Here is an 878,455-nt window from a genome sequence, read left to right on the forward strand (position 1 = left end):
CTTCAGATATGGAAACGATTACGCAGCTAATCACAGATGAATATTCGGTTCATGGGATTTTTTGAGTTAACACGTATTGGGACCAAACATCGACCTTCTCTTTGTATCAATTTATATACAAATACTTCCAAACAGTTTCATGTGCTATATTTAGATTCTTGGTAATCGAATTAGTGCTCATATGACACTCGGACTCGCTGATTATGATTCCATTATTTTATCGATGACGAAACCAAAATTGCTCGATATTGGCGGGTACAGTATCACTATTGTTATTGGCAGGCTTTTGAGATTTCACAGTGAAGATGAAGTTGTCTTGAACAGAAATCTGTGCTGAATTTCGTGAAGATACTTTCACAAATAAAAAACCAAAGACTTCACTTTGATCGAACACTTTGTACCGCAGTTAAATAGGATCGATAATAGACAGAGGAAAACAGCTAATTAGCTTAGCTCATCCCGTTGATAATTTTCATTTGTATATTCACTCCAGGGTCAACGACGTTTCCATCTGTGTGTTACAGACACTATGGTGAATAGAAACGAAATTAATTAATATTTACATTCAACATTTAAGCTGTTGATTAAATACGTAACATATTGAATCTCCTTTCGTTGTGAGACCAATTTTAATCGTCGGACCATCGAATTTACTAAATTTTCAAGAACGCTTATGTCGATAGCGATTTCTCAAAAATGGCTTCTTTTAATTCTTTTAAGCTATCAAATTGTCACCACCTTCGTAAACTTTTATGGAAATAATACCGCAAAGACCTTCAATTGGATTCAGGTTCGGACTTATAGCTAGCCGCTTCCAATAACGGGATACTTTTCGACTCGAGAAATGACTATGAATATATTATCTTGTTGAAATATCCAGTCTTCGCCATTAGTCATTTCCGCAAATGATATAATTTCGCTTTCAAGGAGATTATAAATCAATCCGACCAGGTACAAAGCAAATCGGAGACTTTCACAGTGAGCTAAAAGCCGCCCTTACCATGAGATAGCCAGCACAATGGTAAGCGAGTCTGCTGGGGATGCCTTGGATCACGAAAATATTTCTGATTTCCATCTGGACCATCCAAATGAAACTTTTTCTTATCACTAAAGATCACCGTTTTAAACACATTTTCCCAAAACTTACACTTTTCGAAAAATGCAGGCCGAACCTTCTTATGCTAAGGTAAAAGTTTGGAAACCGAACTTGTTATCATATTTCAAGTGCAACTCCTTTTGGCAATACTGTTCATCCTTTGCCTAATTATTGGCAATTGCAATTGTGACTTTATCTGGCCGCAACTCAAAGTTTTGGCCTTGACTTTGACGCTTAGAGACCGCATCAACTTTTGGAACCGCTTTCTTCCGATTATTTTGGTCGCACTTAGAATGACAGCACTCAAATCAACCAAATATAAATTAAACTACTAAATTGGATTTCTTTAATTTTCGGTATTCAACAATAATTAAGTTTCAAACTTCAAACAAGAGAAGAATAACAAAACTTTAATGCAACAACAGCTAAACAGACTGCAGCAGACAAGAAAATCAATTTATTCTTTTAAATATTAACTCTTTCTTCTGCAGATAATTACAAGCTATCAACTATCCTTGAACTTGTCTCGTCGTTTATTGTGGTTGCGCTAACAATATGCTGTCACGAAATAAATAATCATTTAGCAGTGTATAAATATGCATATGTGTGTGTTAGATAAAACACAAACAAATAATAAAATGTTGAAATAAAACCGCAAAGCAACAACTAGTTCGCAATATCTGGTAGTTTTGTGCTGATCCTTCGGTCATACTTGTTCATGCACATGCTTGCTCTGCTGGAACTGCAGTGACAAAATGTCACCTCAAGCGCACACATATGCACATACATGTGCACGTACTTATATAACAATTTATATTCATTTGCAAAGAGACAAAGTATAAATTTGCTTTGCTGAAGGATTTCGCGTGTCTTTTGGAATTAAATCCGACCGTATGCTCATATCGCAATACAGGCAAATGCTGGTAATAAACAATAAAATGACACGTAACACATTGACTGGTCTGTATGTGAATCCACACATACACACGCACACACATATGTAAAGCAGATGAATTTGCTCATAAAAATGTGCATGTCGGCGGTTGAGTGCACTTTGACTAATGACATTTTAATGCAGCGCGCTCAGTCTGTCTCTTTCGTGCAATATTGTGGAATGAATTCAATTATGAATTGTGTGCAAGACAGGAAAATCTCGTTATTTATTTAATTTAGTACGGCTATAACGGCAGCAGCAAACCAGCATATGGTTAAAAAGTAGTTTATGAACTGTCGTAAATTATTGTGTTGTGGTGCAGTGCGCTGCGGTGATAGAGAGAGAGAGAGAGAGAGAGAGAGAGAGAGAAAGAGAGTAGTCTTGAAGTTTTATACAACTACTAAATTTACTTTCTTGCAAAACTGAAACTCAAAGCAAACAATTTTGAAGGCATTAATCATAATCCATATTCTGCTGCAGTTTAGAATTTGTTCACTCTGCTCGATAAAGCACTTTTACAGTTTTAATTTTGCACTACTTCATTATACTCGGCAAGATTTTATTTGAAAAACAGAGAGTGTCCTCAACTATAGTAGTCCTCCAAATATATTATAAAAAAAAAAAAAAATTAAACACATCGACTATAAATATAACCACCTTGAATTTTTATATATTTCTTTCATATACGTATAATAATATATTACAATCATATAACGACCCCCCGAACCTGAAAAATATCCATCTTTCCACGTCACATGGCAGCAATATAGTAAAAGAATACTGTTACTTAAATTTATTGAAATATTTTATTTATAACGTGCACCATTACATTTCCTCGCCCAGGCAGGCATCTGGACACTATGGCGTATACGCAACATCGAAATTTGCATTTATATTAGAACAATAAGTAAACAATTTAATATTCTGGCGTTGAAAAATTTCCTTCCAAATCGCTTGCACACACATATGCGTACGGAATGCGTAAATAAACGATATATTGCATATTATAATAACAAATACAATGTAAAGCGAAAGGTGCGCATATGCTCCACACACATCACTCATAACTTATTTGTGCGCTTTGTTTGTTTCACATGTTATCTTAATGTGCCGAAAGCTTAAAGCATAGTGGATACAATTTTTTAGCCGCTCTGAAGTGCTGAAGGGAATGTAATAAATGAATTTAGTTTTCATATGCATAAGTGGGCATAAATTTATGTTTGGCGATTTAGAGATAACAAATTGTGCACAGTTAGTTTATCTCAACATAAAAAAACACCTCTGTTATTTGTGCTCGAGAAAAATTGGATGCCGCGAGTTGGCATCGGAACTAACAATGACGCTGGTTCCTTTTCATGACGCTTCAGCAAAGGTTTTCGTCTACAATTATAGAGGTGGTTCCACCTTATCTTCGTGCGGCATGTACGCGAAGATTAACCAGAAATCTCCGGTGTCACACTCCAGCTTAGCCGTCACCATATCAGCGTTGTTGAAATTAGGTAAAAGAAATACCGTTAGTTTATTTCGGACCATCATACAGGTTCTACCCGTATCGTTGGACTTAACAGCTATTCAGCGACTATTCTTCCTCAGTCCAGAGATGCCGTTACTCGTCAGCCAAGGTTCCTGGATTGGGACGATATCGGCTTCGTCTAGTTTTAGAGGAAACAGGAAGTTGGCGATGACTGCTTTCCCATGTTAGAGGTTGACCTGAAAGAATCTCATCCTTCAAACTCTCCTCCAGAAGCACTAGTTCAGCGCTCTCGTCGTGGTCGACCCGAACTTCCTCAAACAGCTGTTCGAGACTGACGACGGAATCGCCAATTGACGAACCACCCCCGGAATTCTCTCTGTTAGAGAGACTCCGCTCGTTCTCCATCGTCATTTGACCATCTCTACCTTTCATATCCACGGCATCATCACATTTAGCAGAATTAGCGCTTGCCGATATGGTTGCTCGGATCTCTTCAGCCTTATTACCCTTCAGTCATGCGCGGGTACGGGTATCGAAGGGTACCGAAGAATTTCCTCAATCTAACTCGGAGAGGAAGGTTCAGCTGGGAGCCAGGCGCGAGCGTACGGTCCGCCTTGCCCACAGTCTCCAACCTGCCTCTCTTCCAAAGCATCCATCCGTCACTCCCACAAGGGGTGGCCCAGGGTTTCCTCTAATTACCGCCGCCACTCTCTTCCATTCCTCGCAGGCGATGGCATCATCCTCTCTGCTGCGGTCGAACACTCCTATTGGCCCAGAGTTTTTAGCGTATTCGCTAAATGCGCTTCATGCGACTTTTAACTCAGACACTTGAGCAGCAAGCTTATCACAGTAGCGTTGCATAATTTTGGCCGCCAAGCTGAACACTGCCTTCAGCTTTCTAGCTAACGAATACCTATAAGTGATTAATTTTTTCTAGCTAATACCGTCTAGTTAAACTATTTAAAAATCTCGTTAAACTAGTTTAAAAATTTGATGTCATTAGAAATTTGCTTGCTTCAGATTTCTAGCAAAAAAAAAAAAAATAGAATCCAATCTATCAAGTTTTTGTTCTACTACACCCACTTTACAAATTGTTTTCCGCCGTTAGCACACTATGACATTTGAAATTCTTTTTACTACAAATTCAGTTGGTCCACCTGAGGCGCATGCGCAGCTTGATGGCTTGTGGCAGTAAGATTTATTCGAGCAAAGTTTTCACTTTTTTTGTTTCCTACGCTACAACTTCCATGGAAGACGAGTTCCTGCAAAAGTTTGCCAACAACAACAAGAACACCTTTAAAAGCAAACGAGCACTTGTATTGGAAATCGCGCGATTGAAAGTTGCGTGCGAGTTTGAAACAAAAAACGAAAACGAAAATGAAAATAGTGAAAGAAATAAGAAAAATAAATGTAATTTCAAAATTACTATCTTCTCAGCGCTTAGTGATATGCATAAAATGACAGGTTATAATGAAAAAAGTTTAACAAAGTAGATGGAAAACTATAATTTCTGCTTATATCAGTGACAGAACATGATTAAAAAAGAATTTACCGCGTGTGCTTTGTCAAGGGTTTTTTGCAATATTGCTTCCTAGGAAAATCGTTCAAAGCGAATTTAGTTTGAAGTTGAAGAATTGGCGAATTTTACCCATGACCCCTGTGCTTTGTATACGTATTTTCCTTGATTTTCAGTTCGGAATCTTTGGAAAAAAGCCAAGTGTTGAAGCTGTAAGAGTTTGAATTAAGGTTAAGCAAATTTTTATACTCTCGCAACAAAGTTGCTAAAGAGAGTATTATAGTTTTGTTCACATAACGGTTGTTTGTAAGTCCTAAAACTAAAAGAGTCAGATATAGAGTTATATATACCAAAGTGATCAGGGTGACGAGTAGAGTTGAAATCCGGATGTCTGTCTGTCCGTCCGTCTGTCCGTCCGTCCGTGCAAGCTGTAACTTGAGTAAAAATTGAGATATCATTATGAAACTTGGTACAGGTATTTCTTGGCTCCATAAGAAGGTTAAGTTCGAAGATGGGCAAAATCGGCCCACTGCCACGCCCACAAAATGGCGGAAACCGAAAACCTATAAAGTGTCATAACTAAGCCATAAATAAAGATATTAAAGTGAAATTTGGCACAAAGGATCGCATAAGGGAGGGGCATATTTGGACGTAATTTTTTTGGAAAAGTGGGCGTGGCCCCGCCCCCTACTAAGTTTTTTGTACATATCTCGGAAACTACTATAGCTATGTCAACCAAACTCTATAGAGTCGTTTCCTTCAGGCATTTCCATATACAGTTCAAAAAGGGAAGAGATCGGATAATAACCACGCCCACCTCCCATAGAAAGGTTATGTTGAAAATCACTAAAAGTGCGTTAACCGACTAACAAAAAAACGTCAGAAACACTACATTTTACGGAAGAAATGGCAGAAGGAAGCTGCACCCAGACTTTTTTTAAAAATTGAAAATGGGCGTGGCGTTGCCCACTTATGGACCAAAAACCATATCTCAGGAACTACTCGACCAATTTCAATGAAATTCGGTATATAATATTTTCTTAACACCCTGATGACATGTACGAAATATGGGTGAAATCGGTTCACAACCACGCCTTCTTCCAATATAACGCTATTTTGAATTCCATCTGATGCCTTCTCTGTATAATATATACATTAGGAACCAATGATGATAGCGGAATAAAACTTTACACAAATACGGTATTTGAGCTGAGGTATCCCTTGTGGAAAAATTGTCGTGATCGGACTATAACTTTTCAAGGTCCCTGATATCGAACACGAAGAACTCAGTGCCTAACCTAACCTAAACTAATTTTTCACCGAAAATGTCGGTAAATCTCTCAGAATTTAATTCTAATTAATTTTGCAACAAAATAAAAAAATGTGTAAATAACGGATAATGAAATCTCGATTATCACTTTATCATGCGAGAGTATAAAATGTTCGGTGCCACGCGAACGTAGCCCTTCCTTACTTGTTTCTTTTACAATATTGACTTAGTATTACTACATTCCACGCTGTCGATAATAAGGTGTTTCTCGGCGGTATTTTCATATTTTTAGGTCTCTATCTATCATGTTACATAGCTATTCTATCCAGCAGGGACTTTAGTACTTCAGTTCCAAACATCAAAATCTGGTAAACTTACCATCCTTCCGCCTTTTTGTCGTTTGAATTTCGCTACTATGTATGCTATCTGGCAATACTATACATCTTTGAAATGTCTTGGCATAACCTACAAAACGACGCTATGCATGATTGGTTTGGATATTGCGTTCAACAGTTCTAGACGTGTAAACATGGTGCTCACTAACGCCGAAATTCGCGCTATTTTAAAGTTTTCCTTCGTTAAAGGCAAATCCGCTAGAGAAACTTTCAGTGAGATTAATGGCGTTTTGGGAAATGGTACTCTATCAACGAACGGGTGAAAACGACACCATGGATAAGCCACCCGGCGGAAGAGCTGTAACGACGAACACCGACCAAATCATGGAAAACATCGAGTTAGACCGGCATGTGGCATCTCGTGACATTGCCCAGAAGATTGAAGCTGGTCACCAAACCATTTTAAACCATTTTCAGAAGGCTGAATACACCAAAAAGCTTGATGTTTGGGTGCCGCATAATTTGACGCAAAAAAAACTTTCTGGACCGAATCAGCGCCTGCGATATGGTGCTGAAACGGAACGAACTCGACACATTTTTGAAGCAGTTGGTGACTGGCGACGAAAAATGGAGCACATACGACAATATTAATCGTCGTCGTCATCGAAGGCCGGTGAATCGTTGCAAACAGTGGCCAAGCCGGGATTGATGGCCAGGAAGGTTTTGCTGTGTGTTTGGTGGGATTGGAACGGAATCATCCACAATGAGCTGCTCCCATATGGCCAGGCGCTTAATTCTACCATCTACTGTGAACAACTGGACCACTTGAAGCGGGCGATCGACCAGAAGCGTCCAGAATTGTCCAACAGGAAGAGTGTAGTGTTCCACCAGGACAACGCCAGATGAAACACTTCGTTGATGACTCGTCAGAAGCTAAGAGAGCTCGGATAGGAGATTTTATCGCATCCACCATATAGCCCGGCCATAGCGCCAAGTGATTACTACCTCTTCCTGTCCATGGCGAACGCCCTTGTTGGTGTATAGTTGAACTCTCAAAAGAGACTTGTGAAAAGTGGCTGTCCGAGTTCTTCGCAAATAAGAAGGGGGCTTCTACGAGGGACTGTTATGAAGTTGCCATCTAAGTAAGTTAAGTTATTTCTCAAATCGGGCACCCTTGAGCGAAGTGGAGAGAGTTAAAGTGTGATAGATTAAATTCAATAATTTTAAATATTTACCATAATTAAATTAAAAACCTGTTTCTATACGAAAGTGTTTTTCACAGAGATCGCCTGGAAGTTGAAGTGCGGTGAGATGATCGAGTGGAGAAGTTGTTGCGCCAGTTAAAAGTTTCTCAGTATATGTAAGACAATCTATTACCATTTTTTATTATTGGACTTTGACCAGCAAAAGGGAATCTGGAAAAGTCTCTACCTAGTATGAGCTCAATTGTTATCTAGTACAAGAATCAGACAGTTGGAAACAATAGAACAATTGTGCGTCTTGCTGAGAGCCTAAAATCAGAACTTAAAAACAACAAGTAAGGAAGGCTAAGTTCGGGTGTCACCGAACATTTTATACTCTCGCATGATAAAGTGATAATCGAGATTTCATTATCCGTCATTTACATATTTTTTTATTTTGCTGTAAAATTAATTAGAATTAAATTATGAGAGATTTACCGATATTTTCGGTGAAAAATTAGGTTAGGTTAGGTTGGGCACTGTGTTCTTCGTGTTCGATATCAGGGACCTTGAAAAGTTATAGTCCGATCAGAACAATTTTTCCACAAAGGATACCTCAGCTCACATACCGTATTTGAGTAAAGTTTTATTCCGCTATGATCATTGGTTTCTAATGTATATATTATACAGAGAAGGCATCAGATGGAATTCAAAATAGCGTTATATTGGAAGAAGGCGTGGTTGAGAACCGATTTCGCCCATATTTAGTATATGTCATCAGGGTGTTAAAAAAATATTATATACCGAATTTCATTGAAATCGGTCGAGTAGTTCCTGAGTTATGGTTTTTGGTCCATAAGTGGGCGACGCCACGCCCATTTTTAATTTTTAAAAAAAGCCTGGGTGCAGCTTCCTTCTGCCATTCTTTCCGTAAAATTTTGTGTTTCTGACGATTTTTGTTAGTCGGTTAACGCACTTTTAATGATTTTCAACATAACCTTTGTATGGGAGGTGGGCGTGGTTATTATCCGATTTTTTTCCGTTTTTGAACTGTATATGGAAATGCCTGAAGGAAACGGCTCTATAGAGTTTGGTTGACATAGCTATAGTAGTTTCCGAGATATGTACAAAAAACTTAGTAGGGGGCGGGGCCACGCCCACTTTTCCAAAAAAATTACGTCCAAATATGCTCCTCCCTAATGCGATCCTTTGTGCCAAATTTCACTTTAATATCTTCATTTATGGCTTAGTTATGACACTTTATAGGTTTTCGGTTTCCGCCATTTTGTGGGCGTGGCAGTGGACCGATTTTACCCATCTTCGAACTTGACCTTCTTATGGAGCCAAGAAATACGTGTACCAAGTTTCATCATGATATCTCAATTTTTACTCAAGTTACAGCTTGCACGGACGGACGGACAGACGGACGGACGGACAGACGGACGGACGGACAGACAGACATCCGGATTTCAACTCTACTCGTCACCCTGATCACTTTGGTATATATAACCCTATATCTGGCTCTTTTAGTTTTAGGACTTACAAACAACCGTTATGTGAACAAAACTATAATACTCTCTTTAGCAACTTTGTTGCGAGAGTATAAAAAAATTAAATCCTATAAGTAAGGATATGCTGAAATTTATGCAACAGATGAGAAAGAGTTTACCCGGGGAACAGATTGAATCCGTTTTTTTCGAATTAAACATATAGATTCTGATTTAAAGAAAAAATAAGCTTGGGTTTTCCAGGAAAGTGTTTTAGGACCCGTTCAATACATACTCGTACTATTTACATGCGATCTGCCACATAATGACAATTGTATTACAAAAACATTTGCAGACGATACTGCACTTTTGTAGGCCGGCAAAACACGAACTGCATCAATTGTTAGACAGACGGGAAATATCGTATCACAACACTGCGAAATACCTAGGCATGGCCTTGGACACAACACTTAGATGGAGTGCACATGCCAAAAAAGAAAAAAAGACGAATTAGAAATAAAATTCAGAGACATGTATTGGCTACTAGGTAGAAACTCTGCCCTATCCATTATAACAAAATTCTAGTTTACAAGAAGGTGTTCAGACTAGTTTGGATTTATAGGAGACAAATTTGCGATGCGATTTGGTTGCTGACAGTCACGATCTTGAACGCGATCTCGGAATTGACTCAGTTGCCGCGTCAATCAACAAATATACAAAGTCTCGTAAGGAAAGACTTTCTGACCATGTGAATACTGAAGCCAGAGCTCTTGTCGCTCAACGTAAATGGTAAGAAAGACTTAAGCGGAAAACAACGGCACCTTATCCAGCAGCCAGACTCTCTGCAAGTTATACGCAAAACACCATTAACTATTTTATATTATACAAAGCAAAACAAATTGTTCGTTAGTTTATTTTATGTTAATTAGTTACAATGACAATGAAATAAAAAAAATCCCTCTGCTTGGAAGAACCTTTTCAAATAATTATTTATGAATCGTTGTTTTAAAAAGAACAATCAGAAACTTTTTTCTGCCTTACTTTAATGGAAATGTCCACAACAACACGTATAGTAGAAAATAATTGCTGGCACCAACAGCCTTTTTATATAATATAAAGTTTGCCTTGGCCTTCAAACTGAAATTTAAATGTTTACATAAGCCAACGCAGCTGGTCGCAAACTGTTCGGCACCCTTATTTGAACGCATCTAATTTACAGCCGAAACTACAAAAGCGGCCCCCATTTTGGCGCCCTCATTTAATTGCTTATTTTAAGTTTCCACTCAAACACGCATCTCATTTGTTCGCTGCGTAAACAGTGGGTTTGTTGTTTTTGTTTTACTTTTCAGCGAATTTATGCTTACGCACTTGCACACACGCCAACGCCTTGAACAAACACAACTTAAGTATACCCAAATGTAATAACCAAAACCCTTTCATCAAATTCAGAAGAAATTATTAACAAGCATGTGCGTGTGTGTGTGTAAGCATGTAGAGCTGCTTGAGAATGGGTAAAAGTATTATTTCGTCGGAGTATTCAATTTACAAATTGATAATGCATAAGCAATTAAAAACAAGTGGTTTAATATTATGCCAAGGCTTTTTAAAATTATAATTATGTTTTATAAATAGTATTTAAACATTAATTATTATTAAAATTTTTTCTGGCTGTGATGTAAGTGGTGCCTATTCTGAAAGTATAATATTATATTTTATATGTACTATATACAAGTTGCTTCTCTTATCATATTATTCGACTCTCAAAGTCGGAAATGAAATGTTTACTCTTAGTAACCATAAAATCCAGTTACCTTATTCATTCGACTTATTTTCAAAACCTGCAGACAACTATATGGAATTAGTCTCTTTTCATGTCTATTTAACGGCCTCTAATATAAAATAGGAACCTAAATATGTGAGTTGAAAGCGTAGGCTATTAGAGAGAGCGGGTTGATATATTCTCAGCTATGTTCAAAATAGGCTGTTTCTCCCATATGTGAATAATCAAAATGCTGTGCTACTGCTCTCTGCCAAATAGATAGTCTACTAAATGTATATTAATAAAAAAATATTTTATGAAACTCAAATGGGTTAATCAAACATAAGAATGAAATCCAAATTATATTGAACTCGGAAAATGTTGATGTGTGTATGATATCGGAGCACAATTTACATCACAAACATATTTACTTCTGTGTCGGAAGTGCAATAATAATTAAAAACACGATTAAACAGTTTGAGGAAGAAAAACTTGCAACTGATAAGTTACAAGCTGCAACAGTAACTATTTACAGTTAAAAGTCCACGTTTACTGACTTCTGCGTATAATCCTCCAAGGCATCAAATCCAATTTGAAGAGTACCAACACTTAGTAAACAGACAGAGAAGCAGGTATAGATTCATAATGAATGGAGACTTCAATGCAAAGAACACGCACTGGGGTTCATAGAACAAAAAAAACCATAATTGCAGTGCATCAGTTTGGGTTACGAGCTAACCATTCTACGATTGATTAAATCCGCAGAATTACACACAATATTGAAAAAGCCTTCAAGGAAAAACATTTCTTTTCTACCGTGTTTGGGATGTTGCAAAAGTGCTCGATAAAATTTATCTCAGAGGACTGCTTTCGAAATTGGAACTGGTTCTACCAAAACAGCATTGTGATATTATAAAATCATATTTATCAGGCCGCTACTTCTGTCTTAAACAAGGAGACGAGTATTCTATTCTTAGGGAAATAAAAGCAGGAAATCCACAAGGTAATGTTTTGAACAAAAATATTTATCAAATAGTTTTGTGAGCATTGGCACGCATAAAATGAGAATACAACTTTCGCAGAGGTCAGCAATATTGCCATTCCTTCAACTACTCCCCAACAAAGAAATTTACAGTATGTCATACACGTACTGCAAAAACTTTTCATACCTCATTACATGCCGAACTTCAAAACTTTACTTCAACATAAATCAAAATGAAAGTGGTAAGAATGTCACTAGCAATTCATAGATACTTATGTATGTATTTTCAACTACAACAAGCATTGTTTCGCAATGTTTTGTTAAAGTCAATTAATAATGAATTCTGGAAATTAGTTACTATTTCTGCTTATTGTCTTATTAAAAACTAATAAATTATTTAGAGCTAACAACGCAATAATAATAATAATAATAACTGCATGCGCTTAATTGTGCTGCATAGCAAGAAATGTCAATATATGTGTACAATATGCGACACAATTAATTATTGAAGTTGAATTTCGTATGACATGGCGTATACGTAATTACATTTTTATTCGGAGCCCACGCTAATTTGATTATTGTAAGGTATGCATATGAGCGTGCACAATGCATTATACATTTATTGTTAAACATGTACACTCATAAACGCACATAGCGAAATGTGAATTGCATATATCTATTAATGTCTTCATTCAGTTATTTCAATATAGTTAATTAAATTTATTTCCATTACATTTTCAACGGTAGTGGATGAGCGGCTACCACAAAGATACGCCCGTTTCCTGCTTCTTAACTACCTACCATAAATCTTTTGTTGATTGCTAAATGATTCCAATCGGAATTATTATTCACATAACTGCATGGCATTGACCTTCGAAAGAACAAGGAAAAATTTAAGCCTACACCATTGAAAAGACATGAGAATTGACTCGGAAATCGCTTTTTGCCACGAGTTGATTAGAGTGTCATACTTAACAGATTTTTAGAGATATTAAGCAACACTATTGCCAAAGCTTTATTTTATTATTAAAAAATAGTTGCCATTTGTGATAAAATGTTTTAGTATTTTTCTGTTTATATATTTATGGGAAATACAGTTACGTATTATATTGCAGCAAGATTTCTCATTTAATTTGCTTCAAAATATTCCTAGCTTTTAAGTGTTAACTGTTGGCAAATTTTTCTAAGGCAATATACGCTAAGGTCTGCGGACGAAAAAAGTTAGTAAAATGTTCTGTTTCCTCAAATAACTGCCTTACTGCCGGAAAGGTCTCTATGCAGCAATACAAGGGAAACAATATTTCCATCGGTTGAGTGCTAGAGACCAGGCAAGGCAGATAACGTCTCAAATTTTCTGGTAAGCATTAGCAATTCTCGCTGAGGCAAACAGCTCATTTACAATATTTTTAATGAAAAGATGATTTATGGAAGTTTCACTGAAATAAGGCACCAGGTAACTAGCCTAGTCTATTTTATACACGTTTTTTCGTAAATTATTGATCACAAGTTAAAAGCTGAAGCGATATTTTCGTCGATAATTTCGGAATATGCTTGATTTGGAGTGTATACGAATTGGAAGGACTTTTACCCAATGCCAAAATTTTTTTTGCATTTATGCAAGGGCTCATAATCAAATCAACTTATGTTCCATATACTCATATAAATAATGTCTTGAGGAATTATTGAACGATTAGTCTTTTTGTGAATATATTCTGACCTAGTTTAGAATGCGCCAGGTTATAACCAACTTTTTGTGTGGAAAATAAAAATCGAGGCAAAGAAAATTCACAATTGGTGAAGAAAAGGTTTTGCTAATTGAGATACCAACAACAAAAAACTGCTTTATAACATAAATTGTATGTAAGGCTTGCAAGAGCGACATAGATTCCATCTGTCACGTGAAGGCCCCTATACCATATATTAACTAGATTTCCAATTAGCCGAAATTCATCAAATTGTATACAAAAATTTGGATGAATCATTTCGCACAGAGTAAGCATGAGATGAAGCTTAGCAAATCTCTTTATTATTATTGTATTCATACAGATATATAATTCTACAGCAAACAAACATTAGCTGATCAAAATATTTAGAAACTTAAAATTTTCGAATATTCTATAACTAATCTTCGCTTAAAATACAATAACGATCGATTTTATATATAATTTTATACCATCAGTTGCCATATTAAATATTTGTTTAAATCTATACGAAAATTCGAGTTCATTCCGGTATATAAATTTCACTTCGCTACAACTTGTCTTTGCACATCGCTGCATAAAATACAAAATAAATGCAGAGCTCGTTAAACTATTGGAAGTATTGACCCTTTGAGCAGAAGCAGACAATCAGCAAACGGAAAACGAAAAACGAACAAGCAAACCGATTATTGGCTGAGCATGTACAGGCATATAACTGTACATATAATATATACGTTAGCTTATGCAAAATCAGAGCAAAAATCAATAACCCGAGAAAACTGTGTGAAATAAAGAGGTCATGTGGCAAGTACATTGGTGTAACCCGCTTTTTGCCACGCCATTTAGAGGTTACAATGGCAGACAACTATATAAAATGTGAAAGTGACACAATTTCAACAAAATTCCTTTGCAATGTATTTGCAAGGCAAAGCGTTACAGAAGAAGCAATGAGGAGCTCAAATAATTTCCAGTAAATTGCGTGTTAAGTATACGCCATGTGGGCCTCACATCGCAATTTGCTTATGGCGGTTGGGTTTCATGTGTTGCTGCTGTTGACACTTGCAGCGATTGTAGCCGCCATTGTCTGGCAGATTATTAAATCGCAAGTTTAGTAGGTACTTTTTGGGGCACAATCGCGTCAAAGATTTTACGCTTGCGCTGGGAGAGAAGCAGACAGGGGTGCGATTTGTAGTTGAAAATTGTTGCCGCTATGTATGTAAGTGTGTAGGTGTTTGGGAATTGGTTTACGATTTTTATCGGCTAGTCATTTACAACACTATTATATTGGGAATGAATATCTAACTCTAGTTTAGTTTGTTAAAGGAAAATAAGGAAGGTTATCGAATGCTTACAAAGTATAAGCTGTTGGATTGCGAATGGGAAACCGAATTTCAGGAAAAAATGTATGCGAATTTCTACGAATATTAATATGGACATGGAGTGTTAACAGGATCAAGCGAATGATTATGACTAGGAATATGAGTACGAGTGGGAATATAAGTATGAGTATATTATACATATGAGTGTGCGTAGGAATATGAGTATGGATCTGAATATGAGTATGAGTTGATACTTTTATAAGTACGAGTATGAGTATGAATCTGAATCAGAATTAAAGTAGGAGTAGAAATATAAGTATGAGTTTACATATGAGTATATGTAGGAATATTAGTATAAGTATGACTCCGAATCTGAATATGAGTATGAGTAGATATATGAGTATACATATGGGTATGAGTATGAATATTAGTAAGGATCTGAATATGAGTGTGAGTATAAGTATACAAATATGAGTGTACATTTGAGTAGATATATAAGTGTGAGTATACATATGAGTATAAGTATGAATCTGAATCTGAATAAGCATACATATGACTATGCGTAGAAATATAAGTATGCACATGAGTCTAAATATTTATTAACATGCGTATCACCAATAATATACCTATGAGTATATCTACACATAACACAAATAAGACATTTTATAAATATAGCATGAGTAAGAGTGCATTAGTATAAATAAAGGGTGATTTTTTAAGAGCTTGATAACTTTTTTAAAAAAAAAAACGCATAAAATTTGCAAAATCTCATCGGTTCTTTATTTGAAACGTTAGATTGGTTCATGACATTTACTTTTTGAAGATAATTTCATTTAAATGTTGACCGCGGCTGCGTCTTAGGTGGTCCATTCGGAAAGTCCAATTTTGGGCAACTTTTTCGAGCATTTCGGCCGGAATAGCCCGAATTTCTTCGGAAATGTTGTCTTCCAAAGCTGGAATAGTTGCTGGCTTATTTCTGTAGACTTTAGACTTGACGTAGCCCCACAAAAAATAGTCTAAAGGCGTTAAATCGCATGATCTTGGTGGCCAACTTACGGGTCCATTTCTTGAGATGAATTGTTGTCCGAAGTTTTCCCTCAAAATGGCCATAGAATCGCGAGCTGTGTGACATGTAGCGCCATCTTGTTGAAACCACATGTCAACCAAGTTCAGTTCTTCCATTTTTGGCAACAAAAAGTTTGTTAGCATCGAACGATAGCGATCGCCATTCACCGTAACGTTGCGTCCAACAGCATCTTTGAAAAAATACGGTCCAATGATTCCACCAGCGTACAAACCACACCAAAACAGTGCATTTTTCGGGATGCATGGGCAGTTCTTGAACGGCTTCTGGTTGCTCTTCACCCCAAATGCGGCAATTTTGCTTATTTACGTAGCCATTCAACCAGAAATGAGCCTCATCGCTGAACAAAATTTGTCGATAAAAACGAAACGAAACACATTTCGAACCGAACACTGATTTTGGTAATAAAATTCAATGATTTGCAAGCGTTGCTCGTTAGTAAGTCTATTCATGATGAAATGTCAAAGCATACTGAGCATCTTTCTCTTTGACACCATGTCTGAAATCCCACGTGATCTGTCAAATACTAATGCATGAAAATCCTAACCTCAAAAAAATCACCCGTTATTTGGTACGAGCAAGATAAAAAGGTATCTGTCTAAATATGTATGTATATCAAAACCAATGCGGATATGGATATGAACAGGAATATCACATGATATTTAATGAACATTAATTTGAATAATAGTACTTAATTATATTCGTATGGCTAAGAATATGTATATATATGGGTACAAATATGAAAAATACCAATATTGATACAATAATCAATTTCCTTCTTTCTTCTTGTCATTTCATGCAAATCACCAATTAATTTCGACTAAAAAATGCTGAAAACGCCACCAACTCACCGCACATGGGCTCACCAAATCCATGATAAATTCAATTTGTCGCAATCGGATGTCGTATTTTCCAACGTAATACCAATTAATTGCAACGCCAACAACAACTGCAATTATAATTGACTGGTCACCTCAACGATGAATGTCGACAATGTTAAATGTCACACGTGTCACCCCCTGATGGCTGGCTACAACTCGCCTGACCATTGACTCGACCAAACCGCTGCTAATCAACTGCCATAATATTTATACACTTGGTCATTCGTAAATTACGCCAACCCACCGACATAAATCTATGCTCATATTTTGCTATTGTGCGACTCGTTCATGCACGGGTTGATTGCTTGTGGTGCTGTGGTGCGGTTGCCTGGTGTAGATGCCTGTCATCCATATGAGCCGTTCAAGTGTCCGGGTGATGGTAATTGCATTTCGATTCAATATTTATGCGATGGTGCGCCCGATTGCTCCGATGGCTACGACGAGGACATGCGACTCTGTACGGCAGGTAAGTGAAAACACATTCGTGTGTATAATGGCGCTGGTGAAAATTAAAGTGGAGCTAGGTGGCAATGCCAGGATATTGAGAGTCGCAAAATATTATTAAGCGTAATTGACAATCACATTGGCTACATGAGCATTTGATTTTGTAATTCCAGAGAGCACTAAAAACTTGATTTGCGACATGAGATAGACATAATTGCACAAACATGAGAGAGTCTGGCGATATTTAAATACAGAATTTACGATTATCATATATACAGTTAGAGACGACGTAATTTATAGCTAGAATATTTACATTAGAAAAAAAATTTCAAAGAGATTTGAAACTTTCTGATATGGAGTGATCGGTCAAAAAAGTTATTTTAAATACCATAAATTACTTGTAATGTTCATTTGTTTATCTGAAATCCACCTAATGACTTAAAAATATATGAATAAGACTCTTACTACTTTTGAATTGGTTTTTAAACTCGTATCCACTCCCCTCAATGAAGAACAGCGCAGGCAACTGCTCCTCATATACTCGTATTCACAATTTGATTCAGTAAAAATGCATTTGCCTTGATTGCTGAGAGTTTTCCATAACACCAAAAGAAACAACTGTGACGAGTGGATCGTATGAAACAATCGCACTTGCAGCACCTACGCGCTACGAAGCACTGGCTGTCAAATTTGACGAATGTGCTCAGCTCGGTGTCAGTTGCTCGAAAGGCATTGGTCAGGAGATAAATTGCTTTTTAAGCCTCCAAAGCTCGTAGGCGAGAACGGTGACAGTCGTGAGGGGCTAGCACATATATGCATACATATATGTAGAACATATGTACGTAATATACGAACGTGAAATATGAATATACGTATGTGTCAGTAGGTAGTAGTACATATAGCAGTAGATAGGAATGTACGCATGTGCTACACACATGCTGACAGCTAACGAGATTAATGACATATGACAGTTGAAATGCAATATGTGTAAACGAGACTTCCCAGTTTTTATTAATTTTTGCATTTTTATAGCAGTCTTCCCTGTCCAACGCAATGAACCACCTACCCATGAACCCTAGGATGATCAGTTATCTTCCCCTTTTTCACATCAATCAATGTTAATTAAACAGGATAATATGATACAACTAACGGAATGACAGGGTTGTATACGCACATCTGCGTAGAAATATGTATTTTTGTTTTTTTTACTAAATAACACAAAAAGTTTTCAAATAAAGAAAAAAGGTTAATTTCGGTTGCACTGAAGCTTCTTGGTGAGAAAAGGACGTGTGAAAAGTTATATGATCGATAGCTGAAAAATTGAGCGACTAGTTTCATTATATATACAGACAGATGGATGATCGGACATACATACGGGCAAGGAAGGCATACGGAAATATAATAATAGTAAGAGGTTATACAAAGGTCTCGATTAATTTTATAAATTATCGACACAAAACCTTATTTGCGTCAAGAAAACATGTCAGCTTAACTTCATTGAAAGACCATACAATTACTAGCCGATAAACGAAAATTATTGTATTAAGGTAGTAGATCACACTTGCAAAGAAACTCGAGAGCGTTCAACGGACGGCGCTCATCAGAATGTGTAGTACACTAAGGTCGCCAAACTGAACTCAGACGGCTCCTTCTCTGCCCATATACCGACGCGGGAGCTAAAGGTGGGAAGAAGCCGTTGGAGGAGCTGGCAATGAGCTTATTTACGGATGGGTCAAAGCTTGGAGGGTAGGATGTTTGAGGTTTACTGTTAGGAGCTCTCCATCAAATCCAACTTCAATTTTCCTGACCATTGTAGTGTTTTCCAAGAGGAAATTGTATCATTAAGGTAGCAGTAGATCTGCTGCTCCGGTGTGCAGCCTTCTTCAGAGAAATGACCGTTCACTCAGATAGCAGAGCGGTGATACTAGCATTGAATTCATTAATAGTGGGCTTAGGGTTGGTCGAGGAGTGCCTAACCTCGCTATCTCTAGTAAGCTATCCGTTCATTTCTATTAATGACGATAAATTGGAAGTCGTTCTGTTGTCAAAAAAGAGATAGCATTCTATCTGAACATTTCCCATGAAATAACTCAACATATTCGGTTAACGTTTTGGGTATGCAGCGAATCAAAGCTAGAATCGTTTCAAAGCGACCTCAATTATAGATCACAAAAGAGACTCTTAACAAAATTCATGAGGACCTTATATTCATCAAAAGCATCATTATTAGTAACAATGTGAGTTTATGAATATAATGTAAAAACAAGTGTTTCAAAAGAAAACCGAAAAAAATCGCTAAAAACACGGAAGGCCTTCCTAATCGACACTTTACACAAGTTTATAATAAATTGGATTAAACGTTTGCATACGAGTACTTGCTTTGCCTCATAGTCCTAGTTTGGAGACGGCTATTGAGATTTGTATTAAAATACTTGAAAAAGTGATTTTGTTGTCCCTTCTACCTAAAAATGTTGTGCAATCACAGATGGCCCTCACTAATATTGTAAATATACTAAACCAGAACTAAAAGCTCGTATTTATTCTATTATTGGATTGGATTTAAGTAATATTGATGTACCATAGATTTACTAAAGACTACATATTTGATTTCCCAGAATTTAGAAAATCACTGAATCCTACAATATATAATATATATTAGAAGACCATTCAATTTCATTAATTAAAAGTTATGCAAACATTGATCCAACTTAATATCCAACCACAAAAATGAAAAAAAAAAACAACAAACTCCACAGCATGTTTGCATTCACCTCAATTATTTTAAGGCCAATTGTTGCACGGAACCGGGTAATATTCACTGCGCTCTCATGTGGGAAATTTATTAGAATTTTCTAGTTATGACCTCAGATATTTGTAAATTTATTTACGTTTTTTTTTCAGTTTTGTAGAACAACATGTTTGTGCACTCGTTGTTTAGTTTATTCGCTCGGTCCTTAAATGCAATATGAATTTTATTTGCACCTTCGGGGAAATCAGAAAAATGCCAACAGAACTGCAATATTTTCACGACGCAAAAGCATAAAAACAAAACAAACACTGTTGTTGTTGCTGTGAATAAACTAAATAAATAACTTATATACGTATACTGGTAAAGCGGCGTGAAACGAGGAATGGAGAAGGAATATATTATAAGTGCTCATAGTCGTAGTTATTGAAATAGCTTGGGGCATGCTTGGTCTTTTAGTGAGCACGAAAAGAATGTAGATAAGCATATATGTATAGGTAAATAACGGGTGATTTTTTTGAGGTTAGGATTTTCATGCATTAGTATTTGACAGATCACGTGGGATTTCAGACATGGTGTCAAAGAGAAAGATGCTCAGTATGCTTTGACATTTCATCATGAATAGACTTACTAACGAGCAACGCTTGCAAATCATTGAATTTTATTACCAAAATCAGTGTTCGGTTCGAAATGTGTTTATCGACAAATTTTGTTCAGCGATGAGGCTCATTTCTGGTTGAATGGCTACGTAAATAAGCAAAATTGCCGCATTTGGGGTGAAGAGCAACCAGAAGCCGTTCAAGAACTGCCCATGCATCCCGAAAAATGCACTGTTTGGTGTGGTTTGTACGCTGGTGGAATCATTGGACCGTATTTTTTCAAAGATGCTGTTGGACGCAACGTTACGGTGAATGGCGATCGCTATCGTTCGATGCTAACAAACTTTTTGTTGCCAAAAATGGAAGAACTGAACTTGGTTGACATGTGGTTTCAACAAGATGGCGCTACATGCCACACAGCTCGCGATTCTATGGCCATTTTGAGGGAAAACTTCGGACAACAATTCATCTCAAGAAATGGACCCGTAAGTTGGCCACCAAGATCATGCGATTTAACGCCTTTAGACTATTTTTTGTGGAGCTACGTCAAGTCTAAAGTCTACAGAAATAAGCCAGCAACTATTCCAGCTTTGGAAGACAACATTTCCGAAGAAATTCGGGCTATTCCGGCCGAAATGCTCGAAAAAGTTGCCCAAAATTGGACTTTCCGAATGGACCACCTAAGACGCAGCCGCGGTCAACATTTAAATGAAATTATCTTCAAAAAGTAAATGTCATGAACCAATCTAACGTTTCAAATAAAGAACCGATGAGATTTTGCAAATTTTATGCGTTTTTTTTTTTAAAAAGTTATCAAGCTTTTAAAAAATCACCCTATATATAAATGAATTGCTTGTGTGAATAGTTTCATGGGCATATTGATTGCGCTAAGCACTTGGGGTTTATACCCAACACAACAGGAAATAGTAAGGAAAGGGAAGCGCCGAGTTTGGACTAATCTGAACATTAAGATCTCATCTAGAATGGGTATAATGGTATTAACCTGAATATATTTTCATTGTCGAAATAAATAACACCGTATCGAGTAGGAAACCATGTTTGTGCATTTATCATATACATATACTTGTACATAAGTAGAAAAAGATATAAAAAATTCAGTTTGGTTTGAGTACTAAATATATCAGCATTTTCTAAGTGTAACAGTCTAAATTTCCATGACGTAAAACCATGTATGCCACAAAAAATACAAAAATAACTGAAGTATTGAGAAAAAATTATTATGAAATAGAAGGTCAGATTAAGTCCCAAGTTAATTAAGTGATTAATTTACAGAGTTATAAAACTCAAGCAGAAGTAAGCGTGAACAAAAAAGTCCAAAACCAACTCTTACCTTTTCAATTTATGTAACGGTTTTGTATGTTACCCCAAATATGGAAATATTTGCCATAAAAACCTGTTGGATGGCGCTGTGTGGCAATACATAAAGACTGGTACCACAAAAACACCGATCCACATAAACTTATTAAGTCCTAGTAAGATTTTTGTTTTCCACTAAAACTTGAGTCACCAAAAGCACATGGAATTGAGAGCTTACTAATATTAGGAATGTTTTAATCTAGCCTTCGTCAATTCTTAGTACTTCCTTCTTACTGTCCTTTATGTGGTCACTGTAGTAAATGCACAAGGCCCTACTTTTCTCATCTCTCCTTGTCCCGTCTATCGCACTTCTTGGAGGACGGTGATATCAGCCTTATTAACCAGCTAGGCGGCAGCACCTTCCCAATTAAGGCCACGGACAATTCAGATGCATGCTCTTGAATCGTAGTACAACGTTTACAGTTGTCTTCATCAAAAGGAATGTCTCTCATCCAAAGCTATTATGATCTTTTCATTGGATCGGTTTTTACGGGGCAGGCCAAGAACCCAGGGCACAACCCTGGGGAGGAATGTTCATTCTCACATTAGCTCGTATTCAAACGCATGTTCTTTGACTACTCAGATTACGCTTGGTCTAAGACCGCAAGTCGTTAGCCGCTTGAGCTATATGTAAAAGAGTCGTTTTTGGTCACTCCTAAGTGAATGGCGCTCAGAGAATTTTCCTCACTTGCGTAAACTTCTACAGATGGCTCCATTTTCCAGTTGGTGATAGACTGCTTCAATAATTTGTTTGTCTATTTTATATCGTTAGTTAACTTTTAAGAATATTTCCCAATAAGCAAAGTTCTATTTAAAATGCAAATCGATCGATTAACACCACATATTAAGGCATAAATAATTCCTCTTCATCTGCAACAGGGAGCACGGTTCCGATGTCTTGCAGGCTGAAGAAGGTTTTTAAATGGCCTTTGAAAAAGATTCAGGCCTCTAATTAGGAATAATCGGCGTGCCGAAAGTTCTTTGTTGGCTAACAGAAGTTTCAGGGTTCTAAGAGTGTATTGAATTCGAAATTTATGATAATGATACAACGAAATCGAAACGGCATTTCTTGGAAAATGATATAGGTAACTGTAATGGTTATCACAAGTGGATGAAGAAATTTATAAAGTTTTCATTGTTATTCAAACTTCATGCCTTACATTAGAGAAGCTTAGAAAATCAGACTGATATTCGTAAAATCATAAATGATCCCACTTGAACAGTAAGAAACACATAAAAAGCGTCGCCTTGAGCCTTTTATTAAGACGACTCATTAAAATCCAGTTAACTTTCCTGGTTTATAAAAGGTGCATACATACATATATCAACCGATATGCCTCAACTTTATTTATTATGATGGATTAAATGCCAAAAGTATAGTGTTCAGTTGAAACTACTATCATTGCGTTAAGATGAACCTCGCATGCTCTTAAGTAATACAAGAGACTTCTTGGGCTTATTTTTGAACCAGAAAGACTTCGCTGTCGCACAGGTAAATGTTGTTAACCAATGGTTACTGTACTCAAATAAGGTCCACAGATTCAGTGCTAGAATGGAATAGGCTTGTGGAGCACCGATCCAGTCAAATAATATTAAGGTAAGGGTGCCCATTCTCAGCTCAGCAGTTATTCAGTGTATATCGCTATTTTACCTAAATATGTTAATTCCATTTTCTGAAGACGGCATATCATTTCGATAATACATCAAAATTGATAGATTTCTGGAAAATGTACTATCGATTTTAAAACTAAGTTGAAATGTAGAACAAAGCGGAATATATAATATTAAATTTTACTTTCCGTGATTTATTGGTTAGATAGTTAACTAATATTCAGCACTGTTTGAACAATACGGTTTTATGGCGCGAGTCCCTTGATTTAGTTCTACCAATCAAATTTAAGAAAATCAATTAACCTCTTCTTTACCGAAAACTAAAAGCCATCTTTAAAAACTAAAAGATTGTATGAATTCATGTGACCTCAGTTTTATTCACCACCGTTTCCTATTATTATAAAATATGTATTCTTTATTGCACCATCAATAAGAAGTCCTCTCGTTTTAATAGCCAATAAAGTGCTTCCTTGGTTCACCTAAAATTACAAGCAGTAAAACTTGCAACCAATTCGTTGACAAACTCTGATGACATGAAGCTTTTCAATTTTTGAAGCACACATTTCCCTCGGTTTAATGAGCGTGTCGTGTCGTATACGTTGAAAATACTTCTCCAGGCTGCCATAAAATTTTTGATTATTTGCTGGCGAACTTAAAGATTTCGTCTCAAATACTTCTGTGATAAACTTAGTGTTTCTTATTTTATCATTTCATGGAACAAAAGCGCCATGGATACACTTATTACGTTCTAGTATTACGTTTGTTCCGTTAACCATCTTCTTTAATGCATTTCCTGTAAAATCATTTCTTGCTAACTTTTCAATGTCAACGATTTTGTTTGTTAATGTTCACATTCAACCAAAAGTGAGCTTCGTCACTGAACGAAGTTTCCTTGCGTCATCTCTTGATTGGTCATTTGATTTCAAGTCTTGGAGGAGTTAGATAACGTAATTTCGCAGGCCAAGATATTTTCGGATGACATGACCTAGCCAGCGTAGCTGCTGTCTTTCTATTTGCTGAACTATGTCAATGTCGGACAGCTCATGATTCCATCGAATGCGATACTCGCCGTTGCCAATGCAAAAAGGACCAAAAATCTTCCGCAGAACCTTTCTTTCGAAAACTCGTAACGTGGACTTATCAGATGTTGTCATCGCCCATGCCTCTGCTCATATAGCAGGACGGGGATGATGAGTGACTTGAAGAGTTTGATATTTCTTCGTTGAGAGAGGATTTAACTTCTCAATTGCTTACTCAGTCGGAAGTAGCACTTGTAAACAAGAATTGTTCTGCGTTGTATTTCGGCTGACATTATTGTTGCTGTTAATGCTAGTTCCAAGATAGACGAAATTGTCCACGACTTCGAAGTTATGATTGTCAACAGTGACGGGTGAGCCACGAGTGCGGCGACTATTTATTTGATGACAGGAGATATTTCGTCTTGCTCTCGTGCACTACCAGACACATTTGCTTCGCTTCTTTGCTCAACCTGGAAAAAGCAGATTTAACGTCGCGGATGTTCAGGGTTTTGTAGGTACTCTTACCGTGCGTTTTTGTAATGTGAGACAGTCTCAAGTCTCTAAATTTGAGATTTTAAGTTAGAGACAATTTTTGAGACTTGAGACGATTTTGCTATTCTGTAAGTGACAGTCACTAAAAATTTGCGAGTCTCTCAAATGAAAACGAACAGGCTTGACCATCTGTCACATTTCATTATTTAGAGATGTATCTAAAACCTGAATGAAAAAAGACTGCCGATAACAAATATTAAATTATCTTTAGCGCAGTAAAAGAGATTAATTACCAATTAAAATAAAAATAAAATGTTGTATTTGAAATACTATAGAGCTAAAATTTATGTGAAATTGATTTTTTTTTACTTTTACCTGATTGAGTTTTGTATAAAACATAAACACCAACAATCGATTATTATCTGTGATGATCTCTATAAGTGAATTGTCAATACATTCAAAATGGAAAACAAAGGTAAGTAAACGTTAAATTAAAGATTTGCTATTATATTCTTTTACTTGTATATAATTAACTGTTACATTTCCAGAATCCTTGCGCACAACAAAAGAGCAAATTGAATGCTACTTAGCATTTCTAGAGCTTCACCCTGAAATGAAGCTCCACAAAAACGATCCCACGCGACCCAAAAGGTTAGAAGAGCTGTGGATCGAGCTTTCTCAGCAGCTAAACGCCTTGAAAGGTCCATCACGTTCGCCTATCAAATGGAAGGAAGTAAATTTTTACATATACACTTATATATATATATTTCAATTGTAATAAATATCTTGTTTATTTTACAGTGTTTAAACCACTGGAAAAACCAGATTAGCTCAAGGGCAAGAAAGGCAAAAGTAAATAGGGTATTGACTGGTGGAGTACCAATGCAGGAAATTCAATCTTCCGAGTTGGAAGAGTGGGCGATGGAAACACTAGGGAGGACCGTGGTTGATGGACTGCCTGATGTCCCAACAATTGGAGTAGGGGTATGATTAAATAAAATCTTTGGGTATAATATGTTTATAAACATATTAGTAAATAAAATGGAATGATATTTTCTTTTTTCGTTTAGAACGACATTATAATCAATATAGATCCGCAGAGTCCGTCAGTAAGTGAGATGCCATCAACTTCACGTTCTCGAAGGCAGACTTCACAGGAAATGTTTGCTGACATGATGGCTACGATGAAGAGGAGGAGCGAAGAAGAGGCAAAATTTAGAGAGACATCGCAACAATGCTTCCAAAATGTTGCAGAGTCTTTGAACAATATAGCAAGTGCTATTTTAAAGCTATCGGAAGCTGTTAAAAAAAATTAAAAAAATATGTATCTTTAAGTTGTTCCTATTAATGTTTGTAATGTACATACACACAAAAGAAGACTGAATAAATGAATTTATTAATTTTTTATGAAAATATAAATGAAGGATTGATTTGTAAAGATATTTATTTGCAATTACGTCGTGCATTTATTCCGGCAGTGTAATACTGATTTGTTTGAGCTGGAGAATTATAATGAAAGGAAGAGTCCTCAAAATTTTCAATGTCGATTTCATCGAAGTCACAAATACCATGTTTTTGCAAAATGTTATTGAGCAAGTATAAACTTAAAACGAGGCGTTTGAGGGTGTATACCTCAGTACTCGCTCTTCAGATAAGCAACGGAAACGAGACTTTAAAACACCAAAGGCTCTTTCAATTATGTTTTTGGCCTTTATATGGACTCTGTTTTTATTTTTATGTTTTATTATACTTGTTTTAATTTAACTCATATATATATATATCTTTACCCCATTTTAATTGTGTTGTAGTGCTCTGTTGTATTTGGGAAGCTTATTTCCACATTTTTGTGTTCTAACACAAGTTTGCATATATGCCTTATATATATATACTTCGGGATATGCTAGGTTGACTCATGGCCGATAAATGGCTATTTCCAATGCAGTATTGGTATGAGAGCCAATTGAAAAAAATATAGCACTGAAACGAACTAGAAACAGTACACCTGCATAAGGTCCCAACACAACAATTTCGGAAAACGAAAATATTTTCTAAATATTCCCTCCTCCAAAAAAATAGATCCTCACTATTTATTAAGTGCGCCAAATTCCTCCTGTTTGCATTTCCAATTGAAAGAAATTAATAATATTTTTATATTCATTGCCATTAATTTTCATAAGATTGTAAAATTAACAGAAAAGCTGCGACTTCTTTTTTTTTCTCTTTTCTTTAATACGTTTATGACCTGCTTATTACCAGTTGACAAAATTTGAGTCAAAGTTTTGAGACTAGATACTAGAGACTGTATTGTGAATAGTAACTAGTCTCAAATTGAGACTTTACCTCAAAATGTCTCGAATAGAGACTGGAGACTGCTTACAGAATCCCGCTATTAATGTTATCTAACGCATACTCATGTTATGAGCAGTAACTCTGAACTGAAATGCTCTTCGGAGCATAATGCTCGTAGAGTACCGGAGTGTAAGTCTGTTAAAGTGCCTTTTATACTATGTGTGAGATTGTAATATTTGAGCCAATGGATGTCTATCTAGGAATATGATTTTCTGACTTTGAGGTGGGTATAGTATATAGAAATGAGTTTAGATTACAGCATTTTAGGGTATAAACGAGCGGTTCTCATTATTCTATCTATTTACTAATTATATACGATTACATATTTATTAGTGCCGTCTTAAAAAATGTGAATTAAATATTTTTTAAATCTTTTCAATAGACTTCTTATATTTAAAATTTTTAGTAAGGACCTGATACCTTTTCCCTACTTTCATTGACTTCTGCTTTATGAGAAAAACAAGTTTGTATTTATTTTCAAGTACAACCCTAATGAACAAACATATTTAACGGCTGAACACTTTTTGCCAACTTGAACAAAATCTGTGTTTACATCTTCGCATCAGCTTTAACTTTGGCCTTCCGAATTTTAAAGTGAGTTTTTGTTTGGTTCACCTTATTCAATTAGCGACTAACGGCTGAAACGCAATTCCGGACTTAAAATAAAACAACAATATTGACTTTTATGCATGAAAATTGCTTTTAAAAACAGAATATAATAAAAGCGAAAAATAATATTTGAAAATGAGATAAAACAAACAAGCCAGCGGCAGGCGGCAGCCACAGACACATTTTATTAAAAGCAATTTCATGTAGGTGCCAAACAAACAAACAAACAACAAAAAAGCAAAAAGTGTTAGTCAAAAAGGTGGCCGCATTAAACTTAGCATATTTTGCGGCGCAACGCAATTAAAAATGACGCAAATGCGTAAATTGTTTTCGACGCTGCTTTTGTTTTACTGCCATACCTTTTTATAACTGAGTATGCATATGTGTGGTTTCTGTTGTTTTCTTTTTATTTGCTTTAAAGCATCACAATAGCGCGGAGTCCGTGTAGTTGTAATGAACGCCTGAATGTATACTTTCATTTTTGGGGGTCCCTTTTGGTGTGAGGCAAATTAAAATACAATTAAATGCTAAAAAATGCAAACAAAATGTCAAAACGCTAATTGAAAAGCAAATATTTATTTGAATTTTATTGCTTTTTAATTAAATATGAACGAAAGTATGAATCTAATTAGCTTATGTCAAACAAAGACTGTATTTTTGTACATACAAGAAGACACTACTTATTTTTGAATTAAACAAATATTGACTATAATCCTAAAACGTCGGAAGCTCTATAATGGATGTATACATTGTGATAAAAAAGTACCCGGAAATTGTAACCAAAAAGCAAAATTGTTAATTATTTAACAATATTTATTTTGTCGCCTTCGAAATAATTTCCAGGAGATGTAATACACTTATGCCAACGAATTTTCTAGTCCTCTAAACACTTTTTGGTATGGTTTCCAGCTCCTTCAGCGAATTTTGTTTTATTTCTTTGCTCGACTGAAAAAGGATTCCGTTTGGGGAATAATAAAAAAGATCACACGGAGCCAAATCTGATGAATATGGTGGGCTCGTTTTTCCCTCCATGTCAAACTGATAAACCCATATCTCATCGGCAGTTATAATGCTCTCCATAAATGTGGCATCAATATTCGCATAAAGTGTGTCCATAGAAACTTGTTTACGGTACTTTTTGTCGACCAAGAACGCGTTTCATATCCAAAATGTCGACCAAATTCATGCGAAGCACTCGCCTGACGATTTTCAAGCACCATATTCTTGACTTGTTTAGTATTTTAATCAGTTGAAGACGTCGAAGGTCGTTCAGACCTAGGTATGTCATCAACGATCTCTCGACCGTCTTTGAAGGCTTTGTACTATTCGTAGGCTTGTGTTTTTAATAAAACTAAATTTCTGTAATCACTTTTTTCAACATTCGCAATGATTTCGCACGAAATTTGAAACAAATGCTTTATTTCATATTTGTATCCATTGTAAAAATCGCCACGCATTATTGTGGTGTAGTTGCTGTAAACAATTGGTTGGCAGATTGCGTCTACCAACTTAGCTAAATATAAATTTAGCTCAGGTGGTCTTTCCGGCAAACATTTATTCACCCATTCATAAGAACATGTGAATGAGTACATTCAGAAACTCACTCTACTGCCAGAAGGACACAGGTCGAATACTGCACTATCAAATTCTACTATACTCTCTTGCATTGTACTGTAACTGTCACAGAGTTCCTTAATATTGGGTTTAATGTAGTATACCTTAATAGCTGAAAATGACATGAAGCAAATACTGACAGTCATGACCGCTCATAAAGTTGATTTGCGGTTAATCATACGGCTCAGTGACTTTTGAAACTGGCAAGTTTTATTGTGGTTGAACAATTTCTGCATTAATTATTGTTTTCTCTGCATGTATGATGTGAGTGAAGAGAAAAGGATGTGCTTGTTGACAAAAACATACAAATTTCTGTTAAAGTATATTTTATGGTCTAAAATAGAAGATACGCTTGGACGACTTTTAGTTTCCATTATCGTAATACCATTGTTAGTCGTCTCGCCGAAGACTATAAACTGCTCTGGAATTGGAAATGTCCTTGCTTTGTGATGCAAACAATCGTTTTTGAATCCGATCTGTTCTAGAAACAAAGCCAGACTTGGTAATAAAGATTTCAGAAAAAAGTCCGAGGTTGTCATTTTTAATTCAGATTTCGAAATTGTGCGCCATAGATGCACCTTACTAGGATATATAGGTGATATTATGTATTATAACTGACTGAGGTGATCCAATGGATTAAAGCAGTAAGACCGTTCTCTAGCAGATTTGTGAACCGTCTTGAAAACATATAAAACGAATGGTTTGTTTTAGATTCGGATCAGATGAATTGACGGAATAACTTTGATTCAATACTCTCTTATGTAATAAATGTGAGATTTGTGCGTTTATATTAGTTCCAACGTATTTTCAAGCCAGATCGTTTATGTTATATGGTTGGCTCTTGAATCCCTGTTTTAAGCCAAGTCGAGTTTCTCAACGAATTTACTGTCAGAGCCTTAATGTCTGTATATATTATGGGTTCGTTTGAAACAAGTTTGTCTATCCCCGTCTATAAGAATGCCCCACAATATGAGCATTTCTAAACCATTTCAAGTATAAAAATTTTTGTTATATTTTATTTTTTAATTTTTTCAAGGTTTTAATTTAATGCTCATCTACTCGTAATATCGCCAGCTTAAAGTGTTACATATATCGTTGTTCTCTCTTGCAGTCTCTCTTGTAGTCTCTCGAGTTTAAGATAGTTTCTCTTTGTTCGTTTGTAAACGTCGCTCCGTTGCAAAACAACTGTACTGCCATCTGAGAAGTTTCCGTGTTTACCGCTTTCTCTCATGTACCAACTTAAATTTTAAAGAAGAGTGAATTTATCGCAATGACGTTATACACCATTTAAAGTTGACCCATCTGGCAACGCTGTAACTTTTAACAGCGCTGACAAATCGGCTAATGTCATACCGCGTTAGAAGCGTCATTCGAAGACAATTTATACCATGGAACAGTACACTCCAAAAGAACGCGCTGAAATTGTTCAGCTTTATATATTCAAAATAACTTTCAATTGTGTTAACTCAACGTGCGTTTCGCAAAAAAAATAAAGTGAAAAGTGCTCCAGTTAAGAACACAATTAAGTCTTTATACGCAAAATTTGTGAACACCGGTAATCTCAGTAATGCCAGTCATGCATCCAGACAACGCACTGATGAAAATATCGAAGCTGTACGAGCCAGTATTGAGGAGACTCCATCGACATCGAGTTATCGCCGCTCTCAGGAATTAGACATCTCTCGCACCACTCTCCGACGCATAATTCATAAAGATTTGAAGATGTTTCCATATAAAATTCAAATGGCACAAAAACTAAACCCAGCTGATTATCCGCGACGCCTTAATTTTGGCAAATGGCCATCCATTTTCCCGGGCGATTGATATCGAAAAATGGTGATGTACTGGCCACCGAGATCACCAGATTTGACGCCACCAGACTTTTATTTGTGGGGTTATTTGAAATCCAAGTATACGCTAATAAGCCAGACCTTAGCTCAACTGAAAGCCAACATTCGACGTGAAACAGCCGCCATATCATCCGAAACATTGGCCAAAGTCATGGAAAATGTCGAAAAAAGAGTGCATTTAGCTGTCCAAAGCTAGGTGCCCATTTACGCGATCTAATTTTTAAATATTAGCTGAAACAAATCCGACCAAAATAAATTATTTTTGAAATGAACAAAAAACATTGTTTTCTTTTGTTCTTTTTTTTAGAAACTTTAAATGGCCTACCCTGTATCATATATTATACCAAGTCCTTGACGCACTTTAAGGGCGCACTGGTCGAACGCTTTGGTAGAATTATATTTAAAGTAGGAAGAGAAACCTCAGCTCGGTACTTAATATGAGTGCCAGTTCTTGATGATTTAAACGATTTTCCTCTGCTTCTGTCATAATTGAACACCCTGTAATTTTAGTTCGTAAACTTTCACATATTTGCTAATTTATTACGTCTTTTTTTCAATTACGCATCCAGCTGAACTATAACTTGAAGCTTGAGGCAGTAGTGAGTTCGGTGCGCAGCACTCGAATGCCGCGGATAAAAGCCTTGCATCGGGCATAAACAATTTTTATTAGCACTTAAAATAATAATATTTACTGATTTGGATTTTGTTGCGCCAAACAGTTACTGGCCTACATGTATATATCTGCGTATATTTTGCTTCTCTTTAGTCATGACTTTCTTTCCTTGCAGCTAAACGCCCACCTGTTGAGGAGACCGCCTCCTTCCTGCAAAGTCTAATCGCCTCGCATGGTCCCAATTACTTGGAGAAGCTGTTCGGCAGTAAGGCTCGCGACGCACTCGCTCCGTTGGGTGGCGTGGAGAAGGTTGCCATAGCCCTGAGCGAATCACAGACGATTGAAGATTTTGGCGCCGCATTGCATTTGATGAGGTGAGTAATTGAGCGAAAGTAAAGACGAAGGACGAATAAAATTCAGTGAAACAGTGGCGTATAAGCATATATATAGTATATGCGACGTATATATATAAGTATATATATATATATATATGAACAGAAACGTGTTGTGGCAACCAAAATTCTGCAAATACATTTGGCGAGAATATTCAATTATGCAGTGCTTTCGTAATCACTTTTATGTCCACCCACAACCACACCGATTTCAAGTACCACATATATTTGTATGACTAATTCTATCGACGTTTCACTTTTGCTGCATTATAAATTCACTTTGATCTAATATTGCCTTTAATAAAAATTTTAATATTTTGATAATTAATGTTGGTGCAGTAGTCTCAATCGTACATACGGACAAAGTATCTGCAAATAAAGAAGTATCAGAAATTCTCAAAAAACTCGACTTGTGTTACAAGTTAAATTAATTGATTAAAAATGAATTTCTATTTCAAGGCATACCTTTCAAAGATGAAGAAGTATAAAACATATTAAAAGTTTAATATTACTCTCTGTAGTTGTTAGCTCTATCAGTACTTGCTAAATGGTCGATTATATAAAACGCTTTTATTTGCTGTGCCTGTATGTACATATGTTTGTAGTTTTTCCAGTGCCACTAAAAGCAGCGTATGTTTGAATGACACTGTAACAAAACGATTGATAGAGAAGAAAAAGTCCCTAAAAGTTTGCAATTTGTAATTAAAAGCACTAACGATCTTCCCGTCACTAAATCTATCCGTCTTCAACCATCTTCCAAGCGAAAGTACCAGATAACGGTGAAGCGGGATGGCAAGATTTTATGCGTCAACTTATCATAGTTTATTAAAATTTGAGCTAATTGAGCTCAGACGAGTCATTAGTATGAACTAGCAACGAATGTAGTATGTACTCGTATGTGAATGAAGAAGTTCGAATAGCAATTCCCTCCATTTCGTTGGAAGGACCAAGTGGAGAAGGACCTGGCTTCGCTTGGAATATCAAATTAGCGCCACGTAGCGAAAAGAAGAAACGACTGGCGCGCTATTGTTAACTCAGCTTTAATCGCGTAAGCGGTGACTTCGCCAGTAAAGAAGAAGAAACGCTTTATATGTCTCGATTTACCCCTGTAAAGAGTAGAAGGAACCTGGCGCAGATGAAGTAATTGACATGACAGCTATTAAGGCGTGTCATCGATCAAGTTGGGCGAGTTTGGTTGGCTTCCGAATGGCTTCAAATGGTTTATTTCTAAATAACAGTATTTAAGAATAGGCATTTATGAATAATTACATTATTGATAATTACTTACCGCAATATGCCCTTCCACTTTCCTGGCTGATCGATGAATAAGCTCAAACACGATATGCAGTGGCATATATGCACAAAGGCACTTGCATTTACCGTGCAGATCAGCACAGCTAGGATAGAGGGAAAACATACTGCAGCTTACAAACAAGTATATAAGCCCAGATAACTATTTAGAGAAATTCTTGAGAATGTTACACTCTATGCCAAAAGCATAGTCCCCATCACATCTACGGTGAAACTCCCTAAAATATTTTTGATCATAATAATGTCGCGTTTTTCTACATCGCTATCTAAGGTGTCAACTGTTCAGCCATCGGCGCCACGGTGAGAAACATGAACTTCGTTTGACCAGCGGTAAATGTGAGCGTGAGCTTGTTGCGTATTATGCGCGTTTTTCTAGCTTTCAAATACAAATAAATTACCAGTGGGGGGATACCGATACCATACTGACCTTACATAAAAAGAATTAAAAGTGCAATATTGTGAAACGCAAAAATAATATTCTTCCATATTTACGTTTGCTATGGGTTTTGGGGATATTGGGGATATCTTTCTTTTACAAAGCAATGGAATATGATACATGTATTTATAACTTTTCTATTTTGATGAAAATCAATCTTTTCCAATGCCATAAATGATATATTGATTTGCCAAACATATTGATATTTAACATTAAATTATGCAGCCAGAACAGCACAAATAAATTTCTCTCAGCAAGTATTAACTCAAAAGGTCAGCATATTTTTATATAAATATATAAATATTGTATATATTTACGAATGACCGCACCCAATGCCTATCAAAATAGCACACGTTTTCATTACCATCCAATGTAATAAGTAAATCTCGATATAACAAAATAAATTGCGATATTATCTGAAAAAGGTCATTCGACTCCGGTTTATTAAAATTTATTGACCAGCGAAGCTAATTTGGCAGCCCGCAGGCTCGGCGACGCGACAAGGCACAATTTTTTTTTTTGTTATTTTGTCTGATACGTAGACAGAAAATCCTGCATTAAAGCCAGAGGAGAGAAATGTCAAATTATTATCTTTTGACTTTCTAATAAGGTAAAGGTAAACGAAAAATATCTTGCGGTTATTTGCTGCTTGTTATTAAATATGACCCTGGTATACGTGAAATTTATAAATTGGAATACAAGAATTCCTAAACTAACACATCCGAACACATTGTTATGCAACTGTACTCGGGCGGTGTAGTAATTTTTTATTACTGAAAGGTAATCCATTTCGAGGTTCCATAAATTTTTAAGAAAAAAAAAACAGAAACTTCAAATTTAATGGAACACGTTTACTATCATACGAAAGAACATTCTCTATCAATTATTGTTTGAAAATTATCTCTTTCAAATCTTGGCCGCGGCTACGTGTCAGATGGTCCATCCGTTGAGTTCAATTTTCGATGACTTCGAAGCGGAATTTTCCGCATAGACTTTAAACTTTACATATCCACACAGGAAAAGGTCTAACGATGTAATATCGTATGATCTGGGTATCCTATACGTCAAATTATCAGCTCCGTTCGTTGAATGATGCAATACGTGTTAAGTGGCCTCGTCGTGTTGAAACCAAATGTCGCGAGCTTCAATAGTTGGTTATCACTGGTATCATTTTTGAAGAAATATGGACCGATGACTCACCCGATCCACAAACTACACCAACCTTTGTGTTTTCTGCTTATCGTTCAGATCATAAGTAATAAAATTATAAATAAAATAAATAACTCTATTTTAGAGTTTAAAGAGTCTAAAACAGTCTAGACATTAGTTTGCAAAAGTATGAAAGTACCTCTACTGTTTATCATACTATCTAGGAACTTGAAATACTTTTTCTAATATCTTAACGTGAAGAGTTTCGGACTGGGAATGAAACGAGATAATCAACTATTTTCCTTAAAATATATTTGGGGAACGAAACAAAACTTAACGATTTCAAGTTAAGTGGTTAGGAGTAGTCAGAAGCACGAAAAAATTAGAATTTTTTCGCTATTAAATGGTGTTATTTTACAAAAGTAGTAATATGGCATTATTATAAAGTGTATTGACTTGAAGTCACGAAAATTTAAAAAAAAAAATTATTTCCAAAGTTATAGTTGTTTGTGTAGACCCAGTTCCAAAAAAAGGTACTTGCGGTGGCAATCATAAGGCCTTGAAGATTCATCTAAAATCAATCGGACAAAAAAAAAATAGTTTTATAAAGAGATAATCCTGGGGCTGATCGAAGGAGTTTTTTTTTTCAAAAATTAACAAAATGGCGGCCTCAGGAAATTTTTGTTTAAATTTTTGAGGAAAAATCAAGAGTTAATCGGTCTTAAAAGTCGAAATTTTTGGAAAAAAATATCCTTCGATCAGGCCCGAGTTTATTATATATTCTAAAAGCTGTATAAATTTCATTAAAATCGACTGAGGGGTTTTCGAGTTACAGTTGTCACCAGTTCCAAAATAATAGTTTTGAGAAAAACGCGCTTAAAGTGACAAAGCGCTTTGAAGTGTCCGAGCTCTTTTCGCTATTTGTCGAATAACTCAAGTACTAATTATCGGATCAACGTGGAATTTTCAGAGAATATTTTTAAGATATTACACTTAACGAAAATGCAAGAAAAAATATATATTTTTTGAAAATTCTGACTACCCCTAACCCCTTAAATACACTTTTTACCGTAAAGTTATTAGCGAATCTAACGTTCCTAAATCTGTCTTGTTAGACCTGGGCTATATCTGTTTCTTTATCCTGCAATTGGTTATATAAATATAAAGCTCTCTTTTAATCATTCTTAGCGGGCATGGTATTAGCTCGGCCTCGAATTCGTCTAACAAGTTTTCTAGATCGACCAACTCTTCCGCTTTTCTTTTGTCGGAAACTTTCTTATGACCGTCATCTTTCCACAGTTATTCAATAGAGTTTGGTGGGCGGGCAGACTGATAGCAAATCCTGCGAAATTCGCTTATCCTCTCGTCCTTATTTTTAATATAAAAAAGTGTATTTTTTAAACATGTGGTTTTCAACTAGAAATAAGTTTATTATACATATGTATATAATATAATTTTATTTTATTTTATAGAATAAAGCTTTATTATAAAGATAGAAGTTTTTCCGCCGCGGCTGGCTCGAATAAATTGCAGCCAACTTTTACTATGTCAGAAATTATGTACGTAAGTCAGAAATAACGTTTCTCGGACTTACAAGACTTTCTTCAGACTTCACACAAAATAGTCTACCGGTGTTAAATCTCACGATCATGGAGGCCATGCTGGTGAGCTTGCAAAGCGAGAGGCTGCGCTCATTAAAAGTTTCCTTCAATAAATTGATTGTGTCGTTGGCTGCATGGCATGCACCTAACTCTATTATTATTAAATATTGTTTCGATATTTATTTCGTTGTCAAAGTGATATGAAAACTCTGTTTTTAATATCTTAACAAATTAATTGCCAAAGCTCCTTAATGAGTGATATCGCCTCCACGGAATGCATTGTTTATGACACAACCGCAGTGGTTTCACTCTCTGCCTTGTATATTCTGCCCACACTTAATTTTCAGTCCACTTTGCTCTTCCGCTTTGTCAATTTCATAATTATTTTGCAATCCGATTTACTCGTTGGCATTTATTGTTAAATTCTGGCATTATTTAGGGCACCGAGAGCAAAAAAAAAATTGTGTAATTTGTCAGGATAATATTTACGAAAATATTTTTCTAGCATTATTTAATAATTGCTTTATTATTTTAAGCTATTTTGGTTGATAAATTAATCAATAATTTTGTAGCTAAAAGAATTATAAGTGTTTTTAATATGATTTACATCTAAACCGAGGATTAAAAAATATACTCCAATTACAAAAGCATAATAAATGTGCGTTTAATATTTATATTCGGTTATTGAATAAATATATTAAAGCACAATATCGCCAGTCATTTATTACACGACTATGGCGTACTTAATTGTAATGTGTAATAAAATTTTAATTAACCACAGTATACAACCATGCGCTGCACATAATGAATGGATGAGATATGAGCCAGTTTCGGGACCGCTGGGAGAAAAAATAACACCTGCTGTGAATAATTGTACCTTGCATGGTCAACGGCGTTTGCTTTACCGAGAATTATTTATATATTTGAGAAGGCGCACATACTCGTGTATATATAATAACGGGTGATTTTTTTGAGGTTAGGATTTTCATGCATTAGTATTTGACAGATCACGCGGGATTTCAGACATGGTGTCAAAGAGAAAGATGCTCAGTATGCTTTGACATTTCATCATGAATAGACTTACTAACGAGCAACGCTTGCAAATCATTGAATTTTATTACCAAAATCAGTGTTCGGTTCGAAATGTGTTTATCGACAAATTTTGTTCAGCGATGAGGCTCATTTCTGGTTGAATGGCTACGTAAATAAGCAAAATTGCCGCATTTGGGGTGAAGAGCAACCAGAAGCCGTTCAAGAACTGCCCATGCATCCCGAAAAATGCACTGTTTGGTGTGGTTTGTACGCTGGTGGAATCATTGGACCGTATTTTTTCAAAGATGCTGTTGGACGCAACGTTACGGTGAATGGCGATCGCTATCGTTCGATGCTAACAAACTTTTTGTTGCCAAAAATGGAAGAACTGAACTTGGTTGACATGTGGTTTCAACAAGATGGCGCTACATGTCACACAGCTCGCGATTCTATGGCCATTTTGAGGGAAAACTTCGGACAACAATTCATCTCAAGAAATGGACCCGTAAGTTGGCCACCAAGATCATGCGATTTAACGCCTTTAGACTATTTTTTGTGGGGCTACGTCAAGTCTAAAGTCTACAGAAATAAGCCAGCAACTATTCCAGCTTTGGAAGACAACATTTCCGAAGAAATTCGGGCTATTCCGGCCGAAATGCTCGAAAAAGTTGCCCAAAATTGGACTTTCCGAATGGACCACCTAAGACGCAGCCGCGGTCAACATTTAAATGAAATTATCTTCAAAAAGTAAATGTCATGAACCAATCTAACGTTTCAAATAAAGAACCGATGAGATTTTGCAAATTTTATGCGTTTTTTTTTTTTAAAAAAGTTATCAAGCTCTTAAAAAATCACCCTATATAATATATAGACATTTGCTTTATAAAACACATGCGCATTTAATTCCATAGTACATGTATGAGTATATATATAATATATATTACCACATCCGTTTTCATTATCTCACAATGTAATCTGGTTATATGAATTAAGTAATTAAGATGTATGTGAAATTAACGATTCAATTTGATTTACGCATGACGAGTTTGTTCCTTGGACATTTTTCTCATAGAGACACAATTCACTGCCCAAAAGGCAATGAGACATAAAAAATACGAATAAGCAAAGAATAAGGAATCGCTGTGGCAATTACTCTTATCAAGATTCTCACAAGTATCTAGCGCTCGGCCTTGAATACGACAATGAAATTACCAATTAAATTAATGAACCCATAATTGATGCCAAATTCTACTGGCAAGTTACGTTGAAAAGCGTACTAAATAAAACAGAAATTGTAGGTTCTTAAAAGCAAAAGCATGACGGCTTTCATAAATTGTGCCTAATTGTGTTGTGTGGCTTAAGGCTGGGTTTAAAAGAAATCACAAATCTTCGTTGCTGCCAACTCAAAGACTTTTTCTTTCTTTGTTTCTTTCTTTTTTACTCAAGTTGCCCTCCACCAATCAATCGGTTTCGCTCAACAAGCCATCCGCTAAAAGATAACCTAATTTTACGAAAAGTCGAACCATAACAAAGCATATGATATCTTTAAACTACTCGCAGATGACCCAAAATTTGCAAGACCATCAGATCGCATTACGTTTACACATATTCATCATTTATTAAGATGACTTATTTCGGTAATCGTTTGGAAATATAGAAAATTGCAAAATGAGTGCTCTTCAACATTCCTAAAGAATATATATACTTAGTATATTCCATATACAAAACAACCTAGGAGTTTTGAATATTGATGACAATGAAAAAAGTCTGAATGCCCTGCATTTAGGTTAAAAGGTCTTGGATTTCACGAAACATTGGAAATGGAAATCGCACATTTGCGCAGTTTTGCGATGTATTCAAGACAAATTGTCTATACATGGTCCAACTTCAGCTCGGTCTCCTCGTGCACTTAACCTAAAAATTGTCTTGAGTATCTCCGTTAGTTACAGTATAAGAAACAATTTGAACCTTGGCAATACTAATAAAAAACAGAATTTTCTGAACACTCATTTAACTAGATATTGATTATCTACATTGTCCGGGAGCTAACCTTACAGTTAATACAGGGTTTGTGTGGAAAGTAGTTAAACAAATTTATTGAACCAATCGTTACAGTTCTAAATTGGCTCTTTCTGCGTCGAGGCTGGGCTGCTAGCATGATTTCCAAGCATTGAAAAAGACCATGAGCATCGTATGTCACTCGGAAGATTGTTTCTTTTGTCACACCACTTCTTGCTAAAGCAACATCTGTGTAAACCTGTTCGATCATATCAAACGCTTCTGTCGTCGATTTACCGAGTTTCATACAGAACTTAATCACGTACGTCTGCTCTAACGAACGCTGCATTTTCGGCTTGCACCACTCACAGAAACACGTCACGTGAAAATGTTTGTCTTGACTCTCCAGGTGCTCGGAGACAACTAACCAACCGCTGTTTAGCGGGAAATACTTTTTTGTATTCTTCACCGCAGAAGACTTAACTGTGTCTCAAATGTGCATTTCACATTTTCAGCAAGCGGATGCCTTTTGAGCTCCAGTAATTTATAATCTGACGCTGAAGGCTTACTAGTTACAATATGAATCCGATTGTATGGATTAATGGACTCTCTACTCTTGCAACGGTTGTACATATCACCTAAAACTAGGCGAGATAGATATGGGGTTATATATATATATTTATATAGTACCAAAAATCAGAATAACACGATGAGTTGAAATCCGGATAACTGTCTGTTTGTACTTGATTCTTGCAAGCTGCAAGTGTATAAAATGTTCGGTTATACCCAAACTTCGCTTTTCCTTACTTGTTTTCTGTTAGACCTAAGCCAGCAAATTTTGATGTCTAATACGCCAGTTGTAGTCCTAACTAAACTTCCTAAACGTATGGTAAGATCAGAAAGAGATGCGCACGAAAAGAGATAAATGTAAATAAAATAAAATGACAAACCCAGGTCCCATTGAGTCAATTGGCTAAGCCAGTCCAAAAGTAAAAATAAATGTCTGTGAAAGTTATGATCGCAAAGTGCACAAAATTACGTAATAAAATTAAGCGGAGGGAAAATTTTGCGAAAATATGCGAGACGAGTTTGATGAGCTGCAAATTGGGGCCATAAAAGCATGAAAGCCCTCAAGGCGCACAAGTGTCTTTTCGGATGTGTGGCTATGACTATGTATGTGGTGGTAAGAAAACACACGAAGAAGTGAAATGCATTGAGGAGCATATGTACAGTTATATATAAATTGAGTATATAAAGAGTAAGGCATGTGTGCATTTGCGCCAGTTTTACCAGACATAACAATCTCACATATACATTAGTTAGTGAGTACAACCCGCGGCGAGTGACAGCACTGACCTTAACAACAACGATTGCAAAGAAAAACAGGACACCAGAGCAACATTGTGCCCGAAGTGGGGCAGCGCAAGAATTAGTGCAAAGTAAAATGAGGTTAGTGCGTGTGTGAGTGTAAAAACTAAGGCGAATAACAATAAATGAGTACGCAATATCAGCTAAGTAAGAAAATGGAGTAAATGTGCGCACACACACATACATATACAAAATATAAGTATATGAATTAGCACAAACGCACTGCTTGTTTTGGCGCCTTCGCATATGCTAAGCCCATTTACGGGTCTGAACTGTGTGATTGTTGTTCTTGTGCTTGCTTGCATGTTGATCTCTGCGAAAGCTTGAGGCGACCTAGCAAATGCGCCCGCTGGGATTAATTAAGAGCAAAACAACATTGCAAATGCAGGCGAACCCAAATGCCAAGTAAGAAGGTTTTTGTAGCATATTCGAAGATATGCGTGGCACATATGTACCACATAAAGCAGAGCAATATAAATATGTTGTAAATATGTTTATAAACGGATATACTCAAAAATATCTGAATAACAGGCAATAAAATACAAATCATTATAATTAGGTCATTGTTTTCTTAGTTTTAAGAACACTTTTGGATTGAAAATCGAATTTTTCCTTATTCTCTAACAAGCCGACCCTGTAACAATGTTTACAGGACCTAAAAAAAAATACCAAATGGTTTTTTCGGCAAAATCAAATTATTTTATTCAAAATGGTCTCCTTCTGCTTCATTACACCTTTTTGCATGGTCCAAAAGCATGTCGAACGAGTATCTTCGCTCGTTGGCCGGTATGGCCGCCAGTATGCCGGTGCAAGCCTTTTGAATGGCCTCTACGTCTGCATAACGCTTTCCTTTCATGAGGAAATACATTTTTCCGAATAGAAAGAAGTCGCACGGTGCCATATCAGTGAATACGGGGAGTGGTAATTGGTTAAAATGAAATTTTTGGTCAAATAAACGGTCACAAGGGTGATCGATGACACGGATTCTGAGCAATTTTTGGTCGTCAGTCGATTTGTGCGGAACAAACCATGCACACACCTTTCGTAAGCCTAAATGTTCGGTCAAAATGCGATAAATCGATGTTTTGGAGATTCAATTCCATTTCCATGAATTTCAATAATAATTTTGGCTGATTTTTGATGAATTCACGCACAGTTTCGATGAAATTTCCGGTGATAAAGAATTTTGATTGGCCCACATATCATTTATGTCCTCTCGACCACTTTGAAAACGTTGAAACCACACTTGCACTCTGCTACGGGATAGGCAATCATCATCATAAACTTGTTTCATCAATTGAAACGTTTCGGTTAAAGTTTTACCAATTTTGAAACAAAATTTAATGTTGACTTTTTGTTCGAAGCTCATTTTCGCATCGATAACACAAACATACTGAAATTACTTTGGAACGGATATTTTGTATATAAATCTAAGGCAGTAAGGCAATCCGCGAAGAAATTGTTTAGATCGGACCACTATAACATATAGGTACCATGCAAACTGAGCGATTGAAATGAAGAGCTTACAAAGCAATCTTTTTGATTAGACGAGATATGGGATATTGTTCAAGGCAACGATGCAGTCTCCGAAGAAATTATTCATATCGAGTGCTTATAACTGGCATACAGATCGATTAAAGTTCTTGTAAAGAACCTTTGTTATTTGTGAAGAGTGTTATAGCTTCGGTTCGGTCATATCCGAGTAAGCGGTATCTACGTAAATAAAGAAGAAGAAGATTACAGTTTCAGTACAGATTTTTCCTGTTCCTTTTCATATGTATAAGAAACGGGGTTTTATAGGGCTTTAAGGCAGAGGTGAATCCAGAATAGAATTTAAGGGAGGAAACTATATAATTTTGTACTTGGTTTGAAAAATGTCTAACTGTAGACTATAAATTTATTTTTAATACATATTTCAAAATTTATTTTACGGCATAAACTCAATACGTTGCTTGCTCTTTTTACTAAATATTTTTATTACTTCTTCTGGTTCCACATGTTGAGGAGTGCTAAGACATTCAATCTTTTTTGGAGCATCGTTGTTCTGAGCTATGTAGGTCTTGATTCGGCGCGAAAAAGAAAAGGATCGTTCAACGCTAGCATTTGTGTCGGATATATGTATATCCTTATCGCAAGTACTGACGGTTTCTAAGAAAGAAATCACTTGCGTACTCGTACTCATTTGCATCTTCCACTGTTGCTGCTAAAGCGCTGCTTCTTCTTTGAGTTTCGATTTTTGCAGTTCTTTGTTTCTTGGCAAGATTTTCCAAACTGTCTAACTAGGCATTCAATGAGTAGAATTATATCTTTTTTTCTTCTAAGTTTAGGTTAAATTTTGTTAGCAGCTGTGGACGAATGCATTTTACAAACAAGTCGCTAATAGGCAAGAGCAGCACATCTGTTTATTTCTGAAATCCAATTGAGAAAAATATATGATAGAGTTCAGTGTTTGACACATCGATTCTGAAAAAAATTGATGCAGATATCCACGAATTTAAGTGAAAATTTAAAATTTCATCTTGCAATTTTTAATTTTATTGTTGTGAGGCGAGTTCCCCGGTAGACATTTTAAAAATGTTCGCAGTCGAACCTGCACCCTCATTGTTTTATGTTTTCTGGCGCAGCGCTGTAATTTCAACGTGATGAGAGAGTAGACAGATCTCTACCACTATCTCTTTTCTTGAGAACGCACACCTGCGGAAATCCATTCTTTTTTAATTGAACCCTCATAGGGTAAATAAAATATATTAAAAAATTAAAGGCCTTTTCTTCGCAGAGTTTCATTTATGATGGGAAAGCGGTAACTTATACGAGTATAATATATTATATTCGGTAATATTATTATCGACCCTTTTGGGGCTGAGGATTCTATACCCATTTGAATGATTTGTTAGTCGGCTCATCAACATCCTTTGTGAATATACACACGTTTTTCCAGATACTTTCTTGCTTTTATGTTCTAAGCATTTGCTGTAAGTTAAAGTGCACATAATAAGAAAAACTTGATATACTTCGAATTTTAACTCTATAATATCATTAATCTAAATGAAAAATAATAATTGTAGCTTAAATTTCATGACTGGTATGATGTTCAGTACTGTTATTGTTATTAAAAAAGATAAACTTGGTCATATTCCATATTATAGTTCATAAATAATATTTAGTGTCAGTATTCCGCCATTAGCCCAAGCCAATATTCTTATCCATACTTAAAGGAGAATTTACAAAATTTCCAGTTTTACATTTTCTATGATTGTCTCCTCAATATATGTTTTTTTATGCTTTATTATTATTAATATTTTCTTGAATTTCCCATGACGCCCGGCTGTTGTTTGCTTCATGTTTCGCGAACTTTGTGAAAATATTTTGTGACAATTTGAGGAGGTACCTAACATTTCTCAGCAACTTCCATTATGAAATTTTTTCTTATCAGAAGTTGGTACACATTTTTTGTCGCTTAAAAACTTCTTTGTGAATTTTTCATATTTTCTAAACTTTTTTCTTCTTTGAGCTCTCACTTCTCCATTTCTCGAATAATGTTTTCAGTGTTTTTGCTTTTCGTTTCTGTTTTCCTAATCTTTAATCAACTCAATATATTTCTTTATTTTGCTTTTAAATAACGCGAAACAATAAGAGATTGTTAAGATACAACTGTTGCGCGGAGAGACATAAAAATAAAATTTTTCGAAAGGTTTTTAACAAATTTTTAAACACATAACTTTTCCGTGCTTTAGGGGCAGCGGAAGTCTAATTTAACCAATAACAAATAAATGATTTTTTTCCAAATTCAGTTAAAAAATATGCGTATACTCTCTAACCAATACTGTAAGGACGCCAATAAATCATGAGTCGAAAAGTGCTTTATATTTTTGTAGTAACATGTTAAAAAAAACTTAAGTTGACTGACGTTTTCGGAAAGTATTTGGATTCCTAGTGAAAACCTTAGCAAATTTTGAGCACATTTCATTGCAAAATACCAAAAAACTTCAACATCGGTTACATCGAAGCTACCATATAAAGGGTCATCCGTTTCGAGGTTCCCTACTTTTTAAAGAATTACTTACATTTTGAAGACTATCTATTTCAAATGATGGCTGCGGCTTTGTCTCAGATGGTTTATCATTTGAGTCCAATTTTCGATGACTCGTTCGAGCATTTTATCTGGTAACTGGCGAATGACACGAGTGATGTTTTGTTCCTTTGCTTAAGACATCATGTAGCCCCACAGGAAAGAGTCGAACTGTATGATATCACACGAACTTGGTGGCGAATTGAACGGCACAAAACGTGTAATTAATGAATATATTTATTGATGCGATGTGTGGGAAGTGACCCCGTCTTGTTGAAATCTGACGTCGCCGATATCACGTGTTTCAATTTCAGGTATCAAATAGTTGGTTATCATGGCGCGGTATCCTGTTTTTTTCTGGATGAAATGCGGCAATTTTACTTGTTTAACAAAAAAAGAATTTTGACGAAATACTTATATCGGGGGGTATGCATCTGGCTCCCCACTTAATGAACTGCTGATTTTCAAATTCAGTGATTTTTCGAAATTTCCCTGGATCAATTGACGTGGTTTGCCCATACCCATTTGGCAAGAAATGAGCCGCATCTTTGAACAAAACTTGGTCCGAGAACGTCGAATCTTGTTGGAACTTTTCAAGATCCCATATCCCAGCGGCTTCAGTTCATGCACAAGCTCATTAACTAAAAAGATTTTTATACAATGGCATTCCGTTTCAAATTAACATTAATATGGCTTTCCTAATATTTCCCGAAGTCACCATTTATAGAAATCATCTGAAGCTGGACGAGAGCTTCTCGTGTTCTACAAAATTCGCGTTCCCTAATTGTAACTTTTCTAATCGGCCACTATCGACTCAGAATTCCTAAAATGGTGTTAAAAAGCTTTCTTTAAAACCTTTAAAAATTTTGATGCTTAGATTCCTGCGTAGGTCTTTCAGCAGTATACTTCTAAAAAAATAGGGATTTCTTCGCAAGCTTGTAGCCCAAGAGTATATCCCGTTTTGAAGATATAAAAAAGTAATGTTTGAAGAGCAGTTTGTCTACTTTTTAAATTCCTGTCAGGAGACATAGATTAAATTTATGTGAATTTATGTTCGCATTTTTGTGTGTATGTTGGCAATTTTTTATCCAATGGTTTCTTATCACTCAGAGATATTTCAATCTGATATTATAGATAACAGTATGTATAAATTTGTTGTTTTTCTTAAATTCCTGGCCGGAGTCTAACATAAAGGCAAAGCCCGAAATCTGTCTGTTTCGTACGCCAGCGCATCGGTATTTTTGTTTATCGTGGTTTAGTTTCAGTTTAAATAAGCTGATCTATAATTGAGCTGGTAGAAGGTGTTAAGCATTTATCTTTTTGATGTCCGCGCATAATCACATTGCTGTTCAGATTTAGCATGTTATTTCTGTATAGACCTAATCCTCTTCTAACGGGTGATTTTTTTGAGGTTAGGATTTTCATGCATTAGTATTTGACAGATCACGTGGGATTTCAGACATGGTGTCAAAGAGAAAGATGCTCAGTATGCTTTGACATTTCATCATGAATAGACTTACTAACGAGCAACGCTTGCAAATCATTGAATTTTATTACCAAAATCAGTGTTCGGTTCGAAATGTGTTTCGCGCTTTACGTCCGACAAATTTTGTTCAGCGATGAGGCTCATTTCTGGTTGAATGGCTACGTAAATAAGCAAAATTGCCGCATTTGGGGTGAAGAGCAACCAGAAGCCGTTCAAGAACTGCCCATGCATCCCGAAAAATGCACTGTTTGGTGTGGTTTGTACGCTGGTGGAATCATTGGACCGTATTTTTTCAAAGATGCTGTTGGACGCAACGTTACGGTGAATGGCGATCGCTATCGTTCGATGCTAACAAACTTTTTGTTGCCAAAAATGGAAGAACTGAACTTGGTTGACATGTGGTTTCAACAAGATGGCGCTACATGCCACACAGCTCGCGATTCTATGACCATTTTGAAAAACTTCGGACAACAATTCATCTCAAGTTATCAAGCTCTTAAAAAATCACCCTATACAATAAATAATTTTATCCCAAAACTACATTTTTTGACAGAGTGGTATAACTAAACTCTAATACTGTTTTCACACATATTACTAATGTTTCACTTATTTACTTGCAGATCCGACTTGGAGCACTTACGATCCGTTTTCATGGCTGTTGAAAATGGCGATCTCGGCATGTTGAAGTCGCTCGGCATTAAAGACTCCGAACTGGGCGATGTGAAGTTCTTTTTGGAGAAATTAGTCAACACCGGCTTCTTAGACTGAGTGGCGCCAGATCCCGCTTCTGGATTTTATTATGCACACGCACAACCCATCAACCCCAATTTTTACTCGTATTTGGGCACACCCTATGACAACTACAACTACTAAATACGAACACGTATTTTGTAGGCGACGTAGGTGCAATAGGGAGACGCCTTATTTACGAATAAAAAGCACACACACACCCACACACAAGAGCAGACATACACACCAACAACAACAACAAATAGAAACGCAGATACATTGAAGCAGTGGTATAACAAAAATAGCAAAAAACACATGAAAAAGTAGTTGGAACATAATTCTTTCTCAAATCTTAAAGTGAAGGAACAAATTACAGTGAAATCTTCAAGTTTCTTTCCATTTTCTACACACATTATTTTTGTTGGACTTTCATTTGTTTACTCAGGTTTCGTTTTGACGTGTGTTTGCCGAATTTTTATAGAAAAAAGTCAAAGTAAAAATCACAAAAAAATTGCAAAAAATTATATGAGACCAAAAAAATCGATTGTGTTTAAAAAAACTATATAACTGAAAATAGGCTTAGGCAGGCGAAAGCGTGGGGCAGGTGTAAAAACGCGACGAAGTAGAAATAAAATGCGACAATTGCATAGTTCCAAGCAACCAATAGAAGCTATGTGGTGTGAGTAGTTGATGCAGCTATGCGGGCAGTGCGTACTTCCGGGGATTCCATGAGCGAATGCTGATTACAACAAACATAATATTATAACTGGTTTTAGTGCTACCAACTACGCTTTGTTTGTATGCTTTCTTTGCGCACTTTTTGCTTTACTCACTAGCTAAACGTTGCTTTCTATTCGACTCCGAGTCAAGGCGCTATTTTGATTGAAAACTGAAATTTTTGAGAAAAGAATAGTGTACATTAAAAATATAACAACAACAAACAAAAGTATGAAATAGTCAATGGTTTTCAGTGGTATCTCAATGTGTACATTCCAATTCAATCATATTAATAATAAAATGTGGAAGCAGGATCGATATGAACAATGAAAAAACAAAGCAAATGAAGAAACTAAAAGAAAAAATGCGAAAAAATTGAAATATTACTAAGAAAATTAAACAAAATGGCGCAAACAAAATGCAATGTGTATGTTGGAGGATAGAAGAGTGCAAAACACAGGCATTGCAACAAAAAAAATTAAAATAAAATAAATGAAATAGTAGAAGTTTCTGAAAGTTTTGGAAAACTAAAACAAAAAACGAAACAAACAAATAGTGCAACTAAAATTACAGAAAAAAATACTGTTGTACCCGAAAAAAATATAAAAAATACAAAATTATAAAAAAATTAAAAAAAAATCTTTAAAAATCTCTTCATCCACTTATGAGCATGACTAATGCCGTAGTACAATTAGTATGTATGTATCTCACAATGGCTATCAGTATATACCTTCCAGCTAAAAACAAAAAAACAAACACTTAAAACTACAAAAATATATTTGAACTCTTTTTTTATTAGAAAACAAATAGCTGTAAATTTTTGAAATTTTTTTTGTGACAAAAAATCCGCTCTAAAGTGTGTAGCTTAAAAAAGGCATAACTGCGCCAAAAAAAAATATATATTTTAATTAAGTAACTGTATTTTCAAATCATTTACATAACAAAGTGTGCAACTTTTTCTCTTATAATTAACATTAGGGTGGCGCAAAAGTGTAGGCAAATATTTGACTTGACACTATAAGCCAGTAAAGTAGGTATACTAACTGAATTTATGATAAACTAAAACATATCTGCATGTATTCAAAATTAGAAAAAGTAGTTTTAGCGACAAAAAAAAAAAATACGAAAAAACCACAAGACCCTAGCAAGCCCTGCAGCTATTTGAAAAACCCGGTTTTCGAAATGAAAAAATATTAAAATAAAGCAAATAAGTTTATAAAAACATATTTCTTGTTAAAATACACACATACATATCAAATTTAGCATAGAAATCATACTTTCCAAAGCATAATGGCATTTTAACATGCTTTCGAGAGCGATTAGTGCGCGTATCTATGAGAACTCAGCAGAAAATAATTGAAAAAAAATATTGAAAATAAATCTAGGAAATAGTGCTATATGTATGTATGCATACTTGAAAACTTAAGTCCCACAAACGACGCAGAAAATTACGAAATATAGCAAAAACTTATAAAAAAAAGCAACCCTGACTTGACGCGTGAAAAAGTTCACGAAAATATTATAAAATTTCAAAATTATGTATTTTAGTATGCGTTCGCATAAGCACGCTTGAAATACTTGAAAGAAATGCAGAAGCAAACGTAATTTGTGCGAAAGAGCGGCAAAAGGCGAACAAGTTGACACTTGAGTGACAGTACGGCGCTTACGCACGCCGACTGCACCGCTTCGAGCTTTTACATAGTTACATATTATATAGCATGTATATACTGCATATTTGCATATGTATATAAGCATACATGCATACATATGTGCACTTGTTCGCGAAACTATTTCATATCGTAGTTAACGGTTCATGGTTCGTTATAAAATGGCAAATTTAGAGGTGTAAAGGAATTATTAAGCAAAATAAGCAAGTTTTTCAGCGCTAATTTTTATTTCTTAGTAAGTAATGGCTGTTCTTTAACGATTTACCGTTTTGTTTTATAACTGCGTTCTTTTTTCTTTAAAAATATAATATTTCGCATAAAAAAAATAATAACAATTAAAAATAATTACCTGCCTTTCGCTGAAGGAGTGCTCGATGCCGTTAACAAATATCTGACCCAAACCAAACTCCCGTTGATTTTTATGGAAACTCGACAGTTTGAAATCTTTAAAAATGAAAAAACATAAACTATTTTTAACTTTATTTTTAAACGTTATTAATTTATCAAATCAAATTTTTTACAAGATATAATTATTTCTTATTTTTTTGAGTCAAAATTATTTTGAAAATACTTTTTATTTAGGTTATTTTGTTATTACATACTGGAGTTACATCACATATTTTATAATTTTTATTAAAAATATTTTCAAGGTATTACTTTTTGCATAAATTTACTTGGACTTAGCTGGGTTAGGTTAAACAGGTCTGCAGTCACGCCATACATAGACCTACTTGTCCTCAGTAATGTCTGATGTAGGTTGCTTTTAACACTTTTAACAAGTTCAAGAGGAACTTGGTAACGAATTTTGATACTTCCTTCAGTCACTTGAACTGCGAAGCTCTTACGTAGCTAAGACGAGTTCTGGATAAGTTTGGATAGAAGTAGAGAAGGTATACCAGCGTCCCGTCAAGTCTACTTACACTACCGGCACGTGTCATCTTTATTAATGCGCAAATGTGATAACAGTTGTGATCCATAGGCGAGCAACCGTCCTGGAGTCCTTTCGAGGCCATGTGAGTAAAACGAATGACTGTTTTTCTTCGAGGTCCTTGCACATGATTTTGGCGCGCCTACACGTCCTTTAGGCATATCATTTCATCTTGATCTCACTGTCAGCCCTTACGGAAATTGCATGGTGTAGTTTAAAAACCATAAAAACATGGTTTCCGTATTTCCTGTGTGTACTTCATATAAACTTTTGGTAATTTCATGAGCTATGCCGTTAGACAGAACTCATTTCTGGAACACAGTATATATACAGATGCTTTCCGGCTATATCTAATGCAAACTTGCTTCAAAGAACACTCCCTGACGTAATGCGAAGTGAGATTTTTGCCTGGCCTGGCTATCGTCGTATACATTAACCTTCGTTAACCTTCATACGATTTTCTGATCGTAATGACTTCCGCTTAGAAAATACTGCAATACGTATGTCGGCTGCTTGAAGATCCAACTGAGTTCCCGCTCCGAGCAATAGATTTCGACGCCGACTCCATTAGACCCCTCCGTGAAAATGTGTAAGTTCCGCACGCCAGTCGCATGTTCTTACGCTATAAACTTCCCTTTTTGCTTATGGCGCTATGGGCTGGATTATCTTTCTACTTTTGTCTTTACAGTGTACTCTTTGTTATTTTGATCTCGTGCTTAATTTTCAAACCGTGCTTTTTTGTAATATGATGGTATGCAAAACCATAGAATTATTTGTATAATCTCGCGATTGCCATAAACTTTGTTTCAATAAACTTTGAAGATGATAGCGTTTTAATAGTAGGATAGCCCAAGAATAAATTAAATATAACGACCCCCACTTTAATCCAAAACAACTTCAAGTACCAAAGAAAGATTTTTTTAAAGTAAATGGTATTATTTATTATTTTTCTTACTTTGTTATTGCTGAATTTGGATCGTTCTGTAAAATTGTTGATTTATTGTCTTTTTACTATTTTCTGAAAAAGGCAACGTTATATAATCATATTATATATGTATTTCCCTTTAGTAAAAATTATTCTTCTTGTAATTTCTTTCATTATCTCATTTCATGATAAAAAAAATTAAGAAACAAAGTTGGCTTACTAAACGCGATAGAAGCTTTAGAGATCTACCAGAGATCGTTCCTTACGCAGCCTTCCGACGGAGAAGCTCTTGTAGAGAGTAAGCGGAATTTACACTGAAAGCGTCTACCACTAAACATTGATCATATTCTTTAAAGCTTGCATGAATTATTTTTAAACGTCCTATTTGGAGTAACTCTTTCTTTCGGACGAATTTTTGAACTCTGACAGTTCAGCAAAGTCTGGCCAAAAAGATTTAGGTATTGAATCGCTTCATTCACCGTGTTTCACTTTTTATTTTCTTTTTTTTTGTAAAATTTCCGTCGGATAAGTGGGTTTTACTCAATCCATCACGGTTGATGGTGGTTTCTTTTGGAAAAAGTCGATGCAGTACGCAACTAAAAATACAGATGCCATCATTTAACGGTCGACTGTTCCGTCTTTCCTTCGCTTTAGATTCCATTCGTCGTCTGCTGTCCACTCAGCCGACAGTCTTTTACAACTTAACTAAAAGCAGCTGCTTCAAGGTGTAGCCAAGTTGAAAACCATAATATAGATTTTGCAACTAAAAGTCTTATGGTATTGTAATAAAAACACCATTTCAAGCTGCTAACATTACTTAATGATTTTGACAGACGGTAGCTTCTAAGGCCGTGTTTTGGAAAATATTTTTTTTTAGTTTCAAATGACAAATTTCAAATTTAAATCTTCTAATTTGTGGGGTTACTAGAAAATAGTTAATTTAAATCTAAATCTCATTTAACATTTTCATATGAATTAGTTATTTTCAAAGTTAAATTTAAATTATTTCGATATATTTCTCTATATTGTTTTGAAAGGAACTAACTGTTGTTTCCATGAAAATCATCATAACACTATCGATCACTCCGAGGTGAAATTATTTAACTAATATTACTAACGAAACATATCAACAGTCACGAACAGGTAAACTTCGTAGTATTAGACAATTTACATCTAAGAAATATTAGAAACAAGAGAAAAACGAACACAGAGTGCAAAATACAACCCTGTGGACAACAAAAGCTTTGAAATTGTAACATAGCTACAGTGAACAATAGATATAACGAATTGGTCAAACAAAAATGAAAGCAAATGAAAATATTTAAAGTAGTTGAGAAGCTTAAGTGAGAGAACGTGTTAGACGAAATGCATAATAAGCTGAAAACTGTATATTTTTATAAAAAAAATAATGATAACTGAAATAAAGATAAAATACTGAACATGTAGAGCTCAAGAGAATATGACAAATTGCTTTAGAATTTCTAAGTAACACAAGCAAGCAGGAAAAAGAGAGTAATTTCAACCCAAAATTTTCACAAAAAAAATATATATATATTCTTGAACTCAAAAATAGAGCTAAAACATATCAGTATAACGCGTACAAAGCCATACATCACTACAAATCACGAAGAACTCACCGCAAACTACATACCATGGAACCACTCAAGAGACCACTTTGAATAAATGGAGTTATAAGTACCTTAAATTAGAGAGTAGTGAGAAAACAAAAATTACCAACAAACAAAGGAAATAAAAATGAAGAAATTACCGAAGAAAATGTTGAATAATATAACCACTAATCTACTATTAAACTATCTTTAGAAGAAACGCAATGTATATTGAATAACGACTACACTGTGAAAAATAATGTTGTACTCAATGCTATTTAGTAGCTCTTAGAAAACAGCGTAGACGCAGTTACTTCAGCAAAACAATGTTAGTAATAAATAAAACTACACGTTTGCTTAGTAAGCTAGAAAGTACACTGAGAAAAACTTATTTCTGGAATAATAGAAGAATCTAACGTCTTAATAAACCAAAAAGTACACTGAAAAAAATTTATTTTACAAATAATGAAAAATTCTTACAATGCATGGCTACCACAAAGATAACTGAATTGTATGTGTATAAAAGTGTGTATATAAAATATATAAGTAAGTAAAAAAAACTATAAAAGTTACATATGTATGTATACAAGTTGGAATTTATTATTAAAAAAAAGGTGTTATATAGAAAGAGGAAGTGAAAATGAAGGCAGCTCAACAAAAGAAACGAAAATGAGACAAACTACTTATTCCTATACAAAAACAAAAAAATATGTAAAGTAATAAAGATGTATTTATTATTTCACGCACGCAAAATGTAGTAGAATAATTAAAAGATAACGAATACACTGCAAGATTTAATATAAAAAAATAAAATTGTAGATAAGAAATAAACAGAAATAATATTTTATTGAAACTAAAAATTAAAAAAAAATATAAATACAAATGCCTAATAAATATTGATTATTGAAATATAAAAGATGCTATTAAAAATTAAATATTAAAATATACCAAAAAAATATTATGAAACAAATATTATTAAAAAAATACTATAAAAATATCAGAAAAGAATATGATAGGAAAAAATATATATAAAAAATATTAATTAAATATATAAAAAAATTACACTCGCACTAAACCCTAAAAATTTCGCATCAAACTCAAATTTTTTCTTTGTAAACATTTAAATTTGCATAAATAATTTTCAATACAAAAATTTCAATTTGTTATTACTCTGAAATTTTAATTGTTAACTGTCGAAAAATCTTATAAAAAAATATAAAAATATTTTTAAAATTTTGCTGTTTCAAAGTATAGATATTTTTTAAATTTTTTCAAACGAAATCATGCTTGAACATCAATGTATTTGGCAACACTGTAGAAATCAGTAATTTGTTGCAAGCAAGTCACACTGAAAAAAGTAAAAATCCCTTACCAAAAATAACTGTATACTATAACTGTATACTGAAAGCTATATATGTATATGTTGACTGTTGAAACTACACTGTAAATGTAAGCTAATAAATAACGCACGTCACTTACTCCGCAAACAAGTAGTTGAATATAAAAACAACTTAAAATAGGTTCACAAGACAAATTAACCGAAATATTATCTAAAAGTGTAGTGAAAAAGTCAAAAGGTAGCAAAAATACAAAGCTCCCCTGTGTGTGCTTTATTTTTCCAAATCTTATCAGCTAACTATTTCAAAGAGTTAAAAGAATATTCAAAATATGTTTAAGTAAAAAAAGCAAGTTTCAAACTTTTATTGTAGAATGTAAGATATTAAGCGTGTATATGAAAACTTTCAAAGGAAATTAAATATATATATATATATACATATATTAATACATATACCATATACAAATTTAATCGCTATACATATCAAGCCAACACAACGCAATTGTTGAGTTAGAAAAGTTTTTCTTATACAGTAGATGCGAAAAATATCTGTGAACATCAGCAAACATATCAGTTTACTTGACACAAATTATTATAAAATTATATAAATATAAATAAATTTACATACATAACGTATTACCAACGATTAATGGATATATAGTGATTAAAGCAAATACAATAGAAATTAATTAAAAACAACAAAATATGTAGAAAATAACAACAAGTTGAAAGCCGCTAATATTTTTTTCAGTGTATAGTTGTTACATTACTGTGTAGCGGTAAATTTGCGAAATGCAAACAAATCAGCAACACACGGAGGGGAGCGATTCAGTGATTTATATTGAATAAAAATAAAATGAACAAATTGAATTCTTTCTTATTGGGAAATTAAAAAAAAAGTTTTATGAAGAAATTAAATTATTTTTTACAATATTTTTTTTAAGAAATTAAGTACATTTTAAAAATAAATTTTAAAAAATTATTTTAACTAAGAAATTCAATAATTTTTACAAAAATTATTTTTTAAAAATTGGTTATTTTTTTTAACTTTTAGAAATTGTTTAATTATTTTATAAATACTTTTTATTAAAAACTTCAGTACTTTTTACAAATAATAATTTTTTTTATATTTATAAACAAATTAAATAATTTTTCAAAAAATATTTTTATAAAAAAAATTAAATAATTTTTATAAAAAAATTTTATTCTCATAAATAATCATATACACGATACATTCAAAATAGGATAAAAAAATGTTTCTCAGCGCTGCGGATTTCTCTATATTATTCAGGATAACGTTTCAAAGTATATGTTTCTTTCTCAGTCTGTTCCTTGGCGCGTCAACGTTGCAAAATCGAAAAAAATGTTGTTTTCAAACTACCAAGTATCTATTTAAGATATGATGTGTTGAGTGCTTCCATTTTTGAAGTGTTTCAATTCCACTTCGTTCCAAATGAGGAACAAAAATTTCAAGATTTTATTTGATTTGATTTTCCAACCACATATAATCACTTTATTATCTTTTGTTAAAATGTTTGTGTTCCAATTCCACTTCGTTCCAAATATGGAACAAACATTTTAGGATTTTTTGAGACTTGATTTCCCAACCTCAAATTATTATTTTATTTTCTTTTGTTAAAATATTTAAGTACCAATTCCACTTCGTGCTAAGTGTAGAATAAAAATGTCAAACTTTTTTAACATTTTATTTCTCAGGTACAAATAATTATTTTATTATTCTTTTTTAAAATATCTATGTTCCAATTCCAAACTGTTGTATTAACTTAAAAAATTTAAATTTTAGTTTTCTTTTGTTATGGGAACATTATATAAAAATCCAAAGCTGTATAAGTACATACATACATACATATGTTTGTACTCCACAGTGTTTCAATTCCATTATTTTAAATTTCTGTCTTAAGAGACTTTTTAGCTAATAATTCGTGTATTTATTATTAAATTTTAAAAATCGTTCCACCCAATTGTGAAAGAATCGAAAATAACGTGAGATTGTCTTTCATTTCCACATTGTTCCCATTTTTAAACTGCATTTGCCGTTTTCTGCACTAAGGAATTCAAAATGCCAATTTTGTTTACATATGACGTTTCAATTCCATGTGTTCCATTTTCTCACTAACTGTGTTTTTTTTTTTACTACAGTAAACAATTAACTTAATCAAGCTCAATTAGAACTCATTTCAAACACAATTTTTGTGCCTTATCTCAAGTTTGAAGCCAAAAAATCTGACCCAACCCATTTTCTGGAAGATTTATAACGAAATTGAACAACATCCCACAATTTATTGTAGATTCTCCGAAAAATCGCGCAAACTTGAGCTGACTGCACAAAAAAAGGCTTAAAAAAAAAGTAGAATCGTAAGAATAGCGCTGATTTCTTGTAATTCACAAAAATACCGCTACAACGGATATTTACTAAACCGAAAATGTTGAACCTGAGAATAGTTAAATCAAACGAACACACTTATACAGTACACAACAAACCTATAGCAACAATGCAACCAACCAAAACTAAAAAATAGAGCAAATATGAAGAAGCTTCAAGTATCAAGGCATGCAAATATTGATCGAGAGCTAGCTATGATATTGTTTACGAGATATTATTGTATTATTATACTAAATATGTATTATTACGGTTAAAACGCAGTGTACAACAACAAACCAAATGTATGAACAATATTAATTAAATAAATTTTTAACATTCCAATGGATCATATTTTCGATGTGCTGTTTAAGGTTTTAAAAAAACAACAACAATCGATGTTTTATTTGAAGTGGGAACGGCGCGTGTTTTGGGGGTAATAAGATAAACTTTTATGATATATACGAATATATATATATTAGATAATTAAATAACGTTCTACAAACTTCCTTCAAATCCCTACAACTGTGACATTGGATTATATTAAACCGAGAAGCGCGTTCGCACCTGACATCTGACAGATCTAAAGGTCTTCAAATGTTGTTTTTATAACTACAGACCACCAAGTATTATTTTCAATTGTCTACGGATGATTTTTTCCAGTGCTATTTGCTTTCTATTTATGCTAGTTTCATAACAAAAGTAAACAGGACTTTTTGAATCTAGCGCCCTCTAATAGGGCAATCTGTATGTCGACTAATGCTATCTTTATCGATTGGTCAGTGAAAATTTCATGACATTTCATTGATTGGAAGTGAAGTTATTGCGTTTTAAGTGCCAGTATGTTTTTGCTATCGGTGCGAAAATGAGCTTCGAACAAAGAGTCAACATTAAATTTTGTTTTGAAATTGGTAAAACGTTTACCGAAACGTTTCAATTGATGAAACAAGTTTATGGCGATGATTGTCTATCCCGTAGCAGAGTGAGGACATAAATGACGATGTGGGCCAATCAAAATCCGTGATCACCAAAAATTTCATCGAAACTTTGCGTGAATTCATCAAAAATTGATTTATCGCATTTTGACCGAACATTTGGGCTTACGAAAGGTGTGTGCACGGTTTGTTCAGCACAAATTGACTGACGACCAAAAATTGCTCAGATTTCAACACTCGAATCGACGCTTGTTACCGATTATTTGATCAAAAATCACATTTTAACCATTAACCACTCCCCGTTTTTACCTGATATGGCACCGTGCGACTTCTTCCTCTTCGGAAAAATGCATTTCTCCATAAAAGGAAAGCGTTATGCAGACGTAGAGGCCATTCAAAGCGCTTGCACCGACATACTGGCGGCCATATCGGCCAAACACTCGTTTGACATGCTTTTGGACCGTGCAAAAAGCTGTATTGAAGCAGAAGGAGACTATTTTGAATAAAATAAATAGATTTTGCTGAAAAAAAAACATTTGTTCTGTTTTTTTTTTAAGACCTGTTAACTTTGGAAACGTCCTTACTTAAGACCTTAACAAAAAGAAATAATTTGTTTGAACTCTGTCCATCGATAAATATTTATTATGAGGTATATCCAAATTAGCCCTCTAATTCTAGAAGCTTACACTTCACTGTACTCGAAGTCAAATCCTATAGTATATTGTCATAAAAAAAGAAAGATCAATAACTTGACTGTTTGATATGGTGAAATGTTAACATAAAAACGAATTGGCTGACAATCTGCCGAAAACCTATTAATTTATTTGATAAATAGAATCAATATATGTAGACCAATAAAACACAACAAACATAAACCATACGTTAAACTAGAAGCATTGCAATAATTTTGTGGATATGACTAGATAAGATATTTTGTTTAAAAAGGGTTTCCCAACAAGTATAATAATAATATAATAAGTAAAATAATAGTTTAGATATAATATTCTATTATAGTAAACTAATAATTTAAAGGGTGACCTAATTCGGGGTTCCCTACTTTTTTAAAGAAAAAACACAGAAACTTCACATTTAATGGGGAATAATTATTATCATTAGAAAAAGCATTATTTGGCATTTATTTTTTGAAGATTATCTCTTTCAAATGATGGGCACGGCTACGTGTCAGATGGTCCAATTTTTGAGTCCAATTTTCGATGACTCGTTCGAGCATCTTCAAATAGGCAGGCTTCAAATAGTCGGTTATCATAATGTGATAACGGTCGCTGATTTCGTCGGCCTACAAACCACACCAAACCGTTGTTTTTTCTGGATGAAATGACAAATGTGGCAATTTTGCTTGTTTACATAAGAAAATGTCGGATCTACTTGGATCTTTTCAAGAGCCCATGGAGCGAAACGATGTCGCTTGGGAAGGTCGAGAGATTTCAGTTCTTGCACAAGTCGGATCATTTGCCAGTCCCAGTTACTACAAACGGCGCCGAATCCACTCTCCACGATCTTCGAGTACATTGAGCTACGTCTGCTATAGTTTTTTCACTGCATACTGGACTTGGTCTTTTCGTTCGAATATTGTCCAATAATGAATGCACCCAGCATTCAAGATGGGTTATGGTGTTGCGAATAGTTCGCTCAGTAGACCGATTATGTTGACCAAAAGTTGAGCGATGCGTGCAAAACACATATTTTACAGAACGTGAATTTTCGTAATAAAGTTGAACGATTTGTAAACGTTATTCAAGTGAAAATCTTTCCATGATGGAATGCCTAACAATACTGAACATAAATAAACTGACAGCTTGACACCACTCACGCGTGATCTATCTAAAAAAAGCTATTGAAAAAACTACCTCTACTTGGATCACTCATTAGTTGTTATATTCTATTATTGTAAACTAACAATTTTTTTCAGTGAGAAAATGAACGAGAGAAGAAAACGATCGGTGCAAATTCCAGCTAGTCAAGGAGTTTTCAAGGCTGTTCGGTGCTCTGTAACAATTTTAAGCAAATTTTTCTCCAAACTACAGTGGTCTTCTTTATATAGAATAAGCGACAATAATATGAGCATAAGCTACTTTTCTTAACCCAGCTCAAGGGATAGTTGTAATATGCCTTCTAAAAGAATTATTATATATATATATTAAATATAATATCAAAAAGAAAAGAATCAACACAAGAACTATTTCTCGCCTTTGAGACTTTCTATTCTTGAATTTGGATTAAGGAAAACCTCGGGGTCTAAGGCTTTCAAAGAATATATCGCTATGGTACCGTCAAAGTGGATAAAACTCTACCTAGTCACTACCAGTAGTCAAATTCTCCAAATTGTAGTACTTCCGTCTATATAAATTGCTTAGGAAAATACTTGTACAAAACCCATTTCTCAAGAACTGTGAATCTATTTTAAATAGAAATTAAAATGACCTTAAAGAATATAATATCCAGCGCCCACAATTTTATCTGACTTATCAAATACCTTCAACTGTACAAAATGAATTAAATTTATTACAACGTTTTATGGAACTATCACGAAAGCAAAATTTGAGAAAAAAGTAAATTAAAGCGTCAGAAATAAATAAATACATACAAGTACATACATACTATATGTATGTACATATAAAGCTATAAAGAGTTAATAAAATCTAGTAATATTTTACTTGGCAACTTATGCATTTAAATAATAATGTAAATTTGCAGAATTTGACCTACTTTAATAATTGGCGATTTGTATTGAGAATTTTTTGCAGGAGGGCCTTCGAAAAAGAAGGTGCCTCGTGACGACGAAATTTCTCTGCTTAAAATCAATTCAAATCCAAAAATAAAATTCGAGTGCAAAAAATAAGTAAATAAATTTGTTTTAAATTACACTAGCACCACACCACAGCTCCTCATTGTCGACGGCAAAATTAGAAATGGCTTAAATTTGGGGAAATCGTCAACTGCAAACCTGCTGCCGTGAAGTCGTACTGTTGACTAAATAACTGTGCTCATAAGTTCGTGTGTATTTTAATATTAGGCAGATGCTACCTGTCGCCTGTCGTTGTCTACCATTGTGATCAAATTGAAAGGTGAATTTCACGTCGGTTCATATTTCCTCAAAAATGATGCCGTTGAGGACGTCAACGTCAATAGAGACCGTTATCGCGCCCTGATAACTGACTATTTGATACTTGAAATTAAAGCTCGTGATCTCTGCGACATTTGGTGTCAAGAAAACGATGCCGGAGATAACACGTCGATAAGCACAAAATTTTACGTTTTTGGCACCGTCGTTTTGCCACCAAGATCGTTTGAAAACACACCGTTAGATATTAAAGGTCTAAAGTCCATGCGGACAACCCCACTTCGATTTAGAGCATCGAGCAAGACATTCGCCAGTTACCCGTCGAAATGCGGTCAAAGCCGTCGTCTATTAGCATCAGAGAGACAAGAATTTCTCATAGGAACTAAAATTATTCAATCACTAGTACTTTCTTCTCGCGCTTTTTGTAGAGACATAATAAGATGGACGGAAGATAGCGATTCCCATCATATGTTCCGTCAGGCTTTTCTCTTTATCGCTACAGCTTTTAAATATAATATGTTTACTTTCCAACATCTGATGAAAGAAAGGATCAATCAAGCTCAGAAAAAAATATTTAGCAAAAAAATATAATAGCAAATAATTATTCATTTTAAAATTTAATTAAACATACTCGCCTTTGAACACCCTTTTTGCGAAATTTTCATTAAAAATCTACGTAGCACAAAAATTACTCAAAAATTTAGCGATAAGATAGTCAAGTCAGAGCGATTAGCGAAGCGTCATTTTTGTTGTTTTGCGTGCCTAACATTTCTGTTCATTTAAGAGATTATAGTATAAATAGCGAAATTCTGCAGACCTTACAAAAACAAAAAAAAACACCAAACGAACAATTAAAATAATGAAAATGTCATAATTTGTGACTCCAAGTGACTTAGAAGTGTCGGAGCATTGCTGGAAGTAGTGCTCAAAAGACGGGCGGCGAACGAGGAGACGAAACTGCTTGTGGCACAAATCAAGGAGGCTGCAACAGCTAAAGGGCTTTTCAAGTAAATACTACAACTGAAATGGATCGGTACTTCAGCACCACGAAGTGTCGAGTGCCAGAAAATGTGGGAATGCGAATAAATTGTCAACTGCCACTTGGCGCTTAAATAGACACGAGTATTGGCATAATTAGGCGCTCAAGTGTTGGAGTCGTTGTCATCTTGAGTTGTTGAAACTATCGCTGCGGGAGCGCCTCTAGTGCTGGAGATAAGGAAAGCTTGCAAAATGCAAATAAAGAGAGAAAGACGAAGCAACAACAAGTTAAATGAAAAAATGAATGAAAAAATAATAATAATAAGCTGGATTTCGCTTTTTTACAAAGCGATGGCGTAATAGTTAGTGCTCGGCTAGTTGGAGCATCTCTAATCAGTTGAGAGGCGTGCATTGCAAGCGAGAGAAGTGGCAGCGCGACGCGTTTTATTCGAGTTTTTTCGGTTTTTTGTTTAACTTGTTTTTTGTGAAAATAGATTTTAAATGAGAAGTTAAGTTTGAGATCTAGATGCAAGGAAATATTTAACGAAAATATATACTTGTTCCACATAAATCACAAAATCAAAAAAAACTTTTTTTGCAAAAAAGAAAAAAATAATAATAATTTAAAAAGAGAAATAAATAAAACAAATCAATAAAAAATAAATTTGAAAAAAAAATTGTAAGTGAATAGTTAAAAGTTATTTTACATAATACGAAATTCAGTGATTTGAAATATTTTTATTAATTTGCAGTGTATTGAATAAATTATTACATTTTACAAGTAACAAGTTCAAAACTTCCCTAAATTATTCCAAAAATTTCGTTAAAGTGCATGTGAGATACATTTCGTGTTTCAGCAATAAGTTCAACTAACTTAAAAGTAGATATCTTTACAACACTCCGTCTTAAGCTAGAAAAGCAGTGGTCGATGTGACACGGCAACACTCGACGTTCATAAAACAAATTGATTCCGAAATTAGCTAAAAATATTAAACCCATAGTATTGCTCTGTTAAGCTATATAATCTCGCATTTGTCTAAGTAAATCCGAACTAAGCTATACATCATGCCGAAATTAATATCGAAAACGTATTATTATGATTAACTGGGGCTAAACTCACGCCCAAATTCTTTGTTGTTTGATTTATTATCTTAATCCTTTAACAGAAACTACCAAAATAGTTATGTTCACTAAATTTAATTTTCCTTCCTGCCAATTCTCGCCTTCTTAAGCCTGGAGCCACTCCATAGGTCTTAGCCCAAAAGTAACTATAGCTCAACTTAGACAGTAAAACCGAAAACCAATTCTCACATTCTCACAACGCAATACGAATATATGTATATATTTATAACATAGAAGGTAAAAACGTTGAATCCTAAAGGTATGCTACAATTAGTGCCATGTCATGGTTATAATTTAGTAAAATATGTGAAAAATGCAGAAAAATAATTGAAAAAGAGCGAATTAATGAAAAATAATTAAATTGCAGATAAAAAAATAAAACTCAACTTCACAAAGCAGTTACTTATTTACGGTACTCATACTTTACTTTTACCTCGGTAATGAATTTAAAACCTTTGTTGAGCACTTAAGTTTAATTCAAGTAATTATTTCTATTTGTGTTGATATTCGTGTAGGATTATGTGTAATTAAGTTATAATCGCCAAAGCTCAAAAGCTTTGTATGTGTACTGAAAGGAATAAATACAAAAATAAGTACATTGTCTACTTTTAGGCGCTGCATGCAATTTTTAATCAAAAAGTGAATCAATGTAGAGTTTATTATTCCATGGAAATAGGGTGCACAAATAAAAACGTAAAAGAAAATTATTAAATAAAATTGATAATAATATATAAAAAAAATCTCCTAAGTGATTTAAAGAAAAACACCAATAAAATAAAAAATGGATTGGCATGACCCATACGACTACGAAATTATTTGTGAACCGGCATATGACGAGCAGCCCGTGCAACTACTGGGTTATGATGAATTTCGCATCAGATTTATGGGTGAGTAATAAAATATCTAAATCCCTATTGTAATGCATATTAAGATAGCGAGTAATAAGCTGCTGAGTAGTGTGTTTAAATAGCACATAGTGGATACTGAATGGATAGTGTACCTTATATGTGTAGTGGCCATGTAGAAAAATTTTTAAAACAAAACAAAAAAAAACCAAAGTGGGATGAAATCCATTAGAAAAGAAATGTAATATAACAAAAATGAAAGAAAATATAAATAAAATATGCGAAAACTTGTTTATTTGAAATTTTCACATACATATATTTTGAGGTTATGTGAAAGAAGTGTTTGCAAAAAGTTGTATATCCTTTCAAACCTTTAACACTCAACTGTTTCCATTTTTATTTTATTGCGTGGTCATGTAGTTTGCCGGAAATCGTGGTTAACCAATTAAAGCCATTAACAGTTCAACCACGCCCCCCCTTTTCCCTTCCCGACCTCAGTTCGTCCTTAAATGAATTTTTATATAATGTATGTTATTTTTATTTCTTCCAATGGGTTTAAATCCCCTATTTTCTTTTCTTTGTTGAAACTGTAGTCTGGTTAGTCAAATAAATTAATCGGGTGTTATAGCCTTTTCGCATAGCGGCTAATTGATCAATAAATCGACCTTTGCTTAATTAAAGCTCTAATTTAGATCGATTAACTACACAAATTTACTATATTAATTCTTAATCGAACTGAAGTCGAGTGTAAACTGGAATATCATTTAATCATCAGAAAAAATACTAAATGAAGAACACAGGCCAGTATAATAGCTGATCGTTAATAGAACCTATCGTTAATCGATTAGTCGGCTGTGCGAAAGATAAAAACTGGATTCTCAATTTTAATTTTAATGTACTAAAAGTGTAATTAAGTTTGGATTCTGACACGAATATCTACCTCGGATTTGTAAATGATCAATAAAATACGCTCTCACATTTTAATTTATCTGATCCAACTCATTTCCTCTGCATTTCAATTATATATGTCAAACAATGACCGATATTTTCTGTCAAAAGTCAACTATAGGTCCGCATATTCGGTACCTATTAGCTTGAGTAGTTTTGATTCGAGTTGGACAATTTTTGCTATACTTCAAAGACACTTTACGTTCAAAGTTTTATCTCGTTATATTAATTACTTCTTCATTTGTATACAAGAAGTGAAAGAATCAAGAGGAACTTTAAAATTGTGTCTTCAAAGAAGTAGGCGTAGTTGTGGTCCGATTTCGCCCAGTTTTACACTGTGACATAAGAATCTCAATAGAATATCATGCACCGAATTTGGTTGAAATTGGTCGAGCAGGTTCCGAGATATGGGATTTAACCTCAAAGAGTGCGGTGCCACGCTTATTGTACAATTTTAAGCCCGACCTTTATGAAACTGTTTAACACTATGTCGGTCGTTAAATTAATGTGCTTTAGCAGTTTTTAACAGTACCGTTATATGGGGATTGAGCGGTATTATGATCCAATTTCATTTATTTTCACACTGTCCGTAGAGATGCTTATAGGATTTTTAAAAATTCAAAATACTTCGAAATAATTGCTTATTTAATTTTTTTTCCTGTCTTCTTTTATTAATTCTTGGTAAATATAATGTTCGATAAGCAATTTTTTTTAGTTTTGAAACTTAAGTAATGATAAAAACCATCTAATAAATCATTGAGAAACTCTCACTTTTTTCAACAGTAACCTCCGCTTCTGCCTACTGGGTTAAGCGTGGCATGCATTTTTTACGCCCATTTCGTATGTTAATGAGAGCATGTGTAGTACTGCCTGTTTAATTTTATATTATCTCTTGTTTATTTTTGTACTTGCGGTAACTTCACTTGTGAGTAAACAAATTAACACATGTACATGTGGAAACACACACACACACACACACAGATGCAGACATGTCAACAGATTTTAGGTGGCGCTCTTTATTTACAGATGGAAATTGGTTGTCATGATAAAAAAACCCGAGATTTTTTTTCGTTTTCGCTAAGTTAAATATAAAATGCTTAATTTCGTTGAAAAAAAAAACATTTTTTTTGGAATTTTTTATTTTTTTTTTTACTGAGTAGAAGCTTTGTGGAATTTATTGTTATCTTTGAACTATGCAGGTCCATGGCTTCCATACAGACTTTATATACTATAATATATATATATGTATATGTATGAAGATTTGCAAAATTTATCATTTTAAGATTATGGCACAGAAAGTTTTTAATGTAACTTTTTATATAAATATATACTAGATAAATTTAAAAAGGCAACGCGAACCTTTTAAAATCATTAATTGTGCAGAAGCCGATCTCAACAAAAAAAAAAAAATAAATAAAACAGTTTAAAGTATTACATTATTATATAATGTTACCAATATTCAAAACAACTAGCTATAAACTACTTCGCAACATGTATGGATCACCAACCCATCCATTTGATTAGATAGCATATGTATGTATATTTTACATTGAATTTTATAAAGCAGACAGAGGTATTTTGTACTTGCTAGTATTCTAGGGGTTGTTATCCTCTTCCTCGTTGTAGAATAAACATTATATAATTGGTATATCTCTAATGCTCTTTTATCTAGTTCGATTTCAGATTTATGTATAATTTCTGCCAAGACTGATGATTCACTACCAGGATATTTCAGAGACACCACCGCATATGCCATACTATGCTATACTTGTATTACATTTATATATTACATATTATATACAAGTATGTAAGAATATATTATAAAATAAGTACATGCAATACACTTATGCATGAAAATTTGTGTACGCACGTGATAAGAAAAATCACTTTCACTCTCAATATTCTGTTATCTCATACTTCGTACTCCAGTTCGCTTGTTGTAATTGCACAAGCCACGATATTTATCTTTATTTAATACCAAATTGGTTCAGTTAGTTAGTCCAGAGCATTAATTACTAACGAAAAGACTGAAAACTTTGTATCATTTAAAATAAAAATCATTTTTTGCAGTAAAGAATTTATTATTCAACATATTATTCCACATATGTATGGTAGTTGTCATATAAAATAACAGCTATTTGCGACGCGCCAAGCGTTGGAGAGAAGCGAATCGAACAAACTATTTGAGATATTTGAAGAAACGGGCATTACTTGTGGTGCGCTCACATGCCTTCTGACACATGCTCCTTTTAAACTGGCGAATCGACACCTAACGTTATAGACTAGTAACCTTCTTGGTAGTTCTTATGATATAAACGGATTTCAACTAACCTCTTACGAATGCTTACGTTGCCTCTAGTTTACAGAGTCCGCTAGTTTACAGTGTTTGGTTATCAACGGTATAACCTATTGATTGCCAAACCTTAGGTTAATCTCAATACGAAAAATCATTAACAAATCATTACTATAATTTACATTCATATTCTTTTCATTACAACGTTCGAGATGCTTACGCTCATTTGGAAGATGACTTAAAACTTTATCGACTAGATCGGCATTTAACTAATTATTTAAATATATTTTTATGGCAAAGTAACTAAATTTTTTTGCCTGTTTTGGGTCGACATTGAAAACGCATAGGAGAAATAAAAAATTGATTCCTTAGTTTAATTACGAACTAATTTGACGAATTTTAAAATATTCGCAATTTTAGGGAAAAGTAGCTTAAGGCGGGCATACTTTTATATTATATAAACACTATTGGTTCCAGCCGATGTCATTCATATGCAGCTGCAAGTTAAGGAAACACTTAATTTAAATAAATTTCGCACATAATGATAAATAAACTGTTTAAACTTTAAAGTCAAATGGAAAATCAGTGAGACTAACCAGTTTCGATACAAGGGTACATTATTATCAGGAAAATATTATCTCTGAATTTAATCAATATGTCTCATACATATGTAAGCACTCAGGTCCGCATATTCGGTATGGAGGCTAGAGAGTTTATGGGCCGTTATCGAATCTTTTTATTTGAGAAGTGGCATATCTTGAACGCACTATTTGTGCAAAGTTTTATTCCGATGTCTTCATGGTTATTGATATATAACCTGTAAACTAAAAGAGTCATATGAAATTTAAAGCACGAAGTATGGTAAGTTGATATTCTTTTAGGCCAATACAGGTCATTATCACAACATAAAATTAGAACGGTATAACATTATACACCAAATTTTATTGCTATTGGTCGAGTAGTTTCTGAGATATGAAATTCCGTTTAAAAGTGGGTGCTGTACGGGTTTCCTATGAGTCCTATGCAACAATTTCATTCCATGTTGGATTTGACATTTAAAGTTTCTGACCTATTGTCTTATTGAAATAGCGGCCTATTTATAAGATTCAGCACAACCGTTATATGGGAGGTGGGTTTAGTTATCATCGGATTTCGCCATTAGATTGGCCAAAGCTTCTAAGTGTTAGCAAAAGCTAAAAACGCTTGTCCACAGCAAGTTTGGTGGTAATTGCTTAAGTGATTTGAGTGATATTTACTTGAGACCTACTAGTCTACGGGCTATGCCCATTTTGTAAAAATATTCCATACACATTCCATTTCATACTTCGGTGGCTGGTACTAAACCAAATTATAGTTTTTAATATAATATTCGGCCTTATAATGACATTTTCTAGATTCCCGGTTGACGGAATTTTGTAGGCGTGGCAATTTCTGATACCGCCTATATGCAATACAACTGCCGTGGATGCCAAGGAAAATGTATACCACATTTTATCAAGATATCTCAATGTTTTCTCAAGTTATCGGTTGTTCGAACAGACGGACGGATGTACAGTTCCTCGGATTTCGATTTCACTGTCATCCTGCTCTTTCATATACATAAATGTATGCTAGTTTTTATTTGGTAGGAGAAGGGCTAAATTTGGCTTTAACTGCGTAAGCGTTGTCTATGCCAATAAAGAAAAATAAGAAAAAGATATTTGTTTAAGGTGTTACAAATACCCGTTAGATGGACAAAACTATTATAAATTAACTCTCATATTATTCTATGTTAGTTTAGGTCGAGTTATACTGGTAGGCCAATAAGCCACGAATATACCAGTTTTGATCCTTTGCGATACCAGATTGATTTCAAGAGAAGTAGTCATCCTTCAGGATGCCTGCGCTTAACGCGAATTTTAACAGACTCTTCGTCCTCACTAGCAATACCTTTTCTAGTGTACCATACCGTGGGAATCCCAGATGCTTACAACGCCTTGAGGGACTATTGTACAAGGAATGTCGTCCACTATTCGATGCCTTTGTGGTCTGGCACCCGTAGAAATGAAGTTAGTTGCTTCTGGCAACACTTTCCATTGCTGCCCTGCTTTTCCAGACACTTCTGGCCGATATGCGATTCAAGGTTACTGTCTTGATTGCTGCTTGGCTGCATTAGAGACCGGTTCCGCGGCTTTCCCAGTAGCAAAGACCTCAGATTGAAATATACTGCAGTGTCCGGCAACTTAAAAGGTTGCCTTGTGCTCTGGACAGTATACTCCCGCATAAGCTCCATCGTCCATTTTCGAGCCATCCGTATAAATGTTTAGAGTGTTGCGCTAACATACCTTTACGCCCGCCATCTTTTTCTAAGTTTACTTTGAACCTTCTTTCCTAGTTGAAAAGTGGGGCATGTAGCCGGATTTTGCCCAACCGCTATTACCCACCGAGTTATGCCAGAAGGTTCTAAATGTAAATTCTCCTGCAAGCAGTTGACGTCCCGCCGATTTCGCGCAGTTTTCAGTCAAGAGGTCTATAGGTGGCAGGTCTTATTCTTTTAATGTAATAAATTTATCTCACTAACCGTTACTGTAACAACTGTAAATTAGCTTTGCCAGAAAAGGGGAAGGTCAAAACACATAATGAATTTGAGAGATGCTAAATTAACGAAAAACTTATTAAAATGTGGATGAAATTTTGCGTCTTTATGAAAAATTTTTAAAATGGCACTCTGATCATTCAAGTAAAATATCAATTTCTCCACAATTAGACATAGTTTTATGATTATATCACCCTAATGGGAATTTTTCTGCATTTACAAATAATGGCAACACTGTTGTTGAATAAATTTCAAACCCCTTCTCAATTACTTAATTATCATTCCTTTAATTATCAACACATTGGAACAACTGAAACGATGTGGAAACGAAACATAAACGAAAAGTGCCGGTTGCTTTTAAGCGCCGCACGCACGCTCGCTCGTCACAACACTCTCACACATACATAGCCAGCTTTCAACTCTCTCTCAGCAAAGCGTTGGAGCCAAAGTGCTTGTTGGTTAACTCTGAGCAGCGACAGCGGCGCTCAACAAGTGGGGAGTCGCATACTTTTTTTGTTGTTTACGCTGACTGTTTTGTTGAGTAGAAGTTATTGGCGCTGCCGCTGTTGTTGGTAACTTTTTTCAAGTTCCAGCACTAGGAAAGCATTTGAGCAGTCGCCGAGCGATTAGTTGGTACCGAGTGAGCGAGCGATACGAAAGTGTTTTAAACCCGCGCGAATAAACGAAGTGCATGAATAAAAAATATACATACTTTTTATTTTAGTTTTTCTCTTATTTTATTTCAATTGTGTTTATTGGAAATTAGTTCAGGAGCGCAAAGGAAAGTGAAAATATTCAAGTGTTTTTAGCTAAAGTGCTACATTTAACCTCCAATCAAAGTAGTTTGGTGTGGAGAAACGGAAGGTGTGTCATAAAAGTTGGCAGTGAAAAATTTGCCGAGTGGCTTTTCAGCAAAAGTAAAGCAAAATGTGCAGTTAGAGTAAAAGAAGAGATGAAAATTATATTTTGTAATGGAAAATATCAATTTTAAGTGCGAAAAATGGAAAGTTTTTAAGTTTTCTAGAAGAAAATTCCCCTAACAAATTCTGGCCGGGCCACTTCTATGTATACAGATGTGTATATGTGCTTCGGCATTTGTGTTGTGTATACCACCGCAGCTTTGGCTGAGCGACCGTTGGCAGACTCGTCGGTAGAGCCCGTTTCGACCACATCGTTCGGAGGCGCCAACGTCGGCGCTGACGTGCGCGTCGCTGCCCTTACGCCGATTCGCGTTGTTTCGTGCGTTCGTGTGTGGTTGTTGTTGCCGGTGATCACCTGTTGATTGTTGTTAGTAGCTGTCAAAAAAAGTCTAAACAAAAATTGTATAATGAAATGTCATTATTAAGCGCGATATGCGAAGAGTGTGATGAGTCAAAGGCAAAAGTGTGCATTTGCGGCGCGAAATGATGATAAATGTGAAAAAAATATTAATAATATGGATTATTGAATCAAAGTGCTGTGTAAATTAACCTTGGCACATGAATTAGCATAAAGAAGAAAATAAATAACAAAATGAATGCCAGCTGTCAGCGCAGCAAATTCAAGCGAATATGTGTGAGCGTGAAATGCAAAATAGCAAAAGCAGTAAGAAAAAATAAATAAATGAAATAAAGCAAAGGTGTAAATAACAGAAATGTGTCATGTGTGAGGTGCAAAAAATGGCAAACGCTGTAAAACGTCAAAAAATGCAGTTAACTCGGCTATGTCATTGCAGCAACAACACAAACATACCGCTTTTAAAGGTTTCCTAGTGGAACGAGTTTTCAAATCGGTGACTACACAGCCAAAGCATAAAGAGAAGCGGAAAATCAAAAACAAAAAAAAAAATAAGAAAAAACGTAACAATCTCGTCAAATAACAGCGTTAAACCGGTTAGATGGCTGCCTATATTGAAATAAAACAAAGCCGAAATATGCAAAATGACATTGGCAGATTTGAATATCAATTGAAATGCTTCAGTTATTCGAGGAATTTGATTTTTTTTTTTTTTTAACCTGCAAACCCCATATTTCAAACTTTTGCGGAATTTTCTGAAGTTACTTGTTGAATTATTTCAAGTTATAAAACGAATAAATCTTATTATGAGAATATTAAGATTACTATAGAATAAAAATTCGGTTATACTTCGATTAAATCACCGCTGTGCTCTACAATTTATACAGAGGATCCTCTCATTTTTTCATTTTATTTAAGTAGGTATATTTTGCTGGAAATTTTTTTCCAAAAAAAAAAACACATTTCAGTGTAGAATCGGAGGGCTATTTTTCAGCAAAATGAAAAATAAAGTATTTTTAAATATTTCTATGTTTCTCAGAAACTAATTTCTATACGCACGATCCAACTAGCCAATAGTTAGAAAAATATATGTATGTATATTAATTCTGGGCCTGTTTGGTTGCTTCAAATTATTATTCCGGTTGATGTAGACAATTTTGTGGTAGTGTAATTTTTTGATATTCAAATGACCCCTGCGCATAAAGACTTGATGGTTTCGATGGCATTTAGTACCTTTTTCACTCCATGTTGAACAGTCTGTAGGAAAATATGTTTTCAATATAAGAAATTGTCTTCAATTGAGCTATTTCAGCACATTTGTAAAACTCATTTAATAGATAAAACTTGACTGATCTGTGTTAAAAACTTTGAGGTTATGAGAATCCGACAAAAACACGCATTCCTAACTTACATACTTTTCCCCTGATTACTCAAACAAAAGCCCGTTATACTCACTGAAAGTCCAAATTTGGGAAACATTTATTTATTATTATTCCATATTTAATCATTTCAATATCCTTCGAAGAAATTTGTATGGAACTTCAATGGCTTTGTCAATATCCTTCTCTATTGAACCGTTCGAATTCGGATCGTACATCGAACTATTTCTTAATATGATTGATTTGATGATATGTAAAAATATTAATAATATGGAAAGAAACTACTTTTAACCTAAAACTTTAAACCAATTTATACGGTTTCTTTAGATCTGTGTATGTTATCTACAATAGGCACCCTCCAACTACCCGATGGCTGGTTTCTGAAATCTCTTTGTCAAAAAGGCATTCAGCCCCCTGGTATGAATTTACCGTTTTAACAGCTGATTTCCTAAAGTTAGGAGAAGAAAGATAGAAGAGATTCTTCTTTACTAGCATAGACACCACTTAGGCGGGTTATAACCGAGTTAACCGCGCGCGAGTTTCTTCTTTTCGCAATGTGGCGCCAACTGAAGATTCCAAGCGAAGCCAGGTTCTTCTCCATCTGGTCTTTCCAACAAAGTGGAGGTATTCCTCTTCCCACCCACCGAGTACTGCGTCGAATACTTTCAGAGTTGGAGTATTTTCGACTCATCAGATGTTGTCATCTTCCATGCCTATGCACCATATAGAATGACGGGAATAGTGAGTGACTTATAGAGTTTTGTTTTTGTTGGTCGAGAGAGAACTTTACTTCATCTACTTAGTCCGAAGTAGAACCTATTGGATTTCGAGGCTAACATTGTTGTTGCTGTTATTACTGGTTCCAAGATAGACGAAATTACAAAAGCAGAAGTAACGACGCGGTTGTTGAGACTAATGATATCAATATCATCGACATACGCCAGCAGTCTTCTATAAGACTGTTTCGCCTTGTCTGAAACCTCGTTTTGTATCGAACGTCTCGGTGAGGTACGTCCCGATCCTGACGGAGGTTTTGGTATTGCTTAACGTCAGTTAACACATACGTATTAGTTTTGCTGGGATCTCAAATTCAGACACAGCGGAATAAAAGCAGCTTTAAAATAGACGAAGAGGTAGTGTGATCCTCTTCGGACGGGTACTTTCAAAGATTTGGCGGATGGTGAATATCTGGTCAGTTTTTGGTTTTCCATGCCTAAAGCCGTACTGATAAAGTCCCATTGGTATGTTGACGGAGGGTTTTAATTTTTCACACAATACACACGCTCTATAGAACCTTATATACATATATGCGATGTTGAGGAGGCTTATGCCACGGTAGTTGGCGCAGATTGTGGGTTCTCCATTTTTGTGGATTGGGCAGAGCACACTTAAATTCCAAACGTCGTATATCATTTCTGGTTATTATTTCAATTTGTTTAGAGTCTTATATGAACCCACGATTCACCGCAAGCCAGTCACATACATACATACTTAACTCGCAAGATTACACCAATGCTGTTATAGTTGGCAAAGACAAACCACGAAACAATTACGAAAAAATTAACCAAAACAACAAAAGAACACTTCCTTCGTATCCAAAGTAACAAACAAATATTGAAGCGAAGTGAGCAAACAATTAAACAAAACAATAAAAGTCTCGTTTAAATGTGCACGCGATTACAGACGGAAAAATCTGAACAAAAACAAAAAACCACATTGCACGCAGAGTACTTAAAAACAAACGTAAGAACCAGCACTAGAACCAACTAAGAAGCACTGAATGTGAATGCAATCGGTCCATGTAAAACTACACACATACACACGCAGAAACAACAAATTTCGACTGACAGACGCATCAGTTTGTTTCACTTTCGCTCCGTTCTCGTGCACATGTGTTGACCTGACCGGCTTGGCAGACCAACATCAAGCGACTTCCTCGATTGGAAAGCATTTGGCAATAAATTGAAATAATTGCTTCTAATTACAAGAGTAAAAGAGAAATGAAAAAGAAGAAGGGAAAATAAAATATAAAACTGTAAATTAATGAAAGCAACAGCGACTGCTCACACTAGTGCAGTCCAACCACCAGCATGCTCTTTCCTGAGCGCCTCTCAGACCAACCGATCACTGCTATCTCTTGCCTTCTCGCAACCTCTCTCCACACTTCATAATTGGTATCATAAACGAACTTTATATTCTTCGTTTTTTGTATTGCCCACTTCGTCTGTGTTTGTTTTTATTATTACTTCTTTTTATTTTTTGGCTGCTTTGTTTTTGTTTACTCCACCGGCTGTGAACAACTGGCACTTGGAACACATTGCGGCACAGTCGCTTGGTTATCGGTGCACACACACACGCTTAACCACATTCTCCTCTATCAAAGTACACAATCGGCTCTCGCAGTTGACAGCATTCCCTAATTGTTTGTTTGTTATTAATCATTCAATTGAAGCCGGTGCCTAAGGTGAAGTTCAACGCTCGAAAAAGCATTGGTGAACTGCGGCGCACTACTTTGGACCCCCATGTCAAGTTCGGAAAGTAAAAAGTGCTTCTATAGGAAATCAAAAAGTGAGGGTAGATTTAGTTTGTTACTCAGATCAAAACTTTTTCTTCTTCGACCTATTCTTCCAAATACTTTATCAAAATATTTTTTGACCCGAACTAGTTCCTATTTCAGTGTGTTTCCTTATCTATCTTCATGTATTATTGGTTCAAGAAAGACTTGTATAAATATATCGTAAAATTCTTGTGTATGTATTCATTTGAAAAACTTCATTTTTCTCCACGTTCCCTAAACTTTAACTATATGTGAAATCAGATTTCGCAAGACGCCACAGACTAATAGCAAAATAAAAAAATGGCAAGAAGAGCATATTATATATACAAATTGACTCTTATTCTGTCTGCGCAATGTTGTTAAGAAAGATAAGAGCAAAAAGAAAAGTTACAATCCTAATCGACTAACTTCTCGTTCACACTTTGTGTTTCACTAATGGAATTTTAATGGTATGATCACGCTGATCTCGTCCAATACAACTTTCTTGGCTGAAAGTAGTTCTCTTTTGTTCCAGTAAATGTAATTAAGTAGTAGTTGTTTGTCGAGTTTCCTAGACTTTTAGGACACCCATTGTGAAACCACCGGGTCTAAAATCCCCTCACTCAATTATGTGCTGACCACCCTGTGCTCTTGATGATATTTATCAATACAAATAGTTGTTACGAAATATTGTCAAGAAATCCTTACAGACGACTAATAGGGGCGATTCTCTCAATCTAATAGCTGACTTCGCTACCAGTTGCTTAGAGAATAAGTATTCGGGTAATAATTGTTAAATAACGTTTAGTGCCTTACTTGGTGTTGTTCTAAGGACTTCACTTTTAGATGTGTAAAGTGCTGTGGCTGCTTTCTAAACCCTAGCGTCTAAGTTGGGTTTCAATTAAAACTTCCTGCCTAAAATTAGTCCCAAGCAACTTGCTTTCTTTTCTTTTACAACATATTGGGTTGTCAAACAAGTCTTGTGGCATTTTTATTGAATCAATTCGTGTGGCACCAATACAGGGAGCTTCTTAGTGACTCCAAGCTTCTTCAAATGGTTTATAACGGTTTAATGACTACTACGCCGGTCTCTTTCGACCAATTCAGCGATTTTATTGCAATTTTCGACGACAGGCCTTTCGCAGCGTGGCGCATCTTCGACCACCTCTACACCAGAACGAAAGCGTTGAAACCATCGTTGTGCGGTGGAAATGGAAACTGTATCGGGTCCATAAACTGCACAAATTTTATTGGCGGCTTGAGATGCATTTTTGCCTTTATCGTAGTAGTACTGTAAAATATGCCGTATTTTCTCTTTATTTTGCTCCATGTTTGCGACGCTATAACTCACGAACGACTTGAAAGAGACGACAATCAATCAAATACGTGTTAGCGCGTGAAATGAGGTTTCCAAAAAGGTAAAAATAAAACTAGAACTACGAGCTTTCAGCGCCAACTAGCGAAAATACCGTAAGACTTTTCCCACTCTTTTCTAGATCTACATACCTTCCAGCGTTGAAAATATTGACGTGTCTATTAGCAAAGAGAGACTCGGAGAATGCCAGATCTTTTGGCGCGCTCAGTATGGCCTTAGGCTGAATGATATTGAAAGCGCTTTCTAACTTAAGAAAGAAAGTCGTTTACCTCCAGAGATTCTGTAGATTTTCCTTTAAAATATGCATGTTGCGAAACTTCCAGATTTTCTATGATTGCATTCAGCGATTTTTATGATAAGTGAAATTATTCAACAAAGAAATTCCTTTAAATTTTGTTTGCAGAATCAATTTTCTGGTGCCGAAGCTTACAGAATGTCGGAAAAGCCTTCGGTGATAATTGTTTGTCACGAGCAAGCATTTTTAGTTGGTACAAATTATACAAAAAGTGTCGAGGAACTGTGAAACAATGCTTTTCGACCACCAGGATGTGATGAAACGAATTATTATTGGCGATGAGCCTTGAGTCCATGCGCACAGTTCGGAAATTGACGAGCAGTCGGCTGAATATCGTGACAAAAGTGAGCTGAAGATGAAAAATCAAAGCAGATCACAAATCTAGGTTGTGTTGACGATTTACTTCGATTATCGTGGTGTGGTGCCCTCCGAATTCTTTCCGACCGATCAAACTGTCAACATGTTATGTGTTATTTGCGTGAAGCTAAAGTAAAAAGAGATCGAAATTATGGACAACTCTTGGTTTTTGCATGACGATAATGCACCGTCGCAAAGTAAATTGATTCTTTTTCGTTTTTCGTCAAATTTTCAACCAATATCTTGCCACAACCACCGTTTTCGATTGATTTAGCTTCGTGTGACTTCTGGCTCTTCAGTAAACTCAAGCGACCACTCCGGGGAAACCGTTTTGAGTCAATTGATGACATTAAACGTGAATCGCTAAGCGCATTCAAGGCTATTTCGGAATTTGATTTTAACAACTGTTTCAAGGATTGCTGGAAAATGCTGGCACAGGTGTATTGGGGTTTACTTTGAGGAGGATGACATAGGTTTTTAAGAAAAAAGTTAAGAATTTTAAAACTATGGACAAAGTTGTACTATTTTTTGCTCATAGTTGTTTATTACTTTGACTTTCCTCCATAACGGGGTAATATAGTTAAATTGTAACGATCTCTGTGACTGGTTCGTAACTAGGCTGTTATGCAGCTCTAGGACAGCTGCAATTAAGCCGAGAATATACCATCAGGTCCCAAGTGTCGGACACTGCAAATTATCAAAATAATATTCGTTTGAAATACTTCCTGGCGAACAAAACCTCTCTGTTGCGCGGTCCTCCCAGTTTATCAATTTAAACTTGGTCAATCTCGATTGTATTTTTTACATTCTCATTCTTGAAATATTTATAAAAATTATGCGATTCCGCAGAAAATGTTCAGTGAAAGGCAACCAAGACGGTTAATAAGGACTATTAACGACCATCTTGGGCATCGTAGTATATAAGCGTTCTTCTTCTGCGAAAAGCTACTTTTTAGAATTACCTTGAATATATTTGTATACATACACTTATGCATAATTGCATAATCCATGATGAAAATATATTGCTATACCGGCACGAAAATGTGTTTATACCTACCGATGATTAATGTGAAAACAATCCCCTATGTCCACATCGTGAAGACAAAGCAGAGAGCACTTTAGCAATTTTGTCTTGATAAAAAAAGTAATCACAAATAAATAAGTGTTTCATTGCCAAACCATTCCACTGCAAGCCACATGCCAGAAAATCAACAAGTTAAAGCAACAGCGTGAGATTGCTGAGCGAGCGATAGTGAGAGGATATATTGATAGAGAGCATCCGAAACCAACAGGCATAAATTGAGTGCAAGCAAGAATGTGTGAGAGTGCGCGGCTTAATTAAATGTCAAATAAGAGTGCAATAAAATTCCAATCAGCTGAAGTTAAAATCGAACATTTTTAGTGAAATTTATGATGGTGACAACAGATATATTTTGCTTAAGCAGAAAATATTGAAGAGATGAGTTTGGAAAGCAAATAAATGAAAAATAAATTAGTGAATATTGAAGGAGCAAATAGAGCAAAAAATATAGTCACAGTTTTGCTCGTGACGTGCGAAATAAATACGAAAGTGTAAGGTAGAAAATAAGGTGGGTTTACTTATAAAAATACACATACTACATATACATATGTATGTGAATTTGCTTATCTTTTTTGCCGGCTGCGACAGTTGGAGCAGGTTTTATTTATTAATGAATGAGTTCGCCCATCGAAACGTGTGTAAACAAATAAGCGAATAACAGTGTGTAGAAAAAAATGTGAATGTGAAGTTTTGTGATAAAAAAATATATAAATAAAAAAATAATAAAATAAAGATTAATTCTTATATTAAAAAATATCAATACCAGATTTTATTGATGGTTAAAGTTTCAATTTATTTTATAGCTCGCTACAGATCACAGTGTGATATTCTTGTAGGCAAAGTTATTGTCGATTTATTACCTCTAGAACTTATTTGCCTGCCTCGTTCGCGCCCACAAAAAAATGCGGATTTCAGCTTCGTATTTACATTGCGAATTTAGACAGCTGTGTGTCAGCTGATTTATATTTACCTTTTGTCGCTCAATTTCCAATTAGAGAGCAATGTTTTGAACCCTTGTTTTTTACAGCTACAAGTGCAAGTTGAGAAAAATAAGAATAAATAATTAAACGAAATAACATACTTACAAACTAATTAAGAAAAAAAGTATTATTCAACAAGTTTTAACCTAACCTAAAAAAATAAAAAGAAAACAATTTCGTAACCCACATAACAGTATGTATATTAGTGTTTCACGAATTTAAGCGAATTTTATGTGTTGAACGAATAACGAATCACCTATATTTGGAATAACGAAAACGATATGGATCCGGCGATTTTAATTGGTGAGTTTTATAGAAAATAAAATGCCAGCTAACGAATATTAGAAATCTATTTTATCAACCTCTTTGTGTTTACGGTATTTCTATACACAACTAAGTATGTTCTTACGTATAAGCTTTTGGAGCAGTACTATCTTTTTATAAAGTAAAGCAAATACTTCTTATTAATGGGCTCTGTTAAGGGGTTTGAAAATTTAAAAAAATTGATTTTTTTTGTTTGCCTTAATGAATTCCACAATACCTCTAGAATATTGTCCTAAATTTCTAAGTTGATCCGTGTAATAGTTTTGGAGATACCTTGAGCCTTGAGCACTTGTGCGCTCGAGGCTAGCTGCGCTAAGTGTCCCGTCTTTAAACGTGTTTTTCTCGAAACTGTGTATCAGAAATATAGTATATTACTAGCGTTAGCATACTTACATATGTGAAGAATTTGGAACAAAGACGGTAACTGCAAGGTAATAACAAAGATTCAATTCATATTTGGATGCTGAGGAGTAACTTAATAAAAAAGGGGCGTAACATCATATATAGTAACATAGTTTTACAAATTTTGACTGGAAGTAATAAGATAAATATAGGTTAGATCAAAATAGCGACCCTAACAGGGCATATCACTTAGAAAGCTTTGAACGCTAGTTCATTTTGGTACTTAAACGTCCTATATAATTAATCATAGACCTTCAGAAACCGGCATAGCCCTTTGTCAATCATTTTTTAAGGCAGCTAACGAAAGTTTTGGCTTTGTTTCCCGGATTGCCGCAGGTAAAACTGCAAAGTGCTCAAATATCTTCAGTCTTGCAAAGGTTGAGAGATGGAGGAGAAGGTGCCAGGATGTTTCCAAATCACCGTTTTCCATGCAACTTTGATAACTGGCGTCCGACAATAAGCTAGCCTTATCGCAAGAATGCTTTCTGATCACAACCTACTAAGAACTTTTACGATTGCGACAAGATGATAAAGTAGTTTGATGATATTTCTAGTGACAACCGACACAAGGAGGGCATAGTCGAGGAGCTTAGCGCAAGTATTGCCGCTGTACCGTCAATAAAATATGAGCACTTCATAGCAGTGCATCTACTGCTCCCTTAATAACAGCCACTTTTGCCGGAAAACCTTACAGTGGTCCTGTATCATAAAGTTAAGGCTTCAACTTTCCTCATAGCCACGACCCGTTCGTGAACAAGCTCACTGCGTCTTTTTTGCAGCGATTTCTCCCACGTACCATAAGATGTGTTCCTCGTCGGTCATTGAGCAGATAAAAAGCCACCTCGAACAGTGGTCCAGGTTTTCAGGGATGCAGTTAAGGAAAATAGAAGTTCGGCGTGTTTGTATTCTGAATCCTTCATATATCCAGCTTCCCTGAGCCTTTGAGCGCACTTTGCAACAAAGTACCTTCCGTTAATACGCAAGGGTACTATGTGTAGAATGGCATTAAGTGCTATTATTGGTTTGGTCCTCAATGCACCGCAAATGCCGATGAAACCCGCTCTTTGGACACGTACAAGGTTCTTAGCGAGTGTAGTCTTTTTGAGCGCTTTTCACCAGACGAATACATCTTGAAACATTACTGATTAGACTACGGTTTCATACCCCCAACTCTTTCCTATTTATCCTATTCTTTCCTCAATATTGGGATTCATGAAAGCTTTCTATCAATAATACCAAAGTATTTCAGCCTAAAGGTGCGAATATCCAAATGAGATTTTATGCCTCCCGGTAAATTAAAACATTTCAGTTTTATTTGCGTTGACAACTAAACCGCTGATATTCGCATAGATGGATACTAGCTTTCGGTTAACTCATGTACTGTAGTTAAAAATGTTTCTTCTAACCTAAGAGTGACGTCGTTAGCGTGAGCTATAATACCAATGACAGCACCGTTCTTCGAGCTCTTTCAGTAGATCATTTACCAAAAGGATTCAGAGCACTGGGGAAAGTCTGTTAACCTTCCGAGAGGCCTCTTATTACCGCTTAAGTAGGACCATTCTGTTGCAAAGAAGACTATGAATAAAGTTCTGTTGTTTAAAGTTTTCGAAGGCTTTAATCACCACCTTCGGCCGCAGATTCTTTATAGATGAGAGCTCTCTCCAGCCGTGATAGTGGCATGAAGAGATTTTAGGCCATGCGCGAGAATACTTTGATAAAATCTACCAAGTAGTTAAATGGTGTTTAGTTGGTACTAGCTTCGGTGAACAATGAGCCTAATGATGACTCTCCTCTCCTCTCGCATTAAACAGAAAATTGATCAAAACAATATAGTTAAGTTATCTCACCTCAGAATGGAGCTTGAATACATATAAACATATAGTATAAATATGTATAAGTTTATTGTTGCTTTTGTTAACTTTTTGAAAGGTGCTGCATCAGTGGCAGCACCACTTCTCACTTCTTGTTCTCGCTAGCTTTATTCCGCCTTCATATTTGACTTCCACTGTATAGACGCTCTTTAAAGGCTTTAGGTTGGACTCAGTAAAAAATATGCACTTGAAAGATATTATTTAAGAAGAGTATGCAGATTCATTGCATTCACTACACACACATATGCACAGGGACAAATCGCCATTTAAATGTGTGCACACATAAACAACTTTGCATTTACCGCTGAAATGCTGATACACATCCGACCTGAGGCTTCCATAAACAACGCACCGAGCAAGCGCAGCCAGTTGAAAGGTCAGGCCATGCGAAGCAAGTGGCGTGAAGGGAGATGGCAAGGATATGTGGGCGCTGTGTTAACAAGTCACTGCGAAAAACGCACAGCTTGTGCAACTGAGTTAACAATAAGTTTGCATGCAACGTTCTTGTTGTTGTTGTTTTTCTTGTTGTTTATATTTTTGAAAGCCCTTTGCCACAGGCATGAGTAACAGCACTTTCCGAAAAAATATCTCTCGGTCCTCGCATAGTTGTATTGTATGCACAGACACTTATGTATATTCACACACTTACATAAGTACATTCCATATACATAGTTATGTATATGCATATATAACCACATGCATTGCTGGATGCTGCCCAAATGGACAGCTCGGTCTGGCGATTTTTATGTGGATTCAGAGTTCTGGTCAACACAGCATTTTCACGCAGAGCTCTCAGACTGTTCTTGCTCATAAATAAAAATGGGTTTCTGCTGCACACACATACTCGTACATACAAGCTGGTCATTGTGCATACCGTCCGAAAAAATATATTTTTGTGCTCTTTACTTTTGCCAGCTACATTTTAATTACGATAAATGGCAAGCAAATTTCTTCTTTTGGCTTTGGAGTTTAAAGAAGGCGGCTTTAATTTTAGTGAACACAAATGTAACTTTTTCCAAGTGCTTATGGAAAAAAATCGCACATTTTATAAAAATCAAAGTACATGTCATTAATAATATTTAAGAATATGGACTATTTTCGTAACCAGTTTCGTTTGACCCAAAGAAGTTTCGATTTAAGAGTTCATACCAAATTAAATTTGATTCCATTAAAGTCATTTATTTGAATTTATAGATTTAGTTTGGTCATATTTACGATATTTTCAACATTTTAGTTATACCTTAGACTCAATATCAAGTTACTTTTTTCAAGACTATTATATTCATGATTTTCCTAAATTATCTTTGGAGCAATTAATATTAGACAAATATCTCTTTCGATCTTTCCATTCATTTTTTTTTTGATAATATGGCTTTTGTAAGAGGAAATCTGCTCCTTAAAATTGGTTTCCACATCGATTTTAAGTATACCACCATTTCCTGTATATCTGACTAGAGCATAGCGCCTCAATAAAGCATTGCCATCTGCCCCTGTCTTTTTCCGCCAACTTTAATCCGTTTTACGACTTTTCGTATTCATCGATTTCATTGTGAGAACATTAGGCTGACACACCGTCAGTATGCGCGATAGACATCTGTTAATAAAGCTTCGAATCTTACAAGTAATGTAGTCGGTTACATGCCGGGTTTCACATTTGTAAAGCGACAACGTTGAATTTTCGTTAAGGAGTATACTTGTAAATGGGAATCTATTTCGAGGTTCCCTACTTTTTAAAGAAAAAACACAGAAACTTCAAATTTAATGGGGAATTCGAAAGAACATTCTTTGGAATTTATTTTGTGAAGATTATCTCTTTCAAATATTGACCGCGGCTACGTCTCAGATGATCCATTTCTTGAGTCCAATTTTCGATGATGATGATTCGTTTCGAACATTGACACGCGTGATAATTTGCTCCAAGGCCTGGATCGCATAGACTTTATACCCCACAGGAAAAAGTATAACGGTGTGATATCACACGATCTCAATATGTCGCCGAAATCACGAGCTTCAATTTCAGACATCAAATAGTCGGTTATCATGGCGCGATAATGGACGCCATTGACGATTACGCTCTCGCCGGCATCATTTTTGGGGAAATATGAACCATTGAATAATTTTCGACATTGGTGAGTCCAAAATTGCAATTTGCTTCTGGGTAAGGCATCTGACTTATCAATTATAAATACTCTAATAAATATCAAATTTTTCAAAAAAAGCTTTTTCTCTTCTCTCCTTTCTTCTCTACTGGGAGTTCTAAGTAAAATTTTTCTCCGTGAATTAACACGTTTAAACTAAAAAACCCATTTCTTCTCCTCAGACATAACGAAAGTTAACTTTCCATATTTGAGCTGAAAGGCAATTTGGGCCACGAATTTAAAATCATATAACTTTACGAACCTCATCCAAAAATTGTACTCATTTCTTAGCTATATTAAAGTAACAACAAGTAACGTAAAAAAGTTATTCTTTCGTAAACACAATGCTAGATTGCAGCAATTCAGGGATTTTTTCTGTGGTTGAACAATTTTAAATTTCGACCTGGATGTCTATGCTCAAATAGAGTTTTCCTTCTGAACAATACTTCTATAAACTTGAGCTTTCGCAGCTTCCATGCTAAGGATAAAGCTTTCACCTACACTTAGAGTTGGATGGAATATGCGTACGAAAAAGTTCTGAAGCAATGATCTTCGTAGAAAGCAGAGACTTAAAAATAAATGAAGCACGTAGGTATGTATAAAAGATGTTTGGGATGTTCTTAAGCAGAAGCTAGGTTTAAGATTGTTAATTCGGTAAGAGTCCCAAATCAAGTCCTGTTTCTGTGTAAAGTTGATCAGTATCAATACTAATAAATATGCCTCTTACCATGTCCGAATCTCAACGAGAGGCAGAGATCTCTAATGGATATGTCGATTGATCTAAAACTAACTGAATTCAGAGGAAAACTGCGAAAGAAAGACATCTTGCCGTTAAAAGCGCCGAAACACCGTGTAAATATCTGCAGCTGTTTAGAATGCCACGGCAGCTTAATTGGTTGAAATACGACGGCTTGGGATCTGGAGTCTCTCACACAGCTAAGAAGAAATGGGTCTACTACGTTACCTACGGAAAACATACGCACACAAATATTTACGAAAATTTTCGCTATTCAACTCGAACGAATATTGGCACCTAATACAAGTAACTACAAGGAATGTGTGGCCATAAAAAATAGAGTTACGTTGCATAAATAACTGGAAAGACTACTACGGCTTTGACACAACTATTTTTACTAATACATAGTAAACATACTATAAGTATTCATTATTGTGTACTACAGGGCATAAATGTTGAAACAAAACTCATTTTTGCATGCGGACGTTCCACATTCATGGGCGACAATGCGTCAATGAGTCGGTTTTCTCTACCGGAAAAAAATGGCACAAAACATGTCGACCCACACAAGCTCGTAAATATTTTAAACGAGTGCTTTTTATTAGCTTTTGAATTGGTTAGCCACAGCTTTGAAGTGGAAGACACTGCTTGTGGTCAAGAAAATAAATAAAACGGTGGCGTTCTTTAAATGTGAGAGTTTGATAGGAGCGTGTGCGCGCATGTGGGTGATATTGAAGTACGCAAAATATGATATTTGAGTGCATTCTCTTCCGGCTTAAATTAAAATAGCATAAAATTTTTACAATTCTATTTACCTCTTATAAAGAACTAAATCTCCTAAACGGTGTTAAACGATATTATAACAGAGGATCACTGAGTAGATCAGTAGAAATCAAATTAAAGTCTTGTCTCGATCTAAAGGCACGATTCTCAAGTTCCATTTGTATGAAGACTCTTCATTTAAACAATTACGGAGATAACTCGCTTTCCTAAAAACACAGAGGCTACCAGTTGTGTCAAATATAACTCAAAATGTGTAGAAATATGTAATATGGCCGCGTTAAAGCGCATCTGGGACGTAATCAGAATAAATAATTCTACACGCTTTAGTGCCTTCTTAAAGTCTATTGGTATCATTGGTCAGTAGAAGAACATTTCAGGTCTTAAAGCACTACCAGCTGAAGTGGCACTACTATACTTATATGAAATGCTGTACATAGAAGTAAAAATACCATGGTAGGACACAACCTATTTTGGTTAGGAAAACCAGTAAATGGAAAGCCTATCCCGAGGGTTTACCAATTTTTTGGAGGACATTTCCAAGTCAAAATAAAGGTTGACCCCAAGGGGGTTTTCATCCATTCAGACGACATAACCTAAGCAGCGTAACCACTGAACTTCTACACATGACTCCATCCTCCTTTGCGGAAACTCGTAATGTCGACTCATAAAATGTCCATGCTTCTGCACTATACATACAAGACGGGAATTATGAGTGACTTGTAGAGTTTGGTCTTCGTTCGTCGAGAGAGGACTTTATTGCCTACTCAGTCCGAAGTATCACCCGTTGATAAGAGTTATTCTGTGCTGGATTTCGAGGCTGTCATTGTTGGTTCCAAGATAGCCGAAATTATCAACGACTTCGAAGTTATGACTGTCGACAGTGACGTGAGAGCCAAGTCTCGAGTGCGACGACTGTTTGTTTGATGACATTAGATAATTCGTCTTGCCCTCGTTCACTATCAGACCCGTTTGCTTCGCTTTCTTATCCATTCTAGAGAAAGCAGAACTAATGGCGCGGATGTTCAGGCCAATGATATCAATATCATCGGTGTACGCCAGCAGCTGACTTCTCGATTCAGCTCTGCAGTTCGAATTATTTACTCCAGCAGCAGATAAAAGAAGTCGAAAGAGAGAGGAGTCACCTTTTCTGAAACCTCGTTTTCAGATTATCCAACTTAATTTCGCCAAAAATGCGAATGCGGGTTTCCAGCTGGTCATTCCTAGTTACTGGGAGCAATTTGCTCCTAATAGATTGTCATCAATGTAGGAATCCAAAAGATTGTGCAAGTAAATTGGAGGTACCATTCACAATTGATGACTCTACCGCCAGACAGAAACATTTTCTGAATGTTAAAGAGCCTAGAGAGTCTCTTTAGAATAGTGCGGATGCAAAATATAAACATTTCGATTAACCAGATGAGGGCAGCTTTATTTCAGAGGAGGTCCGTACCGCTATAAAAACCTTATATAGCCTTCGATATAACAAGTCTTATCAAGCGGTGACTACTTTTATGAAAAACTTTCCGAAAATCGATTTTGCAGCAGTGCAATTCGAACAAAGGATCCGTCGCTAACAATTTTACATAAATATATAACAGTAATTATACATAAAACAATTAAAATTCTTTTATCCATTTGTTCACATATTCTATTGCCACATTTTCTGCTTGAACAAAAAAATATAAATTTCAAAGTTCAACTGCCACACAAAGCAAGCTACAAAGCAAGCTAAACACATAACACGCAGTTCGATGAACATTAGCCTGCACTGAATAAATCGCCTTTGTCAATATATGTATATACGAGTACACATACTTACATGCGTTAGAACTGTGCACGCAATAGTTGGCAATACAAAGGCGCGCATAGAACAGCACCCGCACCGCCCCAAACAAAAATCATACCAAACTAGACTCCGTCACAACAACAATGCACTGGCACACACAACCTTAGCCCAGTTGATCGGCTTCACCTTGTTTACCTCCACTCTGGGCTGGTCGTGCGAAAAGAGCTGTCTCCATCCGACTGACCGTTGCGAACCAACTCGCGCCGCTACTAGGTGGGCCTTAGGTGGAAAATGGATACTATTTGTGTGCATCTAATATTTACTTTCAATGAGTGTTTGTTGTTATTGCCCCCTAATACCTCATCTGTGTGTTTGTAGTTCTCGCCACGCTCATTAATTACGTACAACTTGAAAGTGAGTTTGATTTTTTTCAGCGCCGAGTCGCTGCGCACGTTCTAGCGGCTATGAAATATCAGCTTTATTCACTTCACACGCACATTTATGCATACATGTGCATTAAGTTTCATAGTGAAGCACAAAATTGTTCAAAATAATGGCCGGGTAAAATGTTTTTTTTAGGATCTGTGTTACATTCGATTCTTTAGCATAGTTAGAATTACCCGATTTAGGTCAAACATACATCTTTTTATTTGATAACTTGTTGCCATTTCGAAGATAATTTCATAACGTCACTCTCATAGAAATCTTCGTTCCTCGCCGTCGAACAATTGGGACAGTCGAGTTTTACAAGATTCTTTCAGTAAAATCCTCTCCAAGCTGTTCCTGCTAGGGTGCTTTCACAGAAACCCTCCCTGCAGCCACATGCTTAACCAGATTTCGGACGCAAATAACTTCCAACAAGCATTGACCGCCATTCACTGTGAAACCATAAATACCTTATCCGACTCCCTCTCAGTGAATGGCATACTTGGAGTCAAACCACCACCCATCGCAGACGAAGAGTTCGAGCTGCCGCGAGAAACGAGAGTGACACTTGCGCAGCTTCGTTCTGTTTACTGTAGCAGGTTAAATTCCTATTTACCCAAAATAGACCCCGAAATATCTAATAAGTTTCAGCGTGTAATGAGCTCTGCATGACACTGGCAACTCTTTGCTTGCGCTGCTAATCCTACTCATCTAACACCCTTCGGTCTTTGGTCCGACACCGTCGAAGCAGCACGTTGAATGACATTGATGACAACTTATCTAATCCTTACCAACCTGACGGAGATTAGGTACCCGTTACAACAATAGATAGAAATCACTTGATACCAGTTCGGAGCTATAAGATGAATACTTAAGGGCCTTCCAATCAAGCTCGCGGAGTTTCTGGTCACCCTCGACGTATGTGGCCTAAAGTTGTCTTGATCTTTTGTGGGCGATTGCTTCTTACTAACACCATTTGGTTGACTTCAGAGCTTGGCCATAGAGACGCAATTTAGAGTATATAATTCCCTGCCAATCTCACCAAGTATTGAGCAAATACTTCCTGACCGTTAATCCTGGCTTGATCTCCATATGCACCGGCTCATTGTGGGTGGTACATTTTTGACATCTAAATTAATAGAACCAAATTAATGAAATAAAATGTTTTTTAGTAGTCTTGCGGCTTTCGTTTTCGCCTTCATCGCAGAAAAACTGTAATCAGTACTGAGTCAAGCAATCTCAAAACAGTCCGAGACGTTTTTTAGTACGAAATCTTAACTTTCTAACGTCATTTCTGAGATCCGATAGAAATGTTACGCGGAACTTCTCCACGCCTTCCATAATATTCCATGCACTTGGATATTTATAACGAGAATTTTAAGTGAGCGGCTGGTTCCAATGGAAATACCCAATAAAACTTTGCTTGTATATTGTATAACCATAATAATTAGTAATCCCGACATTAGTTGGAACACACTGGACACTTTTCAGACTCACTGTAGGTCCAACTGAGCTGTGCTTTTAATTTTTTACTGTTAATCTGCATTCATGCAACATGTGCCTAAACGAGTTTGTTGCATGCTAACTGCGCGACGCCACAATTCGGTGACGCGTCGACGCGCTGCAGCACAAATGAGGCGCAACCGTTTGCTGCAGCCGCTGCCGTTAAGCTCCGCTCGCGCTCGGGCACCCAGCAAAACCGGGCCTTCGGGAGTTGTTGTAATACATACTAATGATTGTTCGGCGTTTCGGAAATTTTTTCGTACTTTTGATTTGCGCTTTGGTTTAGTGGTTTGTTCGATTTTTTCTCAGCGCTTGTTTGGCGTGGTTTTCAGTGTTGGATTTCTGGTTTTTCGCTTTTGGATTTTGATGTTGATTGCTTTGGCGTTGTTCGACATTTTTGGAATGTCTTCGATGGGAGAATGCCAGTGGTCTGCCTTTTTATGAGCAGCAGAAAGGAAAACAAGATTGAACACATGTTGGCACAGATTATTGCTGTTGTTATTGGCAATCGCTTCGTTTGGTTTTACTGATTTGTTAATGACAACCATGAGAGCACTTGAACATTTGCGGTGAATAGATTTTAAATTTTGACATTTTATAGCCATAATATATGTACATACATATATACGTGTACTTAAATCGCTTACCTAGATATTTTTCGATTTTGGGCTTATTATCTAATCTATGGGAAATACTCGTAACGACTTTTCACATATTACACCCGGAAAATAGTTGGAGAGTTTGCAAAGTGGATTGTAACTTGACTGCCGAAGGACCTGTTCACTTTTAATTCTTAAAGATTAGTTCAGTGTCAACACTTCACTATATGAAACAACGTGAAGTTTGTCTTCTAAGATAGTATTTTTGGGGGTGGTTGGATTATGAATTCGTCATTTGTTTACTCGATAAAGTGAGGGAAAACTTTGGAAGGAAAGCACAACATTAGAAAGAAGGTCAATAAAATTGTTCTTTGACCAATAAAATCTATCGATAAGACACTCCGATGTTTTTGTTGGTGTTAATGCTGGTTGGAAGATAAGCGAAATTACCTACGACTTCGAAGTTTCATCTGGGATTGAAAAACTAAAAAAACTAATTTTATTTTCGGATATTAATTCGTTATATTTGTATATAAAACTCCTTTTTAATGTAGTAAAAATTGGAGACGATTGAGATACTGGCAAAACACGTTTTTTTGTTCAACAAAGTTTCTTTCAAGTGTGATACACTGATTATGGCGACACATGAACTTTTCGACACGACGAAATGATGAAGCCATTTGTCAATCATTGTCACATATCGAGGTAAAAGCTCGGGTTTGTTAAGCATGAACAGCTCCAAACACTGCTCCGAATCATCAACTCGAAGTTGGTTTCGGTCAAAAGCGGCTCCCACTTTGCACAGAGGTTTCTCATATCCAAATGTTCGTGAATGATATCTAAAATTATTTTGTGAACCTTTTTGATGTTTTCGTTAGTAACTGTCTCTTTTGGGCGTCCACTGCGTTCACCGTCTTCGGTGTTCATTTCACCACATCTAAACTTAGCATACCAATTCCGGTTGATTTTCCTGGGGAAGTATCCGGAAACTCGTCATCAAGCCAAATTTTTGTTTCGACTGTATTTTTTCCTCTCAAAAAGCTTTTTTCAGTATAACAAAAGTTGCTTCACTCAAAATGATATAAATCACAAACTGAAACTGCCTTTTGAAGCTTAGAGCTAACTAAAAATCGCAAGGATTTAATTTTAATAATAGGTCAGGAACTTTTCAATTTATCTGTTACAATGTTCGTAATGGACTCTTCGTGAAAGTTAATTTTAGTAATTCATAAGAAAAGTAACAAATCCTGCTAAAAATCGGTATGTGTCTAAATAAATAAACTCTTTTTGCACTTATTTAAATTTCTAATTAATTTTCAATTTATGCACACATATTTTTTACATTTTTATACGTTGCAGCACCTACGTCAAGCAAACTGTCAACAAAATTGATTTTTTCCACATATGAAATATATATAGTTTTTCCCACATTTATTATAATGCTGTGCGGAATATATGCAGATGGAATGTTATGCTATTGAAATTGGCTGAAAGTGTGCGTTATGGAACATATTTAGAAGGCTTTTTATAGTATACTGTCAAGAGAAGAGGCCATGTCCGTATCTATGAAGGGTATTATGGCGTCGGTGCAACCGATGTTAACGCTTCTTCTTGTTATTGTCTGTAATCATAGTCGACAGTTTTGTACAAACTTGAAACAGTTTGGGAGACTTGGTAATTTGGTTTTGGCACTTTCTTTTTCGATACTAAAGCTTGGCTCTTATTTTTTAAGCAACTTGTTAGCTGTCAATGAAATTATGCACCTTTACAGATTTTGCTTGGTCAGAATTGCCGACGATAGACTTAACCCTGTATCTATAATAATTGACTAAGTAAAATAATAATTAAGTAAGACCGAATTCTTACCAAAAAAAAAATTAAGATGCTCAAAGCTTGTACGAGACACAATTGCAACGACCTTAAAATTTGAAGATTCTAAGACATGAAGTAGTACATAAATATTACAGGGTAAAGAAGCAGAATTTTTGCAAAGACTGTATGCAATTTTAAGGAAGGAGTAGTGTTAATTCGTGTACATTAAGACATATTTTTATGATTTTTTTTGACAACAGCGTTTTTTTTTACAAATCCTAGAAATAGTGTTCATAATCAAAAAGATCGATGGATTAGTTTTGAAGCTATAAGCGGGACCGACTTTGAAAACGGGATTTGGGAGAAAACGTTTATCCGTTTCGACATCTGTTGTAAAACGTTCATAGGACAGATATACAATTATTTGTAACTTCATCAATTCTTGAAATGTTTTGGATTGATATAAGACAAAAAAAATGCATTACCATTTTTGTAGTACAATTTGCCCTTTACCTCAAAATAGGCCTCAATTTTGATGATCACCTTTTCATTCGACGAAGATTTCTTCCTAAGCGCATTTTTTTGAGATCCGAGAAATAGTCTCTATGGGCCAGATCCGGAAGATACTCTTAAGACCAAATTGGCAAATCTACCGTATAAAGGGACTAGTAATTCAGACACAATGCTCTGGAGATGCTATGTACTCAATTAATACAAAACAATTTCCTCCAAAAGTAAATTAGATGCAGTGATATTTTTTTGAAAATTTAATCAATTAGTTGTTTTTTTTCAAAGTTGCATATGTTTTTCACAATACTGTATGCATATATAAACGTAAAAATTCCGATGTGTGCATAAATTCGCTCATACGCAAACAACGGTAAACAAACCACACACGCTTGCCGCAAAAGCCCACAATTTCATTCACAAGCGCCCGGCTGAAAATTGTTTGCGATTCATTCAATTCGCAAAACCGAAAATTGCGTTGGCGGAAACTTGTAAATATACATACATATATAAAAACACATAAATATAACAAATAAAGATAAAAAATATGAAAAATATTTCTTATGGCAAAAACAAAATTGGGAAAAACCTGTTTGCAGTTGCAGAAAAATGGGCATAGCAACTAAAGAGAACCATGAATAGGGAAATAAAATTGAAGTATAAAACCAAATACACGCAAAACTATAGAATATTAATTCTTTTAACTGAAAAATCGTATATCAATAATAACGAATGCTCAAAAATGTCATAAATACATTTTTGATGTAAAAGCGTCATAATAGCCATAGTCATCTGATGAAGTAGATGTACTCCAGCCAGGAATGCTACAAAAGCTACATACAATAACTGTAGCAGCCGAACTTCGGCTTCAAGTTTTCATTCATTTAACATCTGAATTGATTCGATAGTCTCTTCATTTGTAACAGGAACATTAACGTTTTCACTTGCCATATCTTGCTGCTCTTGAGTGATACTATTTGTTTTGCCTTCACCAACTTGCATTGCTTTTGGCAGTTTTCACGCCGCTACTTGTCACCGCTTTTGCCCCTTACCACGACCAACTTCACCACACAATCAGCCGTCAAGCCGCGATTCCTCCAGCACAACTGTCCTTTGCAGTAGAAACTTTTTACATGTGGGTTGACTACAACCTTTAACAACTGCGCTCTCATAATCTGAAGCGAATGGGGAGGTTAATATAGCAACTCGTAAGTTTTATAGCACTTTCTGCTTGAAATCGTCAAGAGGTAACTAATAAAGATTTATCAGCACAATCACTTCAAATTTGTATAGTCGGGAGTGTGGATGCCTGACGTTGCATCAAGGCTATTGTGAAAGCACCGTCATTAAAATCCTCTCACTATTTTATGTAATCTCTGAATCACCTTGTGCTTTTCATGAGCTGCATCAATTCAGCAAGGTTTTTATATGCAACTCCCAGGACATCGTCACGAAACCGACTTTGCCTTGCATACGCACAAATGTTGTTCCATAGTCTCTTCTTCTTGTAGCTTCTACTATGATGGTGGATTCACTTAGCTTCTAACGGGTGATTTTTTTGAGGTTAGGATTTTCATGCATTAGTATTTGACAGATCACGTGGGATTTCAGACATGGTGTCAAAGAGAAAGATGCTCAGTATGCTTTGACATTTCATCATGAATAGACTTACTAACGAGCAACGCTTGCAAATCATTGAATTTTACTACCAAAATCAGTGTTCGGTTCGAAATGTGTTTCGCGCTTTACGTCCGATTTATGGTCTACATAATCGACCAAGTGAGCAAACAATTAATGCGATTGTGACCAAGTTTCGCACTCAGTTTACTTTATTGGACATTAAACCAACCACACGAATGCGTACAGTGCGTACAGAAGAGAATATTGCGTCTGTTTCTGAGAGTGTGGCTGAAGACCGTGAAATGTCGATTCGTCGCCGTTCGCAGCAATTGGGGTTGTGTTATTCGACCACATGGAAGATTTTACGCAAAGATCTTGGTGTAAAACCGTATAAAATACAGCTCGTGCAAGAACTGAAGCCGAACGATCTGCCACAACGTCGAATTTTCAGTGAATGGGCCCTAGAAAAGTTGGCAGAAAATCCGCTTTTTTATCGGCAAATTTTGTTCAGCGATGAGGCTCATTTCTGGTTGAATGGCTACGTAAATAAGCAAAATTGCCGCATTTGGGGTGAAGAGCAACCAGAAGCCGTTCAAGAACTGCCCATGCATCCCGAAAAATGCACTGTTTGGTGTGGTTTGTACGCTGGTGGAATCATTGGACCGTATTTTTTCAAAGATGCTGTTGGACGCAACGTTACGGTGAATGGCGATCGCTATCGTTCGATGCTAACAAACTTTTTGTTGCCAAAAAATGGAAGAACTGAACTTGGTTGACATGTGGTTTCAACAAGATGGCGCTACATGCCACACAGCTCGCGATTCTATGGCCATTTTGAGGGAAAACTTCGGACAACAATTCATCTCAAGAAATGGACCCGTAAGTTGGCCACCAAGATCATGCGATTTAACGCCTTTAGACTATATTTGTGGGGCTACGTCAAGTCTAAAGTCTACAGAAATAAGCCAGCAACTATTCCAGCTTTGGAAGACAACATTTCCGAAGAAATTCGGGCTATTCCGGCCGAAATGCTCGAAAAAGTTGCCCAAAATTGGACTTTCCGAATGGACCACCTAAGACGCAGCCGCGGTCAACATTTAAATGAAATTATCTTCAAAAAGTAAATGTCATGAACCAATCTAACGTTTCAAATAAAGAACCGATGAGATTTTGCAAATTTTATGCGTTTTTTAAAAAAAAGTTATCAAGCTCTTAAAAAATCACCCTTTACTATGATCTTTGTATGATATTCCCGGTCCGCTCGTCTCAGCAGCTGTAATAGAGATATTACGTCATTTCTTTTGCATTTCAATAGTCGGCATTTGCGGCCCATATTCCATTCATGCCAAATTTCTCTTCTTATTGGACAAGTGAGGAATTTTTATACCATTTCTCAGAAGCATTTTGGGATGCATATATAAACCACAATGAAAGAAGAATCTGACTTAATCTAGACTCTAAAGCTGACGTGTCAAATCAGACCCAATGATGATTTTCTATCTTACAATGAAAAATAGCAGGTAATCACGTACATTATGACGCGACATCTGACTTCTTATGAGAAAACCAGCCTTAGACGCTACATTCAATTTTTTTATTAAATTCGTTGTTTACTGACTTTTGTTTTCATGAATTTCTTTTTGTTGTTGTTGTAAATAACTATTGAAACAGCAAACTATTTTTAGTTTTCACGTCAACACTGGTTTGCTGTAAATTTTATAGTCTGCTCGTAAAAGCCTCCAGCCGGCGCTCAAGCAATGCAAATCACCCACACACTCGCAAGCGACAGCTGCTCAATGCTGGTCACAGAGCAAGTGTCAATTAACAATGCATAAATCACATGAAATACATGCATTGTAATATATTCCGAGTAAATGTACATAAGTGCTCGCACATACACATTAGGGTGGGACTTAAACGATGTTAGATAATTTCTGAAACAGATTTTCTAAAATCATGGCTGGATGTTTCGCAAATCAATTTTCATATATGAAAACGTATTAGGGTAATACTTAAATGTATTTAATACCTAAAGTCCAGTATATGACATAAGTAAAGTATTTCTTCATCGGCTGTAAAGTATTTGGCTTTAAGACCTTCAAAATATGCCTTTGACGTCTTCATTTAAGTTAAATCCTCTTCCAGACAGCCATTTTTTGAGTATGGGGCAAGCGTTTGGCCAAACCTGGTGTATTTCGTTGATGGGGACTAATAATTGTAAAAAAAAAAGTTCAAAGATTTTCGTTTCTTCATTACGAATTTGCCTACTTTTTTAAAGAAAGAACATAGAAACTTCAAATTTAATGGTAAATATTTATTATCATTCGGAAGGACATTCTTTAGCATTTATTTTTTGAAGAACGGATCTTAGATGGTCCATCCGTTGAGTCCTATTTTCTATGATTCGTTCGAGCATTTCGACTGGTAACTAGCGAATGACACGGCCTGAATAGAAGCGGGATTAGAGGGATAGACTTTAGACTTTACATATCCTTGGTGGCCAATCGACCGGCACAAAGCGTGAAGTCATCTGCTCATCGAAGTATTCTCTCATAAATCCATTGATTGATGCGATGTGTGGGAAGTGGCTCCGTCTTGTTGAAACCAAATGTCGCCGAGATAACGAACTTCAATTTTAGACATGAAATAGTCGATTATCACTACACAATCGCCAATGACGTTAATGTTGTCACCAGCATCATCATGTTGTCACCAGCATCATCACCATTTTGAAACGATATGGACCGATGATTCAACCGATTCACAAACAACGCCAGATTGTTGTGGATGAAATGGCAGCTCTTGAATTTCTTCAGCTTGCTCTTCGGTCCAAATGCGGCACTTTTGTTTGTTTACATACCCATTGGTCCAGAACAAAATTTGGTTCGAAAATGTCGGATTTTCTTGGAACTTTTCAAGAGCTCATAGAGCGAAGCGATGTTGCTTGGGAAGGTCAAGCGGTTTTAATTCTGTAAAGCTGTATTTTGTACGCTTTTAATTTAAGATCTGGACGTAAAATACATCAATCTGTACCATCAGTTATGTGATTAGTTAGATTAGTGTAAGAAGTCACTCTTTAACATTTCCTGCAGTTCCTCCGTTTTTGATACATGCTGCAGGCGTATGCCGATCGGTATCGTGGTCGGATGACACCCGTACACCACTTTTGGTAATCTCGTCTACTATCTCATTGCATCATAGAAGTGAGGTCGCTTGTTCCTAGTGTCACTCTGCACTGCTGCTCTTCTGTCCAAGACATTTCCGAACGATATGCTAAGCGAATTTATTGGCTTGAATGGTAATTAAAGGTTAAGAGTCTGAACAAATGCGTTTGTTTGTCATTTGAGCGATCACCCTATTGTTTTTATTTACGTCAGTTATTCTCACAAAATAACATTCAGAAATTTTCAATTTTCCATTTGCTGTCGATTTCTTAACGCTTCTCTGCATTTTTTAATTGTTTTGTTAATATTTCACATTTTAAGAGATTTTTGCGGACAGCTGACCAATAAAATTTAAAATAATAATTTTAAATGTGTTTCAAAATGTTTGCGCAATTCGGATTAATTTATTTCAACTCAAGTGTCATAAACTTCATATACATATGTACATATATTTATATGCAAATTTATGCTCTCCATTTAATAATTTATCACAAACGATACTGTCATGTCTTCATAAATAGTTGTGACAGCCCTCAAGCTCAAGCTTCATGCCTCAATATCGTAAAGAAATAAAGAGAGTTTATTACTTTCAATTGAAATGTTTACCCATTGAATTTTTACATTAAAGTAAATCAGTCAATGAAGCAGGAGACTTATAGGTTATTGTTGCTATGTGTATTTTGCATTGTTGTAGTTTTTTTTTACATACATGGCATGATTAAGAACTCGCAGATACATGGTACATATCTGCAGAATTTACTTAAATGAATACAACACGCACTTCAGTCAGAGTTGATTATCAGCTGAGCACTTCTTCATATTTTAATGGGGAGACTCCTAGTGGAAACTTTACCACACAATAGTAAACGAATAATAAGAGAAAGAGCAATAAAATATATACAGAGTTTATTTAAGTAGTTTTTAAGTTTTCAATCATGTTTTTTGATCCGAAGGTAATGCAATAATCGGTGATTAGTTCCTCGTCATCTCTGAGCATCCCTTTAACTTACATATTAAGATTAAGATAAGAGGGATTTTTTGGCTAAATAACTGTTGTGTATAAATCGGAGAAGCAAATGTTGCATTTTGGAATGAGAAAGAGTCGAAAAGAATGAAAGTCAAATAAGCTCGTCGGAGCGCGTAGAAGATTGCAGTCAAGCTCAGTCGCGTGAGGGTATCTGTTCCACAATCAGTTCGTAGGAGTGTTGATTGTTGGTTGAAAAGAGAGTGGCAGGAGCGCCAGACCGTAAGCTGCTGCACTAAAGCCGTCATTAAGCTCATTGTGCTCCCAAGTGGTAGCCTTTGGAACTTTGAGAGCCCTGGAAGATAATGAGATATCTTCAACTGGCTGAAAGCTTTACATTCGCATAGATATATAAATAATATTTCTGCCTCTCATCGTCCTCCGCGCATGCTTTGTATTCAGCTGACTCCTTTTTAACAAATTTCTGAAGGTGAGATTTTAGAACCCTGTGGTGACCACTACGAAGTTACTTACCTAAAAGAACCATCGTTTTGGTCTGTCCAACAACACTAGCCTAGAGTATTTTGTAGTTTTGCTTGTGTAAAAGGATCTGAAGTGTCCCGGAGTCTATTGGTTTAAGTAACCCTTAAAAACCGGAAAACCGGATTTTTCATTTCCTTCTATTATTAAATGACTTTGTACCGAAATGGTTTTTAGCGAATTCTGCACAAAAAGTCTAGTTATTGCCTCTTACATTGGATTGCCCTAATGCGGTGAGAATCCATAAATATATTCCGCAGTTGAAATAGTCGATTACAGAAACATTGGTCTATTCCTCATTACTGTCGAAAAAGGCTTTGTGTTTACTTCAGGATGGATCTCTTTCTCTGATGTTGTTGTAGCGGTGGAAAATATCTCGGCAGTAATTTAAAGGAATGCTGCGGAGTTGACAGTTCTTGGATAAAATTTCGGGTTCATTACGGTTACGTAGATCTCCTCACTCTCAGCCTGCCGCATTGGCCTAAAACTGTGAGCCGATTGACCGTAAATTTTGCATTATTCTTAACTTGGAAATATATTAGCCAAATTTCGAAAGTGATCTCCAAAGCTTTTGCTGATGTAGCTTAGTGAGGCAGTTAGTAGCGCCCGTAATCACATATCACTCATTTGCTGCAAGACCGGCATAAATCAAGAAACGTGATTTTTGAGTTAATGCTGCAGAATTGTTCGTTATATCATACTTCATGTTGAGTCAAAAATTCATATGAATGCCTCTTATATGCTCCGCTTGAGAAGAGAATATATTTCCTGTTTTCCGTGTAAGTTGGAGTAAGTTGAAGACTTTAAACGCGTTTTCTGGCGAATCGATTTTTTTGACTTATGCCGGTCTTGCAGCAAATGAGCGATATATAGAGCCAATAGACCAGGTGGTTATTTCGAAAACATATACTCATTCAAATTTAATATATCTACATATGTGACTGTTGGTATATTTTATTTTAAGGACTGTAGGATTACACGTTGGATGACCCTAACTTCAATCATTTAACAATACTAACCCCCTCAAAAAAAAACGCTCCAGGGTCAAGCAAATTCAAAAATAACAAACATGAATAATCGAAATGTAAGCAAAACAATCCAATAGAACCTCGAGCTAATAAATTAATATGAAAAGGCTAGCACATGCGAATAGATAAGCCCACAAATATGTTGGTCGAGCGCTGTTAGACCCATAAATAGATAAAATGCCAAACGCACACAACTGTCAGCTCACACATTAGACCACACACACGCACATACACATATATATGTCAGCGCAGCCAGACAGCGCACACTTCAACGCTGTTTGACAGTTGAAATTGTTAATTACACAGTGCTCCGCCACGCCGCCCTGTCAATGGGTTGCCCTTCGCCAGAGCGCCTGTTGAGCGTCCGCCCCTTCTCATCAGAGCCGCGCGACTCAACGAGGCGCGGCGAATTTTCGCTGCCAACGGTATGAATTTCACCCATTTCTGGCATATGGTGGCTGTTGTTGCTCTTGTTGGTGGCGGCACTGGCAATATTCGTAATTTTCACTGTTTAAACACCAGTCAAGTGTTTGATTTGAAGGCGATAGTTGAATGCCAGTTAATTTGCAGTGAATAAATAAATTCGCTTAGATACACACAATTTGCGCGCACTTGTCAAATAAGAATTGACATTTGTTTTCGTTTTTGTTTTTATTACCATATTTTTGTTTGTTTATTTTATCTCTTTCTATTTTGTGGGTGTGCCGGCTGCTCTTATGTGCGTTTGGTATGGCGTACTTATGTAAGCTTGTTTGAATGTGTATTTTGGTTGGTTCAGACTCTCATACACACATATCAACTAACGGGAATTAATGACAGCAATGACAGTTTACCTAAAGTCATAATTGATATACATATTTTTTATCTTGACTATTTGTCGAATACTTTCAGGTTAGAGTTAGTCTGTGTAATTCGCCCGGCCCAGCACTGTGCCCCGGAAAATGTTTATGCATCTAGCTAAATTTTGGAAGCAGTGGATCGTTACCTTCTTGTGTAATAGTCCGCGGCTTTTTCCCATAATCTTTCCGTCCTACAAAAAGAACAAAAGCAAAAACTTTTTTTGAAGCAGAACCCACATTCCTTCTTGAATTGTAGCAGATACAGTAAATCTGTATCCATCGTTTTAGAAACTATCTCTGCTTCGACATTACATAAAAAACGAGCCGCTTTTTTAATTATTGATTTTCTAAGAGTCTTATTTTTTTAACATTGCCCTGGGTTGCTTCCAAGGCAGAAAAAAACTTTAATAAGCTGAAACCCAGAAACCATGTTTAAAGGAGTTCCAATGGTCGTTATTTCGGTTCGAAATTATGAATTCGAGTTCTAAAATTTTTTATGCTGAAATTTTGCTAAAGATGGCATCACTAGTAACAAAAAGTTGGGCCAACTAAAAATCACCATTGGGAACCTACTATTTGATCCTTCTACTATTTACATTTGCATGCATTTCCAAATGTGATCTTTCGAAGTTCAGTTACGACGACAATTGGCTTTTGCTGGCATTAAGAGTTCCGGATTAGCACATTGATTTTGCTAGCGAAATATATCCTCTACAAAGTCCTAGAACGCGCTACGTATCTCAACATGTTTTTAGGTTAACCTGGCAGATATACGACCATCTAATATACGACCATCTAATCGCAGTGATAAGGAAAATACGTATTTTAAATTATTTTAATACAAATCTTCAAACTGGGCTATTGAGCCAATGGAAGCATGGCACTTTTCCATATACTAGCTATATGACCCGACTGGGATGGCATTCAATACTTTCAGAGATTTTGGTTCGTTTTTGTCTCATTTTTTGACCGCCATTTGCTAGATTGGTGGACAGCTTCGCCGTCATATTTCCCAATAATTATGTGTTTGATGAACATAAAGTCCTCAGCTATGTTGTCTAGCATCTCTCTTGCGACCTCCAATAGACGTTGTTGCACGTTTTGGTTGACTTTAACCATTCAAATAACTTCCTAAAACATTTCTGTAACTTTTCCAAAGAATCTGTAGATCCCATTGGAAACACAAAATTTTATAAGAACTCTTTCTTCAATTTCTTCATGGTGAAAATCGCCGGAAAAACTGTTCGTTTCATAGAAAACAGGTGTGTGACATATGGAGATCAGGCTTCACACCATAGTATATAGGGCACTTCAAAGCAGTGTTATGATTTGTCACATATGCAGCGTCTGTGAGGCTTATGCAGTGTCACTGAAACTCTCTCTCTTGTCTATAGTATAAACTTGATGAGCGTGAGTGCTATGCTGAACCTTGGAACCAGTCGAGTTTTAAAGTTTTTGTGAGACAAATAATTAAACGCCATTGGCACGCGGCAACTATCTTTATTTAATCAGTACTTATTTTTACGCTTGATTACTTCGTAGATATGTTTTAGACACGGTCGAGTGATTTCTTTTGTATGGGTGACAGACTGGTGAGTTATGGCATGACGTACAGGTGGTGCCGACAGAAAATGATAGACGCTTTTCATGAAGAGCAGTTAGTTAAGAGGGAGGCCGTATCTTAATTATTTAATCGGAAAATTTTATTCTCATTGACTTTTTGGTTTATTGATATGATGTTAATATTACTTGTGATATTACCAAACATTGAAAATACTATATGAAGTAGAACTCGGAGTTAAAGGAGAAAATTTTGGTTTAAGTTGCCACCAAATTAAGGTGGCGGGCCCTATGAGGATCCTTCCTATTTATAAATTTACATGCAACAACAAATTGAAGTATAAATCGTCCATTTAGTATCACAAGTATCATTTAAAAGTGAAGAAGCCACTCCGACATAGCGAAGCTATGTAACGAATGTAAAACAAAAGCAAAACAAATCTAAAAAGAAACACAAAAGAAACACTTCTTCGCTTTAGTAGTGGCCAGTGTTGGGGTTAAGGAACTTTAGCCCGGCACCCGGTCGTTGTATCTGCCGGTTTGTTTGGCTACGCACAGCAACCGCAGCCGATGCGAGTTGAGTCGTCTGCTGCATAATTTTACACAGACGCCTAACACAGTCGTAATTGAGCTGCTTGCTGCCTTCACCGCGCCGTCGCACGCGCTGCGCTAAGTATGACGGGACCATTCAAGCGTTTACGGGCTTATCAGCCAGCACCGACTCTGCTTATCGCCAGTCACTCGTGCGCCTCTTCACCGAAAAATGTCTTCGACAAGAACATTTTAGGCCTCAATGAATTTAATATGTTTACTACTTTGGTTCAATGGGTTGGCCTGGAATGCGCTCACTTTTGGCTTTATTGCCCTTTTTTACACGAGTGAATGTGGGTTTGTGCTCGGCAGCCAGTTTATTCATGCGATGTTGTGTTATTATTATATATGTTTTTGGAATTTATTCACACTCTTTACACAATCAAGCCAATGATAAGATGGAAGTAAATTCCAATTTGTTTTATGGAATGCTTTGAAAATTTGAAAATGAGTGCTGAGAGAGTTGTGCAAGTTTTTCGTAGAATTATGTAATATACGAAAGATATTGCCACCAATTCTATTGACTACTATTTCTGAGTCTTAATTATTGACTATAGACTATACGCCTTGATTAATCTACTCTCTATTTATAACTACTTTCACTGGCTCTTAATTACTAATCACAAAGGTTTGCAGACTATAGGTTTATAATTTACGAAGGGTGTTTTTTTATAATTTATTATTATGACCTGGAATTTAGAGGGATTATAAGGATACGCGTATGCCACTATGTTTTTAAAATGATTTCAAGCAAGTAACTAACGCGGCTAGCTTGAATAAATACCAGCCAAGGTCCAATTTTCGACTACTTTTTGCGGTACTTGAGACTGTATGTAAAATATTAACTCTCAAGGGGTCAATCGTCTCTGGCTTATCTGCGTAAATAAACCATTTTACATGACCCTACAAAAAGTAGTCCAGTTTGGTTAAGCCGCAAGTTCCAGGAGACTATGTCTCAGGCCCAAGGTGCGAAATAATGAGCTCACCAAACTTCAATAAATTGATTATTAGATAGTCATTATCAATGAGTCACTCTGTCCATAAAGCACTGAAAACAGTGACTTTTTGAGGATGTTATGGCCTCTCACCAAGGGCTTGTTGATTATAATCACTCTCATTGCAACAATGTCGTACATTAACGAGTGGACGAGTGGGCTCCATCGCTGGTGTAAATTTTCTTGTGAAATCCGGGATCGGTGGCCATCTCGTTTTGGGCCCCTTACATCGTTCGGCATCCATTCTTGCATTAATTGGATTTCGTAAGCTCGCAAGACAAGAACTTTTGCAAAATCTTCCATAAAATGGATGGGCTGTTGCACGCTATGACTGATGGACTCATTCGTGTCTGCTTTGATACTCAGCTCCACAGCAACAATAGTGTCTTCGATTCACACTGTACGGTTATCGACTGGAGTAAATGATTGCTCGAATTACCGTCCTTGCTGCGCATTTATGTCCACCGAACATCGGACACAATCCGAACCATTATTTTGGTAATAAATTTGTACGATTTGTAAAAGTTATTCTAGGGTAAGACTAGAGTTTATTATAAAATGCCAAAACAAATTGTGTTTATATCAAGTAACAGCTGTCTAAAGAGAGGCTTCGAAAAAATAATTGGTATCAAACAGATAAATACTTCTGGTATCAAAACCAAAATAGCAAAGCTGAAGTATGGCAAGCACATGGGTATTTTATTTTTCCTTTAAAGTAATTACACCAAGAACCTCAATAATTTATATGTAATTAACCTAATTTGTAAAGTTTAGACCATACTATTTCGCACCTTAGGTGTCAATACCCGCCTACTTTTATTAAATTTATGAATTTCAAGCAAAACTAAAAATGGCAAACATTTTACACCGGAAACACACTTTGCATACAAATTAGACTTGATTTCAATAAGAAGTCCAAACCAGAATTCCACACACCCGGCCGCTTTTAGTACAAATAACCACTTAACTCCCACTTACAAGCACAAATTTAGCCGCAACTATTTTATAGACTTTGATGTCGTGCATTTTAAGTTGTCGTTCATTTCAAATTGCGAAGTTATTCGCATGACGCACACGTACAGATATGCCGCTAACTCAACACATGATAAATTAAAAAAAAAGACAAAAACGAGAAACTGCAGAAAACCCCAAAAGACCATTAAGCGTAATTTTAGTGATTTTTAATTTCGCTTTTTGAGCAAAAAAGGCACAAATGTGCAGCAATTATAAGTAAAAACAAGAAAATGAAACAAAATGAAATAAATTATTATATAATAATTGTTACCCTTATTAAATTCATTGCAAAACTATTGCCGGCTGCGAGTCAGTTTCAAGAGTCGTGCCCTTTAATATTTGGTTTACATCGACGTCTGTAAAAATTAATATTTGTTTATATCTTCTCCTTTCTCTCTTTATTAATTTCTCATAGTGCCTTCCATTTCTTCTTATTCCATGCCACATGGCGCACTATTGTCTCCGCTGTGCGCGTATTTATTCTAAGAGAACAAAGTAATGTAACTAAATATAGGATTCCTATTAACTCAAGCACATAAAAATATGAATTCGGTTAAATTGAAGCCGAACCCAATTGATTCGGAAGACTCTAAATTATGAAGTAACTGCAAAAAAGTAGACATTAGATAGAAACGCTGCCTACCTTTAGGAAACTTTTAGCCAAGACACATACCTTATGTAGAGATTATCTCAGTTAACAGTATGAAATTTAAATTGTTATATTGTTATTTAATTTGTATAATTTTTTATAATTTTTTCAAAATTTGGTTGCCGACATTTAGTTTAATTTTACAAAACTTTATTACTCTATACAGCAATACTAACCACCATACACCTAAATTCGTTAAATTCACTGATACCGTATTCTGTATGAAATCAATCAAGCGAATGGGCTCCACTAAGTTCACATTAAGTGCAGTAATACCAAGACTGTTCTGCATTCCAGACTTTTAACTGAAATGGGAAATAATTGTTGAGGTACTTTGTGCACCAGCATTTGGAATAGTTAAGATTATCGCAAAATAGAATAACGTAAACCATTTAAAATCATAAAAGTAAATCTAACGATGAGAGACAAGCTAAATAAAGAGCCACTTGAAATCTCTCAAAATAGTAAGATAGTTTGGCATTCAAATTATTTCAATAATCTAATCAAAGACCTAAAACTATTCACCATATAACAATGACATAAACCCAGAAATATGGATGTAAATATTCGACAAATAAGATTAACTTAATTTTTTCGGTGAAAGGGACATACATTGATAAAGACCGGTTTGAAATTACAAGACAATATATTGGGTTGTCAAAAAAGTCTTTCGGTATTTTTATTGAATAAATTCGTGTGGCACCCATACATCGAGCTTCTTAGTGACTCCAAGCTTCTTCAAATGGTTTATATCGGTTTGATGACTACTATGCCGGTCTCTTTCGACCAATTCAGCGATTTTATAAACTGCACAAATTTTATTGACGGCTTGAGATGCATTTTTGCCTTTATCGTAGTAGTACTGTAAAATATGCCGTATTTTCTCTTTATTTTGCTCCACGTTTGCGACGCTATAACTCACGAACGACTAAAACAAACGGCAATCAATCAAACACGTGTTAGCGCGTGAAATGAGCTTTCCAAAAAGGTATAGCATGACTCGATGCGACCAATAAAACTAGAACTACACGCTTCCAGCGAAAATGCCGCAAGACTTTTTTGACAAACCAATATATGTAAATAAAGTCGGGTATCTCATTGATTTCAGTAATACAATTCAGCTAAGTTTTAGTTAGTAGTTAAGTCGTTATTACTCTTGCAGAAAAAATCAATTTAAATCACAGATCTAATAAAATTCGTTTATAAACAGAAAATAGACTCTAAATGCGCGTAGCTATTCGCGTTGACTCAGAACCGTTTCCCCAGAGCGGTTGTTAGAGTTTGTTGAATAGCCATCAAGCGAATACGGAGGTTGCGGCACAATATTGGTTGAAAATTTGGCGAAAAACTCAAGAAGAATCAATGCAGTATGCGACGGTATATTATCATCGTGTAAAAACCAATGGTTGTTAGCCCATAATTCCGTCCACTTTTTACGATCAGCTTCGTGCTAACGACGCATAACACTCAAATAACGGGTGATTTTTTTGAGGTTAGGATTTTCATGCATTAGTATTTGACAGATCACGTGGGATTTCAGACATGGTGTCAAAGAGAAAGATGCTCAGTATGCTTTGACATTTCATCATGAATAGACTTACTAACGAGCAACGCTTGCAAATCATTGAATTTTATTACCAAAATCAGTGTTCGGTTCGAAATGTGTTTCGCGCGCGTGTTTTGTTCAGCGATGAGGCTCATTTCTGGTTGAATGGCTACGTAAATAAGCAAAATTGCCGCATTTGGGGTGAAGAGCAACCAGAAGCCGTTCAAGAACTGCCCATGCATCCCGAAAAATGCACTGTTTGGTGTGGTTTGTACGCTGGTGGAATCATTGGACCGTATTTTTTCAAAGATGCTGTTGGACGCAACGTTACGGTGAATGGCGATCGCTATCGTTCGATGCTAACAAACTTTTTGTTGCCAAAAATGGAAGAACTGAACTTGGTTGACATGTGGTTTCAACAAGATGGCGCTACATGCCACACAGCTCGCGATTCTATGGCCATTTTGAGGGAAAACTTCGGACAACAATTCATCTCAAGAAATGGACCCGTAAGTTGGCCACCAAGATCATGCGGTTTAACGCCTTTAGACTATTTTTTGTGGGGCTACGTCAAGTCTAAAGTCTACAGAAATAAGCCAGCAACTATTCCAGCTTTGGAAGACAACATTTCCGAAGAAATTCGGGCTATTCCGGCCGAAATGCTCGAAAAAGTTGCCCAAAATTGGACTTTCCGAATGGACCACCTAAGACGCAGCCGCGGTCAACATTTAAATGAAATTATCTTAAAAAAGTAAATGTCATGAACCAATCTAACGTTTCAAATAAAGAACCGATGAGATTTTGCAAATTTTATGCGTTTTTTTTTTAAAAAAGTTATGAAGCTCTTAAAAAATCACCCTATAGTATTCCTTGTTGACAGTTCGGTTGCTTGGAAGGAATTTGGATTGCACCAAACCTCGATAATCGTAGAAAACTATCAATATAACTTTGATCTGATTTGACGTGATTTTTTCGGCTTCGGCTGACCTTTGGCGCGATTTTCGGTCGATATTGATCGTTTGAAATCGGGGTCGTAATCGTAGATCCAAGAATCGTCGCCAGTAATAATACGTTTCATGTTCCGATATGCACTTATGTACTTCAGAAAGACAAGCATATATGTACATACGTATACTAAGCTGTAATGATTATTTTGATGTCAGATGTCACCGACAGTCATACCGACCTAGATATTTTGACGAATAGGCAGCTTAAAATATCGGTCCGTTGTGTTGTCTAAATATCTTAAGATCATTACAAATCGACAAAGCGTTTTGAGCGTATCAATTCTTTGAGACGGCTAAGGCAGTTTCGGCTATGTTTTCAGGTTCACCAAAAGTAAGACTATCGAGATGTTTCAGCCTTAGTCTGGCAAACGCTGCATAATGGAGGAGAATGTGGTGAAACAATCCTGTCACATACAACTTTGTCCGGCAAGTTTTTAGACACTGTGTGCTTTTGATAAGTGCTTTCTACTCTATGCCGAAAAAATCTTGCAGTCGGACAGGAGCGGGTATTTGTCTAGCGCCTGCTAGAGCACGCGAGGTCTATATGTCTAGTGGAGATCAAACTCGTGCCCATTTCAATTTCTGCGGGCAAGGGTGCACCCTGTGGCTAGCTTTCAGCGCACAGTTATCGAGCTCATCACTAGTATTGCCGCTCTGCTGTATGAGTGAAAGATAACCTACCTGAAATAGGCTTTAATACGTCTACCGCCACCCTTGTAGCAGCCTACATTGGTCCTTTATCCTAAATTTAAGATAGAGAGTAAGCGTTTTATACAAAAATTTTACCCCCACATCCCCAACCTTGTAAAAGCTCACTGAACCTCTTCGCCAGCGACTTCTCTTGATCCATATATTCATCGTGTGAGCAGAGAAAAAACCGGCCAGGAGTAGTCGCTCCGACGTATGATCCAAATTTTAGTTAAAAAAGGAGAGAATTTCGTCGTGTCCTTGTTCGGACGCCTTCATATGCCCAGCTTGCCTAAATCTTAGAGCGCACTTCACAGCAATACACCTGCGGAAGCTCTGAATAAGAATGAGTTTTAGCATGTCAAGTTTCAAAAAAAAACGTTTTTCAATCAAAGGTCCATCGAAAAGTTCTATCAAGTGGGTTTCGTACCTTCGTAAACTTCTTTGTAGGTTTTTCTTGAATACGTTTTCTGCGAACTTGCAATAACATTACATTTTTGGACTGCAGTGTCGGTAGCATCCTTCTCCGCAGTATTTTCTAGCTTATTGTGGCTCATACTCTTTCGAAACTGCCAAACCCACTTGGGGTTAAAGTGAGGTTAAACAGCATTATGTGGTCTTCATTCGAACGCTTGCACTCCGAAACTATTCCGCACAAAGCCATTTTCTCACATTACCATTTCTGCTGATTACGTCGTTTTTTCTAGTTTTTAAACTTATTTAAAGGCAAAACAAAAACAAAAGAAAAGAATCATCAATTTAAATAATCGCCAGCCATTGACTCAGGCAACGTTGGTGGCGCCACAAAGTCAATGCAATTAGAGAAATTGTTTATGTCTTCGCCAAATGGCAAATGGCAAGTGCAGTGGCAACAACAACAAAAAACTAGTCGTAGCAACAGTAATATTGCAGCAGCGTTCGAGTAAACAATAACGGCAGCTCTGGCACAGTAACGACAACGGCAATCCATTTATGCCACAATAGAAGCAGCGAAAGCTCCCACTGCAACTACATCAGCTGCTGCTGTTGTTGTTGTCGCATTGACTCACTTACGCTGGCGTTGCGCTTTTCATAGTTTCTATTGTTTTTCTGCTCCTTTTTGCACAACCAACCATTACAGCAATTGCTGCGCCATTACCGCCTTTCTGGAAATGTTTTCACTTCGCGCCTTTTGCAGCAGTTGCAACACACCCACACTCTCACACATGCCGCTTTACTGCTGTGTTGCAGTCAGCATTTCTTGTAATTGGATGAATGAGCAAATTTTATTTGCAGTTGGAGGAAAAAAGTCTGCAAATAAATGCGACACTCGACACTTTTGTTGTTGCTGTTGTTGTAATTACTGTATGCGGCAGATGTTGAGTTTCGTTATTTTTGGTTTTATTGTTGCAATAGTATTTATTATTTCATTTTCACTTTGATAATTATTTATTTACGCCTAATGGCGCTCATAATTACAGTTCCGGGTGCACAATTAACATCCAGACATTTGTTGCCAAGTGGAATATGCAAAAAAATGCTTTAAAGGAAACTTCATTTTCAATTAATGTGCTCGCTTGCATTTGACGGCAGCGCAGAATACTTTTTAAAATAAAATTTATATTTTTATGAAGGGGTCAGAAGGGTATTCTGGCTTGGTTTTTGTCATTTTTTTTTCATAGAAATCATTGTTATACAATAAAACTTGTTTCACATACCAAGAGGTATAATGGTGGAGTATATAAACAAATTTTTTCGGAATTTTTGATGACATCTGTCCGAGAAATGGCAGGGTGAATGAGATGCGTCTTTTCCCTGGCGGACAATTTATACTCAAGGGGAATTTTATTTAAAAAAAAACCAAAAATATTTTTATTATCCATATTTTTATGGTGGTTTTATTGATATCTTAAGAATTCAGAAAAAAATTTACAAAAAAATATTAATGTTTTTTTTTAAGTTTTCCTCATGCTTTTTTTTACATAAATTTTGTAACGAATTATAAAAAATATAGGGACGATAGCCAGGCGTTTTGTGAACATTTAAAAAAATTAAGCAAATCGGTTGAGTAGTTCGACCGGAATCATGTCCGCCAGTTTAAAAAAGTGTGTGTTTGAGAAAAACGCGTTTAAAGTTTGAGGTGTGCACTCCGAGCGCTCCGAACGTCGAGCGGTATTATTATTTTTGGGCCTTTTTCGAAACCTTCCAATGGTAAAGTGGGTTTCTACATTAATTCTAAGGGTATAAGGGAACAGAAAATGCAAAAAAAAAAAATTTTTTTTTTAAAGATTACTCTACTAACCCCTGAAGTGAAAATAATTGGGTTTCAGCACCAGGCGGTATTAAATAGTTAAATGAATAGCTTTTTTAGAAATTTTTCATTGAAATGTGTTAGACTTTCAGCCTGAACTGAAGATTTAAGTATAGTCTTTTAATATAAATCACCTAAATTGGTGCAACACATTAAGACATTTATATACAATTTGCAGTCTTGCCTACATTTCGGCGTACTTTAGCAAAGTCACATACCTTTTTGAAGGGAATTTAGAAATATCTATATTTAAAACAAATTATAACTTTTGGTAAATTTTTGTTTCATTTTGAATTATCGATATTTAATAGCTTAAAAAGCTAGTACAAAAGAGTTTTTGTTTTCCAATTATGTATACTCTTCCAACGTTGACAAACTCATAAAAGCTCTCTGAAGCGCCTCCATTCATCTTAAATAAAGAAGTCAGATGGTGGGCTCAGAAGAGTCAAGCTATTTATTAGGTTATTTTTTTTTTGTTGCTGATGTTTTACGAGTTTTAAAGATCAGTTAGACTGCAGTAGCAACGTGAGTGCCGAAGGTCGCAAAGACACAAACTCTCGAGCTCACTCTCTTCCGTGCTTTAATTTTTCAAATCTCAAACTAAATGCATTAGTATTTTCTTTTTTTGAAATAAAATTCATACAAATCTTTCCTTCTTCAATTTGAATCAAATACAAAAAAACCTGTCCCTGTAGCATTCTTTATAACCTAAAAAAAATTGTATAAAACAAAGAAAAAATGCAGTGAAGCTATAATCTTCTTCTTCTTTACTGGCGTAGAAACCGCTTACGGGTTATAACCGAGTTAACAACAGAGCGCCAATCGTTTCTTCTTTTCGCTAGGTGGCGCCAATTGGAGATTGCAAGAGAAGCCAGGTCCTTCTCCACCTGGTCCTTCCAACGGAGTGAAGGTCTTCCTCTTCCTCTGTTTCCTCCCGCGGGTACTGCGTCGAATACTTTCAGAGCCTGAGTATTTTCGTCCATTCGGACGACATATCATGTCATCGGCAATATCATCCGCAATCATCGGCATACGTCAGCAGCTGTACACTCTTTTAAAAGATTGAACCTGATCGAATAAGTTCTGCAGCTCGGATTATTTTCTTTAGCCGCAGATTGAAAAGGTCGCACGATAGGCATTCGCCTTGTCTGAAATCTCGTTTGGTATCGAACGGCTCGGGGAGGTCCTTCCCGATCCCGACGGAACTTTTGATGTTGCTCAACGTCAGTTTACACAGCCATACTAGTTTTTCGGGGATACCAAATTCAGACATCGCGATATAAAGGTTGCTTATTTTAGAACACTGAAGACGTGTTTTTCGTCTGTTGCAATATGATCGATCTGGTTGGTGGCTTTTCGATCCGAAGACAGCTAGGTAGCTTGATGTATTTGTGCTGGAATCTAGTACTACAGATAACCATATTTTGGGCCCCGGTGAAGTCGATCAACTTCAACCCATTTGGGAATGTTTTCTCGTGGAAGCTAAATTTGCTGACTGTTGCGCCAAAGACACCTTCTTTGCCCACCCTGGCGTTAAAGTCGCCAAGCACGATTTTGACATCTTGGCGGGAGCAGTTCTCATAGGTGCGCTCCAAGTGCTCATTGAAGGCATCTTTGGTCACATCGTCCTTCTCTTCCATGGGGCGTGGGCACAAATCAGCGATATGTTGAATAAACTCGCTTTGTTGCGGATTGTGGCTAGACATTCATTCACATGAGTGAATGATAGTACTCGGTGACGGAGTCTCTCTTCCACCACGAATCCCACACCAAACTTACGCTTCTTTATATTTCCACTGTAGTAACTGCCACAAGAACCTACTCGTCTCAGTCCTTGTTCCGTCCATCGGATTTCGTGGACGGCGGGGATGTCAGCCTTTATTTTCACGAGGACATCCTCCAGTTGGGCAGCGGCACCTTAATTAAGGGACCGGACATTCCAGGTGCATGCCCTCAATTCGAAGTCCTTATTTCGTTTGCCATGGTCGTCATCAAAAGAGGGATCTTTCATCCAAGGCTGGTTGTTAGTTTTCATTGGGGGTGTTTTTATACCTGACGGGTCCCAAACCCAGCGTACAACCCTATGTAGGGGATGTTTCGCCTTCTTACTTTAGCTCGCTTTCAAACGGATGTTCTTAGGCTACCCGAGGATATTTGGTCAAAGACCCGAAGTCGTGAGCTGCTTGAGCCATATGTAAAAGGATCGTTTCTGGCCACTCCCAAGTGAATGGCGATCAGGGAACTTTCCCCGCTTGCGTGAACTTCTACACTTGAGTCCATCCTCCAATCCTGATCCTGTTGTTCTACGAATTTAAAAGTTCAGTTAAGCTGCAGTAGCAACGTGAATGCCCAAAGTTGCAAAGACATAAACCTTGCCATCTCTCTCCGTGGTTTAATTTTTAAATGAAATATGTTCAAATTTTACCTTCTTCAAATCAAATATAAGAAAAAATGTTAACTTCCGTTACACTGAAGCTATAATACCATTGACAATTAAAAAAAGTTTCTTTACAAGAACTTTCATAGGTTACTTTGCATGGCACTGTGGACAAACGACTTCACATAACCCCAGAAAAATAGTTCAGCGCTGTTAAATCGCACGATCATGGCAGCCACGCCACAGGATCAGGATGGGAGATAAAGCGCTCAGAAAAAGTTTCCTAATCTAGGGCTCATCCTGGATTAGAAGCTTTCATGGAAGCCGAAAGTCGAAGAGAGAGCAAAAAATGCAACGATTGCCTTATATTACTGCAGAGGAGCCATTGACAAAAGCTGAGGTCGCTCACCGAAAGTGCTTCTTTGGTTCCACCATAGTCAAATCCATTATGCTCTTTGGAGTCTTTATACCGGTTCACTTAGAGCATGGAGTCGCCAAACAGAACTCAGGCGGTTCCTTATCTGCCCATATACCGTTGAGAGAGCTAGTGACTTTTTCACGGATGGGTCAAAGCTTGGGGGAAACTCTCCATCAACTTTCCCCCAAGATTTTTTTTACTGTCGGGAGCTCTCTATCAACTCCAGTTTCAGACTTCCTGACTATGGCAGTGTCTTCCAAGCCGCGGTTACAGCCATTCACACAGATAGCAGAGCGACGATACTAGGATTTAACTCATTAACAGTGCGTTCAGGGTTCGTTGAGGAGTACCTAACCTCACTATCAATAGCATCGAGTGTCTTTGTGACAAGGTTAGTATGAGTCGGACCATAGCGAAATCGCAGAAAATTGCGAATGGGTCCGGGTCGGTATTTCCTTTTCCTCTTGTATTCTACTATAAGATAACCAGCGCTGAGCCAAAAGGTAAACCCCTACGTTCTTCGAACGACCATCTAACCTAACCTAACGTAAGATATGTAGCACCGTCTTATTGGAACCAATTCACATCAGCATCCTTCAATTCAGATACAGAAAACTCGTTTATTATGTGTCTATAACTTCATTATAGCCAGATTCACTTTTGAAAGAACATGAACCAATTTTTTCCTCTTTACGTAGAGCACAACAAACGTTGATTTTTTGAGGATGTATAAGTCAAAATTTTCCTGTGAAAATCAGATCGGTGGCCATCTCGTTTTTGGGCCCATTCATCAAATGTGGGACGCGTTTGCTGCTTGTTCGGCTTCGTAAATCATAACAATAAACCCACCCACTCTTTCTCCAATCTAGTGATATAATTACGCCAGTAAATGTAGCAGATTTCGTGGAACCTTCAACTCAGTCCAACCTATCAACATTAGTTCTTAAAATAATACTTCAGATGCCTTCATAAAAGCTCCGATACATCAATTTGCAGTCAATTAGCCGGATAGTCGTAACCACTCAACGCAAGCCAGCTACTTTACATACATACAAACAGACACTCATACATGAACATATTCGTAATTAGATATTCAAGCACGGAATTGATTTGTGTGAAGATGCAGCGTACGTAGGTGAACCCGCTAATGGACTGCACACGTCTCCGCCGGCTAATGAATTCAGTGGCAAGAAGAGTGTGACACGAATGGACTCGTTGTTTTTGGTATGCACGAGTATGTCTCTGCAGTGGCATGTTGTGGCGCGTAAGACCGGAAAATTGAATTATTAAATAACTTAATTAGCTAATTAAAATTCGATAGCTCTTGGCGTGGGAGCATACACTCTCGACTGTGTATGTACGTATGTATGTGTTGGCACGTGATGTACTTGACTTCAGGCAACAGGCGACTTTGGGCAGGCAAATGACTTTGGGCTCTGAATCTGGACTCACGAAAGTTGTGCCATCAAAATTAAATGCCTTTTGGCCTTCGGTTGTCAGTAGTGAGTAATTTATAATAGAGTTTGCGTGCTTGAAGGCTTATTAAGTGCAATGGTCTTGCTTTTGGGTTCTCAATGTAATATATACATCTTAATGTCAGGGTATTCTTACTTAGTTCTACTAACGTGTCTTCGACGCTGATTAAATAGGATCCTGTCTACCTGTATGGTCCGTATACTCAAATATGATATAGATCTACCTTATTTCAAATACTAATTATTCTTCTTCTTTACTGGCGTAGACACCGCTTACGCGGTTAAAGCCGAATTGACAACAGCGTGCCAGTCGTTCTTCCTTTTCGCTGCTTGGCACCAATTGGAGATTCCAAGCAAAGATAGGTTATTCTCCACCTGATCTTTCTAACGGAGTGGAGGTCGTCCTTTCCACGCCGGGAATCGCCCAATCGGACGACACGATCTAGCCCCGCAGCCGGCATGCTCCGGTCTTGAAACCGTTTGTTAGTCGCCGCATCTTTTCGTAGCACTTATGAGCATAACCCTTGTCTGCCACCTTGTCAGGCTCTTCGTACTCACGCATTTTGGTTTCTCTATTTTTGTCTGCGAATGTGTCTCGCTTCCGTCTTCAACTATCTGTATTTTTCCTATCCCGCACTTGTTGTGGTTGATCGTAACGATGCGAGGTATGCAGTATGTTGTCTTTCTACTGCGACACGGCACTCCTCATCGTACGAGCTGTTTTTTTGCATTTACCGATTGTTCGCCGGATTTATCTAAGTCACCTTTAATGATTTCTGTAAAAAGAGAGAATATTCAAGACCTCAAGATTCGTGTCATGGCTCAAAGTTTTCTAATCTATTCGAGCATGTCATGTTATCCTAAAGAGTTTGACTATAGTTAGTAAGCTTGGATGTCGATTGATCAGTTGCAAACATATCCCATATTCGATAAAAATCTTCTATTTTAGATGTCCTACAGATGTTGTGAAGAGTTTTGAATAGCCTGTTCTGCGTATGGCACTTATCGTTTAATATTAACCCTCAAAGATGAAACGATTACCGCCTTTCAGTATCCGCTTGTTGTTGAATCTTGGTTAATAATATAGCCAAGGTATCCGCAGCTGGAGCCACAGGAGGTCTTATAAGCTGTTAGCCGCAGCAACAGGATTGCGGCTTTCGGTAACTTGGTTGGTAAAGAAATAAGCATAATCAGTGCTGCTAATCCAAATCCCAAGTCTGGTCCAATAGGGTTAGGATTCTAGTTTGGAAGACGGATGTGAGCCATGGTCACATTTGAAGGGTGTTCGTGGTATATTCTATCGTTCCTGTAGGAAAATAATCATTTTCGACCGTCTCTATCACAGCACCTGGCCTTCATTGTACACTCCGTGTTTATTCGATGCTCGCTTTAATCAAACCGAGCCCATCTTACAGATTTCTACTGCATTTTATCAAGCAAAAACACTCTAAATAATCTGAGGTTCTGTGCATGGGAATGTCAGAAAGCTCATAACAAAAGTGGAGGCCCGACCACGCGCTGTATCGCACTTCCTCACCCGTTCCAGGTGTATTGTCGTTCAAGCTTCTTCCACATTTCAAGTCATTCCTGTGGCATAAATTTGTTGCCACTTATGGCAGACAACGGCCTCGCACACGAATTCCCACTGCGGATGTCCGACAAAGTGCAACACGCAAGCATAACGCACACACCAATAACAACAAAGGCACTTCTACTATTTGCTGAAGCTGCTCTTCAAGCTTGCACCGCAATCCCCCGCCACAGTGCCTGCCACTAGCGTTGCATGATGGAGTGGTGTCACCTCTGCAGTTGCACTTGACGACATTCGATGTGCACTTAAGTGTAATAACGCTGTGTGTATTTCGCAATTTGTGGTTGTAGTTGTTGCCTGACAGAGTACACAAAACTTTGCGTGACCGGCGCTGGTCGGTGGCACGTGCAATGTACAACGGGTGTCCCACCGAACTGCTGAGATGTTGAAATAGAGTCGAGTGCTTGCTTGAGTGTCTATACGTGTGGGTATAAGTATACATATGTATGTATGTATGTGTGCAACGCCAATGGAATAGTCAAATATTCACTTCATTCCCTCACTGATTAATCATAAACTGAGTGAGTCAGCGAGTCAGTCAGTCAAACAGACATTTAGTCAGTGAGCCAAGCAACCAACGACCCGAGCTGTCTGTCATGCGCTCCTCGCTGGTTTTGGTGAACCTCAAAGCCCTCGCAATCGGATTCACACATACGCCAACGTTTGCACTCCCAGCTAGTTAGACGAGTGCACACGCAAATAGACAGACGGATTGGTTTTGTAGTTCATATCTGAAACAAATTGATTGCTGTCAGTTGTTGCATGTCATGGTGGGTTAAAATGCTCTTGCAACAAGTGTTATACTGCGAACAATGCAAGTGCCACCTCCTTATTATGCCACTGGTGCAAGTACATTATGATTGTTCTAGTAGATACCCACAAAATGCGGAGTACAAGCATTCACTTTGTTGCGGCTTAGATAACTAAGTGTGTGATTGTAGATGTATACAGTTTTTGTAAGCATTTAAAAGCATGACCACTGAACTTCTACCGAAAGTAAAGGAAGAAAAGTGAAAGAAGAAAAGAAAAACTGATGCTCTGAGATTTCCACGTGGCCAAGCTTAAGGCACTGGTAGACAAGATAAATTTAAATTAATTCTAAAAAATTCTCTAAAGGTTTTAAAGTGACTAAAAATTACTGTAAGACAGAAGACAGGCCTTTCCATGCCCACTCCATTGAGCTTCGCTTGGTCGGCAGTCATAAATATGTACTTGATAAAGCTTTAACTCACAGGAACAAATATTATAGAATACGACCTTTGAAACATATATACGCTCTGTCTCAAAAGACCCATGAAACTCTTTGAGAGATCCAAGAAGAATTTTGATCTCCAATGAATCAGACTTTTTGAGAATAAAATAAATATGTATACAACTAATGTAGAAGTAGATATAAACATAACGCAGTCCAATCAAATTTCTGAGAGGTATCAACCTCTTCTGAGTACAGCTATACATTGTGACAAAGGAGTACCAAGAAATTGTAATTTAAATGTCTCGGGTAAACGATAATTCAAAAAAGTGTATTTTGCTAAGTTGGCAGGACTATCTTTAATTAATAAAAAACATATGCCTACGTGGCATATGCTTCGTTCTGGACGACTTTCGACCACTTCAACTCATGAAAATATTAAAAAAGTGAAGCATATTGTACTTGAAAATCGCCAGACATTTGTTAGAGAGATGGCAAGAGACGAAAAAGCTCGTAAATAAGTCTCTTTGGACATGCTTCATCGAGCGAATGCTGATCCCTGACTTGAAAAATCATTGGCAGAAGTTCATTTCATCTTGTGAAAATTACTTTGAAGCCCACAAAATAAATGTTGATGAACAATTAAACATTTTACGTTTTATTTACAATTTCTGGGTACTTTTTTGATCCACTATTGTCATGCTGAGGCAATTAACCTAACTGCTTATTAGCCATAAAATTAACAGCAACAACATCCAGCCTCATTGGCGCCATGACTAATGTAGCCAACTCACTCAGTCGAAAGATTTGAAGGCCTTTTGCAGATGCCACAATTCCGGAGAACGTTATAATAGTATCGCATGACATGGCTATCATTAGCATTGTTGACCGTGGTAGATATCATGAATGTCATAACACTTGATATTCATGCAAATACCGTTATTTGTTGTGGGCCATGCATTACCGCTAATTTAATTCGGAGCCGTTACACTCCTACTACGGCGAAATTGTAATAACACGTCTGATTACGATAAAGCTGAAAGGTGTGCTAATTGTAGATTTCTCGGGAATAGCGAGGTGTGAATGTTACTCACTAATACTTTATTGCTGTGGTTGTTGTTAAGTGCCATTTTATGAATGGGTGTGTGTTACTATGAGCAAGTTGTTGCTTTTAAACAATGCTAAAAGTGAAATATTCCACCGTTAAACAATTTATAGGAATCGATAAACTTTCTGTGACTTTTCAAATCGTTAAGAAGTTTTGAACACCTTCCATCCCTTTTTCTTTGAAACCATCTCAAAAGTTGATCTCTGAATAGATCAGAATAGGAAACAAGGCACTAAGCAACTTTTTAAGAGTTGCCACAAGGCATTCACCCTAAGATCCCACCTTCAGTACTTTGTAAAGTAAAATCGGCAGCATACAGAGCACTCGCTAGGTTGAGGATAGGCTAGTACACTAGATATTGTCTAACAAGGGTAAAAAAAATAATCAAATTAAGTTAGTTACTAAATGGGATTTGTTTGTTCATCATCTGGGAGCACAATGGCGCTTTCCTTTTCCGACATGTGAACCTTTAAAATTATTCCACTCAAATTTTTTTTGTTCGAAAAAAGATGGGACTAACTAATATTTTTTGGAACACGTCCAACATATTTGGTTATCTTACTGGTTTCAATAAAGTACTTGGCATATTAAGATGGTTCCGTCATCGGACTAATATAAAATATGTAAATCGAATTGGAAACCTTTATTTACATTATTAGTATATTTTTACTATATTTTATCCATTATTTATTTTAGAAATGTATTGGTATTTATAAATTAATTACTTTTCACACTTCCATTTAATCAAATCATATTCATTCTATCTTCCTTTTTGCAGATGAACGCCAGGACATACAAAAGAAGACCTTCACCAAATGGATTAACTCACATCTGCTGAAGACCCAGTGTACACCAGTGAACGACTTGTTTGAGGATCTGCGCGATGGCCATCGATTGCTGGCGTTGCTCAGTGTACTCACTCAATCACAGTTGGTAGGTGAAAGGATTTCAATTTGATCTTATCAAATAATACTTCTTTGTATGAAAAATAGTAGAAAAGGAAGTGAAATTAAACTGAAAAGAAAACAAAAATTATAGAGTTGACAAAGTAGAATGGAAAACTAGTAATTTTGTTATTTCTTTTTTTTTTGTAATTGAATGGATTTCCTTCTGTTGAGTTTGAACTATGTATTTGACGCTGTTCTAAAAGATTCCAGAGTTGGATAAAGAAACGCATATTTTGTTTCTAAGTTTTACGCCGATTTTGCTCCGACAGTCGTATTTCATCCATTCAAGAAATGCGAATTCTTCAGTATTCTTTAAAGTCATCTGGTTCTGTATTTCTTTACAAGAACAGATAGGATACGTCGGTTAGATCGAGGAGTTGATACAAAATCGATGGATCTCACTTGGACAGGCATTTGTCCTTTATATTAACCAGAAACTGCTTGAAATGGATCCCCGACTCTCATCTATGAAGCGTTTTGAGCTCCCAAATTTATTAAGGCGGTTTACAACAATCCTAGCCATTTTGCTAAAAGCGTGTCTACCGAGATATTTCAATCTCAGTCTGGCAAAAGGCGGTCAATAAAAAAGAAGGAGACAAAATGCTTCCTAACCACCTTCCTCTATAAGGCTTTTGTATATAATACAAAGTGTAAAGCTTTAACAAAGAGAGCCCTATAAAATATTTAGCCGCACCGTGTGGGAACCTAAGGGACAGGTACTTGTTCTATTGTGCTCGTACTTTCAAAGTAGATCCATGAGAGCTTTCTTAACGCAATATAAGCTATGTTAGTTCCGAAATGTAATAATTCATTGTAGACTATGTCCCTAGATAATTTTAGAACATAATATGAGTTCAAATACCCAGCGCTAATAAAGCTGGCATCTTCCTTTCTCTCTCATCCCAAAATCGTAGTGACTTCCCATCGTAACTGAAGAACTAATGTCACGTCTGTCAGGTTGCTTGGCAAATCTATATAAATTCCCTCCCAATCTCCTAAGATGTCTAATATGAGTTTAGTGTTTATACAATTTAACTTCTAAATATTAAGGCATGTAAGAAAATGAGAAGAAGCACAATTTCGGATGACGTGTCAAATGAAATTATTACCGTTAGAGTCCCTCGACTAGTCGCAGGTAACAAAAATTCTATAAGTTTTCTTGAAATTGCAAAATGCAAGGAGAAAATGAGAAAATAAATTTAATTTCGCATATCTCGAGCAGCTTACGTAGCAGAGAAGGATACTTAGAATTAACAAAATGTAAGTGAGGAAGAAGAAGAAGTGTGTTAAGGTCTCCAAATGCTTTCATGACCTCAAATACATATATGTATGTATGTATGTATGACATGCATATCACTTTTCCAGTCGAGTATGGGGAAACGGAAATGTAAATCGAATAAGAGAATTTGGGAGAGAAGATAGGAAGGGGCGAGGAGCTGCCATAACGAATTGCAAAGTCAAGGACTTGCATGTGTGCAAATTACAGATAAATAATGAGTGACAGGTGGAAAAGTGTTTGATATGTTAGTGCAAGGAGACGTATGACCGAAGGAGGGGAGAACAAATTGAATAGCGTAGAAAACTTTGAGAAGCTTCGAGATGCCAGCTATGCAATTCTGAGTGCAGAAAATATATATTTGCAAAGTTGTTGTTGTTGATTAATTTTGTATATTTCCTTGCTTTTTATTTTTATTCACCTTTCACACCACTATGCAAACCCATTTAAGTAGTTTCACTTCACTTCCTCGAATGAAATGAATTTTAATGCATGTCCCTTCTAATTTTCTCCTCCCCTCGCTACAGAAACCGGAACGCGGTCGCATGCGCGTACATCACATCAATAATATTAACAAAGTAATCCAAGTGATACAAGAGCATGGCGTCAAGTTGGTGAACATATCCAGTGATGATATAGTCGCTGGCAATCCGAAATTGACGCTCGGCTTGATTTGGCTGATAGCGCTTGAGTTTAACGGCCAAAACCTGGTGAAGAGTCAGTCGAGTAATGGCGTGGAGAAATCACTGCTGGCATGGGCGCGTCAATTCACCGAACCATATGGGCTGCAGCTACATGACTTCTCCAGCAGTTGGGCCGACGGTAGGGCGTTTCTCATTGTGCTCAACGCGCATCTCGAGGATATCGATTTGAGCGCTGCGCTCACAAAGCATCCGCTGGCACGTTTACGTACCGCGTTCGATTTGGCACACAAATACTTTAAGATAGAGAAATTACTCGATCCCGAGGACGTGCACACACACAAACCGGACAACAAATCGATTCAAATGTATGTGATGTGTCTGTATCATGCCATGGAATCGCGTCGCAGCCGTGAACGCAGTGATAGCGCTGGCGAGGCAGTGTTGTTCGACGAGAAGGCGCAGGAGGCGCTGCCACCGACGCGCAGCAACACCAACACAAATATCACCGATCTCGACGAAGTGCCGTTGGACAGCGCCGACGAGGTGTTCTCTGACTTGAGCAGTACGCCGGTCAGCAGTTCGGATCCAGTGAAGTCGACGAAGTACAGCAGCGATACTATGCACAGCATTATGGATATCGGCATGGATGAGAGCAAACCGTTAGATTATCTTCGCATGGCGAATGACAAATCGCGTCCCATGAGCACAGCCACGAACGCATCCATCGAGATAACGAGCTATCAAGCAGCTTTGGAAGCGGTGCTTACGCTGCTGTTAGAGGATGAGCAGATACTCTCACGTGAGCTGCCCGAATCGATTGACTTTCAAAGTGCTAAAATACAGTTTCACGAGAACGAGCATTTCATGCTGAAGCTCACCGAACATCAGCAGTATGTGGGCGAAGCGCTCGAAGAGGGTTCGAATTTGATCAATGAATCGCAAAAGACTTCCGGTCTTACCACCGAAGACCAGAACGAAATACGTCAGCAGATGGTATTGCTCAATGAACGCTGGGAGACTTTGCGTCTGCAAGCGCTCGATGTGCAGTCGAAGATATTGGCACGCCTCGCCGAATTTCAATCGCAACAGATCGAAAAGTTGCGTCTTTTCCTCACCAATATTGAAGATCGCATCTCGCATATGACCAATATTGGACCGAGTTTGCCGGCGGTGCAAGAACAAATTGCCGAAGGGCGCCAGTTGAAAGACGATCTGTGCAATCAGCAAGCGCTGGTTGATAGCCTTAGTAATATGGTGGTGATTGTAAATGATGAGTCGGGAAATTTCAATGACCTTGAAGATAAGTTGTCAGCGCTAGGCGAACGCTGGTCGCATGTGTCCAAGTGGAGCGACTTGCGGATGGAGAAGTTGCAGCAATACAAATGTATCTATCGCTGGCTAGATACACGCGAACAAGACTTGAAGACAATGGAGAGCAAAGATGTAACCGATCTCGGTGGCATTACGAAGCGTATGAACGACTTAAACTATTGCGCCAAAGATTTGTTGGAACTGGAGCGTTACCTCATCGATTTAAGACAGATGGTGGCGGCTTCACTGCAAGAGGGCGACGATCAAGGTGAGCGTGTGCTCATGCAATTAGAGAGCTTCGAGGATCGACTGGATGCGCTTAAACAGATTGTTGAAGTACAAACCGACCGCATCGAGGCGAAAGGCTTCAAGTTCGGGCGTGATCGTGCGTCATACGATGACAGTCGTGTGGTGCGACCGGATGGCTGGGTGGATTTCCAAATGCTAATCAAATTTGGTGAAGAAAATGAAGATGTGAATGAAGGAGCAGAAGATATAAATGTGGTGCAGCCGTCACCAGACTCCGTCTATCAAGTAGTGGAATCACCCGAGGGCAATAAGAAACGTAAGTTGCGTAGCTCAGATAATTTTTATCTGCTGACCGGTCGCATAATGGAAGCATGCAACTTCCTAGAAGATTGTGAGGACCGCCTGCAGAGTGTGCATCGTCAAAGTTTGCGTAATCAAAGCGAAATGCTAATTTCACTCGAGAAGGAGGTCGCCAAACGCACGGCGCTAAGCAGCGAGCTGAAGCAACTGTACGAAGTGTGTGAGCAGGAGGAAGTCAAACGTAATTTAATAATGGAAGCCACGCAAATCAAACAAATTGATGAGCGCTTTGAAACACTCAAAAAGCATATCATTGAGCAGAAATCGGAGACAGCGCAAATCATAGCCAAGGAAAAGTTCTACAACAGCTTGACTGGCTTCAAGTTGGTGCTAGCCGATTCGCGTGATTGGTATAAGCAGCACTCGCAATCGGCGAGCAAGGCCGACTTAGAGCAGCGTTTAAGTCACATGGAATCACTGTCTGGCGAAATTGCCGACGCTAAAGAGATCACAGCAACTCTGAGCGAAGACTTGCAAGAATGGCGTCAGGATTTCAGTATTTTCTACGAGAGTTGGAACGACATGAAACGCGCAATTATTACACTGATACAAGAGAAGGGTGGAGTAGATGAAGTCAATGAGCGGTTGCTGCGCTTAGAAGATTTCATGTCGAAAATGTCTGGTGTTAAAGTGATAGTCACCGAACTGCCACCAATGCAAGCGCAGCAGAAACAACTGAATGAACTCGTCGATGAGCTAGAACAATTGAAGGCGGACTACGAATATGTCTGCGAAAGACGGCCAGACGCAGTGAACACCGAGTTTGCGGAAAACTGGGCTAAAATACCGGAAAAGCTCAACGAGCGCGTGATCAAACAAACGACGGCAATTGAGAATCTTAATCACTTCAACGCAGAGTATAATGCTATATTGAATGTGTTGCGTAAGTTGGAGTCTAAGTTCAAGCCGGACGACATCGAAAGCCCAGAGCAGCACGCACAACCCGCGGTGGGAGACAGTAATCAACTGAATATGGAACTTCGTAAGATTGAGATTGATGTGATAAGCGCCCGCAATTTCAGCGAGATACTTATAAAGGATGCGGAGCCAGCGCATCGCGAACATTTGCTATCGCAAATCAAGGAGCTTAACGAGTTCTTTACAAAAGTGCAAGATTTGCATAAGGGGCAGGCCTTGAAACGCACGCAAGTGCTGGACAAAGCAGAAGAAGTACTCGAACGTTTAGCCAAGACCGAAGTTTGGCTGAATGAGCTCGAACAAAGTACGCCGAAGACGAAAATCTCGGAGATCAACAACTCCAATGAGCTGTTTCAAATTAAGAGCAAGTTTCAGACACTCAAAGAGGCCTGCGAGCGAGAGTCTGTGGGCTTTCGCGAGTTGAACGACTTAGGCGGCGAGCTGTTGCTGCAAATGGATGAACTAAAGACCACAGGTGAGGAAGTGGACGGCAAATACACACAGTTGCCGAAGAAATTTACACGTCTGAGCGCACGTTGGACCGAGGTAACGGCACTGGTATATGCAAAAACCGCTTTACTGGAGCACATATCTACACAGTTGGGCGAGTTCAAAAAATTCATGGTTTCCGAGTCTGGTTATTTGGATCGGTTGGAGAATAAGATAGGCAGCACGCCAGAGAATGCGGACGCAGAGGAGATCATTGAGGAACTTGATGTAACTATATTTTGCGAACGAATTATAAGTGTTTTAACTATGTTGCTAACTTTTTAGGATCTCGAAAACGTGCTGCGTGCACACTCTGACGAATGGTTGGAGAAAATTCAAGAAATTGGCAATGAGCTAATTGAACATGAGTTTATGGCGAGTTCGATACGTGCCGAAATCGATGGTATTGTGGAGCGTTGGACACAGCTGCAATTACGCGCCAAGCAACGCACCGAAATACTGGAGAAAGAAGTGAGTGAGGCCGAGCAGTCCGAGAAGTGTATTGTACAGTTTGAGGCTTGGCTAACACGTGTCGACGAGATACTGACCGAACATCTGGAGAACGATGTTACCATTGAGGATCTGCCAGACGATTTTCAGGTAGTAGCTGAGCTTGCCTCAGCGTATTAAAACAATTTAAACGTTATATTTTTATTACAGCGTTTGGTTAAAGAGTTCGATACGAAAAAGCATTGTTTCAAGGAAATCGAGGACCTCATAGCGGAGCACACACGTAATGGCAAGATTGAAGCCGCCAACCGACTGCAAGAGAAGCTTAACCTAACCGAACTGCGCTTTAAGTCTTGTCAGCTAAAGCTAAATAAGTGCACTGCACCGCAACCTGCGTACGAATCCCGTTTAAATCGCGCTGTGGCGGAGCTGCGTGCAGTCGAACATTCCACGCTGGTGTTGGACGTAGCGTCGGCAGGGCCCAGCACTGTTCAAGCGCAGTACCAGAAATGTGTGGTGAGTATTTGTTGAAAAGACGGGTTACCGTCTACGAGAACGATGGAAGGAAGTCTTAGAGGGAGAAGGAGAAAAGTAAAATATTATCGTTTTTCGGCACCAGGCAGCTCTTGGGTTTCTTCAAATTATCTTCATGCATTTTGCACGGTTGAAGAAACAATTTTTACTCAGCTTGGTTAGAAGAAAGTTTATCTATTAAAATGACCTGTATTTCTATATGGTAACTTGCTTATATCAAAGGAGTAGTCTTGTGCCCTCAGATATATGTTACTTCAAAGCTTATATGTTACTTCAAAGCTTATTGTTCAAATTCGATGAAGACTATTACGTCGTATAACCTTAGTATTTTTATTGTCAATCTTCTAAAATACTACTTTTTTTAGTGAAGTACATTTCTTAAAAATATTTTCTAGGGATCCAGCATTAGCCGTTCTAATTGGGGATAATACTATTAAATTTCACTACCTTTTACCAAATTGTAATCAAGTTTATGTTTTCCATTACCACTCACTAGCAAATCTACCGCACGCTCTCCGAAATCAAGCCAGAGATCGAGAGCACAATCAAGACCGGACGCAAGGTGTGCGAGGACAAATTCACACGTTCGCCCAAACAGTTGAGTCAACGCATCGACGCGTTAAAACATCTCTACAACGCACTCGGCGAGAACGTCACGCAATCGAAAGCCTTCCTCGAAACCTTGCTGAAGTTGGCGCACGAACTGGATGAATGTTTCGAACATGCCGATCAGCTGATAAGACGTTTCGAATCACCGCAAGAGATGCAAGATCGCAATTCGGGTTTCCTGGAATTCGAGGATCTGCTACAGCGCTGTGAAGAACTGTACGAAGAGTACAACAAGTCATGCGATCAAACTTGTATGGAAGACACACGCCAGAAGATCGACGAGCTAAAGACGATCTACATGAAGCTGACCAGCGCGGATGTAATTAAGCGCCTGACCGAGATGAAGTCGACTCTGCAGAACTTGGACAATATATCGCCGGAGACATTAAAGTAAATTTATTGTTGCCGCGTTTTACGCTCTCTTTCTCTCTTCTACGTTCTTATTGTACAATTTATTACTTTTGTCCATACAGAGCCATGGAGCACGAGTTGAAGCAAATAAACACACCCTCGAATCCGGATATAGAAAAGTTGCAACAACAAGTAATCGCAATTGTCGTGGTAAGTAATTAATTATACGTAATTACAACTGCACAGCCACAGAATGAAAATTTACGCACTTCTCTTTATTTACACGCACTATTTGAACACTTTGCTATTGTTTGTACATTTGTAGCTGCGTTCTCCTTCTGCTCATCCTTTGACAAATCCTGCTAATATTTTATTTGTGTAAAAACATATGTGGTCCCGCTACTTGCACTGCTTGTGGTGCGTGCTTTTGTCTTTACTCGCTGTTCCATTTCATCTCATCTTTTACTTATTCATTAAATCTCAACTCATTCCTTCATCCACTCTTATCCGCTGGCTCATCTTATGGGCTTAACTGTTAATCCTAGCTGTATTATAGTACCACTGTTATTGGGTATGCATGTCCTTGGCACGGTTTAGCTTTAGCATTACAAAATCCTACATATATTTACTATATCTTCGCTTAATTGTGCTTCTCAAATGTTATTCTATTGTATTCTGCTTTCATTTCTCATTATAAGTCTTCTTAACTCCTGTCCACCCACAAATGATTATAATTATTGAATTTCATTTCAATTTCATTAACTGATTGAGCTACTTTTTGTTGTATTTCCGTAGATTTGCTTATAAGTATTTTTTGTTTTGTTATTTTTTGTCTGGCATATAAAAATCTTTTTGTTGCTACTTTAACCCAATTTTCATAAATTTGTAGTTATATGTGGTTTTATTGAAATAAAGACCTCCTAACTATTTCTATATTAAAAATAAATCTTAAAGCAGTGGCTTGTAGTCGATATTTGTTCCACAAGTCGAGCGCAACCTGAAAAGTGATTTTGAAAGCCAGAGATATAAAATATGATGTGATTTGATGTCTTTTTAAGATTTGAAGTGGAATGAGTACACTCTCGCCCCGATTATATGGAGTTGAGAATGATGCGAGGTTCCATTGTAGTCATACATTCTAATACCATACAAGTGGTCTTCGCGCAACTCGGGTAGCGTTAGTTAACAACCAACACTATCGTGGCATTGAAATTCTGTTGAACGAGAGCAGATCGTTGGAGTTCCATGCTCAGCAAAGTTCATCTTGCCGAAGTTAGGGAGTTTGACACGATGCGGTTCGAAAACATATACAATATAACATATTGCTGTTGTTGTACCAGCAGAAAACATTCCTCAACTAATTTTGAAAATGCTGCCGAATTGACAATCCTCCATCGGATCCATGCTGGTTACCTAGAACCGATTTTCATGGGAACGGTTAATGACATCTCGGCTACTATAACTGACAAATTTTTATTCATAACTTTGTTTAACCGTAAAAAAATGGCTGGAATCGAAATTAGGCGCAACAACAGATTTGTGTTGAGCTTAAGGTGTTACAGGGGTTTCCTCGCGCAAAAGCGGTATTTTCTTAGAATTTTTTATTGTTACACACATACACTATTGACAAAGAAATTATGAAATTTTTGGAAAATATTAAATATATTTTAAGCTCGGCCATTGCGACGCCACCGGTGACTCCTCGGAAAAAGATGCGCCTGCGTTGACAGGATAACTCCTTACAGGATCACCAAAAGTGAAAAAATACATGTTTTAGTTAAAATCTTAACTTAGAACTTAGAGAAAAAAAAATGGAAAATTGTATTTTTGGCAGACATTTTACCAAAAAAAGGAAATATCAGTGAATTTTTTTCAACTAGTTGTAATCGAAAAAAAATTCTTCATTCAAGTCTTTAAGAATTGTATTTAAAATGCCTTTGTAAAATTTCATAAAGATCGGTTGAGTAGTTCCCGATCTTACCAGCCCACTTCAGAAACACTGTTTCGAGAAAAACGCCTTTAAAGCCGTCGCACTTGGCCTAGCTAGCCTCGGCCGCACAAGTTCTTAAAACTGTATCTCCGGAACTAATACTCCGATCAACTTGAAAATTTAGAAAAATATTCTAAAGGTGTTACAGAATTTAATATGACAATAAAAACCAATTTTTGAAACCCGTAAACCCGTGTAACCCCTTAAAGGCTTCGTCGAGTCTTTGGCACCAAACGCTACGTTAAAACTCTAAGTGGGTATACCGTAGTTTCCATCTGTGTCATGGAACCGCACCGAAACCTAACTTAAGTTCGCTCAGGTGATAGCTTAATCTTGTCGAAAGCTCGGCAGCGTCTGTCATATTTGGAGTAAATTATTCTTCGTATGTCAGGTGTATATACCTACGTTTTTTTCTCTATATAAGAGATATTAGATTGGCATGCTAGGTCAAATGTAAATCACAACTCCGCCAATGCAGTTGAAATAACCTTCACCAAGTACTGACTATGGGTGGATATCACGGGAATTACAATTGGTAAATAGCACATCGGTACTTTGCAATACAAAAATCCACAAACCATGGTGCGCTTATATCTAATATCGATTTCTGCTTGCTTGTTTGACTGATTGCCTGTAGATATGAGTTCCAAGATCTCATAATTTTGGTCTTGCGAAAGCTAGACAGTTCAAAATAAAATATCGGAACATTTCTATATGGCTAACTGAATCTTTCTCAGTTCCTGTAGTACAAAAAACAGTTTACGAATGGCTGTATCATTATATTATATATTGAAGAAGTCTATATTTTCCACTAGCAATGTCAAGCTTTTATTTAAATGATTGGCAATCAATTGCACAGACCTCATTTCAATAATCAAATTCGTAAGAAGCTGCAGGTATGAAGAAGACCATTTCCAACAAGATATTATTTTATGCAGAAGAAAAGTTTGTTCTTTTGTTATAGCCGAAAAAACACTCAAATTTTATTTTGCAAATTAATGTTGCGTTGAAATGTATGATAGTCTTTCATCTAACCTCTAACATTTTCTATGTAGCAATTTGGGACCTAATAATTTGAATACAACTTTAAAGGACTTTCAAAATACATAAATTCTTTTATGCACATAATGGTATATTTATATATACATATATACTATATGTATATATATATATGTATAAATATATATATGTATGTATATGGTATTCATATTAGGGTGGGTCAAAAAATCGAATGTTTTCGTACTTACAATTAAAAGCTCATACTTGAAGAACCTTTCTTAAAGTTGTCTTTCAACCAGTTTCTCAGAGTACCAAACGAAACAAAAACATTCGTTTATTTGACACACCCTAATACATATATTTACTTACAAATACACAATTCACTAGCACTGAGATATTAAGGCGGCCATTAAAAATTAAGAAATATATCTATTATATACTCTTTGTCATTATTTTAATAATAAATTACTTAATTAACCATATACATATAATATACATATCTTTAATATATTGAATTCAAAAGCTATCATTTATTTAAAACTTTTACTATACATATGTATATACATAGTACCTGTACACATACATATACATATACCTACATATTCACTCATATACAAACATTTTAAACTCCCCAGTAACCAAGCACCAAAAATCATTTACAATAACAAATTAAAGCCATAACTCATCAGTTTATCCCATTGCAAATTAACTCTTGGAAGAAAGTCTAATACCATGTGTAAAAAATAAAAAATATTAAAAACCACCTTCATCCTCAAAGCCAATCACCGTATCACCAATTAGCTGCTGTGGAAACATTTGTTGGTGTCATTTCAATGTATAATAGAACTTTTAACTGTATATTCACTTAAAATATGGAAATAATGTTAATTATGTAGACTTTAACGTGTAATGGGTGCAAATTTTGGGTTGTAACTGTACACAGCTTTCGGCCGTGGGATTATTAACGACACCTTAGAACGTATTGTAAATGTCCTACGCAAAAATTGTTGCCTATAAAATATATTTATGAAATCAATCCAATAAATTGTATTAACAATAAATTATAAAGAAAACAACAGTTGAGTTGTAAAGAGTTTAGATAAAGTCTTCGCCAAAACGATCAAAACGTGAATAAAATAATAACATTCATTAAAACTTTCGCTACAATGTATTAGAATATGAAAATGAAGCATTACAAAAAGTCTCCAATAACAGTGGAGACTTTCAGTTTAAAGTCTTTTGCACTTGTTTTGATCAACCATATATATACGCGTTATGTCTTTAAGATTTAAAAGTCTCCAATAGCAGTGGAGAGTTGTAAGTTTCCAGTTCTTTGCAATAATGTTGAACAATCCATAAATAACCTCTCTATGAAATTTGAGTTTAAATGTAAAAATTTTAAATTAAAAAGTCTCCAACTTTGAAAAAAAAATAATATTCACTTTTCATTATGTATAAAAGCTCTAAAACAGAAACAGAACAAATAAAAGTTCAGTTAACAAACAAAAGTCTCTACTTCCAATTTTTTTGGAGAGTTATAATTTTTAGTTTTTCTTATACCAAAACATTATTATTCGCCATAGGACGCTTTAAAAACGCGTTTTAATGTAAATTCCGAGCTGGCAGCACTCTTACCAACACCACCAACAACTGCACAAAGCACCAGTGCACTTGAAAATACCGACTCCGATGTTGAAATTGTTGTATTAAGCAATACGGTACGTCAGCGCCGCGCACGTACACCTGGCATAAATGACTCACAAAACGCTGGCGACTCACCGACCAAACATGAGCGGTCTCAACCGATGCAGACGACAGTCGAAATGCCGCCAGCAAAGGATGTCTCCGCAGAGCAGGCGATGGTTACACAAGTCTTACCCGATGTCTTGCCACCACAAACATTCCGTTTAGCAGAATCTAGTACGCTGTTCTCTCACATCTCGACAGCCACGCCAATCGAAACGTCAGACAACGCGCCCGCTAAGCCACCAAAACGTAAGAGCCGTAAAGGTGAACAACACGCCAAAGTCGTGGAGGTGCGCGAACGAAATTTGCCACACGACAAAATGTCAGTACAGAATATTGAATTCGAGCCACAGGTCGGTGAGATCGTAGACACCGTAAATATTTTAGAGAGTGTGGAGCCTTTTGTACCCGAATATGTGGAGATGGTACAAATTGTCGATCTCTCTGAAGATTCCGATTCATCGATGCGTGTTGACGCGGACGGCAAAGAAATACAACGCAGCAAAAGCAAACGTTCGCTTTGTGAGTCACCGAAACCACCACTCTCACCGCTATTGGATGACGTAGAATTGCGCGGTGCGCTGCCACTCAACACGAGCACACCATTCCTGCGTGTGGAGAAGCAACGCATCTCGTTCGATGAGAAGCGCAAACGCATAGAGAAAGAGCGCGATATATTACGTGACTCGGAAGAGGACGAGGACGAACGACCGTCTAAGGAGCAAGAGTCGTCGAATAATTCTCCACCGAAACAACCGAAGCGTTGGCGTCAGCTTACGCTCGCCTTGGATGAAGAGCAATCGCCCAAGAAAGCGAAGCCTCAGGATATATCAGAGGGCGCACTGGATTCACCTGCGCGCAACAGCTTTTATAGTGCTGACAAAGAGGCAGGTTATGATTTGGAACCTCTGGTTTTCTCCGATGATGAGGATATACCGAGATTCTCACTAGAAATGACACCAACATTTGATTCCGATAGTGATACGGTAAACATTTACATCACTTTCTACACTAGCAACTAAACGGCTTGTTAAGATTGGCTTTCAGGAATAATTTATTTAAGCATTTATTTGAATTCTACATAACATTTTAAATTGACTTAAATATGTTTCCTTTGAATTTATTCACTCAGAGTCGCATTGAGACACCCGGTGCTAAGAAACCCAATTTCTTTGAAAGCAAAATTCTGCCCACCTCTCCGTCTTTGGACGATTCGAATATCACTTTGAAAAGCCCTTACTCCGACAGCCCGCTGAGTTTTCGCGACAACGCGCCCCTGGATCAACGTGTGCAAACGTTCGATAAAATGGCTAAGTATATGATACGCAAAATGGAGGCGACCAAGGACAAGATCGAAAAGTGTAACGAGGGAGAGGTGTAAGTTTTTTCAACTTAACTGTTAATTGTTTTTGTAATTCTAACAGCACAGTAAATTATTAAAAAAATTTATTAATTTGAACTACTGTATTTCTCCGCACAGCGCCATCGAGGACTTGAAACTTTTAATTGCGCCCGATGCCGCCACTTTGATATCACAAGGTGATTCCTTGGTCCTGGAAACTCACGGCAAACAGGGTAATCTTTCACGCTTAGTTATGAAAACGCAGATCATTCTACGTGAAAAGTTCCGTGAAGTGCAGCAAGCCAAGTGAGTTTAACATTCGTTGAAAATACTGATTATATTTGAATTTATGCCATTCAGAGCATTCGTGCTATAGATTTTATATGTATTTATGCAAAAAAAAATTTCTCCACTTTTTGGAGACTTTTTATAAAATGCTTTAAATATAGGTTTTGTTCAGAAAATGAATTCAGAAGCAGTTCGCATGCATAACTTATTCAAAGTTTGAATGAAAATAATGTTTCTTACCAATTTACTTCTTGATATAATGAACCAATAATATGCCTAATAAAATTGATAATTTAAGTTAACAAAATCACTATCTGGTATATCTTTTAAATCTTTTATATACATGTCTTCACTTTTGGAGACTTTTAGAAAAAGAAATTTGACTCTTACTACTTTCTAATATGAATTAATATTGTGAGCAGATACAAATTTTGCTGTTTTTTTTATAAACACCATATTGCATTTTAACACTTAAAAACCAAAATTTACAAAGTACCATATTGTCTTAAAATTTATCATCGTAAGCATACAATCTTTAGATGTTTAATGAAAGTTAACAAATGTTAAAACTTATTTCCGCCGCATTTCTCATTTAAAAATGATGCAAAAAATATCTCCACTTTTTGGAGACTTTTTGGTAAAGTGTGAAAAAATGTTATTCTATCGGCTAATGTGATCTGCTTTTGTAAAATTAAAGTTTTTTTTTATTTAAACAGTATACATATGTATGTTTGTATGTACATTCCCTCGTATTACTGTTATTAAGAATTATTAAAACTATTATTTTTTATAAATATGATTCATCTATTTTTGACTATCTCTAGAAAATTTGATCGTTTTAATTTCTTGATTAAAAATTGTGAAAATTTGAAAATTAATTTTTATAATTAACTCTACTAACTAATAAATCACACGAAACCTACAATTTTCAGATCCAAGGTACCCGGTGTGCCACAACCGATCGACGGCAGCAATACGCCCAGTCCGCGCTCCACACTCGAAAAGCTGAACATCGACTTGGAGGAACTCGTCACTAAAGGTCTCAAACGGATAAATGATCTGATTGAAAAGCCGTACGATAAAGCATCCATTGAGGCGCTACAGCGCCGCCTAGAGGAGATTAGCGTAAGTACACAATTGCATGCACACGGTAGCTTTCAAACTGTTAGCATAATAATTTAAATTTTTTGAAATGGAGAGTATCGTAAATTTGAATAGTGGATACTTGCATGCGTTTCAAAGTGCAGCGCGCAAACACACACACACAAAAGCATATATAAATATATTTTATGAGTATGCTTTTTTGTGTGGCGCGTGCCACATGCAGAGCAACGCTTGCGGTTCCGCATTCCAACTGCATTTTACGGATAGCTCTTTAATTTGAGTATCTACTCTAAAAGAGGTGTCAAATAGGCAGACTTTGTGGAGAAGGCGTCGAGTGAGAGAACTAAATGCGACTTTCTCGGTTACACGCCACTTGTTGTTTTATGATATGACTGCACGAGTATGTCTATGGAACATTTGTGACCAAATTGTTTACTACTTCTCATTAAACTTCATGTGGACTTTTTCAGTATCAAATTGCATGCTGAAAAAAATTATAAATGGAGATTTTTATCGCGCGCTTCGCAGAAATATTTGCTTTATGGTGCTGAAGGTGTGTGAAGTAAAGATTTCGTCCATTTAGAAGGGCAATCACTTGAACCGAAGATTTCTTAGATTTGACCCGGTCTCTCTTCAGTAAAACATAAGTCTTCGACAATAAAAATACCTGGACATTTCAGTTGCCTGCAAAGTATGATTTTTTCAGCAGTTTTGATCTCACCATTACCTGGGATCGAGCTTCAAACAAATAATCTGTTAAATTTAAGACATTCAGTCCTTTGAGGGAGGTTTGCCACCGCTGCTGTCATGTTGTTAAGCTTTTCACTCTCTTTTCTATTTTGGATAATATAGACGGCTCTGATAACTTATATATAATATATTATATATTCGTTACCCGATGTCAACGGGCATCATTTAGCTTTTACTTTTACTTCAGTAGCGTTACTTGATATCGTTCGGAAAGTACTGATAAGTATTCCTGCCGACAGCCTGTATACTAGGCTTATTTGTCTGGAATATGCTTTAATGCCTAACGCCTGGATCCAAATTGGAGCCGGATATAACACAAGCGATCTCATTTCCTTTGCGAGTAAGAATCGCCAGCTGGAACGCACGCAGGTTTTATTTGCCATCATTCTTGATAAAGCGTTTAGGATTTTATTTGCTTTATCTGCAACGTATTCCAGGTGATCCTTAAATTTGAGCTTTGAGTCTCTCATTACTATCAGATACTTTAGTTGTCGTTGGGAATGAATCTCACACTCCCCTACCGTGAGAGATATACTTTCCTCCGCTTTTCTAGTTCTTATGAGCAAGACTTCTTTCTTCAGCCAGTTCTAAACTTATTGAGGTGATCTAAGTGTTTAGCCAAGCAATAATGCTTTTCGTTGGTGTTTTCTTAACATTAGGTTCCATAGAAGGCGACTTAGAACCGTGTCTTGCTGTACTCCACTCGAAATGGAGTAGCTCTTGGTGCTTTCATTAGTATCGAATAATGATCGCCTGACTTTTATGATTTGGGAAGTAGAACCAATCCCTAGACTTTCCATGGGTCCGGAAATAACTCTTTATACATTTTTGCGAATAATTTTGCTTTCAAAGTCATGGCTTCCTTTAAGGCTCTGTTTGATATGCCAAGACTGTAATACTCTATGTGCAGATTTCTAACCAAAAAATTCCCAAAGAAATCACATCTTGCTTGCAAACAGGCTTGTTATACTTTCGCCTTTTGAGAGTGATTGTTGTAAGGTTCAGGTTGGTTGGTCATCAGTAAGCTCGAGAAACATTCCGTTTCCGACGGGGTTGGACCATGGGGAAAAAGATGTTAGATGAGCGGAGTTCGATACGACAACATCCCAGCAGAAACAGCTTGGATAGGAATTGTGTTCCCTTATTGGCAACTGGCGATCTCACTATGTGAGGGTTCGATTGAAGACATCCTGTAATTGTACACAGTGCAATAGTTTGACCCGTCTGAAGCTTCTTTGTCTGCGATTCCCATATCGGTAGTGAATGACTGGCTGGCCGATTGTCTTATATGTATGTTGCCAACAACGCTTCCTTATCCTGTCCCCAGGAGCTGCCGGCTAGTGAGTGAAAGATTTTGTTGAAACTGCACTTTCGTAAAATTCGCGGTCGTCTGAGGAGGTTGTCAAATCTAACACGTAATATCTTAGGTTTGTTAACAGTCGTAAATTTAAAGTTATCGCCTGTGATATTAAGATCCACTTAGTGAATATGGTCGGTTCAGATTTAGAAAGAAAAAGGGTGAGGGTCATTCAAGCGAAGAAGCGAAAATGTCTGTGAGAGTGCTGTTTACTTTCGAACACAAGCCATAGATCACATTGCCTGACGACAATATTGTAAAACCATTTGTGCATGAGGAAATTGAAGAAGTTTCGAAATATAGAAATTAAGGACTAGCGGGGAGAGGTCACCATCTGTGGAACCTCCTGTTAAATTCTTCTGAACTTTGAATTTTGTACTCGAAACAATGCGGATGATTCATCAGATAGTTCAAGGTCAACCGCTTCACCTTTCGATGTCTTCTAGTAGAGTTGTAATATTAACTGTGTCAAAAACTTTTGACAAATCTAACTCTACCAGGATTGTCCTTTTAGAGGGTGGTTTTTGATTTAGGAAACGAACCATCTGGGCGTTTATGACACTAAGTGGAAGCATGTTCTGATTTTCGACTTTCTTAGAAGTCTTCTTATCATTAGATATCAATTGAAAATTCGGTTATCGACATAATTTGCAAGTAGTTTACCCAATTCAAAAGATCAGACTTGCATTCGAAAGTAAATTTTAGACGCTTACGAATTTACACTTTTGCTAAAATTTCTCCTCGCTTATCCTCTTCTCTAAATATTTTTCAACTTTCCCATTACTGAGAATCGAACTCGCTACCCAAAGAGTTGCAGTCACACACTCAGCACTTCTTGCTGCAGCAGTTGCCAACCGAGCTGTCACTTTTTTATTTTTATGTATTTCTGCTTTTTTTTGGCGACTCTCTACAAAGAAAATATTTCATTAGAAGCGCTGATTTAGTGCCAAAATGCGTGCCTTCCGATTTGGGCGTAAAGTCAGCTATTTAAGCGTGACGACGATGGTGATTTCGTAGCATGAATGAAAAGCGCCACCACTTAGCTTACGGTACTTTTTTGTTTTGATTAATTGCCGAACATTAATCAGATGATTGCTGGTAGGTGCGAAATCAGAGGTTATTTTGGCTGGATTAAGAATGTAATTTTAGCAATAAGTGGATTAGCTTAGAATGTGACTAATAAAAGCAAATATATTAACAAGGCATTATCAACCCAGTATTATCAAAATGTGTAACCTATGGAATCTTTAATGATCTTTTTTAATCGGAGAATTCAACGACATTTATCAGTATTATCTCGACTCTTTCGAATAACTCTTTCATCAACCTGCTTCTCTGTCGGGGGGTGGGTCTCATCAAACAGGTGAGTACTCGTTGACTGTGTTGTCTGCGATATTATCTGCTATGAGAAGATCAAATAATTTCCCAAATGTAAGTATGCAATGGCAAGAAAAGCTTCCCTTAAGTCTATATCTGTCAATAAAGAGAAAACTGAGCTTTCGGCGACTATTATAGATGATTTTTTGAACGAAACACTTCAGTAGGTGCCACAGCCCCGATTATTGTACAAGTTACTATTCACTTGATATGAAAGTCCGAATCTTTTCGATTTTTGTTTAAAATAATGGTTTAAAAAGGCTTCGTATGGTAATCCAAAATATTTGTGTAAATAAAGCTCTGCAAACGACGAAATCGTCGACATTGATTTTACTAAGGGTCGACTTGGAACGTCTTTGTCACCTTACTCTGCCCATTTCTCTAAAATTCACTCAATGTGACCCAGAACTTGGATTTAGTCCATCTCTTTAGAAATTTAGTTAGATAAACTAGAATCACCATTCTATTAGTAAAGATTAGACTTTTGTAATGGTTTCGGGGTACATTTATACGAACCTCTACGGGACACACAGCTTGATTCAAGCATTGGAATTGACTTTAGTGAGCTTATCTAAATAATGTGTGAGGTAAGGGCTGAATATCAGCTATCTTCGCTTTAATCAGTGATTATTATATGGAGGAGAGAAGGTTCTCAATTTTGGTCGCACTGAAGCAAACTCATAATTTAAGTATTAATCAATAACCTTGGTGGTTCCCAAATGTTCGGCATTTAAGGGTTGCCGGCATGATAGGAATCATCAATTGAATTATTCACCAGAAATTCACCAGAAAATCTTGTTAGTCTGTTCTGGATTAATCCTCCGTTCTTGCGTTCTTATACAGCAGACAAAATCCATATAAAAGTTTTCCATAAAATACGAGGTACTTCGATCTTAAAGCGCTGTTAATATTTACATAAACTTATTTTTGCTCCACAGAGATATTTTCTAGAATCGCTGAGCTAAATATAAAGCCGGTATAGAGACTGCAGAACAGTTTTTTTTCATATGTTATGATAATTTTACTTCTTTAAACAACTAACTAACTCGTTATAATATACTTTGACCTCGTCTGTAACAGTTGAATTTACTATGGGGTATGGCTGAGTATGAACGTTTGTGTGCATTCCTCAAGCATTTCTAATGTATTCTAATACATTTTTGGCATATTAAATATTATGGCGATTTTATCTCGCACTACTTACGGACGGACTCTTTGAATGTCAAATGCTGCCAAATTTTTCACTAAGTCACCCAAAGCGGGCGGTCGTGCGCCAGTCGACGGCGAGCGAGCCAAGTGGCTGCGGTGGGTGCGCCAAAAATAGCCCCCAAAGTGGCGGTGGTGTGCCGCGACGAACGAAATGCGGCTAATTATATACTAAACAACAACAAAACGTAAAAAAATAATTTGGAGCGCATAGTGCGGCAACACGCTGTTTCATTTGCTGTTGTTGTCGCTGTTACAACTCTTGATTATTTATTTATTTTCGGTTTGTTTATCGATTTTCTTAGTGGCCATCTCAGTTTTGGTTGCTTTATTACCTTTTGATCCACAAATTTGAGAGTGGCAAAGTGAAAATGAAAATGTTTATAAAGTCAAACGGACGCAAGTCTTGGCGCTCCCAAGCGGTTTCCTGTACGTGCCGCGGACTCTCCTCATTTGATCGATGGTGAGCGGCGTGAGGACCGCTTTTTAGCCGACTGCACTCAGTGCGGCGCGATATTTTCACTAGAAAACATCGATTTCGTTGAAAAAGTCTGATTGCCACGGAGACAGTGAGGCGTGCTGTTGCAACAAACTGTTGCATCATCGTGCTACTTGTGCCGGAGTGTAAACAAAAGACGTTTTGTGGTGCAAACCGCTTATTTTACCGCGCGAAGAACTCGCAGAAAGTGCAACAGTGTTGTGGCAGTAATATAAATTTTATGTTGCGTGTTTGTGTGTGTGATTAAAGAGCTCATGAGGCCGAACAATTTTAAAATACTCAGATATTTATAATTGATTTATTATTTTTGAAGCCTATTTTAAAATTCTGAAATAAAAAAGTCAATGCGAATTTAAAGCGAAAATTCACAATAACAAAAATAAAAGCTGCATCAAATATTTTTTATTACAAACGGTTTTAAAAAACGTTGTATTTATAAAAACAAAAACATAAATGCTAAAAAAGTGGAAATATAAATTACAAATATAATAAAAATAAATAATAAAAATAACAAAAATAAAAACATGAACAAATATTTAGTTGTTTTTGCAAGACGCTTCAATATTAATGTTGCAAATAATAGCTTCGCTGTTAAAACAAAAAAAAAAAATCCAAATTTTTGTTCTCTTTGAAAGAGAACCACAAAAAAAAAAAACAAATAATACACATATATTTATAATTAAAATTTTTTTATAATGAAAAAAATATTGGTTGAATAGTATATAGCAAGAAGTGATGAAAATCGTAGAAGAAAAAATTTGAAAATTGTAAAATATTCAGATAAATCTTTATAAAAAAGACACAATGTGCAGTTTATACAAAAAAAAAATATCCCTAAATTAAATGTGTAGTTAAAAATAATAAAAGAATTAAATAACAAAAAAATAAAAAATAAAGAATAATTAGGGATGAAATTAATTCGGAAGACTTGGTGAACGTACAGTGAATCCAAGTTTTTCGTATAAGTATAATTTCTTTTGGTTTTCCTAAAAACTTTTAAATATTTGCTGCATACATACTGGCATATACAAAAGTACCTGATTATTGTAAATAAAACTCAAAATATTTAATTATTCACCAATAATTATTTTGTCAAATTGGGGAACAAGAAAAATCCCACGAAGCCTTATCTGGTGAATATGATGATTGATCGCTAGTATTCATTGTGTTTTTTTGTTTTTGGCTTTAGATTCGGTAATAATTGTAGCTCAATGCGATAGTACATTACACGCAAACGCCTCAATACGGCCAAACAGAACTCCTAATTGACCGTTTGTCCTTCCGGAACAAATTCATGATGCACCAAATCACGAATATCGGAAAATGCAATGAGCATTACCTTCATTTTTGGCGGTCTTACTGTGGTTTTTCTTTTTTCACGGGTCTTTTCCATCTGATCAGTTGTTGATGATCCAGACCTAAAGCCACACTGATAAGATCCAATCAGTTTGTTGACGGGTCCTCTAATCTTTCACACAGTACTCTCGATAGAACCTTATCGGCGATGTTGAGGAGGCTTATCTCACGGTAGTTGGCGCAGATTACCAATATCAAAAATTTTGACTTAAAGCAATAAACATGCTTGACGATTGACCTGAAATGCAGTGAAGTAGTTTTTTGACGGTAGGGTATGGAACCTAACAAAAAATGAACACAAAGACACCGAGAAGATCTTGGAATCACTCACATGATCTGTGTTTTAAAGTTCAACCAATTAAGTGTATATTTTTGTACAAATAAGATGTTTCCTGTGTCTTTAAGTACTCGCTTACTAAAAGTGGAATGAATTTCTCTTTAGAAATAGTGATTTGCGTTCTTTCATAAATCTATATATAAAACTCTTTTTAGTACCAATGAAACTTACATATGTAGTTGAAATGTTATTACCGTCTTTTCATCAATATCGTTTTTCTTTCTTTTTGAGGGTGTGCATCAAATATACATGGAAGTTTTTAAACTAGGGGATTCCTGTAAGAATCTCTAATTTTTTATAATTTTTTACTCTCATACCGCAACTTGCTGAATAGCTCAGAACTGCCATATTTAATTTTGTCTTATATTCTCTGTTGGAGGGTTCTGCATAACAACCTAACTTATTTCTGCTCTTAGTCACTTTATGATTGTTTATCAAAAGTGTTCCTAAAAAAGCTGTGTTTCAATAGCGAAGGGTTTGCCAACTTTTTGAGTTAATTCCTTATTCTCTGAGTTCAAGTTTTTTCTTAATTTATTTTTACACGACAAAAGAACTTAGGCATAGGGAGCAAAAATAAAAATAAAAATAAAAAAGGTAATTAAATTTGTTTTTTTTTTTCTAGAAGTGAAGTGAAATTGTATGGTAAAATATGAAAGCCGTAATAATGTCTTAAAAATACAGTAAGAAATAAGACCAAAATGGAATATAAAATTTCGCGGCCGTCACTTAAAAAAAGAGATGGAGTTGGTGAAATCAATTTTTAAAATAAATTAATTCACAAAAAAATTACAAGCTTAAAATAAATAATAATAAAAATATAAAGAAATATATAAAAAGCAACAATTCGCTCAGCACAAAAATGCAGTTCTGCTGGTTGACGCAAATTGTCAGTTCCGACTCAAGCCAAGAACAACCAACACATACACAGACAATTTCATTGCATATATTAAACAGGAGCTTGAAATTTAAACACAAGGGAAAGCAAAAAAATTAATCAGAATATTTGATTGGTTGGAGCTTTCTTCCGGCTTACACATATTCCTGTTGTTATCCTTGTATTTCAAAAAAAAAATAGTTTCGCTGAGTTGAAGTTTCAATTAATTTGCAAAACACGTATATTCATAGAAACATATATGAACACATAGTAGAGCGGATCGATTTGCAGGGAGACAAAAAACCGAGATATCACGTGACTTAAAAAAAGGATCTAAAACCGGTTTCTAGCTAGCGATTTTTAATTCGAGTGTTTTTATGGATCATAAAAATTTGTTCGTCAGTTTTTGAGATATTTCAATGACATTTATTATATAAGCGCACTTTGATATTGTATTGATCATTTGTCGGAATGGGCAAGATTGAAGTACTATATCTTATATCTGCCATATAACCAATTATTCAGATTTTTTTAAACTTCGAATTAAAAAAGTCTGCTCGAAACCGGGTTTATAGTCTTTTTGGCAAAGTTAATCAGAAAGATCCGTAGAACATTTTCGGCATGCGCGATTTGATAGTAAAAAAATTGACCCGCTCTAATACACATACATATAAATTCATTTGCTCAAATAAGAATTTCTCATAATCAATCTCTATCTCTAAATCACTTTAGGATCGTCGCGACGACTTGAAATTGATCGTGAACAAAATTGGCAAAAGTGAGGAGCGTCCTAAGGTGACTGCTACTATGATGGCTGATATTGAAAAGGTGAGATTTATTTATGTAACAACATATACAAACATATGTATTAAAATATTTTTTCGCTTCCGAATTCAAAATATTTAATAACACTCAAATCAATTATAATAGAAATTATGGAAAATATTCATGTGATAGGAATTTGGAAAAATTATATATTTTTAATTTTTATGGAGATGGCAACCCCATATTTAACCGCATTTTAAAGCAACAATGCATAATTACATTGCTTAGGCTAATCAATTTTGTATAAGGGTGGCAACTCTCTAAAAATATTTCCGAAAAAATATTAAATTTTGCATACCGACAGTGTTACAAAATCTTCACTTTTATTAAAATCTAGATTTTTAATTAAAATGAGATGGCAACTCTCTCCAAAAATATTTCTGAAAAAAGTTGAAATTCTGCACAAGGATAGTGTAATAAAATTAAAATTTAATTTTATTTTAATCTAAATTTTTACCTAAAATTAGGTGGCAACTCTCTCAAAAAAGATTTCCAAAAAAATTTGAAATTTTGTGTTATAAAATTTTCACTTTTATTTTAATCTAAAATTTCACTTAATATTAGGTGGCAACTCACTCTAAAAAATATATCTGAAAAAATTTGAAATTTTGTACACAGATACTTTTATAAAGTTTTCACTTTTATTTTATAATATTACAAATTTTTACTTAGAGATTATTAATATATGTACATACATTTTTTCTTAAAATAAAGTGGCAACTCTCTTAAAAAATATTTCTGAATAAGTTGAACTTTTGTACACGGACAGTGTAATAAAATTTCAATTTCATTTTATTTTAATCTAAATTTTAACTTAAAATTAAGTGGCAACTCTCAACTGCTCAAAAAATATTTCTGAAAAAAGTTTGCTAAAGTAGATTTTATCAAAGGCATTTATTCTAAGGTTTTAAAAATAGTTTTTGTTATAAATGGAGTGGGAACCCTTATTCTCACTTCAAACACCTTTTTTCCGTTTACATAATGCTTTTAAAACAACTTAGAAATAATTTTATCCAAACAGTAGCAAATGTATAACAGAAATTAATAGTTTGATGCATCTTTGGCAATACAGAGATGTCTAGCTATATAAGGGTGACACTTAAATATGAAATGTAATATTAATAGCATATCTCTTAAACCTGAACCCTCATTTCGATATAGTCATACATAGTAATATTTATAAATTTTGCTTTCATTAATTATTTAATATTATATATTAGGTTAAAAAATTGCATATTTTTGGATAATTGTTTTTGTTAAATGGTATAGGTCCCTAATGCTTGTTTTGTTATATATCGGTTATGTATCCAGTTGCTAAAAAACAAATATTTGGCATATGATATTTAAGGAATAACCTAATGTTCTTAAATTTTATTTTTAAATTTTGATAGTTCTTTAAATCTTTTATTGCAATTCGATAATAATTTTAAATTCCATTTTTTTTTATTATTTAAATTATTTGTTTTACCCTCAATCCCCTTACAGTCCAAGAACAACCTACAACTACACGCCGATGCTGTGGAGCTTTCGCTGACCGAATTGAAACAGATCAATAAATTGTCAGCACGCAACGGCGATGATAAAGGTAAGTCGCTATTATTTTTTTGTTTTTGTTTTAATATCCCACATTCTAAACTTATTTCCTACATAAAGCCAGTTAAAAACGAATTTAAGCTTTGTTCTGACAGATGTCAATATTGTTTCATATTTTCTGTCAAACTAAAATAGTTTTCAAAATAAATTAATAAATTTGACATCAAAACACACTGCCAAAAATGTTCATATGTGTGTATGTAAGTGTGTATATATGTATGCGTACAGCATATTTGTTTGTTTATATGTGTGCAACTCAACTTCAGCGGACAACAAAGCAAAGCACGCAAAAGTTTGACATTTTTATCCGCTCAACTGCTGCATTTTCAGTTTGCCTTCGGCGAAATAAAATTGGTATTTTAAAACAAACACATATATGTACATATCTGCCTACATATATCTGGCATGCGCCAGATAGTTTTTCAGTAAAAACAACATGAAATATTATAAACAAATCATCACTCGGTGGCGGCTTCTTGCAGCCAACCATTGATGGGTCACAGCTGTTGAAAAATATTAAATGCATGTATAGTAGGGTAGTCCTTAGATCTACCGAATTTTGGTATGAAGACAGCATTTTAAAAAGTTTAGTTTAGTTTAAAAAACTAATATCGTTTTGAGAATATTTTAAATACAAAAATATATTTGAGTATATTTTATAAAATATTTGAAGAACTCCTTTGAAGAACAACGTAAGGAGTAAGTCACAATATCACACTTCGCAATTTCCATCTGAAATAAAACGACGTCGGAATTTACAAAGTTACAGATACAAAGAAAATTTAATTTTTTACAGGGTGGAAGAAACCACCTTTCCAACTTTCTTGGCATAAACAAATATTTGTAAATAATGACAGTATTCAGATTTTTAGCTCTATCTTCTTCTTTATTGGCGTAGACACCACTTATGCGGTTATTGCCGAGCTTACAACAGCGCGCCAGTCGTTCTTCATTTTCACTCTTTGACACCAATTGAAGATTGGAATTGTGACCATGTCCTTCGCCACCCGGTCTTTCCAAAGGAGTGGAGGCGGGAGAGCTGCATCAAATACTTTCAGAACTGGAGTGTTTTCGTCCATTCGGACGACATGATCTAGTCAGCGTAGTGGATATGTCAATATTGTAGTATATCTCGTAGAGACCAATGTGCAAATGACCATAAGTCTTTCACAGAACTTTTCTTTCAAAAACTCGTAACATTAAATATTATCATCGTCCATGCCTCTGCATCATATACCAAAACTGAGATGATGAGGGAATTGTAAAGATTGGTCTTTGTTTGTCCAGAGAGGGCTTTACTTCGCAATTAACTTCTGATTCCGAAACAGCATCTGTTGCCAAGAGTTATTCTGCCTAAGATGTTGTTCTTGGTTGTGAAGCTGCTTCCAAGATAGACGAAAATATCTACGACTTCGAAGTTATGACTGTCAACAGTGACGTGGGATCCAAGTCGAAAATACGACGACTGTTTGCTTGATTACAGGAAAAAGCAGAACTAACGGGGCGGTATTGTGGCCATTGATATAAATATCATCGGCATACACCAGCATCTCTCGCTGTTTAGATCTGGAGCTCGCATTATTCTCTCCATCAGCAGATTGAAGAAGTTGCACTATAGGAGTCGCCTTGTCTGAAAGCACGTTTTGTATCGAACGGCTCAGAGAGATCCTTCCCGATACCTTTACGAGGACACCCAGTTCACACATGGCGGCACAGAAGTAGTTCCTTTTCGGGATGTCGAAGGCGGTCTTAAAAATTTACGAAGACGTGGGGTTTGAGAATCTTTATTTCAGGGATATTTTTCAAGATTTGGCGTGTAGAGAATATCTGGCCGATTGTAAATTGTCCAGGTCTAAAGTCGCACAGATAAGATTCAATTAGTTTGTTGACGGTGGGCTTTAATCTTTCACACAATACGCTCGATAGAAACTTGTACGCGATGGCGTATTGTGGGATCTCCTTTTTGTAGATTGGGCAGAGCACATTTAAAGTCTAATCGGTGGGCATGGTTTCGTCGACCATATTCTACAAACAAGCTGATGAATGCTCTTTATCAGTTGTTCTCCGTCATATTTGAACAGCTCAAACCGCAATCAATCAGCCCCCGCTGTTTTGTTGTTCTTCATGTGGGTAATTGCTATTCTAACTTCTTCATGGTCGGGCAATCGAACGTCTGTTTTTCGTCATAGATTGGGAAATCGGGTTCACCATCTCCTGATGTTATGCTTTCACTGCCCTTTAGCAGATTTTAGAAGTGTTCACTCCATAATTTTAGTATGCTCTAGAAATCAGTCACTAGACCGCAGATCTGGGGTTCTACAGGAGTCCAGTCCGGTCTCGAGACCTTATGTTAGTCGACGCATCTTTTCGTAGAATTGTCGAGCATTACCCCTGTCGGGCAGCTGGCCAAACTCTTTGTACTCACGCATTTCGGGCTATCTCTTTTTCTGCCTTCAAATGCGTCTCGTTTCCGTCGTCAATTCTTGGCATATATCCCATCCTGCATGTGTTGTGGTCGGTTGGAACGTTGCGGAGTAGGCCGTCTGTTTTCTCTCCACTGCGATGCGGCATTCCATATCATACCAGCTGTTCACCTGGATTTCGAGTTGTCTCGTCATTTTGATCATTTATATACACCTAACCCTATATCTATTTCGCTTAGTTTTATATGATACAAACAACGTTTAGGTAAACAAAACTATTTACACTCTTTAGCAACATGTTGCAGGGGTATAATTAAATTGAATAAATGTACTTACATAAGGTAAATTATCGTGAAATTGGTTTGGGTCTCTGCTAAAAATCCTTTCCCAGTAAATACTTCATTAAGCAATAAAAGCTCTCTGGTTGCAGTATCCTTAGAGCTTTTGTAGTCGCGTTGCGTAACGAAAGTGTGAACTTTTCTCGGAGGGTGGATGACTAAGCTAACTTCAAAGCTCACCGTCCAAACATTCCGTTAACATATGGTAAATGTTAAATGTTGGCGCAACAGTACTCTCTTAAGTACTTGTACACTTACACATGTATGCAAATATGTCTGTCTGCACATTCCCGCCCTTCGTATTGATAAATGCTTTTGATAATATCCTGTTTACCTGTATGTGACGCCACAGGAGCGTGCCACACAGCTGTTTGCCATTTTAGCCATTTGCATACACTTAGCTGTATTGGTGTATTTGTGCTCGTACTTACATGCTTATGTGTGTGTGTGTGTGCATTCTTTGCATTTGCCATTTTAGCTTTGAAGGCGCGCTTTTCGTGCGCCGTGGCCGCATTCAAACTTAAAACGTGCAGCCGAACGGAAACGAAAAGATTAACGGCGCGCCTGAACGCATCACAGTCGTCGGACACTCGCTGCGCTGCTGGCTGTTGCCAATGCTACTTGGAAAGTGTTTCGGTGTTTCGTGCATGCGTGTGTGTGTTTTGGTTTGTTAAAGGCTTGTTTATCATTTACCGGTTGCGCGATTGAGAATTCCCAATTTTGCATTTTGCTCGCGTGGAAATTCGCTGTGATTTTGGGGGAAATTAAAAAGATTAGAAAAGTGTGCTGAAAATAATGGAGAATTACTTGCTTATTTGAAAATGAAGTGTAATAACGGTGGAAAAAATTTCAAAATGAATGTGTATTGATTAAAAAAAAAATAAATAAACAAATAAAAATAAAATAATATAAAATAAAATAAAATAATTTAAAATTAAATTAAATTAATCAAAATAAAGTAAAATAAAAATTTCTTATGAAAAAATTAAATTAGTTAATAATAAAAAAATTGAAATCATATTAAATTAATTTAAATTTCTTCAAATTAAAAAAAATTAGGAAAAATTAAGAAAATTAAATTAAATTAAATATTTTTTATGAATTTCAAATTAAAAAATGCCAGAAATTAATAAATAATTCCAAATTTAAATTGAAATTTTTATTTTTGTAAAATTGTTTACTCAAAAAATTAATGGAAAATTATAAAAATAAATTGTTTTTTAACAATATATTAAATAGAAAAGATAGTTTTAAATAAAAAATCATTTATAATTAAAAATAAAAATCAATTCCTTGCAAAAGAGAAATATTAAAAATTAATAAAATATTAATTTAATTTACGTTAAAACTTACATTAAAATTATACATTCTTAATAATTCTTAATAATTTAAATTAAGTTGAAATAAATAAAAAAAAAACATTTTAATTATGAAATTAGAAGAAAAATAAATTTAATTTATTTTTGAAATTAAAAAAAAATTAAGTAAAATTATTAAAAAAATTAATTAATTATTAAATTAAAATATTAAGGTTTGTGTACTCTGATAAATCAGTGGTAAATTAAGCCAAATGCCTTAAAAGTATACAAGCACGTGTAAAAATCAAATAAACCACAGTTAATTAACATAAATTAGTTGTATTTTGTTGAAAAATATAAACTAAATTGAAAAAGTAAAATTTAAACCAAACAGAAACAATAAAAAAATCAAAAAAAGGTTTTAAAACAACACTCTTGCGATTTATAAAGTCAAAACTAAATTAAAAAAATTAAAATAATAACAATTTTATTAATTAAGTCGAAATTAAATTACATAGTGTGCTTAAAAATAAGCAAATTTATAAAAATTTGTTTAAAACAGAAAAGTACCTATAATAAAAAGGAGTAATAAAAAATAATATGAAGGCATTTAGAGTAAATTCTTTGCTTCAAAAATAAAAAAAATCGAACAAAAAGTTTAAGGAAGGGAAGCATTCAACACAAACAAGCAAAGTGAATTTATCAACAAAAAGAAATTTTGAAATTTTATGCGCCAGAAAGTAATTAAATTAAATACATTTATAAAGGCAACGCCAAAGGTAGAAAGCCTTATCAGCTCAAAGAGAAAAACACACCAGTTTTGCCATTAACCTGCTATAGGCAGCCTGTCAAGCCCAAGGGTGTGACACGTACAAGTTGCGCTTGTGGCATGCCACAATGTATAAACATCATTGTCGAGCGGAACACTAATTCACTTGGACGGCGCTAAAAGCTGCTGCTACTAAACGGTGGAAATAAGAGAAAAACGGTAAAAAAAATACAGAATTATTCCTAAGGGCACACCCAGGCGCACAGAAGAATATCCAAAAAAATATAACGGAAACATATAAATCAGCAAACTAAACGCTTGCCATCACATTAGATAGCAGTTGACAGATAAGGCTATTTGCTTTGACAATAAGTGCGTGAGTTGGCGCTGACGGCGACGTGTGAGTAGTGGGCACATGGCGTATACGTAACCTAAGCACACAATTTTGCCGCATTTTCTAAGCGCATTTGGATATATAAACAGAAACGAAAGCGTTAAAATTAAAAAAGAAAGGAAAGTAAGTAACGAATTGAAAAAAATCACAAAAACAATTTTTTTCTTATAAATTTTGATAACCGAAATCTATGCCTCAAATGCCCAGTCATTCAACTTGGCTGCCACACAACAACTGCAACAATAACGTTAAGCAATGAAATAATTTCACTACCCAAACAAAAACACCGGCTCACAAGTGTAGAAAAAACAACAAACAATAACAACAAATATGTATATGCTTTGGTCTGCCTATTAGACGTTAATGTCCGACCAGCGTCGCCGTTGACTAGCTGTTTTCAAGTTAAACACCTGCTTCAAGCTGATGAGTGCTGTGCTGGCTGCTGGCAGCGCATTCTTTCTGTTGTCTTGCTGCCTGCTTGTCTTGTCGCTTCAAAGTCAACGTCCTCGCGCGCTTTCTGATGCGCTCTCAAGTGCTGCTCACATAACACTTTGTGCGATGCCTTTAGTGTTGTTAATGTTGTTGTGCATGCACTTGTTGTTGCTGTAACGTGTTTTTATGCGCCGTTACTTTTTTCCAGTATACACCTGTGTATGTGTGTATGTGGGGGTTTCTGCCATGTTAACTGTCATTTTAATTTCAATCTTTGTTTGCTTGTGTTATTATTGTTGTTGTTGATATGTTTTTCGCTGTTCTGCTTGCTGAGTGTTTGTACACAATTTTGTTGTTGCTGTTGCCATTTTCACTTTACTTTATTTTATTCCTTTACCGGCATACGTGAGCATCTCGGCAGACACTTTGGCACGACCGCGAACTGTGGGTCGCAAGCAAAGAAATATCAGACGCGGTTAGAATATTCCTGGCGGCAAGGGTTGTTGGTAGTTTGGAGCATTTTCAAATTTGATGTAAAATCATTCACTGAAAGAAGCTTCTCTTGTTAGCTTGACTAGTTTCACGTAGATCTTTCCGAGATAAGTATCTAAGGAACCAAAATCGATAATTTTGGTCCTTCACAGCAGCAGAAATTTTAGTTTAAGGTTTGGATTTGGATCTGACCAACACCTAAACAAGCTTTTTTTTTTAAGCTTTCGTCCCCTATTAACGATTCGCAACTTTGAAGGCTCGCTCTACCCTGGAAACATTCCTCATAAGCGTCCAACAGCTGTTTTTTTTATTATAGTTCTATTATATTATATATATTTTAAAACTAATCGGTTTCAAAAACTTTAGACTTAAGTTAAGTTGGGTTAGATGGCTGGTCACAGATCACACATGCACTGGTATATGTGGTCTTTTATGAACCCATAAAAAAGAAGAGCTCTTGTGTTCCTACTAATATACTATCAAAGCGCTTAGCAGTCAATACAAATTTGCACAGGCGTTTAATTTCCTCTTCCGCCAGTTCGGTAGGATGTCTGAAGTGCTAAGGCCTCGCTCCCAAGTTCTTAAGTCTTGATCTCTCAAATGTTTTCATTATCCCATTGTTGTTCTCAGCTTCTTTCTTACAGCTTCTGTAAATAGCATCTGGTAAGATTCCCAACATTACAGCATGGACGCCAATAGGTCAAAGGCCTGTTAAAAGCCGCACAAGTAGGGACAGGCAAGCCTTACTGAGGGCAAACATGTTTTTATGATCACTAAATCTCTTGCGATCGATCTTGGTCCAAAGTGCTTTTGCGGCAGCGCATAATAGATGGTGACCCAACGCTAGCCTAATTTTCGCGAAGCCAAGCTTTCTAGTAGCAGAACACAAGAGAATATGGAGCCTTTTCCGTTATGGCCTGGTCTTATCACAAAGACACTCGATGCTATTGATAGCAAGTTCAGGCATTCCTCGACCAACCCTGAACGCAATGTAAATGAGTTCAAGGTAGTATCGCCGTTCTATCTGAGTCACTTCTTTGAAGGAGCAGCAGATCTACTGCTACTTCAATGAATAAAGACACCTACTCTGGAGTCACTATTGAGACTCCGTTACATCCTCAAATTGCTTGGTGTGCCTACGAGAAGAGAGAATCATTGGTCCAGTAAATGGGGTACGCTATGAAGAAAGCTTTTGGTGAGCTCATCGTTGAGATCTTCATAGGCTTATGGCCTGGTCTCCAAGATCGCGCTTATGTCACCGCTGGACTGCTTTTGTGAAGTTATGTGAAATCACTTGTCTACGCACATTGTCGCTTTGGAAAAGATTATTTGGCACGTTTTGGCTGATAACTGGCCCAAATTACTTCAAAAGGCGGTGAAAAATTGGGCTTATTGGTCTAATGTGATCGGAAAACGCATGTTCAAAGACATCCTTACTTGACTGGAAAGAACTGAGAACATTTTCTGCTCCCACGATGGTCGGGTCTAAGTAACCGGAATGCCCCTAAATTTTTATCCAGCCAAGAATTATCAACTCGGCACCGTTCCCCGAAATTAATTCAGGAATATTTTCCGCCGTACCACAGCAACAACAACTGCAAATATTTTTCAGCACTTCAAGTAGCTTTCCATGAATGTTGTCACTACAATAGGAAGATGACTGGACGCTGAGCAGGAACCGATCATATCGGACAGCCATAACTCAGCAGCGAACATAAGCAACAGGAAAATAGTTGTTGTTAATGCAGCGGTATAAAACGATTTTGAGGAATGTTGGCGGGTGCAGTTCCTGGTCATATTTAAACGATTGTCGTTTACGTTTACGTAGATCAGACTGACATGGGAACGGACCGAAATCATAATCAATATGAGTTGAATTTTCTCATATGTTGATCCAATCAAACAAAATGAGTAAAATGTATGCAAACGCTAAGTTTTCACTAGGTCTTTTGCTGGTGTTAATCCGTTGAGGAATGTTATCAAACTAACTCCGGTTCCCAGCAATCAGTGTTGTGATCGGCGGATAATATACAGTTGTATTAAGTATTTTTCGAAAATGTATGCCAAAATCTTTGTTCATTGCAAGTACTCTGAATTTCTAAGTAAGTCTTTAAGTTTAATTACAAATATTCAGGTTATAATACATATATTTGTATGTAAGTAGATGAATTTATGAAGCAGGGCCTAAGCCTTTCGGAATCACACCCCTTTCGAATTTGTATGCCTTCTACTCACCCTTGTTTACACATTCAGGCTTTGAACATATTTTTTGCATTTATGGCATATATTTTATTCCACATTTTTGCCGTTGTTTTTGCATTCATGCAATTGACAAGAACCCCACCGAGTTAAAACAGCGAGTAGATGGTATCTCAAAGCCAACATTGTTTTAATTCTTCGTATTTCTCTACCTTTTGTTGCTTTTTCATATTTCCCTCTAACTGCAACTGTTATTATAATTTTGCTCCCCTTCATTTTTCGTTGCGAATACTTTTTAACATTTTTGTTTCCACATTGCGCCGAGGTACACTGGGCTGCCCCATTTTGTTGGTGCTATTGTTGTTGTTGTAGCGAGGCATAATTTTGACGCTGGCTTTTTTGCATGTTGCCATTGTTATTGTGCGGTCATTTGTTGTTTTTGTTGTAGTATTGTTGTAATTTTTGTTGTTGTTGTTATTTTTGTTGTTTTCATTTTATGACGCAGTTGCATTTCTTAATTTTGTTGCATTTTCTATTGTTGTTGCTATTATTATTTGTTGTTATTCCTGTTGTTGCTGGAATTGTTGTTGCTTAGAGTGTACTGCACATATCTTCCCCCAACATTCGTTGACTCATTCAGTCATTCATTCATGCTCTGCTTACTCCATTCATGAAGGGGACGCACATGCACACGCACACACACACACATATATATAGTATATGCATTCATTTATTTACATTTCACATCACACGCATGCCAGATTTTGGCGCTCTTACAGCTAAAAATAACGGGGCATGCCACGCAGTGCTTTCAACGTTAAAAGCTTCCCAGCAAGCGCTTTTAAAAAAGCAATTTCCAGCTCCTCTCACTGGCCCCCCCTCCGCTGACAAGCCTAATCCTGCCAGGGCTATTTTAGCCATCGAACTGTAATATCCGTTCCCGCAATTTTTCTCACATATTTCTGTTTGGACAGTGTTAATATAACGCGTCACTCATGGCGTCAAAAGAGGAAAAGCAAGCAATGGAAGCTTGAAAAAATAAAAAAATTTAAAGAAAATAGCCGAATTGCAGCATGGCCGCGCGTAGTCTGCGGAGCTGGCTTGAGGCACACGCGCCTACTTTCGCCCTACAGTCCATGGTACTTGTGTCGATTTCAGGCTATTTGTTTGGTTTCGCAACTTCTTAATCCTTTGGTTATGCCACTCTGGCCGGCACAAATCTCTAAGCTGCCATGCTTACAGGCGCCCCCTCAGCACATTCCGCACACCCTGACATCTCACATTTCCACTCAGTGTCCGCTTTGTGCAATATTCCTCGCCTTTCTTCATCAAGCGATTTCACGTTTTTTCCACTCTTTCGCTTTTCTTCAACTGTGTCGTCTTACACTCTCGACAACACCTACGAAATCCCTTTAGTGCCCGGCTTATCCTTGTCGCTGCCTTGGCTTTACAAATCTTTCATTGTGTCTGCGTGTTTTCTGTTTGTTTGTTGTTAGTGTTTGAAGGATTTTTGCTGCGTGCTTTCTTGGTGGAAAAGTTTTCGTTTGATTTCTGTTCTTCGAAGTGCGCTTTTAGGCGTTTTGCATGCCGCTTTATTTTTGTTTCGGCTATTCACAACACTGTGGTGCAAAGTTGTCTTGAAAGAAGTGTTACTTTTTTTACTTTCTTTACGAGTATTTTGCAACTCGCGGAAGTTTGGAGGAATCTGCCAGCTTGAAACAGATTTGCTGTTCTTAAGGGCAGTGAATTAGGAGTTGCTTTAGTGATTTTGTAGAGAAAAAGTGAGGAAGGGAAATCACTTTATTAAGTTTAAGCGTTATTCTCTTGGCAGAATTCTATTTTGAGCTAAATTTTTTGTTTAAACTCAGCTTTTAGCCAATACTTGTATGTAATGAGGGTAAGCAGATTTTTAGAGTAGGCGTAGGCCGTCAACAAATATTTCGAGGGTCGCCAAGTTTTCTGTCGTAGTTTCTGAAAGCCGTTCAGAAAGCTTTTCAAATTTTGCATCTTCGGTGTATTAGAACGCAATAATTTCCTTGAAACATTTTTATTCCATGGATATGTCGAGCAATTGATGGGTACAACCTGAAGACCCAAGATTTGTTGCTTTTAACGTATCAATAAGATTAAAAATGCAGGAGGAAGAGTTTAGTTTTCGATCTTGATAACAAAGATTTATTTTGGTCGCACGATCTTACGTTGGAACTCTTTGCCGTTTTATCACAGAAGGAAGTGTACTGCTCACCATGAGATTCCGTAACCCCAGTGGTTTCGGAGACTTAGAATTGAACGCTGTAGTTGTTGCTTTTACTGTCTTGAGGTAAAATCCCTCAGTTTGTTAATTTTACCTAGATCTTGTTTCAGATTTAGTTAATTTTCGTACAATTAACTACTTTGGAATGCCGAAAGTACTTCGTCAATAGATCAACAGATCAAAGCGTGGTATTTATACCGAAATACGATTTTTCTCGATCTGTGGATTTATAAAATAATATTTTTGAGCGGCTTTTTAAGTGTGCCGTCATCTTAACAGCCGGTCTTTGTCGACCGAATTGAATATATAATTCAACGAAATAAAGAAAAAAAATCATTATGTTCGACCTTCATGCACCATTTGACACTTATCTTGCAAACAACTACAAAAAAAAAACACAAATATTTATTATTACTTAACGCCCGGCAAACATGCTGGGGAAGCATACAAAGAAATAGCATAAAGATTTGATCTAAATGCACATACATACATACATACATACATGTAGGCTTATAAAGCTCACATATGTCTCGCTATGATTTGACCACATAAATATGACCAACAACTGCACCAACACGTTTTCCAATGCAGACGAAATTGAATTTTTCTCCGCCTCAAACATATGTTCGCACACCTAAAAGTATGCAATGATATAGCATAAATACTGCCAGTCATTCTCGCACTGCTGTTGCGAAATTTCATTTATTTGCTTAAACTGCTGTCACTTGTGGGTCCATATTTCTTTTTCTACATGCAGCATTTCTGGCTGTCAACATTTTTCTATTATCTTTTGTTGCTGCCTGATTAGGTTTCGCAAACTATCCCGAAGTTGACGGTGTGAGGTTCACCTTCTTTTGGTATTCCTTCTATTTTTGTTTATTACAAATATATGTATGTATGTACATATATGCATGATATTCTTTTACATGTATGTGTTTGGCTTACTATTTGTGGTATTTATTTGCTGCTTACAAAGTGGAACTGTGGTCAGCTCGTGGCGGTTTGCCTTCTGCTTGCATGCGGACTTCGTGGAAGCGCTGGTCAAGCAGTTTTTTCGGCATTTGGTGTTGAGCTTCTGAGGAGGGAAATCATACATGTTGTATTAGTTGTTGTTGTTTGGTATTTGTGTATTTGTACACTTGCATATTTGTGCTTGTCGCACTGTCACGGAGGCAGCGCCGTATGGCCAGCTTGGCATATTATTCGCCGTGACAGGAATAGTTCCATTTTGACAGATACAATTTGCAGTGAAATGATGTAAGCGCAGAACAGTGTGTCCAAAGTGATATTTTTGTATGTGCTATTTATGGAAAGAAAAAGGGAAATTTTCTAAAAATAATAATGAAAGAATTTTGTATAAAAAACAAAGAAACAAAAAACTTTTAATTTTAATTTTTTTTTTTCATATTTCGACACATAAAAGTTTGAACAAAACAAAAAAAAAACTAGATAAATTCATATTTAATATTTTTAAGCATTTTGTACTGAAATATTAAATTCTACTAAATTTGTGTCTACTTTTTCTGCTAATATTTTCTGACTTTAATTTCTTGGGCAATTTCTTGATACTATATACTGTAGACAAAAAATAGTAAGACTTTGTGCATAATTTTAAAATTCTTAATTTGTTCGTCAAAAACCAATGCCGTCGATTCACGTTTAATTCTTCTATTGACTGAAAAAGGTATCCCCGTAGTGCTCGTTTGAGCTTGTGAAACAGGCAGAAGTCACACGGAGCTAGATCGGACGAATACGGTGGTTGTGGCACGACATTGTTTGAAAATTTGTAGAAAAACTCACGAAAAATCGATGCAGTAAGCGACTGTGCATTATCGTGGTGCTAAAACCAAGAGTTGTCGGCTTATAATTCCGTCCTCTTCTTACAAATGTCTTTGTGCAAACAACGCATAACATTCAAAAAGTATTCCTTTATTACAGCTTGGTCAAGGAATTCAGAGTGCGCCACACCACCATAATTGAAGAAACTGTCAAGATAACTTTGATTTTTGACCTGCTTTGACGCAGTTTTTTCGGCTTCGACTCACCCTTCTCACGTTATTCGGCCGATTGATCTTCTGTTTTCGTGTCGTAAGCATAGATCCAAGACTCATCGAAAATGATCTTTAAAAAAGGTTGTCAGTGATCCTTACGATATTCCAACGATGCCAGAAAGATCTCTAACTGTTAATCGTCGATTCTCAAGTACCACTTTGAAGTTAGAAAATAGCGTTGGGGAGTCTTTAGTGAGCAGCAGGTCCTCAAATATAGCATCAGGACAGTAGAGCATTTTTAGTAAGAACCGGCTGCAATTAAAGAAGAATACATATTTGGATGTCTGGTAGCGAAGTCGTTTGGAACTGTAAAGCCGATAAGATAATCAGAGAAGGCACTCGTGCACTACTCTTTTCGGAATGATACCGAGTTAAATGTCCATTGTCAAATTGCATTCTATCACTTCAACATTCAACCTTGCGTGCGTCTAGTAGCCGCTGGTTGACGACTCACGCCTGAGTGACTGCAACATCATTTTAGTCTAATGCAGAACCTCGAAAAGCTGTTGAACTGCTTGACGTTGGCAAAGTTCACCTTGGCGCAATCGTAGGAATTCTTACTGAACATTGTTCAAGAGCCAGTCATGCTGTAAGACCAAAAATGTAATCGAACGCACTTATTTTGAAATTTAGTACTTTTGAAACACTACTAAAATTTCAATGTACTAAAATTAAATTTTTCGAAATATTTTTAGTAGTAGTTTACAAGTTTGCTAGAAAAGACCTTTTTTTCTAAATTTTTAGTACTAAAATTCCTATGTACTAAAATTTTATTTTACAAAATATCTTTAACAGAAGCTTATAAATTTGAAAGCAAAGACTTTTTTTACGTAAACTTCGATAATTTTTTTTTAATTTTTTAGTACTAAATTTTTACGAGCATATATTTTTGAACCGTGTGGACATTGTCTTCTACTTAGCAAATCTAACCTTTACCTTAATAGTTTAAGGTATTTAAAGCCAAAACTTTTAGTACCTAAGTTTTTAGTACTAACTTTTAGCACTGAAAACTAAATATTTATTTTATTAATGGTAGTTCTTAATGTTAATTTACAAATCAAAGTATTTAAATACAAACCTTTTAGTACTCAACTTTTTAGTACTAACATTTAGCACTAAGTACTAAATATATACTTTAAATACCAAACCTTTTAGTACTCAACTTTTTAGTACTAACTTTTAGCACTGAAAACTAAATATCTATTTTATTAATGGAAGTTATAAGTGTCTAACTGTTCTTATATTATTTTGTGACGAGAGAGCTTTAAACCTATTTTATTGCAAAAATAGTTTGTGAAACTCTAAAAAATTTTAACTGGAAAACAAAAACTTGTAATGAATCCATTACAACATCTGTTAATGCAACATCTACTAAAAGAATCTGAAATTAAAACACTGTTACAGTCCCACAAAAAATAATATTTATGACTGATTTAATTCCATTTCAAAATGAGATCACGTTACTTTAAAATCACAGCGCAAATCAAATAACTTCACAGTCTTGATTCTGTTGTTGTAAAATGTTTTTCCTGTAACACTTTGCCAACCAGCCACACTTCCCATGCGCTCTGTTGCATTCCTCAATTTCTTACACATTCCAGCTGCCGTTGGCCGATTTTAAAATTACAATATTGAATCCTTTCGGCCGGACTCTTCAGCCAGCACCAACAGCGCAGTGATAACACAGCAAATTCCAGAGAAAAACAACGATCATTCATTTCAGTTGCAAGTTTGACATGCAAACGCTGTGGCAACACAGGCAACTAGCCACAATAAAAATCTCAATGCAGCAAGCCGACTCACTCACACATGCATACACACTCGCAACCATCTTCATGCAAATATGTGTGTGTATACACAGTCAATCGTTGCGGAGCGCGCCAGCCAACCAGCTAAGCGGAGTCTATGGAATTCCAATAAAAGTGGCACATAGCTGGCAGCAATAATTGCTGTTGCAACAGTTTTGCAGTTCTCATTGCTGGCGAGTAATGTGTGCAGCAATTGAATTGACAACAATTGTGGCAGGGAGCAATGTAATGTGACGACAACTGCCACAAAGCAAACTAAATAAAAAAAATGAAAATGGAACAGAAAAAACTTTAAAATAAAGAGTGCAAGAAAATGTTGGTCCTGTCGAGCGCACGTCCAACTTTCGTCCTGGAATACTTGCAATTTATCGGCGCATTTTCTACTTCTTTTTCCATTTTGTTCTTTCATTGTTTCTTTTGGCTCTTGTTTTCTCATTAAATAGCCGCAGCAGTAGTTGTGGAGCAGAGTACTGTTGTTTTTTTTCTCTTTATTTATGTGTCATGTTTTGTTTTTGTAATACTCATCTCTTCTAATTCGTTGCAAGAAAATATGTCAAGTATCTTTCGATGGTGTAGTTAAATGAGAAAAACTTTAATCATACCGTTATTAATCCGTGAAGTGCTGTGTGAAGTGGCTTAAGTTTGGCCGTAGCGTTTATCATTATGATCTCTCAGTTACAACTCAATATTATTGAAAGAAATTTTACTATTTTTTTTTAATGTAATACATATATCAGCAATCATTTATATTTCGTCGAGTACTTTTTACCGCACATTAAAACTGCTATAAAGTACAGTCGATCTGCGCCTTTCTATATATACTTTGAAATATTCCTCCTTCTCCTCCCTAATGCGGCTAAAGTTTGTAACACTAAATCTAAAATATATTCATATAAATTATCCACTCGATGAGCTGCGTCGATTTAGTGATTTCCGTGAGTGCGTATATACTCTAGCTAGTCCCTAGATTTCTGAGATGTGTTTTATTTTTTCACACAATACGTTCGCTAGAACCTTATTCGCGATGTTTAGGAGGGTTATCCCGTGATAGTTGGCACATATTGTGGGATCTCCTTTTCGTGGATTGAACAAAGTGCATTTAAATGCTTTCGTCCGACTATATTCTGCAAAGAAGCTGATGCATGCTTCTTACCAGTTCTTTGCCGCCGTATTTGAATAACTCGGTCGACAATCTATCGACCCACGCTGCTTTTTTGTTCTTCAGACGGGTTATTGCTATTTGGACTTCTTTAATGTCATTCAATGAAACATTGTCATCGATTGGGAAATCGAGTTCACAATCTTCTGTTGATGTGCTTTCACACAGCAGGCTAGAGAAGTGTTCAGTAAGACGGCGCCACCTCCCACATATCGCGTTAATCAATTGATCTATTGAGAGAACACTTCGGTGAGCAGACAATTTCCGCTTTGGGTCGGTTGATGGCCGACAAGATCATGTGATATGACACCATTAGATTTTTTCGTCGAACAATCTCGCTTCGAATCAGACCTTGGAGCACACGATCGCGCATGCCATTCGCCAGTTACCAGTCGAAACGCTTGAACGAGTCATAGGAAATTGGACTCAATCGATGAATCATCTGAAATTATATTTGAAAAGATAATCTTCAAAAAATAACTGCAAGAGAATATTCTCCATTAAATTTGAAGAGTCTATGATTTTTCTTAAATAAAAAGTAGGAAACCTCGAAATGGATCACCTTTTAAAAATATTGTGGCTTCGGTGCTGTCTAATTGAACAATTGTTTTTTATTTGAATAATTTTTGAAAGATGGCAAGCCTAGATTTTTCAAATATAGTATAATTTGAATTTTTTATTGCTTTTAACTTATGCCATTCCTTTGAAATATGTGGCAACTCTTTCACATATGTGAGAGATAATTTTTTAAAAGTGCCGCTTGCTTGCCATTAACATCTAAATTCATGATATTCTTTAATTGATTTTAATTGTTTTATTTTGTTTTTATAAAGGTGGCAACCTTAATTTATTTGAAAGTTTTTAATTTTTAATTTACCAAATTTAAAACAATTTTATTCAAGCTCATCGCTCAACTTATTTTTTACTTGCTTAAAGAAACTTAATGTGATTTAGAAAGCTGGCAACACTGATTTTACTAAATTTGTTAATATTAAGATAAAAATTTAATATATATATTTCAAATGAATTTGCTACATTTTCGATAACCTAACTCTAACTTTTTTAAATAGGTGGCAACTCTACCATACATTAACTCAAAATTTTTCTGTTTTTAATGTGTTTTTATTTAAAAATATTTGTATATCATTTAAATAGCGCGCAAACTAATTTCAAACCACCACAACAAAAAAGTTAAATAAAAAGTCAATACAAAGAATAACAAAAACAACACGCAGAAGTCCAACGACAAGCTAAGCGCCTAATAATCACGCACCCTGCATGTGGCCAACCCTCTCCGCTACATACAGTTACATTTACGTGTACTACTTAAATTTCCGGTAACAGCGGGAGATCCCACCGAAAGCCGTTATGCGCTTTTGGTTACCGTTAATGACCATTAAAAAGGGATTAATTAGTGTAAACTTGCCAGCGCCAAGAAAACAACAAGAACAAAATTCAATAGGAAAGCAAACATAAATTTAGGTCTAAGCTGGTTAAGCGTATGCGAATATTCATAAAATTGTAATGAAAGAGAAATAAAGTTAAAAGGTCCAAAAGAAACATGGCAAGTACTTCAGCTCACCCGGTAGCTGTGATTTCCTGCTGCACGAACATTTTACGGGTTACGTCGATGATTGACAGCTTTCGTACATATGTATGTACAAGTATGTGCCGCCTTTCAAGTATGTGTGTGTGTGTGTCCGATTACCTTGTGAGCTAATTGACAAGTGCAGCCTCTTCACCTAATTTTAATTAGCTCAGTTTTTTGCTTCGCTTAAGTCAACTTCCCTGAAATACATACATATTTTTGGGGTTTTTTGTGCTCTGGTAACTGTGACTAATTACTCAGGGGGTAAACATGATTCCGCTCGTTCGTTTCTGATGATTCTGCCGTTTTCAAAATCATCTCAGCAATTTAATTTACGTCTACTTTTTAACACTCTTCGCTTCATTATTGCCTTCTACTTCTTTGCCATCGCGTCAACTCAAGTTTCAGTTTCTGGCTTGTCACCTATTTCTTTTTGCTAAGTGCTCAACTATTTTCCCTTAACCGGTGTACTTAATGTCATCTCTCTATTGGCTTGACCTGGTTGACCTAATTGTGTGAATCAATCGAAAAGCTAATGCTTTTGTTTAAATCACCGTCGGGTAATTGGAGTGCGAACAGAGTGATGTAATGACTCCCAAATTACATAAAAAATCGTTTTAATTAGTGATACTTAGCGGCTAGCGGTAATATTGGGTCAATTGGTTGAATTCGCGCGAAAGCAATAAACCAAAAGAAAGTCAGTGAAGGGATGAGTGGCGAAATGAATGTTTATATACAAAACTGCTATATATATGGATCAAACCAATCTGATTCTATTGAATGTAAGCACTAACACTTTGTACCTTGTCATTTTTCTTCTCACGCAATCTTACTTGAATGCAGGTAATACACACCAGCTGTGAGAGACATCAATTGACATCCTCACGAAAAAACTTAAAGAATCGGGCAATTATCAATTCACGAATTTTTCGTAACTTCGGAAACACCGTTTAACCGAATATTATATAACGATAAACTACTTTCCTGTATTCTGATTTGACATAACGAATTCAGAATAATTTCCCTTCAACATCAAACTCGCAGGAACTGAAATATTCCTCAGAGCCTCTGGTTCCAAGTTCATGGGGCTAAGATCATAAGCTCTTCTCTTTTTTTTACTCCTACAACATGTTGTTACAAGACACCCCAAATATTGATTTCCTTATATACATTTGTATTCACAGTAAACCGTTCAGGTTGGTCAAAATGTGGTATTTAAATGAATGGTTTAGCGCTGAATTAGATTGAGATTCCTCTATACATTGGCTTAAACCTCAATGATGGAATCTCTGTTTTACGCTTTGACTCGGATACATACAAGGTCTGTCGCAAAAGAAACAGAACTTTTTAAATATAACTGTTTTTGGTGGCGCCACCTATTGGTGGGTATATGAAATAAAAAGTTTGATCTCTTGTTGACATTTCGTAAACATTTTAAGACAATTGGATAACTACAATCGATGTTATCGATCAAAAAGTGACTGCAGCTTTTGGTCATCGGTCGTAAAATGCATTTTGAACAAAGAGCAAATATTATATTTTGTTTTAAACTTGGGAAAACGTTTACCGAAACATTTCAAATGATGAAAAAAGTTTATGGTGATCAGTGCCTATCCCGTAGCAATGTGCATGAGTTGTTTAAGCGATTCCAAGAAGGTCGTGAGGACGAGAGCCATCACCGAAAAAAAGTCGTCTTCAGAAGTCAAAAATAAAGACAATGCTGATTTATTTTTACAATTCCGAGGGTATTGTACTTCGAGAGTTCGTCCCACCTGGCCAAACGATTAATGCTGTGTTTTACCTTGGTGTTATGAAGCGTCTTCTGTCACTCATTTGTCGTGCTCGACCACAATACCGTGAGGCAGGGTTCTGGCGCCTGTTGATTGATAATGTCGGTTCGCGCTTGTCACTGATTTTTTGACAAAAAACTCCATATTAACCATTAATCACTCACCCTACTTACCTGATCTGGCACCCTGTGATTTTTACCTATTTGGAAAACTTCATTTGCCCATGAAAGGACACTGGTTTCAGGACATTTCAGCTATCCAAAAGGCGACGGCCGATATTCTCAAGAGCATTCCGAAAAATGACCTTAAACACCGAACTAAATTCTAACCGAATATTATATAATGTTAAATTCCTTTATTCAGATTTGACAAAACACATTCAGAATAATTTCTCTTCAACATTAAAATTGCAGGAACTGAAAAATTCCTCAGAGTCTCTGGTTTCAAGTTCATGGGAATAAGACCATATAATTTCCATCGGATTTTAATTTTCTTTACCATGCTTTCGCCATAGCAAAGACCTCAGCTTGAAATATACTGCAGTGGTCCGGCAACTTAAAAGGTTGCCTTGTCCTAACTCTGGACAGTATATGTATTTCCACACCAACTCCATCATTCATTTTCGAACCTCCGTATAAATGTTTATACTGTTGCTTGTAGCTAATACACCTTGCCATATAATTTACCAGCCATATTTTTCTATGTTTATTTTGAGCCTTCTTTCCTAGAGTATAAGTGGGGTCATGTAGTCAGTGTTTGCACAACTGACATTACCCACCGAGCCATACTCGAAGGATCGAAGAATTTACATATTCTCCTGCAGCCAGTAGTCGTCCCACCGATTTTGCTGCACAGTTTACAGTCTACTCTTTGGTCAGTTTAGCGGTGTTTCATTCTGTTCTTATCCATATAGAGGTCAAAAGCCGCTGATAAAACGTTGTATAGCAGGATCAACACCTATTGAGTGGATGCTATTCAGAATAGATTCCGTGAACAACATGTTCTTATTTTAGGGAGTATGATAGCATGTGGTCTTTATCGTCCTAAATTTGTATATTTTCGAGAAAAAGAGTCATCGTTCAGACGATCTTTGATCAAAAGCTCTCTTTGTGGTATTTGCCACTAGATATCAATTTATTTTAAAACTTTACGACTTTTTAAACACATATTTTTTTATACCTCACATATTTTAAGACCTCTCTATACCTACATGCAAAGGTTATGAAACACAAACTAAAACCTTAAACTTCGGTTATATCTAAACTTCTAAACTCTACCCCGTTCAGGGTATAAAACTGTAAAGTGGCACATGTTCTGCACATTCCAAATCCCACTCCGAATAATTTTATAATCCAACTGGTCTTCAAATATACTTTTATGACACAATTTCTTGCTGAAGCAAGGCGAGGTTTTGTAAGAAGCCTCCTGGAAATATCCAATAGTAGTTGACTAGGTTGAGTACTTGGCTACGTTTCTTAGGGTTGTAGTCCTGGCCAATGTTATCAAAAACACCCCCGGCGTGGAGTAATCTTTGAACTCTATTTTTAATATGGCTCTGGTTATAAGAGTATAATTTCAAGTGCCTTTCTGAGATATATTTATATTGAATTGAAAAGGAAAACCCTTTGAAATGTGAAAGATAAATAAAACCGAACCTCTTTAAATTTTAAATTATTACCGACCTGTTTTGCTTCGCCTTACTTTGCACTACATTTCATGACTGAGCTGAGCTCTCCAATTTGCAAATAAATGCACGAAGTATAATAATAAATTGATTTTCTCTTTTATCCAGATTATAACGACGAGGCGAGTGGCACCGGTGTATTGGCTGGCAGTTTCGATAAATCCGTATTGCAAATATCGGATTGGCTGACGTGGGAGCAAAACATGATAAAAATACAAAGTGTTGCCGTGGACGATGTGGACGCGGTGCGGTTGGCCATCGAGAAGCAGGAGGTGAGTGCTATATGCATGTGAATGCGAGGAATTCACACATTTGCATGTGTGTCTCTGTGTGTGTGTGAGTATATGTCAGAGATAGTGAGCATCACTGCAAATCGAAATCGGCCACTGCTCGAGCACTTTCTCATATCCGGACACTTATGTCGGCAATGTACACGGCATGCTGCGCTACATTTTTGTTGTTTCCTTCTACAACAACAGCAGAGACAATAAATTGTTGCACGTGTGCGCTGCCAGCGTGCTGATATTGCGCCTTTTGACTGCCCGTCATTGGTTACCCAGTTTCAGTGAAGTTTTATTTCATGAGCCATTTATTGTATGAAAATAATACAAAACCTCACACACACACAAAAATACTCGCAATACCGTTAAATGATTTATGCACTGTATGGAATTTCATTTTAATCGCTTTGCGCATTTTTCTCGCTTTTGCAGAAAGTTTTACGCGAATTGAAAATGAAAAAGCCGCAACTCAATGAACTGGTTCACACGGCTGAAGTGCTGAAGGGCGACGTTAAGCGGCAACAGTTGCAGGAAAAAGGTGAGTACACACTCGAAAATAAAAACTAGCAGCGCCAAACACTTTTAAAACGCGCTTAAAAATACAAAAGTGCAATTTTATTATAGCTAGGCAACACTTGAGCGGCTATTGGGCGCGTTTGCCGGCTATTGATAGCCGATAGTCGAGTGTTGCTTTATAAAATTCACTTTCCTCTACTTTTTTTAAATTTATTTTCGTAAAGAGAGTTCGAGGCGCATAAATATGTTTTACGCTTGTAAAATGTAAACAGTTTTTTTGAGCATTTTTAATTAAGATTTTATCAGTATCAACTTTCACTCCTCGTAAATATTTGGCCAATGCTGAAGCCTTTGAAAATAATAAAATGTGAAGGAGAAATCATAGTAAGTTGAATACCAATAGAAAAGAAAGATAAAATAATAAATGTGAAAGCAAAAATAAAATATGAATAACTCATGCAACTGAGGTTGGACAAAGTCAGTGGATATTCGAGTTTTTTAGTGCTAAAAACGGCTTATCTCGATTTCATGGAAAACCAAAACACCTATGGAGAAGAGTTAACTGGCAAAGTTGCTGGTAATAAACTATACTTTGTAACACCACCTCAAAATATACGTGAAAAATTCCAATTAAAATTCAAAGCTGCTTTTTCTATTTCATTTACCTGTCATTTCGTTGCAGCAAAAAAAGCAAGTTGAAACCGTTTAGGAGGGTTCTTTTTAGCATCAGAGATATTTTCTGAGAAAACTTACCATAATAAAATTTATTGCTTACGATTTACTACATCGTATGTGGTAGCATTAAATTTTCAGCGTTTCAGCAAGACGCTATTTATGAAGTATTCGCTAATAAGGTGTATGTGGTGTGTTGAATATTTGTTCAAAAATAAAATTGAAAGTATGTCAAAAAGTTCGTTATTTGACTCAATAGAAACCTATGTATGTGATTTTTTGGAGGTCCTTGATTCCTTACTTCGTTGTTCTACCGAGTTGAGCTCTGTTCTACTCTACCCTATATACGTAAACCATTTCGGGGATGCCTAATTTTTTAAAGAAAAAACACAAAAACTTCAAATTTAATAGGGAATGTTTATTATCATTCGAAAGAACATTATCTGGCATCAATTTTTGAAGATTATCTCTTTCAATTGTTGGCCGCGGCTACGTCACAGATGGTCCATCCGTTGAGACCAATTTTTTATGACTCGTTCGAGCATTTCGACTAGTAACTGGCAAATGACACGCGTTATGTTTTGCTCCAATGCCTGAATCGGAGTGGAATTGTCCCAATAGCCTTTAGACTTTACATATCCCCGGAAAAAAATCGAATGGTGTGATATCACTCCATCTTGGTGGCCAATCGACCGGCCCAAAACGAAAAAATTATCTGCTCGCCGAAGTGTTGTCTCAATAATCCCATTGACTGATGCGATGTGTGAGAAGTGGCGCAGTATTGTAGAAACCAAATGTCGCCGAGTTCAGGAGCTTCAATTTCAGACATCAAATAGTCGGTTATAATGGCGCGGTTCGGCCGCCAGTGACGGATACGTTTTCATTGGTATCATTTTTGAAGAAGTATGGACCGATGATTCCACCGGCCTACAAACCACACCAAACCGTTGTTTTTTATGGATGAAATTGCAGCTCTTCAATCTCTTAATGTTGCTCTTTGTCCTAAATGTGGCAATTTTACCTGTTTACATACCCATGGAACCAGAAATGAGCTAAACAAAATTTGGCTCGAAATTGCGCTTTCAGCTATGGCTGCTATTACAACTCACGCGAGATCTGTCGAAAAATGTAATTAGAAAAGTACCTCTACTTGGGTCCCTCGTTACATTTTATTATGTAAAAGATAATGTAATAGTTTAATCAGTTGATCGCACTTCAAGGCGACCTCATTAAAATGGCATAATCGCTCGCTTTTCTATCTGTATTTCTTTACACAAGTGAAATGTTTTTAGGCAGCTGCGTTCGATTTGCCACTCGTAAAAGAAGTAGACCACTTTTTATACCAGTTGCTACAGAGAATTATAGTTTTGTTCACATAACGGTTGTACGTGATATCTACAACTAAACGATATGGATATAGGGTTATATACATATATATGAATGATGAGGATGAGCAGAAAAGTTGAAATCCGGTTGCCTGTCTGTCTAAACTTCCGTCAGTCCGTGCAAGCTGTTACTTGAGTAAAAATTGAGATATCTTGATGAAACTTGGTATGCAGGCTTCTTAGTACAAAAAAAATCGAGTTCGTAGATGGGCTTAATCAGATCATTGCCACGCCCACAAATTACCATTAACCGAAACTTATAAAGTGCCAAAACTAAGCACTAAATTAAAAAAAAACTGCAATTTGGTACAAGGGATCGTAGTTGGTAGGGGCATATGCGGACAAACATTTTTGAAAAAGTGGGCGTGGCCCGCCATCTAATAAGTTTAATGTATATATCTCCTATCCTACCTATTACGTGATGGCATGTCTTCTATGTGTGGCTTATTAATCCTGGGCATAATTCGATAGCTCGAGAACTCAAACTGCGTTGTCGATAAAAGTTGTACGAGATTAGGGTTTCAAAAATAAGCGTAAATTTCAGTATTTTGAATATTTTTACCGTCAAAGTTCCCAATTTGTGTCGCAGTTAATATAATTTAAGTTAATACTTTAGTTGCCAAACTTTGTTTTGTTTGAAATAAATCGACTCGAGCTTTCCTTCGTGTTTAATCTAAATTTCAAACTCTTTAAAGACAATGGTCGTGAGGAATACAATATCGATCAGAACGGGGCTTGACATCTCATGGAGCTCAATCAAATTTGTATGCTCTGATCCTTCCTACTTCTTTTTTTATAAGACGAGAGACTGTTTAATCCTCCGCATTTTGCCAAAAAATCTTCTTAAAAATTTATTTAGCTCATAAAAATAACAAAACAATGAAGATTTGAGATCTTGTTTATACCAAACAGAACACTTTTTAATGACATTGGCGATAATTTTTTTATAAGTAGGTGTGCGAGTATAACAGTACTACCTCCGCAAACCCTAAAAATATGCAACAAAACAAGTAGTAACCTCATCGTCATCATTTACTTAATTGCACACACTATAAACATCTGTATACGAGAAAATGCCATCGGCCTTTTCAAGCATGGAAAATTATGGCAGCTTTAAAATAATTACCCCAGAGGCTAACATTGAGCATAATTAGAGAGTTGCTTGGAAGGGCGCCATTAGAGGGGAGCCGACAAGCCAAACATATGCAAATATCAACTAACAGAACTTGCCACACACAGCAAAGCCGAACACCCATGCAGTTAAACGGCAAGGGAAGGGGCACAATGTTCACCTTTGACTTTGTTTGCGGTTCGCAAAACAGCTGCAACAACAACAATAAGCGTAAAAAGCAACAGCAAAAGCAAAAGCAACATAATTATACTAAAAGGAAGGATAATAGAAAGGAATAACAACAGGCAGCATGAAGTATGGCATAATGTGGCATGAACTTTTGGAATATCAGCAAAACATGCACACAACCTCACATACACACATACACATGCATGGAGGCACATAAAGTTATTATGGCGAACGACATTGCCGTAGACAGCAAAGTAGGAGCACATATTGTCTGGAGCAACAAAGCCAACGCAGATGATATGTTAGACAACAATAAGTGTAACAACAACACAAATAAGTTCGAATGCATTATAGAAGCAGAAGCGACCAAAGTTCAAAAACACAAGTTTGACACTTGAAAACGAACATAGGAATAAACTCAGCCACCAGGATACGTCGACTAGAGTCCTGACAGCAAGGAGAAGGTGGTGGCTATACTCGTTTACGCATAGCGGCGGAGAGCGGTGAGCGAGAGGTGTGGACGCACGTAGTAAGATAAACAAAATAGAATCATTATACATTGATGAGTGAGTGAGAATATTGAAAAGAAAATAAGTAGTAAAAGCAAAAATAGTAAACGGCGAAGGAGAAAAGGCAAAGTAAAAGAAAGAAAAAATGTAAAGGTGAGACATGTGGGAAACTCACCTTTGAGAACGAGAGTATTAAGAAAGAGGGGTTGCTTTTGTGAGAGAAAAAGGCAGCAAAGAGATGGTCTAAACCAGAAGAGAGCGCGAAGAAATGTCATAATTGTAAACGAGTGCAGAGAGCAAAGTTTTGCTAACAGAGCAATACATAGAGAGTTTTTACTCAACAGCTGCTCTAGAAGCAACGCATGCGCTGAGTGAGCAAAAAATGAGCAATCAAATCAATTAATTAACGCATGCAAGGTGAAAATTGCCAAAAAATAAAAAAGAAGAAATGAAAGAAAGCCGGTGATAAAGAGTTCAGAAGGTAGAATATGCATATACATACATATGTATACATACTTCTAGTGGATAATGTTAAGGCATATGTTATGTAGAGAGGTATTGTAATGATTATGTGTCTAAGCAAAAATCTTAAAGAGACTCATACCCTTCCTTTATAGAAAATAGCTCGAAAGTTCCTTTATTAAAGGAGTTGCTGGGATCGCCGTTTTAAGTGATTTTATCCAAAAAAGAAAGCAGAAATAAAAAAGTGAGTGTTAAGGTAACAAAAAAGAAAATACAAAAGCGTCAAAAAAGGGAGTAGTACGCGAATAAAGACATAAAGGAATGTTACACACCTTACAGGGTGAACTCTTATCCTGCCAATGTCTTCAGCAGTATAAGCAAGGCAAAAAGTTTCCCACCCTTTTCAGCTTTTTAGCACTTGCCTATGTATTTGCCTATCCGTTAATAAGTCTAAAAACTATTGGATTTTTTGAAGCGTGCTAATAAGACATTTATCTGAACAAATGAGCGTTAATTGACAGCCACTCAGCAGCACTCAAGGGACTGTAAACAAATAAATTAGCATTTACTCGCACTGATTTTTTCAGTGGAAACTTGTGTGTGTTGTTATAAATAGACTCCAATCAACTTTTGAAAATATTTATACAATAAACAGGGTGTACTAAGTTTTCCACCAAATTTATGATACCTAGAAGAGATTTATATTGAAAAATGATCAATGTGACGAGCTGATCCGAGTTAGCTATGTATAATACATCAGTTTTTTTTTTAAGATATTAACCTGAGATTGTGCATACGAGTATACAGTGGTTCATAACTTATGTCTATGTTGTAGCGAAATCCAGTTGCGCCTGTTGTCTACTAGACATTTCTAGTTCTTAAAGCTGACATACATTAATAGTTTGAAGCCAGTTTTAGTGAATTTTTGAGTGTCGAGACGTGACGAGCATTTAATTATGCGTATAATGAAAAAAACCTGCGGCTATCAGTTCCAAAGTCAACTACAGAGATTCAGGAGGAGCTAGGGAAATCATTTTGTGCTGAAACTGTGCGTCGTGTACTACGTGCTCATGACTAAGCCGAGTTACCTTTGCCAGGGAGCTGGATACCAGGGATTTTAGCTTGTGGAACCTTGTAATTTTTGCTGAAGAGACTGAAGAGGCGAAAATCAACCTATTCGGCTCAGATGGAATGGCGTACGTGTGGCGGAAAGCCAATACTGAGCTTCAGAGATGTAACATTAGGCGAACTGTTAAAAATGATGGTGGAAGTGTTGTTATGGTATGGGCATGTAGGTCTGCAGTCGGCTTTGGAAATTTGGTCTTTGTTAAGAGTGTTATGGAGAAAACATTGTACTTTAATACATTAAAAGAAAATTTAATCGAAAGAGCCGAGAAACCTGTCAATATCGTTAATAGTGCAAACCTGACTAATATGGAATTGTCCACGTCTAATAAATCGACCGCCCCATTCACTCGACATGAACCCGATGGAGAATTTATAGTCTTATTGGAAAATAACATCCGTAAACACCGAATAAGTAATAAGGAAGATCTAAAAAGTGCTATTTCGGAAGAGGGAAACAAAATTGGAAAATCAAGTACAATAAAATTAGTTGAGTCCATGCCAGCTAGACTAAGAGCTGCGTTAAAAGCTAACGGATATCACACTAAGTATTTAACAAGTTTTAAATATTCATTTGTCATTTTGTTGTCAATATATGGCATTTCAAATTGTATAATTCCACATGCATGAATTAAGCTGTGAGCCACTGTATGTGCTTTTCTCGCCAAGATGCTGCTAATTTGTTGGAACCACCGATATCGGACCACTATAGCATATAGCTGCCATATGAACCGAATGATCTAAATCAAATAATTTTTTATTTGTGTGGGGTATCGAAATTTCGGTGCCGAAATTCGCCCGGAATTTTCGACTATGTAGGAGGCAATGGTACAATAATCGAACTCATTATGCAAGGCCGAATTAAAACTATTTGATACCAGCGATTTCAAAATTTCGCCTCATACACCTATAGAAGACGGCGCAGTTCTTTTTTGATGAAATCCACATAATTGCCAGAAAGATGGAAAAATGTTTTAGCTTCATATCTGCAATTCTTTACTGGCGTAGACACCGCTTACGCGATTATAGCCGAGTTAACAACAGCGCGCCAGTCGTGTCTCTCATCCAAGACTGGTTGCTAATTTTCATTGGGTGTGTTTTTTTTACGTGCCGGGTCCCAAACCCAGCCACAACCCTATGTCAGAGATCAAACGGATGTTCTTAGGCTACCCAGAGGATACTTGGTCAAAGATCTGAAGTCGTGAGCTGCTTGAGTCATATGTAAAAGAATCCTTTCTGACCACTCCAATGTGAATGGCGATGCGATGCCCGGATTAGTTTCTTACCTCTTTTTTGGTCATTTAACATTCATAAGAATGTGACTCTGTGGAAACAATACTTCATTATTCTTCAAAACTAAAACGGTATCACGGCATCTCTGAAAAGCTGTCGTGATATTTCTATATTATTTGAAATTATTGCTAATAAGTACCAAGGAAAGTTTAAACTTTCCATTTCCTTATAATACTTTTGACTGCCTGGCAAGGAATCGCAAGTGAATTTCTGTGAATCTGGCTCTCATTGACTTTAGTTTGTCTTTAGAGCACAAGAGAATGCCCACTGAAAAGAAATTTAGCTGCAATGAAGACGTCTTCCCCGAAGCCGACACTTATTTAAAGCTAAAGCCCCTTCGTACTACAAATATTATTTGGAAACGCTAGATGATCACTGAATAATGAAATCGAATTTTGTTAGACACAAATTTCTAATTTCAAAGTATAACTTAATTAAATAAATTTTCTCATATTTTGCATAAAATAATTTACCACTGAAAACCACACTGCATACCTTCAATAATAAGCGGCAGGAGAGACCTTAATGCGAACTCTCGGAATTCCATTCATGCTTTCCCCTCAAATCCTGGCACGCTTGTTGCACTCGTAGCTTGACCACTAATAAACATAACTTTGTATGGCGAAAGCGTCTACCACACCGCCTCTTCAATACGACTTATCCATTCCCTATGCTGCATATATTTATACATATATGTATGTATATAGCATATTATGTATCGGAGTCCTCACTGCAAGCATATAAATAATGTCAGTATGTTCTCCTTTGCTCGCTGTGCAGGAAGCATTGTTGCGCTTTTGTTGGCTGTCTTCGCAGTTGACGGGTTCTTCAAGTGAAATGCAATGAAGTTTTTGCTTTTGTTGCCTTTCGCCTTTTATCTTCACTTCAACAATGATTCTGTGCAAGTTATCCTATTGTTGAAATATTGCCCTCATTAGTGTCTTGGGCCAAGCTTAAGGAGTATGTTTGCTGCCTTTTTGTTGTTTTAAATGTAGAGTCAATTAAGCGCGTAATTCTATCAATTTTTAATAACTACTATATAGGCATTCATATAGCAACATTTGCAGAATTCTCTGTGTTTTGGACTCCTTTTGTCTATTTTTCTTATCTCATTATTTATTTTATTCTCTTTTACGATATTCAGCAATCGAGAAGCCAATTTGTGCTAACGTCAGTAAGAACAGAAATTGGTATCTCTAAGTATACACACTCGCAGCTGTATATAAATAAATACAGGGTGGGGTTGTATTAATGAAAAATTGAAGGGTACTAAAGATAAAGTTCAGATAACGCTAAAAGTTTATACTCGATCGCCAATTCCTATCAATAACCTCAGTTCGATATATGTATGAGTACGTACCTACATTTTTAAGATTTTGAATGCTAAATACAAGTATTATATAAAAAAAAAAACAAAAATTAATATACTTAGTAAGGATCTGATGAAATATTCTTTGTCAAATCGCTTCTGCTGCCTTTATGAAGCACAATTTGAATCATGTTTTGAGATCTGTAAATTATCAAGTTCGCAAGATCACAAGCTCTCCATTATCCATATCTTTTATTCGAGATTATCTGATGAAAGATTTTTCGGTGATTTTAAGCAATTCTCTAACATGCAATGAGTTCTTCTTCAACTGATTCAGAGTTCATTCAGCTGATTGTAAGGTTTCGGTTTCGCTTAGCAAAATTATTCGATTCTATCGCAAAATAAGTTGCAACATATTCATGAATGGCATATTTTCTTAAGACCATTCAAGCCACATTAACTTCTTGTAGTCAATCCAGCTTGTCTTTATTGCCAACATGGTTCTATTGTTTTTGCTTAGTATGTTTTTCATACTGAATTATAGCTGTTTCCTTTGCTTTTCTCTGCTTCGCTTTTATTTTTTCACGCTGTAGACATGCCTGACAAGGCGGCAGCGAGGTCGTTCTGAAGCTATGTTATGATAAACTGTTATGTCAGCTATACATATTCACGTATATACGCATAAATCTGTTTATGTTTACCAGGTTCATTAGCAGGCATATTACAAGCCATTAGTTGAGCGTACATGTAAGATGATATTAATAAAAGGTTGAAGGCTAGAAATCCTGGGAGAAATTTCGAGCAGATTCTACTGTTTTTTTTGTAGGGTAGGCTTCTATGAGTAGTGCTCCAGTAAGTTTTAAGATCCGCTGGAGAATCAAATGGACTCATAGATTCTGAAATGTATTTCAGTTGTTAATCAAGCTTTTTGGATCGCTGGAAATCAAAGGACGCTTTAAAGTAGATGGATGGATGGGGCTTTAAAAGAGTTTGCACACTATGTGTCCACCTGTCTTGGTTCTCAATGATATTTGGTAGTAATTGTCGAAGAAACTTGGTAGAAGACTAAATGTCCTTAAGATGAGTATCCAGGTAATCAATAAATTTCAGCAACATCTTCATTTATAAAATTTCTCGAGCTTCAGAATGGATGATTGGATCGCTAATGGTTCAAGTTTTTGTACCAAAAAAGGGTAGAATCGATTTCGTATGAGCCTAAAATTGAAATAGTAATTTTACATTTTGATGGGAGAAGAAATAACCTTAGAGACATAATCGAAATCTCCGTCAATTAAGGGATTCTTCGAGTATTTGTAGAAAGAAGAATTTAATATACGAGTTTAGTAATGTAGTCTGTTCCGATTATTTGCCACCGCCGTCTGCGGGCATTGCATGTTCTCTATATACCTGCCACCATTCAATAGCTAATTAAACTCGTCTATAACTCTTTTCTTTTAATTACATGCCGCACAACAAAACCAAGTGCAAGAAATTATTTACAGAAGAAGAGTAAGAAAATAAAAATATAAAGTCTCGACAACAACACCAAGGAAGAAATCACGCCAATTGAAAGCCAACAATGGCGTAAACAAATGTAGGAGGAAGCATATTGAGGATAGTCGTATTTCTCTAACTTCACAATGGATAGTCTTGACTGCCGCAAATGGCAAAGCCTTGTTTTACTCTTGTTTCTCGGCGCTGATATTTCTGCAGACCACTTGCTGATCCTCCGCGCGTACAAAATGTGTGTTTGTATGTATGAGTGAATGCGCGACAAGTCTTACAACGCAGCTCGCTGCCGCTGACGTGGTTATCCTTTTAACTGCGCCCAGTTGCTTCTTACGCGCCGCTGCACCCGCAAATACACAATACACTCAAACGCTAACCCGCTCTCTTCTTCTCTGCCGCTTCTTCTGGGCTTTCCTCGGCACCGGCACACTTCATTGCGAGCAATTCGTTCCAGCGCTTTCTTTCGTTGCGCCTTTTTAATATCAACTCATACATATGCAAACACGTCACTGACAGGGTATCCGTGTATTTGTATGTATGTGTGGATTGTTTTGAAAATACAAAGTTGTCGCAAGTATCGCAATAAATGGAGGCAACCAGCGTGAAAACTTGCTATCTCGGCTTCATCCCGCCTCATTATGCGCGTAAATATGCGTATCATATAAAATTAAATTAAATTAAATATTTTAAAGCGTCTTTTTTGAGTAGCGTATAGCGGCTCATCATGCTCGCCAGGCACATTGTTGTTTTCTTAGAGAATCCTGTGTAGAATCTATGCTTTTCGCTGAATGCACAGAGAGAATAGTTTGAAAGAGGATAGACAGGAATATTAACACTTTGTTATTTCTTATATACTTGAGGGTATCCAAGCCTAGTGTCACAAAAAAATTTTTACATAAATATGTATGTAGGTTATAACGAACTGCTCCATAATCCTGTGCTCTTTGTTGCTTTTTTAGTTCCTTCTTAAAGTCTAAGACCTATTCCATATACTCTTAATTGAATTAAGGAAAACTAATAGAAAAATATATTTGGTTTCTACTAAGTAATCTAAGCCTTTTGAACTGCAGTTACTCAGGTCTGTGAGTTTCGTTTATCGTAAAGGTAGTTTCTGTTGGCCAAAGTTTGGCCTTTTGGAAAATTAAGAATTTTTGGAGTAAGTTATATTTTCAAGCCATTTTAGCCTCCAGATACCATAGATTTGTCCACAGTGCCTATAATTTACTCTTTACCGAAATAATCAATCAATTTGTGAAAAAAACATTTAAATTTTACCGGAAACCTTTTATGATAACTGAATATCCTTACTTAAAAAATGTATGAGAGCATATTTTCTCACATATCACATGCAGAATCAACCGGGAGTGCAAATACCTTTTTATTAGGCCTTCGGTGGTAATTTTTTGTGGCGAGCAAGGGTTTTTGATTGGTAAAAAGGTTTCAAAGAGGGTGTCGAGAACGTTTTGAAGAAGAACCACGTCCAGGACGGCCGTCAACATCAATCTATGATGAACACGTCAATAAAATAATGGAATGGTGCTTGAGAGTCGACGATTTACCGTCAGAGATCTTACTACAAGCATATCATACAACGCATTATTGGCAAAGAGTCTTGTATCCATGCTTACGATCCTCAAACAGACGATCAATCCGTCGAATATCGTAGCAAAAGCGAGCCGTAGCCGAAAAAACCACGTCAAAGCAGGTGAAAAATCAAGGTTATTTTGCCAGCTATTTTCGATTATCGAGGTTTGAGGCACTCTAAATTCCCTCCGACCGGCAAAACTGTCAACAAGGAAGCTATTCGTGAATAGAGGCCGAAATTATGGGCCAACGACTCTTGATTTTTACAACACATTGATGCACCGTCACATACTTCATTGCTTCTTCGTGAGGTTTTCGCCAAATTTTCCACCAATATCATGCCGAAACCACGGTATTCGCCTTATTTAGCTCCGTGTAACTTCTGGCTATCTAGTATACCCAAACGACCACTCGGAGGAAACCGTTTTGAGTCAATTGAAGACATTAAACGTGAATCGTTACACGAATTGGAGGCTATTCAGGGAATTGACCTTAACAAATCTTTCGAGGCTCGGAGGAAATGTTGCCACAAGTGTATTGTGGATACGGATAGAATTTGAAGATGAATGTTTACCTAATACCTGTATATGACCTGTAAAGTTCCTCTTGACTTTCTTACTGTTTAATGGGTAAGATAAAAACAAAGGAATATTTAGTATTGTATGTACTGTAATTTAACACCGAAATGTGTAAAAATGGTTCACACATTACCCCTGATCTCATATACTATATTGTTGTCCAGTAATCCATCAGAATTTTTGCGTTATAAAAATGGATGGAAATATATTCCCGAATAAATTTTAGTTAATACAATCACTAAATATCTTCCTCTGGTTGACGTTTTTCTATTATTTTTAATTATTAATATATAAATTTTGCCTCTTTGATTGAGTTTCTATCACATATATCTCATTTGATTTAATGAGGTTGATTTAAATAAAAAAAATATTGGGCCAGAAAGAATAAATATTTATGAATCTTAGTGAACCTACGACCTACGAGTATTATGCGCGTTAAAGAGTTACTAAATATGATTGCAATCCATTCACGGATTGCTCTAATTATACATTATGTAGAAATTCGAAACTATATACCTATATCATGTTTGTGTTGGTTCAAGTTCTCGAAAATTGAAGAAAGTTACTTTTAAAAACTTTACTTTCTTTATAAATCTTTTCCGATTGCTACTTTCTTCTGATAGTGGTGGATATTGGAAAACCCACTTGTAATATTATGATAGCTCACAGGTCGCCAATAAAATTATTGCAGTTTATGGACCCGATACAGTTTCCATTTCCACCGCACAACGATGGTTTCAACGTTTTCGTTCTGGTGTAGAGGTGGTCGGAGATGCGCCACGCTCCGGAAGGCCTGTCGTCGAAAATTGCGATAAATTGGTCGAAAGAGACCGGCATAGTAGCAGCCGTAGCATCGGTCAAGAGCTGGGCATGAGTCATCAAAAATTCGTTTCAATTTCAATAAAAAAAGACAAGACTTTTTTGACAACCCATTATTATTTTTCATGAAATTTCGCTGTTCGTTTTTAGTTTGCTGAGTGTTCGACTTTGGTAATACCAAGTATGAAGTTGGTTAAACTGATTGCAATCGACCTCACCTAAGATCGAGATAGGTATTTTTTACTATTGGGTGTTCTGTTTTATGAGCATGTTTTTGAGAAGATACGTGTATGATTTTAAGAATATTTTTATAATTTGGTTTTTGAATTGTTCATTCATTTGACTTTATGGTAAAAACTCGTACATAAAAAAATAGGAAAATATTGAAATTCAGTTTTTTCTTTATTTAACATCGTTTTTCAAGTTTTTAATTTTTTTTACTGTATTTTATTCTTTCAAATTTTTAAGGCATCTACTTTACTCCCCCGCGCCAACTCATTACTTCACAGCTCCTTCTCTCATTTGACTTTTTCTTAATTTACCCGCATCTCGAAACACACACACTCACGCTTCCGGCATTGCCTGAATCACACTCGACTTAGCCAACTCAGCCGCACACTTAGCACAATCCAACAATCCAAGCCGCTGAGCTCAACTCGACTCCATTCCAAGTCACTTGACTCGAATCGTCAAGTTGTCAACAGTGTCGACAGCCTCGTCTCATCCGACATGTCAATTGTCAAATAGTTTCATTGAGGAATTTCGTTAGAGCGAAAGCTTAAGAAATACACTGCGCTTATTTGGAAGCGAGCGAGCGCCGAGCAGTTGAAGAAAAAATTAATTAGTAGCAGCAAGGAAGGCTAACTTTAGAAGGATAACGGCAAATTGCTCCGCAGACATTTGGCACATTTGTTGCGATGCTTGAGAAAATGTAGTAGATAAATGGGCATATATAAACCTATGTATGTCTCTATGTACATACATATGTATGCAAACTTTAGATGAGCGCCTGTGTGGGTAAAATTGTATGCGTGTCTCGGTGTATATGTTAAGAGAAAACAAGCAAAATCGTCGCTTGCTATGGGCCTTTTCCGACTTGCTGCCTCACTAAGCACTGCAAATGTTGCAACTGCGAGTCTCATGCAACAAAATCATAAATGCATGCAACAATAACGGCGTACTTAATGTGTACGCACAATTATTCCACTTCACACCCACTCGAGTTTGCTGCGCTGCAGAATGGATGGACTTATGTTAGATGCGGTTCAGCGCTGCTGGTGCAACCACCATGTGGCAAGTTGCATCATTGCTGGCTGCTGACTGACGTTGCTGTTGTTGTAGATGCGGTGGGGGTGTTGAAAGCGTCACCTGCGACAGTGGGAGTTAGCATAACTGTTGTCCTCTTGGCCTCAAGTCAGATTTTTTCTATTTTTTACGTTTCCATGCTTGTACTCTTACAACTTGCTACAAGTTTAATGGTGTCGTAAAAAGCTGACAAATGGTGGGGTGAATTTCTCATTTGCCCAGTAATGAGTAAAACGGAATATTTAGTGTTGTTTCTTTGTTGAAAAATTTTTAGAAATATTTTTGAATTAATTTTTTTTTGATGATAATGATAATGATAATGATAATGATAATGATAATGATAATGATAATGATAATGATAATGATAATGATAATGATAATGATAATGATAATGATAATGATAATGATAATGATAATGATAATGATAATGATAATAATAATGATAATGATAATGATAATGATAATGATAATGATAATGATAATGATAATGATAATGATAATGATAATGATAATGATAATGATAATGATAATGATAATGATAATGATAATGATAATGATAATGATAATGATAATGATAATGATAATGATAATGATAATGATAATGATAATGATAATGATAATGATAATGATAATGATAATGATAATGATAATGATAATGATAATGATAATGATAATGATAATGATAATGATAATGATAATGATAATGATAATGATAATGATAATGATAATGATAATGATAATGATAATGATAATAATAATGATAATGATAATGATAATGATAATGATAATGATAATGATAATGATAATGATAATGATAATGATAATGATAATGATAATGATAATGATAATGATAATGATAATGATAATGATAATGATAATGATAATGATAATGATAATGATAATGATAATGATAATGATAATGATAATGATAATGATAATGATAATGATAATGATAATGATAATGATAATGATAATGATAATGATAATGATAATGATAATGATAATGATAATGATAATGATAATGATAATGATAATGATAATGATAATGATAATGATAATGATAATGATAATGATAATGATAATGATAATGATAATGATAATGATAATGATAATGATAATGATAATGATAATGATAATGATAATGATAATGATAATGATAATGATAATGATAATGATAATGATAATGATAATGATAATGATAATGATAATTATAATGATAATGATATTATTCTTTGTACACATCTCTGTCAACCTTTAAATCTTTACTACTGTCATTTAATACTCAAAACTACTATACTACTGTGCCCAAAAAATAAGGTGACATTTGAATTTAAACTGCGCGCGACGAAGGATTTGGAGAATTATTATTTTTTAGGTTGGTAGTACTGTCAGTCACATTTATGTCAAATTTCATGTCAAAATATTCATTAGTGTTTGAGATACGTGTTGTTTTGTGAGCTGCTAAAAGTGAGTTTTTCGTTTTTTGCGATGTCGAAATTTGTTGAGCAAAGAATTTGCATTAAATTTTGTTTACGGAATCAATTTTCTGCTGCGGATACGTTGAGGATGGTGCAGAAAGCCTTTGGTGATGAGGCTATGTCTAAAAAAAATGTTTACAAGTGGTATAGTGAGTTCCAAGCTGGCCGTGAACGTGTTGAAAAACCGTCGATTAACAATTAGAGACCTTGCTGATGAAGTTGGCATATCGAAAGGCTCAGCCAATACCATTTTGAAGGATGTTTTGGGCCTCAAGCGCGTCAAATCTCGACTGGTACCGAAAACATTGAATTTTTTGGAAAAAAGGCGTCGCGTTGAAGTGTGTGAAACGATGCTTTCCGACTACCAGGGTGTCATGAATTGCATTATAACTGGCGATGAGACTTGGATCTATGCTTACGACCCCGAAACAACCGATCAATCGAGCGAATATCGTGCTAAAAGAGAGCCAAAACAAAAAAAATCTCGCCAAAGTCGCTCAAAAATCAAGGTCATGTTGACTGTTTTCTTCGATTATCGTGGTGTTGTGCATTATGAATTCCTTCCAACCGGTCAAACTGTCAACAAGGAATATTATTTGAACGTTATGCGTCGTTTGCGTAACGCTATCCGCCTAAAAAGATCGGAATTGTGGAAAGACAATTCTTGGTTTTTACACCACGATAATGCACCATCCCATACTGCCCTCGTAATTCGTGATCATTTCGCCAAAAACTCAACCCATATCGTTCCGCAACCACCGTATTCACCTGATCTGGCGCCGAACGACTTCTGGCTGTTCACCAAGCTCAAAAGACCGCTCCGGGGACACCGTTTTTATACGATTGGGGAGATTAAAGCCGCAGCGAAGACGGAACTGAAGGCCATGCCGGAAAATGACTGCAACCAGTGTTTCGAAGATTGGAAAATCCGTTGGCATAAGTGCATTGCATCTGGAGGGATTACTATGAAGGAGATGAAATTAATTTGGAAGAATAAATAAAGAATTTTCAAAATAAATACAATGTCACCTTATTTTATTAGACGCCATATATGTACATATCTCAACAAAAAAAAAAACGAAATAATCGCTCATTGTTCACATAAAAAATATATGTATATACATATATCCAGCTACTTCACAATTAAAAAAGCAACACTAATCGCTTCTCTTTTCGCTAAATTTGCTTATCAGTAAACCGCAACATGCGGCTGCATGCCTTCACCTTCCTTTTCTCCACTCTTTATCCATGGCTGGTGGATTTTGCTGGTGCTTTTTTATTTGGTTTACCTTTTAGCGTAGTTTTTGTTTTGTTTACACTTCGTTTGCCGGCAGCGTGGGAGCGTAATGAGCAACAACCCCTGGTGTATTTTTACACCGCTCTGCTTGTTTGTTGAACAAACCAACCAAAGGGGGTGTCAATAGACACTCTGGAAATTGATGAGTTGTATTAAAATGAGAGCGCAGACAATCTCCACACTCAGAGAGGTGTCTGAGAGAGCAAGTGATAAGAATTTTGATGAAGGTAAAAATAAATATAGAAATTCGTTGTAAAAAGCCAGATAATGGTGGAAGTGCTTTCAAAATGCAAGTGTGGTGAATTTCTATGATATCTGGGCCGATAAGGTACTATGTTAGATAAAAAGATAACGAATTAATTAACACACAGAAAGAAAGTTGGATGTCCTATATGAAATATATATAAATGATCAATGAATGAACGTTTGTCTTCACCAAGTAGCTCCTCAGTCTTTGAGATATGGATCTCAAATTTTGCACACGCCTTTGTCTCCAAATTAGTTGAAATCGCCGCTAGCGAACCGGTCTAGAATATGTTGATTTGCAAACTACAAGTAAAAGATTAAACTCAAGTATAAGTTACTCTTTTCCAATTTGAAATACCACTAATATCATAATCATTATTGTTGAAATTATCATTACCATTACATACAATCTTTGTTATCATTATTAGCATTACCAATAATTTATTTCATATCGTTGATATTAGCTTAAAAATTTTTGTAATGAAAAGTACCATTACTGTTACCATAATAATTACCAAAATATGACATTTGAGAGTGATGTTATTTTCATACTTTCGAAAATTTAAGTCATTTATTTTAATATAGTTGAAAGTAACATTATAACTATGATTACCATTCCGATTATCATTACCATTACCATTATGATTACCAAATAATTTCAAGAAAATAGCTATTTTTATGGCACTAATTTCCTCATTATAAATATTTTTGCCATTAACATTACCATTATTATTACCATAATGATTACCAACACTAGATTATCATTATAATTATTACCTTTGTCATGACTATTAATTTTACAATTACTATTACTATTACCATACCATTACCATTTAATATGCTATACACCAATTGGTGGTAAAAGTTCCCTGCTAGTTGCGTTATTACATAAACCTGAATTTGATTACCATTCCAATTATCATTACCATTACCAATATAAATACCCATACCAAAATCGCATTCCAACAAAATAGGGAAGTTCTATATTTTTGACACTTATTTTTGTCATTATAATTACATTTGCCATTACTATTACCATTACTATTACCATTGCCATTACCACTACCATTACCATTACCATTACCATTACCATTACCATTATAATATGCTATGCTCCAATTGCCCGTTGAAGTTGCCTTAAAGTTGCTTTATCATTTGAACCTGAATTTGAAATCGCAGCATTATTCACCACAGTTGACAGCTGTCTGCTTTGCACTGGAGCCACCCCAAAATGGCGCTCTTAAAACGCCACGCTTTCGGAGCGCCGCTCAGTGAACCACACACGAGTGGGTGGTCGAACTGCCAATGTTAAAGGGCAGGTGGGCTCTGCAGAGCACATCGCTACATATGATAATCAGTTTTAAGGAAAATTTCATGTTGAATTCGGCTGCAGACGGTCATTCGTGATTTTTAACTGCGTACAAACGGTTGTGATTTTAATAGGCATCCTCCGCGAGCGATATACATGCACTTTACTGCTTTAGCGTTAGTAAAGCAAGAATATCAATTCCCATTCAATAAAGTAAATATTGTGCTATTAAAGAAAAAAATAAAAATAATTCAGTGAAAACTTTAAGAAGTTCCCGAAAGTTTTCCAAATTTGGCAGCCAAGCGAATTTCTGTGAAAACCCTAGCAAAAAGTAAATGTAAAGGAAAATCATTTGTGAAGCATACGCGCACAAACACACCGACCAAAAAGTAGAGAAAAACTACGCGGTGAAAGAAAAAGAATACGAAGAAAGCGAGAAAAAGTGAGAAACAACTTGAGCAGGCAACAAAAACCAGAGGCGATTGTGAGTGAGCAAAGCCAAAGCCTACGCCTGGCGGTGTCCTAGAGTTGTTTATACTCACTTGTGTCTGTGGTGGCGGACGCGCTGCAGCGCATGTGTGCGTGTGTGTGTGAGTGTTTGTCTTGAATATGCCTACAATGGTGTAGCGTTAATCAATACCAGCAGGGTGGTGCGCTCGGGAAAGCCGCTGCAAGCGATATCGTGCCTCGCAAGCCACCACCACAGCACGCATGTTGCACACACTCGCATAGCGAAACATGAAAGCCGGCTACATTGTGCCAGCAGGCAAGCAGTCTGCCAATAAGCCAGTGTAGCAAGCAGCGCGTGGTGTGTGTGTGTGTGTTCGCTGTGGAAAAGCGCTTAAGAAGCAATTAAATTTAGGTGGCATTAGAAAAGTGCATGCATTAATTGAAGTGATTGAGCACAGTGTAACAAAGCGGCTGTTTCGAAAAGTGTGTCAGAAAATATGTGAAAAAACAAAGTGCAGCCTACTTTAAGGCGCATGGGTTTAAGTTCATTGTATACACATGTAAGAGTCCGTTAAGCTGTCATGCGTGCTTGTGTGCGGTAAAGGTGGTAAACGACCATGAAAATTCGCTGAATTTAAGTGAAGAATAAACAACGCGAGTGCCGCTTTCATTAACTGCGAGAACGGAAAGACTGCGTTGTGATAAAAATAGAACCAAAAATATTTAAAAAATCAAAAAAAAAAAAATAACAAAACCAACAATAACAGTAGCAAAAATGAAAGCTACTACAATAAATGAGCAACAACAATAACTGAAAGCAGCAGTAGACAGTTGAATGGCAACGAGTGTAGTTGACGACCTTCGTGCGGTTTATATCGGTGTTTGTGTGCCTGCACTCATTTGCCTACATCCCTAGTCACTATCTCGGTGCACCACAAGCAACAGCGTCTAACAAAAACTTACAAAAAAAACTGGCAGTGCTGCATACTTTTGGGCGTCACAACCTTGCAAAATATGTAGATAAAACGCCATCACTTTGGCTGTTTGCCTGCGCCACTCACTCATTTACGGAATTATTTGCACAAATTGAAAGCATTTGCATTTTCTTTGTGTTACGATATGCCCACGCGCGTGTGTGTGTGTGTGTGTGTTTGTTGCACTTGTCATGCCTGCCGCAATCCAATAGGTTTGGATTGTTTATTTGAGTTGTGGCAATGAAAATACAAATAAATTTTCAATTAAATTCGAGTGCATAAATATGAGTAACTCTTAATGGAAAATGGTGGATTCAAGTAGAGTAAATAAGTATACGAATATGAAGCTTTGAATAAGGAGTCGTAGACTATGGGTTTGTCTCTCAGCGAACTTATTTGCTACAATTTTTCTAGAAAAAAATGTTTTCTGTTCCCAAAAAATTCAAAAATTGGTTCAATTGACCATCAGTACCGAACCACTGTAGAAAAACAAAATACTGTAAGCAAATATTATTTAGAAGTCTTTGAGATAATAAATTGTACGTAAGGTATAGTAAATGGGTATGACTCTGGTACTTATTTTTCGCTTTAAGGAGAATTGTTGAACTAAACTTAATTTTATAGAACCAGTACGCCGTTGTAATATATGCCCGAAGATTGTCAGCTGAGGTTTACTTACATGAAATAAATTTGATTAAGCAGAGTTTTAACTTACTTTGCTGGAAAATGTCACGCTCTTGACTCTACAGTTGCTTTTTTTACAATTCCTAAGCTAAACACGAGTAAAAAATTTGAAGACCTCGAAGAGATAGTTTCGAAATGCTATAATTGGGCATCAAAATATTCCAATGATGTTGAAAATGTTAGAGTGTAATTTCAACTCTCTCTTTTCTTCTGGAAAACCTGCCTCTTTGTTATCTCCTTATAGCTCTCTCTTCCTCTTGCTCAGCTTAATTCTTGGCATATTGATATAAAAAGGCACAGCATAGTCACATTAATTCGGCCAAATACTCTAACATAACACGCGTTCTTGACTGAATCCTTCTTCTGTGTGTCTAACTTGATTTCCAAATTTTTCCAAGACATGTATGAGACTGCAGACAAGATCTTCAGTTTCTTAAAATATATACAATTGCTAAGCAGTGAATGCGATATGTCATATATTTCGTTATGTCTAAGTCGAAGTTAGTCTTCTTCGAGCCTTTCTCAGCTTTTATTTACTAGTTCCTCTTGCATACTTGCCAGTTGCAGAGATTATAGTTGCTTAAGATACAAAAACACTAATGGGAGCAATTGGTATAATATTATAATGCATAAATCGCATAAACTGGTCTAATTAAAATGAAATATCTCTTTGCAAAAATCTGATAAAATCAATGCATGTGAAATACAGCACTATATATACTGAATTTCAGTAAAATATGTTACATATTTTACTAACAAGAAAGTTCTTAAGTTAGTTGTAAATGAGAAGTCACTGTATCAAGTATATTAGAGCTAGGGTAACGTCTGCACCGATTGCATTACTTTTTGGTATTACTCAGTTAAGCTTGAGAACATGCTTCAATGCAATTTTAAGAAGAAAACTCACACACTGATGCATGTATTACATTAGGCATAAAGTATGCGAAACTAAACAACATCAATATAAGAGATAACCATAGTAAAATAAATTCTTTTCGAAAAATTCGTTTTTTTGTTATGAAAATTGTACCTTTCGACAGTGATGCATTGAATTATAACGACCCTTAAACTTCTCGATACCGTCTTTCTAGTACGATTTGTTTTTTATTCAAAAAATATGCATCGTTTTTAGCGATCCCCTCTTCATTCGACATAAATATCTTCCCAGCGTGCTTCTTTTGAGATCTGAGATCTAAAAACAGTCGTTAAGGGCCAGATCTGGAGAATACGATGAATGCGGTAGCAATTCAAAGCCCAAAATCATATATTTTTGCCATCGTTAAAGTCAATTTCTAGATTAGCGGAGCGATTCACGTTTAATGTATTCAACTGACTCCAAAGGTATTGTCCGAAGCGGTCACATGGAGCTAAATTGGGCGCGTACGGTGGTTGCGGCACGAAATCTCACGAAGAATCAATGCAGTATGCGAAGGTGCATTATCTGTGTGCAAAAACCAAGAGTTGTCAGCCTTCATTTCCGATCTCATTTTACAAATAGTTTCGCGCAAACGAGGCATAATGCTCAAATAGCATTCCTTGTTGACAGTTGAGCCAGTCGGAAGGAATTCAGACTGCGCCACACCTCGACATTCGAAGAAAACTGTCAACATAACCTTGATTTTTGATCTACTTTGACCTAGTTTTTTTCGGTTTTGGCTCACATTTGCCATGATATCCACTGAATTCAAGACTCATCACCAGTAGTAATACGTTTCATGATATCCTGGCAGCCGAAAAGCATTGTTCCACAGACATTAACGCGACGTTGTTTTCCAAAAAAATGGTGATTTTGAAACCAATCGTGTTTTCACTATTCTTAGACCCAAATGATCTTTCAAAATAGGTTTCACTGCTCCTTCCGATATTCCCACGACTCCAGTAAGATCTCAGATTGTTTATCGTCGACTCTCAATCATCAATTCCTTTATTGTATTGTCGTGTTGATCATCAGTTGATGTTGATGGCCGTTCTGGACGTGGTCACCGTCAATGCGTTTTCGACCCTCTTTGAATAATTTGTACCAATTCGAAACACTTGCTCACGACAATTATCACCGAAGGCCTCTACAAATATGCTGAATGTTTAGGCACCAGAAATTTGATTCCGCAAACAAAATTTAATGTAATGCAGTATGCGAAGGTGCATTCTTCTTTGTTGAATAATTTCACAGTTTGGTAGCAGGAAAGCATTCTCTCGCACATTTCAGTAATATTACGTTATATAGCATACCCTAAAGGCAGTATTATTGTAAAAATTATCTTCGACACCTTTATAGATTCTTTATTTAAATAGTGAAAAAACCATATGGAATTTGAATTTGCCATATATGAGAAGTGGGCGTAGTTTTAGTCGTCCATTTTTGCTTTTAAAACATAGGATTTCAGCTAAAAGTGGGTGTAGCTACGCCATTTATCCAATTTAATAATCGGATTCTATAAAGTTCTTTCGTATCATCTCGGGTGAGAAATTTTATGTCTGGTATGCCTTTATAGTGTGTTATTGCACTTTTAAATGGTGCGAATATGCTATTGAATGGGAGTGGACGAGATTTTCATCTGATTTAATCCATTTTAACTGCCATCACCACTACTATCTTAATCCACCACCACTAATCTTGGGTAGCATAATGAATTAAAAATTTTTTTTTTTGATCCAAAAAGTACTAGGTGTACTACTTATGAGCCAAGAAAAGAGCACGTTTTTCAAAATAGTAGCTACGATGTAGGAATTCAAGTAGGCTTCTCGTATTTCCGCCCGACTTCTTCAAATTTGAAAATAAAAAGAAGTCACACGGAGCGACATCGTGGTTTCACGTAGACCTCACTGCTACTGTAAATCTCATAATGATGGCGAACTTTGGGGTATCACTTAATATAAAATCTTGTTATGCACTTGTCAGAAGCCATTATATTCAAATATTTCCCCCCTTAAACCTTATAGAACATGCCCAAAAACCTGATACATATTTGCAAAGCGAAGCTGTAACAGCATTTCCGCCTTTAGAGATTGCAAATACTATGTACCATTTTGCGAGAGATTTGCCAGACTAAGCTGTTGAAATCTCACTGTTTACTCGCCAGAAATCTAACCAATTCATATACTTTCAAGTTTAAATGGCCTGAAAGAAGGCTTAAGAAAATTGTTTGCTATTTATTTGAACAAAAAAATAAAAGAATTTCCGCCATAAAGCAAAATTATCGCTCCTCAACGCACAAGTTTAGTTAATGCAATAACCGCGTGCAAACTTCAAGAAACTTTTCATATTTCGCACGAAAAGTACGCTTTTGTTGAACTTCCCCTCGAGATTGGTCAATACATACTTCACATTGGCCTTGCCCGCTATAAAATACCCATTAAAGCCCCCCAGCAGGCGCAGGCACACAAATATCCACACACCCTGCACACACACACACACACATGCTAGGGGAAGGCTTACAAAAGCTAGCTGGAAAATAAATATGCTTGTGTGTGTGCTTTAGAACTTTATTTTTGTATTTTTTGTAATAAAAAACAAGCCTACTTTGCGGCGCCGTGGCATTATTTGCTTAAGCTACCGCATAAAGTGGTAAACATAAAGCAACAATGCGACCGGCATTTAATTGCAACGCAAGCGGCGAGTGAGTGAAGAGAAGGTGCAACAGCGAGTGCATACAAAACTATTGGGTGGTGGTATGAAAGTTGCATAACAACAACAATAATAGCGGTTGCTGGCTATTGCGCGCAGGTAGAGTGTTTACAACAACACGCAGTGCTGCAACGAAGTCCATTGAGTATAAAATACTAAAATACTACAAAACTGCTTGCTCACGCTATTGTTGTTGTTGTGCCTGTAAACAAGCCCCGTTACTTTACGCACAAACACACAGCTCCAGCGACGCAGCGCTTGCATGTGGGTATGTATACAGAAAGAGTAAAGGGTTGAGCATGCTTTTGGGCGCAGCGGTGTGTGTGTGTGCACCAAAGGCCGGTTGTGAAGTTTGTATGTGTAAATGCTGATGAATCGCTAGATAAAGGTTGCTTTTGTATACGAAGTAGGTGTGGTTGCTGGGTGTTGGGTCCTGTAGGTGCCGGTGTGTGGACGCAGGACATCAGCTGCGAGCCCCACCGGCCTCCTCCTGGCCATTTTGATATTGTAGTTTGTAAATATACAGGAGCATGGCATTTTTTGCTTGTGGCAAGGCTGCAACATGCAGTTTTTGTGTTGAAACTGAAGCGCCCAGGGGGAAGAGCGCAGGATAGCGCCGTTTGTTGGGAGAGAATTCAAGCGCAATGTGCCGGAATTGGTGTAGCATAGCTAAAGGTGTACATGTAGAGGATGAGAATGTGGTGCATGAAGAAATTTGAATACATTTTCACATATAGGCATGAAGAGAGAGATAAATGAGCGGGACGTGTGGTGCAAAGTGCTTAACAAAATAACTGTAATTTAAAGTTTGTCTAAGAAAAAATTTGAGGCAGTCTGAATTGCGTATACACTACGCTGCCAGCCAAAAAGTATGCTATAAAAAATTGTAATGAAGCCGGCTGAGAGCGTTAGCGTGTGTTGAGTGTGGTGAGAAATTAAAGTTGGCATGGTGAAGAGTAATAAGTGAGAGTAGTAAAGAGAGATTACTCGATTTGAGCGCAAAGAGAGAAGAGCGCGGTTGTGAGTGAGAGTGACTAGGAGAGGCACCGAGTGAGTGAGAGGCAAACGAAACTCGCAATTGGGCCAACCACTGAGCGCAGTGCGTGGCACGCGACATTTCATTGTTGGCTTTTGCAATTAACTTGTTATTGTTGTTGCTTTTGTCACCGGTTTTACGCCAATGTTTGTTTATTTTCACTTTATTGTCGTTTTTGTTTGACATAAACGGTTGTAATATTTGCGCAAAGCAGGAGAAATACAAATTGAAAGAAAATAAACAAATAATAAAAACAACAAATAAAAATAAATGAAAACACAAAAAACGTGAAGCAAGGTGTCAGTTTACCGTGAGATAATATTGTTGAACGAGCGATGTGTGCGAGCTCCTAATGTATGCTTAGAAAGCGCCACACATAAAATTAAAGTAAACGAAATAACAACAACTCCGGTTAAAGTAAAACTGAAAGCGTTTTCTAAACACAATAAAACAAACACTTTAAATGAGAAGCATCAGCACCGAAGCGCACAAAGTTAAGTTTAGTTAAGTGAGCAACAAGGATAAACAAGCGGCAAAAACCGTGCAACAAATTTGACTATCAGCTAACGGAAACGCACAACGCCACAATCAACATTTAAAGCACAACACCAACGATATGAGTGCTAAGCCGCCACCCGCCGCTAATGCGGACACTGAGAGTCCTAAAATGGCGCCTGAGATACCGCGCCTCACTTCGGAGCTCGCCGCACAGGCCGCCATACGCGCACAGCAAATACTACGCAAGCAAGCCTCACAGGAGGAGCAGAGCAACTGCAACGCACCCACCATGCACTTGCCACCGAAGCCGTTAGGCGCCGTGCCACCACCACTGCCACCGCAGCACAACAAGCCGGTACCAGCTATACCGGCACGCGCTGCCGACCGTGCGCCACCGCCGGAGATACCGCCAAAACGGCATAGTCTTAAGAGCTTACCAGACGGCTTTCCGCTGCCGCCGCCCGGCCGCCAACCGCCGCCACTGCCCAGGAAACCTGCCTCCGCGCAGAGCTCCGCACAAAATAGCGCACAAAACTCGCCACTCACCGGTTTAAAGTTCAAAGATCGTCCACCATTGCCACCAGAGAAGCCAATTGATGTGCTGAAGCGCAGCTCAAACCCTTTCGATCCGCCATTGCTGTTGTCGGGCAGCAATGAAGCGCTGCCAAAATCGGCAGTGCCATCACCGGCACCCACACGCGCCAGCGAGGCAAAGAAAGCGGCCGCTGCCGCCGCTGCCGCCGCCGCCGCAGCTGCTGCAACAAATTCCTCCGCCTCCAGCACGCGTCTATCACCTACGGAAGACTTCGGTTCGGAGGATGCATTGCGGGGCATAGAGAGCGGACTACGTAATATGGAACGCGCCATGCAAGAACAAATGAATCTGCGTTCAATGGAGGCAGCAGCAGCCGCTGCTGCAGTGGCAGCACAGCAAAATAATTTCGATTTGAGTTTTAAGGCCGGTTTAGGTGGCAACACTGGCATACGCCATCCACTAAATAATCTCAATTTGCGCGGCCCAGCCGGCGGCTTGCCACCATATGAACGCAATCTGTCGCTGGACGAGACTAGCGCACGCGATTTGGGTCTACTGCAGCAAAATCCGGCTGTGGCTGCTGTGGCCGCTGCCGCACGACAATCATTCGAGGAGTTGAAGCAGCTGCGCTCACAGCAGTTGCAGGGCTCTGCGACTGCGCTCAATCAAAGCGCCGAACACAATGCTATGCGCTCTACGATTGAACACCACATGCGCTCCTTGGACCGCAATCTACCGTTGGAGCTGCAATACAGTCGTCATCGCGTGCAAGCATCGCAGGACTTTAGCAAGTCGAATATGATTGGTGTAGGTGGCGGTGCAGGGTCTGCCGGTACTGGTAGTGGCTCCGGCAATTTAGGTGGTGGAAGTGGTGGTGGTGGCGCTTCAGTTGGAAATGGTGGCGTTGGTGGTGGTGGTCCACCGATGCCCTTGACCAGTGAATTTCGTGAGCAAATACGTCAGCAGCTGCTTGGTAATGTGCCGGGCAATGTGATGCATAACACTGGTTTAACGCCGGGCTCGGCAGCGGCCGCTGCTTTGCTGCAACATCAAGCGCAGTCGCGAGCTGCAGCTGCTGCCGCTGCAGCAGCGGCCGCCGCTCAAGCAGCCGGTGGCTTGACTCGCGAGGAGATACGTATGCGGCGACGTTCGTCTCACGATGAGACTCAGATCGTGCAAAATGCCAGCGGCGGGATTGCGGGTAGGAGATTATTTCGTAGATAAATTTTAAAGTAAAAATAAAACAAAAGCGTCTTATTTGTGCTTTATTTTTCCTATTGGTATTACTTTTATGCTACATATATATGTTTTTTAAATGCTTTAGTTTACGAAATTGATTTTATTTCCTATTATTTGATTGTTAGTCTCATCCCTTTGATTTTTCAAATTCTTTCTCAATTGTAGCCAATATCGATTATAGCTTTAATATATACATACATGTATAATATTCTCTCTTAAGAAGCTTCTGCTGGCTATGTAAACTCACGAATCCAAAAAAACAAATTCTACGCCAATATTAATCCAACCGGTCTAAAAGCAAACGAAATCAGCAGATTGAAGGCATTTCGGCTCATAATAACTACGTCAAAATTTTTACAATTGCTTCAAAATCTGTAGAAAATGAAGTAATGATTCAGAAACCAATTTGCAGGGACAGCTTTAGTTCCGATCGACTCTCATTTTATTGATCTAACGTTTTAAGTCTAAGTTTTCGGTGAAACCTTCATCTCAGTTCTTACTTACTTTTATGGGGACAGAAACTTTATTCTACACTTTCCTTGGTTCACATTAGGAGGCTATAGTTCTAAGCAATTATTTCCAGGAAGAAACTACTAGTAGTTCAGGGAAATATTTCCAACGCGGGATCAGTTTGCAATTTCTTGAGAGTTTAATATCCAATTGGTGATGCGAACAATGAGTCCATGCCACATGAGGCGGCTCAGCTTTTGTTGAAAATAGAGATTGTCCGGGTCGATTTAATCAAATTCCGCGAAATAAAAACCCCACCAATCGGTCAATTTTTGGGTTTACTTAACCCCACGAGTATTTGACTCACCGCTTATTCGAGAAGGTGATTTTACGGAGAACATGAATTCGCATAATAATATTGTAAAATTTCCAACCATATACGCATTACTTCAGGGTGGCGATCCATTTTCCAATTAAGAGATTTACATCTGCTCACTTGCGTCCACGTTCCGCTTTTTGCTCGTTGCAGAATTACTGCGAGTTTCTGGAAAATTTCCCAGTTTGCTTCGCGATCCCGCATGACGCTGTTTAAATTGTCTGCGGTTTTTCGACCAACCAGGTCTCCTGCAGCGGAGCGCTCTTGTGCATTCAAAGAATGTGTATTCACCATCGTCTTCTGTGGCGTTGTTGTTTAGGCATGACGGCTCTTCGACCTTTCACATTCTGTGAAGGCTTGTCCATAAGATTAGGTCTTTTATTGGGCTGATCGCCTATCTGCCGCGACATTCGTTCTCCCATCTTCGTTGTCATGTTGTTATTATATCGTTCTTTATTTGTTCATTTGCGCTCTTGTTATTTTCGGATATTTTGTTTAGCTCCCACAGCTTTTTGCTATCGTATGCCATAAGGTCAATTGGGGCATTGCCTGGGGCCCATATGTTGGTCATTAATGTGCTAATTTGAGAGGTGATTTTCGCTGTCTTTCTTGCAACAACCTTGATTTATACGCCGAAGGTTAGTCTGGGGTCCAGTATCTTTTTAAACAATGCTTTTTGTATCCTTAGAATATCCGTAGTAGGGGGTTTTAAAGTTTTTTCAACAGCATCGATCATATCCAGCCATCTAGCGCTGTTGAAGCAGTTTCGGACATCCTAGAGTTGATTTACCGGGTCTAAAGCCGTGTTATCTACGTAGAGTCCTCCAGCTTCGTTGATAGACGCTTTGAGTCTGGGTTTAAGTAGTCTTTCATAAAGCTTTCCTCCTGTGTCAAGCATGCATAGTGGACGGTATGTTGATGGCAAGTTGGTAAACGAAGAATTAAGTAAGGTTAATTATCTAATACAATCAATTAATTTGCTAAATTAATGAGTATTTAATGAGTAAAGTGCTTGAAGTGAACATTATCGAAATTTTAAACTTTTTAATTGGTTTATGTAGAGATATTTGGTAACTTTGTTTGAAGAACTGGACACAAATTTCAAAACAGTTAGTAATGGTGAATTGGCAATTAAATAAAATTGACTAATTGTCAATTAGCTATAGAGTTAAGGTATTCCTAATTGAGAATACGATAATTGTCTCTTACTAGGCTTAATTACCATAAGAACTAAGTTTGCAGTTATCGCTGTCCGTTTGAACATTTTTTTCAGATTCAAAATTAAAAATAATTTTTTATTCTTTATCCCTTACATAGAATTAAAGCAATTTTCGCTTGCGCCTCATTGCGCAGCTGATTTGGATTATATGCGTTGTTGTTTGAAAGGTAAAGCTAATGGGCAATCAAATTATAAAATCAATTTAACCGAATCAAGTTCTGAAAGGACAACAAAATTTAACAAAACAATATAAATGTCGTTGATTAATACCAAGCCAGCTAACCTAAGCAAATGCAATAACTAAAATAGCTAACACAGCACAAACTAAATTCAATAAATAAATTTAAACAAATAAAATATATTTAAAAAATAATACTTAAAAATCGATACTCTGCTGAATTTGTACACTAAACACAAAACTCATTAATTGCAAGAACCTCGTGGTGTTTCCTTACTTTCCAAGCCCTGGCCATAAAAATATATTTATCTAAACAGGTTTCAAGAATATGTCTATAACTATTATTGTTAAGTAAATTTGCATGATTGTTCGGTGAAATCATTTACCCTGGGAAGCACACTTGGCAAGGTTCTTAAAAATAAATAATGAATGTGCATATCTGCAATACTTTAGTGGGAAGCACTTTATAGGGTGAAATCTTTGAGGAACTAATAACTAAATCTTCATTATGCTAGTATAATAAAGTAAGTGAAAGCTCTCAGGTTTTTGATAATATAAATAAAATATTGTTTTAATAGTCTAATAAATAGTAAAAGCAACAAAAGCAATAATACATTATAGAAACAATAACAACAAGTTTTCACCTGCTCCTTTGTGAAAGAAAGCTTTGAAAACAAGCGCAGCTTAATTTGTCTAAAACTAAGGTTTCACTTACGTAACTTCACTGAAATGAGCTTTAATGCCGAAAGTTGGTGAAAGCTTCACACCATATATATTTATTTTATTTTTTATGTACTCACCTGTGTTGTAATTTGTAATAATTTTTTAAATAATCACAATAACATATAAACCAGTTATTTGGTTAAGCAACTTAATTTGCATCAAAAGCTTTTCTAATCTTCAATTTTTTTTCTGTTTACGCTATTAATCTATAGTTACACGCTTACGCGAACACTGGGATGACACGTCACAGTGTGTGATGCAGCGCGCCGCCCAACTGAAGAACATGCTCGGCGATTCACAGCGGTGAGTGAGGCGATGAAATGTGCTTGAACTAATTTTAATTAATACAAAAACTTTCAGCTATGAAACCAAGCGCTTGGAGCTGGAAAAGTGGCTGGCACGTATGGAGGCACGCGCCGAACGTATGGGCAGTGTCGCGACCACCGCCGATGTTTTGGAAGCGCAACAAAAGGAGCAAAAGGTGAGTGCCGGGCAGTGAGTTTATGCAATTTAAAAGTATTTTTATTTATTTTTCTTTTTTTTACTCTTCGATAAAGTCCTTCCACGCCGAGTTGCATCAGAATAAGCAACAATTTGAGCTCTTCAACGCTTTGACGCAAAAATTGATTGCTGTTTATCCATCAGATGACACTACGCGCATCAAGAAGATGACGGAAGCTATTAATCAAAGGTGAGTTTGATTCGCAAAAAATGTTGGCTCAGAGATAATTAAGCGTGAAGTTATGTGAAGATACTCAAGTTCTTTGACTCACACTCAAGTCATGCTTAGAAGCTAATTTTTCATGTTCGTCAGAATAGAGGATATATGGCAGAGGGGAAAACGAACTGTTATAAAGTTTACTCTTCTGCACATTTTACTGTCTTTGGCACCTCGTACTGGTAGAGTGCCTATTACTACTGAACATCTCTTAGTATTGCGGATCATTAACAATGGCATTTGTGATCTTGATAGACTTCTAGACAGTACTTGAGGTTCTTATTGAGCAACACTAAGTGGAGCTGTAGACTTCTAACCAAATTACTGCAATATGTCTTATGACTTTGATAACAAAAATGTCTCTCAATATATGACAGTTTTCAAAATAATTAACTTTATGTATGCGTCGCTTTCTTCTCTTTATTATTATGTGCTATTTTTTACAAAAAGGTTATAAAAATGTAACTGATTGAAAGACAAGTTGCACTTCACTTAAGCCTTCGTTTCTGTAAAGATTACGCTTTGCTCAATCGCACCACAATTCGAGATACCCTATTATAATATTTTATACAATATATATGATAAGTAACATATCAAACACTTTCTTTATTCAGATATTCTAACCTAAACAATGGCGTCATCAATCGTGGCAAGCAACTACACGCCGCTGTGCACAGTCTTCAGTCGTTCGATCGCGCCATGGATCAAGTATGTGCCTTGTAAAACCTCTGCTTTTATATTTTTAATATTGACTTATACTTTCTTTCTAATTTCCCAAGTTCCTCGCTTTTCTCTCCGAGTCTGAATCACTCTGCGAGAGCGCCGAAGCTGAAATTGATCGAAATCCTCTAATGTTTAAGGTAAGTGGAGACATTTTAATTTCTTTATAAAATAAGTGTGCTTGCTGCCTTCATATAATCTATATACATATGTATGTGTACAAACATTTGACGATAACCTCAACTGTCACGGTATATAATTAATTTTGTTTGGAAATTGATTTATATATGTAAATCTTATGCAATGGTGACTTATAGAGTACGTGGGGATTGCTGTATGACCAATAACGCATGTTTTGCTTATTGACGAAGCCATTCAAGTGGTTGCTCAGCCCAATTCACGAACGTACGACGTTTTGGTGGTCAAGCGGTTTCAGTTCTTCCGTCAATTTAATCCTGTAAGGATGTAGACCAAGATGTTTTCGCAACGCAACGCGACGTCACAGAGATGCCCAACACTTGACAACCACGTGTCGGAGACTGATTTGGGTCTACCTCAATTGATGCGCTGGCGGCAGCAATATTCTCGCCACTACGGGCACCTCTTTGTCTCACTGGCATGAGAAAATTTTGTACTATGCCTATGGATTAAAATTTTTCCACCAGACGCTTAATTTTTCATGTGATAAGACGATTATGATGACCATAAATTTGATGTAGCGCTCTTAAAGTTCAAGCCACTGACTCTGAATGTTGCTAATAAATTTTAATAATTTCGACTCGTCGTTGATTCGATTCGATTTCCGACACCATTCAATACATACATATCCGTTTGTATAGTCTAAACTAAAATATTAGTTAGAAGCATAAGGTTAATTAATTAAGCGTTAATTGTGTCAATTATATATAAATATCCAGAAATTTGTGTCAATATAAGCGCTGAGGACTTTATTTAATGAAATATTCTCATTTGTAGCAGGGGTTTGAAAGAGTGCTCATTACTTCTGGCAATGAACTAATTGTCTTTGGTTAGAGAATCAACTACTTTATTAAATTAGTGAACTGTTTGAAACGCTAATGACATATTTTGTATTTATTTCAATAAATTTTCAATTTTTTTATGTGGATTTGAACACAAATTTGCTCATTTACTTAATTTAGAAGTCGTTTGAAATATTTAATTTCATTATTTTTTTAGCACGTGAGTTGTATCTCATTACGAGAACCAAATGTTGATTGCTTATAAATCGATTTCTTTACGATAGTCGAATACCTAGGATTCACATGGTCGTTTCGAAAATCTGATAATCTAAACTTTAACCATTTTAAACGATAACACTTTAATTTTTGCTGTGCTAATTGGGCTCAATTATGCAACTTTATTAAACTCAATATTTTCTCATTAAAGATACCTGAATGAAATTTATTATATTTTTGTATTCTTATTTGCATACTAACCTCGTCAATTACCATTAAATTTATTTGACTCACACATTTTAAACATCACAAGCGAAGTGCCTGACATTGAGCTAATTATTAACACTATTTATTTACCAACAAATTTTCCAAAATAAACAAAAAACCCAATTTGTTTACGAAAACATTTCGAGCAGACAAATTCAGCATTTGTTTATTTATTTTGTGGTCTCCCGCCAACAGACGAGTTCATTGCGCCCATCAGCGACCGCATTACACTTGTCTGTTTCCGAAAGCGTTGTCGTACAAGGCATAATGATCAATTAAAATTTTTGTTATCAAATTGCACTTGAAAATCCATAAAACTTAGCGCGAGCGGCAAGCAGACCGACGTGGGCATATGTTTTTCTTCAACGACAACAACAACAGCAATGAACTTTACGTTTTCCTCGCTATTGTTGTGAGTGCCAGTCGTTACAATAAAGCGATTTTGGCATGTGACGTTCCAGCAGCGCGATTATCGAAGGCATTACTTTTGATGCTTAAGTATCTACGGTACATTTATACCTCTGGATACAGTCCTTAGTCATACATAGCTGCCGGCACTCACTCTTCTTTATATTTTCGTGCTCTCCGCTCTACGCGGTCTTTATCAATCGCTTGAGTGTGACTATAATTGCATTTGCTTTGATTTCGTGCATTTTTCTTTTGCTCTGCGCTCTTATTTTACTTTTTGTTGCTGTGCTCCGTTTGCACTGAATCAATTAAAATGGAAATGAGCGGGTGAAAAAGTTTGTGATAATAAAAGTTTTGCATCAGCGCATAGACTGGGCATTGGAGCGGCGTGTGTAGAGCGCGTCAGTCTGTTGGCTACTGCGCGCCCACTTGCTTGCTACACTGTTGCATGCAGCTAGCAGCGCCAGTGGGCACTTGAGGCGTCTGGCGCACGCCACAGATGCCACACCGACTGGCGCGCGTACACACAAATACACCAACAGCCTTTGAGGGGTGCGCTGGCGAGGCATTGGCATCCACTTCAAATTAATTACATGATTCCGATTCCTCTGCTTATGCTTTGCTTTCTTTGTTTTGCTTTTGTGCCTGTTTTTCTATTTTTTCCTTAAGCAGAGATTTGAATTTGAATTTCTAAACACTTTGTGCGTAGATGCACGCATTCTCAATTAAATCTGCTTAATTTGAATTGGCGTATCGGTGCCTTTGCTTGAAGCCTCCCAATGCATATTCATGCGAGGAATATTGAACAGTGAAAATACACTGAAGATTCGAATGCATGTGAGCTATATTGAGTTGCAATTTATAGACGGATGGATGTGTGTAGAACTTGTTAGTATTTTTGAGTTGATTAATGCGTCGAAAGGAGCGATCGAAAAGATACCGAACCGGAACGGCTTTACTGGAGCGGTCATGTATTAATTGGTTTCAATACAAAAAAGTTGAATTTGGGAATAAAATGTATATCGCTCTTGATCTACATTTCGTTTAAGGTTTTGAGAAAATTTATTATTGATGATAGAATTTTGGTTACAATGTATTCCTTATTCTGAAAGTAACTTTTACCTTTACTATGACATGGTTTTATGCATTTTAATGCCTTTTAAATGCTTAGAACTGATTTTAGACGCACATATGTACATATGTTTTAAATTAACTTGTTTTTAAATTTGCTCAAAAACTCGGATGTCTTGCTCTTCATCTTGAGAAATGTTTAATCTCCGCACTAATTGAAATTATTTCCATACACACGGGTATAAATAAACAACTTCATTCAATTTCTTATTTTGATCTTGAAAGTTTTTTTCTCAGTTGGAGGTTGTTTATTTGTTGGAATCGCCAACATAGGACCACTGCTGCCATGCAAACTGAACTGAATCACTGAGCGGAATCAAGTCAGTGTATGGAAAACTTTTTAATTTGACAAGATATCTTTAGGAAATTTGGTATAGCCTATTTTCTAAGGCATTGATACACTCTCCCAAGTGATTGTTCAGATTGATAAAACTGCACCTGTGGAGGGTATCAAGTAAGAGCGTAGTCGTGTTAATTTATAATAAAAATGATTTTGTGAAGCTTTCATATTTATATATACATTGTACACAATACATACAAACAATGATGCAATTTGGTCAATAATATGTCCATCACCACAGGCGTCGATAATTGCCTAGCATCTCCGAGGCATGCTTTCTACCAATTTTACAGCGTATTCTAGTGGCAAGGATCTCCAGATCCGACGAATTTCGTAAGACAACTGCTTCTGTTTAATAACGGGTGATTTTTTTGAGGTTAGGATTTTCATGCATTAGTATTTGACAGATCACGTGGGATTTCAGACATGGTGTCAAAGAGAAAGATGCTCAGTATGCTTTGACATTTCATCATGAATAGACTTACTAACGAGCAACGCTTGCAAATCATTGAATTTTATTACCAAAATCAGTGTTCGGTTCGAAATGTGTTTCGCGCGCGTGTTTTGTTCAGCGATGAGGCTCATTTCTGGTTGAATGGCTACGTAAATAAGCAAAATTGCCGCATTTGGGGTGGAGAGCAACCAGAAGCCGTTGCACTGTTTGGTGTGGTTTGTACGCTGGTGGAATCATTGGACCGTATTTTTTCAAAGATGCTGTTGGACGCAACGTTACGGTGAATGGCGATCGCTATCGTTCGATGCTAACAAACTTTTTGTTGCCAAAAATGGAAGAACTGAACTTGGTTGACGAGCAACGCTTGCAAATCATTGAATTTATTACCAAAATCAGTGTTCGGTTCGAAATGTGTTTATCGACAAATTTTGTTCAGCGATGAGGCTCATTTCTGGTTTGAATGGCTACGTAAATAAGCAAAATTGCCGCATTTGGGGTGAAGAGCAACCAGAAGCCGTTCAAGAACTGCCCATGCATCCCGAAAAATGCACTGTTTTGGTGTGGTTTGTACGCTGGTGGAATCATTGGACCGTATTTTTTCAAAGATGCTGTTGGACGCAACGTTACGGTGAATGGCGATCGCTATCGTTCGATGCTAACAAACTTTTTGTTGCCAAAAATGGAAGAACTGAACTTGGTTGACATGTGGTTTCAACAAGATGGCGCTACATGCCACACAGCTCGCGATTCTATGGCCATTTTGAGGGAAAACTTCGGACAACAATTCATCTCAAGAATGGACCCGTAAGTTGGCCACCCAAGATCATGCGATTTAACGCCTTTAGACTATTTTTTGTGGGGCTACGTCAAGTCTAAAGCCAGCAACTATTCCAGCTTTGGAAGACAACATTTCCGAAGAAATTCGGGCTATTCCGGCCGAAATGCTCGAAAAAGTTGCCCAAAATTGGACTTTCCGAATGGACCACCTAAGACGCAGCCGCGGTCAACATTTAATGAAATTATCTTCAAAAAGTAAATGTCATGAACCAATCTAACGTTTCAAATAAAGAACCGATGAGATTTTGCAAATTTTATGCGTTTTTTTTTTAAAAAAGTTATCAAGCTCTTAAAAAATCACCCTTTATATATGCTCACACATTTTCAATAGGATTTGCATCGGGCGACTGTCCAACCCCAATGTAACGATGCCAGATTGAGTTTTCCATTGAGTACAGAGGATCGTTGTTCTCCTGCAGAATCCAATCTTCATTGATCTCTGATGAACCGTCGTTTGGCAGATGGCAGTAAAGCCTCTTTGTAGGTTTTTATAATTTTCTCGGCATTTAGGTTGTCAGTAAAGGGGTACAAAGTGCCGAATCCCTGCTTTAAGAAGCAGCCCCAAAGATGCACCTTTATTCCATGTTTTACGGTCCGCTGAACAAGCCTACTGGTAGAAGTTGACTAGGCTCGCGTGAGAACAGAATGTGCCCAGTAAAAATTACATTTTCAAAATCTCTATCAATATTTCATGAGCCCAAGCGAGTCGTTTTATCACAAGTTGTTCAGTCAACAGTGGCTTCTTCATTGTGTTGCGCCATTTCAGCTCGTGAGTATGAAGAAGGGTTCGGATAGTTTCATAGGATATATCTAAACCTTTTGCCATTAATTTTGCTTGTTCTTGCCGCACTCATGGCGTTTAAGAGATTCTCTTTCAAAAGATCAACGACAACTGAACCTTTGTTGACAATATTTCCACTTGCAACGGGCGAAAGAAATCCTTGCTGTTTTGCTCCAAAACCTGAATCGAAGTGGGATTGTCCGAAAGGACTTTAGAATTTACACATCCCCACAGGGAGAAATCTAACTGTGTGATATCACACGATCTTGGTGGCCAATCTGAAATTATCTGCTCGCCGAAGTGTTGTCTCAATAAATCCATTGATTGATGCGGTGTGTATGAAGTGGCGCAGTCTTGTTGAAACAGGTGTACCCGAGTTCAGGAGCTTCAATTGCAGACATCAAATAGACAGGGCCTCATCGCCGAAAAAAATTGGCTAGAAAACATCGGATTTTATTGGAATTTAGCCCATAGAGTGTAGCGATTTCGCTTTCGAAAGACGAGCGACTTCAGTTCTTGCACAAATTGTATATTGAACAATTTCGATTTAAGATCTCGACACCGAATGCACCAAGTCGTTCCATACGTCAGTCCGAGTAGCTGCGAACGGCGCCGAATCGACCCACTACGGCCTTCGTGTACACTCTCAACTACGACTACTACATTTTCTTCTCAGCGTGCTGAATGCGGTCTATTTGATCGAATATTATCCAATGATAAATGCTTGATCTCAAGATGGGTGATGGTGTTGCGAATACTACATTCAGTAGGCAGATTACTTTAACAATAAATTGAGCGAAGCGCGCGAAACACATTCTTTACAGAACGAGAAATTTCGTAATAGAGTTGAACGAGTTGTGAACTTTCTTCAGACTTAAGTCTTTCCATGATGAAATTCCAAAAAATACTGTACAAAAATCGCATGACAGCTTGTCACAACTCACGCATGATGAGTCCAAAAAATCTATTGAAAAAAGTACCTCTATTTAGATCACTCGTTATATATGTATATATATGTAATTACTTGAATTCCGATTTAACTTTCTTTTTGCATCTTCAGCTATTTCCCTGCCTTTGATTCTTGCAAGTTGCAAGAGTGTTCGGGTGCACCCGAACTTAGCCCTGCCTTACTTGTTTTATGATTTAACCGAAATTTGGTTTCTAATTATTATTGAAATTGAAATTAGCTTCAACTACAATTTTTTATATTTTTTTCTAATATTTAATATGTTCTGCCATTAAATAAATTTGATTGCTTATTATAATTCGGTTATAAGGAGTTTACTGCACTCCTCATTGACAAATACTAATATTTATGTTATATAATTCAGTGGTTTGGTTGACACAGATTTCATAAATCAATACGCAGCATTTCATAATATTTAATGAGTGCAACGTGCTCGTATTTACTATTATATGTATATATGTACATAAATATGTTTATGAATTATACGCACTCTATGGAATCAACAAGCTCAGATGTGCAACTGCATATACACATACGTCTATATGTGTATGTAGATACGTAAGTTTGTGTTTGTAAATCTGTGTGACCTCATAGTTGAACTAAATAATTGGAAGCATGCGTTCGATTAATACCCCGCTGATTAAGTGGTGTTGACTTCAAGTGAAGCTCATTCATTCCCATTTCTAGTTTATTCTTTTTCTGCTTTTTATGTTTTCATTTACTCTTTATTACTTTCGTTTTTGTTACTTGATTAGAATGCGTGTCATAAAATCTCTTTTTCATTTGACAATCAATTGATTGTTGCAACACTTTACATGCACTTCTGATGACTTTTGAATGGGCTTAGAATTAAAATGGGGCAACCGCAATTATCGAAATTTGTTGTTCTTGTTTTTGTGAACGGCAAAAGTCTGATATATGCATTTGAGGGTTTTGTAGTTCTTCTTATTTGTAGACTTAATAATTAGGGTTTATTGAAAAGCTTTTAAAAGTGTTATTATTGCAGTTATTTGTTGTTATTGTGAAATTTATTTAAAATTAATTGTACTTTAGTGAGTGTTTAGTTGATATAATTTTGATATGCAGTTTCTACTATCGAAATTATTCTATAATTTCTTAGCAAAACCATAGAACTGCCAGAACTTTCTCAGACATTTAGCATTCTTGTCTTACTTTTTGAAATGCATACTAATGGTGTCAAGTTAATCTGAGTGTAAAGACCGTCCTCAGCTCGAAAAGAAGGAAGTTCAATTGTACTGCTAGCTCAAATAAAAGTTCCACTTACATGTTTCGTGGAAAGCACGAAGTATAGTCGTTTTAGAACTCCAAAATTACAATCTATATGTACTGCTGGATACTAGTGTAAAGAAAGTCTTAGCCATGTAGATATATTGGTCTATATGACAGTGCAATGACTCATCAGGCTTAGGCAAGCACAAAGTTGGGTTTAACACACGAGTATATTATCGTATCCAAAGCGATTGGTATTTTATATAATCTAGACATCGTTTGGTCAAAGTTTTGCTGAAATATTTGATCTTACTCATAGAGCTTTCATATCATCAAAATGAAAGAGCCCACTATTTCTAAATTGCTTTTTATACTCTTGCAACTTGTTGCTTTAAATTGCATATAATAGTTTTGTTCAACTAATGGTTATAATCACCTAAAACTAAGCGAGTTAGATTTATAAATGATCAGGGTGATGAATTGGACGATGGGCGTACCACCGCCCACGTTTCGGTGAACTTACATATCTCGGGACCCGCCATATGGATTTCAACCAAGTTTGGTATCTGAGACCTCTCTGACATTCTTATGTTGCAGTGTGAAAATGGGCGCCTCGTCTACTTCCCATATACATAACACAATTTTAACTCCATTACAAACTTCTAGAATGAATTAATATATTAGAATAAATCTTTGCACGAAGCCCGTAAGTACTCATGTAGACCTAGTGCTTATAGTTGACTTTTGATCGAAAATATCTGTAAATGCCTGAGATATATAATTGAAATTCAGGGATAATCCTTCTCTGAAAATGGTATGTAAAAAATGGGTTGAATCGAGGCAACACTTCCATTGGCCTAATTTAAAGATTTTCGAACCTAAAATAAAGATTTTCGAACTTATGTATACCCCTATCCCCTTATAACTAATATGTATTACGCTTTTCGAACAACAGGCTGTCTTTATTCTATATGATTGCTGATTGTATGTGAAGTACCCTAATGAAACATATAGTTTTAGTATGTGGCATGGTAATAATTAATAGCTAAAATCGGGTCGATTTTATGTCGAATATGTCGGTCAGTATATGAGTTATATATGTATAATATAGTATTAGTATATATAAAATAAAATTGACTGGTTGACGTTTTTAACCTTAAGGTATTTCCCTCGCTTTGATTCTTTCAAGTTGCAAGAGTGTATATCCATTGCATCAGAACATAGCCCTTCCTTACTTCTTGAATATGTTTATAATCACAATTGTAAAACCTTTGAATTTTTTCCATTGACCAATATGGTTACAAGCATTACAATTTTATTATAGACTTTCACTTCAGCGCTCCCTCAGACAGGGAACTATCTATTTTACGACGAATTAATGAATACTGCTAATTTGTTCATTTAATCATAAAATTTTCTACTAGAGATATTTTGTTATAATAACAGCATGAGCCATAAAAGACTACCAGGAGCATGTTCAAGCCAATCTGAATTCCAAAAAGTGTTCACACAACTTTAGTCCACTTGATTCAGAATTAACTGCCACAATGCCGTTGAAAGCTCAAATAAAAGCTTAGGCATGAAAAGCCTGCCAGAAAGTTACAGATTTTGAATTAAAGCCACTTTGCCACATAAAATACAATATAAAAAAGCTTTCCTTGTCTAAACAGAAACTTTTGTGTACGCGGTGATATCCTGATAGCTTTTTTCAAGCACGTGAAAGCTTGCTAAAACAGATTTTGCTATTGAGAGCTTTCTTACATCACTTAGCAGTTAACCAAACCATTACGACACAGCTGTTAACTAAGCTCTACAACAGCTGTTTCGAACCTACCGGTATGCTACACCCACGTGATTATCACTTTTGTTTTGTTTCCAGTATTCGCGTGCAGCAGGCAAACGGCAAGTTGACGAAATGTGACAACAACAATGCAATGCTCGCGAAGCTGCACAGCATCACTTGCAAAGCTATTTGCTCGACTGATAGCGTTGCCGAGTGAATCTGTGCACGGGCAGTTACCACAATTCGGCTCCTGTGTGCGCTCAGAGCGCGCCGGAGAGCAAACTCTACACAGCTAAGCTCTTCACGGCACAGCTACCATACATACATATGTACGTTATCAGGTCACAGCAGCCACCGGCCCACCACTAACCGCTAAAAATATATTCCCACCGCCGTGACTACGATTCTAAGCCAAACAAATCGCTTGCTTACAGCTTGCAGTTGCCGCTTTGCCAACTTTTTTGGCATTTTTGGCGCGCTTAGTGCCTTTCGAGGCATCTCTTGCCGGCTTCCGTCCACTCAGCCAGCTGCCAGCTGCTTAGGCAGGCACACGAGCAACTGGCATTGTGTTGTGCCGGTGCGCTGGCGACGACGTGTGTCGGCTGAGTTGCAAGGGTGACACTCGCCTCGTCTTATCGCTGGCAGTAAACACTTACGCCGTTCCCCCAAACACACTGAGAAGTCTCCAAAGAAAGTGTTGTCTATAGTATGTATGTGTGTAACGGTATGCAATGAAGATGAGAAGATGCTGGAGACTCAAGTGGCGCTTCGTATGTGTGTCAGTGTGTGAGCGGAGGTGGAAGTTGCGTACACTTATGGGTTATTATTTGTGTGGGTGTATGTGTGTGTGCATTGCGCTTACACGTCGCCGCCAATTCAACTCGGAAATCAGTTCGTGTTTTGAATTTCTCCGGATCGCATGGCAGCAGCGGAAGATTGCAGCGTGTTGAGCGTACGCGAATGAAAATTCAGAAGAAAATATTTAATTATTCAAAAAAAAAAAAATAGTGAAGCTTGTGTGAAATTAAATTTGAAAAAAGTGAAAGGAAAAAAATTTTATCATAAAAGTTTCAAAAAATAAATCGTATTTTAATTAAAGTGTTAGTATGTGTCTGCCTCTAATATACTTATTTTGTAAAGGGTAATGAAGCATTTATTGGTAAAGCTAGTTCTGATAGACATAAAAGCGGGCAATTCTAGCTGATATGCGTGTTGGAAAGCTAACGATAGTCAGGAAAAATATATATAATATAGTGTAATAGTGACAAAATAATAATATTACGAGTAATGTGCTCCTAATTAAAAAGAGTGTTGCCGCGTGATTCAACAAAAAATATTTTGTCTTTCAATCAAACACATTGAAGGTGCTTAAAAAATAATATTCTAAAAATTACAAAATTTGTACATACATACATACATTACATAAAAAATACATTTATAAAAAATGGCTGAAAAGTGACGCCTGAAGGCTATAAGGTTTACCATAAGAGATTGTTTATGCTTTAAAACAATCTTGAAAAACGAATCGAAACAAATCTTAGTAATTTTAATTATAATATATATACAAAAGAATTATAAAACATTTAAACATCAATAAAATATATTTTTAAAATATTAACAACAAATTAAAACTAGAATACATGTTTTTAATCATAGAACTGTATATGTATATTTGAATATAATTATTATGAAATTTTCAATAATTTTTTAAAATAATAAGAAAAATATTTAATTAAAAGTGAATAATAAGAAAAATTAAAAAGAATAGAGCTCGATTTTTTTTCAAAAATTAATTATTTTTTCTTAATTATTAAAACTGTAAATAAAAAATTAATAAAAATGCCAAAAATAAATTTTAAATTAATAATAAATTTAATAATTAAAATATTTTAATATTTTGTTAAACAAATTTTATATAAAAAATTAATAAATATGTTAAAAACTTAATAAAAAAAATAATAATATTTTAGTAAAAAAATTTTGTATAAAAAAATTATTAGTGTTGAGCACAATAGTTTTAAAAGCAAGAGATTAAACACACATATGCTAAATAAAAAAAAAATTTTAAAAATAAAATTTAATAAAAAATTTCACTCTTGGCAGAAGTAAATAAAAGAAAATTAAATTTTTCATTATTTTTTCTCAAGAGAATATTCTAGTCTAGAAATACAATAAATTTTTATTACATTTTCGAACTCTCACCATGCAGGATTTATTCCACAAGAGCATATTTCAAAATCCGAGATATTGGCATTTCGCTGAGACAGCATTTCACCATTACTATTTTTTGAAAATATTTTTTTCAAAATTTTCGTTGTACTACACAGTGCGATATTATTCTACATTTATAACGTTTTTGGGGTTTCCTATCGCTACGAAGCTTGAAATCGTCAATGTGGTCACGAGCCAATTCTTTCAGACCCTCCTCCCCCTTTTGGATTTAACTAATAATAATGGATGATCAAATTATCAAAAATCATAAAACACAGTCCTGATGCGCTTTCGTTAAATTTAATTGAAATTAAAATTTTCTATGAGGTTTCCATAATAATTTCCACAAAGAAGACATACATATTAATTAAAGATTTAATGATTAAGCTTCAGTTTGTCACGTCTTCTACAATGTGGTTTCACTTTATTGCTAATAAACCCAAACTCTACAAAATCCAGTTCAAACAGTGGCATCTTTCGGCATCGTGTCATCGTGCTTTTAACAAATAACTGTATCTCGAAAAATCAGTGAACCACTATTTATAAAGAATTTATATATTTATAAACCGCTTGAGAATTATAACCTCACTTAGTTATAAGCATAAGAAATAAATGCTTTAAAGCTATTTACAAGTGCCAAGCATCACATGATTTGACTGAAATATATTTGTTTATATAATATTGAACCCCATTTTGCTGCTCCGATTTCATGCCAGCCGAATCAAAACAGAAGAATAAATAAATAAAATCGACATAATTGAAAAATACCTGCTTGCGCCTTTTTGTAGGCTACACAAAAATTTACATACCCGCCGAACCGTTATCGCCGCGCGGCTGCTGCTGAGTCTACACTATCGTTGTTTAATTTCCGCTTTTTACAAATTTCCTTTCCGGTCGCTGTGATTTCCGTTTGTGCACGAAAAATTTGCGCAAACTTTTTTCCACAATTTTTTGGCGGCAAAAATTTCGTCAATGCTCGCAATTCAACGTGTTTTTCTTTGAAGGCAACGCGATTTGTATTGTGATAAGCGAAACCACATAGTTGGGCGTGCTATTAAATGCATAGTGTGCTTTTAGGCGCAGCTGCCTGCATTCACAAGTGTTTGCGGGTAGAAAAATATAAACACAGCGCTTTTTGTTGAACTCGTGCCTGTGTGTGTGTGGGTGTGTGCAAAATCACACAGTTATTACTCGTGTACTCACATAAATAACGGTGTTTGTGAGTGTGTAGGTGTGTGCATGTGCGTTATGTGTTTACATTGGCTAGCTCGCACATAAATTTCAATTAATTTATGCCATTCGTTGCAACAATTAAATGCAAATCTGTTGTATGCGCTCTCACACTAGCAACTGCGTTGGTGTGTATATGTGTGTGCTAGCGCTTTTATGGATAAAAGGCCCACGCAGGCATTTTCAATCCGTTATAATAGAAATTCACATGCATATATTTGGATATATATATGTATGTGTGTGTTGGTTGTTGTAAATATATGTAAGCCTAGACAAAATACAGTTTTCATGAGCCAACGTGTTCGCTCATTGTTTGTTCTCTCAGTCATTTGTGGTAACTCCTGCAGTCAAATGTACACATTGGAATGTTAACTGAACGTTCTTCCTACTCACATACACACATGCATGCATACCATACCTACTTGTACATATGGTACTACAATCCGAAAGTATTTGGTTTATGCGGAGTTTCAGCACATAGTTTTGAATCTCAACTCTTAAACAAAGTATGAAATAACTGAATAGCTATAGGAAAATAAACAAAGTTAAAAAAATACTGCCTCCCTCCATAAATGACATTTTAAACCAAATTTTGATTGCTTTTAAAATTTCCGGAAATTTTAAAAAATAAATCTTTATATGTTTAACAATTATTAATGTCATTGTAATAAATTTTAGAATACTGGCATTCATTTGTTAGTTGTCAATTGATATGGAATATGTTTCTCTTTATAAATAATTTAAAAAAATAAAAATTTATCAAACATTATTTAAATATATATATAAATATTTTTTTCTGATATTTGAGAAAAGTTACATTACCATATACATCAAAAAAATAAACAAAAAAAAAATAAAAAAAAAATAAATAAATAAATAAGTACTAAATTTGAACTGGAACTAAATAAAGTAAAACATGTACATTGTAACAAAAAGTACCCGGAAATTGTTAATATAATGTAAAATATTTAATTATTCATCATACATCATCACGATACACCAAATCACGAATATCGAAAATAAAACAATGAGCGTCTCCTTGATATTTGAGCGGATTTGGCGTGTTTTTGGTTTCGGATCGTTTATTTTCCTCCATTCCGATGATTGTTGACTTGTCAAACTCATGAACCCATGTCTCAGAGGCTGTCTTAATGCTCTTAATGAATGTGGGATTGGAATTCGCACGACTAAGCATGTCCAAAGACACTTGTTTACGGTAATCTTTTTGAAAAAAATTCAGCTTTATACGGCCGGATGGAGCAAGAATGCGTTTCCGCCAAAATTATTTGAGAATCTTCGAGCTCTTGCCATCTCTTTAAGGCTTACCTGATGATTTTTTTTTTTAATAATTTTATCAATTGAAGATATCGAATGTCGTCCAGAACGAAGCATGTCTTCAACGGTCTCTTCCGTCTTTGAATGCCCCCTAAAATTTGGTTAGTAATACAAAATGTGTGACAAATTCTTCTTTTGATATATAGTGATGCGATATAAAAAAATTTCTTCGGACATTGCGCTGATACCTTAGACAACAATCCATCGCAAATTTCTTGAAATGTCTTCTCAAACAAAAAAGTTTTTCTCAGAAGAACTTGATTCTGACCGTTCAGGTTTTTTGCAATTATGTGCTATAGCAATCCAATATCGGCGGTTCCGACAAATGAGCGACTGCTTTGAGAAGGAAAAACGTCTTCGAAATTTCGGTGCGATATCTCGAAACTGGAGAAGTGCATATACAGACGCAAGGATGAACAGACGGAGAGAAATAACTAAATCCATTCAGCTAGTCATGCTGATGATTTATGTATTTATATTATATATATATCGTGTCAAATTTGTTCTGGGTATAACAAAATATGTATTGCTATAAAATGGAATAAATACAAATTAATGTATCGACAAAATAAAAGAAAACAAAACATAAATTTAAAAAACTAAAATAAAATTAAAAATGAAAATCAAGCATGGCCTTTATATCAAACGATATAAATCGCGCAAATACTAACTAAAATCATTAAAGCAGAAATTTCAACGAAATGATAAATTCTAATAAATAATTAATGAAACACCAAAAACTTCCATTAAAATTTGCATATATTCACAAACCTAAAAAACAAAATAAAAGAAAAATTTAAATAAATACGCTTGAAATACACATAAATTACGCATCAAAAGATAAAAAATATAGTTTTTCAAATTAAAATTGTGTGAAATCGTATTTCATTACCAAAGCCTACAAATATAGTATGTATGTACATACATGCATACATATAATAAAACTCAATAGAGAAGAAATTTCTAGGGCTCGAATTACCACAAGTGATGTGTTTAGTCTAAATCGATTTCATTTTCCAGCCAGAGTGACTCGTCGAAATTCAACTCGCCGCATCAAAACAATTATTATGTTTGTAAAAAGAAAAAAAACAAGTGAATTTTCATTGAATATCTTTCAGAGTGTTGAGTGGAAAACTAAATGCAATATTAATTGGGAATGAATTACCAATTAAAATAAATAAATATTGAAATAAAAAAATGTGTGAAATTTGTGTGTAAAAAACGCTTCGAAATCATTTGAAGCTGAACATTTTTTTGTTTGAAGTTTCGTGTTGATATTTTTAGTAAGAATTTTGACGAAAGCTTTTCCGAATATCGCTCCGCAAGTTGATTTCAATATTTTTGAGCTTTTTGGCAAAATGTTTTAAGCACTCATTCTAATATTTATATAACCATTTATACATATATGTATATGTGTTATTTACCAAAATATTATTATATTTTGAGTGTGGCTACACTGTAAAAAATCGAGAATTGATATGGGAAAGTGTGTGAAACAATGTATTTGAGGGGAATAATTATATATTTTATATGCAGTTAGAAAATTTATCAGCATTATAATATTTTTGCGAGTGGAAATTTTTTACACTTCGAAACGAACTGTCGAAATTAAGTGTGAATTCTGTTTGCATAAGTTTTTAACTATTTGGTGCGGATTTCACTTTTACCTATTGGTTATATCTTAGCTGTTATTATAGTACATATGTATAATGGGAAGGCTTGACAAATTGATAGTACTTAGAGAGCAAGGTTTTAGACCAAATATCTATCATTCTTTTCATATTCTTATCTGCTTACGAATGCTATATCTTCTGAAAAGTAAAATGTAGAATATGACTTCGTTATCATTTGAAGATCCAAGTGCGTCATCTTGAAAGAAGTTATTCGACAATCAATATATTTTAAAACTAAGAATATGTTTCCAAATTATTCTAGGGAAAAGAAGATATTTCTTTAACCATCTTTACTATTTCATTGTCACCTTGCTACCTCACTATGCGTTAATGAAGTCTGAAAACATCCATAATTTGAGTACTACAGTACAGAATAGGTATAGCTCTCCAAAAATGTAAGGCTACTTTCCACTTGAACCCAGAAATATTTCCAATTATATATTGAGCTATAATTGTCTTTATTTGAAGAGCTCTTTTCGAAAATCGTATTATATTAAAAACAGTATCCGAATATTCGACAAAAAATACAAGTATCTTTATATCTATCTCTTAGCAAACTAACAGCGCGGAACTTGTTTGATCATATTGTAGTATCTTGATTTACTAAATAAAATTTTAGTATCGCCGTAGTCATTGAGAGAACCGGCGTTGACAAGTGAAGTTAGACTTTCGCAAAATGCATGAAAAGTTAAGCTGTCGTAACACAGTTCGGCACCTAATTTCCTCATTATGAGACCTAGGCTTTTATTGCATGCTAGTTCTGATCCAAAGGTTGCTACAAGAATTTAAATTGATGTTCAAGTAGAATTTTTTGGACTCGCAGCACTGTAAAAAAAATTCTTCGGTTAATAGTGAAGAGTGGAATATCCAAACTTCCTCAGTGCTGACAAAACTACTTTTGATGATAATCTAATCTAACCAAAATAATAAATCCTCACCTAAATATAGTTCCACATGATATGAAAAATCAACTTAAATCTTTATGTATAGTATAGTAAAAAGTTGAGTTTAAAGTTAAGTGATAAATCATAGCCGCAAACTGCAAAGCTAGACAAGTCGATATTTTTTTCCAATATTTAGTGATCTTTTGTTAATAACGTAAAACTTTTAAAAATATTTTGAAGATGAAAGTTTATGGCTATAAAAGTTAATCAACTTTTCATAGCGATTTAGAACTTTCTGAAATTAATTCATGTCGATTTATCTTAAGGATTTACAGAGCAGACTTCGCAGGCTATCAGAGAAAAGCTATTAATTCATGCCATTAATTCGGTATGAAAAAAATATTCCAACAAATTGAAACTGTTTCACCTTGAAGTACAGTTTCATTATTTCTTTGTTAAATTTAATTAATAAAGAGTCAAAATGCTCTCTCTCTCTCTTCTAAAGCGCGCCGATAAACTTTCATTCATGTTAGCGTATATGCACATATCTCCGTTGAAGTAAAAATCTCCATACTAAGTCCACTTGAGCTAAGCTTTGTTTTTGAATGAGCAAACATGCCAAGCAAAACAACAAAACTCTATCTAAATAAATGCATATTTATGAGTGCTGAGTTGAGTTTTGATCTCATCAGTTTAGTCGCGTGGGCACAAATTTTCGTGAAACCCGTGTCAGCGCATTTTTCTGTCTTTGTCATTTTGGCTGACTGACTTTTAACACGTTTCTTCTGAATAACTAAAGCAGTGGTTTAACCAAATATAAAATAAATAAGTTTTAATTGCATTGCTGCGGCAGGTGCGCAGTTGAAATGAATGAAGTGCCGAGTTTGAAGATTGGGCTTGCAATTTGTGCGTGGGAAGAAGCTGACAGCATTTTAGATAATCAGTTATTTACAAGCACTGTTTAATACAGTGATGATCGCTTAATTCGTGGCGCTTAACTGTAAATATATTTTTGTAACCAAACTTTTCCAAAATATCCAGAATTATCGATATCGGCCCACTAAAGCTTATAGCTGCCATACAAATAGAACGATAGGAATCAAGTTCTCTTGAGCAAAACTTTATTATATGAGAATATATCTTCATGAAATTTGGCTTTATTATTTTCCAAAGCAACGTTATAATATCCAATGAAATTGTTAAGACCGGATCTCCATTGCATATAGCTGACATATAATATAATATCTGAACGATCAAAATCAAGTGCTTGCATGAAAAATTTGTTTCACTTGACAAGATATCTTCGCAAAATTTGGCATGGATTACTGTTCAATCTCTGAAAAAATTGTGCAGGTTGTACCACTGTAGCTTAGCTTTAGGGTTTCTCTTGTTTAATATATATTTTCATTCTGAATTCATATAATTTACTTAAATGTTCATTAAATTTAAACTATGACCAGCATTTGTACAAATTAAATTTGGCGCATTGAATTTTCACAACTTTCCATTGTTTAAAAAAACCAGCGGAGAAATTAAATTTTTATCTACTTTCTCCGTCCTAATACAAATATTTTCTTTTACAATTGATTTTCCAATGTAAAATTGCGCCTCATCATTTATTCAAAATCAATTTGCTTCAGCAAGCGCCCACCGTGCAGCGTGGAACAGGATTGCTGGTGGGCGGAGAGCACTAGCGGTAACCATTGGCAACTGTAGGCGTTTGTTCGACCAACCGCTCTTACTCTACTCTTAGCCGATGCATCGGTTGGCCGCGCTTAGCCAAAGGCGATTAAAATATACTTTCGCTGTATTTGAGATAAGCAATTGAAAAGCTGTGGTTGGATTGAGGGCTTTCAAGTGCAGAAGTGCGGTTTCTTCTTCCGGATAAAAAAGTTTGATTTTTCTGCAATATACGAGTACTTTGAAAGTAATGACATTTGTGAAATTGAGCTATTAGAGAGTTTATAAATTTATTACTTTAACTCTGTCAATTAATCGCCTGCGAACTCGAAAGGAGCGTTTAAAGGATTTTTACTTTATATATAGTAACTTAATCATAGAACATTGACAATACATAGAAGTCTAATTTAGCACAGAGGATCGCTGTGGCAAGCGGCATCTGTGGGCTAAAACATTTTAAAAAGTGGGCGTGCCCCCGCCCTGTAAAAGGTTTAATTTATTTATATCCTAGACAACTAAAGAAAAAACAGCGAAATTCACTTAGGCTAGAACCATTAGTTTCCCTACCGATACTGTAAACATTGTTGAAATCGGCAGAGAATCTCGCCTACTCCACATATAGCGGTACCATTAAAAACTATTAAAAGTGGGACAACTCAATAAATAAATGCAAAAGATACATTAAATTTCACCTCCAAATGAGAAAGAGTATGAGAGGTTTTATGGGCGCCTCGGTAAAAATTTGACGATGGGCGTGGCACCGTTCACTTTTAGGTGAAATTACTTATATTGGGATATTACCGACCGATTTTGACTAAATTTGGTGCGTGACATTATTCTCACATGTCACAGTGTCAAATCGGACTCCAACCGCGCCTACTTCTCATATAAAAAATCTTAAATTTCACTTTCCAGTACACAAATCAATAGCAATTGATATAATTGGATAAAACTATACACTAATAAGTCTTTTAAAGCATGCCACCTTGTGATCCGAAATCGTCCAAATCCAAACATTAACTGTTCAAAACCCTAGGTAACGACTATGTGGACCCCAGTATCTATAGTTGACTTTTGACCGAAAATATCGGTCATTGTGTACGATATACAATTGAAGTTCTGATAATAGTATTTCAGTGTATCAAGAATGGGTTGAACCTGGTCAATGCTTCCCTGAGCCCCATATATCTAATGTAAAGATTTTCGAACTTCCGAGTGACCTTATTCGGCACATATCGGCCAATATGTGGGTATGAAAATAAAAGGGCGTATTTTGCTCATAAGTGTTTATCTTCTTGCCTATAATGGGTAAAATTGGGCTAAAACTTGGCCTACCCCCATGTAATTAATAACTGGATTTTCAATCATCCGGCTGACTTTACTTCATGTGATAGTATGTGAGGTACCACAATGAAACTCAGGGAAGCATTTCTTAGTATGTGGCAAATATAAAGAAAATCGGGTCAATGCTATCCGCCTACTCGCACGTTTTCTTTGAGTCTTGCAAGTTGATATTCGAGGCCCCCTTTTTAGGACCCATATCAAATTTCATAAGGAACGGCTAGCTTACTTCTTTACTTTCCCTTCACTAACCTAAAGTCTACAATGACCTCAGGCATTTCCAAATTTTCCGGAAAACTCCAACACATATCTGTCATATCTGAGCTCCAACACTAATGCAGAGAAAACCGTTACGATGTATTCATCTCTGTCAAATGTGTTGCTTGCTTTCCTGTCACAATCTAAATTGCAGTCACTACATCAACGAAATTTCACACTAAACTGCAATGAGTTTTGAGCTCAATCGTTGTTGTTGTTGCGTACTTTTCATTTTCGTTTATTTTTGATGTTTTTTTATTATAAGGAATGTTTATTTGTAGCCGAAATTTGTTTGTTGCGTTGTTGTTGCCAATAGACGAACACCCAACGCCGAGTGGCGAGTGTCAGTGTATACGTTTAAGTACGTATGTGTGTGCGTGCGAGGAAAAGCGAAAAGTGTTAAGTGAAAAGTGAATGGCAAAGCAAAAGCAAAAGCTTTGTGAATAAATTTGTATGTGTGTGTCTGTGTGTTGTTGAGCGCGCGCGAATGTCTGCATGTATGTATGTGTGCGTGCGTGCAACTTTCAGTGTCACTTTTTGGCCGACTACAACGAATGTGTTCAACAACTTCCGCAGCGGACAATGTTGACAACATTTGCTGGTTGCTGGTCGCCATTTGTCGGTTGCACTGCGCGGTGCTGTTGTTGTTGCTTCAAAATACACCAATACAAGAACGCAAACAAAGTGAAGCAAGTGCAACATAATGCCAGAAATGCGTGTGTTCGCGCTGGGCGCATACATTCATTTCACAGTTTAGGTCTACAGGGTGGTGCGAACAAAAAACATCAACTTCGCGAATAATTTTGTGAACTTATCTTGTCAAATGAAAAAGTTTCTCATTCACGACTTGAGTTCGAACATTTAGTTTGTATGGCCACTATATGCTATAGTAGTCCGATCTGAATAATTTCTTCGGAGATTATGCAATTCTCTTAGGTGATTATCTGCGCCGAATTTGGAGAAAAGTCATGGTCAAATGAGAAAGTTTTCCATACAAGAACTTGACAGGTATCGGCCAGTTTATATGGCAGATATATGCTTTAGTGGTCCGATCCGAGCAATTTATTCCGAGATTATACAGTTTTTTGAGGCAGTAATCCATGCCGAATATCGGAAAAATATATTGTCAAATAAAAAAGTTTTCCATGCAGGAACTTGTTTTGGCTTGAATGCTAGCTGTATGCTATAGCGTTGTAATATCGATAGCTCCGACAAGTGAGCAGCTTCTTTCTGCGTTGAAAGGTTATGGCCTGATTTCTGCAACATCCATTGTGCAAGCTTTTATTTCAATATTTTCATTGGAGTTTGATTCTTCTATTTCAGTATGCAAGAATTTGTTGAAAATCGCTCCAAATATATGTTTATTCATTGTACATCGATCCAAACGAAAATTATTTTTATTTTTTGCTCAGGTTATAGCTTTCACAGCCTAACTAATGAACAGACAGTCACTTGAAGTTCAACTTGTCTTGCCATCTTGTCAAACATGGAGGCAAGCCGTGGCCATATGAAGCCAATTTCATGGCTTTGAACCAACCTGTTTACTTTCTTATAAAAGTATGTGTGTATGCTGCCGTTATATCAGGCAAATCTATAACTCTTCCGAACACACACACACACACCCAGGCAAATAAAGTTACTGAGTGATTTGTTTGACCTCTAACAGCGTTGCCTGGCGAAATTCTCACTTACTGAATTAAGCGAAGTTTCTGTCACGTGGGATGCAAGCTGCTGCTCCCATATGAGTACACTTTTTCCAAATTTTTTTTCTCGTCTCCCAACGTTTTTGCTAAACTTTTTGGTTTTTACAATTTCGGTTGACAACATAGCTTTTTGTCCATTTTCTGACTTGCGTCAGTAACGCCACAGCCACACACACACATACACATGGACAGGGGCGCTTGCATAATTTATAAACACCACACAACTGCAAACAGCAGATCCTTCCAACTGGCGTGTGTGTGAGCAAACACAGCTGCATAGTTTCACTTCACTTGCTTATGAAGGTATATATGTATGTATGTATGTGCATATCTATATGTGTGTGTGTGCGTGAAAGTATTCACTAGTTCAATCTACTATATTTGCCCACTTGCTTTGTCGGTCGCCTCTCGCCACTGCGGTGAACTAGCACTTACATAACTCAACTACTTGCTTTCTACCGTTATGTGTTGCGTGTGCGTGTTTGCGCAAACCACTCGCCGTCATGTTGTCCGTTTGTGTTGCTCTGCGTTGCGTTCTGCGGTGTTAGAAGTCGCACGCACGAGTGCACAAACACAAGTAGGCATGTAGACACTCGCATACACACACACACACCAACATGTAGGCGAACATGTATTTACACATGCCATTATGCCGGCGGGCATGTGTGCCAAACAATAACAATAACTGTTTTTCAGACACGAGATGTAACAGTATTTTTTATGTCGACTAAATTTTTAGCTCTATGCGGCTACTTATGTGAAAAAAGTGTATTAATATACAAGATTTTTCAAGAGTGGACATTGCTTTGGTGAGCAGTATTTGCTGGTGCCCTTGGCGTATACGCAACTTTTGCAGTAAAGTTCAAAAACCCGGGGCTGGAAATCATATATTTATTTTTCATAATTTTTTTAAGGTATTTTTAAACTCGTTATTAAAAACAACAACAGCAAAGAGGTATAAAATTCAAAAAAAAAAATATATATAAAATTAAAATTAAAACATTTCAATCATTAAAAACTCTAATACAATAAAAAAAAATAATTGCAAAAATAAAAGCGTCATTAAAACAAAAAGCAATACAAAAACATTGTTGAAAGAACCAATAATTTGAAATTTTTTTCTTATTTTGTATAATTATTTGTTAGGTAGACAGGTAGAGTGGTCGTCTAATGATGCGCATAGGTATTATGGAAGCGCATTGTGAAACCAGCGGGACAAAATTCCCTCACTCGCCAAGAACATTCGATCGATGGTTGTGATACTTTCCCTTTACAAAACTTTATATTCGCATAAAATATGTTATATAGCCGCTTCTGATTCTACCTATTGGCAGCTTCTACAATAGTATGGAACCTCAGTCTGCTGGCATGTCTGCCAAGGAAACAGCCTCTTAGCATTCCTGCTAGAGTTCTTATGTCATTGCTTTTGAATTTAATATTCGCCATGTCTATCCTTATGCCATTCATGTCATGTTTCCTAGCTTCTTGAGCAATTCAGAGATTCACACCATCGAGACTCTGCAACGTTTACAGCTCTTTTGTCGATTAAATATCTACAAGTAACCAGAGGCGTATAAATTCTCAAATTTCTGGCCTACCTCAGCTGCTTCATGGATACCAGGGATATCACAATGTCACAACTAATTGTAGGTTTATTGTCGAATTGGTTGTTAGATCGACTAGAGGTCACGGCTTTCCTTGACCAAAACTTAAGAGAGTGATATCTGTATATATAAATACATTATTTGTCGTGAGCATACTTCTTGTCAGAACAATAAGCCTTTTTTAACTGCTGAGATCTCCGTTTGAAAGACACTGCAGTGCTTTAACAGATGGAGGGCAATTTTTGTACTTAATTTTTCTGAAACGCGGTATATTCCACTGGATTACCTAGCTAGAACTCGTCTCGTATATCACTGCGACCCTATTTATCTCGCCCCTTTCTTATTCTTCTCTGGAAGGGGCGCCAATATAGGACACCGAATTTTAGTTCACTTAAGTTCAAAAGAATGTATAAAATTCGATGTATTGCGAAGAAACTTGATTTTACTAATTATCCTCAAACACCACTTAGACATGTGTGCAGTCTCCGTTTTAGGACCACGAAAATATTTTCCTCAGTTTTTTGAGATATTCGAATGAAATTTAATTAGTAGACGCACTTTCATATTCTATTAATAATTTGTTGGAATCGACCATCGGACAAATATACCACATATCTCCCTTTCATCCGATTATTGAGATTTTATAAACCTCGCCTTAAAAAAGGCTGACTCGAAACCGGTTTTAAACCCATATTTCTTATCAAAATAGACAAGAAATATATTGAAAAGATAAATAGTGGAATGGAATAAACTCTACAATTTTTCTAACTGCACTCATATTCTTGAAGCCTACCAAAATTTGGCTGTTTGGCCAGACGGTCGGCGGCCAGACAAAGCGCTCGACTTCAAAAATAAATCACCATCAAATGTGTATTTGCTTTTTATGTGTCTGCGTTTGAAAGTAAAAGGGTAAAATACAATTAAAACAACAACACAATTAAAACATAAAATTGTTTGCTCCCTAGTCAAAGACAAGTGCTCTAGTTTTAATTGTTTTTGCTACTACTTTTCCACCACTGCATCGCCTCCACTGGTGTAGTTACAATTGCAATTCCTTTGTTGCACAAAACACAGCCATGATGCGCACAAACACCAGCACACACTCACACACACCCTAGTGCCATTTGTCCACGCTGCGTCCGACTGTCCAACACCGGCTCGTTGTCCACTGCGAAGCATTTGTTGTTGCAGTCTAGTTTGTTTCTACTACTGCTTCGTTGAAGTGGCTGCAGTCATCGTCCTGCACTTCATTCATTTCGGTTTTTGTAGCAATTTGTTGTTGTTGCTTTTATTAGGATACGATTGTTTTAAGTACTGCACTCAATGTTCTGCTGTAAGCACTGTATACAGGGCGGTTCAAAGACGAAAAATAAAATCTTTCGAAATTCAGGTGAAATCATTATGGTATTATACTACTGTGCCCAAAAAATAAGGTTACATAGTATTTATTTTGAAAATTCTTTATTTATTCTTCCAAATCGATTTCCTTGTTTATAGAACCTTTAGAAAAGATTATGTCTATTATTTCCATGCCCACTCTAACTGTCGTCCATTAAGAAGAAAAAAGAAAAGTCCAAGGATGATTATACCTCACCAAAAAGCGATCTATCTTCTAGGAACTTCAGAATCTGGAGGCATCCTATCATAAACCAGAGATCGTTCTCCACTCCGAAAAATATGGAGCATCTCTCCGTCCAACTGTTAAGGCCGTTGAGTTTTCCTCCTCAAAGTTACAAAATAGCCTCAGGCTTAAGCTTTTGTTGTAAGCTCTCACACATTTTTCATACCAATTAAAATTTTGTTTGGGAAATAGAGAGAGTTTAGAGAAAAATTTAGTAGGAAAATAAAATTGAAGACAACCAAGGTTTCCTTCTTTCAGGCCATTTATTAATGTTCTAACCGTCAAACAAAGACATATGCTCATTGCTCGCTTACATTTCTTTCGCATGTCAAATTAAGAAACAATAAATTATAAAATCAATGAGAAATATAAAAAATCCGCTTAAAAGATCATTTTTATTCCATCGTTTTCTACTAACTCATTGGGACCAAAACTTCATTGATTCTTTATTCTATTGATACACCCTGTATGCACGTAGAGTTTGTAATTTGTGCCAAGTAATAATTTTTGGCATTTTCCAACACTGCTCGCTCTATCTTCGCCATTCGTCTGCTGTTTCAGGGACACTTCCGCCAATGTCCTCCATTAACTGCCGCAATTGAGTGAGTATGTGAATAAATTTTCGGTAAATTTATGGGTGTTTTGCTTTTTATGACAATATTCCGCCCTGCAAACGATATTTTGAAATGCAGCAATAATGCTGACTCTGTTTTAGTGCTATTCTCCCTCCTTTGCCATTAATTTATAAAATTTCAAGAGTTCAACTTTAGTTTCAGCTTCGATAACGAAGGTCTGAGTTGTCAGTTGTCTCCTTGGGTTCTTAAATGTTTGACGCTACACCGTCTCTGTTGCCAAGACTCTTAACTCTGCCGGTAATCTGCCGCTAGGTGGCGCTGCAGTATATTAACAGTTTCTTCTTCAGTTCAAAGAATTTCTTAAAACCCAATTATTATATATTTTGCTTTTTACCAAATAACTCAAAAATATCAAAATAAAAAAACTAACCTTGTCTTTTTCTCTAGTTGGAGTCTCCGAAATTGTCGTCTGTGAGTAAACAGAGAATATCACTAATTTATATTTTTCCTTTATCATTGTTTATTTTTGTTTATCATTGCCGCATTTTTGCTTTATTTTCAACCAGCACATAAGCTCCCTAATTCTCTAAACTCTCGACAGTGTGCTTTGCATTTGCATTTGTATTTTTTCTATTGCTCTCTTTTTGTTGTTGCACGACTCTCTCTGCGCCGTAGTTAAAAATTAATTGAATGCCTTGCATACTTCGTCTTTATTACCACTGGTATTTCTATATCTTCCCAGTGCACCTCAGTTATGCTCATGGAGTCCAAAATCTGTATGTTTTGGCTGTTGCTTTGCGTTTTTATTCTCAGTCCTCCCGCTGGTCGTTTACGAAAAATCTCCATTGTTGTGCTGTTGTCGGTGGCAGTGCGCTGGGAGTTCACTCATTTTCTCTCCATTTTCAGTGTTGTTTATTTCGATTCTATTTACGAATTTTGTGTTGAGCTTTGAGATAATGTAATTGCTGCTTAGAATATTCAAATATGAAGCAGTGGAATCTTAATTCGACTTAAAACTCCTTAAAATATTAAAATTCTAAAAATAGAACTATTTAAGATAAATGAGGATTGAAACTATAGTTACCACATAAGGTCATACATTTCTCAATAGCAAGCAGATGAAGCGTAAATACAAAAAGCTTTTGGTTAAAATACTAAGACACCAAAATCCTTTATTTGCAGTATATGAAATGGCTGATAGTGATGTTTCTAGCAGGTGGCAACACTAAAAATTTCAGGTTATTCCTTAAACATGTTTCCAAACTTTCAACAGGAGTTTCGACTTTATGTTCCTTTCCATTTTAAACGATTTTCAATTATAAATTAACTCAAAGAAGATCTCAGTATATCTTCTAGTCAAGTTAAAATATGTGAAAGGTCTAATTGCAGTTTCAGTATTCTGTGCGAACCACAATTTTCCCAGTTGATCATAATTATGCCAAAATAATCAAAAAACTGTAATCAAGATTTTTTACTCAATGAGTTATCACGCACTACTTTAATTATAGCAAATTATTAAATATTTATTGAATCTAATCACGAAAGCTATGTTCATTATCAGGAACTGTACAAAGCATATTTCATAACTCCATAATTGAGATTGATAGTTTTCCCATAATTAAAGGAAATAGTAATGAAAGAAATGCACAACTAATTCAAAATCTTAAATACAGGCTTCCTATCAATAATCCTATATTTATAGCAAAAGTAAAAAAGGAGGATATATATTTTGCAGAAACAGTTGTAATAAAACTTTTGCCTGCTGACTGAGCATTATGAAGTTGTTATAATTGTGAAAAATTAATATAACAAACTTTCCATAATCATAGCAAACAAAAAAATGTCAGCGAAATTGATATTACATAAAGATTTAAGCCAGACGTTGGATTAGTTGATCAAAAGATATTTTAGAGTTGTTGTAATTATAGCAGGTTATTATAGGAAAAGTTTATAGTAACAGTAAATAACGAATATTCATAGAGTTTGTATAACTGTAGCAAAAATTAATTTAGACATTAAAGTTTATACATATCTATTGGTCGTCTCAAAATTTCTTTAAAAGCTCTTATACTATATTTAAAGGAAAAATACCCTATAATTATAGCACAAGTAGTTGCGAAAATATATATATTACACAGAAACATTTGTAATAAAAGTTTAACCAGTTGACTGAACTTTATTATGAAACTGTTATAATTATGAAAAATATAGCAGAAGATTATGATATCAAATAGAAATAGCGTTTCCATAATTATAGCAAAAAAATATGTCGGTATAAATTGATATTACATAAAGATTTAAACAGAAGTTGGATTAGTTAAATAAAAATTATATTATAGTTGCTATAATTATGGAAGGTTATTATAGGAAAAGTTTATAGTAACAATAAATAACAACTATTTGTGAACTTGTTTAATAATAGCAAAAATTAATTTATATATTGAAGTTTATACCTATTGGTCATGTCATAATCTCTTTTAAAGCTCTTATACCATATTTATAGGAAAAATTATTATATCAGAAGCTTACTACCGAAAATGTAACACAATTACTGGAAGAAACTATAACTACTTTTAGCTCTGTTATAAATAAAGCTGAAAATGGGCTAGCTGTTTATAAAATTTTAAATTTCGAAGATAGGGCGTAAAAGATTGAGTGTAGAGTTTGCTGTATGGCACGTAGCGCCGTTCTGCTGGAACCAAATGTTGTCCAAGTCTTCCTCTTCAATTTTTTTGAAAAAAAAATTCCGTTAAGATCGCGCGATATCACTCACCATTGATGGTTAAGGTTTCTTCTTCATTTTCGAAGAAAAATGAGCCGATGATTCTACCAGACCAAAATCCGCACCATAGAGTGATTCATGCTGGGCTTCTCGACGATTACGTGCGGATTTTCTGTGCCCCAAATGCGACAATTGTGCTTATTAACGTAACCATCGAGGTGGAAATAAACCTCGTCCGAAAAGATGATGTTTCGGTAAAATTGACCATCCTCGATCAAACGATCTTCTGCCCAATCTGCGAACTGTAGAATAGTGAATAGCGACCCATTTCGTAAATTTCAGACTTTTTACTGAATAGCTGTCACTTTTCGTATGGTATTTGACGTTTCGAATGTCGAAATATAGATAATTCAAATTTAAAACGATAGATGGCCCACTCGTTAGAAAAATAATTGATAATGGTTGAGCATGAAAACTTAACGGAAAATCGAAAATAAACTTTTGAAATGAAAATATTTTATTTCGAACTCAGTGCATACTCAAAGAGTGTTTAATGCCTCCCGAACATTTTGCTGAATTTCTGTACTAGAAATATATACCGATCGACATACACTACGTATTATATGATATGTATATTTATGTATGTAAATACTAATTTAAATATTATACTACATGTCCCTGCGATCTATACTAAATACTTCAAGTTGCTTCCTGACCTCCAGCATTCCGAAATATGTAACTTATCTGCTAACGATAAACTTCCCCTTTGCATTGTTCGCTTATCATTTATCTTTAGTTTGATTATTATTATTTTTTTTGGTTTCGTCATTATTTCATTCTTCTTTTCTTACCCTCTCAAAATAGTTACTTAGCTTGAAGCCTCTTTAAATAATTTCATATTTTTGTGTTTGCTCCATTCATTTATCTCGTTTTTTTTGCTCTTATAATTCCACTGTTATTTAATTAGCCTCAATTTCAGCACTTTAAACTTACACTTTAAAATGAAATCATAAAAGATAATAGTGGAATGCGAAACGAAAGTACAAAAATAGTTATATTATATGTACATTCATAAAAAAACTAAGCATTAAACTTCTGCAAACAAAAGTAAGCAAACACTTTTTGTTCACATCAAAAAAGAGCCTCAGAATTTTTAGACCAGTGTAAACAGGTTAGCATAGAGTAGAGTAAGTTTCCTACATTTTGATACAAATTGAAGCACTTTAGGCTTTATCTTTTGAATACTTAATGTTTGGAGCTGATAGTTGATTGTATAAGACATTGAGCTTACATGACGAATTACATGTAGCGAAAGTGGTTAAACTCCAACAGTTTGTATATAAAAGCGATTTTGATCGATTTTGATAAAAACAGTTACAGCACAAAAGTATGCTTATATATCTGTATTATAAATAGCTTAAATAGAACCTTATTTTTAGCTAGAATCTTTTGGATATATTTAAACTTATTTAAACGGTTTGCGTGTTATTACTGCTTCAACCACATAAAATAGTATACATTTAGGCGTTTGCTACAAATTTTAATTAAATAAATTAAATTATACATATCTTCATAGGAGAACCGGGTTAGTAAAGTTAAAGCACCTTAATAAGTAAAGTTTTTTGAGTATTTTTTAGCTTTAGCTAATTGCTAATTACTTCATTAAGTATAATTTTACTTCTTTTTGCTATTATAGCTAATTGTCATTTCCCTCCACGTTTCCTAGAATATTCTTATTGCATTACAGTTATAAATAAAGTAAGCGTGGTTTATCCAATTTTATTTAACTAAGTTTAGTTATGTCAAGAAACAGATTAATATTATTTTCAAACTAGGCAATTAGGTTAGTCAATTAAGTTGTTAATTGACTCAGCGAACTTGGTGTTCATACAAACTCAATTTGATATACAAATCCGAGCATTAAGATTTGCATTGATTTTGTTTATGAAAAAAATTGGTCTAAGAAAGAAAAATAAGGAGAACTTAGCAGTCTAATATAATAGTATATTATATAAAATTGTAGTTAGTTTGGAAAAAAACCTATTCACAGGTTAATAAAAATGGTTTTAGACGAAGAAAGAGATTTTTCTTCTTAAACTTTTAAAAGTCAGTCGAAAGTTAGACATATTTAAAGGTGAATGGCGGGTAAATTGAATAAAGTTCAAGAAATTGTAGAAAAAGATCTCTGCGTTTACAGACAAATTCCCATTGGTCAGTTAATTTGTCGAAATAATTTTATCTTTATTATTAATTTGATTCGATTAAAACTTTTGATTACTCATAGGCGTATCAGACTGCCTCTAATCTAATTTAGTCAATTAATTTATGGTAATAGCTTGATCTTAATTATTAATTGAATAAACTAACAACTTTTGGTTACTTAATTTAGTCAATGAATAATATGGAAATAATTTAATATTAAATACTAACTGAATAAATTTACAACTTTTGATTTTTTATATGTGTTTCAGATGGCATCTTAATTTAGTCAATTAATTTTTCAAAATAATTTAATCTCTAATAATAATAGACTCAATTAAAAAATTTGGTTATTCATGGTAATTCAAAGACGCTTAGAATTTAGTTAATTAACTTATGGAAATACTTTGATTTCAATTAAAAAAATTAACAACTTTTGGCTTCTTAATTGAGTCAATTCATGATATGCAAATAGTTTGATCTTAATTATTTATTAAATAAATTAACATCTTTTGGCTTCCTGTAGGCTATTTTTTAGATAGCCTCTTAATTAAGTCAATTAATATATCGAAATAATTTATTCTTAATTATAAATTGAATTAGTTAACAACTTTTGGTTTCTTATGCACATGTTTTTCAGATAGCATCGTAATTTAGTCAATTAGCATATATTAAATGATAAAGCAACCTAGTGACATATGTAAAGAAAATCAAAATTACTTAGCTAATTTATACTTTTAAAGTTCCGTTCCAGTGAGTTATGAGCTTATTCATTTGAAAAATCAAATTATTACAGTCATGAGAAAACAATGATCCTACCGCATAACTTCAAAATGTAAAAACTTTTTTCAATTTTGCTGGAGAGCCTACATTTCCTGCCGTTATTCGTAGTGTGGTAAAGTCCTAGTATATCAATTGTATCATCTGCTTCACATTAAAGCGCCTTCTACTTTATTTTTGCTTCTAGAGCGACCACAGCCACCACCCGCCATAGCGATATCTTATTAGTTTGTTTAGTAGTACGAGTATTGTAAATAGAGCTCGGCGTAGTTTATTCTATTTCCTTGTGCAAATCACGTTGCCAGACACTTAAGAGTTAAACTGTCCGGGTCGTTGCGCGCTTATCTACAACCGGCGTTTATCTACACTCGGCTCTGTTTATCGCATAGAAATTACCGTTATTTTTTATTATTTTCTTTTTTTATGACGACGACTGCGTCTACCGCAGGTGGGAGATAAGAGTTTATTGTTTCTATTTATTGAAACAGTAGAAAAGATGGGGGTTTTGAAGACGATCGTGTGTAGAGAAAATGCTAGGAAATCTATTTCACAGATTAAATATGAAATTAAATAAACTGTTTTGTGTGGCGAGTTGCCATTCAACTGTAAATGAATGCAGTTAGTTGACATATGTATATTATTTTCTTATGAAATTTTGAGTTTTTGTTTTGATTACTTCTTTGTAGAGGTTCTAATACTAGTATATTTTGTTTAAAGAATATTTCTTCATTCTAATAACAGATTGTTGGTTGGGTCACGAAAAATTCGACTTACTCATAACATTATATTGTTTCTTTATAGCTTTTACTCTCCCCCGCTCATCGCCTTCTTACTGTCGCTTGACATTTCCATTATTTCTTCAATTTTCGTGTTGACTTTATTTCCATTTATTTGCTTTTGACCTCAGCTGGCCAGCTGACATATTTTACAACAAACACTCACATTGCAGATATTTGTAGATTGTCATTGTTGTTTTTGTTCTATAGCCTTTGACATTGATTGACAAGCGGTTGCTGTCGCATAGTTTTCCAAAAAAGTTTTAGTTGATCAAGCTGCGGGTAAGTTATCTATGTCACCCGCATATCTCTCATGTCTCCACCTCCCCTCCTGACATATATTGTTTCGTGTTTTTTGGATTCATGTGGAATGAAGTAAGATATATTGGCTCAATTCTTGTTTACAGGTTTTTGGTCTGGCAGTAATATTTTTTGTTATGCCTAGTTTTGTTTTTCTTGTTGATCTATTACAGCCCGTTTTTGTGCATCCGATTTGGAAAATGTTGTAATCCCCCTCTTCAGCCGTAAAGAATGGATGTTAATTATGTTAGTGGATTTTCCATTTTTAGTAAACAAATATCTTTAGTTTTTAAATGGGCAGGCATATGTTTTGGAAGGATTTTATATACATTCATAATACATATGTGTCCTTGGAAAAAAAAACAGAAAAGAGTAAATTAAATTTGTGGGAGTAAGATCTGTTTAATGTGTTTTCAAGTTTAGCCCTTTTTAATCCAATTAGAGATTGAAGAATTTGTTATTATTCGTTTTTGCCAATGTGTCAAAATATAGGCTTCTTTTCTCGTCTTGTTCTGAATATGTTTAAGAATCACATCACGATATCTAAATGTAGGTATTTTAGTCAACTACATTGGAATTTTTGCAAAAATTAAGTTCTCCTCCTCACCCAAAATAATCTATCCATAAGTCGTACTAGAGGTGGTATAATCAATACTTATTGACTCTCAAAGACTTGCTCCTCGGCAGCGAACCTCAAAACATATTGGAAGAGTTTCCGTGAGCTTATATCGAAAACAAAGGTAGTTAAAACAAGCGAAATCATTGTTTATTCGATAAGACATAAACTTTCTGAAAGAAGGTAGGGTGTTTAAGTTTTCAGAGAATTTTGGTATAGCAGTTGGGTTGTCTTAAAGTTCTTTTTTACATAAAGATCTGGCTTTATGTAACCAGTAAAGTAATACTGTATTAGCTAGAGATATTCGGTTATGGGATTAACTGCGTTTTCCAACCTTTAATCAATCAGTTCTACAAGAAACCCGAGAGAGACCTTCGAGTGACTTGTCAGATCAAATCAACGCCCATGCCACAGAAACGAGCATGAACTGAAAACCTTGAAAACCAGTCCATAATGATTCAGAGTAGCTAAAAGGAAAACAGCGGAGAAAAAGTTTAAATTTTTATGGAGAAAGTAGCCATCAGCATCATTTGTAGAAGTGCTCTATTGAAAATATTTTTACCAAAACCAAAAAAAAACTAACTTTGAGATCGATTGCTTCAAGATCATTTCCAATTATTGCTCTAAGAGAATTTACAAACTTTAAGACGTGGACTAAAAGTAACCGCTTTTAAATGTCACGGAAATCTCTTAAGTATTTAAGAAAATAGAGGTTGCTTCAAGGAAAAAACAAGTTCGATAGTCGCTGGGTGAGTTATGATCATCTAGGTTATCTATCTTCACTTTTAGTTAAGTTTATTATGGATACAAGTATGAAAAGGGTCCAACTTTTGAAGTCGGTAGAAGGATATATTCATTCGTTTACTTCGACTTACATTTAGGTTTCTCTGTATTTTCATAAGTTTAAGGCTTGTTACCTTTGAGATTTTCAAAGGATCAGTGAAAATTACACATTTTTAAGGCTGCTAACTGAAACAGAAAATGCGAGTGGCGAGAGTAGCTTTAACATGAAAAAAGATGTGAATCGTTGTGGCCATTCTATGACCCATATTTACCACACATGATTCATGCATTCCGTTAAGAACTCCTATGCCATTTCGTTATTGCCATTCGCAATTTATTTGCACCTTTTGCTAGACACCCACACACACGTCACAAACGCACACTCAAATTGCGCTTGTCTAACAGCAAAGCAATCAACATCAGCCGCCGTCAACTGCCGAAGCAAAATGTTGGATAAACGAAACAGACGTTTGGCAAGTGCAGCTATAACCAATTATTGCATCATTAATCAGTCGTCAAATGGCAGGCCCGATAACATCGAAGGCGATAGACAGGCAGACAGAGCAACACACATAGGAGAGTATACTGAAAAAGCAATTGATTGCTAGTTTTCCCCTCAACCCTGCGTTCACACCGAAAAAATTACATGCTTGTTGGCCGATTTTGATGCTGATTTGGCTGAAGATGCTCATAGTTTTCATGCACATCTTAGCATATCACACATCCCCCTCCAACCATTCGCGTACACTCTATCTACCTCCGTTGACCAGCTGACGAGAGATCCCTTACACTGACGGCGCTTTTATTCAGTTCCTCCAGCTGCAGCTCTCTTACCTCCGCAAGGTTGCCTTTTGCTTTGTTGTTGTTGTGCTGGCGAAACACGTAAGCGTGTGTGAGACTACTCAAGATATGTAATATTTGCCTTAAGGCAGAGGGGGTATAAAACGAAGATAAAAATGGGGGAAAATGTATAAAGCAAGAAATATTGCCGCTGCCAATGGCTTCATACCTCTTCATCTGTAATTGTATGTTATTTAATATTTACACATATATATGTAATGCATTTTCACCATTATACATCCGTGCTGTATGTAACGTGTTGGTACATGTGTGTGTGTGTGTGTTTGTGCTTTTTGTGGAACATGAGCCTGCATATATTGAGAGTGAAATCCTGTCCAGTTGGCTGCCAAGTAAGATTGATGCATTGTATCAGGGCCCCTCGGCAAATGCGAATATTCACCGTTATTTAGTGATATATGCGTATGTATGTATGTGTATGCTGACCCTATAGGGAATAGCGTTAGTATGGAACTAGTTTTGATCTAGTGTAGTAAGTACTGTTCCGGGTGTAGTTTGCATTCATTCTTTTTTCCTTTGAAGGAACTTAGTAATTTCTCAACCAATCACCCTGATTTTCTACTCTAAAAGTCTCAGGCCTGTCCTAAGCAGTGCTCATTGCAGGATATTGGAAATGATGTTAGTTTAGCATGTGCCTCTCTGGGCGAGTTTTGTTTAGTTACAACTAAAAAGCTTCTATAAGAGTGTTCAATCTTCTGACGTACGCCGATGACATCGACATCATTGTCCAAACAACCGCGCTGTTAGTTTTGCTTTCTCTAGACTGGATAAGGTAGGGAAGCAAATGGCTCTAGCAGTGAATGAGGGCATGACGAAATATCTCCTGTCATCAAACAAACAGTCGACGCATTCTCGACTACACTCTCACGTCACTGTTGACAGTCATAATTTTGAAGTTGTAGATAATTTCGTCTATCTTGGAACCAGCATTAACACACAATGTCAGAAATCCAACGCAGGACATAACTTGCCAAGAAGTGCTTCCGCGGACTCAGTAGAAAATTGGGAAGTAAAGTCCTCTCTCGACGAACAAAGACCAAGCTCTGTAAATTACTCATCATCCCCGTCTTGCTATATGGTATAGAGGCATGGACGATGACAATATCTGATGAGTTGACGTTAAGAGTTTTCGACAGAAAGGTTCTGTGGAAGATTTATGGCCCTTTGCGCACTGGCAATGGCGAAACCGCAGTCGATGGAATGATGAGCTGTACGAGGTATACGGCAACAGTGACAAAGTTCAGCGAATTAAGAGACAGTGGTTACGCTGGACGATAACACCACAGCTCTGAGAGTATTTGATGTAGTATCCACCTGGGGAAGCAGTGGAAGAGGAAGACCTCTACTCCGTTGGCAAGACCAGTTGGAGAAGGATCTGAATGCACTTGGACTCTCCGATTGGCGCCAGACGGCGACAAGAACGATTGGCGAGCTGTTGTAAATTCGGTTATATCGACTTAAGCGGTGTCTACGCCAATAAAAAAAAGTAGGAATTAGTGAACGAGTTCATTCTGTTTTTAGGTAAATAATATGCATGTTTCTATTTTACCTATTTTATAAAAAGCAAAAATTCTCCAAAAATTTTCAGAAATTCTTTAAATTTTTTATGACTCTTTGTGCACTCTCCACGCTATTGTTTCTGATTTTTGGCTATTAGTTTCGCTATCATGAATTTTTCTCATATTTGCCACAAAAGCCGCACACAATGTTTATTAATACGGTAATTGCCTGCTATAAATATGGCATCATACCGCTGAATTTCCGTAATGGAAACGCCCACTTGCCAGCGACAATATTTGATTAATTTGGGAAACGTAGTAAAACAATATAACGGTAAAAGCGGAGAAGCAGCGAAAAAACAGAATTTCCATTAAAATTGTTTGAATGCTGAAAGGCGTCACCCCCTGCCACCCACACCACTCATGCGCCGCCATTGCTGCTGTTGCACAATTTTGCGTTGCACAAATATTGCTGTGTATAATATTATATATGTGTGGGTATGTATGCATGTATCCGAAGCAAGTAACAGTACTGGGCTCGCACGCAATGCCATGTCCTCCCAAGCGAAGAGTAACCGGCGTATGGCTACGAATGCGAATGCATGTATTTTTGTATTGTTTTATTTACATTTTATGCGCGAATTTCTCTGTATGTGTGTGTACGAGTGTGTATTTTTACATGTATGTAGTCATACATATGCGTGTATATGTATGTGTATGTACCATATGGAAATTAAAAATACACAACTTAGCCCACTTACCTGACTGTGAAGTGCAGCTACGATGCCGGTAACCGTGTGAGCACCCAGAAACTGTGTATGTATACATATGTATGTATGTATTAGTACGTAGTATGGTGGGGTGCTTGGGGAGAAATTGAAAAACTAGCGTGACACCACCGGCGCTGGCATTGCTATGCGCATTGTATACATATACATATATAAAGGGTGATCTTTTTCGAGGTTCCCTAATTTCTTAAAGAAAAAAAACCACAGAAACTTCAAATTTAATGGGAAATTCTTTGGTATTTATTTTGTCAAGATTATCTCTTTCATATGTTGGCCGCGGTTACGACTCAGATGGTCCATCTGTTAAGTCCAATTTTCGATGACTCGTTAGAGCATTTTGCTGATAACAGGAGAATGACATGCATGATGTGTTTCTCCAAGGCCTGAATCGAAGCAGGATTGTCCACATAGAATTTACAATTTACACATCCTTACAGGAAAAAGTCTAACGGTGTGATATCACACGGTTTTGGTGGACAATCGATCGGCCCAAAACGTGAAATCCATTGATTGATGCGATGTGTTGGAAGTGGTTGACGGTTACATTCTCACCAGCATCATTTTTGATGAAATATGGCCCGATGATTCCACCGACCCACAAATCACACCAAATCTTTTATTTTTTTCTTGATTAAATGGCAGCTCTTGAAGCTCTTCAGCTTGCTCTTAGCCCCAAATGCGGCTTGTTTGTTTGGTTACATTCCCATCGAGCCAGAAATGAGCATCATCACTGAACAAGATGTGACTCGAAAATGTCGGATATTCTCCGCACTTTTCAAGAGCCCATAGAGCGTAGCGATGATGTCTGGGAAGGTCGAGCGGATTCAGTTCTTGCACAAGATATATCTTGTACGCTTTCAATTTAAGATCTCGACGTAAAATATGCCAAATCGTTTCATAGGTCAGTCCCAGCTGCTGCCAACGGCACTGAATCGACTCTCCACGGTCTTCGTGTACACTCGCTCTCATCTCTTATATATTCGTTCGAATATTAGCCAATAATGAATGCTGTTTCTCAAGATGGGTATTGGTTTTAAAAAGTACCTCTAACGGTTTCACCCGTTATTTATGCATATGCGGACATACCTATATGTATTTACCGTTATGTATGTATGCGTATCGCCGTTGCAGTACAAACGTCAGTACATTCCTGCCTTAATCAGCCAATTTCGTTTAAACTTAAAAGTGAAGCTGTTGTCCCTTTCAACCGGCATACACATACATGCAGACAGTAAACAAACAAGCAACTTATGCACATATAAACACATACATATGTAGAATATTTACATATAAACGCACTTACTCATACATATGTAGGTCAAAGCGGCGCTATTGTAATTTCCCGACTCGAGCCGAGGCAGATGAAGCGCTATGCCGGCGTTAACACACACACACAACACCACACATACACATTGAAAAGCAAGAAAAAAGTGAAAATAGCAAATAAATCTGTGCTGCTGCCACTTTTACTTCCACTGCGACACCCACCTCCGCGCTCGCCGCGCTGCCGTTGCTGTTAAGCCGGAAATGCGCCATTTATCTTGGCCCAACGTGGCGTATGTGTGACTTTTGATTTGTTCGCCTTTGCTGCGCGCCACCGGCTTTCGCTTGACTGTAGTAGTGGAACAAAACTACAACAATTCCAACAACTGCAGCAAATAACAACAGCCTCCAGCTGCGTAGTGTGGCCACCTTTTCCTCTATTGTTGGCGTTGTACGCAGTTTCCGTTTCCTGTTTGACTTTTTACCACCGCATTCCCGCTAACTCGGCTCCGCCACGCCGTACGCCAGCCTTTCCACTTGACGTTAACGTCTGCCACCACAATTGCCTATAAGTACCCGTCGCCATCACTTAGAGTTAATAGGTTGAACTTTTTCGCCGTTTTTCTTTCTCGGTTTCGCTGCTTCATTTCTCACTTTGTTCGCTTGTGCTTTTTGAGTTCTGCATTGTTTTGCATGCGTGGCTGTGATGTGTCGTCGCTGGTATTGGTGTCGGTGTCGGTGGATGCTTGTTGTATGGTTAATTGCCTCTAGTTTTCATTTGTGCCGACCGATGTTCGTCGCCATTTGCCGTTTTACTGCACTAATTTTCCAAGAAATATACGTGAAGTTCGGAAGTAGTGAAAGTTATGACCATTTAAACCAAACAATTGAGACGAAGGTGGCGAAGATTCATGTCAGAAGGAGGAACAAGCGTAGCTTTGAGCTGAGATTTGTTGACTACAGAGTCAACTTGGTAATTTTTTGTTGCGAGACCGAAGTACTCCGACAAGAAGAAAATTGATTGTCCAGAGATAGTCTTTGACGGAAGATACCGATGTACTCGGGCAACACGATTTTATCATCAAGAATCAGCTTTGCATGTATAAGTCATTTGGGTTTGTTCGGAAAGTAATAGGATTGAGTTGATTAAAAAAAAATTATTTAAACGAAATTTTTAAAATAGGGTCCTTCTGCGTCGATGCAGCGCTGCCAGCGTGATTTCCAAGCATTAAAGGCCTTACGGCAGGCCTCTTCGTCTCAGGATCATACTCAAATATCTATGACTCGTTGCGACCTTGCGCATATCATGAACCACAGATTTTGATAAATTGAACATCTGGGAAATTGAGCGAATACTTGGTCGTAGATCTGAGTTCAAAACCTTACGCACACGAGTCACATTGTCGATGTTTGTCGAAGTCGCAGGTCTCCCACCACGGTCTTCAAGCGTTCATTCCAAAATGAATCCAACAGCCGCATAACTCGTTCGTTTATAGCTCTGTATCTGGTACTTAAAGCTTCTAAAAATTTATATAGATTTTATTAAACTTTTTATTGCGTTTTTTCTCCGTTGTAGTCAAGTTTCTGGCCCTTGGCACCCACCTCTCTGCGAGCGAGAGCGTGCTACAGTTACTGAATTCCTTGTCAATGTTTGCTTTTGCTGATTATTGCCTACGAGCTTTTTCACTGCATTCTTCAATCAGCTGCTTTTAATTAAACTATTCGTCTTTTTGCGCTCTCACGCTCTCATTGATTGAAATTGTCTGCTGATTTGATTTAATTTCCATGGCGCCATTCAACTTATTGCCAGGTTTTACTTGTGCCATTGACTATTTGATTTAATTCCAGTTACACTTTAGCATGCTTTGCTTCGCAAACTTTTGTTAAATTAGCAAAAAATTAATTCGCGAGCATTACAATGTCAATTCTTTGCGTAAGCTTCAAGAAGAGAAGCGAAAAAAGTTTACCAATTCCTCGTCTCCTTTGCCGTGGCTATGCAGCTGTTCCCCTTACGACGCCTTCTCGTTTATCTCACATGAGGAGACGACGTAAGGAGGGATCGGCGAACTTTTTCGTGAAAAAGTTGGTCTTTCACCCAAGCTAGTGGCCACACCAAACGAATGAGCGCCGAACTCCAATGCGAACAATTAAAAATTTTAGTTCTCTTTTTGCCTTTATTCGTGTTTTTTCTCTTTTTTATTTGTTTTCCAACATTTTCGCAGTCGATTTGTTCAATTAAATTAACAATTTCATTTATATAACAAAGTACCGTTGTAAGCTGGCATGTAAATACAGGTCGCTGCGCTTGTGTATGTGTGTGCGTCTGTGTTTGTTGGAAAAACTTTCCCAAATTGAGTTTGGACGAGTTTTTTGTTTTTGTTGTTGTTATTGTTATTGCTTTTGGCGCTGCATACTCGATGTTAGTGTTGCTCACTTTTCGTATTCACCGTTACCCTGCTCCCCTTCACTGTGGGTGCGCGGCTGCAGTGGGTGCGGCAGACTGTAAAAGTTCCTTTGTTTTCCCTTCGCAGTTTCGCGATTGCGATTGTTGCTTTTATTATTGTTTTTGTGTTTGGGCTCTTTTGTTCTAATTTAGCACAATTGAATTGAATTCGTGAGTTTATTCGCAATTGCACTTTAATAAACTGAAATATGGCAGTTGAGGGCAATAATTCAATAACAATTTCTTCTATTTTAATGCGCTTCAATTCAGTAAGGAAAGTTAATTATGGAATTAATTTTAGGTTAATGTTAAAACGGCTTTTTTGAACCAGAACCGATCAGCCTTGGATGCAAGTTAGTAATGAGTTTCATGGACACAGACAGATTTATTTGTGGAAGACGTGGCTTACAACTTGAGCTCACGGTCCTTATTTTTATCTAACTTAGCCTTGGGGAAAAAGGAAATAAACCTTCGAACCGATTATAAAAAATATTCAATATTTTCTAAATCGCTTTCACTTGTAAAGAATTTTGCTGGTTTAGTCTTATTCTATACCATGAACTTCTTTAAACTTTTCAAAGTGATTAGAATAGACTCGTTTATTTAAATGAAATAACACTCGTGATTCGCGATACCAAGCGACAGTCTCAGACAAGGCGACTTCCTATCTTGCGACTTCTTTAATCTACCGCTAGAGAAAACAATTCCAATCGAGCAGGTACAATCTTCTATAACAGCGTACAGCTACTGGCGTACACCGATGATATTGATATCATTGACCTCAACAACTGCGCCTTTAGCTCCAGACTGGAAAAGGAGGCAGGGCGTATGGCTCTGGTTGTAAGCCAGGACAAGACGATATATCTCCTGTCATTAAACAACAGTCTTCAAAATCGTGGATAATTTCATCTATCTTGAAACCAGCTTTTCCATCAACATCGATTCAAGGCAGAACAATTCTTGCCAGCAGGTGCTAGTTCGGACTAACTAAGCAATTGAGAAGTAAAGTCTTCTTCCGACGAACAAAGACCAAACTCTACAAGTCACTCATCACCCCCGCAGACACATGGAGGATGAAAAAATCTGATAATTCGACGTTACGAGTTTTCGGGAGAAAGGTTCTGCGGAAGATTTATGGTTCTTTGCGCATTGGCAACGGCGAATACCGCATTCTATGGAACGATTAGCTGTACGAGATATACGACGCCATTGACAATTCAGCGAATTAAGAGACAGCGGAAAAGAATTAAAAGGAGGAACGACTGACACGCTGTTGTAAACTCGGCTATAAACGCTAAAGCGGTGTCTTCGCTAATAAAGAAGAAGAGAAAATTTCTCATTAGTCTACGATTAATCCCACTTGGACAGCGAGCGGCGCCTGTCCTTTGTGATGCCCAGAACTGCTAGGTATGGATCAAAGAGACCGTCACATATCGACAAAATGCCTAGAGTGAACCATAAATATACATATTAAGGTGGCTAATATCCATTCTAGCCAAATTGCCGGGTTTGTAGAAAGTATGACAATCAAGATGCTTGAACTTTGTTTCAGCGAAAGCTGGCTAACACCTCATCTTCCTCATGACAATGTAGACCACAATATCTTTAGCCTCACCGCGTTAGTGTCGATAGGCTAATGCCCAGTTATCATTGTGGCAATCAGAACCTTGCTACAAGATAGCAGTTCGATGGGCATTTTACCACTCCACTTTGGCCCAAAAGGCTTTCGCAATCCCACAAGTGATGGTTTCTGACCAACGCTTGCTGAGCCGGCGCGAGTCCTATAAATCCACCGCTATAATACACTGCTCGTTCCCATTCTGACAGGATTTGCGTAAGGGTGCCATTTCTTTCAAATTCATCGTAATTACAATTTCCGACGATTCTGCTGTGGTCAGGCACCCACACAAGTTTAATATGGAAGTAGCTTAATCTTACTGTTAAAGTAGCCATGCACTGCATGACTGGCTTTGAGCTTACTCCCAGCGTGCTTATGTGCAGTATAACAGCGCTGATATCAGAGAGAATGCATATCTCCTTAAAAGAAGCCTCAGTTCGGAGAAGTAGTCTGCTGTGGCACCACTTCTGCTTGAGGTAGTTTGAAACTAGAGTCGATTTTGAGCGCCCAACAGAGAACAACTAGAATTCCAATTATTCTTCGGTACAATTTTCTTCCAGATATTCTCAAGTCAAGGTAAAAATTCAAATTTTATTCTGCTTGGTGCTTGTACTTAAGCTATAAAGTCCTTCGATGGAATTCTCAGTATTGAGCAATAAAAATAATTCGTATGATTTTCCTCCAATACAAATGTTAAGCCATGTGGACTGTGGTGGTGTGGTGAAGTTATATTGATGGTTTTTTTAGGGAAGTGATGCCATAAATTCTAACAATATTTCAGCGAAGGTCTACTTTACTTCACAGACATGTAAGAAGTTATTAAATATAGAAACTGTAGATGTATTATATTTCCCGAAAAAAAAAGAATTCCTAAACTGACTATGAGTCAAATAAAGGTTTATCCTTAACTACAGGCTATTGATTTTACGAAAACAATATGTTGTTGTTTTTGATAGTAATATAGAAGACAGTTCGTGGACCTGGACAAAATCTGAGGAAAACAGTATCGCTACAGACAAAATGGTTCTTCTCTATTTAAAAATAATTCTGCTTAAATATTAGCATTACGATTGTCATAGAGCATGAAATATATTTATCCTTTTAAAACTCTTCAAGTTTTTCGTATACTCTGCAACTAGCTGTTATATAACATTACTCAATTTGTACACTTGTGGCTACAAATGACCCATCGAATATTACTTAAAATTCAATACAATGAATATCGATTCAAATGCTGCTCAGTTGCCGAATGACCGAGCAAAAACTTTGCTAAGAACACGTATTTAATCCCCCAAAGTATCACATCCCTTTGGCTTAACCAACTTTTCGTTACGAATTCGAATAAAAGCAGAATAACGATAATGTCAAATAAAAGAGCATGAAAACCGCAAAAGTGGAAAATCGAGACCGAGAATCATTGAAAAGTGTAGCGAATAATTGAGCGCATGCAGGAACAGGGAATGGCATACCACGAATATCCGCCGTTAAATGTTAGTTTAGGAGCGGAATGGGTGAAAGGGGTGAAGCAGAAACCAAACCGCGCTGTTAACAATGAAAGAAGTGTGGACGACCTAAACTACCGAAGGACCGAAGAATTTGACTGTTGCGCTGATCAACAGCGCAAAGCGTTAGGTGCCGCAGTTAGAGAAGAGAGCAAGGGCTTGATGCAAGCTATTGTTATTCTTTTTTGTGTTTTTTTGAAATATTCTAGTACATTAGAGAAACGTTGAGGAAATTAAACAAAAGCAGAAGAAACTAAGCGCGCTCAGAAAATGTTGTAACTTCATTGAACTAATACTGATAATCGACAACTGTGGGAGAGAAATATGTAGTGGTGTAAGGCTAAAGACACAGTAGAACTGCACAGTAATGCAAATCAAGAGCAATCCAAAGTAGATGCAAGCTGAGTTCGCTTCTTAAATTCTTGCACTAGCCCCTTGGCTTTCAACGTCACTTCGCACGGGGCTCTACTATGAACATAGTGGTCTAAAACGGCACCCTGCTGATATGCATTAAAATACAGTAAAACCACAGCGAAATAGTTGGTGTCGTTGAGGCAAGCAGTAAGCGGTAATAAAATGCCGGAGTGAAACCACAAAATACTAAGCGTTCGTATTTGTAACGAAGGAACCGCAAGAACGAATGGGGAAAACAATAAAGCGAACCCAGAATGTCCACGCAAATGGAACATAAATTCATTGGGCAGCTTTTTCCATTAGTTTTATGCTTCTTTTCGCAACCGTCATCCCCTCGATGCTGCTGATGTCAGCTGCGATAGCGCACGACAAGCGCCGAACACGACAAATACAGGAATGACAGAACGCCAGGCAACATAGATTGGCACATTCTAAGGTAACATACCTACACTATGCGACCGACTACCTGGCGAGGTAAGGTAAATGAATTAAGGTTTGAGTGCACAAAGCCGGCAGAGCAATATCAGCGCTTGGGCCACGCAGGCAAGCGGCGTCCTATACGGATAGCTTTCGAGATAAGAGCAGCGCCCGAACGTCCAGCCGGCAGAGTGGAATGTGGAAATGCGAAACAAGTGCCAAAAGCTTAGCAGCAGACTTAAGCAAGCGACTTGTTACTACATGTAGGCGACAAAACCGGCTCTCTGCATGTGGTTGCCGTTGAGCCGAAGTGTGGGTAGAGCTTAACTAAACAGCAGAAGCAAGCAGGGAAAGCAAGAAAAGGAGTTTTCCTGTTTAATGGATCACCGTTGCGGTTATAAACTCACAGTGCTTATAGTGGGAAGGAGTCTGAAGGTAAAAGGTGCGAAAAAGGATACTACAGACTCTGTGTAGTTGTAAGTGTGGTTTGCGGTATCATCGGTTTGTCTGCTCCCTGTGTATGGAAAATAAAGATGAGTTAGTTAAAATTGCGATAAACACGTTTGCGGCTTCCTTAGAGTTATCTACATCGGCGCTACTAATATACAGCTTATTTTATTTTGTTTCGTCCTTTTTCAGCATGCCGCCTGCTCCTTTTTATCTGCTTGCCGCTATCTTTCTTTCTTTGCTTATCTGCTTTCCGAGCTTGGCGTGCGGTGGACCGAAGAAAGCAGAATCCCTTTCCGCCGGGGTCCATTACGGAGCGTTGTGTCCACTAATTGAAAAAGCAAAATCATCCCAAATAGACGGCGATACACACACACACAAATGTAAATGCGCCATGGAAGAAGGACACGTAGCGTAACGACACTTAAGTTGGCCAATTAGTGCAGGCTTGCAAAGGCAAAAACATGCAATGGGCGTGTCACCGGTCAGCAGTTTACGAGCGAGTGTGTGTGTGTGCGTGACTTAGTGTGCGCACTGATTAAGCCAGGCAAATTGAAAGGATCCCCAAAAGCGAGCCAACCGATTTCCCGCATGTCAAGTTAGCAGACCCAAAGTTGTGGTGAAGCGTCGTGTTATAGTAATATTTGTGAGCATTGGTAAACGGTGGCGTAAAATCGAATGTTCCGCTGGCGTAGTTCGTTGGGGTTGGAGTTCCTTTACTGTTAGATAATATTTGTTTGCGGCTGCTGGTTTGCCATGGTGCGCGTAGAAACTTTTATGGCAGTTAGTTAAACGCCGAAATTAGCGGCGATGTAGTTGTTGCTGCTCATAGCGGGAACTTTGTGAATTGGACTGGCTGTACAATATGTCAGTGGGGTAGGCACATTGTTCCAAAATATGGTATACTGTATGTTAATTGTAACTTGTTAAGCGTGCGCCTAAAGTGCTGAAAGCTTGCTGGGTGGCATCACTTGTCTGTAGTCTGATGGAAGCTTATCTTAGTTGATCGCTATTATTAGCCGTTAATAGAAAGAAGAATAACTAAAAGCGGCTTTAGGTTGATAGAAATATGTAGAAAATAAATCTGCAAACTACTACATGTTTTCACAACGCTTTTTCAATAAATATCACAATGTCAAAACCTTTATTATAAATAAAATTTCATCGCAGTTTCTTTTTCTAATATTTGAGGTCCTCAGTCCTCAATTCATATCAAAAGTGGTTGTTAGTGAAAATTTGAGGTCCGCAAATGGCTCTAAGGTTTAAAGAGAAGCTTTTCGTATTTAAAGCTTGAAGCTTTTAGGAAGAATCCATAATTTATTGTAATATTGTGTTAAAAAATTAATTTAATTAACATTTAAAATATAGTCAAAAGTCCGAAATTTTTAATAATATCAGCTTCAAATACCGGATTAAAATTGTAAAAACAAATTTAATCTCAAATACCGGATTGAAACATTAATGGGTTACATGGGTTTCCTGAAGTAAAAAAACAGCCGTTTTTCAACTATTTTTTTCTCAAATAAAAAAAATATTTTATTAGGATTATTTATTGTTACAAACATACATACACTATTGGCAAAGAAATTCTGAAATTTTTTGAAAATAATATTTTAAACTCGGCCATTGTGATGCCATTTTCGGTTACCCCTCGAGAAAAAGATGCGCCCGCGTTGACAGGATAACTCCTTACAGGAACAGCTAATGTTAATGTCGTGTTTTCGTTAAAACCTCGAATTAGACCTTGGACGAAGGAAAAAACTGAAGATGTATTTTTGGGATTCCTTCGTCCAAGTCTTTAAAAATTATATCTCGAAGACCTGTTTAAAATTTCACGAAAATCGGTAGTTCTCGAGAAATCTTGCCATCTGGCTTCAAAAACACAGTATCGAGAAAATATTATTATCAAGTTTATAGTAAAATAAAAGAGATTTTTTAACTTACATTTTTTTTTTGCGCTCAAACAGGAGCCCATACAGAACCCTTATATTCAATTCCCTAGACCAGTTGTCGGTAGTAGCATGTCATAAGTTCTGATCTTGACTAAAGATCCTTCATTTTATGCTTATCTCTGAGAAATTCAACATAATTCGCCCACTGGTAACGAGTGATATTCTTTCTCACAATGTAATGAGTGTTGCGGAAACGATATTACTGTTTTAAGGTCCTACAACAACTACTAATTACAAAAATATGTTTCTAAGGTTCCAGAAAGTCTCGAATCCCTCTAATGGAGAGTTTGTTAATATTATAGTTTCACATAGTCCAACGCTTTGAAATGGAAGCAGGAGAACTCTCGCCTAACTTGTCTTGAAATCAGAGCTCCTTAGACATATCAGCGAAGGAATTATAGCTATAGTTTTAGTTATACATAGTTATAGTTTTAGCTACAGTTATAGTTATAGTTATAGTTATAGTTATAGTTATAGTTTTAGCTATAGTTACAGTTATAATTATCGTTATAGTTTTTAGTACGACTCCGCTGCTGTTAGTTTCGTCACACAAAAATTCATTATTTGAAAACTTGGATCCAAACAATTTTGTGCATGGAAGAGAGATTTGTTCCGTTGAAATCAATACAATTTCCTACCATTAAGGTCTGCTGCTATTCTCTCTTTACTTTATTTGTGACAGTTCTTTGTTCGATTCACCATCTTATTCAAGCTTTATGGCACCAATTCTTCAATGATAATTAATTTTCAATGTGTCTTTCTTTTCTTTAAAGAGAGTTTATTTTGCTTTCGTAATTTCTAAAATTACAAATAATTCCTCATAAATACCATATACTATATACCTTTACAACTCAATCTATTTGGCTTAAATTTCCTACACACCCCTCCGGTTAACAGCAAATCGACCAACTCTAATATGGCAGAATCTTTATACACAACTGCCAACATTTCTGCGACACTTGCCGTTTGGAGATTAGCAATTAATGTTGACTGTGACACGTGTCCCCACATATGTAAGCACAGACACTCACTCACTCGCACACAGACCAACACAGACACGCATAAATTGCGAAACGAGTGAGTAACGTAGTAAAATTGCCATTGACGCCAGCAAAGGCATACTTTCGACAGCGTGAATGCTTGCGGTTACAAAGTGATTATGCGAATGATGTCTTCAGCAGTAAATTTAGATGCAAACAAATAAAATAGGTGCACACAAACACGCACACATATGCGTGCCAACACATGCAGACTCATAGAAAAGTCGAGTTAAATAGTTTTGGTGGCCCGCTGAGGCATTGAGTTGTGACAGCGAGGACACATGCGGGTTTGTAAACACATACATATACTTTTGCGGATTTATTAGTTAATGTATGTGTGCGCATTCACACTTTCGTTGACCTTCACACCATTTTCCGTTTTACTTACTCATCGGTGTGGAAGCAGTCGCTCTTTGCTTTATTGGCTCTTTGTTGTTTTTGTTGTTATTTTTTTTTTTATTAATTCTTGCTGTTTGTATTCATTAAAGGCATATCCTTTATGTGATCATAAAAGCTGCTAAGCACGTAGAAAATTAATATGTGTTTACGTGGCGAGAGCACACAGAGAGCGTATATATGTGTACATTAGGGTGTACGTTATTTCCCAATTTGAGAGCTGAAGTTATAGGTTTTGTCCTAAACAAGGAAGGTCTGCTTAACTTTGTCTATAAAAGCATTATTTTAAAAGTGTACTGAGGGTTCATATATTCTTGGTTGTTCATACGCCACGGTGTATCATATTAATATAGTAAAATATATGGGAAACGTAAAATGATATAGGTACGATGTAAATCGAAAATAAAAAGCTTTTTTAGGGCAGAATCTGAAATTTCCAGGGGCGTTTGTAAAAAAATTGTCTTGGTAAATAATGAACACCCTAATAAACCTAATATATATATTTATGTTTATGGAAGTATATATGGACATTCCTACAATTTACATAGTTGGATGGGCTTGTATGTATTTACGAGGTTGTGAGATTCAGCGACACTATCTTGCTAATTACTCACATCAAGAATCTTGTGCTTTGCAACTCGTTTAAGGAAGGTTAATGTGGAACTTTAGCAAATTAGTGTTGGAGTAATTTTTCAAATTAGCCAACAAAGCGCAGAGGTTCATCAAAATAACATGATGTTGTTGTAGTTGAAATATTTGGTTATTCAGTGACGTAATTTATGTGAAGGTTACCGCATACCGGTCGCTAGATAAGATTGCTGGGTAGCTCTTGCCATGATTTATGCACATAACTAAATTTATTTGCCTTTGTTTTTTGGCATTTTTTTAGGTTTGAATAGAACTAGAGTTAAGTACCTAAAAAAATATTTAAAAATATTTAAAAAAGTAAAAAAAAAGCAAAAAGAAAGGAAAAAGAAAATGAATAATTAGTAAAACTCTGCAATAAATTGGCTTTTGGTTGATTTTTACATAGCGAGTGTTCGTTTTCAACCCGCTTATAAGAGGGCAGTACTGTATTTATATTTATACCTTTATTAGTTATTTATTATTTATTTTTGTGTTTTTTTTTTGTTTTTTTTGAACACATTCTTTCCAATTGTTCAATTCTTAGAAGCGTCATTGACATTTAAATCTATATCAAATCATGCCTAAATCACTTACTTTGTGGAAGCTCAGTTGACTGCCACTACTAAAATTCCCAACTGACGAAGGACAGCACAAGTGATTTCCAAAATCAGAAACAAAAAGAGAAAGAAGTAAACTTAAGTCACTCAAATTTCCTGTTCAGCTGTCTCTTGATAACTTTAAACAAACTGTTTTTAGAGAGGATAAATAAATGTGACGTATACATACACAGACTAAAACACATACGTAGATGAGTGTCACTAAAAATAAACCAGCGAGGCTAGCGCCGCGCCCAAGACAGCCCATAAAGCTGTGGTTTGACAAGGGATTTGCGGGAGCATTTGCATATGTTGTCCTAAAAGGATTTGTTTAAATGTTGGCGGTATGAAAATTAGGAACCAATCTTGTAAACTTTATTATGCAAAAACTTAAGTTAATGAAAGAATAATATTTTAAAAATGGTGACTGAGGTTATACAGGAATTAATTGAAGAAAAAGTAGCAATGCCAGTTTTTATTATCAAGTAATTAAAATGAAAAGCTAAAGCTTTGGCAGACATTTACTGAACTTTTTTACTTAAAACAGGAAAGCCTCTGCAAATTTTGGAATTGATATTTATCTACTTCTCTTTTTTCCTAAACCAAGCTTTCACTGTTGATTCCTCTAGTTCCGCTGAATAATCCATATATCCAAAATAAGTTCCTAAGTAATAATTCTGTGACTACAAGTGTGTACAGTCAGGGCGCATCTATGTAACTCGATTTTATTGATTCTTTTCGACTCTTTCGAATTTTAAAATTTGAAGTTTTTTTTGCCTTGCCTTGGACAATAATCGATGCCAAATTTCTTGAGGATGATTTTTCAAATAAAAAAATTTTTCATAAAAGAACTTTATTTGGATCGGTCAGTATAATAGCTATATGCTGCAGTAATCCAATTTGAACAATTTGTTCGGAAATTGTAGTGTTTTCTTAGATAGTAATTTAGGCCGAATTTCAAGAAGGTAACTTTTCAAATAAAATCGAACCCTACGGCAGCCGTATGTTATGGTGATCCGATATCTGCGGTTCCCATCAACGGGCAGCTTCTCTAAGGAAAAGAACGCATGGAGAATTTCATACTGATATCTTAGAAGCGAAGGGACTAGTTCGCGTATATACAGACAGACAGACGAACCACAGATGAAGATGGCTAAATCGACTCTGCTCTGCTCACGCTGCACATTTATGTATCTATACTTTATAAAGTACACGACATTTCCCTCCTGGTCTTACAAACTAGCTAGCTTAAAATGGGGTACATTCCTGGTATAAAGAAAAAATGGAACAAAAGATATATTTTGCAACGAAACCTCTAAAACTGGAAAAATTCTACTATTATATGCACTTTTACCTTTCTTGAGCACTCTTACCAACTACAATCAGACATTTGAAGCTACTCAACATGGAGACAACAATATTGAGTTATGTCCATTAGCAAAATACCAACAGAGAAGGCACAAGCTTGGTTGATATTCCAAAAGGAAATTGCGCCAGGCATGTGAGTGAAGGAGCGTAACTGAGCGCCGTACCGTTAGCCACCTAGTGACAAACTTAACTCGAAGGTATTTTGTTGGAATTCACAGTGACGTTAGACAGCACATTTACAAAATGACTCAAATGAAGATGTCGACTGACAGCAGTATTGATATCCACAATTGTGTATGAATTGTATGGTATGGTATGGAAGGAAGGGTCGAAATTGTAATTTCTCTATAAACTGTAGGCAAGCTTACATTGAAATAAATTGCATATGCAATAGTATATTATTTTGTATTTGATTAAGAAGTGGCATGTATATTGACCCTTCGGGTAATGAAAATATAAAAGAATTCATTTGAGAAGAGGTGATGCGATGCAATGTCATTTGATGTCAGAGTGGAAAGAGCAAATATTTTTGTTTAAGTTCGAAGAAATGTAAAGCACTTCGAGAATTGAAAGCATTTGGGCTAACTTGTTGCTATTTAAAGTGTTCTGATTTATATGATGTGTGGGAGCTTCATGTATGTATGTGTGTACGAGTACCATATATGTGCTACTAAAGGGTGATTTTTTAAGAGCTTGATAACTTTTTAAAAAAAAAAAACGCATAAAATTTGCAAAATCTCATCGGTTCTTTATTTGAAACGTTAGATTGGTTCATGACATTTACTTTTTGAAGATAATTTCATTTAAATGTTGACCGCGGCTGCGTCTTAGGTGGTCCATTCGGAAAGTCCAATTTTGGGCAACTTTTTCGAGCATTTCGGCCGGAATAGCCCGAATTTCTTCGGAAATGTTGTCTTCCAAAGCTGGAATAGTTGCTGGCTTATTTCTGTAGACTTTAGACTTGACGTAGCCCCACAAAAAATAGTCTAAAGGCGTTAAATCGCATGATCTTGGTGGCCAACTTACGGGTCCATTTCTTGAGATGAATTGTTGTCCGAAGTTTTCCCTCAAAATGGCCATAGAATCGCGAGCTGTGTGGCATGTAGCGCCATCTTGTTGAGACCACATGTCAACCAAGTTCAGTTCTTCCATTTTTGGCAACAAAAAGATTGTTAGCATCGAACGATAGCGATCGCCATTCACCGTAACGTTGCGTCCAACAGCATCTTTGAAAAAATACGGTCCAATGATTCCACCAGCGTACAAACCACACCAAACAGTGCATTTTTCGGGATGCATGGGCAGTTCTTGAACGGCTTCTGGTTGCTCTTCACCCCAAATGTGGCAATTTTGCTTATTTACGTAGCCATTCAACCAGAAATGAGCCTCATCGCTGAACAAAATTAAAGCGCGAAACACATTTCGAACCGAACACTGATTTTGGTAATAAAATTCAATGATTTGCAAGCGTTGCTCGTTAGTAAGTCTATTCATGATGAAATGTCAAAGCATACTGAGCATCTTTCTCTTTGACACCATGTCTGAAATCCCACGTGATCTGTCAAATACTAATGCATGAAAATCCTAACCTCAAAAAAATCACCCGTTACTTTGTTAATGAAGTTTAGATTTTGACAGTTGATGACGTTGCTTTTAACTATCAACATAACTATCATGAATGCATTGAAATTATTCACGAAAACTAAAAACTAAATAAATAAAATTTCTAGACATGATGTGATTTCTCCTTCTTTTTAAAGAAAACGTGTGAGATAGACCACAACTTTTGACATTAGATCGTAATTTAGTTTAGTATTTGGAATGGCGTATATAAATGTAATCTGAAAATACGATAACAAGATGCGTTGTGGTGTAATGAGATGTTATAAGGTACTGTGGTTTAATGCGAGCTAATATTGTAGGATGCGATATTATGACAACATGATGCGATGAAATGATATGATGACATAGTGTGGGATGTGATATTATGAACACATGATATGATGAAAGTATTGTGGTGATGTGAGGAGTTGTTGTATTGTGATTTAATATTGAAGAATCTGATATTATAAGAACATGATTCGATGAAGTGATATGATGACATGATGCAGGGCTGTATCATGTGGTGTTAACGTTGTTGTTTGAAATTCCAGTATCATATCGTGATTCCGAAAAATGTCATGTGGTATTATAGGAACGAACCGATGCTATGACAATATAAAGAGGTGATGTGATATCTTAGGGCATGCATTATGAAATCAGAGAAAGGGGAGAGTATGATAAAGTGTTTGATACGATATGATGTGATTATATTGTATGTTAAGTAATGATGGTATGATGTGATATCGCGTGATTCATACACATTTTTTGCATAAATTTCGCACGAAACCGGTAAAACACAACCTTCATATCTTTATCGATATTTCCTTCTAATTCCATGTAACTAGTTCTATTACAATTGAACTTGAACAAAAAAAAACGTTTCAAAGGAAACCGGTATGATTTTGATCTGTTTTAAGAAGAAAGCCCCATTTTGATATTAAAAACGCGAAGTAAAAAAAATTGTCCATGCAAAGTGTTGATTTTGATTACTCTGCTTTGAATATGTATTACTATATGGTATAGTGAACCGATATCGGCGATTTCTACATATGAGCAGCTTTTTGGCAGAAAATGGTGGGTAGATTTCGATCACTATCTGATAAACGGCATTCAAAATTAAAATAACCTTACTGCGATATCTTCAGATTTAAAATTTTCTCAAAAGTGTTGCTCACACAATTTTTTATAAGATGTCGTACTAAACAAAGATTTTCCAAAATAAATTCATTTAATTTGAAAGTCCAAAGCTTTTGACAACTATTTCCGCAATTCTCTGCAACTTTCGTTTAGCGGAATTCTAGTTTTCAGAAAGGTAAAAATGTATGCGCTTCTTATGCATATTCACACCGCATGCAGATCAATGTCTGCCAGACATTCCAAGCATATTTATGCAATATGAAAATATAATTTATGCGCATTTTTTATTAAATATTTACAAAAGCTTTGCGCATCAAAACAAACGAGTGAGCAGGCATCCGCAAAGCTGTCAAACAACCGGCTCTCCACTACTCAACAGCACTGCTTCCATTTGTTCGCCTCGTGACATATCAACTGCTCGGCTATCGTGTGGCAAGTTTGTAAGCTCATTGTGCAAAATTTATGCGCCAAATGGATTATCCAAAGCGAGCATATGGTAAAGCTGCCTTGTCACAGTCACTTTGAGTTTCACCTTTGTGTGTCGGACGGGCGGTCGATGGTACGTTTTCGGTGTACTTTAGTCCGCTTCACTGAGTATGCTTCTGGCGCCGTGTGTGCGAGAGAAACCGCTAAACCACCTTTGCGCTTTGATGGATCTGCCGGTTGAAAGTAAGGTGAATGCGTTGCATATGAAAGGTGTCAACGTGTTGAAAAATGTGCGTAAAATGTATTAGAGAAGGGACCAAGACAACGCGCACACTCATGCATACGAACTTTGAGCAATTGCTGAATATAGTCATGAGCTGTAACACCACTATATAAATAGGTGTCATAAATTTCGATGTGTTTTTGTTGTATTTCACTTAGAAATTCATTTACACATTTAGCGATTTACTTAAAATGTATTCGACCAAAGAAATTTATAAAGCATATGCACTTTATCAGAGGAGAGACAAAGCACGGTACGGACGATAGTAATTATCCAACCGCTCTCCGAAATGAAAATTTTCGAAGTATACTTCTTTTGTTTTTGTTCGTCGAGAGAGGACTTTACTTCTCAATTCCCTACTCAGTCCGAAGTTGCACCTGTTGGCAGGAATTATTCTGCGTTGGATTTCGAGGCTGATGTTGCTGTTGGTATTGATGCTGGTTCCAAGATAGACGAAATTATCTACGACTTCAAAGTTATGACTGTCACAGTGACGTGGGTGCATAGATGCGGTTTGCCAATGATATAAATATTATCGGTGTAAGCCAGCAGCTGTGCACTCTTACAAAATATTCTACCTTCTCTGTTTAGTTCTGCAGCTCGAATTATTTTCTCTACTGTACTGGCTTGGCCACCGTTTGCCCCGGTTCGATCCAGCAGATATTCGCTGATCGAAATTCGGTCCATGAAATATGAATTTTGCACATTTGTCGGAACTAGCAATATTGGACCTTTATGTAACAAACCTGCCGAACATACTGAATGATCAAATATGGCTTGTATTTGTATTTGTGAAGGGTATTATAGCCTCGGTGCAACTGTAGTTAACATTTTGTCTTATTATACTCAAAATTTACTCAGTTCTATACTCGTATTTTTCATGTCAGCTGGACGCTCTGACTCATCTAAGAGAAAAATATTACTTTTCTTCAGTCTACATTATTAAAATCTTAAACTACTTGTTCTATGGCTCGGTGTCAAAAATCTGTTTTCTAAGAGGTTGCCACCTATTTTGAATATTTTCTATGCCTAATCGAAAGCACAAAATAAACTTTACAATAACAAAAAAGTTTTTCAAATACTTATAGTTCAAAATTTTGTGTCAGTGTTGCCACCTTTCCGAAATTTTTAAATGAACTGAAAATTATATAATAAATATCACAAAATGTGTGTCAAAATATGTTTGTGGGTGTTGCCACATATTAAGAAAAAATAATATAATTTAAATAAAATGATATGGTTTTGAGAAAAGCTTCGCTCAACAATTATTTGTGAAACATAAATTTAAAATTCTTGCCAAAAAGCAATTTCGAACCATAATAAATGTTGCACATTCGAAATGCACGCTTGTATATACATATGTACATATGTATGTATGTATGTGTGCTTGTTTCGGCTTGCGTGAATGGCTTTCGTCAAAAATTCCATTAAAAATGTCATCAACCATAGTTACCGTTATACTGTAGTCGTTACGTGTGCGGTGGTGCATGCAGCAAGGAAGCCAGAATGAAAACCGCAATAAAAATAGTTGCCACAGAACAGTAACGGTGACGAAAATAATTGCAATGGAGCGCATTGTTGAAATTGCACAAAAGAAAGTGAAATAAATCAAGAAATAAAATGCAATAACAACAAGTAATAATATAAGTGACTGTAAGTGCAACGAACAAATACAAAAAATACAAAAAAGAAAAAATTAAAGAAAAAAAATAGTTTTGTAACCAAGCGAGTTGCTGGACTTGCCATTAACCAATGTGCAACACCAAGATGCAACAAAAACCAAAAAGTGAAGAACAAATTAAACGGAAAATAAAGCAAAACTCGACTTGAGTGCGGTAAATAAGGGCGTCGTGCGGCGGATACTTAATGCAACTGTCACTGCCGTTAGGTTAACGTAATCCAGTTGCAAGCATTTACTAGCTGCCTTCGTGTTGCAAGTAGCATGTCAGCAAATTAACGAAAGAATAAATCGACTACTCGAGAGCAACCCACAGCGTGGCAACCACAGCTGGACGACAACACCACCACCGAAGGAGTGGCCGTCCGCCGATGACAATGTTGCAAGTTGCACTTCTGCAGGGCTGGTGGCAATTGCGCCAACACAATGGCCGGCGAATCATGCAGAAGAATGTAATTAACGTGCAGTAGAGCAAAAGCGGCAACAACAACAAAACAGCAACTAAAAAAAAACAGTAGGAAATTACACAACACAAGTTGTTGCAACAATTTGATGAACAAAACTGTCGATGAAAGCGCATTACAATTGAGCAAGCGGAAATTTGTGGGCACAACAACAACAACAATAGCAAAAAATTAAACAACAAAGCAATAAGCGCCAACAACAAAACAAAAAAAAAACAGCAATTGCGTGGCAATGGCAAATTTATGCAACAACAACAACAATTTCAACCACTTACAACAGCAATTAAAAACATTGATGAAACAACGTGTTAATTGCATGCGTTTGCCACACTCCGTGGTAACAGTAACGTGTGAATCAAAACAACAACAACAACTTCTACACAATTTTAAACCATATCCACAGCAATTGCTGTAAGAGTATCGGCAACACGCTGTTTACAACAAAGTGCTGTTGAAAACGATTAAACTACAAATACAACAACAAAAAATTTTAAACGCCGCAAATTCGATCGCCACTGGGAATCGTGATTTAAACAGGCCGCCTCGTACACGAAGTTGGCTTGCAACACTGTATCATTAAGACAGCAAATGGTACTTGCAACAACCTATAGTTGCCACAAAATACAAAAATCACAACAATAATAGTTAGCACACAAACTGTAACAACATTTATGCCCGAACAGCTGATACAGCAACTTCCACAAGCCTAACAACAACGTGCAACGCACGAGAGCGGACCACAACCGAAGCAACAACAACAGCATCAAGACCAATGAATGGTGGTTTTCGTATAACCGGCTATCCAGCAGCTGCTGGCGCTGCCACAGCGACAAACGCACTGAGCAGCAGCACCGACACAATACTGTCTACCTGCAACACGCTGGCGAACGGTGCAACAATGCATAATACCAACAGCACAAACACAAATAAAATTAACAACGAAATCGGCAGTCATCCGGGCAACGGTGCCAGCAATAATGCCTTTTTGAAGCATTATAATCCGTTGCGTGGCAATGTTCCAAGTCAACAGCCATCGCCACAGCCGCACTTGCAACTCAAGCAATTGCAATTGCAGCGCGAACAACGCGAGCGTGCGCTGGACCTGCACATTAGCGAGTATCAACCGCCAACACCGACACAATTCACCACCGTGGCGCCACCGCTTTGTGGCAGCACGGCCGCGCCGATTGCGCTGAAGGGCAATAATCCGTTTCTGAACAGTCCCTCACCCACGGACACAACGGCGGCGCCAGTAATGGCCTTTAGCTATGCCACAACAACAACGTCAGCGACATCAGCCGCGCTAAGCGCTAGCACAAATAGCCTTGCTGGCGCTTCAAACAGCAGCAACTATGAGATGCCCGAGTATGCCGAGCCGCAACGCTTTCGCGCGCACAAACAAACGCGACCGCATAGCATCGCCGTAGCGTCTATGAGCGCCAGCATGTCGGCGAATTGTGCCACAGTGGCGTCGACCACACCCACTTCAGGCGCAACCAGCTACAGCAGCAGCACCAACGACTTAGCCTACACGCTCCGCCGCACGCCCAAAGCGCTGCCCAACAGTTTCGTCGACTACGCCTCCAGACATCAGCTGCAGCAGGAGGAACAGCTACGACAGCAACACGCCAATTTGCAGCAACAACAACAGCGCTTGCTACAACTCACGCGCCAGCAGCAGCAATTACGCAGCGCCGGCATTGGCAGCAACTCGGGCACACCCACTTCCGGCGTCAGCGCAACAGCATCGGCAGGCACGCCCACTCCAGCGACCAGCGTGGACAAAGAGGCTTTGTATGCCGCGCTTTTTCAACAATACCGAAACAGCCCCACACGCGCACCACACGCCACGCTGCCGCACAAGTTGAGCGGCAATGCAGCGCTCACACCAACTGCCACGAACAACGCGGTGACGAGCTCTGCAGGGCCCACTAGCAATTATTGTCCACCAGTGCCATTGCATCGCAATCAAAATATGTCCAGCGCTGGCGCACAATTACACCAACAACAGACAGCAAGCAACGTGCTGCTGCAGCAACCGATTGTGCCACGGCGCTCGCACAGCACGCCGCGTCCGCTCAAAGCTTTCACGGAACAACAGCAGCCGCAGTCGCCACAGCAACCGCTTTCTCCAGCAGTGAGTGGAGCGCAGCTGAATGGTGGCACAGCGCCACGGCCACGCAGTTTGGATCGTTTCAATAGTGACTCCAAACCGATTGGACTGTATCAGCCACCACCAATACCCATACGACGCTTTCCGCCAGGCGTTTCGAACTCACGCCAGTCACAGGGCAGTCCACAGCCAGATGGCGGCAGCGCTACCCCTAAATTTAGCGGTAAGAAGAGCACTAGTATCGATAACATACGCAACGGCTTATCGGCCACGAGCGCTACCGATGTAAGCGTGCTGGCTAATAACTCAGGCGCCGGCGGTATGCGCCATTCGATCACCTTCCACGGTCGAAGCCAATCGGGTCAAATCAATGCGGAACACAACTTTAATGGTGACCCAACTGCAGTGAATACTACGCCCACTACGCTTGGCACGACTAATGCTACAAACGCTGGTACTTGGCACAAGACTGATCGCCCGCTGTCTTATGCTTATGGCGCGAGCGCTCCGGATCAAGCTTATCTAGAGAACCAGCTACGCGCTTACTCTGAACAATTACGCACCATAACGGAGAGCGTACGCAAGTACTCGGAGCAGGCGAAATTGCTTTCCGAACTCAAACGACAGCAACAGCTCGCCAAGGGGCAGCAATTGCAACCGACTAGCGTTAACAATAACTCGCCCACTGTGGGTGCTAATGCGGCAGCACAAAGTCTGCAGGTGCCAAGTTCTCAGAGCAGCAGTAATTTCTCCTCGAATATGATCTCCCCAGAGATTGTAAGTAAATCGCTCGCTTCGCTCTGCTCGTCGACCGAGGCACAGACGCCTTCGCATCAATTACGTCTTTTTTTGGACAACATACGTAGCACCATGCGCACTGAGTATCATCAGAATATACCGGAAGAGATGCTCAAGCCCATAACTGAACCAAAATCGCCAACAAACTTTCAGCAACAAGCAACGTCACATCAACAGCAGTTGCCACAAACGCAACCCCCAGCAGCGCAACCGCAATCTTTGATGGCATATAAACGTCCGAATCTCGACGATACCCTACGCAGTTCACCAGTGCAGTCGGCAACTAGCACAAATGCGGCTAATAAAGCACGCGACAACGAACTACCCACACCATCCGATCAACTGCGTCTCTTTCTAGACGCAATACGTTCGAATAAGATACCCGAAACCGATGAGAAACCGAAGCTCGTCAACTCACAAACACTCGACTCGTTCATTTCAAAACCACTGCAGATGCCGGACGTCACCTCCGGCACGCCTGGCGCACAACTGACTGGCATGCCACCCACACGTCGACGTCCTAAAAGCGCAATTGCCACCACTAAATTAGAAAATGAACAAGGCGAACATTCCATGATCACTTCGGAGAGTTTCCACCAAATCTCCGACAACTTGCGTTTGATGAGTGAAGATCTGAAAGCGCTCAGCCCCAGCAAAGTGGTGATGAGCACCTCTGCAAGTAGTGGCAATTTAAAAATAAGTGCCGCTACCGTCTCGTCGCTATCACCGTCGCTAACCACCGAGCTACGTGTCATCACCAGCCACTCACCGCTCAGTACGTCGCCCACAAATCACCCTGCAACACACTATGCGCCGTTGAGTCGTGCGAATGTCAACTCATTTGGCGCCAACTCTGCTTCGTATGGCGCGCAAACGAGCACTAACTCACCTTCGCCTTCACAATCGACACATTCACAATCGACGAGTGCGACGACCACACCCTCGACGGCTCCACTCATGACGGACTTTAATGCGATACTTGATAGCTTTCAAGAGATGGCTGACAAGTACAAATCCAAAGGTTCCTATGATTATCTGCGCAAATGTTCGGATGCTTTGCGTCAGCACTCGCAACAGTTGAAATTGCGCGAACAACAGCAACAGCAGCAGCAAATGGCAAACGGTGGTGGCGGTGGTGGTTACATGGGCAGTGATGATAGTAGTTCGTGCAGCACAACACCGGGTAGTATACGTGAGGCGGTGCAAAATCTATTGATGCAACCGCGAAACGGTTTTCAGATACTCGACGATCGCATGCGGCTGTTCATCGATATTATTGACAGTCAAGATCGACTAAGTCAGGTAAGTCGATTGGATTAAAATGATTTGTAATTCAGGTTAAAAATCTTTAAGAAGGTACTAGGAGATATATATAGCTTAGAAAAAGATTTTCATGTGTATAGAGATCTAAAAAAAGACGTCAAGTTCTACTAAACCATTATTTCTGTAGTTTTTACTGCATATAACTCTTATTTTAAAGATTTTTTGAATCCTCTAATATATTCACACTTTTGAGAACATCTGCTCTTTTAAAAACTTTTCCACCTGCCAAAAGCCCATGAACCCTGTTCTCCGTCTTTTAATTAGTGAAGCAGTTCATTTCACTAATCGGGTGGCGTTGTCATTACAGTTACTAGTGGCGCTGCCATACATTCCACATCATCGTACCTTCGTCACGCTTACATAATTAATCCGTTATGCCACTTAATCTAATGAGATTTTGTTGTTTCCTAACCTTCGCATCTTACCATCACTTCTGCGGCTATCAAAGGTAGCGGGGCAAGTACATGCGGTTTTAGTTGGCGCACATACATATGTATGTAGAGCTTACCCCCAAATACAACATATGTTGTCACATTGTCGGTAGTTGCACATAAAATGTTCGTCCCAAATCCCATTACAATTATGTCACTTCCATCTCATTCGCCAACAGGCAATACTTCATTTGCACACCAAACTGCCTTTGGCTGATTAAAACCATTGACGCGTTGCAGTGTTACCAGATGTGTTGGGCTGAGGTTTCAAAATTTAAATATTTATTTAAGAGAGCTATTAATTATTTTTAATTTAATTAATGTTATTTAATATGTTATTACTTATATTCAATTAAATTACGGTAATTGAGTTGAATAAAAAAATAAATCGCAAAAAAATAAAATTTAATTAACTATTGTTAATAAAGGAAATTAAAAAATTATGTATTATAATTAAGTTTTTAATTTTATTATATTAATTTCTCTTTGGAAAAATTAATGTAATTTATTAATTGACTTATTTGCAACGTAATTAAATAACAACAATAAGTTTATTACTGAAATAATTAAATTAAATTAAAAGAATTAATAAGATTGTTTATTTAATCGCATTGCAAGTAAATAGTAAAATGCAATTAATTATTGTTACTTAACGAAATTAAAAAAAAAAATAAGTAATATAATTAATTAATTTACATTAATTACTAATTTAAAAAATTAATGTAATTTATTAATTTACTTTACTTGCAATGAAATTAAATATTAATGTTATTTATTATTTTTAACTATCGTTAAATTTCTTTAATCATGTGAATATTTATTAAAAAATGGTATTAATTATTTTTTAATTAAATTAATTTGTTCAGTTAAATAAAAAAAGTAAAGCACATTAATTACTAATTTAAAAAATTAACGTAATTTATTAATTGACTTTATTGCAATGTAATTAAATATAAATGTTATTAATTACCTTTAATTAAATTAGTTAATTTATTTAAATAAGAAAAGTAAATAAAGCGGCTAAATAATAAAATGTAATTAATTATTACGAAAATTACAAAAAAATTTGAATATAATTAATTAATTTACATTAATTACTAATTTAAAAAATTAATGTAATTTATTAATTACTTTACTTGCAATGGAATTAAATATAAATGTTATTAATTATTTTTAATTTAATGTAATTAATTATTGTTAATTAACGAAATTAAAAAAAAAAACTTAAGTAATATAATTAATTAATTTACATTAATTGCTCATTACAAAAAATTAATGTAATTAATTGACTTTACTTGCAATGTAATTAAATAGTTTAGATTAATTACTAATTACATTATTTTCTGAGTTAAGTCCTTTTTGTTATTAAAACTAAATTTAAGGCAGCAAGCAAAAAATTCTATGCCAATTATATCTTTTTGAGCCCATAAAATATTAACAAGATTTTTTAATCTTTCTATTTGCAGGTATGTACTTTCCTCTTTTCTTTTGTTTTATAATATTGAGAGCTGGACAAAAGGTAATTCATTTTATTTACTTGAAAATTAGCGTATAATATTGAATTCCTAACTTATCCGAATTTTTTTTTATTGTCAGGCAATCTCAATGCAATAATTCCTTCTAGTTTTCTTACTCGATTACCATTGGCCGTTTTAAATATAACATAATACTATTTCTATCTAGGTTCAGTTTCGATCGTTACTATCCGCCTGCCTTTATCATAAATGCAATACAGATCAATACGAGTGGAACTTAAATGAGAGCTAGAAGTGTCGTTTCAAAAGGTCTGCCTTTCACTAGTAGAATTCGCAGTTTGCTCTCATCACTTCCTACGCTCTTTTGCTAGTTTTTTAATTAAAAATCTATAAGAAGAGTCACCCGAAATTATTTCTGCTTCATACGTCCATCTCCCCATGATAGGGAATAAACCTAATAAAAAGTAGTGGAGAACTCCAAACCACTCTCATGTTTAATGAGAGATTGATTGAGATATACGAGTATAACGTCCATATAAAATATGTATATCCATCGATAATAAAATTTAATTTTCAGTACCCAAAATAGAATTATCGCAAATATTTTAGTACACGGCGTATTTGGCATTAATTGGCAACGCTGCTGTCGCTCGCCGTTGTGGTTACTGAAGGCTGTTCTGCATATTTGAGTGAAAATTTCTACTTGATTAGCATCAATCATTTAAATAACTTTGTCACCACGACGAACAGGCACACACACACACACATGTGTAGAGTTAAGCAATTACACCTACACAAAAGTGAAACCAAAACAACATTGGCCAAAAACCGCTGAAAATTTTGGCGTAGCACGAGTTTCGCTTCCCCTTCATATGCCAAATGTACATATGATACATACTATATATACATACATACCCTCATGTACAGTTGAGAGAACACCTGCCTAACTCGTTTCGCTTATTGGCGACATGTTGCTCTGGCTTTAGGAAGTGAATATTGACTTACAAATTCGAGCATATATTGAACTCACAAACATACATACGTACATCCTTAATATCGACGGTTCGTAGCTATTGACAGCGTGTAATGAAAATGTTGGCGTATCATTGAAATCCTTTCGGCCCAAAGACCCTCCTTTGCTTGAATTAATTCCTTGCTTCCTTCATCGCACTAACTAAAGCTCCCTCTTGCCAACCAAATACTCCTCAGTCGCCCACACTGCAGGTGTAAAGGGTTGTAGGCAAATTGAACAACAGGCAGTTGGCATTTTGACGTTGTACTATTATTATGTAAGCATCGACGTTATATAATTTTATACAAATATACGGTAATATGTTGCTGAAGTGTCTGCCGGTTAAGGAAGTTACAATGGAGAGGTGGGGAACCCACATACTCTCACTTGTGGTTATGCGCCAATTACTTTGTGGCTATGTATGTGTGTGGATGTGCGTGCAAGTGAAAGTCATTTGCCGATAAGCTTTATGCTCGCCACCTAAGTAGCTATAAGCTTGCACCTCAAGCAAGTAATTTTTGAAAATTCCGAAATTGAATACTGTAAGTCAACCGGATTTTGGATAGAGCGTGGAACTGTGTGGCGTTAGTCAGCAATTATTCAACTTTGCAACATAGTGGTAGGTTTTTGATTAGCTGAGGAGTTGTATGTGCTTTTGACAGTTATGTGGTGCTAATGTGGTGAGTTCTCATACCCAGATCGGCATGGAAATGAGATGAAGACACAAATGGCGTGCTTGTCATGTTGTTAATGATACTCTACATTTTTCGCAGGGAAGAACTGAATGCGGATTGTGGGTATCCCCAATATCTAAAGTAATCTTATATTCACCGGTAAATAGCATTCAGAATGAGTAGATAAATATGTGCGGTGATATCAGTTATAAAGCTGAAGAAACATTGATAGTCTCATGATCATTAGAAAATAGGTTAGGAGAAGTGTACATATATTAGCGAAAGGTGGATTGTGCCATTCATGTAATGAGTTACAAGTGTACTAGGAAAACCACCAAGTGGTGATATAATGATTATGGATCTAAGAACGAATTTTTTCTGAGTTCCCCCTTATCATAAACTGTAAGGTTTTTCAATAAGAACGCTACACATTTTTTTTTTAAATAAAACAAAAATGGTTTGGGATGTCAATGAAATTCTTTATTCCTGTGAGAGTATGTACATTCGATGCCATTATGCATGGCCACCACGGGCACGCTTGCAGAAGTCCAGACGATGAACCCAATTTTCAGCGGTTTTCAATCGGCTGATACTGCTGCAATTTCATGTTCGATATTCGTTTTGTTGGCATGGACCACCGACTTGATTTGGTTCCACAAAAAATAGTCTAACGTCGTCAAATCGCATGACCGAGGCGGCCAATTAACTGTGCCATTTTGTGAGATAAAACGTTTACCAAACTTGGTTTTCAATAAATCGGTTGTGACATGCTCTGTGTGTTTTATGGCGCCGTCCTGTTGGAACCACATATTTTCCAAGTCCATATCATTCAATTCGGGCCAAAAATATTCGGTTATCATTAAGCGGTAGCGATTCTCGTTCATAGTTTTGATCATCACCGTAATTCTTTCGGATTGCAATGGTGATTCATGAAGTATGTGTGGATTGCTGCCCGACCAATAACGCATATTTTGCTTATTGATGAAGCCATTCAGCCAGAAATGAGCCTCATCGCTGAAACTCCAATCTTATGTCTCTCCCACTACAGCACAAAGTATTATTATACATCATGAGATAGATGAAGAAATTTTAAATTTTCAACAGTGAGACTACCTGCAAGTGTGATTTTCAGCTTTTCCCTTATACTTGAATACCGAGGCCAATGATAGAGTACGTGCTCAGAGTCTTCTATGCACTCCATATACGTCAAAACATATGGACTAAAATCATAATTATATTTGTATAGATAGCTTCAAAAACACCGATGGCCACTGAGTATTTGGATCAGGTGGAAAACTAGGTCCTCATGTTGTCTATCTATCCACGAATGTATGTCCGGAATCAGTTGGTCCACCGACCTTTGTATGAAGTTTGCCATCGTCACATTGTGTTGCTTTTGATTCGCTCCTCTCTCTAACGCGAATTCGTCTTCCTAAAAATCAATCAGCGCCATACTGGCGAATTCCTTAGCAACGTCGTTTGATATGGTTCGGAAAGTCTTTATCGTATTGCAGAAAGTCTATGCACTGCGTTAATTGGTCCAGCATACGATTTTATATCTAGCACCTGTATCCATATTGGAATCGCATGGAACGGCGGGAACGCACATAGCCTCTATTTTCCGTAAATCTAGATAAAACATATCGATTTTATTTTCAAGTGCTCCTTGAATTTAAGTCTTGAGTTCAGTATTACACCACGGTACTTCAATTATGATTGTGAGGTAATCTCACATTCTCCTATGGTGAGCGATATCTTTTCTTCAATTTTCCTGGAGCTTATGAGCCAGACTTCTGTTTTCTGCTTAGCCAACAACCATTTATGCAGTCATTGCATTTGCGTTTGTAGTAAACCTGTGACCTTGAAATTCCCTTTCTCTTTTTCCGGCATCCCTCCCCTCTCCATTGATATAAGTATGTACCATCGCTCTAGCTTGTTTAGTTCGCCTACTGCGACAAATTGAGTAGACGTGGGTTTGTAGTGCTCGTCACAAAAATGGAAAAACGAAATCAAGAGCAACGCGTCGCGATAAAATTTTGCGCCAGATTGCGCGAAACAGCTTCGGAAACGTACGCTAAAAGTCTAAGAGTGTTTGGTGATAGTGCTCTTAGTCGTGCCCAAGCTCACAATGGTTGTCTCCGCCCGAAAGCAGCATGAGCAAGTCGATGGTGAAACGATGATTATTGCCTTCTTTGATAGCCATGGAATCGTCCACAAGGAATTCGTTCCACCGGGGAAAACTGTGAATCAAGTCTACTATTGCCAAGTACTCGAAAGATTGCGAAAACGAGTCAACAGGGTGCGCCCAGACATCGCTCGTAACTGTATCCTTCATCACGACAACGCGCCGTGCCACACCGCTCTCAGAGTGTCTCAGTAAGTGGAGATGGTGTAACACTGAGTGCCCTCAACCGTCTCGAATAACAATCTCCTATTTTGAAAATAGCTTATTATAATATTTATCAGTTAATGAGGTCCGTGAATTTCATGTAGAGCTTTGATTATATTTTCTCACTTTGCAGAGTAGACCGCATTCTTCACATCCAGAATAAATACTGCGCAATATTTTTCTGTACAACTTATCCACCATTTCCCACTAGGTGCACATTTCGAAGTATCAACTACTTCTCCTAGAGCGTCAATAGTGCACATCTTTTTTATAAAGCCGTATTGTCTTCCTGTTAATCCGTGAGGTCTGGATTACTAACTCAAAGCAATTTCTTACTCTGCTTTCGATCACATTACCAATCTTGTCGAGCATGCCTAGATTGACTATCTACGCTGAGCTGCAGAACTCAAATGATTCGAGTTTACGAGAAAAGTAACAATAATTCGTCAGAGCGCTGTATTTAGAACTGAATTGTTGTTTTTTAATCTTTCTGCTCAAAATGTATATGTTTACTTGTGTAAATTTATTTATATCCACTAAAAAAAATAATTTTTTATATCATATCGAAATAATAGCGCTTGAAGGAGAATATGCGTCTAAAAGTAGACATCTCATTTACTACCATACTCGTGCGCGTATTCTCCTTCTACTTTGGCATTTTTAAATGCTTCCTAAATGACTTTGTGGTTTCTAATTATCGCTAAACCGCAAATTTAATTCGATTATGAAAAGCTGGGGAAATTATGCAGTCAAGGGATTAGCGTAGGTACCAGATAATAAGAAGCTTGTGGGAGTGATAAGTGGATAAGCGGGGATAATTTACATACTTACATATGTACATATACATTCCATGTACCGATTCGAAATAATTGCACAATATTTGCGGTTAACAAAAGCACATGGACTACTCTTGTCTTATAAAATACTAGTTGAGGTTCCCAGCATATCAATATACACACATTGTATATCTAAGTATACATATATGTAAATCATCAGCAGCTTTATATTTGTACAAGTGGCTTATATATGACTAGAAGGTAGCTAATGCTCAAGCTTTCGGATTTCTTGCTTTAGCATAAAATTTATATTGCTGATATGTATGTATGTAAGCGGCTTGCAATAATTGCTCAAGAGTAACGTTGTTGTAAATTTTCGATAATAACAGTGCTTTAAAGCGTTATGAAATAACAGGCATACTGATGATTTCATTCTGCTAAGCTAAAGTTCGAAATTGACAGTTCGGCATGCAATTATCGAGCTTATAATTATGTAGCGTACATTTAGGATATGGTATTTTACTCTTCAATTACGTAGCATACGTTTAGGAGCAAGTGCTTTACACTTCGCACTGCATTGAGAAGCCAGTGGGTTGAACTACCCTCTGCTGCAATTAATATAGAAATATGAAAAATGCCAGCGTGTATAAAATTTGAAATCCGACCACATATTGAAAAAGTAGATTGCAAAATATCAATATGATTATTTGAGTTGTAATTTTTTTTTTTTGAAAATTTTGTTAAAATTTCCTAGAATTTTACAGGTCAAATGAATGTTGGTTAGAGATTTTGTGCATTTATTTTCGTCAAAATAACAATGAAATTTTTACTGACGACCGCAAAAGCAAATAAAAACATGTAAGGAAAGGATTCGGTGTTACCGAACACTTTATATTCGCAGCAAAGGGCATAACACATACATTCAGGGGTTGGCAGAACTTTATATCTAAAATTTTGCGAAAGAATTTATTTTTGTTCGACAAAAGAGTGATGAATTGACAATAATTTTCGGTATCTCGTTACTAATATAACTGGTCGAAGAATTAAAAAAAGTGGCTAAATTCAGTATTTTAGGTATTTGATGCTGAACGGTAATCATTACATTACAGATAAGGAGGTTAGACGACGGTATAGATCGATTTAATTCATAACAAATTCTGTTTATGAAAACATAGAAATGTCACGTTTATTGAAAAACATAAACCGTTTAAAGTCAGCTAAAAACCGGAAATCACTATAAGTATGGTATGGTATGGTATGGTATATAAGGTTCGTATGGGTTAGGGGAAGTATCAACTCGATTTTATTAATTTTTTGCCATTACGATAATTCATTTCCCGAAAACGATGCTTTCTGATTTTCATTAAGGTACCTCACAAATTGACCAATAAATGTATACACACTAAGTTGCACATAATTGGCATCTGGAAAAGCTATCGTCCGGTTTCGGCTACTTTCGCATGCCAAGTTTTATTTCGAACAATCCACCGGTTATCGATGAGTATACTCGTATTAGTTATTACTTGCATGAACGGGCGGATAGACAGACAGACAGCCACCTGGTTTTAACTTGTCTATTTATCCTGATCATTTATATATGTTATATAACGGGTGATCTAAGTGGATGTGCGAAGACCGTGTTGAGTCGATTCGGCGCTGTTCGCAGCAACTCGGACTAACGTATGGAACGACTTGGCGCATTTTATTCCGAGATCTGAAATTGAAAGCTCGACCTTTCCATAGCTTTGCTTTATGGTTTCTTGAAAAGTTCGAAGAAGTTCCAACGTTTTCGAAATTTTGTCCGGCGTTGAGGTCCATTTCTGGCTCAATGAAGCAACCAGAAGAGATAAAGAAAACACGATAATTCCACCGGCCCATAACACTTGGGTGAGCAGATAATTTCACGTTTAGGACCGATCGATTGGCCACCAAGATGATGTGATATAATACCGTTAGACTGTTTCCTTTACGGATATATAAAAACTAAAGTCAACGCGAACCATCCCGCTTCGATTTAGGCCTTGGAGCAAAAGAGGACACGCGTCAATCTCCTGTTATCTGCCTAAATGCTTGAAAGAATCATCGAAATTTGAACTCAACGTATGGAGCATCCAAGAAGTAGCCGCCAACATTTGAAAGAGATACCTTACGAAAATTAAGTGCCACAGAATTTCCCATTAAATTAAAAGTTTCTGTGGTTTTTCTTTAAAAAAAAGTAGTGAACCTCGAAATGGATCTACATTTTTAAATATTCCTTTATCTATCAAGTATTATTATTAGTTTCAAGCGATAGAAACAACCGTTAGTTAAGCAAAACTATACTACTCTATAGCAACGTGTTGCGAGAATATAATGATTCGAAATAATTTTCGAATATAAATCGAATTAAGTGAAATCAAAATGACTGCACAAAAATCACTAGAAAATTTCACAGTCCAAATGTTTATTGAAACGCCGTGACAGCCGTATTAATGACTCACTAGACCTGCAGGTACATTTCGATAAAAATCCGCTTTATTAATTTCGAATTTTCGAATAATTTTAATGGAACTAACTGCAAATTTTATAACTTCGTAATTCACTGTGTGGCGGCAAATTGCGGCTACACGCGCTGCATGCGCTCGGGCATTCATTTCTGGCTTATTGAAAATGAAATCAGCTCGTGCGTACAAAAGTATGCAACAAATTTTGCACATGTACATTTGGTTGCGCTTAAATTAATGTTCGAAGCAAAATAATTATTAAATTAAAGCTCGACATGCATATGCTTATGCGCCTGCAGTTATGCAATGCTAAATAGTGCATGGCAAAATACATGCAATTACAGTTATTTACGCACATGTTTGGGTGGGCGCGTGTGTTTGTTGCGCTTAGTTTGCGCTGACATGAAATGCGCAACAGTTTTGCGTAATTAAAATTATTTCAACATATTTTCCGGCTGATTGGCTTTGCTCATAAATGCAATGCCATTTTTTTGTGCGCCACACTCGCCCCCATGGCAATGCGGTTTCACAGTTACTCACATACGCGTATGTGTGTGTGTGTGATGAATGCATATGAGTGTGTGTTTATGTGCTTGTAATATATGCAAATTTTAATTGCGCAAACGTGTTAACCGCAAAATTGCTTTAAAGCGAAACAATGTGCGGCATTGTTCGTCGCTCACTACTACACGCACGACAACTGTTGTAATATTAGTAAGCGTGTTGTTGAGCCTTGAGCTGGGCGCATGCAACAGGAATGCTTCTGAGAAAAAAAGCGAAAAAGCACAAAAAGCGGTTCGCAAAATCGACCGTAATTCAATTAATTTAGTAGCAACGCCATTCATTGGCTTGTAAAAGGAATTAATAGGTATTTCAATTTGAGCGCTGAGAAGTAGTAAATAAATTAGTTATGCATGTAATTGTTGTTGCTGTTGGTTTAAAATCAAAAATGCGTAAATCATTTGCGATTTCTTTAATTTAATCAATCGCTTAGTTTGTGTCCATTACATAAAAGAGTTTATTTATACATATATGTATGTATGTTTTTTCGAGTGCTGAGCTGGCCAAATGCCTGCTGGAAACTGAAAAGTGAATTTATTACCTGTAAAGCGATTTCTGTACCTCGAGCAGCATATATTAAGTTTGTAACGAAATTTGTACACCCAGTAAGAAAAAAGTCGGAGACCTTATAAAAAAAAGTATATATACATACATATATGCATTGAAATAAGAAGTATCCGGAAATTTTAATTAAATTCCCCTGATAATTGATATTTAAAAAAACTGTATGTTGCTAAGTAGGTCGGACTGTCCTTAATTACTGTGCCAAATATGAGCGTGATCTGGCAACCAGTTTGTTTACAGTAGCTGCTTAAATCGGTACACCTCATTAGTGCGTTGCGACTTTATAAAGCCCGTGACGGCTTCATACCGGTATTAAATAATCATTTCAAAAGTTATAATTTTGTATACACTCTGTCACATATAAATATAAAGGAATTCGAACATGAAATTATATTTTTATAAATGATCAGTATGTTGAGCTGAGTCAATTTAGCCATGTCTGTCTGTCTGTCTGTCTGTCTGTATATATACGAACTAGTCCTAGTCGAACTTTGACATTTGACAATGTATCTTCGCCAAATTTGGTATAGATTATTTTCTATGGCAACAATGAATTTCCGAAGAAATTGTTCAGATCGGATTACTATAGCTGCCATACAAACTTAACAGATAGTTACTAACAGAAATATACCTGTGAAGGGTATTTAGCTTCGGTGCAACCGAAGTTAACGTTTCTTCTTGTTTTTAATTATTATTATTTCTGCTAATTTTTGTAAAAAGGCCTTTACTATATATTTTACTTTCTCTGCTGCTGAAAAATAATTTATTGAATCAGAGCTTTCCTGTAAACGATACTTGATGCTAACTTATTTTGTGGCAGCAATAAAAATTGATTTTCAGGACCTTTGCGATAGATCAACATACAGTTTGCAAAACATTTTTTTCCCTACTTATTCGAAAGTTTGGCCTTTGGACTTCTTTGTATGGCAGTCCAGAAGGGTTTAATGAATTTAAAAACATGTCTATCGATTTGTATTGTTTTATTTTTCCGGGAACTTTTTGAATAATTAGATCGTTTATTTCATTGACGCTATCATTCCTGAGTGACACTATTGCCCTAGAACACTACCACTGAAATTTCTGCAACTATAGACTATGCGGCCTAGGGAGTCATCCTGAATAATAATACATTTACTGCTTAAATTTGGAGTGGGAAAAATTCATTCCTCAAGTGTAAGCAGCTGCTGTGGAAAATCACCATCAGTGATTCCATGAAGATGAGCTCTCATGTTCGTCCGTAATTTTATATTCACAATCGAAGTTCATAAGGGCGACGATATTAAGCATGCTTTGATGATATTTGCTCGCGTACCTCTGTTAATGACAGGAAGAATCTGTCGGAAATCTCCAGCAAATACAAAAGTTATCTCGCCCATGAGAGCAAAGGAGTTTCTAAGGTCTTTTAATGTTCTGTTCATGGCCTCTATATGTGCTTCATGGCTCATGGTGGATTCATACCACATAATCCATGTGGCGTCTTGCAATAGTTAACCAAGAGGCCCAAAAAAATGTTGTTTTTGTTATTATTCACGCTATAACTCGCCCTTATCCGTGTGTGGCAGCTTAGCGAAATGTTAAATAACATTCTTTGTCTAAATTTAACATTCTCCATTACTTATTTTTTTTTTAATTTTCGCTCGTAAGTCGGTTAAAAATGAACATTTTGTGATTTTTTTTTTACAAACCATCCTCATTGGATTGGACAAAAAACCCATCTTATTTTTGTATATAAGAAGATAAAGATATGGAATGTTGGAAAGGGCTTACGGTGATTAAATTTTATCAAAAACACAAGCCTACGAGTAACACAAAGACTTTAACGATGGTCTAGAGATTATTGAAGACATGGCTCATTATGGATGACATGCGACCTTTTGAACTGATGAAGATATTAAAACAATGAAGCATGTGGGGCTTGAAAATCGGCAAGCAAGTGTTAGAGAGTTTGAAAAAGAGCTCGATATCTCTCGCAAACCCGTTCGAATGATGGATATTCTGGTTACTAAACACGTTATTTTTCAAAAAGAGTACCGTAAACAGATCTTGTGACATGAAATGGAATGAGTTTGGCTTGCAAACAAGTCAACAATTAGCGGAATTAAAGGAAAAAACCAAATCACGCCAAAGACACGCGAAAATAAAGGCGATAAAAACCTAGTTTTTTGATTTTCGTGGTTTGGTGCAAACTGCAACTGAATTTGTTGCGGAGGGACAGACGGTCAGTAAGGAGTTCTGTTAGGCCGTATTGAGACGTTAGCGTGAGAACTTTCGTTGAAAGTTTTAGTTTTTCTCTTTGATCTTTACGGTTTATTTTGCTTTTAGTTTTTTTTACACTTTAGGTAAACTTAGTTGAATTTAATTTAATTTTAAATCACTTAGATTTATTAAATTAATAGAGTTTTATTGAATTGATTTTTTTTTTGTGTTATTTTATTGCGTTCATTTCTTAATTTTAATTTGTTTCACATTTCATTCCTATTTTTTGTAAATATCTTTTCTCACGATCACTATTCAATTTTAAAGAAAACTAAAAATTTTAACCAAACATAACATAACTTTAAAAATTTATAAAATGTTCCTTTAATTATTTTACTCACTTTTCGTTTGTTCTTTAAATGTATTTATAACTTTGGTTCTGTTTCAATACATCTTTTTCCTTTCTTTCCTACTTTCATTTCCATGTTACTCACTCGACCGACATTAAATTGCCAATTATCATTTCCAAAGGCATCTCAAGCCATCTAATCACTCTCTTCAATCACCCTCCTCCAACGGTAAGCTTAAACTGTCCGCTCACTAATCTCGCGTCTCCTCTCCCACTCCTCACAGCTGTGGTGATGTTCAATTGTTCTGCTGCGCTCCGATTTATTGTTGTTGCTATAATTACCGGCGATTAATCATGATTAGTGTGTGTGCTGCCGCAGGTAGCCGAAATAATAAACACAGTTAGCAAATTTAGACAACTGCAACGTGACGGGTCGGAGTGGAGTGGAATGGAGTGGAGCGCAAAGTGACCAAGAACTACACGCACGAAGTTTTCGAGAGATACATACAAATCTGTGTACGTGTATGTGTGTTTGTAGTGTGGAAGTAAGAGAAATCCATATAGACGTCAAATGTCTGTTAAATTAAACACGCCTGACAGTTCCCCGCAAATGCCTTGCTTTGTATGTACCTGCTCACGGCTGGTGCTCTCTTCCTTTCTTGCTGCTTGATTAATTGCGAAAATCTGTTTTTGGTTGGCGAGTGAATGAGCATAACGGTATACACAACTTGTACAGCTTTTTCTATCTTCAAGAGCTTTTGTAGCTGAAGCGGGGATTTGCTTCTAGTATAGCTTTGTGAACGCTCTTTGCTTTGTTGAAACTAAATATTATTTATTTTTTTAACGTTATTCTTCTGATTATTTTGTGATAGATTTAATAAAATCTTTAACGTTCCTAATACCAGGGACTGCTGCGGCCAGTTTGAAAAAATTGTTAACAGTTTCAGATCGAGTAACATTTTTTGGCCGATAGCTGATTGTGAACGATGAAAGTGGGAGATTATATTATGAAACCTTTGGTAAGAGCGGAGCTCATCACGTCCTTCAGCACTTCGCAAATATGGAGGCTCTTTCATTTTACTGATGACGTAAGGTCTTCTACTTAAATATGGTAAGAAGCTCAGCCTAACATAATAGTGGATATGTAAGTGTCATTTATTTGAGACTTTATTTGAGAAAGTGAGGCTAAGTTCCAGCGTAGCACGAAAAAGTCCCTGATACATTTTTTAACCCTGTTGTAGAAGTTTTTTCACGCTGGGCGCGCCCTAACCTTTGTCCAACTAAGTCCTTATTGGGAATTAAGTTTTTGTGTTTTGTGTTCAGAGTTCCATGTTCTCTCTATACTATATTTATGGAAGTATGGCAAGTTTATCTAAGAATTTTCTTTATTTCAGGACAACTTAACCGTTAGGAAGCTCTAAGAGACTTCTGGAACATAGGTATGCCAAGTAGTGTGTTCCAAAGTATTTTATGTCTCTTTAGCTTAACTTGAACAACTGTTGATTGATCCGAAATGTAAAAATACTAGAAGAGCGTTAATTTTTTAAGTCAATATCAGACTATAAGTTCATTCGATTTATGTAAAATGAAGCTCGAATAACGGTATATATGGCTTAGTTCACAATAACAGGTTAACATATGGTCGCAGGTGCTCCAAAGCTCAACCAGATCGTTTAATCAGACCCCTTTCCATTTCTATACATTTCTATGCAATATGATCTTAATTTTTTCCTATTTCCTTAGTCTTTCATTATGTTAACATAATTATCACGTTACCAGATTCTAACTATAAAAGCTTTGTGGTATATTTCGAGTCTAAGGTTAAGTAACTCATCAGTTTTATTGTGCTGCCATAAATAAATTTAAATTCAATAAGTATCTCTCTAAGCGCATAAAAATCTCAGTTTTAAACACTGCGATTTCCTCTTTCAAAATACGTGTTCGGTTTATGTTGGGTTTGCATATACATGTATAGCCAATATTATACCATTATGAATTATTTACGAAATCTATTTTCAGTTCGTTCCCACAGCAGTCTGGTCTAAGTAATCCGAACGGGCATGGATTTTTATCCCGCCAAGAACTGTGAACCCGGCACCATGCCTCGAAATTACTTCAGAAAGGTATTTTGCCGCTACAACAACATATTTTCAGTTAGAAGTTATGAATATTATTTGAAGAAAATTTTTCTTGGAATCCAAGAAAGTTAATGAAGTAGAGTTACTACTCAACTTCACATCGGATTAATTAATTCCATGAATTCCAAGTAATTATATTAGGCAATAATTGCTGATTTCTAGAACATGCTATAAGTATTAGTATCTTAAATGATTTCTAATCAGTTGCTATAAAGGCTTCCATTCTTGGAAATATATCAATATAGGTAACAAGTTAGCACATAATTTAGTGTACTTTTGCAAATATATTGACGAATGTTGCACAATGCCGCTCATTAACGCTTCTAGTTATGCACGCACACATGCATATTAATCTATACATCAAACTATGCGCAGCCAGCGCTAATGCGCCTAGAAGTATGTAACCGAGTTGATTGAATACCAACATGCGTGGCTTCAGCGCAACCTCACATGCATTGTTGCAAGTATGCAGGCGTGTGCGTGTTCATTTGCGCATAGAAATACATAATTATGCAACGTGCAAGCAATTTGATGAACCTAATGAAGCGAGCTCAGACGCGCGAATGCGGCACAAATGCGAATAGCGAGCGAAAAGCTTCCCTTACTGCGAAAGCAGAAATTATTGAAGCCTTTACTGTGTAATAATTGTGATGATAATGAAGTTGCACCTTGCTGGCATATTAGATGCCTTAGTTCGGAATATTTGAATATGCATCAAATGGAAACAGAAATATTGTAGCTCGTAGTGCGGAGTATTGAACTCAGTTACAATATTTTTCGAAATTTCGTTGTCGAATGCAGCATGACAAAAACCAGTGTAGAGAGCCTATTTCAATTACTAATTTTGCAAGGTTACATTCTGTGTTTCTGATTGTTGCATACGCTTTTTAAGAGCTTTTCTAAAGTTTCCAATAATGCAAGTACTACAATTCAACAAGGTCCATTGAAGACGCTGATTTTAGATGATTCGAATTTATTATACCAGCAACAGGATATATTAAGTTTGAAGAAGCCACTCAACCTTCACAAGCGGCATCGCTTCGCTCTATGGGCTCTTGAAAAGTTCCAAGAAGATCCGACGTTTTCGATCCAAGTTTTGTTCAGAGATGAGGAAAAATTTTGACTCAATGGGTATATAAACAAGCAAAATAAACACATTTGGTATGAAGAGCAACCTGAAGGGATTTAAGAGCTGGCCTGAAAAATTTTCGTTTTTGTGTGGTTTGATGTAACCTGCAATGGCGACCGTAACCGCACGTTCATAACCGACTATTTGATGTCTGAAATTGAAGCTCGTGATCTTGGCGACATTTGACTTCGACAAGACGGCGCCACTTTTCACACATCGCATCAATTAACGGATTTGTTAGGGGAACATATTGGTGAGCAGATACTTTCACATTTTTGGTCGGTCGATTGGCCACTAAGATCATGTGATATCACACCGTCCTGGATCGGTATCTAAGGTCTAAAATCTATGCGGACAAGATCGGTTCGTTTCAAGCCTTGGAGCAAAACATCACGCGTATTATTTATTACCAGTCGAAACGCTCGAACGAGTCATCGAAAATTTGATGAACCACCTGAAACGAAGCCGGGTCCAACATTTGGAAGAGATAACTTTCAAATAAATGCCAAAAAATATCCTTTCGATAATAAGCACTCCCCATTAAATTTGAAAGTTCTGTGTTTTTTCTTTAAAAAAGTAGGGAACCTCCATATTAATCACCCTTTTTTGTTGGAATTTTGAAAGTATTACTGTACAAGGCAACGTGACAATGTTCGAAGACATTATTCATTAACCAAAGCTTTCGATGCGTCTCCGTTATACTTGGAAACGATGACAGTTCTGATATATTTTCAACAGTCACCTCAAATGTTCACCCCTTGGGCTGCTTTTTGTATAAAAAAACTTCAGCTTAAGCTTTTAAGCTACTAAGTGCCTAAGAATGTTCAATAAAAACTAAATTCCAGACCACAAATGCAATAATCGCCTCATTGAATCGTGAAATCGGTTGAAAAATAAAAAATAAAAACGATTCCAGCAGCAGATGTGCCGCTAAACTAGTAACGTAAATTAAGTTAAGCTCTTTGGAAACAAAAAAACAATTTCGGAAAGCTTTCAAATAAAAGGGTTTTGAAGATTTATGTTTTCGAATAGATTAATTTTTAGATTTCCAATGTGGAATAAGGAAGATTTTATTCAAGTTTTCTTACTCATATTTGCAAGAAGAAATTATAAGCAGTGAGTAAGTTTAACATACAAATATACTTTTATTTTATTATGTGAAACTATCACTATACTCTTTCAAAATAGTACGCATCATCGAAATGTACCCCCTGCTGGGGGAAAGTTTTTGCGATTTGCAGTAAAATATTAAATTTAAACAACCTCAATTCAATTTCAATTTTAGCTGCATAAGCCAGTACCTTCCTTGTTGCCCCTCGCGCTTCTGAAATTCTCTCGTTTGCGCCTGCAATTTGCCGAGTGCATTGACTGCTGCGACGCTGGCGAAACAAAGGCTGCTTTCTTGCGTGCTGCCTTCCGTCACGCTGCGCTCCCCGCGCTGGTGCAGGTGTAGCGTTATGTGTAGACTGCATTCGAACGCGGTCGATTCATAAACTGTTGCTTTCAGCTACAAACGCACACACACAATCGTTATATACTTACATATATTCACACAATCACGCTGGCAAATACAATCAACTACAAGTATGTATGTGTGTCCATGTATGGGTGTGTTGGTGGCAAGGCGCGTTCCTGCATTTCCTACCACACACTAAGGTAGGTGTATGAATGGTTTTGCAGTGTTCTTGTTGTTTTTGTAGTTGGTATTTTTTCTTTTGGTTACTGTAGTTTTTGTTCTCGACAGCGCTTCGGTTTGTTATGCGCGCAAATTGCAGTGGCAGTGCAACGTCTGGCAGCATTCAATTTGCAACAACGACGCTGCGCAGAGTTGCCATATATCGCCAATGACGCCACAATGTAGATGTGTTTAAAGTATGGATTAATGTGTGTGTATGTACATGTGAGGGAGTATGTAAGTATTTGTAAATCGGTGGCGGATTGTGCCGAACGCTTCAATAGTTTTCGTTGCATGGAATTTTGTTGCATGCCACACACACTTTAGTTGCATTAGCATGTGCGTTTTTGTATGTATGTATGTGAATGTGTTTTTGTGAAATTTTCCACACTTTGCGCTTGAATGAGCAGCTTCATTAATCAACAATTTTGCGTTAAGTTATTTTCCGATGACACTCATTACGAGTTGACGAGGCGCTGGCGACTCATCAGATATTGCCATCGTCATGCCTCTGCACCATATAGCAGGACGGGAATAATGAGTGACTTATAGAGTTTGGTATTTGTTCGTCGACAAAACAACTTTACTTCTCAATTGCCTACTCAGTTCGAAGTAGTACCTGTTGGCAAGAGTTATTCTGCGTTGGATTTCGATGCTCAAATTATTGTTGCTGTTAATGATGGTTCCAAGGTAGGCCAAAAGATCTACGACTTCAAAGTTATGAGTGTCAAAAATGTTATGGGAGCCAAGTAGCGAGTGCGACTAATGCAGCTGCCTTTTCGATTCAGCTCTGCTGCTCTAAATATTTTCTCCAGAAATGTATTGAGGAAGTCGCACGAAAGGGACAGTGCTTATAGTTGACTTTTTATCGACAATTTCTTAAAGGGAGGTATACATATAATTGAAATTCAAGGAGAATACTTCTTGATAGTATATAGTTTGTTTGTGTGTTAAGTGTACGTGGGTTAAATCAGGTCAATACTCGCCCTAGACCCCATATAACTAACTAGCCTTATTCTTAGTTTTAATGTTAGTTTTGCGTTAATTTCTTTGTTGTACTTTTTAATGTGTTAAATAAAGCAAGTTACACCACGAGCTTTACACTTTTCGGGCGGAAAAAATTTAAATAACACTTTTTTTCATATATTTATTATGTTTTCATTTTTTGTAATGCTTGATTTGCATGGTAAATTTAAAATGCAACTTTACTGCACTCAAAAAAACGTTGCTATTTTTCACAAACAAAGTGCGCTACCCGAAACTAAATCAAATTCGTGAAAAAGTTCAGCTGCTGTCCAACAAAATGTTAATATTTGCATAGCCATTAATTATAATCATCATAATAAAATGAGAAAACAAGTTCATTGGTGCATAATTAATATAATTATTATTTTTTATATCGCAGTTTTATATTTTTTTCATCCAAAACGGTGGTTTGTTGCAAAGGGTTTAAGTAAACATGAAATTAAGCGAATCATCATGGCTTAATTTACTATGTGACGTTAAATTAAGTTTGAATAAGTGACAAAAAATTAGTGAAAAAACTTTGAAACTCTGTTTTGTGCGATTCTAATGAACATGCCAGCATATCGTCGTGCAAAAAAGATTGAAACGTGTGATGATAGTTTGCTTTACACTGGAAAATACAAAGAAGAATTATTTTATTTAAATTTGTAAATCTCTATATGTGCAGATCATGGACATAAGAAGCGTCAAGAATGATAACAATTTTAGAATTTAAGTGTAAAACACATATCCCTTTGCAGGTTTACTTATATCATTTCTCCTTTCATTACTTTGAATTTTTACCATTTCCAAAAGCTTCTGAACTGGAATAGTCATTCTGAAAATTATTGAACCCGTTTACTCAACCACATAACCACTCCTCATAAGTGCTCCCTCGCAATAGAAAATTACTTTTCACTCAATTGTTTGACTAAACCATACTTTTATCATAAATTAGGTAGTTTTACATTCTTACCCTCAGCTTACGTTTATATTCTAGAACTGCTTAAGAAGCTATGTACTCTTAGCACTTTCTGGTAATCTTTTTCCTTCAAATTAGGGTATTTCATAGACCTTGAATTCAAATTCGTTTCAGCTTATATGTAGTATAAATAACTGATACTGCTTCGCTAGATGACACTCACATCGAACTTAATTATTTTTGCTCCGAAGTCATCACTAAAGTATAGTGAAAAGTTCTCCTCCGGTTAGGTGAGGAATTAGATGGCACATCTATTATGAAGTCAAAAAAAAACGATTTTTTCATATTTCGGTACTTATAAAAATATACTGATGATACTAAAATTTCAAGTCGATATCTCAAAAAGTTTTTGAATTACAGCTTATGACCGATAGACTTTCAAAATCAAAATTTTTCGAATTTGCTGCAGTGATTACTCGAAAACACACGATTCGATTAACACAAAGATAGTTTCTGCCTATTCTACATATAATAACTAAATTGTTTTATTCTTATTGGATCAAAAATCATATTAAACAAGTAAGGAAGGGCTAAGTTCGGGTGTCACCGAACATTTTATACTCTCGCATGATAAAGTGATAATCGAGATTTCATTATCCGTCATTTACATATTTGTTTATTTTGGTTCATAATGTATATATTGTATTACACAGAGAAGGAATCAGATGAAATTCAAAATAGCGTTATATCGGAAGAAGGCGTGGTTGTGAACCGATTTCGCCCATATTTCGTACATATTATCAGGGTGTTAAGAAAATATTAAACACCAAATTTCATTGAAATCGGTCGAGTACTTCCTGAGATATGGTTTTTGGTCCATAAGTGGGCGACGCCACGCCCATTTTCAATTTTTAAAAAAAGCTTGCGTGCAGCTTCCTTCTACCATTTCTTCCGTAAAATTTAGTGTTTCTGACGTTTTTTGTTAGTCGGTTAACGCACTTTTAGTGATTTTCAACATAACCTTTGTATGGGAGGTGGGCGTGGATTTTATGCGATTTCTTCCATTTTTGAACTGTATATGGAAATACCTGAAGGAAACGACTCTGTAGAGTTTGGTTGACATAGCTATAGTAGTTTCTGAGATATGTACAAAAAACTTAGTAGGGGGCGGGGCCACGCCCACTTTTCCAAAAAAATTACGTCCGAATATGCCCCTCCCTAATGCGATCCTTTGTGCCAAATTTCACTTTAATATCTTTATTTATGGCTTAGTTATGATACTTTATAAGATTTCGGTTTCCGCCATTTTGTGGGCGTGGCAGTGGGCCGATTTTGCCCATCTTCGAACTTAACCTTCTTATGGAGCCAAGAAATACGTGTACCAAATTTCATCATGATATCTCAATTTTTACTCAAGTTACAGCTTGCACGGACGGACGGACGGACAGACGGACGGACAGACGGACGGACGGACGGACAGACAGACATCCGGATTTCAACTCTACTCGTCACCCTGATCACTTTGGTATATATAACCCTATATCTGACTCTTTTAGTTTTAGGACTTACAAACAACCGTTATGTGAACAAAACTATAATACTCTCTTTAGCAACTTTGTTGCGAGAGTATAAAAAAACAATGAGCATTTCGACTCACACTCTCTCGACACAAAAATTTCGTTCGCTTTAGAAACTACTTTCGATAATCACAGGATTATTTTGATTTCTTTTTGTGGCTATTGCTAGAGCCTCTGCTTAGAAAATTCCTATGAAGTTTAGCTCACCTTACTTGGCTGCTCATACACACAATTCGATAATAACCCTGCCACTCCTAGAGCAATGCTGCACTTCAGTTAACTGTAAAAAAACTGCAATTTACGTGAGGAAGCATCCAAAGCGCAGCAATGCGCGGCAAATAGCTTCAGTACATCAAAAAATATGCGCCACAGTACATATTTACAGCAATTTAGCACTAACCATCAGGACTGAGCGCCAGAAGGTATGCAATGCGGTGCAAAAGTTGTGAAAAAATACGCAAATTCACTTAGTTGTTGTTGCTTTGCCTACACTTGCTTACAGTCAATGCAGCAGTTGGCTCTATATGACGTATGCGTGCCACAAACTGCATAGCTTAGCTGCCACTTGCCATTTGCAACTCATGTGCGTTCGTGCATGTGTGTGTGTGTGTGTGTGGCAAATGTGCGGTTACTTACTTGCTTTCTATCATTTGCTCATCTGCATACCACTTGACACTTTCACACGCCACCAACTGACGACCCAATTGCCGGCAGCGCTGCACGACACTGTGGCTGTGTGTGTGTGTGTGTGTGCGTTAGTGGCATTCGAATTGCATAAATAATCTTAGCAAAAGTGCTAAGCAGTCGGCGGCTGAGAGCGGCCTGGCATGCAGATTTGTTGCATGTAAGCTGCCACAATAAAGTAGTTGGAATTTGCTAGCACACACCCACACAAACAAAAATATAAACGCAAACACAAGCGGGGTTGAGGTATGTGTGCGTGTGTTCGTTTCGCCACATGAGTGACTGCTATTTATGCTATTTATTATCGCGTAGTGAGTGCCGTAATATGTGCGCCCGCGAGAGCTCCTAAAAGTATGCATTGAAAATGTTTTGCAAACTTCGGCGCACATTCGTTCCCAGCTGTCTGCCGCGCCTCGAAGTATGCTTCACTTAGCTTGTGAATTATAGAATCTCCGTTGGTTTTCCCCTCTTTTTTGCTGGTAATAACTTTACTGTGGAATTTTTCGCAAGTTCGCATTAGTTTCGATCAACATAGATGCATGCATGTGTGTGTGAATGTATGTTTACTTGCAAATAATTTGATTTATTAGTGCAGTATGCAAATAGTATTTGATTTGCTGCTGCATTCCTCTTGCTCCAGCGCTGAGCTAAGCTGATTGGCATGCCATGCAGCTCTGCGTTAGTTAAATGCGTAGAACTTTGTTATGGCCGTGTTGTTGTTGTTGTGTAAAATAGTTAGTAAAATAGTTCTGTTTAACTTTGTATTTTAGCTATTATTTAGCTAAAAGCTAAAGCAGTTTTATTTGCTATTTTTATGTTGTTTGTTGGGTATTTTGCAAATCTCATGAAAGCAAAATAAATAAATAAACAAATGACGATAAAATTAAATGGTTAAAAGTTGGTGTTATTATTAAATATTTGTTGTATCTCAAAGCTAGTGCTAAACCTATTGCTATTTATTTATTAGTGCAAATATGAAAAAATAAGTTGAAGTTTGATTAGAAATACGAAAAGACTTTTTCGACTACCGAATATATACCTCTTTGGTTAATATACTGAAAAATAAAACTGTCATCGTTTTTCTATAAACAAGATAACTTGAAAATTACAGTTAAAATTATTATTCAATAAAATCATTCATTGATCTGATCAAAATTGACTAGGACTGACAACAACAAAAACATTGTTTTTACGTATTTTTATACAAATGTTTTTTGTCGCAAGCGAATTTTTCAGAAATAGAAAGAAGGCACGTGGTGCCAAGTCTGGTTAACACTGTGTCTGTACGATGACTCTCGATTCGTGTTTCGCCAAAAGGTCGTGGTTCTTTCAGGTCAAAATATTTACCCATATGTGTGGAGTTTATCTACAAGAACTGTTGAGATCCTCTGCTATTTCGCTGTTGCAAACAGGATGACTCTCCAGCACTGTTTCTTTGACTTTTTCGATGTTATTTTTTCATGACGATTAACATATGTGGCTGGACTCACATAAGGCAAGCTTTTGTTGATTTAAAGATCTTCACTGAATGCTTTTCCATTTAAGTAATTGTTTTGGTGCTTGGTACAGTACGAAGTCCAAAAAAAGTGAATTTTCCAGAATTTTTTCTAAAAAAAACTGTTAAATTTAATGATCCAAAAATGTCTATACATATTATCTTATCTTGTGTCTATATTTTAAGACTAAATGTTATTAAAATTATTCATTTTAAAAAGAGCCACAGCTGATCTCCGGTAGCTCTTCTCAAAAAAGACATTTTGCGGTGATCACTACATCTCCGAAGTGGATCCTATGAAAATAAAAACTTAAAATAAATTTTTTTAACAAAAAAAAAACATTTTGACCAAAATTTCGGCCTTAAATTTTTTATTCAATAATATTAATCGGTAAGAAAAAATCTTCGATTATTTACTAAAAACTATATTTTAAAAGATCGTATTCAAATTAAGACTAATCGGCTTAGCCGTTTTCGAGTAATGTTGGCCCCGACTTTGAAAACACCATTTTGAGAAAAAGAAATTGTCTTAAGAGACTTTTCAAAGATTCCATTATAAACACAAAACTTTCGCACTCATGAAAGTTCCTCAGACACACCTTTGCATTCTAAACAAGTAGCGGCATTAATTTACATATTGAAATCTAACTGCACATGAACAAAAAAAAATTGCGCACTCAGCTTTGACGCTGATTTTCGTATACAGTTTTTCTTACCTTTTTGAGATTCGTTAGATCACTGAAATCATAACCTAAGTTTTTGAAGCTTCACATCCTTCACTCTGAAGCTTATAGTAAGTATGAAAGCAGATTTCACCAAGATAGTCGTGTTGCTTAATCTTTTAATGCTACCCTTGAGTTAGCATCATTTTACGGTATGCTCCTAGATCTTATACATATACCCGAACTTAAAAACTTTCTGTGTGAGGCTTCTCAAGTCATTTACGATCACAACCCTTACTATTTCTTTTTGCTTCTAAGCATATGTTTATCTTCACTTAAACATCTCTAAGCTTTCAAATTCGAAATTATGAAAAAAGGTGTATAAAACAATGAATGGTTTTTTACTACTGTGGTACTAAGGTGACATTTGAATTTAAACTGCGCGCGTCGAAGGATTTGGAGAATTTTTTTTTTTAGGTTGGTAGTACTGTCAGTCACATTTTGTGAGCTGCTAAAAGTGAGTTTTTCGTTTTTTGCGATGTCGAAATTTGTTGAGCAGAGAATTTGCATTAAATTTTGTTTACAGAATTAATTTTCTGCTGCGGATACGTTGAGGATGGTGCAGAAAGCCTTTGGTGATGAGGCTATGTCTAAAAAAATGTTTACAAGTGGTATAGTGAGTTCCAAGTTGGCATATCGAAAGGCTCAGCCAATACCATTTTGAAGGATGTTTTGGGCCTCAAGCGCGTTAAATCTCGACTGGTACCGAAAACATTAAATTTTTTGGAAAAAAGGCGTCGCGTTGAAGTGTGTGAAACCATGCTTTCCGACTGCCAGGGTGTCATGAAATGCATTATAACTGGCGATGAGACTTGGGTCTATGCTTACGACCCCGAAACAACCGATCAATCCAGTGAATATCGTGCCAAAAGAGAGCCGAGACCAAAAAATAGCGCCAAAGTCGCTCAAAACTCATGATCATGTTGACTGTTTTCTTCGATTATCGTGGTGTTGTGCATTATGAATTCCTTCCAACCGGTCAAACAGTCAACAAGGAGTATTATTTGAACGTTATGCGTCGTTTGCGTAACACTATCCGCCTAAAAAGGCCGGAATTGTGGAAAGACATTTCTTGGTTTTTACATCACGATAATGCACCATCCCATACTGCCCTCGTAATTCGTGATCATTTCGCCAAAAACTCAACCCATATCGTTCCTGATCTGGCGCCGTGCGACTTCTGGCTGTTCACCAAGCTCAAAAGACCGCTCCGACACAGTGATTTTATCCGATAGAGGAGATTCAAGCCGCAGCGAAGACGGAACTGAAGGCCATCCCGAAAAGTGACTACAACCAGTGTTTCGAAGATTGGAAAATACGTTGGCATAAGTACATTGCGTCGGGAGGGGATTACTTTGAAGGGCATGAAGTTGATTTGGAAGAATAAATAAAGAATTTTCAAAATAAATACAATGTCACCCTATTTTTGGGCACAGTAGTATGTAATTCTTAAACTGCAATTTTGTTGAAAATCGTTTTATAATACGTGTAGCTATTATATAATATTATTATATACTTACGTAAAGATAATTTCAGATAACACTATACTTATAGACAATCCTTAGCGATTTTTATGTGAAATTAATTTTTCCAACAACCAAACATTAGCAGTTTTGAGCAGTTTTTGTGAATGTCGGTTCGGAACTTGGATTAGTGAGAAAGCAAGCAAAGACGCATACCCCACTTTATAGACACTTTCGTACTATTCTCATGCTAATTATTATGGATCATGTCTTCTGGCCTAAGCGAGTAATTGCTTTTGCGTGGGATTTCCTTGACATTTTATAGCTTCAGATTTTGCAAATGAAAAATGTGTTGAAAGTATATTGAAAATGTTTTCTAATCTAAAGTTAAAAAAACTATTGAGATATGCATTTAAAAATAGCTGATCTTTTTTATTAATAACTTAAATACATTAGTAAATCTAAAAATTAGCACACCCTAATGTTCACCCGCTATACGAGCCCTTGTTTCATACCGACTTACAGTTGTCCCCTAGCCGCCTGCTTTCCAGAACTTTTTCAAAACAAACTCCCTTTCATTTGCATTATCTGCCTATCCTTTTCTCTCTCCTTACGCCACGCACTAGCATTTCGCACTAACCTCAATCCACTTAAACTTTGTTTGTTGACTCTTTTGTTGTGCACCCTTTCTTTGTGCTTGTGCGGTTGTTGTTGTTGTTTCGCTTTTGTTTCACTGTTGCTGCCCGGGCTTCATGCTGTGCAACTTCCATAACTATGCTAATTTTTAGCGCGTTGGCGCATTTTCCTGTTTTGTTTACGACTTTCATTCACTCCACTCATTCCGAGAAGGCAAACCGCCTAGATGCAGTTTGTTTGCTTTGGGCCTCCATATGAAGCAGGGAGATAACACATTCATTCGCTGCGCAGCATTTGTGCTTGTTTGGATTTGACACATGCTTACTATACATATGTGCAGCCGCGAGGCACTCCAGGATTGGAAAAAATTTAAACAATAATAGGAAACCCGTTTTTTATTTTTGATAAAATATTTTTCGAAAGTAAATCCTGATATATAGATGAGAATCACTACAAGTATTCTCTTATTCCTGAAATGGTATTGAGAATTACTGTTTTTGAGTCCAAATGTAGTCGAAAGTCAGGCACCGCTGATGAAGAGTATTTTGATTTCTTCATTTATTTTGCTAGTTGGTTTTAAAGGAAAATGTTTGAGGCAACGGTTGTTTAAAATTTCTTTTGAAGGATAAATTTGGTTTTTCCTTCTCATGAGCACTTCAAAAAACCAAATCTAAATCAGTAATCAACTTCGATAAGATCTTGCAGCTTCTCATGCTCTAGAACTATCATCAAATGCTCTGGTGCGAATTGGATTACTAGACTCAAAGCTTCCGTTCTTAAATCTCTGTTAAAGCTGGCGTTACTCAGATACGATATTCTAGCTTTTCACATACATACATATATCTGAGCAATGTATTGTACGTGTGCATGCAAAAACGCGGCTCACATATGACATTCTCCGTCTGCAGTTGCTGCTGTTGACATTATTGAGTCTCCGTTTTTGTTTGCTTATGCGGGCGCGCGTATTCCCAAGCGTCAACAGAGGGTATTCATGTGTTTATACACTCACAGTGCTCTCGGGAGAATATAGTACATATATACTTAAGAACTGTACGCTGCAACAAAGTATGCATGTATTTGCAGTTTAAATTTGTTTTCTCATCGCTGCTTTCTACCTCGAACTGAGCGCTTAGCCAAGAGTTATGGGGCGTTGTAAGAGATTGCACCATTTTAGAAAATTATTAAAAAAAAAATACAAGAACTTAATTTTTTTGCTTTTGATTTTGTCATTCAAAGTAGTTTTGAAAAAAAAATCACTTTTATTCAGAGTAATTACCAAATAATTTAATTATAGCTTTATAAAAATTTTTGATGTTATACTAAAAAGTTTTAAGGCAACAAAGCTGCCATCTGTTTCAAAATTTTGAATTGAAAAAATTAAAAAAAAATTCATAATTTCACACTAATGGATTTAAGCCAAAGTAAAATGGATGTCCGTTGCTATTGAGCATTAAAACATAGAGAGCATTATTTTTACGAGGGTTGCCAATTATTTAAAAATTAAAAATAAATTAAAGAGAACTTGCAAACATTAAATATTAGAACATGCATATTTACTGCAGAACTTTAAAAATACTTACAGCTGAAAATTTTTTTAAAAGGTGTTGCCATATTTTTAAAATTTTTGTATAAAAAGTATTATATATTAAAATATTGGTGCCAAATTCTACATGCTTAACAAAAGTTAATGTTATAGTATATTTCAGAGTGTTGCCACCTTTAAAAAAAAAACCTTTAAATTCAAACAAAATATTAAACAAACGTGTATGTTTACAACTTATTGAGTGGTAATGTTCAAAATTTAAATCCAAAATACCAAAATACCGCTTAGGCTGTGCATTATTTCCCAAGTTTTATGGAAATTATCAATAAAGGGTTTTTTGGTGAACAAAAAATTTTGTATTAGAAAATCAGTTTTCAAGGTTGTAGGTTTACGTACTTAATACAAAATATCAAAAAATCTCATGTTAAAGGGAAAGTATACATATATGATTTAGGCACGCTTTAAATAGAAAATAAGACCCTTGCTTACGTTAGATCCCTGTTTTTGGGTCACAAATTAAAGCTTAAGGAGCATTTGCAAAGAAAAAATATTACTTACAAATAACGCACACCCTAATGTACATATATGTATATACACATGTCTATGTATGTGAGCATGTTAATGTGCTAATATTTCTCTATAGGCAGAGCTCGAGCTTAGCTTTGTGTACACAATACAACTTTACAGGCTTGCCAGTGAAATTCGCAAACGCTTTTTTGCATATATTCATATGAGCGTGTGTATCTTTATGCGCTTAGGAAGACAAGTACAGCTGACAAAACAAAACTCATTAATATTCACAAATATGGCAAAATCTCAGCTCGGCTGTCAGAGCAAGTATGCATACCACAGATATACATACACATATATAGACACATGCAAAATTTGTCAATTCAATTGTTAAGTTACTCCCACACATACGCACAAACAAGGGCAGTCGAAGAAGTAATAATATTTGAATGCTGAAAGGCTTAAACTCTCAGCAGTTGGGCGAACGAATATCCGCTTGCAAGTTTCTAATATTAATAGTCTAAATATATTTATGTATATGTGAATGTGTGTATTTGTGTCATTGCCGACATTATTAGAATTCCTTGGGCTTTAAGGCAATGCCCCAGACTAAGGAAAACTTTCGAAATTACTTTGTTTTGATTTTCATTTCCGTAGACATTGTTTAACTGGAATTTTATTGCGCTACGTCTGTTTGTGTGTGTGTGTGTGTGTGTGCTTATGTTTCTTACAAGTGTGCATGTTTGTGGCATATTTATGGCTCACATATAAAAGAAAATTAACTTGGAAAGCAGCTCAGAGGAAATTCATTAAGAACCGGTACACATATACACACACACATATACATATATCAAATGCGCACACATATTTGTAATATCTTATGGGAATGTGTGGATTATTTTGACTCGAAATATTATAAGAACTCAAAATATTTTCAAATTACATACTCGAAGTATTTCCTCATTAAATAGTGTCCTGGCAACCCTTTCTATGTGTGGTAGGTGGCCGAAATGTGGAGGATATAAAGCAGCTCGACTGCTTCTTTTTGATAGGAATACGGTAACGTTTTCAAAAAGTATCAAAAAGCAACAAAAAACTTTAACTTTTGTTACATTGAAGCTATAATAATCGTCACACATACAAAAGATTCCTTAAAAAGCTTAGTTTTGATCTGCCGGTTTGTAAGCTACAGCGATCCGATCTGAACCATTTCTTCTGAGAAATTTCATGAAGATATCTCGGTAAATGAAAAAGCTTTTTATACAACCAATATATTTGATCGTTTAGTTTGTATGGCAACTATCTGCTGTAGCGGTCCGATATCTATGGTTCCAACGAACGAGCAGATCCTGGGGGAGCAAAAGACTTGTGCAAAACTTCTGATCGATAGTTCGTATATATGTATACAGACGGATGGACGAAATCCAAGACGAATGTATAGTTGACTCAGCTCGTCTTTAATATATATACTTTATAGGGACTCCGATAGTTATTTCTAGCGTTAGAAACCTTTTAGAAAACTTAATATACTCTGTTCAGGATATGGTTAAATTAAAAATTAATAACTAAAATTTACCAAAACATTTAAGATATAAAGCAAAAAAAATAAGGAATAATAAGTTCGGGTGCAACAGAACATTTTATACTCTTGAAACTTACATCAAGCAGAGAATCGGAAAGCAAGAAATTATATATACAATTGGGCTTCCCAACTCGAATCACTATAATCCACAAAACATCTTCGAGTTAAAAAGATTTCGAGTTATGGAAGGAAATTTGACTTCTTTTGTCAATTCGAGAGTCCGAGTTATTTACATCTGCGAGTTATAGAATTAAAAATATCGAAAAAAAATGTGTCTCAAATTTTGTATTTCTAACCGAATTTCGTGTGCGAAATCGTTGCGAATGTTTGAAAAGGCTTACGGTGATTCAGTGTTATTAAAACACAAGCCTATGATTGATATAAAGTCTTCAATGATGGTCGAGAGATCGTTGAAGACATACCTCGTTCTGGACGACCTTCGACCTCCTCAACTGATGAAAATATTAAAAAAGTAAAGGATATGGTGGTTGAAAATCATCAGGCAAGAGTTGGATAGTTGGCAAAAGAGCTCGAAATCTCTCACGAGGCCCGTTCGAATGATAATGGTGGATATTTTGGGTACAAAATGCTTTCTTGCTCGACTCGGCACGATAAATTTGAATTTTTTTTGTCTTTCTGAACACGCTTCCACATTCATGGAGACCATTATAACTACCATACATACATATGTATACCGATGAGGCATGGATTTCTGAGTTTGTCATGCAAATAAGTCAACAATCGTCGGAAAGAAGGGCAAAAAACGAGCCGAAAGCAAAAAATCCACGCCAAACCCACTCAAAAATCAAGGTGATGCTCATTGTTTCGATATTCGTGGTTTGGTGCATCACGAATTTGTTCCGAATTGGCAAACGGATAATAAAGAGTTCTATTTGGTCGTGTTATTGCGTTTGCATAAGAACATCCATCGCATCGAGCCACGATAGTGACCGAATTTGAAGGTTAACGCAATGAATACCATCGATGAACCACCATATTTACCAGATTTGGCTCCGTGTGATTTTTTCTTGTTTCATAAACTTAAATTGCCGCTCTGAGGAACCCGTTTTCAGTCGATCGTAGAGATAAAACAAAATTCGCTGAAGAAGCTGAAGCCCATCCCAAAAAGTGCTTTATAATAGTGTTTCGAGGATTGAAAAAATCGTTTGCATAGTAAGTGTATTACTTCTTGTGGGGATTACTCTAAAGGCGACAAAATAAATTTTTTTTGTTTTATTTATGATTTTCTGGTACTTTTCTTTTGCCACTGTGTTTAAAAGCGTCACAAAATAAATTAATTTTAAAGCTATGTAAGACAAGAAAAAATGCCGATGCAAAAAATAATATTTAAATAAATTCTAAAGCTTAGAAAAATACATATATGTCAACCCGTTTGTGCTTAGATATTTCTATAAAGAGGTTTCTAGTCGGCTTGCGTCCGCACATGTGTGTGGCAAATGCATTTTTGCAACAATATTTGCATAATTCCAATACAAACTCAATAACAAAATGCACTGCTCTCATTTCGCTTGCTTTTCCATGCTTTTCATACCTGAATGGCAGGTGAAGCTTCCTGTGAGCTGTGCCAAATGGCTGTCTATTTATATGTCAAGTATTTGCTAAGCACAATAACAACAACTACGCATACTATATTAATATATTTGTATATTTTTAAAGAAAATATGCCGTTGTTCACCACATTCTATTTACATACACTCATACATGTGTATGTGTGTTTTATTTTAGAAAGCAAGAAAATGGAAAATGGAATAGGCTCCAGAAATTAGAACGCATCTGCATACATATGTACACATACTTTTACTAATGAAAGTAAACTATTATTTTGCATAGACACACACATGCACACATCGGTGAACAGTGGACTTTGTTTTTGCTCTTTTGCTAATTTCATGGCATACTTACAGGCGCCAGCAAATATGTCAACTAAATTTGTGTCAACCACAATTCGATGTTTGCTTTGGCTGCAAAGAAAGTTAAGAGGAAATAACTGTTTATGCACTGGCAATCAATGTGTGCGCGTGTGTCTGTTTGAAAAGGCGTTCAGTAGAATATTAGGTGAAGGTACGAGCGCTCTACCTTTTAAACAAAAACTGTGCCAAATAAATGAGTTCGCTGTAGAGTTGTTTGCGGTTGTTACGGATATTGAAAGAGTTTTCAAATCGAAAGAACTTTTTCGTTTGAAAGTGAAATAATATGGCACGCTTTGCCGTTGGGGATGAGCAAGGTATGATGTGCGTGCTTTTGCGGGACCAAATGTCATTGAAACCTATTTCGTTTTGTTAATTAAAATTATTAGTAAAAATGGGAAATTGTCAAGAGTTTTTGCTAGTAAGGTAGGAGTCAATAAATGATACGATCATGTAAAATCCACTTTTTTAATATTTATAACATTAATACTAGATTCAAAATACAAAATAAAAAAATATAGTATACTTTTAGGATTATTGACTGAATGCTAGTACGTAACAAAGTCACAAACCAAATCTGAAAGATATAAATATTTTCATATTTTAATGCCTCGTTTTTGAGATATTGAACTAATCGATCAAAAGCATGTTGGTGTGTGGGAAAAGTTGTTTATTTGATAGGATATTTTTACGAAACTTTGCACGGATTATTCTTAAAGGCAACCATACATTCTCCGAACAAATTATACGAATCGGATCGCTATAGCTGCCATATATGCTGACCGATCAAAAACAGTGCCTGAATGGAAACTGCATTCATGTGGAAGCCATATAACTTCGGTACAAGTTAAGGATTCTCAATATTAGTTTTTGAATATTTAACAATCAACATTTCACTATGTGATCTCATGACCCGGTGCCATAGGCGTCTAAATTACTTTCAGTCCCTGCTTACGCATACTTCAGTTTAATATTTTAATACACTCAGCGGCATTATTTAAACAAAGTAAAGTGAGTGCGTCATAATGAGTGGAAAATAAGTGAAATTTTCAGCAGAAACAGTTACAACTTAAAATAAGTGAAATCGAAGCAAGCCGCAAGCGGGCGCAGCGATCATTCCTCACCAATTTTCGCTACAAAGTATCCGTCCGCGTCGAAAGTGTAAACAAAGGAAAGTGCTGACCCGCATAAACTGCATGCAGCGAGCATGCCGCTGCCTCCGCCACACGTGCATGTCCCCCTCGCAGAGGTGTGTTTGTGTGAGTGTGTGCAACAGCTTTCACTTTCACTGAAACGGGCAAAGTTAGCGCTTCGCTTTCAGCTGCAATTTCCTTTTCATCATACACATTCACACTCACACACAGGCAGACGTGCGCCTGTGATTGGTGAGTGCGGCGCTGCTGTTGGTGGATGCCGCCGCCATGCTTGGATGCCTCAACGTCGCTCGGTCTGCACACACACATACATACTTATTTATTTAGCCCATTTTTAGTGCTTGCAACTTTGTTGAAAATCCGCATACTTTTGCAGCTGACAGCAAAGCAACAACAAAAACACAAAAAAATTTTGGCAACAACAAAAATGTCAGCTTCACGAGCAACAAAAGCAAGCAAGTTTGCCGCAGCGTTAGTTGCCTGCCGGTCTTGCTGTTGTTGTTGTTGCTTCGTTGGTGACAACACAGCGTCGGGCCCGCATTGCTGCAGCTCATTCATGCGCATTCTTAGCCGCCGCAAAAGACGCGCCAGCGGCAAAGTGTTGGCGCATTTTCAGCTTTTTAACTTTTGCCCCACACAACTTTCGCTCCGACTTCAAAAATACATCTCTCAGAGAGCAATGTGTGTGCGTGCGTGTGCATGTATGCGCATATATTTGTTTTCGGTTATTTTCGCAACTGCTGACCCAAAATTCTTGTTCTCAATTTGTTTGCTTGTTTCTGCATTTCTTTATTTTGATTTATTTTTGTTGTTGTCGTTGTTGTTATTTTTAAATATTTGTTGCAAAGGTGCTTTTGTGTGCCTCACGGTTTGTTTTGCGGTTGGCTATTTTGCTTGTTGGCGCAGATTTCTCTTACCAGGCACTTGCTGGAATTCACTTGTTTGCCTGGCTGGGCCTTACTCATACTGAGCCTTAGTCATGCCAGTCTGTCGTGTCGCAATGTATCCGCAATAGTAGCTTTTGCTTTTGTTGTGCGCCGCAGCTTCTACAAAAGTCATATTTGGGTTCTATTCATCAGTTCGTTGCTGTTTGTGGTTAGCTAATGGTTATAACGGTTTCGGCCGTTAACGGTGCCATACTGGATCCACAAGCAACGTCCCTTACACTCTGTAACACTCAGCGGCTTCTTTTCACTCACACTCACACTTTCATTTATCATTTTCTACTTTTGCTTGCCTTTCGCTCTTTTATTTTTATGTTGCAATAACAACAACCTTGCCTGCCGTCTTTTGCTGTGTTGTCTGTAAGTTGCTTTTGTTGTGTTTTGCGCAGTTTTTGGCGCAACCTTTGAAGCATCTAAGCCACGAGGCTTCTTTTAAAGAAATTGTCTAAAAATGACACTGGATGTCCTGTTTCCGTCACTTCCGCTTCGCGGCGTCACTTTCTATTTTTGCACTTATTTTCTTTTGTCAGTCATACTTAAGCCATTTGGGAAATATTCGAGCTATTTTTGTAGGCTTTCGCATTCTTTATTTCGTTGCGTCATATTCTGCTCTGTCAGCGTACGTAGAAAATGACAGTGATTTCTATTGTCATCGGCCGGAATTCATGGACGGGGAAGAAGGTGCCAAATTTCACTTGAAATTGGCGTGGTGTTCCACTGAATCGTTCTGAAAAATGTTTTTTTTTTGTTGCTTTTCCATGACGTAACGGAAACGTACGCGCAAAGTTGGGTGCAGACGGAAATAACCGAATTGTGAAAAAAATAAAAAAAATCGAAAACAATGTTACTTGTAAAACAAAAGTTGCTTTAAAAAACAAACAAGTTTAGTACTTTTTCTTAATAACAAAAAAAGTATCAAACGCCTAAAAGTATGATGTACTTTTTTTCTTAATAAAAATGGCTCAAGCACCTGAAATAATGCTGTTCTCAGTTATTTAAACGTTTTATAGTTGCATTCCAGGACATTATCTGTTTCAAACCCGTCTTAGCAAATTTGGCATTTTAGCACTTAAAAAATTTGCTTGCATTCTTTTCGGCGCCTTAGATTTTATTCGCTTTCTTTCCTGAGCTCTTACCAATTTCCGTCAGAGCATGGCAGTTAGGTGCACTGTCATTCACACGTTTCGATTTTTTGAGCTAGACGCAGCTAAACTGTCAAGCACTTTTATTTTTGTGGCATACATTTAGGCGCAAGCTGAATGTGCGATATTCAATGCGGAAATTAAAGGAAATGAGCATGCTATTGTGCAAATACAGGCTCTTTTATTTTTTTTTACTTTACTTTTCTCTTTAACTTTTTTTTTAAATTTATTTGTAAGCAACAAATATTTTCGGTTACCCCATTGGCCTCTTGACCCAAAATTTTTGTACATTTTTGAGTTTTTATTGTTTTTTTAATTTAGAACAAAAATGTCTGCTTGGACCTTACAGCCTTTCTTGTAATTACTATTGACAGTTCCGGCTCATATAGTCCTTTAAAAAGATATTTTTATTTATTTATGAAAAGTAGGCTATGTTTGTTTTTTGAAAAATTTCAATTATTGTATAAAAGTTTCTATCAGCTTCACGGAGGCATTTAGTTAATCATTATTAAGCATTATTTCACCAATTTAATTTATTTTATTAAAAGCGACTGTACAATAAAATATTCAGCTCCGTTGTCAGATATAACCAATTTATAACCAATGTATAACCATTTCAAAACCAATACTCAAATTTGTTTCAATATAGGTGGTTTCTATTATTTCGTTTTTCCTTCACCTGTAAAGTTATGAAAAGTGATTTTACGTTATTTTGTATTTTAAGTGACGATATGTGCCTATCTGAACATATATATGTACATTCACACATGTATCAAAAATTGTAATGCTAATATAACTAACAAAAATTTCTTAATCCTCTCTTTACAGGTATGTACTTATAATTGATGTTCACTTGTGTCTATTAAGGAAATATGTGAGTAATCATTTTGGATTTGTACGAGTATATGCGCCTATATAAATAAAGCAAATCAAATGCTTTGTTATAATAACTTTTCAAAATACCAAAGTAGTCATTTCTAACTGCTAAAGCCTATTATTCGAACATAGCTATGCCACAAAAATCACACTTATGGCTGATTCACAAAGGACTATGGCAACGCTTTGCTTCAGGAATCGGCCAGCAAAGCTAATCTGAATAGGTCTTATGCTACAAAATGGGAGGCAAAGTTCGGTCATCTGTTAGAAAGAGAGAGAAATACAGTTAATATATATAACCAATAAAACATAATGGTAGTTTGAAGTGGAAATACATTTCGAAGTTTTGATGACATGATAACTGAAGGGCTCAAAAAGAGTGATCAAGCATTTCAGCGGTGGACTAAGGCTGAATTTATTTCGAACTTAACCTGTACTATATTTTGTAAATACTGCAGTCCTAATTTCCAAATCACTTAAGCATTACTTGACGACTTCTAAAAACTTTATCAAAAAATGTCACAGCATACCAGCTGGATTACCTTAGACACAACAACATCTGTATTTTAATTTTGAAGAATTTCAATCTAAATTTTTCTAATTTGAAGGCCTATACTTCCCTCTTATAATAAAACATTTATTAGAGTGAACTGGTCGTCACAGAAGAGCTCCTACAGCCAGAAAGATCTCGCATTCACAACGAGACTGGTTATCGCCCAAAGCCTGCTAAGCGCACGGGAAGCCCTTAGGATCAGTGCTACAACGTAGGATGAGAACGGAGATAAAACTCGTTCCTGTTCCAATGTGAGTAGGGAAAGAGTGACCCTTTTTACTATCTCATCACATATAGAGCTTGTGATTAGGCTATATTCAGACACCCAAACGAGTCTGATAACAAAGAAGCTGGAAGCTAACACAAGTTAGACTATTTAGATTTTTTCATTTGCAAATCATTTTGGTACCTACTAATGCTTCTGAACTTTTGGATAACTAACCTGGTTGATGTGACTTTGAAGAGCGAAGTATAAAAATACTTTTTTTTACTCGTATGTATATAATTGAGTATGCTGAGACTTTTGGACTTTGAGTGTAAACAAGATGAGTTATTACTTCTTAGAGAGAAGCCCATGATATCACAGCTTTCATAAGTAAATCGCCTTGGTATCTATCATATCTTGTACGAATTCTTCTTTTGATCTTATACAAGCCTTGTCATGTCGTGGAAAATCGAAACTAAAGTTGTTCGGCTATCAACTGAGCTCTCTTGCGCAACCAAATGGCGTGGTCGGCGCGTTGAATATAGATAACAGAATTAAGCGCTAGCCAAGTGTTGCATATACACTCACCTTAAGCACTCTTTACTACATCAAAACATCAGCGACAGCGCTGCTTGCCACCTCGCAATCGCTGTGCGACACCAAAGAACTCTGTCGGCCACACAACAAAAGTTTAAACTGAAAAATCATTAAAAATGCAAAGTCTACCAACAACAAGAATATCCAACTAAAAGTCTCATATGGACTATAAGAGCAAAAGAGAAGTCACAGCATAAAGAAATCACAGCACAACTACTGTTGTTGTTGCACGAAAACTGTTACTTTTGTATTGCTTGCCACAGCGCGTCCTTTTGGCCGCCAGCCACGCGGGCACTTTCCGAGTATCGCCAACTTGCTTTGTGTGCGCTAATGCAATTTCAGTTCATTTAAATTCATCCCTGCAGTCCTTTTAGCGCTACATTTTCTTTTCACACTTCGGCGCAACAGTCGCCAGTCGCTGCCTGCTCCCCTCCGCACGTTCGACCGCTAAGTTTCATTGGCTTAAGTTAATCAGAAATTTATGCAAAAGGTGCAGGCGCTCAACTCATTTGGCTCATAAATAAATTTTTTCCGCCATGAGTTGTAATCTAGCGTAGCATATTTTGCGGCTGATACGCCCATTTACATGAACATAAAACTCCTGCTAAGCTTGCTTTTCGCATTGCAAATAGAAAAAATGCAAATTATGCGCAAAAGTTTGTGATTTAATTTTTTTCTCAAAAGTGAATAGGCATTAGAGGCTCTCCCAAGAGCTTCTGCTTTTGCACTTTTTAAATTTCTTTCAAATTTTTCCCTCCGCATTTCCATCTAATGTCATGTCTAGCACATTAACGCAACATTTTGAAGTTAATAAGAAAGCAATTACACGCATTAAAAAAACATAAGTCCCTCTTGCGTAAGCCTGTCTTGTGCCTGCTGTCCCAAATTCGAGCTAAGAAGTACGTATAAAACGCCAAAAAATAAAAAAAAATTTCGTTGTGTGCTTTCGGGCGTTATAGCCCACTGCTTACAATGTGAAACTATCCCAATGGATGTTTTTTCCGGTTTGATGATTAAAATATCGTAAAGTTGGCCAGAAGAAGAAGTGCGTGCGCTAATTGCCGTTGCTGATGTCTTCCGGGTCCATTTCAATTAGTGACTTTCAGGAATTTTACAAAAGTTATTAACATAAATTTGTTTGTGTCGACCACTTAATTTACATGGTGGCAATAAATTTGAAAAAGTTTTGTCTCTTATTGTTGATCCTCTGGGGACTTGGTTCTTCAAATAAAAGTAAGCAAATATTTGTTTTATTATATAAGAATAAGGCAATCGTTGACTATACGGTGCTCATTATCTTGTCGAAAAGGTACGAAAAAAGATGAAACAATCACTTCAGCAGCACCGAAGTTCTAACATCCTTCAAAGCTGGATTTCGTTCAGTTTTGTATGACAGCTATAAGCAATGGTGGTACGAAATCAGCAGTTCCGACAAACGAGCAGTTTCTTGAGGAGCAATAGACGTATGCAAAATTTCAGATTGATACTTCAAAAACTGACGAACATTTAAGCACAAATTTTATAGAGTTAATGGTACTACCACTTTATTTAAATCATTTCTTTAGAGCAATTTCATTTATTCATGTATAGAATTGCAGATAACAACGAAGTAGAATTTCATGAAAGTCCATAATTTATACCAATTTGCTTAAGGAATACTACCAAGAAAAGGAAATAGCTATCCACCTGTCTAGGAAAGGCAGCAATCAGTGCAACGGCTCTATACACACCTCTTAATTATGGAAGAGTTTCGGAAGAAATAAAAAGTGATCGGTACTTTTTACAAATGTCTCGACTTTCAAGTCTACCATTTTGAAAGGATATAACCCAAAGTGTCTAAATCTATGTAGGCTTCCTCAAATATCCAATTAAAAGAAGAAGAGACAAATACATCGGAACGGGTAAAGACGTTACGTCTATTGTATTAAACAACAATAAAATGTAGTAAATTTTAAGGCCCTTATAGACTCAAGAAAAACTCAGGGTCGGCCTTCTAAAAAGCTTCGATATCCAGTGAGTAGGTTCTTACAGAAAACTGTACATTGTAATGGTATGCGCGTATTTACCGAACTAATGAGATTTAGTATTCGAAAAATAAGACCCCTAACCCTTCCAGAGATACAACAAAACATGAATCGAAAGACCGATTTCTTACCAGGATGTACATATACTTGTATATTTGTCATCTTCTACGGCGTTCTCGTCAGTGTCCAGCAAATTGAGAAACTGTTCTCATAATCAAACAGACATCCTTAGACGTGCTTCTACAGTACTCCTTACTGGAATAATGTAGCACGTTTCAAGAAAATGTAATAAAATTCAAAGTAAGCATTGGGCTTTTTAGATTTTTTCTATTGATTTCGGTTTCTATTGTGATCCGAACTTCATAACCTCACTTCTAACCGAATGGCATTTCTGTTAGTTGTAAGATCAACTCATTATATTTTTGTTGTTTTTGCCTATTTGTAAAATTTCTGGAAGTCTAAAGCCCCATTAAAAACTTCACAGCGACTATTAGTAGAGCTGTACCGAAGAGAAGACAAATCCCTTGCATTTATCCAACCTTTTGTGTCAGCTGGCACATTTTATATGCAAAACCAATACTGAAGGTGCCAGGTGCAATATATGTATACAAGTATGTTTGTGTGTTTCTCTGTAGATGAAAAGATTTGGTAAAAGCGTTGAAGTGGAAAAACCATTTCTGTGAAACTGCAAACTAATTGAGTATAGCTTTAGTTGCTAGTAGGCAGTCGCACTAAATTACGGGTTTATCGGATTAAAACAGGGAAAGCATAACAGAGTTAAGAGGTAGCAAAATGAAGCAAATAGAGAAGCAAAAAATTTTTGTACGATATTCTGAGTAGTAATGTATTAATGTATGTATGTTGTGTTTACAAGGCCATTTTAAATCCCCAAATGCAACTCAACTCATATCGAGCGAGTCTTTTCCTTTAGCTTTATGTATAGTACAAATGACGGTGAGTTAAGAAACCCGAACAGCGCACATACGATTTTTTCATTCATTTACAAAGTATCTCTTACTATTGTGCGATTCTACGTTCAATTTAACCTATGATGCTATTGAAGAAGTTCTGCTATGCTCCATAACCGTAAAGTTGTGCTTCAGTAGCTATGTCGAAGTCGGAACTCCGTGTGATCTGATTAAAATTTTTTCTTTGATCTGTTTGCACAAATACGATATTTGGCAGACTGATGCTTGAAAGTTCGCATAATTTATGCTAATGCTCTCCTGCAAAAAAAATCACACTGTAAATTTAGCTATATCCTGCATTAAGATCTATACATTTAGGAATGTGTTTGAACAAATTGTCGAAGAACTTTTGCTACACTTATTGAGATGTCTCCAACATATTCGTTCTAAATGCATCAGCCGAAGTTGACTGATGAAAAATTATTCGTCTTCCGAGTTGGTTTTCCTGATTTTGAAATATTTGTATTACACTTAAAATGGTCTGCGTTTTTCTAGTAGTACTTGAACATGTCGCTTCAGTTTTTCTAAAAAATAGTCAACTATTTTCTTTGGAACTGCTTCGAACGTGGACGACTTTTGTTGGACTCGGCTTATCTGAAAACACCCACACTATTGACTGCTGTTTACTCAAGAGCTCATATGCATGAAACCACAATTCATCACTTATCACGATGTCATTGACGTGTTTTGAAGCACCGCTATCGTTTTTTGTTAACATTTCTCTTGACCAATTGACACGAGGTTTTTCTGATCGGTCGACAAATTGTGTGAGATTGACACAACGAGTCAGCTCTGCGAGTACCTCAAACCCTTCCCACATACAATTTCAATCACTATCGTTTCCGAATATTTCTTTCAGGGGTTTATATAGATGAAAGCAGTTTGAAGTAGTGATTGTACAGGAATCTCTTCTCTTCTTTCGATGTATGGAAGACGCTATTCCTCATTATATCTCTTAGGTCTTCGCACTCACTGAAATTCAGTTTACTCTTCTTCGGCGGCAGGAAGTGCTAGAATAGATCACATATATAATAACGAAAAAGTTCTGGAAGGGAAATAAGTAAAATATTGACTTTCTGCTTTTACTTTTGCAATTTTTTATTTGTCAATTCTGGTTCGAAATCATATGGTGTATGCTTAGTATTGCCATAAGTTCTGTTCAGGCCGTTGAAACTAAAATACAATTTCTAATAAAGTTCTTCTTCTTAATTGGCGTAGACACCGCTTACGCGATTATAGCCGAGTTAACAACCGCGCGCCAGTCGTTTCTTCTTTTCGCTACGTGGCGCCAATTGGATATTCCAAGCGAAGCCAGGTCCTTCTCCACTTGGTCCTTCCAACGGAGTGGAGGTCTTCCTCTTCCTCTGCTTCCCCCGGCGGGTACTGCGTCGAATACTTTCAGAGCTGGAGTGTTTTCATCCATCCGGACAACATGACCTAGCCAGCGTAGCCGCTGTCTTTTAATTCGCTGAACTATGTCAATGTCGTCGTATATCTCGTACAGCTCATCGTTCCATCGAATGCGATATTCGCCGTGGCCAACGCGCAAAGGACCATAAATCTTTCGCAGAATTTTTCTCTCGAAAACTCGCAACGTCGACTCATCCGCTGTTGACATCGTCCAAGCCTCTGCACCATATAGCAGGACGGGGATTATGAGAGACTTATAGAGTTTGGTTTTTGTCTGTCGAGAGAGGACTTTGCTTCTCAATTGCCTACTCAGTCCGAAGTAGCACCTGTTGGCAAGAGTTATCCTGCGTTGGATTTCTAGGCTGACATTGTTGGTGGTGTTTACGCTGGTTCCAAGATAGACGAAATTATCTACAACTTCAAAGTTATGACTGTCAACAGTGACGTGAGTGCCAAGTCGCGAGTGCGACGACTGTTTGTTTGATGACAGGAGATATTTCGTCTTGCCCTCGTTCACTGCCAGACCCATTCGTTTTGCTTCCTTGTCCAGTCTGGAGAAAGCAGAACTAACGGCGCGGGTGTTGAGGCCGATGATATCAATATCATCGGCATACGCCAGCAGCTGTACACTCTTATAGAAGATTGTACCCGCTCGATTAAGTTCTGCAGCTCGAACTATTTTCTCCAGCAGCAGATTGAAAAAGTCGCACGATAGGGAGTCGCCTTGTCTGAAACCTCGTTTGGTATCGAACGGCTCGGAGAGGTTCATCCCAATCCTGACGGAGCTTCTGGTGCCGCTCAACGTCAGTTTACACAGCCGTATCAGTTTTGCGGGGATACCAAATTCAGACATCGCGGCATAAAGGCAGCCCCTTTTCGTGCTGTCGAAAGCAGCTTTGAAATCGACGAAGAGGTGGTGTGTGTCGATTCTCCTTTCACGGGTCTTTTCCAAGATTTGGCGCATGGTGAATATCTGGTCAGTTGTTGATTTGCCAGGTCTAAAGCCACACTGATAAGGTCCAATCAGTTCGTTGACGGTGGGCTTTAATCTTTCACACAATACGCTCGATAGAACCTTATATGCGATGTTGAGGAGGCTAATCCCACGGTAGTTGGCGCAGATTGTGGGGTCTCCTTTTTTATGGATTGGGCATAGCACACTTAAATTCCAGTCGTTGGGCATGCTTTCGTCCGACCATATTTTACAAAGAAGCTGATGCATGCTCCTTATCAGTTCTTCGCCGCCGTGTTTGAATAGCTCGGCCTAATAAAGTTACTTTTATTAAATAATCTGTATTACATGAGTGATGGCACCATATTTTACTCGAAATAGTAACATTTTGCTTTCACACTAATCTTCAAGCGATTCGACCATCGGTCAGTAGCAAGTAATAATCGGCATTTAAGACGCTGTTCGAACCAAAGATTTTTTAGAACTCTCTAGCTTTGTGTTGAGAATGCGTCAGGTTATATGCTACAATTCTGATCACAAATGTTAGTCCATTGGATGCAATTCTAAACCTTCTCCTTCTTCCGGAATGCCCAATCATCTGCAGCCGTGAAACCGGGAATATTGCTTTTAAGCCACTACTGAGTGGTTTGTATCCTGTGTGCTGGAACAGAATATTGCTTCAAGATCCAATGCCTCCATACAATACAAGATTGCGTAACGTTGAAGTTTTTTGTTGGGCTCACGTAGTAAATTTCATTGGCGTCTTTTTCCACACTCAAGTAAAGCAATCACCGCAATGTGATTTCTTTAACTTGTCACTATATCATTAATAAGGAAAGCAGACGCCTAATTCTTTGTTATATTAAAAAGGCAATACATACAAATTATATGAACAAATAACGGTACTTTTTTGAGAATTAGTTTGCGATGTAAGCATTGTAATTTTTGTAACAGAATTTATGGAAATTTAAAATATAGCGAACAGCTAAAAGGCAGACATATACCCTAAAGTTTAGATTTTTTCATGAGCAGTAAAATACTAGAGCTTTTAAGTGCTCGGTCACAGATGCAGAGGCATGAAGAAGCATTTACAACTAACTTGTTCTCGTTGATATACTTGGTATATGTGAACATTTGGCTAACACAAATAATTCCGTTATTAACAAAATTTTCTGTACACTGATGAACCTTACAAATTTGCTTGTGGAAAGGTGTGTGAGTTCGCCTTTCGCAGAAACTTCTATCTTCAATGGGAAAACGAGAGACATTCTCGGTCCATTTAATAGCATGTGAACAAAGTTTTAACTAATTTATATACATGTGTTTGTTGTATATCTATGGACAACAGCAAATGTTGCAACATGAGTTGGCAAGTGTGTGCGAAGTGTTGAATAAATTAACTAAAACTGCAAACCGAATATGTGTTTAAATAATTTACGAGCCGACAAGCGCTTGAACGAGCGACATGCGAAAGCCAGAGAGGAGAAAGAGAAAGAAAAACAAAGTGCGAGAAACATATTAAAATATAAATTAAAGTAATGCTGTGTACATTTACTTGCAACAAGCAGCTGCAGCTGCCTAACTGTGTCTGCATGCCAAGCCGACGAGGCGGCTGATAGGCACGACAGCCGAGTGCAGTCAAAATGCCAATGGCATAAAAACTTAAACTTTCTCCATTACCGGGTTAACAGCATGTCAAAGTGTCTGGCGGGCAGGCGGTCGGGCTGCAGAGCGCTCGGGCTGGCGGACTCTCCGCTTGTTGTCTGCTTGAGTGTTTAAAAGCCCTGCTTCTCTTCCGTCTCGGTTGCAAGCTGGTTGGATATCATAGGCGCTCGCTTGTCTGCTCGTTTCCGCCTCCTTTATTGCCAGCATATTGGATATCCTGCCAGGCTTGGCTTATGCCAGCCGACGTGCGGGCAAATTGGTGTGGCTTTTCATTTGCAAAAACTTATGTAACAATTTTGCTTATTAAAGTGCAACCGCACAACTACTTTAGCCCCTTAATACGTTGGCATAAACTTTTTGCCATTTGCTGGCAAAGACAATTTTAAACAATTTAAAAGGAGCACATATGAGCAAAGTTGCAGCCACAATTAGAGATACATGCACACACAAACAAACATTGGCACACACACACACACAGAGCCTTTTACTCTACAAAGTTCACTGCTCACATTTTCATTAGGCCTAAACCCAGCGCTTAACCCTTAGCTGGCGACTGTGGTTTTTTATGCCTCCGCCTCACTTAATTCCCTCGTTGGCAGAGCCAGTTCTTCTTTAGAGAATATGGGCTGCACTCGTTGCACTTTCCAAAGCGCTTGTAAATATTTATAGCTTGCAAATGCAGTTGCCGCAATAAAATGTTATTACATAACACAACAACAACAAGTCACATCACTCCTGGGAAATTTCTTAAACTTTTAACGAAGAACGCTCACACTAGACAACCTGATACTTGCAAACTTTCTAGCTTTACTTTCGTACCTGTCTTTGCCATCAAACTCTTTGGCTTTTCTTTGCCTTCCTTACTCTCCGCTTTGTGAGTTATCGTGTATTTTATGTTATTAAAATATTTTATCAGTGCAATTACGAACGAGTTCCCTTTGGTAACTGCAATTTTTCAATTAAAAAATTACATAATATAATTAAAGTTTGGCTTCAAAATTAATTACTTAGAACTTATGTACTTATTTAGAGCAAGTCAGTTCAAATGATGGAATTGTGGGCATGGCATAGCATACTTCGAAGTTTCAACTTATTTATTATAAAAAGATCAGTTCTTTGCAAATTTGTTAGAAATTATTTCTTGACGCTTTGCTTACCTAACTTGGATTACATAAGATCGTATCATAATTAATTCCACCAGAAACTATTTTTAGTCTCAGTATAATACTAGAAACATGTAATTTAAAACCCTTGCATTTCTTTCTTTCTTTAGTCCCATGATCATTAAAGAAGCTGTTATAGATTCAATGTCAATCAATAAAATAAATTCAGTTGTCAGCCAACTTGTATAGCACTTTATCTATATACTCTTTAAGCAAATTTCACAACCTGCTGATAGGTAAAAAATGTAACGCTATTTAAAATTGCCACAGCAACTGTTTGCTCGTTATTGTATGTCAAATCGACAACTTAACAATAAGGCTATGCCTGTTTAAAAAATTCCGTGAGCAATAATTGAAAATTAAATTTAGAGTACGTTATCATAGAAATTGAACTTGTCAAATAATTTTAGACATATTAAAAACCTTGCAGTCTAAGTTAATATAAAGAAGGGTAATACATTTCGATGTTCTTTACTTAAAAAAAACAGAATCTTGAAATTTAATGGGAAATGTCTGTTATCATTCGAAAGAATATTCTTTGGCATTTATTTTTTCCAGATTATCTCTTTCAAATGTTGGCCGTGAAAACATCTCAGATGGTCCATCCATTGAATACAATTTTCGATGACTCGTTCGAACATTTGGACTTGTAGTTGGGGAAAGACACATGTGATGTTTTGCTCCAAGTCCTGAATCGAGACGGGATTGTCCATATAAGTATATACTTTAGTCTTCACATATCCCTACAGAAAGAAGTTTAACGGTATAATATCATTTGATCTTGGTGGCCGATCGACCGACCTAAAATGTGAAAGTATTTGCTCACCGAAGTGTTCTTTCAATAAATCCATTGATCGATGTGTGGGAAGTGGCGCTGTCTTGTTGAAACCAAATGTTGTCGAGATCACTACCTTCAATTTCGATGGTGTTGCGAAAAGAACAGTCAGTAGGCCTATTATTTTGACCATAAGTTGAGGAAAGCGCGAAACACATTCTTTACAGAATGTGAAATTTCGTAATAAAGTTGAACGATTTGTAAACGCTGTTCCATGATGAAATGTCAAACAATACTGAAGAAGAATAACATGGCAGCTTGACACGACTCCCGCATGATCTGTCAAGAGTTATTGCGTAATTGAATTACCTTTACTTGAATAACCAGTTAGATATTCGAAATTTGAGCCAGGTGTGAAATTGATTTTAAAATATTACCAGCATCATTTACCGGATAATTTTAACATACAATCCAACCAATCTTCAAGTAATTGATGTGGCATTGAAGTATGAACCACTTTAGATGCTTAGTTGAGATCTCCATCTAAAATGTTACATACGTGATTTCCATCATCAAGGAGCTACTCATGGTTTGGGACGGTCAATCAAAATCAAGTTCTTGTATGGAATATTTTATTTTTCTTGTCACTAAGCCACATATTGCGTGGATTTTTGATGCAATCATTCTGTTTTAGGCAATTAATGTGTGTTAAAATATTAATTTCAGACAAACAGTGTTGTGAATATTTTTGTAGCTTTGAGAAAAACGCATTTAAAGGTAAGCTAATAGCATTGATCAAACTCAAATACTCTACTTTAGAGGGCTGTTATCCAGGAACTATTTGAGGGGTCAAATTTAAAATTTTAGTATAGTATTTTTAAAGATATAAACTCTTTAAATATCTATGCATATAATCGACTCTACGAAACTTCATTCGATTTCTTTAACTTGCTTTCTTAATAAAACTTACAACGCTTTTAAGATTAATTGCGAATTCCATGGTGTTTCCTTTGCTTCACACTTGAATGCTCCACCATTTCCTTTAAATGCTTTGCGAAAACAGAAAATTGCTAAAATTCAGTAATAATATTCACTCAGCTACCAGTTTGTAAACTGTTTTTACTCGCTTGCTTTGCAAGAGAATTTATAAATTGAATTATTTCAAGTTTGCATATAAATTTTCTTGGGGTCCAGCGATGCGTATACGCAATTTTTAATTTACTTCGCTGAGGCCAACAAATTTTTAGCAAAAATATATTGATTCCGGTAAATGGGCTGTGCAAGTTTGCGTTTATGATTATTTGTTGCAAAGTAAAAGTAATATTTAAAATTTTTTTAACTTAAATTTAGCTGGTTTTAGAATTTTTTATTTTAATTTAGATATTTATATAGATATCAAGATAGATTATGAGTCATTAATTTAAAAAAGTTATTTCCACTGTTTGCCATAAAAAATTATGAAGCTCTTTTTCAAGACTGATTTTCATTTTGTCCGGTGCTAAAATCATTTAACCTTTTTCATGAATTATTTTTCTAATCCTATGCCTTACATTTTTTATCTTCAAAACAAGCAAACGCTTATCTTTGAAAGCGGGTTATTCTACAACCAAATTTGACGCTTTTCAAAAAAATGTCTGAAATGGTTTGCCATAGAAATATTACATTAAAAAGTATATGGATTTAAATTTATGCGGCAATTGTGCTGTCTTCATACAGTACACCATGTCGTATGCGCAACATTGCTTGTATAAATGCTCAGGATATTTGATATTTACTTTGAATTGCGTATAACTTCTAAAATAATTTTTTTAAAGAAAAAGTTCTTAACACCTTTTTTGCACAAAAAAATATTTCGTATTAGAAAATCATCTTTCAGAGTTGTAGACTTATTTGCTTAACGGGTTACATGGGTTTCTTCGGGTAAAAAACAGCTTTTTCTCAACAATATTTGCCTCATATAAAAAATTAAATATTTTATTATAATTTTTTATTGTTACAAACATGCACTCTTTACAAAGAAATTCTAAAATTTTTGGGAAAAAAATATTTTTAACTATCAAATAACCCCGTTTTTTATGCATGGGAGTAAGGAAATTATTTACTTTGAATAATGTTTTATGAAGCTTCTGAGATCATTTAGAAAAAAACTTCAACTTGGTAAAAAATGGCCACCCTAATGCACATGCATATTAACCATAATTTAGTTACATAGTTTTAAATCAACTCTTTTACTCACTAGTAGCAACCATTTTTGCAATATAAACACGATTTGTGTACAAACAATAGGCAAAAAATATACATTCCACTGGTAACCATGCTCCCTGTACGCCGTAAAGTATGCTATGTGTGCTTAAGTTATTTGCTTGCCGGTATGTTGCAATATAACATGAATTATGTGGCGTGTGAGAGAGCAAACGGAAAGTTTTTCATTAGTTCGCAAGCAAATAAAAATAACTGTAAATGCGCAAAACGAAAATGCAGCAAACAGGAAAATGAAAATAAAAACAAAACGTGCCTATAAATAAATAAATAATAGAAAACTGAAACAACCTATGGCTAGGAGAGCATTTTCGTCGCTCTTCTCCAACAATTGTGGAAAATAATTTAAAAATTAATAAAAGCATAAATACATAAATAAGTTTGCACGTGCCGCCTTATGCATTTCAAATGCAATCGATGCACACGAGTGTGTGTGTGCGTGTGAGTCATGCACCATACAAACCGTAAACAAGTCATTTGTGTGCGAAAGTAGGTGCTGAAGCATAAAAATAATAAAAATAAAGCAATCGTTGCGTGCTCCAAGCGAGGGAAGAGTGAGAGTGCAAAAAGTGTTGAGCGGAATGTGAGTTGTGGGGAAAGCAGCAAAGTCATTGCGAATGACTCGTTATATACAAACATAGTGGCATGCATACTTATACATCTACAGCAATGAAAAATGAGAAAGCAGCGAAGAAAGCAACCAGCAAAACAAGCTCGACACCGTGAAGCCAAGGAGTGGTAGGAATTCCACTGCGGTTTTGTCGCAAGAGAAGTTTGTGCGAGAAAAGCTGCATTTCAGTGACATAATAAATTGATTTAGTGGCATAGAAACGCATGCTTATATAATCGTGCTTATATGCCAACGCAGAAATAGTATATTATGGCACATCTCTATGCATACTTTGAGATAAAACAAACAAAGTGAGACCCCTCTTTGATACTCGTAGTTTGCATTTTAAGTTTAATACCACAACTAAAACTAAAAAATATTGAAAATTCAGATACCATTCTTGATACCAACGTGGTTTCAATCCAGTTATCATCGAAGTCAGCTTACGAGAGACCCAGAAAACGTACGGCTTTGTACGGTGTTGGACCACAAGGAGCTGGTTTCATAAGGTACACATGGAGGGGGTAGAATATATGTTGTGTGCAGGGGATTTGCGATTTCTTCGTCTGGAGGCTTTCTCCATTTCAAGCAGATGACAGAGGGATGATTTCGTTTTATTTGTGTTATTTCATAGTATACTATATCTGAACAAGAGCACAAACTATTCTGCAGGCAAGTGACGTCACCCGACTATAAACAATAATATTTTGGCAACCGGTAGAAGTGAAATCGCTTGTTCCTGGCGACTCTCTTCACTGATGTTTTCCTTCCCATGACAATTTGGCCGGTATGCAAAGTGATGTTATTGTCTTCATATCTTCTTGGCTGTCTAAGTGGACGTTAACTCTGGACTTGCCTGCTGATGCATTGGGTAATAGCTCAGCGACTTTTCCACAGATAGCACTTTTTGAAATATATTGCAGGGACAAGGCTGCCTTGTGCCTAACTCTGCACAGCATAACTCCGCAGCAGTAAGGTTCTTCATTTTCGAGCCACCTATACAGAAATGTGTTACATGGTCACATGGTCGGTGTCTGCCAAGCTGCCATTATCCGTTGAGCTATGCCCGAAGGTTCTTTATGTAAATTCTCCCTCCGCCCGTGGTTGTTCCATCGATTTTGCAGCACAGGTTCTAGCGAATAGATTCATAGGTGGCATAGGTTTAGCACTAGCTCAAAACCATTGCACAAATTTTAGTAAGATTGCCAAATACTTTGAGAAATTGTAACATCCGAGCATATTTATGAAGGATTTTCAAAGTGAGACTTAATAAAAATATGATTATTCTCGGGTTATCCAAGCAGCTTATGTATTACATAAAACAATGAAAAATTCTTTATTAATAATATAAGTGGCAACTATGAGACTAAGTATATTCTCCAAAAGCCCTATCTCATGTTTTTCTTCGATTAGTCGGGCACTACGCACTGCATAACGATTTATTTTATTAAAGAAAGTACATATATATGTAAGCACTTGGCTAAGATCCACAAAGTGCTCACTCCAGCTGAGCTTCGATTGTAGTTTTGCTTTCTCTTATTTTCCCTTCGTAACATCTTCATCTTCTTTTTCACCTCTTTCACTGACATTTGCGCAAAAGCTTTAATTAGTTATGCAAAATGAGACTACTAAATGGCATTGCTGGCATATCTTTCAGACACACAAACATAACTTTATATATATAAATATATATGTGTGTGTGTATATGTTTATGTTTAGATCCCTGTGCAGAGCTTGAGTATGCATGTTGCTGATTTCTTTGTTGGTGTTGATATGCAATGGTTCCTTCGTTGAGCATACATATATACATAAGTATAATGACCCATTTACCGTAATATATTGTTGTTGGTAAATTGCTGCTGCTTCTTGCTCGTCTACATTTATTAGCAAAATATCTTTGTTGCCGCCGCAAGCGAAATTCGTTGAGCTGGACAATTTACAAGCACATGATGCCGGCACGTTTTAACGCAATTTTACATAGCTGCTCGCATAAAGACTTTCCTCAACATACATTTACCGTTATAAACGTACTCTCGTCGCTGTTTGCGCTATTTTCGCATTTAAAATTAGCATTTTCGCAGTTGTTGTAAAATTTAAATTTGCTGCGCATTTACTAAGGAGAATTTAACGGCTCTTTGGAGTTAATAGTTTTTTGGTGTTGTTGTCAGATATTACTCTAAGTAAAGAAGAAGACATTTTTGCGGTGTTAATTTTTTAGACGGAAAAAATAATTTTTTTTTTCACCTCAAAATTGTTTGAAATTTAAAAAATATATAAATAATAAGTATTTTGAAAAAAAGTACACATTTTCCGTAGTCTCTTCTCTCCATACTCATTCAAAACCAATATAGTCGATCGTGACATAAATGATCATTATTTGACTCCATTTCTTAGCTCTCTGTTAAAGATAGTAAAGTATTTAATTAAAAATTCGTCTATACTCGTATTGGAATCAAATGGAGTAAGTTGATAAATTTTCATTCGAACTTCTTCAAAGTCGATTCTGTATACTGATCTTACAGTTAAACTAATTACGACTGTTCAGAAGCCGTCCATCCATGGGTTCATTTGGTATTAGATCTCTCAAAACTAAAGGAAGTTCGGTAATTACATTTTTGTAATTTAACTAATATCAGAACATTAAAAATGTTTTCCGAAGATATCATTTTAGTAGTGAGTACAAAGTTTTCTTAGATGCTTAAAAAATCGTAGAACAAATCTATATTTCCCATAGGAGAGTAAATATCATTAGTCATATACACACCCTGACAAGAAATTATAGGAAATTTTTCATTTCTCCTTCTCATCTCCCGCTTATATGAAAGACAGATAATGTTTTGTTTCCTAGGTTGGTACAACTGTCCTTAATTATGATGCCAAAAGTTAGTGCGATTTGTTAACCAGTGTGTTTACAGCAGCTTCAGGTCAGTCGACCTCAGTAGTGTTTGTCAAATTTTACATTGACCGAAAATATTGAGCAACTTATTTGTGTTAAATTTTGTGTTGTGAATGAATTGAGAAAGCCTTCTTTCCTATACTTCACACTGAAATATCCACTTCGGGGAACACACTTCGACTCAATTGAAGACATCAAAACAAATGCGACGCGAAAGCTGTAGGCCATCCCGGATAGTACCTATAAAAAATATTTTGACGATTGAAGAAGCATTGTGCATCGCTTCAAATGGAAGTTACTTTGAAGACGATAAAATAAATTTGGATGATGATTGAAAAACTTTAGTTTTATGTATAAATTCCCGATACTTTCTCGACAGGGGATACACTACGCATATTTAAGCATAATGCACTATGATAAGCTGTCAGGTAATATATTTCAAGCTGAGATTTTTGCTATGGGAAAAGCCACGGAGATAGTCTCTAAGACAGCAGTTACCAGACCACAGTTGACATCTACTTAGACAGAGGAGAATACCGACAGTAATAAGCAGCTTTCCTTATACTGAGTGCCAGGTGACAAATGCATTGATGATGATCAGATAATGGATCATATTGTCAACATCCAATACACATGCTTATTGTACCATATACTACAATCTGGAAAAGAGCACGACAAGGAAGATCAAAACTGGAAAATCATAATTAAAGGTGGTTCAGAAATAGTAAAAGATCTCACTGGCACTCCATAGAAGGGACTGCATGAACATACATAAATGAAATACCTACTGGTCACAGTTTGGTGGTGACACACGTCTGCACCATGGGGATTAAAAGCAAGGTACCAGAGCAACAAAGCAGCATCTTTGCTGCACTTATCCCGAATTGGCAAGGCAACAGTTTAAGCATTTCGTAGCCTCAATATATGAGACAGTGGAAGAAGTAACGTTAGTGAGGACACAAACCCTTTTGAAACTTGGCTCAACGCCACGAATTTCCATCTGCTCTCATTAAAAACGAAAACTGGTCTATACTTAACTCTCTAGCCGACCAGACTAACCTTTACTAACCTAAAACTAAAATTCCATATGAATGACACCAAAGTTTATTACAACATAACTCGAAACAGGTCAAAAAAATATAAATCAGGAGAAACTTAAGTTGAAGACATACATTCAATTTTCAAATTTATTTATCTTCCAAAAGATTCCTTTTTTTTAGATATCATACAACCATAAATAATATGACTAAGGTAAGAAGAGATTTAATTTTGAATCCACAGAAGGATAGTTCTTGAACGGGGTAGTGAGTAGTGTACTTCGAGAAGGTGGACGGTAAAAACAAAGGCAGCTAATCACTATTTAGAGTTTTTATTGCGCAATATATACTCAAGCCCGCACTTGCCTTATATTTCATATTTCTATATATCTTGGGAATAACTTCTAATTAAGTTGCACAGCTTGTGAAATATGACTGTAGATATATTAATATTATATGCAGATACACTTATATGTCTGTGGGTGTGTGAAACAGATTGTACTTGCCGTTTTGCCGGCAGACATTCGTTAAAATGAAAGGAGCAAAACACAAAATTAATTGTAAAATTTAATTAACTGCGCCAATGTGAATGAAACATGTACCGCTATACATGCACAAACATACATGAACAATAAATGAAAATGAAAACCCAAACACAACCAAAGTCGAAGTCGAAGGAAACAAAAATAGTGGCATATGGCAAGTGGCAAGTGGCAAGTAGTTTTGGTGCTGACTTCATATAGAACTAAGAAAAGTAAGGCAGACGAGGAAAAGTGACAGCCAGTAAGTAACTGAAAATAGAGAAGATGTTGTGTGACAACAAGGACAACAACAATGGGCGACATGGATTTTACTTTCAGCAGCGCTCGCAATGGAAGTCACGTAAAAGTCACAAAACAATTGAAAGCAACTGGTACGAGCGTCCAATTTAAACATCCCCACACACGTACGTACACACATACACACATACATGCTTTGGCTGTGTTTATAAAAATGTGAGATAAATGCCACACTTGCCACACATTCGGTGTATGTGTGTGTGTTGGTGTCACAGAAAGAGTTGATTTAGACACACACAAACATACGCAATCGCGCAGCAGCGACACGCACCAATACACACGCCAGCCGGTGTTGCAACGCCATTGTTGCACATTGTGCGCTCAGATGCCACAAAAATGATAACAAAAATTACTGTAATGTTGCAAATGCAATGCAATGGTATGTACCAAAAGCGCAACAACAACAACGGCATGACTTTTACATGCGAAATAATAGTCGAATGTATGTTTAGCGGTGGAGTGGTGGCAGGCAACAGTGGCGGTGGCAAGTAGCATTGTGGCGTTGCCATTGTGAAACAATATGTTTACAATGTGCCGCGCATACCAGTGCTCCCCACTATCTGCCGACTGCTAAACTTGGCTACGTGCGCGCCTTTGTGTGCGTTGTTTGTGTGTGGCTGTGTGGCAGCAAGAAGTTGCACGTGCAACTGCCAAGTGACTTCATTTCATTTGCGCTAAGTTGAAAACATTATTTGTCTATTTATTTGTATAGTGGCTGTACTCCCCCTCATGCCTGACAACAAGTGGCTCTCTTTGGGTCTCACTCACTCAGACACACACATACACATACAGAGACACGTGGAATTGCTTAGTGGCAACGAGGTTAAGCATTCTTGTGGCTGACTTCAGGTGACTTGCGTTGAGTATTCACTTTCCACTTTCGTTTACATTTTCACCCCTTTCTTGGTGGCTGCCAGAGATAGCGCTTGATTTATTTGCGTTTTTTACTCTTCATTAATTTCGCATTTGGGGTTAAAGAGATGATTTCTGCGATTTAAATTTAAAATTGCAAATAAATCTCATTTTACTGGAGAGTTCAGTTGGTGCAAAAAATAGTGATTTGGGATTGTGTCAATGTAGACAAAGCAAAAAGCTCCATTTTAACCATTGCAATGAATATACTCTATGTGAAAATAGCAAAAAATAGTAAGACTTTGTTCATAATTTTAAAATTCTTAATTTACTCTTAAAAGTCTATATCGTCCCCTTAGGCAACAATCCACTTGTACCAATGTTTTTTTCCAATCCTCTAAACAGTTGTTAAATTTAATTTTCGGAAAAGCCTTCAATGCGCGTTCCTGCTTTGACGTGGTTTTTTCAGCTTCGGCTCACCTTTCCCCACGATATTCGGCACATTGATCGTCAGTTTATGCGTCTTTACCAAAGATCTAAGACTCATCATCAGTAATAATACGTTTCATGATATTCTGGTAGTCGGAAAGCATTGGTTCACAGACGTTAACGTGACTTTGTTTTTCGAAATAATTGATTGATTTTGGAACCAACCGTGCTTTCACTTTTCTAAGGCCTAAATGATCTTTCAAAGTGGTGTTCACTGATCCTTCCGATATACCAAAGTTGTCGGTGTGATCTCTGACTCATAATCGTTTATTCTTAAACATCATTTTCTTTATTTTAAAGAACTGTTGATCATCAGCTGATGTTCATAGTCGTCCTGGTCGTGATTCGGCGTCAAAGCTTTCTCGACCCTCTTTGAATCGAAAATACTTGCTTGCGACAAACAATTATCACCGAAGACCTTTTCCAACATTCTGAACGTTCCGGCACCAGAAATTTGATTCCACACACAAAATTTAATGGAACTTCTTTGTTGAATAATTTCACTCATCGTGAAAATCGCCGAATGAACTTTATGTACTTCAGAAAGACAAGTGTGCACTAAACACTAGTGATTATTTTCATGTGACTTTATGCAGAGATATCACCCAGAAATAAAAAAATTTCGCCCATTTTCGAATAAATACATATAAATAAATAAATGTTTTTTTTTTGCCCACAGTATTTACATGTATCAAGTGAAATTTTTAATGCAATAATAAAAAATAAACTTAAAAAGGGTTATCATCTGTTTCCACAATATTCTAGCACACACCTAGATTTTTGTCCGATCAAAGTTGGGAAAGTCTTTGTCGGTGTTGTCACCAATTCTAGTCATGGCTTATCCTCCAAAATTTTATTATTTTGAGCAAAAGTAAAGTTTAGCAGATTGAAACATTTTTTACACAAAAATCTTTGAATCATTGCAAGCGGTTCATACAAAAACACCAAACAATTTGGTTTTTATGGCAACTCTTGATTTTAAAAACGGTCGTTGAAAAGTAAAAATTAAATTCAGTGGCACATAAATAGGTATTTTTCTGACTAAAGCTCGTGTTATTATATTATGTATTTTTGATATACAAATGTGTATATATTAAGAAATCTGATAAACTAAATTAATATATATAATATTGTTATTGTGTAACATTTTTATATTTTAAATACAATCTAGTTAGTCCGGGACAATACTCCAGCGTTTGCCAAATGTTTGTATTTAGAATGCATAATCCATTTTTATGGCTAACTTATAATGATGAATGTAAAACCAAGCTTTTTGAAAATATGCCTAAAAAATATATACATATGTGTTTCTATAATTGTCCCCAACAAAGGGATATAATCATCTGGTGATCCCTTTTTGAGTGGAAATACACACAATAAGTCAACGCCTTCCTTTTCATTACTTTCGCCATACTGGCACGTTGGTTGGGCACTAATTCATTGTGTAATGAAATCTGGATTGCATGTGTTCTAAAATACATCACATTAGTCCCGTCCATCCCTATTTCAATATTCGCAGCTAAGCATATGAAACCCTGCATAGTTGTCATTTTAATTACAACAAGGATACAGGATACATGCTCGGCAGCCTGGCAAGCACAACTACGCTGTCATCATTTGAAACGTCACGTGTGCAAAATACATGGCCATTAGCAGAACTCTGCTCCCTCATCGCTAAATGAGAGCGTATGTCTGCGATACGTGACTGCGGTCGGCACCGGAAACACAGAGCAGCAAAGGAATATAGGGTAACATGCTCCCTTACATATCTACATTTGAAAGTGTTCGTAATGTACACTTGGCAGTAGTAGGTGGTACTTAATTTATTTCGAGTGCAAATTAAATGTGGAGATATTTATTTATGTGCAGAATATGTAGCTGATGAGTTGATTTTTGGTAATTGTATATATATTGCTTAACATCGAACTGATTGTGGACTACTGGATGTTATGATCTCCTCAGGTTCCAGTTCATATCTTTAGCAAATAATCATTTGAACTATTTTTTTTTTTATTTTATAAAAACTGTATGACTTCTTTATCAACAATTTTGGTAGTCTATCATCTCTAATGTCGAAGAAGGATGAAAGGATGTTGATCTTATTATAATGTAAAGGCGTAGAATAGACTATTTTAGTATCTATAGCAGAAAATTTAAGAAGCCCACATGTATAGTATTTGACGTCAATATAGTAATCATATTATTAAAACAAAATCAATCCAACCTCTTAATCACTTTTTTTTAGATTATCTTAATTAAATTGTAACCTAATTTTGTATTGTTTTTTGGTAACTATCGGATGTTGGTAGCCGGTTGCCAAACTTAATGAAAATGTCGTGTACTGGCAATCATAGCGAACAGTCTCCCAGAAGAAGAATAGAGCCAAGAATCCATGAACCAAGGATTTCTCGATCATTATTGTTTGCACTAAAGCTCTCTTGGTGTCGCTATGGATAGATTATTATGTTGTAAATCTACTCAGTGCGTATATGCACTGCGACATGTACAGCTCAAAAACTACACTTTGAAATACAATTACACGAATTACTGCTAAAACGTGAGCAAAATTGAGAATGAAGCCGAAGTATATAAAAAGATCAACACTCTCTAGAAATTTTCGCTAGACCATTTCAGAGCCGAATTATTTTTGGGTCTGCACTTTAGCTAATCCCAAATTTTCAGTGAAATCGTTGTACATAGACCGGAGCTAGGAATAATCTGAAGCGGCAAGATCAGGGCTATAAGACGGGTGAGACACTTCCCAGCCGCTGTTTTCCTAATGTATTTTAACTGGTCTTGGAACAAGAAGCCTAGTATCGTCATGAAGACAAATTATTGCGTCTTCTTGGAATCTCTGTACGTTTTCCGACAGCCCCGATCTCAGTAATTACACAGCCTTACATTGGTGTCATGAGTATTCGGCTTTATCGTTGAATAGGCTGATTGACCAGGGTTACATATGTTTTTTGGGATTTAATGTTAACGTTTCATTTCATCAATATTCAATGTGACGGCTTCCACTTTATTCCTGCTAGAAATGAGCACTTTTTCTGTTTTTGCACTGCCAGTTGAAGCTTCGCTGTTGTCAACCATCTCTTAATTTTTAGAGCAACAGTGCGGCAAAAGTAATCAATTTTGTGCAGTTCTCTTGCCACTATTGTTACCGTAATATTATCAACATGCCCTACCATTTCCACTTCCTTCGATTTTGGAAGGCGCTTCCGTAATAGGTATATGAAATGGAAGTGGATTCAGCACCTATACTTGTGGTACTTCACCAGTAACTTCATACCACCATACCCCTTCATTCGTGTCAAAAAGAAGTATTCTATTCGACAGGTAGCTATTTATGATACGCAGGAGGTACACTGGCGTTTTAAGAGCCCTAAAGCATTACAATAGAGCCCTGTAGCTGTACATCCACCTGGTGCCTCCAATGACTTTGACTGCTTTTTCGGTAACTCTTTTAACTGCGTCAATGCCCGAGCGTCACCTGCCAAAACCGTATTGCTTGGCAGATAAGCCCTCTACTTCTTTAAGATGTTTTTCTAGCCGATCACATATTATCCGAAATTGGGTCTCTTGGCTGCGTGTTTGATTTTGATATCAGAATCAAGCTCTATCTTTTCCATTTATTTGGAAAAATTCCATCCCTCAGGCACTTATTGAATACATCAATGAAATATTTAGGTTTAAATGTGATATCAGTAGGTGCTTTTGCATTACCGAAACTAACTTTGTGTAATATGTATACATGTATGTATATATACACGGTGATGTAAAATATACATATATATGTGTATATTTTTAATAATGATTTTTTACATTAAGTTTTTGGCTAAACGCCGAGTATATATTTCTGCCTTAACTTAAAAAAAAGAATCAAGCTCATGTGGATCCCAGGTCATGTCGATACAACAAGAAATGAGCTAGCAGATAAAGCAGCCAAAGCGGCTTCAACATCTCCCCTTCAGTTATTTATACCATTTCCGAAAAACGAATCAAAAGTGAGATATTACAAGACCTTCACCAAAAATTTCAATACGAATGGAGCATAGAATTTGGTCATTACAAAAGCTTAAATCCAGACAAACACGCAATAAGACTTTCAACCAATACCACAGCTGTAATGAACAAATGTTTTATAAGACTACGCCTTGTGCACACCCGTCTTACACATCTTCACTTAATGAAGAAGGAGCCGCAGACAAGGAATGCCAGTCCTTAAACCTCCACCGATCCACCGCATTTCATCAAGATCTCATATCCATACTAAACACCCCAAACGAAGACAGTGTCAAAAATATTTTAAATTATTTAAAACTTTTAAATATTCATAAATTAATATAAGTTATATATTATTTAACCAAAAGTAACCGATAGCCCTAGTTGCTAGAGTTTTTTTCACATTTATTGTAATTTCAATTATAATAAATAATAATAATTTCTGCCAAATTAACACATTTGTTATCCCTTTCAAAGCAAATACGTAATTTTGAGAGCATTTTACGGGCTAAAAAATATAATCCGACATACTTTACACTTAATACTCAAATATGAGAGGGAATTATTTAAAACTTCTTGACACACAAATACAGATTTGATATTTACAATATTTTTTTTAATTACACCTGCATGCATCATGATTACTTTTTGTATGAGGAATTGCGTGTTCAAGTGGCTGGCGCATTGTGAGTTCACTCTGTGCTTGTATGTGTGTGCGTCAGTGTGTATGCACACATGTTTTCGCTTGTTCGTCACTGTCATTGTCGCCATTTAATGGCCATTAACGGTATGAATAACGGTGAGTGAGACTCTAAACATATATGCGAGTGTGCTTTGGGCCTACAGGGCGTATGAGTAATTTTAAGCATTAAACACCGCTGAAGGTCTAAAACGCAATTATGCTGTTGCACAGGCTTTGTTTACTCAACATTTGTTGTTGTTTTTGTATTCATTAATATTTATTATAAAATAAATGTATTCATATTAAATGAAACAATGCTTGGTTGAATGCTAAAGCAAATTTGCGTGCGCTCGTTGCTATTTTAGTTTCATATTAAACGCGTGTGAGTGTTAAGCCTATCGGTCTATGTCTAAATACGCTATGTGCTAGTATTATATGTACATCGCAAAGTACTTTACTGCTTAATGCTAGGCAAATTGTGTAATATTTTTGTATAGTCTCTAATTTTCGCTAACATAAAGTGCGTGTGAGTGTATTTGTTTGTGTGTGGCGCACTTTAGTCACAAAAGTTAATTTAGACGGTTTTATTGCAGAGCATATTTACATTGCGGCCACCTATTGTTGTCATTAACAATGTTTAAAATTCGTTTTTATATTGCCTTCATTAAGTAAATATAATTCTGGCTATTTAGACTATGATATTATTACAAAATAACTAATTTCCGATATATTTAATTTATAATATTTTTACACGAAATATACCGAATTAATTTTATAATATATTTAAATATTTTTCCAATAATACACTTGTCTTCTTTTAGGAAATATTTGGCAAATTTTGTCTTTGGAGCGCTCGAGCTCCAACTTACTCGTATTTACTAATACTTCAAACTGTGAAACAAAGAGTAATATAATATAGTAGCATTTTCAAAATATAATTATTCGCTGCTTGTAATCATGCGAAAGCTGTGATTCTGCCTTTAAATTCAAATTTCTTTGAGTCATTTTTTGTCTGCTAAGGAAACCTTTAAGACTATTGAATTTTAGTGCCGATTTTTTTGTAGTGAACTTAAGTACAATGTTGTCTAAGGGGTATTAACATTTTTGAATTTAATAAAAATATATTTTTTGACTTATCCATTAAAAAAAATGTATTTGAGTATATTATCTGCAAATTACAAGCTGATCCGACAAATAGTTGCTGATATACTCGTAGGAGTATATTTCTAAGAATTTTTAAAATAATGCAAACGGTTCGGAAACTTTTTCTGGAATCGCTGTTTTCAGCGTCGGTGATAAAACGAATCTCCGAGTGGGCTAGGTAGACTTGGGAAACTTTACACTTTTATAAGGTAAGAAAAAAAGACTAAGATTTTTGATAATAGTTCCGGTATTTGAAGGCACTCCGAAATGTAATTCTTTTCACAAGAAATTACATTTTTTTGGGGAACCCACCATTTTGAGTAGTTATTGGATCATTACCTGTCTCCAACTTTTGCTATATTGTGATTTGTTACTTGTCTCTCTCTAACTTTAGTTATATATAAGATTGTGATTTGTTTATTTTGTTTGAGATTATTTTAAGCCTTATCGCCAAGCTCTTTTTTCGTAGGTCTTCTTGGAAATCGGCGCTATAAGTTCAGGATTTGGAATCCAATTTATAAAAATTAATCGTTGATTATTGAAACACATTACATTTCGTAAATTTGCAAAATATTTTTCACATTCAAACAATAAAGAAAATATTATAAAACTCACCATTTACACAACGTGTTTTGTATCGCTTTCACCCATCGGACAGTATATGAAATATGAAACTCTTTGCATAAAAATTACTTTCACTAAAAAATAAACTCATACTTTTTCTACAGTTGTTCGTTAAGAGATCTAAAAGTCACTCACAAATTTCTAAGATTAATCTATGGAGGTAAAATCTATGCTTCAAAAATTTTGTTGCATTATTGGACCTATTTTTGGTCTAAAAAAAACCCAAACCTTTCATTACTTTAAAACAACTTCTAAATCTGCTGCGGAAGAGAAGAAGAAATCTGGGCGCTTATTCTCGCAATTTTACAATACTTAAATTTGAAATTAAATTGTTCATACCTATGACAATCAATTTACAAGATTTGTTTTGTTTATTATAAATTCCCAAACTTTCTATTTAATATCAACCACCAACAACAGTGAATTCTGAATAATTAATTTCATTTACTGAGTTGAACAAAGAACAACAATATGGAATTCGCAGTAAAAACCAAAGCCAGTTCAAAGTGAACCAACTTTTCTGAGCAATCACAACTGTTAACCGCCAAAATGTGGTTGAGTGCCTGACATTCATTATTCAATATTGTGATAATTTATTTAAAACTAAACCTTCAAAGCTCGACAGTTGGAGATCTTAAAGTTATTTTATGTGGCTCGTAGGAAATTGCAACGTTAATTAAATTGAAGAGGTTTTGTGTTGTACGAGCACTAGAAAGATGTGTATTCCCTGTTGGTCAAAGAAATAAAATAGATTACTTGGAATTCAAATTTACTGTAATTATGAAAGCTGATAAAAAAGCAGTTACAATGAAGGTCAAGTAAAGAATTATTATTAATAAAGTTAACTGTTTGAAGGTCTATTATCTAATATCTTCTACATCATGGACCCGTAAAAGATAAGATATTTAGTATGTGCCACTTTCAGGTCACTAAAATATTCTACCCCGGGGATCCGTAGCTCACGCTGGGAACACCTTCGCATTTATTCAGGATATCATTTCATATTTTTCGTCATAAGACTTACTCTTTTAAATTTTTGATTAGCCTATTTCCTCTATTTGGTAGTAAAATTTATTCTTTGTCAACTTCTTCTTTGCTTCCGCTTATAACCATCAACCGCTTATAACCATAACCGATACTAGCCTCAGTACAATTGTGCGACAGACGTTTTCTAAAGCTCTAGGTCGGTTACACACATATTTCCTCCATAAATCTGCCCATAACTCTCAGCCAGCTAAGTTAGAGAGTGGTCTGAGAATTTTAGATGACTCTTCTGCATCGTGGTGTAGCTCTACCAAGTAAGTAAGTCTGAAATATAATATTTTGGACCCAAGTAATTTCTTGGGTTTTGACGTGATTTTAAAGTGTGGTGGTCTTCATAGGTCTTACAGCAAGTTTCTGACTTTCAAGTAACTTTTCAGCTTCGCCCTGAGATATGTAGGTATTTCACAAGATCTTTATAGTGCATCAATCGTGTTATCTCATTGAACGCAGATATTCTGCATGTCCAGGCTAGTGAGTGAAACAATTTCCCCCAGTGTTGATCTAGCCCGTCTGATACCGTATGACTTGGGTGTTAAGCTCTCTAACTTCTTCTATCGGTGCTTCTTGCCGTCAGTATGCTGATAGACTCTTTGAATTTCCCTTTCCTTTAGACAAGTGCTTAAGCTTTCTATCAACACGTTTAAGATTTTTTTAGCTATTACTTTTAGTATCTCTGCTGACATGCCTTTCAGGTGACTTGTTTGTTTTAAGTTTCCTTGCAGTCAGCTGCAGCTCAACCGACAGCTCTTGTTTCCTCAAATGATTTTTCTTATGTGGGAAATAAGGCATTAACATACTTTATTATTTCATTACGACTTTATACCTTAATTCATGTTTAAATTTAAGTGATCGCACGATCTTCTTAGCTGCATAGTGTCCCCAATGTCCTTTGTCAACTGGCTAAAACTTGTGGCAAAATCATCAGCGCACTTTCTCCTTGAATATCAAACACGCGAAAGGCTATAACTGAAGCGTCTTGACGCACATACCTTCTGTCATTAAAGCCTTCTAAGTATGATAGGGTCAGGCCGTTTAGTCAATATATAAAGGGTGATCGTTAGAAGATTTCGATATCACAAAAGACTTTTTCCCTTTCTAGCCTCAAAACCTTCTCTGGAAAAACATTTTCCATTTTCTTCCAAACAAAGACTCGCATTTATCTTAGAAACTACCATTTGAAGGCTAAAATGATCTACAGAAATATTTCTAGCATAACACAAGGAGAATAATTTTTTAACGTTTCATTTTATAAGAGATCTTTAATATGCCTTTAAATGTGGACTTCCTCTAAAAAGTGAAAAAGCGAATAAAAACGTATTAATGCTCCTATCACTACATTATTACTGATTTTTTATAATTTTATTTGAAATTCGCTCCCTTCTCTTTCAAGGTAATATTAGAGAATGTCTTACATAGTGTACTAAATAAGATGTTCTCATTAATATCATGACACAATATAATATTGAATGTTTTCGTTGCGACATTCCCTTCCATGAGTCGAAGATGTGACGAAGCAGCACTGATTTTACAAGATTACACATCTTCAACTATAATTACATCAATATTTATTATAACATTTACATTTAACCGGAGGCTTGAAATAACACTGTTTATCTGCGTGTGTTTATATGTGGATCTGTCCAACGCTTTGTGGTTTCACAAGCAATTTGCAATGAATATTTGACAGTTGATGCCAGCAAACAGCAGCAAGAGCAGCAAAATCAAACGAACTTGACCGCACGACGGACTTGCAACTGTGCCACAACGCTAGAACACTTACACCAAATTTCACTTAAGAAACAACAGTTAGTCAGCAGAGGAAGCTGTTATCTTAGCAGCAGGCATTATTATTTGTATTTGTATAGCTTGGCATAGAGCCTTTCCCTATCTGTGCAATCGTATCTACCACGTTGGTCACATAAAGCTGGTGCTAACCAACAGGCCACACACTCATTGCCACCACTTTGCGCTGCGAATACGCATCCCCCACGAGATAGCTACCCTTTCGGCCATTTATCTGTCTGGATGTCGGTCATGCTTGTCTGCAGTTGTATTGAATATTTCAGTTGCCAACGTGCGCTTGTCACACCGCAACAACTTTCGCAGCCTCAAACACACACACATATATATAGCGATGTTTGCGTGTGTGCGTTAGTAGTTTCTTTGGCCGCATGGAACATGATAATCTGCTTGTACGCACGCTCAAATATATTCAAATAAGCCCAAAACCGTTACAACTTAAACGCAGCGCCGCAACAACAGTTAGACAGCCAGCCGGCAGTTTGGCTTGTCAGAAGCATTTACGGCCTATCGACTTTGCCGCAGACGCAACTTTCCTTGCAAAAAAAGGCAGATAATAACACAAGCAGACACACACACACGGCAATACGCACACACGCTCAGCAATCGCTCGTTAATATGCGTTGCAGCGAATCGACTCTGTTGTGGCAGTACATTTACGTTAACTACATGCAGCACGCAGTTCGAAAATCGCAACACGTATACGCCATGCAGCACCGTTTATGGGTGGCCACGCTGGCTGTTGTTTGCGTCAAGTCGCTTAAATTATTAATATCTTGATTAAGTTTAATGTGCGATTTGAGGCGTAAAACCTTTAATGGGGCATAATGTTGCGAGACCGAATTGGTTTCGGGTGGCAGAAATAACAAAAACAACAACAAAAAGCACAAAAGACAAAAGCAAATAAAATACAGGCGTTGCTGGAGGGGTGCATGGCGGAGTGCAGTCCTGCTAAATGTGATTATATATAATTTGGTTGTATTAGTGAATTTTGGAAAATTTAATCAAGCTTGGTTGGACTTCAGTGCATATCAATAAGCTGTGCTGTTGTTAAATTGCAGTAGTCCTGACGTCCATTGAAGTATAGACTAAACAATGTAGAGTAATCTAGAGCATGTGCGCCACTATTTTCAGTAAAGTTCTTTCAGTATTACTCTAGAAGGCCAAATACTCTGTTTTATAATAGTATACTCGTACGACGTGTTAGGCATGTTTTTTCTATTCATAATTTTTTTTTTCTTCTGATATAACCATGTATGTAAGTAGAGGTCTGGCTTCATTACCAGAGCCATTGAATACATAAACTGAAAAACCCGAAACCATTTCATTGCATGCCTAGTTTTTTGATGTCTTCTGCCTTACATCTCGCAAGTCTAATTGACTCTGTTGAGAATGCAGATATTTTCTTTTTCCAATATACGCATTTAGCTGTTGAGCATAAATTTGTCTAATATGTATGCTGTAGCCACTCCACAGTACACAAAGAGACTTTTTTGTATTAGAAAAAGCTTCGATAGCTGCCTTTAATTTTCTATTTCTCGTTTTTTTTTAATACTAATTTTGTGTTGTCTGCTTTTATCTGGTATTTAGTAATTATATTAAAGCCATTCATTTCCTTATTTGTTGAATTATTCAAAGCAGTTTGAAAAACTTCAATATCGTTTCGTTTAAATTTCAAACGCTTGAAAGAAAAAGCTTAAATTTCAAACGCCTCAAAGTATTCAGCAAAAAGGTTTAATAAACCGGTTGGACAATTGTCCACGAAATCTTACAAATGACCAAAAATCCTACAATACACGTAGGCAACGCATAAAACACACTCCGCCACCTAAATGTATGCTTCAAAATCTTAAAATGCGCATCGAGTAGCATGAGCCAACTTCAATCGTTACACAGTTCCGAATCTCCATTTAACTTGCTTTGGAGCAATTTTCTTACATTTATTTCTTTAATGCATTAAGTTTTACGCACGATTTGGGAAGTTTGCAGATTTGATTGACCGTTAGCTGCTACTCCACATCTCCAAAATATTTCGTACACTTTTCACGCTTTCAAAATTCATGCCGTTTCCTTTTCGTGCCTTCTCCAAACTGTATCGTTATCCCAATCCCCAACCACCAGCCTAAATTTCAGCTATTATTACTACACGCTGCCTACAAGTATGCAGTGAGCGCTGATTGATCTAAGCAACCTTGCGTTGAGTCACATTTTTTTATTTTCTACCCAAACACACTTCTTTCTGCCTGCTTCTCTTGCACATAGCTCGTACTTACTTATTTTAATAATCCCACCTACATTTTTCTCAGCGGTAATTGTATTTTAAGTCGCTTTGCTGCGTATTTTTCGCTTATCGCTCTTTGTAGCATACTTTTTGGCTTACCTTGGCGCACTGGTTTTCAACCGTCGTTTCTTTGCTGCGTATACGAAGAGTCTTTGAATTGTTATATCATCAATTTCAATTTCGCAATCTCACCCCACACAGCAAGTCTGCTCGGTTCTTCGCACGGCTGTTGGCTCTTTTTTACCGGAGTTCCGAGTAAACTCACTTGAGTTGCTGTACGCTTCGGGTAATGAGATGCCAAATTAAATTAAGTTGTCAATGTAATAATTTTTTTGAGATGTTCTTTTTTTAGCTCTTTAACATTTTTTGCGAACAGTTCTGATTTTATGCATAAAAATTTTCGCTGTCTCTTTTATCCCGCTTACTCTCACAAGCATACAAATTGCAGCCGAATGCTGAATATTTAGGATTGTATTCGCACATAAATTTTGTAATGAAGAACTGGATGACAAAATCGAATTATAATGCAGGAATTTCATTCAAAAGTATGAAAATCATTACATTAATGTTGCGTTTTGTAGTGATCACCTAACATTATAATAATTTTATTTTTATAAAAAAATTTATTTTAATGAATTTTATAAATATTAACGGTGAATTCATCTTACACTTGTGTATTTTGGAAGAAATTTAAGGGGTACTGATATTTAGTAAATAAATATAATCGATACCATTATTAAATGTAATTAAATTATTTGTTCCATTACTTATGCTATATGTTAATGGGAGTGATAACCAATTCCTCGGTTATAATGGAATAGTTTTAAAAAGAAAGATAATGGTTAATAGCTGTTAAAGAGTCCAAAAGAAATTATAATTATATTCAATTAAAATTAAAGTAATTAAATACATTGTTTATCATTGTTTATTCCACAAAAATTTAGTTTAAGTAAGTTATAATGAAAAAGTAATTAATTTGTAATGTAAACAATTAAATTACTTGGAATAATCAACAAGTATTTAATTAAATTGCTAATTCCACACAAAATTCAACTTAAGTAATCCAGAATAATTATAAAATAATGAAAAACATTGCAAATTACCATAAATTCAATTAAATTGTTATTAATTAAATTGTGTTTTCACAAAAATTCAACAAATTTATTGTAAATTACATTAAATTCAATTAAATTATTCGGAATAGTCAACAAGTAAATAATTAATTAATTTTCGAAGTCCAAAAAATTCAACTTAAGTAATTCAGAATAATCAAAAAGATAATCAAAACGTAATTAAATATAACATTGAAAATTCATAATTCCGAATAATCAAAAAGTAATTAATTACTTTGCTAATTCCACTAAACTTAACTTAACTTAAATAACTCAAGATAATTTAATTTAATTTTTTAGTTATCTCATTAAATAATTAATTTGAATTTAATTATCGGGTATTGTGTTGTAATGATGATCATGAACAAAATAGTTCAGTTTAATTATAAGTAATCGAAACTTATTGTTAAAAATCTTCAAATTTATTTCAAATATCTCATTTACTTCAATTAATTAAGACCTAATTAAATAACAATAAAAATTTATTGTTAATTCCTCCGCCTAAATAAACAAAAGTAACAAAAAGAAGGTAATTATATAGCTTATAGATTATTTTAATTTTTTTTTACTAATAACAAATATTCTTTACTATTTTTTCCGTTGTAAATACATTGTAATGTGACTAAGTTTTTATTATAAAAAAAAGTATTCTACCGAATATGTACTTTAAATAACTGAAAAATAATCAAATAAATATTAATATTATTGAATATTAAATAAAGTATTAAAAAGTAATCGTAAAGTTTTTTTGATATTCCTCTGATTATTTCAATGAAGCTACGAAAGTAATGAGATGTAATGTAATGCGTAATTAAAATTAATCGAAAAGCAATTAGATATGGTTTTTAATTATTTTCGATAATACTGCTATTTATTCGATTATTTGAAAAGAATCATGCTATCAATTTCATTATTTCTAATTATAATTAACTACTTTTTGCTCAATTGTAAAAAAAAGTCATTAGTTTAGCATTTTTAAGCATTGAGCATTATAATTACCAATTTCTTCTTATAATAATGATACAAGCATCGGTTAATAAAATAATTTCATTTAATTTTCAGAAATTATTTTGCTTCATTTTAAATAATTTTATAACAGAATTATGAAAACTATAACTAGAAAATATTTAAATTTTTCCACTTCAAAATAATCTGTTTTTTATAAGTTTTAAACAATCCTGAAGATTTAAAAATTCCATCTCTTCTTCATGTTCTTGCAATAATTCACACTTTAGTTACACCGTATGCAACACATACCAACACATACATTCGTAAGAAGAGTAATTTAAATTTTAATAAGCAAACCAAAGCCCAGCTAAAGCGCCACTAAAGCCACTCACATGTTGTGTAAACACACACCGCGGCAAACGCACACCCACACACACACACGCAGTGAGGAAGCGCAAAGAAATGAAAATCCAGCGAAGAAAAAAACACATTAATTTCTCCGTCGCCATTAAAATTCCGCGGAAGCCGTAGAAAGCAGTCGTAGCAGAAGCATTTTGCAATTACATTGCGAATGGCGAATGACAAGCGCACAAACACACGCACACTTTTGCAAGTATATGTGAATGCGGAGATGGAAGATGCAGAAGAGGCATGCCGCGGCGCTCAAATCTGTCAGCGACAATCTAACGAGTGCTTTGGTTTGCTCGTAGATTTTCTTACACTTCCCCTACCACCACTTGCCATGGTTGCATGTGTATGTGAGTATTGTTACGCGTTCTTGCTTCTTTTGCCACTATTTCCTGCTTCCGGACTTCGTGTGAGCCTTTGGCCTGGTTGCTCATTTTTGATTAATCCCCCGACGTACATTTACACTGACACGCACAGTGACATGGAATGGCGCTGTAAACATATTAACAAACATGCACGTACATATACATACTTACATATAAGAGCACATTCATACATTTCAAATAACGTGTAAATGTGAGTATATACTATATGTATATATATGTGTGTGTGTGTGAATATTAATGTTCACAATAGCAGATAATTTTAAGTTACCCACACATACATACATACAGTCGCTCATACATACATATTATATATTATAAATCGTGATTTAGCGCGCCTCTTGCTCAACTCGCTGGCAGCCAAGTATAATTTGCTGTTTAGATTTATGGCAGTTTGCACAAAACGCACACATACACATGTCTAAATAACACACATATACATACGTATGTATACAAGCAGCCATATGCAAGCCTTTTGCAAATACGTTCATAGCTGTCGGGGCAAAGTGAATTAGTTGGCATCATTGTTCTTATCACGTGTCTCAGATTCACACACACATACACATTGTTAGATATGTGTGGTTGTGCTTGTGTGCCACATATCGTATGCTTGTCCTAGTTGAGTTAGATTTAAAATATGAGCTTACACAATTAATGCCATTTTACATACAAACAAGCGTGCAATTATAAAACGACTTTCAAAACCATGCCAAGCGGATTTGACAAAAATCTTCTCTAGGCTCTGGTTTTTTGTTATAAAGGGGCTAAAAATAGTATATATTTATATCTGAGCCATAACCGATTTTTTTTTTTTTGCAAAGACCCTGAGGTTTTTGTTTTTGCACTAAAAAATCTCCTTTAATTGAACTCCTCATTACATTTCATATACTTTTTGTGATCTCTTGAATTACATCTTCTATCTTCACAGAAACAAAACCTATAACTTTGAAAGAAAGAAATTATAATATCAAATTTAACATTTAACGATAAAAATATTGCTTCCATAGTTATATTCAGTTAAAGTTATGCATTTCATTTACTGTATTGGTATAGTATACCATGGCGTATGAGCAACATCACTCGTAGGAATGTTCAGGTCATTTGCTGTATAACTTTAACTACATGTACATAGCTCGCAAAGCAGTAATTCGGAGAAACAAAAAAACCAAACCTTTCGCTAGTGTGAAAAATATTGTATTAGAACGTCACTTTGCCAAAGTAATAGATTACTATGAAATATTAAAATTCCCATGTTATTAACAATACAGGGGTTAAATTCGACATAAAGGTCCTGTTTGGCTTGAATAATGTTCTTAGAACAGGTACTTCATGGAGCGTTTGCAGAGAAACAATATATTTAGCAAATAATGAACACGCCAACGAGGAATATGAAAACTTCTTTAAAAAGTATTTTAAATTAAGTGAATTTAGATCCCTAAAACAGTTATAAACCCTTTTTGATTAGCACGTCCTCAGCATGATACTACCGGATAGTGATAACTGAAATTAAACAACTATTATCGATTTCATACCATAACCATAAAATATTTTTAATAAAATATTTATAACCGTTTATTCTTCTTCTCATATTTCAGGTAAGTCGACTGCTCCTTCAACCTTCGTACACTAAAATGGCAATTTTGGTAAGCTGCAACCTTAAAAATTGAGTATAAATAAAGACTGGCAAAGAAATTCCACCAATCTACCACAAGCGATATTCAAAACATTTGTGCTTTTCCCCCAACAACAACATCAGTTTCTGCTGCATGCGTGTAGATTTCAATTAGAGATATGAAACTGATAAATACAGTGTCATTCAGACAATAGAACTCACAACCAAAATAGAAAATGGCCAACTAAAATGAAGAGCGACAGCCATGAGAAATCTTCGAAAGACAAAATCAAATTTAATTTTTTTATTTAAAACTCAGGAGATGACAACATTAAATCGCTCATTTTACCACAAAAAGCTTGCGCGGGTGCGAGAGTGTATTTATAGCGCGCGTGGAGGCATTATACATTTTAAGCACTTGTTTGTGTGTGAGTGTGTTTGAATGCGCGTCTTCGCTGTGTGACAGCTACACCGCCAGTGTATGTGTGCGCGTGTGTGCGTGGAGGCAGGCATAGCGAATGATTGATGAGCATTTATTATTAAATACTGTGTTAAAAGGAAGTGCCACGAAGCGCCGCAAGAGCCGGGAGCAGCCAAGAGAAGGCGGATCTAAGCCACATTGCGCGCCGGCAAAGTGACGAAAAATGCTTAAACAATTGACTGTTGTTTGCCACAAGAGCACACGAATGCTAAGTAGGGCAACGTCGCAAAACGTTTCGCTGCTTGTGCCTGTATGTGTATGTATGGGGAATTTAATTCAAGTAAATCTACTCAAAATCAGTCGCTGCTTTTCCATTTTACTTTAGGCACAAACACACATTTAAATTCAAATTAGTTTTCAATTTGTTTGAGCGTCTGTTAAAGCAGTTAGAGCTGACAGACGCTGCTTGAATGGCAGATGGAAATCTAAAACAAAATAAACTAAATAAATGACAATGATATGGCGTATGAAATGAATATTAAAGTTTTTTAAAGACAAGGGTTTATGTAATTTTTCGAAGATATGAAAATATAGTGGAATAATTGCAGAGAAAAAGCTCTGTCTAAATCTTCAAAATTGAGTATAAGTTAAGGAAAACTACAAGAAGAGAATATTACATAATTATTTTATTCTTCGATACCCTCAGAGACGCATTAGATCTTGAAAATATATCGTGGAAATAAAATGGAATGGAACTATTTTTGAAAATTTCATATAGATTCTATTAGACTATTGCTCCTACCATCTTCAGAATTCTAGGGATGTGTCTAAGAACTTATTTTTCAGAATGCAAAGTGAAAAAAATAATTTTTTTTTACCCTATCCTGGTATATGTATATGTATGTAGGAAATAAAAGACTTGGTGTTTTATTATATGTACAATAAATAGATGCGTCTTTATTAACGTTCCAAATGCAACTGTCCCGTTTGTCTGTTGTCGGGTACGCGTCTAGTATGTTCGTCAAGTTGGTATTGACTATTGCTACTATAGCATGGTTGCATTCTTTCGTATTATGTAGTTTAAGTTAGAATGTAAGTAATAGTTGTTTGGTTAGAAAAATGTAGGTAAGTAATAATATATATAATGATATATTAATATTAATATGTCTGTTCGCTTCGAGTCGTCCGTCTGTGTACGTCTCCTACATTCGGCCGTCCTGAACTGTCGTTCGACCCGAACGAAGGAGTCCATGATTTCATAAATTCAGCTATCGTTGTGGTTTTATGAGGACCTTCGTGGTCGCCTACTTTTTCAACGTCATATCTTCCGTGCCCTAGTTTTTTCTTAACGGAATATGGACCGAGAAATTTTGCTTTAATCTTTAGACCTGGTCCAAACTGCGTCCGCTTAATTGCTACTAAATCGCCTATTTTGTATTCTGTTTCCTGTTTACGTTTCGAGTTAAAAGTTCGCCTATTTTCTTCCTGAATCTTTGATATATTTTCTTTAGCTTTATTCCTCACACTTTCGCGTTCGGCTTCTAATTCTTTTAACAATTCTTCATCTAATAGTCTTCTAAATCCTATGTCTTCAGGTATGCGCATGTCTAAGCCTGTTATTATTTTGAATGGAGCTACACCTGTACTTCTCGGGGGTGTATTATTTATTAAACGCTGGACTCTATCTACGTGCTTGTACCAATTTTCAGAATTATTGTGACATAATTTAGTCAAAAGTGATATAATGATGCGATTTATTCTTTCTACTTGGCCATTTCCCCATGGAACACCTGTTGCAATTAGAAGATGCTGAATACCTTCCTTGCTACAATATTCTTCAAAACTTTTGGCTGTGAAAGCCGTGCCTCTGTCGGTTATTATTCGTTGGGGATTCCCAAATATCGCTGCTTGTTTTTCTAAACGTTCTATTACGGATGTTGCGTCTGTGCTCTTGGTAGGGTAAAGCCATACAAACTTGCTAAATGCGTCCACTACTACAAACAAATGATTATATTGTTTATGTGTCGTTTCCATTGGGCCTAAGTGGTCCAAATGATATGTCATTAACGGTTTATCATCTTTATCTATGGGAGAAAGTAAACCTTCTCTTTTCCCCGATTTTGCTTCCCCTATAATGCATTCGATACAACTTTTTATAACTTTCGCAACTTTAGGTCCTATTTGTGGGATATAGAATGATTTTTCAACATAATCCTGCGTCTTTCTTGTTGACCAATGCCCTTGACAATGTGCAGTTCGAATAATTTCTTCTTCCATTGCTTGCGGAACTACTACTAACTCTTTATTAGGATCTTTGTGTACTATACCATTTTTTATGTAAAAGTCTTCATAAGGATTGTTGTCTAAAATTGTTGATATTGCCCTTAACCAGTCATCACTTTGTTGAGCTTCTTTTAACCGAAATCTTAAAGAATCTTCAAGTAGCATTGCCGTCATTCGGCTTAGAGCATCAACATGTTTCATTTTCGTCGCCGGCCTATGCTCGATTATATAGTTGAAATCTTGGAGATACATAGCCCATCTACTAACTCTGAGTGGTACATCTTTCTTCTTCATTGTTAATGCGAACGCATTGCAATCACTTACAATTTTAAACTTTTTGTCGATTACGTAAATCCGCCACTTTTTTAATGCTTCTATAATCGCGAGAACTTCCAACTCATATGAGTGATACTTTTCCTCTTCGGGTCTAGTTTTACGGCTCATAAATTGTATGGGGTGGAATTGTTGGTCATCTGGATCTTTCTGAAGTAAAACACCTCCGTATCCATGCTTACTGGCGTCAGTATGGATCTCCGTTTCAGCCTTCGGATTATATAATTTTAAAATCGGTGCTTTGGTCAGTGCTGTCTTTAGTTGTTGGAATGCTAGCTGTTGTTCTTGATCGAATCGAAATGCTTCGTCTTTTCTAAGAAGATTGCTTAATGGTCTTGCGAATACAGCGTAACCTTCTATAAACCGTCTAAAGTACGACGTGAGGCCTAAGAATCTTTGAAGAGACTTCTTATCCCGAGGTACTGGAAATATTTTTACAGCTTTTACTTTCTCTTCGGACGGCTTAATACCTCCTCCTTCTATTACATACCCAAGAAATGTAATCTTTTTCATTAAAAATTGACATTTTTGCCACCTAACTTTGAGTCCATAATTTTCTGCTCTAGATAAAACTATTTTTAGTTTATCTATTCCTTCCTTTTCATCTTGTGCTGGTATAATTATATCGTCCATATAGACTACAATAATTCCCTTTTGAACCAGATCTCTAAAAATTGCTGAAATGTATCGACAAAACACGGCAGGAGAATTTGAAATACCAAAAGGTACGAAATTAAATTCATACTGCCCACTATATGTAACAAATGATGTATACTTTTTGGAATTTGACTCCACCGGAACATGAAAGAAACCGTTCATCAAATCCAATGTTGTGAAAACTGCTGAACCCTGCAGTCTTTCCAAAACGTCGTCGATAAGTGGCATAGGGAAATTATCACGTGTAATTTTTTCATTAAGTTTTCTAAAATCACAACACAAACGCTTCGTGCCATCTTTCTTTGAGACAAGAACTACTGGCGATGCATATTCAGAATTACTCTGACGAATTATACCATCTTTCAACCAACTGGAAATCTGTTCATCTATAACACGTTGGTCAGCATATGAAACTCTACGAGGGGATTGATATACGGGGATATCATCTGACAAAATAATTTTCATTTCTACCGGAGATTGGAAGTTTTTAACTGGAGAATATTGGTTGACCATTGCGGTTACAATCGCATTTTTCTCCACAGATAAATGAGACAAATTTAAATCAATGTCAGACTTTTCAACAGTTAAGACATTTTGAAGACAAAGTGAAGTAAATTCCTTAAATAGAATACTATCCTCTTTATTTAAAACTTCCTCTTTCATTGTATTTTGCTCATCATTAGTTTTTTGCTTTTTCTTAAACGTAGCCGAACCGTCTGAAACCTCTAAGTCTACTACTTTCAAAATATCATTTCCTAAAACGGCTTGGTAACGCAAGTCATTACTCCTGACTATGTGGAACGTTGCTTCTATTTTGAGACTATCAATCTTTATTTCTCTAGTTATGCTACCTAATGTAGTTAATTCAGTATCTTTGATTCCTATTAATCTTTTTTTCACTCCACTCAATTGTGGATAATTTAACTTTGCAAACGTATCGTATCTTAGTAAACTCAAATCAGCTCCCGTGTCAACCATAGCGTTAACACTGATGTCGCCTATCAAAATTTGTTTATAAATTAAACCACTATCTATGTACCATGGTACATCGGACATGCTGTTGAAAGAGTTATTCTCTACCTTTATGTGTTTCCCAGCACCTTCTTTACACTCAAAACTCCTGTGACCTATTTTCCCGCATTTGAAACACTTAAACTGTTTGTCAGTATTACCACAATCTTTTGCGAGATGTGTGGTAGCTGAGCATTTGTGACATTTTTTTACGTTGTTGTTGTTTTGAAAACTTGAATTCTGTGCATAGTTTGGCTTGTTTAAAGACTGCCGTGAACCATGCACCTTTTCATAAATTTTAAGGTTTTCTTTCAAATCTTTAATAGTTTTTGCCTGATACAAGATTGTTTTGTTAGCTTTCGAGTCAGGAATTCCCTCTATAAAATATCCTATTAAACTAGCATCATCTAGATTAATGGGTTTGGCGATCTCCATCACAGTATATAAGTACTCTTTAAACGATTCATTATACTTTTTACGTCGATTCTGTAACATTTTGTGGATGTCTAACGAAGATAATTTGATACCGAATTCATCTGTAATAGCTGATTTTAAAGAATTCCAATCTTTAATACCTGACTGACTGCGTACGAAAAGTTTTGCGGCTCCTTTTAGCAATTGTTTAGCATATATATACTTTTGTAGCTCATTCCACCCTAATGTAATGGCATTATCTTCAAACTCTTGAACCCAATCATTGAAATTTAACGCGTCTGTACCGGTAAACGAAGGTAAACTGTCTTGAATGTCTCTAAGCGTGAAGTTGCTACTGTTTGCAACAGCTCGTTGTGTAACTGCTTCCTCATACGCGGATTCTACCTCACTATCTTCTTCATCGCTCTGTACGAGATTATGATGTCTTAGAAGTCTCTCTCTAAGTACAATTTTCCGTCCTTGAATGCTTAATCCAACCCTTCTTAGATGTTCCTTCAACGTCTCTACTGTCATACCTAAAATCGTTTGTACGTCCATGGTCTTACAATATTTTACAAATATGAATATTATCAATATTAAAAATTAGGTATAATGTAATTAAATGTATATATAGTATATTAATATAATTTATACGTGATACAAAAAGTAAGTATTTAAAAATTAATTAATATTTAATACAAAAGAAAGAAGTAAATGTAGGTGTTCTTCAATTTTACAATGTATATAGTATTATGTAAAATTTTTGTTAACAATTGAAGTATCTGTTACAAAAATGCTTTAATTGATTTGCGGCTTAAACGTTACTTATAATAATAAATAGTTGCAATTTTATTATGCATTACTTATTTGCATTTCCGTTTACATTTATAAATCAGTTTTCAATTCTTTAATTTACTATTATAATTTTTAGTTTTGTTTTGCCTTCTGTATTATATGTTTAATGTAGTTACTTTACTTCTTCAAATTCATTTACTTATATTTTTTCTCACTTAGTTAGTTATAAAATTTTCTTATGAAATTGTATTTTTATGTGGTGTAAGCTACTATTGCTGCTCTTTTTCTATATTATTTACCTTATTATTACCGAATTGTGATGTCAATAACTACTCTTCTCCAACGATGGTTGTTGCCTCTCTTTCTTGCTTCTTCTATGTAGACTTGTATTTGACTGTTGATTGTAGTGTTTGGTTCTTTTACTTAACATCTGATGTTATGATGACTTATTGTTGGCACACACTTTTTGTTGTTCGCTGATTTATCTTCTCTGTTTGTACTGCTTCACCGTGTATGTCATTACACTTCACTTCTGTTGCAGAATACAGCTTGATGGCTTTTGCTGCTCTTCACTCGCGTTTCTAGTTCTAGTTTCTAGCACTTCTTGTTCATCAATAGCGTAACTCTTCGAGCTTCGTTCTACCGACTGTGTATTATTTCTTCTACACTTTACCGACAATGCAGCTTCTCTGCTTGTCCTGCTTTACTTTATATTTCGTTACACTTCGCACTTATTTTAACCTTCTGTTGCAGAATACAGCTTGATGGCTTTTACTGCTCTCGATCACGCGACTCTTTGCGCTTCGTTCTACCGACTGTATCTTACTTCTTCTACACTTTACCGACAATGCAGCTTCTCTGCTTGTCCTGCTTTACCTTATACGAGTATTTCTTGACACTTTACTTCTGTTGCAGAATATGGCTTAATGGCTTTTACTGCTCTTCACTCGCGCTACCGATTGCTTTTCGGGTTTTCAAATTCTAAATGTAACGTACAGTTCAAAAAATTCCCATGTTCGTGGAAATGCTTTGAAGCCTCTGGTTTTCATAACCAATCTTTCGCTTGATTCACACAATAATATGAACAATCGCATAACAGTTTTAACCCTTTTTTGATCCAAATATTCACCGAGAAATGTTTGTAAATGTTTTAAACGCATTCGGGTTGGCGCATAACAAGTAATTTAAGTTTTTCTACTACACGTATAAATGTATTCACCAGTCACACTCAACACACTCCAAGTTGCTGTTTGTTTATTTTCACGAAATTTGCTTAAACGCAGCACAAACATATACAAATATCTTTGCTTTTAAATACACTCGACTTATTGGCTCAAATGTTCATCCGCGGTTGAGTCCCCAAAATTTGTAGGAAATAAAAGACTTGGTGTTTTATTATATGTACAATAAATAGATGCGTCTTTATTAACGTTCCAAATGCAACTGTCCCGTTTGTCTGTTGTCGGGTACGCGTCTAGTATGTTCGTCAAGTTGGTATTGACTATTGCTACTATAGCATGGTTGCATTCTTTCGTATTATGTAGTTTAAGTTAGAATGTAAGTAATAGTTGTTTGGTTAGAAAAATGTAGGTAAGTAATAATATATATAATGATATATTAATATTAATATGTCTGTTCGCTTCGAGTCGTCCGTCTGTGTACGTCTCCTACATGTATATATCAACTTATCTATTATCCAACATGTTGGTAGACTCTACAATATAAAACATCTCACATTTATTCAAGGTTCATATTTCCACAGCTATTAATAAAAAATGTTGCAGTTCTTGAATAGAACTCTATAAAAACTGACTAATTACCGCGACTATAATATTTTTATTCTTTTTTCTTTAACTTTGTAGCTAAATCAACAATTCCCACTCTAGAAACTTGGAGCACATTACTTTACCTCGTTAGTCATTTCTTCAGCGCCACTTCAAGTCTGTTTACTCTGTTTTCTTATCCTTCACTCTTAAATTAAACAATAAGTGTAATCAATTATATTCATCAAATATGGAAAAAAGTTGCAAAATCTGCGCTGCTACTAAGCAGCCACTTAGTCCGCACTCGAGCCAAGCGCCCAACAATTTTTCAACAAGCGGCTCTACACAGCCTTTTGTTTATCTTCGCCGCAGCCGAGTTGACGGCTGCAACCGCCAACAAAGAAAACAAGCAGAGAGAAAAAGCGAAAGCGCAACGCAAAGAAAGAGAGGAGGTGGGAAAAAAGCAAACGCCGCAGAAAATGTTTATTTGCTTTACAAACTGTGCTTTTTTCAACTTCTGGTTGATGTTTTGGTGTGTTGCCAACTTTTAGGCGGCATGCCAGGCAATGCATAACCGTTATATGGCTATCAGATGTATGTTCGTTTGCTCATATGCTTTTATTGCCGTGTTTATTTTATCGCCTGCAAACGCGTTTATGTATGGCGTGCTTTAGAGAGCCTCTTCATCTCCTTTTCTTAGTTCTCATGTGACTTACATGTAAGTAATTGATTTTTTCTGTTTCACAGAAATTGAGTCACTTTTTTGCTGGCGCAGAAACTTTCGATTTTTCTTCGCATTCAGAAAAGTATTTCTTATTTTCTACATTTGTCTTTTCCAGCAAGAGTTAGATTCTCCCACTAAGTTCTCGATTAAATCTTTGTAGCGTCTCGACTCCTCAGTAAACCATCTGCGTACATTTCTTTCTGTTTCGATAATTCAACTACAAGCTTCCTATTGAATTGAAGCTAGACTGGAGAACTGTCAGTACTTCCAACTCTCCAGCATACATAGATCTTACCCGTCTCCCATCGTGGTCAAGAGACACTCGATTTACAGTGGGTAGTAAATATATATTGCCCAATTTGGCTCTGAGAATGCAAAGAACCAGTGTGAATCTTCTCATATCTTCCCTTTATTTAGTGAAGGCAATTTGTAGCCAGCTGTGACCTTTCCTCACTGCTTATTTCTTCTCCTGAAAGCTTTTAAACTGGTCTTTTCAACCTGATAACTGCAAGCTTTCTAAACACCAGGTCAGCAACCTTATTTAACTCAATACCTTTACGTCCTAGGATCCGTCCTACATACTATTGCCCGCTACCGTACCGCTAAGTTTCCCCTGCAGTCCAATTAAAATGAATTTGTCTAAAGTGCTGCATGAATTTGAATAGCAATATTCGATTCGCTCTAATATTATATCTATACACCTCTTAAGTCATTGACTTCAACTTAAAATATAATCTGGCACTTTATGCCACTATCCCAGAAAATATTCTTACTTCCATTTTAGAGCCACTGTAGAGTGATTCCTCTTAAAAGACCTCTCTTACAATACTTTAAGCCTCCCGGAAGCGTCATACAACTTTTAATATCCTCAAACTCTCAAGTATCATAAAGACGATTGATAGCATACAATGAGGTGCAATGGCTTGAGAGCTTGCTTTTCGAGCCGCGGGATTAAAAGACTTGAACGTACTCTCTACATTCTAAAAGAAATAGCGCCAGTTCTTAGCGCTGCAGTTCCGAGATCGTTAGATCCCAACGTTGTACTATAATTTTTCAAACATCAGGACATAGACATTCTGGTGAAAGTTAGATCACGTTCCAATTTAAGTTTACATTAAGATGTCTCTATTGCAAGTCTTGAACCTTACTAATATTTGGTCAAAGTTTGGCGGGTTCTCATGGTGTTCCTCAACTGACTATCCATACTATTTTCATTTCTCTAGTAATAAACCAGCCACCCAATAACAGAACAAGCAAGTTCTACACCAAATCCGTCTACAAAAACATATTTGTTGAAATTAGCCTCCACTTCTCAATTTCTGGTACTCACTAATTCAGGCCACAGATAGCTTGCAACATAAAAGGCTCTACTCTCAATCTTCACATTGCCGGCGAAGTTTAAAAGTGGCCGGATGAAGTTAAGTTGTTCGCTTCTGGTTGCTGCTCACTCCGCACTTCAATTTGCTTCAGCACAGCAGCAGACAACGTAATGTGGCAGAGACACGCGCTGAGGAGCTGAGACGCCAAGCAAGATTTCTGGGCAACTTGCCACGAAGTCGAGCCAAATTTAGTTAAATCATTATTATTATTTTCTTTTACTTGTTTGTGGTTGCCGCACCACTTGTGTTTGCCACAAATATTGTTGTTAATGACGCTGTTGAAATTTGCGCGACATGTTGACTCTGCAAAGCTGCTCATAAAATTGATTAGCCGCCTCCCTTCTGCTGAGCACCGCCGCACTCTCACTCTTTGCGAAGTTGTGCATCCATTACAGTTTGGCTCTGTTGTTGCGTTGCTAATTTCTATGCCCACTTGTGGCAACACTTGACGTTGTTGTTATAGAAGACAGTATAAGCACATTGACAGAGTAAATACTTTGAACGCTTCACTTCGCGACTGCGCCGACTGTTCAAAAGCAAATTTCGGCAAAGTGGCCATTAAGCGGCACTTCTTCATCACAACGCTGCCTAATGATTTTGCGCCGCCACACTTGTCGATTGCTCGGTGTGATTATGAGAGAGAGAGAGTCCCTTAATTGGCTCATCATGGGAATTGCTCGTTTGGGCTGACTGCACAAGCCGGTCGAGTGCGTCGGCTTTGCGTCTGGTTTTAAGTACGACAGGTATGAATTAATGCACGAATACTACAGGGTGTGCCATCTATTTTCTTGGTTTTAAAAATTCATCTGGATTAGATTCTTATATACGGTAACTCAAATGTCTCAAAAATATTTATAAAAAAAATTATATAACTAAATAAGTATTTCTCTTATTTTCGTCACTGCTCCCAACTCACCTCTCTTGGCAACTGACTAGCGTCATCGATATTTTCCGTGTTGTCATCATCTTATTTTCCACGGTGACAAGATGATCTTCATTATAACCAGTATGAATTTAAAGGCTTTGTTGGGTTTCTCCTTCATAATCAGCTGTCAGTCTTCTTTACCCGGTATAGACTTATTTTGCCTCTTGATGCATCTCAGGAGCTCTTCACCTGGCTTCTCTAGAGAGAGAGCGCAAGGTATCCTTATGAGGATTATGCCAGAGTGAATAAATCAGTTGATATTTTCATTCTTTGTTAATGTTTTTTTTTGTTTTTGTCGAAACATTTTTCAATAGTTGGGTTGTGTATGGACTTTTTTTAATATCAGTGACAGTTATAAACTTCTATATGAAACCAACCAGGCGTCACTTATCTTAGCGACGATATCCGTCAAAAAATCCAAAAAGGCCTGCTCCGTGTATTTGATAACGCTTTATCCCCTAAGGGTTTCTAGGGAGTTAAGCTCGGGACTGGGACCTTATTCTGCGTTCCTTTAGCAGTCAGCACGCGTAACTCGACACCTAGGCATAAGATGATGTAGGTGCGGATGCCTCCACATTTCCACAGGAGGAGATGGGATGGGATAAAACCAAAGATTTATTCATCCGTGTGTCATCCGCGCCAGATTGGGCGAAACAGCTTCGGAAACGTACGCTAAAATTGTAAGAGTGGTGATAGTGCTGTTAGTCGTGCCCAAGCTCACAATGAAAACGAGTCAACAGGGTGCGCCCAGACATCGTTCGTAACTGGATTCTTCATCACGACAACGCGCCGTGCCACACCGCCCTCAGCGTGTCCCAGTATTTGGCCTCTAAAGGGATCGCCGTGTTGCAACAGCCACCTTATTCGCTCGACATGCCACCCTGTGACTTTTTTTGTTTCCTAAAACAAAATAGGGGATCAAGGGAACCCATTTTGAGTCGATTACGGATAACCAGGCGTAAGGTATTGAGGTTTCTCTTGATCATACCTAGCCAGCACGAAATCATCTTTCCATGGGATACATCTAGAGAGATACATTTACTTTTTCTTTGCCGAAGATGTTCCTGCAGTCGGGAACCCAAATTATGGAGAAGCAAAGTTCACCCTGTGAGCTTAAAGCCTTCCTACGCATATTGCCTACGCTTGAATTAATCTTTAGCGCCGACAGAGCTGCCAATACCACTTGGCTATCTGCGTGTATATTAGCTACTAGTTTAAGAAGTTCACTCTACCATATCAATGTTCCCTCTTTCCTGCATTTTATTTATAATTTGAAGTCTATGTCTTATCAGATACTTATATGGATTACTAGAGTGCCCATCCCGATGACAATTCTTCAACAAAATAAGGAGTCATTATCATTGGGATATTATCGCACGTCAGTATATAGTAGCCACATATATATTGATAAATCGCCTCCCTTCATTGCCTTTTTGGTATAAACAATTCACTCCTTCGATTGTTGCGAATTAATTTTGAGAATTATACTTGGTTAACAATGTAAAAACTACTCGGAGAGACCACACCTAAATATATTTTCAACATCAATGTTTTAATCATCATCAAGGATCAGAACAAAACATTAAATGAAGTCTTGACTGTTTCCTTTGACCAAGTCGGTCACAGAATATATGATATTTATAAGTATGGTATTTTTTTTTCAAAATTCTCTCAGGTTTGATACAAATCTCACGAATTTGGGATTTGCCATGGCGTACTCTCAATACACTGTCGTAAATTTCAGTTTTTATCAGTAACGAATGGCTCTAATGACATCTCAGTACAATTGCCACTCTCTGCGTCAAATTATCTAACTTATAGATCAGTTGATATATAATTATATATGCGAATGCATCTCTATTAGCGTCTTCTTCTCAGATACGCGAACTTCTAGCCACAGGCATATGTCAGTTAAGCTCACTGACACTTTCTGAACTGAACTTAAATGTAAGCTTGTAATTTTTCCAAAAGTGAGTGCTGGCAATACGTGTTACATAAAGCATGTATATCTATATACTTGCATCCACATACATATACATACATATGTAAGTTAATATGTCAGTTGCACACTTTTGCAACTCGTTTCCTTTCATCTTGCCGCCCACAGCTCTCCGCTCTGTGTTCGTCTTCCATTCTTCATTATTCTCACACTATCTTTCTAGTTTAACTTTGAATGGTTAAATAATGACGGCTTTCTTTCGCTTCGTTCTTGGAAAACTTTTGCTCCACTCGCTCGCAGTTTGCGTCGCCATTTTCGTGCGCATATGCTCGCGTGGACACACTCACACACAAGCACTCATGCATACATGGGACATGGCAACCCTATGAATGCATACTTGCGTCGACTGCCGTTAAGTGTGTTTGCGTGACAAAGATTTTTAAATGTGAAATTAATCACTGTCTTGTGGCGTGGTTGAACTCGCAGAATTTGATTGGAAGTGATATGGATTCAAGTTGAAAATTAAATTTATTATTCCACCTTGGAGTAAACTATTTTAGGGGAAATGGATTTATTTCGCACAGTTTTTAGATGTCTTTTCACTGAGGTTGAGGAGCTTGAAGCTTACACTTTTTTTTTGCCACGCAGAAAGGTATGCAGCTCTTTCAAACAATATGGAGGCAAGTATTTTATAAGTTAAATATTCTCTTAAAAATTTGTTTTGTTGAAACAGAAAAGTATTCTTCAAAATAATTGGAGTAATCTTTCTAATTTCTACGGCAATAAGTATAAATGTAAAAGTATTTGTTCAGGCAGTCTGGTATTCTTCAAATAGCGACGGAACCGTTTTTTTATACAATCAAAGACGATGATATCGGCAGCATTCTACAAAATTCAATGAAGTTACTTGGGTCATAATGGTCACTGGTTAACTGATACAAAAACAATCAACAATAAATACTCCCATATTGACTTTTTGAAATCGTATGTATTGACTAACAGTTATCACCTGGCCTCCATTGCCAGACACTGTCTTGAAATTAGTACCCATATTCAGCTCTTAAGGATCATTACAGCGTCTAAAACTAATACGTAAATTTTTTGTCTCTTATGTCGTCCGACCAAGAACATATACTTACACTTATTATTATTAATTTTTTTATTTAGTGCTCTTTTCTACCCTCAGTAAATAACCTTGTGATTCGGTTTATAGCATTTCTCAGTTTAACAGATTCTCAGCCACTGTTCTTCCCAGCAACCTCTAGACCTGAAAAGTGCTTCCATTGGTTTCATCTGCTTCATGTTGCCGGATTCATATCTGAAACAGTGATGCTGACAAACGTAGGATTAAAATTTATAATAACGGGTGATTTTTTTGAGGTTAGGATTTTCATGCATTAGTATTTGACAGATCACGTGGGATTTCAGACATGGTGTCAAAGAGAAAGATGCTCAGTATGCTTTGACATTTCATCATGAATAGACTTACTAACGAGCAACGCTTGCAAATCATTGAATTTTATTACCAAAATCAGTGTTCGGTTCGAAATGTGTTTTATCGACAAATTTTGTTCAGCGATGAGGCTCATTTCTGGTTGAATGGCTACGTAAATAAGCAAAATTGCCGCATTTGGGGTGAAGAGCAACCAGAAGCCGTTCAAGAACTGCCCATGCATCCCGAAAAATGCACTGTTTGGTGTGGTTTGTACGCTGGTGGAATCATTGGACCGTATTTTTTCAAAGATGCTGTTGGACGCAACGTTACGGTGAATGGCGATCGCTATCGTTCGATGCTAACAAACTTTTTGTTGCCAAAAATGGAAGAACTGAACTTGGTTGACATGTGGTTTCAACAAGATGGCGCTACGTGCCACACAGCTCGCGATTCTATGGCCATTTTGAGGGAAAACTTCGGACAACAATTCATCTCAAGAAATGGACCCGTAAGTTGGCCACCAAGATCATGCGATTTAACGCCTTTAGACTATTTTTTGTGGGGCTACGTCAAGTCTAAAGTCTACAGAAATAAGCCAGCAACTATTCCAGCTTTGGAAGACAACATTTCCGAAGAAATTCGGGCTATTCCGGCCGAAATGCTCGAAAAAGTTGCCCAAAATTGGACTTTCCGAATGGACCACCTAAGACGCAGCCGCGGTCAACATTTAAATGAAATTATCTTCAAAAAGTAAATGTCATGAACCAATCTAACGTTTCAAATAAAGAACCGATGAGATTTTGCAAATTTTATGCATTTTTTTTTTAAAAAAAGTTATCAAGCTCTTAAAAAATCACCCTTTAAAAGCTTACATAATTATACTAAAGTATAAGAAATGTTTCGCTTGGTTACAGTATGTTATAAAAATGAGGGACAAAAAATCAAAAGATCACACCCTCAGACATAAAAAACAGCTATATGTATTTACCCACAGTCAAGGTGTGGTCTGAATACAGAGCTCTTCTAAAGATTATGGCTTCTAAAGCTGTGTTTCGAAATACGATGCATGCTGTCTATAATAAAACCATCCGATTTCTATAATAACTTTTTCAGTGCCAGTTGATTTTTAATATTTTTTTAACGCTTGTGATCGAAGTTAAGAGGGAGAAAAGTTGAGTGGTTGCCATCAAGCTACTAGGTGTACTGCTCCAAAGCGCAGCTTCCTATTTAAAGGTGTGCATTCACTTTGATAGCCAAGCGGCTATACTGGCTTAAGTTCGCTGACTGTCGGTTTTCTGATGGGTTCTTGCGTTCTGCGGTTTGACCCATAGACCTGCAGTGTTCTCAATAAGCGCTGGTCAACAACCAGAACTTATGTGACTGCGAAATCCTTCTAACGCAGAGGCCTTCCGTATTACTGACTCTTAGGAAAGCCGATATCGCCGCAATTCTGGATGTTATGACTGAACGCTGTCCAATAGGATCAATGCGGTGCAGCTAAATGTTCTGTCGAACGCTCTTTTTCAAAGCTGTGGAACCGTCTGGTCACTGCCTTGTCTATTTCCCGCCGTCTACCAGACTGAGATTGAACTATCTCGGTAAACACACCTCTTGGGGAACTAAGCAAAGTCACATTAGCAAAATTTATAGAAAGCTAAATATGCTTAAACGAGGATGAGTTGATCCGTTTTTGAGAGTTTACGACTAACACACGTATATTATATTATTTGTCCAAATGAGCTTCATCGACGACCCGACCTAACTTTTCAAAAGAAATATCTATATAAACCAGCACCACTAAATCAAAAACTCGTTTTTATTCGACCTTCTTTCCTTAATTTTTTTTTTGTAGAAAACTCTGTGTCTTTCAACCATAATCCCCTTAGTGTTGTTAGTAAATCCAAGCTGAGCAAAAGTTTCGAAGCCTTTTTCCCGCACATAATGTTTGAAAAACTTTGACTCACATAAGTCACAAGTACAGTAAATTTAACACCAACACACACACGCGCACACATCTTTCTCTATCATAACTTTCATGTGCGAAATTTTGCGTTATCCTTTGGACATTGCACCTCACATCGTGCGGAAACCACCAAAGCATTGTCAAAACTTACACGCAAGCCCATTAAATTGAGCATATTACCGCATGAATAATTTGCAGTGATCATAACAAAAGACACACACATATGTACAAGCTATCCAGAAGAGACCGGAGTGGTGGGAAAAGGCCACCGGGGCAAGGGATAAAGAGAGAGGAAGACAAACGAAATAAAAATGCTGAATGGAATAGCTGACAAGAAAAACTCACACGAATGACAAATGACACCATTAGGCGGCAGCGAGCTATGATATATGTTTGTTGTAATCCTAGTGTTTGCCACTGCTGTTGTTGTTGTGCTGGTTGAAGGTGGCGATGGTGTTAAATGAATGAAGTGCGAAGAAAGCAGTCACGCAATTTGCACGCACACGCACACGCTGCAAATTTATCAAACACCAACACACACATACACACCCAATCAAAAAAGCGCTTGTGCGTGCGTGTGTCCCCAAATATGCGCGTGCGAATATGCTTGCCAGAAGACAGCTGAGCAGTGGCGCCGGTAGCGAGCAGCGGTAATCATGTGACGTGACACGTGGAAACGTGCTGCTGCTCCTCGAATGCCAACAATAACAACAACGAGTCAGCTGTTGTAAGACAGTGCGCCGGCCTGCCAGTTTCGGTGGCACGTTCGTGTTAACATGACACTAACAAGAAGTGGCAGATTGTCCTTTGTGTGTTTGTTGCCAGAAGTGTCGCAGCCAACTCACCAACACACACACGAACATACATATACACACACATGACTGAAAGGCAGTCTACTTCGTTCGCCGTAAATATTCGTTAGTTTGACACAAAAATAGCTTTCTAAGTGTTACAGTTGCTTGACACTCCATTGTTCTATTGAATTCATGCTTCGGTCTCGAGTTCTGTCTTTCCCTCTTTTTCTACATTCTCTTCCAATTTTATTTCTATTTTTCCCAGAATATCACTCTAACAATGCCAATAAAGTGTGAGTTACACACGTGATACATACATACATACATATATAGCATATGTATCAGCTCTTAGATAAGGATATCCTCCGGTTAGAGCTCATTCATAACTCATATTGGTGTGACATTGTCCCGCTCCGTAAGGGATGTCGTAAGTAATGCTCGTTACAGTAATACATAATTTAGCAGACCAATTAAATCGCACACGAGGCGGTGTCTTTGTCTCTTTGGCTCTGAGTTAGTTGAGCGATTCTATCTGCCTCCTAATACTCATTTCAATACTATAAGAGCTCGCAGATTTCTAATGCCTTTCTAACTTCACAAAGTGCGCTAAACAAAGGTTTCCCACTGCTGCAGCAATCCCACCCTTCTCCATAAATGAATCCTTAAAGTAATTTTCGACTAGTACATATTAAGCATATGGCCGAAAAAAATCGAAAATTGACGAAATGGCGTCGCTTTTTGAAAAAGTTAAGCCTTTAACAAAATTTTGATCGTTCTTGGTCCACCAAATTCGATTTTTGATCAGCTCAGAAACCCAAGTCATTACATGGAGACCTGTATACAGACTTTGCAGTAAAAATTTGATGGTGCTTGGATTGCTTGTCGCGGAGTAATTGCTGAAGCCAACATGAAAACTGTAGTTTAGAAAAAACGCCTTTAAATATGACTGGTGGAGTTGACTGAACTGAGCGGCTACATTTTAACTAACTTAAAAAGTTTATTTTGAAAGTTCGTAAAAATTAAAAACTTAAGGCCAAATATGCTGCAGATATCTTAAAATCTGAGGCACTTTGTTCTGAGGCATTTTGATTCACTGCTAAACTTATATATATGTATGGCTCGGCACTTGAAGCTTGATAGCAATTTGTTTGCAAAGTCTTAAGCTGAAACTTGAGAATATAACGTACCTGTTGCTCTTGCGCAGAAAACATTCCTAAAATAATTTTGAGGACTACAACCGAGTTTATATGTCTCTAAAGTGAAGTGCTTGTCATTTAAGGAGTATTGTCATATTTTGGATGCCATCTATAAATCTTGTCTCGTACAATGTATTTTAGGAAATATTTCATATATGTAAGCCAAATGCTACACAAGGGCCTGCTTATAGCATAATTTTATAGTGAAAGTATTCCTGTTCCAGTAGAACTCAGAACCGATGTATAGTAATTATTTCATGAGATCGTTACAAATATATTTATCTTTATATATATAAATCTTCCGACCGTGTGTTTGCCTAGGAACTGCTCCTAAACGGATGGGCCGATTTTGATGAAATTTTGTGTGTACGTTCAAGGAGATTCGGGAAAGGTTTATATTTACAATTTGGTCCACTGGAAAATGTTTTTTAAATTATTTTTTCATTTTTAATCAATTTTTAATTTTGGAATGTTTGATCGATAGATGGCGCTACCATCGCAGTATCCAATATTCAAACCTTAAATTGGCGTAAACGTGTATGAAACAAAACGATGCCAAAGTAAAAGGCGATATCTGTGGATATATATCGTTATGAGGAAAAGTCGGAAAATAGGACAATTTCAAAAATAAATTTTTTTCCATACAAATTTTTTTCAATTTTTGTTTTTCAATATTTTGATTTTTTGAATCTTTCAATTTCGGTCGCTTGCTTTTTTATTCCGGCTATCCAAAGGAAAAATTATTGAAAATTATTCAGTGAAAACTTTATACGTGTTTCACACAAAGAGATCTATTGCAGATTGAAATTTGTTACGAAGCCATGAAGAGGTCGCCCTAATATCGGTCGGTGTTCTTTTTGCCAACAAAGTATGGCAGGCCAAGGCAAGGCAAGGCAAGAAGTACTCCCAGGATGCGGAGACATACGTTCGGAATTATAATTCGCGGTCACTCAGCAAGTGATCGTCACGATGTTACAGCACGACTTTTCCTACAACAGTTACGATGTTTGATTGTCTTTATCTTGAAGCAACGTATATGTGGTGCTGTTGGATGAGATGTACTTTGTTGAGTGGCAAAAATCTCTATTTTGCATGCACACATTCTTCTTTGGATGATGGTTACTCCAGATCAAATTGATGAAAAAATTTCTGCGGAAATTCCTGATGTAGAGAAAGATCCAGTATTATAGGAAGTAGTGGAAACCAATATGATTCATGGACCTTGCGGACATTACAATCCCACTTCGGTTTGTATGTCTGACAATAAATGCACGAAACACTATCCACGTGCTTCTCTTTCGGAAGCACAAACTAGAAATGGTAGATATCAACTCTATCGGCGTCGCCCACCAGATAACAGAACGTTCAGCATTCAACTTAGAAGAGTGAATATCGAAGTTGACAACACATGGATCGTACTGTATTCACCATTATTGTCTAATTCACATTCAAAACTCATATCAGTGTTTAGTATTGCAGTTTGGTGAAATCGATAAAATACGTTTGGAAGTACGTGACCAAAGAAAGCACAACATTCGTCAGTGATCCATTTGCAAGGACATTCGGAAATACTTTGATATTATACATGGAATGCATCGTCGAAGAAATAGTTACGCAGAAAGCAAGGCCAACCAGTAGATTGACATCCAGGTGTCTTATTAACTAATGCATTAGGACGAATTTACACAATCCACCCGAAAAACGACGATTGTTTCTACCTTCGGTTGCTACTGATTAATGCACGCGGTTCAACTTTATTTGAATCATTGCTCACTGTGAATGGTTCGGTGTGTGCAAGTTTTGGAGAAGTACGCCAGCAATAACAATTGCTGGAACATATTAATCACTGGAATGAAAATGAAGTTCGCACACTTTTCGATATAAACATCGACATTGCTGAAGACGTTTTACATCGTCTTCGCTACAAATTAGAAATGGGTCAATTCTGGTTGATACTTCCGATGGTTTGATATCAATTCCATTCGCCGCTTATCAATTCACGAAAGATGAACTCATCACGAATGTTCGGACATTGGCCAAATTACCTTAACTACGATTCCTTAAGTGCACGCGCAATGTTAGCTGCCAAAAATACCGATGTTGATGACTTAAACTGGAAGATTCAAAGTCAAATTCCGGGAGACTTGCGTTCATACAAATCGATCGATCATCTTGACAATGACGACGACGCCGTCAATTATCCAGTGAAATTTCTAAATTCTTTGAAGAGGCTTGGTATGCCACCGCATCCTGTGCGTCTCAAAGTTGGACCTGTCATTATTATGTTTCGCAATCTTCATGCACCGAAACTGTGTAATGAAACCCGACTGATTGTGAAGCACCCATCGAAAACAAGGGCGCAGAATGCTTGATTGTACGAATTCCTTTGAGTTCTAACGATTTGCCATTTCAGCTCAAATGTATTCCGTTTCCAGTGAAAATTGAATTTGAGATGACGATCAACAGGATAGTCGCATAGTGGGTGGCATAAATTTGGAAATGCTATGTTTTTCACACGGCCAGATATAAGTGGCGTGCACACGAGTTGGAAAACCATCTTCTCTGTACATTAACGCAACGGGACAGAAACCAAAAAATGTTGTTTATCAAGCTTCGTTACATTGAAAAAAATGTAGAAAAATCTCAATTAAATGATTATCAACACAATATGAATTTTCATTTCAAATTTCTTTTCACTTCAAAGCACATAATTTCACGCAGGACAACGGCTGCGGGGTCAGCTAGTAATATATATAATCTTAGAGAATTTTCGTTAATAATTTTAAAAATATTCTTTAGTCAACAACACTGCACACTTTGAAATTATATATAATTGTTGCAAGAAATATTATACTTTTCTTGAACTTACTAGCATTTTATGTGCAGCACCAAAGTGGAAAAAGTGGCATTGCCCCAACTATCATGAAGATTCTCAATCGCATAATCATCAGCTCATATTGAAATATAAATTTATCTATTTTAGAAAAAGTTGCACAAGTCTGCTGAAATTAGAAATTGAATTAAGAGGCCTTAAAAATCCTTGAATGCTGCTTATTGAACTCCCTAGAAAGTCCATGTACTCTTCATTCACGTTACACTTTCAAGGAAATTTGGCGGCTGTAAGTTCTACCTCACACAAATGAGCTCTCTTAATGCTTATGAAAAAAATGAGTGCCTTTCAGTTCCAATCTACAAACTGTTACACTTTGGCGCCCGAAATATCTAAAGAGGATAAACGATAAGAGCAGCACAGCAGCAGATCAATGTTAAATCGACACCCTTTTAGAGGCTACGCGATTGAAAGTCGTAGTAATGTCGGTTTTATAGACTCGTTTGTGCCTTATTGGTTTGAAACTGTTATAATATATTGAATCTGGAAATGCTATACCACCACAAACAACCTTTATTATTCATTATCAAATTGTTGGATAAAAGGTTTATATGAAGAACACAGGAACACAAAGTACAGGCTTCCAGCTCAGAGGTTTGACGAGATTTTTCTTATTCTTTAGTTCCCAAATAAACTTCTTCAAACCGGTTTGAGAAATTATGTAGAAGAAAAATATTAATTTATCCAAATTATTTCTTCGCTTCTCATTAACATACCATAAGTATGTCAGTATGTGTTTCAGTCCTTGCTATACTTAAAAAAAGTAAAAAAAGGGAAATAAACAAACTTTGGTAACTGCACGATATATAAATACGAGCATATAGACATGCACAATGTTCTGTGTGTGTATTTGTGGCCTGTTTATGTCCTAACGAAATAGCTGAACTCTCGAATTTATGCCAAAACTATGTATGTTGGTATATAGAGAAATACAAATATATGTACTATATATATGTATGTATGTATGTGTCTGACATACAAAAACAACAAATACAACAACAACATGTTAGAAAAATATTATATTATAGTTACTAGATAACGTATTGTTGCTTGGCTTAGCTTGGCTTGTCTTCGCTCAGCACACGACTGTGCAAAGTGGCTTGATATGGACGGACTATAAAACGCGAGACATACTTGTGCTTATCTTTGCTCTCGTGACTTGTGGCCAAAGTAACTATTTGGTCAAGAAGTGGGAAGGAACGGAAAATTCTTGAGTACCGAAATGTAAAATTGTTGCCAAGGACTCCAAACAAAACGTGGTATGAAACATTTAATGTGGGCGGAATGGTTTGTCGAGATCGGTACGTTTAGCAAATGAAGGCAATTCGTCAGTCTCAAACATATTTTCTATATTTTTTGACAAGAGGAATCATGTGTATGCAGCGACCGAACTTCGGTAGCGTTTGTTATGTCAGTTAACGCATGCATTGTCTGTACGACGATTTGAACAGAAGTATGGTAAAGAAAATTAAAACCTGAGCTGATGAAACGAGCTACCTAGGTGCAAAACTGCAAAAGTCATGTGCAAAATGGTAGATTGGAAGTACATAAAATTTCTATTGACACTCGAAAGAAGAGACTGTAGGAACATAATGGGAATATTAACTGGTCACTGTCTAATAGCGACTCATGCCCGCAGGATGGGGCTGAGTGATCAAGAAGACTACAGAAAATGTCTAGAGCAGGGCACTAAGTAAACAATGAAACATCTTTTGTGCCCTTATCTCGCAAGACTACGCTGTGAACATCTGGGGTCTCCACGGTATGATACACTGGAAGAGGTATCGATAGTGAGGCCGCAGAGTCTGTCAAAATTCGGGTCAAGCGCAGGTATCCTAAAGCCTACCAGATTAACCTAACCTATACCAGTTAACCTACGAGGCGCAAGCTAACACAGCATCTTAATTGTCCTTCGTTTGTGGCTCTAGGCCGGCATGTCCTGCAATTTGCTGAAATCTTGGACAACCGTTGAACTTCTAACAAAAAACAACAGTTCACGTAGCATGTCTAATTCAAACCTAAGACTGCCAGGTCGACTATTTTACATAAGGTTATATGTCATGTTCAATTTAAAAGCTTTCACAAAAACTTTTGGTTGTAAAAGAACTTTCGAACCTTTTTAAGAGCTTTTGCAGCGACTTTCATAATTTTGCTATTTGCTATTAGTCTCTTTTGTATTATTAAGGTTTCAATACGCTTCTGCCTTTAAGCATTGTACAGTTATGTTCGTGACCGAATCTAATGAACCCCTTTCAAGTTGAGTTTGATTTTAAAATCGTTAATTTTATTCGTTATTTTCAAAGGACCTAAAAGCTTTCCAATTTTTTGGAATTCCTTAAAGCACAAGAAAAATAAAAGGAGGCGACTTTCTAAGGTAAGAGACTAACAACTAAGAGACTATAAAACATAAAAATAAATAACAGTTAAAATACTACAAAAGAGCTAAAAATTAAAGCAGATGAAATAAAAGGACATTGTGGTAAGATGGAATCGCGGTAAGAAAATTTCTGTAATCTAAAAGAAAAGCAGTAAGAAGCGAAGACCAAATATGAAGACGCCTGCAAGAAAAGAGTAAATTTACCCAAACCACATGTACTCTCCAAAGGAAGTAAGTGCTGTGGCAAACAAAACTGTCATACCTTTCCTTTTCTTTAGATGCTACAACACATACAGAGACAAACACAGACACACACCATCTCAATGCGTTGCGCCTTTATGGGCGCCTTAAAGTCAGGGATCAGCAGGAAGAAGCATAAAAGACAAAAGCCATATGTGCAATGGCGTGTATTGTATATATAAGCTTGTATGCATACGTGTGTGAATGTGGCCACAGCAGCATGTGGTTAAAAGCTTTACTACGGCAATAATAACAACAAAAAGCAGCGAGTAAATAAAAAAGTAATGATGAAAAAATGAGCGAAAAAGTAAAACGGTAAACTTGGCGAATGTAAACTTGTCGCTAACATGCTTAACGGTGTCGTAAATGTTAAGTCAAAATCCAGGCAAGCAAACACACACACACACTAAGTGTAGACGTGGTCTGGCTAAAGAATACTCGGTGAAAATATAGAAGAAGTAGGTGTGCTATATAAAAATACATATACACATATATGTAAGTATGTAGATACATGTCTGAGTTGCGTATAAATAACGCTAAGACACAGCGAATGACACAAATGAGGCAGAGTGCTTTGGTGCAAGGTGCGACCATAGGCATAAATAAAAATGTTGAAGAAAGCCTTTTCGGCATACATACGTACACATGCACTTTATTACACAGGTGGAAGGACAGCAAGCTTGTTTCTATATCCTAGGGTGGTTCTGAAACGAAGAGGGAAATTATTATCATTTGATTATTTGAAATAAATAAATTTCATTCAATAAAAACAATTTTGAAAATTATTTTGTGCTCTTTGATGGAACTTTAAGTCCGTAGCGCCACACTCTAATAATATAAAAATATTATGTGATATTTTTGAATGTGTTTTGACTGTTTTACTATGTGAGACTACAAAAATATATCCGTTTGTATTCTTAAGAACCACCCTAATGTAATGTTTACAAGTCTATATACACACCAACACATATTGCCATGCCATCACAGATAATAATGTGGTTAAAATCAACGTGTGGCAAGCACACGGTCGGCTCAACTAAAGCTATGCTCACCAGCAAGGCAACAATCTGCTCGTGGTGTTAGTGCCACAAAATGAGTTAGTGGCAAGGAGAGCAATGCGTACACAGCTAGTAGTTGCTAAAGCTAAACGCTCCACAGCGACTTCACTTGTTGGCTGTTGCTGTCTGTGGCTCCAACTACCGGCTACGTTGCACTCGTTGTTTGCCTTGCCACAAGGCTAAGTGTGTGAGCATGAGTGGTGCATACACACACACACAGCCATCGATGGCAGCAGGATAATCAGGTGACATGCGGATAATATTAAACAGCATGCCAACATACTAATTCGAACTTGTGTACATACATTATAGCGCCACACACGAGCTCACACCACCAGCACTCGCATAACTGTATCTTATGGCAATCGAAGAGGAAAGTGGATTATTTATGTTCCTACTTCTTACTTTTATCGCTTTCTGTTGCGGTGTGTTAGTGGTGACATGTAGCTTTATTCAATCTGGATGCAGTTGAAATTGTTGAAACGATAGTGGGTGTTTTTTTATGCAAGCTGGGACTTGCCAAAGCCTCCAGAAACTAAATTTACTTTATAATAAGTTAATAATTGTTAAATATAATATAATGAAAACATAACAGTTGGGCTTGGAGTAGTTTGTCTAAAACTTGTACTAGTTGTGACATATTTGTTATGCCCTGAGCAGCATATAACGGGTGATTTTTTTGAGGTTAGGATTTTCATGCATTAGTATTTGACAGATCACGTAGGATTTCAGACATGGTGTCAAAGAGAAAGATGCTCAGTATGCTTTGACATTTCATCATGAATAGACTTACTAACGAGCAACGCTTGCAAATCATTGAATTTTATTACCAAAATCAGTGTTCGGTTCGAAATGTGTTTATCGACAAATTTTGTTCAGCGATGAGGCTCATTTCTGGTTGAATGGCTACGTAAATAAGCAAAATTGCCGCATTTGGGGTGAAGAGCAACCAGAAGCCGTTCAAGAACTGCCCATGCATCCCGAAAAATGCACTGTTTGGTGTGGTTTGTACGCTGGTGGAATCATTGGACCGTATTTTTTCAAAGATGCTGTTGGACGCAACGTTACGGTGAATGGCGATCGCTATCGTTCGATGCTAACAAACTTTTTGTTGCCAAAAATGGAAGAACTGAACTTGGTTGACATGTGGTTTCAACAAGATGGCGCTACATGCCACACAGCTCGCGATTCTATGGCCATTTTGAGGGAAAACTTCGGACAACAATTCATCTCAAGAAATGGACCCGTAAGTTGGCCACCAAGATCATGCGATTTAACGCCTTTAGACTATTTTTTGTGGGGCTACGTCAAGTCTAAAGTCTACAGAAATAAGCCAGCAACTATTCCAGCTTTGGAAGACAACATTTCCGAAGAAATTCGGGCTATTCCGGCCGAAATGCTCGAAAAAGTTGCCCAAAATTGGACTTTCCGAATGGACCACCTAAGACGCAGCCGCGGTCAACATTTAAATGAAATTATCTTCAAAAAGTAAATGTCATGAACCAATCTAACGTTTCAAATAAAGAACCGATGAGATTTTGCAAATTTTATGCGTTTTTTTTTAAAAAAAAGTTATCAAGCTCTTAAAAAATCACCCTTTACATATTAAGTGCCACGATGTTTGTAACACACAAAAATGTCAGAGATCACATAAAGTATATGTACATAAATGTTTAATGTGACGAGCTGAGTCATTTTAGCCATGTGCATTAGTTCATTCCTTCGCCTGATTTTATATATACGAACCAACCCCTCACTTTTTGAGATAACGATCTGAAATTTTGCACACCTAGCTTCCACGCCAAAAAGCTGCTCATTCATTACACACAAACTGAACGATCGGAATCAAGTGCTTGCATGGAAAAATTTCTCATTTGACGAGATATCATCATCAAATTTGGCATAGATTATTATCCATTGTTATTATTCTTAAGACAATGGTGTAATCTCCGAAAAAACATTTTTAAATCGACTCACTATACCTTATAAAATCTCAACGACTTTATCGAATGTATTTTCTTATATACCTATTTTATTAAAGCTTTTTTATTTATTTTGCCACTACTTTTCAATAAATTGTTTTGAGATAAAAACCTCACCCAACAAACCTAATATTTTTTCGATATTTCGACAAATTCAAAGACACAGTGATTGAGTATCGTCGTGTTGACATCCGATTCTTAGCAGAGGGTTCACTGAACACATTTTGGTTAGACACGTGCAAAAATATTTGAATCTTTTGCACAAACTATGCCGAGTAGAAGTCGCCAAAGAAATACTACTGACGAAATGTGGGTTTACATGAATTTGACATTGACACTGTTCATCAATCTAGCGAATATTGCTACAAAAATAAGTCGAAACTGAAAACACTCAAACTCGCTGAAAACACTAAGGGCCAACTCAGCTGAGGCTTATATAAATGAGTTGAAAATGGGATTAAAAAAGGAAGCCCATTATTATTTCAGTGTAATTCAAAAAGTACGAAAGATATTGGTTCTTCGAATCCTTTTGTGTAATAACTCTACTCTTACTAGTTAAAATAGGTTTGAGTCTTACCATGTTTAAATTTGAAATCACCCTAAATGTATTCTACGTTTCTTTAATTTTTTGTTAATAGAGAACTGCATTACATATCAGACATATGCAAGAATGATACAAAAGAGATTACGCATTGCGCAGGTCCGTTTTACTAAACATACAATTGCTTACGTCACATGGCGCAGTAAAAAATTTGGCAGCTATAAACTCTACTACTCTAACATTCTTGTTAACAAGCAATATTTACTTGCTACTCAAGCTATTTCACGAAATTTATGAGCCGTGTGACGTAGATGCGCAGAACGAAAAAAGTTTTGTCTCTCATCTGCGCAATCTTGTACTCTATCCTTCTTGAGACATATGTATATCCACAGATGGAAGAATATTTAGCCACGTTTTGCTGAAACCAGATGTTCTCAAGATCAACTTCTTTAAATTGCGGCCATAAAAAACTGATTATCAACGCTCTATATCGCTCTCCATTGAGAGTAACGGTGTGACCGACTTTATTTCGAAGGTAGTACGGACCGATTATTTCACTAGACGAAAAATCACACCAAACTGACAAGTTGTTCATGAATAATTTGTGGATTTTTTCGCAACAGATGAAAGTGAGTATCATCGGCAAAATCAGCAAATTCACGACCTTTAAGGTGGTGAAATGGCTTCAATTCTTGAGTGGGAACAATTTTATACGGAGGCAGGCCTAATTCCTTTCTCAAAATCGACCAGGTTGTGGTTTGCGATAGTCCCAGTTATTGAAAACGTCTTGGAACCGACAAGTTGCGGCAACACATGCTTAAACGGCAGCAGGTGGATGATTATTGCGACCCGAAATTGGCAAAAACGCATGAAAAGTTATAATTTGGTGAACGATTGCTTTAATAATAAAATTTAATAATTCGCAAAAGTTGTTATTACGTATATCGTACCATGATGAAACTGTAAACATTTTTGAATACAATGAAAAAAATACAGAACATGACATATTAAAAAGGCCGAAACGACACTTAGCAATCTTATCATCCCCATTGGAAACCCCAGTATATTTTTCTCCTAAACTAATATCTATGTAAATTCGAAATCTGCAGGAACATGTTACATAGTCGAAGGCTAAAAGCATGATGGTGTCTAATATAATATTAACGTTTTTTTCAGTAGTTCTCTTCTGCTCGCACGATTTTCTGATCCACGAAATGTTAAAGAACTCGCATTTATATTTCCTTAAAAACTGGCTCAATATCATATACAAAGAAGCAAAAAGGAGCCCAGAAATTCCTGCATTTGGCAACCTCTACATACATATGTTTTTATACCCGAGGTCAAGTTCTTAAAAAGAATATCTTGTATTTGCAAAGGGTATTATTGCTTCGGTGCAAACGAAGTCCACGCTTTTTTTTATTTTTTCTTAATTTATTTGCAAGCGTTTGACTGTCGACAATTATCAACGAGAGTTCACAATTAATTGGCAGCACAGTTTTTTTTTATTTTCCTTTAAGCCATCGTTCGTTCGTTCGTTGGCGCTACGGGTGTTTACCAATAAACCGTATACACACACCAACAAACAGCGAGCGTTAATCTGCCTTAACGATTTTTCCGTTTTTAATTGGCATAAGCGCTGTCGGTTTGTTTTGAAAAGTGAATATTTCAGCTTTATAGCCTACTTACAGGCGCTTAATGTCTGCCGTTGGCGTGTTAATGCACATTAATTTGGGCATTTCAATGCGAAACCAGGCCAAATGCTGGGCAAATAACAGCACTTAATGCCCGCCTCCGTTGCCAAGCCTTTCGCAGATATTAAAGGCAAAGCAATAACAACATAACAACAAACATGCAGAATAAATAAATAAATTAAGCGCCAAATTAAAGAACTAATTGATACTGGAAAATTCTGCGAATCTGTGCACATGTGTGTGTGTGAAATATTGCTTATGTAAACGTATGTGTCTATGCGATAATTGCGTATGTATGTGTGCGTGTGTTTGTTTGTGGGCCACGCAGTGTGTGCTCATTAATTTCTCATGCGCGTAAAGCTATAAATAACAAGCATTACAGCCGGCAAAGGTTCACCGGTTACTAACACACACTTTTATCCTTTTTCTCTTTACCGTTATTTGTATTTTTCGTACTTTTATTAGAGAAAAGTGTGATATATGTATGCTCACATGTGCCAAGCTGTGCTACTACGCTCTCCTCATACAAACACATACACACTCGTCTCTATACATGTTTATGTGGACGAGTGTTGTTGCAAATCATTTGGATTTTATTGAGAAATAAACAGTTTCTAATTAATTGAATTAGCGAGCGTGAAGAAAATTAATTAACAAGCTTAAGTGTGGGATCTCACACACTCACACACACACACGCACACACAAAAATAATAACAGGCATATATGTATGTTCAGGCGGAAGTAGACTAATGATGCCTACATGTGTGTGCGCGGTTCTAACTGGCATCCCACACGGCTTATATCGATGCGGGAGTATTTCGAGCATTAATTGGCACAGCGAAGCAACTGTTAGAGCCAAAATGACTTCTTTATTGCAATTAAGGGCTTAATTGGTTAAAAATTGTTACCGTTAATATTGGAGCAATTAAATTATTTTAAAAGTAATTTGCTCACAACATGGAAATTAGGAGTCCAAGTTACTAATTAAAAAGCCGAAAGAATTGCTTAATTTAAATGTTAATTAAAATTAATTACAATAAAAGAATAAAAAAAGTAAAAAAAAATGCATTTATTATTTATAAAAGAACTTGTCTTTAAGTTGTTTTGTCTGTAACTTTTGATTAGACATGCCCGCCCTCCTATAATATCAGCGTACAACATTCTATGAGGTTTTGTCTTCTCCATTTCAAACAAGAGATTTATTACATGCTCATAAAAGTGTTGATCTTTTTGACGTCCTGTTTTGAGGTAAAGGTTCATACGTCCAAAATACAATCTTTCAGAGATCGAAACAAGTAATAGTTCAAAAGTGCCAAGTTTGGAAATTATGGTGGGTGAGGTATCACATCCCATTAAAGCTACAAAAGCTTCTGGCGAGTCATCAAACTTGCATCAGGTCTCGCATTATCCTGATGGAACCTATTCTATTGATGGCCTCTTCGCTTTGAGTCACACTTCACTTCAATACACTTCAGAACTAATCGTGGTATAGTCGGACAGAAGCTAAAAAAATAGTCCCCTTGAAAGCTCACCAAACAGACAAAAATATTTTTTTTTCGTGACTATCATCTTAGAAGTTATTTGAGATGGCTCGTCGAGAACATGATCTCTTGCACTTTACATTCTTGTAAAAAACCCACTTTTCGCCGCCAGCAACAATGCGCGTCAAAACATACATCCCATAATTGAATTGTATTTTTACCCTTTTAATGGCAAAACAGTAAAATATGACGAATACTATGATGTTTTCGATCTTCCGTTTGGGGTGCCAAACAAAAACTGTTCCAAAAACAAGCTATTCACTTGTCGATACTGCTACTGAACTAATCGAAATTTCAGTTCCTATATGGAATATGTTATATTTGTGAACAGAAGGATAGTTTTTCTTGTGTACCTGGCTTCGAAGAACTTTACAATTTTTATACATTTTTCCGTATTATTATATAATATTATTGGGCTTTCGACGTATTAGAAGGTCTGTTGCAAAGGTATATGCCATCTAAATGATATTAATATTCTGAAATATTCTAAATTTTCCGATGAAGTTTCCTTCCCTTGGCTAAGGGAGAGTTCATCATTTCATGCAATCATTCTAAGTGTTGACTGCGAAGCCATATATTATATACAAATTCATAAGGTTTTTAAACAGTTTTTACTACTTTCCCATATGTTTATATATATCTCAGAGAGTTGTAATGCACTTGCGGCAGATTAACATAATGTTTGAAGAGATTGATAAAAGAGTAATTTTGAAAATACACAATTCATTGGATGTATTGTATAGTATATGAAACTGTTCATTTGCTGAATAACTTGAAGGCAAACCATATATATAAATGATCAGCTCCGCCGAACCTGAAATAAACACTTACTGTCTTGCTTGCAAAAGAAACAAAACTTACGCTTTTTTCAGAAGGTTTACCAGGTGTACTACTATGAAGTAAGCATTGATATATGAATTTGGAAATGGAAAGGTAAAAAAAAAATATTCAAAGTATTGACGCCTTTCTTGCAATTTGTGGATAAAATGTCAATAGAAATGTACGTCTTTTAAAGCAGACCAATAAGTCACCCATCTTTTCGACTCCTGCTTTGAAATTGACGTGCTGCTCTGCCAAAGCGTTTACCATTGAAATGGTAAAAGGAATGGAATGGGCCGTGTCTTTTACCCATTTTAGTCGTATTTCGATCAATCATTTGTTGTCTATAGCTCTTAAGAGTTTCACTAGCTTTTAAAAACTCATGATATATCACACTCTTCTGATCTCACCAAACAAACCATTGCCTTCTTACCCATTTCGATAAAAATTCGAAATACTAGTAAGGTAGGGTGAGTTCTGGGTGTCTGATCGGAGTAGCGCTTAATTAAGACAATTCATAAGATTTTGTGGAACAAGTTGTTAAAAGCTACAGAAAAATGTTCTGTGTTTAAATAAAAGTTCATAATGAAAAGGTGTCAGACTTTTCCCAACAAGTTAAGTGGGAGAGCGCTTTAGGGAGTTTTACAAAATACTTATTTTAGTTCTTTAACTATTTTATACACAATAAGTATGGATAGGATACGGATATGTCACATAACCAAGGCACTCATAATTCAAGATCATCTTTAATTAATTCTAGAATTTCCTTCAAATATTTATACAAACACGATGCTGCAATCGCCATCTTAAATCATGCTCAAATGAAGTGGAGTTGTGTCACGTGCAGCTTTCTAAGAAATGCAGAATCCTGCATGTAGATCTGGTATTATCCTAGTGTATGAAATCATCACATATTGCAACATGGCAGACTTGCGCTTCACTTGGCACACAATGCACTCGCATCAGATAGGCCGCCGACAGCGTCGTAGATAACCGAGAACATGACGGCGTGAGTATGGCAGTCACTCAATCAAATAAAGCGCTTCGGCAAATGCCTACACTTCCGCTTGTCATTTGGGAATTTCCGCTTGTACAAATTTGATATGGTGGCAACTACATGCACATTGCCTTTCTAGGCATCGCACACTAACGGCTGTGGGCTGCGGTGTGGGCTTGACAGATTATTTGCACAGCTTTGGTGGATGATGATGCTTGATGGCTGATGGCTGATGGCTCTGTGCCAACGCGCGCTCTGAAGTAACGGCTCGGCGTTTGCAGCCGCTGGCACATTTTCGTATAAAAATGTGCGCTTTAAATATTTTTTGCTGCCTCTTCGCTTGTTCCGACAATCGTTTGATGTGTTTATTATTCGCCTCTAATAAATTTATGATTATTTCGTTTACCATATGATTCGCATTTTTTACAGTTATTCGCTTTTGGCTATTTATTTGCGAGAAGCCGGCAGCGACTCGCTTAAATGGCGGCTGCAAGATATTTTCGGCAATGTCAGTGCTGGCGTAAAGGAAGTGTAAATATCCGCCTATAAGTGTGCTTGCTTATTTGCAATTTGTATGTGTATGTGTAATGTAAACACACACACATAAAGATACTCCGCAGTTTTATTGCACGCCATAAAATCAACATTATGAATAAGCAATCACACATTATTAAACGTGCGCGCTCAAATACTCTGGGCAGTACAGCATACACTCGCACGCACACATGCCCACAGACGCATTGTTTGCGCTAACGCCTAACATATGTAAACACACACATAAATCTACTTAAAAGCGTGCAAATATTTACATACAACGCACAAATATTTGAAGTTGTAAAGCCTTTGACTCCCACATACATATTCTGCTTGCGTTTACGCCTCTAGCTATGCTACGATTTTTTATAGCTGTCAGTTTTTTATTCTGGCAGCGTGTAGCTGAATTCATAAGCATTTTATTTCACACAATATTTGTTTGATTTTTTTTTCTGTATGATTTTTTGCTTCTTTTCTAAATATATGTGGATATGTGAGCGTGTGTGTGTGCTTTGTCTGGGGTTCGTGTAAATTGTTTCATATTTATTATGGCATTTGTAAGCTGTTTCTTTTAGAGGTGCAACATTTACATAAGCAGACTTTGCTGAAGTCAAATTTCGGGCATGATTTGACATAAGTGCTTCAAGTGCCAAAAATTTACTTTAAAAATGAGAGCGTAATAAAGGTTCATGCAGCGGAGAGTTAGAAAAAGCGGCATACTTGAACTTGTGTTACAGATGGAAACTAAATAGTATTTAAATATAATAATAATAGAATTATTTTTTTTTGCTACTTAGTAAGCATGTTATACGATCGATAAATAGTGAAAAATCGATCTACCGATTCTAACAATTTTTTTAAGTTTTACGCAACACCAGAAAATAACACAATATTATTTCAAGGTGGATTCAAACCTTTAGAAATCCAGCAGGCTTAAAAATTAAATACCCCAATTTGTTCTGAAGTGTTGTCTCATCAGGCTCACAGCCTATAAATTACAGTCGCTGTGTCATTATTTTTATTGGTATAGACTACAAACAAGCTCAAAATCAAAAATAAAAAACGGTGCCAAAAAAGCAACCAACCGACGACTGAGTGTCTCGTTTTTTTCAATCGAGAAAATTAATTTATCACCGATCAGTTGTATACTTCTTTCGTGTATTAAATGGCACTTTTGTTGCCTGATAGCTTCACAGATTTTTACTGAATTTCCAATCGTCTTTCAATACATTTTAGAAGAACAATTTGACTTCTTTTTAAAACTCTCTCCCCACATAGATCGGCCTAATGTTTATTGTTGTTAATGATCTCTGAGTAAAGTATATATTGGTATATATTGGATAGTCGAAAAAGTTATTTCGTATTTCTAATCAAACTTATTTTTTTTTTATTCATAATGAACATTAATGAACCAAATATATACCATTTTGGTCGACCACTTTTTGCAATTTTTCCTTTGGAGATATTATTTAATCAGTGTAAAGCTTTTCTGGCTTCTCGGCAAAAAACTGCGACAGGAAATTTTCACAGGCTTCTCTTAAAGGCAACTTTACTCCACTGAGAGTGTTCTCCATTGACCGAAACAAATAGTAGTCAGATGGTGCAAGATCAGGGCTATATGGTGGATGCAAAACTTCCCAGCCGTGCTTTCCTAGTTTTTGGCGAGTCATCAAAGTTGTGTGTGGTCTAACGTTGTCCTGATGGAAGACGAAGCCCTTTCTGTTGATCAGTTCTGGCCATTTTTTATCGATTGCTTGCTTCAATCTCATCAGTTGTTGACAGTAAAATGTAGAATCAATCGTTCGACCAGGCTGGATCAGCTCACAGTGGATAATTCCTTTTCCATTCCACCAAACACTCAGCATAACCTTTCGAGATGTCAGTCCTGGCTTTGCGACCGTTTGTTGAGCTTCACCACTCTTGGATGGTCCATCTTTTTCTTTTTCACACATTATTGTCGCATTTGAACCACTGTTCGTCTCTTGTTACCATTTTTTCAGAAATGGTTCGATTTCAATTCGTTTCAGCAAAGAATCGCAGATATTAATTCGGTCCATTAAATTTTTCACACACAATTCATGTGGTACCCAAACATCGAGCTTCTTTTTGTAGCCAGCCTTTTTTAAATGGTTCAAAACCGTTTGATGATTATTGTTAAGTTCCTTAGCGATGTCATGGTTACTTATGTGACGGTCGTGTTCAAACTTTTCCATAACTTCCTCAACTTTTTCAACGATATGTCGACCAGAGTGAGGTGCATCTTTCGCATAGAAATTTCCTGAACAGAAACGAGCGAAACATTGTTGTGCATCGTCTCCGCAAACATCACAAATTTCATTAGTGGCTTGCGTGGCATTCTTAACTTTTTTATACAAAAATTTCAAAATATAGCGAATTTATTCATTATTTTCACTCATTTTTGAACAGCTGTAACTTTTTTTCAACTTCCCCGAATTTAATTTTTTTTTGGTTTGCTTAAATAAAGCTTAAAATCTCACCTTTCCAACACTATAAGGTATGACACAATGTGATTGATAGCACTGAAGATATACGACTGCATCGACTTCTATTGACAAAACACTAAAAATAATATTTAATTTAAATAAAAATTGCATCATTTACAAATGACTTCGGTTTATTTAGTCATATTTCCCCGGGAAACTTTATGTTCACTTTCGACTATATTTATTTAGCAAAAAGCAATCGATTTTTTTTTTTTATTTCAAGCTAATTTGTTAGAGAATGTTTAAGGATGATTGAATATAAAGTCAATTAAATATAAATTGCCAACATAATGAAGCTTTACTAACTCAGCACTCAATTGACTCAATTAAAATCGGCGTATGAAAATAATTTGACACAATGCTTAAAAAAAAATATTTAAAATACAAATTCATATTTACTTCACTCTTAAAATTCATATGAAACTCCCTCATTGCTTAGTCTACTTTTTAGTTTATTCCCACCTGTACACATATAAAACTCCATACTCACATCATTCCACTTTTTATTTAATTTTTTTTTTCTGAAAATACGTACCAGAAACCCAACGCTGTAAATTCCCTCAGGCGCAATTTATATTCATGCGAATCATTGCCAGCATCCACACCGCCGCTTATTTGCTCTGGTGGAAACAAAAATATATATTTTTTCAAACCACTTTTTGCACTGAGCTTAATTGATATTCCAAAATCACTGAAAAAATATATGTAAGAGCAACACTCTCGCAAAATATGGAGGAGAAAGGGAGGAGAGCACGCAGGCAGGTAGCAGAAAATATATGCAAACGCACCAAGTTCCCTTCAGCAAAAAGTTGTGGTGTACTAAACAATACAGATTTTACAGATTTGCGAAAGTTAGCACGAACAAAACTATATAACTATATAACTGTGTAATATTCCATATAATATGCACATCAATACATGTGTGTTCTTTTCGAGTATTTTATAACTACAATTATTTTTAACGAAATAACTTTCATACATAACGAATATTTTTATAAATTAGGCCAATATGTGAAAAGCAAATTTATTATCAAGTTCAGAATAATTTATATGCTCATAAATATTTAAGGGATTTATTTGCAGAATAGTGAGTAAATTTAATTTATTGCATAATAACTTTTTTTAAACCGTTATTAGCTTTCTGCGTAACAAAGAAATAATTTTATAAGCTAATGAAATTCCGTAGCTCCTTTTTCAGCAAAAGCGATTTTCGCTAGTGTTACTCAAAGTTTTTAAGTTCCAACTCACAGTAGAACTTTTAAACATACTAAAGAGTGATCCATTTCGAGGTTTCCTACTTTGTTAAAGAAAAAACACAGAAACTTCAATTTTAAAAGGGAATGCTTATTATCATTCGAAGGAACATTCTTTGAGGGCTATCCCTTTAAAATGTTGGTCGCGATTACGTCTCAGATGGTTCATCCATTGAGTCGAAGTTTCGATGATTCTTTCGAGCATTTCCACTGGTAACAGGAAAATCACACGCGTGAGCTTTTGCTTCAAAGCCTGAATCGAAGCGGTATTGTCAACATAGACTTTACATATCCTCACAGAAAAGAGTCTAATGATAGATCACACGTTATATATAAATATTACTACACAGATAGTATAATCCTGTAAATCTTTCCAACCGCCCATACAGACTTCATATCCAGTTTTAGATTCAATGAGTATCCATCATATAAATCTCAGACTTTTGCTTTTAGTACACTGTTTTTGTTACGAAATGTGAGCACGTTTCTTAAAAACCGATAAGCTTAGAATTGAAGATGCCAAAACGTTTGATCTCTTGAAGGTTATTGACTTATGACACATTTTACGAATACATTCAGTTTGTCTTCTTCATTTATTGGAGGTCATTTATTGATGCTTCTTTTTCTCGTAGAGTTATTGAAATATTTTTATTGGAGACCTCTGATTTATGCTTTTTTTTCTTCTTCTCGTAGAATAGTTGCAATAATTTAGTGGATTTCTAAAGCACATGAACACTTGGAATACCAATACAAACACCCTCGACATTAAACGCAACATCATCCTTCTTTAATACCTTCCATTACTCCTTCATGAAGCAAAACTCGGTGGAAAATCGTGCTTATTTGAAGCCTAATATTTGAATATTTACTTTATGGGAACGTCTTACAAGTTTGTTGAAGTAAAACTGAATTTGAGACTTCTGTCTCTTTGAAAGCTTCTCACCGATACCTCTTCGAACTTTGTCGGAATTTTTTCTACAATTTTAAAAAATTTATTTTTTATTCATTTTATTTAACAATTTTTAAAAAAATATTCCATATCCCGTTCCCGGCTTTTCGGTTTTTGCCCCTGAAAAGCAATTGACAAGAGTTAACAGGGTTTATTGGATTATTTTAAATTGCTGTGTAACTGCATTTTTATTAAAGCACCTTGCTGCCGATTTTGAATACTTAAGTAAGTTAAACAAGAGAAGATCGCAAAAACAATTTATAATCTTGTTTTTCCATTTTTGCTGAGGTAGACAGTTTGAGGTAGCACAATTTCGTTCTGGATCTCTCAAGTCCAGCTCCTACTTATGCAGAATTGACGCCAACACATCAAACCAAAAGGTGTCATGCTACTTTGGCATTCATTTTGTGTTTGAGACTCAGACCCTCTGAATGTGCTCCTATTACATGATTGTGGTGTAGGTAAATTCGAAGAAGGTATTCAGAAAGTTGTGGGTAAATGATCTGATTCGTATAGATATTTGCTTGAAGAGCTTTTTGGTATGAACCAAAAATATTGTAACACTCTTCCTAAGAAGGAAACCCATTTCGCTTAAAGAAATTCTCGAAGTAGTTCAAAAATCTCTCAAATATATATTAAACACCGTTAAAATTAAATATTTCGAGAACTAATAAAGCAAGGTCAAAGAGGCCCATAATTCTCATTCTATAATTTCTTTTCAATCAGTTTTGTGAAATTTCACAGATTTTTTTTTGCATTGGCCTCGTAAAGTAACCAGTTTTCTCAGTTTAAAATTTGTATCCTACATTTTTTGCAAGTCTTTATTTATTTTGTTCCATATTCATTTATTTTTTCAAGCTTTCGGTTCGTTAAAATACCGTTTACAACAAATTCTTCAACTCCTCTGCGCTGCCGCCATTCGCTTTCGTTCGGCGTTATTGTCTTTTATTTCGCTTAAGCTCTGCTGAAGCATTTTTTAATTCAAAACTTTTCGCTCGCTACCCGTGTTGTTGCAATTGCTACCAGCTTTGATTCAGCTGCTCCCGAGTTGCTTGTATCGTTAGTAATATACATATGTTGGCATATGCTTCCCAACTAAATACCACAACCACACGCTCAACAACCGTTCCGCAGGTGCATGCTTCCTTGGATCCTTCGTGGTTTTTGCCTTTTTTATTCTTTCACTTTTGGTTTTTATCATGTTTTCCATAAAGTTTATAATACCTTGCATATTTTATCTGCTTTGTTGGCATTTATCTCACCTAATTGACGGTGTTGTTTTCTTTCCCGTTCGCCACCTTTTTTCCTGTAGCCCTTCCTACTCAATCAATGTGCGCTGCTGTGTTTGCTTTTCATTAGTTTAAACAATTTTATGATTTTTTCCGATTAGTTCTCCATTTTGTATTAGAAATTTAGAGTACAATTTAAATATAGCAAACAAGAGATGATTATTTTTATTATATTATTTTAAAATAAACATGAAGGAACTTTCAAAGCTACCTCTAGATATGCTTGATTTTGTAGTAACTCCAACCCTAATCAAGATTTGGGATGAAGTCAAAAAGACAAGGTCGGAAAGTTCGTCTTAATAATTTCTTATGCAATAGTCGTCATTAAGGAAGAAAACCACTTGAAATGCTCTCCAAGATGGAGTTCACTGGAAACTCTTCGTTTACATATACGAACTTGAGGTTAAAAAATTTTTCTGGAAATTAAATTAACACAAGATCGAACATATCAATGTACAAACAATATTCAACTTACACTCGCCCAGTCGCAGCCCTTCTACAAGAGAAAACTTAGTTAAAAGAACATTTATTGGAGGTAAACCAGTGCACATCACTTTGAATATCGAGGAAGCCGAGAGAAGTTACAACATAACATAACATAACAGCATAAATTATTTTCCTACTCATGTTGGATTGATTATGTAGTGCTTGAAATTGCTAAAGTTAGGCGCAGGAATCATCCAAAATAGTTATTGTTGTTATAGTAACGGGTACCTAATCCGCGTTAAGATGGTAAGGATGAGATGAGTTGTCACCGACGTCATCTAACGATGAGGTCGAACCAAAGGGAGAAGAGTATCATGCAAAGAGATTGCTAGAGTCATGGGACTAATTGCACGCAGGACACATGTAGATATCAAACAAGGATCAATTCTGAATAAATAGGAGTTTAACCTGCTATAGTATCCAGAACGAAGCTGCGCAAGGGTCCCTCTCGTTTCTCGCGGGCAACACGAGCTTTCGTCTGCATTTGGTGATGTTTTGACTGCAAGTACGCCATTCACTTAACCAATCCAGTGAAAGTGCCTTAATAAGTACTTATCTAAAGTTTGTTTTGTCCGAATTCTGGTCAGCGTATTATTTTATGTCATAGACGTAGTTAAGGAATGACCTCTTGATGCTCCTACGATGCAATTCCGCTCCAAGCAGGTGTCTGCAGATATGATTTCTGCGAAAGCATCTCAGCAAAAACTGCTATCCAAATTAGTCTCACCATCCAAAACAGTCTTCAGCTATGCTAAACAATGAGAGAGACTTTTCGCACTTTCATAACCGCCCATGGATTATTTAAAATGGCTCAAAGTTGCAAAGAGTTTTGGAAAGAAGAGAATGACGGTGGAAAGAAGGTCAAAGGTCTCCCAACCCCTTTCTTGTCTGGCCTTCATCGGATCACGAATTCTACAAATCTATACAGAGTTCCATAATCGGTTTAACAGATGTGGACATCCGCTACCTCCGCTCATCGCATCTCCTATTCTTTGGCGCTTTATGTCTGATATTCTTATAGAAACTATAGGCAATTACTGAGTACTCAGTTTGGTTAGTAATTTATTCCTGGGGCTTCCAGCTCATATGTAAACGGCGCTGTTGTTCTCAGTTCCGTACTTTAAGATTAAGAGACTTATGACCTGTTCCGATAATCTGGAACAATTGAACAACTTTTAACGTCCACGAACCTCTCTATAAAATAAGATTAACTTGTTATCATATCAATGGAAGTACCAAAACTACTAAGATCTATTCTCTGTAAAGTTGTTGACACTTCTTAACCAAAAGATCTAAAAACTGTCTCTTGCACATGCAACATACAAATGGGCTGCCAAATAAAAATGGAATAAAAAGCAAAATTGCATAGACTCACTGCGACAAGTGACCAAAACTAGGCAAAGAACCAAACAATGAACTTGCCAGCAATAGCAAGAAAATCAAAAACAAATGCGTCGCTTTGAATTTGCAGAGCTGTGAGCAGCGACAGCGATAACAAGCGCGGCGCCACGCATGCCGAGTTGCCCCAAGCGCTTATCATTGCTTCCACCAGGCTGCGTTCGCTGTGCGTTGCTTTTTCCAAAGTTTTCACACTTTTTCCAGTTTCACTCGAAATTTTCACACTTTCTTTTTCGCACTTTCAAAGCGTGTGTGCTTGCCACTACGCTGCACTGTCAGCTTGTTGCAGCTGTTGCAACACTTCGTGTTACCCCTTTATGCGCTACGCCACATTTGTTGCCCATTTTTCCGCATTCACACTTTGAATTTTTTCCTTTGCGCCGCTCTTTGAGATTTTTCGTTCGTTCGGCATGAAACACGGTGGCACAGACTCTTTAAAGGAAGTGTGGACAAAGTGCTGACATAGGCTACAATGTGGCAAGCTGACAGTTTTTCATTTGGGCACGAAAATGTTGCAAAGCATTAGTGTGGGCCACGCTTTTGAAAACGCTTGCATAGGTCTTTGCATCAGCCAGAGTGTATAAGATACACTTTTTTGGAAAATCCTTAAGTTTTCGTATGTCTGTATGTCTCACAACATCATTACATATGTAGCATAAAATTTTCAGCTTCCTCTAGCAGATATAACCACTATGTAACCAATAAATAACGATTTTATAACCAAAACTCAAATTTTTTTCCAATATGAGTGGTTTCTACTATATCGTTTTTCCTTTCCAGCCTAATGAAATGCAGCCGTCTCAATAAGAAAATTCCATTTGGTATTTAAATAGACGAGCTCGATTAAATTATGAAACAACGGATTTACATTTTTAAGGCTCTCCGAGTTCAACAAGCCTAATGTTTATAGTGAACTGCGGCCAGAACATATCTAAGTAAATATGTCGCTCATGACCGAATATATACTCACATATTTACACATATCCAGTTAGCCATCTCAACTCACACCCTCTCCTTGCACCAAAGCTTTCGTTGCTCACAGCACTGCTGCCCCAGCGTTTTCACTTAAGGACACCGTTGTCCCTTTTCTCCAAATCCCAGCGGCTAAGGCCGTGCCAACTTTTTTTTGCTGTCGTCGACAATGTCCAACGCTCCTTCGTGCTTTGCTTTGTTTGCCAGTTCCTTTTTCACTTGCTCGCATAGATTTCAGCCAACCACTTCCACACACACACACACAGACATGTATTTAGATTTGTCGTAGCATAGGAGCATAACTGTGCCAGTGTGTGCCTGCTTTTTGTGCTGATTTTGCCACTCAACACCTGCTGAGCGCGCATGCATAAGTAAACACACCTTAGCACACATGGGCAATCTCACACATACACACACTTATGGTTGCATACATGTTGCTTGCACCAGCTTTTTCTAGCCCACCTTTGATTGTTATAAAGTGTTTTGTTTGCTCAGCGGTGCACAAGCTATTATGCTTTCGCTCGCCTCTCCTCTATATCCTATTATGATGAGCTTTAATGCGGTTTTAGCTGAAGCTGCTATAATTTAAACTGAAACACGTCTGTTTATAAGTTGCCTGGCAGATGCGTTATTTAAGAAAAGCTAACCTATCCACTTTTCGTTTAAAGAAAAAGCTCTTTTGATGATCGTTGACCCTTTTAATATGGGTGTTTCTTCCACAGTTGTTCGCCTAATAATGGAAAAATTCCTAGAAGGTGATGAAAATTTCTCAAGACATCTGACATTAGTCAAATTTAAAGCGGACAAAGCCATTATCTATTACTGCAAGTTTGGCCAAAAAACATAGATCCATATGTGTAACTGTCTCTTGAACGAAACTTTATCTCTTGTGCTCAATTCTATAAATATCCTTAATCTAGGCCTCCTTTACTAAGCCTTGTAAATGAATAGAAATTTGATTGCGGTCTTTCTGTCACGGCGGTGAACTACCAGTAGTAATTTGTCGAAGAACAAACTGACTATTTAAAACTTTTTGGTAAAATCAGAGATCTCAAAGTATTCAGTGATATCAAAATAGGTCTGAAGGTGTGATTTCTTTCCTTCTGGGTACTTCCATTGTTATTTCCTTTTGTTCGTCAATTTAATTTTGCCATTTCTGCTGGTAATTCCTTAACTTTTTTCACTCCTCCAGCGCAACATCTTTACGAGTGCATTTTTGCTCTTACTTTAAACTACATTTGTTCGCTATTTTATTGTGCCCAAGCATCTCCTTAGCTCTGTCACTAGCAAAAGCAAAGGTTTTCGCCGTCTTGCTACTAAAATGTTTTGTTTTCGTGCGCCATGTGGCACTTCACTTTGTAAGCTGCATCCAGCTTATTCTATTACTGTTGTTGTGTATCGCCTTTTCGACGACTTGTTTTTAGGTAAGTGTGTTGGCTTTTACTGCTCTGTGACTTTTACTATTTCTTCTAGCTCCTTTCAGCTTGTCTCCTTCGCTCGACATTAAAAGCCATAATTGTTACTCATACGCCATGTAGGCCCCGCAATTGCCACTGTAGTTGTATATGTGCATTTAGGCTTTTTAACACCTTCCAACAATTTTCATTTTTTCCTCTGATTCTCCATTTCTCTGTCCTCATTGCCGTTGTCTCTGTTTTTGATAAAGTGCCACACTTGACCGAAAGTTCAATGCATTTTGGAAAGCAGTTGACTCATCAAACATTATTGTTTTGCTCATTTCTTCTGGCTTTTCTGCACGTTTTGAATGTAGTTTTAAGATTTCTTTAGCAGCGTGGGTATTTTCCAATGTTGATAACCTATTGAATTACTTGAATTACTTCAAAATTAAATAATATAATTGGGAAATTATGAAAAATTATCAGTTATCTGAATCGAAGCAAGATTGTCCGAATAGAGTTTAGACTTTACATATCCCTACAGAAAAGTACAACGATGTGTTATCATATGTTTTTCGTGGCCAATCGATCAGCCCAAATCATTAAACTATCTGCTAACCGAAGTGTTCTCTCAATAAATCCATTTATTGTTGCAATGTGTGGGAGGTGGAGCAGTCCTGTTCAAACCAAATTTCGTCGAGATCACGAGCTCCAATTTCAGGCATCAATCCCTTCTTCCAAACCAGTGCTTTTGAGTGACAAAGAATGCTGCTATTTCACGGTTAAGTTCTAAGGAGAACGAATTTGTTTCCAACTACAAAGTTATAATTGCACTGGTCTACATAGGTTTTGTTGCCGTAGATATGAAATCAGTTTTGGATAAATTTGTGCTGGAAATTCAAGACAATATCAAGGATTTCGTAAGATTCGCTTATTTCATTTATCATTACAAATATCAGAAATTATTAATCAAAATATTACATACATATATTTACAATATCATTTTAATTTCGAAAAATTAGGATGAATCGAAGTTAACTGAGAGTCAAAGGTTGAAAATATATGTTATTTATATATTCATATTTTAAGTGTCTTTTATGAGCTATTATTTTATAATTTTCCTGTTAGCAGTGTCTTTTCAAGAACAAGAAGTAATCTGCAATCATTTGGCGATCCAATCAACCTTGACCCTTTTTTTCCTCCACTTTCAGATCCTAGAGGAACAGCTCTCTCCGTTTCTCACTGTTTTTCTAAATTATCCGCAATTGTATCCATATTTGCGTTTAAAATCTTAAAGCTTGTCTGCATATGAATAATTTCTTCATTGGTTGGTGCTATTTGGTTGTCCAGGAAAATTCCGACTATCAACACTAAACTTTTCCAAGCTACACTTTTCGGAACAGTCATAACACACAGAACAGTGATAAAATCTGTATCCTCCATAAATTGCTTGAGAACCATCAGAGGACCTTCTATTACAAAATAAAACTAAAATCGTTTCGCTTTGACTTAAATATATTTCATGAGACTTATATACATAAACCATATTCAATGGAAAATTACTCGTTAAAGCTCGGCTCCTCCCAATAAGTTCTACAAAAATCCTGCTTTTGATGTTTCAAATTTATGTCGCGTGCTTATGATGTTGTTGCATTTTTGTCGCTTGTTACTGTTTCTATTCCCTTTTCGATTTTCAAATCTCATAAAGTCAGCAACAACAACAAGCTGCTGTCAGGCAGTCGAGCAAAAGCGACTCAACTTAAAGAAGCGACCGAAAATGTTAAATGGGAAAATCCACAAAAATCCCCCGTTTGAAGTGTGCACACCTGCGTTGCGACACAGCGACATGTGCTCCTAAGCATTATTGATGGTGTGCCACAGCGCTGCCGTTATTTGCTGTTGCCTGTTGTTGCTTGATGAAAGTGCCGGCGCAGCTGCTTTGCGCCAAATTGAGGACAAAGTTTGCAATTTTAATGCCAATTCGAATGGAATTTCTCCTCAAATATGAGTGGAAATAAAAATGCTAGGCGGCTGCGGAGCAGGGGCAAGCAAGGTGCGGTATTTCAAAGCATACTTTTACGCGCAACCGAATTTCGACTGCGGTTAATATTTTAAGCAACGCAAAATGACTGCACGGGGGTGTGAGGGGGCAGCCGCAGTGCAATGCTAAGTAGGTCGAACGCCAGCAGGCACTGCGGCGCACAGGTAAGTGACAACAACACCGCAAGCGCGCGGCAGCTAGCGTGTGGAAGAAGCTATTTTGGACAGTTTTCGTGTTGCGAATGTTCAGATGCTTCATTGCCCGCGTGTCGTGACACTTTTCCACTTTTTATACCCTTTTTATGCGCTCATTTCGGTCTCACACACACGCACATGGTCACGCATGTACAGGTGGCTTTCAGCTTTAGTTGGCTTGACGTTGTCAGAGTTTTCGGTGTCAGCTCACAGGCGGACAGTTTGTGCTGGCGAAAGCAATATATGTATGTATATGTGTGTGTTTCAGTTGCCGTCGATTACACTGAGTGCCTGAAATTGCAATGAATGACTGCGAAATATACGGGAGCGTTTCGAACACACAGGCACATTGAGTTATCTGTCTCCTTTTCTGGTTGTCACCGTTAAAATTGCGGGACATTTATTGATTTTTGCCGTTAATATTTTAACGTGCACTTACAAGAGCATGAGCTGCAGGACATCGCACACGCTTGTCAATTTCAACGCAAACACGCCCCATATGTGTGTGTATATGTCTGCCTGAGTGTGTGTGGATGCGCTTTATGTGGCACTGAGTGGCTGAAAATGCTTTGTGACCATCGAACAATTTCAATGCGCACGAATTTATGCATGTATGCCACAAAAAATGTGCGAGTGAGTATGTGTAAAAACAAACTTTTATGAATTTAGTGAAATAATTTGGCATATTCTGAAATATTTTTAAAGAAAATGTTTGTTTATTTTAAACCTTCCACCCGACCGGTTTTTTACCAGCAGTTTTAATCCCCTTCGCTGAGACACTTTCAAGTTGAGAATATTGTCAACAACTCCTGAAAAATTATAAAATATTTCGTAATCAACAAAATATTGGTTATCTTCAGAAGTGAGTATCGTATTCAAGGTGCTCAACGCCTTTTTATTTCGAAGTTATGCCATTTAACAAATAAAATCTGTAGTTCATTTGTTAAGGTTAAGATCGGTCAATAGATTCCGAAAAGGTTTTTGCAGCAACCCCTGACGCAGGCATTTGAATGAAATATTTAAACGGAATGTCTAATTTGTTCTATTTCTTACGTGATTTTTTGTAGATTTACAATAGATTCGAATATATATGTCAAAGTTTGTTTTAAAGATCTAAAGGTTGTTTCTTTAGACATGTGGTTTTCATGAAGAAATAAAATGCATACAATTTAATGTTATGGCAAAGAAATGAGCACTATTATAATATGACGGTTTGTCAGTATGTTTTAAAATACATTTAAAGTTAACGACTACAGCGGCTGGCTCGAAAAAATTTCAGCCGAGAGACCCTATATTCGTTCTCTTTTTCCAGCAATTGGGGCAGCAATAACCCGCCGAATTTTTTTTTTTCGAAGACATCTCTGACTTATATCAGTAGACCAGCAATTTTACATGACTCCAGAAAAAATAATCCAGCGTTTTTAAATCGCATGATCTTGGAGGCCACAGGTCCATGAAGCGAAGTAATGCGCTCACCAAAAGTTTCCTTCAATAAATTGATTGTTTCGTTGGCTATAGCTAAAGGTCGTCCACAATGGCATCCTCCAACACAGGCATAAGAGAGTCATTAATCGTGGCTCCATAGCGTTCCCCATTGACTGTAACATAATGAGCGGCTTCATTTATGAAGAAGTATGGATCAATGCCATCCCATAGCGCACATCAAACAATGACTTTTTGAGGATGTAGCGCCATCTCAATAATGTCTTGTGAATTATTATCACTCCAAATTCGATAATTTTACTTATAACCTTACTCATTCAACCAAAAATGTGAGGCATCGCTGAACAATTTTTTCTTATAAAAATCTGGATTGGTGGTTATCTCGTTTTTGGTTCATTCAATTTTTAAACGAGTTCGATTTTGTAAGCCCGCACACCAGGTTCCTTCCGCAAAATCTTTCATAAAATGAATAACCACATTCTGTGTGCACTATAAGGCGTCTCTGAGGTTGTGCATTATGCCATGGGGTAAACGTGATGTGAGACCAATCTCTGGTTTTTTGAATTACCGACTCTGCTAAGACATTATGTCAACCACATATCGTACGTAGTGCGCGTAAATCAAACTCAATATAAATCAGGTAACAGCTGTCAAAAAGGCCAAGCCAAAAAAGCAACACCCGTTACAAGTCTTATCAAAATACTTACTTACTTCATCCACGTGTGTTTTCTGGGTTCTACATCAACCGAACCAATCATTTGATATAGATTTCACATAGCTTACGGCTAAAATAGGCAGTTAAGAACGAAAATATCAAAAACGTACGAATAAAACTAAGTTGATTAAACTACTGTAATTCTAAACAAACCAAATGCAGGTTTTTGACATTTTGTTCTTATATATTTTTGATGAAATCTGTGTAAAGAAGAGCCCGAACGATATATCGACAGGTCAACTCAGCGGCTACATCGGAGCTCCAGCGACTTTCTACAGTTCCACGACCTCAGGCACCTTGCTGGAAAGTAATTTAGCGATGATCGATATCGGTGAGGCAATCGCTGAGCCTGGAGACTCATCAAACGATCATAAATTGAAAAAGTTGGGAGATCAATATTTTCGGTGTATCATCGTCGATGGATGCTACGCTGAGTAGCAAAAATCGTTTTTTTTTTTGAGAGTTTGCTGCCATTTCAATCGGCCAAAGAGAAGAAATTACAAACAATTACATCAGCGAGGTGTCTGCAAAATATTTTGCCAAGCTTGTTAAAAATATTATTAAATTCATTATTTTATTTTGTTGCATAAATTTAGCCTAAATTTCATATCATTAACCACATAAACTTGCTTTTAAATCCAATATGCAAATATTTTAGTAAAGAAGACACTTAAAGTAAACATATGTTACTGATTTACCTTGTGTTCGAGCAGCTTTTATTTTTATGTAATACAAGCAGATTGCCACAATTTGCATATTTTGCCACACTTCAATCAATTCATGCGAAATTTGTTTAGTTGTGGCAACACCGCCTGCCGTTCAGTTCACCGTGTCGTGTTGTGCTCTTTGCCGCACTTAAGCTAGCAGCATGCTCCATCACCTCTGCGCCTTGCGACCTTTCAAGCGTGCTCCGTTAAGTATATGAATTGAATTTCTTGCAACATTTCCATATTTTTAGTTTTCCAATTCCTCAACACGCCGTTGCAAGGTAAGCAACTCAAGCCGTCGCGCGCAACACAATACAACGCTGTTGAAACGCAGCAACAAATCCAACAAAAAAGCAATAAAAAACTGTTATGGAATTTGTTGTCACAATTTGTTGCAGTTGTTGTTGCACAACGCTGCCGTTTCACAAAGAACACCCTTCCAACCTCCGCCAGCGCCGCAAATATGAATAACAATAATAGCATTGTGGCTGCGCGCTGTTGCGCCTAAATTTATGCAATATTTTCTGTATTTGTATGCCATTTTATTGTATTGTAGCTGTTGTATTTTTACATCCCACGCTTTTTATGCCACACTTTACTAACTTTGCAAATGTTTTTCTCTTTCTTCCTTTGCTCGCCTCACACACACACACGCTCGTCTCTGCCAGGACTTACAATCGGAGATTGAAACTCATCGTGTCGTTTATGATCGTCTCGATGGCACCGGCCGCAAATTGCTGGGTTCACTCACCTCACAAGAAGATGCCGTTATGTTGCAGCGTCGGCTGGATGAAATGAATCAGCGTTGGAATAATCTGAAGTCGAAGAGCATCGCCATCAGGTAAGCCCTCCCCCCCCTTCACACCTAAGTGACGAATGCTTTGTAGTGTGAGCGTTGGTAAAAGAACGAAGGCCTAAGTGTCGGCAACGACAATTCTTCATTTGAACTGTGCGACTTTATGTTGTTGTTGTAGTATTAGTGGTAGCGGAAACATAAAGAAATTATGCAAACAAAAAAGGAATTGAATTAAAAGTCGAGTGCGCTGCCACGCCCCATTGTCGACCTATTGCGGTAGGGTCACAGAACGCGTCGCCTCATTACAATAGACACATCGCTTATGCTTCGTTATGCGCTCGCATATACTCGTGGTGTGAATTGCATTGTCAGCAAGGGAGAAAATATTTTCTGCGCCGCTGACAACTATTTGCTGAGTGCAGTGAACCCTTTCTGAGTTAAAGTTTCAGTTTGAGCGGTAATGAGTAAAGAGATGAGTTGAACAGCCGAAAGGAAAAATAGTAATTCAATAAAGTGCGGAATTTACCACATTATTATTCTCATAATCCGACTGCGGTACAGGTAAATATCTGCATTTCAACTACTTCCAGCATTTTAGTGCACTATAATGTGGTGCTAAATATTGTATCTCTACTAATGGTTGTGTTATCTAATGTAATAGCTTAGAGAGCTGGTAGAATTCACATTAACGCCTAGAGGAAGAAGTACCAAGGACAATGAACTGTGGCAGTCTCTGCTTTAATATACAGATCTATCTATTTTTACTAGAAAAATTAGTCAAAGTTGAGCGATATCATTTTTAGTTCTTTGCAAGATCTGTTGCTTTTCGAAGTCTAGCACATATTCGCCTTCAAACACGTTGCTCTCATTTCATTCGAAGATGTATTCTATGCCATTTTTACTCCTACGCAACAACTATAAATTAATGGTGTGCAAGATGACCTTGGTCGTGGAACTACTTTTAGCAATTTCCGACAGCAACACATCGACTTAAGCTTAATTTGTTCGCCCACTAATGACCAGTATATTGCTCATTTCGCTGCCAGTGACAGCCACATCACTGTGACGTCGGTAGTTTTCACCAAAAAGCTGGGTTATCGCACCGTGACGAACACGCTGTCAAACTTACGCCACCGACCGCACCCACTCGTACGGCCAAATCACTCAACCAGCAGCGAACAATCAGCAATCAGCGGCGGACATCAGCTGCACCCGCCTCAGCACACATCACGATTGCTGTGCTTGTGGCTGGCCAACATTAGCACTTAATGAATACAAATGGCAATTATATGGCTGTCCTTGCCGAGCTGGCAATGCCCTCATGCAAAGCCACTCATACAAAATACATACATACACATCTGCTTAGTTGTCTATGTGTGTATGTGTAGGTGTGTTTGCTTCGTGTGTTGCAAGTATTTGCTTTTCCAATTCGCCCACTTCAAAGCGCTCATAAAATTATTTCTATTCGTTAGTCCTGCTACAACTGTTGTTGTTATTGTGCTCATAACGTGGCTAACATGATTTTTAGTGTCGCTGCTTATCATAAAGTTGGTCATGAAAATTAATGTTGCACTGTCCGTTTTGTGTCAACGTCAAGATCTGCCATAAGTTGTGGGCACTCAAAACGTGTTGGCAACTAAAATATGCGCATAAATACCAGGCAACTTATTTATGAGGTAGTTTTTTGTCCAATCATTAAATTTAGTACATAAGATAGTGTGACTAGCAAAATACATAACATTTTAGGGAAATATAAATTTTGCTTTCAATAAATTTATTTCACCTCAATAAACATAAAAGGGAAATTTGAACTAAATTTAGTATCAAAAATAGGTGAAACAGCCTTTTCTAACATGCACTACATTAAAAACAAGCACTTTCATTTTACATAAGTTGTACCAAAAAAATTTACTAAAAAGTGTACTAAGAAATGTACTAAAAAATATTGTAACTGTAAAAAGTTTACGTCTCATATATATAACAGTACCACTCCAAAAGTGTTCTTGAGAACTAAGTTTTTAGTAAGTTCTAAAAATAACTCAAGCTAGTACTAAAAACGAGTATTCTTTAAGTATTAGAAAGTTTATAAAGAACAACCATTTAACAGCTCCGAAAGTAACATACACGCTCCTCCACTTTAATAATCTAGAAAAAAATACATTAGGAAATCGGACTACAATGGCAATATGCCAATGATTTTTCCAGTCCTCGAAACACTTCATAAGCACTTTTTGGAATGGCCTTCATCTCCTTAAGCGAATTTTGTTTTATCTCGTCGATCGACTGAAAACGGTTTCCATTCCGATGATCGTTGACTTGTTTACGTGTCAACTTCATAAACCCAAGTCTCATCGGCTCATCATGAATGCTCTCCGGAACTCGCACGTTCAAGCATATCCAAACAGACTTATTTACTGTATTCTTTTTGAAAGAAATCAGCTTTATCAGAACGAGTCGATCAAAAATGCGTTTCATACCCAAAATGTTCACCAAAATCACACTAACGTACTCGCGAGAGATGTCGAGCTCTCTTGTCATCTCTCTAGCACGACAATTTTTAAGCACCATATCCATCACTTTTTTATTATTATCATCAGTTTAAGAGGTCAAAGCTTGTCCAGAACAAGGCATATCTTCAACCATCTCTCCACCATCTTTGTAGGCTTTGCACTTGCTGTATTACTGCTTAGCATTTTAAAAATATTTTCATTACATCACTCTCATAGAAACACTCGTTCCTATTGACGAAAAATTCGGACGGTCGATTTTCTCAATCTTCACTTCAAGTCAATTTTTTAGTTGCGAAGTTATTCGCTGTAGACAAATACACGTAGTAATAATGTAATAACTTTGTGTCAAGTACAAACTATAAATTAGGTGCATAAGATTATCCTCGCCAAGGTCCCTAAACTCGCAACGAACCACTGTCGAACTAGACTGTGTGGTCTAGAATAATTCTGATGGAGCATATTCCGCACTTATTGGCCAAAGCTGGTCACTTCTGGCAAAATTCAAACATAGAGCCTTTTATATTTTTACCCAGTCTGGAACCTTTGAACGGGTTTTTACGCCATATTAGCGCCTGAGCAATCGAAACAGCGCTTTTGATCCTCAATGGGACTTGGTTTTGAAATATTGCAAAGAAACTTTGCAGACAGCCTTTTCTCTCAAAAAAGCTGCTCACATCTCGGAACAGCTGATATTGGACCACTATAGCATATAGCTGCCGTACAAACTGTCCGATTAAACTCAAGTCCTTGTATGAACAAGATATTAAACTAATGCGCAGTTAAAATAACAGTAGTTCCAAAAATGACGCCAAGCTACATTAAAAACTATTTCTTTTGTTTTCATTTCTGTATTTGCATTTATAACCGTATTGCCGGAATATACAGCTATTTATCTACCACATTTATTATCTTTGTTATTGTCTCATTACACACATACATATCTATGATTATATACATATTGTATTTTTATCCTTCTTGAAATTTATCAATTTTCCTCTACATTCCTCAACAGCATACCTTCACTCTTCACCCTTCTGTCTACGCACACACTGCCATAATGGTAAACCATTTATTTTTGACTAGCGCTCCCTCGCCAACCGCCCACGCCACCCGCACTTCGATGTGCGAGTGCACTCTGCGGATGTCTTAACTCATCTCCCGTTGTTAGTCCATCAGCTGTGTCCACCGGGGCAGAGTCCATCATTCAAATGCCATTGACAAATGACACCAACGCTCCGGTGGCTGGTGAGTGTCTGTATTTACAGTTGTTTGCCCATAACCAATAAAAAGCTGCCGGACATGCTGGCAGTGCTTGTCTCCAGCGCTTGTAGTTATTGTTGTTGCTGCGGTTGCTGTTGATGTCTGTCGTTGAGACACATCGCGTAAGCCACTCCGCTGCCGAGCCAATTCCATTCAATTCGATCTGCTGCGTACAACCAATTTTCATCAGCAGCCCGCTTTGAGCTCTCAATGCTATGTGCGTGTGAGTGCGTGCGTGTATTCCGTTAGTTCACTGGCAGATAAGCCATTATTTCCGTCTTCCCCTTAACGTATATTTGCTTGCTCTTTGTTTACTTTTCGCCAGCTTGGCATTTTTCTCTGTTTTTGTTTGCCTTTTGCCACCGATTTATTGTGTTTACAAATTTCCTTGTTTGTTATTTCCCTCACACACCCACCCACACATGCATATACCGCCGCTGCACCGGCAGCTGAACCCTAATGCTGAGTTATATTCCCTTTGCTGCCAGTGGTTGCCAGCTGAAGATTATTTAGTCTTGCTGCGCCTTTGTTTTTCTTTTATTCCCCGCTTATTTAGTGTGTGTGTGTGTATTTTGACATTTTCTTCTTGACGCTTTTACCTTAACCACTGCTTCTAACACTGCTTTTATCGCACTTTTTCTCAATTTTATTTAACGTTAGTTAGTCTTTGCCGTTTTTGTTTGAGTTTCTTATTTTTTCTCATTTTATTTTCTTTTATTTTTTCGTATTTGCACCCAAATTCGTTGTGATTACAATCGTTTTTTTTTTTGTTTTGAGGAATATACGTTTGTCGATGTATGTGCTTGTGTTGCCTTTATTTGTACTCATAAGGTATTTACCGAATAAAAGCAATCCGAAGTGAAATTAATTTTCCAAGAAAATTTAGCAGAAAATTTGTCTGTTTATTTGCGTGAAGCCTCTTATTTCTTCCGCTGCTGCAGGTGTAGCGTGTTTTTGTGGCACATCTAAATCGTTCTTAGAGATTTTCGCTGGTTTACTTTAGGCGCTTAAAAAATGAGAAATATTCTTGGAAATCATTACAGTTCGGGGATCACTCGTGAAGAAGAAGAGTATATAGAATTTAAATAATACAAATATTTTGACGGAACTCCGCTACATCCAAAACTCAGCAATACTTAAAGCAATCCATAAAAGAATGCAACTTGTACCGCTCAATACCGAAATAGTCTGGAAATAAATTTTGAACTGTATAACAATTATACTCAAGAGAGACCATGAATAGCTGTATATCTTCTAACACTACTACTACTATGAACTGCTACAACTCCCTCACAAAACGAGAGACTTAGTCTTAAGGAAGTTAAGCTTCTGCTCCGCTAGAATCGACCCTGACATACTTTCGATATGAAGCGTTCTTTCGTGATATTGGCACTATTTTTACATATTCTATAAAACCCGTTTATGTGGCGGTGCTTTCCTATTGTTGCATTCTCCATGAAATGTTTTGATTTTAGAATCTGTGCTTCCTCGCTTTACACATCACATATCACTCCCCCATTTGTAAAAGCTATACGAAAATTAAAAGTGCAATATTCGTAAAACGTTGGCGTGGACTCCGCTTACGCGCTTATAGCCGAGTTAACCACGGCACACCAATCGTTTATTCTTTTCACATTTTAGTGTCAGTTCAAGGTAACAAGTGCACCTATGTCCTTGCTATCTCCAACGGAGTAGTGGTCTACCTCTTCATCTGCTTCCTCCGGGCGTATTGCGTCGAAAACTTTCAGAAATGTGTTTTCATTCATACTTATGACATGACCTAGTCAGCGTAGATGTTGTCTCTTAATTTGCAGAATTATGTCAATTTCGTCGTATATCTCGTACAGCTCATCGTTCCATCGAATGCGATATTCGCCGTGGCCAACGCGCAAAGGACAATAAATCTTTCGCAGAACTTTTCTCTCGAAAACTCGCAACGTCGACTCATCGGTTGTTGTTATCGTCCAAGCTTCTACACCATATAGCAGGACGGGAATTATGAGAGACTTATAGAGTTTAGCTTTTGTTCGTCGAGAGAGGAGTTTACTTTTCAATTGCCTACTCAGTCCGAAGTAGCACCTATTGGCAAGAGCAATCCTGCGTTGGATTTCCAGGCTGACATTGTGGGTGGTGCTAATACTGGTTCCTAAATAGACGAAATTATCTACAACTTCAAAGATATGACCGTGAACAGTGACGTGAGAGCCAAAACGCGAGTGCGACGACTGTTTGTTTGACGACAGAAGATATTTCGTCTTGCCCTCGTTCACTGCCAAACCCATTTGCGTTGCTTCCTTGTTCAGTCTGGAGAAAACAGAACTAACGGCGCGGGTGTGGAGGCCGATGATATCAATATCATCGGCATACGCCAGCAGCGACACACTCTTATAAAAGATTGTACCTGCTCGATTCAGTTCTGCAGCTCGAATTATTTTCTAAAGAAGTATATTGAAGAAGTCTCACGATAGAAAGTCGCCTTCTCTGAAACCTCGTTTGATATCGAACGGCTCGGAGAGATCCTTTCCGATCCTGACGAAGCTGTTGGTATTATTCAACTTCAGTTTACACGGCCGTATTAGTTTTGCGAGGATACAAAAATCGGACATCGCGACATAAAGACAGCTCCCTTCCGTGCTATCAAAAAAGGTTTTAAAATCGACGAAGAGATAATGCATGTAGATTTTCTTTCCACGGGTATTTTCCAAGATTTGGCGCATGGTCAAGATCTGGTTGCTTGTTGATTTTTCACGCCTAAAGCCACACTGATGCTCGATAAAACTTTTTATGTGATACTTAGAAGACTTATCCCATGGTAGTTGGCTTATAGGGTCTCCCTTTTTGCGGATTGGACAGAGCAGACTTAAATTCCAATCGTTGGGCATGCTTTCGTCCGACCATGTTTTGCAAAGAAGCTGATGCATGCACCTAATCAGCTCTTCGCATCCGCGTTTGAATAGCTCGGCCGGCAATCCATCGGCCCCTGGCGCTTTGTTGCTCTTCAGACAGGTAATTGCTATTCGAACTTCTTCATGGTCGGGCAATGGAACTTCTGCTCCATCGTCATAGATGTTGATATCGGGTTCGCCTTCTCCTGGCGTTGTACTTTCACTGCCATTCAGCAGGCTGGAGAAGTGTTCCCTCCATAATTTTACTATGCTTTGGGCATCGATAACTAGATCACCTCTGGGGGTTCTACAAGATCATGCTGCATTCTTCTTCTTCATACTCACGTATTTCATCCCCTCTAATTTTTTTCCTGCACGTGAATTTTTTATGTTGGAATCTTGTGCTTCAGATAACCGTATTTCTGACCCCAGTGAAGTCGATATGCCTCAACCCAGTAACACAAGTTGCCATATCACATTTTAAATGAAATCGATCAAGTAGAAACTCCGATGTAAACTCCTCTCGTCATCCTGAGCATTTATATATTGGATAGTCGAAAAAGTTTTTTCGTATTTTGTCAATAGACAATCAATAGACAATACCAATCACATTGTGTCATATCATATAGTGTTGAAACGTGAGACTCAGGCTTCACGTAACCAAAAAAATTAAATTCGGGGAAGTTGAAAAAAAGTTGCAGCTGTTCAAAAGGGAGTGAAAATAATGAAGAAATTCGCTATATTTTGAATTTTTTGTATAAAAAAGGGAAGAATGCCACACAAGCCACCAATGAAATTTGTAAAGTTTACGGAGACGCTGCTATATCAGTTCCTGCAGCACAACAATGGGCGCTCCCGTTCTGAAAATTTGAAATTTCGATTTACATTCCACTGAAATTTACGAAACGATTTTTAAGCTCCAGTGGTCACCAATTCGAAATACTTAGTTTTGATAAGAAGCCAGTTGACTTCAATCAGTGACGCTTTAATGGCATTCCATTCGCCGATTAAAAAGAAAAACAAAACTGAAAATAGTTGACACGGTGTTAATTGCGTTGTTGTCGTTCGCGTTGTATTTGCAACAATCCGACAGTTGTCGTTTTCCAAATAATCAGCAACAACAACAGCAACGCTTTTAATTACAAAACAGACAAGATATAATGGCATCAGTGGCAACAACAACAATGAAACACGCACAACCGGAGAAAATAAGCTGAAAAAAATAACTACAACAATTCAATGGGACAAGAAAAAGCGCTGCGAAAGACGACGAAAATGTCGAATATTAAAAGCAGGAAAGCATTGCCAGCCGGCGCATTAATATATTTTTCGCTATGGAGATGGATAAACAAAAACGTGCAGACACAATGAGCGTTTTCAAAAAATGTTCATGGCTGGGTGAGAGTGTGTATGTAAATTTTTGCGATTGTGTGCCTATGACTGTTTAAGTGTGTATGTGTGCACACAAAAGCGGTTTCCGTCACATTTCTTGGCATTTCATGACAAAACAAAGCGAAAACGAGACACGCAAAGTTCAAGCGCCTCAGTGTAGGCTAAAGATTTCAGGCAAATGGCAAGTGTGTGAGTGTTGTTGACATTCTCACTTATATATGCCATAATTCCATATTCGACAGAGTGGCTTTCACTCATTTTTCCATTGCTATTTTCATTACTCATCTCTTTTATTTTGTGGGAGATGAAATTTTTTTGTCCGCAAAAAGTGCCAAGGCACGATTTGATTCCTTGAAGAAAAGTTCTTAGAAGAAGTGTTTAAGACGAAAGTCAAACGTGGCATACGCAAGAAGATTCCAGTGCAGAAATGTTATAATTTGATTAGCAATAAGAGTGTTATTTGTTTAGAGGAAATGATTAATTGCATTTTGGCAGAGACAAATTACATTTGACGTGTATTTGTCTGCTGTCAATATGGAAATGATGAGCTCAGGGCACGCAGGGTGACAACATCAAGGGAAGAGTTGGACGTAGGACTTTAAATTTATCATTTTGTTGCGTGTAAATAAGTTGAAGTTACTTACGTTTCAAGTTGCCTAAATAAAGGTTTCATAAAAAATATATAAATCAATACAAAATGTTGAGCTCATCTTACCTATTCACCCTTTACAAAGTTGTTAATAATCTATAATGTAAAAATGAATCGCAAAATGTGTTGCTAAGCACATAGCTCAACAACGCCTGGACCAATTTGGCCAATCCTTTTTTTTAATGTTCGTTGAAGTTAAAAGATGGTTTTTATGGCGAGAAAAATTCGAATAATTGCCGGAAAACCCATAAAAACAGCCCTTCAGCTTGAAGCAACGTGTGTACGTATATATGGTGCAGTTAGATGCTGGATGTAGTCTGTTGAGGAGCAAAAAAGAGATTTGCCGTACGCTCAAATTCTTCTTTGGATGGTGGTTATATATATATATAATTGCTCAAATCATTTCTACGGAAATTCATGATCCAGAGTTAGATCCAGAATTATAAGAAATGGTGAAGACCAATATGGTTCATGGACTTTGCGGACACCACAATCCCACTTCAGTCTGTATGTCCGAAAATAAATGAACGAAACACTATCCATGTGTTTTTCTTTGGGAAATGAAGGATATCCATTAGATCCGCGTCGCTTACCAGACGACAATGGCAGAACATTCAGCATTCGCCACTATTTTCTAATTCACATTCAAAACTCATATCAATGTAGAGTATTGGAGTTTGGTAAGATCGATCAAATACGTTTGCAAGTACGTCACCAAAGAAAGCAATATGGCGGTTATTGGCATTGAACGGGATGAGATCAGCAAGTATCGAGTGGGTCGATACGTGAACTGCAATGAAGCGTTTTGTAGGATAATTACTTTTGCAATTCATTAACGTTTTGCGACTGTTGTGCATCTCGCATTCTATTCGGAAATACCGTGATATTATAAATGGAATGCATCGCCGAAGAAATAGTTACGCAGAAAGCAAGGCTAACCAGTATATGAACATCAAGGTGTGTTCTCAACTAATGCATTAGAACGAATTTACACCATCCACCCGAAGAGCGACGATTGCTTCTACCTTTGGTACTATGAATGGTACGGTGTTTGAAGCTTTTTGAGAAGCATGTATGCAAACGATGGACGATGCGATAGCTACTAGCATGCCACTGAAGTTCGTACACTTTTCGCGACGATCATTTCGACACCTATCAGCCTTCAAATCCGCGTCAAATATGGAATACGAACAAAAATGACATCGGCGAAAACATCTTACATCGTTGCATCGTTTTAGCTGCTAAAAATACCGATGTCAATGTTTTAAACTGGAAGATCGATCGATTGTTTCCAATACTAGAGGCCAGAATGCTTGATTCTACGAATTACTTGGAGTTCCAACTTATTTAGTTTCCAGGAAAATTGCATTTCCGATGACAATCAACGGGACATAAGGATAGTCGCTAGAAGTGTGCGGCATAAATCTGGAAATGCCATGTTTTTCACATCACCAGCTATACGTGGCGTGCTCATATGTTGGAAAACCATCATCCCTGAATATTTACAAACCGGGACAGAAACCAAAAAATGCTGCTACATTGAAATAACAGTAGAAAAATCTAAAATAAAGATTTTCAACATAATATACATAAATTTGCTTTTGAAGCTTTCAATTGCTAGATTCTGAACAATAAAAACATGTTCTAATCACTTAATTCACATCACTCAGCAAGGAGTATCCAGATAGCTCTCTGTGGCAGTTAAAAAATTGGAAATGAAGGAAAAATATCAAGTCTTCGAAAATGTCTTAAAATGGTGTGAGTATGCAAACAAGTATGCAAACAAAATGTTGAACGTAATCATGAACCCACAAAATGGCATTCATTCTTATGCGAGTCACTAGAATTGTATAAAATTTCTCATTCAGATCTTTTGAAACATTCTCAAACAATTTTAACTTTTACTTACTTAGGGGAATATTAATAAAAGTATCTCGCAGTGACGCAGAAGCTGGTCGTCGACCAATGCCTGTTAAGCGCTATCCATGTATATGCACTGTTAGTACACAAGATGACAACGAAGATCCAACTCGTTTCTACTCCGATATGAGCAGTGCAAGGATGCGTTCTCTTGCTTGCTCATCGACTAAACAGCTTTCAGGGAGTCCGCATTGACTACGCACTCAGAAAAGTCAGAGTCACAGTTATCAAGCTCAACGCTAGTATTGCCGCTCTGCTATCTCAGTGAACCTTCTTGAAAGAGGTTTCACTTCTAAGCAGTATGGCAGTATATACTCTTCTGACTGGACACCAATAAAGAGGTCTAGTAGTCTAAAGCTAAGCTTAATTGGGAATCCTTTACAGAAAACTTCCAGCTCACTGCGCCTCTTCTCCCGCTATTAAGAGCTTCTACGACGCATTGGTCTAGATTATTGTGGAGTCGGTTGAAGGAGCATTGGCTAAAGTCAAATTTTTGTACAAAATGTCATTGATATGTCTTCATACTGGGTTGGGTTAGGTTAATCTGGTAGGCCAGTGAGCCACGCATAGACCAATTTGGTTCTTTGCGATACCAGATGAAGTTCAGTTGCCAAGTCCAAGAGGAGTAGGTGGTATGAGTTTAGGATGCTTGCGCTTAAAGTGAATTTTAGCAGCCTCCCTATCGATACCTCCTGTAGTGTATCATACCTTGGGGACCCTAGATGCTTACAACGTGGTCTTGGCAGTGCAGGGCAAGTGCACGAGAGATGCTCCTTGGTTTCCCTAGTGCCTTTTTAAAATATTTTATTAATTTTTTTTTTTTTTGTAATTGATTTGAGAAAGTAATATTTTAACTTAAATAGTTAATAAATTGCGATTTTTAGAAATTGCTTACAATGAATTACCTTCTTCGTATATATAATCTCCTAAAAACACCGTATCTAAACTGCATAATTTATCACCTCCCACATTTACAGTAAGTTTTGAGGACCACCAATTTACAACACCTTGAATAAGTGCGTGAAAAGTGGGAGAAATAAAATTTAACAACTCTATTGTTGTGGAATTTAAAAGGACACCAGCGACAAATTGCTCAATTTATATTTTCGCTTTCAGCCATTTTCGTACATTTGACACCCATTTTATTGAAGCAAATTAAATTTCATCGCAACGCTACAATTTGCATAATTTCGACGATTTTTCTTTTTACTTTCAAGTCCAACCCCGAGTGGAATATGCCGCAGCACTCACTCGAGCAGAACGCATCATTTTACCCAAATTATATTATTATTAGCATTTTTTTATTGCCAGCGCTAACAAGCGCCTTTTCTTTTCATTACTTGACGCTCTCATATTTACGCATACACTTCGTGTCCGCTCTTTTTCATTCGCAGAAACCGTTTGGAGTCGAATTCGGAGCATTGGAATGCGTTGCTGTTGTCGCTGCGCGAACTCACCGAATGGGTTATACGCAAGGATACCGAGCAGTCGTCGCTGAGCGTTGGTCCGTTGATGGGCGACGCAGCGAGTCTACAAAAACAATTGGTAAGTGTGTTGTTGCCGAAATCAGCGTAGTAATGTTGCATGCAAGCAGGGTCAATTTATAGCGGTAAAATTAAATTGTGTTGTTATTTTATGTTTTCCTTTCAAGTGTCTTTGCAATAATTTGATTATTATTTTGATAATGGCAGATATTATATAATGTTTTAGAAAAACCCCAGGGAGAACACTTATTTTTATTGACCAGTGCGTGATCTAGTCTTGAAAGTGAACAGCAGGAAAAAACTCACCCTACATTCTCTTTCGCCATATTTATTTTTCCAGGGATAGCGACCTCACGATCCTAACCTGCGATTCCATCACATCTATTCATCCTCATAATTTCTCCTCACCGACTACTTCTATACTAAATAAACATTTCTGGACCGTATAAAAGGGTTACCGTGGCACAAAACCAAGCGGATATTTGCGAGATGCTCATAGAAATTGAAAAATAAACCAACTTCTTTCGAATCTCAAAAACTCGTCCGATAAGTTGTAAGGAGTATCATATGTGTCTTCTAATTGGAATAACAGAAGTATAAAAATGCGGTTAGAAAACCAGTCATTCGATTTATTGAGAACAGAGAGAAAGATAGACTTAGACGTTTATTACGTACACTCAAGATAGAGTAGAAGACAATATAAGCAGAAAGAGAAGAAGAAGTAGAGAGAAATACAATATATTATCAATAAATGTGAACACTACTCACCATCAGGTTGCGTTCCTCAAACTTTTATTCACGTAGTTTTTTGAAAGAATCAAATTTTTTCAAAACAGGCGGATTATTAGATTATAGAGGCATTCTTTATGCGACACTGCAAATAAATAATCTAGTCTCTCAGGTCTTAGAACACCACCAATACACCACAAGATTACTTTGTTATAGTATGAACAGTGGATACTTTAAAACACGTTCACCTTCAGAAGTGAGAGTATTAAGAGACCTATTAGGGATTATCTTAGGACACTTTCTCCTGCTAACTGTTCGACTGACGTAACTTAAAGTTTGCAACAATTTTTCAACTAAGCCGCGATGTTGCAAAGCAAAATCATAGTTCGACGTTTGGTTTATTAAAGGAGCAGTTGAGTATCGCCTGAGACCTTAAAATAACTATGATCTTTACAATTTGTGCATCTTCAGACAAACCTCCGACTATGCAAGCTTTTATGTGACACTACATCCAGGAATATTGCCAGCGCTTTTTTTCAAAATTTGGCATTTTGTGAGAACTTTTTTGTGGTTCCGATGAAGAATCTTCTACTATTTTTGCGCTGACAATTTTCTGAAATAAATGCCATATATGCCGCTAATTACACACACCTAAACATATGTCGATAACCAGTTAAGCTACATAGTGGCACTTTGAGTGTTTTCGCAAGTAATTGCATGGAACGAACTGAAATATAATTTATGGCTATTTTTGCCGTGGCAGCGGAATAAAACGCATGACGTTTCCTGCCAACGCCACAACAACCCATGCAAGCGGAACCATCTAACCGCCGCAGTTGCCAAACCTAGGCCAACAACTGACACACACACTCTCTTGAGCCACTCGCCAATCTTTTCAGCGTGGCCATCATCACTACTCACCGCCGGAATTCCACCTACCGGCTGCCAGCACCAAGTTGCCCCGATCCGCTCGACTGACTGCCTCACACATTATATACCGTTACGCTTGTCCTCTACTCTCACCCCTTTGGCGCAGCATTGTTATCCTTCCCATTTACTCTCTAAGCTCGCCTATTTATGTTGTGAGCTCTACCTTGTCGGTTCGGCTTAATGCGTTGAGGTCGCATGCGACTTGAGATTTAATGGCGTATGAAGTGGGTTCATTTTTGAGGTTAAGACAATTTTGAGATTTTGACAGCAAGCCAAGTGGCGTACTTGTGTGACTACTACGAGCGGGCGAACGAGGCGGGTTGCCAGATGCGACAGTTCATCTAAGCACATATTTTCTGTGTTATATACATTCATAATTTATCTGGCCGTATATTTGTTGGTACTCATATATGGCAAATGAAAGGGTTACGCTCCGGCGTTCATCTCAGTGCCTTTGCCTGTGTGCCGAAGTGCGTCGCTGTCATTTACTAATGTGTGACCTCCTTTCAAGTGGTTACGCTGCCACTCTATGCTCGCGCACTTTCCAAGTTGTTGGACGCCTGTGCATGGTAGTACTGAAAGTCATATTTCGTTCGCAAGGAAGTTGTGTGTTTATGTTCTTCCTTCACTTTCTCGAAGTGACCTTTTTCTGTTTTAAATGACATTTTTTATAATTGTGGAGCTCATTCAAAGGTATTAAGCATTTTATGGCATCTATTATTCAGTGAAACGAAGTTTTTAGTAGAAGTTAGAACAATTTAAAAATTAAGGGCGGAATAATTATCTTATGGAAACTATTTAATTGATGTTACACTGGAGTTGAGTTCAAACTGAAAATCCGAAATGGAGAGAAAATAGAATTCTTGCATATAATTCCATGACATTTTCCCTCTAGGAAAGAAGACTTAGGATATAAAGACTACTTGGACTCGGCAGCTTCACTTCAAACAATAAATGAAGTTCTCACTCGATTTATATATTTTTTGCACTCAGTCTAAGCTTCTCCAGAAATTCAGAACAATATGCTGACATTTCTTAAAAAAAGAAAGCGTTTTAAGATAATTTCCATAGCGCGGGTGTTTAATTAAAATTTCTACTAACCGCTTGCTCAATAGAAGGTTGTACAAGGAAAGTTTCACAGAGTTCGCAAGTAATTTAGTGATCAATCACCTAAAAAATCTTTGTCTCGAAACCGATTTTGGACCCATAGTCTTAATCTTTGCAAATTTCCAGCCTTCAAACGGCTAAAACGGAACATCTTACAGGGCTTTCGATGTTTAATAGAGACTTGATATCTAAATCTGATTCTTCATCCAAACCAATTCATTTCCCAAAGTGCCCTTGTGGCTTGGAACCCAATATATATGCAGCCACTACATCTACGGCATCTCTGCTTCTAAGGACATTCTCTGATGCAAAACGTTGTGAGATTATTGCTGTAATAGCATATATGTATATTGATGTTATTTATTTCATGCGTTGTTAGCTACATAAGTGTCTTCTCTGGCTGCGAAGATTCTTTCCTGAAAGACCTAAAAGATATTGTAGTTTTCTAGCGGTTTGAAGAGTCACCTGAGATCTAGTTCCGAGCAAAATATCCCGCCGCACATTACATCAGCCATTTTTGATCCTCCGTTATATGTAGAAATAACAAAAAATGTCTTTAGGAAAAAGCACCAAAGTCACCTTGCTCTATTTTGGCATAACAGTCGGTATTGAAAATCGCAAATTCACTGAAATCTTCTGAATAAGGCACATCCTTCTTAAAAATCTGAAGTTTAGTTCACCATGGGCATACTCCGTTGGTTTTGTAAGACGGCAATTTTTAATTCTGTACTTGGGGAAGTTAAAATTTATTATGGAACCTTAAACTAAAGAGTCAGATATAGGGTTAGTAGAGTTGAAATCCGGATGTCTGTCTGTCCGTCCGTCTCCCTGTCCGTCCGTGCAAGCTGTAACTTGAGTAAGAATTGAGATATCATGATGAAACTTGGTACACGTATTTCTTGGCTCCATAAGAAGGTTAAGTTCGAAGATGGGCAAAATCGGCCCACTGCCACGCCCACAAAATGGCGGAAACCGAAACCCTATAAAGTGTCACAACTAAGCCATAAATAAAGATATTAAAGTGAAATTTGGCACAAAGGATCGCATTAGAGAGGGGCATATTTAGTCGTAATTTTTTTGGAAAAGTGGGCGTGGCCCCGCCCCCTATTAAGTTTTTTGTACATATCTCGGAAACTACTATAGCTACGTCAACCAAACTGTATAGAGTCGTTTCCTTCCGGCATTTCCATATACAGTTCAAAAATGGAAGAAATCGGATAATAACCACGCCCACCTCCCATACAAAGGTTATGTTGAAAATCACTAAAAGTGCGTTAACCGACTAACAAAAAACGTCAGAAACACTAAATTTTACGGAAGGAATGGCAGAAGGAAGCTGTACCCAGTCTTTTTTTAAAAATTGAAAATGGGCGTGGCGTCGCCCACTTATGGACCAAAAACCATATCTCAGGAGCTACTCGACCGATTTCAGTGAAATTCGGTTTATAATATTTTTTTAACACCCTGATGACATGTACGAAATATGGGCGAAATCGGTTCACAACCACGCCTTCTTCCAATATAACGCTATTTTGAAATCCATCTGATGCCTTCTCTGTATAATACGAGTATGTATATACATTAGGAACCAAAATAAAAAAAAATATGTAAATGACGGATAATGAAATCTCGATTATCACCTTATCATGCGAGAGTATAAAATGTTCGGTGACACCCGAACTTAGCCCTTCCTTACTTGTTAATTCTGTACTTGGGGAAGTAAAAATTTATTATGGAACCTTAAACTACCATTCCACAACTCCAAAAATAGCTTTTTTGACTAACGTTTCCCTAACCCATCATTGGATCTAAACATATATTTTTTTAAATAAGATCGAAAAGTTGATGAAATTTTGATTTCATAATGTATGAAAGGTTATATCTGGCCACAAATTCGTGAAAAGGGTATTGGGAATTGATGGGTGCAATTCAGTTTTGCGTCGAAAATTCTCCAAAACGTCCAATATCAAAAATAAGTTGCATTAACCGACCGCAAAAATCTCCAATTTTGACTTCTTCTGACATGCTTGTGCGGTGTTGTTTGAAAACCAGAGAGTTTTCTCGCAAACTTCAGACCTTTAACGAGTCCATGTGTGATGAAAGTGCTATATCGATAGAAAATCATTTCCTATCGTCAATAAAGGCGTCCATTTTATGGCTGGTGAGTTTAAAAAAAATTGCCAAAATAAATTATAAAACTTGGAATAAAAATCACAAATGCAAATTCTACTCCATTTTTCCACACGAGTAGAGAGAAAAAACTCATTCAGGCGAAAGTAGTTGGTCACTGAAGCAGCAGTATTGACACCTGGTCAAATTGGCTGTGAAAATAAATGAAAGGGCACAAAAAATTCGACAAACTACTTTTCGCATGAACTCGAACAAAATCCAATAGCTAAATAAACTTTTATTTTGTGCTGAAATATTATTTTTGCAGGAACATGTATGCATACTGCTCCAATTGAATGCAAGCATTATTAGCTGCACCTATGCTCTGCGCAGACACCGCCACCGGCAATTCACGATTACATGAGCAGAGTCCCAAAATCCTTATGTGACTAGCTATAGTTAGAGCAGTTTTGACTTCGCCGCTTCTTTGAGCCGAACCGAGTCCAAATGACTCCGAATAAGTTTTGCTTGTGTGAACTGTGGCAGTTAGCCGGTTTTCTGTCTTTGGAAAGCAAATTTCACTTCGCCAAAATGCGAGTGTCCACCAGAGTGTCCGACAATGCTTTTAGTTTTATTTGCGTTGCTTTCTAACGCACAGTCTCCCCAAAATACCACAACACACCACGAATAGTTGTGTAAACAATCACGCCAAACCCTTAAGTGATTCTCTCTCCGAATGGACGCTCTTCTTGTGTGCCCACAAACAGACGTTTGCATTTGTGGCTTTGTGTGTGAAAGTTGGACAAGGGTCATTAAACAATTACTTACGAAAATACAATGTAATGGAGTTGATTACAGTCGTAGACACATTCAAGTGTTCTGCTTGGCCTAACTTCCAAAAAAAATTGGTGCGAGGTATACTTTTTGGCATGCATGGAAATTGTAGAGGAAGTTTGCGGAGATAGTTGTAAATTGAAAAAGTCGAGCGAGTTGGTGAAATTTGCATAGATTGCATTCTTTCTGAGTAAAGTGATTTTATTGTAGTGAAACTGATAACACTATGCAACAAATTTAAGAGTCATTGTCTGTGCGGGGAAGCAAAACAATTTTTAATGATGGTAAATGTGCACTGCTGAGCCACGTCGGAGAATTTTTGCAATGTTTAGCAATTCCAAATTTATTTGGTTAGATATCTAGTTGAATGAACAGAATACATTAAACTATTATTGAGATGCATCTTTTCGTATTTGTGTCAAAGCATTTCCTGCCGTTATATTCAGTGATTAACGCCCGAATGCCTTGAAAGATTAATGCCTAAAATGTACAGTGGATTTCTAGCCTCGAACCTTTCTAAAAATTACGTACAACAGTTTTCATGTCTTAAAAAAAATGTTACATATATTTGTCTGAGATTGCCAAGACGTATTTCCTCAAAGTAAAATCAAAAATATTTGCTTTGATAATCTCAAAGTATCAGGTCATAAACACTTGGGATTGGGTTCCACGAAATTCCTTTGGAAACAAAATCCGAACTTTTTCCAAATTTTTCAAGCCTGATTGCAGTATATAGTGCAAACTTCCTAAAGTATGTTTAGCACTAAATATGTGTTGTGAAAGGAAGAATAGAATTAGTTTAATTATTGACTTATAATTATTGATCGAAGTTCCAAACCTATATTCAAACGTAAAGTAGAGTCTCTTATCAGTTCACTTAATTCATTTATTGGAACTTGCCAATATTTTAAATAGTCATTTCAGAAAGGGAGCATTTTTACTACGCCGTATAAATATATTCCCGATCTAAACACATGAACTATGAAACAAATTCAACTTATTGGTGCTTTAGAGTTATATAATTAATTATTTGGCAAATTTTAATCATCAACTCATAAAAGATACCAGTTGGTTAAAGAAGAGTAGTCTGCTGACTTGTTGGGTAGTTAGTAAAACGAACAAGCAACTGATAAAATGAGATAGACTGGTATAAACACAAATCTTCAATGGTTAGCACCAGAGAAAACACTTTATATGCTTTTCAGAAAGGCCAGGACCAATGAGGTTTTTATCTTAGAATTGGATTTATAAGGCTTTGTCTATCATCATTTTTTTAAACAGAAAAAAGGTCGAGTTCACGCCTAAAGCGCAGGGAAGAATCGAATGGAATTTGCTCTTATGCTTCTCTTCCTTAGAACTTTATCTCTACCTCTCTTGGCAACATTATTCAATGTTTAATTCAAAATTGTATATAAACTCCTAAATCTATACCAACCAAAGAACAAATCAACACCATGCATTTTTTATAAATAATTTTACATCATCACCAAAACAAGTAAATTATTAATTTGCATGCAAAACAGAAATGGCAGACCTTAAAATTTGCTTTAGCACAATCGAAAAATATATTTACCAACACAATTTCTACTTGCAGGACGATCATAAGGCTTTCCGACGTCAACTGGAGGACAAACGTCCCATTGTCGAAAGCAATTTATTGAGTGGACGACAATATATTTCGAGTGAGCCACCTGTGTCGGACAACAGCGATACGGAAGGTGAGTAAAATCGGCATGACAATGCACAATGTTGTTACAAACACAATGCCAGGCGCTACCAATACACCCACACGCGCACTGGTATTGGCATGAAGACGCAAATAAACAGGGATATTTATATGCACCTATGTATATGTGTTTGATGTATCAATAAATAATCAATGAAGCGCACACACATAAAAACAAAACATTTTACATATATATGTATGTGTATGTGTGTGTACACATGAAGAGCAAGTCCTTGTCTGGCGTTAATAGCATTAAACAGTCGGGATCATCATGCGACACTCAATTGCTTTTCCAAAAAAGGCCTACGTTGGGCAATAGCCATGCACATATACATATCTGTCGATATACAAGTGTATGCGTTGTTGGCAGAAACCAAATCAATTGTATATACGTATGTATGTGTGTGAGTTAAATGGTATATGTTTGTGCAGCTACAAAAACAAAAGCAAACAATTACCCATCAGAATTGTGTCAATTCAAACACATTGCAACACCATCAACTGCTCAGTAGGCCATTTTCAGCCGACGATAAGTGGTGGAATGTTGCTGACAAGCAATTGCTGTTGCTGTTGCTATTATTGTTGTGGTAGAAGACAGTAACGTCAATTGATATTTGCTTCTAATTGGAGTGTATTGTTAGCTATCCAACTAAAATCGAAGATGTGGTTGTTATGTTTAAGTACAACCCACCTAAAATGTAATATAGTATATATGTATATCAGCATTAGAGTCTCTGTTACTGCCCAATTTGATATTTGTTGGCAAACGCTTCCAGTAGTTACAGTTTTGGCCTTAAAATAAGTAGCTCTTTGCTGTCAACTTAAACCGTGTTTCTCCCATTCTGCTCTCATAAAATATAACATGGGATTTTTTGATGTTTTGCATTAATGATGTTCTAAAGCACAATTTTTCGGTCTACAAAGAAGATCTACAAGGTTTGTGCCATTAATGACCTTCCCTAAAAATTAAGCATTTATACAAGTGCCTTTTGCATTCTGTGTTGCTTATACGACATGGTGTCCCCTATAAAATAATCGTTTTAGAAGTTTGCAATGATGATAATGGTGAACAAAAACGTAAAAAGAGATGAATATATTAACAATTATGTACCGGATACTCTTGAAACCCGATTACCTGCTATTGCTTGCTTACTTAAATATATATGGAACATGAAAGCAAAAATAGGAAGTAGTAAAAAGCCAATATTCCATAAACTTTATACCGGGTACTCTTGAAAACCGATTACTACTACATGTTTCCCAAAAAAAGCAACGTGCAAAAAAAATAGAAAATAGCGAAAACAAAATATTTCATAAATTTTATACCGGGTACTCTAGAAAACCGATTACTTTCTTTTGTCTGCTTCATAAAAAATGCAATATGTACATATATCACAATTACCGCAAAAATTGGTTTAAACCCCAATTATTTCTAAAAAAAACATTTTTTGTCTGAAAATTTGCTTTATTTCCCGACATAACCTAATTTAAATCGATATATTCATATCATCATCTAATGTTTTATTTCACGAAATAGAAGCTCACTTCAGAAGAAATACAACAACAGATTGCCACATTCGAGTTACGGGGCGAGAAGTATGTAACATCAGCAGTTCAAGTCTTTCTGATGGCTTTCAAGACAATATTGAGTAGAACAAAGAGTTCAGAGTAGTATTTACTCACTCTCCACAAAGTTATGCATTAAAATAATGCAAGTAATAAGCGATGAACATGCTGAAAAACTTTCACCTTAACTTCATAGAATCCTCAGACAACCACTAATCATATTAAAATATGTTATGCACCGGTCCGTTCCGCATTAGCGCGTTGCGTTAGGCAATTTTCAGACTAATACCACTCGGACTAAAATTTCTTTCGGATACCCTAAATAACTGTGTATCAACTCTATCCTCATACATAAAAAATAAAAAAAAAATCACTTAAAATATTGCTTGCAATCGAATACTGAATTTTATTTGAAATGGCAAACAACTTCAACCATTAGTTTTTACTGTCAGTGGGGGAGAGTGGAGAGATATTTATGCTCATACCCACACAGCTCACTCACGTCTACGCACATATGAAGCGCAAAAAGTATCACATATCCTGCCGGTAAACGGTACTGCCACTCATAGCTATTTCATAGATAGTTTATTTTAGATAAATGCCAGTCTACAGTCGTTCTTGATTATGCTGTCGAAAATGATATTTAATTAGCCTATTGTATGGCTTTTAGTAGCTTTTTATTACTATAGAAAGTTATGCCGACCGGAAACTTTTAATAGTTCAACATGTACCCCTAGCATTAGCTTGATTCCAGAACTCCACAAAAGTTTCCACATTTCATCATAATTAGTAAGGTGCTTCCATTTCTCTAGTAGATAGGGCGCACATATGAAACCCCATTCTTTTCCCAGAAACCAAAAATGTGGCACATATAACTCTTTTAAATTTGTCTTACTTATTTACTAAAACAAAAGTGGATCTTAATGAAGAAGTGGTTGGCAAGTATATTTCATACATGTACATTTTTCAGTCATACTGTCAGACATTAATTGGATCGTCAAGCCAACCAATCTTACCCAAAAAATGATACCTTGTACTCTCCTCCTCTCCAATTAATATCGAAATAGTTTTTCAAACGGACAGAGCTAGTTTGTCTGTTAAACAGGGAATGGTGGTTGGTTATTTTGTTGTTGGGAAAGAAAATAGTTCCAAGGTATTTTTGAAAAGTATCGCTAAAAGTCCCCTTTAGCTCTTTCTTCTTGACTTTTTAACTATATCTCACACCACGGGCATGCTTGCAGAAGTTCAGATGCTGAACCCAATTTTCAGTGGCTTTCAAGCATAAATTGGACGATACTGTTGCAACTTCACTTTCGATATTCGTACGAAGTTCTTCAATTATCGCTGGATTATTGGCATACTCTTGACGTAGTCTCACAGGAAATACTCCAACGGCGTCGAATCACACGGCCGAGGGGCCATTTCGTGCGATAACACGTTCAACAAACTTGATTTTCAATAAATCGATTGCGACAATCGCTATATGGCTTGTGGCGCCGTCCTGTTGGAACCACATATTTTCGTAGTCCATATCATTCAATTCGGGTCAAAAGTATTCGGTTATAATTGAGCAATAGCGATTCCCATTCACAGTAACGTTCCGGGCTTGATAATTTTTTCGGGTTGCAATGGTGACCCATGATAGATAGCTTTCAGATAGCTTTGTAACTGCTTGTTTCATTATTACTCCGAGTTTTTTGTCATTAAGGACAAGGGTTTCTAAGAGAATAGCGCAATGTTACCTTCAAAATGACAACAAGTTATTGAACAAAAGGATTCGGATAATCTTAAATATGCTATGCTATAAAATTTCAATTAAAATCAGAAATAATGAATTGATTTTTACTGGAGCTAATATAATAGATTTATTTTAACTTTCCACGGTTTACAAATAGAATCTCCTGACAGAAATCGAACGTGCCATAAAATCATTAGACTTATATACATTTTTAGAAAAGTTTGCTCGGTAGGAGAACATGTTTTCATCGGCGTATATTTTTCAATTAAAATGCGAAAGAGTGGGGAAAAAACCTTATTGGCTCGGCTTCTAAATGATTAATTGAGGCGTATTTATTTACATCTGACTATGTTCTGTGCGCTAAACTTTGGAGAATAATGAATCGAACAAGCAATTGGTATAAATCTGAAAGCATTAAATATTGAGATAGAATTGGAAAAAATTTGGTCATCTCTGATGTGGTAGAAAGTTACTGTGGCAGGTTAGGTAGGGTAAGCCTAATCTATCGGATATAGATCGTTAAAACAAGGAACAACTCGCTTTTATTATAACAATATTGATTGCAATCCCTTAGTTGCTTAAAAGAGAGTGGTAACAGCTCAAAGTAGTACTGGTGCTAAATGAACCAGTACGAAATAAATGTATTTCCCTACGGGATTATTAACTCCGCTGTGGAGTTCAGCTCCTTTTTTGTGGCCACATCCGACCATAAACACATTAAACCAATTTACTTTAGCCTTTAAGCGCTCGCTGCATGTCCAAACACACAAACACATCTGCACACATATATGGCTACACGAGAGATATGTGTATGTGTGAGTGGAATTTTCGATAATGTTAATATTGAGCGCAACAACAAGTTGCCACATGTTCACACTTTCATGCATGCGGACTCGCTGCGACCGTTTGCATGCCGATTGGCGAAAGCCAGACAAAAGCACTTATCAACACGCTGGTGAAAAACAGAGTTGGAAAGTGCGAAAAGTTCAAAAGAGGAAAGCGAAACGAAAAGTACACAGAAATGCTGCTTTTAATGTGATTTTGACTTTACTGCAAAGTGAGCATGCATGCGTGTATGTGTGTGTATGTGGTTTTGGCAATTTCACTATCGCACACATATTAAATGCGCAAACGGCTGGTCAGTGCAACCATTAAGTGTGCATAGTGTTGCCACCTCGCTCTGCCACACACTCACCCTTTGCATGTGCCGTTATGCGAGCGCTTAGCCAGACTGGGCGGCGTCAATGGCCTAATCGTAGGTAATTGTTAATAATGTTAACGCATAATTACTGCCGTTAGTTGCGTGCAATTGGGTGGCTTAAATGGCGTTGCCAGAGTTGTTTAATAAAATAAAATGTGACTAAAAGCGTCGTAAAAGCGAACATTGCCGTTAAGAATATGGTGGTGCAAATTGAATTTGTTGTTGACATTGCTTTTGTTGTTGTTATGCTTAAAACTGCTAACTGAAGCGTGCGCTAAATGGCCGACGATAAGGTTATACAAGGTCAGCGGCGCAACGTTGGTTGATAGAGAGTAGATATTGCTTAAGGTCTTTATTTCAAACTGCCCTGGGATACCAAAACTTAAAATATATAATTTTCATCGACCTTAAAACGGTGTAATAAGTATAATCAGGTAATTGTTGGAGTTGTAATGGAATCTTTCGCTAGAAAAAAGTACATTTGAGGTACAACAGAGAGAAGTCGAAGTCAGAAGAAGAAGACGATATGTTCATTGTACTGCTCGACCACGAGGTTTATAAAAAAAATAATGGGAACAATTTTTGGAAAAAATATTAATTCATACTTACTAACACATTAATGTTGTCACCTTCACAATAGTCCCTACTCGATATTATATGTAGCAGTTATACCACACCAGAGCACACTTCTCAAAGACAAAAGAAAACAAGAAAAACCTTAGCTCTTTCAGGCCACTAACTTGAATTTTCTAAAAATGTCTGATTTATTTAAAATTAACTTTCTAATTTGCAAATTCTATAGATTTCTGGTTGTACAGCCGGATTGTTCTGAAATTAAAGTAAATGGTCTATAAATCAACTGCAAAATAATAATTGAAACTCGCCGAATAATAATTGAAAATATGTACATAAACACTTAGATGAAAAACATGCCGGGGAAACGTTATCACAATATTCACAGCGGTGGTATTTCCATAACTACTATTCTAAAGATAGTAGGGTTAAGGGTTTTGTGGTGAAACCTTTCCCAAGTACTAGAAATTGGATTTCAGTCATTGGTCAATTATTATTTTGTTTTTTTTTTTCGATCCAGAGTTATGAAGAGAAGCATACCCAAGTCGCTGATCATAGTAGTGAGTCTCTGTTTGATTTGCCATTCGTAAGTGAAGCCTTCTCGTATTTTCTTTTTGGCAGGAGCAATTGAGTTTAGTAAAATACTAATACTTTTATTTTTATGGGAAACTGAATCTAATTTTAAAAGTACAATATTAAAGTAGTTAAAAAGCATTATACGATTATATAAAACAACAGTAGCAGCGAGTGCGATGGCATAGTCTTTGAATATTTTCCTGTTCACCACTATACCCAGCCGCTTTGTCCAAACAAAACACTTCGAAATAAGGAATAATATTAGAGCTACTTTTTGTGTGATCAGATAAAATATCATAATAGCAATAAGGTTGGTTCTTATTATTTTAAAGGCACCATGTTATTACTAGCTAGTTATGTTCACCTAATGGTTAACTCTCTGTCCGTCCACTCGTCCGTCCATCCGTGCAAGCTGTAACTTGAGTAAAAATTTAAATACTTCAATAAAACTTGATATGCGCGTTCCATGGCAAAAAAGTTACGAGTTCGTAGATGGTCTTAATCGGACCACTGCCACTCCCATAAAACGCCAATAACCGAAAACCTATAAAGTGTCATAACTAAGTACAAAAGACATAAAACTCAAATATGGCACAGGGGATCGCAGTAGCAAACGGCACATGTGAACACAAAATTTTGAAAAAGCCCATCCCTCTAATAAATTTAATGTACCTATCTCCTAAGCCACCAAAGCTACAAATTTTCCCAGGGCAAATATTATCACAAGGCAAACCCACTCTCACCATATAACGGTACAATTAAAAACTACTAAAAGTGCGATAAATCAATAACTAAACCCACAAGAGACATTTAATTTTATCTTCGAGATGATGTGACGGAGCTTTAATGGAGCCGGGGTCAAAATTGGACGATGGGCGTTGCATCGTCCACGTTTAGAGGAAAACACATATCTCGAGACTCGACCGGCCGATTTGAAACAAATTTGGCATGTGACATTTTGCTGATATTCTTATGTTACAGTATGTGAATGGGACTACAGCCGCGCTTACTTCGCATACAACATAATTTTAAATTCCATTTGATTCTTTCCTTTCGAGGATGTAAATCAACAAGTAATTAATATAGTAGGATGAGACTTCGCACGAATAATCCCATTAGAATTTGCCACCTTTTGGCTAAAAATTGTCCAAAACCAACGAAAGCTATTCAAGCCACTAGGTATCGAATATGTGGACCACAAAGTCTTTAGTTGACTTTTTACCGAAAATATTGGTCAATGTGTCAGATTTATAATTGAAATTCACAGAGAATCCTTTCCTGACAGTGCTACGAATGGGCTGAATTCGGTCAATACTTCCCTGAACCCTCATATACCTAATAAAAAGATTTTTGAACCAGGTGACTTTATATCGCATATATCGGCCAATATATGAGTTATCTTAATGAAAATGAGAGAGCGTATGATTGGCGATTGTATGTGAGGAACCTTAATGAAACGGGGGGAAACTTTTTGTTAGTATGTTGCAAGTTAATAGTATGTGGTATTGGAAAACAAGATGAAATCATGTCGATAGTAATGCGCTCAACAAAATTCAATCAAATTATTGTTTGGTTGGATGTATGGCGTGTAGCGCCGTCTTGTTGGAATCACATTTCGTCCACATCAACATCCTCCAATTCAGGCACCAGCAAGTAATTAATCACGACTCTATAGCGTTCCCCATTGACTTTGACATTATAGTTGGCTTAATTTTTGAGTTATTATGAACCAATGATTCACGCTACCCATACCCGTACACCAAGCAGTTACATTTTGATCATCACTGCAAAGGCGACAATTTTATTCATTAACATACCAAAATGACAACCAAAAATGAGCTTTTTTATCCAACAATAAAATTTTCTTGTGAATATCGGGATCGGCGATCATCTTTTTCATCGTTTTGGTCACACTCACCGCACGTGCAATTTGTTCGATGGTCGTTCAGCTTTAAATCTTGCCAAATTTGCAAATAGCTTTCCGAAGTAAGTCATTATATTATGAAATGGCAAAGCAAACGGAATATATGTAAATTAAATAAGAGCTGTCAAAAAGCTGCCGCATTGAAAAAAAACCATATATATCCTAGACAAATCTGAAGGTAGATTTTCGGATCTGTAGCCGATCTAAAATTTGTGGGGTTTTTGAATTTGAATTCAAAAATTTTCAATCGCATCCGTTTAGTTAATGGTGGTGGTTTGATCCCTGCACATTTTGACTACAACACAAAAAATTAATTTAAAATAGCAAACCTTGTCTTAAATTTGAATAAGCAAACTTGTTAGCAGTGGAGAAAACATTAAATAATAGTTATGCCAGCTTAATGAAGAATACGTACATTCTCTTTTACCGAATTCGACTCGCCAACTTCCTTAATCAAATTTCTTCCTTATAAAGACAGCGAAACTTGCAAACCAAGTATGAAAATAGTACCAGATAAGCTCTTTGCCCCTTAAGAAATCACCCAATTTTCAAACTATGTATTTACTTTTTCCGTCAATTCCGTACAAACCTTTCTTAAACGTCTAATATTATTATGTGTGTGTCACAACGACATCTCCTCTGTGCAAGAAAATGGAATTATAACTTTTCCCCAGAAACCGAATATCCCAAAACACAGTTTATTGATCGTTTCCGCTGCAATTGCTAAACCATCCAGCAGAAATGTGGAAATGTGTGTACCTGAAAGCATACACGCACACATTCACAGCTGCGCTGATATGCATAATGCTGCAGGCGCTCAACCTTCGCTCCGTCGAGTACTAGTTTTTCGCAAATTTCATCGCTTTTCGATGCGAAATTGATGCAAAACAAACCAAACAATAACAAAAATAGTATAGGAGCCGCACAGAAGAAAGGCAACAATAATAAAAAGCTTAAACAAAATTGAATTCATCGAATTGTATTCACTGATTGTGAATGGGATAAAAGTGAAATGATATGCAAATCAAGTGGCGCTGCAGCAGCGCTCAGAGCATAGCACCGAAAATCGTATGAAATATGCTCGACACACTTTCCAAGCAGGATATGTCGAACCGGCGCTCTTCTGTGTGAGTGACGAGGTGTGAGTGTGTTTGTGTGCCGCATGTGCGCCCAGAGCTGACCTGTTTCGTTTATGCACGTAGCATTGTTCGTCTGCCGTGCAGCTTCATCGATTTATTGCATTGCAGCAGTTTGTCAGTGGCCCGCAGGCCAACTGAATATTCATGCCAGCATCCGCAATCCCCCGCTGTCTCCCTTCTTTCTTGGTCTGCTTTTACTTTTCGTCGAACGTTTACCATCAACCATTATGCTTATCACTTAATTTGATATTTGGTATTTCAATTCTGCCACGAGCAAATTCTTTGTACCACCCTGTCCACAGCTTTTCTTGCTTGTCACTGTCACTCTCTTTGCCATTTCTTCGTTTATTCCTTGCCGTCTTTCCTATGATGCAGTTACAATTTGAATTTTTCCTCAGATGTTTCTCTTCCAATCCACATTGTGTGCGCACATACCCTTGTTTTGTTGCACAATTTTGGGCGTGTTATGCTTTCTCTGGTTATTTTGCATACTTTTGGGCGTTTGTACTTCTTCTTAGGTTGTTGCATACTTTTAGTCGTTTGGGCTTGTAGCAATATATGTAACTTAAATTTTTTTTTCGTTTTTTTTTTCTCTATGTAAATTCAGTAGTAAATTTAAAAAATTTAGTGGGTTAAAGAATTCCAAGTTTTTTCTTGTGGAGTGTTTTTTTAGTCAAAAATTGGAAGAAGAAGAAATTGCAGCGCAATTGGCGTATTTTGTATTGACAATCGACTATATGCGATTTGGTGAGTTCGATGAAATGGAATTTGTTTTGGATTTGTTTTCGTTGTTTAGTTGAAAAATTTTGTGTGATTGCGCACAATCTTGTTACTTTATATCACTGAGAATCATGTTTTCGTGCACTTGCCTCACATTCTCTATACCATTTTGTTAGAAAACAAGAACGAAATTTTAAAAAATAGTTTCAAGAAAAAAACTTGTTTTTCGGGCAATATTCGGATTTGGTTAATTCACATAGATTCTATAGATGGATATTTGCCGATTATAGCATCTCTCAAATTATGTTTAACAGCTTTCTACTTAGTACGATTTACGTTTACTTGAAAACGGTCTTCAGTCTCGCGGTTTAACTCTTCACTGCGACCAAATATTTTTCAAGCGTGCAACCTCGTAATCTGAAGATAGGAACAAAAAGTTTGACCTTACATGCAGTATTTTATATTTTTAATGATATATATACATGCTTTTGAAATATTCCTACCAAATCAGAGCATAAATACGATTTGTAGTAATAATTCGTATACAGCGCCACCTCTCAATGTTTTTTACATCTCAAGCTTTTACTACGGGGTTGAATGACATTGTGACAAGTTTGTAATGGGTGCTATTCTTATGTGATACCGTAAATATCTTTTAATGCAATATTCAAAGGTAATTTCTGTTCAACTTAAATAATAATTTTTGACTTCAAATAAATTTTTTTATTTTTTTTTCATTTAACGATTTTTAAACCCTAAACAGTGTATATTAAGTTGCCACGAGTTGTACAACAACCAAAAAGAACTGTTCGAGACTCTATAAAGTATCAGCGAGTCGGGAGGGAGTACACGAACTAGTCCCTCAGTGTTTTAGATATCGATCTGCAACACGTTCTTCCACAAGAAGAACCGATATCGGACAACTGTAAGATATAAGCAACCATAGATACCGCAAAAGCTCAAGCCCTTGTATTCAAAAATTGTTTATTCGCTAGCTAAGATTCTGAAATTGGCATGGATTATCGTTTGAGGCAACGGTGCAATCTTCGAACATACTGTTAAGATCAGAGCACTATAGCCCTTGAACTGAGCGATTAAATCAAGCTAATAAGCAAGCAATATATTGTTAGGCTATAAAAAATGCAGCTGTGAAGGGTATTATGGCTTTGATGTAACTAAAATTAACTTTTTTGTTTTTGTTTTTTTTTTTTTTGGATTTTCATTTGTTATCGATTCCAAGTTGCAATATTAGAACCACCTTGGCGTATAAGTAACATTTTACTAAGAGCTTCAAAACTTCAAGATTTGCTTTGGATTTTTAAATTTACCCGAAACTTTGAATATTATGAAGGTTTTGTCTTCCAAATACAACAATTTAGTATTTCTAAATTGAAAATAAAACTGCAAATTTCAAAAATTTAACTATGAACATAACACTGTTCGAAAAGAATACATATTATTCCCATAACTGCTGCTGAGCACATCTTTGAGTGAGTAAAATCAAACCAAAGCCACAGCCAGTTACTCCATAGGATCATTTTATATCACAGCAGCTTTGTTTAAAGCAGAAGAAATAATGCATATGTTACCCGACGGAATAATGAAAGGGAGATGGAGACCGAGGTTAACATATTTAGTGTGATGACATGTGAAACATATAGAAATTGTTGTGAGTTCTACACATCTGCTCGCCTTTATAAGGATTAAAAATATTAGCAATGCAGCTGCGGAGTTGACTCGCTATAGTTTAGAATGCAAATTAGGATTACAGCTAACTATTTAATTTGCTTTTAGAAAAACGCTCTACAAACAGCTACCATTAAAACAAAAATGTAGAGTAATATGTCAAATATCGAATGCTTAACTCAAAACAAACCTCTTCACATCCACACAAAACAACAACAAATTCGAGATAAATTTGTTTATCAATATTCCTTGTCTTAGTTATCAATTCAAATACCCGCTGTCGGATAAAGCTGCATAACAAAGCACGTCACGCACAAATGCCCAACAAAAACAACAAATTGAATTGAAGCAAATCCTTTAAAAATTAAATTTGTATGTAAATTTACCTGTCAGAGCGGGGACCTGTTGTGCATAATGAATGCATGAAAATGTTTGCGGTGAAACTTTTAGGTAGGGATTGGGTAGCACAGGTGGTTGGGAAATAAAAAAATATAAGTTATATGAAAATAAAAGAGAGGTAAACAGCAACAACAATATTTGCATAAAAGTGAGAAAATAAATTTATATATACATATGTATTTATATACACACATAAACACATATACAACTCTGCACACACTAAGGTAATTGCCATTATTTATTGAGATAAATAAATAATTGTGAGTGACATTATTATATACATATTTACAGGCGCATCTGCTAATGAACCGTTATATTGCAATTATTTGCTAGTGTTGGTAATGTTGTTTTTGTCGTAATCATATAAATTATAAATGTATATTTTGGCAACTTGCTCATTTATGGATCTCTTACAAGTGAAATTACATATATACGGCAACTTAAGGTATTTTAGCCCACAGCCGCAAATGAGTTACCTTAAAAATTTAATCACTTCCAATCAGTCTAATCAAAGATATCAGCGTTAATGTGCGCCACAACGTGGGCGACGCCACCACTTCTCCGAAAATGTGAGCTCCACGCGCCTATACACACACACACACATGTGACTCTGAGTTGTTGTTATTTTTGCTCTAAACAACCCAGTCACGTTTCAACTTCATTACTTATGCATAAAGTTGTCAATTTTTTTCACACAAACAATTATTTCTTTTTTTTCTCTTTCTTCCCTTCGCCGCTACTTGAATGCACAGCAGCACACGACAGCGATTCGCGTTACTTGAGCGCCGAGGAGCAGAGCCGCGAGCTGACGCGCAGCATACGCCGTGAGGTTGGCAAACTTTCGGAGCAATGGAACAACCTAATCGATCGCTCTGACAACTGGAAGCATCGCCTGGACGAGTACATGACGGTGAGTCTTCAAAATTATATTCAATCGCAACTGTCTGCTTTCTTAAACCAAAACTACAACAAAAACATTGTTTTCAAATGCGCATTTACTTCACTTAATATTTTTGCCACTTGCCTACCTTTGCGGCAGCGGCCGCTGGGGATTGCGGCTGTCACTCATTCATATTGAAAATTACTCCGCGCTGACGTGCGACTGACTTTTAAAAAAAGTACAACAACAACAAGTTGCATCACAAGCAAAGTCGGCGGCGTAATCGGCGCTTTGACGTTGTCATTATTGTTGCGCGGCGCTTTTTATACTTTCTTTGCTTTTCCTTACTTTGTTGAATGGCATAAAGGCTGGTGCGCCGTGGCGTATACGTAACTAACGCTGGTGCCGGTGATTTCGTTTGACTGTCGCGCGTCATTTTAAAAATTAACACATAACAACTTCTGTTGACGGCATGTGCAGCGCTGAGAGGTGGCGAATGAAATTTATAGCACCTTCTCCGCTTCCTTCAAACCCCGCCGTTATTGTTTTTCGCTGCCGCGGCTGTGTTGCCATTAATGTTGACTGGAAATCACGCAGCTGAATGAGCAGCCTGAATTATTAATTTTTTATTATTATGCCGCTTTCAGACGCAAGCGTGTACAGCGTCATGCATATATATAGTGCCTTGTTTTCCAGCGTTCTCATGAATTGTTACAGCTAATGTAACGGTCTGCTTTAGTACTCGGAATTTGATTTATTATTTACAAATTATTATTACTTCGCAAAGTTGTAAATTGCTCAGGGTAATTGACTCTAAGCGCAAATACACTTTAAAGTTGAGTAACTGTGAATATTAAAGGAAGTTTGTAAACGTTGTTTACTTCATAGAATTTTGTTTAGACAAGCTAGGGGTGTTATTTGAAACTAATTATAGTAAAAGTTTTGTTTTTGAAATTCACTAAGCTTTGGATGGCTTTATAATTCGCCGAAGTACAACAAAATCCGTAAAGGGTAGATCTGCATCCGGTATTATGTACGTAGTAGAGTCATGAGAGACCATAACATCTTCGCTGACACCGAAAGGCAATCTAAGGTTTGTTTTAAAAAAAGTTAGGTTAGTTATCACCGAGCCAGAAGAGACCAAAGACCTGAACTATACCCCAAGACTACAGTAATTTTCTACCAAACAGATCATATTTTTTACAAATTTTGAACTCAAAGTATTCTTAAAGAGCAATAAAAAAGTTTATAAAAATCAATGAATTGTTTAATATTTTTTTACAATATTTTTCATAAGAGAAGAAGATTATGCGGAGAATCTAAAGCACTATCTTCCGAAAAATTCGAAGAACTTTTGTTGCGTTTCACTCGGTTAACTTCTGTGTTTACAGCCTAACCTTATAGTGAAATGGATATCTGCTCCACCTTTGTTGGTTTCGAGACTCATCCAACTTTTTCAAAATTACGTCTCTGCTTGGACTTCGAACCCAAAACTACTTCCAGTTGAATCTCCGTTCAGATCAAAACTAGTGACATTTGTAGGTTGAACTGTTTGTACGGATACAGATAGAACAATATAATTTCATTCAAGCTGAAGTATTAGACATATCACACAGTTGGATCACTGAACCGTTACTAAAACTAATAGCATACAGTCTGAGATTTTGAGACTTTAAAAGTAGTTCATAACTGTGAAAGTAGTGATGGCGGGGAGGCAACGTCATCACAATGGGACTTCTTAACATTTTTCGCTTCAATATAAAATTGGCGTTTCAATATAAACTGCAGAAAAAGCACGGCCTAAGCCTTGTACAGCTGGACCTATCTCTTGTCATCACATGCTATCAATTTTAACTGGCAATGGCACCAGAGCCATGACTGTCAACGCAGCTTGAGCTCAGCTTGGCTGCTGCTGCTGATGTGGACGGCTGCAGTTGCAACCTTCTAAGCAGAGAAACAGCACGATGCTTCTCCACATACCTTGCCCTCGCTGGGTTCATCACCTCCCTACCTTGTAACCATTCTTTTGTTTCAGGGTTTGGTTTCGGCTGGTAAAAAGGCAAAAACGCCTTCCTGGAGCTATGCGTAGCTCCAGCTCTCGTGACAGTGCTAGCCAAGCTTCTCGCCTGTCTTTGTGCTGGATTTTTTCCATCTCCTTACGAACACTGCTCTCTTTTCGGAATCACTAGTTTTCTCCGGCTTTCTTTCAGAAGATCCGGTCGGTTTTTTTCACTTTTGTTGTTTTTGTTGATTTGGTTCATATTTTGGGCGAACGAGAGTAGGGAAAGTTTGACTGCTCGCGCATAGCCACGCTGCGCAAGTAAGGCTATATTTTCACAGAGGGCGCCAAGTTTCCGAAAACTAAAGACTGGGCTATTTAAGAGCCATTATGACTCGGATTTTAATTAATCCTCCTTTATGTCCTCCAATCATAGAAAGACTCCTCATCTGAACACCCATATAAAAAGTCAGACGTTAGCGGAATGCCTCCGAGCTGCAACATGAGCGAACAATTATCAGCCCATCGCTGCCTTCGACGTGACACTGCTGGTATCTATTATCAGTCGTCATCCGCGGGGTATTTTTGCTATTCCATTGGTAAACATTTACCTCGAAGTCGGCTGTATTAACCGGTTAACGATCTTAATAAAGGCTAGAAAAGTAAAGAACAGAAAGTTTTCAGTGAGCACAATCTAAACTACTGAATCTACCTCGGACACTGTGAGTGTCATGAGCAAGTAACGCAAGAGAATATGAGAGAGCGGGTAAAACAGAGTTATGAAAAAAAGCGAAGATATATATATATATATACATATATATGTAAATAGATATACTGTTGGACAATAAATGCATTTTTAAAGTAATTTATTTTTCTGTTATTTTATATGGTAAACTTACCGAAAATTGGTTATCAATAAAAGTGGCGTATTCAGAAATAAAAAGCAAACAATTTTAAAAAATAGTTTTAACAACTTATTTTTTATTGAATATATAGCTTTCAATCTTCACTTCATCAGTCAAATCACGCATTTCTTCCATTTTTTTTTTTCTCTTTATTTATTTGGCTTGAAAATTCGCTTGTCTAAAATATTTAAAATAATCAGGACTGTCATGTTTGAAACTCCCTTTTAAGTAAACTTTTTCGAACATATTTTTACATGTTCTGATAACAATAATTGAAAACTCAGAAAATCTGTAAATTAAATTTTCAATTTGCCAACGATTGGGCACTCAACATATAATCTAAGCACCCGAGGGCACCGCTAGTTGCTAAACATGGCGATCATAAAAATTGTCCCACATAAAATCTAACTAAGAGTGGAAAGAGAGGTCGGGTTTGGCTCATCGATGCAAACTTTTTAATGGAATTTATGTTCGGTGCGGATGTATTTCTTTTTTTTCAATACATTTAATATACCTTAAGCATAGCGCAAAAAAGTTGTGCGGTCGAGTACCAAACTTTGCCAACAAATATACCCGGAATCTGCCAGACACGAGAGAGCGGGCGAGTAGAAACCAAGCGGCCATGCACAACGCCAAATTTTATTAGCTATGAAATGCAAATACTTCAACTCGAACTTTTGCAAACACACAACACGTTTCGAAACACCTGAACCTGTTGGTCGTCTGGCACACACACGCATATGCCTGTGTGTGTCTATTTTAAATTAGCTCGAGTGGCTTTGGTGGAGTTGGACATGCGCTCAGCTGCTGTCTGAACATTATATGCCGCATATATATGCCGTTATTTATTATCCGCGCTTTATTCTTGTTGTGTTTGAATCAAAAAAATGGTCATTTAATAAATTTGTTTGAGGCTGAAGCTCGAAGAACTTCTGCAGCTTGCTTATTTTTCCACAGACTTCATTGAGTTAAAATCACAAACTTCTGACTTTTATGGAATTTTCTTAAAAGGCGTTAAAGGAGTGTAGATTACAATATTATTTCAGTGATGAAGTTAGTTTTTAAATCGATAAAATACAATCTTATCAGCCAAAAATTAAAAACTGATTTTGTTGTTTTTTCTCACAGTCAAAATCGTTGCTATTCAGAGGAAGAACTCTACTACAAAGTCGTTTAGACTTTGCACTATCATATGTCTCATCGCTGATTTTTAATACATTCGAAGAAATTTTGCGTCTAACTATTAAAATTACAGAAAAGCTTTCAGTGTCTCTTATAACACATTTTTTAGATGTGCAATATTTAAAATAAATATCTTCAGAATATTGAAGTTTTTTTTTGTTTTACTTGGGTTTAGTAGGAGCCTTAAATATATTATCAATGCAACTAAATAATTTTTTTAAACCTCTCATTAGATATTCCTTGACATTTCGCGAGTTTTTCTACGAGTGTTCCTTCTTTAGAGTTTGCAATCGTCTTCTCGTTAGGAAAATTTATTATCTTACAGCACTTAGACTGTTCAGTTCACTTCTTATACATTATCAGCTTAAGCCGTGTTTTTGTTGGAAATCCTTTCTCGTTTCTAAAGCAAAACAGAGTCATTCACTGCCGTCTTTCTTATACGCGTGCTCATATAGGAAGCATATGCGCTAAATTCTAATGTGAATGCCAGATTTTGGTTCCGAGCAAAAATTAGCAAAGACACATACCATTCATACAAGTAAATGCTCTGGAAAAGCTTACCTAGCACAATATCTGCACACTGAAATAGATATCTACACAATTTGTATACTCTTGCAACCACTTTCTACAGAGTATTATAGTTTTGTTCACCTAACGCTTGTACGTATCAGCTAAAACTAATCGAGATATATATAGGGTTACATACATACAAATAATCACGATGACGAGAAAAGTTGAAATCTGGTTGACTGCCTGTCTGTCCGTCCGTCCGTCCGTACAAGCTGTAACTTGAGTAAAAATAAAGATTTCTTGACGAAACGTGGTATACAGGTTCGAGTTCGTAGATAGGCGTAATCGGACCACTGCCGCGCCCAGAAATCGCCCTCGAACGTTGCAAAACAACCGATAAGGTTTTGCTAATTAACGAATAGCTCGCAAAGTATTTGTGGAATTTACTTCAAATTTTTTTTATCAGAGATTTTTTCCAGAATATTTAACTTTAAGAAAATGAAAAAAAATGTAAATGAAAATTCTGACTACTCCTAATCTATCAATTTAACTTTCGAAGAATCCCAAATCTACTAAACCCCACCAATTCGAACTTTTCCCAATTAAATATGAAAAGAAAGATCAGACTTTTCGCATTCAACTCTTAGATGTTCGACTAAAATCTGCTTTAATTCTACAGCACTTCAAGAATTGCTGAAGAACATACCTAAAGTACGCTGGCATTGAAATCAGCGATTACTATTCATTACGAATTAACGGTAACATTAGCACCAACACAACGCCAAAACAATAAAGGGAAACAAAATGCACAAAACAAAATAAAAACACACTGCAAATAGCTGAAAACGCAGAAGGGAAACACGAGCGTTAGTAAAACCATCCGAGTGCAAGCTAGATAGAGATCTTAGCCAAAAACCTTAAATGGAGACACTACAAAGGCAAGAGTTCTAAAACACTTTGGAGAACAATTACAGCACCAAAGCGTTGTCCTTCGCAGAACAGATTCGGCGTCGGCGGAGCAGGTATAATGCACAAAATGGTTGTGATAATTGAAAACTAAAAACTATGCGGCAATGAAATTTGTTGGCTAAAGGGCAACACACACACTGATTGCGCTCGGAAAGGACGAAAGTGTGTACTGCCAAAGAGATAATTATGTTATAAACGACGTAGATAAGCGACGTTCTGCATGAGAAAAGTGAAAATTTTACAACTACAAAATCAGCAAATAAACAGCTGGTAGTGTTGCAGTTTGGAGCGCACGAAAGTATGCAAAAGTTTTTAATAACATTAAATGCAGCGTGGCGTGAAATACACAATCGAGGAAGCAAAACGTTTTGAATATTTAATTTGTCAACAGGACACATTGTTGGTTGATTGTTTTGCGGTGAAAAGTTGTGACACAGCAAATATTAATGCGAGCAATTAGTGAAGAGAATAGAGACGATATATATGTAGGTAATTAGGTGCTTATTGCTCGGGGGTAAGTTTGGATAGATATTAACAGCTTCCTATAATATATCTTGACAAATATTATAATAGAAAAAAACCTCTGTTCACTTTTAGAGCTTTCAGATGAAGCTTTTACATATCAGAACTATTCGCGGAAGTATAATTGAATTCTTGTGCAGTATTTTATTGTTTTCTTTGAGGATTTGAATTGTGATCAAGACTTACACAAACCCTGCCTATCTTGCACATAAACTACTATAAAGCCTTGACCGTGTCGAAAATCCTGCAAACATTTCTAAAAAGTTCTTTTCCTATTTTCAGAAGCTTAAATAGCACAACATCAATTATCACAGGGTTGAATAATCATATCTGAACACACTAGCGTTCTTTTTTGTCTCTAAAAGTTTAAAAGCTTCACACTTCCAAACAAATTTTCTAATCCTTCTTCCACCATAAATACCTTAAAGTCACTACATTTAACATTGAACTTTTAGTGACGTTTTTGAAAGCAAATTTCTCCAGAAATTAACAAATATTTCAGTCATTTGTGAACAACCACAACGACATGACAAGTTGGAGTTGCCAACACAAACAATTTTTATTGCTGCAACTATGTACACGATGCACACACACACACATATGCACTGGAAATGGGCAATAAAATGCCACAAAAGCAATAAAAAACAACAACACTCTTAGCATTCCACAAAGTAGACAAAAAGAGCGATTTGAATAAAAGGAAAAGTTACTGAAAAGACCGAACTGGATGTGAAGTGGAGTCGGCGAGTGCGCCCGGCAGCGCATTAGATGTTGCTGCATGGGGGAAATAGGCTCTGCAGCTAACGAAGACAGAGTGCGCTTGTAATGGAGTTGTAAAACTACAAAGTCGGCCAGTTAACTAATGAATGGCGGACTGAAGCATAGGAGATAGCAATGCTAGCTTCCTCTGTTCTATCCGCAGTCGTCAGCTTTTAAGTGTCGGTCAGTGTTGCTGGGTTGGCTGACTGGCAATTGAAGCGCCCTGTCAGCGCTGAGTACTGTTAGACACATTGTGTCTCAGTTACAGGACAGTTACTTTGAACAAAGCTTGCGGTGGAATGGCTTCGAATTGCAAGGTTTGCGGTGGAGAGCTTTGCTCGGAATGATGTTAACTAACAAGCATCAGCTTTAGTAGTGGATGACAATAATTGCAATCAGTGTGGCACGAGTACTAAGTTTTTAAGATTCTGTTTTATATTCATTGCGAAAAAATACACTATCCAAGTATTTGTCTAGAATGCAGTTAACTTAACAATCCGTGGCTCCATTAAAATCCGATTTCAGTGCTGTTACATAGACCTGACTAATCATAGAGAAATATGTCCACTTTTTTCTAGTCCAATGAATTCGACGTTCTAAAAGTCCCCGGCCTACCATAGTAATTCACTTTTTTTCGAAATTCATTCTTTTTTCACTCAACATAGTTCCCTTCAAGGGTGATACACTGAATATAGTGACCCTCCAACTTTTGGATACCATTATCATGGCTCATCGTTTTCTCTGGCTCATGACACGGTACATTGTTTAAGTGAAACCGCACTTTCTTTTTCTCCAAATGCTGCCGTTTTTCAGTGATTTCGTCGTTCAAATAATGTAATAGTTGTTTGTGACGATCCTTTTTTTTTCAAGGTTATCAGTAAGCATTAGATGCCATACGGCGCCTGGAAACGCCTGTTGCGATTTTTGCGCTTTGGAGCAGGCTCGTATGACTTCAGAGTGAAATAATGGTCCCATGTTTCATCCATTGGCACATGTCGACGCAAAAACTCGGATTTATTACGATTGAACATCTCCAAACACCACTCCGGATCATCAACGCCTCGTTGTTTTTCATCAAAATTGAGCTCGCATGGCACTCACTTTCTACAGAGCTTTCTCATACCTAATATTCGTGAATGATAAGATGTAAGCATTAAGTTGGTATCTGTAAAGTGCCTGCTATTTGCGGTCATCCAAAGGTATTTAAAAACTTTTTTCGTCGGTAACAACCTCTTTTGGTGCTTATTTCACCAAGTCTCATCTTAGCATACCAGTTCTTGATAGTTGATTTTCCTAATGCTGTGTTCGGACTTGTTATATTGTTATTTTATCAACACGCGAAATTCCTGTTTATCCATTTTTTGACAATAATAAAAGTGAAAGTACATACCATGGGATGTTAGTTCTTCGGAATTTTTGTCCTTACAGGCAACAAAGCAGTGTACTTTCTTCATATTTCCAACTATAAAAAAATTTACAATAATTGCCAAAAACAAACTTTGAAAAAAATAAATAAGACCCGATGATGCTGCAACAACAGCGGCAATTTGGTTCGTAGATGAAGTCATTAAGCCAAAAATGGGACTCATCTGAAAAGATGATTTTTTTCGCGAAGATATCTTAAAGTATCCACCGGAGAACGTGAATTTACGTAATAATCTAGGACAATTTCCAAGAGTACCAAAAGAGTATTTCGATTCATTGATAGTATTATTCATATAAGTGATTATGTAAATATATTATCATCCTCCAGCACTCATATCTCTCAAGTCTTTACATATTTGGACTCGAACGTGGTCAAATCTTATTTTCATGCAGTACAATGACTCGAAGCATACCGCAATATAAAAAAAAATGTTTTAATGCAATCTTATTAAACCCGATTTTTTTTTTTCAAAACAAGAAGCTCCCAAGACTATCTAGAAATTATGTATTGATATAAACTTTCTAGCATGACAAGATATCTATCCAAAATTTTAAGAAAATCTTGTTTAAAGTAATGACAAACACGATCAAGACAGTAAAAAAGGCTCGTGGAGGCATACAAAAATTGAAAAAAAACATTAGGAAAAAAAACAACCCGAAATTTTAATAAAGTCTCCTGGAAAAATAAAAATCAGTGAACAAAAATGATAGCACTTTGGGTTCCAAACATTCATTGATTTGAAATAAAACATTTTAACTCTATGAATTTAAGTTTTCTAGTATTTTTACATTCCTTTTAGTCTTTGTAGTCTTTGTACATATTCCTAATATGAGAGTAAAAAAAAAGATATTCTCGTTTATTGAGTATTTTTCAGTTTTCCGAACTGTTTAGCATATTTCATAGATTTCAATTGTTGTTTTTGTACATGCCGTAAACTTTGGACCCCTATGAGCCCACGCTATCACAAGACAAAATCATTTAACCGCTAATTCGGTTTTATTAAATGTTTTACATGCGCTTAAAAATATATTTACAAGACAAAAGAATGCTAGCCAAAACAAAAACAATCCTAATGTGGCAAGATGTGGCAAGTATGCGATGCGTGGCGAGATAAAAAGCTTTTTACATGCAACATTTGTTACAGTTGCAAAGGCAAACAACGCCAAGAGGGAAAACAATAACACACATAAATGTGATGGTACTAAAAAACACAATAATAACAACAAAAATAACAACGAGAATGCGGCAACAACATTGTTAGGTGTATTGTTAAACGAAAGGCAGCAGCAAAAAACAGCAACAACGAAGTGATAACAAACACTGGCAACAGGCGAATTGGAAAAGGGAAACCCGTTATGCATATGTGTGTGTGTTTACAGTTAAATACGGCTTACATGTAAAAGGAGTGAAAACAGTGGCAACAACACCAATTTCGTGTTACAATGTGCTATCAACAGTAATAGCAACAACACAATAAAGCCTTATGTATGTGTGTATTTGTGTTTGTATATATGTACATTGAACATAACTGTGACAGTGGCAAGAACTTTGTGTGCATTTATGCATAGTTTATGAGTTCAGCTCCCTCCTCCTCCCTTGGCAAGTTTCATGAAAAACATCACTCGAAATGAAGTCACAGACTACTTGTGGCCTTTTACTGTACCTAGACTCTAAAGAGAAAAAACATGAAAATAGAACAACAATACAACTTTGAAACGTTTTATGACATGAACGGAAGGATGTGAGTACACAGCCTCCTCCCCAGCAGCATTTGTCTTCCACCACCAATGCATCGACGCTTTTATTGTGGCAGAAATACAAAAGTGAATTCTTGAAAGCTATAAAACGCACTGCCCCAAACACACACAAACAGACACTTACATGCAATCACACACACGCACACATTCATGCACTTCTGAAAATCGAGTACTCGCACGACTCAAGCTCGATTCGTGCTCACTTGCAGCAGTAACATTCAAAGTTGGGACAAAAAATGTCTTTGGCACAAAGTAACTGTAAAGGAGGAAATGCCAACAAAGCCAGCTAAAGCAATGAAATGGCGAGAGAATTGAAGAAACTTCATATTTGCCTTCATAAAAATGTTGCAAATCGTCGAAATGCCGTTGTCGTGCGCATTTCCTTGAGTGTTCTCGCCCACTTCACCTTAAGCCACTGCCATCACATGCGCGCCTTGGCAGTGGAGTGCCAAGTGAAGTGGTTCGCAAATGCTGTAACCCTCTCGTATTTGTAGAGAATTCGAAGACTCGAAGCATAAACTATAAAAGACCCGTTGAAAAAGCGTTTGAAGTGAGCGAAACTATCAGAAATTGAAAGTAGCAGCGTGGCAAAATGACTGAGGAGTAACGGCATACATAAAATGCACTTGAAGAGATTAGAGCAATGCAAATATCAGCAAATGTGACAATGTCGTACCGCGTAGTAAAATATTTTGATCACTAATGAGGCTTTCATAACGAAGATCATTTCAAAATCGTGGAAAATTAAATATTTGTAGAAAAGTGCTGAGTTAACTGGAACCTGTACTTCAGCAACATACTTTGCACCCTTCTGAACCCCTTACATCCGACCATATTCAACAAAGAAGCTGAAGCATGCCCATTATCAGTTCATCGCCGCTTTGTTGTTGTTCAGACGGATAATTGCGGCTTCATCGTTCATACGAGGATCAGGTTTTCCTAAATCGAAATTCAAAACTTACACTAGTTTACAGTCAATTTGCGACTGTGAGGGAAGAGGCCGTTTCTTGTTGGTTTTGGGTTGCTAAAATCGAAAATAATAGTCAGGGATGCCCAAAAATAGCTTTACGTGATGGAAAATTCTTGAACTCAAATTCGTAATGAGGACATCTCAAATACCACAGAGCTCTTAGCACATCAGTTGCAACTATTTCCTGCAGATTTATTGATTAGTGTTATGGTAGTGGTAAAGTCGTTACTCAGCAGTGAAATTTTGTAACGCCATCGAAGTTTGAAAATGTTAATTAAAAAAAATTATAAGTCAAGGAAACTGTGTAAACTCCATAGATAAGATTACAGTTAAAAAATTTTTTAATAAAGGTTACCACCTGTTTAACCATATTAGTTCAAGTTAGTAAGTCATAAATTATATAAGTATCAAAATAAAAGTGTAACAGTAACAGTGGGAAATATTATTCAAGAGTTGCCACCTTTTTACAATTTTAAACGAATTAATTTTAAAAAATATAAATGATGCAAAATTTTTAAATAAGCTTTACTAATTAAGGTTGCCACCTGCTTAAAAATTTAATTAAAATTAATAAGTCATAAATTACATATGTATGTAAGTATCTAAATAAAAGTGTAACTGTAACAGTGACAAATATTTTTCGAAAGAGTTGCAACCTTTTTACAATTAAAAAAAATTATTTCAATAAAAAATATAAATTTTGAAAAATAGACAAAAAAGTTAAGCGACTTAAGAATGAATTATGAAAACAGATCTTAGCAAGGCTGCCACTTATTTAAAATTGCATTAAGGAATAAATAATATAAAAAATCAGTACAATGCAAATATCACTCTGAAAGGTTTCAAAAGTCATATAATTTTTTGAGGTGAGCTGCCACTTATTTGAAAAGCTATCTTTTAATGGCAATGGGGTGAAATAACAAAAAAGTTTCTATGTCAAAAACATGTTGTTTCGATATATTTTCCATTTTTCCGATTCTATTTTCCTTATTATTAGTATCTTAGTGAACTCAGTTTTCTCTGAGAAAACTTTACTTCCATTTACGCTCACGCTTTTATTCGTTTAATAAATTTTAGTCTTCATAACAGAATTTGTGGCAACACTTGTTCGCTTTAATGCTTACATAAACACTTATGTACATATATGGGATGTATATGAAAGTAGCATTTTTATATTTCTGATGTGAAAAATATAATGTTATGCTATTTATGCTTATATTTTCCACCAGCAGAAGGCAAAAAAAATACTTCCCCCCCTCCATCATAGAAATAGCGAAAACTGGCGGAAAAACCCACTCGCACTTACCGACATATTAACTGTCTGCTCTGAGCGCCGGCATAAATCCAACACGATTTATTATGGCCAACCAAAAGCAATCGGCTAAGCCCGCCGTTGAATAGGCGATTGGCAGACGGTTAACTGTAACTGGACAGCCATTTCGATGGCTGCGAGCAGCAGACATGCCACTCACACACATATAAATACCTTATATAAAAGTGTTTACAAGTGTGTATGCAATAAAGGAATACTATGAACCGGCCTCGCCCGCTCCACGCCCCACTTCACCCTGGTTTAGTTGTTATTGAATGTCTCCTGCTTAAGCACTTGCCAAAAATGTATTTATGGCAAAATTGCTGCACTTCGACTGCCCGAGGGCCGAAACACACACACACGTATTCATACATATACATATATTTACAGTTATTTTTGCGCACAACAACAACGTTTGCTATTTATTTGTAACGAACGCGCGTTGCCACAAAGTAGCAATTTCCTTTCATGCAACACACAAACAAGCGCCCCTAACGCACACAGACACACACCAATACAAACAGAGGTCGATGAAATATATGTACATTGGATTTGCAGCAATCTCGGGGCTTCAGTGAACATTTTCGCCACTCAAAGCATGCCTAAGTGGATATGCCACGTCCCCTACCCCCTTTTATGCCCCTTCCTCCTCGGGGCCCGACACATTTACGTTGAGCTTTTCGGTTTCGGTCATTTCGATTGTATATTGATGTTTGAAGGGCGAAGCTGGCCGTTAAGGTCAAGAATTATGAGCTCAAAAAGGCCAATGAAAAGTGTTTCTTGCCAAAGAAAATAGTGAAATAGACTGAAAATGTACTTAGTAACGGTAAATGCTGAGCGTGTGCATGTAGTGGTGCAATACTTTGACTGTGCAGCTGTAATGGCGTTAAATGTGGACCCGAAGGCTTTACATAATTTATATTTATGTGTGTGTTTGTTTGTTGGTGCATATATATTTCAGAGGAAGAGAGGCGAAGGAAGAGCGTAAATTAAATTAAAAGTTTCACAAAGAAATTTTATTTATGCCGCTTAGACTGCATTAAATGTACACTTATTTTTAGTGTTGTGTAAAATGGCAACATAATGCAGCAATAACGGTGTTTAAAGAGAAGTTCTTGATTTATTTTGTATACAATACTTTATTTAATATTCGTGCCGAATACGTTTTTGCTCAGAATTTTCAGTAGAAATTAAGCTATTAAAATACGGTACACTTGCATGTTCAAGAACTATTTTCTGTAGTGAACTCTGTTTCAGCTAATAAAATTTACAAAAATGTTAACTAATTTTCTTATTTCAATAACACGCACACAATATGGTATTTTGTACACAAAACTGAAATTTCCAATCAAAATGTTGTCTACATTTCAGTGCCCAACAAAAGTGTCTAGAACAGACGATATTCTTATTGTACTCGTAAATCTCATAGCTTAAAGATATGCATTCTTTTTTGAAGTAAATAATTTTGTTTGTTTTAAAAGCCAAATAAATATTTTGCACAGAGTGATGTTCTTTTTTGTACGTAAATAAACCGGTCCATTCTGATTATTTGTACCCGAAACTTACAAAAAGCAGAATAAGATTATCTTAAAAATATTTCTTTGGAAGCCCTTTAAATGAAATATAGCCTCAAGTTCTTCTTCTTCTTTACTGGCGTAGACACCGCTTACGCGATTATAGCCGAGTTAACAACAGTGCGCCAGTCGTTTCTTCTCTTCGTTACGTGGCGCCAATTGGTTATTCCAAGCGAAGTCAGGTCCTTCTTGAAGTGGTCCTTCCAACGGAGTGGAGGTCTTCCTCTTCCTCTGCTTCCCGCGGCGGGTACTGCGTCAAATACTTTCGTAGCCGCTGTCTTTTAATTCGCTGAACTATGTCAATGTCGTCGTACATCTCGTACAGCCCATCGTTCCATCGAATGCGATAAAGGACCATAAATTTTTCGCAGAACTTTTCTCTCGAAAACTCGCAACGTCGACTCATCCGTTGTTGACATCGTCCAAGCCTCTGCACCATATAGCAGGACGGGAATTATGAGAGACTTATAGAGTTTGGTTTTTGTTCGTTGAGAGAGGACTTCGCTTTTCAATTGCCTTCTCAGTTTGAAGTAGCACCTGTTGGCAAGAGTAATCCTGCGTTGGATTTCCAGGCTGACATTGTTGGAGGTGTTGATGCTGGTTCCTAAATAGACGAAATCATCTATAACTTCGAAGTTATGACTGTCAACAGTGACGTGGGAGCCAAGTCGCGAATGCGACGATTGTTTGCTTAATAACAGGAGATATTTCGTCTTGCCCTCGTTCACTCCCAGACCCATTTGCTTTGCTTCCTTGTCCAGTTTGCAGAAAGCACAACTAACGGCGCGGGTGTTGAGGCCGATGATATCAATATCATACCTCAACTAAGCCTGACTAATAGAAGCTGGATAATAAAGTAAAATTTAAAGAGGTAAAAAATTTTATTCGAAATGGTTACCTTTTCCTTTCACACAACCCCTGAAATCATTCTGATATTGATCAATAACAGCACCCTCAGTGCTATTAATAGCGGCGACGAAACAAAAAAATTTTTAAGACTCCAAATTTATGTGGGGTATTCAACATTCTGAACGCAAACTGTAATCGAGTCAAATCTGAACTTTCAGACGTCTAATCATCTGCAGCTAAAAAGAAATATTGTCTTTAAGCCAAAGTTGGGTAGTTTCAGCCCTGTATGCTGGAGCAGAATATTGTTTGCAAGATCCAATATTTTCATTCAAAAAGAGTATTGCTTAAGTGTGTTAAGACACCTTCAAAAAAATCCAGCTGGTACACTTTTGTTCAATTGTTAACCACTTTGTCATAGAAATGTAGAGGTGTAACTCCCCACCAAACCATTATATCAGCTGGATTATTGTGTCTTGTCTTGGAAGTTTTGGCGTAGATTTTGTCGTTTTGCTTATAAAAAAACTTTTTGAACAGTGAAATTTGTTTCACTTGTAAAAAGATTACATTCATGGCCGTTGACCTCATGCCACTGAAAAATCCGCTTGCATATGTTGAGCTTAATTTGCTTCGACCGCTTTAGGTGTTAATGTGAACATGATCTCAAATAAGGCATTGACATCGAACCTGTCCATACATCTACTTCCTTTGACATACTTTGTGATTTTTATTACATTTCTACTAATATTGGGTTGTCAAAAAAGTCTTGCGGTATTTTCGCTAGTTGGCGCTGAAAGCGTGTAGTTCTAGTTTTATTCGTCGCATCGGGTCATGCTATTCCTCTTTGGAAAGCTCATTTCACGCTAAAACGTGTTTGATTGATTGTTGTTTCTTTTAAGTCGTTCGTGAGTTATATCGTCGCAAACATGGAGCAAAATAAAGAGAAAATACGGCATATTTTACAGTACTACATCTCAAGCCGCCAATAAAATTTGTGCAGTTTATGGATCCGATACAGTTTCTATTTTCACCGCACGACGATGGTTTCAACGTTTTCGTTCTGGTGTAGAGGTGGTCGAAGATACGCCACGCTTCAGAAGGCCTGTCGTCGAAAATTGCGATAAAATCGCTGAATTGGTCGAAAGAGACCGGCATAGTAGCAGCCGTAGCATCGGTCAAGAGTTGGGCATGAGTCATCAAAAATTCATTTCAATTTCAATAAAAAAAATTCAATAAAAATACCACAAGACTGTTTTGACAACCCAATACATTCGCGAGTTTTATTGGCCAAAAGGCGATTTGCTGTATAAGTCAAATTACAGAAGTTCTACAAGTATTTGTATGGCATCACAACAGACTGCATATAGTCGTCTCTGGATCAGCCATCAAACCTAACCTAACATAATTTAATCTATCGGCACTAGTCGGGAACTGCGGACAGAGAATTTGACGATGACTCGTTGGTATGTTACACTCCGAATTTATTCTGAGCAGCCAAACTGTCAGCAGGAAATACTATTTGAGTGTTATGCACGAAGTTATTCGTAAAAAGAGGCCGGAATTATGGGCCGACAATTCTGCACCACGATAATGCACAGTCGCACTACATTGATTGTTCGTAATTGTTTCGCCAAATTTTCAACCAATATCGCAACCACCATATTCGTCCGATTTAGCTCTGTATGACTTCTGGCTATTCATACTCAAACGACCGCTCCGTGGAAACCGTTTTGTGTCAGTTGAAGACATTAAACGTGAATCATTACCCCCAAAAAGATTATTCCGGAAATTGACTTTAACAGTATTGATGATTGGAAAAAACGTTTGCGTAAGTGTACTGAGACCAAGGGGAATTACTTTGACGGGGACGACATTGATTTTGAATAATAAAATAAGAATTTTAAAATTACGAACAAAGTCTTACTATTTTTTTCTTATTTTAATAATATTTGCTATTTAAATGCGGTGAACTATTAATAATTATTAGTCAAAGCATCGACAATGGAGCATTTCTTGCCACTAAAACTACTATTAACTCATGCATTGGTGTTTCGCAGAAGAAAGTGCTAGATGAGTCCATTGTCATATGATAAGATGCTTAAGAATTATTTTATATAATATTTGGCTGTGTACTCTAAATTTAATTCTGAATATTTCTTCTTCTTCTTTTTAGGTAAGTGTCATTTTGTATTCAATTACCACTACAACAAAAAGGACTAAAGTGAGTTGCATTTACATAACTTTCGTAAAAGCTATTTACTTAATAAATTTTGAAGAAATTGAAGTAATTTGGCTAAAATATTTATATAATTTTACCGCATTGTATTTCTTAATCTTCAAAAGCATTTGTTTACTACTTAAATTCTAAACTGATGATTTAAAGCTTTTATTGACACAAAGACGGAGAAAGAGAGAGTTGAAGGGCAGCAAAGCAATTATTTATGTAAATTTTATTGGAATTTATTGCTTAAATGCATATTTTTATGCATGTGTGTGTATACATGATTTAATATAATTGTGAAGAAAATAATCTACATAACTAGAACTCAATATATATTTATATTAAATTTAGCTGCCCTGAGCGGCTATGTAAGTATTTCTAAGGCAAGTCAAGGCTTTAGAATACACTTATCGGTTTCTTAAAATATCAAAAACTATTACATAAATCCTACTTATAAATCAAAGAAGAAGCTATAAATGCTGTCAACAGTTTTGAAGCCCGTCTTGCTTTCTTTAAATTGTCTCTTAAAATACCAAATCTTCGTACTATCTAGACCAAAAATATTATACAAATAATTAAATAAATATTTTTACTACACACCATGACCTAAAAAAAAACAAAACCTGGTACTAACGCAGCTATATTTTCTCTACAAAACTAACTATAATTCTTAGCGTCAAGTTTTTGCAATAACAGTAAATTTTGTGCGACCTTCCCCCCAAGAAAAAATAATTTCGGCACAAAAACAAATACAAAATATCAATGCGCATTTCAAATGTGTGGCAACAATGCCGATTTGCTTTATGCGCCGCAAAGTATGCTTGCTGCAAACGCATAAAAGCCGAAACGGCCACCGCAACGGCGATATATAGCGCTGTTAGCCACTTAACCTCTGACCTGCATTGCGAATCTAGCCAACTTAATGCACAAGTAAAGCACATTTGTTGTTTGTGGGTTGCACGAAAGACCACACAAAGGCGTTTTATTGGCAGGCAATCGCGCATTAAGTGAGCAACATTTTGTTGCCGCTCGTTGCGCGGCAAGATGAATAGGCCTTTTGTGGATTATAGGAAATAAAATAAAATGGAAAAGCGGAAAATAGCAAGCACTTATCAGTGCGCACAATGCTATTAAACGTTATGCTCTGTGATTTTTTTGTACTTTACTTTCTTTTTCTGTTTTTTTTTATTTTAATTTTTATTTTTTTTACCTGCAAAAATACAGCGAAGATTCATTCTGCATTCTGTGTGCGCCCAGCTTCGCACGCGCTTGGTTTTCTTTGCCACTTTTTTCCGGTTTATTTTATTCCTTTTTTTCTCCATTTTATATGTTGTATTTATATTTCCTTTCTTGTGTGCGCCATTTTGCCTAAAGGCAATGCATTTGCTATTTTATATTTCAAATCTATTTGCCTTGCACTTCCTTTGTGGCATTTACCTGCATTTTTTATGTTGCTCTCGAGACGTTCATTGTTGCAACCGTGTTAGTGCATTCTTTGTGTTGGCGTGGTTGACTGCACGGCGGCATAACTTTCCACAATAACGCGCATTTTAAGCTTTGCTACATAAATACCGTTAGTTGTATGACTATTAGTTTGCCGGAGTAAATGACTGCCATTGTCAACAGCCAATTTCTGAGACTTCTTACTTACTACTTTAGCCTGGTGAGCATGCCATACACTTTGAATGCCTCCATTTTGATTAACTCTTTTAATAATTCTCTTTCAATCTCTTACAAACGGCTTTATATAAATCGCACGAAGTTAGTCTTGTATGATTTAATTAGCTTTTCTTGTACAAATGTAAGTATAACCGGTTAACTATCCGGTATTTTTTCGAAAGCGTTATTTTTTGTATAAGTGAGTGATAAAAGAATACCCAATCCTATCCTAAAGCTATATTTGGTATTGAAAATGTGGAATTTTTCTGAAGTCGAGATTATTCTAGAAAAAAACCATCAGCGCTAACGAATTGTCATTTTCGGTAATACATCAAGACTAGATAAATATGCACTTCAGGCAATATCTTAGATGATTAAGCATAAAATTTTGGGACGCATAGGAATGCTTAACAGTATTTCCACCGAACATTATTTCTTACTAGCATTAATATCTGGACCTTACCGGAAATAAGCTAGCCGATCTTCGGTCAAAAAAGCTGCTTCAAGCAGTCCGATAGAACCGAAAACGTTCTTCGTTCTATGTCCACACTCTCTACGAGAGCAGGTACAGAAAGAGAAATGTGCCAGTAGAAAACGCAACTAGCAGCAAGTGCCTGAGCTGCAGTTCCTAGGAGAGTTAGATACAAAACGGTTCACGAAACCAATCGCTCTATCCCGGGAAAATATTAGAGTGCTGCTAAATAGATCTTTACCACTTCCGTGAGCTAAATGGCGACACACCAGAACATATACTTCTTAATTTTCCTGTAATGGTAATCGAAGCAGTTAGGCCACCCGGCGAATAAATGCGATGAAAGAACACTTAAACGAAGTGTTAAACGAAGTATTATCATAACAGGAGCATGCATTACTCTTAGAATTATCTGCGACATCAGAAACGAAAGAGTTTTTGTAAAATACCACAGATTTCTCAAAGCGTGCTTAATTATGCCAGGCTTGTTAAAAAACGAAAACTAAATCAAAACTATCGAGCTTCAGTTACGAGACCGTTAACATTCTGGTTGGAATGGTGAGAAAGCTGACCTCACCTTTATTTATTGAATCTGCTTTTTCAAAGTCTCACAATAAACAATCAAATCGTAAATCTAATAAAAACTAGGCAAACTCGAGCCTGTTTAGGGACACTTTTCTCTTCAGAAGCCTAGTAGATATTTCCTTTTGAAGCGGGTTTGATTACAGGATTGTAGTAAAGCATTTGGACAGCATTTTGGAAAGATATGGAATATGGAGTTTAATGTCGTACTAATTTCTGGTGTTATATACATAGTTCCTGTTTTACCATGGGAATCCCAGGATCTCCCACTTTCTCTACTGGACGAGAATAAATGGTTTCATAGGAACACGATAGACCACAGTTGGAAAACCTCGTTGTCAATTCTAATCTAAATTCACATGCAATACTGGCGCGCTGCTCGAAACAAGTGGGATAGGTGCTCAGCAGAGTTTCACCCAAGACCACCATGAAATTCACTTTCAATCCACTTTTTCTCCCGAAGAAACCCGTATTTCAGTTAGCGTACGTAATTTTCTCATTAGAAAATGTATTAGAGTCAGACTAAATGCAAATAGAATAGCGGTACGTTGTTGTAGAAAGCTTTTTTATGTGTATTCTGATAATATGTGCTATAAGAAGAGTTCTATTTTGAGCTAGTATATTTTTCAAACAACCAACGAACTAGCCTTACATGTATTCTTACCTCTTGTTGCCGTTAATTATTGTTGTTGTTGCAGAGGCAGAATATATTGCACAAATTACTTGGTCCGTTTCGGTTACGTCCAACAGCCATAGAAGCAAAAATTTGTTTAAAAATGATTTCTCTCTAACTCGAATTTATATAACTTTGCCTTCTACCTTCCTCTTGGAAAACGGTACACAGTATGAGCGAAATGAGATTAAGAAACGAGGCGTTGGAGCAAACGTCTTGTGATTTTAATTAAATGTCGCGTTGCCAACGCCAACAAATGAATTACGAAATCTGAGAGGTACACAGAAATCGTACAAAAAACCAACAACAACAATTGTCAAGTAAGCAAACCGCATATCGCCAACAATAAATATTCGCAGCACCAGCAATCGGTCTGAGCAATGAAAATCCTCAAAATAATGCTTTGTTGCAACAGTGCAAACCGAACGCTGCTCCTCTGCACGGCATTGTGGCATGTTGCAACATCAGAGCTCTTGTGTTGGTTGTTTGTACGCTTTTGGCAACGTTGCATTCAACACTCGTGCATTGCGCAATAGTTGCTGCCAATATGTGGCAACATATTTGCTGATATCATTGTTGCCACACGCAAATATTTGTTTACAATTTGCGAAAAGAACAATAAAACGCAGGCAAACAACAAATAAAAGCGTAAAATTTTGCCAGAAACGCAGTGAAGAAATTTTTATTGTTGCGTCTGTAACTCCTTGCAACAGCCCGCGCAGCTGCCACTGATCTTCGCAAATGTTTGCTGTGAGTTGCACAAATTGCGGTGACATCTGTGGTTGCGTTTAAATGGTCAACGAAAACAATGGCTGCTGTGTTGACAACTCGGCGCCACGCATGCAACAACAACAACGGTGGCAATTGTTTTATATGAAGTTACAACAAAGACACAGCAACATTAGCCATTTTGCAGGCAGCCACACAAACGACAGCGATGAATGGGCGCACAGCTGCTGCGGCCACTGCTGTTGCACGAACGCTTGCTTGCCACTGCCATTAATAGCCACGACAACATTTTTGTTTTATAATTTTATTTCAAGCGAAGGCGTAAAGTGTTTTACTGCCTTTCAGCAGCACACAACTCGTCCTTGCCACAACAATTTGCAGCCAGTTAGCCTCTTCTGTCTGCCGCTGCCGCCAGCGCAGTCGGCTAGCCGCCGTTCTCGCCGCATTATTGGTCAGTGGATGCAGTTTATTTGTTGCTTTATCACCGTATTTGCTTTCAACTGCAAATATATGTGTGTGCGTGCGTATGTATTTGTGCTGATGGCAATCATCTGATTTCCCAAGCGACAAATACAAATTATTTCTGTGCAGCATTCAATACAATTGTATTGTTTTTGTTGTTGTTGTTTTTGTATTCACTCTTTCACATGCATTCACACACCTATACACTAATGCTGACATATGCCTTTACTCTCGTACAGCCGCATGCCCAGCCATGTCGAATACAATGTACGCCCTGGCGTATACGCAACCTTTGTTATTTGCCTGCCGTAGGTGCACTTTCAGCTTTTGCAACTGCTGTTGACAAAGTGACCAATAATAAAAGTTCATAAATCATATTTGTTATTGATTTACAGTATTTGCTGTTGGTCGTTTTTAACCAAACTTATTTGTCCATTTAATAATTGCCGGAATGCGTTGCCATTAAAGTTGACAAAGCCGTTGCTGACCAGCCAAAGTGGACTGGGTGCATAATTGAGCTCACGAGCGTTGTTTGGGTATTTATGGGGCACAAATAGGAATCATTTGGTTGAGCTTTGCTCTTTTTGCTTTAATATATTCTTAATTGCTCTATGATGCTCTCACTTATAAAAAATACCGACTCACAGGCCAAATTTGAGGGTGACATTTTTCTGAGAATATCTTATCATCAGCATCTGCTTTGTTGTTCAATTTTATGCAAGCTGCTATTCTTTGCTACTCTTAATTTGTATCACGTGCACATCGGAACTGCATTTCTTGACCTTTTTCATCTATCATTCCTTGCAAGTGTTGCTTGCCTGTAAAATTCTATGTATAATGCAAAGTGTGTATAGGTATCTGGTACAATAATATTATAATATAAAACTTTGAATACTACCACAAATATACTGCTATTTTGATAGAAAATTCGCGGCGATAATTTCAGAAACTCGTTCTATCCGAAACAAGGTAAAGCCGCGATCTTAATTCAGACAAGTCTTTATATTATAGTAAAAAAATTTGAAACTGACTTATCCAAACGGTGCGATTTTGCAACGAATCGGAAAGGGCAAACTACATTTTTTTAATATTCAGCACGTTTCCTGTGGATCATCGGCGATATTGAAAAAACACTGTATGTTGCGATATCGATTATTCGCCGATACTTTCAATGTTGATGACTTGATTTTAAGACGGTTCAGCAGAACGCTTTTTGTAGCGTTTTGCAGCCCGAATATGTAACAGACTCTCTAATCGCGTTAAAGCACTCGGTGGCAGTTCCCCAGGCATATAAGCCAATAATTCGTTTATACTATTGAGCAAAGGCGACAGAAAGAATAAAAAATAATGAAAAAAAGTAATTAAAATAAACTCAGTAGTACTTCTGGTAATACTTAATCTCTTTAGTTGAGCTTGAACGCTTGTTGTCAGTACGGCAAGCTCTTCAACTCTCTTTTCCACGTTAGTTATATTAAGGTGATACAATTTGCGTTAATTTTGATTGATCAATCTTTGATAGTTTTACTTTTCGAAATATGATTTTAAAAACGCTTTCTCGTTAAATATATAAGATTATATAATTATTATTTCGTTAGAGTTTATAAACAAAAAGTATGTTTGGAGATGCGGGGCATCGATCCCCGTACCTCTCACATGCTAAGCGAGCGCTCTACCATCTGAGCTACATCCCCGTTATAATTTAAGCAAACTAGCTTTAACGGTATTTTCGTAAACAAATGAACCAAATCGTCAAAACTACCGAAAATACCAAGCCATATACCGTTACTTATGTGCATTGTTATTGCGCGCTTAATTAAAATGCAAGCAATGCAATCGGCAAGTTTTCGCGTGCCAATTAAGCGGTTAACATGAACCAGCTTACAAACATATACATATGAACATTTTAAACTTTATTATAAGTTTATTATTTCTTTTCTTTTCAACCATCCCATTTACTCGTATATTTTTGCTATATTTACCAATGTTTTTATGTTGCCTTGACTCACTGTGTCTAAATTGTTGATAGAAATGTTGCTCAACATGTGCCGCCGACTCTTTTTTATTATATGCGACGAGTAGAAGAGTTAGCAAACACTGCTATTGGGTTTGTGTCTTGGGCTGATAATAGTCTGGAGCGAAACCTATCAGTGACTGCAGCAATTTTGATTCTTTGAGGTGAGATTAGTTGTGATTGTGGTGAAAACTATTAGAAAGCAGACAAGCAAGTAAAGGGTGATTTTTTAAGAGCTTGATAACTTTTTTTAAAAAAAAAACGCATAAAATTTGCAAAATCTCATCGGTTCTTTATTTGAAACGTTAGATTGGTTCATGACATTTACTTTTTGAAGATAATTTCATTTAAATGTTGACCGCGGCTGCGTCTTAGGTGGTCCATTCGGAAAGTCCAATTTTGGGCAACTTTTTCGAGCATTTCGGCCGGAATAGCCCGAATTTCTTCGGAAATGTTGTCTTCCAAAGCTGGAATAGTTGCTGGCTTATTTCTGTAGACTTTAGACTTGACGTAGCCCCACAAAAAATAGTCTAAAGGCGTTAAATCGCATGATCTTGGTGGCCAACTTACGGGTCCATTTCTTGAGATGAATTGTTGTCCGAAGTTTTCCCTCAAAATGGCCATAGAGTCGCGAGCTGTGTGGCATGTAGCGCCATCTTGTTGAAACCACATGTCAACCAAGTTCAGTTCTTCCATTTTTGGCAACAAAAAGTTTGTTAGCATCGAACGATAGCGATCGCCATTCACCGTAACGTTGCGTCCAACAGCATCTTTGAAAAAATACGGTCCAATGATTCCACCAGCGTACAAACCACACCAAACAGTGCATTTTTCGGGATGCATGGGCAGTTCTTGAACGGCTTCTGGTTGCTCTTCACCCCAAATGCGGCAGTTTTGCTTATTTACGTAGCCATTCAACCAGAAATGAGCCTCATCGCTGAACAAAACACGCGCGCGAAACACATTTCGAACCGAACACTGATTTTGGTAATAAAATTCAATGATTTGCAAGCGTTGCTCGTTAGTAAGTCTATTCATGATGAAATGTCAAAGCATACTGAGCATCTTTCTCTTTGACACCATGTCTGAAATCCCACGTGATCTGTCAAATACTAATGCATGAAAATCCTAACCTCAAAAAAATCACCCGTTACTTTTTATGGTAGATAGTTCTTTAATATCTAAAGTAGCTGTCATATTTGTATATGCATATGTGTATGAGTAGTATGCACAGTGCTTGTTCATAAAATAATTTTTGGTCGAAATATGAACTTTTGAAACAGTTCAAAATAAAATAATTAAAACGTAAAAGAATCCTCAAATTATGGGGTCTTTCTTGTAAATAAAACACCATGACATAATAGTATTTAAATTCACTAACTGTCAGTGCGGCCTTCAATTCATAATTTCCAAAAAAAAATTCGTAAAATTTTGTTTCAAATCGAACAGAACCTCAAAAAGAGTTACAGCTGAAATGTAGATATGTATGATAATAAACTATATACTCTAAGGTGTCTCGATAGAAGTGTCGGAATTTTTGTAGAGTTCGTTATATTCATAACTCTTAGGTCTACAACTTTGCTTCCGCCGTAAGTAATATTTTAAAAAAATTTCGAACAAAAAATGTTATCAAATATATTTTTTAGTGAAGCAATAAGAAGAAATACCTATAGTATTCTCATAAAATTCTTTAATATTTTCTTTTTCCAAACTTGCATTCTTGCTACTTGAAATCACTTAACAAGTTGACCCGGTTAATAGCAACATATGATAATATCTGCTAATAGACGCCTGCCCCCTTACTTAAATCCACACATATACACATACACATGTACATGTGGCAAATAGCAGCAATGAGGGCTCTAAGCAATTTACGGCAATCCAACCCCACAGTTATTCGCAGGCACATAAATCACTTTGAACCGCAACAACAACGATGCCCTCGCTGATATCACAGGCTAATAACATTGGCACGAGCTCAGCGAGGCGACAAAAAAAACGAAATTTGGCTGTAAACACAATTTCCACACCGAAAAGTTGCATTGCTGTAAATAAATGCAGAAAATAAAATAATAAAAAAGCATTTACTTTGTTTTTGGCCGAAAAAGTGCGGCGCTGAACCGCTGCCAAAAAGCATTGGACACATAATCGGTTAGCCGCTTCAGCGAAAAGCGAAAACCACAAACACAATGTGGACTTTGGCTGTCAAAGCTGGCGACTCGGCCAACTGATGCATGTGCCCGCTGGCCGCTCGTGTGTGCGCGTGGGCGTGTAACGAGCATAAGTACAGTAGTGAGTTGTAAAAATGCAATGAGATTAAATTTGGACTATTTTTATTAGACATACATACATAAATATATTTCATTTTGTAAAAATAAATTTTAATGATTTTCGTTATCGACAAAATTAAATGATGGAAAAAAATAAATTTTTATAAATGGCCATTAGAAATAAAACCAATCTTTAGTTGGTATAACATTGACTGTAAATCATAACTGAAACCTCGTTTCATTCAAAATATTAAGGAATTCTTACGTTTTAGACTCAAGGTAAAAATATTTGCTCTTTCAGCTTACGATGAATAAAAGGTTTTATTCTACCAATTGAATAATATTTTTGGGACACCAAAGTATAATTTAACCAAATGCATTACATTTTACCTTATCTTAAGAGCCTCTGCATTTTTACTTCTTCTCGTTGTACCTACTTTCGTATATTTGAGCTTATGTGCGATGTTTTCTATCGGTTCGTGTGCTGGCTGCCCATGTTGCACATACTTCGCGGCGGCGTTAACATAATTCACCGCCAAGTGGCCCACACTGTTGCAGCAAACTAAAAATAGCCACAGCAACTCACTGAGAATACTAAAATAAATTGTGGGATATGACATTTTCACTTGTTGAACCGCGGTAAATTTAATAAATATGTGTAAGAAAGTATACAAGAAATATATGCACAGGTGAAAGCATATAAATGCATATATCAGACACGTTTTTTAGAACATTCAGTAAAACAAATTGATTAATTATAGCCAGAACAGGATATATTAAGTTGACCACGAAGTTTATTATCCAATCCAACGGGGGCGCTCATCAGCATGTGTGGTGCACTAAGGTCCACTCCAACCATTTCACTTACTGTCATCTTGCACATAGTGCCCGTAAACATCGTCAGAAGGTGTGTGGCTGCGACAGTTGCCATCAGACTCAGAGAATCTGTGTTCTTAAAAGAACACTTATCTAAACACTCGGATATCATCATACACTTTGACTTCATACCGCATCACTTGGATCAAACCGAACTCTGGCGGCTTCTTCTCTACCCATACACGGACGAACGAACTATGGGCGGGAAGAACTCGTTGGAGAAGAGGGACAGTGGGCTTCTTTACGGATGGGTCAAAGCTTGGAGGAAGATTGTTGGAAGGGTCTACTGTTAGGAGCTTTTTATCAATTCCACCTTCCGACTTCCTAACTATTGCAGTGCCTTCGAAGCCGAGGTTGCAGCCATTAAAGTGACAACAGATCTACTGCTCAGGAGTGCAGCCTGCTTCACAGACGTGACCATTCACTAAGCTAGCAGAGTGGCGATACTAGCCTTGAACTCATTAACGGTGCGTTTAGGGTTGCATCGAGTATTTTTGTGATAAGACTGGTAAGGGTGTCAGGCCATAACGGAATCGCGGCAAATGGTAAAGCTGATGAGCTAGCAAGGAAAGGTACCCTAGAACCGCTATCGGTAGAATGGGAGCCGGTCGGTGCTCCCGTATCCTCTTGTGTTTTACCACTAGATACATTCGCTTCGCGAAAAATTTGTGTTGGCTATTTTTGTGAATTTATAAGTTCGAACACAGGAGTTCTTCTTTTCTATGGCTTCACAAAGGACTACATATAGCAGTACACGTGCGATCTTTGATCAGCCATCTTAAACTAACCTAACCTAACATATAAATGAAGAAAAATCTAAAATCATTTGGATACTCGAAACAAGCTTCTGCCTTCCTAATTCCGTCTATAGAGCAAACTTTATGTGCCGCTTAAGGCAGTTTTCGTTCGTTGCTCAACAACAGACAAAATTGGCACAACAATAACTTATTTGAAGTGCTTCGAATCCAGCAGCCACGCTTGCACCTACATCATTTTTTTTAGTAAAAAAAAGCGAAATTCCCGGAGGATTTTATAGAGTTTAATAAAAGTTCGGTTGCTATTTAAAATGTTCATATATAATATTTATATTATTTTCATACAAACATTTCCTGCTTGTAGAGAATTCCTTAACTCTCCCCAATCCCTCCCTTTTCTTTCGATTAGTTTCACTTCCCATCAGTCTTGGTGTAATGTTCACAACCATTTGCCAACAGCCACACACATTTACTTCGCTTCCTCTACCTTAGATAAGCTATCCTTATCCGTTTGGTATCTGGCGCGAGTTGCGCTGCTCGCTCAATGGGTGGCGTTCTGGCAACGCCTTCACTCCGGTTGCGCGCACTTAAAGTATCCCAAATATTACACTACTTGCAACACTATCGATGTCTGTCTAGCTCTCAGTCTATTCGCTACCAATACACTTAGAGCACTTTGTTGTAGCTTTAGTTGTTATTGTCTTCATCTTCATGGCAGTTTTATGCGCATGTTAAATATGCTGAAAATTTATGGTTCGAGTGTTGGCTGCAGCGAGAGTAGGTGTTGCTTACCATAAATGTTGCAACATTGCTGTTGGCATGCAAATATTGCAAATAGCAACCAATACAAATAGCAGTGAATGTTGCAGATACTAATTTCTCTATTTTTTATTGTAGTTCTGCTTTCTTGCTTTTTTATTAGCATAAAATTCAAATTAGACAGGGTTGCGTTGAAGCGTCTAAACATTCTTTAGTTGTTACTGTTGTTGTTGATGTTGTTGCATATTTAATGGCTATAGTGGCACAGAATGTGAATAATGCAGGAAGCAGAAGTATTTATGGACTCTAATAATATTTACATATTTTATTAATCTCTTCAAACAAGAATTGCAACAATATTAAGGTTAGGTTGAATTGTGAAACATACATAATTAGGATTTTGAAAGTCTGTGATATAATAAGTTACTTGAAGATCTTCCCTTCAGCTTCAGACAATATACTATTTGGAGTACGCTTGAAGACTTAATGGCTTTCAAAGTAGCCGCTTTTAAAGCTCGCATAACAGTACTTATAAAAATTACAATACGTGGCAATTCTTAAAGGTTAGAGACTCCATAAATAGACAAAATGTGGTTCATGGGCTTTGTGTTGGCGAAAATACCTAACCGTTATTATGTGGACACATTATTGCTTAATTAGATTCTGAACGTTTTCGAAGCTTCAACTCGTAAATCTAGCAGTGAGGGTAAGATACCAGAACTCTAGTAAAACTATTAACCAATTTCTAATGTTAATTTGCTTCAAAATTTGATCAATAACCACGCCTTCTTCACATATAAAAAATTTTTAATTGGAGCCTCATTTAATTTCTATAGTAGTGTAAATTTGATTAGACTAATGATAGCTGTAAAAAAACGCTAAAAGAACGCTCATAAATGCGCTCACTGGCTCGCTGCACCTCTTGGCAAAAGTTATTTTGCATTGGATTTTCACACTCACATAGTAGATGGTGTTGATACTGGTTCCAAGATAGAGGAAATTATCTACGACTTCAAAGTTATGACTGCCAACAGTGACGTGAGAGCCTAGTTGCGAGTGCGAAGACTGTTTGCTTGATGATTTGCTTTTCTTCCTTGTTCAGTCTGGAGAAAGCAGAACTAACGGCGCGGGTGTTGAGGCCAATGATATCAATATCATCGGCTAGGAGAGACTTATCCCGCGGCAGTTGAGGCAAATATTTGGGTATCCCTTTTTGTGAAATGGAACAAAGTACACTTAAATTCCAATTTTTGGGCATGCTTTCGTCCGACCATATTTTACAAAGAAGCTGATGCATGCTCCTTATCAGTTCTTCGCCGCCGTTTTTGAATAGCTCGGCCGGCAATCCATCGGCCCCGCCGCTTTGTTGTTCTTCAGACGGGTAAGTGCTATTCGAACTTCTTCATGGTCGGGCAGTAAAACGTCTGCTCCATCGTCATCGATTGTGGAATCGGGTTCGCCTTCCCCTGGCGTTATACTACCATTCAGTAGGCTGCAGAAGTGTTCCCTCCATAATTTTAGTATGTTGTGGGCATCGGTTACTAGATCACCTCCTTGGGTTGTACAGGAGTATGCTCGGGTCTTGAAACCTTCTGTTAGTCCCCTCTTCTTTTCCAAGAATTTTTGAATAACACATCTGTCGGCCAGCTTGTCGTGGTCCTTGTACTCACGCATTTCGGTATCCCTCTTTTTCTGTCTCCAAATGCGTCTCGCTTCCCTCTTCAGCTCTCGGTATCTATCCCATCCCGCACGTGTTGTGGTCGATTGTAACGTTGCGAGGTAAGCAGTCTGTTTTCTCTCCGCCAAAATAATTACTGACAGCTTTAAGCTCACTACGAGACTATGCTATCATCCAGAATATTATGGAATAGAAAATAATTAAGGATAAATTAGCAAAGCAAAATCAGATTTGAAAAGCCTGATCCATTTTTGTGGACTCCATTGTTCACCTTGACGATCCGTGCTCGTTACATTGGTAACAGCAGATTGTAGTAGAAACTAAGCAGCAGTAGGCAGTCTCAAATTGTGAAAGAAACAAATAAATATTTCTATGAGAAGACATCTTCAATATGATGAACTTCATGGTCCAATAAACGGTAACTTCGCTTGTTGTTGTAGTGACATAAACCATTCCCAAATTATACCGATATATTAACCTAAAATTTTGCATGTGTCCAATTCTTCCTAAGAAGATGGTCATTCGTCGGAACTGCCAATATCTGACATCTATAACATATAGCTGCCATACAAACTGAACGATCCAAATCGAGTCTTTGTACGGAAAACTTTTATGTTTGTGAAGGTTATTATTCCATGCAATCGAAGTTAACGTTTTTTCTTGTCAAACAGTTATTTATAGAATAAATGCAATTGCATACAACATACATATTAACAGATATACATATGTACAAATGCAGCCCCAATAATAATCCCCAAACAAATTTATTGCATCAATCAAGCCTCAAATTGTAGACAAAGAAATACATGAAATCTCAAGGGTGAAAGGTCAAGCGGCGACTCAATTAAAATTGTATATGACAATCATAAAAATATTTTTGCTTAATTGAAAAGCCTGATAAATTCGTATGAGCGCCAAATGCATTGCCAGTGATCAGCAATTGTACACACACATACAAGAGTGCATATGTACATGTACTCATACGAGAACATGCACTTATGTATGTGTATTACACATGTAAATATCGTTGGCTTAAGTAGGAAGCTCGCGCTGCCAGCAGCGGAAGGGTCGTAAGTCAAAGCTGGTGAGTTGATGCTGAGTGCTGCCTGCTGATCGCTATGCGACACAACAACAACAACGGCAACAAACAGCAAGCAAGCGGTTCTGGCACTCAACGCGCAACGCGACACGCCACTCCAAGAGCCACTCAGCTCCACTACACTCGGCTACTGCACTCATGTCGACAAGAACAGCAACAAAAACAACAAAACAAGGCTACTTACAAGTCAAAATACATTTACACGTGTGTATGTGTGTGTATGGCTGGCGCACAAAGGCAAGGCACAAGCGCGCATTTGTTGTGAGTAAAGCCGAAAGAATTCAATAAAAAGGCAAACGAGTCAATAAAAAAGAACCTGAAAAACGAAAACGAAACCGAAAGACAAAGCAAAACATGAAGGGGCAAAAAACATAAACAAACCAAAAGTCAAACAAACAGACACACACACACACACATGAATGTGAACGGTGAGTGTGGCTGGCTGATCAGCGAAGCGCGGCAACAAGTAGCTGCACTCGCAGCAGCGCTGCCACAGTCCACTGCGCAGCTAACGTCGTACAGCGACCGCGTGTGTTGTCAAACACCGACTGGAGCTGCTTGCGGAGTACGAAAGAACCGGCACAAAGGAAATACTGGAAACGCCAGTAACAACAACAAGCAGCAGCAACGTGACTCAACGTCGCTTCGACTGAGAACTGTAGCAACATGCGCAAGTATGTTGAGTTTATTTATGGCGGCACAAATACTCACACACGCACACTCACGTTCTTCTTGTAATGTGTATGCATGCGTCGCTGCAAGCGTGCCCCAGCCGAGGCGCTGCCGCTTGGCCGATACGCGTACGTTACCGTTGAGTTCAGTCAGTCAAACAGTCGGACAGTTTTCATTCGCTTTCAGTGGCGTTCGGTTCGCTTCAGTCGCAATTACTCCGAGGCCTAGACCGTCGGTCGCATTGTGCTTTTTTTTTGTTATCGTTGTTGTAGACGCGTGTGGCGTCAATTGTATTGCCGGTAATATAAGATATTTCCTCCGTATGTGCATATTTGTGCGTGTGTGTGTAAATGTTGCCCATTTTTTGTTTTTTTTTTTTTAATAAAACAAAAAGAAAGTGCTCTAATAAGATGCAACAAACACAGATGAGCGCAAAATACGAACCCAGTGTCGCGAGATCCGCAGCAAAATGTGCATACACACACACATAAATACAAATGCGCATACACGCAAATAAATATACATATAAACAAACAAACGCTCGCCATCAAAGCAAAAATGTCGTGCAGTCGCCTCATTCCGCTACGCAACGCTCAAATTGGTGCATATTTGTGTGGCAAACAAAAACAAGTAACACAACAACAACAAAAAAGCAAAGCAAAAATGCATGCAGTACGCAAATGTCGTGCGGCTAATATTAATATAGCGAAAAGCAAGCGCGTGCGTTGCGTGTCACGCACTGCAGGCGACAGGAAGTTGCTGCTTAGCTAAAGCGACTTAAAATTGTTTTGCGCACGTATGTACATTTGCATGCACTTATGCAAGGCGCTTTGATTCGGGCATGTGGAATTGGCAGAAATTGTGTCGCGATCATAAAAAGCCCGTAAAACGCGAGGCGAAGTGCGGAATTTCAAATAATATCTTGGAGATGCGAAAGTATCGCTTGGTGTAAAAATGTATCTCATATGCCCTAGAAACTTGATGGGTGATTGGTTATGAATGCCAGCGTCAGTGGTTGATTATAAAATACAAATTGCTTAGCAATATTAAAAGCTTCCAAGTGCTAAAGTGATTGTTTTTTTTGCTTTTTAGAAAATGAAAGTGTAGAGCTAACGGTTGTTAGAAAATATTTACGAATTTTAATTTAAATTTTTTTATTTGAATTTTTTATCAAAGGAACTGCATATGTGTATTTCACAAATACACACATGTGTGGCACAGATAAAAATTCAATCACAAAAAGCTTTATCAATAACCATTTTAACATGTTCTTAGCAAACTGCAGCTTTGAGATACGAAAAAAATACGAATATTTTAAAATTTTTTATCAGCAAAAAATACTGCTATTAAAAAATATTGCTTACTTTCAGTTAGTATTTTGTTGCTTAACCCTTTTACTTTAATACTGCTTCACATCCACTGCGAATTGACGTTATAAGACTCTGACAGCACACCACTAGTGTTGCTTGCCATGCCGTCCTAATTTCATCAAAAAGGACATCCATATTTGTGATATTTTTGATACCTACAACTTTTTTGACATCAACCCAGATGTGTTCTCTTCAGGCCACTCCAAAACATTCATGGAATTTTCAACAAAAAACTTTTGTATTGACTTTGCCGTGTGCTTTGGATTGTTATTTTGTTGTAATTCCAATATAACAGGCAAATTGTCATTAGTCCATGGCAGAATGATATTTTTTAGGATGTCGACGTATTTCTCCTTATTTAAAATTCCATCAATCATATGGAGCGAACCTACACCACCCCAGGAAAAGAATTCCTACACCATGATTGATCCTGTACCATGTCTCACTACACGTTATACATAGCGAGGATCAAATTCTTGATAGATTGGTCGGCAAACATACCTTCGACCATCAGGCTCTATGCGATTTATTTTGGTATAAATCTGGTATAAATCAAATAGGCTGGTATTAGCGAATATGAGCTGTCTTCAACTCGCAAAGCGTTACTCTCCAGCGAATCGAACAAACTATACCAAATACTGGAACAAATGAGCAGCACGTGTGTTGCAGCTCTGCGCTAACTTTGCTTCTGACGCATGCGCAATGGTATTATAATTCTTTTTTAGTGCAGACATTATTTTACTCGCGTTATAAAACGTTGTTGTAACCATTTATTTTTATTTTCTATACATTATTATAATTGATGCTAAGTCTTAAGTTTTTAAAAATACAAGAAAAAAAATATTTTTCAATTTCAAATGTCATTTGAACCATTCACAATGCCAAAAGTGAGCTAAAATATGCAAAGCAAAAGTAGGCAGAATTGAAGACAGAAGCTATGCCAGTTTAATGAGTTAACCAAATATCCTTTTGCTTCACTTCAACTCGATAACTTTGTTGTTGTTTTCTCATAAAAACTTTTTGTTCCCCTAGTAGAAAATTGGCCAATCGAAAACTGCTATTTTATACTCAGAGTGTAAAAATAGATACTTCACTCACTTTTTAGTCGAAATATATCCATCTCACTGTGAAAACTTAATATTTATTGTTTGAGCGAGCCATAACTCATTTAATTTAAAATTTTTACATTTTCTAATTCTTTTTTCCTTATTTTTTTTAAATATTAAAAATAATTTCTTTGGTTTAATTGTTTTTTATAAACAGAAAATAGAAAGTATTTTTTTTTAAATAAACAAATTTAAAACTAAAAAAAAAATTTATATACAAAGAAATGAAATTTATTTTCCTATATTTTTTTTTAATATTTTTTTTTTAATATTAATTTTTCAAATATTTTTTATTTATTTTATTTTATAATAAAAAAAATGTTTAGAAAATAAGAAAAGGCTAGATTTTTTTGTATCTAAATATTTTTAATTTTCTATAATATTTTTTTAATATTTGTTTTTTTATTTAAAAAATATTTCATAAATAAATACAAACAATTTTTGGATTTACATTTTTACTTGCTTATGATTCACAGAATTATTTTAAAAATAATTCTTAAATTCTTTAAATTATTTTTCTAATATTTTTGAGGAAACTTTAACTACTTCTCTCATCTTTAAAATTAAGGAAATTATAAAATTTAATTTAGACCGAAATAATATTACATTTTGTAAATTATATATATGTGTAAATTATGTGTATTGATTAGTTTTCTATAAAATAAATAATAAAATATTATATAAATCGATTTGCAATATAGAAAGTAGTCAAAAAGATACTATAGGCCTCGAAATATTTAAATTTATTAATAATACATTTTTGTACCGAAATCTTGTGCATTTTTAATATTTTTCACTGCAGCCAAATTCTGCAAAAATAATTCATTTAGTATTTGTGTGGCATTTGCATTTCGCTCCACTCAAAATAAATAAAAATAAAAAATCGCCATGAATTGCAACGAAAAAAATATTTAAAAATAAAAAAAAAAAAATTTTTTCCATTAAAATAACAAAATTATTTTCAAATCAATTTGTTTTTGCAGTATAACTAAAAACTCTCACACTTTCAAGCATGAAAATCACTGAAGCGCGGCATTCAATCAAACCGTCACTACTGACACATATAGGCATGATAAAAACTTATATACAGGGCATATATGCCACAAAATGCAAAAATAGTGCAGCAACAACAATTTGTGCAAAAATACCAAGTACAAAAAAGTGCTAAAAGCTTACAACGAATTGTAACAATTTCCACATGTGAAGTGCCGATTGCATTGCTGCATGAGTGTGTAAGTGTGAGTGCAAAGTAGTGTTTGAAAATGTTTTAAGCAATTTGTTGTTGTTTGTTTTTAAGGCTCAGTCGACTTTGACGCGCGGCCATTAGCGACGCACACGACCACACAAACGACCAATCGATGATGGCGGTTTTTAATCAAAAATATGCAAATTTCCACGACTTAAGTACTAAAGTAAACACATACACACAAATGTGCTCGTGTGCATGCGCCTAAGTATGTGTATGTACTCACGAAGTGTGAAGGTACTTACAGCAACTAATTTTCGAGTACATTGGAGAAGTGTTAAAAAGCAACAAACGCAGGAAATAATCAAAAGCAGCAAACAAATGCCTTCGCTGCTTTTCCACACGCTCAGTGCTCAGTGCCAAGTTCAATGCTCAGTGTGGCACAAAAAAAAATTGGTGAGCTAAAGTGTTTTTCGACGAATTAAAGTAGAAATGGCAAATACAAATATTTGTACGAGTATATCACATTACAAAAACAAGGTCAGCGAATTGCTGCGCATTTAATTTAGCCAAGAATTGACTTCTGCGAGTGTGTGAGTGATTTTTTTGTTTTTTTTTTTTCTTTTTGGTATTTGTGGCAAACTTGAGCAGCTGTGAAAATTCAGCGCGTCGCCTAACTTTGCCGGCGTTTATTGGCCTGCGCTCGAATTACACCTCATGAAGGTGGAACTATAAAAACAAAAAAAAATGCAAAAATAAAGACACTGGAATTATAAATAAATAAAACTAAAAAAAAATAATAATATAATTAAAAAAAATTTAAAAAAAATAAAAATAAAATAAAAAATTTAAATTAAATAAAAAAATATTATATAATATAAAATAATATAATATTAGAAACATAATTAATACTAAAAATATACTTAATAATAAAAACATACATAAAAAATAACAAAACTTAAAGACACTGTTAAGCAAATAAACGAAACGTAAAGACAAAACAACTTAAAACAAATTTTAGGTTATGGAAACAATAACAAAACAACAAATCAAAACATCGTTGCTTTAATAAGCAATTAAATTCAAAACAAAGAAAAAAATTTATAAAAAAAAATGTTAAAATTTTTTTTACTTTTATTAAAGAGTAATTGGTGTATCTGTGTACATTTATATTTTTATTTATTTATATAAAAATACTATATGACTTTTCATACAATTTTTTTCAGTACTGAATTGATAATATTTACTTACATAAACAGAAATATATTTTTCTTGACAAGTGTAAAACTTAAAACATTATTTTAAGCACCTTTTACATTTAAAAAGGAAACAAATATTTTTCTACATGAAACACCTAAACGATACAACCTTAAAAATTAACCAATTCGTTTTCCAATATGGTTTTTGAAGCACCCTTTATTTATGAAGAATAGAGATCTACTTTTTTTCTTTGAAATAAAATAAAAAATACTTCAAAAATTTCACCCAATTCCTCTTCAATATTTTTTTAATAATTGGAAACACCCTGTATATGAGAAGAAACAATATCTAGTTACGACTTATAACACCGATCCTTCGTGACATCTTAAAAAATTATTACCAAGAACTTGAAATTTATAGAGCCAGCATTTTATACTAGTATGCCACTCTGCACTGACTTCGCTCCTAAATATAATGAACCAACAACTTTTTATTAACACTACTTCCAGAAACTCCATATTCTCCAGAAATTTTACATAAAAAACCATAGTTACTTCCTCTGTCTTCTTTCGAATCTCAATACAGCAATTAAATTTTTTTATATGAGAAACCTCATAGAACATATTATTATGAAAACGAAACTTTAAAGCTATCTTCACTCAAAAACGAAACGGATTTTGCCTGCCGGGCCTTCTAAGACTAAGTGACTTGCATTTTGATGACAAATAGCGAAGATTTGAGATTAATTATACAAACCATTGTTAGGTTTTCATAAAAGCAGATAAATAAAGAACTGTGTAAAAAGAAAAAAGTTTTCATAGAAATGGGATTAACTTTGTATTTCACTCCATAATTTTAGCAAGCACTGACTGTGAAAATGATCCACATTTGAATCCCTTAAAGCCTCATCGGCATATTTATTTACTGTTTGGTAAGATTTATGCCAAATGCACTATATGATCCAGAATCATGACTCAAGAACTCAAGTTTTACTACCTTGAGAAAATCATTTCAGAGAGTTTCTGCGAGGACTTAAGCATTTATAAAATATCTACTTTCATCTTCTTTTTTTTATGCATCGTTCCCGATGAATCTCACTTTAGCGATGTACTGAAAGCTGTGCGTCATGAATCGTTTGAATTTTTCTTCGATTAACTTTGGAATATATTTCGATGTTATTTGAGAACTTTAACTCGTGCACCTTATATATATACAGCTAAGTAATATTTTACATACATATATAATCGAGAATATTCTTCGTCGATTTCGGGAATTACTCAAAACTTACGGAGTTTAAAAAATTCAACAATAACAGCCGCCTCTCGACAAACTGCATGTATATTGTCAACGGACATAACAAAACGATAGTGAGAGACCTCTAAGCGTATATTATTTAGTCGGTTGAGTTCGACACCATAGTTTAGGAGGGATAATTTACAAAATTTTGTGATTACGAATGCCACTTAGTCTTTAGATTTTCAACCAAACTCTAACAGTAACGTGAATCACTTAACACTGAAGACGTTCTTATAAACTAAACATGTATTAGTATGCCTCCAGACGTCGATAATTAATCACGCACACTCCTCGCATGTGTGCGCCTTAAATGTATTGCTTCAGTATTTACATACAAACAAACTGGCCGTCGACTGAACTTTATGACCACAAAAAATGTGGTCTTCCTGCTTGCAGCAAAGGCGCTGCACCGTTGACTCTTGCAGCATTGAGATTGTTTAGCAATTTTTCCTTTTGCATGTTTACCTTTGTTTCCGGTTTGACGAGTTCTTTGTCCAGCCACAGCGGCTAAGAGCGGCCGTAATGCTTACCTCATCGCTGTCGCTGTTGAAGGTCGTTCATCGTGCGGCAAGCAACAGCAGCTGAACGACCGGCAACAGTTTCTAACTAAACTTAGCAATAACAACAGCAACGACGGCGTGCTTGACAGAGGTCCCAAATTGATGGCAACAAGCAGGACTGGTGTTACATGTTGCTCGTTGCAACTGCCGTGGCAGCAATTGTTGTCTGTAGCTGAAAGTTGGCTATATTTGGACCTAATAGCTGTTTGTCTAGCTGAAAGTGGCGATATGTCGTAAATAGTTGCTGATCACATGTATGAGAATTATGTGTGTAACTTCTTAGCTACTTAAAGAGAATTCTAAGTTTAGTATAAACATATATACAAACATATTACGCAAAGTTATCTATAAGATATAATAGTATCTACAAGATACACAAATATCTTTGAGTTGCAAAATCATCTTTAAGCAACAATTGTAGCTTTTTAACACCAAAATATTCTTTTTGGTACACAATTATGTAATATTACAAAGTTGCAATATGCAGACTTTAACTTTTTTATCTAAAAAAAGACGCCGCATTTAGTTCATATTTCCTAATGCATAAATGATGTACGTATATGTGTATGTGTACTTGTAAATGATGTTACTGATAATAGTTGCCTCTTCTGTACCAATATCAATTTCAACTGTATGTACATATATATTGTACATATATGTAATTGCATTCAATATCTTTTTAACAGTATTTATTGCTTCCAAGGCGCTCCAGCAGCACATGTGGCAAAAACAAAGTTCAGTTATTCTAAATAATGTATTTCACTGACGCTGATGGTAGATATAAACTTGTGCTGGCAATGTTGACAAGGCTGTCGACCATTTGCCTCGAAATAGAGTTAGAAATTATTTTGTTTACGCTCTTGATAGCAAGCAAAGAGCTTGAAAGAGGAAATTTTCGCTTTTAATTGAAAATATTTTGGTATGATGAGGCCAAATCATGCAAATTGTGGCTATTTTATAAAGTGCATACATTTATGTGAGAGATTTGCTACTTATATTTATAAATTTGAACTGCTTTGAAGCACAGCAGCCTCCATTTGGCACACGTTGGCCAAAGTTCGATATCCAATTTCCAATTTACTAAAATATTTCGGAGAATAAATAAATGATGGACAGAATGCTAAATCAAATAGAAGGCCTTAAAGTGCTGGCAGTTAATTTGAATTGCCCAATGTTTGTATGTATGCATGCGACAACCGATTTTAGTGACTTCAATGAGTTAAAATTTGAGTCTACGAAATCAATCAATGCAATGGCAACACTGACTCCACTGCTCCAATTGCGTAAATTCGATTCATCATTCAACACTCATGTGTCTACATCTAACTATGATGGTATATAACGGGTGATTTTTTTGAGGTTAGGATTTTCATGCATTAGTATTTGACAGATCACGTGGGATTTCAGACATGGTGTCAAAGAGAAAGATGCTCAGTATGCTTTGACATTTCATCATGAATAGACTTACTAACGAGCAACGCTTGCAAATCATTGAATTTTATTACCAAAATCAGTGTTCGGTTCGAAATGTGTTTCGCGCGCGTGTTTTGTTCAGCGATGAGGCTCATTTCTGGTTGAATGGCTACGTAAATAAGCAAAATTGCCGCATTTGGGGTGAAGAGCAACCAGAAGCCGTTCAAGAACTGCTCATGCATCCCGAAAAATGCACTGTTTGGTGTGGTTTGTACGCTGGTGGAATCATTGGACCGTATTTTTTCAAAGATGCTGTTGGACGCAACGTTACGGTGAATGGCGATCGCTATCGTTCGATGCTAACAAACTTTTTGTTGCCAAAAATGGAAGAACTGAACTTGGTTGACATGTGGTTTCAACAAGATGGCGCTACATGCCACACAGCTCGCGATTCTATGGCCATTTTGAGGGAAAACTTCGGACAACAATTCATCTCAAGAAATGGACCCGTAAGTTGGCCACCAAGATCATGCGATTTAACGCCTTTAGACTATTTTTTGTGGGGCTACGTCAAGTCTAAAGTCTACAGAAATAAGCCAGCAACTATTCCAGCTTTGGAAGACAACATTTCCGAAGAAATTCGGGCTATTCCGGCCGAAATGCTCGAAAAAGTTGCCCAAAATTGGACTTTCCGAATGGACCACCTAAGACGCAGCCGCGGTCAACATTTAAATGAAATTATCTTCAAAAAGTAAATGTCATGAACCAATCTAACGTTTCAAATAAAGAACCGATGAGATTTTGCAAATTTTATGCGTTTTTTTTTAAAAAAAAGTTATCAAGCTCTTAAAAAATCACCCTTTATGTACCTATGAATGTATATATGTATCTATGAATGTATATATGTGTCTATATGTCTGTATATGTATCTATGTGCGTGTCTACTTTCGAAATAAATCGCATCTATGCTCAGAGCACTGAGTGTGAACTCTTCGTAAACTTTAACCCACATTGTGCCGTCTGCGTTGAGCAGCCAGGCGTGGCAAGGCAAACAGTCGGTGGTAATAATTCTTTGTAATTGGGCAATTCTTTGGAAGGCATGTGTGACTTGTGTGACATAGTTTTGAAAGCTCGGTAAATGAAAACAAAGCCAAAGACTTGTCAACAACAAACGACAATTAAACAAAGAAATTTATTAAATCGTTGACAAACATTTCATTTACTTGCGGCCACATACAAATGTACTCCAACAATACGCTCAATGCACGGAATTTCGGGCTTCAAAGCAGATATTCACTTCATTTAGTATTATTTAAGCCAGACACATGCATATATGTGTTTGTGTGTGTGTGTGCCTGCACTTATGATAACAAGTATTTACATTCAACAGTTGCAGCTGGAGATACAAATATTTAAAATGGAAATTTATGCTCCAATTAAGTTAATTTTAATTGCTTGTAGATGATGGTTGACTGTGTAAATATTGACACACACGGATATTAAAGCGTAGATGTTTAGATAAGTACTGTAATTGTTACAAAATTCACGCATTACATATCAGGAGTAATAATTCATTAATCCCCTCAACATTCTTATCAACAATAAACGCTATAATAGCTATGAGATGCAAATTAATAAATAAAAGTAAAATATATATGCCATTGCATTAGTATCTATAACTTCAAAAAACGTAAAATAATCACATTTTGTATGTAGTAAAATGTGAAATTAACAGGATATTTTGTAAACTTGATAAAATTGTATATGAAATACTTCACAATTATTCTTGGAAACGCCACAAATATGCAACACAAAATTTGCAATTAACAGTAATGTATCTATAAGATACAAATGTATCTGTAGGTTAAAACCAACAATTTGTTTGAAAAAACACTTCAGTGGTACAGATATTTTGAAATTTGTCTGCCAAATAAAATACACACAGTTTGAAAGCTCTAAAAATGTTATCCTGAGTAACTTTTTACAAACTTAAAATAAAATAATTATAATCTGAAAAATCTTCTAAATCGGATTCGTAGCGAATATTGTTAAGCCTTTTCCAATGATTCAGTTTTATCAAAAAACACAAGCCTACCGGTGGTACGATGCCTTCAAAGGCTGAGATATCGTTGAAGACATTCCTCGTTCTGAACGACCTTCGACCTCTTCAACAGATGAAAATCTTAAAAAAGTGAAAGGTATGGTGCTTAAAAATCGTCAAACAAGTGCTAGCGAGATGACAAGAGAGTTCGACAAATTCTCGCGAATCCATTCGAATGATTTTGGTGGATATTTAGGGTATAAAACGCGTTCTTGCACGACTTGAAAAAGCTGAATTTTTTTTCAAAAAGAGTACCGCGATCAGGTCTCTTTGGACACGCTTGATCGTGCGAACTCACATATTGGCCGATATATGGGGTAAAAAGTCACCCCGAAATTCGAAAATCTTTATATTAAGTACATGGGGGCTTAGGAAAGTATTGGTCCGATTCATCCCAGTTTTGGCCCAGTGTAGTCTGATTTCGCCCATTTTCACAATGTCGGTAAAAATTCTTATAATATTTGCGCTAGGTGAATTCGGTTGCCATAGCATAAGTATCTGAAGAAGTTGCGTAATCATAGGAGTTTTAGTTAATTTCATGACTTTAAATTATTTTTATTTAATTTAGCAGAAATCTGCGCATTTATTTGAGTGACTAAAATTAATTGAAATTATTATTTTCAAATGAAGCTAACTTAAGTTATTAAGCAATAATAGCAATATTAAGACGCTTCAGTGCGCTTAACAACCGATTAATGAGTAGCAACGTGTAATTATGCTGCGATTGCATTTCCTTATGTGCAACAACTATTTACAAACACAAAGACACAAGTCTACAAGCACACAAACACATACACATCGAAATGTTGGCATAGACAAATATTCCGCCGTGAACGTGTCAAAATTTCAACAAATTTACTGCCATGCCCACCTCATTGCAATATTTCCACTACCCCAGCTCCATGTGTGCGCTCATAATTAAGTTTGCGCTACAAATATTTGACATTAGCAAACAATGAGCGGCTCAAACTGAGCGAACGAATGAGCTGTGACGCACATAGAGCATAATTCAAGGCGCTTAGCATGCGAGCACATAAAGTACAACACACAGCTGCGTGGCGAGTCAATAGATAAATGGCTGAGTGAATATAGTCAATCAATAAATGCCTCTGTGTGGGTGTGTGTGTGGTTGTGTGGGGCTAATGCCGAAAATCCACTTTGTTCACACATTCATTATTTTAAGTGCTGCTCTCATTGCTGAAATGTTGACGTTGTTGTTGTTTTTGTGATGCTTATGTTTTGTTTGCACGCTGTCAATAGGAGGATACAAGGAGAGAACACACAATTAAATTCTAATTAAATTTTTCACACTTCTGAGGCAGAATTTGTGGAGTTTTTTCTTCACTTCATATCCCAGACATATATATAAACTCGTGTATGCATATAAATATGTACAGTATATGCACATATTTATGTTGAGTTTTTTGTAAATAATACATTTGGGTTCCTATGACGCTTAGCGGCCACATGCATAGTGTTTGTCGAATTAAAGAATAAACACAGTTCCCATTTCCGTTTCGTAATTTTTCCACATATTTCAGAATTTTTTTTTATATTTTATTTTATTTTTATTTTTGGTTTTTTTTTTTTTGAATATCCTTAGTTGGATACATTTTGGCTACATAAGTGCCCTTTAAATGTTTTTTGTTTTTGTTTTTGCATTAACTTATCCAAAGTTCGTACACAAAAGTTTATTTTGCTCAAAATCAATTGAGTGTTGGCCTTGATCGCCCTGCTTCCTTGGCGCTAACAATGGACAGCTGTGCAAATATATAGCTGAACTGCCAAAGCAAAAAAACTGTATGTCGCATATGTACAAACTTACATAACTACCCAAAAATATATAACCAAGTATAACATACATAGATAGTATATGGTTCCAACAGGCATATTAATTTTTATCAATTGTTATGCTTTTGATACCAAAAAATGCCACAGTCGTTTTATGGAATATAATAAAAAAAAAATTAAAAATATATTTAAAAAGTATCTGTCAGATAAAGTATCTTTTGCGCACAAACTGCATTTGAACAGAAATTAAAAGTTTTATAGTTTCCGTTATTTGAATATTCAAAAGTATGTATGAGATACAAAAGTATCTGTGAGATAAAAAAGTATCTATGGTTTATAAATATAGAAATTATATTTTGGTTGAACGCAGTTGTCGCTTGACATATTGAAATTTACGAAATTACTAATTTTTATAGTGAAATTCAAAAGTATCTGCGAGATACAAATGTATATATGAGTTAAAAAAACATATATTATTCATAAAAGAATAATTTTGTAATAAACTCAAATCTTATTGCATATACAAGTAGTTATTGAATTTATCTATGAGATACAAATTTAACTACGGGATAAAAAAGTATCTCAGATTTAGAAAAATATAAATTATACTATTATGGTAGATCACAATCTTCGCTTGACATTTTAAAATTACCGGAATTACTAATTTTTCCGTTAAATACAAAATATCTATCAGATACAAATGTTTCTGTGAGATAAAAAAAGTATATATTGTTTATAAAAAAAAAATAATTTAGTAATAAACTCAAATTTCATTGCATATAAAAAAAGTTTTTAAATTTATCTATAAGATATAAAAGTATCTGTGAGTCAAAAGATATTATTTTTCAATATTTAGTGCTTGAATCTACAAGATAAAAAAGTATCTGTGAGTCAAAAGATATTATTTTCGAATATTTAGCGAATTTATCTGCAAGATACCAAAGTATCTATGTGTCAAAAGTTATTACTTCGAGAAAAGCAATTCCAAAGAAGCATGACCTTACATGAAATATTAAAAATATTCTTGCTCAGCAACGTTATTGAATTTATCTGCCAGATGCGAGACAATGCAATACAATTTCTTAACCAAAACAAGAAGAAACAAGATTCTTATTAAGTATTGCATATTTTTCGTAAACATATTTGACACTTTTGACACCTTCACGGCGAGCTCAGCACAAGAAAGCACGATGTCTACTCCAATTTCAACGTTTCTCAACTCCGCGCAAAGCGTTTTGTTGTTGTTTATGCATAAATATATAAGTACATATGTACTCGTACTATGTACATGGTATGTATCAATGTACTTGTGTACACGTTTATATTTGTCTCTGTCAGTGCGCTGCGCAAACAGCTCGCATTGCAAACAATGACATTGAAGAAGGCAGCGTGAAACCGAAGAACAAAGCATTTCGTGCTGGAGACGGCATTCTGAACTCTTTTGCATTCACAAAAAATACAAAAAACTCGGGATTTTTTTGTGAGGGATTGAAAAACTGCGTGCATTTACTACTTTAGAAATGCTATAATAAGCGACGTTTTTGCTGCTAGGAACACACTTGGAGCCTGCATACGAACTGAAAAACAATTGCTAATGTGCCGTAAGGAAATTGGTACTGTTATTGCAAGAATTAATTAATTGCCAATTTAATATTAAACTAATAAAAACAAAATTTTTTTGATTTTTTTGCGCGACGTCACTTTGCAGCAATTTGTTAATTAACTAAAATCGTTTAAATTGGTGCTGCGCAAGCGCAATATTCATAGAATAACCTTTCACACACACTCACGCACATAAATTCGTCATGGAAGAAATTGTTAAAGTGCCTCACTCGGCGCTACAAACGAATTTCCAACGATTAATTGGCCCACATAAAAGACGCAATTGAATTTCGAAGGAACCGCAGCCAACTTAACTAGAGACACTACTTTCTCACACACACACACACAAACATAGAAACTGATTACCACTAGCAATGCCGCTAAAATTACGCAATGTATTTTATGGGAGCAACGAAATTTCAATAAAGAAGAAGACAAAAACAGATTTCTTCAATTGAATTTGTGCGTCGCGAGCCAAGAGGTCCGCTGAAGACGCTCCAAAAGCAGCGCCGCGAGCAAACGCCATAAAGTGGCGCATAAAAAGTTGTCGATTTCATTTGCTAAATTTAAACTTCGGCTCTTTGGAATTATTTCGTTTGGCAGTGCTTAGAAAGAAAAGAAAAGAACACACACACATGCACAGATACTTTTTATAACAGTTTGCATTAAATAAGTTTCAGTCTGCAGCGTGATTTAATAGTGTTGTTGTTGTAATTGCTTTAGCACATCTGCAATTTGTTTGATTTCTTTTATTGCTTTTTGCTAGGAGCTTTTGTTCTTGTTTAATTGCTCTTAGAAATGCTGTGAATTTAGATACATTAGATACATTCACACGCACACAGACACAGTCATGCAAATCGCAGCAAGTTGGCGCTGATTGAGTGAAACTTAATTAATATGGCAGACGCAGCGTGAGCGATATTCTTTTCATTGATGCCCGCAGAATTGTGCTTACGAAATTCCACGCCGAAACACATATGGCTGCGTGTGTCTGTATGTGTGCGTATTAGTGGACAATGACTTTTGGCGAGTGATCTTATCGCTCACTTGAAGCATTTTTCGGCGTTTGTTAGCCTTTTTTCGGTACGTGAATTGTTGTCTACCCTTCATTACACAAGAGTTATATAAATCGGCCTAAAAAGAGAACAAGAGTGTTGTTGTCATTAACGAAGTGTCAAAAAAGCTCTTGTGCTTTTGACTTTTTTTATTTTACATTTTCAAAGACATTGTTAAGAGTTCAAGATTATGATATTAAAAGGACAGTTCTTGCAAGTTTTGATAGCTTTAAAGACTGCTTCAAGTGGTCTTTATAGGTTTTTATCAAAGAATTTCTCTATTCGAAGCAAGTTACATGCGAAAGCTTTCACACATTGCAAAGAAAGCTTTCGTAAATTTTCTGTGCAATGAAAGCCATATTTTCTGGACTTCTCTATTTTGATATAAAAGGTGTTTCTTTAGATATAAAAGTGATTTCGAGGTCCCCCACTTTTTAAGAAAGTGATGTTTTGCTCCAAGGCCTGAATCGAAGAGGGATTGTCCGCATAGACCTTAGGCTTTACATATCCCCACTGAAAAGTGTCAAACGGTGTGATATCACGCGATTTTGTGGCCAATCGAGTGGCCCAAAACGTGAAATTACCTGCTTATTGAAGTGTTCTCTCAATAAATCCACTGATTGATGCAATATGTGGGAAGTGTCGCCGTCTTGTTGAAACCAAATATTGCCAAGATCACGAACTTCAATTTCAGGCAGCAAATAGTTGGTTATCATGGCGCGATAACGGTCGCCACTTATGGTTACATTCTCACCGGCATCGTAGGTAGGTAAGTAAAGCGGCTTCAGTTCTTGCAGAAATTGTATAGATACGCTTTTAATTTAAGACCTCGACGTAAAATGCGCCAAGTCGTTCCATTCCTCAGTCCAAGTCGCTGCGAACGGCGCCGAACGGCTCCCGATCTTCGTGTACACTCTCAGCTCCAACTGCTATATTTTCGTAACTGCGTCCTGGACGTGGTCTCTTCGGCCGAATATTATGCAATAATAAATTTGGGGTCTCAAGATGTCTGACGGTATTGCGAATAGTACGCTCAGTAGTCCATGAGTTGAGCGAAACGCGCGAAACACTTTCTTTACAGAACGTGAATTTTCTTAATAAATTTAAACGATTTGCAAACTTTATTCAGGCGTAAGTCTTTCCGTGACGAAATCCCAAACAATACAGAACAAAAATAAAAGACAGCTTGACACGACTCACGTGTGATCTGTCGAAAAACGGCTATTGAAAAAAGTACCTCTACTTGGATCACCCGTTATATGGTTTTCAATAACAATTTAACCATTTAATTTACTGTTATGGCCAAGAATTCAGCTTTATCATAAATGCAAGTGCTTGTTATTATGTTTTAAAGCTTAATATTGATATAGCCTCGAAATCCTACCTTTGGACTTCCTTACTCCAGGCAAGTTTTTTTTTTTAATTTATAATCTCACTAATAGTCATTTCACATATTCAATCTGAATTACATGCAAAAATATTTATGATAAAGTGATAATAAACTTGTGCACCGTAAGCACGATTGCTCACTGCAACCAGATAATGAACATATCGGTGAATTAATCAAGCAATGCGAGTGTCTGTTTACCTGCCCACAATTAAACGGCGGCGACCTCTGCGCCACAACACACCCTTTGCTTAAAGGTGGGGGCGAGTGAAAAAAGCTCACAATGTGGCATTGTGCAACTGTGAATTGCATTCCACGCAAACGGATACTCTATTTCACGGTTTCAAGCACAAATGCAATGAGTGACAACAGCAAAAGTGAGCAACAATACAGAAATATGCAATAAATGGCAGTGGGAAAACGGCAAGGCAAAAGAAGGCAAGAGGAAAGCGAAGGAAGAATGGCAGGGAGTGGAAAGGAGAAGCGCAGGAAAAAATAAATATTTACTATCGAAGAATGCTCGCAAACAAATTTAAGTAAAATATAAAAAATGTCGGAAAAGTCAGAGAACATGACAAAGGCAGCGGAGATAACGAGAGTGTAAGTGAGCGATATGGAAGTGTAGGGCGGACACGGGAAATACAGAAATTTACATTATTGTTCAAATGAATGAGGTAAATGCACAGCACGCGATAAACAAGGTGATAAGTATGTAAATGTTCCATACCTACCCTGTAGGAAAAACGTAATACATGATATTTTTCTAGCCAATGTTTCTCAAATTGGAACATTGAGAGCCCTGCAATATATGCCGTCTCAAATGACTAAAGGCTACGCATTCGCAAAGATCAACCTACGAGCTTACTCTGATTTTAACGAGTAGTAGAAGCTTTTTAGTCTGTCACCGTCAAGAATACCCCGCAGTAACTGCCTGCTATGCCCGTTGTTGTTAGTGTTCCAGAACTGAGATGTTATTTTAGGATAGTGAGAATAGCGCTGCAAATGTCCACTAGTCTGTTCACTAGAAGGTTTATGTATTTGATTTTTAAAGCAGAAGTCCAATTGGCACCATCTATTATGCCCACAATTTCGGCTTGAAAGATTGAAATGTAGTCATCTAGCCACATTAGCATAAAACTACTATTTTCTTATGGATTACTAAAGGGTGTTCCTCTTTTACCCTCGATCCGTCATTGGAACTGTCCATCACAGGATCATTTATTCATTATTTTCTACTGGGGAAGGAACAAGTGGAGTTGAATTCCTCATGGATCTCCTTTTCTTGTTCGCATTGCCAGTTTAGTCTAGGAGTGAGGGAGCTCGACATCTCCCGCGGGTCCGTTCGAACGATTTTTGTGTTTTTTTTGGGTATAAAACTTGTTCTTGCTCGACTCTTCTCGATATAAGATTACTTAAATCTTACCAAAGTAACATACCTTTACTATGCCCAGATCTTCGATGCTTCTTATCCTAAAGATTATTGTCTCGACCTTGGTACCATGCGGTATCACTTATATAAGAGCCACAAAGTCCTACTGGAGTAATACTTCAGAGCACCTGCGAAGATGATAATCTCTAGTTCTAGTAGGTATAATATTTAAGCTAGTCAGTTAACATAGTTGAAACGGTTATAAAATTAAAGATGCGTTATAAAGGATATCAAAGTGCTTGAAGCAGTAACTGTGTACTGTGTTCTGAAAACACCTTTAAGAACCGTTAAGAAATTACAAGCTGCCCGCATTACCACGTCTAATCAATCGACTAACCATTGGTGCCCTCTAGAACTGTCTAGTCGCCTACGCAATTGATTCGTTACTATTTTCCGATCAAACCTTTTTACCGCTCCATTTCGCAGTTCTCCTTTGCTCACATTTTTTCAAACGTCATTTTCCGCAGAAATTTGTTTTCACTATAAACTAAAAATATTGAAAAAAGAAACTAAAATCGTAATGTGGGGCAAAATAAAAACTGCGGACGCATAAAATATGGAAAAAAGACGAGACACGCTGCACAGTGGAATTTCGGCGGAAAAAATAGGATTTTTCCACTTTCCAATTTCAAAACTTTAATGTTTTTGGTTTGTAAAGAAATATTTGGATAAGAAAAATTCAACAAGGTTTTTTATAAAAAGTGAAATTTTATAGTTAAAAAAACTAACAGAAGTCGACGGAAAGTTATTCAATAAAATCAGATTAAAATTATTGTCCAAATAAAGAATTTTTTTTTGTGTGTAAGTTTATAGCTATGACTTTTCTTTTATTTTTTAGTGAAAATATAGCACCTACTTGTTTATAAAAAAAAAGATTTATTGAAATTGGCAAAGGAAGCTAATTTTTATAATTTTTCAAAAATTATACTAAAAAATATCAACTTTTCATTTTTTGATGGAAAAAAACTTTATGTGCTTTGCCTTGCTTAGCCCTCTTACTATAAAGAAATGAAAGTTCCAAGTCTGTACTTTCAATTAAAAAAAAAAAAAACAACCGCCAATTACCGTCCCTTTTAGTAACATCGGTTTTAATTTCAAAAGTCGCTTCCAATATTTCATACAAATGGTCAAAAAGCCAGAAAAATGTAGTATACTTTCAGGCGCTCATGTAAAGGGCAAGGAAATTAATGTATTACACAAGCTCCTTTTTACAATGCTGGATGGTAAAACCGCTCAGATAGTGACACATACTACTGCAGCAGCAGTATGCTACATTTGTATAGCGAAACCTACTGAAATGAACAACTTAGAGTTAGTTTCCATGAAAACAATTAAACCTGATGCATGTGAATTGGGAATTTCATCCTTACATGCTAGAATCAAGTTTATGGAATGCATTCTCCTTCTTATAATTTACCATTTCAGAAATGGGCTGCAACCTTCCAAAACAAAGAAATTAAAAATACAAGCGGCCTTTAAAGATAAAATGCGGTTGCGAGTTGATTTTGTTCAACAAGGTACAGGAACTTCTAACGACGGGAACACTTCAAGGTTTTTTTTTTTTAAAACCACAAATGGTTGCGGATATTACTGGCGTCAATGAAGGATAATTCTTCAAATAATTACATGTGGCGAAAAAATTGATAGTGACAAATTTAAATTATATACGTCGGAAACTGCGAAACTGTTCGTACAAAATTATAGTTGGTTTTATATGCCTGTTACTGTGCACGAAGTACTAATGCATGGTAAGGATATAATGGATGCTGCCGTATTACCAATAGGAATGCTTTCAGAGGAAGCCGAGGAAGCCAGAAACAAAGACTACAGGAAGTATCGATTGATGTTTTCGAGAAAGTGTGATCGAATTTCCACAAATACTAATGTCTTCAACAGACTTCTCATAACTTCGGATCCTTACATAAGTAGCTTAAGGCGTCATTCGAACAAAATTTCCTTAGAACTAGATCCCATTGTTAAAGATATGGTGCTTGCATAATATTACAAATAAAAACTAACACAATTTTTCCCCTGTTACATATTCAATTAAAACATTGCATATTATATTGGATTTTTATCAAGGTAAAGGTATAAATAACGTCACTTTGCGTTTAAGTTTCATCAGGAGAACTCTATTAAGAAGTGTCCCGAATTTCAAGTCCCTAGGTCCAAAAATAAAAATTTTGGCAATTGCAGTTATATGGGAGGTGGGTGTGGCAGTGGGCGGTTTTCCAAGATTTTTTCAAAATTTCTTAATTTAGTCCAGAGAAGTGTTTCTGCAAAGTTTCATTGTTGTACGACCACTCCTTCTATTTTTTTCCAAGAAATGTATGGAGCGGTGCCACTGTGCGCCGGCGCAATTGCAGCGCGCTCAAGCGTAATTTAAAATGTCCGCCGCTTTGTCGTCCGACGGTTTATTTATGTCAGCGTTTTGGGTTTTATCTCGAATGCGCCGCCAATGGAGCAAAAACTAGTGTATGCAAACGTGTACGGACAAATAACAACAACAACACCAGCAGTAATGTGATGAAAAAGGAGGTTGCTGCTGGGCAATCAACCGTAGCTTCCGCGAGGGAGCTGTGAGCGGCGGTCCTTTTGTGCTTCTTTTGCAGTCAACTGGCGGGTTAATTGCGGCAACAGCACATGACACCGCCAACAACTATGCAATGACAGTTAGACGCCAATTGAGTTGCGCCAATGTGTTGGAAAGTAATTGAATGGTCGCATAGCCAGCCCAGCGGACGGACAAATGCAGTAATGAAATAGTAAAATATTTTGATATTATTTGAAATCGCGAAATAAACAGTGACAGCAACAACAAAATGAGAAAATAAATTAAATAGACGTCCAAAAGCATGCAACAGTGGCATGAGCAGCTGCAGCGGTATAGTTGGAGCGGATTGTAGAACCGAAAATTAAAAAAAAAAATATTAAAAATTATTTACATACATACATATTTAGCCAGTACTTACTCTTCTACAAATTATTCCGATTTATTACATTAGCAATATGTTGCAGGCAACATTTGAACTGCACTATATTACAGTCATCGAGTTTAAAGGCTATTAAGAATTAATTGTAGGCATATTTTCAAACATGTAATTATAAATGAATGTTGGCCAACATGTTGCAACATGAAATGTGCAACAAAGTTAAAAATTAAAGGAAATAATAGTAAGCAGTAAATATGCTTATCGACAGAACCTAAAGTTTTGAAAATTCTTCTAGAAATTTATCGGCAACATGTTGCAGAAAAATGTGTAAATAAAATCATATTGCTGCAACACTATGATAATATATAAATAATATTGCTTTTATGACTTTAAAAAATCTTTAGATAAACGTAACGGAATTTTTACTGCAATTTTTCGAATTTAACGTTTAGCTACATGTTGCTGCAACATTATTTAAAGATGTAAATACATACTATCGTTTTTATAATATTTAAGTTTTTCGAAATATTTTCTTTTAATTGTATTGCAAAATCACGTTTTAAACGTGTAGCAACATGTTGCAGCAACATCATCCAAAACTAACGCCAGGCACTCACACCCTTCAATCACATCACTATAAGTATTTTTAGTATGCAAAACGCATAACTGATATATGTTTGTTATTTCTGTATGAACAACGATAACTACAACTTGTAGCAACAACAACAGCAGCAAGCACCAGTCACAATCGCATGAAAATTGCAGTGCTGCGATCCGCGAAATTGCGTGCATAAAATGTGCAATTACAGCACGCCAACAATTCTTTTTAGCTTTTATTATTCTATTGCGCTTGTTGTTCTGCTGTTGTTGTTGTATGCATATTTACATGCATTGCATGCAATTGTCGCGTAGCATGTCGCCGCATTGTCGTTGCAGCGCTTGCCTCCGCGTGCCACAGGCACACATGATTTCCATAATAAACATTCTAAAACACAGCAAAGCAAAACGGCGAGTCGCAAAAAAAGAGGCGCGTTCGCGACTTGGAACTTGCGACTTACGACTTGTGAAAATAAAAGCACTTGATCGGCAAACAAATCTGAAGCGAAATCATTTTCACACAAATCGCACGCCTAGAAAAGGTGACAAATATGCCACCAACAACAACAACAAAATTGCAGTTGCATTCACATGTCACACACACACACACACATATGTGACATTACTGACGACAAAATGTCGCCTTCCCAGGAATTTCGCAACATTTTCCCAAAGTCCGCTCAACTTCGGTGACGTGCCGTTGCCTGAGCCCCTTTACATTGCCTGGCATTTCGAAGAATTATTTGCATTTTGTATTGCAGTTGTTGTTGTTGCTTGCAATTTATGTGCGCCACTCTAGAGCTGTCTTGGCTTTCGATGTGCCACGGAGGATTTACAATTGCCGTCGATGCTGCTTATTCGCCCCGCCGGCTTTGTGGCCTTACGCACTTTTGCGCAGCCATGTTTGTTGTTGCACTGTTGCAATTAATAGGCTGACGTCTCCATATGCTCCCATTTATGCGCATATGTACGCACTTAACTGCGACATTGCTGACATTTGGTCGCGTCTGATTGCTTCATTTAGTGGCCAAACGATATGCAAATTAAGTCGAAAATCATGGACAAATGGAGGAATTAATGCGATTACATGGAAGGGCAGGGATGGAGTGGATTTTGCTATTTATGGTGAATGTAGGCTGCCATATTTGTAAAACTATGCATGATCAGTTCAAAGTGAGGTTAAATCAGAGTGTTAGTGGCAGCCTAGTGAAGTCAACTTCTGAACCAGAATGCATAATGCTTGCACGGAATAATATTTTCAACACTCTATATCGATAAAGACAACTATACCACCAATAACATCTGCTCGAAAACAGTCGGTAAGGCAAACAAGTCGGTGATATTTTATTCCGAGATAGTTTCTTAAAAATGTTTAATGGCCATAGCAGAATTGGTGCAGTCACTGTACCACTGACACACAGTTTTTGTTTATGAAGCAACCCTTTGCAACCGAGGAAAAAAAGAACACTCCAACTAAGTCACGGATTTCATTACGAAAACAATACAAAAAGTACTTTTCATCACAGGCAATTATTGTTGGGCTCCGGCTAGTCCGCCTCGCACTTCCGCACTAACTTTGCTTTCTACCGGCAAATACCTACCGATATCCAGTAACTTACTGCACCTTGAGACGGTACGCAATGCTATCCCCGATTTGTACTAACCCTTTTTTTAGGACGTTTTCGTATCCCGCCAGAGGACCGTCCAATTTCGCCGAGTCCTTACTTGAGGTTTTGTTTTTATTCACGTTTTTAAGAGTCCGCACTAAGAGCTGTTATCCACCACATTCAAAAACGACCAGCAAAGAGAAGTAGTCACCCTAAATTACACCTATCACACCTTTCGCAATTTGGCGCCAGTTCGAGATACCAAGAGTAGCCAGGCCTTCTTCACCTGATCTCTCCAGGTCTTCCTTTTCCTCTGCTTCCGGCGAATACTCTCAAAGCTGAAGTATTTTCATCCATACACACGACATGACCTGCCAGCGTAGCCGCTGTGTTTGAATACGCTGAGCTTTGCCAATGTCGTCGTAAATCTCGTACAGATCATCGCTCCATCGAATGCGATATTCGCCGTGACCAATGCGCAAAGCATCATAAATCTTTCGCAGAACCTTTCTCTCGAAAACTCGTAATGCTGAATCATTAGATGTGGTCATCGTTCATGCCCCTGAACCATATAGCAGGACGGAAATAATGAGTGGCTTATAAAGTTTGGTTTTTATTCGTCGAGAGAGGACTTCACTTCTCAATTGCCTACTCAGTCCGAAGCAGTACCTGTAGGCAAGAGTTATTCTGCTTTGGATTTCCAGGCTTACGGACTGTCAACAGTGATGTGGCAGCAAAATAGCGAGCCGAAGATTATCAAGTACTAAAAACAGAGTTCGGTGCCTATACTTTGCAAAAAGAGCTTTTAATTAAGCTTTTGACCTACTGATTGTTGTTAGCTTATAAGTTGAGGCGTTTAAAGACTGCTTTCTTAAGAAAAATATTCTTATGGAGCTCTCTTTTTAAGTCAGAAGTGCATCAATAAAGAGAACGACCTTTTTTGGAGAAAACCAAATATTAATTTTTGGTGATGGTGATGGCAATAAGGCTTTATTTTACTATTTTATGAATAGCAGCCTTGTTTCTATTTTTACTTTTTTTCCTCGACACTCCATACAAAATATAAAACAAAAACAAAGTGTTCGCTCGTTTTGGTTTTTTTTTTCTACAACAAAACCTCCAGTATTATATTATTTGCTACCTTGAAATTGAACTTGTTGTACAAATTTCAACTTTTGTTGTTGTTTTCTTGTTTATTTTGGCTGACCTGTTGGTGTCAAATTTCATGTTCAAAAATTGCTGGCAATTAATTTTCGAAACTGACACTCGCATGCACAATTAAGCGACGCAAAAACGGTTGAGCTACACATTTCTACAAATAATTTCATTCAATTTCCAATTTTTATAAAATAGAAAAAATGCAACAACTCACTTTACCTGTTGGTAACTTGAGCGCCCGTGTTGCAAGTGGCAGAGAACGGGGCTGCACTGTTGCACAGCGTGGCGAATAATTAATGATGGCAGTAATGGTGCAGCAAGTGTTGGGATTAGCATGTTAACATGTTTTAAGCCACATGCATTGTAACGGTGAAGTATTAAATTTTTATATAGTAAAAGTTAGTTGTCTAAAAAATATGTTTTTCTCGGCATTTTCACTACAATTTCTCTTGAATTTCAGGCAATTTTATGCTTTCAAAATAATTAATTCATTGAGCAGTTAATCGCCAACCGGAAATGTGGCATATTTTTTGGTGAGTGTGCTGTCGAAACGGCGGATCTATCAATCCATCAATCGTGTCACACATCTGTGATCGTATGGCAATTTCTGCCGCAGAGTTTTGTATTAAATTGCTCATTAAAATATGTTTATATGAGAAAAAATAAGAATTGTTCCCAACCACACAGACAAATTATGAGCGCTTGCATATATGCATATAATTATAGTAACTTATTAGACTTTGTAATACATTGCTCGCCAATTGTGCTGCTGCTCACTCCATGCCTCGTCTTCTTCCGCCTCTTAGAATAACAACCGATTTTCACTGCAAATATGCCAATAATGATTTTACTGTCGATGCCCAAAAAATGCAACCAATCAAGCGTGTATAATTGCCCCATAAAGAAGACCGCATGGTGAAATCCACCCACACATATGCTTCTGCCAGCCGAAGTATAATATATTATCCTGCCATAAAAGTGCACATCTCCGAAGTTTCGCAGCACTGGCCCACTTTGTGTCGATACCGGTCCGTTTTGCAGCAAAGCAACCGGTGTTCTACAAAACAAGCGAGAGACTTAGAGACCTGGCTCTCTTCACTCAAGGTTTCATATTATTTAAAGATACTAGATAATTTATGGGTGTAAGTAATTATGAAAAGAGAGAACTTTATTTCTCAAAATGTGCCTCTTCTTAATATGAGACCAGCTGATGCCTTTCTGTGTATCTAATCATTAATTCTTTACTATCTTCTTTCGAAAGATCATCTCCGAAACATCATAAACTTTTGTAGTCCAAAATAAAATGGTTACCAGAATTAAAAAGACAGACGGAGGTGGTTAGAAAGCTCAGGTTGTATACCAGAATTGAAAAATTAAGCTCCACAGCACAACTAGGAACTCAGCGGAAATTGAAATCTCAACACAAGAAATATTGGAATCGCGCTAGAAGCAGCTACCACATGTTGCATATACATACATATGTACACCATACTTTTTAGTCACACTCTATGAGTGAGCGGAATTTTTACTGCCGGGTGCATATTCAATGCAAATATGTTGCAAAAAATTTCCATTTGATGGCGAGCGGCTTTGTCGCAATTATTTCCAGCTTGTCTGTCCATCAAATGCAGCACACACACGCACGCTTACATAAGTATGTACTTGCATTCACATTTTATTATTGCTAAAATGGCAATCAGCGTGCCACAGTTAAGACTGTTGTTGCTGCCACATGAACGCTTGTCAAGCAATTGCAATTGAGTTGCTGCAACAAAAGCAAAAGACTTTGCAGCGACGTAATTTGTTGTAAGTTAAATATGCCTTTTCTCCTTTTTTTTGTTGTATTACAACTCTTCAGCTGATTTAAAATTTTCGCATTTGCATCCGCCTTTTTTGCTACCATCATGTTGCATGTCCATTCAAATGGATAACTTAATTGCCACATTTCCTTAAATTGCATTGCCGTCATTTGCCGCACGATTCGTGGCTTTGGCATAAATGCACAGTATAAAATGTCAAAATCGTTTATGCATTTAAAGTCAAACGTCGATGTGTGGCACAAACCGCTTTTGCCACCGCCCGTACGTCCCCTCCCACACCACGCCACTGCCGGCAATCACTACGCCTTCTTTATGAATTGTTGACCACATGTCATTATTGTGATTGTTGTTGTTATTGTTATTCGCTTTTGATTTAATTGTATAGTTGTAAAGAGCAAATTGCCAGTTAAATTCAACTTTGTGTTGCAACAGCATTTTATGCCACAAGCCAAGAGTTAATAATAGCCGAAGGCGCGGCGGAATCATAGACATGCAAAATTCTTGCAAAGGGGACAATAGTTCAAGCAAGTTTTGTGGAGTACCTTGTGAGCTATAGATGTTTGGAGCGGCTTATTAGGGTTCTCTAAGTTAAGAATTGAGTTCAATTCTCTGGCACTAGGAAAATATTTATTTATCCACAAATACACTTACTTGATTTCCTCTTCGGTAGCCATCTTTATTATCAGACCCTACACACACATTCTTCGTTCGACAATTAGGGAACACACATAAGACTGCTATGTTGCGATCTCATTTCGCTTTCAATTGAATTCGTCAATCTAGTAGGACATTAAGCTACTCGTAAATCAGTTTTGATTCTTGGCGATACCAGATAGAGTTCAGTTACTACGTCCAGGTAGGTTCAGTTACTAGGCATCCTTTAGGATACCTGCGCTTGACGCGCATTTAAACCGACTCTGTGGCCTCACTATCGATACCTCCTGTGACCAGTTAGTATTTCAATCATGTTACTACAGTCTCTATTATCAAGTGGCAATAGGAATTTTGGAACAGATCAGAAAAGAGTTTAGAAACAATCTGCAATATTCTTAAACAAGGGACATATCACCCTAAAAACAACAAGTTACGCTTTCTGGTAACTATATAGTAATGAAGTTTCTTTGACCAGCTCTTTACATTGCTTTGTCTTCTTGGTTTATATTTTTTAAATTTTTTGTTTATAACAATGCTCTTCCCAAAATTAATTGGTATTCAGCAAGTAATCCGAAAAAGGTCTAAACAGTAGCCGCCTACCAAAGGTAAATACACAATTTTACCAGCAAATATTTTTGAAATTCCCATAAGTCAGCACTCAAGCCCTCGAGCTCTGAAACGCTTCATCAATCAAAGCGACAGAATATCGGCGTTTCATCGCACATACTCGTATTAGAGCCAAGACGAGAAAGGAAAAAGTCGACACAAGCTTAGTAAAGTAGCAGATACAAACATACATATGCCATCGACAGGCGTAGGTATGAATAAATCCATGAATGTGTGTACATAGGTAAGTGTGTGCGTAGTAAAAGCATGAAAATTCTCGGCCTATTTCCACGCCGCGCATAATTCATTTATCATACTTACCACAAGTGTAAGCAGTCATTCATTTGTGTTTGCGTGCGCATGTGTGTGTGCAATTTTTACTTTTTCCCGAGCGGCACTAAAAAACGTTAACCGTTACGCTTACGGCGCATTTGAAAGTCACACTGGACATGTGTGTGCTTTCTACAAAGCTTTGGCATTACTTTTTTGCCCCGTTGTCGCGCCAACACACATTGTTGCAGCGTGGCATGCATCGTCTTTTGTAGTTGCAACTGTCACTTCAATGACACTTAGCTTAATTATAATGACATTTTGATTGTTAAGCGGCTCTTTTATGGCATTGATATTAGCGTGTTAGCCACGATTTCAATTTTTCAAACTGCTGCGCCGCCATTGTGTTGCTGCTGTGCTGCGGTGCTGCTGTGATTGTTGTGTAGTGGTGGCACAGTGGTAGCGGCATTTCATTATTACTTTTAAGCTTTTATTTACATTTAGCCGCCGTAGGTAGACGCCAGTTTTGAACTTTTATTGAAGATTCGCTCTTTATGGCCTCACACACACATACATGTATATGCGTGTGACTTCCACTAAGCCCCGCTGAGGTTACTCAACTGCTTTGGCAACAATGCTCATAATGCTGTTTAATGGCTATTCGCCGTCGTTCTTGTGCTTTATTGCTATAAAGATCGTAAAAAGTGGAAAAAGAATTGATTTATGGCCGTTTTGCCAAATCATCGCCGCTAATTGCTACTGTTTGTCGTTTCTCACTGACCGTGCCACATTTTTGAGTTATTTACTTTATGACTTTTTTTGGTATTATTAATTTTGTTAGTGCTTAGACATTCTTTTAGATCGCGGCATCACCATTTTAACCCGAAAAAGTCAAAAAATTAATTCGATTAGAGCTTTCTAAGCTCTCGATATGCTCACTTAAGCTTGGAATATAATAAATAAAGTATAAACAAAAATAAATTTGAATAAATAAAGCTACCGATTTCTCTCTGTATGTTTTAAGACGGCTAAACTGTTAGTTTGGATTTGTGCAACTTCTTAGGACAAGCGTATAACAAATTATGTGTATCTGGTACTTAAAATTAAATTAATTCTACCGATATGCTTATTCCCTACGCGTCCACCAATCAATCCAATTCTGGACTATAACCTCGCGAATGACATTCCTCATCAAATCTTTTCTTCAACTTAATAATAAAAAAATAATAATTACTATACTAATTATTACAGTTATTTTTAAGCCAGATAAGATAAGTGATAAAAAATCACAAATTTTCGAGAACATCCTTCCAAAGGCATTGGCTTTGCTCGCTTTAACTAATATTGCAAGAAATTTTGTGGGGTTATGAGGCAATACTGGCGTCTACCTCGGTACAGCTGTCCGAACACTGTTTCGATCAACAGCAAAATGTTGATCTCGTAGTGCACATCTTCCGACGTGCAGAAGAATGTATGAATCTCCGACGGTTACTTTTCAAATTTTGTATTACAGGATCCAAACAAGAAATTTCACATGCGAAGAGCGCAAACGAGTTTATACTATGCACACAATTTCTACTCCGTCAGAACCAAATTTGACCGGAGAGTAGCTCCACACGCGGCGTCTCTCATACAGTTAAGAGTATTACCAATATTGTATTTCAGTCAGGAGACTATTAATATGATTTTAATACTTTTCAACTATAACTTGTAGTGTTCTGTGGAACGAAAAATTATATTTAACACTCCAAATATATGTGAATATGGTTATCGAGAATAAAAGTTAAATCCAAGGAAGTTTATCGAGGAGAAGTATCGCTTCCATTCAAAAAGTGCGTCGTAAAAACTATACGTTACAAAGTTGCTTTCACGTTCTGAGCATTTTCCGTTTTATTTTTTTTTTAGAACATTCGACCAATATACAAATCGACTAAAAAAGTTTTACTCCAAGGCCTGAATCGAAGCGGAATTGTCCGCATAGAGTTTAGGCTTTACACATTCCCACAAAAAATTGTCAAACGGTGTGATATCACACGATCTTGGTTGCCAAACGACCGGCCCAAAACGTGAAATTATCTGCTCACCGAAGTCTTCTCTCAATAAATCCACTGATTGATGCTATGTGTGGGAAGTGGCGCCGTCTTGTTGAAATCAAATATCGCCGAAATGACGAACTTTAATTTTAGGCATCAAATAGTCGGTTATCACGGCACGATAACGGTCGCCATTGACGATAACGTTCCCACCGGCATCATTTCTGAAGAAATATGGACCAATGATTCCACCGTCCTATAAATCAAACTCTTGTTTTTTTCTTGAATTTCTTCAGGTTGCTTTTCGTACTAAATGCGCCAGAATTTCGCTTGTTTACATACTCATTGAGCCAGAAATGAGCCTCATCGCCGAACAAAATTTGACTCAAAAACGTCAGATCTTCTTGGAACTTTTCAAGAGCCCATAGAGCGAAGCTATGTCGCTTGGGAAGATCAAGCGGCTATATTTGGTACGTTTTTAATTTAACTTCTCGACGTAGAAAGCGCCAAGTCTTTCCATACGTCAGTCCGAGTTGCTGCGAAACGTTTGTGTACATTCTCAGCTACGGTTTTCTATATTTTCTACACTGCGTGCTGGACATTGTCTATTATTATCCAATAATGAATGCTGGGTCTCAAGATGGGTGAAAAGTACCTATACTTAGATCACTCATTATATATATATGTATGTACAGATTTGAGCAAGTGACCGCCTAAAAGATATTTTGTTCGCTGCTAGTTTTTGAGCGCAATTATTTTGCTTTGCTTGCCGTTATGGTGCTGGAATTTTCAGCGTTTTTTGCCCTTGATAAGAAACCAGTGGCAACTGCTGGCTCATTATCATACGCATTAACGTACGCACCTGGTACGCAGCATACATATGTACATATGTTAGTATGTAGGTTTACATACATTTATATATATATTACTGTATGTTAATTAAGAAACAACAATAAAAATAATAACAATGTAGACATTTTTTCACAAAAGATTATAATTCAGCATTTTACTCAAACAGGTGCGTGCAGGTGTGTGTGTGTGGCATCATTAAAATTTGTACCGCGTGTAATAAAAAATGTCTATGCGTGATGTTTCATTGTTTCCAGCATTTTTAATCACTTTTCACTTTTTCTATTTGCATTTTTTTAATTCGATTTTTTTGGTTTTGTTGTAGTTTTTCAGTTTTTAGTTTTAATTACAAGCTTTTCGCCTGTTATTGTTGTTGTTTTTTTTTCGCTTCGCTGGCGTTGCGCTTTGCTTATTGTTCTTTCGCTACTTTTTTGTTGCTTTTGTTCTTGGCGTTTTTTAATTACGCACGTTTTATTTACAAACAAAAGCGGGAAAATTAAACAGTAACAAATACAACAACAAAAAAACGAAACTAACCGCAAACGAGTTGAATACGAAACTTTAACACCATACACACCTACGCACACACATTTTTAGTGCGTTTTAACGGCGCAGCAGCGAGCGCAAAGAAAACGTGTTGCTTTGTCAAGGTTGGTGTGGCGGTAAAATTTGTAATCAAAACGCAGGCAAATAAACAAAAGCGAAAAATGCGCGTTTTTTAATTATTTTTTTATTTAGTTTCATGAAAGTTTTCTGGCTTTTGAACGCACTTTAACAGCTCTCTTTCACGTTGAACATCAACCGTTTTTAATGAGTCTACTGAAGAAAAATGAAAGGCTAGTTAATATCAACAATAATGGCGGAAAATGGCACATGTATTAGTATCCCATTTGTCGCTTACTTTTTCTCGTCTAACTGTGCCCCCAATTGCCCCTTCATTGGCGACTATCATTTAACTATTTACCCGATGTCATTGTCATAATGGCGCGAGGTAAATTTGAGAACACTCTCTGCGATATGGTTCAAAGGGGCTTGAGTTTAGCAAAGGGATGGTGCAATACGATAGGGCTAAATATCAAACCATCAAAAACAACCGTTGTCCCTTTTAGAAAGCGAATATGTCTTGCGGACTTCAGGCTCTTAACACTTGAAACTCCTTGACCTCACATTAGACTCAACCTTACGGTGGAGCAGGCATGTTAATTTAACACTACCCAAAGCCACCAAGGCACTCATGATATGCAGACGCCTAGCCGGCAGATCCTGAGGCTGCAGTCCAGGTATCATAAGAGGACTGTATACCATGATTGTCATATTGGAGTAATTGCTTAGGGATCTACGACATCGCAGGTTTCGGTAGGACTTCAACTATCGGTGCCGCTTCGGAAGCAATGCGCACTTGACCAACCGCAGTACTTGAAGTCATGCTGCAGCTCACACCGCCGCATCTACTGATCAAACAGGTAGCGAAACATACCGTGCAGCTCATGACAGCAATATATTTCGACAAAGGAAAGATAATGTCTTCTCAACAAATGAATGAATGAATGAAGGTGCTAGGGGAAGACACACAACTGACCTTTTTTCCTAGGGACGGCGTTACGAAGAGGGTTAACATTACAAAAAAGTTCAGAGTTACTCTTGAGAGTAAGGCGGAGTGGAATGATTCCACACTCGACGTACTACTAAGAAGCAGCATTGGCAGCAGGAATGCGCAATGTCAAGCTACTTCTGGGAGGGTACAACCTTCCAAGGTTTAAGAAAATGATCAACCTAGGCTGATACAAATTCCGCCTCCTTGTTGCGCTCTATGCCGGGCACTGCAGGCTCAGGAAGCACATGGGTATAGTCTCTTGCGCAAACTGCTGGAACAGGAAGCTCCAGAACACCTGATTATGGATTGCCCAGCAATTTGCAGAAGCAGATTTAAGGCCCTAGGTTCCATCTACGTGGACAGAGATCGTATCACCTCAGTCACGCCCAGCAGGCTATTGGAATTGCTGAAACTTTGTGTTATAGGGAAGGGCACAATATATTATGGGTCGCAGTGCAAAGCCTCAATTTTCCTATCTATCTACCTCTCTCGCAACTACTAACCCACCAGCTGCTTCATTTTAAGAAAAAGTAGCCGTCTGATCATTTTGTATAATTATATAGTCTACGACGTTTCCTTCGCACTCAATATCCTATTCTGGGTATAAAAAGGGAGTTGAATTCCATACTAGAGAGAGAGAGAGAGAGGACAAAACGGTATAAAAAGAGTTTTCAAGCTCTTCGAAGCTTTTTAATACTTAACCACAAACTAGTTTTACACTAGAAATTTAGCAATTAAGAGTTCTTCTTCGATCTCGACTTCTTTTAAACTTAAATAAAAAATTTCAGTCCTTATTTTGCTAATTAAATTGTACTTCCACAAAAACGAATACAATTTGACTCAAAACACACGCACTAAAGCTCTAATTGCGACAAAACTCACAAATAATCACTTTTACTTTGGAATAGAGTCTCTGTTGTGCAACAAATATAAATAAAAAAATAAATTAAATCTGCTTCGCAACGGCAGCTTCATTATCGTTGCTTTTCAGCACGACATTTGTCTTAAGCAGTCAACCGCAAAGTGATGCTTCGTGCTTGATTTCTGCGCCCCAGCTACGAGGCTGCCCATCATTCGGCCACCAAGCCCAAGCAAAGACACTGCTTCATGTTCCGCTGGCTGCACTTGGCTGTACTAGAGCGCTTCAAATTTAAGCGCCAGAATATTTCATGCATACCAGCTCAGCGACAAAAACAATTTTCCTGATTGCCATCAACAAAATGCAACAATAACAACTTCTGCTCCATTAAAGCTCCACTATGAGCCACTCAACCGCCCGCAGCACCCGCCAGTCGCCCGCCACTGCGTTATCACATCGCATACAACCCTGTGCAGCTAAGCGATTTTCCAGCTCACCAAATCGCATTTTCTGGTTGCTCTCATTATTGTAATTCCACATACATATTTACATATTTTGTGCTGTGATTGTAATCGCAGATACCCGAACTACTTGCAAAGCCATCGAGTGTTGTAATAAACGGTTCATTCCCATCTATATTCGCTTCCTCTTCTGGCAGGCAATTGCTTATTGTTTATTGGCATTGCTTTTGTTATTGTTGTAATTATTAATTTTCGCTTTGTTTTCCCATCGCATTACAATTTCCTCCACTTTTCGTTATTAGCTCTATATTTTTGTTATTGGCTCTTGCTTTTGCCCTTGTACCACATCTGTTGTATATCAAAAATCGATTGTGATTTACATTCATTAACTAAAGTGATTATTCATTTAGTACTCTTCTCTGTTCAAATAATTTTTTTGTTTTATTTTGCTTCACTCATCAAATTGTAGAATCAGTGTTTATTTAGCTTTTAAGGGAAGGGAAATAATATTGAAAATTCCAAATATTTTTGTAATTTTTATTTCCTCTTTGTTTTGGTGGTTATTCTCGGTAGTTTGTTATAGAAACATATGCGTATTTTTTATAAAACTCTTTAATTTTAGGGCTATTTTTTATAACGCTGAGAATGGTTGAAATCATTATATTATTAAACTAAAAAATAAATCCGAAAGACATTAAAGATATCAATACTACTACCTGAAGAGCTCAAGAAAAATATAATTTTTGGATCAATCTAAAGTTACAGGTTTCTAAAGCTCCACTTTTGAGCTATGCGCATAAGTATGTAAAGGTGATCCATTTTGAGGTTCCCTACGTTCTTAAACAAGAAACTTCAAATTTCATTGGGAATATGTATTATTAGTCGAAAGAACATTCTTTGGCATTTATTTTTTGAAGACTATTTCTTTCAAATGTTGGCCAAGGCTATATTTCATATGGTCCATCCATGAAGTACAATTTTCGATGACTCGTTTGAGTATTTCGACTGGTAACTGACGAATAACACGCATTAGGTTTTGCTCCAAAGCTTGAATCGAAGCGCGATTGTCCGTATAGACTTTAAACTTTACATATCCACGCAAGGAGACATCAGATCTTCGTGGATATTTTCAAGAGCCCATAGGAGGAGCCTTGGGAAGGTCGAACGGCTTCAGTTCTTGCACAAGCTGTATTTTGTACGCTTTCAATTTAAGACCTTGATGTAAATTGCGCCAAGTCGTTCCATACGTCAATCCGAGTAGCTCGCTCTGAACGGCGCAACATCGACTCTCCATGACAGATTGACAGAACTCAGTCGTGATCTGACAAAAAATATTATTGAAAAAGTACCTCTACTGGTCTCAAGGCTACTACACAAAAAAATTCATGTTACCGGTCAGCGTACTCAAAGCATAGTTGGAGCCATTTAGTTCAAGCCAAAGCTTTAAAAGCCCCTTAGGCAATAATCTCAACTTCACTAGTTTACCCTTCACCGTTATACAACAAGTTCCCCGAGAACATTATAAATTACACACCATTGAAACAAAGTTTTCCGGTTTGAAATTTATTTTCCAATAATAACATGACCCAATACATTTGGTTGTTGCTGTTGTTGTGACCCTTTTACGCCACGTCTATTGAGTTTATTCACATAATTTCATTTAAAATGAGTTAATTATTTAATTTATTATACAATAGCAGCGCAGTCGTGTAGGTGTGCGCTTCTAACGGGCACTTAAGCGTGAGGTGCTTCCCGTGCTCTCGATCGCGACGATGTTGCAACGCCGATGACGGAAGTGCTTGATGTGGTCGGACAGCTGAATGCCGTTGATTGGTGGTGTACATTTCATAGAAATATCATTGGCTTTGCCGTTGGGTGTTTTTGCTCTCTATTGTTACGCCTGCGTATGTATGGGTTAGCGTGTGTGTTTTGGTATTTATTGTGTGTTGTATTTAGCCGATGCATCCGCTGTGTTTGGCTACGCGTTGAGGCCGCAACGAGCGTGTTGCGGCTGTTAGCGGTTATGGTTGATTGATTTCAAAGTCAGCACGGGAACAAAAATAAAAAAAATTATACACGTGACTTTGTTATATTGTATTATTTTCTTTTTTTTAATTTTTATTTTATTTTATTAATTTTTTCTGCTGCAATTGCAGCCGCTAACGGAAAGTTTATTAGTATGAACAATTATGTCGCATATGTTAAAAAAAATTGTGTTCATTAGGGTGAACTATCGAAAATAAATAACGGCATTTGCAGCAAAATTTTATAATTATTTTCTAGTTCAATAAAATGATTTTTGTTGGGAAAATCTCTGTACAAACTGATTTGCATTATCATTTTATTTAAAAAAATTATGAGTTTAATGACACACCCTAATGAACATAATAGTTTCGTTCTAATTATTTCTATTATGCATCAGCATACTTGTTTTTTTTTTTTAGTTAATTAAAGGTTTTCTACCCCTAAAATGACCAACATTTCATATATTTTTCCTTTATATAATTTTTTTTTTTATTAAAAAAATAAAGAATAAATTTTCAATGCTCTAAGATTTAACAAGAAACGAAGCGTTACTTCATAAACAGTGTGCAGTTATGTCATTTGCGTTTTCCCGCTATCATAACACGTTCGGGGTGTTTGGAGAATTTATTTCTCCATGAACAGTTTCGCGTTGCTTGTTTCTTAGCCTTTTTGCGGTCTCTCAAATGACTACCGTAAGGCGACCACAAGCGCTGAGGTTGACGCTGCAGTGCCTGCCGACAAAAGTTACCACATTTTCTAGTGTTTCACTTTCAACTAAAGTCACATTAAGCGAATGACAAAGCGTGGCAGGGCGTTGGCGGTGCGCGCGGGTGGCGACGGACGCTGACCATGCAACTAATTTGCAGTGAAGCAAACCTAAAGCTAAGAAAAGCAAAAAAACTAAAACTACCCACAACTACAAACAACAATAAAAAGTAGACTTTCCTCAGAAGCCGAGCGCGGCTACAACCCAACCCAAGCTGGCAGCAAAATGCCAGTAATTTATTACTACTCCGACGGCGTGCAGCCATAAAAAATGGCGAAATTTATATCAATACCAACAACAACAACACAAACAACCAGCCTTATACACTTAATGGGGGCGCAACGCCTACGCAGCATGCGGCAAGTCCTAACGAAGACAGGCTACAGCGCGCCTCACGTCGGCACTGCGCTTAGTAATCATATAAAAATCAATATTTAACCAAAAAAAACAACAAATTGCTAATAAAAATTATTAAGTGACTAACAGGCCAACAGGCAGCTAACCGATCTGCCAGCCAATCAAGCATAGAGACAGCCAACACCGAAGTCACAGCCGTCCAACCGCCAGAACCGTCGCGAGATGGAGCAAAATTTTGCGGTTGGTCAGAAGTGGGGCAAACGCCTCGAATGTCAGCCGCGAGCGCACTCACACACCCACTCGGCTATGAGTATTTAAAAATGTGTGCTAACAGAGTGGTCAGATGGCGGTAGACGCGCCCCGGTTTGACTTATCTGTGGCGCTATAAATTAATTGAAACCAAATACTTTAAGTAAAGCAAAAAAAAATGTTTGGAAATTGAATAAATGGCTGAAATTATGAGGAGGATGGAACAAAATCGATAGAAAGCAAATATGGAGTGAGGATAAAATGTGGTCACATTGCAGCACAGCGTACATTTTTTCCGTTAGCTGCGGGTTGCAAGCTGAGCTTAATTACGAGTATGAGCCAATTAAGATCGTCCTCATTTCTAGAAGACTAAAAGTTCTGGGAAAGTAATTGTGAAAATTGTATCCGTATACTTGAAAGTGGCTTTAAAATGTTTTTTTCTTTACTTGACTCTTTGAGCCTGATATAACCTAACTCAGAGTACCAAAGTCCATAAATTCTCTTGCGAAAGTTTGATTCGAAGCCTTAATTCAAGTTCCATAGTTTGCAACTCCAACTTCGTGAATTAGATAACACATTTTTTCGAAATTTGGATCTCCTACAAACGAACTCAGTTGTATAAATTTGTCTGGTACATTGTTGTGGCTGAAAAGCCCCTTTTATGTAGTTCTAATCAAATTATATACAAGAGTTCACAGTTCAAATCCAGTAAAATATGTTTTATTCCCCTAGAAACTTGCTAAATGGTCCCCTGGGATCATGCCAATTTAAGTCCGACCAAAATTTTAAAACCTGGTTATAAGCTGAAATTAATACGTTGAGCTTTATACACTCCTTGTCGCATTTTTAGGCTTCTTTGGACGCTTTACGAACTGCCTTGATCTGGGGCCTGAAAATTGTTAAGCCCTTTGGAGTTGATATTGAATGTTCTCCAAAATAATTTTTACGGACAGTTGAGATTATAGAAATTAGTGAATCTTTCAACTCAAAAAGTCGACGTGATTTCCTTAAACCTTCCACTATTAAAGCTTTTTACAAAAACTTCGTACAAATTATAACGGCGTTTAAGACATGCTCTCCAGAAGCCAAAATTTGCTCATACAGAAATTTAAAAATAAATCACCTACTGATTTTATCATTCCGCGCTTATAAATCATTATTTGAGTTCACGACGCCGAACCACGTGACTGCGGCTTCCTGTGGCCGGCTGACTCAGCCTACTAAATTGGCTGCATATTACCGGCATTTATCAAAATTAAAATAAATGCGCCATATGGCGTGCGATAGGCAAACCAAATCGTTGAGTCGATGGTAGGTCAATGAAAGCTTTAGCAATTATAAGTGTGTGTGCATGAAGCGAACTATAGAATGTTCCAGTAGATTTGTATTTACTTTGGGACTTAAATTAGTCATATCTACCCTATTATATCAACACCAAAAGTTTCGACTCCTTAACACAACTCCCCCACACTGCTCCCCACATAAACTTTGTAGCTTACCACAACAGCACTAACAACAAATCGTTTACTTAGTACTTTGTGTAGAACTTTGCAATCAAATCGGTCGTCTGACTGTCTGCCTGCCTGCCTACCTTCAGTTGCACACGAAGACATACAGCGATCCATTCAAATGTAATTCTAAATTAAACTTTTCTTGAGTGCCTCTTTATCGGCTTGTCTGCTGCTCATTTGTTCGCCTCAATCTCTTCGCATTCCAATCGGTTTCGTCTCTGCCTGAGCGCACATGAAATGCCAGGGTTGTCTGTCTGTCGGCCGTACACAGAGACCAGACAGACAGTCGGTGCGCCTGCTGCACGGGGCTTGTTCGGCCTGATACCCTGCCAGTCAAATGGCAAGTCCGCCATTTGTTCTTAATCAGATGATGTCAATGTGTCAGTGGGTTAATGCTGCGCTGTTGGCAGCACTTTTAAATGCACATACACACATATAAAGTTGTGTTGTTGTAAACCACTCGCATTTGTATTCATTTGCAAAGCAAATGCTTTAATTTTTCGGAAGTGTATTGATTTTATTTCGACCGGAGGAGCATAAAGAGTGATTTTGAGTGATGAATTGTTTGTTTTCACTTCACAAAGTAGTGTGCGGAGTGAATTTGTTTTTGTTTTTTTATAAAGGTTTTAAAAAAACTGCAGGTTGTTAAATGAACTAAGTTATGAAAAAATATTGGGTCGAAATAGTATTTTCGTACTTCTAATCAAACTTATTTTTTTTTTGTATTTGTAATGAACTTTAGAACCAAATATATACCATTTTGTTCAACCACATTTTTGTAATTTTTCCCGTAAAGACATTATTCCATCAGTGTAAAACTTTTTTGGGCGAAAAACTGTGACGAGTAATTTTCACAGGCTTCTTTTGAAGTCAATTTTACTCCATTAAGGAAGTTCTGCCTTGACCGAAACAAATGGTAGTCCGATGATGAAATATCAGGGCTATATGGTGGATGCATCAAAATATCCCAGTCAAGCTCTCACATTTTTTGCCGAGTCATCAAAGAAGTGTGTGGTCTAGCGTTGTCCTGATGGAACATGAAGCCCTTTGTGTTGATCAGTTCCGGCCGTTTTTTTCGATTGCTTGCTTCAATCTCATCACTTGTTGACATTAAAATGTAGAATTAATCATTCGACCAGGCTGGAACAACCCATAATGGATGATTCCTTTTCAATCCCACCAAACACTCAGCATAACCTTTCGAGGCGTGAATCCTGGATTACGCTTATACCATGATCTGTTTCGCATCCACTTTTTGTCTCCTGTTACGGTTCACGGATTTAATTTCGTTTCAGCAAAGAATCGCGATTGTTAATTCGGTCCATTAAATTTTTCACAAACAATTCCTGTCGTACCCAAACATCGAGCTTCTTTCTGTAGCCAGCTTATTTTAAATGGTTCAAAATCATTTGATGATGAATGTAAGTTCCTTAGCGATGTCATGGCTGCTTTTGTGACGGTCAATCTTCTCCATAATTTCATCGACTTTTTCAACCTGTCGTTGAGCGAGCGAAGTTCATCTTTCACACGAACTGATACAGCATCGTCTCCGTAAACCTCACAAAATTCATTGGAGGTTGCGTAGCGTTCTTCTCTTTTTTATACAAAATTTTCAAAATATAGAGAATTTCTTATTATTTTCACTCATTTTTGACCAGCTATAACTTTGTTTCCACTTTCCCGAATTAAATTTTTTTGTTTGGTTAAATGAAACTTAAAATCTCACCTTTCCAACACACTACATGGTATGACGCATTGTGATTGGTAGCACTGGAGGTTTACGACTGCAACGACATCTATTGACAAAATGCGAAAAAACTTTTTAGACTACCCAAAATTGTCATGACTAATATAGAGAAATGTTCGCTGGGTTTCATTAAGGTACTATATATTTTTTATTTTTGAAATGTTTTCAATTTCCCTTTTGATGCAATATTTAATAAAATAACTGTAATTCATAATAAAAATCAGCACAAATAACTGAGTAAATATACTTCTTTAGTTACTCAAAACCATTTATTTTTGCTTCCACTTGAAATTACCTAGAAAGTTTTATTACAAAATTTTCTCATTTGACTGAGTAACCGTTGCGACCATAAAACCCCCAAAACCCGTATTCTCGTTAAGCAAAAGTTTGCCACTCAGAATTACAACAACAAGTCGATTTGTAAAATGGCTTTCACGTTCTGCAGACACGGCCACTTACTTACCTAGAACTAAAAATAACTTTTATGTGGACAAAACGCTCCAAAATTTGCGCAACAAACATAAATAAGCGGCTAGCAGCGAGTCGAGGAAAAGTCAACAGCAAATTCGGTCATTAATTTATTTATATAATTTTATGAGTGAGCAGTCTGGAGGAAATTTGTCAAACTCTTGAAGTACAACAGCAATAAACACTTAGAGTTTTGTTTGCCTTTTGCTTGGGCAACACTTGTCTGTATGTGCTTAGTGTGCTGTGTAACTGTACTTAAATATACAAATTTACCGTTAGCATGCAAAGTGTTGGCATAATCTTTAACATGCCGAGCTATTAAGAAAAATGTAATGACTTAAAAGTGCTTAACATTTCGCCTAAGCATTTGAGAGGGTACATGTGAGCTGTGTGCGTGTGTATGTGTGTTGGGAGGCCAAAAGCCTCACCGTGCAACACAAAGGTTGCTTGAGCTTATCATTTAAGCACCTGCCGAACACCGACAATCAAGTAGAGCACAGGCGTTGCTGGAAATTTTGCGGTCTTTGCCGCTTAATTCCTTTGACGCTTGAGCTTACACACATACACGCACACATAGCGTGCCCAGCTGTATGTATTTGCGTGTAAGGCCAGGCCTTGTGGGGTATTTCCGGCTTATTGAGCAAATTGGCGTAGGTGTTTGCTGTGGTGGCAGCAGCAGCAGCAACTACAAAGACAGCAGCTGAAGCTCCATTGGGACCAAGCCATGCGATCTGCCTCACCGCAGTACTGAACAAATTTACACTGCAAACACACACACACACATGCAAGTCTACAGCCAACACCGAACTCTGCTTTGTCTTAGCCTCCGATTCCGTTTTCCTTCTCGCCTGCTGCGGAGCGTGGCGCTTGGTAACGCCGAAATTGGCAACAACGTAATGGCACCACTTCTGTTGCCATTCAAAATGTGTTTGCATTATAGGCGGATAATGATTTTAATTTTGGAATAGTGTTATATGTACTTCTACATACTCACACACAAGCTTACTTACATACTTACGTGTTAATTTCCCCACAATTCCGCTCTCATTATGCTACTGTTTAATTAAATTATGAAAATGGGTTTGCCACTTTTTTGCTGTTGATTTAAAAAAACGCATACAAATAAATTAATTCATAATATTTTATATTTGAGATGAGCCATTAAAAGCTTTTGACAGCGATTTTTTTCGGCACCGATTTATTCATTTTATAAAAAAATTAAATATTAACCTTAATGGAAGCAAAATTAAAATGTTATACATAACACTTTGTTGGAGATTAAGCAGTAACTACTAACTACGTAAGCCCGGCCTACCATAGCAAAACAAATTTTTTGCCAAAACTAATTTTTTTAATGCAGGTTCTTTCAAGAGTGATGCACTGATTAAAGCAGCCATTCAACTTTTCATCACCATTTTTGTAGTACGATTTGTCTTTGCTTCAAAATAGACCTCAGTTTCGACGATCACCTCTTCATGCGACGAAGATTTCTCTCCAAGGAGCATTCTTTTTTATATCTGAGAGCAGAAAATAGTCGCTGAGAGCTAGATCTGGAGAATACGGTAAATGCAGAATCAATTCTAAGCCCAATTGATAGATTTTGACATGGTTTTCTGAGTTGTGTCGCGATGCATTGGCTTGGTGAAGCAACAGTTTCTTTTTCCTCAAATGCGGCCGTTTTTCGGTGATTTCGTCCTTCAAACGGCTCAACAACATTCAAAATCAAGTTATTGTATGGAAACTTTTGCATTTGTGAAGGGTATTTATTATATGGTAGCTTCAGTGTACTCTAAGTTAGCGTGCTCTCTTGTGTCTTTATAAAGACATAATTATTTCACAAAAATTAAAATATAATTTATTTAAACTAAAATTTATATGAAAAGATAAATGAAAATTAAAATTTTTAGAAAATTTAAATATTTTCATTTTTTATTATAAAAAAAAATTACACAAGTTTTAACTAAAACTTTCAACAGCATTTCTTTACAACAAAAACACTATTCTAACATATTCTTGGCAACACAACCAAGCGATAGCTGGCAGTTATATTCCCTCAAACAGCTTACTTCATTTGTTTTTTTTTGTTTTTGTTTTTGGAAAACTCCCCTATCTCTCACTGCTCACTGCACTCGCTTTACAATAAAAGCAGCAAGCATTCATTTTTTCGGAAGTGCAACGATGCATGCAACAATGAGCATTGAATACATTTACTAAATAATTATGGCCGAACTATCAAAGCGGTGGTTAAAAATTGTTAGCATTTGTTGTTGTTGTAGGTGAGTTGAGTCAGGGCAGCACCTGCTGTCAACGACATGGTGCGCGGCATGAAGATGGAGAGCGATGTGGCAACATGTTGCTGCTGTATATGTATGTGTCAGTGTGTGTGTGTGTGCTTTTGGACTAAAGGGCTGTTGGCCAAAAATATAGTTATTTGCTACGAATAAGCGGAAATTAACGATAAGTGACAGGAAATAAGCACAATGAGCTTCTGTTGCTGTTGCACAGCACAGATATCGTCTGTTTTAAACTCATTCCATTTGTTTTTTGGTTGTTTTTCCACATAAAGTATGTATTTATTCGAACCGTATGGGAAAGAAAAGGAGAGAATTTTGTGAACAAAGTCAAAAAGCAACATACGCTTTAAAACCAGTATATACAGTTATATAAGCGGCTTAAATACATATTGAGCAACAGTTTATAAAATATGTGGATGTGTTCATGATTTCCACCATTTCGTTGTTCTATATGTTTAGAGAGTGGTTTAAAATAAAAAATTAATTTTTATTTCGTTCAAATTAAAAAAAAAATTTTTTGAGTAATCGCTTAGACCTCTGAAATCAGCAATGGATATGATGTTTTTAATAATCAACTGATGACCCAAATAGTCAAATCAATTACTCCCAGAGACTTAACAATCTCCTAAAAGTTGACGTTCATCTAACAGCTTTCATTCCAAGCTAATTTCCATTTCAAACTGCCAACTCAATTTTATTTACCGTTTTTTTACATTTTACGCTTTTTTACGTTAAATGAGAGTGAGTAAACTACAAGTAACTTGGATTTAACAAAGTTAAAAAGTGCCAAAAAAGTGAAAGCTATATATGTCTAGATTCTAGCATACATACATATGATTTATAGCACTGGTTTTCCTTCCTCAGACTCATTTCCAATCACATTTACAGTTATTCAGAAATTCAAAACCAAAACTTAATAAGCTTTATTTAAAGCACAGCTTTTTCGCCTTATAGCGCTCATTAGCAGTCATGATTATCTTTTTTTTTTTGTTTTTTTTTAACTCGTTGAAACTAAAATGCAATAGATTCTACCAAGAAAAGAGAATTTGGAAAACCGGCATAAAGGATTTGTTAATAAACCAGTAACATGAGCTTGCACAAACCGCAAACATGCGAAAGCGCCAGCAGCGCTACCATTAAGTAGCAGCTGCAACATTTCCGCTTACCACTGACCAACGGCGCGCACTACCTTAGCCGCATGTAATCCTCCATTGCGCTACACTTTGCAACACATCATTTCCCCCCTGGCATGTAAAGATGTGCTGTGTGGGTGTTTTCTACCAAATATTTAGTTAACTGCCAAACAAAGCATGCTTCCAGCTTTAAGCTGCATTAGCCCGGTTTCTATAGATGCAAACGCTTCTGTATATTTACATTCAGCTATTTGCAACAACAATAACGATAGGTTTAGCACTAAATGATCCTTACGGTTTAGATAACAATGCATATGTTAGTTGAAAATCCTTTGATTTGCTTTCCACGCTGTTCACCCTTGCCCTAGACAGCACTTTTGCTGCCGCCTTCTTCCACCTACTGACCACTAAGTCATGCTCTGCACAATGAATACTATTATCTTCTGGTCTTCAGCTCGGTTGCCGATGACTTGTAATCCTATTGTTCTGGCAAAGAATGAACCGAAGCAGCGGATAATCAAGTTAATCAATAACTTTTGGCAAAATACAACAATAAACTTAGTTTGAAATAAACTACGGAATTTCAAATGGTTGAAATATGAAGATGAATAATTTATTTTTAAATAAACTTAAAGACGAAAACTCTATTTCTTGATTTCTATTATAAACGCTTAAGTTACAAACTGACATAAATGTTCAGGCACAAAGAGAAACACTTATATACACTTATATTACTGAAGAGGCTCCCACAAACCACGACTTGCATCCATTCAAAAATCAAAGTTCCAATTAATCCAAAGTTTTATAGAGTTTTAGAAGCTGCCTTGAACTTCACCCATTGAAGCTTTGCCGATAGCACTTTATTACTTCAGATGTCGATAAAATGAAAACCGGTAAAACGTAATCCACATATAGAGCCTCTTACAAAGCCAATTGAACAGCTATGGTACTTAACAACGTAGGTATGCGCTTACCCGGCTCATCGGCCCAAACTAACTAGAAGCTAGGTATTTACTGCTGACTCAACTTAGCGATGCTAAGGATTTCATTTTTCAGATAAAAAGGTCGTCTAATATTCGACAGACAAATTCTCCTAAAATTAAAATTAGTAAATGTTATCAAGAAATATCTTTGAAATAATATAAATCAAACAATTTTTTAGTCTCAAATGGAGAGAGAAAAGGTTATGTTATACTGGCTGGCTGTCACGCCGCACAAAGACCTACAGGCTTTTTGTGCAGCCAGATTATGTTCATTATTAATACGAGCTGAAGTTTACGTCAAACAGTACGTCAACGCTTTGCGCGAAGTTCTATAGAAACTTGTTATCTAGTTCTGATACTTCAACCAGTCTATTTATCTAAGCCAAGTTCCAGATAAGGCCGGTCATAAGCACCACTTTTCTATATTTGATTATGACCAACAACCATCCTGCAGTCTTTTCGAGACCGTGTGAGTAGAAAACTTGCGTGTTTTCCTGACGCTTCCTTGTACATATCTTGGCGATCCTGCATGCCTCTAAGGCATTTCATCTCACCCATCTCATCAGTTAGAGAGAAAGATAAGAAGTAATACATTTTTCATGTGTATGAACTCTCTTAATACCATCACACATCAAGTGATGCACCTTTCAGAAATCTACACATAGTCACTGGTATCGCAGTTATTACATATATTTTTATTGAATGCGTGAGATCCTTTATAGCCTTATACGAGTATTTTTTCGGACTTAAGTTGGGCCTGATCAAATCAATCAAATCAAATTTTCACTCACAATTTGTTTTCCGCTAGTTCTATTTGGAATTTTATCTTACTCTCTTTTTCTCTTACTCATTCTCTACACATATCTCTTTCTCCCTCTCTCTCTTTCACGCACTTATTCTCTACCGCTCTCTTTCTCCCTCTATAGTCTGATAGGAAGGATCTCCCATCCTCCATACATAGTATATTAACCATTTGCTGCGAATATTTAACACTCTTAGCGCTAATAAAGTTTTTTATATGAAAATATTTCTGTTTGTATGTATGTATTTATGCATTCGCTCTCGGGCTTTTGGTATTTCGCTATGAAACGCATATTTCCAATTTTTTATGCGTTCATTAATGTTTTCCACATTTACAGCGTGGAATGCACTCCCATCACTGCCACTACACGCCAGCCATTTTCGCAAATATTTGCCGGTGAGTGGTGGGTAGGGCGGTGCACAAAGAATTCGGTGATTGCGTTATGCTTCTACCAGTGAACAATTTTGATGTGCATATTTATCTGCAGTTTAAGTGCATGCTTAACCCGGATTTATGTTGAAAACATTCACTACATCCATATAAATATAATATGCACATACACATACATATGTATACACACTTTTATAGGATATATATGTACTTGTAGAGTATGTACTCTGCTCTCAAAATGTTTGGAGGTTCCATAGAACCAAAAATATGCTCTTCACATTGAGCTTTCACACGTTCATGCAACATTTCAGCGAATCAGTTGCATTTTTCATGTGTGTTGCATGTTACATGTGCATACTTGAAACTTATTGAATTTCATAATAATTTTATATGCGAAAATTCGTTTACCACAAATTGTCTGAAAAACACGCTCATCGTTCGAAATAAATTTTTGAGTGGCAGCAATACGTCAGCCAAGCTGGTCGTTAAGGCAGATTATCTAGCAACTTATCTTGTTTTATATGCCCATTGCACTACTAATGTGCTGTAATTTCATTACTTTTTACATAACTGAATTTACCGTTAATAAGTGGAAACAATAAACACGAAGTCGAAAGATGGTCACATTTTAGTGGAGAATTACTGTAATGTGAATGTTGAGCCGGAATATTATTAATTTTCAATTAAATTTTATAAAAGCAGATACTTTATTTTATTTAGAAAACGAATTTTTTCATTTAAAATGTGACTTTATCTATCTCTAAGTAATTATATGGAGTATTAAATTTTGTGCCTCTAAGCCCTAAGTGGCCTTAACAGTGTTAATAAGAAAATATTCATGTAACTAACTTTCTCACTAAGAAAGAACTTAGGAATAGCTAAGTTTCGAATTTGTAAGAATCAGAGTGACAATAATATAGCAAATAATATAGTTCGTGGACCAATTTTACTCACTTTCTGCAACAACCTCGGAAAGCTCAAGTTTACATGTTTATTTAATTTTGATAAGAAATTTTACATATTGTCCGATACATAAATGTAAAATATAAATCAAATTTTGCATCATGTTAAAAAAGGGATGAGAAAGATGGATATAATTAGTGCTGCCAACGTGTGTGGTTTTTTTTAATACTAAAGGCTTTTAACAAAAAAAAAAACAGAGAAGATCCAAATTTAATGGGGAATGTTTATTATAATTCGAAAGAATATTATTTAGCATTTACTTTTTGAAGATTATATTTTTCCAATTTTTTTTCGTCTCAGATGGGCTACCCGTTGAGTGCAATTTTCGATGACTCTTTCGAGCATTTCGACTGGTAATTGTCGAATGACCGCGTGATGTGTTGCTCCAAGGCCAGAATCGAAGATGGATTGTCCGCATAAACTTTAAACTTTACATATCCCCACAGAAAAAAATTGAACGGTGTTATATCTCACGATCTTGGTGGCCAATCGACCGGCCCGAAACGTGAAATTATCTACTCATCGAAGTGTTCGCTCAATAAATTCATTGATTGATGCGATGTGTGGGAAGTGGCACCGTCTTGTTGAAACCAAATGTCGCCGAGATCACGAACTTCAAATTTAGGTAACAAATAGTTGGCATGGAACGAAAACGGTCGCCATTGACAATTGCGTTGAGATCTGCCTCATTTTTTAAGCAATATGAACCGATTATTCCATCGGCCAGCAAACTACTTCAAATCTTTGTTTTTTTTCTGGATGAAATAGCAACTCTTGGATCTCTTCAGATTGTTTTCCGTCCCAAATGCGACAAAGTTGCTTATTAAAATACCAGTTGAGTCAGAAATAGGACTCATCGCTGAACAAAATTTGGATCGAAAACGTCGGATCTTCTTAGACCTTTTCAAGAGCTTATAAGGCGAAGCAATGTCGCCTGGGAAGGCTTCAGTTCGTGCACAAACTGTATTTTGTACGTTTTGAATTTAAGATATCGGCGTTAAATGCATAAAATCGCTCCACACGTCCGTCCGAGTTCACATCGAACTCAAAACTTTCTTTCCTACTTCCCGGCTTTCCTCTTTAATAGCTCTTACTGTGAGAAATAACATCTAAGCGTGGTTCGTTGTAAAGTCATTAGTCATTTGACACTTGCTTCAAAAAGGTTAGCTAAGTAGATATATATATTTAGAATAAATAACTAGTATATATACATACATATGTATGTAAAGCAAAATTATTGAAAACCACATTTTCCATTTCCTTTTTGATTTGCCTTCTTCATCAACATCAGCCTTCCCAACCAAATATCCGTGTTTGTGCAGCCAGTTTTCCTTTAATAAATTGTGTTTCCTTCTACTTCAAATCATTGGCAGCTCGTCATAAGTCATTGCGCTCCATTTCACAAGCAAAGAGGCAGGAAGTGTAAGCGCAAAAGATGAATGCCGCCACCTGTGTTGCACAGCACAGCACAAATGGAGCGGCAAGCAGCGAGCATATAACGCTCGCAGACAAAAATACACGCTTCAATAGCAAAAAACAACAACAACAGCGTAACATAAATCAATATTTCAAACGTATAACAGCAGAAGTGTCTTCGTCCCGTTCCGGCTGCTCAAATTGAAAGTTTGGAAAATATGACGATCCTTTAGGTGCCATCAAGTGCGCTCAGCCACAAGTTGCACTCATTTACGTCAGTCGTCTAACCGGACTATGGCGTGCAACTTGCTGTTGCTGCTTCCGTTGCTTGCTCAGCTCTTCACGCTTCCTTTATTTTCTTCTTCTTCTTCTGCAGCTTCATCTTTTTTCAGCTGCTTTCGAGTTGAAATTTCTTTTGTAAGTTTCTTGCAGCTGCTCCATTCAGATGTCCATCAAATTGGCGAGCGTAACTAGCGCACAAGCAAACTTACATAGAACGCATAGCAGGAATAGTTCTTGTCAGCTGTTATTTCTGCCGTTACTTCACCCGCATATTTTTGCTTTTTCGAGCGTGCCTGAATTCCTGCTTCCCTTGTATTTTGCAGAAATTCACAATTTCTCTTTTGTTGCGATTTTTTAATTTTAATATTTTTTCATTTTATTTCTATTTCCTTTTCCATCCCATACATTTTATTATTTCCTTATACTTTTATTTCGCACTGGACCATGCACTTTTCACTACTTTGAATTCGTTTTTTGCTTTCTTGCAACTTCCTTTGTATGTATTTGTTCATACTTACATACAGTCAAGACTCTTCAATGATTCGCTTTCGAACTTTCCAAAGCTTTTCCGTTATTTCTCCTTCAGCTTATTTGTCCGGAACATCGTAAAGTTCTTAGAGACGTCGTAGAAAGTTCACACGCACCATACACACTTACATACATACATATGTACATATATATATTATCACACATTACCATTATTAACATCATCCGTATCAGCATCGCCTTTGCCTTTATAACCAACAGCTGCGCCATTACATTGATTAATATTTTTGCTTCATTTAAAGGTTATGTAGCTTACACAGAGAATCTTTAGAAATTTTTCATGATATTTCGTAGAAATGAAAGACTAGAAATGAGATAACTGGCAAGAGAGCATGTACTTTTTAATGAACTGCAAAAATCCATTTCGCCTTCCTCATCTTCTCTATCGGTCCTCTGTCTTAGGGTGCCACAGAGTGGACATTTAAAGCGGAACCGAACCGAGCGTAAATGTGCGTGTTGAGTAGATAAGAAAATGGCACTCTACGTGCATCCTTATGGAGTATGCGTCCAATCAAGTTCAAAGTCAAGTCCTTAACCACTTAATATTTCCAATGGCTCTTTTTATAACTATGTACGCAAACAGGTACTACTTCGAAAGGCAACGAAGCACAAACCTTCTACAGAACCTTTCTCTCGAAGACTAGTAACGTCGACTTATCAGATGTTGTCATCGTCCATGCCTCCGGACCATATAGCAGGACGGGGATGATGAGTGACTTGTAGATTTTTCAACTCTGTCTATTTCTCAATGATAATTGTGATATCATTAAATAATTTTTTTTCTTAATCGTTTGTAAATTTTGTTTTATATCTTGAAATCATTTTTCTAGAATAAAATTTATGAGATACCAGTGAGGTAAAAAAAAAATTGTAGAATATGTTCTCTTTCGTTAGAAATTACTTTAAAATATAATAATAATAGGAAATGTTGACCATTTGCCTGAAATAAATTAGAGGTCAGCAATCGACAAGAATATTCTGGTCTGAAATAAGTCGTAAGAGAACTGGTGATCTCTGCGCCATCAGCAAGTTTAACCATACCATAGCTACAGAGATTTTAACCGGTCATTGCACAGCGGTGTCCATATGGTAAGATTAAAACATACTCGCAGATGTCTATTGCAAAAGATACATTGTGTAAGATGAAATAAAATCTGAACACTTCCTTCGCGATTTTCTAGTTTCACGCCTTCAAACGTTCGTTGAGATCCAACCATAGGCAAACTTCTTCATCAGTTATAGGCTCGCGTACAGCTCTAGGTGTTGATCTATACTCGTAATCTTACATATAGGGTATACTAAGTTTGCCACGATGTTTGTAACACCCAAAAGAAAGCGTCGAAAACCCTAAATATATGTGAACTTGTCTCTCAGCTTTTGAGATGTGGATCTCAAATTTTGCACACGTTCTTTTCTCCTCAAGAAGCTACTACTACCGATATTGAACGACATATAGCTATCGTACAAACTGAACGATCGAAATCATTTGCTTTTATGGAAAGGCTTTATATTTAGGTAATTTGTCATGAGTTATCGTCTAAGGTCATGGTGGAATCTCGGAACAAATTGTTAAGATTGGATAACTACAGCATCCAGCTGCATACAAACTGAACGATCGAAGTACAGTTCTTGTCAGGAATGTTGTGTATTTGCGCTAACTTCTATGCAACCGTAGTTAACCTGTCTTCTTGTTTTTGTGTTCCACTGATTTTCAATTTCTCAGTGTTTCAAATTCACGCGGCTCATATTAGTGGCAACACTATGCTTTACATTCCCTTTGAATCATCACAGTTTGCAAACAAAAACACCAAATGAAATTTAATAAATATCTTCTATTGCACCAAAGAGTCCATGTAAATGCACATATTATATTTACTGGAGTGAGTACACGCAACGTGAAAAACATGACTGCGGGGCAACCAAAAAAAGTGAAAACAACTGTTGCAACTAGATAAATACGCCTAAAAGGAATGCAATAACCTCACGACTCCTGCAACTCTGAGGCGTATCTTACCATATGTGCTTGCATCTACAAACGGGCAAGCTTTTACGAAGCCATCAAACAAAGAATCGACAATCGATCTCGGGAATGCATAGCGTTGCCGGCAAGTTGCAATTTACAACGCCTCGCCGCGCCGCGCCGCACACACAAAGCACCAAGTGATAAATATGATTTGGATGTAATACAAGCAGGGACTCCTTTGAGACAAAGGGGCGAGCCTGCAAGTATGAAATGCACACATACATATACGTACATATATGTATGTATGTGTGAGAGTATGCGGAAGATGCTAACGAACAGTGCGATTGCAATCTAAGTTGGTAGTTTAGACGTTGCCTCAGGTGTGGCATATGATTGTTGCATCCTGCAATTTGATTGTGTTTACATATGCACGTTCATATATGTATACTCACATACATACATACATATAAATTTACATATGTATGTTAGTAAATGTGTCCACAAATTCTTACGTTGCAAGCATTCCTTTGAGTGCGCAGTATTCGCAGCGTCGCATTCGTGCTTTCCTTTGATAAAATATTTTCCAATCGCATACACAGATATAGCCGCTGTCGCTAACTGTAACTTAGACTCTATAGCGAATTTGTGGCATTCAAAGCCGTTCGTCTATATAACTGTTTAGATTCAGGCCATGCAAAGAGCGAAGACATCGATCGCTTTGTCTTTTTCGAAATGTGCGAAAATTTTACCAACAAAATCAAGCGGTGACTAAATCAAAAAGGTCTTCGCTGCAACTTCGATTTATTCCTATATATGTCGTAATCTACTTAACGCCTGCCCTTCTTCCGCTTCCCTCAGTGGGTACTGCGTCGAATACTTTCAGAGCTGGAGTGTTTTCATCCAATCGGACGACATAATCTAACCCTATAAACTGTCACTTAATTCGCTGAACTATAGCAATCTCTTCGTATCAGTCATACATTTCATAGTTCCATCGAAAGAGACTTTCGCCGTTGTCAATGCACATAGAACAATAAATCATCGGCTCGTAATGTCGACACATCAGTTGTTGTCATCATCCATGCTTCTGAACCTTATAGCAGGACGGGAATATTGAGTGACTTGTAGAGTTTAGACTTTGTTTGTGGAGAGAGGACTTTTCTTCTCAATTACCTACTCAGTCCGAAATAGCGCCTGTTGGCAAGAGTTAATCTGCGCTGGATTTCAATGCTGGTTCCAAAATGGTTCCAAAATGGATGTAATTAACTTTGCCGTCACATTTATAGAATTTTATTCCACCTCCTTCATATGGTGGACTTCTCACAGCTGATGCAATAGATAGCTGTTTATTTAAAAATATCTGTTATAGCAAGCAGATCTAGGATTAAAGCCTGCGCTTGTTAATGCCCCGGAAGCAGTTTGGTAGCATTAATGAGTTGAAATCCGTTTCTCTTCGATATTATCGAAGTATTTTATGCTTAGCAAATTACTCTCAAGTCGAATCTAATTAGCACTAATAATTTCATTTTATTTTAAAAGAAATACATTTCCAAATAAGCCTCTATCACGTTTATCTGAACCTTTCAAAGACGTTTAGGGCCAATGTATTTACATTATTTCCTACTTAGTATAAGAATTTTTAAATCTGTTGAGCAGTTCCTGTCTCATTTTGTGCCGAAGCTTTGTTTAAGCCAAATTGCAGTCACGGATGCAAACTCGTCGGCTCCTACTAATTTTGCGTTTGTTTTCTCTTGAGCAGAACATTAGGTACCCTTGACTTCTCCGGGACTCGGAATATGCTTATCTGTAGTACTAGATTCCAGCATTCTTCAAGCCACCTAGCTGTTACCGGATCAAAAAGCCACCAACCACATCTATCAGGTTGTGATACACGGAAGGCAAGTGTTTTAGACGTGTGTACGCTCCAAGGTCCTAACATTGACTCGGATCACTATCTTGTTGCACGCACATCAACAAAATCAAGTAAGGTTCGACTTCGAGAAGCTGCAATCATAACAGACACTTGAATGATTTTCCACGCGACTTGCACTTCTGCTCTCTGAGAGCACTCATCAGCAAATCGATATAAGGGTGCTGTGTGGGACGGCATTTCATGCTCCTTACGTACAGCTGCAAATGAAACCACTGGTTTTCGGAAAATACAAAACAACAACTGGTACGATGAGGAGTGCCGTGTCACAGCGGAGAGAAAACAGGCTGCCTATCTCTGACCGTTACAATCGACAATTATTTACTTGCTCTCGGTGGTGTAAAGAGAGAGAAATTTCAGTGAGGGATCAGAAATGAGCAATAGTGAGTCGCTATATTTATTTAAGTACCTGGAAATTATTGACGGCGAAGCTTCTTTTCCTTGTTTCGTTAGATTCGATAGATAAATAGATTGATTTAGTTTCAGATAGATAGATCTATGAAGGTCCCTTAGTTAGGAACATAAGCAGACTTTATCAAATAAACTAGTTATTCCTTACTTTATGTGCACACTTTAAATTAAGAAAGCATGTTTGTTCTTATGAAACCCGGTACGAGAGAAAACTTTACCACGGAGAATGACATTGAATTCAACAATTTTCTAAAAATATTTTAACTGTCAATTTGCCAGCATAAGATACGGCGCTGTGGCAGTACCCGAGTACCGGAGTACCTGAGTTGCAACAACTCTCGTAACTGTAATAAATGACAGCAGCGGCTTTGGCAGTGAAGATGCAACAGTGGCGAAATGGCCCTCAGCAAAGTAAAGCAAAGTAGCCACTGCACACACACATACACACATTAGACTGTATGTGCTTTTTCAGCAGCCGCAATGGCAGAAAAATCATTGGTTGCATCAACAGTTGCGCAACTGCTACCTGCCACACGTACAGCAATGCAAATTGCCACGTAAATTTTACAATGCTGCCACTGCAACTGCGTGCCATGCAACACAAACACGCACACACTAACCAAATGTCCGTCCGTATTTTGTCCAGCACGCCAAGCCGGCGTGCCACAGTGAAGTGGAAAATTTTATGCAACCCGCAAACATTTGCTCGCTTGTTGTGGCTGCTGGTTGCTGTTGGCTGCCTGTTTAGGCAGGACCGCACATACACACACACACGCAGGCCAGGCATGGAGGAAGTGTATGGAAGTAGCAAGTTGTAGTGGTTGACAAGTGAAGCTCACTGCATTGCCAATCAGTTAGGCCAAAAAGCCAGCATGCAGGTCAGGCTATTTTTAGCTTGTTGCAACAACCTGTGAGTGTGCCACAGCACGCTTGCGCCTGTGTATGGGTGTTTGCAAGGTAAAAGCGAAGATGCTGCCACCAACTTGCCATGTTTTCAGCTGTTGCAACGTGTAAAAATTGTAACAAATTGTGCAGTTAGTGCAGTTAGTGCGACTGCCAATGCGAATGCGAGCTTTGTTGCACGCAAATAAAAAGTCAAATTGTGCAACGACAAAGGACTAATTTGTATGTGCGTGTGTGCAGCAAATTTAGCGCGAAAGTACGTGTAAGCTGGAAGCAGTGGAGACCCTTAAGTGCTTAAAGACACAATAGTCTCACTTACATGCCCCTCCATATATGCCAGGGAGAATGTTGAATTTTATTTCGTTGCATGCAAAACGTTGCGGCAGGCACTGCGCTTCAACAAATAAGTGGAAAGTAAGTTAGTCACTGCAAATTTATGGACTTTATAGACGACAAAGTACCCCGTTTAGTTCTTGGGAGGCTTTGTGTGCAACACTAAGTGCCACACAGTGTTGCCGCTTTGCTTGTCTCGAGCGAAATGCAACATGTAGAGCGCATTGTTGCGACATTAATTGGAAATTATGCTCTGATTGTGTAAATATGACTGAGAGGACGAAACTTGTGCGTCGCTTTTATTGGATGTTTAATGAATATTTGTTGGAGCTTTTACCTTTTCTAGGTAGGCGAGCTTTTGTTTTCTTTACTGGTGTGTTTTTTTGTGTCTTTAAGCTTCTTACACATATAATTGAATGATAAATTGGGAGTATCTTTTGAGCATTTTTGATGAGAAGCTCAATAAAAGGCTTTGAGGTTGGGTGTTGGAGGCCGAATGCATTCAGAGAAGACATCAATTTGTTATTCTTCTTGGTATATGAGCTCACACTAGTACCGTGTTTATTTCTCTCATGATTGGCTTGAGAAAAATGTTATTATCTTCATTGGAAGGACGTCTTTTAATTTTCAGAATTTCTTTTAATGAGCAAATGTATATATTTTCTGTTTATTCCTCGTATTTTGAGAGCAGTAAAAAGTTAAAAGGACGCCAAAGATAACACAGTACTGAGTTTTCCTTTCAGATTGCCTTATATATATTTTAGAATTTGGGAACCATAATATTGCAATTTGACATATTTGATTTTATCCTTACTCAGAAGGGTTTGACATACGCTGATAACAGCTGTTATTTGCAGTAATTTAAAATATTCATCTCGTCCAAAAATTGAAATTAAATCGCGAACATTTTCACGCGGTTATTTTTTAAAACTTTTGATGTGGATTATCTCAGCAACAGTGCATCGGTGATGTTAACTCAACTTTTGGCGAAGAAGCTTCATGAAGAATCAAATCGAGGTAGTAGATATCACTCCAAGACGACTTGCGTTGAGGTTGTCCAAAATCAGTCATTGTTCCTGAAACTATCGATGTTATGCGCAAACTGATATAACAAGATCTTCATTGCGATCGATCAAAGCGATTTAAAAAATTAAACGTACAAATTTCAAATGTAATGGGAAATGCTCATTATCATTCAAAAGAGCATTCTTGTTATTGTTCATTTATGTTTTGAAGATTATCGTTTTCAAATGTTGGCTGCGGCTGCGTCTCATTTGGCCTATCGTTGAGTCCAATTTTCGATTACTCGTTTGTGCATATCGACCGGTAACTGGCGAATGACGTGTGATGTTTTGCTCCAAGGCATGAATCGAAGCGGAACTGTCGGCCTAGACTTTAGACTTTACATATATCCACAGGAAAACGTCTAACGGTATGGTATCACACGAACTTGGGCCAATCGACCGACCCCAAATGTGAAATTATCTGCTCACCGAAGTATTATTTCAATAAATTCATTGATTGATGCGATGTGTGGGAAGTGACACCGTCTTGTTGAAACCATATGTCGCCGAGATTCCGAGCTTCAATTTCAGGCATCAAATAATCAGTTATCATGACGCGATAACCGTCGCCATTGAGTGTTACGTCTTCATAAATGTCATTTTGGAAGAAATATAGACCGGTGATTCCAACTGACCAAACTGTTATTTTTTCTAGATGAAATGGCAGCTCTTGAATGTCTTAGTACACATTCAGCCAGAAATGGGCCTCATCGCTGAACAAAATTTGACTTCTTGGAACTTTCCGAAGAGCCAATAGAGGGAAATGATGTCACCTGAAAAGGTCGAACGGCTTCAGTTCTTGCGCAAGCTGAATTTTGTATGCTTTCAATGCTGAGTCTCAAGATGGATGATGGTGTTGCAAATAGTACGCTCAATAGGCCGATTATGTGGACCATAAGTTGGGCGAAGCGTGTGAAACACATTCTTTACAAAACGTAGATTATGATGATAAAGTTCAACGATTTGATATCTCTTCAAATTACAGCTAGGACATCGTCAAATGTTTATGTTAGAAATTTATTTCATTGGTGGATTTTTCCTCTCTTACAAAACCTGAGTTACATTAGTTCATGGATTCTCACATGAAAAAGCTTAAAAGCCAGCACATTTGGACAAATAGATTTCGCTGTAACTCATTTTTGTATTAAATATGAAATATTTTCTTGGTTTTGCGAAGTTTCTTCTTTATTCACGAAGTGCGCTTACATATTTTTCATTAATAACCCGAAAGAAAAACGTAAAGAATTCCACAATCCACTGATAAATTGCCATTCATTATGGCTGCCATGTTCTGCTCTGTGGTAGTATCTGTATTATGGTTTCACATTTTTGTTGTTTTCTACAAAGCTTTTTATTTTTGCTTGACTCGCTATTATGAATTACATCCTTGGTTTACTCGTATAACTGGCATTGACCGAACAACGCGCAGGCGACATAAATACGCTGACACTCCCGCAAGCGGTGCACACCCTTTTGCAGTATCGTCGAAACCTGGTCCTCATTATGTAGTTATTATTTCGTATATTCCAGTGTATTTTTGTTGTTAGTAATCTTGTTAGTAATCTTGTGCAACGCACTCTTTGTTTTTCAGTGTATTATTCGCTTGTTAAGTAAATTAGTTCATTATGAAAAATTATTTATTTACCTGCGAGGCGTATAAGACTTGGGAGCTCACCGTTGCATCAGCGATAAATCATAAGAATAAGCAGCGAAAGCTTCAAATAATGGGATGTATTACATTATTCATGAACATTATTTTGCTTGCATACACAGATAGACGATTGTGGCAACTTCTTAAATTATTTTTGATGCTTTTTAAATTGTTTGGGAAAATACTCGAGTGATTTTTCGATAGTAATCTGCTACCTCCTTCCAAGTTCTAAGAACAAAGATTTAAATTTACACGATGTTTGACAAAATTCAAACATAAAATTTTTTTGAGTAGACTTGCCACCTGTTTTGTATATTTTGCGACAACATAAACGAAATTTCACAATTATGAGTATTAAATATAAGAATTAAAAAAAATTTAAAAACTTGCATTTCTTGTGGTAAAGTTGCCACCTGATTAGAAATTTTAAATTAATTTAATCGTTCTATAACTATTCTATTGAGGGTTTCAAGGTGAATTATTTTACCACAGCTTTTAGCGGAAATATGTTTTCAGCGGAGTTGCCACCTAAGTCAAAGTTGTAATTCAAAAAAATTGGCAAGATTAATCTCTTTCCCTGTAAAATTAATATAAATATTTTCTTCATAAGTGCCAGCAAGAAATATAGTCCAATGGAGTTGCCACCTATTGAAACATTTTAAAGCATAGCTCGCATTATTATTATTTTATCAATATGTACGAACTCTTAAAACTGAAAATATAGGCTGGAAAATTAAAAAAAAAACTTGTAACTTCAATTTTTTTGTGTTAAAGTTGCCACCTTTTTAGAAGTTTTAAGTCAATTTAATCGTTGTATAACTATTCTTTCCACCTGTTTAGAAGCTTAATTCAATAAAAGTAGTCAAAATAAGCTAATTGTTGCCACAACGAACTAAATGAGCTTAAGAGAGGAATATTTTTTGAGGAAAGTTGCCACCTTTTTATAAAATATTATTTTGAAAACATAATAAGCTAACGAAATATTAGATATATCAAACTAAAGAATTTAATAAGTCAAAAGTAGTCATACATTTTAAGATAGTTGCCACCTGGTTGAATTTTTAAATCAATAAAATTGATTTGATAAACGAATTGATAACATAGAAGAAGTAAACATTTTCAATTGAAAGTCTGCAAAAATAATTTAAGTTTAGTTTAAACAGGTGGCAACTATCTTAAAATATGGAAAAAATTTTATTTTTTCTATGATATCAAACTAAAGACATTTAAAAAACCATATGTTTTAAAAATAGTTGTTACCACCTGTTTAAATTTTAGTCAATCCATTAATAAGGGAAAGACATCGGTCGAAAACGATTTGCAAGATTTCTGGTTGTTTGAAAAATTAAATTCATTCAAAGTCAAATTCAAAAAAAAAAAAGATTTTTCAGAAATATTAGAACATTGTAGCTCGGAATATCAAGCAGAGCCAATCTCGGTGAGGTTTAATAATTTATATAATAATAAGTGGCATCATCCCAAAAAAATAGCACTTCAGGGTAAAAGGTTACTCTTCCAAACGAGACTAATTTAAACATAAAATTCATGTTTTTTTGTTTTTGCATTTTATGTGACATTATAAACTTCAAAATTGCCCAAAAACAACGAATTTTCTCACCCAAATGGCTTCCCTGACATTAAACACATCAAAATGTTTGCAAACATGATTTGCATATTTGTTAAAGTCATCACTGAAAAAGTTCTCCTTTAAGTGTTTTCCTTTTTCATTAAGTGCCGACGCTAAATATAGTAGGAATTTTGCATACAAATAACAAAAACCACTCTTAACAAGCCAATTAAAATGCTCGTTTCGGCAAAAAAGCAAGCAGCTGAACGCGAGTGATACACTACCGTGAAATACAATATATATGCATATGTATGTTGGTATGTGTGTGCGAAAATAACAGCAAATATCAAAAATTGTACAAAAATGGTTAAAGTGCTTTTTTAAATACGACAAAGTGTGACTATCAGTTGAAAACAGTTAAAAATACGTTAGCCGAGTTCATAAATAGCTTGAGGTGAGCAAAACAGTTTGCGAGGCGCTTTAACTACATACATACAAATATATTTTTTTGTATGTGCCTTTGTGGGTGTAGGCTTGTGATTTTCCATCAATTCATATACCAACAATTATGCCGCAATTACGCCGTTTGAATTTCTATTTTATCATGAACCTTTTATCAGTCGCCTATTTTTAGCTTTTATTGAGCTTTTTTTTTGTAGGCAAGTAGCATGTGGAGAATCGAAAAGGCATTTATAGAATTCTCACCGCTCATACTGCGACGATTATTTATTCAATTTTATTTTGATATGCTCAATATCAATTTGAATTTTTTTTTCTTGTTTTCTTTTTTTTTTTGCTTGAAATTCTCTGTTTAAAATAAATTATCGCTTTATGGCAAGCGTGACCGAAATGTCTCAATGTAAATATACATACATGTTTATATACAGAGGCAATGAAATTGAATTGATACGGATCTTTAAGCGCGACCGTAAGCCGCTAACGCGCGGTGCGCAGCATGCAGTCGCTTTGCTTTTTTGAGCCGCCGAACGCTGGGTGTTCCTGCGTTCGCTGCAGTTGAGGTTGGTGGCGCATGCGCAATCTACATATCACTGCAAATTGAACTCGATTTATGTATGTGTGCTTCGTTGACTCACTCAGAGCTTTTATTTTTTTATTCACTGAAATTTTAATTGAACAAAAAATCAACCATAATTTGAGTAAAAAATGTGCTTAAAGTTGTTGCTGCTTGAAATTCATATTTAAATTCGTTCAATTCTGAGATACTATGTTACAAAGAAAAAATAATCAAATATAAAAGTGTTTTCGGGAAAGTGACTGCTGCGGTTGTCAAGAATGTCCACTTTGGTCACTGTTTGCAGCGATTTTGTCGTATGTCAACAAAAACGTGCCGAATATTCTCTTCCAGGGTCGTATGGCTCGCATATCTGCCTAGACAAGAGTCTTCATATCTTCATATAACCCCATAATAATAGTCCAACTGACTATTGACGGACTCTGCTGAGCGATTTTGATGACGAAATATTAAACGCAGCGCCATCAAACTGTGTATGCATCACAGAAACAGACGATCAATCGGCCGAATATCGTGCCAGAGATGAGCCGAAGTTTTAAAAAACTACATCAAAGGAGGTCAAAAAAAAATTATCGAGGTGTTGTGCACTCCGAATTCCTTCCGAGAGTTCAAATGGTAACCTCAAATAGTAGGTTATGCTCCATTTGCACGAAGCTGTTTGTAAAAAGAGGCCGGAATTATGGACCGACAATTTTTGGTTCCGCCCGATTTGGCTCTGTGTAACTTTTGGATGTTCAACAAACTCATTCGACCGCTCCGGGGAAACCGTTTCGAGTTAATTAAAGACATTAAAGTGTATTAAAGCCAAGGGAGACGACATAGCTTTCAAAGAATGAATTAAGAATTTAAAAATTATGAACCAAGTCTTATTATTTTTTACTCATAGTTGTATGTCCAACTTTGTCCGACGCACTGCGGAAACGAATCTGGGCAACATAGCTCACGCAGGCAATGCATGTGACAACAGTCACAAAATCACACAAACGCATTCGCGACGCTCGTAAAAACGATCCGCTTTCTACCGAAATTGAAGAGGTCACTGTATGTTGAAAAATAGAGTTGTCGCACGACACGATCAAATGTGCAAGCTCACTCGTGGCTGTGGCTTTGCCGTTTCTGCTTTTTATGTGAATTTCTCTCTTTGTTGTTGCTTTTTTCATAGAAAATTACAAATCTCCCGCGAGTGATAAGCCCATTCAGCGTAAAAATTACTTTTTAAGCATCTGATGGGGCATTTTTCAGCGCTTGATCGTATCAGTTGAGCGAAACGCGTAAAAGCATGACATATTGCGCACACATACAATGACACTGTGAAACTGATAACTTGTCCAAACTTTCGGTGTTTGGTGGTACAGACAAACAATTTACTTTAATTTATGAGTTTTTATTTTATGGCTAAGTTTCTATATACATAAATATGTATAGTATGAAAGAAAATAATAGTAATTATAATATAACACACACTCCAACTCATGAAGAGTAAATTCATTGAATTTAAGTGCCATTTCCTAAACTTATACTAACTTAGAGTAATGCCACCACGTCGGCCGCCACTTCACAGTTTCGTCACCTCCACTTCGTCCTTCTTCTTTCGTCCTATGCACGGGAAGTAATACCATTTCTCATCGCTGCAGAAATGCTCGCCGTCCAACAGCGTCTCCGGCAGTTTTCTGCAAGAAAAAAGGAGACAAAACAATTTAGAACTCTCCAACATAACCTCAAAAGCTTGTCAACTCACTGATTCAGCGTCTCTGGCAACATCAGACACAACGCTGCGCCGCACAACATCAACACTGCCAAGACGATCGACGGCAGCGGTTTGAAGATGTTGCTCAAATAGATTACATACGCGCTGAGGAAACTGAAGGCATAGCCGACGACATGAATATTCGCCATGCCACGGCCGCGTACGCTTGTCGGCACAATTTCGGCGGCGTATTGTGCCTCCGCTTCGTACGAAACGATCGCAATATAACGGCCTAGACCAACCATACAGGCCAAAAATGCCGCATTTTCCTTCAGGTCCAGTATAGCGAGCAGTACACCCGTTATGGCGGTGAGTATGGCGCCGACAAAGAGCGAGCCACATGCCAGACCTTTGCGTCCAATACGATTCTGCAGCAGTATGATCGTGAAGCCAGCCGGTATGTAGACGATCGATGTGAGTGAGAAAAGCAGGAATGGTGAGGAGCCGAAACCCTCCATGTTGCGACTGATAATGTCGTAGGAGATCGTTGTGATCATGCTGCAGTGAGAAATATACTTAGAATATAAACAATTTATTACGAAGTCAATAATTTCTACTCACGATTTGATAAAGAGCACAATGGTGAATTTGCGCAAACGCGGCGTTCTAAAGAGACCCATGAATGTGTCTTTCTCTTCCTTCTCCTTCTGCTCACTCGCCATTTTTTCCTCATAATGTGATATGAACTGATCGAAGTGCTCCTCCTCGACTTCCCGCTTATTGAACTTCGCTACACGTTTGAGGCAACGCACGGCGCCTTTGTAATCACCTTTAGTTGCCAACCACTGCGCGCTCTCGACTATGAAGAGCGGATATATGAGCACCACGAGTGCTGGCAGTGAGGCGATCAGTAGATATTTACGCCAACTGCCCACCCATATGGCATACCAGGGTGACATAACCAGACCGAAGAAATAGAAGAACGCCATCATTATATTGAGGCCGAAGGTGCGCTTTTTTGGATCCAAATACTCGAAAACTAGCAGCAAGAGCATTCAATAAGAGACTATAGTTAAAGCAGAGTAACAGCTCAATGTAAAACTTACCCATAATATAACTCATATAGAATAGAGTGTCGATGCTCAGGCCTGAGATGAAGCGACTGGCCGCAAAGGCATGTGGTGTGGTCACAAAAGAGGTTATAAAATCGCCCGCTGCACCTGTAATTGTGGTCAACATCATCGTTGGTAGGCGACCGATTTTATCTGCCAGAAAACCAAACAATATGGTGCCCAAAACTGAGCCCAGATATAGGAAGGATTGTCCAATGGCGCCCTTGACCGCATCATCACAAACCCATTTAAGCTATAAGAGAATTCAAATTAAGATATTTTAATATATCAGCAGATGTTTGGGTTACAGTTATGACCACGAATCACAATTAAGCTGTAAATGACTTTCTGACAGCCGCTTAATTTAGTCAATTAACAAATTGCCCAAAACTGCTTTCGAAAACGCACACATCTCAATTTGTAATACATTAGAGTTTTATCGCAGTAAAAGTATAAAAAAAAAACAAAAACAACTTACGTCGGTGGTCACACTCTCATAGCCATTTTCGTATTTGAATATCCAATCTTCGCATTCGCCAAAATCCGACGCCACAGCCGTGCCATTTACAATGTCATCCAACAGTGTACACGAGGGATTCTCGATTTGCGAGTAAATCTCGCGTATTTCCGTGTATGTGAGATTCTCGAGCAGCTCGTGATTACACCTGGTTGTGTTGAGTAGAGAAAATATTATGTAATAAAATGCCTGATCTGATTAAAATATGCAAACATCTTTTTTAATATTATCTTGTTTCCTAAATTCGCAAGCCGAATTGCAGAAAAAACAACAATATTCCCGCTTTCGGTAAAATCGCGCGCTTTGTAGGTTATGCAAATAGAAATGTCTCGATTATTTGCATAAAATTCGAATTGACACGATTCAAAATTTTGAATAAACAATTAGCTTTCGTGTGTTGAACTAAATAAGCAAAGCGATTACTTTAGTGATTTAAATGAAATTGGCGATTAAGAGTTTGGACATTGTGCCATAAAAGTGCGTATGCAAAGCGTCTGGAACAAAGCGTTGTTTGCTTAACCGCCACCAGGTTTCTATTTTCAATTTATAAAGTTTTTGTTGGTTTCAATTATTTAGCTATTTTTTCTTTCCTTTTTAATTTTGTTTTCATTTATTTTTTATTTCTTATGTTTCAAGTATTCGCACAAATTTTATATTAGAAAATATAAAGCTCGCTTCATTCAAGTCAAAAATAGAGTTTTATGAGTTTGTTTTTAATTTTTAAAAGCCCCGCCAAAATGAAAATTTCCAAAGGGAAACTGTTCATAAATTTAAGTTCTTAAGTTATTAGTATTTAACACTTTTTTAACATTTTTTGGATTTGTTTTGGTGCTAGTCGCAATAGTTTAAAAACCTTTTGATATTTTTTTTATTAGATAACGAGTTTTGATTATGCTTTGTACAACAGTTTTCAAGATGACTTTCCGAAGTTTCGCCGTACTTGACTCCAGTAACGTCATCACTAGCGGTTTTTTAATGAGGCGAAGTTGTTCTGGAACTTCATAATATAAATTGATTTGTATTTATAGGGGGGAGTATGGGTATGGGGTTTGGTGTTAAGGTTTCCATGGTAAAAAAATTACTTTCTTTTCCGAATTTATTCGTATTTGTATGGATTGAGTAATTTTATTCGGACCTTTTGTACATTATTGAGCACACTTTTTCCATGCAGAAATATTGAAACATAAGCCTGTAGCAGAACTGCTCCCAGAACCTTTATATCTATGACTTCGGTTTCTCTATCTAACAATTCCTCAGTATTTATTGGCTTCTGTATTAACAATTTCGTCAATTAACAAAAAGTCGTCGGACGATGAACGTTCCTGATTTTTTTTTTTAAACATTATCAAAGCCGATAACGTCGTTATGTAAATAAAGCGGTCCTTCGTGACGCTATGCCCTTAATAAAATTAAGAACGTCCACAATGTCAAATATGTTTTAAAGTTTGATCATTGAAATGTCTTCCCCTCTTGTCAAAATATGTTTGATAATAGTGTGACATGTGACATTCTGTATTATGTCTTGATCAAGGGGTGACAAACCAAGGTTGTATTAGCAGATAAAAGATCAAATTAACATTATTGAGTTTAATATCTGCTTTTGGAAAGATATCCGCGTCCGGTTATGAGAGTGTCCGGTTGTTAGAATGGAATTTGTTCTGAAAACAAGGTAGAACTGCGTGCCTGAATTTTTGTCCGGTTAAAAGAAGATTCCGCTTATTACAAATGTCAGCTTATTTGAGGGGTCCGCATATTGGAGGGGTCCGTTAAAATATAATATCACAACTTAATTTAACATTTTTCTTAAAGTAAATTCAATTTTGTCTCACTTTAATTCTGTACTTTTTCTTAGTTAATATTGATAATTCATAACTTTGTTCGAAAAAAGTAAGATCGAGTTTCTTTCGGCACGACACTGTATATCACACTATAAAAATATACAATTCGCTCGTTATTTATTCACAAAAGGCGGTATCATTATTTTTTTAGTTTTAATTATTTTGCTTTGTTTATTATTCCATTATTCTGTTAGTTTTATTATTTTAAAATATTTTAAACATATATTGGAGATGTTCTTATTTACTTTTATTTTTTATTATGGTTTAAAATTTTCCAAAAATTTTTGGTAACTACTTTTATTTAAATTAGGTTTATTTATATTTCAAATCTATATTTATTTTATTTTTTTTTCTTTTCATAATTTTTTTTCAAATTAAGTACACTTCATTGCACACAATTCCATATAAACTAAATGCTTATATATGTACTTATATCCCGTTACAAATAAGTACATATATAAATCTTCGTTTAACAACGCACGAACTCTCCACTCACCAATGCTCCGGTGTAAAGCTAATGATCGTTTGAGCGAAATAATGCATCGAGGACATTATATTCGTATAGCCATAGACGAGCAACAACACAAATTGATAGCGACCGTAGTTGCCACATTTCTCCAGCAACGCATCGAAATCCATTTTATACCACCCGTAAATACTATCCTGTATTTAGGAACAAGTGCACCGCTTTATTCTAAACACACACTTCGAAACACACCGCCGAAGTAAGTAGGAAATAATAGTTGATCCGTATTGGCAAGGGCAATATGCCTAATCAGCGGTCGAAAGCAGACTAGCAGCGGCAAATAATTCGTTTTGGTTATGATCAAATCCAAGGCGGACTTAACTTTGGCCAAATATTTGCAAATGACCATAAAACAGCGCACACACCTAGCTCAGCTTCGCTCAGTTCGCCGCCACAGCGCTTAGCTTGGATGTCTTCTCAACGCAAGCAGCTAGCTCTAGTCTGTTAGCCATTAAATTCAACAAAGTCCGCTATAACTAGTAAGCAACTCACGCGCATAAATAAAGCATTGATTTTATTCGGTTTGTTTGTGCACCGAAATAGATCGATCGACGGTTAGGCTGGCATCTCAGCTGAGCGCTTGGCGTTATTGGTTTTAAAAGCTTAGCCATTTGAGAGGTACGTGTTATTAGGGGGCACGTGTTATCGTCTTTCGTGCTATTTTGAATAATAAAACCTCACTTTGGAAATTAGTATTTAAAAGGCATCATAGCCTAGCACGTGAATCCATGTTCCAAAGTATTTTTCCCTCAAATTGGCGATGATTAACACGATCCGTTCGTGAACTACTTCCTTGAGTTCTAATTGTTTGGGAATAGCGTAGAGCAGTTAGCATTGTTACTGTAAATCTATACTATACACATAATCGCATCATCCTTTAATTGTATGTGGAATTTAGTAAACTATCCCCAGACCTCTTACTTGACGTACGGAAGTTTTGGCTTAACAACCCTTTAAATATTCTCTTGTAATTTTTACGGATTTTTCAATTCTTTCGTTACTCGCTCCGTCGTGATCAACATATATGTATGTATGTAATCCAATTTGTTACCAGCTCTCCCTCCGAAAAGAGGAAATTAGATGTATTATTATCATTGCTCCTCGATGGTAAAATATTTTCAACCGCACTCCTACCAGACAAAATCAATATATCGTGAAAATCGGGCGAAAATACACAAAATATGCAAGTACGAGTATACGCAAAGAGCGTCATAAGTAAATGTTTGTGATTCCAGATCTATCCACCGTATGCTACGTTCACACTATCAGAACTTCTTCTACAATTTCTAGGGCTATGACAAATCCAAGATTTACGCTTGTAAGTATTGCACTCGAAAATGTGTGTAATGTGGTTAGATAATTGTCGTAATATTCCTTGCAGTATTCCATTCATGACGTTTAGGTAATCCATATACGTACTTGTAGTAAGTATGTACATATATATACTTATAGTAAATATAAGTAATCTATACTTATAGGCTTGTTGGTCGATTCGATTCGGATTGTATAGAACTGTGCAAAATGTTCTATTCAAATCCGAAATATATGTTATCACAGATTCATTTAACTCGACATAGTGAACAGTTCGAACTATGTATAAGCATATCCAATAAGTTTTTATGCGTTTCAGCAACCTTGTTTGGTGTCTAGTTCTGCAGCGCTTTTGTCTTCCAACGAATTCCGCAATAAAATAGACTTTGAATTTGATTTTGAATATCGATTGAACTATAAATAAATTGGTTTGAACTTATTTTTGAAATGTTAAAAATGTTTAATAATATTAAAACTCTTTGGTTTAATATTATAATATATCAATATACATACATATTTTTAATCTTATAGCACTTTCTCACGGGAGTTAATTGTTCAATTAATTGAACTTTGCTCGCATAAAGCGACAATTTAGATCGATTTATCATCCGTACCCGTCACAGATAGGTCTACTTAACCAGAACGTACCGGAACGGATTATTGTCCGACGAAAGAATGTCAAATCGGTAGTATTTTCTCAAATTAATTCATTAATGTTTTCTGCCGCTACAAAAACAACAACTTCGAGTAACCATAGAAAATAAAAATCTTATTTTAGTACATTAATCGTTTATCGAACTGACATCGAGTTGAAACTAACATGCAACTATGTGGGTTGTTGTCCATGCTGTAAATATGGTTGTGTGCATTGATAAAATAGCAATTAGCTAACGATTTTTTATCATAAAAAAATACAAAGTGAAGGATACAAGCAAGTATGACAGCTGATCGTTCATCGAGTCTATCATTAATCGAGTAACCGAAAGGCAAAAACTGGGTTCTCAATTATAATCTTAATCTTAACTAAATTAATTTGGCTTTGCGAATAGGAAATTACCATTTTGATGAAGTTATGGTTTTAAATCGGTGGCTCTCTGCTCAAAAATGCTTTCAGATCTAAGCTTTCTTAAATCACTTGAGCTACCAGCTCTTAGACTTATTTTAATTAAATTTTAAAATTATAATTTTCAAACATCTGGCAACTTTCTTTTCCTTTTGTAATACCCATGTGGGTATGTTGTGCTCGGGTGTAAAAGCTAATGCGAACGTTTCCCTTTAACTAAATAAAATTTCAAATCAAAATAGGTGTATTATATATAATATTATATAATATTGAATTATTTACATATATAGGCATATATGTATGTATATAACGTACATATGTATGTACATATGTATTTGGACATATGGGTATTGATTTACTATTATTTATTTACTGATTGATTTCCAGAAGTATGATAAATATAGTAAATTTTATGAAACATAATTACTTATATAAACATAGGTATGTAGAAACATAAATGCACATGTTCAATCGCAGATGAATTACGTCAATAAATGAAACGAATTAATTCAAGTGTATTTCTGGCGAAAAGAGCTTCACTATGCTCAACTTCTGCTGATTGCTGTACAAAAAATGCGACTCCTTCAAATATATTGACGCACATACGCACTTATGTGATGCTTATAAAATCAATTGTTTGTAAATAAAATTAGCACAATCATTTATAGCCAGGCGTAGCGGAGAAATCTGTATGGGAAATGATGAATTTATCACCCAATACGCACACACACACACATACACACAGGCGAAAGCCAGTCAGTCATTAGGTTCGAATTAGATAAACAAATTGTTTTTAATGAACAAGTTAAGTTTTCAAAGCCGCTGCTGACAGCATTTGGCACTCGATAATTGTTTGCTCAAAACTTCGGCGATTTATGCGCCAAAACCATGGACTCCTTGCGATTGCGACGGCTGTGGCCACTTTGCTATTTATATTTACAATATTCGAGTGTTTCACCTGAATTACGGTGGCCTCTATATCTCTGATTAACACTTTGGCGAATGCAAATTGGTGGCTGATGTGACTGGTGGTGTAAACATTTTTTGCGCTTTAAAAATAGATCGGTCAAGTCGGGTCTTCGGCAGGCGGGCTTTCGAAACACATAGGAGTGTATTTATAAACCTTTATTTGAGAATGGTGCGCAAGAAATTCGCAATATTGTTGCTTGTAATATTATTATGACAGGTAAAATTTAAAATTTGAAATTAAATGAATGAAAGTACGTCTTAAAATTTGCATTTCTTAGCACCCGCGCTACAAGCTAAGGAAACTTGAAGACCTTTTGCCTTTTGCCTGCCGTTACCGTTATAGTGTGTTAGAACTAAATTTGTACATTCAGTATCCTTTCTTGTTATCTGTCAATCTACCATAAATACATACATATATGCCCAGTAACCAGTTCCGCAAATTGAGTCAACCGGTCATTGGCTTATGCCTAGCTTTATCACGAATAATCTGTGCCTGTTTTCCACAAGTATTATTGTTAACTGCTTAAAGTGTTTATAAATTTGCATTTCGCTTCGAAAACCTCACGTGAGCTTAGTTTCTTGTTTAAATTTGCTTGACAGTTTCGAAACCGAAGCGTGTCTAACAAGATTTCTTTGCCAAAATCGGTTCGTCAGTAAGCTGTTGCTTAGCAGAATTCGTTTAATAAATGTATGCAAATTCAAAATTAATTATATGCAAATTGCCTATATTTCAGATTTGAGATATTTTTTTTTATAATTTTATTAATTTAATTCTTTGCTTACAAGAAAAAACTCATTGCAATCAGGGTTGCAAATAATGCACTAAAAAAATAAATGAATTAAAATTTGACTTAAAATCTTTTTTGTTATGAAATTACAAATACCGGCTTAAAAAAAATCTTAAGTTTATAATTAAGAATTAATAAAAGAAATTGTTTTAGAACTAGCATTTTGTAGGGTTTGCGTATTTCGTGTTCTACCATTTTAAACTGGAATTAGAAATTAAATTTTAACTTTTTAATCGATGAACGAGGAACGGGGCGAACGACGTTCTTGTTATGGTTAAAGGAAATGCAGTCTACGAGCTAACCGAAACGTACCTCAACGTAGTATCCAGTTAAGCCAATAAAAACGGCTTAGCATCAACTCAAGTAAAACTGAAATGGTTTTACATATTTACTATAAGGTATAAGATCCCTAACAGGCCTCTTCCCTACTTCGGAGATCCACGTTTTCAACCAATTGATAAGGTGGAATACCTAGAGTATATGCTTGATAGAAAGCTCTCGTGGAGGCCAAATATTGAGGAGAGAGTAAGAATAATTGAAGAGGAGATATGGTTAAAAGGTGACGCTTCTTTGAAACCATAGTCAAGCCAATAAAGCTCAATGGTGTATTTGTTTCGTGGAGGGCGCTCAAAATAGCAATTTTAGCGCTGAGCTCCCTTACTGTGCGCTGAAAACTAGTCAAGGTCAGTTCTCACTAGAAATAGCGTCAAGCTACTTCTTTATCAGATTCGTTTGTGTGCCTGGTTTTAGCGGAATCGCTGGCAACTAGCATTGAAGCAATGGATCTCGCGTGCGCGTAACAGGCGCGGGTCGCCAACAGAACTACTTGCGAAGTTTTTTAGGTACCACAACACACGAGCATTCGAAGGTGTTCAAATGAGATCCCTAATAGAATCGACCTAACGTAATCCCAAATATTACAAATTGTTATGGTAAACCTACCTGATTCAGTCAACTGTCAAAGTCGGGCAGGTAATCTACGGTCTCAATTTCAAGTGACAAGAGATTTGGGAGTAGACCATATTTTTATATCTGCCACTTGTTTGTTCGATTCGCCACTCTTTCAATTTTAGGAAATTAACAGAATTCGAGTTAATATTTCATTTCTATAACCTTAAGCAAATTAATTATAATATGTGCTATATAAATGCATTTATTACTGTTAATAACGGAAATTTTTATAGCCAAAACATATGCTTTCCCACTTCAGTGTCAACAAGCGCTTCTTCTTCACAAAAAAAGCACCCACCGTTTGCTTTAATAATTGTTTTTATACGATTATCGACAGATTTCTTGTTTAATTAGCATAAATAGCAAAACCACCGCTATTAATTAGAGCTGGCGTTTAATAACAGAAGCGAACTGATAAAAAATCATAATAAATGCTAACTACTTGTTTATATAAATGAGTGAATAGAAAGAAGTGGCAAAAATAAAGAATAAAGTAGAAGGCAGGCGAGCAAGTGGTTGGCGTCTGGTGGTACCATCAACACTCGGCACATCAGCTGAGCTTATTGAGAATCATTGAATAGTGACACATAACAACACTCGTGACTTTCGGGGGAAAACAAAATATTTTGATTTTTATTCATTTTTTTTTTAATTTTTTATTTCTTTATTTAATATTGATCTTTGTTTATCGATTTTATGATATTTTCGTTATAAAAAAATCACATTTCATTTGGTATTTGCATTTAAAATCAATCATATGTGGTATAATTTAAAGCCATTAGTGATGCACATAAAAATATATAAATATATGATTTAATTAATTAAATATGAAAAAAATGAATACAATAGTTCACTTTTTGTCAAAGTGGGGTGTTTTATGAGAATCGGAGCGCCACAACAACCGAGCTCTGAAATGCAGCGCCATACAGGAGAGTATTTCAGTACAGCAGGCAATTGTTAGTAATTCTCTATGAGCTTTGTTATCTCTGAAAACTACTACAAACAAGGACTGTTTCCAACGAGAATCAGCTACATATGTATACCTACAACATGTTTGGCGTTTTTATATCTACAAAGAACCAAAGTCATATATATTCCGTCTTTATCTAATTCTAATTTTCAAGTGGTGCCTGATCTGGCATATTCATCTGTTTCACAGTTGCCTGTAATATCACCATATTCTACAACTCAATGTAGGTCAATTCTGATAAAGTATGTTATTTCGACCAATAGATCGAGACATTCTTTCATTATCTTCGATTAAACAATGAGAAAACCGAAAGACTATGGCTATCTGTAAACATTAATATATTTCTTCTTGTAAGCACCCTATTTGTCCGAACAAAAACACATTTATTAATTGCAGTGATCTTCGCTTCGAAGACACTGAAGTAATCGGCTTGTTTTCTCTCCATATTCCTAAGGAACTAGAGCAGTTGAGGTTTTTCAAAAAATCAACAAAATAAATGTCGCTGTCCAAATCCACTGTTGTATCAAGGAGTGTGTGTTAAGTAATATATTAAGTTTGCCACAAAGTTTGTAACACCCGGAAGGAAACATCGAAGACCCTATACGATATAATTATATATTATATGTAAGCATGATATGCCGAATAGATTTAGACGTGCCCGTCTGTCTATATATATTTGAAGTCGTCTCTCAATTTTTGAGATACCGATGTGAAATTTTGCCCATTTATGTCTTTATCTCACTAAAAAGCTGCTCATTTGTCTGAACCGCCGAAAACGGACCACTGTATGATACTAACTGATCGATCAAGCTAAAGTCCTTGCATGGAAAGCTTTTTTTATTTGTCAAGCTTTGTGAGACTGAGTAATAAACTTCGAACAAATCCTTTGGATCGGACAACTATAGCATATATTTAGCTACCATACAAACTGATCGTTCAAACTCATACAACTTCTTATATGAAAAAAATTTGGCATGGATTATTGTCCCAAGCAGTGCCACTATTTTAAAAAACAATGTTCAGATCGAAATACCATAGCCTATAATTGGTTCTACTCAAACTGATCATCAAATTCCAGTTAAAGATTTTGGTATATCCTTTTATGCTGTGAAGTTATTGTTGCCTTGGTATTTCTCGAGTTAATGATTTTCATTGTTTTCAGTTAAAATGTACGTGCTACTTAATAGCAAGTCTTATCTAGATTAAGGACACGATGTTTATTGATTTTATTTCAGCTAGTTGAGCTAGTTTACTAACTGTTTATTAGGCTCTATGCAAGGCTATGGTAAAGTCAATTTGATTTCGACCGTTTCGCTTGTTCGTTTTGACACTCTCTTAGCTCTGTCGCTTCGCATATAATTCTTATATCATTTAAGGTTTCAAAGCTTTCAACTCCATAGTGCTCGACGCTGGTATTTTCCTCGCCTTTGTGCGTGTAAAAATTCCAATTGCATTATTACATAACTGTAATGTATTACGTTTTGACACTCCCTTTTACATAAGTATTTATTTATAAAAACACTTTTTTTAATTTTTTCGCTTCCACTGTGACTTTTAGCCTGTCGCGGCATTCCCTTCTTCACTGTTCGCTGCCTTTTGCGCTCTGTTTGCGTTCTAAAACCTTCACACATGATTTCCAAATTGTAATTGTTTACTCAGTGTCATTCGCCTGCTGTTGCATAAGTCACATTTAAATGTCATCACAAATTTGAAGGCCAAAATTATTTTATGCAAATTAACTTACATAATTCCATTGTATTTACAATATCATCAAATATTATTGTTATTATCGTATAATCAAGAAAGAATGCGCTTTTATGTAAGCGTCACCCTCAATTAAGTATGCATAACGCATTACCGTTGTCTGACTGTCCGACTATGCAATTGTCAAAACTGCTTACACGCTCAAAGAACTGGCGCGGGAGCAACGAATTTGTAAAGAATTGCCGATTACACATATATTTACGAATGCATTTGAGTGTGTGTCGTGTGCAATGGAATGCATTCGCACGTATTACTATAATTATGCATGAATTACGGTATTTGACGCCATTATACATTATATGCATATGAATGCCGAAGTTTATGTAAATGACGATTATTTTAATGAGCGAGTATTTTTGGTGCCTACAACAACACTAAACAGACAAATGATATTTGAAATTAAGAGGTGAATAGAATAGTGGCGTCCAAAATAATTATATTTACAATATAGTCGTAGAAGATATTTGGGCGACTAATTTGACATTTTCGTTGTTAGCTTTTTTAGATAACCATATTCTAACCTTAACAAAATTACAAAAAAAAGATATTGAAATTGGTTATGTTACACAAACTTACTTTGGCACTTGGTTTTATAATATGTGTGGCCAGATCTTTTAACCGTAAAATTGTTCACTATACTACTTATTTTTGAGTAATTTATGAAAGAATAAAAATTTATCGACAAAGTTTAAATTTCAAGTCATTTAAATCAAATTTTCCAATTTTGCAGTTTTTCAAGTCTCTGAAGTATTTTTTTGCTTCCAAATTTTTCTTCTTTATTGGAGTAGACATCGCTTACGCTGCTTTAACCGAGCTTACATCAGCGCGCCAGTCGTTCTTCCTTTTCACAAACACTGATTGGAGATTCCAATTGTATCCAGATCCTTCTCCAACTGGTGGAGGTCTTGCTCTGTCTCTTTTCCTGAAGAATACAGCGTCGAATACTTTCATATAACAAGATGGGGATGATGAGTGACTTGTATAATTTGTTCTTTGTCCGTCAAGAGAGGACTTTACTTCTCAATTGCTTACTCAATTTTCTTTTAGCAAGAGTTATTCTGTGTTGGATTTCGAGACTGACATTTTTCTTTATCACTTCGAAGTTATGACCGTTAACAGTGACGGGGGAGCCAACTCGCGAGTGCGACGACCGTTTATTTGATGACAGGAGATATTTCGTTGTCCCCTCGTTCACTACCAGATCCATTTTCTGCGCTCCCTTATCCAGTCTGGAGAAAGCAGAACTAACGACGTGGTTGTTGGTGTCAATGATATGAACATCATCGGCGTACGCCAGCAGCTGTACACTCTTATAGAAAATTGTACCTGCTCGACTAAGCTGTGCAGCTCGAATTATTTTCTCCAGCAGTAGATTAAAGAAGCGCACGATAGGGAGTCAACTTGTCTGAAATTTTGTTTGGTATCGAACGGTTCGAAGAGTTCCTTTCCGATCCTGATGGAGCTTTTTGTATAGCGCAACCGTAGTAGTTTTGCATTTGTCGATTTAGGCTTTTATCTTTCACATAATACACTCGATAGAACCTTATGTTGATGAGGCTTTTGCCACGGTAGTTGGCACAAATTTTGGGGTTAAAAACTATAGTTTTCCAGGCTGGAGCTCGAAGCTCCAAAACTTACTACAAAGTAAGCAGGTTCACACTAAGCCGCCTAAGGTGTCAGAAGCTATTCAGCGCCGTACTCTCCAACCTTAACAAATATTTGGCAGCTTGTTGTTGTCAGTAACTTTAACAACCGCTACTCTTATTAGTGACTTTGACAGCTTCTATGAGCAAAAAAAATAACATCTGGTCACCTTTCAAGAATCGCATACCGCATCTTGTTGATTTGCACAATTTTTAATGCATATTTCTCTGCCGTCGCTTTCCTTATCAGTTCGTTGAGTTCAACAGCTTCAACATAGTTCATTTCCACTGACTGAGCACACTGTGCTCATGCATTGTTGTATTATTTAAACAGGGATTAAGAAATGGGTATAGCAGGTTTGCTTTTTATCCAGTGCACATCACTGAAGTGTAGCGAGCACCGCCGTACATTAATTAAAAACTACTAAGTAGTTGCCTAGGGCCATATACCATAAACCTACAAAAAGTCACAGATAGTTATTTTGCCATCAAATTGTCTCTTCCGCTCTGCTGATTGTTGATTGCCACTGTCGTACTTTACTGTTTGACATTTGTTGCATGACGACGGCGACAAACAAAGGCACAAAGTTGACATTAAATATATACGTGGCGAACAAAAGAGCGCTGAGATGTCAAATCTCAAACAGTATTGTTGTAGAAAATGTGCCAGTTGTTTTAGTTAGGAGAAAATCGCTCGGAGTGATAAGTGCGAAATTGAGTTGCATACTTAAAACAATTGTATCTGACAGCTGTCAACTGACAAGCTGTCAAAAAGAACACATGAAGCGAATTAGTATCATATTTATGTATCTGATTTAGAATATTATTCACAAATTCGAAATCAATCCGTTAATTTATTTGGCAGATTTTATTATATTCGTATTAGCTTAATTGCACATTGAATAATTAAGTTATTAGTCAAATTCCATAGCGCCTTCCTGGTAGGTAGGAAGACTGTCAAGGCTATCAACAGCAAGCCAATAAATTTAGTTATCATATTTATTTACTGTTTTCTACAATTATTGCGTATACAATTTTTATCAAGCTTTTTTACCTCTTCAAGCTTTTAAATTTGAGTATGCGCATTTCCCCTCTGCAGAAATGTTCGTGAAAGCTCATGGACTCTTCTTGAACATCAAAGTGTAACCCTCACTATACCGTTGAACTATAGCGAAAACAAAAGAGAGAATCTGTATAAATAATTTAATAAAATATCAAGATTTTTTTTTGATGAAGCGATTTTACTCAACATTTTGTGAAAGCTCCAGTTTTTTAAACTATAGCGTTTATCTAAGCTTTCCGGGTGGAAAAATGGCAACTTCTCCCAAAAATGTGAAAGTATCTACATACATAAAATTTATACTCGTACAATATTTTAATGCAAACTATTTTCAGTGAAAGCTTCAAGCTTTTTCATTTTGTTAGCTGAAAAGATATATTAAACCTTTAGAGCTTCAAAAATCGTAAATCACTACACATTAAAGCATATATGTATGTAACGGTGAAAGCTTATATGATTTCATTTAACAAATAAAAGAATTCAGCTTCCCGATCAACTACATTATATAATAATTTATATATTTATATTATGTATATATGTTGATTTAGTAAGGTTTTGTGTTTAAGTTGTATGAAAACACATGACTTCTAAAAGAAAGCTCCAACGATTTCGTCGTTTTTGCGTGGGAAAACGATTATGTCTCTGAATATATTAGTAATGGATAGAATTTCGAGCTTTCTTGAAAGCTCAAAAATTAAAAAGAATTTCAATTTGAGATTTTTTAGTAAAAGCTGCCAGGCTTATTTGTTATTGTGATAGAAATATGCTTGTATTCGTTAATTATAAATATATATATAAATATGATATATAAATTTTATAATTTACGCACAGTATTCTACGAAAGCTCTAAGTTTAAATATTTTAGTGAAAGCTCTCAAAATGTTTTTTACATCATTATGATAAAATATGTGTTAAGGTATATATGAATATGATATACAAATTTTAAAATTTATGAAAGCTCCATTTTTTTAATAAAAGCTTTACTCGGACATTTTAATCTCACACTTTTCAATTTGTAGTCCGCAAATTTATTTTACATTGCTTCACCTTTTAAGAAACAGGCTAAAGCAGGAATATCACAATTGCACAAATATGTTCGTGTTTATAAATAAAAGCTTTTTATCACCTCTGAAGGCTAAAAATATTTACATTTTTCTTTCTCATGAGAATGCATAAAAAATTCCCAATCAAAATTTTTGCGAAAATCAATATACAATTTAAGATTTGACGTTGTCACATTCGCTCATGTGTGGTACCACTGAGTGTTCGCTGGAGGGGTGAGCGCGAAGTGGCGGCAACTTTCACAAAATTTATTACCGTAAAACAGTGGAAATAACCAATACGGAATATTAATTTCTGCAGCTGGCAGTGATATACAGTTGTCTTAATTTATGCGAAAATGGCACGCACACATACACTCAGATTTCGATTAACATACACATATATATGTATATATGTATATGAAACACATGCACATGCACAAAGAGTATGTTATGCAAATTTGTATGTATGTATGTATGTGCATGGGTGTGTAATATCTAACAGCGGACGCTTTTGTCAACCGGCCAAGCACACGAGTAAAGCGAGCACACACACACACCACTTAATATGTATGTGGAGTACGCGCTTGAAAGGCAATTATTTAGTTTTCAAAACTCTGCTTGGTTTTTGCTGCTGCAAGCGAACGCTTGTTAATTTTTAGCTTTGTGTTTTCAAATCCACTGTCACCGAGATCCCAGCTGCGGCGGGGTGAAGCCTGCAATTGCATTTCGCACGTGCCGAAAATTTAAAGAACACCAGCAAACGGGCGCTCGGGTACACGAGTGAATGCTCAACGCTGTGCTGAGTTTTTTTTTAAATAATTTTGAACTCAAAAACAATGCCAACGAGAGCGCAGAGACCCACAAATGCAGAAAATTAGAGGCAATGAACAATGTTTGTGGCGGCTGCTCAGCTTTTGAGTGGTGTCGGTCTAAAGTGTCACGCTAGTTTTCACTTTCATCGACAGGCAGTTGAGCCGATTACGTTCAGGGAAGAAGAAGCAGTGCATATTCGACATGTTGACAACTATATTTAATTTTTGTTGTTGTTATGAAGGTTTGACAGAATTTTTCGTATTTTTTTGATATTTGGACTTTAAGAAGCGCTCCCCAAAACTGCTTTATTATGTATGTCAGTGCTAACAAGGCTGAGTGAGGTGGTGCGTGACTTTCATGAATTTAGGCAAGGTTTGGTAAATATTTACTGCATTTTCTTAAACTTTTTTGCAATGTTTCAAACATATTTTCCAAATGCAATGAATTGATTGTGAGCTATTTTTTGGAAACTTACTGTTTTATATACAATCCAAATGATGGGTGACCGCCGTATCTTAATAAGAAGGCATGCGCACTGCATTTCTCAGTGTCAAGGTTCGTATCCAGTTTTCGACCAACTTCAGAAAAATCTCAGTGACAAAATTCAAAGGTCGTGTGTAGTTGTTCTTTGAATCCTGCGAGGTATTTTTTCCCACAAAATTCATCAGCCGTTTAGGTGTCCGATTCGGTTCTCTCCATCGTTTGGTGAATGGAGGACTGCTATTATCATATAAATTCAATGAAATCTTCTTTAAGTTTGGTTCACTTCTTCGACATATTATAAATTAAAAACACAAAATCGAGAGGGAGTCGGTGAAGGTGTTTATAGCTCTACTGTGAATGGCTGTCAGTGCATGTCTAAAGTTAGTTGCGCCCGAAGTCAAGTTGGCGTATTGTCTTATGTCGTCGACGTAGTTGAGGAAGGAAGGCGATTTAACTTCAAGCAGGTTGCTGCAAGTATGCTATCTCCGAAAACAGTCCAGTAGCAACTGCTTGGAGAGAAGTTCATTATGCTTCTTCACTAGGAGCATTTCGACATCACTGTGTAGATGGTCGACTCCGGAGTGCAGTGTTCTGACATGTCTGAAGCTTCCTCGTCCACATTTTACTACATCCAAGTGACCATATTGATGCAGCGTAGTTAGGGACCATATGCTTCCGTCTAGCGACTTGAGGAATTTGTTGCAACTCTGTACTTTTGTTATTGACAGCCGGAATTTTAACCCCATCGACTGCAATGTCAAGGTCAAGTACTCGTTCGTCCAGTTTGTGAATATGGTCGCTGTGGATTTAGTGGGGGAGACTGTTAGGTACCGTGCAACCAGAAAGGTAGGAGAGATAGCCGTTTAATTTTGTGAACATGCCGTCGATTCCATTTCCCGACGTCACTATCGGACACCACCCTGCGGAACCCCCAGTTTAATTCTTTTCACTTTAGTGTTTTTACCTCGAAATAGTACGAATGGTTGGCGACCGCTCAGAACGTTCATGGTCCACCTCTTCAACCCTAGAGGGAACGTAACATTTTTGATATCCTCAAGTAGCGTTGTGTGATTGACTGCGTCAAAAGCATTTGACAAGTCCAACACTAGAAGGATCATCCCCTCGCAAGGTAGTTGAGGCCATGAATTCAGTAATGTGGTTATATTGATATTTTTCTCAGTATTTTCTCATTAGGCTTTACTTTAAATCTCAAACGGTGTGTTTAATGTATGGTTCAACGATTTTTACTGATTAATTATCTTATTTTATTTTTTTATTTTTGTCGACATTGACATTACACAGATACACCAAATATAATATAAAAATAAATTCAAATTAAAAATTAGAATTAAAAATTTATTTTTTTAAAACATTTTACTGTAACTAGTGCAATAAATAACGAACTTGAAAATATGTACGTATGTCATAAGCTGACTCCAGCGTGATAATATAAGGACTGCGAGCAAAAGTATTTCATTAAAACCAGTAGCCTCAGAACATATAATTAAATTGTGCCACAAATTATAGAGAAAAAATTCAGCGCGCGAAAATAGAACTGCAAGGGAAGTTAAAACTCAAACAAGTGCAAAATTCTATTAAAACAAAACAACAACAAAAGACTTGAAGTGGAACAGTGCAAAGCAAAGCCGAGCAAAAAGTGCGGAGCGACATAATCGCCTGCACCACAGAGTGTGCGCACAGCACAATAATTAGAGAGCGGGCACAGCCTGCGGCTCCTGTGAGCTCATTAAAAATTAAACAAAGCCGCGGCACGAGAAAAATAAAAACCGTTGAGTGAAAAATAGCAAATAGCAAAGCGTTCGGCGTAAAAAATAAATAAAATTGAAGTGCGACAGCAGTTTAGGCCAAAGGCAAGCAACAACACACACACACACAACAATACTATGCGCCTGTTAAGAGTGCCACAAACGGCAGACAATACGGCTGGGGCCGAAGCGCAGCTGGCGCGTGACATCATTATGGCGGGTCCAGCGGAACAGCAAGAGCCGCAGACACAACAGCACCCGTACCACAACATCAGCGCCATGCATATCGTGGATGTGCAACAACTGAAAATGGCCAAAAGCATTGCGGCCAACAACAAAAGCGGCACAACAACAACAACGGCGAGCAACAGCAGTCGTCGACGCAAACAGAATAAAACAAAACACGCGCAACATTTGCAAAACGCCACTGCCATTGTTGGGCAGGACAACAATTACAACCACAACACTAATGAGCAGCATGAAGACAACAACACTACCACCGGCTTGTTTGCAAAATCAAGGTCGCTCGAACGTTATACCAAGCCGCCGCATGCCACATTGCTCGCGCTGGAACAAAATGCAGCGCTCACACCAAATCTGAATGTTTCACCACGCCGCCGTTTTCTCTCACCATTCAAATCGCTGAAGCGTCGCAGTCGTAGTAGCAGCAGTAGCGGTGGCGGCAGCAGCCGTTGCGACTCGCGCGACGTCGCGGTAGCCGCTATGCTGGCGCTACAGCGCGAGCCAACGCAAGAGGTGCGCGTCGAGCAATTCACCACAGCGCAGAGCATGTTGCAGCAACATGTGTCTAAGCGCGCGCAACACTTGCACTCGGCGAGTTCGCAGAGTGGCGACAGCGGCACGGGCGGCACGGAACTCGAAATGGAGTTGCAAGACTGCAGTCGCGCCTCTGCGGCGGCGAGCAGTCAGCTGAGTCTAAGCTTCTCGCAACTAAGCAGCGGCGCTGACGGTGACGGCGAAGTGGACGATGACAGCAGCAGCGATGCGCCGGCCGTTGAGGTTGGTGTGCAACGCGCTGTGTCAACGCCGTTGCAATCGGCCGCTGGTAGTCGATGGGACGCGTCTGCCGGCGAAAGCATAAATATTGTTGAGACGAAAGCGCTTTGCGTTGACGCTGCGGCGTCTCAAGTATTGGCGGAGAAACAAGTAGTCGGCGATGATGTTGACGTTGATGAGGCGCACAATTTCGCCGTGACTGTGGACGATTTGGATGCTTCGTTTGCCGAGGAGTCGCTCTATACGATCGGCAATATAACGCTCGTCGATGACACATACTCAAATTATGATCCGAAGAATGACGCGGAGCGTATGTTCCTGCAGGTGGTTGGCATATTGCGCGATGAGAACGAGGTGCGTTATGTAATGTATGAATTTGTAATTTAAATGCAAATGAAAACAAAAACATTGAAAATAATATATAGTATATACAACTGTCCTTTTATTTCGATTAAACAATATTTTCTCGAATTATTATTTAATTAGTAATTTCCCATTGACAATTTTTTAATTATTTAATTTTATTTAATACACTCTCTCACAACGTGTGGGAACTGTAGTACCATATAAAAAGCGAATTTTCACAAAAACATCTGATTATGCGCTCGAAACACTGTGTTCTTAATTAAATAATAAATTTACAATGCGCAAATAAAGCCTCGGCGCGGCAGAGAGCAATTGAGCGCCATTATGTGCGACGATTATATTTAAGTACCGTACGTTTGCCATTATTTCGCCGTTATTTTTGGAATGCATATTAAAATGTTATTTAACTACAAATAAGAAGTAATTAATTAATTAAAAATTAATATTTCCATATAAAAAAAAGAAAAATTATTTAAATAATATTTCTGGTTTCGTATAATGTGAAATGAAACAAATAAAGGTTGGCCCAAAATAAGGTTTGCAAGAAGAACTTTAAAAGTTCAAAAACCTTAATAACAAATTTATGATCAAACGATTATATAAAGAATCACCTGAATAATTTTTAGACTAAGTTTGAAACTAGTATATCTCGTAATTTCAAAAAAGCTCAAAAACCTTCAAAGAAAATAAGGTATTTAAAAAATCACTGTTTGATGAATTGAATCTTTAACAATCGCATTACTTGTTACTTTTATGAGACTTTGAAAATTCAAACGGCTTCAGCATGAATCCATGGCGTTTTCTTCTTTGAAAATTTCTTTATTTCTGCCAGTAATTACTTAAAAAAAGCTTCAACAGCTCTGAGGATTGAATGATAAGAAGTTTAACTTTTGACGATTATATAACTTGTATAAAACTTAAACTTATTATAAAACTTTAAAAGCTCAAAAAGCTTCTTTATTCATGCCTTAGATAATAATTTTTCTTTATTAAAACCTTTTTTATTTTAAACAATTTTAATTTTAGTTTTTATGACCGGAGATGTACATATACACATGTACATAATATATGCATATTATGCTAGTCTCGTAATTCTATAAAAGCTCAAAAGCTCCAAAGAAGTAATCAATTAAGAATAGTTAATTTTCTTCGAGAAATTAATCATTTATTATTTATTTTACATAATACTTTTATCAAGCTTCAAAAGTTCAGAAAGCTTCATTATGATCCATTGGTTATATGATGTATCACTTAAGTTTGTTTTTTATGATTTCTTTATTTTTAGCGCATATAATTGTTCCCTAGTAAAAATAAAGAGCTTTTCAAAAAGAAATGCAGCATTACAAAAGAAAACTTACAAAAAGCCCCGTCATCGTACTCCTACCACCACCTAATAAATCGGTTCAGCCGTTTTCGAATAATGTTGGTCACCGACTTTGAAAACACCATTTTGAGAAAAACCCGTTTAAAGTTTGAAATGCACTTCCAAGCCCTCTGAAATGCCTTTTCAAATTTAAATTAGTAAATTTTTTAAAATTCTAACTGTAAATTTCCTCCTAGGACACCCGTAAGTTCGAAAATCTTTATATTAGGTAAATGGGGGCTCAGGGAAGTATTGACCCCGATTCAATCTATTCTCGATACACATACTTAGTTACTATTGTCAGGAAAGGATAAGTACTGGGGCCCCCATATTCGGTACCTATTGGCTTGAAGAGTTTTTGTTGGATTTAGACAATATTTTGTCTTAAGATGGCATATTTTAAAGGCATTTTTCGTACAAAGTTTTGTTCCGTTATATTAATTTCTTCTTGACTTGTGTAAAGGAAAGTGAAAAAATAAAGTGGAATTTAAAATTGTGCGATATGGAAAGTAGGCGTGGTTGTTGTCCGATTTCGCCCATTTTCACACTGTGGTATAGGAATATGAGAAGAATGTCACGCACTAAATTTAGTTGAAATCAGTAAAGCGGCTCTCAAGATATTCGACTTCACCAAAGCCTTCTCAATTCAACTCGGAGGTAAAATTTAATGTCTCTGTAATATTAACAGTTACCGTTATATGGGAAGTATCTTCCAATTTTTTTCTTTTTTTCTTTTTTTACACTGTCTTAGTTCATAGTTTTTACACTATAGCAGTTCTTATAATATTTGCGTTAGGAGAATCTGGTTGTTATAGCTTTAGTGGCTTAGGAGATACACTTATACATTAAACTTATAATAGAGAGGAGAACGCCCATATCTTCAAAAGTTTGTGCCCACAGGTGTTCAGTGCTAATGCGATCTTTTGCGCCATGTTACAGCTTTATATTTTAATTTAGTGCTTTGATATGGCATTTATATGTTTTCGGTCAATGACGTTTTGTGGGCGTAGCAATAGTCTGATTATACTCATCTACGAACTCGATCTTTTCTTGTCAAGAAAAACGCATTTGAAGAGTAATTTTTACTCTATCTACAGCTTTCACGGACAGACGGGTGGACAGTCAGACAGAAAGTCACCTGAATTTCAACTCGTCTAGTCAAACTGGAAATTTTATATATTTACAACCCTATATCTATCTACATGAGTTTTAAGTGATACGTAGAACTGTTTGGTGAACAAACTATTGTACTCTGTAGCAACATGTTGCAAAATACATTCGTACAATGGAAGCGTCTTCAAAGTCGTCATTTACTCCCGCCATTATTACTACTAAATGAATGAATCATGACATTTTATGACATCATTAATATGTCAGTCCTTGCCTTTGGGTGCACACCCACACGGTAGTTAATAAAGTTCATAATTTGGAGCCTCGGAGCTGTCATATACACCAAATGAGAAGGATATATATACATATGTACATACGTATGCACTTATTTGGCTGAGGCACGCTTCTCAAATAATTAAAAAAGAGAGAAAAAACTTTTTTATGCATTGCATTAAATTCTCCTAAAAAAGCACGTTCAAAGCAAGATGGCAACGGTAATATATTTTAAGTCCCCGCTGCCGTTTCACCGTCAAGCCCGACACTATTTGCTACTCGTTGCAACTTGCCGCTCGCTGCATTTGTCACATCGCCTCCGCCAGCCCGTTTCATTGCCTGAACGTCATTACTTTCCATTCTTTGCGAGTTTGGAATTTTTCGCCATTTTCAATTTAAGTTAATTATGAAAAATGATTGTAAAGTTTTGCGCTGCCAAGAAGCTTTCAGCTGCAACTATGAACTATGCGCGTACGAAAGCATGAAGTCTCTTGCAGCGCAGTGCTGCATACTTTTTACAGGGCAATGCCTCGCTATAGTTGATGCACATAAGGTACCGTTTATATATATGTATATACAGTTATTATGTGACCTCCTGGTGCAACATTATTTAGTATATTACACTTACAAGCACGCTTGCATTTTCCGCTTCGAAAACTAATCGTGTTATGACTTTCTATGATGTTCACCCTTTTTTGTGTAATTTCGAACATTGGCACTCGCTGAGTATGTCCAGCGCCAGTGTCCTTAGTAACCGAGCAATCACCCTTGTGTTCAGGCGGCATACACAGCCGTGTATGGATATCAATGTATGGGTCTATGAATTTTCCACTCTTCTCTTTCACACAATTTTTAAGTCAATTTGATATCCATTAACTGGCGCATTTCTTAATTAATTGAATCTGATAAATTGTGTGCAGTTAGTGGTTAGACCATTAGTTGGCTAACAAGTCACATTGAGTCTAGTATGAATATATGAAATTTAATTTTGAAATTCTTAAACATTTCACAGCGGAGATTTTGTTTTTGTAAATCCAGAATTCTTTATAAAAAATTATTGAAAACCGCAAAAAATATCCATATATGAGTAATTCTCAGTATAAAACTCCAAATGCAACTGTGTTACTGTTAATTGTCAGCTGCTAACAAACAACTGTCAAATACTGTACTGTAAAAATTTAATCTTTATTGCTTGTATTACGTAGGACGACTTGAGAGTTATTGAGCCCAAATTGTCCAAAAAATCGACGAAAAGTGGGCAAATGAAATTTAATTTATTTGGTTGTCTTTTAGCATGAAGAATCAGAACGAAAATCTATAAAAGGCTTCTTTGAGGATCTTCAATGAAGCAATAAACCTCTGAAGGTGTAAGCCTTCCATTTACATATGTACATTGATTTCAGACTCTCTTATATACATTGTGGCAAGAGAGTTCCCAGAAACTATAATACAAATTCCCCGAGAAAACAATATGCTAAAAGAATATATTTTGCTGAATTGGGAGGGCTACCCTCAATTACCGTGCCAAATATGAGAGCGATCTGTCAACCTGCCTAAGTCGGTACACCTCAGTAGTTCCTTGCGATTTTTACAATGAATAAAAATATCGAACAAAGAATTTATCTCAAATTTTAAATTTCTAATAAAATTTCGTGTGCGGAATCGTTGCGAATGACGGAAAGGGCTTACGGTGATTCAGTTTCGACATTTTGACCTTTTCCACTGATAAAAAAGGTGAAAAGGTCAAAGTTGTAGTGCTTGAAAATCATCAGGCAAGTGTTAATAAGATGGCAAAAGAGCTCGATATCTTTCGCGAGTCCGTTCGAAAGATTTTTTGGGTATGAAACGTGTTATTTTCGCAAAGAGTACTGTAAACAGGTCACTTTAAACACGCTTGATCGTGCGAATTCCAATCCCACATGCATGAAGAGTGTTATAAATGTCGTTGAGACGTGTGTTTATGTGTCTAACACGCAAACCAGTCAACAATCATCGGAATGAAGAAGAAAAAACCCGCCGAAACCAAAGAAACCGACAGTCTATAAGGAGGTCTACTTGGCCACATTGAGGTGATGGCGTAAGAACATCCGTCGAAAACGACCAGCATTAAGGAAGAACAACTCATTGATTTTAAGCCAGAAACGCAATGAATACCATTGATCAGCAAATTTGGCTAAATGTGATTTTTTCTTGTTCCCCAACTTGAAATTGCCGCTCCGTGGATCCCGTTTTTAGTCGATCGAAGACACAAACCAAAATTCGCTGAAAGAACCGAAGGCTATCACAAAAGAAATCATTGACATAATTGTACTACGTCTGATGGGGATTACTTTGAAAGGGCAAAATAAATTCTGTTCTATTGAACTACCAAACTTCACGTAATATTGTCGAACCAAAAGATGAAATTGAGAATTTTAGATTCTGATGCAAAAATACAATTTTTTCACAGTAAAAAGTTTCTATAAATGTAATTAAAAATTACATTGGTATTTTTCATACAAGTTTCTATGTAAAAAGCATAATAATTTTTTTTTCTCTCGCCAGTTGTTCTACTTCTCTTCAATAATTCTAGAATTAACCTAAATGATCTTACTATTTGCTGCTAGAATGGTTCTTTGTACAAACTTTAGGTGCGTGTCTTGGCTATTCCATCTATTAGTAAGCTATGCTTTCGCCCTCTCTTTTTTCTTCTCTATCAATGTAACTCTTTCTCCTAAATAAAGTTAATCTCACTTTTTCTGTGGCATAAAATAAAATTTTGTTTGGAAACGAAATAAATACAAAAGCAATCTGTGTAGGCCCGGAATTTTTCTTGGATTTTTTTTTTGGTTTTTATGTGCTCACAACTGTTCATCACACATACACACATATGTATGTACATATATGATATTATTTCTGTTGACATTTATCGTGACAACTGTCGCATGTAAAAATTATTTACTCATATAAATTCCGAGCATTAATATGAGCACAACAACAACAACGAAGCCAAACAAGCAAATGACAAGCTCGCAAGTGCTGACAAGCTTATTTAATAACGAAATTTATGAAAATCCCGCAACGCAGCCGTCAGAACAAGTAGTTACACACATTCTCACAAACAAGCTGACATATGCAAAGCACTAAGTATATATATACAAATATATATATAGAGACATATATGCATGTGCATGTGTGCCCTGCTCGGGCTCAAAAGTCAATGAAATGTTTGCGTGTGTGTCTGTCTGTCAACCATTTGTACACAAATATGCAACAACGCAACTGACAACTGTCAAGCGGTGGCTGTCATTGCCACTGTCAGTGTTCATTGTCACCGGCGCCAGTGTGGCAAGTTCTCAGTGCGCGATCAACTAGCAATTCAAGCCGCCGTAACCTTTGCCCCACAACGGGTAATTATGTAAATTGCAATTGTTGCCCAGAGCGCACGTGTTTGTATGTGTGCGTTAGGCGTGTGTTTGTAATTCCCTTCACGCAAATTCATTCGCCAAAGCGCACTGTTGCACGCACAATTTGCAAACAGTTAATGGCACAACTTTATTAAAATTGCAAACAAATGCACGAATTCCCTGCCAGCTGCAATCACAACGCACACACACACACACATGCACGTTCGCTCATGTGTGAGCAAACCAATTGGGGAGCATATTTTAAATTGCTGCGCTCGATGTTGCAACAACTGTTTTAACTAATTTCTGCAAATTTGAGTAAGAGCAGCGATAATAGCATCCGGCTCTGTGATTAGTTGACACTGAAAGATGAAAGCACACAACTTTGTTTATTGTTTATACCATACATACATATGTATATATATATATAAATGTGTTAGGGTATCCAATATTTTCCAAATTGATTGTTTTTTTTTGTAAATGCGTCCTAAATTTTCAGTTTATGTTCAGAAAATAAGGATCAAATCAAATGACCTAAGCATTCATGTAAGAGTTTATATACAATACTTTGCGTTGCTCATACGACATTGTGCACTATATGAATACTCTTACAGCATATTGCATGTACTACAACTTTTAATGAAAGGCCGTTATAAAAAGAGTTTTGCAGGCCTTTTTTATAGCGAACCATTTTTTTTTATCATTTTTTTAAATTTGTAAATTTATTTGCTTTGGAGACAAACAAATTTAGATACAAAATATTAAAAAATTCCACGTTAAATACCTGGGAAAAATTATTAAGTTTACGTATGTGTCCTTATTTTTAGCGTAAAAACTGAAATTTCTGTGAGTGTTTGCAAAAAAAAAACAAGTCAATTTGGTAAATAACTAACACCCTAATATATGGTACTTATTATATAAACACATGTGTTCCAAGAATTAGCACGGCTTTTGATATTTTTTATTTGTAACTGCTCTTTCTGCCTTGCTAAATTATTCACGTGACATACTCAACACAGCATATTTAGCTGTAACTTCTCTCTTGCGCTCCAGTCTTCCGCTGCTGCAGCGTGAATGTCCTCTTCGCCGCTGTGTCACATTAATTAGTAACGAATGTTTCATTTGCCGTTGACCAAATGGGATATTACTGTAGTAATAAGCTTTAACACCGGACATCATCCTTATGTACACATGTACTTAACATACATACAAACCAACCTGCATACATATATATGTATATGACTGCTAATCAGGTTGGAAAATAAAGATCCTTGTACCTATTCTAATGAGAATGAGAATAAGCGAGTGAAAGCAGACTGTAAATAGTTCCCAGTAGGACAATTTGATAACCTCATTACATCATCAACAAATTCAGAAAATGAGTCAAACCTTAAATAAGTATGGTTCTGGATTTGTGAAGATTGTTATTTTTTAATTTTTCCTGACTTTTCCTTTTTCTTGAATTCTCCATTTTTCCTTACGCCTATTGCGCTCAAAGCTCTGTATGGCTTCGTTGAAATGGATTCAAATAAACTTCTAGCAATACAAAGCTGGGTGTTGACAAATCCAAAGTGGGATTAAATTTATATCCTTTCTTTTAATGATTGTATGGAGAAAGAAGTTTCAGTAGCATTCTTCGCTACATCTTAAATTAAATTAAGAATAAATAAAATTTATTTTAAATTACAATACAAAACAAAATTCCTTCAGACCACTCACTACTTAACTTTTACTTTTATGACAAAGAAAACTTACCTCTTGACAAAACTTAAAATCTCTGCAACCTGGCAATACTGGAATCAGCCCCCTGAGTTTCAAAATCTTCAGGAACTAAGCAAAATAATATCCAAATGGTGCCTTCCTTGGGTGCGATGTGCAAACTGCACTAGACTAAAGCTATACCATTTATAATTTTTCTAATCTGAACTAATATAGCATAATATCGACGTATAATGCTTAAATAGTATGCTTTGTTGATAATTTGGCCGTTCGGAAGGCATTCGCAGTACACCACACCTCAATAATCGAAAAATCTGTCAACATAATCTTGTTTTTTGACCGGCTTTGACGTGGTTCTGATACCTCCGATAGTCTAACGATGCCTGTAGAAGTCTGACAGTTAATCGTCGATTCTCAAGCGCCGATTCCTTAATTTTATTGACGTGTTGATCATCAGTTGATGTTGATGACCGTCCTGAACATGGTTCGTTGTCAACGCGTTTGAATAATTTGCACCAAAAAAACACTTCCTTGCGACAAACAATTATTACTGAAGGCGTTTGGGCAACAGTAATTTGATTCCACATACAAAAATTAATGGAATTATGATGTGACATTTGGCACAGATTTCACTGACAGTCATACCAACATGGAAAAAAAATATTTCGACGAATAGGTTTTCGCGCGAAATTTAAGTTAAAAAGTCTTACAATTATTTTCCCACAGTAGTGTCTACGTATAAAATAACACATTCGACTATGACGAGGTCTACACACCCTAGACGCTTTGAGATGCGGAAGTAACTTATTTTACCTCAGCAAGTTCGCTCCTTCTTCCAGCGTTAGGTATTAGACTACCGAAAAGGTTCTGTTATGCCCTCAGTATTTCTTATTCATTCTCACGCATTTTAAGTCAAGTTTTATATACTACAAAGAAAAATGAGTATACGTTCAATATATGATAGACCAATGATGCTTTTCCAAACTGTCCTTAATTGAGTCAATTAGTAATTCTTTCTACACTAATTATTAATTGATCGCAATCAAAGCATTGCCAAAATAAAGTTTAGAAATTATTTAGCAACGAACTTTAAATGCAGAAGGCCTTCCAGAAAAGTTCACAAAATTTTTTTGCAAACATTACGTTGTCTAAGTGCCTCCCTGTCAATATGTTCCTTTAACATCACCACAATTTTGCATTTTCAGTTTGACATGCACACTATAAATGATTTTCACTGGTGCTTACATACCACTCTTGCCACTTTTATTAGCATTTGTGCAACATTTTCATTAAGCAAAAGTTTTGCAGCCACCCTTGTTGCCGAACAGTGCTTTTGTGGCCGATCTACATTCACTCATTTGATTTAACCTACATTTTCGCATCAATCCAGCAAAAACAAAAAACCCCAAAAAAGCCAAAAAGCACAAAAAAACCCAAAAAAACAACAAAAATAAAGCAAATGATGCACTGGCTGCCCTCCACGTTGCACGAAAAGTGTTACCTATGCGTTCGTTGGCAGGTCAGTGCTGACCGGGTGCTGGGGCGTATACGTGTTAAATTTAACATTTAAAATGCAGCTGCAAATTAGGGCGACTTTGTTGTACAAAACCGTAGAAAGCGCGCCAAAGCATTTAAGCACCGTTATATAGAATTAATTTCCAAAGCGAAAATGAAATAAATTTTAGTGCGCCTTTTTGCTTTTGTGGTCCGTAATAAAGTTTGCCCTTGCATTAAATACTCGGTGTTAATTTTTATTTTGTTTTTGCTTTCATATTTGCACTTTTAATATTTTGAATTTTTCTTTTGCCTTAAATTTAACGCTTTGAATGCGTTTACGGTGTTTTATATTTCGCTTTTTATTCGTCTTTTCCCGTTGTTTGCAGCTTTGTTCTGGAACGAAAATTTGCCGCTTCATGCGCCTCTTTGCTTTTTAAAGCCATAAGGCAGCCGCTCGTGTTCGACCTTGTCTTTAACGCACAGGGCTTCCGCTGCCGAAGCCTTAGAAGTGTTTACGCCTGAGCTTATGCTTTACAAAAAATATTTACCGCTTCTTTATGCCTCACAGATTAACGCTTTAGCCTTTTTCAACAATATCGATAATCCGCACAACAACAAGAAATACCAACTCGTGCTATCCAATTACTATGCTTTTAGCATGCTTTACTCACACTTTGCCTTCACCGTTTTTTAAGCTTTCACTAAAGTTCTATGCCTCAAAGTGCTCATTTTTCCTAAATTCATGCTTGAAGTTACAACTAGATAAGTACATATGTATCTATGTATGTATGCGTGTGCGTATGTTTATGCAAAATCCTTGTAGATGCAAAAAATATCAGAGCACACTGTTTAATACCTTCCATTCTTATTCTCTGCTTGCAAGGTTTTACAATTACACGAGGATATTAAATTGCACAATGTTGCAGTTTCTACTTTTCCAATTTTTACATTCACTAGTTTTGCACTTTTTCTCAACCCAGGACACGCATGCACTCTTTCCACTCAAATGTCGGACACAAAGAAAAAAATAATAATAACTGAACATGCAGACAACATTTTTATTTCTCACTCAGTTGTTTACTTGCTTGGTCCCTCTCTTCTTACTCGCAATACTCCTGCTGAATGCCGCTCATTTCATGTAACGGTTTATTGCTATTCACTATGATTAAAGTTCTCTAACCAGATATTATGATGCGAGAGCTAAGTTAGCAAGTAGGTATACACATATGTACATAGATATATATGTATTTTTATATTTATATGTTTATGTGTATATATATATATATATGTATATATAAAAAGATATGTAGATATACTTGACTACTGGAAGCATATGTACAGTTCGGAAGAACATAGAAAACGATACTGGAGACCATAATTGAATTGCACAAAAGGTCTAACAAAGACGAGACTGTCAAAAAGGCGGTGCTACGCCTAGACTAGAATTTGATTAATATTGAGATTGGAGAAGATTAGATCAGTATAAATTCCAGTCGAGAATCCTAGTTTTTAACCACCTTTTGCAGCATTTGGAGCCCTACAACAACAATAACGCGTCGAATATTCTCTTTCAAGGCATTAACTTTCTCGGGCTTATTTCTGTAAACAAGTAACTTTACATAACCCCACAAAAAATAGTCCTTTATTTGTTTCTTTAATGGCGTAGACACCGCTTACGCAGTTATAGCCGAGTTTACAACAGCGCTGAAGCGTTTTCATCCAGTCGGACGACATGACCATATCGTCGTATATCTCATACAGCTCATCGTTCTATCGAATGCTATATTCGCAGGACCTTTCTCTTGAAAACTCGTACCGTCGACTCATCGGATGTGGTCGTCGTCCGTGCTCTGCACCATATAGCAAGAAGGGGATGATAAGCATTTTGGCATTTGTTCTTCGAGAGAGGACTTTACTTCTCAATTGCCTATTCATTTCGAAGTAGCACCTATTGACAGAAGTTATTCTGCTTTGAATTTGGACGCTGACGTTGTTGTAGGTGTTAATTCTTGTTCCAAGATAGACGAAATTATCTACGATTTTGTAATTATGACCGTCAACAGACAGATGATAGAAGATATTTCGTCCAGCGGTATTAAATCTCACTATCTTGGAGACTACGCCACAGGCAGACGGCGCGAGATAACGCGCTCACCAAAAGCTTAATTCAATAAATTGATTGTTTCGTTAGCGTCGTCTTGTTGGAACCAAAGGTTGTCCGCATAAACATCTTCCATTCCCTGTATCATTATTGAAGGAATGTGCAGCAATGATTTCCTCTGCCCATAGAGCACAACAAACAGTGAATTTTTGAGTAAGTAACAAAGTCTTGTGGATTATCATCACTACAAATACGATTCTATCAAAAGTGAGCTTCATCACTGAACAACATTTTCTTGTGAAAATCGGGATCGATGGCCACCTTCATTTGGGCGTTTAATGGTGTTTTCTTGTACGAGTTGCATTAGGTAGAACCGAAAACCAAGATTCTTCCGCAAAATATTCCACAACTCCAGTTATTGCGTGCGATGGCTAATGGAATCATGCCGGTCTCTTCGGTATTCTGCTCCATAGCTGCAATAGCGTCTTTGGCTCATAAGATCATAATTGATATTTGCGGTCTCTCCGTTTTGATTTCATTGTATTTGTTCTAAACTTCTTCTAGCTCTAATACTTCATATTTAAACCCGTTATTACAGTTCTTCAAATATTATCTTTGGATGTCGTTCTTATATGTCTTTATTATGATGCTAAATTTCTGCTAGGTCAGTAGGTCCTCAAAGGTATACTTTTGGTTACCCAGCATAGACATATCCAGATTTCTTTTTCGTAATCTTGATTATATCTTCAAACGTTAAGCTAGATTTTTACTAACCGAAAGCTGTTCTTTAATGCGCTTGATGAACTTATGAGGGTAAATATGCCAAAAATTAAACAAAATTCGTTCATCCTCCTTATAATACCGAAAACTGTGCCATGCCACAAAAGAAGCCGCAAACGATCCGCAATGCAAATAATTACTCGAATTTGCAAAAGACAAAAGCGGAAAGCCAGACACTGGCTGTGGTTAGAACTTCGCCAATTTTGCTGGCAACGACGCACTAATATTCATTTGCTTAACGAAACGCCGACTGCTCTTTACGCCATCAACTTCCTGCCGTTGAGCTCATTGCATTTGCATTTAAGTTTCGCCGCGAAATTGTGTCGCTTTTGACGACACTTTGCAGCTTTTCGACTTCCTTGGCTGCACATTATTCGCCGCCATCGCCTCTCTACTTGCCAACTCTGGCTTTGTTTCCTGCCATAATGCTCCATATTTGCCATATCCTGCGCGGCTTTGACAGACCTTTGTTGCGACACCGTTATTCGGTGGCATTATGCTAATGACAGTTTCTTTGCGTCGCTTTCTTTGCGCTTTTGCAGCGCCTGCAGTGCGCCCGGAAAGAATATCACAATAAAGGAATTACTTAATTACGTCCAACACATACACACGTACATTCAGCTGCCGCGCCACCATATCACTATTTAATTACATATGTACACAGATAAATGGCCCGTTAATGTGTGTGCGGTGCAAAGTGGCTGGAGGAGGGAGAAACACAAATTGAAGTAAGCAAATGTCTGCAGCGGCAGCCATAATTACACATTTCCTTAGCCATGCTTGTATTGGCTCAACATGCAGGCATTGCATTGTTGCCACACAAAGGCACACCAACAACAATAGTGGAAATCATGGTCTTTGCAGCAACAGCACTGCCTCCCCTCCGCCTTACACCGACTGCCATTTTGTTTGCTTTGCACCAGCATATGCCACATGCCAGTGCTGATATACATTAGGGTGGTATTTAAATCTAGGAAGACGATTTTTCTCCACTGCTCCTAAGCCTCAAAATGGATGCAGATTGTTGTATACATGGTCAAAGGCACATATCTCATATAAAATTTGGTTTAAAGAGGATGCAATGAATCTACATTCAGATGGGCACTCTTTGCCTGGCCCTAATAACTACATAATTACATACCTAAAGACAGTAAAATTATACATGTTCAGAGTCTTCTATATATGTACTCTGTACATGTCAGACAGTTCGGCCTAATGTCAATGTGGAATCTGTAGAGGGAGCTTTTAAAGCATCCATGTCCACTAAGCATTTGCGTCAGATGGAAATACAGGTCCCCATGTCGTCTGTCTATCCACGAGTGGATGTCCGGAAAAAGTCTGTGAATTCAGCTAGCTTTGGCTGAGGATTGCCACCGTTGCTGCCACATCTTGATGCTCTTGTTCCTCTTCTCTGTCTTTGCCGATACTTTTTTAAGCGCCGATAGCTGATATGATCGCTCGATTTCATCTCCCTGGATGCCAATGGGTGGCATACTGGCTAAAACTTCAACAGCGTCGGTTGATCGTATGGCATAACTATTTAAAATGGCTGCCTGAGTGACTTCTAAAGATTCTGCCAGCTAATATAAATTTCAAAAGCACCTTGAAGCCACACAACTGCCGTTATAGTAACTAAAATAAGCAAAGTAAGTGTAATGCGCAGACCTTTTGTAGGAATCATTGGGATTTCTTATGATTTTGTAGCAATTTGAAATTCTCAGAATTGGCAACATTTTTATTACGTCTCAACTGTTTATAATTTGCAACCATTTTCCTCTTTTTATAAACAAAACTCAATTATAAGAAAAGATCACTCGCGAATGTAAAGAAAATTTGCCGAAAATTCTTGCGCCCAATATAATTATTTAACTTGCTTATACAAGGTCCGTTTCAAAGTAAACAGGAAACTTTTTGAATCTAGCGCCCACTGGTGGCGCCATCTATATGTCGACTGGTGCGTTAGAATCCTTATCTATTGTCCAGTGAAAATTTCATGACATTTCATTGATTGGAACTGTCAGTGTGTTTGTGTTTTCGGTGCGAAAATGAGCTTCGAACAAAGAGCCAACATTAAATTTTGTTTTAAAATTGGTAAAACTTTTTTCGAAACATTTCAAGTTTATGGCGACAATTGCCTATCCCGTAGCAGACTGCACGAGTGGTTTCAACGTTTCAAAGTGGACGTGAAGACTTAAATAACAATCAACATTTGGGCCAAACGAAATCCGTCATCATCGGAAATTCCATCGAAACTGTGCGTGAATTCATCAAAAATCAGCCGCAATCATCATTGAAATTCAGGGAAATGGAATTTAACATCTCCAAAACATCGATTTATCGCATTTTGACCGAACATTTGGGCTTACGAAAGGTGTGTTCACGGTTTGTTCCCCACAAACTGACTGACGACCAAAAATTACTCAGAATCTAACATTCGAAGGACATTATTAAGGAGGTCAAAAAGGACAAAAAACTTCCTTTACAATATTGTGACTGGTGACGAAACGTGGTGTTTCCAATATGATCCTGAAACGAAGCGAAAGGGTGCTGAATGAAAGGCACCGGACGAGCCGAAACCCAAAAAGAAAGGCTTGCACCGGCATACTGGCGGCCATACCGGCCAACGCGGTAAAACACTCGACAAAAACTATTTGTGTTCTGTTTTTTTTAAGTTCTGTTTACTTTGGAACACACCTTGTATGGAGAGGCCTGGCCTGCATGGGAACACTTTGTATAAGTGCCAAGCCATAGTGGAATCCCAGGTATTAGCAAAGCTGACTAATTGGTCATCAAATCTCTTCTCTCTTCATGCGTTGTATTACTGGATAACTGGGCTTCGCGCGAGCTTGACTAGGGCTGAGTAAACATTAGTTCTTGCGCTCTCAGTAAGACTAGCCTTGTCCTAGTTATAGGTGTTATAACCGATTACTGAGGATTGATAAATTGAGAATATTACCGGATTTCAGTTGAAGATACCAACGTCACATCAGCAATACTTTAACGCGGGAATCCCCTTTATTACTTTACAAACTAACCGGTAAATTCCCCACATTTTTAAATTGAATGACCGCGTTGCCACTGGTGCACTTTCCATGACCGCCAGTGTATATAAAAAAAACATCTCGGAAGAATTAATTTATCAGGAATGTATGTAAAAATACATATTACAATACAACTCTGATCTAACAGAACTCCAATTCTCGCTATGAAACTTACTTTTAGTAATTATTTATAACTTAAATAAATATTAAATTAATAATAAATAATTTTAGTAAACGAGAGTCCTTTAAAAAAATCAGGAGAAAAAAGTAGAGCTCTGAAGCGTTAACCGTTAATTAAATAGCGCCATATTAACTGTTTTTCAATCGCATTTTTCATTATTTGTTGCTCCAAGCATCGACGGGATAGCAAACGAATGTAAATTCACAGGCGTATGATTAAAGTGAGTGTTTATACATATGTACAACAACAATACAAGAAACCTGCAATTGGATTGATGTGAGTGGAATGCAATAAACGGCTATAAGTAAATAATTAAGTATGTGTGAATACAGTCACGAGAGCAATGCACAAAGTAGATGCAAAAGACAGTTTCACTTGGGTAATTAAAATGTTAAAAAGGAAAAAAATAAAAAGAAAAATTAACTACTTAAATTAATAAAAACTCGCTCGTTTCAATTCTTCTTTATATCGAATTTCTCGCCTTTATATCCCTACAGTAAAAACTTCGAATATTTCACGCACATTCCAATTCTGGCAACTTACAGCTATAAACGAAGTAGATGCTAAGAGGGAATACGAAATGTAACGGCATTAAAATGTCAACTCCTTCATTAAATTAAAATGTGTCAATTAAAATGAACAAAAGCAGAGAAGAAGCAAACGATATACTACATACTTAAATATGTATGAGCGCAAAGACGATTTTTTTATTTAAAAAAAAATATGACAAATTAATAATGATGCAACTCACTTAAATATTTTACACTCTTATCAATTTAGTTTTTTATTAAAACACCTAATAAATTTGTATGCATTTCCCTCTCATTACAGAAAATGCGTCAATTCCAAAAGACGCTCGAGGATTTGAGTTCGCGCGTCGCCTCGGCCGAAGCCACGAAAGCATCATGGTTGCCACCCGTCTCCGCACAGGAGGCTACCGAGCAAATGCAACATTTGCAACGTTTGCGCGACAAAATGACCACCGCCGGTGCGCTGTTGGACGATTGCAATGAGCAGCAGGCATTCTTCACCGCCAATCAGGTGTTGGTGCCCGCCATGTGCCTATCACGGCTGGAAGATTTGAACACAAGGTAAGAGCTACAGAAACAACGCCCAATTAATATAAAAATTAATGATCATAATTCAAATATTTCTAAGAGAATGATGATATTTTTTGCAACTTTGATGATTATTTTTTCTTTTTAATATCAAATCGTATTTCTGAATCTGGATCTCTCTGGTGAGAACACCAGATTAACAAAAATAAAATTTTAGGAAAGCTTTACAGCAATTATTCACTGTAAAACAATAATTTTGTCAAGAGAATGATTATCAAACGTCGTCTTGTATAAATTATTTCTATTTATTATTGACAATCGGAATCTTAACGTCATCGACTGCAATATTAAGGTCAAGTCTGTACTCTTTCGTCCAGTTTGTAAAAATGGTCGCTGTGGATTTAGTGGGGGATAGTGTTAGGTTACGTGCACCGAGGAAATGAGAAAGGTCGGAAAAATAGTTGTTTACATTTAAACACACGCCGTCAATTCCATTGCACGATATCAATATCGTGCAATTATCAGCGTACGAGATGATAGAAGCTCCTTCTGGTGGTTGTGGGAGTTTCGAGGTGTAGAAATTTAACAATAGCGAGGACATCACACTCCGGAACCTCTTGTTTAATTTTTTTCAGTTTTGAGTTTATACCTCGAAATAGTACGGATGACTGACGACCTCTCAGATAGTTCTTGGTCCACCTCTTCAGTCCTTGAGGGAGCGTAGTTTTTTCGATGTACTCAAGTAGCGTTGGCATCAAAAAGTAGTTTTTTCTTGGCATGATGATATTACCGATCCACGAACCACACCAAACCGTTGTTTTTCCTGAATGAAATGCCAGCTCTTTAAGCTCTTCAGGTTGCTCTTCGAAAACGTCGGGTCTTCTCGAAAATTTTCAAGAGCCTATCGAGCGAAGCGATGTCGATTGGAATGCTTGAGTGGTTTCAGTTCTTGCATAAACTATGTTTTGTACGCTTTCAATTTAAGATCTCGACATAAAATGTGCCAAGTCGTTCTATATATCAGTCCGAGTTACTGCGAACGGCGTCGAATCGACCCCCCGCGCTTTTTATGTACACGCTCGGCTATGGCTGCTATATTTTCTTCACTGCTTGCTGGACGGGGTCTACTCGGTCGAATATTATCCAATAATGCATGCTGGGTTTTAAGATGGGTGATGGTGTTGCGAATAGCTCTCATGCTCAGTAGGCCGATGATGTTGACCATAAGTTAAGCAAAGTGTGCGAAACACTTTCTTTATAGAACGTGAAGCTTCTTAATAAAATTTAATGATTTATAAACGTTTTCGTAAGTCTTCCCATGATGAAATGCCAAATAATGCTAAACAAAAGTAAAAGTATCTGTACTTGGATCACCCGGTACAACGCCGAGGGAGAGTTATGATAGTAATACGGAAGTGTATGAATTCCCGACGGACTTGTAGTTGGCATTCCAAGTGTAATCACTTCGGAATCTAACACTACACGTTGCTTATAAATCAGGTGATTCCCAGACCTGTGGAAGATTTGAAATTCGGACGTATTCTTTTTGCGGAGTTTAATTTTAGTTAAGGTTGAACTTTTTTTCAGATTTGTTAATGTTGTACAGACGACAGCAAAAAATATTTTGAAAAGTAGTCTCTAAGCAAGTTTCTCATTATTATTTTTCCAGAATGAAACTTCTACAAATTGCAATGGATGAACGGCAAAAGATACTTTGCAATGCTGGTGCTAATCAAGCTTTGGAGAATGGCGAAGATGGACGTACAACATCGAATAGTGGCACAATCGGGCCATTACCTAACCTGGGTCAAAGCGTAAAACCACCCTGGGAACGAGCAACGACAGCAGCCAATGTGCCTTACTACATTGAGTGAGTATTAAATCCTCGAAGAAGAAAACTTCCGTAGCTATACCAGATGATAAGCAATTCTTTAGAAGAAGAATATTTGAAAACTTACACATTTAGAATATTTTGGAACATATATTGCCATGAATGTGTTTTCTTCTTTGTTACTCTTATATGAATAACAATTCAGATCACATGAAAATGGTTCAGTTTTGTCCATATCCAGTGAAGGAAAGAAGGGGGCAAACGGACATAGTTCCTCCCGGATCTGAAGTTGTCAGAAAGCACGGTGCTCTGCAATAATGTTTGGCAGATTTTTTCCCCGCACCTCGGTTATAGTTTTAGCGTCAATTGATTCGTTAAAATGTCTCATCTAAATGTGGCAAGCGTTTTTGAACATAAATCAATTCGTTTAGATCCTCTTGCTTCTTAATTTTTTCGACCTGTGAAGATCTAAAGACCATAAAGTATTCGTAATGGTAAGGTTAGACATGAAATATCACAAAATACCAAAAACAAAACTTGGGGATTGCCGCACTTATAAACTTCAGAATGATAAGACAGGAATTTTTGAAACTTGATTTGTTTTCACAACCTTTCTTGTTTATTTTCCTTTTGCAACAGTCACGAGCGCGAAACCACTCACTGGGATCATCCAGAAATGATTGAATTGATGAAAAGTTTGGCTGATCTTAATGAAATCCGTTTCTCCGCCTATCGCACAGCAATGAAGTTACGTGCCGTGCAAAAGCGTTTGGGTGAGTAGCCAACAAAAATAACTAAAACTAGCAAAAACCAGTACACGGTGTAAGTTTAATTAATCGATACAAAACACGTGACCACCAGCGAAGAGGCCGCACACATTTCACGCAATAATTTTAATAATTTTACAACTTTGTTTACCCAAAATATAGCGCTGGATCGCATACCCATGTCCACTGCCATCGAATCGTTCGATCGTCATGCGTTGCGCGCACAAAACGACAAACTCATCGATATACCCGACATGACGACCGTCTTGCATTCGCTCTATGTGACAATCGATAAAATTGACTTGACTTTAATGTTGGATTTGGCCATAAACTGGATACTAAATGTTTACGACTCGCAGCGCACCGGACAGATACGTGTGCTAAGCTTTAAGGTGAGAGCGCTGCTTAACGGTACATATTTCATTCATTTTATGCGTTAATGTGTTTTTTTTTTGTTTTGTTTTTGCCTTCGTACGTCCGCAGGTTGGCTTGATTTTGCTCTGCAAGGGTCATCTCGAGGAGAAATATCGCTACTTATTCCGTTTGATTGCCGACCCAGAGCGCAAAGTCGACCAAAGAAAATTGGGCTTGCTGCTGCACGACTGCATACAGGTGCGTTGTTGTTGGTAGATCGGCGGGATAGCTTTATTTGACACACATTTACTTAAATGCACATATTTCTGCTTCGTAGGTTCCACGCCAGCTGGGCGAAGTTGCCGCTTTCGGCGGCTCCAATATCGAGCCTTCGGTGCGCTCATGCCTCGAACGCGCTGGCATCTCGCAGGAAGGTAAGAGCCTTCAACGAAGAATTCAATTACTTAAATGTCCTTAATGAAACCTATTAAACTATCACTTGCAACGTTTTTCAACGCCACGAAAGTCCATCATAAAAATACATATTTGCCATTTAAGCGTTAATTAATTACATTGTAAATGAATTTTCCGCAATTTTCAAGCCACTCAATTTCACCTCCTATTAACCATAAACTTTTTATACACCTCTTTTCAATCTCTTCTGCGCCGCCATCACAGCCATTGACGCCAATCAGGAAATTGCCATTGAACAATCACACTTCCTCGGCTGGTTGCAACACGAGCCGCAGAGTTTAGTATGGATGCCGGTGCTACATCGTCTAGCGGCTGCCGAAACGGCCAAACATCAGGTAAGTGCGTTTTTGAAAGTGTGTAGTTCCTACTAACAGCAGATGCTCGCCTGTAATTGAGGACGCGGCACTGCAGGGCGCTTTTAACGCCACTCCTCTTACCGCAACCTACATCAACTCATCCTGCAAACACCCGCATCCTCCTCATCCTTGTGTAATCGTTAAGCCAGCAGGCGCAGCAGTGTTCACACACTTATCGGCAATTATTTCACAATTCACCACAGCTTCCGCGAATTCTGCCAGCGCTACTTCGGCAAACACCTTCGTCATTTACCTTTTTCGCTCCTGGCATTTTCCCATCGAATCCTGGAGCCCAGCCAGTATCTTACACCTTAAATGCTTACACACATACAAATTGTACCCCAACATATACCTTTACCCAATCACCTACACGTACATATGTATATCTATGGCTTTGCCACAAGTAGTTACTAAATCCAATATTTGCATTTCTCGGTACACCACTCGTCGCTTTGTCGTGGCCAACACCTTCGCTCACCGTAATCGTAACCACTACCTACGCATCGTTTCCATACAAATATTAAAATGGCCACAACGCAATCGGAAAATTGGGGACAACAGGCAAAATGTAACATTTGTAAGGAGTATCCGATAATTGGATTCCGTTATCGCTGCCTCAAGTGCTTCAATTTCGATATGTGCCAAAAGTGTTTCTTCTTCGGACGCAACGCCAAAAATCACAAATTGAGTCATCCAATGCACGAGTATTGCACAACGGTAAGTACTCGACGAAGAGCGAAGTAGATGAGAGTCAGGAGATAATACAAGTATAAAGTGACCAAATAATAGATGAAGATAACAGTAAATGAGTTAAATGACGGTGAGATAAACGATATGATCGTTAATAAAGATAAAGGTGAATAAGACCTAGATAAAGAGCTGTGAATAAAATGTAGATAAAGATATTGACTAGTGTCACTAATAGTATTCACGGGTTTAGAGAAAGCCTATTAAAAATAAAAATATTAAAATTAATAATATCTAGATAAAGATAAAGATAAAGATAAAGATAAAGATAAAGATAAAGATAAAGATAAAGATAAAGATAAAGATAAAGATAAAGATAAAGATAAAGATAAAGATAAAGATAAAGATAAAGATAAAGATAAAGATAAAGATAAAGATAAAGATAAAGATAAAGATAAAGATAAAGATAAAGATAAAGATAAAGATAAAGATAAAGATAAAGATAAAGATAAAGATAAATAAAGATAAAGATAAAGATAAAGATAAAGATAAAGATAAAGATAAAGATAAAGATAAAGATAAAGATAAAGATAAAGATAAAGATAAAGATAAAGATAAAGATAAAGATAAAGATAAAGATAAAGATAAAGATAAAGATAAAGATAAAGATAAAGATAAAGATAAAGATAAAGATAATAATATAGATAAAGATACACAGTTCTTAAAACGAAAATTAATAATGTATACTATAGAAAAAGGCAACTTTGAATAAGATAAACATCTGACAGAATAATTTCTTCGGGGATTGCAGCGAACCTTTGTACAATAATCAATGCTACATTTCGTGAAGATACCTCGTCAAATGCAAAGGTTTCCAGTACAAGCATTTGATTCGATCGTTCACTTTGTATGGCAGATATATACTATAGTGGTCCGTTATCGACGGTTCCGACAAATGAGCAACTTCTTGAGAAAAAAAGCGGTTCTCAAAATTACAAAACGATATCTCAAAACTGAGGGATTAGGACGCGTTTATACAGACAGGCGGACACGGCTAAATCGACTCAGCTCGTCATGCTGATCATTTATGTAGTATATATTTTACAGAGCCTCCGACATTTCCTTCTGGTTGTTACAAACTTCGTGGCAAACTTACCGTGTTCTGGGTAAAAAGGGAGATAAATCCATAAATCAAGACAGATAAAGAGATTGAGACAATTATAGAGATAGAGATAAATAAAGAAATAAAGATAGAGTTAGAGACAGAGACATAGGCAAAGATAGAGATAGATAAAAAGAAAGAGATATATGTATAACCTCACACTCAAGTTTTGCGCACTAAGAAGCTTGAACTTCTACTCACTATTATATTATACATATTTAGTCTCCATGTAAAACTTCATATTTATCTTATCAAATTATAGACAACCTCAACAGAAGACGTTCGCGATTTCACACGCGCTTTGAAGAACAAATTCAAGAGTCGCAAATACTTCAAAAAGCACCCACGTGTCGGTTATTTGCCGGTACAAAGCGTGCTCGAGGGTAAGCTTAACGGATTTCGAAACATATATAAATAAATACTCAAACATACATACTTCTACCAAATAGGTGATGCATTAGAGAGTCCCGCACCGAGCCCACAACACACCACACACACGCTGCAAAACGATATGCATTCACGACTCGAAATGTACGCTTCCCGTTTGGCGCAAGTTGAATATTGTACCGGTTCAAATTCAACGCCCGACAGCGATGACGAACATCAACTGATCGCACAATACTGTCAGGCATTACCGACAAATAACGGTAGCGGCCCCAAATCGCCAGTTCAAGTAATGGCAGCCATGGATGCAGAGCAACGTGAAGAGCTGGAAGCGATTATACGCGACCTGGAAGAGGAAAATGCCAATTTACAAGCAGAATATCAGCAGTTGTGCAGCAAACAGAACAGCACCACACCCGACGCGGATGGTGGCATGCAGCACTCAACGTCCGCCATGGGTGGGCTAGCTGCTGGAGCTAATGCTGGAGGTCAAGGTGAACATGGACAGGTAAGGGAGAGGGAGAGAGAGAGAGAGACAGCCATTGAGAGTACCGTCATTGTTTCAAATCTGCTTTACAATTAGGATATGATTGCCGAGGCGAAGCTGCTACGCCAACACAAGGGTCGCCTTGAGGCGCGCATGCAAATACTGGAAGATCACAATCGCCAACTGGAAGCACAATTGCAACGACTGCGCCAATTGTTAGACGAGCCGAATAGTGGCGCGGTGAGTGCCGCCGGCTCTGCGTTGAATTCCAAGCCGAACACGTTGCAAACACGCTCCGTGACCGCATCTCAGCTGAATACCGACTCGCCGGCGAAAATGAATCAACAGAATGGCCATTATGAGCAAAACACAAGTGAGTAGGCGAATGCTTTGGGAAAGGAGGGGAACTTCAATAAATAAAAGTTTCCTGAAAGCTAATTAACGGTTAAATTTATTATTTTTTTTTTTGTTATAAGGCATCTAACTCAACCTTTTCTTGCAGTAATAATCGCACTTGAATTCAACACATTCGATTAAATTGAAACACAAATTTTGATTATAATTCCCCAATTCACTTAAATATATGTAAACATTTGTGTATTTATATGTATACATACATATATACAGACTAAAAATTTGTTTCCTTGAAAGAGAATACATTTGTGTTATAGTATATTGGTGGACTTTATACCCAAAACAATAACCAAATCGATTTATAAGTAGTATTGAAATCCTCTGCTGTCGCTCTAATGCGAACACAACGATTTTTAAGCACTTTTTCGATGTCATCGTCATTAACAGAGATGGCAATGACTTCACGACTTTCAAAGTATGTTTTGTGCCATGCAAATACTTATGTTCGTGATGAAATACACACTCGAAAACACTTTAGCAACATTTTCAACGATTTCGTAGTAGTGACGTCATGTCATAACCAAACAGCTGCCAAGCACTCAAATCAAACTTCAAATGAACATAAAGAAGATTGAACCAATCTAGGAAAGTCGATTAAATTTGCGTCCAGTCCGGGTCAAATCTGATCATATGCTAATTCAACATATTTATGTATATAATTAATATACCTCAACTATTTTAATTTTGCAAGTAAAGTGATTTCCATTTAATTTTGAAAACGATAAAAATAGTAGGAAAAATATACTTATACTATGATTATATATAAACTAATACCGTACGATCATTGATATACATATACCTATACGTATGTACACTGCAAGTCATCAGAATAGCACACTTCAGGATTAAATACTTTTTAATTAATTTCGGTTTTAATAGCCGAAGAAGCTATAATTCAAAAATTATAATTATTAGCAAATAATTTTTCTAGAAACAGAGGAAAGAGTATTCTGGATGGACTCCCAATGTTGTCTACTTATTCATGGATAATGGATGTCAGGTATAAGTCTGTGGGTCCACCGTCCTTTAGTTGAGGTTTGCCACCGTTGCTGCATATAGTTATGCTCTTCTTGCTCTCCTCTCTTTTTTTGATTTCTGTAATTGGCGCTAATAGCTCATATAATCTCGAGAACTCGTCACCCTGGATGTCTATGGGCGGTATACTAGCTAGCACTTAAGCTGCTTCGTTGGAAATAGTTTGGAAAACACTTGTTACTCTTATTGCTGTGAGTCGATACACCGTATTTATTGATCCGGCATAGGCCTTTGGCTAGTGCCTGTATCTGTTCTGGAGCAGCATATAGTATTATTTAGCTCTTCACTTTTCTTATTCAGAGTCAACGGCTGGAGCGCACACAGCCTCTATTTGCCATTATTCTCGATAAGGAATTGTGATTTGCTTTATTTGATGTGTACGCTAAGTGCTCATTGAATTTAATTATAGAGTCCAATATCACCCTTAAATACTTCAACTGTGGGTGCGAAGTAATCGCACACTCTCCTACAGTGAGAGTTATTTTTTCATAAATTTTCCTGATCTTATGGGCAATACTTCTGTTTTGTGCTCAGCCAGTTCCAAACTCATGGATAAAAACCATTGGCGCAGACCATTTTTGCATAAATTTTGGAAGTCACCAAGTTGTTTAGCCGCTGCCACCGCTATAAGGTCGTCCGCGTATGCGATTAGCTTAACATTTTTGGTAGCTGCATTCTTAGCGCCCTATCATACACGAGATTTCATAAAAGAGGGCCTAATACTGAACCTTGTGGTACTCCACTTGAAATAGGGTAGCCCTTGGAGCTTTCTTTGGTGTCGCAAAACAGCCTTCTATTTTCAAAATAACATACAACAATATTTATGAAGTACTGAGGCCGCGTATTTCATATAGGATTTCGAACATGTTTATCCATTTAGCAGAGTTGAATCCATTCTACACATCCAGGGTCATCAGCGCATAATATTTTTTTTTGTACCACCTTTCCACCAGGGGCAGGACTTTCCAGGGATACATGAATTGTATATTTTAGCGAAAAGAATGGGCTTTGAAATTATGGCTACCTTTAGAGCTCTGTTTAGTATGCCATCAATTCCAGGCGCTTTGTTGTTTTTGATTTTTGTTTTTCTTCTGTAACCAGCGGAGGTGATTCTGCAGCTTCGTTTCGTCGCTCAGCGCTAGAAATCGTGGCGTGAGTCGGAAATAATGGCTCGACGACTTTCTTCATGAACGGAGCGCATTTGGATTGCTAGCACACGTTTTGGAATTTTGACATAAAGATTTTATAAACAGTTCCCCAGGGGTTGATGGAAGTGAGTAAGGCGTCCACTCCATTAACTCGTCGTTTCGTCCTTCAATCCAAAACTTAGGCACTCGTGTAGTATGAAACAGTACTTTATCATATCGTATAAAGTTCCAAACAAAATTTTAAAATGGAGAAAAGCACTTTCCAGTACTTTTTTATTCGTGTTTGATATTCACATTTGAAGATGGCTCCTCACACTGCTCACACGATTAAGTAGTCATGCCGTAGATCATTGCAATAATAATTGTATCCATGGGACCTTCCAAATTAATCTTTCTTTAGTTCGAAAAGACAACATAGCGCCAATCAGACTTTAAGTGTTCCCCTTCAAAATGTAATCGTGTTCTTTTCGAGAAACTTTAGTGAGTTTTTCTTTAGTTTTAATAGTTTAAAAAATCGCCATTGCTTAACGCCCTTTGAACAATAGATAAGCTTACTCTTGGCGACGGCACTTTTCTTAAAATTGTTCTTCGGTAAAAAAAATAGCCAAACAAATGGTATCGCATTTTTTCTTTACCAGTGATTGTTTAATAAAGATGAGAAAATCAGAAAACAATAAAGTACGCGCAGATTAATAACAAAAAATCAGAAGCAATTATATTAGGCTGATTAAGGTGTGCTAACCAACTGATGACGAGCAGTGTATTTAAACGTCAAATATACTTATATAATCCCCCAATACCGCCCTTTGTTAACACTTTATACTCTTTGTATTTCTCCCTTCCTTTAACTGCACACTGTGTTTCTTATAACGGAAATGTTTATCCTCTCCTCACGCCGTCCACCGCTGTGTTTGTATATGTTTACGTTTTGATAAAACGAAAACTGCCAACTTTATGTCGCTAATCAAATGAACGCCAATGAATGTTGCCAACAACCTTCAATGTAACTGCAACCTGCAACCTGCAACAACAACAAACACACCCTTATGCTACAACGCGTCCCTCTACACACGCACACATGCATATGTTTGTAAATATGACATCAATGTAAAACGGAAATATAAACAACAACAACAACGACAACGTCAACCGGAATATTTGCCACAATTTCGATTATTATCGCCTGCTCACTAACACCAACGCAACGACATGGTGATTACGCCGCTTTTCCGCACCCCAACACGCGCTTCAACTAACTCAATTGCCACACAACGACGTCATCAAAACCACAACAACAGAGGGTATGATGCTACCCGGCATGGGCATGGTCAATGTGGGCAACGCCACTACGGCTGGTGCTGGTGGCGCTGGTGAGCATATGGGCGTTGGCAAGCATCCGCTCGGCCCTGGGCTTGTGGCGCTGCAGCAACGCGCTGCTATGAATGCTGCTGCCGGCGGTGGCGGTGGCATGGGCATGGTTGGCGGTATGGGTCACCTGGGTGGCATTGCTGGCGCAACAGGCAACGGAGGCATCGATATGGCTGGCGTTTGTCATGCGCCCGGTCAAGGCTACATGCTGGACGACGGACGCCCACCGCCGCCACCGCACTCGAGTCTACTACACACTATGCCTGGTAAATAGTGAAATGCACTGGCAGCATGACGTGGCAAGCTGACAATATTGAATTATGCACTACAACAACAATGTGCTAGCAATTTGCATGGCTCTTTCTTTGGTTTTGCAATTTGCATATGTTATTTTTGTTGTTGTTTTACTCGTTGATTTTTCTGATTTTGTTGTTATTTGAGTGTTGATTTGTTGTTGTGCTTTTTTCATGTTGATTTTCGAAAATTTCGCCATTTCTTATTTGCATTGCGTTTGCTTGCGGCACTTTTTGTGCGTTGCCAATTAATTATTTTGTTGGTTTTTCTTTTTTGCTTGTTGATTGTCGACCACTTTTTTTGGTTAATTTGTGGTCATCCATTCGACGTTTGCTCTTCAGCCGCTAAGTGCTCTTAATTGATTCAATGTCAAAATGTTCGTGGATATTCGATATTATTTTTTAGGTTATTTTTTTGTGGTTTAATATTTTCTATTCTACAGTTATAAATGTGGAATTTTCAATAAATTTTGTAGTATATAGTTTTTTTATTTTTACTCTACAATTATCATTATCAAGCTATAAGGCAAAACAATGTATGTTAGTAAATCAGATTTTTTCATTATTCGGGTGTCAGGTATCAGGTTATTCTAATTTCAAACTTGTTTCCAGAAAGCAAAAAAAAACCGTTAACTTATCCACCTTACAAATGCTCTTGGATCTTACATTAAGATCTTGGTAATATTTCTGTAGTGGGTTAAATTATTAACTCAGATCATTACTGCCCAAGGATTACACAGATGAAATTTGTATTTTAGGAAAGCACTTGTTACTGATTACGAGTATAAATGAAGTGTGATCCAAGTAGAGGTTCTTTTTTCAATAGCCTTCTTCTGACAGATCACACGTGAGTCGTGTCAAGCTAGAATGATATTTTGGTTCATTATTGTTTGGCATTTCATCATGGAAATACTTTCGCCTGAACAACGTTTACAAATCGTTCAACTTTATTATGAAAATCACGTCCTGTAAAGAATATTTTTCGCGCGTTTCATCCATCTTATGGTCAACATAATAGGCCTGCTGAGCGTACTATTCGCGAACATACTGAGACACAGCTAATATTCAACCAAATAGACCATGTCCAGTACGCAGCAACGATATGTACAGGAAGACCAATGAGAGTCCGTTCGGCGTAATCGCACCAACTCAGACTGACCGAATGGAACGACTCGACGCATTTCACTTAAATTGAAAGCGTACAAAATATAGCTTGTGAACTGAAGCCAGTCGACCTTCCCTAACGGCATAGCTATTCTCTATGGGCTCTTGAAAAGTTCCAAGAACACCCGACATATTCGACCCAAATTTTGTTCAGAAGAGAGGCCCATTTTTGCCTCAAATGGCAAGCAAAATTGCCGCATTTGGTACGAAAAACAACCTGCAGAGATTCAAGAGCTGCCATTTCATTAAAAAAAAAAACAAAGGTTTGGTGTGGTTTGTGGGGCGGTAGAATCATCAGCCCATATTTCTTCAAAAAAAAAAAAATTATGCCGGTAGCAACGTAACCGCCAATAATAACAGTTATCGTGTCATGATAACCGATCGTTTGATGCCTGAAATTTAAGCTCATGACCTCGGCGACATTTGGTTTCGACAAAACGACGGCACTTCCCACACATGGCATCAATCAATGGATTTATTGAGAGAACACTTGAACGGTGAGCAGATAATTTCACCTTTTAAACCGGTTGATTGATCACCAAAATCATGTAATGTCACACCGTTAGACTTTTTCCTGTAAGGATATGTGAAGTCTAAAGTCTATGCGGACAATCTCGCTTCGATTCAGGCCTTGGAGCAATACACTACGCGTGTCATTCGCCAGTTACCTTTCGAAATTCACACACGAGTCATCGAAAATTTTATCCAACGGATGGACCATCTGAGTCGTAGCCCGGCCAACATTTGAAAGAGATAATCTTCAAAAAATAAATGCCAAAGAATATCCTTCCGAATGATAATAAACATTCCCCATTCATTTAGAAGTTCCTGTGTTTTTTCTTTAAAAAAAAGTATTGAACCTCGAAATGGTTCACTCTTTATTTCTCAACATGTGCTTCTCTATCTTCTTTATCTATGATAAATAAAAATCAGATATACTATATTTTTTTACATTTTCGCAATTGTTCAAAAAAGGGATTTTGATGCTTAAATTTGTATTCCTTAATTCGAATCGATAATATTTTGGTGTACGAAAGTTATCGAAAGATAAAGAAAATTTAATTAATCTCGTATCTAGCAAGAGTAGCAAAATAACTTATAAAATAGCGGAAATATTTACTTCAAAAAAATTGTTCAGAATATCTCCACATATAGAAAATATTCCACTGCCAATGTAAACAAAAATAGAGGAAAGCGAATAATTGTCAAATCGATTGACATCAAGCATTTCTTCGTTGATCAGTTTGCGAGTAAACCGTAAGGCAACTATGAATAAAGTGAAGGTTTTTTGGTTTGAGAACACAATATTAGTTAATCATTTGAGTTTGATTTTTTTTAATACTTTGTTGAGTTTTTTAATTCAAACTTTTAAAATTTTTAACTGATTTATTAAAAATACCGTTTTGTAATTATTTTCCTTCTTAATACCATATATTATACCTCCATTTCTATCCATGAAATTAACCTTTAAATCTTATTTATTTGAATGAAGTATTGAACCGTTTCTTTATGGTTAAATTATCGCTTAAATCTTACCTTAGACAGCGAATATTAGTTCTTCATTATTGGTTTTTTAATTTCATATTTTGTATGTACATATACTCAAAAATACATAATGTAATAAATAATAAAATCAATAATAAGCACTGTAAAATTAATATAATTATTAATTATAGTTAAAATTTATTACAGCTCTATGAAAACAAAAAATATTTAAATGCATTTTTACTAACATTTCTCTCTTTTTTATCGATTTCTTGCTTACATTGTATATGCCACGCCATTGTCGATAAACTGTGATCGATAAAAAAATGTAAACATGTAAAGATCACGCGTAAATATCTCATATTTAAAGTCAAGGAAATTTTAGAACAAATTGCTGATTTAAACGGTAATTTTGAAATGTTTTTAAAATCATTATCAACTTAATTCGTCATTGTATACCTTTTTGCACTCGGAGAATATCGGAGCACGTAACAACATGGATGTAAATTAACAGCTCAAGGGCTTAATATCGAAGTAACGAAATAATAGTTGGAAACCATTTAATGTGGCTACTAAATTAAATTTTTAATTATTATAACACTGTGAAAAAGACTTAAGGGGTTCAACAATTTTTTTCTCATATAAAAAATAAAATATTTTATTAGAATTTTTTATTGTTACAATCCTACACTATTAACAAAGAAATTCTGAAATTTTTGAAAAAAAATTTCAAACTCGGCCAATGAATGTTAGTTTTTGGCAGACATTTTTCCAAAAAAAAAATGAAAATTTAATTAAAAATTTTGCAAAAATTTGTTTCAAATAGTTGTAATCGAACAAAAAATCTCTTTTCCAAGTCTTTAAGAACTGTATTTCAAAGACCTGTGCAAAATTTCATGAAGATCGATTGAGTAGTTTTCGAGCGCGCTTAAAGACGACGCACTTACCCTTCCTAGCCTCGAGCTCAAAGCAGTTTCTATCACTCTCTATTTCTATTATCTTCCAAGTATTTTCCCAATAATGTCCGCTTACAAAACCAATCAATTTCAACTTTTTTCAGAAGTTTTCAACAAATTAGTTTCGAAGAAATTTTCGCAGTACGATCTGCTTACGAAACCAATGAAATCTAACATTTTCCAAGTTTAGTGACACGTTCATTCTAAATCCTCAAACTGGGAATGTGTTTGAGCTCCGCTGTCATTATGCAGTATTATCCTAATTTTAGGGGTTCTATACCGCCATTACCTAACGTGTATTAATGAGGTAATGCCAAATATTATGCCAGATGACAATATTCGAAGTTGTCTGGCAGCAGAGGAGAAAGAACTATCAGAACTGACTAACTTTAATAGGTAAAAATGAAAAAATAGATTCAGCAACCTTAGAAATCTAGCTGGAAGCAAAATTAGTTGCCTCAACAGATTCGCTTTGATATATGAGGTCTAAATACCTCTAGGAGTGTTTCTAAACCGAAGGGATAGGATAGGTCTACGACTTTCCAAAGCTAATATTCACAGCGGGTGTTAATATTACTACCTAATCTAACTTTATATGAAACCAATAATAAGTAGGTCAAATTATCTAGTCTAGTAAATGCTAAAAAATATAAAAATATATAAACATTATCAGCAAATACTATCTCCCAATTAGTCTTATCAATTATAAGTCCACAATTATTTGTTCATTTATTTTTTAACAAAACTATCGTCTTTTCAGCCGCTGAAATAGGACGCGCCGTAGAAGAGCTGGTTACAGTCATAACCGAGGAGATGATCGAACAAACGCAGAGTCAAGATAACGATCGTGACACCTTGGACGATGAGGATGAGGACAGTGAAAGTGTGGCCACAGCGATAACTGCTAAAACAATCATAAAACCATTAACGGCAACAACGAAAACCAAAACCAACGTAACAACCACCAATAGCACAACTGCAACGATACTAAACTAGAGCTAGAGCTAACGGAAAACTAAAATGTAAAGCGATAAAAAGAGGAACTCTAAATGATGTATGTTTAACCGTTAACGTGAAAATAAATTAGATAAAAGTGAATGAAGAAATTCTATGAAGCGTGAAGGAGAGAATGGCAGCCGTAAAAACTGAAGCAGCATAAAGGGGAAGAGTCAGTCAAAAAATGCTGGATGGCACTCACAGTAGTTGGGAGAAACGGAGACCCCGCTCTGTTCATATCTAAATATACATCTGCGTAATATTTATATATCATTGCAATGAAGCTAACTTCTTGCTTAGTGTAAACAAAAAAAATGAGAAAAACGCAATTGTTTAAATAAATATAATTAAATTTCGATACAAATACATACATATATATACTTAATATGATATACATACATCTAAATATAGCGAAAAAATGGAGAATCAGTTATCTAATACATACATACATACAAATTAAAAGCTATGAATTCGAAGAAATGCCCGAAAAAAAGCAAATTTGCGACAAATTTTAATTGCGTTTAAGTTAGCTCGTTAATTAACCCAATCGAATTGCGCTGCTGATTAATTAATAACAATGATTGGTTGATTAATTTGCAATAGAAGCTAACAAAAAGCTCAACACAAAAAGGCGATTGTTCGCTATAGAACTTGTTGCAGCGAAAAAGCGTTGAAGCAGAGCATAAAGCGAAGCATGTAAAAGAAAATTAAAGGAAAATGAAACAAATTTAACGGAAAGTTAAGCAAGTTGAAAGAAAAAATATGCAAATTTTCCAAAAAAGCTTTCACAAATATTGTAGTTTCCATGAAATAGAAATTATGTATATTTTAATGTTAGTTTTTTTAATTTAAAACGAAATGTTGTAAATGTAAAATAATTTCTGCCAATAAACAAATAAAAGTTTACTGCAATAGTTGGTAGCTTGTAAAACATATCACGATACAAACGAACTTAACTCTACTCAAATAGTTTCAGTAATATTAGCCACTCAAATGAATGTTTTCTAATAAACTAAAATTAAAAAAAAGCACACACACACATAAAATATGCAAAAACACTAAAATTGAAAAAGGCATATAAAAATAAAAAATAAAAATGAAAAAATTAACTTATATAATTATTAAGTAAGCGCTCTTTGTAATGCTTTGTAATTTTATATACATATGTATAAATATAGATTTTTATAGCGAGCAACTTGTAAATTTCAATTGAAAGCTTTCCAATGCAGAAGTCGCGGCGAAATGCAAGAATTGTAGCTTTCATCTGCATATCTTTAACGTTGATCACATTTGTTGCTTTGAATTAAGTCAAAACTTTTGTAAGCAAAAGCACTGAGCGTTGCTGCAAATTCATTGTAAATTTTATTTTTCCAAGTTTCCGTTAACTTCGAAATTCACAACGTTAAAAGTTTTAAAGATTTGCTTAAATTTCTTGCATTTTTTATTTCTTGTAATTTTGTTATTTATAATAGTTTTTTATTTAATTTCGTATGCAAAGCAATTTATGTATAATTTACAAATAACGGTTTAGTTAGCAGTTAAGTTTTAATTATTCTTTGCTCTTAATTAATTTCAAATAAATATTGAGTATTTTCATTAAATGATCTTACGAAATAAAAAGTGTTTTCTTTTAATATTATTTTTTCTTAATTTAAGGATTTACAGTTCATTTTCTTCAAGTGTCTTTTCTTAACATTTTCTTCAACATGTCTCATACGTGTTCCCAGGCAAGTTTGGAATGTCTGCTGTTTCACCTTGTGAGAAAAACCGGAAATTATAAATAAAACACAAAATGTTTCATAATTCCTCAACATTTGTCGGCTTCGTCGCCTTCAAAGTAATCTCGTCCAGATGTAATGCACTTAAGCCACCAACTGGATGTCCAGCCTCCAGTCCTTAAAATACTTTTTGCCTACAGCTCTTTCGGCGAATTTCGTTTTATTTCTTCGTACGACTGAAAACGGGTTCCACAGAACGGCAATTTCAGTTTGAGGAACAAGAAGAAATCACACGGAGCCAAATCTGGTGAATACGGTGGTTGATAGATGGTATTCATTGCGTTTTTGGCTTTAAATTCGAAATCATAAATTATAGCTCGATGCAATGGTGCATTATCTTCGTGCAAAATCCCTGACATGTTCTATCACAATTTCGGCCGTTTTCGACAGATGTTCCCACGCATACACCTCAATACGGCCAAATAGAACTTTTTATTGAACGTCTGTCTCCCCAGAACAAAAACATGATGCAGCAAACAACTAATATCGAAAACACAATGAGCATCACCTTGATTTTTGAGCGGCTTTGGCTCGTTTTTTTCTTCTCCATTCCGATGATTGTTGACCGGTTTGCATGTTAGACTCATAAACATACGTCTCAACGACAGTTATAACACTTTTCATGTATGTGGGATCGGAATTCGCACGATCAAGCATGTTCAAAGAGACCTATTTACTCTTTTTCAAAACAATTTTTCAACGTTTCATACCCAAAATATTGGCCAAAACTCGAACAGACTCGCGTTAATTGGTTGAACTCTCTTGCCATTTTTGGAACACTTGTCTGATGATTTTCAAGCACCATATCTTTTGATTTTTTCACATTTTCAATAGTTGAAGAGGTCGAAGGTCGTCCAGTACGAGGCATAGCTTCAATGATCTCATAAGCTTGTGTTTTCATCACCGTAAGCCTTTTCTAACATTCGCAATGACTCCGCACACGAAATTTGATTTGAAATACAAAATTTGAAAAAAATTCTTTATTCAATATTTTTATCCATTGTAAAAATCGCAACGCACTACTGAGTTCTACAGACTTAAGCAGCTGCTGTTAAAAAAAACTGGTTGATAGATCTCGCTCATATTTGGCATAGTATTGTTTTTTAGGCATATGGTTTTCAAGAAGAAATAAAACGCATATAATTTAATGTTTTGGCTAAGGATTTAGCTTCATTAACATATAAATATAAGTGTTGGAAAAAAACTCGCATCTAATCCTCTTTTTGCAGCAATTGGGGCTGTATGTCAACAATCACAGAACGAATAAGCAATCCCACAAAAAATAGTCCAGCACCCGTTATGTGTGTATTTTTTTAACAATTTGGCAATCTGTAGCAGGATAATTTTATGACCTTTAACTTCTATCACTATATACAGCGATTCAGAACATTTGGCAAGGCGTTTAGCGTTTAAAATAGCAATTGTGTTGTATTTTAAAGGATGTCAGACAAAGCTCTCTTCGAAGATTTCAAATAGGAGATCAAACTAGTGAATAAACTATACGGAAATCTTAATATTTATAGTAAAATATGCACAAAAAATATTTTAGAAAAAAAATTAAAAACTTTCTTTTCTTAAATACTTTACTTTTCTTAAATAAAATAAAAAAAGTTTGAGAATTTTGTAATATTGCGGACTTTTTTAGACAAAAAAATCAATTATTTTTGAACAGTGGCGTATTAGTCAAAATTTTTTTAAATATTATTGCATTTTCAGTGACGTTTTCTACTTTGTGAAACTGCGACAGTGTGCAACAAGCCTGTCGTCGAGTTGGTGGTGAGAGTTCAACAGCGTCAAAAGACACTCCAACTTTTATGAGTATTTACAAATTTATTACGATTTAATTTGTAGCTTTATTTATTTAAAAAAATATAACAGTTTTCATAACAAATATATCGCTAAATAACCCAATTAATCCAGCAAAAATAAATAAATAAATAAACTAAAGCAAAACGCAGTGCTACATCAAATTGACAAGAACGATCATAAATGTACCACCTTTTCTACTCATACGTGTAGTTTGATAAGCAAAATACCTAGGAACACACTACAGTTATAATCCAATTTTAAAAATTCTTGAAAAATATTAAACGTGTATAATCGGTCAATACACATACATACATATACAAAATATAGTATTGTTGTCAGAAATATTTTACCAACCAAACTAAACGAAGTCTAATAATTCATAAAATTTACGTCCACAATCCGAACCTAACCAGTAAACCCTATCGAACTTCTTAGATTATTTTCGAAATATGTGAATCACTATACAACCTAAATCTATTAAGCCTAGACATATGAAACTAACTTCAATCTCAGTAAGAAACGAACCTCCAAACTGCTTTAAGAATACCAATTCCAAGTCTATATATTTTGAAAAACAAAAATATTTTTAGAATAACAAATCATATTAAACGAAAAAGTCTTCTTAAAATAAAAGAGCGGCAAAATATTAAACGAAAAGCTCTTCTTATAATCAAAGATAGACAAAATAAAACAAAATGTTTTAAAATTGTAATAAAAAATGATTCGAACACAATTGTACTGATTTGAAACTATATTAGACCAACCATAACCAACTCTAATAAGTGAAAGCTTACACAGTACTACGAAAACCAATGTGCAACAAAAAATGTTTTAAATTCATATTTATAGATACAAACAGAAAGCTCTCTTGTACATATATAGCGAAAGTTGCATGCCAAAAAAGCGCAACTTAAGATTAAATGTGCGAAGTTCACGAAGAAACAATTGGCTATAGATATACTACGGACTTTTGGCGCTTCGTAAGCTCGTCCCTACATACTTTTTAAGTAAAATTATAACATTCTATAAACTTAAGAGCTTGTGTGTGATAACTTACGACTTGTAAACACACACGTTTTATTTAAAATCGGAATTTACTGCCAATTTCATGAGGGCTTTAACATTTTTATCTGTTTACAGCACAACTATGCTTTCATTTAATATTTTATTAATACAACAATTTACGACTAAATGGACTTGTGAGTTATAAATATAACAGAATTAAATTTTCTTGGCTTTTATAAGCTGTTATAAATAAGTCCCAAAGTTTCAGTAGAACTGTAAGTAATGTTTTATTACACACACTGCCAATATAAATACCCAAAAGTCACTTTTTACTTTATAAATCAAACTCTGCTTTGCATAGGTGAAAGCTTGCGCAACTGACTTCCGCCCGGTTGTTAATTATACACATACGCAATTCTCATGTGGCAGCATAAAATAATATGAAATACTAGTTTGCAAATATTTCGTTTCATTTGCTGGCATTTGGAGTAAAACACTTTTTTCATTTACTCAAATGAAAGTTCTTCCAAAGCTTGCGATCATTTTTACGTAATAAACTTCGCAAGTTTCTCTAAACTTGTTTCAAACAAGCTTTCATAACTATGAAAGCTCAACTAAACTTCGCGTAAGCTTGCATTGAAAAAACCGATCGACTGAATTAACGAAATTAATGTGTGTTTGGAATATACATAAATGTTTGAAATCTATAAAAAATTATAAAATAATCATATGCAAAATATTCTACATAACAACGTTGCAAATATACAGTTTGATTATTTAAATATGAATAAGAGTACACCAAACATTTGTACTACACCGCAACAACAAGAGAAAATTCATTGTAAGATCAAATGAAATATATTCATGAAATAGTCGTTTTTCTTAATTTTGTAACGAATTTAGGCAACATATCCATTATCTTACTAGTACATTTCCTATAGTTCATATACTTATACATATACATATAAAATATTCATATCATATGATAAATCTATTAAATAGTTGAACGCTAATTAAAGACATAAATACATACATACACATATATTATATACAAGTATATATAAAGTAAAATAAATAATTGATCGCATAAAACGAAATTAGGAAAATTATCTAAAACCGAAAAGCATACAGTTAATAATTCGACAACTTACATACATACATATGGTATATTCGATTAAACGATTTAGAATTCACATATCCTGAAATATAAACAGTGCTGCAAGCCAGAATTAGAAATAAAAAATCTCAATTAATTGAATGTATAGCATGTAAGATGCGCGGCGCCGAATATTCATGTCTTTACAAGTTCTTTTCCGGTCACACTAATTTGAAGCTTGTTAAATGGCGAATCGAACTAACAATTGGCAGCCATGAAATACTAATTAAACATGCGCAGAAACAAAAGCCCGTAAGGAAGTGACTAACGGAAGATAAATTTTATTCAACATGGTAAAGTCTATATGGATTCTTGTCGAATTCTTTACTTTACATCTTTTTCGTAAAGTGAATGAGAAAAGCTAGGGATTCATATGGAATAACTTTTGCCACTAAAAGTACTCTTCCAAAGTAATTTTTTTTTCAATTTCGATAGGAGTTATTTCATTTGACATAGCAGTTTTTCGCTGATTTATTAAAGATGGTCCATTTCAAGGTTCCCTACCTTTTTAAGAGAAGAAACTGCAAATTTAATGGCAAATGTTTATTATCATTCTAAAGAACATAATTTGGCATTTATATTTTTCAAGTGGTCCATGAAAATTTTGAAAAATCACCGATTTTGAAAATGAGCAGTTCATTTGGAAGAGGACCAGACGCATACCCCGTGATATAAATATTTCCTCAAAATTCAAAAGAAAAGTATGTGACACAACACGGGAAATATTCACCTTTAATAATCTGCAAACAAATTTTTGTTCATTCATACCATTCCAAAGATATTGAAATTTTTGTTCTCCTACCGCTCTTAAAACGTATGGGACATCCATCGTTGCGCATCAAATTAAAATTTAATTACATAAATACAGTAGTTACAAATATATAGCATACTGAACTCAAAATGTACTGCCCAACTAATCGATATTAAAAATATCTCTGACTAAAGAAAAAACCAAATAGAATTCTAAAGGTTTAATAGATATCGCAAAGAAATCAACCACAATTATAATACATACGAATATTTGGTATTTCAATTAAAAAACAAAGTAAAATGCATGAAACATAAATCATAAATCTATCTATGTAGAATTAAACAAAGTAAACACAGCTAAAACGTGTTATTGGGATGTGAATGTGAAAGCTTACTGAGTAGTACCTAAGCTACAAGCTACCAAAGCTCTCGTATCTTACAAAAAAATGAAAAAGTTGGAACTTTATGGTAAATTCTGAGAAAGCTCTATTAAATAAATTTTAATTTTTGAGCTTTTTCGATCACATAAAAATTTAATGTTAGTAAGCTCACCAAGAAATATCTATATGCGTTAAATAAGCATAGTTTAATTTCGATTTTTCGTCTTTTTACTGTCATAATTAGCGTACTTCGCTTTCACATTAACGCACTATAAGCTTTTATATTGAAATGTTAGACTATATTTTAATGGCGTACGACTATTTGGCAAATGAAAGCTCCTTCCATCGTTTTCTTTGATATAAAGACACACAATATTTTCATTTAAACGAATTACTTTAAAACGTACATGCAAAAATGAAAGCTTAGTCAAGCTTGCTCTTAAAAGCTTTTCTCGTTGCAAAAAAAGCGACTGTTCATCTAATGTCTCTTAGACCCAAGTATTCTGACAATTTTTATATCAAATCTGATTATGTACACATATACATACGTAGCTACTTATATACAAACATAAATACTATATAATAAATATATATAAAATATAAAAAAATGTCTGACAATATAGCAGTATTACCAGATGTTTGCATGTATACAAAAATGTAGAACAAATAAATACAAAAACTTATATTTAATATTGCAAAAAGAAAGGAAAATTCATTGTAAGATCAAAACAAATATATTCATGGAACATTATTTGTTTTCATTTTGTATCCAATATCCTTAAAGTACATTTCCTATGGTACATATACATATACATACACATACATATTTATAAAGTAACCATATCATTAAAATCTACTAAATAATAGCTAATGCTAATTATATGTATAACTGGCAAATAAACAAATTGAATTAATAAAATAAACGAATTTAGGAAAATTATGAAAAGTTTTTAAATGAAAATGCTCAAACGGAAAACTAAAGTATAAATATGTTTGAATGAAATCTTTCGAATGATTGGCAAATGACTAAGGAAGTCTGTAGTGGTACTCCAAAACGTTGAATACTATATATGGACATTCGTGGTGAATAAACTGCTAAGAAACTTGAAAGGCTGAAGCCATTGGAAAGGGTTCAATGGCTGGCTGTACTGTGCATAACGTGAGCTTTAAGAGCAACTCTAACGCCGACTCTTCAACTGATACTAAACCTGCCATCTAGGCAGTAACCTCGGCCAGAAGTGTCTTGGGAACCAGGACAGCAGTGGAAAGTGTTGCCAGAGTGGTGTACGGCTGAAACGAAAACGTGATCAACGTTGTCTTTACGGCGATCAAGACAGGAGCATGGTAAAAGGAATCAAAACCCGATGGAACGAGCTACCTAGGTGCAAAATTGCAAAAGTCATGTGCTAAACGGTAGATCGGAAGTACACAAAATTCCTATAGGCACTTCATAGAAGAGACTGTAGAAAAACGATCGGAATACTAACTGATCACTGCCTGGTGGCGGAGCTGGCAGACCAAGAAGACTGCAGGAAATGTTTAGAACAGAGCATCAATGGAACAATCGAGCATCTCTTGTATACTTGTCTCGCATTAGCAAAACTGCACTGCAGGAAGCATTAATAACGAGGTCGCAGAATATGTTAAAATTCGCGTCAAGTGCAAGCATCCTAAAGGATGACTACTCCTCTTGGACCTAACAACTGAACTTCATCTGGTATCGCAAAGGACCAAAACTGATCTATCCGTGGCTTATTGGCCTACTTAACCTTAAAAACAGCTTGTACAACTATTTTCCGGAGATCTTCGGCACACATACATATATCTTAACCACTTTAGCTTGATAAAAATGTTGTAACAAACTTGTTTCTTATTAATTTTGATCATCCTTCCAAAAAATATTTTCAACTGTTTGCCTTCAATTTAATAAAAGGCAAGAATACCTTGCAAATCACTTAAAATTCAATACAATTCCACGACAGGGGTGGTCAATACCATATTTTTCCTCATCGCAATGATGCCACCATCTCAAGAGAGCGAACCGTATGGCCAATTTGAAAACAAGACGGTAGGTTCTACTTTAATTTTAACCGGCAAAGACATGATATTTCGGCGATCGAGCCCAGTTGGGATCGGTAAATTTTGGTTTAACCAATCTGAAAAAGTTCCTACAACGTGGGCTTTGTGTCCTGCCACTCTTTTTGGCAACGCATACGCTATTGCCACCTATACGTCCCTCAGAAGCAGAGAGGCACCATAACCATGTTGCGTGTGAGCTTCTCGGCTTGCTCAAGAGTAATTCGTTGTTTTTCTACAGTAAATAGTAATGAGAAATGGTATGAGAGCACCAGCTCCTTAAGATTATTCACGAGCACGAACACGAGTTTGCAAAAACCAGAAGTTTCCGTGTCGACTTTTTATTAAGGAATATAAGAGTACTGTTTTCACTCTGGAACTAAAAATTAGTAGTTTAATGCTGACTGAGATAGATTTAGATAGAAGATATCTTTGGCACGACGGTCGGTAAATTCAGCCTCCACGTGGAAACACCAAACCACCAACCAGTTCGACCATGTTGTGATAGACGGAACACGCCTCCAGTGTTTTAGATGTGCGTGCGCTCCGAGGTCCTAACATCGACTCGGACCACTATTTTTTTGCAGCCAAGATTCGCACCCGCCTCTGTGCAGCAAAAAACGCACGCCAACAAACACAAGGAAGGTTCGACTTCGAGAAGCTGCAATCACAACAGACAGCCGAACGATTTTCTACTCGACTTGCACTCCTACTCTCTGAGAGCACTCGTCAACAACTCGGTATAAGGGAACTGTGGGACGGCATTTCAAGCCCTTACGTACAGCTGCAACCGAAACCATTGGTTTTCGGAAAATGCAAAAGAACAGCTGATACGACGAGGAGTGTCGTGTTGCAACGGAGAGAAAACGCAACCACAACACGTGTGGAAAGGGATAGATACCGAGAGTTAAAGAGGGAAGCGAGACGCATTTGCAGACAGAAAAAGAAAGAGGCCGAAATGCGTGAGTATGAAGAGCTTGATAAGCTGGCCGACAGGGCAATGTTCGAAAATTCTACGAAAAGATGCCGCGGCTAACTGAATGTTTCAAGACCGGAGCATACTCTTGCAGAACCCTCCAAGGTAATGTAGTCACTGATGCCCAGAGCATACTTAAATTATGGAGGGAACACTTCCCCAGCCTGCTGAATGGCAATGAACGCACAACGCCAGGAGCAGGCGAACCCGATTCCCCAATCGATGACAATGAAGCAGACTTCCCATTGCCCGACCATTAAGAAGTTCGAATCTCCACAAAAAGGGAGACCCCACAATCTGCGCCAACTACCGTGGGATAAGCCTAATCAACATCGCGTATAAAATTCTATCGAGCGTATTGTGTGAAAGATTAAAACCCACCGCCAACAAACTGATTGGACCTTATCAATGTGGCTTTAGACCTGGAAAATCAACAACCGACCAGATATTCACCATGCGCCAAATCTTGGAAAAGACCCGTGAAAGAAGAATCAACACACACCACCTGCACAGCACGAAAAGGAGCTGTCTCTATGCCGCGATGTCTGAATTTGGTATCCCCGCAAAACTAATACGGCTGTGTAAACTGACGTTGGGCAACACCAAAAGCCGTCAGGATCGGGAAGGACCTCTCCGAGCCGTTCGATACCAAGCGAGGTTTCAGACAAGGCGACTCCCTATCATGCGACGTCTTCAACCTGCTGCTGGAGCTGCAGAACGTAATTGAGCAGGTACAATCTTTTATAAGAGTGTACAGCTGCTAGCGTATGCCGATGATATCATCGGCCTCAATACCCGCGCCGTTAGTTCTGCTTTCTCCAGACTGGACAAGGAAGCAAAGCAGACGAAATATCTCCTGTCATCAATGAAACAGTCGTCGCACTCGCGACTTGGCACTCACGTCACTGTTGACAGTCATAACTTTGAAGTTATAGATAGTTTCGTAGATTTGGGAACCAGGTTAACACCACCAACAATGTCAGTCTGGAAATCCAACGCAGTATAACTGCCAACAGGTGCTACTTCGGACTGAGTAGGCAATTGAGAAGTAAAGTCCTCTCTCGACGAACAAAAACCAAAGTCTATAAGTCACTCATAATTCCCGTCCTGATATATGGTGCAGAAGTTTGGACGATGACAACAACTGATGAGTTGACGTTGCGAGTTTTCGCGCATTGGCCACGGCGAATATCGCATTCGATGGAACGATGAGCTGTATGAGATATATGACGGCATTGACATAGTTCAGCGAATTAATAGACAGCGGCTACGCTGGCTGGCGCGCTGTTGTTAACTCGGCTATAATCGCGTAAGCGGTGTCTATGCCAATTAAGAAGAAGATATGCATATGTATTTTCTAAAATCAATCTCGCCAGTACACTCATCAGGTTTATATAGATTCGTTTGCAAGTCCGATTTTTTAACTGCAAGGAGCATCCGAGCAAGCCAGTTCTTCGAGACGTTCCTGAAAGTTTTCCCATTAACGCCTTGTTCAGTACATCCTCCAAAATATCAAGAGCGATGCTGAAGTCTAAAAAACAGGTTTGGATATTTGCTTGTCACTCGTTGATTTGCTCCAGTATAACACGGAGTGTGACTATATGAACCGAACACCATCTCTTTATGCTTAAGCCTGCTTGTTGCTTCCTCAGCGAATCTTCAATGTGTGTATCGAGCTTGAATCTATGAAACTACAACATCAATTTTTGCAGTTTACCGGTATCAACACTTCAGTATCCAATTTGAATAATTTTCTAAAAATTGTTTTTCTTCTTTACTTTTTTATTGGTTTCAGTAACCCAGAATCGTCAAAAAAATTGGTGATGAGACCATATACACTCTAAGACACACCCGCTGTAGCCGTCACTATCATTTAAGCAGACACTACGACCTCTTTCGCAGAAAGATTATGTTATATAGATTGTTTAAGCGTTACTCCCCTTCCACCTTACCCACTTAGAAGGCCCTCCTGATCGTGGTAATACGTATAAGTATAACAATTCACCTCACAGGCACAACTTATGCGAGGTTTATTGCATTATACCTAAATTTATTTATTTTATTTTAAAACAAGAAAAAACGTTAACTTTGGTTGCAGTGAAGCTAATATACCCTGCACAGGTGCATTTCTTTTAGTAACTATGTGTTCAGTTTATATGGAAGCTATATGCTAAAGTAATCCGATCTGAACAATTTTTTCGGAGATTATATTATTATCTTAGAAAATAAGCTGAACAAACTTTTGTGAAGATACATTGTCAAATGTGAACGTTTTCCATACAAGAACTTGATTCCGACCGTTCAGTTTGTATGGCAGCTATATGTTATAGTAGTCCGATATCGGCAGTTTTGACAAATGAGCAACTTCTTGAAGCGAAAATGACATTTGCAAAATTTTAAAACGATATCTTAAAAACTGAGGGACTAGTTCGTATATATACAGACGGACAGATAGACAGACGAAGCTGGCTAAATCGACTCAGCTCAACATACTGATTACAAGCCTCGTGTACCCTATTCAAGGTATGAAAATAAGCATATGTGCGTTCCCAGAGTGAGGAGCAGAGGTTATCAGTTGTCTTCAAAAATTTCTCAGAATCCAATTTCGTTCAGTAAGAAAGCTGCCGAGCCACCAGACAGTTATGTAATAAGCAACATTCATAAAAATAAGTATATGTGCGTTCCCAGAGTGAGGAGCAGAGGTTATCAGTTGTCTTCAAAAATTTCTCAGCATCCAATTTCGTTCAGTAAAAAAGCTGCAGAGCCACCAGACAGTTTTTAAGCAACATTCATAATGAAAGGACTATTGAAATATTTGCCACACATCATCCTACTAATATTCACATTATCGAGAACTGTGCAAAACAAAACACGGAAAGCTGGTAAAGTAACAGAAGCCAAAAAAGAAGACACATTTCATAAGTTTTGCTCAAATTCTTAACATTTAAGAGAGGGTGAGCCGTGCGAATGTCAGTTTCAACGATGCATTTGTAAATACCTTAGTGATTGCAAAGTGCTGTACGATCGGAAAGATATAGATTACTGTAATAGAAAACATGGCCTTGTTTGTTGTCCCCAAGAGCCTAAAACTCCCAACATTACGCCGGCAGAATTGGCCTCAGAGTTTGGTGAGACGTTACATTTTATGTCGGTATTTTTATGGATAGCATTTATTTATTTTCAGCTTGTCAAAAATACACGGAAATGATATCTAATGATTGTGCACGAGAATTCATAACCGGTGGAGAATTGGCTAGGGCAAAAGAATTTCCCCCAGCTGCCTTGGTAGGTCGCTTCATTATGGAGACTAAAAAACACGATTGGTTCTGTGGCGGTACACTGATTAGTGAACGTTTCGTTTTGACTGCAAGTCATTGCACGAAAGCAGGGTAAGTAATTTGGTCTCGAAACACCACGAGGTCTGTTCTGACCTAAAAGCCTCCATGTTGCAACTTAAGCAATATTTGAGTACTGATTAATGGTCTATTGATATCGAATACTGACATACTGAAGATATGTGATATCAATTCTCAACGCACGACGTGACAAGTCGATAAAATCATACGAACTATGTTCGAAATCGCCTATGTTAAGCTTAAGCTAACTAACCGTGCATCCAAGCTGGCTAAGGTATGCCCAACTTCATTATCCATGGCATCGAGTCGCTTTATGATAAAACTACTTAATATGAGTGTCACATCACAGCATTTCCCAGGTCACTGTACAGCTGATGAGCTGGTAGTAAAAGGCACGCTACCCCGCTAACAGTAGAATTGGAACGGATCGATGCTTCACCTCTACTCGTGTTTTCTACTACTGGATAGCTGGGATTGACCAGCACTGTATTACCACCGACCCATGCGCTGTCGCAATATCTTTTTGGCCCAATACCATTCATAATAGAACCCGCGAGCTTTTTATCCTCAGTATTGCTAGCCTCCCCCTAGTTGTGGGAGTTCATACAAGCTATTACTCTATCGGCGTCAACGATGTCAGGATAAGGGTTTTACCGGTTGTCCGCTGCAGAAGCTGTAAGAAAGAAGACGAGGTGGAAATGTATTAACACTTTCTTCTTTATTGTCCCGCCTTTGCGAATTCAAGGTTTAAACACTTGAAAAAGCTAGTGAGAATAGATATTAAATGCTTAAGGAAATTTATGACTTATAAGATCGGATACATGAGTTCTCTTTCGTATGTTCAGAAAAGACTGTATAGAGTAGACCAAGCACGTTCCTCGGATCAGCCATCGAGCCTATGTTTGATTAGCTTCTAAACGATTTTCAATGTTGTAATCGCATAATTCGTAGCTTTTTGGGATTTACCGCATATTTTCAGTTTTTATAAATCCTTGAAAACTAAGACTTCTTGATGATAAAAATAATATCACTCAACGTTTAAACAGCATAAGAATAATAATTTAAACTAAAAAATTAACCAATTAATTATTGTAAATTTACAGTGTTATAAATAGGGTACGACTTGGCGATTTGGACTTCAGTTCTAACAAGGATGATGAGGGTGTTCAGGAGTTTTCAGTAAGTCAGGTAATTTCGCACTCTCAATACGACAGATACGACAGCTACAACGATATAATGTTATTGGAATTGAATGGTACAGTTACTTTCACCGATTATGTTCAACCCGCTTGCCTGCTCACGCCAAGTCGAACGGTATACAATAATAGCGTATTTTGGGCCGTTGGCTGGGGTGCCGTTGACCATTCAACTAATATGTCTCCACAATTGCGTCGGGTCCAATTAAGGAAACTCGAAAATTGTGGACCAGTTGCAACCGAAGCGTATAATTTGTTACGCGGCCTGAGAGAACGCACACAATTCTGTGCACACGGAGAAACTAATGACACTTGCAGAGGGGACTCCGGTGGACCCTTACTCATAACGTTTCCCTCCAAGGAGGAGAAATACAAATGTTTATATATGGTCGCCGGTATCATTTCGAAAGGTCAAATCGAATGTGGTAGCCAAGATATACCAAGCTTAAACACAAATGTTACTGCTTTTGTGAGGTTCATCGAATATCATGTGTGGCCAACAAAAAATAATAAATCTTGAATGTGACAAACTTTTATAAAATGTTTTTATTTATATTATAATTAGTTTTGTCTAAAATAACTTCTATTAATTGTAATAGTAAGTAAAGCGTTGTTCTTCTATCGCTTTTGATATCACGAACTAATCTATTTTCCAGTCAAACACGCTCATAGGCGAGATTTCGTAATCTCAATTTTTATTATTTTTAAAATGATTGGATACTTGAGTATCTCCTAACCTCATCTCACCTGTTATATAGAATTCATGTCTAGTGCCATTGTTGGTGTGCTATTCCATAATGAACAGACTTCTTTCGAAGAACAGCACTCTAGTGGATAATGCGTCGTACAGTGCGCACCGAAGACGCTATTGCTGCTGTGGAGCAGAGTATCGAAGAAAACTCAATGAATACATCCTCCATCGCCTACAACAATTAGAAATGTGCGCATCCACTTGAACTTGATTTGTAGACTTACAAAATACGATCAAAGTAAATAGGCAGGGCGGGGTAGACAGGTTATTAATCGTCTTGAAGATTTCTTAGGATAGTAGAAACAATGGTACAGCTTTCTTAGTGAATGAGAAAACTATCCCGAACTGTCAGATAGTTCCTAAGACACATTCAAAATGCCAACTTTGTCAAGAACCAGCGCTAAATCCAGTCTATATTGCTTAGACCATTCAGGTCTTCATAAACAATCCACTAGTTTATAACGGATATATCAATAAGATGGTAAACAAGTAAGAAAAGGATAAGTTCAGCTGCAACCGAACATTTTATACTCTTGCAACTTGCAAAGCCAAGGAAATACCTTATGGTGGAAAACGTCTAACAGAAAACCGGACTCCGGTAGAGTTCCAACTGTCGAAGCTGCAACGAATTGCACACATCTGCATTCCAAGTTTCCAAGCTTTCGATCATTTTACTTAATAAACTTCGCAACCTTTTCTAAACTTGTTTCAAAAAGCTTTCATAACTATGAAAGCTCAACTAAACTTCGCATAATGGTCTTGGCTTCTTAATCCTGCCTTTGACCAGTACTTCTCCACACATCATTTGATTGCGTTGTATACTTTTTTACAAGAAATTTCCATTAATTTAGCAATTTCGGCAACCTTTTACCCTTTTTTATACATGTTCCAAATTATTCCCCCTTCTTCTATTGTAGTATGCTTTTCGGATCCAATTTTATATTATTTCTTTCACTAAAATACTTCTAATTATTTATTTTTCAACGACACAAAAAATTACATTCTTAATTTATTATCTGCGCGAGTACTCGTACTACTTCTGCGAAATAATCTGTGCCATTTCTGTGTCCACTCAAAATCAGCATTGACCACGCATAATTGATAATAGTAAACAAAAACCAAAACATAACGGAATATTTATTTGGTTACTACAGTACAACTCTAGTACAGCAGCACCAAATTTAATGAAAAATGTTTCATTTTAAACAACTTTACAAAATGAAACTTTGTGCCAATATATATCACTCATTTGCTGCAAGACCGGCATAAGTCAAAAAAATCGATTTTCCAGAAAACGCGTTTAAAGTTTTCAACTGACTACAACCTTACACGGTGACTCCAACCTTACACCTCTTCTCAAGCGGAGCATATAAGAGGTATTCATATGAATTTTTCACTCAACATGAAGTATGATATAACGAACAATTCTGCAGCATTAACTCAAAAATCACGTTTTTTGATTTATGCCGGTCTTGCAGCAAATGAGCGATATATATATATATATATAATATATAAAATAAGCATATGCAAAATATTCTATATAACAACGTTGCAAATACACAGTTTGTTTATTTGAGTACACCAAACATTTGTACTACACAGCAACAACAAAAGAAAGTTCATTGTAAGATCAAGTGAAATACTATATTCATGAAATAGTCGTTTTTCTTAATTTTGTAACGAATTTAGGCAACATATCCATTATCTTACTAGTACATTTCCTATAGTTCATATACTTATACATATAAAATATTCATATCATATGATAAATCTATTAATGTTCTATTTTATAGACCCGGGTTTTAACCGGCCAAGACCTGATATTTCCGCGATCGAACCCCTTGTGGATCGGTAAATTTTGGGTTAACCAATCTGAAAAAGTTACTGCGGCGTTTCGGAACTCCCGTCGATACATCCATTTGTGTACCACATATGGTATACCAAAACTCCAGGCGTAGAGGAGCCGCAACTCAAGAAGCTGATCAATACAAATTAGCAAAAAAGGAGCTGAAGCAAGCCATCGACGATAGTAAAAAGAAAAAATGGGAGGAACTACGCGAGGATATAAACAGAAACCCCTGGGGACTCGGGTACAAAATAGTGATGAAGAAACTCGGCGCTCGAGCAAAGCCACCTGACCTAACCGCTGTGAAAATGGATAACATTGTGAACGCACTATTCCCCACACACGAAACAAGGGCTAGTGACCCAGAATACATTCTACGATCGACGCAAATCCCCCAGTTTACCCTCGAAGAGCTGCAACTAGCCACTGCCAAGCTCAAGGCCAACAAAGCACCCGGACCGGACGGGATCCCATCCGAAATTCTTAAAATAATCGCTGCAGAGCGCCCGGCAGTACTACTGAACATGTACAACGCCTGCCTTGAAGCCGGAATATTCCCTGAACCATGGAAAAAGCAACTGCTGGTGCTAATCAGCAAGGGAAAAGGAGACCCCAATTCGCCATCAGCATACCGCCCATTATGTATGCTTGATACATCGGGAAAGCTATATCAAACCCTGCTTAAACCCAGACTTGAAGCGGCCATCAACGAAGCAGGAGGACTGTCCCCTAGGCAATATGGCTTCAGACCCGGCAGATCAACCATAGGAGCAATAAAATGCGTCATTGAAAGCGTAGAAGCCGCACAGCGTAGATGGCATAAATACAAGAGAATAGTGTTGATGGCGACTCTAGATGTCCGAAACGCCTTCAACAGCGCTAGATGGGTAGATATGATCGACGCTGTCGAGAAAAGCTTTAAAGTACCCGACTACCTCAGGGCCGTGGTGCGGAGCTACCTTAGCAACAGGAAACTGCTGTACGAAACTAAAGAAGGGTCACGACAGATAGCGGTTACGTCAGGAGCAGCACAAGGATCCATCCTCGGACCAGACTTGTGGAACATCAGCTATGACGCTATATTAAAACTATAAATGCCAGATGACTCATATTTAATAGGCTACGCGGACGACATCGCAGCAGTAATCACAGCAAGGGACACGGAAGAAGCGCGAGGAAAGCTGAACCAGGTCATGATACGGACGCAAGCATGGCTCGACTCACACAGCCTCCAGCTCGCTACGGAGAAAACAGAGCTACTGCTGCTAACAAACAAGCACATACCTCTCGAGATAAGCATGCACACGACTACGGATACTCTTAGGACAAAAAAAGCAGTTAACTACCTGGGCGTAAGACTGGACCCCAGACTAACCTTCTGGGTACAAATCCAGCACGCCGCAGGAAAGGCAGCGAAGATCACTTCTCAACTGAGCCGACTAATGGCCAACATAGGAGGCCCTAGCCAAGAAAAAAGAAAACTCCTAATGTCGACAACAATCAGCGTTTTATTATACGGAGCTGAGATATGGGCAGATACGCTCAAAAAGGAAAACCAGCGTAAGGTAGCGGCCAGAGTGCACCGCACTGCAGCCCTCAGAGTTGCATCAGCCTACCGAACAGTGTCCGGCAAGGTAATTTTAGTTATGCCCCAATTGACCTTCTAGCATACGAAAGGAAAAAGCTGTGGGAGCTGAAGCAGTCATCCGATAACAACAAGAGAGCAATAGAACAAATAAAGAAAGAAACAATAATAACATGGCAACAGAGATGGGACACCGAAAGTCGCGGCAGATGGACAGCCAGGCTTATAAAAGATCTAGACTCATGGACAGGGCGAAAAAAAAATCTTCTATTTTATTTTTGGAAACTAAAAATAGTAATAAATTCATTTACTGCGCAAAATTTAGAGAAATAACTCGCAACATACAAAATTGTTCCACACAACTAACTGGAAAAATATAAAAAGTAACCTTTTACAAGTCACGGTACTTCTGATCGTTGTGGAATTTCACTAGAACAAACACTGAATAATCTTTTCTGCCTATTAGTAGTTACCGGTAAGTCTGTGAGTAAGCAACACGACAATATGACGCCGCCGCGTACTCATATTTACTTGTACCGAAGTTCGGAAGTTAATTATTCAGTTACGGGAAGAAGGAAAAACCATTAAAGATACTTCGGAGATTGTGAAAAGGAGTACTTCAACTGTCTTCGATATTATAAAAAAGTTTGAGAAGGAAAATAGAATAAATAATATTAGTAGAGCTGGTCAAGGGTTCTCTAAATTTTACGCAGTGAATAAATGTATTACTACTTTTAAGTTAAATAAAATAGAAGATTTTTCCTTTAATTTGATGTATCATATGTATCATTCTTAAGATTTTTACTTTATGATTGGATGATGCCATCATTGGCAATGCACGCATCCGGTTAGACGTGTGAGTCACTGTATATTAACGATTATTTTAGTTGCTTATTCCTAATCGTAAGGCTTACTGTACTAGCATTCTTTGCTAGCTTGTTTGCTTATAATTTATACTGCTCTGTAAACATGCTGATCGCTTGTAGGGGAGCCTTCGATCTTATCAAATTGATCTTTGATCTTTTCCAAGGAAGTGAAACCAATTGACCTAAAGAATTTCGCCAGTGAATAGTTTTTCCTTCCTACTTTGTGTATGAAGATCACCTTTGCAGTTGCCATCATTTCGGTACATACGCCAACGCTAGACTATCTCTCATCAGCCGAACAAGGTGGGGCTTGCTCCCCCCGTTTTAGTAATGCTGGAAAGATCCCATATGCCTCTGGAGACTTATATTTCGCGAATGAAGCCATAGCCCACTTGATTGTGTATGCAGTAAACAGATATCCTGCGACTATCCCATCCGAGGCTTTAGGTTAGACTTGTCCTCCCGAATAGTCTCTGTCGAAAATCGCAAGCAGAAGTGGTGTAGCCCTTTCTTCTCCCCTATTGCATAGGTCCCGTCAGATCTTTTGATAACTGATATTGTGAAAGTTTTGCTTCTGGCCAGAACCTTGTGCAGCTTTGATGCCTCTGATGGTGAGAAAATGTTTTCGCAAGTATTTCTAAAACTTTTCAGTTTTGTATATCTCCTCGCTTTGTTATTAATAGTTAGGATGCATTTATATTCCTTCCAGTTCCCCGTACCTTTAGCCTTGTTAAAGAGCTTTCGTAAGTTTTTCATAAATTCTGAGACTCTACTTGTCCACAATGTTCACAGTTGCGTCCTTGATGATCGTCTTTAGGGGACAGCCGAAGTGATATGTATCTATGGTTAAGAGCCAATCTGCTTTTCAGCTCTGAAGCCGTAGCACTTGTATCTAGCAACAATTCCCCACTAACATTAATCCCTAGCTTATCACGTTACGTAATACGTTTGGGAGGGAGCTGCTTGAACTCTGCCTTAAGCACGAATCTTATGATTTTGTGATCTGACGAGGAGGGCTCTAATGACATCTTCTATTGTGAGATCCAGTCATGCTGGCCGCACTTGAGTTTTGGGTGTTCGGAAGCGCTGCTTTACGCTACCTCGCCTAACGGTCGGGGTTACGGTAACCGGACATCGGCTTCGCGTCCCGCTACTCTTTTTGGCAACGAATGCGGTATTGCCAGCTTTACGTCCCTCAGAAACAGGGAGGCACCGCTGCCTCTTACCATGTTGCGTGTAAGCTTTTCGGCTTGCTCAGGAGTTCTTCCCTCCTGGAAATGCCTCAGGTAGCACTTTAGACTGACACCGCTCATATCCCCTGGTACAAGCCCTTTGTGTCTCACCCGAATCCGAGCAGCTGAGCCTACGGAGGGGAGTTTGGTAGGGTTCGCTTCAACGGCAATTGCCGCAGTAGATTTCGCCTGCTGAGAGCCGCTCCATGTGGGCGTGTCATCGTCATCATCTCTTGCATGATCCCCGAACATCCGGTGTACCGGTATAAAGAGAACGTTAAGAAACAAATACACGTATTGGTAGGAAACATTTGCTGCAAACGAGCCTAACACATATTTAATAACAAACAACACCTTTGTAAGTAAATAAATAAAATTGTGTATATATATAAATATATTTAAGAGCTTTTTAAACAAATTTATGTTTTAATGAAACTTTCAATAACTCGAAGTTTGTTTTTTGGATTATGATGATGCGAGTAAGGGAAGTTCAACTCGCTCATTTCATACTAGTAACTGTTCTAGGTAATTCGTTGGTTTTTTACAGTAGATCTTGATGAGAAATGATATGAGACCGCCAGCTCCATAAGATTATGCACGAGCGCGAACCCGAGTTTGCAAAAAACAGAAGTTTCCGTGTCGACTTTTTATTAAAGACTGGGATTCGCAACCTTATAAGAGTACTGCTTTTCTCTGGAACTAAAAATTCGTAGTTTAATGCTGACTGAGATAGATTTAGACGACCAGATGATATTTAATTGTGCATACGCACCACGCGCTTTGTTTATGCAGTTTGGAACCTCCAGTGAATATAATTTTGCTCCCAAGATAGCAGAATTCTGTATTACAACATATCTCTCTCTTCCTAAAATCAACCTCGCCAGTACACCCGTCAGGCCTATTTAGATTCGTTTACAAGTCCGATTTTTTAACTACAAGGAGTGCAATATCATCCGAGTAAGCCAGTTCTTCAAGACATTCCTGAAAGTTTCAAGATAGTCCGTGTTTTCCCATTAACGCCTTGTTCAGTACATCCTCCAAAATATCAAGAGCGATGCTGAAGTCTAAAAAACAGCTTTGGATATTTGCTTGTCACTCGTTGATTTGCTCCAGTATAACACGGAGTGTGACTATGTGTCAAATTATATATGCTGTCAAATTCGAAATTCGCTAATACCCAGTGTATCGAGCTTGAATCCATGAAACTACAACATCAATTTTTGCAGTTTACCGGTATCAACACTCCAGTATCCAATTTGAATAATTTTCTAAAAATTGTTTTTCTTCTTTACTTTTTTATTGGTTTCAGTTATCCAGTATCATCAAAAAAATTGATGATAAGAACATATACACTCTAAGACACACCCGCTGTAGCCGTCACTATCATTTAAGCAGACACTACGACCTCTTTCGCAGAAAGATTATGTTATATAGATTGTTTAAGCGTTACTCCCCTTCCACCTTACCCACTTAGAAGGCCCTCCTGATCGTGATAATACGTATAAGTATAACAATTCACCTCGCAGGCACAACTTATGTGAGGTTTATTGCATTATACCTTAAATTTATTTATTTTAATTTAAAACAACAGACGGACAGACAGACAGACGGACATGGCTAAATCGACTCAGCTGAACATGCTGATTACAAGCCTCGTGTACCCTATTCAAGGTATAAAACTATGTATGTATATGTGCATTCCCAGAGTGAGCAGCACAGGTTATCAGATGTCTTCAAAAATTTCTCAGAATCCAATTTCGTTCAGTAAGAAAGCTGCCGATCCACCAGACAGTTAATAAGCAACATACATAAAAATAAGTATATGTGCGTTCCCAGAGTGAGGAGCACAGGTTATCAGTTGTCTTCAAAAATTTCTCAGCATCCAATTTAGTTCAGTAAGAAAGCTGCCGAGCCACCAGACAGTTTTTAAGAAACATTCATAATGAAAGGACTATTGAAATATTTGCCATACATCATCCTACTAATATTCACGTTATCGAGAACTGTTGAAAATAAAACACGGAAAGCTGGTAAAGTAACAGAAGCCAAAAAAGAAGACACATTTCATAAGTTTTGCTCAAATTCTTAAAATTTAACAGTGGGTGAGCCGTGCGATTGTGAGTCTCAACGATGCATTTGTAAATACTTTAGTGATTGCCAAATGCAGTACGATCGGGATGATATAAATTACTGTAATAGAAAACAGGGCATTGTTTGTTGTAAAGAGCCCAAAATTATATTTGATCCGCCGGCACAATTGGCCTCAGAGTTTGGTGAGACGTTACATTTTGTGTCGGTTTTTTTTTGTGGATAGCATTTCTTTATTTTCAGCTTGCCAAAAATACACGGAAATGATTTCTAATGATTGTGCACGAGAATTCATAACCGGTGGAGAATTGGCTAGGGCAAAAGAATTTCCCCCAGCTGCCTTGGTAGGTCGCTTCAATATGGAGACTAAAAAACACGATTGGATCTGCGGCGGTACACTGATTAGTGAACGTTTCGTTTTGACTGCAAGTCATTGCGCGAAAACAGGGTAAGTAATTTGGTCTCGAAACACCATGAGGTCTGTTCTGACCTAAAAGCCTCCGTGTTGCAACTTAAGCAATATTTGAGTACTGCTTAATGGTCTATTGATATCGAATACTGACATACTGAAGATATGTGATATCAATTCTCAACGCACGACGTGACAAGTCGATAAAATCATACGAACTATATTCGAAATCGCCTATGTTAGGCTTGAGCTAACTAACCGTGCATTCAAGCTGGCTAAGGAATGCCTAACCTCATTATCCATGGCATCGAGTCGCTTTATGATAAAACTAATATGAGTGCCAGGCCACAGCATTTCCAAAGTAAGCAAGGAAAGACACCCTACCCCGCTAACAATAGAATGGAAACGGATCGGTGCCTCACCCCTACTCGAGTTTTCTACTACGAGTACTGGATAGCTGTTATTGATCAGCACTGTATTTCCACCGACCCATGCACTGCCGCAATATATTTCAGTAAGGTTAGCCTCCCCCTAGTTGTGGGAGTTCTAACAGGTTATTACTCTGTCTGCGTTAACGCTGTCAGCATAAGAATTTTACCTATTGTCCGCTGTAGAAGCTGTAAGGAAGAAGACGAGGTGGTAATATATTCACACTTTCTTCTTCATTGTCCCGCCTTTGCGAATTCAAGGTTTAAAACAAGCTGTGCTAATATAAATTAAACACGTAAGGTAATTTACATTGACCACAAAGCCACTTCTAAAATCGGATAAATGAGTTCTCTTTCGTGGGTTCAGAAAAGGCTGTATATAGTAGACCAAGTACGTTCCCGGGATCAGCCATCGAACTTATGTTTGATAAGCTTCTAAACTAAGACTTGTTGATGATAAAAATAATAACACTCATCATTTAAACAGCATAAGAATAATAATTTATATATGTATATTTAATAAATAATTAACCAATTAATTATTGTAAATTTACAGTGTTATAAATAGGGTACGACTTGGCGATTTGGACTTCAGTTCTAACAAGGATGATGAGGGTGTTCAGGAGTTTTCAGTAAGTCGGCTAATTTCGCACCCTCAATACGACAGTTCAAACTACAACGATATAATGTTGTTGGAATTGAATGGCACAGTTACTTTCACCGATTATGTTCAACCCGCTTGCCTGCTCACACCAAGTTGGACGGTATACAACACTGGCGTATTTTGGGCCGTTGGTTGGGGTGCCGTTGACCATTCAACTAATATGTCTCCACAATTGCGTCGGGTCCAATTAAGGAAACTCGAAAATTGTGGACCGATTGCAAACGAAGCGTATAATTTGTTACACGGCCTGAGTGAACGCACTCAATTCTGTACGCACGGAAAAACTAACGACACTTGCAAAGGGGACTCCGGTGGACCCTTACTCATAACGTTTCCCTCCAAGGAGGAAAAATACAAATGTTTGTATATGGTCGCCGGTATCATATCGAAAGGTCAAATCGAATGTAGTGGCCAAGATGTACCAAGCTTACATACAAATGTTACTGCTTTTGTGAGGTTCATCGAATATCATGTGTGGCCAACAAAAAATAATAAATCTTGAATGTGACAAACTTTTATAAAATGTTTTTATTTATATTAAAATCAGTTTTGTCTGGAATAACTTCTATTAATCCGGGAAGCTTTAATTTTCATTGTAAGTAAAGCCTTGTTCTTCTTTCGCTTTTGACATCACGAACTATTCTATTTTCGTGTCAAGCGCACTGATATGCGAGATTGCCGTAATCTCAATTTTCATTATCCTTAAAATAATGAGATACGTGAGTATCTCTTAGCCGCAACTCCCCTCACCTCATGGATTTCCTCTAAACTGCCTATGAGCTGTTATATCAGTACGTTATATAGAATTCATGTCTAATGCCATGACGAACAGACTTCTTTCGAAGAACAGCACTCTAGTTTTACATTAAGTAAAAATGAGTCAAAAGAATATATTTTGAGCTGCACCAAAATGTGTACTCTTTATTTATACTCTTAAGACTAACTTATTACATGGTTCTTACTTCTATTTATACTAACTATTTCACTCACTTATTACTAGTTGATAGTTTGTTTAGATACAGATTATGGGCCCTATTATGAGTTGCATTCGATCTTCGACAACGATCATAAATGCTGGTCGAACGAATTTGCATTTGGTATTACGACGCTCATTCGATGAAGATTAGCGTTTTTGTGAATTGCAATCATTTTGAATGTTCACGATAGTATACATCTGTCAGATAAAACTAACAAATATTTTATAAATAAAGAAAATATAAATATAAGTTAAAATAAAATATGACTAGGACTGAGTTGTGGTTTGGCGATTCTTCAGAGGAGGATGAAAGCTTACTGGAATTGGCTAGAAATAGAAAGAAGCTAAGGGACGCTTCCAACCCTTTGGAATTGGATTTCGCTACGTAACTATAATGCTATTTGTTAGAGGTTTCTACATGTTCAACATTTAGGAAATTTTATTTGTAGATTTATAAAAAACTTCCGTTTGTCGAAAGAGGCGTTTGTTGATTTGCTGTCCGCTACAGAGGAGATGCTGCAGCGATGCACACGAGCGAAATCTATTCCCAATATACTAAAATTGGCAACAGCTTTACGATTTTGTGCTCAGGGATCGTATCAACTTAGTATAGGGAATGAAAATATGCTTGGACTTGCACAGCCCACGGTGTCTGTGGTACTATCTGAGGTACTCGATGCCCTGGAGAATTTCATTTGCCAAAGATGGATAAAATTCAATTATACCGAGGCTGAAATGCAACAAGCAAAATTACATTTTTATAGTAAAACCAAATTTCCTGGGGACTTTCGGCCTGCATAAAATTAACAAAAATAGTATAAATTAATTATTTGTTACCATAAAGCAATAAATAAACGCAAAAAACCTACATTTTCACAAATTTCCATTCACTACGCTACGCTGTCGATAGGTAAATTCTGTTCGACAGCCATTTCGATGCTCAACGAAAATTTCGACAGGGTTGCATAGCTCATAATACGAATTTGACATTCGATTTTCGATAGCCAGCGAATAGCGAAGATCGAATGCAACTCATAATAGGGCCTATATTATTTGTTCAGGTTTGTTTACATATTTATTGCTTGTATCTAACCATTTGCTTTGTTTTAAGATAAGGTTGTTGTGGTATTCATATTTGCATTCTGTTTACTGAAACAAAAGGTTGTTTTAATGTTTGTTACTATTATAAGGAATACGTTCCTTAACTTGCGTTAGAATAAGATAAAAATAAATGGTCTTAAAACATATATAGTATATTACTCTCTAACCATATTATAAAAACATAGCTACGTTCCGGACTATAATTTCACATTCCTAATTCCACACTCCAAAACATCCCACATTCCATATATTATGCTAATTTTCCCAAGCACTCACTTTCCATAATCCCTGGCCAACAATATCCAAATAACTGTTGATTTAAGTTAGCAACTGACTGCGATCTGTTAATTCTGTACAGTCTTAAGTTTGAATAATGTGGTTTGATTTAAAAAAGTAAAAAAAAACCTAAGTTGATACCTGTGTTCTTTAGTTCACTTGTTCGCTGTTCATTTATTTGTTACATCAAATTTTACAGCTGGAATCGGAATATTTACTGTAAGTATTATTTTTCATATATAAAAGTATTTGATGCTTGTAGCTCAGCTTATAACTGTAATTAGTACTTATTACTTGTCTTGATTGTGGAAATATGTCTCAAGTTAAAACAAGACAAACGACGAGGTGTCCTGTCTTTGGTTTGCCAGAGCAGTTATCTGCTTCTCACTTACCTACGTATGTAGGTGATGAAATATTATCTGTTCATAAAACACGAATTGAAGCCCGACAAAACAGCAAAGGAGCCAACAGTTCTTGAAATATCCGAAAGATTAGCGTGTGAAGTTCTAAAAATATGGTAAAAATCTTCACTGCCAAATGTAAGTGTAAAAAGAATTTTACAATTGATTCGTTCCTACCTCGACAAATACAGGAGCATGAAAAAACCATATCAAGGCCGTCAAAGTAACATAAAATACCAAGAAAAGATTAGAACATTTATATCAGAGTTCCATAGATTATTTGATATCTGCAGCTGCAAGTGCAAAGATACCAGGAATTGTTGCTGTTTTAAAGGGTGTCGTGTTAATAAGGAGGAATTAAGTTTCTTACTCGATCAAAGATTAACCAGAAAAATGATGATAGGAAGTGTCGATATAGTTTCAACTGTAGAATAAGAAAAAACAAGAAAGCAAAGAAAAAAGTTTATCACGTAACACTGTTTTTTCAAACCGTGTTGTTCTCGTTCTTTGGCTGATGAGTTTTCAATTGAAAGCAGCAGCTCAGTTGATAGCTGTTTTCTACAATCTAATCCTAACCAAAAAGATCTACAATAGGGCAAGGGAAGAATATAACCACCTCTGAAAAAAAAGAGATTAAAGGAAGGAAGGAAGGAAGGAGGAATTCAACAGGCCATTACAGTAGTTTATCTGTCACTTGCTTTCAAATGAGTTACCACTAGGTCATATTTTATTACATTCAGACGGAAAAACTATAGGACCTAAATGCTCTTCATGCACCATCGGATCTCAATTACAAACTGGTTAAACAATACCGATAGTCGAATTTACCGTTATACCTAAAATATTACCTGAAATAACTACGGAAGAGCTTAGTACCGACCAAAAGTATTTATACGACATAATGACCGCTATCAGTACTAATATATTTTGTTCTGATTTAGCTAATATGGAAGCTGGAGCCCTTAACCATTCTAGATGGCTAACAACAGCTAATCGCTTTCTAAGATTGTATGCCACTTAAACTGACCCAGCAGAAAAGCTAGTTGTATTAGCCACGTGAGTTATGAAAGTTTGTGAACGAATGTGGTTTACAATAAAATGTAATTCTTCTTACAACCTTATGTCTGATGCAATCTTGAAAGATAATGTCAAAAACGTTCTTGGTATATGTCAGAATATTAGAGATTTTCTATGTCACACTCAAGCTGTGGAGCGCTGCATCAAGTTGGTAACAGAAAATAAACGAGATGATTTTATTAGGACAACAATGCTATCACGTCAACGAATACCTCATTTCAATACAAGAAAACAGTTTGATGTTTAAATAGTATTTTAGGTAATGTAAGAGAATATTTTTCGTAACAAATGCTTAGAATGCAATTTTTTTGTTTTATTTAAATGTTTGACTGCACCCACAAACCCCAGGTTATTAATGGTCTTGCTGATTTCTCAGCATAGTAGAAACAGCTTTACAGCTCTGGTAGTGAATGAGAAAACTATGCCGAGCTGTCAGACAGTTCCTAAGCAACATCCACAATGCCAACATTGTCAAGAACCAGCGCTAAATCCAGACTATATTGCTTACACCATTCAGGTTTTTAAAAACAAGCCACTAGTAAACAAGTAAGGAAGGACTAAGCTCGGGTGCAACAGAACATTTTAAAGTCTTACAACTTGCAAGAATCAAAGCCAAGGAAATACCTTATGGTGTAAAACGTCTAAGAGAAAACCGGACTCCGGTAGAGCTCCAACTATCGAAGCTGCAATGAATTGCATTCCAAACTTGTTTCAAAAAAGCTTCCATAAGCTTAACTAAACCTCGCGTAAGCTTGCATTGAGAATATCTATCGACTGAATTAACAAAATTAATGTGTGTTTGGAATATACATAAATGTTTGAAATATATATAAAATAATAATATGCAAAATATTCTACTTAACAACGTTACAAATACACAATTTGTTTATTTGAATTTGAATAAGAGTACACCAAACATTTGTACTACACAGCAACAAAAGAAAATTCATTGTAAGATCAAGTGAAATATATTCACGAAATAGTCGTTTTCCTTAATTTTGTAAAAAATTTGGCTCGAAAACGTCGGATCATTTTGAAACTTTTCAAGAGCTCATAGTGCGAAGCGATGTCGCTTGGTAAGGTCGAGGGGCTTCAGTTCTTGCACTTGCTGCATTGTGTACGCTTTCAATTTAAGATTTCTACATAAAATGCACCAAGTCGTTCCATTCGTCACTTCGAATTACTGCCAACGGAGCTGTATTAACTCTCCACGGTCTCCGTGTACACTCTCTACGGCTGCTATATTTTCTTCACTGCGTCCTGGGCGCGATTTATTCGGTCGAATATTATCGAATGAACGCTGGGTCTCAAGATGTGTGATGGTGTTATTAATAGTACGCTCAATAGGCCGATTCTGTTGACCGTAAATTAAAAGAAGCACCCGAAATACATACTTTTCAGAACGTGGATTTTCAGAATAAAATTGTCCGATTTATACTTAAACGTTGTTCTGGTGTAAGGCTTGCCATGATGAAATGCCAAACAATACTGAACGAAAATAAGATGACAGCTTGACACGACTCACACTTGATCTCTCAAAAAAGGCGATTGAAAAAAGTACCTCTAGTTGGATCACCCGTTATTTTTTTAGAGTCTTGAACACGGAGTTATTTAAAAATGTACATTCTCCTGAGAGCATTGTAGAAAAATCAGACAACATCTGCTAGCAGACCCTGCTAAAATGAGCAACTCTCGGCAAAGGCCTTTCCAATAAAACTTTGCTATATTTCTAAGTAAACTGTTTTATTTCATATTACTTACCAAATTTAGTCTAAATTAAAAAAAAAAAAACAAATACTTATTTCTCTCACTCTGCCGGAATACATAATTTTTTGAAATCTAACGTTATTTGATTAAAAAAACTGTAATTAAATATGACTTATGAAGGGCACAATAGACCCTAGGTCGCGGTGCAGAACCTCAATTAATATTCTAATTCTAATTCTAATCACTTATGAATGGTTTTATTGTGTTTGGCATCACTTGTTGTTTCGACATGTTACTCATCCATATAAAAAGACAGTTATGCGGAAGAGTTCTTTCGACATTAAAAACTAAATGCAAATTTAATTAAATACAGTAATTACAAATACATACTAAACTCAAAACGTACTGCCCAACCAATCGACATTAAAATATCTTTGACTAAAGAAAAAATCCAAAAAGAATTCTAAAGTTGTAATAGAAATCGATAACAAAGCGACCACAATTATAATACATACGAATATTTGGTATTCCAACTGCCGTTAAAAGAAAGTAAAATGTATTAAACAAAAATCATAAATCTATCTATGTAGAATTAAACAAAGTAAACACAGCTAAAACGTGTTATTGGGATGTGAATGTGAAAGCTTACTGAGTAGTACCTAAGCTACAAGCTACCAAAGCTTTCGTATCTTACAAAAACATGAAAAAGTTGGAACTTTATGGTAAATTCTGAGAAAGCTCTATTAAATAAATTTTAATTTTTGAGCTTTTTCGATCACATAAATATTACGATAAAAATTAGTTTCGATTTTTTGTCTTTTTACTGCCATATTTAGCATACTTCGCTTTACATTTGAAACACATAAACGCACTATAAGCTTTGATATGGAAATGTTAGACTATATTTTAAAGGCGTACGACTATTTGGCCAATGAAAGCTCTTTCCATCGTTTTCTTTCATATGAAGTCACACAATATTTTCACGAATTATTTTAAAACTTTTATGCACAAAAGAAAGCTTAGTCAAGCTTGCTCTTAAAAGCTTTTCTCGTTGCAAAGAAAGTGACTGTCCATCTAATGTCTCTTAGACCCAAGTATTCTGACAATTTTTATATCATATCTGATTATGTACACATATACATACTTAGCTGCTTATATCTATATATATATAAATCTTCTGACCGTGTGTTTGAAATTGAACTGCTCCTAAACGGCAAGACCGATTTTGATGAAATCTTTTGTGTGTGTTTAAGGAGATGTGAGTATGGTTTAGATTCACAATTTGGTCCACTCGAAAATGTTTTTTAAATTAATTTTTCATTTGTTATTAATTACTAATTTTGGAATGTTTTACATTGGATCCGATAGATTGCGCTACCATCGCAGTATCCAATATTCAAACTTTAAATTGGCGTAAACATGCAAAAAACAGAACGACGCCAAAGTAAAAGGCGACATCTGTAGACAAGTTTTCATAATGTGGACAGAGTTGTTCGTTCTTCAGTAATAAATTGGGCGATTCAATACATCTATGGGTAGCTATAACATTTTTTTCATACCTGATAACTATTGGAGGGGGTATCTTGACAGGCAATTTAAAATTGCAAAAGGTCTGCCATAAAAAAATAGCGGCATAACTGAAGTGTTGATAAAAAGGTCTATTAAAATTTGAGATATACAGAAATCTTTTCGAAGCAATGCACATAGCAATGCAATATTTAAACGGGAACGATGAATTACATACATATGTATATGCGTATAATTTCAAACTGAACAATCAAATACACAGTGCAATGAATTAAAACTGGCTCATTTATAATTCGGTGAATAATATACCACGGGCATCCCAAAAGACTGATGCCATAACCTTGCCAGCCGATTTTTTTGTTTTTCCACGCTTGAGAATCGTTTCTTAATATGCAGTCCACCAGGCTGACAATCGATTGGACTCGATTGATTTCACTGATGCACAGCCCAAATTCATTAGTATTTTTACCCCAAAAACAAATTCTTTCTTAACGCACGAAATGCTTTTTGATTCATTTTTTTATAAACTAACACAAATTGCTTCATCAAAAATGCGATTATTCCTTAACTAATACTTTTAATCTAACAAAGAGAAATCATATAGATGGTATTAGTAGTACTACCTTTGTATCAGCCACAGTAAAACGTAGGCGGGTCCTCTAGTATACAAATATAAATATTATATATTAAATATATATATAAAAAATGTCTGACAATACACCAGTTGTTCAAATATCATTGGACATGCATACTTATCAGCAAAGCCGAAATACAATTAAAAATAAATACATATCTATTTTCAAACATACATACATACATACATATGTATGTACATAAACAACCACATGCAATTAAATGCAATGTGCATCTAATAATAATAAAAATGCATGGGACACGAATCATAAATTTACAGAAGAGATAACATTGAACATAAACACACATGTATTAAATTGTACATTTAAAAATAACCCCATGTCAAGCAGCAATAAACAATATGCTGCAATACATACAAACATACACACACATATGTATATATATTTAGTTATTTAAGATGGTTTAAAAATTTGTATATAAGCAAGAAAAATGCGAAATAAAATCATGTTATTAAATAGTAGTTGCAAGTGTTGTGATATCAGTTGTAATATGTAAGAAGTAAAGCCCGCTTGCGGGTTTGTAATCAGTATTGTGAAATCCTACATATGTGTAGACCATTCCAGAAGGCCATGTATGTACAAATCATGTACACATCCTTAAGCTCTAACCTAATCAAAAGCAATTCGAGCTTCGCTATTTAGCGTCAGATTCTTTTGAGGGCCACTATTGCTCTCAATTGAATCTTCTGAATTCTTCCGCAAAATATAATACAGGTTAATAACCATATGGTTGGTAACCGTTGTAGGGGGGGTTTTAGTCGGTAGGCGCAATCAAGCGAATCCGACACTACCCGCCAGGGTGTCTTTCGGAAGATTTCCCCCCCCACATCTCAAAAAAATAAATAAATAAAATAAAATCAGAATGAATACATTCTGCCTCAATGTAAGACTTTTCATTTCCCCCACCAGTGGTAAGGAATGACAAGTACTTTTTTGAGGTCAATGTTTGATAATACATACAAATCAACCAACTTTGGTCCTTCGAGCCGGATAAATAGCCCGGCCAAATAAAAAATTCCTGTATTTACAAAAAAGCCCTGTTCAAAATACAGGCAAATTAAAACAAAAATAATTGGAAGACGGGTGTATATTCCCGCATATTAGCAACATAAAATAACTTTTACTTACCACCAGTATTAGCAGATGTTAGCTCGTATACAAAACCGTAGAACAAATAAATACAAAAACTTATATTTAATATGGCAAAAAGAAAGGAAAATTCATTATAATATATACAGCACTGGCAAATAAAAAATTTAATTAATAAAATAAACGAATTTGGGAAAATTATGAAAAGTGTTTAATTGAAAATACTCAAACGGAAAACAGAAGTATAAATTTCTTTGAATTAAACCTTTCAAATGGTTGGCAACCCTTTTAAAAAAATATTTCCAACTACAAATCTATCTAGACCTCTTTAAAGAGATACCCATGGTGTGATAAATCGTTTACACACTTAATTCAATTTAAACTTTTGCACAAATGGCAACTTTCCTTTAATTTTACTTTCGAAAGACCTCCTATTATCAACCTATGCAGCTTAACGCTAAGCACTACAATAGATTTATTTGTCCAATTAAATATTTTCATCAAACTGAAACAAACAGTGTGGGACAATTTCCAGATAGATCTTCGACACACATAACGATTTTTCAATAGGGACGCTACAAAAGTAGACCGATAGGGAAAGCAAACGCCGCCATAGGAAACATAGGAAACATAGGAAAGATATACAATCAAACAACGAGTCGAAATTATTAAAATTTACTACCAAAAGTCAGTGACTTTAACTTTAGAGCGCTACGTCCAATTTATGGTCGTCATAATCCAGTCTCTCACACGTTGTTCTCAATCGTTGGACATCTCTATTACGTTGTTTTGGCGAATTTTGCAAAAAGATCTTGGTCTTCATCCTTACAAGATGAAATTGACGCAAGAACTGAAGAAGCTTGACCACCAAAATCGTCGTATGTTCGTGAATTAGTCTGAGCAACAATTTGAAAATGATCCGGATTTTCATCGGGTCAGGCAGCAATCCACACGTACTCCGTGAGTCACTATTGCATCCCGAAAAAATTACGGTTTGGTGCGGTTTATGGGCCGGCGGCATTTGCCCAAAAACCGCTTTGCAGTGCAAACGTGTCACCCTGTGGCGGTCTTGAGTACCTAACGGGTAACTTGAATCAAAATGCCTATCTTAATCAAATTTTTATAGAAAAACCAGTTAGTTAGAGGAAAAAATCACTTAGATAGTCCTACCAGTGGCGTGGCAATCCCCAAAAACTGTCACTCCGAACCATAATGATCAATTTGAAAAACAGACGGCAATATCTACTTTATCGGAATTGACCCAGATTTTAACCGCTTTAACCAAGACCTGATATTATGGCGATGGAGCCCCGTGTGGATCGGAACCCCCGACGATACATCCTTTTGTGCACCACATATGGTAGACCAAGGCAAAATAGAAGTAGTGGATGTCACCCAGCGAGCTTGCTCCTAGGACGGTGAGGACTGTTTTCTCGACCGAAAAGACGATGGCTACAAGGTGTAAATATAATAGGGGTATTCAGACCAGCCTTGTTAATTCGTTAGTCGTTAGTTCGGTAGTTTTTACATGTATTTTGTTTTTGTAAAATTAACAGACTATCGTTTTACCGAGTAACGAACTATCCAGCTGGCAAACTTGATAATTGTTTCGTTACTCGGTAATATCACATCAGCTGTTTGTTTGTTGTTCGTTGCTTTATACATTTTTAACGGAAAAATAAGTCCGGTGTTTGTTGCTTATACATTTTTAAACGGCGAAGATAAATTTGGTGCTCACTTCGTGAATTAGGAAAAATTTTGCAAAAGTAAGTATATCTTCAACAAATAGTTGCTTTTTATTTCATTAAATACTTATTTTCAGTGGAACCTCAAAAGAAATTACACAGGATGGCAAAGCCTAAAAAAATATGGATTGAGGAGGAAAACCAGTTGGTTGGTACTAAAAAATGTGAAAATTGAGGTAGTTCTTTATACAATTAGCTTTAAATAAACACTTTAATACATATTTTTATAGAAACTAAACGCCCAATTGTACTACCAAAAATTAATTGAAACAACAAATATCGATGCGACTACGGACATGTTGCGATGCAAGGTCCGGTACTGGAAGCATATGTATATTAAAGCTGTGGAGTGGCGCAAATCGATGGGTGCTGGAATAGACGAGGCGATGATGTTTCCTCAATAAAAGGTAAATGCGGCTTTAATGTTAAGTGAAACTTTTTTGGTTTTTTAATAATTCTCCGTTCTTTCAGCAAAACTTTCAAAAATGTGTCCAAATTATGAACGGTTTTCGGTTTTATTTGGGAGTAAATCCGAAGCCAATTGTGTTGTAGAGACGTACAACCCTGAAGTGTCACAATACTGCAGCGATATTGCAGACCTTGTAGAGGTAGTGGAAATTGCAGCCGAATCATCACAATCATCTGCGGAACCATCGGGTTCACTTAACGACAAAGCAGAACAGACAACAGTAGGAGCAGAGGTAGCAACAGATGCTCCTACCACTCCGTCGTTCCTCAAAAAAGTGAAATAATGCACTCCAAAGAATATTCTTAGTGAATTTAAAGGTATACAAAAGAAGAGAACAGTTTTTTTTTAACAACGAATAGAAATTGAAAAAGAAAAGTTAAAGCTAGAATTGGACAGAGAAAAGTTAAATAAAGATTTTGATTGATTGGAGTTAGACCAAAAAGAAAGACTAGCAATGATTGAACTAAAGTGCAAATATAATATATAACATTTTTTTATGTTTTGTATAATAATTTTTAAGAATGTTTATGTAATAAGAATGAATTTTTTGGTTCTATTATGCCAAATTATTGACTGTTTTACAAAAATTCAGAAAAGCTTTTTTTCGGATGGCTTAAAGAAGTTCCAGCATCATTGCGTGAAGTGTATCGAGCAAAGAGGAGACTACAACTGTGTGGGGAAATAAATCTTCATTTTTTTAATTTTAATTTTCTTCAGTAAGCTAGGTAAATATTATATGTATTTATCGAAGCAAGGTTCTATATGCCTTTTGTATGAGTACAAAAATAGTGCAAATCGTACCAGAAATCCGCCAACCTTTTTTTAATTCTTTAAAGCATTACTTAGGCTTATTTAATCTTGAAACAAAGAAACATGGATTCAAGAGCCTTAATCCTGCGTCTGCAGAATGCTGTGCAGTCAAACAGCAGGTGTTCGAAGGTTTCCGGCTCCATGTCGCAGAAACATCAGTTGGCACAAGGTTCACGTTATACAATTGCTTCTTGACAATGGCTTCTTACAATGGCCAGTAGCCGGAATTTGTTTCTCGGCAGAATTTATTACGTTTTTAAGCCTACTGAGGTTGTAACCTCCCATTAGCCACCGGCCTGGTAGCACTTTAGATTAGCACCGCTCATATTCTTCCTTCGAGGATCAGCATATCCACTTTCCTTCTTTCACTTCCTTTTTTTGCTGCGGCCGCCCTCGGTACAAGCCCTTTGTGTCTCATCCGAATCCCAGCATCTGAGCCTGCTGAGAGGAGTTTTGACGAGGTTCGTTTCAACGGCAATTGCCTCAGTAGATGTCGCCTGCTGAGAGCGGCTCCATGTCATCGTATTCATTTCTAGCATGATCCTCAAGCATCCGCTGTACCGATATGAAATAAGCGTAAAAATATAAACATATTGGTAGGAAATATTTGTTGTGAACGAGCCTTAATTTTTCCCTTGGTTGGCATGCAATCTGTCAAACATATTCAATAGCCTTACAGTCATTAAACTAACAACACCATTGTACGTAGGTTAAAAAAAAATTATGTTTTAGTAAAACCTTCTGTAACTCGAAGCCTTTCTAACTCGAAGTTTTTTGTGGATTATGGTGATTCGAGCAAGGGAAGTTCAACTCTATATATACAAGTATAATAACTTTTTTCCTTCCCAATCAAAATTAATATTTTATTTTCACAAAACAACACTACTGGTAACTGTTCTAGGTAATTCTTTGGTTTTTTACAGTAGATCTTGATGAGAAATGATATAAGACCACCAGCTCCTTAAGATTATTCACGAGCACGAACACGAGTTTGCAAAAAACAGAAGTTTCCGTGTCGACTTTTTATTAAAGACTGGGATTCGCAACCTTATAAGAGTACTGCTTTCTCTCTGATACTAAAAATTCGTAGTTTAATGTTGACTGAGATAGATTTAGAGGACCGGATGATATTTAATTCTGCAAACGCACCACGCGCTTTGTTTATGCCGTTTGGTATGTCTAGAACCTCCGGTGAAGGTAATTTTTCTCTCATAATTTTGCTTTGCAGAATTCTATTTAACGACATATCTCTTTTTTGAATCGTACAGATTGCTAGAGATAATTTTGGTTTTACTTATGTATATATGTATGTATTTCCTAAAATCAACCTCGCCAGTATACCCGTCAGGTTTATATAGATTCGTTTGCAAGTCCGATTTTTTAACTGCAAGGAGCATCCGAGCAAGCCAGTTCTTCGAGACGTTCCTGAAAGTTTCAAGGTAGACCGTGTTTTCCCATTAACGCCTTGTTCATTACATCCTCCAAAATATCAAGAGCGATGCTGAAGTCTAAAAAACAGGTTTGAATATTTGCTTGTCACTCGTTGATTTGCTCCAGTATAACACGGAGTGTGACTATATGATCCGAACACCATCTCTTTATGCTAAATCCTACTTCTTGCTTCCTCAGCGAATCTTCAATGTGGGTCTCTATTAGGTTTAGAAGAAGTCTGATGAGAATTTATAATGAGATATATCTTCTTCTTCTTCTTCTTAATAGGCGTAGACACCGCTTACGCGATTATAGCCGAGTTAACAATCGCGCGCCAGTCGTTTCTTCTTTTCGCTACGTGGCGCCAATTGGATATTCCAAGCGAAGCCAGGTCCTTCTCTACTTGGTCCTTCCAAAGGAGTGGAGCTCTTCCTCTTCCTCTGCTTCTCGCGACGGGTACTGCGTCGAATACTTTCAGAGCTGGAGTGTTTTCGTCCATCCGGACAACATGACCTAGCCAGCGTAGCCGCTGTCTTTTAATTCGCTGAACTATGTCAATGTCGTCGTATATCTCGTACAGCTCATCGTTCTATCGAATGCGATATTCGCCGTGGCCAACGCGCAAAGGACCATACATCTTTCGCAGAACTTTTCTCTCGAAAACTCGCAACGGCGACTCATCCGTTGTTGGCATCGTCCAAGCCTCTGCACCATTTAGCAGGATGGGGATCTTGAGTGACTTGTATAATTTGGTCTTTGTTCGTCGAGAGAAGACTTTCTTTCTCGATTGCCTACTCAGTCCGAAGTAGCACCTGTTGGCAAGAATTATTATGCGTTGGATTTCCATGCTGATATTGTTGGTGATGTTATTACTGGTTACAAGAAAGATGAAATTGTCTACAACTTCGAAGTTATGATTGTCAACAGTGATGTGGGAGATAAGTAACGAGTTCGACAACTGTTTATTTAATGACAGGAAATATTTCGTCTTGCCCTGTTTGACTGCCAGACCCAATTATTTTGCTTCCTTGTTCAGTCTGGAGAAAGCAGAACTAACGGCGCGGGTGTTGACGCCAGCAGCTGTACACTCTTATAAAAGATTGTACCTGCTCGATTAAGTTCTGCAGCTCGAACTATTTTCTCCAGAAGCAGGTTGAAAAAGTCGCACGATAGGGAATCGCATTGTCTGAAACCTCGTTTGGTATCGAACGGCTCGGAGAGGTCCTTCCCGATTCTGACGGATATATGGAATGAGAAAACTGAACTGCAAAATTTGAAATTCGCTGACACCTAGTACTAAGAGCTTGAATTTATGGAATTAGAAGATCAATTTTTGCAGTTTACCGGTATCAACCCTCCAGTATCCAATTTGGGTAACCTGTTTCTAAATATTGTCGATTGTAAGTTTTTCTTCTTTACTTTTTTATTGGTTTCAGTAATCCAGTATCATCAAAATGGATGATGAGACCATGTACCCCCCAAGACACGCTCGCTGTAGCCGTCACTGTTATTTGAACTGACACTACGACCTCTTTGGTAGAAAGATTATGTTATATAGATTGTTTTAGCGGTACTCCCCTTCCACCTTACCCACTTAAGGGGCCCTGGCAGTAACTTAGCGCTCACATCATCATTGCACTTACTGAGCCTTCTGATCGAGATAATACTCGTAAATATAACAATCCACCTCGCAGTCACTATTTAAGCAATGTTTATTGCATAATACTTTCATCGGCGAATGATTTTTACTATGTATTCATTGATTTTTAGGAATTCCCATTTTTGATGATAAGGCAAACGTATAAAAATAAATATTTTAAATCGTCATAACATACATACATATGTTGTGCAAATATAAAATACAAGCTTTCATATGTTACGAATATGCTAAGTAAATGTGTATTCCTAGAGCGAGGTGCACAGGTTATCAGTTGCCTACAAAAATTTCTCAGCATCCAATTTCGTTCAGTAAGAAAGCTGCCGAGCCACCAGACAGTTCTTAAGCAACATTCATAATGAAAGGACTATTGAAATATTTGCCACACATCATCCTACTAATATTCACGTTATCGAGAACTGTTGAAAATAAAACACGGAAAGCTGGTAAAGTAACAGAAGCCAAAAAAGAAGACACATTTCGTAAGTTTTGCTCAAATTCTTAAAATTTAACAGAAGGTGAGCCGTGCGAATGTGAGTTTCAACGATGCATTTGTAAATACTTTAGTGATTGCAAAGTGCTGTACGATCGGAAAGATATAGATTACTGTAATAGAAAACAGGGCATTGTTTGTTGTCCCCAAGAGCCTGAAATTCCCAACATTACGCCGGCAGAATTGGCCTCAGAGTTTGGTGAGACATAACATTTTACGACGGTATTTTTATGGATAACATTTATTTTTTTCAGCCTGTCAAAAGTACACGGAAATGATATCTAATGATTGTGCACGAGAATTCATAACCGGTGGAGAATTGGCTAGGGCAAAAGAATTTCCACCAGCTGCCTTGGTAGGTCGCTTCGATTTGGAGACTAAAAAACACGATTGGTTCTGCGGCGGTACACTGATTAGTGAACGTTTCGTTTTGACTGCAAGTCATTGCGCGAAAGCAGGGTAAGTAATTTGGTCTCGAAACACCACGAGGTCTGTTCTGACCTAAAAGCCTAAATGTTGCAACTTAAGCAATATTTGAGTACTGATTAATGGTCTATTGATATCGAATACTGACATACTGTAGATATGTGATAACAATTCTCAACGCACGACGTGACAAGTCGATAAAATCATACGAACTATATTCGAAATCGCCTATGTTAGGCTCGAGCTAACTAACCGTGCATCCAAGCTGGCTAAGGAATGCCTACCCTCATTATCCATGGCATCGAGTCGCTTTATGATAAAACTAATATGAGTGCCAGGCCACAGCATTTCCAAGGTAAGCAAGGAAAGACACCCTACCCCGCTAACAATAGAATGGAAACGGATCGGTGCTTCACCTCTACTCGTGTTTTCTACTACTGGATAGCTGTGATTGATCAGCACTGTATTACCACCGACCCATGCACTGCCGCAATATCTTTTTGGCCCAATACCGATTATAAGAGATCCCATGAGCTCTTTGCCTTCAGTAAGGTTAGCCTCCCCCTAGTTGTTTAAGCCACTTATAAGATCAGATACATGAGTTCTCTTTCCGTGGTTTGAGAAGAGACTACATATAATACACCAAGTACGTTCCCCGGATCAGCCATCGAACTTATTTGATAAGCTTCTAAACGATTTTCAATGTTGTAATCGCATAATTCATAGCTTTTTGGGATTTACCGCATATTTTCAGTTTTTATAAATCCTTGAAAACTAAGACTTCTTGATGATAAAAATAATATCACTTAACGTTTAAACAGCATAAGAATAATAATTTAAACTAAATAAATAACCAATTAATTATTGTCAATTTACAGTGTTATAAATAGGGTACGACTTGGCGATTTGGACTTCAGTTCTAACAAGGATGATGAGGGTGTTCAGGAGTTTTCAGTAAGTCGGGCGATTTCGCACCCTCAATACGACAGTTCAAACTACAACGATATAATGTTATTGGAATTGAATGGTACAGTTACTTTCACCGAATATGTTCAACCCGCTTGCCTGCTCACGCCAAGTTGGACGGTATACAACACTGGCGTATTTTGGGCCGTTGGTTGGGGTGCCGTTGACCATTCGACTAATATGTCTCCTCAATTGCGTCGGGTCCAATTGAAGCAACTCAACGATTGTGGACCGATTGCAAACGAAGCCCATAATTTGTTACGCGGCCTGAGAGAACGCACACAATTCTGTGCACACGGAAAAACTAACGACACTTGCAAAGGGGACTCTGGTGGACCCTTACTCATAACGTTTCCCTCCAAGGAGGAGAAATACAAATGTTTATATATGGTCGCCGGTATCATATCGAAAGGTCAAATCGAATGTGGTAGCCAAGATTCACCAAGCTTAAATACAAATGTAACGGCTTTTGTGAGGTTCATCGAATTTCATGTGTGGCCAAACAAAAAATAATAAATTATGAATGTGACAAACTTTTATAAAATGTTTTTATTTATATTATAATCAGTTTTGTCTGGAATAACTTACAAGTATATTAATCCGGGAAGCTTTAATTTTCATTGTAAGTAAAGCCTTCTTTTTCTTTCGCTTTTGACATCACGAACTAATCTATTTTCGAGTTAAACGCACTGACATGCGAGATTGGTGTAATCTCATATTATATTATTCTTAAAATGTCGAATACTAGAGCATCTCCTAGCCTCAGCTCACCTCACCTCATGGATTTCGTCTAAACTGCCTATCAGCTGTTACATCATTATGTTATATACGAGTAGAATGCATGTCTGGTGCCATTGTAACGGGTGCATTTTCAGACGTGTGGTCTTTTTGACAACTGTTACTAGTTTTGCCAATCTATAATGAACAGACTTTCTTCGAAGAAAAAAACTCTAGTGGATAGTGTACATCCTTAAAGGCTGCTGTGGAGCAGAGTATCGAAAAAGACCTAATGAATCCATCCTCCATCGCGTGCAACCATTAGAACTGTGCGCAGTCCCTTATTGCAAGATTTTGTGGAACAACTTACAAAATCCGGGCCCGGCTGGATACAACTAACCACTCTAGGCAAATGCAAAGTTTTCAGCTCCTTCTAAGCTGATTTAATACAAAATTTATAACTTTTGAAAAATATCAAATAAAATCTCAAACTCCAAAATTTGATATTATAATTATTATTACAATAAAAACGTTAGTCATTTATCTATTTTCGTGTCTTTGTAATGAAAAAATTAGACACTACTACTGTCCAATTATAAAATATATACATGCATACATATATTATTCGAAGTGAATGAGCAGGGCGGGTGGACATGTTATTAATGATCTGGAAGATTTTTCGCATGGTAGAAACAGTAGTACAGCTTTCTTAGTGAATGAAAAAACTATGCGGGGCTGTCAGACAGTTCCTAAGCAACATTCACAATGTCAACATTGTCAAGAACCACCGCTAGATCCAGCCACTAATGTATAACGGATATATAAAAAATATGGTAAGCAAGTAAGGAAGTGCTAAGTTCGGTTGCAACCGAACATTTTATACTCTTGCAACTTGCAAGAATCAAAGCCAGGGAAATACCTTAAGGTGTAATTGTCTAACAGAGGACCGGACTCCGGTAGAGCTCCAACTATCGAAGCTGCAACGAATTGCATACATCTACATGTCGGATGCCATGCTTGAACTCAGACTACTTCACCTAGTAATCGGACAGGTAGCCAAACACACACTGCAGAAGGGTTTGGCAGAGGTAAGGTAATGTAATTTCAGTGGATAAAACACTCAAGTGGTAGAATACCATTGACTTTTCTCCCAAGCATTAACAAAAGAATAAACTTCACCAAAAAGTTCAAGGTTTCGCTTAGTAGTAAGACTGAATGGAATGATTCCAACCTCGAGCTACTGCTTAGGGATAGAACAATTAAGTGGGACACCGACGTCTCGAAAATGTCGGAGGGAATTGTTGCAGCAGTCGCAGGACTACGCACCAAACTCTCCATACCCATGGGAAGTTTTCCGATCATTTATCGATCAGAAGTCAGCGCGTAGAGATAAACCTCCAACGTCGAGCGGCACTTAAAGCAATCACTTCGTACGAGATCAAATCGCTACTGGCGCAGGAGTGTAACGACTGAATAGTCTATCAGAACATAACCAAGTCCACCTTATCTGGGTGCCCGGTCACAAAAGTATAGCCGAGAATGAACTGGCTGATGAGCTCGCCCGCTTCGCTGCACCAATTACCGTACAGGTCTTAGTACCCTACATCGCGGTGGGTCTTCATACCATAAAAGAGCTGCTCCGCAAGAAAGAATAATAGGCAGAGAGGTATTGGCAACTACTCCAAGGCATTTACCAAGCCAAATTGCTAATGGAGGGTTACAACCTCAGCAGGTATAAAAATTTAGTAATCAATCTCCCTAGAAACAAATCCCGACTATTTGTCATATTCTTCACTGGCCATTGTAAGCTCAAGAAGCACTTTTATAACATGGGCCTGGCTTCACGTGGCCTCAATTACGCCTAGCATTATATTCGAATGTATCAAAATATCGGGGCTAGGTGGATCGTTGTGATTTAGGAGAATATTGATTTTCTTTCCAATCAACAAAATTATCTCCGTCATTTTTTTTTATGAAATAACGTTTTCTTCAACACTTTCTGGAACTTATCCTGAACGAATTCTCGATCGTTCAGTGTCAATTCAGTTCATCCATAATAATCCAATATTCTATCCAATGTATATTTCAATTTTGCAGCCATATGCATTTAAGGGTTAAGTGCTCGAACTATTGCAGTGGTCACACTGAAAATAAAATGAAATTCAAAGCAACACTGAAACAGCTGATAATTTCTTATAATCGCGAAATATCAAGTACAATAAGAAATCAACTCTCAAGGCTAAAATTTCACAAAATTTCATAAAATAATTCATTATATATTTAAGTCAAATTTAAATTAAGCGTTATTAAAGTAATGAAGGAGCTCCCACGCTTTTCATCTGCATTGCGTGCAAATACAGACTTAGAAGCCAAACTTCCACTAACCGGTGCCGCTTCAGCCGACCTGCGAAAACTGCAACAAGAGTAAGTGTCCACAGCTGTGAATTACAATTTACATTTTGCATACGTCAGAACAATACAATAACAAAAACAAAAAACATTCATAATTTCCCATATTTTTTTGCATTTGTAGTGAAATAGCTGAGAGACAAACCGTGTCAAAAGTGCTGGAACAGTTTCCAGCCGATAAACAAGCACAAGCGAAGGTAAATCTTGTAAAATTGCGGAATATTGTGCAAGAATGCATGGGCTACGAAGAACAACCGCAAGTTGTAGATCATGCGACACTATTTCTATTTTGGCTTCTGCTGGAGCAGCGCGTTGTGACCATAGCCTCCAAAATGCGTGTGCGCAGTATGTTTGGCAGTGTTTTCGAAAATAAATTTACGAAAATGCAAGAATGTGTTGGTGTTTTGCGAGAACTGCTTGAAGATTATCAAATCGAAGCGCTAAAGCAGTGGAATCGCAAAACCAATCGAGATGCACTGGACAAGAAAAGTTGGGGCACAAATATACGCATACGCTTGAAAGGACCACCATTGGGTGATTTACATCAATTGCAGGATCTCGCTCCTACCGCACAATTGCTCAAAAACGCGTCAGTCAACTTTTCGATGCAGTGGAATCAAGAAGCCGAACAACAACGCAGTGGCCATGATGAAAGCGAATTAACGCAACTATTGGAGATATCAATAGCTGCTGGTGATCCGAAACTGGTTGCGAAAGTGAACGAGCAACTTAGTTCCAAACGTAGTAACAACGAGCTGCAAAATGAACTCATCGAACTGTTGGGCTTTGAACGTTTTGATTTGGTACAACAGCTGCTAGAGCAACGCAACACAATTGCTGCACAATTGGTGGAATATGAAAAGCGTGAACAGCGTTTGCAACTCAGTAAATTAGCGCAACAACAAAGAACGGCAGGTAACGCTGAATTGCGTCCGACCGTTGCGAAAACCGTCGTAGTGCAATCTGCACTGGAAAAAGAATTGAACAAACAAAATCGACGCGAGGAGAAAAAATTGCAGCGCATGTTGCATAGCATCAATCGAAATAACGACAACGATGATGAGAACGTCGCTCGTGCACTGAATCCAACTCAATTGCGTCTACAACAACAACGTAAATTACTTGAAAATGTACAGCAGCAACCGGTGCTGAAAACAACGCAACGCTTGCAAGAAATACGCGCAGCAGCCAATTACAACAGCAACGCCATACAGTATCCATATGTGTTCGACAGCCAGTTGAACGCCAAACAACACGCCGGCTTCATAGGTGGCAATCGTATAAGCCTGCCAGACCATGCAGAGCGCATAGACAATAAACAATATGAAGAAGTCAAGATTGCCGCCAACGAACCACCGCCACTCAGTATCGGAAACAATCGCATACAAATTTCCGATCTCGACGATATTGGCAAAATGGCCTTCGAAAATTGTACACAACTCAATCGCATACAGTCTGTGGTCTATCCGGTGGCGTATCACACCAACGAAAATATGTTGGTGTGCGCTCCCACTGGTGCTGGTAAAACTAATGTCGCTATGCTGACTATGGTACATACAATACGTGCTCATCTTGAAAACGGCGTCATCAATCGCGATCAGTTTAAAATTGTTTACATAGCGCCTATGAAAGCTTTAGCTTCTGAAATGGTGGATAATTTTGGCAAACGTTTAAAATCTCTAAATATAGTAGTAAGAGAATTGACGGGCGATATGCAGCTGACGAAAACGGAAATGACGCAGACGCAAGTACTGGTGACAACACCGGAAAAGTGGGATGTGGTAACTAGGAAAGGTGAGTTGACGTATGAACATATTTTTTTAATACTTGGGAGTATATGTATTTAGTTCCCGTTTCCAAGACATTCGGGTCTATACAACCGGATCAGACCAGGAATTTTATTCCTTCAGGACAGAGGTGTTTATGACGGTAGAAAACATCTTTCAAATATTTTAGAAAATACTGCTCAGTGTAACAGTCCTTGTTTGAATAAAAATCAGTGTTCATTCCGGTTACGTACATCCGCCTAAAGTGTCATCAGTAAAGCCATTTTTTCTTTTCATAATCTATAACAGGCGCTGGCGATGTGGCCCTAATAAGCTTAGTGAAACTCCTTATAATTGACGAAGTCCATTTGCTGCATGGTGAGCGTGGTCCCGTTGTGGAGGCGCTTGTTGCACGCACACTGCGTCTCGTGGAGTCCTCGCAGAGTATGATACGAATAGTGGGTCTCTCGGCTACTTTGCCCAATTATATTGATGTTGCTCACTTTCTGCGAGTCAATCCAATGAAAGGACTCTTCTATTTCGATTCACGTTTCCGACCTGTGCCTTTGGATACGAATTTTATTGGCGTGAAATCGGTAAAACCGCTCCAACAACTCACGGACATGGATCAGATTTGTTATCAAAAATGCTTGGAGATGGTGAAAGAAGGTCATCAGGTTATGGTGTTCGTACACGCCAGAAATGCAACAGTACGAACCGCCACGACATTGCGCGAATTAGCACAGCAAAATAACACTAGCGCGTTCTTTCTGCCTAACGAAGCAACAAATAGCTACAGCTTGGCGCAACGAGCCATACAAAAGAGTCGGAATAAACAATTGGTGGAGTTATACGCCTGCGGCTTGGGTATACACCATGCAGGTATGCTGCGTTCTGATCGTCAGATGGTCGAGAAATATTTTGGCGAGGGCCACATTAAAGTGCTGGTATGCACGTCTACATTGGCATGGGGTGTTAACCTGCCTGCGCACGCAGTTATAATAAAAGGTAGGTGATTTTTTGAACATTTTTGAAAATTTTTGGTTAGATGCATAATAACTATTTGATTTTGCATCCAAGGTACTGATATCTACGACTCCAAACATGGTTCATTCATTGACCTTGGCATTTTGGATGTGTTGCAGATTTTCGGTCGCGCTGGCCGTCCCCAATTCGATAAAAAAGGCGTTGGTACCATCATCACCACCTACGACAAGTTGAATCACTACTTGTCGTTGCTGACTAATCAATTCCCCATCGAATCGAATTTCGTGCAATGCCTTGCCGATAATTTGAATGCCGAAATAACACTTGGTACCATTTCAAATGTTGAAGAGGCCATTGAATGGCTGAGTTATACATATTTGTTTGTGCGTATGCGCATTAATCCACATGTTTACGGCATCGAATATACTGAGCTGCACAAGGATCCCACGCTCGAGGCCAAAAGACGTGGCCTCATTATGTCCGCTGCTCTGAGTTTAGACAAGGCGCGCATGATACGGTTCAACCAACGTACAATGGATTTCAATATTACCGACTTGGGACGAACAGCATCGCATTTCTATATTAAGTATGATACAGTGGAGATCTTCAACGAATTATTAAAGCCTTTTATGAATGAAGCCGAGATCTTTGCAATGATTTCACAAGCGCAAGAGTTTCAACAACTTAAAGTACGTGATGACGAATTAGAAGAATTGGATGAGCTGCGCACATACTACTGTAAGGTCAAAGCGGCCGGCGGCAGTGAGAATGTCAGCGGTAAGGTGAGTGTGTTATATTTATTACCTGCATAAATAGAAGAAAAAAGCTCCAAACTTGCGAAACCCCCACTTTTTAAAGTTTTATAAATGTATTCCCAAAACTTTCGTATATCTGTAACCAGAACGAACCCTCATTTTTATGCGGTCAAAGTCTCGACAGCATTCCTCTAATTTGACACACGTTTTCCGCTACTGCTCCAACAATACTATTGAATAAATTGGACAGCAAAAAATGCATTGCCTCAAACCGAACAATATCGCGTAACAATACCGAATAAAATCCGGGTTAATTCAGGTAATGTAGAGCCTGCTGTTATGGTCGCATGGATGCAGTGAAACGCAGACGAGGAAACTGCAAACATGTCAGAACACTGCAAGCCTCTCCCATCGAACACCTACATAGTGAAGCACGTATGCTCACAGTTAAGGAGCTTAATGAACTTCTATATAAGCAATTTCTGCATGGCTTCTGTCACCTTCTTGGAGCGGAACCGCCTCTTAGAAGACCAGACTTCGGACGAAACTAACTTCAGACAGGCACTGACCGCCATTCCCAGTAGAGCTATTAACACTTTCACCGACTTCCTCTCAGTGAATGGCGTACTTGTAGTCAAACCACCACCCATTGCAGACGAAGAGTAAACACCTACTTATCCAGAATAGACCCTGACTTATCAAACATAGGTCCAGCGTGGAATTAATCCCCGTATGACACTAGTCACCTCTTTGCATGCCCTGCTAACTCTACACATCTGACACCCTTTCCCCTTTGGTCCAACCCCGTCGAAATAGCCCGTATCCTAGACCTACCGTTGGATAACGTCGATGACAACTTATCTAATCCTTACACTTACGCAGAACAAAGTACTCACATATATTTTACAGGTCAACATTCTGATGCAAACCTATCTCTCACACGGCTATGTGAAGTCATTCTCACTCATCTCCGACATGGCCTACATTGTGCAGAATATAGTGCGCATAACACGCGCGCTCTTCTCGATTGTGCTGCGCAACAACAACGCTATACTGGCTACACGTCTCCTGCAGATCTGTAAAATGTTTGAACGCCAGCAATGGGATTTCGAAACACCGTTGCGACAATTTTCTTCGATAAATGCTGAAACTATCGACAAATTGGAACATCGCGGCATTAGCCTTTATACCCTGCGTGAAATGGAGCAAAATGAACTGAAGGAGATATTGCGCAATCCACGTCATGCCGAGTTGGTGTTACGTTCGGCACGCGAAGTGCCCATGCTCGATATTGAAGCAACCCTACAGCCTATAACGCGCACAGTCTTACGAATAAAGATCGATATTTGGGCCGATTTCAATTGGAATGATCGGGTCCATGGCAAAGTGAGCGAAATTTTTTGGCTCTGGATTGAGGATCCCGAATCAAATTTCATCTATCACTCCGAGCAATTTCAGGTGCGTTCTTCTTTCAATTTAAACTACTCTCCAGCGCAAATGTAAATGTTTCTTTTACCTCTAACAGGCCACGCGCAAATTCGTTTATAGTGGCAAGCCGCAACAGTTGGTTATGACCATTCCACTAAAGGAACCACTGCCACCGCAATATTATGTGCGCATTGCAAGCGACACTTGGTTGGGTAGCGCCACTTGGACGGCGCTCTCCTTCAAACACCTCGTTTTACCCGAACACCATCCGCCACTGACCGAGTTACTGCCGTTGCATCCATTGCCGGTCTCATGCCTAAAGAACCCGAAATTCGAATCACTATACAATTTCACACACTTCAATCCGATTCAAACACAGATATTCCATTGTCTCTACCATACCGATAACAACGTGCTGTTGGGTGCACCTACTGGCTCCGGCAAGACCATTGTGGCTGAAATCGCTATTTTCCGTGCTTTCAATAAGCAGCCACGATCCAAAATAGTCTATATTGCACCTCTAAAAGCGCTGGTTAAGGAACGTATAAATGATTGGAAGCGACGATTCGAGCAGCCGCCACTAAATTGGAAGGTGGTGGAGCTGACCGGTGATACAGCGCCCGATATACAGGCCATACGCGAGAGTCAAATCATCGTGACCACACCGGAAAAATGGGACGGTATAAGTCGGTCGTGGCAAACTCGAGAGTACGTACAAGACGTGGTATTGATTGTAATCGACGAGATACATTTACTGGGCGAAGATCGTGGCCCGGTTATTGAGGTAATTGTGTCGCGTACTAATTTCATAACGTCGCACACAGGGCGCAGCATTCGCATTGTCGGCTTGTCAACGGCATTGGCCAATGCGCAAGATTTGGCCAATTGGCTGGGCATCAAGAAAATGGGACTGTACAACTTTAAGCCATCGGTGCGTCCCGTGCCGCTACAAGTGCACATCAATGGATTTTCGGGTGCGTATTATGTTATTACATAATTTACAAGCAGCTACTGCAAATTAATATTTTTTCACTAATATCTCAATTCTTTTTACAATGATGGCATAACCTCAACTATTTTTTCAACTTTTAGGCAAGCATTATTGCCCGCGCATGGCCACCATGAATCGTCCGACATTCCAGGCCATTCGTACATATTCACCCTGCGAACCGGCCATCGTTTTCGTTTCATCACGTCGTCAGACCCGTTTGACCGCTTTGGATTTGATCACTTTTGTTGCTGGCGATGATAATCCCAAGCAATTCCTGCATCTACCAGAGCATGAAATGCATCAAATACTACAGCAAATCAAGGATTCCAATTTAAAATTCTGCCTTGCATTTGGCATTGGTCTGCATCATGCCGGTCTGCAAGAGCAAGACCGCAAGACAGTCGAAGAGCTCTTTCTCAATCGCAAAATTCAAGTGCTCATCGCCACTGCCACTCTAGCTTGGGGCGTCAATTTGCCGGCACATTTAGTTGTCATCAAGGGTACTGAGTATTTCGATGGTAAAGTGAAGAAATATGTAGACATGCCCATTACCGATGTGTTGCAAATGATGGGTCGAGCCGGTCGTCCGCAATTCGATAACGAAGGTGTTGCCGTTGTGTTGGTACACGATGAAAAGAAGAATTTCTATAAAAAATTCCTGTACGATCCATTTCCCGTTGAATCGAGCCTGTTGGGTGTTTTGTCGGAGCATATAAATGCGGAAATCGTTTCCGGCACTGTGCAAACCAAACAGGCTGCACTGGACTATCTCACGTGGACGTACTTCTTCAGACGCCTGTTGCGCAATCCAACGTATTACAATTTGGAGGGTTTAGAACCGGAGCAGGTTAATGGATTCCTTTCGTCGTTGATTGAACGCGTCATATTTGAACTGGAATCAGCTGCCTGTGTACTGCAACGCGAAAACATGCTTATACCGACGTTCCTTGGACGCATTGCGTCTTTTTATTATTTATCACATCGCACAATGAAACATTTCCTAGACGATTTAACTGAAGGCATGAGTACGAGTGAGGTACTAGTGGCTATCGCGGACTCGTACGAATTCGATCAGCAGCCCGTGCGACACAACGAGGATAAATACAATGAGTGTGTATTGAAAACTGCTTCAAATTTTAATTTGTATCACAAAAAAAACGAAACTTTTATTATTTTATCTCTTCAATAGGGAATTGGCCGAATCGTGTCGTTACCGTCCACCCGCTCCTACCTGGGATTCACCATACACAAAAACATTTTTGCTGTTGCAAGCGCATTTCTCACGTCTTTCACTGCCGAATTCAGATTTCTTAACGGATACCAAGTCCGCCCTAGACAATGCCACGCGTGTCATGCAAGCCATGGTCGACTACACAGCAGAGCGTGGCTGGCTCAGCACCACGTTGCGCTTGCAACAACTTATGCAGTGTGTCATACAAGCACGTTGGTTTGACGAATCGGAATTTTTAACATTGCCACATGTCACTGCCGCGAATGTGTCGGTATTTTATAATATAGAACATAACTATAGCTATCTCACTTTGCCGGCGTTGAAAGAGCTATGCAGGAAGGATTACGAGCGTCTAGCCGGCCCGCTAAGAGATGTATTCGAAGAGCAAGAGATTGAACAAATCTATAGGGTATGTACTAACTGTAAAAGTATTGTATCAATTTAATAACATATGCATTTTCCGTTTAATAAGGTGTTGCAAGCTGTGCCAGAGTTAAGCGTACAGATCTCCATACAGGGTAGGCATTTTGATGATATGGAAGCTATGCGAGTTATATCTAGTGCACCGTCGACCGAAAACTGGACGAAAATACATCCGAATGAAGTAAGTTATCATATAATTACTAATTTTTATACTCTTGCAACATGTTGCTGCAGAGTAATAATTTTGTTCACCTAACGGCTGCATGTGTTATCTAAAACTAATCGAGATAGATAGGGATATATGTTGATGATGAAGATGACAAGAAAAGTTGAAATCCGGGTGACTGTATGTCTGTCCGTCCGTCTGTCCGTGCAATCTGTAACTAAAAGTAATAATTGAGATATTTTCCTGAAACTTGGTATACGCATTGCTTAACAAAAAAGTAAGGAAGACTTCGTAGACGCGCCTACCACTGCCACGCCCACATAACGACATTAACCAAAAACGTTTGAAGTAACATTACTTAGTACTAAATTATTATCTCAAAAGCACTTGTCGGCAAAAAGTAAATATCTCCTAAACCATTGAAGCTGCAACAACCAAATTCGCCTAGCGCAAATACTATAAAAACTTCTACCGACAGTGTGAAAATGTGTGAAATATAATGGTTAGAATGAAGTAAATAGTTCTCTTAGCCCCTATATATCTAATATCAAAATTTTCAAACTTTCTGGTGACTTTATACCACAATGTGTATCAATACAAACATTTTCGAACTTCCGGATGACTTTATACCCCATAAATCGGCATAAAAGTGCGTTATCTTAATAAAATTGAGAGAGCCTGTTTTTCTTCATGTTTAGAATTAAAAAAAAACAGTGAAAACTTGACCTAGACCCCATATTTTGTAACTAACAAGCCTTTTGTACCTGGTGGTACTACCGCGGTTTTAATCCAAGTTGCAAGAGTATGAAATGTTCGGTTATACCCGAACTTTGCCCTTCCTTACTTGTTTATAAATTAAATTTTTAACACTTACATTTATTCTTCCACAGGACTATGTGCTCTCTATAGAAATGAAACGTATGAACTGGAATGTACGTGAATTGCGTTCACAACATGGAAATCCCATTGCTATACACTGTCCAAAATATCCCAAGGGCAAGAGTGAAGCTTGGTTCTTGACGCTCGGCTCTCAAGCCAATAGCGAGTTGCTCGCCATGAAGCGCGTTAGTATGCGTGGTCATCGTGCCACCAATCGCATTTGCTTCCAATCGACGCCACGTCGTGGACGCGTGGTTCTCACGCTGTACCTTATCTCAGACTGTCTTATTGGTGTGGATCAACAATTCGAGCTACAATTCGAAGTCGTTGATGCGAAAGCGTGAGCTATTTAAAAATAACATAATCGAAAGTTTAAGTTCAAATTGAAGATACATACATATGTGCCAACTGTTTATTGAAACAAAAAGAACTTTTGCTTTGGGTAACTTTTTTTTATTTCATTGTTTGAAATTCTTAACAAGTCTTTGTCGTTACTCTAAGTGTACGCGAACTTTTTTGCCCCATTGCACATTATATGTATGTATGTATATTTAAGTACGCAAAAAGTAATATGTAAGTACGTACGCTTTTTTATTAATTATCAATATATAGTATATTCCTATACCCATTCGTATTTTTGTAATTTAACTGAATTTAATTCGTCTAAATTAAAATTCAAGAATATGAAGCAAAGAATAATAAACTATAACTTAAAAAATACATATTTATGTATATAAATGTTTCATTATACATATACATACATATTTGGACTTGAAGTTGCGCGAGATTTACTCTAGATTGTGGAGACAAATCTAACTCTTCTTCTGCTATGGGTGATTTTTTTCCAAAGACGCCATTAACCGCGAGGAATCAGTGAAGGTATTAATAGCTCCAACTGTGAATAGCTTTCAGTGAAGTTTGATATCCGTAGCAAAAAGCCGGTGCTATTTTACGAAAGTTGGCCGAGATTATATCCAACCACTTGGTGTAATTTCGGCTATCTTAACTCTTTTGGATAAGTAAGAGATTTAAATTATAAACATACATAGATGGAATAAGAAGTACTGTCTAAGACATAGCCTTTTGCATTATCAATAATATATTTTCAAACGAAAAGCTTTTAATCTACTTATATGAGACTGAATTAGAAGTAACGTCTAAGAAGTAGCTTTTTGTAATATTAATTATCCCTCATTAGTATGGCAACACCTTTTTCGGTTTCGGGATTAACAATACAAAAACAAAAAGTGATAGCAATTGAGAAATTGACAATTGGAAACGTCAATGCTGCGTAGAAAACGAAGACAGCGTCAACGTCAGCGATAGTTTACGTCAAATATTGTTGAGTAGCAGCGGTCGCAGCCACATCAGCAACTGAGTAGCGTTTTGGTAAATCCATCAAAATATTTTGTACGGTGCAACGATAAGCAATTAATAAGTGGTTTCATCATGGCGATAAAACCTGGCATGGGACGTAAGACCAGCAGCAAAAATCCACCAATTTTAAGTCATGAATTCGTTATACAAAATCACGCGGATATTATTTCCTGCGTGGCAATGGTATTCGTTGTAGCATTGATGGACGAAACTACATCACCTTTTGCCAGCGCGTTTATTTCACTGCATCACAATGTGACTGGTGAGGAGCCTAGTCGGGAAAATCCTCAGGGTAAGCCATTTAGCTACGTGGCGGGCATTAAGGATTACTGTGCTATCTTCTTTTATACATTAACATGCATCATTATGCATGCCATCATTCAGGAGTATGTATTAGACAAAATATCGAAGCGGCTACATCTTTCCAAATTCAAATTGACGCGCTTCAATGAATCTGGCCAACTAATTGTCTTCTATGTGTTCTCGTTTCTGATGGGTGCAAATATTATATCGCGTGAGGGATATATGAACAGGTTTGCGCTGCTATGGAACCAATATCCCGATCATCCAATGACGTTTCTGCATAAACTGTTCTTTATTATTCAAATGGCTTACTATCTGCACATGCTGCCCGAACTTTATTTCCAGAAGGTTAAAAAAGAGGATCAGCAAGCAATAATAATTCATTCCATATCGGGTTTCTCGGCCATCTGCTTGGCGTACACATTTAGCTTCCACCGCATTGCTTTGGTTTTGTTGACATTGCATTATCTTGGCGAAATTGTGTCGCATATAATCCAACTAATTGGTGTTTTCGATCGGGAGGAGAAATTCGTTAGCGTCCGCTTCTTTAACAATTCGTCGTTTGTTTTCGTACGCTTTACCACAATGGTTATTGCCGTGCTAGTATTGTATTACGGTATTCCCATGGAGTATACGAAGCGCGCAAATGTAGCACTTATTGGCTTAATGGTGTTGCAGGGTTATTTAATATATTCCTTTACCACTGAAGAGCTACGTGCTACACGCGAAGCACAACGTGAGGCTAAACTAATACAGCAACAGCAACATTCGAAGAAACCAAAAGCAGTAAAGGAGAAGGCGAAAAAGAAGAAAGAAAGTGATTTGCCTGAGGCTGATCAGAGCCCTAGTCCTGTTAAGTCAAAGGTAAAATAAACATTCCATAGCGAATGCCAAATCAACGACGTCCACCAATAACATAAACAATAAAAATTTAAATTAGAAACTTTTCGAAACTTACATGCTCATTAAAATATGCGCATAAAATGTCGAAATTTTCTTACTGAAGAGCCCCTAGTAATGTTGGCGAGTATGCTTCCTGCACAGTTAAACACACACACTCACACATACATGTCCAATGGGTAAAAACATATGTAAGATGTTGCATTTTAAAATATGTAAAATCAAATTAGTAATGGATTGGCAGTGGAAAAAGGAAAGCAAAGATTGCATTTACTTACTAAATACAAAAGTTTCGTTCCAACTCTAAGCAAGAAATCAAAAACTTGAAGCCACGCTGCCACCACCGATGCTGCTGTTGCTACCGCTAAATTTAAGGCATATTTTTTTTTATATAAAATTAGTTATTTTTGTTTTATTTTTTATACCTACTGTTTAAATGCATTTTACAAAATAATTTCTACCGTAAATTAAATTACAAAAAATAATAATAATAAAAATATTAAACGATACTAGTACAATGAGTGAACTTTTGCTCCTATCTGAATAGCTGTTTGAATTTTTGAATTCAATATTTGCCTAAATTCACGCTAACGTTTCAATGAACAAATATTTAAACAAAAAAAATTAAAAAAAGTAATGTGTGAGGAAAATAAAAAAATTATATACTTATACACTCCAATAACAGCTAGACGTTTGAGACTGAATAAAGCTCAACTTCCATTATGATTGTGGTGCAAGCACTGAACCATGACATTTCTAATATTATTATTATAATTACAATTGCAATAAAATTTAGTTTTTAGTTGAATTTTTCTCAAACAATAACAAATTCACAAACATAAACAAAGCAAATATCTGAATACTTTGATACTGAATGATGAATTCAATGAAAAAATGCAAATGTAACTAAGTAGTTCTTAAGAGATTGTAAGCTTGCTTGAATATTTTTGTATGAATTATGCACAAATCTAAGCAACAATAAAATGTAAGAAAGCAAAATAAATACTAAGGTAGAAATTGCTTTAAAATTTTCTTTTGGTTTTTCCTTAAATATTTAATATACTACTAGAATATATTCATCTGCCTGTTAAATGCATATTGCAGCTAATTAAATCTTACTTATGTACTTTCTTATAGAAGTTTCAAACGCATTAAAAAATAATTTTAAAAAGAAAAGATTGATTTTTCAATAAACAAACTGGAAATAGTGTTCAAGTGTGAATTATTTCTTTTATTTGATTAATAAAAATTGGCATACAATTTATATAATTATATACATACACACATATATATATGTATGTATATTTATTATATACTTTGCTTTAGATTTAAACTAAAAATGTTAAATCCGCAGAATTGCTTAATTAATTAAGTATTATATACCATATCAGCCCTTTGAAATTTATTATTATTATTATTATTATTATTATTATTATTACAAGTTACTTTAATTATTATGTACTGATTTTTTTTTTTAATTTTGTGATGAAACTGTCTTTCTTTCAGCCTAATAATCGTGTTTTTGTTCATAGCTTGTAATAATAAATTAATCATAATGCAATAATTTTGTAAATTTTGCGATCCGATTCCATGTTATTCCGCATCACTACTGCCAACGTACGATATAATTTACAAATCATTAATCTGGCAGCACTACTCACGCGTTTTAGAGCGCAGATAAAAGTTAATATTTTTCATGTTGGAAAATCTAAAAAAATGTAGTTTTCTTATTCGAATTGCTGTAAAACTTAAAATTTAGTTTTGTTATTTGCCAAAGCGCAACAAGTGCAAAGAGAAGTAATTGATTGTGCAAAAACAATTTTGCTATAATAAAATTAAAGTGCAAATCCATAATAGCAAAGTACTAGTGACGTCTAGGAAGTGCTATTTGACACAAGAAAATGTTTAATTATCGTTTTTTCGTATCGAAGCATTTATTGTCATCATCACCGACATTCGCAGTTTCGTAAACAGCGTATTTCATAGGACAATATTGTGGCTATAAGAAATATTTGTGTATTGGAACTTTAAAAATACTCTCAAGGGAAGGGGGTGTTTTAGTAAAAGTTTAGTGGTCGAGTTATTGCTGCAGCCGCAGTACACCTTTCGCAAAGGTGTACCTGTGTGTGTGCACATTGCTGTGTTTGTGCGGAATCGGGTAGCGCACAGAGGTGGAGGTCGGTCGACTCTGTCTTATCAGTTCCGAACTGAGTGTTAGCGCCTGTGAGCAAACTTCTGCGCCCTCAGTAGTATTGTCAACGTACGACGCAGTCATTTATGATTTGTACCGGCCATCGAAGGTCGAACGATGATATTTATTTGTTATTGTAATTTTAGTTAAACAGAATTATATTTCACGCATTTTTATCGACTTAAGTTAAAACGGCGACGTTATTTTATTTGTCGCGAAAGCTGTATATCGTGGCAGCAGCAAACGCGCCAATCTGCGAAACAACACACAGCTAAATTTTTGTGGACATGACCGACAAGAATGCTGGTCATAATGGAACGCAGTGGACGAAAGCAACGGTTACAGCTGCAGCTGCTATTGCTGCACAACAACAAAAAACACTTAATACTAATGTATTACCTGGATCCCAACTCCTACATCAACAACAACGATTATATGATCCAGCAGCGCTAATGCCAGCTCATAGCAGTATTTTCGGTGCAAGTGTTGCTGCTTCGCTGGGACATCTATCACATCCAGATGGCATAGCACCATACACCAGTGCACGCTTTCAGCCACCACCATTACCAATCCAACAGTCTACAATAGATGCAACAAATTTATCACATAGTCTCGCGCACCAGCATACCCAACACCCATCGCAACTTGTGCAACATCAACCTTCGCCAACGCATACACCAAATACAGTTCTAACTGCGCCAGCTGCTGCTTCTCCCAGTGTACCGGTACAAAGTGGCTTTGTGCCACCACCATTACTGTCAGGTGCGGTGACATCTGTGTTGACGCAAAATCCATTTGCAGTAACACAACAATTGGAACATTTAACACCGCATTTAAATTTGCAACAACAATTGGAGTTGAATAAAATTATGACTGCAATGAATAGTCAGTCTAACGCCGTTCATTCACCCGGTGCAATAGGCAGTGGAGGAAGCAACGCAGGTAGTTTAACAAGTCAACAGCAAACAACACGACACCTTGTAACCGACGTCCCAATGTCTAGTACTGGTAGTAATAGCAACAGCGGTGGTGGTACAGGTGGCCCTGCAACAGTGGCAGGAGCCATTAGCAGCACTATAACAGAGAATGTTTTAAACGCTTTAAGCGCAGCTCCAAATAGTAGCGTCAGCGCCAGCGTGCCGGCAGTGCATGGACGTTTGACTGGCATTGGAGTGAGGATGCCGGATGATGACCGCTTACGGCGCGTTCAGGAAATGGTAGAGTCGGGCGTAAGGTGAGTTTCAATGCACCGATTTATAAACCAAATAAATATTTCCTTTCATTTTACAGTGAATTAGCAAAACAACAAATACAACAAATCGTTGATCGTGTTTCAACTTTGAAGCCGGTAGAAAAACTACTGCTTTATTTGCGTTTACCAGGAGAAGCGCCAGAATCAGGTATTATATATAATAATGAATTATCTTCTTATAATAACGTTCTGATTTTCAGATCCCCTGCGGCATCCCCAAAATCCATTAGGTTCACGGTCTGAGATAAATCACACAATTAACTGGGTGCGCTCGCACCTAGAACATGATCCCAAAGTGTCCATACCAAAGCAAGATGTATATAATGATTACATGTGAGTAGGTGACTTATTATGTAATCACCAGCTATAAGTTTTTCTTTCGCAGAGCTTATTGCGAACGTCTAGACATTAAGCCGCTTTCGACAGCAGATTTTGGTAAGGTAATGAAACAAGTGTTTCCCGGCATACGGCCACGCCGTTTAGGTACTCGTGGTCATTCTCGCTACTGCTATGCAGCTATGCGTAAAACCACCAAATTGGAGGCACCTCAACTCCCACTACTTGATACCACTACGGCCAATGAGTCGTCCGTGATTGGTGATGGCAGCAACACCTTACTTGGAGATGCCACTGCGTCTATTAGTGATACGGAAACATGGCAAATCATACGCAGTTGGGCAGAGGGCATGTTAAATATGAAAGTGGATAGCGCACGGGAGCTAGCATCCCATATAAAAACTGTAACCGCCGGAAACGAACTGTCCACATCAAATGTACGCTCTGGAAGCAGTACTACACATAAAAAATACACACCACGTGAGCCGAAAGAAAAACGATTAATGGTGGTAAGTTCAAATATAATGGATTTTGTTAATTTTTGTTCTATATTTCTGTGCTTAATAATATACAATTAAATTTTAGGATATGGGGCCTCTGAAGAAAAGAAGAAAGAAAAAACGCAAAGGATCCTCATCGTCAGAATCCAGTTGCAGCCAGACTACTGCGCAGGCGCAGCCACAAACGACTTTGTCTGCCGCGGATACACCAGCAATTGATGTTAAGCCGCCTGTAATGAGCGAATTCATACAAATAAAACAGGAAGTACTGGAGTCGCCGACAATGCAACGAGTGCAGCACATGCCAGCTTCCGCGACACAAATGCCGCAAATGGCAACAGTTACAGATAGCTTTTTGCAACAGCAACAACAACAGCAAATGTTACCTATGGATTTGGCAACTGAGCAGCGTACAGTGTTGGCACGTGCACCACCAGCCACTAGTGCCTTTGGAGTAGCTCACACACAGCCTCAAACACCACAACAACGTCAACCACTACGCACTGCCTTGGCAGGTGTACCACCTAACACAACAGCCGTAAAGAATCTAACACCAAAAATCATTGAACTTGGTGCGGCAGAACCTTCTGCAATGTCACCAGGTGGAGCACAAGAGCCGAACACAGTCATTAAAGAGGAAGAATTCTTTGATGAGTATAATACGAATATATTTTGCAAAAAAGTACGAAAAGCACAACAAACCAAAGGATTTTGGGCTAATTCACCTACTTCTGCAACAAGTAATAATACTGTGCCCATCATTACAACAACTCCAGCTCCTAAGGAGGTGGGATCCTCGTCAACAGGCTTATCAGCTGTTGCCACCTCAGTTATTGCCACGTCTGGCGTATCGTCGACTCAACCCTTAACAGGAAATCACGACGCAGGCTCCACATCCAGCGATTTGATGGGACCACCAGCACAAATTGGCAGCAACATCTCCGTCAGTCTGTCGAGCTCGCTATTAGGTGCAGACAGCAGTGGCAATATTTCCCAACCGCCCACCGCAGCTTCACCAAAGGTTTTGTCGCGCAACATGCTACAAATGCGCGCTAAGCGCCAACAAATTATGGCCGCTTTGGCAGCTGAAGCCACGGCAAATGCTGCCAATAATTTGGCCGATCCGGATGCAGGTGATCTGTCGGCTAACTTGGGCTTGCCACGCGAACGTGTCATTAGTATATGTAACATGGACAAACACGAATTAGACGATTACTTTGTAGCAGGCGAGGTGGAGGAAGAGCCCGAGGACCAAGATACCGAATTGCTTCAATATTTTCAGACGAGAGACGCTGAGGAAAAACTGAATTCCTTAGATGCTGTAAAATCAAATAGGCATCCAACAGTCACGACACAGGCAGCAGCAACAACAATCCCAACAACGAAAACGTCAACCCCAACGACGTCAAGAGCGCGTGCAAAGCCAATGGCAACGAAAAATTCGCCACAAACTATCAGCAGACAACTGAGCGTACAATTAAATGCCATGGATAATTGTAGTTATCCATCACAAGTGTCAAATAGCGGCTTTACAGCCGCTGCTGGTACCAAAAAGCAAACAGCAACCGGCGCTGTGCTGTCCAAAGCAAGTCCCACAACAACAATGGCTGTTGGATCGGCCTCAGCGTCTCTCACTTTCATGTCACAGAAGCATCAGCAACAACAACAACAACTTCATACGCAAGTTCGACAAGAAAATACGCAACTAATGCTTGCAACAAACAACGCTAACAATAATCCTAACTTGAACAAACGTAAAATCAGCTTGACTGGCACCGCGCTAAATGCGGCCGAAGTTATTGCGACGCGCAAAAATTGCATATTCTTTCCAATATCGCCCAATACCAACACCAATACGGGAAACCGGAACAATAAAAACCCTGTCAATAACATTAACAATACAAAATTGAATGGCAGCAGCATATCGCTGAATGCAGGGAACGGCCTTAACTCGGCCGGCGACAATGGTGGTGGCTCATATTTCGTCAGCCCCGGTCAGAGCGCCCATCGTGTACGTCCTAAAGCAGCATTTGCATTAGGAAAACAGTTGTCATTGGAGCACGATTCCAGTGATCCGATGATTGGTGCAAGTCGTCGACGTCGGAGCTATGCCAATCTCGGCGCAACCAGTGGTAATAACTCACTCTTACCGATCACCTCAGCATCGGCGCCACCAAGTCCATCTGTTTTGCAACAGCAACAACAACAGCAGCAACAATTATATGGCACACCATTTTTCGGCGGTGACATGAGCCAACAACCGAGCAATCATGCTGCAAGCGGTGTGGTGTATAATCAGATAAACAATAACACGGGCGTAAGTGCAGCCGATCTATTGGGCGCCGATCAAAACTCATTGGATTTGGATATGTTTAGCGCGTCAGTGGACAGAAGCATGGTTTACGATGAGTTAACCCTGAATGACCTTGCGACTGCACCCAATGAGATGCAGCGTTCACAATCAGTACCACTATCACAATTACAACGCATACATTCGCCGGCCTTCAATCGGAGTTTTCAAGCGGCGTTTTCGGCGTGTACATCAGTTGCTCAAACACCGGTGCCACAGGAATTCGCTGACTCAACGTCGTTCTTCTCCGAGAATAGCTGTAGTCAAAATAGTGGTGGCGGCTTAAACGGGAAGCATGGGACGCAAACATTGTCCGCCAAAATACTGGACGACGAAACTGCCTTATTGGCTAACGATCCGGACGCGATGTTGGATAACCTCGATGAAATGTTCAATACCAATTTTTTGCGCATGAAATGCCCGAACAATTTTCAAGGTAACGCCACAACAACGACTTGTTCTTCGGCAGGCTCTTCATCGGGTTATAGCAGCAGCGCTTGTACGGCATTCGGTAGCGCTGCGCTAATATCGGGTGTGGGTGGAGGTGGAAACGGCAATAACTTATTGGGTTGTACAGGCAATACAATGTCGCGTTCGGTACCATCCACGCCACTGCCACAACAGAGCCCATTCGCAACACACTTCTATGGCGGACGACGGCGGTTTGAGGATGAAGTGAATCTCTCACCTTCGCTCACAACTTCTAGTAGTATCATGGGTGGCACTTTCACTACAACTGTATTCAAGTATGGCAACAATGGTGGCGGCTCATTTGGAAATAGTGGCGGTGGTGGTGGTTGCAACAGCAATTACGACATGTCACGTTCCATGCCAACAACACCAACGGCGACACCACGCTTTCGTTACAGCCCAATAGAGTTTACGCGCGAATTTCTCAGCAACGGCAACACTATCGATAGTCTGATCAGTGGTGGCGCAAACACCGGCAGCCTCACCGATGCTGGTGCACCCAGCGAAGGACTCAGCGCTGCGCTAACTGGCCTCACTGGCAATAATGATGCGCTCATTGATGAGAGTTGTGGACTATCCGCCGATGTCTTCGTTAATCACACCGTCACCGATGCTGAATCAATAATTGCTGAGGCGAATGAGTTATTGGGGAATTTGTAGAATTCGCATGAAGAGGAAGTGGAGTTGGCTACTAGCAATGATATTAATAGCAAAACAAAAAACAACAACCCTAACAATAAACAAATTTTAGAATCCTCCAGTGCAGTGCCATCGGCATCCAGTCCGCGTTCGTTTGCTGACGAAGCCCATCCACCAGAGAATGTGATTCCAAGCAGTGTTGTTGTTGGACTGTTATTGGAGCAAGTTGGTAAGCTATAGAGTTGTATCAACGTAATTCATGTATGTTGTTGTTGCATATTTGCCAGTAAAAAGACTTGTGAGCTTAGATACCAATATGTGTTTTTATGGTGTGTAGTTTATTAAGATTTGAAAGAAATGTGTCCGTGTTGTGAAAATACTTTAGAACACATACTTAGAAACAACACAGCACATACCACAGCTAAAAAACGTGCCTAGTTCTAAACGTTGTAATCTCCTTCTGTTACATCAGCTGTTTTTTTGTTTACGTCCGAAAGCAAAATTATAAAAGTACAAAATAAACAAATAGTCCGGAAATTTTGAAAATGCCGATAACAACAACTATCAATAAATTAGAAAACTCATATCAAATGTATTCGAATCTGTGCAATTGCAACAACATCAATACACCTTTTCGAAAAATACATGCACATAGAACTCCATAGCCAATGAAGCTTTCTCTTCAATCGCCCTAAGTGCCGCAAGAGTGAAATTTGCCACGATTTTCACTCACCTAAATTGTCAATATTACACACTTCTACAAAAAGTTTATAATTTTCGATAAAACAGTGCTGTTAACGATAAACTTAATCACTATATTTTTGTTATTTCTATTATTTTGTTCGTGGTATGAACAATTCAATTGTTTGTTAAATGTTGTAATGTATATTTGTATATATGTATATGCATAATGTAATTGTCGTATTAAGTATGTTACTATTTTATGTAAAGTTATACATACATACATATGTAAAGGGAATACATTCGTAAGTGTAAGGGCAGCAAAAATACAACATTTTAAAATGCTAAAGTACAAAATGAAAATTTTCAAAATATTTACTGCTTTTAATTATGTTGGCATAAAATTCATTTACAATTCAATACTAATTCTTTAACGTACTAAAGACAACCGTTGCACTTCAAATGAAATTTTAGTAAAAAGCGAAGAAAATTGAGCGTTTCGTGGTCTTCCGAAAGAAGAGCCTACTTTAGTTTTTAATTAGCTCAAAGCGCGAGGAATAGCTAACTGTAAAAAATTATTGCATTAACGGTTTCATTGAAACGATTGCCTTAACATACCGTAACATAACGGCGGAAAGTCTGTCATGACTGATTCACAGATAAGTTTTGACATGTTTTGCTTTAGGCTTTGGATTTGACAGATAAGTTGTGATACATTTTGCTGCAAAGCAAAGCAAAATATTGGGAAACTCTCATATTTTGATGTTTTCCAAGCAGCAGGCGTCACTTTCATTACTTAATCTTCAATTGGATTGAAATACATTTTTGAAATACATATGTAAAACAAAGCACCCATTTCATGCTATATTTGCTTCGCTTCGATATTAAAGTATTAACTTTCCACCAAAACGAGAAAAATCTTATGTAAATCAGCCATTAAAGTCAAAATAATAAAAAGCTCTTGCCCAAAGCGCCACATGAAATTTTCTTTTATTATTTCTTTTGTTTTAATTTCTCTCTTACATACATGCATACAGTTACGGATATTAAAATAGCACCAACTATAGTAAATTAATATGATTTGAATTCAACTATTTAATATACATATATTTTTATTATTTACTTCATGTCAAGTATTTTTGGTAGCAGTAAAAATATTAGAAAAAAATAACAATTCATAAATTTTGGAAAAACAAAGGTAAAATACAACTTTCAAAAATTCTGAGGTCAAAAAAATACAATCTTAATATCTAACTAAAAACCATAATAATATTTTTAAATGAAAAATTTTTAGCACTTTGTAGCGGACCCTTTATTGTCTAATACAGATGCATATCTTGTGTTATAGACTGAACTAGACTACGGCAAGTGCTCTTCGAAACAGAATACCCGACCTTTGGAACTTTCTTAGAGTTCCGCCTTTTTACGGGTCAATTTTTCTTATAACGTTTTTCCATACATTTTCAATTGTACTACCGATTTAAACGGGTTCAGATCTCCGAAAAAACAGCACATGGCCGGATAAAATCCGTCATCATCATATTCTGAAAATCATTTTTTGTAAGACCCACAGCATGTTTCGGGTCATTGTCTTCTTGGATTTGCCAAATTAGCAAATAAAGCAAATTCCATTCAACATATGGGAGTATGACTTCATCTAAAGTTTTAACGTACATGTGGCGGTCCATTTTTTCTTTTATCCAAAAAATAGGTCCGACACAACATCATGAGAAACAGCCTCAAACCATTGTCTTACCGACAAGGGGGTTGTAAGGATTTAGTCGTGTAGCGTACATTTTCTATTATATAATATTTATTTTGCATTCATCAGACCATAGGATGTCGCGCCATTTTTTTTAACTTCAGCTCCATCCCAATTAATGTGTCGTTTTGCAAACTGTGTACCTAATTCTTGTTGCATGGCTGGAGCGGACTTAAACAGATCGCGCATCGACAATCTTGCGATATTTTGATCGACTTCCGCAGTCGTTTTTCGTTCGGTCGGCCTCTTTTTTTTTTCTTACATATTTCCGAATATTTTAAGGCATTAAACACAAATTTTTGTTGGAAAAAATATGTTTGCAATTTCCTTTTGCATGTGACCATTGCTTGTGAATTTTTGATGCATACTCTTTCCTTTGAACAATGTTTGGCTCGACCCATTTTTTTACGCAAATAAATAATTAATACAAATATTCATTCCACAGATCTAATTAAGTTAATATAACTACTTAATACGCTTTTTAAATTAAAATTTTTCGGTTTGTGAAACTATTTCCCGTTTGATTCTATTATTTTGTCACTAAGCACGTGGCATGCTATTTACACTTTTCAAATTACAGTTAACTGACAATGTTGTTAGTTCCTCTTTTTTAGAAGTACGCATGGTTGTATTTGTTATTATGCAAAAAACTTGCAACATATATGAAAAATTAAAACAAAAAATTAATAAATAAACTAACGTTTGAAAACGAACCTTTGATTATATTTTATTATCCGTAACTGTATGTATGTTAATTAAAAGTTTGTATGAATTATTTTTCCAACATATTTTTCAAAAATGTCTACACCCAAAATACCAGTTCAATTTATTGAATTTATATTAAATTTAGATATAAATCAGAGTGTGAAACTATTTTATAAGCTTTAAGCTGAAAAATTATTTTAATAAACCAAAAATGTGAAAATGAAATTTTTAATGAAAATTAGCAAACATATGTATACATAAAAAAAATTTTTACAATTCTAATGTTTATATATGTAAATGTATGTATACTGGCAGCGACATTTGGACCGTCTCTTATGATCAAAATTTATATATATTATATGTATACCTGTAACGAGGCATAGAAAATGTGAAATTTTATTGTAAAATTGAAAACGGACTTTTTCGCGCTTTTAAGAGAAATTTTTTAAAATACATACATACAAATAATTTAGCAACTATGTGCATATAAGCGCATTTTAAACGCAAACGAAAGTGTCTAAAAACAAATAGGAATAATACGAAAGCGCCTTGCGTGTGACATAACGAAATTTGTGTAGATATGTTTCACAAAAATTTTTATAACTTTTCCCTCACTAAATAGCTAAAAATTAGCACCGCTATAGTATATGTGAAAAATACTATAGAATACATGTTTACACTTATTTTTTTCAAACTTGTAAGTTTTTTCAATCTTTTGGAAACTTAAGTAGACTTAGAAAACAAAAAAGAAAGAAAATGAATTTAATACATACATAGATTTGTATATTGTGGTGGCGCTTGCAGAAACATTTTTCAAAACGATTTTTGTACCGAAAGTAACAAAATTGATCCACATAAACTCTACAACTCAAGCCGCTAATGTAAAGGAAAATTTTACTAATTACTGACGACTTTCAAATAAATATTAAACCACTTTAAGCTTCTCATGCTTGTGAAAGCTCTTTCACATATGTATATATCGTCACCTGAAATGCAAAATAACGTATCATCAAAAAATTCGAAATTGAGTGTCTTATTGATTACGCTTCACTACTTCAAATTATATACATAATATTAAATATGTTTAACATTTTCTGGTTCTGCGGTCATATATAAACCAGTTTTAACCAATATTAATATTTTGTCTCGCTCATGTTCCATTTTATTCCGTGTTTCATTCATGCCACTGTGAATTTCTGAAAATGTTGTTACGTTAATTTGCATTTCCGGTGACGATATATTTCAAACTTATGCCATGCGAAAGCTTGAGAGAAAGTTTTTTTGTATAATTGTAAAATTTTTAAAATAACAAAGCTTTTCGTGCGAAACTTAAAATGAAAACTCTAAAAGTGCTAACTTGTGGAAATAAAAAATTTAAAAATAAATAAATACATATAGAGGCTAATTATGTAGCTACATTACACTAGTGGTTACGTAAGAAATAAAAACATTTAATTAACTTTTTTACATTGCCATAACAGAAAAAACAATTCATTCAAACTGCTGTATAATCTTCTTTCCATAATTAATTATAATAATATTTCTGTTCGAACTAAAACTTTGCTGATCAGTTGATTGAAAAAGTTCTTGAAGTTTTAAATAATTTTGAAAGTTTAGAAAAAGCTTTTAATTAAAAATATCCCATTAATTTTGTATTCACTTAAAAGGCTTTCGTTGCATGGAGCGAGAATGTGAGAGCGAAAAAGTAACTGTATTGAAGTAGTCAAAAATCAAGACTTAAACAGCACTTTAGCAGCTTTAAAGCTTTTATAATGAAGTTAGCAAATTTTGTAAATAAATTTTGAAACTCACTAAATCGAACTTTGAAGCCTTTTGAAGTAAGTTTAGAAGCTCAATAAAATACAGCTTTTAAGCTTACCAAAGCAAAATTTGAAGCATTTAAAATAAAGTTTAAAATATTGCAAGGCACCAAGACTCATTTTAGTCAATTACCCTGGCATGTACAATGTTATTTATTCATAAATATTAGAAAGAAATAAACTAAATAATTTCATTTCTATTGTCAATTCCGCAAGCGCCACCCTGTATGTAAAGATTTCGGTTGTAATTTTATAACAATATTTTCAGTATCTCTGGTATGTATTAGCAATTAATTAATTTTTTTGTTTAATTCTTAATGGAATTTTTTAATGTTTTATTTATTGTTATTTTTATAAATTCTTTTTTTTTTTAATTTTTTCATCTTAATATTAATATTTTTTATTTTAAATTATTCCCAAAATTTTTTATTTTATTTTTTTAATTTTTAATGTATTATTCTCTTCTTTCAATGCTCTATTTATTATTATTTTTTCACTTCAATGTTTTATATATATTCTTTTTTTTAATTTTTTTAAGGTCTATTTTTTACTATTATTAATATTATTTTAATTTTTGTTTTTTATTTTTATGTTAACCCTGCTTGATACATTTTTATTTTTTAATGTTTAATTAATTGATTTTTTTTTTAATTTTTTTATTTGTTTTTATTATTTTTTTTATTTATTTTATTTTTTTTTTTATTTTTTTTATATTTTTTTAAATTTTTTTATTTATTTTTTATTTATTTTTTATTTTTTTTTTTTTTAATTTTTTTATTTTTTTTTAATTTTTTTTTATTTTTTTCTCAAATTTTTTCTCAAATTTTTTGTTTTATTTTTTAATTATTTTTAATTTTTGTTTTCTTACAATTTTTATGTTAACTTTGCTTTCTTATAATTATATTATATGTATGTACATTGTATATTTTTTGTGTTTTCTATGCAATAAGTGCATTATTGTCTTAACTTCTTTAAGGTGTGTATAATATTAAGTGATTTTGTTTGGTTATTTGTTGCTTTATTTTCTCCCTCTTCTTATTATGTAAGTCACCAATGAATACAAACTACTTTAAAAAGCTGTCGTAATTAAAAAATATTATGAATGTAAGTAAGCATTAGTTTTGTAGTAAAAGATTTATTATTGTATGAAAAAAACATGAAATTATTTTGTTGTTTAATTTGTGACAAAAATATTTTTTTCTTCTAAGAAATTGACACTTTGAATGAATTACGCTTTCGAAGATTTGTTGTTATTTGTATATGTGGGCAAAATTTATTGTTATAAAATGTGTTTAAATGTATAAAATGCATACGAGCACATGCCGAAATAAGTACTTTAACCGCTAAGATGTTGTAAAACAAAAATAAAATAAAAAATAAATAATATAACCTAAAACCATTTTTGTCAGAAATATTTCCTTAAAACGATTTGTAATTTATTTATAAAAAATATAATTCGCAGCAGCAGCACTAAACTTAAGTAAAACACATTTTTCTTTGCTTATTACAATAAAAACAACAACAAGAACAGTTTTTAAAGCAGTCTTAATGTGGGAGTGTGCTTAGTATAAATAAGAAAACAAAATTATGTGGAAGAAAATTATGTGTTTGTGCCTCAGGCTTATTTGTAAATGACCAATAAGAGATATACACAAAAAAAAAAACAAAAATAAAATAAGAATTGCTGAAAATTATGTTATATTGTACTATTCTTATATCCATATACATGCAACTACCGTTAGATAAAACTAGGTATACATTGCTAATACATCAAACAAATTATATATACATACATATATATTTACTATATATACATATATACAAGTGCGGATGTGCAGATGAAACAAATCGAAATTAAACTTGCCAAATTGTCAAAAAGAAATGTCGCAAGAAAATACAAAAAAAGTAACACATTGTCATGAAATGGATTTTTAAATAAATCAAAGCACCCAGTAGGACCAATACGCATACAACAACAGAGTCATAGTCAAGCCAAATAAAGAATTCCCAAAATATTCGCAACAAAACAGTAAGCAGCAACTTAAGTCTAAATGGAAATCGTAAATCAATCAGTGTAAAACTCGAACAGCTAAACACCAATCAATAATGAATACAAATATACACACATACAGCAATGGACTGTAACTCAAGTTGCACACATGCATATGTACGTACACACGGTAACCGCAAAATCCATAAATCAATTAACAATCGCTTAGTAACTAAACGAATTAGCACAGAACTTACAATAAGCCTACAAAAATGCATAAATAGAGTTAATATTAAAGTAAATAGAATATTGGCTGCTTATTTTTTAATTCAAAACCAAACTTATCATTACGATTACATATGCTATGAACATACATACAAACAAACATTTAGCGCAAGTAATGTTAAATAAAACAATAGCAAACCTACTATGTTACAGATCTTAATTATTCGAGCATTAAGTTACACTTACATATAAACCGTGAATAGTCTATGTGAAACGCCTCCAGCGCTTGAAATAAACAATTGTAATTATTAATCTAATGTAATGTAAAGTAATGCAATATAATGCGTATGAATTTCAAGAGAATGCAGGCAAATTATACACAAAATAAAATACCGTTACAGTGGTAACGAAGAGCAGCATTACAATGAGACGATTCCACACACACATTATACATACAATATCTGCATACATACATACATAAATGTACAACCATAGTCCGTAACGTTATATAACTACTATATACAGACATAAATAGAACTCTTTTTTGATAAAAATGCGTAAATGAAATAAGATTCGTAAGCCCGAAAATGATGAAAAAAATAATAAAAACGAAAAAAAAAACAACTTTGGAATTTTTAATCAGAATTTTCGAACATGGCAACAATGTAAGACCGAGCATTTGTGGCTTCAAGATATTTTGAAAACTACCATTTTCCGAAAGTGCTGAAAAAAATATTAAAAAAAATATATTTGGATATTTTAAACAGAATTTGAGTGTAGTGTTCCTAAGAGGAAGGGGCATTTGTCGTTTCGAACAGAGGACAACCAAAAGAAAACGTCGGTTAGGCTATAAAATATACACTACGAGTATATAATTGATCAGAGTGCATATTGTATGTAGCATACATTGGTCAGAAAAGCACCCGGAAATTGTAATTAAATTCCCGTGTAAATCATATTTCAAAAAAATGTATTTTGCTAAGTTAGTGGGACTGTCTTTAATTACTATGCCAAAAAAGAGCGCGATCTGTCAACTATTTTTTTTACAGCAGCTACTTAATTCGGTACACCTCAGTGCGTTGCGATTTTTTCATTGAATAAAAATGTCGTACAAATAATTAGTTTCAAATATTGTATTTTGAACCAAAATTCGTCTGCAGAATCGTTGCGAATGTTGGAAAAAAGTTTTCGGGCGATTTTCGACCTCTTCCGCTGATAAAAATATTAAGGGGTTTCATGAGTTTCCTCGAGTAAAACCACCTTTTTTTGTCATATAAAAAAATTAAATATTTTATTTTTTATTGTTGCAAACATACACTATTAATAAAGAAATTCTGAAATTTTTGGAAACAAATTTTAAACTCGGCTATTTGGTACCCCTCGGAAAAAGGATCTTACAGGATCATCTAAAGTGAAAAAACTTGTTTTAGTTGCCACCTTAAATTACATCTTGGACGAAGGGAAAAAAGTGAAAATTGGATTTTTGACAAACATTTTTACAAAAAAATTTAAATTTCAGTGAAAATTTCGCGAAATTTTATTCAAATAGTTGTAATCGAAAAAATCCTTCGTCCAAGTCTTTAAGAATTATGTCTCAAAGACCTGTGTAAAATTTCATTAAGATCGGTTGAGTAGTTCTCGAGAAATCTTGCCAACCGACCTTAAAAACACAGTTTCGAGAAAACCGTTTAAGGGCAGCGCACTTAGCCTAGTTAGTCTCGAGCGCAAGGCTGTATCTCCGAAACTATTACTCGGATCAACTTGAAAATTTAAGACAATATTTTAAAGGTGTTATAGAATTAAAACGACAATAAAAAAATTGATTTTTGAAACCCATAAACCCCTTAAAAAATTAAAGAATATGGTGCTTGAAAATCGTCAGGCAAGTGTTAGAGAAATGGCAAGAGAGCTCTACATCTCTCACGAGTCCGTTCGAATAATTTTAGTAGATATTTTGGGTATGAAACGAGTTCTTGATCGACTCGTCTCGATAAAGCTGATTTTGTTCAAAAAGACTACCGTAAAAAGATCTGTTTGTACATGCTTGATTGTGCGAATTCCGATCTCACATTCATGGAGAGCATTATAACTGCCGATGAGACATGGGTTTATGAGTTTGACCGGCGAATAAGTCAACAATCATCGGAATGGAACCCCTTTTCAGTCGATCAAAGAGATAAAAGAATTCGCTGACATCCCTCAAAATGCTTATGAAAAGGGTTTTACGGACCGTATAAGTCGTTGGCATATGTGTATTACATTTGGTGGGGATTACTTTGAAGGCAACAATACAAATAGTGATGAGTAATTAAATTTGCGTTTTTTTTACAATTCCCGTCGTTTTTTTCACAATGCATAGCTGTTATTGGACGATAGAGTCCTATGTAAAAGTTCACGCAAGTGAGGGAAGTTCTCTGGCTTAAACAGCTCACGATTTCTGGTCTTAGATCAACTATCTTCTGCGTAGCCTAAGAGAAGGCGAGCTAAAGTGAGAAAGCGAACCATCCCGCCCCAGGGTTGTGCGCTGGATTTGGAACCCGCCACTTAAAAAACGTTCCAATGAAAAGGAAACAGCAGCCCCGAACGAGAGACCCAGGTGGAGATGCCTGGCGCCAAACAGTGAAATAATAGAACGACTGGCGCGCTGTTGTAAACTCGGCCGCGTAAGCATTGCCTGCGCCAATAAAGAAGAAGAAGTATAGCTGCTACACAAACTGGACGATCAAAATCAAGTTGTTATATGGAACAATTTTCTGTTTAACAAAATATTTTCTTAGCATGATCGATCAAAATCAAGCTTTTGTTTATAAATATATATACAATTTAGCCAACGTGCTACCGTTTCAAATAGTTTAGTTGACTGAACCAACTAAATTTCTATTTGACTAGTGTGGAATAGTTCCGACGAAAATCTGCCGAAAAGTTTAATCTCACGAAGGTCCGTTCGATACCGTAACCAACCCTTGTTCAACTTTTTGTGATCAGAGAGTACTTACTTCAATAATACCCGAACTATTTAATCTATGCAGCGGAAGACAGCGATAAAAGATCTCCCCAAAAATTTCCGATTATTTTACACTTTAATACAACAACTGAAGTATTTATTACAAAACGATAAAGTCCGAAAGATTGCCAGCAAAAAATTAGTGACCTTGAATTTGATATTTTTTAATGTCTGGCTCTTATTTGCGTCTGATTAGAATATTTAAGATAATATTTCACGATGGAGTGTGCGTCATGATAATGAAAAGAATGGAAATGATAAATATGTATGTATAAGACTCTAATCAATTTTGGCATACGCATAACGAAGTTTGCTTTAACTTTTCTGTCGAAGATTTGAATTGGCGGGCAACAAAATGTATTTCAATATGATGTTATCGGAGAGTAGGTATTCCAAATGCGACTATATCATCAATGGCAGTTACTGAGAAGTTTCTGGGAAAAATTTGAATTACGGTGCCTCTTATTACTCGGTTCTGAATCATCCAAAATCAATAAGTAGAGTTATATTATTACTATATACAAGTATCCCAGGTAACGCTAGACGGTTTCCGAAAGTTAAATTTTTCACTTTTTGAGAACACAGCGCAGCCACAGCTCATCGTTCCATCAAATGCGATATTCGCCGTGGCCAACGCGTAAAGAACCATAAATCTTTCGCAGCACATTTCTCTCGAAAACTCGTAACGCCGACTCATCAGATGTTGTCTTCGTCCATGCGTCTGCACCATATAGCAGGACGGGGATGATGAGTGACTTGTAGAGTCTGGTCTGTGTTCCTCGAGAGAAGACTTTACTTCTCAATTGGTTACTCAGCCGAAAAAACACCTGTTGGCGGGAGTTATTTTGCGTTTAAAACAAGTAAGGAAGGGCTAAGTTCGGGTGTCACCGAACATTTTATACTCTCGCATGATAAAGTGATACTCGAGATTTCATTATCCGTCATTTACATTTTTTTTTTATTTTGCTGTAAAATTAATTAGAATTAAATTCTGAGAGATTTACCGATATTTTCGGTGAAAAATTAGGTTAGGTTAGGTTAGGCACTGAGTTCTTCGTGTTCGATATCAGAGACCTCGAAAAGTTATAGTCCGATCACCACAATTTTTCCACAAGGGATACCTCAGCTCAAATACCGTATTTGTGTAAAGTTTTATTCCGCTATCATCATTGGTTCCTAATGTATATATTATACAGAGAAGGCATCAGATGGAATTCAAAATAGCGTTATATTGGAAGAAGGCGTGGTTGTCAACCGATTTCACACATATTTCGTACATATCATCAAGGTGTTAAGAAAATATTATATACCGAATTTCATTGAAATCGGTCTAGTAGTTCCTGAGATATGGTTTTTGGTCCATAAGTGGGCGACGCCACGCCCATTTTCAATTTTGAAAAAAAGCCTGGGTGCAGATTCTTTCTGTAATTTCCTCCGTAAAATTTGGTGTTTCTGACGTTTTTTGTTAGTCGGTTAACGCACTTTTAGTGATTTTCAATATAACCTTGTATGGGAGGTGGGCGTGGTTATTATCCGATTTCTTCCATTTTTGAACTGTATATGGAAAGAGTTTGGTTGATATACCTATAGTAGTTTCCGATGTACAAAAAACTTAGTAGGAGGCGGGGCCACGGCCACTTTTCCAAAAAAAATTACGTCCAAATATGCCTCTTCTTAATGCGATCCTTTGTGCCAAATTTCACTTTAATATCTTTATTTATGGCTTAGTTATGACACTTTATAGGTTTTCGGTTTCCGCCATTTTGTGGGCGTGGCAGTGGGCCGATTTTGCCCATCTTCGAACTTAACCTTCTTATGGAGCCAAGAAATACGTGTATCAAGTTTCATCATGATATCTCAATTTTTACTCAAGTTACAGCTTGCACGGACGGACGGACGGACAGACAGACATCCGGATTTCAACTCTACTCGTCACTCTGATCACTTTGGTATATATAACCCTATATCTGACTCTTTTAGTTTTAGGACTTACAAACAACCGTTATGTGAACAAAACTATAATACTCTCCTTAGCAACTTTGTTGCGAGAGTATAAATATTGCTTTTAATAATTACATAAGGTCAACCCAGGCCATGTTTAGTAGTAGTCCAAGTTTCTAACCAGTACCGTTCGCGGTTAAAAACTCTAAATGTCAAATATTTCATATTTTGTTCGAACATAAAAAGATCACCAAATAGAAGAATTGCTCATTGCATTTAATAGAATATCGAAACATTTTCGCAAATCTCTTCAACCGAAGTTTCAGCCGAGTCTTCGCTTAATCAACCCTTAATCGGCTATTTATCGGGTTCACATGTATCCCAGCATTCTTAGTTGGAAGCAACGGTAAACTCTCAGAAACTAATTGTGATCTAAGAAAACACAAAAACAACACAATTATAATGGTATTCACTTACTTTAGATGGAACAAAAAATATATTAAAGTAAAAGCATTATTATTATATTTTAACAGTGCCAGTTATCTGATCTAAAATTATATTTTCTCTCCAAAATGGATCAATCAATTGCTATGAAATCATTTCTGGATTTAAAGTGCAAATAACCCCGAAGGGACTATCCAGTCTACATAGCCTCCATAAAATTTTATCAAAATCAAACAAAAAAATCATCAATGGATACAAATGACTCCCGTCTTTTTGGTTCCCCAAATCAAGTTTAATCGTCAGAGTACTAGGTGGTTCTCAATGGACGGCGTGTAAATCCATACATCGCCGGAAACACATTATTAAACCAATATTCGGGCGGCTGTTTAAATAAGGCCGAATATGTTGTAAAAAGTGTCGCAAAATTTGACTGGCAGGTTGAACTGCACTAGTGGCAGTCGCTGTGGCCATCTGCTGAAATTAAATTGTTCAACAACTAACATCTAGAAAATAAAAGAACTAAACAAAATATTTGGCAATTCTTTGAGGTTTTTAGGTCAACGAAAAGCACGTTCTATTAATTTGAATGATTTGTTGGTTGAATATTTGTAAACTACTTTCTTTACTCTCAGCTAGTAACACATTTCCAGGGTCATGCAGAGAAAAGCAGGGCCTGGGAATCATTGTAGTGAATTGATAGTGGAAAAAGTCGGCGAAACATTGTTACAGTGCACCATACTCACCTGTAAACTCCGGGTCCAGAAAGAATTAACACAATAACAACAACGAATGCGTATGTATACTGAAAATCTTTTACGATTTCCCTTTACAAGAAATTTTATTGCATATTTTCAAAACAGTTTACTGTTACATCTGAGAAATATGTATGTATATATTTATTTAGTATATATATATGTATATATATGTATATTACAAGTCCGTATATGTGTTAATTATTTTATTTATAATAATGCTGCCTTTAATTGTTTTGTTCATTTTACTATACCCCGCACTACTTTTCGCTAAACTGTATATTTACTTTTTATAATATCTCTTGTAATGTTATTTAACTATGTTGCATCGATAGAATTAATTTTTCTGTGGTTTTTGGCTTCTCTGAATTATGTTTTTCATTTCGTTTTATTTTTAATTTTTGAAATTTGTTTTTTAACTTTACCGTAAGGTTAGAAAAAGTTATCATACAAAAAGCGTTAAAATAAATTGAAAAAAAATGAGTTTAGAAAAAATGTATTTTATTTTATGAATATTTCATTTACTTTTTGTTTGTTCAGTTTTTGGTTTCAAATATTTATTTCGCTGAGGTGGAAAAATTCTTTAAATTTCCTATATAAGTATATTACTGTATTTAATATGCTTAAATGTTTGCCGTTAGAATTTTATTTTTTACCTCATTGGAATTTGGTGTTCTTGTTTGCATTCTATTCATTTATACTTTACCTATACATATTTTAACGGTTTATTTGTTTTTGTTTTTGCATTTGTATTATGCAAAAGTAATCGCTTTGGGTAGGCGTGCTGAGTTCTGGGAGTCTTTCACGTAAAATGGTTCTTGTTTTTGTTATTATTTACACACATACATACATATGTACATATATATAGACATGCATGCTTACATACGTGTGTGAAAAAATTGTATTTCTAATTTCGTGGAAAAAAGGTTCATCGGTTTGTGAGTTGACACTTGAAACATTTCGTTTATTTTCTTATTTTATTTTTGTTTTTGTTTTTGTATTTTCCATATTCTTATATTTTTCATTTTGTATAATTCGCGTAGTATATATATTTATTTATTTTATGTCTGTGTGTGTGTGTGTATGTTATTCACCCTGAGTAGGAATGCCAATACTTTAAAAGTTTTCCAATGAAAAATTAATAACAAAAGTCCCGTTGTGACTCAAACTCTTTTTTTTTTAATATCTTCATAGACTGAATACCCTAGCAAGCAATTGGGAGTTTGAAATCAACATACAAATTTACATATTTTGTTGATTTTATTTTCATTTGCGAAAAGATTATTTCATTTAATTGTCATTGACTCCCCTGCGGCAGCGCACTCAATTGTAAATTTAAATGAACTCTTTTGCATATTTTTTATTCCAGAGATGCCAGCTTTCTTTAGTATAAGCCGCGCTGCTTTCACTTTTATTCTTATGCTCGAGAAACATTTTTTTTTTTTTTAATTTTTAAAAACTTTGGAATTTTCAATTTTTTTCGCATGTTCAAGATGAACGCGGAATTTATACTTAGCTTTCAAATACTCTGAAGCTCTGGGATTCGTCTGCGAGCTAAATAGCAGTAAAAAGCCGAAGTGTTGAAAATCACAAAATAAAATAATTTAGAAGGTTACCAAGTATGTACATATGTATGAATCGAAGATAAATAAAAATAAAAAGAAAAATGTTTTCGAAAGTAGTGACTCCTTCAGTCCAGCTGGTTTTTTTTTAACTAGTCCAAACTTAAGCTGCTGTTACTAATGTTATTGTAGGCAGCGGTAGCGACAGCTCTAGTATTCGTCATTATTAAGGTGAAACGGGTCAAAGCAACAAACCTGAACAAAATATTCCGGTTGCTATAAGTAAATCACCGTTTATACCTGTTTTAAATCTAATTGAAGATGGTCTTGCTTCACCCATTTTTCCGCGAAGTATCGTAAAGCGATGAAGAGGCAGCGAAGATTTTTTATTACATACCATCTATGAAAATTCTATAAAGCCTTACTTAAAAAGCCGAATATCTCGAGAAGTATTAATGATAGTGATTTTGACCTCGGACCTTATTTTTAGCAAATAAAATTTATTACAAGTTTGTCATGCACATTTTTTCTACAGCTCTTGTCATTTACGAAATATATACAAAAAACGCGAGTTTCGTGAAAAAATCAGGCTTAGAGCCCCTTACTACCTCGCCGGTGTGAGTTTCGACTTTGGCGCTATGGGCACTTTTGTAGAGTGTTCAATTCTGAGGAATATGTGTCTAAATTCAAAGCGATGCCATAAAATGCCTCTGAACTATAGAAATTTAAAGATAAAAAATCACGGTTGTCGTGTATTTTCAATGGACAATGTTTACATGCCCCGGTCCTCAAATTTTCAGAGAATTTTTTTAGGGCATTTCCAAGAGAATTTCATGATGGGATTGAAAAAATTAATAGTTCATAAAAAAACACCCTAATATATACGCATCATCGTATATCCAAACTATCCCAATTTTATCCACGTGCGCTTTCAAACCGTATTGAAATTCAGATATTCAAATGCACTTGAGTCCGAATATGCGGGTAAGTTCGCAAACTATATTTGTTCAGATAACCACCCTAACCGGACTTTACCCATGTGAGACGAAAGTCCATATGTGCATACATACGTATGAATACGAATATATTTGAATCTTCGTGTATAACGATATCTGTATAACTGTACAAACGAATATTATATGACTAAGGAGATTTATTTGAATATACTGAGGTGCAATTTACTTGCAAGCGTGGAGAATACAGCTACCGTCTGTGTTTTGGTTCCAACAAGACAACTATCCAAAACATAAAGTGATGATAATCAAAAAACTGTTGCTTCATAACGCTCCAAAAGAGCTTAAGACTCCACCACAATCCTATGTTATGAACCCCATAGAGCACTCACTTATGGGAGATATGAAATCTGAGCTGAAAAAATCCAGTCCCCGTACCAAAGAAGAACTAAAAAAGGAGATTATCAAGATATGGGGCGAAATATCACCTAATTTTACAAAAAAAAAAATAAAAAACTAGTGGAATCGATGCCTAGGCGGATGTCAGGTGGACCCACCGCCTATAAAATTAAAGAAAAAAGTTAAGTGAATTGTTATTTTCCATTGAGTGTATACTCAATTTTGTGACCTGAATTTATCAATAATTACAGTTTTTTGTTTTATTTTTGGCTTAGTGTTAAATAAATGAATTAATTTATGTTCAAATGTAGTCAATAAGATTTCCATCTTCAAATGTGCGTAAAAAATGCAAATATTGGATAGTCGAAAAAGTCTTTTCGTATTTTGTCAATAGATGTCGTTTCAGCTGCATATCTCCACTGCTACCAATATCACATTATGTCATACCATAGAGTGTTGCAAAGGTGAGATTTTAAGCTCCATTTAACCAAAAGAAAATCGGGGAAGTTGAAAAAAATTTACAACTGTTCAGAAATGAGTGAAAATAATGAAGAAATTCGCTATACTTTGAAATTTTTGTATAAAAAAGGAAGAATGCCACGCAAGCTACCAATGAAATTTGTGAAGTTTACGCAGACGATGCTGTATCAGTTCGTATAGCACAACAATGGTTCGCTCGCTTCCGTTCTGGAAATTTCAAAATTTCGGTTTACACTGATGGAATAATTTCTCTAGCGGAAAAATGCCAAAAATGGTCGACCAAAATGGTAGATACTTCTTTATTAATTTTTTAGTATTAATTAAAAAAAAAATAAGTTGAAATTTGATTAGAAATACGAAAGGACTTTTTCGACTATCCAATATATCCACTAAATTTTCCATAGTTAGTGTATTTATTTTACGAACTCCAGTGTATACTAATTTTTGTGACTAATTGTAGATGTTTGGGTCCAGTTAAACTAATAGTTTGACTAACTTCAATAAAAATAATAAATAATAGTGATAAGTGAAATAAGTTGCACCAATATCCAAAATCTATGATGGAAGGGATATAAAATATTAGAAAAATGGGGCAATTAAGAAAACAAAAATCAATTTCAACATATTCAATATATATATGTATATTTTTATATAAATATTAATTTACGGTTTACAATCCATGCGAAATTCTCAGAAAGAAAGTTCTTGAAAAGCTTTCTTACAGCCCCGCTTGAGTTTTAATTGCACGCTTAGAATCACCAAATCAAGTGCACTGCCGCCCAAGTTTATGCGCTCTCTATTGATTGCAATACCTTTTTAACAGTCTGCCCTTTCAAAGCGGATATTCATTTACTCTTATTGACTTTTTATTAAAAAAAAAAAACAAAAAAGCAAACTCGTAAGCACCATTTTTGTATTAAAATCGTTTGCCCGTTGCCTGTAAAACTGAAGTGTTGTGCCCCAGTCTGGCATAAAGCACACTTTAAAGAGAGAAAGAGAGCGAAAGCTCGAATCGCCGCTCCTAACGAAGTGTGGCTTAAATTATTCGTGCGTTGATTGGATTTGCACGCATTTAACGAGAAATTAAATTAAATTTGTTTTACCTTCGCACTACTTCACCTATTTCTACACTAGTATGTTCTTTTTATTTACGTATATTTATTATATTCCATTTAATTTTATTTCAGCTTTGACTGCTTTGTTAAAAATTCAATTATTCAATTCGTAAATACTCTTCGTTTTGGGTTTGTTTACGTTGCTAACTTGTATTTTGTAAATTAATTAAATGCCATCATTATTTGTTGTTGTTACTGTATTTGTTTATTCATTTGCATTTGCATTCGTTCGAAACAACTGTACCACGAGTGTAATAATATTTAAATTTAAATTAAATTTTCTTTATTTTAATATTGTAACTGCTATTTGCTGTTTATAAATTGTCATTTTTAATACATTGTAATTGTTGTTGTAATTAAAGAACTATTAATTTTTCATTTCCTGAACGTGAATTGTTTGCCGGTTGCACTTAACCTAAAATTCATGTTTTTCGCATTAAATTTACGCTCTTCTTTGTTTTAAGTTTGTTTCGGTTTTAATGTTGCATAAATACTAGTATTATATAATAATTATGTGTTAAATTAATGTTGCTGCATTAAATGTTTATTTACTTTTCCGCTAGTATTTAATTATTATTATTTTTAATTACCATATTTTATTTTTAAATATTATTTAACTAAATTGCATAATTCCTTCCCTACATTTTATTTACCGTTACTGCTCATTATTATTATTATTTAGTATTACAAGTGTTGCTGCATTTTACAGTACATTTACTTTTTCTATATTTATATTACATTACATGGTTACTATATACAAATGTATATATCTGTGTGTATATATATTTATTATTATTACAATTTGCTTAAACTGTTTACGCGTACATTTGTCATTAAATAACTTTTTACCGTTGCATTGCCTGCGTTGCGCTTAACTCATTTTTTAATTTTAACATTTTTTATTTTGTTTTTATCATTTAATATACAATATATGTTTTAGCTTCCCTTGCAAACATTTTTTCATGCTAAAATTGTTTTCATTTATTTCGGTTTTTAAATCTAAAATTACTTATATACATACATAACGTTATGCCTTTGCGCATGTGCATAAAATCTGTCGTCGCTTAACAATTCATAAAAAAAAAAGAGCAAAAAACAAAAAAATTATTGCAAAAAAGTATGCTTTACATATTTTTTATTAAAATTTTTTATCAGCAACTCAGCGCAAAAGCTTCGTTTTCAATGCGTTCGTTACAGTTGCTGAAATTGTTCTTTCCAAAAATATTTTTTTTTTATCCTCAGACTTATTTAACAACAAATTTTCACTAATTTTAATAATTTCTTTTATTAAAATGTTAAATTTAAAGTAAATTAGCATTGTCATTTAAATTTCGTTTCATTAAATATTTCTTTAATTGTTCACAAATAAAAATGTGGCAAATGCTGTTAAGCTATGCAACACAATTAAAAAAAAAAAACAAATTTAATATATTAATAATTAAGTTTTATTAAAATAACGAATAATTTCAAATATAAATTTTAAACTGTGCAAAGCAAACTGTGTGAAAAAACATTTCATATCAACAAATATAAAACCAGCAGAAAAAATAAACAAAGTGTTCAAAAAATATAATACAATTTAAGCTTGACAAATTATTTTTTAAGTGAACGCAGTTAAAAGTAATTGTCACAATCCGCCCCGCGGTGAAAATTAAAAATAAAATCACAAAAAAAAAACCTTTTATTATAATATAAAAGTTATTAATTAAAAAAAATATAATAATAATAAAAAAATAAAAAAATAAAAAAAAATATTATAATTCAATTATAAAATAAAATAAGTATAATAATTGCATTAAAAAAAATAATTTAAATAAAACTAAAAAAAAGTACATTAATAAAATTCAATTTAATTAAAAAAAATACTTTAAAAAACAATAATTTTTGTCAAAAACTTATGTTAATGAAAAACATCGTTCAGTTACCTTACCATTCACGAAGTGGTTGGCGCGTGTTGTTGGTGTAATTTTCATATTCCAAACGTTAAATTGGAAATTAAAAACTTTTTCTACACATACACAGACATTAAGGAAAAAACTTATACTTTTTCTTATGCAGAAAACTTTAGCGAGCTATAGCGCATAGTAAGTTATCAAATGAACAACGATATTAGATGATATTAGAAAATTCAAATACAATTTCAAAAAATACAAAAATTAAAATATTAATTAAAACTATTTTTCAATAAAAATAATAATAAAAAAAAAAAACAATTATTGCAAATATTTCAATAGAAGTTTAGTTTCAAATTCGAAATTTTATAAATTTAAAGCAAAATATGAAAATATTTTATGCCTTCTCCTTTATTGGCGTAGACAACTCGTAAGCGGTTATAGCCGGGAGGATAAAGTCGTATGTAGAAGCTCATGCAAGTGAGAAAAGTTCTCAAAGCGCCATTCACTTGGGACTGGTCAGAAACGATTATTTTACATATGACTGAAGCAGCTCACGACTAAGTATTCTCAGGGTAGCCAAAGAACATCAGTTTGAAGGCGAGCTAAAGGGAGAAGGCGAACCATCCCTCACCAGGGTTGTAAGCTGGGTTTAGGACCCGCCAAACTGTGTGATAAGACCCCAATGGAAAGGAAACTTTTTGTATGTCAGTGAGTTAAAAAGACAACAACAGCAATATATGTAAACTTTTAACAAACATTTTCACATATAAATTTTCAGCTTCTTTCAATACTTGAAAAACTCTTCGAAGCTTCGAAAATACAGCTGTAGGCGAGAACATTTGCTAAACTTGTGCTAAAACAAGTGGTTTTGTCAGATGTTAAAAAAATGTTTTTTTTTTTTTATTTTTAACATCGAACCCAGTTTTTTAGGCGTGTTAGGGCGTTTCTCTAAACTAAGCTCTTCACACTTTTCAAATATTTCATAATTTGCAATTAAATTTTAAAATTTTAAGCAAAACATTTTGAAAAAAAGACTAACAAACACTGTAGCTTGAATACACTCAGCCAAGTATCCAAAAATTATTAAAAAAAAAATGTTTTAAATTAACGAGTAAGTTTACGTTTAAATAACTGTACAAATTGTAGATTATTTTTCACTTGGGACAAAAAGTTTGACTTAATTGAAATAAGCAGCGTTTTAACTGTAATAAATTTATAACTTAACAGTAAAATTAATAGCGATCAACGAGAACGAAATTTATGATACAATTTAAACATTTTGTGTCTTAATTAAATTACAAAATAAATATATAAATTAACATTAGTTGCTATTGTTTTGCCGATTGCTGTCAACAGACGACCGATTGTGTAGAGGCTACAAGTGTCATGTGCTCAGAACAAGTTCATAAATATTCAAACAAAAAAATAACGAAAAATTATGCAACATTTTCAACTTAACTAACATTGGTTGTTGTGGGCGCGGCTATGGACACCGCTGCTGCGGCGCCTACGTCCGCTTTGCACTTGTTGCCGCTGCTGTTACCGCCAGTGACGCCGCTATTGCTGCTGCTATTGATGTTCACATTGCTGCTGCTGTTGCTGCTATCCATGGACCAGTCCCAATCCTTGCCTTTCGGTCGAAATTTCGACGATTTATGATGATGGTGGTGCTGCGAAAGATTTTGCATTGTCGCCGTCGTCGCCGATGTAGTCGATGACAGATTGTTGTTGCTGTTGTGATTATGATTGAGTGTTTCGGCGGATTTAGTGTTGTTCACCTCGGAAGAATTCTGTTGGTGTTGTTGTTGCTGACGCTTTGGCGATTTTTCAGGACTCGTTTGATGGGATTTCTTCGTCTCGCCGCCATTCGTTTTAGCAAATGTTGTGGGACCATTTTTCATTACGCCAGCCATTCCTTTGCCAACCGCATCGTTCGCTGTTGATCCCTCAATCACCGTGCTGTTGGTGGCATCATTACTGTTATTATTCGCATATGGCATCAACAGATCATCACAATCGTATTCCCAATTGCGTTCGCAGAATTTCTTCTTATAATGCTTCTCCGATGACGACTTCGATTTGCGTTGATATTTTAAGGGTATCTTGAGTGTATTATTGCCATAGGGATCAGCGGCGTTGGCCGGTGGTGTTGGTGTCGGCGTAGGTGTGACACTATGCGCTGCCGCCATAGCTGCGGCCAAGGGTGGTGTCGGCACGGCCGCATTCGGACTGGGTGTGCGCGGCAAGCCGATATCAGAGAGCGGCGGACTATCAATGGCGCTCGCGTCAACCGGTGATGTCGAGTTCGCCTTCAGCAGCGTTATCGGCGGCATAGAAGCGACATCGGAATGCGTTGATTTCATGCTGCTATCGCTAAGGTGATCTGATGATGAAGCGTGACTGCTAGCGGTGCCCCCACCGCCACCGCCATTGCCATGCGCATGCAACAACAACGAATGATGATGATGATGATGGTGTAGGTGTCCATGCATGTAGCTATTGACACCGCTGCCGCCGGAGCTGGCGCTAGCGCCACTCACACTACAACCGCTTGAACTGCTGGTGCTGCCAGCGCTGCTGCCGCCGCTACTCATAGGCATGTCCAGTTGCGAGGACGTCGACGAGGTGGAGAGAAATGTGCGCGCCGTATCTGAATTGCTGCTGCTGCTGTGGGTAATACCCGAATCGGGCGAAGTGTTGCAGCTGATCGACGACGGCACTATGTCCGTGTCAATAGAACGCCGCGTCTTATCCAGCTCGGTGGAGGCGAAGGCGACTAGGCGATCGAAGCCGGAGCTCACCCGATGTTGCCAGTGTGTTTCATCGTCGGCGATGACATCATCTATGTGGAAGATAAGGAAAAATGTATCAGACTTGTTTCGAAACTTTCATACTTATAAACTAAATGGTTAGATTTTGAACTGTAATTGGGTAAGTGTGGTGTTGTGATGTTTTAATGTGTGTGTTTAGCATGGAATGTGTTATAAATTATCCTCATAAGTAGTTAACAAGTTAAGAGAGCTTTAGTCGGTAAACGTACGCAAACCTAACCTATAAATGTTAAAATAAACGGTTTACTTATCAATTAATATTTGTTGCCATAGTTATTTAGCATTCATACACTATTTTATTGAAAAATATTAAAAATGTAGGTTGGATTGAGTTAAACGCCGTTTCCGACGCTTAGAAACAGTTTGTAATTTTTTAAAAGAGATTAGTGAAAAACGTTAATTTTGATTAACCGAAGCTAGCTATAATCTTCATAAATAGAAAAGTTTCCAAACAAGAGTATATATGCTGTAATCAATTTGGACATAAATCTGTTTAAAATTTCGTCACGATATATTGTCAAATACAAAAAGTGTTCCATATAAGGTCTGGATTTTAATCGATCAGTGTAGTGTTTTCATCTGAACATTTTCTTCGAATATTGTACCACTACCTTGGAATAATTATTGCCAAATTACATGCAGACATTTTCTAAAAAAAAAACTGGTCCCGTACAAAAACTTGGTTTTGATTGATCAGTTTGTTGGCTCAGCTCATTACGTCTCCGACGTTTCCTTCGGGGTGTTGAAACTTCGTGACAAACTTAATACACACTCTTCCGTGTATAAAAACCGTATGTATGTGCCGTCTTTAAGGTTTTTTGTGTAATTTTTTAGGAGTAAACACGTGCTACATTTTTTGGATACGAATATTAGTAATGACTTAGTATTATGTACAATAAATTCTCGACTTTAGATAAACGACTTGTTAATTAACTAAAAAACTAAAAATCACAACAACAATAACACAAACAAAAAGCTAAAAAGCAATCAATAACTATATCGCAGACACTTACCAATTGTTATATAATTTTTATATTCAAATTTTGGTTTTATATATCTCGCATATATACATAAGTATATATATGCATGTACGTATATATATGAATCACAATGGGGTGTGGAAAATATTTGTAAGCCCCTTTCGTCAGCTAAATTTTGAGCTTTTTATAGCCATAGCTACTGTATGGAGCAGAAATGGTATGGGAGGAATTGTTGGAAACTGGAATGTAATGTGTAGGAAAATATAAATGAGGAGATCAAATACACAGCTAATACAAAGTGCAAAAGAAGTTATTCAATATAGCAGGCAAAGAGGCATGAGCGGTTAAGTCTTAAGAAAATCATGAGAGTGCAAAGGTAGCGAGAAGGCAGTGTGCGATTATGGAATTGGAAAATTAAATAGATGGAATATAGAACTTATAACTTTATGCCACTATATGAAATCTCTATATATGCATGTCTTTTGAAATGTTACAAAACTGTTAAAATATCGATGCTAGAACTATTTAGCTAATAAAGTACACAGTAAACTCAAAAATAGAGCCCATTTTTCTAGAAATTTAACGTTAATTGTTTTAAAAAAGGATTGTCCTTTATATTCTGAAACTATTTTTTGAGACGTCAAAGTATATATTACATGTTTTTAAGAAAATTAATTATAATACTAAAATTATTTTTAACAACAAGAAAATGAGAATTAGAGCAGTTTATTTGTGCAATCTAAAAACAATCACGTTACAAAAAAAAAACAAAAAATATTAAAAAATATAATTGATTAACATTTAAATTATTATTATTTTTATTGAATTAACATTTAAATTATTTTGTTTTTTAGTTTAACATCGAAAACATTGTATTAAAAATAATTTTTAATTATTTAATTTATAATCCCAAACGCCAGAATCAAAAAAGTTTTAATCGCAAATACGGCATTGAAAAATTAAATGTTAATCTCACGTTACATTTCGTACTGAGTGTTCTACCATTTCAACCTAGAGCTCGCACAGAGGTATGAAATTTAATACTCTAGAGCAAATGATTTATATTTTACCAATTTAAAGTTCTGTTTTTTTGTATTAAAAAATAAGTTACATTTATACATTTTTGAAATCAATAATTGAAAATCTAATCAGAATTAAAAGTTGGAAAACTAAATTTTAATCCAAATTGTGCAGTTTAAAAATTGAAAACCTAAATCCTTAACTCCGTATTTTTTTTTTTTTTTAATTCAGAACCCTAGTAGGATACGACTGGCTTAAAACAAACAAATTGACGAGAAAATTTTGAGGTTATGTAAATAATTTTTACACAGTAGTGTTCTAGGATTGTTTATGTTTTTTTTTTACTATGGGCTGGTAAAAGCCAATGCAAGCAGCGTGAAGTTTATATATAATTTCATAGAATATCACTTGCTCGAAGATTAAAGTACCAATATCAATCGATTGCACATTTCTAATACTTTGAAAATCCTGCAAGAAATCTTCTCAGATATGCTAAAATAAGACATTATTGAAACTGAAGTAAGATTATTTTATTTTTTTGTTTTGCCGTTTAACCTATCACTGTCACGTTTGTCGCGAAAACTTGCTAAAAATTAATGCCGTTCCAACTATCTTAGCGCTTACGAAATACAACAACAATACCTAAAGTAACAGCAAAAACATTCAATTGCAACAAAATAGTTTCGAAAATGGAGTAAAAGAAAACCCAACACCCAGACAGTGGAGCCCCGAAACCAAAACACCAAGGAAATTAGGCGGAGGAGAAAAAATAAAAAAGCGTTTATGTATGTTGACAAAAAAATAAATTGATTAAATTTTAATTGCGTTAAAAAATCTCGAAATTTTTTACAAACATACATATAAACCAAATATGTAGGAAAGCGTAAAAATTAGGAAAAATCATGTGTTATAAACAAGAATAATATTTCTTTTTTTGCGAAAAACTTATGAACTAAATAAAGGCGTCTTTTTTTGTGTGTTCAAAGAGTGCGACGTAAAAATTATTTATAAAAATAACAGTAAACTTATTAGTAAAAAAAATGATTCTAAGCAAATATTTCTTTGCCATTCGAAAAGTGCGCTAACAAAATATACTAAAATAAGCTAGTTAATATGTGGCAATTACAAACACAATTGTACAAATTCAGCTTAAATGCCTAAATCGTTTATGCTACACACTAAAAGGCCATGCATGAACCTAACAACAACAATATAACAGTTATACGCAGAAACGCAGACCGAACGGCGAAGCGAAACGCAATTTGCGACACTTTCAAGTAGCGGTATTTAATACGATGGACAATGCAGTTAGTAACGGAATTTTAAAGCACACAGTATGCAGTTAGTTTGCTGTTTTTATTATTAATATAATTATTGTTTTTCTTTCGGCATTGTAGTTGTACACATGATTATGATTTGTAGTTTGCGTCGAATATTTGGTGTATTTTGTGCTGATGATGAGGTAGTAACTTATAAAATGATGCAGCACTTCGCTACATCTTTCATTACTATATATGTAAGTATATAAATGTGTGTGTGTATGATGTATGCATGTATTCACTATTAATGCTAACTTGATTTCGTCTTATTTCAGGTACATTTATTTTGAGTTCTTTCAATGCTAGCTCGCGTATGTACTATTCTCAATGCTGCTAAGTGTTAAACTAAACTATGCCTGAGCCAAATGCATACAGTGCTTGATAAGATGGTCTTTGTCTTTTGCCGTGCTGGTGACTAACTTTAGGTGGTACGTGGCGGTTGGTGCGTTTTTGGTAATAATTGTGTTGCAAACAGTCAATCAATTCTTACCATCATCACCGGCGCGTCCACCCACGATTGGTGTTGTACTATGCGGCGTGGTCGCTGTGCGTGATTGCTGTTCGTGTTGTAGCTGCTGCTGCTGTTGGCGCGACATTTTCGCTGCCGTTGCTGACAACTGCAAGGGGCGCTCATCGCCGCCAGCAGCAGCTCCACCGCTCATTATCGAGTTGATTTCCGGACTCATTAGCAGCGGTTCGAGTGGCAATTTCGCATTGCGTCGACAAGAAGGCGACAGTGAGGACTGCGGTTGTGTATGTGCACCTGTCGCCGATGATGAGATGGCGCCACTGTTGCTGCTACTGCTAACGCCATTCATATTGGCGTATGGATTACTGTTGGTTAGATGGTGTTGTTGATGTTGGTGTAGTTGCTGGTTGTGCGCAACCGCATTGTCGTTGTAGTGGGCCATCTTAGCGGGTCGTGGCTGTTGATTATTTGCCATGGGCGAAGTGCGTTTCACGCCGACTAAGTATATATGGGTGAGCAAAAACAAAAATAGATTAGATTTCCAATTAATAGCTGAGTAGGGTTAGTCTAAAACGGCAAGTACTCACTTTCCACCTTATTGGGCGTGGCGTTGTTGTTGTGACCATGTGTCGCCTGTGCTTGATAGTGGTGTTGTTGGCTATGCGCATATTGCTGTTGCTGTTGTTGCTGCTGATGAGAGTGTTGTTGGTGATGGTGTTGATTATGCATGTCGCTGTTGTTGTTGGACACTGCGGCAGCCCGCCGCTGACGCTCTTCATGTTCTTCCTTGTATTTGCGCGAGGCCATAACGTGATCCTGCAGTGAAGCTGCCAGACCTACGATATGAATGTGATATTTTTTTATATGTTGGAAAATAATTAAGTCGGAGAATGTTATAGTTAAACATTTATGTATGTATGTATATAGTATCCCGAAAATGTGAATTAAAAGTATTTTTTGGAGTTTTTTTCTCAAATAAGGACTGAAAAAATTTAATAAATAGATTTAATCCCAAAAATTAAAAATAAATTTGTAATCCCAAAAACCCAATTTAAAAATAAAAATGTTATATCGCAAGTTTATTATTCATAAAACAACAAATTGTTTTTTAATTTCTTATTTCAGCAAAATTTTGTGAGTAAAAATTAGATTTTAAATTTTTAATTTCGATTTATATAATTTGACTGTGATTACTAGAGAAAATGAAGACTTTTCGGAATAAAAAAAAACACTATTTCAACAGCTGAGAATTAAATTTGGAAGATGCATTTTTATCGTATAAAATTCCTTCTGTTCAATAATATAACTAATACAAAGTTCAAAAACCTCTCAAGTGTCTAATAATTCCTTTTCTAATAATTCCCACTCACCCTCCAATGGTGGATTGCTGCCGTTCAAACGATTCCCGCGTCCATTGTTGCGCTCTTTGCTGCCTGCCTTGTGCGAGTGTGTTTGATGATTGTGATGCTGCTGTTGCTGCTGGTGTTGTTGGTGCTGCTGCTGATGATGTTGCTCATCATTGAAATACGCCTCGATGCAACCCTTCATTTCGGCGCGTGGTAAGCTAACCGGCTGGTAGTCGCGACTGCGCGAGCCGCTTACTGCACCGCCAACATTACCGGTAGCAGCAAGACGGGCATTCGTCGCTTCCCTACCATTGCTATTGCCGCCACCCATCGCCATTTGCTGATAGAGTGAGGGGTTATAGCCACCGCTGCTGTTATTGACGCGACCACTATTAGGAGGCGCTGCCGTTGCTGTGCCACCAGTCGCAGTCTTGTGATTATATGCGACATGTGCCAGCGAAGACATATTGTGTGAGGACTGCGTTGGCGTTGTCGGCGGTGACTTTCGCCCACTGCCAGCACCAATAGTGCGTGGCGACACGTCGACAGCGTTGCCTTGCACATGTGTGGGCGGCGTTTGCTCATCGAACACACGCACGTGCACGCGCTCGGGACGTTGCGCATTCGGATTAATTAGCAAACGATCGTGCGCCGCGCGGTCCACGTAATTGTTGGCACCGACGTTAGTGGCGCCGGTAATTGGCGGTGGGGCACCAACTGTGCTCATATTCACCGCCGCATTTATAATGCTCTGATGCGATATTTCAAGCGTGCGCTCGATTTCACCATTCACCAGATCGCCAATGGTCTTTGTGGATAGCGGCAAGCCGGACATGGCGCCAGCAGGCGGCATTTGTTGATTAAGTTTTTCTTGTGAGAGATGGCGGCGAAGCGCCATCTTTGCCGGTGAGACTTGTGTATAATCTGGCTGTGATGAGTTTGAGCTTGGTCGGCTGGGTTGCGGCAACATTTGTTGCCCGCTACTGCCGCCGCTGCCACTGTTCGTATGATGTGGCGGCAACGGTTGCGAGACCGCAGATTCGCGGCTATTACTGCGCTCTAGCGACATTAGGCGATCGCGTGTCGGTGGGTAGTACATAATGGCCGAATCGGAGTTGGCCGAACTGGAACGTGGTGCGACCACCATTTCCTCGACGAGTTGTTCGCGACTGTTGGAACGCTGCGACGCATTCAATATGAGATTTTCTGCTGTAACGGTGGGCGCTTTGAATTCGAGCGGTGGCATTAGATGTTGGTGATTGGCGCTGGCGAGGTGTTGTGATGACGCGCTGCTCGCTGCAGCTGCTGCGGCAGCCATCATCATTGCTTGCTGATGTTGTTGTTGCTGCTGCTGTGCAGCGTAATGTTCGAAACTGGCCGCGCTTACAGAGCTGCGACGGCGATGATGGAAGGCCAGATCGGCTGGTGAAGTGCCAGCACCCACGGCCGAACCGAAGTGTGCGTGTTGTTGCTGCTGTTGCTGGTGTTGTTGTTGTAAGTGTGTCATGTGTTGTTGTTGTTGTTGCTGCTGTAAGTGCGCATTATTCTGTTGTTGCTGGTACTTGGCAGCGCTACCTTTATGGCTGCCAGACGCAGCGGAAGACTGTTGCTTGCCGCCGCCATATTTTCCGGCGCCCACACCGCTGCTGCCATATTGGCTGTTGCCAATGGACGGCGGTGGTGTTATTGGTGATATGGTGGTGGTAGCATTCAAATGTGTTGGACCCTGAGTGGCAACGGTAATGAGGTTGTTCAGATTGTTTGGCGGCATGGCCTGTGGTGGTAGCGGCGGCAAATGATTATGATGTGGGTGTTGTTGGTGATGCATTTGCATTTGCTGGTGTGGGTGTGCTTGCTGATTTAAGTTGTTCATAGAAGACGCTGACGCAGTGTGCTTACTGCGTTTTGGTGCTGGCGATGATTGAAGCGAACCCGGTTGTTGCGATACTAACGACTGTGTTGATGAGTGAAGGCTCAAGTCGTGGCCGGCTGATGAGCCGGGCATATGATGCGCGGCAGCTTTGCGATGTTCTTGATCCTCATTCAACGCAGAGGTGATGATACTCTTAAGGCGATCTTCAAAGTTAGCCACTTTAGGTGATTCCTGTATGCCACCGGAAGCAGCGGCGGACATTGACGACTTGCGCGCACCAGGCAACTCGCATTTTGGCAGTAAGCCGGCAACACCACGCAATCCATTACCATTTACGGGAGAGGGTTGCTGTTGCGGCTGCTGCTTATTGGATGCTGTAGGCGCCGGCATCAGGTTACTGTCGGCCACATAAATAGACACCGACGGTAGGTGTTCGTTGCTCGAACTGCGCGCATGCTGTTTCTTCTTTGACGGTGTCGTCAGAGCCTCGTCATGATATTGGGCTATATTGTTATTGGTGAGATGCTGGTGATGCGCAGTTGTCGACAAGGCAAGTTGCTTGCCACTGGAAACGCCAATACCGGCCATAGCGTTGGTGTATGCATTTCCTGTGCCAGTCGCGGCTGAAAATTTACCCGCTTCGATCTGACGCCCTGTCTCCAGTATCTTTTGTGCTAGCACTTCTGGATTACTTTCCTCTATTTTGCCTACGTCCGGTACATCAGGCCACTCCTGCGAACGCGTACGATGATCGCGACTACGACGCGGTGTTTTTGATGTCGCGTTTGTCGCGGATTTACTTGGCGTTGTGGGTGCACTATTCGATACTGCATTACCGCCTGCCGACGCGCCACTCGTCGTCGTCAACTGCAGCGGTTGCGTGACGCCGCTTGCACCTGCCGATATCAGCGTGGCGGGCATCATTGTTGGCGCACTATTTGATACTGCTGTTGTGTTAGCTAATGTCATATTGGTGCCCTGTGCAAGTAGCGCTGCTGCTGTGCGCCGCTCTTCGGCTGCTTTCTCCAAGAGCGCCGCCTCTTTCTCAATACTTGACACTTGCGCGTATAACTTTTTACGTTGCGCCAATGTATTGGCGATCTCCTTCAGCACCAATTCGTGCGCAGCAGTTTCGCTCAGGTCGATTGGGTTGCCGCCATTCGGCAGCTCAACCTTGGTACGTCCATTATTGCCACAAGTCTTCTGATATTCTGGTAAATGCTGTAGGTGCTTCTTCAACAAACGTTTCTGCTCCAATTCACAGGTCGTCACTTGCGATTGTATTTTCTTTGCTATACCTTGCAACTCCTTATGTCGACCGACAATCTCTTTAGCCTTTGTGATTAGATCATTGGGAGAGGTGACATTGATACCCAACTCATTCATGCGCGCCTTCAGCAACATTACGCTGTCATCGATCAGCACCTTGATCTGCTTGTCCAGCTGACTGGCGCGATTCTTAATGCGTTGTTTGCGTTCCTGTTCTAATTGTATTTGACGCTTAATGTTTGGCACAAACGATTTCGCCTTCATCTGCTCGATCATGGCCATGTATTGCGTACGGAAGACATCCAATAAAATTTGTAGCGCGTAAGGTGTATCCTGGGGCGCTTCCGGAATTTCCAGCTCCGTATGTGTCATATTGCGAGTGAGCAGTGACGTCAGCTGTTGATCCACACAGCCCGGCGCCGCTGGCAATTTTTTGCTCAACACCTCGTGCGACGTGCTCAACAGCGTCTGCTTGTGCAGCACATCCAAACCAGCGATCTTTAACGATTTGCGTCCGCGTGCACCCTTCTTCATGCGGCCTTTGCGACCGCGTGCCCCGCCACCACCACTACCAGCGCCACCATCCTCCTTAGACGAGGAGTCCTTGCTATTCGCCGCAGCGGCTGCCATTGCGGCCTCTTGCGCTGCCGCCTCACGTGCAGCAGCTGCCGCTTCTCGTTGCGCTGCCGCTGCAGCTGCACTCTTGCTGGCAATTGCCGCTTTGCGCGTAAGCTTTTTGCGCTTTTTCTGTGGAACGGTGCGTGCATTACGCGCCGTCGCCGTGACCGTATTTCTAAAGTTATTATTATTCTCCTCATCGTCGGATTGCGACGACTTGCCCTTCGAGCTGCTGCACCAGTCGGACCAGATTTTGCGTGTGGTCGGTCCGTTGGCGGTGCCACCGGTTGCGCTGCCATTTGCCACGTCGCCTTCAGCTTCGCTCTCTGTCGATGTGTCCATGTCCAAGTTGTTGCGTTGTGCTTGCTGCTGTTCACGTTGTTGTTGTTGCTGTTGTTGATTTCTCGTAGTCTTGGACGTTGCAGCCGACGACGTCGTCGTTGTTGCTGATGCGTTCGACTGTTGCGCGTGACTGCTGTTGTTGCTGACATGCGCCGCCGGCGAATTAGTGCGTTGCGTGTTGTTGCTGCTGCTGCTGTTGTGGGTTGTGTTCGTGGACGACGAATTGGCAGCGGAGGAGTTTGAGTGCGTATTACTGTTGCTGTTGTTGTTGTTATTATGATGATGATGGTTGTGGTTGTGGTGATTATTGAGCGCGTGATTATGCGCCTCACGTTTGGCACGATCGCGTGTGGTGCGTGTGGAGCCTTTAAAAAAAGAGCAAAGAGAAACGGAATTGCAATTAGTAAAGGATTTCAGCATGGCGTCGATGGCAGGCGAAAGCGGACATAAATATCAATACGAAAAATGTACACGACATCGAAAAAAGTTACGTTTGAAGGCGCGCAAGAAGGAGTCAAAAAAATACAACAGAAAATAGAATCAAAATAAAAAAACATTACCAAAATGCCTTAAGAAAAATAGCAAAAATGAGTGGATGGATTTTTCATGAATTTCGAATGCAAAGAATTAGTTTGGTCTCGTGAGTGTTGCGTGAATTTTCTGAGTGTCCCGTGTGCATACTCGCAGATATGCTTGTGTATTTTCCTTTTTCTGCACAATTGATTGGTGTGTGGTGTACTTTTGATATTAAACGTATTTTTCGTTTTTGTTTTTATAAACATTTTCGTAAAATTATTTCTCTCTACGCTTTTATTTTATTATTATTTTAGACGTTTTCCAACTAAATCTTTTCGTTTTTAGTTAATTTATATTTTATTTTGGTTAATTCGATTTCGTTTACTCCCTTATCGCTTGCTCGTACTTGTTCCGACAGTAGTATTAACCATTGAGGCAACCACTCTGTTGGATTTTTCATAATTATGGCGTTATTTTTACTTACCGACATGATCGTTTTCAGCACCTTTTTGAGTTTTCAAGCGTTGAAAATAACGCTCCAATATCGTACGATCGATCGTATGCAAATAGTACGATACTGGTTTACAGGTCCACGAAACCGAACCCTTTAGTGGTGGTATTTCGCTCACATGCATTATGGTGCCGATGTCGCTGAGGTTTCTGTGAATATAAAGAACAAAGAAAAATTAACAATTAGAGTTGTATTGAGTCGCATTGATAAAATAACATTATTTTCAAGAACCCGACGCACTTGAATGCTCTTCTACAACATTTTGCTCTAATTGATGTACAACAGATCAATGACCTCTAAGAACTAGTGCCAAAGCTTAAAAATTATTGCTACTTCTTGTGCTTTAACCTCTCACTTTCAAACAGCCAGAAGTTTTTACTTAAAATACTAAGAAACGAGTTTTAACACTTACCTATCGGTAATGCGGAAATTCAGCGGACAAAACGATTTCGAAGACACAATGCGTGCACCGTCACGTAAATCGGCGAAACGTTCCTTCAACTGATGATCCACATTCGGACCAAATGCGAAGTTATTTACGAACACCAACGACGAAGAGGTAATTTTCTCACGATGTTCATCTACCAAAAAATCACCTTTTATCAACTTGTAATCGCAATAGCGTTTGCCGAACCACGCCATAAATTGACGAAAAAACATATCCATACGTTCGGCATAACGTGCGGGCGTATCGGCTTTTTCAATGCCCACGCATGCTTTGAGCGGAAATGAGCCTGCCATTTGTAATACCACCTGGCCCACACCGGAGCCGAGATCAATGAATGTGTCATCGTTTGTCACATTCACATGCTTGATCATCTGTTGGACGAGTTCGTATGAGGTTTCGCCATAGACTTCGGGCGAGAATGGTTCGTAATTGTTGAGTTTATCCGGATCGAGTACGGCAGCATTATAAACTAATTGCAGTATATGTCTGAGTAAGCTGGGATGAGCGAATTTGTTAAGACGCTCAGCGGGCAGTGAAGTTCCTTTTTCCTGTGTAGCAGAAAGAGAGAAAGAGATAGATTAAGTATTAGTTTTAGTTTCACAGTAAGTATTAAACTGCTATAAACAACTGGACCTTACTTTTTTTTATTGAACTGAGCAATTATATTATATTTTACAACCATTGGTTTCTAAGTAACGGGAAAATGTTACTGTGGTAATTTTAGAACTATCTAAAAACTACAAAACAATCGGATTTAACCTAACTTTTTAAATATAAACTATGTAAATGTAATTTACTATCAAATATTTGTAGCAAACATAAAAAATTATTAGAAATAGTTCTTGGTACCCTATTTATCTTAGAGAGTAAACGACTTTTTATATCGAGTTTGGGAGTGATTACATTTTATATTATAAAGTATTTAGATTGTTAAGCAAAAAAAATATTCAGGAAAAATTCGGACCTAACCAATTTTATTTTCAAAAACCTCCCAATGAAGTGAAAATAGTTCTATTTGAGCTTTTCTCGGTATAAGGCTAATCGTAAAAGTTATAAAATACAAATATGACACCGAAGTCTCAAGCTAAGGTAGCTGTAATAGTTATTCCGGGTGGAAGTACTTAACCTAACATTTTACGACTTCTGACTTACTAACTGTAAGTACTATATCTTTTGTAGTTATTCTCCTCGTTATTCGATTCCAATGAACAAACTCAAACATTATATACCAATAGGAAGTTATATATAGTAGATATAAGGAGTTTTCAGATCTAAACTAAGTTTTGACGAGAAGCGCGTTGTAATTAAATATATGTTGTAAAGTCTCTACAAACCATAAATACGTATGTAAATGTTTGCACTACTCACCAATGCAACAATACTGTCAACAGCCTTGTTGAATCGATCGACAAGATTTGTCATAGTCTTGTAGCAGGCAGTGTCAATTTGATTGAGATTAATCTCTTCGAATGCGGATGAGATGCTCGGCAATTCTTCGCACACGAATTTGATAGTGTCGATAATATCGATGCCATTGTCGTGCTTGTCCTGGCCGCTGCCAACTTGTAGGGGCCAAACGAAGGTGATGACTTCGGAGGAGCCAGCAGGAGAACGCAACACCAAATCCTTTACTTGCGGTGTTGCCATATTGCGTTACTTTCGAGCGCTGCAATGTTGTAGTCGTTGGCGGCCGTCGCACAGCCAACCAATCAGCTAGGCAGCCAATGGGCAGTAATTGTTATGGTTGTTATTATGATGATTTTGATGCTTTTTACGGTTAATTTTGTTTTCTATTTTATATTATATTGATTACGTTACAATGCGTTTTAGATGAGAGTGTGTGTGTGTGAGTTGTACGAGCGGGCTGTTGGACTATTGGGCGTGCGGGCGTACGGGTGCGTTGGTACAGCGATGGGCGCGTGTCAGTCTACGGTGCCTGTCCTCAATTAACCACTCACGTTGTGAACTGCCTGCCAACTTGCCAATACCTGCACCGTCTACGACAATCAACACCAACGACAATACCGACGGCACACCGCCACCAACACCACCAAGAAGACAATAATGTTGTCGGCGAGCACACAGCGTGGCGACAAAAAGCAAAGCGCTCCAGTTATTATTGTTGTTGTTGTTGTAAAGCGGCACACAGCGCTAGGATGCACCTGACGAGGAATAGGATAACACGGTGTCTCGGCTGCTGGTTAATTTTTGCGCAGAGGATCCAGTTGATAGTGTGCGCACAGATGTGCTCGGAAAGTGCTCAGGGCCAGACGAAGTTGTGGTGTTTTTTGGTGGGTGGTGGTGTTGCAGAGTTTGCCCATAGACGCTCGCGTTGGACTGGTGGAAATGACGCTCACACGCTTTCTTTTGCTCTCACAAGGCTGTATTGTTGAACCACAGCTCGGATGTTTTCGTTGCTGATCATATGATCACCGATCGCTGACGAACGCTTGTGGCACGCTCTACGGTGTAATGTGCTGATTTCTTATATTGTTGTTGTTTTGATGATCTTATCGTTGTAATTTGTACTTTTTTCTAACTTTTTACTTATTACACTTTTAAAACTAATTTTTTTTGTTTCACTTCATTTCATTTTCCTTACGATATAATTGTTTTTGTATGTACGTGTATTATTTCCTCAATTTTTTTGATGTGTGAACTCAATTATGCGTATATGTGGGTATGTGTGTGTGTGCGCAGGTGTTATATTTTTGCTATTATATGGAATCGAGTGATTGGTGGTGGTGATATTGAGGATCTGCTTCGCTGGCTAATGCTAATGAGAGTAGAAAGTAAAACACACATTTAGAGGTTATATGCTTACAACAACAAAAAATTAAAATTAAAATAAAAAAGATAGAACATTGTTAATGAAATTTTCTGTTGCAGCGTAATAACAACAACAACAGCAGTCATTAAGCTATGTAAGCTGTTTCGAGTTAGATGAAAGAGTAGCAATCGTGTGTCGCATGATTCCCAGCGCTTAGGCGAGTATAAAAACTATTTTTTTAATAAGTCTAAATACTAATTTAGCAGTCACAAGTATGAAAAGCGCACACAGCTTTAATTTCGATGTTTTTTTTTGTAACTAGTTTTGGAAAGTGGCATATCTCTCGCTGAAAAGTTCAAAAATAACGTTTTTAATTTATTTGTTGTTGGAAATCTTCGTATTTGAATATGCTAAAAGACAAAGAAAGTGTATTCTTCAAGTTGTAATGGGTCTGAGCGAGAACTAGTACTGTCCTTATTTTCAGATAAAAGTTAAGCTGTGATGATCAGTAATATTTGAGCTACATACAAGCTTTTGAATATCCCAAAATCGACCGCTATTTGTATATTTTGAAAAAGAAAAAGTTTTCGAGATATCTTTATTAGCTGTAGATCATTATTTGCGTTCTCTGTTTGTTTGCCGTTTAACAGTACAAGGTCAAGGCTGTTATTCGCTCGCTTTTCTCAAGCTAACACGCGCTCACTCTTTCCATCCTTCTCTTCAACTAAATTTTGGTGATTATCAGTAAGTGTGTATTAATCTCGGTCGTTCGTTCGGAGGATATTGATGAGCTTGACTGCTGATGATGACGATTTGACTTTGCCGGCAAATGAAGCAACAACGCTGCTTTAATAAACAAGTCCTGTTTGTTACTTTAAACACGAAAATTTCTACTTTTTTCAATTAATTTATTTTTATTAATTTGAACGCAATTAACAATTCTTTCTGTCGATGTTTGGCATGCGTGTGTATGTGTATGTGAATTTGCAACAATTTTTCCTGCACATTCAAATTTATTTAGCACAATATGATCGAGTTATGCGGAATTGATTTCAACTGTTTTTCATCTTCATTTCATTCATTTGGAATATTTTTAAAGCGTTTTTACGAGAAGTACGAGTAATTGCAAAGTAGTCTGTAAAAGAAAGAAACAGAAAGGGTGAACATAAATAAATAAGGTATAAAATAACTTTTAGGAAATATATGCATGTTTTCATGGATGTGATTTATGAAAGGTAGTAATACGAATAAAATATTTTATATGAATAAATATTAAGATATGAAGACAGATTAACAAGCGCAGAGAAGCAAATGCGAGTATGATGAAAGGACATATGCAAGTGTGAGGGAAGAAAAATGTGGTAAAATTTATATTTACAATGAAAAAAGAATATATTATTGCACAAAATTATTTAATACAACGAAAAAATATATACATATATACAGACGTGTATGTATTATTTATATCAAAAACGAAATTATCAATATAAAAAAAAACTAAATAAATTATAAAAAGAATAGAAATATAAAAGAGAACAATATTAAAAAAATATAAAAAATATTTTGCTTGAAAAAGTTATATTGCATAAAATTTAACTTCGACACAAAAAAAGAAATATATGTAGCAAAGCACTAATATTATACTTACTATTTATATTTCCATATATCTACATGTATGTATATGTATATATTCATATAAAATTTTAAATTCATAAAAATTCAAAAACTATATATTAAGATAATTTCATCACCAACAATTAAAGTTAAAAAAAATTTCAGAATTGCATGTCTTATATAGCAACAAAAAGGCACCCGCAAATTGGGGAAATTAAATTCTCCGGGTAAATGATATTTCAAAAAAATCCTCAGTTGGTAGGACTGTCCTTAATTAATATGCCAAATATAATCGCGATCTGTTAACCAGTTTGTTTATAGCCTTGACAGACTGCAGCGTTAATCCGGATTAACTGCGCACTTAATCAGATCCAAATTTAAAGGTGACACAGGACAGCTACATATGTGAGTTTGAAATTCTCGTAAACAGCTGATTGTAATTTTTTTAATATTTTCAATGAAAATGGATAGAAGATTGCGGTTGTTAGCGGACCAATTTTTACAAAAACATATGAACACGTTATTTTTAAAACTGCATCGTAACACAACATCATAAGAAAACTTCTTGTTTTATTATTGAAAATTTGAAAAACAGCTGTCAGTATTGCTTGATTTTCATTCACAATAGATTAACATTGGCTATTTTTAACAATGTTGCCAACGAAAATGCAGTTAACTCTCTAAAATTTTGAGAATCAAATAGGAATTAGCAACGGAGTTATATTCACTTCTTAAGTCAATACATTTCAATAGCGCGTTGCCATTTCTACAATGGATAAAAAAACGTACAAAGAATTTGTCTCAAATTTTGAATTTCTAACCAAATTTCGTCTGCATAATCGTTGCAAATGATGGAAAAGGATTACGCTGATTAAGTTTTATCAAAAACACAAACCTACGAGTGGTACAAAGCCTTCAAAAACGATCGAGAGATCGTTGAATACATGTATTTCCTTCGAGCTTTTCAACTGATTAAAATATTAAAAATGTGAAGGATGTGATGCTTGAAAATTGTCAGGCAAGTGTTGGAAAGATGGCAAGAGAGCTCGACATCGCTTGCTAGTCCGTTCAAATAATTTTGGTGGACATCTTGATTATGAAATGCGTTCTTGATCGACTCGATAAAAAGCTGGATTTTTTTCACTCAGCGCACAATGAAGAGAGAATACAACTCGCTAATAGGTTATAAACTGTTAGAATCAAAACTCAATAGGCTATGTAAACTGTCCCTATACAAAGCCATTATTCGACCAATTTATACTAAACGAAGCCTTTGGACCAGTAAAAGATAATTACGATAGCACATAAGGTAGAATCATGGGCTAGACCAATTTATAAAGGCTAAAAATGTTATACGCTTTATCAAAGCGCAGCAACTAAAATGACTGTCACTAATGAGTATGGCAAAGAGAGAGCACAGAGGAAACTAGTAGATGCCACAGCATGCACCACTAAAGTAAGGAGAAGACCACGATTTGACGAACTATGGGAAGATATAAAGAAGTTTGACATAAAAAAAAAATGGAAAGAAGCCACAAACCGAAAAGTCTGAAGGATACATGTGCAGAAGGCCAAAGCTCACAAGGCTGTATAATAGGATGAAACAAATTAACCATTTATATATGTATGTAAATTGTATAGATTTTAATGAATATTTATTTTATTCAAAGCAATTAAAAAATTAATACGAAAATGTGAAGCATGAAAACGATGATTATAAAAAACAGTTCAGTGGTCTCTGAAAATGTAGCAAATATTCGGCTATTTTATATTTATTTAAATTGTTTTAATTATTTGTTTATTACTTTTATATTATTTTCATAATTCTGGCCTGGGGAATTCGTAATAGGGAAAAATACAAAATAAAAAACATTAGTAAAACTAAATTAATAATAAAAAAATACAAAAACAAATTTTAATATTTAAAAAATATAATAAATTAATGGAAAATAATAAAAATAATAATACTAAAAAACTTGAAAATATAATAAAGAAATAACAAGTAATAAAGGCATATGAAGCCTATAGAAACGTTTATTTTGAGAGTTGCAGTTAAGAAGCGAAATATTCTATTATTAAATAAATTTAAAATATTGAGCAACGAAAGCAACACATAAGAATTCTTCGAAATTTAACTACTATCGGCAAAATTAAATTTCATTAAACTCGCTCGAAACATTTAATTTGCTCAATTTGGAATAATTACGCATTATTCGAGGACCTCAAACACACAACATTCAAATGTATTTATATTTATGCGTGTGGGCCGCCAGACATGAGACAAATAAATTAGCAATAAACGAATGGAAATAAATGAGCGACCAAGCACAAATGTCAAGCAAAATCCTCTGAATTACTGCTGCGAGACCAGACCAGACCAGACCAGGACAACGCACGCACGCACTCACTCATATAAGCTTACATAAGCCATCTCGAACGCGCACAAATGATTGTTGTGGTGGAAAATTTTTGGAAATGAAAATGGAAAATATGCGAAGCAACATTGAGAGCTTACATGCATACATATGTATGTATGTACATTAACTGTATATATGTATATATTAAGGTACATAATTTGGCCCATAGAGAGCAATTGATTGGGAGCAATGCGCCAACGCTTAGAAATTCACAAAATTATATACATACATACATAAGCATAACAAAAATACTGTTGCAAATGAAAATGTAGCAAATACATGAGCGCATGCATACTTATACATATGCACATATGTGTGTATTTGTTATGCGCTTATAAATATTTATGGCATTTCTATTGATTGATGCAGCATCATTAGTTATAAATACATACACACACACATGCATAGCAAAGTACATAGATTGTGATAAATTTGCATAACTGCGTTTCGGTATGTTAATTTGTATGACACAAACATATGTTCCATATGCATCCTAACTGCATGAGTACATACATAAGTATGTATTTGGAAGTTTGATTACATCAGTATACACGAAATGCATAGCAAACAGACCGAACTATCAAATACCTGGGTTGCAAAGCCAATGGAAAACATCATAATTTTGGTTCTTCATTTGTGATACATAAGTACATATGTATTTACGTGAGTATATTAATATAACAAATCTAATTTGAATGGCATTATTGGGATGCCTTTGCTGCCGAATTCCGAAGCGTTTAAATTTGATAATAATTTTAATTGCATAGCTGGGGCAAAGTACGTTTTGCATTGTTTATTATCACTGAAAATACTTTAAAGAACTTATAAAAATTCTATTTATTTATTCTAAATAAATTCGAAGAACTTACAAAAATGCTTTAAAAAGGCAAATATGTATATTAGAAACATTTTTCAACACTAGCGCTTAATTACTTCATAAAATTGTTTCGAAGTCTTCAAATTCCATTTTTTTATCTTTAAATACAGTTAGCAGGCATTACTGTTAGATTTTAAAACTTAATTAAAGCTTTAAATAATTAATTAATTCCTTTCCTGCTTTTGTTTTAAACATATTTATATATATTATATAATATAAACATTAATTATTCAAGCACTTAAAAATTTAATTAAAAATTGAGCATAAATAAAAAAAAGTATAGCTGGCTAAAATGAATGTCATATACCTTTAAAAATCTAATATTTTTCGTTATGCATTAATTTTTAAATTAAAAATACAGAGGGGTATGCAACTTCGCTAATATATTATTATTCAACAAAACGCCTAATTATAGGCTATAATTAATTTTCTTATTGATGTGGAAAGTATAATGTTTGAAAGTAAAATATTATGAAAAGCAAAAGTGAAAGCCATTCATTCCACTACAAGCAGAAAAAGTAAACAAATAATAAAGAATAGTGAACGTGTAAGGAAGAGTTAAGCTCGGGTGTAACAATTTGTACTCTCGCAATTTTCAGAGATCAAAGCCGGAAAATCGTTTCCGAATTTCAGAAGTATATCTGAACGATAGACCCATATTTTTGGTAAGGAGTTCGCAATAGGTACTGAAATTCACATAACCGGTATCTGGGAGTTTGAATAGATTTGACGCGACTTGGGAAATTTTTTCTCATAAGCGGACACACCTCAAAGGCACTATTGGTGCGAAGTTTTATCCGGCGCTTGATTTGTATACTAGAAAGTGAAGGAAATAAATGGAATTTAAATTTTTGTTGTACGGGAAGTAAATGTGGTTATAGTCCAATTACGCCCATTTTTACACTGTAATATAAAAATGTCGGGATAATATTATCTTTCAGATTTGGTCGAAATCGATCGAGTAGATCCTGAGATACGTCCTACGTCTTATTTTGATATCGGCTGTTATAAAGCCCTGTAAAATGATGTGGGAAACGGGCGATTTCAAAAAGTAATATTTTTAAAGTTGCCGGAGTAAAAACCGACAAAGAAAAACACACAATTTTTACTTATAACTTAGGCACATACTAGAAAAGTTTTCATATTACCATAATATTTGTGCGACTTAAAATAAAAGCTAGTTATTATTATTAAGCAAAGCGCCTAATTTTAGGCAACGTTTTAAGGTTTATTTCATATGACTACTTAACGATCGGTTGTTATAATGTTCCTCACAAAAAAATAAGCACATAACACTACATATACTGTGTAACATAATTCAAAGGACATAAATATAATTAAAAGCAATTCAATTTCGACATATTCAATTTCAATTTTTTATCTTAAAACCTAACGTAGATCCAGCATTTAATGATCTAGGTTGTCTTCTACAAATTTCCTAGCATTTTATCTTATGAATTATTACTGCATTAATACGTTCTATATACAGCTTCGATTTAAGATTCCACTAAAATAGTCTGTTATAAATAAGATATTGAATTCAGCCAAAACCAGAGTAAACTTCCTTTTAAATTTCCAACATCATGAAACGCCGCAAAGCGAGCATGTCCAGCATAGTGATGAGACAGAGAATTAGAGAAACAGCGTGCATTAAATGACAGCACGCACGAGCGAATCTTACTAATTTATTAAAAAAATGAAACAAAAAACAACAAAAAAAAACATTTTATATATGTTATAGTTATGTTATATTTTTTTGATAAACTTTTTTCCAACAGAAATATTTATGCACAGCTTGAATACAAGTTTATAGAAATATTCGTTGTTAATTTAACCCTTGTGGATCTTTAATATACGATTATATGCACATACAGATATGTATATGCCATATATAGTATTTATATGTGGGTTGACAGTGAAGATGCCATTACATGACATTGCCAGACCAGCGAAAGCTTCAAGGGGTTGTTATTGATTTTCTAAACGCTCTAAGACTGAAAAAAAATCACACGCGCTCGTATTATCACGCAATCTGATAGCATTGAAACACATTTATTCGTACTCGTATATAGGTGTGTCTGTGTATGTGTAGCATGCTTTTCGTAGTCTACGGGAGACTTGGCTTGTGCCCTATAAAAATCGTATTAAATATCTGCGCATTTTAACGGAAAAATATGTAAGTATGTAAACAAATTCTAACATAGGTTTGTGATTAAGTAAGCTTCCACCTATGTATGTATATGTATATGTACAAACAGAAGTAAATATATAAAACAGACATTAAAAACACAAGAAGAAGTGAAGTCACAAAATACAACCGTTCAAGGCACAAAAGACGGAAAATAATTAATTATTGCTACAACAATAGAAACTTTAGAAAACCTTTGTTCTTAGACATAAAAGGGAAAGTCCAAAAAATATTTGTTCGCAGATAAGTCTCGGATGGACGAACTATCCCAGATTGCTTTTAGCAAATACTTTCTTCCACGCTTAAATTTCAATTTTTGAAAGGCTTTGGAATAGTTTCACCTTATCTCGAGCTAACTGCTTGATTTTTTTAAAATAATTTTATAAGTTGGTTCTTCACGAACCATTGCTGCTCTTAACTTTCAATTAAGACTAGGAGCTCATGTTCCTTTATTCTCCAATCAGTTATTGAAGGCATTACCAACAACTTTCTATGCTTATGCAAGCTAAAAAATTGGGACCTTTTCAATTTTCTTGTAGCAACAGAGAACTTTTCCCAAATTATATAGAGGATTACTGCAGATTTGAAATAATATCGAAAAATATTGTAAAATAACTCTTCAACTCAATAATAGAGACTTAGATTGCTCCTTAGTCGCGAAGTTTTGAAATATTGATTATATAGAATATCTCATATTTACATCCAACCTAAATCCGGATTCTAATAAAGAAATCTTTAAAATTCATCGTTCTAACAATATACAGTTGAACTTTCCTAACTCGAAACACCATCTACATATATCATCTGCTGAAAATCTGACTGAGCAAATCTTATTGTCCACTTCAATGTAATCTATAATAGTAACATTTGAAAGGATAAATAAGCGCGGGCACTTCTACGTGAGCAGCTGTTTACAAAGTGGGATTTCTCCGAAAAATACGAGGATCACGTGCCTATTTAAAAGTTCGAATTATGGAAGGAAATTTGTATGAAATTTAACTTTTATTGCCAATTCACGACTTTGGGTTATGGAGAACTTTGAGTTAAGGAAGTTCTAGTTATGGAAGGTAATTTGTATGAAATTTAATTTCTAAGTGCTATTCAAGAGTTCGGGCTATGGAGAACGTCGGGTTACGAAATTTCTTATTACCATTATGAGCTTCGAACAAAGAGACAACATTAAATTTTGTTTTAGAATTGGTAAAACTATTATCGAAACGTTTCAATTGATGAAACAAGTTTATGGCGATGATTGCCTATCCCGTAGCAGAGTCCACGAGTGGTTTCAACGTTTTCAAAGTGGTAACGAACAAAATAACGATCTACATGTGGGCTAATCAAAATCCTTGATCACCGGAAATTCCATCGAAACTGTGCGTGAATTCATCAAAAATCAGCCGAAATCATCATTGAAATTCATGGAAATGAAATTGAACATCTCCAAAACATCGATTTATCGCATTTTGACCGAACATTTGGGCTTACGAAAGGTGTGTGCACGGTTTGTTCCGCACAAATTGACTGACGCCCAAAAATTGCTCAGAATCTAACACTCGAAGGACACGCTAGCAGACGTAGGAGCCATTCAAAACGTTTGCACCGGCATACTAGCGGTCATACCGGCCAACGAGCTAAAACACTCGTTCGACATGCTTTTGGACCGTGCAAAAAGCTGTATTGAAGCAGAAGGAGACTATTTTAGATTTCGGCAAATAGATTTTGCCGAAATCCGTTTGCTCTGTTTTTTTTTTTTAAGTCCTATTTACTTTGGAACGCACCTTGTACTACTGCAAATGTGATTATAGCGAATAGAAGTCAGTTGTAATAATTTCGAAGAAAGCTTTGTGGTTCTTACTATCTGAAAAAAGCAGGAAAACCCATACATTTGTCATAACTAAGATGGGCTACTCTCTACGCAAATAGAAAGTTAAGGACATATTTCATTGACTATGGAAAATATTATAATTAACTCATTTCCAACTCATTATTTTTCCTCGAAAAACAGGTATAATAAGATCTTCGTTGGAGAACAAATTCAATACAATCATTAATACAACACCTTTGGAACGCTGACTCATACGTCCGGGACATAAAAATATTTCATTGACTACGGAACTATTACAACAAACAAATATGACAATTAATAGAAATGAATGTCACATTAAAACTATAGTTAAAGCTCATCATTATTCGCCGAAAAAATACCTAGTTTTTCCCGTTATGTGATGTTCGTTACACATCATGTAAGGAGTGTCAATGTAAACATTATTACAACACCTCTGGCAACACTGAGTCATACGAAAATCCCAACACGTGGAGCGCATTCATATTCTCAGCAATGATCTGACATTGAACTTGACAGCGAAAACAACAAAACAACTGCGAAAAAAACAACCTTGGAAAAGAGCTGAGCGAGAAAATAAAAAATAAAAATATGCAATGCATGCGGGTTTGTATATTAATAAAATTATAATAAGCAAGTCAGTCAGTCAACACGACGTCGAGAGCAATATAAAATGTGTAAATATGTGTGGATCAGCATTTATGACTTACAGACGCGCCTAAATAAGCGCACAATGGATACCAATATACACAATACATATGTACAAATACTATGTAAATATTGCTTTATGATTTGCATATGCTCATGTGAAATATGCAAACTATTTTCTGAACGCTTTGCGGTTAATTACTTCGCTAATAAGCAGAGTTCAAGTCGCACGAGTGCAGACGTGCCCCTTTTTGTTCCTTCGACAACATAACCTCAAAGCTGCTACTAGACGGTAAGACGGTCCTACGGGTATAATTGGTGTGTAATATGAGCCCAGTAAGCAATAAAAATGAGAGAAGCATATTAAGCAATAATAATAATATAGTGAATACAAAAACTCCAACAACTAAAACAAAAGCAAACGACTAAAGCACGTTTCGCAATCGTTAAGCACAGAAATTATGACATCACAGACGTGTTCGCTTGTGTGGTCAAAGTGTAGTTGTAGCTGTAGTCGCTGGCTAGCTCACCTCCGGGAGAGGGGTGTATAACAAAGCTATTAACTAGAAAATGAGAAAAACAAACAACGACAAAGCGTTTAATTCAGGAGGCTGACCTTCAGTGGCGTTGCTTATGGTTAGCAAAATGAGAATTTAAAAATCATAACCTGCAAATATACATACATATGTGAAGTGTGAATGTAAATGAACTTGCGTCCAATGGGCATACGTTGAAAATATTTATTTGTAAAAATCGATATTTATAAAATAAAAAAATGTTTCACCTGGAGATCAGTATGTTGGTTATTTCTGAGAAACGAAAATTAGTTGGTGAAATTTTAGTTTTAATGAAAAAACGAAAATTCTTACGTTAAATGTGTGAGAACCTACAAAAATAATAGCGACCCCTAAGAGTTAAGCTACAGCGCCTGGCTTGTGGGAGGATTTTTTATTCGTCAATCACTAACATTTGAGGGGGTAAGAGTTGAAAAAAAAAATTTTGAAGCACCCTATTGTACAAACACTAGAGTCTGCATTTTCTCATTTTTCCAATATTTTTGGACCCATTCTTTGGACATAACAATAGAATAACGCTCTAATCGCAAGGATAATAAAATCTTGGATTACAGCTCAAAATCTGAATTTGTGGCCACCTTATAGTATTCTCCTGACTTTAATACAATGAAACTGGGTGCCCCTCAAGTTTTATGAGTCAGACCGTCAATTCGATGGGAGTCCCTTATAGTAACGATAAAAATTGTATGGAGTGAGATATCCTTGGATACTGAAATATATTCGTCTTTAAAAGCAAGCTTCCGCTATGTCTAAATGAAGAGATATACAGTGGCGGACAAAAGTCTACATACACCCCCTATTTCCATTGATATGAGAGTACAAAAAGTTTTTAGAAAAATGTATTTATACAGTTTTATTCTAATATTTATTATAATAACAATTAACTAAAAAAATTCATTATTTAACATAAAACAACAAATTTATGGAAGAAAAACTCAAAAATTGCTTTGACAAAAGTCTACATACAGTTCAAATCTCCTACTTTTTACATTGTAATATTAACAGTAAGGTAACGTTAGACTTTTTCTTTCATTTCAATATGATTATTGTTTGATATTTATTGAATTTAGTTGTGGTTTAAACATTTCAATAGCTATAATGGCTCCGCGAAATGAAATATCAATTGATGTAAGAAATTTGGTGATAAAAGAAAGAAAAGAAAAAAAATCATATGGTGAAATTTCTAAAATTTTAAACTTGAGTCGAGCAACAGTACAGACAATTCTAAAAAACTTTAAAAATAATGGTTCCAACGAAAATAAACCGCGCAGTGGACGCCCAAAAAAACAATCTCGTAGAGACGTCAGCCTGATTCTCAACGAAGTAGACCAAAATCCAAAAGTAAATGCTCCAAATATAGCCGAACGCATAGTAAGTACGTCACAAATGAGTATTCAACCAAGAACAATAAAAAAAGCTCTAAACGATAACGGATTCCACAGTAGAACACCACAGAAGAAACCTTTTATTTCTGAAAAAACCGGAAACTTCGTTTAAAGTTCGCCAAAAAACACAAAGAAAAGGAAATAGATTTTTGGAAAAAAGTTTCATTTACAGATGATTCTAAATTCATCCTTTTTGGTAGTGATGAAAGGACTAAAATTTGAAGGAAAACTAACGCCACGCTTGAACCGAAGAACATAAAGGGTGATTTTTTAAGAGCTTGATAACTTTTTAAAAAAAAAAAACGCATAAAATTTGCAAAATCTCATCGGTTCTTTATTTGAAACGTTAGATTGGTTCATGACATTTACTTTTTGAAGATAATTTCATTTAAATGTTGACCGCGGCTGCGTCTTAGGTGGTCCATTCGGAAAGTCCAATTTTGGGCAACTTTTTCGAGCATTTCGGCCGGAATAGCCCGAATTTCTTCGGAAATGTTGTCTTCCAAAGCTGGAATAGTTGCTGGCTTATTTCTGTAGACTTTAGACTTGACGTAGCCCCACAAAAAATAGTCTAAAGGCGTTAAATCGCATGATCTTGGTGGCCAACTACGGGTCCATTTCTTGAGATGAATTGTTGTCCGAAGTTTTCCCTCAAAATGGCCATAGAATCGCGAGCTGTTTGGCATGTAGCGCCATCTTGTTGAAACCACATGTCAACCAAGTTCAGTTCTTCCATTTTTGGCAACAAAAAGTTTGTTAGCATCGAACGATAGCGATCGCCATTCACCGTAACGTTGCGTCCAACAGCATCTTTGAAAAAATACGGTCCAATGATTCCACCAGCGTACAAACCACACCAAACAGTGCATTTTTCGGGATGCATGGGCAGTTCTTGAACGGCTTCTGGTTGCTCTTCACCCCAAATGCGGCAATTTTGCTTATTTACGTAGCCATTCAACCAGAAATGAGCCTCATCGCTGAACAAAATTTGTCGATAAAAAAGCGGATTTTCTGCCAACTTTTCTAGGGCCCATTCACTGAAAATTCGACGTTGTGGCAGATCGTTCGGCTTCAGTTCTTGCACGAGCTGTATTTTATACGGTTTTACACCAAGATCTTTGCGTAAAATCTTCCATGTGGTCGAATAACACAAACCCAATTGCTGCGAACGGCGACGAATCGACATTTCACGGTCTTCAGCCACACTCTCAGAAACAGACGCAATATTCTCTTCTGTACGCACTGTACGCATTCGTGTGGTTGGTTTAATGTCCAATAAAGTAAACTGAGTGCGAAACTTGGTCACAATCGCATTAATTGTTTGCTCACTTGGTCGATTATGTAGACCATAAATCGGACGTAAAGCGCGAAACACATTTCGAACCGAACACTGATTTTGGTAATAAAATTCAATGATTTGCAAGCGTTGCTCGTTAGTAAGTCTATTCATGATGAAATGTCAAAGCATACTGAGCATCTTTCTCTTTGACACCATGTCTGAAATCCCACGTGATCTGTCAAATACTAATGCATGAAAATCCTAACCTCAAAAAAATCACCCGTTAGTATCAATTGTGAAGCTCGGTGGCGGCAGCGTAATGGTTTGGGGAGCTGTTGCGGCCTCTGGAGTTAGAAATTCGGACTTTATTGAAGTTGAAATGGACGGTTATAAGAATAAGTCTCTGTTGGAACATAATTTGAAGCCTTTGGTGGATAGTTTAGGGCTCGGTTCCAGTTGGATATTTCAACAAGATAACGATCCGATGTATACGGCGCAAATTGTTAAGGACTGGTTGCTTTATTATACTCCAAGGCAATTAAATACACCACCTCAAAGTCCAAATATGAATACTATTGAACATGTCTGGGAGATTTTGGAGCGTAGAATTAGAAAGCACGAAGTTTCTACCTCTGCTATACTCTAAGAGCGCATATTGGGACCTTGGAACAGCATTACATCTGCAGCGTTGACAAATTTAGCAGAATCAATGCCACGGCATCTTCAAGCAGTTATAGATACCAATGGGGACCCAACTAAATACTAAAACGTCTTAATAACTAGCATTTTGTAAAGTTTTTCGCACTGAACTAAGATATTTTTGTACTGTATGTAGACTTTTGTCAACACAATATTTGAGTTTTTATTCCATAAATTTGTAGTTTTATATTAATTAATGGATTTTTTAAGTTTGTTGTTATTAGAAAGAAGATTAGAATAAAACTGTATCAACACATTCTTCTAAAAAGTTTTTGTACTCTCACATCGAAGAAAACAGGGGGTGTATGTAGACTTTTGTCCGCCACTGTACATAAGTAGATATGCTTGTCTCTTACAAACAAAATATGAACGTATTCAAGTATTCATAGGGTTGTATGTTGTGTGAATATACCAACGAAAGCATCCAAACGCACAAAGAATACAAATTCCAAAGATTCTATTGCCAATATTCGAAATAAATAAGGTCTGGACTGTTCGTAACGCTATATCGCTAAATGAATATAAAAATATTTATGTTGCTATGGCTCAACAAGTAGAAGTGCATTACTATTGTTGTTGTCGTTGTTGATTGCAATCAGCGTTAGCTTTTAAAGTGGTTGACGCTGCGCTATTGTTATTGTTGTTTCAATAGCGCTTGCTATTATTAAATCGACAAGTACTACAACAAAAATAAAAACAAAACACACAAACGTAAATAGCAAATAAGCGTAAAAACACAACAACAAAGCAGCATTTGCGATAATTATTTAGCCACGAGAATGCCATTGTTGCCGTCGTTGTTGTTGCAGCTAATATTGAAGTCACATATTTATTTATTTTTAGTTGTGCTGCATGCAAGCGCATATTTTACATGTGTGTGTGTGTGTGCATTCTAATTGCTGATACTTCTAGTTTCTGCGGACTTTGTTGCTATACAAAGTTGTGTTTTGCATTTGTTGTAATGCTTGTTTTTCTTTGTTTCTCAATTATCGACCTTGACATAGAAACGCTTTGAAACGTTGAAAATGAGAATCAACAAGCAAATATAACAACAAACACACACCCGCAATGACAATGGTATAATTGATGGCAATTGCAACATAAGCAAATAAAAAACAACAACAAGCAATCTTATGAATTAAACATTTTCGCATGAACAAATGGAAGGAAAATCGCAACAAAACTTAAGTAATTGCTTTGATCGGCGCAAACAAAAGAGGCAATAAGTGAAATTTTAAGAGGAAGGAAATTGGATAATAAATTAACAACAAAGTTGAAAATCAATTTGCATGACAGCTACATACATACATATGTATATGCTATAGTTAACGGAGATCTGAAAAATTTCTTTGGAGATTGTTGCGATGCCTTAGATAAGGACCTGTGTCAAATTTTGTGATCAAGCAAGAAAGTTGTTTATACAAAGGCTTGTGTTTGATTGGTCAGTTTGTAGAGCAGTTATATACTACAGATGTGAAAAGTGTAAAACTTCATATCGATATCTCATAAATGAAAGGATTAGTTCGCGTATATACTGGGTTCCACAAACAAAAAAAAAACATAAAAATAATAATAATGTAAAAAAGAAAGCATTGAAAGAAATAAAAATTTCTAACAAAAATTTACATTAAACTATGAATAGACAATTTATAGTGTAGTACATACTATGTACATATAAATAGAAACGGTAAATGTATGTATGTATTTTCTGATTTTCCATTCTAATATTCAAAACAAACGTTTTACTTTTTTGCTTTTGTAATTAAGTGCGTAACTTTGAAAGCGTGCCAAACGACACGCAACAAAAACAAAGCCAAAAAGTAACGGCAAACACGTCATCGTTAAAGACAGCAATGCGTCAGCTGACTGACACGCGAGTTGTCATTGCGTTGCTGTGATTTTCACACCCACATCTTCCACTTTCCACTATCTCCCACCGACCATTAACCTACTGAACAACGATTTGCTGGCTTCCCTATCACGGCAATGACCGAGACGTCATGAATTTATTAAGCGACTTTTAGAGTGAGCCGTCAGGCATGACGATTTTGTTGCTTTGCTTTTATGACTTCCAACACGCTGGCCTAATTTTCTAAATAAAAAATAAGTACAAACGTTTCACCAACTCAGACGCCAAAAAATAATTACTTATTATTGAAGTACTTATTTACCCATTATAGACGGATCTCCAGGTAATACAAAAGTAAAAGACTTTGGCAAGGAAAACTTGTTTCTTCGAGATGAAAACTTGAACGTGGTGTACTCGTATGTTTAAATCCGATTAAGCTTCTTTCAACTGTATACATTTCAAATTTGTATGGTTGATTTTTTAAAAACTGATTTAAACTCTGACAAATATATTTGTTTCAAAGTTTCAAAGATGTTTTCGTGTGATCCATTTTCCAGGCATTCAACAGAATTAAAATCGATAAATAAGCGTTATTTCTAAAATCTACACCAGCGCTTTGTGACAATCATATTGAAAACTGTAGGGTAGGGAACTATCTGCTGCAAAAGGTTACTAAAAATAAAATTTTAATTTAAGAAGAATTAGAAATAGAATATAATAGAATATAATATACAAGTCAATACGAATGAAACATTTGTGCCGAGCGTTTAACATGCTCAGAAAATCACTTACGGATAATGACTGGAAAACTATTAGTGACTTAATTTGATCATTAATTCGGAAAATATACTTTTGTCGAATGAATTTAATTGAAATTGTCAAAACAATATGTTTAAACATTACAAATGTAAAAAAAATCGTATTAAAATTTTTCTGTAATGCTCTGCTTTCCATGTTCACATACAAAATGTGTTCAGGTTACCATGGATTTGAGTTTCCAAAAAACATTAGACATTGGAAAACTATTTTCTCATAATCATTCGATTTTTTACTTCGTTGGAATATCGGAAGGATCAGTGAAAACCATTTTGAAAGATCAGTTGGGCCTAAGAAAAGTGAAAGCATGATTGGTTCCAAAATCATGCCTGTAAAACAATGCTTTCCGACTACCAGAATGTCATGAAACGTGTTATTGCTGACGATGAGGCTTGGATCTAAGCATACGACCCAGAAACAGACGATCAATAGGCCGAAAAAACCATGTCAAAGGTCAAAAATTAAAGTTATGTTGACAGTTTTCTTCGAATATCGAGGTGTGGTGCACTCTGAATTCGTTCCGACCGGCCAAACTGTCAACAATGAATACTATTTGAGAGTTATGTGGCTTTTGCGCGAAGCTTTCATAAAATAGAACGGAATTATGGGCCGACAACTCTTGATTTTTGTACCACGATAATGCACCGTAGCATACTGCAATGATTATTCGTGAGTTTTTTTTTTCAAACTTTCAAATTTTCCAAATTTTCCAAATTTTCAACCAATATCTTGCGAAAATCACCGTATTCGCCTGATTTGGCTCCGTGTGACTTCTGGCTATTCAGCAAATTGAAACGACCGCTCCGGGGAAACCATTTTGAGTCAATTGAAGACATTAAACGTAAAACGCTACGCACATTAAAGTCTACTCCATTTGAAAACACAATGGCACAGGTGTATTGGGACCAAGGGCGATTACTTTTAGGGGAACGATATAGATTTTGTACAATAAATTACGATTTTTAAAATTATGAACAAAGTCTTACTACCTTTTGTCCATATTAGTATACACAGCATAAAAAGAAACTAAACACAATTTTTCCTTTAAACCATATCTATGGTAAACATATTCCATAAAATGTGAAATTAAATTGATTCGATCTTGTCAAAATATTTCACGTCACATACATACATATGTAGGAATGTATGTATTTTATGTAAATATATAGGATAGTATATAAATGGCTTATTGGAAATTGTGCAAATTCCTGCGAAAACTTTTGGTATTTATCTTCAATCATGAACATCTGGCACATATTTCTTACACAAGGTTGCCATCCGCCGTGGAACTCTGTTTTCTTTTACTATTTTGTTTTTGTTTTGATTGCAGCCAGTCGTGCTTTCAGCGAAAATAGAAAAACACGTACTTGCCTGCAGTCATAGTCATAAATGATATTTTGGTATGCGCTTTAGGTCGGGGGTCTGTGTAACCACCCTCTCTCTCTACGAATATTTTTCCACCTAGATTTTGAAATTATATGTTGTGTTACTTTTATAATGACCGCGCAGTTATAAATGCTCAGTTGTTGTTTCCCTTTACTTGTTGTTGTTGTAAATAATGTTGCATCATCACTATAATGTGATTATGAGGCGTGCTGCAATGCAAGGTGTTAAAAATGCCATATATGTATGTACATATGTATGTTTATACTCCTAGTTATTGATTTTGCAATAATTTTCTATCACGTACTGCGACATGAGGAATGTGCCGGTGTAGGTGTCACGTACATTTGAAAAAAAAATAAAATCCAATATTTCCATGAACTTTTGGGCCTTTCTGTTTTTGTCAGGAGGACTATATTGATTTTATTGTAATATTTGTGTTTCCAACGAGTTTCTAGAAGTCTGAGATAGTTCAAACACGTATCGGAAAAGAATGCACCACGAATAGCAGAGGGATTGAAAAATCTGTCATGTTTTTACGAATTCCTGAAGTTTTATGTAAAGTGAGGAATCAAGACCGGCGATTATTCATGGAACAGCACGTTGGGTTCCTTTTTCTTTCAAGATATTTTAAGAAAAACAGCAGACATACTTTACACCGCCGTTCTTAATGAGTGAGGCTAGTCTGGAGACCACAAAAAAGGTCTAAATCAGATTTTCCAAGGGTCTGAGTGACTCCAAATACAAACATATTTTTTGATTGCATATTTCGCAATAAAGCTTTTGACATTGAGTGCATGGTAGAAACGGTTTCATATTACAATTCTTACTTCTTTTTGATCTAGTTATACTATGTAGCTGAGTAGAAAAGGACAACCATACATTAATTTTTTTTGTACATTATAAATATCTTGATGATTTTCAAATTCCTCTCTATACACTGCCAAGCATTTGTTACTATTTACAAACGAACTATAGAGAATGAAGTGACAAGTTTAGGTCTATGAAGCGGTGTAGGTAATATAAGTATACATATGTGCTAGGTATGGTTGGTATATGCTGTATATATGTACATACATACTGTGTAGGTACAGTATCTTTCCAGAAACCTTTTGTTATCTTTTTTATTCACCCCCACACATGACTTTCACACGCTGCTCAAAGCGCACACTCTGTTTTGCTTTTATTCCATTAACTTTTTATCAGCGCGATAATTGGGTCACTGCGATGATTAGAAGTAATTCCCACACACTTGTATACGTATGTATATATTTATGTACATATATCCATATAAAATGTATACAGTAAGTGGCAGAACTGTTCACGAATACATGTAATTTAAGTTTGCGTTGCACCAGTTTCCAGATAGTGACTTTTTTGCTAAGTAACGATATTCTTCTCTCTTCGAATCGAAGACACAAAACGCTTAATTATTATAGGAGCAACAAAGACTGCTGTGGAAACTAAACTGGTAAAGTTATTAGAGAGGTCCATGTAGTCAATGTCAGTGACAAGACCGTACGAAGATGCCTGAAAAAAATGGGCTCAAGGCTAGAGCGATTGTAGAAACCCTAAAAAATCTAAAGTTAAGGCTTGATTATAGTTCGCCAAAATATAAGAGCAAGTTACTTGGTCCGATAAAATCAAAATTAATCCAATCGGACTCGCACGGACATCGATTGTCAGACAGATCGTTGTACAACAGGATCACACATCCACATACGCCAAACTATGAAATTTGAAGGATGGTTGCTAAATGTTTTCGCGAAAATTAGTTGGGTATACTTCGGCGGATCAATGGTTTAATGCGTTATATTAATGTTCTGGGAGACTCATGTTCCAAATCTGGATATAATCGGACTCGCACGTGGACAAAGAGATATTTTCATGCAGGGATATTGGGATCAAACAGTTCGATTTGCCCCCCATTGAGTACATTTGGGCCACTTTAAAAAGGAAAATTTTTGCTATAATATGGGGTACTTCGGCGGATCAATGGTTTAATGCGTTATATTAATGCTCTGGGGGACTCATATCTTCCAAGTCTGGATATAATCGAACGTGGACAAAGAGATTTTTTCACGCAGGGATATTATGATCAAACAGTTCGATTTGTCCCCCATTGAGTACATTTGGGTCACTTTAAAAAGGAAAATTTTTGCTGAAGCCTAGTATGATAAAATATAAGTTCAAATATTATAGAGAGTTTCTTTGAATCAAATTATTGGTTTCGAAAGCAAATTTAAAACCCTTTTGAATGTATTTATTGTGTATAATAAAATTTCTGAGCGATAAGAGAAATATTGCTATTTTCGTGAACAGTTTTGTAATTTACTGCATATGTATGCAAACTTATCAGCTCATTTTGAAACGTGTACCGCTCTGCTTTAAGCTTTTCACATCCGCAGAAAAAAATTTCACCCATAATAGAAATTATTTTTACACTCCTGCCAGTCTTATCTCTCCACGTGCTTTTGTTTAATTAGCATTTGTTTATTTTCGTGGTGCTTTCGACACCTACCTCCTACCTCTTTCTTTCACTAATAAGTGTGCGCGTGTTTTTATTTATTTCCCCTTCTATAATTATAATAAACATGTCGCTATTTTCGTAATCATTCACAAGTGTTTACATTTCCGTAGAGCTTTGTGTGAGCTTTCATGTGTGGTTGGTATTTGAGTGCCCCTAATGTGCGGTTTCTTTAGCAGTGAAGTGCGATAAGATTTTTTTATAGTGTGAGAGTTTTTTTATTTGCATGTGAGTACAAAGGAGTTTTGTTTATCAACTTGCAATGATTAAATGTAATCCATTACGTAATCATATTGGTATTTAGAGTGGTTTTGGAATGTTACGTATTTGTTGAGCACAATTATTATAATTATATGTCACTTTATATCCTTTCTGGACATTCAACAGTTTTTATTCAATTTGTTGATGTTATTATTCTAAATATTGACGGATACCTTTTTACTGAGTATCTTTTAATAATTTGTTGTTTTGATAACATTTTTTTAATTCTGGGCAATCAGGTGTTCTGGAGTTTTCTATTCCATGAAGCAGAACAGGCAGTTTGCGCCAGAGACTATGCCCATGTTGGACAAGTGCTTGCTGAGCCTGTAGTGTCCTTAAATAGATCATAGAAAATAGCAAAAATGCACTTATTGCAGTAAAAATCAACACTGCGAATAAGGGTTGAAGATACAGTTATTTTAATCAGACTGTGAACAATCGACGGTCGGCGGATGAGTGTCATTATGGTCAGCTGATGGATTGCATAAATCAATCAATTTTGAAGTATATACGAGTGTGGTCAGGCAGTTATGTTTCATTAAATACAATATTATGGCCATCGTCAATATACAGCTGCAAGTAATATAAGCAAATATTCGAAACATTTAATGGGTGAAAGAAATTCTTAAGTAATGTGAAGTGCTAAAATTCACCGATAACTTAGGGCAGTTATGTATTTGTGCCGAATGCCAAAACAAAATGGAGTGGCAAGTGCATACCTCAATTGCATTCCCCTGTGCATGTTCGGTTTGTGGCATGTGGCATGCATTTAAAAAGCAAACAGCAAGTGCTTGCAAAACAGCAATTGATTGTCAGTCAAACACCTGCTGAGCAGCAGGCGAGACATCAATGCAAGATAAATACAACACTGAGGAGCAAGGAAAGTGCAGTGGAGCCTAAATAGCACGAGACAAATGGCACCCCTCTCAACGAAACGGATTGGTATATCGAACCACTGATCGCAATCGATGAGTACTAAATAATATACACAAACGTATATATAACGGGTGATTTTTTTGAGGTTAGGATTTTCATGCATTAGTATTTGACAGATCACGTGGGATTTCAGACATGGTGTCAAAGAGAAAGATGCTCAGTATGCTTTGACATTTCATCATGAATAGACTTACTAACGAGCAACGCTTGCAAATCATTGAATTTTATTACCAAAATCAGTGTTCGGTTCGAAATGTGTTTTATCGACAAATTTTGTTCAGCGATGAGGCTCATTTCTGGTTGAATGGCTACGTAAATAGGCAAAATTGCCGCATTTGGGGTGAAGAGCAACCAGAAGCCGTTCAAGAACTGCCCATGCATCCCGAAAAATGCACTGTTTGGTGTGGTTTGTACGCTGGTGGAATCATTGGACCGTATTTTTTCAAAGATGCTGTTGGACGCAACGTTACGGTGAATGGCGATCGCTATCGTTTCGATGCTAACAAACTTTTTGTTGCCAAAAATGGAAGAACTGAACTTGGTTGACATGTGGTTTCAACAAGATGGCGCTACATGCCACACAGCTCGCGATTCTATGGCCATTTTGAGGGAAAACTTCGGACAACAATTCATCTCAAGAAATGGACCTGTAAGTTGGCCACCAAGATCATGCGATTTAACGCCTTTAGACTATTTTTTGTGGGGCTACGTCAAGTCTAAAGTCTACAGAAATAAGCCAGCAACTATTCCAGCTTTGGAAGACAACATTTCCGAAGAAATTCGGGCTATTCCGGCCGAAATGCTCGAAAAAGTTGCCCAAAATTGGACTTTCCGAATGGACAACCAAAGACGCAGCCGCGGTCAACATTTAAATGAAATTATCTTCAAAAAGTAAATGTCATGAACCAATCTAACGTTTCAAATAAAGAACCGATGAGATTTTGCAAATTTTATGCGTTTTTTTTTTTAAAAAAAGTTATCAAGCTCTTAAAAAATCACCCTTTACATTTGTATACATATGCGAGTTGAGCCGTCTGCGGCAACAGCTGAGTAAAGACTAGGGCGCAGAATTCAACAAGTTGCTTAAGGCTGATCGTCAAGCAAACAACAGAAGTCGCCGACTACCGAAGGAAAGTAAAGTGGAAAAAAATAAGTTGCCATTTTTCCCGCTCGGTATGTTTACAATTCACCCCACGACAACAAAGTTCAATGTCTGCTATCTCCACCAACGACACTCAAAAACTGCAGACGACGATCTGCGGCTTCGATGAACGCAAATTTGCAATTCGCCATTGTCTGCTTTGCTCGCCTTTTCATTGTTGCTCGGATCGCGCAAACAGCTGCTATCTGCTTGCGGTTTTTAAATTATACAATATACCAATCTCAAAACCTGCTTCCACTGATCCACTTTATTATTTATTACTTACATACATACATATGTACATATGTATATAGTAAGTCCGAAGCAAAAAGTGTGTAGCATGTGCTCAATTGACAGTGTAATGACAGCTTGAGTGCGATTTCATGTGGTGAAAACACACATTTAAATACGATAATCAATATGCATCAGAAATGATCTATAAGTTATAGTCACAACAACAATGTAGCAGCTGACTTGTTGAGTAAAATATTGAGGCTGGTCAAAAAATTCGACTGAAATAATGAAAAGAGCTTAGAGCTTACAACAGGATGATTAAAGCTGTCTTTATCATCATTCTTAAATAATGCACTTTGGTAGAAATGGTGGGTGGAGCAGCTTTGACATACCCACCATATATGTTTGTGAAAGCTTCCAGCAACTTTAAGCCAATCTATCAATCAAAGAGAGATTTCGGTTTTATTATCATTTATAATTGATTAGTTTTTTGCGTAATAAAAGTTTTAAAACCTTAATAAATTTACACCATTAATTATATATTAATCAAATTAATAATATTTCTCATAACTTTGAAAGCTTTTGTAAATAATATACTATGAAAAAAAATATTAACTATAAAGTGAAAGTTTTTATATTTGAATATTCATTTGAAGCTTTAGCTTTATATGAAAGCTCTTGAAAAACTTGATAAGCAACATTATTGCTTCAAGCTGAAAATTCTATGCCTATAAGCCCTTTAAAATAGCCTTTAAATTACTATTCAAGTGTAGATAAGTGAAAGCTTTGCTTTTTTATGAAAGCTCTAATTTTTAACATTGTTGTATATAATGACTTGTTTCTGTTACTACTAACATTTGAGCTTTAGCTTCATATGTAAGTTTTTGAAAAAATGATTACGAAAATGAAATCTTCAAGTTACAAATGCAATAACTTTTTGGTCCTTTGTTAAAAAAAAAACAACTGTTAATTGATATTGAGGATGTTAAATATTGAATTCCTAATGAAAGCTTTTATTATTTAACCATCATGTTTATAATGACAGTTTATCTGGTTTTAAATTTAATCTCTACTTTTTACAAAATATTAAATGATTGGTAAACATAATCTCCTAGAGATTCCTGATGCACAACAAAACCTGAAAAAATATTACTAATTTCGATGTGTGTAATACCCTACCATTGTAGAAAGCCTCCATTTTAGTTAATTAATAATTTAGAATCTTATTTGCCTACCGAGCACCTTAGCGCCGAAAATTCCAGTCATGTTCGTCATTCACATAAAATTTAATGCTTTAATCTTTGGCTGACGTTTGGCACAAAACTTAAAGCTCACCACACAAGAATTTCGAACACAAACTACAAACAAAAAAGTATATGTATGTATATATGTACATATTTCTAGGACACGTGTTCGCCATTAGGGCTTACATATTTATATCTATGTACATATTATATTGACAGAACGCCCGGAGAGATTGGTATTGGGTGGCAACCCAACAGCACGGCGCTTAATATAACTGATGGCGTTTCGTCCTTTATCAACGCCATGCCATTACAGCAGGAACTTTGTGCGCTTTTGTTGTCTACATTTTTCATCATTTTGTTTGAATATACATTTTCGTCATTGTCACAAGAGCTCAGGCCAACGCCCGTACCCACCAAGTGCGGTGGTACTGTGGTGATGGCTGTGCCATGCCAGCACTAAACTCCAAAAGCAAAAAAGAAAAAGTTAGGAAGAGCTAAGTTCGGGTATAACCGAATATTTCATACTCTTTTACTTTGGAATTTAAACTTGTATTTGTGTCGCACTCTAACAAAGAACTTCACATGCCACATTTGGTTCAAATCGGACCGGCGGGTCTCGAGATATGTGATTTTACATAAAGAAGAATCCGTCGTTCAATTTAGACCCGGGCTCCTTTAAAGCCCTCTCATACCATATCAGGAGTAAAATTTATTTATTTAGTTATTGATTAATCGCGCATTTAGTAGTTACTGTTAGTAGCAGTACCGTTATATGGGGTAAGAACAGGATTATCCTCCGATATCACCCACATTAAGAGATCTTATATAATTTGCGTTAGGCGATTTCGGTTGTTGTAGCTTTAGTGGTTTAGAAGATATCTAGATTAAACTTATTAAAGGGCGGGGCCCATCAATTTTTTCAAAATTTTTAGCCCACAGGCGCCCTACTACTGTGCTTAGTTATGGTACTTTATACGTTTTCGGCTAATGGTCCGATTACGCCCATTATGAACTCGTTCTAACAGTTTTGCTAAGAAACGTACATACCAAGCTTCATCAAGATATCTCAATTTTTACTCAAGCTACAGCTTGCATGGACAGACGGACGGACATACAGACAATCACCCGGATTTCAACTTTTCTCTTCATCCTGATCATTTATATTTATACATAGCCCTATATCTACATACATATATCGATTAGTTTTAGGTCGTACATACAACCGTTAGGTGAACAAAACTATTATACCCTGTAGCAACATGTTGCAAGAGTATAAAAACGTTGGAAGCCTTCGGTGTGCTTTTAATAACTCAGACTTACATGGGTTTACAACATACACAAATACATAAGTATACGAGCGAGCGGTGTTGCCACCTACACACAACATATACATACTAACAGATTAATATCGCAAGATAGAGGCAATTGAATGCGATTTTTTGTCAGCTCTCAGCAATCTAAAAGTTATTTCAGTTGTTGGAAAAAAGGTTCATGTGTGTTTGTTGTATTTTTTGTTATTTACAACTTGAACTTCTTGAGCAAAAACTTTCTTACCGCCACAGCATTCCCGACAATCCTTACCCTCTGCGGGTGGCTTGGTATTTTAAGTGCAATGCTGTCAGCAACAGCCGAAAACGGTGCACCCCTACCACATCACCGGCGCGCCGGGTCACCGATCAGGCAAGCGAAGCTTCTTTGGGTTTGAGGAGGTGTACGTAAGCAATGAAGCTTTATACACGCTTTAGTAGTAACATTGTAGGAGGTGGTGGTGGTTAGAATTGATGTGGTCTCTACAGTTTCGGCAAGCTTCAATAACAACAAAATCTTCTAAGCCATTAATAAACATTTATGCTGCCAAGCGCCATACTTTTATGTTGAGGCTTACGTTTTCTTACACAGACACTCAGCGCGAACAAATATTTGATTATTGCTTTTATTTTTCTTGAGAATTTATTCTATGGGTCTTGATACGGTTTAATAAGTTTATGTTTCAAAATTGCAGGATAGAGAGAGATGTGTTAGAAGCTTTATTTTGGATTTTCAGACTATGCGAATGGTCTCCAGTCGGGAATATCTACATTTAAGAAACATCAGCAGCTTGTACATTAACCAGAACTGATGTTGTGGAAATAAAAACAGATCCAGTTATCTAAGCAAAAGGTTTCCAAATTGGGTTCGAAAAAGTGTCAAAGTGGGTCAAAAAAAGTGTAGTGGCTAAAAATGGGCCAATCCGTCTAAAATAACGTTCCGATATATCCTAGTACGATATAAAGCGTAAGATTTTATTTGAGATAACCGCTCGTTAGAACTTTCTGACAGCTAGAAAAAGTACAATGAACCACCTTTAATGGAAAGTCTTGGCTTAATCGACTAAAATTACTTTCTTGATTTATCCGTATGTTGACCTGAGCAAAATTTCGAAATTCGTCGGCTTGCTCTACATTAAGAGTTCTTTCTAAAAACTATAAAGGGTTTGAAAAAATTTAAAAACAATAGCTCGAAACATTTCCAAGAACGATGCATATTTTTTTAAAGACATATATAATTTTAAAACTGAATTGAGAGAACAACTCTCGACTCTCTTTCAATGAAGCATAACTTTCTACTAATTGTCTAGTTAGACTAATGAACGCAGATTTTTGCTTCTTTTGCCAAAATTTTGCTCAATTCAATATTTTCCATGAGTAGATTTTCGTCTGGTTAATGCATCCCTACTACTAAATTATTTACTGCTACTTAAGGTTCCTTGCCAGTAATCTGCTGGCAAGCCTGTCCCTCTTATTTAAATTACCCATTTATTATACTTGTCTGGGGTTATTTACACTTGTGCCCATCATATTGCACTGACGTCCTCTACAATTTGATAAAATCGACGTTGATTTCCAGCATTTCTTGGCGCTTTTTCATTAGTGTATCCTACTCGTGCACCACCTTCTACCATTCTCTATTCCATTGTTAACGTCAACGTTCACTGTCGTCGTCTTCGTTGAGCTGGCATCTCTCCTAAAGAGCCCTCACAACTGCCATTTCCACACAACTTTAATGACATTTCCTTTGCAGCGGCTCTAACCATCAACTACTCAAAGTATTCAACAACCAAAGCTGCCGCACGCACAGTACAGGGTGACAGCTGTGCTCTGCATAAATTCTGTTAGGCGCTGGGTACCGCAGCAGCATTGTTCTAATGTTTTGAGATGTTTTCTTTTTACTTTATTTAGCGCATGTTTAAGGTATTCAAGAAAAAAGCTAGCCTATTGTAAAAGGGGGCAGCGAAACGGAGTGGGAGTGCGCACAAAGCTTCACCAACAAACTACCCAAACATAGACGGATTGCGTTGCTAAAACTAGACTCTTAGGGAACGACGTCAACTATTTCAGCCAGCACAATCAGTATCGCATAGGAGTGGGGGTGGCATACCATTAGGGCACCTCCGCAGAAGACACCCTAAATTTCCCATACACACATTTTCGCTGTCAAGAGCTGCTGCTTCAGCCAGCGTCGCTGCTGTCAGCCAACATCATTCTCAACTAATAATGGTAACATGCGTTGAGTTGCCTTCGCCTTACGCTTCGCCTCGCTCGCTTGATGCGTCGGCTCAGCAACTTTTCTGTTATGCCGTTATTACATTTGGCCCATCGCTCGGGAGTAGTGGGTGGCCGGGTCGGTAGTCTTGCATATATTGAACTACATAAACTTGCATACCGAGCGCAAAAGTTGTGAATGGAGTGCGAGAGGAAGAAAACAACAAACAGTTAGATTCATATATATGAGAGTGTGTGCTTGCAGTTGGAAACTTTTATGCGCGCCGACATGAAAGCGTTTAATGACTTTAAAGTACATACTGCATATTGTAAGTATGTATATACATATGTATGTATGTCTGTATCTGACACACAACTTCACACACATATTTGCGCAAAAGTAATTCAAACTATGTGTATGGCTGTATACTAAATGTTATGTGCAGATGAAAATAACTACTTTTATGTCGGTATATATGTATATACATGTTTGTGTGTACCGTAATAAATAAAGTTTTTGTTGCTAAATTTCGCATGAACTTTGCAAGTTTCGCCTCTGCTCCAACAGACACTTCTAGTCTAGAATTGCAGCATAAAACTTTATGTGCACCGTTAGTCTCGTCTCTCGCTTTCCTCTGCTCTGGTCTTCCTGCGTGGCTATTTAGAGTTTGCTGTTTTTATTTTCTTTCGAGTTTTTCCTTCAGCTGTCTTTTATGCTAATGTGAAATCGATTTAAGCTGCTTTCAGGCTCTTCTACGCAAATTGTGTTTAAAAATTGAAAATATAGAGACATGAATATTATATACTATTTTTATGTAGTATGTATATTTGCCCGTCTGCTTTGGACGTATTTCAATGACTTTGGCTTTGACTGTAATAATTTATTATCAAGCCTGTCGAGAAGGACGTGGACTTTTGTCCAAAGTTAACGCTTAAAATTAAAACTTTACCCAAAAATGATACTGAAATTATGGAGGGAACACTTCGCTACCTGGCTTCACATCGTGAAAGCATAATCATTTGGTATCCCCGCAAAACTAATACGGCAGTGTAAACTGATGTTGAACGATACCAAAAGCTCCATAGGATCGGGAAGAACCTCTCCGAGCCGTTCGATACCAAACGAGGTTTCAGACAAGGCGACTCCTTATCGTGCGACTTCTTCAATCTATTCCTGGAGAAAATAATTCGAGCTGGAGAATTACTTCGGACTGAGTAGGTTGAAAAGTAAAGACCTCTCTCGACGAACAAAACCCAAACTCAAAAAGTCACTCATTATTCCCGTCCTGATATATAGTGCAGAGACCTGGACTATGACAACATCTGATGATTCGACGTCACGAGTTTTCGAGAGAAAGTTTCTGCGGAAGATTCATGGTCTTTTGCGCATTGGCCACGAATAACGCAATTGATGGAAGTATGAGGTGTATGAGATATATGACGACGTTGACATAGTTCAGAGAAGTAAAAGACAGCGGCTACGCTGTTAGGAGATGTCGTCAGAACGGACGAAAACACTCCAGCTCTGAAAGTATTCGATGCAGTACCCGCCGGGAGAAGCAGAGGAAGAGGAAGACCTTAACTTCGTTTGAAAAAACCAGTTGAAGAAAGACCTGGCTTATAATCTCCAATTGGCGCTAAGCAGCGGAAATGTAAAACGACTATTGAAAATTTTATTATAACCGCGTAAAAAAGAAGAAGAAATTCGAACACTTTTGTTCAATTGTAGTTTATTAAGTGGACCTAATAAATAGATTAAGAAATAACTCTTGTAGATGAATATGAGGAATTCAATATCCAGAAATTATAAAGGCTGCAGGACATAGGGTAAACCAAAGTAGTGTAAAATTTAGAAAACAAATCCATTGACCCGTACTATTGGTCTTAACGAACTGGTGCTAAGCGCTAACAACAACATTGAAGGAAAATTTTTAATCTAAAGAAGCTACACATTCCTATAAATTAATAAGCAAATATTTATAAAACAGATGGATTTTAAAAAATAATTTCCTCAGGCAGCACCAAAATTATTATGCAGTTCAGAAATGAAAAGTTGGAAAAAACCGCGGCACTTCAAAAGGACGTTTCTAATAATATGGCTACCGTTGTTCGTAACTACATCACTGTGGATGTATATTTTCATTCATACATAAGTATGTACAATGCAAGGGTATATGTATGTTTTTCCACCTTTGCAACCACGCACGTGTGTGTGTGCGTTGTTTTCATTATGCTCAGCTGGGTTTACATGCCTGTATTTCGCTGGCATTTGTGTGTGTGTGTGTGTGTGTCTGCGTAGCTGACCTCAATTTTTGCACTTTGCTGCTTGTTCTACTTTTGCTGTTTTTTTTTTTCATTGCTATTTTTCTTGTTTCTTATTTGTCTATTTGTTTTGCTTTACTTTTAGGCTTAACGGAGACTTATTTGAGGGCAGTGTTTTTGTACTAAAATACACACACGCAAGTGTAATTTTATGTATGGATGTATTGAAGTATATACATTATACTCAATACGTCTATCTAAGCAGCCTGTGTTACAAATGTTAGCATTCATTACTTCCATTCCTTACTTATTTGTTGGCAAACCATTACAATGTCTCTCTATTTGTTTTTGTATTTGCTTTTAATTTGCCGCACTACGCACTATAAGCGCAAAAAAACTAAAGAAAAAGAACAAAAGACACCTAGATATACGCGAGCAAATTGTTTTGGTTCTTAGCCAGTTTGACTGTTAAAAAATTACCTATTTAGAATCCCTACTACACCAATATTCTAGAAATACCGGAAAATATACACAAAAACTGGAATTTTATAGTGAAGAAGTAGAGAAGTAGAACCCCAGCCTCGTCAGCATGGCTATTTTCTAGAATTAGGCTACATGCACATAAAGAGATCCATGGTTCCACAGGAATATTTAGAACTGTTGTTCTTAGGAGGAATGAGTGTTTCCATCTAGATGATAATTCGTCTAGTAAAAACTTTTGAAATATTTTCTATATCTGTAGCATTATAATATGTATGTATATAGATTCGAAAATCTGTTATTTTCGAAATTAGGATCTATCTCTCTTATAATTATGAGAAAGTCGAAAGATGTACCATCCTGTGCCACCAGTAAACACTAACATTTATGGTTTTTGCTTTATACAAAATCCAATGAAAATAGAACTGAAAACGCGAAAATTAAGATATCGAATACAAAAAATTCGAATTCAAGTAAATTATTATTCGAAACCAGTTAAGGAATGGGGCCTCTGATCTCCTGCTGAATTCGTGTTAGCATAACGGAAGAATCTCTTTTCTTTTAACTTTTATACTTTGTAAAACGAAGAGGTTGAGGAAAATATAATACCGAGCAAAATGGTAACAATGTCGGTTAATTAACTTATTAACAGGATTTTACTCCCACTGAACTTAGCATTTTCCGAAAATAAAATAATTGTTCAACAAGCTATAAGTCGACTGAAAACATAAAATGACTTCTGCTAAAACTGAAAATATTTTATAACCACCAAAGAATTTTTAAAGAGAGAAAACAGGGGAGATTTTTCTAAGATTGAGGTAGATTTCGATAGAAGACACTGTAGCAACATGATGGGAATACTGTTCCCTGTCTGGTGGCGACTCACGCCGGCAGGATGGGGCTGACAGGTTGAGAAGACTGAAGGAAATGTCTAAGGAAGGGCACCAGTGAATCAATGGAGTATCTCTTGTGCACTTGGCAAGCATTGCCAAGACTACGCTGAAAGCATCTGTGGTCCCCACGGTATGATACCATGGAGGAGGTATCGACAGTGAAGCCGCCGAGTCTCTTAAAATTCCCGTCAAGCGTAGGCATCCTAAAGGATGACTACTTCTTTTGAACCTAAAAACTGAACTACATCTGCTCTATGCGTGACTTATTGCCCAAACAGATTAACCTAACTTAACCTAACCTAAATATAATTACTATTCTAAAGTTATAGTCAAATAAATGTTGACTTTCTCATCTTTGTAGTGCTTTAAGTCGAACTTATGCTCCACATCATTGGACAACCCTAGAGCAATCGCTTTGTAAACAATTAAGTATGGAAGAATAATCCACACTTCAAGTAGATGACACAAATGTTGCAACAGCACTGTCACCATACATCCAAAGCAAAGCAAAACAAAACTAAAAGCACTAATCTAGGAAAAGAGAAAAAAGTAAAGAAAAATTGCACTGGCACAATATGGAACGAACAAGAGTAGGAGAAAGCGCAATATATGTATGTGCTCATATGGAGACAAGGATGAGATGTGCTCTGCGCAGCTGAGATTTTCATCACTTTTAACGATTTTCATTTCATATTGCAAATTCAACATATCATTTCAGCTATTCTGCATACACACAAACACATACGGACATGAAAGCATACTTTTTATTTGCATTGCTTGTTTCATCTGATGCACTGAGTTTCGTCCTTGTGCTAAAAAAGGCATAAAAGCCTCTTCGTATGAAATGCTGAAAAGTGCTTGCTTGCCACAACAAAAGCAACAACAGCCAGTGAAACAGAATGCAAGCAGAAGCAACATTTCAAAATAACTAGCGAAAAGTGGGCACCAATCTTGAAAGCTAAAAAATCGATAAAGCAATTAATGCGAGAGCAGCGCCAGCGCTAGCGTCGACGCTGACTTCGCAGCCAACACTGACAGCAACTCACACTGGTGGCTTACAGCATTTCACCCAGAACAAAATTACCCGTTAGCGGACCACCCCAAAGCAGCATGCAGCAACAAGAACCCACCACAGCACTACGCTGGGTGGTGACATAAAAACGGCTGTACGCAGCAGCAACGACCCACTCATACATGTGGTGAACCTTTATCCAACCCACAACGCTGCCCGAGCACATTTAGTTAGTCAGCCAGGCAGTCAGTCAGCGTGAACCATTCTGCCAGGGAGTCAGTCGAAGCCTAGAGCAACCCACTTCGTCTCTAACCGCAGTTGTGTCACTTGCCTTCAGTGTATCTTCGCTCGCCTTCTCTTCACCAAACCATCGTCATTCTCTCACCAACATTTGAGGGTTGAGTGAGGGCGGCGGCGGCGGCGGCGACCAATACATACTCGTAAAAGCTCACAATTTATTACTTTGGAAATTATGTTGTCATGCAGCTGAGTACAGTTTTTGCTCAAACAAGAGCTGCTGGCTGCGAGAGAGCGTTATTACTTGCAGGAAACAGTAAAATTTAAGTTATCAATGAGTTTGCTTTAATTTTTGAATCGCAGAATTTAGGGCAAGTTACGGCGAATCAGGACAACTCTTTAACATACCTTGCCATGAATGTGTTTTAATTGTATTTTTCGTAAAATCAGTATGCGCTTGTAAAAGAGAGTAATTGGTATTTTCGAGTTTCTGCGGACTTCTCTAACCCTAATTTGAAATCAATCATAATAGTGTGCAAGCTCACAGATCCAGGGAATTATTACATAACATATGTGTATAGTACATAAGTAGGTATTACTATATATCTCTTTCTTTTCACTATCCATATTTGCAGACATAGAAGAATTAGATCAGCTTACCATTGGTATTAAGCCTGAGGAAAGCGGGAAGTCTTTGCTATCTGTGGCGGCTTTCATAAGAAGTAACTTTCCATAGAAACTCAACAGACCTCGCCAGTACCGGGGACGCATAAAATGATAATGAAAAGCGCGAGAATGTTTAAATCTAATTTTCAAAATAGTCTTCTGGAAGTTCTTACTATATATAGGAGCCGCCAATAGCATAATAGATATGGCAATAGATTTTAATGGCAACTACAATTTGTTTGCGTATTATATTATCAGTAATAGTTCTCCTATAGGACTGATTGGTAGGTAAGGTAGAAGATTCCGTAAGGAAATTTGTAAAAATGGATTTTCTCTCTATTGAGAAAACTTGTTCTAGTGTCAACTGATCCAAACTATCGCCACAATGAAGAATTAACTATTAGTTAAGTATGAAGAGCTGAATACCGAGTACAAAACCAAGATTAAATATGAGATAAATTTTGTTAACCAAAGAATCATTAGAACACTCATTTTGGAGAGTATTTATGTTTAGATGAATATATAGTAAGACTCTCAGGAATAATTCATTAGATCACCTTTAAATATTCATGAACACCCGTAAATAAACTTTGATTTACAAAGAGATCGGCACAAACTGCTTCCAAATTTGTATAAATTACATAACACGAAATGTACCGTTTAGTTTCTGACGTTTTAAAACCTTTTTGGTAAATTTAAGTCAATCTTAAGCTGTGAGTACATTTTCTGTCAGAAATTTAAATTTACAGACAAAATATTATTTCTTTTACATGTCACACACAGAAAACCAACTGTAAATTAAAATTACAACAACGAGAATGCAAAATCAGCAGCTGTAAATCAAAGCAACCCAAATTCCTAACTCTTTTTCGAACGATTCAAAGCCATTAACGCCAAATCGGAAACAAATATGTAATAGAAAACAGAAGAAACCCCCAAAAATGAGTTAAATGGAAGTTTCTGTGTATAAATTTAAAGCCATTAATCATTTTACGAATTTTTGCAGACAAGCTACTTAAAAAGATTTCAGAGTAAAGAAAAGAAACAAAAACAGAACCGAAAATTGCATACAAGATTCAGCAAATGGCACATAACGTAGATTCGTTTGTATAAAGAGTAATATTTGAAGTTTCGTTGAAAAGGAAAAAATGAAAATGAAAACCGGAAAATCGCTCGTGTACAACATCACGTACAACTGAACCCAGAGCAATAGAATAGCAAAGAGACGGTGCAAGTAAGTGAGAGAAAAAGAGCGTGGTAGCAAAAAGCAGAAGTTATGAGCGAATAGACAACTTTAAACCAAAGCACTACTCTTACCAGTATATGTATACTATAGATAGATATATATTTCCAATAATTGTATACTTATGTGCACAAAAACAACACAGAAAACTTTAAGTAGTGAAAAAATCGTTCACAGCTGCAGTGGATACTAGGCACAGTGGAGTTGAAACTCATGGAATAAATTGCATTCTTTTTTCGAGCTATTTTTTAAATATCTATATTACAATATCAGAGCCTTATTTCAAATATTGTGTAAACCAGCATTTAGAAACATTTTATTGTTCAGCACTGTTTAGATAGTGTCGGGTTTATAGAGCTTTATGCCAAGTCAGCATAAGTCAAGAACGAAGTTCTGAAAGAATGAATAATATCAAAACACACACCATAGTGTACTAATTAAAAATGTAGGATCAATTTGAATTTAGCCGCTTCGAAGAAGCAAACCGAACAAAGAAATAATGTCATGAGTAAAACACGCTCTCTTATTTTCATTGAGATAACTCACATATTGGCCGATATAAAGATCGGGTTTAAGTCAACCGAAAGTTTGAAAATCTTTATATTAGGTATATGGAGGTCAATACTTCCCGATTCAAACCACTTTTGATAAACAGGCATACAGACATACTATTATAAGAAAAAGATTATCTCTGAATGGCAATTGTATATCTTATAAAAATATTTTCGGTCAAGAGTCAACAATAGAAGGTATTAGAAGGTATTTGGTACCTAAAGGCTTGAAGCGGTTTGAGTGGATTTGGATAATTTTTGGTCATAAGGTGGCATACATAAATTATTAAAATTGTGCTATGGTATATGAAAGGAGACGTGGTTGTAGTCGGGCGGGTTCCGAGACGTAGGATTTCACCTAAAAATGGGCGGTGTCCTGGTCATCGTCCAATTTTTACCCCGGCTCCCATAAAGCATTCTTATACTGTCTCGGAGGTAAAATTTAATGTTTGGCATCAATTGGTGATTTCAATTGTAGCCAGGTCCTTCTGCCCCTGGCCTTTCCAACGGAAGACCTCCACTTCTTCCTTTTCCTCCGTTTTCTCAGGCGGGCGTTTGTGCTTCTGAATAATGTAAGCGATAGGTCCAAAATAGATCCAAACTCATTCGTGAAGGATGGATTTAGCTAGACAAATAGCTGAGCGTAGTAACACTTGGAAACTGGAGACTGAAAGCTTTATATTAAATATTCCGAAGGCTTTAATAAAAATACTTTTTAGGAAAGATTGTCAGACAATTTGTAAATAATGTTAACCGAATACTATACATTCGCTACCCACGGTGCACTATTGAGCCGCTATTATTTCTAAAACAGCAATGGCCGCAATAATGTACATATGAACACCTACACGCATATGTACGTATTTACATACATATACATATATAAAAAGTATAGCAATGATGGCAACACCAACAAAAACAATGCTCGGTAATCTTGCAGTCAACAACATTGCATGCCTGGAAAAAGAAGTGCAGACAGCTCGCCAAGCAAGTCAAGTCAGTCGAATAGATCGACACACTACGGCTTATAGGCAAGAGTATTACAACAACAATACAGCGAACAAATAGCTACGTTAGTGTTGCACGATTATGGCGGCAGCGATAGCGACAGTCGACTGCCGAGGGTAGTTGGTGTGGTGCGAGGCAGACGAAAAGCATAGAGGCACAGAAAGGCATAGATACATACAAATACACAAAGCCACACACATGCACGCACGCTTGTGATTGTGAATTCCACTCGCCACCGTTATAGTGCGCTTTTACACTACAGACACACCCACCGTAACGAGACGCGTGCGGGAAATCAACGAAAAAAATTAAAACGTTTACAGAAAAAACGTGCAACATTTGGCTGCATGCCGCGAAATGTGGCAACAGCGCCGGCTAACTCAAGCAAGGTTGCCATATCGCAGTTGCAAGCATATATACCTATGTATACGTATTTGTTTATATGGATGTATGTACATATGTAAAAATGTACCGAGAAATAGAGTCGATAACCAACTGCAACAACAAAGCGCGGCTAATACCAACACAATAAATTGCTATTTGGAGAAGTAATCGGAATTTGTGGGCGTTATGTGGCAGCAGTGGCAAAGAGTGAAGCGCGAAGATAGACGCAGTGCAATGAATAAAAAAGAAATCTTCTTCCTGGTATGCAGGTATGTCGGGCGAAGGACAGACGGACTGTTCTAGGAAAATGGAGAACAAGAAAAACAAACATACAAGTGTATGGTGCTTGTGTAATGGCGCAGAGCAGCAACAACAATGTATGGCAAGCTCCAGCATTTATCCCTAGATAAAGCGCAAATCTCACTGCGAACGTGGAATGACGGCCAACCGACTGACTGACTGAAATGGCGCGCCGATTGCCGCCGACTCCTGGCTGGCTGATTGTCTGGCGTTCAGGCAAATTCAAGTAGTTAAGTGCTTTGGCTGAAAGTGTGGAAAACTTTTGTGGAGCCGTGGAGCCATGGAGTAGGTAATTTACTATATGGCAGAAACAAAAGAACAATGCGAGCAATGCCGAAGGTAACGAAGTAAATAACAATGAAAGAGAATCCAGTAATAGGATATGAGCGCGCATATACCCACAAACACACATACAAATGAATATTTGTATTAATATAGATATATGTATGTATTTATATGGAAGCGGTGCTGGAGGAAGAACCGGTATAATAGTTTCAAAAACCGAACTCATATCTAGCTTGAGGCTGAAGTGTATGGGTCGGTGTCTGTGACTGAAGGTAAATAAATAAAGTATGAAGGATATTACGTACTGTAGCTAGGAATTCACGCAGACATTTGCAGCAGAAAGAAATATACGGAAGTTGAGTGAAAAACTTCTGTACTCGGGCCATGGAATGCTGCAGGCGACTTGGAGCAGCCACGAACATACAAACCATAACAGGGCAAGAATTTCCTTAAGGCGTTTTAGAAGCGAAATTCTCAACATTAACGGAACACAGTGAAGGAGTGAAGAAGTTTGGGTGTAGCTGCAGCTAAAGATTACGACCGAGGAAAATTTATTTCCGCAAAAAAGGAAAATAAGATAAAGTTTATAGACTACATGGTTTGCACACGCTAATACAAAAATAAAAATGGTGAAATATAGAGCAGGCAGGCATGTTAGGGTAGCAGTAGTGGCGATATTGCAGACGTAAGAATTTGCTGGGAGTCCGTCAGTCAGCCAGTCCGTACCTTACGACCAAGCTCACTCAGCCATTCACTTTTATGATTGAGATTGCAAGAAATTGTCTGGAAATGAGAAATTGAAAAATGGCGAAATTACATTAGAGCCATACATTATTTACGAATGTTTATGGTGTAGATAAAAGAAAAGCTAATAACAAGTGAATGAGAAACGCACGGTATTATTAGTTTGTACCATAAAAAACGTTAAGACTTGGATAAATGTGCATCCGAAAGTACGGTGGAAGATGAAGCGGACAGGCAGTTGACTACAAAAGTGAAAGCACTTGAAATGTACGAAAACTTTAAGAAGGCCTTTAAGACATTTTGCAAAAGTTTAAGTGTCCGAGCTGTTGAGAAACCGTTGGCTGGACGTAACTGATAGGTAAAACAATAATTTACATTACAATATCAAAGAAAAGAATGTATAGAACAGTAGTTCGTTCACATAGATGTTTGTAAGATTCAAGTTGGTCAAGAATTGATCTCACAGCGGCCGCGCCCTCTTAATCTTACCGCGTAGATAACCACCGCATCTCTTACGTTTTCTCTCGAGCCATACATAAGGGTCTTGCGACTGTAGTTGACCAGCGCTCGCCTATCACGTTAGTCCCAGCCAAATGTTATTAAAACGTAAAATAGTACCGATTGGTTCTCACTCGACTGATAATGATAGTCACTCATACTGGTCTCGACGACAATGATAGTGAGTTAACTGCAGTTCCAACTCAAATTATTTGAGTCTTAAAACTTCTGAAGGCTTTTTTGAAAGAAAGAAACTAATTATCATGAGAAATATCATCGTATGTAATAGAAGATGTGCATTTGAGCTCGAGGCAGTTGGGCAAAAACCGACGAAATTACCACACTTTTCAACTGGGAAATAAGGTTCCAAGTAAATATAGAAATAGACGGGTACGGGAATATATTGTCGAGAGTTAGGCATAAGGCCACCTTTTAAGTTGCCGGACCACTGCAGTATATTTCAAGGTTAGGTCTGTGCTATTGCGATAGCCGCGGGGCGGGCCTCTAATGTACCTGCAGGCAATTCCAGAGTCAACATTCACGTAGACAGCCAAACAGGAATCAAGACAGTAACCTTGTAGGGTTTATCGGGCAGAAGTGTCTGGGAAGAAGGGCCGCAGTGGAAAGTGTTGTCAGAAATAAGCAGCTTCGGTGCACAAAGGCATCGAGGGCAATGAAATAGTCGACGAGATTGTAAAGAATGGTCGACAGAAGCATGGTAAAGAAAATCAAAACCAGATGGAAGGAGCTCCCTGGGAGAAAAACTGCAAAAGTCATATGCAAAACGGTAGATCGGAAGTACACAAAATTCCTGTTCAGATCGAAAAGACTGCAGGAAATGTCTACAGTGGGCAGCACGGAAACAATGGAGCGTCTCTTGCATTTGTGCCGCATTGAGCAAGACTACGCTGTAAGCATCTGGCGTCCGCACAGTATGACACACTGGAGAAGGTATCGATAGTGAGGCTGCAGAGTCGCTTAAATTCGCGTCAACCACAGGCATCCAACGGTATTTTCCAAGAGATCAAGTGTAATATTTCAGAAATGTCCAGACTACGAGAACTTGGTGGGTTAACGACGATCCCCCATAAATTACTATTTTCTTACTTGTTATTACCATTACGTTGTCGGCTTCAGAGACTATGTTTCATGTTTGATAATTGAAAGCGATGCTGAAATATATTCCGTTCCGTACATCAAATATTTGGAGAATCTAATTCAGAAAAAAGTGATTGAAGACACCTTTCGAATTTCGTAATCCATTTTAAGGGCGGTTACTCCCAAGCTGCTTTGCAACATTAAAATTCAAAACACGCTTCTCTGTCGCATTTCTAACGTGGGAAGTGAAACGACTTTTAGAACGCCTACGTCAACAGCTTAGATTCGAACACGATCAGTACCGAAAACGATTAATGACGAAAAAACAGTCGCAAATCAACTGCTCACGCCCAAACATATGGCTAATGAGGTTTTAAGACGCGGAACAGTGAAGTTTATTAAAAATAACCCCAAAAAATGGGAGTGAGGGTTAGAAACCCGAAACAAGGGTGCTCAGCGGCACCCAGCAAAGCAAGAAACGCGTGTCGGGAACGTGCCATTAGCGGATTGAGTGGACCTTAACTGAGTTTCAAAAGTGGCAAACGCAAGCGAACACCCAGAGCATTGTTCTGTAATGAATTATTCACTTGTATAATGTAACGAATGTGGAATCCAACGAAAAAAACTCCCAGTAAAAACGCACAAGGACATTCGGGATTTCTCTGTGTGACATAAATACATACATACAGATTATACGTATATATGTATGTGTTCGTATGCAAAGAATGAAGTGATGTCTGCTGAAGGGGGGTTGGACACCGCTGTATGGCATTTTTTGATTTAACCTTTAAAGTGGACGTGTATTCTTATTTTTTGTCGTTGTTTTTGTTATGTGTTCTTTATACACGTACATATATATAATCAAACGAATATATGCGCTTCCTCTTAATTTTTCTTTTTCTCCATTTCATTGCAAGAGCCGGACGAAAACGCCCTTCATTACATCGACTTGCCGCATTGTCAAAGGATTATGGCGCACATACACACACTCGCAGACACTAGTATATATGTCAGAGAATGTTATCCTTTTTCGCATTCACCAGAGCGTTATTCAATAAAGCGAAAAACAACCCTCACACCGTTGCACACTTTTTCCATCCGATTATTCCACATCCTATTTATGAACACCAACAACAACACTAGCACTACAAGTAGTATTTATTGTTGTTTATTGTCCTTGTTTGATTGGCATCCCAACGGGTCGCATGATTATTCAATTGAGGGTTAGGGTTAAGGTTTCAATGACGAAGCAGCAGGTTGTTTGGTGGCTTGCACGCTTGCACGTTTCCCGAGCATACAGAATGCGAAACAAAAAACATTATTACAAAAAAAAAAAAACAATAAATAAAAGAAATATTGAGAATAAAGCAGAAATGTGTTGCGCAAGTCGCTCCATTTGAAATATAAGGACTCACTGCTGCGCTGAAGGCATTGTATCACGCATGGCGATAATGAGAAATGCTCACAAATTGGTTAAATTTAATAAACGCTGATTTTAGATGTTAGGACAAGTGTGGGTCTATTGGAGTGTTTAGTATAAAATCTTTTGATTCAGGTGCTTATGAGTCATCCATAGTACATGATATCACGCTGTTGAAGGATAAGTAGATGACAAAATCATCGTCAAAAGTTTGACTATTTCACATTTCACATTCACCATTTTATACGTATATACAACAAAAAGTGACCGCTTCTTAAACACCATCGAAGAGTATCTCAATGTTGCATTCAACTGGGCGAGCAGAAGCGACTTAGCCGTTACTCGAAGTAAAATTTAAATGGTTTATTTTTCAGGAGGTATAATATGTCCCATGTTTCGAAGGCTCACATCTTCTACCTGTTTAATGTGAATTACTAACCCCTGGCCTCAATGATAGAAAGCTGTCACGGTGACCAAATATTAAGGCGAGAATAGGGGATGCATAGGATGCCTTCTATTGCTATAGGAAAAACGTGACGTGTCTCATCAAAGGTGGCGTTTTGACTCTACGAAACCGTAGTCAAGCCAATAATAATCTAATTAATATATTTGTCTCAAAATCTTGGATCTTGTTTATTTGGATTTTCAAAGAATATAAGGTTTAGCAATCTAACATTTTATAAACGAGTAATGAGTTTTTTCATATATATACATACATATGTATTTGTTTTTAAATTGAACTCAAATAATTATTTAAAAAGAAGTTCTAACCCGGAAAAGTGCTGCCATTAACCACATTTGTTCTTATGCTTCAGCTTTTCAAAAACTAATTAACTGAATATGCTTAAAAAAGGAAATTGAGAGAGAAAAAATTAAGATAAGAAGAAATTAGGAAAAAGCGCTGATTTTATTCACATATGATATGAAGAAGAGGAGTCAAATCATTGATTACTCTTTCAAAGTTCTATGACCGAGACGATTGCATCCAAAAAATGTTATTTTAACTAAAGGAACTGTGCAATTGGACCACCTTATATTCGCAAAATAAAATAATATAAAATAAGCTTAAAAACGCTTAAAAATCATTTGGATTTAAATAGATTTTCTTTTATATTTATTACGAGTATTACCAATAAATCTGTACAATCTTTGAAAGGTAATTTCACATGAAATACTAAAAATACTCTTTATGAATAATTGTAGTTATTAAGGGAGGCAAATATGCCACAATTGTTTAATTATTATTATTGTTTTTAATTTTTCGATTTCTTCAACTCAGGCAAAATGATTTTCGTAGTTTAGAAAACAAACCGGTGAAATTAAAATCTTCAAATAAAATTGCGATTTCTGCGCAACTGAATGACCAAATTAAAAATATAATTAAATGGTGCGAGGTAACTAACCGGAAAGATTATGTTTGTTAAATTGGTTAGAGAGTGAGAGCGGCGCAAAATAAAATAAGCAAGGGCATAATAAAATTCTCAAAAAATTCGGAAAAAATTGCGTGTAAAAAAGCGCCACAAATTAACATTAAAGGTCAGTGAACACCACCGCGCACACAACCAGTTTCTGACAGGCACATACACACTTATACAAACACATTAACATATCTACAACATTTTTACATACATATATGCCGACACACGAGCATCATCATCAAAAACTCAGTCAACAGTGTATACACACACACACGCATAGCGACCATACGCCCATACCATATGACACGTGTAAATGGAAGCGAAACAAAAAACGAAAATCAAGATAAAAATAAAATTAAAGATCATAAAGCTCTGAACGAGTTTTGTTTAACACATTAATAAAAAAAAAATTATGTAAATGCCTATATGTTCATAGGTATGTATGTAAGTACTTATACATATGTACATAGGTACATATATTAAGCGTATGTGATGCTTATATGATGTCGCTCAAAGAGTGTCCACAAAGCTGAATGTAGAGAAGAAATGAAGCAATGCATGAGGAAAACAAAACAAAAAGCGGAATTAAAAAGAAAAAATCAAATAGGATCTAGATAAAGAAAAATCGTAAAATTCACGCTGGTTTTATAGATAATTATAAATTTTTATTGTATAGGCACGTTCAGCATGTTGTGCATGTGGTACATACCTAAAAATAGATTTGAAAACTGCAGCATGATCAATTAAGCGTATTTTCACAAGTGAGTAAAGCGCAACGGCACAACATAACGAATAATGAAATACGCGAGCCGAACAGACGGTTAACGCACGAGACACAAACAACGCACGAAACACCTGAAAAGAGAGAGCGGAACATTGAGATTTAGTCACATTATTCACGGAGATTTCTTAATTTGTGAATGAAAATATTTTTAAGTGTTTTAAATATTAAAATATATTGTAAGGGTCGTAAAATAAAGTCTATATTATAGAAAAAAAATATATAACAAAATAGAGCGTATTATTTTTGAAATTAGGTTTTGTAATACAGTGATTGTTCCAAAAATAATAGAGTAAATTGAACGAAATTTACAAATAGATGCACTGTGCTGCCACTTAAATCCACGAGCAACTCATAAGATATATGGCGAGATTGGTTTCTACTATAGCAATATTTCGTTCAGATTCGTGGGCTTTTTAGTATTTATAGACTCATTTATGATTAGAGTCTAGTCTGAAGAGAGTCTTAAGTACATAATTAAATGTCATACTTTTTTGATAAAGAAAAAATATTTTCGCAAATCATTTTAACAGCAAACCCTTTCTCTCTTTTAATAAAATAGATTTAATCCATCCTATTAATTCTACATAATCGGCACCACTCATTAAGTACTTCAATTATCTTCCCATTGTTGGGTAGCTCTATCCTATCCGCTATCGGGTCTGGTCTGCAAGCTTATAAACTACGACGACTCTTTTGCGTTATTTAGCAAATATTAGTTTGTAGCTAGGATGAATCCCGCATTTTAATACTAAATTTTGGGCGGTTCAGGATAAGCTGGCGACAACATATTGGATACATACATACATAACCTCTAAGATTTTTATAATGTGGAACATTTAAAACAAATCTGCCTTTCAAGTCAAATAGTGATCGATGAAATTGTAATCGATCTTCAGTAGTCGTAGTCGATTAAGAATCGATTCTTGACATTCGAAAAATCGATTATTTTACGCGAAAACTCGATTCTCGAGTAGAATCGGGATCGAGTTTACCATCCCCACTGGCAGCCATCGCGTGCAACATACAGCCATGGACACATAAATAGCACACTTAGTCATCAAATAAGAACACATTTATTTATTCCTTAGGTTCATCACTTACGGATTTAAAGAGGAATGCGTTTTATTTTAAAAATTATTCACTTTAATATAACTATAACACTGAAACAATAAATATTTTATTATCGCCAAAAAAAGACGAAAACATCAATATCCTATATGACAGCTTGGACACATAAATAGCACAATCTGAAAAGGGGTTTAAAAAAAGGACAAAAATGTATAAAAATTATTAAAAAATTGCAAAAGATTGTTCATTTCGTTAGTCGTTTGTACTATCCATCATTTTTAAGCATCCGCTCACATCTTTCCTGCATGCTGTCCACCAGTTCTTGATATCGTTCCTTTGGGATTGAATACCAAGGCTCCTCAATTCCAGCCCATAAATTATCAAAATTTTTGAATTTTTTGCTTGCTATTTTGAACTTTATATCAATTCATAAATTTTCCATTGGTTTCAGGTTTGAGTTTTGCGCAGGCCACTCATAAATTTTAAATTTTTTATTGCCGAGACCATACTTTACTACCTTTGCGGTGTGTTTCGGATCATTGTCTTGCATAAATGTCCAGTTTATGGGCATGGATTGAAATACATTTTATTTTTCAGTATATCCAAATACTAAAACTGGTCCATTTTACCATTTATTCGAACAATTGGCACGATGCCATGAAAACAACGCCCCAAACCATGATACTTCCACCGCCGTGCTTAATGGTTTTTTTGGTATACCTAGGTTTAAGGGATTGACCTTGTGGACGACGTAAAAATGATTTTTCAACTGGAACCTTCCTATTTATCTTGGTTTTGTCGTTCAAAAACACGTTCTTCCAAAATTGTGCTGGTTTGTCTCCGTGGGCCTTTCCAAATGCCAGTCGAATTTTTGATGTGGCGTTTTGACAGGAGTGGTTTCTCTTGCTGGTAATTTGTACAAAAGTTGAAATAAGTTGAGTCGTCTTCCTACAAGATTTCTGGACACGTCCACACCATATTCGTCATTAATTTCGATCATAATTTCTCTGGTTGACTTAAAAGGATCCGCTTTTGCTCTTCCGTACTATGTATTTGTCAACACTAATATCGGATTTACGTGGTCCTGTGTTTTCTTGGTATCTTTTTATTGACACAAGGTGGGTCTGCTTTTGTTGCATAAAGAGCATTTTATAACATTTTTGGAGAGCAATATATTATTTTAGTAATTTTGACAGGATCTTTTCCTTTTTTTTTGCTCATATTGGATATAAGGACTCCCTTTTCCGGCGTGGAATGTTTTTTTCCTTCTCATTTTAACGAAATATCGATGAAATAATTATATATTCGCAGAAATTAATTAAAAATATACGAGAACCTCACACAAAATTATAAAAAAAACTACGAACTTAAAAATGTGCTATTTATGTGTCCACCTCAGATCAACACTATACGCAATAAAATTGTCGCGTACAAAATTTAATAGAAAATAAACAGTATTTTTATGCAGGGAAATGAGACTCATAACAGTGACAAGTAGATACATACCAAATTTTTATTGTTCAGCTACTTTAGGATAAAAAAAAATTAGAATTAATATGGGATTCAGATGTGTGCTATTTATGTGTCCATGGCTGTATAATAACCTCCGCACAATAACCACCACAAAAAAAAATGATTTTTTTTTTCATGTTATTTATATGGAAAACAAAAAATTTGAATTAGGCACCTCTTAATATTAATATTAAGAGCTCATCTTTTGAGTGACGTTGCTTTTCACATTTTCGAAAGTTTTGAGCTTGTTTTTCAGTTGAAAAAAAAGGTTGCCTCAGAATGACACACCCTAATGTACATAGTTCCTTTCTGTACTCTCTCATATTTATTGCATTTAGCACCACAAGCCTTGTCTATACCTAGAAGTTGCGCTTGGAAAATGATGGCTGAGTTTGGTAACCGGATTAAAAGAATTGCTCGAAGAAATGAGTCTACCAACACCATCCACACAGGTCGTAACACACTTCGGTATAGTGGGCATAGTGAACAGGTCAAAATATTTAAGAGAAAAAATGTTCTATAAATTAGAAATCGACCTTACTCGCCGAAAAGCTTTTAACAAGTTCTAGTAAGTGGATAAAGCAATAAAAATTACTACGGCGAATGGTTCTTCAAGATGAAAGAGGTATTTATAAAGTAGAAATGGGTTCAAATAACGGCCCTCACTGTATTTAAGATCGAGCAAATAAACATTTACTCCTGTTACTTACCTTTCAACTTACAAGCAAATATTAACTGCACCAAAATTTTTTAGCATGACAGGTGGTGTATAGGACCAACAGAGACCTGTCCTCCAGTTTACAAATATATCCACATATGCACTTGCATATTTATATGTATATCTAGGAGTTCAAACGACATACAGCAGCAATAGAAAATATGCAAAAAGAAGTTCACTAATAATGGTCCGAAGCGGTGGTCAAACACGCTAAACTGCCTTTGGTAGAAGACAAGACACAAATTTGTAAAAAAAAGAAGAGAATTGAAAAAATATACTAAAAATAAAAACTTGTTTCCACGAATTTTCCAACTCAAATCGAAAACAAGTGTGCATTTAAAAGCGTAGCAAGCGGCTAAATTCCCTAAGCAACGCTGCGGCAAACAAAGACAAGCGGCTTTGGAGAAGAAACTTAGGAGCAAAACAAAATAAACAAGTAAGAAAGAATTAAGTTCGGGTGCAACCGAACATTTTATACTCTTGCAACTTGTAAGAATCCAAGCTTATACACTGACCAATATATTCGACATAAGGTTTGTTAGAAAAACGAAAATCATTATATGTAGTACATGGGAGTTGGGGTCGTATCGAACCGACTTTGTCTATGTTTATTAATACTACATACTCAAAAAATTTTCCCTGGAGTCAAAACCGCAAAGATTCACTTTTTTGAGTAAAACAAGATATCCCAGTTTCATTGAGATAACTCAATATTGGACGATATATGTATGTATGTATGTGGTATAAAGTCACCTAGAAGTTCGAAAATCTTTTGATTAGGTATATTGGGGGCTCAGAGAAGTATTGAAACCATTCAACCCGTTTGTAGCACAAGGGCTTATAACTGTCAGGAAAGCATTCTCTCTGAACTTCAATTATAAATCTGACACATTGGCCAATATTTCCAGTAAAAAGTCAACCATAGGTACTGGGGTTCAAATACTCAGTACCTAGGGCTTGACCAGATTTTTTGGAATTTGAAAATTTTTGGCAATACTCTATAGGCATTATTTGTGCAAAGTTCTATCCCGTTATATTAATTGGCGCTTTGTGGGCCTGGCAGTGATCCGATTACGCCCATCTTAGAATTCGTAATTTTTGTTATTGCCAAGAAACTTGGTAATCAAGATATTTTAAGTTTTGCTAAAGTTACAGCTTGCACGAACAGAGAGTACCGACTATTAAACTATTATACTCTGTAGTAACATGTGGCAAGGGTATAAAAATACGAAATAATGCATGCTATCAAAGTGTGCAACGATGAAAATTTTATATCTGGATGTTGCACATTTTATGCCACAACACAGTCGACAATGCCTAAGCAAGCAGCCGCCAGCAGCTAAAGATGCGCGTACAATATTGTAGCTTGAGAAACCTGTTTACTGCCGTCTCTGTTGCAGCGCAGCCTTGCGAATTGTACAGAGACAGAGGACAATATAAAGTCAGAGTAAACGCCATTAGATGCTGTAAGCAATGCGTAAGCTAGCTGTAGGTATATTCTGTGCGCAACCATTTAGCCCAGGTTTTGGGAACTGTGATGATCCAAGTGCGCTTAAAGTGAGTCTTTCTTTATTTAAACTTATATAGAGAAGCAGAAAGCGATACAGGCACTAACAACCTAAAGGCACGTAAATGTAGATGTGTTAGAAAATAGTAACTTACAATTGTAATGGAATCGTTGAGTTTTATACTCGACAGGCGAAAAAGTTCGTAACTTCCCTATGAAGGACGCCACTAGTATCGACAATATGATGTGTTACCAAAGAATTAAGCATAGGGCAAAAATTTGCTTGACAAGGGTTTAGGGCTCTGTGTCAATCTAAGCAACCATTAGTAGGTGTCAAATATACAGTTATGAATGAAAATGATTTTGAATGAGCTAAAATTAAGTTGACATTCTCTAAATATCAAAAGAACGTATGGGCCTAAAGTTCGTAAATATTTGGATAGTCGAAAGCTCTGAGCTAAATATAAGCTGTGAGAGCTTACAACCGACCGAAAACTACAACGAATTTATCAGTTTTTTTGGTTTTCTGCTTCTTCCCCCATATTTAAATTTAACGGCAATGCAAAGGTAATCGCTCAAACAGAGGCCTATTTTGAAAATTTAGAAATCTTATATAATGGCTTTATTGCCTCGATTGAAGATACGTTGAACACTAAAGTACAAAAAAGTAATTTCGTAGGAATAAATTGTAACCCCCCAAAATCTCATTGAAAAACTTTGCAATCAACTTGGAAAACATTCTTGACACAAAAGTAACGGAACGGAATTATGTAACGATACACTTAAAAATTATAGCAATAAGGATTAATACCGGTTACTTTAAACGCAAGTATTTTGGCATATATATTGGTTCATGCCCTCCTGAAGGAAAGTTGAGGAAGACTTGGTTCACAGTTTTTATGACAATATGTCACATCATTTATGACGTAGGGTGTCGAAAATTTGCCATTATCATACCTTACCCCACTAAAGTAAGATGAAAGTTGACTAGAATTGGGATGGATAGTTCAATTTCGAGGGGTGTATATTAAAGTATAGGCAATCAGCGCTGCCATATTGCCTTCAATATCGGTACGGTACATTAGAAATTTTGAACTTTTTACCACATAAAACTATTTGCATTGCACCATTACAAATTTAACACACTGTACTCACACACATTATTACGTTTGTATGCGAGATTAGGTAACAAAAAGTTACAAAAACTACATATGTATGTACATATAAGCTGAGAGTAATAAAAACGAAAAATAAAATAAAAAAGAGACACACGCGTAACAGTAGTTAAAACATGAGCTGAAATGAGAAAATATGCGGCAGCTAAGCACAGATAGAAAATAATGAGCGTAACGTATGCGTCAAGGCTGCTAACGAAATGATAATAGAACACAGGTGTCGCTTAAGCCCAAAGGGAGCTGTCATCGGCAGGGGGCTCGTCAACTTAATGAAAGCGCGACAGAGCTAGTACACAGCATAGGCTCATTGCATAAGCGGACAGCATTGACAGCGGAACCGCGACAAATGCACAGGAAAGCACACAGAGCGAGTAGACGAGGCTGAGCGAGTCAACATTTTTGCACTATACATACATATGTATGTGTATATCTATATGCTCAAGAACGTGGGATATCTGGTTCTACGTTAGAAAAAATCGTTACATTACATTGCAAAATAATATTATATACAGTGGTGGCGAATAAAATGTAGTAAGCAGTTTTGCTAAAAAAAGAAGTGTAATTTTTGGGTTCTCAAAGAAAAAATTTTCGAATTTTCGCTCTTTTTAAACATTCCTAGTCATTTGTTTTTGTAATGAATAAGTCTTCGAACGATTACAGTGAACCACCCTAACGTCCACGTATTAAACTATACTACTTAATCGCGATTTAAGCTTGTCGTTGGCAATCAGCACTCTATTGTTGTTGTTTTTTCTTTGCTTTCTTCTCGCTTTTTTGCTTGTTCGTGTGATTAGCCGTAATATCGTAATAAATTTGAACTTGAAATAAAACTACAAACTTATCGCAGCTTTTATGCAACTTGACAACCATAGGCGCAAGTTTAAATATTATGAATTTTAATTTGAATAAATATATGCATTTGATATCTAATAAAAATTCATTATATAAGCTTTCGCTACTTGCGGTTTTGTGGCTAATTTGCTTACTCAGGCCGAAATACATATTTCCACACCAGAGAGTTCTACGCAAGTAATTCGAAGTAATTATGATTTGCAATCAGTGCTAATTGCTTAATTATTTACTGTAAAAGTAATTAACCATATAAACAAAACACTTGATATATTTAATCGACAAAATCAAGCTTTCAATAAAAACTGCCGGTATTTACGAAATTAAGGTTAATTAACAATTGATTTGTAACTCCATTACTTCCACTACTGGTGTAATTATTTGTACATTTTGTAATTATGGAAACTTGGGTTGACAAAAAATTGTAAAATTATGTGTTTGACTATAACCTAAAAAATATTGAGACAAGATAAAACGTTAATTTCATCTACACCGAAGCTATAATACCCTTCATAGGTGCACGTTTTATGGCATTAAAGGGTATAAAGAAACTGTATCTTGATTTTGATCGGTCAGTTCGAATAGTAGCTACATACATACATACTTACATATTTGCGATAGTGGTTCGAGCTGAACAATTTCATCAGACGTTGTATCGATGCATTAAATAATAAACTATGTCAAATGAAAAAGCTTAGTAGTTCTCGGTAGCTTACAATCATTCTTGGGTAATATTCGACCGAATAGAACACGTCCAATACACATTGAAGAAAATATAGCAGCCGTAGCTGAGAGTGTACACGAAAACCGTGGATAGTCGATTCGCAGCAAATCGAACTGACGTATGGAACTACTTGGCGCATTTTACGTCGAGATCTTAAATTGAAGACATACAAAATACAGCTTGTAAAAGAAGAGAAGCCCCTCGACCTTACCAAGTGACATCGCCTCACTCTATGGAAAGTCAAAAAAAAATCCCATGCTATTTGACGGTCAAAATTTTGTTCAGCGATGAGGCCCATTTCTGGCTTAATGGGTATACAAACAAATAAAATTGCCGCATTTGGGACGAATAACAAGCTGAAAAGATTCAAGGCCAGCCATTTTATTCGGAATAAACAACAGTTTGTTGTGGTGGGATCACCGATCCATATTTATTTATACATGATGCCGATGAGAACTTAAATGTCAATGGCGACCGTTAATGCGCCACGATGACAAACTATTTCATGCCAGATGGCGCCACGTCGATAGGCCTCATAATCCTCAAAAAAATAACTGACAAATAATATTCTTTCGAATGATAATAAACATTACCGATTAAATTTGAAGTTTCTGTGTTTTTCTTTAAAAAAAAGTAAGGAACCTCATTTATTAGTTTCATTCTGTTTACCTTAAGCGCTTTTTAACAAGGAAGCCGCCTTGAATTATCTGGAAAATTTCACAAGCTATCAATTATTTGCATATTCATAAATTATATGTAATTGCATTATAATTGTGTCACACAATTCGCTTTAAAATGTGCATTATTCAAACTATGCAAAAGTGTGTTAAAACTCTCAAAGATTTCACAAAATTACACAACAATGCCGAGCCGGTAATAATTCACTCAAATAAATAATGTTCTAATAAGCACGTAACGACAAACGCAGCGAACTATAAATACACAACAAATTATATTAAATTATACCTTGTAATTTTCAAATTACTGCAATCAAAAAATATGAATTACTTAAATACACACACACATATGTACTAATATACCAGTGTATATTTTATATGATATTCGAAAAGACGGAAGAGTATTTGCAACCCTCTTTTTACTTGCGAGTGAGTTTGTACTACAAGTATATGTAGAACTTGTCTTCAAGTCTAACCAAAACGTAGAGAAATGTGAGCACATACACACACGGAGAAATTAAGCAAAGTAGCCACCTGTTTATTTCCATACACAATCCTGCAAGGTGAAATGCCAGACTACGGCTGTCTTTTGCGGGGTTGACGTTTTTTCGCCAGCGTAAATTGATTTTAGTGGATTGTTCGTCGTGTGATGAGTGGAGGGCGTCTGTCACGCCCACAATCGGTTTGTAAATAATTTAAGAACAATTAAGCGGTCTCATAAGGAATGCAAATTGTACGTTTGCAAGGCGTATGAATTCCCATAGATAAACATACGGACAAAATCGCTTGGCGGATATTTTTCCAGAATATTTGAAAGTGTGTGTGTAAATGCAAGCGTTATCTGTAGAGAAAACTGACCTTGCGAAACAAATTTTTGCGTTAGCACAACAGTTATGAACTAATCAAGTTGGTGGGTACTAGTTTTAGAAAAAATATACGTCAAAAAGTTAAATTACAAAAAAAAAATACGTAAATAAAAAAAATAAAACAAAAAAAAAAATTAAACAAAAAAAAAATAAAACAAATAATAAAAAAATAAATTAAAAAGTACAGTAAAAACAAAATAAAATAAATTAAAACAATAAAAAAATTGAAAATAAAAATAAAATTAAAAAACACAAATAAATAAAAAACAAAAACACTATAAAAAATATAATATTTGGTTTAAACACCAACAGACAATTTAAATTATAATTAGAAAAAATATAAAAAAATAAAATTTAAATCGTAATTATTTCTAAAACTTTTGGTTTTGAACAAAAGGTCGGAAAATACAAAAAACAGTAAAAGATACTACATTTTTTTTATTTTAATTATTTTTATATTTCTTTTTATTGAACAACTTCGAGTCGGTTCAAACAAAATTGGCGAAGAGATTGCAGATATTTATCGCAATTTGTTATTTTAAATCAAATAATTTTTTCTAATTTCACCTTCGCCGGGTTTCCTACAGGGTTTCATTTCATTGATATTCATACCGTTAGAGCGTTGACCTGACATTATTGCATTAAAATTACACATGTGTTGCAGGGGGCACAGATGATTTATTTTGTGATTGAACCATGAAATTATTTTGCAATAAGTTTTTCCTGTCATGGCGCAAAGGTGTGTTAAAAAATATGTGTCCCTAGCAAATCGCAGCCAATGAAAACGGTAGTAAAGCGTATAATTTTTAAAGAAATCGTTCTTTGATTCACTAAAGGGAAACAGCTTAAAGCGCTTTCCAAAGTTTAGGATCTTAAGGTTTGGTAATAATAGGACTCAAGGGTGCGTTACCTCGGTAAGGATTTTTAATTTTATTTCATTTAATATAGCGAAATTTTTCAAAGTGCATAAAACGTTATTTTATTAATAGCTTTTTATATTAAAGTTAAATATTCAGTGGTATATATTTTTATAGTTTTTTCAATAATATATATTTCTTTAAAGAATGGGCAATCCTTTAAATTTAGTAAAAATTCAAGTCCAGCGTAAAATAATTTTTCATGTTGCACATGCAACTCTGCAACAACTTCCCATTGTCAACCTGTATGTACAGGTTTGTGTATGCATAAATTTATGGGCACTTTTGCTGTTAACTGTCTGTCTGTTTACCAATCTGACCGTCTGTACAAGTATACCTGCCTAACAAGAAATGAGTTAAATTGTCTGGCTGATGACACCAACTCCACCTCAACTCACCGATTGATTCACTCATTGAACTACACGTTATTCTAGTTGTTGTTGTTGCTACGGTTAATACTGCTGTGTGCTGATGACGGCTGGTTCCACCTAAAGTACCGTTAGGCTGTTTGGTTGGGTTGAAAAATCGCATTTACCACAAACATCAACAAGTTTTATGCATTTACTCGACGCAGCCGACAACAAATGCAGACATAAGCACATACAGACAAACTCATTTCACATGTGTTTGTACATATACACACATACATACATACTTATATACATTCATTTGACAACACCTGTAGTCAAGGTTTTACATAAGCACATCAATTCATACTTATGTACAAATGCGCTTGTATGGGACCACTACATACATATACATATACAAATATATGTGTGTGTTTGAGCATTTGTATTCCCCGGGCATGTGTGACAGTGACAGTGACTAAAGCGAAAAACAATATAAAATGACAGCAACACATAAGTACAGTGAAAAGGTCATAAAACTCGAAAAGCAACGCTGCAATCCGTTCTACACACATTCTTACATATGTACATTCCCATATATATGCGAGTATGTGCAACTAACCGGAAAAAAGCACTGGCAACAATGCGCCGACACTTCTTCAAATAACAACTCCACACTCGAAACTCACCAAAGCAATGGCGCTTGACACCGCAGTGACTGTAGTGGCAGCAGACATGTCAGGATGGCAATGGATAAACAATGAAAGAAGAAGAAGCATCTGCTGGCATTTGCGTTGCAGAGTCGCATTTCTGTTGCAATATTGGAGTTTCATTGCGGTGAACGGCGGAAAAGCAGCACGACTGAGAGAGTAAGGCAATGAGATAGAAGCACACAGTGACGATCATAAAAAATGTAGTATTTCCAACGGAAATCGAATTAGACTCATTTGCGGTCAAACCCTATCACCACAACAAAAACTTTATAAAGAATGTTTACAGTCGTTATTTGTTTTTGCAGACTTTAATTGTAAGAGATTTTGGACACTTTTTGAAACAATTTTCACATAAATTTTGAGGTTATGTGAGAAAGGTGCTAATAGAAAAGTTTAGGTCTTGCCTTTACTTGCAACTTTGCCATAAAACGCGTTTTCCATAAACCAGGGTTAAGGGTTAAACCCTTTAAAACTCAACCGCTCTCCTTCCCTTCCTTTTCCCGACCACAGATCGCCTCTAAATTATTTTTCCAATCATATTTGCTATTTTATGTTCCTTTGGTTCATTATTTTACTTTATTTAATGCTGCAATTTTCAAGCTTAGAGCAAGAAATCACCATTAGAACCTTGATTTTGAAGACGATGAAATAATTATACCAGGAAGAAACACGCTCAAGGTAGTGTGGCTTTTATGCCAGAAATCACCATACTTAAAGACTTCCATATAAAATCCAAGGCTAATTTCGATAAAACAGAAAAGTTTATAAGCCATTTGGTACTATTTTTTATCAAAAATGGGAATCATTCGACTAAGGTCAACATTGTTCCAATGTCTTGGTCTAAACCTGGCTTCAGTAGTAAATTATAATTACTTATTAAAATAATGTATACACCACTTTTAATAAATCATAAGAACTAACACTACACCGTTGCATTATTATCGCTCGCCACAGTAGAAACGACAATGCACGTACAGAGTTTAAAATTTCGCTGTGGTAAAAACAAGTCTTGGACCGGAAATCGCGCTATATGTATGATTTTTATTGCTCTTTGCGATAATTTAGCAACTTTGCTGTTGTAATATTATATATGCCGTACATTAGTATGAATAAATATAAATTTGTGTGAATTAAACTGTGGTGGTTAACTTTCGAAACAACATATGTATATATGTATGTTACAAACGACTCCGTTGACTTTAGCCTCAACCATGACCTATGTCTATAGCACATGATAGTAACGGTTTACTCAAAAGCCTTACATTAAGAACCCACAGGAAATAAGGTAGATTAGATGACATTTTATGCAAAGAACTTTCTCAAGAAATGTAGAAATTAAAATGTATTGTATATACATATATTCCATTATTCGAATCAGTCTCTATATATGTATGTACTCGTACATAGGGTCTTTTTATAAGGACGCTACAAAAGTAGACCGATAGGGACAGCAAACGACGCTAGTATTTTGACATTTCTCTTCACTTAGGTTTGTCATTTCATCACGGAAAGATATACGTTACAACAACGAGTCTAAATTTTGAAATCTACTACCGAAATTCGGAGTCAGTGGCCTTAACTTTAGAACGATATCAGATTAACAATTGAGTCTACTGAAAAAATTTTAATCCACAAGCACAGTACAAAATGTTCCCGTGCCAGTGCGACAAATAAGTGCCCTTACTGTCGAGAATAAGTTCAAATAGTTTTGAAAAGTTTGCTAAAAATATTAGAAATTGTTTTTTATTTTTCTCAAAAAAGTTCGGAGCAGATAACAGAATAGTATTTCTGATTACTGCTATATTTAACACTAAAGTCTTCCAATTACATGCACAAAACTGTATATATCAAAATTTTTGACTTTATTTATCTCCTGCTTCCTTCCTTAGTATTATTTATTTATTTTGCTTTTAAATATTAATTGACTATTGCATAAATGCTTCATTCGAAAATGCAATTAACGATTTCCAGTCATTTGGAAATTCATCACGCCACGCCTTTCCCTTCTGTGACCTGTGTTCGTGTGCACGGTTGTTTCCGTTAATTGACAGTTTTATTATATGATTATGCTATGACAAATTTCTGTGATAAATTGCAAAATGGAAAATACGAAAATAACAACAACAAATGGGCATGCCATAATGTCAGGTGTGCCAAGCAATAACAGGCAGGGCAAAGTAAAAGCTATTTACAGCTACGTGAGCACGCTTCGTCAGTCGAGCTAACAATATAATCCATCATCGGCTATTAGGGCAAAATACTGTACATACATACACACACATACAAACATATATATGTACAAATATTAAAAGTACACATCTTTCCAAACTTCTGCAGTGAAAAGGGCCAAGGAAGCAGGGAAAGGCATTGACGGCCTTAACAGTAAAACTAATGAAATTTAAGCGTTGCGTTAAAGCATAAGTTGCAATGAAAATGGCCAAACAAAAGAAATTAGTCAAGGAAAAATTAAGGAAAATGCTTAAAATAGCAAATAAAAAACATTTTTGTATTGTTTTTGTACATTATTTTTGGCTGACTATCTCGAACAATCACACTGGTCTTGCAATGGCTAACTGCTGCAATTGCCAACTGCCAGTCCAGCTGTCTATTTGTCTGCTTGGCTCAAGTTTCGTCGTCTTGCCGGGCTGACTGTATGTATATGGCCTGGACTTGACTGGACGTCTTGCCTCGCTCATTTTCGCGTGTCAAAGTATCATAAATTTATGGATGCGCAAAACCAACATAAGAACAAAAATAGCAAAAATGCATCCAACACGTTGAAGAAAAATAACGTAAGCAGTTTGATAAGTCGGCGGCTTAAAGCAAATCGAACCAGTCGTCAACGAAGCTTGTTTTTGGAAAGCAGAGAAATTACGAAAGAATATGAGTTTTTTAATCTTAATTTACTCTGATTCTCAAAGGAGAACGTAACATCAAAAATCAGGATAAGGAAGCGAAAGAAAGGGGTCTGGTGGGGCAAGACGAAATATCTCCTGTCATCAAAGAAACAAAAACTATAACCGAGTAAGCGGTGTCTAAGCCAGTAAAGAAGAAGATGCATGGGGTCTCTTTCTTAATATACTCTGTTCAGGTAATAAATGGTACCTATCGAGCTATTTTAGTACCATAACTGAACAATCAGTAAACAAACCATCAAGGTGTTAATATTGACACTTCAGTCATTTTATTGAGCAACTGAGAACACGCCTACCACGCCCACAGAATTAAGCTGTTAAAAGTGGTGTAGTTGTTTGTTATTTTTAATAAATTTTGCAGCATTTCGTTCTTGTTTCGTTGGTTAACATACTACACAAATAACACGATAGCTTGGGGCGTAATCAATAACAGTAAAAACAGTGAAAAAATATGACACAAATAAAAAAAATAAAATAAAACAAAAATAATGAATAATACGATAAAAAGGGTACAACTTGGCCAACGAATTCAATAAGCAGGCGAGACGATGTGTGTGCGAATCAATGAGCGCACAAATCAAAGTGCAAGCAGCACGCGTCTGTTGTTGTTGCTTGTTATTGCCGTTGCTGTAAATTTATTTTTGGAATTTATTGCCAACTTGCAGCTTTAAGTTACGCCCTCTCGCGCTCACTCACTCGCTCAATAAACAACGTGCTGAGACAGGCGGACTGGCGGGCAGACGGCCAAGAAGTCAGTAACCCGCCGCAAAGACCGGCTAAGTGTCAGTTCAACAACAACAATGAAAAAAGAAAACAACAATAAATAAATAAGAAAAATTCCTTCATTTGTGATATTACCTACTCGTCATGTAATATTGTTAACGTTTTGCATTTTTGTTTTCGTTATTGTTGCGGCGTGTACGCGACACGTCACGAAGCACCGTTACTCAGCTGGCACTCAGCCTGCTGCTGCAACTTGTTTCTGTTCTCTTTTATTTTTTATAATTTTATTAAACTGCTGCCGCTGCTGCTCCCTCTGGTTGCTTTTGTTGTTGTGATGGTGTCAAGTGCACGATATCAAGTTGAAATGGTGTTAATGGCAAGGCGAACAACAACATGTAATGACTATTTCCGCAGAAAATAAGAGGAAATAGCACAATCGGTGAAATAAAAAGGGGTCGGAGGGGCAGCAAACCAAAAATAATAATAATAGTGATAGTATGCTTCGGATCATGAACCCATACTGTAAATCAAATATGTATTTGTCATTGCAAAGGTAGTCTGTCATACAAAAAAATTAGGTATGACAAAAACATTAATACAACAATATACATATGTATCTGCCTTTGATTTTGCGAAAAGAAAATCTGACCATTCTGGAAAATAGTGTTAGTTCTAGAGGAAATCGTGTGATAGAACGTATCAGCTTAAAGTGGAGATATTTGAAGATGTCGGTATGGAAGTTAGCGCAAAATCTGTTCGTCGAAAGCTTCAAGGAGTTGATTTGAACACTCGTCGGGTTGCTAAATAACCACTTTTAACCTCAAAAATGCCTCAAAACCGTTTACGCTGAGCAAAAGAACATCAAAGTCAAAAAAACATGCTGTTTTATATTGATGGATCTCAACGATTTATGGCGAAAAGGAATCTTTTGTAATCTTCTCCCGATGCTTTGAAATTTAAACTTTTTCGCATGAAAACGAACTTAAAGATTTATTTCCTAATGTGAGAAGGAATTGCAAGCGGTTCAAGGACTCAATTATGTGTTCGCAATACTGTCTAAGCAGGGAGGCAGCCGAATGGTCTGGGGTTGCTTTTCCTACTATGGCTTTGGGCCTAATAGAAGGAACCGTCAATGGATCTAAGTATCTGGAGATACTTGAGACAAATTTAAAATATTAAATGGAAAACCAATTTTCACGAGTGGATGTCCTTATTTTTCGGGATGTCCCTGCGCCCTGCCATCGTGCCAAAATATAATAGTAAGTATCAATTTTTTTGTACAACTAGAGTTTATTGCTTTACTTTTAATTACAAATTTTATACTAGTCCTTTTTTCTTTCTTTAAGGTGGAGAATTATTTATCAAAAATCCGGGTCTCGACTTTGGATCGGCCAGATAACAGTCCGGATCTCAATCTCATTGAGAAACTTTGGTTTATAAATGAAGGCCCAGATAGCACAAAAGAGACCAAAGAATTTAGCAGAGTTGGACTAAGTACGCAATCGAGAAGTAAAGTCCTCTCTCGACGAACAAAAACAGAACTCTACAAGTCACTTATTATTACCGTCCTGGTATATGGTGCAGAGGCATAGATGATGACAACTTCTGATGAGTCGACGTTACGAGTTTTCGAGAAAAAGGTTCTGCGAAAGGTTTATGATCCTTTACGCGTTGGCCACGGCGAATATCGCATTCCATGGAACGATGAGCCGTATGAGATATACGACGACACTGACATAGTTCAATGCATGAAAAGACAGCGGCTGAAGGAAGAAGACCTCCACTCCGTTGGGAAGACCAGGTGGAGTAGGACCTGGCTTCGCTTGGAATCTCCAACTAGTGCCACGTTGCGAAAAGAAGAAACGACTGGCGCGCTGTTGTTAACTCGGCTATAATCGCGTAAGCAGGGTCTACGCCAGTAAAGATGAAGAAGAATGCACGTATTATTAAGTCTTTATAAAATTGAAAAAAAAAAAACATAGGTATTGACAAAAAAAACTCCAATACTACTGAGGTTAAACTAAAAAATAACATTTACGGATTTTAAAGCGATTTCCGAAACAGAAACTCAACACGTTTCAGGGATATGTAGAAAGCAAAGACATAAAAAACACATGAAATGTACACATGTACGAGAAGAAACTGCCTCAACAACAGCCATTGAACAAGACATCGTAAATTTTAGCCAAAATATTACGGCGAATGTCAGTCGCAGTATTCATGTCACAGCAATAAACATAAAAGTAACAGTAAAATAGCATTAAAGTCAACTGACACTGAGTGCTGCCGGCTGACTAAGCGAACAGGAATTCATAAAATTTGGAAGGTGTTTGTAGTGAATATGGAAAGAAAATATAAACTTTAAAACAAATGTGCGGTTAGAAGAGTAAATAAAATTAATAAAAACAAACAAAACCTAAAAACGAAAAGCAACAAAAAAATTACAAACAAACATTTAAAGAAAAAGAATACGAAAAGCATAATAACACGCCGTATGGAAAATAAAATAAAAAAGAAGGTAATGTTAAAAGAAAATCAGACAGCACCAAGCTATAATACCCTTCACAGGTGCATTTTTAATATATAAAAGGGTACACAAGATGCTTATGTTGATTTGTATCGGTCAGTTTGTATGACAGTTGTACAATATGCTACATTGTTCCGATCTAAACAATTTGTTCGGAGATTGTAGCGTTGTCTTGCAGAATAATCATGTGAGATTTCGTGAAGGTATATTTTCAAATAAAAATGTTTTCCTTACAAGAACTTTATTTGGAACGTTTAGTTTGTATGGCAGCTTGGGCAAAAACGGACGTGTTCAACATTTCAGATCGATATCTCCAAAACTTAATGACTAGATCGCGCTAGACAGCTGATCAAGGCTAAATGGAATCGGCTCCTCACGGTGTTCATTTCTATACATATAGATATATTTAAAAGTGTCTCTAACGCTTCCTTCTGAATGTTACAAAATTTTTGGCTAACTTAATATTCGCTTCTCAGGGTATAAATAACTAAAATTAGCTTAACCGAAAATGTTAAAGTCTAGGTAGAAACACAAAACTGTAAACAAAAAGGTGACATAAAAATGACACAGCGGTAGAACACAGCGGCCGAAATACAGCACGAAAATTGTTGCAACAATGTTAATATTTAATGAAGCTATAATTAAAGTGCTCGCGGAGTATTTTTTCTCGTTTTCATATCTGAGATCAAACTATATGCGCGTTTAAAAAACTTATTTTTCCCCGAAGCAAGTCTAAAGCTCTCCAACTGAAGCTATGAACATGCGCAAAAATTTAACATGTGGCAAAAAAAAAAAAACAATAAAACAAACGAAATAAAAATATTAAAAAACAGAAACAGTAAAATAAAAAGAATCAGCGTCTGTTCCCGGGTTTAATGCCGCATTGCGTGTCTGCGTCGCATGACTTTGTGGTTTATCGGCCTCCACATACCCAGCTTGGCTCGACGCGATTCAGTCTGTGGCTATGGTATGTATATACGATTTGTATGTATGTACAATATCCTGCACGCTAAGTTCGCCTACCTACTGAATTCTTATTTTGGTTTTGCCACTTTGTTGCACGCATGTTTTTTGCGCCTTTTTCTGACTATGCAGACACAGTCCAACTTCTAAGCTCTACGTTCAACGGCATTTGACGGTTTGGTCGCATCTTATATTAAATCTTAAAAAAGAGATCCTAAAATTTATTTACTTTTGCTAAGAATAGCTGACGATAGAGATAAATGGGCTAAGGAGCATGAAAAACACATATTCTACTAAAAACACCAATCAGAAAAGGAGCTTCATTATCTATTGTGAATCACAAGGTTTCTCATTATTATCTTTTACTTATTCCAGTATAATTTTTATTGACTGTCAGAGAAATAAGATTTTAAAACTCAAATAAATCAGTCCAGTCCTGCCGGATCAAAATTATCCAACTGCCTTTCAGTGCAATATTTTAGCTTTTTGGGATCTTTAGAGGGAATCTAAACTATACAATTCAACCATCAATTCTATTATATCGCCTTTGAGTAGAAACACAACGGAAGTTTCATTTGAACCCATTTAGGATCCATAATCCATGAAGCGCAACTTAGAAGTTCAATAATTAAAAGGTGCTGAAGTTAGTAACTGATTTGTTTTTATCTCTAAATATCGGCAATATTAGGGAGACTAGCGACAATATTATCTACAAATATTATATTTTTCCACAATATACTTGTACTTAACTTTACCACCAACTAAAGCTTTCAAACTTCATTAAAGCGACCAGTTGGTTGAAGACAACCTTGAAATGTAGAAATCTTACTTGTACTTCTAACTGATTTTATCAAGTCCGTCTTTTATACGTTTTCATGTTTTATTACTCCGCTGTGTCTACAATTATTGTGCTGGTATTTTCAGCTTCGACTGCTGTTATTCCCAGCTTTCGACGTCTGTCATTAGTGGCCAACGACCTTTTTTATGGCTTTTTGCAATTAAACAAAAAACGAACAACCTACTATATACATACATATATGTATGCAAGCAGCGATGGAGAGAGGCAGAGAATGTCTGACATAAGTCAGCCGTCGTCAGTTGTTTGACGAATGGCAGAGGCAGCACAGACAGAGACATAGAAGCAGTCAGGCAAATGCAGACAAAGCGGCTGGCTGCAGAAACACTGAAAAGTTAGAAAGGTAGAATGGGGCCTCATACGAGTGAGTCAATTGGAGTAACAGAACATACACCAGCGTGATTGTAAAGATATGCACATAAAGGGTTATGTATGCATATGAGCTCGTATATTATATATGATTGGGTTGTGTGTTAGTGCTGTTAGACACATCAGCGAGTGAATGAAGGACCGACTCGCCGTCGACTGAATGTAAACAAAATAACTTGGGTCGCCATAACAAATTTATGAAAAAGAACTTGCGGGCGCAGAAATTTTTGTATCTGACTGACCATAACGTGTAAAATATTCGATTTTATGTTGATCACATCATTTACGCACGGAAAACCGCCACAATTAAATTACACTGGTGGAGGAAAAAATCAAGTGAAATTCGATGAACTCACAGGCAATATTTTTTTATTTTTACTTGTTTTTTATTTCACCTCAGGCCGCCTTATCCAGCTGATGGGCTAACTGATTATTTTTGTAATTTTAGCTTCACCGCATTTCAGACACACATATATTTTGTCGCTTCCCTGCTGCTGTCTGTAGAAAGACAGTAATTACAATTGCAATCACATGCCTGTTCCCGTTATACACTATACCGCAAAATAACTATATGTGAGGAAATACGAACCGAAACCACATCGAATAAAATAAAAAAAAAAAGAAATTTTCATAACATCGAATATGTGCTTTAACCCTCATGAACAGTTAACACTGTCTCTTCACGTTGAGTAAATAGTTTGTCACAAGAAAAGCAACAGCCTGGGTCGTAAGAAAAATCAATATTTGTTATAAATACGTTTGATTTTAATAATTTGGTCAATTGGATTCCGTCCTTACCATATTCTAATTAATTTGGAAAGCAGCACCACAGTATAAGTTGCCGATATTGAGCAACAAAAGTTAAAAGTTGGACTAAGTTACTTCCGACCAACACTGAAGAAGCAATACTTAATTATTGCGTAAAGTTTGTGGAGAGCAAAAAAAACTTTTCTCTAGGTGGTTAGAAATTATAATTGCCTCTAAAATGAAAAAAGGACGGGGTTCGCCGATGATATTGATATCTTTGGTCTCAACAACCGCGTCGTTAGTTCTGTTTTCTCTAGACTGGATAAGGAAGCGAAGCAAATGGGTTTGGTAGTGAAAGATGGCAAAACGAAATATCTGTCATCAAACAAATAGTCGTCGAACTTGCGACTTGGCTCCCACGAACGGATGCAAACACTACAGCTCTAAAAGTATTCGACGCATTACCCGCCTGGGGAAAACCAGAGAAAGAGGGAGACTCCGTGGGAAAACCAGATGGGGAAGAACCTGGCTACACTTGGAATTTGCGCCAAACAGCGAAAAGGAAGAAAGACTGTGGCGCGCTGTTGTAAACTCGGCTGTAATCGCGTAAGCGGTGTCTTCGCCATTAAAGAAGAAGAAAAAAATTAAAGGAAATGTAAGCGCAGGAAGCTTTCTTTGGCTAACGAAGGAACATTGTTGACCTTACCATTCGAAGCTCTAGAGAAATAAGGCGAACATCAAGTTATAGGCCCGATCAAGATCTCCGGAATATGGTAAAAGCAGTCGAGCTTCGATTCAGCATATGATAGTAATGCCAATCTACAAAAGTCCAACGGAGCATGATCAATTGTCATTAAAGTGTCCTGAAAACAAAATTTTGCCACATAAAAAAGATTTTATAGCTTTAAGAAAATTCCTTTAAAATTAATATTGCACACATTCGTGCTCCGGAAAAAAATAAAAGTGTGAGTAAATTTATTCATGTGAGCGGCGGTCTGGAAGGTAATTTCCTCGGTTTTTAGGTCAATCGCTTAAATGCGTGCCTCACATATGCTGTACTTTTAAATCCAAGGGTTACCGCCACGTCCGCTACAATATGTGTATGAATGTGTATATGTGTCAGTGTATTGCTGAGCGATCATAATCACTGCCTCGAACACGCAATTCCGACATTTATCAGACGGCGTTGCAAAGCGTGTGCGGCTAAACTTGAGCTCTAGAGTCTAGTACAATCTATTGGAGTGTCTGGCGTGCTGGTTTCTCCAGACTTGGTCGCTGAAAATGTGCCAAAATCACAACATGAGTCACATGTCACATGCACGCCAACTAGCGGCTGACCACACGCTTGGACAGTTAGTGAGAGGAAAACGCATTCGCACGCTGAAGGGTCAAAATGTGCATGTGCCATGGACTGGCGGCCTAGACTAAGTTGCAAATTAAACCATAACCGATTTTCGACGAAAAATTCTATTCAATGTGTCAACAATAACAACAATGGATAGCGGCCTTTGAAACTGGGTGGCACCCAGTAGTGTCCGCTGATTTGGCAGCTCTAGTTTAATGGGTCAACGGAGCAAAACACACTCACATACTATATACATTGCAGCTAATGCAACTCTGTAACAAACAATTCCTAATATGTTCACTCGCCAGAACGAAAGTAGGTTAATGCTTTTTGAAAGGCAAACACCAGCTGAACAGACAATATTACAACTGTGTGTGGGCGAAGTGGGGTAAGAAGTTTCATTAGCGTGGGGGTGGCAAAGTTCGAATTCTATTAATTTAGCTATGTGGTGCTTTATGACAACAACAGTATATCAGATTTAGAAATACATACATACATACGTATGTGCGTTCAATAAACTTAGTATTTACAGTTAATATAAAAATACGCACAGATGTACCTACAAATGTATGTACGCACATGCGTTACTTGCTTCAACTTTTCCTAATTAGCAGCGGAAAATGCAATGGCGTACTATTTTGATTTCCGGCATCAAAGCTCTAATAAAAAGTAGTTGATATGCAAGTGTGTGTATGTATGCATAATTAATTAAATGTAAATACCTTTTAGAAACTTCTATCCCCAAGGAAGTCGAGGAAGGAAGTATAAATAATGCGCATACAAACTTGTTTAAGCGTTAATTATGCTCTCACTTATGCCAAACAGCTCTGATTACTTCTGAACATACCTGCAAGAAAAGAGAAAATAATTGAGTTTAGTAAATTTGCAGACGAAAAAAATATCAATAAAGAACATGATTATTAAAACTAGTTATTCATTTTTTATTAAAAATAAATAAAAGAAAAACAAGAAGACAAGTTTACTTCGGCTGCACCGAAGCTATAATATCCTTAAAAAATACAAATGGTTCCTTACAATCGCTTGATCTCTGATTCATTCTGATGGCACATTCCTGTCAAGCTGTCATATTATTGTTTCGCTTTTTTGTCATGGAAAGACTTACAACGCCTGAACGTTTATAAATCGTTCAACTTCATTATGAAAATTGATGTTCTATAAAGAATATGTTTCGCTCAATTCGGTCAACACAATCGGTCCTCTGAGCGTAGTATTCACAAGGCCATCACTTATCTTGAGACCCAGCATTCATTATTCGATAATATTCGGCCGAATAGACCACGTTCAGGACTCATTGAAGAAAATATAGCAGCCGATGTTGAGAGTGTACACGAAGACAGTGGAAAGCCAATTCGGCGCTGTTCGCAGCAACTTGGACTGACATATGAAACGACTTAGCGCATTTTACGTCGAGATCTTACATTGAAATCGTACAAACTACGGCTTGTGCATGAACTGAAGCCACTCGACCTACCCAAGCGAAATCACTTCGCTCTATTGGCTATTGAAAAGTTCCAAGAAGCCAAATTTCGTTCAGCGATGAGGCCCATTTCTGGCTCAATGGGTATGTTACCCAGCAAAATTGTCGCATTTGGGGCGAATAGTAACCAGAAGAGATTCAAGAGCTGCCATTTCATTCAAAAAAACCAACAGTTTGATGTGGTTTGTGGAATCATCGATACATATTTCTTCAAAAATGATGCCGGTGAGAACGCCACTGCCAATAGGGACCGTTATCGTCTCATGATAACCGACTATTTGAGACCAGAAATTGAAATTTGTGATCTCGGAGACATTGGGCTCAACAGGACGTCTCCACTTCCCACACATCGCATCAATCAAAGGATTTATTGAGAGAACACTCCGTCGAACAGATAATTTCACGTTTTGAGCCGGTCGATTGGCTACTAAGATCGTGTGACTTTTTGCTGTGGGAATATCTAAAATCTAAAGTCTATGCGAACAATCCCGCTTCGATTCAGGTCTTGGAGCGAAACATCACACATGTCCTTCGCCAGTTACCAGTCGAAATGATCGGACGAGTAATCGAAAACTGGACTCAATGGGTAGACCATCTGAGATGTAGCAGCGGCCAACATTTGAATGAGATAATCTTCAAAAAATAAATGTCGATGCTCTTTCGAATGATAATAAACATTCCCCATTAAATTTGATTTAATTTTACAATATGTGAATTCCAGTTACCATTACGAACTTTTAATCGAAAATATCGATCAATCTGAGAGATATACATATATATCAGAAGAGAAACATTTTCTGATAAAAGGATGCTTGTATCACAAAAATTATTTGATTTGGATAAATAACTCTCTTAGCCCCCATATACCCAATAAAAATGCTTTCACCAAATATGTGAATTATCTTAATAAAAATGACACAGCTTTTTCCTTCTAACGGTGCATGTTTGTGCAAAAATAGCTTCGGTTGCACATGAACATAGCTTTTTCTTACTTGTCTCCATTACTTTTACTTTATTTACGAAATTGTTGCTTATCGCGTGCAAAAAATACGTAAACTATCGGAATTTAGGCTTATCGCTGTCATAATTTAGCTAGTTTATGTTACTATTTTTGTAACTATGTCTATGTATGTACATATGTCGATATATCTGTACTGAACCAAAGCTATTACTTTCGTCTCTATGAATAAATAGGTATTTATTTATAGCAAACCTTGTATTCTTATCATATTATTGATAATGGAATAAAATTAATGATATTCAAAAAATAATACAACGGTACTTTAAATCTACTTACAATAGTGTGTAAATTTGGAATTCAAAATGTGAAATTAAAGTTTTTATTTGTCTTTTTAAATTATTCCTTAAAAAATTTAAAGCGAAGCAAATAGTTTCAAACCTGTTTAAAAGTACAGAAAATCATTTACTATTAAAAGCTTTGAAATTGCACAAAAACATTTAATTTTCGGTAAATAAATATTTGTGCACGTGTAACAGTTTCAACGTCTATTTACACACAAACTTTGAAAGAAATCAACAAACGAAAAGTTTTCGAACTTGTTTGCTTGTTTTAGCCACTTTTCTGTTCGAAAAAACTTGCTAACATTGTAAAGAAAATAAATTTGAGAAACTTGAAAATAAGTTTGAAATGAGGCGAAATTAGTGCAAGCTAGCGTAAGTAAAGCTACATATTAGTAAATATATTTGTATATAGGTGGGGATATATGAAAGTACAAAAATGTGGTAAATTTAATATAAAAGTCGAGCAAATGGGAAAACAGTCCGGAATAACAAAGCCCACCGAATGTTATTTTTTAAAATCATAACAAATATTAGTAAAGGTTGATCCATTTCGAGGTTCCCTACTTTTTTAAAGAAAAAAACACAACAACTTCAAATTGAATGGGGAAGGTTTATTATCTTTCGAAAGAACATTCTTTGGTATTTATTTTTTAAGATTATCTCTTTCAAATGTTGGCCGCGGCTACGTCTCAGATGGTCTATCCGTTGAGTCCAATTATTAATGACTCGTTCGAGCATTTCGACTGGTAACTGGCGAAATGACACGCGTAATGTGTTGCTCCAAGGCCTGATTCGAAGTGAGATTGTCGGTATAGACTTCAGACTTTACATATCCCCACAGGAAAAACTCTAACGATGTCATATCGACCAGCCCAAAACGTGGAATTGTCTGTTCACAGAAGTTCTCTCAATAAACAAATAAATTTATAGGATTTTTTATCGGAGTTGTACATATTTTCCGACTTTATTCTGACTCTTTTTTCCTGAAGATATTGGTTTAAAATTCTTATTATTCTATAGCTTAAAAATGAGATTTTTAAACCAAAATTTTTTCTACAGTGAAATAATTTTTTATTTTTTTTTTTCAAACAAAGACCATTAATACCCAGATATATTAAATTAGACAAACATCCACCCCAATTGAAAGGGCAAACCTTAGAAATTAATATTTTGGTCAGTCAAGGACAAATAGAAGGACACTGAATGTCTCAAGCAATATACAAGTGAAAAAATACAGTAAGGATACCAAATTTCTATAGTCTTTTGAATAATTTATTTTAGAAACCATAATTTCGAAGGCTTTCAATGTTTCAACTAGATCCAAAAAAAAATTCAAAACCTGCTTTTAATAAAAATATATTGTTTATATTCAAAACTAAGATATAGTAAACAAACTTTACAAAAAAAATTACAAAATTCAAAAATTTCATTGAAACTCTACGCGCTTAAAGACTAAACGAAAATTTAAACGAATGAAATTGAAATTTACAGCATTTCGCTTAAACCGAAAATAACTTAAAGCCATTAACGACAACGACGGCGGCAATGGCTGCAACAATAAAAACCAAGCCACCCAAAAACGCCCCACAAAGTAAGCGGCAACAGCCGAAACACCCTCAACAATGAGCGAGCGAAGTCGAGTCGAGAGTCAAAGCGACTTCGAGTATACAGAAATGGCCACTATGCGTACTGCTGCCGAGCAACTACATATGGTACTATGTAATACATACTTAGATGGTATATGGCGAACAGACACATTTGCTTATTTACCCACAAATCACTAATGCTTAGGGCGTCGAATTTCAGGAATGCGCGTGACTGTGCGACGCCTAAACTTTGTGCTGTTGGGGTTTGACGATTTTCCCCAAGCGCTCGGGACACATAGAAACAGTGTATATACACAAATTGGTACATAAAACATTAGCCATGTATATATGTATATATATATTATATATACATACACATGTAGAAGTAATAAATAAAACCTTATATACTAAGTTTCAAATACATATGTATATTCATTAGAATACATAGTATATGGAAAGGAATTTTGATACAAAGACCGGCCGGTAGTCGGCTCGGGTCGGTTCGGGCCGAGTTGCGTGGTTTTTCAGGAGATCCTTTTCCCGACACCACTACGCTGGCGGCAAGCTTGTTGTCAGTCAGTGCCTGTAACTGATGGACGAAACAAAAAGCGTCGCGGAGCAGACGTGGGGCGTTGGAAGTGATTTGCGGAGCCCGCACATAGCGTCATATTGCTTTTGATGGCGAAAACTGCAAACAAGTGTCGAAACAGACGAGGGAATGCTGACACGAGTGTGGCGCATGAGAGAGTGAGTTTGCCTAGCTGTGTTTATGGCGAGTGCTTGTGTATGTAAGTAAGTGTGTCTTGCTAAGAGGAAAGGGTGCAACCGGCCGCAGCGGAAGCAAAGTTACGTATTTCGAGAGAGGAAAATCAATAAAATCAAGGGCAGACAATGAATGCAAAGCAAAGGCAACAAAACCAGCAAACGACTCAACAACAAAAGCTATAACACCAACAACAATAACAACTATACATATATAGTACGTAGAATGTTTGCTGTAATAATTACAGGCATTGTAGCCACCCAAAAGGGGTTTGGGTTTCTTCGTAGCTGGCAGCTGAAATAGTGCATGTCTCGGTGGTAATAGAGAAAATTATCTTGGGAACTTGGCCGCATAGGAATTGCGTGTATATGTAAATAGTCGGTGCCTGCTGGACATTGGGGCTTGTGTTTTGTTGCTCTTAGCGGAAAAAGGTGCGATAAGTAGACGCTGCTCAACTTTCCTCGCAAAACTCTAAATTAGAAAGCCTCTGGCTAAGGAGATTTCTAGATTCCTCAGTATATCCAGTTGCCTAAGTAAATTGAGACTACTGTCAGATGATCGAAAGATTTGTGCTGAATTTAGTAGTTTACTTGTTTATAAGTATTATAACTGAAGATATAACAATCAGCTAATTGATTAGGTGTCGACGATTGGTGAATGGTGTTGGTAAATGCAAAAAGAAAATGCAGGTTAAGCACAAGAATTGTATTGAATAAGTCAAAGTAAAGACTACAAAAATAAAAAAACAGGCGATCTTACTACCTTAAAAGAGTGTATGTCGAAATAGCATGTCTTCAGAGAATGTTGTTTGAAGTGCTCGAGGACAGTTAATATGAACTTCGTACTCCGATTTTAATAAACAGGTGCCATAAAAACTGGAAATTATGGTTAAAGAGAGGAACTAAGTATCAGAACCAACCCTACCCTTCAATATATCAATATTTTAGAATTTTGAAAAGAACTGTGAAAATAGAAAATATCGGTTATTGCCGAGAGTCTGTTTGAAATGTATTTCATTAAGAAGACCCCGATTAGGCACAGACAACATTTGGATCTAATGTTATTGCAACGGTAAAAACTTTCTTTCAACAGTTTTCGAAAATAATTCTGACGTTAATCTGTATTTGATTGGAATATTGAATGTTGGCCTTTAGACTTTTAGAATCCTTAGATACTTGGCCTAACTAAACTATTAATCTCTTGCCGGGAAGTACAATAGTTATGTCCCAAAGCTAGCATGTTGATTCCGTGGGCCTTTCAACTAAGTGCATACTATATATCTCTGGGTATAACCTCTTTAAGTTTCAAGCTAACTAATAATTGAGCTGAAGGATATAGGACTCATAAATGTTTCAATTTCAATGCTGTCTACCTGGGAAGGGAAATGATGGCGACAGTCTTAGATAACAACTTATATCCTCTTGTCTTTACTGTACTTAATTTCAGTGGAAATATAAGTATTTTACTTTCTCGGTGTGTGCTTATGACTAGCGCACCAAAAAAGAACGGAGCCGAGCTGAGGGAAGGACTGAAATCGAGCCGCTGTTAAAGCCATTCAATTATATAGCGGCCTTGCGGCTGGCAGGGTTTGGCGTATAATTTTTATTTTAATGAAATGAAAGTATTTTTGGTGCGCTTTTCATTATTTACATTATAAAAAACTCGCTTTCATCTTTTACAGGGTGTGTGTTTGTGAGATTGGGTAGCTCACATTTCATATAATAAAATGCCAAAGGAAAAGGGATAGAAATGAAAATGAACCATGAGGGCAAAATCAAAACGAAATGAAATTAAAAAAATTAAATTATATCAAAAATAACGGCATCAGTACATAATGCATAGCAGTCAAATGCATCGTTGACTTCGTCGAACCGCGTCCGTTGCTGGGACAAAATGTGTTTATTTAGCGAGTGATATAAATATGTGTGTAAATATTTGCAAAGCATTTTTATGAGGAAGTGACGTTTGCTCCAATGACAGGCAAACATATACATATGTATGTACACGCACAGAAAGACGCGGCGAGCGATTAGCGCCAGGGTGTGCCACGCAGTCTGGTAGCCTCGCTGCTTAACCGGCGCATTTGCGCTCGTTATTGTTGTTGCTGTTTGCACACTTTGCTGCTTAAAACAATAGTCCGAACCGAACTCGAGTGGGCGCACACTGATGAGTGGTTCGGGTAGTGGGTGGTGGTGTTTATTTTGCTGTTTTATTTTTTTTCTCTCGCTTTTAATTCTAGTTATTCTTTTGCTTGTTAGCTGACTTTTTCCGAACTTTTTTCATACTTTTTATTTTTGGACGCTCCTTCGTTATTGCATTGCACTGTAGCATTTTAATTAATTTGAAATGTCAAACAATGAATTCTTTTTTCTCCAGTTTTTGTTTGCAGGCTCTGCGAGAGTTCTTTCAAAGTACTTTACGTCGGCCACAGGCGCAGCGCACAACAACAGCAACAACTTAATTAAGTTTACAGCGTACATTTTGTTGGGCTAGGACGTGAGTGGTGCTATTTAGAGAACTTTAAAGCGTTGGCTATGTTTAAATTAGGTAGTTCGACCTTCACATTTTGTAAGAATTTTTCGATTTTTATGGGAAACTTTACATTTCACTGCGCTTGCCTATAATTTCAGAAACTGTTTTGGCAAGGATTCGACATTCAACTACAGGACAATTTATGCAGTACTACTGATGAAAAAAGTTTATTGATTGAGAGTATTTTCCTGGAAACAAAAATTAATGACCTGGATCATAATTACATAGTATTCGGGCTACTTTAGCGGTCACAATACACAATGTTAACGAAATAAATTTCTAGATACGACAGCTGTTGTCAGGCGATCGGAGGTACATATTCTAAGGGGTGATCCTTTCCATTTACAGAAAATTTCATATCGTACCGGTGAATATTTTCGAAGTTACACGCAATTTGAAAGGGCGTTTCAGAGTGCCTGGAAGTGCATTCCAAACTTAAAACGCGTTTTCTCAAAATGGTGTTTTCAAAGTCGTTGACAGGAGCTTCTTTAATATATTTTTCTAGTAATTGCTTAATATATATTTTTTTTAATCAATAAATCTATTTTCTTGTTTTTATAACCAATTTATGTAAGCCCGAAATTTTGGTCAAAAATCGATTTTGTCAAACAATTTTATTTTCTTATTCCTCCAATTAATTGCTAGATTTAACATTACAACACTTCGGTTGAAAATTTGTTCATCTATTTTTCTTCAGTTTCCTATTTTTGGTATCCCTGCAAGCCTTAAACGGCTGAGTAAACTGACGTTGAGCAATACCGCTCTGCTCCGTAAGGATCGGGAAGGACCTCTCCGAGCCGTTCGATATCAAACGAGGTTTTAGCCAGCCACGAAATTTAACGCAGAATAACTCTTGCCAAAAGCTGCTACTTCGGATTGGGTAGGCAATTGAGAAATAAAATGTTCTCTCGACGAACAAAGACCAAACTCTATAAGTCACTTATTACTCCCGTCCTGCTATATGGTGCAGAGTCATGGACGATGGCAATATCTCAAGTGTCGACGCTAGGAGTTTTCAAGAGAAAAGTTCTGGGGACCATTTATGGTCCTTGGTGCATTAGTCACGGCGAATGTCGCATTCGATGGAACGATGAGCAATATGACATATACGACGACATTGACATAGTTCAGCGAATTAAAAGACAGCGGCCACGCTGGCTAGGTCTTGTCGTCCGAGTAGACGAAAACACTCCAGCTCTGAAAGTATTCGAAGCAGTACCGGCTGGGGGCTCTGCTTCCTCCTCTTCAACTCCGTTGGAAAAACCAGCTGGACAAGACCCTGACTTTGCTAGGGATCTCCAATTGATGCCAAGCAGCGAAAAGGAAAAACGACTGACGCGCTGTTGTAAATTCGGCTATAACTGCGTAAGCGGTGTCTACGCCAATAAAGAAGAAAATTATTCTTCAGTATGATTTCAATTCAACTCACTTACGCAACGGTACATGTTTGGTAATAAAAAAAAAACACAGGATATGTTATTGAAACAACCTTTGGCACAGGAAAATTTATGGAATATACGATTCCGTTCAGAAAACCCATGGAGCTGTTTGAGCAGAACCATACATACCATTTTATCGTGGTAAAAAGTTCATAAGGATAATTTTGTGTATAGCAACGCGTGGCCGTGGACTTATACACTCAGAGAAAAAAACCCACGCAAACGAAAGTTTTCTAATATTCAATTTTTAAACTGTGACTATTCTCTTAAAATACACTTTAAATTGTTTGATTATTTTTGCTGTGTAACTAGATTAGTTTGCCGTTATTTCTGAAACTAATCGCTTTCGACATGCTGGAACAATGTATTCACTATTTTACAAAACTACTGGATTAAAAATAACTACACGTTCTAAGCCAAATGTCCTGAATATTCTTGGATTACGAGCGCGACGTCCAGCCAAAAAGGCACTTATCATTACCCAAATGAAGAAACGGTGGCTGGGGTAGGCAAAATCACATTAAATTTGGAGAAGAATTTGTTTGGACCCGAAGGAAATGTCACAGTGAGTCGTAGGAAAGGGGAGCGTGTTTTGAAAGCTGTGTTTTACCCACCATAAAGCTTTCGCCCTATTTAATGGTGAGGGGGGCTATAACCAAGCTTGATCTTGGCCGGCTTTTTCTACTTAAAGGATCTGTGAGTGCCGAAAATTACATTGGAATCTAAGAAAAGGACGTTTTGCCAATTATTCAACAGTTGTTCGAAAACATCTTTTTTTCCAATATGAGAATGCATTGCACCTCTTTTCACTAACATTTCAAAATACTTCATCAAAAAGGTTATAGACAAACCACAGTCTGTTTATCTATATAGAGATCCCAACCAAGGACCTAAGAACATGAAAACATTTCGTTAGGGATGGGAAATCTAACAAAACAAAGAAATAAATTCATACAACTTTCAATAAAATTCACTGTTTCATACAAAATTAGTCAAAAAACTAATTCACTAACTCAATCCAACTAACGTATCGAAAGAGAGGGAGAGAGAAAGGGATAAAAACAAGGACCAGTGTATTTAGAATCAGGATACTTTATTTTCCTTGTTAGTAATAAAGTATTATTTTTATGTCTGGTCGGAATCTGAGACAAAGCCAGACCTTACAAAGAACCTTAAAAAATAGAACAAAATCAAATATTGTTCAGTCTTTTATAATATCTTATACGAACACCTATGGGTCCATTTCAGTATCCCAGTTCGGTTCTGTTTTAGGCTTTTGGTTTTGTTTGAGATACATTCGTTAAAACGAATCAATTTCAATTCCGAAATATTTCGATAAATTGAAAAGTGTGGTAACAGCGTAGAAACAAGGGGAAGTATATGCCAAAATTGAACCGAATATGAAGCCAACTGACTTTATTAATGACAATAACGAGTGATAAACTCATGTTTAGAATAACCTTCTTGGTCCTGAAAACAAACATTAAATGCGATGTTGAACCAAAAACTTTAGTTGATGAAAAATATGTCGGTTAAACTGAGCGTTTGCTCACTCTCTTTGGATTTAAGCAAAAAAGCTCAACTTTAAAAGTCCCTTTTGGTCTTGATGAAATATGTTTTTAAATCATGTTAAGATACTTGACATAAGATTATGTTGATATAACGATGTAACTTTAATAAATTCCCTTCGAAAATTCTGTTTTTCGACACTTCAGTTTCTATTTGGTCGAGAAAAATCTCAGCGCTCATTCAAAGGCAAGCACAAAATTGGAACTTCAAAAACAGATCCCAAAAATAAACATGCACAAAAATTAAATGGAATAAATTTAAATTGTATGAGACCATAAATAACGTCGAACCAAAATGGAGATGATGCAAATAACACCAGAAGCTGGTGAAATGAACTGGAGAAAATGAGTAGAGACAGGTCGAATAACGGTGTATAGCGGAATGTAGCTGATGGGGGTTAAGGCAGCTATCTAATGCTTCCAGCTGCTGTGGCAGATATACATTTTTGTACAACAACAGCAACAAGCAGTAACCACTGAAATTTCAATGAATGAATTATCGAGCTTTAAGGTATGCAGGGTTTATGAATACATATTTGACAGGACTCTGAAAACGCTCCAATCAAAATATAAACAGACATGCATAAATGGAATATATAAATCTATATGTATATACATATGTACACATTTGAGTTGAGTTGAGTAAAAAGTTATGTACCTGTCTGCTTTAAACTTAAGACCAGATGATGTAGAGCGCTGCAAAACCAAAAATGCACTCACATACAAGGAGTAACAGCAGCAGCAGCAGGTTGGTTGCCGACAGATGATAACAGTAATCACAACAACAGCAAATTGAAGCCAACTACAACCAAGCGAGACAGGCATTATAATCAAATCGAAACTGCGCCGCTACGACGCCAACAGCAACAAGCAGCCAGCAGACGTCAGCCACCCCACCCTAAAGAACACAACCCAAATGTTCAAAACCAATTTCACTTGGAAACCAACTAACCGAAAATTTGCTTCTACTCGACGCAGCGCAGCAGTGGAGTCAACGGCTGTCGGAGCGCTGGAATGTCATTTTCAGTTTTCGGCATTCGAGCCACGTTCTTTCAAATTTATTGAAGACGCACACCTCACACACAAACACATCTATATATATTTTTTATATATATACACAGCCAGTCACGCTCTCAAATCTATGTGTGCACTCTTGGGAACTGTGATATAGAGCGGCTTTGGTGTACATCCTCCTTGGCAGAGAATAATGTCTTTTCGGCAGCAAAGTAATGAGCGGCTGTCTTAAAGGCGACTACACCCATAATGCTTGTCTCCATACGACGCTATGCCAGTACGTGTGTACATATATGTATGTAAATAAATTTGAGTTAATTTTACATGCTCAAATTAAATTATACAGAATGAAAATAAAGCCAGTTAAACTTTGGTATATCAAATGGATTTCGTAGTAAGCCAGTCAAAACGACAGGCACTAGAGAAATTCGCATTTGAAAAAAATAAACAAGTTTGCCATATTAATACAGCGTGTTTTTAGAAGTATAAAGTTTGAAAGAGGTACCTCTTCTTCCACACAACATTTTTAGCTTAAAATATTTATTTATAATTATCTATCTGTTTATTGATCGTAGAAAAAAATCCTAAAAAACACATGTGACCCCTTAACCAATCATATATGCTATATCAAACCCGAGCAGAAACTGAAATCAAGTGACAACTGAATTGACGTTAACCAGGTCTAAAGATCGAACAGCTTTCTTTGTGTAGAAGGATTCTCCCAGGAGAACACCGCAGTTCTGACTAGCAAATGTTGAAACTAATTCTCCGAAACCTAAATCTTTAAGTTCATCAAAACTAAGTGGTCAAGGCACCCTGCAATCCTAAAATAGAAGCAGCAAACGATTTGGATATTTAAATCGAAGTTACTAATAAAGGTTGATCCAAGTATAGGTATTTTTTTCAATATCCCTTTTTTTTGCCAGAACACGCGTGTGTCCTGTCAAGCTGTCATGCTATTTTTGTTTCGTATTGTTTGGAATTTCATCATGGAAAGACTTACGCCTGAACAACGTTTACCAATCGTTCAACTTTATTGCGAAAATTCACGTTCTGTAAAGAATGTATGACGCCTGCTTTGCTGGTCAACATAATCTCCCTACTGAGCGAGTTATTCGCAACACCATCACCGATCTTGAAACCCAGCATTCATTATTGGATAATATTCGACTGAATAGATCACGTCCAGCACGCAGTGAAGGAAATATAGCAGCCGTAGCTGAGAATGTACACGAAGATTGTGGAGAGTCGATTCGCAGCAACCGGACTGACGTATGGAACGACATGGCGCATTTTACGTCGAGATTTAAATTGTAAGCTTACAAAATACAATGTGGGAAAAACTGAAGCCGCTCGATCCTCCCACAAGCAGAATTGAGCCATTTAGGACGAAGTACAACCTGCAGAGATTCAAGAGTTGCTATTTCATTCAGAAAAAAAAACATCGGGCCATATTTCTTCAAAAATGATGCCGGTGAGAACGTAACCGTCAATAGTGACCGTTGTCGCGCCATTGTAACCGACTGAAATATCTGAAATTGAAGCACGTGATCTCGGCGACATTTGGTTTCAACAAGACGGCGCCACTTCTCACAAATCGCATCAATCAATGCATTTATTGAGAGAACACTTCGGCGAGCAGATAATTTTACGTTTTGGGCCGGTCGATTGGCTACAAAAATCGTGTGATATAACACCGTTCGACTTTTTCCTGGGGGAATATGTAATGTCTAAAGTTTATGCAGACAATCCCGCTTCGGAATGCTCAAACGAGTCATCGACAATTGGACTCAACGGAAGGACCATCTGAGACGTAGCCGCGGTCAGCATTTGAAAGAGATAATCTTCAAAAAAAAAAAAATGCGAAAGAATGTTCTTTCGAATGATAATAAGCATTGCCCAATAAATTTAAAGTTTCTATGTTTTTACTTTAAAAAAGAAGGGAACCTCGAAATGGATTACCCTTTACTTCTAATGGACTCTTAAAGGAACATTTCTTCTAAACCACAAGAAAAGAGCACGTATCAGACGTTTTCCTGAGGCTTTAAAACATATTACCAGGAAAAACTATTCAAACAAGTTTCCGTATTTCTTAAAAAGGGTGTAAATCTAGCAATTGGGTAAAGAACTTTAACCAGAAAACTTGACATATAATATATATATTGGGGAAATTCGCATTTCTACTGATAAAGTACTGGATTTTATTTGATGGGTATCGAAACAAAAGTCGTTTGTTTTCCGAAAATACACACATGACAAAGAAATGGATAAATAAGGTTCGCCATAAAAAATCTATGAGTTGTGCGGAGGCATTAAATTGCATGCTATAAATTTAATGGAATTCACGACACAAATATTAAATTTCATTTTCGCCCAAATTTGCTGCGTTCAAAAAACACAACTGGGTTGCCGCAAAAAAAAAATACAACAAAATCATATATAATAAGGGACGAAAATTATTGTGCGTCAAATTTAAGGCAACGTGAAAAATGGGATAGTGGCCATATTACTTTGGCGCACAGCAGCCGAAATGGAACGTAACGCAATGCGATGCGATGTGATGCGGTGTGAAATGAATGCCAGCGAAAATGGAAAATGGAACCTTCCTACTGAAACGCAGCACAAGGGACGCCAACCACAACAACAGTGCGACAAAAATTTGGTGCAAAGTAATAATGGCACAAATGGGGTTGGGTATAATGGTTAGTTGGGAGTTGGGTTGAAAAGGGATTTACTTGCAGCTAACTACTGCTGATTTTTATGCACACCCAGCAGACCCGCTGCCTGCAACCCGAGCACCATCGACCCGATTAACGTATACATGCGTCCAACTTAAACATAAAATATGTATGGCGGCAGGGAAGACGCTGCATGGACAAGGGGGCAACAAGCCTAGCACAGAATGAAAGCAGAAAACGCAAAAGCTCTGCGCTCGGAGGCGAACAGAAAAACAGGCACCACAACATTGTGCTTATGTATGTAAGCACGTACGTTAGTTATAAATATAATAGAAACGCAGTAGGCAACAGCGCGCAGTAAGGGGAGAAACAAGTGAAGGCAGACGGCATTAAAACAACCAGTTACCGCCCCACCCGCAACGACCCGTCATCGGCATTAACAGCATCAAGCGAAGCGTAGTCGCAATGCAACCCAACCACCCACTGACCTGACGCAGCAGCGGCAACACAATGCCGTGGCACTGACAGCGCCGCAACAACGCGGACAATTTACAGAGCGCGCTGGAACCGTGGAGGCAAAATAGAAATACTTTTCACACACACACATATACATAAGCGACGGTGGGTGAGGAGACCTGCCAGTATATTCAACGCTCTCCAAAACGCAACCACTACCACAACAGCGAACAAAACAGTGACGTCGCTGACATCGGCGCCGCGCTGCTTTGCTGCTGAATGGGGTCGTCGGGCAAATGGTGGTGCCGGTGAAACTAAACAAGCAAAATATGTATGTGGAATGTTGGCTCTTGGCTATTGACTACTGACTGTGATGGCGGAATGGCAACAACAAAAAAAGAATAATAATAATGGCTAACGCACCAGTGACGAGTAGCACAGCATACACTGAGAAGATACATAAAAATATTTGCACAGCTGTAACGAGTAGTGGTGTTAAATAGCTACAGAGTTGCCGCATTGATGATTTGGCATGAAATGTGATATATTAAGAATAAATATGTTTTTTTTTAATAATTAATTGCAATGGTACAATGGTGTCATTGGGGCAAAAAAAAAAGTTTAGGTACCACACTTTATTGTATTATATAGTTATAAATATTACGAAAAAAGCTCCGTTTTAAATACGGCAATATCGTTTAAATATATAGCGAAAACAACAAATTATACAGAAAGAAGGTAAAATTACATCACAAAAACTTAAGGGGACTTAAACATGGGTTTACGGGTTTCACATTTCAAATGACATCTTTTGGTGCTACAGAAATTATTATAATCTTGCAACCTGTTGCTGTTGGCAGTGACAATTTTGTTGCCAAATTTGATTGGAGCCACAATGTTAACTGCTAAATCAAAAGGAGAAGTTTTTAGATACCGATAATATAAAATATTTTTTGTTGGAGTAGATGATTTTGATGTTAAAATAAAATTCTTTTATTATTTCACCATGTCCGAATAACTATAGCATATAGCTGCCATACAAACTACAAGATTCAAATCAAGTTCATGTATGGAAATTTTTATATTTTTTGAGGGTATTATAGACTCGGTTATTGGATATTTTATTCTTAAAATTAAATAAATTAAAATATTGTATTCTTGAATAATCAAAACCAGAAACTTTTTCAAAGGCAGGCAACCTGAATTATTCACTTTCGCCCAAATTTTGTCAGGTTCATAAAATAAATATAAACTTTTAGCAACTTCAATTTACAGAGTGGCAACCCTGGCAGAAAAACCATCAATACCGGCGAGTCGGTGGGTGGCTAAACAACGAATGTCATATACGGGTATACATACATTTATGCAAGCTGATAGTATGTATACAAATAATAATAATGGAGTGTCGGCCAGACGGTTGGCGGGGAATCATACAAAAATGAAAGCATATACATACATACGTCAAGCTAATGGTTTTATCGCAGGTATCTATATACATTGTGCCAACATATACCTAAACGCACAAGTATTTGTCTACACACATACATATGTACTAAATGAATGTATTTTATATAGATATGTTGTATATAGACAAATAAATTATGTATATACAAATACAAGCTGTACATAAAATAATGCACACACAACCGAGCGTAGCGCGTGTATGTAAAAGTCAGCATAGCTGTAAATATCGATTTTCTGATTTTCCTTGAGGTTGAAGAGACGTCGGACGAGGAGGAGGGGGAGCAACATCAGTGAGATGATACATACAATGCATAGCACACAGCGAGTAGTTCGAGCGGGCGAGTGGAGACGCAAGGAGCGCGGATTGATGGTGCTTCGGTTGCGTTTATTGTTGTTTACTCATTTTTTTACTTTTCATTGCTCGCAAATGTTGCTGATGCTGCTATTAGTATTGCTTCTGCTATTTTTGTTGTCGTCTGTCGTTGAGTTTCTGTTGAGTATATTTCTGTTTGCTGTTGCCTTCAATGCTGACAGCAGCATTTTGCGTTGTTAGATGGATGGCAAAAAGGAGGCAAAAAGAAGGAAAATGTGTTGCCAGAAGAAGCAAGAGTTAACATTTTCATATTCAAAAGCACAACTGGTATTATATATATTTATGGTTATACTATATACATTTATATGGCTTACTAAACAGTATTCAGGCGTTAGATTGTAGTAACTTTTTGCAAAAAGTTTTATGGAAAATTAATTTAAAGTAAAAAAAATCTTAATTAATTAATATAAATTAATTTAAAGTAAAAAAAAAAATAAAATAAACTCAAATTAAAGAGAAAGTGGCGGCAGTTTAATAAACAGATCAGGCCTATATTTTATCGAGTTTTAGAAACATTCAAATTCGCAGCAAATGTTATTTTTTTGACATAAAGAAAATTGCATATGAAAACTTATATTGTAATAACAATACTTATAAAAAATCAGTTATCATATCAGAAGCTGTATTTTTTCCAAATTACTGAGGGGTGCAAAAATGAAAAGTGGATTATTTTGCAAAAATTCTAGGTAAAACGAAATGTTTAATGAAATTTTTGTAGGCAAGCTAAATACATACATATGTATATCAGCTAAACACCTTAAAAAAGCTGATATATGCTAACTTAAGAAAACTTCGAAACATAAAGAGGGACAAGGTGTCAATCTTTTAACAAGCAGCATTTCAGCATTTAATAAATATATAGTATTCAATAAATAAGAAATTTTTCGGCTATGGTACTTTAAAAACGCTGTCCAGAACTCCAAAAAAAAAAACATAATTTTTTTGGAAGCAAGGTTTAAATAAACAATTTTTAATGAAATAATTTTTCATATTTTTTTATAAAATTTGATAACTGTTCTTCTTGCTCATACATTTTTTAGAGCTATCAAGGCAAAAAAATAATTGAGAACCAAAAGAAATCGAAAAATCCTGATTTCCACCAAATAAAAAATCATTTGTTTCGTTTCTGTAACGCAGCCTGCAGCTCATGCGATGCAACTCTGAAAACACTACATCATAATATTTTGTTTTATAGCACAGTTAATAACTGTATTTTGTGTGGGTAGTTCTAATTTTTTGGCGACCTGCTGTTTTTGTGTAGCTTCAAGCAGTGCATACATAGTTATCTGCCAACTTTTAATCATAATCATGAGATATATTCTTAATCACACACACACACTGCTACACACTGCCAATTGAATAGCTTATCTGACATGTATTTATGCAGCTGTTACACAGTACTTTGGTATGAATTATATTTCGCACACGCATGTACATAACTATACCACACATACATAACTAAGGAATGCGTTTCTGCAAGTGTACGTGCACATACCAGCACAGACCGAGCAAAATAGAAGAATAACAAGCGAAACAGTTAAGCCAGGAATGAAATGGGTAGAAGGAAAAACAACAAGAACAACAGTGGAAGAAAGCAAGCAAAAGCTGGCGGCGAGAGCGTTGAATTGGGCACCGAAAGGCGGTTGGCGGTTAGCGGTGGTGGTGGTGGGATGGGTTGATGTTGGGTAAAACATTACAGGAAACGGAAGACAGTGCAAATACTGGTAACGACGTCGTCGATGTCGTTGTCGCCGTCATGTGTCAGCGTTGCCTTTTAACAACATGCAGATATCCATACAAAATAAGCGCTTGTCCCCGCTGCACGCCACACACCACACGCCATTCAGGAAGAAAGAACTCTTATCTGGCGGCCTCTGCCCCACATCCAGCTGAAGCAGTTGCTTGTCGGAAGGCAGCATCAACGGCAGCAACGCTGCTGCTTCCTCAGCACATTCTTCTGCATGTCCTGTCTGTATGGGTGTGTGTTTTTGTACATAGCAATCTACATTTATTCAAGCATTTGCTATCCTGTGTAGATCCTTGTTATATGTATGTGTGTGCTTATATATATAATACATAAATAAGCATGTATTTAAGGTATATAAGAACCGCAGCTCTGGATACTTACATTACTAAGTCTGTACGTATTTAGTGTGTGCCGTTATGCTGCCGTAGCGAAAAGTAATTTTGTGCCCATTTTTATATCAAACACAAGCTCCATTTTTTCATTACTTTCTTTCCCACATCGCAATTTATTTATACATGTATTTTATTTATATTCCCTTAGTTTTTGCCCATTCATTTTATTTTTCGATTCTTGTTGGCTCGTTGCTGCAAAACTTTTTATATCTTATGACATTATATACTATGTACTATATACATACATACATGTATATGTATGTAATACACGGGTTTCTAAGTATCTGCTGGTTGGGTGTGCCTGCTGCTTGACTGCACAACAACAGCATTTGCTGCAAATTAAATTGAAGCCAAATGAAAATTATGCTTTAATGCTGGGGCATTGAAGTCGGGTCTACTCGTGGTTGTTGCTGTCGCTGTTGTTATCTTTGTGTTATTTTTGTTTGTGCTGCGACTTTTCATAAATTAGTTAAATTTGCGGCTTAATTTAGATAATTTCATTTAAATGTTGTGCACAGAGAGGGAATTTAATAAATTACCCACAATGTTTGGCCTAATGGGAGCACACGGAATGAGGCTGTAAAGTGATTAGCGGAAATTGGTGCAGAATCTCATTTAAAATTATTGTACAACTTTAAAAGTACTGTTTGCAAGCGAGTTGGTACTTGATTTTCAGAACACGAGTATGATGAAAACGATTCCAATTGGATCAATACAATTGATTTAAGGAGACGAAGATGAAACGAAACCATAACTATGAACTATATGTCAACGTATATTATATTATCCGTAAGCGGCTCAATTGTCCGAACCGTCGTGTGCGATACAAACTGAAACTTAATCTAAAACTTACCAATTCAAACGAATTCCGTATAAAATCCGGGTCAATTTACGTCGGTAACGTAGAACCGACTGTTGTGGGAATTGTAAATCTTGTGAAAACTTCGTTCTGGATACTGTAGCAAGTTGAACTCCTACTTATCTAGAATCGACCCTGACATATTAAATATACATATGTCCAGCGTGCAACGAGTTCCCGCCTAAACCTTATCATCGTAACAACAACATATAAACTGAAAATCAAATGAAGTGATTGTATGGCGAACTTTGGTGAAACCAAAATTAACTTTCTTTATTTCGTTATAAGAAATTTTCATAGTCTCTAAGCGAAAATATTTTCTTAAAAGGGGTCTGCAGACAATAGCTGCTTCAATTCGTCAAGCATTGGAGAGAACTGTTTACGGTGCAAGCCTGCGTTAATACGACTTCTGACATGTCCGCAATCGGTCTATAGATTTCTTTTTTTAGTGGAGAGAATATTTTTTCCACAAAAACGTTTTTGTAACCCCTTAGCTTTGTTTTCAATGAACTATTATAATTAATTTTAAGCTTAGGTTTTTAAAATAAACGAAAGGACTTATTTGTAAGTTTATTCAAGAAAAGAGCTGTCCCAATCAAGTCAGACCTTAAAGTAAGAGAGTACAGGAAAAGAGCTGTCTCGATGAAGACAAACCTTAAGGGAAGCGGTGTTAGGTGGATTGAATTCTAAGACACTTCCGACAGTCCGTTCTACGGTATCGGGATCGACGCGAATTTTATCCGCCCAAGAGCTGCCATTACGGTGATCTAACCCTGTTTAGAGTACCAAGTACCACATTTAACCGTTATTCTATATTATCTGATAGAATTTATGTTTATTATCAATACTTACAAACAAAATTTTATTCAGTTAATCAATATAAGCAAATGCATACCTGAAAAGAGAGAAAATAATGAATTAAATGAGGAAAATATTGAATAGTCAGAATAACTTTTAATAAGTAAAATCTTCGATCAACACCACCAAAACTTAAAAATTGAGCTGATTATACACGATTTGGGAACCTCAATTCAGATCAATTGCAAATCCATTGAATGACCAAAATCTAATAGCTTAGACAGGCATTTGCGCCAAAACCTTTATTATGGAAGATTTTTTTCTCACATAATGAAACAGAGTTTGAATTCGATATCGATGGGATGGGATTATGTCTACGCACAAAATCGTAAAAAAAAGCTTCGACAGTTATTGGTTTCAACAAGACGAAGGACATGACAACACGATCTAAGTCTAATGTGAAAGAGGTGATATTTGCTGGCCCCCAAATACCAAGATATAACTTTGCTAGATTTGTGGTACTATTCGAAACGCAGCGGATACATCAAATGACCGAAATTTTAAATCTAAGTAATTAAAAAGTAATCCATAGGCCGCTTGCTGGTATCGCAGAATCCGAATTAAAAAAACTGTATCGAACATATGTATGTACCAGGGTTTTCAATAAGGATGATAAGATTTCTTAATGTCGTTGCGGTAATTTTATTCATTGACTACAATTTGTCGAGTCCAAGAACTTCTCAAGATTGTGACTATCTCAAATCACAATCAAGCGAATTTTGCATCCGTATAAAATTGTTCTCCCTCAAGCACTAAAGCCAGTGGATTACCGTAAACGTTGTGAATTTGCTGATTTTGGCTTGGAACAATTTGAAAACGATAACCATTTTTTTTAAGAAAATCATCTTTTCCACTGAGGCTTATATTCATCTGAGTGATTCTTTATTTACTGTCGATTCTGGTGCGAAGAGTTATTCCTGAACAAACATTACAATCTTACTATTACTTTCGAAATGAAGCGGTAACACCGTTACTGTAAATTGAGAGCAATATTAACCAACTTTTTATGCATGCAATTGGAAGAAGTTGATCTAAACAACATCTGGTTCCAACAAGATGGGACTAGGTGCCAAACAGCACGTGCAACAACCGAATTATTGTGAAAAGAGTTTGGAGATTCGATTATTTCAAGAAATTGTCACATTAAATGGCCTCCAAAGAGTTGTGATTTAACAACATTGGACTACTTCTTAAGAGGCTATTTGAAGTCATTGGTCTTTAGCAATAAATCAAACTGTTTTCAAGTTTAGAAGTCAATATTGAACGTAATATTTATGACATACGACTTGAATATATTGGTTGATTTTATAACATTAACGTTACACATAAAGTGTGGCAGCCGTAAATATCGCACAAAAAATATACCAAGCCATATACAAACTAACAGAGCTTATTGACAAACCCTGATACGCCCATTCATAAATAAATGTATGACGACAGGAATAAAAGTAAAAATTCTTTAGTTAAGTAAAAACCATTTCGAAGAACTTGTTTCTCTTTTTGGTGATTTTTTTTGTGCCCCGGCTGATTTAAAGCGCACCCTTAAAAACTACGAAATACTTGATAGCGCAGGAGGTTTCTTATTATTCACATTTTTATGTCCTTTATTTTTGCCAGCACACCTAACTACCCAGTGACGCCTTCAAAAATCGGCGCGGCAACGAGTAAACGCCTGAAAAGGGAAACCGAAATGCAGTGGAGCGTCTAAAGGCAAACAAACCAACAGTCAACTGATAGTTTTTACAGAGCCGAGTGATGAAACTACAATGATAAGAATAAGAGGGCGAGAGAGAAGAGAGTGAGAGAGACAGCAACTTATGGAAAAGCTACTGAATTTAGCTTCACAGCTCAACTGGCGCAATTGGGTGGTGGATTGCGGTGGTACCCCACCAAACCGACTCACCCAGCATAAGAGACCCCACATACTTTTTATTGTAACGCAGTAATCAACGACTGTAACGGTGCAATGTAGATTTAGAGCAGCGAAAAAGGAAAAAATACACAACTTACACTATAAATAAATGTAACTCAGCCTTTTGAGTGTGCACGTGTGTAGGAGCGCCTGTGACAGTATGCGACAGAAGACTCAGCTGCATGATTTTTGCGCCTAACACCCCCTTCCTACTCAACGACATGCCCTGGCGCCATACATAGGAACTTAACGGTATCAAAACCAAATGGGTGGCGGGGAGGTAAACGCAATGAAAAGTACGGTGGTAAGAAGGTGAGTGCTTGGTTTGCAAATCCCCGGACACTGGTAAATATTTCTTCAGTTTTTTGTTAGCTTAGGCTAAGTGTATAGTATATTTTAGGAGACCCGAAAAGGCATTCGAAAATTGAATTATAATTTCCAGAGTTGTATTTAACACCAATGTTTTAATTAAGAAATTATCAATAATAAGGATTCCCACATTGCTTCAAAATGACTGAAAAAGCAATAATAACCTTCTAACCCCAGGATTTTCATCTCGTAAGTACAGAGAGTAGCCATACTGAGCAAAACTCTTAACCTTAATAATGCCTTAATTCGTTAGATTGAGAGCGACTATAACTAAAACAAAACACTAGTTATATACCCATATTTCTCTTCAGTTTTGCACTGCGCTCCACTATCTGCTCAGCCTAAGCCACAACATTACCACGGTTGCTGCTGCTGCGTTGCTTTGCTATGATCTTGACAAACCTCTGCAGCGGGTCTCTGCGGCTGTGGCAAACTAAATTGCACATTAATGTTTTGCAAGTCCCGCATGACACCCCCTCCTCACCTGCATCACAGAGGCCCAACCAAATGTGTTGGCTCCACTCCGTTTGCGGCCCGGACTGTCATTTTCCCACTTTTTTGTTTCATTGTGGCTTTTTATTCGCTCATTACTTTGCATCTTGCATCTCTCTTCTTTCGCACTTTTGTTTTGGTTGGTTTTTCTGCAACTATTTGTCACTCATACATCTACACACATGCTCATATAGTATATACTATATCGTAATAGTTGATATTTTCCTCGGTTTTGCATTTCGCTCAGTCATTCTTCGAGCAGTACATTTGCACATTCGCATTCATATTCACATTGTATTGCGAATTGAAATGAGGACACACGGCTTTTTTCGTTCCATTTTTTTGTGTTTTGTTTTTGCTGATTAAAGTGAATATCTCTCAGTTTTTCCATTTTTTATCTCATCTGTTTGCTTTTAGTTAGAAAACTATGTGCGCAAACATTAACTTATACATATGTATGTATAGTAAATATGTAGGTATGCATATGCTAACATGAACTTAACGTTGCATTTTCCGCTGCGGTGAGAAACAACACACACCCATACATACATACACGCATACGTATTTACTTGAGTGGTCGTGGCATATTTGTGGGAAGCCATCGCATGAATGAGTATAAAAGTGAGTAAAGGGAAACTATGCTGAAAATATGCGAGCATACAGTCGTGTAAAATAATATCTATGCATTGTAAATATAATACAATTTCATAGTGTGTTGTACTCAAAATTAAAAGGAACAGGGTGACAATGGCAATAATAAGATTTCAAGACAGGTACTTGATTTTGATCAGTCAGTTTGTATGGCAGCTAAGTGCTGTCGTGGTCCGATATCGACAAATTTGCAGCTTTTTCCAAATCCATGCGATTAATTTCAGTTCCTTTAAATACGGATCATAAACGTGGATCCTAGACAACTAGCGTATATTTCTTCAGTTTATTTTAACCCCATTTTTACAAATACGCCTTCACGAATTCAAAACAACTAGCTATAAATTGAACGACTGCTTCGAAGAAGAACTAATAGGCATGAAAGTTAGAAGACATAGTGGAGTTTCAATATTCAATATTCAAATAACATCTCCGAAAATTTAAATTGTGTTGCTTGAAATTTTGTGTTTCTGATGGAATCTTTGAAAATGTTGCAATTTTTTTGCTCATCTTATGTTATTGCAAACTCAAGTATTATACATATAAAGTATATAGGGAGTATTGTATGGATTGCTGTTACTTTTAGCACGACTGTATTTGCGTATATAGTATATGTTGTGATTGGCATAATGCATTAATGAAACTAAGAATAAAAATCTTAAAATGACTTTCAGAAGTTTTTTCTGCTCAAGCAGCGTAACATGATTTTCCAATAGCAAATTAATTATGGTTTTTTTAAAAACTTTTCTGATACTATATGATTGAAATAATTAACATTTCACTTTTTTTACATTTAACGATATTTCTGTATATTCGGTTTCTGAATAAGTGGAGATTTGCAATTTACCATTTGATATATTTGTTTATTTAAAATAATTCTTCTTTTCTCTTGCCACATTAAATTTTTCACTAATAATTTTTTGTCAATAAAAACTTTTCGTATTAAATCTTTAATTAACTTGAAAATAAACATGATAACCCTGATTCACATGTTTCTTTGGTTACAACTCTGCATCAAACAAACAATAAAAAAACAAAGAATGCATAAATATTATCTCTGTTTTGAACTTTTTTCGTTACAATAGTTGCCGTGGCATTTGGACCGTGTTTAAAGAGAAATATATTTGTAAGCATTTAATTTGAAATTAATAAAGATCTGAATAACCAACTTCATATCTCCAGCCTTCCCAGTTGCTCGTATGAGTGAGAGCGCTTTTATGATCAAGCATAACAAAAAATTTCTTTGCTATGCTGAACATGAATGGAAAGTTAATATACATATGTAATTTATTTATTACTTTCGCTATTACCTTATCTTATTTTCAGATAGATTTTTTTCTTGTAAAAACGGTTATTTATGAATTTTAATATACAACAATAATATGTACAGTATACTGGATATATGTTTGGAACGATATGCACTACGTACAGTAAAATAATTAAATTGCCAAAAGTGATTGGATTATAGTTGCCGGTGTGCGTTCCGTAACAGTTGGAGTCTTTTATGCAAAAGTGAGTAAATCGGTCGTGCATATAACTAGCAACGCGTGTTTAGTTTTCAAAAAAGGATCCCCACAAGACGAAAAATCAGATTCGAGTTGCGGTTTTTGTAGAAAATCCAAATGCACATCTGTAGATTTCGCAATAAGACGATTACGCGAGGCAGGACTCTTTGGAAGAGTTTCAAAGAAGAAGCCAATAGTCTCTGAACGCAATCGATGGATCCGCTTAGAGTTTTTAAAAAAATACCGCCATTGGACAGCAAAGGAGTGGAAAAGAGTATTATTAGAGTAGTAGAGTGGAATCATATTCCAAAGGACATCTGCAAAAATTTAGTGGAGTCAACGTCTCGTAGATGTCAAGCTGTGATTTTTGAACTTTAAGTCGTAAAATGCCTTTAGCACTAACTAAGTACATATATTTGCACCATCAATATCAACCAACTTTTCCTATCAGCGTTGTTAATTAGTTGCACGCATCTGTATACATACATATGTATGTATGTACATGGGAAACTTTTGAACTCAAATTCGTTATCAGGTTCACAGACCTCTTAGCATATCAGTCAGCAAGAGAGTAAAGAACGAAATGAAATAAGAGATGTAAGAAGATAAGTAGCAAGGATGAAAATAAAAGTGTGCGTTGTTATTAGTGATTTATGTCTATGTTCGTTATATGATTTAATAAATTGAGCCCAGTACCATTTATTTGACAATATTATATTTATATTATTATTGATACTTAAAAAGTACAGAGTCACTTACAATCGTGTGAGCTTCTGTAGCATTTCTTTTACAGTCTTATCTGTTTAATCTTTTGTTTACACCATCATTAAAAGAAGCGTGAATAACAAAAGAATTGTAGAAGAAATTATTACATTGATGAACTCGTGCACCCGCATTTGCAGAGAAAATTATTTTTTGAATAACATTCATGTTTTGGACCCGAAAGCGATACAATATTTAATAGTCATGCATTTATCCTGTTTGGGAAAATTTGAGGCCCCCTGCTTATGCAACGAAGTTGTTAACTAACTTCATAAAAAACATATAATCTGAATTTTTATTTTAGGCAAAAAAAATCAAAATCACAAATATTTTTTTTTTGTTAAAAAATAATCATTATTTATGAATTATTATAAAATTAATCAAAATTAAACATTATCGGTGAAAAAATCGTAAAATTTAATGTATAATCATTAAAACGTGATTTTAAAAATAAAACTTATAATGAATGTGATAAGTAAAATTCTTTTCTCAAACTTTTCGAATTCCATTTTAGTTATTAATATTCGCCGAAGAGACCTAGTTATTGCATTGTGAATGTAACAAATTCATTGGCATGCAAAAAAAAGTTTAGCCACATTGTTGCCAGTATTACTTGCAACATGGACGAACAAAAAATTTGGTTGTTGGTTATACTAAATATTGACACGTGTGCCCCCTCCACACACATGGCTTCACGTATTCACGCGCTCCTTTATTATGAACTATTTTTAATATTTTGTGTACACAAGTAATAATTTCTGCTTATTTCAGTTGCCAACGCATACAACAGAGAGCCAAGAAGAATTTAAAAAGTAAATAAATTTTACGAGTTAAGAAACTGCTAACTCGTCCGGTAGCCTGACTCGTGTATCTAAGCACACGACGATTTGGTTACTCGTCGTTCTTTGTGCGTGTGTGTTTGTTGGGAGAATATGCTTCAAAAGGGGAATGAGTTCATTCAACTGCCAAAAAGATAGAATTAAACTGAAAGCAATAACAAAAAACTACACAGAATGCGGCAAAACAGATTTTAAAGATGCCTTGGTGTGTAGAGGTCGTCGCAAGAATGGCGGCAAAGTCGAATGCGCACACACAGGCAAGACGACGCGAAGGCAAGAAGTCGAAATAAAATAGCATTTGAAACTATGGCAATGGCAAGTCATAGGCACCAGCAAATTGCAGCAAAACGCAAATGGGCTGAGGTAAAATTTGAGTAGCGCCAAACAGAATAGCAGTGGCTACGGCACCAAAGCAAAACAACCGATGCATTTTCGTTTCGTGCGTTTAGACTGCGGCTGCAGTTGACTTGATTTTTGGCGCTTTGGTTGCTCTGTTTGCCTCCTATAATTTTTAAATGTGGCTTTTGACTAAGATTTTTTGGTTATTTTTATATTTGTTTCTGTGTTCTTGTAGTTGATGCAATCTTCACAATGCATTAAATACATTTGTGGAAATATAAATATGTCTATAACGTACAGTTGTGGCCAAAGCAATCGGATCACTTAGTAATTTATAAATACATATTTTTAAATTTTATTCTTCGTTGGGGAACCAAATAATACATATTAGAGCAAGTTTGGCTATTGAAATTACTGAACATTGGAAGACATGTGGAAAAAAGACTTAGCTGGATAAAATCAAAAATATCATCAATGAAACTTAATGTTTAAATAATAATAAACAAGATTCCAAAAATTCCAGAATTCCAAGTGCTAAACTGTGGGAAAAGAATAAAACCCGACGACGTATTTACATATGTAGTTACATATTTCAAAGAAATTATAACCTACAAGTAAAGTGCTACGAGCTTTATAAAATATAAAATATGAGTGATCATATTTAATCGTTCTAGTCTGCATGAAAGTTTCATGCGTTTAATCTTTTGGTTTTACATTATTTATTTATTGAGACAATCGCCTTCGCATCTTGTTTATTCAAATGCCAAACCGAAGACCAAACAGCAATAAACAGCGTGAAATTATAGAAACAGGAAACACGGCGACTACAGAGCTGTAAAACATGCGTACATACATACATTCATATGAATAGTTCGTAAGTGTAGTTCTGCTGATGTTGCCAAAAATAGTTGTGAATGCTTACAAATTGTTTTTATTTTTACATTTTGCTGTCAATGTTCTCGGAAATGCATTACAAGATGAGGTAGAAATACAGCATTCTCTCTATTATAATTACTAAAGAATACAAAAAGATATATCCTTGTAGTTTTTTACAAAGATCCTTATCTTGATCAGTCGCTTTTAATGGCAGCTATAGCGGTCCGATCTGAACAATTTGTTCGGAGTTTTTCCCATTGCCTTGGACAAGAACTTATGACAAATTTCCTTAAGTTATATCGTCAAAAAAGAAGATTTTCATACAAGGACCCTATTTTGATCCATCCAATCTAAACCTTTATTCGGAGATTGTAACGTTACCATTGAAAATAATTCATCCCAAATTTGATGGTATCTTATCAAATAAACGTGTGCAAATTTTCAAGTCCATATTGCAAGACCAACTAGTTTACATATATACAGATTAGCTTTACAGAATTTGACGCTGATCAGTTATATATAAGTAAATCCTTTATAGGGTCTTCGAGTTTCCCCACAGAAGGGTTACAAATCTAGTGGCATAATAACTATAAGTACACTGTTCAGAGAACAAAATATAGAATGCGTATTCAACGATCTTTCATATATTGGTGTAAACGCTCCCACTGTATCTAAGCAAATAAGTCCACAAATGAACCAATTGTAACAATTACAAGTAGAAATGAGTCGGTACAGACTCGTGTCACCAGCAACTTTATTTATAAATACCGTGTGTAAGTGTGGATAAGTTCAGCGAAATGTTTCAAAGGCGTTGATACGCAACATTTTGCCCGTTTGTCGCTTAAACACTATTCATCATCACCACTATATCTGTGATATATTTAGCAAAAGTGGCATTTTACTGTTATGTTTCCTGATGTTCACATTTATTTTGTGTTCAGCATTTTTTTACTTTTTTTATGTTTCATGGCAAATGACTCAATGCGCCGATGGCGCGCACGCGACGAACGCAAGACGACTCATTTGAAAAATGTTCTTGGCAAGTCTGCAGTTGAAAATGAAATTAATAATTGCCCCGCACAGAGAAAAATGAAATTCATTTAAAACCACATTTTCATTCGTCTCCTTCATTTGTTTCATTTCTTTTTCAGCAGACACTTGCACTCACTTGACCTCCAAGTAAAAGCAAAAAAATTTTATTATTTTTATAATTCACTGATGAGGTATATTTATGTTTCTATAAAAATTCATTTATAATTTGATTTTTTTTATGTATGTGCATATACATATGTATGTGCAGTGCTGTGAAAAACTTGTGCAAAAATAAAAAAATATTTTATTTTATTTATTATATTTAAAATAATACTACAATTATTATTAGGCAGAATAAAAGGAGCACTACCTTCAGAGGCTTTCAGCTCAAATAAAAAGTATGTTTTTATTCCTTGCTAAGTAAAAAGTTCTTAACTTTATGTACCGATTTTTATTTTTAAAGAATTTTTGTGATCGGGCTATACTTAAATATAAATAGGCGCAGGTGTATATATAAATACAAAGAATATATTTATATTTATTTATATAGTTTGATAAGTTAACATTACAGACAAAAGTAACAATAAGTACAAAATCTAAAATATAAATCAGGATATATTAAATTATATACATACATATAAACTGCTGTCAAGTTGTCATTTTAACCTTAAGGGGCTATACCAGTGTGACACTTTCAAAAAAATTTTTTTTTTTTGCTTTTTCGATAGTTTATATTATATATTCAAAAATATCCTGTGAAATCGGCAAGGTCGCATCTTGAATAATTTTTGAACGGCAGCGCTCTAAACAGCGACCGCTCAGAGGTACAAACATATACTATATACATAAGTGAAACTCTAAACGCGTTTTTCTCGAAACGACATTTTTCAAAATTGCTGACATCATAACTCAACGTGAAATTGACCGATCGACTTCAAATTAAAACTGGGTATAGTTGAATATATTTGCTATACAATCGTCTACGATTTTTTTGATTGGTTGAAAATAGTCAATTTGGCATTAAAAAAACACGCCCATTTTTTTCGTAAAAAAAACGATTTTTTTTTTCAAAATTACGCCATTTTCTTAATTTTTGATATTTTTCAAAGATCGTAGTTCACTGTATAGGAAATATTTTTAAGTTTAATAAACTTCTCAATTTTATTTGTTTGAGCTACTCATTCGGCCGGAATCATGCCAGCAGTTGGGGCACTTTTTTTGGCACTTCCGAAGAGAGCCCATAACTCCGTTATTTAAAAACATTTTTGTAAAAAAAAAATCTTAAATTATAGCTGAAAATATACTTTATTACGTTCAAGAAGTTTGAAATATTCAATCGCGTACTTTCTCTTAAAAAGATTCACGAAAATCGCTTAATTTTTCATGCGTCACACTGGTATAGCCCCTTAAAACACAATCAATGAACAAATTTGGCACAAATTCAGTTGTAGCACATTCGGTAGTTTTGAAATAACACATGTACTGTTTGTTATTAATATTGATGATTAAAGGAAAATATGCACATTCAGTTTAGTTTGGTTTTACATTTTAATATCAGATTCTAATTATGTTTGAAATCGATATTAATCTAAAAGTAAATATGTTCTAACAGGACTTTTGGGTAATTAGAAATTACTTTTTCCAACCTTAAAGCTCAAGTCTTTAATTTTTATAAAAATTCCGAAAAGCTAAACAATCCCTAAAATTCCCATATTTTAAAAGGAAAAAATACAGTTTTTCAACTTTCCAACATAATGTCATTTATACTCAATAAAATTATAGCTTTATTGTATTTTTCAAAAAAAAAATCAGTTTTCAGCTTTCCAGCATAATGTTATTTGTACTCAATGAGATTGACGCTTTAAAAATTACCAAACGAATGACACGCCCTTTTCCCATGGTGAAACTTTGTGAATTTTTATTTTTAAAATCTACTTTTGTAAACTCTAATATTAAAAAATAAAGATGTACGCAGGTATGAATAACTGATAAAAAATAATATAGTAAAACAAAATTATTTTTTACCCAGTGTTGGAATTTAAAATTAGATTTTTATTAAATGTAATGCACTTTATGTACAATTGGGTATTTTATACAACTGTATGCACAATTCGATTTTTACAGTAATAGTTTATCTACAATTTGCATTTAAATCACACCAATTTCTGAAACAAAAACACTTCGAGTTCAAATGCTAATACAAAATGCATTCCACAATACATAACCTATCAATGTTAACAAAAATAGAAACGATGGCAACGATAGATGTGGGGTAATGCATGAAACTTTGTATGAGTTCCCTAAACAACAACAATCAAGAAATCGAACGAACTACCATTTTATATTTGGCTCGTGTGCTCAATTGGACCAACACATCAACAATCACTGACGATGGAGGAAAAGAAGAACGAATAATGCCCGTAACGAAATATGGAGGCACAGCTGAAGTTAGACGAATATAAATAACAACGGCAACAGCTAAGTGTAATAGAAGAAATGCGGCAACTGCAGACGGAGCCAATAGCAGTAATATATAAAACAGACAACAAAAACAATTTTTGTTGCAATGGCCAGCTGCAGCCAGGCAGAAGACAAAACTTAATAATAAAAACCATTGCAGCGATAAACAACGCAGCAGCAGCATAACTCCAACAGCAGCAGCAAACAGTGAAAAAGCTAAAATGGAGCTGATGATGATGTGCAGGCGGGCGCAAAGGCAGGTGTACGTAAGTGTTCCGAGCGATCGATAGAGGTGTGGGGATGAGGAGGGCGGCAGCTGCGACACGAAACTGGTTTCAAATGGAAACAGCAACACACAAACGCATTGTACGAAAAGGAAACTTAAATTAACAGCAAGCAGATAGATAGACAAAACAAAAAATATATATGTATGTTTGTATGTACCTACGTTTATATGTAAGCAAGTAGGTATGTAAGAATGGGTGGCCAAACTCAAAAGATAGTGAGGCCATACATAGTAGAAGCGGCAATTGAAATTGAAGTGAAGTGCGAGCATAAAACCAAAGAGCTGATGTCGACAATGAAGAAGAAACGTAAAATAAATGGAAAAAACAGATTAAATTGTATTCAGCCGAAGCATATAACACGAACGAAACGAGATAAGCAGAGCAGACACACATGTATGCGTGTAGAATGTAGCGCTTGTCGTAGAGGACTTGCGACGGCCAACAAGCTTTTTAAAAATATCATGGAAGCGAAAAAGACCAGGCAGCCAGAATCGAGACAGTAATGCATCACACATTAATTTGTACACACTTGTGCATTGCTTTGAAATAAAATTCACTACTAAAAATCTGCTGCATTACTTTACTTGTTTAGAAGCTACTGGCGCAGAACTGGCGTAGAGTCGGAAGAACGGAAAGCTAAACAAACAATCAGTTAGCATGTGCCTTGTGGCCGCCATTGGTGCTGCAGCTGCCCACTATTGTCGGCTCTGTGCAACGAGTTGCTGCGCGCGCCCAACTAACTTCGCAGAATGTAGTAGATACACAGAAACCGCTTGCATTATTTTGGTGTATTATTTTTCGTTGCTTTGGATATATCAACAAATGCTTATATTTAACTTGGTTTAACTTTGGCTGAAGCATTTTGTTAGTTAGGTCGTTACTCGTTTTAATAGCCTTAGAAAGGCTTTTATAAATCAGGGATACTAATACATATTTAAGTTTTAAATATTTTTTATTATTCATTATTATCTAACATGTATTAGGTTGTCAAAAAAGTCTTGCGGTATTTTCGCTAGTTGGCGCTGAAAGCGCGTAGTTCTAGTTTTATTCGTCGCATCGGGTCAAGCTATACCTTTTTGCAAAGCTCATTTCACGCGCTAACGCGTGTTTGATTGATTGTCGTTTCTTTTAAGTCGTTCGTGAGTTATAGCGTCGCAAACATGGAGCTAAATAAAATGAAAATACGGCATATTTTACAGTATTACTACGATAAAGGCAAAAATGCATCTCAAGCCGCCAATAAAATTTGTGCAGTTTATGGACCCGATACAGTTTCCATTTCCACCGCACAACGATGGTTTCAACGTTTTCGTTCTGGTGTAAAGGTGATCGAAGATGTGCCACGCTCCGGAAGGCCTGTCGTCGAAAATTACGATAAAATCGCTGAATTGGTCGAAAGAGACCGGCATAGTAGCAGCCGTAGCATCGGTCAAGAGCTGGGCACGAGTCATCAAAAATTCATTTCAATTTCCATAAAAAAAAATTCAATAAAAATACCGCAAGACTTTTTTGACAACCTAATATTATACGTTTAAAAACTACAGTAAATAATTTTCCGTTTCTAGTTAAAATAGCTAGCTCATTAATCTTCCGTTGAGATTAAGACTTTTCATTAGCATAAACATATAATGTTTTGTATGTAAATATCTTAATATTACTACCCAACAAATCAAATTCTTCAAAGTATTATTTTGTTGTAATGCAAATTAGTTATTTAGTCTTTCATAAAAAAATTATTTCACCTCAACAAATATACTGTATAGTACAATATACTAAGATGATCACATTTGCAATCACTCTTCATTTCGTTCACAAATAAATGTGTTTGGCAAAATCAATGTTATATTATTGTTTTCATTTTAAATTCGGCAAATATTTGTAGGCATATTATAAACCGGAATGGTTTAAACCGCCCATTGATTTGTAATCGTAAATACATATCAAACGTAAATTGAAGCTAAAATTTAAAAAAGGACAATTATACACACCTTATTCGATTGATTTAAATCTCTATGTTGACGACGGCGACCACTTTTCTTCCACTATACTCGGTAGAGTTTTTATGCTTTAAAACCGGCGAACGTAAACTTTCTCACGTTTTCACGAGTATAATATTGGTATTTTGTAATAAAAATTTTTTCTTATTTCAATGCTAATTACATATGTCTAAACTGTAAACAATCTGTCTCGGTTATAATACGAGTGTTAGCACTTACGATATTTTTGCGGGGAAGACATTTCTCTATTCAATTCATGAAACCGTAAATTTAAATTATTATTATTATATTAATTGTCTACAGTTGAGTCTTTTATGACATTTGTTGTTGTTTCGTCAAATTAATTTTCTAATTTTTATCTGCTAAATAATTTTAATTGCTTTAGTTAGTAAAACAGCAACATATCATATATAATGGTTTTATATTAACTTTGTCAAAATTTCTCTTTATTATTTTCGCGCACGTATTCCAAATTTTATATTTAAGGACATTATAATGCCTTGAATCCGCGATACAAACACATTTAACAAGTTTGTCATAAGCAGGTAAAATTTTCACCTCTGTTTTTTTCGCCTATTTAACAACTGATTTCAATTTACGCAATAATTACATATATTCATTAATTTAATGTCTTTATTGCTATACGTAAAAGAAAACGTTCAAACTATGTTACAAAAATTTATTAAAATAAAGTTGTTCACAAACAAATGCTTATTGCAACTTATCGTATCTTTATTGTATAACAGTTGTTCCGACTCCACTCTGCTTTGCTTTCGACGAATTTTCGTAGATATGTACATATTTTATATACTTATAAAACCACCCGTTTTTACGTTTTTATACCTTATTTAAACTTTTTTTGGCTGTTTTGTTTTGTCCCTCACTAGTATACACACACACGTACGCATGTAAATTAAAATTAATGAAAAAAATAAATAAAATTAACTGCTCGCTTTCATTTGCCTCGTCGGTGTGTCCACTTATTTAATACATTTCCATCCCTCTATCGCTTCCTCTAACTTCTGATTTCTACATTCTATTTTTCGTCACCATCAGCTATTTTTGTATGTATTGAAAGACTGCTATCAACTTTACAAAGTCTTGACGTCTTCAGTCGCACCGTCTAGCTCAATATATGCTGCAGTCAGCGTCAACGTCGGCGTCAGTGTAGTCGGTTGTCTTAATCGCGGTAGTTGTTGTTGCAGTTGCTATTTCTGCTGTTTTATTTCATTGATTCGGTTTTTTTACTTTTTGCTTTTTGTTTGCTGCTTCGAGTTGTTTTTATTATTGTTGTTTCTTCAGGCTTTTAATTTTTTCAACGTTTGCATTCTTCTCACATACGTTTTGCACTTTTCGCCTTCTCTTCTCTTCCATTGCATACCCTTCTTCGGTTCAATACGTTGAAATAATTTTTGGTTCACACTTTACACACTTAACTTTTCAATTATGTATTTTTCATTTTTATACTTTAATAATTTTTATTCCACTTTTACTTTAACACTTTTTATAAACTCATAATCGTCACTTTACTAATTTTCTTCGCTCAACACATTCGGTTTTTCATTCATACTTCTTTCTTCATCTATGTATTTCAATCGATGCTCATTTCGGCTCTACACAATATTCCTTTTTCACTTTACTCTTGTTTATAAATTACACCCTTTTAACAGAGCACCTTCAAATCAATCTGATTTTTTCTAAAATTAATTATTTTCACTGCTCTGTTCAAATTTGTAGCATAATTTCAATCCTCCACACGTTCTATTAACAGTTTGCGCCATTTCCCCCCTTTTCAATTTAATCGTCTGGCTCACTGGCAATTGAAGAAGGAACTGAAATAAATCAACTTTTCACGTTCTCAGCCACCCGACTGTTCCACAGTACTGAATGTTCCTATAGCTTCGCACCTTGCGCTGAATGCGTCATGGCGACGCTGAATTGGGTGTCGGCCATTTTGAAATAGCTGTCAAATATTCTATCAACTTAACGAACGTTCAATTGAGGCATTTATTGGCGGATTTTCTCGTCATGGGCGTTGGCAATGAATTGAGGAATTTCGTAGGATTTTTGCTGTGATTGTAACAAATTTCAGTCCTTACAATAATAAAGTATTTCACCAAGAGCTTTGAGTAGAGAATATTAATGAACAACATATGCGCTTACTCTATTTATTCTTATAATCTGGTCGTATGATAAATCAAATCTTTTTGAATACTAAATTGTAGTTTTCTGTTTAGCGGACTCGAGTCAAACAGAAGTAGCTCACTACTTGCCGTAAGATGGCACTGTAATTCCTTAAAAGCTGTGGCATCCCAGAGTTAAACAGTGTTGTGGTTATAAATTGAAAAATTGAATTTATTTAATTTTAATTCTAAATTTATAAACATTAATATTAAAATAGTTATTATTAATAAATTATTAAAAAGCGTAATGTTATTTGTGAAATGTGTTTTAAAGAAAGAAAACATTTTCCTTCCAAATCTCATTGGTAACGCCCTTTATGGCGAAGACAACTAAACATGACAACATTGTTAATTGTTGCAGTTTGATTTTGTTGTGGATTTTACGAACAGAGTCGCCGTAGATTCAGTCCGATTTGGAAGTGCAGAAATTTTGTAGTGTCTGATCAGTAGAGAATTTTTTAAACAAAATAAAAGAGAAAAGTGTTATTTAAATAAAAGTAAATTATACATTCACAGTTGCAAAAACGTGCAGAGTGTAATTGGTTTAAGATAAAATTGTTATCGTGTGTTTATAGGCAGATGTGTTCGTTTAATTTTCCTGTATCGTGTATTTGATTCAAAAACTTTTATTCGGCGTTTTATTTACAATGTTGGGTTTGTTTAAGGTTAACGATTAGCTTGAAGAAGTTAATTTTGTGATTGATTTGTGTAATTTTCAATGCCAAGATTAAAAATATAAATCAATTTTGTGGCGTGTAAGCTACAAAAAAAAGTAAAATAAAACAACCGCAGACTAAGCGGAAAAGAAGAAAAGAAAATGAGAGAAAATTGAGCACACAGTTTATTTTGTATCTCTCGTCGAAGTGTAAAAGAGTCAGAAAAACTGAGTTAGATACATTAATTTCAATATATTTCTAATAAAATATTATCTTATAAGTAGACAACTTGGTTTTGTCTAAACAAATAACAAAGAAGTGAATTACCTGGTAAAAAAAGGAGTGTCGGTTGTTGCAAGGGAAAACTGCTAAAGAAATCAAAACAAAACGGAATGCGAGAAAAATAAATGGAAGACAAACAAAAATAAAGGGGTAAGGAAGCTGGAAAAATATTGCATAAACTATTATTAAGAAACTCAAAAATATAGAATGTATGAAAATAATCTAATGTAATTAGAGGAAATTATGAACTGTAATTGTAATGTACGCCAACATCAAAATCTCATCTGCTTTAGCACAGGACGAAAATATAAAGAACTTTGTTGGTTGATTTTTACTTCTCGTACTTACATTTGAAACAATAATATTTAATGAATTATCTACCTGGAAATAATTATGAATGCCTTTATCAGGTGCATCAATAAAGTAGTAAGCGTTTAATTTGGTGACATCTAAGCATACGCTGTATATACGCTGCATACTGTGTGTGCAGTGGGCTTCAGAAAAAATTGATAATGAAGGGTGTGCCAATAGCGTAAATTTGGTAATGCATTAATTATATTAATATATAATTTTAACGGATAAATTATATTTGCGAAATAACTTGTCCGCTGTGGAAAAATATAAGGCTGGGATTTAGAATAGCATCCCCGGATTTCGGGAATAAAATGGGTATCAATGGAAAGGTGACGTTCTCCAGATCACGAAAATATATATATATAGTTGCCGCTGACTTATAGTTTTCGAGATATTCGCATTTAAAGTTGAAAAATTGACAACTTTTACATTGATAATTTGTGTATTGTGAGTAGCTTTTTCTCTTATATTATGCACTTTTCACTTACTAACACTTCACTATAACGTTTCTGCATATTCATTTTTTTAATATTTGTTGTAAATAAAGCTTTATTTTAATTATTTTATTTTAGTTACAATTCTCTGCATTTGCACAATGAGAAAAGTGCTGCCATGGTTATTTTTTTTGAAGCGCGGCGCGGAAAATTTGGTGACTAAATTTTACCCAAATATAATCCTTACTAAATATGCACATAATACTAGAAATAACAGTAAATTCAATTAGACTCAATTAAATATTAAGAAGAAAGTTGCGACAAAGAAAGTTTACATGCATTCCAAATCAATTAAAGACAATCTACAGGCCACTGGTGGCTAACACATTTCAACATACATGTGTATGTACGTAAATATGCCTACTGTAGAAATCGTCTGATTGAAATGGAAAATACTTTTGCCTACATAACCAACTTACAATTGGTTGGACGTCAAGCCGGTAAACTCCAGCACACAAATCACAATATATCTCAAGTAAACATTTATAGGATTGTAAGCTGTAAAAGACAGGGGTATACATACCACAGTGTCAACAATGGCGCGCTGTTCATGCTACAACAATAGTCAACCAATTGAATTAAATCTATTTTAATCTGCGAAGCTAAACAAAATTAAATGAAAAAGCAACAAATCATTCATAAAAATTACTATATTTTAAGCTCTTGGGGGCAATACAAATATTTTTACAAGCTTGCTGGATGTGTCAGATATCTTTTACTTTTGAGCGACAACTCATAGCGATGTTTCGGTTACGTTTACGATTACGATTTATATATATGTTAATAACAGAATCGCGTTATGAACAGAAGGGCAAGTGTACTGACAGTGATGTTGCCATCACCATGCGCCACTAATTTTACCTTCTGATCCTCCAATGTGATCCTTATATGCCTGACAACTTCTATGCCAGCTAGCTGACTGGTGGTTAAAGTCTACAGATGAAGACAAAAAACAGCATTCAAATGGCAAATCAAATGAATACACCAAACCAAATATATGTATTGCTCAGCGAAACATGCAGAAACGTGCTTACATATTTTTCAATTATATATAATTTGTTGCATTTTGACATATAATGCTCACACTTATTTTTGATTGCGTCGAATTTGTTGTTACTTTTATTTTATTTGATTCTATGCTTGTTTTGCCATTACTGTTGCTAATGCTCTTATGTTCGTACATTTGTTTGAATTGTATTTACTGGGTCTGCTAGCGGAAACGTTCACACTTGAGCTATTTGCTCACAAAGCGATATGTCACCTACGGCCAATCCGCCTGTTTTTTCTATCATATGTACGTTCCATCGCAAAATGAAGCACGTATGTACATCCATACATACATATTCATATACTTTTGGGTTTATTTACTTTCTTTGCTTTCTCGTTGGTTTTCATTGATGGTGCTGCCACCTGTGACGTCGACAACTTAAATTCGTGCTCTTATGTTCGCTATATTGTTAATACACATACATATGTACATACATACATACATATGTATTTTGAAGGTTTAGCCGATTTGACTGGGGCACAGTGCCGGTGTCTGGATTGGCGTGTGTGTTTGCAAGTTTTTTATTTTAATAGCTTTTTGGTAAAGTTAAATTTGTCAGTTCTCTGTGATATTATATTATTTAAGATGGAAAATTTTAAAGAATTTGAAAATATATTTTTTTCTCTTTAATATTTGGAGATAAAATTAAAACAATACGCATCGAACTCTTGAATTCGCAATAGAATTTGCTTTAATAGGACTTTTAAATTTGCCGGTCATTCTCTAAGTCGTATTTTTCGGTGTAATCCCACTTTGTAAACAGGTGCTCGCGTAGGAGTCGCGACAAAAAAAATTAGCGAAGTAAATAAATAAAACTGTTTATAAATCATCATTTTGCGTTTTGAAAATTTTTATTTTTTGATCAAAATTTCTATTACTCGAAGTTTTTTTTTTTTTGGATTATGATGATTCGAGTTAAAGAAGTTCAACTGTATTTTAAATATTTATTGTTGGCACTGACTCTGGCAGTTACAACAATTGTGTATGCACTTGTAAAACAGCCTAAAGTACCTTAAGGGGTTACATGGGTTTCCTCGGGCAAAAAAAGGCCTTTTTTCAATAATTTTTTTTACATATAAAAAATTAAATATTTTAATGAAATAACATGAAACATGATGAAATAAAAATTTTGTAAAATTAAAAAAAAAAAAAAAATACCCAAATGGCAGTCATTACGACGCCATTTCCGTCAGTCCCTCGGAAAAAATGTGCTTCCGCGTTGTCAGCAGAACTTCTTTCAGGATCATCTGAAATAAAAATAAAGAATACGTGTTTTAGTAAAGACAATAAACTAGGTATTGAACGAAGGAAAAAAAATGAAAGTTTCTCGACATTTTTTTTTAAATAGTTGTAATTAAAAAAAAAAATCCTTCGTTCAAGACCTTGTAAATGATATCTCGAAGACCTGTGTAAAATTTCATCAAGATCGTTTGAGTAGTTCGCGAGAAATCTTGACAACCGACTTTGAAAACATAGTTTTGAGAAAAACGCGGCCGAAAATGGGTTAAAGGCGGCGCAGTTAGCCTAGCTAGCTGCAAGTGCACAAGTTCTCAAAGGCCGAAACTATTGGTCGGATCAACCTGAAAATTTAGGAAAATATTCTAGAGATGTTATAGTATTAAATGAAAAAAAATCGATTTTTTTAAACTGTGAAACACATGTAACCCCTTAAATTCCATAAATCTTTACAACCGTTTATACAAAAACTTGCACGGCATTTGGCATTTTTCTCCCAGGCAATTCTAAACGTTCAAAATTTTTAAGTTTACGAAATGTAGTATTTGCACCACACATACATATTTATGCTTGTTGGCACTTGTGTAAGTTAATAAGAAGCTTGCCAGCAGATTTTGACCAGTTGGACAAGCACTTGTGTGCATGATATGTAATCAAGTGTGTATGCTTTTTATGTTTTGACTCAGCTGTTTCACTTTAAAGGTCGTACTCGTGTTCTGTCGTGAACAAAAAGGAAAATTAATGCGAAAAACCACAGTCTGCTGATATTATTGCTTCAATTTTTTCAACGACACCATCAACATCAACACATCTGATGGAAATGCTTTTTAGACTTTGCTTTATAAAAATAAACGCATACACAAATTTAATTATTCTTTAAAACATTGCACTTCTTAAGTTTCCATGTTTACTTATTTGCATATTTTCTTATACAATAATTTATATGGAACATTGTTCTTTGCCCTATTAATAATTTCCGCGTAAATTTTTTTAGTGACTTCCTGAAGATCTTTAAATCTGCTCTAAAAACTTTAAACTAATTGTTGATATTGACTGACCAGCATGTTTCTACCAACTATAAAATTTTCAGATCGATGCACCTGACATAGTTTGCTCCCTCTGGACTTTCTCTTAGGCATCCATCGCCTATTATAAACGACGGAAACCCAAAAAAACTATGTGTTCAACGGCTCTCATATCAGGATTCCTAATCTTGTCAACTATGTTCACCCTGTATTAGACTCCTATGGTGGTACATACATTTCAGGCATTCATCAAAAATTCTATTCAGGATAGTTTCGTACCGTTCACTACTGTTTAATGGTTTCAGTAAATAGATAATTTAATTTTCGTTCTCATTTTTACTTCTTACATATGATGTATACTCGTATAGCCGATTATATTTTCCTTTGCTACTGAATAAACCGATATTCTTTTAACAGTGATTGAGTAAACCAGAGACAGTTTCTAATTATGTATGTGATCTAGTGTATCAAAATATGTAGATATTTCACAATTTTGTACTTTTCCTATAAGAACAATAAAAGCTACCATGCTTTAAATATAAAATTGTTTAAAGAGTCATATAATTTTATTTATATATAAATGAATTTGCCGTCTTTTTAGAAGCGTCTATATATCTAATCATCTCAGATATAAATTCACATGTTTTTGTACATTTTACACGCAGTCCATAGAAGCACAGATAAGAGTAGACGAAAAAGGATTTTCATTGATTTATGACTTGGATCAGTGTTGGCACTTATAATCACAGAAATGTGTAAATTCGGATTCGTTATGAATAATTTCATGTGCACATGTGCATAACGGTTTAAATTACCCTTTTAGTTTTTTTGGTTGAACTTTGGTTGTACTTGTACATATGTATGTATGTATATATGTATGTACATATATGTACTTGTATTGGCCATTCCTAAGATCAACACTTAAAAATATTTCTTTAAAAAAGCGTAATTTTTTATTCATGTAAAGTTTTGTAATTATTAACGAAAAATAGTTCCACACACCTACAGGGTAGGGGTCCAAAGAAGCTTGCCATTTGAAATAAGCATTTTTAGTTATTATTACATATGTATTTAATTCCACGTTTGTCATTAGTTATGTTGCAACACTGTTTATTTACTTAACAACGCAAATTGCAATTGTGCGCCATAATATATTTAAATTCCTTGCCAATCACCTCGTTGCCCAAGCATCATACGCGCACCTATTGTATATTTATTTTTTTCGCAATTTTCCGCGCCTCGTGTCACTGCGTGACAGTCTATTTTCAAGTATGCATAAGCAGCTGTATAAGAAACTGGTTACATACACATGAACACACGACGTTAAGCTGAGTTATTAATTGACATTTCTTTTCATTCACATATTCTTTTGACGAGTACACGAGTCCACATGCCTCAATTAGTTGTATTCATTGCCTAATTTTTGTTAAATCGCGGAAACTCGTGAGAGATAATCGTTGAATTCGCGTGCTTGGCATTGTAATTGACAATTTGCTGGTCAATCTGCTTGTCTGTCTATGTCATCTATGTCAATTTTTTGTTTTGTTTTGTTAAGTAATTTTACTTAATTAAATTATTTGTTCGTTGCATGCAAGACAGTGAATCACAATAACAAAAAAATGCATTATTTTGCTGACACTGGGTCGCGTCACTGAAACTATTCAAAGCATTTGCTTATGTTCTGTAAGTTTTCTGTGGCTTACGTGTCGGTCTTTACATATGGACTGGAGAGTCACGCACCTTCATCAGTCTGTTTGTCATTTATGCGTGTGCCAGCCAATCGTTAAATGCTTTGCTTAGACGGCATTATCATTTCATGACGTCAACTGTGGATGGCAAAATGTTTCTAACTTTTACCTTCATTGCTAATTACTTTCTCACGTCCCTTTTGCATAGAAGAGTAGGGTTTACAGAAAACAAAATGTAAAATGTAAATATGTATGTATGTATGTTCTACATACTGCTATTAATGCCACCTATCGTCAGTTAAAATGTAAAATAACGTAACATCTTTTTTCATAAGTGAAGGAAAAACGATATAATAGAACCACTCATATTGAAAGAAAATTTTGGTTTTGGCTAAAAAATTGTTATATTTTGGTTATGTCTGAGACCGGAAGCTTGAACATACATATATAATATAATGTAATGAATCGTAAGCAAAAAAACTAAATTTAAATTTTTTTATGATACGCTGTTTTGCATTTCAGTAGATGATATACTAAACATTGTTTGTGATGTTTTGTATATGAATTCTTAAACACGAATATTAATGTATTTAACTCATGAAATTTTACTTCAAATATAAAGAATTGTGTATTTCCATTAATTCAAGTATTTTATCTTAAATAAGTGAAACTTGTACAAATATTTTCTCAAGTTAAACCTTTTTATGTTCTGTCCAATGTCTATGATATTTTAATATATGTAGAATATTGCTTGTTGCCAACTTCCTCTATTATCTTTCAACAATTTAATTTTATACGTGTTACATAACCTATTTTTTACTTGACTGTTTCATGTTGCCTTCGTTAATCCCTCGTTAATCACTTGTTAGTTATCAGTATTTTTCTGTTTATGTTCTACAGAAACAATGCTTGCGAAATTTCATTTTCAACTGATAACCAATAACCCCACCATTTTTTTTATTATTTTCATTTTGCTTTATTGATTAATCACACTTTGGTTATCGCGTATGTTTTATGAGGTCTTCAAGCCAAACACAAACTCCAAACTAATTACATATAACATATTTATTGCGCATACTTATAATTGTACATAAGTATATACTTAATCGTTTCGCCCTAATTGTATTTAAACAAACATGAGTACTCGTATCTTCATGGCGGGCTCCACATCACGCATTAATAGATTAAAAGCTGTCATTGACCATTGACTCTTGTTCTAGAGTATAAATAAATAAACAGTACATAGTATGTATACGTTTTCTGGCATTAAATACACATATTTGGCTCGAATATGAAATTTTGAACCCTGAAATCTATCTGAAATTTCATGATACCCTTAAATAAGATTTTCGCTATTGCGAAGTGAAGAATAAATGGCGATGAGTGGACTGATGCTGAAAGGTGAAATAAACAAATGTTAGTCGTTGCTGAAACTAGTCGAAACTATCGAGTTTTACTGTTGTAGAGCATAATAAAATACCATATGTAGCATTTTTTGATAACTTCGTTAGTTAGATTAGTTTGTAAAAATATGACATAAAATGTTGATGATATTATGAAGGCAATAATTTAACTGAGGCCTTTATTTATGGTTGGAAAGTGCTTTTTGGTGCTAAAATTGCAGCCAAGTGCAGCAATTGTTTCTAAGCTGAATCAAATATAATCAGTTAAATTGCATTTATTTCAATAAGTAATATAATACAGATAGGTTAGATTTCGTATATTCATGCATACATACATATGCACACGAGGTTTTTAAATTCTCGCTTGGCTGACTTGCTGAGTCAACCGAGAGTTTGTACGCGACTTTGGCAAACGCAAATAACTAGTTGCAAACTTGACCACTCGGCTATGTACTTTTATGGTTATATTCACCATGATTTTAATGATATTGCCTTTTTTATACTCACACATATAATTACACAGCTTTACTTCCCACCAGAATATATTTTTTTAAGAATCACGCTCATTCATACAATTTACTTTATTAAAAAAATTCACAACCGAAGTACTTTACGTGGGTTGAATTGTTGTACGAATATCATTTCAGTGTGCTAGTGCAACAAAGTCTGCTGAAATACGGCCGCAGTTTTAAGCACCATTGATCATAATGGACAAATTTATTTTTAAAACCCTTTCCCTCGTCAATTTCCATTATCAATTATCCATTGCTATGCTGTTCTGTATAATATAGCCACATCACTAAACTCGCATTTCAATTTTTTATGTGTGCACCATCATCTGCGCACCACCTAATACATAAGTATACATAATGCTGTATCAATTGTAAAATATATCTCCCTTGTCATGTTGACATTTGAATTCAACACACCACGAAAAGTGTGTGGAACACAATTTATTTTCTATTAGTAGTTTTTTTATTTGCCGGAAATGTGAAAAATAACTACTGGCGAACATAATTCTTTGATTCACAACTTTAAAATGGGAAAAAATTTCAAAACTAAATTATAACCACTCAGCACTAATTATCACTCACCAATGTCTCACTCACCTCATGTCTTGTATGACGTTATGAACAATCCATCTATCGTAAATGTAAATAAACATTTCGGCAAATAGAGTTTAATTTGAAAGCAGAGTGTGTAAGTAAGCTTCAACTTTGTGATCAAAGTGAGGCATTGTGCCGCTGGTTTGTCAAGATAATAAATTGTTAAATGCAATTTGTCCACTACAATGAACCAACCTAAAAAAATTACCAAAAAACCGCAAATACCGCAACACTCATTTAGAATCGTTTGCAAAAAAAATGGCTAAAGTGAGTCGTTTGGCGAAATAACCACATTTCCTTGTGGAAAAAAATTATAAAACCACAGAGGTATATACATATGTATATGTTCATTAAATACATTTTTTTTAATTTTTCATTCTTAATTCATATTTTACTAACTATAACTTACTATATTCTCAAAATTTGAAAGTTTATTTCAGAAAAGCTTGTACAATAGCATTATTCGAAGTATTGCCCATATGCAGCTATAACATTTTCCCATATTTCTGGCAATTTGTGTATTCCATCCCAAAAGCACTACGCCAGCTTGGCGGCCAGGAATGAATTCAACCTATTTTTAATAACTCGTTCTAATGTGAACCGTTGGGTTATAAAGTGGGCAAATCTTCAAAAACCTGCTGGTTAACTGGTCTTGTAACATGAGGCCAATCACTGTCATGATAGAAAATTATTGGCTTGTGTAGTCGCGAATTGCGGATTTTTTTCGCAAATATACCAGGATGACGAGACGGGTTGAATTCCGAATAATTGTCCGTCTGTCCACATGTCCGTCAGTCATATCACAGTACTGTTAAATCAATAACTGAATATTTTTAGGATCCGGTGTAACTATCGCATATATAGCATAAATTTGTTTGAAGATTATCTCTTCCAAATGTTGGACGCGACTACGTTGTAGATAGTCCATCCGTTGATTCAAATTTTCGATGACTCGTTCCCACAATTCGACTGATAACTGGCGAATGACATACGTGTTTTGATTCAAAGCTTGAATCGAAGTGGGATTGTCTGCATAGACTTTAGTCTTTAAAAACGTGAAATTATCTACTCACCGAAATGTTCTTTCAATAAATCCATTGATTTATGCGATCTCACCGGTATAATTTTTAAAGAAATGTGGATCTATGATTCCACCGGCCCACAAACCACACCTAACTGTTGTTTTTTCTGGATGAAATGGCAGCTCTTGAATCCCTGGGTTGCCCTTTGTCCCTAATGCGACAATTTCGCATGCTTACATACCCATTGAGTTAGAAATGAGCCTAATCGCTGAAAAAAATTTGGTTCGAAAACGTCGATTCTTCGTAGAACTTTCCAAGAGGCCATAGAAAGAAACGATGTCGCTTGGGAAGGGCGAACGGCCTGAGTTCTTGCACAAGCATTATTTTGTATGCTTTCAATTTAAGATTTCAACATAAAATGCGCCAAAACGTCCCATGCGTCAATTCGAGTTACTGCGAACGCCGAATCGACTCTCCACGGTCGTCGTGCACACTCTCAGCTACGATTGCGTGCTGGACGTGGTCTATTCGGTCGAATATTATGAATTTTCGTAATAAAATTGAATGAAATGTAAAGGTTGTTTAGGCGTAAGTTTTTCCATGATGAAATGTCAAATAATGCTGAAGCACGACACGACTCACGCGTGATCAAAAAAAGACGATTGAAAAAAGTACCTTTATTTGGATATATTGGATATACAAGTAGGTAAATATGATATTTTTACATCAGTAGCGGATTCACATAGCGATGAGGAGTGTTTGTTCTTCAAGATTTTCACTTTGAAAAAATTCAATGCCAGTTCGTCCGTCAATTATGCAACCGTTAAGGCGAACCCAAAAATATACGCATGAACACAGCAATTAACAGCAACATTAATGGAAAGTGTTTTAAATCAGTCTTAAACTTAGCATGCTAAGCAACCAATGTTATAAATAATTACTAGGAGCATATGAATTCTGATAAAAATTAATTTTAAAATTATCAGAACGCAAAGGTTGAAATTTTTTTTTTATTTAATTGTTTGTATAAATGTTTATTTCCTGCATTTTTTTTTCAATTACTTTTTGCTTTTGTTTTGTATTTTTTATGTTATCACATATGAGGTGTGCACATTGAAATCCACATTGAAGCTTACTCAACCCGATGACTAACTCTAAGACGCTGCCCTGCCATTTGCACTGATATAATATTCAGCACGGCTCGTGTGTTTGGCGTACTTGCTTGACTGACTACCGGCTAGCGCTTGACGCCCAAGCAAACAAAAATATGTGCGCAGTTACTGGCGAATAACTATAAACTACTATAGGAGTTGACTATTCATGGAAAACTGTTACGCAGCTCCATCAAAGCCAAGTCCAACGAAAACAAAACTTAATTAAGTAGTATTTGCTTTCCGGTTTTCTATTTTTGCTTCTCACATTTAACTGTGCATGTATGTATATTTGCTTTGCCAATGCTGTAAAACAAAACTTTTCTGAGTTACATTTTGACTTTTAGTTTTTGTTTTGCTCGTATTCCGCCGTCCGCATGCACGATATGAACGACGATCTGTTCTCATATTACCTTTTTCGTGGCTTGCTGTGTTTTGTTTTGGTTGTAATCTTCTATGCGCCAATATTTTGCGTAAATATTATGCCATGTTCTTTGTGTGTAAATGTTTTCAGCAATATTGATTGTATAATAAATCGCGCTGGCCAAGGTTGCGTAAAAAAATCTGTAATAACATTTGCAAGCTTATACGTTCGAACAAATGTTCTCCAACTTCGACGCGCCCAGAGCTCTATGAATTACAGAAAACTACAATGTAATAAAAAACGGGATTTATGATGATATACCGTCGGATATAAATTTAACTCTGTAGTGAAAATGTTATCTTTATTCCGATCAGATATGTTTTCCATTTATCAACACCGTGCCTTAATATCGAACAGCGTTTAAAATTATTCAATTCAGACAAAGAACCACTCGAAATAATGAAAATATTGCTGCTATTCAGGCCAGTATTGCTGAAGATCGCAATTTGTCGATTCCCAGACGCCCCTAAGAATTGGGACCACCTCAAACCACAACCTGGCGGATTTTAAGAAAGGATTTGGTCTTGAATTCATATAAAATTGTTCTCCCTTAAGAACTGAAGCCATTGGACCAGAGCAAACGTCGTGAATTTGCTGGTTTTGCCTTGGAAAAATTTAAAAACGCATAAGATTTAAAAAAATCATCTTCGGCTCATTTCCATCTGAGTGGTGCGGTAAATAAACAAAGCTGTTAATTCTGGTGCGAAGAAAATCCACAAATTATTCTTGAACAATCTATACATTTACCTAAATTGACAGTTTGGTGTTGTTTTTGGTCTGGTGGTATAATCGGTCCGTACTTCTTTTGAAATGAAGCAGCCGACACCGTTGCTGTCAATGGATTGCGTTATAGATCGATGATAACCAACTTTTTACGGCCGCAATTGGAAGAAGTTGATCTAGACAACATCTGGTTCCAACAAGACGGGCCTACGCTAGAGTTTGGATATTTGATTATTTCAAGAAATTGTCACATTAAATGGCCTCCAAGAAGTTGTGATTTAACACCATTCGACTACTTTTGGGTTTACTTGAAGTCATTGGTCTTTAGAAATAAACCAAACTCTATTTAAGCTTTAGAAGTCAATACTGAACGTGTTATTCATGACATGCGACTTGATTTAGTGGAAAAAGTACTCGAAAATTAGGTTAATCGAATCCTTCTTTGTTCCTGCAAAGGAACAATTAGTGTTTTTTTTAAAGAAATCATATCACTCTTATTGGTAAACCTTGTATATTCGGATAGTCTCTCCAAATAACCTTTAACAGTATCAAGAAAGGATTGGAACATGGGTTTTATTGCTTCTCCTCTATTTAAAAGGGACGTTAGGTGCCATAGTGCTAAGGGTATGAAGTTCAATTTCTTAAGATAATAACTAGTTTAACTGCCTGGTGGTAGAAAAAACAGATTTTGTATTCATTTTATTACAGTAGTTTTGCTCTTTTTGTAAGCTTTCAATTCAAAATTAATCCCATTATAAAACACAATCTGGAAAAAGTTAATCGGAATAACACATATTTAAATAAAAAAAAACTTAAGTCGTGTTTAGCTGTTTTAAAATATGGTTCACATTAATGTAGATTTTTCTCTCCATAATATCTGCGACTTTGACATTGAATGCTGAGTCGTGTATTTCGTACGTTAAACTTTGTACTGAAAATGTGGTTTTATCGCAGAAAAAATTCAAAACACGTTTTACATTAAAACGAAAGATATATTAATTAATCTTAGTCATCACAGCTACTTAAAGCATTTCTCCAGAAGTTTTGTGTGTTACTAATTTATCGTGTGTTTTGTTTACTTCACCATTTAGCGTATTCTAATTCGTTATTCATGAATAAAATGCTTGTGATCATTTAACGCTGACTGCAATGCGAACGCCTAGCACCTACAAATTTGGTTTACTCGCGTGAATCATAATTTATGCCGCTACTCAAGGTACTGAGTGTAAAATGCTCTCATTTCACACATTCTTATGTTATTTTTTGTGTTGTTTCATATTTCCTACTGTTCTTTTCAGTTGTGAGGGGATTTGTGGTATTTAAGTGCATGTGCACTCTAAAGGGGAAGTTGCTACTTATTCAGGTAGGAAAACAATTATCTTCCCAATATGTTCAAACAATTCGATGCTGCAAATACGTATAATCGGCTGTGGTGAGATTTGAAATTGCTTTTCTATCGTTTATTGAATTTTTAGTTTGGCTTTTTGTCTCCTTTCCTTTGAACTGTTTATTTTCTCTACCTTTTTGCAGTCTACGAATGAGTGTCTGGCAAGACATTCATCAATTGTCAAGTTGTCAGTTTGTTCGTATGACTTGTGTGAAATGCTCTACCCCTATACCAGCTGTCATAGCCACATCACCGAATCTTGTTATCTCTTACCATCACGAATGGATTATTATGCTGGTAAACACGATTTCACTTTTCGCTGTCAGTTTGTAATTACTATTGTTCTTTGCTTTTTCCCATTAATTATAATTGTTTTTATTATTATTTTATAACAGACGGTTGATTTATTTAACGGGTGATTTTTTTGAGGTTAGGATTTTCATGCATTAGTATTTGACAGATCACGTGGGATTTCAGACATGGTGTCAAAGAGAAAGATGCTCAGTATGCTTTGACATTTCATCATGAATAGACTTACTAACGAGCAACGCTTGCAAATCATTGAATTTTATTACCAAAATCAGTGTTCGGTTCGAAAATTTTTTATCGACAAATTTTGTTCAGCGATGAGGCTCATTTCTGGTTGAATGGCTACGTAAGAAGCCGTTCAAGAACTGCCCATGCATCCCGAAAAATGCACTGTTTGGTGTGGTTTGTACGCTGGTGGAATCATTGGACCGTATTTTTTCAAAGATGCTGTTGGACGCAACGTTACGGTGAATGGCGATCGCTATCGTTCGATGCTAACAAACTTTTTGTTGCCAAAAATGGAAGAACTGAACTTGGTTGACATGTGGTTTCAACAAGATGGCGCTACATGCCACACAGCTCGCGATTCTATGGCCATTTTGAGGGAAAACTTCGGACAACAATTCATCTCAAGAAATGGACCCGTAAGTTGGCCACCAAGATCATGCGATTTAACGCCTTTAGACTATTTTTTGTGGGGCTACGTCAAGTCTAAAGTCTACAGAAATAAGCCAGCAACTATTCCAGCTTTGGAAGACAACATTTCCGAAGAAATTCGGGCTATTCCGGCCGAAATGCTCGAAAAAGTTGCCCAAAATTGGACTTTCCGAATGGACCACCTAAGACGCAGCCGCGGTCAACATTTAAATGAAATTATCTTCAAAAAGTAAATGTCATGAACCAATCTAACGTTTCAAATAAAGAACCGATGAGATTTTGCAAATTTTATGCGTTTTTTTTTTAAAAAAAGTTATCAAGCTCTTAAAAAATCACCCTTTATATTGTCCCTTTTATTTTCGGCCATTTTGCTTCGCTTCTATGGCTTTTTTAGGTTCTGCAAGCTTTTGTACTTGTGTTATTTGGTTACCTATGATTATTTCTCTAATCTTTTTTACTCTGAAATAAATTTGCTGTATAATTGCTGTTCATCAAGCACCATGCTTCTATGCTTTGTGTTAAAAGATGACATTTTTATTTTTCTGCACCTAATTGCGATGAATGACACAACTGTAAATATCTTTTAGATTGTTTTTAAGGTGTACTCATATTATTTGTGTTTATTTAATCTTCGACTGAGGTTAATTTAATAGAAATAATATCAGCCCACAATTTTATAGTAAAGTTTGGCATTTTGATGGTATGCATACTCAGAACATTTTGATATGCTATAATATATTTTATGAATTTCGGTATGCAAGTTTTTTAGTAAAAGAGGTAGGCGTAATTGGACCACTGCCACGCCCGAAAATCGGCATTAATCGAAAATCTATAAAGTGCCATAACTAAGCACTAAATTAAGATATAAACAGGAGATCACAGTAACAAGGGACACCTTTAATAAGTTTAATGTACATAACTCCCAAACTATTAAAGCTACAACAATCAAATTTGTCCAGCGCAAATATTCTGACAACTTCTACCGACAGTATGAAAATGGATGAATTGGAAGATAGCCACGCTCACTCTCCTTATAACGGAATTGTTAAAAACTACAATACTAAAACCGCAATAATCAATAACTAAATAACTAAATAAATTTTATACCCGAAATTGTATGAGAGGGCTTTATGGGAGCCGGTATGTAAATTTAACCATTGGCGTGGAACCGCTCTCTTTTTGATAATATCACATATCTCGGTACCCGGCCGACTGATTTAGACTAAATTTAATACGCGACATTCTTCTCATATTCCCATGTCACAGTGGGAAAATGAAGGAAATCGAACAACAACCACGCCTACTTCCCATACAAATCAAGAAGTAATTAATAAAACGGAATAAAATTTTGTACTAAAAATGATGTGTTAAAGTATGCCATCTTTTGACTAAAAATTGTCCAAATCCAACCAAAACTGTTCAAGACCCTAGGTACCGAATATGTGGACCCCAGTATTTATAGTTGACATTTGACCGAAAATATCATTCAGTATATGAGATATACAATTGTAATTCGGACATAATCCTTTTCTAACAGTAGACATTCTGTGTGTACTCGTATCAAAAATAGGTTGAATCGGGTCGATACTACCCCAACTTCCATATACTACAAATCGTCACCTGAAATGCAAAATAACGTAACAACATTTTCGGAAATTTTGTTGGACCTATGCAATATTATGTACGTAATTTGAAGTAGTGAAGCGTAATCAATAAGACACTCAATTTCGAATTTTTTGATGATACGTTATTTTGCATTTCAGGTGACGATATGTATATTTGAAATTAAGAATTAAGAATTTGTCTCAAGTTTTGTTTATCTTGTGCGGAATCGGTGCGAATGTTGGAAAATGCTTACGGTAATTCAGTTTTATCAAAAACACAGAGCCTTCAAAGACGGTCAAGAGATCATTGAAGACATGCTTCCCTCTGGGCGACATTCTCGACATCTCTTGCGAGTTCGTTCGAATGATTTTGGTGAATATTCTTATTCGACTCCTCCCAATGAAGCTGTATTCTTTTCAAAACGAGTTCCATAAACAGGTATCTTTGGTCCAAAAACGGAATGAATCCCACGATCAGCCACCGTATTCACCAGATTTGGTTCCGTGTACCGCACCATGGAACCCGTTTTCAGTCGATCGAAGAGGTAAAACAAAATTCGCCAAAGGAGCTGAAGGCCATCACAAAAAGTGCTTTTGAAATATATGTATGTATATTTTTTATTATTTTGTGTGAATGGGTATTTCTTGTCAATTGATATAAATATCCAATGTGAGAGTAGTTTTTTCGAGAAAACTATTTTGGATCACTCAACTGTGATTCCCTACCGGCAAACAGAAAAAACTGTTACCATTTTATGTTATTTAAATTAACTTTCTTGTTGGTATTACTATTTTTGACTTAACGTTATATAGTAGTTGTTCGTTTGCCATATTATTTTTGTTAATTTAAATAATTTTTCTCTCGAGTCGCTCTTAATTAACGCTTTTATTAAAACACTCGTTGGTGTTAACCAAAAAGTTACATAAACCGTTATCTTGATTGTACATATAAATCAAAGTAACAGCAGCCTCTCCTCCAAAACAAAGCAATAAAAAACCTGAAATTTGCATCCACACACGCGCACAATTTATTTATAGGGGCTCTCTGACTTTGCAGCGCTTGCCTAAAGTTGTTTTATTAATGAAGTTTTTCATACGCATTAGTATTGTTGCTTTGTACAGCAAATGACCGTCAGCGTTGCATGCATGAAAGGCCTGACATGCCAACATGCATATTTGAAATAATAATAAATTACATAATGAAACTGTATTGTTGTAACGCGCATTGTGTGTTGTAATAGAAATTTAACAATATGCCGCTGGGTAAGCAATAAAAAAATTTAATTATAAATAATGTATGTAATTTTGATGGCCAATTGTGGCGCTTTTCCACTTTCGAAATTATAAAGCGTGAGTTTAGGTTAAAAAAATTAAGATTTTTCACCGCACTGTAAACATTTTCTATATATTTATTTACATGTACATATTTGTAGAAATATAGTATATGTAAATGCTTTTTATTTGTTTTCTGCATTTCCCATCTATGCGCTAATTTATGACGCGTGATACAGGTCAATAACTCGCTGCTGATTGTTGGTGCCGGTTCGTAGTCGCGTCAGCGTTTTTCATTGTTTTTGTTTTTTATTTTCCAGCGACGCCAATAAATGTCTGCATTTGAAAGGCATTTTTATAAGCATTCTCTTGCGAACGTACATATAAACTAGCATAACATACATTCCGACATACTTTTATGACATTCATCACTTCCATAGTTATGCGAGCAGCAGCAGTTGCTTTTGTACGCCAGTGTCAGCTGCAACTATGCACACACACATATGTAGTTTTACGGAGGTTTTTAATTTTGGTATTTTGGCTTCAGAAATAAAATCAAACAATTTCCGAAATGACTCACCACCATTTTAATTCAATTAAGCTTGTTTCATCACCAAAAAGAAAGCGAGTACCAACACCAAATAACTGTATATTATTCATGAAATTCTTTCGCAACACTGTTATGAGGACTTTGACATTTCTCGCGTAATTTTCGATGTGACAAAATTCCACAAAAGGCATTCCAAAAATATCTAAAAATAAGAAAAAAACACGAAAACCTAAAACAAATCGCGTGTCGTCGCTCCCAATAATTTGATATTTCCATTACCCAAACTTCGCGTTCCGCGGCAAAAGTGATAGCAGAAGCAACCTAAATTATATTAAAGCTCAATTTCATGAACTCTGGCACTCACTCGCTTAGTCGTGTAGACATAAAGGGTGTCCCAAAATTAATGTAAGATTTAAATTTGCCGCCATTTACAATGTGACAGAAAAGTACCCGAAAATAAATCATCAATATTTCTTTATCGCCTTCAAAGTAATCCCCACCAGATGTACTACACTTATGCCAACGATTTTTTCAGTCCTCGAAACACTTTTTAAGCACATTTTGGGACGGTATTCAGCTGCTTCAGTGAATTTGGTTTTAACTCTTCGATCTACTGGAAACGGACAAAACGAACAAGCGAATCACACGAAGCCAAATCTGGTGAATACGGTGGTCGATCGATCCGTACTCATTGCGTTTTTGGCTTTAAATTCGGTCACATTGTACTCTTTTTGAAAAAAAACATCAGCTTTATCGGGACGAGTTGAGCAAGAACGCGTTTCATACCCAAAATATTATATCAACCAAAATCATTCGAATGGTCTCGCGAGAGATGTCGAGCATTCTTGCCTTCTCTCTAAATCCTACCTGACGATTTTCAAGCGCGATGTCCTTTACTTTTTATAAACAATTCGTTCAAATGACAATATCGAAGCAGTGCGTGAGAGTGTCGGTGACAATCCATGGACCTAAATTCACCGTCATGGATAAGAATTGAAAATTTCAAGAAGCTCTATACTATTTTTAAAGGGTTATTTATGCAGAATAGTCATCGAAAATTTGCCCGATGCGTTATTCCATAAACAGCCCAGTCCTAAGTACTTTATGATTCAATAAGAAAATTACAATCGAAAGTCTAAAAACTTAGTTTACTATCTTATACCAATTTTGTGTGTTTGGAACACCCTTTACATACACCATACATGTGAATGTTGCATGTGTCATGCTATTGAGCAGCTATTTACCTACTTTTCTCCTGTTTTCTTACTTGCACCGCAACATGTTGATGGGGCGATAGAGACTTTTGTTAACTATTTCTGACACTTTCCTTATTACTTGTAGCATGACTTACGACTTTTTCAAATTTTTCCCGCAAACCGGTTAAGTCTAACGCCTAGTTAGGGTAGTTTTATTAGCTCACAAACCAATAGGACCTTTAACTTGACTCCTTTTGACTAATATAGTATATGTATACGTTGTTAATAGCTGTCTTCGATTCGCCATTACTTTACTTGCTACCTTAACGCGCTGCTCTCTTGTCAAAAAAATTATTCGTAAAAGCAACAACAAAAACACGTGTTGTTATCTACGTTATCTAACTCAAATTTCAGGGAATGGTCTATTTCTACAGTGTTGAGTCGTACGGAAAACTATGTAAGAAGATTCGATTTGGAGCGTGTGCAAAAAAACACACGGATTCTGTGCAAAAGATACAGCTGTTGAAAAAAAATTACGAAATTCCGATTTGTTATTCAACTTAGTTGTCATCGAGGACAATAGACTGAATATAACGATCTATAAACCTTTAGACAACGTTTTTCTAGTACAATTGGATTTTCGTATCCAAATAAGCCTTAGTATTGGTGATTACCTCTATAATATCACTAGATTACTTTAAAACGAATAGATTTTGAGTTCTTATAGCAGGAAAAAGTCTTGAGAGCCAGTTGCGGAGAATACGTTTGATGTGGAAAAAATTCGAAACCCGGTCCATGCAATTTAGTCATCGTTTCTTTGGTTTGTGAAAACAGCACGTTTTGTCGCGTTTGCTGGGGACAAGTCTCTACATAAGTAAGTTCGTTATGGGATATGGTTTACATATATGTCAGTAACTCTGTCCATAATGTATGTTAAGATTTGCTCCAAAACTTAAAATTTCTGAAACATACTTTTTTAATTTTGAAAATTTTCGATTGACAGCATTAAATTTTCCATCTTGTATGTTTACCGGATAATAAACCGGTTTGAGCCAACTTTTTTTTTTATTGGTTTCTGTCCTGTTGTTGTACAATTAAACATACAATTATTAACTACCTCCGAACAGCACCCGAACATTAGAGAGATTTTTTCCGGCAGAAATGTGAGAAAAGGTGAGGTGGCGCGTTTGCTGAGTAAAATTATGTAGGTATGTATGAGAATACTATTAGGGAGATCTCTGTTGATGAAAATTTAGCATAAAATGAATTTGATTTAAATTATAAAAGAAAGAAGGAATTTCTCTCATGGCAGAGAGATGGTAGGGGAAAGCTGAATAATTATGCGATAAAGAATATATTTTTAATTCTACTTAAGTTTTCTGAAGCTTTCTTCAGAAGTTTTGAAGAGGTGAAAGATACCAGTTTTTTATGTCCCAGCCTTTCAAGGATTTCATAGAGCGATAATGCATTTTCTCACATACTTTTAACCAAATGCGTGCATTAGTTTCTGCTTATTCATTTGCCACTTTTTATTCCACTTGAGGCTTGGCGTTTGCTTTTTTTCTTTTCAACTGCGCTTACATACACTTCACTCCCTGTCCGCATTGCTATTTGCACACCCGCTTTGGTAGCTTTTCCGCTTTTCGCTACATTTCCCTGCTAAACCTTTTGTTCCACTTGTGCAAGTGTGTGTTTGTTTGTAAGGTTAGATGTGTGTAGACAATATAAAAATAGAAAGTTCAAATATGTATGTACGAGTATGCCACGCTTTCAACAGAAAGCCAGAGGCAAGCATGCGAATGAATAAAGCACAGCCAGGCAAACGCTTAAGTACCGCCGACAACACACGCCTCGTGAGCAGCGAGTAATTTTCAGGCTTTTTCAGGGTTAGTGCACTTGGCTGCATTCTTTGTTTTTGTGTGATTTTTGTTTTGTTTTTATTTTTGCTTCTATCAGCGCTGGCTTTGCGCTGCTCTTTTGTGTGCGATTTTGCAGGAGATTTTGTGCAACTTATTTGAAATTGTAAGATTTACTAGTTTTATTGCTTTTATTTTCATTCTTTGTGTGTGTTTTGGATTCATGTATTCTTCTGCTTTGTTTTTACTTGTTTTTTACTTTACGTATTTTGAGATTTTTCCAGCTTTTCTTTGTTTTTTTATTCTTTTGCATCCACTTCTTTATTTAGTTCCAGTTAAGAGTATGTATTAACCTGATTTTTTGACTTTTTTTTTATTTATTTACATATTTCTTATTCCATTGTAATCTTAAATACAACAGGTTTTTGTTGTTACAGCTTTTGTTCTATCATTATTCAGCTTAAATGTTATTCACTTACTCGTAAATATTTTCTTATCTTTTGAAAGCGGGAGGCAACACAATGGGATTACCTTGTTTTTTGTATCAATAATTTTACAAAGAGCCAAAAAACACAGCAGAGAGCAATAAAAATGCAAGGCTCCCCTTGTAATGAGGTTTTAAAAACAATCCGAGCCGAAAAAATTACTAAGTTTGTCACGCAGTTTGTAACTCTTAGAAGTAAACGTCGGAGACTCTAAAAACTATATATTCTTCTCCTAAGAAACTGATATCAAACCACTACAGCATAGAGCTGTCATACAAACTGAACGATTAAGTTCTTGTATTGACAAGTTTTCGTAATTTTACATGGATTATTGTCTGACGTATCTCCGAAGAATTTCTTCAGAACGGAACTAGGCTATTAAAATCAGGCTCTTAATTGTAAACTTTTTTATGTATGGAGTAACCAGTGCCACCGAAGTTAACGTGTTTCTCTTTTTTTTCATATATTAGGGATTAGAAAGCACAAATCTTTAAACCTTTTTTTAGACTGACAATATAAAAAAAAATTTAAAGTTAATTTACAGCTTTGCTAATAAGTAACTAATACAGATAGACATATTTTCGGAGTTGAACGAATCAAAGTTGACGATTATAAACGGTCAGCATCAATGGTTTATGCATGGTTTTGACAGTGACATGCATCACTCAGTTAGCCAAATGAAATCGAATGTCAAACAAATAGGTTTATTTTGAATACGAATGTGTCAGCTATTCCTCTAAGAAATTAAATAACTATTAAATGACGCTTTATCGTCTCTTTTGCTTATAACACATGTCTTATAGAATTTCTGAAATTTTTATTTATTTTGTTAAGGCAATGAATGTTACAAAATTCTATATAAATATTATGGTTTTCTATATCTTTATTTTGTTTAGTTTCCTGTTTCCCTGCCAATTTATTACCTATTACTTCGAATATATGTATATTACACATTTACAATATTGCTATATTCATCGCTTTTTATTGCATGCCATATTTTAAATTTGCCAATCAGTCGTTAATCGCAAAAAAATCATTAACAAAAACATAAAAATCCACTCATAACATTTTCCACTCCGAAGTCCCAAAGTTCATTCTTCTTTGTTAATCATATTGCGATTAAGGCTTTATCTACTCGATTAACAGCTGACAATGGCACCAGCATAAGGTTTGCATGAAACTAGCGAATGGATTGAGGTTTAATTCAGTGGAAATTCACGCAATTGAAAGGAACGCTTCAAATGCTGACTGCTTGAGATTTAAGAGTCGCTTTCTAACTAAACGGCTTGTACACCCACACATTTTCAATGATCAACCATTTGCTTGTGCGCCTGTGATGTCTTCAGATAAGCAAAACTTGATCATGCATATGATGTATCAAACATTTAAAAATCTATATATATATATTAATATGCAAATACTTAATATCGAAAACGCACAGAAATGTTGAACTTTGCACACCATGGCGTATGAGCAATGCTCACAATATCATAAATGGGTATGAGTGGTAGGAAACAATTTCCCTCACGATGTTATTTTTTGTGCCACGCATTCCAGTTTCTGGGCAGTTTGAGTTTCGTTCGCGCACAATTTGCCGCTAACAATCGATATTTCCTGTCTGCTTGGCCGCGTTGCCAGCGGGCCAGTTTGCAGCCAACTGTGTTTGCCATCTTTTGCCAAAATGACAACCATATTTTACGCCCATTTGGCTACGGTTTGCCATAGCCACTTCCACTTTATTTCTCCTTCGTTAGTTTCTTCTCGGTGCAGCTATGTGTGCGAGAGCCAATGAGCGGAAAGGGCGTTCGTCCCACTCAAAGCCAGTGAACAGGTGTTTGCGATGACATTGCTTCTCAGGTATCAAGTGTAACTAGTCATCTTTCATAGCGGTACTCAAAAAGTAGTGGAAATAGCTTTAATTTTCGTCTGACTTTTTTATATCCATTGTAGCATATTTCCTCACTAAAATATTGGATGTTATGGTTAATGTTATTTATTGACCACTCGGGGTAAATTGAAAGTTTTTAACTATTTTAATCATCATAATCCACAAAAAACTTCGAGTTATGGGATGAAATTTGTATGACATTTCACTTCTATTGCCAATTTAAGATTTCGAAATATGGAGAACTTCGATTTATAGAAGTTCGAATGATGGAAGTTCAACTATATTATATTTCCACGATAATAATATTGCTATCTAAAAATTAGTTTATACTTCCTTTTAACTAATATTATTATTTCTTTTTTCTTCTGCAGGAAAAAATAAACAATTGAGAGTATTGATGTATTATTGGTTTTCGGTAAGTTATTTTTCAAATTAAACAGCTGATAGTTTGACATTTGAAATTGAAATTTGAATAGTTAAAAAGTCATGGTTTTTCTTACTTTTTCGGCCAAGTGTCTTAGATTTTGACGTTTAAAATTGATTGTGCTTATTATACATTTCTCTATACATTTAAATGAAAGAAACAAAATTTTGTTTTCTTAAGTATTAAAATGTATTTTTTGCTATTTTTGTATATTTTGGTGTTTTAGTAGTGAATAATAAATCTTTACATAACTTTAATGCTAATTATTTTACAAAAGTAATTTTTAATCATCAGTGAATATTAAACACTACAAAAATGTAAAAACTAATATTTTTTTTAGCCTCCTTTGCTTTCCATAACGTCCTTAACGTGCTGCGGCATTGAATTTGTCAAATTCTGGAATTTTGTGCTGCGATTTTTTTGCGGATCGTCTAGCATTGAAACCAGCATTCCGGAGTCTGTTTCGTATAGTTCTAGCAGTGGTTTCGGTTGCAAGTTCTTCTATGATCTCCACCCTGATGTCTTCAGCGATTTTGAATCGGCTAATGCGTTCTATTTGTCGATCCTCCCTAGAAGATGTTTTCCTTGCTGCTCCTGAGCCTGGTTTACTACTCAGAGACCCCCTGCTTTGAAAGTTTTTCAAAAAATCCTTAAGGGCAGACTTCTTGAATCCAACTCTTTCACTGATCTTCCATATGCTAAGATTTTTTTTCGCAAAGTTAAAATCTTGCTCTTATCCACAGTAGTCATTTTTTTTTAGATTTGGCATGTTTTATATATATTTTTTTTTCACTTTCTAAACTGTAAGCCCCAAAAATAAATAAATAATTAATGAAACAGCACATATTTCTTATATTTATATTGCACAAGAAACGTATTCAAATAAACAGAAACAAAAAATAAATCGGTTGGTGTTTTGTTTTCAAAGTAAGAACTGCAGATAATATGAAAATTGAAGAGAGAATGAGATGAGAAACAAACGTTAAAAATAAACTGATTAACCAATTGAACGGCTACACTTTAGAGGGCTTTAAATAAAAAAATATTTGAAATATCCTATAAAAATTTTAGTTATTATTAAGGTCGAAATAAGGTACTTCAGTAGCTTTGCTTTTATTTATTTGTATGGCATCCTACATTTAGAAAACAGAGCAATTAAAGATCGCTGGGGCCAAATCACTTTAATAAACATAGTCTTTCATCATAATGTCATCTGGAAATATAAATAAACTAATCAACGATATTTTATGAATGTCAAAATTCTGGGTATTTAATAATTATTTTTTTTTTTTTTACTAAAAGAACACATGCACGTATTTTAATTGTTTATTTTTTTTAATATCTATGATCTTGAGATTATTATAAACACTGCAACATTGCGATCTCATCTGTCAATTGAGTTGTCTTTCTAAATTTGTTTTTATCTGGAAACAAACAGTATTTGGCGCCTTTGAAAGCAAAACATAAAGAAAAGAAGAAGACCAATCGTCAACTGAAATGATTTATCATCCAAATTATTTTATTAGGCACTTGCTTAAATTTTAGTCACCGATCGCGTTATTGTTTTTCAAAGTAGGATTACTCATCAAGTCGATGTTTTGAGTACTCAAAAATGCAGTTGTTTCAATTGATGTGTGATAGCTTTGGTACCATGGTGAAGAGCAATCCGTTTTCGGCGGTTGGTTTTCCTGACTTCTTGAAAGACAATTTTCAAAAAAATTCACTATTCTGCATTGTTCCAGTAGTATGGTTACGATATGTCCAGTTTTTCCAAAAAAAATTGCTCGGAAGTGCATCGTGGGCGAACAACTTGTTTTGGATTCGACTCGTCTGAAAACACCCATACAGTCGATTGCTGTTTACTTTCGTAGTAGTTGTGTAGGGTTAAACCCTACAAAAAATCGTGCAAAAAATATTCGGGATTTAATTCTATTTTTTGGTCGAGAAGAATATTTTAAGTTACTGTAAACCACAGAAATAGCGCTTATCTCGTATATTAAAATGTTCTGAGAAGGCATACCATCAAAAATGTCAAACTTTACGATAAAATTGTGAGCTTCCAGATTGAAACACTAGTGTTGCCTAATCTCGAAATATAAAAGGCAACATACATACATACGTATATATTCACCATGTATAAATGTAGATAGTGAAAGTATGTGAAGTGGGCTAACTAAATAAATTCGTGGTAATGGAATCATACTTATTTACACCTACATACTAGTTAGAAGTATGTAGTAATATAAAAATATAAAAAGCACAGATTGCAGTTACAATTTCCGGTAGGGATCAGAATTTGTGATTTCCTTGATCCAAAATTAAACTCTGAAACCGAAAACAGAATTTGTTTGACCACTCTCTACTAACAAATACATATATATGTATATATATGAACTAAACGTGAGAAATGGTTTGTTTTTATGGTTTCAACATACAGTCTGTCAAGTAAGAACGTGGTCGATTTTACCGACAGTTAATAAAAGATTTCGCTCTAATTCCTTCGCGAACCGATAGAGGGAAGCTTTGTCCTTGATGCATTGCCAACAACGGTTCAGTTGTCGTTGATCTTTTGAAAGAGAATTACGTTAAACGCCATGAGTGCTAAGTCCGCGTCGCGCTACGAAGCTGTGTTTCTGCTAAATATATGAGAAAGTCTAAGGCATTTGTACAGAAGACACAGCGATACATAGTGGCTAAAAATGTTAATGATTTACCAGAACGTGGTTCGATAGGAAAAGTGAACAAAAAAGATGAAAAAAGAATAGTAATTCTGTTTTCGCGGAATACTGCTTTAACACTGCTGCAATGACAAGCAAAATTAATGGCAAAATGATTAAATATATCCTACGAAACTATCCGAACCCTTCTTCATACTCATGATCTGAAATGGCGCAACACATTGAAGAAGCCTCTGTTGACTGAAAAACTTGTGACAAAGCGACTCGCTTGGGCGCATGAGAATACTGATAGAGATTTTGAAAATGTCATTTTTACTGATGAATGTTCTATATGGGCACGTTCTGTCCTCACGCGAACCTGGTCAACTTCCACCAATAGGCTTGTTCAGCGGACCGTAAAACATGGAATAAAGGCGCATCTTTGGGGCTGTTTCACAAAGCAGGGATTCGGCACTTTGTACCTCTTTTCTGACAACCTAAATGCCGAGAAAATGATAAAAATCTACAAAAAGGCTTTACTGCTATCTGCCAAACGATGGTTCATAAGAAAAATTAAGATTGGATTCTGCAGGAGGACAACGATTGGCCGTCGCATTCGCCCGATGCAAGCCCTATTGAAAATGTGTGGGCATATACTCGTATTAAACAAAAGTTTCGTGGAAGACGTATACACTTTAAAGCAGTTGTCTTACGAAAATGGTCGGATCTGGAGATAATTGCCACTAGAATACGCCGTCAAATTAGTAGAAAGCATGCCTCGGAGATGCCAGGCAATTATCGACGCCGGTGGTGTCTGGACATAATGTGTACAATGTATATATAAATATGAAAGTTTCATAAAATATTTTTTTTTTTATAAATTAACACCACCACGCTCTAATTTGTCAGACTGTAAGAGATTGTATCGAAATTGACATTCATATTCTTATTTTGTCTGCTATTAACCTCGGGCTGTGGTATTAGCTTCGTAACATTAACAACCATTAATTTAGTCATCTAAATTTAATTACCCGGCAATTAGTGTGAAATACCTATTTATTATTTGCATCTGTATTAATATCTACATAGGTGGTATTATATGTATATACTACGCTAAGTACTTAAAATGACTGATACTTATTGGCATATGTATGTGTGTAATGAACGAAATGGGGGAGTTGTCATATAATTAGTAATTTCATTGTCGGTCAAGTGGCTTTTAGAAAAAGCGTTGCACGACATGTGCTTCCATATAACACACTATAGTATATCGCATGAACGATAACAATAACAGGCAGAACGAGTCGGAGTAAATTGTTGTATATGTCCACAAGATTGACAGCCAAGTTAAATAATTATTTTTACGTGGCACATAAACATTAATGAAACATTTTTGTAAGTACCTCAAGTACTTAGAATTCGTAAAATATCAGATGTTTACTTAGAAATACGTGATACTTACAAGTCACAGAGTCTTGTCCAGTAAAACTGATTCTACTTAGAATTTATTTCTCTATTTTGCATACGGATTATGCGTCTATAGCTTTTTTTGTATATACATATATATATATATACATATATGTACATACATACATATATCTAAAAACGTCAAAGTCCTGCTTGGAAAAGTATATATGTATATATATATATATATGTATATACACCGCATATAACTAACAAGCTTGATGGTACTTCCCTGGTTTTAGTCCTTGCAAGTTGCAAGTATAAAATGTTCGGTTATACCCTAACTTAGCTCCTCCTTACTTGTTTTTACATAAAATTCAAAACAAATTCTATACTACAATATAATGTTTTTTTGAGTTAAGAAATAGAAGAAAGGTAACCTTTGTCTCTGCGAGATAAAAATAAAAAGTTATTGGCTAAATATTTTCACTACGCCCATAATTTGACCTTAACTCAGCCCACTACTCAACCAGCGTTGATTTTTAGCCCAATTTCCATTAATAAAATTAATATGCCACTGTTATTCATGGCCATCATCACCAAAGCACGAGCGTCATCAGCCAAGTATATTCAAATTACTTATTAAATATTTAAATTTCATTTCCAATTACACCCTTCATGGCGCTCGGCACGGCTGTTCACACACTTCGCCATATGTGGCTGTCACCTCTCTTCACGTCTAATTCGATCAACACTTTCCTAAAGCGATGAGTCAGTGAAGAAAATTCCTTGGTCAATATTTGCATAAATATTTAATTAAATCAGCCATAAGAGGATACTCAGAAATACAACCACTATTATTTATATTTGTATGTGTGTAGTTATGAATATTTTTATACTCTTGCAACATGTTGCTACAGAGTATTATTATTTTGTTCACCTAACGGTTGTAACTAATCGAGTTAGATATGGGGTTATGTATATATAAATGGTCAGAATGACGGGGCGAGTTAAAATCCGGGTGACGGTCCGTGCAAGCTATAACTTGAATAAAAATTGAGATCTCTTGTTGAAACTTCGTGTCTGCATTCCTAAGTAAAAACAGGTACAAGTTCGTGAATGGGCGTTATCCGAACACTGCCACGCCCACAAAACACCAATAATCTTTAAAGTGGCATAAGATATAAAAATGTGGCACAGTGGTGGGCGTGGCCCGTCTTCTAATATTTTTAAATGTACATATCTCCTAAACCAATAAAGCTACAAAAACTAAATTCGCCCAGCACAAATATTATAAGAACTCTTACGGACAGATAGATAACCCCGCTCACTTCGCGGACTACAACCACGCCTAGTTAAATAGTCTACTTACCAATATCGCACAATTTTAATTCCATTATGAATAACGGTGGCATAATTCCATTTGATTTTTTCACATTCCAGTACACAAATAAAGAATTTATTAATATAACGTGATAATCTGTTCAAGGCCCTAGAAACCGAATATGTAGACCCCAGAATCGATAGTTGACTTTTGACCGGATATTTCGATCAATGATTGGATTCAAATTCAGAGAGAATTTGTTCCTGATAATAGTATGTATGTGTGCTACAAATGGATTGAATGGAGTCAATACTTCCCTGAGCCCCCATATACCTAATATAAAGATGTTCTAACTTCCGGGTTACTTTATATCGTATATATCGGCCAATATTTCAGTTTTCTTAATGAAAATTAAAACGTGCCCCCAACTCCCATATACTACATATAGTTATTTTCGGTTTTCTAAGGAATCTTTTGCCGCATGCTTGGATTCCGATCCTGTGGTTGTGGAAAGTTGCTAGAGTATAAAATGTTTGGTTGCACGCGAACTTAGCCCATCCTTTCTTGTTAGTTTAATATGTGTACAAGGGAATACAGTTCAAATAATTTACATATGTACATATATACATACCTACATAGGTTTTCGTGCATATGTACATCAGCGATTAAATTTTATATTATACGAGTATGTACCTCGAATCATAGGCTCTGCCACTCATTCAACAGTTTGCGTTTGTATTATATTCATGGGCGTTGGAGTATGCACTTTAAGCTTTAATTTCAGCACTTTCGTGTTTCGTTAGTTATGAACAAATCGTAACAGTAAACTCAAATGAAGGGTATAGTTTAGATTCTAATTGTAAATAATTGGATATTTGGAGTAAAACTGTTCTGCAAATATTTCTTTCAAAAAATGTATTTATATTTTTATAAACATATAAGAGGTTTTTACCAGTGACCCCAAGTAATGATTATTTTTGAGATTTTTAAATGACAAAATCAATAACTTGGAATGCGGCAATCTAAGCATTTCCATTATGATTTTTGAATAACGGATTTCTATAATTTTATTCACGGATAATAATTAAATGTGATTCATTTTATAATATAATAAATCATAGGCATATTATAATTATTTTTGAGCAAAAACATTATTTTTGATTTTAACTAAATTTTAATTAATTACGAAACAAAAAAAAAATTATAAAAATTTTGATCTAAAAGTTAGTTTTATTTTGAACAAAAAATGAAAAATAAAAATCATAAATAATGATTACAGTCTCTGGTTTTTTTCTTGTAATAAAATCAAGGTTTTTTAAAGCATTTCTGGTTCTTTCAAATCAAATTTCGGCACGATTTTCTATTCATGCAGCATTTTTAATAAAGAATTTTGTACGAAATAAATCTATATGAGCTACTACAAAAGTAACATCTATAGCAAAAACAAAAATATTAAAGTCTGCAAAAAAAAAAATTGAAATTGACCTTAGACTTTCATATATTAAAAATCATAGACTACCTTGAGTCGCGTACTACTTCATAAAATTTACATAACTACGTCCGCTATATATAGATTTAACTAAAATTGTCTAGAAATTGTCTTCTGTCCTTGCTTCGACTAGAGACAAAGCAGGCTTTACGTATTTTATTTCCTTTTCGGTTTAATTTGATTTTTTCGTTTACAAGATTTCTATAAATCATCAGTTCCTTCCTAGATACATATAAAGGGTGATTTTTTAAGAGCTTGATAACTTTTTTAAAAAAAAAAACGCATAAAATTTGCAAAATCTCATCGGTTCTTTATTTGAAACGTTAGATTGGTTCATGACATTTACTTTTTGAAGATAATTTCATTTAAATGTTGACCGCGGCTGCGTCTTAGGTGGTCCATTCGGAAAGTCCAATTTTGGGCAACTTTTTCGAGCATTTCGGCCGGAATAGCCCGAATTTCTTCGGAAATGTTGTCTTCCAAAGCTGGAATAGTTGCTGGCTTATTTCTGTAGACTTTAGACTTGACGTAGCCCCACAAAAAATAGTCTAAAGGCGTTAAATCGCATGATCTTGGTGGCCAACTTACGGGTCCATTTCTTGAGATGAATTGTTGTCCGAAGTTTTCCCTCAAAATGGCCATAGAATCGCGAGCTGTGTGGCATGTAGCGCCATCTTGTTGAAACCACATGTCAACCAAGTTCAGTTCTTCCATTTTTGGCAACAAAAAGTTTGTTAGCATCGAACGATAGCGATCGCCATTCACCGTAACGTTGCGTCCAACAGCATCTTTGAAAAAATACGGTCCAATGATTCCACCAGCGTACAAACCACACCAAACAGTGCATTTTTCGGGATGCATGGGCAGTTCTTGAACGGCTTCTGGTTGCTCTTCACCCCAAATGCGGCAATTTTGCTTATTTACGTAGCCATTCAACCAGAAATGAGCCTCATCGCTGAACAAAATTTGTCGATAAAAAAGCGGATTTTCACATTTCGAACCGAACACTGATTTTGGTAATAAAATTCAATGATTTGCAAGCGTTGCTCGTTAGTAAGTCTATTCATGATGAAATGTCAAAGCATACTGAGCATCTTTCTCTTTGACACCATGTCTGAAATCCCACGTGATCTGTCAAATACTAATGCATGAAAATCCTAACCTCAAAAAAATCACCCGTTACATACTTTTAAATGCAAACTACTTTTGTGAAAATTAACATATGTTGCTTAAATTGCCTATAACTGTCCTGTCCATAGGTTATGTACATAATATGTATATTATACTTCCATGCATCAGTAGCCTTATTAAGGTTGTTAAGCTCTTTAGCCGCCATGATTAACAGGTGTTGTAGGCAATTTGCAATTAATTTTTTACATTTGGTAACCTTGAATAATTAAATCATTTATGACCTGGCGTAACGTTTGTTGTACATGTTGATTTAATTTTTTTTCATTTTATTATATTTTTATGCTTTCCTATTCGTATTTGTTATTTCAGTATTGCCGTCAATAAATGTTTGTGATTGATTTTTACTGTGGTTCAACACGTCGTATGAGTGACATTTAGCACTTAAGTACTTTAGAAATTTGTTCGACAAATCAAACATTTGCCTTGGTTTTAACCGTACTAAAGCTAAAAAATCTTGATATCTGTGTGAGATATTGCTGTAAAAGTATAAGACATTTCATAAACAATTTAGCCCATATAAAGGGTGTGTTTAGATTAAGTAAGTTTTATTCGGTAAGAAAACGTATTTTCTTTTTTTCGCGGCCATATTTTCATACATTTTTTTCAATGCCCATGTTTTAGTCTGATAGCTTTTTTACTTGGATACTCGATCGTTTTTATTATGAAAGTAAGGGCACAATAGATGAAAACCTCAATTAATTTCTATTCTGTTATTAACATAAGTATTTGTAAAAAAAAACTACAAATAAGAGTGAAAATGGAAACAATATTACTCATAATACTAGTGTGATAAGTAATAGTCGAATAATATTTAATAATGATAATATTTCCTTAGAAACTACAAAGTGCTTAAATTACAAATTTCACAGTAAAATTACTCTTATGACGCCGGAATTGTAGTATTATTTCAATTTCTATGCAATTTCGAGAAAAGCTTGTTGACAATGTATCACTTGATATAAATAAATATTTATGTATATATACTATATACATATATATGTGTGAATGTTAAATAAATATCGGCATATATCTACATAATTACACTTGTGTATGTACATATGTATGTATATAAGAATACTTTACACTCTAACGTGCCAGTTGGACAAGTTTCACCAAAAGCATACCAGTTTATTGTAATAATAAAATATATTCCGCATTTAACGGAAACTCTCTTCACTCAGGCATATCTCGTGTCATGTTCGGCACAATAATCTTTTAAGTATCGAGTAACCGCTCAAATCTACCGACTAATGATTGCTGCTTTATCTTTGGGAGAAATCCATAGTGTTGCTCTCTGACGCTTATTGACATTTGTGCTATAGAGAACATAAACCATAATGGTATTAAGTGTACCTGTACTGAAACAGTAAGCCATTGGTGCATTTGCCTGTAGGAAATGGAATGTTTATTAATAACTTTGTACAAATATGCGCACATACTCAATTGCGGTTATGCACACTTACATATCTGTGGCGGCCTACATATATACATATACATATGTATGTACCATTATAAACATGACATTTCCCTTTTTATGGATCGGATCTCATAAACAATTTCTGTGTGGAAAAAAGCTTTATTTCTCTACGTGTGAATGTAAATATTTACCTATTCAATTAAATCCGATATTTGTTATCACTTAAATGAGTCAAGTGAAACGATAACAAAATATTGAAAATTGTTGCTTCGTAGCTTCACGTGAAATTGATTACAAATTGCCTAACCATGCCTTTTTATACTCTTGCAACATGTTGCTACAGAGTATTATAGTTTTGTTCACGTAACGGTTGTATGTATCACCTAAAACTAAGCGAAATAGATAAAGAGTAATATAATCAGGATGATGAGACGAGTTGAAATCCGAGTGACCGTCTGCCTGTCCATCTGATCCGTCCGTCCGTGTAGTTCTAACTTGAGTAAAAATTTAGATATCGTATTGAAACTTGGTACGTATGTTCTCTGGCAAAAGGTAAGGCGGGCCACTACCACGCCCACAAAACGCCATTCAAGGACATATAAAGTGACATAACTACGCACTTAATCAAGATATAGAACTATAATTTAGTGCAGGGGTTCGCAGAAGCCAGTGGCCATATGATTGGTATGTGAGATACCTTAATGAATCTCAGGGAACACTTTTTTAGTCGAAATTGAGTTTTTTATTGCTTACGATTCACTACATCATATTACATAGTACATGTAGCAAAACATTTTCAGCTTCCGCTGTCAGATATAACCAATATACATATACTAGAATTGCACCCGAACTTAGCCCTTCCTTACTTGTTCTTATATTATTTTTTGGTTGTTCGTTTGGTTATAATGATTGTCTTTATTTCCATCTACTTACTCATCACCATTACTACAAAAATGCACAATAACTGTTTACCTTGTTACAAATTATAACCCACTTCTGACAATATAAAATAGATAAGAAAGCAAACACAACACTTATTATTATCTTTTTTTTTTAAGTCGGTTATTTCATAATGATAGCTATATATATTTGATTTCTTTATTTTCCGGCAGATATATGTATTCGTTTAGAACCTTTCCAACTCACGTGTTGGAGTCTTCTTGACTTCAAACAAAAGCATATAACAACTTAATACAAGTATCTTATACTTATATATCAGTATACGGTATTCAAATATATATATTCACTATTTACTGGTTTAATTCACACATAAATATTTATTTTTTTTTTAATTAGACATTCTAAATAATTTTAAATCCACTTGCACCATTATATTAAGTTGAAATTATTTGTATTTGTGTTTCAATTCCTCCATTTTTAGTCTTTCTTTCATTTGTAATTCCATTATTTTTAATTTTTCTTTACTTTGCAACTCTTTCAGTTTCATTTCCATTTCTTTGTCTTTTAGTACTAATTTTTGCTTCGCTCTTAACTCCATTCCTTTTTCCATAATCACCAATTCCCTTTCTCTTAATTCCAACTCCTTCTCCTTAAAACTCTTTTCTTGCTCAATTTTCTGTTTTTTCAGCTGGATAATTTCAGACAGAAATTGTAGAATCTCTGATTCCGCTGTTCTGGAATATTTTCTTTTACGGATCGTCTTATTTCCGCATTCGCTTTCGTTTACAGCCGCAAAAGAGGGTAACTCGTTAAGGTCTAATTCTGAATAGTTTGAGTTATCGTTGCTCTCCAAACTCTCGTTGATCACTGCTGACTCAAGCAGTCTACCGCCGAAAATTTCATCCATTTCATAAAAAAACGTACACATTTTAAGTAAAGTGGCTGAAATAAAAATGTCTAGTTATTCTAAGTAAGAGCAGAAAAATGAATGACATTTAAATAAAAATTCTCGAATTTTCATGCGATTTGCTAGTTATTCCACGCCATTTTATGGACTTTTATGACAAAGAAATTGTTGTTACGAAACAAAATTTTACATTTTATAGTTTCGCCTTCCATACTTCGTGCACCAATCGAGCTCTCCCATGCTTTTGCTTTGTTATATGTTATACGCATATACCGAACCTTCGAGCGTGCCACCTTCCAGTCCACCGCAATGTTGTTCTCTTTTGCAAAACGTCTATAATAAATTTGAGACGTTGGCTTCTGTAATTATATTATATCAAATTATAATAGATTATTTCGAAGTTGTTATTTAATAGATATACCTCAAATTCCCTGTTATGTGTCAAAAATTCCACCAATGATTTCTCTTCTTTCAACAGCCACTTTTTTGTTGGGTTGGAACGCACCCGCTTTGCTTTTGTCTAAAAACACATTTAATTAGTAAAATTGTATTTATTATTCATTTTCATATTACCTGTATAACATTAAACGGCTCCATTAATCCAAAAACCCTCGAAAATAGCAAGCTGAGAAAAATTCAAACAAATCTAACCACAACACAAAAGCAAACTGAAGTAAACAGAAATCAACTGATCAGTTGCAACGACCCGAATACATAGCGTTCAGAGTTGTATTTGCGTAAACTTATTTGGGGTACTCACAACGTGTCATAAAGCATCGTAAAATCATAAATTTTTATACTTGTTTAAAAAATTTGTTGTTGGATTGCATACTAAAATAAGTTTACGCAAATACAACTTTGAACGCTATGTGTTCGGATCGTTATAACTTATAACTTTATGAGACTATGTGAAACTTCTGATACCCTGAACAGAGTATATTAAGTTTGCCACGAAGTGTGCAACACCCAGAAGGAAGCGTCGGAGACCTAATATATATACTTTATATAAAAATGATCAGTATGTTGAGCTGAGTCGATTTAGCCATGTCCGTCTGTCTGTCTGTAGTAGTCTGTTGTCTGTCTGTCTGTATATATACGAACTCAATTCAGTTTTTAAGACATCGTTTTGAAATTTTACAAACGTCATTTTCTCTTCAAGAAGCTGCTCATTTGTCGGAACTGCTTATATCAGACCACTATAACATATAGTTGCGATACAAACTGAACGATCGGAATCAAGTTCTTGTATGGAAAACTTTCACATTTGACAATGTATCTTCACAAAAATTGGCACAGGTTATTCTCTAAGGCAACAATGTAATCTCCTAAGAAATTGTTCAGATCGGTTAACTATAGCATATAGCTGTCATGTAAACTGAATGATCGGAATCAAATGCTTGTATGGAAAACTTTCTCATTTGACGTGGTATCTTCATGAAATTTGACATGGATTACTGCTTAAGTTCAGATTCAGATCGACTCTCTATAGCATATAGTTTCCATACAAACTGAACACATAGTCACTAAAAGAAATGCCCCTGTGAAGGGTATATTAGCTTCGGTGCAGCCGAAGTTAACGTTTTTTTCTTGTGTTTGTTTGCAATCTAATAACAACTGTTATAAACTAATGTACAAATTTGTGATTTTATGATTTTACGATGAGTTATGACAACTTGTGAGTTCTCTAGATATGTTTTTTAATTTTGTACTTTATATTTCTATCACGCTTTCAATATGGAAGGCAGCTTTACATGCAAAATAACGTAACATAAGTTTTCATAAGTTACAGGCGAAGAAAAAATTGTGTAATAGAAGCCACTTATGTATGTATATTGAAACAAAATTTGAGTTTTGGTTATAAGATGGTTATATACTGGTTATTATATTTGGCAGTGATTTCGTATTTTTTGATGATACGTTGTTTTGATTTTAGGTGACGATATATGTACATACATATACTTTGCAAAAATATTGAATACATACCCAGCCAACCACGGCTACCCGCTTTTGACAAATATTTCAATACAACTACATATTTTTTCTCTATGCACTAACACCAACGCACATTTTCGGGTTATTTCTTGTTGTATGATCACATGTATACGTACGTGAGTGGGTTAAATATTCGCTCGGCCTAAGACAAACTCCACATGTTTACCCCCACGTTTACCCTCATTTTACCCCACCCCATTTTTTTACCCGCTGATGGTTGGCAGGGTATATTCTCTTATATAGACACGAAAATAGTAGTGACAACGCTGTACTCTTATCACACATTTCCGCTATATAATCTCAACAACAAAACATACATACACGTGCATATGTATGTAAGTATATAGATATGGCTTAATATATTTAGACGATAACTAGTCGTTCAATTTCTCTAATCTGGCGGCCTATGCTACAAGTGATCATTCAGATATATGTATGTACATATGTTTATGTGTATATTTGTACGTATATATAGCAGTTTCTGTTCATCCACTCGGCTGCCCGCTTCTTATCGCCTTGCGCACGCGCCACACGAACGCCACTTCCTTTGTTTGTGCTGTTTGAATTATTTTTTTGTTTTTTTCTTTCAGAAGCAGAGTAATCAAATTGTTTGTTAGTCGGATGTTGGGTGATTCAACTTTGGAATTTACACTGAACAAATTGCTCTAGTTGTTGTTTCTATGTTTTCAGCTGGATGCCGATTTATTTTTTTATTGCTTTTGCTGTTTTTATACTCTTACAACTTGTTGCTACAGAGTATGTATAATAGTTTTGTTCACCTAGCGGTTCTACGTATCACCTAAAACTAATCGAGATTGATATACGGTTATATGTAAATGATTATATTACTTAGCCCCCATATAACTAATATTAGGATTTCCGAACATTTCTCTGACTTTACTTCCTATGATTGGTGATTTGTGATATTGGCAAAAATATATGGATAAAATAAATGACCGGTTGCACCTGAACTTAGCATTTCCTTACTTGTTATATTCATAAATAACATTAAATAGTTCGGAAACACACATTCATATCTACCATGATCCACTGATATTTTAACACTGCTCTGCTTTAAATTGTTTGCGAATTATTTATTATATAATGGAATTAGTTATCTTCATTTATAAGTTAGGTTTGCCTTTACATTATAGTTACTAGGCATTAGTGAAATTAATAGATATTTAGGACGAAAACTTTCCAGCTCGAGAAGTTGCCGTTAGGTTCTTCGTTCTGAGAGCAGTCGGACATCTGGATACATATGTATATGTTATAACAGAAAGCTTCAAAAGAATTGTTTAAATTGATTTTATTTATAAAAAAAATTATCGAAAATACGCAATATTTACAAACGCATACGAGATAGACGATATGGAACTAAATGTGTAAGAATTCTCAAACAGTTTGCAGGACTACTTAGAAATACTATATCTCAAAGCCGTTATAGTTTTAACTGTAAGTATTTCCAAATCTCTTGAGCTTAATATCCTTATTGTAATAATCTTTTAATTTTTTGCTTAAACTTTTCAAGTATGTAGGTGTAAAACTAAACCTCTTTAGTGAGTTACCAATAATGTAACTTTTTTTCGTTCAAATTTTCAAACGGTTTAGTTATTTTCTAATTATTTTTACTGTTTCCAACTTTTACATCGCGCAAAAAAAATCTAAAACACTTAATGTATATAATTTTTATCTTCGTGACGATATTTATATTAAACACATCCCTGCGTTGTGACTACACTCCCACATTTATTTATTTATTTATTTTTTTTTTTATAAATTGTACACAAATACATACATACATTTATACACATGAGCGAATTCCACTTTCGATTTTTTAATTAGTTTGTTTCAGTGCAAATATTTTATGTTATTTTAAATAATGTGTGACTTTGGGGAATTTATTTATTTTTAAAAATTCTTGGGTACTAATATTATCATATACACAGTTTTTCGTGCAATAAAAAATAAGTAAAGACTATATATATGTATTATTATATTTTATATTATTTAATTAATTATTCGATGAATAATTGCATATTGATATACGTATGTGTAAGGGAACCTTACATAAATTAATTATTTTTGTACTGATGGGAGTTTACAAAAAATAAAAAAAAAAAAAAAAAAAAAAAACAATAGAAAAATAAAATAAAAAAAAATAAAAAAAAAAAAAAGAAAAATAAAATACGCTTGTAAGAGTGTCAGTTTAAAACGTTTTGAGAACATTCTTGTGGTTTCGATGTAATTAAGGGAAGCCTTTCTATAGTTAGACGCATTGTAATTTTTGTGAAATGACAAAGCAATCATGCCAACATAGCATACATTTATATTAGATATCCAGTTATTTCTTGTTTATTTATATAATTCTCAGATTTTATTTAGAATCTTTTTTTTAATTTAATAAGTCGTTTTCCTAAATATTTAATAGATATCGATAAAATGTTTATATACATATCTAAATATTCAGTGCCGACGGATTGCCCGCCGAGCTATTCAAACACGGCGGCGAAGAACTGATAAGGAGCATGCATCAGCTTCTTGGCAAAATATGGTCGGATGAGAGCATGCCCAACGATTGGAATTTAAGTGTGCTATGCCCAATCCATAAAAAAGGAGACCCCACAATCTGCGCCAACTACCGTGGGATTAGCCTCCTCAACATCGCGTACAAGGTTCTATCGAGCGTATTGTGTGAAAGATTAAAGCCCACCGTCAACAAACTGATTGGACCTTATCAGTGTGGCTTCAGACCTGGAAAATCAACAACCGACCAGATATTCACCATGCGCCAAATCTTGGAAAAGACCCGTGAAAGGAGAATCGACACTCACCACCTATTCGTCGATTTCAAAGCTGCTTTCGATAGCACGAAAAGGAGCTGCCTTTATGCCGCAATGTCTGAATTTGGTATCCCCGCAAAACTAATACGGCTGTGTAAACTGACGTTGAGCGGGACCAAAAGCTCCGTCAGGGATCGGGAAGGACCTCTCCGAGCCGTTCGATATCCAAACGAGGTTTCAGACAAGGCAGACTCCCTATCGTGCGACTTTTTTCAATCTGCTGCTGGAGAAAATTATTAGAGCTGCAGAACTGAACCGAGCAGGTACAATCTTTTATAAGAGTGTACAGCTGCTGGCGTATTGCCGATGATATTGATATCATTCCCGGTCTCAACACCCGCGCCGTTAGTTCTGCTTTCTCCAGGACTGAACACAGGAAGCAACGCAAATGGGTCTGGCAGTGAACGAGGGCAAGACGAAATATCTCCTGTCATCAAACAACACAGTCGTCGCACTCGCGACTTGGCACTCTCCCCCCTCCTCCCCCTCACGTCACTCAACGGTTGACAGTCATAACTTTGAAGTTGTAGATAATTTCGTCTATTTAGGAACCAGCATTAACACCACCAAATGTTCAAGCCTAGAAATCCAACGCAGGATTACTCTTGCCAACAGGTGCTAACTTCGGACTGAGTAGGCAATTGAAAAGTAAAGTCCTCTCTCGACGAACAAAAACGAAACTCTATAAGTCGCTCATAATTCCCGTCCTGCTATATGGTGCAGAGGCTTGGACGATGACAACAACCGATGAGTCGACGTTGCGAGTTTTCGAGAGAAAAGTTCTGCGGAAGATTTATGGTCCTTTGCGCGTTGGCCACGGCGAATACCGCATCGATTGGAACGATGAGCTGTACGAGATATACGGCGAACATTGACATAGTTCAGCGAATTAAAAGACAGCGGCTACGCTGGCTAGGTCATGTTGTCCGGATGGATGAAAACACTCCAGCTCTGAAAGTATTCGACGCAGTACCCGCCGCGGGAAGCAGAGGAAGAGGAAGACCTCCACTCCGGTGGAAGGACCAAGTGGAGAAGGACCTGGCCTCGCTTGGAATATCCAATTGGCGCCACGTAGCGAAGAGAAGAAACGATTGGCGCGCTGTTGTTGACTCGGCTATAATCGCGTAAGCGGTGTCTACGCCAGTAAAGAAGAAGAAGAAATATTACATACAGACATGAAATTAAGAAGATATGTCGTTTAAGTTTCCGATTACTGAACTACGCGTTTCATTCGAATATTAATAGCGAAAACGAAGGCGACTCGAATTAAAATATATTATTTGTCATTTATAATTACGCCCTGAACAGGATAAGTTTGGCAGGAAGTTTGTAACACGCAGAAGGAAATTTTTAAGACCAATTTAAATATTTTAGGAAATCAGCAGCAGCGAGCTGAGTCGATTTTGCCATGTCCATCTATAAATATATACGTGAACTAGTTTTTGAGATATCAATCTGAAAGCACACGTCCATTTCTCCCCAAAAAATTGTTCATTTGTCGCAGCGACCGACATCAAACCACTAAAGCTGTCATACAAACTGAACGATCGGGATCAGGTTCTTGCATGGAAAACATTTTTATTTGACAAAATGTCTTTGCAAAATTTGGCATGGAATATTCTATTGGATTAATATATTATAATAGTTCCTTTACAAACTGATCGATCAAAATTTGTTTATTTGTATAGGGCATTATATATGGCTTTGGTGCAACCGAAGTTAACATTATTCTTCTTGTTTTTTTTTTTATTTCAGCTGGCTTCTAATCGGATTGAAAACTATTACGCCTAATAATAATAATTTTGCCCTTCACCTTCTTTACTACACCTTTTTAAATAGCATTGAATGGCGACTAATTTCGTTTGTATTATTTGTCTCATTGCAGTTTTCGCACAATAGTACGTGAAGCTAATTGCGCAACGCTGGCTTATTTGGACAACAATAAAACGGCACGTACATACACATAACCACTGCATCAGTAGCTACAACAACCACACCGCAGAGAAGACACTTGACTTATTATGCATTGACAAAAGTATGGACTCATTACATATGACGCGTACTGCTGGTGGTAGTGGTACACAATTATCGTCATTACTCTCAACCTCAACAGCAGCAACAGTAACGAATAGTGCCGCAACAACGCCAGCGAAAGATCATTATAATAACAATTTGTTGTTGCTAAGTCGAGTCGCAGGAAGTGGACAGTTGCGCACAAGTAGATCTCCATCAGACACACGCAGTTCCGAACAAAGTACGTAGATTGCATGGATTTACATACATTAAATATACTTAATTGCATAACTAACTATGTATGTATGCAAATTCACAGATCCGTTTGCAAGTAACCTGCGGATGTGCATTAAACGCTTTTATGATTATATTTAATATTTAAGTGCATACATTTTCATGTTTATGTATTCATTATCAATTTTTTTAATAATTAGCTTGAATATTACTGAAGCTATGGAACAATTATAACATTTGTACATATACAGCTGTGTTCGAAATAATAGCATTCATTTGTGAAAATTAAAAAATGTTATTTTTACACTTAAAAAATTCTGCTTATTTAATTAAAAGGCCCAAATATTGCCACTCTGGGTTTAATTAATTTTTGATAAGGTTACCACATTCTTGGAGTCCCGTTATTTTTTCAACTCGTAGTTGCTTTTTTCCTCTCGTTTAAAATAGTAGTATAATTTCAAAGAATTTGATTAAAATGCGAAAAATTCAATTAATGTTAATTGATACAACAGTTCTTTAGTGAATACATCGCTCTTAAAATTTTTAAAACATTGTTCTAAAGAAAAGCGGAATCTCATAAATAAAATGTTGACGAAAGAAAAATCTTACAAGTTTATCGAAGGTTTGCTCGGATGTTCCGACAAAATGATGGCGAATGCAAAAAAAATGGAAACCGAATCCCGAAACAAGGGGACGAAAAGAAAGTCTTTCGCGGTTACAGATGAGGAAAGTTATGGTTTTGGCCTGAGAAAAGCCATTTTATACCTCAAAAAATTTAAAGATGGGCTGCTTCCACAATAAGAAAAAAGTTTATAGCAGTTAAACTCTATGGCAGGAGGCCAAGAAAGGTGTCATTACATAAACCTCGGCAAGTGCATGGCAGAGTTCAATTTTCTGAAGAGCACCTGCATTGGTCAGTCGAAAAATGGCGCAACATATTGTGGTCCGACGAAATAAAAATTGTTTAATTTGGTTCTCGAAGACGCCGACAGTATGTACGGAGCCCAGTAAAAGCTTCATTTCATTCTAAATATGTTTCACGGATGGGATAAAATGCATGTGCCAAAATCAATGTATGGTGGTGCTTCTCTTACTATGGTACATGCTCATTATTTAGGATTAAAGAAAGTATGGATGCCAAATTTTACTAATTTAAGGAAGCACTTTATGTTAATCTGTAAGGAAAACACATTTCTTTTAAACTTGAATAAATAAAAATCAATCACACTATTTTTTTGCTTCATTTAAAATCCTGGCTATGCCACTGCTATTATTTCGATCGCAGTTGTACTTATACTATATGGATTTATTATATAATACTTATATTTCACCATTTACATACCGACATAAACTATAAATTTTATTTTATATATGTATGTATGTATGTATATAGGGACATACACAAATGGTTCACGACATTCAAAAATAAACCTAAATTTATCCTATGCTTTCAATAGCTTCGCTTGGCTTCGGCTTAATTAAATTTGAATTGTGGCTAATTTTAGCAGTTAATCTCCCATTTTGTATTCACATGTATATACATACATATATATAAGTGTGTATGTTTGTTTGTTTGCTGGTTAATTTGCTTGATGAGCACCTTTCCTTGGAATTCCTTCAAAGTATCTCACAATGTCCATTTATTATCTGTCATTGTGTAGCGCGTTTTCTTCAAGTCAATTGAACATTTCCGTTTGTATTTGCGGTGTGGCGAAAAAGTAGGTGTGTCCAGAGTGATAAACTACATATACACGCACATGCATTTAAGCTTGGTATGCGTATTATAACTGCACATAATTCATTTAACTACTTGGGCTCATTTCCATGAAGAAACTATCCATATAGAAATACCGGTCAATATATACTTGTATGTGGGTGTGTTTGTAAGTGCAGCTGTGGCTCCAATTTATGACCGGCTTAGTGCATATCGCATTATTGGGAGCGCGTTCTTCACATTTATAACTAACTATGGTAGTCGCACGAAGGAATTCCATTTATGCAATAATTAAGATAAAGTATTTATTGTAGTAGCACTCAGACAGATGATTAAAAGCTTTGCGCACAGTGAAGTACATGCTTACTTATGAATGTTCGGACATTTATATACATATGTATGTGTATACATTTGTTCATTTTTGTTAAAACTTTTAGTAATTGTGTTATTCTTCTTCGCATATATTTGATTCCAGCTGCAAATTAGTTGTGAAGAACTATTCTTTAGCAAGCAGCTTGTGAGTGCTTGATTCAATATTTAAGTCTCTTTTATTTAGTAATAGACATAGTGTACATCTGGTTATTTTTTAAATAGTCCATAATTACTAAAGGGCAAGTGACCATTGTGGCTTGCAAGAATAAATAACAGCCCATGGAGCCAATTTTCGATAAATTTTTACAAAACGCTGAATATTCACGTCAAAGGTGTCGGTGGTCTTGGGCTTATCTGCGTAGACAAGCTACTTCACATAACCGTGAACCGTAACCATAACAAACAAGTAAGGAAGGGCTAAGTTCGGGTGTCACCGAACATTTTATACTCTCGCATGATAAAGTGATAATCGAGATTTCATTATCCGTCATATACATATTTTTTTATTTTGCTGTAAAATTAATTAGAATTAAATTCTGAGAGATTTACCGATATTTTCCGTGAAAAATTAGGTTATGTTAGGTTAGGCACTGAGTTCTTCGTGTTCGATATCAGGGATCTTGAAAGTTATAGTCCGATCACGACAATTTTTCCGCAAGGGATACCTCAGCTCAAATACCATATTTGTGTAAAGTTTTATTCCGCTATCATCATTGGTTCCTAATGTATGTACATATATATTATACAGAGAAGGCATCAGATGGAATTCAAAATAGCGTTATATTGGAAGAAGGCGTGGTTATGAACCGATTTCACCCATATTTCGTACATGTCATCAGGGTGTTAAGAAAATATTATATACCGAATTTCATTGAAATCGGTCGAGTAGTTCCTGAGATATGGCTTTTGGTCCATAAGTGGGCGACGCCACGCCCATTTTCAATTTAAAAAAAAGCCTGGGTGCAGCTTCCTTCTGCCATTTCTTCCGTAAAAATTAGTGTTTCTGACGTTTTTGTTAGTCGGTTAACGCACTTTTAGTGATTTTCAACATAACCTTTGTATGGGAGGTGGGCGTGGTTATTATCTGATTTCTTCCATTTTTGAACTGTATATGGAAATGCCTGAAGGAAACGACTCTCTAGAGTTTGGTTGACATAGCTATAGTAGTTTCCGAGATATGTACAAAAAACTTAGTAGGGGGCGGGGTCACGCCCACTTTTCCAAAAAAATACGTCCAAACATGCCCCTCCCTAATGCGATCCTTTGTGCCAAATTTCACTTTAATATCTTTATTTATGGCTTAGTTATGACACTTTATAGGTTTTCGGTTTTCGCCATTTTGTGGGCGTGGCAGTGGGCCGATTTTGCCCATCTTCGAACTTAACCTTCTTATGGAGCCAAGAAATATGTACGTGTATCAAGTTTCATCATGATATCTCAATTTTTACTCAAGTTACAGCTTGCACGGACGGACGGACGGACGGACAGACAGACATCCGGATTTCAACTCTACTCGTCACCCTGATCACTTTGGTATATATAACCCTATATCTGACTCTTTTAGTTTTAGGACTTACAAACAACCGTTATGTGAACAAAACTATAATACTCCTTAGGCACTTTGTTGCGAGAGTATAAAAATAGTCCAGCGGTGTTAATCCGCAAGATCGTGGCGGCCACGCCACAGGCTCACGACGCGCTCACCAAAAGTTGGAACGAAAGTTCGTCCACATCAACATCCTTCAATTCATACATGAAAAAGTAATTAATTAATCATGGCTCTGTAGCGTTCCCTATTGACTGCAACAGGATGTTCGCCTTCATTTTTGAAGAAAACACAGACTGTAGAGCATACCAAACAGTGGCTTATGGATTATCATCTTTCCAAATGCTATTTTTTTTACTACTAATGCACCAATTGTGAAAATAGGATCGATGGCCATCTCGTCCATTTTGGGTCCATTCATCAACGAGTTTGAGGGTCGTTCGCCTTTAATGGGCAAAACCAAACTGATTATATTACGAGTATAAATCAAGTAACAGCTGTCAAATAGACCAACTACAAAAAAGTATTATCTCATTGAAAATTACACGTAAAAGGTGATACATGTCGAGGTTCTCTACTTAAAGAAAAAACGCAGAAACTTTAAATTTAATGAGGAATGTTTTTTATCATTCGAAAGAACTTTCTTTGGCATTTATTTTTTGACGATTATCTCTTTCAAATGTTGGTCGCGGCTACCACTCAGATGGTCCATCAGTTGAGTCCAATTTTCGATGACTCGATCGAGCATTTCGACTGTTAACTAGCGAATGACACTCGTGATGTTTTGCTCCAAGGCCTGAATCGAAGCGGGTTTGTTCGCATAGACTTTAGACTTTACATATCGCCACAGGAAAAGTTTAATGGTTTGATATTACACGATCTTGGTGGGCAACCCACCGGCCCAAAACCTGGGAAGTGGCACCGTTTTGTTGAAATTAAATGTCGCCGAGATCTCGTGCTTTAATTTCAGTCATCAAATAATCGGTTATCATTGAGCAATAAAGGTTACATTGACGGTTACGATCTCAACGGCATCATTTTTGAAGAAATATGACACAATGTAAGAAACCACACCAAACCATTGTTTTTTTCGGGATGAAATGGCAAATCTTGAATCTCTTTGGACTGCTCTTCACCCCAAATGTGGCAGTCTTGTTTATTTACATACCAGACAGAAATGGGCTTCATCGCTAAACACAATTTGAACTTTTCAAGAGGCCATAGAGCATTCTTGCACAAGCTGTATTTTGTACGCTTTCAAGTCGTTCCATACGAAAGTTGCCTTAATATCTACTTAAACACCATCGTTTTACATTGAATCTGTGAAACTAAATTATGCCGAACCATTGAAACATTTAATATCACTTCTGATCTTAACTCTAGTTTCTGCGAGGTTTTAAAAGTATTTTTTTATTTTATACACTACACACTATACACATACCTTAAAGTAAATAAATATTATTGTATCTATGTATTCATTACATTTGCATGCTTATATATCATAAAGTACTTAGGAAGTAAATCTTTGTCTTTTAATTCTCAAGATTCTAATTTTCAACACAAACAATAATATTTTATTTTTTGCTTTAACAGAATGTTAAATGTTTAATTGTTTTTTCATCAAAGACTTGCAAGCATTGTAACTTTTTTGAAACTGCCAAAAATTAAAAAAAGTACCAATATTCATACATACAGTGTCGGACAAATAAAAAGACCACTTTGTCAAGTATTCGATTGCAAATTATTCCTTAAGGTCACGGCTTTTGTTAAATTTTTTTGTTTGAGGATTGGATGACATCTTAAAATATATGGTTATACGCAAAAATTATATGATTAACAACTCCGCAGCTAAATCGGTTTTTACGAATTTCCCTTATACTGTCAATGTGGTGCACACGCTTCACACAGGTGGACAATAAAATAAGAACGAAAGCTAAATATTTTTATAGGAAATATAAAGTAGGGCCAAAATTATTTATTTTTGTATCGGTAAGCATCAAAGCTTTAGAAACAAATGGGTAGGACGAAGCATTGCCGAATAGTTGGAAATAGTAGAAAAAACTGAGAAATGAAGGTCAAAGTATTCGGAAAATTGCAAGTTTTATTGGAAGATCTTCCACATTCGTGCCACACAAAACTAACTGCAAAAGGAATAGGACGCTAATTTTATTAGAAGTGAATCGTTGCGGGGTCAATTCAAGTCAGCTGCCGCAATGTGGAATGAGATTGAAGTGCAAATTTGTACTGCGTCAGTTAGAAGATGTCTGGTTGAAAGTAAAATTTATGGAAGAACGACTTTCTAAGTTTTGATTTTGACAAACACTGTTCTAATTTTTTTGTCCGACACTGTATACATTATACATATTATTGTATAACTGATTTTTAGTTTTGTGTACGCTGCTGTAAGTTTTAACATACTGTGCTTCTTCTTCTTGTTCTCGTTCTCGATATTTTTCCGCTCATTGTTATTGTTTTGCGCATTTCGCACAGTACGAAGATATCCAACAACAATTACAATACACGCATACGCTCTCACGCACGCACTCACACGCCCACAAAAGCTATAAAAAATATCACTTTAAATTAGAAGAAGAAGAACAAACAGCACTACTACACACGCAAGTACGTCCGCCCACACGCTTAACGCTTGCTTTTTAGCTTCAAACGCAAACAGCACAGACAAGGATAACAACAACAACACTGAATTACAACAAATAATATACAGAGCATTACTCTTTCGAGTGATAACCAATTCGAGTGCAATTAGCAACAACAACAAAGCAAACATAAAATACTTTAACAATCGATTTTATAAAAAAAATACAAACTAAACATTCTGACAACAACAATAACAACAATCTGCTTCTTCATCGTTAATATCTGCATAGTTGCTGTTTGTATTGCCATAATTATTGTTGTGTGTAACGTGTTGTTGTCACCTGTCGCCAGTTTTTTGGGCTACGCGCATCTAATGAAGCACCAAATTAAACGTAAAAACTGAATAATCTTAGAAAACTGAAAATACAAAGCATAAACTTAACTCTATTTTCAACATTTTACTTCAAATCGATACAACAACAACAACTACACCAAAACAACTAAACTTCATCGAACCAAACAAAAAACTATCTACATACGATTGTCTCTGTCCGGATTTGTACGACGCTCACGTGTGTTATTTGGGCACTCGGCTGCACCTCTTACAATACCGCTTCGTTCGCAATAACACCGCTGGTTGTGCGCCACAGTGTCACGTGAACGAAGTAATCGCGGTGATAGCACCGATTCGGCGGGCCAGCACGACCGTTTGGCTTTCAGCGGCACAGCGCTATCAGCGGTGACGTCCTCAACGGCCGGATCGACGGTGGTCGGCACCACCAGCACACTGGGCGGCGCCGGCGCATCGGGCACTTCGCTCGCGACCACCACATCGACGGGCGGTGTCAGCAGTTACGGCAGCAGCACTATGACCGGTTGTATCGGCAGCGGCAACAGTGGCGCCACTGTCGCCACATTTCGCGGCTTCCGTAGCCACTCGCCGTCGAGTCGACGCAGTCGCGAACGCAGCCGGCGCGAATTCCAGCGCACACATGGCTCCGATCAGGGCGGTCTGTTGGCCTACAGCGGCCTGAGCGGTTTAAGTATTGGCGGAATCAGCAGTAGCGGTGTTGGCATCGGTGCGGGGGGCGTCAGCGGCGGCGGCTTCATAGTGGGCGGTGGTGATGGTAGCACACTGGATGGTATGGGTGGCATTGGCGCCGAGGATTCACGTCTTTCAGGTGTGACTAACAAGAAAATATGTAGTTATGTGTGTACTCCTGTCTATATATATATGCCTGTTGTGTGTAAACTTGAAATGTATGCTAAGGTCTTTTATTTGTTAAAAATACCTGGCCCACATTCTCAAGTCGTGCTTTTATTTTTCTTTGCATTATTTCTATGTTTTATTATTGTTATTATTATTATTTTTGCTTTTTATGATCAACTGTCTCAATTTTCTAATTATTACTTAATGTTGTCAGGCAACGAGGATCTCTGCTATCAGTCGTTCGCTTCCGATGAACAGGATGGCACACAAGTGGGCGCGGATGGTAGCAAGAAACACCATCGTCGACATGAACGTACCTCCAGCCTGCAAGCGCTCGATCGTCTCAACACGAAAATCCAATGTACAAAAGAGTCAATACGGAAGGAACAAACAGCCCGAGATGGTGAGCGAGAATTATTTAGATAATGAATTTGAATTGAAAGTACATTTAAATTACATTTACAAAGTGCAATACAAAAGTCGAGGCACTTTTCGTACATTTCCAACATTTTGTAAATCTTTTTTCCCTTAAATTTTTATATGATGGCATATAATTGCTCAGTATTTCGCGTTTGTCCGAGGTGCCGAAAATGTTGAATGGTGATGAATGAGGCCTTTCTCATACCATGCTAAACATTTTTACGACCCATCATAAGGAGACACAGTATAACGGCGAAATTCCGACCGTAAAAAACTCTGTTTACTTCTTTCGACTAAGGTTAGGTTATTTTATAGTAGATTAATCTGGTGGACCAATAGACCACGCATAGACCACTTTTGGCCCTTTGCGATACCAGATGGAGTTCAGTTGCTAGGTCCAAGAGGAATGGTCATCCTTTAGGATATCTGAGTTTGGCGCAAATTTAACAGACTCTCATCGATACCCCTTCCAGTGTATCATACCGTGGGGACCCCAGATGCTTACAACGCCAATGCGAAACAAGTGCGCAAGAGATGTTCCATTGTTTCACTGGTGCCCTGCTCTAGACATTTCCTGCTGTCTTTTCGATATATTAGCCCCATCTTACAGTGCGGCCACCAGACAATGACCAGTTAGTATTCCCATCATGTTCCTACAGTCTCTTCAATTGAGTGCCAATAGAAATTTAATATATATAAGAAAAAAATTTTTGTAGTTTTGCACCCAGGTAGCTCGTTCCATCCGGTTTTAATTTTCTTTACAATGCTTCTATCGAGATCGTCATATAGACCATGGGTTTCTCACGTTTTCGGATGTTAGCCGCACACCATTCATGGCAATCTCGTCCACTATTTCATTGCCTACGAGGCCTTTGTAGCCTGGCACCCAACAGAAGTGAAGTTGCTTGCTTCTGGTAACACTTTCCACTGCCGCGCTTCCCAAGACCCTTCGGGCCGATATGCGATACGAGTTTACTACCTTGATTGCTGTTTGGCTGCCTACATGCATGTTTACTCTAGCTCCGTAGCTATCGCAATAGCAAAGGCCTTAGCTTGAAATGTACTGCTGTGGTCCGGCAAAAAGGTTACCTAATCTGAACAGTATATTCTCGCAATCCATGCCATTTTGAGGGAATTGCGTTGTCAGTTTTAGAGACAGTTTTGTTAGTGGAGGTAATGAAACTGTATCCTGCGGTTGCTATTATACATACATATGTACCACTAATAGACTGCCGCGGTCGCAATAATCATTCTCAGTATAATTTATGAAATTGCAACAACAGCAATAATTTGTCTGATTAAGTTCAAAAATATTTATAAATATCATACAAACTTTGGTAATGGTAAATAAATTAAATGAAAAAAGTACAAACAACTTGACTAAGTAAACAATTACAACTAGACGACAACAAGTAATCGTACATTTTTGTGATATTTCCTCATTGTCCAGATAACGTGAATGAATATTTGAAGTTGGCGGCCAGTGCTGATAAGCAACAATTACAGCGAATAAAGGTAGGTAATGCGCCACCCTGTACATATTTAGAAACTTATGCAATGCTTTGTCATCGCTTTAGGCCGTCTTCGAGAAGAAAAACCAGAAAAGCGCACACAGTATCTCACAGCTACAAAAGAAACTTGACAACTACACGAAGCGGGCGAAAGATCTAACCAATCATCAATTCGCGAATAAAAGTCAGCATCGCCAACCGCGTGAAGTGTTACGTGATGTGGGCCAGGGCTTGAGGTGAGAGCGCTCGTTGGAAAATTAAAAACATGTTACAATATTTCTAATCAAAAATTCATTATAATTTCCGCTTTCTCGCTATAATCTACCGTATTTGCTTCCGCCCACGCGCTTGTAGAAATGTCGGTGGCAATATACGCGACGGTATTACCGGCTTTTCTGGTTCGGTGATGTCTAAGCCGCGTGAATTCGCACATTTAATTAAGAACAAATTCGGTAGCGCCGATAATATTAATCAAATGTCAGGTGAGTATAAAAGTATTGCATGTGCGCTAGCCTACATTTAGGCGCAAGTGTAGCGTTTTTGAATCGTTTTACTTTCATAATTAAAAATGAAAGATAATTAACTTTGCATTGTCGCTATAATGAAAAAATAAATAATATTTACTCTTTAAATAATAAACCTAGTTCCTCATTGAAATTATTTATTGTTATTTATGCGGCAGAAACTGAAATCAACAACATTAACATGCCCGTCAATGCTGAACTGATTGGCAGTTCGACGCCGAGCAATAATATAGCGGCCACCTCCACCGGTTCGGGTAACACTGGTGGCGCGGGTAGCGGTAAATTTAATAGCGATAACGGTAGTGAATGCAGCAGTGTCACCAGCGAGAGCATACCAGCCGGGTGAGTGTACCTACATATATTAATAATGCGCATATTTATTGATTCCGACTACTTTATTATATTTGATTTGTCGCAAATTTATTATTACTAATGTTATGTCCCCTTTACTTGTTCTCCTCTAGCTCTGGCAAAAGTCAATCAGGCGCGAGTCAATATCATCTTGTGCTCAAATCGCTGTTAACAGAATTGGCTGAGCGTAAAGATGAAATCGAAAAACTAAAAGAGCGCGTTGAAAGACTAGAGGTGAGGCCAAAAGCAAAAAAAAATGAACTTTTTTTCTATTTCGGAATCATTTTAGGAAGCAAAATTAGATACATAATTAGAATACATAAAAAATATAAATTAAGATAATTTAATATACTTTAATGAGTTATATAGAGTTAGAAAGCCAAAAAAAACGAATTTTCGACGACTTTTTTTTTCTGAGAAAACTTTTAAATTTATTGATCCAAAAATTTGTACACATATTATGGTATCTTTTAACTGTATTTTAAGACTTAGTATTAGTAAAAATATTTATTTGGAAAGGAACTACAGCTGATCTCCGGGAGCTCCTCTCAAAAAAGACGTTTTGCGGTGACCACTATATCTCTGAACTGGATCCTCTGAAATTAAAAAACCAAAAAAATTGATCAAAGGATTAAGCAAAATAAAATTTTTGATAAACTTGCTGTTTCTAAAAACAAATCGATTTTTGAAAGTACATACATTTAAGAAGCTCATGTCAAAATTTCAAACTAATCTAGCAATTTTCGAGTAATGTTTGGAGTTTTTTCAAATTTGTGTGTAACTTCGAAAATATTCACCGGTACGACATTTTCTAATTCAAACTTATATCAAATCTAAAAACCAAAACAAAAAAATATATTAGATAAATACAAGTAATTAACGAAAGACTAGTCAAAGTTTGGATTTTGACAAAATTTCGCTCACCAAAAAAAAGAAGTTTTTTGCGAAAAAACTTACACTTCATGTCGTAAAAAATCGAAATTAACTACCTTATGCCTTCGGTCGTGATAAATTTCCAGACGATCGCGTCAACCGTTTCGCTTTATCAGTAGCTGTAAACACTCTAAACAAACCATGAACGTTCCTTTAAATCGGATTTTTATATTGTTTTTAATTTTTTAGACTGCACAAAAGGAATTAAACAGTTTAACTGCAACGCTAGAAGGTGAACGGTACCGCGCCGAAAGTTTAGAGGAGCAAATTAACGATTTAACCGAACTGCATCAGGTATGTAAAAAAAGAGGAAGCGAAAAAACTACCGTTATCAAACTAACTGTATACATATGCATATTCTCATTTTGCTCCTCCTACAGAACGAAATCGAGAACCTAAAGCAAACAATTGCCGATATGGAGGAAAAGGTGCAATATCAAAGTGATGAGCGACTGCGCGACGTTAATGAAGTACTGGAAAATTGCCAAACGCGGGTGAGTGCAATGGTATTAATATTCCTCAAAGTAATGAATTAACATTAAGTATTCAACACAATATACATTTATTTATAATATATTTTATGCTCATGCATTTATTTGTTAATGCGTCGTTTAGCGCATCTCATTAATATATACAATGTTCATTAATTGTAATTGTCTATTTTATGAATTTCACATTTCCCCAACTTAGATATCCAAAATGGAACATTTATCACAACAGCAGTACGTGACCGTCGAGGGTATAGACAACTCGAATGCACGAGCGCTCGTCGTCAAGCTCATTAATGTCGTTTTAACCGTATTACAAGTGGTACTGTTATTGGTGGCGACGGCAGCAGGCATTATAATGCCGTTCTTGAAGACGAGGTAAGTGCGGAGAGTGTGAAGTGTTTCATTTACAAGAGGGAGAAGTATTTTGTTTATGATTATTTGAAAAACTATATTTTTACTATGTTATATTAGGCTTACCGAATTTTCTTTTTGTGAAATATAAAAAGGTGGAAAGGTTTTCCTGTCTACCATCAAATATTACATGATCTAAATAGATACCTCAATCTAATTAAGGGGAAATTAAGTAAATTAGATTGCTCGTCGTATAATATATATGTATATATTGTTCAATATTAATTGTAGATAAAATACAGTTTTGAGGAAAATATGAAAAAAAGTTACTCATACGTGCTGTAGAGCTATACAAAGAAATTTCCTTGTGTAAGAAGGATTGGTCACGATGAAATTGGTCCCTATATTACAATTTGTCAAAGTTTTAAAATTTCAATTTTAATTTTTTTCACTTGAAGATGACTTTGCAAAATATAAACCAATCCCCCTGTTAAAGAGTCAATAGAATTCGATACGTGTAGCTTTCAAAATGAGTAGTCAACTGGAAATACGCGAAAAATTTATTCGATTTTATATCGAAAATCCAAATTGGACTATGAAAGCAACTGTTAGATAAGCAACTGTTTCCTGGAATAGCGTGTCGCATGTTGTTAAAAAGTTCAGCAATGACCTGACTTTCAATAGTAAGCAAAGAAGTGGTGGAACGAGAGGTTTTAGGAGCCCTGGCGTAGTTAAAAAGGTAATAGCGCTTTTTACAAAAAATTCTAACTTAAATCCACCTATGTAACTGTCAGGAGGTCAGACCTTCAATAGATATTAGGCGCTGCTAAAAAGGGTTATGAAGAGCACAAACCAAGTTGCTGACACCACTAAAATTTTTTCGAAAAATAGTTTTTTTTCAAGCAAAAAAAAAAAATTACAAAAAAATTAAAAAAAAAATGTTTTTAATAAATTTAAACATGAAATAAAAAAAATGTTTTTTTTTTTTATAGATGAAATATTTTACGTTTGAAATTTCATCGCGCGCAAGCCTAATTTATCCTTTCGCTTTTTTTCAATACTTAGTAACTTTGGTCGCGTTGTTTTGCATAAAATATTTATATACATATACATATGTACATATTAAAGACTAGAAATAGCAGGCGCAGATTGAAATGAACAACATTTTATAACCTCCTAAGCAAATAACAAATATTATAATATTTATTTTTTTAAATAAAGTTTAGTGTTTGGAAAAAAGCTTCTTAGTAGAGCTCTTATTGTTTTACCTTATAAACTATGAAAAATATTGCTTGTTAGTACATTTGTCACTAGTTGCAATTTGAATGAAATGTAAAACCATATCTTTGCTACGTTTCAATAAAAAATGTTTATTTTTAGAAATTTAGTTTATAGTACATACATATCAATATATTATTTTTTCATCATTTAAAATTTGTTGTTGTTTGTTTTCAACAGAGTGCGCGTGCTAACGACATTCTTATTTATATTCTTCATTATATTTGTGATACGACAATGGCCGGATGTGCAAGACATCGGCGCTGGACTGATGCGACACTTAAAGGAATCACTGGTTGTCAAATGAAGTATGTAAACGGCGCGCTTGTAAACAAACAAAGCATAAACGTAGACATAAGCACACAATGAAAGTGAAAGGCGAAATACAGAAATATGCTGGCAGCAGACAGTAACAGCAGCAATACATATGTATGTATACGCGCGGGTGTATGTAGCAGCAATTAGTTATACAAATTTTGTTAATTTTGATTAGCTGTTAGTGTCATTAGAGAAATATGGAAAACAATATGCAAATAAATTACAATGTTAAATACTATTATATAATATAATAATACATACATATGTATATCTAGAGAGTAACGCTATAAATTAGGCCTAAAAGCACCCGTCTTGTATAGCTGCACTCTACTGGAAGCGTGGTTTAATGTGAGGTGCGCGTCTAGCAAAGATTTACACGTGTGACATATTAAACTATAATATATTAATTTCCTGTTTAAGTACATACAATATTAGCGCCACTACAAATTTAAAAGAAAATACTCATGTGTAATTAGAAATTCTTTGAAATACAACAAATACGAACATAAAGTTGATTTACAGTTCTTGTGGGAAATGTTAAGTTTAGTCGGATATACATGTACATTTACACACACTTTGACATTGATTTTAAAAATAATGACTCAATTTTCACTGTTTCACTGTGCGATTAGTTTAGTTTTATACTCAAATGCGCTCATTTTTATGCCACACTCACACACACACATTGCAAAATTTAACCTATTTTAGGTGAAGCTTAAGCTTTAAATGTTCTTCTGCCATTTTTTAATATCTCAAATATTTTTTAAACAATCTAAACTGCATTTTTGCGCCAACAACAATAACCTCCATAAACCTTTGTTCTGTAATGTAATGATAACAACAAAGTTTTGAAGATATAGATTGAAAACTTACTAAGTTACTTTATATACATTTACTAATTCTAAAATTACTTTCAAATATGTACTACACCATATTCAGCCTACGTTTTTCTACCAAGCATAAATATAAAAACTGAAAATATCAAAATGTAAATTTTAATAGCCAAAAACTTATTTTATAAAATATTGATTATTAAATTAGTGTTTCAAATTCTTTTAAGCAGTCACTTTAAAAGCAATTTCAAAAATAATTTTTTAAATACTAATGTAATGTACAGCTTATAAAAAAGTTTTGAAATTCTAAATTTGGTTTTTAAAAAGAATATGATAAAAGTGGAAGCAAATACTAAAAAAAAATTGAAAAGGATTTCAATAATATTTTTTTAATATTAAATATTAATGTAATATATAAAATAATATATATATATTTAATAATAAAATATATTCAATATTAATAAAAATTTGTATAATATATATGTATAAAAATATTCCTAAATTTTGCTGTTTTTTAATTTTTTTTTGAGTATATACTTTCTTTTTAAGTCTATTCTATTTGAAAACCAAAAGAATTTGCCTATTTCAAAACTTGTTTATAAATTTCGATGCAATAGTAATTGAAAAATAATTTGGTGACCTCTTCACTTTAACAGAGAAACAAATTGTTAAATATCTCAATTCTAGCTCGCATTTTTTTTTTTTTTTTTTTATATTTACAATATTTGTATAAACAACAACAATTAAATATTAAGTTGGTTTGTTTGTATGTCAATAATGTCTAAAAAAAAAACTAGAGTCTATTTTTTAAAACCGGCCACGCAAAGTCGCTGAACACACAAACGCAAGCGTTGTCGAAAGGCTGACCAAAATTGTTTAAAACAGTAAGAAAAGAAGGATTGTCACATTTATCAGTGAGTGGTATTGTTAATATGTATAAACTACTATGGTGACTGCTATGGTATTTGACTAGAATGAAAGAACAACTAATTGAAATAGGAAAGTATATTTTTTTAGCTATTCGAGCTACATTAGTCTATATTTTAATATTGTATATTACGTACATTTAAATATTAAAAATTATGCGGAATTTAGTGCAGTTTTCACAATTTTAATCGATAGCTGTTAGTTATAGTGAGCATTAATTATGCCTAAATGCATTAAATTTCACTATTTTAGTGTAATTTTCGAGAGTAAATGAATTACAAAAAAAAAAAACACACATAAGATATTTTACAATTCACAGTTTTTGTATGTTGTATTTAGGTGAAGTGGCGAGTGTGTGAAGAAAAAATGGGTAGATTTGATTTAGAGTTTGCGTAAAGGGCCTAAAAAGTTTAGTTCTTCAAGAAAAAAAAACTCGCATGAAATAATTTTTTACGACACTAAGTATTTGTAGCGTCATTATTTTCTTATGATTAAAAAAGATATCTCGAAAACTGTAAAAGAAAAATGTAGCATATTGAATATTTAATGAAAATAGTTTTTATTCAGCCCAACTACGAATATCCACAAACCTTATTGAATACCAACTTTAATTACATACTACACACATACATTTTAATTATTATTTTTTATTACTCTTTGTATTACAAAAACATAACTATGAATGAAAAAATGATAAATAATTAAATGAAAATTTATATTAAAATATATTGATCTGAATAAACGGATAAAATGATACTATACTCTATTATTGACTTTAATTGCTGGTGTGCCAAATGACATGTGCTTCTGTGTTTAATTGCTCTCAATCGCTCTCTACCTTTCTCTCTCTGTGTGGTGTATGGTGACCATGAAATGAAAGTATTTAAGGTAATCCATTTCAATCAAATGGCGAAAGTATGGTTTAAGTTAAAGAAAGTCTAATGGCTAACAGATGTTTGATTCTCACACAATTAAAGTAATTTACTTTTAATTTTAGAAAAGTTAATAAATATTGGTAAGTACGTGACTGTCGGTCTATAAGATTTAAAAAGTGTGCAATTATTTTTAAATTGCCAACAGCATGAAGCTACAAATATTTATATATGTAAGTATATCATAACGGATAATGGAAAATGTCGTTGCAAGCAGTTGTTGTTGTAACGGGATTAGATAAGTTGTCATCGACGTCATCCAATAGTAGGCCCAGGAAACGTGCTGTTTCGACAGGGTTGGACCAAATGGGTAAAGGTATCAGATGTGTGGGGTAAGCAGGGCATACAAAGAGGTGGCTAGTGTCATGTGGGAACTCATTGCACGCCGGACATATATTTGATATGCCAGTGTCTATTCTGGATAAGTAAGAGTTTAACCTGCTCCAGAACGAGCTTTTCGTCTGGAATGGGTGGTGATTTGACTCCAAGTACGCCATTCATTGAGAGGGAGTCGGTCAAGGTCTTAATGACACCACTGTGAATGGCGTTAGTGCATGTATAAAGTTAGTTGCGTCCGAAGTCTGGTCGGCGTATGGTTTTATGTCGTCGACGTCGTTGAGGAAAGATCTCTTGATGCTCTTGGGAGGTGGCTCCAGGGATGATTTCTGCGAAAGCACCCCAGCAGAAACTGTTTGGAGCGGAGTTCATTATACTCCTTAACTTGAAGCAAACGGGCCTCACTATGCAGGAGTTCGATGGGAGACATCAAGAGGCATTTGACTAGTCTGGAGCTTTCTTGTCTGCGTTTTACTGCATCCAGGCGACCATATTGCCTTGTATGTTGCCAACAACCTTTCTTTGTCTTTTCCCCATGTGCTGCCGACTAGAGACTTGAGGATTTTGTTGCGGCTCTGTATTTTGGCATTAATTGCGGTAGTGTAAGAAGTGAAGGAGCACAGGCAGTAGAGCGATTGAAGCCATGAAACTGCTCAAAACTGCGCTTTTAAAAATTTGCATTTTCAAGCAAAAACAAAAAAATGTGCGAAATTATTCTTATTCAAACTCTCACTGACGAGTTAGATAGCAAAAATGGTCAATTTCTAAAAATACCAAAAGAGCCAATTAAAGATTCCAAGCCAATCCAGGTACTTCCTCACCTGGTCTTTCCAACGTAGTGGAGGTCTTTCTCTTCCTCTATTTGCTCCGGAGGGCACTTCGTTGAATACTTACAGGGCAGGAGTGTTCTCTTCCATTCGGATGACCCAGCCAGCGTAGCCGCTGTCTCTTAATTCGCTGAACAATGCCAATGTCGCCGTATATCTCTTTACAGCCATCGTTCCATCGACTGCGGTATACGCCGTTGTCAAAGTGCAAAGGACCATAAATCTTCAGCAAAACCTTTCTCTCGAAAATTCGTACCACCGTCCATGTCTCTGCATCTTATAGCAAGGCGGTGATGATGAGTGACTTAAAGACTTTGGTCTATGTTCGTCGAGAGAGAACTTTACTTCTCAATTGTCTACTTAGTCCGAAGAGTTGGAGCGTTGGATTTCGAGACTGACATTGTTGATGGTGCTAATACTGGTTCCAAGATAAGCGAAATTATCTACGACTTCGAAGTTATAAGTGGCAACAGTGACGTGGGAACCAAGTCGCGAGTGCTATAATTGTTTGTTTAATGACAGGAGATATTTTGTCTTGCCGTCGTTCATAACTAGACCCATTTACTTCACTTCCTTAACCTTCTGGAAAAAGAAGAGCTACCGGCGCAGTTGTTGAGGCCAATGATATCAATATCATCCTTGAGGAAGCATGGTTCGCCTTCTCACTTTAGCTCGCCTTCCAACGAATGTTCTTCGGCTACCCAGGGGATACTCGGTCTATGAACGGAAGTCGTGAGATGCTTGAGCTATATGTATGTAAAAAAGTTCTCTAGTGAATGGCGCCTTTCCTCATTTGCGTGAACTTCTACACATGACTCCATCCTCCAATCTCTTCCTACTAAATCACACGAACATAATATAATAAAACAATAATATTAAAATTATATTTAACATAATAACAAAAATGACATTTTATTGACATTGTTTTTGGTGTAAGAGCCAATTCAACGGCTGCACTAGAAAGCTTACTGAACCATCAATCGACTTTGCAGAGGACAGTGAAATTAGCTGCAAGATTGACTTAATTTTTCATAAAAACTTTCGAGTGTATTAAAACTAGAGATTGTAAATGACGCGACCCAGCAGAATTTCCAACATCTACACAGCTGGATCCAAAATGGCTGATAGAGTGGGCATCGGCATCTGTTGTGCAGAACTAAAGCGCAGGCGACGCTTAAAGCTTTCGTAATACTGCAGTATCTTCCAGGAGCGACTCTCAGCATTCCCGCAGCGTCAGAGAATGGACTTAGAAGCAGGGAGGCAGTAGTGGCTGCCAAAAATCGACTTCACATATCCTGGATTCCAGGCCACAAGGGCTTTCTGGGAAACGAATAGGCCAAAAGTGACATCCATCGGTTTTCCCGAACCAATACATACGCAAGTCGCTTAAAACAATCCATAAATTGAACATGAAATTTTTGAAAGCGTTGAGAGCTGGATCAGGCTCAGGTAGAGTGCCATGATCGCCAAGATCATGTACAAGGGCCCCAAAAGAAAACGAACATGCTTTTTACTCACCCGGTCCCGAAAATGCTGCAGTAGGGTTGTTGGCCTATTGACATGTTACAACTTACTGCTATTACATGGAATCGAATGGGCATTAGTAACGATATAAGTAAGTAGCAAGAGAGACTCTGGATCTCATCCTCTGTTGTTTGTTCGGCTGAAACTCACCTTAGGTAACTAGAAGTTTCGCAATTTTAAGGACTAGATGAAGTATTAAATAATAAAGTAATTATTACAATGCTATAGTTGGTAAACTTAAATTAAATCTATTGAGTGAACGAAACTGAGCCTCTTCTGGCATTAAAAGGACAAGACGGTCTATGTATGGCTTGACAATCAGCTCATGCAACCAAACCTCTTCTAACTTTGGTTTCTCTCAACGTTGACAACGTATGCAAACAAAAGTGGTTTCATATTAAAAAAATATATACTTTAAGTTTGGCTTCACCTAGTACATAGTTATTGATATATGACACGAGTTGCTTTTTTCAGCGGGCATATCACCACCTTTTCTCCATAAGAATCGTATGAAATTTTCGAAGTTTCATTGGATTCGAGATCATCGATCATTTTGGTTGAAATATTCATTAAAAATAAATGAAAATTAGAAGCCATGGTTAAAATGTTTTTTAACTGCAGGCCTACTGCAGGGCAATTACAACCCTCCGACTCTTTCTTATATCAAAGCTTATAAAATCACATAATTTTTTATTCCATTTAAAATGTCTCTCAGAAAGTTGGTACAATAATTATTTTCCAATGAACAATTTGTTGAAACCAAGACAAGATCGCACACCTAAAATCAATTTCTCAGATAGACGATTATTTTTAATAACTTAATAAGATTTTTTGCATAAAAATTACTCGTTTGAAAAATTTTTAGATTTGAAACTTTCGGCCGTTAGTTTATATTTTCAATTTTTACTGTGAAATAGGGGTAATAAAAAGTCAGGGGTTTATTTGGAATACCATATTAGTCATTAATTCATGTATTTTATTGTTGGAACATTTTATATTTACATTTCACAATTGACGTGATCTCTTAGGTCACGCTAATAGTTTGATAATATTTTTCCTTAATAATTTCATATTATTACAATGCTATAGTTGGTAACCTTAAGTTAAATCTATTGCATACGTTAAATCACAAACATCATGTATATTATGTGAGTTGAAGGTGATGAACATTTATAAAAAAACAGTATTCAACAAACGGAAATAAAAAATGAAAACAAGCAAATAAAAGCCGTACGATGCAAGAGACATAAAACTGCTTACACAGATGCATGTAAATAATAGATTGGTACAAATTTGTTCTGCAGATACTTTGTGGACTAGTGTAAATTTGCTAATATTGAAAAAATTAGATTAGAGCCAAACAAAAAATTTACCCCTGACGAAATTTAAAAACAAAAAATTAGTTGTATTTGCAATTTAAAATGTTTTCGAAAACTTGTAGTTTGAACTTGCGCCAATAGTTCGACCCAATACAGTAATTGTCGATATTTGTGGCATAAATTGTAGTGGTAAATAAAACTGCAAAAGCTTAACTTTCGACGCAACGAAATGGTAAAAATGAAAGAATACAAATGTCTTTGTTTTTGATTAACTAAAAATAGATTATAATTGTAAAAATATATATGTATATATGTTTGTATACAGTTCCTTATATAATTATATATTATTAGATAGACGTATGTAGACAATTTGGTTGCTGTGGTGATATTATAATAGTTACTGCTTCTTACACAAATAAGTTTTACTTGCAATTGTTTATTTTCCATTAATTTTAGTTTTTTTTTTTTTGTTAAACATTTGTTTTCTTTTTTATCAAGGTTATTGCAGTACGTATTTTTCATTTCCTTCTATGCTTACATGTACTTACATAGCGGTAAGATGATAAAAGTTACATTCGTATTTTCCTATAACTAAGTATTGTTTGTATGTATGTGTGTCTGCAAGCATGCACACAAATTACCGAAGCCAATATTAAATCACATTTTATGTATACACATTTTGTAAAATTCTAATCAAATAATTAAAAATTAATAAAACTATCAAATTTACAGTTGTTTCCACACACTCAGAGCACAATTTCTTGTAGCTCCATCAATAAGCGTTAACATCTGCTGTGGGCTAGCAAGCAGTATTAGCACCTGACGCTGTGACGCGCTCCCACGCTCGTGGTCGCTTCTTTTGCACGCACGCACACACACACATAGTAATGACCACAGCTGTATATGCATTCAACTCACTTATTTCTACATATCATTTTATTTAAAATATAAACGTTGCTATTCTCACTCCACCACACTTCGAAGGCTATGTCTGATTTGGTGCTAGCTCTTGTAGTTTGTGACGGCCACATCTGTGGAGTTCACACTCATATGCGTTGCGTGCGTGTGGCTGGTGCTGTTGCCTGCGTTTGCTGCTGCTGCTGTTGTTGTGGTTGTCGCCTTGGTGCAGCTGTTTCGCTGCTGTTCGTATTATTTTCATTGCGTGTTACAATTGTGACTGGCTCATAAATTGACTGCTGCGGCAACTCATCATCGTCGTCGTCGTCGTCATCATCACATTCTTTGAAGGAACCTGCTAAATTCGGATTGAGAATGTTGTTCGAAGAGTGGGCCACTGCTAGGGGGGCTGTGTTAGCTAATGGTGCACTACTGGCTGCATTAGCACGTGTTGTTGTTGGTGCTGTTGCAGCATCTATAGCTATGGCAACATTCATATGTGGCTGAGGGACAACCTCCTCGAGGAAGGGTGGTGCTGCAACGCTTATAGACTGTGGTCGGCGGAAGAAGCTGAAAATAAATTTATTTAGTATTTTTTGAAACATAATTAATCAAATGATGTAATGTGCTCGTACACACCTGAATAGTGGTAGCCGCCAGATAGAGCGTCTAGTTGTGGTCAGTTGCTCGACAACGTGCGGTGGAATATTCGGTCTACGGTCGAAAGGATTTACACGACGTGCACTACGGGCGGGGGAGTTTTGTGATGATAGTACTGAAAAGAAGAAGAAAAATTTAAAATGCATTACAAACCATTTAGTGGACTTCAATTCATATTTATTAAATTAGTACATTAAACTAAATAAAAAAAAAATATAAAAAAAAAACATATATATAAGATACTTTACAAGAATATTTCATAAAAAACGTATTTTCTTTATACGAGGGAGTTGTATGTGTGAAGAATTTTCGACAAAATTAATATTTTATTATATTTGTAGAGTAATTACGGTTTTTTTTCTTATAAAAAATTCTTTAAACATTTTTCTATTAAACTAATATTTTCATACAAAATTTGTTCTGAGAACTACATATATTTACTAATATTATAAAAAAATAACGATTTGCTTTTTTTAATTAAATATGCTCCCAAACTACTTAACAGATTGAGAAATTGGCAGAACATATGTAGATATATGTTAATTCTCTACAAAAAAATAAGTTTTTTTTTTTTAAAGAAGCGAATGGGACGGGGTAAGGACTAAGACAATTAGGTCCTTATGGCATTTACTACAGTGGCCATATAAAGCAGCGCAAGTTTGGTGTGGGATTCGTAGTGGGAGAGAGACTCCGTCGCCGAGTTCTATCATTCACCCCGGTGGATGAACGTCTAGCCACAATCTTCATCAAAGCGAAGTTCTTCAACATATCGCTGATTTGGGCCCACGACACGACGAAAGGGAGGGACGATGTGATCAAGGATGCCTTCTATGAGCGCTTGAAGCACACCGTCACGATGTCAATATTTGTCTCGACGACGCCAGGGTGGGCAAAGAAGGTATCTTTGGCACAACGATCGGTAAATTCAGCTCCAACGACGAAACATCCCCAAATGGGTTGAGGCTGATCGACTTCGCCGAGGTCCGAGTATCTGTAGTACTAGATTCTAGCATAGGAAAATTCATCAAGCTACCTGGATCTCCGGATCGAAAACCACCAACCAGATCGATGATGTTGTGATAGACAAAAGTGTTTTTGATGTGCGTGCGCTCCGAGGTCCTAACATCGACTTGGACCACTAACTTGTTGCAGCCAAGATTCGCACCCGCCTCTTTGCAGCAAAAAACGCACGTCAATAGACACAAGGAAGGTTCGACGTCGAGAAGCTGCAATCACAACAGACAGTCGAACTGTTTTCTACTCGACTTGCTCTCCTTCTCTTTGAGAGGACTCATCAGCAACCCGTTATAAGGGAACTGTGGGACGACATTCTAAGCTTTTTACGCACAGTTGCAAAAGTAACCACTGGTTTTCGGAAAAGGCAAAAAAACAGCTGGCGCGATCAGAAGTGCCGTGTCGCAGTGGAGATACAACAGACTGTCTACTTCGCAACGTTACAATCGACCACAACACGTGTAGGATGGGATAGATACTGAAAGCTGAAGACGGAAGCGAAAAAATGCGGCGACTAACAGAAGGTTTCAAGAACGGAGCATACTCTTGTAGAACCCACTAAGGTGATATAGCGACCGATGCCCAGAGCATACTAAAATTATGGAGGGAACACGACGACGAAGAACTGATAAGGAGCATGCATCAGCTTCTTTTTAAAATATGGTCGGACGAAAGCCTGCCCAAAGATTGAAATTTACTTGTGCTCTGCCCAACCACAAAAAGGGAGACCCCACAATCTGCGCCAACCACCGTGGGATAAGTCTACTAAACATCGCGTGTAAGGTTCTGTCGAGCGTATTGAGCAATACCAAAAGCTCCGTCAGGATCGGGAAGAACTTATCCGAGCCGTTCGATACCAAACGAGGTTTCAAACAAGGAGACAGCCTATCGTGTGACTTCTTCAATCTACTCTTGGATAAAATAGTTCGAGCTACAGAACTAAATAGTGACGGTACCATATTCTATAAGAGTGTACAGCTACTGGCGTACGCCGTTAGTTCTGCTTTCTCCTGAATGTATAAGGAAGCGAAGCAAATGGGTCTGGTGATCATCAAACAAATAGTCGTCGCACACGCGACTAGGCTCCCACGACAATGTTGACAATCATAGCTTCGAAGTCGTAGATAATTTCGTCAATCTTAGAACCAGTATTAATACCAACAACAATGTCAATCTCGAAATTCAACGCAGAATAATTCTTGCCAAAAGGTGCTATTTCGGACTGAGTTGACTATTGTGAAATAAAGTCCTCTTTCGACGAACAAAGACCAAACTCTGCAAGTCACTCATCATCCCTGTCCTACTATATGGTGCAGAGGCATGAGCGATGGCAATATCTTGATCAGTCGACGTTACGACTTTTCGAGAGTAAGGTTCTGCGGAAGATTTATAGTCCTTTGCGCATTAGCAACGGCGAATATCGCATTCGATGGAACGATGACCTGTATGAAATTGCTAAAAGAAGAAACGGTTGGCGCGCTGTTGTTAACTCAGTTATAACCGCTTAAGCGGTGTCTACACCATTAAAGAGAAAGAAGATGTGTTGAAAAAAATTGTGTATGGAAATTTTTACTTAAAAATTTTTAAACAAAGATGAAACTATAAAAAATTGTAAGTAGTTTACAGGAAAGCTTACTGACTCTAACGCTTCGAAACATGTTTCTTCCACTGAATAATGTTTTTAGGATCCTATAGCGCACATTAAGCAAAAAATCGAGTCCTTAAACATCGTATACCATTAAACTAAGCAAAAATAAGTTCAAAAATGAACTAAATAAGAAAAATTACTTGAAAAAAAATGTGACGATTTAAGTAAAATATTTTAAGGTAATGCAGAATTAAGAAACAAAAAAATCAAATACCCCCAATAAAAATATGAGAAAAGCTTTTTAGAATCGGTCACTTACCATTCTCTTCATCGGAAGTGACATCGGTGACATAGTGGCTATCGTTCGTTGGTGCACGCCTAAAGGTGCCATGCCGTGTAGTTGTAGTGTTACGACCATTACGTCGACCACCAGCTGAGCCAGCGCTGCGTGCACTACTAGCGGCACTGTTGCTGCTTGTCGCATTGCCACTAGTCTGCCTGCTACCGCCGACCCGCGCCGGTTGTGTGGCGGGCAGCAGAGGTGTTGTGTCGTCGTCTGTATCAGTTACACTATCCAATGAAGATTGTCGATTCGTCCTGCTTGCGCGCGGCTGGCGTTTCGTAAAAACCTTCCGTTTACAAATGGGGCAAACACGACGATTTTCCGTTAGCCAAGGATCAATGCAGTGACTATGATAAGCTGTAAGCATTTGAAATTAAAAGTCGGGTTTTTGTTTTATATATGGAATACCAAACGGAGGTTTGAAGACTGAACTTACGATGCTTGCATGGTAGCACACGCAATTTGTCGCCCTCGGCAAATTCATCCAGACAGATGACGCAAGTGTCCTGTGAGAGATCACAATTTTTTGTGTACTTCAAGATCGGCAGTTTCTTAAGCATATTCTTTGGTAGGCGATGCCGGCGCAAGCGACGTTCTTCACGCACACACTTGTAAATCATGTAGAAAATCTGTGGGAGTGAGCAAAAGATTATTATGATTATTTTTGGTTTGTTTTGTGTTGCTTTCGAAAAGTTAAATGTTTGATGGAATTAATTGCGAATTTTAGCTGAAATCAGTTTTATGTTCTGTGACTATAGTTTATAAAAAAATTAAATTTTTATTCTTTTATAACATAATACAAATAGGGACTTAATTTTTTTACGCTGATTAAATTATTTTTTATATTTTAATTTAGTTTCAGTAAAATTTAAATATTTAACACAAAAACAAATTTATATGTTTTAGAAAAAATTAACTAATAATCAAGCACCCTTATAACAATTTATGAGAAAATTACAATTTTATTAAAATGAAATCGCACTTTAAATTAATTCTATGAATTAAGTAAAATAACCTACAAATACAAACAAATATACATTAAGTGAACCAAAAATATAATTTAAACAGTTTTCTAAATTAAAATTTTATAAATTAGAAATGTTAATAAATATAATAAGCCTTCATAATAAAAAAAAGAAAAATTAAAAAATATACTTAACCAATAAATTAAATTAATCTTTTTTTCAAAAATACGCAACAACTTTCAGACATTATTGATTATGATTATAACTTGATCTGATATTCTTTCTTATAAAAATTATAGAAAATTATTATTATATTAAAATATTCTGCTAACTACGGCATATAAACTGAAAAACAAATTTAAGTCAGGTATATCGTGGATTACCATTATGAGGAAACAAAGCCCAATTAAAATCGAAAATGGTAAAATCAATTGCGTATTGATATTGAATGGCAGCTCGTCGTTTATCACCAATATCACGTCTGGCGTATAAAATGTCATCAAATTTATGCCGGTTGTGTGGCCAACAAACACTGCCGGTATATAGATGCCGCTCGAATTTTTCGCTGACATTTGCTCTGCAAATAAATACGTAAATATTAAGAACATAAGGTTTGCTTGGAGATTATGCCAATTGACTAAGCGTTAATGAATGCAACTCACCCAAATCATCGCCATCATTATTGAATACGATGGCGGCATCGAAACCAGCCGCCTGCGCATTGCGCACTTTCTTTTCAAAAGTACAGTTTATGCCGCCTCCTCTGCAAATTTATTAGTTTAGTCGTATAATTTGTGCTTTTGTTTAAATTAATGCCATTCATTTTGTTACCTCTCGATTATAATGACGAATTTTGCATTATTGGGATATTCTTTGCGTGGTGGCCCGGGCACTGGACCGCAGGCATATTCATCTTTAGCTGCTGGTATGGCGAAGACTTTTATGCCATTCGCCGGTAGACTCGGACCAAATTGCGCTGGCAAATCATTATACTGTTCAATTAGCTGAGAAAAAGAGAAAAACTGAAAAATATTAATACAAGTATATTAGAAACCATGCAAACAAAAAAAAAATATAAACATAAAATAAGAAAATGAACACACACAAAAATTAAAGAAAATTTAACATTTAATAAGGCAACATTCATTTAAATTAAATATTGTAATATTTACCAAACTATTTATTCTGCGATAGACGAGCACATGTGCCGCCGCCTCCTGGGTGAACAGCGAGAGTCCGCAAAATGCGAACAATTCCAAGAGCATCCATTTTGAACGCGTTCGGAGCTCCATCGCTGATTGCACTTGGTACAGTGTTTCGTATTTACTTTCGTTTATTCTGATTGTGGTTGTCTGTTAGTTCTCTATTTTCCTAGTAATTTCATAGAATGCACTGAAACCGTCAACCAGACTTCAGACGATATTTTTCTTTGTTGATTTGATTTTATTTCCAAACTTTAGGTTTTGTTCTTAAAGTGGATCGTATATTCGTTTCAGAAAGCGTTGATGTTGTTGTCGCTGTGGTCCCGCAAAACGTTTTGCATGTCTCATTGGTAATGCGAATTGATCTGTATGTCTCGATGAATCTGAGTAAGAAGACAAAAATTTTAGTTACAACAACAAATACAAATTGCTAACATTATTTTAGTAATATTTTCCTTAACATTATTCTTATTATTATTAACAGAGAACACCTTTAGCATGGGAAAGTAGTTGAACATGCCTGAAGCCTTGAAGAATAGCTCAATGTCAAAAATATTTTTGCTAGCTATAATTTCTAGCGAGTGGATGCCCTCAGGAGCCCTTATCTACGGCGTAGATCTCTAGTGTTTACAGCGCTAAGTGAAAGGGAAGTACCAAAAAAGATAACAGCAGGGTGATCTTTTAAAATTTTTTTTTTTGTATTTTCTGTTCCCTTATGCCCTTAGAATTAATGTAGAAACTCACTTTACCATTGGAAGGTTTCGAAAAAGGCCCAAAAATAATAATACCACTCAACGTTCGGAGCGCTCGGAGTACACACCCCAAACTTTAAACGCGTGTTTCTCAAGCACACACTTTTTTAAACTGGCGGACATGATTCCGGTCAAACTATTCAACCGATTTATTTAATTTTTTTTAAATGTTCACAAAACGCCTGGCTATCGTCCATATTGGATTATTATATTTTTTATAATTTATTGACAATGTTATGACAAAATTTACGTAAAAAAATTGAGAAAAATTAAAAAAAAAACTTTCTTATTTATCAACATTTCATGATTCTAACAGGGACGATATCCATTCACGTACTTTTTTAGAATAAATTGGGTTTTTGAGTTTCAGATGATCCAAACATGAGAAATCGTGTCCGTCAGTGAAAAAACAGCTTCTCATTCACCCAGCCATTTGTCCGACAGATGTCATCTAAAATTTCCAAAAAAATTTGTTTATACACTCCACAATATGCCTCATATGTGAAAAAAGTTCTGTTGTAGAATAAAAATTTCTATGGAAACAAAATGTCAAAAAAACAGGCCAGATTACCCTACTGACCCCTTAATGAATTACGAGTTTACTCTTAATATGAAATGAAAAAAGACACAAAATTTACCTGATATCAATATGTGAATTTCTATAAATTTTGAAAAAAAGAAGAAAAAATAATTTTCAAAAAAAATTTAAATTTATATAATTTTTTATTTTTTCAAACAAATAACCCTAACCGATCTAACAGCAGAATATATAGGATTATATATAAATATGTATGTATATATAGCACGATAAAAAAACGAGTTCTAATCCGGACAGTCAGTCTGCCCTTCTGACTGTACAAGCTGTAAAAATTGAGATATCGCAATGAAACTTGGTACACGTGTTCCTTGGCAGGAGGAATTCGTAGAAGATCATAATCGAGCCACAGCCATGCTAACAAAACACCCTTTAACGAAGACCAGTAAAGTGCCATAACTAAACACTAAATTAAGATATATAACAATAATTTGATATCGCAGTAGCGTGGCCTCGCCTTCTAAAAGGTTAAATATATATATCTCCCAAACCATTCGTGCCATGATAAATAAATACGCCATAAATTTTACCCCCGAGATCATAAGAGAGGACTCTATAGGGTATTCGGTATGTGACATTCATATATTATAGTGCGAAAATGGGCGAAATCATGTCTACCATATGCCATATCTATGACCAAAAATTATCTATATCGGACCAAAACTGTTCAAGCCGCCAGATACCGAATATATGAACCCAAATAATAGTGTGCGCGTGTGTCAAAAATGGATTGAATCGGATCAATATTTTCCATACACCCAGTGTATGAGTTATATATTTATAAAGTTACTTGAAATATTTGACATGGGCAATGTCAAAAGCTAGTGGAATGAGGCCGTTCCTTCTTCTGCCCTCAATATAGCATATACATATGTATGTATATAATGATTCCCAATTTTCTACCTGACTTTACTTCTTTTTAATGAAGTTAAATGGTTTTCTTGAAAATTATGTAAAAATGAATGGAGTTGGTCTAAACCTGATCTTCTGGTTGACGTTTTCCACATTAACGTAAAATATTACATACAGACTCTTCGGTTAAGTTTATATAACGCAGTTCTCCTTTTTATTTTACCACAAGCAAAAGTATCGCGAAGTCAACGAAACTTTGCTTCATACGAGTCGTGCATGCACCTCTGTTAATGGCTATAACATCGAAAAAGGGAAAGAAATATTGTTTTAAAATCGCTATGTTGGCATCAGAGTAATAGCAGAGGATCCCAACAACTCTTATAGATGGGCTCAACACATTTGTGTTTTTTTTTTGCCTATGAAGCGTGTCCGCTTTTTGTCAGTTTGTCAAAATTATACCATTATTGCGTGGTCGCAGCCAACATTTCTTTAAATATTTAAAAGGAATGTATAGTAGAGACCTTTCTTGCATTTACTTATAATGACTTCAGACATTGGATCAGTTTTAAGCATTTTAATTACAAATAACCAAGAAGCTCAAGAATATATTTTTCAGTATAAGTGCAGGTTTCAATGTCGCGTTTGTACTTTTATTAATATTTTTATATTAAATTACATACATTGCTGTTAATTATGACTGATATGGAATTCCTTTATATGTGTCCACAAATAACATTTTGTTGACAATGACCCTCTTGAAAATCATGTGCCTTATCACATATTCCCAATCAAATATACATACATATGTTTGTTGGAGCTTATTACATAGTTATCGGACTAAATAAGGTTTGGGACAAAATTTGATATTTTACATTTGTATATTATATTAAAATAGGTTATCACTATTAGAATGGGTACAAGGTTTTCAATAGGCTCCTGTCCATAAAACATTGCAGTCATTTTTTAGGCTCAGCTGGTTTAAAGGTGGGACAGCATTTGAATATTAGTGCACTCATGAGAAGCCACGGTGTATCCTTGAATATTGTTATACTCTAGTTATGAACATGTGTACATTTTATGAATAACAACTAATATTAAACGCTCTACAGAAGCACCCTCTATAAATTGCATTATTTTTCATGTAATTTGTTATCTATCTAGAGCTGAAGCGATTATAAATGCAATCATTGAACGACTGAAGGCAACGAACCAATCATCATTTTGCTGAGTTGACAAAATTCAAAAATTGCTTTAACTATTTAGATTTTACCGGGTATTATCATGATTTCCATTTATTTGCATTTTTACTACTACCACCAGGGTTGCATTGCCACATTGTTATTTTTTTATATTTTCGCGAACTTTTTATTTTAACAAAATTGTTAAAAATGAAAATTGTTATAAAAATATATTTTTTTTATTATATAAAGTATTAGAAAATTATTAAATACAAATAGTTTATTTGTATTTCTGATTGATTTCTTAAAATAATTATATTTTTATGATTGATTATTTTTAAATTTTCGCAAATATAATTCATTTGAATGTAATGAAAGACTATGTCCACTAGAGAATTTATGAGTGGACTAGTTTTTTATACTTATCATTCGATATCTTCTCTCAATGACTTAACGCTCGAACAAAATGTTGATGGCCCCAAAATACCACTTGTAAAGTGAACTCCGTCAATGTCTCTCTAAACATACTCATATAAAATATCTTCCCTTAGGTCCGATGATGTCAATTTTACTTTACATTATGATTCAATTATTTTTCTGCTCGCCAGCTTTGGGCGCTGCACTTTTATCAAAAACTATATATAAACAAAGACTCTATATAAGAGAGGACGCAGATACCTTATTAAATAGGTAAAACCACTTTTGTCAAAGCGACCGAGTTCTTTATACCTTGAGCAAGTTAGTCCATTGGGAATGGCCAGAAATGATTATTTTACATATGGCTCAAGAAGATCCATTTGAAGGCGAGCTAAAGTGAGAAGGCGAATCATCTCAAGGTTGTGCGCTGTGTTTGGAATCCGTGCAAAAAAAAACCCAATGAAAAGGACGGATATAACCGCCTAAGCAGTGTTTACGCCAACAAAGAATTACTACAATATCTGAAAAAATTTTTCAGATCGAACGATTATAGCATTCAACTGTCATACAAACTGAACGAAAAGAATCAAGTCCTTGTACGGAAAATTTTTCTTATTTATGAATGGTATTTCAGCTTCGGTGCAACCGAAGTTAACGTTTGTTCTTCTTTTTACAGATGTTAGACAAGTTTTTCTCTTGTGAGTGCCTCAAATGACAAATTATTGACGCTCGAAGAGAGTTAATATTTCAAGACCACTGCTTTAACCCGAGGAATAGTGCTCTGTCCTTCATTGGATACTCGTAACATGACTTATGACAATCAATATCCTGTACAATGTCGACTTCATTTCATATGTCAAAACGACATAGAGTTCGTGTTCTCTATTTTTAAGAGGTTTTCTACTACTGAATACAACACCACATTCCTTAAATTATCTTCCAGACCTTTACGTAACACCAACAAAGGGCTTGTCATAAATACACAAATACATACATTTTGACAAAAAAGTACCCCGAAATTGTAAAGAAAACACAAAGCCAACGATTTTTCCAGTCCTCGAAACACTTTTCATAAGCAGTTTTTGGCCTTCAGCTCCTTCAGCGAATTTTGTTGTATCTCTTCCATCGACTAAAAACGGGTTTCGGGGAACAAGAAAAAATCACACGGAGCCAAATCTGGTGAATACAGTGGTCGATTCGTACGTATCAATTGCCTTTTGGCTTTAAATTCGGTCCTAATCGTACTCTTTTTGAAAGAAGTTCAACTATATTGGGACGAGTCGAACAAGAACGCGTTTCATACCCAAAATATCCACCAAAATCATTCGAATGGTCTCGCGATAGATATCGAGCTTTCTTGCCATCTTTTTAACACTTGCCTGGCGATTTTAAAGCATCATATCATTCACGTTTTTAATATTCTTGTCAGTTGAAGAGGTCGAAGGAGGTATTACAATTTCCGGAAACCTTTTTGGCTTAATGTATGAAATGGTTTATGTAAACAACGAATATTGAATTTCAAGCGATTGCCTGATAGACGTCTCAATAAGCTAAATAAGTTTTACAACTTAAATTTAATCTAACACTACATATTTATCATACAAATACACACACATATATATACATATAATATATAGCTATATGCTATACACAGCTGATAACTCAATTTACTGATGTTCTCGATTCATTTCATTTTATTTTGCACTAACATTGGAGTGGAAAGGAAAAAAATTAGCTCATTTAGCGTTGATACGCACATGAAACTAAAAATGACGGTTCAACTACTCGTAAATTCATAAATGAGGATCGTAAATTGTGGCGCTATTGAGCACAAATCGGTTGGTTTATTCGACGAAATGAATCATGAAAATGTGTTATGGTGTGCCAACCAAACCGCTGTTCCCAACACATATGTATGTACATATTCACCAATTAATGTTGAATTTATGATTGCAGAACGGAAATTCGGTTTCTATCGATATTAGAGTTAAGCGCGTTGAATGTGCGGCTAGGAACTCAATGATTAGAGACAATTAAGTATACGAAATTATTTAAAGAGGTTTCGACAGGTGAGATATAGCGGGCATATTTCTGAAATGTAGAAGCTCCATCTAAAATCAATTGACCTTCGGAAATGGGGAGACGCCTTAAAACTGCAAGAACAGAACAGATAAGAATAACAAGCTGCGCCCTAGTATCTAAAATGTGTAAACACCAATAATATAGTAAATACACGTGCACATATGTATAATAATACAAGCGAAAGTAAGACATAATAAAAACATAATTTTGACTGAAAAATAATTCGTTTACTCTCTCTGCTACGACTGCTATATTTTTTTTTGACTGCGTGCTGGTCGTGGTCTATTCGGTTGAATATTATCCAACAATTGGTCCCAAGATGGGTGATGGTGTTGCGAATAGTACACTCAACATAATCGACCATAAGTTGAGTGAACCCCGCAAAACTCACGCGTTATCTGTCGGAAACGGCTATTGAAAAGAGTACTTCTTCTTGGGTCCCCCGTTAATAATCTTAATAATACATTTATTTATTTCAGAAAATTTGCTAAAGGTTTTGTTTAAATATTATGTATGCACTAAATTTATAGATTGCTATTGTTGTAGCAGCAGAAAACTTTCCCAAAATAATTTTAAGTTATTCTGCCGTATTTATCAAGATGAAAACCACTTTTTGTAATTTTTTTTTGTTAGATCGCCGAAAAAACAGCCCTTGGTCGGATAAAATCCAAGTCAATTCCGGTGCGTAGAACCGGCTGTCGTGGGATTTGTAATTTCTTCACATTCGGTCAACATTAGTCGAGAATAATCCTAGAAATTTAGTAGAATTAGTCAAAGGGTTCTATGTTTAGAAAACTCCTGCAACTACCACAGTGAATTTCCCTTAAATCATTATGATGCGATTATGGCTTAGTACAGGATCGGAGCCTAGAGCCACAACTTTTTCTTCATATTCAAACGCATTCATCAAGCACTCTCTGAGGGATTAAAGCCTAGATCGTTTCTTTAACCTACAGTTATGGGACTACAGTTCACTAGCTCTTTCTCTTCTTCCGTTGTCATTCTGGTAATTTTTTCTGTAAAAATTACAAAAAAATAGTGTTCAAACTTAATTCTGTTGCTAATTAGATTACTCATTTTCATTTTAAATTAATATAAAATTTCGTATTGAAGAGTCGATTCGGCGCCGTTTGCAGCAACTCGGTCTGACGTATGGAACGACTTGGCGTATTTCACGTCGAGATCCTAAATGAATGCGTATAAAATACAGCTTCTGCAATAACTGAAACCGCTCGACCTTCTCAAGTGACATCACTTCTCTTTATGGGCTTTTGAAAAGTTCCAAGAAGATGCGACGTTTTGAAGCCAAATTATTTTCAGCAATAAGGACCATTTCTGGTCCAAGGGGTATGTAAACAAGTTAATTGCCACATTTGGTACGAACAGCAACCTGAAGAGATAACAATACGCTGATACAACAAAGTATCCTGGCTATGAGAGCGGTAAAAATAAGCGCTTAAGTTATTTTTGGAAAAGCTATGATATTAAAATGGTTTTTCGACAAGAGAAGTGTGAAAAACATTAGTTTAAAGTCCTTTGACTTACGAGGAAGTTTTCAAATTACACATCGTCATATTTATATATGCATATATTGTTTTTGCAGTGGACACAACCGCACTATAATGGAATGCTTTCCTACATTTGGTACAATCAGTACCGATCAATTGGAAATACTCAAATCTAAAAGTTAAAAGTTATTGTAGTGGAGTTTGTAAGTCTTGAAAAGGTTTTAATTTCTCTCCTTTATAAGAATGTACTTATGTGTGTAGTATATATGATGAGGGCACCGCCGTCACTGTGAGTAATGCATTCAAGCAATGCAAATAAAATTAAATTAGAATCTGTTGCGTGATTACAAAGAAATTTATAAACACATATGTACATACATACATATGTATATTTTGTACATATGTACATACATGTCACCATTGCATATTTCCAGCAAATATTTTCATTTAGCGTGGCGTTTTTAACTGGGCCTATGAATAAAATTATATTACATATCAATTAAAACCGAATTAGTGAAAAAAATTCAGTGACATGCAAATAAAAAACCAATTAAACATGGGACAGAAACATAATGGTGGTCTTGTCAAGGCGTTGGTCTTTTATTTTGGATAAAGGACACAATGACCGCCTTTGAGTACAGACATATTTGCCAAATTTATTAAAAAAAAATGTTTTAAACCTATTATTTTGGTCACTGCTATTTCATATTTTGGAAAAACTACCAGTTTTATTATTCGGAATGAAAGATTTTTGACATATTTAGGTTTAATAAAGCAAGAAAGAATTATTTTAACGGCAAATAAGTATTTCAAAGTTATTAAGTAAAAACTCTTTACACCTACTATTTTGTCTATAGGTGTTCATACAAACATACATATGTATGTGTACACATTTGTGTATATTTAATCCAACATAATGTTTTTTCGAACTATTCGAACAAAATAGAGATTTGTTTTAACACATGCTTATTGATTGATGATTTGTTTATCAGATAACATTCATTAATAGGGTGATACACTATTTTTTTACATCTATTTTTACAATGGCACCAAACTCATATTTATTTGTTTGTTTATGTAATTAAATTTGCGACAAATGTTCGTAGGTTGGCAAATTTTTATATAAAATTGGTCTTAAAAGCCATATATGTATAAAAAAGCCCATAGCTACAATACAAACAATAGATCCGCATATATGTACATATGTATATACAAATCGATGAATTCTAATAGGTGACAACATAACAACTTAATTTTCTTTCTGAGCATTTTACCGAATCGTTTGTCACATTGACAACACGCTAATTTAGAAATGCAAACTACACATATACCCGAATAATACATTTAAACACTCAAAAGATATAGACGAGCAGTCGAGATCAGCACAATTATTATATCAATTTTACACACAGGTGGTTGGCATGATGGGTTAAGTGAGAATGTGGTAGCAATAGCTCATAGCTTTATTGTGAAATAATACAAAAACATTTTTATTTGGAAAACAATCAGCGTATTCAGCGTTGTTGCATTTAAAAAGGCCAACACTTTAGGTCCAGGGAGAACTTGAACTTAAAACTACACAATTACAAGCGAAGCCCTTGTACTTGATATTACATGAATATTCCACGCTAGTTCAATAGCATGTCGCACCAACGGGCCATTTCATAATTGTCAAAGCAAATCAGCCATTAGCAGACGTGGTGCTCACTGGAGTCATATTTTTTAACGATTGTTCTCTAAACTAAAAGTGACTATTTCATACAATTTTCAGAGGAAAACAAGATATATTAATTATTATTTTTCGAACATGAAAAATCCTTTAAATTTATGTACATACATATTTGTGTTAACTTCATTATGTGGTAAAAAGCTAATCCAAATCACAAAACAAAATTTTGTACGTGCCACTTTTAATGCGTCGTACGATTTGCGAAGAAAGAATCACAAAATAGAGTAGAAACATGTTAAAAAATAATGTTGCTAAATAATATTATGCAAGATTCATGAACGTAAACGATTTGGAATGTAACATTTTATACTGCACGCTTTTGTTTATTTTCATTTACTTCATCACTAATTTAATAATTGTATACCGTGCATGCACAAAGATAAAACATATATCAAAACTTACAAAAACCGTATCAAATGTTTTATGCTCCACTATGTCTCTAAAAGATTCAGTTTTATTTCCTTATCAGCTGCTTTACCTGCCCTTTTGTTCTACGACATTTTTAAATTGTAAGGCTTTTTGCTTTGTTCACTTTTTGCCCACCTTCAATCCCAAAAACGCCTTCCTGCCAATTTTGGTTTCCTTTAGCTTTTAGCAAATATTTCGTTGTTCTCACTACACTCACTTTTCTTTATTATTATTTTTTAATTGTAGATTTGCTTGTGGCTTGACAAACACTTTAAACTCTTGCTTTTTCGCTTTTATTCGATTATCCACCTCCTATAGACACCTACTCATATGTTTTCGTCTCTTTTATTATTATATTTCTGGGTTTTTGTTTTTGACTTTTCTCTTTATTCTCTACTTTACGAATGTCTCCTTTGATGTAGCCTTGCTGTGTGAGCCCATTCGCAGCCGATAAATATATATATGGGCCATATATATATGCTGCCTTTTCTAATTCACGTGAATTTGTTCTTTTAATTTACTTAAGAAAAATTAAAGTTTTCACTTTTGCGGCCTTTTCTATATCGAGCAGGCTGCATTTTTTTATCACCGCCTTTTTTACCACGATTAGAACACAATTGCTAAAATTTTTTAAGAATCTTTCGTTCCGTATGAAAAAGTGGACAACTTTATGCTTCTTCTTATTCGATTGACTGCGAGTTTTCCATGGCTCATTCACAATAAATATGTAAAATCCAGATATGTTACACAAACTTTAAATACTTTTTGTATTATTAAAAAACGAATGAATTCGTTGTTATATAATCCATATATATTTACCATGAAAATAATTTTTTCATGTTGAACAACCCTATGTTTTATTTTAAAATTTCAATTTTGTTAAAAAAATCTATTTTATTTAGCATTGTTTACTGATTAACACTGCGTAAAACAACTAAATAGTTTAACAGCTAATATGTTGCACATTCTTAAATATACAATTTTACGGCATGCTTTATCAGACCATGATCGTTGGACACTTCAATCACTTTGTTGGCTTGATGCTCAAGTACATCTTGTTTTGAATGGTTTGTTTAACAGGATTGATCTTCTTTAGGATTTGGGTCATTGTTTCAACAAGACGATCGCTAGAGACTCCAGTCTTTTTATTTTTGAACTTCGTCAAGAGCTCTGTCGGAGTCATAGGTTTGCGCATTAAATAACGACGAACAGCTTCTTCAGTTATACCGTAATCACTGAAAATAAACAATAAAAGAAAAATATTACTCTAATAAAATTAAAAATTTCCTTTAGAGCACTTACTCTTTATTGTTAGCATTTACTACACCGGCGAATGTTGATGGCACTATGGGTGTAGTATCTGTTTTCGTACGCTTCGCAGGTGTGCTTACAGGGCTGTTACTGTTCTCCGAGGCTGTAAGATCACTAGGCATGCTATTGTTGACTTTCCGTTTAGTTGCGCTATTAGGCGAAGTTCCAGTTGGTGTTGCAGAACGTGAATTATTGTTAACTGTATTCTTGATATTTGGCGTCTCCTTTGCCTTTTTCTTGCTACTGCTACTTTCATCTTCAGAGTCGCTACTGTCTGAACTAAAATCACTGGATGATTCTGAAAAACAATAATAATTTAGTTGACGATATAATCAGTTTGGCGTTTGGTACTGTCTACTTTTATTATTAATTAGAATTATCGTAATGTACCTTTCTTTTCGTCTTTTGAGACTTTCTTAGTTTTCTTTTTTTCTTTGCTACTTCCTTCTTCTTTAGTTTTATCCTTTTCCTTATCAGATTCATCCGATTTCTTCTCCTCCTCTTCGTCTTCTTCATCCGATGTTAGCAATTTGCGCAGGGCATCCTCTTCAGCTACCGATTTCATATCCTTGTCCAATTTAGACTCTGGATCTGGCTCACTATAAATACGAGAAATTATGTTCGAACTTGTTTCAAAAAAAGTTTATAAACAAAAATTGAGCGTACTCTTCGCTAGACTCCGTATCATAGTCCATTTCTCGTCCTTCCTCATCACCATCATCCGATTCCTCAAAGGCTTCGTCATCTACGTCACGTTTTTTCTTTGGCTTCTTCTGCAGACCTTTTTTCCCCTTTTTCTTGCCACCGTCCTCATCGCTGTCTTCTTCTTTCTTCTTCTTCTCTTCATCTTCATCCGAGTCAGACTCTTCATCAGAATCAATCCATTCATCCATTTCACTAATCTTTAATTCTTTCGGTTTCTTGGCTGCTCCTTTAATTTTTACTTCCTCCGGGTCCTGTTCTTCTTCCTCGTCGCCCTTCAAACGCTTTCGCAACATAAGCGAAAAATAATTCATAACTTTCTTTCTTCGTCCAAATTCCTGTTCTGCTTCTTCAGCGGATAAAGATTTATACCGCTGTATCGGTTGAAAATTATACCATTCATTCAATGGATATGCTTCTATTGCACCATCTGGAGCATGAGTGAACACATAGAATGCTGCATTTTCACTGACACCACCCTCACGAATCCCTTTAAATTTTTTACCGCTTTTGCCACCGACTTTTAAAATCCAAGGTTGCGCTTCGGGTCTATATTTTTTGGCAATTATGCCGAACTTTTTTCGTCGTACTTCTTCGCGAAGATCACGATTATATTCGGACCCTGCCCCAAATTTTGGAGTATCTTCCTCCATACCACGAAATTCTTTCATATTATTTTCACGTTCCATTTTAACACCCCGCCATTGCGCAAAGTCAACGTTCAATGTGGCATTAAAACGCATAACATGATGCTTCTTTCGCAAATTTTTAGGCACACGAATATTGAATTCCTGTATGTTACTTGGAGGGGCAGGTGTCGACGTGGATGCTGTTGTACTGCTGGCATTGGAGCCGCTTGACTGAAAAAAGATCAGAGTATTTTTACTTGAATATTTTAGCTTATGTTATTTCTTTACTTACTCCAGGTTTAGCAATAGACGCCATAGTTAAAATGGCTATATAAAACGAAAATTTGTGGCCTTTATTGCAAAATAATTCGAAATGCAGATGATTTGTGCAGCACGGTGAAGCAATAAAGAATGCAAAATAATGAAATATGCAAAGAAGCCGAAGTAAACAAGGTGTATAGTGTTGTCAAGTGTTTTTAGGTACTAAACCATAGTTTAGTAATTACCAAAAAAATTAGTAAGTGTACAGTTTCAGGAATAGAAATAAATAAAATTTATCAGAAAACTTTATATAATTATTACTAATTACAAAATATATTTGTATTAGAATATATTCGAAATTGTTAAAATTTGAGAAGTTAATTTGATGATTATATAACAATATTTATTATAAACACATTTCGTAGAATTTAAGGAATTTTTTTTTTTACTCACTTATATTTATCAATTACAGTTCCCAAGAACACTGTTTTTATGTATCTCTCCAACTAGTAAATAATTAGTTAATTTTTTCCGGTATCTTTATGAATGATGAATATTTAATGTAACTTAGCAATACTGTTTTGTAACAGCTGTTGGGAGAAGAAATGTCAAAAATAGGTTCATATTATTTTTTGCTTATCCTAACAAATTTAACTTTTGGATATACTATGCGTTAGCTTTGCCAATATATATTTGTTCATCTAAACTTTTTATGTTGAAAAAGTCAAATCTGCAAAGAATAAAGTTTCTAAATTAGTTTTTATTTGGCTTCATTTTTTTTAATTCAACTAATAGATATGGATTCTTTGAATGAAGATTGCTTGATTCAGATTTTACGATATTTATCATTGAAAGAACAAATAGCACTTTTACTCTCTAATGAAAGTTTAATTGATATTATTGGGAGTATGTGGAAAACAAAATATAAAAGGCAATTGCGTTTAAAGTTACCACCTGAAATGCCACTCGAATTCCATGAGCTTAAACAATTTATATGCGTCGTGCATCAACATGTAGAAAATCTACAACTCGAACTTGACTCCAAAGATATGATTAGTCTGCTAAGTGGATATAAATTTATCAAAACAAACAACCTCTGTATAACTGTGACAGGGTTAGAGATGTTGGAACACGAATTTGTAACTACCTTACATGATATTTTCCCAAACCTAAAACATCTGCGACCAAATGGAAAATTTACAGGTGCAGGCTTTGTATTGTGGAAACACTTGGAACAACTAACACTTAGTTCCTGTTATACATTTCAATTTAACTACTTAGAGCGGATACTGCAAGAATTGCCATTACATACATTAATCTTGAAAAGTTTTAAAATGAAGGATCCACACCTAGCGGAAGATACTCTGCAATGTTGTACTCTAAGCCATTTGGTTGTTAATTCTTATGAGTTGTCTTATTTTACGCCACAATTAAAGAATTTGCATCATTTGAAGGAGCTAAACATCACTGATTTGTACTCGACAGCTAATTTGGATTCACTCCACAATAAACTCGAGGAGCTGCACAACACTCGGCACATTGAGGGGATATATTCACGTGATATTACAGCAATATTTCCAAAAATTATTAGCTTTCGAATGCATTCCCATTTGAGGCGAATAGTATTGGCCGTCGATCCGTTGGCATTTTCCGATATGCTTATTTACATTTCTTTAATACCTACGTTACGTGTGTTGCACTTTCATGCATGCTATGTACGTAGCGAGTTGGAATTTCAAAAATTGTTTTTGCTCTCTGTACATTTGGATGAAATAAGTTTAGAAGATTGCATTATCAGTTACGGTAGCCATCCGTGTCTTGATGTCAACGTCGTTGTCGTGAACCGTACAAAGCCACTTATATTCAATTTTTATGCAAATAAATTAGATTGTGATAATAAAAAGGTAAATGCTTTCATACAAATGACCTGCTTATACATATGTATGTATATCTAATGATTAACTTATTTCAACAAAAATATTTTCTAGGCTCAGCTGCAATTGAAAGGTAAAAGCAATTTGTTTCGACTAGAATGTGAACAAAAATTGATGAAACGCTGTGGATACTTAGTTTATGAATTTGGTTGATTAAACATATCATAGGAAAATATGTTTTTTATATTAAAAATGATATGAATTAAGGCTCGAATACGTATTATATGTATGTATATATAATGAAGCTTACAATCATTTAAAACACTTTATTATTTCTTACTATCAATAAATAAAGAATATGGTATAAGTATATAATTTTGGTTGCCCAAAGAAGAAAATAAATAAACATATATTTTTAAAATATATAAATAATTGAAAAAATTAAAATATATATAATTTCCATTGGGGGATCAAACCTATACATTTACCAAAAATATTATTTTATAAATATTACTACGTTGACTGAAATAGAGTAAACAGTAAAGTAATTATCTAAATTAAAAAAGGTACTGATTTTTACCAGAAAATTGTTAAAAATTAGTCATTGGTAGACGTTGCGAAAATTATTTAATATAACTATTTTTCATTACAGTTTAAAATAGCGTATAAAATAATACTTATGAATTATAACGTTTCATGAGTAAATTTTTGTTGGAAAGTCAACAAATATCATTTTATGTAACATTTGGTAACTCTGTTGATTATCCGCTGAATACACCTTTCTCTATCGATTAGTAATTTACGAAAGAGAAGATAAAATAGACAACAAAGATTTCATCGAAGTTAGGAAAAAATTACTAATTCCTTTACAAAACAAGGCTGTAAATTCCTTTATATCGGCGTTCGTTTTCCGTAATTTTTGTTATCTGTAGATAGCCAATTGGATATGGCCATGGACGTAATAAATAAATTCTACTCAACAGTACATACGACAGTATCACAGCTGTCTGGTGTTCTTCCAGGGAACAACGTCACCAGAGAATATGAAGTACTGGAGCAGGTGTGTACAGCAGGTGTTGGTGAGTAATTTATTATGTAAAAAGGCTAATATACAATTTATTAACAATTAACTATTATTCAGGGCTTATGTGGAAGGTGTACAATGGCTATAAGAAGAGCACGAAACAGGAAGTCTCTGTATTTGTATTCGAAAAGAAAATGCTGGAGCGCTGGTCAAAAGATGATCGAGAAACAATGTTGGAAACATTAAGACGTGGGGTGCAACAGTTAACAAAAATACGACATCCACACGTACTTACTGTTCAACATCCGCTTGAGGAGTCGCGCGATTCCTTGGCGTTCGCGACGGAGCCAGTATTCGCTTCGTTGGCTAATGTTGTGGGTGATTCAGTACGTTCGGATAAAAAACTCTATGATGTTGAGATACGTCATGGACTATTGCAATTATTTGACGGTTTGTCATTTTTACATAACGACGCCAAAATCGTCCACCGTAATATATGCGCAGAAACTATTGTGATCAATAAAAATAGGAGCTGGAAATTATTTGGTTTTGACTTCTGCATAGCTAATCAACCTGCGACCGATGGTAAACCCTTTTGGCCATGCCGCGAGTACTCTACTTCTGTTCATGTCCTAGCCCAGCCTAGTTTGGAGTACTGTGCCCCTGAAATAGCGTTAAATACTATAAATAGCACCGAAAGTGACCTATTCTCTTTAGGTATGTAACTATATATATTTGCTTTAGTAATAGTACAAAAAATTAACATTACCGTTACTTTGCTAGGTGTATTAATATTCACTATTTATTCGGGTAAACCGTTAAAAATGTTTGGTAGTGATTATAGTTCATTTCGTCGATACGCTGCTGATCTTAACCAACGAAAGTACCCGCCAATGAATAGTATTCCCAGCGATTTGAGCGAAAGTTTAAGAGCTTTGTTACATCCAAGTCCGCATATGCGCCCACAATTGCATGAAATGAAACAGGTGGGAACTAAATGTGCATTTACAAATATTTAATACATTTTATAAATATATAATAAATAATAATTCAACAGATAGTATATTTCCAAGACGTTGGAGTTAAGACACTGAGCTACTTGGATTCCCTTTATCAATGGGATAATTTACAAAAATCCAAATTCTACAAAGGACTTCCACAAATCATACCAACACTACCGCATCGCGTTAACTTACATTCCATATTGCCATATTTGGTAAAAGAATTCGTGAATTCGCCAATGATACCTTTTGTTTTACCTAATGTATTGCTCATCGCTGAGATGAGTAGTCAGAAAGAGTATTGCGAACACATCCTTACGCATCTGAAACCCATTTTCAAATTGACAGATCCCATACAAATACTTTTAATTTTCATGCAAAAAATGGATCTCTTACTAAAGTTAACACCTGCTGAAGAAGTTAAGCTACACGTTCTACCACTGCTTTATCGCTCATTGGAATGTGATATGCCGCAAATACAAGAGTTATGCTTAGGTGTGTTACCGACGTTTTCCAATTTAATTGACTACAACGCCATGAAGAACGCTGTGATACCACGAATTAAGAAACTCTGCTTGCACAGCAGCAATGTGTCGGTGAAAGTAAATTGTTTGATATCGATTGGTAAACTACTAGAAGATCTAGGTAAGTGGCTGGTGTTGGATGAAATATTGCCCTTTCTGCAACAGATACAAAGCCGCGAACCCGCAATTATTATGGCTATAATTGGAATTTATAAAATCGCCATGACCAACACTAAGTTAGGTATAACTAAAGATGTAATGGCACATAAATGTATACCGTTTTTAATGCCACTATGCGTTGAGAATGGTCTCACCATCGCGCAGTTCAACACGATTGTGACACTAATTAAGGAAATGTTCAGTCGGGTGGAGAAGGAACAACGTGAGAAATTGGAGCAACTCTCAACTATCCAAAGAGAAAACAAGTGAGTTTTTTAGTAATGCAGTTTTATGTTTATGATGTGTTTATGATTACGTACTTTTTGCGCAGGCCACGTGATGCTTCTGAGATTTTGACTACTGAATTGGAACAAGGTACAAAAACAAACACAAGTCTTAATAGCAGTGTAAATAGCGACGATGACATGTTTTCGGGCTTCTCCATAACGCAACCAACGAAAAAAATAAATATAACACAAGCGGGTCAACAACAAAAATTTAAAACAAACAACGATGTGCTTAAGTGAGTTATATTTTTATATATTTCGCTGATATTTTTTACTATTTTAATAATCTTTTACAGAATATCACACAACGCACCGCCTAAACCGGATATTCTTTCCTCTTTGATGAATTCGAATCTGACCAACTTGAGCAACTCCCCATCGCCAAAGTCTGCTGCTACAGTTACTACTGCAGTTTCACCCATTGTAAATCCGTATGCACTTAGTGGTGGTAGCAACAACTTGACCAGTCCCAACCAAGCGCGCTCAAATGATAGTTGGACCAACAACTGGCATAGCGCAAATCCTTTAGTTATGAACCATCAGTTAGCCTCGCCTCAGGCTATTAGCAGTAATAGTAATAACAATTCATCGTCTTTGGACAATTTGGATCCCTTCGGCGGTAGTAATAAAATGGTTAACGCCAGCATGCAAAGACCGGCAGTGAATTATATTTATCCATCTGGATATAATAGTGGTGGTGGTGGCGGTGTTGGTGCCAGTAATGGCAACGCTTTGAATAGTATGAATAATTTAACACCACTGCTACCACAGCAGAATACCACACAGCAACAGTCACAGGATAATAAGAATCTGAATACATTGTCACAACAAGATATTTTAAGTTTTCTCAATTAGTTGACCTATGCCAACCTATGCGGATTGGTGTAGATTATTTTACGGTGTCACCTCCAATGCTTCGTATAGCATACGGTTGAACAGTGTGGACTTTTATAATGACAAGTATAATAATTAATTCGCATGTATTGTTCATGCAAGTTTTAGTTACTTATTTCTCGTAGGCATACATATTTCAGTGTAAAAAGTGCAATTTTATTTTGTTGTAGTTTGTCTGTTAAAAAAAGCATTTGTTGTATTCCGACTAAAGGGCAAATTACGCATGTCATTTTTATTTGTGTAGCTGTGGTTTCATTAATTTAACGAAAGAACTTCATTTGCGTTTTTAAATGCCAAAGTATTCGTACTGAAATCCTAATAAACAAAAAATAATAATTGTAGATTCGATTATAATTACATTACAATTTACGGTGGCGTTTCATATGCATGTAACTTCAAATAATGTTGTTGTTATTGGCAGTTTAAGGAGAACAAATTAAGGAACGTAAATAAATAAAAAGTCATGAACTGATTGTTGTATTAGACTAAGGAAAACCATTGAGCTATTGTAGTATATTATGTCTATGACGCAACGGGTAAATAATCCTATGTGTGAATTTTACTGTTTTTAGACTATCATCGTGTGTGTGTTGAACATTAAATGAAATTGTAATTGCAAAACTTAACTCCTTTTAAATATCTCTACATCTTTTACCTGTTCATGTGTTATCATTTTTAAATAATTGTAATCTATGGTGTATACAAATAACTAAAGACAGAAAAATAATTTCTTTATATTAATAAAATTTATAGATATCTAGCATATCTAAGAAATATCCCCATATATAATTATGAATATAAACCTATAACAAGAATGTACTGAACTTTCGCTCAAATAAATGCAACAAATGCGTTTAAAATGCTTATTTCGTTATAGGTTTGTACGTTAGGACCTCATGAAGTTAGCAGTTACTTATTGCTAATGGTCATCCCTTCCGCATTTTATTGCTTTATCGCCTTATTAATTAATGTCAATTATTTTCAAAATAATTTACTATTCACTAGTTGAAATGTATGCCTTCGGAATTGAAAGCCAACAGCAATTTCATAAAATCGTCCAAATCCATTGAACGTGCACGCGAATTTTCCATTTCCAACTTCTGTAGTATGGCTGAAACTTTGGCTTGCATGTTGAAATCTGACTCTAGTGGCTGTAAAAACAAATTATAATTACATTATTTAATTACGATTTTAGGATAATTCAAGCTTACTTTATTATGCAATGACAAATGTAATTTGTAATTTTTTTCTAACATCTCAAGCACCGAATTGATTTTGAACGCCGCACCCAGAGTTTTGTTCTTCCTCAGGAATGCGATACGTGTTAGGCCATCCCATTCTGTGAAATTGACAGGTGGAGGTGGATTCTTTGGTTCCAAGCGCACAACACTTGACTCAACTTTTGGCGGTGGTTTAAAATTATTTTTCCCAACTTTCATTAACATATCGACGCGTGCCAACAACTGGGTATTGATGCTCAGGCGACAATACAGCTTATCACCCGGTTTGGCAACTAAACGTTGTGCGAACTCACGCTGAAACATTAAGACGGCGCACCGAAATAGTGGTCGGTGTAGCAATAATTTGAATATCAGTGGAGAACTGATTTGATAAGGCACGTTGGCAATACACAAATCGAAGAAAGGCAACTCCGCTTTGAGGAAATCGCCGATGAGCACTTGTAATTTAGGTTGCAACGGCGTGGCTTGAACACGTTTTTGCAATTCCGCAGCTAATCTTGTATCGATTTCACAGGCAATGACTTTCTTTGCTCGCTCCAACATGCGTACCGTCATATTACCAGTACCGGGACCGATTTCCAATACGGTGTCTGTGTTGCGCAATGCAGCCTTCTCCAGCATACTCTGTATAACAAGAGGGTTTTTTAGTATATGTTGGCCAAAATCTTTATTGAAGACGATGCCTGGATGGAAATAAGTGTAAAGTAAATATCAATAAAACTCTGAGGAAGACATTATATCTTTTATTACACTTACCTTGCTTTTGCACCTCTTGGTGTATGCGAGTTTTCTTTTCAGTTTTTATTTTCGGCATTATGTTACTATTTATTTATTAGCAAAACTACTATTCAGTTAATCTTTGACGGTGAAGGAATTTCATTTATTTCCGTCGACTGGTTTGTTTTGTTTTTTGACCATGTGTTGCTGGAGAGGAGTTCCCTGCTGAGTGTAAAGTAAACAGAGTGGCCAACATTCTAAATTTGTTGACAAAATATTGGCGCTAGATGACGCCAAAATCAGTAAATATTATTTTAAAAAAGAGGGACCGTAAACTTAATGCAGAGAACGTTTTTCATAGACAGAGAACGTTTATGATATTTAACGTATATGCAGAGCAGAGAACGTTTATAAAAATAAAGGGTGATTTTTTAAGAGCTTGATAACTTTTTTAAAAAAAAAAACGCATAAAATTTGCAAAATCTCATCGGTTCTTTATTTGTAACGATAGATTGGTTCATGACAATTACTTTTTGAAGATAATTTCATTTAAATGTTGAACACGGCTGCGTCCTTAGGTGGTCCATTCGGAAAGTCCAATTTTGGGCAACTTTTTCGAGCATTTCGGCCGGAATAGCCCGAATTTCTTCGGAAATGTTGTCTTCCAAAGCTGGAATAGTTGCTGGCTTATTTCTGTAGACTTTAGACTTGACGTAGCCCCACAAAAATAGTCTAAAGGCGTTAAATCGCATGATCTTGGTGGCCAACTTACGGGTCCATTTCTTGAGATGAATTGTTGTCCGAAGTTTTCCCTCAAAATGGCCATAGAATCGCGAGCTGTGTGGCATGTAGCGCCATCTTGTTGAAACCACATGTCAACCAAGTTCAGTTCTTCCATTTTTGGCAACAAAAAGTTTGTTAGCATCGAACGATAGCGATCGCCATTCACCGTAACGTTGCGTCCAACAGCATCTTTGAAAAAATACGGTCCAATGATTCCACCAGCGTACAAACCACACCAAACAGTGCATTTTTCGGGATGCATGGGCAGTTCTTGAACGGCTTCTGGTTGCTCTTCACCCCAAATGCGGCAATTTTGCTTATTTACGTAGCCATTCAACCAGAAATGAGCCTCATCGCTGAACAAAATTTGTCGATAAAAAAGAAAAGAAGCGAACACTGATTTTGGTAATAAAATTCAATGATTTGCAAGCGTTGCTCGTTAGTAAGTCTATTCATGATGAAATGTCAAAGCATACTGAGCATCTTTCTCTTTGACACCATGTCTGAAATCCCACGTGATCTGTCAAATACTAATGCATGAAAATCCTAACCTCAAAAAAATCACCCGTTATAAGCAAAAGAGCGAACATACGTCTGTTAGAGCAATATATAGTTTTGAGCATAATTTTTATTTCACGCTCAGCTCTGTTCAAGCGAAAATGTTAAAATTTCTCCTGCCGAGCTGGCAGTGGTGAAACTCCTCCACCTCGACCGAGTTAGCAAAAAATATTTTTACGATCTCCGCGCCGTGAACCTTCTCTATGATAAACGTTCTCTGGTTATGCTTCTCTGTAAACGACCACAGTCGTAGAGCTTTACACAATTCCTACTTTTGCGTCCTCGCCACACTCCCTGGGAGCGTGAGCAATCATTGTGTAAGATGTGGTAGCTAACCCGTTTGACACGACCCTTAGAAACCACTGCCTGTGAAAAAGATTCGTGATGAGATAAATACTCAGTCGTCGAGTCTGGCATTCACTCCGTTGGATGAGCTTCCGGCCACAATTCGCATCAGAGTAAAATTTTTTAACCTGGATGCAGATAAGAAAACTTCAGACCTGTCAGAACAGTGCACTCCGGACCACGACCGGATGCCTCTTGATGTCTCCCATCGAACACCTACATATTCAGACGCTTATGCTCCCAGTTAAGTAGCATAATGAACTCCTCTCCAGGCAGTTCCTGATAGGATGTTTTCGTAGAAATCACCCCTGTAGCCACCTGCTTGGAGCGGAACCGCCTTCTAGGAACATCAAGAAGTCTTTCCTTAACTACGTCGATGACATCGAACAGTGCACCGAGCGGACCGGATGGACGCAACTAACTTCCGACAGGTACTGATCTCCATTCACAGTGGAGCTATCAACACCTTAACCGACTCCCTTCCAGTGAATAGCGTTCTTGGAGTCAAATCCCCACCCATCCCAGACGAAGAGCTCGAGTTGCCGCGAGAAACGCGAGTCCATAGCACAGCTTCGTTCAGGATACTGTAGCAGATTTATCCAGAATAGACACAGCCATATCCAATATATACCCTGTATGCAATGAGTCTCTGCATGACACTGGCCACCCCTTTGAAGTTCCCGGCTAACCCCACTCATCTAACACCCTTTCACTTTGGTCCGACTCCATCAAAACAGCACGTTTCTTGGGCCTCCCGCTAAATGACGTCGACGACAACCTGGACAACCCTTACCATCCTAACGGGGATTGATATTCCGTTAAAACAAAAATAACAACAGAAGCCCGTGCCACGATGTAAAAATTGTGCTTCGCGATTTTAACGGTTGAAAAATTCAGCATTCATGGCGAAACATTTCCAAATGGATTGCCACTGATCAACTTCGCAGAGGCCCGAAATATGGTTGTCTGCAACATGGAATTTAAGCACAAGAAAATTCTTCAAGACACTTGTCTGCCTCCGGATCAAAAGTTCAAAAACAGACCGATCATGTTGTGATAGATGGATGCCATGTCTCCAGTATCCTTGACGAGAGTCCGCTCCGAGGATCTAACATCGACTTGGACCACTATCATGTTGTGGCGAAGAGCACTCATCAGAAACTCGGTATAAGGGAATTGTGGGACGGCATTTCAAGCTTCTAACGAAATCATTGGTTTTCGGTGAGGACTGCCGTGTCGCAGTGGAGAGAAAGCGGACATCTTATATCGCAATCGAAAAGATGAGGCGTCTAACGAATTTGGTGGAAAGTGGGGATTTAGTGGCTGATATTCTGAGCATACTGAGGATATGGAGGGAACACTTCGTCAGCCTGCTCAACGGCAGTGAAAGTGTAACATTTGACTATAAAATAGATGTTCCATTGCCCGATTATGATGAGGTTCGAATAGCAATTATCCACCAGAAGAACAACTAAAGGGTAGGGTCCGATGGATTACCGACCGAGCTATTCAAATACGGCGGCAAAGAACTGACAAGGTGCATGCATTATCCGACAATTGGAACCAAATTATATTCTGCCCAATCCGCAAAAGGTGGATCTAAGAATCTGCGCCAATTACCGAGGGGTAATCCTCCTTAATACCTCATATAAGCATTATCGTGAGCCCACCGTCAACAAACTGATTATACCTTAGTAATGTGGCTTTAGACCTGGAAAATCTACTATGAACCAGATTTTCTCCATGCGTCAAATCTTGAAAAAGACTGGTAAAAGGAAGATCGACGCACACCACCTCTTCGTCAATTTTAAAGCCGCATGTGACAGCACGTAAAAGAACTGCCTCTATGCCGCTATGTCTGAACTTGGTATCCTCGCAAAGCTAATTCGGCAGCGTAAGCTGACGTTGAGCAACACCAAAAGCTCAGTCAGGATCGGAAAGGCCTTTCGGAGTCGTTCGATACAAAAGGAGATTTCAGTAAAAAGACGCACTATCAAATTCGCGACTTGGCTCACACGTCGCTGTGGACAGTCCTAACATTGAAGTCGTAAATAATTTCGTTTATCTTGGAATCAGCGTCCACACCAGCATCAACACCAACAACAATAACAAAATTCAACGCAGAATCACTCTTGGCAACGGATGTTACTTTGGACTGAGTAGGCAGTTGAAAAGTAAAGTCCTCTCTAGACAAACAAAGACCAAACTCTACAAGACCCTCATCATTCCCGTCCTCAGTGGCGGGATTAAGTCTTTTGCCGCCCCTAGGCCCTGTCTGATAGCCGCTTTTTTTAAAGATGACATTTTATTTCTTTGAGTATTCATTAAGATTTAATATTTATTTCATAAAAGGTATAATTGTTAACACAATACAATAAATTTAAACAACATAAATAACAGTCAGTTTTCATAAACTATAATGCATAACTTAATTTTTATTATCTTCTTTCTGACTTTCGTCTGAGCAAAATCATCAATTATGTCGTCTGTAATCAATTTCTTGAACTAGTTGGGCTTCAAATGAGTACATAAAGCTTTGAGTCTCTCTTGTCCCATACTTGCGCGTAAATACGTTTTGACTTCTTTCAAGGTGGAAAAGGTCTTTCTCCTGAACAGTTTCGTAGCCGGAATACTCAAAAAATAATAAGCAATGTCTCATTTGGATAACATCTTGATATTTTTAGAATGCGCGGATCGATATCTTTTGTGTTCATTAGAGGAATCTTTGCGTTTGACAGTGCAAATGAATACATTCATTCGCGAAGGTATCTTTCCACAATCGTCAGAATACTTAGTAACTATTCATCTGGGCGATATTTGGAATGTCATTCGTATCTATTTCATATAAATTGTCAAAAAATTAAATTTATTTCGCGTAAAGATTATGATAGCACTTTTACGTCCATCTCAATTGTACACTTAAAAGTATCTAAAATTAGATAGTAAACGTTGGTTCCAAAATTTTCTTCTCAGATAAAGCTGTTCTTTCATTTTCCCGTGACTCGTCAGCCTGAAGTTTTTCGGGTTTTTTTACGATGGGTGTCATAGTGGTAATATTTTTGAACTCCAGATAGTGCTTTGGTTTTTTTTTTCATAATCAGAAAATTGTATATCTCTCATAATCTTGGAGAAGATAATGCGAAAGAACTATATATTCTTATCACAGATGATAAATCAGCTTGAGAATCCTGAAGCTTCATATCGCAGCATTAGCGATCCAAAACTGCATTCCAAACAATCACTAGAATTTTCTGTTTCTAGATGTTGTAATTTTTGCTGCAGTCCTTAGCTTCAGATCGCGTAGTAGGTTTTCATCTTTGTTTTCGCCAGTAAAGTTTAGTGAAACAATTATTCCATGCCACTCTTTTTCTAATGTGTGTAGCATGCCTCGATGTCGAGCCGACCAACGAATTTGAGAAGGGCTTTTAAGTCCGTATGCCGTCTTAAAATTTCCCAACGGCTTATGAAAGAAAATATAAATGTTTGGATTGGCCCAGCGTAAAGCCCTGACCTTAATCCCATAGAAAACCTATGGAACGATGTTAAGAAATTAAAAATTGCGGCTAAAAATTTCTCAAATTTTGAACAATATTATGGGAAGGTATTAAGGAAGCTTGGAAGCCCACGGAGAGGTGTGAGAAGCTTTTTGTAGAAATATGGTACGCAGATGTAATGCCGTAATGCAAAATCGGGATATAGTTACCAAGTAATAGAAACGTAAATATGTTATGGAAGCCACCAAATAGTTGATTAAATTTTTCATTAATTTCACATAATTTTTTTGCAGGTTTGGTAAATTGGGGCTATTTTGACATTCAAATAGGCATTTTTAGAGGGAGGTCAAGTTTTTTTCAATTAATATTATTTTATTCGTGTATTTGCTAATTGTTATTTTTTACTTAATTGGATAAATTGTAATAAACAAATAGTGATATTTTTAGCCCTTTTAAGCTTTTTAAAGAACTTTGTCAATTGTATAAGCGTCTTATTGCTTCTTATGACAATGGTGTGCTATTTTGCGTGACCACGGCTGTTATATATCGACATAAATATATACTTGAATTTTAATAACATTTTACAATAATTACGAATTATTGCTTTAAAGCTATAAAAGTTTGTTATATCGTCATATAATTCACAATATTGCGAAATGAAAACATCAATGTTCTTAAATTTTTATTTTCTTCAATCTGTTTCTATTTTTCATATGGCTATAAGAAGATGAATATATTCATTTTATTTTGATTCTATAGAAATCATTTTTAAGAATAAAAATATTTTTATATACATACAAAAGATGAATTTTAAATGAATACTTTTTAATATCAATTCAGCACATATGAAACACCGGAATCGATTGAAAATAAAAATAAGAAAAAACATTGTGCAATTTTAGGGAAGCGGCTCCTCACTTGTAAGATTAAACTTTACCTAAAGATGCTGTTGAAATGTGCTTGTCAACACCAACTCCTTGTAATTATTATATTCTAATCAATGTTATTATACTTCGTATGATTTGTCTTATAAAGAAAATTTCTTTTAGTTCTGAATAAACGATTCTACGAACAAAACGTTCTCTACATCTAAATTATAAACTTTAACCAGATACAACAAGTCAACAGAGCTTTGAAATTTGTCAGAAAAAGCTTATCAGATACTCAATTATTTCTGTTATAAAACATTTTTTATCAGTATTGCAATCACGAATAAAAAAGTTACTCACAAAATGAATTACATTCTATTGTCGTATACATTATATCAGATTTTAAAATTTTGACATTCTGAAAATTTTGCCGCCCCCCCAAATTGTGCCCGCCCTAGGCCCCGGGCCTCGCGCCTAGGCGGTAATCCATCACTGCCTGTCCTGCATATTATGGTGCGGAGGCGTGGAATGACATCAGCTGATAAGTCAGCCATAGGGGCGCTCAGAAAAAGGTTTTGCGAAAAATTTATGGTCCTCTGCGCATTGGCAAAGGTGAATATCTCATTCGATGGAACGTTGAGCTGTACGCCGACATTGACATACTTATGTAGCATTTGAGTCTCACACAATTCACTTCATCTCTGACATGTGGTTGTTAAGAAGGAGTAAAATAGTATAATTTAATGTTACGGTCAAGCATTTTTTGAGTGTTCTTCTGTCAAGAATTTAGCTATGTTATAAAGGTAAGGGCGTGACCTTATGTTTTCAAATGATTTCGAGTATAAATCATGTAATAGCTATCAAAAATACTGAAAGAGTATTGTCGCATTGAAACCCGCATGCCTAAAAGAAACACAACCGTTATAATAATATGTAGAAACAATGGAGAATCGGCAAAGATATGTAAGTACGAGCCGAGCATGGTTGGTGACCTATTTTCAGAAGTTGTAAGTAAGAAGTGAAAATCTTAGACTGACTAAACTCTCTAAGGAAGGAGTTTAGAGTTCAACAGAGGTCAAAATCTCTTTATGAGCTTTAGCCTTCGAAGTTGGCATGGTAATTCATCTAAAAAGTTGGCAAAATGTTCACCGTTGCATAGTTATCAATATTTTCTCACATACTGTGTTTAAGACTCCGATAATGAATATTAAAAATACATTTTTAAAATCCGTGTTATAATGGTCTTAAAAATTCCAAAATGTGCTAATTGAAGCTCAAATATACACAAGAGTAGGTTTATATCATACATACATACATACATGCACATAGTAAGTCGTCGTTATTTTCGCAAAATTCAATTTCACTATTATCAATAGGCTTCTTTGTATGAGCTTTGATTTTATTCCAAAAAGTTGACGAACAGAAAGTGCAAATAAGCAGAAGAAAGGGGAAAAAATAGTTAAGTCTATTGTGAAGCGCAATCCGTGGAGAAAGGATAAAATATAAACATTTCTGAAAGATATGAATATGAATGTAGAAGAAAGCTATAAAAACGTGCAAAATAAAAAAATAAATAATTAATTGATGAAACAAACTTGCGGTGGAGAAGAAGTTTTTGACCTTCTTTGAATTAACTCGCCTTAGAATTAATTAAAAAACGGATTATGTTAAATCTAGACAACGCATAACTGTTTCGGTAATCGAACGAAAAAAAACATATGTATATAATATTTTAGATACAGTGGGCTGCGGACGATGAAAATGTTAACGGTTCTATTTTTTGATTGAAACTAAACGCAAAACTCTCACTCACAAAATTGAGAAAGATTTCAATTCAAAGCAAAAGGCGATCGATTGAAAACGAATTGATCTCAATTTTAGGAATATATAGCTATGATTCAATTATGAAAGGTCGTGTCGTTAGTTTCCTTACAACAACAAATTGTTTAACGTGTTTTCACTAAAAATGTCAAAATTAGCTGTTTTACCCTCCTTTTATAATTTAGCATGGTAATTATACCCTGAACAGGGTTTGTAATACCTAGAAGGAAAATTCAGAGAGCCCTAAAATATATATGTATATGTACAAGGTGCGTTCCAAAGTAAGCAGGACTTTTTGAATCTAGCGCCTCCTGATCGCGCCATCTATATGTCGACTGGTGCATTAGAATCTGACATCTTTATCTATTGTCCAGTGCGAATTTCATGAGATTTCATTGATTAGAATTGAAGTTATTTTAAGTGTCAGTATATTTTTGTTATCGGTGCGAAAATGAGCTTCGAACAAAGAGCCAAGATTAAATTTTGTTTTAAAATTAAAAAAATTAAAAAAATGACGATTTACATGTTGGCCAATCAAAACCTGTGATCACCGGAAATTTCATCGAAACTGTGCGTGAATTTATCAAAAATCAGCCGAAATCATTATTGAAATTCATGGAAATGGGATTGCACATCTTCAAAGCATCGATTTATCGCATTTGACTGAATATATGGGCTTACGAAAGGTGTGTGCACGGTGTGTTCTGCACAAATTGACTGAAGACCAAAAATTGCTCAGAATCCAACATTCGATCGACGCTTGTGACCGATTATTTGACCAAAAATCACATTTTAACCATTAACCACTCCCCGTATTCACCTGATATGGCACCGTGCGGCTTCTTCCTTTTCGGATAAATGCATTTACCCATGAAAGGAAAGCGTTATGCAGACGTAGAGGCCATTCAAAAGGCTTGCACCGGCATACTGGCGGCCATACCGACCAACGATCACTTGATAGTAATTTTGCTTTAAGGAAATATGATAGAATCTCCCGTCTTGTTCAACACTCCCAGCATTCAAATTTGTCAGAGAGAAATCCAGATGAGATTCCCAAAGCTATATCTGACATTATAAGTTCGTTTTATAATGTTCCTATTTGCAAAACATTTCCAGGTAGGTTTTTGAAAGGTCTTATTTTTTATTAGTTACCCGCTGGATGTGGGGAATTTCTCTTTTAGATAAACGAAAATAACAATCACTTATATCATACTCATAAATAGATAGCTTAACAATCACTTTAAAGATGACAATTATTTCTAAAAAATCGGTTAAAATAATGGTGAAGGCTTAAACTATTGAAATCGAGCAGGTCATTAGATTCTTCTACTTCGAGTCAAAATATTACTTTTCGTGACTTCCTTGGGTTGTATCGTTAATCGAAAATAGGTATCAGAGACGATTTAGTTAAATATGTAACTCTGTCAATTTGGTTTGAATTCGTAACAAAATGTTAGTTGCTAAGGTTGGCGCCGAGATGAAACGATGATTAAAAGGCGATTATTTTTGGCCTTAAAATATAATAATAAGTCAAACCCTATATTGAGCATATCATATACGAGCTCGCGTCACTGTGCTTCGTTTCTTCCCACGTTCACCTGCCGCTAAAGTGAGATTTGCTCCATATGTTCGTCTTAATATACATACGTACGTATATGCATGCACTTACATACGCGTACACATTTTGAGCGGAGTAAACGTTCGTCCATCGGTTGCACCTTCGAAACCGGCTTAACGGCGAGGCGTGTGGGTAAGCTTAAGCGCCGAACACAAAGACTTACTGGCCATCGACTGGCGCTTATGCCACTGTTGTTGTTATTGGTTGTTGATGATGTTGATATCGGTAGTCATGAGCGACCATATGTACTACAGAAATCACTAACTGTGTTCTTCATTCGTTTGAGTGGCGCCGAAACGTGAACACGTGTGGAGCCTTTTTTGCACGCGCCTGCGAAAGTGATTTTTTTAACGGTACCGTTCATTTAAGAAAAAAATTAAAATTGGCTTTTCCAAAAATTAAAAAAATATTTGTTTGCTCGATTGCGCGAAATTAATTCAAATTTGCTGTGTTTTATGCGCCACCACGTAGCAGTCAACTCATCAAAAATTCAATTTAGAAAAAAATTCAAATAAAATAACTACTCCAAGACGGATGCTCGTAAATCTTAGCTGCTTATTAAGCTCATAAGAATTCGGCTACCGCTCTATAGCAAAACTCGTCGCAATGCTGAAAACCGAAATTGAATGGTCTGTGCTTTTGTTGCTCCAATTCGTGTTTGTTGTGTTAGCGGGCGCACAAGGCGGCCAAAGTGTTGCTGCAGACAAGGTAGAGGCGTGAAAATTTCGTAAAATAAATATCTGATTTTAATTGTAAGCGCATTAGACCGCAGCGACTTGCAACGCTTTTTATAAATATTGATAATGATTGCGAAAAAATAAATTTATAGGAAAACTGATATTATAAAGTGGAAGCTATAAGTTCTAAAGTCTTTACAACCCTTGTTATATGCATAAAAATCGTGAAAATTCGAGTTTAAATAAGTTGTTTTTTTAGTACTTTTTTGCAAAAGAGTTCCAAAGAAAATCAGCAATTGATCAAATTTCATCAACTTTGTGTTTTCGAGTATTTAAGTACCTCAAGGAACGCAACAAAATCGTTAAACTCAGAATCCTTTTAGAACTTTGTTGTGAGAGCTTTAAGCATTAATCAACTTCTGGCTTTATTTAAAATAACGTTGTCATATCATGACTTTAATTCCAGCTAGGCAAAATATACATTTTAGGAAAACCAAACTTTCTATTAAATTTTATGTGAAAGTTTTTCTAGAAGACTTTTTGAGGAGACCCAAAAATATTGCTTTTTCTTATTGAATAACATCCAGACGAATACGAAAATTTAAGAAAAAATTTTAAACACATTTGAAACACAGTTCTCAATTGGACTGGTAGACTTAAGCTGCGCGAGCAAACCGCAAATTTTGTTTCCTATATTGCTGAAACTGTTTTTCTGTCCGTGTGAAATTTGATCTCTATATGTTAATTGGTGTGTGTTTATCGGCTGTTTGTTCATGAAACGAACAGATTGTCTGGTGATTTTTATAAATTGGTTCAATGGACTCATGGCGCGTTCCCTAAAGCGTATATTTCAATTTCGAAAAAAAAAACAAAAAAATCACAGGTAGAAAAATCTGTCGTATATGGTGGCTGAATCATGACTCTAGTTTCGTCTTTGGCCAAAAAATCAGTCTCAAAGTAACGCTAGAATGTGACGGCCTATTAAATTTTTTTGGTATGAGTCTAGTATTGACTCGTTTCATACTCAAAACATTAACTAAAATAGTTATGGTTGAGTCGATTCATATGAGATGTTCAGATCCGTTGCTACCTCTCTGATGGGGGTGGAAGCATGACTCGTAGAAGGACTTCACCACCTTCACTGAATGCGCAAATACGATATTAGTAAATAACAAGTAAGAAAGGGTTGTTCGGGTGCAATCGAACATTTTATACTCTTGCAATTTGCAAGAATCAAAGCAAGGGAAATACCTTAAGATGTAAAACGTCAAAAATATATGACCGACAAATTCGGCATAAGAATTGTTAGAAGTTAGGTATATGGGGGCTCAGAGAAGTTTTGACCTTATTCAACCCATTTTTTGATACACAGAATAACTATTGTCAGGAAAGGATTCTTTCTGGATTTCTTCTTGCATATTTTTCGCATTGACCGATATTTGATACTGGGACTCACAAATTCGGTACCTAGGGGTTTAAACAGTTTTTCTTGAATTGGGCAATTTTTGGTGATAATGTGGCACAATTTAAAGGAATTATTAGTGCGAAGTGTTATTCCATTATTACAATTAATTCTGGAAGGTCATAGAAGCAAATGGAACTTAAAATTGTGTTATATAGGAAGTTGGCGAGGTTGTAGCCCAATTTCGCACATAGGAATATGAGAAGGATTCAACGGACTAAGTTTAGTTGATATCGCCTTTCGGGTCCGATATGTGATTTTACAAAAAAGTAGGCGGGCCCACGCTCATCGTTTAATTTTTCGCACCACTTACCAAAAAGTCTTCTCACACCAACTCGGAGGTAAAATGTAATGTCTCTGGCGTAATTAGTTACTGATTACTGCGCTTATATAGGGAGTGAGAGGGATCATCTTCCGATTTCATCCATTTTCACATTATCGATAGGAGTTTTTTAACATTAGCGCTCAGAAAACTTGGTTGTTGTAGCTTAAGTTGTTTAAAAGATATGTACATTAAGCTTATTAGAGCCACGCCCACTTAATCAAAATTTTTTGCACACAAGTGTCTCTTGCTGCTGCGGTCCCCTGTACAAAATTACAGCTTTATATCTTAATTTAATGCTTAGTTATGACACTTTTCGGTTAATTGTGGGCGTGGCAGTGGTCCGATTACGCCCACCTACGAACTCGACTTTTTTTTGTACTAAGGAAACTACATATCAAGTTTCATCAAGATACATATTGTATCTCAATTTTTACTCAAGTTGCAGTTTGCACGGACAGACAGACAGACGTCATCCTAGTCATTTATATATATGTATCTCGGTTAGTTTTTTTACTTCACCGAAAAGTTTTGAAAAAGTAAAAGCTGTGGAACCTTTGTTAAATAATTTGTATTTTTTTAATATGATCGATGTAAGGGTGATTTTTTTGAGGTTAGGATTTTCATGCATTAGTATTTGACAGATCACGTGGGATTTCAGACATGGTGTCAAAGAGAAAGATGCTCAGTATGCTTTGACATTTCATTATGAATAGACTTACTAACGAGCAACGCTTGCAAATCATTGAATTTTATTACAAAATCAGTGTTCGGTTCGAAATGTGTTTATCGACAAATTTTGTTCAGCGATCATTTCTGGTGAATGGCTACGTAAATAAGCAAAATTGCCGCATTTGGGGTGAAGTTCAAGAAGCCCATGCATCCCGAAAAATGCACTGTTTGGTGTGGTTTGTACGCTGGTGGAATCATTGGACCGTATTTTTCAAAGATGCTGTTGGACGCAACGTTACGGTGAATGGCGATCGCTATCGTTCGATGCTAACAAACTTTTTGTTGCCAAAAATGGAAGAACTGAACTTGGTTGACATGTGTTTCAACAAGATGGCGCTACATGCCACACAGCTATAAACTTCCTACAACTATTGGAAGACAACATTCCGAAGAACCGTGCTCGAAAAACAAAATTGGACTTTCCGAATGGACCACCTAAGACGCAGCCGCGGTCAACATTTAAATGAAATTATCTTCAAAAAGTAAATGTCATGCCGATGAGATTTTGCAAATTTTATGCGTTTTTTTTTTAAAAAAAGTATCAAGCTCTTAAAAAATCACCCTTTAGATTCGAATGTTTTTTAAGTGATTTTGTTTACGTCAACAGACTCTCGTTGCTACCGAATAATTTTATTGTTTCATTGGGACTGAAAACAAATCATATACATCTTATATTCACCCAATTTATCGTCTGTTTATACAGCTGTTGTTCACTGTCCTCTTAATCAAAAAATGTTTATAAGTGGTCTTGAACGATGCAACAAATCCCTCCGTTTTCATATTTTTTTGGTAAGATTTCAGTCTGGCCATCGCTCGTTTCCAATTGCTAAACGTCAAAACCTCCTCAATCCAGTCAACTGTCAAAGCTTAGGTGGTTTTGACGTTTAGCAATTGTTCTCTCACTTCCAATGAGAGAGGAGTTGGACATCTCATTATCTCTGGTTGGAAGCTTTTTGTACGCTGCATGTTGTATTCGAAATAAGTATGGTATGTTTGCTATCTAGCATTACTGATAATAATAATGCAGTTTTGAAAAGTATCGTTATTTTGAGCTGGTCCAGCAGATTCTAAAATATGTATACAAGTATTTGAAAATTTAAATGTATCCACTAACCTTGATATTGGTAGAGATCTTAATCCATTACGGCTTGCAACTTCTTCATTAACTAAATAAAATCGATGTCCTTTTCACGTATTGGGCTTTAATTCCAGCTTGACGTGACTATTTTGTATGAATCTCTTTGTCCGGACAGCATTCGATTCATGGGCAGGCAGCTGGCGCCAGCCTATGGAAATCTCAAACAAAACTTAAATGTAAATCTGGTGCCGTTCGGGAAATCACGTGTAAGTTATTTTGATTCATTACTTATTAATTTTTATTTATGTTAAAAAATTCAAAAACAACCCATCATACAGTTAGAATGCCGAAAAAACGAATTTTCCAGAACATTTTCAAAGAAAACTTTTAAATTTATTGACCCAAAAATTTGTACGCATATTATGGTATCTTTTAACTGTATTTTAAGTCTTAGTATTCGTAAAAATATTGTTCGATTTTTCTTCAACAGTCTGTCAACCATGGCAGCGAGTTCTATTGCCAGCATGGACCCGCAGAATGTGCTGGAAATCGCTTGCAATCGTGTGTCTTGAATCAGCCAAGTACGCAGGATCAGCGTGTGCGCTTTGCCATCTGTCAAATGTTGGCGAACGATAAGCAGAATGTGGAAGAAGTAAGAGCAGACAAGTTTTACTTTTCCCAAAATAATTTTTATTCATAACGTATTTACGGTAATTCCATTGATTTCAAGTGCACCGACTTGGTGGGCCTCAGCAGCGACGTTGACGGTTGTGTGAAAACGAACGTGGGCACGCAGTTGCAGCTATTGGCAGAGCAGGTGACAAACCAGTATTCGCCCTCATTTGTGCCGACCATCATTTACGATGGTGTAAGTGAATATTTGCGATTATATAATATTTTAAAATACCAACTTTTGGTGGTTTATTTTCAAACATTTTGGGTTTTCCACGACAGGTTTTCAATCAGCAACTACAAGATGCTTCGCAGTACGACTTCCGTGGTACCGTTTGTGCGCTGCTACAGAAACGCGGCATCGTCAACGACTCGTGCAGCGAATGAGTGGAGTATCGTGGAGCAGCGGCAGGGGGAGTAAGCAGTGTGTTTGACGCTACATAGTTTTGAAAATGTGTACAGAAATGTATTTAACGGTGTACTATATGTATTATATGTATTATACATTTTTTAGTGAAATAATATCGTTTGTTTATAAATAAAATATAATAATTTTACAAAAACTTTTTTTTAAAAAGATAAAATGTCATGTTAATTCCATATAAACAAAGAAATAGTCAAACTTTGTTCAAAATTTGAAAATTCTTAATTTATTCTTCAAATTCTGTGTCGTTCCCCTCAAAGCTATCTCCCTTGGCCCCAATACACTTTCTGATTAAACGATTTTTCCAATCCTCCACGCAGTTCTTAAAGCCAATTTCAGGAATAGCCTCAATGCGTGTACTGATCCACGCTTAATGAATTACCTCAAACAAGCTTCCCCGGATCGATCGTTTGAACTTGCTGAATAGCTAGAAGTTACACGGAGCTCAATCAGGCGAATACGGTGGTTGCGGAACGATATTGGTTGAAAATTTTGCGGAACCAACCGTGCTTTCACTTTTCTTCTTCAAATGATCTTTTAAAATGGATTTTACTGATCGTTCGGATATTTTAACGATCTCTGATTGTTAATCTTCGATGCTCAAGCACCCATTCCTTCATTGTATTGACGTGTTAACCATCAGTTGATGTTGATAACCGTCGTCAACACGTATTCGACCCTCTTCGAATACCAATCGAAAATATTTGCTCGCGACAAACGATTATTATCGAAAGCAAACTTGCTGATCCTTTTGGCACCTGATTGATTCCGCACACAAAATTGAATGGTATTTCTTTGTTGAATAATTTCATTCATCGTAAAAATCGCCGAATGCTTTTTATGTACTTCAGAACGACAAACGTATACTAAATGCTAAATATTATTTTGATGTGACATTTCTGATGGTCATAATGTCCTAGAAAAAAAAATTCAATGAATGGGGTTTCGTGCGAAATTATTAAATATTAAAAGGTCTTACTATTTTTACTTATACTTATATCCAATATATTTACGTATATCTATTATATATTAGGGGTTTTATATAGTCTCATAAAGATATAAGTTACAACGAAAATATTTTTGTATGTAATCCAACAATAATTTTTTTAAACAAGTGTAAAAATTTATGATTTTATGATTTTACGATGCGTTATGACAGGTTGTAAGTGCCCTAAATATTGTATGATTATTGTCATAAGTTGTGTAAAAGGCCGGTATAATCTTACTCGAATCTTTTTTGTCTCTTTGTAATACGCTAAAACCGCAAACAAAAATGTTTAAACAAGCTGTGTCTGTGCGCGCGTGAATCCATAAGAGAGAGAGACACAGAGAGAGAGTTGTGCAACATGCTGCAAAATATCGCAACAATATTGCGAACAAAATATTGAGTAATTGAAAGAATGTGTTGAGGAAATTGAGAAACCACAAAATTTATATGCATATGGTTACGAACATTTAAAAATTTTCTATAATTATTACATTATAGTTTTTATCTTCTATTCACCGCATTTACGTAGCAATTAACATTAGCAGAATTATTGCACACAGTAAAGAGGTTAGGAAAGTCAAAAAATTATTAAGTTCTTTTATTTTTTGTTTTTGTTTAATAAGATTCAGGTTTTACTATAAGCAATATGGATATCAAATTTCTGAATATTTTGAAATCAATATGTAAATACATATATTAAAATAAGGGAGTGAAAATGCTTAAGACATATTTTTGGTTGTAAACGAGGGCAAGACAACCAACAACAATGTCAGCCTCGAAATTCAACGCAGAATAGCTCTTGCCAGCAGGTGCTAATTCGGACTGAGTAGGCAATTGAGAAGTAAAGTCCTCTCTTGGCGAACCAAAACCTAGTTCTACGAGTATAAGTCACTCATTCTTCCCGTCTTGCTATACAGGTATGGTGCAGAGGGATGGACGATGACAACATCTGATGAGTCGCGTTTATGAGTTTTCAAGAGAAAGGTCCATTTATCGTCATTTGCGCATATTTTTGCGACGAATATTGCAGTTGACGAAACGATGAGCCGTATGTGATATACGACGACATTGACATAGTTAAGAGAATTAAAAGACAGCGGCTAGATCATGTTGTCTGAATGGACGAAAACACTCCAGCTCTGAAAGTATTCGACGAGTGTTCGAGAAAGAGGAATACCTCTAGTCTGTTGGATAGACCAGGTGGAGAAGGGCCTGGCTAGGAGAAACGCATGTCGCGCTGTTGTAAACTCCGTAAGCGGTGTCTACGTCAGTAAAGAAGAAGAAAATGCATTAAAGGCATTTATATTTAAGATTTTTATGAATATATCCTGAACAGGGATAACAAGATGTCTTCTACAAATTCGTCATGGATTATTGTTTAAAGCATCACTATAATCTTTTTATATATAAATTTTCCAGGGCTCTAGACTTTAAAATTTATCATTATTCATTGTACTTGATTTGAATACGCATTTTAATAAAAAAGTCGAAATTACTTTAATAATTTGATCGATTTAAAAAGTTTATTTGCAAAGAAGAAATAGGCTTACCTTGTAAGATCAGGAGAAAATCGTTCGCTTTGAAAACTTTCTATTTATTTTTATACCCGATATAGTGATATATATAATAGGGCGTCCGTTATTTCCCAAGTTGATTTTTTTCGCCCAGGTGATGTTTGGTAATTATCATCATTATCAAAATTAATTTATTCCACAGGTCAAACGAAACGATCTTTGCTCTTTTGAGGCGTATACTTGAAGCTAATCGACCGGATTTGTGGGCAGAAGTTCCATGGATTTTTCCTGAGGAAAATGCGCCATCATATTCTAGTGTGATTGCTACTGCCTTTTTGGCCTTTATTTGGATTTGGCTTTATGTGACTTTTTTTACTTTTGAAAGAGTCTGGCGCGAGGAGTTGTTATTTAAAATAAAAATGAAACTATCTGCTCCACTTCACCAATTTCTTATGTCATACCTACATTACAGATATTTTTACGTTAGAATTAATGATGACACATCCGACACTACTCAAAGCAGGTGTTCCGCAAGGCAGCGTGCTTGGCCCAACACTAACACGATTTTCGCCTAATGCTAAGTATCTCGGGAGGACACAAGACTGTCATGGCAGCTACAAATAAAAACCAAAGAAGATCAGCTTAAAATCAAGTCGAGAAAAATGTACTGATTACTGGGTCCTAAATCGAAACTAAGGTGATCTTATATACAAGCACTTTAAAACCGATTTGTGCATATGGAATACAATGGCTTTATGTTATTATGGCTTCAGAAGCTCGCTGCGATGTGCATAATGGGAGCTTTAAAAACAATTCCAACTCCAGCAAAATCAATGGGACGACTACTGGCTGTAGAAGTATTTACATATAGAACCTTCGGGTATAGCTCGGTGGGTAATGGCGGTTAGGTGGGTTGGGTTGGGTTGACCCCACTTTTCAACTGGTAAAGAAGGCTCAATGTAAGCATAGTAAAAAATACCTGGCGCAAAGGTATGTTAGCTACACGCAACATTCTTAACATCTATACGGGTGGCATGAAGATGGACGATGGAATATACTGGCCAGAGTTAGGCTTAAGGCAACCTTCTAAGTTGCCGGACCACTGTAGTACATTTCAAGCTGAGGTCTTTGCTATTGCGAAAGCCGCGGAGTTGGCCTCTAATGCACCTGCAGCCAAATCCAGAGTCAACGTCTACGTAGACAGCCAAAATAGTAACTTAAGTAGTACGGCATATCGATCAGAAGTGTTTTTGGAAGCAGAGTAGCAGTAGAAAGTGTTGATAGAAACAAGCATCTTCACAACATCCGCAAACGTGACCAACATTGAGAAATCCATGCATTATCTATACAACGATATTTACAGAAGCGTGGTAAAGAAAATCTAAACCCGGTGAAATGAGCTACATACCTGGGTGCAAAACTGCGAAGGTCATATGCAAAACGTTAGATCGGTAGTACACAAAATTCCTATTGGCACTCGATAGAAGAGACTGTAGGAACATGATGGGAATACTAACTGGTCACTGCCTGGTGGTGATACACGCCCGTTGGATGAGGCTGCAACATCGAGAAAACTGCAGAAAATGTCTAGAGCAAAGCACCGGGGAAACATTCAAGCATTTCTTGTACAGTTGTCTCGCACTGTCAAGACTACGCTGTAAGCATCTGGGGTATCCACAGTATGATGTACTGGAGGAGACATTTATAGTGAGGCTGCAGAGTTCAGAGTCAGTTAAAATTCGCATCAAGCGCAACCATCATAAGGGATGGCTACTTCTCTTGGAACTAGCAACTAAACTCCATCTGGTATCGCAAAGGACCAGACTGATCTATGCGTGGCTTGTTGGCCTACCAGATTTATCTAACCCAACTTTTATAAAAATCCAGATAATTTAAATTCTTAATAAATTACGCGTTTAGCATCAAATATAAGTGCTATCGAGTAACAATTCCGAAAACATTTACCTCAAGGAATACCTCAAAATATTTTTTCCTATCGAGGTGTAAAGTGCGTATACGTAACAAGTGCTAATTTCCTAATATTCTTATTTATAATTTTTATTAGACACACTTGTACGTATGTATGTATAAGTGAAGCAAATTCTGATTACAATTAAAATCGCCTAAATGTCTGCGGCTATGCGTTTCATATGCTTTCCTTTAATCAACAAGGGGTAATAAAAGTGTTTTTTTTGGTACTTTATTATACAATTTGATAAGACAATCACTTGAAGTTTCTAAAGAAGATGTTGGACATTTGTATAGCGAAAGCGTTAGTGAGGCAAACGATGGCAACTATCTTAAATACCAAATATTGAAAACTATTTCCAAACACGTGTGTTTTTCTTTTGAAAATATCTGTTATATATGAAATGAGTTTTGAGACATACTACTCAATTCTCGAAAATCAAAATAAAAACCATTTTTATTTTAATTCAAATAATAGTTTTATTAATTCGTTTCAAAATTATTCACTTATTTCATTAATCATTCATTTATCTTAATTTGTGTATATATCTCTTTATATTTATAATATTTAGATATATTATTTAATAGTAAAATACCTATGTATGTATGTATGCACACATGTATACATGCATTTAATAAAAATAATTTTTGCACAAATTTTTTTTAAATCCTTTTACAAACAAATTAGTATATAAAATATGTAGAGTTATGTATACATGTTACAAAAATAACAACATTGCAGACATACATATGTACATATGCTCATAAATACGTGTGTAAATACATATTTACCTATCAGTTATATATGTAGTATAGTATACTTGTATATACATTCTAAGCTACGCAATCACCTTTAACAACAATTGACATAGAAATTTCATTATTCATATATACAGCTATGCATACCTATGTGTGTATGTGTATAAGTTAATTTAATTAATATTACAAGCCTTAACTTTAATGGTAAAGCCGTTGCATATATGTATGTATGAAGAGCTATGTATAATGTGATAAAATTTTTTTTTTATGTACAAATGGGTGATAAGGAAAAATTATAATTTGTAAGCATTTGTATGTGCGTTGTGGTCTGTGTGGTGAGGCATATAAGCATATATTTTATAAATTTGTATATTTAATGTGAAAGTGCGATAAAAAATGTGTAAACGATAAATGCTTACATTTCCATAGAAATAACAGATTAATTCAGTTGTCATCTATAAATAGAGCGTGCATTAGAGCGGCTCCCTGAAACTGTTATATGTTTGTATGTATTTTTTTCTTATTTTAAAGACTGCTATTTAACATTTTTTAATTTTAAGGCAATTTTCACTTTTTTTAATAATTTTTTTTATTCAAAATGCGTAATTTTAATGCTTCGAAAATATATTACTAAAAATTTATTTTATTTAATTTTGCTAATTTTATAACTTCTAATGCTTTTGGACATAATTTATCATTTGTTACGCCAAATTTGTACGCAAAAAATGCAAAAATTATTTGTAATTCATTTTGTACAGTATAAAATGTATAATTAATAAAAAAAAATTAACTCAATGTGTGCAAAAGTGTGTATGTGTTGTACAGATATACACACACACATATATATAGAATATACATATAAATATTCAATATATATTATATAAAATATATTCACATCAAAATAAAGCACTTAAAGATAAAAAATATAAATATTATTTAAAAAAGTCGATTATTAATTATTTCGGAGCCAAACAGATTTATGTAACAATTTAGGCATATATGTACTTCTTGTGTATACTTTTTATATGTGCCTAAATAAATATATGTATGTATATTTATGTTGTATGATATTTTGTATAAATTTCCATGTACCTTTGTACATATAATTTTTAATCTTTAGTTTGATTTTGTTTATTTTTTTCTCTTATATTTACACAACAAATATTTCAACAAAGAACTAGGCGCATTTGAGTGTTTTCGGGTCTTGTGGGCCGCATAGTTGTTTTAAATTTTATATTTTTAAAGTATTAAGATTCAGTATAAGTTTTGAAATTAAAGAAGAATATTGAAAACAATTTTGATTCAATAAAATAATGCTAAATAGGTGCCAAAAGGCTATATTTTTTGTTTTGTATATAATAATAATTATAAAAATAAAATATTATCTTATAGAATTTTCCATAAAAATAGACGAATTTCGCATTCGAAAGCAAGGCTTTAAATTTTGAACACTCAACATTTTGTAACATGCGCTTAATAGCCACAACCATGTACATGTAAGCAATGAAGAACGCCAGCCGCTAGCTTCCAAACTCTTATCGCACTGTGCTGCAGCGCATACACTTAACTTCGAACTCAAAAATATAAGCACGCGTTAACTGCTCAGCAAAATCAACACTGCCTTGCCAGCTGCGTCTGTCCGATGTTCACACTGTGGTACTGCTACTTGTACGCTGAGCGCCTGCCAAGGCGCCTGCGCTGGCGCCGCTTAGCGTGCGACGCGGCAACGGTTTCGGCGGCAATTGTGGCTTAAGTTGGCGTTTTTGTGCAATAGGTTGATGTTGTTGTTGTTCTTGTAGTTGTTGCTGTTGCAACTGACGCCTTTCGACGTCACCAATCTTCTCACGCACTGTTTTCTCGCGCTCTTGATACTCCACATAGCCGGATTCGTCGCTGCACTCTGAGTCCGTGTCGTCGGCGTTACAGTCGGGTGGCGGTGGTGTTGCTGCCACCATTTGACGTTGGCGTTGACGACGTACACGCGTTGTACTATTCGTTAAGGCATTCGCTGGTTGTTCACTTGCGGACTGTTGGGTGACTGGCTCATTCGGCGACTGGGGCGAAGAACCGTCACTGCCTGCGCTCATCTTCAGTGTTATTGTGCTCGAACTGCTGAATGTGGTGGCGTCGCTGTTTTGACGACGCTGCAGACGCGCTTCGAGTCTTTGGTAGATTTCATCGGCTGTGATGGGTGATTCATTCGTGTCGGGCATGTTGAAAAAGTGTGCCTCGTCGCTGTACTGCAATGCTGATTGTTGTTGCTGCTGTAGCTGCAGCAACTGTTTGTCGTGACGGTATTGTAATGATAGATCATCTTGGTTGGCCGTCACGATGCTGGCCGTCTCACAGCCGCTCGATATGGAGCCTTCATCGCTATCGGCGCCGCTGTGACGTTTACCGGTTGAGGAACCGTTGTGTCCATCCTGTAACGAGCTGCTGGTGGTGGCATTCGAAGACGCGTTTGACGATATAGAAGATTGTGTTTGGTGACGGTATTGGAGCGGTGCCGAGGCATTTGTTTCCAAGCTGCTACCCTCGTCGCTGCTCAGCGAAATTTGTGCCATTTTGCGCATTGAGTTGCGGTGTAAAATATTTAAGATTCTCGACTGTCGAAAGTACATATCATCGGCGTCTAGATAATCCTCCTCACCATCGCTACAAACACCATTTCGTCGGAGGCCAACATGCGATTCCTCCTCCTCTAATTCGCCGTTCGTTCCCTGCGCACAATCACTGGGCAGCAGATCACCCTCGGGATGTGCCATCGGATCATTATTGATGGTTGGCAGTAAGCTGAGCGGCTCCTCGTCATCCTTCAGCGCACACAAATCACTGAGACTGCTGCTGGTGTTCTTGTGCAGTTGCATATCGAAGTAGGGCAAAAGTTCCGTTGCTAGCGATGTATTAGCATCGTAGTCATTGTATTTCAGCAACTTCTCAAAGTCATCCGAGTCATCGGAACCATAACTATTACGCTGCTCTTCGGTTAACCCTGTGGTTGGTGCAGTAGCTTGCTGTTGGCTGGCGCATTCTTTGGTTATTTGCTTGTCATGACAGCAAGTGTCTACTTTCATGTCTCCGGCTAAAATATGCTTAAGCTTTTGTGATTCATCGAAGGAAACGCCACATAATAGACGTGGTTTGCCTGTGCGTCTTATTGAGTGACCACGTCGACAGCGTCTACGACCCAAAGTCATGGCAGGGTATAGTGAATCTTTTTGGCAACACGGTTTCATTTCCGGCTCATTAGTGTCCTCAGCATCCTCGCCCTCCTCCTCACCGATAGCCTCCTCGATGGCCATTAACTTCGGTGCGGACTTGGAACGCTCTAGCGGTGGTCGATAATTGTTACCACCGACGCTGAGTAGTATTTTACGTCGAGGCAAACTGGGATTTTCATATGCTGCATTGGCTAGGCTGAGACGAGCATTCTGCTTGAGAATTTTTTCACGTTTAAATTCGCGCAGTGCACGCTCCAGATTCTCCTGCAAGGAAGAAAAGAAGTTAGTTTATTTAGTATGCTTATCTAATTTAGAAACAGTCTGTTCGCACCTTCAATGTATTGCAAATATCTTGCACCACCTTCTCCTTGCTGCAGAGCACTGCGTGACAGCGCAGCTCATGTTTTAGTTTACGTCCCTCATGTCGATACACCCAACAGAAGATGCGCGGGTAGTTCTTTGGTGCACAACAATGCGTGATACGATTGGCCCAGTACTCGGTGAGTCCGTGTTGGCGTGTGGTGGCTTTAAGTCCACTGGCGCATACCTTAATGCGCATGATCATGTCGGGCTTGTTGTTTTGGGTATAGTTGCGCCACAGTGTGTTCAGTTGCTTTTCAACGCAACCTTCACCTACAACATAAGGGAATACGATACATTTTAAGTAAAGTAAGTAAGTTATTCATTATATTACAAAACCTTATTAGGAAGGTGGATTCATGTGTATAAGTTCCCGCAAATGGGAAAAGTTCTCTGAGCGCCATTCACTTGGGAGTGGCCAGAAATGATTCTTTACATATGGCTCAAGCAGCTCACGACTTCCGGTCTTACATATATCAAGTATCCTCTAGGTAAAAGTGAGAAGGCAATCCCTCCCTCCCAGGGTCGTGCGCTGGGTTTGGGACCCGTCACGTAAAAAACGCCTCCAGTGAAAAGGAAACAACAGTCTTGGGTGAAACCTTCCTTTTGAAGGGAAACAGATGGACAGATAGATTGCATTTGCAGACAAAAAAGAGAGAGGGCGAAATACTTTTGTATGATAGAACCCCCAGAGGTAATTTAGTGACTGATGCCCAGAGCATACTAAAATTATGGAGAAACATTTCTAAAGCCTGCTGAATGACAGTCAAAGCATAACGCCAGGGACTGACAGTAATGCCACATTGTTTAAACATATTGGCTACATATTCGGAACAACTATATTAACTTCGTTAGCAATTGGTATGATTCTTATGAAAATTAAGTGGTAAGTTCAACACTCTATACCACATTTTTTTAACTTTGACTCACCTTTGGCCCAGCCGGTTAGCACGTTGCCCAAATATGATACCTTATACTCTGGATCTGGCGTGCTTATGTCTACACTATGCAAACGTTTGCCCCACAACCGTCCGAGGCTGCGCGACAGCGTACGCATCGTTTTGCTGCCCAATTCCGCGGCGGCCTCGTCATCACCAGCCGCCACCGTGCTATGATCACAAAATCGTTCCAAACCGCTAGAAGCGCGTTGGAGTTCATCGGCGGTATCTGCTTCTAACTCCAGCACATCGGTGAAGTCCATAGCCTGCTCTGCATCTTCTTCGTTATTGTTTTTATTTGAGGTAACATCACCATCGTCTTTGGAATAGCGTTTGAAGCGATCTAAATAGGGGCCGTTGGTGCGACGCCTGCCGCCGTATGTATGGAATTTACCATCTAACGGTGTTTTACCTTTCTCTAAGTTTAACTGGGGCTTTTCCAGCTTTTTGGCGTGCTGCTGATAGGTGTTGCCTAAAAGACGGACAATTGAAGAGCTCTTGACAAATGTACGTTGGCGGTGAGGCGTGTTGTTGTTGGTAGCAGCATTTTTAGCTACCGTGTTTGTTATTGTTGTTGACGGAGTCGCCGTAGCTGTAGATTTTTCGTGCGCTGTGCTGGATTCGTTAGCATTAGAGTCCTTCTGTTTCAACGTCTTCTGGCTAAAGCGCCGCCCGAGTGTGGAGAACAAGGAGATGCGCTCTTTTGGGGAACTCTTTTTCTTTGGTTCTTCATTTGTGACAACTTTCTTTTTGCTCTTTGCTATTTCTTTATGTTGTTGTTGTTGTTGATATTGTAAATGTTCATTGGCTGACGTTTTCGAGTTCGTGAAAATTGTCGAAGTTGTATTCGAATTCGAATGCAATCCGTTGCTCATTGTTTTGTTGTCGAAAATGCTATTGTTGTTGTTGTTGTGCGCAGCCACAGCAATGAAATCGACCTCATCATGCGCTAACAACATTTCAGCGTTGCCATTAGCAACACTGTCCATATTGTTGCTATGTTTTGCAGCCGCTGTTTTGACGTCCATCATATTGTCGTCAATGCAGTTATGTTTGCTGTTGTTGTGTGGTTGTTGTGGTTATCGGCTTTATTGTTGCCAATTAGAACACCGGTATAGTATAAAGCGCAATGTTGTTGTTGTTACCACTTATTTGTTATTACTAATAACAAATAATGTTATTAATGCTATTCGCTATTAATTGATTGTTTTTTGCTGTTGTTGTTGCTTTCTAATGAGTTTTCATTGCTTTCATTGTCAGGTTTGACGACTCAATCTTTACGGTTTCCGATTTCGTTTCTAATTTTTTTACCATAGAAAATTGTAAATTGTTGTTGCTTTTTTAATATCAATCGTTTTCACCTTATTATTTGGTTTTCTTTATTTCTCCACCGGTTATTCTTCCGACCATGCGTACAAATCACTTTTCTTTTCTAGCATTTATATTTGGTTGTTGTTTTTTTGTCCGTCTGTTGTACACATATTCATTGACCTGCAAAAGAAAATTAATCGATATTAATATGGTTCAATACAACAATATAAGCAAGATAAGATAAATATAAAAACTCAATATACAAAGCCCATATAAATAGCTCATATACTCGTATTTATGTAAATAAAAGTTTCTGAAATTGTAGCGTTCTATATTATTGATTAAAGTACATAATTAAGTCCATATTTTATTACAATGAATAATAATAAAATTAGTTGCGATTTGAGATAATCGCGCTATTTTTAGATTCTAGACTTGCTAGACTAATATGCTTTTTAGATAGCTCCTTAATTGAGTTCAATAGTGCTCTTTTCAATGTAGATAATTATCTAATTAACTAAATTTGCAAGCTGTATGTATACTTAAAGCCGGACTGTTTACGTCTAAAGTCTCATCGCTATGCAAAGACAAATACAGTTCTGTCTCAATATAATTTTTCTTTTACGAAAAACATATATTTTTAGCTTCTCTAAGCCTATGGTGTTAAGGGATACATATACCTGAATATCTGTTTAAAATTTCCGTATCATTTTCAGTACTGTTGATGATATAACAGTTACATGATTTATGCGAATTGACTATAATATGATAGTACGAATATTTTTCATTTTCACCCTCAAATTTTATATATTTTATATGATTGTTTATTTACTAGCTGAGGCGATAGCACAGTCGTTTGAGACCCCCCATCTTTGCCAACTACCGTGGGAAAAGCTTCCTCAACATTGCATAAAAAGTTCTATCGAGCGTACTGTGTGAAAGAGTAAAGCTTCCCGTCAACAAACTGTTCGGATGGCTTTAGTGTGGAAAATACCCATGAAAAGGGAATCGATACACACCACTTCTTCGTCGATTAAAAGCTGCCGCTATGTTTGAATTTTGTATCGCAACACCAAAAGCTCCACCAGGATAGGGAAAGACATCTCCTTCGATACGAAACGAGGTTTCAGACAAGGCGACTCCTAATCGTGCGAATTCTTCAATATACTGATGGAGAAAATAGTTCGAGCTTCAGACCTTAGTTGAGAAGGTATAATCTTCTATAAGAGTGTACAGCTGCTGGCGTATGCCGATGATATTGATATCATCGGTCTCAACACCCGCGCCGTTAGTTCTGCTTTCTCCAGACTGAACAAGGAAGCAACGCAAATGGGTCTGGCAGTGAACGAGGGCAAGACGAAATATCTCCTGTCATCAAACAAACAGTCGTCGCACTCGCGACTTGGCTCTCACGTCACTGTTGACGGTCATAACTTTGAAGTTGTAGATCATTTCGTCTGTCTTGGAACCAGCGTAAACACCATCAACAATGTCAGCCTAGAAATCCAACGCATGATTACTCTTGCCAACAGGTGCTACTTCGGACTGAGTAGGCAATTGAAAAGTAAAGTCATCTCTCGACGAACAAAAACCAAACTCTATAAGTCACTCATAATTCCCGTCGTGCTATATGGTGCAGAGGCCTGGACGATGACAACAACGGATGAGTCGACGTTGCGAGTTTTCGAGAGAAAAGTTCTGCGAAAGATTTATGGTCCTTTGCGCGTTGGCAACGGCGAATATCGCATTCGATGGAACGATGAGCTGTACGAGATATACGACGACATTGACATGGTTCAGCGAATTAAAAGACAGCGGCTACGCTGGCTGGGTCATGTTGTCCGGATGGATGAAAACACTCCAGCTCTGAAAGTACTCCAGCTCTGAAAGTATTCGACGCAGTACCCGCCGCGGGAAGCAGAGGAAGAGGAAGACCTCCACTCCGGTGGAAGGACCAAGTGGAGAAGGACCTGGCCTCGCTTGGAATATCCAATTGGCGCCACGTAGCGAAAAGAACGAACGACTGGAGTGCTGTTGCGAACTTGGCTATAAGTGCGTAAGCGATGTCTACCCCAATAAAGAAGAAGTAGAAATCGTATAACAAATCGAAACTCGATAAACACGACAAATAATTCTTGAAAACAAGCCTTTTAGAAGCATTTCGTAATTTAAGAACTTCAGACATTTTGTTGTAATTGGTACACAGTTAATTGGTACGAACAGCGAAATTATCTAGTTTTTATAGGGTAGTAAAAATGTTTGTACGTAACATATCAAATAAAGTTAATCATAAAGAGTTGAGCAATTCTTTACAATTAACCTGATTGCACAAGATGAATTCTACAAATTTAATAAAACGATGAGATAGATTTATTCATATGCTAACCAAGGCGCATACCTTTGATAAGCAACTGCCGATATTTTAGGGGAAGAATGAGAGTTCTATAAATACACGACTGATTCAAAAAGTAATTAAATCATAAAGCTGAATTAATTAGGTTATGTTAATATCGTATGATTCATATACATATGCTTATCTTGGTGGGCAATATCGTCTTTGTTATTTTAATATGAAAAGGTTCTTTTAAAATCCATCTATATTATAGAATATAGTATATTGTCGGATAAGATGAATTACATTCTGTGTTGATTTATGCTCATTTCTGTCCCAACTGTTTCAACTATGTATTTTTTCATGTTGCATTTACTTATACAACATTTGAGCTTAAGAAAGGTGTTTGCGCGGTTTGTTTCGCACAAATTGACTGACGATCAAAAATTGCTCAGAATCGAACATTCGATCGACGCTTGTGACCGATTATTTGACCAAAAATCACATTTTAACCATTAACCACTCCCCGTATTCACCTGATATGGCACCGTGCGACTTTTTCCTTTTCGGAGAAATGCGTTTGCCCATGAAAGGTGAGCGTTATGCAGACGTAGAGGCCATTCAAAAGGCTTGCACTGGCATACTGGCGACCATACCGGCCAACGAGCTGCAAAAACACTCGTTCGATATGCTTTTGGATCGTGCAGAAAGCTATACACCCAACTCTTTTTTTACACGGTTGATACGTTCCTCAGAAATCCGTGTAGAAAAAAAATGTAAAAAAAGAGGCGTTTCCTATAGAAAAAGGGGAATACTTCTATGTCATATGAAAACCGTGTAAGATTATAGCTATTGAGCTATATTTACTTCGAAAAACCGTGTAAAAAATGTTGAAAACTATAAATTTTCGGGTATGCATACAATTTATTTGTTCATATGGTATTTTATTGAGCACTAAAACTTAAAATACATAATTCATACAGGTGAAAAATTGGTAGATTAAGCAAAAAACAAAAGAAATCTTTTAATCCAGAACTAAGAACAGAAAAATTAGAATAGAAATAAAGAAAAAATATTAACATTGGTACATAATTATTCGTCGCTACTTAATAACAAGCGCCATTGTTTGTGACGAACTGGACTAAAGTCGATATATTAGCTGGAGATATCCATTTCAGCATTGTAAATATTATGCGAACAAAATATGTATGTAGATAAGGGTTATAGAATAAGGGGATTTCCCAGTTACTACTATGTATGTTCAATTCAGCAATGATGCTAAGTGTGGTAAAAGCAAACATAATTTACAAGCCAGTGATTTAAAAACCGTAGTAGATTAAACATTTTTTACAAAAAAAACAAATTTTTTCTCAACCGTGTAACTTCAAATCCGTGTAAAAAAAGATTTGGGTGTATTTAAGCAGAAGGAGGCTATTTTAATAAATTGATTTTGCCGAAGAAAAGTTTCGATCACTTCTAAAAATTACTATTCTGATTTAATTGAAAATTGACGGGCGTGGTTGGTTTCAACCCAAAAGTTGGTTTTTTTCAAGTGTATTGGTGTGGCTGTCGAGCCTTCATTAACCGATCTTTTTACATATTTAAGGTACGCATTTGAGACAATTTTTCAATTTATACTGTTAGCAAAAACTTCCAGAAATGAAAAAAATGTTATTCCAACGATTCACCGTTTTCACCTTTCAGCTGCTATAATGGTTTGGTTCAACGTAAAGTCGTTACATCTCTATTCTTCTGTGGTAAAGGGGTTAAAATTGGGGAAAAATTGTACCAACAGGGTGTTTTAGAAGATACGATAGAGCAGTTAATTAATAAACTCTTCAATGATGAGCATTGGATCGTCTAACAAGATTCGGTACCAGCACATAAAACCCAGCAGTGGCTAAAGAGCAATATTCCTGGGTTCAAAGCTGCAGATGATTGGCCGTCGGGAAGTTAAGATTTCAATCCATTGGACTACAATTTGAAGAAAATTTTCTTTCGAATATCACATAAAGATTTGGAGAATCAAAAAATCTTTGGTTCAATCAGCGCAGTCAATAGCAAAAGAAACTGTGCGTGCTTGTTATTGAACAATGTCCGAACCGTTTGAGGGTTTGTGTGAAAGCGAAAGGTAACTATTTCGAATGCAATCTTGTATGCCGCTCATTTAATATATGCACTATTAAATAAAATTAACTTTATTACAAATTGTATTATAGTTTTATTCTTAAACGGCCTGAACTTGTAACAGAAGCTATGGCAGACTAAATACAGAATACAAGTATATAACATGGAAAATTACTTTTAAAATCAGTATCTCTTTCCGGCAATATGATACTTAATCTTTTGTAGAACTGCACTTGTAATATTCATTGTATTTCTCAAGAGGGTTGCAAAACAAACACGAAATAAAATATTGAGGACTTTATCTATCATGAGCACTTACATATTTAGAAAATTAAGTAATTTAATTTTCTGATTGATACTGGGTTTGCAACACTCAAAATGGGAATTACGTTTTACATTGTTTTCTTCCACATTGATATTATTATGACAGATCTCGTATACTTATTCATATGATCAGTGGAAGATAGATTACAATTTTTCCCGGGCCCGTATTTCGCAGGAGAGCTCGATGTTCTAAACACATTTGTTTGTAGTTTTTTTTCTCCAACAGTTCACTAGAATCATCCCGGTGCCCCGGTTTCCCACGCCCTTGCCCATATTTTTTAAGAGACGATCGCAATCATAATTTAAAAAGTAATAGGGAACCACTTGCTTGGTTCTCACAGTGTGAATGACTAAAAAGCACTTAAATTTTCTGAATTCAAAATTGAAAGTAAAAATTCGTTAATAAACATTACTTCACATGACTGCGATCACTTTTCAATATTCATTAGATTGACTGCCGATAGGCTTCTTTCTACTTAGCACGTCTAACGTAACTCGGGTTATACTTAGATAGCGAGTCAACTAAATACGTAATAATATAATTAAAATTAACACATTTAGTTTAATTATAGCTTTTGGATTTATGTAAATTAGTTTTTCATGATATAAACGTCGTACCTTTTTTTAGCAAAATTTTCAGTTTATTTTTAAACTCCCGTTCGAGCGATATAAATATGTATATACAAAATAAAAAAAAACTATTTCTAGCGACTTTCACGTTTTATCACAAATCAGTATTTACTTTTTTGGATTAGCACACAGAACACGACTGGTTAATGCGAAACCGTTAAATAAGATTTTAAATATTTGCAAAACGCTCAAGCGCATTTAAAAAATTACTTCGTTTTTTAATGGAAAGAAATCACTCTAATTGCGAACAAGTGACAGCATTCAATGATATATTTAAAACTTTGGTTCGTTTTTAGTTTCTTGAATTCTTTTCTCGAAACTTTTTTTTTATTGCTTTGCTGCTTTGCGTAAAAATTCAATTTGCAAATATACCGTTACACAGTTACGCTCGCCCATCGACGCGTCGGCTTGCGAGGAAAGTGAATGACTAAAATGGCTAATAAGCCGCCAGTGAGCACTCGTTCGTTGAGCACTATACTGGAGTAATTCGTTTATTTTCATTTTTCACATGTGCTTTTTTTGCATAAATAAATACGAAGGTACGCAAATACATACGGACGCGAAGGCATTTATTTGATTGTGTAGGCACCACTTATTTATGCATGCAAGTACGCAGGTATGTGTGTGTGTGCGACGTGATTTCAGTGTGTTAAATGTGATAAATCGCTCAACTACACGACGATATCAACAGCTGTACTTATATGTATGCGCGCAACTGTATTGTAGAAAATAAACAAAGCACTTGCCATTGCAATTATTTTTTGGTGCGAAGATTTTGATAAGATAATACATTTGAATGTTTGTATGTTTGTATGTTTAAATATGCACAAATATTTATATTTATTCAGCATTTAATAGAGGTTGAATGAAAGAGAGTTTGATTGATGGAATTTATGCGGTTCCGATTTGTTAAGATGGTGTTAATTGAATTGCTGATGGATAGTGGCGTTTTAATATCGAAAATTTGGATGTCAAATTATAAAGAATTTCTGATATTTTAATTGGTTAAGATATAGAAAGAAAGTATATGTATACTCGTATGTATGTACATTGTGAAAGAGATATAAGTTTCTACTACTAATTTTTTTAGGACTTAACTTATACTGCAACCTCGAACTGGACACAGTGTGCTAAATTTTAATAAAATTGGTTCAGTAGTTTAGGAGTCCATTGCGGACAAACAACGTGACACGTACTTTTTATATATAAAGTTAAAGATTGACTTACTTTGTTTTCTTTTTTTTTATTTCTCAAAACCGCCTATTTAGGCTGTTAAACTTGGTGTGCTCCTTAATGGCGATTCCGTTAATATTCGTGTTCCGATATTATTCCTAACTTTTACAACATGACAGCTTGTTTTTAAAAATGCTTTTAGGTAAGGTATGAATATTTATTTTTATTATATACATTACATAATTTAATGAATAGTTTATTCTAAATTCAAATTAATTACGATCCATATAACTTAATTATTCATAACATTTTCCCTCACTTGCATTGTAAAATTTCTGAGATTCGCATGTTCAAGTATGTATTTTATTTACAACATATACTCGAATATTTTACGGTTTTCACGCATATATACATATCGTCACCTGAAGTGCAAAATAACGTATCATCAAAAAATTCGAAATCGACTGTCTTATTGATTATGTTCACTACTTCAAATTACATACATAATATCACATAGGTCCAACATTTTCAGGTTCTGCGCGCAGATATAAACCAGTTTTAACCAATATTAAAATTTTTTTTCACTCATGTTCTATTTTATGTGATGTTTCATTGATGCCACTGTAAATTTCCGAAAATGTTGTTACGTTATTTTGCATTTCAGATGACGATATATACATACGTAAAGGGCTGAAGTATATAAAAAATAAGTAGTATAAATAAAC

At 36.3% G+C, this 878,455-nt stretch overlaps 19 protein-coding genes, 3 long non-coding RNA genes and 1 other non-coding gene across 49 annotated transcripts in view; 15 read left to right on the forward strand and 8 right to left on the reverse strand.

Annotated features, from left to right (window-relative positions):
* Positions 1 to 57,826, forward strand: part of LOC105228572 (IDLSRF-like peptide) — a 150,761-nt gene extending 92,935 nt beyond the window's left edge. The window contains exons 3-5 of the mRNA XM_049447476.1: positions 17,356 to 17,484; positions 32,517 to 32,715; positions 47,804 to 57,826. Coding sequence (XP_049303433.1) covers positions 17,356 to 17,484; positions 32,517 to 32,715; positions 47,804 to 47,951 — 476 coding nt within the window. The 3' untranslated portion in view covers positions 47,952 to 57,826. The remainder of the gene's footprint in view (positions 1 to 17,355; positions 17,485 to 32,516; positions 32,716 to 47,803) is intronic.
* Positions 57,827 to 64,068: 6,242 nt separating this feature from the next.
* LOC105228551 (dystrophin, isoforms A/C/F/G/H) lies at positions 64,069 to 427,927 on the forward strand. 4 transcript variants are annotated; one of them, XM_049447466.1, is made up of 26 exons: positions 64,078 to 64,476; positions 119,849 to 120,003; positions 121,821 to 125,492; positions 125,550 to 125,864; positions 125,925 to 126,230; positions 126,745 to 127,247; positions 127,331 to 127,418; positions 131,781 to 132,929; positions 133,076 to 133,320; positions 133,424 to 133,591; positions 134,506 to 134,698; positions 143,166 to 143,261; positions 144,744 to 144,843; positions 165,639 to 165,802; positions 166,244 to 166,349; positions 195,692 to 195,760; positions 196,707 to 196,797; positions 196,855 to 196,975; positions 197,052 to 197,185; positions 197,827 to 197,920; positions 197,992 to 198,072; positions 378,759 to 378,931; positions 390,897 to 391,047; positions 398,290 to 398,413; positions 410,696 to 410,853; positions 427,728 to 427,927. In XM_049447466.1, the coding sequence occupies exons 1-26, from the start codon at positions 64,371 to 64,373 to the stop codon at positions 427,920 to 427,922; spliced, it is 8,757 nt and encodes a 2,918-aa protein (XP_049303423.1). In that variant the 5' UTR covers positions 64,078 to 64,370; the 3' UTR covers positions 427,923 to 427,927. The 4 variants fall into 4 exon arrangements, with proteins under 4 accessions (XP_049303424.1, XP_049303426.1, XP_049303425.1 ...); XM_049447467.1 differs by lacking the exons at positions 378,759 to 378,931; positions 390,897 to 391,047; positions 398,290 to 398,413; positions 410,696 to 410,853; positions 427,728 to 427,927 and adding an exon at positions 330,024 to 331,125 and having other exon boundaries at positions 64,069 to 64,476; XM_049447469.1 differs by lacking the exons at positions 378,759 to 378,931; positions 390,897 to 391,047; positions 398,290 to 398,413; positions 410,696 to 410,853; positions 427,728 to 427,927 and adding an exon at positions 294,657 to 294,695 and having other exon boundaries at positions 64,070 to 64,476.
* Positions 427,928 to 433,970: 6,043 nt separating this feature from the next.
* Trnaa-agc (transfer RNA alanine (anticodon AGC)) lies at positions 433,971 to 434,043 on the reverse strand. Its single transcript has one exon. It is a non-coding gene; the product is annotated as a tRNA-Ala (tRNA).
* Positions 434,044 to 441,725: 7,682 nt separating this feature from the next.
* On the forward strand, positions 441,726 to 556,729 carry LOC125775325 (dystrophin-like). 3 transcript variants are annotated; one of them, XM_049447470.1, is made up of 15 exons: positions 441,726 to 442,771; positions 522,122 to 523,871; positions 540,166 to 540,425; positions 542,062 to 542,262; positions 542,863 to 542,996; positions 543,153 to 543,382; positions 543,474 to 543,602; positions 543,682 to 543,778; positions 544,023 to 544,153; positions 544,736 to 544,891; positions 546,286 to 546,406; positions 546,473 to 546,915; positions 546,991 to 547,267; positions 550,790 to 551,125; positions 555,518 to 556,729. In XM_049447470.1, exons 2-15 carry the CDS (start codon positions 522,639 to 522,641, stop codon positions 555,751 to 555,753), a joined length of 3,984 nt encoding a protein of 1,327 aa, XP_049303427.1. In that variant the 5' UTR covers positions 441,726 to 442,771; positions 522,122 to 522,638; the 3' UTR covers positions 555,754 to 556,729. The 3 variants fall into 3 exon arrangements, with proteins under 3 accessions (XP_049303427.1, XP_049303428.1, XP_049303429.1); XM_049447471.1 differs by having other exon boundaries at positions 522,262 to 523,871; XM_049447472.1 differs by lacking the exon at positions 550,790 to 551,125 and having other exon boundaries at positions 441,738 to 442,771.
* On the reverse strand, positions 503,560 to 515,690 carry LOC105228549 (organic cation transporter protein). 2 transcript variants are annotated; one of them, XM_049447474.1, is made up of 6 exons: positions 515,673 to 515,690; positions 505,474 to 505,660; positions 504,990 to 505,248; positions 504,505 to 504,922; positions 503,935 to 504,441; positions 503,560 to 503,866 (listed from the first exon to the last, which is right to left on the reverse strand). In XM_049447474.1, coding segments are annotated over exons 1-6 (1,488 nt in total). In that variant the 5' UTR covers positions 515,675 to 515,690; the 3' UTR covers positions 503,560 to 503,751. The 2 variants fall into 2 exon arrangements, with proteins under 2 accessions (XP_049303431.1, XP_011206728.1); XM_011208426.4 differs by lacking the exon at positions 515,673 to 515,690 and adding an exon at positions 507,847 to 508,558.
* A 2,397-nt stretch (positions 556,730 to 559,126) lies between the features above and the next one.
* LOC125776241 (uncharacterized) lies at positions 559,127 to 561,911 on the forward strand. The gene is made up of 2 exons (XR_007421534.1): positions 559,127 to 559,956; positions 559,999 to 561,911. It is a non-coding gene; the product is annotated as an uncharacterized LOC125776241 (long non-coding RNA).
* A 6,417-nt stretch (positions 561,912 to 568,328) lies between these two features.
* Positions 568,329 to 597,452, forward strand: LOC105228547 (venom protease). Of its 6 annotated transcripts, XM_049447478.1 has the most exons (5): positions 568,329 to 568,385; positions 578,366 to 578,545; positions 578,615 to 578,788; positions 578,847 to 579,051; positions 579,997 to 580,627. In XM_049447478.1, exons 2-5 carry the CDS (start codon positions 578,458 to 578,460, stop codon positions 580,604 to 580,606), a joined length of 1,077 nt encoding a protein of 358 aa, XP_049303435.1. In that variant the 5' UTR covers positions 568,329 to 568,385; positions 578,366 to 578,457; the 3' UTR covers positions 580,607 to 580,627. The 6 variants fall into 6 exon arrangements, with proteins under 6 accessions (XP_049303435.1, XP_049303434.1, XP_049303438.1 ...); XM_049447477.1 differs by lacking the exons at positions 568,329 to 568,385; positions 578,366 to 578,545; positions 578,615 to 578,788; positions 578,847 to 579,051; positions 579,997 to 580,627 and adding exons at positions 568,405 to 568,565; positions 568,635 to 568,811; positions 568,868 to 569,072; positions 570,143 to 570,776; XM_049447481.1 differs by lacking the exons at positions 568,329 to 568,385; positions 578,366 to 578,545; positions 578,615 to 578,788; positions 578,847 to 579,051; positions 579,997 to 580,627 and adding exons at positions 568,407 to 568,565; positions 595,539 to 595,715; positions 595,771 to 595,975; positions 596,821 to 597,452.
* On the forward strand, positions 581,231 to 582,142 carry LOC125776240 (uncharacterized). Its single transcript, XM_049447483.1, has 2 exons — positions 581,231 to 581,465; positions 581,530 to 582,142. Exons 1-2 carry the CDS (start codon positions 581,344 to 581,346, stop codon positions 581,879 to 581,881), a joined length of 474 nt encoding a protein of 157 aa, XP_049303440.1. The 5' UTR covers positions 581,231 to 581,343; the 3' UTR covers positions 581,882 to 582,142.
* Positions 597,453 to 599,811: 2,359 nt separating the features above from the next.
* On the forward strand, positions 599,812 to 609,380 carry LOC105228545 (activating signal cointegrator 1 complex subunit 3). Its single transcript, XM_011208423.4, has 10 exons — positions 599,812 to 600,049; positions 600,159 to 601,828; positions 602,110 to 602,808; positions 602,881 to 603,569; positions 604,452 to 605,000; positions 605,068 to 605,944; positions 606,063 to 607,071; positions 607,151 to 607,601; positions 607,665 to 607,796; positions 608,672 to 609,380. The coding sequence occupies exons 1-10, from the start codon at positions 599,940 to 599,942 to the stop codon at positions 609,002 to 609,004; spliced, it is 6,519 nt and encodes a 2,172-aa protein (XP_011206725.2). The 5' UTR covers positions 599,812 to 599,939; the 3' UTR covers positions 609,005 to 609,380.
* Positions 609,381 to 609,960: 580 nt separating this feature from the next.
* On the forward strand, positions 609,961 to 611,758 carry LOC105228544 (translocating chain-associated membrane protein 1). Its single transcript, XM_011208422.4, has one exon. It carries the CDS (start codon positions 610,110 to 610,112, stop codon positions 611,211 to 611,213), a length of 1,104 nt encoding a protein of 367 aa, XP_011206724.1. The 5' UTR covers positions 609,961 to 610,109; the 3' UTR covers positions 611,214 to 611,758.
* A 958-nt stretch (positions 611,759 to 612,716) lies between these two features.
* Positions 612,717 to 620,729, forward strand: LOC105228543 (uncharacterized). Its single transcript, XM_049449084.1, has 6 exons — positions 612,717 to 613,037; positions 613,578 to 614,665; positions 614,722 to 614,831; positions 614,884 to 615,016; positions 615,069 to 615,528; positions 615,605 to 620,729. The coding sequence occupies exons 2-6, from the start codon at positions 613,719 to 613,721 to the stop codon at positions 618,998 to 619,000; spliced, it is 5,046 nt and encodes a 1,681-aa protein (XP_049305041.1). The 5' UTR covers positions 612,717 to 613,037; positions 613,578 to 613,718; the 3' UTR covers positions 619,001 to 620,729.
* Positions 620,730 to 634,070: 13,341 nt separating this feature from the next.
* LOC105228542 (histone-lysine N-methyltransferase, H3 lysine-79 specific) lies at positions 634,071 to 755,180 on the reverse strand. 3 transcript variants are annotated; one of them, XM_049449085.1, is made up of 8 exons: positions 754,649 to 755,180; positions 653,618 to 655,025; positions 652,214 to 652,797; positions 651,775 to 651,950; positions 646,697 to 651,139; positions 645,914 to 646,162; positions 645,348 to 645,824; positions 634,071 to 641,549 (listed from the first exon to the last, which is right to left on the reverse strand). In XM_049449085.1, the coding sequence occupies exons 2-8, from the start codon at positions 653,894 to 653,896 to the stop codon at positions 640,162 to 640,164; spliced, it is 7,596 nt and encodes a 2,531-aa protein (XP_049305042.1). In that variant the 5' UTR covers positions 653,897 to 655,025; positions 754,649 to 755,180; the 3' UTR covers positions 634,071 to 640,161. The 3 variants fall into 3 exon arrangements, with proteins under 3 accessions (XP_049305042.1, XP_011206722.2, XP_049305043.1); XM_011208420.3 differs by having other exon boundaries at positions 754,556 to 755,180; XM_049449086.1 differs by lacking the exons at positions 651,775 to 651,950; positions 652,214 to 652,797; positions 653,618 to 655,025 and adding an exon at positions 697,668 to 697,813 and having other exon boundaries at positions 753,299 to 755,180.
* LOC125776538 (uncharacterized) lies at positions 724,744 to 727,449 on the forward strand. The gene is made up of 3 exons (XR_007421794.1): positions 724,744 to 724,840; positions 726,786 to 726,977; positions 727,040 to 727,449. It is a non-coding gene; the product is annotated as an uncharacterized LOC125776538 (long non-coding RNA).
* A 690-nt stretch (positions 755,181 to 755,870) lies between the features above and the next one.
* Positions 755,871 to 814,244, forward strand: LOC105228541 (transmembrane and coiled-coil domains protein 2). 4 transcript variants are annotated; one of them, XM_049449097.1, is made up of 14 exons: positions 755,871 to 756,578; positions 779,678 to 779,721; positions 797,740 to 798,108; positions 804,982 to 805,512; positions 805,756 to 805,944; positions 807,412 to 807,476; positions 807,539 to 807,708; positions 807,827 to 807,954; positions 808,155 to 808,338; positions 808,461 to 808,581; positions 809,470 to 809,574; positions 809,661 to 809,774; positions 809,971 to 810,146; positions 811,581 to 814,244. In XM_049449097.1, exons 3-14 carry the CDS (start codon positions 797,892 to 797,894, stop codon positions 811,705 to 811,707), a joined length of 2,127 nt encoding a protein of 708 aa, XP_049305054.1. In that variant the 5' UTR covers positions 755,871 to 756,578; positions 779,678 to 779,721; positions 797,740 to 797,891; the 3' UTR covers positions 811,708 to 814,244. The 4 variants fall into 4 exon arrangements, with proteins under 4 accessions (XP_049305054.1, XP_049305055.1, XP_049305057.1 ...); XM_049449098.1 differs by lacking the exon at positions 779,678 to 779,721; XM_049449100.1 differs by lacking the exon at positions 804,982 to 805,512 and having other exon boundaries at positions 755,872 to 756,578.
* Positions 772,151 to 878,455, forward strand: part of LOC125776537 (uncharacterized) — a 182,155-nt gene continuing 75,850 nt past the window's right edge. The window contains exon 1 of the long non-coding RNA XR_007421793.1: positions 772,151 to 772,218. This is a non-coding gene — a long non-coding RNA (uncharacterized LOC125776537). The remainder of the gene's footprint in view (positions 772,219 to 878,455) is intronic.
* Positions 789,892 to 791,994, reverse strand: LOC105228571 (uncharacterized). Its single transcript, XM_011208448.4, has 4 exons — positions 791,593 to 791,994; positions 791,441 to 791,539; positions 791,210 to 791,378; positions 789,892 to 791,054 (listed from the first exon to the last, which is right to left on the reverse strand). The coding sequence occupies exons 1-4, from the start codon at positions 791,614 to 791,616 to the stop codon at positions 790,558 to 790,560; spliced, it is 789 nt and encodes a 262-aa protein (XP_011206750.2). The 5' UTR covers positions 791,617 to 791,994; the 3' UTR covers positions 789,892 to 790,557.
* On the reverse strand, positions 818,035 to 835,303 carry LOC105228540 (E3 ubiquitin-protein ligase RNF13). 8 transcript variants are annotated; one of them, XM_029551216.2, is made up of 9 exons: positions 834,742 to 835,303; positions 825,056 to 825,468; positions 824,715 to 824,887; positions 824,546 to 824,646; positions 824,267 to 824,460; positions 823,355 to 823,547; positions 822,895 to 823,275; positions 819,953 to 820,088; positions 818,035 to 819,883 (listed from the first exon to the last, which is right to left on the reverse strand). In XM_029551216.2, the coding sequence occupies exons 2-9, from the start codon at positions 825,173 to 825,175 to the stop codon at positions 819,463 to 819,465; spliced, it is 1,719 nt and encodes a 572-aa protein (XP_029407076.2). In that variant the 5' UTR covers positions 825,176 to 825,468; positions 834,742 to 835,303; the 3' UTR covers positions 818,035 to 819,462. The 8 variants fall into 8 exon arrangements, with proteins under 8 accessions (XP_029407076.2, XP_011206718.2, XP_049305062.1 ...); XM_011208416.4 differs by having other exon boundaries at positions 824,715 to 824,905; XM_049449105.1 differs by having other exon boundaries at positions 834,677 to 835,303.
* Positions 835,481 to 837,695, reverse strand: LOC105228539 (general transcription factor IIF subunit 1). The gene is made up of 5 exons (XM_011208413.4): positions 837,541 to 837,695; positions 836,584 to 837,479; positions 836,308 to 836,516; positions 835,909 to 836,215; positions 835,481 to 835,841 (listed from the first exon to the last, which is right to left on the reverse strand). The coding sequence occupies exons 1-5, from the start codon at positions 837,562 to 837,564 to the stop codon at positions 835,631 to 835,633; spliced, it is 1,647 nt and encodes a 548-aa protein (XP_011206715.1). The 5' UTR covers positions 837,565 to 837,695; the 3' UTR covers positions 835,481 to 835,630.
* LOC105228538 (uncharacterized) lies at positions 837,945 to 839,705 on the forward strand. The gene is made up of 2 exons (XM_011208412.4): positions 837,945 to 839,413; positions 839,498 to 839,705. The coding sequence occupies exons 1-2, from the start codon at positions 838,307 to 838,309 to the stop codon at positions 839,594 to 839,596; spliced, it is 1,206 nt and encodes a 401-aa protein (XP_011206714.2). The 5' UTR covers positions 837,945 to 838,306; the 3' UTR covers positions 839,597 to 839,705.
* LOC105228535 (SCY1-like protein 2) lies at positions 840,172 to 844,133 on the forward strand. Its single transcript, XM_011208409.4, has 6 exons — positions 840,172 to 840,462; positions 840,525 to 841,124; positions 841,191 to 841,393; positions 841,465 to 842,357; positions 842,423 to 842,614; positions 842,675 to 844,133. Exons 1-6 carry the CDS (start codon positions 840,330 to 840,332, stop codon positions 843,231 to 843,233), a joined length of 2,580 nt encoding a protein of 859 aa, XP_011206711.2. The 5' UTR covers positions 840,172 to 840,329; the 3' UTR covers positions 843,234 to 844,133.
* Positions 843,973 to 845,433, reverse strand: LOC105228536 (probable dimethyladenosine transferase). Its single transcript, XM_011208410.4, has 3 exons — positions 845,270 to 845,433; positions 844,484 to 845,196; positions 843,973 to 844,423 (listed from the first exon to the last, which is right to left on the reverse strand). The coding sequence occupies exons 1-3, from the start codon at positions 845,325 to 845,327 to the stop codon at positions 844,274 to 844,276; spliced, it is 921 nt and encodes a 306-aa protein (XP_011206712.2). The 5' UTR covers positions 845,328 to 845,433; the 3' UTR covers positions 843,973 to 844,273.
* On the forward strand, positions 854,978 to 860,224 carry LOC105228534 (GILT-like protein 1). The gene is made up of 5 exons (XM_011208408.4): positions 854,978 to 855,426; positions 859,124 to 859,255; positions 859,480 to 859,641; positions 859,720 to 859,857; positions 859,944 to 860,224. Exons 1-5 carry the CDS (start codon positions 855,325 to 855,327, stop codon positions 860,046 to 860,048), a joined length of 639 nt encoding a protein of 212 aa, XP_011206710.2. The 5' UTR covers positions 854,978 to 855,324; the 3' UTR covers positions 860,049 to 860,224.
* LOC105228533 (uncharacterized) overlaps positions 866,471 to 878,455 on the reverse strand; it is a 70,726-nt gene continuing 58,741 nt past the window's right edge. For 2 of the 4 annotated variants that reach the window (XM_049449089.1, XM_049449087.1), the window contains 3 exons: positions 869,826 to 871,324; positions 868,867 to 869,168; positions 866,471 to 868,799 (listed from right to left, as the gene is read on the reverse strand). In XM_049449089.1, the coding sequence (XP_049305046.1) occupies positions 866,961 to 868,799; positions 868,867 to 869,168; positions 869,826 to 870,864 (3,180 nt within the window). In that variant the 5' untranslated portion in view covers positions 870,865 to 871,324 and the 3' untranslated portion in view covers positions 866,471 to 866,960. Of the gene's footprint in view, positions 868,800 to 868,866; positions 869,169 to 869,825; positions 871,325 to 876,545; positions 876,994 to 878,455 lie in introns of those variants that run through there. The other 2 variants (XM_049449090.1, XM_049449088.1) reach the window with 2 other exon arrangements.

This window comes from Bactrocera dorsalis, chromosome 2 (genome assembly GCF_023373825.1).
Source record: "Bactrocera dorsalis isolate Fly_Bdor chromosome 2, ASM2337382v1, whole genome shotgun sequence".
NCBI lineage: Eukaryota > Metazoa > Arthropoda > Insecta > Diptera > Tephritidae > Bactrocera > Bactrocera dorsalis.

Bases quoted from the DNA above. Each gene is read 5' to 3' on its own strand.
- LOC105228536 (XM_011208410.4), bottom strand. From the start codon at position 845,327: ATGCCGAAAATAAAAACTGAAAAGAAAACTCGCATACACCAAGAGGTG. The intron at 845,197-845,269 runs GTAAGTGTAATA...ATTTCCATCCAG, and splicing joins CCAAGAGGTGCAAAAGCAAG to GCATCGTCTTCAATAAAGAT. The intron at 844,424-844,483 runs GTAAGCTTGAAT...TTGTTTTTACAG, and splicing joins ATTTGTCATTGCATAATAAA to CCACTAGAGTCAGATTTCAA.
- LOC105228547 (XM_049447477.1), top strand. From the start codon at position 568,478: ATGAAAGGACTATTGAAATATTTGCCACACATCATCCTACTAATATTC. The intron at 568,566-568,634 runs GTAAAGTAACAG...AACATTTAAGAG, and splicing joins AAACAAAACACGGAAAGCTG to AGGGTGAGCCGTGCGAATGT. The intron at 568,812-568,867 runs GTGAGACGTTAC...ATTTATTTTCAG, and splicing joins AGAATTGGCCTCAGAGTTTG to CTTGTCAAAAATACACGGAA.
- LOC125775325 (XM_049447470.1), top strand. From the start codon at position 522,639: ATGCGCCTGTTAAGAGTGCCACAAACGGCAGACAATACGGCTGGGGCC. The intron at 543,779-544,022 runs GTAAGAGCCTTC...CCGCCATCACAG, and splicing joins CGCTGGCATCTCGCAGGAAG to CCATTGACGCCAATCAGGAA. The intron at 551,126-555,517 runs GTAAATAGTGAA...TCGTCTTTTCAG, and splicing joins TCTACTACACACTATGCCTG to CCGCTGAAATAGGACGCGCC.
- LOC105228571 (XM_011208448.4), bottom strand. From the start codon at position 791,616: ATGGAGCCGTTTAATGTTATACAG. The intron at 791,540-791,592 runs GTAATATGAAAA...ATGTGTTTTTAG, and splicing joins AGCCGTTTAATGTTATACAG to ACAAAAGCAAAGCGGGTGCG. The intron at 791,379-791,440 runs GTATATCTATTA...ATATAATTACAG, and splicing joins CACATAACAGGGAATTTGAG to AAGCCAACGTCTCAAATTTA.
- LOC105228551 (XM_049447466.1), top strand. From the start codon at position 64,371: ATGGATTGGCATGACCCATACGACTACGAAATTATTTGTGAACCGGCA. The intron at 126,231-126,744 runs GTGAGTATTTGT...ACCACTCACTAG, and splicing joins CGCAGTACCAGAAATGTGTG to CAAATCTACCGCACGCTCTC. The intron at 378,932-390,896 runs GTAAGCCCTCCC...TTTCATTCGCAG, and splicing joins TCGAAGAGCATCGCCATCAG to AAACCGTTTGGAGTCGAATT.
- LOC105228534 (XM_011208408.4), top strand. From the start codon at position 855,325: ATGCTGAAAACCGAAATTGAATGGTCTGTGCTTTTGTTGCTCCAATTC. The intron at 855,427-859,123 runs GTAGAGGCGTGA...CTTTAATTCCAG, and splicing joins AAAGTGTTGCTGCAGACAAG to CTTGACGTGACTATTTTGTA. The intron at 859,642-859,719 runs GTAAGAGCAGAC...ATTGATTTCAAG, and splicing joins ATAAGCAGAATGTGGAAGAA to TGCACCGACTTGGTGGGCCT.
- LOC105228544 (XM_011208422.4), top strand. From the start codon at position 610,110: ATGGCGATAAAACCTGGCATGGGACGTAAGACCAGCAGCAAAAATCCA.
- LOC105228542 (XM_049449085.1), bottom strand. From the start codon at position 653,896: ATGGCAACACCGCAAGTAAAGGATTTGGTGTTGCGTTCTCCTGCTGGC. The intron at 646,163-646,696 runs GTGAGTGGGAAT...TTCATATCGTAG, and splicing joins CAGCAATCCACCATTGGAGG to GTCTGGCAGCTTCACTGCAG. The intron at 641,550-645,347 runs GTAAGAATTGAT...TCTTCCACATAG, and splicing joins TGGACGCGCCGGTGATGATG to ATGATGTCATCGCCGACGAT.
- LOC105228541 (XM_049449097.1), top strand. From the start codon at position 797,892: ATGGACTCATTACATATGACGCGTACTGCTGGTGGTAGTGGTACACAA. The intron at 809,575-809,660 runs GTATGTAAAAAA...CTCCTCCTACAG, and splicing joins ATTTAACCGAACTGCATCAG to AACGAAATCGAGAACCTAAA. The intron at 810,147-811,580 runs GTAAGTGCGGAG...TGTTTTCAACAG, and splicing joins ATGCCGTTCTTGAAGACGAG to AGTGCGCGTGCTAACGACAT.
- LOC105228543 (XM_049449084.1), top strand. From the start codon at position 613,719: ATGACCGACAAGAATGCTGGTCATAATGGAACGCAGTGGACGAAAGCA. The intron at 614,832-614,883 runs GTATTATATATA...TCTGATTTTCAG, and splicing joins AGGAGAAGCGCCAGAATCAG to ATCCCCTGCGGCATCCCCAA. The intron at 615,017-615,068 runs GTGAGTAGGTGA...TTTCTTTCGCAG, and splicing joins GATGTATATAATGATTACAT to AGCTTATTGCGAACGTCTAG.
- LOC105228549 (XM_011208426.4), bottom strand. From the start codon at position 507,989: ATGGATTTCGATGCGTTGCTGGAGAAATGTGGCAACTACGGTCGCTAT. The intron at 505,249-505,473 runs GTAAGTTGTTTT...ATTCTCTTATAG, and splicing joins ATGAGAGTGTGACCACCGAC to CTTAAATGGGTTTGTGATGA. The intron at 503,867-503,934 runs GTGAGTTGACAA...TTTTTCTTGCAG, and splicing joins TTGCCAGAGACGCTGAATCA to AAAACTGCCGGAGACGCTGT.
- LOC125776240 (XM_049447483.1), top strand. From the start codon at position 581,344: ATGACTAGGACTGAGTTGTGGTTTGGCGATTCTTCAGAGGAGGATGAA. The intron at 581,466-581,529 runs GTAACTATAATG...TTTTATTTGTAG, and splicing joins TTGGAATTGGATTTCGCTAC to ATTTATAAAAAACTTCCGTT.
- LOC105228538 (XM_011208412.4), top strand. From the start codon at position 838,307: ATGGATTCTTTGAATGAAGATTGCTTGATTCAGATTTTACGATATTTA. The intron at 839,414-839,497 runs GTAAATGCTTTC...AATATTTTCTAG, and splicing joins TAGATTGTGATAATAAAAAG to GCTCAGCTGCAATTGAAAGG.
- LOC105228540 (XM_011208416.4), bottom strand. From the start codon at position 825,175: ATGGAGCTCCGAACGCGTTCAAAATGGATGCTCTTGGAATTGTTCGCA. The intron at 824,906-825,055 runs GTAAATATTACA...AATATTTTTCAG, and splicing joins ATCGCAGAATAAATAGTTTG to TTTTTCTCTTTTTCTCAGCT. The intron at 824,647-824,714 runs GTAACAAAATGA...ATAAATTTGCAG, and splicing joins TTCGTCATTATAATCGAGAG to AGGAGGCGGCATAAACTGTA.
- LOC105228545 (XM_011208423.4), top strand. From the start codon at position 599,940: ATGAAGGAGCTCCCACGCTTTTCATCTGCATTGCGTGCAAATACAGAC. The intron at 600,050-600,158 runs GTAAGTGTCCAC...TTGCATTTGTAG, and splicing joins CTGCGAAAACTGCAACAAGA to TGAAATAGCTGAGAGACAAA. The intron at 603,570-604,451 runs GTGAGTGTGTTA...TATATTTTACAG, and splicing joins GTGAGAATGTCAGCGGTAAG to GTCAACATTCTGATGCAAAC.
- LOC105228539 (XM_011208413.4), bottom strand. From the start codon at position 837,564: ATGGCGTCTATTGCTAAACCTGGA. The intron at 837,480-837,540 runs GTAAGTAAAGAA...ATCTTTTTTCAG, and splicing joins CGTCTATTGCTAAACCTGGA to TCAAGCGGCTCCAATGCCAG. The intron at 836,216-836,307 runs GTACATTACGAT...ATTGTTTTTCAG, and splicing joins CTCAAAAGACGAAAAGAAAG to AATCATCCAGTGATTTTAGT.
- LOC105228535 (XM_011208409.4), top strand. From the start codon at position 840,330: ATGGCCATGGACGTAATAAATAAATTCTACTCAACAGTACATACGACA. The intron at 840,463-840,524 runs GTGAGTAATTTA...ACTATTATTCAG, and splicing joins GGTGTGTACAGCAGGTGTTG to GGCTTATGTGGAAGGTGTAC. The intron at 841,394-841,464 runs GTGGGAACTAAA...ATAATTCAACAG, and splicing joins AATTGCATGAAATGAAACAG to ATAGTATATTTCCAAGACGT.